Here is a 1,153,433-nt window from a genome sequence, read left to right on the forward strand (position 1 = left end):
GAAAGCAATCTCCACGAACAAACTATTTTATTGATGCCAAAGAAAGTTATCTCAACTAACAAACTATCTGCACAAAGAAGTTATCCACAAGAAGAGATACCCTAGAAAGTGTATACAACATATAACAGGTACAAAATAGTGACCAACATTATTCAATTATGTGAAGTAAATCCTCAATTAGATTTATAATTCAACTACCCTATCTTTATCTTTATATCTATTCACAGCGTTCCATCTGAATATTCACTTTCGGGATGGCTAGTTTCCCACAATCTGACAGATCCGTGACACCATAGGTAGATACTTTATGGCCGACGGCCTATCTCCTCTGAAACTGACTTCGCTCAACACCCAGCCTCTATATGACAAATCTTTTATTCTTCCATCTGATAGGTATACAATCTAAGACAGAAAACCTAGAAAACGCAACTATTAGTAAAGTGTGGCTATTTGAAGACCCCTAAAATAGCCTCCAAGTAAGTGATTCCTGTATATACCTACAATCAATCAGAATGTAAATACCTAGACCTGGATATTCCTGGTCGAGTAATCAACCACACCATTACTATGACCATCGACTGTACCTGTCCCACTATAAAGCGTGAAAGAGTGGTAATGAGAATACCCATGTCAAATTAACAAATCTCGATATAAAGGATAATGTGGTGACACATAGTACTGTTGTGCCAAAATGAAGTTATATATAAAATATTCTGCAAAACGTTATCTGGGATGCTACTGTCGAATATATGCCCCTGAACATGAATACAATAACCTGTACATACGACGCTATGATGTAATAATGAAATGCACCTATTGTGGATAATACATAACTGTATATTTGTATCTCTGGTTTTAAAAAAATGTACATAAATTATGTGGTACTAGTGATATAATGTAAATATTTGTATGTATTATATTGTCCAGTGTATTATAGTGTCTGAGTCTTACGTGTAATATTTTTCTAAAATTTCAGAGCAATACACGGCCACCTGAGGAAGGCTATTGGCCGAAACGCGCGTCGTGATCCATCTTGCCGTATTGCTAACCTCTTTTGTCTCATGATTCACCTTGTCGTATTGCTAACACCTTTGTTTCTCTTCATTCACTGTTTGTTTATAACTTTTTAAAAAAATGAGTGTACATGATCTATCAATGATATAATTAATTGTTATACAAAAACAAGAATAAATAAGTATTTTTATCAATAACAAAAACACTACCAAAAAAAGATATATATATATATATATTTCTGAAACTAATTTCAATAATAAATAAATGAAATAATCTGTTTCTAAAGTGGTTTTGTTGGGTGACTTTTTCACTTAAACACTGGAAATTTACCATAAGAAATATCATACTGAATTTATGAAATTTGAATACTTGGCTATAGACCTTTTTCAACCTGCTCAATGACACAACAGACATCAGACAAAAGGTAGCGGCGCAAGCAACATGCTGGAGGTGTTGGGGAGGATGGAGGAAGCAGCAGCACAATGGGTGGCAGGGGGCAAGCAACACAAGTGAGGTAGGGAGAGGAGATAGAATGCAGAAACACAACGGATGGCAGGGGCAAGCAACACAAGTGAGGTAGGGAGAGGAGATAGAATGCAGAAACACAACGGATGGCAGGGGCAAGCAACACAGTGAGGTAGGGAGAGGAGATAGAATGCAGAAACACAACGGATGGCAGGGGCAAGCAACACAGTGAGGTAGGGAGTGGAGATAGAATGCAGAAACACAACGGATGGCAGGGGCAAGCAACACAGTGAGGTAGGGAGTGGAGATAGAATGCAGAAACACAACGGATGGCAGGGGCAAGCAACACAAGTGAGGTAGGGAGAGGAGATAGAATGCAGAAACACAACGGATGGCAGGGGCAAGCAACACAGTGAGGTAGGGAGAGGAGATAGAATGCAGAAACACAACGGATGGCAGGGGCAAGCAACACAAGTGAGGTAGGGAGAGGAGATAGAATGCAGAAACACAACGGATGGCAGGGGCAAGCAACACAGTGAGGTAGGGAGAGGAGATAGAATGCAGAAACACAACGGATGGCAGGGGCAAGCAACACAGTGAGGTAGGGAGTGGACATAGAATGCAGAAATACAACGGATGGCAGGGGCAAGCAACACAGTGAGGTAGGGAGTGGAGATAGAATGCAGAAACACAACGGATGGCAGGGAGAAAGCAACACAAGTGAGGTAGGGAGAGGAGATAGAATGCAGAAACACAATGGATGGCAGGGGCAAGCAACACATGGGAGGTAGGGAGAGGAGATAGAATGCAGAAACACAACGGATGGCAGGGGCAAGCAACACAAGTGAGGTAGGGAGAGGAGATAGAATGCAGAAACACAACGGATGGCAGGGGCAAGCAACACATGGGAGGTAGGGAGTGGAGATAGAATGCAGAAACACAACGGATGGCAGGGAGAAAGCAACACAAGTGAGGTAGGGAGAGGAGATAGAATGCAGAAACACAACGGATGGCAGGGGCAAGCAACACAGTGAGGTAGGGAGTGGAGATAGAATGCAGAAACACAACGGATGGCAGGGAGAAAGCAACACAAGTGAGGTAGGGAGAGGATATAGAATGCAGAAACACAATGGATGGCAGGGGCAAGCAACACATGGGAGGTAGGGAGAGGAGGTAGAATGCAGAAACACAACGGATGGCAGGGAGAAAGCAACACAAGTGAGGTAGGGAGAGGAGATAGAATGCAGAAACACAACGGATGGCAGGGGCAAGCAACACATGGGAGGTAGGGAGTGGAGATAGAATGCAGAAACAAAACGGATGGCAGGGAGAAAGCAACACAAGTGAGGTAGGGAGAGGAGATAGAATGCAGAAACACAACGGATGGCAGGAGCAAGCAACACATGGGAGGTAGGGAGTGGAGATAGAATGCAGAAACACAACGGATGGCAGGGAGAAAGCAACACAAGTGAGGTAGGGAGAGGAGATAGAATGCAGAAACACAACGGATGGCAGGGGCAAGCAACACATGGGAGGTAGGGAGAGGAGATAGAATGCAGAAACACAACGGATGGCAGGGAGAAAGCAACACAAGTGAGGTAGGGAGAGGAGATAGAATGCAGAAACACAACGGATGGCAGGGGCAAGCAACACATGGGAGGTAGGGAGAGGAGATAGAATGCAGAAACACAACGGATGGCAGGGGCAAGCAACACATGGGAGGTAGAAGGAGGAGGTAGGCAACAGAAACATAATAGATGGCAGGGGGCAAGTAACACAAGGGAGGTGTGGAGGAGGTAGGAAGCAGAAACACAACGGATGGTAGGGTGCAAGCAACACAAGTGAGGTGTGGATGTGGAGGTAGGAAGCAGTAACTCAACAGAATGCAGGCGGCAAGCAACGCAAGGGAGGTGGGGGAGGTTGTAGACAGCAGAAACACAACGGATGTCCGGGAGCAAGCAACACAAGTGAGGTGCAGGGGAAGGGGTAGGAAGCAGAAACACAACGGATGGCAGAGGCAAGCAACACAAGGGAGGTGGGGGAGGAGGTAGGAAGCAGAAACACAACGGATGGCAAGGAGCAAGTAACACAAGTGAGGTGTGGGGGAGGTGGTAGGAAGCAGAAACTACCGATGGCATGGGGCAAGTAACACAAGGGAGGTGGGGGAGGAGAGAGGGAGCTGCAACACCACATTTGGCATGGGGCCATCAACACAAGGAGGTCTGGAGGAGTGGGGGGAAGGTGCTGCAACACAACTGACGACGGGAGGAAGGGGGGTCGGGGAGGAGGGAGGTCCCTGAAACACATGCACTCTTCTAGAATGCATGTAAAAGAGTTTTTAAAAAATGTAGTACAGGATTATACATGCTTATGTATGCATCATCCCGGTTATTTGTTTTTGTCTGTTAGCTAATGAAGCACAGCATCTGAAAAATATATTTTTTCTTTTTGCTAATGCGACGCAGCATCAGGAAAACATAATGGTTCAGCCAATTTGTCGATTTGTTAGTCCACTATTGCAGCAATGCTTGTATATTCTAAGCCATTGCCCATGCTTCATAAGAGGCAACGCGTTGTCTTGTTTGCTTTTTTTGCACACTGAACAGGCCTGAAATATTTATGTGAGAAGATTTCATGCATTTTATCATTTCTCGATTAGAATTAGAATTTGGAGCAGGGTGTAAGAACAACTTGAATAGCCACGAGTTACAAAACAGGAAGTCCCACCCAGCTATACCACTGGAATAAGACTCAACAGTTCCGGAAATGTGCAGAGAGTTCTGAGCTTTACTTCAGTGTCAAAGACCCTCGCTAACCTTGAAAAGTGCTGCACCAGCCCTACTGCTAACAGAGGCGCAACTTTCCAGTAGTGACCTTCAGACCGTGCCATACAGGGCCCGGAGCCATTTGCCTAACACAACCCCTTCCAACCCACCCTCCCTCGTGCATTTTGGCCATTCTTCTGTTCCAGTGGGAAGATTGCGCACCACCTATGTATCAGCTAAGTTTTCACTTCTGCCCGGTTTGTACCTGTTCTGTGAGAGAAAGAAGCTTGCACAGTGTGGGTGAAGCTCGTCCTGCTGCTGCCGCTACCTTATCTTCCCCATGTATTTAGGGGAGCTTTGCTTGCTGCTGCTCCTGCCATGCATGTTCAGCGTGTGTCAACATGTGCAGTGCCAACTCATGGCTTTTGTGAAAGGGAAGTGTGCACAGCTATTGCCAATGCTGTACCTGTTCTGTTGTGGGAGAGAAGCTTTTACTGCTACTTTTGCTTCTGTTGGATGAACCTGGAGGGTCGGGGTGTAGGTGGCGTGGTGTATGTGTGTTTGCTCAGATATGTTCTTGAAGCATGAGAAAAGTTTTCACTATAGAAAAGCTAGAACTATTGGCTTTTCGACCTGCTAACCTACAAAAAAAACTCAGTGTGAGGATGGAGCAGGCTTTGAGGGATTGGGACTTCCTGCATAGGACTACGTGAGAAGTGGTGTGCCTGCCACAAATCCCACCATGCCCCCCCCCACCCAAACACAAAGGGTCGCTAAGGCTGTCCGATGTCATGCAATGTTTTCACAACCCTTAATGGGCATAGCCTGCTTACAGCCTCCAAAAAAGAGCTGGAAAGCAGATCTGTGCACTGCTTTCGAGCTCTCTTTCCTGTCACTGTGTGATTTCAGCTCTACACTGGGTGACCGTGTATAAGGAGTAACCCTGGGCAAAGCACTAGGCTACGCTCGCGTAGTTTGCGAAGTGTGCACTATTTCGCACTACGCAAATTGCACATAGCACAGTGTAAACACGCATAGCATAGCGTAGCGTAGTGCAGCGGTCATTTATTGCTAGCTTGCTGTCCTCAACATCAAGTTGGCTACCTCGAGCAAGCAAAATGACGTCCTGGCGAGACTTTGTCCTCGTTCACGATCATCAACATCAAGTTTCTGATTTCGAGCATGGAAAGTAGACCTCCCAGATGAGATTCTAAACGCAGGGAGATCAGATTTCTCATTGCGAGTGGTCACATATTCCTGGGAACGCTTGTGATGAGAAACTACCAGTCCGCAATGAATTAAAGCTGCCGCTCGAGTAAAAATCTCCTCGAACAGCAGTAAAAGACAGCTCGCACTGTGCAAGATGCCGATTTCAATGATTGCACAGTGCGGACAAGCATCCAGCACTGTACAATCATCGCGAACAGTGCACTACGCAGTTCACGTAGTGCTACGCTTAGCTCGCGTAGTGCACTTCGCGTAGCTATGCGTAGCGCTACTTCGCAAACTACGCCCAGGCTTAGTAGGGAGCCGTAATCTTGTGACACACAGCGGCACAGTGTGAGTTGGCAGGTATGGGCTATATCAATTGTTCTATAGTTGCACATCTCCAGAAGGTCGGCTCTGTTAATTTCATAATGCTTGTGGATTCCGAGCAGTTGTGGCCTTTAGGGGCAGCACCTGCAGCACACGCTGCACCTATTAAAGGGAAGGTGTCATTAGGGTGTTGTTACAACCCCTCCCTACAAGCCACATCAACCTCAATGCCAAGAATAGACCTAGGAAGAGGAGTTTCAGCACAGTGTTTTACATTTCTATCCGTTTTTTTATAACTTGAGCTGCTGTTGCTCTTGGTGCTCTGGTAAATCTTGCCGGTAGGTTTTTCCAAGGGTGTTACTGTTAGCCAATAGCATTGCTGAGCTCCAGCTGGATTTCTGCCCTCTCACCCATGGGGCTCTTTAACCATTTCTTGTCTAGAAGACAAAAAGGCAAAAAGCAGTATTACATTTTATTTTGCATTTAACCGCATTGTTGCGGCGGCTTTCCCGCTGTGTGTGGCGTTTTTTAAAATACCGCGTAACATGACGAGCTCAGCTCGTCATCAGCATACGAGCGCCGTAGCTGATGACGAGCTGAGCTCGTCATCGGTATCGAAGGGGTTAACAAGTCTGCCAAATCGTACTGTGACTTATGCTACCAACACCTAATCCTGGCTTTTCAGCCAACAGCATGTTGCAATGTGGGGCTTGAAGTTTTGCTTCCTAATGCTGACATCAAAGGCTAAAACCCCAAAAAGGTAGAGTGCTGTTGATCAAAAATGCCAGAACTGTCTGAAGGTGTTAAACATTACATGAAGCCATTTATCATATATGTTTTGTGAGACTTCACTGTTTCATTCACATCATCCATCAATAGAAGCACTGGCAACGCTAATCGTTTTATGAATTAATTCAATACATTTAAACATATAGAGCCCACACTTTCACCAAATAACATCATCTTGGAGCTAAGAAGCCAACAGCCATATGATAGGTCGCAAACAAGCACTGACAGATTGGTAAATGAAGTGAGTCTAGAGCATTGCTGTAGTAAGTAGGACTCTTAGAGGATTTTATCTCAATCGGAAGTTTGCTCCACAACCTACGTCAAAGACATGAGAAAGACATGCCTCCCTTTCTAGATTATCATACTATTGGGATGCTCAGACACAGCAGAGCAGTTGAGCAAAATAATTGGTTTATAATGAGTAAAGTGTAGGTCCAAGGGTGAATTCCATCTTGTATTACACTTCGGGCATGAGGCCTAGGGTTTATGGGTCACCCTTTAAAGAGATGACACTGCAGTGCTCTCCAGGCCTTTGTGATATGGTTGTTTTTCTACAGTCCACAGGTAATCCAAACAATTTACAATCTGGCAAACCCAGGTAGGAGATATTTTAATAACCTACTACTACTACCTGCGTGTGATGTTGAGTGGGAAGGAATAACAATAAAATAGGCTTCAGAGACTGCTTTCAGATGTGACCCCAAGGTTAATTGATTATCCAACCAGATGCCCAATGAGATTCCCTATATTAAACTGTCGGATCTAAATTAACTTTGTGAGTGAGTGAACTAAAGTATTTTTTTACTGGTGTGTCCCTACCACTTGAGTCATTCTCTTTCCAATCGACATGTTTCAGCCCTTGACGCTCTGGCGTCAGGCAGCATCAGGATGTAGGTCCTAGTATTTCATATCAAATACTGTGAATCAGTCCCTGGTGTATATGGCATATTATGCAAGTGTATTCTATATATCCTGCGTTTTTTAGTAGAATGGGGCTGTAGCAGTGGAAGCACACCTCATGCATACATAGTGCAAGCTTCCACCGGTCAGAGGACAGGTACAGCTATGGCATCAGTAGCACAAGCTCTCCCCATCATAGGACACGTACAGACCGGGTAGCAGCGGCAGAAGCTTTACTACCCCAGAGGTCAGGAGCAGCGTGGCAGTAGTGAAGCACATGAAGCATCAAGTGGGATCTTCCACTCCCTGCAGAACAGATTCGGAAGGGCACACAAGTACTTTCATCGCTCACAGAAAATGCACAGTTAAGGCAAGCGTGACATGTAGGACACAGACAGATCTCTAGAGTGAGTGCTTTACTGAGAGGAAAACACTAGTGGGAGACTGAGTGAATATGTTAGGTTTGACATCATTATAATTTAAGTGATATTCCACAAGAGAACTCTATAAATCATGTTGCTGTCACTCGTTGACTTGGTGTGTCAGCTGTAATCCCTTTTGTCAGATCCTGCAGCCCTGCTGCTGTCAGCTCCTGTAAAGCCAGCTGCTGCCTTTCATATACACATCTGTCAATGAATCGTAGACCTCAAGGATGGGCCCTTGCTGGACCAATACTGTGACCTCCCCTACTCATGATGTGAAAGGGACTGGAGGAAAAGCATTCACCTGTATGGGTAATTAATGGCAAAATGGTGAATACAAAAATAATAACTGTATACAACTCCTTTATTCTCCCCCACCATCCATTCTCCCCCTGCTCTGCTTTCCCTCTCTCCCCTCTCTTTCTTACTTATTTGCAATTTTATCTCGTGTGAATCCGGACCACCAGACAACATAGGGGCATATTATCAAGGGGGTTTATCTCCGATTTTTTGGCTTTAAAAGCCAAGAAAGCGGAAATAAAGTTATCTCCCTATTACCTAGCTGTCGCTAACACCAGTTAGCGACAGCTAGTAGGAGATAGCGACCATCATGGGCCCCGCTCTGCATGTCAGTGATATTTATCACTAATGACATGCAAAGTGGGCGTGCCAAGATGTTAGCGACTGGAAACAGTCGCTAACATCGCTATCTCCTATTACCAACTTTTGGAGATATTCGCGCTAAGCGCGAATATCTCCAAAAGCTAACACCTGCCCTGAGCAGTTCTTAGCCGTGTTATCCAATGGGAGGTGGATAACATGGCTAAGAACATTAGCTCGGTAATGCATAAATATCGCTGACTTTTCAGTGATATTCATGCATTGCGGCCGATTTTTAATACCAAGTTTTATCTGCGATAAAAATCGCCGCAGCTCAGCGGTAAATTTTTGTCTCTAACCAAGCAATAGCGATAATTATCGCTATGGCTTGGTAAAATGCCCCCTAGTGTGTTAAATAGAAGAGGTTGATATAACATAGGGGGTGAGAGCGAAACAGCCTACAAAACGCATCTAGAAGGCATGGGATTTAAGATGCACAGTTCTTGGAGAAAGGGATAGGTGTCAGGAAGAGAAGTCTACTTAATGTATTAGGAAGTTCAGGGTGGAGGGGAAAAAATATGTACAAGAAATAAGAGCCCCACGCTATTTGTGCATGTCTGGATGCATGATGTAAGGCCACGAGGGAGGTAACGTTGGTTGCTTTCTTGGTCTCCGTGATACTTCCCGCAGGAGGTAGTAAAGTTATATCTTGACGTATCTTTGGAAGAGAACCACTCTGAGTTCTTTTTGCATGAGGGATTAGTTCTTCAGAAAGGACAATGGAATTCCAAACTTTGAGGGCACTGCCAGAGATGGATTGAGTCTGGATGTTTGATTTCTTTGAGTGAGGGAGTTGTGGTAAATAAAATTACTGGACTATTTTTCTATACATTAAATGACAATAAGGATAGCTCAATCAAATGAGAGGCAGAGTCCGTGGAATCTGAGTCATACGGGCTTTAATGAAATGCCTCGAGGCATGGGACATCGGGTTCCATCACCACTAAGGTTCAGGAAGGGACATTCAACATTTTATTAACATCACACAATATATATAGTAAAAGCACTTAATCGAAGTGAATACAGTAGGCGTAACAGGTGAAAAGAGAGAGATAAGAACACATGTGCGTAACAGGAGGCGTGTAAGAAGGCGTACACGTGGGCGTGCACTGGGCATGTCAGAGAAAACGTCACAAAAAACGTCACAAGTGAGTGGATGCTTTTAGAGAAAGTTGCAGAATCAGCAGAAACCTTTGGCATTACATACGCGCGCAACTGAGCATGACGTGTAACTGGGGAGAACTGGGGGCTTTGACTTCAGCACTAGTAGAGGAGACTAATGTCTGGGATGTCAGAACGACCTGTACCTATAGCATATCTGGTATCTCATGTTTCGAGGATGTAGTATCTGAAGTAAAAGGTCTCTCGGGCAGAGGCCGTTCAATACTGGATGCTAGTACGTGCATATGGATCTTCATGTAAGGTGCGGGGGCCATGGGTCTACCATGGTAACGGGTGCAGTAAATTACTTGCGTTGAGACAGGAAGGGAGGACCCTTTGCTCTGCAGCCGGGAATATGTTTACCTATATCACTAGACTGGAATGTGTTTTCACGGAGGCTGAACAGATAACTGTAGGCAAAATAACGTTTTGGCAGGCAGGCCAGGCCGAGCCGGGCACCGCTCGCTGGGCAGGATGTAAGGTAGAGGTCAGGGATGCATACCTAAACTGCAGCTTTCAGACAGAAATGAACTTGGAGTCTCGTTAAGGGTCTGGCTCGTCTGGGCCAGAAAACATGGAGAAAACGTGTGCTTTATTCAAAAGTGTACCATGTAAAGACGTTGGCACCATAGGCCTAGAAGCCTAATTAACGTGGTTTTCTTGGAGAACTATATAACTGACATGTTAACGTTGGACGCAAATGCATATGCGTCTTTCTAGCAGGCACGGAAAAGGAATTACAGGACATACATGGGGCACGTGTGCATGAATGGGGTGCGAGTGGGGGACACATTAGCTACCTGAAAATTTCTATTACCTCATTCCCTCCTTGGCCCCTACTTCACCCTTTAGGAGATATCTATTTTCATGAGACCATCTATCTGTTCATATAACATCATTTGCTCATCTTTTATCATTCAAGAACGGGAATATGAACTTGGATGGGGAATACAAGCTGTGGCGCACAAGCCGCAAATCGCTGGCCCACATTGCAGACAGAGACAACAACTGAATAGAATAAGCAGTATTGTTCCTAGGAATGACAGTACTTTCCATCCCCAGGCGGATATCACACTCCAGAGCCAACCGGACCACGTCCTGGTGCCTGGATTCTGGTGTATCAGGTGAGCAATTTCGTGGAGCCTTGTTATGGCCTTATATACGGAGGGCGCGTTATTAGGAATAAACACGCAACAACTGGATCCGATCACTCTACAAGCCCCGCCCCTATCGGCCAGGATGACGTCAAGGACAAGGCGATTTTGAAGAACAACAATTCTCATAGCAGATTGCTCTTCCGTCAGGTTACCTAAAGCAAAAGTAGTCTCATTCACTACTGCTTCAAGGGTTCTTGTTAACCTGCGTATTATTTTACTGTTCTGGACAGGACCTAAGAACCAGAAGTATCCTTTAACATAATCCTTATACTGATCCCATGCTGATTCGGAATAATCAATAACAGGAGGAAGGTCTCTTCTGTGTCTGACATGCATAAGTCGTGAATTTCGATGATAATCAGGCGGGGCTAGAAAGACAGGGGGTAATAGGAATGCAATATAACACGTCCCATCCCAATCAGGGGGCAGATGTACATAAGCTGTCTCACCACAAATAAAATATGAATGGCAAGAGGCTTTGAAAGTAGACTTTCCTTTATCGCTGAATTCGACCACAGTATTACAATCACTGTGTCCTAGATGTACTGAACCATTCTTTCTAACGCATAATTCACCTTTCACTGGTAAAACTGTTATAAACGGCAAGTTCGAATTAGTCTCGGACTGGACGTTCAGGATCATGAGATTGAGGGAAAAGTTACCTAATTCATACACTTCATTTTCTAGATAGGTCACTATCCTTTGGGGAAGACCGTCTGCGTCTGGGAAACATGCTTTATTCATGACTGTATTCAGGTTCCCCCATATCCAATTGCCTTGGGAAACTGTGGACTTACTGTCTAAGGAAGACAATAAAGCAAACCATGCTCCACATGAACCATTATGTGTGAACGGGTAGGGAAATAGGGGCAGAGCTCCCTTGTATTTCTGATAAGGTGGGAGTCGGCCACATACCCAGCAATTGGTGGCATTGCTGGTCTGGTGAGTATGGTGTAACATACGAATGAATGTATTGTTGCGCATTGCTAATCGATAGGACAGCTCATGAGGGGGCAGGTCGCTGAAAGTGTGCTCTACAGAATCATTAGAGAAAGTATGTACATGTGAACCAAGAGGAGGAAAGAAATCATGTAACATCAAGCTTACACATATTATCGAAATGCTCAGGATAAACATGAAAATTAACGTTATGATGCATCGGCTATGCAAGTTCTTGCAATATTTTTCTCTCTTTTCGATTCGCCTATCTCTCTGACTACTTGGTTCTATCTTATTCATGTCAGAAACCTGTCTAACCGCTTCACCCGAGGGGGACTTAAACAATCAAACGCTGTCTGACTTACTAGACCTCAACTTTGCTCGGTATTCCTGTTGTGGAGTTTTTTCTAGCAGGGGGAGTTTAGAGTCAGTGTCTGAAAGGGGGCAGTCCTTAATTGCAGTCTCTGGACACAATCCGTGAACTCTTTTTATGTGGCTGGAGTGGAGCCATCCCTTGCGACCTTCTAGCTTTACTGCGGTCCCCGTGGTCATCAACACCAACTTCGGCTGCTTCCATCTGGGTTCCAGAGGGCTTGATCTGTCGAAATTTCGAACGTAGACATATTCTCCTGGAACGATTTCTTGCGGTTTTACTTGGGTGTTGTCCGGGAAGGCAGCCGCAACCTGTGAACGACAAGATTGTAGTGCAGACATCAAGGAAGCTAGGTAATCTGTCAGCATATTACTATCAATATCCGTGATCTTACGAGGCATAGGTGTACCCCACATATTGGGAGGTCTGCCGAAGACTACCTCATAGGGAGATAGTCCGGTTCTGGAATGAGCTACCATGCGCATATAAAAGAGGGCAACTGGCAGGGCTATTATCCAATCTACACCTTTTTCTGCACAGACCTTAGCTAATCGTGTTTTCAGAGTCTGGTTGTGTCGTTCGACCAAACCCGCTGCTTCGGGGTTTCGTACACAGTGAAATTTCCACTGGTAACCTAACAGGAGTGATACCTGTTTCATAAGTTCGGACGAGAATGGCTGTCCATTATCTGAATACACGACACGGGGCAAGCCGTATCGCGGGAAGAATTCACGAACCAACTGCTTAGCAGTGGTCGCGGCAGTGTAATCTGGGACTGGATACGCTTCTGTCCATCTGGAAAGGGCACATACAACTACGAGGACATATTTGAATCCTCTACATCTGTCCATCTGGATATAATCCATCTGGAGGACTTCAAAAGGATGGTCAGGAGGATGAAATCCACTTTGTTCCACGGGAATGCCTTTGCCTAGATTGAACTGACAACAGATCATGCAGGTACGCACTTTCTGTTTTGCTGCTGCACGTAAATGCTTGTTGAACCATAGATTCTGAATGCTGTCTAACATGGCTTTTTCTCCTAGGTGTGCTGGACTATGTGCTGTATTGATGATAACTGGAACCATAGAGTCGGGGAGGAACCATGTGGCTCTTCCCTTCGTCATCCATCCCTGATCTGTCTGGATACCTCCTTGTTCAGTCCATTTCTTGATTTCGTCTGGAGTAGCATGTGTCTGTATGTCGAGTACGTCTAGAGTGGGATCCTTCACTGTCATACAATGTGTCTGTGTTGGTACTTCAGTCTTTGTCGGATCTGTCGGTATGTTTGTTTGAGTCTGAGCTGTGAGTTTAGCTGTTCGGTCTGCCAGGTCGTTACCCTGGGAAATGGTATCAGTAACTTTCGTATGTGCTTTGCACTTCATGATAGCAATGGATGTAGGTAAGTGTATTGCTTCTAGCAGAGCTTGAATGAGGGGACCATGCTGTATCTTAGCGCCATGAGAAGTTAAAAAACCTCTTTCTTGCCAGAGGATACCGAAGTCATGAACAACTCCGAATGCGTACTGTGAATCTGTATATATGTTTACTTTCAGGTTCTTGGCTCGAATATAGGCTTGGGTCAGAGCGATGAGCTCTGCTGCTTGAGCGGACAACGTGTCAATACGATGTGTTTCTATGACTTCAGTTTCAGTGGTCACTGCATATGCGGCCACTAACTCTCCTGTGCTTGTTCTCATACATGAACCATCCACGTAAAGTGTCAGGTCTGGGTCGGGTAATGCAATGTCAGTCAAGTCTTGTCTGGGCTTTGTTACAGTATTAATGACTTCCACACAATCATGTGGTGTCGGGTCAATGGTGCTCGAGGGTAACAATGTGGCAGGGTTTAATGTATTGCAACGTCTGATCTCTATGTGTGGCTGAAACAATGTCAGTTCATATCCTGTCAGTCTTGCTATAGTCAAGTGTTGAGTCTGGGTTCGGTACAAAAGAACTTCCACGGAGTGTGGAACCTGTACTGTCAGGGGGTGTCCTAACACTATGGAATCGCTTTGTCTGATTGCTAGAGCTGTTGCTGCAACTGATTTGAGGCACGCAGGCAGAGCCTGGGCCACTGGATCTAATGTACTAGAAAAATAAGCGCAAGGCTTGTGTTATCCTGCTTGATCTTGTGTGAGCACAGATAATGCTGTGCCATCGCGTTCAGTAACAAAAAGTGTAAAAGGTTTGCTGTAACATGGTGTCGCTAAAACAGGTGCTTGACATAGAGCTTTCTTTAATTCGTCAAAAGCTTGTGTGTGTTCCTGAGTCCAAGGGAGGACAGTCGAAGTCGCTGCCTCCTGTGTTGTCAACTGTATGAGTGGTTTGGCTAGATATGCATACTGAGGGATCCATTGTCTGCAGTACGAAGTGAGGCCAATGAAGGCCCGTACCTCCTTCTGTGTCTTGGGTTGTAGCAGATGTGCAATCAACTGGATGCGGTCTGGTGTCAACTGTCTCCCCCACTTGGACAGCAAGTGCCCAAGGTATACCACTTGCTGGGCACAGAATTGTAGCTTTGAAGGGGACACTTTATGCCCCTTTTCGGCCAGGAAATACAAGACAGTCAGTGACGCGTGCTCGCAGTCACGTTCGGTCCGTGCTGTTATTAACAGGTCGTCAACATATTGAAGCAGAGCAGTGTCAGTAGGCATGTGTATACTGTCTAGTTGTCTCTTCAGGGCTTGACTGTAAATACTAGGACTTTCCGTGAACCCTTGAGGTGCACGTGCAAATTTGAAGCTTCGGCCATCTAAAGAGAATCTGAAGAGATACTGGCTGTCCGGATGAATGGGGACGCTAAAGAAAGCGTTCTTGAGATCGATTACAGTAAAGAACGCTGCTTCGGAATCAATAGCAGTCAATAAGGAAGATATGTCTGGCACTACTGGGTACTGAGAAATGATGCATTTATTTAATTCTCGAAGGTCGATCAACAATCTGTAGACTGGTGGTGCATTAGGGTCAGTTTGTTTAAGAATCGGAATGACTGGAGAATTACATACATTGGAGTCAGTTTCTACAACTACTCCTTGGGCAATCAGTTCGTCAATAATTTTCAGTAAGGCGGCTACAGCCTCAGGTGGCAATTTGTATTGTCGAATTCGGGGCAGTACAACTCCTTGCTTGAGAGTGACACGATAAGGTGTAATGTGCATACAACCTACATCAGTTGGACCTTGTGCCCATAAATGTGCCGGTACATTTTGCAATCTTGGATCAAAATCTCTCAACACATAATGACCTTTAAAATCACGTAAAAATAATCTCACTACTTCCGGAGAACAACATATTACTGCTCCTAGTGCTTTCAATGTTTTAATACCCAGCAGATTTTCAGGACATGCTTTCGTAAGTAACAAGTCTGTAGTACGGGACAATGGACCAACTTCTAGGGAAACTGGCTTTGACACTTCGTTAACAATAGGCTTTCCTGAAAAACCCAGGGAAACATTCTGTGAGCCTGAGAGGGATGCCCCTGGAACCTCGTCATGACTGATGGTAGTTCTGCTCGCCCCTGTGTCAGTCAAAAACTTTCTGTCTTTCCCTAATACCTGACTATGTACATAGGGACCCTCTTGATCTACAGGAACCTCAATAAGAGGCAACCTCACTCTCTAGGCTGTTTCATGAGTACTGCTGATAATCGGGGTAATCTGACTGTGCATACTGGTACATTTGTTGCGTAACATGTTGCGTGGCAGCAATAGGTTGGGGTTGGGGCACAGCTACTGTCTGTTGTGCTTGCTGTGGAGGTTGCGTATTCTGTGGATTATGTTGTGGGATATGTTCCTGTCTAGGAGGACGCGGTCTTTCTTTCGTCCTGCCTGTTGCAATATTGTATTTCAGAACAGCACATTCGTTTATATAGTGACCTGGCTGTTTACAATAGTTGCAATTCCCTTTAACGGGAGCTGCAGAATGACCTGGCGGTACTGAACCCTTTTTCTGACCGTCTGCTGGAACAGACTGTGCTACTAGTACTTTCATTTTCGTATCCTTCATACGCCTCTGTTCATGATCGTGTTCTTCTCTAATTCGGTTCTGGTGGTACTGTAACATTTGTAACATTTGAGAAGGGGTATTTGCTTGCCATGTACTCCCGACTTTCATTACTCTATTTTTGACTTGGGGTAAGGAATTCTCGACTAGTTTGGTCACAAAAAGATGTGAATATGATTCACTACTTGTTTTCAGGCCACTATTAATAATAAAACATTTCTCGAATCTGGAATAAAAATCACTAGTGTCTTCGTCTTGTTTCTGTATGCAGGCTGAGATTGCATCCCAGTCTTCCTTTTTAATTGCCAATAACCTCGGCAAGACCTGTACTAATAATCCTGGTAATGCTTTAGCTTTGTCCCCAAGACCAGTACCTGGAATTCGTGTATTTTCTTCGTTTTCTAATTCAGTCCAGATAATTTTTTTATCTCCCACCTCCCATTCTTTTTCTTTAAGTTTTTCATAAATGCCAGCTGGCAACAATACTTTTAACATTTTAAGAATATCGATTAGGTATAATCCCCCATGAGTAACATGTCTTTTAATTCACGGTGGAACCCTGCTGGATCTTTATCATGACAGGGCACTAACTTTTTCATTTCCAATAGTTCCATTTTAGTCAAGGGTGTGTATACGAATACGCGTTGAAGCTCACCCCCTGTGGTCTGGACGGGATGAACTTCTTGTAAGGGATTCTGTCTGTCAATGTAAAATGTTTTCCTTGCTGGGGGTGGGACAGGAACGAAATGTGGAGTCAGAAAAGTTCTGTATTTGTGTCTTTGTTCTAGAATGACATTAATTAAATTGGTACCTAGGCCTCTCCACCTACCTAGGAGTAACTCGTCCAATATATTATATAGGGGACCTGGATCAGAATGCTGACTCTCATATAGTGTAATGAGATGCTGAATCATGTACATACCAGCTAGGCGTTGTTCAGCTGGGGAAAGATTCAAAAATGTTTGTGCTACTGAATCATCTTTATATACGCTGGTATTACCAGCCCACTGTACTGCTGACCGTGCTAGTTCTTGTTCACGCATGGTACTAAGTTCACTGTAACCTATTCGTTGTTTCAGTACTTTATCAGTGGCTTGAAATAAATGCTCAAGAGAACATTGTTCTGGTATGGGAGAAAGAAAACGTTTCTTGTTTTCTAGGCGAATGGGTCTGTCAAAAGGTCTTGCTCTACCTACGTACGCTATTCTATCTCGGTTTTCCCCTGTATCATCTAACTCGTCATCTTCTGTGGTTTCATTCTCCTCTATCTCGGCTTCCCTAGCTGCGTTTTCCCTTTCGTGTATTAGTACAATTTCTTTACGGATCTTTCTGTACATGGATTCTATACAACCTTGTGTATTATGTTTACCATCAGCTATGTTATTACTCCACTTCCTCAGGGTATCCATTTCTTCTCTGGTTGTACCTGGCTGATCTCGTTCCCTTATCAAACAATTTATCAAAAACTGTAAGATCATTTTCTGTGTCTCAACCTTATTATGTGCCATGGCTTCGTGAATGCATTCTGGTCTCTCCCCTGTTCTAATGAAATAGTATATGTTATCTAGATGTTCTTCCATATGTGGTAGAATAGTCAGATAGTTTGTGACTCGTCGTAAACGTAGTGAGAATAGCATCATCTCGTCTTCGCCTGGTACTGGATCATATCTGCAATCTGTAATGTACTGTTTAAGGGATGCGAACGTCGCTGCTCTGGGTGTACGTTGCAATGCTAACTCTCTAAGCGTCAGTCGTTTTACTTGAGGCGGGGTGAGAGGGAGACCTCCTGTTGCGCCTCCTGAAGCGGGAGCGAAAACATGAACTGGCTGTGTTGTAACTACTGGTGTCATAGCGGGTAGAGCAGGTATATGTAATGGAGGCGGACTCTGGGTTGCATCTGTCGAAAAAGGATTGCCAGGACCAGTGGCAGGAGGGACAGTAGCAGAAACAGTAGGGGAAGTGACAATGGGTGCGGGAAGCGAGTCTTGAGGAGGTGGAGGGGTCCTGACTTGAACAGACTGAACAGGCTGCTGTACATTATTAGCAGGTGGTACACGTATATTGGTATATGCTGGAGCTACATCATCTAAATAGGAAGAAAGGAAAATGTCCGCTGCGGTCTGTTTGTGACGGAGTTTAGTCGGGACCAATGGTGGTGGCAAGTTACGGGGTACTTCCGGGGTCGCTTTGGGCAGGCCCTCGGCGAGAACAGGATACAGACCTGTAATAAGGGCATTTCTTTGTCTGTCTTGTTGTTCTATTCTGACTCGTTCTCCTTCTTCTAGTAACTCTTTTTCTCTAACTTTTTCGGATTCTTCTCTACTTCTCTCTGCTTTCCTGATTTCTTTTTCTGTTCTTCTATGCGCTTCTTTACGCCATAATTCTATGGCATCTTTCTGGAATTGTCTGGCTTTCTTTTTCCATAATGCTTCTTCTACTCTCATGATGCATTCAGCATCCCATGTTCCTGAGACAGGCGATCTAAACTTTTCTTCCAGATCCTTGGTGTAATCCACCCACAAATCTAGGCACAGTATGGCATCTAAGCCATGCTTATGGTACATAAAATGTCCGGGAGTGTCCCTAGGCGGGACAGGAACTGCTTCTTCGAGTATCCCTTTCCTAGTTCCTATCTGACGTAATTTCGAGAACAGTGGCATATTTGGACTGATTTGAACGTGAGCACAATAAACACAGTAATGAATTGCAAACAATCACTCATACCACGACATGAAAACACATTAAAACATTTTCAAACAGATATTGCCTAGTACATGAAAACACAATTCTGGAAAATTCTCGAGATCTAGAATACTGAATTACTTGATGCACTGCTAGAACAGTACAGACATACCGGTCCCATAAAGAGACACGTCATGCCGTATTCACCTAAGTGAACACGTCTGGACCAAGTCTGTGTACCCAGACCTGTCTTGACCGGGCACAAATTAATGAACCCGTCTAGATGCGTTCCCAATAACGGTACTCACCGGGAAGCAGAAACTGAAGTCCTCGGAAACTGGACTGGACTGGACTGTGTCGGGCTACGATTTCTCCTACGCATGCGCTTCGGAACAGGTGGGCCTCCGGATACCTCGGACCTTGCTCTCTCGACTTGGGGCTCTGGTCGGGATCCTCCGCATTCCTCACCGCCTCGTCTGGATGCCGGGTCGCAGTCTCCATCTCCTCCGTGGGCCGGAGGGAGATAGCAGGAAAACCCGCAGGTGTGCACTGGTTCCGTCACGGCTGTAGAAGGGGTCAAGGCCTGCGGTACATCGCCGGCGAGTGGGGAAGGGGGGGCCCTGTTCGGGCGCCAGATTATGTGGTAAATAAAATTACCGGACTATTTTTCTATACATTAAATGACAATAAGGATAGCTCAATCAAATGAGAGGCAGAGTCCGTGGAATCTGAGTCATACGGGCTTTAATGAAATGCCTCGAGGCATGGGACATCGGGTTCCATCACCACTAAGGTTCAGGAAGGGACATTCAACATTTTATTAACATCACATAATATATATAGTAAAAGCACTTAATCGAAGTGAATACAGTAGGCGTAACAGGTGAAAAGAGAGAGATAAGAACACATGTGCGTAACAGGAGGTGTGTAAGAAGGCGTACACGTGGGCGTGCACTGGGCATGTCAGAGAAAACGTCACAAAAAACGTCACAAGTGGGTGGATGCTTTTAGAGAAAGTTGCAGAATCAGCAGAAACCTTTGGCATTACATGCGCGCGCAACTGAGCATGACGTGTAACTGGGGAGAACTGGGGGCTTTGACTTCAGCACTAGTAGAGGAGACTAATGTCTGGGATGTCAGAACGACCTGTACCTATAGCATATCTGGTATCTCATGTTTCGAGGATGTAGTGTCTGAAGTAAAAGGTCTCTCGGGCAGAGGCCGTTCAATACTGGATGCTAGTACGTGCATATGGATCTTCATGTAAGGTGCGGGGGCCATGGGTCTACCATGGTAACGGGTGCAGTAAATTACTTGCGTGCAGACAGGAAGGCAGGGCCCTTTGCTCTGCAGCCGGGAATATGTTTACCTATATCACTAGACTGGAATGTGTTTTCACGGAGGCTGAACAGATAACTGTAGGCAAAATAACGTTTTGGCAGGCAGGCCAGGCCGAGCCGGGCACCGCTCGCTGGGCAGGATGTTAGGTAGAGGTCAGGGATGCATACCTAAACTAATCTATACTTACATATGATGACTAGCTGAACATCTGCCGTCCCGGGACTTTGTCCCTGAGCTGTACTATAGAATCATGCGTGTACAAAAGAGAGGAGTGCTGAGAGAGACTATGAACTGTCTTAATATGTATGATAAAAAGCAGTTTATAGACCTGTATGTAAGTGAAGATTTTCTGTTGTGTTAAATGTGCTCTACGGTCCATACAGTTAAGGCTATCATTATGCCTCCTAGATTCCACTCACCAGGGAATCTATCTTAGGGAGTGTCTCTAGAGGGTTTGACACTGCATGGCGATCAACGGTCAAGTGTAGGAGCATTGCTCCAATGTTTATCAGATGGACAAAATAGTAGGCTGAAATATTGGAAGTTTCTCTAAATGTTTGAAATATGTAGTGGCCCATTAATGATGATGAATATTTGTTGCTAGCACAGAACTGTAATTTGAACAGTACATGTATATACATAAAAGTAAAATGAATTTTGTCTTGCTCTCTATCTTGCAGAATTTTATCCTTGTGCCCGTCCCAGTATACTGCCCCCTGCCCTGACGAAGGTGCGGCCTAACTGGCCTGTCACCGAAACGCGCGTCGGCGTATGTTTCCAGGAATACGGTTATTGTCCTTACTACATCAGGACCCGTAGCTAAAACCATCTACCTGGATTAACACCCCGATATATACAACACATGAACCACCTCTGTGCTGTACTTGCAAGGAGTAGAAGAATGAATGGTAGAATGAATGGTGTATGATATTAGATGAGAAAGAGTGAGTAGGGATTGAAGTGAATGATACTGTGTGTGTAAAGATTGGCCGTTACTGGGTAGGACAAACTTCCTTGATGTTATTGTCTTTATATTTATGTTTGTTTTATTTATGACTTATATGTACTAATGATATACCAAAAAAATATATTTCTATATATAAAAAAAATCTTTTAATATCTTTGCTATCAAAAAACAATAAAAAATATATATTTTCTAACATGAACTGTATAGTCTACTTGATTTGACCATGTGATTGTGATGTCTAGTGTCAATCCCTAGGTTAATCACCCCTTTATTATATCTATTGGACCCCTTAGCTAGGGCCTGTATATCCTGAGGCAGGGTACTCTCCTTTTCTATTTAAATAGGCAGGCCAGGCCGAGCCGGGCACCGCTCGCTGGGCAGGATGTAAGGTAGAGGTCAGGGATGCATACCTAAACTGCAGCTTTCAGAGACAGAAATGAACTTGGAGTCTCGTTAAGGGTCTGGCTCGACTGGGTCAGAAAACATGGAGAAAACGTGTGCTTTATTCAAAAGTGTACCATGTAAAGACGTTGGCACCATAGGCCTAGAAGCCTAATTAACGTGGTTTTCTTGGAGAACTATATAACTGACATGTTAACGTTGGACGCAAATGCATATGCGTCTTTCTAGCAGGCACGGAAAAGGAATTACAGGACATACATGGGGCACGTGTGCATGAATGGGGTGCGAGTGGGGGACACATTAGCTACCTGAAAATTTCTATTACCTCAGAGGCAAAGAGTCAGCACTTCAGAGTAACCTGGCTCCAAGTAGATGTTTCTGGGACAGACGGTTTGGTGAACTTCCATGTAATGCTTTTTGAACAATAGAGACCAGCTTGAAAACAGAGTTGTCCTCAATGTGTTGTTACATTGTGGTGATCAGCTAGGGAGTGATGTGATTCGATGGTCTTGCCATATGTACCAGCCTCCCTTTAGAACTAAAGACTGACTATAGAGGAGCCTATATATCCTAGGAATGACTCTCATTGTGGGGTTTCCATGGTCCAGTTTTGAGAGAATCATTCTTTGTTCTGTAGGTTTGAATTTAGGGAAAATGGGCTTTATGTTTTGGAGAATGCTGATTCAATGAAGAGCACTCTTTGCTAAAGGATGGTTGTGTTCATTCAGTTTATTATCCAGGTTGAAGTCTTGTGTTGTAAAATTGTAATGGACATTGGTTCGCAGTCAAGTAAGCTTACTGCGCCCAGCCAGGTTTTTGCATATGAACTGCATTGGTGCCAGGATACTAGTAGGAAATCAGTTTTATGGGATTTAATTTGAGATGGTGAAGAGACAGCCACGACAAAAGCTTTCTTAGAATAAGGTCTAGAACTTCCAGGGATGATACTCTCACAAATAGCTGTGTGTCATCAGCATAAAGGCAGAAATTAGATATTGGTTTCATTCAGGAGAGCAGTAAAGCTTTCCAAGTAAAGGTTAAAAAGCATAGGAGAAAGGATAGAGCTAATAGGGGCTTCTAGTTGCGTTGAGCGTGTGTTCGACCGTTATATTTGCCATACGCAGTTTCCTAGACGTAGTACAAACCATTTTGTGGTCTCTTTCCATCCTTCCTTCCAAAATATGAAGTAGGGCTGGAGTGTTGAATGCTGCAAACAGATCATGACCTCCAAGAAGACACCGATATATTTAAATATATAGAGTAGTATCCAGTTTTTAAAGCTTGCCCGATTATAAAAACCTGAATGACAGTCGTCTAGTACTATTGTTTTTCTATGATCTAGTCTTTCAGCTGTATTGCAACGTAACTTTCCAGAACTTTCTCATGAGAAGAAGGGAGGATAGATATGGAGCGGTAGTTCTGAAGGTCTTTTTACTCTCTTCTGTTACCCTTTAACTCCCTCGCAATCTTCATTCACACCTGCCTCTCTCTCTCGCCCTCTTTCAATCCAAATGAATCTATTAAGCCAACCTTCTCTCACACTCTTCTCAATTTTCCAGCTCACTCCACCTCTGTCTCTCACTAACTGCTCTCTCAATTCCACTTTACTATTTCTACCTCTCTCTGCACCATGAGGGGCCAACGCAAGGATCTGTTCCATCCTAGCTAAGGGTACCACCCACTCTAGCAATGTTGCCACATTTACTGTTAGCTCTGGTGATATGACACCCCCCTACTGGTGGTAGCCTAGGCAGCGCTCTAGTATTCTCTTCCCCAAAATTGCCCCCACTCTCTCACACTTCTTACTTTTCATTTGCACAACAAATTTCTGTACATCCTTTGACACCCTTCTTTCATACTACTCTTTTTATAACTCCATTTTATTGTTTTAGTTAATCAGCCAAATACACAGTGCAGTCATGCTATTATGAATTCCCCCAAAAGCACAGTACTATACTTCACATTTTATAGTCCAGCAATCAAATTATGATAGTTTCACCATTTTCTCCAAATCGCACTATCCTCGTGCAGGCTTTTAATGGTGCTCCCCCAGTTTTACGCACCAGACCACTTCTGCCATTCAGCAACGAGAAAGGCTGATGGGGCGGGGGGACTTCCAATATTGAGCATTGTTCCGTTTGGCTGACATTGTCCTGGTCCCAACATGGGCACGTTCGCATCCACCTACATCGTCAAATATACTTAGGAGGAGTGAAATGTGAGGAGAACCAACAATCGGCCGTCCTCTTATTCTAGAAAGGATGGGGGGGGTCCTGTACCTGTACTTTACCGAGATGGGACTAGACCACACCATGTGGAAAACAAATCTGATTCTCTAGTATTGCATCAGAGCATGGGGGAGCGAATTGTGCCCACTCCCCATACCCTTTTAGGAATAAAGTTTACGTGTATGAGGCGTAACCACGAGGGGCCATCCTCACATCCATCTAATCAATTTCATCCAGAGGATTGGCTTCTATTGAGCTATAGTCCAGAAGTTCATGCAAGTTGTACTGGTGAATAGCTAATGCATGTCTCACCTGCAAGTATTTATATAATTGGGGTTTATAAATATCAAACTCTGCTTGTAGAGTCTGGAACAATTTAATTTGCACCGGGGCCAGAATAATTCCCGGATTGGAAATCCCAATTAGATATTTCTGCTCAAACCCCTTTAAATGTGTGCTATGGAGAAAACACCTACACTACCAGAGGCGCATCTTTTGTGTAGGTCTCAGGTTCTAGTTGATCCAGCGAAAGGCTACCTTGGTAACCTCTGGCAGTGTATCTGGGTTGGGATTCCCATACAGTAAACCTAATATGTTGCTTTGGCTAGGGAGATGTCAACACGGAATGCTGGGTCCTCATTAAATCCATATAGCCAGTCATTCGCACTAGATTCTGTGACGCCTGATAGTATAGGTGTAGGTCGGCCACACCCATACCGCCATCGTAGGTGCATTTGTAAATGTGATACAGGGAGTTGATCACATGTAGAGCATGTATATCCGGGCTAGCCAGTCCACAACCAAGTCTCTGGTATCTCTAAGGGGACCTTTGTAGGCCAAATAGATGTCTCAGTAGCATTGTCAATACGAAGAATGCCACTCTGCCATCAATATATCCAGGGGCAGATGGGACCACTTGCTCAGCTCCTTCTACAGTAATGGGGTAAGAGTAAGACTTAATGTGAGCCGGGGCTCCAGTGCAATGTGCATACCCAGGAACTGAGAGCTGCACCTGCCAACAGGAAAGCGGAATTGCTAGCCAATTGTCCCTTTGTGTTCCTTAAGCTGGATTAACAGAGACTTTGATCAATTTACTTTTTGACCAGAAGCCTCTCCATAGATTCCTAACATTTGGATCAGGCGCGGTCCTGTAACATGCGATTGACACATAAAAAGAAGTATTTCTTCATCAAAGAGAGCAATCCAGTCTTTAGTCTAACTGCATCCCTATACCTGCGTGTTGCATCGCACCCATGCCACTAAAAGTTCTACGACCAGGGTGTAGAGGAGGAGGAAAACAGAGCGGAGTTGCCTGCTTCCTCTGAATATTCGGAACAGGGTTGCAAGATGCTGATCACTTTCACTTGTGCCTGGGTTGACTGTATAATACTTTCAGAAAAGAGATAAAACAGGATCCAAATCCTATGCAGAGGACCACTCCCAACAGGAAGGACCAGTCCAAGGAGTCGTCTTGGTTTTCAAGGTCTATAAGCATGAGGGCGGCCGGGTCTCTAAGCCTATTCTGCTGCTCTAGCTCACTGTGCACCCTATGGATGCAGTGGTGGGTGCTGCTGTGAGGAATAAAATCTCATTGGTTCAGGCCAGTTCGCAAAGTGAACAATTGGAGGAGCTTGTTAGCCAGGAGCTTGGCACAGATCTCGATTTCTGCTTTTATGAGGGAAATAGGACAGTATGAAGGTCACTATTGCGTAGGACGACCCGGCTTTGATAGATGACTATGGTTGCCAAATCAAGCTCGAGTGGAAACCAGCTCGTCTCTATGACTTCCCGATACAAATTCAGTAGATGGGAATAGAGAATCAATTTGAATTTGTTTTGATATTCAAGTAGGTACCCATCCTCACCTGGTGTCTTCCATGGTTTCAAATCATCTACAGCTGCCTCAATCTCTTCTTGTGTGATCGGTTAAAGTTGATATAGACTCTCTCCGACTAATGTGCTGAAGGTCTCAGTGGGAGATCATCAGGTAGCTGCTGCTCGATTTATAGATCCCTATAGGAGGTAGCAAAGGCAGAGACAATCTCTGCTGTTCTCTTCATGTGTTTCTTTGCTCGGCTCTCTATTTCATGAATCATTTTGGAGGCGACCCATCACTACCGAGCCTCCTCTGGTCATAGCCGGTACAGGGAGGTCCTGTCAGTCGCTAGTTGAAGCTGAATTCTTTCATTCCGCTTAGCCAGGTTATCGTGTGTGAGTGCGATAATCCTCACCACTAGACCAGAAAGTTGCTGGTTTCTCTCTTAATCTCTCTTTCACATGAAGGCTTTAGCCTAACTGCATTTGGTGGCCTTTCCCATAGTCCACAACTACCCCATGGTTTCCATTGACTCACACTACTCATTCTAAAAATATCCCTCTATCGTATCTCATACATTTTGCCATTATCTCTTCCTTCTTCATATTTTCTTGCCTGACCTTCTCACATTCTCTTCTCAAAGATCTTTTCTTCTGTCTCGCACACTCCTCCTATAATTCCATTTTTCTTCACATGCACCAATACTCTCATCTCTCATTGACATGCTCCTCTTACAATCACACATGCACACATTACCTTCCCTCTTTCAAATCCTCCTTTCCCTCATAACCCAGAGACTTTCCCTTCTTTCACAGTTTATCTCCTTTAACCTGTGCCATCTCTTGCTCATATCCCTCACTTTCTCAACTCCTGTTTCTCACAATCACCTTCCCCTTCCTTGCTTTCTTCCTCATACACAGTCAAGGATGGTTGTGTGTTTAATGCATGATATCACCAATGTAAACATTGAATCATTTTTTTATTTTTTATTTACGGAGTTGAAAACAACACTATGTTCCACAATTAGGTAATATTGATATAGAGGCCCTGCTGATGAGATCTGAAGAGAAAACATATGCAGGATTGTGCACTAAAATCAATGAATTAAGACAAAACATGTCTATTTAGTTGCAAAATGGAGCACAATGCAGGTTTGGGGACATTTACACATTTCTTAAGTTTGTGTTGATTCTTTGGTTTTCTGCCTATTGAGGAAGCAGCGATAACACACCTGAATTACCTCACCGGTGACAAGTAGCCCTCTCCAAATCTATTAACATAACAAAGCAACACCTATTAGAACTTTTTAATGTTGAGCACTCCAGTGCAGTTAATCAAGTACTCTGGGCTTCTACGAGCCAGTTGACGCACACAGAAGACACCTGCTGCTGTAAACAAAGGCCTCTGGGCCCAACGGAATTTAAATTCCCTCGGGCTCTGAGAGGTCTTTTGTTTTTGATAGCTTGAACATTCTGCCCTCTGGGGCTGAATGTTTTAATAGAATGAGAGCCCTCCTAGTGGTCTCTACCCGATATTAAAGTCTGCTCCCTTTGTTAAAGGACCTCGCCCTCGGCTCGGGCCTTTAACATCGGAGCGGGCCTTTATTGGCCAGTAGAGCCCAATAGGTGGGGCTCTAAGGCTGCATACGAATATTTGAATGTTGAGCGTTCTATTGAAGACAATGGAGTGCTCTGGGCTTCTAATGGCTGGTACAAGCCCAGAGCATTTACATTCCAATGTTTGTTCACAGCTCTTGCTGTGAAAGAAGGCCACACGGAGACTGAGGGGGGTTCAACCTCCTCCGTTTCCGTGATGCCTCTGTTTTACAAATTAGAACATTCAGCCCTCTAAGGACAGAATTTTCTAATAGCCTTAGAGGCCCCCATAGCAGGCTCTACCGGCCATTAAAGGCCTGCTCCCTTTTTAAAGGCCCAATACAAAGGCTCGGGCCGTTAACGCTGGAGTGGGCCTTTAATGTGCGGTAGAGATCTCAATAGAGGGCTCTAAGGCTGAAGTACATTATTGTAACTTGGATTGATTTTCAGACGGTTCCAAAGCAGATACTACTGTCAGACAGCTGTGATTGGCCATTCAGGTGTGACTGGGACAGATGTGGGCGTCTGGGGTGGGTGGACAAATTGTTACACACGAGGGAATGTTCTGGCGTGGTGACAGCAGCGTCTTCGATTTTCCTTATAAGACATTTTGAAGGTTATTAACTAATCTCATCGCAGTGTGGGTCCTGCGATGCACAGCTCCACTCTCTGGCTGATTTGCATAAACTGAAGAGGGTCGAAGGTAAGTTTTTCTTATTATCAATCAAAGTCAAACCCTGCTTCTGTTTTATGGCGGTGAATTGATTTCCTGTGACCTCTGAGATGAATGCGATAGGCACTGGGAGATGAGATTGTCTCCTGCGTCCTTCTGTAGTCCTACCTTTTTAGGTCTAGCTTGATAGAGTAGCTATCTGCGACCTATTGTTATTAATTGTTTACGATATTCACAGAGTGGCTTGACTCTGGCCAGTGGAGTATTTCTCTCTCACTACATGCAATTGGCGGCTTGGTGTATTATTTCCACCTCCGTCTCAAATGTACACTGAATCATAACACGGCATTTTATTCATCTCATTGCTGCATTGCATACGTAAATCTAGCTTTTTTTGTTGTATTTTTGCACTGCAGAAGGCTTCTGTTTTTTTTAAAGAAAAAAGTATATTTTAGAGAGGACTTAAGCCAAAGCTGTTGGCTTATTCGTCAGCACAGCGGTTATTTCTTAAAAGAGTGTTAGAGGCTCTTTTGTTGTGATGTGATGCTTTAAGAGCTGTAAAGACCATATGACTGCCACGCACAGCAAAGTGACTTGCGTCTTGGTAGAATCCTTCCTGTCGGGAGCTGGATCCTACCTTGGTCAATTCCCAAACACGTCTGCAGCAGGCATTCATTGATCCCTCTGAGCTGCATGGGTGCTGTGGGGGGGGGGGGGAGGGGTGTCTCCTGTAGTTCTGTCTTGGGTTGGACATTGGTTTGTGTGTCCCACAGTGAGTTATACATGGTTGATGGCTTGTTGTTAAAGGGTTGAAGGAATGGCAGGAACTAGCATTTTCCCAATCCAGGGAACAGTTACACGGCAGGACTGGGGGCTTGGATTCTTTGGGCAGTTCTACAAATATTTATTCAAAAAAGACTCTTATTTACAGTTTCAAGCATCTAGTGGCTCTCTGTATAAAAAGTCTGAAGGATGAATCATTGTATAAACAAGTGTCAGTTTTAGATAGTGGCACACCAACAGCATACATGTGTTGAGAACACATTTGCACTGTAGATGCTGCCGTTCAGTCTGTGATAGTTTATTACCGAACAGGAATTCCCCTTCAGAGGGCCCGATTCACAGAATGAATTTAAGACTCAATCCTAAACTTACTACTGTTTTGGTATTCACAGATTGCACTTACTACTTTCAGAATTCACAGAATTAATTTACTACTTTTGGCATTCACAGAATGCACTTACTACTTTTGGTATTCACAGAATGAACTTACTCATTTCAGTATTCACAGAAGTTAGGACTCCTAACTTTAGGACTCCTAAATGCCTTCTATGAATACCGAAAGTCTTAAAATTAGGATTTTTCTCAATTTAGTAGTAAAGTTAGGACTCCTAACTTTAGGACTCCTAAACTGAGAAAAATCCTATTGTTAAGGCTTTCGGTATTCACAGAAGGCATTTAGGAGTCCTAAAGTTAGAAGTACTAACGTTACTACTACTAAATTGAGAAAAATCCCAATTTTAGGACTTTCGGTATTCACAGAAGGCATTTAGGAATCCTAAAGTTAGGAGTCCTAACTTTACTACTACTAAATTGATAAAAATCCTAATTTTAAGACTTTCGGTATTCACAGAAGGCATTTAGGAGTCCTAAAGTTAGGAGTCCTAACTTTACTACTACTAAATTATGAAAAATCCCAATTTTAGGCCTTTCGGTATTCACAGAAGGCATTTAGGAGTCCTAAAGTTAGGAGTCCTAAGTTCTGTGAATACCTAAATGATTAAGTTCATTCTGTGAATGCCAAAAGTAGTAAGTGCAATCTGTGAATACCAAAACAGTAGTAAGTTTAGGATTGAGTCTTAAATTCATTCTGTGAATCGGGCCCAGACTGTGGACGTGGGGGTAGGGTAGACCGGAATAACAGGCGTGGAGGCCGGATATAGTTGACAATAACTTTGCTTGGTTTATTGATTTACACAGTACTTTGAGGGTTAACGTGGAAGCACAAGTGTGATGCAGGAATGGAAGGGTCCGTGGGGCTTGGCTTGGCTGGATATCGGGATGATGGCTCCTCGCTGTGGGCTTTGCTTGGTTGTGCGTTGCGATAAGGGCTCCTCGCTCGGGGTCAATCCTGGCGACGTCCTCTGAGGTATAGAAAAATGAGAGACAAGAGGGCTGTTAGTCCACTTGACCTGGACTGACCAATGCCTTCTACCAACACCAGGCGAGCGTGAGGGAGGAAGGGGAGGGGATAGGAGCTGGGAGACGAAGAGCAGGAAGGCAGAGGGGTGAAGGGTAGGTGCGGGGTTGTATATCTAATAGTGATCAGGTGATAACAATCTTAGCTATACAAGGGCTATATAGAGTGCAAGGGGCGGTGTCTAGGTGGGAGGCTTCCTATATACAGCTATGCACACATCTTGCAATAGACAAGGAGATACCTATCTCACATGCCCCGCCGCAACTCTTCCGAGAGTTGCGGCCGCTGTCCAGCCACCTCCTGCGGACTCCACCAGTCCTCGGTCCAGAGGTCCTCCTCCTCCCGTCTGATCGTCTTCTCTGGATCTCCTTCGTTCTCCTCTTCTCCGGTCACCTTCTCGGGTTCTCTGCATGCTGTCTCCTGCCACGAGTCCGCCGCATTGAACACTCTTCTGTCCCAACTTCCGGCTTTTCCACGTTCTGGTACCTGGTCGAGGGAGGGACTTCCGGGGTCAATGGAGCGTGCTTCCGGTTTCTCTTTCGTCCCCATTGGATCCTGTGGTTCCTGCAATGCCGAAGGATAGAGGGGTGGTGCCCTGGTTGCTAGAGACGCTGCAGGGCCGGGTTCTGCGACCGGTGATCTTGAGGGCAGGCGCCGCCGCATCAAGGAGGTATGGGACATCGCGTTTCACACAGACACACTAAGGACGCATAAGTCTGACCTTAGTTGCTAGGTAGGCCTTTTCTATTTAAGTATTATCTCAGACTATGAATTACTAGAGGTAGTAGATGTAGGGATATTCACAACGAAGTGGCATAGCGAAACACAGGGCTACACCATGTTTACAACAATATGGTGCAGCCCTGCGTTTCCCCCTGTGTTGGCGCTAAATTTAGCAGCTTGGCGCCAACCCAGGCACCCATGCACAATAGTGCAAGGGTGCCTGCATTGAGGGGATAATAGTTTATGTGCACATAAACAAACTTTAAATGCCGTTTTGTCACTGTTGTGTGCTGCTCAATGCAACACACATAGAAGTTGCAAAACTGCATATTTTTTTGATTGTTTATGTGCAGAAAGGGACACCTTTCTGCACATAAACATTCAATGGTGTTTTGCTGTTCCATGTGTCCTGCACAACGCAGCACGCATAGAAACAGCAACAACGAGGAGAAATAAAGCATTTCTCCCCATTTCACCAGGTGAAGACTAGGATTTCCCAGGTCTTAATTTTGTGCTGCTTCCTCTTTATGCCTCCCTTGTAAATAGGGGGCAGTGTCAAAATCAATGGGTGTTACGGTGGAACGCCCACTGCAACATCCGTTGCCCACCCCCTCAGCGCTAAGTATATTATGAAAGAGGGCCTTATTTACAAGGCAGTATTCAGCCATATTAAGTGGCTTAACACTGGCTTGTAAATAAGGTGAAGCCTCTATCGCCATTACAACATTCTGAAAAGTGACGTTGCGGTGGTGACAGGCACTTGTAAATATGCCCTGTAGTTTAGTGGCAAAGCCTTGACCTTAAAACATGGATATCTGGGATTCTAAACCTGGCTTTCGATTTGCCCAGGTTCTGCCCAAGTCACACTTATCACCCGTGAATCGAATCGTAAATATGTGAAATGTGGACATGTTCGTAGCAACTCAACAGTGTAATGTCTACTTATGTGACAGCACCAACAAGGAAACAGAAGGTCTTGACATGCACATCACAACGACTTACACGGACAAAACACGCCTTTCTCCTCCCTATACGCGGTGATGGTAAGTCAGAAGGACAGAAGCTTATAGAGATATCCATGTTTTTTCCCACAACCAGATGTCAGCAGACAGGGAAACAGGTGAGAGTGAGAAAACACAGTCACACATAAACATTAACAATAGGTCAAATAAAGATACATTAAACCAAGAACTATAAAACATTTTACAATCAAACAGCACAATTTATCTAGGGGGTACCACACCCACAAAACATGAGATGAGGGCGTGGGCGTACAACCTGAGCTCCTACGACATCACCCTCTGCACGGGCATACCCATCACTTAACTACTAACAGCGGACAATGCCACACAATGCCACCCAACACTTAACTACAAACAGCAAGTAATGCCACACTCTGTGCTGCTCTTCTGTGGTAAGTGAGCATAAGATCAAATAAGTGTCAAAATGTCGAATTCTCGGGGAGGGAGCTTTAACATGTTGAGTGGAGTGTGGTCCTTCTAGAATAAATATAAATTGTCCCATTGTTCTAGCATGCCCCATCCTTTATGCAGTTTGGATTTTCCCACTGGGAATGAACCACTTGGCGGGGGTGGATCTTGATCGTAATCCTCATTAATGTCAATCACGAGTGCTGTACGCGTCCCCTGTGGGCTGTATCAGCGCACGAACAGATGACAGCGCGTCATGTGTGACACACACACCAAATTCTGATTTGTTTGAGTGATGGGTAATTATTGAAGTGAAGGTCTGTGCTATCAGGGGGCTCGGGTAACTGCCCGCAGCCCCTCCACCCCTTGCAATTGCTTGTTTTAACACAAAATGTATTGGCAGTACGCCAAATCTGCACTCAAGCGGACTTTGAGCCGCAATTAGTGCTTAAGAAATGAGCACATTGTAAATAAAATCTAATATTTCACTGTATTTACCCTTGGGCCACATCTTGATGGCCGTCATGCAAGCAGAAGGTGTTCAAGTCACCCGATGCACCTTTGCAGTTATGGATAACTTGACTTGTGTTTTGCTTGTATTTAATTCATTAATGTCGACTGATAGTGTGACAACTTGCGCGGCTCTGCAAGGCGCACAGCTACACAAGCCCGACGCCTTGAAATATTAACCCGAGCTGATTATTATAGGCGCAGAATCGTCCAAGGACCGACCTTGAATATAAATTGAACACGAAGGTTAATTTGATTTTGCATTAAATCATTCCTCTTCAACTTGAGTTTTAGAAGGATGTAATTGCTGGGCCATCTGTTCCCCTGTTTCTTCTCCCTCCCCCATCCCTGGCACAGATGGCAAACGTCATCAGCTTCTCATCTCCCCATGCCAAGCAGCAGCATCAGGACCGTTTGCGCTACAGAATCTTACTTCATCCCACTCCAACTGGCTTCCACAGCCTCTTCCAGCAATGCCTCCCTGCCTTCTCGGTATGTAGATCAAGCGCCCGCATTCGCGTTTAATCTTAATTCAGTGTATGTATTTATTTATTTATTAGCGGTTGTACGTAGCAAGTGCCATGCCATTATGGACGTTAGAATACTTTACCTAGTCATAGAGCATAATTAAAACACGAACAAAGGAAAATTGACATATTGGAGGATTGAAAAAAAAAAGAATTAAGCATTCATTTCGCATGTTCTAGGAAAGTGGCGTGTCACACATCTGCACAACATTGTAACAACAACTGTTTTACATGAATATTGCTTGTAAAAAAAATCGATTTGGCCCTTTAATGTACTTGTTAAGGATGCTTTCCAAGATCAACTCCTAGATCAGCTACACTCCTTCCAAACTTCACAAGATGTCACTACTCCACCTACAAACACTATGCTAATCTTGAAAGGGTAGGGTATCAGACTCCACTGGAGGCACCGGATTTCAACCAAGAACTCACCAAGACCAAGTACACCAGAAGCAGAAAAGAAAAGAAATGGAGATGGAACAATGTCCTTTGCTACCGTGCCCAACTCCAAGCTGTGCACTTTGTCTGCAGTTCCATCACTGCCACAACGAAAGCCAACTTCTATAGAAATACTTTCAAAAAAGTGTTTAAGAGGAGCAAAACACTCTTCAAATCTTGTAAGCATTGCAAAAAGCAACATTTGTACCTACAAATCCCATCTTCAGTTCACAAACCGTATCCTACAATAATATATAATAATATCCTACATTGACAGTACAATATAGTCTTCCATGCCAATAGGTGGCTATTTCCCACTGTTCCACCCACCTCGTCTTGCAGCTGAAATTCATTGACATCTTGCACTAGCGAAGGCCACTGCCAATGTACACACACATTCTAGCAGCATAGAGATACCCTCACACCCTTCCTTTATGTCACCAATCCTACTCTCAGCCAAATAAACATTCCAGACGCCCACAAGGTGGTACAAATCCAGATATTCTCGCTTATTAACACCCATTCACCCACCAATCTTTCATAGGATAAATCATTGAAAAAGCCTTTGCACTAAGCTAAAGGAACACAGCCTTAGGAACAGCCGACTCCAGGATCCGCAGTCCTGCTTCAGACCTCACTATGGTTTGGTAGCAACCCCTACTTAAGTAGTCAACAATGCCCTCTTCATCACTGAAAAGAGGAACCACTCCTGCCGGATTCTTGCTTCATCTTTCTGCGACCCTCAGGTCCAAGGACCAACAAGCATTGATCCACACTCTGGAAACAGGCTACTCACAAATGGTCCTGCAATAGTAGACCTTCTATAGTCCACTTTCTAATTCTCTTACCACCACTAACCAAGCACAAAGACTCCCCCTCAGCTCTGTAGCACCACAGGGTTGCCCCCTCTCCATCATCATGCTTTTCCTCCATCTGAATCCTTTTGGTACCCTACTCTGTGACTTCAAGATCTCCGAACTCCCAATAATACCTCAGCATCCCCTTACCAACTACATTCAGCGACTCAAGTCCTGCTTTGCACCAACCTTGAGCACAGCCTAGGTGCATATTAACAAGGGATTTATCTCCACTTTTTTGGCTTTAAAAGCCAAAAAAAGCAGAGATAAAAATATCGCCCTATCATTAACAGGGTGTTAACATGCAAAATCGCATGTTAGAACCCTTTTTCACTGCACTTCCCTGTGCATCTCTAATGAGATGCAAAGTGGGCGTTCCAGAAAAAAATAATAGGAGAAATGTCGCTAAGCAACATTTTTCCTATTCTCAAGCTTCACGCTAACCGTGTTAGAGACAAAACAAAGCAGTGCTAACCACGGCTAACGCTGCTTTTTTACGTCTGCTAATTATCAGACTTACCCTTGTAATTCAATTGGACGTGGATTACATGGCTAAGTCCACCATGGGCTATCAACAAGGATATCCCTATCCTTGTGTTTTATTGCTGCATTACCAGCGATAACCTACCAAAATACCGCTATCGCTGGATTTTTTTATCACCTAGGCGGTTAGTGTTGTTAATAACGCGATAACCAGGCGATATTATCCAGCGATAGCGAGCGTGAAAAAAATTAACGCTAAGCGCCCTTAGCGTTAATTTTCCCTGTACCTTGTTAATATGCCCCAATATTTGATTCAAAAAGAAGATTCAGTCCAGGCATGATTTAAATTTACCAGTTTTTCTGAGCAACCCAGATGCTATAAAACATATTTCCCATTTTTAGCCAAGTTACTAGATACAGCCTACAAGCGAGTTTATGGAAATAACAAAAACCATAAAAGCAAACATAATTTGTTATGACCTGTGATCGTATACACATGATATATCCAGACAGAAGTACTTACCTTTAGGTAGAACAGTTCTGTATGGCGGCCAGCAGAACTTGTAGCAACACCCACACTCACAGGCCACGCACACAACCTGGACATCATCCTCGACAGCGTACGGACCATGAAATGACAACTAGGTGCAGTCGTCTCCTTCTGCTTCTACACCCTTCTCACAATCCACAGAATCCTTGGATGGATCTCAGTCAATGCAAGAAAGACCGTCACCCTAGCCCTTGCTACAAGCCACCTTGACTATGGCAACGCTCTCTTCACTGGCATCTTCATACAACTCCTCAGAAGACTCAGACCAGTCAGAATTCTGCTATTTTCTCAAAAAAAAGGTCGAAAACGTCTCACAGTTCTCAGATGAAGTGTCTATGATCATGGTAATAGTACTAGGACCGGCTTGATGTTTGACGATATAGGCCGAGAGTGCATTAGCTGCCTTATTTTCAACCTTTTATGAATAATGCTGACAATCATTTATTTCTTCTACAGATTGTTGTGAGAATTGAAGAAGACAAAATTGTTAATACTTTAGCAGTGTGCAGTGTTTCAAAACGTGGTGTCCAGAGCCATTCTGACAAGATAATGGAAACCATAGTTCCTGTAAGCTGCAGTGTAGAGCGTAGAACTCTCCAGCTAATTTCAGGGATGGGACACACAACTTCAGGCTTATCAGGGCCTCTTTCTCCCTCTTCTGCTTTCCTTCCCATGGTACTGTATCGACTGATTGCTGGACTGCGGGCTACTCCTATATAGATTGACATTCCCCTCTCTCCATTGCAGCTTACCGGAACTACGGTTTACATACCCTATTCAGGAAGGCTCTGGACACTGAGTTTCAACGAGCATATTTACCCACCATTCGTAGTAACTGTCCACCTCAAGACGTGCCTGTCTCTCCAGCCAATTTACTGTTCCTTCTCCCCTTGTGTCGGACTGGGCTCCTAAGATTGCCCTCCACAACCGCTGATGAGTATCTAGCCTTGAAATGTCCCATGGACGAAACACGTGTTGACTGCCTTTTATGCTTTTTACTGTTCCAGACACTGAATATGCAAAAGAACAAAATTATCCTTGTGGAAAGAACAATGATGTGGACTAAAAAGTTCCTTTCACTGAATTGTACTTGTTCTGATCTTGTTGAACTCTACGGCGTTCTTGTGTGTGCTTTGGTACTATTTTGCTGTTCAAATTCTGCCAAGGGCAGTGCCCAAGCCTAGCATAAATCCTGGGTGGCTGGGTGGTAGTACCATGATAGCACCTCTCGATTGGTAACTACTTCCTATCTACTTACCCCTAACTTTAGTTATACACATGTGCAATTGTCTTGGCATAGCCACCAACTGCTATGCTGTTACAGCAATCTGAGAGTTGTCTGCCACATTACAGGTCTCATTCGGAGGTCATACTGAAATTATCATTTGACATTATTGCCTATAGTTCCGCTCTAATGTTTGCAGTTTCTGGGCGGAAGAAGCATAGACCATTTGTTAATTGAACTACTCGAACAATATCTTTGTCATCACAGCTTTATCACCGCCACTGCTATGCAGGTATAGGTTATTGGTCACCAAGGGAAACAGTCGCTCTGGTACTGACTTGTTCTGTCTAAAGTTCATGTAGTTGGAGAAATTCCAAGTTTATATGTATGGCCTTTACATACCACGGACACAAAAAGGAGGTGGTCGGCACTGCACTGAGACAGTGCACCTCATCTACATGCGGGGCAGTTCCTCCATGTGGGCGGAGGAACGTCGCCCAAGTGTTTTCTCACAGTGCGAGAAGCAGAAAAATAAAATGGTATTATAAACACTATTTTGTGTTTCTTCTTCTAACACTGCGAGAAAGCAGAAGGGTTTGTTTTGGGGGTGCGGGCAGGTGGGTGGTCCTGCTCCAGGGCAGGGGAGGAGTGGCTTGCCCATTATTGTGGACGCTGACTGTTTGGTCGGTCCCAGGGCCGACCAAACCAGTCATACGCACTCTGCCCTTTTCTCCATGTAGGCAGCCTACAGGGAGAATTTGGGCTCCCCATAGATGCCTGTGCGGTCGGTGTCCCAGCCAATCTTGGCTTAAGGTAGGGGAGGGGAGGGAGGCTGCCTGCTTCCTGTGTGGAGGAGAAGACGCAGCATGACGCAGGGGCAGGCTGCGAAGTAAGTTACATTTTTTTAAATGTATTTATAATTAACTCCCACATACTCTCACCCCCTCCACCCGCGAGTCATGCTGGCCGCGACTGCCCTGGAAAATATTAGAGGGGTTCTGCCCACATTACCCTCCCATACCAGAGCAGAGGTCATCAAAAAGATGAGGAAAGTAGAAAAAATAGTATTAAGGGATACATTTCACATTTAATGCTTGGAACCAAGAAAAAATAAAATTATCTTTTTCTTTACAACTTAATGTAAACACATATAATTGTACATAATTTGATATGGACATACAAGCGTATCACAGGAAAAAGCGGCACAAGAAATAAATCTAAAGGAAACACATCACAAATATACATATATACAACATCTATGTACAACATATACAATATACGAAGAACAGCGTACCCTAAGAAAGGTAAAGGAAACCTTTCTCAAAAATATATACACTCCCACTTATGAGTGATATAAATCAACAAGGAAATCCTATTAGCGCCTGAGAAGAAAATTCTCTCACAAAACTGGCTTAATGTAAAGCGCACGAGGATAAAACAACATCAAAATAAGGGGATTCCTTCAACACAGAAATGTCGACGCAGTCGCGGTCGCATTTCCGCCAGTGGTCTCTTTATGGCTTCATCAGGACATGGGTACTAGTGGGCAACCATTCGAAGGATACGCCACTCCCACACGGGGAGGGCAAAGAGGTAGAAATCCTCTCAAGCTAATGCCCAAGATACTACAGGGCAATCACAGGTATGTGGTGTCCAAAGGTCCAACACGGATGAGGTAATAGTTATATCCAAAACGTGGCGCGGGAAAATATGGCAGGGCGAAGAAATTACCTTCCTCCAGCTCCTTCTAATGGAGTCACATTTGCATAAACAACCGGAATCCTAAGTCCACCGGCACCGACTCAACAAGTCCATCATGATATGGCTACAGGCTTGGCAGCCATCAGACCACGAAGATAAATGAAGGACCAGCACCCAACATAGATATGATGTATTTTTGGCCTACTTCTTCCTGCCCTATCATGCACCTATCCTCTGTCATAGAAACTAACAGGCTATTAAACCCTAATATATTTTGATTTCTACACGTCTGGCCTACCCTCATTTTCTAAGTCTGTTGATTTGATAAGTCAATTAGTCTCTCACTCAGCATTTATAAAGTGAAATACTGTCACCCCCAGGCGTGTCTGTGCGCTGTGTCTCTTGTGAATAGCCGTTTCTCACAGATTTGATCACTGAATCGAAACCTTGTGCTCTGCCCCCCTACCAGAATGATATGTAGGTTGGTAACAATCAAAGTTTACTGTTAAAAGTCAAAGGTGGGTTTTGAACCAAGATCCCGCCATTGGCATAGGAAGTGTGCCATGGGATCTAGAACAAACAAGGAAAATTCTCCCCTTTTCTACTGTTTGGGTAGGAAAATTCTGTAATAATATCGGGTCAGGAGCAGGGCCGGACTGGCCATAGTGGGCACTGGGCATTTCCCCAGTAGGCGGCTAGGGTGGGGGGCGTTTTTGTTACGGGGTCGGCAATATCGGCCCCCTGTAACAAAATCGGCTAAAACTGGCCCTTGCAAACTGCTCGGCTGCACTCCCTCCCACCCCAGGGGAGCAGCTGAGCAGTTTGCCAGGGCTGGTTTCTGTTCTCAGTCCGGCACAGGTCAGGAGGCCTCTCTGAGCCCCGGTGCCACCGCACCAGTTGCACCATTGCTAGCTATGCCTCTTATCCTGGTAGCCCGAAGTAGAAGACCCATTTGACAGCATCACAGTGTGTAGTCCCCGTCTCCAAGGTAGGTTTTACACACGGGAATTGTCTGGAAGAGGCAGCGTGCGCCATCACCGCCTCGTCGTGGGATGCAGGAACGCTCTTCGAGACAGCTACCTCCCTGGAGGCTCTCATGAACATTTTCTGTAGCCTGCCAAAAAGTGGCCCAATTAAATGCTGTGTCCCTCAGAGGTTTACTTCTGAGTTGCTTGCTATTTCTGGCCTGTTTTCACTTTGCATAGTAAATACATTGGTTTCCAGACATCATGATTAAGCCGACAAGCTGCATACATTTGTGTGATCTGTTGGGCTCAAGGGCACATTTATAAAATTCTACTTGTTTTAATGCGGACATTTTTAGAACCCTATTACAATCTTCCTGGCCCCTGGAGGATAGAAGCTCGCATGCTCTCATTTAATAATTCTCACTATGTAGTTCTGTCGTGTTCACCAGACCCATCTTTGTGCAGTTCTCTGGCCCTATACATTTTCCATAAATTAAGGACATTGCCTTCAGGTTTTACCTGCAAATCATAAATATTGCCTGGTACATAGAACCCTCTTTCATGCTATGGTTAGCATGAAAGGGATGGGAAATAGGTGTCGCAGTGGGCGTTCCACCAGGGAGAGGAGTTGGCCTAACAGCGAGGGTGGTCGTCCTCGAATCTGGGGAACTGGCTTCGAGTCTCGGCAATGAAACTGAACATCCTGTGATTCTGGGGAAAAAAATCACTTAATCTCCCTGTGCCTAACAAAAATTGATTGTGTCTTCATGTAACACTTCTGGAGCTATGTAAAGCACTCTCATACTGATACCTTCGGGTCTAGTTCACACTATATAAAACTCCGTAAAATAAAAATAAATAAATAATACCCAATAATTCATTTTACACTGCCCCATATGTACAAGGGTGGCATACATAGGAGGCAGCGCAAGAAGAAGACCAGTTAATTCCTGGTCTTAAGTTGGCAAAACGAGGAGAAAAGCATTATTTCTCCTCGTTTTTAGGTCTCGCCTGTCGATGCGCATGCGCATCGAGCTTGCGAGACTATGGGGGCTTATCCACTCTTGAACCAACTTGCAAGGAATCGTGGCGATTCCTTGCAGTGCACGAGAAATTTAAGCTTAATGCGCATGCGCATTGAGCTTAAAAGCGCGTGCACATGCCCCCAGCCGCCTGCCTTGCCTACTCTCTCTCTCTCACTGCCTCCCCCAGCTCCGCCCCCTCACTTCTTGATTGCACGGCCGCTAGGCCGTGCCTCCCCTACTCTCCTCCCCCCTCCTCCTCCTACTCTCCTCCCCTGCCTGCCGTGTCGCACCTCTCCCCTCTCCCCGCTCCGCCCCCTCCCCTGCCCGCTGTGTTACGGTCTTTGCAACTCCCCAGCCATATGTTCAAACCCCTCGCACTCCAGGCCCCCGCTCCGCCCCCTCCCCTGCCCGCTGTGTCGCATTTCTCCTCCCCCCTCCCCTTATCTGCCTTCCCTCCGTCTGTTCCCTCTCCCCGCTCCGCCCCCTCCCCTGCCCTGCCGTGTCGCATTTCTCCTCCCCCCTCCCCACCGTCCTTCGTCCCTCTGCTGCTTGGGTCCCATGATCTCAGGTCGCCAATTGTTCCTATGCTGCTTTGTAGCGCCTACTCTCTATGCTCCATGCTCCATGACCGCCATTCTCTGTCCCCCTCTGCTATGCTCCCAGACTCATGGTTTTTTCCCTGCAGTTTTTGATGTGCCTCACGCGGTGATTTAAAACAGATTTCCGCACACACTTTAAATCCACCTCCGTTCATGCCTTTCCCCCACCCACTCCTTCATCCATCCATTCTGTGCCTGTGTTTGTTACATTTGCTTGTGTCCATTAACACTATGCTTCCGGAAGCATCTGCCTATTTGTAATTGTGCCCTACACCTTAAAGCGGTCGCCGTCCTTCGTCCCTCTGCTGCTTGGGTCCCATAATCCCAAGTCGCCTTTCCTCTTTGTCTTTTTGTTTCCTTTTGCCTATCCGGACTGGCTCCCCTGCCCCACCCTCTGCTCCGATTGTTCCTATGCTGCTTTGCACCTGTGGACCCCACTTTACTACCTGGTCTTTATAGCGTCTACTCTCCATGCTCCATGACCGCCATTCTCTGTCCCCCTCTGCTATGCTCCCCGACTCATGTTTTTTCCAGCAGTTTTTGATGTGCCTCACGCGGTGATTTAAAACAGCTTTCCGCACACACTTTAAATCCACTTCCGTTCATGCCTTTCCCCCACCGACTCCTTCATCCGTCCATTCTGTGCCTGTGCTTGTTACATTTTAATGTAACTATTAGCAATTAGCAAACAGTGAAAGGGTCTCAAGCCGCTGCGCATTTAATTAAACCATCAGGAATACATTTTGCCCTTTATACTTTCCATGGCCCACACATATGCACTAAAGAAGTTTTCACTGTCTCGCAGGACAATTTGTAGCGCTTACACACATTACACACACATAACCGTTTGCCACTTGCTTTTTACCTTCTCCTGTCGGACCCCTCCTCCCTCAATTACAGGTTGCTTCTGGTCACTACACAAGCAGCCCTCTGCAGTTTTTGATGTGCCTCACGAGGGGATTTAAAACAGCTTTCCGCACACACTTTAAGTCCACCTCCGTTCATGCCTTTCCCCCCACCCACTCCTTCATCCGTCCATTCTGTGCCTGTGTTTGTTACATTTTTATGTAACTATTAGCAAACAGTGAAAAGGTCTCAAGCCGCTCCCCAAAAACAACTGCCTGTAGAGTTGAACAATGTTCGTAACTTACTTTGGGACTTGTATCAGCTTCAAATGAGGGAAAGCTTTCAAAAAAAATTTTATAGGGGCATTCTGCAACGATGCGCATTGTGCACCAGACACTTCGTGCGCGCGTCCCGACTCTACTAACACAAGCATTCAGCTCACCAGTCTGCACACTCCCAGTCCCTGACCCCCCATATGCTTGATCACCAGTGTCTCGCCCACCCTTCCTTTGATCTCTGCAGCGAGTTCTCACAGCCTCCTCTCCGCCCCCTTCCTTTAATGGCCCTCCCCCTTCCCAGCACAGAGTACGAAAACCAGTTCTCATCCGCCTTTTGAGGGGTCCAAACTTGAAGAACAGGGCTCGTCCTGCAGCAGAGGTACATAATTGAACGTATTTGGTGCCTGCATTTTATGCGCGAATGCACGCAATAACACAGACCGCTGTACTTGGTTGTCAAGCTTCATAATGTAAATGCAGGCAAAGCTTTAACCGATCGGCCTACAGGATATTTTTTCTCGAAACGCCTCGGTAGCTTTTTGTCAGATTTTGAGCAGCAAATTCCGGTGATGGAAGTGTATAGCACTTTCTGGCGTATACAAATATTTCCAGATGCCCGTAAGAGCAAAACTGACGCAATAGATTTATACAAAGCTGTGCATGAGATTCGTGCCTCTTCCTTTTATCATTCTACTTTGGTTTTGGTGGAAAATTGCATAGTACATTTTAATATATAACCACTTAGAATCCGTAATGATATCGGAATGGAGACTAATTTTGACTGTTTTAGTCTCCCGCATGTCTTGAACTCTTGAGATCACAGTTTTTTTTAAGTCTCACTGAGCCACACACACCACCCCACACACAACCCCACACACAGACACACATACACCCCACACACACCCCTAAACACCCACCCACACCCCCACAACCCCCCCCACAACCCCCCCCACAACTCCACACACACCCACAGCGCCCCACACACAACCCACACCCCCATCCCCCCACACACACACAACCCCCCACACACAACCCCCCACACACACCCACCCCCCCACACACACAACCCCCCCACACACAACCCCACACACACAACCCCTCACACACACACAATCCCCCACACACACAACTCCACACGCACACAACTCCACACAAACAACCCCCAACACACACAATCCCACACACACAACCCCACACCCCCCCCACACACAACCCCTCACCCCCCAACCCTCACCCCCCACACACACCCCACACACACCCCACACACACCCCACACACCCACAAACACCCACAAACAACATCACTATGCGCTACCACAGCATCACTAAATGCCACAGCATCACTCACCACCACAACAACTGGCACTTCTTGGGTTGCCTTGTCCTACAGCTAAATTCGAACTGTTCTGAACTAGAGTCTCATAATTTTCACAATTTTGCAGTAAAACGATCAAAAAGGTACTAACTTAATTTCGACATCATTATTGAAGTGCAGTTTATCTTGTCTTCCTCAGTACTTCGTACATCTCTCTAGAGATGTGGCCTAACTACCAGAGCTGCCATCTAAGTCACGTAAATACAAAACATGTTGCATTACAAATGCTATAGGTGTCACATTTGCCAAAATTATAACTATTGGCATTGTAAATGACAAAGCTATCAATTTAGCTATTTTAAAAACCAACACATAAATAAAATATTTGTCATTTACAAGACTAATAGCTCCAACTTTTCTAATGCGAGACCTATTGCATTTCCAATGCTTGTTGCATTTTTCCATGTGTGCTGTCTTGTGCAGCACACATGGTAAAAGCAACTGCCACGGTTTGTTTATGTACAGGACGGTGTCCCTTCCTGTACATAAACAATCTTTTAAAAAAAAGGCAAATTTGTCACTTTCAAGTGTGTTGCAAGCATAAAAGTGACTGACTGGCATTTTAGGACTGTTTTATATGCAGGAAGGGGCACACTCCTACACCTAAACAACCCTCCCCTACACGCAAACACCCTTGCACTATGGTGCAAGGGTGCCTGCGTTGGCGCTAAGTTGCTATACTTAGCACCATTGGAGGGGGAAACGCATGGCAGCATAACATTCTTGTAAATATGGTGCAGCATTGCGTTTTAGAAGTTGCGGAGAGAGGCATTAAGCCAGGAAAGCTAACTTCTCTCTCCGACACTTCATAGGCCCATTGTGATTTAAGAGAATTTACATTTATAATGACATTTGCTAAGGCTTGTAAAGTCGACATGTATAGGAAGTGTCTCAGCGTCCGGATACCCCTAGGGGTGACTGACAGTGGTGCTGATCGACTGATACATCAGCTCGAGATACCAAGTAGAAAGTCTCTCATTTACCACCCCTCTTTTTTCAATCCCCTTATTCTTCCTACCTACTTTATTCCCAATCCCTCCCCTACATGTTATAGGAGGCCCTACCATTCTGGGTGGAGGCAGGAACAGTCTTGAGGGGCAGTGTCACTCACCCATCCCAGATCCCGCCATTATCTGGGGGGGGTACTGAAAGAGGTCTCTGTACCAGGATCAGTGTGCACTGAGGACGCATTACTTGGAGACATCTTGACAGGAGGAGCCTTCAAGCACAGCAGAGCTGATGCTATTCAGCCTCCTAAACCCTGAGCAGACATCACTGTAAATGGGTCGCAGTCATGGGATCCTGTTGCACTAAGAGGGTATAGCTGGAATATTTTCACGCTCCTGTAGTCAATAGGCTTAGGGGAAATGCAATGATCCTGAAGCCCTGAGAGGGTACTACTGGAGGATGATCACACTAGAATACAGAGGCGGCATAGTGGGGTGTGACACCCTCCTGCTAGAGGCTTCTGTGGGCCTTTAGCACTTATAAAGACCTGTTGGAGTCCTCCAGCAAGGAGACAACACTGCTGTGGAACAGACAGCACACTAGTGGCATCCTCTAACGCTGAGAAAACACTTCTATGGAACAGCAAGCACACTGGTGGAGTCGTCTACCACGGAGACGACACTTCTGTGAAACAGGAAGCCCACTGGTGGCATCCTCTAGCACTGAGACGACACTGCAAGGGAACAGGAAGCCCACTGGTGGCGTCATATAGCACCAAGAAGACACTGCTATGGAACAGGACACTGCTATGGAACAGGAAGCACATTGGTGGAGTCCTCTAGCACCTAGAAGACACTGCTATGGAACAGAAATCACACTGGTGGAGTCCTCTAGCACCAAGAAGACACTGCTGTGGAACAGGACACTGCTATGGAACAGGAAGCACACTGGTGGAGTCCTCTAGCACCGAGAAGACACTGCTGTGGAACAGGACACTTCTATGGAACAGCAAGCACACTGGTGGAGTCGTCTACCACGGAGACGACACTTCTGTGAAACAGGAAGCCCACTGGTGGCATCCTCTAGCACTGAGACGACACTGCAAGGGAACAGGAAGCCCACTGGTGGCGTCATATAGCACCGAGAAGACACTGCTATGGAACAGGACACTGCTATGGAACAGGAAGCACATTGGTGGAGTCCTCTAGCACCTAGAAGACACTGCTATGGAACAGAAATCACACTGGTGGAGTCCTCTAGCACCGAGAAGACACTGCTGTGGAACAGGACACTGCTATGGAACAGGAAGCACACTGGTGGAGTCCTCTAGCACCGAGAAGACACTGCTATGGAACAATCAAGTAGAGATTATCATTTGTGGCAACACAGTTGCTCAATCATCTTCAAAAAATACAAATATTTACAATAGTCTGTGCTCATGGTTGGGAAACGGGGAATGAGAAGTGATTGTGATTAAAGTGGAAACGTGAGGGTAGTGGACAAGGACAGGGTAGTATGACATATATCCATCAAATGAACATGGTGACACTGATTCCGCCTTAATGAAGGACAGTTATTCCAAAAATGTCACATAGCAGTATATGTACACTGTCAAATGAATTACAGTTGTCCTGGCTTGTGATCCGGTTGTAGTCAAGGTTTCGACCCCTATATAGTTAGCTAGGTGAGTCCGGCCTTAGGGTGGGGTCTTCATCAGGAGTAAAGAGGTAGGTAGCACCATGGCTGGGACATCTTTAGCCCATAAGAGTGTCAGTCAGGCTAACCTTGGCTCAGCCTAATAGACACTCTTCATGTGGGCCATGAGGAGGAGGGGTGTTCCCCTGCCCCTGCTACTCTTAAGATTGGGCCACTGCTGCCACAGCGCTTGTCTGAAAACAACAACATTAATACATTGTTGCTCCACTATTTTTCCAATGCCCATACAGGGCAACCGTGAAAACCCTTGGCAACTGGGTAAATTCATGCCTGTGGCAGATTTTATATGCTTCTACCTTCTTTTGCTTGCAAGCACTTTCACCCACCGTTGTGACAACGGGCAGGTTGGCATCACTGTGTATACCATGATGCCATGACGTTAAGTGACTGCCCGTTGCGTGTCTCAGGCTCACAGACCTCAGTGAAACCCAGAAAGGAGTAGTAGGTGCAATTAAATGTCAGAAGTCCTAAGTGCTAGCCTCTCCGATTCTGAAGCCCCTGAATTGAAGGGTCCAAGACACATTTAGTAAAGGCCATTGGTATGACTGGTCTGCTGAGCCCACTCCAGAGAAGAACCTTCTTTTACTGGTATAGGGTTAACCGCATGCCCTCTTCAATGTAAGTGGGTTTCAGAGAAGTTGAAGAGCACAGTCAGTAGAGATTTTCATGTCAGGCACAAAGTGAATTTGAGTGACTTACAAGTTTGTGGTCTGCTCGTTTCATAAGCTGGCCCTGATTATTATTTTTTCATGCAACGCAGAAAGATATATGTTGTTATCAAGGGTCCTTCAGACTCTTTGGGCCTCATTTATGAAAAGTGACGCATCGCTGCGTGAAAACAGCGATGTGTCACTTTTCACTGCGCCCTCCTTGCGACACCAATGATGTGTCATACTTACAGTATGACTCATCATGGCGCAAGAAGTTACAAATACGTCAGTATTTCTGACGTATCTGTATGGCGCAAAAGTGACGCATTGCTGGAGTGTGTCGCATAAGTGACGCAATACCAGCAATGTGTCATTTAACATGGAGCAAGCCCCGTGTGTAAGGACCTGCGTCAGTCTTACGCCTGCTGTGAGGCAGGCGTAAGAAATTGACGCATTTGTGTCCTAGAAGTGGCGCAGTGATATCTTATAGATTTCACTGCCTCACTTCCATGACCCTTTCCTACGTGAAAACGCCCCCTCTTGCATACATTATACCGGGCACAGGTATAATGTGGCGCAGGGGTTTACAAAGTGAGGCATCTACCTAGGCGTCACTTTGTAAATATGGCGCAACAAGGCACATTTTTTACGCCACTGCTGCGCCACAAAAAGTGACGCACCGGGGGTGTAAAAGTGCTGCACAGCCTCATAAATGAGGCCCTTTGTGTTTTTAATAAAGGTTTATTAGGTTCACAGCTCTTCATGTGATGGCACTCCTCTTTCCAGCGAGTTGTACCTGCCACTATCACTGCTCTCACAGAATTGCACCATGACAACTGATGCATCTGAAGCAAACATGCCACACCACATGCAGTTCGAATAATATGAAGCAAGTGAGATCACAACATAAAACCCTTTCTTCGCACCACAATGCAAATAGAAGATAATGTATATACAAACAAGAAACCATAATTATGAAACTGAAATGCATATGATTACAGCAATTTACCAGCATAAAATCATAGGATAACAAAACTAGTTAAACTTGAAAGCAAAGACATCTTTGCATCTAATAAACAACAGAGCACAGAATCATGAGTGACGCAAATTCTTGCACCACCTGAAAGGATACAACTTTTGCACCTAATGTGAAATAGAAGTTATTTAGGGGCCTTCGGACACTGGGGTCACTGTGTTCTGGGTGTTCCTATGAACTCTCCCGAATTAACATAAACTCCCCAAATTGTCTCCTCCTTGCCCTGGGGCTCGCAGATTGTCATTCAGACATCCTGTATCCCCCACTAGCTGATGACCTTGCACCACCATGTATTCACTCCACGCATCCTCGCCATCACTACCTTCTTTCTTCCTTCGTTTCACTTCGTCACTTTCAGAAGAACACTACTTGACCACTTTGCAGAGATTCCATATTTCTTCATCAACCAACACCACATTCCACTGACACACTTCCTTTACTAGTAAGAGCCCTGGGAACTTCTTCAAACCCCTCTTGATGCGTCCTTACCTCACATTGACCCAATCACCTTCCCTTACTTTTAACAGCCCCAGCATCCTCACAATTTACTGTCACACTCTCCCCTTCAATCAATGCTCTTAATCAAGAAGTAAACAGTTTAGTTGTGGGTCTCCTCTATCCCATAGCACAAAATAGAATCAACTTGGTGGAAACATTTTCTGTGGTGCAGTATGCCCACATAAAGTCTGAAACGACTTTCTCAACATCCAACTTATTTACTAATATTAATGTGCATTTTACCCTGTGGCTCTCACACCACCATTGGTCTGGGAATTGTATAGTGCAGTGCCCGAGTGTCTAATACCACAGACACTCAAAAGTTGTTTTATCTTCTGAGAGGTCGATTGAATCCCGTTATCAGTTATGAGTACCACCCTGAAAATATGCAAGACACTAATCATGATTTTCACAGAAATTTTACCAATAAATTGCACAATGGACCACCTTGAATGAACACAATGGCAAACATTTTGCTACGATCAACTCCTGCCATGGGACCAGTAAAATCAAGACACACAGGGGCAGATTTACGATAACTGGCGCATCCCTGCATATCAGCAGGGATGCGCCAGTTATCGTGCGCCGCAGCTCCGCCACCCTGGATGCGCCGCGTTTACAATGCGGCGCACCATGGGGCAAAAACGGCACAGATCCGTGACGCATCTGTGCCGTAAAAGCAGCACATTACTGGAGTTGAGTCGCAAGCGCGACACAGCTCCAGCAATGCTCTGGGGAGCCCTATCTCCATAATGCTGCGTCAATCCTTACGCCTGCTTCAAGCAGGCACAGGGTTTTGACAAAGCATGGGCCCAAAAGCGACTGAGTGAAATCTTGTAGATGTCACTGAGCGACTTTTGGGAGACGTTTCTGCGCCTGAACGCCCCTCCTGCGATGGAACGGCTCCTTCTGGTGCAGGGCTTTACAACGTGATGAATACGCCACAGCATGGCGCATCTTTTGCGCCGCCGCTGCGTCACAAAAGTGACGCAACAGCGGCGTAAAAGAGGCGCAGGGGGCTTGTAAATCTGCCCGACAATATGCAATACTTGCCCTGGATCACGAATGCAGCTCAGTGCAGATTGGGCACCCACTTTCAACCTCTTCTCCCCTTCCTTGTAGTAAATGCACCACTCTACACACAAGTCTACATCATTGTCCATCCCCGTCCACCAAAATTCTATCCTCAATCGTTTCTTTGTAACTGTCTGACTTAGCTGCCCCTCATGCGCTATCTTGTACAGTCTTTTTGGAGCAACATTGGGCGGTCCGATCTTATCACCTCACATAATCAACTGATCTGCAACAACTGACAATTCACCCACCTCGTCATTCTCCATGGCACGAGAACACTCCAACTTACCAGCACTAGGGCTCCACTGGACAACATCTTTCGTACTGGTCACTGCCCCTTCCTTGTACACCTGCCTACGCATTCCTCATCCACACTCTTCCAATTAAATGACAACCACGACATACAATCGGGTTGAACAATCCCCCACCCTGTATATATTCTAAATATAAATTGTACTCTTGCAACCGTGAAGCCAGTCCCTCAAGCCTTGCTGAACATTTCCCTGCATTTCTCGTGGATAATATCTTCAAAAGAGGCTTATGGACGGACAGTCCGGATGGTAATTTGAGGCCCCCATACATCTGTCCCAAATATTTTACTCCCCATGTTGCTGCTAAGATTTCCTTCTCAATTACGGAATAGCGATGCTCAACAGCAGTCACGGAGCGTGAGGCAAATTCTGCCTCTTATTTCCTCTGCCATTGTTCCATATTTGCACTTGACTGTAAGTTCTCGTAACGTTGTTACAACATTATCTTTGGATTCACCGACTCTTTGTTGCTGTGTGTAGAACTTATATCTTCTCATCACTACAGTGCTTTCCATGCAGATCACGATTCTAATTTTTCCTGGCTTCACTGTACACATTCTTTATAGGTTGGCCATCATTATTCGCAGCTGCAGGTAAGTATTTGTAAACATGTTGCCCTTCCTTTCCTAAGGTACTAAATACAATTGACCTCTACCTGCTAAGTGTAAATCCTTGACCATCTAGTGCCTTTAAATAATTGTCAAACATACCCACTCATTCTCCCCACTCAACAGGTGGAAGTCAAGGTTGTGCCAAAAAGTATGGTGGCGGCGTAATAGTAGTAACATCTATTCTGCTCCTTTGTGGCTTTAACCATTCCTAAGGTCTACATGAATGTTTTCTTTTTTTTAAGTATTTGCCACAATTTCAAATTTTCCTTTAATTAAAAAAACTCCAAAGTCTTTGCCACAATATCAAACTTTTATTTTAATAGGTGTGGCTAATATTCTTTCCTACTAATGTACAGTGGGCGTGTATTCTTGTATTCCTCAAGATTCTCCCGGTGAGCTGAGTGCCAGTGGTGGCTGGTGAAATTTCAAAGTGGTGAGGCGTAAAAACCTTGGAGTGGAATTTTACTTAGCGAGCAAGTCCACCCAACATAATGGCGTTCAGCCCATGCATCATTAACCCAATCATCCCCCATGAATTCATCTATGTTTCCATAAGTGGTGGGACTGGCAGTCTCACTGGAAGCCCGATGGCACTTACTGTGTGTTACGGGAGAAATACACTGATCAAAATATGCAAAGGTATGGCTAGTGCGGTGAAACAAATGCCTGTGTGAACAGTGCTTGTTGTTCAAGACTTGCACTCACCGCTTGTCAGTTATGCAATTCATACAGCTAATGACCAACCATAGATTCTTTGTTTGCCCTTGCGTCCCAGTGCATGCAGCTCTTCACGACTGTGACAGCCATTCGGGGGCTCGCACGTGGGCAGCACGTGGAGAATAATTCTTAGGCTCACGCTCTAATTAATATTTGATACACTACTTGTTTTTTGCTAAGTCTATTTCAAGTGCCTCATTTTTCGTAAAACGCTGTCCTTATCTTCTGTCACTGGCATACCCTGAACCTGGTCTCGCCTGATCTGTACAGCGCTCTTGACTCATACAGCACTATTGATCCACATATGTGTATGTCATTTACGTGTTGGTCCACCTCAACGCATGAAGAAGTATGTGTCCACTTAGCTGGCTCCTCGTCGCCAATTTATGCTGAAATCAAGGCACCTTCAGACTCTTTGTACTTGAACAAAGGTTATTAGGTTCACAGCTCTTCATTATGTGGTGCTCATCCTTTGAGCCAGCTGCAACTTACACCTTCACTGTTCTAAAGGAATCACAAAACATTCTATAACCACATGCTATTACAATAATATGAAGTAAGTGAGATCACAACACCGTCCTGCACGAGTGGAAGAGGGGAGGGAGGAATGCACCATATCTATTAAGATATGGCACATTCCTGTTCTCTACCTGTGCTGGTGCACTCAGCGAAGCCTAGCACTAATACAGGCACCCTTGCGTCCATTGGGGCTTGGGCCGTAGCCCCCCGGCCCGCAGCTCCCTCGGCGTCTTTGAACTTAAGTAAACTGCATCAGTTTACTAAAGTTCAAAGACGCCTAGGGAGAACTCACAATCATGTCAGTCAGCATGACGTCAGACCGCCCACCCCCTTCAGAGACTGAAGGGGGTGGGGGGTCTGGCGTCATGTTGACTGTCATGATTGTCACCAGGGCCAGCAGGCAGCAACACAAGTGCGCATGAGTGGGGACGGAGGGTGAATTTACAGACCGTGCCCACTCATGCGCACTTGTGTTTTCCCTTGTTTGCGCACGCACATTAGGAGCCCCTCAGCCTCCTAATGGTTGGGCTGCGGGCGTAGATTAGCCGTGCCCCTCAGCCACGCCTGGCGCTGCTGGCAGCGCCAGGATTGGCTGAGAGGGGCTGCCAGTCCACTCCAGAGCCGTTCGTGAACAAGGCACCAAGGAGAGCAGCAGAGGTGGCGCGGACCGGCTGAGGTAAGTTTTCCTTTTATATTTATATTATATTTAATTCCCTGCCAGGCTGCCACCCACACCCTGCGCAAAACTCCCTCACCCCTCACCTCATCACCAATCCCCCCCCCCCCGCGAGCCGCCACTGCTGAGGCGTCAACATTAAACCTACGTGCGGGCCTCGGCGGGAGGGGGGTAATGCTCTCCGGCATTTAAAACGGTCCCCGCTGTGCAGAGTGAGGGACATATTTTGACTGCAGTGGGATAGGCTGTGTTTGACATGGCAGGGGATCCGGTCACTCTCCGCGCCGGCCTCGTCCTCGGACTCCGGAGGTCACTGGGAGTCCGTGGCCTGTGCACGGAAACGGTACATCCATCACTGGCACTGAGAGCTGTCTCTGCCGTACGTTAGGAGTACTAATTCTACAGGCTCCTGGGGACCTTGTGAAATGGCTGCCATTGAGAGAAGGCCTGGGACTTGCCCTCATAGCTGGGGCCTCAGCAGAGGCCCACAGAGGTCTGATGCCCAATGTTCACACTGAGGGGGGCTCGAAGTATAGCATCCTCACTCTCCCCAGCAGTGGTTTTTGGGGAGATCAGCACGCAGGCTGAGAGTGTTCACCTGTGGCATGCTTTGTACAGGGAGTAGGATCGCATCTATGGCAGATTGTCAGGATAACCACTGGCTATGTGAATACATTTCATTTCAGTTCATCAAATGGAAATGCATTTTCTGTTGATACCCTGAAACTCTGCATGGTCTCGGCCCCCTGGAAATGCCCTCGGCACCTCTGTTGTGCAGTCAGAGGAAAAGGTAGCTGCAAGGTTTCAGGGTATGTAAGGACCTTACCAGCAAGAGGACGGACACTGTTACTATTGAGCCCTCCTTGGCACATTGCGAGGATCTAGCCTCGTTTTTTGTTGAAAAGGTGGAGGCCATCTATAGGTCATTTTCTCAGCTTCCCATCAGGGAGGAAATGCCCACTTCTACGGCCCCTAAATCATTGCTAACCATCCCTAGTCCGACCAGGGAAGAGTTTTTAGCTCTGACAACAAAAGTTAAAACCGGCTCTCCGGATGATCCTTTGCGACCCGCTCAATTTCGGGAACTTGCTGAATGTTGCTATCCTGCTCTTCATGATCTTATCAACATATCTTTCAGCTCCGGCAGTGTTCCCAGGGCCTGGAAACAGGCCATGGTCATTCCGATCCTTAAGAAACCTACCCTCGATCCGACCAAATCAGAACACTACCGGCCCATTTCCCTTCTTCCTTGGCCAGCCAAGTTAGCGGAAGCTCATGCTAACCGCATTTTATCTGCTCACCTGCATGAAACGAATCTACTGGATAATTCCCAGAATGGATTCCGTGCAGGTCATAGCACTGAAACAGCTCTCTTGGCTGTGGTGGAACACATAAGGAAGATGCTGGATCAGGGTCAGACGGCGGCGCTGATTCTTTTAGACCTCAGTGCCGCTTTCGACACGGTGTCCCATCAGATTCTATTACATCGTCTGATGGAGGCTGGAGTCGGAGAGACGGCACTTGAGTGGTTTCGCTCTTTTCTTAAGGATCGAGGTTTTAAAGTGTCCACCCCCCCTTTTGTTTCTGCGTCACGTTCTATTCTTCAGGGTGTTCCCCAAGGTTCGGCTCTTAGTCCCACTTTATTTAATTTGTATGTTCAGCCTTTGGCGGAGGTTGCCCATAGTTTTGGTCTTTCCTTAGTGTCATACGCCGATGACACGCAGCTGGCGGTGGCACTGAATGGAGACTCCAGCATGGACGCCCCCACCTTCCAGTCAGCGTTAAAAGCGGTTGCTGGCTGGATGGCGGACAACCGATTACAACTAAATGCCTCTAAGACCGAGGTCATTATTTTCGGTAAGGAAAGTGGTCTATGGGGAGATCAATGGTGGCCTACTGATCTTGGCCCTGTGCCTAACCCTGTGAGGGAAGTCAGAAACCTTGGGGTGTGGTTTGACGACAAGCTTTCGTTTATTTCCCATACCAAACGCGTGGCTGGCGTATGTTTTGGTACTTTGCATGGTCTGAGACCCATTTTTAAATTTTTCGATGCTGAGACAAGACAGATTATGGTCCAGGCTCTGGTTCTTACCAGACTGGACTATGCCAACTCTCTGTTTTTGGGCTTAAACCAGGCCGAACTGTCCCGTCTCCAGAGGGTTCAGAACGCGGCGGCCAGGATGCTTGTCGGCCTCCCGAAATTTGTCTCAGCTCGCCAAACCATCCACAATCTTCATTGGCTCCCGATTGAGCAAAGAGTTAAGTTTAAAGCCCTCTGCTTAACTTTTAAAATCCTTAACCTAGCCTCTCCCCCGATCCTTGCACAGACTATTCTGCACTATGCTCCTACCAGAGCTCTTCGCTCTGCTAGTCTCAACCTTGCCATAGTGCCTCGTTTTAAAAGGGCTAGAGTGGGTGGTCGCTCGTTTTCAGTGCTGGCGGCTGCTCTTTGGAATTCTCTTCCAGCTCCTCTCCGCTCAATTTCAGATCTGCTTCTTTTTAGGAAGACCTTGAAGACTTTCCTTTTCTCCACAGTTTAGTCTGCTTCTTGTCCAGTTATTTTTATCGTGTTGTGTTTTTCAGATCTCCAAAGCGCCGGGACGCCTCTTGGCTGCGGCATCCGTGCGCTATATAAAAAATAGTTAACATAACATAACATTAACATAACAAGGTGTTGATAAGTCCCAGCTACAGACGATCAAGACAAAGGGAGGTTCTCTGCCAGCCACAAGTGGTGGGCGCTGTGTCGGGTGTGGGTGTTTTATTCTGTAGGGAAGGGATGGTGATTGAAGAGAACTCTCCCCCACTTCCTTCTCCATGCACAGTGCCACACCTCAAGGCTTTTGAGTAGGACAGGGTGAGGCAAGAAGACCCACCTGTGTCATTTATTTTTTTTTAACTCTTTTTATTTTATTAAGAACATTGATGCATAGTACAGTAACACAAACACAGGTCAATTTATTCTTCCATATGGTCCTCTCCATGGAGACGGTCTCTGCTACCCCTCTAGGCTTGCATATCCCTACTCTAGTTCTGCTGATAGTCCATCTTTTATGGCGCTCACCCAGGCGGTATCGACCCCCGTTTACCTGCAGCCTGCCATAGTCCCCGAGGTTACAGTCCTCTTTATTTTAGCCATGTTCCTGACACTTTGTCTTATTTTCCGGGACATACTCAGGTAGTTTACCTTCTCTGCTTCACAGCACCAGTCAAGGTTTTGTTCTCATTCCCTCGCTGTCGTTGGCTGTGCCTTCCCCCATGTTCTGGCAATGTTTCTTTTGGCAACTGCATTTGCTAGTATTAGCCATACCTTTGCATATTTTTATCAGTTTATTTCTCCCGTAACACACAGTAAGTGCCATCGGGCTTCTAGTGAGACTGCCAGTCCCACCACTTATGGAAACATGGATGAATTCATGGGGGATGATTGAGTTAATGATGTATGGGCTGAACGCCATTATGCCGGGTGGACTTACTCGCAACGTAAAATACATCCCCAGGTTTTACGCCTAACCACTTTGAAATTTCACCAGCCACCACTGAACCTGGTGCAAAAGAGCCTGCGTTACAGTCAGGATAGTTTTTAAAGTAGTCCTCTGAGGAATTTTCCTCTGTCGTAGCGTGTCTCAGAGTATTTGTTGCGCCTCACCTGGGAAGGCATAGCATTCCGACTCATTTCTAGGTCTACTAGTACTTGTAAATCTGGGGCTGCTTCAGAATCCATGGTCGAATATAAAAAAAATAAGTAAATCCAGTACTTGTATAGCGCACAAATTACCCCCGAAAAGGTATCTCGGCGCTGGGAGTTGTTGGGAAGATTAAGCGAGCTATTGCCAAGAGTTGCATGGTGCTGGGCAGACCCCTGCTGCTGGAGCCCGGGATCGAACCGTGATCCCCAGTGTCCAGCATCAGTCGCCCTGGCCGCGGCACCACACCTCTCCCCTGCATGGGCACACACACTCCACCCATTGTATGCCATTTATGAGTACAGTAACGCAAGGCAGCAACTTGCGCTGCTCTGCGTCACTCCAGATCTACAGAGCCACGCAAGGTGGCCTTGCGTGGTCTGGTGAATCTGACTTATGGATTGTGTTGCCGTTGCGTCACCCGACGTGACGCAAAGGCAACGCAATCCAAGAATAAATCTGGCCGCAGGTGTCAGCAGCTGAGCCACAAGTCCAAATCTGCCCAAGTATTGGTTGGAGATATTTTAGATATTGGGTCGCAAAGATTCAGTGGTTCTCGGGTTCATATCATTATTTAGCAGAGGCTTTGCCACTTCTAGATGGGACAGCATATGTCATCCTTTCACCAAAATGTTTGCCTTCTTGATACCAGTATAAAGAGAGAAATAGGCATTGTACCTACATTTCACACCTGACAGCTCTATAAAGCATGGCAAGTTTTTCATGAAAAGTTAGTGATGAAACAGCCTAACATGTACAAGGATATGTAAAGAGCATAAGAAAAAGGAGCTCAGTAGTAGTTTAATGCAAAATTATGGCTATCACTGCAGAATGTGATGAGGGACTCCTGAGTCTCCCTTATTTCACTGGCATTCATTGGCCATTGCCAGAATGGGCCTCCCTTGAAAGGTTGTAGGGCCCCTAACTGTGTGGGCCCCACCCGCAGTGCGTGTGTTACGCCCCTGGAGTTGAGCAGTTTGTGGCAAACAAATAATTTCTGGACTTTGCCACTGCACATCCCAAAAGCATGCTAGTGACTGTTTGTAGAATTTAGGACTGCTCCTCATCCCCTTGTTGCATTGAGTGTCTTGGGCACATGTAAGAACTTTCTAATGTTGCTTAGTGTGGAACAGGATCAGAGGTGGTGTGATGGGACGTTCTGTGATGTTACTGGAGCATATGATATTATTCCTAAAATGATGAGGCAGTTTACAGGCCCACCTCTCACCTTCCAAGCTGCTCTGAAAGCTTAAGAGGTTGGGTGAAATATTTGTGTTTCTTCGAACATCTTTTAAAACCATTGAAAGCTATAGTTCAATGAAAATATTATAAGTTTTCCTTACATACTAACATCCAAAGAAATGTACACTCCATAACGAACCAGATTTATTTACATTTTGTGTCGTAGTTGCGCCACTGTTTGGCGCAGCCACCACGCAAAATTTTATTTGTGATTTACGAAGCCACGCAAATCAGATTTGCGTAGCTGTATGGGATTTTTCACAAAAAGTAACACAAAACTGCTCTACTTGTATTACTTTGCATCAGGTAGTGGACATGGGTGGACCATGCATCCACCCATGGAATTTGATGCAATCCCAGATTTAATAAGGTGAGTAAACATGGGATTGGACCAAAATGCTATGCCTCTCTGAAACAGGCAGAAGAAATATCCTTATTCCACCTTGTTACTTCCTATTTGCATTAGGGCTACATTTTACAGCACACGTAGAAAGAGGAATATGCCTCTGAGGATTGTTTTTGTGCCGTAAGGTGTCTCTTTCTGCACAAAAACAACCCTGCCCATAAAGCAGACACTCTTGCACTATGGTGCCAGGGTGACTGAATTTGTGCTAGCCAGCGCACAGTGCACAAGCGGAAAGAAGAGAGCAGAAATGCTGCATATCTATGTAACTATGGAGCATTTCTGCGCTCTCCCTTTCACACAACACAGCACAGAAACTTACCCAGCGTTGCGTAAAATATTAGCACTTTTGCCCCAATACTATCTCTTCATAAGGGTTTGTAGCCCTAGACATTCCTCCAGTTTATTATCCAACAGACTCTATTTTGTCAAAGCCTGGTCTTTTACATTGCTTCCATTGATTGGCCGATACCCCTAGACTCCATTCTAGCCCAGCATTCTTCAGCATCTATGAGGAGAACCTAGACATCCAACTTTCCAATCAATAACTATTGAACTATCAGTACCATAACAAAGCACCTCAAAGAGGTGAGTCGAATACAATAGCTACCTCTCTCTAAAGAGACCTGGATGTCTTCCTGAAACTGAACCCCATCAAGACCACATCATCCTCTTCTCAAATGGCAAAATAAAGTCTTTCATTCAGCACTGCGGACATATGGACTGTCTACTTCTCATCTACCATCGCTTACAGCACGGAGTGCTGAAAAAACCTGACTGCCTGACAGTAACTCAGCCTACTCTGCAAAATCACAGTCCACCTACTCACAGGCATAGTGATTGTGCACGCCCAACTCCTGCAGGTGTAAACGAGTCCATTCTCCCTCAGCAAGCATGACACATCTTACAAACTGCAACAGGAAAGATGGTCACATCACCCCAACCTCCTCTCCGTCGCTGACTAGCACCTCCAGCCACATCACCTTTGCATCTTGCTTCATATTTTGCAAGCCCCTTGCCATCTCTGCCAAAAGCAGTTGACCACAACTGCACAACCTCGCCAATGAGCAACAATATTTTTTCCCCAGTGCCCATAAAATATTATCACCAGGAGTAAAGTCACTAAAGGAGCAGAATACTATTCAGGACAATCAAGCACGGCAGCAACTCCCCCAAGATCCAACCATTCCTAACTCCATAGTAAAATTCAATACCATCTACCTCCTCTTCAGTGCAAAAATACAGAAAATCTGACAGCACTTCACCAACACCAAGCCTGCTACATCTCTTACACCAACCACTACCCATAGAATGCTGCAATGGTCAGCCTGCAAAGCCCTATTTCTTACAGATCTGACCAACAGATTCAACTTCCTTCATGTCACCTCTAATGAAGATGATCGAACCGTAATCCTTCATCAATGCTCTCTCTGGGGATGGTCTCTCACCCCTACGCACCATTGTCAATGCCGCCCTCACGGAAATCATCTTCCTAGAAGCTCTTAAAACAGGTCAGACTGTCCAATTCGCCAAGAAACCTACACGTGACCCTGATGACTTCACCAACTACCGGTAATGGGCATGATCATTGAAGACAAAGTCTATGTTCAACTGCAAGAGCACATTAATGAGGACCATCTCCTGGACAACTACCAGTCTGGATCAGGACATGCTGCAGCATGAAAACAGTTACCTTACAAACATTGTAGGCAATACCTCTCAGATGACGATGACCCATGCCTGCTTATACTAATAAGACTCTCACCTACCTATCTCCTCAGAGGGTCGCCACCTTGAAGTGGTCAATGGGTTTGCGTGTCTCAGTGACCTGGAGAGCTATGTTGGCTGTAGATTGGCTACTGGCAGCGTCACCCAAGCCGGACAGGTCAGAGCGTGAGACCAGATGAAGAGAGATCAGAAGAAGGCTGACAAACGTGTCCCATAAAAAAATTATTGTTATAGAAACAGCAGCAAGAACAACTAATTCCTCAGGGTACAAGGGACTCCCAGAGTCTCTGCATGAGACATGCAAGATTGACAGCAGTCAAAGCCGCAAGGAAACTATTGACAAGATAACAGACGTTCTGAGTGCCAAGTGCAAGACCAGAATCAGCTTATGGAATGTACAGACTATGTATGACACAGGAAAGCTGGCTCAAGTAACATCTGTTTATTTTTGCCTGCAGTACATGTGCAGTCAAGGACAGCTATCTCCATATGGTTAAAACTAATTTTAAGATGGATGCCGGCCAAAAGCCTAGCAGGCAAAACCATTTTAAAGAAATTTAAAATAAAGGTATAGAGGAGTGGGGGAGGAAAGTGGATATAAGTGGAAGGGGGAACAATAAAGGAAGTAGGGGGTTAGGTGGTGGAAATATTTACCAAAAATGAGAGTGATGGGTAAGGGGAAGCAACAGTCAAGCTGGGGGAGAATGCAACATGAAGAAGGAGAATGAGCTGGGGAGTGCGTTGAGGAAACAATACAGAGAGTTATGGGTGGAGTCGAAGTGAAGGAGCACTAGGTCGTGCTCTACCTGAGCATTACCTAAGCTCTACGATCAGACATGAAGGAGGGGCAGGCAGCTGAGCAAAGGCTAGGAATACCTTTAGGATGCTGAACAATGTGTGAATGTCATCTCATAACAGCACCAACACCAATCTGAGGCTTTCACAGACCTGCATTTTATCCAAACTCTTGTTTGAATAGGAATACAGATGGATGTCAAAGTGCCACAGGGCTCAGCTCTCACCCTCATTCACCCTCATACACCCTTAACCTGAACAGAATCTTGCACATTTTCTGCCTGCAAACCATCTCCACCCGGGGGCTGCTCACGAGACGCAAGCAACAAAGCACGGATACCATCATTATGAGAAAAAGATGGCAATGGATAGGACACACCAGGGGGGGCGTGGCTTGGGCGCCGATGGCGATGGTCACCTGAGAGCTCGGCTCCGGGACTGAGCCCGTGATTATCCTGTAAATCGGAGGCTGCGGGGCACCCCAGACCCCGCATTCTGCTGAACGGACCGACGAAGACCTGCCAGGGCCCTTGACGTGGCTCGGACGAGTGGTGATCCGGCGTAAAACCGAAGTTTGCGGAGTTGCGGAGTGCGACCCAACATGGCGCCCGGACTTCATTGTCCCCCTAGCCGGATCCATTGAACTGGAGGAGCGTTGCCAGCAGCGTCTCGCCCCCGACTTTGCCATCCCCTGCTGATTTGTGCACTAGATATCGGTCAGATCGGACTTTCTACAACGAGAATGCACTCGGTTGGGTGACTGGGCGGATGCCCACGTTATAGTGGATCCCGTGAGCGGACGTCTGGTGAACCAGGCGGTGGCCCCACTCACGACACCGCACCTAGCTACATTTTCCTGGCCAGTCCACTTCCATGGGAGGCGCGACACTCTGGTGCCACAAATCGTCCGGTGGAGTTGGTGACCCTCACCCCGGGACTTTAGCGGCTGTGCGGGCCTGCCCGACCTGGCGGCGGTTGTCTCCGCCCCCTTATCGGTGCCCTCGGACGCCGTGGTGGTGGTGCGAGCCGAAGCGGAGAAGTTCCCACAGGCCCTGGAGAAGGAGGTCTCCGATACTCGATTTGAGGTCCAGTAACCGGGAGGGTCGTGGTCGGCATCTGCACCCGGAGACGCCTGCTCCTGGACCATCACGGAGTGCCCCCGGCGACATGGGGAAACCTAGAGGAGCCAAGGGGACTACCCCAACCGCCTCAGACTCGGAGACCCAGGACAAAGAGGAACACGGGGACCCAAAGAGTTCTGGTGGTGCATCGATGCAACAGCAGTTCGACCGCGTCCTGGAGGCGATAGCGACCACGCGATCGGCCCTCCAACAGGACATTGCCCAGGTGGCGACGAGCCTTGGTCTCCTTAGAGCGGACCACGGCAAACTTTCGGACCGGGTCAAGGAAGTGGAGAGCTCGGTGAAAACCTTGGAGCCGGCGCAGCGAACCTTGGCTGCGACTATGAAGGATGCCTTATCCCGGATTGCGACCCTAGAGCAGAGAGCGGAAGATGCGGAAGGCCGCAACAGGAGGAACAACATCCGTGTGGTGGGCCTTCCGGAAAAGATCGAGGATGGCGACATGGTGGCATACTTGGAGGCCTGGCTCCGTGACACGGTGGCCCCGGAGGGGCTATCCTCCTTCTACACCTTGGAGCGTGCCCACAGAGTCCCGGCGCGGCCACCGCAGCAGGGACGTGCCCCGAGACCAGTGGTGGCGCGGTTATTGCACTTTCGGGACAGAGACTTAATCCTCAATGCCGCCAGACATAATGGTCCATTCAAAGTGGCGAACAGTCAGGTGAACATCTTCCCGGATTACACCTACGAAACTCAACGCAGGCGGTTCTCCTTCCTGGCGGTCAAGCGCGAGCTCAGGAGCGAGGGCATCCAGTACTCGCTACTCTATCCTGCTAGACTCCGCATCATTGTCGATGACAAGACTCAATTCTTCGACACCCCGGAGGATGTCTGTGCCTGGCTCGAGCTTTACAGAGCAGGGAAAGATGGCTTCGGCTCCTCATCCCAACAGGCGGAGGAGCCGGAACAGAGACGGCGATCCAGGAGGATTAGGAATTGCCGCGGCCGCTCAGGGGGGCCCTCAACTGCAGAGACGTCGACGGAGCGGAGGGGAGTGCTGGAGGTGTTATCTGAGTTGTCTGGCGCACGAGATGATGCCATTGAAGAGGAAGCGGCCCCGGGTGACGAGGGGGCACCATCGGACTCCGAGGACTCAGTGACTGATAGCGCCCATACACCGGTGATCACACCGAAGTCGGTGGAAGACCTTCTGGATGGACAGGGGTAACGGGGTGAGCCACCTCATTTTGGGAGGGGGCCCGGCAGGGGGGAGGCGGTTGCCGTCAATTGATGCTGACAACGAGGGCGGGGAGGGTGGGGTGCCCCTGTTTTTGCCCCGAGGGTCTTCGGCACTGTTTTGGGCTTGTTTTAGTCCTGGTAGCCTGAGCGTCGAGGGCCCACTGCCTCCGCCCGGCCCGCACCTGGCCCTTAAGGCCTTCCTACGGTGGCAACCGCAGGATTAGTAGGGGTTATTGGGTTGTTGGAGGGCAAGGTTTGGATGGGATCTGGATGGTGCTGTTTGGGTCCTGTTCTGGGGAGGGTGGGTGGGGGTTTGGTTCGTTCTTGGGTTGTTTGGTTTTGGTTGGGGAAAATGGCCGCCATCAGTGCTGGGATGAATGATGTCCTTTTTTTGTGGGGACCCGGATGGGGAGACTGTGCGAGAACAATATGGGACAATGGCTGATGTTGCTAACTTGAAATGTGTTACTTGGAACGTGAGGGGGCTTCATACTATGTCCAGGTGCCACAAAGTCCACGCTTATTTAGTGCGTAGGGGAGTGCAAATGGCGCTGCTGCAGGAAACTCATCTGAACAAGGCGGAAGGGGCGGCGCTACAGCGTAGATGGAAGGGGCAGGTCTTCTACACATCGTACTCCGCGTATGCCAGGGGGGCGCTAATATGGGTTAGAGCTGGGGTCCCCTTCCAGGTCACGAAAACAGTGATAGATCCAGAGGGGCGTTACGTGGCCATTTCGGGCACTTTAGGAGGGAGGGACTTGAACGTTTGCTGTGTGTACGCTCCTAATATAGACCAGACTGCCTTCCTTTCCAGGTTATCGGGCTCGTTGGCCCACTTCTTCTCCGGGCCCCTTTTGCTCGGGGGAGATTTCAACTCAGTAGTGGACGTGGACACTGACCGCTCACATCCACCCCTTCCCGATTGTGAGAAGTTGGCCTGATATGTAGTGTTTCCAATTCTAGAACCACTGGGTATCAGTCCAAACAAACCCCAAAGATGTCAGGTTGTAAGTCAACCTTGTTAGACAAGCTATCCTAGTGGTAGCATGGACTAAGCAGCCTTAAAGGCTTAACTTAAGAGGTCGTGTTAAGCGAGCTGTTTTACCACATACAATCCTGTAATCAAATGAAAGGACACCACACAAGTATATACTGTAAAAATATATGTATTTATTTCTAAATTACTCCCCAGTACTCTTTATGAGGAAAGGGGCACAAGCGTTAAATCAAAAGCACTGTTAAACATATAAAGTTGCACAATTATGGATGAGGGCGGGTGGCCACTCAGACCATATACTAAAAAAGTGGTATAAGTAACACTTATCGAACAATGGTTAGGCCTAGGGCCTAGAGATTCGCTGGGAGCAGTCAGGACTAGCAATGATGAAGTCGGGAGTAGCCCACAGGAGACGGGTGCAGCACGGAAAGTGCGGCGCGCACCAATACACTGTCAATGGTGCGTAAAAGTCAGTTAAAGTGAATTAAAAGATACTTCCGCTGAACCTAGGAACACAAAACTTTAGACACAGACCCTAGAGGTGTGTACCAGTGTATAGACACCGGCGTTGCAATGTTACCTCACCCACAGGCCGTGGGTGCACAGGGTCGAAGTGGCGTCGGGTTCTGACACGCAGGTTCTTGGTGCTTGAAGCTGTTGCAGCTGCAGGCGATGTGAAGCAGAAGTGTCCGGTGCGATCCAAGGGTGGATCGAAGTAGAAAAGTACCTGAAAGCAGAGGGGACAGAGTCTGGGTCACTCAGCAGTGACCAGGGTGGAACCAGGACGGAACCAGGCAATGTCGGGCGCAATCAGGCGGTTGTTGATAGGCTTCTCTCCGCTGTCACGTGGGCTCTGGGGCATCTGCGACGTCCAGGAGCAGGTCACGATCTGTCCCACGTAGGCTCTCGCCGTCAGCACCGTCGGCTTCAAGATTGCAGCAAACAGCACTTGGCAAAAGCAATCCACGCGGAACCGGGAGATTGCTTATCACTCAAACCAGGAGGGTCAGAGTCGGGGCTCCTTTTCACAGGAGCTGGTGCAGATCTGGAGCAACCAGAAAAGCGAGTCGTATTTCAAGTTTCGTCGGCACAGGGGCCACAAGCCAGCTGGCAAGTGACCAGGCCAACGCATCGAGCGCACACAAGCAGAAGGGCCCCACGCAGCACTCGTCGAGTGTGGAGGGGTGAGCTTTGGTGCAAGTGGAGCTCGGGGCTGGGGCTTCTCAAACCTCGGTGCACAGCTTCGAGGATCAATCGTGGGCTGCACGGTCAGCGTCTCGTGGCCTTTTCAAGATGGCGTGCCCCACGCTTCCGGTCGCCTCCACGGGTCTCAGCTCTGCAGGGACTGTGGATCGGGCAGGTAGAAGGCAGGCAAGCTTGATCTCGTCGATCTCTGTCGCTCGAGTTCCGGCGGGAACTGCAACAAAGCAAGGGTCGAGGGCTGGATGGTGCCTGTTTGCACAGGGTGGTCACTCCTTGACCACAAGGGAGATTCTTCAGTCTTCTCACGTCGTGTAGAAAGTCGAAGGGTCCAGAATTCGTTTCTTATGTTTCTTCAGGATGATCTGAGTTGCATTGGGACTGCTCCCCCTCTTATTCGAATCTGGGGGGTTGGACATCCTGCTAGGTCCCCTCCTATGGGTGGGACCCAGGAAGGGGGTGGTTACACCCCTCTCCTTTGATCCTGGCCGCGCTGGGACAGGGGCTGGGAGGCCCCAGAACCGGTTTGGCCGGATTATGCAAGGGGCAGCCTTGTGCTCCCCAGGCAGTGTCTGGTTTCATTGAAACCTCCCTACTCCAATCCACTATCTCCTGTCTGGGGTGGTTTGACACCGCCCTGTGACAGGAAACTCTTTGTCCAGGCCTCCTCTGCCGGGTTTCGGTCAGCAGCAGGAGGCCAGACCCGTGTCTGTGGCAGGGGCATCCATTTTGTGGATCTGAGGCTCATTTTAAATCAACCGCGTTTCAGTAAAGTAACATGTCTTCTCCCTCTAGAAGGGTGGAATGCTACCCCCGTCGCCAGAACTGGCGAGGGGGTAGTATTACAATTCGTATGACACCTTACACGACATGTTTTGATAAAGCCAAACCAAAGTTGCTATATAACCGCGAGGATTATAAGGCGCTTAAGAGTATATGGTATGGCATTATCCCGGATCAGCTTAGGGAGTTGTTCCCGACAGCTGCAGACAGGCTCAGCTCATGCCAGAGCACCATCTCACATAAAACCACGCACTCTGCCTCCAGGATTGATGAGGCCTTCCATAGGAGTGGCTTACAGGCTATATATGTGTCCAGATATAGGTTTAGATATAGGTATACTATATCTAAGCAAGGGGTGATTACACCCACTTGCCCCAGCTGAGTAATCAGCCAGTTGTGTCAATTTAAGAACCAGCCAGGGGTGGCAAAAGCTATGCTTCAGCCCCTGGTAGGCCTTGGTGGCACCTATGCCCTGAGCACCTAAAGTGCATGGTACAGGGTCTGACAAGGAGTCCATTTCCAATTGTGGTATGTACCTATAGCACATGTATTATAAATTTAGAGAGAGAACAGCAGGCTGGGGGTCTGATTAGCAGGCCCACAGCCTCAGTAAGTCGAAAACCAGTGAAGCAAAAAGCAAAAATTGGGGTGACCATAGGATAGCAGACCCTACTCTCCTACATAACCCCCCCCCCCAAACGCAGGGACATTAAACTTAACCTTGACCAGATAAGTCTTCATGTTCTAAGTGGAAGTACCTGGAGAGACCATCTGCATTACCATGGTCAGTCCCTGGGCGGTGCTCCACTGTAAAGTCCATCCCCTGTAGGGAAATGGACCACCTGAGCAGTTTGGGATTTTCACCCTTCATCTGATTGAGCCACAAGAGGGGCTTATGGTCTGTCTGAATTAGGAAGTGAGTACCAAACAAGTATGGCCTCAACTTCTTCAGGGCCCAAACCACAGCAAAGGCCTCCCTCTCAATAGCTGACCAACGTTTCTCCCTGGGGGTCAGCCTTCTGCTAATAAAAGCAATGGGCTGGTCTTGACCATCTTGATTAAGTTGTGAAAGCACAGCTCCCACCCCCAACTCAGAAGCATCTGTCTGTACAATGAACTGTTTTGAGTAGTCAGGACTCTTCAGGATAGGTGCAGAGCACATGGCCTTCTTCAGGTCATCAAATGCCTTTTGACAGCTAACTGTCCACTGAACCTTTTTGGGCATCTTCTTGGATGTCAAGTCATTCAATGGTGTCACAATGGACCCATAGTTCTTTACAAATTTTCTGTAATACCCAGTCAGGCCCAAGAAGGCTCTGACTTGTGTCTGGGTAGTTGGAGGAGCCCAGTCCTGTATGGTCTGGATCTTGCTCTCCAGTGGTTGAACTTGACCCCCACCTACTAGGTGGCCCAAGTACACAACCTTGCTCTGCCCTATCTGGCACTTAGTAGCCTTGATAGTCAGGCCTGCCTTTTGCAGGGCCTCCAGAACCTTCTTCAGGTGGATCAGGTGATCCTCCCAGGTGGAGCTAAAGACAGCAATATCATCTAGATATGCTCCACAAAAGTCATCCAACCCAGCAAGGACTTGATTCACCAACCTTTGGAAGGTGGCAGGTGCATTCTTCAAACCAAAGGGCATCACCACAAACTGATAATGTCCACTAGGGGTAGAGAATGCTGTTTTGGCTTTTGACTCTTCAGCTAGTCTGATTTGCCAGTAGCCAGCTGTCAAATCAAATGTGCTCAGAAACTTGGCAGAAGCCAATTTATCAATGAGCTCATCTGCTCTTGGAATGGGATGAGCATCTGTCCTAGTGACAGCATTGAGACCTCTGTAGTCCACACAAAACCTCATTTCTCTCTTCCCATCTTTGGTATGAGGTTTTGGCACAAGGACCACTGGGCTAGCCCATGGGCTCTCTGATGGCTCAATCACTCCAAGCTCCAACATCTTTTGCACCTCAGCCTTTATACAATCTCTGACATGGTCAGGTTGCCTGTAGATCTTATTCTTCACAGGCAGGTTGTCACCAGTGTCCACCTCATGGGTGCACCAGTTAGTCTGACTGGGTGTGAGTGAAAACAAATGTCTGTGGGCCTGCAACACCTGTCTGCAGTCCACCTGTTGCTGCTCAGTGAGGCTGCCTGCCAAGGCTACTCCATCAACTGAACCATCATCAGGGTTCTGGGAAAGCAGGTCTGGGAGAGGGTCACTCTCTTCCTCCTGTTCCCCATCTGTGGCCATGAGGAGACTCATGTCCTCCCTGTCAACAAATGCTTTCAAACGATTTACATGGAGCACCCTGTGGGGGCTCCTAGGGGTACCAAAGTCAACCAAGTAGGTGACTTCTCCCTTCTTTTCAATGATAGGGTAGGGTCCAGTCCATTGGTCCTGGAGAGCTGCTGGCCCCACTGGGTCCAACACCCACACCTTCTGCCCTGGCTGGTACTCAACCAGAACAGCCTTTTGGTCATGCCAAGCTTTCTGTAATTCTTGACTTGCCTCAAGGTTTTTGGATGCTCTCTCCATGTATTCAGCCATCCTGGAGCGGAGACCAAGTACATAGTCCACAACGTCTAGTTTAGGCTTTTTGAGAGGTAACTCCCATCCTTCCTTCACCAAACTCAATGGACCTCTTACAGGGTGGCCAAACAAAAGTTCAAAAGGGCTGTAGCCAACCCCCTTCTGTGGGACCTCTCTGTAAGCAAAGAGCAAGCAGGGTAAAAGGATGTCCCATTTCCGCCTAAGCTTCTCTGGTAAACCTTTTATCATTCCCTTTAGGGTCTTGTTGAATCTTTCCACAAGCCCATTGCACTGTGGATGGTAGGGTGTGGTAAACTTATAGTTTACTCCACACTCTTTCCACATTGCTTTTAAGTATCCAGACATAAAGTTAGTACCTCTGTCTGAAAGAACCTCCTTTGGAAAGCCCACTCTTGAGAAAACTGCAATGAGGGCTTTTGCCACCACAGGAGCTGTGGTGGTCCTCAGGGGAATTGCCTCTGGATACCTGGTGGCATGATCCACTACCACCAGTATAAATCTGTGCCCAGATGCTGTTGGAGGATCCATGGAACCCACAATGTCTATTCCAACTCTTTCAAAGGGTACCCCCACCACAGGTAGTGGTATCAGGGGGGCCTTTGTTGTGCCACCTGACTTACCACTGGCTTGGCAAGTGACACAGGAGCGACAAAACTCCTTGACATTTTCTGACATGTGAGGCCAGTGAAAGTGTGGAACAAGCCTGTCCCAAGTCTTATTCTGGCCTAAGTGTCCTGCAAGGGGAATATCATGGGCCAAGGTAAGAAGGAAGCCCCTAAACTTCAAAGGTATAACCAACCTCCTGGTTGTGCCAGGCTTGGGGTCTCTAGCCTCTGAATAGAGGAGTCCTTCATCCCAATACACTTTATGGGTACCTTGAGCATTCCCTGCAGCCTCAGCAGCAGCTTGCTGTCTGAGGGGTTCAAGTGAAGGGCAATCTAATTGGGCCTGCCCCAGGTCTGCCCTTGAGGGTCCCCCTGTCCCCAGAAACTCAACCTGATCAGGTTCAAGCTCCTCTGAGACAGTCTCCTCTTGGACTGCAGAATCAGTTTCCTGTGAAACTTGATCCTCAACCTGGGGCAAGTGGGAAGGCACAGCCTTAACCCTCTTGCTCCTTCTTTTGGGTTGTGGTTGGTCTATTGTTTCAAGATCCACCACTGGTTCAGGAAGGCACTTCTTAGCCTGAGACCTTGTCACTGCAAGGACATGAGCTGAAATCCCGAGCATTTCTGCATGAGTCCTGTACTCCACTTCTGACCAAACTGAGCTTTCACGATCATTGCCTAACAGACAGTCTACTGGGAGGTCTGCACTCACAACAACTTTCTTTAGGCCATCTACCCCTCCCCAGGAGAAGTTCACAACAGCCACACTATGGGAAGTAGTGGAGTTGCTTGCATTGGTCACTAGGTAACTTTCACCTAGCACAATCTGTCCAGGGTCCACAAAGTCAGGTGTCACCATTGTGACACTGGCACAAGTGTCCCTGTAGGCCTGAGCCAGTTTCTCATTGATTAAGGGAGTCTGCCTATATTTGCCCAGGTTACTGGGGCTTACTGCAGTGGGCAAAGATAAGTCCACATCATATAGGAGAACTGCCTGTGTGGGGATTCTGACTAGGCCAGATTCCACCTCAGTACCCAGGGTCAACCCTACTAAACCCTTTGGCTGTGTACCACCACTGTTAACTGTACTAGGGGGTGCAGGTGCTTTAGGAGCTGCAGTGGTGGGGACTGGATTTTTCTTAGTGCATTCACTGCCCCAGTGTGAAACTGATTTGCAGGTATTACACCAAGGTTTCTTTGGGCCATCATTCTTCTTTTTCTTGTTTCCATTTTGGGAACCCCCCTCCTTATTGCTAGTTTGGGGGCCTGAAGACTTCTGGTCCTTTTCTTTATCTTTCTGATTCCCACCCTTCTGGTCTGTTTTCTTCTGGTCACCTTGGTTCTGGTTTTTCTGCTTAATCCTTGTTCTGACCCATTTGTCTGCCTTCTTTCCCAATTCTTGGGGAGAGGTCAAATCAGAGTCAACAAGGTATTGATGCAACAGCTGGTTCTGACAGTTATTAAGGATCTGCTCTCTCATCATAAGATTGTACAATCCTGTATAGTCTGAAACTTTACTTCCCTGCAGCCAACCCTCCAGAGCCTTAGTGGCACAATCTACAAAATCAGTCCAGTCCTGAGTCTATGCTTTTTGGGTGTCTCTGAACAACAACCTGTATTGCTCAGTGGTTAGGCCAAACCCTTCAATAAGAGCACTCTTCAGAACAGAGTAGTTTTTGGCATCCTCAGGTCTAACAGTGAGGAGCCTGTCCCTCCCTTTCTCAGAAAAGAAGTACCATAAAATTGCTGCCCACTGATCCTCAGGGACCTGCTGTACCATGCAGGCCCTCTCAAGAGCAGTCATCCATTTGTGGATATCATCCCCTTCCTTGTAGGGGGGCACAATTTTTGTCAGGTTTCTATTGTCATAGGCCCTGTCTTTTTCTTTAGGAACTTTGCTGCCACCAGTGGCATCTAAGCCACACAATTTTCTTTCTCTTGCTAAAGCAAGTTTAGCTTGAGCCAAGGCTACCTCTTCCCTTTCTATTTGGAGTTGGACAGCCCTCATCCTGGCCCTATGCTCTTTTCTCTGGGAGGAAGTCATTCCTCTTTGAGATTCTCTTGAGGCACTAGAAAGATGAGAGTCCCCTGATAGAGACCTCACCCTCCTGTTGCCTGGGAGAATTTGGTTATGAGATCTGGAGTGGTGCTGGCCCTCTCCATTCTCATGTAGGTCCAAGTTGGCCTGGTTAAGCCTGGCAACCTGTACCTGGTTTCCCCCCTGATCCTGATCTTCAGGCTCTTCTAAATCAGAGTCTTCCTCTTCCTCCTCCTCCACTACTTCATCTGGAAGATTCTCATTCTCAGGGGAGTTTATCCCTTCACCTGATTCTAAGGGAGCCTGGCTCACCTTATCTAGGTCATCCTTTTCTAGGAGAGCTACTAGGGAAGGAATGGTAGGGCCTCTGCCCTTTTTTTAGCCCCCTGGCTGTGCACAAGGCACTCAGGTCTTTGTGGCTAAGGTTGTCATATCTGGATGTTGTCCCTATAGGATCAACTATTACAGGAGCAGAGCCTGAGGCTCTACCTGTATCAGACATGACTGCTAGTGAGGTGTAAGTGATGCACTTACCTACACTAAGTGGTTTCCTACTGTACCTTGCTAGTGAGTTGTAGTCAGGGTGTGCTAATCCCTTTAATCTACAACTACTAAGTTCAGTAGAACTTAATATGCTAAGCTTTTGATTTATATGTACCTAGAGGTACTTGATGTGATCTTTCAATTTGATAAAGATTGCAATGGTAAAACAAACAGCAAGCTCAAATCCGCACCGCTGCACACCAATGTGAGAAGTTGGCCTGATATGTAGTGTTTCCAATTCTGGAACCACTGGGTATCAGTCCAAACAAACCCCAAAGATGTCAGGTTGTAAGTCAACCTTGTTAGACAAGCTATCCTAGTGGTAGCATGGACTAAGCAGCCTTAAAGGCTTAACTTAAGAGGTCGTGTTAAGCGAGCTGTTTTACCACATACAATCCTGTAATCAAATGAAAGGACACCACACAAGTATATATTGTAAAAATATATGTATTTATTTCTAAATTACTCCCCAGTACTCTTTATGAGGAAAGGGGCACAAGCGTTAAATCAAAAGCACTGTTAAACATATAAAGTTGCACAATTATGGATGAGGGCGGGTGGCCACTCAGACCATATACTAAAAAAGTGGTATAAGTAACACTTATCGAACAATGGTTAGGCCTAGGGCCTAGAGATTCGCTGGGAGCAGTCAGGACTAGCAATGATGAAGTCGGGAGTAGCCCACAGGAGACGGGTGCAGCACGGAAAGTGCGGCGCGCACCAATACACTGTCAATGGTGCGTAAAAGTCAGTTAAAGTGAATTAAAAGATACTTCCGCTGAACCTAGGAACACAAAACTTTAGACACAGACCCTAGAGGTGTGTACCAGTGTATAGACACCGGCGTTGCAATGTTACCTCACCCACAGGCCGTGGGTGCACAGGGTCGAAGTGGCGTCGGGTTCTGACACGCAGGTTCTTGGTGCTTGAAGCTGTTGCAGCTGCAGGCGATGTGAAGCAGAAGTGTCCGGTGCGATCCAAGGGTGGATCGAAGTAGAAAAGTACCTGAAAGCTGAGGGGACAGAGTCTGGGTCACTCAGCAGTGACCAGGGTGGAACCAGGACGGAACCAGGCAATGTCGGGCGCAATCAGGCGGTTGTCGATAGGCTTCTCTCCGCTGTCACGTGGGCTCTGGGGCATCTGCGACGTCCAGGAGCAGGTCACGATCTGTCCCACGTAGGCTCTCGCCGTCAGCACCGTCGGCTTCAAGATTGCAGCAAACAGCACTTGGCAAAAGCAATCCACGCGGAACCGGGAGATTGCTTATCACTCGAACCAGGAGGGTCAGAGTGGGGGCTCCTTTTCACAGGAGCTGGTGCAGATCTGGAGCAATCAGAAAAGCGAGTCGTATTTCAAGTTTCGTCGGCACAGGGGCCACAAGCCAGCTGGCAAGTGACCGGGCCAACGCGTCGAGCGCACACAAGCAGAAGGGCCCCACGCAGCACTCGTCCAGTGTGGAGGGGTGAGCTTTGGTGCAAGTGGAGCTCGGGGCTGGGGCTTCTCAAACCCCGGTGCACAGCTTCGAGGATCACTCGTGGGCTGCACGGTCAGCGTCTCGTGGCCTTTTCAAGATGGCGTGCCCCACGCTTCCGGTCGCCTTCACGGGTCTCAGCTCTGCAGGGACTGTGGATCGGGCAGGTAGAAGGCAGGCAAGCTTGATCTCGTCGATCTCTGTCGCTCGAGTTCCGGCGGGAACTGCAACAAAGCAAGGGTCGAGGGCTGGATGGTGCCTGTTTGCACAGGGTGGTCACTCCTTGACCACAAGGGAGATTCTTCAGTCTTCTCACGTCGTGTAGAAAGTCGAAGGGTCCAGAATTCGTTTCTTATGTTTCTTCAGGATGATCTGAGTTGCATTGGGACTGCTCCCCCTCTTATTCGAATCTGGGGGGTTGGACATCCTGCTAGGTCCCCTCCTATGGGTGGGACCCAGGAAGGGGGTGGTTACACCCCTCTCCTTTGATCCTGGCCGCGCTGGGACAGGGGCTGGGAGGCCCCAGAACCGGTTTGGCCGGATTATGCAAGGGGCAGCCTTGTGCTCCCCAGGCAGTGTCTGGTTTCATTGAAACCTCCCTACTCCAATCCACTATCTCCTGTCTGGGGTGGTTTGACACCGCCCTGTGACAGGAAACTCTTTGTCCAGGCCTCCTCTGCCGGGTTTCGGTCAGCAGCAGGAGGCCAGACCCGTGTCTGTGGCAGGGGCATCCATTTTGTGGATCTGAGGCTCATTTTAAATCAACCGCGTTTCAGTAAAGTAACATGTCTTCTCCCTCTAGAAGGGTGGAATGCTACCCCCGTCGCCAGAACTGGCGAGGGGGTAGTATTCCAATTCGTATGACACCTTACACGACATGTTTTGATAAAGCCAAACCAAAGTTGCTATATAACCGCGAGGATTATAAGGCGCTTAAGAGTATATGGTATGGCATTATCCCGGATCAGCTTAGGGAGTTGTTCCCGACAGCTGCAGACAGGCTCAGCTCATGCCAGAGCACCATCTCACATAAAACCACGCACTCTGCCTCCATGATTGATGAGGCCTTCCATAGGAGTGGCTTACAGGCTATATATGTGTCCAGATATAGGTTTAGATATAGGTATACTATATCTAAGCAAGGGGTGATTACACCCACTTGCCCCAGCTGAGTGATCAGCCAGTTGTGTCAATTTAAGAACCAGCCAGGGGTGGCAAAAGCTATGCTTCAGCCCCTGGTAGGCCTTGGTGGCACCTATGCCCTGAGCACCTATAGTGCATGGTACAGGGGCTGACAAGGAGTCCATTTCCAATTGTGGTATGTACCTATAGCACATGTATTATAAATTTAGAGAGAGAACAGCAGGCTGGGGGTCTGATTAGCAGGCCCACAGCCTCAGTAAGTCGAAAACCAGTGAAGCAAAAAGCAAAAATTGGGGTGACCATAGGATAGCAGACCCTACTCTCCTACACCGATTCTCCGGTTCGTAGCACGGCTAAGGGTCGTAAGGATTGGCAGACCCACTGGGGTCTGACGGATATCTGGAGGGCGCACCACCCCACATCTAGGGACTATTCATACTTCTCGAGCCTCCACGAGTTGCATGTCAGACTGGATGGATTTCTTGGCTTGCCCGAACTGGTTTCGGCAGCGGTCCGATCTGAGTACTTGTCCAGAACCATTTCAGACCATAACCCCCTCCTGCTGGACCTTCGCTGGCTCCCCGGGGCGCCGGCGGTGCCCACCTGGAAGTTACGACCCGAGATTCTTGAGGACAGTGTTTTCAGGGCGGACCTGGGGGATAAGGTATCGGAATATTTTGCGTCCAACAGCGGCACCGCGAGTACAAGAGCGTTAGAGTGGGACGCTTTTAAGGTAGTGGTGAGGGGTTACTGCATCTCTAAAAAGGTGGGCATGAGGCGAGTTATCCTAGCTGACCTCGATGCAGCGGACCGGAAACTCCGCGAGCTGGAAATTCGCTGCCCCGGGCGCCCGGAATTACAGGTACACACGGCGGAGGCGAGGGAGAAGGTGGCGGCGGAGGTCGAACGGCTTCGCTGTTTTGACTACAAGGCCTATACGGTCCGGTCCATCGCGGAGGGGGACAGATCGAGCGCGTTGCTGGCATGGCTGGCCAACCCTACGCGTCAGCCCTCATTGACGACAAGTATGCGTAAGGCAGACGGAACCGAGGTATACACTCAACCGGAGATTCTCAGCTGCTTCCGGCATTATTACGAACGTTTGTACCGCAGTCGCTCCGCCCGAGACCCTGACCGGCTCGATAATTATCTACGCCCACTGGAGCTCCAAACAGTGGAGCAAGAAGTGGCGAAAGCCCTGGGGTCCGACATAGAATTGGGGGAGATCCGCGGTGCCATTAAACGGATGGCGAGAAATAAGACCCCGGGCCTGGACGGCCTGCCCGTGGAGTTTTATGCAGCTTATGCTGACCTCCTAGCCCCTAGGTTATTGGTGGTCTACAGAGAGGCGAAGAGGCTGGGGCGGCTCCCGAGCTCGATATGTGAGGCGTTGGTGGTTCCTCTCCTCAAACCAGGAAGGGACTCGTCCGACCCGGGGTCTTACCGTCCCTTATCGATGCTGACGGTGGACTATAAAATACTGAGCAGTATCTTGGCCTCGAGGCTGCTGGGACACATGAGTTCCCTGGTGCATGAGGACCAAGCAGGTTTTATCCCAAGGCGTAACACGACTATGAACATTCGCAGGTTGTTCCGTTTGCTAGGGGAACCGTTTGTGGATGCCCCGTCCCCGGTTGTCTTATCGGTGGACCTAGAGAAGGCTTTTGATAGCCTGGAGTGGGACTACCTTTGCACGGTGCTGCGGAGATTCGGCCTCGGTGAGGGCTTCATCAGATGGACCGCGGTTCTCTATGCCTCTGCATCGGCCAGGGTCCGGGCGGGACCACTGATTTCCTCGCAATATCCGGTAGAACGAGGCACGAGGCAGGGGTGTTCGTTGTCCCCACTTCTCTTTGCGCTGGCGGTGGAACCACTCGCGCTGCATCTTCGATCGGGAGCCCACTATATGGGCCTGTGGACGCCTTCGGGCCCGCACTACGTTTCGCTGTATGCAGACGATCTGTTGCTCTTCCTAGAGGACCCGCTCGACGCTTTACATGGAGCGGCGACGGCGCTCACGGAGTTTGGGGAGGTTTCCGGCCGCCGGGTGAATTGGTCCAAGACCTGTCTTTTCCCGGTTCGTCAGGGTGCCCCCGCCCCTACTTTAAGTAGGGAGATTAGATGGGAACCCGACTGCTTTAAGTACCTGGGGGTATTTGTCTATCACGACCCATCTGACCTCCTGGATGGGAACATTGCCCGCAGCACTCGAGCACTTCGAGGCTGCATGGACTTCTAGGCCACGCTGCCGCTCTCGGTGGCGGGACGGATCGCTCTGCTTAAAATGGTGGCGCTTCCCAGGCTCTTATATTATTTCCGGACACTACCGATCTGGGTCCCACCGGCCACGTTTCGACTATTACGATCTATGATGGTCGGATTCCTCTGGGGCTCGGGCCGCCGTCGGGTGGCCCTCAAGACCCTGATGAGGCCGAAAGATGAGGGGGGGCTTGCGGTGCCGGACTTTGAAAAGTATTATCTGGCGGCGCAGCTCCAGACCTTCACCCAGGAGATCGCCCGGGAATTCCGGGGCCCAGAAGACAGAAGGGGGACGGGCATGGCCAGGCATGTTCTCTCCTTCATAGCGTTGCGACAACGTTTGGCCCTGCGGGATTTGTCGCTGGAGGAGCGGACCGTCCGCCTGTGTTGGAATCGGGCTCACGCCCGAGGCCATCTGAGAACACCGTATGCGCCCGAAATACCTTTGGGGATGCTGACGGCCCTCCCCCATGGAGGCGATTAGTCACGATTGGCGGCCTGGGAGGACGCCGGCTTACAGCTAGTTGGGGATCTGTATGAGGACGGGGCGCTCTTGCCCTTCCAGGATCTTATCGACCGCTTCGAGATCCCCCGTGGTGACTTTCTGTTGCACTCGGCCATTGTTCGAGCGATCCAGGCACACTGGAAGAGCGGGCAGGAGGAACCCGCCTTATCTCCGGTGTGCCAATACGTGATGATGTCTGCGGGCACGGTGAAGGCGGTCACTTGCCTTTACGGTAGATTGATCAACGAAGGGTTGGCTCCTCTCACTACTTTGAGAAACCGCTGGGAGGAGGACATTGGCAGGGAGATCCCGGAGACGACCTGGTCCCAGTTGGTGCGGCGAGCCTGGAAGGGCACACGCCACGCCCGTTTTCAGCTGGTCCACTATTACGTTCTCCATAGAGCATATCTGACCCCAGTGAAAATTAAGCGATATTTTGCCACGAATTCGGCGGATTGCCCTAGGTGCCCAGCTCAGGAGGCGGACCTCCTCCACATGTTATGGGCCTGCCCAGGATAATCATCCTACTGGGTGGAAGTGGGGAAGACCCTGGAGGAGGTGACGGGGAGATCCTTATCATTTGATGCGGCGGTGGGACTCCTACACTGGTTCCCTCATACCCCCAAGAATAAAATTTCCAGCAAATTTATCGACCTAGGGCTCCTTCTTGCTAAGCGAGAGGTGACCAGGAACTGGAAGGCACGAGTTGGTCCGACAGGAAGCCGATGGCACAGCGAGCTCTTGAAGTGGGCGGCGGGGGAGAGCACACTGAGATACCAACTGGCTTGGAGGCAGCGTAATGAGAAGGCGCAGGAGGCAGCGTTGGAGTGGGAAATGTTAGTGCAGGCCCTCAGGGATTATTGCGCCCCCAGCGACTCTGAAGGTGAAGAAGCGACTCGCCCCGAGTCCCATTAAACATTTGCACTATTAGTCCTGTTGCTTTCCCCGTGGGTCCCATAGCAGATCCTGTTGCGGTTGTTCCCAGGCGCTGATGGCGGGGTTGGGTGGGGTTTACTTTGGTTAGTAGTATTTTGAGGGTGGGGGGTTTTCTTTTGGGTTTATAGGCTTGTTTAGAAAAGCAGATGACGGACAGTGGATCATCCGGACCAGCTCTGACGTCCTTCTGAGCCCCCATTGAATTTCGCCGCCCGACCCCAGGGTTGTGGGCCGGATGGCTGTGTACGGAACTTACGGTGCGGGGACAGAGGGTTGTATTTCGTTGATATTGCTTGTGTTATAATGCTGGTCGATTTTGTAACGATTTACTAATTCCTGCAATAAAAATATATTTAAAAAAAAAAAAAAAAATGGATAGGACACACCATTAGAAGAGAACAAGACTCCATCACAAATACAGCTCTCCAACGTGATAGAATTCAATTTTCGATGCCCCACCCATCTCTATTTTCACATGTGAGTTAGCATCATGTGACTAACTGATGAAGTACGTATATAAACATGTTTTTGCACTACTCCTGCTTGTTACATGATTATTCAAATATATGTGTGATGATATTAGTTTTCTTAGCTTAGCTCGTGTGCCTCCATTTTGTGTATCACCCCGAGCCTGCGAGTCGCACTCGCTCATCTACCCCTCCCGTAGGAATAGAGAATTTCACTAATACAGCAGTTTTCGTTTCTCAGCTAACTGTGGCCGAAACTAACAAGTCTCTTATCAGTAATGTTCTCATGCACCAGAGACGCTGAGGCTTAGCTCCACGGCCTTGAGCAAAGATAGCGATGTATCCCTTGCAGGTGCAGATGCCTTCTGTATGAGGACATTGTTCCTCTGTCTGGGTTTCAGTAATTTTCCAGAAGGGGCGTACCCCAATGTACTGTATTACATTATAATGTATTGCTGTGATGATGTGAGTCAGTCCTCTTGACGCACTCTTAGGGGTGAGGTCGGACAGGGCCCTCTCATATGGGAGTTTGTGGCCTAATAAATGTATTTTGTTTATTCTTCTCCACTGTCCGGCTGACTTTTTACAGAGTTACTATAGGTGAGTGCGGTAAGTCACTCGGGTGGATTTGAGCCACGCTTATCAGATGACGCCCGAACAGGGACCCCGCGATAAAGATCTTTCTCACCCGTAAGGGGGTAGCAGAAGACCGGGGACCCGCTGGTCGGCACGGTGGGTCCGGGTACCCATCTGATGCCGAGCTTGGTTCTCGCAGCGCTGCCCCACCCTGCTGATCGGGAGAGGTCCCGGTCCGGATCTTATGCCGGGGTCCAGAAGGCGGAACTTGGAGCTGACCGTGTTGGTCCTGGCAGCCGGAGGTGGAGAACGGTAGAGGTCGGTACCGCATACGGAAGGTGAGTGGTCCACCTGTGATTGTTTGAGGAGCTGGAGTGCTCCGGGAGACTAGGGTGTCTCCAATGGTTTGAGGAGCCAGTGTGCTCCTGGGGCTAGTGTGCTCAGAGTGCACACTAGCCCCAGGAGCGCACTGGCTCCTCAGAACTCAGAGTGCGAGCAGGCGCTCTGACAGACTTAACGAGGTTGGGAGAATATTTGAGTATATTGTTTGTAGTAATCCGACCGGGTGGTACTGTGGTGAAGGCGTGGCTAATTACGGGTAGACTCCGGAACTTACCCTGAACTCCTAGAGTGGTGGTTCAGTGGAGGTGAGTCCTGGGTCTCCTGTGGTAAAGTGCGCAGCGACCCGTAGTGCCGCCCGGGGAGCGGATGCGTTCTCCATCCTCAGAACAGTTAGTGTACTGTTCGGTCTGCGGTAGGGTCCAGGTTCCCCAGGACTTGGTCGACGGGCCTTGTCCCATTTGGTAACACGTGTTTGGAAGGATTTATATGTGTAGGATGTGTATGTGTGTGTATGGTTCCTTAATGTATATTATATGTGTGTGAACGAGCTCGAGCTAGTGATTTAAGGTAACGAATTTTGTGAGGGAGTGTTTTATTTTACACCAAAGTAGAGATGCCGTGTTTCAGTAAGTTACGATGTTTTGGGTGTTGTTGTCGTGTATCAGACTCCAGGCTGGCTGAGAGCCAACCTGCACCCCTAGAGGGCACTCCAAACTTTGACATGTACGTCAAACATGGATTGCCCCCGATCCTGTTTGGCACTTTATGGCACCGATATACCGCTGATAATGTGGATTTGCAATGGCCCTTGACCGGTTCATTCGAGGCAGCTAAATTGGATTATTTGCAAGATAAATTATTTGCTAAGCGTAGCCGTCAAAGCATGTTCGATTCTTTAAGAGTGTGGCAGAAGGAAGTTATGGAACGTAAGTTGAGGGAAGAGAAGGCGGCTCTTAAAAGGTCAGCACAGACAATGGCGCAAAAGGCGAGAGAACACACAAAGAATGAGAATGAGCAACGTTTGGAGCGCGCAGATAGGCTTTGCAGGTTGAAAGAAAATAAAAGTTACGTGGTACGAGAGGATGAACAGGATGAGATGGAAGACATTTTGAATACTCGACCCCCTCCTCCCTATGCTCCGCAGTCATTGTATCCCACCCTACCAGCTCCCGCCTCTACTGGTGGGGTTTCGGGTTCACAAGCAAGTGCCCCGCACCAGCCTGGCGCAGCGATTTCTGCCTCCCCCTCCTCCTTGACACCTCTCGTTTCTTTACTCCCGGCCAGTTCGCCCTCTCCCTCCCAATTTTCTCTAGCACTCCCTACTGTTTCCGCTAGCACCACCCCTAGTCAGGAGATGGCAACGCCGAGTAGAGGCGCAGGTAGCGGACTGTTCTCACAGGTACGGAAGTTGCTTACACGTTCCACGGTTGGTTTGGCCGAGAAGAGTGTAGTGGCCAACCAGGCCTGTCAGTGGGTTAGAAATAACATTTATTCATTTGAGGACATTTGGTCCACAATGAAAGATCTTGAGCCTTTGATGCAGCAGCACGCTTTGTGGCACATGTCAAATGTACTAATATCGCTATGGGAGCAGGGGTACGGAGGTCTGGCTCCGGCGACTTTGCGAGATATACAAAGTGGAGCCTACAGAACGAATACTGGGGTGAAGGAGGTGATGCGCAGTTTGCGTGCCATATTACAGTACAGAAATGAATTGCCCTCGGCAGGTGTGCCTCATTTTCCAGGTATACATCCAATGCGTGAAGTGCACCCCATCTACCATCCCGAGATACCCGAGATGGTAGATCCGGTCACGAATGCTGTCACTAGGAACAGGGTAAACGCACATTTTCAGGAGCAATGGGTATATACGCCATGGAAGAGAAGTGAGGTACTGGCCTTAAAGGCCCAGTTGCCAGATTCTAGAAAGAACCCAACTGCATATTATAAAGAGCTGACGGAAGCCGCGTCTTCCACAGTAATGACTTTAGCTGATATTGAACTGTTTTTTGGGCTTTTGGTCCCAGTCGATGTGTGGCGGCAGGTGAAGGGTACAGATCATTCAGAGGAATTGGGTGGTACGTGGCAAGAGTTGCAGGATTGGGACAAAGAACGTAAGCCAGGGGAGAAGCCAAAAGATGAGATTCTGGCGTTACCGGGGCGGATAATTAAGTACATGCACACCCTCATTCCCCCGCAAAAGGTGGACTGGGACAAGTTGACTGCTTGTAAGCAGAAAAAGGATGAGGCAGTTTCAGATTTCTTTACGAGGTTTGAAGAGACGTTTATGGATTTCAGTGGACAGGATGTGTCACAAGACGGAGGGTTGCGACTCTTTGTTAATAGGTTTGTAATGAACTTATTGCCAGAGATCTCAGCAAGGTTGCAAGCGTCGGAGAGTACGTGGACGACGTCCTCTCCCTCCGGTATTCTCAGTATGGCTCAGTATTACGAACACAGAGAAAATGAAAGTAAGGACAAGCAGGAAAAGAAGGCTAAGGGTTTGAAGACGAGGGTTTTGTTACAGCAAGTGTCTAGGGGTCGAGGGAGAGGTGCTGCTTCGGGACGAGGGGGTGGCGGCTATGGAAGAGGCGACAATAGAGAGAGACTGGGACCGAATCAGTGCGCGAAATGTAAGAAAGAGGGGCATTGGTGGAGGGATTGTCCTCTGTTTCAGTCGAATGCCGGTCCTGGCCGAGGACGAGCAAGAGGGGGAGGTGATCCCGGGAGGCAGACTGTACAGTCAGATGGAGGAGGGAGGCCAGGAGGAAATTATTTTGACAATGGTGCAGACAGGCAACACCTACAAAGGGGTGGTGGTCAGTATTACAATGACGATTATTCTATTGACGATTTGACAGGATTCTCCCATAACTAGGACAGCGTAGGACAGAGCGAGGGACCAGTGTCTTTGGAAGTTGATCAGAGGGGACCCTATGTCGAGGCGGACTTATTGGGGTCTAAGCAGAAATTTCTAGTGGATACGGGTGCAATGAAAAGTTCAGTGGCTCATAGTCGGGTCCCCGGGGCGGCTCTGTCTGGCAAGAACAATATCTCTGTGGGTTTTTCAGGTACCCCGGTGATTAGCCCCATTTCCAAACCTCTTACCCTTACGATTGGCCCTTTCACTGTTGATTCACCATTTTTATTGACTTCAAATTGTGGAGAAAATTTACTGGGTTTAGATTTGTTGAAGAGGTTGCATGCTACCATTTATTGTTCTCCGGACGGCGTATACCTCACGCTGGGCCCAACTGTCGCTCGCCCACTGCAATGTTTCTCTAAAGATGACCCCCTACCACCCGAATTCAAAGGAATACCCGACAGTTTGTGGGCTACCAATGATACAGATGTAGGTAAGATGGATATTGCCCCAGTAACAATAAAGGTTAAGGTGGGAGCAAAATTACCCAGGGTACCACAGTATAGAATACCTAGGGAGGGAGAGAAAGACCTGTTACAAATAATACAAGATTTGATTCAGTCAGGAGTAGTGGAGGAAACAGACTCGAACATATGTAACAGCCCTATACTGCCGATCCTTAAAAGACGGTCGCCTGATGCTGCAGATAGTACTCCTGATGTCTATAGGTTTGTGATTGATTTGCGCCATGTGAATAAAGTAGTGGAGCCTCAATATCCGGTGGTGTCGGACATCACTACGATATTGACAATGATTCCCCCTTCTGCCAAATATTTTTCTGTTCTGGACTTGAAGAATGCTTTCTTCAGTATTCCAGTACATGAGGAAAGCTGTTATCTCTTCGGATTCTCATTGGCTGGCCGAAGCTTTAGGTTTAAGAGAATTCCCCACGGTTACACGGAGAGTCCGAGTATATATAGTCAAGCACTGAAGGCACAATTGGACGAATTGGAACTTCCACCTGGCAACGTAATGTTGCAGTATGTGGATGATATTCTGATAGCATCGGACGATCAGGAAGGTTGTCGGGATGCTACGATAAAATTTCTGCATCATTTGGCCAAAAGGGGGCACAAGGTGTCCCTTCCAAAATTTCAATATTGTCGAACGGAGGTTACCTACCTAGGTCACCTCCTTTCGAAAGAGGGGAGGAGATTGACGCCAGAGCGCATAAAAGCGATAACTAATATGAAGGTACCTAACACGCAGCGAGAGGTGCGCGCATTCTTGGGCATAACATCGTATTGTCGCCAGTGGATACCTAACTATGCATTACTAACAAAACCCCTACTGTAGCTGACTACTAAAGAAGTGCGCGAACCCCTACCCTGGACCCTTGCATGCCAAGAAGCGTTTGAGTCACTAAAAACTGCTTTATGTTCTGCACCCGTTCTGGGAACACCTGATTACCAGAAGCCTTTTGTGCTTTATGTACACGAGGCGGAAGGTTGCGCGTTGTCTGTCCTAACACAGTGTTTCGGAGAGAAGCAGAGACCCTGTGCTTACTTCTCTGCGATGCTTGACAACGTGGCAAGAGCGCTGCCGAGCTGTTTGAGGGCCACGGCGGCTGCTGCGGTCTCCATAAGACAATCGGCGGGGCTTGTATTGGGTTCAGACCTCACAGTAATGGTACCGCATGCTGTGGACATTTTGCTAAACAGAACACAGACGCAGCATTTAACTAGTGCTCGTCTTACCTGCTACGAGATGACCCTCTTTGCGCCTCATGTTACGATAAAAAGGTGGGCCACTCTGAACCCTGCCACGTTGTTACCTATCCCAACAGATACAAAGGATGATGACATACATGACTGTTTGTTTCGGACAGAGGAGGAGACGAAAGGGAGAGTGGATTTGACGGACAAGCCCTTAGATGATCCGGATGGGGAATTGTATGTAGACGGGTCTTGTTTCAAGCTTGCAGATGGTACATCGACGGCAGCATACGCAATTACGACATTACAGACAGTAGTGGAGACCTCTAGAATACCTTATAATTCGGCCCAGGCTGCAGAAATTATAGCTTTACTGAGAGCATGTGAACTGAGCGAGGGACTGGACGTGAACATTTATACTGACAGCCAATACGCCTTTGGCGTGGCTCATAATTTTGGGCGACTGTGGGCAGAACGGGGATTTTTGACTTCACATGGACAACGTATACAGCATGGTCCGTTGATATTACGACTGTTAACAGCATTGACGTTACCCAGGCGACTGGCTGTGATAAAGTGCAGTGCACATAGGACAATAGTGGACGATGTGGGACGAGGCAATGCCTTTGCAGATCAAACAGCAAAAGAGACTGCTCGGACAAAACTACCACGGATATTTGTGGCAGGACCAGCTAGATGGGTACCAGACGTTAATATGTTTGCAGACACGGTACAGAGTGTAAAAAATATACAGGAAAAGGCAACTGAGCAAGAGTTGAGGGCTTGGAAAGATGGTGAGGGAAGGCTAGACTCTGATGGGTGTTGGACAGATGTGACTGACAAAAGACGATGGTTACTCCCGAACGCATACGTTCCCCCGGTAGTAACAATGGCACATGGTCCGGCACATATCAGTGCCAAGGGTATATGCAAATTGCTGGACCCGGTCTGGAGTAATAAAAATATTTCTAAGATGGCGACACATCTGGTCCAGCAGTGCATGGTCTGTTTAAGACACAATCCAGGGAAGGGAACACCAGTACCGGAAGGGAACTTTGCACCTCCTTCTTTCCCTTTTGAGGTGATACAGATGGATTACATAGAAATGGAACGTGCGAATAACCTAAAGTATGTTCTTGTAGTTGTATGCTCTTTTAGTAGGTGGGTGGAAGCATATGCCACTAAGGACTGCACGGCCATTTCCACAGCTAAAATGTTGATAAAGGAGTACTTCTCGCGCTTTGGATTGCCTAGGGTGATCTGGAGTGATAACGGTACATCCTTTAATGCTGAACTTATCAAAAACATATGTAAGGGGTTGAACATCTCACAGAAGTTTCACGCGGCTTTACATCCCCAAGCTGCGGGCTCAGTGGAGCGATTTAATGGTACTCTCAAGTTAAAAATGGCAAAAATACAGGAGAGTACAGGACTCCGCTGGCCAGATGCCCTTCCTTTAGCTCTGCTTTCTACCAGAGTTACTGTTAATTCTAGAACGGGGATTTCTCCCCACGAAGTGGTTTTTGGCCGTCCAGCCAATGTGTGGGGGGTACCGCGTCCGAAGTGTTTTTCACACATCGAGCATCCACTGTTGATAGACTACTTGTATGCCTTGACTAAAGATCTTCGTTCTATTCATCAATAGGTAGCAGACACCCTGAAGCCGTTGCCGGAGGGGCCGGGCCATAGGATCCAGCCAGGAGATTACGTCGTGGTCAAGAAATTTGAGCGGAAAAATTGCCTGGAGCCCCGTTGGTCGGAGCCGCGCCTTGTTTTATTAACGACACACACCGCACTTCGAGTGGAGGGCAGGAAGGAGTGGACCCATGCATCGCATGTCAAGAAGGTCCCCCTGCTGTTACCCTACGACAAATGGGTAAGGGAAGGCGTTGCTGATGAGGAACATGAGCAATTACCCAGCTACATCCCCTTCTCGGATGCCTCACTGAGGGGAGAGGAGCAAGGTGAAACGACCAATGAAAAGTCACATGCAGAACAAAGTGCACCAAGACAAAGAAGAGAAAAAATAACAAGCTCCGATACTCCCGTTGATACTAGTGACAAGGCATTAACGGGTCCAGCTCTTGCTACAGATACACCCGTTTTGTTCACTGACCCTGAAGTGCGAGGGAGCACTCGCTATAATCTGCGGCCCCGAAAAAGGTGAAGGTGTACTGGACTGAACACTGGAAGAAGGGCTTAGTGGAGATTCTGTTGCAAAAGAAGATTTAGTGATAGGGATGGACTTGTAAGAGCCCTGGTGTTTAGCCGAAGATTCTGTTCTATGAGACTATAGAGTGGTGTGGGGCCCAGATTAAGTGCTCCTCTGTTACAATTGCTGTGTGTCAAGCGACGTGGGATTAAGGTATGGACGGTACAAGCCTGCCTGTGAGGCTTTGACGGACACAGGGAGAAGATCCCTCTTTAGGGTTGAAGAACCCCTCTGGCCGGTTTTAGGACTGTCTGGGACTATTTTTTTTTTAGTGTATCTTTCCATTTTTTTTATATATATATACTTTTGCAATTATTATTATTTTTTTAAATGCACCCTTTTGGTCGTCCCATCCCCGACGAGGAGCAGCCCTTTGCGGCTCCTCGGAGACCTGTGCCTGCTTCCCCCTGGTTGGCCCTTTCCCGGAAAGGAAAATTGGTACTTCTCATAATAGTGCTTATTGCCTTCCTAGTGACTCTTGGTATATTGTTTTTCTTGGATAAGGCTTATCCTGTACATGTGTTTGCACCCACACCTACTGCTGTTCCTGAACATAACATAATAACGGTAGACTATGGTGAACAAATTCTTAGACGAGGTTACAAAGAAAATGTTTTTATAAAGACTTTGCACCATGCTCATGCCACCACAAACATGACTGACTGTTGGGTTTGTGGGCTTCTGCCTTCTGCTGCTTACAAGAAGGATAGATTTTTAGCGCTTCCATTGACACCTGTGAATAGTTGCGTGGGATGGTATACTCTAATAGGTCTTGTTAAATATTTTCAACAGCCAGACTTTCTGACTCCTCGACTGCAAGACAGAGGATCGACCATGACCATGCGAGTTCGCCCTATGCCCCCCTCTTCCCTTGGACGGCTATATACTGACGGACGTTTTGATCAGACATTTATAGAGACGTGTTAGAAAAAGGTGGGACGCTTCTTGACTCCAAATGATACCGACAAGGTTAGAGAAAGTTTTTTACGGTTGAATTCCTCCCTGTCCTACAGATATCCACCAAAAGGAAACGGCACTGTCAAGTCCTTAATACCTTTGGCCGTGGTGGGTCCGTCCCCATTTTTTTGTATAGAAGGAAGGGGCCCCATTAAGGTTGGCAACAGTTCTTGTAACGTAACTGCCTCGAAACATTTACCCCTTAGTCCATCTTTGGTTACTCCCCCCAGCATTTACTTTGTGTGTGGAGATAATGGGTACTTATGGTTGCCCGAGGGTTGGGGGGGGGGTATGTTACCTAGCTTATATGATTCCGCCCGTATATGTGGCACCTTCCGACTATCACAAGACTCATCGTAGGTTTCCCAGTCCGCCAGAACAGCGCAAAAGGAGGGAACTTCAGGTAGATGACGTTGACCAGACAGACACTTCTCTACAACAATGGACTGATTTTTCTAAGGGTCTCTTGCCCTTTTGGGGTCCGATATTTAATAGTAGGGCCATTCGACGATTGTCCAGGGTGAGGGAAAAGGTAGTACTTACTGAAGCAGACATTGCGACTAATATGTCTGTTGAGATTCAGGCTATGAGATTATTTACGATTCAGAATAGGATGGTGCTTGACGTCATCCTGGCAGATAGGGGTGGGGCCTGTCGCGTCATTGGGACGTCTTGTTGCGTATATATTCCTGACTCAGCTCCGACAGTTAACTCTGCTCAATGTGTGCTACGAATTTGCGACCACAAAAGAAAGTGTCTGGTCAATATACTGCCTCCACTGTTATTGAACTTCCTGATGTTCATTGGATGATGCTCATTGAAGATGATATTTTTGAATAAGTATGATGCCCTGCCCCTAGAATGGTTGTACAAGGCGCTACCTTTTGGCAAATAAATGCTCCGCTGCAGTTAGCCAATGATGCTAAAAGGAGGGTCTGATAGAATTCAATTTTCGATGCCCCACCCATCTCTATTTTCACATGTGAACTGATGAAGTACGTATATATACATGTTTTTGCATTACTCCTGCTTGTTACATGATTATTCAAATATATGTGTGATGATATTAGTTTTCTTAGCTTAGCTCGTGTGCCTCCATTTTGTGTATCACCCCGAGCCTGAGAGTCGCACTCGCTCATCTACCCCTCCCGTAGGAATAGAGAATTTCACTAATACAGCAGTTTTTGTTTCTCAGCTAACTGTGGCCGAAACTAACAAGTCTCTTATCAGTAATGTTCTCATGCACCAGAGACGCTGAGGCTTAGCTCCACGGCCTTGAGCAAAGATAGCGATGTATCCCTTGCAAGTGCAGATGCCTTCTGTATGAGGACATTGTTCCTCTGTCTGGGTTTCAGTAATTTTCCAGAAGGGGCGTACCCCAATGTACTGTATTACATTATAATGTATTGCTGTGATGATGTGAGTCAGTCCTCTCGACGCACTCTTAGGGGTGAGGTCGGACAGGGCCCTCTCATATGGGAGTTTGTGGCCTAATAAATGTATTTTGTTTATTCTTCTCCACTGTCCGGCTGACTTTTTACAGAGTTACTATAGGTGAGTGCGGTAAGTCACTCGGGTGGATTTGAGCCACGCTTATCAAACGGACTCAGAAGCAAACAGAAGAGAATCAGGCCAAAGAACACCTGCAGCAAACAGAGATAAAGAAATGAAAACCGCGAACCATAGCACCGTACAGAGAATCCCCAAGACAGACAAAAATAGAGGTCCTTTGTTGCTGCCCTGCATGACGATTAGCATAACAGGCAGTAGTAGTAAAGTAAGTCAGCTGCCTATGATAGCTAGTGTAGACTAGCTCTTGAACGAAATTCACCAGAAAGGTGCTTTACTTGTCCCACTATCTTTCAAACCGACACCAGTATGGGTACATGGACACCCCAGTCCCAAAAGTTCCTATCACCTGAGGAGTCTCCCAGGGTTTCATACTTTCACCTATCATCTTCAACCTCTACATGGAGCCACTTGGTACTCTACTGACAGATAACAGAGTCGAGATGTACATACATGCTTATGATATAAAAAACTGCCTGGACATTATACAGTACCGGATGGCCGGCACCTACCTGAAGCTCAATGCAACCAGGAAAAACATATTAGAAAAAGCACAAACCAGGCTCAATTACAAAAGTCTCGACGGCTACAGATCCCAACTTTTAACGAATTCAAAGTCACTTGGATTCACCAGGCACCAACCTTACTATCAAGGAACACATTGCCAAATACACAAAGAGGCCTTGGTATCGTCTCTCTCTTCTAAAGAGAGGAAAAACCCTTACTTTCAGAAAGTGACTTTAGTGCTGCTGTAAAAGTCCTCATACTTTCGTATCTAGATGGTGATAACGCCCTAGTTCATGCGCTTACAGTCGAGTCCACAGTGCATCCTACGTGCTGCAGCACGCCTCTTCCAGGGCCTGACGAATTATGGTCACACCACCCTAATCCTCATTGAACTCGATTTGGCTCCCCTTGTAGGCCCACACAATCTTCAAAATTACCTGCATCATTCACAAAGGCATCAGGACCAGCACCTGCACTTATCTTGCAGACATTCCTGTCCCTCCCTGTCTAGGCCGCACAGATGCTCTCACGACTTTTCATGTGGCCTTTGAGTCACAGCCTGACGCACCACCCACGCATCACGCGCACACCCTTCATATGGTTTTAGTACAGACAGGAATTGACAGCTCTTTACCCATGATCCTTTACGCAAAAGATTTGTACACGTGTACTATTTCCTACTTAATATTACTATGTTCCAACTTAGGGTGACCAACTGGCATTGGTGCAAATTCAGGACGGTGAGTGTAAGAATTCAGGACAAAGGGCCAAAATTCAGGACATAAATTTAGGACAGGAGGTCAAAATTCAGGACTAAACTTCAGGACAATTGGATAAGTTTTACAGACACATCAGAGGTCGCGCAATAGTATATAAGTAAGCCCAGCCATATCCAAACATATTCAACCATTTGAAAACCTATCCATCATGTATCCTACCATCTATCATTTCACTCATCCATCCCTCATCCATCCTTTCACTCATCCATTCATTATCTATCCATCCACCCTTTCACCCTATCCATCTGTACATTCATCCATCCACTCTCCTACCTATCCATCCATTCACTCATCCATCCAGCTGAAGAACCGGTTAAACCCACTTACTGGGTCTCGGCATCGGGGGACCCGCCCAAGTCTTCCCTACTCTCCTTATTTAGTAAAAGGAGACACAGGAGCCTTCGCCTGCAGGAGGTACCAATATTTATTCGAATAGCCCAGGCTATGGAACAGCGTCCCAAGCTCATTAGAAACAAGACAGAGGAGGCTGCTGCTTTACTACGCAGTTTACAAGACTTTTATACATTTTTACTCCACTCTTTTGGCATTCAGTCCAATGTTCAATCAGGGTGGTGTTTGCAGTTGATAACCTGATCAAGGCGATGTTTGTAGTAGGTAACCTGGTCAAGGCTCGGCACTCAGGTCATTGGGTAATCAGCTTGATCAAAGCTCGGTCATTCAGGTCATTGTTCAATCAGCTTAATCAAAGCTTCGGTGTTCAAACCATTGTCCAATCACCCTGATCAATTCCCAGTAGTCAGACCATTGTCCAGATAACTTGATCACGGTGTTAAGGATGTTTACCAGGCAGGGAGCAGGAGATGGAAAACAAGCTTGCTTGCACAGGGCGTGGGTGTCTCATGGCTTTCTGTTGAACTGCAAAGAACAGGGGGTTGGGTGTGCGACAGTTTTTGGGCAGAAATGTAAGCTGCAGGCAGGGTTTTGTCAGGACAGATAGAATTTTCTCAGGCATCAGCAGAAACGACCAGGGGGTCATGGCACAAAATGGACATCGACAAAAAGAACATTTTTCCTCAGACCCTCCTTTTGCCATTGAGTGGCAAATACTCTAGGAAATGTCAATATTGATGAGATTATCTGTTTCTTGTTGGAGCATCATCTTCATATTTGTGTCGTGAATGTTAGCAGGTGGAGGCTTGAGGGTCTGGACACACATTGTACAGAGCATTGGCAGACACTGAAAGCACAAACAGCAGGAGATTAGGACAGCTACTCCCAAGGCAAGGAAGATTAGTTCCCTGTACCCCACTGGGAAAGGAGGCCCCAGATCCAGCCTGTGAGGGACCAGTTGCCTTCATCCAGATGAATTTCAGAAAAAAGGCGATGCAGACGTTGGATGATATCGTAAGCTATAGCTGCGTTGTCTGGAATGTACACAGAGCAGCTGGAGCCGATCAATTTACACACACCACCACGATAAGCAAGGATGACGTCGAGGACCATGGGGTTTTGGAGCGTTATAAGGCCTGTAGCTCTGCAGTGATGTTGGGGAGGGCACCAGCTGTTACTGTGATGGTGGCCTCAAGGACCCTGGTCAGTCCTTGTTCAGCCTGACTGTTGGCCATGGGGCCCCAGAATGGAAGGAAACCTTTAAAGAAGTACCCGGCTTCCTGGGCGCTGATATGACGCCCCTATGTGAGTGGCGCAGAGCGACCTACATCAACAGGTAGTAACCTCCATGGGTAGAATATGTTGGTGGAAGGAGGAAGGCCACATAGCAGATACAAGACCAGTTACGGGGGAGCCAAGTGTAGGCATCTGTGCCACAAATGAAATAGGTGTTGGGGGATGCCATCAGCTTCGGAGGAGATGTAGAGTTTAACGTCTTAGTGATATCGCAAGTACTAGTACCAACTTTCTCAGTTCCTAGGCCATGGATATAGACACGGCCCTGCACATTTATGACATTCAGAATGTTTCGTTCATTAGCCAGTATCCTTCTGGTGCGGAATCAAGAAAATGTTCATCGAGTGGTTGAGTTGAATGCTACCATCTCACCGTGTTCATCTGGTGATAGTAGCAATGTGGATGAGCTGGTCGGGCAAAAAGAGCATTGGTATTGCCAGATCTGTTCCGCCAGAAGTCATCCCGAAATGTCCTCAGGACAGAAATGGCAGTACCATTGACAGTGTAGGCCTCCTGCATCAACATCCACCATGCAAGACAAGACCCAGTGGTGGAAAAGGGGTAAGGAAAGAATGGGACAGGGTGTATCATGGAATGCGGCATCAGTCCACAAACCCAGCAGTTGGAAGTATTCATGATCAGCTGATGGTGATACAACATTTGGATGAAGGTGTTAAATAAAAAAATCTGCACGGCGGGGTAATTCGTAGGCTGGTAGCGTGAAATACTGGTGCTCTGCAGGAGTAGGGGTAGGAGTTGGTGGGGCAACAGGATGGCAGATCAGTAACAGCCCACCGATGATAGACAGGATGAGGGAGACAAACAGGGTCACCACGGTGGCCATGAAGCATTTACTATGTAGGAGACTGACATATTGTTTCTGGACTCAGGTGTATTGGACGGCTGCCATTGTGCTAAGTCAGGGACCTCTAGTGGCTGTCTGTGATTGGTGGTTGCTTCACTGGGCGCAGGTGCCAAGAGCCCTATGGCGTACCTTAGTTTGACACAACAGCACTATTCTCAGCCGGGGAAGATCAAAGCCATACAGCCTATCGGCACTTGGCGAAGTCAAGGGCAAGCCTTCCCTCGGGGGCGCAAGTTATATCAGTTGGAAATAGGGACAGTATGGTCGGGAAACAATTGTTCTTGGTGTTGTGCAGAGTTAAGGGAGGGTTCCACCCTTCCTTTCAGTATGCTGTCACTCTCTGCTTCCGCAGATGTAGAATGCAGTCTGGGATCGCTGATTGGGACTAAAGTCGGGACTGTTTCTGTTTCTGAGTCTCCTTGTCCTACCCTCACCCACTGATCATAGGGGAGGGGCAGAGGCACACGCCTGCAGTGAGACGAATGCATCCAATTCTTCTGACCTTCTACTTTCAAGGCGGTGCGGGTGGCCAGCAACACCTGACAGGGCTGTGTCCAGGGGGGCTCGAGGCTCTTATGCTGTTGAAAATTTCTAAGACCTAATCACCAGGTTGGATGACGTGTCCTGGGCCCTCGCTTTTGTCAGGTATGGCCTCATGCACCTGGTGATAAAGAGTACGAAAGGTATTAGTTAGACTGTACAGATAAACAGTTAATACAGGGTATTCCACAACAGGCAGTTTCTTAGGCCGTGGGACACCCCATACATTGTCAGGCCTCCCACACACAATCTCATGGGGGGACAGCCCTATTCTGGTGTGGGCTGTTGTTCTTGTAGACAATAGGGCCAAGGGCAGAGCAACAACCCAAGTGACACCCGTCTCAACTACTATTTTGGCCATTTTAGTTTTTAGGATGCCATTGTATACCTCCACTAGACCTGATGACTGGGGGTGGTTAGCTGCATGAAACTTTTGTTTTATACCCAATGCTGTACAGACATATTCCATTATTTGAGCCGTAAAGTGTGTCCCGTTGTCACTCCAGACCAAACGGGGCAAACCGAATCGTGGGAGGTACTCCTATAATAGCATTTTGGCGGTAGTGATAGCAGTGCAGTCTTTGACAGGGTAGGCCACCACCCATCGGCTGAAGGTACGGACCACCAGCAGGACATATTTCAAATTGTTACATCTGTCCATTTGGATGTCATCCATTTGGAGGACTTCAAAAGGGAAGGTAGGAGGAGAGATTCCTCCCTTAGGAGTAACTGTGCCTTTTCCCAGGTTATACAATCATTATATAAGCAATAATCATGCATGTTTTGACCACCCTCTCTGCATATGCTGGTATCTTTGGGTTATGCCAGGTAGGTTCCAACAGCTTACATATCCCTTTCGCACTAATGTGAGCAGGGCATGGGCCATCGTAACTACTGGTAGCACATGACTGCCAGGTAACATCCATTGTCTTTCCATAGTCGTGCGGACCCAGCAACCATCAATTCCCTCCTTTGCTAATTGCTCCTTCCACACCCTTAGTTCCTCAGGAGTAGCATGGGACTGAATATCAATCACACTTTGTACTGTGTTTTCAACCATGCCCTCGTCTGCCACCCACCTAGCGGGACCTCCTACATACATTCCTTCCTTTTTTCTAAGAGCTGTTTGTCTGGCTGTCTGGTCAGCCAGAGCATTGCCTTTCCCAACATCATCTGTCACTTTCTTATGGGCTCTACATTTTATAATGGCCACCTTTTTGAAGGGTATCAGGGCGTCTAACAATCGGTGAATTAGGGGGCCATGTTGAATCTTGGTAAAGTTCTGAGCCTCCCCGAAGGCATACTGATTGTCAGTATAGATATTAACTATTATTCCTTCACTTAACTCACAGGCTCTAGTGAGGGCCACTAATTCTGCTGCCTGAGCAGAGCACTGCAGATACTGAGCTGTTTCTACTACTTGCCCCAATGTCGTGAGGGCGTAGGCGGCTGATGTGTTACCATCTGGCCCTCTGAGACATGATCCGTCCAAATACAATGTACCTTCTGGCTCTGCTATCGGGGTATCCTGTAAGTCAACCTGTCCCTTCGTCTCCTCCTCGGTCCTCAATATACAGTCTAAGCGGGCATCCTGAGTATCCAGTGGGAGTAATGTGGCGGGATTTAGTACAGTGCATCTCTTGATGTTAATGTGGCTGGCAAAGAGAGTCAATTCATAACCTGTGAGTCGTGCGTTAGTGAGGTCTTGGTGCTATTGAGGAGGGTATCCACAGAATGGGGGACCATCAGAGTCAGGGGGGAGTTCATGACGATTCCCGCACTCTGACGGACCATGAGGGTAGACGCAGCTGTCGCCCGTAGGCATCCTGGGAGAGCCCTTTCTACAGGATTTAAGTAGCTGAAAAATAGGCACATGGCCGATGATGATCTCCAAACATTTGGGTCAAGACAGCGCATGTACAGCCATCTGTCTCAAGTACAAAAAGAAAAAAATGGTTTGCTATAATCAGGAGTACCGTGGACTGGAGCAGTATACAGAGCCCTCTTCAAATCTTGGAAGGCCTGCGCATGCTCTCTAGTCTATAGAAAGGTACTGTCTGATATGTCTTTAGTGGTGAGGGCAAGAAGAGGTTTGACCATGGCCGAAAATTTGGAAATCCACTGTCTACAGTATGAGGTGAGGCCTATGAAGGCTCGCACCTGCTTTTGTGTTCGTGGGGCCGTCATAGCATTGATAATGGCTACACGATAAGCGGTGAGCTGCCTTCCCTCCTTCGAGAGGAGATGACCTAAATAGGTCACCTTCTCTTGACAAAACTGAAGCTTTTTCAAAGAGACTTTGGGGTTATGGAGGGCTAGGTGGCCTAAGAAACAGAGAGTACCTTCTTTACATGTTGGGGCAGAATTTGCAGCAATGAGGAGGTCATCAACATATTGTAATAGTGTGGAATTATCAGGGACTTCCAAGGAATCTAGTTGACTTTTTAGGGCTTGACTATAGATACTGGGGCTCTCAGTGAAAGCTTGAGGGGCGCGGCAAAATCTAAAGCTCCGCCCACCAAGGGAAAAACCAAAAAAATGTCTGCTGTCATGATGTATAGGAATACTGAAAAAGGCTTTCTTCAGGTCAATGACAGAGAAATGCGTGGCGTCAGAAGGGACCATCGTTAAGAGGCTGTAATGTCGGGGACAACAGGGTGTTGGGAGATTGTTATTTTGTTAAGGGCTCTCAGATCAATCACAAAGCTATATATTTTAGGGGAGAGAGCATCTCCATTGGTCTTTTTAAGAAACGGAATAATGGGACTGTTACAGATATTACCACGTGTCTACTCCACTACGCCCTTGTCCATCAATTCAGATATTATTGTCAAAAGGGCTACTTCTCCTTCCGCGGGCAGTCGATACTGCTGGAGGCAGGTGAGTAGTGCAGCTGGCTGGATGCGTTCCACATTAGGGGGTATGTTGAGACACCCCACATCAGTGTCTGATGATGCCCAGATGGAGGAAGTAAAGACGGCAACTCTAGTGGGAGGGGACCAGAAAGATACATGTAGGAAATTGTTTGGGATACACCTTGGGGACCACATGATATGGTCGCATACAGAGCTTTCAGTAAATCCATGCCTAATAAGTTTTCACTGCAACCTGTATTAAGGACCAAGGTAGCGTCAACATGTGCAGGGCCAATATCGAGAGGAAGGGGATCAGAGATAGGGCTTATCACGGGTGTCCCTGCAAAACCCACAGAGACATTCATATTACCAGAAAGGGGTGCCTCCGGGACTGACAGACGTGCAATAGAAGACCTGGTGGCCCCAGTATCCAAAAGAAAATTCTGATCATTCCCCACAACTGACACTTTAACATATGGGCCCCTTTGATCCACTGGAATTTGCACTCTGGTAATACCCCTTTCATGGCTGTCCTATGCTTGATAGAACCCTGTCTCATCAACTTCTTCACAATCATCATTGTAATAAGTGCATGTTGCTTCGTACCCCTCAAACCTATTGGCTGGGCGTTGCCAGACGGGAGCGTCATCCCTGGGCCTACGTTCTTTATCCTGCAGATGAGGCAGGCATGGTCCCTAGTCAGCCTCCCCTCCCTGGTAGCGCGAGGCCGAGTCTTCCCTGTTCGGATGTCTTCAGCTAACACAGGACACTCATCTATCCAATGGCCGTACCCCTTACAATAAGCGCACTGATCTGTTTTGAGGGCTCCCGCACATTGAGGGCCTGAGGGGTAGACTGGCAAGCCTTTGGAGGGGGTTGGGTTTGTGGTCTGAAATTTTCACGGGCGTCGGGACCTCGGGGAGGGTAAACCTTTTACAGAAGTGCCTTAGTCTTAAGATCCTTAACCTTCTTACTTTCCTTGTCTCTATCTTCATTCTCCCTATTCTCGTGATACTGTGCCATAGCCAAGATACCAGTCACAGACCACGTACTTTCAACTTTCTTGAGCCTGGCGGAGATCTCAGGAAGCAAGTTGCTGACAAATTTGTCGACAAATATCGTGGGATCCAAGCCACTATTTCCCTTGTATTCTGTCTCAAAACAGGTAAAGAAGTCAGCCACACTCTCATCTTTTCACTGCCTACAGGCATTTATCTTATCCCAGTTAATGACAGTGTCTGGCAAAAGTGTTTTCATGAGCGTTATTATTTTACCGGGCAAAGTCAGGATGGAAGTTTCTGGTTTAGTCCCTTCTACCCTTGCTTCTTCCATAGCCTCTAGGTCAGCCCATTTAACTCCCAACGCCACTTCATGGTCAGTATGTTGAATCTTGTCCCAAATTTCAGTGGGGACAACCGTACCAAAAAGTACATCTATATCCTCAAGAACGAGAGTACCTGCAAATATTGTCTGACCTAATTCTTTGTAAAAGGCAGCTGGATTCTTCCGGGGGTCTGATAATTGTCCCTTTAACTGCATTACTTCTGACCTTTTCAAAGGAACATGAACCTGAGAGCCTACGCCAGTGTGCCTCAACAGCCCTCCGGCCATTAATTTGGGCATTGGTAAGTGCATTAACAAAGACAGGGGCCGCCTCACTCATTGGCATAGCTGTCTCTAGAGGGGTGTTTGGAAAAGCGATCATATCACGGTAAGCAATTAGAGCAGACATAGCGCCAAACATACCCTTTCCCTGAACATCGCCTCTGTTTATTTGTAACCTGAGGTCCACTAATCTGGCGGGCATCTGCTTAAGCGCACTGTCAAATCTTTGCATTACCAAGGTACACATGTATGCAGCCCAGGTGGTCTCTTCCATAATCGTCCACTGGTAAAAGGTGGACCATATTTCTTTAAATGTATAAATATTCCAGTTATTTATCCAACATTCACAATGTTGCTTCTGCAGGTCATTTTCTCGAAGGAACGAAAAGCTGACTGCAGAGCGCAAGGAAGCCAGTCGGGGGGAAATCAACAATCTATATAAATCCTGCTTAACGGTAGACCACGGGGAAGTAGGGAAAGGGCGGGTAGGGGTAATGCCGCAGTGATTGGGCGGATGGGGACTTGTTGCCATTCCTGCAGCGAGGACAGGGTTAGCGTGCGTGGTCGGTGTCATAGGAAAGATGGTGAGGGTCGGCGTGACAAGGAGTACAGTAGGAGGGGCAGTAGGGGGCAGGAGTAGGCTGTGGCGGGTAGACAGGCGGGGTGTGAGGCATCAGGGCAGGGTACATTGGGGCACATGCAGGAGGGTTTTCTAGCATGGTATCAAGTAAGGAATCACCTTCCTCTCCCTCTTCCATATGGGCCTTTCCTTTCTCCTCACGAGCTGGAAAACACTTTTGTACTCGAGCCCCACGCTCCCTATCAGCTATTTCTATAGATTTTTTCCATTCGATTTTGTAAATGTTCTCTAGCGTGGTCGGCCATTAACATACGCACCTGTTTTCTCTCCTGAGCCTTCTGCTTTCTAGCTCTCTGCTCTACCTCTTTCCTCCAAAATCGGACAGATTCAAACATAGAAGGGCGCGTATTCCTTTTTAGTAATTGTTCCTTTAAGTTGGCGAGAACTTGGGAATCAAAAGAGCCATAAAGTGGCCACTGTAATTCCGTGTTACTTTGCTTTGTATATTTTACCCAGAATGAGGAAAACATAATGGCAGAAGGACGATATTTAACATACATTGTATGGCCAGGGGTCACTTCAGGAGGAAGCGGACAAGCCGCCTCCAGCTGGGAGTCCTGTGCACACATACAACAACATAATTTCTTGAACTAACTACTGATTGACATACTGATAACAGACAACAGCGGGTTTAAAAAATCCCCTCACTGGCTTGGCTTTTGCAAAAGCCAAGCAGAATCATACAGACTTGGTGGATGATCAGTCCACCCTTGCCTTAAACAGATAACAGACAACAATGGGTTTCAAAACTCACCTAGCTGGCTTGGCTTTTGCAAATGTCAATAACAGCAAAATCATACAGACTTGGTGGATGATCAGCCCACCCTTATCTTACAGGGGTAGTACTCTTTTGCAGACGTAGGGCAGTGTCCGGTTCCAGAAATCACTTGTTAGGGGACTCCGGTGAGTACACGGTCATGTGGCCCAGACCGTGTGGGGAGGAACAGTGGGCGAGTCGTTCGGCTAGCGAACTGCAAGAATCCCTTGGGTAGGGCGCCTCCGTCAGAGTCTCTCCGTGCACCTCCTCACATCCACCGGGCCTGACCTTCCTGCTCGTGGAGTCCTTATTCAGGCGCCATTTGAAGAACCGGTGACACCTACTTACTGGTCTCGGGGGAACCGCCCAAGTCATCCATACCCTCCTTACTTAGTAAAAGGAGACACAGGAGCCTGCGTCTGCAGGAGGAACCAAGATTTATTCGAATAGCCCGGGCTTTGGAACAGAGTCCCAAGCTCGTTAGAAACAAGACAGATGAGGCTGCTGCTTTACTACACAGCTTACAAGCCTTTTATACATTTTACTCCACTCTTTTGGCATTCAGTCCATTGTTCAATCAGGGTGGTGTTTGCAGTTGATAACCTGTTCAAGGCGATATTTGTAGTAGGTGACCTGGTCAAGGCTCGGCACTCAGGGCACTCAGGTCATTGGGTATTCAGCTTGATCAAAGCTCGGTCATTCAGGTCATTGTTCAATCAGCTTACTCAAACCTTCGGTGTTCAAGCCATTGTCCAATCACCCTGATCAAGGCCCAGCAGTCAGTCCATTGTCCAGATAACTTGATCACGGTGTCAAGGATGTTTACCAGGCAGGGAGCAGGAGATGGAAAACAAGCTTGTTTACACAGGGCGTGGGTGTCTCATGGCTTTCTGTTGAACTGCAAAGAACAGGGGGGTTGGGTGTGCGACAGTTTTTGGGCAGAAATGTAGGCTGCAGGCAGGGTTTTGAATGACAGATAGAATTTTCTCAGGCATCAGCAGAAACGACCAGGGGGTCGTGCGGAAGTGTTTGACACGAAATGACAATGCAAAAATAATGGAGTACTTGCACAAAATGGACGCCGACAAGAAGAACACTTTTCCTCACAGCCATTTACCCTTTCACCCATCCAGCCACCATTTCACTTAATCATCCATCCACCCAATCACTCATCCTTCCACCCATCCACCCTTTCAGTCATCCTTTAATCTTCCTTTCTCTCTCCAGCGATACTTCCTTGCATCCATCTACCCACACATCTATCTACTCATCCACTCATGAATCCTTCTATTGACCCTATCACTCATCCATCCTTTCATCCATTTATCCTTTCACTCCTTCACTCATCTATTCATCCTTTTGTCCATCTACCCTCCCTTTCACTCACTCATCCATCCTTGTATCCACCCTTTCACTCATCCGTCCATCCATTCACCCTTGCACTTATCAATTCACCAATCCATTCATCATTTTACTCATCCACCCACCCACTCATCATCCACCTTTTCACTCATAAATCCTTTCACTCATCCATCCACCCTTTTACTCATCCAGCTTCCCTTCCACCCATACAACCAGCAATTTACCTTTTCTCTCTTCCATCCTTCCACTCACTCACTATCCTTTCATCCTCTCTCATTATCCATCTACTCAATCTTTTATTCATCCATTCACCATTTCACTAATTCATCCAGCCATCCACCCATCCCTTCACTTACTCACTCACCTACCTTTTCATATTAATTTTGAGCAGAGCCTTTTTGAGAAGAGGCCCATCAAGAACTTCAGCCTCGCTGCAGGATCCATTCCAGGACTGGGACAGAAGCCACCCAGGGCAGAGACAGGATCCACCACAGGAGGGAAATGAGCCATCACAGGTGGGGGGGCAGGAGCCACCACATGGGGGGACAGGAGCCATCACTTGGGGGGGGGGAGGCTGCAGGAACCACCACATGGGGGGGACAGGAGCCATCACAGGCGGGGGCAGGAGCCACTACATGGGGGACAGGAGCTATCACTGGGGGGAAGGCAGGAGCAATCACAAGAGGGGGGAACAATATCCACCAGGATGGGCACAGGGGTGAACCTGCAGTATTCTAGTATCATCTTGGTTTCTTCCAGGGTGGGGTAGGGCTCCTCACCCCCTCCTGGACAAGACAACGAGAAGACAGGCTCTCTTTCCAAAATGTTGGTTTTGCCATCCGCCACTGTGATGTACAGTACTTAAAGGAGATACTCCAGGAGAACTGATTTAACTGATTGTCCTCCATACTTTGTTAATCAGTGTGGGTGCGATTGTGCCTTTTCTTTATTGTATTACATTATAGACTGCATGTTTGAAGAACTGAGGTTCGTTTACAATTTAGTAACAGTAATTAAGCTCTGTGAAGAGAACCACATGCTGCATTAGTGTAATCATGGCCGGTTCTAGGATGTTTGGGGCCCTGGGCAGAAATGGAATGTGTGAGGCCCCTCTAAATTGCAGAGCCATGATGCATTCAGGACTGAATAGATGCCCCTGCTCCTGAAGCTGCAGCCCCTCCCTCTCATTCACCTTCAAGCACCTCTTAACAGCTCATCGAGGGCTGAAGGTGTGATGGTTGCAATCCCGCTGTGCCTCTACAATGCTGCTGGGTATCTGAGCTTTGGTACTGCATCGGAGTCTGTTTCACCCGACCTCAACAGCATCGGAGTCAAGAAGGGAGGTGGGTGGAAGCTGTGCCGGCTTTAGGGTGGTGCGACCGGTGCACGGTTACAATTACGGACAAATGGCGTCCGTTAAAGAATCCTTCACGGTCAACGGACAGACGTCCGAAATTACGGACTGTCTGTGAAATTTACGGACGGTTGGTCACCCTATGTTCCGTCTCCTTTTTTACCTACCCTAATATTAAACTGTTTCAACGTTGACTTTAATGAGTTATTGGTGATATTTATTTGATATGTAATTAATCTCCAAGGGTAATTTTTGCCCAGGCTCTTGAGGCATGTGCTAAGACAGATGACTAGACGCCAGAAGCACGGATGGAAGTTTGCTACAGTATGGGGCACTCATCAATTGGATACCGGGGAATAACAACCGGAGAAGGAGAAGCTGGGCTTTAAAGGGACTACTTACACATAGGCTATAAATTAATAATGATGTTTGGTTAGAAGCAGACCTGCCGACTCGCATGATGCACTAGGTGCACAGCTCGACCCCAACTTCGGAGGGGATGGCTAATACTTTAAACACTTTGTGGGAGGGCAAGGGTGGATGCGGCTCCGATTTCACAGTCAAACTTACATGTACTGGCTAACATTACATTTTCTGATATTCTAATATCATGAGTAATATGGGGTGTCCTTTTTCTGGACAGCCCAGGGGCCATAGAGCATAGAGCATTTAATAGTAACGCTGGTCTCTGCACAACAAGACTTAACAAACCATGCCACCTTCCACACCCAACTCAACTCCTCAACACGTAATGATCCAGAGATATCAGTAGAACAAGTCTATCTCTGGCTGAGTTCAGTCCTCAATAGCATCACCCGAACAGCGCTGTCACTCTCTCGTACAGACTTGAAAATTCACGCTGGGTTAGGAGGCCAGAGTGAAAACCCTCCAAATCCAACAGCGGTTTATGGAAGGAACTCTTGGATGCAAACAGCTCCGACTGCAATACTACTCAAGAGTTCCCAGAGCTTCAGACACAAAAGCAATAAGAACCCGCAAAAGCCGAAGGATCCTTGAAGCTACGCGCTCTATCGAAGAACTCCATAAAACAAGCAATGACTTCACGAATCCTCAAATTACAAAACCAACCATCTTGACAAAAGATTGTGGCACCTCGAGCTGTCCAGCAGATGCCTGTCCAGAGTGTACTTTAAGGGCATCTTTTTCAATAACTGTTGCACCCAGAGTATTTATCAGCCACTCCCTGGAGTCCAGCATGTCCCCATTACACTCAAAGCTGCATATCTCAAGCCCACCTATTTGACGTTACCGGCTAGCTAGTATGCAATCTGCGATGCACATATCCTTGACAATCTAATTGAAAGGACTGCCTACCAACAGCAATGGTCCTATACCGGCCACAATGATGTAGTTCTTGATATGCAAACAGGATTCTGAGCAGGCAGAAGCAGAAAATGTGCTGTAAGCGCATCATGAGATGGCCTCAAAATTACAATCAACTAGAAGGGGATAGCAGCACTCCCATACTCAGACCTTTCAACCAACCTCCATATGGCACACGACTTAAATCTACCATGGACGCTAGGTCAGCTGGTATAACTACACACATGCCACACCGATCATCCTAAACCTATAAAGCTATCTGAGCTACAGTTGTGTGCCAAGGGTCAGTGTTTCCAGGCCATGGATCCATGAATGTGAACAAATTACCTGACATTTTACATGTCAAAATCCGAGACACTAGCATTTGGGCAATGGACAGCCCTCTGCCAATTCTATCACTCCAAGGCAGGAATCTAGGTGCGACCACCGACTCATACTTCTCCCTGAAGCCGCAAGTGAACCAAATTAAAAAGGATGTATTTAAATGATGAGATGCCCACATTGTGACCATGGACTCATGCCTCTCTCTGAAGCCTCAAATGAAGCAAGTTACAGCCAGAAGGATGCTTTCACATGTAGAGATGGCTACATTGTGACTATGGACACAGACATCCACCTCAGGAAGACTGTTCCTAGTAAACTACAATCCTATATAGAAGATAGTAGGACCCTCATTGAAAACTACTTGCTAAATCTTGATCCTTGTGCAAACAAGTGTTTATGAGATGTGTGATAATTATCACATGCTATCAGTTGTCCTGTGATAGAAACCAGTAGGTCAAATTTCCAGAACTACAATGGTACCCTCATTGCAATTCTGGAAACTTCACCTGCTAGAATCTATCAGTGGACAACTCCAAGCATGTGATAAAAGGCTAGACATGTACTGCTTAGTGTTTTAAAAATATATGTTGAAAATCCAGAATAGATATAGGAAGGATAATTGTATTTATCGCTCAACTTTTAATAGGGCCTTAGTTTCTCTCCCTTGTACAATCTGGGTGTGGGCCTTTACATGGCACTGAGAGGCGTGATTGGCTTCTGGGACAACGCCCTCAGATTGCAGGCCAAGGAGCATGATGTACGGTCCATGCCTGACCTGTCTGCAGCTTTTGTACCTTGGACATCCTATCCTTTTGAATAGCCTCCCCTCAGGAGACAGTGTTGATGACTATTCCTCCAAATGGTTCAAATCTTCTCTTTGTGACCATTCTCTAAATCTTACCCTCTCAAGTAGTGACTCCAATGCATGAAGTTCCTTTCAAGTTCGCTTCATACGAGATCCTATCTGAAATAAGCAAAGTAAAGAGTAGTTGCGATCATCGACTTTGCAAACTGTCTGTGCACTCTCCACCCTCACACAATCTTGCATGTGAGTGTATCAACCAACACAAGACTTGTTACTGAAAGTGGTCGTCTGAGCAATGTAGGTCGTGTTATACACACACATAGATATAGTATTATAGCTTTTTGTAAAATAAATAATACTTTATTTTCATTAAATATAAAAACAAGATAACACCAAATTATAGCACAAATACTCTATGTGGGTTCCATGAAGCACTTAACAGCCCTTCTACCACTTAATTATCCCTGTGAGCAACCTCTGGGCTCAGCTGTACAGGCCACAAAGAAGCAAGAGCAACCATACAAAGTATCTGGGGCCTCATTTATGGAAAGTGACGCATCGCTACGTGAAAACAGCGATGCGTCACTTTTCACTGCGCCCTCCTTGCCAGACCAATGATGCATCATATTTACAGTATGACGCATCATGGTGCAAAGAGTTACAGATATGTCAGTATTTCTGACGTATCTGTATGGCGCAAAGGTGACACATTGCTGGAGTGTGTCACAAAAGTGATGCAACTCCAGCAATGTGTCCTTTTACATAGGGCGAGCCCCATGTGAGAGGGCCTGCGGCAGTCTTACGCCTGCTGGGAGGTAGGCGTAAGAAATTGACGCATTTGTGTTCTAGAAGTGGCGCAGTGAAATCTTATAGATTTCATTGCGTCACTTCTATGACCCTTTCTTGCGTCAATACGCCCCCCTTGCATACATTATACCTGGCATAGGTGTAATGTAGCGCAGGGGTTTACAAAGTAACGCATCTACCTAGATGCCTCACTTTGTAAATATGGTGCAACAAGGCACATTTTTTACGCTGCTGGTGCGTTACAAAAAGTGATGCACCGCCGGCGTAAAAGTGACGCACAGCCTCATAAATGAGGCCGCTGATCTCTATGAAGGAGAGTAAATTGTTCACAGTATCTGTCATACGTAGTTCGTGGCTGCAAGCGGGGATGCCGCATGCTTCGAGCAGCCGTTGCAGTGGAGCGCTGTCAGGAGAACCCACAGCTTCCTGCAGTATCCGTGCCTAGAGTCATGGTACAACATGACAGCAGAGGCGCTACAGACTCGTGGTTGTACTGAAGTGCCAGGAGAAGAAGCAAGCTTTGGCCATCTGGGCACTTGGGACTGCTGTCACTGTCGGTCTATTGCAGCTGGCACACCAGTCATGGACCTCAAGGTGTCACTGCTGCCTGTGGGTTGTGGTGCCATTGAATAGTCAAGACTCCTATAGACACTACAACAAAAGGGGAACAACTCCACTGCCCTTGAATGTATAGCATCCTTTCTTGAATCCAGAATCTTCCAGTTGATAATCAATAAATCTCTGAAACTGAAATCACAGCAGTGCTTATCCTGTGTGCTGCTCCATGTGTGTGGGCTCTGGTTGGTGTCAGGATGGATGTCTTCCAGGTCTCTGACGCTCCATTCAGAGAAACAGAAGTGCTCATCCTTGTGGACTAAGGTTGGTTGCCTGAATGGATGTCTTGTAACACTGTTAAGCTCAAACAAGAGGACACATCCTTTGTGTGTCAGAGTGGGTGACTGCTGAGGCTCTGAAGATCAACTCGCAGTAGTTCTTATCCTGCGTGTTGCAACGTGTATGTGGGCTATGGGGTGATGGTTTCTGAATTAGACACTTAACCACGCAGGCTGCTTCAGTCCACAGCTTTGTCATGGCTTTTAAAAGAACCTGGGGGCATATTATTAAGGACCGGTGTTAAAATTATCGCAGTTTTCTAGGCAGGAAACTGCCGATAAAACTGCGATAATGGGTTTGATAATACGCCCTTGTTAATTCCCATAGAGCCCATGTTAACACAAGAACATGGGCTTCTATAGAAATTAACAAGGGCGTATTATCAAGCCCATTATCGCCGTTTTATCAGCAGTTTCCTGCCGGTAAAACGGCGATAATTTTAACACCGGTCCTTGATAATATACCCCCTACTGCTTTATAGGACATATTGAGAGTGCTGTATTTTGGTTTAAATAATACGTGCATTGCAACATGAACACTTTACAATTAAGGCGACAATGCTGTGATTTGTGGAACTGTGGGGCATATTACCAAGGGCCATTATCGCCGCTTTAGCGGGACTTTTTCCCGCTAATGCGGCGATAATTTTATCGCCCTATTACCAAGCTGTCGCTAACACCAGTTAGCGACAGCTTGTAGGCGATAGCGGGCATTTAGGGGCCCACTTTGCATGTCAGCAATAATTATCGCTAATGACATGCAAAGTGGGCGTGCCAAAATGTCAGCGACTGAAAACAGTTGCTGCAATCGCTATCGCCTATGATCAACACAGGCGTGGTTTTGGAAATATTCGCGCTAAGCGCGAATATCTCCAAAAGCTAACGCCTGCCCTGACCAGTTCTTAGCCATGTTATCCAATGAGAGATGGATTACATGGCTAAGAGCATTGTCACGGTAATGCCTGAATATCGCTGTATTGAGAGCGATATTCACGCATTTCGCCTGTTTTTTATCGCTCCTGAGATAAACCTTGATAATAGCAAGGTATCTCAGCGATAAAAACAGGTGAAGGGTGGCGATATAAATATTTGCTCTAAGCCAACACAGCGATAATTATCGCTAGTTGTTGGTAATATGCCCATGTGTTTTCCTGGTATAGGCGACCTAGGCCTTAATTAGGCCTCGACTCCATGTTGGATGTAGATATAATCCCTTGTGTTTTCAATACCCATTCACACTGCACGCAGTATGATGAGCACTGATGCTTTGCGTTGACACGTTGTTCATGTGGAGTCCTGGAGAAAGTGCTGTAGATGTAGTGTTGCGTCCCTACATACTGTAGGCGTATTCACTCATAAGGCTGCTAGTGATAAGGTAACTAGATTTGTTCTACGCCTCCGATGAAATTAGAACAGAAGGGAACTCATTATTTTTCATTTGAGGTGGTTGTGCTAGTAGTAGTAGTGGTAAATGGAGTCTTTATAATTCTGTGTAATGGTTTGATATGATCTTGCTACATTTACGTGCCCTATACTGGACGCGGAATTGTTATCGCTGTCAATGGTGAATTTTCCTAGAAAAAAACATGATTTTGAGACTCCCCTTTCCATTTCCAGTTTTCTACTGACTTGCTACAGATTCTGTATATGTCCTAAATGTTGCTCATTCTCTATCTAATTTGATTATTTTTTTAACTTAAGGCTTATGACTGCAATATTTTACATCTTGATTAACTTTGATATGTTTCCCTTCTGTATTGCACTTTAATATTATAATAAACCTTCATGGTTTCTAAATTACTTATCTTGAATTATTACTTATCTGACTATGAGTCATAGCTAATTCCTGTTGATTGCCACTTGAGAGGCTGTTTTGATACTTATCTATAGAGACGCAGTTCCTCTTCTGTTCTTGAGGACGACACTGTCTACGACCCTGTATTAGGCGCTTTAAGTCTAACATGTCAAATTACCACAAGCAGCGCCAACAATATTAAGATAATAATTTACACATGTTTTTTCCTCCTTAACATTATGCAGTAAGTGTTCCTATGGGCCATAACATTATGCAGTAAGTCTTCCTATGGTCCATCAAGATGCAAAGCGTCTAGTCACCTAAGCAGTCGTTCTGTCACGTCTCGACTAGGCGGATGCCTTGTCCCGAGATCTTGAAAGTTTCTGATTAATTGACATGAGATTGTTCACCACGCAGGGGCCAGTTTTGTTCTAGGTTTGAGATATTATTACTATATTTACTCTAATCTTTTCAAACTACAATGGCTTCCAGTGGATAAATATATCAGGCCCGATTCACAAACATAAAATAAGACAAGTTAACTTTACGACTTTCGATATTCACAAAGAGCATTTACTAATCATAAACGTCCTACGTGAATACCGAAAGTTTTTCAGTTCCACTTTTGGTATTCCCAAAGGGCATTCCTTGTGCGGTATTGTAAATACGGCGCATCCATGGTGGCTGTTGGGCCTGGCCTAGTGGCGTGGTACCCCCCGCTAATCAGCCCCCCGTTAGCCCAGCTCTGTACTTAGAAACCCCTAGCTACCCTGCCCATGTCCGACCAACCGCCCACGGCCCGCATCGGCCTGTCCCCGACCACCTTCCCAGCGCGCGCGCCCCAAACCCACCAGGCCCCATAGGCCCACCGGCAGCCATTTTCCCTACCCGAGATCCCTGACTCCGTGGGCCTAGCATGACCCCAGCCCCAGTGCAGCTTAGGCTCCAGACGCGCCAGCCCCTGTTGGGAGGGTGAGGGCTACCCTAGTGAGAAGAGACAAGGAGTTTCGATGACACCTCCGGCCTCCTCTGAGAGACTGGTTTCTGTCACACCTCTGGTCTTCCCCTGGGGGCCAGTTTCGATTGCACCTCTGGCCTCCCCGAGTGCTAGCTCCAGACCTGCTGGGCGTCTGGGAATTCCCGGACGCATCCTCAAAGGGATCAAAGGACCAACCGCCGGACCTCACCCACGGCCCCCCCAAAACCTCGGACCTCCGCCTGCGAGGGTTCGGACATCAAAGGGCCACTGGACTATATCAAGGCCGGCCCCTGAACTAGCGGGCAGTTGTATCTTGGACAAGAAAGCCCTGATGATCTGATCGTGGCTGAACTGAACTTGATAAACTCTTCGAGCCCTGCTGACGCTGTCGCAGCTCATCCCTGGAACCGGAACATCGGAGCCCTGCTGACCTCGTAGTGGCTCAAGCTTGAAACCCTGAAGATCTGCATCGAACATTCTGAGCCCTGCTGACGTGGTCGCGGCTCCTCATGAACTAAACCTCCGGATCGAGCCCTGCTGACTTCGTCGCGGCTTGAGGAGTACTCTAGTCTGGCTGGACTATCGACGCTACCAATACGAATTGAGTCATCCTCAAGTGAGTAAGACCTCCAGTGCGACTACCATCTTCCGTAACCCCCGGCTCGAGGATTGAGAGCTGTGCGCATGGTACGCTACGTACTGGCCAAAGAGACTAAGACTGTCCCGCTACCCCTTCCCTGAAACCTTGAGACTTTGGCGATCCCTTGATCGTGTGTACATAAGAGTGCTAATTCTTTTATCTGATTATAAAGAAGTTGATATCGAAAACCCACGTGTGGTGTCTGTTCATAAGTGTGGTGTGGTTCTCGTGTGTACGATTCAATACTTGAGGTCTCCCCCGGCCGGGATCTCTCGTTAAGGCTCGGCATTATTGGCGGGAGAGGCGGGTCACGGAGGAGCCGGGTAGACATAACCTGGCCTCTGGGATCGCCCTTCCAACAGTGGCGCAAGGGTTTTGCAATGAGGCGCAGGGAAACTGACACATCCCTACAGATGTGTCAGTTTCTTGTAAATCTGGCCCTAGGTATTTTAGAGGCACCTCTCAGTTTGTCTTTGTGTTCTTCAGAAAAGATGCACTCATTTAGGGTAGATGGTTGGGTATTTTCCATTGGTGTAGCCACCCTCTGGAACCAGCTTCTGGCTTCAGTTCATTCATTCATGGACCAGTTTGGTTTTCACATACTCTTGAAAGCGCACCCATGTACACTATACATTGCTATTGTCTTTATGCAATTCAGTGACAGGATACCTTAATGTAATCATATTCAGGATGATCAAGGCGAGTTCTCAACATACCGGGCAGAATACCTTTTCTTTCATGCTGCACCAATATCAAGCTGGTCAGACCTGGAGAATACTCCTTCTTTTGGGAGAGACAGTAAGGACACTTGCTTTTGGTGCAGCCGTCTGTTTTGCACAGTTGTGCAGAGATTCTTCAAGGCAAAAGGTGTACTCTGAACTTATCCACAGGGCCAACTTATATCCGTGTGCCAAATGGCCACGGGATTTAAGGTTGTCCCCAAACCTCAAGCTGTCATCGAGCTTGGGGTACCTGGGGAGATCACGTGACAGGGTGTGGGTGATGGACATTCAACCACTCTCATTCGTACAGATGTGGGACTGTTTCAACTGCGAGCCCTGAACCAGGGATGGAGGACACAAAGGTCCAGAGTTACTAAAAGCCAGGCAGTGCAGCACTGCCTGAAAACCTGCCGAGCTGCATTGAACAGACAGATAAAAAACCTATGCAGTGCCTTACTCCGGAAGTAGTTGCCTGTCGATTACGTCATTGGCAACGCCCACACCAGCATACATTCTTGCCATAATGCTAAACGTGGCCCCACAGCCAGTCTTCCAGCTCTTGCATTATATTTCTGTACAAGATAAAGCTTCCAGTACAATTTCTAAGCCACACCATCTTTTTATTCCACAGAAATGATGTTATCAGTGGGAATATTCCACTATATTCCACGTATCCATTGTTTGCCCCTGGTTTTATTTGGCTTTGGGATTTCGTGCAGAGCCAGGCTATGGTTCTTCACTAAATGCTAGCGGTTGTTTTCCATGTTCCCATCCCTTGGGGGACCTGAGCAGTCACCTTCAGGGGGTTGGTGCTGTGCAACAGAAAACCATTTGGCGCTGAATGTGTTGCAGTTTATTAGGCGCAGACTGTATGTTGCTATGGTAAGTTGATTGACGTGGTCATTTACATTAGGGCTCATACAACTAAACAGTGAATTTGGGCCACAGTGCTGTTGCTGCACTATTGAAGGTCACGTGAATGAAAATCAAACATAGACAGCAGACTTCCACCACTCATCTCAAGAACGACCTACAAACTTTGGGATACAAACAGACTGGCCCCCCACAACTTGCATACACTCCTGGGAATGCAACCCTTACACCTAAGGGGCATTGGAAACAGGTCAACTCCTTTTACACAGATTTACAGAGATGTTAAGAACATCAGGAAATATGATTCAATTACCAAGGCCCTGGAGGAGCTGCACTGGCTAAAAGAAAATAAGAGAGTTGTCTTTGAGGTCCTCTGCCTAAGCCCTCCATAATACACGTCCAGTCTCCTTAGAGAGTACATTTATCAAGTACTTCTAAATTGGTTAGAGTTCTTAGAGTGTATATTGTCTCATGGCAGAAGCATGATACACTCCTCTTGCAAACTTTGGAAGCAGTTACATGTGTACCACAGAGCCCAGCAGGAGTTAATGACCTTTAGGAAAAATTGGGAGACATGGCTATTTTCATCTTTCTAGGAAGAAGTGGGTTTCCACATGGTATGGTATATCTCTGTTTTGCAGAAGCTAGTGCCAAGACACCCTTGGGCAAACATTACGCTCCATAAAAATTAAATATTATATAAAAATATAAGGGTGCCAGATAGAAGTTTCCCTACTTGAATGCAGATAAAAAGGTCTGTACAGTACGACTATATGGTAGATGCCACCAACCTTTGGTCATCTCATGGTCTGGTCATGTGTCGCCTATGAAAAATGAGGTACCACTTTATGTGTACCCCATCAACCAAGAGAGTCTAGTGGACAGTTTTTGAGCAACATCCATAATCATGACGAACATCTGTCAGGGCACTCGTGACACGAAGCTCCAGCACAGGAAAATGTGCAATGGCCAATAAGAATGATAAAATCAGGAGCTTGATGGCAGTGGGGACCTTTTACCCAAAACTGGGGGCCAGATGTAGGTCGCCCAATACAGGTTGGTAAAAGCCGAAATTACCGAATTCTGGCCGTTACCGACCCGTATTGGGCTTTCCAGATGTAGGTGGCATTTTTTAAGGATTCGGTATTTTACCGAATCGGTAATCTAAGGATTCAGTAAAATACCAAATTCTTAACATACCGATTCGGTAAAATACTGAATCCAGGATGTAGGAAGCACTCAAGTTAGTGCATTCCTCAGTTAAGGATTCGTTATTTACCACCAACTAGAAGTTGGTGGTAAATAATGAAAACCCTTGAAAAAACGTTTTTTTTGCTTTTCCAACAGTGCCATGTATCACAATTCCTTTCTAATATGCCCCAAAGAGTGTCCCTCCCCATTTATCCAGAAGCCTTTCATGCTCGTATTATATCACAGTTCTGAAATACCCCCAGCTCTGTGCCAAGGCAGCCAACACAATAATGGGGTGTAGGAAGGAGGGAGGGGACTCCCCTGCCATTTCACTCTTCATTTCCATTTCAGAAACCCAAGCTTTAGGTGATAATTACACACATAATGGAAAAGCAGCAGCAGCAGCTGGAAGGGAAGACGAGGAGCCCTCACTGTGACACGTGTGGCGCCCGGGAATCCTCAGCATGCTTTAAACGTCCTGTCTGCCTAATACACAGTTTACTCCATGGCATTCTTTTCATTTCTCTCGTTCTTCTTTATTGCAGCTGCTTGTATCATTGTCCCTGCTGGCACTTTAGATTAGTGTCTGTACGAAATTGATTTTTTTCCTCGCTCTAGAACATGTTATGTTATTTGAAAGGATGAAAATGAGAGAGTCCTGGTACAAGGGTGCCTGTGTTGGCGCTAGGCAGCACATTCTGTGCCAGTGCTAGGAAAAGACAGGAATGGGCCATATAATGTTAAATACACCTCATTCCTGCCTTTTCTGTACTCCGCAGCACAACAAGGAGGCCTGCAGCACAGCCCTGCACGGTTTCTTGATAATTGTGCCATGTAGTTCACATTTGTATTGCACAATGGAACAATGGGTAACTGCGTAAAACATTGGTGCTCAATTGCGGTTGACTCAACAGTACGCCAGTTATCAGTATCCCTATGTTTTACTGTTTAGTTTCCCAATCAGAGCTGAGGAAAAAAAAGTAGCCAGTAGCTCTATATGGTTGCAGGAACTTTTTTTTGTTTTAAAAAACTCCCTTTAAACTGGACTCCGCCAGTTGAATGTGCACTGCTCTCAAGCACCATCTCATGCTCCTTTACTTATGACTATTTCAGCGGGCTGTCGGCATCCTTAGCTGGTTAGACTCTGCTCAAAGCCAGATTTATACAGAAAGTATTCAGTGTTGTTACAGTATTGGAATGCCACCTTCCCCTTGGTACATCATGTCACCAATTACATCAGTTGATTTAATTGAAAAAGATGCCCTCGTTTTTCCCAGCTCCTCATATTCTTATTGTTTAAATAACTAAGGTCAGAGCATTTGTATCTTAAGGACTGATATATATCATTGCGGAAGGGTTACTCCGTCACAACGGTTATGATTGGATACACCATCGGCCGAAATATAAATCCTATTAGTCTTATGAGATTTATATTTCAGCAGAAGGGGAAATCGTCCCCGTTGTGATGGAGTAACCCGTCAGCCAAGATCTAAATCAGTCTTTTAGATACAAATGTTGGTGGGCCACCTTGTCCTCAAACAACCCCATGAGTGCCTCAATATTGGATGCGATAATTATCACACTCAATAAAATCCAATGCAAAGGGTTTCTGAATGTTTTGATTGTTTATAATAATCACATATTCTGTGTTTAGCCTGAACAAATTAAGCATAAAGTAAATATTGGTGGTAAGCACACCAACATTACTATGTCCATATATTTAGTAGCCATTCGCATCTATTAAATGTTATGTTATGTCATTTCATGTCTTGTTAGTTTGCAAAATGCAGGACTCACTTTCCTGACACTGAAAGCAGGCAGTAATCTGGACCAGGCTAGGACCTAGACAAGGAGAAGAGCCATGTCTTCAGTTTGTTGTGGAAGTCGAACTGAGGAGGCTGCCCTGATGTGTAGGGGCAGGTAATTCCAGGCTTTTATTTTTAGGTCAAGCGTAACGGCAGCAAGCATGCGCTGCTCTCTCTGTGAGACTGCTGTAGTAGAGTATAGGCTAGAAGCTACGCCCACTCTCCTCCCTTATTTTGAATTGGCTTGTGTCATTGTCTTCATAAATACTGCCTTCATATTCATTAATAGGATTGTTAGTTCACTCCTTAGTGCAGCCTTGTCTTTATTTGCACCCTCCCATGGCAACTGGCCCTTTTACTATGGTAGTTACACAGGACCTGTTATTTAGGTTGTAAGGACTGTTTATTTCATTGCGTTTCTCTTACTGCAGGCAGGACATGCATGGCTTCAGCTGAAACCGCTTGTGTTTTTTTAAGAAGCACAGCCACCCTAATAATGGAAGCGCCTGCTTTCAATCAATTTAACCCAGACTTGTCTCGTGTCTGTTTCAACACCACCACCACCACCAATACCACCACCAACAATACCACCACCAGCAATTCCACCATCACAAATACCAACGACCACCAACACCACCACCAATACCACCACCACCAATACCAATACCAATACCATTACCAATGCCATCACCACCACCGCCAGTACTACCACCAATACCACCATCAACACTGCAAATACCAATACCAATACCACCACCACTGCCAATACCCCCACCACCAATACCACCACCACCAATGCAACATCACCAAACCACCAACTCTAATACCACCACTACCACCACCATCAACATCACCCATACCACTACCACCACCAATACCACCACCAACAATACCACCACCAATACCACCACCACCAATATCACCACCAATACTACCAATACCACCACAAATACCACCACCACCAATACCACCACTACCACCACCACCAATACCACCACCACCACCAATACCACCAATACCACCACCACTGATACCACCACTACTACCACCACCAATACCACCACCACCACCACCACCAATACCAATACCACCACCTCAGCGTCTCTCGCTCACTAGTACTGTACGAGGCCGGAGCACCAGCCAAGACCATCCCACCTCCATGCCTGCCATATAGCACAGCCCGGCCTGCACCAGGAGGTGAAGCAAGGGCCCTACTCCAGCTGGAGTGTTTTTTATTAGGCCAAAGATAGCAATGACATTACGCAATGCCATACTGCACACTGTAAATCACAAAGAGGGCAGGAACTAGGCCCCCCTCCCGCTTTTCCTCCTGAGCCGCGACAGTGTAATCATAGCAAAAGGTGTTGGAGGGCTTTGTTATTGTTTATAGCTCGGAACATATGTAACTCTCAGTACACACTTTTTGTCTGTATAATTTACAACACTTACACATCTTTACTGAACTATTTATCACTACTTTGAAGATGTGGCAGGCCAATCTCTTCCTCTGATATTTACAATCTAACAAACAGTCAAGAAGGCCCTTTATTGCAATGCTGTAGGTCTCGCATTTGCGAGAGTTTGAGCTATTAGTATTGTGAATGACAGCGGCTTCTTTTATGTTTTAAAACTCAAAACATAAATATAAGGCATTGTCATTTTCAATGCAATAGCTCAAACTCATGTGAATGTGAGACCTATTGCATTGCAAAAGCGTGTTTACTTAGTGCCCTCAAGTACTGACATCTGAGTCCTGCGACTGTGAGTCCATCGGTTCTACCCGTGTGCCTGCCCCCTCAAATGCTCTCAGTATGTCCGGACAACAGATTAATCCTCAGTTACCTTGCAGTCTCTATGGGATATACTAATGTGTGGCTCTTGTGCCAGCGCCCATCAGTGGGTTCTCTGACCTAGAGAGACACCGCTGGTCCTTCAGGCCCCAACCAGCCTAATACCAATGCCAGGTGCAGAAATGTATTTTGCACTTTCCTGTTTTGGCTCCACTTTATTGCCCAACAGGCTCTGCAGAGGGGAGAGATCCAACACAATCCCCATTGTTCCTCATATTCGAGTTACCACCACCTGCCAATAGGATAAACTCTTTTCACAAACCCCATGCAAGGTGCATAAAAGAGGCTCCCTCAGTCCAGATAGCGAGCATGTAGCTGACTGACCCGGACAAATTCTACTTAGCTCAAGCAGAGAAATGTAGGTATGATGCAGATATTTAAAATGAATTAGCTTGTATCTTGCATTACTGGATACCCCCTATAGCGGGGCACAGGTCTTCTTCCTATCGCCATTCATAAGATGTTCGCCTAAATCATTGCCCCACCAAGGCCTAGCCTTAGCTCCTTCTTACATCTATCGACCTTGAGGAGCTTATGCAACTAAAACAATAAGGGGCATATTTACAAACAGAGTGGTGGACAGTATGGTTAAGCCTAGAAGGCTAGCGGCACGCTTCGTCACTGCGGAAACGTAGTGCTCCACCATATTCACAAGAATATGGTGCAGCCCTGCGTTTTCCCCTGTTCTGGTTCGAAATTTAGCTGCCTAGCGTCAACACAGGCACTCTTGAAGTTTGATGCAAGGGTGCCTGCTCTGAGGGGAGTGATTGTTTATGTTCCGTAATAAGACCTCCTTTCCTGCACATAAACAATCTATAAATGGCACTCTGTAACTACTATGTGTTCTGCTTAATGCAGCACACATAGAAGTTGCAAAACTAACATTTAAAAAAAAATATTGTTTATTTGGAGGAAGGGACACCTTCCTGCACATAGGCAAAACTTGGCATTTTGCTCTTTTCATGTGTGCTGCACAACTCAGCACACATGAACACAGCAAAAACCAGGACATAGTAGATATTCTGCCTTCTTCATATCACGCTATTAGTTGCTGCACTGCGCTGCGTGACTATTTGTTCAATCTGCCCCCCTGTACTAAGAAGGTCCCACCCATCTCATGTGTCTGTTTCAAGTGTGGCAGTGCTTCGCAGCTAGACTTCTCCTCGGCCTCTCTTGTGCTTCAGACAATCTCCCTCTTCTTCATTGGCTGTTTGAATAGAAAACTATTTTTCAGGTGTTGAACAAATCTGCTTCTACTGCCCCAGGAGACTAATATATTTTCCCTCAGCGTGGTGGACCAATTTTCAAAGTATCTGAACCCAGCTTGGTTGGCACATGCATCTCGTTTCTTAGCTGGCCTTTGTGCCCATGGTATGTACATTTATATGCATGTGGCTTTGCTATTCAGAAGCGCAGATGGAGAGATTATGGGCCATATCTATGAACACATTTCCCCATAGACACAGAATGGGTAAAACCCTTTGATACATCTGGCCCTATGAGACCAGACCTCAAATATATCTTTATTGGTAACAAAAAACAAGTGTGACACAGACGTCTCTGGAGTATCTGTATGTCTAATATGAGGGAGTGGAACTCTACGCAAGCCCTCCTCCTTTATAAATAAGGCTCCCTGTTTTCCGTTTTTACAGATAAATACAGACAGAAAACAATGTGTTTTCTGTCTGCATTTATTTTTAAAGGCGGATAAATATAGAAAATTGTACTTCTTTAAGTGAACCTCCCTGCTGTCTTTCATAAATTGTAGCCCAACAGCTGAGCAGATGGACAGCATGGAAAATGAGAAAATAGGCTAACATTTCTTTAACTGATGGCATATGTCAACATGCATTTGTAGTATAATCCAAATATTTACTAGTGGATGTATTGGTATGTAATATTTGGTATCTTAAATAGTGATTACATGACAGACATCAAAATATAAGCGTTCGTGGAAAATGTTAAGTAAATATGGAAATATACAATTTTACAACTTAATTTTTACACAAACCAAAAAATAAATATGGATAAATACAGATAAAATGGCCCAAAAATAAATATGGATAAATACAGACGGAAATGATAAAAAAATAAATACCATAAAATTGGGAGCCCTATTTATAAAGATTGGGTCTTGGTGTTTCACAAAGTCTTAGATGGCTTAAGTGGCAATTCGCAAAAAGATTTCCAAGCTCGACACAATACAGACATAGACACAACTTTCAGCAAAACTCTTCCTAGGGTTCAGGCACAAGACCTCAATCTGCACCAATTTGCTTTGGCTCCTCTTGGGACAAAGGCCTTGAAGAGGATTCTGTTGAAATATTTATGGGTCTTTTATCTCAGAAGTAATTTCCTGATCTGAACTGTCTCTACCTCCATGGTTGACCCTTCTTTCTTTAAGACAATTTTCAATAATCATACAAAGATTGAGGTTGTGAAGACTTTAGTAACTCATCCTTAATGTTCTCCTTCAAACCTCCATGAAAACAAGGTCATTTACGTTTGCTGCTCACACTGTCTCAGCAACCGACTGTTGGAATTGATTGACTTAAGGTAGTACATCGGCTGATCCTTGTTCGATTACACTACAGGTCTCGTTATCTAAAAATTCACGATCAGGAAATTCAAACATCTTGTAAAAATGATTTAGAAAGGTTGCATAAATATTTAGACTTTGATCTTCAGAAGCAGCCACTGGAATTGCAGAGGTTAAGGCCGCAGCCGTCAATAATCCAATCGCTCTGAATCAAATTGACCGGACGCGAATGAAAATGTATGCTCAAGGAATCCAGGAACTCTTTTAGGGGCATATCAGCAAGGACTGGCGATATAATTATCACTGCTTTAGCGTCTGTTTTCGGGCAATAAGCGGTGTTAATTATATTGCAATATCATCAAGGACACAGTAGCGCTTGTTTCTATGATTTAGAGCCCGTTTTCTCACAGCTTCGACTCGCATGCAAAGTTGGCGTGGCTTTGAAAACAACACATGAAAATATCGTGAAAGCAGCTTCGTGATATTAACAAGGAGGTGCAACGATAAAAAAAATCACGCTACCTCAGCCTTAACGCTGGAATTTAACGTCTGTTAAATTACAGACTAAGGCTGTCTAATAATGGTAGGTAGATTATGCTGATACAACCACAGGGTCGTATCAGCAATTGTATCGCTGTTTTCCATGGAACATCGCGGGAAAACCAGCAATGTTCCATGGTAAACACAGCTATCGCTGAAATATTATCGCCATAACCCTATGTATTGTTAAGATAGCGTTATCATGGCGATACTTTTCAGCGATAGCCAGCAATAATATTTCATTCGCTATTTGGGGCCAGCGATAATTATCACTGGCCCTTGTTAATATGCCCCTTAGTTTTTAATGGGTCCCAGCACAACATAGAGTTCCTTAAAAAAATCATCAGCATATCTTCATTTCTATTAATCAAGAAAAGGCGAAGCGCTATATTCACGTCATGTAGCTGCTCTAACTACTGATTTTGTTTTTTCATGATTGTTCTTCTTTTTAATCTGGTGGTTGTAAAGTGCCTACCACATCCATTACTGAATCCATTGGAGTTTTAGTGATTGCAGTTGCTGGCTTTGCAACCTGTCAAGGACTGGACGCTGGTTCTTGTTAAAAATTCTGGGGCTTATTTATCAGCCCCTGCGTCACTTTTACACCACTGGTGCATCACGTTTTGTGACGCACCAGTGGCGTAAAAAAAATACGCCATGTTGCGCTATATTTACGAAGTGACGCATCTAGGTAGATTCGTCACTTCGTAAACCCCTGCGCTACATTATACCTGCGCCAGGTACCCCCGCAAGAAAGGGTCGTAGGAGTGGCGCAGCAAAATCAGTTAGATTTCGCTGTGCCACTTCTAAGATGCCAATGCGTTGAATCCTTACGCCTGCCTCACAGCAGGCGTAAGACTGACGCAGGCTCTTTCACATGGGGCTTGCCCCATGTGAAAGGACGCATTGCTGGAGTTGTGTCAGGCTTCCGATAAAACTCCAGCAATGCGCCACTTTTTGACCTGACAGATACGTCAGTTATACTGACGTATCTGTCCTTCCTTTCAACATGATGCGTCATATTATAAATATGAAGCATCATTGGTGTCTGCTGAGTCTAGTGAGGGCCACAATCTTGGCTGACTTATATACCTAAAAAAATTGAAATGACATCCATGAAACGGGAAATTAATTCCTCCATGATAGAATGGGGAGACTCATATCAAAATACCCTAGCCTCCATCCTGGATTGGTTAAGCCAGGATTATTAGTAAATTCTGAAATGGAATGGCACATTTCTAGAATCTCTAGACAGATCAGAAAGGCTTCCAGGGCTCCCAATTTGTGGCTGTCTTTGCAGTTCATGAGTCCACCCTTTCATGGATCTTCTTTCTGAGCTCTCTGAGCCAAAACACAAGCTCCAGAACCCCAGGGTGTAGCCAGAGGCTAGTCAATGGCTACACCCGGGGTATCCCAGTCTCCTAAGACTGCAGCACACCAGAGCTAGGAAGGTTCACCAAGAGCATTGTGCTGGTGCCCAATGCGCAGATGAGTGTGTTAACAACAAGGACCCCCTGATATGGATCAATATCCTGGGACAGGGTAAACGATATATGCAAAGTAACACTCCCAGGCATACACCTAAAGTAATGGCACAATAGACTAAGCAAAGAAACTAGTTCAGTTTAGAAAATATACATTTTTAATTTGATTAAAAAGAAATGATAAAAATCAATACATTGATCAGAATGGATAAAATGACATTATATTGATACATGTGTATTCACAAAAAAGGTTAAAAAGAGATTAGATGGTATCCTGTCGACGCGTTTCGACATAAAGACTATGCCTTCATCAGGACTTTTACCATCGAGTTTCTGTAAAAAAGATTTGTAAAATATTTTACTTATTCAGTTTCCTCATCGTGAAAACAATTTCACAGAACTAGTTTTGTGTTTGCCACAACATTCTATTGCCAATTAATTATCAGAAACATGATATACCGCTTTATATTTAGAAAACTTATATTTATGTCAGACACCTATGTATATTATAGTCCAAGAAACACTGATACAGATAAGAACATACAGATCTATGTTTCACATTTACAGGTAATAATAAACGATGCAATAAACTTCTTTATATTGCCAAATGAACAACAAGGATTTCCTTCATCTTCCTTTTGTCAGTTCCATATGATACCTTTTTTATATATATATTGCCATAGACAGAGATTATTTTCATGGTCATATTACCAGTTGTATTATTCGGTACTAAAGTTATTTCGTATTTTTATTACATACATTCCTCATTAACCATTGATCATCACGACTTAAATTGTAACATTAGCTTTATAAGTTTAGAATATTTCATCATGTTCTTAACGTAAAACCTACAAGAATTTAATTAAGATAAGAAAAGTGGAAAAATAGAAATGTGGAAAAATAGGAAAGGAAATAGTGTTGAGATTACCCTTCTGATATTTTATAGATTTCTTCGCTAATGACTGTGTTTTAGAAATATTATTATAGTACCTCTATAATCCACTTGAAAACGCGTTTTTAATTTTCAATTTCCCTGTTGTTTATGTACTTATTCCAAAGTACATCGTGTGAACTCCTAAAACATCCGGTAGTACATTTGCGAAAAACCATATCTTATTTTTAACCATTTCACGCTCTTACCTTGCTGTACTCATATACAACGGCAGTACGGTTCTCATGCGGCACGGCTGTACCACCTGGTATCTAGCTGGTTACTCTGATTTAAATTTTCTAAAAAATGAGATATATATTCTATAAGGGTTCAGGTCAAAAGAACTATACTCTGTTTAGTTCCAACATTTGCGTTTATGGTACCACTAAATCATTGACGTATTGGTTCTCACCTTACGTAGATAGTTCTATATCCGTTTTAACTTTCAATTTTTATTCAAATCATGGAGTTGTTAAGGTCCATTAGACGACAAATACCTATAGGCAAGAGAACATCCTTTTATTATTGACTCTTTTACTGTTAACTGTTTTAAAAAAAGGTTTTCACAATGGATAGAATCCGTCTTACCCCAAAGATTTGGGACACTGTCTTTCTCTGGGTTCCTGCTCCGTGAAAAACGTCACAGCGGTATCCTGATTTTTAAAAGACCCTAGCATATGACAATAGAACAAGCGGGTATTATAAACTAAACTCTGTGTAGGATATTAGTCAAGTGCGGTTATTCTATAGTTTGCGCTTACCTAAAACAACAGGGCGTTGTGTAATAATAGTCCAAATGTTTCCTCGTGGCTTGACTTAAACGTATGCGGCGGCGGCGTGTCGTTTTTTTGATATCTTATATTCTCTTTTGAAGCCGTGCGCACGCTACATCTAAAAAAGTACAAACCCTTTATATTAGTACTAAGTTACCCTTGGCTAACTTTATTTAGATGGGTAAAACAAAAACGGTCTCTTACCGACAAAAGTACACGAGGGTTTGACGATTCAGGATACACTGCTGGCGGGTCGGTTTTCAAATCAAGCAACCTCGCGCTGCAGTTACATGATCCATATATAAGGGCGATTCCTATTGGTTTAGTGGACAACCTATTTTCTTAAAGAAAAATACCCTATTTTTAGGTAACACGCTTTTAAGGGAAGGACAACCCTTTACTTCTTTCCGTGTTAAACCTAATTTCTTAAAGAGAAATACCCTATTTTTAAGTAAAACGCCCTTAAGGGTGGGACAACCATTTGCTTATTTCCGTGTTACGGATCTATCGATGTTTTGTTGTTTATGTTCAGGAAATGAATCAAAGATTCATATTTTTCATGTTAATCCTATTTTATATTTTATTTCTAAATAAAACGAGCTTATTATTTATAAGTGGCATCTTATTACATTTTGATTCAGATATCCTAGGTTATCTCATAGAATCGCATTCTCCCATGGCAATTCATTGTTCAAGCCATGGCTGAAGGTCTTTAAAGAAAAAATCCAAAAAACTTCTAGTTTTTTTCTTATTTTCTCACCTCCCTTCACTATCTGTCTAATTGTTGCATTCAGTGTCGAATGTCTTGTGACACAGACTAGTTTTGGTTCCTGAGCTTCTTTTTTTGATCTTAAAAGTGCATCCCGATCATAATATCGAGCCCTTTTATATGCCTCACGAACAAGACGGTGAGGGTATCCTCTATCGACCGATAGTGAATGCCAATTGGCATTTACTAAACATAGAATCATCTAAACCTAAGCTTAAGAAACCTATGTATGCACATCGGAGAAATAAAAACCTAAAAGACTTAGTGGTGAGATCAAGATACACTGGCACCTCTACAAAACCTCCCTTTATACAAAAATCTATACAAGGAGTGAACCCTGTAAAAGGTACCTCAAAATGTGGTTCTTGTCACTCTTGTGATGGCATTATATCAGGACAAACTTTCAAATTCAATGGATATAATATTGAAGCAAATGACCTTTGGACATGCAATACTTGTAATGTAATCTATTTGCTCGTATGCCCATGTAATATGGGATATGTGGGTGAAACTTCTAAAGCATTTAAAGTTCGTTTGACCGAACATAGATCAGCCATTAAAACAAAGAAATTGGCAGCTCCACTGGTCACACATTTCCTAGATTTCCAACATGCTCCATCAGACATCAGATGGCGCATACTGGAAAAGATCCATATACCCAGTACCAAGGGAGGTGAGAAAATAAGAAAAAAACGAGAAGTTTTTTGGATTTTTTCTTTAAAGACCTTCAGCCATGGCTTGAACAATGAATTGCCATGGGAGAATGCGATTCTATGAGATAACCTAGGATATCTGAATCAAAATGTAATAAGATGCCACTTATAAATAATAAGCTCGTTTTATTTAGAAATAAAATATAAAATAGGATTAACATGAAAAATATGAATCTTTGATTCATTTCCTGAACATAAACAACAAAACATCGATAGATCCGTAACACGGAAATAAGCAAATGGTTGTCCCACCCTTAAGGGCGTTTTACTTAAAAATAGGGTATTTCTCTTTAAGAAATTAGGTTGTAACACGGAAAGAAGTAAAGGGTTGTCCTTCCCTTAAAAGCGTGTTACCTAAAAATAGGGTATTTTTCTTTAAGAAAATAGGTTGTCCACTAAACCAATAGGAATCGCCCTTATATATGGATCATGTAACTGCAGCGCAAGGTTGCTTGATTTGAAAACCGACCCGCCAGCAGTGTATCCTGAATCGTCAAACCCTCGTGTACTTTTGTCGGTAAGAGACCGTTTTTGTTTTACCCATCTAAATAAAGTTAGCCACGGGTAACTTAGTACTAATATAAAGGGTTTGTACTTTTTTAGATGTAGCGTGCGCACGGCTTCAAAAGAGAATATAAGATATCAAAAAAACGACACGCCGCCGCCGCATACGTTTAAGTCAAGCCACGAGGAAACATTTGGACTATTATTACACAACGCCCTGTTGTTTTAGGTAAGCGCAAACTATAGAATAACCGCACTTGACTAATATCCTACACAGAGTTTAGTTTATAATACCCGCTTGTTCTATTGTCATATGCTAGGGTCTTTTAAAAATCAGGATACCGCTGTGACGTTTTTCACGGAGCAGGAACCCAGAGAAAGACAGTGTCCCAAATCTTTGGGGTAAGACGGGTTCTATCCATTGTGAAAACCTTTTTTTAAAACAGTTAACAGTAAAAGAGTCAATAATAAAAGGATGTTCTCTTGCCTATAGGTATTTGTCGTCTAATGGACCTTAACAACTCCATGATTTGAATAAAAATTGAAAGTTAAAACGGATATAGAACTATCTACGTAAGGTGAGAACCAATACGTCAATGATTTAGTGGTACCATAAACGCAAATGTTGGAACTAAACAGAGTATAGTTCTTTTGACCTGAACCCTTATAGAATATATATCTCGTTTTTTAGAAAATTTAAATCAGAGTAACCAGCTAGATACCAGGTGGTACAGCCGTGCCGCATGAGAACCGTACTGCCGTTGTATATGAGTACAGCAAGGTAAGAGCGTGAAATGGTTAAAAATAAGATATGGTTTTTTGCAAATGAACTACCGGATGTTTTAGGAGTTCACACGATGTACTTTGGAATAAGTACATAAACAACAGGGAAATTGAAAATTAAAAACGCGTTTTCAAGTGGATTATAGAGGTACTATAATAATATTTCTAAAACACAGTCATTAGCGAAGAAATCTATAAAATATCAGAAGGGTAATCTCAACACTATTTCCTTTCCTATTTTTCCACATTTCGATTTTTCCACTTTTCTTATCTTAATTAAATTCTTGTAGGTTTTACGTTAAGAACATGATGAAATATTCTAAACTTATAAAGCTAATGTTGCAATTTAAGTCGTGATGATCAATGGTTAATGAGGAATGTATGTAATAAAAATACGAAATAACTTTAGTACCGAATAATACAACTGGTAATATGACCATCAAAATAATCTCTGTCTATGGCAATCTATACTACTATTATAAAGAGAGAACAGAAACCTTTTGGCAAGGTAAACTCTGGAACCACAGTGCCAATCCACACACCCAATACATTGTTGTAATCCTCAGGGTGTGTAGATGGACATAGGCTGCATAAAATTAAAAAAAACGTAAATTAAAAAATGAAACTTTAAAAACAAAGTAGTCCCCTAAAAGTTGCGCCGGCCGCGACGTAGCGCTGGCCGCAACCTAGCGATGTCCGCAACGTGCGTCATGACGACAGGCGGGGAGCAGCGGTGACGAGCAGCGAGGAGTGGCGGTGAAGTCCGGAGCAAGGGGAAGAGCGGCGGCTCAGGTAAGGCAAAGGCAAGGCGAGGCGAGAGGCGGGAGGCGGCCGGGAGGCGGGAGGCGGTCTGGGCAATGATGTGGCGGGCGTGTTAGGCAAAGGCAAAGACGAGGCGGGAGGCGGGAGGCAGGTGGGAGGCGGTCTAGGCAGGGTTACATAAAGAAACGGAAACGTTGGGTATTTTGAATTACCACAGCAAAATTTCACTAAATATATTGCCTTCTCATGTGTAAGCCTACGGTCTCATGTGCAAGCCTACGTATAGACATAAACAGTATGTAAATACCCTAGCCAGTTTCCGTGACATAAGGTTACAAAAAGCAGCCCGGCCCAGCGTTGCCTGGGGCAGAAGGGTGCTGGGGGCAGCATTTCCGGATTGCGGCAGCGTTGCCCGGGGCAGAAGGGGGCTGGGGGCAACATTTCAGGCTTCGGTGCACTCCTGCCCCGAAATGCTGCCCCCAGCCCCCTTCTGCCCCAGACAACGCTGGGGCGGGCTGCTAGTATATATATAAAAAAGGTATCATACGGAACTGACAAAAGGAAGATGAAGGAAATCCTTGTTGTTCATTTGGCAATATAAAGAAGTTTATTGCATCGTTTATTATTACCTGTAAATGTGAAACATAGATCTGTATGTTCTTATCTGTATCAGTGTTTCTTGGACTATAATATACATAGGTGTCTGACATAAATATAAGTTTTCTAAATATAAAGCGGTATATCATGTTTCTGATAATTAATTGGCAATAGAATGTTGTGGCAAACACAAAACTAGTTCTGTTAAATTGTTTTCACGATGAGGAAACTGAATAAGTAAAATATTTTACAAATCTTTTTTACAGAAACTCGATGGTAAAAGTCCTGATGAAGGCATAGTCTTTATGTCGAAACGCGTCGACAGGATACCATCTAATCTCTTTTTAACCTTTTTTGTGAATACACATGTATCAATATAATGTCATTTTATCCATTCTGATCAATGTATTGATTTTTATCATTTCTTTTTAATCAAATTAAAAATGTATATTTTCTAAACTGAACTAGTTTGTTTGCTTAGTCTATTGTGCCATTACTTTAGGTGTATGCCTGGGAGTGTTACTTTGCATATACAATGCGCAGATGAGTCCAGAAAGATGTAAACGCGTGCCACACCGGCAGTTCCAGACCAGCTGCTGGCACATTCATAATATATCTCCACCATTGTGAGTTCCATTGCATAGTATTTCTTGGTAGCTTTTCCATAGGCTTTTCTGGTGTTAACTTACTCTGAGACCACACTCTTATGCTGATTTAATTTCTTGAAGAAAGTAGGTATTTGGAATTCCAGAAGAGTATAAATTGCAGGTCTAATGAACTTTTCAGTCATTCTAGTAGTAGGATGAACATCTATGTTATGAGAATTCAAGTTGATATTTGGCCTGCACTTTATGAAAGGTTTTGAGGTAACTGTTTAGAAATATGACCCAGAAAAGTGCATTCATCGCAACAGGTAGGGTTCTTAAGCTGGCTATGGGCAGCACTCCGTCCATAGTACATCAAATGCAAAATCGAATTTACGGTGAAACCATTCAGTTTGTAAAGCATATCTATTCCCTTGCAGTCACTCAGCAGTTTCTCTTGTATGGTGAGTCAAACTAGTTGAACCTTCGTCTTCGGAGAGCGGAGGGCCAGTTGTAAAATTAGGTGAGCCTTTTTATCTATATGTTTATGCTTTAATGATGCAGCCCCTGGTAAACCCTGGATGCCTGAAGTTTAAAGTCTTCAATCTCAGCCTTGGGCCCACCTAGATGAATGATTTGAAACACTCATCAGTGTACTGAAGCTCAGGCCTCTAGACGAAGCATCACAAAGATGGATTTCACCTGAGGTGCCTCTACTCTTCTTCTCCCAGAGGTGTATCTGTGCCCACCTCATGAGCTTCGCATCTGGTCAGGCAGGGATTTCAAGGTGCTCATCACCATATCGATTTGGCCTCGTACACTTTTGATTCAGTTAACTTTGTAACTCAAGAAGGCAGAGAAGTCAGATACCATTGACATCATTTTGGATATGGAGACATCCAGGCAGGCTATCTGAATATTGACTTTTAAATGTTTTGCTAAAACAATATCTTAACCAGAATATAGACTACAGCAGCACTGTCACTGTAAATATATAGAGCGTGTAACAGTTCTACTATTCTTAATGCCACACCTATGTACTTGATGATATATGTATATCATCAAGGTCCATAGATGCGGAATTTGGAATGGCAAATCTATATTTTACTATATGTCTTTACCTTCACAATATTCTACAATATTCTGTTAGCTGTTTTCCTGGCTAGAAATGGAAATAGCAGAGACTATAATGCCTAACCATGCCTCCTGTCCTCTTCTCGACCTAAAATTGGGTAAATAGGGATCCCCCACAGGTACTCTGGATGACTGGGTCTGAATATCACCATCTACCTTGGTGATACAGTCAGGGTCCATCCTCACTTGACATGGGTTAGGGCATTCTCTTCGTTCAGATAAAGCACCAGCTTTTCATCAGGATCGGCTTTCAACTGGTGTTGAAGGTGTATATGAGAGTGGGGGGGATTCCTGGAAGAATGGCCAGATAGAGATCTGACCTGGGACCTCTTGGAAAAGGCTCGGATTCACTGTGTTGCGTCTCTCAGCCAGTACCTTGGCATTATCTTTAAATCACTGTTACTAAGAGAGATCGCAAAAAGAACAGAAGAGGGAAGGAATGCTGAACCATGCAAACATTCACCCCCAGTCAACAGATCTAGGCTTACTCCATAGATTATTTTTTGGGCCACCACTCCACCCTAGTTTGGATCTAGCCATATGCAAATCAGCCTTGACCATGCTCCAGAAGCCAACTGCAGCATAGCTAAGAGATGGAAATGTATACCTGTCTTTATGGCTGGGTTGTCTGATTTAAACTAACAAAAGGGAGAGCAAGGGATCGTGTTCACCTTAAGTGAACGGAGAGTACTCCTGTTCCCCTGATTAAGGACTAAGTAAACAAAGAGAGGAGTACCACCATAGAGAATCAAGAGAATTACTAATGGGGTGTGTGACTGACAACAGGAAAGAATGTATCCTTTTATAAAAAAAACCTCACTCACCAGCATAGTGGTGACATGCTTCATCATTGGGGTCCACCCTGGCGGCCTAACGTCACCAGGGTCTGCTACAACACCTGAAATACAGTGGAGCAGGTTTTGAGTGTAAGTGCAGAAAAAGTGTGTTAAAAATTGTCCTGGTTTAACTTAGTAGGGAGATAAATTTTATTTACAAGCAACTGGAAAATATTTTAAAAAGTGGCGAGATACTATGAGGGTAGTTACGGCCAGAGTTCTCTCTGTATGTGTGCTGGTCTACATGTTTCAACCTTAGATGGAATATACCAGGTTTTTGTCAGGACCTAAAACAAGGAAATGGACGGTATGTGCCCCCTAAAAGGCGCACCCAATCCTAATTCCTCGTGACCAAGTAAGCAAAACTCGCTAATGGTGAAAAGATCTGTCTGATTGCCACGGAGGTATGGCAAATGAGAGAGGGATGTTGTTTCTTATGAGACCATCACTTACACCTCCCCATGACCTCCAAACAGCACCAATAACTTCCCAAATCACTATAAAAAGAGTAGGGGATGCATATAATTGACAACTATTTGAATTACGTTTATATTCCTCAGCATTTCATCAATAATGGTCAATAGGGAGCAGCTTTCCTTGTAGCTCTGTTGTGGGAAAATCTGATAAAGAAATATTACAAGACAAGAAATACCTAGGAAACATTTTTATGACCAGACGGTGCGATTGCAATTGGCCAACATCCTTGAAGGCAAGACGGTATTGCTGCCATCATCCCAGTTTTCCTATTAGTGAAGTCAAAGGTCTGCTGGCTTTTTTCCTTTGTCATAATGCCTCCCATTGAGGTATGACGGCGCATATTCTACCCATGCCGTCCACATATTCAGTCTAAATTTCACCACTATTACACTTCGCACACTGCCTTGGAGATCCTTCTATCATATTGTCTGGTTAGGTCTAATATGTTCTTCTCTAGAGTTGATTGTTCTCCCCTGGTCTCCTCAGCAGATTCTTTCTTCACTAGGCCCCTTGAGTAGACTGTCCCGGCCACGCATGGTATCGGATTAGACCATACTGACCCTTGGTTGACATTGCAGCACAATTCTATGGTCAGGCACCTCCTTTAGACAGGTGGGAAGACATAGCCAAGTTCTGCACAGTCTAAAATAGGGGCATGATCAGTATACTTAAACACCCAGCCGCTAACGTAATTATGATACACTCACACTAACGTAATTATGATACACTCAGCAGCGTTAGGTAGTGGCGACATGGACGTTAATAAAAAGTCTGTCCTCTTACACGTGCCATGAACACATAAAATAAATATGCATGTATATTCTAGTAGATACACGTCACCACTGATATTCCATCAACAGGGCAAGACAGGCCTTCTATTGCATCAGGAATATCCACAGTGGACCAGAGCCATCACTGATCGCTGTCACTTTCATCAGCTTCCCGGTGTTAATTGCAGAAGGCAATCAAGGGAAAGAGAGGGAGGGAGGAGGAAGGTAGAGAGAAAGCAATCAAAGAGGAAGAAGAAAAAGAGGAGAAAACGATGGAGAGTGGATGGCTCTGTGGCTCTGTGGATGGTCATGGTATTAGTAAGGGCTGGTGTTCCATAGTGATCAATGAACAACATGCGGTGAGATTCCAGTCACCACCAACAAACGTGCATGCACTGGCCAACCTTGAGTGCCTCAAGTTTCGACTCGTCTGCGGGTGATGCAGGTATGGAGGTGGAACCAGTGGATTCATCGTTGGGGTGATGGTGATGAATTCCTTCAGGACTGCGATGAGAATCTTCTGTTTGCAGGGAAGCTACCATGAAAGTCTCCTTCTTTGATCTGACAGTAGGAATTTCAAAGAGTATGTCTACACTGTGTATTAGTTCCTTAGCAAATGTAGCTGGAAAGTCACAGAGCACTATTACCTATATATCCACCCATATATGATTACACTATATTCATAAATAAAATCGTGTATTTTAAAGTTGCCTGTAGTCTAGATCCCAAGTTGCAAAGTGTTTATAGTTCACTTCTTCTGCTACTGAAGAATTAATTGAATGTATCTTTGTTTGTGCCGGAACAATGTGCATTCCTCCCATTGCAGGTATAAAGAATTCAACATCGTTATTTTGGTTAGGGAGATACCTAGAATGTCTTTGAACAGCTTGTGAAGCGAGAGGGGAGGATATCTTCGGTGCCTGTTCGATCTACACTCCAAGGTCACCAGACGCAAGGCAGATTTAATTAAAGAAATTATGGAAAAACACTGAACCTTTGGAAACTTTGGAGAAATGAAACAAAATGTCACGTGATACCTTTGGGAGGGGGCTGAAAGTATTTGTATTATGCGCAGGGACAGAAACAGCAGACTTCTAGATTTTCTGAGGAGAAGGAGCATCTTAAAGCGTGCACCGTAGCCTTAAGCTATTTGACCTATATGATGTGAGTACTTCTAAGGAAGTCTGCAAGTGCTGACACCTTTGAGATATAAGATAGGGGAACCCTCCTGAACCATCATGCATGAGAATAGTGTAGGAAAAGATATTTTATGCTTTTTTTCCTAATGAAAAAGGATTTGGACTCCGCATCCATCTTGGGTTGTGTATTAATTTTGGAGTTTATAGTTTTGTGTCTCTTTTGCCAAATCAATTATATGCGCAGATTTGGCTCTATATTAATTTTCCTGTACCTATATTCATTGATTTTGCGGTGTGTTTATATACAATTATTTTTGGCATTATAATAAAAATCCATAACTGGAATTTGGAGTCTGAGGTACTCACAGCATGACTACTTTGTAAGTATAAATTTTAATGTGCTGTTCTTTCATGCAACAACTTTTAGCAGGCAAATAAAAGACCATCCTAGCTGTCCTTGGATAGTAAGGCAAGGTCCAAGTTTGGCTCTATCACCAGTGACTGGACCAGCGTACGGGTCCATTATGTGGTTGGATGAGCTGCTCCTTAGATAGGTGCCTCTCCAGCTTTTTACTGATTTGGAGGACTAAGGGTGTACCCCTGATATGTAGAAGGATATTATTCCAGCTCTTAGATCCACAGCAGAAGAAGGTTTGACTCACGCTGTTTCTCTCCTTTGTTTCACTCCTCAGGGTTTGAGCCTGGCGTTACTACGGCTTCTTGTATTACTTTGTTGCCTGCTTGTGTTTTTCAGTCCAGTGCCCTTCCTTTGTTCCTGCTTCTTATTGTAGCACAGTTGGTCCTGAAGAGCCTGCAGCCCCGGAAGCGCAGGCTCTGCAGGTCCTTCTAAGTGGGTGTTATGAATTTGTATTCTTTCAGTCCTTTGATCACCGGTTGGTGGTGTGGAGCACGCAGAGTATCGATGTAAGCTTGCAGCTTTCAACCGACAGATCTAACAGAGAATAGCCCCCTGCCCTGACGCACTCTGGAGGTTCACACTCAGAAGTAGCCTGCCTTTGATGCAAGTAGACAAAAAACCAAGAGCAGCAACAACAAGGCAGTGCTCTTTCAAAGAGACTAGGAAAGTAGCTCTCAGCGTCTCCGCTCCGTATCCATCGTGGCATAGGGGCTCGCATGAGAAGCCTGCAGAGGAGTTCTCGTGCAGCCCCACATTATTATTGCTGTTGCTGCCTGCACATGCCTGTTTGTAGCCAGCTGTCCCATGAAGAGACCTGCTGCAGTTAGAGTTTTTTGGTGCAGTTTGTTATCAATGTTGAGTTATCAGTGGCAGCTCCCTTGCTGCATGCAAAGCGCTTAGAGACCCCGGGGTGATAAGGCGCTCTACAAGTCGAAAATACAAATACAAATACAAAGCCCATCAGCCAGGCCCCTTTTCTGCTTCCATTACCCAGAGTAAGACTGCATCCTAGGTGGAAATTGCTGGGGACACTCCATGGTGGAAAAACATCCCTTTTCCTGAGATCCCCTACACAAATCCCACAGTCTATCAGATTTTCTCATCATTCATACTTGACTAGAGCTCATGTGCTTCTGCCATGCGGTCCTGTGGTCTGAAGAGCGGCTGTGCATGCCACAGCTACATTTGTAGGTTTTTACTACTATGCCTTAATAACGGTATTAGTAGCTCTACTTCCCTCTACAGAGAGGTATAATTTATGGTTAATAATTGAAAAGTGTACACCTAGCCTGGATATAAGAAGCTACATGAACCGTTTACTGTCATCCTTCCTGATGATCCGAGACAGCAGCGTGTCCTAAATCTGAGGGCCTTATTTATGAGGCCCTTACGCCGCAATTGCGCCACTTATTGTGACGCTGCAGCACAGTGCAAAATGTACCACTCTGTGCCATATTTACAAAGTGCCGCATCTAAACAGTTGTGTTACTTTGTAAACCCCTGGGCTACATTATACCTGCGACAGGTATAATGTATAAAGTGTGGGCATTTCGGCGCAGATAAGGCTCATAGAAGTAACACTACTAGGGCATCAGTACGTCAAATCCTTAAGCCTGCTACAAGCAGCCGAAAGGAGTGACGCAGGTCCTTTCACATGGAGCTTGCCTCATGTGAGAAGACACATTGCTGAAGTTGCGTCTGTTTTCAAACACACTCCAACAAAGCACTAATTTTGCAGCAACAGATTTGTCACCAACACTGACGTATTTGTAAATCCTTGCGACATGGACATACTGTGCAACCATGGTGTCGCAAAGAGGGCACACTGAAAAGTGTTGCATTGCTGTTTTAGCGCAGTAATGCAATACTTTTCATAAATGAGGCCCTTAGGGTATGTGTTTTTGAAGTGGGTCACGGCGTTCGCAGGCGCAAAATGCCACACAATGCAACAACCTTGTACCTCTTTGCTAGCAACCATATTTAACAATACTACATCGTATATGACTGGTATTGATTAGTGGTCAATATCTTAAATGTTGCACACCCCAGATCTTATAACACCTATTGTGGATGAATCCCCCGCACCCCGTAGTGGTCTAAAAGTGCCACAATTGTTCCAACCTATTGGGCAGCTTGGACAGCATCTCCTGCGCAGGTGATAATCCATTAATTTTGGTAAAAACAAACCAACGCTGCTCTTCTTAACATGTGGGAACTCTCGTGAAAATCCACCCCTCCCCATCTCTGTTGCAAATCACTTTGTCCATTATCTACCAGTCTTCAAAGCACCCTGAAATAGTAAAAACAAAACATACAATTTACAACGACATGTGATCCAAACAAATTTTCCAAAAGGAAGAAAGTGGGCAGTAAATGCATTGACCTTGACTTGCTCTTGGCAAAGGAAGAGTTGCAATAAAGTGGCAGTCTGATGGTGAACAATGGTGAAACAAATCAAAAGATGGGCAGGATAAGAGGCAGGGGGGCTACACGTGGAAAAGAGATGAGAGTCACAGGACCAGCGACAGAATAAGTTTGGGACACAGACCTACTGAGGTGACAGAATGTGGCTGACAAGGTGCTGTGAAGAGCACAAATGTGAGATGACCCCCTTAGTCTATCAGTACTCTTAACCCTAAAGCAGATATATCAGTCAAGGGAAGAACCATAAGACCTTTGACCCACAAATGTATTAATATGTTTTTGTTTCCTGTCGGATTTCTTTATTAGTTTTTATCTGGATATATTTTTAGTTTTAACTATATCCACTCACTCTGTGAAAACGAAGGTCCATGATATTAAGGGGCAGATTTACAACGTGACGCATCTGGGAGATACGTCACATTGTAAACTCTGTGCCAGAAGGAGGCTTTCCTGCGCAGGGGAGGGGGGTGCATTTTGGCGCAGGAACGCCTCCTAAAAGTGGCTGAGTGAAATCTACAAGATTTCACTCAGTCACTTTTAGGCCCATGCTGCGTCAAAACCCTGCGCCTGCCTGAAGCAGGCGCAAGGATTGACGCAGCATTGTAAGAATAGGCCCCCCAGTGCATTGCTGGAGCTGTGTCGTGCTTGCGATGCAACTACAGCAATACGCCGCCTTTACGGTACAGATGAGTCACGCATCTGTGCCGTTTTTGCCCCATTGTGCGCCGCATTGTAAAAGCGGTGCATCCATGGTGACAGAGGCATGGAGCCTGCTGATATGCAGGGATGCGCCAGTTTTTGTAAATCTGCCCCAAAGGTTATTTACAAGCCCCTTGAGCCGCCAGTACGTCACTTTTTCCCATATTAAAAATTATGCAACAGCAGCACGAGGGACTTGTAAATAAGCCCCTAAGTGAGACCTGCATTGAAGATGTGGGGGCTTATTTATGAGGCCTTGCGCCACTTTTGCGCTGCCGTTGGGTCACTTTTTGTAAAGCAGCAGCAGCGTAACAAAATGCACCATGTTGCGCCCTATTTATAAAGTGACACATCTAAACAGATGCGTCACTTTGTAAAGACCTGCGCTACTTTATACCAGCGTCAGGTATAATGTATGCAGGGTGGGCATTCCCCCACAAAAAGCCTCGTAAAAGTGGTGCAGTGAGATCTATAAGATTTTCACTGTCCCATTCTAGGACGCTACTGTATCAATATTTTACACCTGCCTTACGCAGATGCAAGACTGACGCAGGCCCTTTCACATGTGACAAGACATATTGCTGGAGTTGCGTTTGTTTTCAGACACACCCCAGCTATGCATCACTTTTGCGCAGACAGATACGTCAGTAATACTGACGAATCTGTCATTCCTTGTAACATAATGCATCATACAGTAAATATGACACATCCATATTATCGCAAGGAGGAGAGCTGTTTTCACTCAGAGATGCAACAGTTTTCATAAATGAGGCCAGTGGTGTGTACCAGAGCTTGTGTTAAATAAAGCGCAACTCAGATTAGACTGAGGCGAGGATCTATGGCCCGGAAAGACATTTGGTCAGACACATGTTCGTCCTAAGATCTTTACTTTATTCTGACCACTAAAACAGTAGTCAAGAAACTGGAGGTTTACCTGGATGATAGACTTTCCTACCATAAACAAATAAACCATGTAATATTGAAATGTGTGTTTAATCTCAGACTGTTAAAGAAATTCCTTCCTTTTTCACCCTTGGATGGTCGAAAGTCAGAAGCCCAAGCACTGATACTACTAAACTGGACTATTGCAATAGCCTCTACCATTGTATCAATCACTCTGAGGTCAGGACGCTTCACATTTTCCAGAATAGGCTGTGCAAGTGATTTTCCAGCTAACTAAAGCGGTCCATGATTCTTTACACAGGAGGGTGCTTCACTGACTTCCAATAGACCAAGTAATTTGATTTAAAGGGATATGAGTGGTACACCGAGCAACGCAGAAGACAGATCAGTGTTATCTCCAGGACAGAGTTCTGGAACATTGTCCCACTCGTTGTCCCTGGTCTGCTGTCGAGAATAATTAGAGAACTCCTGGTTTCAGATAGGCTCGTGATAGAGGAAGGCCTTTTGGCTAGTGGGAGTGCCCTGCCTCGTGTGCTGAAAGGGATTGTCATGTTTTCCCTTTGGTTATGTCCCAAAACAGTCTTTTTTGACTGATGTGCTGGGGGTGAGGGAGGCCAGTTATCAAAGGGTGTCTAGCCCCAGGATTTGCGATCTGGCCAACAGCTGTGCCCCACAGACACAGAGATTTACTAGACCCTGGATTAGAGCTTCAAGAAAACCTAAAAAGTGTTCTTAAACAAATGTTCTCCAAACAAATTGTACTGTTTAGTCCAACCATGACAACAAAGTGTTGTTGGTGTTCCAGCAGCGATGTAATGGACATGTTTGTAGGCCACATGTGGGTTAAATGAGGTGAAGGATAAAAGGCTAGGGTGGAGGTAAACCCAGCAGAGGTTGGTCCGGTCAAGCCTCGTGCGGTATTTGCGCGGCATTGGGTCGGATGCCTCTAGACAGTCATAGATTGTGATGAGTTTAAAACTGGATCTATCCGTCCAGTGTAGCAGCTGGAGTGTGAGTTTTGCATTAATATACCATTAGACCTGGGAGGTCAATGGTGGTCACACTTGTGGTCGCAGCCAGTTGTGGGCAGTAGAGGTGCAGCTTTGTGCTAACTTTACAGCGATTACTTGGGGGACGCGTGCTTGCCTGACAAGTGATGCTGGTACAATTCTAAAAGTGAAGATGCTGCCATCAATGTTATATCACTGAAGTAATCAGGATTATGAAAAATCCAAGCATCACATAACGCACAAGTACACATTCACTTGAACTACCGATGTCTAGAGTTTTTGATTGTTTGTTCTGAGGGCAAATGGCACAAGACCCACAAGGATAATGGCCTTTTTATTCTCTCTAAAAAGGAGTACCAACTTGAGAGATAAACTGGTACACACTCGACCAAAAAGTCCCAAACAACAATCAGATGCGACATTATGGGATTTACCAAGGGTCCAAGGCCCTTATCCTTGTGGGTCTTGTGCCATTTGCCCTCGACCAAACAATCAAAAACTCAAGACATCGGAAGTTCAAGACCATGGATCCAACGCAGTTTTACTAACTGTAACAGTGAGAACCTTATATACTTGATCACATGTCCATGCGATTATAAATTCGTAGGCATGGTGACCAGAAAGGTCAAACTTCGGATGCAGGAACATCAAAGCACTTTTAATGCAAAAAAAAATGAAATTAACTAGACATTTTTTGGAAAGAGGTCATAAAGCAGAAGAATTTACATGGACAGTACTGGAGAAACCTTACATCCCTCCACACATTAGTGATGTTTCAAAAATCAGTATATGTCGGCATCACGCCAATCAAACAACACGGGCAATCATTTTGCATTTTCCAAAATAAAAAGACGGTCTGTGTCCACGTCTCGTTACCTCCATCCCAGCCATGTCGAAGCTGGAGGCAATGACGGACAGGTAAGGGGCATGAGACCTTTAAAGGGTACACCCTGTAAAGCTTTGTTTCTAGCTTTGTTTCTAAATATGTTGAGACTTTACCATTTCGCTACCGCGTACTCTGCCTTAGGTCACACACTACTTTGTAAACCGCCTAAAAAAGTCCAGTAGGTAGATAGTGGGTTATGCTGTGGGGAAAGTGCATTTTTTTTAACTCACTCTACCCATGCGTCTTTCAACACACTCAGTAAATGTCTGCCAATACGTAAATGACCGTTGGTGTCGAAGAGCATGGTCTAATAACGCTAGGGGATATGCAGAAAAGGTGACAGTTGCCTATAGAAACAGCTCTGCTGTACGAATGCACCGGCTGTCTGTTTTTAAGCATACTTAAACTACTTGACTGGCATTTTTTTCTGGTTATTTTGCCATTAATGTATAAACTATCACATGAAAGTTCAAGTACCAGAAAACTATAAATACAATAAAAGTTATATGCTCAGCCCTAAATGCGTCAAGATATGGGTGTTTTGAAAAAAGCACATAGTATACAAGAATGCTCTGTAGAGTAAACTATGTAAAATAAATGCACATAGGTTTAAAAGAATTATAAACAGTAAAGATATTGGTTTGTAATCCGATCTTCATTATCGGATTATGATTTTTCCATAGAGCGGGCCTCTTTGAACAGAGCTGGTAGCCAGGTGAGGCCTAGTCCTCGTGTTACATTGGTAAGCAATCCTTTTTCTACCATTGTATTGTTCTTGAGTAAATGAAGATTGAAAACAGATTGTACACTAAGATGTATGTTCATTAGTGGTATCGTCACTTTTTTCCAGATGTCGTATACATGAAGTATACAAAGAGGATTAGAATATGGATCACACATGGTAAAACAGTGTCCAACTAATATGTATAAAACTTTATAAATAATGCAGTGACTGAGTCTTTGTACATTACGGTCCTGAAGAAAGCTAGGGAGAGTTATCCCGGAAAGCTGAAACATGTCGACCAGATAAGCAGTGAATAATTATAACTGCTTCTTTGTCTTCCTTTCGCTATTTTTAAGTAGGAATCCAACTTGGAGATGAGAATTAAGAGGAATACTACCACTCCATGACTCCGTTGTATATCCTATTTTAATACACTCACTTTTTTTGCACTGCACTGATTAGAAAAGAAATCCTTTCATCTACACTCTTCTCTCTCTTATAAGTAATCCAATAAGAGGATACAACTCATTCCTAACAGTTTATCTCTTGGATGGAGAAAAAATGAGGAAGAGTTGTTTGGAACCCCACACTGGGCACTTTATGTATAATGATGGGACACCATTTATCCTAAGTGGATTTCTTTTCCTTTTTTTTTAAAGTCACTCTTAAAAATGACTTTACACTACATCTTGATCTAGTCTTTCTCTATACACTCAAGAATTTATAAAACCACAGATTATTTATTTTTTGATTAATAAAACTGTACATCACACAAATAGTGTGTGAAACTAAGGTTGCAAGAAAATATTTATTTATTTGCGTATCACCAAGAAAATATTGATTTGATTTGAGCTTATCTTTGTTTCCATCACATTTCAGAATTACAAAATATGTCCTTCATTTGTGCCTTCCTAATTGTTGATATATTTTGAAATATTTTTACAAATAATTTGCAGGTATTTAAATATTGTGGACCAAATAAAAGCGGGCATCCTGCAGTCTTTCCTTTCACATTAACTGTACTCCAGCAAGAATGTAAGACATTTCACTTTACAAAAACATCTAACTGTGCAACCTTAGAAAGAAAAGTAAACACCAATGTCCATGTAAAAAGAATAATCAGCAATTTTTCGACCTCTGTCTTTGAACGCACAGCAAAATGACATTTAAAAACAACGGTATTGTTTATTCATCTTTTCTACTCAAGCGCGGTTATTTTGGAAGTACCGTAACACCCACCCCTACGTCCAGCTTGCTTGTGACTCACCACAGAGCAGTCTGTAAAAAATTGATACATGTATAGCGCACTACTCACCCGCAAGGGTTTCAAGGCGCTTGTACGAATACCGCTGTGGAACCCATACTGGCTTTCCCTGTGAGGCGTCCACTCCTGGGCATCCCCAAGGTGGAGGCCAGGCATCCTTAGCGTTGTGGGGGCTGTTGTGGAGAATAAGCAAGCTATTGCCCAGAGTTGCAGAGTGGGACTCCATGATTGGAATAGGCACCGAGGCGAGAATGATCAGATCTGTGGAATTTTGAGCCCAAGACCCGCCGAGGCGGGGAATTGAACCCTGGTCCCGGGCTAGACCTCTGCATCAGGGTCTGCTGCTCTAACCATTGAGCCACACTTCTCCACTTTTGGAGTGTGGCGTTATCGAGAAAAGAGAATCATGCACTGTAGTGCTGACCCACAATAGTGCAGGACATTGCCATTCGACATTTTGTTTCAGTATCTAGCCCAGAGCACTTACGTCGTACATGCAGGCACCTGAACCCTGAAAATACAATCAAAATGTACTCAACTACTGTAGTCCAGGCATCCATCTCACTCAAAAATCAGAAACTCGTAAGAAAATGTTAAATGAAACCACATAAACATTCTCTACGAAAAATGGACATCAGTAACCCTAATAATGACGAAATTATTGGCCGAATGTTCACATTCATTATGCAACTAGAAAATCACCAGATTTGCTCCCACAAAATTAAGTTTTTTGTCTGTGTTAAAATCATTTTGTGTTTTGGAAAAGTATTTCTGGCTCTCAAAATAAGTTTTCCAACCCATACTGATTGCCAATCGAGAAGGGGCATAAAATGGACGTAGTTCCCTAATTGCGATACGCTGTGGTATGTATTACTGATCTGCGAATGTAATTGGGGTTGCCAACCATTGCTCAGTTACTAACTTCACAAACAAGTCAACTGATTCTCTAATGGTGTGGGCATCATCAGGGAGAGCAGGGAGTGGTCCAGGGGAAACCACCATCCTTGTGTTTGCATGCCCAGATAGGAAACATGTTTTTTAAAGTGACACTGATTCCTTTAAGAAACCAGTGGCAGCTCCTCCGCTAAGTCAAACTGCGTTGAAGCAGCAAAAGAAAGGAAAAAAATAAAAGGATAAAAACGAATGTTATTATCAATTTATTTTGTCCTCCTGCTGCAGCAGCTTGCATGAGTGGGTGGAGTAGGGCTGCAGAGCAGGGTAGGAGGATACAACCCTCCAAATTATGCAATAACGGTTTGATCAAACCTCTCGGGCAAGCCAAAACAGTCATGCGCACTTTCCCTGTTCTCCATGCAGGCTGAATTACAGCCTAAATGGAAAACATGCCCAACCCTCCAGCCCCTGGCTCAGTGTTGTGTCACAATGTTTAGACCAATCACAACGCTGTATTACAGCATTGTGTTTGGCTGTGGGGAGCGTAGGAACCCTGGTGCTTTCTGCTTCCTGTTTCTCCCAAGAATCCAGGAAGAAGACGCAGGCGAGGCAGCGGCAGCCGTCCACCTGGCCAGCCGGAGAGGTAAGTGATTTTTTTAACTGACCCTCCCACCCCCTCCCCCCACACACACTACTGTTGCTTTCATGTAGCAGCTGCGGATCAAGTTTGCGCTATATAAAACTTTACAAATAAATAAACTGTACAAAACAGAGGGATTGTAGTCTGCTGTTTTATGCAGCCCACCATCCCTGTGTGCGTAGTCAATCACAGGAAGTAGCTAATAGTAGCCTTCTTAATTGATATCCATCAGGCAGTATATTGGTAAGTCCATGCAACTGTAGATTTTGCAATGCAAAATAGGTTGCACCACAAAAATAAAGTCTGATTGCAAATGTGATTTGTAGCCACTTTTTGTCATCACTTTTTTTGTTCTTCTGCCTCTTTTTTATGAACCTATGAAAGCTCGCTACTCCATCTCCTTCCTGCTACCTAAATCCTTCAAGAGTAGTCCCACTCCAGTAGCTGTGAGCACATACTGTCCTTAATAATTTTATGCATATCATCAGTGTGCTCCTAAAGGTACCTAGAGGTCACCTCATACCCCAAGGCCTTCCTTCCCCGAGATGGTACCACTGGCTAATGTGGGAAACCAAGAGTTAGCCTCAAGCCGAACACATCGACACCAGACCCAACAGCAGCATAGAAATCTTCATCATTGTCCAGAAATAAATCACACCCACAGCAACCGCGAGCAATATCAGCCCAACTCTAGTACTGTGCGATGACCACTTGGATATTTTCTGCAGCAAGACCACATCCATCAAATTACAAACATAGTGGTGCACCCAAGAGAAAAAAAATACAATGAAATCAATTGAAAAATTCAAATCTTTAATTCCATATAAAACAGTAAATTACAGTCTCACCCAACGCATTTCATTGGTAAACAACAAACTTCATGTCAAAAAGAGATTCCCTTTGGGCACCTTAATGTGAGCACCAACTCATACAGACCAAATAGACATCAATTATTCATACATAAAGACCTATCACTCGGAGCAATGCAGTAAGTAACACAAATTCTGCAAAAACAAATACATTCAGTATGTACAGTTTATTCATATATATAAAAGCACTTAAAAAACACATTAAAAAAGTATATAAAACATTGAAGAAGACGACCGGAACTGCACGCGGGACGTTCATTATACTTTCAATTAAGAGGCTGGACATATAAAGAGACTGAAAATACTGGCCCTTAGTGCGCTATATAAACAAGGGAACTTGCGCTACAAGTATTGAAAGGTGTACGGAGTCCTTACATGCGCCTACGACCTTGGGTTGTTTACCGCGTGCCACTTGAACCTAAGAATAATGGATTTTAAAGGACCGTTTTTAAACTGCTCATTAAGAACTATTTGACTTGTGTGAATGATACAGAGAAACAAAAACAGGGATTGTTCAAGCTGTGGTCCATGTAGACATCGTCAGCTCTAGAATATACGAAGTTGTTCAGGAGGAAGGAGGTGTTACTCCCCCACCTAGAAGGCAGGTTTCCTTTTAAGAAATTTTGGGAATACAGCTAATAATATTTTACTGATGAAGGCGGCTATATGTTAACTGTCCGTCGAAATGTGTTGAGAAACTAAGGGAGAAGTACAATACTCATTGATCGAGGAGTATTCTGATTGTTGCTGAATATACCTTATTTGTACCTCCCTAGCTTTAGGAAAAGGATTGCATGAATTAATGTATATGATTTGTTCCTTTGTATATTGTCTGTGTTCCCTATGTTTTATATACTTTTTTAATATGTTTTTTAATTGCTTTTATATATATGAATAAACTGTACATACTGAATGTATTTTTTTTTGCAGAATTTGTGTTACTTACTGCATTGCTCCGAGTGATAGGTCTTTATGTATGAATAATTGATGTCTATTTGCTCTGTATGAATTGGTGCTCACATTAAGGTGCCCAAAGGGAATCTCTTTTTGACATAAAGTCAGTAGTTGGTACCCCATCCCTTTGGTATTGGGTCCCTCTCTCTTTTATTAGAAAACAACAAACTTCTACAGGGCATTTTATCTTGATGCAGTGTATTGTCTCCACACATTCAAAAAGCGATAGATATACGTCTAGTATGGTCACACTAGATAGTCACTTTCCATTCAATTCATTCTTCTAGTCATAAACCAGTCCCAATTCATTTTGTTAATTCGCCATTCGTAGCCACATGTACCAGATTGGCAGAATGCCGTAATGACACCAGGATCAGTGTCACAATTAAAGTCCCACTGCCTCAGTCTGCCCATCCACAAGACAGAAGTGGTGATTTTAGGGAAGGACGTCTCTCCGTGGGACACCACCTTGTGGCCAACAGATGTCAGGCCCGCTACCTCGCCCAAAGCACGAGCAAAAAAACTCTGAATCTCTATAGAGAGCAGACAGGACAGGTCCACTCCTGTCAACACTGTTGTATCATCCTGTTTTCACACCCTAATGATGCTGAAGATCTGCAAGTGGCTTCCAGACAGCACCAGGATAAAGGTCAACCAAACTCGTATCACCAGCAGACTGTACTGCGGCAACACACTATGAGCAATAATAACCGACCAACTCACAAAAAGACTACAGACCAACCAGAAATGGAGCAGCCAGAATAGTCCTCAATCGCCCACTAGCTCCTAAAACACAAGTGCGCACACTTCAAGCTCCTCACCAACACATACAAAGCATCTAACAACACAGGCACTGTCTACTGGAACAGCCATATACAATTCCACCGTTCCACCAGGCACGTCTGCTCTCACTGGCACGCACCCCACACACATTCAAAAGCGACCTCCCAAACACATGTTGAAGTCTCCAAGAAGCTGATGACCTGGCTCTTTAGGCAAACTCACGCGAGGCTAGCCTCACACCCCTGCTACTATATTTGAAGTGTGTCACCTGGACTACCTCCCAGTGGTCTGTCCAGGATTGTATAGAAGACACCAGTAAAGAATTATTTGTAGGGTTAGTTTGTTATATTTGCATGTAGTTCTGGTTCAGGTACAGAATGGTGTGATATATGTCATTTTCTGTGTTCATTTAATTGATTAGGTGCTATTGCCCATGTAGAACATAATTTTGTCTTCATTGTGAATAATATGTGCGGTGAGGGTAAATTAAATGTACTCTACCCAGTAACTGTTTTGTATTTATTCCTTGATACCATCTGTCTTGCTTATAATTACGTTCTATGCCCAGGTATATAAGGGTCATTTAGGTATAGCCCTGTTGATTTTGACCTCACACCCCTGCTACAGCGCCAGGAAACACTCACGGGTGACAGAGCGCTATAAAAACACAGGTAACATGGCATAACAAGGTCTACGTGTCCTCAATTCTGGATTGGCTGCATATCTCTCTCCAATCTTGAGCAAGTATCACAATTTCAGGAATAATAACAAAACCCTACTACGGTAAGCCCCCACTGCTGAGCCTGGGTTATAGGATCATCAATCCGAGAGCAGCCAGAGTCGCTTATTGTGTATCATTTGGCTGACGCCCGCATGGCCCAGAAATAGCACCAAGAGGTGATATAATTTACAATGTGCGCTATAAAAACAACAATAAGAATGGAAATGTTCAGAAATAAGTGCATCCACATCCCGCAGAAACAAGGAGCGCATATCCCCTAATTCCACGATGATTCTACACACGATTAGATTTAATTAGAGCAGAAACAGTAGGACCACGGAGAAGGGTCGTGGGGAAGCCTAGGAAGAAAAGATAAAACAAGAGCCAGTGTTTACAAGAGACCTACAGGATGAATCACCCTCATAAAAGCAACAAAGATAATCTCCATGCAGTGGTCCATGCAGCATCTCCATCACTGTGTGGCGTCTGGTACCCGCAGGGATGTCTGATACTCATGCACACGAACAGACTGTAAAAAGCCAATTGTATCCCCGTGGCGCTCCAGGGAGGCGAGGAGGCGTGATTACGTCTTAATTACAAAATAAGGCTCTACACGGAACATGGTTTCACCGCAGACATTACTTTTTCATTTGTTTTCCAGAGCATTCATTTCTCTTTTCCGCTTGAGTGAAAAAGTAAATTGACTTATAAAGGGCTGGAACAGACTCAATAGTAGGAATAATAATAAAAAAGGGAAGCAGGGTTTAGAATCACTCCCCGGGTGCTTTATGCAGGTTACATGTACAACCGGCTGCCCACTGTCTGCTCCAGGGCGGTGATTAGATAAGGGGTGCCAGTAGTTCACAAAGGTACCCCCATCAAACTGACAGATGGGAATAGTTTGGATTATATGACAGGTGTTCATCCCTATCAAGCCCTCTACTCTCCACAAGACCCATCCCCGAGGTGACGTCACCCATAACCCCGACGTAGAAGTCCCATCCCCGAAAGTGACTTCGAACACAGACTCTGACCCGGAAGAGAAGGTACCCACACGTATACCATGATATAGGAGTGACGTCACCCACTGAATGTGACCCAGAAATGATATCCAATTGGTTCCTGACCCATAAGGAGGTGGCGTCCGCACATGAGCAGGAAGTGAATAGGCAGAAGTGATCTTAATATCTTTGTTCACACAGGGATCAGGCATCGGCCTTAGACTGTCGCACTATGCAGAACGCATGACATAACTTCATAGATGACCCCCAGATACTGGACAAATGGCACACACCCTACAACCTATGCTACCACAACCTCACTTTCCCTGTGTTTAGGTCAGTGATCCTTTAAATAAATGGACTACGGTTGAGGTTCATAGGATACCTCTCAGGACCATGTGGGAGAATGTAGGGCCATATTATCAAGAAAGGGCGACACATTATCGCCGCTTTTATCGGCAGAAATCTGCCGCTAAAGCGGCGATAATGGGTTTGATAATATGCCTTGTGAATTCCCATAGAAGGCCAGGTTAACACCAGAACCTGGGCTTCTGTGGGAATTCACAGGGGCATTTTATCAAGCCCATTATCACCGCTTTAGCGGCAGATTCCAGCCGATAAAAGCAGCGATAATGTATCGCCCTTTCTTGATAATATGGCCCGTAGTGTTTGTACAGCCTGAAGTTGTAAGCCGAGGAAAACGTGAATACTGCGGCCTTTGAAGAGGTCCCTAGATTTACAGTCAAGGTGCATCTTTTCATGTCATATAATGCTTATGGCGCTGTATATAGTACAGAAAATCACGTGTACACTTCATGGGTATCAGAAGGACTAGATGGGGATGGCTGGTGGATAGCGCTCACGGTTGTAATGTTATGCTTTGGCTTTAAGTTGTGTTTTGTTCAATGTGTTGTGTGCTTTTTTTTACTATGCAAGCCCTCCTATGGAGACAAAATGGCTCCACAATGATATCATATCCACAAACAAATACTAAACAATTTTGGAGGCACAGATGGAGAGCTATTATCCACCCACATTACCTACTAGTCCTGCCATATTTGCAGACAATGTTGTTGACACACAATATGGTCTACACTCATGGCATACATTGTATTGTCTTCGGTCCACACCTAGCCTTCCAACTGCATCATTAGATTAGACAAGATCCTTTCAGAATATCTTGACTGTTTCTAAGAGATAGACACTCCTAGCTCCCAGTCAATACTATATACAATAGGAGTTTTTGTAAAAACGTATGCACCCTGGCTTTAGAGGTGGCATGTACCAGACAGATTAATCTGGCCAATTCATATAAATTACACTTAACCCCATTATTAATGGGGTTAAATGTAATTCACTGTATACATTACATAATACATGATAATATCCAGGGCCGGCGCTACGCATGGGCAAAGTGGGCAGCTGCACAGGGCCTCGCGCTCAGGTGAAAGGCAGGGGGCCCCCCTTTCTTCACTGTGAAATGAAACACTTTCACAGATTGCCCACCTGCTCCAACAGGGCTCCCTTCCCACACAGTTACAATACACATGGGAGGTGTCTGGAGTCGACCGTGGTGGCATTCCTGGGGGTGCAGGGGTGGTGGGAGGGACAAACAGAGTGGGGAAGGCATAGCAGCCAGGCCAGCAATTATGGCTCAATGTATCATGGGCGGGCAGCACCTCTGTTAAGTACCAGCCATTCCCGCATTTTGTTGCTAGGTGACAGAAGGCCCCTTTGTTCACAGGACCAGCCAGACAGAGGTAAGGAGAGGTGGGTGAGGGGAGGAGGGAGCGGCCAGATCAACTGGTGCTAGGGTGTGTTAAGAAATGCCTTGGTACTGTTTCGAAGGCCCAGGGGAGGGGGTCCCCTAGCCCTGGGCCTCGAAGCACTAGAGCAAGCTGCAAGGTCAGGGTGGGGGGCCCCTTCCCTGGGCCTTGTAGCCATTACTCCCTCTTTTTTTCCTTTTCTTTATTTGTTCCCCTGTGAAATGAATTCAAATAAGAAAAACTTTTTTGCTGGAAAGGTCTTCTTTTTTGTGACATTTTTGACTTCCAAAGTGCAGCCTTGGGATGGAGAGAAATAAAAGGTTCAAAATGTAAAAAAATAACTAAAGCAAGACAGAGTGGGTCAAAAAGGGGCCAGATTGATTTTATTCACACCCAAAACACATTAGAGCCACTCCACAGAGTTTGCCAGTGTAGCACTACTATTGCTTTCTTGTCTTTTTCTGAACACCATTGTTTTCCCCGGGTGGGGAAGTGCACCATTTCTGGATGTACTGCAATACTTGTTTGATGGGTGGGCTGGAAAATAAAATACATACCGCTGCTCTGTATTCACGAATGTGGTCTTTTTAAACCATATTGCTTTCGTTTTGTAAGGTTATAAGCAATGGGCATTAAAGCAGGTCCGTTCAGTCTCTGTAGTCATGGCCTTAACTTTTCATGCAAAAGCACATTTCTGAACAATAAGTGCAAAGTGTTAAGGTACCCATGTTGTTCCTGCATACATTTCACATGCTTTAATTAATCTTACATTCCATATGAGTGTTTGCTTTTTCCAGAATGTTGTCACTTTTTTTTAGGCAGCATATTGCTCTTGTCTAGTGAGTAATTTGGATTAAGTTGCCTCCAAGTGTTTGTAGTGGGGCACAATTGGGTTGTAGTTGAAGGCAGTGCGAGTTTCTCTCAGTGGGGTAGGATGGTGTTCAGTGGGGGAGAAGATGTGGCAATATGGTCAGAGCTGCCGACTTTGGAACTGGGGAACCAGGTTCAGCTTTCATGACCAGTCCACCAGCCCACTCTACTGAGAGAGAGCACATTTCCATGCTAGACCTTAGAAGGACCCGCAAGACCTTAGTAGGCCTGATGTCTTAGCACCAGCAGGTGAACCCTAACAGTGCGAGTGTGGGTTAACCTTGAAGGCTTGTCTACCACAACCCCTATTGAAATTCACCACAAGTCTTTTGGGCAGGCCTACGTAGCAGCACACCCTAGAGCAACAGTGACTCTGTCATTGAGGTCACAGGACCCTTGAGCAGGAAGGCTCTGGGACGGTGCAAACGGTGAGCACACACTGAGCGCTTACTTTGGGTCATGTTTGCGAGTATATTATGTTTCTAAAAGTACTTGCTGCCTCCTACCTGGCCTCCAGCAAATTTCGGCAACAATAAAAATGTCATGAAACTCCGGTGATTAATGTTCTTCCTAGAGGGAGATGGAGGTTTGTCAAGTGGAAGTTTTGACTTGTGGAAAGGTAGCACAGAGGAGTAATGTGCTTGCTGCAAAGAACATGTACCATGCAGATCACTAAGTCCACATAATGTAAATAGGCCAGTGGGTTACTGCTTTTGCCAGAGAGATCCTATTGTTACTTGCAGTTTATAAGTCAAAATCCTAACATAGAACAATGAGCTATTAACTGTCAACTAAGAACTGCAAGGTATAAATTACATTGTTATGTTTTTTTTTCCCAGTCTTTGATTAACTCTTTCCGTGCTGATGACGGAACCGCTCCGTCATCAGCCGCGGTAGGGCTGTGCTGATGACGGAGCGGTTCCGTCATGGCCCGCCCGACGCGCCTGCGCGGCGCGTTCTATTGAGCGGGCCATGACGGAACCACTCCGTCATCAGCACAGCTCAACCGAGGCTGGTGACGGAGCGGTTCCGTCACCAGCATGGGCATGCCGCACGGCCCCCCGTCCCCTTAGCGCTGCGGCAGAATAGCCGCCGCAGCGAAGAGGTTAACAAAATGTTGCAAAAAGAGTTCATTTGAACATAAATCATTTCTGGTTATTAAAGAGAACCCCCAATCATGGTGTTATGTTCTAAATTCAGAGTTTGTGTTTCTCCAGATCAATCACTATTAAACTATGCGGCCTACTAGTGTGATTGTCATGTGACTCCTAGTCCTTTGTCTTATGTAACATTACCTATTGTGATTTACACAGGTGTGATTGATTGTCTCTGTGTAATGTGTGATATAAAGTGCTCTGACACTCTAAACTGGTATCAGTGGTGCTGTTAATTAAATTAAATGCATCTGAGAGAGAGTGTAGCTATGGAGACTTGAGGGGCACTATTATTGGGTGGTAGTGAGGGAATCCGTGGTAAAGTAAGTCAATGGGGGCACCAACATTGTCGCATAGGGCTCCACCAGCGCTACAGCTAACCACTTCTACTTCCCACAGTTCTAACACCAAATCAAACACGTTGATTGGACAACCCCTTGAATCTGTAGCATACCTTCTAGTCAATGTATGATTTAGCAGTGGTCTTGGTTGTTCTAAGTCTTTTTTCGTTTATGTACAATCTTTATTTGTTTGCAATGGTGTCTTGTAATTTTGTACTATATGTGTTGTGTTTTTGCACTTAACATAATTCTGGCGAGTAAAGAGCACACACAGAAAAGATAGTCCTACGTCTCTTCGGTTCATTCCTGTGGGCCTGGAGGCCCACAGGAATGAACGGCAATTACCGAATCGGTAAATACCAACTCTGCAAAATGGGGGACACATTCAAGGGTGCCAGGGTGTCACCTTGACACCCTGTTGCACCCCTGAATCGTGCTTGTGTGCAGATGTGGCACACATACATGCCCTAAGGGCATGTATGTCTGCTACATGGCACAGTTGAAAATGCACAGATTTGCATTTTCAAAGGTATTCGTTATTTACCACCAACTTAAAGTTGGTGGTAAATAACGAATCCTAAAAAAGGAAAAGCACTCGTTTGAGTGCTCCCTACATTACAAATTTGGTAATTTACCGATTCCTTAAAATACCGAATCAGTAAATGACCGAATATGCAATTTAGGCCACCTACATCTCAGTAGTCTAATACCAGTCGGTAACGGCCGAAATTCGGTAATTTCGGCCGTTACCGACCGGTATTGGGCCACCTACATCTGGCCCTAAGTGTTGCCCAGGGCCCTGATCTAGCCGTACAAAATAGATTATATCATTTTGATTGGGCCAGAGGTAAATTAAAGGTCTTGCTCTGCCTTGCCCCCTTTCAGTCTCCTAGTCCTGGCTCAGGGAAGGGGGAGGGGCTAATGAAGCCTGCGCGCCACCTGAGCATTTTGATTAAATAGGCGGTCCTGTGGACTCTTCGTGCCACTGCCTGTCTTGAGTGACTCTAAGGAAATACTTGGGGCCTCATTTTGGAGGCTGTGCGTCACTTATACGCCGCTGGTGCGTCACTTTTTGTGACGTACCAGTGTAAATTGGGCCATATTTACAAAGTGACGCATCTAGGTAGATGCGTCACTTTGTAAACCCCTGCGCCACATTATACCTGCGCCAGTGACTTCGACATGGTCAATGCATCATGGCCAATGCAGTCCCACCCGGTTATCAAATATGCTCTTTGAATAGACCAGTCGGCAGAGGCGGCGGGCTAGTAATACTTCACAAAGATTACTTCACTTGCAGAATCGACAGTGGTACTGTCAAAGACTGTGAAAACTACAATTTCACCTTCCAGATCTCGCCAACAGTCTCACTGTCGGGACTACTAGTGTACCGACCGCCAGGCTCACTAGGGGAATTCCCCGGTACCTTGATGGACCACATCACACTAAAAACTATTACTGCCTCCAACTTTCTCCTCCTAGGAGATCTGAATCTGCATTTCCTGGACCCCGCGGATAACACCGCAGCTAACCTACTAGCAGATCTTGCATCAGTAGACCTACACCTCCTGAACTCAAAAGCTACCCATGAGAAAGGCCAGCTTTTGGACCCGATCTTTACAAATATTAGGAACCTCAAAACCCAAGATCCCACCCCCCTCCCATGGACAGACCACTTACTGGTCCCCATGTATTGGCACCGCCAAACCACCCCGGCTCTAACACAGAAAACCAGGACACTCGGGAGACGGTGGCACAAGCTGATACCAGAGGAATGGGAAGCCAAGTTAAGAGAATCCACTCTCCTCTCCTCGGATCCCAACACGGCGGACAGAGAATTCAACGGCTGGCTCACCCACTCCCTAGACAGCCTTGTTCCACTAACCAGCACCCTTAAACACATCAAAAGGATCAACCCAGCTCCATGGTACACACCTTCCCTGAACGCATTAAGGAAGGAGGGCAAAAGGACAGAACGCATTTGGAGGAAAGATAGGTCTATGAAGGAAAAAGACGCTTTTCAGTCATCCATGAAAGCGTACAAACTAGCACTTCAGAATGCTAAAAGTGCCTTTTACGAGGAAAAAATAAAGAATTCCTCCTGCTCAGCCAAGGAGACCTTCCTCATCCTTAAAGAGCTCCTCCATGTCCCTGACCCCCCACAAAAACCTATGGACCCCAAAGCAGCGGAAGAAAAGTGTGTCAATCTAGCCAACTTTTTTGACGAAAAAATTAAAAAAATCCTGGCCTCCCTTCCAACTGCTAAACCAGACACCACTGGAAAAACTAAGGACCTACCTACCCTTCAAAGGAACTCCTCCGTAAAACCCGACACACCCCAGCTGGCGTTATTCGGCCCGGTCACCATGGAGGAAGTTGCAGCAACATTTGCTTCAATCAAGAGTGGCGCCCCCAGTGACCCAGTACCAATAAGATTTCTCAAAGACATAACCCATACCATAGTTCCCCCGCTGACCGCCCTAATCAACACCTCTTTAGCCCAAGGTGAAGTCCCTTCGAGTTGGAAGGAGGCGGTCGTGAAAGGGCTCCTTAAGAAACCATCACTAGACCCTGAGGATCTATCAAATTACAGACCAATCTCCCTCCTCCCCTGGATTGGTAAGGTCACAGAGAAACTGGTAAACAAAAAACTGTCGCAATTCCTGGAAACCAACCACCTCCTCAAGAACTCTCAGACGGGTTTTCGACCAGGTCAGGGCACTGACACCGCTCTCCTCGCAGCAGTGGAGAAGACCAGAGAAATTCTCGATACAGGAGGATCAGTGGCAGTGGTCCTCCTGGATCACTGCATTCGACACTGTCAGCCACCAGGTCCTTACCAAACGCCTAGAAAACATCGGAGTGAGAGACACAGCGCTGAAATGGCTCTCGTCCTTTCTTTACCAACGCTCTTTCCAAGTCTGGGAATGTGAAGGCCGCTCCCCCGCCATCCCCCTCCGGTGTGGTGTGCCACAGGGCTCATCACTAAGCCCCACGTTATTCAACATGTACATGGCCCCACTGGAGGAGTTGGTTTCCCCATTTGGAGTCTCCATCGTCAGTTATGCTGACGACACTCAGTTGGTGGTAACTCTCTCTCACCCCAAGCTAGAGCCTTCCAATCTCCATGACTGCCTCTCCAATATACATCAATGGATGAGCGACTCAGCACTGAAATTAAATGGGTCAAAAACAGAGATCCTTCTCCTAAGCCAAAAATCACTGACTCTACCCCCAAACATCTGGCCCGTCTGTATGGGTGAACCCCCCACCCCTAAGACGGAAGTTAAAAGTCTAGGAGTATGGTTAGAGAAAGATCTCACCTTCAGAACGCAGGCAAGGAAAACGGCCGGCATCTGTTAAGGCCTACTAAGATCATGTAGAAAGGTGCTCCCCCTACTCCCTTTTCAGTCCCGACTACTGCAGATCCAAGGCCTAATTGTGTCCAGGCTGGACTACAGCAACGCCATTTATTTAGGAGCCCCGGAAACCACTCTCCAAATACTACAAAAAACCCAGAATGCCGCTGCCCGGATGCTCACGAATACCCCAGCCAGAACGTCAGCTAAACCCGCACTGAAAGAACTACACTGGCTTCCGATCAGGGAAAGAGTGAGATACAAGGCCCTATGCTTGGCTCACAAAGTACTTCACAACGCAGGCCCACCAATTCTCAACAACTGGATCATACCCTACAGACCGACAAGAGCGCTTCGATCGGACCATGAAAATCTTATTGTGGTTCCCAGGGTGAAAAAGGCCCACGCAGGAGGCCGCCGCTTCTCAGTCCACACAGCGAAACAATGGAATGTGCTCCCCCTGAAACTTAGATCAGAACCCAACCTCCTCCGCTTCAGGAAATCCCTTAAAACCTTTCTGTTCCCATAAACTACTTTCACCCCTGTACCTTTATCCATCAGGACCACGAGGTTTAGCGCTGGGATACTCTTGGGTGACTACGCACTCTATAAAAACTTAAAATAAAATAAATAAATAAAATAAAATAATGTATGCAAGTGGGGCGTTTTGACGCAAGAAAGTCGTAGAAGTGACGCAGTGAAATCTATAAGATTTCACTGCGCCATTACTTGGCCGCTAATACGCCAAAATCTTACGCCTGTCTCATGGCAGGCGTAAGACTGACACAGGCACTAACAACATGGGACTTGCCCATAAGAAAGTACATTTTGCTGGAGTTGCGTCACTATTGTGACACACTCCAGCAATGCGTCACTTTTGCGCCTACAGTTACGTGAGAAATACTGACGTATCTGTAACTCCTTGTGACATGTTGCGTCATACTGTAAATATGACGCATTGTTAGTGTCGCAGGGAGAGCGTAGTGGAAAGTGATGCATCGCTGTTTTCACGTAACGATGCGTCACTTTTCATAAATGAGGCCCTTTGGGCTTAATGGAGTTTGGCAAACGTTTTGGAAAACCGGCCAAGTTCACAAGCTTACTGTAGGCTCGACCGTACTCTCCTTTCTGTTAAATACACTTTTATTCACCGCAAGAGCCCCCTTAGAGTTTCTCCCCCCTTTTCAAGCCGCTAACAACCTGAATCTGACACACATCCCTCTTGTGGCCTTCAGAAGTTAAAAATAGCCTCTTAAATGGAGTCAAATAATGCTTCATTGCATGTAAGTCCGGCAGTAAAGAGAAGTTTTTAAAGTTTCATTCAAACATTTGCGGATTGGTACAAACAGGGAGACCTCCGCTTCCACCAGAGCCCACGGATGGAGGGTAGGTCCAGGCCCCGGGGGATAATGAGGAACGAGCTGATAGGCATAGACAACAATGGGTTAGGACTGGGACTCGAGCAACAACGTCCAGTGCCACCGACACTGCCTCCTTTTCCTTATCTAGGTACACGCGCCTATTTTCGCTTCCTCTTCTTCAAATTTAACTTTGGCTGTGAAAACACAAGGAAGAAATCGTGTGACAGTAACAGAGCTAGGGGATGGGGGATACCTACAAAGTGTGGTTGGTACAACTTTCTAGTTCACTGAAGAAACATACAGTGCTAGAGTTTCCACCCTTTTCAGAGAAAAATACTTTACTGGTAAAAGTCTGGCTATGAGAAACTCTGGACACATGTCAACTGCTAGACGTCTGAATTAGTCTGTGCAATGCTTATTTTGGAATAGGGGGCAACGGCCACTTGTACATTCACAAAAGTGTTCTTTGAAAGAGCTATGTTCATGAAACATGGTTTTGGGCAGTGGTGGGAAAGCGGGCAGGGGGACAGGTGGTCACACTCACTGCCCTCACTGGAAACAACTGGTTCCCTGGATATTGGACAACTACTGCCAGGGAATCGGTTGTGTTGTTTCTTGCCCTTTAAGTGTGATGCATCTGTAGGAATGTTAGGTGCAACAAGGAGAATTGCCATTAAACAAATAAAGCCATATCCTCGCGAGACATAGGCATAGATTCACCAAGCGAAATTGCGATCGCAATAGCTACGAAACAGCGATTGCGATTGCAATTTCCGCTCCCGCAATTCATCAAATACAAAAGCATCAAATAGCGAATTCGCAAAACTAAGAATCACAAAATCATTTGGCAACCCACATTGCGATTCCTTAACAGCGATTCTCCCCATTTTCTGCGAAATAAAATGTGAATTCGCAAATATATTGCGAATTCGCGAATAATTCGCTATTCCAATTCATCATAAATCGCAAATTGCGATAATACCCTAATTCGCTAAAAACTAGTCGCAATTTAAGGAGAAGCCAAACCAGGTGGTAACCATGAAGTCAAATTTGAAAAAAAAAATGCAGACAAGAAACAGGTGTAGGGTAAAACAAACACACTTAAGGAGACTCAGTAAGAGCATGTGGAAAGTCACAATGCCAGGTCTCTACATCGTGGCAAGGTGGCTGAGGCTCCAGGCTGCACTCCAGAACCGACGCAAGATCCAGGAGCGCAACTTCGGGCTGCGGATTACACTCCTGGGCCAGACTGAAGAGGAGATCTACTCCAAATACAGGCTCAATGGGGAAATGATAAATAAGCTGATCAGAGACCTTGACCCCCTGATGCAGCACCCAACACAGAGGACCAATGCCGTGCCCACCCATGTCCAGGTCCTGTGCTGCCTGCACCTCCTGGCCTCCGCTAGCTTCCAGGGGATAGTCGCATATGCAGGTGGTATATCACAGAGTACACTGTCACGCTGCCTACAGAGTTTCCTGGACGCCATTCTGAGCCGGATACACCACTACATCACCTTCCCAACAACCCAACAGGATTAACGCAAACAAAACTGGACTTCTATCACACCACCCATTTCCCCCATGTAATTGACTGCATTGACTGCACCCACATTCACATCTGTCCACCTGCAGAGACCGAATACATGTACCGGAACCGCAAATCATACCACTTACTCAACATCCAGATGGTCTGAAATGCAAAGACCATCATCACAGACATTGTGGCCCAATATCCGGGGAGCTCAAATCAAATCAGAACATTTATATAGCGCGCTACTCACCCGGAGGGTCTCAAGGCGCTTGGGGAGGGGGGGTCCGCTACTGCTCGAACAGCCAGGTCTTGAGCTGCTTCCTGAAGGCAAGGTGGTCTTGGGTCAGGCGGAGGTGGATCAGGAGGGAGTTCCAAGTCTTGGCGGCCAGGTAGGAGAAGGACCTTCTTCCTGCTGTGGCTCTTCGGATGCGGGGGACGGCGGCGAGGGCGTGGCTGGTCGTTCTAAGCTGGCGGGTAGGAGTGTAGAAGTTGACACGGCTGTTGAGGTATCTTGGGCCTTGGTTGTGTAGGGCTTTGTGTGCGTGGGTGAGGAGATGGAAGGTGATTCTCTTGTTGACCGGGAGCCAGTGCAGGTCTCTCAGGCGTCCGGAGATACGGCTGTGTCGGGGGATGTCGAGGATGAGTCTTGCTGAGGCGTTCTGGATCCGCTGAAGTCTCTTTTTGAGCTTGGCGGTGGTTCCGGCGTAGAGGGCGTTGCCGTAGTCCAGTCGGCTGGTGACGAGGGCCTGGGTGACCGTCTTCCTGGTCTCGGTGGGGATCCACCGGAAGATCTTACGTAGCATGCGCAGGATATTGTAGCAGGACGAGGAGACGGCGTTGACTTGTCTGGTCATGGAGAGGGAGGAGTCCAGGATGAAGCCCAGGTTGTGTGCGTGGTCTGTCGGTTTAGGTGCGCTGCCCAGGGCGGGGGGCCACTAGGAGTAGTCCCAGGTGGAGGGCGAGGAGCTCAGGATGAGAACTACCGTCTTGTCTGAGTTCAGTTTCAGGCGGCTGGTCATCATCCACTCGGCTACGTCTGTCATCCCTTCGTGTAGGTTGGCTCTGGCGGTGGCTGGGTCATTGGTGAGGGAGAGGATCAGCTGAGTGTCGTCGGCGTAGGAAATGATGTTGAGGTTGTGTTGGCGTGCGATGGCTGCGAGGGAGCTCATGTAGACGTTGAAGAGGGTGGGGCTGAGCGATGAAACCTGTGGTACGCCGCAGATGACTTCGGTGGCTTCTGATCTGAATGGTGGAAGGCGGACTCTCGCATGATTCGTTCATATTCCGGCACAGCGGCATACACACCAGCTTGGCCAGGGGTGAATTCGGCGAAGGACATCTCCTAGGTAAGTACGCATGCCCACATACAGAATGTCAAGCTAATGTATCTGCACATAACAGGCACTGACCCTCTGCTCCTACCTTCAGGTGTAGGCGCCTACGGCCTCTGTGAATACCTCCTTTCCCCATACCTCAACCCTGCGACACCACAGGAACGGCGTTACAATGCTGCGCACATACACACCAGAAATGTTATTGAGCAGACATTTGGCATGTTTAAGAGTCGATTCCGCATCCTCCACCAGACTGGCGGAGCCCTTAAATACCGGCCTGGGGTCTGCTCTCGCATCATGGCCATGTGCGCCATACTCCACAATATTGCCACCAAGCAGAGGATACCTGTGGAGGTGTCTGGTACTGAGTCGGAGGGGGACAACCTGCCACCTGCACATGTGCATCATGCACGCAGGGAGAATCCTGCTGAAGGACACAAGCGCCGCAACAACATCACACAGAACTATTTCTAGCACACCCATACCCCTCACACAACACTGCACTCATGCATGCCGCATGAATTAATGACATAAGGAAGATTTGTGTTCAAAATAGATTCTTATTTTTTTGATCAACAAGCTATAGATGAGTTTTAAACCAGCAATCATTTTTGCAACTGTATTTATTCACACAGGCTCTTGTATCCAGAGCAGGCGTGCATGGCTATGTCACCATGGCACTGCCGGTAATGTATAGTCATTCAGAAAAGGGGGTGGTGATAGACTGAGTATCTGAATTAAGCAGAACACTCCTACCCAGTCCAAAGATCAGGGCTTGATCCATCACCGTTTTTTAGCTCACTGCACCATCCCAGCTCAGAACCTGGCTATATGCAAATTAGTTTGTCCCTGGCCCAGTGCATCATGGGAACAGGGCAAACCAAACTACCAAGCCAATTCTTATACTGGGAAGGAAACAAGCTTCCGGGGACCGGTTTCTGGCATTTCAGCCGTCTTCGGCCCGGCTTGCTTGAATCCTGATGGTGCAGTGAGCAAGGGACTCACATCTGAGTATACCCTTCCATGCTTATAGTGGACAAAATGATTCAGAAAAGGGGGTGGTGATGGACAGAGTATCTGAATTAAGCAGAACACTCCTACCCAGTCCAAAGATCAGGGCTTGATCCATCACCGTTTTTTAGCTCACTGCACCATCCCAGCTCAGAACCTGGCTATATGCAAATTAGTCTGTCCCTGGCCCAGTGCATCATGGGAACAGGGCATACCAAACTACCAAGCCAATTCTTATACTAGGAAGGAAACAAGCTTCCGGGGACCGGTTTCTGGCATTTCAGCCGTCTTCTGCCCAGCTTGCTTGAATCCTGATGGTGCAGTGAGCAAGGGACTCACATCTGAGTATACCATTCCACGCTTATGGTGGACAAAATGATTCAGAAAAGGGGGTGGTGATGGACAGAGTATCTGAATTAAGCAGAACACTCCTACCCAGTCCAAAGATCAGGGCTGATCCATCACCGTTTTTTAGCTCACTGCACATCCCAGCTCAGAACCTGGCTATATGCAAATTAGTCTGTCCCTGGCCCAGTGCATCATGGGAACAGGGCAAACCAAACTACCAAGCCAATTCTTATACTGGGAAGGAAACAAGCTTCCGGGGACCGGTTTCTGGCATTTCAGCCGTCTTCGGCCCGGCTTGCTTGAATCCTGATGGTGCAGTGAGCAAGGGACTCACATCTGAGTATACCCTTCCATGCTTATGGTGGACAAAATGATTCAGAAAAGGGGGTGGTGATGGACAGAGTATCTGAATTAAGCAGAACACTCCTACCCAGTCCAAAGATCAGGGCTTGATCCATCAGCGTTTTTTAGCTCACTGCACCATCCCAGCTCAGAACCTGGCTATATGCAAATGAGTCTGTCCCTGGCCCAGTGCATCATGGGAACAGGGCAAACCAAACTACCAAGCCAATTCTTATACTGGGAAGAAGACAAGCTTCCGGGGACCGGTTTCTGGCATTTCAGCCGTCTTCGGCCCGGTTTGCTTGAATCCTGATGGTGCAGTGAGCAAGGGACTCACATCTGAGTAAACCCTTCCACGCTTATGGTGGACAAAATGATTCAGAAAAGGGGATGGTGATGGACAGAGTATCTGAATTAAGCAGAACACTCCTACCCAGTCCAAAGATCAGGGCTTGATCCATCACCGTTTTTTAGCTCACTCCACCATCCCAGCTCAGAACCTGGCTATATGCAAATTAGTCTGTCCCTGGCCCAGTGCATCATGGGAACAGGGCAAACCAAACTACCAAGCCAATTCTTATACTGGGAAGGAAATAAGCTTCCGGGGACCGGTTTCTGGCATTTCAGACGTCTTCGGCCCAGCTTGCTTGAATCCTGATGGTGCAGTGAGCAAGGGACTCACATCTGAGTATACCCTTCCACGCTTATGGTGGACAAAATGATTCAGAAAAGGGGGTGGTGATGGACAGAGTATCTGAATTAACCAGAACACCCCTACCCAGTCCAAAGATCAGGGCTTGATCCATCACCGCTTTTAAGGTCACTGCACCATCCCAGCTCAGAACCTGGCTATATGCAAATTAGTCTGTCCCTGGCCCAGTGCATCATGGGAACAGGGCAAACCAAACTACCAAGCCAATTCTTATACTGGAAGGAAACAAGCTTCCAGGGACCGGTTTCTGGCATTTCAGCCGTCTTCGGCTCGGCTTGCTTGAATCCTGATGGTGCAGTGAGCAAGGGACTCACATCTGAGTATACCCTTCCACGCTTATGGTGGACAAAATGATTCAGAAAAGGGGATGGTGATGGACAGAGTATCTGAATTAAGCAGAACACTCCTACCCAGTCCAAAGATCAGGGCTTGATCCATCACCGTTTTTTAGCTCACTGCACCATCCCAGCTCAGAACCTGGCTATATGCAAATGAGTCTGTCCCTGGCCCAGTGCATCATGGGAACAGGGCAAACCAAACTACCAAGCCAATTCTTATACTGGGAAGAAGACAAGCTTCCGGGGACTGGTTTCTGGCATTTCAGCCGTCTTCGGCCCGGTTTGCTTGAATCCTGATGGTGCAGTGAGCAAGGGACTCACATCTGAGTATACCCTTCCACGCTTATGGTGGACAAAATGATTCAGAAAAGGGGATGGTGATGGACAGAGTATCTGAATTAAGCAGAACACTCCTACCCAGTCCAAAGATCAGGGCTTGATCCATCACCGTTTTTTAGCTCACTGCACCATCCCAGCTCAGAACCTGGCTATATGCAAATTAGTCTGTCCCTGGCCCAGTGCATCATGGGAACAGGGCAAACCAAACTACCAAGCCAATTCTTATACTGGGAAGGAAATAAGCTTCCGGGGACCGGTTTCTGGCATTTCAGCCGTCTTCGGCCCAGCTTGCTTGAATCCTGATGGTGCAGTGAGCAAGGGACTCACATCTGAGTATACCCTTCCACGCTTATGGTGGACAAAATGATTCTGAAAAGGGGGTGGTGATGGACAGAGTATCTGAATTAACCAGAACACTCCTACCCAGTCCAAAGATCAGGGCTTGATCCATCACCGCTTTTAAGGTCACTGCACCATCCCAGCTCAGAACCTGGCTATATGCAAATTAGTCTGTCCCTGGCCCAGTGCATCATGGGAACAGGGCAAACCAAACTACCAAGCCAATTCTTATACTGGAAGGAAACAAGCTTCCAGGGACCAGTTTCTGGCATTTCAGCCGTCTTCGGCTCGGCTTGCTTGAATCCTGATGGTGCAGTGAGCAAGGGACTCATGTCTGAGAATACCCTTCCACGCTTATGGTGGACAAAATGATTCAGAAAAGGGGGTGGTGATGGACAGAGTATCTGAATTAAGCAGACCACTCTTACCCAGTCCATAGATCAGGGCTTGATCCATCATGTATAGTCAGTCACTGGCGCCTCCTGCTGGACGCACCCTGTCGCCTCTCCAACTCCACGTTGGGAGTGGCCGGCCGTGATGCAGCATTGGGCCTGGCGCCTTTCAGGTAGCACTGGCACAGACAGGATGCTCAGGCTCGATGTACCCTCACTGGCATCATCACCCCCCTCCCTTGCATGGCCATGGCCGCACACCAGTTGGTTCTCCACAGTGGTGGTTACCTGCTCCAGGGCCCTTGTTACATCTTGGCATCATTGCACTATTTGTAGCTAAATGGCCAGTGACTGACGCGACAACTGTGAAGTGGCGTTCCCAATGAGGTGGTTTGACCGGGTGCAGGCAGATAGCCGTGTCAGCAGCTGGGGGTGGCGTCGGCGGGTGATGTCTTGCTGCACCACCATCAGTTGGTTGCTCTGTTTCACAGCTGCGGTTAGCTCCTACTCACTTTCATTTAGATGGTTAATGTTGCGTGCAGTATTGTACAGCTGCAGCTGCATGGCTGCCATGTGCTGTGCCTGCTTGAGGTGCACAGCAAGCATCCGAGCTTCAATTCCTAGACCTAGGTGTAGTGCCTGTTGCTCCATGTCTGGTGGTGTGGCCACGGAGCACTGCTGCCTCATCCTGCCGCTTGCCTGGGACCGCACAGAGGCTGTGTGGCGTGTCTGCCTCCTGGGTGGTGGTGGGGTCTGCTCCACTGCCATGCGTGACACCTGGGGTGGTTGAGCTCCTCCTATGGCTACAGAGGTGGCCCTCTGCATTTGGGGAGGTGCTTGTACAGGTGCTGGCGCAGGTGCAGGTGCATGTGATGCGCCAGGTGCTGGCGCAGGTGCAGCTGCATGTGATGCTCAATGTTCTGGCGCAGGTGCAGCTGCATGTGTTGCTCCAGGTGCTGGCGCAGGTGCAGCTGCATGTGATGCTCCAGGTGCTGGTGCTGTTTGGCCCGCTCCCTCTGTCTCATCTGGAGTCTCCACGTTGTGGAGTGTATCGCTGTCAGAGGTCTCAGCATCTGCAGCACCTGTGATGTGAATGAGTGCATGATTAATGATATGATTCTGTCACCTGGGATGTAGCAACTTGTATGCAGGCTTGCATTCCCTGACTGGCTTTAGGGGTATGTTTCACTTGACTATTCTGGTTGTGTGTGGCTATCAGGGCACATTGTCACACTGCAGGTCCCACAGTGCAATTGGGCATTTGGGATGGGCAGGGACTGCATTACTGGGGTTCCTAATATGGCTTGATCTGGGGGCATGGGCATTGTTAGGGGAGGGGGTCGCAGTTGCATGGCTTTTACCTTGTGATTGGTGTGTGGCACCGGAGCTGTCCAGCTGAGTGATCCCCACGCAGGCTGCAAGCCAAGGTTGATGTTGTCCTCCACCAAGTCCTCCAGTGGTGTGTTGGCAAGAACTGTGGAGTCTCCTCCTCCCGTGGCCAGTCTCTCCCTCAGTCTCTCTGCAATGCGCTCCTTGGCACGGCCTCTGAGGTCGTACCATCTCTTCTTGAGGTCATCGATTGACCGCTGTGTCACTCCTACGGCGTTGACCTGTGACCTGATGCGCAGCCAGATGCGCCTTTTGATAGCCTCGGGCACAGCTTACCAAACAGCTGCTCATGGTCCCTGCTGACTCCCTCTATCAAGTACTCCAGCTCTTGTACAGAGAACTTGATTTTTCGCTTCCTGCCTGTGTCACTGGATCCTGCTGCATCCTGGGACATTGTGGTATCAATGTGTGTCCTGTCTTGGGACTGCAGGGTGTGTCTCCTGCAGCTCAGTGCTGTGCCTCCTCCTCTATCTAGCTCTGTGTTCAAAATGAGGCATGGAGCTGCCTACTTCTTGGTTGTGATGTCATCATTGGTCTCAAAATGCGAATTCCTGTTTTTGCGATCTCGCAATCTGCGAGATCGCTATTTGCCATTTCGGTATTTGTAAAATCGCAATTTGGGGTTGGGAAACAGCCGATTCTGCGATTTATTACCGATTTGGGTAATTCGCATACGGCGATTGCGGCTGATTGCGACTCACAGTTGATTAGCGACTTTTATGATGCATCCCATTCTGCGAATTCTAGATAGCGATTCGGTATTTTTCGCTATTTAGAATTCGCAGAATGGGTGCTTGATGCATCTGGGGGTTAGGGTCCAGTTCTGGGCTTTCATTTAACAATACAGTGCATTATAAGAGTTATACTGTTGGTTCAGTACAACCGAACCAATTGGACTAACACACATGAAGGAAATAAGTGGGAAACAAAAAAATAGAACTTGAAAATTGTGTCCAGCCCTGCACGTAGAAATTACCTGGTAACCCTAGACGAGGGATGGTACAGGCAAAGAGAATAGGGAAGAAGACTGTCAATATTTATTTCTTTTGGAGCTCGACCAAAGGTATCAGAGCGCTTTACATCACACTACACTACACAGGACACACTCACTTTGTTAGGCATGGGTACAAGAAGTGATTTGCCTAGAATCCCAGGATGTTGAGCATCCCAGTGCCCCAGTCTCGAGGTCGCCTGGGTGTAGACACCCAGCGGAATTTAGGCAGATCCACTGCTCTACACACGGAGAAAAGGGTCAAAGCCATAAGCACAGTTGCTTTGAGAAATAGCAATGCGAGTTGCTGGGGAATGAATGTATTTAACTTGGTGCTGACTGCATCAAGGTGGATGCACTGACTGGAGCTCGGCAAGGATCTTTATGTGCCACACGTACCTGAAGGTTTCTCCGGGCATTCTAGCTGGCAATCCGGTGCCACATAGGTGCAGGCAGGTGCCACACAGGAGCTCACCTGAAGAAAATGTTACTTTGAGAAGCAGAGTCATAAGCTGGTTAGTGCAATTAACGTAATGTAATTACCATTAAGGTAATGCCATTTCCCGCCCCCTGGCAGTGCCGCATCTCACGAGACTTCATTGTCCTGTGCTTGAAAAGAGAAAGCTGCAACTGGGGTTCTGGTAGCAACCGGAATCTAGGACAGCCAGTGCAATAGTCAACAGCACTCACTAACAGTGCTTTGAGTGAAAACAACAGTGCGGCAACGTTGGTGGTATGGTTCTCCCTTCAAGGCCAGCCTGCCTATCCTCTGGTAAGTCAAATCACAGGTAGAAAGAAGTGGGGGAGCTCTTTATGTGGGATTATCTGCACTGGATAATAATAATAATCCACATTTGTAAAGCGCAAACAATCACCCGTAAGGGTCTCTAGGCGCTGGGGGCCGTCGGGAAGATTAAGCAAGATATTGCCCAGAGTCACATGGTTCTGGGCTAACCTGCCTCCCAGAGCCGGGGATCGACCCGTGATCCCCAGATTCCAGCGTCAGTCACCCTGGTCGCGGCGCCACACCTTTCCCTCGGATAACAGCCGACCCTACAGGACAGCCCACACAAAGGTATGTGTTAACGAAGGGGAAACTGGCGGCATCTCAGCTGGGAACAGTGCAGGGGCATCCACTCAGTGAAGTCCCAGGGAAGCACAGTGCTACTCAGCATCCTCATCAGTTACTGGTCTGCAGCAGAGACGGAGGCCCTATAGGGAAGAAGTGCATCACCACTTTGTTTGGAATGCACAGGACGGAGAAAACTCATGACTCCAAGACTCCAAAGACCTTTCTGTCTCCAGGTTAACTGACAGCAGTTAGACTTGGACTGGCCTATCTGGCAATCGGATGGCTCAGAGGGTGGTACAGAGGCCAATCTGCCTGTTTTTCGTGCCTCTAAGTGCTGGGTTTGTTTCTCAAAGGTTAGTGCATTAATGGTGTAAGAGCTGAATCAGATGACGAGCAGAGCCATTGCTGTGACTGCAGTTCTAGGGAGTTGGTTGGGGAGAAGCCACTCATGAAATACCCTGTGCCCTATTATTACCTTAGAGCAGTCATCTTCAAATGTCCAAATGCTGCGCCCCCATGTAAAAAAATAAAATCCTCGGGCCCTGTACCCCAGTATTGTCTTTTTCCCCAAATTAGCACATAGAGCAGTGGAATATTTCAAGTGTCCATTTTCAATGCATTAGCCATTATAGCTCATTTATTCCAAAATTGTGCCTAAATGCATTTTGATTTTATCTTTTTTTTAAATTTCACATGGCAGGGGTAACTCCTATCAAAACCTTATTATGAGGAAGGCTCCCTTGCTGAAATTCAGATTGGGTATTACATCTGACTTTTAGCAGTGCCAGTTGAGGATGTGGGTGGACCCAATAGAGTCAGTGGGTGGGCCAGTGTAGGATGTAGGTGGAGCCAGGGTAATGAGGTGTGGTCTCCGATAAACATTTGAGCACCTGGACTTCATATTTTACAAATTAAGCACTGCTGTCTACATGATACCTTCAACAGGTATAATATATACAGGGTGGGCGTTCCCACATAAAAAAGCCTGGTAGAACTGGTGCAGTGAAATCTATGACATTTCACTGTGCCACTTCTACGAATTCACTGCGTCAAATCCTTACGCCTGCTTCAAGCAGGGGGTTTGCGTGGATTCGCATTGGGCAGGGGGGTAATTAAAATAATAAAAAACTTACATTATTAAGTCTGGAAACCGCTTCACCTCCTGGCATGTGCCACATTTTCCCAACAGGAAGCAGGCACAGGCAGCCTCCCTCCCCTCCCCTAAGACAATCACAATGCTGCAATGGCAGCGTTGTGATTGTTGAGTACGGCACCCAGCCGGACACCTCTGGGGGGGAGGCCACCCCCAGAGGTTGCGTAGGCTGCATGCAACCTACATAGAGCAAAGGCAGACCAAACAATCAGGGCCCATAACATTGGGCAAGCCACTCCTCCCCAACCAGGCAACCTACCCAACGGCCCCCAACCAGGGGGCAGTTGGGTAGGTTGCCGGGTTGGGGAGGAGGTTGCAAGAAGCAGAAACTTAAAATAGTATTTAAAATACCATTTCATGTTTCAGCTTATCGAGAAACCTGTGGGGTGAGGCTCCCCTGCCCTAATGGAGGAGCCGCCCCTGCAGCAATGCGTCATAACTGCACAACCAGATGCGTCTTCAAGCCCACTAACAGTAAACAACATGTCTCGAAGAGACAGCGCATGCGTTGCCTAGCCAAGACCAAAATATGATACCCAGCTTTCCCATATAGACAGCGCATCTGCTTTAGTAGATAAGAGCACGGTGCACAATGCTAGCCAATCGGACACGGAGAATGTTTAACTTGGGGTATCAGAGGGATTAAAATGTCACATCTGTGCGAGGCAATGTGTCTGTAAACAATAATCAGCACTGCAGCAAGCTGGCTGGCTGCATCACGCTCACCATGCTTGCAGTCAGCAAATTCTCTGGAAAATGGGCGCATGTTCCAAAGATCCATCTAAATTATACAGAGCTGCAGATGTCGCAGAATGGAAAAGGACAAGCTGTGCGCTTCAAAGCCAGACAACCCACGTTTAAAGCTGCCAGCGTGGTTAAGCATTTATAGCGCGGAGACTTGAATCCCTGCCCCAATTCACACCAGCATACATAGTTCCCTCTTGTTCAGAGTGCGAATACATGGGGTGAAAAGTGTGAAATACCTCATACGTCTGTGTTTGTAGGACTACCAAGGAAGGCAGGACACTCTCGTAATCAGCCTTACAATGTGACACGGGAAGGCTATTGTTTCAGCAAAACACGTCAATGGATAACTAGCAAATTTTTTACCATGTTGGACTAAATATATTCTCGTGTCTTCCTATTTCTCATCTTAGCATTCTATCTTGTAAAGCACTCTGCCGCCCGGGGTCTTCTCAAACCACACAATAATAGCATTTATACTAAAGGACCAAGGGCCATATGTAGGTAGCTTAATACCGGTCAGTAACGGCCAAAAATCTGTAAATTTCCCGTTTCCGACCGGTATTTAGCTTTTTCTAAGGTAGGTGGATGGATTTAAGGATTCAGTGATTTAAGGATTCGGTAATTTACCGATTCGGTAATTTAAGGAATCGGTAAATTACCGAATCCTTAAAATACAGAATCGGTAATTTACCGAATTCTTAAATCCTATGTAGGGAGCACTCAAGTGAGTGCATTTTTGATTGAAGCATTCGTTATTTACCACCAACTACAAGTTTGTGGTAAATATCGAATACCCGCAAAAAAAGCAAGTTTGTGCTTTTTTAAAAGTGCCATGTGGCAGACATACATGCCCTTAGGGCATTTATGTGCGCCACATGTGCACACATGCACGATTCAGGGGTGCCACAGGGTGTCAATGTGACACCCTGCCACCCTTTAATATGCTCCCCCTATTATCGAATCGGTATTTACCGAATCAGTAATAGTGAATGGCTTCCAATTCAATCCTATGGGCATCCAGGCCCACAGGAACGAATGGTAAGGTATTCCTTATTACCGATTCAGTATTTTAAGGATAACGAATATTACTGAATCGGTAAACATTACAGATTGTTTTACCTACATACTATTTACCGATTCTTAAATACCTAATCAGTAAAATTCGGTATGTATGAATCGGTAAATAGAAATTAACTACATCTGGCCCCAAATTTCTGTTGTGAATTGCGCAGGATAGATGGCTTTTCTAATTTAATCAGCAGCCTTGTGTAAAGCGCTCCAACACCATTGGGTCAATCAATCAGGGTTCTAATAGAGTGCACCTAATCACCTGTCAGGGTCTCAAGACGCTGGGGGGGCTGTTCTGCAGATCAGTCGACGCAACGGTGGGACCTTGAATCTCTGGATTCGACTGCTGAGGAAGGAGTAGATTCCACACAAAGGCTCTGCCACGGATGAGGCGGCGTGGAGTCTAGCGCAGAGGGAGTGATGGGAGACAGTATCAAAGGCGGAAGAGAGATCCAGGAGGATGATGGCTGTGGCTTCACCTAAGTTGAGGAGAGTGCGGATGCCATCTGTTGCGGCGAGGTGTGCAGTTTCGGTGCTGTGATTGCTTCTGAAGCCAGATTGGGAAGGGTGTGCTCTTTTAGGGTGAATTCAGTAAGTTGGGCGTTGATGGCCTTCTCAGTGACTTTGGCAGGGAAGGGTAGCAGATAGATGGGTCTGTATTTCTAGAGGTCCGCTGGGTCGAGTACGTGCTATATAAAAGCTACAACAAAAGCAAAAGTCAGCATACTGGACAAAGGCATCTGTCCTCCTGGCTCATTTATGAAGGAGCGGCAACAAGCAAACACAAACAACAGGAGGTAGCAGAAGGCAGAGCCAGCTACAAAGGATGCACTCTGCAGACCGCCTGAACAAAAAGAAATAACATTTCTCCCAAAACCGCAAACTGCGTGAGAACACATACGTGGGTCATGCTCTAGGAGAGGGTCGCATGGAAAAATAAGGTAGTGACCACCGCAGATCCTACCAGCAGGAAGCAAGCAAATAAGAGTGGGTATCCACCAATAGTAAGTAATAGGCAGCCTCCAAGCCCACTAACAGTAAACAACATGTCTTGAAGAAACAGCACATGAGATGTCTAGCTGAGACCTAAGAACCAGTTCAGCAGACCATAAACCTGACCCACAAATAGGTAAATTAAAGCCCATACACTGATCTGTACGACCAGCCCTGCGGGCACTGCCTGACTGCCCTATGGGCCAGTTGACCCTCGTTCCCACTGAATTGGTTGGTACCCTAGGAAGAAGGAGAATGGGTTTAGCATCAACACTGACTAAAAGCTAGAAACTTCAACAGAGGAGGCGCGTGGAACCTTTGTTTCTTAGACTTAACATTTTATACATTTAGAACTCACACTTTCAAAATACGCAATGAATTTTTTAAGACTCACCTTTTCAGAGGTTTTTTCCCTGGAGTTGACACCTTTACAACCATAGGATGGCACTTTTCTGTACTAACTTTTGAAGCAGCTCTTTCCAAAACTCACACTTTTAAAATACTAAATTAGCATTTTCTGGGCTACATTTTGAAACAACATTTTCTCGTTTCGATACTATTATTTGCATAACATTTTTTGTGGATATTTGAATTTTTTTTAATTTAAGGCCTCTGTCTCTTTCCTTGGAGTTGTGGCCTCCAGAAGCCGTTGCCATGGATTTCCTGTGATTATTAGTGAAAGAAGTCATTGTTGGGAGCTGCAGTTTTCCTGTCGAGATGCAAATAGAGGATGTATTATAGAAAAGAAGCAAGGAGGGATCAATCAACTATTTTATTTCTGCACAAGGCACAATCAATTACATTGCAGGAGTACTGACAATGCACAGGTATTCCTCAATTCAGTACATTCTCAAAATAGGAATACTTTATTGTATTGAGAGCACTTGCATTTTGATATTTTCATACACAGGTGTTCTGGGTTTTGAGTTGTTTCGGATATTCGATTATCTGGGTGCTCTGCCAAATCAACATTGTACATTTTAAAATATATTTTGCTTTTTGTTTAAAAGTTGTGGGCCTTGCTTCATTGACAACCAAGCTGTTCGCCAGATTGCTTCATCCTGGGGTGTACTACTCGGACAGACAGGGTGGGTCCACCAACAATCCTCCAAACCCACCAGGAATAACCCTCTCTATGAACACATGGTCAAAACCTTGAGTGTCAACGTATCGCGGTCTCAACACTCCAGCAAAACACTAGTGCTCCTTTCTATGCTTAGAGATTTCAATTGTGACATTTGCCTTCTTCAGGAGCCTCAATGTGGTAACTGTGTTTCTTTTATTTTCATTGTAGTTCATTGTGGTTCTTTCTCATTTTAGGATTAATATGTACAATATATTGGGAATAGCATCGTTTTACATCATACAGAATGTTATTTATATAATATGGAACGTTTTTGTGGGGAGCTCAGGTATGATTGTCAGAAAAGCTGTTGTAGCTGTTCTGACAAAACGCCTGAGCTTGTACACCTGTGGGTCCTTTTATATTTACCCAATAAATAACATTTTAAATTAATCAGCCTCCTCCGCTCTTTACAATGGCGACGAGGATTTAAGTTGGTTTAGATGGGGTTCTAAATCACATTTGGCAAATTCTTTTGATTGCCCTGCTCTTAAAAAAAGATGTACCAAATGTGGAAAAATTGGTAATTTTTCTTCTGCCTGCAGAAATCCAAAGAAAGGTTTTAACAGTCATCCTACTGTTAGTAGTGTGTCAAATGTTGAAGATGATATGTAAAAATGAATTATCACTATGTATGATGATGCATTTAATGATCATATTAGCAGTGTCACTCTTCCTTTTAAAGCTCCTTTAGGGACTGTCCATGTTGGGAATGTTGCCTTTGAGGCTATGGCTGATTGTGGATCGCCTGTGACTATCTTATTGCATGTCTTCTTTTATAAAAATTGGGAGGGTGTCAAACTTGCGGTTTCTGATATTAATCCTAAAGCTTTTGGCAACTTTGACATCAAAATTTTGGCTTTTTTAAAGATTATTTGAAGTTTGAAACTCGCAAGATATTTACTAAAATGTATGTAGCTATTGATTGGAAGAATATTGTGGGATGGTTAAATTTAGGTAAATTAGGAGTGAATTTGTGTCCAGGTTCTGACCATCCAATTAGGTTGAGAGATATTTCCACTAATAATGTTTCTTTACAGAATCCTTTGTCTACCATTCCTCACAAGTATAAGAAAGTTTTTTGAAGATGTAGTGGGAGAAGTCAAAGGATTTTCACATAGAATAACACTCAAAAAGGGAGCTTTACCTGTACAGCATAAGGTTCGGATGGTACCTTTGGGAGCGAGAGATAAACTTAAATTACATCTGGATGATCTGTGCTCCCAAGGTATCATAGAGCCTACTGACAGCTCTGAGTGGGTTTCGGCGATTGTTATCGTTCTTAAATAGAACTAAGATATCAGATTTTGTGTGGATCTTCGATCACTTAACAAAAATATTGTAGTTGAAACTTATCCCTTGCATAGGATCCAAGAAATGCTGGCGGCTGTCAATGGTGCAATTTTCTTTTAAAAAGATCGATCTAAAATCTGCCTATCATCAGGTAATTCTTGAGGAAAATTCAAAAGATCTTACGGCGTTTATTATTCTGTTTGGTTTGTATAGATTTTTGAGGATGCCTTTCGGCCTGGCATCAGCTCCCAGCATTTTTCAGAAGTTGATTGAGAGTTTATTTTATGGTTTGAAAGGTGTTCAGTCTTTTCAAGACGATATTTTGATCTTTGCTAAAACCATTGATGAGCATAATTCCATTTTGGAAAGAGTTTTGAACACTTTAAACAACAAAGGCATGACTGTTAGCAAAGACAAGTGTAAATTCTTGGTCAATGAAATTAACTATTTAGGTCATAAAATCACCCCTAACGGTATTTTTCCTAAAGAGGATATCAGTAGCAACCTGTAAAATGCTAGTAAGCCACAAGATAAGAATGCATTATGCTAATTTCTGGGTTTAAGTGAATATTATGCCAAGTTTGTCAAGGGCTATGCTTTTGTTGTTGAGCCATTCAGACAACTACCCAAGAAAGGATCAAGGTTTGTGTGGAAGGATGTTCATGATGAAGCTTTTGGAAATGTGATTAAACTCATTGCTAAGGCACCTGGTCTTAATACTTTTGATCCTGAGGGGAAATCATTTGTTACTGTAGATGCAAGTACTATTGGATTGGGTGCAGTTTTCACGCAAATAGTTGATGGAAAAAAAAGGTAATTTCATTTATCTCCAGAGGTATTAGAGGGGCTGAAATTCACTATAGCACAATTTAGAATGAGGTTCTGGCTTGTGTGTGGGCTGTAGAAAAGTTGAATAATTTTTTGTGGGGAAGCATAAACCTCTTGTTTATATGATGGATGGTGTGAGAAGTGTTAAGGCCTCATCTAGATTGGTTAGGCTAATTGCTAGACTGCAGGAGTTTAATTTTGAAATCCAGCATATACCTGGGGGATTTTTTTTTTACTGCAGACTGTTTGTCTAGATTACCTCCAGTCAATCATTCTTATGATGAAATTGTGGATCAACATGAATGTGTGGTAGCTTCGATTGATGCTGTGGAGTCTTGCAATTTTGGTATTGATGAGAAAGAATGGAATAATCATGCCACCAAAGACAGTGTGTTGGCCAAAGTTAAATATTATGTTATCAATGGATGGCCTACAGTAAAAAAAAAAATAGAATTACCTCTGAGAAGTTTTGCACAGGTTGCTGTGGAACTTTCTAATGAAAATGAAATGTTATTAAGACAAGACTTGTTTGTTCCACCAGCTAGTCTTAGAGATAGGATTATTCGCTTGGCACATTCAGTACATCCAGCTGGAACAAAGAAATTACTCCAGTGTCATTATTGGTGGCCCGGTTTGGACGCATCTGTTGAAACGTTTATTGTTTATTGGTGTGTTAATTCAGATAAACACTGGAAAATGTTTACTGAACTGTTGTCTATTGGAGATGGCCCTGCAGGTCCTTGGGAAAAGCTGTCTATTGATTTTTTATGACCTTATGAGAGTCTTGGCAGAAAATAAAGAATAGTAATTGTTCTTATTGATGATTTTTCTAAGTGGTTATACTATTCTTTTGTTGAGCATCCTACTACTGATGAGGTCATATGTTTTCTGGATAAAATTTTCAGGATCGAAGGGGCACCTGTCTCTATTATGTCTGAGAACTGCGTTCAGTTCATTTCCAGTAAGATGCAAATGTTTTTGAAACAATTTGGTGTGTCTGCAAAAAGGGCTCCTCTTTATAGTCCTCGCTCTAATGGTCAAATTGAGAGAGCAAACAGGTTTTTCAAAGAAGGTATTCAAGCTGCTTTGGAAAGCAAACTTGATGTGTTTGAATTTCTTAAGGAAAAAATATGGAGTTATCATTTAACTCCTAACTCCTGTACAGGAGTTTCTCCTTATTTTTTAATGAGAGGCAAACAAGCTAGATCTTAGTTTATGCCTCCATTGAGTAAAGAAAAGAGTTTTAGAGATAATTTTGAAACTTTTGTTATCAAAGCCAGAAACAACATAGCTACTGCTCGCATGTCTGAAAGACTTACCATGATGATTCTCACCATTGTAAAAACAAAAGTATAAAAGTTGGTGATTGGGTGAGAATTATTAAACCTTCCTTTACACCCAAAGGTAGGTCAACATTTACTGTACCTTTTCAAGTTGAGGATGTCACTGAGTCCACTGTTCTGCTTAAGGGCAAAGGGTGGTGGAGCAAAAGTTCAGTGGTTGTCTTCAAACCAGGTCAAGAATGTTTTTTTGGAAAAAGGGAAGATGGTAATGATATTTGGTTTGATGATGTATTCTGTTGTCCATTAAAGACTGGGCAGTTTTCTCATTCAAGTAATGATCTGGCAAATACTTTTCATTCAAATATTGATCCTGATCTGGATTCTTCTGTTTCTGATTGTAATGTTGGTGCAAGTTCATCTGTACATGATTCACATGATTCGCATAAAAGAAGTGTAAAGTTGCCCAAGAAGTAGGATGATTATATTGTAGGCTAATTTTGGTTTGTTGTGAAAAGATACATGTGGTAATGTGTTTCTTTTATTTTCATTGTAGTTCATTGTGGTTCTTTCTCATTTTGGGATTAATATGTAAAGCATATTGGGAAAAGCATTGTTTTACATCACACAGAATGTTATGCATGTAATATGGAACCTGTTTGTGGGGAGCTCAGGTTTGATTGTCAGAAAAGCGGTTGTAGCTGTTCTGACAAGATGCCTGAGCTTGTACACCTGTGGGGCCTTTTATACTTACCTAATAATAAGATTTTAACTTAATCAGCCTCTTCCTCTCTTTACACTCACTTACTTAAAGGAGACTGGAAGCATATGAAGTCTCGCTGGTGCAACCAGCAATACTTTTCACCAGGAAAGAGAAAAAAGCTGAGAGTCTGCGATACTACTTGCTGCACATTTCCAGTGCTAAAGTCTTCCTGGCAGACTTGTTCCCTGAGACACATACACCTTTACTGTAGCCACCATCTATGCCCCCAATGATCACCAAGAGGAATTCACCCTCAAAGCACTAGGGCATACGCTGACCACCCGGCGCTGACATATTAATAGCAGGCGACTTCAATCTTGTCCCTGAAACACTACTAGACCGATCAGTACAGACACCGGAATAAACAGGCACCTACATAGTTGCATTTTGAGGCTTCGATGGATGCAAGAATTGGGTTTGGCGAATGTGTGGCAAACTCAAAATGCCACTACGAAGGATTATACTTTTTCTCAGCATCCCATCAAACCTATTCCAGGATAAATTATTTTTGATGGCTTCCAGCTTGGTGCTTGCCATTACTCAGGTAGAAACAGGGGTTGCAGCACTGTCTGACCTTATTTCGATCACTACACGCATCCCTAGCCTACTCACGCCTCATCAGACTTGGCTACTTAACCACAAACGAATGCCATACGACTCTACTGTAAAAGAAGTCAAATAGGTACTCCACACTTTCCTTTTTACTAATGACACACTAGCCTCTAAAGGCCGTCCTGCGAGGTACCTTCAGAGTAATTTCCGCAAGACTCAAGGGTCCATGCATACAGTTTCTCGCGGAAGACTCACAGTAGTGGTCCTGCTTGGCATATCTACTAGTTTTTCAGCTCACACAAACTAGCCTCAGGAACATAATATGCTCTCTGTAGCAGGAAAATGCTGAGGATTATCTCCCTCCAGTTAGCTCTGCCATCCTTCCCCCCTCTCATCCCACCCTAGGATCGTTCACCCTTCCTGTATGGAGGTACTTTGTTCACAGTGTGCACATTATTTGTTTTTATCATATTTTCACTAAATTGCAGTAGCTACAATTATGAGAAGGTCCTGAAGAAAGCCAGGCTATGTTTTTGCCTTTTGTTGTCTGAAACTAGTTGACCATAAATCAGCTGCATATTTATTGACAGTCGCTCCTGCATTACTGTTTAGTAGGTATGGAGGAAGAATGTAATAAAGGTATGCCTTCGTATCCTTTTTAAACTTTTCATTAGCTTTTGCACTGCACTGTATAAGGCTGTGTATTTATGAATATAGGTTTGCTGTCACATGATTGTGACTTTTTGGTCTTTTGGCTCTCTGTTTTTTACGCTTAGATCACAGAGTCACCTCCTCATTTAATGGGGCTCTTCGACAGGGGAGTTGGAATTCCAAATGATGACACTGGCCACGAAGGGCAGTTGATGGAAATCCAATAGTCACCTTTCGGCTTTAGAAATTGTTTATTTCTTTGGATATACCATATCAGACAGTAGGATACATGATCAGTGCCTTTTCGCTCTCTTTTAATTCTGTTATTCACTTTTGACCATCAGATTCCTTTTTGTGATTAAAGGGGTGGGTGGGCTCCCCCGGGTGGAGGGCTACCAGGTGTTGTCCCACGCGGAGGTGCAGGGTCCGAGGATAAGGACCTCGGTCTTCTCGGGGTTCAGCTTTAGGCAGCTGTCCTTCATCCAGGTGGCCATGATTCTCATTCCTATAACCATAAAAGCTAATCATTGTGGTATATATTCACTGTGGTAAACATGAGTAAATCTACATGCGTGAGCTTGCTCTTTAAATTTGGAGTAACTTTGCTACTTTAAGTTAATCACCATTTAAACGTGTGCAGTTACACAGAAGTATAGACCTACTAGTCCTCACCTCCAGAATCCATGTGGTGTAGACAAATTTATGAGTGTAAAGATACTACTTGTTACTTACTTTTAATGCATTGGTGGAGATCTCTGCCACTTGGGTGGATAGCTCCCTATGGTATAGTATAGTATCAGGAACAGTTTAAAAGTACATCAAAGTTATAAAAAATGAGATGGATGGAAATATGTCTCAAAATCCATGGGTGGCTTTATGGGAATGTCTATGTGCTACTACCCATGGAATGCCCCTTTGATGCAAAGTACTACAAAGTACTACATATTGCTACTTTGGGTTTCTTTAGGACTACTTTTCAGTGCAAATAGATGTTGCTCTGGAAAGTAAATCCAAATACATTTTGCACTAATTTGCACCACTTTTGTTACACACACTGGTGCAACGTCTTAATAAATCAGGGCCCTTTAGTATCTTGTCTCTACAGAGCAGGCACACTTTGTTTTCAGGTAATTGTTGTGCAGCAGGTAGTGACGAGGGTTGTCTCAACCTGGAACACCCAAAACTAGAGCACAAACATGCATGCAGTCTTTACACCTGGCAGCCTACAGCCTCCAGGCGTATCAGGGAGAGACAAAGGACAGGCGCTGCTTGGACGATTATCTCTGCACAACAAAGGAGTCCACATCCCCCCAACCTTCATCAAGTCAGACGGTGGTGCTGAGGAATTAGTGGTCAGTAGGTGGCAGCCTAAAAGATCAAATGCAAAATTCAAAGCTTTGACATACCAGCAGTGCACTTTGCCGGTCTAGGAAAAGCAGTATGTAATCCTCTGCCTAGTGTGATCCTTTACCATTTATTTATTTATTTATAATCTTATGACGCCCCTGAATCAGCCCCGAAGGGGTATCTCCGCGCGTAGCTTCTGTAAGGGTTGAAAGACATATTAGGGGATGACAGTGTGGGAAGCAAAAGTAAATTAATCTAGGGTAAATAGGTATGTTTTTAATTTTTTCCTAAAAGAAAAGAGATTAGAAATTTGTCTCAGCTGTGAGGGGAGGGAGTTCCATAGCAAGGGGCCTTTGAGTGAGGGTGCCCGGCCTCCCTGTCTTGCTCTGGTAACTCTGGGTACCTGCATCAACATGGTGTTACTGGAGCGCAAGGCATGTCCAGGAGAGTAGGGGACAAAAATGTCTTTTAAGTATTTGGGACCGGACCCGTAAATGCACTTATGCATTATGCAACAAAGTTTGAAGTTGACGCGTTGTCGCACTGGGAGCCAGTGAAGGTGAGAAAGGAGAGGGCGTGACGGGGTTCGGGGGGGGGGGGCATTCAAGATGAGTCTTGCTGCAGTGTTCTGCACCACCTGCAGTCTGCACAATTGTTCTTGATTGGCAGAGATGAGTAGACCATTGCAATAGTCTACCCGTCCGAGAACTAGTGCTTGTACTTGTGCTTTCCTGTGGATGTCTGGCAGGAAGGGGAAGATGCGCCGTAGGAGTCCAATTACTCGGAAACACGTTCCCGTGACTTGACTGACATGATCTTTTAAAATCAGTGTTTGGTCTAGGCGCACTCCCAAATTTTTGATGGTCTGTTTGGGCGCAGGGACAGGTCCTAGCTCAAGTGGCCACCAGTCCGGGGACCAGAGCAGGGTGGCCCCTCCAAACAACATGACTTCAGTTTTAGTCACATTGCATTGGAGGAAGTTCTGGGCCATCCAACCTGCCACAGCTCTCATACCATTTTGAAAGGATTGCATGACTGCAGGTGTGATAGTTTGGAAGGGAAACAGCAGCTGGGTGTCATCAGCGTAGGAGATTGGGGAGAACCCGTAAGATCTAATAATGTCCGCCAAGGGGGCCACATATACGTTAAATAACGTGGGGCTCAGGCATGAGCCCTGTGGCACACCCTTGGTGAGCTTCCTACAGATAGATTTATGGGAGCCTAATTTGACACCTTGTTGACGGTCCGCAAGAAAGCTTTCAAGCCACGCAAGGGCGGTCCCTTTTACTCCCACTCCCCTCAAGCAGCCGAGAAGAATTTTGTGCGACACCGTGTCGAAGGCAGCGGACAAATCCAATAGCACCAGAATCACTGAGCTCCCCCTGTCAAGTGACATTCTGATGTTATCTGTTACTGACAGGAGGGCTGATTCGGTGCTATGGTTGGGCCTAAAACCAGATTGAGAGTGGTCTAGGCCGCCCGCTGCCTCGATGTAATTAGACAGGTGCGCGTTGACATGTTTCTCGGCCAGCTTGCTGAAATATGGTAGGAGGGAGATGGGCCGGAGGTTGGAAAGCTCCGTCCAGGGGAGAGCCGCATTCTTACGGATGGGGTTCACCACCGCTCTTTTCCATTCAGTTGGTACATATCCCTTCTTTATTGGTATTTCCAGTGGCGGCTGCTAATGAACAGAGTGGTGAGGTAGGGTGTGGGGAGATGAAAAAAAGAAACAACCACGTACCTGCCAGCTACCACCTCTCATTCATCCTCTTCTATTCCTCTCAACTCCCCGCAGCTCACAAGCTCGATGACTCCCCTTAACCAAACATGATAGTATTACCAGCATGACAGCAGCATTGTGATTAGGCTGAGTGGCCCGGCTTTCACCTCTGACAGTGCCTGGGAGCCTAGCACTGTTCTCCACCCTGCTGAGCAACACAGCTGGGTGGAGAAATGCTAAGTTCGCATGTAAATGTAAATGTCCAGTATTTGTAAAGCGCACAGCTACCTCCGGAGAGGTGTCCCGGCGCTGGGGGCCCACCAGGAAGATTAAGTGAGCTATTGCCCCAGAGTCACATGATGCTGGCATGATCTGCCGTGGGCACTGGGGATCAAACCTTGAGCCCCAGTATACGAAAGCAGTCGCCTTGGCCGCTGCGCAACACCTCTTCCACAAGACGGCCGGCCAAAACGTCATGTGCACTTATGGTGCCTACCACTCCTCCTCCCTGCTCCGTGACGACAGTCCATCCCTGCCCCACCTTAAACTGGCTCAGTACTGAAAAATAAAATGATAACATCATTGTGCTATTATCATTTTATTTTTCCTTTTTGCACTGCTCAGAGAGCAGTGGGGCGACGCTCCTCTGCCTTAAAGGAGGAGCAAGATTTGATACGTCTGAGGATTTTGTACCCCATAAGCAATTTATGTATGCCACAGCTGATTTGTTGTCCATTTTTCGAATAACCAATCTGCCTTGTAGGGATTGTTTGCAGCTCATCAGAGCGTAAATTCCAGTGGTTAACTCTAGGTAGTTTATGTGGTGTGAGCTCTCTGTATAAGACCATAGACCTCCCATGTTCTGGTTCTGTAAGCACGCTCCCCAGCCTTGAAAGCTTGAATCTAGAATGAATTCTGAGGAGTTTCCAAAAACTGCTTTGCCGTTCCAGGCATCTAGATTCTCTAACCACCAGTTCTGTTCTGATTTGGCTTCGTGGTCTAGGGTTACTTTGTCTCCGTACCATAGTCCAGCACGGAGGGCTTTTGCCTTCTCTCTATGTAGGGCTAGATAATGTAAAGGTCCTGGAAAGCTAGCTTGGATAGAGGAAGACAGGAGATCCAGGAGTATGGCTATTACTCTCAGGGACAAGAGGTCTCGTTTTAATGCAAGTCATAGTTCTTTGCGTATTTTCATGATTTTCTTCTTGGGCATCGTTCCTCGCCGGACGAACCCAGAGAGTCCACCTTCCCCCTTTCAGATCAGAGGCCACCGAAGTAATCTGAGGCGTTCCCCAAGGATCCTCGCTCAGGCCCACTTTCTTCAACGTCTACATGAGCCCCCTTGCATCCATCGCACGCCAACACAACCTCAACATCATCTCCTACGCTGACGACACACAGTTGATCCTCTCCCTCACCAAAGACCCAAACACCGCCAAAACCAACCTACACAAAGGGATGAAAGACGTAGCCGAATGGATGAAGAACAGCCGCTGAAAACTAAATTCAGACAAGACGGAAGTCCTCATCCTAGGATCTTCACCCTCCGCTTGGGACGACTCATGGTGGCCACCAGCCCTAGGCAGCGCGCCCAAACCAACGGACCATGCTCGCAACCTGGGATTCATTCTAGACACCTCCCTCTCGATGACCAGACAAGTCAACGCCATCTCATCATCATGCTTTAACATCCTACGCATGCTCAAAAAGATTTTCCGATGAATCCCCACCGAAACAATAAAGACGGTCACTCAAGCACTTGTCACAAGCCGACTGGACTACGGAAACACCCTATACGCTGGAACCACAGCCAAAGTACAGAAAAAACTCCAACGCATTCAGAACGCCTCCGCCAGACTCATCCTAGACATACCTCGCCACGACCATATTTCCGGTCACCTGAGAGACCTTCATTGGCTCCCCGTCAACAAGAGAATAACGTTCGGTCTTCTCACCCACGCATACAAAGCCCTCTACGACCTAGGACCCAAATACCTCAACACGCGCCTGACCTTTTACACCCCCACCGCCAACTACGATCGTCCAATCAAGCCCTCGCGACGATTCCACGTATCCGTAAAACCACCATGGGGGGAAGATCTTTCTCCTACCTGGCGGCCAAAACCTGGAACTCTCTCCCCACCCACCTTCGCCTTACACAGAACCACCTCTCCTTCAGAAAACAATCAAAACTTGGCTATTTGATATGTAACAACCCCCCACCCCCTCAAGCGCCTTGAGACCCTCCGGGTGAGTAGTGCGCTATACAAATTTTGACTTGACTTGACTTGCTGGAACATAATGAGAATGTCGTTGAGCTAGACTATCAGTCGTATCCCTCTTTCTCTCAAGAAGGATGCTATAGCTCTCATTACCTAGGTGAACCACCAGGTAGCAGAATACAGCCCAAAGGGGAGTGTTTGGAATAGGAATAGACAACAGTTCCATGTGATTTGGAGGTATGGTTAGAACTCCGAGGCCATTGTGATAGTGACCTGGATATTTCAAAATGTATCCCACTGGCTTCAGAGTAAAGTACTTGCATTCAATACAATCGCAGACTGTTTATCACCATATATACTCCCTGTGCACCCATCACTCTGGGCACATAATGATTGTTGAAGATTACCCAAGTGACGCTTGTAGACATTTCTCTCTGTCCTGTTCAGAAGAACTGTCTGCAGTTTCCACCACACCATGATTATATCCAGGGACATGGACAGTAGTCCTAAGCCCTCGGAAGGCATGGCTGATAAAACACCTCCAGATCATAGTTACCCTATGAGCCTCAAACTCTTTCACAGTCTAGGTCTCCGCATGCACATGGTTTCCATGAGTGCTGGGCACAGACATCAAGATACCAGTGAAACCTGCAGTTGACTTTCTCAGGACAGTGATAAAACCATGCAGTGGACACCAGGTACTATCCATCACAGGCTTCAGTTCTGATTGTGGCAGTCAGACTGCACTTAAGGTGAAGGTTGTTAGGACAAAAGTCACATTGGCCTTATTCTCAGTGTGTTACGATCTGAGGGATTGTGTTCTCCGTCTCCTTAGCATTTTAATTATGATAAACGTCTTTAGACCAACAGCCAGATGCTCTTCACACAAAGTATTTGAAATTTGGAAACAAGATCTGAAGAACTACATACAAACAATAAGAAAAACTATACTAAGAACTTAGCACTATTCGTACAACCTGTCAGATTAAGGGCAAGATGTACATATATTGATGGTTTTGAAAGTATGCCTATACTGGACTACACAGTAAAGGACACCCCACTCCCTGTAGCTTTACTTACTCTCACTGTCCACACCCAAATACTTCCCATTTACACTGCTCCTAACTATGTACTGGATTAAGGCCTTACCCAAAACAGGGCTGGTGATCACATGCATATCTAGGAAACTAGGTTAGAAATTAAGAACATTTAGGGCAAGACCAGCAATAAAAGGTTGTTTCTTGTTGACATCACCCTCAGTGAAAGTAACTGGAAATGCCAAAAAAACTGCTGTCATCTGTAGTACCACAAGGTCTGCTGTACATGTAGACATTATTTAACAAGCATTTACAATGCAACGGTCTCGCCTTTGCAAAAGTTAGAGCTATTGGCATTGTAAATGACAATTTTTTTATGTATACTTACTCGTGCCAGCCTGGCAGACTGAAGGCTCTGAAGCAGGGAAGGGGCAGGGATCCTCCAGGGGCTAGGACTCTCGCAGATCACCCCGACCGTGCCACGTGCAGAGTCTGGACACCTAACTCCCCGGTTAAGTTGGTCCGTGTAAGCAACCGAGAGGAGGGGAGTGGAGTGCAGTGTGGAGAGAGTGGAGTGCAGTGTGGAGAGAGAGGAGTGCAGTGTGGAGAGTGTGGAGTGTCGTGTGGGGGAGAGCGGAGTGCAGTGTGGGGGAGAGTAGAGTGCAGTATGGGATAGTGGAGTGCAGTGTGGGGGAGAGTGGAGTGCAGTGTGGGGGAGAGTGGAGTGCAGTGTGGAGAGAGTGCAGTGTGGGGGAGAGTGGAGTAGTGTGGGGGAGAGTGGAGTGCAGTGGGGGAGATTGGAGTGCAGTGTGGAGAGAGTGCAGTGCGGGGTAGAGTGGAGTGCAGTGTGGAGAGAGTGGAGTGCAGTGTGGAGAGAGTGGAGTGCAGTGTGGAGAGAGTGGAGTGCAGTGTGGAGAGAGTGGAGTGCAGTGTGGAGAGAGTGGAGTACAGTGTGGAGAGAGTGGAGTGCAGTGTGGGAGAGAGTGCAGTGTGGTTTGGGAAAAATTGGGTTGCAGTCTTGGAAAAAAGGTAACCTGAGCGCAGGCGGGATATATTGGGAGTCATGGTCTGCGTATTATTTACTGATTGTGGGCAAGCGCAGGTGTGTGAGGCGCACCTTCGCACACGTGTATTTGAGGGATGCGACCCACTTTAAAATACAAATTATGTATATGCTTCAGTCACTCGTAAGCACTCCGAATTCCCCAGGGTTGCGTTCCATCACACAAGGGGGAACAACCGTTTTCAAATCCTTTTTTCTCTACTCGAGAAGGAGTGCAGACCGAACTGCTGAGATCACACGTTGCGTGTTCTGCAGATACCTCACTCTGGTATTTTCTCTGAAGTGCAGGGGTTGCAAATGCCTGGCAATATCTCATGCCCAGGCTTGGTAACGTTCAGTGCTTGCACTGCACTTAACCCATGCCAACGCTGCCAGGGGCGACTCCCTCCCTGAACACCCCCGCAGGTCTGCAGATGGCGCTGCAGCTCCGTTCCAAGTGCGCAGCAGCTCTTTGCTAATAATGACCGTTTGCATAACCCCTACCGGAGAGAAGCATTATCTTGACTGGTCTTTACCGAATACTTAACGGTTTCGATATTAATATAAAATAAACACATATCTTTGAGTGGGTTAACCATTTGCTGCAGAAGTCTATGCTTAATCTGCATTTTACAGTTTAGAAATCCAGGCGTGCGGCCATTCCTGCGAGCACGATGGACAGATCGCTATTAGTTCAGTAATAGTTATTTCTATTATGAAAAACAAAAATATTGTGGGCAACAGTGGTAGTGTGTTTGCGTCGGCTGAGCCTACAGCAGTCTCTGAACTGAGATGTATTTGACTTGAAGCACAGCGTAGCTTTAGAAACAGCACAGACGATGCCTTATTTTCAGGATCGTTTGCGTGCAGTACACCTCGAAAGCGTTTTACTAATACTGCTAAAGGAGGACGCGATCTCTGTTTGAAGGTCATTTCCAGTCGGTATATGTACAAATCTCGCGATGGACGACAGAGGCAACGCGCAGAGATTACGTCACTAGTGCACAAACTGGATAATCCAGGGAGTGTCCCGGCCTTCAGGTATGCGAGTCCATCCGCCCGGCAAATCATGACTGGCTGGCGCTATTTCGTTAGCGCACGTAAAGCACCTGGCAGCCTGACCCCAACATGATGTGCCTCCATTGCTCAGCCTGACAGACACTCATGGTGCCTTAGAAAGGCAGTTGCGGGGCACTGACGCCCTCACTGACCGAGTGCCCCTGGAAAGAGTAGAACTTTTTTTTCATGAGTTATGTTTAAAAGATGTTCTTGATGTCCATTCATTGCAGCAGATTTAAAATTTATTTGTAGCACTTCTGCCATTTCGAAGTGCTGGAAATAACAGAAATTGTTGTTACCCAATTTAATGGTACTCAGTTTAACCACCTTTAGCAGCTGTCTGCAGTGTTTCCATGCGTGTGCTGAACACATTGTTGGCAGGGTAAACCTTCGAACAAGGCACCCTCAACATCTAATTTTACCTAGTCTGGTAGTTATTTACAAACTGGGACTATCTGTTCTTTTGATCGTGAATCAGTAGTTACCATTTCTGCTATTGTAATAGATCTTCCATCTCAGAAGGATGAAGGGCTGAGTTGGCCTTGCCTGGATTCAAACTCTCGCCCTGCAGATCACTGCATGTTTCAGCTCTCCATGTTCATCTCACTGAGCCATTCTGTAAGCTATATGTATCTATTAATGTATCTTGTAGAATAGATCAAATGGTAGCAGAACTCCCCTCCATCCTCTGCTAGTTCCACTACAAACAAGCCTACCTAAGAGGGTGTGTAACGCTCTTCTACGTAAACTCCCAAAGCCCGAGCTCTGCAGAGCGGATTACTTCATTTTCTTTCTTGGTATATTGGGTCATTTTAAAAAAAGTTAATTGACTGACTAGCATCAAGGGGTAATAACATCTCACTTGTGCCCCTCGCCGTGCTTGCTAAAGTCATGCGCAAAAATGTTTTTGTTGGTGGTCAAAACACCAAAGAAAAGAACCACAAATTATAAGTGCCTATTGGTTACGAAAAAAACAATTCCATTAGAGCGATGGGCGGGTCAGCTGCATCAGGATCATTTTAGGATTTCGCCGGAGGTTGAGCAATAAGGATATGATTAGGGCCGAACTATAAGCTCGATAAAGTTACATACGCTTAAAGAACTGTTTTCAAAGAAATGCGCCCTATTTCTCTTACTTAATCGATTGATTAGTAAATATCGTGCCATTGGGGGCTAGATGTTAATTGTGGTATCGTGTTATGTGTTGTGCGCGTGTGTGTCTCGTGTGGATGGCGCGTGTATGTGTATGCAGGCGCGTGTGTGTATGTTCTCGTGTGGAATGCGTGGAATGTATGTCGGGGAGAATGCTGTGGGAAGGTGTCGGTTACTGGAAGGGAAGGCGGAGGATGTGCTTTCATGTCGCTGTATTGCCTTCTACATTTATGTCATTAAAGAAGTCTTGAAGAACCCTATCCGCCTACGAGATTGCTTCCTTACAATACATGGCGACGAGCGGGATACGGCAGTAGCGACATTGATTTTCTTAAACTTTTTTTTTTTTTCTTCTTCGTTTCCGTTGGAGTATTCAACGCTTACTTGCAACCAATTTCAACTTCAATAGAAGAAATGTCCATTAACTGTGAGTAACAATCTATATAACTGTGCAGGAAACTGGTATACTGAGGAAAGGTTACCTTATTGCAACGAGCTTCGGCAACGCATGGTGCATCTTTTGAATTAGTAAACAAAGTGGAATCCACTCAAGGTGGTGATCCCTAAAGTGATGGGGAGACACACAGTGTTATTTAAATGCCCCTCACACACCAACAGGCCCCTTGGTGTCATGATTCATCATCGGGGCCTTCGCACCCCTCTACGGGATGCGGCGTGCTACGACTCGCGGGTACGCAGGAGCACTTTGAAGTGAACTATGTGTGGGGGTGTGTGTGTATATAACCAAGGTGTGAGTGAGGTGAGGTGAAAAAAAGTGAAAAAGTTAAAAAATACCTGGCACGTGGGAGAAAAACAGAATTTTATTAATCCCCGGCTGGTATTATTAAAAGAAGTGCAGAGCGTGGTTAAGTAGATACGAGTTAAGGTATCAAAAACCACTGTGAAAGTGTCAACATGTTTCGGAGGGCACAGCCTCCTTCTTCAGGACAAGGGTTATGCACTTACCCTCACCTTACTCACATGTAGAATGTAAAAGTGTTTCATTAAAAATTACCACAATGTGTAATATTCCTAACAATGTTATTTAGTGTTAGTGAATGTCGTTGCGCCCAGTTGGCGAGAGAACTCCGAGAGAACTCCGGAGCCGCGTTGAGGGAAGGCAGGCGAATGGCGTGTGCAGTAACCGTCTTTCTGAGCAGGAAGGAGGGATCCCCAATATACGCTTAGGCTCATGAGGTTTTACATATTAGAACTCTAAGTTCTCTCGCCAACTGGGCGCAACGACATTCACTAACACTAAATAACATTGTTAGGAATATTACACATTGTGGTAATTTTTAATGAAACACTTTTACATTCTACATGTGAGTAAGGTGAGGGTAAGTGCATAACCCTTGTCCTGAAGAAGGAGGCTGTGCCCTCCGAAACATGTTGACACTTTCACAGTGGTTTTTGATACCTTAACTCGTATCTACTTAACCACGCTCTGCACTTCTTTTAATAATACCAGCCGGGGATTAATAAAATTCTGTTTTTCTCCCACGTGCCAGGTATTTTTTAACTTTTTCACTTTTTTTCACCTCACCTCACTCACACCTTGGTTATATACACACACACCCCCACACATAGTTCACTTCAAAGTGCTCCTGCGTACCCGCGAGTCGTAGCACGCCGCATCCCGTAGAGGGGTGCGAAGGCCCCGATGATGAAGCATGACACCAAGGGGCCTGTTGGTGTGTGAGGGGCATTTAAACAACACTGTGTGTCTCCCCATCACTTTAGGGATCACCACCTTGAGTGGATTCCACTTTGTTTACTTATACGCATAGGGAGACTGAATCCACTGACTCTCTCTCTCCCCCCCTCTGTTATATTTTGCATCTTTTGAATTGCCTCGTCAATCAGTCTGCGCGTGCGGATCATCACTGTGAACCTCCTGACTTCCCGTAGCTGATGCCATCGCGTAGCCAATCGTCATCACCACGTGATATTGTCATCACGTATACGTGTAACCATTTTGGATGTATCGTAGCAACGCGGCAAATTTACACAACAACAGAGGAGCACTTCACCGCGTACGCGTCCAGATTAACGCGTTCAATTCCTGATTAATATTTCAAATGGACACAAATTACTACGTTATCAGCAAATTCAACGTTAACCATACCAGTTGACCTACGTTGTTGGTAACACTCATATGACTCATTTTAACAATGTTTTTTCAATTTTTAAATTACTAGTACTATCTTATGTACAATTTTAACACTACAAATTCAACATTATATTAACTTTGGTGAACTTTTTGTACAAGAAAAAGTCATATTAGCTTGGTCTTTGGTGATCTTTTTGCACAAGTATTTACAGAGGAATTTTTTTTATTATTATTTATTTTCATTTTTTTTCTCTCAAGTGTTAAATTAGTAATTGTAATGTCTTCAATTCATCCACCTCCATTTTTTTTGGCGGAGTCTGGTGAACCTCCTATTGCATGGGATTTATGGATTGATATGTTTGAGGCTTATGTTGAAGTGTTAGCTGAAGAAGAATCTTCTCAAGATAGGAAGGTATCATTACTTAAACATAGGTTAGGTGCTGTAGGTTTAAGGGAGTTCAAAAATTTACCGAAAATTGAAAATGCTGGTGATATGGGTGCTTATCAATGTGCTGTCAAACAAATGCAGGAAAGGTTTGGAAGGAAAATTAATGTAGTGATGGAAAGGTTTAAGTTTTATTCAAGAGCTCAAAAAAGTGATGAGTCAATTGATCAGTTTGTTTCAGCTTTAAGAGGTTTAGCAGTCACCTGTGAATTTGAAACTATCACGTACGATCAAGTTTTGCGAGACCAGATCCTTATGAAGACCAAATCTAAAAAAATTCAGGAGAAATTATGGTCATCTGGGAGTACTTTATTGAAAAATGCTATTGAAGTTGCCAGAGGTGTAGAAATTTCTGACCAATGCATTCGTGAGGTTAGAAATGAAAAAAATGATATTGATTCTACATCAATCAATGCAGTGAATAAGGTTGATAATTATAAACTCAAGACTGATAGTAAGATGACTAGTTATTCATCTTATTCTAATAAAAAGGGAAATGAAAAAACTTATGAGAAAACTAATGAACTAAAAAAGTTTGCGTGTTTTAGATGTGGGTCTTCGACTCATCTAGCAAACTATAAATGGTGTCCGGCTCTCGACAAAATATGCACTAATTGTAAAAAAAAAGGGACATTTTACTAGAGTTTGTCGGAATTTTAAAGCTAAAGTTAATTATTTACAAAATGATGAGCAAGATGACATTAATTGTGTCCATGCTAATAATCAAGATGATGCTTTCCACGTTGTAGGCGATGTATGTAGTATACAGGACGAATCTGTTAAAGGGACAAATAAGGTAAAAAAACTACCATCATGCCTTGTCAATATTGATGGTTTGGAAGTAAAGGTCATGGTAGATTCTTGTGCATGGTACACCATTATGGGCATGGATTTGTTTAAATTCCTTTGGCCTACCAGACCATTATTAGGTCCTGATGTACGTCCTGGTAGTTACACTGGGCATAAAATACCTTTAGAAGGGTTCATAATTGCTAAAATAACCTTTGGCTGTAATTCGTGCCAAGGTAAAATTTATGTGGCCGACAAAGGTGCGACTATTTTGGGATGGCCACACATTTTTGATTTGGGCATGAAAATCGACCCCAGACGGGAATGTCCTGTGTACTCTATTCAAGATGAATGCGTTGAGAATAATGCTTACTCAAACCTACAAGAAAAATTTCCTGATGTATTTTCGAATGGGATCGGCAAAATGGTTGGGTTCAAGCACAAAATAATATTAAGAGAAGGTGCATGTCCTATTCGACAAAAACTTAGGAATGTTCCCATCAGCTATAGAGAGAAATTAGGTGAGATACTTAAGAAACTGTGTAGTGATGGTATTGTCGAACCTGTTGAAAGCTCAGATTGGGTTTCGCCAGTCGTGATTTCGCTTAAATCTAATGGCGATTTACGACTGTGTGTGGACCTAAGGTGTTTAAATGAAGCTATCTGGGTGGACACATTTCCTCTTCCTAATCTGCAGGAACTTACATCTTCTGTTGGTGGCTCATCTTGGTTTTCCAAGATAGACTTAACCAGTGCATACCATCAAATTGTGTTAGAGGATGATTCCAAACATTGCACTGCCTTCATCACTACAGAAGGAATGTTTAGGTATAAACGGATGCCATTTGGTCTCGCCAGTGCATCTGCCGTGTTTCAAAGGGAAATGTGCAGAGTTTTACAAGGTATTGAAAATGCTAAGGTGTTTCAAGACGACATTTTGATATATGGGAAAGACAAAGAATGTCACGATAAGAGTTTATTCGAGGTTTTAGATGCATTGAGAAGAAGTGGGCTAACTATTAAAAATGAGAAATGTGTATTTGGGAAATCTGAAGTTGAATACTTAGGACATGTAATATCTAAGGATGGCATTCGACCTAAAATCAGTCATGTAGACGCTATTTTAGCTGTTCCGGAGCCTACTAGCAGAGAACAATTGATGTCATTCCTTGGACTCACAGAGTTTTATTCACGTTTTATTGAGAACTATGCTTCAAAGGTTGAACCTTTGAGATCATTATTAAAAAGAGGCGTAGTATTTACATGGGGTGAGCAACAAAAGACATGTTTTGAGAAAGTGAAGAAGGAGATAGTTACTACTCCTTGTCTGAAACCTTTTTTACCAACGGCTGAATGTGTGTTATCTGTGGATGCGTCTGGTTATGGAATTGGTGCTGTGTTTTCCCAACGAGTCAAGTCTGAAAAATGGGTGGTAGCATATGCTTCACGCACTTTGACCCAGGCGGAGCGGAATTATTCCGTAATAGAGAAAGAATTGTTGGCTGCTTCATGGGCAGCTGAAAGATTTCGAATGTATGTGTGGGGGAGGAAGTTTAAAATTTGCACTGATCACAAACCATTGGTGAACATTTTAAGACCTGAGGGAGGAAAAAATGTAACTCCAAGGTTAGCTCGTTTAGCTTCAAAGCTGCAGATGTTTAGTTTCGACATAGAATACATTCCAGGTAAAGATAATGTAGTAGCGGATGGTTTATCCAGGTTACCCAATGTGGATTCTGAGGAGGTCAAAACCAATACTGATTGTGAAATAGCATTTACTGCTAAGGATGTATTTCTTGTAAGTACTCAGGATGCCATTAGTGGTATTTCTGAAGCATCCTGGATGAATGAGATGGAGAAGGATGTAGTTTTGAAGGAGGTCAAACGTTTTATAGTCGAGGGTTGGCCAAGAGAATCCAATTTACGTGGTGAATGTGTTGCATTTTCTAAAATTAGAGATGAATTGTGCATTGTCAATGATATTATTCTAAGAGGCGACAGGATTGTTCCTCCCATTGGTTTAAGGAAAGATATTGCTGAGAAAAGCCACTTAGGGCATGGTGGTATGTCCAGTTCTAAAAGGAGGGTCAAAGAGTGGTTTTGGTGGCCAGGTGTAGATTCCATGGTGGACCGATTGGTAAGGGATTGCAAGATTTGTAGTACTAGTGATAAGGTGGCTAAACCATTAAACGTACCATTAACTATGGTGGAGTTACCCGAATACCCGTGGCAAAAGGTTGCTATCGACTTTATGGGGCCCTTTTCTGCTGTGGCGTCTATGGACTGTTATGCCATTGTACTAGTTGATTATTATTCAAAATGGCCCAAGGTAAGAATGGTAAGTGGGATGTCAACAGATGTGGTTATTGAATTTTTAGAGGACGTATTCTCGAGAGAGGGTGTTCCTGAAATATTAGTTTCAGACAATGGTCCCCAATTTGTATCACAGAAGATGGAAGAATTTTTACTGGTGATGGGTATCAAACACATTAAATCATCATTATATCACCCAGAAGGAAACGGCCAAGTTGAACGCTTCAACAGAGTGGTTAAGGAAGCGATTGAATTGGCACTGAGTGCAGGTTTGCCTTGGAGGAAAGCTTTGCAAGAGAGGCTGACTGCTTATCGCGTCACTCCCCATTCAGCTACAGGGAAAACACCCTTTGAGATCTTGAGAGGTAGGAAACCATTCTCTGGGTTGGTACCCTGGTGGTTGAGGAAAAGAAATGATAAGATGCAATGCAACACTAAGGATATTGATAAAGAAGTCAGATCTGAGGTTAAGAAGTACCAAGATCGTAACCAGCAGTATCATGGTAATAGACGTGCTTGGCCTTTAGTTAGAATTGGTCAGATGGTTAGGGTGAAGAACCCTAGGAAAGTATTGAAAGGTGAAAGTGTGTGGTCTAAACCCCTGAGGGTAATAAAGGTTTTTGGTAGTGCTGTTGAATTAGAAGATGGTAAAAGATGGATTTTTCGCCAATTGAGTTTTTGTAATGAGAGGAGTGGTGTGGTAGGTGCACATTATGATGGCGGGTCTTGTAGCGGTTATTTGTTAGGTGATGATTTTGGTCTTGTAAAAGGGTTAGCGTCATCTAGCAATGCAGGTAGCTGTAGCACCGATTGTGAGTCTAGTAATGGTGTTGGGGATGTTGGCGATGCTGGTCCTTCTTCTTCTAATTTGGGCGTTGATGATGAATGTCTTCGCCGTAGTGAAAGAGTAAGGAAGTTGCCTGTCCGGTTTTCTGATTTCAGTTTGGGATGATTCTGTTTGTGGGTACTTAAGCTTTTTGAGGAGGAGGGTGTGTGGTATCGTGTTATGTGTTGTGCGCGTGTGTGTCTCGTGTGGATGGCGCGTGTATGTGTATGCAGGCGCGTGTGTGTATGTTCTCGTGTGGAATGCGTGGAATGTATGTCGGGGAGAATGCTGTGGGAAGGTGTCGGTTACTGGAAGGGAAGGCGGAGGATGTGCTTTCATGTCGCTGTATTGCCTTCTACATTTATGTCATTAAAGAAGTCTTGAAGAACCCTATCCGCCTTCGAGATTGCTTCCTTACAATATTAATCTTCATTGAATGTTGGTTTTATACCTCCCAAGGCGCGTGCTCTAGAACTTGCCCTGTTCCTTTTATTGCTCAGTTGTTTTCGAGCCTGGGAAACATGTCCGGGGAAGTCTCGAGGGAGCGAGCCCCGCTCCATTTCTTGCTGGTTTGACTTCTCGTTTTGGTCGCAGCCGCTGCCATGTCCGTACGGAGAGTTCCCAGCTGATGTGTTGCCAGTTTTTAAAGTCCCCACCTCAACACAGCTTCTATTGCGTATTTATAGGACTACGGATGAATTGCAGAGTTTTGGGTCACCCATCGAGCTCTGAAAATCGCCTTGCTTCCTTTCTGTTCTTTTGTGCAGTGTTTAGAATTCCATGCATGGAGGTATTTAAAACAAGCAGGCGAGGCAGGAGATCCCGAACTCAGTGAGCGCAGGTAGGACGGGAAGTCAGGCAAAGTCGCCTGTGACGGGGGCGGGGCTGCGTACGTAACCGGAAGAGAAGGCGGAGTGAAAGCGTCTCGCGAGTCGCGACGCCAGAAGGAGAGCGGAGTCCCTCAGAATTGATCTGGTAAGTTACAAAGGGCTGGGGGGGGGGCTCGGTTCCCTCGTTGTGTGTGTATGCATGTGTGCGACGGCGGGGGAGAGGGGGGGGTGCACTCGTGTGTGTGTGTGTGTGCGCGCGCGCGTGTGTGTATGTCTGCGGAGGGGGGGTGGGTGTCTCTGTATGTATGTGCGTGGGCGCTTGTGTGTGTGTGTATGCGCATGCGTGTGTGGTGCTTGCGCTTCCCAGGAGACAGCGCCTGGCCACAGCGCGCGTTCCAGTTACAAATCGCCTGGAAGGATGCGCGCGGCCGGGACAGTCTCCTGGGAAGCATAGTCGCTGACAAAAGATCTCCGGCGGAGACGCGCTTCCACGCGTTGACGCCGAGACCTAAAAATGGGGCTGTTCCTTCTGAATCTCTCTAGTCTGTAGTAAGCATTAATAGTGTAATTGGTTATAAGGAGTCCACATACAAATTACCCTGTGTGGTAATCAATTCTGCATTTTTCGTCAGACATATTAGTTCAAAGAGAATCAAGTATTCACTGCAAATTAACACAAAGGCCATAGAAAGGAAATTCAGATTTATTGAAATCTATTTGCAAAATGATTGTAATGCACTACTAACATCAGCGTAAAGAGTGCAAAAAACAAAACGGTAGTGACAGCATAGGTATTAAGTGTGTGAAACGTGCTGTGGTTTATGAGCACAGGTATCAAGTGAGTGAGACGTGTTGTGGTTTGTGAAAACTTTTGTGAGCTCACACCACAATGATATTGTTTCTGCTGAAAGCAGCCTTATATTAGCTATCATAATTTTTACTTAAGTCAGTGTACTACTGGTAAATAATGTGTTAATTGTGAACCACCAATCATTGATGTTTTGATACCACCAAACTCACTTTAGGAGGTCTTCATCAGGTCAAGGGGTCTTCACACTTAAAATACACCCCTTGATGTATTCAAGGGGAAGTAAAACCTTTAGAGAATCTGCTACAATGTTGTAGCTTAAAAGGTCAGTATTGGCAACTCACAAGGCAGACACTGCAACACAAAGTGCTGTCCCTTTACAGGGTAGATTTGTTAGTTTTCAAGCAACACAGTGCTTAAAAGTCAGAGTACCGGGGGCGTGGCCAAGATGGCGACGGAGTGAGACGTGCTTTCGAGTCCCTACGGCGCCGAACCCACCTTAGCCTTGTACAGCATACTTAGCGGCGTGCTGTTCGACTCCCAGAGACCGGCGGTGGACCCCGGAACGGAGGGGTAGGGTCCGGTGCTACGGGCGAGAGCAGAGGTTGCCTGGAGGCGGTCCTGGGTGTAGCGGCGGACTGCGGCCCTGCGAGCCTCGACCAGTCGTAGGAGTGAGGCCGGACATCCTGCTCCGCGGAGGACCGGAAACGATACCAGCGGAGGGCCGCGACGAGCTCGGAACTCTCGGCTCCCGTCCCGCCAACTACCGGACACTGCACACGCCCGTGGGAAGAAGCAGCTGCCCCGGGAGCCCCACAGCGGTCGGCGGACGAGTGCCGGTGAGTTAGGCCGGCTGGGACCAACGAACTCGGCGGCCGCGGAGCTGCCCCCCCGCCGTCTCTAATTTGAACTCTTGAGCGGGGCCGCCCAGCCAAGCAAGCGCACTCAACAAGGTCCTATCATGGGCCCCTGAGCAGCGTGGTTGGGTTGGCGATATCGTCGGCCGGCTCTGGAGGTTGCAGCGGTGATTTGGCGGTCCGCGGCCTAGAGATCCACGGCCTGTGGTACATGAAGGGCCCGGGCTCCCTGCTCCGGAGAAGCGGTGAGGACCCATTGGAGAGGAGCCGCGGCGGACTGTTTTATCGGGCTCCCACCTGCCGGGGAAGCTGAGCGGGGAGACGGGAGATCGCCCTCCTTGTCGAGGGGCCGCGACTGGAGGCTTGGTGGCTACGTCAGCGAACGGCGGGAGTCGGCGAGCCCAGCACATGCTCGCTTTGTCCCCTCCGGTCCCTGGCTTGACCGGGCGGTTTGGGCGGCCGGGGGGTATTCCCAGACCTCCCTGCTGGAACTGAACCTGGCTGTCCACAACAATCGACCCCCTTTTGGGAGCGGCAGGCGGCGGGGCAGAGGCGTGACACAGGTGCCTACTGGAGTGAAGGTCCTAGCGGTGATCCCTGGAGGAGAGGTCGGTGACTTGACCCCTGGCTGTGCTGGCTGGTGGAGGTGCTGTGTGGGCTGCTCCATCAATGGCGACAGCGGGGTGCGGGCGGCCGCAGTGACGGCCCTTTGGCCACTGGCACGTGCACGGTCGCCCTGCCTTCCCGCCGATGCGGGGACCCCACGATGTCCAACACGCTGCGCAAGGGGCGACCTGGGAAAGATGGCGCATCAAAGTCCTCTCAGCAGCCGGCTTACCCCGGAACCAGTGCGTCGCCCAAGCAATCGGACGATGAGGCCCCTGCTACCAAGGCCTTCATGACGGAACTCTTCGCATCCATCAAGGGGGACATCTCTGAGCTTCGCGCTCAATTGGCGTCGGACCTCCGGGAAGTGCGGAGAGATGTGGATGGCATTGGAGAATGGGTGGCGACGCTGGAGGATCATGACTTGAGCATGGCGAACGATGTCCACCAGTTACAGCAAGATTTCATCCGGCTCACGGAACAAATTTGGACCTCCAAGCTCACTAGGAAGACCTGGAGAATCGTTCCCGGCGGAACAACATCCGCATTCGTGCGGTGCCATGGGACGGAGAGGCGGGGTACCTGCGCGGATATGTCCAGGCACTTTTCCTGCAGATTCTGGATGAGGAGGATATTCAGGATATCAGAATGGATAGAGTCCATAGAGTCGGTCTGCCTAGGCGAGGAGGAGGGCCCCCTCCGGACATTCTCGTCTGTGTGCACGACTTCCAGTTAAAGGAACGCATTTTGCGGAAAGCTAGGGCCATCCCGTCTTTGCAGTTCAGGGAGCACCGTCCGCAGCTTTACCAGGATCTGGCGGCATCGACACTCAAGAAGAGGCGGAAATATCCGTCCGGTGACCTCCTTCCTGCGGGAACGCAACATCTCCTACTCGTGGGGTCATCCTTTCCGCATCATCTTCCGATGGCAAAAGAGACTGGCGCAAATTCGCTCTCTTCAGGTGGCAAAGGATCTTTTGGGCCTGGACGACGTCGCTCCGTCACAGGAGTCAAGCACTTCACCATCACGGAGGCGTCGACGTTCCTCCTCCTGGCACAGAGTGGGTCAACCCCGGACCAGGGAAGGCCAGACCGTACTGCTAGCCTGCAGGAGAGGGGCGCTGCGGTGGCATCGGTGGCCTCAGCCACATTGGCAAGCTCCCAGCAAAGCTCTGGGGCGGCATGATCCTTGAGCCGCTGGTGATTTGGTGCCGGAGGGGCACAAGTTCTCAGGTCCCGTGGGTTTGGTTGTACTTTTGGAGAAGACACCCCGGACCGTGGCCCTGGAGGACACTATGATGGTGCCCCGACCCCAGTCCAGGGGGGCCCTTGCGGACTACGACCTACTGGAACTGCTAAGTACAATGTTCAGGTTCAGTGCATTGTGTTACTTTCTCTTGTTCTATTGTTTGAAGGGGGACTGGGGGGTGGAGTGACTTGGGGGTGGACTGAGAGGGGGGGAAGTTGGGGCTCGGGTGGGGGCAGGTAGGGGGGTGGTGGCGACCAATGGATGCTTGTGGTGAGTGTTGTTCCCTCTGGAGGACTGCTGAATGGACCTCTGGTGACGGTGCTTCTGTACAGGTGTTATCGCTGACCCTTGCTCTGATAGGGATCCTATGCTTCTGGTTGCGTGACTGGTCTTTAGGGACTCCTGGTGTTTGGGACGTGTCGTTAGGAGAGAGGGGGCGGGAGTCGAGTGGGGGTGCTCGAGAGTGGGACTGGACCCAGGGAGGTGGTCCGAGCATTGGGGGAGACAGGGGACCGGACCGGGTCGCCATGTCGAGTGCACAGCGGTGGGGCTTCATGAATCATCATGCCTGTTAGTATAGGCACTTGGAATGTGAAAGGTCTCAACTCCCCGCAGAAACGCCAGAAGCTCTGGAAGTACCTGTTGGACCATCATCTTGATGTGGTGGGCCTCCAGGAGACACATCTGGCTAGGAAAGATGAACTTAGGCTCTGGCACAGACACTTCCCTCTCATCTATAGGGCCTCTGCATCCACCAAGCACAGGAGGGTGGCTCTCCTTTTCCGGGCGTCCCTTCATTTTCAGCCTGTGGGGGTGAGCAGTGATAAGGAGGGCCGTTGGTTACTGGTGAAGGGGTCGTTGTATGGTCGTTTGTGTACGTTTGTGGTGGTGTATGCTCCCAATGCTAGACAGAATAGCTTTCTACAGGACCTATTGGGCAAGGTGGGGGACTTTGTGGAAGGGCACTTGCTCCTCTTGGGGGATTTTAATATGGTGTGGGACAAAGATTTGGATAGCTCGTGTGCACAGAGGGCAGAGACTGGGGTTTTCTCCAATGCAACGCAACGACAGGTGGGTGACTTGGGGTTAATTGATAGCTGGCGCTTCCTGCACCCCCAGACCAGGGACTATACCTTCTTCTCCCACGTCCATCGTTCCTACTCTCGCTTAGACCATATCTTCGTGAGCCAGGCCCTTAGAGGGGATGTCCGTGTCTCCAGCGTCTTTCCGCTCTCCGTGTCTGATTTATTATTTATTTATTTATTTGTTTGTTTTATTTTTGACATTTCTAAAGCGCGACAAACACCCTCAGGCGTCTCAGCGCTAAAAATACATTTACTTGTAAAGAGGAGAGCTAGAGAGAGTGATGGGGAATCATTGATCAAACAACCATGGTTTTAAAAGTTTACGGAAGTGAAGGAGGGAAGGACTCAACCTAATATTTTGGGGAAGAGTATTCCACAGTTTCGGGGCTGCTACTAAAAAGCGGCGATCGCCCCAGGACACTGTTTTGGAGCGTGGAGTAACTAATTGGTTGAGGGTAGCTGATCGTAGCAGTCTGCTTGGTTTGTATAGTTGAAGTTGCTCTTTCAGAAAGTGTGGTCCTTGATTTTTGAGTGTCTTGTAAACTATACATAAGGACTTAAAATGTATTCTGTTACTGATTGTGAGCCAGTGGTATTCCTTTATGATTTTTGATATGGGCTCGTGTTTTGTTTTTCCAGAGAGCAGGCGTGCTGCCGCATTCTGAATGGATTGTAGTTTGCTTATGACTCTGGATTGTGCATTAAGGAAAAGGGCATTGCAGTAATCCAGAGTTGACAGAACTAAGGAGCTGACCAAAGTTTTGATGGCTGACTCCGGGAGAAAGGGGCGAATCTTCCTAATCATCTTCAGTTTATGATGGGCAGTGGATACTGTTTTATTAGCATGGTCCATGAAGTTTAGTCCTTCGTCGAAGATGATTCCCAGATACCTGACTTTAGCTGTCGGGCTTGGAGGGGTGCCAAAAGCTTCTGGCCACCAGCATGATGGCCAGGCTGGGAGAAGAGGTCCAAAGATGACTACCTCAGTTTTTTCTGAGTTCAATTTCAGACAATTGGTGGCCATCCATTCTCCTATATCTAGCAATCCCTTTTTGAATTTCTCTGCCACTTGATCTCCATCGCCTTTAATGGCTAATACCAACTGGGTATCGTCGGCATAGGAGGTTAGGCTCATCCCGTGTGCTTTGATGACATTAGCAAGGTCCGACACATAGATGTTAAATAGTGTCGGACTGAGGGATGAGCCTTGGGGAACTCCACATGGTGATGAAAGTGGTGCCGATTGAAAAGATCCTAAGGTGACCGCCTGCATTCTTCTGGCCAGAAAAGAGGCAAGTAGGTCTCTAGCTGAGTGACAGATGCCGAGCCCTTCGACACGGTCGACCAGGATAGTGTGGTCGACCGTGTCGAAAGCCGCGGATAGATCCAGCATTACCAGGATCGCTGTCCCCCCCTGATCCCTGATTGCCCTGATATCGTCAGCAGCCTTAATCAAGGCTGTTTCGGTCCCGTGGTACTTCCGAAAACCGAATTGCGTGTCATCCAAGAGGTGATGCTTTTCAATGTATTCGGATAACTGAGTATTCATGGCTTTTTCAATTACGTTAGCTACGAATGGGAGACTCGCAATGGGCCTGTAGTTTTTCAGTTCGTTTTTGTCGAGGGAAGGTTTTTTTAACAGGGGTTTTAATAGAGTTTTTTTTAGCGGGTCTGGATATGTGCCTGAGAGCAGAATGGAATTACAGACTTGTGTAATTACTGGGATAATGGACTCCATTACAGGCGGGAGGACTGAAAAAGGACAAGGGTCCAGGACCGATCCTGTTTTGATTGTTGACACGATTGTTCTTCTTGTTCTGATCATAGCCTGGTGGTTCTCGGGCTGCAGTGGTCAATGGGGGGGACGGGTGGCGGAAGTGGTACTTTCCGGCAGCACTGTTACGGGATGATGTCTCCTGCAGGGAGCTGCGGAAGGCCGTTAGGGAGTTCCTGGCTCTTAACCCACCGTCGGACACCTCGGTGTACAACACTTGGGACGCCTGTAAGGCCTCGCTGAGGGGCACTTGCATAGGCCTCAATGCGAACCTTAACAAACCAAAGAGGAAGGAGCGTGAGGACCTGGAGGCGAAACTCTTTGTGTTGGAACGGGCGCATAAATCGAATCCATCTAGGGTAACGCTCCGACCTCTGACTGCGGTTCGGGGGAAGCTGAAGGCCCACTACAATAACCGGGCTGAATTTACTCTCTTGCGCTTGCGGCGTGTTTCCTACTCACAAGGGAACAAGGTGGTGCGGCACTTAGCCCGGCAACCCCGGGATAAGAGGGAGAGGGACTACATAGGAGGGATTCAGGATCCAACGGGGGCCGTACAGCATCGAGATGCGGACAAGACGAATATCTTTGGCCGCTTTTATGCTGATCTTTATAGGGGCGACGCCCTGGACCGGGATGCCCAATCTGAGTTTTTGGACAGCCTCCCTATACCACAGGTTTCCAAGGAATGGAATGAGTTGTTGTCCGCCCCTATCTCCAGGGAGGAGGTGCTGGACGCTATCAAGGCTCTGAAGCTCCACAAAGCTCCGGGGCCGGATGGCTACACCGCCCTGATTTATCAAACGTTTGCGACGGAGCTGTGCGACTGTCTGGTCTCCCTCTTTAATGAGATGGCAGCCTCCGGGCTGACCTCTGGGACCATGGCTGAGGCCATGATTACCGTTCTCCCCAAACCGGGGAAAGATCTCACCAAGTGCTCGTCGTATCGGCCGATAGCTCTTCTCAATTTAGATGCTAAATTGTATTCTTCTATCATCGCGAGTAGGCTCCAGGACTTGATGCCGGCCCTCATACATCCGAACCGGTCTGGATTCATAAAGGGGCGACAAACTCACGACAATCTGAGGCGGATGATCCATCTGATAGAAAAGGCCAACAGGTTTCGTCTTCCGGCGGTGCTGGTGGGGCTCGATGCCGAAAAAGCCTTTGACCGCGTCGACTGGGGATTCTTGTATTGTACATTGGAAGCATTCGGCTTCTCTCCCCACTTCATAAAAATGATCAGTGCTAATTACAGCAGCCCCACATCTAGGGTGATGGTCAATGGGCATAGATCCGCCTGCTTTCCTCACTCGCGGGGGACGAGACAGGGGTGTCCTCTCTCCCCTCTCCTCTTTGCTTTAAGTATCGAGCCTTTGTCCCTCGCCTTCCGGGAGAAGGAGCAAATCAAGGGTCTTCCTTTTACGGGTGAGCAGCACAAAATCTCCCTATTCGCGGACGATGTGTTGCTCTCGGTGGGGGATCCGGCCCAATCGCTACCTCACATTCAAACGGTGCTCTCTGACTTTGAAGCGGTGGCAGGGTTCAAGGTCAACTTTGACTTATCGTACATACTGAACCTGACTCTTCCCCCCGCGGAGGTAGACCGGGTGCGCACGCTTACGCCCCTATCATGGTTGTCTGCCTCTCTGTTGTATTTGGGCATCCGACTAACGTCTAACCTAGGCTCTTTATTTTCAGCTAACTTTCCCCCAATGCTGACGGCAGTGCGCGCTGAGCTGGAGCGATGGAAGCCGAAGTACATCTCTTGGCTAGGGAGGATCCACGCCATCAAGATGGTCCTCCTTCCTAAGTTCCTGTATCTTTTCCAGGCTCTGCCTATACCGGTGGATCTGGTCTTTTTTCGCCGCCTCAAAACTTTAATGCTGAAGTTTGTGTGGCAGGGGGGCCGGGCGAGACTCTCGTTTGCGACGCTGAGATGACCACGGAGGGAGGGAGGTGTGGGGTACCCGGACATGCACCTGTACTATAGAGCCGCGCAGTTGCGGGTCCTGGTGGAATGGTCCCAGCAACTCTCGGAGAAACACTGGCTACATATGGATAGGAGTGTGGCCGGGAGATCCATCTGGGATTTGGCCTGGAAGCCTAAGGTTGACCGATCCAGGAATGCGTATGTCAGCACTCCCACCAGCACGGTTCTAAAAGTCTGGGACACGGTCAGCGGTGATGACCGCTGGACCACGTTTCCGTCCCCGTTTACGCCCATTCACTTTAACCCGGCTTTTCCTCCGGCTCTGAGAGAGGAACCCTTTGGGCTGTGGAGAGAGGGAGGCTGTAGAGCCCTTACCCATTTGTTCCACGGTACGACGCCTCTCACCTTTCATAATTGTATGCGAGATTATGGCGTCCCACCCACTGAACGCTTCCGCCACGTCCAGCTCCTGCATTGGGCGACATCGGCGGGCGTGGTGGACGCTGCCACAAGACCATTGACAACCTTTGAGGCCTTTATCCTTCGCACGTCCACTATGAAAGGGACCATCTCCTTCCTCTATGGGTTGCTGCTAGACACCGTGATATCTCCTCGTCCCCGCTATATGGAACACTGAGGGGCCCTCATAGGTAGAGACATTTCTGATTGCGAATGGAAGAGCCTCTGGCGGGACGTGGCGCGCATAATCACTCGTTGGACCTTAGAGAGCCCCACTTGAAGCTCATGTACGATTGGTACCTCTACCCGTCCAAGCTGCATCGGATATTCCCAGCCACCTCGGACAGGTGCTGGAGGGGTTGCGGTCTATTGGGAGACTTCCGCCATATCTGGTGGGATTGTCCCACCATCCGCCCGTTCTGGTCTGAGATTTTATCCCACATCAAGGATGTCATGGGTTATCCGATCTCGGAGTCGATGGATTTTGTCCTGTTGGGGCTTCGTGATCCGATGTTGGAACACCAAACTAAGGCCGACAAACGTATCATATGGCTGTGTCTGGGAGCAGCCAAGTTAACACTAGCGGCTGCCTGGAAGAAACCGACTGCTCCGGCTATCTCACTATGGCATGCGAGGTTATGGCGACTGCTGAGCATGGAGAGAATGTCAGATATATTTTTGGGCAATTTTAAGAACTTCTTGTTCCGTTGGGGTCCTCTGGTCCGCTTTTTGTCTCGAGGTCTCCCATCTGCACTCTGTCCCTCCGCACTTCGTGCTCTTCACCTCTTCCAGATTTAACCAGCTGGTCTGTATGAGAACTGATTTGAATGAGTGAATGGTCGCCACCACCGGGGAGGGGGTTGGGGGGGGTGGGAAGGGGGTAATGGGGGGGGTTATTGTTGGGGTTGTTAGTTCTTCTATGTTGCGACACTACTTCATTTATGGAGACGGACTATGTGGACATCTTATGCAGCTTTGTCCCCAAACTGGGGTCGTCACCTCTCGCAGCAAATCTACAAACGGTTGACCACTTGAGAAGGGGTCTGGGCCTCATTCCCCTCCTGCATCTGGCGAACATTGAATCTTGTACCTGCCTTTCCCATTCAGATATGCTGCCTCCCCTTGCTTCTTTTGTGAAAACGATCTCCAGCTCCCCCTGTGTGGGGTTATTTGTGGCTTGTCGCCTGTACTTTTCCCTTTTCTTTCTTCTCTTCCTTCTCTCTTTTCCTCTCTCTTTCATTCATGCTCATGATAAAAAAAAAAAAATTATAAAACAGCGCCATAGATATGACACAGTTTTCTGTTATTTCCGTGCCTACACACTTTAGGCTACCATAGTGCAAGGTTGTATATGTTCTATCAAGTATACATTATGTATTGCAAGGGGTCCCTTTTCAGTAAAAAAAAGATGCTTTAATACTTTCCCGCTTTGTATGTGTGCTGTATAGTGCAGCGCACAGATACGCAACTAGAGCCAAATTTTGGAGGAGGGGGGGGGTGGCTAAGAAAAAATGTCAGGGGGGGCTGAATAGCAATAGGCAGAGTGGAGCTGCTGGGGCTCTTAGAAGGGGTGAAACTTCTACGAAGCCTCTTTAACATGCAAATGGTCTTTTACAGACCTGTGAAGTGCTCGGGTGCGGCTGTGTGTGTGCCCGAGAAGCTGTCTCATTCCAGGCTGCCACACACGAGGGAGGGGGGTGGGGGGGGGGCTGAAGCCCTTTGAGTCCACTGGGTGTTGTGCGCCTGGCAGCACACATGCAAAGTTGAAAAAATTGGGAGACTTTTTAACCTTGCCTCGAGAAGGCGTATTTGTTTGACATAAATCCCTGTATCAGAATGTAGTAGATAGGAATTTGCACCAAATCTAATGAGTGACGACATGGAAACATTTGTATACCACCCATGGTACGCCTAGTTGGCGAAAAGTAGTGCATAGCGCCACTTTTGGATAACTTTAGGCAACTTTTCAAAGCATGATTTGTATTGGAAAGTAAATCCCACCAGACCCCACCATCAAATTTTGTGATGCTAACTCAGCGCAAAGTGTAAGTAAGCCTGTGCCTAGGTTTCTAGGAATTTTGGCAAGTCTCTTATTGTTCATGTTGACAGCGCAAATAGTGAAATGATGTATCGTTAAGTACAATTTACTGTTTCTGAGCTGCACTGTGAGCCACTGTTTTTTTTACTGTTAAGGTGCTGGCATCTTTGTTGAAAGTGTAAACAAGAGTGATGGAATCATATGCGTTTTTTACGTTATTTTTATTTTTTATTTTATATAGCACGAACTTGACCCGAAGGTATCATAGCGCTTTACATGAGCACCAGTAGCATTACAGACGAGCACTTTTATTTTGTTAGACACAGTTACATGTTACACTTGTTGAATTTTGCCTGTACAAAGTGCCACTCGGGTAGTACCGAAATGTAGGCTAAAACATTCAATCCAGTATTTACCATATATTTTCCTGCATTTTTAGAAATTCTTTGGCAGCAATATGTTAATGCAGACATTTTACTATATAGTGTTTTGTTGTGGGCCCTGGGCCCGTACAATGCAGGAAGGACGACATGGACAGCTGGGTACTAGAAACTGGCCAAGAGCACGTGCACTCGTGCTCTTTGATTAGCAGGGTCACCTGACTGGTGACATGTGTGTCGGGTACCTGTGGGTGTATGGGCTAGCCCCCGTGGGCGAGGCTAGTAAAAGACTAGACTGTGTCCAGCAGGACACAACACATAGCAGAAATGCACAGTATCAATCAATTAATCAATCAGAGTACTTGTAAAGCGCGCTACTTACCCGTGAGGGTCTCAAGGCGCTATGGGGATGGGGGGGGGTGCTGCTACTTCTCGAAGAGCCAGGTCTTGAGGAGTCTTCTGAAGGCGAGTAGGTCTTGGGTCTGCCGTATGTGGGTAGGGATCACTGCATAAGGCTATTGGTTGGAAATCAGCAACTGATTTTAAATGATGGACAGGTAGATAAAGAATTCTTGCATATATTTAATGTGTTTGTAAGAATATAATCACTCAATTAAAAGAATAATTTAGGATCTGCCAGTCATGCGGCAGAGCTTCATACATTCCTGGAAACTCTTTTTCATATATTTTGTATGCTCCATGGCACTGACCCATTTCTAATGATTACTGAGAGGCGTGATGTTAATACCGCATCCCTCGCAGTTATTACCATAAATGACTCCGGCAGGTATTCACTGCTGTAGTGATGGCACCGAAATAAATAGCTTTATTCCCATTCTTTAAAAGTATCCTCTGACGCGGCTGTAATGGCTGCCAGTGCTGCCGGTACTGCTGCAGCCATTACCGGCACATTTACCGGCAGTCTCTCAATCAGTGCTTTCATCTGTAGTTCAAACTAATAAGGAACCAGATATCATTCACTGCTAGATGGCTTTGTGACGTTTTTAGATGTACATTAAAGCTTTGCGTTTTCCTGCTTTTTATGAATTGTTGATATATTTTTGAATTATTTATAACCACTTTTTGAAGTTACAGAGCGTGTGCTACTCTTACCAGGAAGTGAGTCACATCTGGGCTGTTGTCATAGAGGGGCCAGCCTACCAAGACAGTGATGATTGACATGTACCCGAGGGAGCATGCTTCCGAGACACTCCCGGCAATTTGTATTTTGCTCAGGACCCTAGAGGTTGGGGGGTCTAGAGCAGAATTTAGGGTGTGGAAGGAGGGGGTAGTCTTTCTCGAGCCCCGGGTGGGCCTTTTTTATTGAGATATTTATTTTTAGTTGCTAAAAAAAATGCGAAGGAGGTCAGAATACTTTTCTATTTACAAATGCAATTGTTTACATAGTGTAATTTGGGGACATGACATTACAAATGATTCTATAATATATAGAGAATGACATCTAAAACATCTCTACAAGGTTATAGCTCATATTTAAATACTATGAGGACAAATAATCAATTGTTCTATTGAACTGTGTTGCAAAATATGGGCAAAAATACATTAAACATCCAAAGCAGCCACTAATGTATAATAGTTTATTAATTAATATTTAATGTTGTGGTTTATGCCTATCTTGACATAAAACTGGACACTTGGGGCCAGATGTACGAACAATTCAGTTTGCGAGTCTCTAATTGCGAATTTTTGAGACTCACAATTTGGGTCTGATGGAGCGAGCTTTAGAAATAATTTTATTCTGGTTCGTGATGTCATACTCTCATAACTTGAAATAATATATTAATGAGTGTTTGCATGATTTGTTATAATTAAACCAATTTAGAGTAAAATTCCACATCATTATACAGAACTAATGTGCTATATGTTGCATTTGCAAGTCTGTTTTGTAACACATAACTAATATTGTTTTACTTGTCATGCTCGTCCTATTGTCTTTGTCACTATTAATATGCGGCTGATCAATCATGGCATGTGCTTTATTATATGTGCTTATATGTTTGTCTTATGTTGTGATTGTCTGTCTGTGTATTATTTAATCATCTTTTTACTCTTTCAGATTTATGAAGAAACCTGCTGGATATTGTGAACAATGGTAGATTTTAAATGTGCTGCTTTTCTGTGTGCTTCTGCTAGGTGACTTATACTAATGGGTTAACATTAGCTATGTAGGTTGGAAACAGAATGACTTTCATTACCTGAATTAATTATTGTTTTGTGTTTGTTTAAATAATAGTTTTCTGGAAAGTGACGTGAGCTAAAAGTGGCGCAGTGACGCAAGCAAAAGTGGCGCAGAAAATTGATGCTTTCTGAAAAGAGGCCTGCTGTTGAAAAGCCACATGAGAAAAACTTATTTTGAAAAAGGATGAGAAGCCTATGAACTTTTATTGTGAAAAGGTTTGAAAAGAACTGCAAAAGGTTCCCTGTGGAAAGGTTTGCTAATGTGCCACGAGAAGCTCAGAACGGACAGGCTCAAGGCCAGGATGTGAGTCGCAACTTTTTTGTGCACTACACGAACGATCTTTTGCTACAAAATGTAGCATCCTAAGGAAGTGTTGCCAGGACTCTGTGCATGAACAATGGCTTTGTGTAAAAGCCTGGACTTGAGGTGGAAGATGTCACAGTTTACTGTGGCGTGAGGTGGGTCAGGCAATGGGGAGCCAGAATTCAGCTGATGGAATGTGAAAATAGTTAGTTTAACCTTAGTTTTAGCGTATAAGAATAGGCTCTAGGAGCAGATTTTTGGCTTACGCTTCTTGATTCCAGAGGGACGTGTTCTGCTGTCCGATGAATACACGTAAGGAAAGCTGACTTTAAAAGACTTTGTTTTCAGGCGATGAGTGTAGAGACAGAGAGTTAGTTAGGGTTTGGAAATGCTCTTTTTCACTTATTTTTGCTAATTAATAATATTTTCTTGAATTAAACTCTCTTTATAAATGCTGAATAAAACTTTCTTATGACTTTTTCCAATGCTTGCTTAATAAAGTTCCAAACCTAAGTTTTCCTGAATATGTTTGAATAAACTTTTAAAATGACAAGCTGGTCTTGTTTATTGTAGTTAGTTTAAAAATAACATATCAGATCCATTCGCCTCATGATTCAGCTGGTCCGTTATTTCTATGGGCCTGGTATTGATTGGGTGGTAGACAGTGACATCATTTATGCAGAATTTTAGTAGGAGCGCTGGATCAAGTCTCGCAAAATGAAATGTATTAACGTGTCTCGGACACATTAGCGATTCCCAATGGGGTCGCAGTTCAACTGTATCATTAATATTCATTAGGCAGGTTGCAATTTGCAGTCCAATGGGCAATAACACAGGGATGGTGGCCTGTTGTGGACAGCAGACTACCATTTCTGTTTTTGCTTTTTAAAAAGCAACTCTTTTTTAGGAAATGCAGCCCGTTATAAAAATGAAACGATTCTGTTTCAGTTTTTAAGGGTAGGCAGTACTGCGATGGACTACTGCATGCTGCTAAAAAACGTTTTTGCATTCATTCACAAAGTGGAAGGGTACCCCTGGGGACGCCTTGCTGTTTGTGACTGGCTTACCACCTACTTGAAGTAGGTAGTAAACTATGATTGTTTTGCGACTGAATTCTGGACGCAAAACAATTGTACATACCCCTACGACTCGCTATTAGGAAGGGACACCCTTGGCACGCCACTACCTAATAGCATCTCACAAACCATATTTTGCAAGTCAGTAATTGGTTACCGACTCGAAAAATAGGGTTGATATATAGAAAAAAACATTTTACCGGTCGCAAATGGCCCAGTTCGCCATTTGCAACCGGTAAAATGTGAAGTACATTTGGCACTTAGTACATTTGCTATTCTTTTGTAAGAAGGTGTTTGAATTTTATCCTGAAACTGTCTGCAACTCTTAATTTTCCTTGTATATTCTGAGTTCACTTGCTAGTTTGGGCACAGTCAGACATAAAAAACAATAAGATATTTAACGTTTTTATAGCTTCTACACAGGTCAGCCTACTGACCCTTAGAGTTCACTTTTTGTCCTGGGTATAAGAAGTAGTAGATCCAGTCCTTATGTGCTCCTCTCTGGTCACAGACAGAGGGTCCAGTCTCTTCTGATCTACGCAGTTTAAAAAAGTGTTCTAGTGGGTGCCCAGAGGTGGAATATTTATGCCTGCCACTTCCTAGTGGATGGGAATGACTTATAGGTTCCCCTTCACCAATGGTGGAAACGTATCCAGGCCCAACCCTACCCACTTTGGTCATTTTCAAGATGCCAAAAGTCTTTGGCCACAGCAAGTTTGGGCTCTGAGATTTAGGTGTGTGCACATGTGCAGTGGTAATCCTAGTGGCCTCTCACATCTAAAAGTGAAATACAGTTTAAAGCAGACACTGTATCAAAAATTAACCCCAGGACAGAAGTCTGGTAAGACCAAAGCAGAGTTCTTCAGCCACAAGCCAACAGATCCACAAGAATTGTTGTGTCATCCTCTTCTCTTCCCCTTTAAAATGCACCTGAGTGTTATATGTGACCTCAGCAAACCTGTCAGGAATTGACACTCAAGCAGGATTTGACACTATAGTGTCAAGAAGAATTCTAACAGCCCCTACCATCCATTTTCTGTGTAGTTCAGAAGAGTTATCTCTGCTCATTCAGGTCAGTCTATTGATTGCTCCTGGGAGGCATTTCACATCTATTCACACCTATGCAGAGCTAATTACTGTCTGAGAGAAGCTAAAAAGACAATCTAAATTAGCCTCCAGTAAAATCAGTCAGGGAACAGGTGCCTTTTTAAATGTTACACATCCTTAAATTTATTTAAAAATTAGACTTCCGCATTGAATTGTATTTTAATAATCATTAAAATATCAATACAATTTTGTTCTACCTTGTCCCTTTCCCGAGATACAGTAGTAGTATTTTATACTGCTTGTCACTGTTTCTCTATGGGCCAATCAGCTTTTCTTGTGTGAAATTAGCATTTTGGTGCAGGTCACTATAAGGACAAGTAACATTTCATTACTACATGTTCTACTTTTGAATAACATGCTCTCTGCTTTGGGGGCTACAAGGGCTACATAGTTATGACATGTTCATTTTTAAAAAGAAGGCTTTTACGTTTAAAAAAGGGTTTATTTTCAGAGGTTGTACTGTTTGTTCTGCACTGTTATTGTGAGGCAGCAGTGGTAGACCTGAAGCCATGTTGGCACTGGCATTGTAGTGGATGGCAAAATTGGTACTGCGGTCCACAATTGTCATTTAACTTCCAGGCCCTGGGTGCACCTTGTACCATATATAGTTGAACTTATAGGTAAGTTAAAAATATCTGTTAGATATATACCAATTTGACCCTTTCGCAGCCAAGATCTCCCCCCCATGCCACACCCTTTTTTTACTATTTGGGACAGTACGACGATAGGCTCCCATAACGTTTTTGGCCACATAAGGTATCATGCAAAATTTGGAAATGGCCCAATACACAACGTGGACTTTACAGGTTTTACCACAGAAAACGAACCTTTTTTTTGCAAAGTGCCTAGCTATGGATTTTGGGCCCTAGCTCAGCCGGCACCTAGGAAAACCTAGCATACCTGTACATCTTTGAAAACAAGACACCCAGGGGAATCCAGGGTGCGGTAAATTGCGTGGCTCCGATCGGGTTTGGTTCCCAGAATCCCTTGCATACCTAAAACTTTATAAAAAATAACACATTTTCCTCACATTTCTGTGATAGAAAGTTCTGGAATCGGCAGAGACTACAAACTTCAACCCACCCAGCATTCCCCCAAGTCTGCCAATAGAAATGGTACCTCACTTGTTTGGATAGGCGTAGTGCCTTCAACAGGAAAAGGCCCAACCCTTATTGTGGAGACATCACAATTATTTTTCACAAAATAACCTAGTTTTGCAAGGGAGTCCGCTGCGCTTTTGGTCCTGGGCTTGACGGCGATCTAGAGAACATACCAAATCCAGCCATTTCTGAAAACTAGACATCTGGAGAGTCCGTGGAGGGTGTGGATTGCATGGATCGTCCAGTGTATTCTTACCCAGAATTCCCAGGTTAGGTAAGCTTTTCCCCATTCCAGAGGAAAAAAAAAGAAATCCTTCTGCTGTTTACAGCAGAGGGATTAGGCAGTGGTGTGCCGAGGACGTTACTGTTACGTCCTTGTCACACCTGCGCCACAGCCAAAGCCGAGGACGTAACCGTTATGTCCTTTGCACTCAAGAGGTTAACGGCTAAACACAAGCATCTTACTGCTGGTTAACAGGGGTAAAGTGCACAGATTTCTAAAGCCACCAAAAATGTATGGTCAAGAAAAAGGCGAAAAATCCGGGGTGACCATGCAGAAAAGGTGGATTTCCTACACTAACTGCATTGTGTTCTCTCTCGCTTTGAAAATATGCCCCATACACCCATATTTTCTAATATTTTGCATTTGGTTGTGGGCACAGCCGAATGTTGCTAGTCAACATTTTGAAAGTCACACAAGGGCCAATTTGGTTGTCTTGTATGGTTTTGGAAAACAAAAAGTACAGCAATGCAGCACCATGCAGTGGATTGCATTACACTGCATTGGGCAGAAGTGACATTGATGGAGCATGGCCGTTCACATGAATCCACCAAAGTATTTTGACACAATGATAGACAAATCTGTCATTATGTCAAAATACTTGGGTATTTGTCAATATGGTGAACCTGACCAAGAGAGGCGTAAGGAGAAGAAATATTTTAAGTTCTCCTTGTAACTTCATCTTTCTATGTGTGCTGCACTCTGAAGACGCACAGAAAGAGGTATATGACTTTGAGGTATATGCCTTGGAGTATTATTTTTGTGTATTTTTGTGAAGAAAGGTATTCCTTCCGGCACAAAAATAATCCTACCGGTGCACCATCGCGCAAAGTTGACTATACTGGCACTAGGCAGTCACAAGTGGGCCAGAATAGAGAGAGAGAGAGCTTACCAGTCTTCCGGGCTCGAGCCAAGGGGAGACGTGAGTAGACACTGTTTACCCACTATTTTCAGAGGGTAGACACCGTCTCCCCTACTGCAAAGCTGGCAACTTTCAGTGTTCCTTTCCTACTTTTCCCAGAATTCACAGAAATATGCTGAACTCATAGTGTTCTGACACCGGGAGACTTTCCACAGCACCTGCATGGCTTTTGATTTTGTTCCAAGCACCAACGTGCAGGCGGCGAAAGGGCCTATCAGATTCCAGCTTGGCCCATAATTAAAATCAGAGCTAAGGGGGCCGTTAGGCCTCTTTTTGTTGGAGCATACTGGCTGGGAGTTATTGGAAGACTGGAGGAAACAAGAGGTAACAAAGTCTCACATCTGACCACTTCACAGGTACTTAAGAGACAAAAGCTTTTGACTTTTTTTATGCACTGTAAGAACGTAACATTTGGTGGTTGCCCCACAATTTACACAAATAACAATTTAAATACCACAATATTGTATTAAGTCATTTATAGTGCGTTGGCACTACTCACCCTAATGCAGGGGGTCAGAGTGCTTTACATCACACCTTCAGATTATGCATTGACAATAAATCATATGTGTGTACAACAATGTAAAGGGTTTGTTATGTTTACTACAGTGAGGATTACAAGGTGTAGGAGCCACATGTCCTCCATATCTCGCTGTTAGATATTGGAAGGATTACAATTTATGAACCACAGGTAACAATAGGATCTCTGACTTAAAAGTAGTATCAAGCTTACCCAGTTACATAAAATAAAAATCTGCAATGAAAGGGTTACATAATGTGCTATGCAGGAGACATATAAACACTTTATGCTACTTTGATTTAAAACTAGAACTAGGCAAAACACAAATCTCTCTAGCCAATACATTTGCTCCAAAGGGATCTTAAATTATTATCATTCCCTGAGATTTCGCTGGCACACAAAGATCTATTCAGCCGGTGCCTAACACCATAAGATTTTTTAAATACAGACATTGCAACCAATAAAGCAGAACAGATTTACTGCCACTTTTCTCCTTTTGCCAATTTCTTTGTGGCAGGGTTTTAAAAAAATGTATAAATGGAGGTACAGATTTTGTTTGGGGGTTGCTTCAATATTTTGGCACAACCCCAATGCAAAATTAAATTTGTTAAATATTGTAATGCTCTTAAATGTACGCATGATAAACCTGCTAAACATATGTGAAGTCTTAGGATCTGTTGTCACTTCTGGTGAGGTAGTGATGTCACTTCCTGTTATGCCACAAGCGATGTCACACACCTGAATGACAGAAACTGTGATGGCACATACCATGATGTCACTTGCATGCTGCCTAACCTGATTAGTCGTCCCACTTCCTTTTCTTTTAGGACTTGTGCCCGGCGAAGAAACTTTGATTTGTGTGGCTTGCCAAATACTGGAAAAATTTCAAAATTACTTTATGCTATTATCAGGGTATTGAGCTGGAAATGTCTGTTGATAACTGTTGCAAAGTTATCCTTGTGCCCTGGGCATTCCCCATTTTTTTAGGACTAGTACTGATGGTAGCTCACTATCCCAGGGCTTTGCCTAACCATGCCCAGGGCCTGGGCTATGTTGAAAAACGTTTATAATTTAGTGAAAACACTTATGTACACTAGGGTACCCTATGGGTTAGGGAACCCTATGGTAGGGTTGACTATCCCTATAAAACCCTAGTATATAATATAGTAGGGGGGTTAAAACAACCTTTAAGACCCGAGCATATGATAGGGCATGACAGTTTAGAGGCCAGCAGCCCTTTCTGCACTTGAATGTGTGCACTGCTGTAGACTGACAACAGTTTAAAAGTCGGTCTGTGTTGCGGAACTGCTTTTAAAATGCAAATTGAGAACAAACTCGACTTTGGCGTTAGGGAACTTCCAAATACATAAACTACAATGTTTGGGCATATTAGGTACCCCAGAGTCTCCCTTAGGTGTCTCAGGGGTATAGGCTCAGGAATTTATAAGGAGGACCCTTATAAAATGAGTTTTGTATGCCCTGGGTTTAGTGAAAATGCACATTTCACTCCCCACATTGAGAAAAAGTGTTTCATAAAATCGACTTTTGTGCTCGGACCACTGTGAAGTGAGTATGTGCAGTATTTTTACATAATCAGAACCACCAAAGTCTCCCCTTGGTATCTTGTTCATTTAATGCCTGCACTATCAGGCTGCTATTGGTTTGCTTTGGGTTAGAGAGTGTTTGTAAACGTCTGGCAACACTGGAAGGTAGTTTCTTCTGTTTTGTATGAGTTTTTAAAGTACCTAGGGCAAGGCCAAGATGGGGGCGTTGCGGCTGTGACTCTCAAGAGTTACGCTTGCCGAGGCCGACTAAAGCTATAACTAAGGTGCCCCAGGAACCCCGAGCAGGCACACAAGGTGCTTGTACCTCAATTGGTGAGCGGTGGAGGCAAATGAGAGCCAAGCAGACGCTGCCTTTGCGGAGAACTAGTGGGAAAAGGCAGGTTGCCGGCCTGCAGCCGTTCTCGATCCCCATCGGCCGGCGTGAGGAGGCTGGAAAATTGAGGAGCTAGTCAGTGACTCCCGTTGCGTCAGAAGTTTGCCCGCATAGGAAGCGGTCGAGCGGCGGAGAGAATATTGACAGCTGAATAAGTGGTGGATGTACGACCCATCGTGCAGCTGCACCCGTGACCCAGACCTGTGAATGAATCACCGGAACCGCTACCAGAGAGTCAACATCGGACGCTGCGCGTTGCACAGGTGTGGTGGCTGCGGTAGCCCGACTATCGAGCAGGAGAAAGGAGGAACGGGCCCAGTAATACAGAGGGGGCCGGGCAACTTGAACACTGCACACCAAAAGCGGGCAGCTTCATACATTGCGGAGGTGAGCGGTTGTGATTGGGCGGGGCACTAGAAGCGCCTGCCTGCATCGGGACCCGTAAAGCCATGGATATTGATCTGTGGGCTGCCTCGCGATCTGGCTGCAACGATCGCTGGTGAGGCGAAAGGAGGGGATCCTTCCAGGGCAAGCTGGGACAGCTGGTCTGTAATAGTGAGGAAGGCAACTGGGACCCCGATTGCAGCCCTATTGGGTGAAACAACCCAGACTGGTGGAGAGGAGCCTAGAGCTGAATGTGAGCCTACACGAAGAGCCCGCCACCCCCCAGAGACTTGAGATCATTTTAGGTGGGATTGAGGATCTGCAGTGGTGCAGCTGGGCAAGTTGGGCCTAGGAGGGCCCCAGAAGTTAGAAAGATTTTAGAGAGAGCAATAGACTGGTGACGGGTGGCCACAGGCGCATGGCGAGATAACTGACCTCATTGGCAAATACCCAGATCCGGTGCATAGAGACGGACTAGGCAATGCTCAGGTGTGCCTGACAGAGAGCGGCGAGGCCCAAGCCCTAGACCAAGGAGAGACGCTGGGGGTCCCAGCTGTTGGAGGGCAGTAAAGGAGAAGGTGCACACGTACACTAACTCCCTAAGGAGGGCCCATAGCCGGGCTGGTTGTCGCACCCAGCCCCTCTGGCCCTAGGGAAGGTGGCCCACCAGTATGTCCACCCATAGGATGAAAAAAGACCCTACGATCCAAGATCCACTCCAGAAACCAAATTCCAAAAAAACATAGGCTCAGGGATCCGAACAGCTAATGGTGCAGCCCTCGGAGATGGACGTGAAGGTGGTGAGTGACCAAACACTGGAGCCGATCACGCGGGCCTCCTGGAACAGCTCTTCAGTACACTCAGAGAAGACTCTGCGGCCCTCAGGCAGAATGTCGCATCGGATATTTAGCAACTCAAGAACGATGTCCAAGAAATTGACAGCAAGTAGGTGACCATAGGGATGAAGAATTCGCGGAACTGGTCCGAGAGCTACTAGAACTCAGGGAACGTAATGAGGACCCACATATGCACCTGGAATACCTGGAAAATCCCTCAAGGAGGTCCAACATCCAACATCCATCTTAAAGGTGTGCCACTCCAAGCGGACTGGGGGAAATTGGAGGACTGGGAAGTCCGCTGCTTCAGAAATGCTGCTCCATAGCTCGAAGATAGCGAGATTATACTTGACCGTACACACCGGCCTGGGAGGCTAGCGTCGTACCCAGTACAACTAGATATCCTCACCTGCCTCCACTTGTACAGACAGCATTAGGTCATAATGAAGGCTACTAGAGATAAGGCAACCATCGCTTTTGAGGGCCTCCAGGTCGGAATATACCAGGACCTTTCGCCTCTCACTCTCCAGCAGCGCAGGACCCTGAGGCCGGCCACCAATTTTTTAAGGGAATAAGGAATTCACTGCAAGTGGGGGTACCCCTTCAGACTGTCCTTTGTCTGAAATAATGAGCTGCGATCGGTGAGCTTCCTGTAGGAGGACCAGGAGGTGCCACCAAATGAGCTGCCTCTAGGTGCTAAAATAATGGGTCATCATCCCACTCAATGATACTATTTTAATCAACATGGCAAAGTTGAACGGCTGAGTGGTACACGCTGAGGTTTAAATTAATGACGTCCATATTTCAAAGCATGAGCTCAGCCAACTAATTATTCCTATCATTTGATTGCCTTTCCTTTATTGTGTGACCTTCCTTGGAACAATATGACCTCCCTGAAGTCACTATAATATGCTTCAACTCTGTTAATGCATGTTTAATGGTTGTGTAACACAATAGGGATAGGAGAGAAAAGCGGGAACACTTGGAGTCACAGATCAGGGAGTTGGAGGGGGCGCATTGCCGCACCACAAGCAGCATTGCGTTGTCACCTAATCTGGACAGTTCCAGATTAGGTGACAACGCAACGCTGCTTGACAGCAGCTAAGAGCATTGGACTATGACCAGGTGGAGTACTCTCTCCTGTGCACTAAGCAGTGCTACTACAAAAGAGGAAACAAAACCGGGAAGCTTCTGGCAAATCTGGTACAAGCCCAAACCAATGTACATCGTATCGTGGGGATCAGGAACCCACTGGGCGAAACGCTCAGCACGGACTATGATATAGCCATGGCCTTTAAGACTTTTAACACTGACCAATACTTGTCAGACAGTCTAGATCCGTAGGCTGCAGTGACCTATATGCGGGATGCGCTGGTGTCTCCCCTTCACTCCGCTGACGCAACGTCATTAGTCAGGTATTAACACTTGGACGAGATTCTACGAGCCATCCGAGAGCTCACCTCTGGGAAGGCTCCTTGGTAAGACGGATTCTCCACTGATTTCTATAAGACCTACAACCATGATCTAGGCCCGCTGTTGGTCCGCCTTTTTAATTCCTTTAGCGACACCAGAACCCTGACTCCAACCATGACCATTGCAGAGGTTGTCGTGATACCAAATCCAGGTAAAGACGTGCTGGATAGTGCATCATACCGCCCCATATCCCTACTTAATGTCGATTTGAAAATCTTCACAAGTATTTTAGCCTCTAGACTGGCACCTCATATGCAGGGACTCGTGGACCTGGACCAATCCGGGTACAACCCGGAGCGTGGCTGTAGCGATGGGACACAGCGGTTGTGTCATCTCCCGGATGCACCTAACGACCTGGGGTACTCCTCTCGGTGGATGCTGAGTAGGTGTTCGATCGAGTCCACTGGCCTTACCTGCAGCAGGTCCTCAGCAGGTACGGAGTCGGGAACCAATTTATGGGTTGGGTGGATTGTAGCTATAACAACCCTCGGGCATGAATCAGAGTGAACAGGGTAGTCTCCTGACCCTTTCAGATACAGAGAGGGAGAAGACAGGGATGTCTTCTATCGTCCCTGCTCTTCACTCTCTATAATGAGCCGTTCGTGGAGAGAGTACGCCACCGCCCGGACATTGCAGGGATCAAATGGGAGACCGGGAACATAAAATATCACTATACGCGGATGGCGTTGTTCTCTTCCTTATGGAATCGTTGACCTCGCTGCCACCTCTTTTAGACAAGATCTAAATCTTTAGCCAGGCTTCGGGCTTTAAGGTTAACATCCAAAAAACACAGGGGCAGATTTACAAGCCCCTTGCGATACTTTTGCGCTGCCGGTGCATCACTTTTGTGACGCAACGGCAGTGTAAAAAATGTGGCAAATATACAACGTGACGCATCTAGGGAGATGCGTCATGTTGTTAAGCCCTGCGTGACAATATTACTGCATCAGGTACGTATCCAGGGTAGGCATTCCCATGCAGGACAGCCTCGTAAAAGTGATGCAGTGAAATCTACAAGAATTTACTGTGTGACTTTTAGGACCCCACTGTGTAAAAAACCTCACGCCTGCTAGAAGCAGGCGTTAGGAGTGATGCAGTGTGTTGGGAATAGGCTGCTACACGAATTGCTGGAGTTGCATCGTGTTTGCGACACGACTCCAGCAATGCGTGGCTTTTCGGCAAACAGATGCGTCAGAATTTCTGACGCATCTGTTAATCCTTGCACCATAGTGCGCCTTATTGTAAATACGGTGCATCTATGGTGGCACAACGGATTTTCACGCAGGCGCAGGGAAACTGTTGCACCTATACAGCTGCGTCAGTTCCCTGTAAATCTGCTCCACAGGCCCTTCGTTTAACACTCCCTAGGGATGTACAACAGCAGCTGGTGACATAGTTCCCATTTTAGTGGGCTGCCGGCGGCATCCTGAACCTGGGGCTACAGATATTTCTCACACTCGACAAGATAGCGCAGGTGTACTACTCAACGCTCCTGGCCGAGATCAGGGAGGAACTCTTAAACTGGAAACGGCACACTCTGTCGGGGCTGGGTAGGCTAGCAGCCATCAAAATGACCATCTTGTGCGTATTTTATACATAATGCTAACACTCCCGCTGTGGCCCTCACCCAGGCTGGTTGCACAGTTGCAGCATCTCATATGGAGCTATATATAGGGAGGGAAGAGTGCCCGAATGGCTATACACCTGACATACCTGCAGCAGGAGGAGGGGAAGCTTGGCGTCCTGCACCTGGAGCGTCCCTTCAAGGCCGCACAATTACGATATATGATTGAGTGGTATAAGCTGGAGTCAGAGAAGCATTGATGCTTTATCGACGCTCAATAGTGGGTATAAACATTTGGAAAGTTTCATGGTTCCCAAAGAGACACCATCGTATACGTGTCACTGGTCTTGAGGACTACCCTCGGAGTGTGGGATAGAGTGCAGGAACTGGGTGGCCTTTCAACCTTAATGTATCCGTTGACCCCTTTTATATGCAACCCGGATTTCCCACTAGCAAGAACAGGGAACGGCTATATCCGTTGGCAAGAGGCCAACTGCAAAAGAATTGGGGATCTATTTGACGAAAGGGGAGTGATGGATTTGAACAGCCTGGTCTCAGGTTTCGGATCCCCCAAAATGTGTATTGGTAATATCCCGCCCTGTGCCACTGGGTGATCCAGCCTCAGGTGTACCCACATGTTAGTCTCCATCTTACCAAGTTTGAGCTGTGGTTTATTACCCGAACCTCGGACAGGCACCTGCTGTCAGATATATATGCCTTACTGAATACTCCCAGACAGAGCAGTAAGTCTTCTGATCAGCGCAGGCGGGAGTCAGAACCGGAAAGAGAATTATATCCTAAGTAGTGGCATAATATCATACACAGAGCTAGAGCCTGCTCTTACAGTACTGTAGGTGAGTAAATGTTTTTAAAAATATCACACTACTGGCACTACACCCCCGCCAGAGTTGCGCAAGGGTAGCCGGGAGGGACCGACCAATGCTGGCGCAAATGCTGGTTGCAGGGCACCAACTCAATCCTTCTGTGTCACTGCCCGAAGATAACAACATTCTGGGACTCAATCCTTCACGACATAGATAACATATACCAAACAGACATTCCCTGATCCCCCAGCTGTATACTGTTAGGGCTCCCTAATGCCATCACGTATACTCTTAAGTCCTGCCGAGGGGGAGCAATCACCTTAGCGCTAGGTGCGGCTAAACAGGTGTTGCAATCAATCATCAATCAATCAATCAATCAATCAAAAACACTTGTATAGCGCGCTACTCACCCGGAAGGGTCTCAAGGCGCTTGGGGGATGGGGGCCGCTACTGCTCGAACAGCCAGGTCTTGAGATGTAGATGGGGTACGAATAGGTACCGACCCAACATTGGCTGCATAGATTATGGGAGACGGTGCGCATTGAAAAGATCACAGCAGGCCTCACACACTCACTCCCCTAGTTTGATAAAACCTGGGCCACCACTATAGAATTTTTATCCACAGAATTCCTGGAGCTCACATGCCCAAGATATCTCCGGGTGCTAAGACTTACCAATGTGCCTCCACCTGTAGACAATTAGGGGGCTTATTTATGAGCCCTTGCGTCACTTTTGCTCTGCCGGTGCGTCACTTTTTAAGACGCATTCGCGGCATTAAAAGTGCACCTAGTGGCACCATATTTACAAAGTGACGCACCTAGGCAGATGCGTCATTTAGTAAACCCCTGCCCCACTTTATACCTGCGACAGGTAGAATATTGATGTATGTCAACACATCGCATACTAATACCATGTGTGCCATTACAACGCAGGTATTACTACACAATGTCAATGACATCGCAAACCATTACATCGCATACTTTTACAACGAGTATGCCTCTACCATGCATGTCATTACAACGCAAAGGCATGCATGGTAAAGCCATACTCGCAGTAAAAGTTTGCAAGGTAAGTAAAATCCCTACACCTATACAACACACTACTCCGACCCCTATACTACCCCTAACCCAAAAACACTACCACACTACAAGATTACCCTACTCATATACCTACACAGCACACTATTCCCACCCCTACACTACCCCTAACCCAAAAACAGTACGTCACTACAACACTACCCCTACCCCTATACCTACACAACACACTACTCCCACCCCTACACTACCCCTAACCCAAAACATTACCACACTACCCCTACTCCTATATCTACCCTAAACCTAAATCACTAATCAAACACTACCACACTACCCTAAAACCTAAATCACTACACTACATAAACACTACTGCACTACACTACACTACCCTAAACCCTAAAAGACAACATTACCCTAAACCTTAAAAACACTACACTACCCTAAACCCTAAAACACTACACTACACAAACACTGCTACACTACCCTAAAACCTAAATCACTACACAAACACTAGTACACTACCCTAAAACCAAAATCACTACACTACATAAACACTACTACACTACCTAAAACCCTAATACACTACACTAAACAAACACTACAACACTACACTACCCTAAAACCTAAATCACTACACTACATAAACACTACTACACTACCCTAAAGCCTACTACCCTACACTAAACAAACACTACAACACTACACTACCCTAAAACCTAAATTACTACACTTCATAAACACTAGGACACTACCCTCCCTAATACACTACACTAAATAAACACAACACTACAACACTTGCTAAAACATTTTTTTGAAAAATACACACAACACAAACATTACTACATTACTTTTACACTACCCTGAACACTACAAAAGTAACCTTCAACCCAATGCGCAAACCCTCTTACCTCTCTCCTCTCCAGCGTCGCCGTCGGATCCTGCTTCCTCCTTCCTGCTTGGTTCACGTCGTTGTGAGGAAACAGCCTAAGTTTCCTCACAGCGACTTGGATAGCCGCCCCCACCACTGCCATTACATTGCATGCGCTGTAATAACGCATGCGATGTAATGGTATGCACGGTTTTACCACACGTTGTAACATCGCATGCGTTGTTACGCATGCGATGTAAAAGCAACGCGTGGTAAAACCTGCGGTGTAATGGCTGTTCCCTGTATAATGTATGCAGTGGGGGGACGATACGATGCAAGAAAAGGTCGTAGAAGTGACGTGATGAAATCTATCAGATTTTACTACGCCATTTCTAGGACGCAAATGCGTCCATATCTTACGCCTGCCTCATGACAGGCATAAGTCTGACGCAGGCACATTGAACATGTGCCTTGCCCAACAGTAATGACCCATTGCTGGAGGTGTGCCACTTTTGCAACACACTCCACCACTGCATCATTTTTGCGCCTACAAATACGTCAGAAATACTGACGTATGTAACTCCTTGCGACATGGTGCGTCATATTGTAAATATGACGCATCATTGGTGTCGCAAGGAGGGTGCAATGAAAAGTGACGCATTGCTGTTTTCTCGCAGCTATGGTGACTATTGTCGTTCTCAGTATTTCATAATATTAAATAGATTGTATTCATAGAGGAGTGCCCTAGGCTGCACTGTTGACATAGATCTTGTCGAAGTCCCATCTCATCCACCTTCTCTGCCCACAGCCATGCTCAGAATATTAAATACAGTGTGCAACATACATTTTTGTCTAATAACGATGAGTTTTTAATTGTATACAATAGAGCTATCTTGGATAGATTAATATATTTTCCAGTTCACAATTGCATTTTCTAGCATCTTTATTGCAATGTATTAACGGTTTTGTTCTTGGTGGCAAGTTTAGTTTGCCACTCGCTTCAGTACTGATCAGCATATTCTTTGGTAAATCTCTTAATATATTCAAGTGTACTGATAATAGACTAATTGAACATGCATGTCACTTCTTGTGATGTCATGTGCGGTGATGTCATACCAATTCTGCTTAACTTAGTGAGTCCCCCCACTTCTTTATTTAGGACTTGTGCTCTGACAGTATTATACCTTTATAAATATGGCCCTATTCAGATCTCTCCCATCCAGGTAGCGCAGCTCAGTTACTTGTCCTGTTGCGTTGTGTTTCACAATCTTTTAGTAAATCTGCCCCTCAGAATTTAGTGGGACAGTCTGCATGGATGCTCTATCCCCGTATCACTACACCAGTGAGTCTGTCTACTTCCCTGGCAGTACACCTCTCATCCTGGTCTTTAGCATGACTACAAGTTTTCATATGGTTCAATTTAATCAGGATAAAACTGTCCAATGCTGTGCCTTGCATTCAGAAATAAATTTTATGCAGATATCTTAGCCCATGTTGGTACAGCTGACTGATTTTAGAATACATCTCTCTATTAAACTAAATTATATCTGCGTATTGGAGTTGCTCCGATATGAATTTACTGTGAAAAAAAAATGAAAAGACAAGAGGCGTTTGGCAAAACAGGAACAAGTTGGTTCTCCACCTCGTGGACAGTTAGTGTGGGTCAGAGTGTATGCGTCGAGTTGTCCAGCATGTGGAATGCATTATCACTTCATAGGTTGTCCATGCTTTGTCCTGATTGACTGAGTGTTCCTGACTACATGTGGCTTCTGAATTTGTGGTATTTAGTGAATGAGTGCCTTTGGCCAAGCGTGGTTTATTGGTACCAATAGCCTCATACCTGTTTGTGGAGCAGGGTTTTCCCTGGTTGTGTGTTTGTCTAAGGGCTGAGTGTAACTATCAATCGGTCAGTCTGGTTCTGGGTCACAGTGCCTGTATGACCACGTATCTCAGGCTATGGGTTGATGGGAAGGTTAAATTGGATGATTTCAACAGCCATGATACGAGTTCATTATTGCGTGTACATAGAACATGCCGGTGATTGATTCCATATTTACTGACATTCTCATTATTATGCGTACAGTTGTCATAGCGTATATTGACATTGCTTTTACTGTTATTGACATTGTCATGCATGCATATTTTATGGCGTACATCGACGTAGCATTTATTGGTAGTTCCGCTGTTGTGCATGCATATATCATGGTGTACAATGACAATGCATTCACCGATACTAATATTGGACATACGTGTGAGGGCATCACTGCTTGGTACACCTCACCCATCTTACTCCCTAAAGTGAATACTGACATCTAGAGAGAGTGTCTGCACACAATGAAAATTTTTGTCACAACTGTTATTACAATTTGTACTATAATAGGAAAGTTGTTATTGTGTGACACCCAAATTCGCATGAATTAGATTTTTACTGTGAATTCTCTATGAATCTGGTACACTTTCACATTGCAATGATTTTGTTCAGATGAATGCCCCCCAGTGCTCTTTTTAAAACTTAATTGAGAAAATTATTATCTGCCTGGAAACATTTTTAGCTTCTCCTACACTGTGTTACATATTTCCTCAATCCTAATGGTGTCATCTGTTTATAACCTTGAACAGTAGGCTTTCTACTATGTTCATTGCACAGAGTAAATAAACAAACAACTCCTCATACACTGAATCATAAAATAAAAGCACGCATTTACAAAGCAACGGTCTCACCTTTGCAAAAGATAGAGCTATTGGCAATGTAAATGACAAAATTTTTATTTATGTGTTGGTTTTGAAAACAGATAAAATAAATAGCATTGTCATTTACAATGCCAATAGATTAATCTCTCGCAAATGCCACACACAGACACACAGACCCCCCCCACACACACACAGAGCCCCCCACACACACACATAGAGCCCCACACACACACACAGAGCCACACACACATAGAGCCACACACACAGAGCCACACACACAAACACACACACACACAGAGCAACACAGCCACACACACAGAGAGCCACACACACACACAGAGCCACACACACACACACACAGAGCCACACACACACACAGAGCCACACACACAGAGAGCCAAACACACAGAGAGCACACACACAGAGAGCCACACACACTGCGAGCCACACACACTGCGTGCAGCACCTACACCGCAGCTGAAGCCCCTTGCACCCGCGACCTCCAGACTGCGCCTGGTATTGTAGCGCCAGACAGATTAATCGCGCTTTGAAGATCTTGCTCGTGCAGCGCTTTGGGTACTTTTGTATCACTCATTTGCATCGCGCTTTGTGCTTGTAGCTCTGTGAAAACAACAGCGGGTATCGTAGCTTGTTTTCAATAATTGTGCTTATTAGCTGATCATCGTGTAGCGCTTTGGAAACCTAGGGGTGCTTCGTAGCTTGTTTTCAATAATTGTGCTTATTAGCTGATCATCGTGTAGCGCTTTGGAAACCTAGGGGTGCTCATTTGCTTAGCGCTCTGTTTTGACCGCTCTAACATCATTTCTGTGTTACGCTTTTAAGGCTGACTGTTTGGTGAATAGCGCTTTAAGTGGAGAATTAGTTTGCTGTACCTAGGAGCCTTAGACTGCTTGCTGGCGTGCATTGTGCTGTGCCCTCGCTGTTTTCACTTTCATTTCTGCCCTCCATTTTGTTGTTGTGATATCCCCTGGCCCGCCTCCACGATCCCGCCTCCCAGCTGACCCTCCCACACACGAAGAGTAGACCGTCCTCAGCCCGAACCTAGCTGTGACCGCCTGGATTCCATCCTAAACGGTCGCTCCCCCACGCTCCCTTGCTCAATTGATTTGCAGCACCTACACCGCAGCTGAAGCCCCTTGCACCCGCGACCTCCAGACTGCGCCTGGTATTGTAGCGCCAGACAGATTAATCGCGCTTTGAAGATCTTGCTCGTGCAGCGCTTTGGATACTTTTGTATCACTCATTTGCATCGCGCTTTGTGCTTGTAGCTCTGTGAAAACAACAGCGGGTATCGTAGCTTGTTTTCAATAATTGTGTTTATTAGCTGATCATCGTGTAGCGCTTTGGAAACTTAGGGGTGCTTCGTAGCTTGTTTTCAATAATTGTGTTTATTAGCTGATCATCGTGTAGCGCTTTGGAAACCTAGGGGTGCTCATTTGCTTAGCGCTCTGTTTTGACCACTCTAACATCATTTCTGTGTTACGCTTTTAAGGCTGACTGTTTGGTGAATAGCGCTTTAAGTGGAGAATTAGTTTGCTGTACCTAGCAGCCTTAGACTGCTTGCTGGCGTGCATTGTGCTGTGCCCTCGCTGTTTTCACTTTCATTTCTGCCCTCCATTTTGTTGTTGTGATATCCCCTGGCCCGCCTCTACGATCCCGCCTCCCAGCTGACCCTCCCACGCTCCGCACCCCTCCTCCATCCATTTAAGTCAGATGGTCCCACGTGCAGCGTCCACGCGCTACGGCCGCCCCGAAGGTGCGCCAAAGGTAAGCCCGTCTACGCCCGTCCGCGCCGAGACCGCGCCCAGCGCCAGACCCCCTGGTCCACACAATGCCCAGCCCTCCCGCATTACTTACGATGCCTCCACCCTCCTAGCCCTCAACCCCGGCCGACTCTCCAACTGCGCCCAAGCCGCTCCTGGACACACCCATGGACCCTTCACTTGCTACTCCTGCAAGTTCGACGGCACCAAGAAAAAGCCCTCATCCACGATCACACAACCGAGATCTGACTCCAACCACCTAAAATGCATCCTGCTCAACACCCGATCAGTCCACAGACACGCCATCGACCTCTGGAACCTACTAGACACCATTTCTCCCGACGTCGCCTTCCTAACAGAAACATGGATGAACGCCTCATCAGCTCCAGACATCACCATAGCCATCCCGGACGGATACAAGATCATCCGTAAGGACCGCACCGACCAAACAGGAGGAGGCATCGCTATCGTCCATAAGAAACCCATCCGCATCTCAACCAGCTCAGACGTCAACCTTACCAGCGCCGAACACCTTCACTTCCAGATCCACACCGACCCCAAGACCACACTTAGAGGCACACTCCTCTACCGACCTCCAGGACCCCGTGCACAATTCAGCGACGTTATCACTGACTTTATCACCCCACACGCCCTCCCTTCCGAGGAATACATTCTGCTGGGAGACCTCAACTTTCACCTAGAAAAGAGAAATGACAGCAACGCCACCTCCCTTCTGGACAATCTCGCCAACCTCGGACTCAAACAACTTGTCACTATGCCCACCCACATCGCTGGGCACACACTCGACCCCATGTTCACCTCCAGCAAACATGTCTCCTTCAGTCACACCACTACTCTCCATTGGACGGACCACAGCTGCGTTCACTTTACCTACAAAAAGGCCACAACTCACAACCATCCTCAACCTACTATGCGAAGAAACTGGAACAAAATCACCACCGACCAGATCTCCTCATCGCTTCTCCAAAACCCCCCTGCCCACTCCTCAAACCCCGACCAAGCAGCCATTAACCTCACCCAATGGCTATCCAACAGCGCCGACATTCTAGCACCGATGAAAAAACGCCAAATCAAACTAGGCAGCAAAAACGCATCCTGGTTCAACGATGATCTTAAGAAATCCAAGAAACTCTGTCGCTCCCTCGAGAAGGCCTGGAAAAAAGACCCAAACACCAGCACCAGGGACGCCTTCAAGAACGCTACCCGCATACACGACCGTGGACCGTGGACCGTGGACCAGGGTTCGATTCCCCGCCTCAGCGGGTCTCGGGCTCAAAAATTCCACGGCCTCGACAATTCTCGCTCCGGTGCCTACTCGACTCACGGGGTCTCACTCTGCAACTCTGGGCAATAGCTTGCCTAATCTCCACGACAGCCCCTCGCGGCGGGATGCCTGGCTTTCACCCTGTGGACACCCTGCCGGGGCCTCTCACAGGGGAATACCAGGACGGGTTCCCTAAGCAAGCGCCAGGATGCCCTTTGGGTGACAGGTTGCGCTATATAAATACACGTACATTTACATTTACATTTACATACACCACCAACTAATCCGATCTGCCAAGAAAGCCGCATTCAAAGACCGACTAGACAACAACACCCACAACAGCAAGGAATTATTCAACATCGTCAAAGAATTTACCAACCCCGCAGCCAACTCCAACGACATCTCCCCCTCTCAAGCTCTCTGCGACTCCCTAGCTTCGTTCTTTCACAACAAAATCGCAGACATCCACAACAGCTTTGACAACCGTCCCGGAGACCAACCCACCCAACCTTCTGCAGGACCTTCACCCCCCTTGAATATCCTTAATGACTGGAACCCAATCTCCACTGAGGACACCATCCGCCTGATGAACTGCATCCACTCAGGATCCCCCACAGACCCCTGCCCTCACCACATCTTCAACAAAGCAGACTCCATCATAGCACCACACCTTCGAGACGTCATCAACTGCTCCCTCAACTCCGCCACCTTCCCGGATAGCTGGAAACACGCAGAACTTAGCGCCCTTCTGAAAAAACCCACAGTGGACCCCACCGAACTCAAAAACTACCGCCCCATCTCGCTCCTTCCATTCCCAGCCAAAGTCATCGAGAAAGCTGTCAACAACCAGCTCGCCGCCTTCCTCGAAACAAACAAATCCCTCGACTCCTCACAGTCCGGCTTCCGAGCCAAACACAGCACGGAGACCGCCCTCATCGCAGCAACAGACGACATTCGAACTCTCCTGGACAATGGAGACACAGTCGCCCTCATCCTCCTCGACCTCTCCGCAGCCTTCGACACAGTCTGCCATAGCACTATTCTACAGCGCCTCAGAAACATCGGAATACAAGGAAAAGCACTGGATTGGATCACCTCGTTCCTCACCGGAAGAACGCAGAGAGTCCGCCTCCCACCATTCAACTCAGAAGCCACTGAAGTCATCTGCGGCGTACCCCAAGGATCCTCACTCAGTCCCACCCTCTTCAACGTATACATGAGCCCCCTCGCGGCCATCGCACGCCAACACAACCTCAACATCATCATCTACGCGGATGACACTCAACTGATCCTATCACTCACCAAAGACCCTAACACCACCAAAACTAACCTACATGAAGGAATGAAAGAAGTAGCCGAGTGGATGAAGCACAGCCGTCTGAAACTGAACTCAGACAAAACAGAAGTCCTTATCTTAGGTACTTCCCCCTCCGCCTGGGACGACTCTTGGTGGCCAGAGGCCTTTGGAAAAGCACCCATCCCGACGGACCACGTCCGGAACCTGGGCGTCATCCTGGACTCCTCACTCTCTATAAACAGACAAGTCAACGCCTTTTCATCATCTTGCTTCAACATTCTTCACATGCTCAAAAAAACATTTCGCTGGATCCCCACCGAAACCAGAAAAACGGTCACCCATGCACTGGTTACAAGCCGCCTGGACTACGGAAACACCTTATACGCCGGTATCACCGCAAAACTCCAGAATAAACTCCAACGCATCCAGAACGCATCAGCCAGACTCATACTAGACATCCCGCGTAAAGACCACATCTCTAGTCACCTGAAAAACCTCCACTGGCTCCCCGTCAATAAGAGGATTACTTTCCGACTCCTAACCCACGCACACAAAGCACTTTATGAAATTGGACCCGAATGCCTCAACACACGTCTTTCCTTCTACACCCCCTCCCGTCAGCTACGATCCTCCAACCAAGCCCTTGCTACCATACCTCGCATCAATAAAACCACCATGGGAGGTAGATCCTTTTCCTACCTCACAGCTAAAACCTGGAACTCACTCCCCACTCACCTTCGTCTCACTCAGAACCATCTAGCATTCAGAAAGCAACTTAAAACTTGGATATTCGACAAATAACTCCCCACCCTTCTTCAAGCGCCTTGAGACCCTCCGGGTATGTAGCGCGCTATATACATTTTTTGACTTGACCTGACTTGACAGAACCACACACACAGAGAGCCACACACACAGAGAGCCACACACTGCGAGCCACACACACAGAGCCACATACACACACACACAAAGCCACACACAGAGAGAGCCACACACATAGAGAGCCACACACACAGAGAGCCACACACACAAAGAGTCACACACATAGAGAGGCACACACATAAAATACTACACACCCAGAGGATCCACACACACTGCGAGCCACACACACTGCGAGCCACACACACACAGAGCCACACACACAGAGAGCCACACACACACACAGAGCCACACACACACATAGAGCCATACACACAGAGCCCCCCCCACACACTCACAGCCACACACACATACACAGAGCCACAGAGCATAATACCAAGAGCCAAAGTAGTTAACAAGCATTGTGAGCTCACACAATTAAACCTTTTAAGTGAACAGTGAAGCCAAAGAAGCCCCCATTCCGTCATGAAGTCACACATTCAAAAATTCTGACTGGAAAAGAGAAATCAAACGTGTCCCTTCTCTGTCACCTGCATTATGGTGTCACACGCTCAAGATGTCTTGAGGAGACGTCACCTCATTGTGACCTCACATAAACACTGCCAAGATCACGAAGACACAGGAGTGTTTCATATAAGCAATCAGATAGCATAGTGAAGAAGTAGGAGGATCCTATTGTGACGTCACATACTCAAATATTCTGATAGGCCGTGAAGGCTTGGTCTCTAATGTATTATAACATCGCACAATTAAGCACTCAGTCAGGATAGGGAAGACGGGGAGAGGGGGAGGATTGGTGTTCAGTGTGACGTCACGTGAACACAGTCAGGATAGTGAAAGCAGAGGAACGTTTCAACTTGACGTTACAAACAATCAGACAGTATACTTAAGACGCAGGAGATCAAGTTGTGACGTCACATAGTTCAACACTATAATAGGACAGAAAGGCTTTTAGATTTTCTTGGCTAGTATGACATCGCACAATCAAACATTCTTACTTGAGCGTTTCACTGCGACGTCAAATGCACCCAGACAGGATAGTGTAGATGCAGGAGAATCCCATTGTGATGTCACGTACTCAGATGCTTCTATTCTATTCTGACATCGCACAAACATTCTTGCTGGGGTAGGACGGGGGGGGGAGAGCTGTCCACCCATTACTCTTACACGCTTCACATCACTAACCTATCAAATCCTGAAATAAATAGTGGTGGCACTGGTGCCCCCCATTTATGGTGACATTACACAATCGAACAATGAAGGCTGATGTTACACAAGGAGAGTGACTTGGCTGTCAGCATTCACAAGAGAGACGATCTGACTTGAAAAAATGGAAGAATATTTGTTTGTTTAGACAAGTTTCTCTCTTACTTGGCAACTGAGGTCAGAGGGTGGTCTCCCACAGAGAGCCACACACATAGAGCGCCACACACACAGAGAGCCACACACATATAGAGGCACACACATAAAAGACTACACACCTTCTGTGTGCCCCCTCGGACCTGTCGGTGTCCGAGGGGGCTCTCCCGGCCCAGATGGCATCTCCACGGCAGGGGATGGGGCGGCTCCTAAAACCAAGGGCTCTGGGGTAATCTTTTCAGTCGCCTCTTCCGTAGTTCTCCTCACCAATTGATACAAGAGAAGCAAGAAACCGCAGCCCAGTAGCATGGCTTTAAAATTATGGTCGCCCTAGATGTATATATAGCACATAATATTCTCTCTGCATCGTCGATCAGCATAAGGTCTGCGTAATATCACTAGCTCGCTGTCAGGGGTTCAAATTTGGTAAATTGCACTAAATACGATTTAATCTTATTTTTTCACCCTGCCTATGAATAAAACATTAGTTCTTTGAATTGATCAAGTTAACTGATTATCATTTACTTTTCATTGCACTTCACAAACTCATGCATAATCCCTGCAGAACGGGTTGAAGCAGCATAAAGACGATGTGACCCGAATTTCTACCAAGAGTGGCCCCCTCAGTGGGTTGAGCGCATACTACGGAGGTCAGTGTGCAATCCTCAGCACAGAATCGTGGTCCAGCAGGGCTGACCCCGCATTTTTAACGTTCTAAGGATTGAAGAAAGGAGTACCACAGCCGATAGAAAACAGCTATAACATAGTGTCATACTGGCATTTCTGCTAAAAGCAAAAACTTCAGATTAGGAGGAAGTTGGGTTTTTGAAAAAGAAAAAACCTTTCCACTGAGCACTCATTCGAGCCAGTTCAGAGCATTAATATTGCGATATCTGAAGAAAAAGAAACGGAAAGACAATGTGCATATTAAAAATATCAGTCGATTTAAAGGATAGAGTGTTTGCAGAACCCCCCTCTCAAAAATAAATAAACAAATTTAAAAATGTACCCGCAAATTCTGCATTTTATGAGCAGTGGCATTTCCAAGCCCAGAAAGGACGCTCACATCATTTACAATCAGGAATTTTTTGCTACTTAAAAGGGAATATTTTGGGTGGACAGCTGAAAGGAGAGGGTGTGGCGCTTCCGGGGCGACAAAAAAGAATGCGGGGTCTGCAATTTACAGAAGGGACATTTCACGCCTCAGTTAACATAACTGAACATGCCACCTGGTATTTATTGACATTCCGCAAAAAAACAAATCGCATATTCGCAAGAATTTGCGGCTTCCGAATTCGATCTTGCGGAAGTTCGCGCCCGCGAATCCCGCGAAATTGCAGAAAAACGAGTTTTTCAAAACTGAAAGCACTCAGCAGGTGCAAAAGTAAAAACTCATCATTAGCAACCATTCCCTGTAGTGCTTCCTGACTGGGGCCCCTCCAGAGTTCAGTTGCTAGTTGCAACAATTGTATGACCCTGCTCTGACCCTCACAGCAGGCTCATAGAATAGCTACAAGTAGGCCACAAAGGTCCTGGAAAATAAAATTGCACTGCAACAGAAAGCAAATTACAGACAAGGAAGCAGGTGCCAGACTGGAATTTTAAAACAGTGACGCATTAATAAATCAACCCCAAATTAATTCATGTCAGTTGAAGCAGGGCAGTTGTGCTTGCTTTTCCCCCCCATAATCTACAGTGATGAACTAGAGGGTGGCATTGATGTACCAGAGGGTGGCATGGGTGAAACAGAGGGTGGCAGTGTTGAAACAGAGGGTGCTGTGAACCTGTGATGATGAACCAGACGTAGAAACAACATAGTCGCGACTGTTGCGAGCCGACAAGTAAGTTCGCAATTGCGAACTCGTACAAAACCCTTGCGAACTGGCAGAAACCCTTGCGAACACAAAAAAAATCCGCAAATTTGCGAGAATTCGCGGCTTTTGGGGATTGCGAGTTCGCAAATACGCAAATTCGCGAACGCCAGATTCACAAAATTCGCCCATGCTTAGCCTCCTGTACCTCTTCTACTTTCCAGCCCTTCTTCCCACGTCTCCTCTGCCCTATGTGCCTCACCTACTCTCCACGCCTCTTTTGCCCTCCGATTCTCTCTAGCTGTATGCTACTCTTCTGGCCCTTTGAGCGTCTCCGGAATAAAGCACCCTTTCTTTGGTCCGACCATTTCCGCCATGTGATCTTCTTGTGCCTCTTTTATACTCTGTGCCTCCTCTACCTTACGCGCCTCTTCTGCTTGCCCTCCTCTGTCCTACATACCTCCTCTGCCGTATTACCTCTCTTGCTTTATGCTCTTCTTCTGCAATCTGAGCATCTCCAGAATAATGCACCCCTTCTATGGTCTGCCCCCTTTCTGCCATGTTATATTATTCTGCCCTCTTCACCTATTTCCCACCCTTCTCTAGCTACATCTCCTCAATGCCTCCTTCTCCTCCTCATTTTCACGAACCCCCGAGGCCAGAATGACGATGACGTCAGCACAGTCAACTAGAAGGCCCGCTGAAAGTATTAACATCTTTCTATTGTGACAAGCATAAATAATACATACACCTGGAAATGTTACATATCTAGGGGCAGATTTACAAGTCCCTTGTGCCACTTTTGCATCACTTTTAACATGGGAAAAGTGACTCAAAAGTGGTACTAGGGGCTTGAAAATCTGCCCCATAGTTTGTTCGGCAAATATTTTTAGCGTGGGCTATGCCTGGTTTGCACACTAGTTATGTTAGCATGGCTTATTAGAAGTTTAAACGCCATTTTTCCTTTTGCTGTTTTTGCACACGACACTACATATAGCTGTTTTTGTAAGTTAGGCTGCGCGAATGTCTTCACATGAGAAAGGCTGGTTTTCGACATCTCTAGACTTACATCGTGACCGTAGTCTGCACAGTGAGTGCTGAGACCGTCAAGGTTATCATGAGATAGTAGCTGGTTTTTGAACTGATCGGCTAACGCTTTTTAGACTCAACAAATGACAGCTGCGAGCCAACTGAGATTCTGGTGCCTTTATTATTACACAGTTGCCATGATTTCACACACTTGGAAGATTTTCCATTTCCAGGGATGCAGAGAGCTTTTGCTGATCCTGATGTGATACACTCTTGCTGAGCTGAGAGGTAATCGGGTCCCCCGTACAAGACTAAGAGCCCTTCTGTAGTTTATAAACAAAAGTTCCTAGATAGGGAGGTGTTATAACTAGGCACTATAAGACCTGTTTTCACCATCATTGTAATATGATTTCTACCTTTGTTTTTCATGGAATTGTAATAATGCTTACCATATTATTTTTAATCATATGTGTGCTTTTGTTGGAAGAAATACGGCACCTGAGAGCGCATTGTTAAAATAAATATTTTAGCTTTACCCGTATCTCTTATTTACTCCTGTTGTGGACTGGTATTAGAGTATAACGAAAGAGTGTTCTCCCATTCCCACCATTCCTGAGTTTGTCCTAAGTCGAGTGTTCTAGGCTGTCTAATCATTGGTCACTTTGCTATAGGACGGAGAGCTAATGTGACACTGATGCTAGCTGGTTGGGGTTTTCTAGGTACTGAGGTGAGTTTCTGGTACACCACAATTCACTGATATCCTGGGTCTCTGTGCACAGTTCTGTGTAGGAGCAGCAGGATCCTTGCAACAATTTTGAGTGTAACATCAGCTGTGCATAAGTGAAGCGCTTACAGGAAATGAAGCAAGAACACGTGTCTTTATTTATACAGATTGATCCCTATTTTGCACTCCTATTTATGGGCACTTCCCTCAGTGAATAGCCTATACGTGGTAGGGCGGAGATGACAGCACAATAAATTCAGTTTGATGTTACTATTTGTTCTCCAAGTGTGCAGGTGTTGGTGCGCTGCACCCTTCCCTGCATGCATGCTGTTGTTTCTGTTAAGCCAACTCCAGCCAGATCCATTTAGAGGTATAGTACTGTGTTTCTGGATTTGTGACTAGCACGTACAATGTCAATGTGCCTGTAAATTACCACTTTTCCAGGAAATTTCTCGACGGCATGACTCAGCACAGAATGTTGTCAGGCGCCCGCTGAGTCTATGTTCATGCAGCTCACACCGTCCACTGGGTACAATCCTACATAGACATTATCACTGCTAGCACAGCTAAAAATAAAGTTACAGTTCGTCACGCTGACCACTTTACAGATTTAGCTTCAAGTCGTAATGAAATAGTTCCTTTTAAATTATATGTTCCCAGGTTCTGAATGTTCCTTTCGCAAAATTCATCTTAATTTGTTCAGAATAATAAAATAATAAATAAATCCAGGATTAGTAAAGCGTGGCAAATCACCCATGATGATCTCAAGGCTGCTAAATTGTAGGCACAGGGAAATTTGCCTAGAATCGCAGGATTTTGAGCTAAGGCCGGTGCCGATACTCGTACCTGGTTCCCCCCTGTCCGAAGTTGAAAGTTCAGTCCCTTACTCCACAAGAATGGAAACTAGTGGTGAACTTTTCCTATACAAATTCCTATAAGCTTTCATTCATTCATTTACAACTCATGGTCCTGAGCAGGCATGCTTTGTGAGAGTAGTAGTCAGGTAGATCTGCTTGGATAGACTTTGTTACTAGCATCTCATATCTGAGTGCCATTGTGAGTTGTTAAGCCTCACGCATAGGTGAACTAAAGGGAGGAGTACTGTGATGAACCCACTGTAGGGAACGCATTATGGGTGTTTCAGCAAGTGGAACTTAAAATATAGAATCTGACTTTGTATATGGGGCTTTGCAGAAAGTTGCACTGGCTGACGGAAGTCACAAAGGTGCTTTTCCCAGCAGCTTTCTTAAAGAAGGCACTGTCGATACACTATTACATAGTTCATTTTTTATGCCTTGCCTATTGCTGCAAACACAATATACATGTCAAGCATAGCTCAGGACACTATGAGGCTCTCCCTAAAACCTAACACTCAAAACAAAACATGTACACATTTACAATTACTAGTGTAACATTCAAGTAGAAGTTTGGTGTCACTCAAAATGTCATATGCATGATGTATGGATCCCACACATAAGCACACAGCAAATACAGAATAGTAATACATAGGCAAGGGAGTAGCCTGAAAATGTAAATACCTGCTACTTTGAGCTGAAGCTCTTATGGCACCAAAAAAGCACAGTAAGTCATCACAGCCCTCCCAGAAGAGCTTTCTTGTCCAAGGATCTAGTGTAGGGAAGTGGGTTTCTGTTCCAGTAACCCCCCCCACTTTTTGCCTGATACCTGATGCACTTTTCCTTGGTGTGCCCTGGGTCCCTGCCACAAGGTCTGTGTTCCTTCCCTAAAAACTACACAAAGCCTAAACCCAATTAGCATCTCTGGCCACAGGTCAGCCCCTGGTAAATGGTACCCTAGGTACCCAGGGCACTGTGATCAGAGAAGACCCATAAGGGCTGCAGCACTTATGCAGCCCTTAGGGGTCTAACCTGGGCCATGCTGAGGTTATACAAAGGTGTTAAATTCTGTCCAACCGTGAGCCTTTTAACATATTGCCAGTGTTAGTAGTCAGATAACAGGGACAGGGTGTGCAGCTGGAAAAAATAAAATGTGTTTTTACATTTGAATTCAGTGGTTGAAGTGCACTTCACATCTTAGCTGGTAGTTCTCTCACAATTCCTCTCCGAATAATAAACGTGTGTCGCCAGGAAGCTTCAAGTATTTTCGTTAATTAAAGCCAATATTGGCTTCCACACACCCTTTACATTTGAAGATTGAACTGCTGCTCACATATACATTTCTTTCAGGTGAGCAGACAACCTGGCAAGAGGGCCTATTTATCTGTGTGCACATCCCTGAGTTTCACATCACAAGAGACTCTCACATCAGCCGAAGCGTTTTAGCTATTGGAAATAACCATCCTGTGACGGTTGTCTTGTGACAAAGTAGGAGAAATGTTTTTCTAAAATTTCAAAAGTATGGGTACGTCGTGCCCCTCATGTCCCCACCCCCTATTCGACCACTGTTTGAATTCATTGGCTCAGACGTGCAAGCAGAGCTTTTTGATGGATACTTCTAACCACAGATTCCTCACATTGTGAATATTCCCCATGCATCCCTCTGGCTCTGAAAGACTAAAGCTATACTCCCGCATGCTGATGGGTGGCACAGTGCAGCCACGCATTGACATCGTTCTGTTCCCGAAATGACGATTGGTGCCACATCGCAGGGCCTCACATGGCACTGATGTCACTCCCATTTTTTCCTCTCCTTCAGACGCAGAACCAGAGCTCTGCCCTTTTCGCATGTTGCAGTATTTTTCTCTAATTGTTTTCTCAAAAATGTTACCATTGAGTAAGGGATAGACTTCTTCTCCGAAAGAAGTTTAAACCTTGTAGGGACTGTCACAAACCAATGTTTGTGACAAATCGCCACCAGGTCTACCTCTGGTGCTTGGGGACAAAACACTATTCCAGAACCTGAGATAACTACACCCTGATGTACACAGAGGTTGTTCAGGGTCGTAAAGCTCAATGCCGTAATACACCTCATGACTTCATGGCATGACTTGTCAAAGTAGAGAGCACAGTTTCATTCCCACTCCTGTAGTTTTACCCGCTTCAGAGCTTCTTCATGATCAAAATCTTTGGGTAAGTCAAAGAAGAAGCACAGGAAGTCTAAGTGGGAATAGGCCTATTTCCAGCATTTTCAACCACTAGAGAAGACACAGGTGTCAACGTGAACCTGGGTGGCTATAAGATCAACCACAGCAAAACAAAGATATTTAGCAACATGATGAGATCTCCCAGTTTTCCTTGGTTAGTCATATTCATTATTTAGGTATGATATTACTTGTTGTAATTATTCAAGCTAAATTATGGGCCCACTATAAACAGGGCACGTCAGGTTTTGGACGGTTGCAGTGATTACCCTGGTCAATTACAGGCAGAGTCGCCTTAATCAGTTGTTTAGTTTTTTTCCAAATCAGTATATTTGTTAAGCACTATTCTCCATCTGTTGGTGTTGCTTTACTGTTAAAATTACTTTTATGAACTAAATTAACAGGAGTTCTACACTGGTGTAAAGTTGTGCATCAAAATATACAAACTTTAATTACTCCCAGCTAATTCGAAAAACTAAAGTTGCCAACTATGATATCTCCCCTATGTAATGGTTTGAGATATTTGCTTGGACCTAAACTGGTTATGGCTGCTAATTTTAAAAGAGTAGAATCCTTTTTGATATAGATGCTCTTTTACATTCAACATTTCTACACAATATTCCCAACTGTGTCGGAGCAATATTTTAGATGTCATTTTGATTCAGTGGGTGATTGGTAGGGTCTGCTCCCTCTTCCCAGTCAACAGACAGTTAGCAAGAGATCATCGACCTACCCCGGGCAACCCTGCAGTTCCCCCTCAGTACCCTCCCCCCTACTGTTTAGTGGTTTAGGGGTCCATGAGCAGCCCTAACCCCAACACCTTTCTGGGAACTCCTCCGATATGGAGTCCAAACGGGTCATTTGGGAAGCCTAACTCTCCATTCAGAATTTGCCAGCTGCCTCCTGGGTTACTATTCCAAAGCCCTTTTGGACTTGGTAGCTCAGGTCCACCTTGGTGTACCTAAAGCTCTCCAACCTGTCCTTGCCCAGGCCATTTCAGACCGTTGCAATGCTGCTTATTTTGTATATTTTGTATAATACCACCAATTCCATTGAGCGAGCTATTGGTACCAGTTTTGCCACAAAAAGCAACACAGCACTCCAACTCACTCTCAAACACCATCTCCAACTCATACACACGCAGACCCATCAAAATGCCTTCTTAGCATGCTGGATGAGGAACAGGATACAGAACAGCTACACGATTGCTATCCTAATACAGCTAATACCAGCACTAAAAACACACCAGCTACAAATCCACACAATACTGATCACTCTTCTACAAAATAAAGTCCCACTATCACCAAAGCCCCTCACTAAACAGTCTACTAATAAAAGCTCGATCCCTCTCTAAAAACAAGCATCACATCTACGACTTTCTCACTGATGCAAAACCCAACATACTATTCATAACCGAATCATGGTTGGGGGAGGATATGGCTCCAGCCCTGCATAAAGTCATTCCTCTAGGCTATCAAATAATCACCCAAAATCGTATAACCAAAAAAGGAGGTGTTCTAGCTATTGTATTCAGGCAAACAATGCATATCACTCAAATTGACAACATCTCCATAAAGAATTGTGAGGCTCTTCTAACAAGATGGAATCCTACACCGTCTTCCTCCTGTAACTTCCTACTCCTTTACAGAACTCCACCTAGCAAGGCAACATTCCCAGAAGCACTTCTAGACACAGTCTCAAACCTGATAACAATGCACTCCAACCTATGCGTTCTGGGTGACCTTAACATTTGGTTTGATAAACCCAATATGACCCATCCAAAAACAATAATCACCGGCCTAGACGCATTGAACCTGCAACAGATTGTCCACAATCCAACACACACCACTGGACATATCCTAGATGTAATTTTTGCTAATACTGAACTAGTTACCTTTCAAACTATAACTCCAGTCACATGGTCAGACCACCACTTGCTTGTTTTCCAACATAAAACAACGCTAAGCGACTCACCTAAAACTACCTTACATCAATCCGACTATCGGTCGTGGAACAAACACAATTTGCAACACTTGGAAACACAACTGACATCCAGTACAAATCTGGAAACCATAAATTCTGTGCAAAATGTATATGAGTGGCTACAGGAAGCTTTTGACATCCTGATACCACTCAAAACCACACAACAGAACAAAAGTAAAAAAGCGCCTTGGAGAAACAAAGAAATAAAAGACATAAAACATCAAATTAGAAAGCTGCAGCGTACCTGGCTCAAAAGAAACGCCAAACAAGACAAACTTCACCTACAGAAAATTACCAGATTATACAAGTCAGCTATCAACAAGCATTTACAATGCAATGGTTTCGCCTTTGGAAAAGTTAGAGCTATTGGCATTGTAAATGACACATTTTGTATTTATGTGTTGGTTTTGAAAACAGATAAATAAATGGCATTGTCATTTACATTGCCATTCTCTCGCAAATGTGACACCTATTGTACCCTACGGACGAGCTCAGCAGACAGCAATTACTACCACACACACACACCCAGAGCCACACACACACACACACACCCCCAGGGCCAGCCACACACACCCAGAGCCACATACACACACACACCCAGAGCCACACACACACCCCCCCAGTAGTTTCTGATACACTGGTTGTTCTGTTAAACATCTTAAGCCATCCTTTTTAGCCATTTACTACACATTTTATAGTTTGTCTTCTTTTAAATGCCATACTAGTAGACTACCAGCTCCCTAATGACATACTGACAACTGTGTCACAATGAATCTGACTTCTTCACACAGACAGACAGTAAAGATACAAGTAAGTACTGAGTCACAAAGATTTTGCTGCGACTAGCTATTGTGGTACATATAGCTTACTACTGAATCTCAGGAGTACGTCCTGAGTATACCAGGGTTGCTCTTGGCATTCAAAGGTCAGCAAGCAGTACTACAAGAGTAAATCATATATACTCGTAGCCTTCATATGGACTTGGCGGGTGGAGTTGGGACTGCCCCTATCACACTACATACGCACCTCTAATACCAGAACATGTTATTTCACTGTACTAAGAGTTGTGCTGCTTCTGTGACTCCCCTTCGTCTCATCACCTTCCAAATAACCCACTGAGGAACTGTCCTTAGGGGCCCCATCAGATGCACAAGTTCGGGATATGGATGCCTATTATATCAAAGTATAACTATATATGGGCATTTGCTGTTCAATTACTTTCTGGGCCCAAGTCATAAAGCTTATACTCATTTTATTAGTGTGTTTTTTTTTGTACTCCCAGAGGTTTTGTGTTACAAGAGGCCCAAATTGAGAGTCACATTTAGAGTAAAAAATTAAAACTGTATGCAATTTTTAGAATGAAAACAAAAATGACAAGGTGCCGATGGCGAGGAGTTAACAAAGAAGAAAAATTAACAGGGAGTTTTCAAGATATGTAAAAGGTTAACAGACTCGTAAACTCCCATTTTATAATTCAAGGCATATAAAAACAAGACACACCAGCCTAGCACACACACTCACTTGTGCTTAGTTGTAGAGTCCGATCTGATTCCATCCTAGGAACACACAACATGTTACATAAATATCACATTAAATGAACATTTCAATACTGATATGCATGTAAACACACGGAGACATATAAAAACCCTTGCAGGTATGCAGGCACTGACACACAGACAGTACACCACAAACACACAGGCACTGACCACTTTTTCACAAGCAGAGCTAAGCATGTATACAACACAGAGGCACACATATTCAAACATATACATACTCACACAACAACAGGCACAGTACTGAATGTACAGTCAGCAGCACCCTCTGAATAGAGCTGAGAAAAACTGCTGAGAGAAACCCAGTGTGCCGGAGCAGAGCGTGTTGCATGCGCCGCGTGCTGTCCCATACCTAGGTCGAAGGACTAGTGGTAATGTGCAGTGTATGCAATGGATAACTAAGGTGGTAGTGCCCTGTGTGAAGACGGAGCAGCCCCATGCCTAGTTTGCACGATTTGTGGTAGGGGTGTAGTGTGTGCAGGGGCGGCTGGAGTGGTGCACGCCGCTGGTGTTTGTACCCAGTGTGCAGGCGGCGCAGCACCTTACCGAGCTCGCAGGACTTGTGGCAATTTGCAGGGGGGCGGTGTATGCCGCTAAGGTAAGTGCCCAGTATGCAAGAGGAGAGTGTGATGTACCCGCCGCGCGCAGCCCCTCGCCTAGCTCGCAGGATTAGTGGCATGGTGCAGAGCGTACAGGGGGCGGCATAGGTGGTGCACGCCGCTGGTGTTAGTGTGCAGGAGGAGAGTGGTGCACACGCCACGCGCAGGACTTGTGGCAATGTGCAGGGGCGGCTGAGGTGTGCAGTGTGCAGGAGGCGAGTGTGCAGGCGGTGCAGGCGGCGCAGCCCCTTCCTTACCTAGCTCGCAGAGCCGGCTGAGGTGGTGCGAGTTGCAGCACACCAGCTCGGGCTCAGCCTTGCCGGGCTCTCGCAGCCGCTGAGCCGCTTCAGCTCGCAGGAATGCCTGAGAGCTGGGCCATCGGAAGAGGCGGCAGAGCAGGAGCGGCAGGGGGGCCTGCGGACGGGCCTCGGCAGGCAGCAGGAGGCAGACAGTCCTGGCGCCCCCGCGGCTGGGAGACCAGAAGGGTGTAGGGTTCAACATGGGGCCAGAGGGGGGCACCCAGGGGAAGAAGCAATGTTGCAAAGAAAATAAAAGTGGCTGCACGGCAATCCGGGGCGTCACATGCCCCCCGCGGTCGGGCTCCATGTGCACATGATCCTGGCGTGGACGTGGGGTGCGAGAGGGCCTTCCAGGCGCTGTGTTGGTGCTGGTGCCCCCTGTGAGATTCAGCATCCCTCCTTTCACGGGGGGGGGCAGGAACAAAGCACGAGGGGGGGTGCGGACTCACCGCGTTCCCTGGGGAGAACGGAACATCTCGAGCATCCGCTCAGCCACAGCTCCACGAAAAAATGGCGGCTGCATTGCCGAGAAAAAAAAAATTACCAACCGCCCACCACCGCATGACGTTTTCAAAGGGGCGGAAAGGGAAAAAATCGGCGGAACGCCCACCAATCACCTCGGGAAATGATGGACAGTTCTCTGTTCCAATGGCTAGCCTCCATTTATGGAGCTAGCCAATGGAACAGAAAGGCGGAACTAAGGCCACATATTGTAAACAAAAGTTTTCGCCTGCGCGAACGCTGCTGCGCAGCGAACGCCAGGCGAAACCTAAAAAGGCTAAGAAAAGGTACTATTCAGACAGAATCCAAAAAACGCTAAATGTGCAAATAAAGAATTCTATAAAATACTCAATGAATTTAGCAAACCAAATTGCCTAGAAGGAACTCATCCTGTTACTCAAGATTTCACAGACAAACTGGCAAATCATTACACAGATTAAGCAGACACTTTGGACTCATACTTAAAACAGAAACAAAGCACCAGCACTAACATTTGTACAAAACAACAATCCAAGAATGTTGTAATCAAGCCTCTCCGTTCCTTCCAACACATCTCACACAATAAATTTATGGACCTGGTCAAAGCAAGCAGGCCTGCCGGCAGCCCTTTTGACCCTGTCCGCCACAAACTTTCAAGGCAATTCTTTTAACAATCAGACTTCCAAACAGGATTTCGTCCGGGAAGAGGCACTGAATCTTCCCTCTTTGCCATCTGGGATGACCTAAAGAATACAGTTGACCGCAACGGGGTTGCTGCGCTACTTCTCTTGGACCTCTCAGCTGCCTTTGACACGGTTGACCATGACACTCTGAAACAAAGACTTTATGAAGCCGGAATAGAGGGAACTGCTCTAGACTGGATCGCGTCCTACCTTCGAAACAGAACTAATGACATCCATACCCCACCTTTCTCGCCAAAACCGTACTCCACAAAAGCAGGGGTCCTCAAGGTTCTATCATCTCGCCCATGCTTTTTAACATCTACATGAAGTTATTACCAGTACTGATCAATAAACTTCACCTCATGTGCTATAACTATGCAGATGAGACGCAAATACTCCTTCAACTGGAATGCCCCAAAGACATTAGAAAATCCCCAATTTTCAGCTGTCTCAGAGACGTGGATCAGTGGATGACTTGGAGCCATCTCAAATTGAATACTTCAAATACAGAAATACTCACGTGTGGTAATTGGAAACATTACAACCCGCATGCCACATGGCCTGATGAACTGAGATCACTGCCTAAAGTATCAAAGGAGGTAAGAAACCTCGGAATGACCATGGACTCCTAGTTGTCGATGAATGCCCAAATGGAAAAACTAGCAAGATCAAGCTTTGCTACTATAAAAACGCTGTGACGAATTTTCCCTCATTTGGGATTTCCACATGAGGTCCAAGCTACCATCACCCTTGTTCTGTCCAAACTCGATTACGCCAATAGCCTCTACCGCGGATCACCTTTAACGACCATGAAAAGACTACAACAGATTCAGAACTCGGCTGCCAGACTACTCTTGCATATCAAACCGCAAGACCATATCTCCCCTGCCTTGAAAGCCATACATTAGTTACTGGTTGCCAGAATAACCACGTTCAAGCTGCTTTGTATCACCCATAAAGCAATACATGGTATAGTACCACTCTTCATTAGGAATAAAATCAACAAACACATTCAACAAAGGAACCACCGCTCTAAAGGTGCATCTCTCCTCAAAATCCCACCATACAAGAAAAAAACCATGGGTGGCACATCTTTCTCTGTTCAAGCAGAAACTATGGAACTCTTTACCCCCCAACATAAGGTCCACCGACAACCACTTTATCTACAGAAAACTACTCAAGATTTGGCTCATCCCCACATTAGCACCATACGCAAACAGAAATTCACAGCATATCCATCTGTATACAAGCATTTGGTTTCACTATAGATATGTACCTATCGTTGTGTATTGCTTTGTATAAACAAGTAAAATAATATTATGTGAAGAGAAAAAATAATAATAAATAAGTAAAAAGCATCTTTGGTCTGCATGTACAAACTACCATTGTGCATCTTTGTACCTTCCATGTACTTGGATCTGTGTGTCTGTTACTTTTCTCCTGAAAAAGCATATCCAATGCACTACCCTACTTCTCATCATGTGCCTCTATCAATATCTTTAATCTACATATACTTACCTCCTTTATGTATCTATATACTCTCAATGTACTTATGGCTCTATATATTTATCACTTTCTTCTATTTCTCAGCCTATACTTCGCTCAATATATCTTCTAGCCCAACCTTCTGACTCATCTCAAACTTCTTTCTACTACTCCTTCCCATGCACTACCCTATCTCTCATCCTATACATCTATCAATATATCCTCTACATATACTCTCTCATTTATCCCAAACCCCATACCACTAAAATGATCGCCAAAATAACCCTTCTAGACTCTCTCCTACTTTAACCCTCCTTGCATCATCTAACACCTCTTTTTACTATACCGATCCCCCAAAACAAACCTTTCTAAACTCTTCCCTCTGAGTCCTCCCTTCCAAAACCTTTTTTTACTCATCCAAAAGCCTCCTCCTACTGCTAAGACCTAAAATACAAAAATCCCTCACTCGTTTTTCCCTCCACTATCTTTGTCAATCAAAAATTAACAGACTAACATGTTCACTTCTCAAATTCCAGATACAACTATACTAATATTCTACCCAAATAACTGAATAACATATCCACTACTCAACTTACTTCATATTTATACTATACTCATTTTCCACACTAATCCTTTATGGGTTCCGGAGTGGCGTGTTACTCGCCAGAAAAGTGCTTCAGCACCCATCAGGGGTAACAAGTGCCATATGAATGCATATCTTTCTTCCCCTTTTATCCCTCTGATATTCTTCTCACTCCAAGTAACTCACCAATATCCACTACTGAAATTACTTCATATTTCACCATATTAATTCACCACTAATCCTTTATAGGCTTCCTGAATATCGTGCGTCAACAAGCGCTATATAAATACAAACCTTTGCCCTCCTCTATCCTTCTGCTATTATTCCAAATCCAAATAACTAACTAACCTATCCACCACTTAAAAAGTACTTGCATGTTTCACTATACTAATTCAACACTAATCCTCTATGGGTCCCGGAGTAGCGTACTACTCGCAGATAAAATGCTTTGATGCCTTGTCAGGGCTAGTAAGGGCTATATAAATGAAATTACAATACAATACAATAATGGCTACACTGAAGACTGAGAAGTTTGGTATCAAACTTCTCAGCACATTAAACCCACACTGATGCCAGTGTAGGATTTAATGTAAAAAGCACTACAGAGGGCATCGTAGAGATGCCCCCTGAAACCTAACCAACTACCAGTGTACTGACTGAGAGGCTGCCTAGGCTGCCCCACAGCAGACATGTTGCTAGACTCCTGGGTAGAGAGCCATCCGCTCTCCTGGGCCTGCAACAATGGACATCCTGGAACAAGGTGCTAGCTCTCCTCCCCCAGGATGGACAGGGGGAGCTTCAAAGGCATGCCGCCTTTGTGAGCTTCTATAGACCTCTTGCTGTACTCAGCAACTGGCCCCCACCAGTTCTGACCCTCCACTCTGGTGGTAAAACAGGCGGGAAAAACAAAAGAAGGGAAGGGGGTCTGCAAGCCTTTGCCAACCCCACCCCTCAGGTGGGGGATGCGAGGTAAAGCACAAATCCGGGCTCCGAGGACAGAATGACAATGGGCGTAGTGGGGCTTCTCTTGTGCTCCGTGGATGGGTAAAAAGCGGCCCCATAAGGGAGCGGAGGCCTCTTGCAGGGAACAGCTCTGTTCCCCGCAAGGCCCAAAATTATAGACAATAGGCGTTTGTAAAAGGGTTCCTCACATACAACGGACGTAAGTTTCAAATTCCGGACGATCCGTGAAATTTACGGACGGTTGGTCACCCTACAGCCCACTCTGTGCTGTCAGTGTCCAGTTGCGTCCTCTGCTGGTATCCACATCGCATCAGTTGATGTTAGAAATGAAATACTCGCTGTCACTCCTTGGAGTGGACCATGCCGGGCAGCTGACCAGCCTTACTACCTATACATTTCAACTCACCCTGTTGTCCTTCAAAACCCTACATGTTTGTTCACCTAGCAGCCAGCACAATTTATTGCTTGCTGCTTTGTGTTCCTTCTCACATTTTGTTACTCACCAAAGCTGGCAGGGTGACGCCCATCTTGCCCCTTAACACCAGTCATCCCTGAGAAATTTGCTTCTGCTGATAAAAAAAAAAATAATGAGGCAGCAAGAGGTCCTTTTCACAGGTTAGTACCTGCCTTGCTAGATCATTCAGTTTCCTATGAACACAGACATCTCCTCCCTCCTCCACCTTACCTCAATCACCCCCAGCTTAGCTCCTACAGGCTGATACCAAGCTGTTTGTTATGGTGGGGAGGTGGTGTTGGTATGTGGTGGCAGGGGGTCAGAAGTTGCTGGGACGGCAAGTAAAGGGGCTGATAGGCACTGGCGTAGCTAGGGAGGTGCGGGGGGGCGGACCGCCCCAGGCACCACTATTTAGTGGGCGGCGGCCGCGCGGCACAAACGGCCCACTGCTGCGGTGGCCTTTATACTTTATTTCGGGGCACTCACTGACACTACGGCAGAGGCGTAGCTAGAGCTTGTGGCACCCGGGGCTATCCCTCAGATTGCCGCCCCTGAGGAGGGGGGGAGAGGGGGTGGTTGAGGAAAAGGACGTCAAGCACTTTAACCCCTTCAGTGCTGATGACGAGCCCAGGCTCGTCATGCAGCACGGTGCTCGTGTGCTCATGACGAGCCTGGGCTCGTCATGAGCCGTGGAATGCTCACACGCGGGGCTAATTCCCCCGCTGTGCTGAGCATTCCATTGCGCGGGCAGGTTCATGACGAGCCCAGGCTCGTCATGAGCACACGAGCACCGTGCTGCATGACGAGCCTGGGCTCGTCATCAGCACCGCGGCGCTGTGCGCGGCCCCCTCCCCCCCCCCGCACCGCGGGGGAATTAGCCCCGCAGCGAAGGGGTTAAAGAAGTCCGAGAGACACGTAATATCGCCGCTAATAGCTACCTCGATCTTGCAAGTCACCTGCACATACATGGCACGGTCCAAGGCTACACCGTTGAATACACTGGTGACCGGCAGTACAAAGGAGAAAACACAGACTGCATGATCTATCTCAGAAAAACCACATGTGACATCCATCAGAGAGCTGCGTGAACAAATACCTGGTAATCTCCTCAGCACAATGCAAAATGCACATACATGACACTGTTCAGGGATCCATCATCTACAGCTGACATTAAATGACCAAATATCATGGTCCCCCCAATTAACTGGCTTCATTTTTGGATGTTCAAACCTTGCCTCATGCTCAACCCCACCTAGACTGAATTCATTATATTTGCCAAAAACAGCAAGAAACAAGCAGTGAAAATCTTGCTCAGTGATATGAACCTTGATGGCTTCACATTCCAAATTCTACCCATCTCCAAGCCACTTGGATTCAACCAGGAACTGCTGTGCGAGCTCTCACATTCTTGCACCAGGATGGCACAGGTTCCCTGCTCCATAGCCTCCCAGACTGCCGACTGCACCCCTTGAAGGGCATCCTACATGCAGCATAATGCCTTATCCAGGGCCTGAGGTATTCTGTTCACATCACTTCCCCATCCTGACGGAACTCCTTTATCAGCGTGCACCATCTTCAGAACCATCTGCATCATTTACAAAGCTGTCGTAGCCAGCACCCTTGCATAGTTCACCATCTCTTCTGGCTTTATGCACATACTCAGTCAGACACCATCGAAATAGATGCAAAGGAGTATGAAAAACAAGAATACAAGGCAACAAGCCTTCATCTTTGTAGCCAGGATTTAGAACAACATCGCATTTCCATCAGGAATGACTCACTCATGCTCTAGTTTAGGAAATCGTCTAACACACTCCTCTTTAAAGAACATTACATCACATTAGAGTAACAGTGCACTTCTGCTCCCAGAACCCCGCTACCCCTCTAATCACTTGCCAACTATAAACGTCTCTGTAACCCGTGATGAAGGAGTGACTACAACTCCGAAACGCTTTGGACATCGTGCCTGAATAAACTTTGCACTGCGATATCTGTGGCCACGGCTCCTTTGTTGGTAACTCTTCAGGAACAAGGCGAGTTCTCACATTGGTAACAGTGTGTGAGATATAGAGGGGGTGGCTACTCCAGCCATGTGCCCGCCGGACTTGAGGCTTGGGTCAGATAAACTTTTGTGACAAAATATATATATATATATATATATATATATATATATATATATATCGAACAACCTCCGTCTCCTCCCGCAATCGCTCTCACTACGATCAAGCTGTGGACACAGACACGGACCAGAATTTCAGATGCTGGTTAGATTTTATTTAGCTGTCGCCATAACGTTTCGGCACAAAGCCTTGATCACATGACAGCGTAACCATATTTTACGTGAGTTTTTAAAGTGCACAGTGCTGTTTCGTGATTGGTCTAATCTTAAACATGAATATAAAGGAAAGACTCTTTGTCACAGGCACATCGTACCTATACATACAGGTTCGAAATAACTAGTACATAAGAACTTTGCCAGTACGTAGTTCCGCCTTTAAAATAAAAATACGCACATTTGTGATAAACAATCTTGGGTTCAATCCCTGATCATATTTACAACTCATTTACACATTTTCAAAATTGTGGGATAAATCCCTTAGTTGTAAGTATTTCACAAATGTTAAATTAATCGTCTTCCCCTGTGAATAAACCCCATTCCCCAATACGTGTAAAGTGATTTTGTGTGCTAATAAATATTAAATAAATTTATAGTTTGTCAGAGTAGGACTGAGCTTCTTATTTTCAAATCCTTTCTTTTCTTCAGTTCTATATATATATTATGCTCACTGTGCACAAACGCACTTGTGCACTCCACTCAGTAAATAACGCCAAAGTCCATAAATCTTTTGCAAAGACGATGCTTTATTGCATTATTGCCAAAAGAAAGAGCACCCTACTCGTTTCGGCGTGTTATATATATATATATATATATTACGTCCACCAAAGTCCGGTTGCTCCTGGCGCTCAATCGGTTGCGATCCTGCGCGGGTGCCGGTCACCCTAAATGAAATTCACTCGCAATTTCCCCTCTCCAGAAGAAAATAACGCAGGATACTTCTGGATGCTTTAAACAAGATGTTTTATTCAGGCAAAAGTGGCAACTGCCCACCGACGCGTTTCGCCAGTTACGGCTTGTTCACGGTGAACAAGCCGTAACTGGCGAAACGTGTCGGTGGGCAGTTGCCACTTTTGCCTGAATAAAACATCTTGTTTAAAGCATCCAGAAGTATCCTGCGTTATTTTCTTCTGGAGAGGGGAAATTGCGAGTGAATATATATATATATATATATATATATATATATATATATATATATATATATATATATATATATATATATATATATATATCAACACACACACATATAATTAATTTTTTTCCTCACCAATTGCCACTACAACTGCTAAACAACTTCATGGGCGGGTACATCCTTCATGACTGTGGCCGTCCCGTAAACATTTTCCCAACACCTTCCCCACCAGGGAGATAATGGCGCCCTCACAGTTCATGTTCTGCGATTAATATTAATGGCTAATGCGTTTTGGTGATTCCGCCTTTTTCAATGCGAACGTAGCTAATGTTCTATTTTCCTCCACATTTAAAAACATTCCTGTCCTTTTCCCATTGAATAGTCAACATGTCGTGACAGAAAGTGGACTACAAGCAAATTACTCCACTGTTCGTTTCCGTGTCCACCATCATGACCGTTCCTTGATTTGGTAATCTCACAGTAAGTGTTCCTGCCTAATTGTGCTTTCCAGTTTAGTAATAATTGTGTCTAGGTAGCAACATTTCATGCAGGTAAAAGAAACTTGTTAACAGGTCAGTTCCATCACAAAATGTGGGCTCAACCCTCGCCCTGCCATTCTCTCACCTGCAGAGGAACCAAGTTCATTGGAGTAGGTTAGGTAACCAAATTTCCATACACTTTGTGTAGTGATGACCTTGTGTCGATGAGCGCTGTAATCTTGAGGTCAGCGGCTGTTCTGGCAGTTATATATTAATCTTCCACCAATCGCCACTACAACTGCCGTACAACTACATGAGCAGGTGCATCCTTCATGACTGTGGCCGTCACGTAAACATTTTCACAACAGCCCCACCAGGGTGATAATGCAACACTCACAGTTCATATACTGCAATGAATTTTAATGGCAAAGACATTTCGGTTGTTCGCCTTTTTCAATGCTTCACATTTAAAAACATTCCTGTCCTTTTCCTATTGGACAGTCTAAATGTGACAGAAAGCGGACAACGAGCTGATTACTTCACTGTTCCCGAAATTCAGAGTGCCTCTGACGTCGGTCGCGGCGCGCGCGTAACCACACGCTCGTTGGTGGTGGGTGCATGTGCTGCAGCCAGCAGTTGCGTCGTGCACTTAAAAAAATGGAGCGGCGGCGCGCGGCACTGGCGGCCCGTTGCTGCGGCGGCCTTTATACTTATTTGGGGACACTGACACTACTGTACTGACTGACCGTAGTGTCAGTAAGTGCCCCGAAATAAAGTATAAAGGCCACCGCAGCAATGGGCCGCCTGTGCCGTGTGGCCGCCGCCCACTGAATAGTGGCGTCTGGGGCGGTCCGCCCCCCCCGGCACCACCCTAGCTATGCCGGTGCACTACGGTCAGTCAGTACAGTAGTGTCAGTGTCCCCAAATATGTATAAAGGCCGCCGAAGCTACGGGCCGCCAGTGCCGCGCGCCCGCCGCTCCATTTTTTTTAAGTGCACGGCGCAACTGCTGTCTGCAGCAAATGCATGAATGTGTCTACTAGCAATGGTCAAATAAATAAAATAAGAAATATATATATGTATAATAAATAATAGTGCTACCGGTGAGATAACAGAAAAAGTGATATATAATATTAATAGTGCTCTAAGATTGGCTATGGAAGGCATACATTTCATTATTCCATGACATGTACCAATAAATTACAATGATTAAATACAAGATTTTTTGATATGTTTCCAATTTCATAAGTAAGTGTAACAGTCTTCTCTGGCATTGAGACCATTAGGTATTTTAGTATCAAGCAGGATAATGTGTCTTGTCTCAAGTTTACGCAACTGAGCTTCACGGTCCCCACCCCTTCTCTGAGGTGGTACTGTGTCAATTACAAAGTATTTGAGCCCACTTGCATTCTTAGCATGACACTCCTCAAAATGTCGTGCCACAGGGTACGCTGTGTCGGCATTAGTTATGGCCCTGAGGTGTTGCAGAATCCGTTTGTACACCTGTGGCCTGGTACTCCCCACATACCTTAGGCCACAGGGACATTCCAGAATATATACGGCATATTCGGTTCTGCAATTCAATTTGTGTCGAATTTTAACGGGGTTCGTACTGAAAGGGGTCATATATTCTTTCCTGCTTACACCATTTTTGCAGGCTTTGCAAGCAAAGCATTTCAGAAAGCCCCTACTGCCATCTAGCCAAGATGTATTAGTTCTAATTTCCGGGCTACACAAGGTCGTCACTACACAATGTGTATGGAAATTTGGTTACCTAACCTACTCCAATGAACTTGGTTCCTCTGCAGGTGAGAGAATGGCAGGGCGAGGGTTGAGCCCACATTTTGTGATGGAACTGACCTGTTAACAAGTTTCTTTTGCCTGCATGAAATGTTGCTACCTAGACACAATTATTACTAAACTGGAAAGCACAATTAGGCAGGAACACTTACTGTGAGATTACCAAATCAAGGAACGGTCATGATGATGGACACGGAAACGAACAGTGGAGTAATTAGCTTGTAGTCCACTTTCTGTCACGACATGTTGACTATTCAATGGGAAAAGGACAGGAATGTTTTTAAATGTGGAGGAAAATAGAACATTAGCTAAGTTCGCATTGAAAAAGGCGGAATCACCAAAACGCGTTAGCCATTAATATTAATCGCAGAACATGAACTGTGAGTGCGCCATTATCTCCCTGGTGGGGAAGGTGTTGTGAAAATGTTTACGGGACGGCCACAGTCATGAAGGATGTACCCGCCCATAAAGTTGTTTAGCAGTTGTAGAGGCAATTGGTGTGGAAAAAAATTAATTATATGTGTGTGTGTTGAGAGATATATATATATATATTCACTGAAAAAACCATAGGTTATAGACCATATATAGTTAGGAATTAGCATTTACAAAACCTTATTTAACTCACACGAAACCATTGAAATTCGCATATATAGTTAGTTGCACTAACTATATATCGAGCACCCGCAATCCACTGCTGATCATGTCACATATTACATCATTCATGACATGGTCAGTGACATCACTGATGACATAATGACATCTCAAATGACATCACTGATGACATCACTCATCTCAAATGACATCACTGATGACATCACTGATGACATCTCAACTGACATAACTGATGACATCATTGATGACATCTCATTTGACATTACTGATCACATCACTGATGACATCATTCATGTGATAATACGATGAACCTCTTCAGACTCTAATATAACCTTAGATACACTCAGTGTAAACAGACATTCACAGACTGTCACTCATCCATGGAGTTACTCACACACCTAGTCAGTCATGCATAGAATCAATCACACCTCCATTTCCTCAACTATACAGTTATACACACCTTACTTATTCAAACATATACTAACACATATTTACTCTCTTACACAATCCCTGATACAAGTTCACAATGATCCATACAGCCACTCACACATTTTTCTGGCTCTTATGCACAGTTATTTATATATGTCAACTCTCACATGTACTGTGTTTTACATATGTACTTACTTTGACATGTAGCACTGAGATATCCATTCACTCACCAGTACACTCATGCACACAGTCAACCGCCCATACAGCTGTTTCCACATGCACTTTTGAACCCATACATCTAGTGAATCAACTGCTTACACATCTATGCACAGAGTCATACACCTCCCAGCCACCCACACACACACTCAGTCTCCCATACAAATACTTGGGCAACCAATCAATAACCCATATAGTTACTCATATAGCTACTGATCAACACATGCAGCAGTTTACAGAGCAACAGACATAATGATGCACACATTAAGACAGTTTAGTCACTAACCCATGCACTCAGTGAGACACATTTAATCACTCACTCATACAGTCAGTCATGCACCCACTAAATCCTTCATCCAGACACTTATACATCCACTCATTCTTCAATATGTAAGACATATTTTAACTTTACAGAAACATACAGTCACTGGATGTTGTCATCAGTGATGTCATCAGTGATGTCATTTGAGATGTCATCAGTGATGTCATCAGTGATGTCACTGACCATGTCATGAATGATGTAATATGTGACATGATCAGCAGTGGATTGCGGGTGCGCGATATATAGTTAGTGCACCTAACTATATATGCGAATTTCAATGGTTTTGTGTGAGTAAAATAACGTTTTGTAAATGCTAATTCCTAACTATATATGGTCTATAACCTATGGTTTTTTCAGTGGATTTTCAAGGTTTTGTAAATGCTAATTCCTAATATATGGTCTATAACCTATGGTTTTTTCAGTGAATTTCAATGGTTTTTTAATAGCAAATATCAAAAGCTGTAAAATGTATTCTTCTTTTAAAGGAAAAATATATTTTATATGTATTTAATATAATTTTTTTATGTATATACATTTTTTGAAGGAACAAATTTATCAACTATCATGCTGAAGAAGAGTGTGGGGAAAAAAAACCAAAGAGGAGGACTAAGAGGAAAGAACAATCAGTTCAAAAATACAATTGCTTTAAAGCATGAAGTGCTTTTCCAGACATTTACATTTAAATAACCCATATTAGAACATACAAAATATCTACAGAGGAGACGGTGTACATTAAATTTTAGACTCTTCATTGGTACCTACATGTTGGTACTTACATCACCCACACAACACAACAGCTCTATTCAGAGCTACCCTCCCTCAAAGCACTCTAAAATATTATTTTACTATTTCCCTTGGTTTTCCCCTTGTTACGCTTTCCGGAACGCTACCCAGTGCGCGGACCGGGCGCTAACCGTGCAAAAATTTGAAAAAAAAAGGTTTTTTTTTTACATATATGGGCCTCCTCAGCCACCCTCAGAAAACCTAGGGGGTCAGGATATGTCTCCCGTGCCCCCTTATACCCATTCCCAACATTGTTTATCCTCTATCTTGTGACTAAATTCGTTCGAAACACAAGATGGCGGACTCCCGTTACGCTACCGGTGAGCTACCCGGTTCGCGTACCGGGTAGCGCTTCCACCGCGAAAAATCGAAAAAAAATTATTTTATTTTTTTGCCCCGCGTGGCCCTTTAATAGCCCCCACATCAATCCTAGGGGGTCAGGAGGGGTCTACCTTGCCCCTTTCATTCATTTCCCCCTTCGTTTATTTCCACCTCTTGTCTCTCGATCCTACCGAGAGACAAGATGGCGGCCGCTCCGGACTGTTTAGAAGGTTGAGAGTACCGGAGAGCCAATCCGCTTCTCCTCGCGAAGTTCCGTTACGCGTCTGGTACGCAACCGGGGCGCTAACCGGGACGCTGTCACAGATACATATATTTTTTTGAACGTTAATTTCTCAAAATCCACTGGCGCACATATCTTGAGACCTAGCAAAGGCACATCGGGCAAACAGTCTCTACAATTTTGCCAAGTTTCATAGAAATCATACCGCTGGGTAAAGACCTATCTTTCTGCTCGAAAGAATGGTGGCCCATAGGATCAGAGGCCCCACCCAGTGCAGTGTCTTCCGCGCGGAACCTAGGCGTGCAATTTGATTCATCCCTCTCTTTTGATGACCACGTCAGGATCACTGCTGGGCGCTGCTTCGGACTTATCAAATCCTTAAAGAAATTCTTCGACTTCCTCCCCATTACAGCTAGAAAATCGGTCGCGGTAGCTCTAATACTCTCCCGACTCGACTACTGCAATGGTTTAATGGCTGGAGTAAAGAAGTCCACTCTTAGGAAGTTACAAAATATACAACACGCGGCTGCCAGATTGGTACTGAAACTCCCTAGAAGGTCATCAGCCTCAGCAGCACTAAACTTCCTCCACTGCCTGCCACTTCATAAAAGAATCCTTTTCAAAACTTCTACTCACTGTGTTCAAATCTACGAAAAATACAGGGCCTTATTACCTTGCTAATCGTTTCACGCATTACAACCCCACACGATGTCTGAGATCCTCAGGGACCAATCTCATCACGATCCCGAGGTTCAAGTACAAAACTAGGGGTGGGAAAACTTTCACCGTCCTGGCAGCAAGGGCGTGGAACAACTTGCCCGTTAACCTCAGACTAATCGAAAAGGAGAGTCTCTTCAGGAAACTCCTGAAGACATGGGTGTATCAACAATCAGACACCTCTGTACTGGCAGCTATCTAGATTCTCACGACGTATCACTTACACGCATGCTCAGCGCCAAGATGCTCCTTCCGGAGCGAAAGTTCGCGCTTTACAAATACCCATAAATATCAAATATCAAATAGAAAACCATTCAGCCGTTCGAGCTAAAAGTGAGTCCAACCGCCCTATGGAAAACTCAATATTAAAAACACGTTTTGGGACCCCCCTTTTTTCTCGGCCCCCGCTTGACGAACCCCCCCCCCAAACTTTCAGGGGACGCTCAGAAACAAAATGTGCCCTTTTCCTGAAAATTTCAGCCAATTCCGTCCATCAACGGCAAAGTTATTCAACATAGAATTTTCAGAAATCCCTATTCAAAAAAATCCTAACTATATATACACCTACTGGCGACCGCCAGTAGGTAATATATATATATATATATATATATATATATATATATATATATATATATATATATATATATATATATATATATATATATATATATATATATATAACATTTCTATGGCAAAATGAAACCCCTCATTTTGTTCCTTTACAAATTAAATGTTTTAAGTGTTAACACTTTATTCCAATCAAGATGACTTCTGGTGTGCTATACTTTTGTCATAAGTAAGACTGTTAGCGCTCTAGTTGTTCTTTAGAACACTCTGGGACATTCTGTCACTGGGCTATAGTTGGGCTACATCTGGCTGATATTTGGGCTACATTTGGTTTTTTTTGTCTCTGGAGGCAATCTTTGGGCTACATTGGGCTACATTGGGCTACATTTGGGCTCTAACATATATATAGCCCAATGTAGCGCAATATACATTTTTGAAAGTTAATTTTCGTAAAAACCACTGGAGCATATATCTTGAGACATAGCAAAGGCACATCGGGCTACCAGTCCCTACAATTTTGCCAAGTTTTGTGGAAATCCATTCAGCCGTTCGAGCTAAAAGTGATTCCAACCGCCCTATGGAAAACTCAATGTTAAAAACACGTTTTAGACCCCCCTTTTTTCTCGGCCCCTGCTTGACGAAACCCCCTCCAAACTTTCAGGGGACGTTCAGAAACAAATTGTGCCATTTTCCTGAAAATTTCAGCCAATTCCGTCCATCAACGCCAAAGTTATTCAACATAGAATTTTCAGAAATCCCTATTTAAAAAAATCCTAACTATATATACCTACTGGCGACCGCCAGTAGGTAATATATATATATTCACTCGCAATTTCCCCTCTCCAGAAGAAAATAACGCAGGATACTTCGGGATGCTTTAAACAAGATGTTTTATTCAGGCAAAAGTGGCAACTGCCCACCGACGCGTTTTGCCAGTTACGGCTTGTTCACGGTGAACAAGCCGTAACTGGCGAAACGCGTCGGTGGGCAGTTGCCACTTTTGCCTGAATAAAACATCTTGTTTAAAGCATCCAGAAGTATCCTGCGTTATTTTCTTCTGGAGAGGGGAAATTGCGAGTCAATTTCATTTAGAGTTACCGGCACCTGCGCAGGATCGCAACCGATTGAGCGCCAGGAGCAACCGGACTTTGGTGGACGTAATATATATATATATATATATATATATATAACACGCCGAAACGCGTAGGGTGCTCTTTCTTTTGGCAATAATGCAATAAAGGATCGTCTTTGCAGCAGATTTATGGACTTTGGCGTTATTTACTGAGTGGAGTGCACGAGTGCGTTTGTGCACAGTGAGCATAATATATATATAGAACTGAAGAAAAGAAAGGATTTGAAAATAAGAAGCTCAGTCCTACTCTGACAAACTATACATTTATTTAATATTTATTAGCACACAAAAGCACTTTACACGTATTGGGGAATGGGGTTAATTCACAGGGGAAGACGATTAATTTAACATTTGTGCAATACTTACAACTAAGGGATTTATACCACAATTTTGAAAATGTGTAAATGAGTTGTAAATATGATCAGGGATTAAACCCAAGATTGTTTATCACAAATGTGCATATTTTTATTTTAAAGGCGGAACTAAGTACTGGCAAAGTTCTTATGTACTAGTTATTTCGAACCTGTATGTATAGGTACGATGTGCCTGTGACAAAGAGTCTTTCCTTTATATTCATGTTTAAGATTAGACCAATCACGAAACAGCACTGTGCACTTTAAATACTCACGTAAAATGTGGTTACGCTGTCATGTGATCAAGGCTTTGTGCCGAAACGTTATGACGACAGCTGAATAAAATCTAACCAGCATCTGAAATTCTGGTCCGTGTCTGTGCCCACAGCGTGATCGTAGTGAGAGCGATTGCGGGAGGAGACGGAGGTTGTTCGATATATATAGATATATATATATATATTTTGCCACAAAAGTTTATCTGACCCAAGCCTCAAGTCCGGCGGGCACACGGCTGGGGTAGCCACCCCCTCTATATCTCACACACTGTTACCAATGTGAGAACTCGCCTTGTTCCTGAATAGTTACCAACAAAGGAGCCGTGGCCACAGATATCGCAGTGCAAAGTTTATTCAGGCACGATATCCAACGCGTTTCGGAGTTGTAGTCACTCCTTCATCACGGGTTACAGTGACGTTCATAGTTGGCAAGTGATTTGAGGGGTAGCGGGGTTCTGGGAGCAGAAGTGCACTGTTACTCTAGTGTGATGTAATGTTCTTTAAAGAGGAGTGTGTTAGACGATTTCCTAAACTAGAGCATGAGTGGGTCATTCCTGATGGAAATGCGATGTTGTTCTAAATCCTGGCTACAAAGATGAAGGCTTGTTGCCTTGTTTTCTTGTTTTTCATACTCCTTTGCATCCATTTCGATGGTGTCTGACTGAGTATGTGCATAAAGCCAGAAGACATGGTGAACTATGCAAGGGTGCTGGCTACGACAGCTTTGTAAATGATGCAGCTGGTACTGAAGATGGTGCACGCTGACAATGGAGTGCCGTCAGGATGGGGAAGTGATGTGAACAGAATTCTTCAGGCCCTGGATAAGGCATTATGCTGCATGTAGGATGCCCTTCAAGGGGTGCAGTCGGCAGTCTGGGAGGCTATGGAGCAGGGAACCTGTGCCATCCTGGTGCAAGAATGTGAGAGCTCGCACAGCAGTTCCTGGTTGAATCCAAGTGGCTTGGAGATGGGTAGAATTTGGAATGTGAAGCCATCAAGGTTCATATCACTGAGCAAGATTTTCACTGCTTGTTTCTTGCTGTTTTTGGCAAATATAATGAATTCAGTCTAGGTGGGGTTGAGCATGAGGCAAGGTTTGAACATCCAAAAATGAAGCCAGTTAATTGGGGGGACCATGATATTTGGTCATTTAATGTCAGCTGTAGATGATGGATCCCCGAACAGTGTCATGTATGTGCATTTTGCATTGTGCTGAGGAGATTACCAGGTATTTGTTCTCTCTGATGGATGTCACATGTGGTTTTTCTGAGATAGATCATGCAGTCTGTGTTTTCTCCTTTGTACTGCCGGTCACCAGTGTATTCAACGGTGTAGCCTTGGTCCGTGTCATGTATGTCCAGGTAACTTGCAAGATTGAGGTAGCTATTAGCGGCGATATTACGTGTCTCTCGGACTTCTTTAAAGTGCTTGCCGTCCTTTTTCTCAACCACCCCCTCTCCCCCCCTTAGGGGTGGCAATCTGAGGGATAGCCCCGGGTGCCACAAGCTCTAGCTACGCCTCTGCTGATAGGGTGTTATCTGTGGCACATTAAACATGATTAGAGGCGCTTTAAATAGAATCACTGGAGGCAAGATAGAGGGATTGCTGTCTGCAAGACTTTCATTGAGAGAGCTCCGTGTCCCCCTTTAAAGACGGGCGCCCTGTGCCTGGGCCCGGCTCTCCCATGCCAGGAGCCAGCCCTGGATCTTACAATGACCCAACTCAATGGGACGTCCAATGTCCACCAGAAGAATATAAGACTGAGGGTGCACCCCCCCCCCCCCCCCCCCGAGCTCAAGCGATACTAGTACACAAATGTATCTGCAGAGGGTGCATTGGCACAATAAACCATCTTACCCTGCAAAGCATGCTGCATTTCAAGCATTCGATTTTGTTCACTAGTACGTTCAGATGTCAGTTTGCAGTTGCTTAGGAATTGCCCCCTCCCATTCTTCAGAACGAGACGCTGTTCAGTGGGTCTCTTGGCATGTGGCCTTGGTGGGGGGGAAGGGGAGGGGCGGGGGGGCAGGGGGGGTTGAGTCAATTGTAACAGATCAGAATGTAATGCAGCTTTGTGCTTTAATGAGATTCACCATTTTCCAGATGTTTGATTTGAAATACATATTTGACGTGTTCATGAGTAATTCGAGTGGCAAATTGGTTGGCATCTATCAACTGCATTCAGGGTCGGCTTTAGGGCGGTGCAGCTGGTGCAGCTGCACCTGGCAGTGACCTTGAAGGGCGCTGTGTTTAGAAGTAACTTATGGGGCTACTTTCCCCGTGCTGCAGAGTTTCCTGTGGGTCCAATGGATTTCAGGCAACAATCAAAATGTCAAGATAACGCTGATCATGAATGTTCCTGCTGGAAAGAGATGGGAGTTTTGTCTGGGGGCAGTCTGATTCCTCCTACTGAAGCAAAGGAAGAACATGTACTAATACAGATCACAGACCCTTGTGTACGTAGTCAGCTCATTACCTACGGTCCTAATATAGCACAGTGAGCTGCATGCAAACTAAATAATATAGATAAAGACGTAATATTTTTTCACAATCTTTCATTATCGATTTCTGATGTTATTGAAAAAGGTTTTGTTTGCGTAGGGATACATTCTTATTAATAAAGCCAACGCCAACCAGCAGAGTAGAAATGAAATGTAGGAGAGAGAGGGGCTATAACGAGGTGAAGGGCACTAGTGGAGGGTGATGGTGAGGGCATTCGTGCAGAAGGAAGTCACTGGAGGGGCGCCCAAAAAATGGTCACACCGGGCACCATCAGCACTAAAGCCGTTCCTGCCTGCGTAGAGCACGAGGTAAATGTCGGCCGGACAGACAGACAAATAGATAGATAGATAGATAGATAGATAGATAGATAGATAGATAGATAGATAGATAGATAGATAGATAGATAGATAGATAGATAGATAGATAGATAGATAGATAGATAGATAGATAGATAGACAGACAGACAGACAGACAGACAGACAGACAGACAGACAGACAGACAGACAGACAGACAGACAGATAGACAGATAGATAGATATATAGATAGATAGATAGATAGATAGATAGATAGATAGATAGATAGATAGATAGATAGATAGACAGACAGACAGACAGATCAATAAATAGACAGACAGATAGATAGATAGATAGATAGATAGATAGATAGATAGATAGATAGATAGATAGATAGATAGATAGATAGATAGATAGATAGATAGATAGATAGATAGATAGATAAATAGATAGATAGATAGATAGACAGACAGACAGACAGACAGACAGACACAGACAGACAGATAGACAGATAAATAGATAGATAGATCAATAGATAGATAGATAGATAGATAGATAGATAGATAGATATATAGATAGATAGACAGACAGACAGACAGACAGACAGACAGACAGACAGACAGATATTTAGATAGATAGATAGATAGATAGATAGATAGATAGATAGATAGATAGATAGATAGATAGATAGATAGATAGACAGACAGACAGACAGACAGACAGACAGACAGACAGATAGATAGATAGATAGATAGATAGATAGATAGATAGATAGATAGATAGATAGATAGATAGATAGATAGATAGATAGATAGATAGATAGATAGATAGATAGATAGATAGATGTTGACAGGATAGACTTGTACTTAGATATAAATAGAGACCTAGCTAATCATATCTACAGCAGCCTTTATTAGTTAATGTCCATCATAGTAATTCTCCACTTCATTAAGCTAATAAAACGTGCCATTCGCCAAGTGCAGAGGCTGCTGGGGATTATGAAGAGGGATCAGCGCTAATCAGGATTAATGATCTCCGAGGGGTGAGCTCAGGTGCTTCCATAGCCCAAGTTGTCAGTGGAGATTACGCACAGGCTCGTCACACCTCCAGAATTGAGAGCCTGCGCTTCAGTCGCTTGCAGCGCGAAGCTCTACCAGACCTGGCGGAAATAATTGGGCTCGTTAATTTGTGGCGCTTCTAAGAGCCTCAGCTTTTTCCTCCCCTCGCGCCCTCATCATTGCAGAAGATGAGGAGTTCTTCCAATCTATCCCTCTCACCGCGCGCTAACCGCTGCTTATATTAGATCTGAGCGGATCCGCCTGCCCGCTACCACGGCGGGTCCTATGAACCAACCAAGGGCCATCAAGCCCAAGCGAGATGGAGATAGAATCCATTCCAGTGATAGAGGTGGGTGAGAGCGCTACAGAATATAGAGATATAAAGAGGCGGCAAGGATCATAGGCCAACCGCAATCCAGAGGGATCACTCGCGTCTACCTTTCAAAGGAGATATTGAAATCAGGAAATAATAGGCATCAGCCTTTCACTCCGAACCATTATATTTCAGGTGTGCTGCCGGCAGGTGAGCCGCTTGGGAGAGATTTCGAAGCGCTGCCCAAACTAATTGTTATGCAGTGGCGGCTGGCTCTTCATACCTGCAATAGGGTATGACTTTGTTCTTTGTGCAATGGACTAAGAAAAGGCGGGAGTCATCGTTGGAACAGAATTTGTATGAGACGAATGCAATGATGATAAACCATCATGCTAAATGGTCTTAAATAAGACTCTGTTAACTCAGGATAATTTCTGCCCAATTTGAAATATTGTTGTCCTCTACCTCTGCTCTTGCCAGTGTCTACCTGCATTCCTAAAATGATAGGGTAAACCCTGTATCCTCCTGTGAATCTGGGTACACTTGATCATATATAAAACAACGGGGATTGAATAGTATCATTCACAGCAACAGCATATTTAACTCCTAACACTGCCATCAATAGTTTTCATTTCAGAAGCAATGGAAGAGAAAGTGCCTTTCTAAGTACAATTACTCCCATAATAGTTGGTTATAGAGGATTACATAGCAAGTGCAATATAAACAAACACAATGCCACAAATGATGTGTTGTATTATTTGAGTCAGACAGATAAAAATGCAATACTTTTCAGAATCAGGATTTACAGTTGTAGTTTACTTTAGACAGATCATAAATGTGAAATGCCAAATGTGATAAACAACGTTTCGGTGCAAGACTATAAATGCTAAAGTACCTCTCCAGGATAAAAAATATTTTTGGTAAAGAACCTTTAGAGTGGTACAGGAAGACCTCAGGAATGCCAAACAAGCTTGGAAGACATTCACAGAGTGAGGGCAATCGGGATTAATGGTATTACTAAAAGCACTAATGCCACAGTAACTGGAAAGCTCTAAAGCTAGTTAAAGGCCACTGAAGTCTAAAAGAGGAGCACTTCTGATTCAAAAGTAAGTTCACATTAGTGGCGAGTAACCCACATAGCAAGAAATGTGATTAGGCACACCTCTAGAGAGAAACTAAAGCAAATTTACCTCCTAACCTGAAGACAAAAGTGGAGAAGTGTGGCTCACTGGTTAGAGGAGGCAGACCCTGAAGCAGAGGTCAGACCGGGACCAGGGTTCAATTCCCGACGCGGCAGGGTCTTGAGGTCAAAATGTCCACGGACTCGATAATTCTCGCTTAGGTGCCTATTAAAATCAGGGGCTCACACTCTGCAACTCTGGGCAATAGCTTGCTCAATCTCCACTACGGCCCCCGCAGCAGGATGCCTGGCTTTCACCTTGGGGGTGCCCAGTAGGGGCTATCTCACAGGGAAAAACCAGGACGGGTTCCCAAAGCAAGCGCCTTGAGACCCTTTGGGGTGATTAGTGCGCTATATAAGAAGCCAACATACATAACATTTATTCATTTGATATTCTTCAGAATCTTGGCATCCGTTGAGAAGATGGGTTTTGTTTTTTACCTTCTATTGATAAACCCATTTTTGTTGCCAATTTGACTCTGTGTACAATTGAGATCCACTTAGTTTTACTTGTAAGTCCCTAGTAAGTGGTACAACATGCACCCAGGGTCTGTAAATAAAATAATACTAGTGGGACTGCAGCACTCATTGTGCCACCCAATAAAGTAGCCATTGATACTTGTCTGCATCCTGTAGTACAGTTATAAACTGCCAATTCGACCTGGCAAAGTAAACTTTTTGCCAGGCCCAAACTTTCAATTTAATACATAGTATTCACCACTAAGGTAGGCCCTAAAGCTCACAGGGCAGGGGGCAGTAATTGAAAAGTAGAACACTTGGGTTTAACTTTTACATTTCGTGGTAATGAAAAACTCCTTAAGTAATTTTTCACAACTGCAAGCCCTATTTCTCCAATTGACTAACATCGGGTTACCTTACTACATAATAAGTGACAACATTTGATTGGGAGCAGGAAGAACTATGCTGTTTAGACTCAAATCAATTGTAATTTAAAGTTCTTTTTCATGGTGGAGTCCGTTCTTAAGTAACAATTCTGAAAATACCTAATTTACAAAGTTGCCATTTTTTTGTCCTAACCATTTGTGCAGCACACATAGAAAGAGGTAAATGCCTCAGAGTATTGTTTTTGTGCAGGAAGGTTTTCCTTCCTGCACAGAAACAATCGTGCCTAGACCAGAGGCATACTTCCACCATGGCACAAGGCTGCCTGCATTGGCACTAGGCAGCACATTGTGCGCCAGTGCTGGGAAAAGACAGGAATGCACAGTATTATGGTAAATATGGCACATTCCTTCCCTTTCCCTGTCACACTGTACAGCGCAGCAAGGTAGCTGGCTGCACTGCGTCACTTAATGATAAATGTACCCCTAAGCTAGTTGACTTTCAAGCACCAGTCTAGTACAACCGTGGAATATGGACTGAGAATAAATACATCAAATTACAATGCTTTACAGGCTAATGAATTGAACTCCTAAAAAACCTCACTTTTTAACCTGATAGGTTGCACGAAGTTAAACAATAAAAGTGACAGTAACGTGCATACCTATGCATTTTAATTACACATTTTGACAATTTTTTGTTTTTCACTTTTTCACTGCACTTATTACGTTTTGTTGGACACATTTAATTTGGGCTTGATGACCGCCAGTGATAAGAACAGGGCTTATCTGGTGAGTACCTATCAGGTATCCCGATGGTGTTTCGCCCGTGAGGGGTCATCTCGGCTTTACACATTTTTTCACAGTAGTAACACACTATTGTTTTGTACATTCACTCAGACTGTCTTATGTGGGATGGAGGCTTTTTAAGTTGGCAAATAAACGTAGTACTCTCTACCCCAACTGCATATAAGAAACGGGAGATAATTGTAAAATTGCAAAACGATGTACTCCTTTGAACATATATAAAATTGCCTATTAGGACCCGGTCATTGTTGTGTTGATGATATATAAACGTAACCAAAGCTTTGGAATCTTGCACATTAATCAATTAATTGCAAAATACATATAAAAATAATATTTACATTACTTTCATTTTTCTCTTACATATTGTAATTTGAGGATACATACTGTAAATTTTAAAAAAGCAACATTTGAAAAGTTAGAAAAAGTTACATACCCATCATAGACAGCTTCATAAAGGTTTAAGGAGGCAAGATGTTATTGCACAAATTACAAGCATATACACAATTCCTCACTGGTGTTTAGACTATTTAGTTCCTTCCTATTTAGACAGGGCCAGACTGGGAATGCAAACCAGCCCTGGCAATTAAGTTGACTGTTCTCTTCTCCCTGTTGAATTGTGAGATTTGCAGTCCAAAATCAGTTGTCTTTTCACATTGCCTGTAACTACCTGTTTTCCCTCATAATTTCTCTATTACTCTATGCTCAGACCTGTGTGTTAAGCAATCCATCCCCAGATCCCATGTTGTGTAAGAAAAGTGAGTGAAACCATATTATCCCCCTTCCCTGTTAGCAATAAAGATATTATACACAGAAAGAGCTCTGAAGAGCAGCAATCATCTATTGTTAGATGTTTACACTGTGTTGTTTTGGGATTGTACACTCATTTTTTGGCTAGGAGAGTGAGTATAGTTTGGTACAAACAGTATTGTTAGAGGCCTTACCTGCAGAACCCCAAAGTGTAGATTTAGTCTGTCTGTTTCCAAGGAGATTCTGACTTGAAGCGCATCTTCCAACTCCCGAACAAGCAAACCTTGCCTGTGATCACACGGCTCTTATCAAGGCTGTTATTGGATACTGCATACTGATTGGTGGTTGCAACTGGTGTTTCTGTTGGATTAGGTTAGTGTTCTCATTGGTTGGGGATTCCAGGGTACTCATTGGTTCCAGTCAGTGATTCCACTACTAATATATGCTCGATCACTCTCTAAAAACAAGCATCACATCTACAACGTTCTCATTGACACAAAACCAGACATACTATTCATAACTGAAACATGGTTGGGAGATGATATGGCTCCAGTCCTGGTTGAAGCCGTTCCTCTAGGCTATCAAACAATCAACCAAAATCGTATAGGCAAAAAAGGAGGTGGCTATGCACACATTACATATAACTAAGGTTGACGTTGTCTCCATAAAAGATTGTGAGGCAGTTTTCACCAGATGCAATCCTAAACAGTCTTCTTTGTGTAACTTCCTGCTCCTTTACAGACCTTCACCTAGCAAGGAAACATTCCCAGACACACTTCTAGACACAGTTTCAAACTTGAGAACACTACACTCTAACCTATGCGTTCTGGGTGACCTCAACAATTGGTTTGACAAACCCAATATGCCCCTTTTGAAAACAATCATCACTGGCCTATACGCACTGTACCTGCATCAGATCATCCACAAACCCACATACATTGCTGGATATATTCTAGATGTCATTTTTGCTAATGCAGCTCTAGTTAGCTAGATGCTCCTTGGAGCGATTGTTGCGCGATACAAATTGGCAATCACTTACTTACTTACTTACTTACCTTTCAAACAATAACTCCAGTCGCATGGTCAGACCACTATTTGCTTGTTTTCCAACATACACCAACATCCAAACCGTACTACACAAAAGAAGGGGACACTCAAGGCTCTATCATCTTGCCCAGATTTTCAATATCTACATGAAGTAATTACCAGCACTGATCAATCTATATCCCCTCACGTGCTATAACTATGCAGATAACACGTAAATACTCCTCTTACTAGAATAACCCCCAAAGACATTGGAATCTCTCCAATAGTCAGTTGTCTCAGGGCTGTGGATCAGTGGTTGACATGGAGCCACCTCAAATGAAATACCTACAAAATAGAAATACTCACGTGTGGCGATTGGAAACATTATGACCATCTCGCCTCTTAGATTGATGATCTGGGAACACCACCTAAAGTACCAAAGGAACTATGATACCTTGGAATGACCAGGTACTCCAAGCTATCAATGAATGCACACGTGGACAAACTAGTAAGATCAAGCTTTGTCACTATATAAACTCTGCAACCAATGTTCCTCCATTTGGGATTTGCACACAAGGTCCAGGCTAACATTTCCCTTGTTCTGTCCAAACTTGATTATGCCAATAGCCTCTACTACGGATAACCTTTAACAACCATAAAAAGACTACAACGGATTCAGCACTTGGCTGCCAGACTCCTCTTACATATAAAACCGGAAGACTACATCTCTTCTGCCTTGAAAGTCATGCATTGGTTACCGGTTGGCAGAAGATCCACAATCAAGCTGCTTTATATCACCCGCAAAGCGATACATGGAACGAGATCGCTCTTCATCAGGAATACATTCACTAAACACATTCAACATAGAAACCTCCACTCTAGAGTAGCACTGCACCTCAAAATCCAATGATACAAGACAAAAAGGCATGGGTAGCTCATCCTTCTCTGTACAAGCAGCTAGACTATGGAACTCTTTACCGGCCAGCATAGGATCCAAAGATCACCACCTTAACAGAAAACTACTTAAGAATGGGCTTTTCCCCACATAACGTTCATACACAAACAGAAATATACAGAATATCCCTCTGTATATCAGCATTTTATTAGTGCTATAGATATGTACCTATATATGTGTATCGCTCTGTATAAACATGTAGAATAGTCATGTTAAAAAAGATAGCTATTATTATTGACGTATTTAATATGTATGAAATGTAATTAAATTTTATTGTTATATTTTAATACGTATGAATTGTTCCTAAAAATTCCCTGTATGAAATGTTTTTAAATCTCTTTGTATGACTTTTAATTAAGTCGAATAAAGATAAATTGACTTGATAGCTATTCATTAATCCAGCTTAACTAATGTACATATAACTGATAGTTACATTATTCTATGTTTTAACATGTATATAAGTGACTACATAAATAAGTAAATCTTTTATCATAACTATACATCTATAATTGCTTAACTATTGAATTACAAAATATATATCTACAAATAACATAAATTTTAAGTACTACACTTGATAGCCAGAGGTTATTTAATGCACCTTTAATCTACATTACTAGCTTCCTTTAAGCATCTAAATACCTTCCATGTGCTTATGGAGCTAAATATTGTACAAAGGTGTGTGTGGTGCTAGGTGCCTGTTTGAGCGCCAACACAGGGTATGTCAACAGCAACACTAATCTTTGTAAATATGGCTCCATGCCTGTTCCTTGCGCAACACAGTACAGCAACGTTTTATCACTGCACTGCACTGTGCAACTTTTAAATAAATCTGCTGCCAGTGGTTTAATGCCCAGTACCCACCTGGCATGGGTTATGGCCTGTCCTCAATTTAATGGAGGAAAGAAGAGGAACAGACCAAAGTTTGCTCCATAGCATCCAGTATGGCCCTCCCCAGAAGGCTAACATTAGGGGTGCTACAAAGCTGTTGTATATGTGCTAAAAAGAGGCAGGATTTTTCCAGGTAATTGGCATTCTGTTAACATCAGTGAATATTACAAAACCTGGCCGTTGACCCTAAGAAAATACAGAAATTCACATAGGAAATTGGGTCCTGATCAGAGAAAATGGCTGCGTAGTTTCTGATCCAGCTGACGTAATGAAATATAAATGACCTCGCTTTGATTAGTCACCAGTCTCGACCTCTCTGCCTAAATCCAGCTGCAGCTGCAAGGCGGGCATTTCAAAACACTGTGCAGCCTTCAGATACTTGTTGGTAATCCTTATCCTCGGCAGCTAACTGGACTTTAACGGGTAAAATTCAGGGGCATATTTACAAGGGCATTGCACCACTGGAGCGCCACTTTTTCTGGCTTTCAGGTAGCGCTGTCCCCTGTTCCATATTTACAAGGCAGTGCTAAGCCACTTTGCGTGGCTTAATGCCTCATTGTAAATATGGGTGTAAGGGAAAACACAGGAGAGCGCCGTATTGTTTCCAATACTGTGCATCCATGCATTTTATAAACTACTTAGTACGCCCTGCAAAATTGCTTGCAGCAACGCGCTGCACTATTTAGTTGTAAATATGCTCCTCAGTGGCTTCAACAGCAGTAGGATGAGTAGCATAAATCATCATCTAAATCAGAGTTGTTGGCAATTATTAAGTCGTTAATAGTGGATGAGAAGAGGGCATTATTATGTGGGTCCTATATGGAATAGCCACTATTGTAAACATTAAAAGGTGTGTAAACCTTGTGAATTTCACATTTGTCGCTGCCAAGTTTCCTAGGTTCATGCATGATGTGCTGTTCCAGGCCTGTGTGCTTTTCTTTGAATTCTGAGACTTCTCGTTCTGTTTTCTATTGGAATAAACAAGACTAGAAGTACCCAACTTCAAAGAAAAAAAATCTGTACTGAAGCACCACACCATGCTTGGAACTGGGAAACGTTGCAGGGCTGCATCAAAAGATGGAAGCATTGGCAATGCCAATAGATACGGCTTTGAATGAATAGTATAGGGTAATGGAAAGCATTAGTAATAGATAGCATGGTAATAGATATGTAGTACAGAATTAAAGAACTGTAGAATGATATAAGTGTAGGTAAAATAGTCATATGACAAATGTACTGTCAAGCCAGACCTAAAAACCAAATGACTGCCCTCTTACCATCTGTGCTGCTGCCAAGTAAAATACTCTCAATTATATAGTTATCCAAGACACTTTAATAGCATTACAATGTCATGTGTGTTTCCCTGAAAGTTCAACAAAATGATCCCAGCTGTGCGAAGGGCATATCCTTTTTTGTAGATGCACATAACTTCTGCCCAATCAAAACATGTACTCCTGGTTCCTGACATGTGGGCGGGGCCAACTCCATCTTGGGTGAGGCTCAAATAATTGTCTGGCAACAGTTGAGCAGTCACGACCGGCAATAAAGAGCCTTGATGTTGGCTCTTGGGTGTGACTCAATTTTTGTCTAGCGAGGTATTCACAACTTCCATGTCCTCTTACCCTGGAGGGTGATTTTGTGCCTGGACCGAGGTCTGGTAGGAGTAGGGTAGGAAGAGTGGTCATGTCTTTCGTATACACAGGGATGTATTGAGGGCAGTTGGGGACCGCAGTGTTGATTTGCATGGTGAGGGGGTGCACTAAGTTGGGGGTACTTATAGAGAGAAAGGACTTGCGATCTTTCTCTACCCGCTTGTCTGTTTGAGTAAGATTAGGGTGTGAGAGCAGATTACAAGTAGGGGGAAATACCACAAAGATAAAGGGTGGTATTACCATGCCTTTACCCGTTGAAATAAAGACAACACTGGAGAAAGTGATGCTGCAGCACTGTTTATAGCCTGCTACTCTTGAATTCTGCCTGGTTCCAGGGATGTTTTCATCTGTTTGTTGCAGATAGAAAAGTGCTTGGGAATACTGGCCCATTGTAATACCAGTTTTGTCAGAAAACTTGAGTTTTCATCTGAGTGATGTTACTGACCATGTCATGAGTGATGTAATATGTGACGTCATCAGCAGTGCATTACACGTGCAAGTTATAGTGAGTCCAACTAACTATAACGTGGAATTTCAATGGTTTTATGTCAGTAAAATTTCCAGCTAACTATAACTGGTGTGAATATATATGACACTTAAGAGAAAAGTTCTTACAGAAAACTCTACAAAAGTAAGCTAGAGATAGAGAGAGATCATACTACCAGGGGGCGCCCCTCAGAAGGTGGGATCCCTGGGCAATTGCCCTCTTTGCCCATGCCTTAAAACTTCTCTGCCTAATTGAAACCCTTGAAAATGTCCTGCCTGCTTCAGGTTCCCTAGGACCGGATTTCAGGTCTTCCTATCTGAATGTTTGCTCACAAGGTCTGCTTCCGATCGTGTGCTTTAGTATGTGCATTGAAACGGTATCTTGTGGCACATGTTTAACTTCATGTTAGCGGTAGCGACACATCCATCAGCCCAGCTCTGAGTGGGTTGATGTTATACAGCATATATGCTTAATGGACTCTTCCTTCCTCGCAGCATTGTGTGCCGAGTATACTGGCCGTGGTTCAGGGACATTCATGCTTCAGCAGTAGCACACAGCGAATCAAGACGCAAGGTGCCCTCACTGATGAGGAACAAATAGGCAGAAACCCACCTGGGGTGGCTTGTGGTCCTGTCTGGAAGGGATCTAGAGTGACTGGATTGGAGCAGGACTAGGGCTGATTTGCATATGGCTTGTCTCGGTCTAGAGTAGAAAACTGATCAAAAGAATGATGGATGGAATGCGACCTGAGTAATTACCAGAAGTTTCTATTAGAGAAGGACTAGGACTGATGTTCATGTGGCTGGTCTCTGCCTAGAGTAGCACAGTAGACTAAAAATGATGGAAGGGAATGTGGCCCCTAACAACTACCAGCTGGTGAGATTAATTCTAGCATTTCACCTATGTTTTGTTTTAAACATCACTAAGACATTTCGAGATGGAGTCACCTCTTGAAATGTTAATTAATGGAGAGGATGCTGGGATTTCCTTATTTATCATCAGACTTTGACACAGAGCAACAGAGAGACTCAGAAAAGGGAACAAGATGATGGGCAAGGATAGAAACTAGTGACAGAGGTAGACAGCTGGAATGAAGAAGAACGTGTACCTGTGATAAATAGGACAGTAATTGCAGGTGATGGAGTACAGAGGCATGAGGTGGGACTCTCTAGGTCCCTCTGCTGAATTTCCCTTTTTTTAAATAAATGGAGCACTGTGTGCTCTGTCTTGACTGCAATGGTAGAGTGGCTCAAACCGTACACTTTGTTGCAATAACTCACTGACCCAAGCTAAAGGCTAGGAGCAGCGGATTGTACATGAAATGCTATGTACACTTTGACTTGCTGACTCGCCTTTACCATTGTGAGGATACTACATCCTTTGCCAGGCTTGCCCTATTGACTCCAACCAAGGTAGCGGATGGAGGCACGCTGACATTAATTTACAGCGAAAGCAATAGGAGTGAGCAGGCGACAGCACATGGATACAAGTTATCTGAACCCTAATGATGGAGGTCTTTAAGTGGGGTCCTTTACAGGGCACCTAACAATGAGGACCCAAAATGCCCTCACTAATGTGGGTCTGTCCCAGAAATGAGGACACCCCTTGGTAATGAGGAGATGGCAAATGGATGACTCCGTACCACTGGAAACTGCCTGCTTCCTGTACTTTTTTGTACAGTGCATTGTCGGAGTTGATCGGGTACACTCAGACTAACGCACCTAAAAACTAAGATTTGTTAAAAAAATCTCAGGACTTGAAAAAAAGTTGTATACCAGTAACACGGAATGACATGGATATCCTAGGATGGCATGATGCAGAGGACAAGAAAGGCACCTCTAGTGATGCCCCACAAGTGTGCAGCCACAACTGTTACGCGGATACTGCATATTATGATCAGGTGGCTAGATTGTCTCATGAATGAGGTAAGATTTTATTTTACTTCAAGACATTGGTGTCCAACATAGTTCCAGGAGGGTGGATCCGTGACCAATTTTGAAGATACAACTCAACTGCCAACATCACTTCCAGTCTGGGATCTGGCGTGCACTCTCAGTGGAAAAAGTCTGTGCAATGTCTTACGTTTTTTATCAGTGGTATCACTAAATTTGTAGGGGGAATCATATAATCTTACACGCGTTAGATTATATGATTCCCCCTACAAATGTAGTTTGTTTTAAATACATAGAGATTTTACTTTAATAAAGTACACTCCTGAAGAAGAGCAGTGAATGCATGAAACGTGCGGACTAGCTTGACGCCATTCTCATTAGCTGCAGTCTACAGAATTGACCAATTTATCTGTGGAGAAAACACCACTGTTGTAGTTTGCATAAATGCATAAGGATTAGCAATTGTTTGTGATTGAACAGTTAGGAACCTTTGCAGGACTTTCTACTGTCAGCCTGGATCAAATACTAGAAAGTCATTGACAACGGAGTCCTCGAGTGTCGCCAGGCCGGGGCAATGACGATGTGGAACTGAAAAAACGCTGGCAAAAAAAAGCAAAGTATATTCACTATTGAATGTACTAGTCAGTGCAATTTGAGGGTTGAATAATAGAGCAGATTGTGAAACAATCTATGCAAGATATATATACCTTTATGAATATTTCACGAACTTTTTTACATAGTCTATGGGTATCTTTAACATGTGTTACAGATCAGGCCCTCCCGGTCCTAAGTTGGTTGCCCCTGCTTTAAGAGTACAATTGACCCGCAAGCTGTGCTTTCTTCATGGGTGAGGCAGGTACCTTAATCCACGCCATCAAGGGCACCATTCCTTGTCTTAGACTTTTAATCTAGAATTCATTACAATCAGATGTGCCAGTCTCATTAGATTCATAGAAGTAATCCAAAACTACAACACCCAGAATGCATTTACTTGTCATATGAGAGCACTGGACTGGGGGAAGAGTGTATGATGTGAGGGAAACAGTGGAGAGGGCTCGGTCCTTGCTTCATACTGAAGGCAACCGGTTGTGCTCTAAGGTAGCAGAAAATAAAGGGCAGATTTACAATAAGTGGCTCATCCCTGCATATCAGCAGGGATGAGCCACTTATTGTGCGCCACGCCTCCGCCACCATGGAAGCGCCTCATTTACAATGCGGCGCACCATGGGGCAAAAACGGCACAGATGCGTCACGCATCTGTGCCATAAAGGTGGCGCACTGCTGAAGTTGCGTCGCAAGCGCGACGCAGCTCCAGCAAGGCTCTGGGGGACCCTATTCTTACAATGCGGCTCAATCCTTACGCCTGCTTCAAGCAGGCGTAGGGTTTTGACGCAGCATGGGCCCCAAAGTGACTGAGTGTAATCTTGTAGAATTCACTCTGCCCCCCCCCCCCCCTCCGTTGAAATGCCTCCTTCTGGCGCAGAGCTTTACAACATGACGCATCTCCCAGATGTGTCACGTTATAAATACCCTGCACCATGGTGCATCTTTTGCGCAGCCACTGCGTCACAAAAGTGACGCAACGGCGGCGTAAAAGAGGCACAAGGGGCTTGTACATCTGCCCGTAAGTATTTTCATGGATACATTGAGGGGACGTGGTGACAACCGTGGGTAAAATATAAAATGACAATGCTGGCTGTGCGTGGGGGGGAATGACTCTACAAACACGAAAAAAGCCTGAAAAAGCAAGTGATCGTAATAAAAATGGACGTGGCTTAATAAAATGTTTTATTAGCATGGATTTGGCATTCAAGGGATATGTCACAGCTCACCGCCCCCAGCCATCCAATCATGGCTTTCATTAGATCTGCCGCCAACCCCTTGGACGCCAATTAAAATGAAAGGCCATCAGCGCTGTTTTACCGCTCGAGCTCCTTTCCGTTTTAATACGCTCTCTCTTGTTCGGGGGCACTTTTCACCCCAATATCATGTTTGTCTCCGCTGTCAAGGACGTTTCCTATTCCAATACATGTGCGAGAGGGCAGGCCGGGCTGGGAGACATGACAGAACGCTAATTAACAGCAAGGCCGCTAATTAAAAAGCAGGACTTATTACGGACGTCCTTCTGCCGCAATACATTTCTGTTAACATCGGCACGTGATAAGGGCATGATTTACTGACATCACCCCATCTTCTGTCCGCCCCCACCGCTGCGGGCGGCCATGCGTGACCCCTTCTGCCAGGACAGGCTTTTCAAGCAGCACCACCATGCAGTGGGCCGCAGCTCCCTGAAGACAATAATTGTAACATTATGCTGCCAGAACTTTCCTGTTATGAGCACTTAAAAGGAGAGCCACTGGAAGTATGCGGCAGGGAAGGTCAAATTATGCGGCAGGGTTGCATAAATTTAGTGGCATGAAAAGGCAAATTATGCGGCATTATCAAGCAATGAAAACCATTTCGTGATAGTGGGACAGATGTAGGTAAATGAGAAATACCGATTTCTTAATAGCGTATTTTACCGATTCACTATTAAGAAATCGGTATTTCCTACGTAGGTAAAGATTCGGTAAAAAATTCAGAATCCTTAATATTCCTTATTACCGAATCAGTAATTGAGATTCGGTAATAAGGAATACCTACCCATTCATTCCTATGGGCTTGGAGGCCCATAGGAATGAATGTGAAGACATTCAGTATTAGCGATTCGGTATTACTGAATCGGTAATACTGGGAGGTATTTCAAGGGTGCCAGGGTGTCCGAAGGACACCCTGTTGCACCCCTGAAATGTGCCTGTGTGCACATGTGGCGCACATACATGCCCTAAGGGCATGGATGTGTGCCACATGGCACATTTTTAAAAAGCAAAAAGTGCTTTATGAAAGGAAATCGCTACTTACCACCAACTTGAAGTTGGTGGTAATTAGCGATTTCTTAAGGCTCAAAAGCACTCTTTAATGTGCTTCCTACATTGGATTTAAGGAATCGGTATTACTGATTCCTTAAATGCAAGAGCAATAAGGAATCGGTATTAAGGAATCGGTATTTACCGATTCCTTATTTACTGATTCCTTACCTACATTAGGAATGGCTAAATACCGGTCGGTAATGATGCATTTTAACGAATTTCGGCGTTACCGACCGGTATGTAGCCACCTATATCTGGCCCAGTATTACTACCATATTCAGACATTTTAAAACTTGTTAACACTGTCTGTGCATTAGGTGTACCTCATTAGTACCAGTTGAGCACAGAAATCAGGCCTCGAAAAATCTACTGGTCCACTCACTATAGTCACATTTTTTGCTATTTATAGGAAATCTTGACACATTTGCAGTCTGTTCAAGGACAAAGGTCAACTGTCAGTCTGTCTTTTTTTTGCTACTTGCAGCTTATCTTATCCTGGAAAATAGTGTTTACTTTTCCTTCTCTTATTACCATTGGTGGTTTTTGTCAAGTGATCTATCTAACAATCATTGTGAAACAAAAGGCTGTAAAATGTTAGTTTTTTTTCCCGAACACACAACATTTAAACAGCTTGTAAAGTAATAGTATCAATATTTCAAAATACATCAGGAACTATGATAGCACCTTTTTCGGGAATTCAGAAGTGTAATGCAAACAAAGATTTAAATAGGAGCAAAACAAATCAGAACGCTTTACTTGGTGAAGTGCAATGAAAATAATTTGCAGAAATTCGATTTCTTAACATTGTACACAATATAGTTTTACCAGTAGGCAGCATATTTGTGGGAAATGTTGTGGCCAGTTCAATGGAAAATATACTGATTGCAAATTGGTGTGCCAACACTTCATGCCTTAGGAATGCATTTATTAAAAGTGATAGTTTCTATACATTATTTGAGAAATAATCCTGACCCACCCTGATGACAATGCTGTTAATACACTAAGAGACAAGTCAGCAATCATGTGTATCCTATATGCGGCTATATTTTTATTATATGGAGCACAAGTTTAACGAATTAAATAAAACAAAAGTGTTTTTATACAGTAGACATGCTGAACTCGCGGTTTGAAGGTGCCCTCATTTGAGATAAAGAAGAAAATGGCAGCTCAGTGGATTCAAATATTTGCTCAAGATCACGTGATTTGAAACCAGTTATGGGTCAAGAGCATTATAATTAGGCAAAGTAGGTTATTTAAGTCTCTAGACCTGCAGGTGAAATAATTTTTTTATGATTTTTCGAGTCCAGAAAATATAGCAATAGGCTACAGAAAGGTGACCAGTGTAGCTTTGCAAAGGTCCTTTCCTCTGCGCAGCTAAAAGTATGAGTACTTTATTTCTAACTTATGAACTGTTTAAGCTATAAAGAAATGTAATGGCAAACAATATTGAATTATATTTCATACTTAGACATAGGGGAGTGTGTGAAAACAGTCGTCAGCTCAAGCACCCAGTACTCACCACCCAAACAGTATAATTCAAATGCTTGCACTAGTTATGAGAAAGACACTTTTCGCAGTGCTTGCTTTCAGGTTTTTTTTAGTATTACAATTTACGCTGAATTAATTTAGCCAGCCCGTCCCTCCATTGTGGGAAAGGCAGGGAAAACCGGACTTGGGGGAAGGTTACTGGATAAGTGCATAATAACAAAATATGACACAGTGCCTGAAACTGTAGTATTTATTGCCTGATATTTATAATCCCAAATAAATTCCCCTTCACAGTTAGCATTCACGCTTCCCATAGTAGAGGTGAAAACACTGCTAAAAAGGAATTTGAACATTCCAACTGGTGAGATCGCATTTGTAAGTCTCTTCCTCTACCTTGACCCCCCCTTTCTCCTCTTCCCATGCTTCCAGTTCTGAAACTAGACAGAGACCACCGGTTCTGCTGAGTAAGAGAAGCGAGAGGGGAAAGGAGACGATAGAAGGACAACATGGAAAAAATAGAACTAAACAGTGAGAGAGGTGAAGTAGAGGGAGAAAGGAGGGAGAGTAGAAATGAGGCTGCGAGATAGTGAGATAGGGGGAGATACAAAATAAAGAGAGAGGTGAGGTAGCCTTAAAGAAAGATTCGGAATGGCAGAAATAGGAAGAGGTGTACGAAGACAGGTGGAGAAAGAGGTAAGTTGTTAAAGTTTGGCTGCATCTAAACTGGAATGGTGTGGCGGACAAAAAAAACATGGCTGTAACCCAGATCTGTGTCTGGAGGTGAATGTTTGATTGATTCAGCATCAGTGGCGGCCGGTTAGTATTGGAGGGAAGGGGCAGACGGGACACACTCATGCACACTCACACATACAAATAACACTTATAGCAATGTATTCACACACAACCACGCACACAAACACATTCATTCAAAACACTCTTCACCAAACATTCATACGTACACTCACGCACACACCAAACAGTGTAAAACAAAAACGAACACTTACCTGCAGCTAGCTCTGCCATGGAGGTTCCAGAATACTTGGGACTGCTGCCTTCCCTCATTGGCTGATCTAAGGTCAGCCAATGAGAGAGAGCAGCAGTCCCAACATCATCACAGAGCGGGATGGAGTCATTGAGACTACTGACCCCACCCCACTCTGTTATGAAGTGTCAGTGATTGACACTCGACGCTGGGCGCTGTAGGGCGTAAACCTGAAGCGCCTAGGTGCGAGGCAATCAGTGACGCTACCCCTCCTCACTGAGGGGAGGACCTCAGGTACCTTTGCTTAGCTGAGGACGTCACGCCCACAGGAGCTGAGACTTCCTCAGCCCAGCATAGTTCAGCTCAGGCAGCGAAGAACCTGCGCTAAATGCGCATGTATGGCTCCTGGCTGCTTGAACCGAAAGTGAACAGTGTCTGTCAGGCTGACCTATGTGCAGACTGACAGACACTGTTTATGAGGGGTGAAAGATGGAGGGCATGTCCCCTTAGCCCCAATCGACCAGCCGCTCCTGTTCAGCGGTTCCGTCCATCATCTGTTCTTTTTAGGTCGAGGTAATATCCGGTCTGCCGAAGGCAGACCGGAAGTCCGAGAATTATTGTTAGTAAGAGGGCTGCTTTATCCCTCCCTCTTTTTGGCTCTCCCTCCATTGGCTGGCTTCCTAAATGGAGGCCAGCCATTGGAGGAGAGAGCCGTCCCTCTGAATAGGCTCCGTCTTTTTCGGATTTGGGGGCGTCATTTTTGCTGTTCTTTAGCTCGTGACGTAGTCCGTCACTCAGGACAGCAAAACCACGCCCCCGAATCTGAAAAATAGGGAAGCTATCGGGCGCCATTTTTTCTAGTCTCTGGTGAGGTGAGGATTGATCGTCTTCAGCAGGAGTGCTCCTGGGCGCACTGGGTTGATACCTTATATAACGTATTCGGTGGTGGGGGCATTATTAGTCATGTGAGAACTCAGTGGAACACAAATCTGATAGGAAGGGAAAGAGATTAAATGAGTCAACATCTAGCTCAAACAGTAGGGATTGTAGCCTTAAAACCGGAAACTATTGTGACCCCGAGGGACGCCTGTAGAACGCCTTGTGTTCTGTTCCTTGTACATCGAATTGAAATGAGTGTTGAGTGTTGCGTGTTTCAGAGCCAGCTTGGTGCCGTGGTAGATTATGTTGACGCTGGGTGAGGAGCCGCCGTCAGTTCTCCAAGGGGAAGCGGTCTCGTGATAGCGAGCTGCGGTAGCAGGCGTTCCCGCAGAGACTGTGAAAGGGTTACGGAGTCAGGCGGAAGTGGGAGGTGCCTGCTGTGCTTCAGCTGCAAGCATAGGAAGTTTAGAAATGGGGTCGTGTTGCTGCCGGACTGGTGTGCTGTTGTCATTGCAGCCAGATCTAGGGGTGCTCTGGTAATGAGAGTGCACCTCGCCCAGTATTTCTCCCCCAGCTATCCTCCGCTGTCTCCTCTTCTTTCCTCACAGCGGTCAGTGCTTGTGTACTGGCCCTGTGTAGAGATAGCCCCCACATCATGCATCGCCGCCCCCGGGCAACGAGCTGCTCATACCTGGCTCTAAGACTCGAGCTGCTTCTGCTGCATTTTCCGCACGCCGCAATCTCGCAGCGACGGACGTCACTCCAGGTGAGAGAGCATTATGTGCGGGAAGATGCTAGGGTAGGCGCTGTCCTGACAACAAACGCCAAGCTGGAGCTCTCTAGTTCCTGGGTAACCTATATTTCTTCTCTAAGCACTAAGGGCTTTGTGTCAGAAAACGAAAAAAATGTTTCTCTGTTTTAATCTTTTGTGCAGAATTCACTTTTATGGAATTTAAACCAGTTGTTTATGGAGTCTGCACAGCTTTCACGCCCAATTCATAAAAAGGTGTGAATCGAGATTTCTTACCCAGAATTGTATAATTGGTTGCTTCATTTTAAATATTTTTTAGGGAACTCCGGCCTGTCAAATTGATGTATATTAGTAGCTGCAGAGCGTGTACCTCATGAAGGTATGAGATGTATTCTGTCGTTCCTTTGTAAAATGCGATGGTCGGTAGTGTTGAGAGGCAGCACAGAGACCTGTGGTTGAAAGGGGCCACGGTGGTTCGAGCTGTAGCTTTCTGCGTGTCCATGCTTCACTCGAACACCGCTTCAATTTGAAACCGTTAATATTCACAGCTGTAATTGTTTTTACAAGTGACGGTGCCATTTTCTCCTCAACTGTTGGATCTTGACCAGGTCCATGAATTTATGTAGTTGTTGTGCTCTGTTCCACAAGTGGGTTAAAAACATGGACTTCCAGGGTAGTCCTATGCATTTGTAAAGGCCCTGTAAAGGCAATAGAACAAATCTGTTAATTAGGAGTGGACACATCTTAAACCACAAGACCCTGCTCAGATTTTTCTTAGCCCAGTGATTTGAGTCATGGTTGTGCATAATTTCATGCAGTGACTTGGGGGAACCTCTTCATTTTATATAAAATATATCATTGGTCGCTCTAATGACTTATGTGGCACGTGTGTGTAAGTATGTATATGTATATATGTGTGTGTGTGTATATGGTATATATGTATGTGTGTGTATATATATATATATATATATATATATATATATATACATATATATATATATATATATATATATATATATATAATATTTTACGGAAACTGATGCAATTTTGTGAGCAGGATCCCATAAACATTTTCACTTTTAACCTATCATTTTGCTAAACGGACATCAATGTTACAAAACCGCTTTTGTTGAGCTACAGCCTAGGTAGTCACACATTGTTGCCAGTACATGCTTGTTTGCAAAATGCATTGTTTTTTTAAATATTTTAAATTGTGACACATTTTTTTCCCGCTGTCCATCTGCTTGCCCCCAGTACCTCCCTTGCATCCTCTGGTGTTTGTATACTTCCCACCAGTACCTCCCTCTCACTGGCCATGCTCTGGGTGCTTGAAGCTGCTCCCTACAACCCTATGTTGTCAGTATTGTCCCCCTCGCCGGCCTCCCTCAGTTGTCCATGTTGCCCCTGTTGCCTGTGTTACCCCCTCTGTTGTCTGTGTTGCCCCAGACATAACAAAAATGCGATATGAGGTAAAAACTGCAGTCTGAATCATAGTGCTTTTTTCACCACGCTCTTGGTTGTCCATATTGATCCTCCACCCAACCTCTGTTGCCTCCCACCCGCAAAAAAAAAGTGCTGTGACTCAGTTGCTGCATCATAGCGCTTCGCCCCTACAATCTGTGTTGTCTGTATTGCCCCCACACACCCATCCTTCCTCTGCTGGCTAACACACCCACCCTCTCTGCTGGCTAACACACCCATCCTCCCTCTGCGTTGCCTCCAGCCAGCAACAGAGAAAAAATAAAACCAACTCAGCAAGTGCTGGCTGGCCCGTCATATCGCTTTATTTATTTTTCAGCCATGCTGTACAACATGCTGACATACCTAAAAACATTGATAAAGTCTCTTAAAAGGGAGAACTATTGGCTTTGCCAATGCTTGTCTGTATATGGTGTTGCACTGAATCATTCTCACTGTTTATAGCACTTTGCACCCTCCCTGGTTTACTGCAGTATGGGAGGTAGGCCGAGACTAGCACCTCATTCATGTGTCTAGATCATCTCGCCTTTTTAGGTCGAGGTAATATCCGGTCTGCCTTCGGCAGAATGGAAGTCCGAGAATTATTGTCAGTAAGAGGGCAGCTTTATCCCTCCCTCTTTTTGGCTAAACACAAAAAATGAACGAATGTAGTTATGACCAACCGATTTAGTTCTTATTACGGTCATGCGAGGCGCCGATCCGTTAGTCTCTTTTTTGTTTCAATGTCACTCGATGCCTGTCATCCGTAAACTGAAGCCAATGTGGGTTCCATGGCGGCTGCTGATGACGTGAAAGGACCCAGGCAAAATGGTGGCAGCAACTGCAGCTATACGTGTAGTGCGATGCGGTGGCAGTAGACTCAGCTTCAGAAGATCCTTGTTTACCGCTGATTCGAGGTGAGCAAATTAAAGAATCGCTCTGCTAACCAGAGCTAAAGATTTGCGCTTTTGGTAGGGCACAATTTGTGATGTGTACATAGTGGAAGTTATAGATTTCTTGGTAGTTTTTATTCAGTTATAAAGCTGGATTGAGTACAATTATTTCTGTTAATTTAAACGGTGTTCTGTTACTTTGTTCAGTACAGTGAGATGTTCATCTTTTTGTTTTCCTCCGACTGCGTATCGTCCATTTCTCTGAATGAATTCGTTTTCCGTTCCGAGGCGAAAGCAGAGGTAAACTACGTGGTTTACTGGTCGGAGATCGCGGACACCCGAATTATTATCTCAGTTCGTTAAATGTGGATGTTCATGTGAATATTACTTTATTGCCATGCGCCATACATAGTTCTAAAATCTGTCAACATTTTTTTAACAGATTCCATTTTACCATCGGCAACACATATATTTTTAGGTCGAGGTAATGTAACTCTGTGTAAATCTGTGTAAGTGGCACTCTGTATGTGTGTAGCTCTTTATGTGTGTGTGGCTCAGTATGTGTGGGTCTGTGTATGTCTATGTGGTTCTACGTGTGTAGCTGTGCGTGTGTCAAGCTCAGTGTATGTGTAGCTGTGGCTGGATCGTTATGTGTGTTAAGTGACTCTGTCTGTGGCTAGCTCTATGTGTAAGTCAGTGGCTATGTCTGTGGATGTCTATAGCTCTGTATATTTGTGTGCATAGCTCTCTATGTATGTCTCTGTGTGCATGTCTGGGTGATACACTTTGTATGTATGAGGCTCTGGGGGACTTCACAACATCAATCTCTCACTACCACACAACTTCACTCTCTCCCTAACTCACTACTTCGCTGTCTCTGTATCTCACTACCAAACTCTCTCTATCACTACCTCACTCTATCTATTTCTATCTCAGTATCTCTCTCTAACTACTTCACTATATCACAACACACTCTCAATAATTCACTACATCACTCTCTCACTACCTCACAACTACACTCTCTCCCTAAATCACTACTTCACTGTCTCTGTATCTCACTACCTCACTCTCTCTATCACTACCTCACTCTATCTATTTCTATCTCAGTATCTCTCTCTCACTACCTCACTATATCACAACACACATCACTCTCTCACTACCTCACAACTTCACTCTCTCTAACTCACTAGTTCACTCTCTCTATACTTTCACTGTCTCTTTCACTACCTCTCTCTATCTCACTACATCACATCACTCTCTACTTACAACTGACTATCGCACAACATCCCTCCCCTACACTACATCAGTTTCACTCTCACTACCTCACTCTCTCACACTACCTCACTCTATAGCTCACTACCTTACTCTCAGCTAATGCTATAGGTATCACATGTGCAAAATATTAGGCTAATGACAACAGAAATAACAATGCCATTTATTTAAAAATAAAAAACATTACCAATAGCTCTACCTATACCATTGCCGAGACCATTGCATTGTAAATGCTTGTTTGCATCTGTCACCCTTAGTGGGAAAGGTATGCTCAGAAGTGGGTGTCATGCTTGTAACGTCACTAGATTAGAGCTATCCTGGCTGATGGGGGTGAAATCTGAAACCGGTCCTAGGATGCTTGTTTCTGGTCCAGAGAGGACCTGGCCTGGCAGTTCGGGCTGAACTATTCCCATAGGGAACAGGGTCAAGACTGATTTACATATGACTGCGTCCAAACTGGAATGGCATGGGGAGCAAAAAAACGATGGATATAACCCACATATGTGACTGATGGGGAGTAAAAAAACGATGGATATAACCCACATATGTGACTGGCGGTAAATGTTCGATTGATTCAGCATTTCGTCCATCATCTGTTCTTTTTAGGGCTCGCTGGTACTGCATCCGAAGGATGCGTCTAGCTGGAGCCTTTTAGTTGCCTGACTCGGGGGAATGAGGGACAAAAGGGTGTTACGAGCGTTTCTACCAGATTTGGGTGCAGGAACGCGCATGTTCCGTCCCACGCCGTGCACATGCGCGCGCATATACACAGACAGACAGACACTTGCTCACACACACCCCCTTCCCCCCCACAGTCACACACACACGCATACACACAGACTCCAAGACACATACACGCACGCACGCTCACACACACACACAGCCCCCCGCCGGCGCACGCGCGCGCGCACACACACACATGCCCCCCGCCCTCACAGTTCAGCAACAAGGCGAAGCCCCACTCACCGGCTTCCTTGGTGCGGCGGCTCTCCTCTCATCGGCAGCTGCAGGACCCGGCAGCAGGACTCTTCCTCCCTCCTTCGGCACCGGGGCGCAGGGTAGGCTCCTGCCTGCTCCGGTGCTCAAAACCGCCGCGGCTCTTCCGTGGGAGGCGGGGTAGGCTCCCGCCCTCCTACTTTGTTTCCGGTTGTCCCGCCCGGCCTGCCTGACTTCCTGGTTGCAGGCCGGCGGCGCGAGCTCTGGACGGACTGCAGCACGCGCTCTCGCCAAGATTTCCCTGCCCTTGCAGTTGTTGTAAGGTAAGAGAAAACTGCAATCCGAGTGCTCGGCCTTTCTCTTTAAGGCCTGCTAAACAAAGTGTCTTGCCTTTGCCGGTTGAGCTGTGAGTTCCCCGGGAGGCAGGACACCGGATCCAGCCTTCGTCGAATTTGGATGATGCAAGTGGAGCTTTGCTGTGTGCGGTTCAAGTAGAATCCAGTCCGTGTTTTGTAGCTCACTTTCATTCATCCAGGACAGCAGAAGTTGGTTAAACAGTTCTTCGATCTAGCTATGGGGGCGGGTGCGAGAATACTATTTATTTTTTAAATGAAGCCTGAGGGAGTATACTCTTATAAAAAACATCAGGGACACCTATTTTAATATAGAAAACTGTAAATATCTATTTTATTTGTGTCTCCATAAGACATTATCCAACAGTCGTCGAGACGTTCCACAGCCAAACCGTTGTTTGCAAGTTGTCGCTTCCTCAGGCTTAAGTAGGAAAGTTGGCGTATGAAAATTTCCAGCTAAGTTCACAATAAAAAAATTGAAATATGAAAATGTGTAGGCAAACAAACACCACTGGTAGCAAAAAAACAATCGTGAACTATTTTAGTAAACCTACAACACCTAAAGATCGTTATTTTAATTCCTCCACACGTTTGTGATTTTTAAATCTCTTTGCTAAAATATTTATTTCTCATCACGGACATCTGCTTTCGTGTGGAAAGAATTCTGAGTGTTGTAGTCTTGTTGAGCTCCCGTTAAATGAATGAGATAGCAATGATATGTAGGTAAAAGTTCTAGACTGAGTGAGGCAAACACCTACGGAATTTTGGTGGTGTGGTGGTGGGTGGAGGAAGGGAGCGTGGGGGAGCTCAGGCATGCGATTTGAATTACCAGAAAGTTGCAGGTTTTCATGCAGGTGCAAATAACTTCACTGTGACAAGTTGGTATAAAACTCCATGGCGATAAAACTAAATAACATCAGGATTTCAAAATGGGATAACTTCATGGTTGCGGTCTGATTAACCCGAAGGTTGCTTACTTGGTTTATCCTGTGCTCAAAGGTTCATATGGTGGCAGGATGGAATAATCTCTTTCTTGCAGTTGTAAAGAGTATTACAGTCACAGATGTAGATAACCGAAGGCCGACAGGTTCAACTAGCCCAGAGCTCTGTCTGCGAAAATCCTCAGTGTCAATATTACCTCAGAGCCACAGGAGTGCTTAAGGTCAAGGAATGTAAATTACCTCTTCTTTGTGTTGTGCTTAAAGTACTTGCACATCCCGGTTTTGTCAGTGTTGCAAGTAGCACTCATTAGAATTAAATTGGACTGGTGGTGTTGTCTGAAGGTTGTACGGCTCAGCTTACTGATTACAGACACCTGCAGAAGGTACATCATTCAGAGGGCTATCTCATTAACTGCCCCTTGGCTATCATGTCGAATAGAAGACCATTCGTTCATATCGTAATATATATTATCATTTTTTACATATTTAGTGAGTTTCAATTTTTGCTTCTAATTTTAATTATATCAAAATGTGGTCAGTTCAAGCACACATCGGATTAAAAACGAGGAAATGCTGTGTCACTGAAGATCACAAAAGCCGAATGCTTCACTTGGCTCCCTAATGCTTCTAAGCACTGTTCTGTTTTTGTGAAATGCATTGTCTGGAAGGACGTTGTCTTTCTTTGAGGCACATCTTAAAACGGGGAGATAAAAGGACCAGAGTTAAAAAGGTTATCTAAGGTCTCTTCGCCACACTGCAGTGGCAAACCCCTGGCAGAAAGAGCACTGAGACACGCAGGATCTTAGAGATAACATGGTTTTTCAGAACTGGGGCAGAGAGGCCCCAGGCATTGCTAACCCCACAGTGTTCATGTCCCTGGCCTGTCCACGCCTTATAAGCTGTGAGGGTTTTCATTGTGACCTATGGAGCCACATTGTCCCTATACTTCGACTGATGTGTATCTAGAGCATTCATCCCTCATGAAGGTGTAAAAACTCAAAAATGGCCAACATGCCTTAGTCGTCCAAGTCGTGTTTTTGTGCAGCTTACATTAGAAAGTGCTATTGTACTGTAACATTTGTGTAGCACTTACTAGCCTTCCGTGGAGTGCTGAAGCCCTTACTGGCACGGATGGTAAGCTACACCATGTGGGAATGTGGCTGGGAGGTTGCGTTCCTTGTTTTGAGCCTTTGTGGGAAGTAGTTGTAGGTTGTGCAGGATGAGTACCAAAGTGCAGTTATCGAGTTATTAAGGATCGTGTGCTTAACATTGTGATGGAATGGAATGTGAGAGTTAAAAGCACACCTGTAGATGTGTGGAATGTACGCCGGCAGTTCTGGTTAGCTCTGCATATCCCCATATGATATATATGTTAGGCAGAGGTCTAAAGAAGGGAAACCAGTTGCATTTCATGATAAATAAGATAATAGATTTACAGAGGAGTACATATTGCATTACAAATGCTGTAGGTATCACATTTGCGAAAGCTATAACTATTGGCATTGTAAATGACAAAGCTATTAATTTCGCTATTTTCAAAAACAACACATAAATAAAAACTTTGCCATTTACAATACCAATAGCTCAAACTTTCCTAATGCGAGACCTATTGCATTGAAAATGCTTGTTTATAGAAAGAACCTGAGTCAGGGAGATGGAAATGTACAGAGATGGACAGTGGTACAGAACACGCTAGTACAATGAGGTATAGACATAGGTAAAGTAGAGCGGTGAGTTATAAGTAAAGAGAGGTAGGCAGGTAAAAAATCGTGGTAGAAAAAAGATAACGTGATGCAAGGGAGAAAGAGAAGTATAGTCAAGAGAGGAGAAACATGTAAAATGAGCTATAGAAAGACAAGTGAAGGAAAGAAAGTAGCGAGGCAGAGAGAAATGTGGAGTGAGTGGCATGAGGCTAGAGAATGAGATGAGGTGTTGAGAGAAAAGAGCTGAAGTTGGGAGGAATAGATGAGGTACAGAAAGAGAGGTGAGGCTGGGTAAAGGCAGAGAGAGGATGAGATATAGAGGCAGTGGTGAAGTAGGGACAGAATAACTAACGTTTGGTAATCCTCTTTCTTGTGGATCTAATCCTAACCAGAAATTTCTAACCTTGTGATTCCTTCCAGGTGCGAGATTGGCTCTGGAAAATGCAAAATACAGTTCTCCTGTGTGCAGGCAGATTGTGCTGCGCAACTACGGAAGAGACGAGCAGAGCCGTATAAAAGCACCATGCATGCACGCTAATGTCAGTTTGTTTCGTAAGTTTGTCTGTACTCTCAGGTGCAGAGCTCATTAGGTAATTGGAAGAGCTAATGTGCCTATTTTTCAACTGGGACCTTTTTAGATAGAAAACAAACACTATGCAAAATAGAGAGGTGGGAGGGCAGTGAGGAATCTGCTTTTAGAGTACCCACCAGTAAGAGCATTACCGAAGATAAGTAACTTGTTCCTCTGATCGGTACTTCTACCCACGCTTTCCTCCCCTTGTGAATAGACACTAAAAGAGTACCTCCCAGTGTGGTCGGTGTGTCGAATGGCTCAAATCAAAATATTCTGTAGCAAAATGCCTATCCCGTCTGACTTGACTGTCAAGACAATATTGCTTCATGAATGTGTGCACTGAGGACCATGTACCAGCCAGACAGATATCCTGGACTCCAAGTGCCAACACAGTCGCAGCACCCATAACTCTGGTAGAATGAGCCCTCAAACCTTCTGAAGCAAGCTTCTTCACCCATGCGTAACTGATCTTAACACAGAAACATATCCCTTGAGAGGTATTCATATATGCCCTGCCATGCCCTTCTTTGCTCCAGAGAACCCCTCATAGATCTTATCCCCCCATTGTTCCTTGGTGCAATCAAAAAAACGGAGCATCCTGTAGGGGTATAGAAGATGTTGTCTCTCTACCTATACCTCTGGTGTGAGGCGGTGCAGAGAAGGTTGGTAGAGTGATAGCTTGTCTGACGTATAAAGGCAGGATTGCAGCTAGTATGGAGAAAAGGTGGTATAAGGAGGCAGGCAGTAGAGGGCCTAAAGCTTACATGGCATGATGATGTTTTCACAAAGAAAAAAATTGCTTTTGAGGTGAAGAGACACAATGGACAACTGTACATTGGTTCAAAAGCAGTACCTATGAAGAAAGTAAGGATCACATTTAAGTCCTACTGTGGCATCACAAGATGTTCTGTAGGAAAGCTATGTTGCAAACTTTTAAGGAAAAGTATCACAACAGGTGATTTGAACAGTGACGACTGGTCCAGCAAACATAAAAAGGTAGAGTGGGCAATCAAGTAGCATTTCGCAGTGCCCACTGTGCCAAAGACAAAACAAACACATATCTGAAAGTTTGGCCTACAACACGCCATTCTGGTGGGTGCCGCACCAATGTTCCACACAAACAGTAGGAAGTACAACCTCAAGTATATCCCGCAACCAAACTTTCAACACACAATACTACTGGAGGTTATCACTGCTATCCAATTTGCAGTTCAGATTTCTTTTGGAGACAATTATCAAAATATTTTTGAGAGGTTGTCTCACCCTTAATTTATCAAGGCATGCTGCATCATTTGTCGACCTCTCACACTGGAGTAGGAACAGTGCCACCCCAGCACACTCAACCAAGGGAAGCTACTCTACACCCTGGGAGTGCACAGAAATCTGTTGCCAGGAAAATGTCTTGGGTCCTGTTGATTTGGCATTAACATGAACTGTTAAAAATACTTAGGAGTAAATTTGAATCTTACTTTATTATTGGGTAACTTTAGTGTGGTTAAAAACAAGGAAATAGGGTTAAAGCGTGTGTAGGAGAGTAGGGTCTGCTATCCTATGGTCACCCCAATTTTTGCTTTTTGCTTCACTGGTTTTCGACTTACTGAGGCTGTGGGCCTGCTAATCAGACCCCCAGCCTGCTGTTCTCTCTCTAAATTTATAATACATGTGCTATAGGTACATACCACAATTGGAAATGGACTCCTTGTCAGCCCCTGTACCATGCACTATAGGTGCTCAGGGCATAGGTGCCACCAAGGCCTACCAGGGGCTGAAGCATAGCTTTTGCCACCCCTGGCTGGTTCTTAAATTGACACAACTGGCTGATCACTCAGCTGGGGCAAGTGGGTGTAATCACCCCTTGCTTAGATATAGTATACCTATATCTAAACCTATATCTGGACACATATATAGCCTGTAAGCCACTCCTATGGAAGGCCTCATCAATCCTGGAGGCAGAGTGCGTGGTTTTATGTGAGATGGTGCTCTGGCGTGAGCTGAGCCTGTCTGCAGCTGTCGGGAACAACTCCCTAAGCTGATCCGGGATAATGCCATACCATATACTCTTAAGCGCATTATAATCCTCGCGGTTATATAGCAACTTTGGTTTGGCTTTATCAAAACATGTCGTGTAAGGTGTCATACGAATTGGAATACTATCCCCTCGCCAGTTCTGGCGACGGGGATAGCATTCCACCCTTCTAGAGGGAGAAGACATGTTACTTTACTGAAACGCGGTTGATTTAAAATGAGCCTCAGATCCACAAAATGGATGCCCCTGCCACAGACACGGGTCTGACCTCCTGCTGCTGACCGAAACCCGACAGAGGAGGCCTGGACAAAGAGTTTCCTGTCACAGGGCGGTGTCAAACCACCCCAGACAGGAGATAGTGGATTGGAGTAGGGAGGTTTCAATGAAACCAGACACTGCCTGGGGAGCACAAGGCTGCCCCTTGCAGGATCCGGCCAAACCGGTTCTGGGGCCTCCCAGCCCCTGTCCCAGCGCGGCCAGGATCAAAGGAGAGGGGTGTAACCACCCCCTTCCTGGGTCCCACCCATAGGAGGGGACCTAGCAGGATGTCCAACCCCCTAGATTCGAATAAGAGGGGGAGCAGTCCCAACGGACCTCAGATCATCCTGAAGAAACATAAGAAACGAAATCTGGACCCTTCGACTTTCTACACGACGTGAGAAGACTGAAGAATCTCCCTTGTGGTCAAGGAGTGACCACCCTGTGCAAACAGGCACCATCCAGCCCTCGACCCTTGCTTTGTTGCAGTTCCCGCCGGAACTCGAGCGACAGAGATCGACGAGATCAAGCTTGCCTGCCTTCTACCTGCCCGATCCACAGTCCCTGCAGAGCTGAGACCCGTGGAGGCGACCGGAAGCGTGGGGCACGCCATCTTGAAAAGGCCATGAGACGCTGACCGTGCGGCCCACGAGTGACCCTCGAAGCTGTACACCGGGGTTTGAGAAGCCCCAGCCCCGAGCTCCACTTGCACCAAAGCTCACCCCTCCACACTCGCTGAGTGCTGCGTGGGGCCCTTCTGCTTGTGTGCGCTCGACGCGTTGGCCCGGTCACTTGCCAGCTGGCTTGTGGCCCCTGTGCCGACGAACTTTGAAATCCGACTTGCTTTTCTGGTTGCTCCAGATCTGCACCAGCTCCTGTGAAAAGGAGCACCCACTCTGACCCTCCTGGTTCGAGTGATAAGCAATCTCCCGGTTCCGCGTGGATTGCTTTTGCCAAGTGCTGTTTGCTACAATCTTCAAGCCGACGGTGCTGACGGCGAGAGCCTATGTGGGACAGATCGTGACCTGCTCCTGGACGTCGCAGATGCCCCAGAGCCCACGTGACAGCGGAGAGAAGCCTATCGACAACCGCCTGATTGCGCCCGACATTGCCTGGTTCCGTCCTGGTTCCACCCTGGTCACTGCTGAGTGACCCAGACTCTGTCCCCTCTGCTTTCAGGTACTTTTCTACATCGATCCACCCTTGGATCGCACCGGACACTTCTGCTTCACAGCGCCTGCAGCTGCAACAGCTCCAAGCACCCAGAACCTGCGTGACAGAACCCGACGCCACTTCGACCCTGTGCACCCACGGCCTGTGGGTGAGGTAACTTTGCAACGCCGGTGTCTTTACACTGGTACACACCTCTAGGGTCTGTGTCTAAAGTTTTGTGTTCCTAGGTTCAGCGGAAGTATCTTTTTATTCACTTTAATTGACTTTTACGCACCATTGACAGTGCATTGGTGCGCGCTGCACTTTCCGTGCTGCACCCGTCTCCTGTGGGCTACTCCCGACTTCTTCATTGCTTGTCCTGACTGCTCCCAGCGAATCTCTAGGCCCTAGGCCTAACCATTGTTCGTAAAGTGTTACTTATACCACTTTTTTGATATATGGTCTGAGTGGCCACCCGCCCTCATCCATAAACGTGCAACTTTCTATGTGTAACAGTGCTTTTGATTTAACGCTTGTGCCCCTTTCCTCATAAAGAGTACTGGGGAGTAATTTAGAAATAAATACATATATTTTTATAATATATACTTGTGTGGTGTCCTTTCATTTGATTACAGGATTGTATGTGGTAAAACAAGCTCGCTTAACACGACCTCTTAAGTTAAGCCTTTAAGGCTGCTTAGTCCATGCTACCACTAGGATAGCTTGTCTACAAGGTTGACTTACAACCTGACATCTTTGGGGTTTGTTTGGACTGATAACCAGTGGTTCCAGAATTGGAAACACTACCTATCAGGCCAACTTCTCACATTGGTGTGCAGCGGTGCGGATTTGAGCTTGCTGTTTGTTTTACCATTGCAATCTTTATCAAATTGAAAGATCACATCAAGTACCTCTAGGTACATATAAATCAAAAGCTTAGCATATTAAGTTCTACTGAACTTAGTAGCAGTGGCGGTTCTTACATGGGGGCGTTTGGGCGCCGCCCCCCCTGCTTTCTCGCCCTGCGAGAAGGCAGAACAAATGCTAGTTATCATATTATATAAGTTATATAATATGATAACTAGCATTTGTTTGTGCCTTCTCGCACGGCGAGAAAGCAGAACAGTTTCCGTGTTTACAGTGGGAGTGTTACTCGAGGGCAGGGGGAGTGGCTTGGGGGAGTGGCTTGCCCACTATTGTTAATACTGACTGTTTGGACAGCCTGAGGCCGGTGCCCAAACAGACAGTATTAACTACAGTGGGAAAGCCACTCCCCCAAGCCACCCCCCCCTGGCCTCAACTCTCCCTGTTCTCTGTATGCTGCAGCAGCAGCATACGACAGAAAACTACGTCACCTGGGGCAGCCGGCCGCACCAATCAATCTGCGGCAGTGGAGAGGGAGGCTGCCTGTCGCGCCGCCTTCCTGATGACGTGCTGCAGCAGGACAGGACTTCAAAACGAGGACGGCGGGAATCGGGACGGAGTCTCTGGTAAGTTTATTATACGATTTTATTTAAAATATATTGGTTGTCCCTCATTTCCAATCCCCCCAACCCCCACCCCGTAATGCCGGCGAATTAGAGCCCGCCATTAAAGGCTGTTCACCCAGGTTAAGACTAGAAACGGAGTTTTGAGTGATTCGGGAATCGGCCGCATTTTCTTTTCAATCCTGCATGCTCGCAGCAGTATATTTATAGATAGATTTCTGGCACGGAACCGCTTTTCTCCCTCATCTGATGGCAATATCCGAGGCCCTGGTGCCTCGGGCTCTGTAGTGTGGCCGGCAGGTTGGAGCAGCCAAGTGGAAGCATCGTCTGCAGAGTTGCAGATGGTAAAAGATTTTATGACAGGCCCAAGCATGAGGTCAAGCCAGCTTCCTTTCCAGCTAGAGAAATTCTTCATAAAACAGAATGTTGCCAGGGTGACGGAGCGACGTGCCATGCTGGGACATGAACATAAAGGACTGCAGGTGTTGGTAGTTCAGCGGGATAACACACCCGCTGCAGAGAGATCTGCGTGTTACTAAAAATCACTAGTAGGAAAGAGGTTCACTCGGATTGTCATCGTCTGAGGTTAGTTAAACGTTTATAGCTGCAATCGGCACGTTATTTATATTAAGCTACAGGTCCGAGTAACACATACATCCTGTGCTTGAAATGGAAAAATAGAAGTGCAGGTACTCTGTACCAGAGTACCTGCTAGTTTTTGAATAGTGCCAGCACTCTTCAATTAAAAGCATTACGTGTCTCTGGGGATTGCCTGTACTCTCCCATTGAAAGTATTACATCTGCCTTGATACACACGTATTAACCTCTTTCTACACATCTGCAAAGGGCTTCTAGTAACACAGCACACCCAGAGAGGAGAGAGAAAGTTGGAGGGGGGAGAGGGCGAGTCAGGGGAACAGGTTCTTCTTTGATGGAATACCAGATGAAAATAAAGCGCATTTAGATTTTAGCCCATTACTACCTTTTGGAGACAAGTTCATGGGGAGCCAGGAAACTTATTTGTCGATGTTTGTTTTGGTTTACCTGGCTCTAACAGATCGTGGTTGAATGATGTCAGTCTTCGGGGCGCAAACACGGCTGGGGGCAATTGCTGAACGTCTTCGCATGCAGTGACTAACAGCCTACAACTACAATAACGCCAGTGTCTGTGGGGAGGTTGCTTGCATTCTCGGGTCTGTGCTAAGCACCCCCACCTGCTCAGAGGCCCCAGCAGACGTGGTATTATCTACTGTAGTCTGTCACCAGGCAATGCCAGGCCTAGACAGGCTGTAATAAAGGAAACCTATTGAGTGCAGTGCAGTGAAGGGTGAGTGATGTCTGTGTGAGTGCAGGGTGAGTGATGTGTGTGTGAGTGCTGGGTGAGCAGTGTGCCTGTGTGAGTCCAGGGTGAGTGATGCCTGTGTGAGTGCAGGGTGAGTGATGTCTGTGTGAGTGCAGGGTGAGCAGTGTGCCTGTGTGAGTCCAGGGTGAGTGATGCCTGTGTGAGTCCAGGGTGAGTGATGCCTGTGTGAGTCCAGGGTGAGTGATGTCTTTGTGAGTGCAGGGTGAGTGATGTCTGTGTGAGTGCAGGGTGAGCAGTGTGCCTGTGTGAGTGCAAGGTGAGTGATGTCTGTGTGAGTGCAGGGTGAGCAGTGTGCCTGTGTGAATCCAGGGTGAGTGATGTCTGTGTGAGTGCAGGGTGAGCAGTGTACCTGTGTGAGCCCAGAGTGAGTGATGTGGATGGGTGATTGCTGGCTTAGTAATGTGTCAGGGAAGGGTGAGTAATGGGTCTATGAGTGCAGGGTGACTGTGCCTATGTGAATGCAGGGAGAGAGATGTATCTGTGCAAAGAGACTTGTCTGGCTACTCCCAGAGATGTATTCGCCAAGCCACCTCTTTCTCAAATGTGCTTGAGAATACACCATTTGCCCACCCTTTTTTCAAAATGTTCTCGTGGGAGAACCCCCGAACCCCCCATAGGTGGTTCGGCCTTGCTTGCTGCACTCGCTCGCCACAGTGCAGTATTTACGCCCCACCACTTTCAAATGTCACCAGCCGCCACTGCTTAGTAGTTGTAGATTAAAGGGATTAGCACACCCTGACTACAACTCACTAGCAAGGTACAGTAGGAAACCACTTAGTGTAGGTAAGTGCACCACTTACACCTCACTAGCAGTCATGTCTGATACAGGTAGAGCCTCAGGCTCTGCTCCTGTAGAAGTTGATCCTATAGGGACAACATCCAGATATGACAACCTTAGCCACAAAGACCTGAGTGCCTTGTGCACAGCCAGGGGGCTAAAAAAGGGCAGAGGCCCTACTATTCCTTCCCTAATAGCTCTCCTAGAAAAGGATGATCTAGATAAGGTGAGTCAGGCTCCCTTAGATTCAGGTGAAGGGATAAACTCCCCTGAGAATGAGAATCTTCCAGAAGAAGAGGAGGAGGAAGAGGAAGAGGAAGGCTCTGATGTAGACGAGCCTGAAGATCAGGATCAGCAGGGAAACCAGGTACAGGTTGCCAGGCTTAACCAGGCCAACTTGGACCTACATGGGAATGGAGAGGGCCAGCACCACTCCAGATCTCATAACCAAATTCTCCCAGGTAATAGAAGGGAGAGATCTCTGTCAAGGGACTCTCACCTTTCTAGTGCCTCAAGAGAATCTCAAAGAGGAATGACTTCCTCCCAGAGAAAAGAGCATAGGGCCAGGATGAGGGCTGTCCAACTCCAGATAGAGAGGGAGGAGGTAGCTCTGGCTCAAGCTAAACTGACCTTAGCTCAAGCAAAACTTACCTTGGCTAGGGAACAGAAAATAAGTGGCTTAGATGCCACTGGTGGCAGCAAAGTTCCTAAAGAAAAAGACAGGGCCTATGACAATAGAAACCTGACAAAAATTGTGCCCCCCTACAAGGAAGGGGATGATATCCACAAATGGATGACTGCTCTTGAGAGGGCCTGCATGGTACAGCAGGTCCCTGAGGATCAGTGGGCAGCAATTTTATGGTACTCCTTTTCTGAGAAAGGGAGGGACAGGCTCCTCACTGTTAGACCTGAGGATGCCAAAAACTACTCTGTTCTGAAGAGTGCTCTTATTGAAGGGTTTGGCCTAACCACTGAGCAATACAGGTTGTTGTTCAGAGACACCCAAAAAGCACAGACTCAGGACTGGACTGATTTTGTAGATTGTGCCACTAAGGCTCTGGAGGGTTGGCTGCAGGGAAGTAAAGTTTCAGACTATACAGGATTGTACAATCTTATGATGAGAGAACAGATCCTTAATAACTGTCAGAACCAGCTGTTGCATCAATACCTTGTTGACTCTGATTTGACCTCTCCCCAAGAATTGGGAAAGAAGGCAGACAAATGGGTCAGAACAAGGATTAAGCAGAAAAACCAGAACCAAGGTGACCAGAAGAAAACAGACCAGAAGGGTGAGAATCAGAAAGATAAAGAAAAGGACCAGAAGTCTTCAGGCCCCCAAACTAGCAATAAGGAGGGGGGTTCCCAAAATGGAAACAAGAAAAAGAAGAATGATGGCCCAAAGAAACCTTGGTGTAATACCTGCAAATCAGTTTCACACTGGGGCAGTGAATGCACTAAGAAAAATCCAGTCCCCACCACTGCAGCTCCTAAAGCAACTGCACCCCCTAGTACAGTCAGCAGTGGTGGTACACAGCCAAAGGGTTTAGTAGGGTTGACCCTGGGTACTGAGGTGGAATCTGGCCTAGTCAGAATCCCCACACAGGCAGTTCTCCTATATGATGTGGACATATCTTTGCCCACTGCAGTAAGCCCCAGTAACCTGGGCAAATATAGGCAGACTCCCTTAATTAATGAGAAACTGGCTCAGGCCTACAGGGACACTTGTGCCAGTGTCACAATGGTGGCACCTGGCTTTGTGGACCCTGGACAAATTGTACTAGGTGAAAGTTACCTAGTGACCAATGCAAGCAACTCCACTACTTCCCATAGTGTGGCTGTTGTGAACTTCTCCTGGGGAGGGGTAGATGGCCTAAAGAAAGTTGTTGTGAGTGCAGACCTCCCAGTAGACTGTCTGTTAGGCAATGATCTTGAAAGCTCAGTTTGGTCAGAAGTGGAGTACAGGACTCATGCAGAAATGCTAGGGATTTCAGCTCATGTCCTTGCAGTGACAAGGTCTCAGGCTAAGAAGTGCCTTCCTGAACCAGTGGTGGATCTTGAAACAATAGACCAACCACAACCCAAGAGAAGGAGCAAGAGGGTTAAGGCTGTGCCTTCCCACTTGCCCCAGGTTGAGGATCAGGTTTCACAGGAAACTGATTCTGCAGTCCAAGAGGAGACTGTCTCTGAGGAGCTTGAACCTGATCAGGTTGAGTTTCTGGGGACAGGGGGACCCTCAAGGGCAGACCTGGGGCAGGCCCAATTAGATTGCCCTTCACTTGAACCCCTCAGACAGCAAGCTGCTGCTGAGGCTGCAGGGAATGCTCAAGGTACCCATAAAGTGTATTGGGATGAAGGACTCCTTTATTCAGAGGCTAGAGACCCCAAGCCTGGCACAACCAGGAGGTTGGTTATACCTTTGAAGTTTAGGGGCTTCCTTCTTACCTTGGCCCATGATATTCCCCTTGCAGGACACCTAGGCCAGAATAAGACTTGGGACAGGCTTGTTCCACACTTTCACTGGCCTCACATGTCAGAAAATGTCAAGGAGTTTTGTCGCTCCTGTGTCACTTGCCAAGCCAGTGGTAAGTCAGGTGGCACAACAAAGGCCCCCCTGATACCACTACCTGTGGTGGGGGTACCCTTTGAAAGAGTTGGAATAGACATTGTGGGTCCCATGGATCCTCAAACAGCATCTGGGCACAGATTTATACTGGTGGTAGTGGATCATGCCACCAGGTACCCAGAAGCAATTCCCCTGAGGACAACCACAGCTCCTGTGGTGGCAAAAGCCCTCATTGCAGTTTTCTCAAGAGTGGGCTTTCCAAAGGAGGTTCTTTCAGACAGAGGTACTAACTTCATGTCTGGATACTTAAAAGCAATGTGGAAAGAGTGTGGATTAAACTATAAGTTTACCACACCCTACCATCCACAGTGCAATGGGCTTGTGGAAAGGTTCAACAAGACCCTAAAGGGAATGATAAAAGGGTTACCAGAGAAGCTTAGGCGGAAATGGGACATCCTTTTACCCTGCTTGCTCTTTGCTTACAGAGAGGTCCCACAGAAGGGGGTTGGCTACAGCCCTTTTGAACTTTTGTTTGGCCACCCTGTAAGAGGTCCATTGAGTTTGGTGAAGGAAGGATGGGAGTTACCTCTCAAAAAGCCTAAACTAGACATTGTGGATTATGTACTTGGTCTCCGCTCCAGGATGGCTGAATACATGGAGAGAGCATCCAAAAACCTTGAGGCCAGTCAGGAATTACAGAAAGCCTGGCATGACCAAAAGGCTGTTCTGGTTGAGTACCAGCCAGGGCAGAAGGTGTGGGTGTTGGACCCAGTGGGGCCAGCAGCTCTCCAGGACCAATGGACTGGACCCTACCCTATCATTGAAAAGAAGGGAGAAGTCACCTACTTGGTTGACTTTGGCACCCCTAGGAGCCCCCACAGGGTGCTCCATGTCAATCGTTTGAAAGCATTTGTTGACAGGGAGGACATGAGTCTCCTCATGGCCACAGATGGGGAACAGGAGGAAGAGAGTGACCCTCTCCCAGACCTGCTTTCCCAGAACCCTGATGATGGTTCAGTTGATGGAGTAGCCTTGGCAGGCAGCCTCACTGAGCAGCAACAGGTGGACTGCAGACAGGTGTTGCAGGCCCACAGACACTTGTTTTCACTCACACCCAGTCAGACTAACTGGTGCACCCATGAGGTGGATACTGGTGACAATCTGCCTGTGAAGAATAAGATCTACAGGCAACCTGACCATGTCAGGGATTGTATAAAGGCTGAGGTGCAAAAGATGTTGGAGCTTGGAGTGATTGAGCCATCAGAGAGCCCATGGGCTAGCCCAGTGGTCCTTGTGCCAAAACCTCATACCAAAGATGGGAAGAGAGAAATGAGGTTTTGTGTGGACTACAGAGGTCTCAATGCTGTCACTAGGACAGATGCTCATCCCATTCCAAGAGCAGATGAGCTCATTGATAAATTGGCTTCTGCCAAGTTTCTGAGCACATTTGATTTGACAGCTGGCTACTGGCAAATCAGACTAGCTGAAGAGTCAAAAGCCAAAACAGCATTCTCTACCCCTAGTGGACATTATCAGTTTGTGGTAATGCCCTTTGGTTTGAAGAATGCACCTGCCACTTTCCAAAGGTTGGTGAACCAAGTCCTTGCTGGGTTGGATGACTTTTGCGCAGCATATATAGATGATATTGCTGTCTTTAGCTCCACCTGGGAGGATCACCTGATCCACCTGAAGAAGGTTCTGGAGGCCCTGCAAAAGGCAGGCCTGACTATCAAGGCTACTAAGTGCCAGATAGGGCAGAGCAAGGTTGTGTACTTGGGCCACCTAGTAGGTGGGGGTCAAGTTCAACCACTGGAGAGCAAGATCCAGACCATACAGGACTGGACTCCTCCAACTACCCAGACACAAGTCAGAGCCTTCTTGGGCCTGACTGGGTATTACAGAAAATTTGTAAAGAACTATGGGTCCATTGTGACACCATTGAATGACTTGACATCCAAGAAGATGCCCAAAAAGGTTCAGTGGACAGTTAGCTGTCAAAAGGCATTTGATGACCTGAAGAAGGCCATGTGCTCTGCACCTATCCTGAAGAGTCCTGACTACTCCAAACAGTTCATTGTACAGACAGATGCTTCTGAGTTGGGGGTGGGAGCTGTGCTTTCACAACTTAATCAAGATGGTCAAGACCAGCCCATTGCTTTTATTAGCAGAAGGCTGACCCCCAGGGAGAAACGTTGGTCAGCTATTGAGAGGGAGGCCTTTGCTGTGGTTTGGGCCCTGAAGAAGTTGAGGCCATACTTGTTTGGTACTCACTTCCTAATTCAGACAGACCATAAGCCCCTCTTGTGGCTAAATCAGATGAAGGGTGAAAATCCCAAACTGCTCAGGTGGTCCATTTCCCTACAGGGGATGGACTTTACAGTGGAGCACCGCCCAGGGACTGACCATGGTAATGCAGATGGTCTCTCCCGGTACTTCCACTTAGAACATGAAGACTTATCTGGTCAAGGTTAAGTTTAATGTCCCTGCGTTTGGGGGGGGGGGTTATGTAGGAGAGTAGGGTCTGCTATCCTATGGTCACCCCAATTTTTGCTTTTTGCTTCACTGGTTTTCGACTTACTGAGGCTGTGGGCCTGCTAATCAGACCCCCAGCCTGCTGTTCTCTCTCTAAATTTATAATACATGTGCTATAGGTACATACCACAATTGGAAATGGACTCCTTGTCAGCCCCTGTACCATGCACTATAGGTGCTCAGGGCATAGGTGCCACCAAGGCCTACCAGGGGCTGAAGCATAGCTTTTGCCACCCCTGGCTGGTTCTTAAATTGACACAACTGGCTGATCACTCAGCTGGGGCAAGTGGGTGTAATCACCCCTTGCTTAGATATAGTATACCTATATCTAAACCTATATCTGGACACATATATAGCCTGTAAGCCACTCCTATGGAAGGCCTCATCAATCCTGGAGGCAGAGTGCGTGGTTTTATGTGAGATGGTGCTCTGGCGTGAGCTGAGCCTGTCTGCAGCTGTCGGGAACAACTCCCTAAGCTGATCCGGGATAATGCCATACCATATACTCTTAAGCGCATTATAATCCTCGCGGTTATATAGCAACTTTGGTTTGGCTTTATCAAAACATGTCGTGTAAGGTGTCATACGAATTGGAATACTATCCCCTCGCCAGTTCTGGCGACGGGAATAGCATTCCACCCTTCTAGAGGGAGAAGACATGTTACTTTACTGAAACGCGGTTGATTTAAAATGAGCCTCAGATCCACAAAATGGATGCCCCTGCCACAGACACGGGTCTGACCTCCTGCTGCTGACCGAAACCCGACAGAGGAGGCCTGGACAAAGAGTTTCCTGTCACAGGGCGGTGTCAAACCACCCCAGACAGGAGATAGTGGATTGGAGTAGGGAGGTTTCAATGAAACCAGACACTGCCTGGGGAGCACAAGGCTGCCCCTTGCAGGATCCGGCCAAACCGGTTCTGAGGCCTCCCAGCCCCTGTCCCAGCGCGGCCAGGATCAAAGGAGAGGGGTGTAACCACCCCCTTCCTGGGTCCCACCCATAGGAGGGGACCTAGCAGGATGTCCAACCCCCTAGATTCGAATAAGAGGGGGAGCAGTCCCAACGGACCTCAGATCATCCTGAAGAAACATAAGAAACGAAATCTGGACCCTTCGACTTTCTACACGACGTGAGAAGACTGAAGAATCTCCCTTGTGGTCAAGGAGTGACCACCCTGTGCAAACAGGCACCATCCAGCCCTCGACCCTTGCTTTGTTGCAGTTCCCGCCGGAACTCGAGCGACAGAGATCGACGAGATCAAGCTTGCCTGCCTTCTACCTGCCCGATCCACAGTCCCTGCAGAGCTGAGACCCGTGGAGGCGACCGGAAGCGTGGGGCACGCCATCTTGAAAAGGCCACGAGACGCTGACCGTGCGGCCCACGAGTGACCCTCGAAGCTGTACACCGGGGTTTGAGAAGCCCCAGCCCCGAGCTCCACTTGCACCAAAGCTCACCCCTCCACACTCGCTGAGTGCTGCGTGGGGCCCTTCTGCTTGTGTGCGCTCGACGCGTTGGCCCGGTCACTTGCCAGCTGGCTTGTGGCCCCTGTGCCGACGAACTTTGAAATCCGACTTGCTTTTCTGGTTGCTCCAGATCTGCACCAGCTCCTGTGAAAAGGAGCACCCACTCTGACCCTCCTGGTTCGAGTGATAAGCAATCTCCCGGTTCCGCGTGGATTGCTTTTGCCAAGTGCTGTTTGCTACAATCTTCAAGCCGACGGTGCTGACGGCGAGAGCCTACGTGGGACAGATCGTGACCTGCTCCTGGACGTCGCAGATGCCCCAGAGCCCACGTGACAGCGGAGAGAAGCCTATCGACAACCGCCTGATTGCGCCCGACATTGCCTGGTTCCGTCCTGGTTCCACCCTGGTCACTGCTGAGTGACCCAGACTCTGTCCCCTCTGCTTTCAGGTACTTTTCTACATCGATCCACCCTTGGATCGCACCGGACACTTCTGCTTCACAGCGCCTGCAGCTGCAACAGCTCCAAGCACCCAGAACCTGCGTGACAGAACCCGACGCCACTTCGACCCTGTGCACCCACGGCCTGTGGGTGAGGTAACTTTGCAACGCCGGTGTCTTTACACTGGTACACACCTCTAGGGTCTGTGTCTAAAGTTTTGTGTTCCTAGGTTCAGCGGAAGTATCTTTTTATTCACTTTAATTGACTTTTACGCACCATTGACAGTGCATTGGTGCGCGCTGCACTTTCCGTGCTGCACCCGTCTCCTGTGGGCTACTCCCGACTTCTTCATTGCTTGTCCTGACTGCTCCCAGCGAATCTCTAGGCCCTAGGCCTAACCATTGTTCGTAAAGTGTTACTTATACCACTTTTTTGATATATGGTCTGAGTGGCCACCCGCCCTCATCCATAAACGTGCAACTTTCTATGTGTAACAGTGCTTTTGATTTAACGCTTGTGCCCCTTTCCTCATAAAGAGTACTGGGGAGTAATTTAGAAATAAATACATATATTTTTATAATATATACTTGTGTGGTGTCCTTTCATTTGATTACAGGATTGTATGTGGTAAAACAAGCTCGCTTAACACGACCTCTTAAGTTAAGCCTTTAAGGCTGCTTAGTCCATGCTACCACTAGGATAGCTTGTCTACAAGGTTGACTTACAACCTGACATCTTTGGGGTTTGTTTGGACTGATAACCAGTGGTTCCAGAATTGGAAACACTACATATCAGGCCAACTTCTCACAGCGTGAAAAACAATGATTCACTTGACCTCAAACCAATGCTACTGTTACCAACATGTTTAGACCCCCTATGCTAGCCTATTCAGGTCTTGGGTCTTCTTCAGGGTGAAGGAAAACGAAAAAGTGGTATATGAGCACACCATGCATGCAGGGTTAATACTAACACCCTACCAGTCCCCTAGTGCTATGAGCACCACCTGAAAAACACAACAGATAGAAGAAAAATAGGCGATAATATTAAAGCACGATGGTCCACTCCTCCTGTTATGTAACAAAAACCATAGGAAAAACTTGATTTGATCTCAGGAAATTATACAACAGTTCATTAAAATCTACATGAAATATAAGGATGTTACCCCAACGCAACACCCTCACTCGTGATACCACCCCATTCTGATATATTACCATCACAAGTAGTAGCATTTTTTTACAAGCATCTGTTCACACCAAAATCTCCATTTATTGTTATCTTATTCTAAGCCAGAAATGCCAGTTTCAATCGAGGGCTGATGAATATTGTCCACCTTCCTCCATTGGGAATCCAATTAAAGTTTTTTCGATTCATACAAGCATTGCCCAGGCAGAAGGATGTCGTTTTTCACTAACTCGACATAAAGTATACTATGGTGCTGCAGCAAGTCCCAAACTTGACTCAGCACCCGGCTGAGTTTGTGAAAGGATGCTAGGCAACCATGATGACATCCAAGACTTCAGGAGAGAGGTCGTAAGACAGTCATTGTTGTTGCTCAATCTCCACGCATGGAGTAGCAGTTGTGCAGGTCCAGGTGAAAGACCCAACATGCTGCTGCAAAAGGAGAACCTCCCAAGTTAGCAGCCTGATTGGGGGAACAGATGCAGGCCCAGACATGCCAGTACCACACTCCTCTGTCCCAAACCTTAGCCACTAGGATGACTTGGGCTCTTGTATTCTTCAGAACAGAGGGAGCAGCGGGAAGAGGTTCAGGAGTCCTGGGCTTTATTCTTAGTGGAATGTGTCTCTCAACGAGAGCCTTCTTGGGTGCTCCAGCACACAAAAGAGTTGACATTATGCGTTCTCGACGGCAGTGAAAAGATGGAGCCGGGGTACTCCCCATTGCTGGACAACCTGCGCCACCTCCAGGTGTAACTGTCATTGGTGATCAGCTAGTGTTTGCTGGCTGAGTACATACATCCCCACATCAAAAGATCCAGCTACTCGGTGGACAGAGTGAGCACCTTGAATTTGTTATTGCGCAGAAAGACGTTGAGAGGGCACGGAACTAATATTGTCCGAAGGGCTCAGTAAGTAGCAGGAATACATTCAGTTCCCACTTCTGAGTCAGGTACCCTCTCAATGCCCATTTGGACAAAGGAGCCTCTAGCTCCTAGAACAAAACAGACAGAAGGTCCACCCAAAGTTGTTTTGATGTAGGTGATAGGTGTGGGGGGGGAGGAATGGCAGGGCAAAACTCAATCGGACAATTTGAAGAACCTACTTGCTGGTTTTAATGTTCTCTCACACCTGATTGAAGTGGAAGACTCTGCTTCCTACCGGATGGCTGTGTGCCACTAAGGGTGCACTGCACAGGTTTCCAGGTTGCTGCCGGAGGGGCGGGGGATTGGGATGTATGGTGTCCCTGAAAACCTGATCATTCTCTGTTGGGTCATTCGCATGACCTGAATAGGGCTCAGAGACCTATTGTGCAGACGGCGGAGCCTGACTCTATCAGTATGATAATCCTCTAGCATATCCCCGAAAAGGACTGGAGCCAATAGGCGTGCCACGGCTCGGTTCTCTTCAAAACAAGTGGGAACCATCAGAGGGCACGTCCATTAGGGATGACTGGTTGTCCCCAGTCTAGCCTATTGATCTCGTCCAGTCATGGGGCCAAAGCAATACACTTGTCCTAAGAGCCTCTCCTAGAGAACTAGTGGTATCAAGGTCAGAGTGGATGTTGAACTTGGCCACATACTACCCAGTCTGAATGGGTTGGGCCATGGCAGCCCATAAGTATTCTGTTGGTAAGATATCACCAACCATGTCCTGGAGTGCGTGGGTGTAATGTCGAAAGAGGGCACTAGCATTGACCAACCCCAAGGCAAGGCTTGCTAAGGAGATCGATCTTTTGCCTAACATTTCCTAACTTTGTCAGAAGGAGCTGTCAGAAAAGCATTAGAGTTGACTCTGCTGCTCTCAGGAGTCAGATACTGGGTAAAGAGATTACAGTCATGTGGAGCTGGTCTCTGGCGATGGGACTGCTGATTGATCTGAGGGCCAGTACATGGCTTTGTCCACATGCCAATGAGAGTATCTCTGAGGGCCTCATTATAATTGTTGGTTGGTGCCTGGCCAGGCTGAGGCACTTCAGGAGGTCTTTGCCTCCACTGTGGGAAAGTTGAGGTCAAGGATTTCAGAAGCTGTCCAAATGACTGTTCCAAAGCATGTACTTTCCTTCGTTGCTGATATAGGAGGTGGTACTATCACAGTATAACGCGAGATATCCAACCCCCCTGGCAACCTGTAGATCCACATGCCAATTATCTTCATCATAAGGTGGGGAAACCCATTCCAAATCCCCTCCACTGTCATCCTCACATGGCTGGTTCAAGACGGAGTGTGAGCCAAAGTTGGTGTTGTGTTTGTGCATGGTTTCACAACAGGATCTGAAGCTCACTACAGATCAACAGTGGAAACCCCCTCCTAGTTTGAATGGTATCTGTTAGAAATGGGGATTTCTGGTTGGCTGAGGCTTGCGCCAAAGCTAGGCAGAAACCACCACTCTAGTCAGGGCAAGGAAGTCACCCGCCAAAGATAACCCCTGCTCACCCCCTTGGCAGCTTGGCACAAGCAGTCAAGCTTATCCCGGAGGCAATGTGTAAAGCATTTGCGCACGCACCCACCAGCAACAACATCCAAGGCCCCCCTCAAAAGGAACTCCACATAAGATTATATATGAAAATAGCCTTAGTATTATACCAAACACATTAGAATAGTAATCACATTATGTAGACTGTGCCAACTAGCACTGGGCAATATTTACAATGGATTATGTACACCTAACAGGGCCACATGGACCGCTGTCAGGATCATCACAAAGTGAACTTGGTAAAGGTGAACTAAAATACACAAGTAACATTAGGTCATAGAATGTACAGTCAGTAAACACTGATAATCACTGCACTTGCAACAGTCTGTGCCATGAAATCCATCAGACACAGTACCACACCAGTCTAACTACAGTAGACCCTCACCACCTAAGTAAAACCTTACAATAGGGGTGTAAATCACACAGGGAAGTACAATCTCCCTAACATACCCAAACAGGTAAAACAACCTCCTATGCATAAGCCATGTCTAGAGGTATCAGAACACAGGGTGCGCAAAACATACTACACACAGTACATTTCCTAACACCCAGAGCAATAGCACATAAATCACATTTAGCACATAACTCACATCAAGGTCCAGGTTGCGCCATTGCGCCAAAACCTAAACGTAGCAGCTTCCCACTACTTGCTGGGCAGCTGAGGACAAGTACAGGGCCTAAACGCTGCAGCTGGCACTAAGTGCTGCACAGCTGGGGAAAGCCAAAGTAGGGGCGAAGGATTGCGACTCACTCCTGAGTCCAAAGACATGTCCCTAGGAAGGAAAACCGAAACAGTGCAACTGCCCACTACTTGCCGGCCAGCTGCGAAGCAAATTGCGACAGGGACCCTCACTGGCCCTTAGGGGCAAACTGCGCAAAGAGTTGGGTCCCTCTGGCTCTAGAAATAACTGTGCGCAATGGAGCACTCTGGCTCTAGAAATAAACACTCGCCAATCGTTGGAGCCCCCTGGGCTCTAAAAACAAATGTGCCCCTGGTCGGAGCCATCTAGGCTCAAGGGATACTAGGGACTCGTGGGAGCCTGCAGGCTATAAAGATAATCATGGGCCCTGTAGCCCTAGGGCACCTAAAATAACCATGCCCGCTGGTGGGCCCGTTCAGGGCTCTAGGACAGAAGGTACCCCCTGTTGGAGCCACGCAGGCTCAGGAACAAAGATGCAGAACGTCAGAGCGGCCCTCTGCCATCTGGGGCCGCTCGGGAAGACAGGCACCCCTCTGATGCCTGGATGTGTCGCAGGGAGCAGGCCCCCATATAGAACAAGCTCCTGACGTGGGGGCAACCCTCTGTCAAGCAGGGCTGCCTGGACGGAAGTACCGGTCATGGGTCCCGCCCTGCCCTCACTCACTGGCTCAGAAGGGGGGCAGAGGCGGACGTCCTTCACCAGCGGCGGTATGCGGGGCTCTCCCGGCTCATGGGAGCCCCGCCCAACAGTGCCCTGGTTCACCCGGTGCCCCATCTCGGGACGGGGACTTAGAGGCGAGCCCTCGGCTTCTCCTTCTCTCTTCTCAGCGGCGGCAGGCGGGACTTTCTGGAAGCAAGCGGAAGTCCCGCCCGCTCCAGGCGCCCGGCCGACTGACTTCCGGTTTTGCCGCGGCGGTGGTGCCATCACTGTTTCGGGGGCAATAACGAGGGGTAGGCACCCTCGAAATACAAAATAAAGTTGGCGTGCGGTGTGGCACCTGCTAGGAGGTGCAAAATAAATGGGGTGGGCACCCGCATTATTTTGAACACACAATCCACTGGCAAAATGCAGGGTAGGCTCCTGCCTTTAGAACATCGAAATAAGCGGGGTGGGCACCCGCGCTAGGCGAATTCGGGGGAATCCCTACACCAGGGATTCCCTCCGGACAGAGAGCAGCTCAGCGCTGCAAAGCTAAAATAAAGCACTCCCAGAGTGGGACAAAGAGCAGGGAGAGCTAGGGGTATGAAAAAAGGAAGCCAGCACACCCGAGGTGCTGGGGCAGCCCCCAGAGTCTCTACAAGGTCCTTGCAATACTCCAGCAAGGCAAAAGGGTCCAAAAGGAGTCCATCAGCAATCCAGGGGCAGGGCAGGGCCCAGGGAGGCAAGCCTCCATGAAGGAATGAGAGCCGTCGCCGAATGGATGAAGAACAGCTGTCTGAAGCTGAACTCAGACAAGACAGAGGTCCTCATCCTTGGCTCCATCCCCTCACACTGGGACGACTACTTGTGGCCGACTGCCCTGGGAACCGCGCCAACACCCACCAACCACGCACGCAATTTGGGATTCATCCTCGTCTCAACATTATCCATGACCAAGCAAGTCAATGCCATCTCGTCCTCTAATTTCAACACCCTCGTCATGCTCTGAAAGACCAACAGGTGGATCCCCACAGACACAAGAAAAGCGGGCACCCAGGCCCTCGTCAGCAGCAGGATGGACTACAGCCCGGCCAAACTGCCTAACAACTGCAACGCATACAGTACGCCTCTACATGCCTGATCCTCGACATCCCTCGCCACAGCCACATCACACCCCACCTAAGAGACCTGCACTGGCTCCCCCATCAACAAGAGGATCAACTACAAGCTCCTCACCCACGCTCACAAGGAACTCCACGACACCAGAACAGCATACCTGAACAGATGACTCACCTTCCACACCCCGAACCGCCAGCTCCTCACCGCCGACCGCGCCCTGGCTACCGTCCCCCGCATCCGAAGAGCGACCACTAGCGGCATATCTTTCTCCTATCTCGCCGCTAAAACCTGGAACACCCTCCCCATCCTCCTGCGGCAGACGGTAGACCTACTAACCTTCAGGAGGTTACTACGAGCAGTAGCAGCACCCCCCCTCAGCGCCTTGAGGCCCTCACGGGTGAGTAGTGCGCTCTACAAATATATTGATTGATTAATTATTCTCTATTTCCAGGTTTTGCGATTGATACACAGCAGCCCTTGTTAGGGCAAAGCTACAAAAGTTGCAAAAGTTTATTCTCAGAGTCTTTCCTTTGTAGGTCGAGCCTAGTGCAGCGCACATGCGCTACTCTAGGAAAATGACCTCTTGGAATCACTCAGTACTTTTTATACGCTTGTGCGTGTGTTTTTTTCCTTAGCTTTTTTCCTATTGGTCTTAGCGTGCAAGGACAGCACGCATTTTGGCCACCTTTCCCAGGAAATGTACACCCGCGGTGTACGGCTTGCGGTTACGAGCAGTCGCGCACAGGGGCCATCTGTTTCTAATTAGCGTTCTTTCACTTTCGCGGCCAGGTGACCGCGCTTGTTTTTGTTTCGCTATCGGGATGCGCATGGTGCCATTTGTTTTTTATCACGCTTGCAGTTTGCGGCCGCGTGGCAGAGCTTGTTGTTATAGTAATCCCGACATGTTCCTTCACTATCCGAGAGTTCAGAGGACATTTGATGTTCTGTAAGTGTGTCTGTCCTCTGTCTTGGCGCACTGCTTGTGTTCTTTGTGGTATTGTGCAGCTATTGTCTCACAGATGGCATTGCAGAGCCACTCCCTCACCATAATAGGGCGGAACACATAACCCTACAGCCTGGGTATAAAGGCGAAGGCCACTGCATCATAATAGGGCAGGACACAAAACCTTAGAGCCTGGGTTTAGAAGTAAAGGCCATCGCAGCATAATAGGGCAGAACACATAACCCTAGAGCCTGGGTTTAGAGGTGAACATCACTGCATCATAATAGGGCGGAACACATAACCCTCGAGCCTGGAGTTAGAGGCGAATGCCAACACATCATAATAGGGCGGAACACATAACCCTAGAGCCTGGCTTTAGAGGCGATCGCCACCCACATCATAATAGGGAGGAGAACATAACCCTAGAGTCTGGCTTTAGAGGTGATCACCATCTGCATCATAATAGGGCTGAGCACATAACCCTGGTACCTGGGTTTCAAGGCGAACGCCGGCGCATCATAATAGGGCGGAGTACATAACCCTGGAGCCTGGGTTTAAAGGCGAATGCCGCCGCAACATAACAGAGTGGAACACATAACCCTGGAGCCTGGTTTAAAGTCGAACACCACCGCATCATAATAGAGTGGAACACATAACACTAGAGCCTGGGTTTATAGGCGAACACCACTGCATCATAATAGGGTGGTGCACATAACCCTAGAGAGCCTGTGTTTGAAGGCGATGGCCACCGCATCATAATAGGGTGGTGCACATAACCCTGGAGCCTGGGTTTAAAGGCGATGGACACTTCTTCATAATAGGGCAGAACACAAACCAGTAGAGCCTGGTTTTCAAGGCGTACGCCACCGCATCATAATAGTGCGGAACACATAACCCTAGAGCCTGGCTTTCGAGGTGAACGCCAGCGCAACATAATAGAGCGGAACACATAACCCTACACCCTGGGTCTAAAGGCAAAGGCCACCGCATCATAATAGGGCGGAACACATAGCCCTGCAGCCTGGGTCTAATGACGAACACCACCGCATCATAATAGGGCAGGACACATACCCTGGAGCCTGGGTCTAAAGGCGTACGCCACCACATCATAATAGGGTGGAACACATAACCCTGGCGGCTGGGTCTAAAGGCGAATGGGCGGAACATATAACCCTGGAGCCTGGGCCTAGAGGTGAATACCACCGCATCATATTAGGGCAGAACACATAACTATGGAGCCTGGGTCTAAAGGAAAACACTACTGCATCATAATAGGACAGAACATATAACCCTAGTGCCTTGTTTTAAAGGCGAAGGCTACTGCATCATAATACGGTGGTACACTTAACTCTAGTGCCTGGATTTCAAGGCGATCACCGCCGCATCATAATAGGGAGGAACACATAACCCTAGACCCTGGGTCTAAAGGTGAAGGCCACCGCATCATAATAGGGCAGAACACATAGCCCTGCAGCCTGGGTCTGAAGGCGAATGCCACCGCATCATAATAGGGCGGAACACCTACCCTGGAGCCTGGGTCAAAAGGCGTACGCCACTGCATCATAATAGGGCGGAACACATAACCCTGGAGGCCGGGTCTAAAGGTGAATGGCACAGCATCATAATAGGGCAGAACACATAACTATGGAGCTTGGGTCTAAAGGAAAACGCAACCGCATCAGAATAGGGCGGAACACATAACCCTAGAGACTGGGTGTAAAGGCGTTGGCCACTGCAACATAATAGGATGGAACACAAAACTCTAGTGCCTTGGTTTACAGGCGAAGGCTACTGCACCATATTAGGGCGGAACACTTAGCCCTAGAGCCTGGGTTTCAAGGCGAACGCCACGGCATCATAATAGGGCGGAACACATAACCCTAGTGCCTGGGTTTAAAGGCATAGGTCATTGCATCATAATAACCCTAGACGCAGATTACATATCACCTAGGGTTTCACGGCGATTGTCGCCGCCACATGGCAGGGTTTGCTCAGAGGTGAGTCCCTTGCTCACTTTGCCACTGGATTCAAGCAAGCCAGGCTGAAGACGGCTGGAATGCCAGAAACTGTTCCCCGGAAGCTTGTTTCCGGTCCAGGGAAGACATGGTGTAGTAAATGTCTTCTCCACTGTTCTCCTCTAGATAGACTGTACTATGTTATCTGTGACATCATAGAATGCCTGGGTGTCCCTCTGGCTCACAGTGCCTCTCTCTAACTTACTGTGGTAGTTGGTCATCTCAGGCTGAGCTGTTAACAGCTGGCTCCTGGTGGGGTCTTACTTCTGTACTTAATATCTTGGAAGGAACTTACAATAAAGAATCTTACATACACAGTGGACTGTACATCTTTTATTTACCACAACTTGGCGACGTTTTGAAGAGGATGAACCTACGTGTGAACTAAGGAAGCTTCTACATGAAAAGGAACTAAAGACATTTTTGGAATTATATATAACCAGTAAGGTTACGCTCAGCTGACCCCACCAGTGTCCTGTTTCATCTTGGACAGCCTGCACCTGGGCGTTTGTTTGTGAAAGAGTCAACTGATTTGATGGGACTTATTGTCATCTTGCTGTCATCTGGATTGTCTCCAGCAACAAAAGCGTCTGAAACTCATCCGACCTGATCACCCTTTTGTTTTTCTACGACCTTTTAGCCTTGACAGTTCGTAGTTTGGTCATGGTTGGGTATCCCAAGAGCATGTGATGTGTCTACTTTCACGGATTTGCCCAACGCTAGCAGTTCCCTTCACAACAGCTACCTTCGTGTCAAGGACCACCTTTGAGTGTTTCATCTGTAATTCAAGTTTCTCTGCCCTGTGTGTGGAAAAGAGTCTTCACTTTAGAGGCATCCTGTGTGGACTCATGACACGTGCTTGAGTTTTTGTGAGCTGCAAAACAAAATATTTAGCTATCTACAACAATATTCCAGTGGTGAGTTCTTCCTCTTTTTATCGATTTACAATGCCAGAACTCGCTACTATCTGCGCTTAAGTCTTGTACTTCACTGGCTGAGTGTTCGGTTGCATGACAACTCCAGTGTGTAAGCTCTTTGAAGAATCGGAAGAATTTAGCAGCACGTTAACACAGGACTGCTGCAGCAAAAGTCTACTGTTGTTTACTCACCGTACTGTACATTGATGACGGTTGAACGATGGTTGGCCGGCAGCGATCTCCTCTGTTTCCCTGCTACCATTCATTTGATGACGTTTTTGGAATGCATCTGGGAGTTAGCGAAGCTCTCTGACGTCCGATTTCTCATACTTCTCCGCGAATTCTTTGCTGCAGTGGACGTTTTTGTGCACGCTTCAGCCGTGAGCCACCCTGGACAGCGTCAAGTATACGTGCCGCCATTTTGTTTTGGTTCACGCTATTTCCTGTGCAATGCTTCAGTTTATCGGACATCTGACGCGGCAAAACATTTATTGGACAGTATGGTCGCAAACTTAAACGTAACATGTTCTGCATGGAGAGAGGGCAGAACAATGCGACTCTCGACTCCCACATTTCAGAGTGAGATTCGGTGCCGTCCGCGAGGAGCTGTGCAACATGATCCCGGGCGAGAGTTCACTCACCAGAGCTGATGTTATCCGTTATTTACACTTGTATTTCTTACCTCGCTGCATGTTTTTGTCAACATCTTGCTGTATGTTTGCAGTGTGCCGATGTTTTGATTTGTGTTGGACCACGGCGTGAAATCTTGTGTGGACTTGGGGGGGAAGGTTGAGACGAGTCTTAAAGTTTATTTTTGTCTGCAATGCCTACTTTCATTTTGTTTTGTGTGTAAAGGGTGTGTGCACCCATTGAGAGAAAGTTTGAGAGGAGCTTTATTTTCACTGTTTTCATAATGCTTGCTTTCATTTCGTTTGTGTGTAAGGCGTGTGGGCACTCAGTGTTTGTTGCTGACACTTGTGAGGGCGGTTAGTGTAATAGTACTCTGTATTTGTCTTTAGAAGTGGTGTTGTTTTAACGGTCAGTTCTCTTAAGTCTTTGTTGTCCTTTTCTACCCTATTTAGGGTAGGTTGTCTGCTTGTGGGTAGTCAAAGCCCATGTTGGTGTCCTAGGGTCATGTAGAACCTTATGGTGTACCCTTTCCAGGGGTAGTTGTTGTTTTGAGTTTCAAGGGTGAGTATTCTAATTTGTACTCTTTTTGGGTGAGGTGGTGTATTTGTGGGTAGTCAATGCCCATTTCAATTCCGACGTTGTCTAGCCTGCGGTGTACTCTACTCAGGGGACGTGGTGTATTTGTGTGTAGTCAGTTCCCAGTTTTACTATCCTGTGGTGTACCCTACTTAGGGGAGGTGGTGTATTTGTGGGTAGTCAGTGCCCCGTTTCTGTTCCCAGGTTTACTTTCCTGCGGTGTACCCTCCTTGGGGGTGGTGGTGTATTTGTGGGTAATCAATGCCCCATTCCAGTTCCCAGGTTTACTATCCTGCGGTGTACCCTCCTTAGGGGAGGTGGTGTATTTGTGGGTAGTCAATGCCCCATTCCTGTTCCCAGGTTTACTATCCTGTGGTGTACCCTACTTAGAGGTAGTTGTTTTTTTTGTGGGTAGTCAATGCCCCGTTTCTGTTCCCAGGTTGACTATCCTGTGGTGTACTCTACTTAGGGGAGGTTGTGATTTTAAAGGGTGTAGTAGCCTGTGTTGTTCCCTATTTTTGGTGGAGATTGTTAAACTTCGTTCCTTTTTGACATTCTGCTTCTGCCAAAGTCTACCTGCCTGAGATTCGTGGCCAAGGGTTTCATGTCGGTGGGACTTTGTGAGGAGTTTTTTCATATTTTCCTCTGTCAGCATGTTTTTGTCAGGAGAGCTTGTTTAGGGTCTGTGTCTACGCTTGCCTTTGTTTATCAGGGTGTTTACTCTCTTGTGTACCTTTTTGTGAGCATAACCACCTTTCTTTGCTACTTTGGTTCTCTCATCTAAACCATGCTTTACCCTAAGGGAAGGGGATGTGGCATATAGTAGCATTTTTTTTGTTCTTTTAAAATTTAGCATGTTTATGTATTTCTGCTCATGCTAATGATATCTCTTGCAATACTTGTTGCTTTTATGGTTATTTTGCCAATTGTTTCTTTATTCTGTTCTTACCCCATAAGGGAAGAGGGTGTGTAGTAAATGTCTTCTCCACTGTTCTCCTCTGGATAGACTGTACTATGTTATCTGTGACATCATAGAATGGCTGGGTGTCCCTCTGGCTCACAGTGCCTCTCTCTAACTTACTGTGGCAGTTGGTCATCTCAGGCTGAGCTGCTAACAGCTGGCTCCTGGTGGGGTCTTACTTCTGTACTTAATATCTTAGAAGGTACTAACAATAAAGAATCTAACCTACACAGTGGACTGTACATCTTTCATTTACCACACATGGCTTGGCAGCTCGGGCTGGACTGTTCCCATGAGGCACAGGGTCAGACTGATTTGCATATAGCCATGTCTGAACTGGGGTGGCAGAGTGGGCTAAAGAATGGTGATGGATTAAACCCAGATCTTTTGACTGGGTGTGAGTGTTTGATTAATTCAGATGCTCCGTCCATCACCACCCCCTTTTGTACCGCTTTTGGCCGCCATAAGTGTGGCAGGGTATGCCCTGACGTGAGTCCCTTGCTCACTTTGCCACTGGATTCAAGCAAGCCGGGCTGAAGACGGCTGGAATGCCAGAAACCGGTCCTCGGAAGCTTGTTTCCGGTCCAGGGAAGACATGGCTTGTCAGTTCGGGCTGGACTGTTCCCATGAGGCACAGGGTCAGACTGATTTGCATATAGCCATGTCTGAACTGGGGTGGCAGAGTGGGCTAAAGAACGGTGATGGATTAAACCCAGATCTTTTGACTGGGTGTGAGTGTTTGATTGATTCAGATGCTTCGTCCATCACCACCCCCTTTTGTCCCGTTTTTGGCCGCCATAAGTGTGGCAGGGTATGCTCAGACGTGAGTCCCTTGCTCACTTTGCCACTAGATTCAAACAAGCCGGGCTGAAGACGGGTGTAATTCCAGAAACCGGTCCTCGGAAGCTTGTTTCCGTTCCAGGGAAGACATGGCTTGGCAGTTCGGGCTGGACTGTTCTCATGAGGCACAGGGTCAGACTGATTTGCATATAGCCATGTCTGAACTGGGGTGGCAGAGTGGGCTAAAGAACGGTGATGGATTAAACCCAGAACTTTTGACTGGGTGTGAGTTTTTGATTGATTCAGATGCTCCGTCCATCACCACCCCCTTTTGTACCGCTTTTGGCCGCCATAAGTGTGGCAGGGTATGCTCAGACGTTAGTCTCTTGCTCACTTTGTCACTGGATTCAAGCAAGCCGGGCTGAAGACGGCTGGAATGCTGAAAACCGATCCTCAGAAGCTTGTTTCCGGTCCAGGGAAGACATGGCTTGGCAGTTCGGGCTGGACTGTTCCCATGAGGCACAGGGTCCGACTGATTTGCATATAGCCATGTCTGAACTGGGGTGGCAGAGTGGGCTAAAGAACGGTGATGGATTAAACCCAGATCTTTTGACTGCGTGTGAGTGCTTGATTGATTCAGATGCTCCGTCCATCACCATCCCCTTTTATACCGCTTTTGGCCGCCATAAGTGTGGCAGAGTTTGCTCAGACGTGAGTCCCTAGCTAACTTTGCCACTGGATTCAAGCAAGCCGGGCTGAAGACGGCTGGAATGCCAGAAACCGGTCTACGGAAGCTTGTTTTCGGTCCAGGGAAGACGGCTTGGCAGTTCGGGCTGGACTGTTCCCATGAGGCACAGGGTCAGACTGATTTGCATATAGCCATTTCTGAACTGGGGTGGCAGAGTGGGCTAAAGAACGGTGATGGATTAAACACAGATCTTTTGACTGGGTGTGAGTGTTTGATTGATTCAGATGCTCCGTCCATCACCACCACCTTTTGTACCGCATCATAATAATAGGGCGGAACATATATCCCTGAACCCAGGGTTTCAAGGCGATCATCGCCGCATCATAATGGGGCGGAACACATAACTCTAGACTCTGGTTTTCAAGGCGTTCGCCACTGCATCATAATAGGGCGGACGACAAAAACCTTGTGCCTGGGTGTAAAGGCGATCGTCGTCGCATCATAATAGGGCAGAACACATATCACCTATGGTTTCACGGCGATTGTTGCCATGTCATAATAGGGCGGGAAACAAATCCCTAGACCCAGGGATTCACAGCGTTCGCCGCTGCATCATAATACAACGGAACAAGTAACACTAGACCCAGGGTTTCAAGGCAATCGCCGCCGCATCATAATAGGGCGGTACATATATCCCTAAACCCAGAGTTTCAAGGCGATCGACGTCGCATCATAATAGGGCGGAACACATAACTCTAGACTCTCGGTTTCAAGGAGATCACCACTGCATCATAATAGGGCGGACAACATAACCCTAGTGCCTGGGTTTAAAGGCGAAGGCCACCGCATCATAATAGGGCGGAACACATAAACATAGAGTCTTGGTTTAAAGGCAAAGGCCACAGCATCATAATATGGCGGAACACATAACCCTAAAGCCTGGGTTTAATGGTGAACACCTCTTGTCTGTGTTCAATCTGCAAGATAACACAACGTTTGAGGCCCGTCTAGACAAATGTGCCTACCGCTTCTCTCTTAAAAGGCCTACCGCTGTATTACCAGATGGAGGCTCGCTATCATTTCAGCAAAGCCTATCCTTTTCAGAGACCACGGGGCTCGCGACCAATTTTAGGAAGCGCGGTCTCTTACGCTGTATGTCTCTAAGGAGTTATAGCATATTATAAAGGTACCTCCTTTGCTGGCAATGATCTAAAAGTGCACACAGAACTTACATATCCCACGGACGCTTTTCACCGCCGTCAAAGTGCAACCTGGCTAAAAACTAATAAGGTCCCAAAAGCGAGCCCTATTGGCTATGCCAATGCTAGTTTTGCTCTTATAGTGTCCCAGACATGTTGGTGGTTGCAAGGATTATTTGCTTCAGCTGACTCTGTTATTGTAAGATTTATGGGCCCAGGTTGAGAAAGGGGAGTGTATTTGCAAGCCAAGCTGACTGGGTTTTGACCTGGTACAGCTGACATTTGACCTGGTGCCTTTTGTCATATCCAAGGAAACCAAGAATACATTTTGTTGAGCTAGCCTGGGCAGAGGTACACTGTCTGATTTTGCTGTCATAGCAGTTGACATTCAGAATAGACATATAAACTACACACACATGCTGGGGTCTTTATTCTCCTTCCAGCCACACATGAGAGCAAGATCTTGAGTTATGGGAACTCCCCCTGGAGTTCAAGAGTGGCAGGAAAAGGCAGAGTGCCCCTTGGGCTGCTTCTGTTTCTCCCTGGACTTACCCAAAGGCTGAAACGATGAAGATCTACAGCAGGAACGACTTTGACAGCGGGTCCACTTCAACCTGAGTGTCGCTTGCGAGGAGTCATGTGGTGTTCTGCCATGTGGATTTTTGCTTTGTATTCTTGGATGGCTGAAATAGTTGCATCCATTGTTCTTTTGCCCACTACGCCACCCCAGTTTGGGCCCAGCCATATGCAAATCAATCTTGACCCTGTGCCCCATGTTTACATTGTCAGTATTCCGTCTATCATTTGTTTGCTTTAACCCTTTTCACCCTAATTGGGATGCGTATGCCCAGAGGTGGATCCCTTGCTCACTTTGCCACTGTATTCAAGCTAGCCTAGCTGAAGAAGGGTGACATACCCTGAAATCGGTCCCAGGATGCTTGTTCCGTTCCAAGGAGGGCCTGGCCTGGCAGTACCGTCTGTACTGTTCCCATGGGGCACAGGGTCAAGACTGATTTGCATATGGCTGGGTCCAATCTGGGGTGGCGTAGTGGGCAAAAGAACGTTGGATTTAACTGTATCTTTTGACTGGGGGAGAATGTTTGTATTGTTAGATTGAAGTCCATCATTTGTTTGCTGTAACATTTTTCGCTTTAAGTGGGATGGGTATGGCTCAGACCTGGGTCCCTTGCTCACTGTGCCACTGGATTCAAGCTAGCCTGGCTGAAGAAGGGTGACATACCCTGAAATCGGTCCCAGGATGCTTGTTTCCGGTCCAGGGACGAACTGGCCTGGCAGTTCGGTCTTTAGTGTTAAACACACAATAAGGGGTGGAGAGCACAAAACAACACATATAACGAAAACAGAAAAATTAATCTGTTCGAAAAAACTGCCCTCACTCACATACCGAAATATGTGACATACTTCATCATTGGGCCTGCTTACAAAATGCCCTGGTGTAGCCACACTCAGGGCGGAGCATGAGGGAGGGGGTAAAATAATAAATCAAACGCAACAAAACGTAAGACCACAAGACTCAACACTTTATACACGTAACATACAAAGTGATAGAACAGTGCATATCACCAAGTGACTAGAACTAGTGATGCAACAAAAAAGTGAAGTTGATTAGGATGTGATTTAAAACTGGTTTGAGGATCCCAACCAAAACTTTATTCCAAGGTTCCCCCACCAGGATTAAAAAGGAAAGAAAGGATGGGTAGTGTCTAGAAGAGAAGATGAGGCCTCTCAAGACTCCCCTCCTGGTACTGCTAGTGTCTGGAGTGTTCCCATGGGGCACAGGGTGAAGACTGATTTGCTATGGCTGGGTCCATATAGGGGTGGCATAGTGGGCCATAGATCGATGGATTTAACCCAGATCTTTTGATTGGGGGAGAATGTTTACATTGTCAGAATTCCGTCCGCTATTTGTATGCTGTAAAACCTAAGCACCTAAAGCACACCTCGTGGGGATTTGGCACAATCATCAGTTCTTCAAAGGTTTAAGTTTTTGGGTAATATGTTCCCTTACATAGTAGAAGAATTTTGCAAAAATCAAAAGAAAACATCTCTACAAGTAGTGAATAAAAAGAGGCGATCCAGCTCCACATCTGGAAGTGCAGAAAGAAAGAAACTGACATCATTGCGTGTGGGTGACACTTCTATGTGGCTCTGCTTGTCACTTCCGGTGCAGAAGAGAGTGAATGAAAAGTCGCATGGCGCCACCTACCGATGTGCAGAAACACTGCGCAGGAGTACTGCTCTTTGTGTTTTCTAGATTCATCCTGACACTTGGAAATATCACATGAGGAATCTGCAGTTACAAGTATTCATCACAGGAGTGAGATAGAGGTGGAAGGAGGGTTGTGGTAGAGAGGGTGGAGTAAAATAGAGAAGGAGGTACAGAGAGGGATGCGAGAGGAGGAATTGAGAAAAAACTGGTAGATGTAGAGAAAGAGAGGTAGGGAGAAGAAAGTAATTGAGTGAAAAGGGGGATGGAGAGGTTGTGGAGCTAGAAAGACAGGTGAAGTGGAGACATGCAGTACAAACAATTACTGAGAATAGTGAGAGTTTAGATAGTAGAACATGGGTGTATTGAGAGAAATGTGAGTTAGAGAGAGGTGAGGAGGAGAGTGATGAGGCAGAGAGAGCAATGAGAAAGGGAAGTCTAAAGGAGAGAGAGGTGAGATAAAGAGGGATGTGGTTGAGAGTTGAACTAGATGGAAGGTAGATACAGGGAGGCGAGATTGAAACAGAGCTGCGAGGCACAGAGAGAGGGTGTGCTACAGAGAGAGGAGGTAGAGATATAAAGGAAGGCAGAGAGAGAGATAGTAAGAAGTGAGTTTGTAAGTGAAATCTGGAGTGAGGTGTATTTGACAGATGGGTCAGATAGAGACAGGTGGGGCGAGTTAGAGTGATGGCCACATACAAAGATGTAGAAACAGAGAGGAAGTGGCAGTGATGGGTGAGATAAAATAGATGAGGTGAAGGAAGGTGTGAGACAAAGAAAAGGAGAGCAGAGAATGAGGCGGTAGAGAAAAGTGATACAGAGGTTGTCTGACACAGAAAAGTGAGGTAAAGAGAAGGGCAGGGTTCAGGGATTAGGGAGTTAGGGAGTTAGAGAGAAGAGAGCAGAGGTAGAGAGAAGGTGATGTAAAGGGTAACTTATAATGAGGCAGGGAGGGATGTAAAGAGGGGTGAGGTCGTTTTGGGATAAAAGTAAGGTAGAGCAAGAGAGGTGTACAGAAAGAGAGGTAGAATGGTAAAGATCTGTCTGGTAGGGACCGCTGTAGGTAGAGTGGGAAAGAAACTGAGGCAGATTTATGATTAAGGGAGAGTACAGGTCTGTGGATCCGTGGTTACAAGAGGACACATCGCTAGGGGGACAAGGTAGTTAGGGGTAGCGGTGGGAAAAACACGTAATGCAAAATCTGCACATAGAAGAAATTTTGAGGGTAGAGCGAATTTAACATATTTTTATTATTTTGTTCTGCCAAGATGATCTCACAGAATTTCACAGTTTGTGGGTTTATGGTGCAGTGCAGCAAGACATCTTGCCTTGCTACGTCTTAGGGAAAGGGCTGGAAGACACTGTATTTAAGGGAATATGGCCCATTCCTGCTTTTTTACATGTGCAGAAGCACTGTAGGCAGCCTTCCTGTGTTAATCCTGGGCGGTATATTCCTCTATGTGTGTTTTAAAATGCAGCACACATAGAAAGAGGTAGTAATGAGGAGAAATAAAGGAATGTCTCCTCATTACGCCTCCTCTGAGAAGGCGTAACATTTTGATGCTTTCCCAGATTTACAAGTTCTTGCTCTACCAGTGGCAGCTCCACCTCTGATCTGAAGATGTCCTTTTTCTGATTTATTTGGCACTGTGGGCCGAAACCTCGACAAAGTTTTTACCTTGATTGTGGATCACGACATTTGTAGCATGAGTGCTATTAATAACATCATACTATCCCTTTCAGTCAAAAGTATGTAGTAGTGTATATAGCAATAGCGCATGTTTTTTACTGCATCACTTTTCACTACGCGGTTTCCCAATAGGAGCTATTTAATTGAAATTGTAATTTGATATAGCTTGATCCTTGAAACAGTGATTTGGTCTAAAGACGCATGGAAAGGTAAATCATTGTCCTACCCAGGTGTGTGGGCTACTGGGATGCACCTTTTTTCCGAATCTCCTCTGTAGCTCACATCACATCATGAGGTGTAACAGAGGTATTCTGATGAGCAAATGAAGTCATGTTGTGAGGGAGTAAAGTGGGGCTCCTAGGGTTACCCTCAAGCAGTAAGAGGCAAAACCTTTGGGGATCTCAGGTAGAAAAGCATAGGTTGGATAGGATTGGCCATATTTGGATAGATGGTGCTCTCCCTACATGGAGCAGGTAGGCAAAATCGCTGGGTATCGGGGTATGTACCTGTCTTGGGTTAAGATTTCTCATGCTTTCTGTTAGTGCACTGATACCAGTTTTCGGGGGCTGCTGTGCCCTTCTAGTAGGCCTTGCTCGGTGCACAATTACACTGCACTCTGTCTTCAGTAGTGCCTTGACACTGCTTGCCGTAGATGTGTGCTAAATACATATTAACTCCGCAAAGAAATAACTTACCCTTTTAACTAGAGCATTCTGAAACTTTGTTCCAAATCTTGTCAGTCAGTGGCACATGCGGAGTATGAAGTACATCGAGAACTCCTCCCCCTCTGAACAGTACACCTTGCTCTGAATGGGCCATGGGAGATGAAGATAAGAGTGTCATCTACTTCTGAATCAGGTCAATTTCGAAGCAATAAAAGTTCCTGAATCCAGCTGCGAGTTCACTAAGTAAAAGTGACTTCTTTCCAGTTTAGTACTTGTGGTGGTGTCTATCCTAAAATTAGTACTGGAATAAATGGAGTGAAAGAGTTACTCAAACACGGTGTGCAGTGAACCCCTTTTTCGGACAGATGAGTCAGGTGGTCTATGTGTACTGAACAACCACTCCAGATGTATCTTTGGCCCTGATTTCAATATCGGGCGGTCGGACTGCCGACCGCTATTGCGGTGGTCAGGAGACCGCCCGACAAGCAGTCGGTGGTCCGACCACACAATTAAGATAAGACCGCTGTGCTAGCGGATGCAAAGTGCTCTTTATCACTTTGGCTTGTGCTGTGTCCCAGGAAAAGGGGCCGCAGCACAAGCCACAGGGTTAAAAAGCACTTTGTGCACAAACATGCATAATGTGCCTTGCACCATGTGTTGCTAGGCACACAGTGCATGGATGTACGTGAGGGCACTACATGTGCCACCAGGTCCACTTTGCAGTGGCCCACGGAGAACAAAGCCCGTTTGGGGCTCCGAAAGTCCCTTAAGACAGCCTTTTGATGGCAGTGGGATCACCATGTAAAGGCTGTTGGAAAGGGACATCGTAGTCCAGATGGTAGTACTTGTCTCAGTACCAAAGTCATTAGGGATTGAGATTCCGACCACCGCCTCGTCGGTATTAGTGAGCCTGTCTGAGGCAGCTGTCTGTCCCCTGCCCGACAAGTGTCTGACCGTCTGCATCCTAATGCGGAGGTCGGAACGAAGGGCTAAAGGTCAGGTGGACCACTACTGATGGCTTGTCGGTGGTGGTCCACCCAACATCGCAATTAGGCCAATAGTCTTTAGGGGTGAACTCATGATGGAGAATTGACTTTAAGAACTACTGTGTTGAATCGTAGATACAGTGATAGTAGGGCTTAGGCTTGGTCACCAATCATAGCTTTCAGATCTGCCCAATCAAGAGTCCTTTGTAGCACAGCAACACTGAGAGCACACCTCCGCTTTGGGTCACCTAACTATCTTTCCCATCTGCCAATCACTGCCCATCAGAATAAGAGGAACTAGAAGAATTACTCATAAGAAAACAGCGGCTAGGAGTCATTTGACCCAACGCACACCTACCAATTCCCAAAAACCTCCAGAATTTCACACCACTGAAAACGAACTGGTGACTTACCGTAGGAATAGTTTTGCAGGTTGAAGAATTTTCTGGTTGCACGTGTTGAACATTATTCCACCATCTAGTGGGTAGTTCTGGAACCTTTTTCTTTCTTGTGCTCCGTTTTAGGTCTCGCCTAGCGTTGCAGCGCATGCGCTGCTCGCTCGGCGAGACCTATAGTAAGAGAGTGGATTTGAGAAGGGGACTTGAAGCCCCGCCCCTCATTTTTATTGGCTGGCGTCACCGTTTATGCTGAACAGTGGCCTGCCATTGGAAATTAGGCTTTTTTGTTGACGCCCTTTCGCCTTTTCGTACGGCCGATCCGGACACAGTCGTCTACTTTGCTGCTGTCACAAAGTAATTTTTCATCTTTATGGGGGCCATCTGTTTTCACTCAGCCCTTTGTTTATTTTTGCATGGCGCTTTCACTTAAAGTGCAAGTGAAAGCGCGATGCAAATATAAACACGCAGCTGTGTGAAAACAGATGGCCCCCTGCCTTCCCGATATGGCAAGCGCAAGTTCCCACTGCAGGCATGCATGGAAAATACTGGTGACCCCGTCCCAAGCGCCTAGGTAGGAGGCCTTGCATTACCCATTACCCTTTCTAAGGTCTAGTGCTGCATGTAGCGCTATACAAAAATATAAATATGACAGACGGGGGCTCCTAGCACGGCGCTTTACGGTGCACTGCGCAGTTTAAGACACTATACAAAAGTATAGCTAAGAGTGGCCCCTTGCCTAGTCCCTTACTCTGCTAATAGTGCTATATAGAAATATATATCTGGAGGTGTCCTTGCCGTGCGGCTCTTCAACAAAGCCTAGTACTGCATGAGGCGCAATACAAGGCCCAGCATATGTGCTCTGTTCCTCAGAGGATGAGGATGCAAATAGTAATATACAAACCAAGAGCACCAGAGCCCAAATACCAATGTAAAATGTATCTGATTTTATTTCTAAATCAGCATTTTCAAGTGCCTTACTTTGAACGCTCGAAGCTGACCCCACCCCCTCTCTTCCTCGTGGTCGCTGGTCAAGCCGCTCTTGTATATAATGCTTAAATTCTCCGATTTCAACCGGATATGAGCCCATTTCTGCTTTTGAATCCCACGCTCTTCCACAGTCCGTCCATTAATTTTTTTTAATTGCTTTTAAAAAGTGCGCTCTTGCCGTCCGTCCGTGTTTACAACTATCCGCTTCCTTTCTTATCCTTTAACCACCTCCATTTTATTCTATATCAGTAGGAGCTTTGAAGCCGGAGACGCCAGGGGCCTCTCACAATGTGTTGCTTTTGATTTAGTATTTCTCTCCTCATATTTCAGTCCTGTCTGCTTGAAACAGGAGCGTTTGTTTCACAAATGCGGTGTTTTCTTTCGACGTCCGATTTCGTTTTCGGCATGGAGGACTTTTGAAAATGGTGACATTGCAGCGACAAATCTGAATTAAATGGAAACGAAAACCTACAAAATCCACTAAATTGGGCCTTTATTCCCATAAAAGATATTCCGAAAACGTGTCTGTGAGTGAAATGTTATCCATACTAATTTTGTTAACTTCTTTTTTTTAATTTATTTTTTATTGTTTCCTATTTATTTATGCCCGTCTTTCGAGGGGACTAACTTTATACCCTGACAGGGGATTCGCAATAGTTTAGTGCTTGCAGGTTTGCAGCGTTGAGAAAAGTATTTGAAAAACACGATGTTTCTATAACAAAGTGTGTGGGGGTACAACATACAGATGCACCGTGGTGGGTTGAAGGCGCGAGCCCAGTGTCACCAGACACCCCGTGTGTCTGCAGACCATGGTACACTTCATAATAATAATATTTAATATTACCTACTAGGGGGGTCATGTGATGTAGTCTGGTCTATATTGTATGACAAATCCGTCTTTTTTTCAAGTAAAGAGATGTTAATGGGTTAGGACGGGAAGTTGAACACTGAAGTATGAAAGAAAACATATATCCCCTGCATTGGTGATCCTTTTGGTCTTATTTCTAACTCCCACCTCGCTCTGCCCTATTTACATAACATCTTGTTTACTCTGACCCTACGTCCTTTTGTTCCACCCCCTGTTCTCCTACCATTACCCCCTATCTCTACCTTTATTCTTTCTCCGCTGATACTCTCTTTTATGCCCTAAATTGTGTCACCTATTTATATTATTTAGTTGTTCATATTCCGCTAATCCGCCCAGAATTTTGCCCCCCTTTAACTTAACTCTTGAGTTCCACCTGCGTGTTTTTTGTAACCTTGTAAAATTGCTCTTGGTTGCTCTTCTCATGTAAATTGCTTGTTGACCCTTTTTTGCAACTCAATGCTGTATTGTACTTGCTTGTTTGTGTTTTTCCCAGAACAACTGTTTTCTACTTGGACTTCTTCTACTCATGCGAAGCGCTCTGATACTCATGGGTCTAGCCAGCTCTATTTAAAACCTTTCAAATAAAATAAATACAGTAACAGCGTAACTGAGCTGGGGTTGTGTAATCCTTCCTCCTATCGACCTTCAGAATAATGGTCGGACGGGGAGGGAATCAGTCAGGCTTCAGCCAGGTATGAACGGGGCCATTCAGACCCAAAGCTTCTGTGTGCCTGTGACTCAGTGTGCCTGCATGTGTGATCATGTGCTTTGGTGCACCGTGTGTCTCTATGTATTAATGTGTCTCTCTCACGGGGTGCTATGTTTCTCATCGTGTGCATGCATGTGTGCGCGTTTGTAGTGCGGTTTCTATGTATTTCTGTATGCGGGGGTCAACAGCAGAGGGTAAAAGACATTGACATTTACAATGCCATTACTTGATTAATGCTTCACGAAGGGAAAAAAAATAGATTTGTATGCGCTGCATTGATTTTGTAGCTGTACCTTTTTTTATTTTCGGAGGTTCGGTTGAAATGAGGTGTGCTAAGCAACAGGTGCGTTAACATTTTTTGTACAGCTAGTGCTTCTCTGTCGACTTGAATGCCCACACACTAGTGTTTATAAAGTTGTGTATGAAAGACTGTGAGGCTGCCATGGATATGTCCTTACCTGAAACATCCACTAAGAACACAAGAGTCGCATCCTCTTCAGGTCTGGCGTTAGCCACGTTATTTTGATTTTACTAAAATTATCTGTATCAGTGGTTCTTAAACTATGATCTAGTGACCCCGAGGTCCATGATGCCTACACAGGGGTCTGCGACAGCTAAGAAAATTAAATATAATGAAAGATGAATAAAGTGTATATAAATAACGGAAAAACTTTGAAAATTTTAAATGTTCTGTATATGTTAAAGGGTTTTAAATTAGAGAATAAAAATGATGTTAGTATCCTCTGATTGATTTGTGGGAGCAGAGCTAGTTCATCTAACAGAAAGTAGTATGGACAAGAAGTGGTCTAAATTGAATTCAGAAAAGCTCCAAACTTCCCATTAGAAATACAATTTTGTTTTTTTGTATAATTGTTTGTGAATGAAATAAAATATTAGATCAATCAGCGAAGAAACCTTCAAGCTGGGGTTCCGGACTTTCAGTAATTACTCAGTTGGGGTCCCCAAATTCCAACAATGATTCAGTGGGGATTCCACAGAAGTTAAAAGGTTAAGAATCACTGATCAATATATATATAGATACTTATTGGGTTTTAGCCAGCCTTCTTAATCTATTCATCTGTCATTGTGCTATTCACAACTTTCTTCCACCCACTACAGAACACAGCAAGGAGCAATGGGTTAGCCAACTTCGGCTACTGGCTATCTTCACTGTGAGCGACACATTTTGCCTTGTCACAATAAATAAATAACAATAATAAATAAGCTCCTTGACACCCAAAGTAGCTCTTAAGTGCTAGGGACTACAATAGCAATGTTTGCTTTTTGAAACCAAAAATATTTGTGCTTTTAACAAATGTATGCTGTGGGACCAGCATCTTCCTCGGCAATAACTTTTTGCTACACCCATGACACAATAAGCATTGGCAAAGCCAAAAGTCAAAGGCCAACCCCAAGCCTAATGGCTTTGCCAAAGCTTGTTTTGTGTGTAGTGGGCACTAGGTTTCTCTTTGTGCGGTATTCTTGCTCTCATCTAACACATCTAAACTGTTTGGACTGTATCATGCAATGGCTCCTTTAGTCACTGGTGAGGGCGTGGTTGATGGTTCAAATGGAAGCATAGAATTGGTTTCCTTTCCTGATTTGTTTAGTATTGTCCAGAAAGTACATGACTGCCCTATGTAGTTCTAACATGTGGAGGAATCTTTCTGCTTGTGTCTTTGGCTTCTGAAAACCCCCCGCAGCTGGATGGTTTGGTTCACATAGGAGTGCAATAGGACCCTGGGCAGGAACTCTGGGATGGGTCACATGATCACTCTACTCTGTCTTTGTGGATTTGCAAGTAGAGTTCCTGTATTGTGAGCGCTCGTAGTACACTTACCCTGCGTAGCAACGTTATTGCTATTAGGAACACGGCTTTAGTATTAAAATGCTTGTCTTGCTTCATACAGCAGTTTGAAGTGGTGTGAGCACATGGGAGTGGGTGCTGATCTGGATGGTTCTATCCATTTTGCTCCTTCCAGGAATCTTTTGATGATAGTAGAACTGAAGAAACGTCTATCTACCTTTAGTAGCTCTACTATGGCTGGTAGCTGTAACTTATGAGAAATGCAGGTGAGGTGTTGAATAGTAGTTGTAGTAGGATTCTACTGATTGCAGTGTCCAGTATTATAATGCCCATGAGAGTTCCTTTAATGCACCAGCGGACATATCTCCTCCACCTTGAGGCACAGCAGTTCCTTGTGCTTCTTCTTCGGGGTTCCCTCAGATTGTCCATGATTTTTTTTGGGAGTCGCAGATGGTCACATTTTGAGTATTCATGAGCCCGGCTGCTAGAATGAGGCTGGTTGGTTTTGGGTTATGACTTGTCCCCTTGTGTCTAGTGGTACGAGGTAGTTAGTGGGAGCGGTAGACAAATAGTTCAAATCAAAATTAAAGATTTACTTTGAGCCGGTGGTTTCTAGTGCTCGACACTGGCACTTAAATCTCAATACTGGTACTAATGATAGTGCCCCGCATAGTGGTGCTAGTTAATTTTGAGAGAAGCACAACGTGTAATATTACATAATACATTTATAATATCAACTGCCCAAGCCATTCTTCTAGCTTTGGATGGCCTGGTATAGTCTAAACTTGCACTTTTAGGTTTACAAAGGTTAATAGTAATCACTGGAAGGAGCAGTAGGTGGTGGAGGCTTCAGTGGCCTCTCAAGAAGAGCCTTGGCACCTCTGCTTGTCCCCTTTGCATTGATAGCTGGTCCCAAGGTGCTGACAGTTTTATCATTTATTACTGCGAAATCTTCCTCGGGTCCAAGAATCATATTTATTTTGCTCACTGAGGTGCTATGAGGATTAGTTTAATGGGTTTCTGCTTGCACTTGTTCAATATCAGTAGTATGCACATTTCCCTGGCCAGGCATTTCCTTGGGAAAGACGGTGGGTATGCCTGGAGGCAATTGTTTTGCATTTTACGTTTTCGAGGATGTACCCATTATTGTGAAACCCTTTTTAATACTTGTTGTCCTCTTTTCTTCTTATGCAGGATGTTTCTCTGTCTGCTTGGTCTGCCTGCCACTACATGTTGTATACCCGGTAGTTGTATTGCGGTCAGGGTTATGGGCGCCTGAATGGCCTATTTTCAAATCTCTTGGACTACTATTGACAGTGCATAGAACCTTGTCTCCCCTTGCTTGTTGAGGTGACACATTGCAGTTGTGTGTGTTGCCCATCTGGATTTGTACTGACTTCCCTTTTACTTGTGTCTCAAGACCCCTTACGGCCACACAAACTTTTTTCAGTTGCAACATATTTACCATTTTTACTGCTTCCCTTGTATTCCATGGGTCCCTAAAGCCAAGAATTCCCATGTGTGCTCCCCATCCTGTCCTGTGTGGGATAGAACTGTTATGATGACCACTGAGGGTGTTGGCCTGCTTACATTTACATTTTTTGCCAATTTTTATTGTTGTCCCTTTTGAGTAACTATCGGCTGAGACCATTGGTTTTGCATCCATTCTTAAAATAGTCTCACATGTAGCCTGGCAAGTGGAATTAAAGAGATGAATGAAGCCATAATGCCAATTAGTTTCCCAACTGTCCGCCCTGTCAGGGACTGCCCCTCAGGTAAAGTCAGGTCTGCTCTGACAATGACAGCATCCTTTTGGATGTGGGAAATGAGTCATGATCCTAGAAAGAACTTTCCCATCTTCAGTATTGGGACAGATTTTTTAACATTTATTGAGGACTCTGTGCAGTGCATGCATGACTTATTATAATCCTTTAGAATTGTATTAACGAGTTAGCCTTTACTAGCCAGGTCTCTAGACAGGGGTAAACACGCATTTCTTGTCTTCTCTTAGTATGTCGCTATTGCAGCCAAACATCTTGTAGAAAGACAGGGTGTTGACTTTATACTAAAAGGAAGTAGTTCCAATTGATAGTGAGCCTGGTTCACAAAAAGAAAATGATTTATTTTCTGCTTCTTGTGCTTCTGCCCCTGCAGACGGGCATCCTTGGGGTCTATCGTCTCCATTTTGTCCTCTTTCTACAACCACAGAATGACCGCACGGAAAGTGTAGCCGTCTCAAACGTCTGGATCTTTATGAATTTGTTTAAGAACTGGAGATCCAGAATTGGTCTTAGTGTTTTTCCGGTTTTGATTGATACCAGTAAATATACTGAGTAGATTCCCTGGTTGTTCTCTTCCCTTGGCACCATTTCTATTGCTTGTTTTTGAAATCCTTCCTCCACGTCCTGGTGAAGGTGTTTGCTCTCTCTTGGTATGAGTTCTTTTAATTTACCTCAAATTAATTGTTTTGTTTTATACAGTTGCCGTGCTGAATAATGCTTAGTATCCATTTGTCAGAAGTGACCGGTTCCTGGGGGAAACCGCCTATTCTGCCTCCCAGTGGTGTTATATGGCAAGCATGTCTCTCTTTAAAGTCATCTGCTCGATGCGCCCGCCCCTTTTGGGAGAAGGTTCTTTTCTATGGACCGGTCTTAAAAGGGCTGTGTAGTTGTTGAGGGAAATTGCCCGTGCCGGGAGGCTGATTGAGGTGTACCTGCATGCTGGAACCATGTCTTGGGTGTAAATTTAACAATCTCCTCTTCTTGATAGCCTTCTTATTGGAACATGGCCCTTTCTCATGCGCCTACAGAACTGCAGGGCTCCCATATTGCCTGTCATTATACATTTTGTATCTGTTGCAGGGTGTCTTCACTGCTGCGCGAAATAGTTGTTCGCACATGAGTGTTTATAATGGTTAACTGCACCTCGTGCAGAGGTGCAGTTGAGTTGTGCTGAGACTTGTTACCAGGCGTGTCTCTTAAGGGTAGCGCAGGTACACAGTGGTCTGTGGAATCCAAAGCAGACTTTAGACAGGTATTGGAAGCAGCCTTCCCTCTTCTATTATGGTATTTGCCCTTTTTCTGTTCAGTTCACGGCGGAGCTACATCTACTCCCCAGTTTGCTTCCACTGTTGATGTTCATATGGAATGAAGAGCCCACTGGAGTTGGCTTTTCTCCACTGTGTTGAAGTTGCTCTCTCTACCTTGCGTCCCAACATCCCCACTCTTCTTTCTTCTTTTTCTAGTGGAAAGCCCGCTGATGTCATGACATTGCCTCTTTTGAGGGCCATGGAGACAATTATTGAGTCCACAGCTGCACTTCCCTTTTTGTATTAGGGGTCTTTAGAGGAGTTTTCTACACCCTAGGGTCCGGTGCTGGTTCTTTAAAAGCTTTCCTACCTTGATCTAGGAAGCTCAGGATCATAGGGTGGTGCAGACGCTTTGTTTGCAATGGCAAGGCAGTTTCGGGTATGAAAACAAGCAGGTTGCTATTCTTCCTCTAGCTGTACCACATACTTGCCTTCAGCGCTTCGGACTAGAGCATTGTACACTGCAATGTCATCTGGGGTGAAGGCATCGTAGGGTAGGATTCAACACCTTCCTCTTGCAAATTGTTGTAGCGGTCTAGCTATTCTCCCTCAGTGCTATCCTATCAAAGTCCTGAAATAATGCCTCCCCATACATCTCCTCCTTGAAACTTACTTCCCGTTTTTCCTCCTGGGGTTTTGGTGCTGTCAATGGCTGTAGTTAGAAGTGCTTCTCTTTGGGCCTCTTGCCTTTGACTGATCTCAAAGGGATTCAGAACATTACAGGGATTTATTGAAATCCCACTTCTTGTGGAGGATAGTTGGCCTTGAGAAGTTGTTCTTTTCTTTTGAGATTGAGCGCTCCTGGTTTGGCTTCAAGGGTGGAGACGTCGCGGAATGAATGAAGCTCAGCCGTCTGAAGCGCAACTCTGACAAGACGGAGGTCCTCATCTTTGAACAATCCCCATCCACCTGGGACGACTCCTGGTGGCCGACAGCGCTGGGCACTGCACCGACACCCACGAACCACGCACGCAACCTGAGATTCATCCTGGACTCCTCCCTCACGATGACCAAACAAGTCAACACCATCTCATCTTCATGTTTCAACACCCTACGAATACTCAGAAAGATCTTCCGGTGGATCCCCACCGAAACCATAAAGACGGTCACCCAGGCCCTCGTCACCAGCCGACTGGACTACGGGAACTCCCTATACGCAGGAACCACAGCCAAACTTCAGAAACGACTTCAGCGCATACAGAACGCCTCCGCACGACTCATCTCCGACATCCCTTGCCACAGCCACATGACTCCCCACCTGAGAAACCTGCACTGGCTCCCCGTCAGCAAGAGGATCACGTTCAGGGCTCCTCACCCACGCACACAAAGCGCTCCACGACACGGGCCACGAATACCTCAACAACCGCCTGTCGTTCTAAACTCCCACCCGCCAGCTCCACTCCGCCAACCTCGCCCTCGCCATCGTCCCACGGATTCGCAGAACCACAAGTGGAGGTAGATCGTTCTCCTACCTGGCCGCCAAGACATGGAACTCCCTCCCCACACATCTTTGACTGACCCAGGACCATCTCACCTTCAGGAAGCAACTCAAGACCTGGCTTTTCGAGCAGTAACAGCACCCCCCCCCCCCTCCCTTCAGCGCCTTGAGACCCTCACGGGTGAGTAGCGCGCTCTACAAATGGATTGATTTTTTGATTGATTGATTGATAGGATGCCATCATTTTTTTGGGGGGTTAGCGTGTCATGCTTTGACTCCTCTCTCTTGCAGTCTCTATCACCTCCTGGCGTTGAGTTTGTATCTACTGAACGTCTTCCTATGGTGTCTTCATGTTGACATCTGCAGCTTTTCTTTTGTTTCGACTACCCTGCGCTTCATGAGGGATTTAGCAATGAAGGTTTCTATGGGGTCCTTTAGTCTGAATGCTTCAACTTCGACCCAATATGCTTTTACAATGTTACCTGAATATGTCTTTTGTGGTTTCCCTCTCTACGTCTTCTACAGCAACTATTAAATTTCAGTTCATTGACACATTCCTTGTTGTTGGACCCTCTCCTTATAAAATCTAAATTTTTCTTTTTTGCTGGACCGGCCGAGGTCCTGAGTGAAACCTTTTCTTTTTTCTGTCTGCATCGTGACATTATGAGTCTAATTTTTCTTTTTTCTAGTCCTGAGGGCCTTTGGCTTGATGCCCGCCTCTCAGCTTTTGGTGCTGTGATGTCTCATCAGATAGTGTCCAAACCTTGTGATGTCTTTTTTTGAAGACTTATGGTGGCATTTGGGGCAAGCACCTCCCACATGGGCTTTGCCAAATAATCCATTGTGCTTCATCCAATCACGTTACTCATTTTCCCTTTGTTGTAATGATCATGCTGCATTTCTTATGTTTGTGGAGTCCCTCAAATCTCATGAGATTGTGGTTTACGTGGTTTCCCTAAATATACGCTCCGCCAACTGTTTTGTTAAACATGGCCGCCAGACTCGTCCTAGGCCCCTTACGTAGGTAAGCCATTTTTCCTGTTTACTCAGGCTGCCTGTTTCAAAAAGAATAGTAATCAAATATTTTTAGTTGCAGAGCCGTCAAAAACACAGGCCACCTCTTTCTTCACACGTAGACTCACCAATTTGTGTCTCCAAGAAATTTAAGCTTAGCAACATCTCGTTTGCTGATCCTTTATAATCATTCCTAGTCATATTCACACTGTTACATCACGGTCACACACTGGAGCACGCTCCTCTCCTCATTTCATTTACTGCTAACCATCTTGCCTTTTGTATGCCTCTAAAAGCTTTAGACAGCAAAAACCCAAACTTTTTAGTCGCGTTTCTCTATCACTCTATTCTCTCTGCTGTTACTGTTCTTTGTCAGAATATCATAGTCAAAAATATCGTCTGACATAAATCTTATGTCCTTAACATATTTTACAAAAATGTTATCCTCCTGAGTGTTAATCTTCTATGATTACCTTCAATGATCCGCGTCCACGCGGCGGCCTCTCTTATGAAGGTTCTTGAAACTCAGCCACATAGGATCCACCTTGAAAGATGCCCACTGACTGCCACCACAGGCTGCATCATCCTCAAGAACTGTTACACTAACCATAAATATGCAGGAAAAAAGAGCCCCATTCCCTTTCTGAGGTGGTCAATGTATTAAGAAAATTCAAGATAAAGAGTGGAAATTGAAGATAGCAAAAACTGGAACAATTCTCCAGTAAAATGCAAGAAAAATGAAGGATTTCTGAACACTCTTCTCTGGAAGAAGCCCCAAGGCTTTCCATCAGCATCATTTACACCGTCTTGTGTCAATACGGTCCAGCCCTATAGTTCCCTTGGCCCTATTATTTATCTTCAATCTGCGGTCCCTGTAGCAAACCAGAAACCCCAACCAAAATCTAGTTTACAGTCAGAGCTAGCCTCTGAGGAAGCCTGCATTTCAGAGAGACGAAAATAAAGCACTTCCTGATTGGCCAGACAAAACATGAAGGGACAGTGCAGCTTCAGGATATTAGACGAACAGTGTCACTGTCAAGCTGTTTAAACACGTGGAGGATTTCCATGTAATTTACTTTAAACAATGTCTATACAGTGTTGTATTCAGGTCTGTTTTATGGCTGATGTGAAGCATTCACTGCACTGAAAGCCAAACTGTATTGAAAATATTACTGTTGCAGGCACATTTGAATGATTGTCAAATACATTTTTAAAACTGGAACATCTGTTATAAACAAACATTCTGGCGGTCCCCCAAGGGTGCCGCGATACTCGATTGTTTACTAGCACCAGAGAGCACCCCTTAATGAAGGACAACCTTTGAGTGGTCACTCAGCTCCTGGGTGTCTTCCAACATCCTTTGCTTGTGTGGTGGTGGAACTTTTATGACTGAGTCTAAATGGAGCCCTCCCTGCCCCCCCCCCCATCTTCAGCCTCCTTCCTCTCAATACTTCTTCTCATGCCCCTCCTTACCCTCACCGCCCTCATAACTTCACTAAATGACCCACACAGACTTCATAAAGTAGATCTTAGCTGCTCAGCCAGGAGGCACAGGCCTTAGTTCCCCTTCCGATGGCCAAATAGGGCAAGTGTTCCAGTCCACAGTGAGGTCTCAGACTTCAAAGCCGCTCCATAGGCAGCAAATCGGGAGGATGACCAAGGCAGACGCTAACCTGTGACGAGGCCTATCCAGAGCGCTGCGCAAGAGGAGGCACCATTGTGCCTGCCTACCGCTGGCCACTGCCTTTAGCAGCAGCACCTATGTGTGTGCACCTTTCACAGCACCTGGGTGCTCCATTCCTCCCCGCTGCACCCAACGTGCACGCAGTTCTCTACTCCACTTATCAGGACACTTTGTTATCGTTGTGTTATTTATCGCATTCAACTAATAAACATACCCAGTGGATAAGTAAGTATGTAAAGGATGGGATCAAAAACAGCAAATACAAGTTTCTCCCTGAAAATTAGGTAAAACATGCTGAATTTCGCACTTATCACCCCAAAAGGTGCAAGTATTTGTATTTGCCTACATGGTTCTCCCAGTAAATTTCAGCATGTTTGACTTGCAGGAATTTATCCAAATGCCAAAGGAATCAGATAAACATCGAATTCTGACATCTTTGCAAACAATTTTACGAATTGAGACCCTAGTATATGTACACTAGGCAATGCATTATTAGATTAGATATTCTCATAAATTAAAAATGGACAGTTGGATGCTCTACCAACACTCCAAATCCTAATTAAATTTCAATATAAAAAGTAAATAAAACAATGAAATAAAAAATATTAAATAATGAAGACCTATTGAAGGAAGCTTGGCCACTCTTAATTTAAGACAAATCAAAACTCCCCCGATTATTCTCTATTTAAACTGAAGTTATGTCTTAAATTTGCCTGCTGAGCCAACAATACAAGATTAGCCTTCAAGTTGAACTGTATCTGAACCTTGCCACACAGGCCAATAGGTGCTCACAATTCTTACTGATCAGCCAAACACCTGGGTTTAAAACTTTAGATATTTCATTAGTCAATTTTGGGCCCCACAGATTTCTCCGAAACACCCCTAAGATCACATATTTGATTGACACATTTTCTCAATAAACCACAAAACGAGATCAGAAAAAAAGATATTTAATTCACGCCAAAAAAATCTAAAAAAATATACCTCTTGAATATGCAGACATAGATATATAACATTATGTACAATATAACAAGCTACTGCGTAGTGAACCATACTCTTGCTCAGAGCAGCCACAGTTCAATTTTCGCCTTCCATGATTACGTTGATCAGGGGGTCGCTTTGCCCGGGGGTCCTCTCCGGAGTAGTTCTGTCACTGTCTGTTACCCTGCTGCTCTCACAGCTTCCCATTCTGGAGACCTCCAGGCTTGTCGAGCTACCAGTCCGCGAGCGGTATGGTGGCAGTCCTGCCTGTCGTGAGGATTCTGTGTCGGAGGAGTAGGGTGGTGGGGGAAGATCATACCATGGTGGTCTGCTGTGGGCAAAAGAGAAGAGTTTATCGCAATCCCTTCTGAATATTACAATATGAATGCTTTTGATGATGCTTTTGATGATGTCTTTTAACTAAACAGTAGTCAACACCTCCTAAAACATATTTGAAATACACATTCTCACTAACATATTTTACCTATTTTGCAGGTGTGACAGTTCTGATTATTCTAGGTTCCCAAGGCTAAAGGAGTGTCTGGGAAGGCACGTAATAGTAATTTTTAATGTACATTGTATTCGTAAAGAACCTTTTTTCTGCTCATTTCTAAATTAGATTAGCAGCGTCCCCATGTGGCAGACAGTCTTTAGTGCAGTGTTGACAATTAAGTGCTGGTGTTGAGCACCGGAAACCACCCTCGCAAATTAAACACTGGATGGTTTGAACAATGCACAGGCTTCGCCATACCTACGGTCCCCTGTAGTGGCTGAAAGGTGACATGAAGCACTCTGTAAAGCTACTTAAAAAATAATAAATAAACAATGGTCTTGAACCACTGTAAGCAATAACTGTATTAGTTTCTCACAACGTAAATGTGGTCATACCAAACTCAGGTATGAGGCCGGCTAGCCCAGGACGGATTTGTATACAAGGATATGGAATTCAGAATTCACAAACATACTTTTCAGTAGGAGATGCTCTGCCCAGTTGATGTCACCTAACTATAGATTGATTTTACTTAGCTTTTATAAAATTGACTTCTTTATTTGGTGTCTGCATCTCAGGCTTTTCACGCTTTCATGTTTACATACACTATACGACGTAGTCAATGCTACAAAACGGATCCTACAGAGGTCAGTGTGTAATCTGCTCTCCAGTTCAAATTCTGGTAGGGCCAATTCAGTTTATTATCCCAACCCTCAGATCAACAAGGAAAACAATACCTACCTGTAAAAATAGAGCTGTGTCTTATGTGTACTATAGATTCACAGGCGATGCGTTATTGTGCCACCTAGAGGTTGCGCTTGGGATGGCATCCTGTTTTCATCAATAATCAACGAGATGGATATTGAAGGAACCGATTATCATGGTGACTCGAAACCTACAATACCACATATAGCAGATGCTGGTCTCAGACTGTCCATTGCCCTTACACCAATACTGGGAGGGGATCGGTAGGAACACTGAACTCCGCATGGATCTTGTTTGCAGCCAGCTGACCGCTAAAGGTGGTAGGGAAGACCAGATGTGACTCTATAATATAAAGAAGATATAAAACTAACCTGTCGGTAACATTTATTTTCCTTTTGGTGCATGAACAATTATAATATTTCATGTTGTGTAGTTTCAAAGCTGTACTAAACACCACATGTGCAAGGTAGTTTATTGTTATTTGTGTAGCTTGTTGCAACCATTAGTGTGATCTTCTCAGGCCACGTTTAACTAGTTGTAGGATGACCTTGCATGCATGACTGGAAGCGCGAGTGGTGCAGAGTGACTACATTTGGATACAAAGCGTAGGCACCCACCTTGTATCAGCTGATGACTGCCTTGCCTCTTTATGGGCTCCTTGGAATTTAAATTTACCACTTCTGTTAAACATTTTTATCAGTGATGCCTTTATCTGGAATGTATAACCTCCTGCTATTTGTTGCTTCCTTACTGTGAATCACAACAAACACCAACAAGCATTGGAAATGCAATAGGTCTCGCACCATTAGAGTTAGTGCTTTTAGAATTGTTTATGGTTTTTTTTTGTAAATGTTTAGCATTTTTGTTTCCTGTAGCCAATGCTAAAGAATTACAAATAAAAAAAGCCATAAACATTTCTTAAAGCTCTAACTGAAATGGTCTGAGACCTATTGCACTGTGTGAGGGTGAGGGGTAGAGGTTGAGGGTGAGGTGTTGAGGGTGAGTGAGGGTGAGGGGTTGAGGTTGAGGGTGAGGTGTTGAGGGTGAGTGAGGGTGAGGTGTTGAGGGTGAGGGGTTGAGGGTGAGGGTGAGTGAGGGTGAGTGAGGGTGAGGGAGGGTGAGGGAGGGTGAGGGTGAGTGAGGGTGAGTGAGGGTGAGTGAGGGTGAGTGAGGGTGAGTGAGGGTGAGGGTGAGTGAGGGTGAGGGTGAGTGAGGGTGAGGGGTTGAGGTTGAGGGTGAGTGAGGGTGAGGGTGAGTGAGGGTGGGTGAGGTGTTGAGGGTGAGTGAGGGTGAGGGTGAGTGAGGGTGAGTGAGGGTGAGGGGTTGAGGTTGAGGGTGAGGTGTTGAGGGTGAGTGAGGGTGAGTGAGGGTGAGTGAGGGTGAGTGAGGGTGAGTGAGGGTGAGTGAGGGTGGGTGAGGGTGAGTGAGGGTGAGTGAGGGTGAGTGAGGGTGAGGGTGAGTGAGGTGTTGAGGGTGAGTGAGGGTGAGTGAGGTGTTGAGGGTGAGTGAGGGTGAGGGTGAGTGAGGGTGAGTGAGGGTGAGTGAGGGTGAGTGAGGGTGAGTGCTTTTAGAATTGTTTACGGGTTTTTTTGGTAAATGTTTAGCATTTTTGTTTCCTGTAGCCAATGCCAAAGAATTACAAATAAAAAAAGCCATAAACATTTCTAAAAGCTCTAACTGAAATGGTCTGAGACCTATTGCACTGTGTGAGGGTGAGGTGTTGAGGGTGAGTGAGGGTGAGCGTGAGGGTGAGTGAGGGTGAGGTGTTGAGGGTGAGTGAGGGTGAGTGAGGGTGAGTGAGAGTGAGGGTGAGTGAGAGTGAGGGTGAGTGAGAGTGAGGGTGAGTGAGAGTGAGGGTGAGTGAGAGTGAGGGTGAGTGAGGGTGAGGGTGAGTGAGGGTGAGGGTGAGTGAGAGGAGGGTGAGTGAGGGTGAGGGTGAGGCGTTGAGGGTGAGGTGTTGAGGGTGAGTGAGGGCGAGTGAGGTGTTGAGGGTGAGTGAGGGTGAGGGTGAGTTAGGGTGAGGTGTTGAGGGTGAGTGAGGGTGAGGGGGAGTAGTTGAGGCTGAGTGAGGATGAGTGAGAGTGAGGGTGAGTGAGGGTGAGTTGCGACTCTGGAATCTTTAGTCGTTATAAAAGGCCCTGCATTATCATGCACGCATATAAAACACTTCTCGTCTCAACAACGGTGCCTACAGAAACAGCATCGAAAGCAGAGCACAGCTACACCTCCCCTACAGATGAAAAACATATGCATATTAAGCCAATTGTTATTACCTTCTTGAAATGGTCTCACTCGTAATGAAGGGAGAAGCGCAAAGCACATTTTGGACACAAGGAATGTAGCTTTAGTTTTCTGTAAGTGACTGCAAACAGAGGGTGAAAAAAAAGCAGGCGTTGTTTGCTCTGACCTCATGGGTAATGTGTACAGTGTGCGTGTCATGTTTCCCGAGCTGGGAATGTTACAACATTTCACGAGTACAGCAAGTCTCAGGATGTCTGCCGCTTGTGCAAGAAGTGGCTGAATTTAAGGATACCTTAGCTTAATACACCGGCTCACTTGACCCGAATGATGGTTTATCCCAGATTTCCACCTCAGCTTCACTGCTGTTGCTAAACTTTCCCGACATAAACACGAAGTAGATTACAATTGAGAGAATTACCATTTGGTGACATGGGAGTGAACTTTTCATTTGAGACTTCTGATGAGACTTCGTTTTTAAAATAATAATACTTTACAGTACTATATACGCTGTGCCCAACAAATGGTGCAAGAGTTTTTTGATGACTTAAAAAGAAGGCGTATCAGCGTTCTGAAACAAAGCATGCATAGTCTCGGAACTTGCCAATATTAAGGCACATGAGGTCTGCACTCACGACTCTCTAAGAATTCGATGAAAAGTCCATTGGCAGAGTAACCTTTATGAACATGCGAGAATGGAGTGAGAGGAAAAATACATTGAGTGGAAAAGACGACAGAAAGCAAGGACTGGGCGAGAAGGGAGGGGGGAATGCCAGTAGGAAGGGAGGGGGTGACAAATGGTCAGCATTTGGAGGCTGCTTTGATGTTCTCAGAGGCCATGCGGCTCACGGAGAAGATCAAAGCGGCAGAGAGGAGGGGCTGGGGAGAGAACGGGCACAGTGAGGTGAGAGGACAGAGGGAGCCAGAGATTGGGAGGAAGGATGCCGAGGGAGGCGGGGCTGGCAGAGTGAAGCCAGAGTGGGTGCACACGCATCTATGCATCTTCCAGGGGTGTGCCTGGAAGTATGTATTCATGCGTCCACCTTGTATGAATGGATGGATAAGGGCGAAGGTTGAATATGTGCTGAGGGGTGAGCATGCAGCTGGTGAACGTGTGCAGCTGTGTGCAGTTTGTGGGCGAGTGTGCGCCTTTGTACGCGTGTGTGCTGAGATTCTGATGGTGTTGGGTACTGCTTGCAATTTCCGCATTTCTTACGCCGTCATCCAACAGTATATATATATTCGTAATGTTGTGTTTAAAGGATTTAGAAACGGGAATTAAAAGAGTCAAAAAGCATACAAAATGCTAAAGATAAGAACGATAATGCTCGACAAGTAACTAATCTCGGAGATCTGCTGCTTCTAGCTGGTCAGGCGAGGGAGGAGTTTATTTTTCGAAGACGACCGAAGATCAGGGGTCGCGTATTCCGGAGATTACTGCCAATTATACACCTGCCTATTTCCCGAAGATTACGAAGAGCAGAGGGTTGCACATATTATATGTAATACCAAATATTACTTAAAACCCACTGACTTTCTCTTCTATGCGGTGGCTCGTGCCACTCTCTATAACAGAGGGATGCCGATTGTTTTAGGAGAAGCACACGGAGCGGTGTGGGTGGGCTGTGGGCATGAAGCTGTCCCCTGTAGCATTATAGGATACAGTGGCTACAAAGATGCAGGACAGTCACATTTCCAGGAGTGGCTGAGTCCAGTGCTAACCCATAGAGAACAGCACAGAGGCAAGCCTAGACCTGCGGCAAGGGTGTGCAGCCCAGCCCGGAAAGATTGCCAGTAAATGGCGCTCAGCCTGGTGTAGACACGCAATGAGATACAAGCACACAGTGCTACCAGCTCCTTTTGCAAAACCTACAACTCAAAGCAAAAGCTGCGCGGGCATGCCAAGTACTCACTGAACGGCGCAGGGGCTTCCGGAAGAACCTAGGCACATGCAAAAGGTGGACGCTCCATTAAGCAATAACACTGCAAAGCAGAAAAATGCGTCTCGGCCGGAGCAGGGGGCGGAGCAGGGAGAGCGGGCTTTGAAATGTAATTGACACGGCCGGCCGGTCGTGAAACTGAAAGCATGGCCGGCCGGCCGTGAAAGCCTTTGATGCGGCAGGGGGAAATGCGAGACGGCGGGAAGGGGGCGGAGCGGGTAAACAAAGACGGACGTGCACGCGCTTTTAAGCTCAATGCGCATGCGCATTGAGCTTAAAAGTCACGGGCACTGCAAGGAATCTCCACGATTCCTTGCAAGTTGGATAAAGAGTCGATGAGCCCCCATAGTCTCGCTTGCTCGATGCGCATGCGCATCGACAGGCGAGACCTAAAAATGAGAGTACCAGACTAGACAGGATTAGATAGACGGTTCTTTGTCTTAATGAAGTGGCAGGCTGGATGTGGCATAATTGCTTGAAATTAAGTGGAAGCAAACAGGCGTGCTACTACGCGGTAATCAACCCAGTTGGGGGGTCCCCGCTGCTGGCCGGAGCAGTACAGTACTTGGCTGGCCAGAGGGGCTTGGTGCCCCTTGGCAGGCGATCAAGGATTTGGGTTTTTGCTTGGATGGTAGGTTGACTATGACTCAGCAAATCACTAAAAGCTGCAAGCTGTTTTGGCTTATTCAGATGTTTATAAAAGATAATATGGCTCCTCCCAAACCTATTGTGCAGTCTCTAATTATATCCAGACTGTATTATGTAAATATTTTATATTAGGGTGCAACTAACTCACAAATAAGGTGGCTGCAGACTGTTTGGAATGTGGCGGCCCGTCTACTGTGCCATATTCCTCTCAGTGCTTCAGTTCCTTTTAAAAAAATGTTTTTATTAACAACACAAGAAAAATAAAACAATATATTTAACACGGAGGGGTAGAAAAACAATTAAGCAAAATAGAGGTAACTTCTTAACATATCAGTCCTATATAATAATATAATATAACATGACATAAAGCGTTGCAGGAAAAGACAGAGCAATCAATTATAAATCAAATGAAAATTCAATGAAAATTAGTCGGAGGAGAAAAGAAGAGTATTTACCCAATTAATTTGTGATATTACTAAAAGATTATATAAAAGTACCCCAGATTTGATCGAGTTTCATTAGTGATCGGACACCTCTTATTTTGGCAAGGGCAGACTCCATAGTATAGATTTCATTAACCAAGGACCACCATTCCATAATATGGGGTGGGTTCGTGGATATCCAGACTTGGGCGACGGTCAATTTGGGACATGACAATAGAATAGTCACTAGATCTTTCTGCTGAATAATAACGGTGTATATGTCTAATAGTACTGAAAATACTGCAAGAGAGGGTGATCTGCCAAGTATTTGTTTCAGGATCTTGTCCAGGTCTGACCAAAACTCAGTCAGAGCTGGGCAAGAAAATAACATGTGCCCTAGATCTGCCGCCACGAGGTCACATTTAAGACACTAAAACCTATTGCTAAAAAGATTATTCGAGGACCATTTAGAAATCCTTTCTGGTGTGTGGTATAAAAAAACATGTGGTCTTAAATTGCTGTAATCTTAAACTCGAAGATTGTACTAAATTATTGATATTACATAGAGAAGCAGAGATCTTATTAGCGGTTATATTAGAGCCCAACTTTAAACTCCATTTCTCAGCAAGTGTCACACAGTCACTAATTTTATAGGAATTAAGACATTTATAACCTTCACTAATAAAAGATTTATTCTTAGGTGTATAGAAACAGTTCCAAATATCTGAATCCGCGACTTCCCGAACCTTCAGCTTTCGTATGAGATAATCATGAATTTGCATTTATTTAAATCTCATAGCTTCCGTCAACTTATATAAAATTTTAAGTGTCTCAAACTCCAAAAAAACGTGAATACCATATAGATGCCCTAGGGTTTTAATACCATAAGCAGACTACATATTTGCCATACCATCATTGAAGATTCCGGGAAGTCCTACCCTATAAGGAAAGTTTAGGGTGAAAAAAAGAGGTTTTGCACATTGCCAAAATCGTGAACCTGATCTTAACTGTATTTCTGGCGGTCTTGAATTTCACCCTTTTAAAGTAATTGGGATCGTTTAGTCTTAATAAGAACATATTAGAGTCAAAATTTAACATAAATATGTGAAAATAGAAGTGGTTATCCACATTAAGTAAGCTACGGAGACAACCAAAAAAGTTGCCATAAAATATAATTTAAATCGGGGAAGCTAAGCCCACCTTTATCTAGAGAGCGCTTAAGTAGCGCCATCGACCTACGCGCTTTATGATACCCCCAAATAAAACTACTAAGCATCCCATCGAGTTTTTAAAAAAAAGAATTAAGACAAAGAGGAATGGACCGAAACAGATAAAGAAATTTAGGAAGTACCTTCATTTTGATTAAATTAATCCAGACGATAATATTCAGGGGGAGCTTATGCCATTTTTTTTTAATAAGAAGGCAATTTCTTTTAGTAGAGCATCGTAGTTAGATGTAATTACCTCACTTATTTTAGATGAGATTTTGGCACCCAAATAAGTGGCTGCCCTACAGATCTCTTGTGTGGGTACCACAGGTTATAGTTATTGATTTATATAGCGCTGAATCACCCATGAGGGTATCTCGGCGCTTAGGCAGTGGAACCCTTCCTGGCTCTCCCTGTGAGGGGCGGAGCCAGGCATCCCAGCGCTGGTGGGGCCGTTGTGGAGATTTAGCAAGCTATTGCCCAGAGTTGCAGCGTGGGGCTCATGATTAGAGAAGGCGCCGAAGCGAGAATTATAGAGTCCGCGGACATTGATCCTAGACCCTGCCGAGTCGGAAATTGAACCCTGGTCCCGGGCCTGATCTCTGCTTCAGGGTCTGCCGCCTCTAACCAGTGAGCCACACTTCTCCATGTTTATAGTTTACTACTATTTGTGTTTTATTTACATTTAGTTTGTATCCAGACACCGCCCCAAATTTATTAGCTTCAGCAAATATCCCCTGTAATGCCTCTGCACATGTCATCGGCATACGCTGTAATTTTTAAAGAGTAAAGACCAAATTTAAAAGGAATTATTCAAGACTGTGTCTTTAGGGCATAGAGAAATTGTTCCATTGAGAGCGCAAACAGCGAGGGTGACAAAGAGCACCCTTGCCGAGTGCCCCGGGATAGTGCTTCAGTTCCAAACATATCCAACTACTGCATTGGCTTCTGATAGCAAAACGTATACAGTCTTAGACGTTGTGCTATGTGTATAAAGCCATGCACCAGACTGGTCCATTATGCATATGATCTCTGATCCATCTCTTCATCCCCAGGGAGAGCCCTGGTTGGGTAACTGCAATCTTCCCACTATTACAAAGGAAAGATTTGCAAGACAGGGAGGGAGGTCCATTGCCTTTCTGGAGCCAAAATGATGGAATTTCTTGCCACTTGTAATTCTTATATGATGCTCAGGAATAAGCTTAAGACCTGGCTCTTCCAATTCTTGTTTTTTTTTATCTGCTCTTTTTCGGCTGTTTATTTATTTATAAACCTTTTAGCACGTCCTATCCCCATACATGTATCCTGGTGCTGGAACCACTATTTAGACAAAGAACAGACTACTATCGAGGACAGCCAAATCAGTAAATTACAAAGGAAAGTGCCAGGTTTTTTGTCTTGCCTGAAATACAGTAGGTCAACTGCAGACCTAAAAGGGACTGGTAATTTATACCAGAGCTTGTTTTATTTTCCAATTTTTGGAACACAGATAAGATTTGCAATTGCTGATCAGAAGCTCCGCCTAGGAACACATCTTTTTCATCTTTGCAGGGACAAAGAGCCCTTGCTCTGAAGCGCTCTAAGTATTACAATTTAAAGGCTGTTTAATGCCAATTTTGTAGCTTCTGCTTGAACTCTGTATAGTCTGTTTACCAGATAATCTGATATTCCTAACAACAGAGCGATGCAGTAGTCAAGCCTGCTTAATATAATACTTTGCAGAATCAAAGTTTTAGCTTGGGAAGGCAGCATCTGTTATGTTATGTTATGTTAAATTAATTTGTAGAGCGCACTAACACCATTAGGTTCCTTGGCGCTGTTTGGAGAGAGCAGAGAGAGACAGGGCTAACATAACAATAAATAAGAATTTAATTGTAGGCTTCAGTGAAGAGGTGAGTTTTGAGGGAGGATCTGAAACTGGAATAGGGGGAGGATAGCCTGAGCGGAAGAGGTAAAGAATTCCAAAAGGACGGGGCTAGGAAGGAAAACCTAAGGCCACCGTGTTTCTTCCGCTTGAATCTGGGAACAGATAAAAGGGCCATATGGGAGGACCGGAGGGTGCGGGAGGGGACATAGGGATGAAGCAGAGAAGAAAGGAAAACGGGGCCCTGACCAGAGAGGGATTTGAAGATGATACAACCCAGCTTGAATTTGCAACGAGCAGAGACCGGGAGCCAGTGGAGATCCTTTAAAAGCGGTTGGACATGTTGATCTCTCGGCTGATGATAAATCAGACGGGCGGCCTGGTTTTGAATCAGCTGGAGTCTCCTAAGTTGGTAAACAGGGATGCCTACATATAATACGTTCGCGTAGTCAAGCCTAGACATGACTAACGCAAGTAAGGCCAAAGTGAGGGCATCGGTGGTAAGTAGGCGAGAGATCTTGCGTATCTTCCTGAGCTGAAAATGACTAGAGGAGACTACGGCACTAATCTGGGGTGTCATCGATAGATCGTTGCTGATGACAACACCCAGACTTTTTGCTGAATTGACAGGACAAGGCGGGGTACCCAAGCTGGTCGGCCAGAAAGAGGGATGCCAGGGATTGGAGGGTCCCCCGACAAGCACCAGCTCGGTCTTGTCGGGGTTAAGTTTCAGGTGGTTTGTGCCCATCCAATCACTGATGAAACAAAGGGTATTTTGAAAGGTAGAGATGGATTCGGACCCGGAGTCAATGGTGAAGACCAATTGAATGTCATCCGCATAGTTAAATGCGGAGACATTGAAACGGTGAAGGGAACGGATTAACGGGGCCAAATATAAATTAAAAAGAAGAGGGGAAAGGGAAGAGCCCTGAGGGACACCACAGGTCAGCTCGACTTGAGAGGCGGAGAACTGAGACAGCCTGACGGCCTGGTGGCGGTGGGTCAGGAAAGAGCGCACCCAGTCCAGGGCAGTGCCCTGGATGCCAGCCTCTCTGACACGGTCGACCAGGATGTCATGGTCGACCGTGTCAAAGGCGGCTGACAGATCCAAAAGGACCAGGGCCTGACAGATGTTAGTGTCGGCGCCCCTGCGAAGTTCGTCCATCACAGAGAGGATGACTGCTTCTGTGGAATGTGCTGGTCTAAATCCAGCCTGCTGGGGGTCCAAAACACAGGAGTCTTCCACAAAAGAGGTAAGGGTTTGGGTAACGTGAGACTCCAAAACCTTACTAAGGAAGGGGAGGAGAGAAATTGGGCGATAGTTGCTCATGTTGGACTGGTCAGCCGTGGGTTTTTTCAAGATAGCGACCACTTCTGCCCGTTTAAAGGATCCTGGGACCACCCCCGTAGTCAAGGAGTTATTTAGAAGAGCTAAAGGGGGGTCCGCGTCTGCATCTGCACTCCAGAGAAGTGCAGAGGAGGTAGCAGCAGCGTTATTAACACAGCTCTCCATGGACAGCTTATTGTCAAAGATGACCGTGGTCGGTCTCTGAGTCCATCATCATTTGTCAGTGGCTAGAAATTCATAGAACGTTTCATGAGGACTCTAATTAGCTAAACAGCACAAAGACTCAGTTTTGTCCCATTTAAACATTTTTTTTTATAAATCTTTTTATTTTAACGAAAACAAATTAACACAAAAAAGAACTCTCAGGTGAATGCATTTGATTACTACGCAGAGGTCAATACAGCACATTACAGAATAAAATACACAATAGTAGATACTAGGGTCCAGTGGATTCTTGCGCTCCTAAGTCGAGGCCTGATGTGGGCCTTTCACAGATTTCACAACGGTGACTATTCCACGCCCCCCAAATCTTACCCCACTTCTGCGGGCGACCCCGGGCCACATACACCAACCTTTCTCTGAACATACACCAATCAAGGTCTTCTGCCCATTTGTTGGTTCGGGGCGGCTGGCTGGCACCCCAAAGTTGAGCGATATTGCGTTTGGCCACCATATACGTTAACGTAACCCACTGCTTCTGGTACACACTTAGATCGGATGGCCCCCAAACATTCAACAAGCATCTCCGGGCTTCCGGCCGCAGTCCCACCCCCAGCACTTCCCCCAACACATCGTGGATCTTTGCCCAATATGCTTGTATTACATCACAATGCCAAAGGATATGCATCAGGGTGCCAACCGCTGCACACTCTCTCCTACAAACTCCAATGTCAGCACGGCCCATTCGTACCAGGCGAGGCCCCGTTATGTAGATCTATGCAGGATCTTTAGCTGCACCAATCGGAGCCGCATCTGGATAGCGAATACCTTGGGGGAGGACACTGCCTCCACCCAATCCTCGTGATCAAGTTCCAGCCCATCCGCGCTCCACTGAGCTCTTATCTTCAACAACGGGTTCTCAGAGTTATTGACTAATTTCCGATATATATCAATGAGATGGTTTTCGCCGAAATATGCCCATCCAGTACGCGGTCCTCAAGAGGGGACGCCTCCGGGAGATCCGTGCCCCTGGGGACTTGAGTGGTGAGAGTATGCTCACCTGCAGGTACCGGAAGTATACTTCTGGTGCAGACTATACTGCTCAGCAGGGACTCAAACGTATGCACCGAGCCTTTCCCCCATACATCCTTTATCCGGGTAATTCCAATAGGACCCCATCTATGAAATCCTTTGGTCTTCCACATACTGCCCAATTTCTCAGAACTAAATAAAGGGGTGGCTAGTGTCAGCTTACCCTCCCACCCGAGACTTTTTTTGGCCGCGTGCCATATCTGTGTCACATGAGCAGTAGGTCCAGTCAGTGGAAATCTCCCAGGTCTAGAGTACAGAGCTCTATCAATCATCCCACCGGGGGCTTGACCCCGGTCCATGGCATAGCCTGGGTCTCCTGGGATTCCGTAAACTATGCGGTTTACTGCGGCCAACTGCGAGGCCCAGTAGTACTTACACAAATCTGGAAGTCCGATCCCTCCATGGTACCACGGGAGAGTCACTTTATTGAAGGCAATACGGGAGCCGCCATTCCAGAGGAGCTGCCTCTGGAGGGCCTCTATTTCTTTGAAGTACGCTGCTGGCACCGGGTCCATCGAATTTTGTAGAGCATACAGAAACCGGGGTAGCGCCATCATCTTGAAGAGAGCAGCTCTTCCAAGCACAGAGAGAGGTAAGGATTTCCAGCGCTCCACGTCTTTCCTACATCTGCTCAACGGAGCAGCTAGGTTACTGTCATACCGCAGCTTTGAGTCAAGTGTAATATATATGCCCAAGTACCGAAATCCCGTAGTCTCAACATGCACAAGGCATGCCTGCGGGATCGCCGGTGGATCGCCCACAACCACAAATAGCACCGACTTCGCCCAGTTAATGGCCAATCCAGAATATCTGCTAAAGATGTCCAGCACATCCAAGAAGTTCCGAAAGGACTCCTCGAGGCTAGTGAGATAGAGCAGGACGTCGTTGGCATAAAGCGAAATCTTATCCTCCCAGTCGGGAGTCCACCGCAGACCCCGGATCGACCTATCCCATCTAATCCATGCAGCCAATGGCTCCATCGCAAGTGCAAAGAGCAGTGGAGACAGCGGGCACCCCTGTCTGGTGCCCCACCCCAGCGGGAAGTCACCGGACTTGCAGTTGTTAACAAGCACTCTAGCCAGGGGTTTTGTATACAATAGGCGCACCCAGCTAACAAATTCACTTCCAAAGCCCAGCTTCGCCAGCACAGCAAACAGGTACTGCCACTCTACTCTGTCAAAGTACATTGTGGCATCTAGGGAGACTAAAACTCCCTAGATGAATTTTCGAGGCCCCCCCGAGGACGCCGTGTAGCCGGCGCAAGTTCAGCGCTGTGTTGCGGCGTGGCATGAACCTGGATTGGTATGGGTGAATCAAAGACGTGATCATCTTGACTAGCCTGGTGGCTAGGAGTTTCACCATTTTAATTTTAAGGAGGTCTTGTCTAGCCAAATGACAATGTTGTTCAAACAGTTGTGGAAGGGGTCTTAAACATCAAGCTTATTGCTTTCTGTAGACAGTATCAATTCTGTGTCATTGGTATAGTTGACATGCCTGATGTTATAGGATTTAATAAGAGGCCACATATAAATGTGAAAAATATTGGGCTCAATGCAGACCCTTGTGTGACTTTAAAATCAGAGCAGTGGGACTCAAAATCAGAGCAGTATGGGGGTGAAGAAACGCCTTGTCAATAATCTGACAGGTATGAACACATTCAATTCAATAGTGGATCACTATCTCCACCCATAGCTAGTCTTGCCAGTAGTGTTTTGTGATTGGTTGTGTCAAAAGTGGCTTATAGGTCGGGTAGTATCAGTCCCGCTGACTGACCGCTACCCACTCTCATCCGTAGTTCCTCCAATGACAATAGTTGTGCTGATTCAGTTCCATGCCCTGGTCTAAATCCAAACTTCTCTTCTTCTAGAAGTTTGTTTTTCAGATGCATGGACAATTTCTTGCTCACATATAGTTTTAGGATTTTTTCAGCGAAAAGTAGTAACGATTTTTGTCTGTAATTTCTAAGAATCAGAGGGTCTGTAGAGAGCTTTTTCAATAGGGGGATGACTATAGCCTTATCCAGGCCCATGGAACAGAGAGAGCCTCATTCCAGTGATTGATTAGGTATCTGTAGTATCGTGAATAGTAACTCATCAGCCATATCTTTCCAGACTCTGCTGTAGAGTATCTAGACATTGCGTTTGCTCAAAACTGGGAAACTCTATTGCGGTATCCATGCGATTTATACATCTGAACAGAATATAACAGAGTAGAATCAACAGGCCACCAGACGGAAGGAAAATTGGCAGAATACGTATTTAGCCACTAGTTTTGCATCGCACCCATATGTTAATTTAAGGTGTGTGTGTAAAAATTAAAAATAAACAATATTTTTGTAGTTTGTCGGTGTTTAGACTAACATAACATTTCGAGTTTACAGGTTTGTGTAAAGAAGGATTTGTAGAGTTCCATTTTGGTACTCCCTCAATGGTCTAACAGGGAGAGAACTCTCTAAATGAAAGAGCGGCTGGCTACTAATTGGTGCCAAATGTTTTGTAAACAAACGTAAGAGGAAGACAGCCAGGACTGCCCAATCTGCCCACAAGCATCACTAAAGCAAGGTGCTGGAGCCTGGAGGAGACCGGGTCAAAGAAATATCCCTAGTCGAAACGAATGGAACTAAACACTCAAATCAATGGGATACCTGGCATGGGCTGCTGGGGGAGGGGCTTAGAGAAGGATTCAAAGTAAACACCACTGGGAGACTACAAGGACAGATGCACTAGGTGGGTGATGCTCCCCTGCCTGCTCCCCCAGACCTCTAAGGTATAGATGCATCAAGCTAAAAAACGCTTGCAAAGGGGCAAATTCTCAGAATCTGCCCCTTTGCGATCAGTATTTTTGCATTTGGGATGCATCATCCCAAATGCAAAAATCGCAGAATTGTGATTACTTAAATTGCTATTGCATTTAAGGAATCTCAAATTGAGATCCTTAAATGCAATGCATTAAAGTAAAAAAATTAGCAATTTAGCTAATAGGGGGAGCAAATTACCATGAAGTTGAACTTCATGGTAATTTGTAAAAAATTTGAAAAATGCACTAAAGTGCATTTTTCATAGTTCCATTTTACACACAAACATGCCCTTAGGGCATGTGTGTGTGCAAGATCTACACATCTGCAGATTTCAGGGGTGCAACAGGGAGTCCTTTTGACACCCTTGAAATTACAATCTCAATTTGCGATTCTCTAATTGAGAATCGCAAATTGAGATAGTCTTCCCATTTATTCCTATGGGCCTCTAGGCCCCTAGGAATTAATGGGGAGGTCTTCCTTAATTGCGACTCGCAATTTACGACTCGCAATTAAGCAATTTTAAGAAATCGCTATTTTTTTAGTAAGTTCTTCATGCATAGCCTTTTGCTATTCCTTATTAGAGAATCCTTATTTTTCGCTAATAAGGAATCGCAAAATGGATGCTTGATGAATCTATAAGTCTGTCCCCTCAGGAAGAACACCAGATGCACGTACAATGGCAGGACGGGATGCAGTCCTTTTTCCGGGGAAACTTAATTTTGGTTGTATGTTTCCATCCTGAGATACTGACTCGTGTAACAGGTGTTGCTTGAGTGGGGGTGAGGTGGGCTGTACTGCTCTAATATAAGTGTTTTCTTCAAGACTTCAAAATCCTCCTCTGTATGTTTTTACATCATACAATTTCAGATTGGATTGACAGTTTTTTAAGCTATTTCATATTTTTACTTTAGGCTAGATGTGTATTTTCACTTATTGTGTGTAACCAGAAGTGGAAATTTTGTAAGAACAATAAAAGTCAAATCAAGCAAAGAAAGGTCCAGCTTTGTTTCACCTTTTCCATTTTTTCAGAAAACCATTTTCGCCCACAGAAAGTATGTGTTACTCCTAGAAATGTATGAGTAAGCCATTCACAACCCCGGTGTAAGTAACAAACACTTTGTGAATCAGGACTTGATATTCAGGTGAAATTCGTAGCACCTCTGGTGAGTCTGGGCTGCTCTTTGGTATCAACAGAGAACGAAGGATAGGTTAAAACCATTGTTAACGTGAGGTGGGTCTGAAAGGAAGAGTCCTCTACTACTTTTTTAACTATCATAGATATCCAAGAACCTACCTCTGGTCCAGCACAGCCTCAGAGTAGGATGGTGGGGATTCTGGCCCTGAAGGCCTCTGATAGCCCTGCCCAGACATGTATTGGACACCATTATTCACGTTGTAGGTGACGCTGCAGTGGTGCGGGTGGTCGAGCACCACCAGCCGTGACAGGAGCACAGGGTGCTGAAGCCGGTGCACAGGTAGCGTCATGAGGCTGTTGCGTTTACGTTGATGGTGCAGCACCAAGGCCAAGAGGGCCACCACTAGCACAAAGATGACCGAGCTGCCAATGATGGCGTAGGTGATGCTGGGGTAGTACAGTAACTGATTCTCTGATGTTACGTAATCCTGGCCGCTGCCAACCTCTGTGGAAGAGAGATGAGGGGAAGAGTTTAGCTAAGTGTTAAAATCATGGCTTCATCTATAAATAATACAGAATTATACTATAATATAGATATAAACATAGATAACAAAGATATAAAAATAATGATATATCATTATAGTAATATTACGCATGAATACTCAGTTATTAATAAACAGAAATATTACAATTTTGCTCATACATAACAACAGTGATAATGTTCAGTTGTAATGATTTTATCTTCTGAAAACACAAATATAAAGAACAAATAAAAGCAGGTCAAAATATATTCAGCAAAGATGAAGAATTATTAATATGATGTGGTTGTGTAACAAACTATATTATTAGTAAAATGATATTATTAAAAAAATAAGTAGGTTTAATATCATGTCCCTTTTTGATGATGCTTGGCTGGACATTAGATTTTTGAGTAGAGATATGTACGATGACGTCTAATTGTGCTTTAGATTGTGGGACAGGAACTGATTTGGTGATATCTAGTTGTGCTTTAGATTGTGGAATAGCCCTTGGTTTGTTAATTTCTAGTTGTGTTTTAGATTGTGGAACAGTCCTCGGTTTGTTGATTTCTAGTTGTGCTTTAGATTGTGGGTTAGGCTGTGGTTTGGTGATGCCTAGTTATTCTATAGATTGTGGAACAGGCCTTGGTTTGTTGATGTCTACTTGTGCTTTAGATTGTGGAACAGGTCTTGGTTTGGTGATGTCTACTTGTGCTTTAGATTGTGGAACAGGTCTTGGTTTGGTGATGTCTACTTGTGCTTTAGATTGTGGAACAGGTCTTGGTTTGGTGATGTCTACTTGTGCTTTAGATTGTGGAACAGGTCTTGGTTTGGTGATGTCTACTTGTGCTTTAGATTGTGGAACAGGTCTTGGTTTGGTGATGTCTACTTGTGCGTTAGATTGTGGAACAGGTCTTGGTTTGGTGATGTCTACTTTTGCTTTAGATTGTGGAACAGTCCTTGGTTTGTTGATTTCTAGTTGTGCTTTAGATTGTGGGTTAGGCTGTGGTATGGTGATGTCTAGTTTTTCTATAGATTGTGGAACCGGCCTTGGTTTGGTGATGTCTACTTGTGATTTAGATTGTGGAACAGGCCTTGGTTTGTTGATGTCTACTTGTGCTTTAGATTGTGGAACAGGTCTTGGTTTGGTGATGTCTACTTGTGCGTTAGATTGTGGAACAGACCTTGGTTTGTTGATGTCAACTTTTCTTTTTTTTGTAATTTAAAAAAATAAAACAAAATTGTCCTCATATATGCCACCAGATGGAATGACTCTAGATGGAAACTCTCAAATCTGCCAACCCAATACCTAACTGTGCGCCCTGGAGTATTTTATGTTTAGCTTTCGAGAGGTCTCCCAGAGGTAGGCTTTCTACTAGTCCAACTCCCCTGTTCGATGTCAATGTACCTTGTCCCGGGGAGGACCAGACCACAAACCCCTGGAATAATCATTGGACTTTTGTTGTCTAACTATCCGACCATTTTATCAACGGAGCCCATATCTTTTCCGCATCCTCTCCCCCACACAGCAGATCGGTTTTACTTATAGCCATGATATTTTTAAGGCAGTCTGCAAACCTAGGGGGGGTTGGAGATTTCCATTCTCTGCATATCTCCTTCCTGGCGATGACAATCACATAGAATATAAACTGAGTGATACTGTCTCTAATATCGTATTCCTCTGACAAACCCATAAGAATCAGTCTAGGGCTACAAGTGACTGATCTAGACAGTGCCTCCTCTAAAAAAGTGCAGACCAATAACCAGTAGTTTTTAATTTCTGTACAATCTGAAAAAATGTGTAGGTCATCTGCCGCTAAATATTTATATCTAGGACAAAAGTGTAGTACTCCCGATATTTTTGACAGTTTTGATGGAGTCCAATAGACCCTGTATGCCGTGTAAAGATGATTTCTTCTGAGGCTAGCAGGTTTTATTGTTTTTTGAGATATTATGAATGAGTCTATCCAAACCTCCAATTGTTTTTCCGTACCATCTCCGATTATATTCCTCCCAAAGTTTCAAGATTTCTTCCTCCTGTCTGTCATTTGCCCCTATTAGTGTATTATACCATGCAGAAACCTCACCCTTCCTTCCTTCTGCTCTATTGGCTAATTCTAGGAATTCACAACCCGCTGTTTCTGACGCCCAATTTTGACTTCCCCACCAAGATGATAATTGATAATATTTGAACCTTGTGAGGGATCTTCCTGTCATGTTAGATATGGATGCCCAGTCTAGGAGTTCTAGATTAACCTGCAGATCTCCCCATCGTATAAAGCCTGCCTCTCTCAAGGGGAAAGAGAGACGATCTAATAGACATTCCGGTGTTCCGGGGGAGTCCCAGATTGGTGCCAGGGAGTTATAGTAAGGAATTTTCCAGATTTTACAAACTGCTTGCCACAGTTTAAGGGCTGTTAGTAGGATTTTTAGGCGGACTTTTTTGTAAAATTTTTGGGCGCCAAATTTAGACAAAAAAAATTCAAGACCCTTAGGGAGGTCGGATAGCAATGCTTGAAACAAACGACCATGTGACGATTAATATAGCTTGTTAGCCAGGAGTCTAAGGTTTTTTTTTTTTTTTTTTGAAAACCTTTATTGTGCATCAAATCAGAACAAATACGGGCCTACAACCTACCGGCCGGCCACGAAAACATTTAAGCATCTATGCAACTTTACGGCGGCACAGTAATATCTCTCATTGCAAGCAAGCATTAATAAGGTTACACTGTAGTTACCATATTACCGTGTCCCAGAATCAGTGAAGGTTAGTTTTAAAAGTTTTCAGCGCAACAATTAAGGTCAGGTCTACTGTTCCGTACTTATACAAATAAGAAATAGAAATTAGGTCCATGTAGGTGGGACTCGCCAATAGATATCTTCACCAGTCAGTGCAGTTCGCAACATGCAAGTTCCAGCCAGAGGATGGTCACAAATTATACTCATGCCTAAAGAAGACGCAACATCACAGTGAACACCATGCTACCACCCATCCCCCAGTGCGCCTAACACAGGCCTAGAAAGAAGAAGTTAAGTAATAACAAGAAGGCACCATAGAAAAAAAAAACATGAACTAAAACATACCCCCCCACCCTACACACATGCAGAGGCTACGGCCTACCCCCCCCCCCCCCCCTAGCAGAGTGCTTGTCACCCCAGAACCCGAAATATAGTATGAGAAGAGAAAGTTGAAGAGAAAAAGAAAAGAGGAAAAAGAAAAAAGAAGAAAGAGTGCAAATCACATAAGACCGGAGGAGGGCCAATGAAATGTATCCAACGCAAGTAAAACAGTTCCCTGGCCGCCCTTACCCCGACCCCAAGACCAGTACAATACCAATACTCAATACCCCCGGCAGTCCGTCAGCAACCCAGCAGTCCAAAAACGGGAAACAGTCCTGATACAGGAGGGGGCTGCCTCAACCCTGTCCCCTGCGAGGCGGTGGTACTGTACAATCCAGCTGCACGGTAGTCCTCTTGGAAGATGGGAACAGAGAAAGGGACCACGGCTGAATAAGGGGACGATCACCAAAGTCCATCCAAGACGCAGTCATGTGGTCCGCAATCTTAGCAGAGGATCCATAGTCCCACGATGGTTCACAGAGGGCAGCTGGTCCGCCCGGTAGTGGCCGTTCCAGGATAGAAAACGGAGGTCCGCCATGAGTCCTCAAGAAAGCCCCCAAGCGTGGTGTCTCGCGGCGTCTCTCAGGCCAGTTCGCCACCCCAGAGAGTTTGCGTTCCTTAGGGGGTGCTGCCGCCAGCACCCCAGCAATGACCGGGTCTCGTGACCGCAGTGAGTCAGTGGCGACGTTGGCGAGGGGGCCATGAATTGCAGCTGTAGGATGTGGCGCAGTGTCCCGCATGTGGACAGACTGGGGGGCAGCAAGCAGGGTGGCATCAATCTGGGCCCCCAATTCCCAGGTAACAGTACGCATGGCGGACCTGAGGTCGGCCAGGGCGCTCAGAACATCTCCAAATGACAAAGGCGCCTCAAAGGGCAGGGACGCAACCCCCTCCCGAACTCGAGTATGGCAGACGAGAGGCAGTCCCACTGGTCGTACATCCTCACCCTCAGCGAGCCTACGAGTCCCCCGCCGGGTCGAGTTGCGGTGGAAACAGACTGGGGGTGCTGGGGCTGCCTCCTCCATTCCGGCACAGTCGTGAAGTGGTGCTGGCCGATGCACTCGTCGCACCGGCAGCCTGGGCTCACTGCTGTAAATCCAAGGCAGAAAGATGGCGCTGACTACGGCGCCAAGAGAAACAATGTAGCGGAGGAGCCCAGGATCAAAGGCAGCGGGGTCGTGGAGAAGCAAGCGCCACCGACGAGAGATGGGAACCAGCACCGTCCGTCCCACAATGGCCGCCGTCTTCACCACCAGGGCCGGCCGCCTCCGCAAACAAAGACCCAGGCTGCTCTATTCGGCGTCCGGAGGGGAAAGGCGCCCCAGAGCTTCTGCTGCCGGGATCGAAGAAAAAAACACACCGGCATGATCAGGCTCGCCTCCCGGTTCCGCTGCTGTAACGCAGTTCGCTGGTTGGAGGCAGGATAGTGCGGAAACCGGGAGGACCGCTACAGGGTCAGCGGAGCCGAGGAATCAGGCGGCCATCGCGGTCGCGAGCTAGGCTCCTTGAGTCTAAGGTTTTTTAACTGAAATGCGTAACAGTAGAAAAGCAAATCTGGGAGGGCTAGTCCACCTATTTTTAACCCCCCTGCTCAACTTTCTCCAAGCAATTCTTGGTGACTTGGTGGCCCAAATATGTGAGCCAATCTTTCCCTGAAGGCTTGAAATGTCTTTATTTTGAAATGTCAGTGGGATACTATTGAATAGGAAAGTCACTTTGGGCAATACTACCATTTTAATTAAATTGACTCTACCATATATACTGAGAGGTAGACCGGTCCATCTTTGAAGGAGTTTGGTTATCTCTTTAACCACTATCTGCCAACTTATTTTGGGTATGTCTAGCAGTTTTTGAGTAATATAGATACCTAGGTACCTGATCTTTGTTTTTATATCTGGTATGGGGACAGGATTATTCCAACTCATTATGTCTGTTTTGTTCTTATTTATGCTATATCCTGAGCCTGCTCCATATTCCTCTGCTAATTCAAATAGCTTCGGAATAGCCTCTAATGGATTGATGGTGTATAGCAACAAATCATCAGCATACAATGCGGTCTTTAACTCCAGCCCACCCATTTTAAAGGGGGTAATTGTTGGATCTGATCGTAGCACTGCCACAAAAGGCTCGATATATAAATCGAAAAGGAGAGGAGACAGGGGACAACCCTGCCTCGTCCCTCTTGATATCTCAAACCAGTCCGTTAGGCACCCATTAATTAAAACTTTTGCTCGTGGGTTCCCATATAGGTTTTTAACAGCCTGAATAAAGGGTGATGGAAAGCCATACCTTGTTAGGGTGTCCCAAAGAAACACCCAATTAACTTGATCAAAAGCCTTTGCGGCATCTATTGCCACGATGGTAAGTATAAGTCCCTTTTCTTCCGCAAATTCGATTGCTCCAATGACCTGAAAGGTCACCTCATTTAATTATCGCCCTGGGGTAAAACCCTTTTGGTCAGGATGGATGATAGTTTTAATGACTTTGGATAGTCTCTCAGCCAGAATCCCCGAAATTATTTTAAGGTGAGAATTTAGAAGAGAGATAGTTCTATATGACTCTATTTTCATTGGGTCTTTGTTAGGTTTAGCTATTAGAGTGATGATGGCCTCAAACCAAGAGGGTGGAAAACCCCCTCTTTGCTGGTAGATATTGTAGAAGAGGGACAACAAGTATGGAAGAATCTCTTCCTCATTATCTTTGTATATCTCCGTTGGTAGGGCACCTGGGCCTGGGGCTTTATTCCTGCTCATCTTTTTTAACTGTTCTCTAATTTCCCCCTCAGTGATGTCCCCCGACAGGGTCTTTTTATCTTCCTCATTCAATTGGGGTAATGCCCTTTGGTTCCACCACTTCTCCAAATCTTCTGTTCCAACCTTAATGTTTTCCCAGTATAACTCTTCCATGAAACCCCTGGCTTCATCCCCGATCTCTTCATCTTTAGTCAACTGATCTCCCTAGGTTCTTTGGGACAGGGTGTCAATATTATTTCTGGTCCTGTCAGATCTGGCCTTCCACGCTAAAAGTGCCCCACACTTCTCTCCATATTCGAAGTTTTCCATCTGTCATGGATCAGTTTCTCAGCTTTAGCTTAGAGACTCAGCTGCAGCTCTAGAAGCTCCTTTTCTAATTCTGGAATCTTCTCTCTTTCCTCCAAAGCTGCACACTCCTGCTCTTTCTTCTTAATAGAGTCCAAATCTTTAATTTCTCTATCTTTTATCTCTTTTCTTTTTTGTCTCATATGGTATCCCAATAAACCTCTAAGAAAGGCCTTGAATGACTCCCAAACAGTTTGTTCTGAAGCTGAACCCACGTTGAATGTGGATCAGCCCTTGGTTTGTTAATTTCTAGTTGTGCTTTAGATTGTGGAACAGTCCTTGGTTTGTTAATTTCTAGTTGTGCTTTAGATTGTGGAACAGTCCTTGGTTTGTTAATTTCTAGTTGTGCTTTAGATTGTGGAACAGTCCTTGGTTTGTTGATTTCTAGTTGTGCTTTAGATTGTGGGTTAGGCTGTGGTTTGGTGATGTCTAGTTATTCTATAGATTGTGGAACAGGCCTTGGTTTGGTGATGTCTACTTGTGCTTTAGATTGTGGCACTAGCCTTGGTTTGGTTATGCCTACTTGTGCTTTAGATTGTGGAACAGGTCTCGGTCTGGTGATGTCTACTTGTGCTTTAGATTGTGGCACTAGCCTTGGTTTGTTAATTTCTAGTTGTGCTTTAGATTGTGGAACAGGTCTCGGTCTGGTGATGTCTACTTGTGCTTTAGATTGTGGAACAGTCCTTGGTTTGTTAATTTCTAGTTGTGCTTTAGATTGTGGAACAGTCCTTGGTTTGTTAATTTCTAGTTGTGCTTTAGATTGTGGAACAGTCCTTGGTTTGTTAATTTCTAGTTGTGCTTTAGATTGTGGAACAGTCCTTGGTTTGTTAATTTCTAGTTGTGCTTTAGATTGTGGAACAGTCCTTGGTTTGTTAATTTCTAGTTGTGCTTTAGATTGTGGAACAGTCCTTGGTTTGTTGATTTCTAGTTGTGCTTTAGATTGTGGGTTAGGCTGTGGTTTGGTGATGTCTAGTTATTCTATAGATTGTGGAACAGGTCTCGGTCTGGTGATGTCTACTTGTGCTTTAGATTGTGCAACATGCCTTGGTTTGGTGATGTCTACTTGTGCTTTAGATTGTGGAACAGGTCTTGGTTTGGTGATGTCTACTTGTGCTTTAGATTGTGGAACAGGTCTTGGTTTGGTGATGTCTACTTGTGCTTTAGATTGTGGAACAGGTCTTGGTTTGGTGATGTCTACTTGTGCTTTAGATTGTGGAACAGGTCTTGGTTTGGTGATGTCTACTTGTGCTTTAGATTGTGGAACATGCCTTGGTTTGGTGATGTCTACTTGTGCTTTAGATTGTGGAACAGGTCTTGGTTTGGTGATGTCTACTTGTGCTTTAGATTGTGGAACATGCCTTGGTTTGGTGATGTCTACTTGTGCTTTAGATTGTGGAACAGGTCTTGGTTTGGTGATGTCTACTTGTGCTTTAGATTGTGGAACAGGTCTTGGTTTGGTGATGTCTACTTGTGCTTTAGATTGTGGAACAGGTCTTGGTTTGGTGATGTCTACTTGTGCTTTAGATTGTGGAACAGGTCTTGGTTTGGTGATGTCTACTTGTGCTTTAGATTGTGGAACAGGTCTTGGTTTGGTGATGTCTACTTGTGCTTTAGATTGTGGAACAGGTCTTGGTTTGGTGATGTCTACTTGTGCTTTAGATTGTGGAACAGGTCTTGGTTTGGTGATGTCTACTTGTGCTTTAGATTGTGGAACATGCCTTGGTTTGGTGATGTCTACTTGTGCTTTAGATTGTGGAACAGGTCTTGGTTTGGTGATGTCTACTTGTGCTTTAGATTGTGGAACAGGTCTTGGTTTGGTGATGTCTACTTGTGCTTTAGATTGTGGAACAGGTCTTGGTTTGGTGATGTCTACTTGTGCTTTAGATTGTGGAACAGGTCTTGGTTTGGTGATGTCTACTTGTGCTTTAGATTGTGGAACATGCCTTGGTTTGGTGATGTCTACTTGTGCTTTAGATTGTGGAACAGGTCTTGGTGTGGTGATGTCTACTTGTGCTTTAGATTGTGGAACAAGTCTTGGTGTGGTGATGTCTACTTGTGCTCTAGATTGTGGAACTGGCTTTAGTTTGGTGATGTCTACTTGTGCTTTAGATTGTGAAACAGGCTTTTGTCTGATGATGTTTAGCTGTGCTATAGATTGTGAAACATGCCTTGGTTTGTTGATGACTAGTTGTGCTCTAGATTGTGGAATAGGCCCTGGTTTGGTGATTATCTTGTCGAGCTTTAGACTGTGGTACAGGCCTATGTTTGATGGTGCCTGATTTGGCTGTGAGACCTGTAGTCACTACATTACATCTTTACCTAATAAGCATGTGTAAAACTCTACAATGACATGCTTCACTAACAGGGGATGAGGGTGCAAGTGTCTCTAGGCCGGTAATTATCAAATCTGCAACAACAGACCCAATCACTTCTGGCCCTGAGACACTGGATAGTCTAGACAGGGGCTGTGGGCAGGGGAACAGTCAATCCCTTCCCCGAGCCCTTCAGCCATATGTGGGAGTGGACAATGCAGACGTGGCTGTGACATCGCACTCCTGCCATTTACCACCCGCTACCGCTGATCCATCTGCTGACACTTTCCACCTGTATTGAACAGGTAGCACATATCTGCAGGCTTCTCCCTGAATTAGGAAAAACTGCACGCAAATGCACCCAGTATTATCGGGTTCCTGCAGTTATTACCCATTTTGGGAAGAGAAGTTGCAATTGGTGGAATTGAGTCCTGGGCTGGTGGCCAGAAATTGAAATTTTGATCCCCAAAATTCTCTGCAACACTTAACATTAGAGCTAAGATAGAATCCTTATCTTCAGTTTTGCATCTAATTCTGGAAGATGCTTCTCCAGAAGGATGAGGACAGGCGACAACAGTCCAGGATTAGGATGCGGACATGGTAGGAGGTTTAAGTTCTGCAATCTGTGCAGTCTCAAAATAAAAACGCAGTGAAATAAAGTGACGTTCTGGAATCACAAGGCTAGCTAGACATGGTCATGGACATTTTGGATTCTTGAACCTAACAGATGTTCTGATGAGCAAATTTAAGCAAACACAACATTCGGGTACTATCTAGGTTCAAATTCAGAACAAAGCGCAATCAAACAAAAAATATGAAAAATTTATTTCGTCCTTTTCAGCGAGTGAACATTTTAAATGTAAACAAGAGTTGGATCTACGTCAGCATCCATGAAGTGCAGTCAGGAATATAGAACCGCCACCATGACTCGGGCAGTGGTTCTTAAACTTTTGACTTCTGTGGACCCTAACTTAATCCTTACTGAAACCCGGGGACACCCACTTAATCAATATTGGAATCCAAGGACCGCACTCAATCATCACTGGAAGCCAGGGCCTGCGGCCTAAGGATTTTCAATGTTTTGCACTACAAAACAATACACACAAATATACAGATATGAGCTCTCATCCAACAAATACATACATTATTAAATATTTTATTGAAATCGCTAACAAATATTTAAAAAACTCAAAATTCTACTCTTAATGGGAAGACTGGAGATGTTCTAAATTCAATTGAGGCCAATCATCGTTCATACTATATTCTGTTTGTTGCACCGGGTCTGCTCCCACAATCAATCTGAGGATACAAAAAAAATATTTGCCTACAATTTCAAATTCCTTTACAGAACGTTTGAATACGCTTAGTTTTATGTATTTTTTCTATTTCTATACACTTTAATAATATGGTAATATTAATTTTCTCAGTAGTAGTGGACCCCCTTGAGTAGGCTTCACAGACCACAAGCGCCCCCCGGACCACAGGGTAAGAATGCTGAGCGTCTAATTTGAAAATCCAGCCATGCCGACTCCTGAATACAGATTCACAGCGATGTCTCCGTTTAGTGGTAGGACAGCTAGTTCTAGACTACACAAGGACTGCTTGCTACAGACATTTCCAGAAGACATTGTTATGTAGACAGCGCTCTTCACTAATGCTGTACAGGAGGTGTTCCAAAAAAAGCAAACCGGTCACCAACAGTACAGAACAATCCTTAAAGATCACACCCCAACCTGCCAGATAGAATCCATGGACAACAAAGGCATACACCCAGCATCCTTGCCTAACCGCCCATTTATTGGCAAAATCATCCCTGGCGCGACATTTGGAGGACACCAGTTTTGTTATGTTAATACATTTTGTAAAGCGCATTTATAATACAAAGAAGCGTCTTGGCGCTGTGTCTAGAAACAGTATCATAGCAACGAAGGAGAAAGGACCAGTGAGATTACTGGATAACCCCACTCCATCTGCCGGGGACTTCGGTATCTCGCGCAGTACTCTGCGGAGCGCGGTGTCTCCACAGCCGTCCCAGATGGAGGATGCAAGCAGGCCATACATCTGAGAGGCTCTGATGCGGAACCCGTCACATTTACTAAGCGCGGATCCATTCTGCACGCAAGTAGCCATCTCGCTGTATTGATGAGGCGTTAGGGCTGTCAGCGCTCTTATTAAGGCGCATTAGATGCCATTTTGTCATGATTACAGCCACGGGATGCGCAGCGCGGGAAGGCTGTGGCGCCATCCGTCACACACAGAGCAGCTGGGTAATGAGACCACATAATGTCCCACGGTGACGCGTGTGAAGGGCGGACACCAGCATATTCTGTTCAGAGTGCTGGTGCATGCGGCATTGTGGGCCAGCAAAGCAGAAATGGGGCTACCAAGAGATGACACGATCACTCAGCGTGTACACAGGGGAAGCCTGGTGAGAAACGCTCCACATTTCTTTCTTCCAAGGGATATACAATAAGTATCACCCAGTGAGGCTAGATTAGGGCACAGGGGACGTAGGAGGCTTCCCAGAAAGTTGCTAAAAGGTGCCCAGTTTTAATGCTGCTGATGAATACTGCTCCTGAGTGCGGTGGCACATGACGGGTAGCTGCTGTGACAACTGCCAATGGTTTGCTAAAGGCAAAACCCAACTCTGCACCTCTTCGACCAAAGACTCCTCTGCAGGCTTTGCATGTGATGGCCACGTTTGCTTCTTTGCCTCTCTGAAGTTCAGTTCAATGTCTAGTAAGCAAGCTCCACAAGACAGTTCAGATTCTGATGTGGTTACAGCATGTGGCACCTTTCAGAAGGGACACATGAGGAAGGGGCCTCAGGGGTGCTCGTGGCCCCATTTTGGTGGCCTTGAATCATAGTTTGGACACCGGTGACCCTACCGTTGTTAGTCAAGGTCAGCCACGGCTGCCCTACTACCACCAACTCTATAGTAGTATCAGCGGGCAGCAGTCAAGGACTAACTCCTGGGGGAGGTGGCAGATACAAAGTGACATACTATTGCCATTACTTGGTTAGCATCAGAAACAATGTCCCATTAACACCATCACCCTTCCTAGAAATGTAGGGTAGCACCAGGCATAATGTAACGCTAAACAGTGCTTAATTTGAGCCCGTCATTTCCAGAGTGCCCCACCGGCACTTAATTATCAGCACTTTTGACAGTCTGCCACATGGTGGTGCTGTCCATCTAATTTAGAGATGAGCACAAAAACAGTCATTTATTAATTTAATATGCAACCAAAATGACTAATACCTGAAACCTAGGCAAGTCTTTTATGATGTGCGGTACCCGCCTTGAAACCCTGGGTCTAGAGATATGTATTCCGCCCTATTATAATGCGCGGTACCTGCCTGAAATCCTGGGTCTTGGGATATGTGTTTCGATATGTGTGGCGGCGATCACTTTGAAATCCTGGGTCTAGGGCTTTGTGTTTCGCCATATTATGATGCGGCGGTGATTGCCTTCGAACCCTGGATCTAGGATTATTTCCTTCAAACCTTGGGTCTAGGGTTATGTTTTCCGCCCTATTATGATGCGGCGGCGATCGTCTTTAAACCCATGGTTTAGGGTTATGTGTTCCGTCCCATTATGATGCGGCGGCCTGCGCCTTTAAACCCAGGATCTAGGGTTTTGTGTTCTGCCCTATTACGAAGTGGCGGCCTTCGCCCGTAAAGTCCATGGGGCATGGGATAGAACGAATTATCCCACTTGTAGGAGTGCAATGGTTAGTAGTTATGTTGGTACTGTGATTGGCAGCGCTGGCAGGAGCAACAGGTAGTGCAAACTGCAGTGGCCTTTTGACGAGTACTATGTCACATATGGGGTGAAATTAAGCACTGCGCTTACACTATCACCCTTACTAAACGAGAAGGTTAGCACCAGGTACGATTGACCACTCACACCATCAGCCTTACTAAAGGTGAAGGTAAGCACCAGGTGCAATGTTACCCTTACACTATCGCCCTTAGTACTAGTGTACGCTAGCACCAGATACAATCCGTTACTAACACCATCGCTCTTCGTAAAAGTGAACGTTAGCACCAATTATAATTAAGGCTCCCTGTTTTCCGTTTTTACTGATTTTTACAGATAAATACAGACCGAAAACATACATTTTCTTGTCTGTATTTATTTTTAAATGTGGATAAAAATGGAAATTACCGTAGGTTGCGTTTTGAGTAATTCTAAGTACTGTCTGCTATGGCTGCCAGACCAATAGATGTGTGGATTAATAGATAAGGGGGTTAAAAAGAAAGGACTTTTAGTAGAGGCTTTAACAGCAGTAGATATGCACAAGGTTGATACTGAAACTTGTATATTTTCATATATAAGTGCACTGATTTGTCTTCTGTGGGTGTTCACAGCACTGAAACCTGGCAGACATTCAAGCAAAAGTGCATACTTATCAGTTAAATAAATGTGGAAATATACTAATTTCAGCTTAATGTTTCCACAAATTCCCAAATAAATATGGATAAATACAGATAAAATTAGCAAAAAATAAATATGGATAAATACAGACAGAAATGGCAAAAAAAAAATACCATAAAACCGGGAACTCCAATTATAATGTGACAATTACACCATCACACTTACTAAAATGGAAGACCAGCACCCGATAAAATGTTACACTGAGAGAAACCAATATAGCCAGGGCCGGTGGCGTCATGCAATTCTTTGGACGCGCTTTTCCCCATAATTAAGGATGAGCCACGTAATCCCTCATCTGCTGCATAATCTGCAGATTTTAATAAAAAAAATATTTTCTCAAACGGATGCTGCTTTGGAAGACCCTTTGCAGAGGTTAACTGGTCATCTTTCAATTTCTCTCAATGTATTTCGTTGTTAAAGTTGTACTAATGCGGTGACATCTTTGCCCTGACAGTATTACCATGCTTAACAATTACAAAATAACTTAGTAATATTATTTTTAAAAAATGGTCGCATTTTGCCACGATTTGCCTTTTCTTGCTGCATAATTTAGTAAACTTTGCCACATAATTTGGTGCCCTCCCACCTCCGTATAATTCCAGTGGCTCTGTCTATGGCATGGGGCCAACTGAAGAAAGCACCTGAAGATCTCCAGAGTTGGGCACCACGATTTCAGTGATACCCTCATTCACGCAGAATCACTCGATTGGTATTCAAGCAGCAGACTGCAGTGAAACATTCTAACCCAGAGGAAGCAATAAAAAAGTTTTATTCCATTTCTAGCATCACCATTTGGCACACATCTTAAAAGGAGAATCGGTTTAATGGACTCAAATTGACCCTAAAAGTATATTTATGAATTGTGACCGACCCTATATCGCAGATCCTTTCTGAAGGGAATATATTGAAAAGCAAATTCTTGGGCTGGGAATGGAGGATTAAATTCCTAGCAGGTACCCTAACTGGCAACCACAGGTGACTGAGGTGGGGTCAAGAATCAACAATGCCCCACTCAGCTGGCAATGCAGCCCTCCTATCACCAGCTCTGTGTATGCCAATGTCTTCAGGCTGCCTCCACTGCAGGGCTCTAGACCTACCCCTCTGTGCTCTGGACACCTGTTATGCCGGCTTTTATGGTCTACACAGCCTTGGTCCTCCATCTTACACTGCCCACATCTCCTGGTACCCTCCTCCTGTCCACTGTATTCATGCTTTATTCAAGTCACTTTTTCATCCGAGCATCATCCGAATATACAGTGCAGCCCCATTTTAACCCCCTTTTTCGGTGTTTACTTCAGCCTACACAGGAGGACAGCATGCAAAGAGCAGCTTAGCAAGGATGAAGGGGCCATCCATCCCCACTGATGGCTTGAAAGGAAATATCCTTCCTCAGTATGTGTTCTAAAGGAAACCATCCAGACACTGAAAGAGAACAATACTCAAGAACACGAAAAGTTAGCTGCGTCTTTATGAGGAGCTCTGGCATTAGAGTTCAGAAGATGGGTGCGAACATCTGCCTTGTGAGGCTGCCAATGGGCCCCTGTCTGTCTCCAGACTGAGCCCTGGCGCGCGGCCACAGGGAGGCAATCACAGGCGGGAGGGCAGCTTCAACAGAAAGGCATCTCAGGCCCTGGGCCATGCTGGAAGGCCACACTGACTTCACAGCTTCAACAGAAAGGCATCTCGGTCCCATGCTGGAAGGCCACACTGCCATCACAGCTTCAAGTTCTACTGACATCTGGAACTTGTTTTATTGTTTTTTTTATAAGTTTAGTATTTTTATTGCAGGAAAATTACAGATTCCGACATGACATACCAGTGTGTGTGTGTGTGTGTGTGTATATATATATATATATATATATATATATATATATATATATATATATATATATATATATATATATAACTCTGATACATTTTAAAAGAGCAGTAATGAACGCTACATCACCATCAGAAAAATCAACAACTCCGTTATATCGACTTATTTTATCGTTTACCATCAAAAAACTATTCACTCTAATCCCCCACGTGTGAGATGAGTCGTTCACCCAACAGAGAGGTTCTCACCCTCTCAAAATTCTTATCTTGAGCTACATCTGACTTTGTTTCAAAATTAATAAAATGTATTTTCTTTAAATAACATCTTGTTTTGATGAGTTTGCTTATTCCTTTATTCCACATATTTATTTACTCAAGCAGGTATCTCTCAACGTGCTGGACACCAAACTACACAGCACGGACCACAGGGCAGCCCCTTACAGAGAAACCATCAAAGAACCACACCAAGCAATGAACATAAAACACAATCAGCGAGACAACAGTCCCTGCAGAGAGCGCTTATGGGCAGCTTTTAGAATCCAATAAGAAGAGAGGAGACCTAGAGCCTTGTGGACGGGTAGAAAACACAGAGGAAAAGAGGCAATAAGTGGGGGAGGATGGTAGAACACAGTTTTAAGGTTCAAGGACAGAGGGGTGGGAGGCAGGACATGGGTGATATAAAGGGAGAAACAGTGGTTTCTCTACAGCTGTGGTTCTTAACATTTTGACTTCTGTGGACCCCCACTTAATCATTATTGGAATCTGGGAACTGCCAATGAGTCCTCAATAAGAAATTTAGGGATCCCACTCTAAGCAATTATGATCATTTGGAACCCTAATCAATACACACAAATACGTACACAAGCATGTATCGAACAAACATATAAATTATGAAAATATTTTATTTAATTTACAAAGAAAAATAAAACAGCACAACATTTTAATTTTAATGGGAAGGTTAATGCTTTTCTAAATTCAATTGAGGCCCCTCATCGTCCATGCTACTGTCTGTTTCATGTAGTTGCGCTGCTTCCATGAATCAATCTGAGATTCTTCCTTATTTATATAGACTCTATTAAGCTTCTAATATTATTTAATTTTCTAAGCAGCCGTGGACCACCTGAGTAGGGGTCGTCGACTCCCAGGAGTCCACGAACCATAGGTTAAGAAACGTTAGTCTATGTATGGGATGGAGGGAGGAAGAGCCAAAAGTGGCGGTATGGGAGGCGATCCAGAGAGATAACCAAGGGCTGGAGAGGAAATCTCTCTGGACTGGTCTCCACAGCTAACCCAGTCCAGAGAGATTTTTAAAAACTACGTTTTAGTCCTTGTCTCCCCAAATTGGGTGAGGTCTGAGCATCTCAGATCAACGGGCAGTTATTTCCAACTAGAAGGGGCAGCTCACAAAAAGGTTGTTTAGCGGCTTTAAAGGATTTGAATCTGTTGGGTACTAGTTTTAGCTTGATGATGCGTTCCAGTTGAGACTTAGTGGAAAATTCCGAGTTCTGCGGTTTTTCAGATGTTGCTTTCGAATGGACAGAGAAGTGATGCACACCAACCTGACCTGCATTCTGTCTTCTTCTGGAAGCCAGTGCAGCCCAGTAAGCAGAGCCAACTGGAAAACAGTGAATTTGTTGGGGTGTGATTCACTCTCAAGAGCGGCAGTCTGTGAGCTATCACACAGATAGTTGAGTCTGAGCCGAATAATAGGTGCTGGAAAGTGGGGATGTTCTACAAAATTCATTTGACAAGTTTTCCAGTTTGCAACACTGTTTTACAAGTAAATTGGTAAGAAGCATTTGCTATGAAGACACTAACAAGGGTGAACACTTATGCTGATGTGCTTCATCTACTCACTGACACCCCTAAGAACTTGGAAAAAGGAAATAAAACAAGGCAACTATTATATAATTTCTACAGAAGAACAGCTATAAAGCCATTGGTTGAATAGGCAGGTTAAAAATCTGTGTGTACAGCTTCACATGTCCGTTTCTATCGGCGGCCATATTGTCTGCTGTGTTATTTTGCAAAGCTACAAACAAGATGGCAGCTGGTAGAAAGCTGTGATTGAAGTCGCAGCTGCCAGGCCAGTAACTGGGTGAATATAGGCTGGTTTGTCTAATGAAGAAATTACCCGTGCACACCATAACTAATAGAATGCAAATGACATTGCTAATGGGCTACGAGGACTGGTTTACCAATAATCCTTGGGTGCAGAATTAGGAAGCGCTCTGATGGGGTGTGAAGGCAACACCTGCAAATGAGATGAGGGAGTGGACGAACACGAAGAACTCAATCCCACTAGTGTAATAGGGCGAACAAGAAAGGGAGGGCTTTACTCAATAAAGATCAGAATCACGTGCAATAAATAACGCACAAATGAACTAGACAAGGCCTTAACAGACTTCTGCCAAGGAAACTGGATGCTCAAGCATCACAAGGGAGCGTTCAAAGAAGAGACTGGGAGGAGCCACAAGCTATCTTAACGCGTTGAGTGGTATAAAGTTAGAAAGGCAGCTAGTGGACGAATCAGGCATAACAAGCCATTGGGAGCCCTTTGGACACCAGTTAGTAGTTGGTCTGAGAAGATGGGAAATGCAATAACTGGAAGTTTTGCTTGAATTTCACGGTTACCAAAAAGGCAGAAACGGTGGGAAATGGGCAGAATTTTACACCATGCATGACAAAAAAAAATAATAGTAACCATGTCAGCAAATACGCTCAGGCTTTAATGAAAGAAGACTTGGAGCTATGTTTGGTTGAACTGAAACAGGACTTGGAGAATAGGTAAATTGATCATATCTGAATATACTCCGAGGTGACCTCAGCAAAGACGTTTTGGTACTGAAATCCAACATGCAGTTCATAAATCTACGTCTTGTGGTTATGGTAGGTCAACTGAGAAGAAAGTAGGACATGGACTAATGTCTGCATACAACAACATTGCTCTTGGAAATGTGGACAAAAACATTCCTGGACAAATGTGAAGAGCTAGAAATGAATCAAAAAAGACAAAGTCTGAGTAAAGGGTCTCAATGAGGAAACTGAGGGTAATTTCATCTACACTCTTCCAGAGTGTTTTAGAAAGAGGAACAAGGATTGCGTATTGACATAATTAAAGCTCACTAAGTTTGCAAAAGCCGACAATAATGAACCATTGGCTCAGCTAAAGTGACCCTTCGGGAGACCCGTAGGGAACTACAGTTCCGGCTTGACGAGGAGCATCCACCCTATGATGAAGCAAGACATCCTTCGGGATGTGTGAGGGCAACAAAAAATAGTCTTGTTGACTGTCCCTTATAACTTATCCAGCGCCTAGAATCTTTACTCTTAATTTCATCAGGAACAGTTACCATCCCTTATTTGTGAAATACAAACTGTATTGGATCACGGGCACTGGACCTTTATCAGCTCCTAGCCCCCCTCTTCTTTTTCCGCGATACCAAAACATGGGGCAACTATTAGGGCACCTCTAGCAGAGGTGGAATTGGGAGGTAGGCAGTGAAGGCAAGGTTACATCATGGGGGGAACGGGGGCGGTGGGGGAAGAGGGCAGGGAAAGTTCTGGTATGAGGAGTAGAGAAATGTTCATTCTCACTGAAGTGATAAAAGATTAGGGTTTCTTTCAATTCCAAAAAAGATGGAGACAGGAAGTCATCTTGTCTCCCAGGGACACTAATTGAGTAACATTTGTGTAACATGTTAAGAATTCATTTGTCAAGTTGAAGTAATGCGGTAGGTGGGTGGATTGAAGGCGGAGAGGGGTGATGGACAGTGCATAACTAAAATACGAGGAGAACAAAGCCTAAGTTTTTCATTCAAACTACTTTCATTTAATCAACAGCTCTGAATTCTTCCAATATGAAGCAATACTTTCGGAGGACATCAAACCTCAATTCCCAGATATACTCTTTCTGCATGAAACGCATCTGTGACAAAGTCACTATTTTTGCAGGAGGCTCAAAGCATACCCTATTGCAATTTTGGGTTTCTGCCTCGATGGAACCATCAGGTAAGAGTGTCCTCTGCAAACACCATCCATGGGTAGGTAGCTCTAAAATAAAAAGAAATCGAGAGTGCAGAAGTACAACTACAAGTACATGGGCAAAGTATAAGCCGGGTCAACCTATATGCCCCTAATCGGACAGGTGCAATTTGTGAGAAGGGCCCTAGAAGCACCCGCAATTTCAAGCGAAGGGGGCGTAATAATGGAAGGTGACTTAAATGTGATCTGGGATGCCAAGTTGGACTTGAGAAGCTAAGGGCAGTTGGTTACAGGGGCAATGACCAAAAGCAAACTGAAAAGGCTTTAAGAACAGGGTCTGGAAGTTACTTGGAATATACTCCATCCTGATGAAAAGGATCACACCTATGCATCATATTCAGGCATACATTACCCCTTCATGATACAGGGCCTGATTTGTTCCTAAGCCAAGGCTCACACAGCAGCGCATGCGCATACAGAGACAGACTGTCCAGGAAAAGCTGAGTCCCATGGAAGAGTGTAGGCTGAAAATAGACCTCCGTAGAGACACAGAGAACATGGCGGACTCACCAAAAGGAATAAAAAGTGATTTCAATTAAACACAGTGGGAGACATACACTGGAGTTACGGTTGGCTGTACCTAAAGTTTTAAAAAATAAGGGGGCTGATAATGTGCATCTCCGTCTGGTCCAAAAGAGACAAAAAATTCAGTGGCTGTTGCTTCTTTTTTTTTTTTTAAGTGGCGGGCTATCAGGCAAATATATCGACCCACTTTCAGGCACTCTAAGAACGCCATTAGGCGCACAAATCCATAGCTCTCAATCCTGGTTCATTATAAACAGTCTTTATACGATGAAGAGCTCTGGAGTTTAGGCCGATGGCAGGGGGTGGTTTTGTGTGTAAAAAAAACAAAAAAAACCTTTATATTTAAAAAAATGTACTTACCTACTCTTCGACCACTCTGGTCCCACAGTCCTTGGCAAAAAATGCTCAGGGCCAGATCCCCTCACCAATCGAGTTTCTGCTCTCATGCTTTCAACCAGAGTGAGCGAAGCACCAGGATTGGTTGGTTGGAGTGGGCTGGCTCAGCGCTCCTACGGGCCTGCTCTCCACCCAGCTGTCTAAGAAAGTCCGGTTTGGAGAGGTATAAAGTGCACATGTCAGACTTGTCATCACGACACAGTCAGCCAAAGTGACAGGCACACTTTAAAATGGAGTGTACAACACTCCTCCACCCCTGCTGGCAGTCAGCAGTAACGTCCCTGCGTCAGCACTTGGCTGGGGCGAGCCAGCTGCACTGAAAAATAAAACGGTAATAAAATCATTTTATTACCATTTTATTTTTCATGATTGCTGTGCTGGCAGCAGGATGGGCGACACTACTGCCTCTTAATGGAGGCACCGCTGCTGACAAAATAGATACAAAAGCTGAGAGCAGAATTTCATGCCATGTTTGATGGATTAGAACACGTTAAAATGGTTTATGGGGTTAAAATAAATTAATCAGAGTTCCTGAAAATATCTATTCATCAAATAAATGGAATCACTTAAGAGAGCATAGCAACTTGGCTGGGAAGGCTTCAATAATACTTTATTTAGGGCAGGAGTAAATAAATGAACTGAAAGTATAACTTGCAGCTCACTGGCCAACACTACAACACCCACTAATGGAAGAGGTGAGTGGGTGGGGACCTCTCTTTATATCACTACAAGGATACATCCAAGTCCTACAAGTGAATGTCCTTCCTGGGTGACTGCATCTCTTCTGACAACTATTTCAAAATTATACCTGATGGATATGTAGAGAGAACTAGAGAACTGTGTTCTGGGGATAAAGAGAGAATTAATAAGAGACTCTTAAGAGAGAGTGGAGGGCTCGGCTGCCCGGATATCCTGAAATGGATCAAGCAGTAGCTTTCCAGGTAATATCAGAATGGGTTGTCAGAGAAACTGAAAAGAGACAGATGATGATATAGCAGATGTGGGACATAGGTAGCCTGAAGGAAGAAAGGTATACAAAAAAAGTGATGGATCGACTGAGGAAGCAGCACAACCTTGAAATACTCACTTAACCAGATCTGAGAGAATGGTCATGGAAATATGGGACAGTGTGGCCAGCAGGGGTCAGTTGACTTCCTTTCTAACATTACACTTCTTTGCAACCTGTACTTATGTGTAAAATGGAAAAGGGTGGTATAGACTGCGGTGCGAGCTCTTGATACAAGATACCTTTACGTCTTTTAGAGAACGCAAGGAAGGCAACAGCATTATATAAAGATTACAACACCTAACAACTACAAAGCCAACTTCAGTCTAATGGGGAGGCCTCTGGTGAAGTCTGAGGCTTACATTAGATGTTATGTCGAATCCTCAAGTGTGATTCTAAGGCATTCCGTAGATCCTTCAGAGCAACACAAGTGTGGGCCATCAAGATAGCTGGATATCTTTGTGGGGGAGGTCCTTCTGGAAAACGGTTGGGGTGACCCATGGGGTGATACCCATTGCATTTTTAGAAGCTTCGCATATTGGAAAATAGCTGATAAGAAAACAGTTGTAATCCAATAAATAAGAGATTCTTCCAAAATATAACAAGTTGTATTTATTAAGAGCACAGAGATAAGACAGCTCATATGCTGCAGGCGGTTCAGAACTGTTTCCTTCACTATCCATCAATGGAATCTATAGATGTTATAGAATGCAACAACAGAGACTTTAAATAATGCATTAAACTTAAAGACACAGACTGTAAAATGTAAGACCTATTTACAACAATATATTCGTAAAGTTATTTAAGAATATAACACATCTATTGAGAAGTGGCTTATGATCCGTTTGTAAAGTAAAATTGAAACCCCATAAATATGTTCTAAAATACTCAACTCCCCACGCCGCTGCCAACGCCTCCCTCTCTATCACTGAATAATTCCTCCCGGAAATTGTCAAAGATCTTGAAGCGAAGGCCACCGTCTTCACTATCCCATCCTCGTCGCCAATGCTGTAATCCAATAAATAAGAGATTCTTCCAAAATATAACAAGTTGTTTTATTAAGAGCACAGAGATAAGACAGCTCATATGCTGCAGGCGGTGCACAACTGTTTCCTTCACTATCCATCAATGGAATCTATAGATGTCATAGAATGCAGTAACATAGACTTTAAAGAATACAATAAACTTAAAGACACAGACTGTAAAATGTAAGACCTATTTACAACAATATATTATTATAGTTATTTAAGAATATAACAAAAACATTCACATGACTGCATATCTTTTTTGCCACAACCTTTGACTGGTGTTGGAGAAGCACTATTAGAGTACTGGAGAGGGCTCCTTGACAGATATCTAGTGGGGATATCCAGGAAACAAAATGTTCTGGGAAGAGGTCAAGAGATGGATCAAAGAGATTATGGGCTATTTGGTCCCCGCTGACCTGAGTTAAACCCTCCTGGGTGCGAGGCACCTGCAGTTAGAGGGTCTGAGCAGCACATAGAAGTCACAGCTACTGAAAAACTAATCAGCAGCCAAAAATGATCACGGATCTCAAATACAAATTGTACAAAACTGCAGGAATAGTATGGTGGTTCCACTAAATCTTCTAGCTGATGCTAATGAAGAAGCTACCTCATGATCTACTGGACACAGAGAGAAAATATCAGAAGACCTGGTGCCATCTGGTGCCATCTGTAGCTATTGCATGCACGTGTACTACTACAGTGATGTTGAAGAGACAATTGATTACCTGGCATGGCATCTACATGCCTTTCTATTACTTGGGATTAAAAAGAACCTTAGGAAGAAATCCTGGAACTCTTGTAGGAGCGAGTGGACATAATGTGACCAATGCTTAAATCGAGCTGGCGCTTTATGGCACTCGCTACTGGCACTAAATTGTCCACACCAGTGCTTGTGAGAGTCTGTCACAAGGTGGCGCTGTCGGGCTAATTGAGAGATGACCACAACTACAGTTATTATTAATTCAATATACATTAAAATTTACAATTACCTGCCGGAGTGTGATGGTTAGCAGTTGTTTTGTGACTATTATTGGCAGCATGGTAGTGCCAATGTGTGTGCCAGCTGCATTGGCCTCCTGACAAGAGCCCTGGCACTTATTTACATGTTTTCCCTTCAAATTAAGCACTGCATGTGACACCATCTGAGAAGAATCCTGCCCTGGTGAGGTGATGGAGAGGCAGAGTATCAGAAATAACCGTCTCAAAATCAGCTTTACTAGCTATTTAAATGTCGGCTTGAAATACTTTTTAAATGCACTCCTTTTGCCTACATTTTCAACTGTATATTTTTAGAAAGCAGTGGTGTGGTCTTTCCTCCAAGCAAAGAAGAGGTGGAGCAATATTGCAGCCAAATGCTTCACCACAAAGAAAGCTCGAAATGCAAGCTTCACTCACTGTCAGCATGCAATTGCAATTGCTGTTCAAGCTTCCTTGAACAAAGCTCAGATTAGAAGTGTATAATTGTCACACACAAAAGGTTCAGCAGGGGTATCGCTCATCTCACATAGAAACCCACCGAGCAGGCAGCCCCATTGCAAGCTTCATTCCGACGTAACAGCCGGGACGCAGGTGCCAACAGTGCATCCTTCCTCAAATACACCTACAACAGGTTTGACACGAGTAGCAGTAGTAGAAGTTCCCATCCTGCACAAAGAAGAGGTACAGAGAGGTGTAGAACACACAGCACCGTAGCAAGCGTCTCTGACACACATTGAACATGAATGTGTGAACTTGTGCAAGCTCGATCAGAAGAGGACCACTGCTGGAAGTGGGTGCTTGAGTTACCACAGTGCAGTGTGATACGCCTTAAATTATCCATTAGACCCTACAGTGCGATTGTTTCTATGCGAGCTGAGGGATTGCGTTTACACAGCAGCCAAGCTTCAATACCATGGCAATTTGTTCTGGCATCAAGGTGGTTGGTCTCTGCAAAAATTCATTAATAAAAAAGGAGCAGGGTGATGAGACTTTTGACGTCTGCTTGTTTGACTTTTCCGATAAGTTGTCGAGGTCTACGGTTTTGGTTCCTCATTTTGGACATTGAGTTTAGGTTGCAATGCCTAGAGTATTGATCTCGCCTATGGAATAACTATTGGCGATGCCCACATCTGCAGCGCCCAGAGCAGTGAGATTGTAAGTGCCGGAAACGTAGCATTGGAGCTAAGGTATAGTACACATCTGAAAGAATTACCCTTCGAGCACCTGCATGGTGAATCCTGCCTGCAGCTTCATACCAATTGTGGCCCACGGTTGAAGGCAGGTTGCTGCGGGGAGGAGAGAAGGCAGGTTGCTGCGGGGAGGAGAGAAAACTGCTTTCAGCAGAACGGCCAGTTGAAAGATGTCGGCCGCAGTTAACGAGGCTGCTCCCTGCCTTGAATGCATACCTTTAAAGGGTGCTGCTGCCTGCAATCAGTGGTGGCTTCAGCACCACCTTGTGGTAGAATGAGACACCGCGATCTGTAAAGTGACACAACTATGAATTGGCCCTGGTAGGGCTATTAAGTGGTGCAAGCGATATGCCTCCTATCGGAGGTAGACTCCACAAAGCCCCTCTCACCTTGTTCTTGTTTCCCGGAATACAAAGGGTTAGGGTAGTCTACCCACTCAGTAAGTGAGAGTTGCACGGTACGAAACCTGCTAAAGCCTGAAGATAGAGGAGGCTGCAGCACCACCTAGAGGACATTTGCTGCCAACACAGAGAAGATAATTTACTCAGGTCTCCGCCAAACACTGCGAGGGTCCCTTGCCACAGCGAGTGGAGAGGAGAAGCCACTGTGACACATGCCCATGCCAAATGAGAGACCACTGACAGCCCCAACCACAGGGAGGGAAAAGAGCAAAAGAGACTGAACACTGCTCCTAGACATCCCAGTAAGAGACCGGCTACGAGAGTGCCACATGCCCCCTGTGGAGTGCTTATCATTCAAGAGTAAGACTGTTACCCCCCAAGGACCACTGTAAAGCCTAAAGCTGCCCAGCCAAGACAGCTCAGTAGAGACAAGGAAAGCCACGGTAATGGTCCCGAAGGCAGCCAAGCATCATGCAAGCTCCACAAAAGGCGCCAGGAGAAGGTAAGCTGCATGCGCACCCCCCAGTGGCTGTCTGACGGCACCCCACGTGAAGAGATAGCGCCACACACCCCCACGTGGTGAAAGGCCACAACCGCTAGTGGAAAGGAGCAGTCATTCCAAGTAGCCAGCAAATGGCACAATCTCGAGGGGCGCAGAGAGAACGCAAGACTACACCAGAGGTCCTCTGGGAGAGCAGAGGCTTCACCAAACGGCCACCCTCCAGCACGGAATGGCCACCATTAGCCCCATTGAGAGTGACACATGGAGTGACCAACCCTGCCAGCATGCTCGTAACCAGGCAGGAGTAAGTGCCGCAAGGGCGCAGGCTCGAAGCAAAGTACTACACCCTCGAGCGAGGTAGAAGAGCATAAAGTAGGTGACGCTCCATTAAAGGGGTGAAGCCCAAGGAAGATCCCAAAGAAATAGCCAAGACCTGCTAGAGGTCCGCAAAAAGAGGAGAATCAGTCCTACTGACAGGACAGACCTGCGACAGGTGCACAACAAAGAAGATCGACAGTTCTAAGAATCGGATGCGACCAGCGAGATGTCCATGTGGAGTCAACATGCGACACTTGGCACGACACCATATCACTATGAGGGACCTGGTCGGAAGTATAGAAGAGTGTGACATGGGACGCATAGCAAAGGAGTTGAAGAGGAGAAGAGAGTGGCACAATGTCACAACGTGAACAACAACCAACACAGGTATGCAAGAGAAAAGGGGGAAAAGCAATAAGACTGAGGACTCATGCCAGTACTGGAGAGGGCATCCATCAACACAAGCCAGCCACCGGGGTGCAGGGACTTCACCGGCGACAACTCAGCAGAGGACTAACTGTGACCCACCAGCAAGCGCAGACTGTGTCCAGGCCCCCCGCTACACAGTGTGATCACCCAGCCACCTGTCACCCGCTGCTTGACAAAGATGGCATTCCTGCTATCAACTGCACATGTCGTAGAAGAACTGCAATGTGGGCACGCAGTCCTTCCAGTCATCCATACTCCAAGTAAGATATATACCCTTTGCCTAAGTTGTTAGATCGTCATCATTAACAGGTGCACCACCAGAACCACCTAAGGACCATCGCACCACCACAGAGGAGATGTATGCCTGCAAAACAACCAGAGGTTAACAACCCTGATGAAATCTTCTGTGAGGCCCCGGAAACTGAGACATGTCGAGGAGAGCATACTCGACCCTTGGACCATCCACCCATGGGGTTGCACTAGGCTTGACCATGGCCCTGTTGGGAGTTCCGCAGCGACCCTTTTAAGCGGCCTAAGTGAGGCCCTGCGAAGCCCACCCAGTCCTGTGGCTATCTAGAGGCAAGAATCTTGAGGGTAGTCTGGTGTGAGATAAAATTCTAGCAAGAGAGATGCGTCAGCAGCAGCTCCACAACAGGCACCGCGACGAACTGCGGTCACATACGGGGACTGATCACCCAAAGACTATCTGATGAAGGGCCCGTGCACTTAGGTCCTGACGGCGGGAGCACACAGACCTTTAGACAACCACCCTTTGAGGCTGCAAGAGCGACTTGGATGTGGTCCTGTAGGCAGTTCCTCAGCGATGCCTTCCCATGGCCTACGAGAGTCCCTGGACAGTAGACACAATCTCGTGCCAGTTCGGCAGAAAGGGCGTCACGGAAATTCCTGGCACGGAAGGGAAGTCTGAAGCTGCTCCACCAGCGGGCACTGGAAAGCACTTAGGCCTTCAAGGAAGACTACCATTTCATCAAAGTCGTCTTCGGTCTTTGCGGGTTTGCTGTCCATGGAACCTGAGCGCCTACAAAGAGATCTCCGCAGCGTTCTCCACCACCGCTCAGGATGCACCTACATTCAACTTTGTATAGAGTCTCCAACACCCTGAGACCAGGCCAGTCACAACGCATCGTAGGGGTGGACTCAAACCCAATGGTCATACAGTCGAGAGATCCAGTACTGCCCAGTGGACGTCCTGAAGAGCCGCAGTGGTGCTGTCTTTGGTTTGTTAGTTCTTTCGCGCAGGTACGACTTAGTCATCTCTTTTTCACTTAAGTGTGGGCGGGATGTGGTGTCCTGATGGACACTTTCTAGTGTTCCAGGAATTTGCTTTACCTACGCTCTACACCCACCCATCACAGGCGTCACCGGTCAGGTGAACGTGCTATTAAAAGGGGCGGGACCCACGTGCCCTGGGCCAGTTGTGACTTTACCACTGTGTCTATTACTTCTTAGCATGTGGGCCCAGCACCCACTACTCCACACTGCCCAGTCTGCGCTTGCAACAGACCAACAGAACATACTCGTTGAAAAGAATGAGTTTATAAAGCCAGCATCTTGTAGCAGCCATAAAATAACTGTGTTCATAATCCGGAAAATTAACTGCTTCTTAAAGGCGAACCTTTCTGTCTCCATTTCAAATAAAATCAATTAAGTGAAAGATAATTAAAGCATTGCAGTTCGTAGAAAGGCTTAGTATGCAGAGCGCCTAGGAATTAAATGGCGTTTTGTTCAGCTGCCGCCGCAGCTTCCCCGGCTCTACTCAAACAATTTAAAATTCAAAACCCAAAACTAAACATGCAAAGCAGAAACCTTGACACGGTAGCTGGCATTCGAGAATGAACTCGTCCTCTGTGCCAAGTACTAGAGATGCGCTCTTGTGGAAATAACACTATAAACTGACCCTCCCCTTGACCTCTTAAAATGTATTGAAATAATCTGTAGACCGTTGTGCACTTGTAATTGCCCCCATAACACACAGATAGCGCCTTGAAGCTGGAAGCGCCACAGTGACAAACATACACGTAATTCAAGGATTCATCTAAATCATATGATGGAGCCCACGTTCAAATAAACCCGAGGCAGCATAATGAGCTGCGCTTTTCTGAAGTGCTACAATTAGAATTATGAATATGCATGAGGCTGGCAAACGACAGCATTTAATTAAACTTGTAGCAGGCTCAGGCTCCACGCACGTTTTTTGTTTTATTTTTACCAAATTTGCAGAAAACATGACGCATGCCCTGATTAAAAGATTGCAATTTAAATTACATTTTTGCCCATTATTTATATTTTTGGGTGGAGAAGGGAAGCGCAGATTGAGAACCTTAGGAACTGAATATATTTATAAAACAAACAAAAAAAACAGGCACAGCTCAGAGAATGATGGGAGATTGGTTGCCTAGTTGCATGTTTAGATTCTAAACATGCAACTAAGCAACTGATCTACCATCTTAGTATTTAATATTGGGTTGAGTTAATTTGTTAATTTGTACTCAGGAATGGTGGCCGCCTTGCCTTGGCTCTCTGCCCATCCCGTGCAGTGAGGCCAAGAACTTGGGGGTCTGGGTTGATCCTAAACTCTCTTTTGAGAGTCATGTTGACAAATTGGTGGGGAAATGCTATGGGGTTATGAAGACCCTAAACCGCACTCTGGACCTACTGCCACTTGAGGCCAGACGCATTATGATCCAAGCTCTGGTCACTTCTCGTATTGACTACGCGAATGTGCTGTTATTAGGAACTACGGAGAAGAACCTGAGAAGACTGCAAGTGCTGCAAAATACGGCGGCCCGTTTAGTCCTCAGACTCCCCAAAAGAACAGCATCCAAGCCTACTTTGGCTGCCCTTCACTGGCTTCCTATAAAGAAAAGAATCCTCTATAAAGCCCTCCTCTTTTGTTATAGGATAACTTCTGCAAAAGCGCCAGGGTATTTGAAGGACTTGGCTATCCCCTATCTACCCCAAAGAGCACTTCGCTCTGTGGGTATGGGTCTCCTTACAGTTCCTCGTGTAAAAAAGGCCAGGATGGGAGGCCGCTCCTTTCGGGTGCTGGCAGCCACCCAGTGGAACAGCCTTCCAGCTGTGATCAGACTAGCCAAAACTGAAACTATGTTCCGGAAACTTTTAAAAACACATCTGTTTGCCCTTTAGGGATGGATGCTTCTGCCCTCTTGACTCTCGCTCCACAGCGCGGGGATACGCCGTGATGGCGTCACCAGGCGCTTTAGAAACCCCTTTATTATTATTATTATTATTATTATTATTATGTGCGCACAGCTTTGACTGAGTACAGGGGTACATGTTGATTTTCCCAGGGTAAGACAATTTGGTGAAGTGGGGAAGCCACGATTAAAAGACAGATGTTTAGGTTTCACAGACCACATCCCAATCTAATCTTTGGCTTCTATTATTGACATGACAGTGCACGGCGTGACGTCATAAGATATATAAGATGGGACAAAGTTTGAGGTAAGGATGGCATTTGGTAAACCTGAATTGATATAAATGTATGATGTATTGTAATTCTACTTTGATTGTTGCTATATGGTTGTATTTATACATACCGAATAAAGCATTTTTTAAATGAAATGAGGTAACAGATCTATGTAAGAGAGGTGGTGTTTTATGTCGGCGTCAGCGCTTAGGTGATGTTAGTGTGACTGCGAGTGATGAAGAAGTGTTATGCGGATCAAGTTAGCGGTACACCTGCGCCACCTATAAAGCTGTTAGGTCTACATATAGTTACAAGTCGTTGTAAACTCTGAAACCCTGCTCGGAGTTATAGAAAGTTATCCGTTAGGTGTAAAGTCTGGAGGAGGATGGTGGGACAATGCATAGATATAGAAAAGTATAAGCTGGTTGAACGCGCTGTAGTAGTGTGGCGGAAAGTTATTAGTTAACTGTGAACTCCCGTGCAGTATAGTGGGAGTTATACAAAGTTATACATGTACACCCATATGCAAATACGGTGGGACCGGTCGAAGTTATTGAACATTATAAAGCGTTCTTTCTGGCCTTGTCAGTAAATTGCTCCGCCTGGTAGCTGTTGCCCCCTGACCCTTCCAGGTCTAAAGTTCGAAGCCCTTATCCCTGGTGGTCCAGGAGGAGCTTCTCTGCTGCTTCACTCTACCTACTGTCTTTCTGCGTTCAGCCTATTGCTCCTCTGCTCTTTTTTTCACCTTCCTTTTTAGGTCGAGCCTACAGCCAGGGCGCAGCGCTGCTCTGCAAGACTTATTGTGGAGGAGTAGGGAATAGAACCACTATCACTCTTCGCCCATATTTGCCATTGGCTCCTGTCATTGTCCTTCTTAAATGCTGGCTTCTGATTCATCAATAGGCTTATTAGTCCCTCCTTAGTACCGCCTTCTCTACATTTGTCACCTGCCATGGTAACTGGTCCCTTTACTTTGGTTGTTACATGGTACGTTTATTTAGACTGTGAGCACTATTTTCTTTAAGGAGCTTCTCCTACTGCAGGCACAACATGCTTTGGTGGCTTCTTTGCCCCCCTCCCCCTCTCATTGTCATGCCTACTTCCCTTTCTCCCCTTCCCTCCTGTTGTACGTGCTATCTACCCCCACCCGCCCTCCCGTTGTCTGTGCCTTCTCTTCTTCTGCCCGCCCACCCGCCCTCCCACTGTCCATGCCTTCTCGGCCCCCCACCTGCTCATTGTCCGTGTCTTCTCCCCCCCGCCTGCCCTCCCTACCATTGTCAGAGCCTTCTTCCCAACCCCCCCGCCCGCCCTACCTCCCTCCCGTTGTCTGAAATGCCTACCATTTGCAATGCGATAGGTCTTGTGTAAATGCGAGACCTATTGCATTGCAAAAGCTTATTTCTTTTACTATTCTCTTTGCTTTTTTTACTTTCTCTTAGGTCTTCTCTTTTTGTTCCTTTTTTATTTCCATGCCCTTGCTTGTCCCCCTCGGCCTTCACCCCCTCCAGCCTTGGTTTCCTGCTTCCCGCTATTGCTACTCTGCTCTTTTACTGTTCCTATTTATCTATCTATTGCTTTTGTGTCTATTATTCTTAATCACATTTCTAATATCACCTCTTTTTTGTGCTTTTCTACCCCTCCCATGGCCTTGGTGCTGCTCTTCCTCTGCAGCCCGCCCTCCTCTAGCTCAGTTTTGACTCTTCCCGCCTCCCAGCTGTTCAGCCCTTCCCAACACTACTTAATGGTGGCTGCTGCATGGCCACGCACAACGTGTGAACTAGTGATGCGCCGGAGGAACTTTAAAGGAGAGCCCAGCTGTGCTCGTCCACCATTGGACTCAAACTACGGGTCACAATGCCAACCCACTCAGCAGGACACTCGCTCGACCTTGTGTTTGCCACAAGCAACCACTTCTCTGTTAGCCACACCTCCAAGCCACACGGGACTGATTAACACTGCATCCACTTCTCCTACACCACGCCCACCATGAACCTTGCAGAAGCTGGAACAAGGTCACTGTACACCAGCTCGGCACCTCCCTCGGAAAAACCCTTCAATGACAACCACAGATGCCAACACCTAAGCATGCAACCTCCACCTCGCCTCTGGATCTTCAACTGCGCAAGCACACTGGCTACCCACAGAAAACCTTCAGGCCAGCAGACCAACGAAAAAGCTGGCTTGTTCTCTCCCACCCTCCAAGAGTCCAGGCACACCTATAGATAGCTCAAGAAAAGATGATGGAGCAGGAAGATCGTGGCAGACCACGCAGTCTTCAAAACCGCCAACATTGCACATGAAAAGAACTGTTCGTCAATGGTCACAATATTTGCCAAACCCAGCACTGAGACAGCAGCCATTCCTCCCTCTGAAGAACTCTACAACACCCTTGCCACCTTCTAACCCCTCAAGAATAAGGAGATTTATGACAGCTACACTACCGAAAACCCACCCACCCAACTGCAACTACTGCACCCAATGACTCCAGACCCCAGAAGACCGTATCCAACTGGACCACCCTCACCCCTGACAACGCCTACAGGATCACAAAAAAGCAACCACTCCGCAGCCTCCTAGGATCCCTGCCCTACCACATCTTTAATAGAGCCAGCACTGTCATTGCACACGAACTCTGCTGCACAATCAACTGCTCCTTCGAGTCCGCCACCTTCCCAGAAGACTGGTAGTACGCAGAGATAAACACCCTGCTGAGGAAAACTCCCACAACACCCTCTGCTCAAGACTCCATGACACTGGCATCTGCGAGAAAGCCGTAGAATGAATCCCCACCTTCCTCACCTGCCGAACACAGAGTCAGATTACCACCATTCAACTCAGAACCCACAGAGATCAGCTGTGGAGTGCCTCAGGAATCCTCCCTGAGCCCTACCCACTTCAACACCTACATGGCCTGCTTACAGCCCTCATGAGAAGCCATGGACTCAACAACGTCTCCTACGCCGATGACACCCAGCTGATTCTATCCTTACAGATTAATCTACAGCCGCCAAGCGCAACTGCCACAATAGGACGGAGGCAGTGGCCATCGGGATATAGGATAGCTGCCTCAAGCTTGACCTCAGACCAGAATGAAGTTCTCATCCTGGGCTCCAACTCACTTGCCTGGGATGACTCCTGATGGCCCGAAGCGCTCTGTACCCCCCTCCCTCACATCCACAGGCCACGCATGAAACCAAAGCATCATCCTAGAATCTTCACTCTCAATGAACTGCAAAATCAACACCATGTCGTCCTCCTACCACACGCTAAGCAAGTGGATCGCCACTTAGTCCAACAGTTACCCATACATTCTTCAGCAGCAGACTCGACTACGGCAACACACTCTGCTCGGGCACTACCCACAAACTTCAAAATAAGTTGCCGAACATCCAGAACGCCTCCACCAGACTCATCCTAAAAATCCAACGCTGCAGCCGCTTCACCGATCACCTGAGAGACCTTCACTGGCTACCTATCAACAATAGAATTACCTTTAAGCTCCTCACGCACTCCTACAGAGCTCTCAACATGCCGGACCTGCATACCTCAATCACTGGCTCTCCTTCTAAACTAAACACACCAGACATCTAAACTCATCCCAACTGCCTTTGCCACCATCCCACAGTTCCTCAAGACCTGCGGCTAGAGGAAGATCCTTCTACTACCTCACTGCAAAGAACTGAAAAGAACTGTAATTCCCTACCTCCACGCCTTAGGCAAACACCATCACTGCCGCAATGCTAGAAATACCTTAAGAACCGCAGATCCTACCCTCCCCCCTCTCAACGCCTTTAGACAACGGGTCAGTAGTCGCACTATACAAGGAACCTGATAGATTGATTAAAAGTTGGCAGTACACTCTGGAGCAGTATGGTAAGGACTAGTCAGAGTTATAGAAAGTTTTAAGTCGATTGTACACTCTTATGTAGTATGGTGTGATTGGTTGGGGTTTTGTATAGTTATAAGTGGGTTGTGCACTCTTGTGTAGTATGGTGACACTGATCAGTTAGAGAAAATTATAACACAGATGTACACTCTTGTGCAGTATAGTGTGAATGGTCAGAGTTATATAAAGTGATAAGACAGTTGTACACTCTAGAGCAATATGACAAAAACTGGTCGGAGTTACAGAAAGTTATAAGCTGGTTCTCCACTCTGGAGCAGTTTGGTGTGTATAGTCGAAGTTATAGATAGTTATAAATCAGTTGTAGATTCTGGAGAAGTATGGTAAGGACTTGTCGGAGTTATAAAACGTTATAAGTCAGTTGTACACTCTGGAGCAGTGTGGTGTGATAGGTCGAGGCTATAGAAAGTAATATGTCGGAAGTACCCTTTGGAGGAGTATGGTGGGTTACAGAAAGTAATAAGTCAGATGTACGCTATCGTACAGTGTGGTAGGACTGGCTGAAGTTATAGAAATGTATAAGTCAATTATAAACTCTATAGCAGTGTGATGGGTACTGGTCAGGTACTGAAAGTTATTAGTAGATGGCACGCTCTGTAGGAGTACGGTAAAACCGGCTGGAGTTATGGTAAGTTATGCCAGTTGTACACTATGGAGAAATATGGCAACGACTTGTCAGAGTTATAGAAAGTTATACATTGGTTGTATGCACTAGTGCAGCATGGTGAGACTTGTGTGAGTTAAAGAAAGATGTAAGTAGGCTGTACACTCTGGTGCAGTGCGGTAGGATTGGAGAGAGTTAAGGAAAGTTTGAAGTCTACTGTACTCTCTAGAGCAGTATGGTGGTAATTGTGACTGTAATTGTGTGGTGCGACTGGTTGGTTGGTCGTTCAATGGGAGTGGAACCAGTTTGATGTGGTACGGCTTATTTCTAGTAAACAGAAGCTAGCCACTAGCTAAGAACAGCCATGGTCTAAACAGATCTTCTATTGTGCGACTTAACCCAGATGTACCATGTGTATGAGGCGGCATGAGCGAGCTAATAATAGACATTCAAAATATGTCTAATGTGAGGGACCACAGAGCCCAGCGGTGACGAGCTAGAGTGTCTGACCTCTTCCAGATGGAGCATCAGGCTTGCAGCTGGATCGAAGCCTGTCCTGTGTCTAGCCGACTCCACCGCCATGAACACCCTCCAAGAAGCCCTCTCTCGGCACAGCTGTAAGGGGACACTTTGAGATCCGTAGGCGTGTTCACCACAGCCCTGCTTCTAATGTGCCAGATAGGCATACTGGTTGATCCATTGCCACTCGTGGGGGTTCCCTGCTTGTTGCAAAGCACAGGTTCCAACCTGGCCCTTTTTAAAGGGCTGCGGGCGTGGCTTGCACTGCACTACCTATTAGCCATTGTTTAGCACCAAGAAGCGCATATTGGTAGAATGATGTAATGTCATTTACTGTAATTTTTACAGCAGTAGAACAGATGAAGACAAGCGTCTCTCGAATTGATAGGAGTACACGTTTTAGGATCATAATAGGACAGGCACTTCAAAAAAAAAAAAATCAAAATGACTTTATTTCGGATATATTGCAATCCATAAAAGTACGATACATTATACATTACATTTAAAAACATCACAAAATTACAGAGTCAGTATAAAATAAGTACATAAGACATATGAATTTCTTGACAGAGTGAGTAGACAAGATCGGTACAGAAAAAGTGCAAGTGCAAGTCGAGCCCATATGCAATAGTGCAAAAAAGTACTTCAGGCAGAAAATCACAGTTATTCATCTAAGCATTTTCTTATTCTCACAGATAATTTTAAATATTCTAACACCTGGAGAACACAATCAGAATGTAGTAGCTGTAAATATACAAGAGCGGGTCCGATTTGTTTAAAATTTAATTTTCTTAAAAGAGTAACAAGATACCGCCTACGGGGGTATTCATAAAATGTGCATAAAAATATAAAATGCAGCATGTCCTGTGGAGACTTCCCGTCGCAGCCACAGGGTGCTGCAGATTTTTTAAAAATGTCCAACTTTGGTCTGATTAAAATGTGGTGGAAGATGTTGAATCTAAATCGAGTCAGCAAAAACTTGTCATGGGAGGACAGGCACTTATTTACGGTGTATGTTAGGCCTGCATCGTGGTTTGACACTTAGGCCACGCCCACCGACGAGCAATATACAAGGGAAAGCGGCAGAAGGTCCCCATTTTGAGGAAGCACCAGAAATGAGAGCGTACAACAGTGCAAATGATAACAAATATAGTAGACTTTCCCACGAAAATGTCAGTCATTCAATAGCTTCTAAAGTTACTTTAACCCTAAAATGAACCTCATCACTAAACACTGCTTCTCCTCTAACCTTAGCCCTTATTTTATCGCTGATTCTTTCCCTAAATTGCAATCCTAAGCAAACGCCTCACGCCACTCTTACCAGACGCCTTCTCGTGCTTATAGTCCCTGTCTTTTGTTGATCTGAAAATATAAATTTTTTACTGTTTGTTTCATTTAACGAAATCTAAACAAAAATCTGTTGAAAAGACTATTCTCGAGGAAAGGGTCTCCATAAAGGCATTTCTTTGTGTTGGTTTCTTGTGTAGTGAGATCATCCTAACCAGCTTATCTTATGCGATCAGGGTAGCACTCGACAGTCAGGAAAGCTTACTAGCTTAGCACGTGATGTCATGCACCGACTATGGGGATGAGCACAGCTACCACTACCAAGGTGTCCTGCAATCATGAAACCAGTGTCCAGTAACGAGAGCAGCATCCAATGCACGTGTGGCTCGCACTGGCGAGTATAGTTTCAATGACAAACAGAGCGCGCAATGACAAGGATGACTTGATTTCAAAAACCGGCTTGCAATGCCAGCCTGGAATGACAAGCATAGTTTGCAGTGACAAGGAACGCTTGCAGGGACAAGGACCTCTTGCAATGACAAGCATAGTTTGCAGTGACAAGGAACGCTTGCAGGGACAAGGACCTCTTGCAATGACAAGCATAGTTTGCAGTGACAAGGAACGCTTGCAGGGACAAGGACCTCTTGCAATGACAAGCATAGTTTGCAGTGACAAGGAACGCTTGCAGGGACAAGGACCTCTTGCAATGACAAGCATAGTTTGCAGTGACAAGGAACGCTTGCAGGGACAAGGACCTCTTGCAATGACAAGCATAGTTTGCAGTGACAAGGAACGCTTGCAGTGACCAGGACCTCTTGCAATGCCAGCCTGGAATGACAAGCATAGTTTGCAGTGACAAGGAACGCTTGCAGGGACAAGGACCTCTTGCAATGACAAGCATAGTTTGCAGTGACAAGGAACGCTTGCAGGGACAAGGACCTCTTGCAATGACAAGCATAGTTTGCAGTGACAAGGAACGCTTGCAGGGACAAGGACCTCTTGCAATGACAAGCATAGTTTGCAGTGACAAGGAACGCTTGCAGTGACCAGGACCTCTTGCAATGACAGCCTGGAATGACAAGCATAGTTTGCAGTGACAAGGAACGCTTGCAGGGACAAGGACCTCTTGCAATGACAAGCATAGTTTGCAGTGACAAGGAACGCTTGCAGGGACAAGGACCTCTTGCAATGACAAGCATAGTTTGCAGTTGTAGGAGAGTAGGGTCTGCACTCCTATGATCACCCAGATTTTTTGCTTTTGTTTCACTGGTTTACGACTTTCTCTGGCTGCGGGCCTGCCAATCAGACCCACAGCCTGGCTGTTCTCTTTCTAAATTACGAGATGTACCCTAGGTGCATTTACCAATTGGTACTGGGCCACCTTATCAGACCCTGTAACTCAGGGCATAGGTGTACCCAGGGCCGCCAGGGGCTGCAGCATGTATTATGCCACCCCTGGCTGGCCTCCTAAATTTGACACAACTGGCTGCATGACAGCTGGGGCGAAGTCGTGTAATCACCCTTTGCTATAGATATAGTAGCCCTATATCTAACCCTCCAATGGACACCCGAGTTCCTATCAGTCACTCCTATGGCAGGCCTTGACAATCCTGAAGGCAGAGTGCATGGGCTCGTGTGAACTAAGCTCTGGCCCGAGCCGAGCCCGGTTGCAGCTTGCGGAATCAAGACCCAATAGCTGTTCCATGATAACGCGTACCATATCGGTAACTTCGGTGTCGCGTTATCAAGACATGTCGAGTAAGGTGTCATACGAATCGGGATGCTGCCCTCTCACCAACTCTGGCGACGAGGTTAGCATTCCGCCCTTCTAGAGGGACACGACATGTACGTAACTGTGAACCCCGGTTAAAGTTAACGAAAGCCTCAGCTCCACAAAATGGATGCTGCCACCACAGACACGAGTCTGACCTCCTGCTGCTGGGAGTCCTTCCAGCGAGGAGCACTTGGACAAAGGGTTTCCTGTCGAGGGCGGTGTTCGCACCGTCCCAGACAGGGTTTGTGTATTCTGGGTAGGTAGGGCTTTTGTGAGAAGGTGACTGCGGAGTGGCACCCCGGTGCTCACTACGCATCTGCCGGTTAGAACCAGTTCCAGGGGCGACAGCCCTGGCCTGGGGAAAGTCCGGCAGGGGAGAGGGGTGTAACTACCCCCCTTCCTGGTCCCACCCTTAGGGCAGGACCTAGTCATGTACCCACCCCTTTCTTTAGGATAAAGGCCGGAGCGGGGACCCTTCCAAATTAGATCATCTTTGAATCAAGAATACTTTCTACGAAAGGACTTCAAGACTCTTCTCAAGATTTCTCCCTTGTGGCTAAGGAGTAGTCACCCTGCATCAGCGGGCACCACCTAAGAACTCTGCGGTTTGCTGTAAGTCCTTCCTCAAGGAATCCGACGGCCCAGCTCGACGAGAACCGGCTTCCCTGGCACCTCTGACCTCTACCCACGTCATCAGCTCAGCTGTGATCTGTGGGTGCGACGAGACCTCGAGGGACCGGCCATCATCAGAACCTGCACGCTCTTAAAAACCAGCACGACCATCGAGGTAACTCTCTGGTGAGTGCTCTGGGGTCCGAGAAGCCCCGACCCTGAGCCGCTCCAGCACCGAAGTGCAGTCTCCCAGCATCTCCACGATCTGCGTGGGGACCTTCTGCTCGCTGCTCAGCACGTTGTCTGGTCACTAGCCGCTGGCTTGTGTCCTTCTGTGACGACATCCGAAAATCAACACTGCCGGTCTGGTTGCTCCAGACTGGCCCTTGCTTCCATCTTTTCGAGAAGCACCCCGGACCCTCCTGGTCCACTCAAGACGCCGACAGCGACATCCGTCGTGGGACAGCTCGCACCTCCACCGTGGTCGCCGACAACGCCTCCTGGTCCGTGAGACTGCAGAGCCTAGCGTCGCCCACTCACCTGGTCGAGGTGACGGCCAACCGGTGCCTTCCTGGTACCCACTGACTACTGGCTAGTAGTACGAACTTGGTCCCCTCTGCTTTCAGGTTTCATCAATCTCCGATCCAGGCTTGGATCTCTACGAACTATTCATCACTGGTCGCCGGCCAGCAACTCCTTTTCTTCCGGCTCCTGGCTCGTCAGCGAAGACCCCGACGCCTGTAAGACTTGCAGCCGCAGCCCTCGTGGCTAGGTAACTCGGCATTTCGGTGCCTGCATAGCCTCCTTACTCTAGGGTCCCGAGTCCCTCGCTTCCGACTTGCCTTAACCTTTCCGTGTCCCCGGACACTTGTTTTAAACTGTGCACTTGAAGTATTTGCTAAAGAGATTTGGTTTGTGCTTAGTACCCTGTCCTCATAAAGAGTACAGGGCTGTTGTGATTCTTAATAAATATACTGTTTATTTTCATAACACTTGTGTGGTGTCCTTTCACTGGGTGTTCAAGGGGTACATGTGTGGTAAACAGCTGGCTTAACGCGCCCTCTCGAGTCTTTAGCCTTAGACTGCTCGTATCCACGCTACTAGGATAGCTGGTCTATAGGTTGACTTACAACCAAACACCATAAGGGTCGTTGGAACGATACATAGCGGTCGCTAGAATAGCGAACGTTGCATATCGGGCCAACTTCTCACAGCAGTGACAAGGAACGCTTGCAGGGACAAGGACCTCTTGCAATGACAAGCATAGTTTGCAGTGACAAGGAACGCTTGCAGTGACAAGGACCTCTTGCAATGACAAGCATAGTTTGCAGTGACAAGGAACGCTTGCAGGGACAAGGACCTCTTGCAATGACAAGCATAGTTTGCAGTGACAAGGAACGCTTGCAGGGACAAGGACCTCTTGCAATGACAAGCATAGTTTGCAGTGACAAGGAACGCTTGCAGGGACAAGGACCTCTTGCAATGACAAGCACAGTTTGCAGTGACAAGGAACGCTTGCAGGGACAAGGACCTCTTGCAATGACAAGCATAGTTTGCAGTGACAAGGAACGCTTGCAGTGACAAGGACCTCTTGCAATGACAAGCATAGTTTGCAGTGACAAGGAACGCTTGCAGGGACAAGGACCTCTTGCAATGACAAGCATAGTTTGCAGTGACAAGGAACGCTTGCAGGGACAAGGACCTCTTGCAATGACAAGCATAGTTTGCAGTGACAAGGAACGCTTGCAGTGACAAGGACCTCTTGCAATGACAAGCATAGTTTGCAGTGACAAGGAACGCTTGCAGGGACAAGGACCTCTTGCAATGCCAAGTATAGCTGGCGGTCACAAGATAGCTTGAAATGACAAGGACCTCTTTCAATGACAAGCATAGCTTGTAGTGACAAGGAACGCTTGCAGGGACAAGGACCTCTTGCAATGATAAGCATAGTTTGCAGTGACAAGGAACACTTGCAGGGACAAGGACCTCTTGCAATGCCAAGTATAGCTGGCGGTCACAAGATAGCTTGAAATGACAAGGACCTCTTTCAATGACAAGCATAGCTTGTAGTGACAAGGCAGCTTGCAATGACAGTCTGGAATGACAAGCATAGCTTACTATGTCGAGGACAGCTTTCAATGACGAGCATAGCTAGTAGTGACAAGGACAGATTATTATGACAAGCATAGGTTGCAGTGACAAGGACAGCTTATAGAGACAAGTCCTTTTGCAATGACATGCATAGATCGCATTGAGAAAGAGAGTTTGCAAGGGCAAGCACAGCTCACAACGAGAAGTCTCTCTTGAAATGACAAAGATAGCTTGCAATAAAGCGAAGCTCGCAATTTTAAACACAGCTTGCAATGACGATGATAGCTAGCAATGACGAGCATAATTGGCAATAACAAGTAAGGCTTGCTACGGCAGTAATAGCCAACATGAAGAGGGCAGTTTGCAATGACCAGGAACGTTTGCAAATAGGATGATAGCTAGTAGTGCTAAGCGTAGCTAGCAATGTTATTGTTAACGTTCGCTGACAAAGTGAGCTTGGAATGATGAGGCTAGATTGCAAATATGAGGATAGCTTGCAATGACAAGCGCGGCTAGCAATTATAGGGATTGGGTGCAATAACGAGACTGGCTTGAAATAAAGAGGGCAGTTTGCAATGACCAGGATTTCTTGCAAAGAGGATGATAACTTGTAGAGCTAAGCATTGCTAGCAATGTCAATGATAACGCCAGAGGACAAGTTAAGCTTGAGATGATGACAGCGAGCAATGAGGACAGCTTGCTATGATGAGGACAGCTGACAATGAGCATAGCTTGCAACTATGAGGACAGCTTGCAATGATGAGGAGAGCTTGCAATGAGGAACGCTTGCAACTACGAGGATAGCGTACAATGATGAGGGGAGCTTGCAATGAGGAACGCTTGCAACTACGAGGATAGCGTACAATGATGAGGGGAGCTTGCAATGAGGAACGCTTGCAACTACGAGGATAGCGTACAATGATGAGGAGAGCTTGCTATGAGGAACGCTTGCAACAATGAGGACAGCTTGCAGTGAGGATAGCTTGTATCTATGAAGACAGCTTGCAATGATGAGGATAGCTTGCAATCTTGAGGATATGATGCTACTATGAGGATAGCTTGCAACAATGAGGACAGCTTGCAGTGAGGAAAGCTTGTATCTATGAAGACAGCTTGCAATGATGAGGATAGCTTGCAACAATGAGGACAGCTTGCAGTGAGGAAAGCTTGTATCTATGAAGACAGCTTGCAATGATGAGGATAGCTTGCAACAATGAGGACAGCTTGCAACAATGAGGACAGCTTGCAACAAAGAGGACAGCTTGCAACAAAGAGGACAGCTTGCAACAAAGAGGACAGCTTGCAATAAAGAGGACAGCTTGCAACAAGGAGGACAGCTGACAATGTCCATAGCTTGCAACAATGAGGACAGCTTGCAACAATGAGGACAGCTTGCAACAAAGAGGACAGCTGACAATGTCCATAGCTTGCAACAATGAGGACAGCTTGCAATCTTGAGGATATCTTGCAACTATGAGGATATCTTGAAACTATGAGCACAGCTTGCAACAATGACGATAGTAATGATGATGATAGTATGGAATGCTGAGGACAGCTTGCAACAATGAGGACAGCTGACAATGAGCATAGCTTGAATCTATGCAGACAGCTTGCAACAATGAGGACAGCTTGCAACAATGAGGACAGCTTGCAATCTTTAGGATATATTGCAACTATGAGGATAGCTTGAAACTATGAGCATCGCTTGCAACAATGACAATAGTAATGATGATAGTCTGGAATGCTGAGGATAGCTTGCAACGATGAGTATTACTTGCAACGAAGAGTACAGCCTGCAATGATAAGCGCAGGTAGCAAGTACAAGGATTGTGCGCAGGAACAAGAATGGCTTGAAATGTAGAGGGCAGCTTGAAATGAGAAGGATGGGTTGAAAGGACGAGGATAGTTTGAAAGGCGTAGCTTGCAGGGGCAATGATAGGTTGGGTTTGCAATGATGACCGTAGGATGCAACGATGAGGCTAGTTTGCAATGACAAGCGCAGCTAGCAATTATAAGAATTGCGTGCAATGACGAGAAGGGTTTGAAATGTAGTGGACAGCTTGAAGTCGCGAGGGCGTCGTCAATGAAAAGCAGGGTCTGGAATGACAAGAATAGCTTCCAATGATGAAGGCAGCCTTCAATGCGAAGCACAGCACTGGATTTCAAGGACAGCTTGCAGCGATAAAGATAGCTTGTGATGACGTACCTCACTTGCACAGATGGGCACAGGCAGCGATGACAGGCGTAGCTTACAATCAGCCAGATGACTTTCAATGACAAGAACTGCATCCAGAGAGCACAGCGTAAAGGGGTGCGCAGAGTGACAAGAGCGCGGCTTACAATGACACGCGTAGTATGCACTGGCGATCACAGCTTACACTGATGAACATGGCTCAGGATCTTCTGACCAGCCTGGAATACAAGCATAGTTTGCCGCAACAGCACAATTAGCGTCTCTGAGTATCTATTTAGTAGATTTGCATCTCACCAGTAGGTGTGGATCTGTAGCCTCAGGGATCGAATGATCTGGTGTCTTCAGTGTCGTCTTTGGGGTCCAGTCGCTGCAATCTTGTAGGGAGTAGCTCCTCACTTTAAACTGCGTTGGACGAGAGGTTGAGATGCTTCTGTGAATAGATGCATATTCGATGCTATCTTCAAAGAAGGTGGGCTGGGCACTGGCCTCAGGTCTGAGTTGGGGGGCTCCCGGAGTCATGGCGGCTCCAGTCTTATGATCGTTTGCCCCCGAATTTTGAGTGAATAACACCAGTATGGCTCCTCTTTTCCGGGGAGTGTTACGAAACTCGACTCCCCATGCGTCGTCCATTCGGAGTCAAAGTGAAAATGCAAATAATTGGTTGTTTGCTCCACTGAGAGACAGCGCAGCTGCTCTTCAAGTGGGAGGAAGTAGTTACAGCGAGCCGGAGAAGCCATTCAAGGCTGATGTGATTGGGTCACTCAGAGCTAGGGAAACTCATTCAAGGCTGAAGTGATTGGGTCACTGGGAGCTAGGGAAGCTCATTCAAGGCTGAAGTGATTGGGTCACTGGGAGCTAGGGAAGCACATTAAAGGCTGAAGTGATTGGGTCACTCAGAGCTAGGGAAGCTCATTCAAGGATGAAGTGATTGGGCCACTGGGAGCTAGGGAAGCACATTCAAGGCTGAAGTGATTGGGTCACTGGGAGCTAGGGAAGCACATTCAAGGCTGAAGTGATTGGGTCACTCAGAGCTAGGGAAGCTCATTCAAGGATGAAGTGATTGGGTCACTGGGAGCTAGGGAAGCACATTCAAGGCTGAAGTGATTGGGTCACTGGGAGCTAGGGAAGCACATTCAAGGCTGAAGTGATTGGGTCACTGGGAGCTAGGGAAGCTCATTCAAGGCTGAAGTGATTGGGTCACTGGGAGCTAGGGAAGCTCATTAGAGGCTGAAGTGATTGGGTCACTGGGAGCTAGAGAAGCTCATTCAAGGCTGAAGTGATTGGGTCACTGGGAGCTAGGGAAGCTCATTCAAGGCTGAAGTGATTGGGTCACTCGGAGCTAGGGAAGCTCATTCAAGGCTGAAGTGATTGGTCACTGGGAGCTAGGGAAGCACATTCAAGGCTGAAGTGATTGGGTCACTGGGAGCTAGGGAAGCTCATTCAAGGCTGAAGTGATTGGGTCACTGGGAGCTAGGGAAGCTCATTCAAGGCTGAAGTGATTGGGTCACTGGGAGCTAGGGAAGCTCAATCAAGGCTGAAGTTATTGGGTCACTCGGAGCTAGGGAAGCTCATTGAAGGCTGAAGTGATTGGGTCACTGGGAGCTAGGGAAACTCCTTCAAGGCTGAAGTGATTGGGTCACTCGGAGCTAGGGAAGCTCATTCAAGGCTGAAGTGATTGGGTCACTGGGAGCTAGGGAAGCTTATTCAAGGCTGCAGTGATTGGGTCACTGGGAGCTAGGGAAGCACATTCAAGGCTGAAGTGATTGGGTCACTGGGAGCTAGGGAAGCTCATTCAAGGCTGAAGTGATTGGGTCACTGGGAGCTAGGGAAGCACATTCAAGGATGAAGTGATTGGGTCACTGGGAGCTAGGGAAGCTCATTAGAGGCTGAAGTGATTGGGTCACTCGGAGCTAGGGAAGCTCATTCAAGGCTGAAGTGATTGGGTCACTGGGAGCTAGGGAAGCTCATTCAAGGCTGAAGTGATTGGGTCACTGGGAGCTAGGGAAGCACATTCAAGGCTGAAGTGATTGGGTCACTGGGAGCTAGGGAGGCACATTCAAGGCTGAAGTGATTGGGTCACTGGGAGCTAGGGAAGCTCATTCAAGGCTGAAGTGATTGGGTCACTGGGAGCTAGGGAAGCACATTCAAGGATGAAGTGATTGGGTCACTGGGAGCTAGGGAAGCTCATTAGAGGCTGAAGTGATTGGGTCACTCGGAGCTAGGGAAGCTCATTCAAGGCTGAAGTGATTGGGTCACTGGGAGCTAGGGAAGCTCATTCAAGGCTGAAGTGATTGGGTCACTGGGAGCTAGGGAAGCTCATTAGAGGCTGAAGTGATTGGGTCACTCGGAGCTAGGGAAGCTCATTCAAGGCTGAAGTGATTGGGTCACTGGGAGCTAGGGAAGCTCATTCAAGGATGAAGTGATTGGGTCACTGGGAGCTAGGGAAGCTCATTCAAGGATGAAGTGATTGGGTCACTGGGAGCTAGGGATGCTCATTCAAGGCTGATGTGATTGGGTCACTCGGAGCTAGGGAAGCTCATTCAAGGCTGAAGTGATTGGGTCACTGGGAGCTAGGGAAGCACATTAAAGGCTGAAGTGATTGGGTCACTGGGAGCTAGGGAAGCTCATTAGAGGCTGAAGTGATTGGGTCACTCGGAGCTAGGGAAGCTCATTCAAAGCTGAAGTGATTGGGTCACTGGGAGCTAGGGAAGCTCATTCAAGGCTGAAGTGATTGGGTCACTGGGAGCTAGGGAAGCTCATTAGAGGCTGAAGTGATTGGGTCACTCGGAGCTAGGGAAGCTCATTCAAGGCTGAAGTGATTGGGTCACTGGGAGCTAGGGAAGCACATTCAAGGCTGAAGTGATTGGGTCACTGGGAGATAGGGAAGCTCATTCAAGGATGAAGTGATTGGGTCACTGGGAGCTAGGGAAGCTCATTCAAGGATGAAGTGATTGGGTCACTGGGAGCTAGGGAAGCTCATTCAAGGATGAAGTGATTGGGTCACTGGGAGCTAGGGAAGCTCATTCAAGGCTGATGTGATTGGGTTACTGGGAGCTAGTGAATCGCATTCAAGCCTGAAGTGATTGGGTCACTGGGAGCTAGGGAAGCTCATTCAAGGCTGAAGTGATTGGTTCACTGGGAGCTAGGGAAGCTCATTCAAGGCTGAAGTGATTGGGTCACTCGGAGCTAGGGAAGCTCATTCAAGGCTGAAGTGATTGGGTCACTGGGAGCTAGGGAAGCTCATCTAATCCTGATGTGATTGGTTCACTGGGAGCTAGGGAAGCTCATTCAAGGCTGAAGTGATTGGTTCACTGGGAGCTAGGGACGCTCATTCAAGGCTGAAGTGATTGGGTCACTCGGAGCTAGGGAAGCTCATTCAAGGCTGAAGTGATTGGGTCACTGGGAGCTAGGGAAGCTCATCTAATCCTGATGTGCTTGGGTCACTCAGAGCTAGGGAAGCTCATTCAAGGATGAAGTGATTGGGTCACTGGGCGCTAGGGATGCTCATTCAAGGCTGATGTGATTGGGTCACTCGGAGCTAGGGAAGCTCATTCAAGGCTGAAGTGATTGGTTCACTGGGAGCTAGGGAAGCTCATTCAAGGATGAAGTGATTGGGTCACTGGGAGCTAGGGAAGCTCATTAGAGGCTGAAGTGATTGGGTCACTGGGAGCTAGGGAAGCACATTCAAGGCTGAAGTGATTGGGTTACTGGGAGCTAGTGAATCGCATTCAAGGCTGAAGTGATTGGGTCACTGGGAGCTAGGGAAGCTCATTCAAGGCTGAAGTGATTGGTTCACTGGGAGCTAGGGAAGCTCATTCAAGGCTGAAGTGATTGGTTCACTGGGAGCTAGGGAAGCTCATCTAATCCTGATGTGATTGGTTCACTGGGAGCTAGGGAAGCTCATTCAAGGCTGATGTGATTGGGTCACCGGGAGCTAGGGAAGCTCATTCAAGGCTGATGTGATTGGGTCACTGGGAGCTAGGGAAGCTCATTCAAGGCTGATGTGATTGGGTCACTGGGAGCTAGGGAAGCTCATTCGGGGCTGATGTGATTGGGTCACTGGGAGCTAGTGTATCTAATTAGAGGCTGATGTGATTAGTTCACTGGGAGCTAGGGAAGCTCATCTAATCCTGATGTGATTGGGTCACTGGGAGCTAGGGATTCTCATTCAAGGCTGATGTGATTGGGTCACTGGGAGCTAGGGAAGCTCATTTGGGGCTGATGTGATTGGGTCACTGGGAGCTAGGGAAGCTCATCTAATCCTGATGTGATTGGGTCACTGGGAGCTAGGGAAGCTCATTTGGGGCTGATGTGATTGGGTCACTGGGAGCTAGGGAAGCTCATTCGGGGCTGATGTGATTGGGTCACTGGGAGCTAGTGTATCTAATTAGAGGCTGATGTGATTAGTTCACTGGGAGCTAGGGAAGCTCATCTAATCCTGATGTGATTGGGTCACTGGGAGCTAGGGATTCTCATTCAAGGCTGATGTGATTGGGTCACTGGGAGCTAGGGAAGCTCATTTGGGGCTGAAGTGATTGGTTCACTGGGAGCTAGGGAAGCTCATCTAATCCTGGTGTGATTGGTTCACTGGGAGCTAGGGAAGCTCATTAAAGGAGCCACAGCAGCGGCTTTGAGGATTGATTGATGTGATCAAAGGGAGCCAGATGAGCTCTCTAAATGATGGCTGATGTGTGTACAGGAATCCAGTGGAGCTCTTTCTCAGGTGGTGTGTTTTAGTCACTGAGTGGAGCCTATTTAATGCTGTAGTTCAAGAATCACTTTATTCATTTTGATCAATGCAAATCATAAAAGTACAAAGATACATACGAATCATTAAAATGTATAGAAAAGAATAGTAAAAAAATTGCCCTCCAAATTCAACACAACTCAAGAACATGAATTTAGGACTCCTGCTTAAAATAATGATAAGTAAAAACATACGTTTGGGGTGGATAAGTATTGCAGGTACGATAAAGCTGGCCTCGCATTTCTAAAATTCATGGACATTAAAAGTTGACAAATAAAACTGTAATGTCACCTGCTATATTTTGGCCTGATTAAAATAATGTAAAAGTTTCCAAAATAGCAGAAAGATTACATGTGAATAGAGGGAGCTCGTAGGGCTTCTGCCATCTTAACATAAGCCGGGGAAACAAATTCAGTCGAAATTAAGTTAGAAGTCTTCTGTGGTAAGGGCCATGTCTAGAGTCAAATACAGATTAGAGATATTCACTGATATAACCATAGATGAGTGGGTTACTGAATATATGGGCAACGCAAGTTCTTCTCTTTTTTTGCGCGCCTAATCAAAAAATGCTTTTTTAAATCTAAAAGATACCTGCTGTAGGAATACAATGTGAATCAGAGAAAAGATCAGGACGGCCCAGTTCACTCCAGGTGCACCTGATGTCATGCAGCCAAAGTATACAGTGCCACCGTATTCCAGACCCATACAGTCCCTCACAATACTACTGAGAAAAATAAGTTTGTCCTTCAACCATACTGAGTGCCACAGTAACAGCGGGAAGATTTGAATTAAGTTTGTGATGTATCCCACACCCAAATACTCGAGGGCAATCTCCGAGGGAATACTTTTGAGGATTCCTTAAAACTCTTCTCAGAAACGTATTTTCTGCTCTCTGAATAGAGTTGCATGACTAGCGTCTCAGATCACAACATTGATCGTCTTGATGTGGGTTTGTCCCAGAGGTCTGGAGAAGTCACCTAAACTGTGAGCAACTCTGTTAAACGACTGTACATTATAGCTAACCGACGGGTGCTACTACAGCTGAGGATCTGGTAAAATACTCAAGTATCAAAATGTATTAACACTGCTAAAATATTGATTGTTGATCATGTCTTTCAGTTTTAACCTTATTAAGAAGCAAAAATCATAATATGTGATATAGAAAAGTCAGTTTTTGGGGCTCATACTGTTCAAAAAATAGATAAAACGATGTAATAAGTGCTGTAGAGCATTGGTGGAACGCGCAATCAGTACTGTGTCGTCCTCATATAGCAGAGCTGGCACTAATCTTCCTCCAATCTTTGGGACATCCTGGGCATAAAAGGCACTAGCCGATTAATATACAAAATAATAAGCACAGGCGCTAGGGTGCAGCCCTGTCGGACTCCCCTCCTCAGCTTGAAGCTCGATATTCACTCTCCATTGGGGCCGTATCTCACCGAAGCCACAAGCCCCTCGTGCAGGTGACCTGTAAAAGTGGCTAGTGCATTCTCTACTCCCATGGACTCTGGCACGGCCCAGAGCTAGGCTCTGTTATCAGTATCAAAGGCCGTGCTGAGGTCCATGAAGGCCAAGTGGATAGCTCCATTTTTATCTTTCGTGTATTTTTTAATCAATAAGTATAGGTTCAAATTCTGCTCTATCGTTCCACACCCAGTCCTCAACCCATACTGTAGACCCGACAGGTTGTTATGCGTATCTGCCCAGGCTGTCAGCCGATTCAGCAGGACTCGGGCAATACGTTTTACATCTGAGTGCACTAAGGATATCGGCCTATAACAGGCCAGGTGGGCTCTATTCCCTTTTTTTAACCGGGTCGATGATTGTGTAATGAGTGCAGGTTTGGGTCATGAGCATAGATTAAAGTGAAGAGAGATGGAGGGGTTTGGTTGAGGAGCATAGCTTAAGGTTACAAGAGCTACTTGGGATCACTAGGACTGCCTACAGGTTTGGGTGACAAGGATAGTTAAAGGTTGAGAGATGGTTGGGATCACTACGACTGGTATAGCTGGTATAGCTTACGGTTATGAGAGCTGCTTGGCATCACTACGAATGCTTACGGTGATGAGTACAGGTTTGGGTGATGAGTATTGCTTAAGGTAATGAGAGCTGCTCGTATCACTAGCACTGCTTGCGGTAATGAGTACAGGTTTGGGTGACGAGCACACCATAAAGTTACGAGAGCTGCTTGGGATCACTACAGTTGCTTGCGGTAATGAGTACAGGTTTGGGTGACGAGCACACCATAAAGTTACGAGAGCTGCTTGGGATCACTACAGTTGCTTGCGGTAATGAGTACAGGTTTGGGTGACGAGTATAGCTAAGGGTTACTAGTGCTTCTAGGATCACTACAGTTGCTTGGTGGTAATGAGTACCGGTTTGGTTGACAGGCATAGCACAAGGTGATGAGCATTGCTTGGGATCACTACCGCTGCTTGCGTTAATGAGTACATGTTTGGTTGACAAGTATAGCCTACGGTTATGAGAGCTGCTTGGATCACTACGAATACTTACGGTAATGAGTACAGGTTTGGGTGACGAGTATAGCTTAGGCTGCTTGGATTACTAAAGTTGCTTGCGGTAATGAGTACAGGTTTAGTTGACTAGCATAGCACAAGGTTATGAGCACTGCTTGGGATCATTACCACTGCTATTAGAAATTAATACAGGTTTGAGCGATGAGAACAGCTTTAGATAACCAGAGCTGCTTGGGAGCACTACAACTGCTTACGGTAATGAGTGCAGGTGTGGGTGACTAGTATAACTTAGGGTTACAAGAGCTACTTGCATCACTACTACCACTTGCGGTGATGAGTACAGGTATGGTTGACGAGCATAGCTTAAGGTAACAAGAGCGGCTGGGGATCACTATCACTGCATAGGTAATGAGTACAGGTTTGGATGATGAGTATAGCTTAAGGTTACTAGAGCTGCTTGGAACACAACCACTGCTTGTGGTAATGAGTACAGGTTTGGGTGACTAGTATAGCTTACGGTTACGAGAGCTGCTTGGATCATAACCACTGCTTGTGGTGATGAGTACAGGTTTGGGTGACTAGTATAGCTTACGGTTACGAGAGCTGCTTGGATCATAACCACTGCTTGTGGTGATGAGTACAGGTTTTGATGACTAGTATAGCTCCAGGTTACGAGAGCTGCTAGGATCACTACCACTGTTAGCTGTAATGAGAAGTCTGGTTGTCGAGCATAGCTAAAGGCTAGAATAACTGCTTGGGGTCACTATGACTGCCTGCGCTCATAAGTACAGGTTTGGGTGACGAGTATTACTTACGTTTACGGAGCTGCTTGGGATCACTACCACTGCTTGTGGTAATGAGTACAGGTTTGGGTGACTAGTATAGCTTACGGTTACGAGAGCTGCTTGGATCATAACCACTGCTTGTGGTGATGAGTACAGGTTTTGATGACTAGTATAGCTCCAGGTTACGAGAGCTGCTAGGATCACTACCACTGTTAGCTGTAATGAGAAGAAGTCTGGTTGTCGAGCATAGCTAAAGGCTAGAAGAACTGCTTGGGGTCACTATGACTGCCTGCGCTAATAAGTACAGGTTTGGGTGACCAGTATTACTTACGTTTACGGAGCTGCTTGGGATCGCTACCACTGCTTGCGGTAATGTGAAGAAGTTTGGGTGACGAGCATAGCTAAAGGTTACTTGGCGGCTAAGGATTACTACAACTGCTTATGGTAATAAGTTCAGGTTTTGGTGACGAGTATAGCTTAAGGTTCCAAGAGCTGTCTTGATCACAACCACTGCTTGCAGTAATGAATACACGTTTGGTTGACGAGCATAGCTTAGCGTTACAACTGCTGCTGCAATCAATAATCACAGCTTATTACTGATGGGTATAGCACTGGATGACGACCATAGCTCAAGGTAATGAGCGCTCCTTGGTTTGACTCCCACTGCTTACTCATCATACGCATAGCTCTGGGTGACGAGCATAGGTTAAGGTGATGAGCACTGCTTGAGATCATTACTACTAGGTGCGGTAATGAGTACAGGTCTGGTTGACCAGTATAGCATAACTAGATGAGTGCTGATTAGATTGACTGCCACTGCTTACTCCTGTTAAGTATAGCTTTGGATGATGAGCATAGCTTACGGTTAACAGTACTACTTATATTGACAACCACTACTTACTATTGAGCAGTATAGCTTGTGAGCACAGTATTGGATTACAACTACTGCTTAAGGTGATAAGCGCTGCTTGGCATCACTACTACTGCTTTAGGTGATGAGTGTAGGTTGGAGTATAGTTCTGGATGACAAGCACTGCTTGCACTGACTACCACTGCTTACGGAGAATGTAGGTTCGGAGATGACCACTGATGAGTGCTGCTTGGGTTGACTACCACTACTTACTTATAATGAGTATAGACTGTGAGTACCGCTTTGGGTGACAAACACAGCTCTAGATGTTGAGCGTGTTTGGATTGACTATTACAGCGTTAGGTTATGAGTACAGGTTGTGACTATAGCTTGGGAGTCCCGCATTGCTTTATGGGATGAACGCTGCTTGAATTGACGACCACTGCTTACGGTGGTGAGTATAGCTTGTGAGTCTTCTTTCGATAATGAGGCTCTGGAGAAAAGCATGGCTCAAAGGAATGAGCGCTGCTTGGACTGACTACCACTGCGGAAGGTGATGAGTGTCGGTTGGGAGCATAGCTGTGGATGACAAGCACCTTTTAAGAGAATGAGTGCAGCTTGGATTGACTAACACTGCTAATGGCGATGAGTACAGATTCGGATGGCGAGCACAGGTTAAGGTGATGAGCGCTGGTTAGACTGACTCCCACTGTTTACTTTGATGAGCTGAGCATCCTGAGTACAGCTTCAGATGACGAGCAATGTCTAAGAGGGCGAATGATGCATGGAGTAAGTACCACTGCTTACGGAGATGAGCAGAGATTTGAGAGTATAGCTGCGTATGACTAGCATCGGTTAAGGTCAAAAGTGCTTTTTGGATTGAATACCACTGCTTACAGTGGTAAGAATAGCTTCTAACCACGGCTTCAGGTGACGAGAATTGTACAAGAGGATGAGTGCTGTTTGGATTGACTACCATTGCTTATGGCGGTAAGTATAACTTCTGACTACAGCTTCATGTGACGAGCCTTGCCTAAGGGAACGAGTGCTGTGTAGATTTGGTACCACTGCTTACGGTGATAAGTAGAGCTTTGTAAGTGCAGCTTAGGTTGACTAGCATTGTTTAAGGTCAAAAGTGCTAACTGGATTGACTACCACTCTTACGGGAGGAATATAGCTTCCGACTACAGCTTCGGATGACCAGTATTGTCTCAGGGGATGAGTGCTGCGTGGATTAACTACCACTGCTTACAGTGGCAAGTGTAGCTTGCGAGTACAGCTACAGATGACAAGCAATGCATAAGGGAATGAGTGTTGTTTGGATGGACTAGCACTCTTACGCGGGAGTGTAGCTTCCAAGTACAGTTTCATGTGACGAGCATTGCCTAAGGGGATGACTGCTGTGTGGATTTGGTACCACTGCTTACGGTGCGAGTATAGCTTTCGAGTACAGCTTCAGGTGACGATCATTGCCTGACGGGATGAGTGCTGCCTGGTTTACCGCCACTGCTTACGTTGAGGAGTATTGCTTGCGAATACCGCTTCAGATGACAAGCAATGCCTAGGGGATGAGTGCTGTTTGGATTGACTACCACTGCTCCCTGTTGATGAGTGTAGCTTGAGAAGACCGCTTTTAAGGACAAGCATATTAGGTGATGAGTACTGCTTCTGATGACGATGACTGCGCACAGCAATGATTACAGCCTGGGAGTACAGCCACGCATGACAAGCATATTTTATAGGGATTGGCATTAGTTTGGATGAGGAGCACAGTGTATGATAACAGACATTGCATAAGAAGTTATTAATGACCATCTACACAATATCTCTGCAATCGCCCTAACAGAAATTGAGCGGTCACTGTGGTAAGGTGGCCTGATATGCAGTGGTCACTATTCTAGTGCCCACTATGTATCAGTCCAGCAACCCTTATTGATGATTGGTTGTAAGTCAACCTTATAGACCAGCTATCCTAGTAGCATGGATACGAGCAGTCTAAGGCTAAAGACTCGAGAGGGCGTGTTAAGCCAGCTGTTTACCACACATATACTCCTTGAATACCCAGTGAAAGGACACCACACCAGTGTTATGAAAATAAACAGTTATTTATTAAAGATCACAACAGCCCTGTACTCTTTATGAGGACAGGGTACTAAGCACAAACCAAAACTCTTACAAAAATACTTAAGTTAGCACAGTATATACGAATGCCCGAGGGGCACGGAAAACCATATACTCTGAAAGTGGAATGCGAAATTCCTAGCAGGTAAGTACAGTACTAATAGCTTTTGGAATCGCTAGGACTTGACTAGGGAATCGTTAGATTATGTCTAGGAGGCCTAGGGGACTCGGGTGCAGTGTGTGCACTCTCACGCGAGATGCGGGACAAAAGTCTATGGTAGCTAGGAATTAGAAAGTTAGTGTTCTCGGGCGAACCCGACCTGGTAGGGAGAAAACGAAAGTAGATTCTGACCCTTGGATAGTGAGGCTATGCTGGGGCACCGAAATGCCGAAGTTACCTAGCCCAGGGGCTGCAGCTGCATAGGTCTGAAAAGACGTCGGGAATCCTCGTAGACGGACCAGGAGCCGGAAGAAAAGATGCTGGCCGGTGACCAGTGAAGAAAGTTCAGTCGGATCCAAGCCTGGATCTTGAAGATAGATGACACCTGAAAGCAGAGGGGACCAAGTTCGAGACTACTAGCCAGTAGTCAGTGGGCACCAGGAGGGCACCGGATGGTGGCCACCTCGACTAGGTGAGTGGGTGACGCTTGACTCGAAGATCTCACGGACCAGGAGGCGTTGTCGGCGACCAGGATGGAGGATCGAGCTGTCCCACGAAGATGGAAGCTGTCGGCGTCGCTGGACCCAAGATTGGGCAACAAAGCCTTGGCAAATTCAAGCCCACGCGGTGGACCTAAAATGGCGTCTGGAGTGGACCAGGAGGGTCCGGGGTGCCTCTCTTGAAGAAGGAAGCAAAGGCCAGCCTGGAGCAACCAGACCAGCAGTCGTGAAGTCGTTGGGCGTCGTTCAGAGGGCCACAAGCCAGCCGGCTAGTAGCCAAACAACGCGGTGCACAGCAAACAGCAGAAGGGCCCCACGCAGATCGTGGAGATGCAGGGGGGCTGATCTTGGGTGCTGGAGCTGCGCAGGGTCGGGGCTTCTCGGACCCCAAAGCACTCACCAGTGGAGGACACGGTGGGCTTGCAGTAAAGATGTCGTGCAGTCTTGGCGATCGTCGGTCCCTTGAGGTCTCGTCGCACTCACGGTTCTCAGCTGGGCTGTAGAGGTGAGTAGAGGTCAGAGGGGCCAGGGAAGCCGGGTCTCGTCGAGCTGGGTCGTCGGATTCGTGATGAAGGACTTGCAGCAGACCGCAGTGTTCTTTAGGATGGTGCCTGCGGATGCAGGGTGACTACTCCTTAGCCACAAGGGAGAATCTTGAAGAAGAAATCGTGAAGTCCTTTCGAAGAAAGTGGTATCTTGATTCCAAAGATGATCTAAATTTAACAGGGGGCCCGCTCCCATCTTTATACTAAAAAAGGGGGCTGACCCGGTGACTAGGTCCTGCCTATGGGTGGGACTAGGTGGGGGGTGGTTACACCCCTCAGCCATGCCGGACTTCCCCAGGCCAGGGGCTGGTGTGCCCCTGGAACTGGTTCAGACCGGCCTATGCGTAGTGAGCACCGGGGTGCCACTCAGCAGTCACCTTCCTGTAAAGCCCTGCCTACCCAGGATACACAAAACCATGTCTGGGACGGTGCTAGCACCGCCCCTGACAGGAAACCCTTTGTCCAGGCTCCCCTCGCTGGAAGGACTCCCAGCTGCAGGGGGTCAGACTCGTGTCTGTGGTGGCAGCATCCATTTTGTGGAGCTGAGGCTTCAGTTAACTTTAACCGGGGTTCACAGTTACATACATGTCGTGTCCCTCTAGAAGGGTGGAATGCTAACCCCGTCGCCAGAATTGGCGAGGGGTTAGTATTCCAATTCGTATGACACCTTACTCGACATGTTTTGATAAAGCAATACCAAAGATAGCATTTAACCGCGAGGATTATAATGCACTTAAGAGTATATGGTATGCGATATCATGGAACAGCTATTAGGACTTGATTCTGCAAGCTGCAGACAGGCTCAGCTCATGCCAGAGCACCATCTCACACGATTCCAAGCACTCTGCCTTCAGGATTGTCAAGGCCTGCCATAGGAGTGACTGATAGGAATCTGTGTGTCCATTGTAAGGTTAGGTATAGGTATACTACACCTACAGCAAAGGGTGATTACACGACTTTGCCCCAGCTGTCATGCAGCCAGTTGTGTCAAATTTAGGAGGCCAGCCAGGGGTGGCATAATACATGCTGCAGCCCCTGGCAGCCCTGGGTACACCTATGCCCTGAGTTACAGGGTCTGATAAGGTGGCCCAGTACCAATTGGAAATGTACCTACGGTACATGGAATCCATTTTAAAGAGAGAGCAGTAGGCCTGGGGTCCTGATTGGCAGGGTCCCAGGTCGACTATGTCCAAAACCAGCTAAAACACAGGGCAAAAAGTTGGGGGCAACCATAGTCAGGATGTACCTTCCTACACAACCCCCCCCCCAAACGAAAGGAGATAAGGCTATCCTTGTCCAGGTAAGCCTCTATTACCTAAGTGGCCATATAAGGAAGTACCAGCTCTGGCTTGGTTTCCCCCTGTGTCATGGTCCACTAGGCAACCCCTCACCCTAAGGGTATCTGAGGGTCTCCACCATAGGGAATCTCTGTCTCTGGTGTGTCTTGGGAAAGAAGAAGGCTGATGCTGGGATGGAGTGCTGAAGTGAGGCTCCTCTACCTTTGGGCTCAACTTCCTCCAAGCACCATCCATCATGTGTGCCTTTCTTTCTTTAGCTGAGATGCACTGAGCTCTCAGGGTCAGCCTCTGGCTACCTAAAGCTGGAGGCTGAGTCCCTCTGTTTGGCTTACTGGAGGGACAGGTCAGGTCTGGGGTTTTTAGGCCCCATGTTTGGCTGTGCCCAACAGTGTCCAGCTGTGGGAGTTCCCTAACTACTTTTAAGGGGGATCCCTCAGGAGTCTGTTCTATTTTCACTTGGCTAGGTTTACCAGCTTCAGCGATCCTAATCTGCTGATTAGGGGGTTCTTTTGGACAGGGGGCCCTTTGGGGTCCACCACTGGCCTCCCTGGTCTCTTCAGCCCTGGGCTGACTGAGGCAGGGTAGAGAGGTGCAGGTTACCTGCTCCAGACTGGGTCCCACCTGGGAAGGGTCCGCTGCCATCAGGGGCTCTGCCAGGCTAGGCCTGACTACCTCTGGGGCAGTTCCTTCAACAGGGGTAGAGTCAGTTCCCTGAGGAGGCTGGCTCTCACCTAGTGTCTGGGAGGGGGAAGACTCTTCTTCCTCCTCAATGCTCTCTGTTTGAGTGGAGTGATCCATTGTTTCAGGCTTCACAACCTCACTATCTGTCTGAGTAGAGGCTGAGACCATTTCAACCTTGCCAACCTTTTCAGGAGGGCACTCAGTTTGTGTTTGGGCTGTGACTGTCACAGCCCTCCTATCCTGTTCTGGGAAGTCTGTCTGAGCCTGGGCAGTGGCTACCACTGCCCTTCCAACCTTTTCAGGGAGGACTGGTGCTTGGACTGGGGCTGTAGCTATTACTGCCCCACTAACCGGTCTGGATAGGCCTATCATTCTGGAATGAGTTTCTTGTTCCACCTCAGCCCATGCTGAGAGTTCTAGGTCATTCCCCAGTAAGCAATCTACAGGTAGGTTATCTGTCACTGCCACTCTCATGGGTCCTGTGACATTACCCCAGCTGAGCTTGACTACTGCCATGGGATGCCTTCTCTTCATTCCATGAATGTCTGTCACCTGATAAGTAAAACCAGGGGTCAGTTGAGCAGAGGGGACCAGATGGTCACTCACCATGGTGAGGCTGGCCCCTGTGTCTCTGAATGCCTCAACTTTCTGACCATTCACTAAAACTTCTTGTCTATACTTGCCCAAAATGTGGGGTCCAGTAGTGAAGTTGGCAAACCCCATGCCAGTCTCACAGACAAGAGTGTGGTCAGGGAACCTGGCTAAGCCATAGTCCTCCTGATTGCCCAAAGTAATGCCCACCACATTCTTGGGGGCACTCCCACCACCTGGGGGATTACCACTAGTGGTAACAGGAGGTTTAGGAGTATTACCTGGGGGCATATTTCCCTTATTACCATTTTTAGGGCAACTGGCATCACTTTTGTAATGGCCCACCTGTTTACAGGTATGGCAATAAGGTTTCTTTTGTTCAGAAGGAGTGTTCTGGGACCCACCACCCTTGTTGGAGTTTTGGGGCCCTTGGGAAGTCTTCTCTGTGGATTTATCCCCACCCTTCTCTTGAGGCTTGGTTGATTCCTTTTTCTGGTCACCACCCTGATTTTTAGGCCTAACCCTGGTTCTGACCCATTTGTCTGCCCTCTTACCCAATTCCTGTGGAGAGGTCAACTCAGAGTCTACCAGGTGCTGATGTAATAGCTGGTTCTGACAATTACTTAAGATTTGCTCCCTCATAATTAGATTATACAATCCTTTAAAATCAGTAACCTTACTACCCAGTAGCCAGCCTTCAAAAGCCTTAGTGGCACAATCAACAAAGTCAGTCCAATCTTGAGACTGAGTTTTCTGGGTGTCTCTGAACAGCATCCTGTATTGTTCAGTGGTTAAACCAAACCCATCAACCAGTACATTCTTCAAGACTTGGTAATTGTTAGCATCCTCCACCCTTGTGGTGAGGAGCTTATCTCTACCTTTACCATCAAAGGAGAGCCACAAGATAGCTGCCCACTGACTTTGGGGAACACCCTGCACAGTGCAGGCTCTCTCCAAAGCAGTAATCCATTTGTGGATGTCATCCCCTTCTTTAAAGGGGGGCACTATCTTATTCAGGTGCTTTGTATCAAAACTCCTTTCCCTATTGCTAGGTTTATTGCTGCCACCAGTGGGAACTGTCCCACTCAATTGTTGCTCTCTAGCAAAGGCAAGTCTCTCTTTGGCCAGGGCAAGTTCTTCCCTTTCAATCCTTAGTTTGACTGCCCTTTCTTCAGCTTCATACACTCTCCTCTTAGGGGAAGACATTCCTCTGTGAGAAGAGTTGAGAGAGCCATTGGTTCGAAAGGATCTGCTAGAGCCTCTTGATAGAGACCTAACTCGTCCATTCCCAATGTTAAGCTGACCTGAGAGTGGGCCCAGGAGTTCCCCAGTACCAAGCTCATGTCTGCTTAAGTTGGACCTGCTTAGTCTGCTGACTTCTACCTGTCCCTTATCTGCCTCATCCCCTGTCAACTCATCCTCCTCCTCAGCATCATCTGCCTCATGGAGGGGATGGATATCAAAGGGACCCTGTAAGGAGGGCAAACTTCCTTCTGGATTAGAAGGGTCTGGGTTACCAGCCCTACTGGCATCATAAGCCTCTAAGAGACCAATCAGAAAGGAAGTGGTGGGGTTAGACCCCTGTTTTAGTTTCCTGAGAGTACACACTTGTCTCATCTCATGGAAGCTAAGAGCAGCATATTTAGAAGTGACCTGTGGAAGGTCCACTGACACAAGGGGATACTCAGAGTTTCCTCCTTTGTCTGACATGCTGATTCTAGTGTGGTGTAAGTGATGCACCTACCTACACTATGTGTTTCCCTACTGATCCCTTGCTAAGAGTTGCAGCCAAGGTGTGCTAGGCCTTGAGGAGCTGCAACAGCTGGTTCAGTAGAACTCAGAGTATTCTAAGCTTTAGTTATATGTACCTAACAGTACTTATGTGATCTTTCAACAAGATATTCTTAGGATACGTGTGGTAAAACAACAGCAAGCTCAAATCCCACCGCTGCCACCAATGTGGTAAGGTGGCCTGATATGCAGTGGTCACTATTCTAGTGCCCACTATGTATCAGTCCAGCAACCCTTATTGATGATTGGTTGTAAGTCAACCTTATAGACCAGCTATCCTAGTAGCATGGATACGAGCAGTCTAAGGCTAAAGACTCGAGAGGGCGTGTTAAGCCAGCTGTTTACCACACATATACCCCTTGAATACCCAGTGAAAGGACACCACACCAGTGTTATGAAAATAAACAGTTATTTATTAAAGATCACAACAGCCCTGTACTCTTTATGAGGACAGGGTACTAAGCACAAACCAAAACTCTTACAAAAATACTTAAGTTAGCACAGTATATACGAATGCCCGAGGGGCACGGAAAACCATATACTCTGAAAGTGGAATGCGAAATTCCTAGCAGGTAAGTACAGTACTAATAGCTTTTGGAATCGCTAGGACTTGACTAGGGAATCGTTAGATTATGTCTAGGAGGCCTAGGGGACTCGGGTGCAGTGTGTGCACTCTCACGCGAGATGCGGGACAAAAGTCTATGGTAGCTAGGAATTAGAAAGTTAGTGTTCTCGGGCGAACCCGACCTGGTAGGGAGAAAACGAAAGTAGATTCTGACCCTTGGATAGTGAGGCTATGCTGGGGCACCGAAATGCCGAAGTTACCTAGCCCAGGGGCTGCAGCTGCATAGGTCTGAAAAGACGTCGGGAATCCTCGTAGACGGACCAGGAGCCGGAAGAAAAGATGCTGGCCGGTGACCAGTGAAGAAAGTTCAGTCGGATCCAAGCCTGGATCTTGAAGATAGATGACACCTGAAAGCAGAGGGGACCAAGTTCGAGACTACTAGCCAGTAGTCAGTGGGCACCAGGAGGGCACCGGATGGTGGCCACCTCGACTAGGTGAGTGGGTGACGCTTGACTCGAAGATCTCACGGACCAGGAGGCGTTGTCGGCGACCAGGATGGAGGATCGAGCTGTCCCACGAAGATGGAAGCTGTCGGCGTCGCTGGACCCAAGATTGGGCAACAAAGCCTTGGCAAATTCAAGCCCACGCGGTGGACCTAAAATGGCGTCTGGAGTGGACCAGGAGGGTCCGGGGTGCCTCTCTTGAAGAAGGAAGCAAAGGCCAGCCTGGAGCAACCAGACCAGCAGTCGTGAAGTCGTTGGGCGTCGTTCAGAGGGCCACAAGCCAGCCGGCTAGTAGCCAAACAACGCGGTGCACAGCAAACAGCAGAAGGGCCCCACGCAGATCGTGGAGATGCAGGGGGGCTGATCTTGGGTGCTGGAGCTGCGCAGGGTCGGGGCTTCTCGGACCCCAAAGCACTCACCAGTGGAGGACACGGTGGGCTTGCAGTAAAGATGTCGTGCAGTCTTGGCGATCGTCGGTCCCTTGAGGTCTCGTCGCACTCACGGTTCTCAGCTGGGCTGTAGAGGTGAGTAGAGGTCAGAGGGGCCAGGGAAGCCGGGTCTCGTCGAGCTGGGTCGTCGGATTCGTGATGAAGGACTTGCAGCAGACCGCAGTGTTCTTTAGGATGGTGCCTGCGGATGCAGGGTGACTACTCCTTAGCCACAAGGGAGAATCTTGAAGAAGAAATCGTGAAGTCCTTTCGAAGAAAGTGGTATCTTGATTCCAAAGATGATCTAAATTTAACAGGGGGCCCGCTCCCATCTTTATACTAAAAAAGGGGGCTGACCCGGTGACTAGGTCCTGCCTATGGGTGGGACTAGGTGGGGGGTGGTTACACCCCTCAGCCATGCCGGACTTCCCCAGGCCAGGGGCTGGTGTGCCCCTGGAACTGGTTCAGACCGGCCTATGCGTAGTGAGCACCGGGGTGCCACTCAGCAGTCACCTTCCTGTAAAGCCCTGCCTACCCAGGATACACAAAACCATGTCTGGGACGGTGCTAGCACCGCCCCTGACAGGAAACCCTTTGTCCAGGCTCCCCTCGCTGGAAGGACTCCCAGCTGCAGGGGGTCAGACTCGTGTCTGTGGTGGCAGCATCCATTTTGTGGAGCTGAGGCTTCAGTTAACTTTAACCGGGGTTCACAGTTACATACATGTCGTGTCCCTCTAGAAGGGTGGAATGCTAACCCCGTCGCCAGAATTGGCGAGGGGTTAGTATTCCAATTCGTATGACACCTTACTCGACATGTTTTGATAAAGCAATACCAAAGATAGCATTTAACCGCGAGGATTATAATGCACTTAAGAGTATATGGTATGCGATATCATGGAACAGCTATTAGGACTTGATTCCGCAAGCTGCAGACAGGCTCAGCTCATGCCAGAGCACCATCTCACACGATTCCAAGCACTCTGCCTTCAGGATTGTCAAGGCCTGCCATAGGAGTGACTGATAGGAATCTGTGTGTCCATTGTAAGGTTAGGTATAGGTATACTACACCTACAGCAAAGGGTGATTACACGACTTTGCCCCAGCTGTCATGCAGCCAGTTGTGTCAAATTTAGGAGGCCAGCCAGGGGTGGCATAATACATGCTGCAGCCCCTGGCAGCCCTGGGTACACCTATGCCCTGAGTTACAGGGTCTGATAAGGTGGCCCAGTACCAATTGGAAATGTACCTACGGTACATGGAATCCATTTTAAAGAGAGAGCAGTAGGCCTGGGGTCCTGATTGGCAGGGTCCCAGGTCGACTATGTCCAAAACCAGCTAAAACACAGGGCAAAAAGTTGGGGGCAACCATAGTCAGGATGTACCTTCCTACAGTCACTTGGAAATGAGGCGAGCTGAGTGATATTTTGTTTATAAGAAGAAGTAACTAGGATAAGGAAGGAAAGACCAGCAGTTCAAAGGAAGGGATTTTATTTGCTTTTACACACACCTACAGATGCACAGAACAAGAAAAGCGCTGATCTCAGCCAAAAGACGCAAATACTCGATAAACAGCGGAAGAATTAGACACCTGTCGAGTTAGAGACCTGCAAAGCGAAGAATTCAGCAGCCGCACACAATTACTGCAGGCTTTTGTGCTTTGCTGTTTTTAAGTGAGCAGCGGGGTATCCGTCAATAAATGGGCGTTCCATTGAGCGCCCCTCAGGAGCACATGCTCAACCAGCCAAATTAAACATGGCTGCCGCAAAGGCAGCGTGTGGGGAATGGAACCCTACCAAGATGGAACAAGCGGACGAACAGCAAGGTACCAGTCAAGAAAGTACATTGGAATTCAAGCTGCAGGCCAAGCATTTTTCACAGCGACGACCACTTAACGTGAATCCCTTGCCAAAGTGCTACAGACTGTGAGTGTGCACTAAAATGCTGCTATTTATGGAAAACTAAAGTGATTTCAAGGTATACCCCACACAGGCATACAAATCAAACTGCTGGAGTATATTTATTGTTTAAGGAATTGGGTGCAAAAAACCAACCTCAACTTGGGCCCCAAAATAAACAATTATTGCCTTGATGAAAATGAAAGCCAGATATTAACACTAAATATTATTGTGTAATTAAAATACAAAATATGAATATAAAAAATGTAATAGGCCTTTGTTCTACGAGTACATCAGCATGCACTCTGCAAAATTGCTGTAGCGTGTATGTTAGTCAAGGTGATAAACAGATATCGAATGTTGCCAGCAAAGAAGAATAAGAATAAACAAACATTTGCAGAATCAATCACTCTATAGTTGGCTTCCTGCCTTTTATTCGTGTGAATGCTTGTTTTTACATTTTTTTTAAACCTTATTGTTTGTGAAATTATCAAACCCTCGTCAATATAACAAATATTGGCTAAAAGTACAAAAAAAGTTAGGTCTCAATATTCACAATTTGCCATATAATTCCTTTTACGAAGGAGAACTGCCTTGGGGGTAGATGTGTTCCTTGTAATTGAGCAGAATACTACCCTCACAGTGAAGTTACCTATGGCTGAAGTGGGCTGACGTATTTCCCCATGATTTATGTTTTAGTGGGTGGAAGAAAAATGTGAGTAACGCAATAACACACCAACAGTAACTAAAATTACCTACAGCAAGCACATTATAATCAATCTTAGTAAAATCTAAAGGACTTGTCGAATGCCACACCTAAAAACACATATGACTCAAAAGCTGGGGTAATGGCAGTGAGAGGTAAGTGATGAGCAGGGTCAAGTTGGTGGAGGGAGGGGGGTAAGAAAACCCACTACCATAGGTGTGAAAATTGATTTAAAATGCTGGTGGTCTTACTCTGCTGCTGGGCACCAGGGGACAGAATAATAAACATTTGCAGAGCGCTACAGAGCTGCTGTTTAGAACCCTAATGCATCCTGCAAAGGCTAGTTATTTGCACCATTTTTTTTTGCTTGGGTCAGCGGTGTCACCACAAATATTGCCTGCAACAAGCACAAATGTATGTATGTATTGCGACTTATATAGCGCACGTATCACCCGAATGCATCAAGGCGCTTGCCTTGGGAACCCGTCCTGGCTTTGTCCCTGTGAGATAACCCCTACTGGGCATCCCCAAGGTGAAAGCCAGGCATCCTGCAGCGGGTGGGGTGCCGTAGTGGAGATTAAGCAAGCTATTGCCCAGAGTTGCAGCGTGGGACCCCATGATTAGAGTAGGCACCGAGGCGAGAATTATTGAGTCCGTGGACATTATTGGGCTCAGGACCCTGCCGCGTCAGGAATTGAACCCTGGTCCCAGGCAAGACCTCTGCATCAGGGTCTGCCGCTCTAATCAGTGAGCCACACTCCTCCGATACCAAACAAAACAGTTATACAGTGTGTCTGTATAAGTGCAAAACTACCACGATTTGCAAATGTGGGACATTTTAGCTATTTGATTTGCTAATTGGTCCATTTTTAATTTGGTGCCAGGGACTATATGCTCTGTCAGTTGGATTTTGAATAGAGAGGTTTACCACCTACTCTGAGCAGGTAGTAAATATATTCCTGCTCATGTGCAGGGTGGGGGAGGGAAGCAAAGATATTGCCTGGCAGGGAGAGCACTAAATGCCCTCTTTTGCTTTGACAGGCGATCATTGTGAAACTGGAAAAAGTGTCTGGGATGCAATGCAGCCTTTTCCCAGAGTGAATTTACCGCCTGGAATTTCTGAGTCTGTGTTACACATACAGCACATTTTCCTTGAATGGTAAGGAAAATGCGGCATACTAAAGTGTGTGTTCCGCCCCCAGGCAACCCGTGAACCAGTGCCGCCCCCAGGGTAGCGCATTCCTGTAAAAAAAAGAGTGGCTGCTACGTAGACACTCTGTGTCTTCACAGTGCAGGCAGCAACCTGTTTGTACTTTGAAGGGGATGTCTGGGGGTCTATCGGACCCCCTTTACGCCCTCCAGAGGGCTGCAATAAGGGGACGCGCTGATGTCAGTGCTCCTCTTGAGAGCTTCTTTGCCTCTGGGCCCGCAACTGCAATACGGCGTGGGTGCAGAGGCAAAGGGATTTCATAATTTGCATGTTGGACGCCCCATGCAAATGACTATAGTGCTGGTGCTTTATGTGCACCAGTGCTATCAGTGTTAAAGAATAGGCTGCACGAGCATCTGCAGCCCTTTCTGTAATACCAAAGAGCCTGGGGCACGCAAAGAGGGCAGGGCCCCCGGGGAACTTACATAATACATCCTCTGTGCAATAAACTTGAGTTATGAGGTATTCTAACACCCAGTAAACACAGGCGGGTGCATAAGACCACTTACAAGTATGCAGGGTGGAATTTCATGCTAGAATTTAAATATGCACCACTTGTAACTGAGGCCTTCGCATAGAAAATGGTATCTCTATGTTTGCAAAAGGCAGAAGGGTATTTCCTAACCTAGAGTGGGAGTTTGTAGCTAAAACCATTGATTCTCATTACGAGCTGAGCTCGTCATGAGACATGGCGCTCCGGTGCTCATGACGAGCTCAGCTCGTCATGAGCCGTGGAACACTCACACGCGGGGATAATTCCCCTGCTGTGCTGAGCGCTCCACAGGAACGGGTGCACCTGTGACGAGCTCAGCTCGTCATGAGCACCGGAGCGCCGTGCCCTCAGCTCGTCATTTATTTATTTATTTATTTGTGGTATTTGTAGAGCGCAGCATTCATCCCAGGGGATATCAAGGCGCTGAATAAGAAAGGGCTGCTGAGGTTGAGCAGGGGGGGTTATTATTTGGGGAAGAGATGTGTTTTGAGTTTTTGCCGGAATGAAAGAAGGTTCACAGTGTGTCTCAGATCCATCGGTAGTTCATTCCATCGTGTGGCCGCCAAATGCGAGAAAGCTCGTCCTCCTGTTCTTGTTTTGTAGATACGCTTGGGTTTTGCTAGGGCTGAGTTAATGGATCTTAAGTTCCTGTTTGGAATGTAAAATTCGATTTTCCCTTGCAGGATTGTAGGGCCTGTTTTATGGAGGGCTTTGTGCGCATGACAAAGTAGTTTGAATGTGGCGCGCTGGCGCATCGGCAGCCAGTGGAGTTGTTTTAGACATGCCGATGCAGAGTCTCGTTTGCCTTTGTTGCATACCAGCTTGGCAGCCTGGTTTTGCAGGACCTGAAGGCGGGAGAACAACTGCTCGTTCATTCCTTCGAATAGAGCATTGCCATAATCCAGGCGGCTGACTAGGAGGGCCTGGGTGATCGTACGACGACAGTCAAGTGGGATCCATGTGAAGATCTTAGCGAGGAGTTTCAGGATTGCAAATCCCTTACCCCAAAGTGTGCGCACGTGGTCCTTCATGGATAGTGCGTCATCCATCATGATGCCCAGATTCCTGGCATATTGTTTCGGGGCGGGGGCTGTTCCCAGAGCCGGTGGCCGCCAAGAATCATTCCACGATAGTTTAGCTCCTCCGAACAATAAAATTTCGGATTTTCCGGCATTGAGCTTGAGGCAGTGGTTACGCATCCAGTCCGCCATTTCGGAGAGGCAGCTGTGGAGTTTATTTTTAGTTGTTTCTAATTTTTCCGATCTTTCATCCAAGGTCACCATCAGCTGCGTGTCGTCGGCGTATGAGCAAATGCCGATGCCCCACTTTCTTCCGATGTCGGCCAGAGATGATACGTAGGCATTAAAGAGAGTGGGGCTTAGGGAAGCCCCTTGTGGGACTCCACAGCCGATGGGGCGGGGTTCTGAATGGAATTGGCCCATATGCACTGCTTGGGTGCGGTTGCACAGGAAGGATTCAATCCATTGCAACGCTGTGTCTTGTATACCTTTGCTCCGGAGAATGTTCAGTAGGCATTTGTGCGACACTGTGTCGAACGCTGCCGACAGGTCCAACAGTATCAGAGCCACCGAACCCCCTTGGTCAGTGATGCATCTGACACTGTCCGACACTGCCAGCAGCGTAGCCTCGGTGCTATTGTTGGATCTGAATCCAGTTTGGGTGGGGTCCAGAAGCGAGTTGTCCTCAAGATATTTGGATAACTGTGAGTTAACCATTTTCTCCAATGCTTTGGAGAGGTAAGGGAGTTGTGAAATTGGCCGATAGTTCTCTGGGTTGAGAATATCGGCCCCAGCTTTCTTCAGGAGGGGGGTTACAGATGCGTGTTTCCAGCAATCTGGAAAGGACGCGGAGGTGAGAGATTGATTAAAAAGTTTGGTGATGATTGGGCATAGAGTCGGTGCATGAACATGCGGGAGCTGTGCGCGCCCCCCAGCACACCGGGGGAATTACCTCCGCAGTGTAGGGGTTAATGCTATTTTGCCCTCTTTTGTTCTACTTTCATCCTTCTGACACACCCAAGAACTACTTTTTTCATTCATTTGCCATCGGAAGATAGTCACATATATTTGGATACAGTAGTGTGATGCCACCAATTCTTTGCCGAAACTCATTGGCAAGAGCTCGGGCTTCCAGGCGATGAGGTGGCTCTTTCTGTGACATCATACTTGGTCACATAGAGCTAATATTCTGTACAACATGCATGTTGGATGCATTAAAACATGAGAAGACAATGCGTGATGAGGATGTACTACCCATGAGAACTGGTACTTCCTGTGATGAAGTAGTGCTTACTGCAATGTTACATAGGGGAAAGGTGTAGCGCAGCGGCCAGAGCGGCACGCGGCTCACGGTTCAATCACCGGTGGTAGATCAGCACAGCATCATGTGACTCTGGGCAATAGCTCACTTAATCTCCCTGACGGCCCCCCAGCGCCAGGATACCCTTAGGGATGATAAACTTGTGCTTTACAAATGTGTAATTTAATTTAATAGTCCTCTTACCGCGCACACATGTCCCACAGGCTGCATAAGGCCCCAGCTCACAGTCATGGGAAGTCCACTTTTGTTCATTCTTGCAATGAAGTCATATTTTGTGCTGATGAAGGACTTCCTATAATGGAAAGAGTCGCTCCAGCTCTACTTCAGATTGCCTCCTCGCACGGTTATGTCAAGGTGAAGCGAATCGTGGCATCAGCGACCTGAAAACTCAGCGACACCCAAGACGCACATACAACACTGAACAGCCTGGCGGACAAGCTCTTCTCGTGAAACTACAGTTCTCCCCAAGGAAAAATTGTGTTTTAAAACTGGAATCATAGACACACAAAATAGTAAATTCTGTTGATGTTTTCTAGGTATTCAACATGATTTAGTTTGATACTTGTGATGAGACTTGGCGAAAGCCCATGGGCAGAGACAATTAACCAGATCTTTTTTAAGATCATACAGAGAGTCAGCACAGAATACTGTCTTTTAAAATTTGATAGCTTACCTAAGATCAGACAGTGAGTCTGCACAGAATACTGTCTTTTAAAGTATGACAGCTTACCTAAGATCAGACAGTGAGTCAGCACAGAATACTGTCTTTTAAAGTATAATAGCTTACCTCAGATCACACAGAGAGTCGGCACAGAATACTGTCTTTTAAAGTATGACAGCTTACCTAAGATCAGACAGTGAGTCAGCACAGAATACTGTCTTTTAAAGTATGATAGCTTACTTCAGATCACACAGAGTCGGCACAGAATACTGTATTTTAAAGTATGACAGCTTACCTAAGATCAGACAGTGAGTCTGCACAGAATACTGTCTTCTAAAGTATAATAGCTTACCTCAGATCACACAGAGAGTCGGCACAGAATACTGTCTTTTAAAGTATGACAGCTTACCTAAGATCAGTCAGTGAGTCAGCACAGAATACTGTCTTTTAAAGTATGACAGCTTACCTAAAATCAGACAGTGAGTCTGCACAGAATACTGTCTTTTAAAGTATGATAGCTTATGTCAATCTCTCAGCGGTAACCTTGCATCGCACTCCTGCACTATTCCTGTGGAGAAGGATTATGGAATCAAAAATTCATCGGGTGGAAAGTAAGCCTACACTGGGGTGTCCCTGCCTAAGAAACATACGTTTTCGACATAGGCCTCTACTCTTCCTCGAATGCTCTCACGCGCCTCAAATGTCTTCAATATTTTAAAGCTCTCTGGTGAACTGTGAAACACACGCAAAGCCCAGAATAAAAGATAAATGAAGATGAGGCGGTGACCTTCTCTCCAAGGGCGTGTCCCTGAAACCAATTTCCGGTTCCTCCTCCGCGGCTCTGGACTCGCTCAGCTCGGGACGCGGAGGGTCTGATGCAGCCAGGCCCCCCTGAGCTCGGGATCTGCCGGATGCGGCATCTCGGAGGGAGCGGCCTCTCCAGGCAGCTTACAAGCCCCCGGGGGCCGCGGCCGCGCAGTGGCGACGGACGCTCCGCGGCTCAACCGCTGTTTCCCATTAAGGATGAATTTGATTAAACGATGAATTATCTCGGAGCTGCCTGCGCTTGAAAGGGCAGGTCCCGCGGCGGCGCATGCAATGGCGGCCCGCCTGGGATCCATTATGGCTCAGTCTATCCCGGGCCATCCGTCATCGGTCCGGGCCCTCTGGGGGGTCCGAGGGTGGGAACGGGCCTCGTGCTGCTACTCGTGACCTCGTGGCAATCAATCTCCGCCGATGCAGGGGTCTGGAGAAGACACACCACTGACGTCATCACGGTCACACCTGAAGGATATTAACTACAGTGTGAACGGTGCTCCTGTAAAGCGCTCTAATACCTTCGGTTGGAGCTGGCGCTACATACAACTACAAAGAAAACGATCACATTGTTTCTGCTGTTCAAATGTAAGCTTGGATTTCAGGGCCTGTAGATTGTTGACCATGTGTCTCATCTGGGGGCAATCTTCCTGTGAACATGGGATGGATTATGACAAATAGGCAGGGGGTTGTGCTTAATTTGAGCTGGTGGCTGCTTTTGAGGGTTCCTAGCTCTCATTTTTTTGGGTGCCGGTACTTACTTTTTCTGCATCAGATATTTAAGATAGCAAGAGTGGGAAAGACACACAAAGTGGGAAAAGAGGAAGAGAAAGACGAAAGCTAGTCAGTAATAGTGAGAAAGCAGGAACCTGTGAGATAAAGGGGAAGTACAGGGCTTTAAGTGGGCCGAGTCCCTCAGAGTCTCAGACCTGAAATAGGAGATTGGTACGGGTCTTAAAAAATCAGAAAGCTCTTATGGTTTCTGATGTTCTGACGAGAGTCAAGGCCCTGTTTAGAGCACAGAATGCACAATTACAAATCCTGGATGAGGGATCTCACAGTCTACAGGCTTCACGGCTGGAGGGTTCCATTGCCAGTGATTCCACCAGTGCCCCTCTGCTCCTGGTGCATTCAATCATGGTGCCCGTGACCCTGTGCCAGGCCTACACTGGAAGCCAATGGTGACCACCCATCTGTAATTTTCACGGACTGTCCGTAAATTAGACCTTAAGTTCGTTGTCCGTGATGAATTGCTTCACAGACAGCATTTGTCTGTAATTTCAGCCTCTCAGCTAAAGTACACAAGTTGATTTACACAATTTTTATTTTCCCCAGCTACAGTGCAAGGGAGTCTCCTGTGCTGCATTACGGAGGGAGGGGCAGACAGCTGAAAAGAAATAAACTCAGAGTGTCTGTTTCCCCAAAGAAAAGCAAATGTGTGCAAGGCTACTTGGGAGGCGTTTATTGCTGTAATCCTTGGAGTTTCCTGATGACACAATATTTTGTTTTTGCGAGGTACAGAAAGTAGACAGAGGTCTATTGAAAGACCAAGAGACTAGGACAGAGCAGGCTGTGAAAGAGGAGCTCAAGCGACAGGGAGAGGCTTAAAGCAAACTAGAGAAATAAAAAGGTACAGAGATCGAACTGCTAATACCAGTTGATGTGCAATTTATTTCCAACTGCTTCATTACAAGCCGTTGATAGACACCTAGAAGTTTGGCAAAGAGAATATGGTCCTCTTCGTATACATTTTCTACTTCATGAAATAGTATACAAAAGTGTGCAATAGCACCGTAAACTGTAAAATGGCTGTGTGAGTCAAACTACCGTTGCGGCCTTCCATATATCCTGTGTGCTACAGGTCTGAATCTGGCCAGGGCTTGCTCTGCTATTCATCCTTCCAAGTCTAATTAACTATTTACAACTCAGTGGGCAAAAAAGAAATCCTGTAAATAGGAAGTTATACTTGTTCTCTGTTCCTCTGAGACTTAAACATTTTTTGTTGTTGTCTATTTACTTACTTATACACTATTGCACGACCTCCTCTGATGTGAGCGTACAACGTACCTTTTACCCTAAAATTTTTACCTGAATTTTAACCGACTAACCTGAATATTGTGCTGAATTTTGACCCTTTGTCCTGGATTTTTACACTCACTGTCCTGAATTTGCACCGATGCCAGTTGGTCTCCCTATGGGACCTACCTTAGAGGGTCAATGTGTCCTCTCTTCTGTGGTTGGCAACAAACCACAAATGAAAGATATTCTGTCTTCGGGACTGTACAGCCATGCCCAAGCGCACAGTGAAGATTTAATAGGAGTAAAGGCTCCTGTCTGTACGGCCATGCCCAAGCTCACAGTGAAGATTTAATAGGAGTAAAGGCTCCTGTCTGTACGGCCATGCCCAAGCTCACAGTGAAGATTTAATAGGAGTAAAGGCTCCTGTCTGTACGGCCATGCCCAAGCTCACAGTGAAGATTTAATAGGAGTAAAGGCTCCTGTCTGTACGGCCATGCCCAAGCTCACAGTGAAGATTTAATAGGAGTAAAGGCTCCTGTCTGTACGGCCATGCCCAAGCTCACAGTGAAGATTTAATAGGAGTAAAGGCTCCTGTCTGTACAGCCATGCCCAAGCGCACCGTGAAGATTTAATAGGAGTAAAGGCTCCTGTCTGTACGGCCATGCCCAAGCTCACAGTGAAGATTTAATAGGAGTAAAGGCTCCTGTCTGTACGGCCATGCCCAAGCGCACAGTGAAGATTTAATAGGAGTAAAGGCTCCTGTCTGTACGGCCATGCCCAAGCTCACAGTGAAGATTTAATAGGAGTAAAGGCTCCTGTCTGTACGGCCATGCCCAAGCTCACAGTGAAGATTTAATAGGAGTAAAGGCTCCTGTCTGTACAGCCATGCCCAAGCGCACAGTGAAGATTTAATAGGAGTAAAGGCTCCTGTCTGTACGGCCATGCCCAAGCTCACAGTGAAGATTTAATAGGAGTAAAGGCTCCTGTCTGTACGGCCATGCCCAAGCTGACAGGTGTATTTCTAGTAGGAATAAAGGCCCAAGACCTTCTGAACTACCAAGGTGATGGGTGAGCTCTCCGAGTGACAGCTGAGAAGAGGGTGGGGAAGGGGGGCGGTGGCAGTCCACTTGTGAATCAAGGAAGCTGCTGCATAGATACTGGCAGACAGAGGTGGTGATGGGGAGGGGTGAGGGTGCCCACTCAAACAACTCACGTGGCGGTGCCAACTCAGAATGGATAATACAAATGTTCTGACACTAAATCATGATCACTGGAAGGATGCAAGTTTAGCAATGATGTTTGCTCGTGTCCTTAGAAATATGTATGTTTGCCACATAATACACCTCCTGCTGCACAATTAGCTGATTTGCCACATGATCCACCCCGCCACATAATCTTTCTTCTGCTGCACACTCGGCTGATTTCAACACAAAAACAGATCGAAAGTTGCTAAGCATGCTGTAAATGGATCTAAATCCGGCACTCAATATTTCCACAGACTACGTGGTCAGCTTTCAGATATGTAAAATTGTGCGGAGCTGGCGTTAGCAGCCGGTACAAAGCGGACTTTTGGTTTCAACTGGAACAAACTCTGCACATTTAAACATATTTTAGAGAAGGTGTGAAGCAACTTTTGTTTCTTTTCATGATTTTTCTATCTACAAGTGTTGCTGATGTATGCTTACATCACAGTTTTCATAGCCATCATTATTTTAAGACGACAAGATTATGAGCTAAACCCAAATATTTTGCATCTTTCGGTTTGTTGCCTTGGTGTACCTTTCAATGAGATGCCAACACAGATCTGCATGTGTGCTGTTTGATGAAAAGCGGAACTTTCCAAAGCGCCACTGGGTGAAGAGAAGGCGCTTGAAACTGAGCCCCGAGAGGCAGGTTTGAAACCCTCCTCGCTCCAGCAAGTCAAGAGGGACGCTATTTAGGACAGACAGCACGAACACACAAGTTTGAGTTTCGCCAAGTAAAACTTTGTGTATGTTTATGCGTATGTCTTTCTCTTGAGGATAGAGAGGACATACTAGACATAACCATTACCTGCCAGTGACCATCCTTCTGTAGGGTATCTATTGAAAATGGTTGCTGTTCTGTCTTTTAAAGCCACACTTTTTATAAAACCACTGACATCCACTATGTATCTATACCTATTCCATAAGCGCCACAAAATACTGCAGAGTGTGCTGCGCAATTTGTCTTGAATGGACGGATGAAATGTATATCCCACAGCAAATACCCAAGGGTGTCCAGGCGCTAAAGAATCAAACTTTTCAGAGACACCTCAGTTTTTGGAAAATCTGTTCTCTAAAAAGAGAGATTTGTTTGATGAAGAATGGGACTGCCTTTGGTTGCTTTATATAGCGCATACATTCCTTTGCTTGCAGCACAATTCAGCCATCGTAACCGCTTTGTCTGGTCATGTCTAGCACATAATTCCGGTATGTGGGCACTTAATAAAGGTTACCATCCAGTAAGAACTTTTTCTTTACAAATGAATACCGCTTTAATATGTGGATGTGGCTTAACGGCTAGAGCGGTAAACCTCAAAGCTGGAGAACCGGGATCAAGTTTCCGCAGGGACACTCTACATCCTGTGATTCTGGGCAAATCACTTAATCTCCTCGTGCCTAACAAAATGAATGTGTCTGTAATGTAACTGGTGCTGATGTAAAGCACTGTGATACCTTCGCTTTGAGTTTGTGCTGTATAAAACTCCCCCCAAAAAATATTCAGGACTTATAAGGATTGGAAAGGCCACTAGATCTCTCGCATTTTGAATAATAAGGTTACCGAAGCCTTTGGCGATGCTGTACATCATCAACAAGATGCTGAGCAGCACGGTCATAAGGGAAAAAAAGGCGCAAAGGCCGTTTGTTAGCAGGTACATGTGTGATGATGTCATAGAGTATGTACGCCTTTAATGTAAAACAGTTGCATTTTTTTATTTACCAATTAGAGAAGGTTCGCTAAATAAAAAATATTACATAGTAGTGAAAAAGCGCTTTTTATGTCTCGCCTAGCAGCGCACATTCGCTGCATAGGAGACCTTTTGCCGTCGTATAGCTCTTTTTCAAAGCATATACTTGTGGCCGCATACAGCTTGCGGGAGTGCATAATGGTGCGCCACAAGCACGAGTGTGTGCTTTGAAAAAGAACACACAGCTGGTGCTTAGCGCGTGCGTGCACTCCCCCCACCCTACCCACTTGTTGTAATATGTGTCTCTTGCTTGTTTATGAAATCATACCTTTTCATGCACACAATTATTTTGCACTTTTTAAACTGCGCGCAGTTTCATCAGGTACATTACTAGGTTGGGAATTGGAAGTTCAATTCAAACATCACTAAATATACATTTGGAAATTAGCACTTCCTGTTGAAACAAAATATCCTGTAAGCGCTTTAAACCGAAAAAATGTCATACAAAGCATGCAAGATTCACAACAATCTGAAATAAAATCATTAACTCAAACAATGTATCAATGCCTGCTGTAAAGAACCCATGTACACCTTTAGAAGACGTTAGCATCGGCCTTGATTGAATTGTACGGGAAATGCATACATCAGCTGGCCAGGCGCCTCCAATCTGGCATTTTAATTGAACGATCGCTACAAGGTTGCATTTGGAGAAAACTGAATTAATTACTAAAGCTCAATTCACTGTTGCAATCGTGTCAGAGACCTAAAACTATTAACTACCCAAACTATTCAGCAAATTACAGAATGCTGCTGAAAGCGGAGGGAGGTAACAGCTCTGCAAATTAGACCAGAATCAGATGACAAAATACAGAATGCAGAGGTGCTCATGGTACCAAAATGGTATCACCTTCACACCTGTCACCATACAGAGGAGGCAGGAAGCTTGGCGGGAGAAGCCCACAGCAGTTTGCAACATGAAGGAGACAGCAACATGAAGCATGGGAGAGAATTTAGGGGTAAAAGAAAATAAGTGAGAGAGTTGGAAAACACATGCACTATTGTGGAGTGATAAAGCAAACATGGAAAACATAGTTCTCTAAAATATAGCAGTGGAAAGATAGAAACCAGTCAATCAAAGAGATGGTAAACAGGCTATGCTGCAGAGGAGGGACAGACACAAAATGGACAAGCTGAGACGTGGAAAGCTAACCAATGGTATGCAATGGGAGGACTGTGTAAACCCATGTAAGTTCCTGGTAAGCACACAATCAGTCTTTTGCAGACTGATTGTGCTGACCAAATAAAGAGGCTGCTCGAATGACATCAATGAGATAAGACTACAAATCTGTTGTAAGCAGTATGGTGTTACATAAAACAAAATGGGAGCTACTGTGTATACTGTAAAATACCTCTTGTCACTCTGAGAGTACACCTGGTGATTACTTCGAGGCACTATGGCCAAAGAGTTCCTATAAAGCCCTGTATCCACAGGTCATTCAGAATTAGCATAAGTTGTTTACAAGCAACCAGAGCAGATGAAAATAGGACAAAATGCATCTAGTAGTGACAGCCAAGTCTTGGACACCCAAACCCCTGTTATCTGCTGCCAGGAGTTCTCAAGGAGGATGAGTGGACTGTGAGGCTGTTGTATGATAATATTCTAAAGCAGTCAATGGCTAAACCAAAGACTCTTTTAGTATGTACAGAAAACAATATGTTTTCCCTGAATGGCGCTAGCATTTCCTCATCAAACCTAGCTAGAAAAACAACAGTTTGATAAATGATTTGCGACTGCTGGACCTAGCTTGCGGAGTGATTTATGGCCAGTGGTGCCAGAGTCTCCCATGGCTCATGCTGTTGAGCTAACAAATGACCAGAAAAGGCCTGTTCCTCGCACCAGGAGCTTGCAGTCAGGACCTTAGGTGGTATGCCGACAAGACCATCCCATATATCAGAAATGTGCAGTGCTCCAGGGAAGAATGAGATTCTAGATCCCTTGCAGACAAGGTCAAAAGACGACCTTGAAATATTTATATATCTAGATCTTCAGGTTACAGTTAGAAAAATATTTTGCCTGTGATTCCCTACAACTTGTGGCACGTTTTGGGCATAGAATAGATGGGGATAAAGGTGCAATATATTTTCTCTAAGAGGGACAACGAAATGCACAATATAAACTGATGCACAGGCTAGAGGGTGCAGGGACTGATGCAATTATAGCTGTATATGAATGAATGAATAAATGACAGTATGTGTATAGCACGAACAGCTACTCAAAATTGACTGTCCTGGCGCTGCCACAAGAAATAACAGGGAAGAGGGAAAAAATAAAGAGAGAAGCAATTATTGCCTGAACAAATAGGTTTTTAGGGATTTGCGGAAGGCGAATTCAGTTTCTATGATGCTGAGCTGAAGAGTGAGACGGTTCCAGATTTTGACGGTACATACTAGGAAGGAGGTCTCACCACGTCTAGTTTTGTAATTAGGCAGAGGATTGCTGTAGATTTCTTCTGACCTGGTACTCAATGATTCTTTGTTTAGGTAGCTGAGGCTGGCGTTGTGCAGGCCCTGGTGAGCTAAAGTTATTGTTTTAAAGGTGATTCTTTTGCTGACTGGCAGCCAATGCAGTTTGACGAAAAAGGGGGAAGTGGGGGTGCCTTTTCTCAAACTGAATAGAAGGTGCACTGCCATGCTTTGGACCACTTGCAGCTGCCACATTAGGTATGCGGGTAGACCCAGGTACAAGGCGTTTGCGTAGTCCAGCATGGAGAGAATCGTGGCTCGTACTACAGCTCTATCAGTCTCCCATAGGAGAAGGGGAAGGTATTTTCTGAGAGCCTTGAGTATCCATATACAGTTTCTTGTGATTGAGTGGATTTGGGTCTTAAAAGATAGGTCATTCTGAAAGTCGACTCCCAGGCCCCAGCTTACTTTGAGCCAAGTTAAGGTTGCTCCCATGCACTTTGAGAAGGGCGCCTTGCAGGAGTCTGAGTTGTCTTCAAAGGAGAAGAACAGCTATGTGTCGTCGGCATAAGAGACTACCGTGATGCTGGACGACTCTACCAGGGTGGCCAGTGGGGACTTGTAAACATTAAATAAGGTTAGGTGGAGTGAGGTGCCCTCAGGGAACCCCACATTTCAAAGGTTTGGCCTTGGAGGATGTTACGCCCAGACCGATTGGTCTCGCTCAGAGAGGAATGAGGCCAGCCAATCGAACGCCACTCCCCGGACATCACAGTTTGATAGGCGCTGTAGAAGAATGTCAAGGGGACAGAGTCGAAATCCATACAGAGATCTAACAAGATGAACACGCCATTGTGTCCGAATTCCAGGGTATTTTTTAGCGACTCAGAAACTTTCAGAAAACACTGTTTCAGTGCAATGTCAGGATCAAAAACCTGATTGGGAGGGGTGCAGTAGGTGGCTGGATTCCAGGAACTCTGAGGTTTGTTTACTGTGAATGCCAACATTTTTGTGGCTGCTGAGAGAAAGGATATGGGTCCGAAGATAGATAAAGTCTTACTGTCTGCAGTGGGTTTCTTCAGTACCAGATTGACACTGGCTTGTTTCCATATCAGCGGGACCAAGCCTGTTTGAAAGGAGGCATTACACACCTTACCATACACCAGGCCGGTGATCTCTGTTATGTGTCTCAGTATATGAGAGTGACATGGGTCTAATGGTTAGCCGATTTGCACGACAGAAGGAGACTTTTTAGTTCTTCATTGGGAGGAGGGAACGATATCAGTAAGTAGGAAGGGGTAAGTTCAGGCATGGGAACACAGGTAAAGGTGAGCGATATTGAAGGGTCTCCAAGGTTAGTTTGTGTTTTGATCATTTTCATTTGGAAAAAGTCACAACTCCTGGTCTATCTTTGGGGTAAGTGTAACCGGGGGAGGGAGGGAGTGCATGCTTTGGCGTCAATGAAGCACAAGACAGTATTAAAGATTTCTTTTGGCTTGCTTTCAGCCTTGGCTATTTTCACTGTGTTAAAAATGATGGCAGGCTTTTTTTTATCTTGTCGTAATAGTTTTTAAGGGCCATTTTGTGCATTGATTTATCTGTATACTGGTAGTCTCTTCTTCAGGATCTTACAATTATTCTTTTTTCTACTTTCTTACCCTAATTCCGATGAGAAACAGTGTGCTAAGGGGGAAGATTGCAGCTTATTGGGAGGGGAGATTTGTATTGGGGCAATACAGCCTGTGGCATCCGAGAGTGTCCCAGGTGTATGCAGACACATTCACAGCAAACCAGAGAGCCCAGTATCCAGTACCTCATAATCTAGACTGATGGCACAGGCTTTGATACAAAGATCCAGGTGAATACACACCACAAAGATTACTATTCTAAGCTGCTCACCTCAAATTCATTGTTGCTTGTGTTAGATGGCTGTGCTCATCCACAGCTACTTCTACTACTCACAGTCTGCCAGCTGGAGAAGGAGACTGGTCCTGATGCTGATCACCTTGCGCCGTAGACTGCTTACGGCCTGTGGACAAGCTCTTAAGAAGCAGGCTGACAAGTCAGGTCAGGAACATGGCAGTATGTTTGCAGCTTGAGGTATCTCTCCTCGTGATGTAGCTAGTGTAGTTACTGGTACATGACATGTAGCACCATTGGCAGCCAGACGACCAAAACAAAGAGAGTCTTTGGAGTCTGCTTGATCTTGTACACTGATAGAAGTTGTCTTTGACTGGCAAACATGCCGAAGCTGTACACAGTGTAAACAAAAGTGTAGCATTTAACTGTAGAAAACATCATCTGCCAAAGCATCCATCTTTCTTTTAGGACAAAAAGGAAGAGTTCTGTAATTTGGAATACAAAGATTTTAATGGAGGAGGTGGTAACACATTAAAAAGCAATGAAAACGTCAATTGGTATTGTCTTTATAACATGAGCATGTTAGACCTGGCATCCTTGCCATGGTATTCCTCCTAACCTTTCGCCTACAATCTTTGTATCGCTGACTTTGTTTTTGCTGGCTTTAGGAATTAGTGCACTTTATCACTGTTAACCAGTGCTAAAGTGCTTGTACCCTCTATTGAAAACATGATATAGTTGGCTTCTACAAAATTGGCATATTTAATTGACTTGTATGTCTCCAGCAAAGAGGCACTACCATTGCCAAGGGCCTGTATATAAAATGTTACTAGTGGGCATGCAGCACCTATTGTGCCACCTACTTAAATAGCACTTAAACTTATCCCAGTACTTCCACTGCGGCCTGTGTGAGCAGTTTTAAACTGCAATTTAGACCTGGCAAAAGAAACCTTTTGCCAGGCCAAAACCTTTCTTTTTAATGCATATAAGTCACACCAAGGTCAGGCCCTGGACAACCCAGAGGGCAGGATACAGTGTATCTAAAAGGTGGGACAAGTGCTCTTTAGCCTTACATGTCCTGGTAGTGAAAAACTCTTACGTTTGTTTTTTCACCACTGCAAGGCCTACCTCTCCCATAGGCTAACATTAGAGTTACTCTATTAAATCGAATAAGTGGTTATTTCCAAATGAGAGCAGGTAACAAGTTCATGTTTGGTATCTGTGGACAAAACTCCAACTCACTAACCTCACCTTGGATTGCTGGTGGGTTCTGCTCCCTGCTGCTCCTGTTTGCCACTGTTTGCCGCTGCGCGGCTGACAGCCTTGCTACCGTCACCCTTCAGTGGGGATCTGGGCGTTCCTGTAGACCGGCAGGGCTGCGAGCTTCTAGCGGGGGACTCCGAGGACCAGGAGTCCCCGCGCGCCCGTCACCACCTGGGCTGCTCTCCCTGCCGGCTCCACCCCCATTCTTCCGTTAAAATCGGCGGCTAAACCCTGGTGAAGCGGATTCCTGTGGACAAAACTCCAACTCACTAACCTCACCTTGGATTGCTGGTGGGTTCTGCTCCCTGCTGCTCCTGTTTGCCGCTGTTTGCCGCTGCGCGGCTGACAGCCTTGCTACCGTCACCCTTCAGTGGGGATCTGGGCGTTCCTGTAGACCGGCAGGGCTGCGAGCTTCTAGCGGGGGACTCCGAGGACCAGGAGTCCCAGCGCGCCCGTCACCACCTGGGCTGCTCTCCCTGCCGGCTCCACCCCCTTATCCAGCAGCCTCATAGACATAAAAGCACAGTAACACCCCCGCGGCGCGGGAGCGCGCGGGAGGGCGCCGGGAGAAGCCCGGGACAAGGGCGGGACCGTTTGAGGCCGTTCGAGGTCAGAGAGGACTGGCCTGGCCCACCCCCCTTGGCTCTTTGCAAGGTGATCGTCCCTGGGCATTGACTCTAGTGAGTACCATATAGAAAACTGCCACTATCATGTGTACCCGGGGGAGTCGCAGCAAGACCGCGCTGGGTCTAACCAAGCCAAAAGGCACCTTGGACACTTTCCTCGTAAAAACAAACTTGGCAATAGATGCCGAAATCTTAAAAATGCAGAAGAGGGTCTCCATTGAGTTAGATGCTGCACGCAGACTTTCCCAAACATTTGCTAACTCTAAAAAATCCTCCCTGGGAAATATCGCGTCTGCTGCATCTCCCCAACAGATGGAACGTCCGCCTCTTTTATTGATCCCTGCCGATGTCCATCATTCCCCCTTTCCTTCCTCTCCTCCAGCATTAGATTCTTCATTTATCTTCTCCCCCATGACTGTCCAACCTAGAGAAAGTGACCCATCTACTGATCAGGGAAATCCCTCCACCCTCCCGGTTATAACTGCTCCCTCTTTTTCTGTACCAAAAAGTACAAACCCAGGTCGCCAAGCACCGAGAAAGAAAAACAATGTAAAATCTGCCTATGCTCGCAAAAAAGCTAAAGTTGCAAGGCAGCAGTTTTTCAACCATAGAAGACCATTACCCAATGTAGGGGATCATAAACCAACATTACCCCCAGCTATCCACCAAATAGGGGGGAATAGTAACCTCACTATGGCTCCTGTGGTAGAAAATCCCATTACCCCAGCAGAAAATCCAACACTGGGAGGGTTAAACGAGGCAGCTAGGAACGAGGACAAAGCGGGTGATGATGAAGATTTTCTTCAGACAGTCTGGGTCACCTTAAAACAACTACTGACACCGTTTGAACTCAGACTGTCACGCATTGAGAGTCACTTACTCGAGATGGATAAAACGTTAGTATCCCTGGCTACGCTCAGCTTAAAGCAGCTGGAAGCCGCACATCCCCATATTAACGATAGCCAATCTCTGGTTAGAAAGTCCGGCATCCAACCGGTTCCAGCCTCTAACACTGGCACTAAAACAGCTACAGTGCCTAAGGAGGTTTCTTCAGCCCCCTTGACTCTTCCTGCACCCGTACTACCCCCGTCATCCAAACCGACCCCGATCCCCAAACCGAGGACGCTGGGAAATGTTGCGGCCAACCCCCCAAAAACAGAGGAAAAACCCCCTAAAAAACTTCTTCAGCCCAAACCCCCTCCCAGAGCCGAGCAGAAGGCGAACAATCCCATCACTCCCCTCCTAGAGTGCACACCAAACTTATACCCAAATTACCAGAACTTCCGCGGAGGCTACATTGATCTTCCCCCTGAGGCTGGGCCCTACGTGGTTATCCTGGCAGGGGTACCACCACTTGCCCCGGATATTGTTGAAACCCAGTGGTCCTTAAAAAATAAAGTGATCCACTGGTTAAATACTAATAGGCAGATTCCTTACCCTAATAGGAGCAGGGTACTAATGGTCAGGAGAGTCCCTTGGGTGGGCCGTACCCACAAATCGATATCAGGAGACTGTATCGTGGTGTCTTTTGCAGACCCTCATACAGCCCACCTCATTTCCACATGGGACCAATACGTGACCGAACAGATCATTGTCACCAAACCCCTAACCTTTTTCTACCCTCCAAAACAGCTAGTAGAGCATCCCGGGACTTGGACCACTATCCACAATCACAGACGGAAGGGCCAGATGCAGGGATGGCAAAACGCCAATGATGGGTAGGAAGGTATACACACCATGAATAGGTTTGGATGCTTAGATCAGGTGGACTGACTGGGAACAGTAGATCAAACACCCCGATCAAGCGATCAGAACCACGTAATGATTACCACTAACAGCCACTCATCGCCACCCATAGCCAAGCACCGGACCCATTCGATGGTGGTTCCACCCACCCCTGTCCAGTACCCACCCCCTGTGCAAGCTATACAACACCTAGACAGGGCACATTTCCAAGATCAGGTAGAGTTAATAGAGAGTGAGGGCCACATACATCAGGTAGATAGTGAACCGAAACACTCACTTTTGTCCTGGAATGTAGCAGGACTAGGCAATAAGATCAAGCATCCGCTCTGGTTGGAGACGGTTCACAAGCATGGCATACTTTGCCTGCAAGAAACCTGGCTGGTGGAACAAAGGCATATTCTGGGGTACCGTACGTTCCATACACCTGCTGTTCCTGCCACTCAGGGCCGCAATAAAGGGGGTCTGTGTATATACGTTTCGAATGTGGGGGACATAAAAGTGTATAACTTCCACTCAAACCAATACTTTCAAATTCTTTCTTTTAAATGGGGCACTACACAAAAGGTTTTACTGGTGAATTTCTATAACAATATGCCACTTAACGAGATGGAATTCATCTTAAATAAAATGCTTAGTTGCATCCATAAAGCGAGAGATCAAAATGCGGGAGACCATACAATTGTCTGGGTGGGAGATTTTAATTGTGCAGTCTGCCCACTTTCTGAGTTAGGTTTGTGCGGCCTTGCAGATCGTGAGGAGGACGGTCCTTTTCACTTCTCACACACCAAATTGGGGTGTCTCCTTAACAGTATTATGTTTGCTTTTGACCTCACTTTCGTTAATCAGGCATGCTCTCCCCCAGTTCCCTTTGCCCCAACACATAATGGAAGAGGTTGTGAATCCACAATCGACTTTGCACTGATATCCCCCACCGCGCCCAACTTTATAACCTCTTGGGAGATAGGGGAAGATCCAATGAGTGATCATTACCCTATTACCTTTGGGGTTAGGCTCCCAGTAGAGAAACTAAAGGAACCTAGTGGCCCACAATATCCATTCGAGGTTTCCTTAGCAAAGATAAATGGATATGTGGTAAAGTGGGAGAATTTAAACCCCAGCATTTTCTTCCACAAATTAATTTCATCCTGCCTTGAAGACATATTTGTATGCTTAGAAGTAGATGCGGAACCTAAGGCGATTATGGCAGCTTTCGCCAATATACAGGAGTACATAAAAGGGGTTTTAACCAAGAGCCATAATAAGAAGGGGAGACGTGCATCCAGGTGGTTTGATTCTAGGTGCACAGCCGCCCTAAAGAACTTGAAGAAAGCTTTAAACACCGTCCCGAAAAATAGGGCCCAAATCTCTGAGGCTAGACGAGAATACAAGAGAGAAATTAACCTCCGGAAAGCAACCATAAAAAAGGAGGCCTGGGAAGCACTGGGAGAAGCTGCCAGGAATAAAGACACCAACCTTTTCTGGAAAGTGATTAGATCAGTATACAACCCAAAACATACTGATAACTGCTTAGATGTAGCAATTACAGCAGAGCTTTGGGTTGAACATTACGGGAAACTCTACACTGATAGACAGGGGAACAGCACGAACCAAGAAAAGGCACTTTTATCACCGAAGAAACCCATGCGGGACCTCCAGCAAAGTGATCCCCTAGCTTCGCCATACCCAATTGACTTGGTCTTCACCATCCTAGAGGTTGATAATGCAATCAGGGAATGTCCTTCAGGGAAAGCTCCTGGTCCGGATCACACACCAGTGGATGCCTACAAAACAAACTTGGAATTTTGGGCTCCGCTTTTAACGAACGTTTTGAACATGGGAAATAAATGCGGCTTAATTAAGACCTGGTCAGATGCCATTGTAGTTCCCATTTTCAAAAAGGGAAACAGGGACGATCCGGCTTGCTACCGTCCCATATCCTTACTAGACGGCCTCATGAAAATTGCAGGAAGGATCGTTCTAAAGAGGATCCAGCACTGGGAGGTAGAACATAAGGTTATTTCGGAACTCCAATATGGATTCCGAAAGGGACTGGGAACCCAAGAGCAATGCCTAAACCTGTCCTTACTAATGTCCAAATACACTGAGGCTAAAAAAGGGGATCTATTTGTTACATTTGTTGACCTTAGCTCAGCCTTTGATTGTGTGGATCATCTGCAGCTTTGGTCAACTTTGGAGAACATTGGGGTGGATCCCACAATAGTAGTTTTTATCAAAGAACTTTACAGAGAGGCTGGTGCAAGGGTTAGGTTTGGGACCCAGGGGCAGTGCACACAGAAATTCCCTATAAATAGAGGGGTTAGGCAAGGGTGCATACTCGCGCCCCTCCTATTTAGTTTTTATATTAATTCAGTTGTAGAAGACCTAACAAATCTCCAGAATGACTACCCAGCTATCAATGGTAGGCCTGTTCCCATCCTATTATATGCCGATGACGCGGCTATTATGTCTAGGACTAGGGTAGGGTTGCAGAGAGCGGTAAGAGAATTTTCGTCCTACATGGGGAAAAGAAATTTGAAAGTTAACATCTCAAAAACTTTCTCCATGCCGTGCACCCTAAAGAGTATAAGGCCACAATGCTCGATATACCTTGACGAGCAAAAAATCGAGACCACAGACACTTTTTGCTATCTGGGTGTCGTTTTTGAGAGAAAAGGAGCCTGGAAACATGCAGTAACGGCTAGGAGGCTTGCCTTTACCCGTGCTATTGGTGCCCTGAGAACTTTTGCAGCGAAAATTGGGGGCAAACCGACTGCCGAGATGATACAGATTTACCAAGCAAAGTGTATAGCGACAGTCACCTATGGAGCAGGCTTATGGGGCTTTGAAGATGTGTCCTCCCTCCAAATTTGCGAAAATCATTTTATCCGCTACTTATTGGGGGTGAGCAAATCCTCTTCAACCTTCATTACTCACATTGAGACTGGCCTCAAATACCTTAGCGACCTCATAAAGCTGTCACCATGCTTGCTCTGGCACAAAATTTGGTCTACTAGGGAATGCCAACTTAATAGAGAACTAATCAGGGATTGCATGAGCTTGGATGCCGCAGCCAAAATTAAATGGTTGCGACACGTCAGGTTGATGTTTGCCCAGGCTGGCTGCCCGGAATACTATGATGACCCAGAGTCCCTTGAAAATCTGTCCAGGTCGTCTCTTAAAAAACTTTTACTTGCCCACTTGGAGGGACTTAGATGGGATGCAGTGCGACTCAAAAATACTATCCTGAGTTACCAAAGAATTACTCCCACCGAAGGTTTGCAATTGTACCTCAGGACGGAAACGGCACCCTACCCTCGTATGCTTCTCACCAGGCTGCGCCTAGGTACCTTCTTTCGTATGGTCACCCTCCCTAAACAAAACGATTGGACTGCCCCAAACCTCATTTGCCCATGCGACGATCACTCGTCACAAAGTAATATTCATATTATGTTCTTTTGCAACCTGTATTCTGCCCCAAGGAAATTGTATTTATTACCTCTTTTAAAACAATGGGGCCTAAGAACATGCAAAGACGCTTACCTTAAATTACTTTTGTTAGATGAGGTGTATGTCATCTTTGTTGTTTCACGTTTTTTAATCTCAGTAATGAAATATAGAAATTCCATGATGTAACTTGTACATGTTTTAACCTTTTTCTTATGTTTTTTCATGAGGTTAATTGCTGCAATTTCATTATTGAATCTTTTTGATCTGGAAAACTGTTTCATAGAATCTCACAAAAACTTCGTTGAGGTAATCTTTTTAAACTTGTTGTATGAAATGTACCTGTATGCTTTTATGATTTTATCAAACAAATCGAATAAAGCTAAAATTTGAACATTTTGATACTGTAATGAAAAGTCCTCTCTCGTTGTGAAGTTGGATTTTAAATTACAATTTTGAAAATACCTCTTTTAGAAGGTTGCCATTTTGCTGCATTGGCCATTTAGTCCCTGCAGATTGTCTTTGGGTCAAATGACTGAGTGTAGCTAACAACTGAGATTTGTGTACTGCTCCTAAGCATCCACATACAATAGAGAGGGTTGGCCATCACTGGCAATATAGGAAGGCAGAGCTGGGCACATTTCTTTTGCCACTTGAATAGGCTGTGACCTGCCTCCACACAAAGGGCTGCATCCCCCGGGGGTTAGTCTGGAGCTAGGACATGGGAGGCAGAATGCCTGTGGACTTTCAATGAAAACCTCCAAAAGCTTCTCCCACTCCAAAGGATGGCCTATGTATAATTATTGGACCCTAGACACCAACTTTTCGGTACACTGCTGCTACTCTGCTGCCGGCTGTTGCCCTCTTGCCTGGATGAGAAGGACTGGGCCTCCATCTGTTGAACCCAGGACCCCAGAATGACTCAAGGACTAGTTGGCTGGTCTTCTGACCGGCATTTCAGGGAGAGGAGGCTCCAGCAACCATTAACCCAGCACCTGAACTCTGACATATGTGAGTCCTACCCTGCCAAAAGCTGCCCTCCTAGTCCTGGACCCATGGAAGGGGGCTTGTCGTTGCTCTGAAAGCCTCTGTGGACACAGCAGAAACAACACATCTCCTCTGCTGCGCGGTGCAAACCTAGAGCAGTACCGACGTATCGCTGTGAATGCATGGGTCTCCTCGTGGGTCTCCACCGTAAAGACCTGCATCGCAGTCCGTTGCCTCATTGGAACCACCACTGCTTGATGCATCTCCAACACTTTGTAAACCAATAGTTCTGGAAAGTAGGAACAATGTTAGTACTCATCACCCAGATAGTCTACAGCTGGCTACATATACCTTTTGAGCGGGCACCATGGAGGTTGCTGGAATCAGAGACCATCGAGGGAAAACAAAGAGTAGGGGGAGTAGGGGAAAAATATAGAACAGGTCAAAACGTTGGTTTTAACATGTGTCACAGTGGTTGCAGAAAATAGGAAAATCCCTAAGAATGAATTGACAAGGGAGTGTAGAGGTCTGTGTAATGGGGTGATGAGAAGAACAGGGGCTGTGGAGATGATGGTACTGTCTGATCGGGGGGGGGGGGGCCTTCCGTGCAGATATTTCTGAATGAGTAGATTATTACGTTTGCCATGAAAGGCTGGCTTTAAATATCCCACGTAAGAATCCTTTGCAGCTGTTTGACTTCATGTGTGCTATGTACTCCTGGTGGTTACTGTCTGTGGGAGTAACTGTACAACCTTACATATGTACCTTTTAAATACATCTGACACTGGTGTATCCACCTGCCTGGGAAAATGACAGGGAAGTTCACACCATTAAAAGGCACAGTTCCTGTTCCAGCCTTGTGTTTGCCTTCTTTACAACATCAAATGTGCTTGGAAGGCAGCACCTCTGGGCGTTTTACCGCATTCTATGCTCCCATACTGGCTCGTCTCCATCTCTCTTCTACCCTACCAATTCTTTTCACTATGATATACCTCTAACAACAACCTTTCTTCCCTCGCTCTCACCCGGTTTCTCTCCTTCCTTCCCACACTCTCACCCTGTTTCTCTATCTCTCTTCGTGTATTTCAGTCCCTGTGTGCATCTCTTTCACTCAGCGCTTTAAATGGGAAGATACCTGCACTACCTTAATAGCGTCTGGTCTTCTCTGCACTACTTTAGTACATTTAATGGGAGAGTGTTAGCCTTTCTCAGAAGCAAGCAGGAACTCTAAATAGTGAGTACCTGCACTTCTATATTTCCATATTCACCCATGTACTTCTCTCTGCTTCACCAACACACTTACGCCGCTCTTTTGCCCCTATCTATCGTTTGCTCTCTGGGACTGAAATACATATTTGTTCCCCTCATATTGTTTTGTCTCCTACAGCCTTTATCTGTCTGCTACATTAGGACTTGTCCACATGGACGAAGAAAGTGGGGGCTTTCTAAAAGAGGAGAGGCCTAAGAAGTCTAACTTGTAATCCTTTCCAAGGGGAGTGGCCCAAAACGTGTAAATAAAAACACTAAATTTGCATACCACCCAATAGTATTTTGGTGCCCATATGCACTTTCTGTATTTCATCCAAACCTATTGCACAGTAATGTACATGCTACAGAGCTTTATCAGTGCTTTTAAGCACTATATAAAATACATTTACACTTAAAACAAGTCAAATTTATTGACTTTGCCATTGCTTGTTACCAGTATCAGACAAATAAAAACAAAAGTTTTGTGGTATATAATTCGAATTTAAAATGATTTAGCTCTGAAAATATGAGACTGTGAATTAAACATTACAACTGTCTGTGGAAGGTGTAGTTGTCTTTGGGGTGTCAATCACTCGTATCCTTCCTTTCGCTCTGTTTTAGACACTTGCGTTCTTTTCCTCCCTATCTTCCTGAAATCCTCCATTTGCATATGCACATCTCATATCTCTTTCCTTCAGCACCCTCTTCCACTCTCTCCAGAATGAACTACTTTGCATCTCCGTTACTTCACCACCCTCCCCCAACGCACACACGGCGCCCACTCACACCTGTCAGCACTGCATTTCCTTTTACTTAAAACATGCAAAGCGTAAACAGAATCTACATTGCTGACACGGATCGAGTTAATGGTTTTTACAGTTATTGCTCAGAAATGAAGCAGTGTTTTTGTCTGTAAAGTTAAGGACAGGAATACAGGGTCAGGATAGGAAAGCCGTTCAATTTTGTTTTTTATTTATTGCCGGGTCTGGGACCCGGAGTGACCTGCCCCTCTTTAAGCTCTGCTCGTCTGCCTAGTTATTATCTCTATGCTTCTCAGTCTCTCTAAATCTTAATCCTAACTTAGCCTCACTACCTCTGCCCCTTTCTCTTACCCCTCTTCTATCACTTCCTCCCCCGCCCCCACTCTCATTATTTACTTCTCTGCCCCCCACTCCTCTCTCCTGCTCGCGGCCTCTCTTTCCTCTCCCTCCTATGCTTTCCGTCTCCTCCTTCCTACCCTGTCCTCTCCTCTCTCCCTCGCCTCTATTTCATGGTGTCAACCTTCTTCCCCTTTGATTTCACCTTTCCTGGCCCCTACTCTCTCGTCTTCCCACTATCCTTCCCTCAATAAAATACTCTATCTTTCTCCTTCATACCCCCTACCTATCTGTCCTAAAAAAAAGAAGTGGGGGGACGCTGACGTCATGACAGGAAGTGACGTCACGAAAGGTGGCTTGCACTCAGTTGCAGTCTATAGTTATCAAGCTCCTGGTAAAATAAGTGGTGGGATGCTGTCCACCCGTGTGGTACCCTGACTCGAGCCCTGTGTAGTATATATGAACCTGTTTTTAGGTCTCGTGACATATCAATGCGCATGCGCATTGAGGTCACGAGACTATAGGGCTTTAAACAGACTTTAACTGACTGGCGATTTGGTGCTGTGCCCGTGGCTTTTAGGTCAATGAGCAAGCGCATTGACCTAAAATGCGCGTGCACATCACCAAATCGCCGTCTGTTCCCTCAGCCGCACTCCAGGCCCCTGCTGCTTTCACACCCTCTCCCCGCTCCGCCCCCTCCCCTGTCCACCGTGTCGCATTTCTCCACACCCCTCCTTCTCTGCCTTCAATCCGTCTTTTCACTTACTAAAATTCCAGTTCTCTTGACTTTGTAAATGCTTGTTATGTGAGCATTGAAGGCAACTACTTCTGCTCCTCCCCTTCTTACTTTTTAACATTCACGACAATGAGCCGTGTTTTTTTCCAACTCAGGCCAGTTGTGTATTGCACCCTATCTCACTGCTGTGGCACTTTACTGATAATGGATCTGGGATATGTTTACTTGACATTTGCTGTGTTTTGTCTCTTGGTCGAGATGCAGTCTTTTCCATATACTAGCTTTTAAGATGGTCGAAATCCGTATATAAGGGGTATGTAAATTTGTCACGTTTGTTTCAAATAACATCTTTTTAAAAAACGATGTACTTGTAATATGTTATACAAAAAAAGAAATGCATACACGAGCAGTGTAGGCAGGCCCCCGCGTTGCCCGTGCATTCTCTGACCCCTGCAGATGCTGTAGACACGTACCAGTCTGATAAGACTACATGAAAGGTTAGCTCTCGCAGGCTTTTAAAGTGTCTTATTAACATACTCGAAAACGAATGAAGGCTCTTTCAGGTGGGCTTGGCATTTTCTCCTAGGTAGCCTAGCGGTGCGAGGCTATTATTTTGGAATTCAACGTTGCCAGATGTTGTTGCATTTCAGCATGCATTGCACAGTCTTTACACAAACACCAAATACAATGTCTGTGAAGAGGTTTCAGGTTTCACTACTTTTATAGCACATGCCACATTGCAAAACACAATGCATAGAAACCGTCTTAAATTCGCCAGCCAGGAATGTAGACAATTATCCAATATACCTTTAGGGCGCTCCATGACAATGGCCCTAGATTTATTAGGCAATCTATCACTACCTATACACCTTCGCGCAACCTATGATCTAAACACCTAATTCTTGCAAATGTCTCCTCATTCAAGAAAAAACGCCAGGGTGACACCCACCACCACTACATCCACCACCACATCCACTACAACCACCACCACCACCGCATCCACCACCGCATCCACCACCACCACCACATCCACCGCATCCACCACCACATCCACCACCACTTCCACCGCATCCACCACCACCACATCCACCACCACATCCACCACCACTTCCACCACCACCGCATCCACCATCACCATCACATCCACTTCCACCACCACTTCCACCACCACTTCCACCGCATCCACCACCACCACGTCCACCACCGCATCCACCACCATCGCATCCACCACCACCACATCCACCACCACATCCACCACCACCACATCCACCACCACCACATCCACCACCACCACATCCACCACCACCTCATCCACCACCACCTCATCCACCACCTCATCCACCACCTCATCCACCACCACCGCATCCACCACCACCGCATCCACCATCACCACCACATCCACCATCACATCCACATCCACCACCACATCCACCACCACATCCACCACCACATCCACCACCACCACCACATCCACCACCACTTCCACCACCACTTCCACCGCATCCACCACCACCACGTCCACCACCACATCCACCACCAAGACCACATCCACCACCACCACATCCACCACCACCACCACCACCACATCCACCGCATCCACCACCACCACCGCATCCACCACCACCGCATCCACCACCACCGCATCCACCACCTCATCCACTACCGCATCCACCACCGCATCCACCACCGCATCCACCACCACATCCACTACAACCACCACCCCATCCACCACCACCGCATCCACCACATCCACCGCATCCACCACCACATCCACCATCACCACCACATCCACCACCACATCCACCACCACTTCACCACCGCATCCACCACCACCACATCCATCACATCCACATCCACCGCCACATCCACCACCGTATTCACCACCACCACATCCACCACTGCCACATCCACCACCGCCACATCCACCACCGCATCCACCACCACATCCACCACTATATCCACCACATCCACCATGGCATCCACCACCACCACATCCACCACCGCATCCACCACCAGCACATCCACCACCACCACATCCACCACACCCACCACCATCACTTCCACTTTCACCACATCCACAACCACCACATCCACCACCACCACATCCACCACATCACCACCACATCCACCATCACCACCACATCCACCATCACATCCACCACCCCCACCACCACCACCACATCCACCTCCACATCCACCATCACCTCCACATCCACCATGACATCCACCGCCACATCCACCACGACATCCACCACCACCGCATCCACCACCACCACCGCATGCACCACCACCACACCCACCACCACTACATCCACCACCACATCCACTACAACCACCACCACCACATCCACTACAACCACCACCACCGCATCCAGCACCGCATCCAGCACCGCATCCACCACCGCATCCACCACCACATCCACCACCACATCCACCACCACATCCACCACCACATCCACCACCACATCCACCACCACATCCACCATCACATCCACCATCACATCCACCATCACCACCACATCCACCACCACATCCACCATCACCACCACTTCCACCACCACTACATCCACCACACCCACCACCATCACTTCCACCACCACCGCATCCACCATCACCACCAAATCCACCATCACATCCACCATCACCACCACATCCACACCACATCCACCACCACATCCACATCCACCATCACCTCCACATCCACCATGAAATCCACTACCACATCCACCACCACATCCACCACCACCACATCCACCACCATCACTTCCACCACCACCACATCCACCATCACATCCACCATCACCACCACATCCAACACCACATCCACCACCACATCCACATCCACCATCACCTCCACATCCACCATGAAATCCACCACCACATCCACCACCACATCCACCACCACCACTTCCACCGCATCCACCACCAGCACATCCACCACCGCATCCACCACCACCACATACACCAGCACATCCGCCACCTCATCCGCCACCTCATCAACCACCACATCCACCACACCCACCACATCCACCACCACTTTCACCACATCCACAACCACCACATCCACCACCACCACATCACCACCCCATCCACCACCTCCACCCCATCCACCACCACCACCACATCCACCACCACATCCACCCCACATCCACCACCACATCCACCATTACCACCACCACCCCATCCACCACCACCATATCCCCCAGATCCACCACCACCACATCTATATGTGTGTGGCTCTGTGTGTGTGTAGGTGCAAATGCAATGTTCTTGGATTTTCGTCACAATAAAATACACTGAACATAATCTTCACAAAAGTTATTTACAAACGTTTAAGCTATTGCCATTATAAATTACAATAACTTTGATTTAAGTATTAATTATTTACAAAATTAAAAGCCATTGTTATTTGTAATATCAAGACATCTAAGTCACGTAAATACAACACACATTGCATTACAAATGCAATAGGTGTCACATTTGCAAAAGTTAAAACTATTGACATTGTAACTGACAAAGCTATTAATTTTGCTACTTTCAAAACCAACACATAAATACAAAAAGTGTCATTTACAATACCAATAGCCAAAACTTTCCTAATGCAAGACCTATTGCATTTCCAATGCTGGTTTACTCTTTCTCTCGATCTTTGACAGTCTATTCTCTCTATTAACCTGTTCGACGCTGCTGACGGAACCGTTCCATCATGCCCCTCGGGTGGGCTGTGCTGGTGACGGAACGGTTCATTCACGTCCCGGCCGCCGCACCTGCGCGGCGCTGATTTCGCGCCTGCACGGCGGGTTTAATTAAGCCGTGGGGCCGTGACAGAACCGTTCCGTCACAAGCACAGCTCACCCGCGAGCCGTGACGGAACGGTTCTGTCACCAGTGCGGGTGAGCCGCGCGCCCGCGACCGTTAGCGCTGCGGCGGAATAGCCGCCGCAGCAAAGGAGTTCAACAGGCTGTAGCGGGCATTGGGTGTTCGCAAAGAGGCTGAAAGGGTGGTGCCTCGTTTTGGAACAGTGGGGGCCGGTTTTGCAGCAATGCTGAAATGTCAGCCCCAATGACAAAAGCAGCAGTGCTGGGGGGCAGGTTTGTTAAGCAGCAGAGCTACAAGCTTGCCTCCCGACTCCTGGGCCGGACTGAGAACCAAAACCGGCCCTGGCAAAGTGCTCGGCCGGCCCCCTGGGGGTGCGACCGAGCTCTTTGTCGTTGTCGGTTTTCGGCCGATTTTGTTACAGGGCCGATTTTGCAGCTATGCTGCTAAAACGGCCCTGTAACAAAACCGGCCCCCATGGCCCAAACCCGACCCTCACCCTTGCGGCGCACAGGGGGATTGCCCGGTGCCCGCAATGGCCAGTACGTGCCTGCCCTACGCCCTTGACCCCTTCCCCCAGGGTAGGGCCGGTCCGAAAAAATTGCCAGGGCTGTTTTGGGTTTTCAGTCTGGCCCTGCTGTGATATCATCCACTCTCTCTTCAAGCATGACACAAATAGCTTCTTTTGAGACGCCCTCTCAATTGAATTGCTAAATTAAGTGCCTTTGTAGACGTCCATCCTGCACGCTCCACGACGCATTCCCATTGGCTGCTACTGTTAGCCAAGCAGCTTCTCACTTGAGATTGCCGCTGTCTGACCAATCACATGGCCCAATTTACAAAAACACACAGAAATCAATATGCACAGTTCCTGAGTAGGGGTTTTTTGCCTCTGAAATCCTCCCTGCGGAGATCAGGGCATCACGTGGGCACCATCTGTCAAGAGCTCCCTGGGGCTCGCGCTTAGCAGCAGTAACAGCTTTGAGACGAGGAGGCCTAAGTGACTTCTGGAAACATATGTTTATGGGGTGGCTTGTATTCTCACAAATAGCCCTCTTCCACCCCTGCATCGTTTTTTGTTTGTTTGTTGCTGTTTATATAGTGTGAACTCAGCCCAGGGGAGTTGTGGGCTTTATATAACCATCAGATCAAACTTTTCTGGGGGTGGAAAGTTTTATACAGAGCAAACTTTACCGAAGCTATCAGAGCACTTTATAGGAGCACCTGTTTTGTTACAGATGGGCACATTCATTTTGTTAAAAACTATGTAATCAGGTAACGGCTGTATCTGCTACATTGTAACTGTTGCTTGTATTTATTACATTGTTTCTGCGCCTAGAAGCTCGAGGGGTTGAGGCAGGTACTTATGTTTAGTAATTTAAAGAGCGACAAAACCCCCTATGTGACAAGAGGTTCTGCAGGAAACCCAAGGAAGGAAGGAAAGAAATAAAGCAAGCCGAGCACAGAGGGTTTGACAGTCCTGACTGCACCAGTAGCAGCTCCACAAACAGAGAGAACTGGAGAGTAGAGGTCTCTAGACCCCTCTGGCGAGGTTAAGGCGACCCCAACACGAGTGATACATCTACCGTGGCACCAGACCAGGATACAGCACGAGACATGGCGCCAGGGCCGGACTGGGAGCCAAAAGCAGCTCTGGCAAATTATATGAGACCAGTGCTCGTACGGCACATGGTGCGCGAGCGCAGCCACCGAGCCTGATCAAAATAGGGGCACTAGACATTTTTTTTTATTAATTGCAAATATGGTGTGTTTTGCATCAACGTTGTTGTTATAATACATTTTCAAATCATGGAATGGATGTATTTAGACAGGAGACATGGCTGCCTGCTACCATGAATGAATAGTTGGATGGGTGAGGACTGGGTGGGAAAATACATTTAAGGACGGATGGTAATTAAAACTAAGACTTTTAGGGTAGTGGAGCAAATGGTCTCAAGGCGGTGAGCAATGGAGGTTGCTCTGGCTTTCATTTTAGCTTCAGCATTAAACCATCACACTCTTGTAACACTCCCACCACCAATCCCAGTGAATCACGCATAGCCTGTATGTATGTGACACAGCGCACTGATTTAGTGCCTCAAAGGGTTGAACATAAAGCATTATGCCTTAATCTAAAACAGGAGAGAGAATGTTATAACTATGCAGTGGCTGCATTGCAAACGTTAAACCAGGAACCGTGCATCAATCCCAGCTTCCACTTGACAACATGGTGTTATCCTGCGCATTGATCTTTTTTTCATATTGCTGCCTTTCCCGCCATCATACCAAGAACGCACTATTAAATACATCAATCCAGGGCAAAAATACTTTAATGTTACTCCATCTATAATACCACCCTAGGCCATACAGGTGTAAAGACCACTGACTTCCCTCTGTTCATAGTCATCAGGCGAGTGTTGTACGTGCTTAAATGCTTCCAAGTCTACGATTACATTCACTTCGAACAACTGTCACTTAATGTAATGGTATAATTTAGTATACTAAACTAAGATGTGCCTGCAATGGCTACATTATAAAGGAAAACATTGTATTGAATTTTAAAGGGTCTTCATCATATATACACTGGACACTCTGTGCCGAGCAACGGCACGCCCTCGCCCCCCTTCCATCTGAACCCCTGAGCATGGTCTGACCGGTCGTTTACAAAACAAATGGTTTTAAAGTGCCGAAGCGCTGCTGGCAGGAAACAAGGCCACATGCCACCTCCTGCAGGAACATTTGATTTCGGTCCCTATTCCCGTGGCAATTGGTTCTCACCGGCACTACAGCAGTAGGCGTAGTCTCCGGTGTAGGACCAGATCCGTGGACTTACCGCAGACCCTGTCATTCTGAGCTAGCCGGTAAGTCTGGTCAGCGGCGGAATTGTGATTAAGGTTTACCCTCTTGGCCAGGCTTCATAGAGTGAATACGCGTTGTCTGTCGCTCTGTGTGCATGTCTCCTGTCTCTTTAAGAGATATCCCTAATACCCTTGGCTCAGGGATTGAACTTTACTGAGGGCTCCTGGGAGTCGCTTAGGCCTTTATTTGCTCATGACTTCAGCAGTCTCTGCTCTGATAGGTAAGCTCCTTAATCTGCTGCACAAAGTCTTGCTCCGAAGAAAGCATTTTAGAGGAAAATCCCCTGTTTAGTTTTATTTGCTTTGCAGATCCCTCTGCTAAGCGGTGTGTTGGTATTCTCAGCCTTTCGAAGTCTTATTTAACTTTTAATGAACAAACACGGCACAGAGAGAGAGGATTTGTCTCCCAAAACCCAGACAAAACCTACAGTCCTCTGCACAGTCGCACAAGAGGTTACATATACACAGGGCTCCTCCCCCTTCCATAGGCGAGCACTGTGTCAACTCTTTTAACCCACATCAACATAAACATTCCTTTTTCAAGCGGTGAGTCTTGTGGACTTGCCGATTGGTCGTTGGGGCGTGAGACAAACTTGAAAACAGCCACTCACACAAAGAAGCGAGTATCCGGGGACCAGCTGATCAGTCACAGGAGCCTTCTTCAGGCTTCAGCACTAGTGTCACACGTGGAAAGATGTGTCCTCAAGGTCCTGCTAATCGGTCATTGGTGCCTCCAGCAAGTATCAGAACCTGTGGCACACACGGAGAGAGAAGCTGCTCTTTTGAAGCATGCAAATTTAGGTCCGGCTAATCGTATGCTTTTGGCTCTGCCAAGCTTAGGAACTCATCACACGCATGGACAGAGGTTCTCCTCTTTTGATGCAGTGTGTCTTCAGGTCTTGATGATTGGTCAGAGGTCCCTCCACCACTGTTCAGAACCTGTGTCACGCGTGGACAGAGCTACTCCTTTTGCAGGGGTCCTGCTGATCTCCTGCTGATGGCGTCTCCATGTTTTTGGACGAACACATCACACGCAAGGACACAGATGCTCCTCTTTTGAAGGAGTGTCTTTAGGTTCTGCTGATCTGCTGATGATGGCGTCTCCATGTTTTTGGACGGACACATCACACGCAAGGACACAGATGCTCCTCTTTTGAAGGAGTGTCTTTAGGTTCTGCTGATCTGCTGCTGATGGCGTTTCCATGTTTTTGGACGGACACATCACACGCAAAGACACAGATGCTCCTCTTTTGAAGGAGTGTCTTTAGGTTCTGCTGATCTGCTGATGATGGCGTCTCCATGTTTTTGGACGGACACACCACACGCATGGAAAAGTAGCTCCTCTCTTGAAGCAGTGTGTCTTTAGGTCCAGCTGATCGCCCCATGGCCTCAGCCTGGTTTTAGAACTCATTACTTTGGGAGCGGTGTGTGCTGGTATGAAGCCGATCAGCTAGTACAACCTACGCCAAGTAATGGAACCCACAGCTCGACACAGGGCAGTTGTTGCTCTGGGTTCTGCATAATTAATACATATATTCTTAGTGAATGGTCCTCAAGTCCCAGAACTTCTGTTCTTGCTTTACAGAGACACTGATGCTGCACTTTCTCCTGAGTGGTGTACTCTGTCGACCTGAAAATTAGGGTGAAAATCTGTAGTCCACCTTCAATTGGTCTGTCAAAATTTCGGCTAAAAAAAACGCCGTATTCAATTATCTATACTAATATAATAAAGAGAGTGCCCAAACCTTTGAGGCGGTAATCTCAGGACCCACAGCACCAATCACAACACCCAATACAGCGTTGGAAAGGGCAGTTGCAGCAGAAGGACATAGGCTATGCAGACACCCACCATATCCATTTAAAAGGTAAAAGAACCGCGCCAGCAAAGTATTACCTTGTGGGCGTGTCTGCGTTGTGCTGTGGGCTTGTGCTGGGGGCGTGACAAATGCTGGGGGCGTGTGGTACGTTCCGCCCTTCATGCCTGGGGGCGTGGGCGTGTGCGGGGCGCGGGATTACAGAAAAAAAAGCGAGCGTTGTGCCCAATATTTCATTGTTTTTTCTTCCCTGGTTCTGTACATTCCAGCTCCGGGTGTCCACCCTGCTCCCTTAAAATACCCCTGCACCCCATAATCATATCCCACCCTTACTCCTTAAAATACCCCAACACCCTTAAACACTAACCCATCTTAACCCTATAAATATACCCTGTACCCCAAAACCCAAACCTATCCCTAAAAAGGTCCCTGCATCCCAAAACCCAAACTAGCCCTGAACCCTCTAAATACCCCTGTACCTTAAAACCCAAACCTACCCTTGAACCCTAAAAATACCCCTGTACCCCAAAACCCAAACCTAGCCATGAACCCTAAAAATACCCCTGTACCCCAAAACCCAAACCTAACCCTAAAATACCCCTGTACCCCAAAACCCAAACCTAGCCCTGAACCCTTAAAATACCCCTCTACCCCAAAACCCAAACCTACCCCTGTACCCTAAAAATACCCCTGTACCCCAAAACCATAAAAATAACCCTGTACCCCCAAGCCTACCCCTGAACCCTAAAATAATCCCTGTACCTCAAAACCCAAACCTAGCCCTGAACCCTAAAAATACCCCTGTACCCCCAAACCTAGCCCTGAACCCTTAAAATACCTCTGTACCCTAAAACTACCCCTGAACCCTAATACCCCAAAACCCAACCATAGCCTTGTACACTAAAAATGCCCGTGTATCCCAAAACCCATACCTATCCCTAAAACTACCCCTGTACCCCATAACCCATATCTATATCTGAACCCTTAAAATACACAAACACCCCAAAACATACGTCAGTACCCCAAAACATATACCCCTATACCCATACTTACCTTATCGAAACATTTTAAAAAACCCATGCTTTTACCATTCATGCATTTACAATGAATTTTGTTGTAAATGTATGCGTGGTAAAAGCATATAAAATGTAATGCCATGTGTTATAATGGCATTGCGGAGTCATGGTACTTTTGTAATGAAAGTATGCGGAGTGATGGTATGCGGAAAGAAAGTTGCAGAATAATGGGTGTTTACCCTCCCCCGGTAAGTACATTGGTAGCACGGCGGCCCACATCTCCAGCAACATACTCATATTTTTTCACCACCGATTTTAAAAATGCACAGGTCTCTCTCATTGATGGCCAGCACCGACATACACTTTTAGACACACCTCCCACCACAAGTTCTAGAATTGCAAACTTTAGAGCTGGGGAGCTACGTTCGAATCTCGGCATCAGCTCAACATCCTGTGATTCCAGGCAAATCGCTTTGTCTCCTTGTGCCTACCACAAATGAATGTGTTCTTCTGTAATGTAAATTGTGCTCATGCCATGTTGTCGAGTTCGTGCTATATAATATTGCAAGGAAAAATAAATTAGGGAAACTCGAGTTCACACACTACTGAACGCGCACTCTTAACTGTATCGGCAGTGCACTCCGAATCAGAGAGTTTCACAGGCCAGTCACAGATAAGAAATGCTATCAAAACGAAATCCTACAAAACAATATACTACTGGCCGGCAGCAATTCATACCCGGACAACGTCGGGACGGGCTGCTAGTTACTCTATATAGTGTGAGAAGGGCTTTCAATGAAAAGGTGGGAAACCACATAAAGACCCTGTCGCCAGCTCTAGCTGGAAAAACTCAACATCCCTACTATGGCTGGGCGACAACTGCAATAACCACCATGTTTATTTGTTCAGAAATGAAATCAGAACAGATCCCTGCTGGTTCCTCATTGGCAGCCAGTCCTCTGCAGCAGTTTGCAGGCCATAAACCATTATGGTCCACAATGAAGCACTCAACACAAATACACGCGGCCAAGTCCCCACTGTTGTGAGGAAACACAAAACGGGGAGAGCATGCATCAGCCACTGCATTGCACCCCAAAACAGCAACCCAGCATGTTATGGAGCTGCCATCTCTTCTTGGCAGTTGAGACTGTTATACCTCCCAAATCACTGTTTGCCTCCCCATCACCTCTGTAATATGGCTCATAATAGCGCCTTAATGGCATCGCGCACTCACTCACCCCGGGTTTATGGGACTGTCGGTGCTGCCACGAGGCACAATTTAGAGAGCATTACTAGGCCTGAAGCAATCTTCGCTTTATGAGCTGGCTGCCTTCAGCAGCAAATGCAAATGAAATATGTGTACTTACAGCGGGCCGCGGAGGCTGGCGGGGAATAAATAACATTTTGCCAAATAAATATATTTAAATGGGAGGAATAAAATTAGAGTCGTTATTCCCCTCATCGGTCACCAGTGTGAGCGCAATCTGGCCCTGCTACCGGAAAACCTGTACAGTCTATGAACTGGCCAAAAGGTGCATGCACAGACTGTATTTATTTCACTAGTCCATCCCAGTGAGCTCTGCAGCTCAGGTCTTTTGGGTGTACTAGCTAGGAGACACTGCATCTGGCTAATAGTAAGTGAAAGAGAGAGCAGTAGAGAGAAAGACAGGGGGAATGAGGGGGGGGAAGAGAGAGTATTGAGATATATATATATATATATAAACAAGGAATATTCATATTAATGTATTTATTCCTGGTGTTTTCTTGAAACAGCAAGCGTAGTTCGCCATGAATAGTATATATTAGAACAGTGGAATGTTGGGAGCTCCATTGAAAACAATGGAGTGTTCCGAGCCTATAGTGGCTGGTATAAGGCTGGAACTCCAACATTTCTATGCTTGTTTGTGTCTGTGTACAAAGGCTTCAGGGAGCTTGAGGGGATTTCAATCGCCTCGCGCTCCCTGAAGCCTTTATTTAATTTGTCAGAACATCCTGCCCTCTAGAGGCAGAATGTTCTAATAGCCCTATAGCCCTTTGTAGCAGGGCTATACAGCTATTAAAGTTCAGCTGCCTTGTTAAAGTACCTCGCCTACGGCTTGGGCCTTTAACGCTGCAGCGGGCCTTCAATAGTTGTATATAGCCCGCTGCGGCGGGCTACAAGGCTATAGTACACTTCACTCTGTTTTACTGTCTGTACCAGAACAGCTTATAGCAGTTTCCAAAAAATACCAGTCAAGGGCCAATCAATTATTTTATTGACTTCCCGATCAGAAGTTGCAGTTTTTGGCTCTCAATACAGCTCCTGCAAATCATACAATTTCCTTTTATTGAGTACTATAACACTATGGTGTCTTTCAAAGTTGCTACAACTACTCCCTTCTTGCACCACGACTTTATCAAGCAGACTCCATTGTATACAGCTGAGCACAATTGAACAACGCCTTCTGCCACAATGTGAGGATACCTGAGCGAGGGCCACTACCCCACCCCCCTTTCAACTCTCTCGCTTTCACAGGTGGAAGGGCATCTTCTGTGGACCTGTAGCTTGGACATGATCGGTCCTGAAGCACCTGGTGCCTTATTACGGAGTTGAGTCTGTCTACTCACACGTGGATGGCTCCAGCACCTTGAAGTGCGTGTACTGGAGAGTCCAGAAGCAAGGTTCCTTCCCTGCATTCAGGGCCAGGTCTTTCTGAATCACCCTGACAACTCCAACCCTCTCTTAGAAGGCAGACTGTGTAGAGGATACTCAATGAAGGAAGCCTATCCCTAAGGTCGACACCCCTCCTCAACCAGTTTCCTATGTTAAATGATTTGGCTTCATGTAATTGCGAAGATTGAAAAAGCAGATTGCAAAATATAAATTGCCAAAGCAGTATTGAATTTCTAAATCCAACCAAGCTCGCTTCGCATATTTTAGGACTTTGTTCATTTGTTCTACTTCTGGTATACTTGAGGGCAGGTCAATGAAGTGGGATGAAGTAAAGGCTGGAATTTCTGTAGGGACATATTTATGTATGGTGGAGATCTAGGCAGTAGACGTTACTGCGGCCCAGTTTTAATGGCCGAAGTTTCAAACATTGCAACTGGCCGGTTTCTAGCCGCAACATACTGTGATGGCGGAGCCCATGAACCCAGATGAAGAGTTTCCAGGACTGAACTCTTGTCTGGGATTGTTACCTGCCACACTTCTTAGCACTAGTCCCCGGTAGCTTGTTTCCTTCCCAGTGTAAGAATTGGCTTTTGTAGTTTGGTTTGCCCTGTTCCCATCATGCACTGGGACAGGAACAGACTAATTTTCATACAGTCAGGTTCTGAAACTGGGATGGTGCAGTGAGCTAAAAAACGGTGTTGGATCTAGCCCTGATCTCTTGACTGGGTGAGAGTATTCTGTTTAATTCAGAGACTCTGTCCCTCACCACCCCTTGTTGTAAATATTTTTGTCCACCCTAAGCGTGGAAGGGTATACTCAGATGTGAGTCCCTTGCTCATTGCACCATCAGGATTCAAGCAAGCCGGGCCGAAGAGGCTGAAATGCCAGAAACCGGTCCCCGGTAGCTTGTTTCCTTCCCAGTGTAAGAAATGGCTTTTGTAGTTTGGTTTGCCCTGTTCCCATCATGCACTGGGACAGGAACAGACTAATTTGCATACAGTCAGGTTCTGAAACTGGGATGGTGCAGTGAGCTAAAAAACGGTGTTGGATCTAGCCCTGATCTCTTGACTGGGTGAGAGTATTCTGTTTAATTCAGAGACTCTGTCCCTCACCACCCCTTGTTGTAAATATTTTTGTCCACCCTAAGCGTGGAAGGGTATACTCAGATGTGAGTCCCTTGCTCATTGCACCATCAGGATTCAAGCAAGCCGGGCCGAAGAGGCTGAAATGCCAGAAACCGGTCCCCGGTAGCATTGTTTCCTTCCCAGTGTAAGAATTGGCTTTTGTAGTTTGGTTTGCCCTGTTCCCATCATGCACTGGGACAGGAACAGACTAATTTGCATACAGTCAGGTTCTGAAACTGGGATGGTGCAGTGAGCTAAAAAACGGTGTTGGATCTAGCCCTGATCTCTTGACTGGGTGAGAGTATTCTGTTTAATTCAGAGACTCTGTCCCTCACCACCCCTTGTTGTAAATATTTTTGTCCACCCTAAGCGTGGAAGGGTATACTCAGATGTGAGTCCCTTGCTCATTGCACCATCAGGATTCAAGCAAGCCGGGCCGAAGAGGCTGAAATGCCAGAAACCGGTCCCCGGTAGCTTGTTTCCTTCCCAGTGTAAGAATTGGCTTTTGTAGTTTGGTTTGCCCTGTTCCCATCATGCACTGGGACAGGAACAGACTAATTTGCATACAGTCAGGTTCTGAAACTGGGATGGTGCAGTGAGCTAAAAAACGGTGTTGGATCTAGCCCTGATCTCTTGACTGGGTGAGAGTATTCTGTTTAATTCAGAGACTCTGTCCCTCACCACCCCTTGTTGTAAATATTTTTGTCCACCCTAAGCGTGGAAGGGTATACTCAGATGTGAGTCCCTTGCTCATTGCACCATCAGGATTCAAGCAAGCCGGGCCGAAGAGGCTGAAATGCCAGAAACCGGTCCCCGGTAGCTTGTTTCCTTCCCAGTGTAAGAATTGGCTTTTGTAGTTTGGTTTGCCCTGTTCCCATCATGCACTGGGACAGGAACAGACTAATTTGCATACAGTCAGGTTCTGAAACTGGGATGGTGCAGTGAGCTAAAAAACGGTGTTGGATCTAGCCCTGATCTCTTGACTGGGTGAGAGTATTCTGTTTAATTCAGAGACTCTGTCCCTCACCACCCCTTGTTGTAAATACACTTCTTAGCACTGGCTTCACCCATAACATCAAGAATACTGAGGAAATGTACCAGGTTGGGCCTACACCAACCACAAGCCTGCGTGCTACTACTACCTGCTGCTAAAAGCATCAGGCGAGTGTCAGTGACAAAGGTTGCTCATAACAGTGGTGTGGCTCCCTACTCCAAGATGGCGGCACGTTATTTAACGCTGCACATGAAAAACTGTGCATGAGGCCGCTTTACAGGCTGCTGCGTGTGACTCCTGCTTTGACCTGATGATACGCTGCCTAACCTGCGCGTAGCCGCTTACTTTCCTTGAAAGCCTGATGTAGCGCTACGCTGGCAGCAGGGCCGTCAACACCCCCAGTGGCTCCAAAGTCAAGCTCCCATTACCTTCACCAATCGGCAAATTTGCACTCATCATCAAACTGCAATATCAGCAACCACATCGAAATGTGTTCCTCATCGCCAAATATATGTTGTGGGTCGCTTCGATGATCGAATACGGATACAGACAAAAACATCAGGGACATATAGGTATTTGTTTAGTTCAAGTTGCGGGTATGGGAGCTCAACAGATGCCTCACAATCCTTCCATCGCCAATCCTAAACTAACAAGCAGGCTACTAAACTGTGTTGCAGTGAGGGAGTCAAAAATACACATAAAACACCTTCACGAGATGCAGCTCGAGAAACAAATGGAAAAGATTGATGTATGTGTTACAACTGAACTTTAGTGTGACATAGAGCCTACAAACAGGAAGCTACCTCTCTGGAAAACATGACGTTGACTTGAAGTTACATGTAAAGAATTTCTTGGCACATCAAAGAGACATCAGAAATGCATTGGGTTTCTCTTAGTACAGGAATGTTTGAGGATGTAGGATTCCCAGACATCCACAACACAATATTTCCAAATGCCACCATTTTGTAAACCCTGCAAACCCACAATAAGCTCAGGGGTCTTCTGTCACTTTCTTAGGCATATGTCCATCACCATAGGGAGCAGGCTTCCTGTGTTGGCTCCCTGCATGCTTTTTTGTAATTACTGCTTATTCGATGCCTGTTACAAAAACCAATTTCCATCTACAGTAAAAAGTCCTACAGAATCGCGGCCGTCTGCCATTCCCCTCCCCTACTTTGAAATTTACACACAGGTTGGAAATGGATCACTTTAGATGAAAGACTAAATTGCTCATTAGTTGTAGTAGAAAAAAAGTTGACTATGGCCAAACACTCTTGACCCCAAAACTGTGTTTTCAGATCGACAGGTATCTCAAAACTCTACAATATGGGTTATTTTTCAAATACTTTCCATCATCATAAAAATTGTATTTCGGCCTATGTGGCTATAAAAGCACAAATAAAAATATAATAAATGACATTCAATTCATAAAAAGTAACCAATAATCTGCGTGAGGCACCAAATATCACATTGTTTATATGTAATTGCAAACAGATTATGTAGCTTGGTCGTCTCACCCATTCGCCGGCCTCAGCATGCCAAATATTAACCCATAGGTATGTGAGCAATAAGATACCTGTGCAATCTACGGGCAGCAAAAGACCTTTACATCAGTCAGACAGTGGGGTTCATTAAAGTGCGTGTGCATGGCCAATAAGATGGCATAACAGAGCACCAACAACACTCAACTCGAAATAAAGTTCAATAAAGTGCTTATACAAAAACTTGGGCAACGTAGTGGCATTTGCATTAATTAAAAAAACAGAATCATTTCAATTTAAATGCACAAGCCTTACTTAGACATGTTAGAAACAATTGCAATAATCTTAGGTTGTTCTACTATTCCACGTGCCTGGCTTAAAAATGCCCAAAAGTAGCCAATGGATATTTGTATCAATAAAGTGCATGTGCATACTTCAGCAGCATCTTAGTTTTTGCTTTGTTCCTAAACCGCACTCTTTAAAGTGTGTGTGCAACACATAAACGGCACGAAGGCCATTTCAATTACCCAAGACCAACATTTTTAATGATGTCATGGCGGCCCTCACCTAGCAACATTCAAAAGTAACTAAAATGGATACGTATAAAAGCAACAATTGATATAACACATAATGGTTAAAAGAAGATCATTAAAAAGTAATCGAGAGATTTCATTCGGGGCCCTATTTACATGATATATGATTTATAATAATGGACCTGCCCAGCCGATCTCTCTCAGCTCTTCCCTATATGCAGCCAAATCAGGAGTGCTACACAGACGTCGCCAAAATAAAAGGGGTCTAAGAGCGGCTTCGTCTGCAATAGGTCTATTCCCAAGATCCATAAGGAGGGGTATTAATGGGGCGCTAGAGAGAAGACCCCCTAATTGCCTCGCATAGGAATTCTCAGTGCTCATTAAGTTAACAGGTGGACAATGACCCCAAATTTCGGCACCATACAGCAGGGAAGCACCAGCAACCCTGGCTCGTACTTTATAGTTTTCCACTGCCAATAAATTTGTGGGTACAACTCCTATATACCTTTATCAGGCCCCCTTTTGTCTGAGCCAACTTTATACTTGTTTTCTTGATTTGCACACCCCAGTCCATCTTCGCCGCGAGTGTAATCTCAAGGTACTCAAGGATGAGCACCCTCTCTAATGGACTTCCATCTAGCCAGGGGTTTGGCTGGGTACTATTGCTCGCTTAAATACCATATACTTTGTTTTCTGGAGATTAATCTCCAGACCTCGGTTTCTACAGAAAACACTAAAAATTTCGTAAGCAGGAGGCTGTCGTCAGCGAACATCATAGCTGGGATTTTTTGATTCGCTAGCCTTTGAACATCGATGTCCTGCACTGCAATCAACGACTCAATTAAGCCGTTGATAAAAAGGCAAAAGAGGGTCGGGACAGGACACAGCCTTGGCGAACACCTCTTTCTACCAGTAGGGGGGCTGTGAGATAAACGTTACTGCCATACCTAATTTGGGCAAAATTGCACACATGTAAGCATTTCAACTGATGGCAAAGGCGCGCAGGGATCCCATAGCAAAAAAAAATTGCCCAAAGTTTATCCCACAGTACCAGGTCGAATGCAGATTTTAGGCCCACAAATTTTCAGCAGAGGCTGGCACCTACTATGCGCAACGATTAGTTGTAACCTTAAAATGTGGTCAGTTATGGAGATCTTGACTCCAAACCCGGCTTGAAGGGGTTGAGAACATTATGCTCATCCGTCCAACTCTGGAGTGGCCCCAAAAGTACAAGGGTAAATCTTTTCTGGCTTACATCAATAAGACTAATGGGGCAATAGTTAACAAGAAGAAGCGGTGAGCCCTTTTAAAAGTTTGGTATAATTTCAGCCCAGCACCGGTAGTGGGGATTGCCATGCCCTGCAAGATGGCATTAAACAAAGACCAGAAATAGGGGGCCCAGATGGTTGGTTAAGAACTAAAGAGGTCTCCGGGGATCTTGTCTAGCCCTCGACCCTTAGATGGTGTTATCCTACCTAGTGCCTCAATTTATTTTAATTGAAGATTTTAATTATCTCCTTAATCCCTTCCGAGCTCCCATCGGCCGTTGGCCGTCGTGAGCACTACCTGGCTGGTGCTACGAACGGCCAACAGCCGACGGGGACTCACCCACTCCTTAGAACGCCCGCACTGCGCCGAAATAACAGCCGCAATAAATGGGTTAAGGGAAATTGGAGGGGTATCCAAAGGGTTTGACTCAGGGGGGCCAAAGTGTGTTTACCGCTAGCCTAAACTCGTCATCCACCCTTAAGTATAAGGCTTCAACATGTGCTTTTCATGCATCCTCCCCAATATTAGGTTTTATAGCCAGTTTGCCCTCTTGGGATCCCGAACACTCAGAACAGAAGTTAAAAACAATAATGACGTGTCAAAGTTCCTTAGCAGCAGCCAAGGGCGCATATTTATGGGGTTTAGGAGAACAGGTGTATCATGTTTAGTCATGCTGCCGGTCAGGAGGCGGTAGCAGGTCCCAGGCAACATCAATGCTGCTGTCCTGTACTTAGGCCTGCGCATTCATGCAATATATAGCATGCAGGAGATAAAAAAAAAAAGATAAGTGAGCCCTGGAAAAATTCATACCTGTTGTATTGCTTTTAAAGAGAAACAGGGGGTAAAGGGGTGGGGAGCAATGTAGAAAGCATGGGGCGGGATAGTGAGAGGGAACCAGCACATAGGAGAGCGCACAATAAAACATGTGCACTTCCACCGAATGCTAAAAGTAAAAGTAGTTCTATGATGTGACCCATGGTAGCTATGATCTAGGAAATGGACAAACACATGAAGAGGAAGGAGTACCATCAAACTATGCAGGTCTGCACACCATGGCAGAGAACTAAATCTGCAGAGGCGGGAAACATTGTGTAGCATACATCATTTTGATAAATACAGACTCAGCCTATGACCGACACCCAAAATACTATTTCAAGTTGCTCTTCCAAACCCAGCAACTACATGGCAGAATAATGCACACCAGTTGAATCTAGAATAGGTTGCAGCGGATAAAACTGCAATTCTCCCACTCCTAAATCCATTTTTTTCACCAAGTTTAAACAGGGTACTCATCGCTCAGCAGCTCATGGGACTGTGGGAGGCATGTTAGAAACACATATGTAACAGGGAAAGAACTACGAAGGGACACATATGCCATTTTGGTCTGTGTGTATGGCACATGTACTGAAACAGACAACAAAAAGGTCTTGTCCCCATACACTGTATACAGAGAAGGGGGGAGATTAGGGATTAAGAGTTACCCCACCATATGAGTGAATCAAATTTCCAAAGAAATAATATTCCAGCCACCACTCCGCCCATAAACCTACGTCGTCATAACTTCAAACATTTTCCGTACCCTAATAATTTAACTAAAGCTCCTGCTCAGCACAAGCACTGTAATACACCTCTGGGTTTTATGTATTATTGTCTGAATCAAACTACTGCGCCCTGTAGCAGTGACAAAGGGGTGCTGGGACACCTACAAATCACAAAAAATAAAGATAAAGGTAAAATAAGCAATTTACCCTAGATGGAGGGGGTGTTCTTTCTGCCGGCTTCCTCTTTCTGCTATAAAAATCAATGGCGCCCAGCGGAGGCACTCCTCTACCATTGCACCGCTCCCGCCAGTCCTAGGCCCTGTCCGTCACTCACGCTCAACAAGAAAATTGGAAGTTATAAATATGACAGGAGCGCTGGGAGAGCTGCCTCCGCGTACTTTGTTGCAAATTAATGGAATAAATTGCCTGAATATTTGTGAGACGTCGCCCAAGGTTACCGCCGTTAGGATCAAAGTGGGTCGGGATAGTTTTTTTGCGCGTGTGCGTGCACGAAAACGCTCTGTCAATCTTTCCGGAGTGAATTAATGACCTTCATTTGCATATAATGTATATATTCATGTAATATTTAGATGTTGGCGAGGCTCATTTTCTGATGATGGTGCATTGTGATGCCTGACAGGAGTGTAATGTAGCCGCGTGCGATGGATGAGCAGCTAAGGTGAGACTTGAGGCTCTCGCTTGCTCTGCCAGGAGACCCATCAGCACCCCAGGCTAGTGGTTGCCCTCAGCAGAACTCAGATTGAGTTCAAATTGGTAAAGCAGAAATAGAACAACAAGGTTCAGGGGGAAAAAAACTCTACCAAGAAAAAAAATAGTGACTTAAAACAGGTTAAGATAAATAAATGCAGTCTGCAAAAATAAAGACCACACACAAATATCTACCAGATAATGATTAGTTAGGGGCTTTGTTTTACTTCACAAAAAGATTTTTTGAAAAGGAGCACAAACCCACTGGGGGACCGTAAAGAACGACTCTCACCATATCATCACAAATTGTCTCCCTTTAGAAGCATATTTTGTGGCTCCTGTAGCTGTCCACAGGTTTCCAGCAATAACCCCCCCCCCCCCCGAGCCCTGATTGGCAACAATATCCTAGAGAGCTTGTATTAAAGCAAAAAAAATGGGTAAGGCCAATACCAGAATCGGGAACTAACCCTCTCACTGGTCAGTTGACCTTTTCTACCATGGTTAGGGCTGGAGGCTTCCAATCGTCACAGGTCTTCATTTAAACTCTTTTCTTATTCCAAGGTGCTCTTACTTGATTCAATTCTTGTGATATGAAATCTTTATATATTATGTGCGACATTCTACTGCCCTTCACGGTTTCCGTTCTCAACATTAACACCACCTACAAGACCCTGGCCTTAGCTGCTGCACCAGAGCCATTGTGGTCAATCAAGGAGCCCCTTGACGATAAACGAATGTAATAAATAAATAAATGAAGGTATTTCGCATTAGTTTAGGACACTGTCTTTTGCACGAACCCGTCTGTGGCACGCATCGTTCAGCACGCAAGTCCTTTTAACGATTTGCCTTAGGGGGGTGCTGGATGTTGGAGAAGTTTAATTTACTACTCCAAATCCAGTCTGCAAAACAGTAGGGAATGTGTTGGACTTTAAATCCAGCACCATTCCACCAATGCGCCCCCTAAAAGTAAGTTGTTGTTATGTCTTGCGTGCTGAACAAATGTGTGCTGATGCTGTGTTCGTTCTATTGCCGGACCTGTGTTGGCACAGTGTGGTTCCGGCTTTGTCCGAAAGGATATTTCTTGATAAACATCTGGCTCAGACCAAGTGTCCACGCTACCATGAGACACTACTAGACGGTACCTACAGCCTTTAAAATATGGCACACAGGTGTCTTCTGAAGAGGAGTGGGTCAATAGAGACCGCCCCTTCCCTCAATACACCAGCGAGGCGTGACTGAAGTAAGAAGTAGAGCCTGGCCATCCTTCACCCAGCGCACCGCAATAGAGTCTGATAGACCGGCAGTGGTGACACTGCCACCCATCAATGTGCCCAGATAACGAAGTAGTCGCGACCACTTCTGTATTGCCAGTTACCAGCATAAAGAGTCTTAGTCTCCTTCAAAAGGGTTATCAATAACTGGATCATAAACATGGCATGGAGAAGAACACAGACTTTAGGAACGAGCAGATTTATCATAGTGGGATTTGAGACAAAAAGCAGAAGGCATTCAAGTTTTTCAAGTGTTATATAAGGGATAAAATATCCCTTGTGATACATTATAAGGATACTGCAAGTCACTGAGGAGTTGCTTTATAAGGTTATGGAACTCTGAGGTGTCTTGCAATATCCTTATTATGTATGCCTGTGGGTACTTTAGCCCATATAATACATGATCACATCATCTACATTCCCTCAACCAACTTAAAACGTTGGTGGGGACAGAACGAGCATGTTTGCAGGCATGGAGATTAAATTAAAACCTCTAGTACAAAATTAAACACACCAAAAACATGCCAGTTATTTGTTCAGGCAGACATTAGAAACAGTTCAATGCAAGTCATTTTTTTGTTTAAGCCGCACTAGCTCGGAACATGTAGAAACATGAAGAAGGTTTCTAGCTAATCTCTATCTAATGAGTGTAAAAAATAAACATGTTCTCTCTGCTTGTAATTGTAAGCTCCAAAATAGAGGAGAAGAATGAGAAGCAATATTCTGTTTTAGTTGCTTTAAACAGCTGCTTCAGTTATACTCCATTGCTTGAACTGACTTTCACCTTGGCTGTAGTATGCATGTGACGTCAGAACTCGACTGTAATAACTTATAACAGTCAAATTATGATGCCTATTCTTTACAATTGGCCACTGGGTGTGTCACAAGTCGCCGATTATAAACAAATTAGAGACTGGCATTTATACAGGGATTACAGAGTACCATGTATTATATACATATAATCATAAGGCAGTACAACTGGTAAAACGGGTACATACCAGCCAAACATAATACCAATTGTTATTCATGTTTTGAAAAGAAAATAAGAGCACAAGGGATTATAAGGGAAGGTATCTTTTCAAACGTTCACTTTCTGCGGTAATGATACTGGAAGCTTTCAGTCTCTGTTTCATGGTCTGTGCTAGTAGGGTTAGCCAGCAGGTTAAGCTATAGATCCTTACAATGTAATAAGCGTCTTTATTTTAGTTATTCAGTTACAGTGGCCACTTCAACAGACCTGGAGAAAAGACCTGGAGAAACACCAAATCCACAGAAGCCCACAACAACTTCAGAGCCGCCACCAACGCCCACCATCAACTCATCAGAGAAACGAGGAAAAAAGCGATTGAAGACAGAATCTCCACCCACGCACACAACAGCAAAAACTCTTCAGCATCATCAAGGAGTTCGCCCAACCCACCAGCGAGTCTACCAACATCCCTCCCTCTCAAGACCTCTGCGACAAACTCAGCATCTTTTTCCACCACAAAATCAAGAGCATCTACGACAACTTCGACGAAGACAACCAACACACTGAACCCTCACCAACCACCCCGACACCCGGAAACCAGCGATTGATGACTGGACAGCCCTCACCACTGAAGACACACTGAAGACAATGAAGTCAATCCACTCAGGGGCCCCCACGGACCCCTGCCCCCACCACATCTTCAAAAGAGCCGCCAACACCATCGCACCCATGCTCTGCCACACCATCAACCGCTCCCTGGCGACCGCCTCGTTCCCCGACGACTGGAAACACGCCGAGGTCAACCCCCTCCTGAAGAAACTCTCAGCAAACCCCAGCGACCTCAAAAACTACAGACCCATCTCCCTGCTCCCGTTCCCAGCGAAAGTCATCGAGAAAGCCATCAACAGCCAACTCGCCACATTCATTGAAGAACACAACATCCTCGACTCCTCCCAGTCTGGCTTCAGAAAAAAACACAGTACGGAAACCGCCCTCCTCACCGCAACAGACGACATCCGCACCTAACTGGACAAAGGAGAAACGGTAGCCCTCATCCTCCTCGACCTATCAGCGGCGTTCGATACAGTCTCCCACCGCACCCTAATATGCAGACTCTACGATGCAGGAATCCAGGACAAGGCCCTCGACTGGATCTGCTCCTTCCTCTCTGGCAGGACGCAGCGGGTCAGACTCCCCCCTTTCCTCTTGGACCCCACACCTACCATCTGTAGGGTCCCACAGGGCTCGACCCTCAGCCCGACGCTCTTAAACGTCTACATGGCTCCACTTGCCCCTATCGTCAGAACCTACGGACTCAACATCGTGTCATACGCAGACGATACCCAGCTCATCCACTCCCTATCCAACGAGCCCAACACCGCCAGACACAACTTTCGAAAAGGCATGGAAGCCGTCGCCAAATGGATGAAAAACAGCTGCCTACAACTAAACACCAACAAAACAGAAGTACTCATCATAGGCCCAAACCCCGACGCCTGGAGCGACACCTGGTGGCCTACCGCCTCGGAAACCCGCCAACCCCCACAGACCACGCACCCAATCTGGGAATCATCCTGGACTCCGAGCTCAAAATGGACCGCCAGATCAACTCTGTCTCATCTTCCTGCTTCCACACCCTCCGCCTCCTTCGTAAGACCTAAAAATGGATCCCCCTCGAACACCGAAAGACAGTCACTCACGCCCTGGTCACCAGCAGACTCGACTACGGCAACGGACTCTACACCGGAATAAACAAAAACTTCATCCGCAAGCTACAGAACATACAGAACGCCGCCGCAAGACTGGTCCTCAACCTGCCAAAACACTGCCACATCTCCCAGCACCTGCGCACACTCCACTGGCTCCCCGTCGAGGCGGGAATCACCTTTAAGATGAGCACCCACGCACATAAGTTCCTCCACGGCACCGGACCAGCATACCTGAACAGCCGACTCAAATTCCACGCACCCCAAAGGACCCTACGATCAGCCCAGCTTTCCTATGCCGTGTTCCCTCGCACCAGAAAGACCAGATCGGGAGGCCGATCCTTCTCCTTCCTCGCGGCCCAAGCATGGAACGCCCTTCCGCTCCACCTCAGACAGACAACATCGCTCCCCATCTTCGCAAGAAACCTCAAAACCTGGCTCTTCGACAGACCCCCTCCTTGATAGAATGGAACCTGCACCCCCTCTCCCCCCCACCCCTAGCGCCTTGAGACCCTCACGGGTGAGTAGTCGCGCTTAAACAAACCCCTGATTGATTGATTGAGAGAATGATTCAGAAGAGAAGAACTGAAAAACCAAAAGAAAGTAGCTTTTACGCTATTACATTTCAGAAACACATCACGAAGACGAGAGCTTGAGAGTTAAACTAACTAAAGCTGGTTAAAAGTCCTCTGCAAGCTAATGTAGCACGAAGATTTCACCAGTTTAAATAACACAGCTCATTAAGAAAGTCTCCGTGAGCTGCAAACAAGAAAGTTTTACTGTATTAAGCAAAAACCACAGCTTTCAGAGCCGGCTTATGAAATAATATAAAGGCAGAGAAGTCCTTAGTTAAGCATTCCCGGCTGAAATAAAAAGAGAAAGAAGATTTTTAAAACATATAAATAAATGGCATTGTCATTTACAATGCCAATAGCTTAATCTCTCGCAAATGTGAGACCTATTGCATTTGCACCCACACACAGAGCCACACACACAAAGCTACCCACACACACATACAGAGCCACCCACACAGAGCCACCCACATTCATTCACATAGAGCCACCCACACACACAGAGCCACCGACACAGAGCCACCTATACACACACACAGTCACCCTCACACAGACAGAGCCACCCACACATAGAGCCACCTACAAAAAAAGCTACCCACACAGAGCCACACACGCACAGAGCCCTCCCCCACACACACACACACACAGAGCCCCCCACAGACACACAGAGCCACACACACAGAGCCACACACACACACAGCCCCACACACACAGAGCCCCCCCACACACACACAGAGCTCCCCCCCCACACACACACAGAGCCACACACACACACACAGAGCCCAACACACAAAGCCCCCCACACACACAGAGCCCCACACAGGGATCCCCACACACAGAGAGCCCCACACACACACAGAGCCCCCCCACACACAGAGCCCCCCACACACAGAGCCCTCACACACATACACAGAGCCCCCACCACACACACACAGAGCCCCCCCACCACACACACACAGAGACCCCCACACACACAGAGAGCCACACACACACACACACACACAGCCCCACACACAGAGAGCCACACACAGGGAACAAGGTCCAGAAAAAAACGTTCACAACGAGGGAAGAGGCCAGAAAAACAGATCAGAACGAGGGAATAGAGGCCACAAAAACAGATCACAACGAGGGAACAGACGCCAGAAAAACGAGGGAACAAAGGGCAAAAAAACAAGGGAACAGAGGGCAGAAAAACGAGGGAACAGAGGGCAGAAAAACAATCACAACGAGGGAACAGAGGGCAGAAAAACAACCACAACAAGGGAACAGAGGGCAGAACAACAATCACAATGAAGGAACAGAGGCAATTAAGCACAAGCAGGGAACAGAGGGCAGAAAAACGAGGGAACATAGGGCAGAAAAACGAGAGGGAACAGATGGCAGAAAAACGAGAGGGAACAGAGGGCAGAGAAACGAGGGAACAGGGGGCAGAAAAATGAGGGAACAGGGGGCAGAAAAACGAGGGAACAGAGGGCAGAAAAAACGAGGGAACAGAGGGCAGAAAAACAAGGGAACAGAGGGCAGAAAAACAATCACAACAAGGGAACAGAGGGCAGAAAAACAATCACAACGAGGGAACAGGGGCAATCGAGCACAAGCAGGGAACGGAGGCACGAAAAACAGGAGCACAAGCAGGGAAGAGAGGCAAGAAAAACACGAGCACAAGCAGGAAAGAGAGGCAAGAAAAACACGAGCACAAGTAGTCCCTACTACACACACACACGTGCACCGAGGACCCACCTTGGAGATCTGCTCCAGGGCGAACGCCGCGTCGCAGTAGCTTGGCCGCTGCAGGTACTCCAGGGGTGGCTGGATGGCGGCGGCGGCTCCTCTCCGGTGGCCGCCCCGGTTCCTCCGGCGGCTGCTCAGCCCCAGAGGCGGCCCGCTGCTCACCTGCTCGAGAAGCACCACCATAGTGGGAGCGCGGGACTGCTCTTCAGAGCCTGGGCGGCGTGCAGGCGGCTCGCGCTGGTGCTGCTGGGCCGGGGAAGGGGGGAGGAGGAGCCGGCAGAAGGCGGGCGCATGCAGCGGGGAAAGCCTTCTCTGTCTCACAACGAGGAAACAGAGGGCAGAAAAACAAGGGAACAGAGGGCAGAAAAACGAGGGAACAGGGCAGAAAAACGAGGGAAAAGAGGGCAAAAAAACGAAGGAACAGAAGGCAGAAAAGCATCACAACGAGGGAACAGAGGGCAGAAAAAAAATCACAACGGAGCACAAACAGGGGGCAGAAGCAAGAAAAGCGAGCACTCACCAGCTGGGGCGGAGGACTCGGACGTTCTCCCTTGCTTCTACGGCGGCGGTCAAGATGAATTGACTCTCCGAAAAGCCCCGTCATTTTCGGATTCGGGGGTGTGTTTATCTTTCTCTCCTCTTCCCATTGCCTGGAATGTAAAATTCCAGCCAATTGGAAAAGGAGAGAAAGAAACTAAAAAACACACCCCAGAATCCCAAAAAGACTGGTCTTAAACAGACAGACGCCCCTCTTCTCCAATGGCTGGCCTCCGTTTAGGAAGCCAGCCAATGGAGAAGAGGGGCGGGTTTAAACACACGTGTGCCCAGAAACCTACATTGCTGTCAAAAATCAAGAGCCCTAATGAGAGTACGCATATTTAATATCAGAGACTTGAAACGCATTGGCTTTATTATGATTTGTGATACAAACATGGAGGAATTATAAATGTAATTTTTGACAGGATATAGAGGGAAAATCCCATGTGTAGGAGAGTAGGGTCTGCAATCCTATGATCACCCAGATTTTTTGCTTTTGTTTCACTGGTTTACGACTTTCTCTGGCTGTGGGCCTGCTAATCAGACCCACAGCCTGGCTGTTCTCTTTCTAAATTACGATATGTACCCTAGGTGCATTTACCAATTGGTACTGGGCCACCTTATCAGACCCCGTAACGCAGGGCATAGGTGTACCCAGGGCCGCCAGGGGCTGAAGCATGTATTATGCCACCCCTGGCTGGCCTCCTAAATTTGACACAACTGGCTGCACGACAGCTGGGGCGAAGCCGTGTAACCACCCTTCGCTTTAGGTATAGTAGCTCTATATCTAACCATACCATGGACACCCGAGTCCCTATCAGTCACTCCTATGGCAGGCCTTAACAATCCTGAAGGCAGAGTGCGTGGGCTCGTGTGAGCTAGGTTCAGGCCCGAGCCGAGCCCGGTTGCAGCTTGCGGAATCAAGACCCAATAGCTGTTCCATGATAACGCGTACCATAACGGTAACTCCGGTGTCGCGTTATCAAGGCATGTCGAGTAAGGTGTCATACGAATCGGGGTGCTGCCCTCTCACCAATTCTGATTGAAAAAGCTTTATTCGAGTTATACACTCATAAAAGCACTGGCATATAAATTCATACATTTTAAAACATCAAGCATTCTATAACAACAATTTATAATTAAAAATACATAATACCAAAGCATTAAAATTTTTACCAATTGGAATAAAATAAGCTTTTTCATACTATGCGAATACTAAATGCATGCTGAGGTATGGGACCTCCGCGTTACAGACCATTCCCAAAGTTTGGACAAATTAAAACTCATACCATACATATTGCCCGCATTTTTTGAAGTTAAAATTCATATACAACACCCAGTAGATATTTGCAAGGTTTAGTCAAACAAATATAAAAATGTGGAATTCAAAACACATTGGGGAGTAGAGCCCGCCTCCTTATGGACCATGCCCACCCCAGGTATTTAGCTGTTCCAACTACGATGGGCATTTCAGTGGAGGAACAGATAATTCTCAACCCCTCCACACCGCAATTCTGGCGATGAGGTTAGCATCCCACCCTTCTAGAGGGACACGACATGTACGTAACCGTGAACCCCGGTTAAAGTTAACAGAAGCCTCAGCTCCACAAAATGGATGCTGCCACCACAGACACGAGTCTGACCTCCTGCTGCTGGGAGTCCTTCCAGCGAGGAGCGCTTGGACAAAGGGTTTCCCGTCGAGGGCGGTGTTCGCACCGTCCCAGACAGGGTTTGTGTATTCTGGGTAGGTAGGGCTTTTGCGTGAAGGTGACTGCGGAGTGGCACCCCGGTGCTCACTACGCATCTGCCGGTTAGAACCAGTTCCAGGGGCGACAGCCCTGGCCTGGGGAAAGTCCGGCAGGGGAGAGGGGTGTAACTGCCCCCTTCCTGGTCCCACCCTTAGGGCAGGACCTAGTCATGTACCCACCCCTTTCTTTAGAATAAAGACCGGAGCGGGGACCCTTCCAAATTAGATCATCTTTGATTCAAGAACTACTTTCTACGAAAGGACATTCAAGACTCTTCTCAAGATTTCTCCCTTGTGACTAAGGAGTAGTCACCCCGCATCAGCGGGCACCAACTAAGAACTCTGCGGTTTGCTGTAAGTCCTTCCTCAAGGAATCCGACGGCCCAGCTCGACGAGAACCGGCTTCCCTGGCACCTCTGACCTCTACCCACATCATCAGCTCAGCTGTGACCCGTGGGTGCGACAAGACCTCGAGGGACCGGCCATCATCAGAACCTGCACGCTCTTAAAACCAGCACGACCATCGAGGTAACTCTCTGGTGAGTGCTCTGGGGTCCGAGAAGCCCCGACCCTGAGCCGCTCCAGCACCGAAGTGCAGTCTCCCAGCATCTCCACGATCTGCGTGGGGCCCTTCTGCTCGCTGCTCAGCACGTTTTCTGGTCACTAGCCGCTGGCTTGTGTCCTTCTGTGACGACATCCGAGAATCAGTACTGCTGGTCTGGTTGCTCCAGACTGGCCCTTGCTTCCATCTTTGCGAGAAGCACCCCGGACCCTCCTGGTCCACTCAAGACGCCCTCTTAGGCCCACCACGTGGCCCTGAGAACTGCCAAGGCTTGTTGCCCCATCCTGGGCCCAGCGACGCCGACAGCATCATCCTTCGTGGGACAGCTCGCACCTCCGCCGTGGTCGCCGATAACGCCTCCTGGTCCGTGAGACTGCAGAGCCTAGCGTCGCCCACTCACCTGGTCGAGGTGACGGCCAACCGGTGCCTTCCTGGTACCCTCTGACTACTGGCTAGTAGTACGAACTTGGTCCCCTCTGCTTTCAGGTTTCTTCAATCTCCGATCCAGGCTTGGATCTCTACGAACTATTCAGCACTGGTCGCCGGCCAGCAACTCCTTTTCTTCCGGCTCCTGGCTCGTCAGCGAAGACCCCGACGCCTGTAAGACTTGTGCAGCCGCAGCCCTCGTGGCTAGGTAACTCGGCACTTCGGTGCCTGCATAGCCTCCTTACTCTAGGGTCCCGAGTCCCTCGCTTCCGACTTGCCTTATCGGGTCCGCCCGAGACCTTAATCTTTCCGTGTCCTCGGACACTTGTTTTAATTGTGCACTTGAAGTATTTGCTAAAGAGATTTGGTTTGTGCTTAGTACCCTGTCCTCATAAAGAGTACAGGGCTGTTGTGATTCTTAATAAATATACTGTTTATTTTCATAACACTTGTGTGGTGTCCTTTCACTGGGTGTTCAAGGGGTACATGTGTGGTAAACAGCTGGCTTAACACGCCCTCTCGAGTCTTTAGCCTTAGACTGCTCGTATCCACGCTACTAGGATAGCTGGTCTATAGGTTGACTTACAACCAGACACCATAAGGGTCGTTGGAACGATACATAGCGGTCGCTAGAATAGCGAACGTTGCATATCGGGCCAACTTCGCACATTGGTGAGCAGCGGTTGGGATTTGAGCTTGCTGTTGTTTTACCACACGTATCCTAAGAATATCTTGTTGAAAGATCGCACAAAGTACTGTTAGTACATATAACTAAAAGCTTAGAATACTCTGAGTTCTACTGAACCAGCTGTTGTAGCTCCTCAAGGCTTAGCACACCTTGGCTACAACTCTTAGCAAGGGTACAGTAGGTAAACACGTAGTGTAGGTAGGTGCATCACTTACACCACACTAGAACCAGTATGTCGGACAAAGGAGGAAACTCTGGGTCTCCCCTTGTGTCAGTTGACCCTCCACAGGTCATCCCTTCAGGATATACTGTGCTGAGCTTCAAGGAGTTAAGACGACTGTGTCACTCCAGGAAGATTCAGCAGGGGTCTAACCCCACAACGTCCTTTCTGATTGGTCTCTTGGAGACTTATGATGCCAGGAGAGCTGAGAAACTTCGTAGCTCTTCTAATCCAGAAGGAGACATGCCTCCCCTCGAGGGAACCCGAGACGATCCTGACCTCATTCACCTCGCAACTGAGAACGAGGATGTGGAGGAGGATGAGGATGAGGATCTCTCTGGGGATGAGGCAGATAAGGGACAGGTAGAAGTCGTCAGACTAAGCAGGTCCAACTTAAGCAAACATGATAGCGGTACTGGGGGACCCCTGGGGCCACTATCAGGTCAGCTTAACATTGGGAATGGACGAGCCCGATCTCTGTCAAGAGACTCTGGCGGATCCCTTCGAACCAATGGCTCTCACAACTCTTCTCAGAGAGGGATGACGTCCCCTCAGAGGAGAGTGTACGAAGCTAAGGAAAGGGCAGCTAATCTGAGGATCGAAAGGGAAGAACTTGCCCTGGCCAAAGAAAGGCTTGCCTTTGCTAGAGAGCAACAGTTAAGTGGGGTAGTCCCCACTGGTGGCAGCAATGTACCTAGTAATAGGGAAAAGAGTTTCGATACGAAACACCTTGGTAAGATAGTGCCCCCCTTTAAACAAGGGGACGACATCCACAAATGGATTACTGCTTTGGAGAGGGCCTGCACTGTGCAGGGTGTTCCCCAGAGTCAGTGGGCAGCTATCTTGTGGCTCTCCTTTGAAGGAAAAGGAAGAGACAAGCTCCTCACCACAAGGGTGGAGGATGCTAACAATTACCAAATCTTGAAAAATACACTCGTTGAAGGGTTCGGCCTAACCACTGAGCAGTACAGGGTGCTGTTCAGGGATACCCAGAAAACGCAGTCTCAAGATTGGTCTGATTTCGTCGATTGTGCCACTAAGGCTTTTGAGGGCTGGTTGCTGGGCAGTAAGGTTACTGATTATCAAGGATTGTATAATTTGATGATGAGAGAACACATTTTAAACAATTGTCAGAACCAGTTGTTGCATCAGCATCTTGTCGACTCGGATCTGAACTCTCCCCAAGAATTGGGAAAGAAGGCAGACAGATGGGTTCGTACAAGAGTTAAGCAGAACCAGGGCCAGAATCAAGGTGGTCAGAAGAAAGCAGACCAGAAGGGTAAAGATTCTAAAGGGGAACAAAATGACCAGAAGTCTTCGACAGGTCCCCAACAACCCAAAGAGGGTGGGGGTCAGGCTCCCCAAAAGAAGAAAGAAGGCCAATCCAAAAGATGGTGCCAGTACTGTAAAAGTAAGTCTCACTGGTTTAGTGAGTGCACCAAGAAAGGAGGAGGGCAGACTCCTGCCACTGCAGCCCCTAAGGCACCTGTGCCCCCTAGTACAGTCAGCAGTGGTAGTGCGCCTCCCAAGGGTTTAGTAGGGTTAACCCTGGGTTCTGAGGGGCGTGACAACTTAGTTGGCACACTCACTCAGGCTGTCCTTGTCAGTACAGGGGACGCAGACGTATCCCCTGACGTAAGCCCCAACACTTTGGGCAAATACCGACAGACGCCTTTCATAAATGGAAAGATGGCTCAGGCCTATAGGGACACTTGTGCCAGCGTCACCATGGTGACGCCTAACTTTGTGGACCCTGGACAGATCATGCCAGGTACAGAATTCCTGGTGACCAATGCAAGCAATGTCACTACCAATCACAGTATGGCAATTGTAGCTTTCTCCTGGGGAGGGGTAACTGGCCACAAGAAGGTTGTAGTTAGTCCAGACCTCCCAGTGGATTGTTTGTTGGGCAATGATTTGGAGTCGTCACAATGGTCAGAAGTGGAGCACCGGACTCACATGGAAATGTTAGGTTTGCCAGCACATGTGTTCGCTGTGACTAGGTCACAGGTCAGGAAATGCCCCACTGAACAGGTGCTGGATCCTGGAACAACGGACCAGACACCTCCCAAGAAAAAGAGCAGTAGGGTTAAGGCTGCGCCTTCCCCCTTGCCCCAGGTCGAGGATCAAGTCTCAGAGGAGGCTGACCTACAGGAATTGAGGGAAACTGAGCCAAGGGAATTCGAACTTGATCAAGTTGAATTCTTGGGTTCAGGGGGACCCTCAAGGGAAGACCTGGGGAAGGACCAGTTAGACTGCCCTTCTCTTGAACCCCTCAGACAGCAGGCTGCTGCTGAGGCTGCTGGGAACGCCACAGGTACCCACAAGGTATGCTGGGAAGATGGACTCCTGTACACTGAGTCAAGAGACCCCAAGCCTGGCATGACCAGGAGGCTGGTTGTACCCTTGTCTCAGCGTGGTTTCCTACTTACCTTGGCCCACGAGATTCCCTTAGCAGGTCACTTAGGCCAGACGAAAACGTGGGACAGGCTTGTCTCACACTTTCACTGGCCTCACATGAACGAGGATACCAAGGAGTTTTGCCGCTCCTGTGTCACTTGCCAAGCCAGTGGTAAGTCAGGTGGCACGACAAAGGCCCCCCTTATACCAATGCCTGTGGTGGGGGTGCCCTTTGAACGGGTGGGGATCGACATCGTCGGTCCCATGGAACCACCTACAGCCTCAGGGCACAAGTTTATACTGGTGGTAGTGGATCATGCCACCAGGTATCCTGAAGCTATTCCCCTTAGGACCACTACAGCACCTGTTGTGGCAAGAGCCCTAGTTGGAGTGTTCTCCAGAGTGGGCTTCCCTAAGGAGGTCGTCTCCGACAGAGGTGCAAACTTCATGTCGAGCTACTTAACTGCTATGTGGAAGGAATGTGGTGTTAACTACAAGTTCACTACACCCTATCATCCACAATGCAATGGGCTTGTTGAGAGATTCAACAGGACCCTAAAAGGGATGATTCATGGACTACCGGAAAAGCTTCGGCGTAGATGGGACGTCCTGATCCCCTGCCTCTTGTTCGCCTACAGAGAAGTCCCACAGAAGGGGGTTGGCTACAGCCCTTTTGAACTTCTGTACGGGCATCCTGTAAGGGGACCCCTGTGTTTGGTGAAGGAAGGATGGGAGAGACCTCTCAAAAAGCCTGCAGCCAACATAGTGGACTATGTGCTTGGCCTCCGCTCGCGGATGGCTGAGTACATGGAAAAGGCATCTGAAAACCTTAAGGCCAGCCAAGAACTCCAAAAAGCTTGGCATGACCAAAAGGCTGTCTTGACTGTTTACCAGCCCGGACAGAAGGTGTGGGTGTTGGAGCCAGTGGCCCCAGCAGCACTCAAGGACAAATGGTCCGGGCCCTACACCATCCTGGAGAAAAAGGGAGAGGTCACCTACCTGGTCGACCTGGGAACTCCCCGGAGCCCCCACAGGGTGCTTCATGTCAGCAGGCTAAAAGCATATGTCGACAGGAAGGACATGAGTTTGCTCATGGCCCTAGATGAGGGACAGGAAGAGGAGAGTGACCCTCTCCCCGACCTGCTCACTCAGAATCCTGACGATGGCTCGGTAGATGGTGTTGTCTTTTGTGGCAGCCTCTCCGAACATCAACAGAGCGACTGTAAACAGGTTCTTCAGTCGTTCAGACATATGTTTTCTCTAACACCCAGTCAGACCGATTGGTGCACCCATGAGGTTGACACTGGCGACAGCTTGCCCGTCAAGAGTAAAATCTACCGGCAGCCTGATCACGTTAGAGACTGCATCAAGAGTGAAGTGCAGAAAATGTTGGAGTTGGGAGTCATTGAACCCTCGGACAGCCCTTGGGCTAGTCCCGTAGTTCTAGTGCCGAAACCTCACACCCAGGGTGGTAAGAGAGAGATGAGGTTTTGCGTAGACTACAGGGGTCTCAATGCAGTCACTAAGACTGACGCCCACCCAATACCAAGGGCAGACGAGCTTATCGATAGATTGGCTTCGGCCAACTACCTAAGTACGTTTGACCTGACAGCTGGGTATTGGCAAATCAGGTTAGCTGAGGACGCCAAGCCTAAAACCGCATTTTCAACCCCTGGTGGGCATTACCAGTTCGTGGTGATGCCCTTTGGTCTGAAAAATGCACCTGCCACCTTCCAACGGTTGGTGAATCAAGTCCTTACTGGGCTGGATGACTTCTGTGCGGCGTATCTTGACGATATTGCTGTCTTTAGCTCCACCTGGGAGGATCACCTGGTCCACCTGCGGAAGACGTTAGAGGCACTGCAAGCAGCAGGTCTCACTATCAAGGCCACCAAGTGCCAGATAGGGCAGACACAGGTTGTATACCTGGGCCACCTTGTAGGTGGAGGTCAGGTTCAGCCACTGGAGAGCAAGATACAGTCAATCAGGGACTGGGCTCCTCCAACCACCCAGACTCAGGTTCGAGCTTTCTTGGGCCTGACTGGTTACTATAGGAAGTTTGTCAGGAACTATGGTTCAATTGTGACACCATTAAACGAACTGACAAGTAAGAAAATGCCAAAAAAGGTTCAGTGGACAGCGAGCTGTCAAAAAGCATTCGATGACCTAAAGCAGGCCATGTGCACGGCGCCTATCCTCAAGAGTCCGGACTACTCCAAACCATTCATTGTCCAAACAGATGCTTCTGAGTTGGGTGTGGGAGCTGTTCTTTCTCAACTGAATTTTGATGGTCAAGACCAGCCCATTGCTTTCATAAGCAGAAGGCTGACCCCTAGAGAGAAGAATTGGTCAGCTATTGAGAGGGAGGCCTTTGCTGTGGTTTGGGCCCTGAAGAAGCTGAGGCCATACTTGTTTGGTACTCACTTCAAGATTCAGACCGACCATAAGCCCCTCTTGTGGCTAAATCAGATGAAGGGTGAAAACCCCAAACTGCTTAGGTGGTCCATTTCCCTACAGGGGATGGACTTTACAGTGGAACATAGACCTGGTACTGATCATGGCAATGCCGATGGGCTCTCCAGATATTTCCACTTAGAACAAGAAGACTCACCTGGTCAAGGTTAGCTTATTGTTCCGACGTTTGGGGGGGGGGGGGTCATGTAGGAGAGTAGGGTCTGCAATCCTATGATCACCCAGATTTTTTGCTTTTGTTTCACTGGTTTACGACTTTCTCTGGCTGTGGGCCTGCTAATCAGACCCACAGCCTGGCTGTTCTCTTTCTAAATTACGATATGTACCCTAGGTGCATTTACCAATTGGTACTGGGCCACCTTATCAGACCCCGTAACGCAGGGCATAGGTGTACCCAGGGCCGCCAGGGGCTGAAGCATGTATTATGCCACCCCTGGCTGGCCTCCTAAATTTGACACAACTGGCTGCACGACAGCTGGGGCGAAGCCGTGTAACCACCCTTCGCTTTAGGTATAGTAGCTCTATATCTAACCATACCATGGACACCCGAGTCCCTATCAGTCACTCCTATGGCAGGCCTTAACAATCCTGAAGGCAGAGTGCGTGGGCTCGTGTGAGCTAGGTTCAGGTCCGAGCCGAGCCCGGTTGCAGCTTGCGGAATCAAGACCCAATAGCTGTTCCATGATAACGCGTACCATAACGGTAACTCCGGTGTCGCGTTATCAAGGCATGTCGAGTAAGGTGTCATACGAATCGGGGTGCTGCCCTCTCACCAATTCTGGCGATGAGGTTAGCATCCCACCCTTCTAGAGGGACACGACATGTACGTAACCGTGAACCCCGGTTAAAGTTAACAGAAGCCTCAGCTCCAAAAAATGGATGCTGCCACCACAGACACGAGTCTGACCTCCTGCTGCTGGGAGTCCTTCCAGCGAGGAGCGCTTGGACAAAGGGTTTCCCGTCGAGGGCGGTGTTCGCACCGTCCCAGACAGGGTTTGTGTATTCTGGGTAGGTAGGGCTTTTGCGTGAAGGTGACTGCGGAGTGGCACCCCGGTGCTCACTACGCATCTGCCGGTTAGAACCAGTTCCAGGGGCGACAGCCCTGGCCTGGGGAAAGTCCGGCAGGGGAGAGGGGTGTAACTGCCCCCTTCCTGGTCCCACCCTTAGGGCAGGACCTAGTCATGTACCCACCCCTTTCTTTAGAATAAAGACCGGAGCGGGGACCCTTCCAAATTAGATCATCTTTGATTCAAGAACTACTTTCTACGAAAGGACATTCAAGACTCTTCTCAAGATTTCTCCCTTGTGACTAAGGAGTAGTCACCCCGCATCAGCGGGCACCAACTAAGAACTCTGCGGTTTGCTGTAAGTCCTTCCTCAAGGAATCCGACTGCCCAGCTCGACGAGAACCGGCTTCCCTGGCACCTCTGACCTCTACCCACATCATCAGCTCAGCTGTGACCCGTGGGTGCGACGAGACCTCGAGGGACCGGCCATCATCAGAACCTGCACGCTCTTAAAACCAGCACGACCATCGAGGTAACTCTCTGGTGAGTGCTCTGGGGTCCGAGAAGCCCCGACCCTGAGCCGCTCCAGCACCGAAGTGCAGTCTCCCAGCATCTCCACGATCTGCGTGGGGCCCTTCTGCTCGCTGCTCAGCACGTTGTCTGGTCACTAGCCGCTGGCTTGTGTCCTTCTGTGACGACATCCGAGAATCAGTACTGCTGGTCTGGTTGCTCCAGACTGGCCCTTGCTTCCATCTTTGCGAGAAGCACCCCGGACCCTCCTGGTCCACTCAAGACGCCCTCTTAGGCCCACCACGTGGCCCTGAGAACTGCCAAGGCTTGTTGCCCCATCCTGGGCCCAGCGACGCCGACAGCATCATCCTTCGTGGGACAGCTCGCACCTCCGCCGTGGTCGCCGATAACGCCTCCTGGTCCGTGAGACTGCAGAGCCTAGCGTCGCCCACTCACCTGGTCGAGGTGACGGCCAACCGGTGCCTTCCTGGTACCCTCTGACTACTGGCTAGTAGTACGAACTTGGTCCCCTCTGCTTTCAGGTTTCTTCAATCTCCGATCCAGGCTTGGATCTCTACGAACTATTCAGCACTGGTCGCCGGCCAGCAACTCCTTTTCTTCCGGCTCCTGGCTCGTCAGCGAAGACCCCGACGCCTGTAAGACTTGTGCAGCCGCAGCCCTCGTGGCTAGGTAACTCGGCACTTCGGTGCCTGCATAGCCTCCTTACTCTAGGGTCCCGAGTCCCTCGCTTCCGACTTGCCTTATCGGGTCCGCCCGAGACCTTAATCTTTCCGTGTCCTCGGACACTTGTTTTAATTGTGCACTTGAAGTATTTGCTAAAGAGATTTGGTTTGTGCTTAGTACCCTGTCCTCATAAAGAGTACAGGGCTGTTGTGATTCTTAATAAATATACTGTTTATTTTCATAACACTTGTGTGGTGTCCTTTCACTGGGTGTTCAAGGGGTACATGTGTGGTAAACAGCTGGCTTAACACGCCCTCTCGAGTCTTTAGCCTTAGACTGCTCGTATCCACGCTACTAGGATAGCTGGTCTATAGGTTGACTTACAACCAAACACCATAAGGGTCGTTGGAACGATACATAGCGGTCGCTAGAATAGCGAACGTTGCATATCGGGCCAACTTCTCACACCATGTATTTGACATTAACATTTTTCCTCGTGTTTGCTCATTTTTTCATGTGTTCTTAACTGAAATGCTGATACATACAACATTTGTTGAATGAAATAATATCTATATATGTAATAAGATTTTGAAATAAGACTACTAAGACATTAGGATGTTTGGTTTATGATATTTGCACATGAATGTTCATTTAGATTGTGTATCTAAAACACAATGTTATTGTTTAATGTTTTGTTAATTATGTGTACGCAAGTTTTTCTGTATATAGACATCACTGTCTTTTTCTGTTCCAAAAATGCAACAAAGAATTTAAAAAGTTGTAGAAAAGGGTATAAATAAAGTACCAGATCAAATAAAATAAATAGTTTGGTCTAGCGCTAATTTAGGACGCAAAAACAACACAGGTCCTGGCCCACTTCTTTGCTATATTTGTTTCATGTACAACATGGGCATTGCCAAATTTGGCAATGATGTGTAGCCATGTTGTATTACAGTGTGGCTCCTGTGCAGAATAGATAAAAATAAGATAAAATGATTATGATGCTTCCAGAGCTAAGCACTTTAAAAAAGAAAAAAAACATGCATTAGCCATGGCTGCGTCATTTTACTTAGTGTTGGCCACATTGCATAGGGTCCATGCTGCTGTACAGGCATGGCTATAAAACACTGTCAACCCCTACAACACTCACAGGCGAGCTCTATTGGTTTTGCCAATGCTTATTATTTTGGGTTGAGCACTCCATGAGAATGCATGTGTTTTCCAGCTCTCTCCCTTGTGTACTTCTATTTCCCCCTCTCTTATGGTCTGTGTTGCTATCTCTCGGCTGGGTGCTTTTCATCTTTTTTCCTTTGCTTGCCATCATGTGCTTCACCAATGTGTGTATTGCTCTCTCACTCGTGTGCTTCCCCCTCGATTACTGCTATCCACTCCCATCGTCCTGCTCCCTGTTGCTGCACCCTTCCCCTGGCCCACTCCCGGTCTTTTTATAAATACATTTATTTTTTTCTTGGAGTAGCAGGCAGGACATTCTTGCCAGCTTGCCTGCGTTTAACCCCTTGACCACGGCGCAAATTCCACCGCGATGCTGGGGAATTAATGAGTGGGCGTGTTTCGGACGGCCCCCAGCCGTCCTCCGCACACGCCCATTGTGATGTCGGGCGTCTGGGGGCCGTCAGACGCACTCCAACGGGTAAAAAGAGCATTTTTCACCACTCCATTTGGATAGGTTAATTAAAAACAGATGGTTCCGGTGTCATATTGTAAGCACATAGGTGTAATAGAGCATGCATACCTACAAAATGGCAATCAGAATGTTTTTTTTATTATTTTTATAGCTTGTTGTGATGCTGCACAGCTTCTTGCCATTGTGGTACGTCAAGGCGGAAGGCGGAGGAAAAGCCAATAGAGCCACAAAAAATGATATACTGGTTTTATCTACACTTGTTTTAAAACACCTCTTTTAGTTTAAAGTGTACAATATCTTAATCTGCCTTCCCCTTCATAAATATTTAATGGCATGCTTTAATATTGAATTTTTTATCTGTTTGAGCCACAAGTGGACATTTAATAAGGAATAGTTTTAGACTTGCCCTTTAAATGAGAAAGTAGGGCCAGATTTACTAATATTTCACGCAGAGCACTGCAGCAAGGCAACCTGCTCTAGTGTGTTGCTTGAAAGGGGAAGAGCAGAAATGCACCATATTTACAGAGATGCGGCACATTTCTGCTGCCTTCTTGTGCAGGAGCACTGTGTGCTGCCTAGCGCCAACACAGGCAACGTTGCACCCGCTGCAAGCGTGTCTGCGCTACGAGCAGGATTGCTTTTGTCCAGGAAGAGACGCTTTATGCACAAAAGCAATCCTTAGGCATCACAGATATAAAAAAAAAGTAAAGAGCTGAAATAGAAATATTATTGCTGTTACTCCTGGGTCTGGGAGGTGTACCACTTTGATGTATTCCGAGGGTTACAACTGTTTGAAAATCTGGGAATATGCCAAAATCCATGGGTGGATGAGTGGAAAACACCCGAGCACCACCCACGGAACGCCTCCCTGCCGCAATGTAACGCAAGGCAGCGAAATGCGCAGCCGTCTTGAACTGACTAAACCACGCAGAGCCACGCACGGTGGCTTTATGCCACTTTATAAATTTCAGGTAAGGGCTTGCATTGCCTTGGGTCACCTGGCAACGCAAGACCGTAGTAAATCTGGTCCCAGCATGTTTATTTTAATTTCAGTAATGGCTGAGCACACTTGTGTTGGAGATAGGAGGGGAATAGAGTAAATACGTGACCAATACGTAGTCCACTCCTCGTGCTGTGACTTCTATTTCTGGTTCATCGCCAGGGCTCGAGTCGAGGTACCACGCGGGTGGACGGCGTCCCCCCACTTATTTTACCGGGTGGACGCCGTCCCCCCTGCCAAACAGCTGGACTTCACTCTTTGGCCTCTCTGGGACGAGCTCGGAGCGCACCTTTCGCGACGTCACTTCCTGTTGTGACGTCACTTCCAGTGACAGCGTCCCCCCACTTCTCTTTTTAGGACTCGTGCCCTGTTCATAGCACAGGCTTTGAAATGGAAAGGGTCCTGCAGGAGTACAGAACGAACATGGTATTTCGACGAGAGACAGTTTTCTGCAGGAGCTTCAGAGTGTACAAGCTCCTTCTACGGGACAGTTTCCTGCAGATGTTTGCGAGTGAACATGCTCCTTCTACGGGACAGTTTCCTGCAGATGTTTGCGAGTGAACATGCTCCTTTAGACCAGTTTCCTATAGATGTTTGCGAGTGAACATGCTCCTTTAGACCAGTTTCCTGCAGATGTTTGCGAGTGAACATGCTCCTTTAGACCAGTTTCCTGCAGATGTGTGCGAGTGAACATGCTCCTTTAGACCAGTTTCCTGCAGATGTTTGCGAGTGAACATGCTCCTTTAGACCAGTTTCCTGCAGATGTTTGCGAGGGAACATGCTCCTTTAGACCAGTTTCCTGCAGATGTTTGCGAGTGAACATGCTCCTTTAGACCAGTTTCCTGCAGATGTTTGCGAGTGAACATGCTCCTTCTACAGGGACAGTTTCCTGCAGATGTTTGCGAGTGAACATGCTCCTTTAGACCAGTTTCCTATAAATGTTTGCGAGTGAACATGCTCCTTTAGACCAGTTTCCTGCAGATGTTTGCGAGTGAACATGCTCCTTTAGACCAGTTTCCTGCAGATGTTTGCGAGTGAACATGCTCCTTTAGACCAGTTTCCTGCAGATGTTTGCGAGTGAACATGCTCCTTTAGACCAGTTTCCTGCAGATGTTTGCGAGGAACATGCTCCTTTAGACCAGTTTCCTGCAGATGTTTGCGAGTGAACATGCTCCTTTAGACCAGTTTCATGCAGGAGTTTGAGAGGGATCTTGCCCCTTTTCCAAGGGAGTTTTTTGCAGGAGTCTCAGAGTGAACAGGCGCCTTCTCTAGGGACAGTTTCCTGCAAAAAGCTTTGAAAATAAGAGGAAAAGAGACTAAACCTAAGAACTGTGCTAGAAAATATTGGCAGAAAAGTAAAATGGCACAGAGCATTCAAAGACTGGACGGCGCAAGGAGATAAAGAAAGGATAACAGAGGCGACAGATCGAGATAAGTGGAACAGAAAATAATACAGAAGTTGAAGGAAAATAATATCAACAGAAAAATCAGCAATAAATAAAACCGGCATTGGCAAGATTAATAGAACAGAGTGCCATTGTGACTCCTGACTACAACTTTAAAGAAAAGCATGATACAGTAACGACAAAAAAGACACAAAACAAACAAGATTGGATTGCTTTTTTCATACAATAGATCCCTTAAAGAATTGAATGCGAGACGAGTCAGTGTACTTTTGAGTTATAAATAGTCCCTACACATTGTAATGTAAGTAGACCTTAGAAGTGGAATGATACACCAAAGAGCCAATAGCATGAGGTGAGAAAATGTTACTTCTCGTAGACATAAACAGAGGTATGTTTATATATATATGTAAGTGCTACGGTTTCAAGGGCAGAGAAGGTGAGAGATGGGAAAGGAACCATCGTAAAAGAAAGAAAATAGCTTAAAAATAGCAAAAGGTCTCTATGCCAGATAATATGGCAGAGTTGTGTGCGCATTCTATAGGATACAAGCATTAATCCTTGTGACGTAGATTAGTGGGTTCTTGTGCTTACAACATATATTTCTATTTGATCTTCCGTTTACAGGTGCTACTCCGATTCAGGGGTCTCAGAGGATTAACACAGATATCTCAAGGTGTTATGTTTAACATCCTGGTCCCACATTAGAATCAGCCAGACGGGTGTATTAATGCACCTGCTGCAGAGATCTGTGTGTGCCACAGGTTCCAAACCCAGTGAGAACGCTGCCTGCCACTGATGCACGGACTGAGTGAGCCCCCTGGTCGCCTCTGTCAATCCAGCCGACAGGGGCTGCGCCGTGAAGTCTCCGCTGCCTGTACAAAGCGCTCAGAGAAGTGAACAATAAACCTCTTTTCACGACTCTCGTGAAAACTGCAGGACTGCAAACTTCATAAACTACTGAACTTGAAAATAATCTCTTCGGCAAGATGGGGGGTCACAGGTAGAACAGGGATTCTGCGTGTCTGGGACATAAGAAACAGAGTGAGGTGAAGCCTAGTGCAGACAGATTCCTCAACAGACACCTGGTGCAGTCACAAGAACCTCAGATGACTTCAGAGTCCTAATAAAAGAATAATGGAAAATGACCTCCGAGACCGACAGACCCCTGCACATCTGCGAATCTTTTCTGAAATTGCTCCTGTGGGAATACAAGTACAGAGAGAAAAATGTCCTCATAATGGAGGGTGGTGGGGTTGGGGGGAGGGGTGGGGGCACCCTGTGTAAGAGTACCAATGTGTGTCTGTGGCTACCCCCAACTAGCGCTCGCCGTTCTCTCGCTGCCTCCCATATAGAAATACATAGGATGTACCGGAATATTCTGTGAGCAGAACCAAACCATACACAAGAAGTTTTGTGGGAGAAAAGCTCTACACAAACGCTAAGGTGATGAGTAACAAAAGCATTTATGCACAGGGGAAAGAGTACTACAGGAGTACACAAGGGAGAGAGTATTACAGGAAAACACACAGGAAAGAGTTATCCAGGAGTGCCCACGGGAAAGAGTACTACAGAATACACAAGGGAGAGAGTATTACAGAAGTACCCACAGGAAAGAGTCCTACAGAAGTGACCACGGGAAAGAGTACTACAGGAGTACATACGATACGTCCCACAGGAGTTCAGACGGAAAAGAGCACTACAGGAGTATGCACAGGAAAGAGTACTACAGGAGAGCTCAGTGCAAAGAGTACTACAGTAATACACACGCCCCACAGGAGTACACAGAGGAAAAAGTATTACAGGAGTACAGACGGAAAAGAGTACTACAGGAATACACACAGGAAAGAGTACTACAGGAGTACACACTACCCACAGGAGTACAGACGGAAAAGAGTACTACAGGAGTACACGCGGGAAAGAGTACTACAGGAGTGCATACGTCCCACAGAAATATACACAGGAAAGGGTACTACAGGAGTACAGACGGAAAAGAGTACTACAGGAGTATGCACAGGAAGGAGTACTACAGGAGAGCTCATGGCTAAGACTACTATAGGAATGCACACGTCCCACAGAAGTACACATGGGTTAGAGTACTACAGGAATACACACCTCCCACAGGAGTACACACAGGGAAGAGCACTACATTCGTACAAACCGAAAAGAGTACTACAGGAGTACACACTTGAAAGAGTACTACAGGAGTGCATACGTCCCACAGGAGTACACGAGTTTAAGAGTAATACAAGAGTACACACGTTCCACAGGAGTACACACAGGAAAGAATAATACAAGAGTAGTTATGGAAAAGAGTACTACAGGAGTACACACCGAAGGAGTACTACAGGAGTGCATATATTCCACACGAGTACACATGGGGAAGAGTACTACAGGAGTGATCACGGGAAAGCGTACTACAGGAGTACATACATCCCACAGGAGTACACACAGGAACGAGTACTACAGGAGTACATACAGGAGCCTTACAAAATTTCACCAGGTCAGACAGAGCGATTGTCTGCTACACTGATAGCGCTTTTAACCTGTTTTAATTGTGTTTTAACAATTGTACTTTGCACCGCCTACCTGTCTTCTCCGTGTTCCCCCTGGTCCGGTTTGAGCGGAGGGGACAGACACAGCCATTTCTTCGCTCCCTCACTTCCCCGGACGCTAAGTCAGCGGTCCATGCGCTGGTGTAGTCCCGCCCACTTCCTGTAGTTCAAAAGGAGGTACGCCGAGCCAACGCGCGCAGCGGCGCGCCAAAGGCAAGCCCGTCTGCGCCAGACCACGCCAAACGCCAGACACCCTGCCCGATCTGCTGCAACCCCCCTCATAACCCTCTCCAACCACTAATGATACTCCTTATCAATATACGCGCCAGGAGTTTCTCTCACTTAACAAAAGCCTACCCGTTAGAATAGGCGCTATTCCTTCTCATATCACCAGGATGCCTTCACTTCAAAAACTTCTTCCTATCAAAAGACAAACCAAACCAACAAAGAACAAAGTTAAACGTCCACAACTCAGTCCAAACCAATCTCAACTTAAGCAATTAACAGGCCTATATTGTAATGTACGTTTGCTCCCTAAACACGCACTTGAGATCTGGTCTCTCCTAGACACCGAAACACCTGACCTCTTCTTTATGACTGAGACATGGCTACATGAACTATCACAACCGGACCTCTCAGTTGCCCTCCCACCTGACTACCAAATAATCAGACTGGATAGGAAAAATAAGAAAGGTGGCGGCATAGCAATTGCATTCAAAACAAATATCAAAATCCATATGGTAGAGGCCATTCAGACCACCTGGGGTGAACTCTGCATTTTCACTATTGAGAACCCAAAAAGGGGAACCTGGAAAGGCGCCCTTCTTTACAGACCACTCGGAAATCAAACCCACTTTCCCAGTAGCCTCATTGAGACAATTAGACCATATGCACTAGCTGCAGACCACTTTCTGCTGCTAGGCGATTTCAATATTCACGCCGAGCTTAACACAGCTCCCCACACTTGTGACCTCATCAACATCCTAGAAACTCTTGGCCTAAAGCAGCTGGTCACCGACCTTACTCATGTTGCAGGCTACACTTTAGACTTATTATTCACTAATTCCCAGAATGTAACAATAGGTCAACCTATCCACATTCTCTGGTTCAATCATCATGTTATAAAATTCCATCTGAGCAGGTTAGAATCACAACCTCAACCCACAAAAAAATGCAAGCTAAGTAGATCATGGAACGAAATAAATCCAGATTCCTCCGCCGCCCATCTTTCTCCTCTCCCTCTCTCTGCAGAAATGGATATTAACCAGGTAGCAAAAAAAATTGACTTCGCAATCAATACTACCTTGGACATTATTGCTCCGAAGAAAATCACCAAATGTCCAAAGAAACTATCCCCATGATTTACCCCTGATTAAAAAAGTGAAAAACTAATAGTAAGAAAGGCAGAACGCAAATGAAGAATCACGAAAGATCCTGTGGATAAACAACACTATTAAACTTTGCACCACCATTACATGGACAGCATAGCGACAACCAAAAAAACGTATCTAGGCAACAGGATTAACCAAGCAGCTAACCCTCATAAAGAACTTTATAAGATTGAGAAAGAATTCACCAACCCACCTCTTAACTCACCATCTCTAACCGCCTCCCAGGAATGGGTAGACTCACTCTCGATTTCATTACCAAAATAAATGACATCCACAAAGCATTCCCCCAATCAAACAGTTCTCTGCTGCAGCAAAATTCTGCTGTATCTCTTCCCAGCACGATCAAATATCTGGAAAATTTCAAAACAATAACAGAGGAAGATATCTCTACAACACTTGGGAAAATGAAATCCGGTTCGCCAGATGATCCAGCATCTCCACAAATTTTATCCAAGATTGAACAAACTCTCATTCCCAATCTAACCAAAATTCTGAACTTATCACTAGCACAGTCAATAGTTCCTTCTCACTGGAAAGAAGCTGTAGTTAGACCAATTATAAAAAAAAACATCTGCTGACCCTAAACAACTATCAAACTACAGGCCTATCTCACGGATAGTAATGGAATCAATGATCAATAATCAATTATCCAAACACTTAGAAAACAATAAAATCCTTGATCCATCTCAATCGGGCTTCCATGTGTACTCTGCAGTACTGTTTCCCCTGTATACTCTATTAGTACTCTTTACCGTGGGCACTCCTATAGGACTCTTTCCTATATGCATTCCTGTAGCACTCTTTCCCCTGTATACTCCTGTAGTACTTTTCTTATGGGCTCTATTGTATGACTCCTTCCCTTATGTACTCCTGTAGTACTCATTTCTATGTGTACTCTGAAATACTCTTTCTCCTGTGCACTTCTGTAGTGCTCTTTCCCATGTGTACTCCTGTGGGACGTATGCACTCCTGTAGTACTCTTTCCTGTGCATCCACCTGTAGTGCTCTTTCCTGTGTGTACTCCTGTCCTCTTTGCTGTGTGTACTCCTGTTCGGCCCCGTCACAGCAAGGAAACTGCCCTGGTTGAGATTGCCGATAACATCAGGCTCTCTCTGGATGCCAGGCAGTCCGCCATCCTAATCCGGCTTGATTTGTCGGCGGCCTTCTACACCATATCTCATAGCATCCTGCTGGAGCACCTGAGGGAATGTGGTGTCGAAGGTCCCGCTCTACAGTGTATTAAAAGCTACCTCTCGGACCAGTCCTTTAAGGTTAAAATAGAAGGATTCTCATCCAAAAGTCAGTTTATCGATAAAGGCGTTCCTGAAGGATCAATTTTAAGCCCGACCCTTTTCAAACGTATACATGTCACCCTTGGCTAAAATAATTAGAGCGCATGGTTTCGATACTGTGTCTTACGCCGATGACACACAGTTACTGATCACTCTTGGTCCCGACCGCATCAACACGCAGCACTGATTCATACAGTGCATGTTAAGCATCAGTGACTGGATGTCCAACAACCATCTCCTGCTCAATGCGAGTAAGACTGAGATTCTGCTCTTCGGTGACGCCCAAAACCTTTGGTCTACATGCTGGTGGCCACCCTCATTAGGGCCGTGCACCCCACCCAAGCTTGCGGTCCGCAACTTAGGAGTAATAATGGACAATAAGCTTTCTATGGCTGATCATGTGAACACCGTGGCACGTACATGCTATGGCATAATGCGATCCCTCAAGAAAAAATTAAAATAGATCCCACTTCAGTCTCGCCCAAATTATCAATCGCCCCTAGACTATGGGAATGCGCTGTTCGCATCCATAAACAATAAACTCCTATCTAAGCTCCAGGTGCTGCCGAACACCGCAGCACGACTGGTTTTAAATCTCCCTCCACGATCTCCATCGGCTCCCAACCTAAGGACTCTTCACTGGCTCCCCATCAGAAAGAGGATTAATTTCAAGATATGTTGTCTAGTACACAAGACAATCAACAACAAGGATACAACCTATCTGGAAAAGAAATTGACCAAAGATCAGCCAATAAGAACTCTCCGTTCAAACAGCAAGCACCTTCTGACCGTCCCCAAGGTCCGCACCGCGAAGAACGGTTGTAGGTCCTTCTCCAGAACTGCGCCAGAGCTTGGAATGTACTTCCCCTACAGCGCCGCCTAGAAACCAACCATAAGTCGTTTCGTAAAGCCCTTAAAACGTGGCTCTTCTAAGCGCTCTGCCCCGACCCGGCCGCCAGCTAGCGCTATGAGACCTACGGGTGAAATATGCGCGTAATAAATACCAATACATACATACATACGGAAAAGAGTACTGCAGGAGTACACACGGGAAGGAGTATTACAAGAGTGTATACGTCCCATAGGATTACACACGGGAAACAGCACTACAGGAGTGCATACGTCCCATAGGATTACACACGGGAAATAGTACTTAAGGAGTACAGACGGAAAAGAATGCTACAAGAGGACACAGGGGAAGAGTGCTACAAGAGTGCATACGTCCCACAGGAGTACACAAGGGAAAGAGTACTACAGGAGTACACACGTCCAACAGGAGTACACACAGGAAAGAGCACTACAGGAGAGAGCACTACAGGTGGATGCACAGGAAAGAGTACTACAGGAGTGCATACGTCCCACAGGAGTACACAAGGGAAAGAGTACTACAGGAGTACACACGTCCAACAGGAGTACACACAGGAAAGAGCACTACAGGAGAGAGCACTACAGGTGGATGCACAGGAAAGAGTACTACATGAGTGCATACGTCCCACAGGAGTACACAAGGGAAAGAGTACTACAGGAGTACACACGGGAAGGAGTATTACAAGAGTGTATACGTCCCATAGGATTACACACGGGAAACAGCACTACAGGAGTGCATACGTCCCATAGGATTACACACGGGAAATAGTACTTAAGGAGTACAGACGGAAAAGAATGCTACAAGAGGACACAGGGGAAGAGTGCTACAAGAGTGCATACGTCCCACAGGAGTACACAAGGGAAAGAGTACTACAGGAGTACACACGTTCAACAGGAGTACACACAGGAAAGAGCACTACAGGAGAGAGCACTACAGGTGGATGCACAGGAAAGAGTACTACAGGAGTGCATACGTCCTACAGGAGTGCATACGTCCCACAGGAGTACACAAGGGAAAGAGTACTACAGGAGTACACACGTCCAACAGGAGTACACACAGGAAAGAGCACTACAGGAGAGAGCACTACAGGTGGATGCACAGGAAAGAGTACTACATGAGTGCATACGTCCCACAGGAGTACACAAGGGAAAGAGTACTACAGGAGTACACACGTCCAACAGGAGTACACACAGGAAAGAGCACTACAGGAGAGAGCACTACAGGTGGATGCACAGGAAAGAGTACTACATGAGTGCATACGTCCCACAGGAGTACACATGGGAAAGAGCACTACAGAAGTGCACAGGAGAAAGAGTATTTCGGAGTACACATAGGAATGAGTACTACAGGAGTACATAAGGGAAGGAGTCATAGAAGAATACACATGGGAAAGAGTCATACAATAGAGCCCATAAGAAGAGTACTACAGGAGTATACAGGGGAAAGAGTGCTACAGGAATACATATAGGAAATAGTCCTATAGGAGTGCCCACGGTAAAGAGTACTAAAAGAGTATACAGGGGAAACAGTACTGCAGAGTACATATGGGAAAGAGTCCTACAGGAGTGCCCACTGGAAAGAGTAGTACAGGAGTACACAGTGGAAAGAATGCTGCAGAAGTACACAGGGGAAAGAGTGCTACAGGAGTGCCTATGGGAAAGAGTATCACAGAAGGTCATACATCCCACAGGAGTACACATGGGATAGAGTACTACCGGAGTACACATGGGATAGAGTATTACAGGAGTACACAAGGGAAAGAGTCCTACCGGATGACACACGGGAAAGAGTACTACCGGAATACTCCTGTGTGTGTACCTGTGCATTCCTCTGTAAAGTGATACCTAAACGTCAATCACCCTATCTGTATAAGTGCATAAAGTACCCCGTTTTATTTGTAGTGAGTATATTTGCATACTTTCTGAATATTTCTATTTTAGATGTTTTGGGGCAATTAACAAAGGCACGTCAGAGTACCAGACGAGTCATAGTTTACGTACTAAAAATTTCTTTTTGACTCGGCCCCACTGACTCTCTGTAAGGGAACAGGCACAATAGGTGGGTTTTGTGATCGTCCAAGTCGGGTGTACTTGTGCTGAGACCCACAATGTTTCCCCCCACAAAATTCGCAAAGAATTTGAAAGGATAGTACTTTGGAGTGAGGGAAAGCACACGGTTGTAGCTGGAATAAACACAGTTCCCACACATGGTCGTACATTTCGAACTCTACAATTCAGATGTGTGAACGTAAAACTATTCGGGAAAATAGCTGTTACAGTATGGTCGTTTTAAAGTGGATTGGGATTCCCTAAACATATGATGTGAATTTTAGTGTTTCATGAATATATGTATAGTTTACAATTATTTTTATGTGTATCTCTGCGGAGTTCCTTAACAAAAAATTTTTTAAACTTGAAACTTATAGCGGAATCTTGGTCTTTCGAGGATACAGTAGACGCTGTATCTAATTTTATAGTGTACACCACAAGACAAAATGTCTCTGCACGGCTTATATTTTATTACTACTCGTGTCCGACACTCATTTCATTGACCTGGGAAGGATGAGTCAGTCATTCGAGGAATCATACTCCCTACATACGGGTAACAAGCAGGCTACCCGCGTGAGGCGATTACTACCCTATAAAACGCGCATGTGAGGTGAGCTAAGCAGACCCTAGTTGAAGGTGCCCTCGGAAAACCTGCCCCACGCGCCCCACAGCCTCACTCGACGCTGCTAGCAATGTCTTTATTACATTTATTTTAATTAATAACTTGTAATTAGAAGCAGCACAGAGAGTCCACTGGGCTGTGAGAGCGGTATAAAAGTAAAGTTGAACCACTCCAGAGCACACTCAGCAACAGGATATTAAATGTACAGGCAACACATGATTAATTAAAACAGAGAAGGAAAATGCAATACAGCAAAGGAATATGAACGTGGAAAATGGGGACTAACTAGCAAATCGGAGCGATGAACAGTGGACGAGAGAGACACTGGTATGACAAAACTCTAACTCCCTCCCCCACTCTCTCTTCTCAACTTATGTCTCTCTCCCGTCCACTCCTCTCCTGTCTATCTCTCTTCCTCCCACTCCTCTCCTGTCTATGTCTCTTCCTCCCACTCCTCTCCTGTCTATGTCTCTTCCTTCCACTCCTCTGCTGGCTATCTCTCTCTCCCGTCTCTCTCTATCACCCACCCACTCGCTCATTCTCTCGCTCTTTCTCTCCATTCCATCTCACTCTCCCACTCACTGCCTCTCATTGTCCCGTTACAAACACATACTCTCTCTCCCCCCCCTCTCACTCCCCCTCTCTCTCGCTCCCTCCACTCTCCCTCCCAAACGGGAGGGAGAGTGGAGGGAGCTCTCTCTCAACCCCTCTCTCTCATCCTCCCTCTCTCTCCAGTTCATGTCATTCTCTCTCACACTCTCTCTCACTCATTATCCCCTCACAAACACACACTCCCGCTCCCCTCGCTCTCCCGTCTATCTCACTCTCTCCCAACAATCTCCCTCTGCCTCTCTCTCCCCCGTCTATCCCACTCTTTCATGTACTCTCTTCCTGTCCATCTCACTCTCCCTCTCTCTCACACTCACTGCCTCTCACTGTCCCGTCACAAACACACACTCTCTCTCTCCCTCCCCTCTCTCTCCCGTCTATCACAAACTCTCTCTCCCTCCCCTCTCTCTCCCGTCTATCACACACTCTCTCTCTCTCGCCCTCTCTCGCTCATGCCCCATCTCTCTCTCGTCCACTCTCTCTCTCCACGTCCCACTCCCTCTCTCTCACACACTCTTTGCCTCTCACTGTCCCATCACATACCCTCTCTCTGTGGGTATAATGGTGAAACTAAGAAAAAGACATTGTGTACAACACAGTGAATCAAATAGGGAGACCCACAAGATAGAACAAATACACGTCACTAATTAGGCCATGTTATGTTAAAGGCTCTTATATAGCGCCACGACTCCCTCCCGAAGGAGTTTTCCGCCACTTGCTACTGGACAGTGACGCAGAAAGAATTAACAGGTAATAATTGTCAGCTCTAATCCCCAGTGACTTTTGCACTGCTCTGGTACCTGCTGTTTCGGAGGGCTCCCCCTCGCCCGGACCCTAGCTCACAACCCGCATAGTGAAGGGGGAATCACACTCACCCCTGGCATGTGACCGATTTTTGGGCATTTCTATTATTCCACACGAAGAGGAGTGGAGTTGGTACCCGCCTGCCCCCAGGGCTGTGAGAAGGTTTCCCTAGCCCCCCCCCCCCCCCCACCCCCCCCCTGATAGAGGAACAGACCAGTACAGCGCTAGGGACGAGAAAGATACACTGCTTTGGGTACCACTGGGCCTCCAAGGAGAGCAAGGACAAGACAGACATCCTCCAGCCCCCCTGCACTCCTGACAGAACTTGGGGAGATGCCAGTTCTTTAACAAGGCTGAAAGCTAGTCTCTGTTTTGTTTTACTCCTGAGACACTGATTACACTTTCTCCAATTTGAACACTTCGTGCCTCACTCAGCCGGTGACATCCGCCCCCTGATTTTTCCTCCAACATGTAGAGCGTGGCAGTCGTGGTTGGAGAGGACACTCCTTGGTTCTCCGGTCTCGGCCGCCATCTTGGGGTTGGCGCCACATCCAGGGTTTTGGGAGAGCTACTCTGCTCCAGATGTCCATTGTGGAGATGTGTCAGGCTCACGACACATCTGCCTTGTCACTGCCCACAGTCCAAGCTGGGTTCAGAACAGTACCTTCTGTGTATACTCTCCCCAACAACCCCATTTGTATCCGCAATCTTGTATCAACAGCTAACAACAAAGACGAGGGCACTCCTATATTTGACACCAGAAAACCATGGCATTTACAGGCGCATATGACACACTTACAAGCACCTTAAGCACTTTAACTCGTTACAATTTCAAAGCTACATACTTTGGAAACATAATTTTTATCACTATGCCTACATGCCCAATGCCTCTCACGCATCAGCAAGGGCACCCCCTCTCTATACTTATTTTATTTTTAAAGTTTTATATAGCGCCAACATAACCCTTGCGGGTATCAGAGCACTTTACAGGTAAGGTAGTTGTCCAATAGAAAACATTGTATTCCACAGTAATGTCTTATGTTACAGCTGGTTGTTCTACTAGTCCGATACAATGGTCAGGTGAATTTTGTTATGAGAAGAGATTTAACTTCTATTTTGAAAGAAGCAGTTGAGGGTTTAAGTCTGGCTGCTCGGGGCAATGCATTCAAAATCCTTGGAGCAATAACAGAGAAGGTGCGGTTGTATGTTTTCTTTTTGTCAAATTTTTGAGGCTGCAGAGAAGGTTGCTGGTGCTCCTGGCGGATCTGTTTCCACATGAGAGCTCCAGTTTCTGGACCAGATACCACGGGGTGTTGTGATGTAGGGCTTTGTGCATCATGCAGGCAACTTTAATTGAATTCTACAAAAGGTAGCCAGTTGAGAGCTCTGGAGTCGGGGGAAATGTGGCAATTTCTTTTGGAACCAGTGATGAGCCTTCCCGCTAAGTTAAGTGATGCTCTTAGAGTGGCATTTGTAGATCTGGGAAATCCAGAGAGAGCTACACTACCGTATTCTAGCCTAGGGATTACTACTGCTTGTACTGCCAATTTGAAGTAATTTACATTAATTTCCTCGGGTGTTCATTTGAACGTTTGCTCCTTTTGCTGCTGCACTGATATGTTTTTGCATTTTTAGGTTACTGTCCTGAGTTACTTTCAACATTTTTTTTAATCAATTATAAGAGGTTGGCAGTTGAGCGCTTTAAGTTGTTTAAACCTTTATTGTATTATGGCTGATTAGTTAGGTGGAGCGATTAATAGGAACTCAGGTGTGAGGGCTTTAACTTTGAGGTGGTTTTCAGTCACTCAAGACTGAGTTTTTTGTAGCGTTAGATTGAGAGATTTGATATCATCCTGGGAGTTTATCTTTAAATATAGTTATGTGTCATCTGCCTACATATTCAAATTGATATTTGATGAGCTGACGATGTCAGTGAGCGTCTCTATGTATAAGTTGAACAATGTAGATGAGAGGGAGGAGCCTGGCGGTACTACTAATGTGACTGGGACGGCCCTGTACAGGGATTGATTGACCTTAAAACTTTGGGATCTATTTAGAAGGAAAGAGGTAAACCAATTTAGTACTGACCCTGATAAACTCATTCTGAATTTCAAGAGGTCTAGTAGATTATCATGTTTGACAGTGTCATTGGCCGAAGAAAAATCAAGCAGGATAAGAAGGCAGGTGTTGTAGTAAACTAGGATTATTAGTGCGTCATCTACTATGTGAGTCATAGACGATTCAGTAATATGCCCTGCACGGAAACCAGATTGGAATTTCTTGAGTAGGTGGAAATTGGGGATGAAGTTGTTTAACTGGGTGAGTACACATTTTCTAGAAGTTTAGCCAGCGTTGGGATGTTAGAAATTGGTTGGTAGTTATTTAAGTCGGTGGGGTCCATCGTCATTTTTTTTAAGATATGGGAATGTGTCCAGGTTTGAGAATTTCAGGAATAATTCTTTGGAGTAGGAAAGCATTGACAATCTTTGCCCAAGGTGGCAGGAGCACAGGTTTGAAGTCTATTAGGTAGTTTGCTTGCAGCCACAGAGGGCCTCCAAGACAACCCAAATCAGAGCCATCCTTGCTGCTCCGCTTCCTGCTCAAACACCTACTCCTTTACCCCACCACCCTCACACCACCACTGTCTCGCACTCCCTCCCACTCCCACCTATGGAACTCTACACCTTTCTGAAGTCTGTGAACCCTTCTTGTGCAACATCTGTGCCTTTTAGGCCTCAAACTTCAGTTCTCCTACAAAGTACTTCTCTGCCTAAAGCCACTTCTCAGCCACTCTATCTAAAGGGACCACTCCCTCCAAAAGGGACCACTACCTATGCAGGGGATCACTCCCTCCTAATGGGGCCACTCCTTCCTATAGCGGCTACTGCCCACTATAGGGGCTACTCCCCCTTATAGGGGCTACTCCCTCCTACAGGGGACACTCCCTGCTAAAGGGGCCATTCCCTCCTAAAGGGACCACTCCCTATGCAAGGGATCACTCCCTCCTAATGGGGCCACTCCTTCCTATAGGGGCCACTCCCTCCTAAAGGGACCACTCCCTCCTAACAGGACCACTCGCTATGCAAGGGATCACTCCCTCCTAATGGGGCCACTCCTTCCTAAAGGGGCCACTCCCTCCTAAAGGGACCACTCCCTATGCAAGGGATCACTCCCTCCTAATGGGGCCACTCCTTCCTAAAGGGGCCACTCCCTCCTAAAGGGACAACTCCCTATGCAAGGGATCACTCCCGCCTAATGGGGCCACTCCTTCCAATAGGGGCCACTCCCTCCTATAGGAGCTACTCCCCACTATAGGGGCTACTCCCTCTTATAGGGGCCACTCCCTCCTAACGGGACCACTCGCTATGCAAGAGATCACTCTCTCCTAAAGGGACCACTACCTATGCAAGGGATCACTCCCTCCTAATGGGGCCACTCCTTCCTATAGAGGCTACTGCCCACTATAGGGGCTACTCCCCTTTATAGGGGCTACTCCCTCCTACAGGGGCCACTCCCTCCTAAAGGGACCATTCCCTCCTAAAAGGACCACTCCCTATGCAAGGGATCACTCCATAATAATGGGGCCACTCCCTCCTATAGGGGATCCCCCCTATAGGGGCTACTCCTCCCTATAGGGGCTACTCCCTCCTATAGGGGCCTATCCTTCCTATAGGGGCCACTACCTCCTAAAGGGACCACTCCCTATGCAAGGGAACACTCCCTCCTAATGGGGCCACTCCTTCCTATAGGGGCCACTCCCTCCTATAGGGGCTACTCCCACCTATAGGGACTACTCCCTCTTATAGGGGCCACTCCCTTCTAACGGGACCACTCGCTATGCAAGGGACCCCTCCCTCCTAAAGGGACCACTACCTATGCAAGGGATCACTCCCTCCTAATGGGGCCACTCCTTTCTATAGAGGCTACTGCCCACTATAGGGGCTACTCCCCCTTATAGGGGCTACTCCCTCCTACAGGGGCCACTCCCTCCTAAAGGGACCATTCCCTCCTAAAGGGACCACTCCCTATGCAAGGGATCACTCCATAATAATGGGGCCACTCCCTCCTATAGGGGATCTCCTCCTATAGGGGCTACTCCTCCCTATAGGGGCTACTCCTCCCTATAGGGGCTACTCCCTCCTATAGGGGCCTATCCTGCCTATAGGTGCCACTACCTCCTAAAGGGACCATTCCCTATGTAAGGGAACACTCCCTCCTAATGGGGCCACTCCTTCCTATTGGGGCCACTCACTCCTATAGGGGCTACTCACTCCTATAGGGGCTACTCCCACCTATAGGGGCTACTCCCACCTATAGGGGCCACTCCCTCCTAAAGGGACCACTTCTCCTAAAGGGACCACTCCCTATTCAAGGGAACACTCCCTCCTAATGGGGCCACTCCTTCCTATAGGGGCCACTCCCTCCTATAGGGGCTAATCCCACCTATAGGTGCTACTCCCACCTATAGGGGCTTCTCCCTCCTATAGGGGCCACTCCCTCTTAAATGGGCCACTCCCTCCTAAAAGGGCCACTTCCTCCTAAAAGGGCCACTTCCTCCTATTGGGGCCCCTCCTCCTAAAGGGATGTACCCTCAGTGTTCTAATCAGCTGTGGGTTACTCCTACTAAACTTGTCTTCCACCCACTCGACACATCCCTCGTCCACTATCCCTCACTTCCAATCTGATATCTGTCCCTACATGCAACAGAAACACTGCCCTCCGACAGCAGCAACGTCAGCCCCTCCTCTCACCACAATCACCAGCCTACAGCTTACTGGCAAACACTTTATTAGGGTTTTGTTATCGAAATACATCAAATAAATACTATAAGCATTCAATAGTCTTTCCGGCATATTAAGGCATTTACCAATAGTATTACAGGCCAGCTTCGACCCTGTGAAAGCCGACTGCGCCCAGTTTATGCTGTGCACCACTACTGCCTTGCTGTACATCATTTCGCTGCGACATGTCGACGTCAACAACCAGTGACCTCCACGCCCTCCCGTGGTACCGGCAGGTGTCAATCTGACTGAGAGCCACCCTCAATGCTGTGCCGTCTGTCGAGTCTGATGCCCATTTTAATCCAGGTGCGGCAGCTGCAGCTGTCCCGTGTGCTCTTCTGCAACCTGTGGTACCCTGGTCTGAAACGAACATAGCTCTCTTTCACAGCACACTGGTGTTGAGACACACTCATCCTCCCCGAGAGAAAAGGTATAGAGGGGTAGGAAGGATGGAGAAGAGGCAGAAATTTAAGTGTGTCCAAAACTTTAGAGGAAGGAACCAGGCCACCGGTACACACAACCCAACTCCGGATTATAGCGAGTGGAAATGACTAATAGTTAAAAAAATAATTTACCAGAGGGCGCAGACATATGTTGTAGTGACTTATAATAATCAGTAGGTTTCGGAGACATTCTAGAAGGCGTTCATAATAGGACCAACAAGGGCCAAGTTAATGGTTTTGCAAACATAGCACAAATCCGAAAAGATGAAAGGCGAAGTGAAGCCGTCGGTACTGGGATCTAAGACCTACTGTTACTACACTGGAAATAAAACAACACTCAGATCCTGTAGGTGGACAGATGTCAGGATGACACAAGTCTGAGGATGTTCTATCCACTCATTGGATGGTGAACAGGTGAGTACCTCCCAATAGAAGAGGTTTTAGGTATGTTATGGCTTGGTAGCTTGAGGGAAAAGCCACGTGCTACTGCTTTTTCCATAATGTGAACGACGTGCCTGGGGTTAGGGTTGGTCTTATATATATGTATGTGAATGTGTGTGTGTGTGTGTGTGTGTGTGTATATATATATATATATATATATATATGGATTGATTTATAAAGCGCGAACTTTAGCAACTAGGGTATCAAAGAGCTTTCCCTTCTAGAACGGTATGAAAACTGTCGACATCTGTAGAGGTACAGTGAACAAAAAAACGACAGAATGTAATGGTATGCAGAGAAGTAGCCGGCGGCTACGATTTATTCCAGCATCTGTCATTATGGGTTTTTCTCGGTAGTCGGGTGCAGCCATGCTTAGCTGGGGCGCACAATGACATATGGACACGTGCACAGTCCCCGCGTGTCTGCGCGAGGCGGCTTTCTTCCTCCGCGGATAGAGCTTCGGCGGTGGCACATTTATTTCTGGGGAGTCCCTGCCGAGCAGGCCGCGCTCGCCTGCCCTCCGTGACGGCGCGCGCCTAGGAGAGCGTCTGTAGCAGGGGCGCGTGACGCGCGCGCGCCGCCCTCGTCGGGCGGGCCGCAGGCGGCTCCCCGCTGAGCCCAGCATCACATCTCGGGATGACTGCGGCGGGCCACCGTACCTTTCATGGGACAACAAAAGAGCGTGAAAATGCGCAATTTAAAGGATGTTGAAGCAGAAAAGGATGGTGCAGAACAGCAGAACCCTGGGGCACTCGGGGTTTGGGTCAAGAACAGAAAAGAGCTGCCACACGCGGGCAGCGGGATGCTCAGAATATCCGCCATATTATATAAATGTATTTAAAATTAAAACAAATGGAACGAATTCAGCGGTTACCCACATGGCACGACCCAGCCTTTCTGCGCCAACGTTGGACGCCCTGTCGTAGAACATGGGGGTTTAATACCAGGGGTTCCAGCGGTCTTCACATCTTCAAAACTCGGAATATAATTTCCATCCCACACATTGGGATGTTTGAGTGACAATATTTTACTACCCTACACCTATCAGTAGAGTTACACGGCCCTACACCAGTCATGAGGGATCCACGGCCCTACACCAGTCACCAGGGCCCCACGGTCACACACCTCTACTCTGCCATCACCTGGCACCTATGTTCTGCCAGTTCTGTTTCTCTACACAGCTAACCTGCCAGCTGTCCCCTGCCACCACCTACATGCAACTGCTCTGAGATCACTGCCCTAGGTAGAGATGACACCACTGGCCTGCACCCCTACAGGGCCCACCACCGTACACCTCGGACGCCAGTCCGAATAATAGCCTACTGATCCCAAAACCATGAGAACCACCCCGGTAGGCGCGGGAGCGGAGATAATGAAATGCAAGAAACGAAAAAACAACCCGCTGGGCGCGGGAGTGGAGATAATAGAAAACAAGACACGAGGGGTAGGCTCGGGAGTGGAGATAATGGAACAAGAGAAATGTGAGAAACAGACCACGCGAAAAACAAACTGGTAGGCGCGGGGGTGGAGATAATAGAAAACAAGAAACGAGAGAAACAGACCGGTAGAAAGGGGTACTGGAGACAATGAAAAAAGGTTGTGGGGCCCAGAGCAGACGCTACAGCAAGACACTTCCACACACCCAGCAGGAGTGAGGCTCTGTTTCCAATCTTTCCCAGGAACGTCATATTTGCCAATATTCCCAATCAGTGTGGTTATGAACGCCCCTTTCTCCCGCTTATTAGGTGCGCAGCACCCGTTTGTTAATGTTAATGTTAATGTTAGCTGGTGGTGACTATGGATGAAGGCCCTGAGGTCATCAAATCCAAACTACACAACTGTCTAGGAGAAATGGCCCACTGGATGCACAAGCATTCCCTGAAGCTGAATGCCGGGAAATCAGAGATCCTACTATTTGGGGGAGCAAAACATGTATGGGATGCCACATGGTGGCCCCCTTCACTGGGAACGGCCCCCTCTCCCAGTCAACAGGCCAGAAACCTGGGAATCATTATGGACGATACTCTTTCCATGAAAGATCATGTCAGATCACTCTGCGGGAAAAGTTTTGCCATACTCAAACTCCTTGCTAAAATATTCCCTTGGCTACCCTTGGACTGCAGACGGTCCGTTACGCAGGCACTACTGGTCAGTCGCCTGGATTATGGTAATGCACTTTTCAATGGGATGAACGACCATCTATTCTCACGTCTGCAGATTGTGCAAAACCAGGCGGCTAAACTTAAACTTATTCTTAACAAAAGTAAGCGCGACTCAGCATCAGAGTGCCTAAATAAACTCCACTGGCTCCCAATGCGTCAGAGGGCTGCCTTCAAGCTACTCAGTCATGCTCACAAGACCCTACATGGAACTGGCCCTTCGATACTGCAAGGAAGGATCGAATTTTACAAACCTAACAGAAATCTGCGATCTTGCCAATCTGCATTGGCAAAGCCTAAACGCATCCATAAGGTCAGAACAGGTGGACGTTCCTTTTCCCACCTAGCAGCCAAGAGATGGAACGAGCTCCCCCCCAAGCTAAGACACACCTCCAACTATCTTCAGTTCAGAAGGAATCTCAAAACGTATCTCTATACTAAACCATAAATCCCAGCTGTCACCCTAGCAGCTTCTCTGGCTCTTAGCGCCGTGATATCCTTCGGGATGATTGATGCGCTCTATAAAAACCACAAAATAAAAAATAAAAATAAATAATGGGTGTCTTATACAGCGCACGGCTACTCCAAGGAGTGTCCCGGCGCTTTCGGACCCGTAGCTGAAAAGAGAAATAAGGAAACAGGGGACATACCAGTTATTGATTGTAAAGCCACGTTTTCAAGGCCTTTCTGAAGGCCAGCAGATTGGGAATGCGGCGCAGATCGACGTGAAGGGAGTTCCACAGTGTAGGGGCGAGATGTTTAAACGAGCGTCCACCTATCCTGACTCTCCTAATGGGTGGAACAGTTGCCAGGCCAAGAAATTCAGATCTAAGAGATCGAGTGGGCTTATAGAGAGAAAGCAGTTTCTGAATGTAAAGGCACCTACCGAATGGAGTGCCTTATGGGCCAATGTAAGAGCCTTAAATGTAATCCGCTTCCTGACAGGAAGCCAGTGAAGGGAAAGAAGCAACTCCGATGCCCTAGCATGGCGGGGTAAGCCAAAAATGGCCCTTGCTGCGGATTCTGGACTACCTGAAGTTTGTGCAGGAGGTAGTCTGGCAAACCAAGGTAGAGGACATTGGAGTAGTCAAGCCTGGAACAAATTAAAGCCTGTACCGTCAGCTTCCTGTGGACCAGAGGGAGCAGAGGAAGGAATTTGCGCAGCATTTTTAACAGACCAAAACAAGTACTGGTGAGACCTGTAATTTGGGATTTCAGTGATAGGGTGTTGTCAATTTTAATCCCAAGGTTTCTAGCAACCGTGGAGGAAGAAGAAGGGGGTGACATACTCACTGGCCACCATTCCTGCCAAGGCGGGTCTACCTGACAACCAAAGAAGAGCACCTCCGATTTGTCGGCGTTGCACTTGAGGCTGCTTCGCTGAAACCAGTTGAAGACAGCCCCAAGGCAACCGCGGATGCTCTCCCCGTCGAACTCCGTGTCTTTTTTACAGGTGAAGAGAAGCTGGGTGTCGTCAGCGTATGATATGATCTGGGCACCCAGAGACTCCGCCAGTACCGCCAATGGAGTCATAAAGATGTTAAAGAGGGTCGGGCTAAGCACCGACCCTTGTGGGACTCCGACATCCATCAGCGGCACCTCGGCAGAGTACGGGGGGGCCAGACCACTTGTCGACGACCCGCTAGGTAAGATCTCAGCCAGCTCAACACCGTCCCTCTAAGACCGATCTTCCCATCAGATTTCATGCAGTTTCACCGTCGCATGGGGTCCCCTGGCAGCCGGAAGCTGCTGGTAAAGCCACGCTCTGCTTTAGCGCTTCAGGCCACTCTGCCCCCAGTTGCCCCTTCTCGCACGGCCAGTCGGAATGTTGGGAAAAGTTTCAGAAGTAAAATGTGTACTCTAAATCTAATAAGAATCAATTGTGTATTGACTATGCCCAAAAAATCGACACTGCACCCCTGTGCACAAATATGAATTCAAGAAAAATGCACTATACCACGTCTGTACAGGCGCTCAATGCCCATAGGGCTCAAAGGGCTCCAGCCCCCTTTGTCGTGTGTGTCAGCTTGGGCTGCGACAGCTTTCCATGCACACACACACACAGTTTTTGAGCTACTGTGGGCGGGCTGGTCTGGCGTCCGTCTAACGTTATGCTGACGTAGATGACATTTTATACACGACAAGGTATACTAGCACATTACTATAAAATGTATGAACCATAATATAAGGTAGTATGTATGTATATGGTATTTCTACAGCAAGATCCTCATGAAAAGGCAGCAGAATGCTGTACATGCTCATGCACAAGCATACAGTTAACGAGTAATAGGAGCCGATGCCTAGCTGCGCACGACTGATGCATTGTTGTGGAGTGTACTTTAAAGAGACGAGTCTTCAACTCTTTCCTAAATTAGAGCAGCTTTGGGGAAGTCATGTTGGATACAGGGATATTGCTCCAGATCCTGGGTGCGTAGATGGAAAAGGCATGTTGTCTTGTTTTTTCTCTTTTTTCACTTCTTGGTCTACGGTCTGATGGTGACCTGTCTGCTGGTGTGCTGAGAAACACCAGAAATTGTTCGCTTGTCTGCAACAAAAACTAGCTGAAAGCAGCTCCCTCCGTGCAGAAGCAATCCTTTCATCTGTTTCCCTGTCTGCTTGACAGTGGGCAGGCAAACAGACGAAACCTCTGCTTCCAGCAAGTGGGAGAATTTTTTCAGCTCTCGCTTGCTGGAATTGGAGTGTTTGTTCTGTCTTGGCCGGAGATGTCAAACCCCTGCCAAGTGACAACAGACAGCAATGTCAGGGGGATGGGCACCCTGGGACATAGCAGTAGCTGGCACTGGGGATTCGCAATCTCCAGGGCCATTACTGGCTATAGGAGGGGAGGCACGCGGCCACCTACCTTCTGTGAGCAAGGGCCGGTACCTGGAGGTGGTGTTCCCTGGGGAAGTATGGCCTGGGAGGAGGGCCGTGCACCCCCCCTTAGTTTTAAACACATTGTAGGCACCAGGTAGGTAGTAGTCACCCCCTGTGGGGGGGGGCGGGGGGGGCGGTGGGGGCAGCGCACCCCCATTGCTTTACCTTTAGGGAGATAGTAGTCCCCGGAGCGTGAACCCAACCCAGGAGAGGAGGCTACACGCCCCGTCCAAATTGAAAACAAAGTCCCGAAGAGGTGGTGCTCCCCGGGACTAAAAAGAGGCCAGGAGTGAGTCCGTGCAGCCCCCCTCCATTATATTAAAAAAGCCCCAAGGAGGTCCCTGGTGGTTAAAATCATCCTGCATGCCCCTGAGACCTGGCCCACCCGGGAGGCAAAATAGTAGAGAAGCACTGGAGCCTGTAAGACAGAGTGCGACTCCTGCCGTAAAATAGTTTTTTGGGATCCCCCCCAAGAGGCCTAGGGGGTCAGGGTATGGGGGCAGGCCCCCTTCTCTTTTTTACTGTTTTGTTTGTGGAAATCGACTGAAGCAGAGTCCTAAGATAGCTGCCAACACTTCCAGGTTGAAGTTTTGGTAGCCAATCACATTTCAGCACAGGGACTATTGAATCCGCAGAGGCTCCGCGTTCCTATATATACAAATTAGATTTTTTTAAACTGTTCTCGACAACTACAGAACAGAATTACGGTACACAAATTAACAAAACAAGTTCTTTCTGGACCAAGAGATACCTTTCTGCCAAATTTGGTATAATTCTGTTTGTGTAGTCGCAACTAAAATCTGGGAATTTACATGGGTAATACACTTCTTTTTACCCTCCTCCCCTTTTTCTCTGCCTCTGCTTGATGGATCACCACAAAACTTTCCATACACAAAAAGAATCACCAGGAATCACCATATTTCGGGAAGATTCATCAGCTGGTGCCAAAGATATAGGCAAGTCAAAAAAACACTCTTCCTATGAAAAAATGGTCTTAACTATAACTAACTGTAGGTAATATATATATATTTATATACACACACACACATACACGCAAATAAAAAGAAAAAATATTGAAAATACAATTACATAAAAAATATTAAAAATACTTCAAATTCGAAATACTAAAAAACACACAATAGCAAAAAATCACACTCTGGCGATAATTTGGAGGCATGCAGAGAATGGCAACACACAATGTGATGCAGTTTGAGTATAACTGCCTGTAAGATTCCAGTACCAAAACATAGCTACAAAGGCTCTGTCTTTCCCAAGGGGGTGCAATGTGTCAGAAGCGTGCAACATTAAAAGCTGTCCCTTTTTTCACACAGTACTTCTGTCAATGATGTGCCAGACCACTTGAGGTATTCTTGCTTAATGGAGTCATTAACAATTAATTACAGCTTCCCACGTGTACACTTCTGAAAATACACCACCCCAGTAAATAATTTTTCCATTTATTCCATAAAATTAATATTGCTTCTCCTGCCTAGAAATTGCTGGGGAAAGGACTGCTGTGCTGAGAATGACCATTATGCTTAGCTCCTCTGGTCAGCCAGTAAACGAGACAGGCAGCTCATGCGCCTCTGGTCTGTGTAAAAAGAAATGATGTATGGACTGTAGGTCCTCAGACGTACCTTCTGATAGCAAATGTAGCGCCTCGATTGCGTTTCGGTATAATAGGTGGAATACATAACTGGGAGCAAAATAATACAAACAACTGTAACATAAATCAATTACACTCTTTATCAAAATGTGGAAAATATTGTGCATATGGTGTTCTGCCCTCAACACCTTATGCAAAGGCCACATAATAATTAGTACAGTAACCCACCAAAACTTATTACGTCAGCCATTGTTTGACTTGTTCTTATAACATTTAATGCTCCCTTTTGACATTTCCATTTTTATAGAGTTTTTAATGGCCCTTTTGACATTACCCACAGTAAAAAAAAACATTTATTTATTTATTTATTTATTTAATGCCATTTATAGAGCGCGTACAATTACCCTTAGGCGTCTCGGCGCTGGAATTGCATTAAAGTCTCACCCTAGACAGGAGATATGGAAATAAGAATTACTGGTTGAAGAGCCATGTCTTCAGTTTTTTTCTGAACTGAAGAAGAGTGGAACTGGTTCTTATATGAATAGGTAGGGTGTTCCAGAGTCTAGGGGTCGCAATTAAAAAGCGGTGATCGCCCCAGGAGGCTGTTCGACTGCGTTGAACCACTAGTTGGTTGAGAGAGGTGGATCTGAGCATTCTCGGGGGGATGTAAGGAATCAGTTGCTTTCTGAGGAAATGGGGTCCTAGGTCCTGAAGTGATTTAAAGACAGTACACAGAGATTTGAATTTGACCCTGTTGTGAATGGACAGCCAGTGATATTGTTTAAGCGTGTCCGAAATGGGTGCAAATCTCGTTTTTTTTTAAAGTACTCGGGCGGCGGCATTCTGCACGGTCTGTAATTTTTTAATGACTCTGTTCTGGGCATTGAGCAACAGACCGTTGCAGTAGTCTAATGAAGACAACACTAGTGAGGAAACTAATGTTTTTGCTGCTGATTCTGGTAAGTAAGGAGTGATTTTCCTTACCATTCGCAGCTTAAAGTGAGCATTGGCAGCCACCTTATTCGCATGGGCCATGAAGTTGAGCTGGTTATCAAAGGTGACACCTAAGTTTCTAACTTTGGCCATGGGGCAGGGAGGAGTGCCCATGGCCACTGGCCACCAAGTTGCCGACCAGGCTGGGGAGAGATTGCCGAAGATAACCACCTCCGTTTTATCGGAGTTAAGTTTCAGGCAATTTCTTGCCATCCACTCACTAATAGCGGTCATCCCATCTTGGAATCTCTCCGCCATCTTCTGTCCATCGCCCTTTATGGCCAGAACCAACTGGGTGTCGTCGGCGTATGAGGTCAGGCCCATCCCGTAGGCCTTGATGACACTGGCGAGGTCCGACACATATATATTAAATAGTGTCGGACTCAGGGATGAGCCTTGTGGGACCCCACACGGTAACGACAGGTCGGCCGAGTGGAAGGGGCCCAGTGTAACCGCCTGGGTTCTATTGGTCAGGAAGGAGGCCAGAAGATCTCTAGCAGTGAGCTGAATGCCCATCCTCTCGACACGGTCGACCAAAATCTTGTGGTCGACCGTGTCGAAAGCAGCCGACAAGTCAAGGAGGACTAATACAGCAGTTCCTCCTTGGTCACGAATGACTCTTATATCGTCGGCTGCTTTAATGAGAGCGGTTTCCGTGCCATGGTATTTGCAGAAGCCGAACTGGGTATCATCCAGCAAATGATTGTTCTCTATATAGGCTGATAACTGCTGGTTCATAGCCTTTTCTATGACCTTCGCTAGAAAAGGGAGACTTGCAGTGGGACGGTAGTTCTTCAGTTCGCTTTTATCTAGCCCAGGTTTTTTTAGCAGAGGTTTAATCAGTGTATTTTTCAGAGAGTCAGGGTAGGATCCGGATGCCAGGATAATGTTACAGAGGGTAGTTATGATGGGGATGACTGTGTCTGGTACTGTGGCTAGTACAGAGGTGGGGCAGGGATCCAAAGCTGATCCAGCTTTAATCGTATTGAAAATGCTCTTAACTTGATCAGTGGTGAGGGCATTGAAGGAGGTCATAGTAGTACTAGTTGGATTAGTCAAAGAAGTGATCAGAGGAGTGGAAGCACTACTGTGGACCTGGTCGAGATTGAATGCTTGATAAATATCGTTGACTTTAGTAAAGAAAAAGTCTGACAAGGCATCACATAATGATTGTGATGGGGGTGGGTTGAGATCTGGGGCATTTCCCGCAAGGGTTTTTGCAACGTCATAAAGCTTTTTGCTAGAGTTTTTAGCAGCTTCTATTTGGCGGGTGTAATAATCCTTTTTTGCTTTTATTATCATTGATTTATAAGTAGCCAGGGCTTTCTTATAATTATCCTTGTTTTCAGTGTCATAGGTTCTTCGCCACTGTCGTTCCTTATTCCTAGTGAGTTGTTTTTGGTCTTTTAGTTCTTTCGTGTACCACTGGGCTTTGGGCATATTTCTGTTTTTAGAAATTGATTTGGTGGGTGCCAACTGAGTTGAAGCTTCACCCAACTATTTTTGGAATTGATTAGTGGCAGTCGTTGGGTCAGTGGATAGTTCCGGGGTTGAGGTATTGAGAAGCAGCATTAAATCGTCGGGGTTAATGTCCTTCCAAACTCTGAAAGTGCCCTTTGTTGCAGGGTTCACTTTTTTTCTCTGCGGACCTTTGATAGTCAGTTTGCTAAAGATGACTGAATGGTCTGTCCAGGTCATAGGGAGTACAGAAGTGATGGACAGTCCTTCCACGTTTGTGAAGATTCCATCCAGCGTGTGGCCTGCCTGGTGGGTAGGGGTAGTGACTAACTGTTTGAGGCCCATCAAGTCAAGATCTGATATGAGGGTTGTGGTGTCCCTATCACTGTGAAGCTCTAAGTGAAAATTAAAATCACCCAATATCGTGGTAGATTCTTCTGTTGCTATGGATTCGGTGATATTGGTAAGATTTGCAAGGAACGCAGATCTGGTGCCAGGGGGTCTATATATCAGTGATCCCTTGAAATTGTACGTGGGGGCCATATTGATGTCAAAGTGCATGGCTTCGCATGCTTTGATGGGGATAGGCGAGCAACGGGTTTTGTATTGGTCTCTTGCTATGATGGCTATTCCACCTCCTTTCTTATGGGCCTGTCCTGCCGATAGGCACTGTAGCCTGGGGGAACTGCCGTAACATAGTCAGGGGCAGATGCTTCGTCGGACCAAGTCTCTGTAATGTAAAGGATACCTAAGTTAAAATCACTAATCAAGTCGGCTATATCCTGGCAGTGCTTACTCAGGGACCGCGCATTAACAAGTGCCATGGAGATATGCATGTCAGCCTCAGTAGCTCGGGTTTTGATAGCCAACGTGGGGTTAACAAGCATGGACGGGGAGTTACAGTGTAGACACCGTGTATGTGATGCCGATAGTGTAAGCGATACATCAAGTTTGGTACACAGCGGAGCGTAGGAAGGGCGCAGCTCCATGAGCTCGTTGCGGGAATAAGAGATGCGAGAGGCAGGGGTTGTGGCCCTGGGCCCGGTCCCGGCGCGGACGGGCGCAGACAGGCCCGCCTTTGGCGCGCCCGCCCGCTGCGCGGACGGGCGATGGTGTTGTTTTTATACATATTTTGGGCGGGGCGTGAGGAGGGTGGGAGGGTCGCAGAGCTCTCGGCCAGCCTTCCCAAAGCAAGATGGCGGCCAAGTTCGGTTCCAAGCTTCCCTGCGCCTGACTACAGCGGCGCTACGGGAGGGCAGTTCGAGACTAGGCGAGATTATCTGGTCTCAGAGAGACAATGTGGTAAAAACGAAGCAATTTAAAATATTCACAATGCTTAAAAACAAATAGTTGTCTCAGTCGTTTTTGCCTATCTTATATTAATGAAAGGTGCAAGGGAGCACAATGAGACCTCCGGCTTCCGCCTCAGAGGGAAACAAGTAGCAATTACCAGCGTTTGCTGAAGGACAAGATTTAAATACCCTGGGAGGGCGGGAGGGTCGCAGAGCTCTCGGCCAGCCTTCCCAAAGCAAGATGGCGGCCAAGTTCGGTTCCAAGCTTCCCTGCGCCTGACTACAGCGGCGCTACGGGAGGGCAGTTTGAGACTAGGCGAGATTATCTGGTCTCAGAGAGACAATGTGGTAAAAACGAAGCAATTTAAAATATTCACAATGCTTAAAAACAAATAGTTGTCTCAGTCGTTTTTGCCTATCTTATATTAATGAAAGGTGCAAGGGAGCACAATGAGACCTCCGGCTTCCGCCTCAGAGGGAAACAAGTAGCAATTACCAGCGTTTGCTAAAGGACAAGATTTAAATACCCTGGGAGGGCGGGAGGGTCGCAGAGCTCTCGGCCAGCCTTCCCAAAGCAAGATGGCGGCCAAGTTCGGTTCCAAGCTTCCCTGCGCCTGACTACAGCAGCGCTACGGGAGGGCAGTTCGAGACTAGGCGAGATTATCTGGTCTCAGAGAGACAATGTGGTAAAAACGAAGCAATTTAAAATATTCACAATGCTTAAAAACAAATAGTTGTCTCAGTCGTTTTTGCCTATCTTATATTAATGAAAGGTGCAAGGGAGCACAATGAGACCTCCGGCTTCCGCCTCAGAGGGAAACAAGTAGCAATTACCAGCGTTTGCTGAAGGACAAGATTTAAATACCCTGGGAGGGCGGGAGGGTCGCAGAGCTCTCGGCCAGCCTTCCCAAAGCAAGATGGCGGCCAAGTTCGGTTCCAAGCTTCCCTGCGCCTGACTACAGCGGCGCTACGGGAGGGCAGGTCGAGACTAGGCGAGATTATCTGGTCTCAGAGAGACAATGTGGTAAAAACGAAGCAATTTAAAATATTCACAATGCTTAAAAACAAATAGTTGTCTCAGTCGTTTTTGCCTATCTTATATTAATGAAAGGTGCAAGGGAGCACAATGAGACCTCCGGCTTCCGCCTCAGAGGGAAACAAGTAGCAATTAACAGCGTTTGCTGAAGGACAAGATTTAAATATCCTGGGAGGGCGGGAGGGTCGCAGAGCTCTCGGCCAGCCTTCCCAAAGCAAGATGGCGGCCAAGTTCGGTTCCAAGCTTCCCTGCGCCTGACTACAGCGGCGCTACGAGAGGGCAGTTCGAGACTAGGCGAGATTATCTGGTCTCAGAGAGACAATGTGGTAAAAACGAAGCAATTTAAAATATTCACAATGCTTAAAAACAAATAGTTGTCTCAGTCGTTTTTGCCTATCTTATATTAATGAAAGGTGCAAGGGAGCACAATGAGACCTCCGGCTTCCGCCTCAGAGGGAAACAAGTAGCAATTACCAGCGTTTGCTGAAGGACAAGATTTAAATACCCTGGGAGGGCGGGAGGGTCGCAGAGCTCTCGGCCAGCCTTCCCAAAGCAAGATGGCGGCCAAGTTCGGTTCCAAGCTTCCCTGCGCCTGACTACAGCGGCGCTACGGGAGGGCAGGTCGAGACTAGGCGAGATTATCTGGTCTCAGAGAGACAATGTGGTAAAAACGAAGCAATTTAAAATATTCACAATGCTTAAAAACAAATAGTTGTCTCAGTCGTTTTTGCCTATCTTATATTAATGAAAGGTGCAAGGGAGCACAATGAGACCTCCGGCTTCCGCCTCAGAGGGAAACAAGTAGCAATTAACAGCGTTTGCTGAAGGACAAGATTTAAATACCCTGGGAGGGCGGGAGGGTCGCAGAGCTCTCGGCCAGCCTTCCCAAAGCAAGATGGCGGCCAAGTTCGGTTCCAAGCTTCCCTGCGCCTGACTACAGCGGCGCTACGAGAGGGCAGTTCGAGACTAGGCGAGATTATCTGGTCTCAGAGAGACAATGTGGTAAAAACGAAGCAATTTAAAATATTCACAATGCTTAAAAACAAATAGTTGTCTCAGTCGTTTTTGCCTATCTTATATTAATGAAAGGTGCAAGGGAGCACAATGAGACCTCCGGCTTCCGCCTCAGAGGGAAACAAGTAGCAATTACCAGCGTTTGCTGAAGGACAAGATTTAAATACCCTGGGAGGGCGGGAGGGTCGCAGAGCTCTCGGCCAGCCTTCCCAAAGCAAGATGGCGGCCAAGTTCGGTTCCAAGCTTCCCTGCGCCTGACTACAGCGGCGCTACGGGAGGGCAGTTCGAGACTAGGCGAGATTATCTGGTCTCAGAGAGACAATGTGGTAAAAACGAAGCAATTTAAAATATTCACAATGCTTAAAAACAAATAGTTGTCTCAGTCGTTTTTGCCTATCTTATATTAATGAAAGGTGCAAGGGAGCACAATGAGACCTCCGGCTTCCGCCTCAGAGGGAAACAAGTAGCAATTACCAGCGTTTGCTGAAGGACAAGATTTAAATACCCTGGGAGGGCGGGAGGGTCGCAGAGCTCTCGGCCAGCCTTCCCAAAGCAAGATGGCGGCCAAGTTCGGTTCCAAGCTTCCCTGCGCCTGACTACAGCGGCGCTACGGGAGGGCAGTTCGAGACTAGGCGAGATTATCTGGTCTCAGAGAGACAATGTGGTAAAAACGAAGCAATTTAAAATATTCACAATGCTTAAAAACAAATAGTTGTCTCAGTCGTTTTTGCCTATCTTATATTAATGAAAGGTGCAAGGGAGCACAATGAGACCTCCCGCTTCCACCTCAGAGGGAAACAAGTAGCAATTACCAGCGTTTGCTGAAGGACAAGATTTAAATACCCTGGGAGGGCGGGAGGGTCGCAGAGCTCTCGGCCAGCCTTCCCAAAGCAAGATGGCGGCCAAGTTCGGTTCCAAGCATCCCTGTGCCTGACTACAGCGGCGCTACGGGAGGGCAACATGTGTTGCTTTTGGGCAATTTTATATTACTCAAATAGTGGCCCTCAGAAGGATGTAATGAACAGTTGGAATGGCTGCGATTCAAACTCCTCGCTGTGTAATCTAACTCAGATGTCAGTTAGATACAATTCACCAGAAGCAAATGTAATACCGTGCATGACTCCAGGGGGGGCGCTCGTTCACAACAGCCAACGATGTGGAAGCTCCTCCCCTAACGCCTAAGACAGCGCTCCGCCTTCCTAGGCTACATGTAGAGATCTCAATCGTAGTCGCTGAATAGCAACACTTTCTGCTGCTGACATATAATTTAATGAGATGTTTTAAATTATTAATTCAATTTTACTTTCCCTCCCATTGTAAGAGCACCAGGAAAAACCCTTATACATCTCAGATGTTCATCTATAGATTGGCAATGATGGGGTTTTATTATATTTTTAATATGGTCTTGGGTGAGATTTGCTACTGCCACATGCTTCTATCTGCTAATTTTTTTTAAATAATTAAAAGATTTTACCATCTTATATGTTCATTGTATTTTATTGTCTTAAGTTACTCTTACCATAGAAATACGGACTACACACTAGGTCCTAAATTGTGGATTTCCAGGCTAAGTACCCATGTTCTTCGCCTTGACTGGAGTCAAGTGCAGGCAACTAAAACACACCGGCCCATTTTACAACACTACAGGTACAGTCGCGTTAAATCATTACTACAATCTCCACCCATTGGACTCCCATTTTTTCAAAATCTAGAATTAACTGAGAGGTAATTGTCAACTGCTTATTTTCATTATAGGAAGCCTTGTAGGAAACCCCACTCGACTCTAAAACGGCCTTTCAGAATGCTCAGGTTGGATCTGGGTGGACGACATGTTGAAAAAGAGAGGAGATCCTACTAACTGCTGTTGCAGCCCCACAACTGAGGATCTACCTCCGCCCTAAAGTCCAACACAGAGCAACACGGATGCCACACAGCCTGTACTGCCTCCCATCAGGGCAGCGCTTGGCCGCCCTTCATCTCCCATATCGCACAGATATTCAATGGTCTTGAGCTGAAGGGCTGGAGGCCTCCTGCCATGCAAGAGCTGTATGGGCCCGTGTTACACCCCTGAGGAAGGTGGGGGCTTCACTGTGAATACTGAAAAATGCACTAGGACTAGGTATGAGATTGTAAACTCTCAGGCAATTGCAATTGGAAGGTAGTGTGCATTAAAACGCTGACACAATAAATCGGAATGGGTTTTATATTGTGAATTCTGTGTCAAATATAATAGGAAATGGTTTTACACTGCTCACTCAAGTTACGACATGAAGAGGTATTCAATTGTTTACTGAGTAACAAAAGCCACAGGAAGCAGTTCTTCATCGTTTAACACAGAGAGACCCTCTTACACAACCCTCTTGTTCAAAAGGGCCATGAGAGAGTCCAGTTATCCTTCAGTACATTTATATTATCTAGTACATAGCTTTTGAATTGAAGTATTATTTATTTTAAAAAGTACAAGCACTGTTTGGACATTTGCTCATTCAGTGTAATTGTGTGCTTTACAGAGCTCTGATGTTCTAACACACACCACCTCCTGAAGGGAGCCGAGGACTGCTACGCTCGCTGTCCCAAGTACCAAATCCTAATAGGTGCACCTGCAGCTCTGTTTGGATCTAATAGTAAATATTTAGTTATATATGGACTCAATATAGTGGCTGATTCAGGCTCTGCTAGTAACTATTCAAAGTCAGACATGAAACAAATTTTCATGATGCATAGAGCCCAAAAACGTGTAGCATCCAGTGGACACCTCACTTCCGTTATTTTGTACAATAAATATATGAAAAGTGAGGGCCCCCAATTGTACTTGAGCCAGGTAACCAGACCAGCTCATAGGTTTGTTCTGACTAGACTTAGACTTGGGTTGGCCCATGGATTGGTGGCTTTCCAACAATTAAAAAAGCATCCAGTTGGACCATGCCCATGCGATGGTCACTCGAAACAGAGAACCCTGCACTTTATGCTAATTTGTACTCTCTATATGAACTTGAGGATTGTTTATCTAAAACCAATTTTTAAAAAATATGCTATTTTTAATGTTGATGATGCTATGAAATTGATTTATGAATTGAATTCTCCGGACAAATGTTTTTATATTGTCATGTTTTTATGTAAGTCAATGCAGCTTAGGAAAAGCATGATTTTTTAATCCTGTTTTATCTGTATAATTATGTATCATTTTGCTTGTGTGCTTTTATGGTCATTGTTCTTTTAATGCACCGAATAAAGCTTCATGAAATGAAATGGGTCTAATAGTAAGATAATATTTTACAGACACACCAGAGGGAAATGACTCCTATTGTCACAACTTATGCTCAGTAACTCCCAACAGCCCTGAGAATCCTCCCCTCACCCGACAAAACCAGTCCATACTTTCCCACCAGAACTACAAAGGAGGTGTCATGTTCTTGCCACTGCCCCAGACAAGACCAGTCATCGTACAGCCCTTCTTGCCTAGTGCCCTAGCTAGGGTAGCACAAAATAACAGCTGCATTTCAGCCCGAAACCGGTCCTAGGATGCTTGTTTCCAGTCCAGGGAGGGCCTGGCATGGCAGTTCAGGCTGGACTGTTCCCATTGGGCACAGGTTCAAGACGGATTTGCATATGGCTGGGTCCAAACTGGAATGGCATGGTGAGCAAAAAAACTATGGATTTAGACCCAGATCTCTGTACTGGGGTGAATGTATGACATTGTTCTGTATTCTGTCCATCAATTGTTCTTTTTTGAATTTTTCACCCCGAGTGGGACGGGTATGCTCAGACGTGTGTCCCGTGCTCTCCATGCCACTGGAGTCATGCTATCCTGACTGAAGAGAGCTGAAAGCTCGAAACCGGTCCTAGGTTGCTTGTTTCCAGTCCAGGTAGGACCTGACCTGGCAGTTCGGGCTGGACTGTTCCCATTGGGCACAGGGTCAAGACTGATTTGCACATAGCTGGGTCCAAACTGGAATGGCATGGTAAGCAAAAAAAACGATGGATTTAGGACCAGATCTCTGTACTGGGGTGAATGTATGACATTGTTCTGCATTCTGTCCATCAATTGTTCTTTTTGCATTTCTGGTCATGGCTGTAAGATGTACTGGCAAAGCTAACAGCTTTCTCCTTTATAAGGCGTGTGCTAACCTACTGGCTTTGCCAACACTTGTTTACAGATCATTATTAAAGAAAAGTGAAATGAGAAAAAACATTTCAAAACACTAGAGGAACAGCAAATACATATAAATTATATTGCAAGTGAAAATTGAATTCAACATTTACAGTCTTTATAAAAGCATTTCTTTTTAACATTTCACACAGGAAACTGAACTGAATTTAAAAAATCTATGATCCAGCGTCAAAAATAACACAGAGGCAGACCAGTCAACTAAAAAAAAATAATAATAATAATTTAATAAAAAAAACTTTGTGGGAGTGGGGTGGTTGAAGGGGAGTGTTGCAGGGCTTTGTGCCGAACAGTACCTAAGAGGCACCCTCTGTTGGGGGAAAATATATATCCATATGTATGTATTTTATACATATCTGACCTTGTCTGGACAAGCTATAGTAGCGGTTCAGAACCAACTTAAAGGTCACTTTATTTTTTTCACTAACATGCTAGCTTGCTCTTCAGGTTGTTCAGTTCTGCGATCACTGTATGTCTTTATTATAATGGGCATAGAGTCTAATTGGCACAGTGTTGATCTTGCATCACTCTGTTTACTATATTGGCACCCTTTTAGCTCTGCTAGGGTGGCATTACTATGTGTATATATGACCCAGTAACCAGTCACTCAGGGAAGTGGCAGGCTGAGAGCACCAGTGTGTGCACGGACCTCTTCCTTGCTGGCCAGCAAGCATCAACGAATACAGAGGAATATACATTTCATTTATTCCTGCTCAACCTGTAGTATTATGTGTTTCTTTCCATGCTCCTGGGATGTTGCAATATGGTCTATTTTCCTAACACCCTCCTCAAACAAAACATATTGCACAAAAAAAGCTTGCTCAGGATGGTGTCAACGTCCTTGAATGTAATTTCAAGACTTCTTTGTCAATAAAATCTCCAACCTAGTAGCTGAAATTGGCATAACCCCCGAGTTTGACTGTCCCTTGTTGGATACACCCGACAGAACATCGGTGACTAGTCTGTTAACGGCCTTTTCCTTGATTACGAAGGAAAGGCTGCCAGCTCTGTTGAGCCGGGTTAAATCGGGTTCCTCGGCAGACCCGTGCCCACCAGAGGTGTTTAAACTAGCACTGCCAGGTATAGAGGACGAAATGTTGAACTTACTAAATACTTCTTTACTAACAGGCCAAGTCCCGTCCTTCTTTAAGGAAGCCCGGCTGATTCCTCTGCTGAAAAAAGCAGGGGCGGATGTGAAATGCCTAAAAAATTTCAGCCCCATATCTCAGCTGCCGTTTCTGACGAAGGTGGTTGAGCAACACGTACTCACTATCCTATCGGAACATCTGGAAAATAACAATCTATTTGAGCCAAACCAAGCTGGGTTCCGTGCGAATCACAGCACGGAACTCGTTATGCTGTCTATTCTGGATGATTTGAGGAACAGGGCAGATAAGAAAACTCCAAGTGCCCTGGTGCTGTTAGACCTCTCCGCGGCATTTGATACTGTCTGTCATAAACAACTATTGTCGCGGATGATGGATTTCGGCATCGTGGGTACAGCACACGCCTGGCTCTCCTCCTTTCTTGAAGGGAGGTCTCAGAGAGTACAGCTTGGTGACCTTCTTTCCACCACTACACCGATCACCTGCGGAGTGCCACAAGGGTCTGCCTTGTCGCCCCTATTTTTTAACATCTATTTACAACCCCTGATCAGATTGCTCAACCAGATGGACTGCCATGTATATAACTATGCGGATGACACCCAAATAGTGATCCAGCTTGACCAGGGTCCGGGTGGTCTCGTAAGACTACAGAACATCTTGAAGTACACAGCCAACTGGATGTCCAGAAATTCATTAAAAATCAATCCGGATAAGACCGAGGTACTGCCAATCACCATCGCAGGGAACCCATGGATTGAGGATTTCTGGCCAAGAGAATTAGGGCCACCTCCGGAACCAGCTGCTGTGGTCAAGAGTTTAGGCATCCAGGTGGACAGCAGGCTGTCTATGCAAAAGCAAGTGAGGACGGTGGTAGGGACCTGCACTGGCCTCCTTCGACAACTTAGGAAAGTTGCACCTTTGTTGTCCTTTTCCACCATGAGGCGGGCAGTCTCTGCCACGATCCTGGCTAGGCTAGATTATGGCAATTCGCTATATATAGGACTGCCACAGAAACTCTTGTATAAGCTGCAGGTTGTCATGAACGACGCTGCCAGGCTTATTTTTAAAAAACCAAGGAATACCCATGCATCTCCCCTTATGCAAGAACTGCACTGGCTGCCGGTTAAGCAGAGGGTGATGTTCAAAGGCACTTTGATCTCCACTATGGCACATCCTTATAAGCCCACACGTCCTCTGCGGTCGGATCAAGGACATCGTCTGCAGTCAACCAGAGTAAGGAAGGCTCGCTCTGGGGGCAGGCGTTTCTCAGTGCAAGTGGCGACTTTATGGAATTCCTTGCCCCTTAAGATCCGCTCAGAGCCCAGGATCTTACTCTTTAGGAAACTTCTGAAGACTCACTTGTTTCCAGTGTAGCGTGTGAACTCAGCTTTCCTCCTTGGTCTGTCTCGCGCCGGGATGCTCATGGGTAACTGAGCGCGTTATAAGTTTTGTATAATAATAATAATAATAATAATAAAGGACTGTGTATTGATCACAAAGCCCTGTACGGTAAGGCTCCAATGTACATAAAATCTCGGCTTGTTCCCTACAGCCCAGCACGGACACTTCGATCCGCTGACGCCTCTCTACTCATTCAACCACGTTGTAGATTGGCCACAGTAGGTGGTCGTGCCTTTTCATTTTTGCTACCAACAGCCTGGAATAAGCTGCCAATTGAACTACGGAAGGAGACTAATTTGTTGGCCTTCCGAAAGAAACTAAAAACAGTGCTTTTCCAGCAAGCATGGGGTGTTCTGTAACTTTTTATTAACAGTTGTCATTCACAGTACCTGATGTTTGGACCCTGACCCTGATAAAGCGCTTAAAGACCCCTGGGTTATAACGCGCTATATAAGTCGAATAAATAAATAAAATAAATGTTTTCACGACACCCCTTAGTGGGCATCGGCCGACCAAAGCCTTGAAAGATGAGTGGGATACACATACCTTGCATCCTCCTTTCCCCTGTGTGATAACGGCTACGCACCAAGAAGTACACAGTGGCACTTTGTGAGTTGGCAGGTCTGCAGCGGACTAGTTGAAGTGTCAGAATTGAACAGAAACAGCTCCTTCTCCACTTTCCCACAGCTTGAAAATGGAACAAATGCTCTTGCCCCTTGGTGCGCTGCAGCAGCCTAGGGAGTCGATTCAGGAGTATCCGGGTGAAAGGACATCTTTCCTGCTACCCAAGTACACGTGACCTTCTGCCTCAAAGAAAGGCTGAGTGCAGAGACCTACCCTCCCAGAGGGCCACAAATGCCTTTGTGAGCCAAGGCCTGGGCTTTCATGTCACGTGTTTGATAGGAAACCAACCTGATATCTACTATTTAGTCAAACTTGGCAAAAGCATAGTTGTTGCTCTGTTTTTATGGACAAGCTGCAAGGCATGAGGAGCAACATGAGAACGTGTGGGAAGAGACTGGGAAGTAGCACCTGGTGGAGAGAGAAAGGCAAAACAGGCACCCTCATGCAGTGCTCAAACAAAAAGAAATAAGTTGTTCCCTGGTGTAAGCCATTGAAGACTATAAGTCATCCTATCAATAGGATGACCAAGGAGCACTCACACCATGAAGAGACAAAACAAGAAGAGGAAGGAAAGCCATAAAGAAGAATTAAGCAAATGGGATTGATAAAAATAGCTTGCGGCGGGGCTTTAAGTGGGCCGGGTCTCAAGGGGTCTGAGCACCGGCAGTTTTTTAAACAGGGCCTCCAAACGGGTCTCTATCGGGCTCTGTTTTGAGCCCTGGCTTAGGCGGTCCGTCTTTTTTTGGGACGGCAGTGACAGCAAAAAATGTGCCAGGGTGCAAAACAGCCCGATAGAGACCCATATTTATACAGCAAGCACATGGATGTGCGCTGTCCACACTGCTCAATACTGACTAGTGGAGAAGTTACTGCATGACGTTATGCCAGGTGAGCGTTGTGGGGGAAGGGAAATCCTTTAAAGAGTCATTTTCTTTATGGTTTTCCCTTCTCTTTCTGAAACGCAAGAGCAGCAACATTGTGGTAGGGTCACCAGGGCTTTAATTGGAAGCTTTTTCAATATTATATGTAACCAGCCATAGTTGCAGCTTATTTATCTCAGGCAACTAATAACCATTGACAAAGCCAATAGTGCTTACTTGTTGTAGGTATGATGTTACTTGTTGTCTCACATATCTGGATGCAATGACAGAAACAACAAAATACAAGTCAGGTGGCACACTATACTAAACACAGACTTTTAGCGCAAGTTTGTTAAAGCCACGCCCCAGTTACACTGGCCACGCCCCTTTGAGAGACCCCCCAGTTTTTTCATCCCACTTAAAGCCCTGGCTTGCGGGAAGATGGCCTCCCATCTACTTCTACAGAGACATTTTCTGCACATGTGCATGCATGCAAGGAGGCACGAGTGGTTTCAAAGTTGGGGCCCTGGGACTGGCATGAGAGACAGCAGCTGCTTTACACTGCTTTCGAGCTGATACTGTGAGATTTAAGCAGAATTTTGGAGCAGAGAGTGAGCTTCTGCAAGCCTTAAAATTTTCGGGTGGAGAGGTCTGAGCCTTTGTTAAATGGTATAACCGGGGCCTAGTGATGTCAGTAACCAAAAGTGGTTGAGCACCTGACCAAGGGGGCAGAGGGGTTGTTATCTCTGTAGGGGTTGGTGAGAAGATTCCTTTAATGCCCCAACCATCCACGATCAAAAGTGGAGCATGCGGTCTGCACTTAGAAATAATTGCTGCAGTGTTACTACTACAGCAAGGCCCATGAACATTAAATAAGTACAGTCATGCCTTTGATTAGCACAGAGAATATCTTTAACAAATAGAGGGCATGGCCTCCACAAAATGGTGAGGGGGACTGTTAAATGGAAAACATTCTTAACCCCTTACCCATAACATTTTACAAGTATGCCCTTACAAATACCCTATACCCTCTTACCATTAGCTTCTTACTATTATCCCATACAATTAACACCTTATAATTTCTGCTTTAAGACAGACAGACCCACGTGCCTCATCAGTGCGCCTCATCAGTGCTTGTTTATTTGGTTTCCTGCTAGTGACGTGGGTCTGCGGTCTCAATAAAACTGAATCCGTGGCAGTAGTAATAAAAAGAGTTGTATGCGAATTCTTACTGTGACTTCTGAAAAGATTTGAAATAGGGCAGTGTTTTATGCATGAGTGAGTTCCATGTTGCCTAAATAGAGCCCTTCAGATATTAAGAACGTAGAAGTCGTGAAAGCCTCTTAGAGTGAGTTTTAAAGGGAGACCAAGGGGCTCCAGGCTTTTGTTTGTGAACAGTGTGAGCTACCGGCACATCTTTGCTGCAGTGACTCTGGAGGAGGACAAGGGGTATGACGTCAGTTTGAGATCCCTTGGCACTGTCACAGATTCATTTGGCAACTCGACAGCATCTCCTCGCTGGGGAACCAAGGCATCCTTTGTGGTACCCAGTTACCATGCCCAACTGGCCCCTTCTTCTGACAAAGATTGGGATCACTGGATAAAAGGGCTGGCTCACTTGGGTGGCGGGCCTGCTCTCTGGGTCTTGCACATGGCTGCCCTCCAGGAAGGGCTGCCAGATGGACTCTCAGCCATCTTGGAACGAAGCCATGGCCACGGGCCAGGTCTCGTTTCCCACCAAAGCAGCACCTGCTCCTCGAATCCCCTCAGAACCACTCCACGCAGCTCAGATCATAGACCCCAGTAAGACACACAGCATGCATGGAGCCAAAATACACAAACAAGAATACTTAAGTTATTAAGATATGCTATGCGTCATCTGTTAATTAACCACTCTGGCTAGACCAAAATGACCATGTTCTTCACAACAAACAAGTAGTATTAAACATTGCTTTATTTGTTCATATTAAATAAATTGATATGTCATAAAGAAATATCATGTCCTAAAGATTTATAGTAAAAACATGCATGGGACATGTTAAGCGACACTATCTCCCATCTCAGCCTTGCTCCCCCGGTGCCAGTCAATAGAGAAATGTGACGTTTAGCGCCAGCCAGGGACGTGTTGTTGTTTCGCACACAGCAGGTGGGTTCAGTAAAATGGGAGCACAGGTGAGATGCTTACCCAATATGCTTTTGTTTTTGTCAGAAAGCTACTTCGTATCTGCATTGCATTTTATATTTAGAAAAAAACACCCACTGTTATTTGTTCTGAAAATGGGCTGGGCCCTCAGCAGGGCCTAGCGCTATGCAAATGGGTTCACATTTGATTTGTGCACTGGTAGAGTGCAACTAGGTCCTCGAGGGACAGGCCTGCAATCGGCACACGGCCCTGGTCAGACTGTGCTGAGTCAGAGTGTGCTTGGTACAAACCGTGCCTCTGTGCCTGGGGTTATTACTGGGGTCGTGTCTCCACTGTTGACGTTAAGGTCATGCAACCTCTTTTGTGATATACCTCAGTACATCACAAAAGAGGCTGCTCCAGGCATTTCACTGTGGCAGTAAAGAAAGTGCATAGCTGTGTTTCTGCATCCTACAGAGTGAATAGTTGTCTGTCATCCACGCGTGGGCCTCTCACATCCTGTTTGGTACAGCCGGGCCCCACAGTGCCCTTCGAAACTGGTGCTTTGCAACAGTTTAAATATCTTCTTATACTTTCTCAATACCCAAATGGGTGTAACTTCTGAGACATTATATGTTCCCCCATCTTCTTTGCTCAATTTTACTCGCGAGAAAGTGCCACTCATAGTGGATGAATATCACTCATAAATACACTGAAATTATGAAAGTGTCACACATTAGAATCTGAAACCATGGCGGCTCTGAGGTGGGGTGTAGAGCAGAGAATAGTCAGTGGGCGCAGGCACCACTGGGGTGGGTTTCAGGCTGCTGACTGGGCTACAGAAAATGCTGCATGGGTGGGTCACAGGCCACACTGAGCCAGCCTTGGAGAAGAATATTCACCAGCACAAAACATTTCCATGCGAGTCTGCCTGCTGGCGCACTTAGCCCTGGAAAATGGAATCTCTTGCTCACAACCGGAGCCTTTTGTCTCATTGCATATACGTATCCCATCACATGTGCACATCCGCCAAAAAGAAGTACCTTACAGTGACAAGGCTAATTGGCCAAGACTTTACTTTGACAGCTCTTTGTCCACCAAGCTTTATCCTTTTTATTATTTTGGTCTTCTTTGTTTGAATGTAAGCTGTAACGGTGTTATTATCACTCAAAGAAATCAAGTAAAACATTGAGTGTTTGAGAGGCATTTACATAATGTGTTGTTTTGTGACACTCCAGCGGTATGGCTCAGGTTGTTACTGGGATGTACTGGGACTGTTGCCCAGTTCCCAGCAGAGCTTCTGCAGCACTGACAAGAGGCGCGTGCGGATCTTACATCCACCCTCGCGCGTCCTTTTCTGGATTGCGTCATCGCCACCGACCCAAAACGTAAACAGAGAAGTTAATCTGCGGCTTTGTAGATATGCAGAGGCGCATTGGCACGGAACTGACCCGCGTTCAAGCGACCTGGGACAGGTGTCTCTGCAGCAAGCATGAGCTCCCCTGGCGTGGGCATGCTGCTGGCTCGAGCAGGATGTCATTAGAACATGTTGTATGTAGTCGGAGCACATGCATTTCTTGAGAGTACCAGATTCAGGTCGCCTGCACCGGATGTACCCTGGGGTAGGACCACTGTATAAAATGTAAATGTAAATGTAGTAGTATTTGCATAGCGCACCGAATCGACCTCCGAAGGGGTATCTCAGGCGCTTGTACGCATACCGCTGTGGAACCCTTCCTGGCTTTTCCCTGTGAAGTGCCCACTCCTGGGCACCCCCAAGGTTGAGCCCGGCATCCTAGCGTTGTTGGGGCCGGTGTGGAGATTAAGCAAGCTATTGCCCAAAGTTGCAGAGTGGGACCCATGATTAGACTAGGCACCGAGGCGAGAATTATCAGGTCCGGGGAAATTGAGCCCAAGACCCGCCGAGGCGGGAATTGAACCCTGGTCCCGGGCTAGACCTCTGCCCGGGACCAGATGGTTAGAGCGGCAGACCCTGATCTGCCGCTCTAACCATTGAGCCACACTTCTCCACTGTATCCTCTTACCCCTCATACATTTGGCCATCAGTTGTACATGATATTTGCTGCAGCGGCTCATCTGCGTCGCCCTACTGCTCTCAGAGCAGTGCAACAAGAAAACATACAATGTTATTGTTATTTAACTTTTCTGCAGAGAGACAGGTTGGGGCGGGGTGGGGCTGTGCTGGTTCGCAGGAGGGGTATGGGCACTACTAAGTACACATGACGGGCTGGCTGGCTGGCTGTCTTGGGCTGGCCAAATGTTTGTGCGCACTTAGGCCAGGGCCGGACTGGCAAGCAAAACCAGCCATGGCAAACTGCTCGGCCAGCCCCCCTGTGGGGGAGGAGGGGTGGGGCCGAGCTGTTTGCAATGGCTAGTTTTGGCCGATTTTGAACAAGGGGCGGATATTGTCGGCCCCCGGTAACAAAACCAGCACTCACCCTAGCGTCCCACTGGGGAAATGCCCGGTGCCTGCTACGGCCAGTACGGCCCGGCCCAAGGCTCCCAGGCACTGCCTGAGCGGCCAAATAGGAAGCTCAGAACAATCACAACGCTGATGTCATGCTTGTGACAGCAGGGTTGTGACCGGCTTAGGGGAGCCTTAGCTTTCCTGTTTCCAGGAGTCAGGAGGAAGAGAAGAGGCAGAGGGAGAGGTGGTGGCCCGTAACTAGGCAAGTGATTTTTCTTCCCCAAGATCTCCCCCCACCTGGCCCACCACCCTCATTACTTAGCAGCCACCACTGGATATTTGGTACCTGTTTAACAGCACTGGAGACTGTGGTGTTGCACACAGAGCACCTGCACAAGTCAAGTTAGTGACCACTGCCCGCAGGCTCCTCAACATAAGAGGGTCATAAGAGGTCAGTGTCAGAGCATGAAAACCTTTTCAAAAGCAGAACCACTGTTTCTATCTTGTGTGCCTCTGTGGGCTGTCACCACAGTGTCTTGAATACATGTAAATCACCATGGGGCTCATTCAAAGGGTACCGAACCGTGCTGCCCGGATCTTTTGGGAACACCAAACCTCCCATCCACAGATCCCTCACTCTTGCTCAGTAATTTCAGCTAACCCTAGCATTTTGTTTCTCTCATCACTAGTGTGCGCGGTCATCAGTCCGGACGGTGTGCAATTGTTTCTATTAAATGGTAGCCCATAATTGCGAGACACGCGACCTGGCCTATATAGCATGTGAAGTCTGTGTGTATTCTCTCAGAAAAGGGTGAGTAGCCAACTCAAGAGCCTGTTTGCTGGCGTCTGCTAACAGGAGCACCTTTGACATTGGTAGGATTAACATATCAGCCTCACCATTGGCTTAGGACCAACAGCGTGTTGGTTGCCGTTGCTTTACGCACAGCAGCGTGAAATAGCTGCTATTTCACGAGGTACACAGACAAAATATCGAGTTTTAAATATCGATATACAATAATATCGAAGTTTAAATATCGATGGGACAAAATATCGAAGGTAAGTAATATCGACAGTCTTAATATCGATATTAGTATGATATCAGTAATATCGAAGTTTTAAATATCGATGTCAATAATATCGAAATAAATAACTTCAATGTTACTAATATCAATTTTAAAATAAATTTAGTGTATATTATATTGTATTTATTATGTTTTATTATTTATTTTTAATGTAATTTAATTAAATATTGTCTTTTAGTACTGTAGCGGGTTGTGGGTTTATAGGGGAATAGGGTGGGAAGTAATTTAATTATGTTAAATGAATTATTAATTAGTAGGAATTATTAATTAATTAATTGAGAAATAATTTTTAATTAATTTTAATTAATTGATTAATTGATAAATATGTTCTGTAGCGGGTTATGGGTTTATAGGGGAATAGGGTGGGAAGTAATTTAATAATAATGAATTAATTAATATATGTTTGTACATATTTTAATTAATAATTAATTGGTAATTAATTTATATTAATCAGTTAATTAATTAATATAATTTTGTACATATTTTTAATTATTAATTAGTTGGTAATTAAGTAATATTAATTAGTTAATTACATTAATTATAGTAATTTTTTTATATATAATTTTTTGTTATTGTTAATTAATTGGGAAAAATAATATTAATTATTAAATTAAATTAATTACAGCTAATGTGCTAATATATTTACTTTATTGTTATTGTTAATTAATAATTAATTGGTAATTAAATAATATTAATTACTTTTGGGTAAAGGAGTATTTTTAGGGTTCAGGGTCAGTTTTCAGTTTTTGGGTAAAGGGGTATTTTTAGGGTTCAGGGTCAGTTTTCAGTTTTTGGGTAAAGGGGTATTTTTAGGGTTCAGGGTCAGTTTTCAGTTTTTGGGTAAAGGGGTATTTTTAGGGTTCAAGTTTTTGGGTAAAGGGGTATTTTTAGGGTTCAGGGTCAGTTTTCAGTTCTTGGGTAAAGGGGTATTTTTAGGGTTCAGGGTCAGTTTTCAGTTCTTGGGTAAAGGGGTATTTTTAGGGTTCTGGGTCAGTTTTCTGTTTTTGGGTAAAGGGGTATTTTTAGGGTTCAGGGTCAGTTTTCAGTTTTTGGGTAAAGGGGTATTTTTAGGGTTCAGGGTCAGTTTTCAGTTCATGGGTAAAGGGCTATTTTTAGGGTTCAGGGTCAGTTTTCAGTTTTTGGGTAAAGGAGTATTTTTAGGGTTCAGGGTCAGTTTTCAGTTTTTGGGTAAAGGGGTATTTTTAGGGTTCAGGGTCAGTTTTGGGTTTTTGGGGTACAGGGATATTTTTAGGGTTCAGGGTCAGTTTTGGGTTTTTTGGGTACAGGCGTACAGGGTAAAAACAAAAAAATATTACATTAAATCAATTAAATAACATTAAAATAAATAAAATTACATTAAATTATTAAGTGTTTTATTTATTTTAAATGTATATGTATTAGTTTTAATTTTGTTTTAATATTTTTATTTAATATTTGTAAAATTATATGTATTTTAAAATTATTTTTACATTATTATTAATACATTTAAAAAAACGATATTTTTAATTCCGATATTTTTGTACTACGATATTATTTTTTCGATATTTTTGTACTTACCTTTATGAAGATAGGATTCCGATATTTTTGATGTCGATATTTTTGTTCCGATATTTTTGTATTTCGATATTCTGTCTGTCGATATTATGTCAGACATTCATTTCACGAACCTAGAACAGGGGACCACTGTCTGTCCTGATCTCATGGATTATTCCATGGTGTGCCATGATCTTCTTAAACTTCTGGATGGCTTAACTAGCAGAAGAGGTGGGCCCAATTTCTACTTCTGGAAATTTGTCGTGGTTAACGATCACCATAAGCATGTAGCGACCATCGGGCATACTCTCAAAGTTGGTTAAACCCCTGATCCAGGGTGACTGTGGGATCTATACAGTGATAATGGGCACCAAAGGATCCTGGTTCCTCGTGGCTCAACACATCATAACGGCTCAAACAGTCTGCTCCACCATCTGATCCAGCTTTTGAAACTAATCCTTACTTCTACACTGGCTCATATTTTTAACCTTCCCTTAGTAGGCTTTATCCGCAAGATGAACCACTCTCATGGCCAGGTAACAGTAGTACCATCAAGGAGGTCTTGATCCTCCTCTAGAGAATCCAATGCTTCAGGACAGTCTATAGGGACCTCTATATCTAGTAAGAGGGACGGCTCTTTAGACAGGGAGTACAAGCTGCTTGTACCTGAGAAAGCTAGGCTGTGGCTCAGGCAAGAGCAATAGGCCCTTGACAAAGAGTTCCAAAACAATCAGGGAAGTGCAGAGGAGTTGATAGAATCACCCTCCAAAGCAATATATCTAAACAAAGAGATTCTATCAATGTGTGGACATGTATTTTATTTGTTAGTTTTTCAGTGATGAAAAGATAGTGAAAGTACTCTCTCTTAGGGTGATAAAGATGAGAGCACAATGTGCTTTTTAAAATACCCCTCACACACTAAAAAAATCCAGTAGTGTCATGCTTCATCATTGGGGTCTTCCCGTCCCTCTACGGGGCGGGGCGTGCTACGACCTGACCGACTACGCGGGAGCACTAAAGTGGTGACAGGACTATGTGATGGTGCAAGGTGTCAGTGAAAGTGTAGGGACCTAACAAAGTGTGTGAGTACAAAAATTAAAAATCCTCTGGCTAGTAGAAAAAAACAATTTATTAGCTTCTCTAGCTGGGGACTACAGCTAGAGAAGCTAATAAATTGTTTTTTTCTACTAGCCAGAGGATTTTTAATTTTTGTACTCACACACTTTGTTAGGTCCCTACACTTTCACTGACACCTTGCACCATCACATAGTCCTGTCACCACTTTAGTGCTCCCGCGTAGTCGGTCAGGTCGTAGCACGCCCCGCCCCGTAGAGGGACGGGAAGACCCCAATGATGAAGCATGACACTACTGGATTTTTTTAGTGTGTGAGGGGTATTTTAAAAAGCACATTGTGCTCTCATCTTTATCACCCTAAGAGAGAGTACTTTCACTATCTTTTCATCACTGAAAAACTAACAAATAAAATACATGTCCACACATTGATAGAATCCCTTGACAAAGAGTACCTAGAAATCCAGAGAGCAAGAAAGAAACTGGTACTAGAGCCCCATGGTGGCAGCAACAGTGTCCCTAGGGTTAGCGATGCCTCTTTTGACCATACGAACCTGAGCAAGACAGTCCCTCCTTACCAGGAGGGGGATGATATCCATAAATGGATCATTGCTTTGGAGAGGGCCTGTAAAGTACAGAGGGTCCCTCAAGAGCAGTGGACAGCTATCTTGTGGCTCTCCTTTACTAACAAAGGTAGATAAAAGCTCCTCACTGTTATAGAAGGGGATTCCGAAGAGTGCTCTCATAGATGTGTTGGACTTGGCCTATTTTCCCAAATTTCTTCGCTTTTCACCCCCCTATTTGAGGATGTCTCCCCATGGTAGAGAAGTGTATAGGCCATGTGTGGTGTGAGATGCCCTACCAAATGTAATGCAATGGTGTACACACTTGTTATCCCCACATTGTAAGAATGCACCCTGGTGAGATGTCGCTATTAAAATGGATGCCATGGCTGTGTATTGTGCTCGACTCCTCCCCCTGAGCCAGTTCCCCAGACGCTTCTAGAAGCTTATGGCACTGTCTGGGAGGTAGGGTGAGGGGCGTATAAGTAGGGGAGCTGTGCCACCATGTCCCCAGTCAGAGCATGGACTTGTGAGAGAGGGGACCGCCACAGGGGACCATGTGCTGGCACCTGAGCCTATCTGCACCCCTCCCCTGTCCACAGGGCCAGTGAGAGCCCGCTGCTAGAGTACAGACTGCCGTACCAGGAGGAGTGCAACGCTACAGGGGATGATGGTTCCGAGGAGATGCTGTCCTATACTGACTGATAACCTGGCCTAGCATTGCCTGCTGCTCTCTTGCCTAGCACCTCATGAGCACTACAACTGTGCCTGCTGCTCTGCTACCTGGCCCCTGAAGAAGAAGAGCGCTATATTGGGCTGGACTGATCCCCCCATGAGGTGAGGAGCGCTACCCTGGGTCCCCTGAGGCTGCTGGTGGGACCTGGCGCCTCGTGGGCGCTGCATCAGAAGTGCCCGGGAAGAAGAGTGTCTGTCCTCCGCAGCGCTGGGCTCTGAAAGTGCTGTAGTTCTGTGGACTGTGCCCTAAATAATAACGGCGGGCCACACCAAGCACTATACGGAAGGAACCTGCCACTAGCGCTGTCACACAAGAATCCCCTGCTGTAGGCGGGGTGCTGCTGGGTGCCCAGGTCCTGGTGGAGTCCTAAGATACGGTGTTAAAAAGGGTTCCAAAGACAACCGGTAACCAAAGACCCTTTTATGTTGCCCGGCGGTATCGCCTCTATGACCCACCAATATTAATCAATGAAGAAGCAGGCGCTGGAGACTGGAAGGCAGGAAACGAGGATTTTATTCTCTCCGGAGGAGAACACATCAATTCAGACAGCAAGTATCGTCACGAGGTGCTCTAACCACATCTCTGAGGCCTGGCCTCTTATACTAGGGTTTACGACCTTTATTGCACATAACACATTCTTGCAACATTTTAGTATTAGAAAGAACATCCTCGGAATCTCCCCTGCAGGCCCGTTCCCACACACATTTACAGTTGGATTCCCCACCCCGGTCACAACAGGTGATGGTTGTCGCACAGCAGGGCATTCCGCCGATTCACGGAATGCATGGGGTTTGATCGGATCTCATGGGGTGGGGGCTTTGATCGGTTCGGGGATCTTTTGATGGGGAGGGGAAGCTTCCTACTGTACGGGTAATAAACAGTATCCGCAGGGCCAGGTGGCAGCTTGGGAATAAGGAAGACAAACGGGGACACAGGAAAAGGGGGTTTGCATCAAAAGGGTTTGAGGCCATGAAAGGAATGAGGGGAGGTGTCGCGCTGGGAACAGGATAGGATTCCGTGGTGAAGCTGCGCTGGAGAGGGGTTTATGACCCAAGGCATGAGAGAGCGGGGGTTGTCAGCGTGCGGGGGAATGCTTGCGAGGTTAAGAGAGAGAGAGACGCGCTGGCTATCAGCGAGGGGCAGAGAGGCCATGGTGCTCAAAATGGCTGCCGCTTACGCGCACGAATGGGCTTGGGAAAGGGGCAAGATGGCGCCGATAATGTTCACCAAGTTTGTATTTATTTTTCACAGTCCTCCCTTTAACATTTCCAAGACATCTTGCTGGTCTATTTCCTATCTACACCTATATGCAGCGATCATAAGTAAGGGAGAGGGGACTTAGGCGAAAGAATTGTACATAAACATCACATTATAAACATCATCTTGAAAAATCTCATCATTTAGTAGGCGGGTTCATCGTTAATTTGGTTGCAGAAAAAGTCATCGTTATGCAATATCAGACTAGAATTATGTAGCGAGGGCGTTGGGTACAGATCATAGAATAAGAACTGGTAAGTTATCATATAAGTAAGTCCTTTTTGTATACGGCGGGTGCATAGTCAGTCCAATGGTGGTTGGGAGAGAAAGGAGAGATAGTAAAAAAAATATCAGTGTTCTCGTTGTCTTTTGTCGTCTTCTGTTGGCACTGTTAAGCGCCTGGATTACAATTCGGTCTGTCAACAGGAATGTTCATGTGGATTGAGTCGTTGGAGATCTGCGAGCAGGGGTACATTTTGTCTTGTTTCGCCAGGCCTCATAGGAGCAATGCGTTACTGTTTTGGAGCAGGTGCACTTTCTTTTGTAATGCAGAGCATAGATTTGCAATAAAGAATGCGATTGTTCCTGATTTGTGAGATCTGTTTGTTTCTTGAGTCTCTGTGGTGGGCATTTCCTGTTGCTTCCATCATCTTCAGGGTGCTTGGTAGCGGGCAGAACCACAGACTTTGTTTATCTTTTCTTCGGGGGCGACCCTTGGTGGAGTTCTAGGTCACCGTTCTGGGATTTAACATAGTTCGTGGTCTATTTAGTCGGAGCTCCCTCCCTTCTGACGCAGGGAGTACTCTTCTCTGGGTAGCTCAGTAGGATTTGGAGGAACTTGGGAGTTCGGGTGGAAAGGTGCGGGTGTGAACAGTCCTTATGGTAGGTCGGAGGAGGAGGGGATGGAGCAAGGCCAAGTCGGGAACAGATCAGGGGGATGGAGGGTTTGCGGCAGGCGGGTCCGTAACCATGTTCAGAGAGCGGGGACTTTCTGGCACACGTTGATCATAGAGCAGGGGCTTCAGGTCAGCCCTTTCCTTAGCTTTGTTTGAAACAGTGCCCCGTCCTGCGACTCCTTACTGCTGTGGTCTCGCCTTGGCCTCCGTCGCTGATGTTCCACAATCCGCAGTCAGGCCGCGTGCTCCCACATCCGGTCTCTTTCTCCTCCGACAGTGATACCCTTAAATGAGTTTGAAAAGACAGTCTTTAGAGATTTTGCAGAAGAAGGTAATTACATAAATCTATTTCTCTCCCAACACCAAGCAACTGGGGTAAGCACTCGCTACATTTGAGATTTTTGCGGCTAACGTATAAACAATTGATGATGGGTTTGCTGGATTCCTTACAACTTCCTTTTGTTGGCTAATTCTTTGGCGCTTTGATGATTATTACGTTCATTTGTAATAGGTACGAGGTCTGGTACTCATCCATTGCATACGTCTATTATAGTAGATGTCAGTTCCTCTGGTAGAGACCCATTTCCCTAGTACGAGTCTTGCAAGGCTAGGCTGGTCTTCAGGGCCTTGTATTTTACAAAAAGTGCAACGTGCTATTCACCATAGTCTGATAGGCATCCTTCTGAGGGATGAACATAGGCTAAACAAGTCTTCATTACATCAAAACATCTTATTTTCAGCAAGGCTTACGGCAACAAGGTCTTTCGACTTTCGATCTAATTTTTGACTTTGCATACATCTTTCTAACTTTCTATATAAATCCTCGCAACCTGGTTACTACAAAAACTCGGGGGATGGTTTGCGATAATCATTAAACTTATCCTCGGGGAAGGTGGGATTTTGTGAAAAACGATTAGAAACGCAGCGGATCGGAGCAAGGGGCGTTTTTCAAGTTCTCGTTCAGGGCAGCTGATACCAAACTGGGGGCATTTTGGGTAGATGGGGGTGTCTCGATCATTTCTTACAGCTTGGGGTACGGAGACAATTTTCAATGGGGATGGTCGCATTACCACAGACATATTTTATCATAGAAGCCACTGACAAATAGTTCCCTGCGAGTGGGTCAAATTTAGGGAACCTTAGTCGTCTTCCCTGTCCCTTTCCTATTGGCCAATTTAAATTTCATCCATATTTTAGTAGAAAAGGAGAGGTAGTAACGTGGTATCGATACAATTTTATTTAGGGCAAATTTGTGCAAATACTTGTGGTATTTGGGGCCAATCAGGAGGTGCACCAGGTTCGCCAATTAGGTGCCAGTTGCTAGGAAGAGGGAAAGTGAGGAGGGGTGGAAGAGTGAGTGAGAGAGAGAGAGAGAGAGAGGGAGAGAGTGAGAGAGAGAGTAAGAGAGAGAGAGAGAGAGAGACAGACAATAGGCCAAACAGTACACGTGTGACATGGGGAATGACCGTGTATTGTTTGGGCTATTCAGTGCGTTACCTAACGTTTAGACGTTTCGGGTTTGTGTTAGGATGTAGAAAGCATGCAGTTTTGGGACAGAAGAACATTAGATCAGGAAAAAGGTCGTGCATTGGGTAGAGCGTCCTTGTTGTGCCGTTTTGCAGCGCTAGTCCGTCTTCATGCATCGGGCGTGACGCGGTTCCAGATCCTTTATGATACTCTAATCGGGATTCTAATGTAACCTGCAGAGGGAAAAGGGGGAAAAAGGGGAGGTAGGGGGACAACATTCGAACACATCAAATGTATGAGCACGAAAGTCCTTTACTTACCACATACTCGTACTTATCTCTTCGGGATATAATCCCTTAGGGTTTTGGTTTCCTAAAGTCATGGGGGCAGGCAATGTGATAGGTGGTTCATGGGGAGGTTCGAGGATGGCATTAAGGATCGTGTGTAGTGAAAACGCTAAAAAGAGGATCCGGCCATCGGGATCCCTAAACCATTCCCAAGCTGTGATGTTCTAAGGCATATCAGTTCTTCGTTCAACCCTGTACCTTAGTACCTTTGACCACCATATCTTTATAACATTTTATCAATCACATCGTTTTATTTTTACCCATCCTCAGAAGTCGAGGTCCTTCTTCATACGTCAGTTCCTGAGCTTAGTCGCATATCTTGGAGGCAGCGTATCATACCTTTGATTCGACCATCAACCCAGGGCCGAACAACCATTTCTCGGATAACCTTAAAAAAAAAGCAGAACAGTTGCGCACAGAAAAACCCTCCCACCGATACCCGCATTTACAAAAGTACGCGATGCCTATCCATAGCTTTTTAAGACCTTTTATTTGTAGAATTATTCAGTACGTAAAATGTGAGAGCGCAATTCATATTTTGGCCTGACACGTCGTCGATGGAAGCACATACAGTAGGGGGTTATTTTGTAGCACAAGAACATGTAAAAATGGTCTAATTAATTATTTGCAAGTAACCAAAAACATTTCATTGCGTGACGAAGGAATCAGGGGCATTTCAGTTCATAAATGGAAACACAGTCAAGTTCATCGCAATCACATTTCCTAGATGTAAACCGCGGGTGTGCATCATGAGCGATGTTATGTATCAGTTACAACAAATATCAAAAATAATTTGTTCATTGAAATCAACATTTTACGGAACCCTTCTTAAATGTTTGCCAAGTGAACCCTCCTCCCTTTAACATCGAGTGCGCAATGGTTCGTATATATATATATATCCTAGTACATCAAGTTTCATTAGCTAAGGAACACCACGAGGCATCCGTTAGTCTCCATTGATACCAGCGCCATTTTGGGCGGGGCCGGTTTAGTCCGGAAGTAGCATCAGGGGCAAAATATCCCCGACAATTGGCGGTTGGACCAGAGTCCCTTTCGGCAGTTCAAAAGAAGACTGTGCTAACAGAGGGGCTGGTGGTGTGGACCGTCAATCAAGAGAGGGAGGGGGTAGAGTCTCTCTTACCGGGTCATGTTGATGTTCAGCCGGAACTTGCTCAAGTTCGTTAGCCCATAATGTTCCTGGGTGGTTCAGACGGAAGTCGATGCAGACACGAGAGCACCGCCATCTTGTTGCTGTGCCGTGGTTATTTCATTTGAGATCAATGCAACTGTTCCTCACCGGAAGCCTGAAGGGGCCGAGGGCTCTTGGGACTTTGGTAGAATCTTCAAAGTCGAGGGGATGTTTGTCGATGGTGGGGGCTTGCGCCCAGGTGGGCAAGCGCCCGAGTTGCAATTTCGGACAAAGTTACTCCAGCGGCCTAGACCCGCCTTTCGAGGGCCCAGACGCCATTTTGAGACCCTGTGGCAGTCACCTTTGCCGTATCCATCAGGAGTGGATGAAACTTCTTGTGATGGCGAAAGACAGAGCATCATGCTGCTGGAGCAGGACATTCTGGTTCGGGGCGCCATGGTGCAGCAGTGGAGCCTTCATCTGGGGAGGTGAGGGAGGCTCACCCGTGCCGTCTCCCTCTCCCGGCGCATCCTACACCGTCCCTTGGAATCAGGGGCGCACATGATGACCACCCTACACCCCTGATTCCGACTCTTGGGGGGACCATTGTACGTCCGGTGCTCCGTAAATATGCCCGTCGGACATTGTGTGTCCTGTACTACGCAAGTATACCAGCCGGGTCTTGTATGTCCTGTACTGAGAAAATATACGAGTCGGGCATTGTGTGTCCTGTGTTGCGGAAATATGGCCGTCGCCCGGCTGGAGGACATCGGCGTCGGGCCAGGGCAGGGAAGCCTCCTACCTGTGGAGGTGGAAGAGGCTCGTCCGCGTCGCCTCTTCCTCCCTGCCCACCCTGCATCCGTTCGATGGAGGAATTCGTGATGGCCGGACCAGGAGATACGAGGGAGGGGGTCATTTGCAGCCGCCCCCTCCCTACTCGCGGCCCGGGGGACGCCATCCCTGGAAGGGTAGTATGGAAAGACCATTTCATTGCCTGCTTGGTGGAGCCTCCAGGACCTTCTCGCCAGCGTTCTCTTTTTGGCCCATGGTTGCTGGCAGGCCCCGCCCCACACGTGCTGTGTGTTTCGGATGGGCGGGACCATCGAACTGTTACATTGGAGGACTTCCGGAGTGAGCATAATATGTTTTGTATTTTTCCTATTAGTCAAGTTTGCTTTTTAGAGAGTTCTACTAGTTATTCTGTTTACTGTTGGTTGTGTGTTTTACCGTAATTAAATCCTAAGTTATATAATAGACGCTTGGCTTTCTTGAGTCCTTTCTCTAACGGGGATTGTTTACACTGACCTGCAGTTGTGTTTGTTTTTCAGAGTGGGGGAGCAACAGAGAGCAATCAGTCCCAGAACTCTAACATGTCGTTAAAATTGGTCTGACGAAATCTGTGCCACCGAGCATAATCAAACGGGGTGGTCCTGTCTGTTCTGTCTGCACTAGTCTGATTGGTTTTTATCTCACGTCTTTTTCCTTTCTGTCGGTCCGTCCTTTCTGTCAACCCTCCATTCTTACCTATGCTTTGCAGAGTCGGGCATTGGGCTTTCCAGTGTCCAAGACATTTACAGAAAGCACATTGGTTTGGTTTTAAATCTGTCCGTCCTGTGCGTAATGTCGGGGGATTACCTTCGGGTCGTTGTGTTCCGGGGTTGGCTTGTCGGCACATCCCTTTACACCGTTCGCTTTTCATGTCTACTCCTCGGGGCTGTGCCATCGCCGGCCCTTCCCTTTGCCTACTAAACGTTTGGAGGGTTGTCCGTCGTGTCCCTTCACCTTCTCCGAATTCGTCGCCTTCCCTTCGTCGTGCGGCTTCTTTGCGCCACATGCCGAGACTATCGAGCATAATAGGTGTTGTTTCATTCCTTCGAAGGGCTATTTCTACTGTTTCTATTTTGTCGAGATCAAAGGATCCTCTCAGTGGCCACTGTCTTTCTCGATCCCTTTTCGTATATTTATGCCACAGCTCACTATAGGCTATAGCAATTAATCCATGCTTCATGAACATGTCCTTATTAGGGGTGCCTTCCAGCGGAGCCGGATGGTTCATCTCTAATAAGCGGTCCGGGTTAAACAGGCTACTGACCAGTGGGGAGAAGACAGGCATGACGGATCACAATGGGATAATAGTCAGCACTACCTATCTTATCACTGCGCGCAAAGACTAGACAGAATATTTCTATTCTACGTTGTTTGCACGTAGTGAATACCTCATGAACCAATTCTGAGCAATCAATCAATGTTAGGTCAAAAATAAAAAATCAATATGGTCAATGGGGAGGATAAGTAGGCTCGCAAAGGTTCGCGTCACCTACCCTTTCACTATCTGTAAAGAGGGGACCTATTTTTCCCTGTTTGCAGACAGAGAATCTCCAGAAAACAATCTATAACAGTTAATCAATGGGGGGAAGGGGCAATTGTTCAGTGGGGGAGAAAGATAGGTCCGACGGGTGCGTACCTATCCTTCGCTGTTTATAAAGGGAGAGCCTGTTGTTTCTCCGTTTGTAGACAGTGAATCTCCAATAAATTAACAAAAAGTAATACTAGTATTTTCTCAACAATTATCAATTACTTTCAATTATCTATCACTTTCGCAATTCGTCGTGTTTACACGACCTTACCCGGACCGCATGGACAGTTTCTCGTCTTCCGAATCCAGCGCCCGATCGTCCTCTTCTCTTCGTACTTCTCGTGGCACTCCTGATGGTTCCCAGTCAGGACCGCAGATCACTCGAGAGAGGTCTGTTCGGAACCAGTGAAGTTCGGATGATCGGCTGTCAGACGAGGGTCTATCGGACAGGGTACCTTCCGATCGTTGCAGTCGTTCACTCTGTCGTCGGGACCTCTCCCACTGGATCCACGAGTCGCTGATGGGCCCCACGTTTGGGACGCCAATTGTTAAAAAGGGTTCCAAAGACAACCGGTAACCAAAGACCCTTTTATGTTGCCCGGCGGTATCGCCTCTATGACCCACCAATATTAATCAATGAAGAAGCAGGCGCTGGAGACTGGAAGGCAGGAAACGAGGATTTTATTCTCTCCGGAGGAGAACACATCAATTCAGACAGCAAGTATCGTCACGAGGTGCTCTAACCACATCTCTGAGGCCTGGCCTCTTATACTAGGGTTTACGACCTTTATTGCACATAACACATTCTTGCAACATTTTAGTATTAGAAAGAACATCCTCGGAATCTCCCCTGCAGGCCCGTTCGCACACACATTTACAGTTGGATTCCCCACCCCGGTCACAACAGGTGATGGTTGTCGCACAGCAGGGCATTCCGCCGATTCACGGAATGCATGGGGTTTGATCGGATCTCATGGGGTGGGGGCTTTGATCGGTTCGGGGATCTTTTGATGGGGAGGGGAAGCTTCCTACTGTACGGGTAATAAACAGTATCCGCAGGGCCAGGTGGCAGCTTGGGAATAAGGAAGACAAACGGGGACACAGGAAAAGGGGGTTTGCATCAAAAGGGTTTGAGGCCATGAAAGGAATGAGGGGAGGTGTCGCGCTGGGAACAGGATAGGATTCCGTGGTGAAGCTGCGCTGGAGAGGGGTTTATGACCCAAGGCATGAGAGAGCGGGGGTTGTCAGCGTGCGGGGGAATGCTTGCGAGGTTAAGAGAGAGAGAGACGCGCTGGCTATCAGCGAGGGGCAGAGAGGCCATGGTGCTCAAAATGGCTGCCGCTTACGCGCACGAATGGGCTTGGGAAAGGGGCAAGATGGCGCCGATAATGTTCACCAAGTTTGTATTTATTTTTCACAACGGAGCGATGTGCCAGCGAAGTCCCTCCTACCTAGACGGTGCCCTTGATCTCGAGCGCTGTGGCCATGTAGCGCTACCATGGCCAGAACCAGAGCGGGCCACCTGGCACCGTAATAGAACGCACCCGGTGCCCAAGATCACCAATTTTCCGCCCCGCGCTGTGATAAGAAGAAGCGCTGGCGTGGGGGACTTACCGCCGCTGGCCGGGTCTCTGCGTGCAAACGCCTTGAATCTGAGGAGCTCTGTAGCCGGAAATCACTGCAGCAGCCCGGGCGCTGATGAGGAGGAAGACCACGTGATTCCGCAATTTACTGAAGAAGCGGGTGCCCACCCCTCGTGATGGCCGCATCCTACCAATTGTAAACTGCAGTAGGTGCCTACCCCGCATCGGCCGCCAAGAGAAGAATCACCGACGCGGCCCCCGAAGCCAAGGGAGGGCCATCGCGGTAGCTTAGGATCTGGAGCGGGAGCCTACTCCACCGTCTCGTGCCCCCGCTGTCAGGAAAAGCCGCAAGAGAGGCGCTGCTGCTGGCAGGGCTCCCCCTTGGAAGAGGAGAGCCCCGCATGCACAGAGTAGACCGGCAAGGAGAGCGGAAGAGCCTGGAATTGGGACGAATCCCAGACGTCTTCTGGTGAGTGGGGCTCTGTCTGTGGTTGGGGGGGCGCTTCGGGTATATGGTCGGTGCCCGCCCCTGGTGACCGGACTGACTTTACAGGTGCCGTGTCTGTCAGCGGGCACCTTCGACGTTGGACATATATCTAGTACTAGAGTCCTCGAAGAGGGGCTCCAGTGTCCCTTTAATTTTTGCCACAAGAAGGGCACCTTTGACCTTAGAGTCCCGCAAGCGGGGCGCCATTTGTCCCAGGCGCAGTGGCGCCAGAGGTTACTCTGCAAGTTTGGGGCAATACTTCAGGTGGGACCACATGTGCACCCCTGGTTATGTTTTACGCCGCAGGCCCACAGGATCAAACCTAGTGCACTAGGAGACCTGCGTTCATGTGAATGCCTCATGCCCGGTTATGATGTTCTAGGTGCCCCAGGTTTGCCCTACTTATCTTGTGGTTATGCTCAATGAGCCTTCTGCTCATGTAATGGCTAATGCACCTATACTGAAAAGGTTGCAGGCCAATGTTACACAGGCAGTGTTGTCCCTGCCCCATGCTAAACGCGATCCTATGCCCTATGAATGTGATTTAGGCTGATGTAGTATACCCCTGTGATGAATGTGTTCGGCCAAGTGATTTCAGAGTGTTGATCTGCAAGATAGAGGTGCACCACTGGTTATGTGCTTATGCCTGATGTTTACATGTCTCCTGCCTATTCTGATTCCACGTGCGTATGTGGGAGCCTAATGTGAGCACCGTGAATGGTTATGGCAATGTGGCTATTGCTAATGCGAAGCCTCATTACCCGTCCGGTACCCTACATTGGTGCCTATGTGTTTATGACCATGGGAGAGATGCCTATGTTCCCAGGTGGGCAGTGCTGAAGTTTCCATACCCAGTTTTACGCATACTGTGTTCCTGCCTCATGATTTCTGCCTACTGCTATTCTATGCCGGATCAAATGTTTTCCCTTTACAGCTTTCCTGCCTCAGGGGTTGTTCACGTCGCTCATGCATATTGTTAGGCCTGCTCTGATGTCTCATGATAATGTCTCATGCTGAGGTATGTTTTAGATTTATGCCTATCGACTGACTACACGCCCTTCTTTTCCCTGCGTCCTGTCACAATGGTTCTGGCAGCGGCCCGATTGGCCTTGCCCTGTAAAAAATCCCCCCTTGTAAATACTGCCTTGGGGCCAGTTGGCGCAGTGTAAAGTACTGTGATTATTATTCTGTGTTGACACAATACAAAAGTTATTCTTTTCACCTAATCTGGTGTGGTCTCTCTTTTTGTGGTGTGCCTTGTGTGTAGCCTGTGTGTACTGCGTGGATGCTTCACACATGTCCTCTGGAGTTTGGCCCGCCCGCTCTGCATCACGCTACCGGATTTCTAACAATATGGCTTTCGCGTAAGCACTGAACAGAATTTGATTAAGTTCAGAGACACCTAGAAGGCCCACACCCAGTACTGGGTAGATTTTGTAGACAGCGCCATTAAGGCTCTAGATGGTACACTTCAAGGAAGCAAGGTGGAGGACTGCCAAGGATGGTACAGTTTGATTATGAGGGAGCAGATCCTTAATAATTGTCAGAACCAGCTTTTGCATTAGTACCTGGTGGAGTCTGATCTGACCTCTCCCCAAGAATTGGGAAAGAAATCAAACAAATGGATTCCCACAAGGGTCAAGCAGCTGTTGCTAAGGTAGCAGGGAGTATCAGTAGTGACCATAGGATTTATTGGGGAGATTTGCTCTTATATTCTGATGGTAGAGACCCCAAGCCTGGTGTCATAAGGAGGATGATAATACCCCAGAAGTTCAGAGGTGTTCTACTCTCCCTAGCACATTACATTCCTCCTGCAGGACACTTAGGGCAAAGCAAGACTTGAGACAGGCTTGTCCCTCACTTTTACTGGCCCTATATGTCTGTAGACACCAAGGTGTTTTGTCGCTCCTTTGCCACTTGCAAAGCCAGCGGTAAGTCAGTTGGCACCACAAAGGACCCCCTACTTCCACTTTCAGTAGTTGGTGTTCCCTTTGAGAGGGTAGGGATTTATATTTTTGGTCTCTTGAACCCTGCAACTGCATCTGGGCATAGTTACATACTAGTGGTGGTAGACCATGCCGCTAGATATCCAGTGGCACATTCCCCTTAGGATGCCTGCAGCTCCAGTAGTGGCCAGGGTCCTCCTGGGAATCTTTTCCAGAGTAGGGTTCCCTAAGGAAGTCTTAACTGACAGAGGTACCAACTTGATGTCAAGTAACATCACTGCACTGTGGAAAGAGTGTGGAGTAAATTATACGTTTTCTACACCCTACCATCGACAATGCAATGGGCTTGAGGAAAGGTATAATAATACCCTCAAGGTTATGATCTTGGGACTCTCAGAAAAGCTTAGGCAAAAATGAGTTGTCCTACTACCCCACCTTCTTCTTCTTGCCCACAGAGAGGTTCCACAGAGGTGTGCTGGTTTCAGAACAGAGGTCCAAAAGTTGCTAGAGTTGGGGGACATTGAGCCTTCATATAGCCCCTGGGCTAGTGCAGTAGTCCTTGTCCCAAAACCTCACACCAAGGGTGGAAAAAGAGAAATGAGGTTTTGTGTAGACTACAGAGGCCTCAATGCAATTACTGTGACTGATGCTCATACAATTCCCAGGGCAGATATACTCATAGATACTTTGATCTCAGCCAAGTTTCTGAGTACATTTGACCTGCCAGCTGGCTACTGGTAAATCAGAGAAGCTGAGAATGCCGAGCCAAAAACAGCATTCTCAACCCCTAGTTGGAACTATCAATTTATTGTGATGCCCTTTGGTCTGAATAATACACCTACCACATTTCAGAGGCTGGTGAATAAAGTCTTAACAGGTCTGGAAGTCTATAGTGAGGCATAACTAGATGATATCTGTTGAACTGCTGGGAGGGTTTCAGGTATTCCAGATTAGGACGGGCGCACAACCGTGTGATCGCAGGGTTTTAAGGTGGGCTCAAAGTAACAGTTTCCAGGCAAAGGGGCGGGCGGTAATCCCTCGTAACCGCTCAAGGTGGATAAATCCACACAGGTAGGCACAAAAGCAACAAATACCCCTGCTCTAGGAAAAATGCAGTAAAGTTACAGTAGTTTCTGGTTGTGGAAACAGTAGTAAAATAAGCACATCAACATATATCAAAGTCAGTAGATGGCGGTATGCCAGGAAAAAGTTCGATAATGAGTAGAATTCTTGTTGTGGAAAGCAGTTTATTGTTTCTCTTGTTATGGCCAACACGTGTTTCATCGCAGGGAAACCAGACTGCGAATCTTCAGGGCTGGGTATAGATACAAAAAATGCATTTGTATGGTTGTCCTATGTGAGCTAAGCAATTGAAAAAAGGTGGTTGGTGGACCCTTCGTGATACATCGTGGGCATGCCATGGAGTGACTAGGTGAAAAAACGTATGACTTGAATTCTGGAGCTTAAGTGCCTTTGGTGTATGTGACTGGTGAAGTTTTTATACCGTGGTTAAGCAGATTGTGTGGAAATGACTGCAGACAATCTATGGTTGGGAAGTTCTAAAAAAGGGAAACACATTGACCAGTATGCATAGATACATTTTGAAGACGGAAATACATCGAGGCGAAAAAACTGAAGTGCAAGTGCTCAGATGTACAACCCATTGTGACCTGTAGTGACCGCTAAGTGAGTTCTTAAATGATCAAAACATATATCAAAACATTTTGTAGATAACATCGACCAATTAGTGAAATACGACCGGTAACCGTTTTATAACATGTTGTATGATCAAAACCTATATCAAAATATTTTGAAGTACGACCGGTACATATAGTAGGGGGTGTTTGAGGACATTGTCGATTAGTGCTAGGGAGGATGCAGAAGGGTAGAGAGTTAGTGCTATATTTTTGAACACTCATGAGGTGCTCAATCTGTCGATTTAGTTGTACAGCCCTGTAGTGGTGTCAACCTTGTATAGAAACAAACGGACATTCCGTGCGCTACTGGTCAATGTAAGCGTTATAACACGGAAAAGGAGGATAGCTATTCTATGGGTGTGTTTTTTGAAAAAGCACACTAATAAATTTGTTTTCAGAACACCAGACGCAAGGAATTACAAAAACACGAGGAACATATGATTGTATTGCAGAGGTTTTACGCAACTTTCCTTATATTGGTGGGTGGTTGGGTTATGTAATATAGGAAACGATCTAGTCATATTCTAGGGTAGAAATGGTAAATCAACACTTATAAAACTCACCCTTTTAAATAACAAAAGCCGGGATTGGTAATGAGACCAACACCCAGAAAGGCGAGTGTATGAAGGACGCGCTGTACACGCGTGGTTGGTTAGCTCCTATAACCAAAGACACGGGGTTTAAAACAAAAACACATGAAGAACCCTTAAAGGAATTTAAGTACACAGGGGCGACGAAAATTAAGAAATTTCTTCATACCTTATCGGGCTCATCTGGGTGACTGAAACCGGGAGGAGAATAGGTCAGAGCTGTAACGCTCGAAAAAGGAGGCAATCAGGCGGGTGCACCTGTAGAGATAGTAAATAGAGAAAAAAGCGATGTGGTATGGTTCGCTTCTATACTATTCAATAGCGTTTCGAAAGTGCGTAAAGGCCGGTGTACAAAGCTGGATGCTTTACCTGTTGCCATTCGTTCCCCCTCCTGTAGTTCCCGGCGCCGTTTATCGAAGACGGTCACCCGACCGGAAGTGGGGACGTCTATTTAAGCATCATTTCCGCCTCTCAGTAAAAGAAAGACTAGAGCGGTGTTATGTCATTTTTTACATTATATTATTGGCAAAGTTTAGAAGAAATACTAAATACGATAGAGTGTACTGGAATGGCAACACGGAGAGGGTAAACCACTGGTGTTGAGGTTGCTCGGAAAAACACCAGAGTGCATTAGAACTATCAATTGCTGTGTCGGTGTTCTGGTGAACAGAATTGATTTGCGTAAAGGTTGGTGTTCCGATAGGCATTGTAAATTTTACCGGAAAAAAAGAATCAGTGCTTACCTATTAAGTGAGACATTCGTATACGTGTGAGATTCGTGGTTACTAGGGCAAGAGGTGCTTGTCAGGTTTCGAGTGAAGCACTCAGCCGACGATTTTAACAAAAAATACATGAAAGTATAATACAGTATATTACTGATTGGAAGTAGTTAACTAAGTATAAATCAGGCAAACAACAATATAAAAAGGCGTTATATGTCCACAGACTCTACAGACATGTTGTAGTATGTCGGTAGGGTTAAAGCATATTAGAACATTTTTTGAACATTTCAGTAATTGTTAAATCGTGAAAAGCAGGTACATTGGTTAGTGTTATCATCCATATAGATCTTGCATTTACTCCCCTAGGAAATATTGCATCTCAGAGATGATATCTGTATTTAGCTCCACTAGGAGAGATCACATGGTCCACCTCAGAAATGTTCTTGAGGCCCTGCAAAAGGCAGGCCTCACTATCAAGGCCACTACGTGCCAGATAGGGCAGAGGAAGTTTGTGTACTTGGGTCACCTGGTAGGTGTAGGTCGGGTTCCACCACTAGAGAGCAAAATCCAGACCATTGTGAGCTGGGTTGCTCCTACTACCCAAACTCAGGTCAGAGCTTTCTTGGGCCTGACTGGGTACAACAGAAGATTTATGACTCATTTGAATGATCTGACATCAAAAAGAATGCCCAAGAAAGTTCAGTGGAAGGTAAGCTGTCACAAGGTATTTAATGGCCTAAAGCAGGCCATGTGCACTGCTCCCATCCTGCAAGTCCTGACTACTCCAAAACGTTCATTGTCCAGATAGATGCATCTGAGATAGGGGTAGGGGCTGTGTTATCACAACTTAATGGAGAGGGCCGAGATCAACCAGTAGCTTTTATCAACAGAAGGTTGACCCCCAGGGAGCCATTGAGAGGGAAGTCTTTGCTGTAGTCTGAGCCCTGAAAAAATTGAGGCCATACCTGTTTGGCACTTACTTCATTGTTCAGACAGACCACAAACAAATGAAGGGTGAAAATCCCAAACTTTTGAGGTCGTTCATTTCCCTACAAGGGATGGACTATGCAGTAGAACATAAACCTGGTAGTAACCATTCCAATGCAGATGGTCTCTCTAGATATTTCCACTAGAAAATGAAGCAAGGGCAAGGTTAGTCTCATCGCCTTACGTTTGGGAGAGGGTGTAGAAAAGTAGGATCTGCTACTATGGTTACCCCCACTTTTTGCTTGACCCCAGTCTTTCGGCTTTCTCCCTAACGTGTTATGGTAAGTACTTACGTACATCCCAGATTGGATACTGGTGTACCCTTATCAGTCTCTAGTATATGGTACTAAGGTACCCAGGGCGTAGGTACCTCAAAGGTACCCCATAGGCTGAGGCATGCCTTATGTCACCCATGAGAGACCATTCGAAATGTAAACTACAGGCCTGCGATTGCAATCTGTGTAAGCTGGTGTTAGCACCACTTATGAAAGATATAGGTCACTGCACTTAACATCTATAAGTCACCCCTACAGCAGCTCTTTTCATTCTTGAAGGCAGGGTGCTTGGTTTTAAGTGCGAGGGTGCCCCCGCATGAGCAGGACACCCCTGCAGCCTTCGGAGTCCATTCTCCTGGGTTGTAAGTGAGACAGCCATATAACATATAGAGGGGCACCGCATCATTACGCGATGACCATATCGAAACAGGCTGCAACGAACCCCCAAACTGTAAATGGTGTGGATGTATGTTTCCAATCACTATAACGGGCCTCCATTAGGTCATTAGTGCTCCCAGTATCAGCACAACATTTCTTCAGCATATGCTGGGAAATTGATGCAAGTAAATGAACAGACCTCAGAGAAGTTTGAAGGACTTTATGAACACATAGCACCACCGAGAGTAGAAATCACCACTGCTGCACAGCTCCTGAAGGTTAGCCCGGCTGGGCTTACTAGGGGGCTGCCTCCCGCCCCCACCCAACTCCAAACAGTCCTGAAGAAGACCCGCTTAGATGCCCCAAGTGCGCTACCCAAGGGTTGAAACATCGACCAAAATCCCAGTGGACCATTCTATCTTAGGATTCTGTACCATATACTGACGTCTGAAGTGTACAGCCCATATTTATTATTTTTACATTGGTCACATCCCTCCCGTCCCCTCCTGTTTTTCACAATTGTTGTAATATCAATGTATATATTGTAGATTGTATTGGCATCAATTACACCGAGCACCAATTGTCACCCATGTCACTACCTGCTCAATATTGTACAGCACTTTCAGCCTTAGTACTTCCCGTACGTTTATATATGAATGGATTTATAGATGATCATAACTTATAAAATATCATTATAACTCGCAAATTGCTTGGATTCTCATTCTCATTTTCTCTTAAATGATCCTGTTCTGGATTTTCCAGTTGATAATGAATGAATAATAGTGTGTGCCAACATGAGATGAGTAAATAAATATATTTTACCCGAATTAACCAATTGTTGATAATAATCATATGACTGCCCAGGTTCTTAAGGATACTGGGTTACCCCATTTGTGACTTAGCTTACTAGACCCAGACAGCACAATATGGCTTCTGCCCTCCTGCTGCTATGCCGGGCTGGAGCAGGGAAAGGCATAACAATAGGCATCCTGTCACGGGGAGGTGTGACCAGCTCCCAGACAGGGTTTAGTGTATTGGGGCAGGGTGTGAGTGCTTTCCAGCACCACACAGTCTGCTTGCAGGGCATGTTTGGTGCCCACCAAGCATAGTCCAGCTCAAACCAGTGCAGGGAGCAGTTGGCTCCCGCTCTGGTGCGAAACTGGACAAAGGACAGGGGAGTATCATCCCCCTTGTCCAACCCCTCCTTAGTGAGGGACACCTTTATCGTCCCATCTCTTTCCTTAGGGTACTTAAGGCCTTACCTGTGGGTGGGTCCCTAGATTCATCGTGGGAGACAATACAATTCAGACACCACTTCAAATTCAATCGTCTTGTCACTCTGGGCTTCTCTCTGGGCATCAAGACTGCAACCGGGAAGACTCCTGCTGCTCCTGATCTCTTCACCTTGCTTGTCTGCTGCAATGTCTGTGCCTGTGCTCCATACAGGAACCCGTCCAGGGCCTGTAGCAGGCACCGAAATTAAGCTGACCGATCTACGGTACCTGGGCTCCTACGAACTCTGGAAGGCTCAGCAACACAGGTGGTGATTCTTCACATCCCATGAGGCCTGCCCTGACCCCTCACCAAGGTTGAGGCCAGTATCCCTCGTCGGAGCTGCAGGAACCGAACCCCTGTGCACTACGTCGATTTTCAGTTGCAAAGGCTTGTTGGCTTCCTTCAACAAAGATCTTCGGTCTTCAAGTAGCCTCAGCCTCAACCTCACGCATCTCCAGTGACCAAGATCTGCGTCCTCCCCACATCACTTGCACCGTGGGCCTGCATTTTTAGTGAGCTACTCTAGGTCGTCTGCGACTCCAGTACCTCTGACCTGTGGGTCCTCTTGAGGGTCACTTTTGAATTCTTTTGGGCTCCCCTGATTGCTAGGGTCCTGCCCTGACTCCCCTACTTTTGGTGAGTCTCCTGGATGTTGCTGGTCCCTTCTTCTACTTCCAGGTTGGTTGCAGTTGCCAATGCTTATTGGTGCTCCCGACAGACACCGACCCCCTCAATCCGATGTGGGAAAGCTTGTGAACGGCTGCTAATCTTCCACAGCGTGACCTGGTCCTCACAGTTGCAGCTCCAAGGGTACCGTTAATACTTTTACAACACCTGACACTGGTGGGTATTTATTTGTCTTCCGTGCCTCCTGTTCACTTCCAAATGGCTTAGACACTATCACCTCTGCTTTCAGATACTTCTTGACTTGACTTGAATCACCTCTGGGTTCCACCGGATACTTTCACCTTCTCCAGCAGCGGCATCTTTCTGAAGTCTCCCATTGAGTTCAACAACAGTTTCCGAGGCCACTTCACACCTATGCACCCGGGTCCCCTGGGGCAGGTATCTTGGTTTCTAAGGTATCCACGGGTGGGGTGGCTCTCCAACCTTCTGACCTCTACAGGGTTTCATCAGGGCCCACTGGGAAGGGTCCTTCTACCTTAAATTTGCAACCACAACTTACAAGTTGATTTGTACGTAGAACACTGTTGTGTTCTTACACTGCACACGACCACCATGGGGCTTCTAGATACTCACCTTGGGTGGGTCCTCGGGTCCCCAGCACTTCTATGTCCTCTGACTATTGTCTTGACTCGCGTTGTGGTTCGCATACCACTATTTTAGTATATGGTTTGGTCCCCCGGTGACCACTGTGTGTTCTGTGCTACCTACTTGTTTCTATTGTAAAGTATTGTGTGTATTGTGTATATCTCCGGCTAGGAGATATCGGTATGTGTTAGTGAGTGTCTAATAATAATTACATCTTTTTATAAATACCTTGTGTGGTACTTTTTCACTTAATGTATACTATAAGATTGCATTCTGGCAAAACAAGCTGCTTTACACTTCTTCTTGACTAAGCCTGAAGACTGCTCTCCACAGCTACCACTTGGAGAGTTTGACCTCTTAAATCACTATAAGGGTTGGCTGGACTGGTGACAGGTGTCCACTTAAATAAGTGTACATCATATACTGAGCTAGCCTCTCCCAATGCTTTTGAGTAAGTTTAGTATTTCTAGGCTATTCACAAAATCCGAGTGTAAGTTTACTGCAGACGAGTAAAACTTATACTTGGATTTTGTGATAGGTCAACACGAAGCAAACTAAAGTTACCTTTATAAATTAGACTCTAAGTGCAAAAAGGACGTTAGAAAGAGTGCGACTGTATTTGATTAAAGTACATATGGTGCTGCTTTGTGACAGCCCAGCGGTACGGCTCAGGCTCTTACTGGCATGTATTAGTATTGTTGCTCAGGTCCAAGCAAGTGCTTAAATTGGCTGGGTAGTTTAGTCTGCCCTGTTCTCATGATGCACTGGGCCAGGGACAGACTGATTTGCATATAGCCAGGTTCTGAGCTGGGATGGGGCAGTGAGATAAATAACGGTGATGGATCAAGCCCGGATCTTTGGACTGGGTAAGAGTGGTCTGTTTAACTCAGACACTCTGTTCATCACCACCCCCCTTTTTGTAAATCATTTTTGGCCACTATAGGTGTGGCAGGGTATACTCAGACATGAGTCCCTTTCTCACTGCTCCATCAGGATTCAAGCAAGCCGGGCCGAAGAAGGCTGAAATGCCAGAAACTGGTCCCCGGTAGCTTGTCTCCTTTCTGGTGAAGAATTGGCTTGGTAGTTTAGTCTGCCCTGTTCCCATGATGCACTGGGCCAGGGACAGACTGATTTGCATATAGCCAGGTTCTGAGCTGGGATGGGGCAGTGAGATAAATAACGGTGATGGATCAGGCCCGGATCTTTGGACTGGGTAAGAGTGGTCTGTTTAACTCAGGCACTCTGTTCATCACCACCCCCTTTTTGTAAATCGTTTTTTGGCCACTATAGGTGTGGCAGGGTATACTCAGACATGAGTCCCTTTCTCACTGCTCCATCAGGATTCAAGCAAGCCGGGCCGAAGAAGGCTGAAATGCCAGAAACCGGTCCCCGGTAGCTTGTCTCCTTTCTGGTGAAGAATTGGCTTGGTAGTTTAGTCTGCCCTGTTCCCATGATGCACTGGGCCAGGGACAGACTGATTTGCATATAGCCAGGTTCTGAGCTGGGATGGGGCAGTGAGATAAATAACGGTGATGGATCAAGCCCGGATCTTTGGACTGGGTAAGAGTGGTCTGTTTAACTCAGACACTCTGTTCATCACCACCCCCTTTTTGTAAATCGTTTTTGGCCACTATAGGTGTGGCAGGGTATACTCAGACATGAGTCCCTTTCTCACTGCTCCATCAGGATTCAAGCAAGCCGGGCCGAAGAAGGCTGAAATGCCAGAAACCGGTCCCCGGTAGCTTGTCTCCTTTCTGGTGAAGAATTGGCTTGGTAGTTTAGTCTGCCCTGTTCCCATGATGCACTGGGCCAGGGACAGCCTGATTTGCATATAGCCAGGTTCTGAGCTGGGATGGGGCAGTGAGATAAATAACGGTGATGGATCAAGCCCGGATCTTTGGACTGGGTAAGAGTGGTCTGTTTAACTCAGACACTCTGTTCATCACCACCCCCTTTTTGTAAATCGTTTTTGGCCACTATAGGTGTGACAGGGTATACTCAGACATGAGTCCCTTTCTCACTGCTCCATCAGGATTCAAGCAAGCCGGGCCGAAGAAGGCTGAAATGCCAGAAACCGGTCCCCGGTAGCTTGTCTCCTTTCTGGTGAAGAATTGGCTTGGTAGTTTAGTCTGCCCTGTTCCCATGATGCACTGGGCCAGGGACAGACTGATTTGCATATAGCCAGGTTCGTCGCTGGGATGGGGCAGTGAGATAAATAACGGTGATGGATCAAGCCCGGATCTTTGGACTGGGTAAGAGTGGTCTGTTTAACTCAGACACTCTGTTCATCACCACCCCCTTTTTGTAAATCGTAAATTGAGACAGTGGTTTCTGATGCTGGGTACCGGCACTTTTTTTGTCAGCACCAGCACTTACGACAGTCTGACACATGGTGGTGCTTTTTGTGTAATTTAGAGATGAGCAGACCAACAGTTTATTCGTTCAATATGCATTAAAAACAGTTCATGCCTGTTTCTCAAGCCATTCGTATAGCTTTGGGGCCTCAAATAGTCTGTATTGTCACACTTGTAGCAGTGTGAGGGTTAGTAGTTGTATAGGTACTGTCACTAGCAGCATTGGTAGAGGCAATGGGTGGTGCAAGTTACTGTGACCTCCTGACGGGGGCCTTGGCACTTATTTTTTTTTATTTTTTATTTTTTTACAAATTAAACACTGGCCCCAGCGTAGGTTTTGTTCCACTGGCAAGTGCGGCGTACTCCACAACTCTCATCGGGAGTCCTTTCGTGGTCTGCGCCATCACCACTGCGGCAAATATGTGAACATGGAAGCTAATCTGTGTCTTTGTCAATATGCAGAGGTGCAATGGCACGGAACTGAACTGCGCTCTGCGCCGCGCCTGAAGCATTTCCCACTATTTACTCAACGCTTCAGTTCGGATTTAAAATTAAATTTTTTCCACCTTGCTGGTCCCGTTTCCATAATCCTTTCTTTTTTTCCGGTTTGAAGCCCATCTGTCTTACTGCTTCCGCTCCCAGAACTTTTTTAAAGAAGTGAACAGATGTGTGGCTGCAGCGAGCATTTGCCCCTCTGCTCTGGTCATGCTGAAGACTCGAGGGAGATTTCAGTAGAGCATGTCCCACCGGAAACACATGTGTTCCTTGAAAGCCTCAGACGCAAGTCACTGGCATCGGATTTACCCTGGGGGAGGACTGTCATGGCCGGCTCTAGGCAGTGTGAGCAGCTGCCCAGGGCCTCGCACTCAGATCACAAGTTAGGGCCGCAGACCAGTGCAACACACCACCAGTACTCATACAACCCTGCCGATCCAACTGAAAGAAAGTGGTCTCCTTGTTACTGGGCCCATGGAAGGGGCCCCCAACCCAGGGCCTCTCAGGGATGATGTGGGGAGGCCTAGGGGTGGGTGACACTAACTCTTGTCCTAGTTGCAAGGAGGCACATTTTGCAGGTTTGTCCTGCAATTAGGCTTCCTGCCCGACTGCCCATCCAGAGACACTGCGGGACTCCCATTGTCCAGCAGTTTAGCGCCCCCACAGTTTTATCTTTCAGTCCACAAACAATACTCATACTGAAGCCCGATAGGAGCAGTAAAAGAGGTGCTGGTAGGAGACTGAAAGAAGGAGTTGTGGCCCAGGAGGAGTCTGCACAAAGCAGCTTCTGAGGCCCTGAATGTGTCACTTATGTAAATTAGAGGGGCCTCACACATTCCCTTTATGCCCGGGGCCCCGAAAATCCAAGAACTGGTCATGATGCCCGCTGTATTCTTGTACCCCCATGATAACAGGCATCAGCCTGACAAAGCTGGCGAGCCCAGTTACAATGAAACATCAATTCACTGGAGAATGTGGTGTTGGATGCAGTGCAGAACACCTGGACACGGATAGTCGGGTCAGTCGCCACTGCCCACATGTGCCATGGATGAGACTTTTTATTTATTTCTATGACGTCACCAGGTCTAAACCATTGTAAATAGTAAACAAGGCTCAATACTATGTTCCTGCTAAAAATGAGGCAACTTTTACAACTCTATATGTTCAACAAACTTCACAACTCCATATGTCATTGTCTATAGCACAAAATCACGGTATCCCTGAGAAGGGGAGGCATATACTCATAGGTTGATTCGTAGGTGATGGATTATCCGACTATGGAATAAAAAGGCACAGTTGGGGAATCCTTCACAGGCCCGTAGGTCGGGACTGGGGACAACCAGCTGTGTCTTCATAGCTGCAGAGGACTGATTTAGATCTCGGTATACAGGTAACTCCGCCTCAAATGTGACGGATATACCATCCACCCTAATAGAAATCCCATTATAGCCTATGGGACTTATATTTCCGCAGACGGGATATCCGTTACTGTTGTGATTGATTAACACATCCGCCAAGATCTAAATCAGGCCCTAAAAGTATTGCGACTTGGAACAACGGGTGATCTCTAATGGAATTGCCATTGCCGGGAAGTTCATCAGTTACTGATGGCCTATGAGGCTCCTCAGCATGGGGAGAATTAATGTCTGAGTCCTAAAACATAAAAAAAACAAGATATTTGAGTGCTATCTTCTGTCCCTCTCAGGCAGTCACCATAGTGCCTCGTATAGAGGTGACTCGTTAGGGGGCTTATTTAAAAAGGAGCCAGAATGGCTTATTTAAAAAGGAGCCGGAATGTGCTGCCCGGATATCTGACGGCTGCCAACACCAAATATCCTACCCACAGATCCCTCACTCTTGCTTATCGGCTAGACGTAGCATTTTGTTTCTTGAGCCGTTAGAGTGCTCAGCCACCGCTCTGTAGCAGCCGACGAATACTAGACTTGAGGCCTGGTCAGTGGTCACGTGAAGTGTACGTTACATTCTCTTATAAAAGAATAAATAGCTCACTCAAGATTCTGTTTTCTGGCCTCTGTTTCCAGAGCACCTTTGACAGTGTTCACATAAACCTTTCGACCTCGCCATTGGCTTGAGGCCATCAATGCGTTATTTTGTGATGCTCTGTATAAAGTAGATTGAAATAGCTGCTGTTTCCTGCCCCTGGAATGAGGGACAGTGGTCTATCCTACTCTCAAGGATTATTCCTCATTTCGCTATGATCTTTTCAAACTTCTGGATTACTTAGCTAGCAGAAGTGATGGGCACAACTTCAACTTCAGGAAAGTTGTAGTGGTTGTCGGTCATCACTAGCATGTAGCAACCAACCAGCACACTCATAGAGTTTGCATTAACCCTGATTCAGGGTGACCGTGGGATCTGTTCAGTGATAATGGGCCATATGGGTTGACACATCACACAAATTTCACCATCGCATGCAGCTGCTGAAGCCAAATCTTAGCTTCTAAGACAGTCCTCTGCTTCAGTGGATTTGACGTTCTCGTCCAGAGACATCCCCAGTGGTCGGCACTGCTTTACTAGAAGTTGAATATATCGTTCAGTCCCACTTTCCTTCCCTTGTTCTCCCCTTGTAACTGGCCAGAGGTATTAAGATGGGTAATTTGTCGAGTTCTGAGCTCTAGGTATGGACTCAACCAAAAATGAGTATTCCTGTAGCAGTAGAATCAACTTTTCTATTCTAGGCAGAAGTTTGGACACTCATTCCTGGAATAAAGGTAGCAGTGGTTTCTAGTTAGTGTGGGAAACGAATGAAAGGGTGCCCATAGAGATAAAAATGAAAGTGCTGGCAACGTCAGTTTATAGGAATTGCAGACTTTCTGAATTTAAGAGTGATATTCAAGGCAAGTCAAGTCAAAAAGACTTTATTCGGTTTTGATTAAAACCATAAAAGTGCATTAACATTATAGACAATTTAAAACATTGAAACACACAATAATTATAAAACCTGAGCAGAAAGTGCAAGGTGCAGGGTACAGCAAATTTTCATACATAACAAATTCATTAGTAGGTATAATCAAATTAACAAAGATTCCATCATTGGTCCAAACAGTTTCTCATCCTGATAGACAGTTTTAAAAATTCAGTTACTTGAAGGATACTGTCACTGTGCAAAAGTTGCAGATACAATAAAGCTGGTTTGATCCGATTAAAATTAAGTTTCTTTAAAAGGTCTACCAAATAGCGTTTGCGGGGTATTCATAAAATGTACATAAAAATATAAAATGTAGCATATCCTGTGGAGACACACCGTCGCAGCCACAGGGAGCTGCAGGTTTAAAAAAAGCAGCATTTTTAGGTCTAAACAGCAAGTGATGGAAAATATTAAATCTAAACCTCGTTAGCAAGAACTTCTCATGAGAAGACAGCGATCCCATCAGATAGGGCACCATCATATCACCTGTTTTTAACATAGCAATTCTTCTTACACTTGGTTTCAGGAGCTCCTCACCTACCCTTTTAAGCTTCCTGTCCAAATAGAAGGCTCGCTTAACTGCATCCACATCACCCTTCACAATCCCACTAGGGTGCTCAAACAAATCCAGGCGGCCAAGCCTAGAAAAGTTCGATTTCAAGTATTTTAACCAGGGTGTACCCATTGCCTTATCCTGTGACAAATAATCTATCATAATCAGGTGGGTCAATGGAATATCTTGATTCAGCCACAATGTTAGCCAGCAAGTCAACAGTCATAGTGAAAAAAATATCACAAAGATATTGCGCCCCTAGCTCTTTGTGCACTACAAAATTGGATGTGCCTACTGGGACACACAAGAGGCGTTTCATAAAAGAATTTTCTGCAATCTGTAGTTGCTCACATAACAAATCAACAAAAAGAGAGTGTGACGGAGTCCCGGCGTCTTCCCCCCCCCCAGGATTCTTTCCCCCTGTGTCTTTACCTCATCCCGGGGACGTCCACACGAACTCTGGCCAGCCGATCCCTCGGGTCCGCCCCCGAGACGGAAAAATAACATTGACCCACAGTTCCCCGCCTCTCTCTTCAATACAGGAGCCAATCACGGGCCTGCAAATACCGGAAGCACTACGCTGTGAACCCGGAAGTCCCGCCACGGAAGGAGCGTCAGGACAGGTGAAAAGCATCCCGGATAATGGAAGCAGGGTCGGAGAATCGTGGCAGGATACTCAGGCTGGAGACAGCGGAGAGGAGCCAACCGAAGCAGACGAGTGGTCGGAGGAGTGGTGGAACCCTTAAGGAGGAAGCTGAAGAGCGGCCGTAGCTCACCTGGAGAGCTACGGCAGACCGCGTGAGTACCTGTAAACCGCCTCTGGAGCGCGTTAGGTGCTCTCTGTATATATTGTATATAATCTCTATCTTTGTAGGCACGAATCACTTAGAGTTAACACTGTAACATATTGTATAGCATTTATCACCGAGCACGGCCCGATTTCCCCAACATGCCCCGTACACCCTTGCGGTCTCGCTATCTTGGTCCTGGTCTATCGTCCCTCTTTTCCCTTCCCTCACGAACTTCCGCTCCGCCCTTTCACCTCCCGGTGTTGGTAGTGGCACATTTGCCGAATCGCGGTTCGGACTAACGGTCCTTTTCTCTCTTCTTGCCCTCCGAGGTATCTCCACGTCCCACGACGACCTACTACCCGGCAAGAACCCTCCGGAGAGAGCTACACATCAGAGACGCCAGATCCGAACATCAGGAGCCCTTGTCGTGACATCTTGTATGACTGTTGTACTGCGAATAAACTACCTTAAATATAGCACACTATCTCCGGCCTCCTCGCCTGATTTACCGGCCCGCGGGCACCCCACGACCACAGAGAGGTAGGGAAAAAGTAACACTCTTAGTCCCCACTATGACTGGAAAAATAACAACAAAAGAGTGTTACCTGGTTGGAAACACAAAAGTAAATGAGCACAAGGAGTCAACAACACCAATTAGGTTTGTTTAGAAACCCCGCACTCACCGACCTGGTCGGTGACATGCTTCATCATCGGGCCCCTCTGGGTGTGACCGAATGTCACCCCAGTGTGCTCCAACGCCAGATTTACTGCGGAGCGGGTAATGTGAAGGTGTGAAGGCTAGGTGATGAGTTACGTGAACAGAGTGATGTGGTGAATTAAAAATGCCTTGTATGTATCAAAAATTGATTTAATGGCTGATCACCAAGGACATATTAAAAAATGTGTTGGTAAACAAGGCCAACTAAATTGGATGGCCTGTTTCCAATAACATTACGTGATAGTGAATGGCCAACATATTTCTGCCAATGTTGGTGTAGTTAACCTGGCATTCGTCAGGACCTAGAGTGATGAAACCCCGGCGGTATGGGCACGCTAAGGCCCACCCTACCAAGGGACGTGAAAGTAAAAATATCTGTCGAAGTGCAATGTAAAGTGGGCTTCACCGAAAAAAACGGGAGGCACACACCCTTCTAGTCTCAGGATCAGAGACTATAAAAATTAGTTGCACCTGTGAACGCAAAGGGTACAGACAAACACAGAAAGACAGACAAACAATTAGTTCTTTGTCTGCAAACCAACAGATATAAAAACGGTGACTTGTGCTCATGTGAACTGGCAAGTGAACAACACACGGCTAGTTTGCAGAGGTGTGTGGCTCTGCCTGTGGCTGTATATTATTGTAATACATGATAGCATTATCAGTGTCATGCCGTTCTCACGTAGTGTCCGTGTCGCTGAGCACACAAAATAGATGCCCACCGGTGCGCGTGTATAATTCCATGTGCCGCGAAGGAAATACGTGGTATGGGGAAAGGGCGCTACAATGGTAATCCTGATTTATAACGCGTTCATTGTTAAGAACTAAGCAATCAATGGGACAAGGGCCAGTGACCAATATCCCCAAAAAAACGGAGTACTGATGCAGTGGTTCTCACTTTAAAGGAGAAAAAGTTTCACCCCATAGACTGCGGGAGGGGGGTGATGGCGTATTTGCCACATCCTGCAAGGAAAGAGGAAGAGACAAACAAAGGGACAAACTTATTAGAGAAGCCTCTAAAGTACTTAGCTCGTGATGGAGAAAGGAGCCGAGAAAACACTCACGCCCACGACGCCAGGCACCCGTTTGTAAACCTGACCAGCCCTCAAAACCGAGACTCGACGATCGGGACCTGGTTTGGCAGGGCGGTATATGTAGCCGGAGCTGTGTCAGCAGTGCGCGCTCTTCCGGTTCTGGACGTGGCCACAGAAGCGCATGCGTGAGATTAGCCAATGAGGGTAGTCGGCTGAAGTAAACAAACCGGCATTATCATTGGGAAACTCGAACGTCTGGGCGTATTTCGCTTTGTCTAAATATCAGACGAGAAAAGTTGATAAACCTTTGGCAGAAGGTATGGCATTAGATGGTAATGCTTATATCAATAGTTGCATAGTTGCAGGGACCACACGCAGAGGTTATGGTATTGTAAAAGGATGTATTCCCGTGTTGACTGTGATGTCAGGGGATGCCCAATATTAAAGCAAGGTCTAGTTAATGGTTAAGTTCAAGTTCAAGTTCGTGAATTTGTATGGCGCACTACTCACCCAGAGGGTCTCAAAGCGCTTGAGGGAGGATGGGTGCATTACTTATAGAAAAGCCAGGTTTTTAGCTGCTTTCTGAAGGAGAGGTGGTTCTGTGTAAGACGGAGGTGAGTGGGGAGAGAGTTCCAAGTCTTGGCCGCTAAGTAGGAGTAGGATCTTCCTCCCATGGTGGATCTGTGGATGCGCGGAATTGCAGTGAGAGCTTGATTGGATGATCGTAGTTGGCGGGTGGGTGTGTAGAAGGATAGTCGTGTGTTGAGGCATCTGGTCCTAGGTCGTAGAGGGCTTTGTGTGCGTGGGTGAGGAGACGAAATGTGATTCTCTTGTTTACGGGAAGCCAGTGGAGGTCTTTCAGGTGACCGGAAATGTGTTACATTGTTGCTGAGACCCCACGTAGATATTATAGGGGAATAAAGGGATTGGAGGCACGATACCAACACCTCGGCTACCCCTCTTTTTGAGAGAGTGAATACAGAGAGGCAGTGTGTGGAACGTGCTGCACAACCAAGAAAAAGTATGTGAACAAATCACCAACAAATAAGCAGATCAATAGTCAGGTGTTCACAAGGGACATTTCATTTTCGAATAGAACCCCATGGAATGTCGTCATTCAGACCATTTAGGTGGGTGCCAAGTCGGTACACCCATCACTGCTCCTTCTCAAAGAGCCTTTCAGCAATGTTCAGGCCTTCGGTGAGCTGCTCGATGACAGTCCATCTTAGGTCGTTGGTGGTATGGCTGGCTTGTAAGAAATGATCGCTCATCTTGGTGGTGGTCTTCTTGCACCTCATATTGCTCCTATGTTCACATACCCTCTGTTTGACCTTTCTAGTAGTCATGCCCACGTATCGGAGTAAACAGGGGCATGTGATTAGGTAGACAACATTGGTTGAATTACAGTTGGTGTGCGATCTTTGCCACCAAGTTTTGTCTGGTTCCAAAGACAGCGATTTAGTAGCCGTTGTCAGATGGCACACGGAGCAGTTGGAACATGGATAGTGTCCAGGGACCCTGGGTAAGTTCCATGCATCAGTAATGCTCCGTGTTGGCGTGGCAACTGGTTCTTTTGGTCTGGTGTGTAGCATAGAGTCTTTCAAACTCCGACCTTTCCTAAATGAAAAAAGAGGTTTCTGCCAGTCCTTCTTGGTACTGGAGATGATTTTCCAGTTTTTATTAATACATTTTTTCATTAGGTTAGACAAGGTACTGTAGGTAGTAACACATGTAAGGGGAGGTTCCTCCACGGTTCTACTAGATGGTTCCAAAAGAACTTCACGGGGCTGATTGCGTGCCCGTTTAAATCCTTTATTTACGATGTGGTTAGGGTACCCTCTTTGTTGAAGTTTCTCAGTTAGATCGGTTTATTGTTGTTTGAAGTCATCTGTGCTGCTACAATTGCGCCGAATCCGTAAGGCAGATTTTCCCTCAGTGGGCGCGGATGAAAGCTGGAAAATTGCAGCAAGTTATTTTTTGCAGTGGCTTTATAATGGGTTTTGGTGGTTAAAGTCGTCCCACTGATAGTTATCACTATATCAAGAAATACCACCTCCGTGGTACTCACAGTATGGGTAAATCTCAGATATCTATTGATGGTGTTGACCCATCCGAGAAATTCCATCAGACGTTCCATACTCCCTTTCCAAATGAGCAGCACATCATCGATGTAGCGCTTCCAAAAGAATATATTCCTAGCAAAGGTGTTGGTGATGGATTGAATATTCTTTGCTTCAAAATCAGACACATATAGCCCCGCCACACTCGGGGCAAAAGTACTGCCCATCGAAGTACCAGAGCATTGAAGGAACAGTTGTCCCTTCTATGCAAAAAAGTTTTCTTTAAGTGCAATGGTGGTCCAGTCTATTATAAATTCTCTAGGAGTGTTGTAATCCTAGGAAACTGAATTGAGAGCTGAACTTAGAACCTTGATTGTCTCATCTTGCTCACATAACCCCATATTTCACTGCCATAAACGGCAGATGCCACTGATTTTGCGTTATAAAGTTTCAGCATGGCATTGTTAGGTTTTTTCCCTAATTTGGATGCAAAGTTAAAAATAGTAACGTTCACCCTTACCAATTCCTTTTTCTTTTTGTCAAGGTGTGGGCCCAAGCTAAGTTTGGAGTCAAAAGAGACATATAAGTGAATGTCTTCGAGATGGGAACTGCTACATTATCTATTTTAAATAAGAAGTTCCTACTTGGTTGTTGGCTAACTTGCATAATAAAGGATTTAGACTTGTTGACCAGGAGGTCCCTATCCATCATACAATTATTAAAAGCATTTAATAAAGCTTGGTGACCTCTCTCTGTTCTAGAGATTAAAACTGCATCGTCAGCATATAAAAGAACAGGAATACCACACCTGCCGACTCTCGGACAGTCAGCCTTTACATCCTGCAATACGCTGTCTAGTTCATTGATATAAAAATTCAAAAGAAAAGGGGCAAGGATGCAACCTTGACGCACACCCTTCCCGATGTTAAAATTATCAGTTAGACATAGCTCTTGAGAGTACCTAACATTAGCACTGGTATTATTGTGTAAATCAACAAGGAAATTGACAATCCCACTGTCAACACCCTTATCCCTCATGGACTGCCACAGCTTTCCCCTGTTAACACAGTTGAAAGCTGAGGACAGATCCATGAAGGCAAAGTGGACAGTACCCTTTTGGGCAAAAGTGTACTTACTTAAAATTAGAAAGAGGTTAAGGCACTGTGTAATGGTAGAACGTCCACTGCAGAAGCCGTACTGGGAGATGGACATAATGCTGTTTTACTGCGCCCAGTCAGAGAGCCTCTTCAGTAGAATTCGTCCCACTATTTTGACCATAGAATCAATTAATGAGATGGGTCTTTAACAAAGAGGGCTACCCTTGTCCCCCTTCTTAAAGACTGGGACAATCGTTGACACCCCCATCACTTTGGGCAGCCCATTTTGGCCGCGGCGTTAAAGACCGATTCTAATATTAGTGCCCAAAAGCTGGGGTCAGACCTATATAAGTCTGGCGGGATCCCATCAGGACCTGGAGCTTTCCCGGCTGTGAGTCCCATTATTCCCTCAATAACCTCACCTCTGTCAAACCTAATAAGATCACTGCTAGTAGGGGAAGAAGGATTGGAATTAACACTCAGCGTGCCACCATACGGTTGGGTAAAATATTTGACCCATTCCTCCTTTGTTATACAACATTCTAGTCCATCCCCTGGATCCTGGGTCAAAAAAGGTCTTTTTACTAACGCCCAGAATCTAGAACTACACTTCAGAGCAGAGGGTTCAAGGATCTCATTCCATGCCTCTTCTCTTAAAGACTCCTTACGTCTATTAATGACGGACTTATATTCTTTTCTGCACTGTTGGATATTGTCTTTTATTCTGGGTTTTGTTGTCAGTGCTGCCCTTAAGTTACGTGAGGCCCTAGAACAATCCTGATTAAACCGTCTTGGTCCCCTGGTCTCTGAGGGCTTTACTGGAGCTGACATCAACTGAGACACCTTATCAGAAATACTTTGGAAAGCACATAGGACCTGACAAGGTTCCGGCCCATCTTGAGTACATTTTATAATTTCCTCAGTACAATGTTCCTTATTGTCTTTATACAAGCGGTCTGGTGAGATCATAGACCACTTCAGGCGCCTTCTCCCATCAGTAGTGCTCAGCCTACCAGTGGTGAGGTTCCGTACCTCCTTGGCCACCCAGGGGCTCCTCAAAAGTACAGTCAATGGGTTGTGATCACTGAAGTCACTGTGTTCGATGATGAAAGAGTCCACAAAGGTCTGCATTGATACTGAAAGCAGAACATAGTCAATGAAGGTACCCTTTCCATGGCCCATTTTGGCCGCGGCGTTAAAGACCGATTCTAATATTAGTGCCCAAAAGCTGGGGTCAGACCTATATAAGTCTGGCGGGATCCCATCAGGACCTGGAGCTTTCCCGGCTGTGAGTCCCATTATTCCCTCAATAACCTCACCTCTGTCAAACCTAATAAGATCACTGCTAGTAGGGGAAGAAGGATTGGAATTAACACTCAGCGTGCCACCATACGGTTGGGTAAAATATTTGACCCATTCCTCCTTTGTTATACAACATTCTAGTCCATCCCCTGGATCCTGGGTCAAAAAAGGTCTTTTTACTAACGCCCAGAATCTAGAACTACACTTCAGAGCAGAGGGTTCAAGGATCTCATTCCATGCCTCTTCTCTTAAAGACTCCTTACGTCTATTAATGACGGACTTATATTCTTTTCTGCACTGTTGGATATTGTCTTTTATTCTGGGTTTTGTTGTCAGTGCTGCCCTTAAGTTACGTGAGGCCCTAGAACAATCCTGATTAAACCGTCTTGGTCCCCTGGTCTCTGAGGGCTTTACTGGAGCTGACATCAACTGAGACACCTTATCAGAAATACTTTGGAAAGCACATAGGACCTGACAAGGTTCCGGCCCATCTTGAGTACATTTTATAATTTCCTCAGTACAATGTTCCTTATTGTCTTTATACAAGCGGTCTGGTGAGATCATAGACCACTTCAGGCGCCTTCTCCCATCAGTAGTGCTCAGCCTACCAGTGGTGAGGTTCCGTACCTCCTTGGCCACCCAGGGGCTCCTCAAAAGTACAGTCAATGGGTTGTGATCACTGAAGTCACTGTGTTCGATGATGAAAGAGTCCACAAAGGTCTGCATTGATACTGAAAGCAGAACATAGTCAATGAAGGTACCCTTTCCATGGCCCTTAAAAGTGGGAATCTCAAAGCGCTTCGAAGGATCCCTCAGAGCCATTGTCGGTAATAAATCCAGATTGGTCAACAGGTCATTGAAGGCTTCCCCCTCCGATGTATGTTCCAGATGCAATCCCTCTGTACGTTCACAATACAAATCTGAGAGATTTTTAAACAGGGGATCCCCACATGGGTGAACATTGAAATCACCCATTATCATAAGGTTATGGAGACATTCCTTTAACGAAGTACTAATAAATACATTGAGTGCCAATATAGAACTAGGAGCTAGACAAGAATTAACTGCATTATAAAAATTCACTAGACCAACCTGACAGTTATCTCTACTTAGTACTAAACCAATGATACCAGAGTTATCTGTAAAAACTCTACGTATTTTACAAGAGAGTGCCACCAAAATTAACGTTACCATGCCCCCCTTAGGTCTACCTCTGCTAGATGCTACCGCAGGGACATAAAAAGCTTTATACCCCTCAAGAAAACAGTCACAGTTCACTAGCCAGGTCTCCTGGAGATAGATGATCTGAAACTGCTTGATGTAGCTGACCCAATTACAATCTGACATCTTAGTGCCCAGTCGGCAATATTCCAGGAGATTAAATTATTTCAATGTGGTTTCATTTGCGAGATCTCCATGTGAACCGCTACCCCAGAGTTTACATTTCCTTGGCCCATAGACGCCTCCCGTCAATCACATGCCTCAAGGCTTGAGAGCAAATCAAATCTATTATGTGTTTCCACCATAAACCCATTCATTCCTATTTTGATTAACAACATTATACAGGTATGGTGGTGCAGGGGCCATGGGCTGAGAATGAAACAGAGGCCTGAAGTTCCTACGTCTATACGGGGCTTTAAGAAGGTGAGAATAAAAGTATCCCAGTGGTCGGACACATATGCTATTTGCATCAGCCAATAATGATGTTGCTCTTAGTAAAACTGTTGCCACATGTTGGGGGTGTCTAAAGTTGACAATAATACAATCCCCACTATTTGACTTTCTAGATGGGCCAATCCAGTTTACCCTTTTCACCGTTAGTATCTCATTGGAATATGCAGTTGGAAATCCACAATTGGAGTTCAGCCAGGCTACTGCTTTATTTTTTAGTGAATCATGAGATTCCCCTTGTGACCGGGCAAGATGATCTTCTATACTTGGAACGTTAGTCAAGACAGCCACATAAGGTGCGCAGTCAGGTGGTAGATTAATGTAGTGGCTTCTTCTTTCTGGTCTAAACTCAGGCCTGCCATCCTGATCTGCTGATGTCGGTGCAGTCAGGACAGTATTTGGTGGGGGCTTAGGTAAGGCGTTATCTGCTACAGTGACTTGCCGGCAGATCTCCTGAGCCTGCTCCCTCAAGGGACCCTGCCCTATTTCCACAGCCTTAGGTCTAACAGTAGGGGCCGATGACTGGTGTATTGACAATAGACCCCCCTAGTCGGTCTACCTCTAATGCTAAGTTATCTAGCTTGATAGACAGGGGACTGAGCAACTCTTCCATTTTTGCCACCAATTTTCCTTCAAGAGTGCTTATCAGGAAGGTGAGTTGTTCAAAATATGTTTTAATACAATCCTCCTTATTTCCCTCCGGAGGACAAGGCCTAAAAGTGGGCCATTACTGACCGATACAGCTGTTTCAGCTCGTTTTTTATTATGCTTACCCCCCGTTTAGGCTGAGATTTTCTGCAGTTTCTCACCGGTCTAGACACTGACTTTACCGGTTTTATTTCTTCAATGGAGATATCAGGGGGGTCTTCCTGCGTCTCTACATGTACCTGCGCTACAGTTATTATGGAATCCCCGTTACTAATAGCAAGGGTATTAGGATTATCAGGCGTGGGTGTATCAATTACCACAAGAGGCACCTCATCCTGTAATAATGGAGCACTTCCCAATCCTAAAGAAGCCCTTCTCTCGTTGTTGATCTGATTGACCTTTTTAACTAGGAAATTATCCATAGTACCCAACCCAGAGGTGGGTTTGTCTACTTTGCCTCTAGACATCACGTCTGCTTAAAAAAATCTGTGAAGGAAATTATTGAACTAAAACAGTCACCAAAATGACTACTACAGAGCACTTTGACAAAACACAAATAGGGACACTCCTTTTCTAGTCAGGGCAAGGGGATCACACCCTTCGATAACCCCTGCTCACCCCCTTGGTAGCTTGGCAGAGCAGAACAGGCTTATCTCAGAGGCTGTGCGTTAAGCAATTATGACCACATACAGTAATACAGTGAATACACTACAAATGGACACGACACCGTAGTATTATAAAAATAAGTATTTTTATATAAGGCTTAGCACAAGACCAAAATAACGGCAAAACTGTACACAATCGGAATAAATACGTTCGGGAAGGAAAAAGGATAGTTCAAAGGTAGTTTCTTCTTTAGCACAAAAGTCTTTTAGTATCAAGCAAATCTTCTTGGAAACAAAGTTCTTAGCAACAGGGTAACTCACACGGGATCTACACAACGCTGGGCAAAGATAATCCACAGGTTTGGCGTCGACCGCGAGGAGCGCTGCGTCGGGCCTGGAGCCACACGGACCCCCAACAACACAGTACCTTAGGAAAATGAAGCACACGATGATCAGCGGCGTCGAGCAATCCGGCGTCGCGTCTTCGGTGTCGATCAGGCCACAGCAGGCGTTGTCGATGATGCAGTTGCACAGAGTGAGCAGCGCTCACGGCGTCGAAGGGCACACGGTTGATGCGATCAGCAGCGGGGCAGACACGAGGTCCTCTGGAGTTAGAGCCGTACTCCTACTCACTGGCGTTGCTGCTGGCGTCGGTTGGGCCCAGCGTCCGGTCGTCGTGATTGCTGTTCCTTTCAGAGGTGCTGGACTCAAGCTTCCAGCGGTTAGCACTTTTCAGCAGGTGAAGTCTTTTGGCCCTGAGACTTCGGCAGGAGACTGGCACTCTTCCAGTCCTTGGAGATTTTCTTAGCAAGCGTGAGAGTACACACACAGTTCCTCTCTCCTGGTTCCTTGGCAAAAATAAAGAAGCACCGCAGGATTCCCCCAACAACAGCACACCGGCAGAAGGGGTAGGCAGTCCTTTAGATCAGTGGGCTTCTTGTCCTTGGTTACAGGGTTCCTTGTCAGAAGTGATCTGATTTCCTAGTTCAGGGGTCCTCCTCTTATACCCCTTTTCGTCTTTGATCCCTTTGTCTATGCCGGGGATTTCCCAACATCCTGGGTCTGTGGTGGGTGGAGCTAGGCAGTAGCACCTGGCCTATTCATTGAGCCGGGCCGGGTCCTCAGACGCCCCGCAGGAGGTGGAGCCAGCATTGACACTGGCAGGAGCAGAGCTATCGCCCTCCTGGCAGGAGGTGGGGCCAGGATCGTCCATGGCAGGTACAGAGCCATCAGTCGCTCGGCAGGAGGTGGAGCCAGCATTGTATCAGGCAAGGCAGGCTATCAACAACTACTCTCCCCCTACTCTCAACGTAATGTCCCACTCATCCCACACTGACTCATCCAGACCTCTTGGAGCCACCCAGCTCCTGTCACACACACGCAAGACCAGCAGAGACCAGATATGGTTAGACAAGAAAATAGACACTTTCTAAAAGTGCTATTTTCGAACCCAGAGTCCAAAAACCATCCACACCAACGGATGCGTAATTAAACCCCGAGTTCAGGGATACCAAACTCGACATTGCACCTTGCTCCCCGAGCCAGCTAGGATTATAGCGTTAATAATCCCGGCGGCCCATTCTAACCAACGGAGAGCAGGCTACCTCGCAATAGTGAAGCCCTAAGATGGCGGCACTTCACTATCAGGACATGCCAACTTGGTCAGGCTTGTCCTACCTTACACTTACAATGCACCCTGCCCACGGGCCTACCATAGGGGTGACTAACATGAAGCTAAGGGAAGGTTGGAGGGGCTGGCAGGTAGGTAAACCTGCGCAGCCGACGTGACAGTGCAGGACTGCACGTGGGTCTCGCAATGACCGACCCGTAGACATTCTTTTACCAGGCCGCTCCTGTGGGTGGCACAACTCGTGCTGCAAGCCCACGAGCGGCATTTGTATTTACAAGCCCTGGCACCCCTGGTGCACTAGACTAGGGACTGACAGTAAACCAAATAAGCCAAACATGGATACAATAGATACATCATTTTAACATAGGGAGCACTTGCGCTATGGCACTGATCAGCAGTGACACGGCGCCCAAAGCATATACCAGCAAAACATCGTAACACAGTAGAGGCAAACAGAAAAAATGGAGGAGAGACTCAAGCCAATGATGTCAGGTCTAACACGTGTCCCCTCCAGCTGAAATGTGGGGAGAACTACCCTTACCCTAGGGAGTCCTCATCACTAAGGCGGAAAAATCTGGACAGACCATCAGCATTGGCGTGATCTGTACCAGGGCGGTGTTCCACCGTAAAGTCCATCCCCTGTAGAGCAATGGACCACCTCAACAGTTTTGGATTCTCACCCCTCATTTGCATTAACCATCTGAGGGGCCTGTGGTCTGTCTGAACCCGGAAGTGAGTCCCAAACAGGTAGGGTCTTAACTTCTTCAGCGCCCAGACCACAGCAAATGCTTCTCTTTCTATCGCACTCCACCTCGTTTCCCTGGGAAGTAACCTCCTACTGATGAAGGCTACAGGCAAGTCTCGGCCCTCTTCATTCACCTGAGCTAGAACAGCTCCGACGCCATGCTCTGAAGCGTCCGTCTGAACAATGAACTCTTTCGAAAAGTCGGGTGCTTGGAGTATAGGTGCTGTGCACATTGCAGTTTTCAGGGTGTCAAAGGCCGTTTGACAGGCATCAGTCCAGATCACGTTTCGTGGCTGCTTCCTGGAAGTCAGCGAAGTCAAGGGGTGCACAATGTTACCGTAATCCTTGACAAACCTCCTGTAGTAACCCGTGAGTCCTAAGAAGGCTCTCACCTGTGTTTGGGTTTTGGGAGGGGCCCAAGCCAGGATGGTATCAATCTTGGGTTGCAGGGGGGCAACCTTGCCGCTCCCTACTTGGTGCCCCAAGTACACCACAGAACCCTGCCCAATCTGGCACTTACTGGCCTTGATTGTGAGGCCTGCTCCGCGCAAGGCCAACAACACTTCCTGGAGGTGACGCACGTGTTCCTCCCAGCTGGCGCTGAACACTGCGATGTCGTCCAGGTAGGCGGCGCTGAATTCCTCCAGTCCAGCCAAGACCTGGTTGACCAACCTCTGGAAGGTGGCGGGGGAATTCTTCATCCCAAAGGGCATCACCCGGAACTGGTATAGCCCATCTGGTGTGGCGAATGCTGACCTCTCTTTTGCCCCATCAGTCAAGGCGATCTGCCAGTACCCAGACGTTAAGTCAAACGTACTAAGGTACCGGGCAGCCCCCAACCGATCGATGAGCTCATCAGCTCTGGGGATGGGGTGCGCGTCAGTCTTCGTGACCGAATTGAGTCCTCGGTAATCCACGCAGAACCGGAGTTCTGGTGAAGCACCAGGCGCTGCAGCCTTCGGGACCAAGACCACTGGGCTGGCCCAAGGACTGCTAGAGGACTCAATCACCCCTAACGCGAACATTTTGGAGACCTCCTCCTTAATGTACGCTCTGACCTTGTCAGTCACCCTGTAAGCCTTGTGCTTCACAGGAGGGCTGTCTCCGGTGTCAACGTCATGGACACACCAATGCGTGACACCCGGAACCAAGGAAAACAGATCCGGGAATTGTCCCAACAGGTGGCGACAATCCTGTTTCTGCTCAAGGGTCAGTGTGTCAGAGAGGACCACACCATCCACTGACCCGTCCTGCTCCTTAGCATACAGGAGGTCAGGAAGAGGCTCACTCTCCTCCTCCGTTCCATCATCTGTCGCTAAGAGCATGCCCACTTCGGACCTTTCTAAGTGGGGCTTCAAACGGTTGACATGCAGGACCCGCAAGGGGTTCCTGGGAGATTTCAAGTCCACCAGGTAGGTGACATCGCTCTTCTTCTCCACAACCTTGAACGGTCCAGTCCACCTGTCCTTGAGCGCACAAGGTTCCACAGGGGACATGACCCATACTTCCTGACCAGGCTGAAGCTCTACCAGAGTGGCATTCCGGTCGTACCATCGCTTCATCTCCTCCTGGCTGGCCTCCAGATTTGCCTGAGCAAGTTCTCTGAAGCGCCGAGTCTGGTTCCGAAAGGCCAGCATGTAGCTGTATACATCCTGGGGAGGTTTCCTGGGAGATTGCTCCCAGCCTTCCTTGACCAGACTCAAAGGTCCTCTTACCGGGTGACCGTATAAGAGCTCAAAGGGGCTGAACCCTAGAGCCTTCTGCGGCACCTCACGGTAAGCAAACAACAGGCATGGCAAGAGGACGTCCCATTTCCGCCTCATTGGTTCTTCAAGACCCATAACCATGCCGTTCAGGGTCCGGTTGAACCTCTCAACCAGCCCGTTTCCTTGAGGGTGGTAAGGAGTGGTGAACTTGTAGGTTACCCCACACTCCTTCCACAGAGACTTCATATAGTTCGAAATGAAGTTGGTGCCTCGGTCGGACACCACCTCTCTGGGGAACCCCATCCGGGAGAAAACACCCATCAGTGCCCGTCCCACCACGGGGGCCGTCACTGTCCTGAGAGGGATGGCTTCCGGGTACGTTGTGGCATGGCCCACCAAGACCAGGATGAACCTGTTGCCCAGGGCTGTCTTGGGGTCCAGGGGCCCAACAATGTCAATACCCACCCGGTCAAAGGGGGTGCTGACCACTGGAAAAGGTTGGAGGGGAGCCTTCTGCTTCCTTCCGCTTTTCCCACTTGCCTGGCAAGTGCGACAAGTCTTGCAATGGATGTCTACATCCCTACGCATCTGAGGCAAATAAAAATGGGTGACAAGCCTGTCATAGGTCTTGTCCTGCCCCAGATGTCCAGCTAACGGTACGTCATGAGCCAACCCCAGTAGGAAGGCTCTGAAGCGCTGGGGTACCACCAGCACACGGGCTGACCCAGGCTCAGCAGCCTTAGGCTCGCTATACAGGAGGTCGTTCTCCCAGTACACAAAATGTGACCCTGACTGATCACCTGAGGATTGGGCTGAGGCCTGCTGCCTCATGCCCACAAAAGAAGGGCACTCTTTCTGTTCCGCACAGAATTCCTCCCTGGAGGGACCACCATCCTGCTGCCAGTGGGTCAGCTCGGGCAGATCTCCCAGTTCGGCAATTTGTTCCCCGGTGGGCTCCAGGGCATCCCCCTCAGGGTCTACCTCCTTCTGGACCACGGGAACAACGGGGGCCGGTTTCCCGCGCCTCCTGCCTCTTCTCTTTACAGCTGGGTCCTGGGCCGTACTTTCAGGCTCCGGGACCCCATCAACACCCTTACTCGCTGTCATGGATCGAGTGGTTGCACACACCCACTCCGGTACACCCAACATTTTCAAGTGCGCCGCTCTCTCCACCTTAGCCCAAGGGGAGTCTTCCAAATCATTGCCCAGGAGACAGTCGACAGGCATGGCGGGCCTCACAGCAACCTGAAGAGTACCTGAAACTCCCCCCCATTCAAAGGAAACCTGAGCCACCTCACACTCTTTCTGGGAGTTATCGGCAGCTATCACGGGGTAGAATGCGTGGGGAACCACCTGCTCTCTGGACACCAAGTGACACTTGACAGCTGTCACACTCGCTCCGGTGTCTCTGAGGGCTTCCACTCTATGGCCATTAATGGTCACCCACTGCCTATATTTACTAGTGTTACTAGGCAGAGGGGGTGGAGGGACCATTTGCATGTCTCCTAGCGAGACCAGGGACATTTCTGCGGGACCCCTCCCACCATGGACAACCATCTCCTCCCCTCCCAAGGCTACACTGGCCAACTGACGAGGGGGTGCACGCGGCGGTGCATTCGAATCCTTCCTGGGACACTGGGGGTCATAAAACCGGTGTCCCACCTGCCCACAACCGTAGCAGGTTTACCCGTCGGGGCCCCTGACTTCTTCTCAGGGGGAGGCTGGGAACCCTTCCCTTGGTTCCCTTGGGGATTACTTTGGGGCCCTTTCTGAGACTCCTTCTGTTTACCCTTGTCCCCCCCACTCTTCTGCCGGGGACCCTGCCCACCTTTGGCTGAGTCTCCCACGGGACCCTTGTGGACCCTGGTACTGACCCAGCGGTCCGCCTCCTCAGCAAGTTTTCTAGGGCTAGATATCTTGCTATCAATCAGGTGCTGGCGCAGCTCTGGAAAACAGTTATTAGACAAGTGCTCCCACGCAAACAAATCATAAAGAGCTTCATAACTTTCCACTTTGCTGCCCTTTACCCAACCATCCATGGCTCTGCAAAAATAAGACACATATTCAACCCACGTCGTACCAGGCAACTTCTTACATTCTCTAAAAGCTTGTCTGTACCGCTCGGGGGTTAAACCATATCGCAACATTAAAGCCTCTTTCATATGAGCATACGACATCCTATCTGCAACAGGCATGTCTAACAGGGTATCTCTTCCCTCACTCACAAAGCGACCCCACAACCCTGCTCCCCAATTCTTCTCAGGGACCTGGTGGGCCAACAATGCTAACTCATATGCTTTAAACCATTGACCAATATCTTCATTCTTATCGTAATCTTTGATCACATCTTTCGGGAAGTAAAACTTACTTTCTGCAGGCTCGGATGGAATGCTGCCACCAGAGGGATTCAACTCTAACTTTTTAGCTTGGATATCCAGTTCCCTCAACCTGGCTTCACGCTCCAAAGCTAACTTCTCTCGTTCAAACTCCAACTTTTTGATCTCTAAATCAGCTTCCCTTCTACCTCTTGCATTTTCTAACTCCAACTGCCCATTTATCTTTAGCCTTGCCATCTCCATGTTGTAAGCTCGCTCTTTCGCCCTTTCTTCTCTTTCTTCAGGGGAAAGACCTTTGGAGGAAACACTGCTTCCGGGAGAGGGCACAGGGCCATTCACTGGCACCTCCTCATCCCCTTCCTCTGTGGGTACCACCACCACATCAGAGGGATTTCTGGACTCCCACCAGGCCTGTAATGCTTTATAAAAATCATCTTTTCTCGAGAGGCCGGTGGTAGGAACTCCAAACTGGTCGCAAAAGTGTTTCAGCTCATCTTTCTTGTATTTCTCCAGCTTACTCCTCTCGAACTCCTCCACAACAACGATAGCAGGGGCAGTGACTCCGTTGTCACTCATGGTTAAACTGGCAGTGTTCAGAAAATCACGTTTCAGGAAAGCGGAGAACCAAAATAGGATCCTTCCGAATTAGATTGTGACTGCGTTATGGTCTGCTTTCACTACGTAGCGCACACTAATCACTGTACATGGGTCATAAATGCAAAGTCCAAATCCTCACCGCTGACCCACCAATGTTAGAACCGGCTGTCTCTAGTTGGCAGAGGTATACACTTCTGACAAATAGGGACACTCCTTTTCTAGTCAGGGCAAGGGGATCACACCCTTCGATAACCCCTGCTCACCCCCTTGGTAGCTTGGCAGAGCAGAACAGGCTTATCTCAGAGGCTGTGCGTTAAGCAATTATGACCACATACAGTAATACAGTGAATACACTACAAATGGACACGACACCGTAGTATTATAAAAATAAGTATTTTTATATAAGGCTTAGCACAAGACCAAAATAACGGCAAAACTGTACACAATCGGAATAAATACGTTCGGGAAGGAAAAAGGATAGTTCAAAGGTAGTTTCTTCTTTAGCACAAAAGTCTTTTAGTATCAAGCAAATCTTCTTCTTGGAAACAAAGTTCTTAGCAACAGGATAACTCACACGGGAGCTACACAACGCTGGGCAAAGATAATCCACAGGTTCGGCGTCGACCGCGAGGAGCGCTGCGTCGGGCCTGGAGCCACACGGACCCCCAACAACACAGTACCTTAGGAAAATGAAGCACACGATGATCAGCGGCGTCGAGCAATCCGGCGTCGCGTCTTCGGTGTCGATCAGGCCACAGCAGGCGTTGTCGATGATGCAGTTGCACAGAGTGAGCAGCGCTCACAGCGTCGAAGGGCACACGGTTGATGCGATCAGCAGCGGGGCAGACACGAGGTCCTCTGGAGTTAGAGCCGTACTCCTACTCACTGGCGTTGCTGCTGGCGTCGGTTGGGCCCATCGTCCGGTCGTCGTGATTGCTGTTCCTTTCAGAGGTGCTGGACTCAAGCTTCCAGCGGTTAGCACTTTTCAGCAGGTGAAGTCTTTTGGCCCTGAGACTTCGGCAGGAGACTGGCACTCTTCCAGTCCTTGGAGATTTTCTTAGCAAGCGTGAGAGTACACACACAGTTCCTCTCTCCTGGTTCCTTGGCAAAAATAAAGAAGCACCGCAGGATTCCCCCAACAACAGCACACCGGCAGAAGGGGTAGGCAGTCCTTTAGATCAGTGGGCTTCTTGTCCTTGGTTACAGGGTTCCTTGTCAGAAGTGATCTGATTTCCTAGTTCAGGGGTCCTCCTCTTATACCCCTTTTCGTCTTTGATCCCTTTGTCTATGCCGGGGATTTCCCAACATCCTGGGTCTGTGGTGGGTGGAGCTAGGCAGTAGCACCTGGCCTATTCATTGAGCCGGGCCGGGTCCTCAGACGCCCCGCAGGAGGTGGAGCCAGCATTGACACTGGCAGGAGCAGAGCTATCGCCCTCCTGGCAGGAGGTGGGGCCAGGATCGTCCATGGCAGGTACATAGCCATCAGTCGCTCGGCAGGAGGTGGAGCCAGCATTGTATCAGGCAAGGCAGGCTATCAACAACTACTCTCCCCCTACTCTCAACGTAATGTCCCACTCATCCCACACTGACTCATCCAGACCTCTTGGAGCCACCCAGCTCCTGTCACACACACGCAAGACCAGCAGAGACCAGATATGGTTAGACAAGAAAATAGACACTTTCTAAAAGTGCTATTTTCGAACCCAGAGTCCAAAAACCATCCACACCAACGGATGCGTAATTAAACCCCGAGTTCAGGGATACCAAACTCGACATTGCACCATGCTCCCCGAGCCAGCTAGGATTATAGCGTTAATAATCCCGGCGGCCCATTCTAACCAACGGAGAGCAGGCTACCTCGCAATAGTGAAGCCCTAAGATGGCGGCACTTCACTATCAGGACATGCCAACTTGGTCAGGCTTGTCCTACCTTACACTTACAATGCACCCTGCCCACGGGCCTACCATAGGGGTGACTAACATGAAGCTAAGGGAAGGTTGGAGGGGCTGGCAGGTAGGTAAACCTGCGCAGCCGACGTGACAGTGCAGGACTGCACGTGGGTCTCGCAATGACCGACCCGTAGACATTCTTTTACCAGGCCGCTCCTGTGGGTGGCACAACTCGTGCTGCAAGCCCACGAGCGGCATTTGTATTTACAAGCCCTGGCACCCCTGGTGCACTAGACTAGGGACTGACAGTAAACCAAATAAGCCAAACATGGATACAATAGATACATCATTTTAACATAGGGAGCACTTGCGCTATGGCACTGATCAGCAGTGACACGGCGCCCAAAGCATATACCAGCAAAACATCGTAACACAGTAGAGGCAAACAGAAAAAATGGAGGAGAGACTCAAGCCAATGATGTCAGGTCTAACAATGACTAACAGTAAAGCCAAAATCTGTGGCCCAGCCCTGTCTCCTATGGCCTCTGAGGGCCGCAGAGAGCCCGCTCTTTGCCCGGGCTTAGCCTGGCGCCGCCCGCCCGCGTCCCGCGGGGAGTTCTGCGCAGTTATAGCGCCTACGGGCTCAGCAGGAGTGTCACGGGAGCGCCGGTGCTGCTGGGAGATGTAGTGCGGTCTGGTCGCTTAAGCCGTTCCCCTTATGGCGATATGGCGTGGTCGCTGGCCGTGCCCCTCACGGCAGGTAAGGCTGCTGGCAAGTGCCCCCACTCCCCGCTCGATGCAGTTATAGCGCCTACGGGTGCAGCAGGAGCATCACGGGAGCGCCCGTGTGCCGGGGCTGCTGGGGGATGTAGTGCGGTCTGGTCGCTGAAGCCGTTCCCATCACGGCGATATGGCGTGGTCGATGGCCGTTCCCCTCATGGCAGGTAAGGCTGCTGGCAAGTGCCCCAACTCCCCGCTCTGCGCAGTTATAGCGCTTACGGGCGCAGCAGGAGCGTCATGGGAGCGCCGGTGTGCCGGGGCTGCTGGGTGATGTATTTTGGTTTGGTCGCTGAAGTCATTCCCCTCAAGGTGATATAGCGTGGTCGCTGGCCGTTCCCCTCACGGCAGGTAAGGCTGCTGGCAAGTTGCTGTTCAGTAGGGGTGGGGGCTGGCATAGGATATCTGGTCACCCCCCCACATGTTTGCTTTTGGATAGACCCAACCCTAGCCCAGTGGGACTGCATCAACAGCCAGCTGAGAGTCTCCTTCAGGGTTAAAGTTTACCAAACTGTTTTCTACTGACAAGCTTCTTGGTGTTTTAGAAGAGCATTGAGGACCAGATGTAGGTAATCTCAATCTACCTATTCTTAAATACCGAATCATACCGATTCGGTATTTAAGAATAGGTAAATGGGATGTAGGTAATTTTTCGTTAAAAATTACCAATTCCGTAAGTTTCAGTAATTACTGAATCAGTATTTACAAATTCGGTAATTGCCTGGAGGCCGATAGGAATGAATGTCAATTACGGAATAGGTAAATACCGATTCGGTAAAAGCGGAAAAGATTGGAGGGTGGCAGGGTGTCACTTTGACACCCTGTTGCACCCCTCAATTGTGTATGGGTGCACATGTGGCACACATACATGCCTAAGGGCATACATGTCTGCCACATCGCACTGTTGGAAAAGCAAAAAAAATGCTTTTTCAAAGGTTTCATTATTTACCACCAACTTGTAGTTGGTGGTAAATAACGAATTTTTAACTGAGGAATGCACTGACTTGAGTGCTCTCTACATCCTGGATTCGGTACCGAATCGGTATGTTAAGAATTCGGTATTTTACCAAATCCTTAAATTAGTGATTCAGTAAAATACCGAATCCTAAAAAAATGCCACCTACATCTAAAAAGCTCAATACGGGTCGGTAACGGCCGAAATTAGGTAATTTTCTGCCGTTACCGACCGGTATTGGGCGACCTACATCTGGGCCTTAGTGTTCACCTTCCTATGCTCAACTAGCCCAAGCGTTTGTCAGCTCATGAAGAAGTGTCATAAAGGGAATTAGATTCTTGATGAAACTGTCACAAAGTTGACCATGCCTAGAAATCTTCTCCCGCTTGTCACCAAAGATGGTGCTGGTGCGGAGAGGGTATGTCTCACCATGGCAGTATTCCATGACACTCGTTCCTTGAAGAAATGGAGCCCAAAAAGTATTAATGGGGAGTTTTCAAAAACTCACATTTTCCCCTATGGAAAGTAAGGTCACAGTCTTTAAGAATTTAAGACGCAGGGACCCTTCCTGAAGCGATCAAGGTATGCTACGAGGGTTAGGACATAGACCAAAAGGTCATTGTTCCCACCAAGAATCCCAGATAGTCCAGTCAATACTTCCCTCAGAGGGTCTTGAGAAACCACCATTAAACTGGAAATCCAGTGATGTATCAGAACTCTGGGTCCTGCAAGAACTGGTCCTACTCACTGGAGGTTCATCTTTGAAAACCAACACAACTTGGAAATCTCGCTCACCAAGTCATCTACTGTTGGGTATATGTGCCTCTCCTGTTTAATCGCCATATTTGGGAGACGCGTGTCAGTGCATAGTCTTACTTGTCAAGGTTGCTTGAGTTTTTGGGTCAGCAGAATGGATGATAACCAGTGGGTATGCTCCTACACCTGCTCGATGAGAGCTACTTCTTTTAGTTTGTGCACTTCTACTCTCTTGAGCCTTTGGTGGAGTGTAATGCTACTGTTGCACGGATTGGTCTACATGGAGTTTTGCAATCTTTCCTTTCAGACAGAAAGAATAGAAGTTGCTACCAGTGCTAGGGATAGCGGGCCGATACTTAACTTGCCAGTGCTTTGTTCTACCATGCGTTATTCTTATTTTATTATATTGGTCATTCAGTCCACCATGATATATATCAGAAAATCTCAAGATGTCAGGGGGCAGCTGCTCCCTTAGGTTTGTGAACTCCCTCCAGCTAATTTAGAAAACAGAAGACCTCAGATCTGCACCGAGGATATGGACTCCCTCCTGCTTGAAATTCTGTTAAACCTATTGTCTAGCAATTTCTTGAAAGAGATTAAACAGATTCTAATAAGCATACTTTTACCATAAGAGGAATCAGAGTTGACCCTGGTCAGATTGATTTTTGGGGCCACCCTCTCACCTAAACACAGACTTAGGGAGTGGTGCATGGGCACCTGCCCTCCCTGTATAAGGACGATCGATCATTTTGAATGCCTTAGCACTAGACTGACAACAACCATAGAGGAACCAGTCCATGTTTGTGATTGAGATACTGTTGTTTTCGAGAATATATATATATATATATATATATATATAATGTAACAGGTTATGCATTTGATCATTTACAGAGCTCTGGTCCCTTGAGGTTAGGTAAGCGCTTTATAAAACTCTGTAAACAGATATAAAAACTCATGTCATATATTTATTAATCGCTGATATAAACACAAATATAGAACGTACTTATAGGACTTAGAACACACACAAGATTTTATAGCATTGCAAAAAATGGCAAGGGGAGTAAGGGGCCTGGAATATATAAAATTATTGAATATGTTAAAATAAAAAACAATGTATCCCATTTATATCTCACATTTGTACACTTGGTGCTTCAGAGCCGGCATCACGGCCCATAAAGTTATTCATCTGATACAGATGAAAGACTGAGTCAGCCATGTTTGGGTGCAAAGCTTTTACCTGCTATCGACATCTGTGGCTGGAACAAAAAAAAAAACTCTACTAGCCACTCAGTTACTTCAGCTATTTTCTGGATATACATCCTAATTTTTTGCAACAAAATGTTTACAGACACATTACATTTAGGAAACAATAGTGTTGAACATCCAAAGAAAAGAAGTAGAAAATGAAGGTCCTGATTCACAAAGGAATCTTACAGTTTTGGATAAGATTACTACTTTGTGGCTGTTCACAAAATCTTAAGTGTAAAATTAATCCAAAAGTGTAACTTACACTCCTATTTTGTGAATGGACAACAAAGTAGTAGATTTACTCAAAAGTGTAATTTTTTTTAAAGTGCATATCCCGCAGGAGCTTCAGTTTAGTTGAGACATGCAAGTTACATTTTTTAATTAAATGTACTCTTGGATTTTATGTATAGCCAAAAAGTAGTAGACTTACTATAATACAAATGATGGTCTGGAAGCTGAGGTGTAGGTTCAGTAAGATGGTTTATTGTCTTGGTTGCAGGTAAGTAATGAGTCCCAATAGTAAGCTTCAATAATAAGCTATAGTAATGGGCCCCACCAGCAGCAGCCTTCCTGCTGCTCAGCTCATCCTCCAACTGACACTCACAGGTACATATCATTTCAGTGCAACACCATGCACCAACATTCCACACAGCTGCTCTTACTGGCACAGCAGCAGGTATAATACTTACCCAACAGTGTAATTCACTCAAAAGTATAAGTTACCTTAGTAATCATGCCCTAAATGAGGGAGAAGCTCTTCTTTTCATTTTCAAGACCAACATCAGAAAGTGTGACTGTATTTGAATGAAACAAAAATTATGTATTGTTTTGTGACAGTCATACACAAAAGGAGCGAGAGAGATAGAGAACATAAGGCCCTGGTGGTATCCTCCATATATTAAACTATAAACGTAAAAGCACAATCAGGTTAGGGATAGTAGTTCAAATGAAAGTTCCCTTAGAGAAAATCACTAAAGATTTTGCTGTAGATGCCTCAACCACAACTTTTCATGGTATTCTTCATCATAGGCACATTTCCATCCACTCCCTGGTAGGTACATACAACTGTGGCGGACTCAACCAATCATGGAAGTACTTATATAAATAAAAACTGGATATCAGCAGCGATCCAGGTAAGTAAGAAATATCTTAGGGCATTGCCAAGGGATTTCCTTTTAATTATTGAGTAACCTAAAATCAGAACATGACAGGTGTCTGATGTGTAATCATGACTCATCTACCCTTACACTAATGCCAACACGTTTCGGCCTATATCAAAAGCCCATATGGGTCTAAGGCCTAAGACTCAATTGTGCCGTGCAGAAACAATGAGGCTAAATACTTTCACCTACTACTAGACTCTTCTTGAAGAGGAAAGCCTAACTTTAGGGTGTTTTTTTAGGTCTCGCCCTGGAATTCGCATCCGAAGGATGCGTCCAGGTTGGAGACTTATAGTTATCTGACTTGGGGGAATGAGGACAAGAACGTTTTACGAGCTTTTGAAGGCAGATTTGGGTGCGCGAACGCGCACGTTCCGTCCCGCGCCGTGCACATGCGCGCGCATATACACAAACAGCAGACAGACACTCGCTCACACACACCCCCTCTTTCCCCCACAGTCACACACACAGACTCCAAGACACATACACACGCACGCACGCTCACACACATACACAGCCCCCCACCGCCGCAGGCGCACACACACATGCCCCCCCCGCCCTCGCAGCTCAGGCGCGCATATACACAAACAGACAGACACTCGCTCACACACACCTCCTCTCCCCCCACAGTCACACACACAGACTCCAAGACACATACACACACGCACGCACGCACGCTCCCACACATACACAGCCCCCCACCGCCGCACGCGCACACACACATGCCCCCCCCCCCCCGCCCTCGCAGATCATCAACAAGGCGAAGCCACACTCACCGGCTTCCTTGGTGCAGAGGCGGCGGCTCCTCTCATCGGCAGCTGCAGGGCCCGGCAGCAGGACTCTTCCTTCCTCCTTCGGCACCGGGGCGCAGGGTAGGCTCCTGCCTGCTCCGGTGCTCCAAACAGCCGCGGCTCTCCCGCCCTCCTACTTCCTGTTTCCGGTTGTCCCGCCCGGCCTGCCTGACTTCCTGGTCGCAGGCCGGCGGCGCGAGCTCTGGACGGACTGCAGCACGCGCTCTCGCGTAGATTTCCCTGCCCTCGCAGTTGTTGTAAGGTAAGAGAAAACTGCAATCCGAGTGCTTGGCCTTTCTTTTTAAGGCCTGCTAAACGAAGTGTCACGCCTTATAAGCTGTGAGGGTTTTCATTGTGACCTATGGAGCCACATTGTCCCTATACTTCGACTGATGTGTATCTAGAGCATTCATCCCTCATGAAGGTGTAAAAACTCAAAAAATGGCCAACATGCCTTAGTCGTCCAAGTCGTGTTTTTGTGCAGCTTACATTAGAAAGTGCTATTGTACTGTAACATTTGTTTAGCACTTACTAGCCTTCCGTGGAGTGCTAAAGCCCTTACTGGCACAGATGGAATCCATCATGAATCAACAGCTGTCTGAATATATCCATAACAACGAACTTTTAGATGACACCCAGTTCGGCTTCAGACAGGGACACGGTACAGAAACCGTCCTGATAAAGGCTGCAGATGAAATAAGGATGACTATGGACAACGGTGGAGAGGCTGTACTCATCCTACTGGACTTATCGGCGGCCTTCGACACGGTCGATCACTCCACCTTGATCGACCGTGTCGAAGCCATCGGTATTACACACAAAGCCAAGGACCTCATTGCATCCTTTCTGGCAGACCGTAAACAGGCAGTTAAACTGGGCTCATATACGTCCCCCACTTTCACCCTCCCTTGTGGGGTCCCACAAGGCTCCTCGCTAAGTCCGACTCTTTTCAACATATTTCAACATATATGTTTCAGACTTAGCGAGGGTAATAAAAGCCTATAACATCAACTTAACGACATATGCCGACGACACTCAGTTGGTAGTATCCATACACAGGGATGGCTCCAAAAAAGCAGCAAATTTTAAAGAAGGCATGAGGGCCATAAGTAGTTGGATGTCTTCCAACTGCTTAAAACTCAATTCCACAAAGACCGAAGTTATGTTGTTCGGCAAGATCCAGCCAACATGGTCCCCCCTTTGGTGGCCGGAGGAAATGGGCACTCCACCTGAGCCAGTTAGTAAAGTCAGAAATTTGGGAGTCATTTTTGATGACAAACTCCATTTTCACCATCATGTCAACTGAGTAGTTTCTTCATCATTTAACACACTAAGAAAAATCAAGAAAATACTCCCATATCTCCCCAAAGCGGCAGGAAAAACACTCATTTCAACACTTGTGTTCTCACGCACTGACTATTGTGACGCCCTCCTTCTGAACGCACAAGAAAAGGTCATCGCCAAACTCCAGATGATACAAAATGCCTCAGCTAGAGTTTTACTGGGCATTTCAAAATTCAGTCCCATCTGTAAACACATCAAACATCTGCATTGGCTTCCCATCAGAAGCCGCACAAAATTCAAATCCCTCTGTATTGTCTACAAGGCAATTAACAACCTTGGACCTAAATTCCTCAAGAAATCATTTAAACCTCATATTGCCTTCAGAACGCTCCGCTCTAATACTGCCCATTTGCTCAACATATCCAGAACAAGAAGTGTTAACTGGGGAGACAGATGCTTCACGAACGCCGCTGCAAGACTGTGGAACTCCCTCCCCCTAAAAATAAAGACCAGTCCCACCCTCATCATTTTCAGGAAGCAATTAAAAACATGGTTATTTTCTCAGTAATCTTATCATCCTCAGTAACCCCTTCACTTTCAGGAAGCAACTAAAGAAAGGGTTGCCGTGTCAGTATTCTCATACCAGTAGTCTTAATCATAGCATCAGCGCCGAGACACCCATGGGTAATTGCAGCGCTTTAAAAATCGCGTAAATAAATAAATAAATAAATACACCATGTGGGAATGTGGCTGGGAGGGTGCGTTCCTTGTTTTGAGCGTTTGTGGGAAGTAGTTGTAGGTTGTGCAGGATGAGTACCAAAGTGCAGTTATCGAGTTATTAAGGATCGTGTGCTTAACATTGTGATGGAATGGAATGTGAGAGTTAAAAGCACACCTGTAGATGTGTGGTATGTACGCCGGCAGTTCTGGTTAGCTCTGCATTTCCCCATATGATATATATGTTAGGCAGAGGTCTAAAGAAGGGAAACCAGTTGCATTTCATGATAAATAAGATAATAGATTTACAGAGGAGTACATATTGCATTACAAATGCTGTAGGTGTCACATTTGCGAAAGCTATAACTATTGGCATTGTAAATGACAAAGCTATTAATTTCGCTATTTTCAAAAACAAAACATAAATAAAAACTTTGCCATTTACAATACCAATAGCTCAAACTTTCCTAATGCGAGACCTATTGCATTGCAAATGCTTGTCTAATGTACAGGCAGATCAGGGTGACACTCTATGATAGTCACATATTTGTCACGGTGAATGTGTCTGTGTACACTTAGACACTAACCGGTCTGCTGGCCAGGAATCAACCTACCAAGTGTGGAAAGGCACCTATGATGAATCATACCATGACAATTTGTGGGTGAGGTGTCTACTCCAAAATCTTTTGTGATTATCGTGACAAGAACTACGATTGGAAAAACAATCCTTCACCTGTTCGCCTTTTTGTGTTTATAGTTTTGTGACTGTCCAGCGGTGCGGTTGACGCTCTTACTGGGATGAACTGGGATTTCTTCCCAGTTCCCAGGGAGGTTTTGCTCCACTGGACAGTGCCAATGCTCCTAAGATTTCCCTTGTGTGTTCTTTTTTGGACTGAGTCGCAATCATTGAGGCACAAACGCTAACAGGAAAGTTAATCTGCGGCTTGGTTAATATGCAGAAGCGCAATGGCACGGAAATGAACTGCACTCAACACCGGGGCCAGAGCACATTTCAGATTTTACTTGATGCTACAGTTCTTATTTAAAATCCAGTCCTTTCAGCCTAGGTGGCCCTGTTTCAGCAATCCCTTCTTTTTTCCAGAGAGAGGCTCGCCAGGTTCCCGGTTTCCGCTCTCTGAATTTTTTAATCAAGTGAATTGGGATATGTGTCGCCGCAGCGGGTATTGGCCCACCTGCCGTGTACACTATGATGACTCGAAGAGGGCGTCAGTAGAACATGTCGTACCAGAGGCGCATCCGTTCCCAGAAAGCACCAGAAGCCATGCCAACCAACACCACCTGGATGAGATGCTCTGCGGGGGACTCCGCTCTGCTTTTGGTTCTCCAGTAGCGCCCTAGGGTACAGAGCCCTCGCTAGATGCCAATGGCCAACAATGTAATTGTGTCAGAGGCCAGTCTTCAGAAGCCAGCCACCTTGTCACCTGCATGAACTGAAAATAAGCTCGTTTTACAAAGTTTGCAATGCGTCTGTTGTTGGAGTGAGTCATGCATTGCTCTCCAAATAACAGAAATGCTTTAGCTACTTGGTGTATTTTAAAATACTTGCATTTATCAAGTTCATATCCCTTCTATAAATGCTGGTTGTTCAGCAGAGCGCTTGGCAACACAGGTCACAGCGGATGTCAGGAGCACCCCATGCTGAACTCTGCAGAGAGCCACCCTGGTGCGATGGAACGCTCTAAAAGCCGAACATTGTCTACAAATCATTACTTGCACTCAGGATCTGGGAGAGACAGCACGACCGCCTACACATGTTGGTTAAACTGCTGATGTGCCAGCCCCTGCTAAGGCGCAGGCAGTATTGTGGAAAAGAAAGACAGCCTGGCGCCAGATTCATCAAACGCCGGATTTCACATTTTTATTTCGCGTCTCTTAAGACAAAATTATGCTTTAGAAAAGTATAGCATTCAGTTTTTCTATTTGCCGCATCACATGAGCCTTTTCATTTTAATATACATGTCAATCCGAACTATTCTACTGTGTTAAATAAAGAGTACATTTGCGACATCATTAAATGTGATAGAAACCAGGATCTTATTTAACTAATAGTTAATGCAAAGCAAAGGTTATTTACCTTTGGTAACACTGTTTCTGGTGAATGCAAAATTTCCCTGCAGATTCCTCACCTTATTAATATCCCTACAAAGACACCTGAGCGGGTCAACCAACAAAAAAGTTGCCCGGTCTATACAGTGGAGAAAATTAGGGTGTACTGACAGGACGGTCTGCACCCCGGCCGAGAGGACTCCTTGATATAGCAGACCCTGCTTTCTGAGGCACCACCGAATGCCCGCTTCCTACATCTGGTGTGTGCAGGGCTGGAGTCGGGTTACCACGCGGGTGGACGGCGTCCCCCCACTTATTTTACCGGGTGGTCGCCGTCCACCCTGACAAACAGCTGGACTTCACTCTTTGTCCTCTCGGTCATTAACTGCGAGGGGCGAATGCTAATTTGCGTGCCGTCTCCCGCGGATCTCGGCGCCGGTGCGCCACTGGGTTTGTTGATTTCGGGAGGTCACCATTATCTTTACGGAGGGGAGGCAATGAGTACGATGGTGCAAGCCACCTTTCGTGACGTCACTTCCTGTCGTGACGTCACTTCTGGTGACAGCATCCCCCAACTTCTTTTTTTAGTACTTGTGCCCTGGGTGTGTGGCACCAACAGGGTGCACGAGGCCCTGCGACCGAGCAGATGTAGCTCACGCGGACCCGGGAACTATGTCTGAGTCAGAAACCTCCGACCCATCTTCTGAGTATCTGCAATCCCCTGAGAAGGAGGCTACACATGGGTCATGTCCAAGGAAGGCCAGTCTCTGCTTGGCAGAGAGGTCAGGTTGATGGGTCTTGACAGAAAAGGCCAAGTTGTGGTGGAGTGTCATTATACGCTGAAGGTGTTCCCTGACCTGAGCCGGGGAGTCTGCTTTCACTAGCCAGACATCAAGGTACAGAAATCCATGCTCTCCTGACCATCGCAATGAAGAGGGTAAATACACCAGCACTATCGTAAATAAATGCAAAGCGGTCAATAGTCCGAATGGTAGGACCAAGATCTGTTAACCCCAGATACTCTCTGTGGACAGGAAAGCTAAAAGATGAAAATAGATGCTCTGAAAACCCATGTACACCAAACGGTCTTCCTTATTCAGTTCCTGAAGGAATTGTCTGACGAACAGCAACCTGTAGATGTCATGGCCAATAGACAAGCTCTGAGGCCAGGTTTAAGGTGGGCTCCAGACCCCCATCTATCTTGGAGTAAGGTGGGCCTCTTCTTTTTCCAGAGGCACCTTTTATTGAACTAGGAAGGGAATCTAATTTGAGAGTAGAGTTGGCCCTTGTGAAGATGAAGGTCTGGAGTGGATGACACAAACAGTAGGCATTACCCATTGCGGAAGAGCTGAATGTCCCCCTGATCGGTCACCATTGCCGCCCTCTTGAGGAAAATAGCAGACCCTACCAGATGCTGCTGAGTGTGTCGCATAGAACCAGCCCTGCTGCAGAAGCAGATGCTGTTGCAGTGCCTGGACATCCTTAGAAGGGTGCCTCTGCCAGGACTGCAGTGACCTGCAGTGCCCCAGGATTGACACCAAAATTCCACTATTATCAATGGAACTGATGTGCTGAGAAGGTTCTACACATGCTCCATGGCAATGTATGATGGTATTCCACAAGCCGGAATCACAATGTGCCTTCAAAGCGTCGTCATTAGACCAAATGCGTCTCCAGTACGCATTCGTTCAACACACAAGTCATTATTACGACTTACCTTAGGGGGGCACTGGATTTGGAAAAAGTTAATTTACTATTCCAACTCCGTTCTGCGCAACAGTAGGGGAGGTGTTGGACTTTAAATCCAACAGCATTCCACCAATGCGCATCCCATATGGCAAGTCGTTATTACGACTTGTGTGCTGAACGAATGACCACTAAAGACACGTATATTCTTTTCCCAGCGCTGTGAAGACACATCGGTATTTCGGCTTAGTTCTAAAGGACGTTTCCCGCTACATGGAGGAGTCGGAGAAACCTGTGGAATTCGTACAAGCATGTCGTCACAACGTGGCAACTGTGCCCATAGATTGACCAATGATGTACCCAGCATTTCAGGACCTGTTTGGACAATTCCAACCAATCAGTAGCCAAGCTCGGAAACACTTTTTATGTGGCATGACAAACTGAATACAGTAAACTTCACTGATTCCAACCCAGGAAGCGGGTAGAATAAGCACGGAAGAGAGCCAGGCATGCAGAAGCAGTGACCTTTCTGCCATCGCGTCAAGAATGTGCCTTAGGTAAGATATTTGAGTTTTGTTTCTATGAGGCTACAACGTCAACCAGACTTTTTGATAATGGGTGACGGGTGTGAGGACTAGAAACGCGTTACATGGAGCAACACTATGTCATGCAATTTCACTGCCACCTACTGGGTCCTAAAGGGTGTCTCCCATGCAGCCATGACAATATCCAAATGGACTTCATTGATTGGAGGCATTATCTCAGCCAATGAGAAAGAGTGTTGAAATATCAAAGTCAAAATGTTAGCTTTGCCTACGTAGAAGGCATAGTCGATTCCAAGGTTTCAGCAGCTTTACGAATGTGGCTGGGTCGCGGAGCAGAGTAAATGGCTGCTTAATGTATGTGGATGGGTTCCTTTGTTTCAATGGCACTGGGTCCTGCGCAACTAACAGTGCTGGTGCCTTGCTGAGATGAACGTCAGGTCCTGCCCTACTACCAGCGGACAGGCTCTCTCGATTATTACGCTGAGTCCTGCCCTTGTGTTTCAATGGCATTGAGGTTCTGCCCCGCTGCTGGTGTCTGGTGGGCTCTTTGTTTCAATGGCAGCGGGCTCTGCCCCACTGCTGGTGTCTGGCACCTTTGTTTCAATGGCAGTGAAACAAAGGTGCCAGTGTCCTGCCCTTGAGTTTCAATGTATGCAGGATTCTGCTCTGTGGGCAGAGTCTAAGCCTTATATTTCAATGAAATTGGGGTTCTGACCTGCTGGTGTGTCCTGTCTCTTTGTTTCAATGACAGTAGGGTTCTGACCTGCTGGTGTGTCCAGGCTCTTTGTTTTAATACACGTGGGGTTATGCAAATCTGGTGTGTCCTGGACCCATATCTCAATGGCACAAGAGCTCTGCCCTCCTCCCACTGTTCTGAACTTGGGTTTAATGACAGTGGTGTTCTACCCTGCTGCTGGTGTCTTCACCGGTAGGTGGGTTCTCACCTGCTGGCAGTACCTGGGCCTTGTTTACCAATTACAGTGAGCTTGTGTGTTTGTTGTAATGCCCTCAGTGGCAAGGGTCTGCCCAGATGTCCTATGGTAACTGCGTCTCTAACCAAGATACTACTACCTGGGCCAAAACTGTCTAATTTGCTAGTATTACGGTTCAAGCAGACCTGGCCTGGCCGTTCAGGCTGGACTGTTCCTATTGAAGGAGGGTCCACACTGATTTGCATATGGCTTGGTCCAAGCTGAATGTTGGGTAAAAGAACTTTGGGTCAGAATGCTACCCCAAGCAATTGTGAGAGGATGGACAAATTGCAAGCGTTCCTCCCATCACCTTTTGTGTGTTTTATATATCACCCTAAGTGGGACGGGCATGCCCTAATAGGATCCTGTGCTCACTGTGCCACTGGAATCAAGCTATACCCAATGGAAGGGCCCCAATCAGGGGGAACATAACTCGATTGTACTTCGGATCAGAGAGAGCCTGGCAGTACATTCTGGCTTCTTCCTACTGGAGCAGGGTCAAGACTGGTTTGCATATGACAGGGTCCATAGTAAGGTGGCAAGAGAATGATGGGTTGGAATAGTGCCCGAGCGATTGCCAGTGGTTAGACAGATTGTACTCATTCCTTCCATTGCTTTGTGTTTCAGTGCCCGAAGGCGACTGCCCTACTGCCAAGGACTGGAGCTGTAAGGACGGAGTACCACCCCAGGGTACCCTGAGGAGGCACCGCCCTCTGTGGAGGCAGAGAATACACACGCCGGAACCAGGATAATTAGAGAAAAAATGGAAGCTGTAAGCGTATATTGGATGAATCTTATATCACATTTATTATGCTCACACCCCAAAATGCATTGACTCTTGGTGAATTTAAAAATATACATCTTAAAAAGTACCAGTTTACTAGAGAGCTCGCGCCTCTCCTTCTGGGGAACACACCTGTAACCTGCAGTTTACATACAGAGCTCAAACGCTCCGTCCATCATCCCCTTTTGTATCGCTTTGTTCGTCCTAAATTGGCAGGGTATGCTCAGACGTGAGTCCCTTGCTCACTCTACCACTGGATTCAAGATAGCCTGGCTGATGAGGATTATGAATCCGAAACCGGTCCCAGAATGCTTGTTTCCGGTCCAGGGAAGACATGGCTTGGCAGTTCGGGCTGGACTGTTCCCATGAGGCACAGGGTCAGACTGATTTGCATATGGCCATGTCTGAACTGGGGTGGCTGAGTGAGCTAAAGAACGGTGATGGATTAAACCCAGATCAGTTGACTGGGGGTGAGTGTTTGATTTGCTCAAACGCTCCGTCCATCATCCCCTTTTGTATCGCTACATAGAGATCTCAGCAGCATGCACTCAACCCATTGAGCTACCTTTAATGTGTGCACAGAAAAATACATCTCAAGATGGGTAGGGACAAAAAACGCACAATAAATCGAATATTTTCAACAGGCTCCTCTGTTTGGAGGTAAAATCCATTCTTTTTATTAGCAGGGCTAAAGGTTAGACATTTATTCAAATGCCCCAGGGAAAACCAGTTCCACACATTTAAAACATTATAGAGCGGTAATTATAAAAGGCATATAAACGCTCAGCCATCCTAAACAGCCCAGTGAACTGAGAGTAGCGGTGAATTATGTGGAATTAAAATTAAAATGACCCCATGAAAGGGAGGGCAGTGCGGCGGAAGGCAGGAAGATGAAAGGCGCTTTCATCCTTCCACGAGCAGCCGGAGAGAGGCGGGTGCAGCCGGAGTCTCAGGGCGATGACTTTCATACAGGAATGCATACCAGGAGAGATGTATGCGGCGAAGGGGGAGACGGCTTCGTTTTTAGATAACTCTGTAGAAGTGATCACTGCTCTCCGTGTGGGCGCGGATAACAAAGCACTAGGAAGTGGTACAATATTGTCCAATGAGAATCGCTTCTAACTGCACAGCACTCGGGTTTTATGCTGCTAAAGTAAGTGTGCCATTTCCATGTGTTGCGTGTGTTTTTGTGTGACACTGACTGACATGCCTCGCGTGCGGGTCTTTGAAAGAGACTTCTGTACAAGAAGAGGAAAGCAATTCTGCCAAAGTGGTGAGATACATTAAAAAGGAGAAAAAAACGAGCCCCTATTATGTTCTGTAAACGTATAAAGAAGCTGCAATTCTCCTGAACTGCTTCAGTTGGGTCCTACACTTCCGTTTCCGAACAGGATGGGCCTGGGGGCATTCAATCCCCGCACATTAGTAAACAACCTAAGTACACAAGACTTTAAGGACATTACTATAGGTTGTTGTTACACTTGTATGTTAAGCCCGAGTCTGAAAAGCCACTAATAAGCCAGAGCGCGAGCATCACTGCATCAATTAGAAGGAAAGAAGGTACAACATAAAATTCCCAGGTAATGGCTCAACGCTCTCAGTTTCTCCACCGCCAGCTACTACAGAGACAATAGCATACAATTTGATTTAAGTATTTTATCTCATTTTTTGGTCCTTGTTTCTACTACTTGCTCAACATCATTTGTAATCGTATTTGCCAAATACATATAGATTTCTTAATAGTAGAGCTTTCTAAATATTTTCCAGAGTTACATATATACAAAACCAAAACACATATCATATATTAATATACAAACTTTTTACATTGTTTATCGCACTTTGATCTACATTAGACTTTTCTACAGTACCCCATATCTCAATTTACTCACTCCTTCAATCCCCAAACAAGCACATTCTCACTTCAACCACTCATTCATCCCCCTCAGCCTTATTGAGGACCCCTGTTGATTTGGAGTCTTTTCACCCCAACCCCCTCCCCCTGCCCCCACCCCCTTGGACCTTCGTTCGGCCCCTACGCCAAAGGTCGACACTAAAACAGTTTATTCAACACGCTTTTCTGAGCCCAACCACTAGACGGCGGTATAACACACAGAATAGGTTTAACATGCAATCTCCCACAGAAACGTTCTAAGTAATCCCCAGCCCGCCAACCTGCTGCATCTAAAGGGCATGTGTCAGAAAAGTCACCACCCAGTGGGAAAAATGCAGATCCAAACTACACGATCCGAGGCGCTTTTGTGTAACTGCAAGGGACATGGTTTAGAAAATTGCTAAATAAATGAATGCATAAATAACATAAAACAAACATTGAGAGAATGTGGCCTAACGGCTAGAGCGGTGGACCTCTAAGCTGGGGAGACACAACTAGATTGCCTTGGTAACTTGGCCTAAATAACTGCACATCTATTACAAATTATGGGTAACCAATATGAAGTGAACACGATATGAATAGACAACAAATGGAAGGTGGGGCTATCATGCTATGCACCCAGTCACCAGTTCCTGATTCACACGAAGTTAGAGCGCTGCTGGTGATAAAGGTACGAGCGGACTTATCAAGGTTTAGGTTTCCTGACAATAAGAGAAACAGACAGGAGTAGAGGATTGCCGTCTGCACAGTCTTCGACTGGGACATTCTTGGAAAGGTGTTTATTTACACTTTTAAACTGTTACGGAGTCTGTTGGACGAATCCATTTTCATAGGAATTGTTTCACTGTCCACGAGCCTTGAAATTGTCCGGGGGGACGAAAAACATGTCGGCTACAGTGTTGGATGTTTATACCCGTCACTCTTATTGTGAAGTAACAGAAGAATACAATAACAACAGCGGATTGGATAGATTTTTTTTACAAAACAACTGATTGCCTCGAGAAGAGTTGGAATATAAATGACACAGACCAGTGGGTGCGTGTTTGCTTGCTTCTTTGTACGACAGATGGTAAACAGACCTCAAAACTGGGGTACTAGGTACGATCCTCAGCAGGGTCACTCATCACTCTGTGATTCTGGGCAAATCACTTAATCTCCCAGTGCCTAATAAAACATTTTTGTGTCCCTCTGTAAAGCGCTCTCATACCCTGGGGTCGAGTTCGCGCAATTTAATAGATACAAAAGATAAACTGCGTGGATCGAAGTGATAGGTAACTGGCAATGCCAAGTGCTACTTTCAGGGACAAGGACACGCTTCAATACTCAAACAACTAAGTTGCAAAGCACAGTTGTATTTTAACACTTTTTTTGTTTTTCTCGTGTCCGCAGCTGGTCAAGTTATTATGACTTGAAAGATATTTTTATTTCAAATACTATGCCCCACTGCATGTTAGCAGTTCTGGTTTCAATATGTTCTGGTTTCAATATGTGTGCAGTCCTATATTTGAAGAGCACATCTTGACTATCACTCTGAGGTATGACCTATTGCTTGATGTGAAAACATCCTCCCAGCTGTGTATGCCTTGAGTAAACACAGCCCTGTGTGGAGGGGAAGGTCTGACATTGACTGAAAATGTGATTCTTGTTTGTTCTTTCTACAGACCCATTCTCCACGTGCATTCTGCAGCGCCCTCCTAAGGCAGGACTTCCAGTATGATGCGCTGCAGGGCTGAATATTTCACATGGACAGTAGGCCTCAAAGGACGACAACGCATCATACAGAATTCCAGCCCCTCCCCACCCCCCCTCCCCCAAGAAGGTGACCCTGACATGGACAAACAGAACAATGTGCACAATGCATTGCCCATGTGGTTCATCGTTCTGCAACAAGAAAGTCAATGAGCAGGTGGGCGAGTGACAGATTCAAGGTTTGGTTTTTGAGTGAAGCTTCCATCGAATCATATGTGACTGGTCTAAGAAACTTTAAGTGTGTCTATTAGATTTTTTTTAAAAGAAGCATTAGCAAAGCCAACCAGTCTAGTATAACGTGTTAACACATGTATATGTTTTGTTTTATAAGGCGCAAAAGTACACGTCACTGGGGGATCTAGGCACTAAAACGAGCTGTATCCAAACTCACAATCCATTAACCTCAAATGCCCCTGTTTAAATACAAGGGAATAGCCAATACTTAAGTTGTTTCCTGAATCAAAGAAGATCTGGTTCATCTGTGAGTCTGTAAGCGACTACCAACTGTGGATGGCCGTGGCAGAAAAGCCACACTCGCCCACTGTCTTGCAGCAGTCCTTCGGGATTACCAGATTACTGGAAATGACGGATCTCAGAGTGGGGGAAGGGAGATACTGCATTAAGCAAGGGAGATAATGCATAAAGTGGGACCAAAGGGTTAAGCTACTAGGTAAGAAGAGTGCCTGGTGAAACAAGCAAATGGATTTTAACAGAATTTTTTCCTTCGCCGGCAGCTAGTGGTCAATATCGACGAGATAGGAGAACAGCGATGACTACCTCTGGATAACTTGGCTGCAACATTTTGTATCAGTTGCAGAGTTTTCAGAGAAGCTGCACAGGTGAACCCAGTTAGATGTCGCTACAGTAATCTAAATGTAATCAATTGAATGCGTTTAGGATTGTGACCTTTCGGACTGAAGTGAACAGACAGAGCACAAGTTTTACGCAGTGAAGCAGAAACAGCGATTTTTGACCTCTGATGCTACCTGATCAGCTAGAGATAGCAAGATATCAATTCTTGCTCCACGTTTCTTGACCACTGGATCCAGCGTAGGAGTAGGGTCTAAGGAGGGCAGAAGTTAGCTGGTAAGGGCGCGCCAGGTTTGGTGGGACCAGTGATCCCTGTTTCAGAGCGGTTCAGCTTTCGATCGTTTGAATTCATCCAATGGTGGACACTGGCTGAACAGGCATGGAAATTAGAGCAAGCCGTGAAGATACAATCTTTAAACCGGGCAAAATTTGAGTAGCATCGTACTAGTAGAAAAAGAAACTCACGCCTCATGATTCAATCAAACCAAAGAAATCAGATAAAGTTAAAAAGAAGTGGTGAGAGAACAGAACCCTGGGGGAAGCTGCAGGAACACAGCTTTTGGGGGATTCAAAGTCGGACTTGAAAAGATGGATTTGCTAAGAAGTCCCTGAGCCAGCATAGGGCATGTCAACAAAGGCGGTCACAAGTGCTGTTTACCATTAAAACCTGTCCTATAGGTTTTTCCATTCCTCGGAAAAGTAACAAAAAAAATAATAGCTTTTTTTAAATAGAATTTAAAGGGGAAATCAAGAATTGCATGTGACAAACAGTCTGATGATGGATTGTGCTCTTATGATGTAGTCCCTCATGCATCCCAGCTGAAGCACATACGCAAAGGCAGAATGATACACCATACAACCAACAGCTGTGTGGTGTCAATGTACCGCTGTGCTCTAAAGAGATGGGTTTAAATGCATATTGCAGATTACTGTGTGTGTGGTTATTGATGCTCTCATTCTGAGCCTTCCTGTTCCTAGCACGAGGTCGCCATTTTGAGCAGATATGGTATTCCACCTCACTAGACGTCGACAAGAGAGCGAGCACCCACAAAGCGCCTTGGAGTCCGCTAAGACATCTCTGATCAGGCTACGAGGTAAGTGCCAGAGACAACAACAGCGAAGCGGTCAACAAAGCCCAACGGCCACAGGAAGTACGGAGAGAGATATCGCGAGAGATGGGTGGAACGGATACAGCAACATCTGCACAGCAGCCGCGAAATCTGACATTAATCAACCCGCGGCCATCGGAAGGAAGGAAACATCTGGTTTGTTACTGGATCAAAAGGCTTGGGAAAACACTTGCTGGAGCAGAGCCTCCTAGGCGCTTCATTTGTGGGTTTTCCGAATATACTGAACTTCACAGCAGGCACAAACCGTTCTCTGTCTGTACTGTTGGCTCAACAGCCGGGGCTTCCTACTTCCTGCCTTTAACTAAATAATCACAATGTTATGTCAATGTTATTGCAAATAAGAATGAGCACTGGCAAAGTCAACAGGTCTTGGCTCTAAATGGCCGAGCGAGTGGCTTTGACAATTAATATTTGGCTTATGTTCATATACAAAAGCATGTTATGTCATGGGGATTTGTAAAGCGCACTATCTCCCGCGAAGGTATCCTGGTACTAGACAGGTGTTTGTGCCGCCTAGCGCTGCCTATGGTTGGTTGGTTAATTGAAAAGCCAGGGCGACAGCTTCTTGTGGAATTAAAAATAGGAGGCGGCTCTGATTTGGAGAGGGAGGCCGTTCCACGCTGCGGGAGCGATGTCAGCAAACGCCCGCCCTCCTGTTCTTGTTCTGTGTATGTATGCGAGTAGGAGTCCTGTCGAGCAGAGGCATCAGGGTGGTTGGTGGAAGGAGTTACGACTCTTCAGGTAGATGGGACCTGAGTTGTGTAGTGCCTTGAATGTCTGAATGAGGAGTACGAAGAGGGAGTGTTTGTGTATCAGGAGGCAGTGTAGTTTCATGAGGGGTGGTCTGATGAGAGTTCTTCGTGGGAGACTGAGGATGAGCCAGGCTGCCGAGTTTTGGATGGTTTTGAGTCTTCCAGTGAGTTGCTTGGTGATCCCGGTGTGTAAGTTATGTTATGTTATCGCTATTTATAAAGTGGAGCAATTACTCGAAGGTGTCCTGGCGCTGACCACTAACTCTGAGAAATTAAGATAGAACAGGATTAAAGCGTAAGACCTAGGTTTTCAATCCTCTCCAAAAAGTGAGGAGGTCCGGGGCCTTTCTCAGATTCAAGGGAAGATCATTCCAGGCCCTAGCTGCGCACACTGTAAAGTTTCTGCCTCCCCAAGAGGATTTTTTAATGGGTGGCACTATCACCAACTTGCCTCCTCCAGAGCGCAGGGTTCTTCTGGGTATATACCACTGCATTTTCTATTTTGAGAAGTCTGGGCCTATACCATGAAGTGCCTTGTACACGGTGTGCAATGCCTTAAAGAGCACCCGTTTCCTGACCGGCAACCAGTGACGTTTTTTCATTTCCTTAGAAATGGAGGCATATTCGGGAGTACCAGTAATCAGCCTGGCTGCCGCATTTTGCAGCAGTTGCAATTTATTCCCAAAAAGTTCCTGTATATTTAAATACAGTCTGTTGCAGTAATCAAGTCTGGACATGATAAGTGCAGTGACTAGAGTTCGCTTGCTATTAGTTGGCAGAAAAGGAAGAACTTTTTAATCATTCTGATTAAAAAGTAGACTCCAGATGCCACTTCACTGATTTGGTCCCCAAAGTTGAGTTTTTCGCCAATGAAGACTCCTAGGTTTTTTATCTTCCTGACGGGAATTGGAAGAATCCCCATATCTTCTGGCCACCACCTTCGGGTCCAGAAATTAGGATCATTGCCAAACAGGATGGACTCGGTCTTTCCTAAATTCAGATTCAGGCAATTTTTCCCTTGTACAACTTGCTGGTGCCTAGGGCGGGAGCGAAAGCTTTTCGAGCGCTGCTTGGGATTCATTTGCAGATCTTCCTCCGTATCTTCAAGGTGAATAAGTCACAACACTTGTGCCAGCATTGCCGGGAATATAGCAATGGGCTTTCTGTTACAGAAAAGGTGTTGCCACGCCTATGGGGAGTGACTTTGTATCATGCATTAGGGTGTGACATTAGAGCCTCCACATATCATATAAAACTGTATCACTTCTTGCTGCGGTACAAGATTTTTCGGAGCCAAGATAAATGATATTTTGACCACTGTGTGCTCCCTTCACAATAGCAATAAGCCTTTTTTTGAGACCATTTTCCTGTAAACTGAGGGAAATTTGTGATGATTTGTAGTGGCGAAGGGAGGCCGCTGACTGCAGTAGCCATGAAGCATCGGCAGCTCTGGCAACAGCATAGATTTGGGACCCCCTCTATAGTTAATTTTATGACCAGGGAACAGAGAGGAAAATATCTACCAGAACATGATAAAGTTCCCCTGTGGCCTATTCACACTTACTCATATGGCATAGCTCATATAATTAATCATAGAGCCTTCAGATTAACACAGGTACACAATATCTAATTTTTAGTATTTTATTCATTTTTTTGTAGTGTATCAAAAAATAATCTTTTTCTTCTATTTTACTATTTTTCCATGTATATTTGCAAATTCATCTATAACACATGTAAGTTTCGCCATTAAAATTCAATAAACAATTAATTTGTCATTATAATTCAATATAGAAGTGAGAGAAAAGAATTTATACAATAAAGAATAAAAGACCCTGTCAAACACAAATTTATCAACATTCACACTTACTAATTCATACATATAAACACACTTCAATTTATACCACAAAACAATTTCTAAGGTTGAGGTAACACAGATGTTAATCGTTAAAGTAACATGTTAGATTAATTCAACTGCTCTTCAGTCATAACTTTGAAACAGGTACATTATATTATATTTATAATTTCAGGTACCCTGTACACACACGTTGAGGAGAGAACTGTTTCTTTGTTGGTCCTGAGGAAGGTGGTACAAGCCCACCGAAACGCGTAGACCTCGTGTGGAAATTCACGATTAACATCTGTGTTACCTCAACCTTAGAAATTGTTTTGTGATATAAAATGAAGTGTGTATAAATGTATGAATGAGTAAGTGTGAATGTTGATAAATGTGTGTTTGACAGGGTCTTTTGTTCTTTATTGTATAGATTCTTTTCTCTCACTTATATAGTGAATTGTTCACTGAAAAGAAGGTAGCTTCGATTGACTTTGAGCTGACGGGGTTGTTTTTAACAAAGATCCTTTGTGGGTGCGTCATCACTTCAGATCTGTCTCTAATAACGGGTTGAGGGGCAGAGCCGCCTCTTCTTAATGTCGGCTTTGCTAAAAATGTCCCTTTGTTCTATAGTATGTAAAACAAAGCATGTTATTAATTAGACACGTTTTACTCTCACGAGCTCCGGGGGGCGCCCCAGTGATGCCCCCTGAGCTGGAGCTCTCAGAACAGCCGCCACATGTGGCTAGCAGACGCCACATGAAGGGAGAGGGGCTTTAAGGGGTCACCGGGAACACTCTCTGGCAGCCGAAGAAAGCCCTCCCGGGGAAGGGATATTGTGTTAGTCCTGGCACGGGGCCACCCCTGGGAGGAAAGCACTACACGATGCGGAATCTGATTTTTTATAAATATCTCCTGGCTCAAAATATATCCTGCAGAACTTTTCCGTTGCCCCCCGCTACTCCCTTCAGGTGTGAATTAATCGGAACCTCGTGATGGGGATCGAGCTGGGTGCTGGGGCATTTATGATGATACAGTTCTTTTAACATGAGGTAATGCTGGATCCAGGGCTGCACAGATTTTTAGCACGCCATGTAAAATAAAAATTGCCAGCTACTATAAAAAAAAGTCCCTTTTGTTTGCATTTTGCACCAATTTGGCACTGCCAGGAGGCTGCGCGCTAAGAATGGCCCCTCATCAAACCTTCCACTTTGGTTGGGTTTGAGTCTCCGCTCAGCCCCGGAAGTGTGCAACTGACTCACAAGGATTCTGGTTACCAGGAAATGTGTGTGCACCTACATATTACGGCATATACGGGTCACTGCATCTACAGGTTACTCCATCAACAGATTACTGCATCTACAGGTTACTGCATCTATGTGTTACTGCATCTAATAGTTACTAGATTTACAGATTACTGCATCTACAGGTTACTGTATCTACAGTTTATTGCATCTTCTGTTTATTGCATCTCCTGGTTATTGCATCTTCGGGTTACTGAATCTAATAGTTACTAGATCTATAGATTCCTGCATCTACAGATTCTTCATCAACAGGTAACTTCATCTACGGGTTACAGCTTCTAATAGTAACTAGTTCTACAGATTTCTGCATCTACAGATACATGCATCTACAGATTCCTGAATCTACGAATTCCTACATCTACAGGTTACTGCATCTATTAGTAACTACTTCTACAGATTCCTGCATCTACAGGTTACTGCTACTAATAGTTACTAGTTCTACAGATTCCTCCATCTACAGATACCTGCATCTACAGATTACGGCATCTACAGGTTAATGCATCTAATAGTAACTAGTACTACAGATTCCTGCACCTAGAGATTCCTGCAACTACAGGTTACTACATCTACAGATTCTTACATCTATAGGTTACTAATCTACAGATGTCTGGATCTACAGGTTACTGCATCTACAGATGTCTGCATCTACAGGTCACTGCATCTACATATGTCTGCATCCATAGGTCACTGCATCTACAATATCTATAGATGTCTGCATCTATAGGTCACTGTATCTACAGGTTACCGCATCTACATATGTCTGTATCTACAGGTCACTGTATCTACAGGTTACTGCATCTACATATGTCTGCATCTACAGGTTACCGCATCTACTGGTAACCGCATGTACAATCACTGCAACTACAGATTACTGCATCAATTGATTCCTGCATCTACGGTCACTGGATCTCTAGATTACTGTATCTACAGATGTCTGCATCTATGGGTTACTGCATCTACAGGTTACTGCATCTACCGATGTCTGCATCTATGGGTTACTGCATCTACAGGTTACTGTATCTACAGATGTCTGCATCTATGAGTTACTGTATCTACAGGTTACTGCATCTACAGGTCACTGCATCTACAATTTACTATATCTATAGATGTCTGCATCTATAGGTCATTGTATCTACAGGTTACAGCATCTACATATGTCTGTATCTACAGGTCACTGTATCTACAGGTTACTGCATATACATATGTCTGCATCTACAGGTCACTGTGTCTACAGGTTACTGCATCAACATATGTCTGCATCTACAGGTTACTGCATCTACAGGATAACTGCATCTACAGATTTCTGCAGCTATGGGTCACTTCATCTGCGGGTCACTTCATCTGCAGGTTACTGCATCTACAGGTCACTGCATCAACAGATGTCTGCAGCTCGTGTTGCTACGCCTACAGGTTGCTGTATCTACAGGCTGCTGTATCTACAGGTTACTGCATCTACAGGTAACGTCAATGGCCATGGTTTGGATTCTGCTCTTCAGTAAGCAGGGCCTCGTGTATGGACAGGCAGGTCACAAATAGAGGGTGCTTTATGTGAATCGAATTTTTGCAATCTGCCTGGCATTTTGCAGTGCGACCCTTCTATATACTAATAGTTTGCACCATAAACAGCCCATTCGCTAACCTGTGTTACAAAAATACTACCTAATGAATATTAGTTAGGCAGAGCGCTATTTACAAAGGTGTAAGAATGGCCGTGAATGCCTGGATGGCTAGCAGACCCCGATTCCTGTGTCTGCTTCACTTATCATTTTTTTTTAATGAGCCATATCCATTAAGAAAACAGGTTCTACTTTTAGAAAAGTTTCTCATTGGGAAGACATAAAGGTGGGGCAGAGACAGGTCCCCAGGGCGACGGCCTGACCTCCCGAGGCAACACTACATGATTTCCTATGGACAGCATCCTCGCGGTACAGCGTCCTCTGTGAATACCTGTTCCCACTCCTGCCTGGAATTACGTAACTGTCAATAGTTTGCGACCGCAGTAAAAAATCACGGATGCAGTTCATTACGATTCGCTTTTTGGAAGAAGCCCCCCCCCCCCTTCCAACCGCCACTCCTAATTACAATTTAGAAGGGGTCGCAACATTCCTTTTCTGATTTGGAAAGGCTTTCCCAACTCGTAACCGGGCTTTGCGCATTGTAAAATACTCTTTTGCGGTAACAAACTCTGAGGCTTTCTGTGCCTCAGTGGTTACGACCACAAAAGTGACTGTGGATCAAGCCCAAAGTTCCTTATGTTCACACCTATGAATTATGCATAGTTTAAACTGTGACTGAAAAATAAGAGCTTTTTGGCACAAGTCCTCGCCACAGACCTCCAGATGTGAACATGTACAGGTCAGGACCAAAGTGAAGAAGTCCCATCTCGCCCTCCACTTATATTACAAAATGGGTTCCATATGGCATGCTTTCTTGTGCTAGGGAGATATCACACCCACAGTGATTTACACACATTTGTACAGGAAAAAACAAACGAATGTTTGCCAAGTTAAGCACCGCAGACACCTCTGCCAGTGCTTCTGTTTTGAAAACCATTACACCTGGTGTGGGTGTGCAATGATTGTTCCCTGCACTGCAAGGCTTTCAGTACCATGATATCAGAATAGGATGAACCCCGCCCGAGACAGTGACCATGGGGTTTCCAAAACTAACAAGCAAACAAAACACCTTTGCAAGTACCTCTTTCTCTCTTTGCTAGACTAGGCCAGGGTTTTCCAAAGTCGCTCCTGGAGAGCCAGATCCATGCCAGATTTTTAGCATATCCCCATTTAGATACATGTGGCTCTCTTAAAAACCTGGCATGGATCCGGCCCTCCAGGACCGACTTTGAAGAACCGTTTTCTAGGCCCAGAGGCCTCTCCAGCTTGTCTCACTAACCTGCTTACATTATCATACCCCAGTCCTTTTCACCGTTCTTGCCTTCACACCTTTCTCCAGGATACTCGATTCTACTATGCACTCGCTGGTGTCGGGATCACACAGTGCAACAGAGTCACCAGACAACGCATTGAGTATCGCAGGGTGGGACAAGCTAATGCAATGGCAATTTACTATAATCATATTAAAATAGAACATTTTTAGGAGAAGCCCACATGTTGAGCAGAAAGTCCACTGGAGGCTGGGAAGCGGGAAACATGGTAAATATGAAAGTTTTCCTGAGCCCAAGGTAGGGCATCAGGTACACATTAATCATACAAAAGAATTTTTGAGAGGCAACACAGATATCTCATATACAACACATTCAGTACTATATATTTTGCAATTCTCGTAGGCATTCATTAGCCGAAATCGGTCTTGTGCTTTATTTTGTATTTTTCAAAGGTGCACAGCGTTTCCCAAATAATTATGGATTTGCAGCATTTCACACATAATCTGCAGATGTTAACAAAAAAAAGGTTTCTAGCTTAAACGGATCACAAGTTGCTAAAAATGTAGGAACACATGTTGCAGTGCAAGTCCTTTCGCAAGACTGAATGGTCACCTTTCTGTTGCATAGCAATGTGTTTACGTTTCTACTGGTACTAATGAGCCACTAATGAGGTGAAACCTTTGGCTATACAATATTACCATGAGGTAAAAACAAAAAATAACAATGGAGTAACAGTGTTGCGTTATGCAGCATATTTCGTCTTTTTTTGCCGGTCATATAGTCAACCCGGCTTCACAACCTGGTCCTCTGCTGCTGAATAATTCCAGTGGCTCTACTTTTAGGACTAGCAGCAGTGCTCTAGAGGCATGAAGACTTACCGTGCACAGGATAGTGGCAGGCACCGGTACTCACCTTGAGGGTTGTCGCAGTGCTCCTCATCGCTGTTGTCATGGCAGTTGTTCTGCCCATCGCACACAAAGCTCTTGTCCACGCACAGGCCGTTCTTGCAGTGGAAGCGGGACGTGGAGCACAGCAGGGGGTTTGCAGCTGTGAGAAGGGAGAGAAGAAGGGACCATCGTCAGAGGGGTCTATGGACATTTTGAAATAATTGTCAGAACAACCCATTGGTATCCCCCAATACCCTTTCAAACCTGCATGGACATCCTGGAATTAAACCCACGAAAAACCCAACATCTTTGGGGAACTTCAGAAATAATCATTATATGAACCCAACGATATCCAGAAAATACATTTCACAATGATCCAAGGGTATCTATGGAATACTCTTCATAAGAAGAAAAGGAGTACCGATGAATAACCTGCAGATGAAAGCAAATCTATTCATCCAAGAATCCTCACTGGGCCTCAACCTGATCCATGCATGGTTCTAAAGGAAGCACCGTCATATCCACGCGGCAATCAACACAGCACTGCAAATGCAACAACCATCACAACAATCCATCTATACCAACACAACAATCTTTACAATACTTTACGAGTAGTCATACAACAATCAACGAACGGGCCCAATCAAATCCATGCAACAATCATCACCTGATTGCAGAAACATAGATAAACTACAGTACAATAATCAAGGGAGCACTACGAACCAACCATCCCAATATGTCAATGGTCGCCATAAAACAAATGTATAACTGTCATCTCAAGTATAGAACAAGCATTTGCAATGCAATAGGTCTCGCATTTATGAGAGTTTGAGCTATTGGCATTGTAACTGTCAATGTGTGTTGTGTTAAAAACAGATAAATAACAAGCATTAGAAATGCAATAGGTCTCGCAGCATTAGAGTTAGTGCTTTTAGAATTGTTTATGGGTTTTTTTGTAAATCTTTAGCATGAGGTTGAGGGTGAGTGAGGGTGAGTGAGGGTGAGGGGTTGAGGGTGAGTGAGGGTGAGGCTGAGGGGTTGAGGGTGAGGGTGAGTGAGGGTGAGGCTGAGGGGTTGAGGGTGAGGGTGAGTGAGGGTGAGTGAGGGGTTGAGGGTGAGGGGTTGAGGGTGAGTGAGGGTGAGGGGTTGAGGGTGGGTGAGGGGTTGAGGGTGAGTGAGGGTGAGGGGTTGAGGGTGAGTGAGGGTGAGGGTGAGTGAGGGTGAGTGAGGGGTTGAGGGTGAGGGGTTGAGGGTGAGGGGTTGAGGGTGAGGGGTTGAGGGTGAGGGGTTGAGGGTGAGTGAGGTTGAGTGAGGGTGAGGGGTTGAGAGTGAGGGGTTGAGGGTGAGTGAGGGTGAGGGTGAGTGAGGGTGAGGGGTTGAGGTTGAGTGAGGGTGAGGGGTTGAGGGTGAGTGAGGGTGAGGGTGAGTGAGGGTGAGGGGTTGAGGGTGAGTGAGGGTGAGTGAGGGGTTGAGGGTGAGGGGTTGAGGGTGAGGGGTTGAGGGTGAGGGGTTGAGGGTGAGTGAGGGTGAGGGGTTGAGGGTGAGTGAGGTTGAGGGTGAGTGAGGGTGAGGGGTTGAGGGTGAGTGAGGGTGAGTGAGGGTGAGGGTTGAGGGTGAGTGAGTGAGGGTGAGGGGTTGAGGGTGAGGGTGAGTGAGGGTGAGTGAGGGTGAGGGGTTGAGGGTGAGTGAGGGTGAGGGGTTGAGGGTGAGTGAGGGTGAGTGAGGGTGAGGGGTTGAGAGTGAGGGGTTGAGGGTGAGTGAGGGTGAGGGTGAGTGAGGGTGAGGGGTTGAGGTTGGGTGAGGGGTTGAGGGTGAGTGAGGGTGAGTGAGGGTGAGGGTGAGTGAGGGTGAGGGGTTGAGGGTGAGTGAGGCTGAGGGGTTGAGGGTGAGTGAGGGTGAGGGTGAGCGAGGGTGAGGGGTTGAGGGTGAGTGAGGGTGAGAGAGTGAGGGTGAGTGAGGGTGAGGCTGAGGGGTTGAGGGTGAGTGAGGGTGAGTGAGGGGTTGAGGGTGAGGGGTTGAGGGTGAGGGGTTGAGGGTGAGTGAGGGTGAGGGGTTGAGGGTGAGTGAGGGTGAGGGGTTGAGGGTGAGTGAGGGTGAGGGGTTGAGGGTGAGTGACGGTGAGTGAGGGTGGGTGAGGGGGTGAGGGGTTGAGGGTGAGGGGGTGAGGGATTGAGGGTGAGTGAGGGTGAGGGGTTGAGGGTGAGTGAGGGTTAGTGAGGGTGAGGGTGAGGTGTTGAGGGTGAGGCGTTGAGGGTGAGTGAGGGTGAGAGAGTGAGTGAGAGTGAGGGTGAGTGAGGGTGAGGGGTTGAGGGTGAGTGAGGGTGAGGGGTTGAGGGTGAGTGAGGGTGAGGGGTTGAGGGTGAGTGAGGGTGAGGGTGGGTGAGGGTGAGGTGAGTCGAGAGGGTTGAGGGTGAGGGGTTGAGGGCTGGGTGAGCTGTTGAGGCTGTTGAGGGCTGGTGATGCTTATGTATCGTGTAGCTGAGCGTTATCTTTTAAAGCGTGTATTTATCTGCTGAGCTGAGGGCTCGAGGCTTGATCTGAGGTGAGGCGTGAGCTGAGCGTGAGGGGCTTGAGGTCTGAGTGGTTGGAGCTTGTGAGTGAGGCGTGAGAGCGTGAGGTGAGGGCTTGGTGAGGTTGAGGGTTGAGGGTGAGGGGTTATCTTTTAAGTCTGTTAGCTATCAGTGAGTGACGAGCGTGAGCTGAGGCGTGAGCGTTGAGCTAGCGGGTGAGGCTGCAGCGGGTGAGGGCTTTCCACACCAACCATCGTATAGGGCGTGATTACAGCGCCTGATTTAATCACGTTCACTTACTCACTCCGAGGCACAAAAATAATGCAGATCGGCAGAAACAAAGCTGCGTTTGTGAAAAGTCGCGACTGTTGCTCCCAGGAAGAGATTTGCTCTCTCCGGCTCTGATGAGGAATGTTCTCACGACTGGTGCCGAGCTTGCAGCCCTGGGTATTAGTTCCTGAATGGACGCAAATGTGGTGGAAGGAAACCGATGTACTCGCGGCTTTATATCCGCTCTGCAGGCCCGCCCCATTGGCTGTTCCACAGAAGAGGTGGTGATGCAGGCAGAGCTAAAGGTTACAGAATTCCCATATTGAGGGTTCCCGGGTGTGGCATTCGTGAATGTCCAACCCCTGGCAGCTTCAGGAAATTAGCACATTCTATGGACAGGTAGGTGCCGATTGGCTGGCGTTGTTTAGTGCGAGCCGGTCTGGGCGCTGGCTTTAGAACGCACAGCAGTCGTCAGTGAGGGAAGAAGTAGGCGATCATTTTTTGGTGAAAGGGAAATTTATTGCACTTATAGATGTTAATTGCGTCATTTGCAGCACAATGGCAGAAGCGACAGCTGCTGTGAGGGAAGCCTTGCGTACTATTTGCAAGGATGGGAGGGAAGATATATTATCACCAGGGGTTCTGTCCCAGGTGTGGATCGGACTTGAAAGGAAAAAGAGGACAGCAGCAAGTGGTGTGTCACCCGCAGTTGCTGCCGGTGTCCAAGTGAAGGCTCTTTGGCTGGAAGCCACAGAGCCTCGAGCAAATTAGGACGTCATAAACTTAATTTGAGCCAGCAGGCTTTACTCACCTCTGCCTTCAAGTTCTCTTCAGTACAACGGGGAGGGTGAGGGGCAGAGCTGGCACACATGCTTTGCAGAGCTCTGCTGCTTCAATGAAAAAGTTTCTTTAAGGAGCCAAGCAAATTAAAGGGAACGTTTTCAGAGCTGAAAATAGCTCAGTTTCTCCCGCCAGTGGCAAAGTTTTGCATAACCAGTATTTCATGGTAGCACAGGTTAAGAGTGGAATTCGTCATAATAAGGATATACATATTTTTGGGAAAAGACTGTGTCTGTAGGTTTTGGCGACTCTCAGACCAACGTGTTAGGAATGCTGCCAAACAAAACAAGCCTTTCACCGTAACTCGGCGGGCAGGGGAGGGGGCGGAGAGGGGAGAGGTGCGACACGGCAGGCAGGCAGGGGAGGAGAGTAGGAGGAGGAGGGGGGAGGAGAGTAGGGGAGGCACGGCCTAGCGGCAGGCAGGCAGGGGAGGAGAGGAGGAGGGGGGAGGAGAGTAGGGGAGGCACGGCCTAGCGGCCGTGCAATCAAGTAGAGCGGCAGGCAGGCAGGGGAGGAGAGGAGGAGGGGGGAGGAGAGTAGGGGAGGCACGGCCTAGCGGCCGTGCAATCAAGTAGTGAGGGGGCGGAGCTGGGGGAGGCTGTGAGAGAGAGTAGGCAAGGCAGGCGGCTGGGGGCATGTGGCACGCGCATTTAAGCTCAATGCGCATGCGCATTGAGCTTAAATTTCTCGTGCACTGCAAGGAATCGCCACGATTCCTTGCAGTGTGGATAAAGAGCGGATAAGTGCCAATACTCTCGCCTTGCTCGATGCGCATGCGCATCGACAGGCGAGACCTAAAAAGCAATGCCATTTACAGTGCTAATAGCTCTTGCAATTGCAAGACCTATTGCATTGCAAATGTGTGCTATAAAAATAAAAACACAGCGTAAAGAGAGAGCGTGTCCTGCCTGCAAGAGCAGGTAGGACAATGCTATTTGAGAAACTACTACTCGGAGGCTATATTTAAAGTCTACTGAGCAACAACCCACTAAACACGGCGGTCCGCATGGGAGGTTACAAAATGAGACAAGGTGGCACTAAGGAGGGACTACTAAGCTTTTTGACCAATGAACAGCCACAGTAAACAGTACACAATGACACAAGCCAATGAAAAATATGGGTGGAGCTACAAGGACCTACCTCAATACCGTTTGCCATGCAAAGCAGCCCATGCACAAATAAAAAACGGCCCTTTAACAATCATCAAAACATCCAAAGGATAATTATGAAACAATTTCACAAACAAAGATACAGCCAGGAAACGTCTGCCCAAAACTCTACTCAAGATGGACACAGCATTCGTAAAAGTATATCATTAAAACAATCACCACAACATCCACGAATATCTACGAAGTAGTGGAATAAGAACCCAAGGATAGCCTGAAATGAATTATCATGTACCAGCTGTCCAGAAAACAAACTCTGCAAGAACCCAATAATATCCATTAAAGAACTGTCAGTGACATATAGCTTCTCCCTAAACAATATTCACTGGTAATCAAGAACATCCATGCGCCAACCACAGCAAGCACCACAACATATCTATGCAGCAATTGTTGAGACTACAACCACACTTCAATCATCAAAATACACCATGGATATCCAAGAAATAACTTTCATCAACTTTCCAACAAGATCAATGAAGAAACATCATATGAATCCAATAACAGTCATGATTGCATTGTCCTGACCCAAATATATCTTAAAGCAACTGTTAAAAACCCTGTGGATATCCAGAAAAATCATAAGCACACAGACAGAACCCCTAGACAATCTTCATTTACAACTAATGAAAACAGTCAAACCATTAATACTAAACAAGTGTCTCAAAACCCCAAACAAAATCATGTGACAATCATCAAAACACCCACAACCATACCCATGTATGACAACATTGTCAGGGTTTCCAAAATATACATGCAACACTCGTAAGAAGATACCCAGCATATCTACTGAACAAAATCACCACGGAGACCACAAAAATATCCACAAACCATCACAAGACCCAACGCAAATCTAATAAAAGAAATATAGACCATCTGGAGCATTAAAAAAAACAAAAACTCATAATTCCAAGCAAATCAGTACAACAAAACAACACCTCATGTACCTGATCCACACAACAATCGCTTCAAGCATCCAAGTACACCCGCACATCAAAAGCATCCTCGCTATTCAACGCACCATTGTTTATGTTTATTTTACTTGTACTTCTCTCACAACTCAGAATAAATTGCGAGAACACGTAATGCATGTCCCCGACCAGTCGTTCTTAACGTGTGGTCCGAGGACCATTCTGGGAGTCCGCAACTGTTTTACAAAAGTAAATACTATTAAAATAAAAAATATTAAATGAATAAATTATATCAAACTAAAGAATCAAAAATGTAACGTGAAAACTTTTCCAAATCTGATTGTGAGTTAAACAAAATATTTCATTATTTGAGCATTTGTTTGGTGTATACTTGTTTTGTGTATTGTTTTGAGGTTCAAATGATAGAAAATGCTTAGCCCAGGGGTCCAAGATTTCCAATAATGACTCCGTAGGTGTCCCCGAATTCAGGTAATGATTCAGTGGAAGTCCACAGAAGTCAAAAGGTTAGGAACCGCTGTCCTAGACCATGTCAATCTAGTCCCTTCCCCTATTGGGACACCTCCCTACCCAAATTCATGTGTAATAAAGCACACAATTTGGGTGTACTCTCTGATTTCAATCCATCATTCATTCACCCCCAAAGACAAATGCAGCTGCCAAAACAGCTTTCCATCATCTCAGTCTGCTTACACGTGTCTGTCATTGTGCCTGCTCTCAGAACAAGCATTTGCAAAGCCAATAGGCATTTTTTAATGAATCCAGTGTGAAGGCTTTGATAATGCTTTTTTTCAGATGCTGTTAAGGAGTGATAAAACATAGAAAAGATTGCCTTCCAATACTGATCGGCAAACAAGCATTTGTTGGTGGAACAATGGCAGCCAGGGATTAAAAACAAAACAACAAAAACAAGGGATTAAAAACAAACTAACAAAAAAACTGGAAAGTAATAGACTGGCTGCCTGGGTGGGGGTGGCAACACAGCAAGTGGGAGAGTTTGAGGAGAGTAGCAGCACAAAACGGAGACAGCAAGAAAACACATGCACTCCTTAGGAGTGCTCGAAGAAAAGGGAATAACAGTACCCCTCGGGATGCAAGCACTGGAATACACAAGGCAACCAATTAAATTACAGCAAAGAAGTAATGATCCGGCGGGGAAGCCGACAAAAATAGGGGAGGGTGGGTCTGGGGAGAGGGAGGGATGTTATCGAATAGAAAACAAGGCAATGAGATAGGCCAGACAGTCGTCCAATCAAGGATACTGGGCTAACCCAAAGTAAGTGCATATTTTACTGCATAAGAGACAATAAATCTTAACTCTGTCTATGGCAAGGCCTAAAAACATCCTACTCCTAGCCATGATCATCCAATGCCTGGATTATTGCAACAGTATTTATATTGTTCTCCTAAGTATATCTCTCCAAAAAACTACAGCGGTCAAAACTATGCGGCTCAAGTCTTTTTTCTGAAACGACACTACCAAATCAGGCCGTCTGTAAAATCCCTCCTCTGGTTCCACTAAAAGAAAGAGTAACCTTTGAGACTCCCCGTCTTGTGCACAATGGATGCGCACTGAACTACCTTTGCCTCCTAGCCGGGTTCCCCGGTCTCTTGGTCTTTCAAGGTGTGTCATTTTATTCGGGCGTATTCGGCATCTCCAAGTACTGGTCACCACTGCTGGACCATCCGCTGGCTTTCCACCGCTGGATTTTGCAAACTTACTTTGATGCAACCTGTCACTCCTTATTTGTACCTGCACTCCAAACGGCTGTGAGGCCTGGTGTTAGCAGCAGTTTGCAAACCTTCTGAGGGAAAGTGATTGCGGCAAGCATTGATTATTCAAGATCAGGCGGTTGTGGCACCCTTTATTAATACAAGATAGAGTGGTGGTGGCGGGAAACGGCCTGCATAATGCGGGCAGAGTTACGAGTGCCGCTCCAACGCAAGCACGACCAAACTTTTTAGGGCTCAGAGTGGGGTTGAGATACTTTTTAGGGCTCAGGGTACTTGTTAGGACTAAGGGCTGGAGGCAGAGGGTGGGATCTTTACCACACTGTCCCTTTTAATTCCGGTACCACGAAATTGCGTGGTGAAGGAATGCGTGGCAAAGACAGCATATTAAAGGCATGAGTGGTAAAGGAATGTGTTGTTCAGATGCATTCGTGGTGTAGGCAGCGTAGCAGTAGCGCGCATGGTTTAGCCATGCATGCCACTGCCACACAACTGGTTGAGGCAGGCTTTATTGATACAAGGAAGGAAGGCCAGAGCACACCTGGAAGTGTTAGATAGGGTTTCTGTATCCCACCCTATAAATATAAGATAAGTGTATGTGGCACACTCTGTGGATTGGAGATAGAATGTTTAGAGCGCACCCTATAGGCGAGAAAAGGCAGCTGTGCAACACCCGACAGATCCACAATATGGTGGTTGGGGCAAACCTTACATGTGGGTGTCAAACGCCCATAGATACAAGGCAGGCAGTCATGGCATGCCCAGTGGATAGGAGTTAGGCACTGTGGCAAACCCTACAGACATGAGAGGTCTGCCATGCTCTGTCAATGTGAGCTAACAGGTCATAGAATGCACTATGGGTTCAAGACAGAACACATGTGGCATACAAAATGTGTGCAAGATCAGATGGCTGAGGACTAGAAGGGATAACTTCTCTCCATCAGAGCTACTCTACCTGCCTTTCCTACAGGGCTCGTTTGGTTGCCTCCCTAGTTCAATTTACTGATTTACCACTGGCCCCACCACCAATTTGTAGCCAGCATTTAATGCTTCTTCTGGCATTCTGGCACTGCCATTCTCCACTACTCCTGGCTACCTAGCGATATGCCTAATATGAACTTGGTTAGGAAAGGTCCAGGACTCTGCTCACCTGGGCACTTTTAGGGTACAGCAGTACACCCCATTTCTCATGCATATCAACACCCAGAAACAGCGAGCTGATGACTGAAATCCAGCCTTCCGAGGAGATAGCTCAGTCTTGTTGGCTCCATTGTGAGTGCCCACACATAGGACATCCAGAGGCCACCCACAGGTGGCCCAGTCCTTGACATTCTTTTTCTGTTTCTGGCTTCTCATTTGCACGAGTTGTCTTTTGCTAACTTAGTGCAGAGATCAGCAAACTGCCACAGCAATGTGATCACCTGAAGAGACCAGGCAGTCTCAGCACAGAGGCCAGGGCGTGTATGAGCAAGGAGTCTCATCTCCCCCCGTAGATCGATGGACACCTGTGGGCACTGAGATCAGATCACATTGTTCTGAAAGTCTGTAGGCTCAGATGCTCCCTTTCTAGCACCTTCCATTAGCACACAATTCATTCTTTTACGTTTTCTAAGGTCCTGGAGACCACTGTGGTGATGGCGCTCGGTGTAAATACTATATAGGGGTAATAGCAATCATTTATTTATAGCACAATTAAAGTTTTACCAAGAGGGGAGATAATGCTTCATATTTCTTGTCTGCCTGCTTTTATTGCACAAAAATAGAGATGTCAAAGTCATATTTCACATAGATGAAGTAATATCTGTGAATTATATTCCACGCTTTACGGATATGACATCATTTTCAAGAGGAGCCCTAATCGCAGGATAATATCCTTCCCTCCATCTAGTCTCCCAGCACGGCTATGGATTGCACAGTGACAGTCCAAACCCACTACTCGGAGCTTCAACCTTTCCATTTGTTCCTGTTTAATCATCATCATGCTCAAGAAGCCAACTAAACATGGCATTCTGACTGCAAACAGGGCTCATTGTTTTTTGTTGTTTTTTTAAACCTTTATTTTTCAGTTTTATAAAACATAACGCAGCTACAGTGTATACAACAAGACTGGTCGTCCTGCAGAAGGCCTTCTGTCGACCAGCAAACACTCAGGCGACTTGTCAACTGGATCTATTGGTACAGCCATCACTCCAAGCTCGCACACAAAGCACCTTACTGCTGAGAAGACTAGATCCCATCCCTCCCTGGAATCGAGCCATCACCCGCAATCCCACCCGCCGTGCAGCTATCGGCGAATCGTGGCTCATTGTTAGCTAAACTTTGCAGACAGCGGTTTCAAAAATCTGGACTTTGCTTCCTACATCCTGCTCCCAAGGGTCTCCCAGGGCTTGTGTTGAGCTTGTCTCTTGTCCAGACGTCTCAGCGCCATCAAAGACTTCACCTGCAACCCCTGGGTCCCTCTGCTGAGGAGTTCTACTCTGCCAAGTGGTACCAGTTCCAGGTCCCAGACTCTTGGGAGTGAGTTGGGGTACTGCTGAGCAGAAACCAAGAGATCAATGCCGATCTACTTCGGAACCGGCCCAAGGTCACAACTCTGAGTACATGCGAGTACCTGCACTGGAGCCGTAGTCCTGCTCAGCAGCACCAACTGCGACTTGAACCGCGGCTCCATCAATGCAGTAGCGCCTACAAAGTTCTGCCACTGCACGAGTACCACACCACCCAAGGCCGTGGCTAACCACTCAGACGCCTGTGGCTGGGTACTACACAACGATGCTGCATAACCAAAGCCAAGCGGCTTCACCTTCAACACCTCATTGATGCCTCTCCACAGATCGTCTCTTATGCCGACGATACCCAGCTCCTCTTTACGTATAGGAAAGGTGAGGATTTCGACGGAGAGAGTATTCAGGAGTGTCTTGGGGCTGTTTTTAATTGGTTCCAGCAGAACAGCCTCAAATGTAACTCTGACAAGTCGGAGGTGCGGTTTTTTGGTTGCACCTCAGACCCTGACTGGCAGACATGGCGGCCGATGGATATTTTCCCCCAGCACAGGCGTCCCAGCTGCCAAAAAACCTGGGAATTAAGATCGATAATGGTCTGACGCTGAGATCTCAGATCCTCGGTCTTACGAGCACATGTTTCGGCATTCTCAAGATGCTCCGGAAGTTCCTTTCTCTGCTCACAGAAGAGCACAGGAAGGTTACGGTGCAAGCCTTAATTGGCTCCAGATTGGACTATTCCAACGTCCTCTATCTGGGTCTTCCGGAATATCTTGTACAGCGGCTGCAGGTGGTGCAGAATTCTGCTGCACGTGCCATTTTTGGCCTTCACAGGCGAGCCAGAGTGTTCAGCCTTTTGCAGTCGCTTCATTGGCTGCCTATACGGAAGCGGATAGTTTTTAAGGCTTTGACCCTGGCTCATAAGGCGCTCTTTGGTTTGGGGGCAAAATATCTTCAGTGTAGGCTTGTCTTTTACCGCCCGGCCCGATCTATGCGATCTGAATCTTTGTTTCTTGCGGCGGTTCCCCGAGTAAAGAGGGCCTGTATTGAGGGGCGCTCCTTTTGACTGAGGGCACCACAGCTCTGGAACACTCTGCCATTGGCCTTACGCTGTACCTCTAATCTGCTGTCTTTCAGGAAGGGCCTCAAAACCTGGCTTTTTACCCTGTAGTATGTCTCCTTCACTGTTAATGAATGTTTTATGTTTTTCTTCTAATGAGCTGCCAATAAAAAGCGCTGGGACACTCCAATGGAGTAGCCGTGCGCTATAGAAATTAAAATTAACATAACATAACAGTAAGGAACCTAGGTACCGCACCTACAACCCGGAATCAACTCCTCTGCAGAAATAAGGAACCAACATATCACCTCTCCTGCCTGCCAGAAAGGAACTGTTGCATCATCTGCCCTGCATGAGTAAGGTACCAATGCCACATCAGCCTCCGCAACGCCTCACCTCCCCTGCGTTTTGCTTCGTCTTTGTTTTTTACAACACCTACATGGTGCTGTACAGGGGTTTGCCCGCCTTCGTAACCGCCCCTCGCTCCATCAAGGTCGACTAAGTTTGTGGAGTTGGCGACCGCGACCAAATAGCCCCGGTTGCAGATATTTTTTATTTCTAAGAGCTTTATTGGATTTAAGTGATATATTGATTTGTGTATGTTGGATTTCTGTCATTCTGGCCTTGCTTGATTAAGATAAACATTAGCTAGTTCCCTAAACTGGTGTGGAGTCCTTTTATAATGTTGTTTTCACTGTGTTAGTGTAATGTGTGTGTGTATATATAGACGTTACACATTGCCTCTGGGATAAACCCCACTGCTCTGGTAAAGCTAACAAGGGGGTGAGCACAGATTATCAATGTTGTATAACTACCTTGCCCTGACTAGAGTGGGGGTTCTGTCTGTCTTAGGTTCATTCCCCGGTAGGGTGACCAAATTGTGCGACCCAAAAACCGGGACATTTCACAGAAATAGAGAAAAGACTACAAATGTACATCAATAAAGTGTTAAAGAATGGTAGCCCTCATCCTCATAGAAACACAGAAGCAGCACTACGAAAATAGAATGTAATTTGTGAAACCAGCATAATACCTGTTAATTACATTGCTTACTCATAACAGCTGCTAACTGGTCCTGCTATGGACCACCTAAAAAGTGCCTCTCACTGTTTTCAGTTTACCCTCTCAAAAAAGGTCCGGGCAAATCCAGGTCCCCTGATCATCCCATTCCCTGGCAACTAGAAACCTGACCTTTACAACACACATGGCCCTCAGCCTCGTGGTTTAGTACGTCAGCAGAAAACCTCGATTGCATTGTGAGGCCGCAATACACCGTTGCAAGATATATAGTACCCATTGCTACTTTTTATTTTCATGATTAGGGCTCCATCAGCCCTACGAGGTTTGTCTCACTTTCCTGCCCTTCTCTGTCCCTCCCTTGGTGATGTGACTTTAAAACCAGTCTTATCCCCTCCCTATGTATATAGAGATAACTCTAATCACTAGTATATACAGTAGATGTGACTTTTAGAGTATATCCATGTGTATCCCCTCCCTATGTATATAGAGATAACTCTAATCACTAGTATATGCAGTAGATGTGACTTTTAGAGTATATCCATGTGTATCCCCTCCCTATGTATATAGAGATAACTCTAATCACTAGTATATGCAGTAGACCGTTGTGCTCTCTTCCATTCCTATGTGACTCTTAGAGTATATCCAGTCTTACCCCTTCCCTATGTATATAGAGATAACTCTAATCACTGGTTTATGCAGGAGTCCGCTCTGCTCTCTACCATTCCTACGTGACTCTTAGAGTATATCCATGTGAATCCCCTCCCTAAGTAGATAGAGATTTCACTAGTATATGCCTAGAATATATCCATTTGTATCTCCTCCTTGTGTGACTTTATCTCTTGTACATTTGCAATTTTTTTCTGTTTGTACCTTTTTATAACGCATGTAATCCTAAGTCCGTATGTTTTCAACTGGTTCTTATGTAAGTCAAAAATTTGCAAATTCGTTATGTACCGTCAGTCCTTATGTTTGAAACTGGGTCCTATGTAAAGCGCTCTGACACCTTCGGGTAAAGTTCGCGCTATATAAAATTGCATAAATAAATAAAATAAACCTCGCCCTCGCCCCCCGCCCCCACAGCCCGCTCCTTCGGTCTGTCCCATCCGTCAGAGCCGGGACAAATCCTCACAACGCAGACCCGACAGATGGTCTGTGAAAAGGTGGCAGACGGGGTGACCCCGAGGCGTCAGCCCGCCGCCCTCCACGTGGGAACCCACCCAAAGGCAACAAGCCGGAGGAGGGGCAGAAGTGAATGTGGAGAAAGCGCGCCCGTGGAGGCGGGCGACCTCCAGGGTGACCCCGAGGTGTTATTGCAGCATCACTGCCCGTGTCCCGGGTCACTGATGGGCTGTCTGCGGGCACCAGGGACATGTTGATCGCGGAGCCGACACGGCGCACCCCCTGGAGAGCGCAGGACACATTTTACAGCACAATTAGACCCAAAATAACTTCCTGGGCAGCTCAGTCAACAAACACGGGCCAGTGCCGGCGCCCTGCCGTGCCCCCACCTGCGTCCCATACTTTCAGGGACCCACCGAGCGGAGAGAAGCCCCATGTGTGCAACACTCGCCCTACTGCACGCAGAGGAATTCTGAAGCACTTTCCCTTTCTGCACTCAGACCCTGGCGCGGCTTCCTTTCACTGCCCACTTTGTACATCAACCGCACTTCCTTTCACCGGCCGCTCTGTACGTCAACTTCCTTTCACCAGCACACTGTGTACAAACTTGCTTTCACCAGCACACTGTGTGCAAACTTGCTTTCACCCGCACACTGTTTACCCACACTTCCTCTCACCAGCAGCACACACTGTATAAACTAACTCACCAGCACACTGTGTACCAACACTTTCTTTCACCATCACACTACACTCTGTATGTAAACTGACTCTCACCAGCACACTTTGTATACAAAAATCTTTCACTGACACATTCTGTGCATAAAGTTTATTTCACCAGCACACTCTGCACATAAACTTCTTCCAGCGGCACAGTCTGTACATAATCTTTCTTTCTCCAGCACACTCTGTGCACTGCACCGCACAGAGATCCCGTGTGGGGTATTTCCACCTTACTTGCCGCTGGTGCACGGTTTGGTAACACGGACTAGCGCACTACAGAGCTATGGCACGCAGTCCTTTCACTTTCAGAACAATAACATCAGAACTGCTGTGCTGTTCTATATAATTATATATATATATATATATATAGGACTACTTCGTGGTTATAGATCAGCAATGGCGCTGCTGTCCTGTGTCTTCGACAGGGGCGCTGTGCTGTTTTTTGTTTTCCGCTGTCACCGTCGTAGGTGGTTTGTTGTCCACGTGCATTGAGACACGGGCGCTGCTGTACTGTTCCCCCTCGCATGTCACGTGCGGCGCTGCTGTACTGTTCCCCCTCGCATGTCACGCGCGGTGCTGCAGTACTGTTCCCCTCGCGGTGCTGCTGTGCTGTTTAAAGATGCGCGGCTGTACTGGTCTCTGGTCTGCAGACTAGATGTAGGTAGACTATTGTACTCCCATACTCACTTCTCCTCCTCAGAATGGCTGTTGCTGTCGAGTGGGGCTGTCTTTGCAGCTCATCCTCAGATCCTGAGACGGCATGCACGCCTCTCCTTGGAACGCCGGAGGCCAGTGCAGCCTCTGAGGTGTAATTGATGAGGTTGTAATTAAATTATAGCCTAAGAGAGCACGCGTGAGGGGTTCACAAGTCCCTGAGCGCCAGGGCACCTGCGGGAGTAATCCGAAACAGCTGCCGAAGAAGGTGGGCCCAGGAGGCTGATGGTTCATTGAATCAGAGCTCCCGATGCACTCAGGGCCATGCGTGAGCAGCTCGTGCAGTAACGGGTCCATGCGTGTAAGCTCTTGCTGTAGCGGGTCCATGCGTGAGCAGCTCGTGCAGTACTGGGACCATGCGTGAGCAACTCGTTCAGTACCCGGCCCATGCGAGAGCGGCTCGTGCAATACCGGGTCCAAGCGTGAGCAGCTCGTGTAGTACCGGGTCCAAGCGTGAGCAGCTCGTGCTGTACCGGGTCCATGCGTGAGCCGGCTGTGCAGTATTGTGCCCATGCGTGAGCAGCTCGTGTCGTGCATAGTGGTTGTAGTTATCTCATGCAGTGCCGGGTCCATGCGTAAGCATCTCATGTACTACCAGGTCCCTGCTTGAGCATGTAATGCTGTACAGGGTCCATGCATGAGCATCTCATGCAGTACCGGGTCCATGCATGAGCATTTATTGCGGTACTGGGTCTATGCATGAGCATCTCATGAAGTAGCAGGACAACGCATGAGCATGTCATGCAGTACAGGGTCCATGCATGAGCATCTCATGCAGACCCACGTAGATGTGTGAGAATCTCATGCAGTACCGAGTCCATGCGTGAGCATCTCATGTAGTACCGAGTCTATGTGTGAGCATCTCATGAGGTACCGAGTCTATGGGTGAGCATCTCATGAGGTACCGAGTCTATGGGTGAGTCTCTCATGCAGTACCGAGTCCATGCGTGAGCATCTCATGTAGTACCGAGTCTATGTGTGAGCATCTCATGAGGTACCGAGTCTATGGGTGAGCATCTCATGCAGTAGCGAGTCTATGGGTGCGCATCTCATGAGGTACCGAGTCTATGGGTGAGCATCTCATGCAGTACCGAGTCTATGGGTGAGTCTCTCATGCAGTAGCGAGTCTATGGATGAGCATCTCATGCAGTAGCGAGTCTATGGGTAAGCATCTCATGCAGTAGCGAGTCTATGGGTGAGCATCTCATGAGGTACCGAGTCTATGGGTGAGCATCTCATGCAGTAGCGAGTCTATGGATGAGCATCTCATGCAGTAGCGAGTCTATGGGTAAGCATCTCATGCAGTAGCGAGTCTATGGGTGAGCATCTCATGAGGTACCGAGTCTATGGGTGAGCATCTCATGCAGTAGCGCGTCTATGGGTGAGCATCTCATGCAGTAGCGAGTCTATGGGTCAGCATCTCATGCAGTAGCGAGTCTACTAGTGAGCATCTCATGAGGTACCGAGTCCATGCGTGAGCATCTCATGCAGTACCGAGTATAGGTTGAGTCTCTCCTGCAGTACCGAGTCTATGGGTGAGCATCTCATGCAGTACCGAGTCTATGGGTGAGCATCTCATGCAGTACCGAGTCTATGGGTGAGCATCTCATGAGGTACCGAGTCTATGGGTGAGCATCTCATGAGGTACCGAGTCTATGGGTGAGCATCTCATGAGGTACAGAGTGTATGGGTGAGCATCTCATGAGGTACAGAGTGTATGGGTGAGCATCTCATGAGGTACAGAGTCTATGGGTGAGCATCTCATGCAGGACTGAGTCTATGGGTGAGCATCTCATGCAGTACCGAGTCTATGGGCGAGCATCTCATGCAGTACCAAGTCTATGGGTGAGCATCTCATGAGGTACAGAGTGTATGGGTGAGCATCTCATGAGGTACAGAGTGTATGGGTGAGCATCTCATGAGGTACAGAGTCTATGGGTGAGCATCTCATGCAGGACTGAGTCTATGGGTGAGCATCTCATGCAGTACCGAGTCTATGGTGAGTCTCTCCTGCAGTACCGAGTCTATGGGTGAGCATCTCATGCAGTACCGAGTCTATTGGTGAGCATCTCATGAGGCACCGAGTCTATGGGTGAGCATCTCATGCAGTACCAGTTCCATGCGTGAGCATGTCATGTAGTAGCAGGTCGATGATGAGCATCTCATGCAGTACCGAGTCTATGGGTGAGCATCTCATGCAGTACCCTGTCTATGGGTGAGCATCTCATGCAGTACCGAGTCTATGGGTGAGCATCTCATGCAGTACCGAGTCTATGGGTGAGTCTCTCATGCAGTACCGAGTCCATGCGTGAGCATCTCATGCAGTACCGAGTCCATGCGTGAGCATCTCATGCAGTACCGAGTCTATGGGTGAGCATCTCATGCAGTACCCCGTCTATGGGTGAGCATCTCATGCAGTACTGAGTCTATGGGTGAGCATCTCATGAGGTACCGAGTGTATGGGTGAGCATCTCATGCAGGACTGAGTCTATGGGTGAGCATCTCATGCAGTAGCGAGTCTATGGGTGAGCATCTCATGAGGTACCGAGTCTATGGGTGAGCATCTCATGCAGTAGCGAGTCTATGGGTGAGCATCTCATGAGGTACCGAGTCTATGGGTGAGCATCTCATGCAGTAGCGCGTCTATGGGTGAGCATCTCATGCAGTAGCGAGTCTATGGGTCAGCATCTCATGCAGTAGCGAGTCTACTAGTGAGCATCTCATGAGGTACCGAGTCCATGCGTGAGCATCTCATGCAGTACCGAGTATAGGTTGAGTCTCTCCTGCAGTACCGAGTCTATGGGTGAGCATCTCATGCAGTACCGAGTCTATGGGTGAGCATCTCATGCAGTACCGAGTCTATGGGTGAGCATCTCATGAGGTACCGAGTCTATGGGTGAGCATCTCATGAGGTACCGAGTCTATGGGTGAGCATCTCATGAGGTACAGAGTGTATGGGTGAGCATCTCATGAGGTACAGAGTGTATGGGTGAGCATCTCATGAGGTACAGAGTCTATGGGTGAGCATCTCATGCAGGACTGAGTCTATGGGTGAGCATCTCATGCAGTACCGAGTCTATGGGCGAGCATCTCATGCAGTACCAAGTCTATGGGTGAGCATCTCATGAGGTACAGAGTGTATGGGTGAGCATCTCATGAGGTACAGAGTGTATGGGTGAGCATCTCATGAGGTACAGAGTCTATGGGTGAGCATCTCATGCAGGACTGAGTCTATGGGTGAGCATCTCATGCAGTACCGAGTCTATGGTGAGTCTCTCCTGCAGTACCGAGTCTATGGGTGAGCATCTCATGCAGTACCGAGTCTATTGGTGAGCATCTCATGAGGCACCGAGTCTATGGGTGAGCATCTCATGCAGTACCAGTTCCATGCGTGAGCATGTCATGTAGTAGCAGGTCGATGATGAGCATCTCATGCAGTACCGAGTCTATGGGTGAGCATCTCATGCAGTACCCTGTCTATGGGTGAGCATCTCATGCAGTACGGAGTCTATGGGTGAGCATCTCATGCAGTACCGAGTCTATGGGTGAGTCTCTCATGCAGTACCGAGTCCATGCGTGAGCATCTCATGCAGTACCGAGTCCATGCGTGAGCATCTCATGCAGTACCGAGTCTATGGGTGAGCATCTCATGCAGTACCCCGTCTATGGGTGAGCATCTCATGCAGTACTGAGTCTATGGGTGAGCATCTCATGAGGTACCGAGTGTATGGGTGAGCATCTCATGCAGGACTGAGTCTATGGGTGAGCATCTCATGCAGTACCGAGTCTATGGGCGAGTATCTCATGCAGTACCAAGTCTATGGGTGAGCATCTCATGAGGTACAGAGTGTATGGGTGAGCATCTCATGAGGTACAGAGTCTATGGGTGAGCATCTCATGCAGGACTGAGTCTATGGGTGAGCATCTCATGCAGTACCGAGTCTATGGTGAGTCTCTCCTGCAGTACCGAGTCTATGGGTGAGCATCTCATGCAGTACCGAGTCTATTGGTGAGCATCTCATGAGGCACCGAGTCTATGGGTGAGCATCTCATGAGGCACCGAGTCTATGGGTGAGCATCTCATGCAGTACCAGTTCCATGCGTGAGCATGTCATGTAGTAGCAGGTTGGTGATGAGCATCTCATGCAGTACCGAGTCTATGGGTGAGCATCTCATGAGGTACAGAGTGTATGGGTGAGCATCTCATGAGGTACAGAGTCTATGGGTGAGCATCTCATGCAGGACTGAGTCTATGGGTGAGCATCTCATGCAGTACCGAGTCTATGGGCGAGCATCTCATGCAGTACCAAGTCTATGGGTGAGCATCTCATGAGGTACAGAGTGTATGGGTGAGCATCTCATGAGGTACAGAGTGTATGGGTGAGCATCTCATGAGGTACAGAGTCTATGGGTGAGCATCTCATGCAGGACTGAGTCTATGGGTGAGCATCTCATGCAGTACCGAGTCTATGGTGAGTCTCTCCTGCAGTACCGAGTCTATGGGTGAGCATCTCATGCAGTACCGAGTCTATTGGTGAGCATCTCATGAGGCACCGAGTCTATGGGTGAGCATCTCATGCAGTACCAGTTCCATGCGTGAGCATGTCATGTAGTAGCAGGTCGATGATGAGCATCTCATGCAGTACCGAGTCTATGGGTGAGCATCTCATGCAGTACCCTGTCTATGGGTGAGCATCTCATGCAGTACCGAGTCTATGGGTGAGCATCTCATGCAGTACCGAGTCTATGGGTGAGTCTCTCATGCAGTACCGAGTCCATGGGTGAGCATCTCATGCAGTACCGAGTCCATGCGTGAGCATCTCATGCAGTACCCCGTCTATGGGTGAGCATCTCATGCAGTACTGAGTCTATGGGTGAGCATCTCATGCAGTACCCTGTCTATGGGTGAGCATCTCATGCAGTACCGAGTCTATGGGTGAGCATCTCATGCAGTACCGAGTCTATGGGTGAGTCTCTCATGCAGTACCGAGTCCATGCGTGAGCATCTCATGCAGTACCGAGTCCATGCGTGAGCATCTCATGCAGTACCGAGTCTATGGGTGAGCATCTCATGCAGTACTGAGTCTATGGGTGAGCATCTCATGAGGTACCGAGTGTATGGGTGAGCATCTCATGCAGTACTGAGTCTATGGGTGAGCATCTCATGCAGTACCGAGTCTATGGGTGAGTCTCTCATGCAGTACCGAGTCCATGCGTGAGCATCTCATGCAGTACCGAGTCCATGCGTGAGTATCTCATGCAGTACCCCGTCTATGGGTGAGCATCTCATGCAGTACTGAGTCTATGGGTGAGCATCTCATGAGGTACCGAGTGTATGGGTGAGCATCTCATGCAGTACTGAGTCTATGGGTGAGCATCTCATGCAGTACCGAGTCTATGGGTGAGTCTCTCATGCAGTACCGAGTCCATGCGTGAGCATCTCATGCAGTACCGAGTCTATGGGTGAGCATCTCATTCAGTACCGAGTCTATAGGTGAGCATCTCATGAGGTACCGAGTGTATGGGTGAGCATCTCATGAGGTACCGAGTGTATGGGTGAGTCTCATGCAGTACCCACTCTATGGGTGAGCAGCTCATGCAGTACCGAGTCTATGGGTGAGCATCTCATGCAGTACCCTGTCTATGGGTGAGCATCTCATGCAGTACCGAGTCTATGGGTGAGCATCTCATGCAGTACCGAGTCTATGGGTGAGTCTCTCATGCAGTACCGAGTCTATGGGTGAGCATCTCATGCAGTTCCGAGTCCATGCGTGAGCATCTCATGCAGTACCGAGTCTATGGGTGAGTCTCTCATGCAGTACAGAGTCTATGGGTGAGCATCTCATGCAGTACCGAGTCCATGCGTGAGCATCTCATGCAGTACCGAGTCTATGGGTGAGCATCTCATGCAGTACCGAGTCTATGGGTGAGTCTCTCATGCAGTACCGAGTCTATGGGTGAGCATCTCATGCAGTACCCCGTCTATGGGTGAGCATCTCATGCAGTACCGAGTCTATGGGTGAGCATCTCATGCAGTACCGAGTCTATGGGTGAGTCTCTCATGCAGTACCGAGTCCATGCGTGAGCATCTCATGCAGTACCGAGTCCATGCGTGAGCATCTCATGCAGTACCGAGTCTATGGGTGAGCATCTCATGCAGTACCCCGTCTATGGGTGAGCATCTCATGCAGTACCGAGTCTATGGGTGAGCATCTCATGCAGTACCCCGTCTATGGGTGAGCATCTCATGCAGTAGCGAGTCTATGGGTGAGCATCTCATGCAGTACCGAGTCTATGGGTGAGCATCTCATGCAGTACTGAGTCTATGGGTGAGCATCTCATGAGGTACCGAGTGTATGGGTGAGCATCTCATGAGGTACCGAGTCTATGGGTGAGCATCTCATGAGGTACCGAGTCTATGGGTGAGCATCTCATGAGGTACCGAGTGTATGGGTGAGCTTCTCATGCAGTACCGAGTCTATGGGTGAGCTTCTCATGCAGTACCGAGTCTACGGGTGAGCATCTCATGCAGTACCGAGTCTACGGGTGAGCATCTCATGCAGTACCGAGTGTATGGGTGAGCATCTCATGCAGTACCGAGTGTATGGGTGAGTCTCTCATGCAGCACCGAGTTCATGCGTGAGCATCTCATGCAGCACCGAGTTCATGCGTGAGCATCTCATGCAGCACCTGATCTAGGGCTCCGATAGTCTACCAGGTAAAGTTGCATAGAATCTGCACATTTTAGAAGCCAACCTATCCAGACAATCATTCTCCCTTCCCATACGCACCGCACAAGCTCAGATCCCTTTAGAAGTTGGAGAGGTGAAAGAGTAATTCTCCAGCAAGCAGCCCCCCTTCAACGTTGTAGAAATTCAGGAATCTCAAAAGGATTCCTTGAATAACCTCACCTGGGCAGAAATTATTAGACGAAGTTCTAACTACCCATGCCACGTTTTTTTACAATATGCATTGGACTCTTTGAAGTTGACTGAAGTTTGGGAAATGTCAAAACCTCTGACGGCATACCAAAAAATAAGTAAATAAAACAGTAAAAGCAACCTACGCTATCAGGGCAAGGATGCAATGTTAAAAAAAACATGTGTGGTTTGTAAATAAATCTAGCAGCCACAACCGATCTAAATCAGATTAACAGGACCACAGGGCTTACTTTCTAAAAAAAAAAATATTATAATAATTGGGGGGACTAACCAAGATAGGCAGTATACAAGTGACTAAAACAAAAAAGTGTAAGGGAGGGTCTAGGGGACAGTATTTGTAGACCGGATTGACTCCACACCCCTAATCACAAACACATCTAACTAAGGGGAGAAAATCAGTCTATTGGTCTGACAGTTAACCTCTAATGCTCATGAGTGCCCAGTCCACCGGTCTTACATAGCTTTCGCAATACCCGGCTTGAGAAAAGTCTCCATCAGCCCACCCATTTGGCGGAACTTCGTCATCTGGAGAACTAAGAGAAGAGAGTCAAATGTAGCCAGTGTTGCTCCAAGGCTAACATATATGGATACTAGACCTCATATTCTCAAAAGATCTCTGTGATTGTTCAAGGTATGAAGGAAATGATGGAGTGCAGTGCAAGTGGTAAACGTGTGTGAAGATAAAAATGACTAGAAGGACAAAAAATATGTTTATTAGGGATGGTCCTAATGCCATAAATCCCTAATAAACATATTTTTTGTCCTTCTAGTCATTTTTATCTTCACACACGTTGTCGGCATTTTGTTTTGTGCCTAGCTGAAATTTAAACTATCAAAGATCTCTCACTACCTGCATGTTGCTACTTGTAACAAAAGCAGACAAAGTGCAGGCACTGGATTCAAGCAAGCCGGGCTGAAGACGGCTGGAATGCCAGAAACCAGTCCTCGGAAGCTTGTTTCCGGTCCAGGGAAGGCATGGCTTGGCAGTTTGGCTGGACTGTTCCCATGAGGCACAGGGTCAGACTGATTTGCATATGGCCATATCTGAACTGGGGTGTTGTGGAGTGCAAAAAAACGATGGATTTAGGCCCAGATCTCTGTACTGGGGTGAATGTATGACATTGTTCTGCATTCTGTCGATCAACTGTGGTTTTTGCATTTGTCACCCCGAGTGGGTTGGGTATGTTCAGACGTGAGTCTCATGATCTCCACACCACTGGATTCAAGCAAGTCGGGCTGAAGACGTCTGGAATGCCAGAAACCGGTCCTCGGAAGCTTGTTTCCGGTCCAGGGAAGGCATGACTTAGCAGTTCGGGCTGGACTGATTTGCATATGGCCATGTCTGAACTGGGGTGGTGTGGAGTGCTAAAAAACGATGGATTTAGGCCTAGATCTCTGTACTGGGGTGAATGTATGACATTGTTCTGCATTCTGTCCATCAACTGTGGTTTTTGTAACACTTAATAGTACATCTCGCTGAGAGAACTGTAAAGGTTGAAAAAGGACGGCCTATGTAGCTTCAGTCTTGCGTGTTAAAAATAAAAGAAAACTGTGTATGCTTGGAAAACATAGATATCTCAGTAAAACCTCCGAAAACAGGCTATGATAATAGTGAGAGGGGAGCCAGCCATGAACACATGCTCCTTAAACCCAAAGTCAAACACTAACACAGCTTCTTTTCACAGAGGCAGTGTTTATGACAAGTATAAAAAAAACACAGCACCATCTTAATCTGACTCAACAATTGTGACTGTAACATTGAGTACTTTGATGGAAGAAATGACTGATTAAATCCTCCAACAGTGATGTAAAGGATAGTTCAATAGCAATGGCCGCAGACGGTGAGACCATTCATTCAGTACTTATCCAGTATCAAACATTGCCTGGACATAACAGACAATGTCGTACAGAAGTGGAGAAGCAACTGGACTACATCAACAACAGTCATGATTGAGAGGCAAGAAATATGGCATCTTTTCAAAAAAGTTAAGGACCTGGATGACAGAAGCAGGCACAATAATGTCCATATTTTGGGAGTCTCTGATGGTGTAGAAAAATGTGAACAATTTTTAATGCTTTCTCCACGAAACCTTGCGATGTGAGCTCCCCCCGATAGAATTCCGGGGCACAGAGAAGGGACTCCAGAGGGCACAGAAAGTAGTACACACCTAGATCCATACTGAACTGTTTTGTAAGGCAACAGCAAGTCCAAAAAGTAATTTCACTGGGTCACGACTAATCACCACTAATCTGTGAAGTAAAACTTTCACGGAGTATGACCGTGCGGTTCTGACTCTCTCGCTGACAATGCGATAAATACGGTAAAAATAACCTGGCATAAAAGAGGTCCATATATAAAAAGTAAAATAGAAGGAAGATAAAAATCCCTGACACACGAGCGGCTGATCACCCAGAAATTGTCTTTCAGATTGACTGATTACAAAAACGGTTCAAATATGGGTATGTGAAAACGCGCAATAAAAACTTTTTGTGAGCCCTGAAGAAGTCTGTGTGATTACGAAACGAATTGGCGGTTGCAAAGCTTTTTTTTAAAAAAGAAACGAAATAAAGGATGAAGTTTAATAAGATATAGACAACATCGATTTGTTTTTGCACAACAACTGTATTACAATTCTATTAATTGTTTGACTTACTAAATAAGTGTGCTCGGATATTTGTGTCTATGAAGTAAAACATACCAACATTGATGGGAGAATGCTTGCAATTTGTCTAAGCACTGGCAATCGCTCGGATAGCATCCCAACCCTCCCATTGTTCTTTTGCTCTTCATCACACCTCTAGCTGTGTAGTTGCCCATAAAAATGTAAAGAATAGAACATTGTTGTTGGCATAGATATTTTCTTAGGACATTTCTACATAGTATAGGAAATGCCTTCCAATGCAAGCACAACTGTCAAAAGAAAGAAAAAAGGCACAGTCTATTGGTACCTACTGTCATATTGGGAACAAACTGTGGGAAGAGCAAACAATATAAGAACTCAGAAGACCTTGAAATAAATGGACAATTTCCAACCTGGTTATGACCACAGGTGGACTGTGGACTGATAAGGTTTAGAGACTGCATTGAGATGACTGACTGATGGAGACTGGGATCTAGTAATCCGAAAAGGACAGACATGATACTGCAATGAGAAGAAGGTCGGAGATGAACGCCCTAGGCACATAAGTAAGGGCAGAGGCAGGAATAAATCATGGCCCCTCTTTACGTCATGATATTAAATAGGCAAGGGAGAAGACTGTAAAACTGTGCATTTCTCTGACTGGACTCTGATTTGGATTCCCCTCTCCCAAATCTTCTTTCAACCCTTTACCATCCTACTCTGCCCTCATTTTTTCTTCTTGCTCTGTCCACTATGTAATGTTATGGCATATTTATAGATTAATACTACTCTTCCTACATGGTCCTGAATGGAAAGCGTATCTGCAGATGGGAAGGGTGTGGTGAGATTAGCACACAAGTTTATAGTTGGCCTTAAGTATGATGGTTATAGCCACATCTGCTCATAAAGGGAAGATTCCACAGCACTTCTTACCTTAGGAAAATTCAATTGACTGTTGATAGGTTGTAGATCCCGCTACATAGGTATTCTGCATATTCTTAGTTCATAAGTGTATATTCTAAACACCACGCTTATTGTCCAGTCGAACAAGTTACTTACCTTCGGTAACGATATATCTGTAAGAAACATTAGTTAGTATTAGATTCCTTACCTTAGAATATCCCCAGGCGTTAGTCTGGATCCGGAAACTTTTGCGTAGCAGTACCCCTGCGCGTCGGTAGGCGTCGTCTGCAGGCGTCCCCTGCGGCTCCGCGTCCGTCGTAGGCGTCGTGCGCCGTGATGACGTCGCTGGAGTATATAGACGCCGCCTCCGCGCGCTGACGTCAGTTCTTTGTACACAGCTTTTCCGCGCCAGAACACGCAGAGCCGTGTGAGAACCAACACTGGTGCCATTTGAAACTAGGGCCCTGAAAGGGATGTCCTTAACCCTATGTATCAGTTCGCAGAACGGGAAGGATGGGTGGGTTCGGTAAGGAATCTAATACTAACTAATGTTTCTTACATATATATCGTTACCGAAGGTAAGTAACTTGTTCATCTGAAAGAAACACGTTAGTATTAGATTCCTTACCTTAGAATAGATACCCCAGCAATACCAACCCCGGTGGTGGGTCTGCGAACCAATACATTCCTACGCCAGAAAGTCCTGGAGGACAGAACGGCCAAAGAAGCCATCCCTCCGGACTTGACTGTCCAGGCAGTAGTGCCTCGCAAACGTGTGCAGCGAGGCCCAAGTAGCCGCCTGGCAAATGTCCTGCAAGGGGACTCCCCGGCCCAGGGCAGTAGTAGCCGCCGTGGCCCGAGTGGAATGGGCCCTCAGCCCAACAGGAGGCTCCTTCCGAGCCAAAGAGTAGCACGCTTTGATGCACAGAACGACCCACCGAGAGATGGTCCGTTTATGTACCGCCCGTCCCTTCTTCGCACCCAAGTAGCCAACAAACAGTTGGTCATCCACCCGGAACTGGCGTGTGCGATCCATATAAAATGAAAGCGCACGTTTTGGGTCCAGACGATGAAGCCGCTTTTCATCCTTTGAAGGATGCGGAGGCGGGAAGAAGGAGGGGAGGGTGATGGACTGCCCGATGTGAAAAGCAGAAACTACTTTGGGCAGGAAAGAAGGTCTAGTCCTTAGAACCACCTTGTCAGGATGAATGGACAGGAAAGGAGGTTAGACAGAAAGAGCCTGGAGCTCACTCACTCTCCTGGCAGAGGTGATGGCAACCAGGAAAGCCGTCTTTAAAGTCAGGAGACGGAGAGGACAAGAATGAAGGGGCTCAAAGGGAGCACACATCAAAAAGGTTAGAACCAGGTTCAAGTCCCACTGAGGCATCACAAACGGAACAGGTGGATACATGTGTGTGATGCCCTTCAAGAATCTCGTTACAATTGGGGACTTGAGCAAAGAAGGCTGATCAGGAAGCCTTAGAAAGGCTGAAAGGGCCGAAAGGTAGCTCTTGATAGTGCCCAGAGCAGAGCCCTGCTGGGCAAGAGAAAGAAGAATCAGAAGAACCTCGGAAAGAGGGGCAGAAAGAGGATCCACAGCCTTTGCTGTGCACCATGCCACAAATCTGTTCCACCGACAGGCGTATACCGACTTTGTGGAGGGACGCCTGGCTGCCAGAATTACATCACAGACTTCAGGAGGCAAGTCAAATGGCCTCAACTGCCGCCGCTCAATCTCCAAGCATGGAGGTGGAGACTGGACAGGTTCGGGTGGAGGACCCTCCCCTGCTGCTGCGACAGAAGGTCCTCCTGAAGGGGCAGGCGGATCGGGGGACCAACTGACATGCTGAGTAGCTCGGGATACCAGTACCTTCGAGCCCAGTCCGGAGCCACAAGGATAACTTGGGCCCGGTCGCGCCTGATCTTCTTCAGCACTCTGGGCAGAAGTGGTATAGGCAGAAAGGCGTATAACAGACCGCAACTCCACTCGCGCCGAAAGGCGTCGCCGTGCGAGTGCTGTCTTGGAAACTCCAACGCGCAGAACTGATGACATTGCGCGTTCTCTTTTGTGGCGAATAGATCTAACTAAGGCTCTCCCCATTGCAGAAAGAGGCCTTGCGCCACGTTCGAGTTCAGACGCCATTCGTGATCCATCGAGCGCCGACGGCTGAGTTCGTCCGCCCTGGCGTTCAGAGAACCTGTCAGGTGTTGAACCGTCAAAGTCACGCCCTGACGTTCCAGCCACTGCCAGAGGCGCAGAGCCTCCTGGCAAAGGGTCCACGACCCCACCCCGCCCTGTTTGTTGCAGTACCACATGGCGCTGGTGTTGTCTGTGAACACCTGCACTACACTCCCGTTGACAAAGGGGAGGAATGCCTTCAGTGCTAGACGAATCGCCCGTAGCTCCAACAGGTTGATATGGAGCCAGGACTCCGCCGGAGACCAGATGCCTCTGATCTCCGCCTCTCCCAAGTGGCCTCCCCAGCCCTGGAGGGACGCGTCCGTCACGACAACGTGCTCCGGTTGCGGAAGGGAGAGGGGTCTGCCTCTGACACAATCGCGATCCGTAAGCCACCACTGCAGTTGTCTCGCAGTGCCCTCCGAGATCAAAACGTGGTCGGACAAGTTGCCCTGATGCTGGGCCCACTGAAACTTCAGGTCCCACTGCAGAGCCCGCATCCGCAACCGGGCGTGATGCACCAGAAGGATGCAGGAAGCCATCAGCCCCAGCAGCCGCAGCGTCAACCTGACCGAAACCCGGGATAGCGGCTGAAAGATGGGAATCAAAGCCTGTATATCCCGGACCCGCCGTTCCGGAGGATAAACACGAAACTGCGCCGAGTCCAGAAACGCTCCGATGAAAAGGAGCTTTTGAGAGGGACACAGGTGTGATTTCGGCACATTGATGGAGAACCCCAGGTCGTGCAAGAGGTCTGCCGTCATCTGAAGGTGGTGGACGACTGTCTGGGGCGAGCCCGCCTTCAACAACCAGTCGTCTAGATAGGGGAAGACTGAAACCCCCAACCTGCGCAGATGGGCTGCGACCACCGCCAACACCTTTGTGAACACCCGTGGGGCGCTGGTAGCGGGGAGCACGATAAACTGAAAGTGCTCCTGGCCTACCGTGAACCGCAGGTAACGCCGGTGGGCCGGCAGGACGGGGATGTGAAAATACGCATTCTGCAAGTCCAACGCTACCATCCAGTCTTGCGGGTCTAGAGCAGCCAAGACCTGAGCTAATGTCAAAATCTTGAACTTCTCCTTCCGGAGGAAGCCGTTGACGTTCCGTAGATCCAAGATAGGACGTAGGCCACCTTTATCCTTCTTGGGCACCAGAAAGTAGTGGGAATAGCAACCATGCCCTACTTCTGGCCCAGGAACGCGCTCGATGGCCCCCTTCTGCAGAAGTGTCAAGTGGTCCCCCGACACACGGTGGTTCTGCGGTGGCATGGCTGGAGGAGTGGTCTCGAAGGGGAGGGAGTAGCCCCTTCGGACGAGTTGCAGCACCCACCTGTCTGATGTGATTGTGCGCCAGCGGGCGTGGTGATGGCGAACCCTGCCACCCACTGGCATCACATGGGCCTGAAAGCACGGACTAGGAGGATTTGGAGGCAGATGCTGCGGGGGGAGGTGTGGCCTGACCCCGCCGTTGACCCCGACCGCCTCCACGGCGGTTTCCACGGCCGCCACCGCGTTGAAAAGATTGTTGTGGCGTGTGGCTGGCAGCACGTGTGGGGACGCCCCTTCCTTGGCCACGAAAGGAGCGAAACGAACCCGTTTGCTGGTGCTGGGTCGAGAGACCCAAGGACTTGGCCGTGACCCTGGAGTCCTTGAAGCGTTCCAGCGCGTGGTCCGCCTTGTCACCAAACAGGCGACAGCCATCAAACGGCATGTCCATCAAGGCATTCTGGACATCTGCCGAAAAGTTGGCGGATCTCAGCCAGGCATGGCGACGAATCGCCACCGTCGTGGACATAGCTCTGCCCAGCGAGTCGGTCGTATCAAGACCACACCGTATGGAATACTTTGCTGCATCTCGGCCCTCAGCCACAGCCTTGCCGAGCTTCGCCCGCACCTCCATGGGGCATTCTGGCAGCAGTTCCGCGACCGTATCCCACACAGAGTGGGTGTAGCGGCCCAAGAGGCAAGCGGTGTTGCAAGACCGCAGTCCCAAACTCAGGGACGAGAAGACCTTCTTGCCATACTGGTCATACCTCTTAGATTCCCGGTCGGGCGGGGCCGACGGGAAAGCGGTCTGGGAAGTCGATGCCTGGATCACCAGACTCTCAGGGGTGGGATGGGTGGACAGGAACACCGGACACGGACGGTGGCTTCTGGCCACGTTCCGAACAACAGGCGAACCTGAAGAGGGCCTGGTGCACGTGCCCAACAGAACATCTGACAAGGCTTTGTTAAACGGCAGCAGTGGCTCCTGTGGGCATGACTGCGGTTTGAAGACCTCAGTGAGGATGTTAGGCCTCACAGCCGCGACGGGGAGCTCAAGGTGTAAGGCCTTGGCAGCCCTCATCAATACCACTGAATAAGCAGCTCCCTCCTCCGATGCCACGGAAGGAGGAGAGACAAAGCCAGGGTTAGGAGAGTCGTCCAGACCACTGGCATCCCCCAAATCACCTGTCCAGTCCACGTCATACTGACACTCACGTGACAGAGGGTCCTCAGACCCCTCCCAACCTTCCCCGTACTCTTCATCATCTCCATATTCGGAGTCAACGATGTAGACCGGCTCCTCCGGGTTCACAGGCCCCATCGGCGTCGAGCCCGGCGTCGAGCGACGTCGGTCCGACTCCGCGTCCGGATTCGGGGAGGGAATGGGGACGACGCCGCCCAGAGCCGGCACAGGAGAACCGGCGCCGCGCGGGGACGGCGTCGGGGGCAACCCCGATGGAATCGGCGCCGGAGCGGCCGGCAGACCACCCGGCGTCGACACCGAAGGCCCTTGCGGCGCCGGGGTCGGAGCCATCGGCGGCACCGGGGCCGGAGCACCCGATGGCGTCGAGTCAGGGACACCCGAACCGCCAGGGCCCCCAGACGGTAGCACTGGGCCCGAAGGCGCCGTAGGCCCCGTCGGAGAAGTGAGCGCCCTCATGGCCATGAGGAACGCCTCAATCTCCTCAGGCGTCGCACCTTGCCCAGGGACCGGAGGGTATGGAGCAGGCCGCGCCGGCGACTCTCGCGGAGCCGCGGGGTTGGGGTCACCCGAACCCACGGCCGCGTCGCGCGAGCGTCGGGGGGAGTCGGGGGTACGATGACGACGCCCCGACTTCTTGTGTTTCTTACCTGAAGAGCCCGACGAATGGTGACGACTTCCGAAAAGCCCGACGAATGGTGACGACTTCCGGAGCGCACGGCGCGGCTCCGCCACCGCTCCTTCGAACGCTCCCTGGACCTCCGGCCGGACCGGGACCGCTCCCGACGCGGGGCCGACACCCGGAGCTCGAGTAGCTTGCGGGACCACTCCCGTCTAGCCTTATTAGTCAGAGCCCGGCAATCGACGCAGGCGTCCACGTCGTGGTCGGGGCCCAGGCACCGGAGGCAGAGTCGGTGATGGTCCGTGACCGACATCGTGCGGTCACAACCGTCACAATTCTTGAAACCGGGCATCCTACCAGGCACAAAAAAGATATAGAAAGTTGACAAAACTTGGTCAAAAGACCGGAGTACTGCTCTTCGGATCTGCGCTTACTGGCGCAGAAAAAGAAGAACAAAGAACTGACGTCAGCGCACGGAGGCGGCGTCTATATACTCCAGCGACGTCACCACGGCGCACGGCGCCTACGACGGACGCGGCGCCGCAGGGGACGCCTGCAGACGACGCCTACCGACGCGCAGGGGTACTGCTACACAAAAGTTTCCGGATCCAGACTGACGCCTGGGGATATTCTAAGGTAAGGAATCTAATACTAACGTGTTTCTTTCAGATAATATTCTCTACGAAGATTACTATCTTGCAGGCATTTAACACGTGGATGACTTGCCGCATAACATTATATGACTAGCTTACCATGCCCGTACTATGAACAAAAAAGACCTACTCATTATTTCATTGAATGACAAACGTTTAATGCATTATATAAAGAAAGGAAAAAACATTGACTTACTAAGCTGCCAAACACACAGATGTGGCCCTTGTGCAAGAAGCTCAACTATCACTGTTGGAAGCAGATAACCTGGGAGGGATTAGGTTCGAAAGGGCATATATGCCTGCAACGCTGAACATACCTAGTGCCCATATCACAATGGATCTTCTTTTAGGGAATCCTCATTCTCATAGCTATACAGATGCACAAAACTTTACTGTACCACCTATTGAAAACCTAATCAGACCCAGGAGTGAGGTATGTGTTCACAAAGCTCAAACTGCAACAAAAGACTGATTGTAGGGTACCTCTTTGCTCCAAATGATGACAGATCTACATGCTTCAATAAACGTTTGAGGACGCTAGTAGAATTTGGTCAGACCAAAGTAGTCACAGAGGATGACTTGCACCTCACTTTAGACCCAGTCATCGTCAGATCAGGTAGAGTACACTTTGGAAATGAAAGCAGCAGAAATATCGGCCTAGATGTTATATCAATCAATTTCTGGTGGATGTAGGACTTTTACACCCTTGTTGCTACAAGGGTTTAAACGTCTTCATATTGTCTACACTTTGTGTGCATGCAACCAGACCCTGCATACACTTTTTTTTTGCTGCAGAACTTATTTTCATGGTGCTCTACCTCTCGGAGCCTACGCTCTTCCTCTGCATATCTGGTGACGGTTCCCAGAGTCCAGAGGGTAAGGATGGGAGGTCGGTCGTTTAGTTTTGCGGCTGCTAGACTTTGGAATTCTCTCCCGATATTGCTGAGGAGTCAGGGTAAATTCCTAACCTTTAAGAGAGGTTTGAAGACCCACCTGTTTCCAAGAGCAGAGTGATTTCTGCATCTGTGGTTTCGGCTATGCTGAGTCAAAGCGCCAGGATACCCTCTGGGTGACAGTGTAGCGCTATTTAAGTATGCAAATACATACATACATAAATACATACACTATTTTTTTGCTACCCTACAGTATTCTACCAAAGATAAGCTCCAGTGGAATTTTAGAGATTTAATCACAGATCATGCCCTCGTACGCCCACCGTTAGGTTGGCAGCAGCCCAAACCAAAACATGGACAATGGTCAGAGGCAGGTGTAAATCACCTGCTGAAAAACACTTTTCAAAGTAGCTCCTACCCAACTACATTACTATAAAAGAGTAATCAGGGACATCAATATAAAGGTGCTATGTGCGACAGGCTATGCCTCCATGACGTTGATTCTAATACATGGAGATACAGTTAGAATAAAACAGAGGTTAAAGACACAAGCAAGTAGGAGATAAGAGCACAACACTTGCAAGTAGATAGTACAGTTCTCCAACCTTGTGACAACTAAAAACGACTTAACTCCTCATCACTTCCTGGGCTGAACATGCACTATCATGTGTCAAATGGAAACAGTATTAACACAGGGAGAAGAAGGATGGTGGTCTACTAACACTACAGTTATGACAATTACTAGCATCCTCTATTATTCCGGCAATAAGTAAATAAGACGGTACACTACTCACACATCCGACATTTCATATGTATTTGTCCATAAATACACCTTTCTGTATCACTTACTATTTAGGGCACAAACGAAATGGAAGAAAAAATGATCACTACTGTTACTCTATCTCTTCGGCACAACAATTTACAAGTTGAGCTAGAAGGGGAGTTGACTTTAAAACAAATTTATGGGCCACTGAAGAAACTGCAGCTGGGAAATGACTATGGGAAGACTAATTCCCAATGGAATTTAAATAAATCTTTAAAACGCAACAAAACATTTTTAATATGCGTTAATATGCAGGACTACTCAGGCATAATTTATGGAGAGACTATAGATCTACAAAAGTTAAATAATCTGAGTTGCACTCTGGCAGTGCATAGACTGCTTAAAAGTCACCCTTAATTCTGTACGGTAGCCCCACTCTGTACAAGTACTAAAAACGAGATAGCTTGATAGCTTGGACTACAGTTCACCGGGCTAGTAGGTTGGGAGGAGGAGGGAGACATATGGCTAATCATAGGTGAAATACCTCCAACCTACCACATTTTTAGAAGCGACTCTGGTCCTCCACTGTAAGACTGTACAACCCACCCGAGAGACGTCCACTGGCTCCCTGCGAACAAGAGTCACCTACAAGCTCATCACACACACCTACAAAGACCTAGACGACGCGGGACCTGCATACCTTAACTACCGCCTCGCATTCTACGCACCAACCAGTGACTTCTGCTTCTCCCAACTGGACCTGGCCACCGTCCCACATATCCGCAAGGCCATGCCGGAGGAAGACCCTTATCCTACCTCGCAGCAAAGATATGGAACACCCTGCCTCTACACCTCAAGTAATCAACCTCACTGCCTCAATTCAGCAAGGACCACAAGACCTAGCTGTACCGATGACCCACAGCGCCTTCGACGTAACAGAAGCCCCCCAGCGTCTTGAGACCCATACAGGAGAGTAGTCGCGCTTTACAACACACATGATTGATTGAACCGTCAGACATTTGTAATTGATGATTAGTTTAGTAAATGAGGAAATAGACGGGGTTATTTATGCGCTACACAGAACATTTATTTATTATGAGTATTATATAGCGCTAACTAGACCCGAAGGTATCGGAGTGCTTTACAACAAGAATCACTCATAGGATACATTAAGCAATTTAGTATATAAAAAAAATGACATGTCACTCATAAGTAAGATATCGTAGTAGACTGTACAGGAAACATATGACAGTTATTGCGGTAGAATGTAAAGGGAGCATATGACGCCCCGCTGAGGTAATCATAGGGAACCCCATGACTCACGGATGGTTCGACCGTTGAGTGGGGGGCGGGAGGTAGTCAATGCGGAGAGTGATGTAGAGATCATTGAAGCCAAAGTGTCCGTGTGCAACTATGGTTTGTCTTTGGCGACTGGCTTGTAGCTATCCCTTTGGGGAGATCGGTTGAGGAGGTAGTCCTGGAGTTCACTTTTGAATTTTATGCAGGAGGCGTTAGACTGATTTGGACTGGTAGGGAATTCCATATTTTCGACACATTTCCTGCAAAAGATCGAGATGCGTTTTTTTGTCTACGAGATTTCGGGTGTTAAGGAGTAGAGTATTTGTACTACTCAGGGTTCTTGACTGCCCTGGCTTCTGAAGTTTAGCAGTCAGGTAGGCGGGTTTCCCTGTGTGCAACACTTTGTGCGTGAGGCAAGCGGTTCTGAAGCTGGCTTACAATTTGACAGGGAGCCATTTCAGCTCTTTGAGTGCAGGCGAGATGTGATCATATTTCTTTACTCCGGTGACCATTCTGGCTGCTGCATTCAGAGTTGATCTGAGTGGAGCTAGATGGGATTTTGCTGTTCCTGGAAGGTGTGCAATTCCGTAGTCCAGTGTGGACAGTACCAGGGATTGTGTGGCTAGTTTGAGGTCACTAAGAGGGATGAAGGGTCTTATTTTTTTGAGTAGTTTATGGTTGAGGAATGCGCTCTTTGCAGTGTTTTTGATGTGTTTGTTCATGTCTAGTTTCGGGTCCAGAGTGATTCCCAACGATTTTGTGGAATCAGCTAGGGTGAGATTCTGATTGAGAGCCTCAATGGTTTTTATCCATTCTGTGATTTGGGTGTACTCCTCTTTGTTAGAGATGAGGCGGATTTCCATCTTGTCCTGATTTAGTTTTAAGTGGTTGTGTGAGAGCCAGTGCTGGACTTCTCGTAGAGTGACGTTCAGTCTCTGGATGTCTTCGATGGAGGAGGTTTCCAGGTAAATTTGGGTATCGTCTGCATAGAGATGGAAGGGAATGTTTGTTTTTTTGGTAAGGGGCTCCATATATATGTTGTAAAGGTGTGGGGCGAATACTGATCCTTGTGGGACACCCCTACATACAGGGAATGGGTCAGACGAGAAGTTCTTGATTTTTATATTTTGAGTGCGGAGGTGAACCACTGTTGGACCACCTCCTCTGCTCTCGCTTTTCTGAACCTGATTAACGAGGCTCAAGAAGGTTTGTGCTGTCTATATGAGAATACATTTTTCCATAATTTTCGCTAGAAGAGGGAGGTAAGAGACAGGTCTGTAGTTGTTCAGATCGTTTGTGTCCGTGCCATTTTTTTTCTGTAGAGTAGTGACTTGGCCGATTTTGAGACAGTCTGGCATGACTCCAGTGCTCAAGGAGCTGTTTATAATCTTAGTCCAGTGAGGGGCTAGGGATAGTTTGTGCTTTTTGGCCAGTTGGGCCGGTAAGGGATCCATGGTGTGTGCTGAGGGTTTGGTGTTAGAGATCATTTTGATGACCTCTGCTTCGGAGATGGGGTTGAAGGATTTTGATAAGTTGGGTGGATGCCGACCTACAGTTAACGAGCATGCAGTTGGTGTTGGCACTCTCGTTATTGGGGTTCTTCGTTAAGGGAGCCCTGGGGATATTAGTGAGGAGGGCTGGCGGTCTCAAGGGTCAAGGGTCTGGTGGGGGGCAATCTCTTCCCATACCAGTGAACATAACTGAATCCCTATTCTGCAAGAGGTATGGATGGAAAGGTTAGGGAATACCTACTAGGAAAAAGAATAGGGAACCCTACTGGGACTTCATGGGATGGGTTGCGGGAGGAGAGGCTAAAACTCAGCACCTTCAAGATACTGCTCAGATGGCACTGGACAATGCAGATGTTACAGTGGTTGAATCTGTGTCCTGCCAAAAGCTGTTGGCGCCATGAGAGGAAGGTAGGGATAACAAGCGGATTCAATGGCATGCCCCTCACTCACAAGTCCTACAAGCATTAACAGAGAGTGCATGTGGGCATGTGGGCATACGATATCTACTGATGCCACTGTAGTGTTATTGCTAGATTTTTCTAAAATTCGAGGCATCACGTATCACAGATGCAGGTGCAACTGTGTGTCTCTCAAGGAACTGATGATCTACTACCACCTCTGGGGGAAGATTTATGGTTTAGGGAACTGGCAACTATGACAAAATATGAAGGGTCAATCTATATTGGGAAGTATACACTCTCGGTTGAAATCAAAACATTTGATTGCAGCAACGATCCATTCAAAATACAACAATATATTAGCTCAATGTTAAGACGTCTACATTTAAGAAATCTGGGGACACTTCCTCCCAGAAAGGCAGGACTAAGTATGAATATTGGCCATTGTCAAGAGTCATAAAAATCAAAAAAGACTCATAGGACCAATTTATATCTAGGCAGGCAGACTGTTTCTCCATTAGGGAGTAGGAGTAAATTACTCTGTCGTACTCACAGAGTTACAGCCCTACAAATTTAGAAAGGACTGCCGCGCTGGTGGTCTTTTCTAAAGCATTGGCTGGAACCACAGTCATGGCGCTAGCTGCCAATGCTGTTTATAGTTTAGTGGAGAGCTCTGTCAACATGACCGAGCCCTGCAACAAACAGTTTCACTATTTATTTGCATCCCTAAACTGAGTATCTTTATAAAAATTAAAAAGAAAGTGCTCCCCTCTCCCATGGAGAGGGGAATATTTTGCAGTTTTCACAGCCCCTTACAGCCAAGGTATTCCTGGTGGCAACAGGCAGTAAAAAGTGATATATAATTCTGCCCATGTAATTTTGGTGGGAGGAATTAGAGGCCTACCTTCAAGTAGTTTCTGCCAGGATTAAACGTAAGGTCCGTACATATCTACATTTGGCGCGAGGAGCATTTTCTTGGTGGCTTGGATGCTCCGTAGCGACGCAGTATATACACCACCAAGATATAAACTGAGTCTATAGTAACGAAGACCTATATTCCAATAAGTGGACTTAAAATACAGGACACAGATGTGTAATACCACTAGGTCCTAGATGGCTATAATCTGTATAGTAAGGAGTATTCATTACAATGTACTGTACGTATAGTACGAGGGGTCTCTTTTTTATAATGTTACATGTGACCAGACAGTTATTCAGGCATATATTTATTTGGATGTTTTTTCAGAATCTTTAATTTTAAATTGAACATGCTGAAATTACATTATGTTTTTTACCACAGCAGTCAATGGAAAAAAAGATTTTGTGGAAAACCTTGATGTACAGTGGGACTTGTGAGGCCGTTTTTGGTTTTCATCTTGTGGAATGTACAAAAGTCAAGCTGTGATACTTATGCTGTACCACTGAATAACAAGCATTAGTAAATGCATTAGATTTTGCCTAACCTGTTTGTGCAGGCAAAACCTAAAGACAGAGATATCCGACTTTATATTGAGTTGATTACTAGTACTTAGTTCATTACCCAGTAGCTTCACCTACAGAATAAATATTTGCAAGAGAAATTTTCATATTCAGTTAAAAAGTAACCAGTAAAGGGCAGTGTTGTCGAGTTCTACCGACATGGGAAGAGCGTGAAGTGAGAACTTCACACGGCTCATGCAGGGACACAAATATAACTGCACAAAACAAAGTCATAATATCGAGTTCAAGAACTAAAGGCCACATACAATTTAGAGTGAGATTAAAGGAATACCTCTGTGGTATCACGATGGAGAGAATAGGAATGTTACACAGCTGTTTCAATGCGTACAGCCAGGAAAGGTAAAAAAAAAAGTACCACACAACAGCGGATAGACACAGTAATTCAGCTAAGGGAACTTATAAGAGCCGCTTTTAATCTATATTAAATACAAGATATTGCAGAAGTACAACGCAAACGCTGTGCAGGCAATACCTAAAAGGGAATACCAATATTAAACAAAAACCACAAAGATTACTATTGCCATAATGCACTCATTTGCGAAATAAATCCTGTGATTGAACATATGTAGAACTGTTTAAAACAGTGATGTATAGAGCGATATTAAAATAAGAATAATGCTGATGAATCTAAAATTGCAAAACATCACCCAAAAATACGTAAAATGGTGTAATATAAAATTTCGAGAACCGTAGTAAATTTAATGTAACCCAAAATTCTGGAATTTCGCTGGCATAGTGTTAATTTTGCCCAGGCCTGCCTTGACCCTCCCTGCATGCCATACTGCTGAATTAAACAAACTGGCACTTACTGCAGTTGTTCTCGTCGCTGCCATCGGGACAGTCCTCGAAGCCATTGCACTGGAACCGGCCGATGATGCAGTGGATGCCGCTGGCGCAAGGGAACGCTTCTGCTTGCTGTAGCGCTGTTCCTGGCGCTGCTGTTGGATTTCCTGTATCCTGTTGTTCCTGTGGCCACTGTCTGCCGCACCCGCTTCGCGGGTGCAGCTTCGCCCCATTTGGCTGGGGGCTGCTTCGTGACTTTGGTGAGGAGCCTTGAGTTGGGTGTGGGAGCGAGGCGCAGCGGGGCTGCGAGCGTGTGCAGGGACTCCATTGTCCAGGAGTCCCTGCGTGACCTGTAAGACCTTCCGGTCCGCTCTCCCCGTGGCCCGCCCAACGCCCACAGCAGGGTACTTTACCTCCTCCCGCCGCATAGCTCCTTGGGACGCTTCTGCTTGCTGTAGCGCTGTTCCTGGCGCTGCTGTTGGATTTCCTGTAGCCTGTTGTTCCTGTGGCCACTGCTTGCCGCACCCGCTTCGCGGGTGCCGCTTCGCGGGTGCCGCTTCGCCCCATTTGGCTGGGGGCTGCTTCGTGACTTTGGTGAGGAGCCTGGAGTTGGGTGTGGGAGCGAGGCGCAGCGGGGCTGCGAGCGTGTGCAGGGACTACATTGTCCAGGAGTCCCTGCGTGACCTGTAAGACCTTCCGGTCCGCTCTCCCCGTGGCCCGCCCACCGCCCACAGCAGGGTACTTTACCTCCTCCCGCCGCATAGCTCCTTGGGAGGCTTCTGCTTGCTGTAGCGCTGTTCCTGGCGCTGCTGTTGGATTTCCTGTAGCCTGTTGTTCCTGTGGCCACTGCTTGCCGCACCCGCTTCGCGGGTGCCGCTTCGCGGGTGCCGCTTCGCCCCATTTGGCTGGGGGCTGCTTCGTGACTTTGGTGAGGAGCCTGGAGTTGGGTGTGGGAGCGAGGCGCAGCGGGGCTGCGAGCGTGTGCAGGGACTCCATTGTCCAGGAGTCCCTGCGTGACCTGTAAGACCTTCCGGTCCGCTCTCCCCGTGGCCCGCCCACCGCCCACAGCAGGGTACTTTACCTCCTCCCGCCGCATAGCTCCTTGGGACGCTTCTGCTTGCTGTAGCGCTGTTCCTGGCGCTGCTGTTGGATTTCCTGTAGCCTGTTGTTCCTGTGGCCACTGCTTGCCGCACCCGCTTCGCGGGTGCCGCTTCGCCCCATTTGGCTGGGGGCTGCTTCGTGACTTTGGTGAGGAGCCTGGAGTTGGGTGTGGGAGCGAGGCGCAGCGGGGCTGCGAGCGTGTGCAGGGACTCCATTGTCCAGGAGTCCCTGCGTGACCTGTAAGACCTTCCGGTCCGCTCTCCCCGTGGCCCGCCCACTGCCCACAAACGGTCCCTATATCCAGGTCCGGGTCTTCCGCGACGCGGGACGCGCGCGGGACTAAGCCCGGGGCGAAGACCGGGCAAAGAGCGGGCCGTTCTAGGCCGTTAGAGGCCGGCAGAGACCGGACCGGGCCACCCCTCTGACGCTCCCGGCCCCGTAGCGCCTCCCAACACACTCCATAATGGCGACCAGAACTTCACGAAGTAAGTCCGCCCAACCAGGTCTAAGTACCCTGGAAAAATTCTTCCCAAAGGCGAGTAATCAAGCTAGCAAATGCTCGTCAATCACAGAGGCGCACCTCGAGATGGGTCCGGAAAGTGTGTTCCTGGAACAGGGGGATACTGTTTCTACAGATGCTAGCACACCGATCCCACTGGATGCCACCCATTTGTCATTAATGGATAGTATTGATCACACGATTGAGTCGGTCCTTCAGCAGTTAAGAACTCCCTTGACGCAGAGGGATAGGAACTCCTCCCGGCTATCTGGGATCTCTGACCATCCTACCATTCCGGAAATTAGGGGAATAGACTTGCAAGATGCAGGCCAGGCTGACCTGCTTCCAGACCCGGCAGGCAGTGGCGTGGAACAGCCCCCAAAAAGGAAAAGGTCCAGGAAAGCAAAGAAGGCAAAGAGGGCTAAAATTGATATAACTGAGCTAAATCAGGTTGACAGCACAGACATTTCCGCCTCCCCTGATCTTAATTTGTCTGGGTCCAGGTTGAATCACATGGGTTCTCCAACTACTGCTGCCCCACTTTTGCACTCGGGCCCTTTTATTTTTGGTGGGGCAACTTCTAATAGCACTGACACATTGATTAATTCACTCACAGATATCATGAGGAATTTGCTAAACCCCATCTCAGCTAAATTGGACGCCATAGAGACTAGACTGAAGGCCATGGAAAACAGTCACTTAAGGAAAAGTCCTGGCTCAGCCATAAATGCGATAAATGACCCTCCAGCCCACCGGGCACCATCAGGGAATAGACCGTTGCTCCCTGCACCGTCTCAGGGCGCCAACACGATACTGCTGAGTACGGACGGTGCGCCTGTTCCCCAGACGCACCCTCTGCTACCTTCAGCACCTAGGCCCCCTGTCCCGGCCCCAAGGAGATCCAAGCAACTTCCTGCACCACAAATAGGGGGAGTGGTGAACTCTACCAATGGTCCTACTGATGGTACCACGCCCCCTTTTGACAGGCGCAGGGTGGTTAACCTGCCCCCAGAAGCAGTCCCATACACGGCAATCATGGTGGGAGTACCTGAGTTAACTGGTGATATGAGGGAGCCTCAAGACTCCTTACGCAACAAGGTGATAAGCTGGCTTAGTATTAATAGGCCGCTGCCTCCTAACCTGAAAGGCGAGGTCCTGATGGTCAGGAGGATCCCTTGGATTGGTCTTACCCCAAAGAATAGGGTAGGGGATTGTATTATTATAAGTTTTAAAAGCCCCCACGTTGCTAACTACATCTGCAACTGGCTTGTAAGGCCTGACAAATCCAAGATCGAACTAGTCCCCCTCTCATACTTCTACCCAAATGTTAGCAATATAGAGGCAGGGGGGGAGAAGGGGTGGACTAGAGTAGGCTTCGCGGTAGACGGCTCATGTTACAGACCAAGGCATTACTTACCACCGGCCCAGGTAAATTTCATACATCATAATAGATTTTCCTGCCTAGACCAGGTCGACTGACCACAAACCAAGGTGACATCCTTCAGCCCTGGGAAGATGGCGGATGAGGTGCAAAGTCGGGCGGGAGAGAGTACAGCCCCTGTAACTGAGCATGGTCCGCAGGATAATGCTATAGATGAGGTGCAAAGTCGGGTGGGAGTGAGTGTAGCCCCTGTATTTGAACATGGCCCGCAGGATAATGTTAAAGATCGATCACTTAGTATGGGTGACAGTCTGGGTCAACAGGGGCCTCCACCCAACATCGGGACTGACCATATTCTGCAACCGGGGGTGGCGGAGTTGGCTGGTCCATCCGCCATCGCGGAGTGCATTACTGTTTTGCCAGGAATCCATCCACCCACAGGCTGTGCGGCACCTCCCATTGTAGGCCAAGGCCCTCCACCAACAGATCAGGGCCTGAGAATTGTCTCATGGAATGTGGCAGGGATTGCAAATAAGGAAGGCACACCGGAGTGGGACCATCTGGTGGGTAGTAGCGACATTCTCCTTCTCCAAGAAACATGGGCGAGGGACACCCAAGCTAGGAGAGGGTTTGAAGTATTTGAAATCCCTGCCAAATGGGGTGGGAGGGGGAGGCCGTCAGGTGGCTTGGCAATCTGGATCGCGAGTCACACTGGGTGCCAGGCGGAACAGGTGCACACGTTCTCGCAGGACATCCAGTGCGTTCGGCTCACATGGCCTGGTAAACCATCATGGGCTATTGTGAATGTCTACTCGCGACCTGTTGCCGCGCCAAATGAGTCACAAACCCTAAACGACTTGTCCTCCTTCCTGGGGCAACTCCCGGGAGATCTCAAGGTGGTGCTTGGAGGAGACTTCAACTGCCACTTTGAACCTCTCGAGGGCTTATTGGAGGGTGCCCTCACGGCCGAGGATGACTACTGGGGGGTTCCACCCTCGTCTTCCCCTCATCCCAAAGTCTGGTCCCCCCTTGCAATACAACTTATGTCCCTTACCCTGAACTACGCACTGAGGGCTTGTAATGGGCGTACCCCGTCCGATACCCCCTCAGTGTGTACTTTCAATAGGAGGGGCCATGAGTCGAGGATAGATTATATCATGTTAGACATTACACTCTGGCCCAAAGTCCTCGACTTTAGGGTAATAAGCAGGTCAGATAGTGACCACAATGCCCTTTGTTTAAACATCCAGTGGCCCCTGCACTTAGCGGGTACATTGGTAGAAAGTCCGGGGGGAGACACAGGGGAACTGGTCCTTACAACTAACAGGCGCCGGGTTAAGTGGGGTAAGCTTGTGAGCTCAGAAGAGGCAATCAGTAAGCTATACGAGTTGGCACTCCCAAGGCTTATGGAGGTGGACGCACTTCTAAATGCACCAAGAACCCCAGAATACAATGTGAAACTGGGTGGCATCCACCAGGATCTTGTCAGCGATTTGGCTGAGGTATTTTACCCGGTGGTGCCAAATCGAAAGAAAAAGACCCATGTTCCCACCTGGTATACCTCCTCCTGCAGGGCAGCAAAGTCTGAACTTATTGCTGCAATAAAAGAGGGGTCTAATAAGGCCAAGGTATGTGACCTTAGGAAACACTACAAAGCAGTGATGGCGACTGCTAGGACCGAGTGGGACTGGAATCACTGGCAAGATCTTCATGATGCCCTAAAAGTCAGGGACTCCCGTAAATTTTGGGCCCTTGTCAATAATGGGACAGGGGAACTTAAAAAAGCAGTGGAACCCAACATTGCCCCCGAGGTTTGGGAGGCCCATTTTGGGGCGCTTTACCAAGACACTAACTCCTGCCCTGATATAGCCCTCTTAGTGCCCTGCGGCGCACAGGACCATGACTTGGAACTATCCCTGGGGGAAGTGGAGGCAGCCCTGAAGCATTTATCATTGGGGAAGGCGCCAGGTCTGGATAGGCTACCTGGGGATCTGTTTAGGCATCACTTGGACATCTGGGGCCCATACCTTCTCATTCTTTTTAATGCCATTCTAGGAGGTATGTCAATCCCCGGGTCGTGGCTGGGGGCAGAGATTGTTCCGATCCATAAGAAGGGGTCTACTCTGCTCCCCGCGAACTACAGGCCCATTAGCCTAATAGATGTATCCCAAAAGCTTTTTGCACGCCTTATCCTTAATCACCTCCTGGACTGGGTGGAGGACAATGACATCATGAGCCCCCTTCAGGCTGGCTTCAGAAAGAACACTTCGACCATGGACCAGATCTTCCGCCTCCTTCTCCTTTATTGGAAGACGGTCACGTTAGAGGGAGGAAGGCTGTACATGGTCTTCGTGGATCTGAGGTCAGCCTTTGACCTAGTCCCTAGAGGGAAACTATGGGAGGTTCTGCAGAAGCTAGGAGTACCCCCCCACCTCCTTAGTATTATCATCAGGTTGCATGAGAACAACTATGCACAAGTGAGGTGTGGGAGGGATGGTAAGCTTTCGGGCAAATTTCCGGTCCGCCGAGGAGTCAGAGAGGGCTGTGTCTTGGCGCCGACCCTGTTCTGCCTTTTCATTAACAGCGTCATCCAACACCTTGACACTGTTAAGGACAATGATGCTCCGTTTTTGGCAGGCAGGAGGGTTCCGGCAATAATGTTTGCTGATGATACCCTCCTGCTTTCCAAATCCCCCATGGGGATTCAGAGGATTGTGAATGGTTTTGGCCTTTTCTGTCGCCAACATGGGCTGGAGGTGAACACTGAAAAAACTAAGTTCATGATCTTCAATCCTCCTACCAAAACCAGACCCAATCCAAAACTCGGGGAAGTTAGTCTTGAGAGGGTCTCGACCTTTATATATCTGGGGGTAACATTACAAGAAAACTTAGCTTGGGACTGTCAGATAGCGAGGTCAAGGCTGAAACTATCCCAGCTATCGGGCGCACTCTTGAAGGTAGCAAACAATTCCACCTTTAAACCTGTAAGCCCGGCCCTGGAAACATATAGATCCCAAGCGAAGGCAGCATCCATGTATGGCAGCGAGTTGTGGGGTCACAAAGCAGGGAAGGCACTGGCAGCGGTGGAAAATAATTTTTTGAGACGCTTACTCGCTCTCCCGCAAGGTACGCCACTCCTCCCCCTACGACTAGACTTGGGTTTACACTCCATTGCCGAAGACCTCCTGTCGAAACCCGTGAAGTTTTGGCACCGGATATGGACTACCGAGGAACTGTACCATTACAGACAGGACCTTGTTCATGTATTGAGGCTGAATGGTAGCAACAAAATTCCCTGGCTGGCTTTTATCAAGACGGAGTTGCACAGTTTGAACTTGCCAGACCTATGGGATGATCCAGCTCAGGGCTGTCAAAGGATTACGCGCAAAACTCTCACCCAGCTCTATAAAATCAAAAATCTGGCTGACATGGATAATGCTCACAACAGCGGCACCTTGACGGGACGTTTTATGGAATCCAAAAATTCTTATCTTTTCGAACCTTTTATGGATTTTATCTTTCCTCTTTTGGCGAGGAAATTGTTCCTGCAATGGAGGTTTGGTACACTTCCCACCAAAGTATTCACCCATAAATGGTCCACAGGGGGTGACAAACTTTGCCCTTGTTGCAAAACCCAAGACGAAGATGATTTACACATAATGTTTGTTTGCCAATTCCTACCAGAGTCCCAGGAAGCGCTGGATAGCACCCCTGTGCCGAAACCTGGGTTTTAGGGAGTACTTACAGGCATACAGGGTTATGAAAACTAACACCCTGGGCCATATTGTCTTTGCTGTCTCAAAATTCTTAATGGCAGTATGGATAATAAGGAAGAAAATGTCCCCCTGAACTGGTACCACGTATTCCTTACCCCATGCAGATCTAGTAGATCTTTTTATATGTAAATACTGTGTTATATATGTACTGTATTTTATTGTATCTTTTATGGCCCATGTGGCCGAAATAAAGAATTTTTGGAATTGGAATTGGAATACCAATATTAAACAAAAACCACAAAGATTACTATTGCCATAATGCACTCATTTGCGAAATAAATCCTGTGATTGAACATATGTAGAACTGTTTAAAACAGTGATGTATAGAGCGATATTAAAATAAGAATAATGCTGATGAATCTAAAATTGCAAAACATCACCCAAAAATACGTAAAATGGTGTAATATAAAATTTCGAGAACCGTAGTAAATTTAATGTAACCCAAAATTCTGGAATTTCGCTGGCATAGTGTTAATTTTGCCCAGGCCTGCCTTGACCCTCTCTGCATGCCATACTGCTGAATTAAACAAACTGGCACTTACTGCAGTTGTTCTCGTCGCTGCCATCGGGACAGTCCTCGAAGCCATTGCACTGGAACCGGCCGATGATGCAGTGGATGCCGCTGGCGCAAGGGAAGAAGGTCGGGCCGCACTTCGACTTCACTTTTGCTGCAAAAGGGTAAGAAGAAACGAATAGAGATGAGCGTCATCCAGCGCGAGGGAGTGACATAGAAAAAACACTGCTGAAGGGGTAGTCTTTCTTCCATACAGGTATAAGTGAGCAAGCGCGCATGACACTTTGTGGGTGCAGCAGGCACACAGTCAGCTGAGCACATGGCAAGGTAGGTGCTTGGAGGCCTCAGGAGGTGCTGACTTCCTATTTACAATATGCACAATACAAGTGGTGCTGATGTAACAGTATTTAGAATGAGTGACAAGTGATATTGTTAGTGTGTGTGATTGGCCAGAACTTTCTAGTATTAAGGGATGCTGAGAGCTGGTCTCCAGGGAGAGACGAGAGGCGCCGGCAGTGCTTGGCACATAGTAGTTCTGTTGTGCCACCACTCTGCCAAGACTGGCATGGATGGTAAGGACTGACATAATTAAGAGTGTCCATCCTACAGGAAAGACCAGAACCAAGGGCAGCAAGATGCCCCGAAGGCCTCCATGTCAGGCCCTACGCTGTTGACTCTTGCCAGGTGCAAAGTGGCACAAGAACTGAGATGAGCTACCAGAGCCAGCTCACTAACTGTAGTGTACTGCAGCATTTATATAGCGGTTGCTACTTTACTAGGGTGCTGAAGCGTTTGCCCCATGAGCAGCATTCTACACCAAGTAGGGTGTGTGGTTGGAAGAATGTTGTTTTTGTTTTGCTCCTATGTGAGAAATGTTTCCTTGTTGTGTGTGCTTACCACCGAGGTGCAGTCTTCGTGTTGTGGGACGCCGCGTGCAGCAGTATGTTGGATGATGAAGTTTTAGAGACAGAAGGCTGGCGGGAGCTCTACCTACCTGGTGCTACGAACGACCGTTGGCCGTCGCGGCCCACCCGTTTATTCGAACATTCCGCACTGACGCAGAAGGTTCTAAGCAATTAACGTGTAAAGTACGCTGAAAGCTTTGAACAGCTATACAGGTCCCTTTTTGGAATTTCATATGATTTTGCTGACTTAACTGGTTACTGTACAGGGTTGAAAAGGTGAAGGGAGGCTGAGTGCAATAAGTCTAACTATGGTAATCACTCAGAGAAGCATTCCAATCCATCATGTTTTTGCCACCAAACCACCTCATTTCGGACCCAGCCATATGCAAATCAGTCTTGACCCTGCTCCTCATGGGAACAGTCCAGCTTGAACTGCCAAGTCAGGTCATCCCTGAACCGGAATACAAGCATCCTGGGACCGATCTTGCCCTTGTTGTGGGATCATCAGCTGGGCAAAGCTTGGTGCCAGTAACGCAGTGTGCAGAGGACCCACATCTGGGCTTACCCATGACCACCCTAATCCTTTATGCTTTTGAATAAAAAAAATGTTTATTCAGCCTCACAGAGCAGGTGCCACAGTGACAGCTAAAGAGCACACTTCCGCAGCACACAGAAAAAGTACAGCTCAGACAATGGCTGTCCAAGCATCTCACATAAAATACAGGCAGAGCAGTTATAATCAAGGCTTCTCTTTCACACAGAGCAGGTACAGCATGTTGGAATCAATGCAAGCTGTAATGGAATGTAATATAATGTAAACAAACGCATTTAGGGCGCAATTACCCAGTGATGTCTTGGCGCTAGCGTTTCAGAAAGAAAAACCACCAGAGCCTGAATCAGAGCTGATGTATTATTTATCTATTTGTGAGAAAAGCCAGGTTTTCAGAATTTTCCTGAACTGCAGCAGATTTGGTTGAGATCCTAAGTTTAACGGCAGAGTATTCCAAATTCACTAGCACAACAAAACTCCTGACGCCACTTCTTGCTCTGTTTATTCTGGAGACAGCCACCAGTCTAGCAGTACTTCTTCTGAGCAAATGACCAGTTGAGTGCCAGAAAAATAATATTTTAAAGTATTCTGGTCCTGTCAGGTGAAGAGCTTTGTGCACTAGACATAGTACTGTGAAACTGATCCTTTCCCTAACTGGTAGCCAATGGAGGCTCTGCACGGGCTTAGAAATGGAGGCAAAATCTGACATTTTCAAAAGCAGCCCAGGCAGCTGCATTTTGAAGAGATTGTAGTTTTTATCAACAAACGCTTTTGAGAGCCCACATACAAGGCATGGTAATAATCGATCCTTCTAATGACAAGTGCCACAATTACTGTTTTTTTGTAATTCTAAAGTTATAAAAGGAAATATCTTCTTTAGAGACCTGAGCAGGAAGAAATAAGAGGACTTGGTTTGATTAATTTGGCCAAAAAAACATAGTTTGGTGTCAAATATGACCCCCATATTTTACGCATTTTGGACTGGGGAGAAAGAGGAACCTAGTCTGGCTGGCCACCACGAAGAGTTCCAGAAAGTAGAGTCTTTCCCAAAGAGTAGTACCTCAGTATTTTCTGAGTTTAATTTCTGACAGTTTGGTTGCATCCAGGTCATAATGCAGTTGCAAAATCTTTTGCCTCCCCTTCAGCTTCAGAAAATATTGACACCACAATTTGTTTGTCACCTGCATAGGACATTACCACAAAACCGTAGCTATGGAGCATGTGGTTGACCCCGTCGAATGCAGCAGATCGATCTAATAAATACATAGCAACCTTCTCACCCTTCTCAACCACCATTCTTACTCCTTCAGTGGCTGCCAATAGTGCTGACTCCATACAATGATTCGTTCTACAACCATACTGCAAGGAAACAAGAAGATTATTTGAATACCGAAAAGATAGAATTTCTTCATTCATAGCCCTTTTCAGCACTTTTACTGGCAAGGGGGGGGGGGGGGAGGTGAGATATAGGCTATAGCTTTTCTAATGAGTGCCTTTTTTACCAAAGGGCGCACAGACACTTTTTTCCTGAGGACTGGAAACTGTCCTGCAGTCAACATTTTATTTAGAAGTTCCGTAAGATAGAGAGACACTGTGCTGGAAAACTCATGTAAAACATGAGGAGGGCATGGGTCGGTAGAACCCATAAGTTAATAAAATAGGTTACTTTCTCCACAGAGAGACGGGTAAATGTATCAAACCTATTTTGATCAGTACCTGGACTGGTTTCCTGAAAATCTACCACTGTGAAGGTGGAGCTAAGTCCATCACCACAAGAGGTATTATGATAGGAGGAAAAAATCCAGAAAAATAAGATTCACCTTGGCTTGAAAATACTCTGCCAATTTGTTGCAAAAGGACTGATCAGGATTAGAGGTGCTGCCATAACTCCAGAGATTTGACTTTTTTAAATAGCGTTCTAGTAGAAACTTAGTAAAGTATTTCGATATCGCTGCAATGATTAGCGCTTTATACTCATTACGAATCGATTTAAACTCTATCTTTTCTTCAGAATGTGACTAGTTATTATTTTTTCAGGGACTGGCAACAACACTGCAGTCTCACCAATTAGCAAATCTTGCTGCTGCAGTTTCATATTAGAACTAGAGTTTGAAAGAAAGTCATTTAGTTCCCCAGAATTAAGGTTTCTCCATGGGTGGATTTTAAATGTACTGGAAAAGTAGGAACTAGAACCATTAGTCGAGGGAGCTTTAAGTGTAATAAAAATGGCCGTATGATCTGTCCATACTAGAGGCCGGACCATTTCCAGACTTAGGTCTGGATTGGTAGTAAATACTCCACCTAGGGTATGTGTGGCCTGAAGGGTGGGTACATTTATGGTCTGAATAAGGTCAAACCATCAAGATTGTCTACAAATGTTCAGTATCTGATTTGGCAAGAAGCTCTAAATGTAAATTAAAATCACCCAATAATGGTGATATTAGGGGAATCAATGCAGAATTCCATGAAGTTCTGCAAAGTTTGAATAAATTTACCTCTAGGGCCAGGAGTGCGATATATAAGAAGGCCCCTAAAAAGAGTTCCTAGTATTAAATATCCAATAAACCATGAGGGCCTTACAACCGAGCTGGGTGACAGGCTGAAATGCTGCCTTTATGAAGTTGCGACTATCGCAATGCCACCACTCTCTTTCCCTGTTGGTCAACACTTTCCACATTAAAACCGTCCGGAATGGCAGTTTTAATGTCAGAGCCTTAAGCGGTGTCGGCAATAGTCTCCGACACAAATAGAACGTCTAGTGCATGCTGTTCTACAAAATCAGGAAAATCATCCTTGTTCTTGATTAGGGACGGGATAATTAATAGTTCACATGAAATCACCTGCAGAGAATCTTTCCGCCCTGCTTTCACCACAAGGGATAGCTGCGGTGTTTCATCAAACACAGGCACCACCAGTCCAAACTCCCCTCACAAGTGGGTCAGGTCCAGCACAGGCAACAGCAAGGCACATACAAACATGACAGGTACAGCACAGGAAGTGGTAAGATAGAATCCCTCACAGGTGGAACAGGCATACCACATGTGGTGGCAGCCCAAGCACCTATCTGGTGGGCCTTTGTGGCCTGTTCTTCTAGCGCCTTCATGCTGTTCATTTACCTCCTCCAGCTGCAGTAGCACACTGCACGGGCTTATGGCAGAGGAAGCTGTCCTTAAGGATGCATCCGACCAGTGTTTGTGGTACTTGAAAGATGTTGAACAGTGATACGGGGACTCATCTGGACCTGCAGAGGTGCAAGTGCCTGGTGCTTTCACATGGTATTGGCAGAGCGTGGAGGTAGTTGGATCTACGGACCCTTCTGAGATGGCAATACCAGGGGCGAGGAAGAAGGTGGTGAGTGCGACCAAGGCAGGGCACCAGCAGATGGAAACAATATCAGGGGTATATCAGTGGAAGCTCTCAGGAGCCTGTGCCAATCCCAGCTGACTAAGAATGATAAGCCTGAGCTTTTTTTGAAAAATAATGATTCCCCTCACCAGCTGAGCATCACCTCTGCAACAACAAGAGTCCCAATCAGTCTGTGACTTCAGCTTCTATTCTGGTTAATCAATGTTTCTAAGACAGTTCAAGCACTGATCTGCCTACAGAAAGCTTTGCTTACATCACGCAGAGGATGACCAGGAGAACCTACCCATTTGTGAGCAATTTCTACTTGCCCCCACGCTGCACCTCCTATTTAATTCTCGATTTATGGTCACCATAGAGAAGGGTTGCCGTTGCTTAAAAAGGTTGCACTGAACATGTGGGAGGTGAGAAAAGGGAAGAAGAGAGTGCCATAGAGGAGGGGACACTTGAACTTAGGTAAGTGGAGTGGATGAAGGGCAATGAGGGGTGAACTGGTAGCACAGCAGACAGAGCTAAAAGCAGTGTATTCCATGCAGAATGGCAGTGTACATTTTCATTAAACAAATCGGGCTGCAGCACGCTGCTTTGCAATGGCGACGACGGCAGGACTCATCTCTATGTACGCCAGAAGTGACGGGGAAGGATAAAGTAATTTGTTTTGTCACTGCCTTGCTCTTGTGTGCTATTGTCATCAAAGACCAATGCATCATGTCTCCAGAGTCTATCAGCTGCACGCCTAAATGCCAAAATCCTATTTAGATAGGATATTTTTCAGACAAGATTCTTTGTGCTCTTGGGATAAAACGGGGGGAGGGGGGGAAGATGTCATGTCTCCCTATTTCAGAGAGAAGCTATTACAAGACCACGCATTTGCTTCTTAAAGACTGGTGAAGCAAACTTTTAAACCAGACTTCTCTAACAAGTAGCTTGCGCGCTACCAGTAGCTCCAGTTACCCACAAGTAGCACTCCAGTTTGCAGCCTGGCCTACTAATTTAGAAGTGTTTGCTTAGTTAAATTAATATATGTAAGAGAGAAAATATTGCACTAATCTGTTGTGGTCAGTATAAAAACTCTAATTAAATGATAAGCTCGGGATGATTTTCATTGAACATAAGTAGCTCTTACAACAGAAAAGGTTGGAGACCCCTGTTTAAATACATTCCTCTTCGTTGTCTCCCAGCGAATCTCTGACCAACAGACCGCAAAACGCAGCCGATCCAGGGACTATTATTTAATGGTGCCACATTGAAAGCATCATCGCTATAATTCCAAGACTCCGTTGACCAGGGCTGCTATACTCCATTGACTAAGGATACTACTCACTGTATATGAATGCCCTTCCGAGGAAATTTTTTCACCTAGGATTGCTCCAGGTTAGCCTGTGTTGACGAGCAGATTCCTGGGCCGGTCTACAACTTACCAATGGACCACGTGCAGAGTTACAACCATCCCCCAGGTCTATTCTTCAGTCCTCATGAGACACTATTACCCCACCAATTTGGAGGAAATGCCGTCAACAAATACAAAGAGACAGACCATAGTCTTGTGCATGCAGTACGTTGTGTATTTTTCCTTTGTGGCTGATTATGTGTAAAAAGACTGTCTCCCCAGAGAAACCATTTTTCTGTTTATGCCACTCGGTTAGTCACTCAGATCCTTTTCGGTTTCTGTTTTTTCACTTGGGGTGCTACTTAATATGTTCTTATTACTCACCCTATTAGTAATTGTATAAGAATTCTTTACAATGTGTGACTTAAAATGAATTTTGGTAGCGCTGAATCGAATATGATATCTAGATAATGATGTACTGGTTGTTTGTTCAGCACTTCAAATTGAAAAAAAAGATTACATCTATAAGATACATTTGTCTATCTTATTATACATTTCTTCTGCAGGTTAAGTCTACCCAGAAGTCTGTGACATCAGACTGTGTTACAAATGAGTTCCAAGTAAACACTTGTTTTCAGTTGCTACAATTATGGCCGAGTAAACCAGGACATACTGGGTCGCTCTTGTTCCTTTTGACTTAAAAACTATCCTGGTCATATGTACTTTTTACAATTCTTTTGGATTTCCATTGTGCCACGCCATGCGCTCCTTGTCCTGTATGTGCCGCTAGATACGATGAGTGTAGGAACCAAGTAGTCGAGTTTCCCATCTTAACCATTGGAGAGCACCCTCAGCAGACTCTGACCAAGAGAGGAAGCCAATGGTGATACTTCAAGGCAGGTGAAATCTACTCACACTCCCTTTGGCTGGTGGGTCATTGAGCTTCTGTGTGTTCAATGGTCTCAGTGAGGACTCGGGGAGACCAGCTAGCAAAGCCTGGACTAACTAGACTGATGTGTGATAAGATAGGATCTTGGACTGCAGGTCAGAGGTCAAAGATGGAGTGAAGGGCGTAGTACTGAAAAGTGATTTGAACATAATCAATAGCTTGGAATTCCTGTGCGCGATTTGAAAATATTGATGAGGGAGACTATCAAAATTATCAGAAAAGTTGTGTGAGACCTTGTTGTGCTTGTTGGTCGAATGGGGGAGATCTGTTGGGCCCCTAAATGTCTGTGTGGTCCCGGAGGGAGACTAGAAGTCACAAGGGCCTGCTCCGTATCTCCTCCTCAAGCGCCTCGGTCTTGCCCTCGCGCTCCTTTTGATGCTAGCACTTCACCTGTCCTTTCTTTGGCTTTCTAATTCTCCCGCATACATTCAGAAGTTGTCCCAGAGCTAGCTGTGTCCCAGATTCTAGCTGCACCTCTCCGGTGTAGTCAACAAGGACAGCTGGATTTGGTTTTAGTGTCATTCACAGGGGCCACAGACTCTTTAGCAGAAAGTGCAACACTGATTCTCTGTCGAAACTACAGGGCCCAGTACCTGGTACAGAAACAAAACTGATTGTGAACAATTATCTAAAGTACCATGACAAATTTAAAAGTAATCCTCAGGGAGAGAGGGGATGGTGAGAAGATGGGGCAGAGAGACACCTCTCTTCCTGCTTCCACACACCCATATTGCTCAAATAGATTGTCAGGTGCCTTCTCTTCAACACCTGCAGAACCATCCCCCGGCCTCATCACCAGCAAGTCTGACTGCTTTTCAGCGCAGGGTACCCTCCTCTGTGAATAGTGGGCTCTGTTAATTCCCATAATATCAGTATGGAAGCAGTGCACAGCATTCTGTTGTTTTGTAGCTAGGTCTGTGCTGTTTAAATACCCTTACATCAATATTACAAGCCTTTGTATAGTGCGTAGCTCCTGTGTGTATGGTATACAAGCACTTTCCAGATATGGGCTGCCTTTATGGTTCTAGGTATCTCTTTGATCACAGCCCACGTGGCCTGTTAGTGCTGTACATGGTTTTGTTGTGTCGTTGGCCTACTGACACTGTATATTGTATTGCTGTGTTCTTGGCCTTTTGACACTGTTGATGGTTGTGTGTAATCCTTGGCCTGTCGGCACTGTATTTGGTTGTGTTGTGTCCTTAGCCTGCTGGCATTGTATTTGGTTGCGTTGTGTCCTTGGCCTGCTGGCATTGTATTTGGTTGAGTTGTGTCCTTGGCCTGCTGGCATTGTATTTGGTTGTGTTGTGTCCTTGGCCTGCTGGCATTGTATTTGGTTGTGTTGTGTCCTTGGCCTGCTGGCATTGTATTTGGTTGTGTTGTGTCCTTGGCCTGCTGGCATTGTATTTGGTTGTGTTGTGTCCTTGGCCTGCTGGCATTGTATTTGGTTGTGTTGTGTCCTTGGCCTGCTGGCATTGTATATGGTTGTGTTGTGTCCTTGGCCTGAGGGCATTGTATTTGGTTGTGTTGTGTCCTTGGCCTGCTGGCATTGTATTTGGTTGTGTTGTGTCCTTGGCCTGCTGGCATTGTATTTGGTTGTGTTGTGTCCTTGGCCTGCTGGCATTGTATTTGGTTGTGTTGTGTCCTTGGCCTGCTGGCATTGTATTTGGTTGTGTTGTGTCCTTGGCCTGCTGGCATTGTATTTGGTTGTGTTGTGTCCTTGGCCTGAGGGCATTGTATTTGGTTGTGTTGTGTCCTTGGCCTGCTGGCATTGTATTTGGTTGTGTTGTGTCCTTGGCCTGCTGGCATTGTATTTGGTTGTGTTGTGTCCTTGGCCTGCTGGCATTGTATTTGGTTGTGTTGTGTCCTTGGCCTGAGGGCATTGTATTTGGTTGTGTTGTGTCCTTGGCCTGAGGGCATTGTATTTGGTTGTGTTGTGTCCTTGGCCTGCTGGCATTGTATTTGGTTGTGTTGTGTCCTTGGCCTGCTGGCATTGTATTTGGTTGTGTTGTGTCCTTGGCCTGCTGGCATTGTATTTGGTTGTGTTGTGTCCTTGGCCTGCTGGCATTGTATTTGGTTGTGTTGTGTCCTTGGCCTGGTGGCATTGTATTTGGTTGTGTTGTGTCCTTGGCCTGCTGGCATTGTATTTGGTTGTGTTGTGTCCTTGGCCTGCTGGCATTGTATTTGGTAATGTTGTGTCCTTGGCCTGCTGGCAATGTATTTGGTAATGTTGTGTCCTTGGCCTGCTGGCATTGTATTTGGTTGTGTTGTGTCCTTGGCCTGAGGGCATTGTATTTGGTTGTGTTGTGTCCTTGGCCTGCTGGCATTGTATTTGGTTGTGTTGTGTCCTTGGCCTGCTGGCATTGTATTTGGTTGTGTTGTGTCCTTGGCCTGAGGGCATTGTTTTTGGTTGTGTTGTGTCCTTGGCCTGCTGGCATTGTATTTGGTTGTGTTGTGTCCTTGGCCTGCTGGCATTGTATTTGGTAATGTTGTGTCCTTGGCCTGCTGGCAATGTATTTGGTTGTGTTGTGTCCTTGGCCTGCTGGCATTGTATTTGGTTGTGTTGTGTCCTTGGCCTGAGGGCATTGTATTTGGTTGTGTTGTGTCCTTGGCCTGCTGGCATTGTATTTGGTTGTGTTGTGTCCTTGGCCTGAGGGCATTGTATTTGGTTGTGTTGTGTCCTTGGCCTGAGGGCATTGTATTTGGTTGTGTTGTGTCCTTGGCCTGCTGGCATTGTATTTGGTAATGTTGTGTCCTTGGCCTGCTGGCAATGTATTTGGTAATGTTGTGTCCTTGGCCTGCTGGCATTGTATTTGGTTGTGTTGTGTCCTTGGCCTGAGGGCATTGTATTTGGTTGTGTTGTGTCCTTGGCCTACTGGCATTGTATTTGGTTGTGTTGTGTCCTTGGCCTGCTGGCATTGTATTTGGTTGTGTTGTGTCCTTGGCCTGAGGGCATTGTATTTGGTTGTGTTGTGTCCTTGGCCTGCTGGCATTGTATTTGGTTGTGTTGTGTCCTTGGCCTGCTGGCATTGTATTTGGTAATGTTGTGTCCTTGGCCTGCTGGCAATGTATTTGGTTGTGTTGTGTCCTTGGCCTGCTGGCATTGTATTTGGTTGTGTTGTGTCCTTGGCCTGAGGGCATTGTATTTGGTTGTGTTGTGTCCTTGGCCTGCTGGCATTGTATTTGGTTGTGTTGTGTCCTTGGCCTGAGGGCATTGTATTTGGTTGTGTTGTGTCCTTGGCCTGCTGGCATTGTATTTGGTAATGTTGTGGCCTTGGCCTGCTGGCATTGTATTTGGTTGTGTTGTGTCCTTGGCCTGCTGGCAATGTATTTGGTAATGTTGTGTCCTTGGCCTGCTGGCAATGTATTTGGTTGTGTTGTGTCCTTGGCCTGCTGGCATTGTATTTGGTTGTGTTGTGTCCTTGGCCTGCTGGCAATGTATTTGGTTGTGTTGTGTCCTTGGCCTGCTGGCATTGTATTTGGTAATGTTGTGTCCTTGGCCTGCTGGCAATGTATTTGGTTGTGTTGTGTCCTTGGCCTGCTGGCAATGTATTTGGTAATGTTGTGTCCTTGGCCTGCTGCAATGTATTTGGTAATGTTGTGTCCTTGGCCTGCTGGCAATGTATATGGTTGTGTTTTGTCCTCGGGATGTTGACACTATATTTGGTTGTGTTATATCATCTGTAGAGGTGAGTGTTATAGGACAGGTTTGAATAGACCCAGGCCTTGTTCGGAGATGGACGGCATTGGCTGGAGATCAGCTGACTCTAGGTATAGACCTATGTGTGAAGGGCATGGAAGTCTGCACACACTGTACCTATTGAGCCCTGTATATACCCAGTGGAAGGACACTCGCAGTGCACTATGTTACCTTAAAAATGATGGGCACGGCCCCATCCCAGAAAACAAGCAAAGCCACCAGTGAACTAGTTGAGTAGTAAATATTCACTTCTTAAGCACTGCTGCACCCCACAAGGTACCCAAGAATGATAAAATGTTAGGGTGGCCCTGCTCGGAGTCAAACCAGCGGTTCGCGCGTGTCACATTTCTGCAACAGGCGCATGAACCCGCTAAGCCGCCACGTCTCTTGGTAATGGAGCACATTAGAACCACGGAAGGCCCGGCCTAGCTGCTGAGAACTGCTGGGCCGTGCGGATGCGTGCTTCGGAGGGCGGTCTGTTCATTAGTGTCCCTGCCCAGGGTTGCCCTTTCCCTGAGCCGAATCTGACAGGCCTCGGTGACAGCACATAACTCACAGAGGCCCGGTGCTGAGCGCCAGGCGCTTCTCTGCTCCCCCAGGAGGTGGCACCCTGGCCTGGCAGCCGCCCCCGAGCAGCCCATACATCAGGCCTGCTGAAAGAGCATTAATATCCCGGCTGGCAGGTCCCACGGGGGGCTGGGGATCCCTTTCAAAGGCGGGGGGTTGTAGTTCGGGGCACCGCGGAGGAATGTGCGCTCACCCCCACCCCAGACTCGGCCATGAAAGGATGAGAGCGGCTGAGCTGAAAGGTGGAGTCCGCGGGGTCATTCTGGCAAGCAGAGGACCCCTGGCAGACGCACGCCTCGCGGTGCGGTGGGGTGGGAGAAAACGTGGGGAAGACGAGGTGGGCGTAACGGAAGGGGTAGTAGAGAGAGGGAAAGAGGAAAGACAACGGATAGGAGTGAAGTAATGGTGGACGAAAGAAATAGTGAAGAGGGTTCAGGGTGAAGGTGGCGAAAGGGAACAGGCACGCTGTGGAGGAGAAGAAAAGGGGGGACGAGGATGGAGAGAAAGGAACTGATGTATGCGATAGAAAGAGGGGCGGGGGCTATAATAGGAAACAAAGAGATGAAAAAGTGGGAAGATTCATCTAAAGAAAATGGGGAATGGGAGGGTAAGAAGGGAAGAGGAGACAAACCGGAAAACAGAGAGGAAACTTGAGCTGAGGAGCTGAGAGGACGGGAGAAAGAAGAGACGCTGCTTGTTGAAAAGAGAGTAAACCGATTGTGGTGGCGAAGAGGATGAAAAAGTGAGGGATGGGAAAAGGCGAGCAAAGGAAGGCGGGGTGAAAATGTGAGGCAGAGGAGAGGGAACACAACATGGGGTAACAAGCGCTATATAAATGCAAACCTTGTTCCCCTCTTCTATCCCTCCGCTATCCTTCTGAATCCAAATAGCTGACTAACCTATCTACCACTAAAATTACGTTCATATTTCATTATACTAATTCAACTCTAATCCTTCTCGGGTTCCAGGGTAGCTTGCTACTCGCCGAAAAAGCACTTCAACGCCTAATCAGGTGCAGTAAGCGCAAAATAAATACAATTACAATACAATACAATACATGAAGAGTGTGAGGAGTAGAGATTTCAGCCGGATTGTAAGGACAGAGAAGGAAACGCCGGGCTGGAAGAGTGGATGGATGAGTGGAGAGAAGAAACAATAAAGAGAAGTGATAAAGGAAATGACAAAGTAGAGCGGAGTAAGGGACGGCAGAGCGAGAAAAGAACGGAAGAAGAGCTTTAAGTGTGGTGAGTCGGAGGAAGGGAAGACTGGTGCTGAGGAGAGGGCGGGTAGGCGCAAGTGTAAGAGGTGCGGGTGGAGGTGTGCACCGCCCATGTGCAAGAGTAAAAGGGGTGCGTGGAGGTGTGCACCCGCCCACATGCAAGCTTTAGAGGGGTGCGTGGAGATGTGCACCCGCCCACAAGCAAACGTAGGAGGGGTGCGTGGAGGGGTGCACCTGCCCACATGCAAGAGTAAGAGGGATGCGTGGATGTGGGCACCCGCCCACGTGCCATCGTTAGAGGGGTGCGTGGAGGTGTGCACCCGCCCACAAGCAAACGTAAGAGGGGTGTGACGCAGCTCCAGCAATGCTCTGTGGGCCCTATCTAGTTAATGCTGCGTCAATCCTTACGCCTGCTTCAGGCAGGCGCAGGGTTTTACCGCAGCATAGGCCTAAAAGTGACTGAGTGAAATCTTGTAAATTTCACTCAGCCACTTTTAGGAGGCGTTCCTGCGCCGGAACGCCACCCCTGCACAGGAACACCTACATGTGGAGCAGGGCATTACAACGTGACGCATCTCCCAGATGCGTCACGTTGTAAGTACCCCCGCACCATAGAGCAGGATTTGCGCCGCCGTTGTGTCACAAAAGTGGCAAAACGGCGGCGTAAATGAGGCGCAAGGGGCTCGTAAATCTTCCCCAGTGTATATAAAGAAGCCTGTAAAAATAAGTTAAAAAGAACGGGTTATCGTTCTTTCACTGTCTCATCATTTTTTAACTGAAGTATTTTTAATATTATATCCAACAAAGTTTTTGGTTTTTGTTGGTGTAATGATACTTACTGTATTATATATATATATGGATTCAAAAACATAAACAACATAATACCAGTCGGGAGGTACACTACGCTAGCGCTGATTTTTAGCCTAGGTCTTTTAAACTACGCCTTTAATTGCATCGAACACCCCCTTTGAAGAGACACCCCAGTTTTTTTACACCACTTAAAGCCCTGGAAACAACACCATGTCACAGTCACCTCACATCCTGGCACTGTGCATCATGCATGACTCATGACTTCTATGTTTTCAGACTGCCTATGTGCAGGGGCATAGTGAACTGTCCCCCACCCCTTGCTTTAGGAACTACAGCAAGGTGATGTTCTTGATGGGCCTCTTCTGTCTGCAACTCTGTAGACAAAGGCTCAGCTCATAATGTGAAAAGGTGGGTGAGTAAATAAGCGAAGGAATGTGTGAATGGCTGGATGGATGACTGAAAGGATGAATGAAAGGGTGATTGGATAGATAAAAGAAAGGATGGATGGATGAGTGGAGGTATGGATGAGGGAAAAGGTAAATAGAATGTATGGGTGGAAGGGTAGATGGATGGGTAAAGGGTGGATGGGTGTATGAAAGGATGGATGGATGAGTGAAAGCTTAGATGATGGGCGAGTGAATAGGAGGATAGATGAGTGAAAGGATGGATGGATTGAATTGATAAGTGAAAGGGTGAATGTATGGATGGATGAGTGAAAGGGGTAGATGGACAAAAGGATGAATAGATGAGTGAAGAAGTGAAAGGGTGGATGGATGAGAGAACTGCGTCCCTCTCACTGGCTACGTTACCGGCAGTGAGGCGTGCTCGCATCGGGGGTCGCTCCTTTGGCTATCTTGCACCCCGAGCCTGGAATGCACTGCCACTGTCATTAAGAAAATGTGTGACCTTACTGTCTTTCAGGAAGGAGCTTAAGACGTGGTTGTTCTGTAACTGATTCCCCTCTGTCATGTTGGTAGTGTGGTACGGGGTCTGATCGCGCCGGGACACTCGGTTCGAGTAGCTGAGCGCTTAATAAAACCCTATTTAACATAACATAACATAACATAACGGATGGATGAGTGAAAGGATGGATGAGTAATATGATCAATGGATGAAATAAATGAATGGATGAGTAGATGGATGGGTGGATGATGGATGGATGGGTGAAAGGGGGATGGAGAGAGAGAAAGGGAGGATGAATGACTGAAAGGGTGAATGGGTGGAAGTATAAGTGACTGGGTGGATGGATGAGTAAGTGAATGAATGAATGAATGGCTGGATGGGTGAAAGGGTAAATGGCTGGATGGATGAGGGAATAGATGGATGGGTGAAAGAGTGGATGGATGACGGTATGGATGGATGGGGTGAAAGGGTGGGTAGATGAATAATGGATGGATGACTGAAAGGGTGGATGAAGGGATGGATGAGTGTAATGATGGATGGAAGGATACATGGTGGATATGTTTGCAAATGGTTGAGTATGTTTGGATATAAATGGGCACATAGATGAAAGGACAGAATGAATGGTGAAAGACTGAATAATAGATAAAAGAATGATTACATCTTGGAGCACCCATTATCTCAAATAATATTTCCTATACATTGACTTTCACGTTAATATGAGTCATTGTCTCTATATAATGTGTGTGATGTAACGCACTCAGACACCCTGCCCGACATAATTGGGATGAGTAACACTATAAGAGAAATTAAATACACATGAGAGACGGTCTAAGTGAAGATGAGGGGCACCATTGAAGAGTGATAGCAAGGCAGGACTTGCCGGACTGAGCATTGAGTGTTTCCCTGGGAGGCTGGAAAGGGGGGGCGGGGGAGTTTTGATACAGGGGGCTGGCACTCAAAAGTTCCTTATTTATCCAGTAGTTTTCAATCAACAATAAAAGAGGCTTCACTTATATTCAGGTGTGGTTCACCATTGTCTGGTGATTAATGTACCTGCTGGAGTGAGATGCAAATTATGAATTGTCTAAGGCAGCAAGCTGCAGCCATACTGAAAAACCGTGAAGTGCACGATTGTCTGAACCTAATATAAACCTATTTTGACTTATACTTAGATGGTTGTCTATTTACTTACATATATATACTATTGCGCAACCACCTCTGACGTATCTGTAAAACTTTCCTTTTGTCCCGAAGTTTTGTCCTGAATTTTGACCTTTTGTCCTGAATTTTTGTCCTGAACTTTGACCCTTTGTCCTGAATTTTTAATCTCACCCTCCTGAATTTGCACCTATGCCAGTTGGTCACCCTATGTCCAACTCTGTCAAATCTCTTGGCATTACTATCAACATCACCCTCACCCTTAACATTCACGTCAAAAACTCTGCCAAAGGAGCCCTCTTCACTCTCCGTCACCTCAAGAAAATCAAACCATTCTTACCCATCGATGATTTTAAACTGGTTCTTTCACGTATTGACTATGGCAACGCCATCCTCAACGGAATCCCCAAGGTACACCTTGCTCCTATTAAAGCTGTGCTCAACCTTGCAGCCAGGCTCATCACAGACTGCAAACGCTTCGATCATATCTCCCCAGCTCTCAAATCGCTTAAATGGCTCCATATCGAAGGGAGATCGACTTATAAAACTGCATGCATCACTCAAAAAGCACTCCACCAAAACACTCCACAGTACCTATCCAAGAAACTCCTTATCGCTGGTACCACTCGTCCTCTGAGAAGCACAAATGCCCTCCTCCTAATCCCTCCTCTGCATAAAAAGAAAACCACTCAATCTTGCTCCTTCATTGGAAATGCCCCTACAATCTAGAATACCCTCCTGAAAAACCTGCGCTGTTACCCCTCGTACACCAGCTTCAAAAAAGACCTCAAAACCCACCTCCTTAATACTACTTGGGATCCTAATCCTGTGCCGGACTCCTGATCTCTTTTCACTATACCATATTTGTCTCTGTAGTATATGGCCCTCTTCCTGTAATCCACTCTACCTATATTACCTGTATTATATTGCTACAACTCCCGTTTCATCCCTCCTTGATTTTGTAATTATGTTTTTTTTTAACTTTGTTATATGCTTTTCATACCATGTTTTCCTTATTCTATCCTGCTCATGTAGAGCGCTCTGATATCTCTGGGTCTAACCAGTGCTATATAAAACTTTTAAAATAAATAAATAAATAAATAAATAAATAGTCTTTTCAAGGGGGCTGAGGAGGAGGTAGCTGGGAGGGAGAGGCCAGGGAAAGAGAGAGGGAGGGTGATTTCTGGGTAAGAAACAATTGAGACAGGGAGAATGACTGGATACTCACCGACCGCCATGTTTCTGGGCTGGAGGGTGGGGGTTGAGATAGTTTAAAGGGCTGGGAGTAGGGTACAGGGCTGGGGGTAGTCTATAGGGCTGGGGAGGGTCGGAGGAGTATGTTTTAAAATAGGGGTTTGGGTTTTAGGGCAGAGGAAGGCTTAGGGCTAGTTTTTGGGGCATCGCAAGGGGGTGGGAGGGGGTCGGGGTACGAAGTGTTTGTTAAGGGTTAGGGATAGCATGGGGGTCTGGCATTAGGACCTCAAGTAGGGAGTTTGTGGCTTAGGGCGGGAGGAGGGGGTCGCTACCCTAGCCACGCATGTGGTTTAACTATGTGTGCCTCTATCATACAAACTATAGATGGTCGGAGAGGGATGTAGGAGAAGGAAACACAAGATGGTCCACGAGACAGACAAAAAATGTGAGGTTATGGAGAGGGCTGAAAAAGATGGTCGAAGAGGAAGTGCAGTGAGTGACAGGAGCATGAGTTGGCCTAGGAGAGGGAAACATATGGGAGGGCGTAGGAAAGGGATGCAAGAGATGGGAAGAAAGGGAATAAGTTGAGAGGGAAACATAGGATGGCCTAGGAGAAAGTGAGAGAGGAAAGGGATGAAAGAGATGGGAGGAGAGGAAAGTGGAAAAGGGATACTTGAATAGGTCTAAATAGAGAAAAGGTACGAAGTTCATTTGGTATAAAACAGATGAAAGGAGGGAGAGCGATACAAGATATGAAGATAGACTGGCAGGAGAGGAGGATTTGGAGAGATGTGTAAAAGAGGCAGGTGGGAGGGGTAGGAGAGATGTGTAAGAGAGGCAGGCGGGAGGGTTAGGAGAGATGTGTAAGAGAGGCAGACGGGAGGGTTAGGAGAGATGTGTAATAGAGGTAAGCAGGGGAGGGTTAGGAGAGATGTGTAAGAGAGGCAGACGGGAGGGTTAGGAGAGATGTGTAATAGAGGTAAGCAGGGGAGGGTTAGGAGAGATGTGTAAGAGAGGCAGACGGGAGGGTTAGGAGAGATGTGTAATAGAGGTAAGCAGGGGAGGGTTAGGAGAGATGTGTAAGAGAGGCAGACGGGAGGGTTAGGAGAGATGTGTAATAGAGGTAAGCAGGGGAGGGTTAGGACAGATGTGTAAGAGAGGCAGACGGGAGGGTTAGGAGAGATGTGTAAGAGAGGTAAGCAGGGGAGGGTTAGAAGAGATGTGTAAGAGAGGCAGACAGGGAGGCTTAGGAGAGATGTGTAAGAGAGGCAGGCGGGAGGGTAAGGGGAGGCAGAAGGGGAGGGTTAGGAGAGATGTGTAAGAGAGGCAGATGGGGAGGGTTAGGAGAGATGTGTAAGAGAGGCAGATGGGGAGGGTTAGGAGAGATGTGTAAGAGAGGCAGATGTGGAGGGTTAGGAGAGATGTGTAAGAGAGGCAGCCCGGAAGGGTTAGGAGAGATGTGTAAGAGAGGCAGACAGGGAGGCTTAGGAGAGATGTGTAAGAGAGGCAGGCGGGGAGGGTAAGGGGAGGCAGAAGGGGAGGGTTAGGAAAGATGTGTAAGAGAGGCAGATGGGGAGGGTTAGGAGAGATGTGTAAGAGAGGCAGATGGGGAGGGTTAGGAGAGATGTGTAAGAGAGGCAGGCGGGGGAGGGTAGGAGAGGTGGCTTAAGAGAGGCAGGCGGGGGAGGGTAGGAGAGGTGGCTTAAGAGAGGCAGGTGGGATAGGCCACATGAGAAGATCTAATAGAGAATATAAAAAAATGGGAGGCATAAAAGGGATGGTCTGGGGAGGCAGGTGTGCAAGAGAGATTGGGTTGAAATAAGGATACACGGTGCTGGGAGGGAATACATTGCCTCGGAGAGTAAGGAGGAGACGAAGAGAGAAAGAGGCATTGAGTAACTAAAAGGTTAAGGGCAGGGCTCGAGTTGGGGGTACACGGCGCTACACGGCGTCCCCCCCACTCTTTTCACAGGGTAGCCGCTGTCCCCCCTGCCAAGAAACTGGGCCCTGTAGAAAGTCATAGCCGAGAGACCTTTTCTGCTCGTCCTAGTTTCCTGTCAGGATCTAGTGAGACTTCTTTAAGGGAGCTGCAGTCGCTTAAAACAAGTCATACGAGATATCAGCAAACCACATATTCTTCCGAAAGAATAGTTTTGCAAAACAGTCATAGAATTGTGCAAACAAATTGGGCTTGATTTCTTATCTCTGCCTCGCCTCCCAATTCGACCACGTTGTGTGTTGATCCTAGGCAAATCCCTTCGTTTCTGTGTACCGCAGGTAACTTAAACAGTGAAACAGCTCGAGGCTCGTAATTTCTCATTTTCATTTTTTTTAAAAACACTTTCCGAATGGGCTGTATACCTCCTCTGGCAGTCCCGTAAGAAGAAAAAAAAACTTTGACCTTTGTTCCCTAGCCATCCAAAGTACCACCCAGCACAGCGTGGAATTGACACTAAGCAGTTTCAGCACGCTGCCTGATGGGGGCAGCAGAGATCTAGCAAGCAGCGCTCGTAAAGCCCCTTAAAAGATGTGCAGAGTTAAAGGCGGTCCCACGCAAGGCCTTTAACGGCCAAGAAGGGAGAGGGGGGGGGGGGTGGTCTGTGCAAGCCTAATATTATTAAATAAAAAGCATCTCAAGTATTTTAAAGATCATTCAGTCAGAAGAGGAATGCAGAATGAAAGACGAGGCTCCGCGGTAGACATTAATACGAGCAGACTGTGAGGACACAATCCGCATGCATTAAAAGTTATTTTCAAAAAAAAAAAATGAAGTCAGGGAGGGGAAGGTACTTGTGTTATAAGGGTCATCCCCTTACATAGCTAGGCGACTAGGATCTCCTGTCACCGAGCCTGGGACCCCACTCTGCCCTGCTTGTTGTAGTACCACATGACAAGGAATGTATTCTCTATTCCTTGCTTTAGGGAATATTACCTTCAGAACTACTTACGCCACAGAATACACCCATCCAAATTACAGAATTACAAGGGATGTTCCCTCCTCTATTCCTTGTTTCAGAGACTATATCCTGCAGGCTGACTTATGCCACAGAATATGTCCATCTAAATTACAGAATTACAAGGACTGTTCCCTCCTCTATTCCTTGTTTCAGGGACTATATCCTGCAGGCTGATTTATGCCACAGAATATGTCCATCTGAATTACAGAATTACAAGGACTGTTTCCTAATCTATTCCTTGTTTCAGAGACAATATCCTGCAGGCTGACTTATGCCACAGAATATGTCCATCTGAATGACAGAATTACAAGGACTGTTTCCTAATCTATTCCCTTTTCAAGGCGCACACCCTGCAAGATTACTAATGTAACAGAATGCGATTACAGAATTACAATGATTATTCCCATTTTAATTACTTGCCCCATAGAATATCTCATTTTGAATTACTTGTTCCAAAGTATTCCCTCTTAAATTACTTGTTCCACAGAATATTCCCTGTTATATTACATGCTCCATAGAACATCCTCTCCTGAATTGCTACTTCCAGGGTATTCCTTCTTAAATTACTTGTACCACAGACTGTTCCCTTCTGAATTCCTGTGACACAGGATACGCCTGTTTCAATTACCAGGGATCTCTCCGGGATTTGAGGGGGGTCAGGGCTAATAGCCCAATCGAATTTATATTTGGGAAGTAATATGCTACAAAGCAGATGACATGACTGCGCCCCGGGCCCCAGGTAATGAAGGCGGGGGACCTTTGGCCCCGTCTTTCAGCGCCTGGGAAGTGCGGCGAAGCTTTCACCGCACGCCTGTCATGTACCATTACCAGGGCCGCGAGTGGGGGACATCAAAGGGCTGGGGCTTCCGGGGGCAGCTCGGGGCCACGGAGGCTGTTATTCTAGGAAACTCTACAAAGGCGCGGGGCCTTTACCAGCTGCAGGCTGCGAACCAAAGCAAACAGAAAGGAGGCGGCCATGCTGGCTCCAGGGAGGCGGAGGGGACATCAAAGGCGCCCCTGGAGGGCGGGCTGGGGACAAATGGGGAGAAACTCAAGCCAAACGGAGGTTTATTAAACTTTATGAAAGTTTCTATACAGGCCTCTGTCCTGCCAGGAAACAGATGAGACGGCGAAACTTAAACATTTGTTCCTGATAACGCGCGCATCTACACTGACTTATTTCCAGTAGTACCTATTAATCGCCCCCGACTCAATTTTACTCATTCAATCGACACTGGAAGGCCAAAATGGCCGAATCAGCCCTTTAAACGTGCGTACTGCCATTTGCACACGCACCACAGCAGGAAGCGCCCGACCCACTGAGCTGTTACCAGCTCCGTTGATCGTCAGCCACGTGCAAACATTAATTTCAGTCACAAGGGGAAAAAAACATGGTTTTTGCACTATTTGTTTTCGTTTCTGTTGGGAATAACTACAACAAACATTGGGATCTCGATCATTCTTCCAAAGAATGCTTGTTTTGTCAGTACTTGTTTTGTCATGGATTTTGTAAAACATACAAACAGATTCATCAAGCTGAGATCGGCTCGCAAAGGGCCAGATTCTGAGAATCCGGCCCGTTGCGAGCGCTATTTTTGCATTTGGGATTCATCATCCCAAATGCAAAAATCGCAATTATAGAAATCGCTAAATTGCGAAAAATCGCTTTTAAGGAATCTCAATTAGAGATTCCTTAAATGCTATTCATAAACCTTTTTAAAATTGCGAATTCGCAATATGGGGCCGCTATTTACCGCGAAGTGTAACTTCCTGGTAAATAGCGAAAACTTAGAAAAATGCACTAAAGTGCATTTTTCTAAGTTATATGTTACACATGTGTGTGCGCAACACCAGTGTACATTTGCATTTCAGGGGTGCTACAGGGTGTCCTTTGGACACCCTGGCACCCTTGAAATCGCTTCCTTATTTGCGATTCGCTAGCTAATCGCAAATAAGGAATGACTCCCCATTCATTTCTATGGGCCTTTGGGCCCATAGGAATGAATGGGAAAGCCACTCCTTATTTGCGGTTAGCAATAACCGAATCGTAAAAAAGGAAGCAGTAGAAATCGCAAAAAAGATTGCGATTTCTACATGCATCCCGTTTTGCGAGTCTTTAATAGCGATTCCTTAATAATCGCTTTTAAGGACTCGCAAAACGTCACTTTGATGAATCTGGGGGTTAGTCTTTGAGGAGCTGCCGAGCCCGCGCCACTATAAAAATAGTGCCGAAAAGTGAAACAATTTTTTTCGGCCTCACAAGGCACACTTCGCCACCAGCCCCTGGAACTGAAAGAAACTACTTCTATAGACGCGCTCTTTATGAAAGAATAAAATACATCATCCATTAGGAAGTTATTGTTAACAAATGACTGAATTTGGCTGTATTCTGCCCACTACACCATGGGGGCTGAGCCATTGCCCCATGTGTAGCGGGCAGAAAAAAAATGTGAATGCCACATAAACGGACCAATCGATGCACAGGGCTAGCCGAAAGCCCCTACAAATACATAATATATACTATATATTTTCGCATAATCATGAAGTCATAGCTAATGCCAGACCTACAAACAGCAATAGATCAATATTTAATATATCCTTTTTACAGACTATTTAAAAACATACAAGCAAATAAACAAATCCTTTTCTGAGACAGTTTTCTGAACAAACAAACATTTGCACACAAAAAAATACAATGCATAAGACAGGAAAACGTACTGAAATAATGTAAATTTCCTAGATAAGAACATTTTACGTTTGGTTTGCTACTTCGCAGTTGGAAGGGAGCTCAGTTACCCAACCATAAGAGAAATTGGCAGTTGGAATTAACAAAAGGCTTGTTTGAGTGATGCTGTACCACGTGACCACTACGCGCCCCACGTGGCCAATCAGGAACAGGCCCCTTTAAACTGTGGCAGATCAATTCGAGACAGCCGCAGCAAAGGTCGACGTACTAGTTCCTCAAGCGCCTTGATGTCTAGGCGATCCAGACCGGAATTATTATTGATGTGCTAGGAGTTCCTTTTTACCTGGTGTATTGTAATTTGAACTTATTTTTTTGTGTTTAACATCAATTGCCCAACGTGAAGGGCTGTCCAACCCCTGCTCTCGCCCGTCCTTTCTATTTTTCTAACTTTGATTATACCTGTGTTTTGTGTGAACATTTTCCCCTCTGTAAAGCGCTCTGATACCCTCTGGTCCTGGCAGCGCTATATAAAAACAAATAATAAATAAATGTATGTAATGTCTGCCTGCTGCCAAGCCCAGTTGTCCTGTCTAATCATTTTAGTAGCTCCCAATGGGAAATGCAATGTTCTTGTGGGTCGACATTGCTACAAACTACACCAGGCGACTCCCACTATCGTGCTGCGATACTCCACATAGAGTCAGGGGTGTGGAATTCCTATAGCCCGGTGCCCAGGACATATTGTTTGGGGTCAAGGGCAACAAGTTTTCATCTGTATTTTGTCCTTGGGACAAGTAGGACACACCCCCTGCATTACAAACCTTTGGCTGCCAGTTTACAGTACCACATTATGGATCAGGGAAGGGCACTGTCAGCAGTTAAGGTAGTATTTTTGTCCATATGCTAATGCTGTTCAAACTTATATTTATGGGTCATTAATTGAAAGCCTTTATTATTAGGATGAGCACTCTAATTAATGTTGTAAGCTCTGACTGTATAACTGACAGTGGTTCCAGTATTAAAATGTGTACACACGTTATTAAGGTTTAGCAATGTGAGGCTATTATACTGCTCTCAGAATGCTCTCTGATTTGATGCAAACATTTGCAGAAGCTTGATAGCAAGATTGATGATTCTTTGCTTTCAAAATAAAATGTTAAAAAAAAATGAAAGCAGAAAAAAAACATTTCTGTAAACCACTGTAAAATTTTAGGTACAATTTCTTTGCAGCATAATTTAGTACCGTGTTGATGCATGCTAGTATTTCCCAAGAATATTCACAATGGAAAATCAGTGTAACCAGATTCAATCATGGAAAACAAAAATAAACAAGCATTGGCAAAGCCATTAGATCTGAAATTAGTGGTCAGCTTTTTAGTTTTGTGTCAATGTGTGACTTGTTTTGGCATGGTTTTTGTAAAACCTTATTGGTGTGGGAGCTGCCGGGCCCTCACCATTCTAACAAACATTGGAAAAACGCAAAAGTTGTTTTTGGTCGCAAACAGCACACAGCAACAGTAGTTACTGGCACTGAACAAAACTACTTTGTGTGCCGATATGATCCTTGTGAAAGAGCAGAATGCTGTCACTCACAGTGAAGCCAGACGATACAGTGAGAGAGAGAGTATTTAAAAAAACTCAAAAAGTCACGGTCCCCGCCAGACCCAATTAGGGGCCCAATTATTGAAGAAAGTCTCAAAAGTGCACGCCTGGGATCAGTCCTTGATTAAGTGTAGCTATACAGCTTTAGAGAATTCCTAAGAATTTACAGAGTAGGAAAAGAAATAGTACTCCTAGAAAATATTTGTGAACTGCATTTTAGAATGAGCAAAAGTTGCATATGTAGATTTGCTCATTCGAAAATCTGAGTGTTTGCATGTTCACTTTCCCTCCAACCACTTTTTTCCCCAACTCTGGAAGGAGTAAATTGCCAACATTTCTCAATATGGGAACAGGTTAGAGAGAGTTGCTGAAAACCCATAAAACATGCAAGTTAGTAGGTTTGGACAGACTCAAAAGGGCATTCTAACCCTGGAACTATTGCTTACCACTTCATTTCAGCCCTATTATGTAGATCCGCAGAAAGGTGGCAACATAAGGGGATTGCAAGTATTCAAACACTACTATGGTATGAGCCCTGACATAATCAGAGAGGCTATATCAGAGTTCTTATATCATGAGACTACTGCCATAATTTATCGCCGAGGTACATGGTACCAAAAGGACAAGTGGATTTTGTTACAGGACAAGTAGATTTATGAAGTAACCTGCCCCATGGACAAGTAGATGTTTTATTAAATATCACAGCCCTGGCATAGACCCCTGTTTCTGGAGGACAGAGGTGCTGGGAGTAGGGGCAAAAAGCTTTAGAAATGGACAGACCACTGAGAGATCGTGTCTCATCTTGAGAGGAACCCTTGCAACTTTCAATAGAAAGCCATTTTTATTTGACCGTGTCGAATTGACTCGATGAAGAAAAATTGAAGGCACACATTTTGTACCCATTATACATTTCTATTACTGACCGAAAATGTTTTGACACATGGTTCAGACCAAAAAAGTAAAAGAAAAGATTCCTAATTGATGACCAAGCCCTGATCTATATGAAAACTCTTACCACTTTCTTATACCACAAGTAAAGGACCACGGAGTGAATGTTGTCAGAATGTGTCTCGTAACCCCAGAACACGTCATCAACCAAACCAACATTCTAGAATGCTTATTGTCGGTGTTCGTTAGTGATCAGTAAAAAGAACATTTGTTTCTCTTTACTGGATGGATCCATTAAGGCATCTCAGAGTGAGGCACCTGCCCTAACGAAATACAATCTCGATACTTGATCCCCAACCTTCTAGCTGTGGTGGTCCTCGGTCCTGTTCACATTAAAGGTGGTAGATATTCTTGGCTGTACTGAGTATTTTTAGGTTTGGCCTTGGCTCCTATTTGGCAAAAAGTCATGATGAGAACGAACAAACAATCTGTTTTTTCGCTCTAAGTCCTCTTCATCCATTGGTCTGTTCAAGATTCATTCACATTTTGCTTTCACCTACGACAGCTTAACACATGGTGTAATGGGTTGGGATACTACAACAATTAGCTTTCAACTGGATCTTTCTCGTGCTCAGCCTAGAACAAAGTTTGCTTCCATGCCAAGGATAGCCAGCCAATGTCTATTTTTGTTTATTTTTTGTTTTTAATTCAACCATTTTACCATAGGCCTTCTTTGATCAGCCTAGTCTAACCATTGACTGGAGACTTAACTAATTAGGTCCTGTCTCATCCCAGTGGAGCATCTATCTCTCGGCTAATGCTATTGGCTGTTTGGGTGTATTCGTTTGCCTCCTCTGCAGTGCTTGCAGTAGGCTATATGAGGGATTACTTTACAACTACAGCCCTCTGTGCCCACTCCTCCTGGCTTCCTCTTGAGGGTCTTGCTCTAATGTGATAAATCTGCATGTGTTAGTACATTAAACCCAGTCCTAAACCTAAGCACCCAATGGTTAGGCAGAATTTCACACCAACCAGAAAATAGCATGAAGACAGAAAGGCAGAGTCGTAGTTCTGTCTATGTACATTTTAAAGAACTGGTAGCAACACACATACAGACAGCTGAGCTGCCAAGCTAGACTTAAAAAGAATACCTGAGCTTGGTGACACCCTGGTAAAAGGCTCTTTATACCAGCATGCTTAGTAATATACCATACACTGCGCATGCCCCGACCTTTGCCTACGGTGGGACTCTATTGTTTATAGCCAATTTCTATAGTTGTTTCAAAATTAATTTACCAGAACTATTGTCTTCTGAATTAAGATCTAAAAGTCTGAAGTTCTTTTGGGTACTTTGCAGTAACTTCTTGAGCATTGTACAGGCATGCCTGCTCCCCGTACAAGCAGATGAAACAGAGATCGGCCTAACTTCTGGGTAGTGAGGCGCCAATGTTTCCGACCAGGAGCAGAACTATGCATTGTGATTGTTTGCAGGGCACAAGTCCTAAAAAACATAAGTGGAGGGACTAACCTAGTTAATCAGTCTGGAAGTAACATCACGGCGCGTGATATCATAACACGTGACATTACAGGAAGCGGCATCATAAGAAGTGATACCAGATCTTAAGCCGTCACATATATGTTTAACATGTCTATCATGAGTACGTTGGAGCACGTTTCGAGTATACAGGGAAACCCTCCTGATTTAGGCAGAAGATTCACACTTTTTTAAGCATCACTACCCATAGTACTTTACAATAGTTACATTTAAAATATTACCACGCCTCCTCAGGGGTAGTAAGCACTATATAAATGCTATTTATTTCATGTAACTACTGGGACAGACCAACACATCTGACATTCTTACTGGGATGGCATATCTCCTAAGCAAAGTGAAAAGCTGCCTTTCTCAAATATGTGTGAAGTGCTAACAAGGTGAGAGCCTTTGTCTCCCCTCTGCTGCATTTGCTTCTAGGTGTGAGGCTCCTGACTGCTCCTAGCCAGGAGACTCGAACAAAAGGAGGCCTGACGACCTCTCTGATTCGGCCTCTGTAATGGGCCCAGCAGGAGTCTGAACTAAGAAAGCCCCATGCCCGCCTGCACGTTGTTGCGGATCAAAATCAGACAACGTGCAGGCTCTGCTGAAAGTGTCCCGGTGTTTGGAAATTACACCGGGACGAATTCAGCATATTTTTCAGTGGGGACCAACTTCTTGGCAGCGGGGATCACGCCGACCCTGTGAAAATAGTGGGTGGACGCCGTTCACCCACATGTACACCCAACTTGTTTGCTGATTATTAAACTCCAGGTGCATCTTTTAAAAGGTACACCGGGCACAAACAATCACAATGCGCCCTATAATGTTGTATGCGCTGCCCCTTGGGCAGCCGCGGGCTCGCGCTGGCCCCAGGTCAGCGCATACATATGAAAACTTGTTTTCACTGTGCAGGCGGCAACCGCCTTCACTTTCAAAGGAGTTTGAAGATCCTCTTGCAGGCGAGTGTGGTCAGTAACTGCACCTGCCTGCAAGGGGCTATCTGGTGGGTCCTTGGGCCCCCCGTTATCCCCTGCAGAGGGCTAGTGTTAGAAGACGCACTGACAGTGCGCCACCTTTTAAATGGCACACGCCAGCGCATGCACCCACAGTTAGGCACGGGACTGACGCCAGTGCACGCACCCACGGTAAGGCACAGGACTGACGCCAGTGCACGCACTCACAGTCAGGCACAGGACTGAGGCCAGCGTACACACCCACAGTTAGGCACAGGACAGACGCCAGCGCACGCACCCACAGTCTCTACCAAATGGCTGTAACAACATCGCCTAACAGAAACTACTCTGTGCAAGGTCGGTGGTTTTTCTGCTCCTGGTTTACTCTTTGTGGTAAGGAATACCTCCTAATGACCCCATTGTCTGGTTGCCACCTTTCACAGAGAAAAATACTATAAAGGCTCTGACTTTAGATAAAATCGTGTATATGAATTTTCTTAACGTGTTTGCTGTCATTGTTTTACATTTTAACCCGTTTAGCGCGTCGAACATTCCGCCCCAGTGCGGACGTTCGATTGCGCTAACGGGATTCGGACGTCCAACGGTGGTGCGCAGCATTAGCGCGGTAGTGTATGCGACGACTGTTGGACGTTCGCAGCACTAAAGGGGTTAAAGTAATTTCTTTTTATGTTTACAAATATTGTACTGATAAGGGGGAAAACGGTTTTAGCAATTTTACAAACTTTGGACAGTGATGTCAACCTTAGGGATGTATGACACAATCCAGCCGGTGCTGGTGTTTTTCAAATGAATAGCACTTAGGTTGCTGCATTTTGGGAGGCTTTACTTTCAAAGATAAAATACAACCTATAAATCCCGGAATGCACCTTGCTCTAGGTTAAAAATGAGGGCCTACCGGAAGGGATAACACACAAGAAAGTGTGGCTTTGTCGCCTATGTGAACTCATTCTCTGTATATAAGGGAAGCTTGTGCTGTTGCACTACATGCTGTATCAATGGCCTCTGGACTTATGTGAATCTGCAGGCGCTACTTTTGTCGCATTGTTATGGATTTGCTGCATTTGCCACATAATCCACATCTGCTATACAATCTGTAACTCTCCCCCCCAAAAACATTTGCCTCTAGCTCAAACAGATCAAAAGTTACATGATGACGTGTTTGACGAAGTGGAAGGCCCTCTGCAAACATGAACTGGCTATCTCTCAGAGGTTTGTATATTTTGTTGGCAGCCTGGTACTAATGAGATAAAACATTTGCCCAGACAGTATTGCTGTTTGTAAAGGTAAAATGAAAAATAATGAACCCTACATTAAAAGTGGCACATTTTGCTTCATAATTTGTGTTTTCCCCATAATGTAGGCAGCTCCGCCACGTAATTTGCTGCTCCTGTGCCGCTTGATTCCAGTGGCCATGGCTTTATCTCTCTCTTAATGAAGATCCGTACAACATTCTGCCCCTCTCCTGGCTTTACTAGTCTTCTCTCATTCTCTCAATCTTGTGCTTAGTTTTATTTCACAGTTGTATCATTATTTTGTATTCGCAAGTCTCGCGCCTCACTGCATTTATTCCAAGAGACTTCATCAAGGCAAAGATATATGTATTTTTTTAAAAGTATCAGAGCAATACAAAGGTCAGTCCAAGGGCCAGAAGCCCAGACTAGTTCAAGTTCCTCAAATTTAAGGGCTTTACTTCACATTATACTGAAGACCAAGTAGGCATGTCCAAAGTCCCGGTAAGTAAACCGAGTTCGGACCGGAGTATCGTCAAAGCCGCAATACACAGCGCGTGTCTTGAAACGGCGTCTAGCTAGACGCTGATGAATTCTTTTGGCATAAAAGCCTGACGAAACACGTGCTATCCATTGGCTGAGGAATTTCCAAATTAAGAACTGTGGCAAGAATTTTCCTTTGGTTATCCTGTGGTTTGAAAGAACTGAGAACTGTTTTACTATGAAGAAACCATGAAAATGAAACAAAGATAAGAAAGGAAACTTAATATTACTGAAGAGTGTTTTGGCGAGTGAAATCGTGTCACAGAACTCACATAGACCATCGTCCATTTCGGCATTTCCAGTTCCCGCACTGCCACCCCCAAGATGACCAGCCCCCCCCCCCCCCCCCCCTCCCCCACCGGAGGTGGAACAAAATTCCAGAGACCAGCTAGTCAGATGCCCTGAACACCTCCAACCCTGCTACCGCCACCAACCTTGAACAATGAGTTAAGAACGTCATTGTCTGGATTACGAACTGCGCTGACAGCATCGTATCCATCGAGAGCAGCATCTAGAAATACTCCAAAAAGGCCCGCTAGTACAAACGTGAATTCAGAACAGTAAATCAAGACATCAACTGCTGGAGAGGAGAAAGCACACTAGCAATGACAATTCTGACCGGGCAGCCTTCCAAGACCTCTCCCAACCTCTACCACCGCCTGCTGAGGGCAACAAAGACGACAACTAAAGCAGCACACGTCGAAACCAGCGGCAACAACATTAAGGAACTTTTCAACATCAATTATTCAACCCGGCTGCCAGTGAAAACAACATCACATCCTCACAGGAGCCATGCTACTACCTCGATGACTATTTCCATGACAGGATTGCAACCATATACAAGAACTTTGTACCCCAACCCAGATACGCCACCACCGCAACCAACATGAACCACAGTCTGACTACCTACAGCTCCTTTCCACCCAGGACACCACCTCCACCATGAAGTCCATTTACTCTGTATCCCCCACAGACCCATGTCCGTACCACATCTTCAATCTCTGAAACCAAAGAATCATCTAGGAACTTACCACTCTGATCAACACCTCCATTACCATCGAAACATTTCCTGATGCCAGGAAGCACACCAGACTCAGACCACTATTCTGAAAACCCTCTGCCAACCTCAGCGAATTCAAAATCTACAAGCTAATCTCCCTACTCCCATTCACAGGGAAAGTACTGGAAAAGATCACCAGCAATCAACTCACGACACATCTGGAGGGGAACCAGCTACTCAACGCCTCCCAATCCAGCTTCCTCTAACAATCAAAGTACCTGGATTGCCCTGATGGCAGCTCCAGATGACATAAGTGATGTCATAAGCCAAAGTGGATTTAAGAGGCTAGACATTCCGGCTACGGTGTCTGACTGTAGATACTTAAACCTGCGATTTTATCTGTGACGCCTTTAGGGGCTGAAGTTGCAATGCATTCTAATATCCAAATGTGCTGAGTACCGTCATTCTAAAGTGTGCGTAAACATGTATTCTTGCTGCTGCGCTTAGGTGAAGACAACCCGACTGTTAGCTCTTAAGGTGAAGAGGTGCATACTGTATGGTCAGTAGGGGATGCTCAGTCAGGGTCATGTGTCACCAAGGCAGATGCAGCCTGTTTAATGCTTGTTGAGGTTATGAGGGGGGGTCGCCGCTGGGGTGGTGCCAGTGCGCAGGGCCCTCACTCCAGGTTAAGACCAATTCACTGCATTCGGGGCAAGATGCTGTGCATACGTGGGAGTGGTGGTACTAGACCCCACCCCCCCTGCGGGAGGGGTGGAGATGTTATGCAATGTCACAAAGTAATTGCATCAGCTTATGTATATTTGTAAATTGGTGCATAGTATTGAGTGGTGTGTGTGTTTAATAAATGTACTCTTACTTTTATAAAGAAAAGTACAGACTGGACAATCAATTATTGAGTGTTATTCTTGCACACCTGCAAATGGCGATTACTAGCCCACACCACCTCCCATTGAGTAAGCCTCAGACTGCTCTGCAACGCTACCCTCTGAGAGTCAGGCGCTGCCCTAGGGTGTTTGGTTCCAAGTGAAGGACAAATGTGTCATGTTATTTGTGCAGGCCTCACAGATGCTGCCTCGTTTTCCAACAAGAAAACAATCCAAGGAACAACCCCAACCACTCAGCACTGTACGCGAAGCACCCTCCTGTGAAGACTTCTCCGCTTTTCTTCCAAAAAACTGACAACATAAAGAGCGATCTCCTCATTGACACAAGCCTCTACTCCAAACCCCAATGCATAGCACCCACTCAACCAAAAAACAATGCTACATGGTCAACCTTTGGCACCTACTCTGAAGAAGAAATTGGCAAACTGCTCAGCACCTTGAAACCATCCAATCACCTCACGGACCCCCTTCCTGCTAACGCTGTAAAAGACTTTACCCCTTTGCTTCTCCCACTCTGGACTAAAATTATCAACAGCTCCCTTCAACAAGGAACCATCCCTGACTCCCTCAAAGTTGGACAAGTCACACCCTTACTAAAGAAACCTACAGCCGACCCCTCTGATCTGAACAACTACCGTCCCAACCTGGCAGCAAGAAGGCCTCATGGTTCAACGATGATCTCAAGAAGTCCAAGAAACTCTGCCGCTCCCTTGAAAAGGCCTGGAAAAAAGACCCAACCACCAGCACCAAGGACGCCTTCAAAAACGCCACCCGCACTCACCACCAACTAATCCGAAAAGCCAAGAAAACAGCATTCAAGGATCGACTTGACAACAAAGCCCACAACAGCAAGGAACTTTTCAACATCGTCAAGGAATTTTCCAATCCCTCGGCCAACTCCAACGACATCACCCCCTCTCAAACCCTCTGCGACTCCCTAGCCTCATTTTTCCACAACAAGATTGCAGACATCCACAACAGCTTTGACAACCAACCCGGAAACCAACCCACCCTACCACTTGCTGATCATCTTCCCCCCGTGAACACCCTTAACGACTGGAACCCAATCTCCACTGAGGACACCATCCGCCTGATGAATTCCATCCACTCAGGATCCCCCACAGACCCATGTCCTCACCACATCTTCAACAAAGCTGACTCCGTCATAGCACCACACCTCCGAGACGTCATCAACTGCTCCTTCAACTCCGCCACCTTCCCGGAAGACTGGAAACACGCTGAACTCACCGCCCTTCTGAAAAAACCCACAGCGGACCCCACCGAACTCAAAAATTACCGCCCCATCTCGCTTCTCCCATTCCCGGCCAAAGTCATAGAGAAAGCTGTCAACAACCAGCTCGCCGCCTTCCTCGAAACCAACAAATCCCTCGACCCCTCACAATCTGGCTTCCGAGCAAAACACAGCACTGAGACCGCCCTCATCGCAGCAACAGACGACATTCGAACTCTACTGGACAATGGAGACACAGTCGCCCTCATCCTCCTCGACCTCTCCGCAGCCTTCGACACAGTCTGCCACAGCACCCTTCTACAGCGCCTCAGAAACATCGGAATCCAAGGAAAAGCACTTGAATGGATCACCTCGTTCCTCACCGGAAGAACCCAGAGAGTCCGCCTTCCACTATTCAAATCCAAGGCCTCTGAAGTCATCTGCGGCGTACCACAAGGATCCTCACTCAGTCCCACCCTCTTCAACGTATACATGAGCCCCCTCGCGGCCATCGCACGCCATCACAACCTCAACATCATCTCGTACGCGGATGACACTCAACTGATCCTTTCCCTCACCAATGACCCCAGCACCGCCAAAACCAACCTACACGAAGGAATGAAAGAAGTTGCCGAATGGATGAAACAAAGCCGTCTGAAACTGAACTCAGACAAAACAGAAGTCCTCATCTTAGGTACATCCCCCTTTGCATGGGACGACTCCTGGTGGCCGGAAGCCCTCGGAAAAGCACCCATCCCGACAGACCACGCACGGAACCTAGGCGTCATCCTGGATTGTTCACTCTCAATGAACAGACAAGTCAGCGCCGTATCCTCTTCCTGCTTCAACATTCTTCGCATGCTCAGAAAAACATTTCGCTGGATCCCCTCCGAAACAAGGAAAATAGTCACCCACGCTCTGGTCACGAGCCGACTGGACTACGGAAACACCCTCTACGCAGGTACTACCGCAAAACTCCAGAAGAAACTCCAACGAATCCAAAACGCCTCAGCCAGACTCATATTAGACATCCCACGCAACGATCACATCTCTGGTCACCTTGAAGACCTCCACTGGCTACCCGTCAATAAGAGGATCACTTTCCGACTGCTTACCCACGCACACAAATCACTCTACGACATCGGCCCAGAATGCCTCAACTCACGACTGTCCTTCTACACCCCCTCCCGCCAACTACGTTCCTCCAGCCAAGCCCTCGCCACTGTACCTCGCATCAACAAGACCACCATGGGAGGCAGATCCTTTTCATACCTGGCTGCTAAAACTTGGAACTCTCTTCCCCGCTTACCTTCGCCTTACCCAGAACCACCTAGCATTCAGAAAGCAACTTAAAACGTGGATTTTTGACAAGTAATTCTCTTCCCCCTCCTAAGCGCCTTGAAACCCTACGGGTATGTAGTGCGCTATATAAATCCTTTGACTTTACTTGACTGACTTACCAATATTCCCACGTTCGCCAAACTGCTGGAAAAATGCGCACAACTACAATTGGCTAAATACATTGAACAGTTCGATCTCCTCAACCCTCATCAATCAGGCTTACGAGCAGGACACAGTACAGAAACTGCTATGACTCACATAATTGACGATGCACTTCAAATGCTAGACCAAAACGACACCTGCCTCCTCATCCTTCTTGATCTCTCTTCAGCATTCGACACCGTTAAACATGAGAATCTACTCGAACTACTAAACGCAAGAATGGGTTTATCTGGAACTGTTCTCAAGTGGTTCACTTCCTTTCTACACAACAGGTCGCAGAAATTCAAGAGCAACAACCTGATGTCCTCGCTAATACCTGTAACGCTAGGCGTCCCCCAAGGATCCTACCTATCCCCGACTCTGTTCAACCGAGTTATGGAACCTCTCACCACCTTGCTACAAGCATCCAATGTACACTTTCACATGTACGCCGATGACACCCAACTTTATCTCAAATTACAATCCCGCAAAGACATTCTGCTCCTGAACTCAACGATCAGAACCACCCAATCCTGGCTTGTCGATAATCATCTCAAACTCAATGCCCTGAAAACAGAGTTCCTTCTAATCTCACCTCCAGCGAAGATCTCCACCACTCAAAGTTGGCTTAAGCACCTAACCGCACTCAATGTCCAACCCACCATCGTGGACTCAGCAAAATCTTTAGGCATAACACTCGACAGCAATCTCAACATGCAGCAACATATCAGCAAGGCAACTAAGGGAGCGAACTTCCAAATCAATACCCTGAGGAAACTTAAACCCTTCCTCCCAGCCAAAGACTTCCAAACCGCAGTACAAGCACTAGTCATCCCTCGAATAGAATATGGCAGCATCGCCCTCTGAGGACTCTCCCTAACTACAACCGCACCCCTAAGATCTTCTCTAAACGCTGCAGCGAGACTCATCACTGGGTCAAAAAAGCACTCCCATATTACCCCTGACTTGAAATCCCTGAACTGGCTGCCTTTTGAAGCCAGAATACATCTGAAAATCGCCTGCATGACACACAAGGCGGTTCACCTAAACTCACCCGGCTACCTCGCTCAGAAGCTGACAATCTCTGGCGGCGCCAGAAACACTAGAGGCACAAACAATCTTCTGCTGAAACCTCGAAGATTCCGGAAGGAAAAAACCTATAAACGCTCCTTCTCAGGAATGGCGCCCAGGATCTGGAACTCACTCCCCCCCCCCGAAACCAGGCTCATCTCTTCCACAACACTCTTTATCCACATCGCTGCTGTGGTTATTTTTCCCCTGTGCTGGAAATTGCTGTTTGGCTTTATTCATGACGAGCTCAGCTCATCATCAGCACAGCTCAACTGTGCCTCATGACGAGCTAAGCTCGTCATGAGCATGGAAGGGGTTAAGAAAGAAGTAAAAGCTATCCTCATGGCTAAATACACCTGAACTATTATTTCGGACTCTTTAAAGACTCTACACCGATCTGTACTACTTGTTTGACCCCATTGCTTATTTGTATTACTTGTATTATTGATTTACATGATTGGCTTTGCCCCCACCTAATTGTACTGTTAGCTTCATTGACTTACCTGTTTGACTATGCTCTCTCATGTACCCCTACTTTGTAAAGCTCTCTGATATCTTGTCCGCGCTATACAAAACTTTCAAAATAAATAAAAGAAATAAATCCAAATCCTCCTTGACTGAGGAGAAACAGCAGCTCTATCCTCCTCAACCTATCACCAGCATTCGACAACATATTGCACCACTTGCTGATCGAAGGGCTCCACCACATCAGCAACCAAGGGGATGCACTCAAATGGATCACCTCCCAGCTTTTACCTCTGAACCGAGGAGATCGACTGCTGTGTCCACCTGGCTCATCCCTCAGCCCCATGATCTTTAACGCATTTATGAACCCGATGGCCAACATCGTCAGAGTCAACGGTGTCAACAATTCTTACACATACGACACCCAACTCATCCTCTCTCTCACCGACGACCCCACCACCACCAGTACCAACTTTCATAGATGCACGACAAGCATCACTGACTGGATGAAGAACAACTGCCCGCCGCTGAACACTAAACAAGATGGAAGTACTGCTCTTTGACAACAGCAGCAACACATGGAAAATCTCCTGGTGGCCATCAGACCTAAGACCCACGTCCACGCCCTCTGACCATGCCAGAAACCTCAGAATTATCACTGACTGCAAGCTCATCATGAAATCACAATTAAACACAGTCTACTCCACCTACTGCCTCACTCTATGCATGCTACGTAAGTTCTTCAAGTGGGTACCCCAGCACATGAGTAGCACTGTGACACTGGCCCTCATCCTCGGCTAACTGGACTAGGGCAACGCTCTCTACGCAGAAATCACCGCACACCTCCTACAGAGACTTCAGACAATACAGTATGCCATAGCCAGACTCATACTTGACCTTCCCCGGTTAACCCACATCACACCCCACCTCAGGCAGCTGCACTGGCTCCCCGTACAGAAGAGATGATCATTCAAGCTGCTGACCCACGCACAAAACGTTCTACACAACCAAGGACCTGCCTATGTTAACCACAGCCTGAAGCAACCACCAAAAAGACTACACTCCTACTACCCTTTTTTTTTAACGTGTTTTATATAGCGCGTGCTAGACCCGAGACATCGGGTATCATAGTGCTTTATATGAGGACCAGTTACGTTACAGACGGACACATGAATTTCACTGGCCCATACTCCCCACATTACAAAAGTAAAAGCGGAGGATGCCACATCACAGCAAAGACCTAGATAGGCTCCCCACGCACCTTCGGACCATCCCCTCTCTTACGGAAATCCAGTGAGCCTCAAGACCTACCTTGCTGTTCAAATAAGCCTTTGGGGCTTTAAAGCAACTGGATACCCTTCTGGGTGAACAGCCGCGCTTTAAAAATCCGGATTGCCTGATTGAGCCTTCCATCACTTTGAGGTCAGAAAATGTAGTAGTATTAGACAGGGTGGTAATAAACAAGTAGATGGGGTGTATGAAGCGCTATATAAAAAGCTATCATCATGATCATCATCAAATGTCCCCATATTTTCTGGGTTGTATGGGAAGGGATTTCTCCACATGAAAACATGTTTGCAAGATAGATAAAACAAAACAAAAAATGAAAGTTGTCTATGAGCAAGATTTACTCCTGCAGACTGGCTATCCTCATAGAAGCTTAGTCTAGAACAGTGTAAGAATGCTGGGAAACACTCTCAGGGATAAAATTGTGAAATGTATGAACATTGTAGAAGGAGGAAGTATAGAATACGTAGGCATTTGTGCTTTTCTGGAAAATGTATAGATCTCTCCCTTTGTAGTGTCAGGGTAGAGAGAGCTGGGGACCTGCCGCTTTTCACAAGTGCCTCGTTGACGAGAGTTACCAACAAATCCTAGAGGGGAGTTCTGGGAATTTTAACAACCGCTCGTAATATAGTCCCGTTCTGCAACATGCATGGAAAAGGTTTGCATTGAGGTAAGTTGGCTCAGCAATTTATCCTTGCAATGATGATAAAACACGTGTCAGTGAGCTAGCTGACCCCCACCTCTCAGTCCGAGCTGATTCCTGACAGCCACGAGCATCCATTGGCAGACTGTCCTGGGAAAGCCCAGAACTGACCCCAAACGGGAAGAAACAACAACAGACGCACCAACTGTGGACAGTGAGAGCTGCCGGACTGTCTGCGGGCAGCATGGGGTTAATTTACTGCCCTCCCCACCAACGCGGGTACCCATTCACTGGCAGCTGGAGAGTTAGGGGTGTCGTGGCCTGGTCCCGTCTGAGCTGTTTTTAAGACCCGGAGGGAGGCGACCTCTGACCCCTAATGACATGTATGCACATATTCCTCTCACCTGATAGTGTTACCGCACAAACAGGCTCTCTCCCACGATGCGCAGACTCACTGGTTCTGATCTAGAGAAAAGTGCCCCGTGTGTGCGCCGACAGGGGGTAAAACACGGCCTGGTCGCCCAGGGCAGGCTTACAGCGCCCCCTGCGGCCTCCTGAAGGAACGCGGTGGGCGGTTTTACAATCTCCGATACTCTAAAAGCCCAAAACTCCATCGCGATTATTCACGGTTTCCAGTCGTACTCCTGGAAAATACGCGAATACCAGTGCGTCTGCATGCAAAAGGCATCCGGTATGAGCAACTGAGCTTGCAAACATGCCTTGCTATAGTGCAGTTGCCTTTTGTATTTAAATTCTACAGGAAATTACTTTTCTACTAGTTCTGAGGATAATCATTGCTTAGTCCTACCTTGGAATTGTCCAGTCTTGCCCTGAACCCTCAACTACTTGTTTTTGACCGCAGAGGTACTCACGCAAAACTATCTGTGAATAAACACTTGTGCCAATGTCAGAGCACCTTTTATAAACCCGAGTTTTACACTTGTAAAAAGTCTACTTGTCTGTCCGCTAAGCATGCAGATACTGCTGTGGGAAGAGTGCCCTCAATATACGGTGAGGTCACTCTGACCTCACTCCTAGGATTCAATCAGGATTTATAAAGCTCGGCTAAAAACCTGATAGGGTGTCCAGCACTTGCCGGTCCCAGGGGCCCCCTCGAACCGCCAGGTCTTGAGGGCCCTTTGGAATTCCTGAAGTGAGGGGATGGTGCAGAGGTGCGTGGGGAGGCTGATCCAGGTCTTTGCTGCGATGTGGGAGAAGGACGTCCTCCACTTCTGCTTCAGTAGATGCGGGGAGTATGGGCAAGAGAGAGGGAGGCAGAGGTAAGTCTCCTCAACGGTTGGTGGTAGTTCATGCAGTGGTTAATCTGTCGTAATTGGCCCGTCCGTGTTAGCGATTAGCTGAACCTACACGTTGTCCTCCTTAACTTGGCTGTATACGATAAAACGCCATTTTGAATACTGTGGCGGCCATCTTAGATCATGAGCGGCCTCGTGGCCGACGTGCCCTTTAGTCCTTTGTCCGTTCCACTGACCACTCACATCTGCCCAGCAACAGGCTATTTTTAGTACTGGTCAAACCACACATGCGCAGTTCTCACTGACCCGTGTACCTTCAGGAATGTGCCGCTAACTGACCAGCGGGTTTGAAACCCTCCAATGAGCTGGCAGTATTCCAAAACATGACCATGTATGTCTCTAAAACTGTGTCTTAACTTGTGCCGCCTATCTTTTATTGCCCCAAAATTGTATATAAACGGGGTCACACCGGTGTTCGGTGTGATACCTCTTGCAATACCGAAGGGTGCTGTTTGAGTGTACCACCACCCCATGGGGTTTTAATAAACTTGTTCTTTGCCTTTTACAGCTTCCGTGCCAACAGTTCTTTTGTGTATGTGGGTAATCTCTGGAGCGTGTAGGCCTTGGGAACCCTGAAATACTTCAATTGGCGACCACGAAGGGACTCATCGGCGACTCGGATGCCCGAAGGAGAGGTCGTGACGAAGGCTTGGAAACTCGCCATGGACGCGCACTGCCACGAGTGACCCGAGTCTTGGCTGCCAAGGTGTTTTTTCCTTTCCTTCCGATCTGACCTTCCAGGTGGCGCCGGTCTCCGACTGAGTTTTCGAGTGTCCGCTTCACTGAGAAAGTGCCGTTTGGCTGATTTGGCTTACAAGACCTTGGCAGTTGGAATCTGGACTTTTGAGAATTGGTAAGCTTTGTGTTCGGTAAGGTAGTCTTCGGACGCTTACTGAAGTCTTGAGATTTGTGATCGGTGAGGTAGTCTTCGGACGCTCGCCGAATTTTGTGAACTTTGATTTGAGTTAGCTAACATTTTGAATTTGTGATCTTTGAACTTATATGTGTAGTGCACTTCACATAGACAGGCATGTAGAGATGTTTCTCTAACTTTGGTTTTTCCTTTGAGCGGCACAATCGTGTGAAGAACTGTAAGTGCCATTTGGTTTGGTGTCACGCTTTTGTGATACTTTTTGAACATGCCTGTTTTCAGCAAGCTCCGGGGAATGTGTTGCTTAGGAGATGATGCATCAATTAGGTTAGCGGAATCACAGCCAGCTCCCCCAGAGGGAACACCAAATAGGGACATGTATATCAAGCACGGCCTTCCACCTATTATGTACAGTAAATTATGGCATAAGTACACTAAGGCCGATTCCGAATTGCAATGGCCCCTACACGGGTCATACGATTTGAGTAAAATCCAATTTGTCGAGCAATGTATGTTTCAACGTAGGTCTAGACAAAATATGTTTGATTGTGTACGAATGTGGGAGAAAGCGGCGCGTGAACGAATGAAGCGTGAGGTTGCCTTGGCGGACAAAGAGCAGCGTAAGGCTGCTCGGGATAAGGCTTTACAGCTTGAGGAGAAGGAGGCTCAGGAGAAGAAAGAGAGGGAGGAACGGGAACGTAAATTGCAAACGACTGGTCAGTTTCCTATTCGCCGACCGCTTTATCCTGTCCTTAATAATGAAATTGATGATTTTTCTTTGTTAGATCGGTCACCGCCTCCGTACGTTTCACCGACGGCCCCGGCTGCGGATTCCGAGGATGATGGGCAGATTCCAGTGAGCCAGAAAGGGGTATCGGCTCTCAGGTTTACTGCGGAGAGGTCCGCTCATTTACGCAGTTGGGCTCGTAAAGTGAATAAGCATTGTGTTACTCAGGAACAGTTGGTAGCGGAGAAACAGGGGTGGTCGGATCTTGAATTAATGTATTTCTTGTCCACTTTAGCGGATGAAGTTGTAAATGCATATCGTGAAGTTTCTGAAACGTTAGAACCTAAAGCTTTGTCGGTATACCGTGAGAATTTAGCTAAAGGTGATTTTGATCTTACAGATGTGGATGACCTGTTCAAACATTTGATCGCGCTGCGGGATGAGACGACGTATTTGCGACAGGAACTGAAACGGAGGAAAAAGGAGTCCGAGCCGGGAAACGACGGGGCGGTTAAGGAGTGTTCTCTTCGTGGTTCAGATAAGAGCTCTGCGTTGCATGTTATGCCTATGCGTGAAGCCGCGCCTTTGTATGTTCCACCAAAAGGGGAAGGTACGGATGATGATAAATTGTCAAAGGATGCGAAGGGATATTTTGTGTATAATTGGGTGTATACACCATGGAATAGAGCAGATGTCATGGCACTTAAAAATTCTTTACCTGATCTTCGAAAGAATCCAGCGGCATTCTATGAGGGGGTGGAGGGGGCTATATCGTCTTGTGTGATGACTCTTGTAGATATAGATTTGTTTTTTGGGTTGATATTACCACCTGACATGTGGCGGCAGATTCGTAAAAATAATGATGAGACAATATTGGGAGGGACATGGAAAGAAATAAATGCTGCAGATTTAGACAGGGCACCAGCATGCAAGCCTTGTCAGCTAATCCTAGAACTTCCGGCAGCTATTTTGCGTAAATTGAAAACGCTTGTTCCCGCCAAAAAGATTGATTGGACCATGTTAACGTCGTGCAAGCAGAAACATGATGAAACGGTTTCAGATTTCTTTACGCGTTTCGAGGAGGCCTTTCATGATTACAGTGGTCAATCTTTAACAGACGATACGGGTCGGCATCTGTTTGTAGATAAGTACGTAGCTAATCTCCTACCGGAGATTGCTAAGCGATTGAAATCGAGCGAAAGTTCCTGGGCCACGGCGACCCCTGCGTCTTTGTTAACTATGGCTCAGTACTATGAGCGGCAGGAGGTGGAGGCTAAAGAAAATGTAGAGAAAAAGACGAAGGAATTGAAAACGAAGGTGATGTTGGCACAGGTTCGGGGAACACAGAGTAGAGGGAATGATAGAGGTAGACGAGGTGGAGGAAATGCGTCGTATGGTCGTACGGACATTGCGGAGGATCAGTGTGCTTATTGTAAGGAGTTTGGGCATTGGGCCGATGATTGTCCGGTACTTCGTGAACAGCGTAGTCAGCGTGGTCGAGGCAGTGGAAGGTCAAGAGGAGGTTATACTGGAGTGAGAGGTGGCGGAGGTGATCGTAGACAGGTTGAGGAGAGGGGCCGTGGCCAGGACGAACGAAATACGTTTGATAGACGGAATCAATATCAGATTTTGGAAGGAGAGAATGTGGAACATCAGGATTATGTGCATGCATAGGATTGCGTAGGATGGGGTAAGGAATCAGTCGAAGTGCCAGTAGATCAGCAAGGTCCATATGTAACAGCGGGTATTTTGGGTTCTACTGATCAGTTTCTAGTCGACACAGGAGCTACTCGTAGCGCTCTGTCGAAAAACTTGGTTCCGAGGGCTCCCCTGTCTGGCGAAATGATTACGTGTGTAGGGTTTGATGGCACACCCTCCCCCAGCCCATTGTCCAAGCCCCTTGCACTATGCATTGACAAGTACTTTAGTTTTGGCCAATTTTTGTTATCGCCCCATACCCCAGACAATATCTTGGGCATTGATTTGCTTAAATATTTTCGAGCGACAATCCGCTGCGCTCCAGAAGGAGTGCGGGTTATTCTGAATGACAACTACCCTGATCCTGATGATTGCCCTGAACATGACAGATTTTGTGTCATTTTAGATATTCCCGCTTTGGCCTCTCTGCCGCACACGTTGTGGGCGACATCAGATACGGATGTGGGAGAGATGCGTATTCCACCAATACATATCACTGTTAAGGAGGGGGCCCTTCTACCACGAGTGCCACAGTATAAGATCTCGAAGGAAGGCGAAATTGCACTAACACATATTGTTCAGGATTTGATTTCTGCAGGGGTAGTGGAGGAGGTCCCTTATAATGTCTGTAACAGCCCTATTCTACCAATTCTTAAGAGAGACTCAGATGGCAAGATCTATCGATTTATTATTGATTTGCGTGAAATAAATAAAATTGTCATTCCCCAATACCCAGTGGTGTCTGATATCACGACTTTGCTTACTTTGGTTCCACCGACAGCCACCACTTTTAGCGTTATCGATCTAAAGAATGCGTTCTTTTCTATTCCTGTTCACCCAGATAGCAGATATCTGTTTGGTTTTACGCTCAATAATAAATCGTATAGATTTTGTCGTGTTCCCCAAGGCTATACTGAGAGCCCTAGCATCTACAGCCAGGCTTTGAAACGACAACTAGATTCCTTCGAATTGCAGTCTGGTGTTGCGCTAATCCAGTACGTGGATGACCTTTTGCTTGCTGCTGACTCCTATACACAATGTGAACAAAGCACGCTTGCGTTGCTGTCCTTTTTGGCACAAAACAATCACAAGGTCTCCAAGAAAAAGCTTCAATACTGTAGACCCCAGGTGACCTACCTCGGTCATCTGTTGTCTAAGGAGGGGAGGGCATTGACATCTGATCGAATTCAGGCGATTTTAGATACACCAGTCCCCCGCACGCAGAGAGATGTGCGTGCCTTTATAGGGTTGACATCTTTTTGTAGACAATGGATCATGGGTTTCTCACATATCATAAAACCTCTGCTAGCATTATTGTCCAAAACTACACCGATGCCTCTTGAGTGGACAGATGAATGTCAGAAAGCCTTTGAACAGTTGAGACAGGCCCTTTGTTCTGCACCCGTGTTAGGAACACCAGACTACACGAAACTTTTCACATTGTACGTGCACGAGAATGATGGGTGCGCGTTGTCAGTGTTAGTGCAGTTACACGGGGATAAGCAGAGACCATGTGCATACTTCTCTGCCATTTTGGATCCTGTAGCACGAGGGCTGCCTGGGTGTTTTCGAGCAGTAGCGGCAACAGCAGTAGCCATACGACAGAGTGAGGGCATAGTGTTATCACACAAATTGTTGGTGTTGGTTCCTCACGCAGTAGACGCCTTGTTAAACCAAACAAAGACCCAATACCTCACGAGTGCACGACTTACAGGATATGAGCTGACACTTTTAGCGCCACATATAACATTGAAGAGATGCGCTACTTTGAACCCCGCGACTTTATTGCCCTATCCGGCCGAGGAGGGTCAGGAAGAAAAACATCATGATTGTGTTTTCCTGACTGAGGAACAGACAAAGGGTCGTGTTGACTTACAGGATGTGCCACTTCCCGATGTGGATGGGGAACTGTGGGTTGATGGATCGTGTTTGAGGCTGCCAGATGGCACGACTTCCGCAGCATATGCGATCACGACTCTTAAGACGGTGGTAGAAACAGCTAGAATACCACAAAAATCGGCTCAGGCAGCAGAGCTGATAGCTTTAACAAGAGCCTGCGAATTGAGTGCTGGCCTATGTGTGAACATATACACAGACAGCCGGTACGCCTTTGGAGTGGCCCATGACTTCGGGCTTCTTTGGAGGGAACGCGGGTTTCTGACGTCACATGGGGAGCACATTATGCACGGAGAGTTAGTGCGTGATCTCCTAAATGCGCTGCTTGGCCCTAAAAAAGTAGCGATAGTGAAGTGCAGTGCCCATAAGAAAATTACGGATAAGGTGGGCCAAGGAAATGCCTTTGCAGACAGCATAGCAAGGCAAACGGCTATGTCCCGAACTAGCTCCCCCATGTACGTGGTACAATCGCAGGCTGAACGATGGAGTGATGCTAGAGTAGAGATACGGGATATACAAAATTCAGCTACAGAATCTGAGCTTGCGGCTTGGGCAGTAGATGGGGTACTAGATGACGAGGGGTGTTGGAGAAGCAAAGACATGGAGAAGTGGAAATTGCCTGCGGCTTACTTACAAGCGATGGTCCAGATGACACATGGACTGGCTCATGTCGGAGCTCTTGCAATCACTCAGCTTTTAACACGAGTTTGGGAACATCCCGAGATTGCGAACACTGCAAAGAGAGTAGTGCAGACCTGCCTGGTATGTTTGCAACACAATCCTGGAAAGGGGGCCTATACTCCGAAAGGAGGGTTCGTTCCACCTTCTGCACCGTTTGAAGTCCTTCAAATGGATTACATCCAACTCGAGCGCTGCAATAACCTGAAGTACGTCTTAGTGGTGGTGTGTGCCTTTAGCAAATGGGTTGAGGCCTACCCCACGAAAGACAATACGGCTTTGACAACAGCTAAGGTGTTGCTTAAGGAATTCTTTCCTCGCTTTGGAGTTTGCAAATTTTTGTGGAGCGATAATGGGCCCCATTTTGTCGGAAAGATTGTGGAGTATGTACTGAAGGGGTTGGGGATTCAGCAAAAGTTCCACGCTGTATTCCACCCTCAGTCAGCAGGTTTGGTCGAGCGGTACAATGCAACGTTGAAGCTTAAGCTGGCCAAAATTGTAGCGTCTACATCATTGAAGTGGCCAGATGCGTTGCCGCTAGCACTACTGTCTCTTAGATCAGTGCCCCATTCACGAACCGGCCTTACACCTTATGAGGTGGTGTTTGGCCGCCCCATGAATATCTGGGGAGTGCCCAAGCCGCGATTAATACATGATGTGCCTTGTGTTATGATGAATGATTATTTGGCACGATTAACAAATGATTTGCTCTCCATTCATCAACAGGTTCGAGAAGCGCTCCCTGATAACTCTACTGGAGAGGGCCACGATCTTCGTCCTGGGGATCATGTGATGATCCGTTCGTTTGAAAGAGCAAGCAGTCTGGAGCCCAGGTGGAAGGGCCCCGAGCAGGTCCTTCTGGCGACCCGCACCGCCGTACGAGTGACCAACAGGAAGCGGTGGGTGCATTCGACTCACTGTCGCCGAGTCTCTCCGGATCTGGTGACTCCTGCTGTGCTTACTGATTATAAAGAGATCTTGGAGAAAGAAAAGAGCCCAGCTGTGACGTCGGCCGAAGTAGAGGGAGCCTTCCCGGACCAATCTGCTGCTGGAAGAGAGCGCTACAATCTACGACCGCGATAAAGAAGATTTTTGTTCCTTTTTTAGACTGGTTGGTAACCGCTCCAGGTTTGTGAAACGGAAACCGGGAATTCCAAGGGGGGGGGATCAGTTCTGCCAGAGTAGCGACACCCGTCTTGGCCCGGAGAAGAAAACAACGGCTACCTCGGAGTTCAGCACCGCATTTTTCTTTTTTTTTAGGTATACACGTACGTGTATCAGAGACCACTTGTGAGAAACTGTGAACAATTTGTGTTATTTGAGACTTTGCACAGAACTTTCTTGAACTATGGCATCAATGGCATCGCGTGATAAGAAAATACTGGGTGCCTTTCTTTTTGTTTTCACGATTGTGGTGATAGCTGTTATTGCCTGGGTAGTCGAACTTGTGGTGCCTGTACGTGAACATTTGCTGCCGACTACCCCGGCACCGTCTGAACATTTTCACTTTACCTTGCCTTTTCATGAAGAGCGCCACCGTCAAACGTACTTAAATAACAGCTTCATTCAGATTCTTCACCACACACATAATATGACCAATACCTCTAATTGCTGGGTGTGTGGAATGTTGCCTGGGCACCAGAAGAGAGGGGGCACCCCACTTATTCCACTCCCGTTTTCGCATAATGGGTCTTGCAACGCCTGGTACACCCTCCTCTTTACCTTGAGATGGCCAACCAAAGGGGGGGTGCTTTTCCGCCTAAATAAAGAATGTCCCCATGACAAGGATGGGTTTCCACGGGCTGAGGGTACACGTTTTGAATGGGAAGAGTATAAGCCCGACAATGTGTCTGCTCCACGAATATACAGCAATCAGAGAAATGTGAATGTATCAAGTGTTCATGTTATAAATGTCATTGCTACAAAAGCTGATTTATGTATACGGAATAAGGGCACGATTGCTGTGGGGAAAAGTGAATGTAACATTACTCTCACGTTTGATAGCCCGAATGGCATTTCATTTGTTGCATCTCGAAACACCTACTTCATCTGTGGAACAAAGGGGTATCATCAGCTTCCAGTGGGGTGGTTGGGCACATGTTATGTATCGTTTGTGCTCCCTCCGGTATTCATTGCCCCTCCGATGTATCACAACGACTATACTCTGTACCATGATTTTGTTTTGAACAGAGTTAAGCGAACTGTTGCACTAGAGGACATTGATCAAACGGACACTGCGTTGCAACAATATGTGGATTTCAATCTGGGACTATTCTCCTTTGTGGGGGCCGCACTGAACAGTCGGAAGATCAGACGCCTGACACGTGTTGTCGAGGCTGTTGCGAATGACACTGCTATTGCCCTGGGGAATATTACCGAAGAACTGCAGATTTCCAGAATGGTCACCCTCCAAAACCGGATGGTGCTGGATGTTGTTTTGGCTGATCGTGGGGGGGCATGTAGGATCATCGGAAGCAGCTGTTGTGTCTACGTGCCTGATAATTCTCCATCTGTGTATGATGCGATTTCAAAGCTGCATAAAATAGCTGCCGAAATACACCCGGACAATGGAACTTGGACACTTTCTGGATGGTTCTGGTCCATGATTGCAACTTGGGGCTGGAAACTGTTGACGATTCTCTGTATACTTGTGGGAGCAATGTTTTTTATCTGCTTGTGTATCCAATGTAGTCCTGCATTATGTTCAATGTGCCTATCGGCCTGTTTGCCATCGAGACGAGCTCTTGCCCACGATAAAATGATGCTACATAAGGAGGTGACACAAATTATGCTAATTGACATCGAGGACGAACATCCAGACTATGTTCATTATGAGGTAGATTCAGCTAAACGCTAAAAGGGTCGTCTGTCGTAATTGGCCCGTCCGTGTTAGCGATTAGCTGAACCTACACGTTGTCCTCCTTAACTTGGCTGTATACGATAAAACGCCATTTTGAATACTGTGGCGGCCATCTTAGATCATGAGCGGCCTCGTGGCCGACGTGCCCTTTAGTCCTTTGTCCGTTCCACTGACCACTCACATCTGCCCAGCAACAGGCTATTTTTAGTACTGGTCAAACCACACATGCGCAGTTCTCACTGACCCGTGTACCTTCAGGAATGTGCCGCTAACTGACCAGCGGGTTTGAAACCCTCCAATGAGCTGGCAGTATTCCAAAACATGACCATGTATGTCTCTAAAACTGTGTCTTAACTTGTGCCGCCTATCTTTTATTGCCCCAAAATTGTATATAAACGGGGTCACACTGGTGTTCGGTGTGATACCTCTTGCAATACCGAAGGGTGCTGTTTGAGTGTACCACCACCCCATGGGGTTTTAATAAACTTGTTCTTTGCCTTTTACAGCTTCCGTGCCAACAGTTCTTTTGTGTATGTGGGTAATCTCTGGAGCGTGTAGGCCTTGGGAACCCTGAAATACTTCAAATCCAGGCAGATTCTTGGTTGTGCGGAGCCTTCTGTTCGTGAGTCAGCAGCTTAACTTAGCATCTCTTCTGTACGGGGAGCCAGTGGAGCTGCCTGAGGTGGGGTGTGACGTGGGTTCGTCGGGTTCTGTATGGTCTAAAGTCTCTGTAAGAGGAGTGCAGATTCCTACATAGATGGCGCTGTCGTAGTACATTCGACTGGTGATGAGGGCCTGTGTCACGGCGCGATTCGTATGTAGGGATAGCCTATTTCTGCTGATACACGTGAGAAAGTGATGTAGGCATTGACTTCTCCAACACAGCCCACACGGACCAGCACATCCTCTAGGTAGCAAAGTCACTCCTCCAGCATCAACCAAACCACAGTCCCTGGTCCCTGACAGCCACACACAAATGGTAGTAGTCTGCACTGTATTGGAATGTATCTAAGCGACATACACGTTACAAGTAGGCTGCAACAGGCTCAGGACACCTTAAAACCTCCACCCAGAGGCCACAACATGAACTTACCCCAAGTTTACCAACCAAGTGTCACAGCTGTCAATGTCCAGCGTGCCTGGGCCACTCTGTGTCACCCATACTGCCTCGTGCACCACACACACCCCTTCCAGCATGCCTGGACAGAAAATTGTTCACAACTAAATACGACACATGAATACACAAACAACATTGTTTAGTACTCAAAAGGAAAAATGTACCATGGGAACCCAAAGCCATGAGTCAGCCAACTGCCTGCTAGTATCTATGTATTACTTTCATACAACTTCATCCTCACAGTAACAGACAGGAGAAGTGATATAGTAATGCTGATCCGGGTCACTTTACTAGCCACAAACAGGCCACATTTTATAAACTGCCGCACTGTACCATTTCACAGAAGATGAATGTCCACATCCAATGAAAACAAACTCAAGTTATGTTTGTGAAACAACAACTTGGTCCAGCACTCCTTATTGTAAAATCTCAAATAACATCACAGGATTAAGAACAACATTAATTCAGCAGGTGTGTTTTCACTTTTCTTTATTCGTGATCTCTTCTTCACAACAAGTAAAACCATAGCCAACGCGTATCGTCCTCTCGTACTTCTTCAGGACAAAAAGTGTGTTGGCCTTCTATTCTGTGTACTATCACAGATGTTCAATCTGCTTTCGTTAAATGGTATTGGTTGAAACCTGATCAATGTAAAAACTCATCCTAAGTCAAGGTATTAATGGCAATTTCTGGTAAGCAATCTTCTAGTGTGATTCTACCACTAGTCTAGAAATGGCATGACAATGGGTGTTATCCCATTCCGCAACTACCAAAGTGGGAGTGTGTGGCTCGCGTAGTGTCCCTGGTTAATCTAACAAGAAGATTGTTTCACTAACAGATTTCCAAAGCTCGCCTGAAGCAAATGCTGCAGTGCTTAATGTGTAAAATACTAGTGCCACAGCTTTCATCAGGAGGCCACTGTAGTTTGTACCACACATTGCCTCTGCTATCCTGTCAACGATAGTAACAACACAACTACTAACCATCAAACTTCTACAAGTGCCCCTGAAGCTACAAGAATAAGTTGGGCGACAGGCAATTGTAATTTTAATGCACATTGAATTAATAATTAACTGTTGTTGTGGTAATCTCTAAATTAGCCAGACAGTGCCACCTTGTGGCCGACTGTCACAGGTGCCGATATTGACAATTAAGTGCGGATTCCGAGCACCGGCTCAAATTAACCCCTGAACCTGCGGTAGCCTCCTCTGCTCTCATCTGCCTTGTTACTGCATGTTCTCAGGAGTAGGCTTGCATAGATGTAAAAACATCCAGCGGAGACTTGAGGCCTACATTCTGGATTTATTTGTTCACTTCTCCTCGTGCTATGTATTGTTATCTCCCCATGAGAAGAGCTACCATCAACTTCCTGTTTTGGTCTCTAGTTTTTCTTTCCCCTCCTTCTATTATAGTAAGACTTTTACTGGCTGCTGCCAAGGTGATGTTAATGGTGGGTGTGCTCAACAAATGTCAACTACACACCTGTCTTATGCTTGCTTGTTATGTTATTGTCTTTGCTCCATCAGACATGATGCGGTGTCGATCCCTCCATAATCTGGGGATGTGCTATATCCCATAATACTTTCAATTATATTTTTGGTTGTATTTGATTCTGCCCTCTGAACAGCTATGAAGTGCTCTGATACCCACAAGGATCATGTTCGCACTATAGAAAAACTATCAAAATAAATAAACATTAGTAACAATAAAAAGTGACAGATTTATCTGCTTCAGCCACTGTTTGATGGATGTTGACTACTCCCTTGATGTCCCTCTACCTAAAGTGTGAGGGAGGAGCTGAAGGGGTGGGATAAAATTAATACTTCAAATGTTCAAGGGGATCGATCCTCTTGGGCCTTGGGGGCTTGTGGATCACGGGCACAGTGACTCCCAAGGCCAAAGCGCTGTGTCCCAGGTGCTGGTGTAGATTATTATTATTATTATTATTATTATTATTATTATTATTATTATTATTATTGCTGGTTAGCATCTCATTACTTCACAATAGACCAGGGTAAAACATTTCATTAGGCATTAAATACCAAGGCACCCCACGAAGGTGAGCCTCTCATTAGGCGTGGACAACCAGCTCATCAGGCAAGGATGAGCTTGTCATGTAGGCAGGGTCCACATCTCATCAGGTAGGAAACCTGTTCAGTAGGCAAATCAATTAACTTCTCACCGAGCAAGGGTGAGCATTTGATTAGTAAGTAATGACAACTTTTCATCTGGTAAGGATATACCTTTCATCAGGTGAGAATAAAAACATGTCCTTAAACTCATTAGGTAGAGATAACCCATTCAACAGTTAGGAAGAACCACCTCCTAGGCATAGGTCCTACTAACTGACAAGACTCGCTACATCATAGGCAACCTCACCCACACCGCACTGGCACAATGTCAGGTCCTCGGCCCAGAAAAGGATTCCGGAGCAAGAACCATTGATGGGAATTAGATTCTCCAGGCATGAGTCTGGTGCGGCTTTGACTGATCCCTGTGCTGAGGATTCAGGAGGGATACCCTGAAGACAAGAACCCACCGAGCTATCTTACCTGAGGCAGATGTTTACCTCCAGCAGAATAAGTCTGTGATTCGAGCCCCGCCCCCTTGCATCCTCCACACCTGGACAATACCCCCTAGAACTTCCCCTACTCCAGGACTACTCCACTATGTAGGCGTAAAAACCAGGAACTCTTTATGGAAATGACGAAAAATCTACACGGATAAGGTGGGGGTGGGCGAACTGCACACAGAAGAGCTAGCAATAAAGTGTACTTTGAGACATCCCCTGACAGTCTGAGGATTGCATACCTTAGTTGCACACAGCTCAAAGGTAGACATGTTAAAAGCACACACATTTTATATAACACTTGCTATTAAGGGTTACCGTTACTAAGTGCCCCACATTTTGGCTCATAAAGGAGCTGGGGCACAACAAAATAATCTGATGTTCCCAAGATCACAGAATATTTTGTGTACTAAAGCCGAGATCAATAAGAGTTCAGACATTTTCGTTCTAACGTAAACAACTTGGCCACAAGGCCACATCTCCTCAGAGAAAAGAAGTTTTGGTGAAAGGAGCGAGAAGATGTGAAAACAGATGCCAAGTCAGAGTAGTGTAGCCGGAAGCTGAAAGTGCATGGGACACAACTTGGAATAATATTTAAACAAGCACTGTCAATGTTGATAGCTCTAGTTAATAACTGGAGGTATGCTACTTTTCACTCATCGGTGAGTTTAGGTACTCAAACTACACCATTTATGCTCTCTGTCACCTCTTCTTACAGTAATGAAGGCATTCCTACAATCACAGTCTCGTACTTGCATTCACCCCTTATCTATCCACAAGGAAACACACCCACAGCCTCAACAAGCACATGCAGGTTACATTAATTGAATAAAAGCAGAAAAATAAAAAATGCTTGTAATAATATACAAGTAACCATTTAGACAAAGAAGTGTACACAAATTGGAATGGTACTGTACACAGTAAATCATTTATTTCAAACTATTTCACTGCCTCAGTATTTGCACACTCGAGAATCAAAGAATTTTATGTAAAACAATTAAAAAAACATTCGCTTGTTCAACCACATGTACTATTTTAGTTTCTTTCTGTACCATACAAACTGTATGATTTGCAGTATATTCGGGGATTTGAATTGGATCAAACCCTCCACATCAATATATTTCTACAGTCTGAGGTTATAATGAAAAAATGGACTACATTTACACTTTCTAAAAAACTGTTGAAACCTCAGAAAATCAAAAAGAAGAGAACCTGTAACTCCTCCTTCCCCAGTCTTGCCCCTAAAATATGGAACACACTCCCGCCTGAAACTACATCTACCTCTACGACCACCTCATTCAAACAAGCATTACAAATGCAATAGGTCTCGCCTTTCATTAAGTTATAGACACTTGCTTTGCTATACAATACCTTTAACAAAGCAAATATCTTTAACTTAATGAAAGGCTAGACCTATTTCATGTTCAATGCTTGTTCTTTTTGCATTTGTCACCCCGAGTGGGACGTGGGTCCCGTGCTCTCCATGCTACTGGATTAAAGAAATTCACTCTGAAACCGGGCACAGGATGCTTGTTACAGGACCAGGGACCTGGCAGTTCGAGCATGACTATTCCAAAAGAATAGTGGATTTAACCCCATCGCTGAGGCGGCTTTACCCTCTGTGTGCAGCTTTTTTGAAAATACCGCTTTACATGACGAGCTCAGCTCGTCATCAGCATACGAGCGCCGTAGCTGATGACGAGCTGAGCTCGTCATCAGCATCGAAGGGGTTCACCCATATCTCTGACTGGAGGTGAAGGTTTGATTTGTTCAGAATTCCTGCATCAATTGTTCTTTTTGCTCCAGGTACCACAGCTCCGATCTCCAAGTACCACAGCTCTCTTTTAAGACTCACACCTTTGGCTTCCTGCCGTTAAATCTACGCAGGCCTCTTTAGTGACAGGTCTGAGAAGTATTCATTGACTAAACTATACCTTTTAAGTGAAAAGTGAAGCCTCTCATTCTGTCATGAAGTCACACATTCAAAAATTCTGACTGAAAAAGAGAAATCAAACGAGTCCCTACTCTGTCACCTGCATTATGGCGTCACATGCTCAAGCTGTCGTGAGAAGAAGTCACCTCATTGTGATGTCACATAAACACAGCCAAGATAGCGAAGGCACATGTGCGTATCACATAAGCAATCAGATTGCATAGTTAAGAAGCAGGAGGATCCCATTGTGATGTCACACCCTCAAACATTCTGATAGGTCGTGAAAGCTTGGTCTCTAGTCTATTATGACATCACACAATCAAGCACTGAGTACGGATAGGGAAGGGAAGACGGGGGAGGGGAAGGATTGGCGTTCATTGTGACATCACGTGAACACAGTCAGGATAGTGCAGGCAAAGGAGCGTTTCACTATGACGTCACACACACTCAGACAGTATACTTAAGACGCAGGAGATCAAGTTGTGACGTCACATAGTCATTTTATTTCTTTCTTTCTTTTATTTTTATTTATTTAAAGGGTTTTATATAGCGCTGCTGGACCCAGGAGTATCAGAGCGCTTTGCAAGGTAGGTAGATATATTAAGATATACTATACAATAGACAATGTGCAGAAAAATTCACAAAACATAAAACATTGCATTAAATGAGTGAAGGGGGCAAAGAAACAAAGGGATAAAGGGAGTTGAAATTCGGGAGAGAGAAGGGGGTGTAGAGACAGAGTGAGAATATGGAAAGAGGGAGAGGGGTTGGGTAAAAGTATGAATCATAGCAGAGCGGTAATGAGCAGGGTCAGAGTCAGTAACATTAGGAACATGAGGAGAAGTACTTAGAGTCTTTTTTTGAAGAGAGGGTAAGCGGAGTTGCAGCGAAGGTTTTTGGAGAGAGAATTCCAAATCGTAGGAGCAGTACCAGAGAATGCAGGTGATTGGGTATTTTTACATTTTAGTCTAGGAGGGATCAGGACAAGGGAATTAGTGCTCCTCAGGGACCTGGAGCACCCTGCTTTTTATAGTTTGCTTGAAAGGTAAGAGGGGGTGTTTTGGTGAAGAGCTTTGTGCGTGATATAAGCATTCTTGTAGGTGGATCGTCCATCAACTGGAAGCCAGTTTAGGTTTTTGAGGACAGGAGAGATATGGTCAAATCTTTTACAGTCTGAAATAAGTCTGGCGGCTAGGTTAAGAACAGATTTAATTGGTGCAAGATGGACTTTAGGGGTGCCAGCAAGAGTGGCTTTGCCATAGTCGATCCTGGAAAGGACAAGAGATTGGACAACGATTTTGAAATCGCCAGCTGGAATAAAAGGTTTAATTTTTTTGAGGTGGTGAAGGAAAAAGAGCACTTTTGGCTGCATTTTTAATGTGGGGGGCGAGATTAAGATTCTGATTGATGCTGTTGCCTAGGGATTGACAGAATTAGAAGTGGAAAGGGAGCAATTAAGTGCTTTGATATCATTGATCCAGAGTTGAATGGGAAGGGGATTATTTTTGGGAGTGAAAAGGATGATTTTGGTTTTTTAGGATTAAGTTTGAGATGATTAAGATGGAACCTTGTTTGGACTTTCATCGGAGTATCATTGAGGTGAAGGATGTCATTGTGGGATTTGATCTTGTAGTATAGTTGAGTATCATGGGCATAGATGTGGTCACTGATTTTGGCTTGTTTGAGAATAAGTGTGAGTGGTTCCATGAAAAGATTGAAAAGGGTTGGGTAGAGGATAGACCCTTGGGGGATACCAAGTGAGACAGGTTGGGGTTTGGAGAGGCAATGACTAAGCTTAATTTGTTGAGATCTATTTTGGAGGAACGAGGAGAACCATTTAAGTACAGTGTAGGAAGGTACATCCTGACTATGGTTGCCCCCAACTTTTTGCCCTGTGTTTTAGCTGGTTTTGGACATAGTCGACCTGGGACCCTGCCAATCAGGACCCCAGGCCTACTGCTCTCTCTTTAAAATGGATTCCATGTACCCTAGGTACATTTCCAATTGGTACTGGGCCACCCTATCAGACCCTGTAACTCAGGGCATGGGTGTACCCAGGGCTGCCAGGGGCTGCAGCATGTATTATGCCACCCCTGGCTGGCCTCCTAAATTTGACACAACTGGCTGCATGACAGCTGGGGCAAAGTCGTGTAATCACCCTTTGCTGTAGGTGTAGTATACCTATACCTAACCCTAAAATGGACACACAGATTCCTATCAGTCACTCCTATGGCAGGCCTTGACAATCCTGAAGGCAGAGTGCTTGGAATCATGTGAGATGGTGCTCTGGCATGAGCTGAGCCTGTCTGCAGCTTGCGGAACCAAGTCCTAATAGCTGTTCCATGATATCGCATACCATATACTCTTAAGTGCATTATAATCCTTGCGGTTAAATGCTAACTTTGGTATTGCTTTATCAAAACATGTCGAGTAAGGTGTCATACGAATTGGAATACTAACCCCTCGCCAATTCTGGCGACGGGGTTAGCATTCCACCCTTCTAGAGGGACACGACATGTATGTAACTGTGAACCCCGGTTAAAGTTAACTGAAGCCTCAGCTCCACAAAATGGATGCTGCCACCACAGACACGAGTCTGACCTCCTGCTGCTGGGAGTCCTTCCAGCGAGGGAGGCCTGGACAAAGGGTTTCCTGTCCGGGGCGGTGCTAGCACCGTCCCAGACATGGTTTTGTGTATCCTGGGTAGGCAGGGCTTTTCAGGAAGGTGACTGCTGAGTGGCACCCCGGTGCTCACTACGCATAGGCCAGTCAGAACCAGTTCCAGGGGCACACCAGCCCCTGGCCTGGGGAAGTCCGGCAGGGGAGAGGGGTGTAACCACCCCCCTCCTGGTCCCACCCATAGGCAGGACCTAGTCACCGGGTCAGCCCCTTTTTTTAGTATAAAGATAGGAGCGGGCCCCCTGTTCAAATTAGATCATCTTTGGAATCAAGATACCACTTTCTTCGAAAGGACTTCACGATTTCTTCTTCAAGATTCTCCCTTGTGGCTAAGGAGTAGTCACCCTGCATCAAGCGGGCACCATCCTAAAGAACACTGCGGTCTGCTGTAAGTCCTTCATCACGAATCCGACGACCCAGCTCGACGAGACCCGGCTTCCCTGGCACCTCTGACCTCTACTCACCTCTACAGCAAAGCTGAGAACCGTGAGTGCGACGAGACCTCGAGGGACCGACGATCGCCAAGACTGCACAACATCTTTACTGCAAGCCCACCGTGTCCTCCACTGGTGAGTGCTTTGGGGTCCGAGAAGCCCCGACCCTGCGCAGCTCCAGCACCCAAGGTCAGCCTCCCTGCATCTCCACGATCGGCGTGGGGCCCTTCTGCTGTTTGCTGTGCACCGCGTTGTTTGGCTACTAGCCGGCTGGCTTGTGGCCTTCCGAACGACGCCCGACGACAACTCTTCTGCTGGTCTGGTTGCTCCAGGCTGGCCCTTGCTTCCTTTTTCAAGAGAGGCACCCCGGACCCTCCTGGTCCACTCCAGACGCCATTTTAGGTCCACCGCGTGGGCTTGAATTTGCCAAGGCTTTGTTGCCCAATCCTGGGTCCAGCGACGCCGACAGCTTCTATCTTCGTGGGACAGCTCGATCCTCCATCCTGGTCGCCGACAACGCCTCCTGGTCCGTGAGATCTTCGAGCTCCAGCGTCACCCACTCACCTTGTCGAGGTGGCTACCATCCGGTGCCCTCCTGGTGCCCACTGACTACTGGCTAGTAGTCTCGAACTTGGTCCCCTCTGCTTTCAGGTGTCATCTATCTTCAAGATCCAGGCTTGGATCCGACTGAACTTTCTTCACTGGTCACCGGCCAGCATCTTTTCTTCCGGCTCCTGGTCCGTCTACGAGGATTCCCGACGTCTTTTCAGACCTATGCAGCTGCAGCCCCTGGGCTAGGTAACTTCGGCATTTCGGTGCCCCAGCATAGCCTCACTATCCAAGGGTCAGAATCTACTTTCGTTTTCTCCCTACCAGGTCGGGTTCGCCCGAGAACACTAACTTTCTAATTCCTAGCTACCATAGACTTTTGTCCCGCATCTCGCGTGAGAGTGCACACACTGCACCCGAGTCCCCTAGGCCTCCTAGACATAATCTAACGATTCCCTAGTCAAGTCCTAGCGATTCCAAAAGCTATTAGTACTGTACTTACCTGCTAGGAATTTCGCATTCCACTTTCAGAGTATATGGTTTTCCGTGCCCCTCGGACATTTGTATATACTGTGCTAACTTAAGTATTTTTGTAAGAGTTTTGGTTTGTGCTTAGTACCCTGTCCTCATAAAGAGTACAGGGCTGTTGTGATCTTTAATAAATAACGGTTTATTTTCATAACACTTGTGTGGTGTCCTTTCACTGGGTATTCAAGGGGTATATGTGTGGTAAACAGCTGGCTTAACACGCCCTCTCGAGTCTTTAGCCTTAGACTGCTCGTATCCATGCTACTAGGATAGCTGGTCTATAAGGTTGACTTACAACCAATCATCAATAAGGGTTGCTGGACTGATACATAGTGGGCACTAGAATAGTGACCACTGCATATCAGGCCACCTTCTCACATTGGTGAGCAGCGGTTGGGATTTGAGCTTGCTGTTGTTTTACCACACGTATCCTAAGAATATCTTGTTGAAAGATCACATAAAGTACTGTTAGGTACATATAACTAAAGCTTAGAATACTCTGAGTTCTACTGAACCAGCTGTTGTAGCTCCTCAAGGCTTAGCACACCTTGGCTGCAACTCTAGCAAGGGATCAGTAGGTAACACATAGTGTAGGTAGGTGCATCACTTACACCACACTAGAATCAGCATGTCAGACAAAGGAGGAAACTCTGAGTATCCCCTTGTGTCAGTGGACCCTCCACAGGTCCTTACTTCAAAATATGCTGCTCTTAGCTTCCATGAGATGAGACAAGTGTGTACTCTCAGGAAACTAAAACAGGGGTCTAACCCCACCACTTCCTTTCTGATTGGTCTCTTAGAGGCTTATGATGCCAGTAGGGCTGGTAACCCAGACCCTTCTAATCCAGATGGAAGTTTGCCCTCCTTACAGGGTCCCTTTGATATCCATCCCCTCCATGAGGCAGATGATGCTGAGGAGGAGGATGAGTTGTCAGGGGATGAGGCAGATAAGGGACAGCTAGAAGTCAGAAGACTAAGCAGGTCCAACTTAAGCAGACATGAGCTTGGTACTGGGGGACCCCTGGGCCCACTCTCAGGTCAGCTTAACATTGGGAATGGACGAGTTAGGTCTCTATCAAGAGGCTCTAACAGATCCTTTCGAACCAATGGCTCTCTCAACTCTTCTCACAGAGGGATGTCTTCCCCTAAGAGGAGAGTGTATGAAGCTGAAGAAAGGGCAGTCAAACTGAGGATTGAAAGGGAAGAACTTGCCCTGGCCAAAGAGAGACTTGCCCTTGCTAGAGAGCAAGAATTATGTGGGCTACAGCCCACTGGTGGCAGCAATAATCCTAGCAATAGGGAAAGGAGTTTTGATAAAAAGCACCTGAATAAGATAGTGCCCCCCTTTAAAGAAGGGGATGACATCCACAAATGGATTACTGCTTTGGAGAGAGCCTGCACTGTGCAGGGTGTTCCCCAAAGTCAGTGGGCAGCTATCTTGTGGCTCTCCTTTGATGGTAAAGGTAGAGATAAGCTCCTCACCACAAGGGTGGAGGATGCTTTCAATTACCAAATCTTGAAGAATGTACTGGTTGATGGGTTTGGTTTAACCACTGAACAATACAGGATGCTGTTCAGAGACACCCAGAAAACTCAGTCTCAAGATTGGACTGACTTTGTTGATTGTGCCACTAAGGCTTTTGAAGGCTGGCTACTGGGTAGTAAGGTTACTGATTTTAAAGGATTGTATAATCTAATTATGAGGGAGCAAATCTTAAATAATTGTCAGAACCAGTTATTACATCAGCACCTGGTAGACTCTGATCTGACCTCTCCACAGGAATTGGGTAAGAGGGCAGACAAATGGGTCAGAACCAGGGTTAGGCCTAAAAACCAGGGTGGTGACCAGAAAAAGGAATCAACCAAGCCTCAAGAGAAGGGTGGGGATAAATCCACAGAGAAGACTTCCCAAGGGCCCCAAAACTCCAACAAGGGTGGTGGGTCCCAGAACACTCCTTCAGAACAGAAGAAACCTTATTGCCATACCTGTAAACAGGTGGGCCATTACAAAAGTGATGCCAAGTGCCCTAAAAATAGCAATAAGGAAAATATACCCCCAAGTAACACTCCCAGACCTCCTGTTGCCACTAGTGGTAATCCCCCAGGTGGTGGGAGTGCCCCCAAGAATGTGGTGGGCATTACTTTGGGTCATCAGGAGGACTATGGCCTAGCCAGGTTCCCTGACCACACTCTTGTCTGTGAGACTGGCATGGGGTTTGCCAACTTCACTACTGGACCCCACATCTTGGGAAAGTATAGACAAGAAGTTTTAGTGAATGGTCAGAAAGTTGAGGCATTCAGAGACACAGGGGCCAGCCTCACCATGGTGAGTGACCATCTGGTCCCCTCTGCTCAACTGACCCCTGGTTTTACTTATCAGGTGACAGACATTCATGGAGTGAAGAGAAGGCATCCCATGGCAGTAGTCAAGCTCAGCTGGGGTAATGTCACAGGGCCCATGAGAGTGGCAGTGACAGATAACCTACCTGTAGATTGCTTACTGGGGAATGACCTGGAACTCTCAGCATGGGCTGAGGTGGAGCAAGAAACTCACTCCAGAATGATAGGCCTATCCAGACAGGTTAGTGGGGCAGTAATAGCTACAGCCCCAGTCCAAGCACCATTCCTCCCTGAACAGGTTGGAAGGGCAGTGGTAGCCACTGCCCAGGCTCAGACAGACTTTCCAGAACAGGATAGGAGGGCTGCGACAGTCACAGCCCAAACACAGACTGAGTGCCCTCCTGAAAAGGTTGGCAAGGTTGAAATGGTCTCAGCCTCTACTCAAACAGATAGTGAGGTTGTGAAGCCTGAAACAATGGATCACTCCACTCAAACAGAGAGCATTGAGGAGGAAGAAGAGTCTTCCCCCTCCCAGACACTAGGTGAGAGCCAGCCTCCTCAGGGAACTGACTCTACCCCTGTTGAAGGAACTGCCCCAGAGGTAGTCAGGCCTAGCCTGCCAGAGCCCCTGATGGCAGTGGACCCTTCCCAGGTGGGACCCAGTCTGGAGCAGGTAACCTGCACCTCTCTACCCTGCCTCAGTCAGCCCAGGGCTGTGGAGGTCAGGGAGGCCAGTGGTGGACCCAAAAGGCCCCCCTGTCCAAAAGAACCCCTTAATCAACAGATTAGGATCACTGAAGCTGGTAAACCTAGCCAAGTGAAAATAGAACAGACCCCTGAGGGATCCCCCTTAAAAGTAGTTAGGGAACTCCCACAGCTGGACACTGTTGGGCACAGCCAAACATGGGGCCTAAAAACCCCAGACCTGACCTGTACCTCCAGTAAGCCAAACAGAGGGACTCAGCCTCCAGCTTTAGGTAGCCAGAGGCTGACCCTGAGAGCTCAGTGCATCTCAGCTAAAGAAAGAAAGGCACACATGATGGATGGTGATTGGAGGAAGTTGAGCCCAAAGGTAGAGGAGCCTCACTTCAGTACTCCATCCCAGCATCAGCCTTCTTCTTTCCCAAGACACACCAGAGACAGAGATTCCCTATGGTGGAGACCCTCAGATACCCTTAGGGTGAGGGGTTGCCTAGTGGACCATGACACAGGGGGAAACCAAGCCAGGGCTGGTCCTTCCTTATATGGCCACTTAGGTAATAGAGGCTTACCTGGACAAGGATAGCCTTATCTCCTTTCGTTTGGGGGGGGGTTGTGTAGGAAGGTACATCCTGACTATGGTTGCCCCCAACTTTTTGCCCTGTGTTTTAGCTGGTTTTGGACATAGTCGACCTGGGACCCTGCCAATCAGGACCCCAGGCCTACTGCTCTCTCTTTAAAATGGATTCCATGTACCCTAGGTACATTTCCAATTGGTACTGGGCCACCCTATCAGACCCTGTAACTCAGGGCATGGGTGTACCCAGGGCTGCCAGGGGCTGCAGCATGTATTATGCCACCCCTGGCTGGCCTCCTAAATTTGACACAACTGGCTGCATGACAGCTGGGGCAAAGTCGTGTAATCACCCTTTGCTGTAGGTGTAGTATACCTATACCTAACCCTAAAATGGACACACAGATTCCTATCAGTCACTCCTATGGCAGGCCTTGACAATCCTGAAGGCAGAGTGCTTGGAATCATGTGAGATGGTGCTCTGGCATGAGCTGAGCCTGTCTGCAGCTTGCGGAACCAAGTCCTAATAGCTGTTCCATGATATCGCATACCATATACTCTTAAGTGCATTATAATCCTTGCGGTTAAATGCTAACTTTGGTATTGCTTTATCAAAACATGTCGAGTAAGGTGTCATACGAATTGGAATACTAACCCCTCGCCAATTCTGGCGACGGGGTTAGCATTCCACCCTTCTAGAGGGACACGACATGTATGTAACTGTGAACCCCGGTTAAAGTTAACTGAAGCCTCAGCTCCACAAAATGGATGCTGCCACCACAGACACGAGTCTGACCTCCTGCTGCTGGGAGTCCTTCCAGCGAGGGAGGCCTGGACAAAGGGTTTCCTGTCCGGGGCGGTGCTAGCACCGTCCCAGACATGGTTTTGTGTATCCTGGGTAGGCAGGGCTTTTCAGGAAGGTGACTGCTGAGTGGCACCCCGGTGCTCACTACGCATAGGCCAGTCAGAACCAGTTCCAGGGGCACACCAGCCCCTGGCCTGGGGAAGTCCGGCAGGGGAGAGGGGTGTAACCACCCCCCTCCTGGTCCCACCCATAGGCAGGACCTAGTCACCGGGTCAGCCCCTTTTTTTAGTATAAAGATAGGAGCGGGCCCCCTGTTCAAATTAGATCATCTTTGGAATCAAGATACCACTTTCTTCGAAAGGACTTCACGATTTCTTCTTCAAGATTCTCCCTTGTGGCTAAGGAGTAGTCACCCTGCATCAAGCGGGCACCATCCTAAAGAACACTGCGGTCTGCTGTAAGTCCTTCATCACGAATCCGACGACCCAGCTCGACGAGACCCGGCTTCCCTGGCACCTCTGACCTCTACTCACCTCTACAGCAAAGCTGAGAACCGTGAGTGCGACGAGACCTCGAGGGACCGACGATCGCCAAGACTGCACAACATCTTTACTGCAAGCCCACCGTGTCCTCCACTGGTGAGTGCTTTGGGGTCCGAGAAGCCCCGACCCTGCGCAGCTCCAGCACCCAAGGTCAGCCTCCCTGCATCTCCACGATCGGCGTGGGGCCCTTCTGCTGTTTGCTGTGCACCGCGTTGTTTGGCTACTAGCCGGCTGGCTTGTGGCCTTCCGAACGACGCCCGACGACAACTCTTCTGCTGGTCTGGTTGCTCCAGGCTGGCCCTTGCTTCCTTTTTCAAGAGAGGCACCCCGGACCCTCCTGGTCCACTCCAGACGCCATTTTAGGTCCACCGCGTGGGCTTGAATTTGCCAAGGCTTTGTTGCCCAATCCTGGGTCCAGCGACGCCGACAGCTTCTATCTTCGTGGGACAGCTCGATCCTCCATCCTGGTCGCCGACAACGCCTCCTGGTCCGTGAGATCTTCGAGCTCCAGCGTCACCCACTCACCTTGTCGAGGTGGCTACCATCCGGTGCCCTCCTGGTGCCCACTGACTACTGGCTAGTAGTCTCGAACTTGGTCCCCTCTGCTTTCAGGTGTCATCTATCTTCAAGATCCAGGCTTGGATCCGACTGAACTTTCTTCACTGGTCACCGGCCAGCATCTTTTCTTCCGGCTCCTGGTCCGTCTACGAGGATTCCCGACGTCTTTTCAGACCTATGCAGCTGCAGCCCCTGGGCTAGGTAACTTCGGCATTTCGGTGCCCCAGCATAGCCTCACTATCCAAGGGTCAGAATCTACTTTCGTTTTCTCCCTACCAGGTCGGGTTCGCCCGAGAACACTAACTTTCTAATTCCTAGCTACCATAGACTTTTGTCCCGCATCTCGCGTGAGAGTGCACACACTGCACCCGAGTCCCCTAGGCCTCCTAGACATAATCTAACGATTCCCTAGTCAAGTCCTAGCGATTCCAAAAGCTATTAGTACTGTACTTACCTGCTAGGAATTTCGCATTCCACTTTCAGAGTATATGGTTTTCCGTGCCCCTCGGACATTTGTATATACTGTGCTAACTTAAGTATTTTTGTAAGAGTTTTGGTTTGTGCTTAGTACCCTGTCCTCATAAAGAGTACAGGGCTGTTGTGATCTTTAATAAATAACGGTTTATTTTCATAACACTTGTGTGGTGTCCTTTCACTGGGTATTCAAGGGGTATATGTGTGGTAAACAGCTGGCTTAACACGCCCTCTCGAGTCTTTAGCCTTAGACTGCTCGTATCCATGCTACTAGGATAGCTGGTCTATAAGGTTGACTTACAACCAATCATCAATAAGGGTTGCTGGACTGATACATAGTGGGCACTAGAATAGTGACCACTGCATATCAGGCCACCTTCTCACATACAGTGCCTTCGAAACCAAAGCGATCTTTGAGGGTATTAAGAAGGGTGGGATGGTGGACAGTATAGAATGCAGACGAGAGATCAAGGAGGATTAGTAGTGAGGATTCACCTTTGTCTAGAGAGCGATGAATGTCATCTGTAATATTGAGCATAGCAGTTTCGGTACTGAATCCCTTTCTAAAGCGAGATTGGAAAATGTCGTGGAGATTGTGGGAGATGATATGGTTATCTAATTGGGATAGGATACATTTTTCAAGGGCATTAGAGAGGAAGGGAAGGTTAGAGATAGGGGGTAGATTGTTAAGGTCATTAGGGTCAGCAGAGGGGTTTTTAAGAATGGGGGAGATTTGCCCTAGCTGAAGGGAGGCAGGAACACAGCCAGTGGAAAGTGAGGAGTTGATGATATCAGTCCAAATTGGGGCTATGATATATTTGAGTTCTTGAACTAAATGGGCGGGAAGAGGGTCTTTAGAGTGTGAGGATGGTTTGAGTTTAGAAATAATGTTGATGACAGTGGTTTCTGATACTGGACTAAATTCGCTCCATGAAGCCTTGTTTTTAGAAAGGTGACCCGTCCGGGATGAATCGAGATGGGGGAGATCAGGGAGGGGTTGAGAGGGGACGAGTTGTGGGGGAGAAGAGGACGAAAATGAATTAGGAATGTAAGGGATGGTGCATTGGTTAAGGGGAGGTTGGAGAGAGAGAGGGGAAAGAGAAGGATAGTTCGATGTCGTTGACTTTATTCGTAAAGAAGCTGGAAATTTCGTTGCATCTATCCACAGAAATGCTAATTTAGGAGGGCCAGAGGAAGTTTGTTTTTTAATGATGTTAAAGAGTTCTCTGGGTCGGTTTCTAGCCTGGTCTAGTTGTGACCGGAGAAAGGTGGCCCTTTCGTTGAAGATGGCTCTAGTAGGTCTCAGGAGCGCCACGTTATCAGAGGTGGGATGATTTCTCCAGGCACGTTCTGATTGTCTAAGGGCCCGCCTTTTATTATTGAGATCGGCATTAAACCAGGACTTGGGAGGGATGTTTTTTTGTTTTTTGAGTTTGATTGGGGCAATCAGGTTATAATATAATATACATTATAATAGTACAGAAAGGCTTTTAGATCTTCTTGGCTATTATGACATCACACAATCAAACATACTTACTGGAGCGTTTCACTGTGATCTCAAATGCACCCAGATAGGATAGTGAAGACGCAGGAGAATTCCATTGTGATGTTACGTACTCAAACGCTTCTATTCTAATCTGACAACGCACAAACATTCTTCCTGGGGTAGGACGGGCGCGGGTAAGAGCTCTCAACCTATTACTCTTACACGCTACACGTCACTAACCCTGAAATAAATAGTGGTGGCACTGGTACCCCCCAATTATGGTGACATCACACAGTCAAACAATGACGACTGGTGTTACACAAGGAGAGTACCTGTGACTTGGAAAAATGGAAGAACATTTGTTTGTTTAAACAAGTTTCTCACTAACTTTTGCAACTGAGGTCAGAGTGTGCTCTACCCCGCCAACTGTCAGTGTCCGAGGGGGCTCTCCCGGCCCAGATGGCGGCTCCTTGGCAGGGGAGGGGGCAACTCCTAAAACCAGGCTCCGGGCAGTCTTTTCAGCCGCCTCTTCCGAAGTTCTACTCACCAAGTGGTACAAGAAAAGCAAGAAACTGCAGCCCAGCAGCATGGCTACAAGCTAACACACTCAGTTACCCAAACAGACACACAAAGTCTTTTGTTGATGAATGTTCTTTTTACGAGTCTGAAATGTGCTCTCCTGTGTAAAGACTGGATCAATAACACTCCCCCCTGCACGAGTGACTGACTCCCACCTATCGGAAAACACGGCATGCAGCTCGGCGCAACTTCCGCTAACTCAGCGTGGGTCTGGTGACCTAGCGCTGAGAAGGGACTGGAAGGTGACACAGCACGCAACAACAAGCAAAGCCAAAGACTACGGCGCTGACAATGTAAAGACAAGTGGCGACTAGGGGCACTGCATTTTTAGAAATCTAAAAAGCAAAACTAAATTGTAAATTGATACTTGTATAGCGCACTATTCACCCGCAAGGGTCTCAAGGCGCTTGTACGAATACCGCTGTGGAACCCATCCTGGCTTTCCCTGTGAGGCGTCCACTCCTGGGCACCCCCAAGGTGGAGGCCAGGCATCCTTAGCGTTGTGGGGACCGTTGTGAAGATTAAGCAAGCTATTGCCCAGAGTTGCAGAGTGGAACTCCATGATTGGAATTAGCACAGAGGAGAGAATTATCAGGTCCGTGGAATTTTGAGCCCAAGACCCGCCAAGGCGGGGAATTGAACCCTGGTCCCGGGCTAGACCTCTGCATCAGGGTCTGCCGCTCTAATCATTGAGCCACAAACTACAAAGAAAATGCTTGTTTAGACTACCTATTGTTGTTGCAGCTAGCACCACCGCTCAGCTGTGTAGAAACATACCACAACTAAGTATTTTTACATCTACTCATCCTAATGTTTCTATTGGGGGGTGTTCATACTCTATCACCCTGATTGGCTGTATGGGAGATAAGGCTGCAATGACTGTTGTCCGATTTGTAACACCTGTTTTTCACAATCTGTAATTCCCTTTTTTCACCGTATCTGCTGAGCGGTGCGATAAATGCATGAATGCATAGTTGTGCATAGGGGTTGTGTCTCCACTGTACCAGCCAGGTCTTACATTTTTATATTGGATGCACAAATGCAAAATAGGATTTGTGAATCTGACCAGCTTCACAGCTCATGGATTTCCTCGGAATTGTAAGTCTGATTTCTGACTCACAAATTCTCTGACACCTAAAATGATGACCAGGAAAAGCAGCGCAAAGATAACTGTGCTATTATTTTTTTAATTCAAACTATAGAGTAGAGGTTTCCCCAACGTGGCCAAGCGAGTGCTAAAACTGGTGCAGATCCATTTATGTGGTCAAAAGTTACAGGCGGATCAAAAGGTGTTTTCACTGGAAAGTGCGACTGTACCATGGTGATGGTCACTGTAAAATGATCCATCAAGTATCCCCCACCCTCTCGTAACAAGATGGCCGGCTAGATGTGCCACGCAGAGCTCCCGACTCAGCGGAAATATCCTTTTGAATATCCGGAGTTCAACCCCATGGTTGGCCATATGGAGCTCGGAGGGTGTCCTAACTTTTATCCTAACCCGTCAGGCACGAAAGTATGACGAGAACCCTAGATTAGACCCCTTAGATTAGACTGGCTAAAATCCTTGCAGACTGACATCTACACTGAGGCCTGGACGTAAAAAAAAGCCCGGGTGCTCGAGTCAGGTACTGGCCGCTGAGAGAGTCTCCCAATCGGCGATATAGAGGTGGCCAAGCGAAGGGGGTGTAATATGTGATGGACAGGCTGCATCCGATGCCCCCGTCCTGTGAAGCGGAGTACCGCGGTCGACAAGTGACAAGACCCTTGGCCCAACGAGGACGCCATGCGGAGTGCTGGGCTAGTTGGGAAGGCCTGCGCAGAGGACTGTCTCCCCCACAACTGAACTCAGAGGCGCAACTAGAGCCTCATTTCGGGGAGGCTAAGAAAAAATTTCAGGGGGGGGGCTGAATCTCCAAGCAATAGGCAGAGTGGAGCTGCAGGGGCTCTTAGAAGGGGTGAACCAACAACAATGCCTCATTAACAAGCAAAAGGTATTTATAAGATCTGTAAAGTACTCAGGTGCGGCTGTGTGTGTGTCCGGGAAGCAATCTCATCCCGGGCTGCCACACACGACGGAAGCCGTTTGAGTCCAATGGGTGTTGCGGGCCTGACTGAATTAGAGCTGTGCCGTCTGTTTGTGCACGCCTGGGCCCACAGCGAGTAGTGCAGTGCCCTTGGAGGATCCCGAGGTCGAGGACCTGCCCCAGGACAGAAGGTACGCGATGCAGAGACCGGCAAAGGAGCGGGCCCCAACCACGATACCAATCGACACCAATATCGGCCCAGGGATCCTGCATGCTGCTTCCACCTACCACCACCCGGCCTTCTACCCCTACGGCCATCTCCACCTCCACCTTGGGGATCCCTACGGACCCAAGACCACCGCCCCTAAGTGTAACACCACCTGAACGCCTGGCTGAACGACGGCAAGAATGTCATACTCTGTAAATATATAATTGGCCAACCCTAATCGCTTTGTAAAATGTAATCATGAGTGATTTGCAAATTGTATATATGTAACTCTAACCACTAGTATCTGTAGTAGACGTATGTACTTACTACCATTCTTTTGTGAATTTAGAGTTTTTCGGTTTGTATATTTTCCTTGAGTGAATTTGAAACTTGTAATATGCAACCCTAACCACTAGTATCTGTAGTAGACGTATGTACATATGCACTAACTATCATTCTTTTGTGAATTTAGAGTTTTTCGGCTGATATCTTTTATGTAACTCATGTACTCCGTAGCCCTTATGTAATGTAACTGGTACTTTTGTAAAGCGCTCTGACACCTTTGGGTAAAGTTTGCGCTACATAAAATCGCTTTAAAAAAATATAGATATATATATATGCACAAGAATCCTTCCCAAAGAAAAGGCAGAGGCCGCATCGGGGACAAACGGAGATTCTTTAATCACCAACAAACACAGAGAGCGAATGCCTTTCGGCGTCTTGCCTTCGTCAGCGCAATGTGAATAAGAAGGAAAGGGAAATGTCCACACCTTTGAATCTCCTGCTTTTGGATAGGCTGCGGCTGTTCCTCCCTCGTTGGGCAACGCCTCATGTAGATCTCACAGTCGGTGCCAAAACTACGGGACCCAGTATACACCAATTCGAGTCGGGATCCCCAGGCGATGATAGCAAAAGGGATATGCCAGAATACAAGACGGCATGTGACCTTGACCCTAATACCCCCCTGAGTTGTAGATCCAGCAATCTCCTTATGTCCCCTATCGTATATATATATAGTAGTGTGGCTCACTGGTTAGAGGCGGCAGACCCGAGAGCAGAGGACGGCCCGGGACCAGGGTTCGAATCCCGGCGCGGCAGGTTTCTGAACCAGGGTCAGCGGACTCGATAATTCTCTCGCCTCGGTGCCCACTCTGATCAGCGATCACACTCGGCACCTCTGGGCATTAGCTTGCCTCATCTTCACTAACGGCCCCACAAGACCGCCGGGGATGCCTGGTCTCACCCTGGAGATACCCATTAAGGGACCATCTCTCAGGGAAGCCAGGAAGGGTTTTGCAGCGGTCGAAGCGCCTTGGGACCCTTTGGGTAAGTAGTGCGCTATACCAAGCAAAAAAGACAAAGCCTCTGTAAGGACCTATATTTCTTTTAACATTGAGTATATCCAAAAAATTAGTGAAAGAGATGCCAAAGAGAGAGACTTTACAGTATTATTCAAACATGAAAAGTTTATTTAACTATTTTTTCATTTTTTAAATTTTTTAAGAGACATTTGTGCAAAGATACATTTCATTGTCACTGTGAAAGTCAACATTTTTACATACATATTTTAGTGGTAATCCTATCATTCAAAGTGCCCTCTAATAACAGTTAATCCTAATGGTCAAGAACACAGACTCATACATCAGCCATACATTTTCGTAAGAGAAAAAGAAACAAACCTAACAACATGAACACATAGGCAAAATTATACAAAACATTAGACTAACACAGATGGTAGCTCTAAGGTGTACTTATTGAGATACGTATAGGAACCTAGATGGTGTGGTTCTACTAGTTGTGATGTAGTTAACCAGTTCGTATCCAGGACAGTAGATGTTGGGCCGACGTACGTTTCGGTGAATGTCACCTTCCTCAGGGCCAAGGACAACGAATATACAAATATGTAATAAATAGTCTTAAAAATATGAGGGCATAATACAAAGTTCTGAAAGACAGAGAGTACAAAAGATTTTTAAGTATCAGAATTTCTTTTGCTTTTTTACAATATCACAGTCTTAATCAATGGCATCATTTATATACATATCTTCTTTACAAGTTTTAAAATGTAATAAGTGCTCTTAGCTAACTATACATCCTTCTGAATAGAGGTTGGATAGACCATAGGAGTTGTGAGTCCACATGGTGAAGAGATGAAAGGAAAAGTCAAAGAATATACCCATTAGATCTGGTTCACCCAAAGTGCTAACAGTCAAAGTACCGGGTGCATGCAGTGCTTATAAGATGTTTTGGAGTGCTGTTATCTTGAGTTAACATAAAGGAAGAGAGCTTTACCTATGATATGGTGAATCTAGGCGTATTATAGGTAAGATTCTGGCCGGTCTCTTTGAGGCATGTGCTAGAAAATACAAAAGGATTTCTGTAGTTTTTTGATTATTTAGAGGCTGTATTGCTGGTAACAGAAGGGTTGGTATTAAATTACCTCAGTATCCGAGGCGCGTTCCCTTAAGTTTTCTTAGTTTTGGAGCCACCTGGGAGACTTCTGTATATCGGGGTGTAGTGGCTGTGCAGATACAAATATGAAAAATAGTCGATAAATTGGCTGCTTAAGAGGCAGGGCTCAAGGTGATTTCGCACCAGGTAGTAGGTTAATTACCTGATCCAGATTCACCATATCATAGGTAAAGCTCTCTTCCTTTATGTTAACTCAAGATAACAGCACTCCAAAACATCTTACAAGCACTGCATGCACCCGGTACTTTGACTGTTAGCACTTTGGGTGAACCAGATCTAATGGGTATATTCTTTGACTTTTCCTTTCATCTCTTCACCATGTGGACTCACAACTCCTATGGTCTATCCAACCTCTATTCAGAAGGATGTATAGTTAGCTAAGAGCACTTATTAAATTTTAAAACTTGTAAAGAAGATATGTATATAAATTATGCCATTGATTAAGATTGTGATATAGTAAAAAAGCAAAAGAAATTCTGATACTTAAAAATCTTTTGTACTCTCTGTCTTTCAGAACTTTGTATTATGCCCTCATATTTTTAAGACTATTTAATACATATTTGTATATTCGTTGTCCTTGGCCCTGAGGAAGGTGACATTCACCGAAACGTACGTCGGCCCAACATCTACTGTCCTGGATACGAACTGGTTAACTAAATCACAACTAGTAGAACCACACCATCTAGGTTCCTATACGTATCTCAATAAGTACACCTTAGAGCTACCATCTGTGTTAGTCTAATGTTTTGTATAATTTTGCCTATGTGTTCATGTTGTTAGGTTTGTTTCTTTTTCTCTTACAAAAATGTATGACTGATGTATGAGTCTGTGTTCTTGACCATTAGGATTAACTGTTATTAGAGGGCACTTTGAATGATAGGATTACCACTAAAATATGTATGTAAAAATGTTGATTTTCACAGTGACAATGAAATGTACCTTTGCACAAATGTCTCTTAAAAAAATTTAAAAATGAAAAAATAGTTAAATAAACTTTTCATGTTTGAATAATACTGTAAAGTCTCTCTCTTTGGCATCTCTTTCACTAATTTTTTGGATATACTCAATGTTAAAAGAAATATAGGTCCTTACAGAGGCTTTGTCTTTTTTGCTTGGTTTGTCTCCCCCCTCTGGGCCTTAAAGTATCTGGGAGAACTCTCTCTTCTCATAAGTAGTGCGCTATATAAATGCCTATACATTTACATTTACATATACATATACATATAAATATATATATATATATAAATATATATATATATATACATATAAATAAATAAATATATATATATATATATATATATATATATATATATATATATATATATATATATATATATATATACACATCCATCAAGCTAGAAGACAAATAAAAATTGGGAGGGGGTTAAAAAAGTGAATTTTTGTATTTTCATTTGTTGAGTGCTTTGAAACGGGCTTCACAAACTCAACAACTTTTTAAAAACAATACTGAAATCTGATTAATCAAGGGAGTTTACTCAGATACTCACTATCCTAGAGTACCTGTATGCTACCGAGATGTGCAGGGTTCTCTCCCATTAAAAAGAATACCCTCTGAAAAGTGTCAGCATCCGCCCACCGAATATATGATTTTACCTCGAATACAAGTTCCACGCATGGCAATACCACGCGAATTTTAGTTCGCAAGTGGCTTTACCACGCTGGAATTTGCAACGAAGGATCATACCACGCATTTTTACGTCCTAAACACAAACACAAATGCTAAAGATTATTTTCTTACCTGACACCTTCCTGTCTTTCACCAGCAGCCCGTACCTTCCATCCACCTTCGAAACAAGCGTGAAAACACGTCTGCCAAAATTAAAAAAGGACTGCCGTAACGGCACGTCTTTGGGGGAGGCACTTTCCTTTTACCTCAGTGCTACTGAAGAGCGTTTTTTTTTAAATGTTATTAACCCGCTCCTTTGTTTATTTTTGGGGGGGAGACCCCCCCAGGCCCCCCCATCCCCTTCCCAGCCAACCCGAACCCGCTCCTTTGTTTATTTTTGGGGGGGAGACCCCCCCAGGCCCCCCCATCCCCTTCCCAGCCAACCCCCGCCACGACTGGAAAGAATTCCACGCCTCCCCCCTAGCCAGAACGTATATTCGTGTTAAAGACTGTCGTTATAGGCATACGCGTGGAAAAGACGTTTGCGAGGTAAGTGCCTCGTAGTAAACGTCACGCGTGGAAAAGCCTTCGTTGAAAATGATGTTTCCCCCGCCCACCGAGCAGAGGCGTCCTTTAAAACACTGTTTCTTTAACACGAAAAAGCCTACAGAGAATATTTGCCATCCTCCTGGGTGGGGAGAGACGGCAGACCTCCTCCTGATAGCAGCCGGAAAGAGGGATTTCTTTAATGCCTCTGTAATCTTATCAAGTTGCAGAAGGAAGCTGCTCCCACCCTCTCTCAGCCCGCGTGGGAGTGGAGCTGGAGTCACCGTGGGGGCCCCTCTGAAGATAGAGCAGGAGCAGCAGGGGGGGTGACAGCCTGCACCCCGCTCCCAGAGGGAGGCAGGCCTGGGGGACACTGGAAGAGACTGTGCCTGCCAAAAGAATGCCTTGGGGGTTTATAAATGCAGTCAAAAAGACAGAAAACGTATAACGAATTCCTCTCAGGGAGGAAATGCAGCGGAGGAGGGAACTGAAATATCAAGTCATTCGACTGACTCTACCCCAGCCCCTCCCACCTCGCAGGGTATCTCGGGCTCCTAATATGAAATGCAGCCCCGGCCACGCCCTCACCCACACACCAATACAAATGCTAAGAAAATAATAAGCTCTATTTAAGCAAAGGCAGGCCGGTGTGTTTTATTAACGATTTGCTCAATAGTCTGCCTAAATGATAGAATTAAAAAAATGAAATTCCACCTATTCCCCAAATTAAATTCGTGCATGAAGTTTTCAAATGCTTCTCGCTATCCAGGGGACTCCTGTGACCGTATTTTTCAGAGCCCTGGCAAAATGATGCCAGATGTTTCACCTCTGAATTTCTCCATCAAGTAGGACATTTTTTAGGCTATTTGTTGCAAACTGATGCCCCTTGGTGGCTATTTCTGGTGGCGCACAAAGGCGGCTGCCCGCATTCACTTTAAAGTAACAAAACTCCCCCTCCCCCCCCCCCAATTCATCTATTGATAATTCCATGTGCAATTAGTGGAGGGCAGAGCCGACCTGTAGCGATTTGCTCCCAGTTGTAGTTTATCCTACCGATACAGACATTCTTTACATCTACCTATCTCCATCATTGTAAAGAAGGTGCAAATATGTCCACCATCTGAGTAATACTGAGGGTGTTGTAATGTGTTCACTCCAAAGGCTTTCACTGATGAATTCACACTTTTCATTCTGCCTTGACATCCAGTATGTCACTTTGCATAATCTTGCTGCCTCATTCATTGTATTTTAGTACTGATGTCATAGCCATGTCTGATAATCCATAAAGACTAGATATCACCAGCCATAATGTAGGGTACTTGTCAGTTGCATAAAGCAAGTAGGCCCCAGGTACACAGAGGGGCCCCCGCTCCGGATTTAATCTGAAGCTATCAAGCCTGAGTATTGTGCTGAGGGGTGGGGGGGGGGGGCTGTGTTACGCCCCTGGTACTCCTGCTTAATTTCTACCAGTGGTATTAGGTGCTTGGTACCAATACCTAATTGCCAGCACCAGCTCTAGTGACAGCCCACCACATGGCGGCGCTGTATTTGTAATATTCAGATGAGCACAATAACTGCGTTCATAAAGTCAATATACAAAATAATACCAGCCTCGCATGCCCACTATTATAGCTTTGTGTGTCCTAAGATCGCTGGGATTGTCAGACATGTAGGAATGAGACGGTTAGGTATTATGTTCGTAGTGTCAATGGCAACACTGGAAGGGGGCGGGTGGTGCCCATATAGATACACAACCTCTCGCCTACTCATACAGAAACTAAGACAACTAAACAGTCACTGAGACTAGCACATACTCACCCATACAGCCTCTCACACTCACTAACTGCCAATCACCCTTACCGGACTCCTATGTTACAGGCCTCCGGGGGCTCTACAGACTATCATAACCTTTTTGATGTTACTACCAACTTTACGTTGGCCCACTCCAGAATGATTATTTTGGAAGATTTTAATCTCTGGGAGGATGGGAAGGCTAATAACCATCTGCGGGACTTAAGACATACTTGTACCAATCTGGACCTCATCCAGATGGTGGAAAGCCCGACACATGAAGGGGGGCACGTCCTTGATTTTTCTATTCTCTAATCAAGTTAAAACAAGGATACTAAATGTAATGCCTCAGAGCTGGTCAGACCATTATCTAGTCCTGTTCAGCATTAGGACGATGAACACTAGGGACAGTGAAGATCAGCACAGGTCCTATAGAATAGGGAGGGAATGGGCGCAACTGAGTCATTGCGGATCCCCAGTATTTACCCGGAGGTCACGCACTTCGAACCCACGCTATCAGTAGAAGAGAACTATTCACTCTATACAAACCATATATCTGCCATCTTAGATCAGGTAATCCCCATGAAGAGGATGAAAAATAAGAGGAAGGCTACGGCGCCCTGGTTCAACGAGGAGCTGAAACAGCTCCGCCTGCTTCGTAAGAAGGCGGAAAGGAAATGAAATGAAGGAATGGGTATTGGGAGGAATATAAAACTGAACTAAGACGGAGACAGCTGCATTATAAGGAAAGCATCCTTAAGGCCAAGGCCGACTTCTATGCCAGCTCAATTGCCCACGCATCTAATGGGACAAAAGCCCTCTTCGAAACCACTAAAGCGCTGTCCGCCCCTAAATGTATGGACAATAAAGTGGCAGCATCACAAGAACTCTGCGATGCAATTGCCTCACATTTCCAAGACAAAATTACTAAGATTGTGGACAGTCTTACTGCTAACAACACAGCGGACCAACCTAATCCTGTACAGACGAGAGCGGAAGATCAATTACAACCGGTTTCTCTGAATAATTTCCAAACCCTCTCAAAAGCTGCTTTTGATAGTCTGGTAGAGAGTGTATCCTCAAGCTCCCCGAATGATCCTTTCCCCTCCAGAATATGGAAGTCATCTGGCCGGGACACTCTTCCATGGCTGAGGCAGATCTGTAACCAGTCCCTGGAGAAAGGAATGGTCCCAGAGGAATGGAAACTGGCTACAGTGACTCCTTTGATTAAAAAGCCTTCCCTGGATCCTTCGGTACCGGCCAATTTCAGGCCTATCTCTCTTCTACCCTACCCAGTGAAGGTCCTAGAGAAAACAGTTAGTAGGGAACGGTCGGGCTTTTTGGAGGAAAACTCCTTGCTTGATAAAGATCAGTTCGGCTTCCGCCCTGGTCACGGGACGGAGATGACCTTGGTCACAATGCTGGACAACCTGCGGATGCGTGCCGACAACAGAAATGCGACTGTGTTAGTGCTTCTCGATATGTCAGCCACATTCGACACAGTGAACCATCTAATCCTACTGGAAAGACTACCGAATCTGGGAGTGAGGGGGTGGGCACTGCAATGGTTACAATCTTACCTGGCAGCACTTCACCAGGTGGTAACACTAGCACCTTTCACTGCCAGTAAAACATCAGTCATCCATGGGGTGCCGCAGGGTTCTGCAATTAGTCCCTATGTAGGAGAGTAGGGTCTGCTATCCTATGGTCACCCCAATTTTTGCTTTTTGCTTCACTGGTTTTCGACTTACTGAGGCTGTGGGCCTGCTAATCAGACCCCCAGCCTGCTGTTCTCTCTCTAAATTTATAATACATGTGCTATAGGTACATACCACAATTGGAAATGGACTCCTTGTCAGCCCCTGTACCATGCACTATAGGTGCCCAGGGCATAGGTGCCACCAAGGCCTACCAGGGGCTGAAGCATAGCTTTTGCCACCCCTGGCTGGTTCTTAAATTGACACAACTGGCTGATCACTCAGCTGGGGCAAGTGGGTGTAATCACCCCTTGCTTAGATATAGTATACCTATATCTAAACCTATATCTGGACACATATATAGCCTGTAAGCCACTCCTATGGAAGGCCTCATCAATCCTGGAGGCAGAGTGCGTGGTTTTATGTGAGATGGTGCTCTGGCATGAGCTGAGCCTGTCTGCAGCTGTCGGGAACAACTCCCTAAGCTGATCCGGGATAATGCCATACCATATACTCTTAAGCGCATTATAATCCTCGCGGTTATATAGCAACTTTGGTTTGGCTTTATCAAAACATGTCGTGTAAGGTGTCATACGAATTGGAATACTACCCCCTCGCCAGTTCTGGCGACGGGGGTAGCATTCCACCCTTCTAGAGGGAGAAGACATGTTACTTTACTGAAACGCGGTTGATTTAAAATGAGACTCAGATCCACAAAATGGATGCCCCTGCCACAGACACGGGTCTGACCTCCTGCTGCTGACCGAAACCCGGCAGAGGAGGCCTGGACAAAGAGTTTCTTGTCACAGGGCGGTGTCAAACCACCCCAGACAGGAGATAGTGGATTGGAGTAGGGAGGTTTCAATGAAACCAGACACTGCCTGGGGAGCACAAGGCTGCCCCTTGCAGGATCCGGCCAAACCGGTTCTGGGGCCTCCCAGCCCCTGTCCCAGCGCGGCCAGGATCAAAGGAGAGGGGTGTAACCACCCCCTTCCTGGGTCCCACCCATAGGAGGGGACCTAGCAGGATGTCCAACCCCCGAGATTCGAATAAGAGGGGGAGCAGTCCCAACGGACCTCAGATCATCCTGAAGAAACATAAGAAACAAAATCTGGACCCTTCGACTTTCTACACGACGTGAGAAGACTGAAGAATCTCCCTTGTGGTCAAGGAGTGACCACCCTGTGCAAACAGGCACCATCCAGCCCTCGACCCTTGCTTTGTTGCAGTTCCCGCCGGAACTCGAGCGACAGAGATCGACGAGATCAAGCTTGCCTGCCTTCTACCTGCCCGATCCACAGTCCCTGCAGAGCTGAGACCCGTGGAGGCGACCGGAAGCGTGGGGCACGCCATCTTGAAAAGGCCACGAGACGCTGACCGTGCGGCCCACGAGTGACCCTCGAAGCTGTACACCGGGGTTTGAGAAGCCCCAGCCCCGAGCTCCACTTGCACCAAAGCTCACCCCTCCACACTCGCTGAGTGCTGCGTGGGGCCCTTCTGCTTGTGTGCGCTCGACGCGTTGGCCCGGTCACTTGCCAGCTGGCTTGTGGCCCCTGTGCCGACGAACTTTGAAATCCGACTTGCTTTTCTGGTTGCTCCAGATCTGCACCAGCTCCTGTGAAAAGGAGCACCCACTCTGACCCTCCTGGTTCGAGTGATAAGCAATCTCCCGGTTCCGCGTGGATTGCTTTTGCCAAGTGCTGTTTGCTACAATCTTCAAGCCGACGGTGCTGACGGCGAGAGCCTACGTGGGACAGATCGTGACCTGCTCCTGGACGTCGCAGATGCCCCAGAGCCCACGTGACAGCGGAGAGAAGCCTATCGACAACCGCCTGATTGCGCCCGACATTGCCTGGTTCCGTCCTGGTTCCACCCTGGTCACTGCTGAGTGACCCAGACTCTGTCCCCTCTGCTTTCAGGTACTTTTCTACATCGATCCACCCTTGGATCGCACCGGACACTTCTGCTTCACAGCGCCTGCAGCTGCAACAGCTCCAAGCACCAAGAACCTGCGTGACAGAACCCGACGCCACTTCGACCCTGTGCACCCACGGCCTGTGGGTGAGGTAACTTTGCAACGCCGGTGTCTTTACACTGGTACACACCTCTAGGGTCTGTGTCTAAAGTTTTGTGTTCCTAGGTTCAGCGGAAGTATCTTTTTATTCCCTTTAATTGACTTTTACGCACCATTGACAGTGCATTGGTGCGCGCCGCACTTTCCGTGCTGCACCCGTCTCCTGTGGGCTACTCCCGACTGCTTCATTGCTTGTCCTGACTGCTCCCAGCGAATCTCTAGGCCCTAGGCCTAACCATTGTTCGATAAGTGTTACTTATACCACTTTTTTAATATATGGTCTGAGTGGCCACCCGCCCTCATCCATAAACGTGCAACTTTATATGTGTAACAGTGCTTTTGATTTAACGCTTGTGCCCCTTTCCTCATAAAGAGTACTGGGGAGTAATTTAGAAATAAATACATATATTTTTATAATATATACTTGTGTGGTGTCCTTTCATTTGATTACAGGATTGTATGTGGTAAAACAAGCTCGCTTAACACGACCTCTTAAGTTAAGCCTTTAAGGCTGCTTAGTCCATGCTACCACTAGGATAGCTTGTCTACAAGGTTGACTTACAACCTGACATCTTTGGGGTTTGTTTGGACTGATAACCAGTGGTTCCAGAATTGGAAACACTACCTATCAGGCCAACTTCTCACATTGGTGTGCAGCGGTGCGGATTTGAGCTTGCTGTTTGTTTTACCATTGCAATCTTTATCAAATTGAAAGATCACATCAAGTACCTCTAGGTACATATAAATCAAAAGCTTAGCATATTAAGTTCTACTGAACTTAGTAGTTGTAGATTAAAGGGATTAGCACACCCTGACTACAACTCACTAGCAAGGTACAGTAGGAAACCACTTAGTGTAGGTAAGTGCACCACTTACACCTCACTAGCAGTCATGTCTGATACAGGTAGAGCCTCAGGCTCTGCTCCTTTAGAAGTTGATCCTATAGGGACAACATCCAGATATGACAACCTTAGCCACAAAGACCTGAGTGCCTTGTGCACAGCCAGGGGGCTAAAAAAGGGCAGAGGCCCTACCATTCCTTCCCTAGTAGCTCTCCTAGAAAAGGATGACCTAGATAAGGTGAGTCAGACTCCCTTAGAAACAGAGGAAGGGATAAACTCCCCTGAGAATGAGGATCTTCAAGATGATGTAGTGGAGGAGGAAGAAGAAGAGGAAGGCTCTGATGTAGAAGAGCCTGAAGATCAGGATCAGGTGGGAAACCAGGTACAGGTTGCCAGGCTTAACCAGGCCAACTTGGACCTACATGGGAATGGAGAGGGCCAGCACCACTCCAGATCTCATAACCAAATTCTCCCAGGTAATAGAAGGGAGAGATCTCTGTCAAGGGACTCTCACCTTTCTAGTGCCTCAAGAGAATCTCAAAGAGGAATGACTTCCTCCCAGAGAAAAGAGCATAGGGCCAGAATGAGGGCTATCCAACTCCAGATAGAGAGGGAGGAGGTAGCTCTGGCTCAAGCTAAACTTACCTTAGCTCAAGCTAAACTTACCTTGGCTAGGGAACAGAAATTAAGTGGCTTAGATGCCACTGGTGGCAGCAAAGTTCCTAAAGAAAAAGACAGGGCCTATGATAATAGAAACCTGACAAAAATTGTGCCCCCCTACAAGGAAGGGGATGATATCCACAAATGGATGACTGCTCTTGAGAGGGCCTGCATGGTACAGCAGGTCCCTGAGGATCAGTGGGTAGCAATTTTATGGTACTCCTTTTCTGAGAAAGGGAGGGACAGGCTCCTCACTGTTAGACCTGAGGATGCCAAAAACTACTCTGTTCTGAAGAGTGCTCTTATTGAAGGGTTTGGCCTAACCACTGAGCAATACAGGTTGTTGTTCAGAGACACCCAAAAAGCACAGACTCAGGACTGGACTGATTTTGTAGATTGTGCCACTAAGGCTCTGGAGGGTTGGCTGCAGGGAAGTAAAGTTTCAGACTATACAGGATTGTACAATCTTATGATGAGAGAACAGATCCTTAATAACTGTCAGAACCAGCTGTTGCATCAATACCTTGTTGACTCTGATTTGACCTCTCCCCAAGAATTGGGAAAGAAGGCAGACAAATGGGTCAGAACAAGGATTAAGCAGAAAAACCAGAACCAAGGTGACCAGAAGAAAACAGACCAGAAGGGTGGGAATCAGAAAGATAAAGAAAAGGACCAGAAGTCTTCAGGCCCCCAAACTAGCAATAAGGAGGGGGGTTCCCAAAATGGAAACAAGAAAAAGAAGAACGATGGCCCAAAGAAACCTTGGTGTAATACCTGCAAATCAGTTTCACACTGGGGCAGTGAATGCACTAAGAAAAATCCAGTCCCCACCACTGCAGCTCCTAAAGCAACTGCACCCCCTAGTACAGTCAGCAGTGGTGGTACACAGCCAAAGGGTTTAGTAGGGTTGACCCTGGGTACTGAGGTGGAATCTGGCCTAGTCAGAATCCCCACACAGGCAGTTCTCCTATATGATGTGGACATATCTTTGCCCACTGCAGTAAGCCCCAGTAACCTGGGCAAATATAGGCAGACTCCCTTAATTAATGAGAAACTGGCTCAGGCCTACAGGGACACTTGTGCCAGTGTCACAATGGTGGCACCTGGCTTTGTGGACCCTGGACAAATTGTACTAGGTGAAAGTTACCTAGTGACCAATGCAAGCAACTCCACTACTTCCCATAGTGTGGCTGTTGTGAACTTCTCCTGGGGAGGGGTAGATGGCCTAAAGAAAGTTGTTGTGAGTGCAGACCTCCCAGTAGACTGTCTGTTAGGCAATGATCTTGAAAGCTCAGTTTGGTCAGAAGTGGAGTACAGGACTCATGCAGAAATGCTGGGGATTTCAGCTCATGTCCTTGCAGTGACAAGGTCTCAGGCTAAGAAGTGCCTTCCTGAACCAGTGGTGGATCTTGAAACAATAGACCAACCACAACCCAAGAGAAGGAGCAAGAGGGTTAAGGCTGTGCCTTCCCACTTGCCCCAGGTTGAGGATCAGGTTTCACAGGAAACTGATTCTGCAGTCCAAGAGGAGACTGTCTCAGAGGAGCTTGAACCTGATCAGGTTGAGTTTCTGGGGACAGGGGGACCCTCAAGGGCAGACCTGGGGCAGGCCCAATTAGATTGCCCTTCACTTGAACCCCTCAGACAGCAAGCTGCTGCTGAGGCTGCAGGGAATGCTCAAGGTACCCATAAAGTGTATTGGGATGAAGGACTCCTTTATTCAGAGGCTAGAGACCCCAAGCCTGGCACAACCAGGAGGTTGGTTATACCTTTGAAGTTTAGGGGCTTTCTTCTTACCTTGGCCCATGATATTCCCCTTGCAGGACACTTAGGCCAGAATAAGACTTGGGACAGGCTTGTTCCACGCTTTCACTGGCCTCACATGTCAGAAAATGTCAAGGAGTTTTGTCGCTCCTGTGTCACTTGCCAAGCCAGTGGTAAGTCAGGTGGCACAACAAAGGCCCCCCTGATACCACTACCTGTGGTGGGGGTACCCTTTGAACGAGTTGGAATAGACATTGTGGGTCCCATGGATCCTCAAACAGCATCTGGGCACAGATTTATACTGGTGGTAGTGGATCATGCCACCAGGTACCCAGAAGCAATTCCCCTGAGGACCACCACAGCTCCTGTGGTGGCAAAAGCCCTCATTGCAGTTTTCTCAAGAGTGGGCTTTCCAAAGGAGGTTCTTTCAGACAGAGGTACTAACTTCATGTCTGGATACTTAAAAGCAATGTGGAAAGAGTGTGGAGTAAACTATAAGTTTACCACACCCTACCATCCACAGTGCAATGGGCTTGTGGAAAGGTTCAACAAGACCCTAAAGGGAATGATAAAAGGTTTACCAGAGAAGCTTAGGCGGAAATGGGACATCCTTTTACCCTGCTTGCTCTTTGCTTACAGAGAGGTCCCACAGAAGGGGGTTGGCTACAGCCCTTTTGAACTTTTGTTTGGCCACCCTGTAAGAGGTCCATTGAGTTTGGTGAAGGAAGGATGGGAGTTACCTCTCAAAAAGCCTAAACTAGACATTGTGGACTATGTACTTGGTCTCCGCTCCAGGATGGCTGAATACATGGAGAGAGCATCCAAAAACCTTGAGGCAAGTCAGGAATTACAGAAAGCCTGGCATGACCAAAAGGCTGTTCTGGTTGAGTACCAGCCAGGGCAGAAGGTGTGGGTGTTGGACCCAGTGGGGCCAGCAGCTCTCCAGGACAAATGGACTGGACCCTACCCTATCATTGAGAAAAAGGGAGAAGTCACCTATGTGGTTGACTTTGGCACCCCTAGGAGCCCCCACAGGGTGCTCCATGTCAATCGTTTGAAAGCATTTGTTGACAGGGAGGACATGAGTCTCCTCATGGCCACAGATGGGGAACAGGAGGAAGAGAGTGACCCTCTCCCAGACCTGCTTTCCCAGAACCCTGATGATGGTTCAGTTGATGGAGTAGCCTTGGCAGGCAGCCTCACTGAGCAGCAACAGGTGGACTGCAGACAGGTGTTGCAGGCCCACAGACAATTGTTTTCACTCACACCCAGTCAGACTAACTGGTGCACCCATGAGGTGGATACTGGTGACAATCTGCCTGTGAAGAATAAGATCTACAGGCAACCTGACCATGTCAGGGATTGTATAAAGGCTGAGGTGCAAAAGATGTTGGAGCTTGGAGTGATTGAGCCATCAGAGAGCCCATGGGCTAGCCCAGTGGTCCTTGTGCCAAAACCTCATACCAAAGATGGGAAGAGAGAAATGAGGTTTTGTGTGGACTACAGAGGTCTCAATGCTGTCACTAGGACAGATGCTCATCCCATTCCAAGAGCAGATGAGCTCATTGATAAATTGGCTTCTGCCAAGTTTCTGAGCACATTTGATTTGACAGCTGGCTACTGGCAAATCAGACTAGCTGAAGAGTCAAAAGCCAAAACAGCATTCTCTACCCCTAGTGGACATTATCAGTTTGTGGTAATGCCCTTTGGTTTGAAGAATGCACCTGCCACTTTCCAAAGGTTGGTGAACCAAGTCCTTGCTGGGTTGGATGACTTTTGCGCAGCATATCTAGATGATATTGCTGTCTTTAGCTCCACCTGGGAGGATCACCTGATCCACCTGAAGAAGGTTCTGGAGGCCCTGCAAAAGGCAGGCCTGACTATCAAGGCTACTAAGTGCCAGATAGGGCAGAGCAAGGTTGTGTACTTGGGCCACCTAGTAGGTGGGGGTCAAGTTCAACCACTGGAGAGCAAGATCCAGACCATACAGGACTGGACTCCTCCAACTACCCAGACACAAGTCAGAGCCTTCTTGGGCCTGACTGGGTATTACAGAAAATTTGTAAAGAACTATGGGTCCATTGTGACACCATTGAATGACTTGACATCCAAGAAGATGCCCAAAAAGGTTCAGTGGACAGTTAGCTGTCAAAAGGCATTTGATGACCTGAAGAAGGCCATGTGCTCTGCACCTATCCTGAAGAGTCCTGACTACTCCAAACAGTTCATTGTACAGACAGATGCTTCTGAGTTGGGGGTGGGAGCTGTGCTTTCACAACTTAATCAAGATGGTCAAGACCAGCCCATTGCTTTTATTAGCAGAAGGCTGACCCCCAGGGAGAAACGTTGGTCAGCTATTGAGAGGGAGGCCTTTGCTGTGGTTTGGGCCCTGAAGAAGTTGAGGCCATACTTGTTTGGTACTCACTTCCTAATTCAGACAGACCATAAGCCCCTCTTGTGGCTAAATCAGATGAAGGGTGAAAATCCCAAACTGCTCAGGTGGTCCATTTCCCTACAGGGGATGGACTTTACAGTGGAGCACCGCCCAGGGACTGACCATGGTAATGCAGATGGTCTCTCCAGGTACTTCCACTTAGAACATGAAGACTTATCTGGTCAAGGTTAAGTTTAATGCCCCTGCGTTTGGGGGGGGGGTTATGTAGGAGAGTAGGGTCTGCTATCCTATGGTCACCCCAATTTTTGCTTTTTGCTTCACTGGTTTTCGACTTACTGAGGCTGTGGGCCTGCTAATCAGACCCCCAGCCTGCTGTTCTCTCTCTAAATTTATAATACATGTGCTATAGGTACATACCACAATTGGAAATGGACTCCTTGTCAGCCCCTGTACCATGCACTATAGGTGCCCAGGGCATAGGTGCCACCAAGGCCTACCAGGGGCTGAAGCATAGCTTTTGCCACCCCTGGCTGGTTCTTAAATTGACACAACTGGCTGATCACTCAGCTGGGGCAAGTGGGTGTAATCACCCCTTGCTTAGATATAGTATACCTATATCTAAACCTATATCTGGACACATATATAGCCTGTAAGCCACTCCTATGGAAGGCCTCATCAATCCTGGAGGCAGAGTGCGTGGTTTTATGTGAGATGGTGCTCTGGCATGAGCTGAGCCTGTCTGCAGCTGTCGGGAACAACTCCCTAAGCTGATCCGGGATAATGCCATACCATATACTCTTAAGCGCATTATAATCCTCGCGGTTATATAGCAACTTTGGTTTGGCTTTATCAAAACATGTCGTGTAAGGTGTCATACGAATTGGAATACTACCCCCTCGCCAGTTCTGGTGACGGGGGTAGCATTCCACCCTTCTAGAGGGAGAAGACATGTTACTTTACTGAAACGCGGTTGATTTAAAATGAGCCTCAGATCCACAAAATGGATGCCCCTGCCACAGACACGGGTCTGACCTCCTGCTGCTGACCGAAACCCGGCAGAGGAGGCCTGGACAAAGAGTTTCCTGTCACAGGGCGGTGTCAAACCACCCCAGACAGGAGATAGTGGATTGGAGTAGGGAGGTTTCAATGAAACCAGACACTGCCTGGGGAGCACAAGGCTGCCCCTTGCAGGATCCGGCCAAACCGGTTCTGGGGCCTCCCAGCCCCTGTCCCAGCGCGGCCAGGATCAAAGGAGAGGGGTGTAACCACCCCCTTCCTGGGTCCCACCCATAGGAGGGGACCTAGCAGGATGTCCAACCCCCGAGATTCGAATAAGAGGGGGAGCAGTCCCAACGGACCTCAGATCATCCTGAAGAAACATAAGAAACGAAATCTGGACCCTTCGACTTTCTACACGACGTGAGAAGACTGAAGAATCTCCCTTGTGGTCAAGGAGTGACCACCCTGTGCAAACAGGCACCATCCAGCCCTCGACCCTTGCTTTGTTGCAGTTCCCGCCGGAACTCGAGCGACAGAGATCGACGAGATCAAGCTTGCCTGCCTTCTACCTGCCCGATCCACAGTCCCTGCAGAGCTGAGACCCGTGGAGGCGACCGGAAGCGTGGGGCACGCCATCTTGAAAAGGCCACGAGACGCTGACCGTGCGGCCCACGAGTGACCCTCGAAGCTGTACACCGGGGTTTGAGAAGCCCCAGCCCCGAGCTCCACTTGCACCAAAGCTCACCCCTCCACACTCGCTGAGTGCTGCGTGGGGCCCTTCTGCTTGTGTGCGCTCGACGCGTTGGCCCGGTCACTTGCCAGCTGGCTTGTGGCCCCTGTGCCGACGAACTTTGAAATCCGACTTGCTTTTCTGGTTGCTCCAGATCTGCACCAGCTCCTGTGAAAAGGAGCACCCACTCTGACCCTCCTGGTTCGAGTGATAAGCAATCTCCCGGTTCCGCGTGGATTGCTTTTGCCAAGTGCTGTTTGCTACAATCTTCAAGCCGACGGTGCTGACGGCGAGAGCCTACGTGGGACAGATCGTGACCTGCTCCTGGACGTCGCAGATGCCCCAGAGCCCACGTGACAGCGGAGAGAAGCCTATCGACAACCGCCTGATTGCGCCCGACATTGCCTGGTTCCGTCCTGGTTCCACCCTGGTCACTGCTGAGTGACCCAGACTCTGTCCCCTCTGCTTTCAGGTACTTTTCTACATCGATCCACCCTTGGATCGCACCGGACACTTCTGCTTCACAGCGCCTGCAGCTGCAACAGCTCCAAGCACCAAGAACCTGCGTGACAGAACCCGACGCCACTTCGACCCTGTGCACCCACGGCCTGTGGGTGAGGTAACTTTGCAACGCCGGTGTCTTTACACTGGTACACACCTCTAGGGTCTGTGTCTAAAGTTTTGTGTTCCTAGGTTCAGCGGAAGTATCTTTTTATTCCCTTTAATTGACTTTTACGCACCATTGACAGTGCATTGGTGCGCGCCGCACTTTCCGTGCTGCACCCGTCTCCTGTGGGCTACTCCCGACTGCTTCATTGCTTGTCCTGACTGCTCCCAGCGAATCTCTAGGCCCTAGGCCTAACCATTGTTCGATAAGTGTTACTTATACCACTTTTTTAATATATGGTCTGAGTGGCCACCCGCCCTCATCCATAAACGTGCAACTTTATATGTGTAACAGTGCTTTTGATTTAACGCTTGTGCCCCTTTCCTCATAAAGAGTACTGGGGAGTAATTTAGAAATAAATACATATATTTTTATAATATATACTTGTGTGGTGTCCTTTCATTTGATTACAGGATTGTATGTGGTAAAACAAGCTCGCTTAACACGACCTCTTAAGTTAAGCCTTTAAGGCTGCTTAGTCCATGCTACCACTAGGATAGCTTGTCTACAAGGTTGACTTACAACCTGACATCTTTGGGGTTTGTTTGGACTGATAACCAGTGGTTCCAGAATTGGAAACACTACCTATCAGGCCAACTTCTCACACCCATCCTATTTAATATTTATTTGCAGCCCTTACTCCCTATTATAAAGTCTGCCGGAGTCTGCACAGTCAACTACGCAGACGATACACAACTGGCTTTCTCTCTGGAGGGTGCCAATGCTGTATCCCTTGACATGTTCCAGGAATGCATGCGGAAGACAGCCAATTGGCTTAGTAGGAATTCCCTACAGTTTAAAGCAGGAAAGACCGAGGTGGTTTATTGTTCCTCGGGTAGGCCACCTAGACAATTCCCCTCCGAATTTAGGTTGACCCCAGAAGAGGAACCACTGATTCCATCGAGCAAAGTACGTAACCTGGGGGTGCTGATTGACAAGAATCTCCAGATGGAATCACAGGCTAATAAGACTGCCAACATTTGCTTTGCTCTAATACGTATGCTGCATAAAATACTTCCTTTGCTACCTAAAGAGGTGCGTACACTGGTAGTAATTAGAATAGTGGTAGCAGGCTGGATTATTGCAACTCGTTGTATCTGGGGGCCCCTTTATATATTCTGCAGGGGCTCCAAAGAATCCAGTCTGCAGCAGCTAAACTTGCCCTTGGCTGGCAACGCTGCTCCTCGACAACACTGGCCTTGAGAGAGCTGCACTGGCTACCAGTGATGGAACGTATTCGCTTCAAGTCTTTGTGCTTGGTTTTCAAAGCGGTACATGAGTTAGGGCCAGTCCCTATGCAGGAAAGGTTCTCTAGGTATCAACCCTCCAGGCAGCTTCGATCATCCAATGCCTCACTACTTACGGTGCCTAGGTTTAAACGGGCCAGGCTAAAAGGTAGAGCATTTAGTGTCGCCGGCGGTATACACCTGTTACAACGCAATTTTTACTCCGCACTACCACTACAACGCAGGCATTACAACGCATACCGTTACAACGCATTGCGCTGGGGGGCGCTCTAGGATAAGAGGTAAGTTTAATTTACTATCCAACACCTTCCCTAGGGTCCACGGGGACTGGAGTTAGAATAGTAAATTATACTTACCACTATCCAGCACCCCAAAGTGCTATGCGTTGTAACGGTATGCGTTGTAAATACCGCGTTGTAATGGTATGCGGAGTAAAAGTATGCGTTGTAACGTCATACATCCATCGCCGGCGTTCGGCTCTGGAATGGACTTCCCCAGAGCCTTAGACAGATCAGCACCCTGCTAGAATTTCGCAGGAACCTGAAAACCTGGCACTTTCCCAAAGCCTAGCTTGAGTCCTCTATTTAGGCTCGAGCAGGTGTGACCTATGTAATCATGGTTCAGTTTTTAGTCGGAAGCGCCAGGATACCCGTGGGGTGACAGTAAGCGCTATATAAGTTCTAAATCAATCAAAACAATCACAACATAGGCACTCACTCACACGTACAGCCACTCACACCCCACTCACTTACTTATACAGTCTCTCTCACGGGGTCTGCAAAGTTGTAATTTCTCAGCGGTGAGTGTTCTAAAGAGAGGGAGCAGTTGGTATGAACTTCGAATACGCTATGTCTTCAGGAATGATGATGGTTGAATTGAAAAGCAGATATTGGGGGAAATGGTTTTTGAGGAGATGTGGAAATAGGGAATGATAAAGAGAATGGAAAAGGGCAGGTAAAATAGCAGCAGGTGTCCACCCTAAGGCAGATGTTAGAACCTTCAGTGCAAGGTTTTGCAAGTCGCTTTCTGCATCACTTTCACGCAGAAAGAGTATACTGGTACTATTGCTGAAATCTATTTTAATATATAATTTAAATTTTTTCTATCTGGGCGCACAGGAAAGTCTTATACCTTTCAGCTCCTTCTATGACCAAAACAACTCAGACTTCTTCTGTGCTCTTATTGTACGTGATGTGTAATAAGGTTTGTAAGTAAATCTACCAGTGATATGTCTTAAGTCCAGCCTTTGCTTATCACCTCCATAAAACATGCAAGGAGCCTGCCTAATATTCCTAGGAATCCGGGCTGTGCATCAGTGAAAACTCCTACAGTGATTTACATATGTTTAAAGATGTGAATTCAACAGATAAGAAGTCTTTGAACGATCACCTCTAGTTCATGGAAAAAAATGCCAGCAAGCAGTCCTGACGGCCACTAAATGCTGGACTCAGGAGAGTCTTTGGTACCGAAGAAAAGAAGCGGGATGATTTGAGGTAATCTTTAAGCAGCTAACATTCATTTAATCAACTACTGCCTTTAGGCAAAGCTTAAATGTAAATCAATAAACGTACAAGGAAAATTAGATCCAATTTCCAACTCCAAAAATGTTATTGTACCAAATTCTCAGCCACAAAGTTAAAAAAGATAGTCCAATATAGTCGAAACATCAAACGTCGACGTTTCGTCGTTGCCAAATATGTTTTAAGTGGGTTTTCAGCAGGACATGGAATCTTGGACATTTAGTATTGCACCCTTAAATTAATGGATTCAAAGGACAAAAATATATTTGCTGGTTGTAGAATGTCTGAATGGGCTTACTATAAAGATATACAAGGGAAAACTTACAATATGTTGTCAAAAAAGAACAATATTGTGAATGACCAATGTAAATTAGCTCCCAGCCTCAAAAACAAATATGTTAAGAAACCTAGCAGAGTCACTGAGTTAAAAACAAGTCTAAACTTACCAAATGTTCAGATCTTTACACGTACAATTGGGTAACCTTAAATTTGTTTCGGACTAGCTGCCTTGAGTAGGCTTAAACTAGTCTCTGACTGACAACCTGTTTACAGATAGCAAAACAGAAATTAAAATTGAGACCACTTGGTTCAAAATGCTTTCCTGCAACCTCAACTACTGTCAGCTAAGCACTACATGACCCCCCCAACCCTACACTGTGAAGTAGAGCTCATGAAGCTTCGTGGGGTCGGATACGCCAGTAAGACTGGTAGAGAAAGACCAACCACAGAAATCTTCGCCTCTCTCTGTGCCTTTTCTATTCCCAGTCACTATTGGTCAGTCGAGAGCAGTGGGAGGGACGAAGACAGGGGCAAGCAAGGAGAAAGTCTTGTAAAAGATGCTGTGAATTGTGCACCTGCTTCTTTCCGAATAATCTCTCTCAGGGGGAGTAAAGTACTGCAGTAATATGCAGGGCGAGCAAAGTAAGTAGACCTCATCACCGTACACCTTTTTCATGCTGGTTACAGTACAGCACTCATGTTTTTTTTAGGGACGGCCCATGCAAGTAAGAGCGGTGAGGCTGGGTGGAGTGGTGGGCGCGGGTCGGGACGGGTGAGGCCGCATAGGAAGGGGGGTGGGGGGGATTCCAACAGATGACGACGAGGGAGGATCAATTATTTATTTAATTTCCCCTCGTGGTCTTCTGTCAGATCCCCAGGTTGTTTAAAGGATAGCTGGAAAACACATTCACTCAAGTGGCCTGCTTAACCCACAAGAATAAAGCAGGTCCTTGAAAGTAAACAGTGGTAGGACACAAGCAAATGCAGCATAAACTAGGGATGGAGCTGAGACAAGACGGAGAAGGCAAGCCATGGAATGAGAAGCAAGCAAATAAGAGTGACAGGAAAGCCAACGAATAGTAGGCAATGGGCGGGCTTTAAACCCCTGCAAGTACTTGGTAAGCCCATAAACTTACTTTTTAAGAGTACCTTGCAGGCTAGACCAACTAGTGAATTCTGCATGTATAGTCAGACCTGGGGTTGGCTACACACCACAAGTAAGAGTCCGTGTGCCCTGTACTTGGTGATGTGCAGATGCATGTACAGGTGGTGGGAACGTATCTGCGGTGTGTAGTGGACGTCCACAATTGGGTTCAGCTGAGGTGGAATCTAGCATGCAGAATGCCAGGCTCCAGCAATATAGATACATATTGTTGGTGCATTGGTGAAGAGAGATTCTTTGGTTGCAGTACCTACTACTACTCTTTTTTTCCCAGCCTCACAAGGATGAAAAGCAGAGGCAGCATACATTCATACCATGCACCTACAAGCTGCATAGGAGACACTATTCCCGCTTAGCTATGTCCTCGCTCACTCAGGAACTTGTGCATCTAGTTAATGGGTCTAAAGGGTTTAAACTGTGTTTTCAAGCAGAAGATGAGGAAGACAGAAATACATAAGGAAAAACAAAGAACTAGAGACAGAGGATAGGAGTGATATATTAGGATATAGGGAGCAAGAGCATAAGAAATCAAGAGGGAAAATGAGAACAAGAGACATGACGCTACTTTGAGGGTTCAGCTCATGCGTAAGCTCTTAGACCAAAGCCGGACCACTGACTCAGCTCTGGCTCTGCTCTTCCCATGAACGGCTTGCTTACCTGTACCAGACCTGGGACAGATGGAAGAGTGGCCTTTCCTGACTGAAGGCAACTTCACGCCCCAGGGCAGGTGGGTCCTTCCAGTAGAGAGACTACGCCAGTGTGTCCTGCAGTCTTTCCAACCACCCATGGCAACCCCTGATGTCCAAAGCAGCTCGAACTGGAGAGCTGTGTTAGATAGGGTTCCATGATGCATGCCGCCTCCAGCTGCAAGCTCAGCGTGGCACAAACACCCTGTCTTAATGCAGAACAGAACCCTAGTGGGCTTTGTTAAGTCAAAGAATCTGATGGAGATGTTAGCTGCCCTGCAAACTGAACAAGATAAAACCATTTGTTCTAAAAGCTCCAATGAGGTCAAAATAAACATTTTTGTAAATGTTGCTGGTTGATTAAACTTGATTCTCTCAATAGAATTCCCAGCCCTCAATTCTGAAGCACAGACGGGGGGGGGGGGGCACATTATCCAGCTGTCACACTCTCTTTCTTGCTGTCATTTTTCACAGTGATAGTAAAGTAACATGTCAGAAAGAGAATAAAAAGCCATCCACCGCTTTATAACAAATGTTATTTTTTTTCTGGCTAATTGTTCGATTTTTGCCCAGAGAGCGGTCTTCTTCGGCCTCCTTTTCATAAACTACAGATCAATCCAACCTTTATTTCTACTACCCTTCTTTCAACTTTGTACTTGAACACTACCACATTCACTCTTACTCACCCTGGCTAACTTACTATTCTAACTGCGGTCGCTGCCAATATGGCCGCCAGTGTAGCTCGCGCAAGAGCGCTTCTATGAAATTGGAGAATGACTGCAACTAAAATGGAGAGGAACCAATACGGAAGCTCTGGAGAAGCGGACGAACCTACCACCTACCAGAAACCAGAATGATAAGATGAACACAACCACTGCTATGCATCTAGGGAAAGTAAACCATACGAAGTTTGCCCTGTTTAAGGAGACTTTACAAAAAGATACTTAAAATACTTTATTCTATGGACATCAAATCACCTATTAGTATAAATCCCAAAAAGCCTAGCACAGTCTAAGGCCACACCCCACAATCACCTGCTTTGATGAAGAATGGGCTCTACAGAAGTCACAACTGAGAAGGAAGCTGACAGAAGTCAAGTCAAGGGATAAAAATGTAAGCGTACAATATATGACCTTTATAGAAAAAAAGAAAAATGAATTCTACCTTAAGAAATGGAAAGAACTCCAGCACGCAGTAGCAGCTAAGGACACACAACACTTCTTGAAATGGTGCACTGTGCATTTTCATAGAGAATGTCGATCTTGTATCAAATATATTTCCAAAACCTTATGGTTCTACCACTTTCAATATATCTTACAAAACAATCCTGCGCCACAATCCTTGAGTGACACAAACACAGGCCAGGCAACTAACCCATCAGATCGCCCAAAACTCACTTTCAAAAACATTCTTGAGTCAGGATTCCTGGGTAAAAAAAAATGCAGACCTGTCGGGTGAATACTTGCCCCACTTGGAACCCTCCACCAGGAAGGACCACAAAATGGTCATTAAAAACTGATGGTCTCTCAGCCTGATCGAGGAGATAATCTCGAGCCTGGAAAATGAGAAATCCACGGGAACAAATCTCCTTCCAAATCGGGTGCTCATCGGATTCCCAAACTGGTGGACATAAAACTTGTTGACACTCTCATCACTGCATTGATACCTTCTGTTTCATGGTATAATGGCTCAACAGCATCACAGTTGCGTTTATTAGAAAGGCCAGATGGCAGATCCAAAATTATGCAGGTCCTGAAGATTTTCACCAACAAAGAATTTCTCCAGCATAAACTTGAAAAACAATTAATAAGGAGTAGAAGATGCAAGCATCGGCACTATATCAAGGCGGATCTAGAGTTGGCCCACCCATCAGCGAACAGGCCTTCAACCCAGAACACCTGGTGTAGAAATATTAACATCAGAAGAAATATGCCTATATGCTGCTTTCCTAGAATTTTCATCTGTGTTTGTGTTCATTGACTGGGATAAACTATGTTCGAAGCTGGGGGAAAATCCCTGACCCTATCAAACAGGAGTACAGACACAGAAACGTATCCACAGGCAGGTATTGTTCAAAAGGAGAGGTCAATTTTCCATAAAAACAAGGCGAGCTGCTGGCACTATTTCAGCTTAAGGCACCTTTCCTATGTGAGCACTCCGGATTTTTTGCTTCTTGCTGGACCCCATATTTTTGCTAGCTTTAGAACTGTGCACTTTACCCTGCTAACCAGTAGTAAAGTGCCTGGTCTCCCCCTTTAAACACTGCCGTATTGGCATACTTCTAATTGGCATGTTTAATTTGTCTATCAGTCCCTAGTATACGGCCCATAAAGTACCCAGGGCCTGCAAGTGTAATGCTACCAGAGGACCACATCACCTATTGTGGCATCCACTACAGTGGCAGTGCAAACATGGTCTCAGGCCTTCCACTGTAGCCTGACTGTAACAGAGCCAAACATCTACTGCGATCTGTCAAAAGAAACCTTTTTTGCCTGATAAAAACACCATTATTAATTAGTCACCCTGTTGGGATGAATAGTCCCCTGCATGGGTATGGACATGCATCCCTGCTCTAAGTGCCCAACAGTTCAGGTGTCTTGATCCCTAATGCTGATTTTTGTTGGCACAGGCAAATACAGATCATGTGTGTGCGACATGACTTTAGCCTTTCTCACGGACTGCAGCTACTGCCTTCACCAAGAAAAAAGCAGTACAAGTGCGGTGGTGGCAGCATACTGTGCAGTAATCAGTAGATTGTAACAAAAATAGAGGGGAGGTAGAGGCTGCGTTTATCCTCCATGCAGATAAGTTTATCACAAATTCGCAAGATTCAAAGAAAACCTTTCCGGGGAATGGGGTGTGGGATACAGCGCAAATCTACTGTGATCGTTCAGTAGGAAAAAAACATTTTTCCTAGAGTCCCCTCACCCACCAGGGTTTCCCCTTGGTGACATGCTTCATCATTAGGGTACTTCCCAATCCTCTACGGATTGAGGCGTGCTACGACTTAACGGTTACGCAGGAGCTCTTATTGATGTATTAAATGATAAAGATGGTGAGGTGATGGCTGCTAAAAGAATCGGGTTGTTGCCTGTGCTCCGATTTGGAAATTGAATGTTAAAGTGACTTGCACCCAAAATATATTTTTACCGTAGAATGGCTGACTGACTCATAGAGAAGCACTGGGAAACGCTTCACATACTAATACTGAATTTTAGGAATAGCATTAGCTATGAAAAATATTTAAACGACCATTTTGAATAGTTAATTACAATCTGTATCTACTTTTAATTTGTGAAATAATTTAGTTGGTGACACAATACATGGTTTCTCAGTATTGTAAGAGTGTATTCATGTTACTTTCTCAATGCTTCTCTATGGGACACGGTTGCTTTATCCAAAGCCTCCCCCAGCCTCTACTGGGTGTACAGGTTACTCCTCTGGTATCCACTACAGACGACAAACTTACGGCATTTGTGCTCGTCGCTCTCGTCGAAGCAGTCAGGCAGCCCATCACACTGCCAGGCACCGGGGATGCAACGGCCATTGCCGCACATGAAGATTCCGGGAATGTTGCATTCGGTGGTAAAGTTGTTCCCGGGCAGCAGCTGAGTCTCTGCAGACAGAGGAGAAAAAATTAGTAATTTTTCTTCCCAACAGGTGCACATGACTTGATAGAGTCCTTTTAAACTGCACTAATGCTGTTTGCAGTCATACAGTACTAAAGACAAAAAGCATCCAAGCATTTCAACACCTAGGGTCCCATTACAAGCAGTGCTATAGTACAATTATCATACCGACCTACAAAAATCAAGACAACATATATCAGGAGAGTGGGCTGCAATTTGAAGGAAACTTTCACAAATCCATGCAGCAACAAGTAGCTCAGCATATCAGTGGTCTGGAATTTCTGTAGCCTGACTCCAAGGAGATATTGTTTGGGTTTGAGGACAACACGTTTTCATGTTTATTTTGTCCTTGGGACAAGTAGGCCCAACTCCCTGCAACACAAACCCTTTCCATTGGCTTCCAGTTTACAGTACCCCATCATGGGTCAGGGGAGGGCCTTGTCTGCAATTAGAACTTGTTTTTATGGTTCATCAATACAAAGCCTTTCTCATTAGGGTGAGCGCTCTAAGGAAGTGTTGCAAACTCGGATTGTACTACAGTGGTTCCAGTGCAAAAATGTGTACATGCGTTTGCAAAGTTTAACAATATGTTGCTACATACAATGCAATGCTCCTAGAATGCTCTCTAATTAGATGCAAATATTTGCAGATGCTTGAAAGCAAGATTGTTCATTTGCTTTCAAAATGAAATGTTTAAAAAAAATGCACATTGGAAAAACATTTTTTTGCTAAACTACTGTGAAATTGAAGGTAACGTTTCTTTGAAGCATCATTTAGTAAGATGTGTTGATGCAGGTTAGTATTTCCAACAAATATTTGTAATGGGAAATCAAGGCAACCAGTTCCAGAAGTTAATGAAAAACATGAAAATACACAAACATTGACAAATCCATCAGCGGTCAGCTTTTGGCTTTTGTCAATGCATGTCTGGTGTTGATTTGGTTTTTAAAACTTTGTGGGTGCTGCCAGGCCCTCACCATTATAAAAAACATTGGAAAAAAGGAATTATATTTTTAAGCCAAAAAAACACACATTGCCACAGTAGTCCCTGGCACTGAACAAAACTACTTTATGTGTGCTGATATGCTCCTTGTGAAAGCAGAAGCCAGTCAATGGATTGTTAATAAAAACAGAGTGTCTTGGTTAACTCCAGACCTAATTTGGGATGGCCCAAGTCTTAAAGAAAGTCACAAAATTGCACCCATGCATCTGCACCCATGCATTGACCTATCGGTCAATGCATTAGTGCAGATTTAGGACTTTTTGAATTTACAAGAATTTACAGCAGTAGGCCAGGAAATCATACAACTAGAAAATATTAGTGAACAGCTTTTTAGCACAAGCAAATATGCAGGAGTAGATTTGCTCATATGAAAATCTGTTGAGCTTTTACAAGTTCACTTTCCCTCCAACCACATTTTTCCCCAACCCTGGAAAAAGGTTACTACTGCCATTGTCAGTAGTACATTTCCAACCTTTCTCAGTATCGGAAAAAATTAGAGAACAGCTGGCAAAACCCTCAGAGACTTGCAATTTAGTCAGTTTGCCCAGACCAAAAGGGCATTCCACCCTGGAACTATTGCTTGATACTACCCACAGTCCCAGTGTGTAGATCTGCAGAAAGGTGGTAAAATAAATAAACTGCTAGAATGAAAAGCCTAGTATAGTATGAGCCATAGCATAATCAGAAAGGCTAGTATCCGAGCTCACATATAATGAGTTGCACCATCATTTGTTGCATCAATGCGTAGGCACCAAAGGGACAAGTGGATTTTTTAAAGGCCAACAGATTTATGAAGTAACCTATCCCAAGGACAAGCAGATATTTAATTAAATTCCACACCCCTAATATGGTCTTCTTATTGCCCATTACAGGTGTCAAAACTCGTAACTACCTGTACTACTGGGCTACCTGTATTGGGGCCCCAGAAGCCACCAGAAGAGTCCGAGGAGGTGTGTAACTTGTTTTCTTCAACATACTTACAGATCTCTCAAATTTTGGAATTTCTTATGAGGAATAATTAGCCTAATCAATGATATCACAGGAAAAAACTGGAAAATTATGGGTTCAACTTTCACCTCTTTTTGGACTCATTACAGATTCCCTTCTCAAATGTCTGTCGGAGCTAATTACTGCTGAGGCCGTCAAGGGAAGTAAAGTGATCTGCGCAGGATCACGCAAATTGTTTGAGTGGTCCAGGTGCAGCCGGGATGTAAGTGTGGACTACATTCTTTCTCGTTTGCAACCCTACCAACAATATGTTAACATCTCTGGTACAAATACTGAATTTTCAAGAGCATGGCATGTGCTGAGGATGAAAACATGCCTGATTTAGGGACACCTGGCACCGTGGCTACATGCTTTTGTGTACATTATTCCGGCAGCTATTGAAGAAAACACAACTACACATATCATGTCCATGTTAAAGCATGTATGTCCTCCTGAACAAATATCCTCCCTTCTAGTCAACAGCAAGCTGCATGCTGAGGTTTGTGGCCACAGAGTTACATGCAAAATAACAAGTCCCAGGAAGACATCGAACTGTAGTCTAAATACCATGACCGGCTGTAGTGCCACAAAGTGACCACCTAGCAGGTATGCACCGAGCACCAGCCAGGACTCGCGATGGTCAACCAGTGGCACACCAATACGCGCTATCTTTTCTCAGTCCCTAGCTGTGGGTAACCATCTCTGTATCACACATTATGGGAAAATAGGTGTTTACCCAATGGTACTCGGCTCTTAGCGGTCCAGTAGGTGAAGGTCTATTGTGGACAAAACCAAATTCTTACAGTGGGCTATAGCCCAATCCAAGGCTAACGATTGGCTACATTTATTGCCATTATTGTTTACTTCCATTTTATTCAATTTTTTTCCTTGTTGATCATGTTTGTTTCCCCCATCTCTTTTCGTCTGCTTGTGTCTCCCCGGGTACATACCCTCTTTGCTATATTTTTTAATGGATGACTTGTATCTTTCCACGACTCACGTTCAGGTCTCATCTAATACAACGCATGCGCTTTTGTGAGACATATTATTATCTTACAGTAGGCCTAGCGCCCGCCCGCTTTTTCACCCATTTGCTTTTCTCCAGCCCCACAAAGTTACTGCCAACCACCTGCGCTCTCTGTGTTTCTTTCGCCACCTGTAACACTGTACTACTTCTGCCTCCTGGCCCTGTGTTGCTTCTGCCACCACTGTTGATTACGCCCCCTATTGCATCCCTCCACAAACTTTAAAAAAAATGCTGATGCATGTTTAATAATGAAAAGCTCATGCGTCATTTTGCAGGCGCAGGCGCATGCATGGCATGCGTGCTAGCTGCGGTGCGTCAAATTAGTTTTTCCATCCATCTTCAGACAAGCTACACATCATTGGGGATGCTGTGCACAGAATCACTAAAAGCCATTGGGAAATCCAATAGATCTCAAAGGCAACATTTATCAGCTTTATTGATGCAGGTTTTTAGGTCTCGGACTAGCGTCGCACTGCTTAAGCAGTGTGCGGAGTCCGAAATTTTGTGTTTTGGCAGTATGGGGGCTTGAACCCGCCCCTCTTCTCCATTGGCTGGCTTCCTAACCGGAGGCCAGCCATGGAGGAGAGGGGCGTCACTCATTTCAAGCCCCGTCTTTTTGTGATTCGGGGAGTGTTTTTTGCAGTTTTTAAGCCATGACGTCATCCGTCACTCAACTGCTAAATACACGCCCCTGAATCGCAAAAATGGCGGCGCTTTTGTGCTGCCATTTCCGCCCAACCACTGCAGGAAGAAGTCGCTGAGTCCTCCGCACCAGCTGAGTGATTGTTTCAAATATTTTTTCGTTTTCTAAATTATTAAAGGACGTAATTATTTTTACAGTATATTAAGGCCACAGCAAGGATCGAACCAGTCTCTCGTGCGCTAAAGTACGCAGCTCTGGCCCTCACGCCACTCTCTCTCTAGTGGTCCGAGGGTTATTGTCAGCGCTTACACAGCAAAGCCTGGAGTCGTTACTCATTTCTTATGCAACGAACAACTATTGACACAGTCAACAGCCCAGGCTTTGCTGTAGGTATAATTTTACTTGTTGCATGATATATCTGTGCGCAGTGACAGAAGCAGCAAAAACCCACCCGGCGGCTCACGGGCAGATGTTTAACTTGTGTTTTTAAGTCACACCCTTGTTTCCATAGACCCCGTCCCTTTGAGAGCCTCCAGTTTTTCCATCCCACTGGGGTAGAGGGCGGCAAACCTTGAGTTCACAGGATAAAAGGCGGAGCGCTGCAAGGTGCCGGGGCTTTGAACCGGGGGAGCAGACACTGCCCGAGCTTCCTCTGTGTTTGGGGCTCAGAGGCGAAGGGGGCCTGCAGCTGGTGCGGGGTGTCACCCCCAAACACAGAACCTATGGGCGCCCTCCACTAGGACCCTCGGAGGCCTGCGGCCTGGACACTCTGAGCATCCCCTGAAAGAGGTATTTGATTAGAATTGAGGAGAGCCTCCCCATTAACCCACTCACTCCTGCCTTTACTTAGTACTTCGGTAACACTAGCCAGAGGTTGCAGAGCTATACATAAAATGCACAGAGAGGTGCGAGCATTAGGGGAGCAGGGATGTCTGCCCAGGGGTCCAGAGAATAAGCAAGGAAAATGCTCCCTTTGACTGCAGTTGGGGCAGTAACTAAAGCATTGCCCAGGTTCACTGGGTGCCGGTGCCACTGCACCCGGTGCACCAAATTCTAGCCACGCTCCTGGAGCCGAGGGATATTCAATTCTTTCTTTGGGGATGTCGAGTGCAGCAGGGACGTTAAAGGAGACGTCTCTGTAATAACACCAGAGGATATACGTTAAGTAACATAATCTGCCCATACATTTTTAGAGCACAGCATCATCAAATAAAGTAAGACGCCGCGGCAGCGCCAGGAGCTCTTTAATGTCACTGAGTGTGCCCCCGTGAAGGTGCCAACTGTAAAGGGCTCGGGGTGAGCCAGACTGGCGCCCATTGTGGGGGTCGCACCGCGGTCCCCGCACCCCCTGCTAGGACTGTCAGCGGCCAGAAGCCGTCACTCAGCCTCGAGGCACCGGGCGCACCTGGGCGGGCACTTCTCAGGTGCTGAAGAGGTGTGAAGGGGCCATCAAAGCGCCTTCTCAGCCAACGGGCGGCAGGGGATAATCGGGCGACCCCAGGCCAGCTACACCGGGTACAGGTCGGATTAACCCTTGCCCCCCTTCCCCCCTTGAGGCGAGAGATAGGGGTGGGCGGGAAACAGACAAACACCCCCTTTATCGACTCTTAGAAGAGGTCCCTGTCATTCATCCTCGTGTCTGCTTAACTGTCATTGCCCAAGTGCCCCTCAAACTCTACGAATATAAACCTAGTTTAAGGAAAATGTGTGCTATGAACCATTCATCCTACGTGCTGTGATGTCAGGGCTGTAGAGGGGCGAAGAGATCCGTGGATCCAGGAGAGCTGATGTGCTGCAAAGAGAAGGGGGCGGGGGAAGTGGGGGGTGGGGTCAGAAAGAAACGCTGGGGATGTGGAGTGACGCTGGAATGTGAAGAAAATGTAGGGCTAAGAATAAGTGCTAGGGATGTGGGGTGACGATGGGTCTGTGGAAAAATACTGGGCTGTGGAGAGATGCTGGGGGCTGTGAAGAGATGTTGGGGCTGTGGAGGGATGCTGGGGCTGTGGAGGGATGCTGGGGCTGTGGAGGGATGCTGGGACTGTTCGGAACCGCTCCTTCGCCCATTTTATAACATTTTAAGACGGTGGGCGAACCACCGACAGAACCTTTCTAAAATAAGCTTGACGCACTCAAATATGTCTTGTCAAAAACACTTGGCGGTTGTCTGATGAGATTATAAGAAGGAATGATTGAAGAAACGCAATGAACAGTAGACCGATGCACAGTGAAAGGGCTTTGTCGCAAGGATATACCGGTCTTTGTTGTGCTTATTGCTCTTGCTCTGATTAAATGAGACGGGCCTCAACATCAAGGCTGACGGGCGACGAGCCGCTTTGTGTGCAATTTATTTTTTTACTGTCACAAGTGCTACGTGCAGAAAAGTGGATCAATTGCTAATACAAAAACAAGATTACAATAGTTTCTCGTAAAACAAATAATAGTTTAATGACGCACATTAACAGACCTAACGCTTCCAGCCTGTTCAGTATAACCGTTCATGTCCAATACATTATTGGAATACATAACTTTACTTTGCAATTGCTGCCAGGCTTTTCTAAAAAGCTCAATAAATTGCGTCACGCAGTTCTGTTGGCTTTTACGTGGTCACAGAATTTGACATCGGGTGACCTAAGAATCCCATTTTCTGAAAAGTTATTTTCTGGAAACGACTTATAAACTCATCTAAACTAGAATATAAATAGGTGAGACAAGGTTTAACAGTCATATTTGTGTACTTTATATCATTTCCTCCTTTATGTAACTTACAAATGGCTCTGTGTGTGTGCTGTGTGTGTGTGGGGGGGTTGTGTGTGTGTGTGGTGGGCTCTGTGTGTGTGTGGTGGGCTCGGTGTGTATGTGTGGTGGGCTCTGTGTGTGTATGTGTATGGTGGGCTCTGTGTGTGTGGTGGGCTCTGTGTGTGTGTGGTGTGGGCTCTGTGTGTGTGTGGTGTGCTCTGTGTGTGTGGCTCAGTGTGTGTGTGTGAATCTGTGTGTGTGTCTGTGTGTGTGTGTGCGGCTCTGTGTGTGTGGCTCGGTGTGTGTGTGTGGCTTTGTGTGTGTGTGTGTTGCTCTGTGTGTGTGTGTGGCTCTGTGTGTGTGTGGCTCTGTGTATGTGTGGCTCTGTCTGTGGCTCTGTGTGTGGGGGTGCTTATGGCTCTGTGTGTGGGTGCGTGTGGCTCTCTGTGTGGGTGTGTGTGGCTCTGTGTGTGTGGGTGCGTGTGGCTCTGTGTGTGGCTCTGTGTGGGTGCAAATGAAATAGGTCTCGCATTTGCGAGAGATTAAGCTATTGGCATTGTAAATGACAATGCCATTTATTTATATGTTTAAAAACAAAAATAATGTCATGAGCAATGCCAATAGCTCTAACTTTAACAAGGACGAGATCATTGCATTGTAAATGCTTGGTAACCTTGTGGTAGAGAGGCATCAGCAAACGAATTGCGCAAGACATACCCTCACTCAAACCCAGAGACCCACAATCAGGAAGTATGTAAACATTTGTACTCCTAGACTGAGCTGAGTGCGAGAGGGGGGAACCCAATAATGAAGCAAAGCAAACTAGTGTGGTGAGCGAACGCCACCCGATGTGAGCTCCTAGACACAGATAAATATATTTTGGAATAGGCTTGGCTGCCCTGGAAAGTTATGCTTTTGGTATCTTCAGGTTTAATAAGGGAGGGCGTACAACAATCCTTGAACGCCTTCAATTTCTATTATTACCTCTCAGTTTTGATAGGTGTTTTAGGAGTGTCTCTCTGGAGGTGGGTAGTATTCTACAAAGAAAACAAGATTCTTGCAGCCAGTCATGTCTGTTCAAGCAGGGAGCTCTCTGTGTGTCGATCTAAAAACACAGAGAAACCCTGTCAAATAGACTGAATCCATGTAGGACCTAGGCTTAAGTCCAAAAAGAGAGACTGGGAGGATCCTAATTTGTGCATCACAAGCAGTCTAGCCAGCAGATTCCAATACCAGTGGGGTCAATGCACCTGCTGTACAAGTGCGTTTATGGGGTGTGAAGAATTTATGTCATCTAGTCCAACTGCTTAACCTCTACGGTGCTCATAACGGCTCCTGGCCGTCATGAGTCACGGTAGGTTTGTGCTCATGACGGCCGGGAGCAGTCCGTACGTTACTGCTCCTCCCACGCAGTGTTAATTCTCCGCCTGTGCGGGAAAATTAATCAGTGGGTGGAGTTTGGACGGCTTCCGGCCGTCATGAGCAGACGCCCACTGTGATTTATGATGGCCGGGAGCCGTTATGAGCAGAGCAGCGACACGCCCACCCCCAGCCCCCCGCACTGCACGGAATTCACGCCGCGGCGCTGTGGTTAAATCCTACAAACACTGCTACACAAGACTGGGAGTCCCTGGCTCTCTCGACCAACCTGAGAGCAAATTTATCAATGAAGTGGAACTACCCACAAATACTGTCTGATGATGTGGTATGCAACGTAACCTGCCCCAGCCCTGTCGGCCTGTAAGAAGCACCAGCTTCTCAGAACCATTTTTCTGGGCACACTCGCCTCTGTCGCTACCATACATTGTCGCACTCCACAGAACTACAGCCATTTCTATGGCCCTCGGTGTCCTACTCAGTGCTTTTCTCGCCTAATGAGGAAAGACGAATGATGGTTATTTAATAGGACATCAGTCTATCATATTAAGTTGACTTGAGGCAATGAGATGCGTTCTGCCGGGAATTAGCGTTATTCATGAATTCACGCTGTTTGTCTTGCCATGTATATATTGGATTTAATTAGCACTCGAGGGCAGGGCCTGGCCGCTGTTTTCATTAAATACATATGCTACTCATACGTTCTACGATATTACTACGATTTTACCACTGCGGCTCCGTTAAGGCATTTGTTGGGCTAAGGGCCTTACGTATCAACATATATCCCCATAGACACAGAATGGGTACAACCCTTTGATACATTAGGCCGTAAGATCCTTAACATAGCACAGTAGGTTGAGCACGTTCGCTGAGACCTTTGTATGATAGGCAGATCTTCAGTCTGAATCCTGATAGAATCAAGTCAGCCCTTCAACCTAGGTGTGAGGTCTCAGTGAGAGATGCAATATTCACAGATGGTCTGATCAGTGGTACAACTGGGACCAGTGAGTGTAGCAAGGACCACAACGTCATGATCGGCACAGAAATGGAGCGGCTGGCCTCAGAGGAAGGTTAGATGAGCTCTGGGCAGGTTCAAGGGTACCACCACTTCTTTCCCAGCTCCAGCACAGAACCATAACAGAGAGGTACCCTGGGAGCTTGTTCTGGTGTCTAGCCAGAAATAACATATGCTCTGTGGCTCCAGGTAACTCCTCTCTCAGTAGCACATGAGGAACTGCGCCTCATTAGCATCAGCCTATTTGCATTCACAAATGGCCTGATTTGCAGAATCGGGCCATTTACGAATGCAGCAAGGAATTTTGGTACTCATTAATCGCAAACTGCAATTCGGTAACATGTTATCTAATCGCTAATTGACACTCAGAATAATAATAATAATAATAATAATAAAACACTTATAAAGCGCCTGGCTGCACAAACTGTGTGTCCCCGCGCTAACTGCTTATAAATCATCCAAAAGGTGGACCCAGAGATACTAGAGAAAGAGAGACATATCAGCTAGCTATTTAGGGAAGAGGAACGTTTTGAGTTTTGCTCTGAAAATTCTTTCGGACGGTTCCATCCGCAATTGAAGGGGGAGATCGTTCCAGTGCTTAGCAGCTAAAAATCGGAAGGATTTACCACCCATTTTAGCTTTTTTAATGCGGGGGATTTTAAATTGCATTGCACCAGATGACCTTAGAGCTCTCATCGGTCGGTGTATAGTCAGAAGACTACCTAGGTACAGGGGGCCTTTGTTATGGGCTATCCTGTGGGCATAGCAGAGATTTTTAAAAATAATTCTTTCCTTGATAGGAAGCCAGTGCAGTTTGATTAGGGCAGATTTAATAGAAGCTTTTCTCGGGAGACCTAACACCAGACGAGCCGCCGTATTTTGAATGCATTGGAGCTGGTGAAGGCCTTTGAGATTGAGACCTATTAAAAGGGCATTACCATAGTCCAAATGTGGCGTTATTAAGGCGTGAACTATGGTTTTTCTTGCTCCTATAGGAATCAAGTCAATGATTTTTCGGAGGATTTTAAGTATGCCAGTGCACTTTCCTATGGTTTTATTCACATGGGTTTTGCCCGACAGGTCAGAGTCTATCATGACCCCCAAATTCTTTACCACTTTGGCAGGGGTGGGGAGATTTCCCAGTTCACAGGGCCACCACGCATCAGACCACAACGATGTTTCCTTCCCCACCACCAATACCTCTGTCTTCTCTCCATTAAGGCGCAGACAGTTATCGTCCATCCACGTGGCTACTGCCGACATGCAATTTGAAAAATTTGCGGCATTTTCCTTACAGTCCGGTGTAATTTTAAACATGAGTTGAGTATCATCAGCATAACTAACAATGCCCACCCCAAAATTCCTTACTATGTCAGCCAGGGGTTCCATATAGATGTTAAACAAAGTAGGGCTCAAACTAGAGCCCTGTGGAACCCCATGGCTGACACTGCGGGAAGATGACCTGAAGGGTGGGCAGTGTAGTTGGAATGATCTCATTTTTTTTATTTTTATTAATGAGATGGGTTAGAATACAAAAGGAAAAAACAGAAAACATACATACACAGGTATAGATTATCAACTGGGTAAAAACATAGAAATATGCATAGAAGTTTAAAAAAGTCGATATGCATGGAGGGTTAAAAATGGTCAATATCTAGCTGCAAACTAACTTCTTGTTATTAAACTTACAAATACTCCATATCATCCTCTTGATTCCCTCCATTTACTAAGGGGTGCCCAAATTTTTTCCCCAAGATTTTTCTTCTTTGGTCCCTTAAAGTTATATAAACAATCCTCAATATTGTGAATCCCTAGCAATCTAGTTAACCATATCTGGAATGAGGGTGCAATTGGATCTTTCCAGGCTGCCGCTATTAAAATTCTTAATACTGCAACACACAAGAATACAAAGGCTTCCGCATCCTGAGTAATATTACAGTTTTCATCCCTGCCAATTAAAACAGTCGTTGGGGATAGAAGAATTTGGCCCTCTAGCAGCCCCGATAAAAACTTCTCCATTTCGGTTAAAATCGGTTTTAAATTTGGACAGGAATAAAACATATGGATTAAATCTGCTGGGCCTTGATCACATCTTGGACATCTGTCCGTATCCCTTTTTCCCCATTGATACAATTTCGCAGGTGTGTAATATAAATTAAAAATCATCTTATAATGTTGAGCTTTTAGGTTAGTTGCTCTTAAAATTTTCTTATTCAATGCCAATGCATAATCCACATCCACATTTGGATCCCCGATTTTAGTAGCCCAAGCATTTTCCACATGTACAACATCATCTTCCATGGCCTGTAACAGGAAGCCATAACCTATTTTAATCTTCCTACCCCCATTCCTTACATATTGAACAATCGGATTCACCTCCTGAATAGAGATCTTGGGTCTAATCGATTTCATCGATTGTTCTACTTGGTTGTACAACATCCAGTGATTCGCTGAGATACCATACCTTTGTTGTAGGGTCTCAAATCCCAACATCTCTTCCTTATTCATAACATCCCCCAAATACTGAATGCCCAACCTTTTCCAGAGAGCACTATTTCTATTCTGTCCCAGATGTATGAATGGGGTTGACTCCCACAGGTCTATAATTCCATTGATTTTAGGGATTTTAAGAAATTTCAACATTAAATTCCAAACCCCCCATACACCTAGCATCACCTTACTTTTACTCCTCTTAAAGAATTGAGCGCTCACTTCCCGGGTTAAAATTCCATTGGCTTTTTCACCAACTACCAATTCGTATATTGTAGGGACCCTAAGAGGATCATCAGTTAAATTAAAACATAGTAGGTGTTTCATATGTAACAATAAGCATACCCAATGATATAACCTTAGATTAGGAGCTGCTAGCCCTCCTCTCTCTATTGGTAATGACAATTTAGCCAATGATCTTCTCACTTTCCCATATTGCCACAAAAATCTTGAAAAGACTGAGTCCATTTTTTTCATCAGGGATTCATCAATTAGCAGCGGGATAGCCCGGAATAAGTACAACAATTTTGGAAACATTGTCATCTTGAGCACATTAACTCGTCCAATCAGGGAGAGATGTAAAATATCAATCCTCTTTAGTTCTTTCTCAATCTCCGCTAATACTGGCAGATAATTTTCCTGAGTTATTTTACCCACATCAGCATTGATTTTAATTCCTAGATAAATCGCCGCATCAACATATCTTTGATCTTTTTTCGGGATGTTCTTCGTACAGATTATTATTGTTTTATCAGTATTAAGTTTATATCCTGAATATATACCAAACTGCTGAGCCAAGTTGTTTAATTCTTGTATTGTAGTATCCGGTTTGTTTGTAACTATTGCTAGGTCATCTGCATATGCTAAAATCTTGGTAGTATGACCGTGAGATCACAGGGGAAATCCTCTCTGTCGCCACAATTTTCCTGATCAGAGGGTCTATGTATAGCGCGAACAAAATAGGTGAACACGGGCAACCCTGACGTGTGCCCCTTTTAATCGATATCTCCTCTGATTGGAGCCCCATGGTGGTAATTCTAGCCACCGGATTCACATACATAGCCCTAATACCCTTCCTACAGTTTTCTCCAAAACCCCTTTTCTCCAACACCTCCCACATAAAATTCCATACAACCCGATCGAACGCCTTCTCGGCATCCAATAAAATCATGGCCATGTCACTCCCAGCAGCAGTAACCGCATCGAATAATGCAATAGCCCTGGCTGTATGTTCGGTGGTACCTCGCCCTGGGACAAAACCATGCTGCCAGGGTGACACCAGATGACCTATAATTCCTCCTAGTCTCTTAGCCCAAACCTTTGAATATAGTTTCGCGTCTGTATTTATCAATGAAATTGGCCTATATGACCCAGGGTTATCCTCTGGCTTCCCCTTTTTGTGAAATACCACAATGTTAGTCTGCTTCCAAGTATCTGGGATAACACCTGAACATATAACTCCGTTAAAAAGATCCACAAGGACTGGGAGAATTTCTTCACTCAGAGCCCTGTAAACCTCAATCGGAATTCCATCTGGGCCAGCTGCTTTGCCCAATGCCAGTTCACTTAAAGCATTCATTATCTCCTCGCTTGTTATGCTTGCTTCCAACCGATCCCTATCATCCACCCCAACCCTAGGTGTTATAGGAAATTGATCTTGTCTATGGGATACCCTCCCTGGCTCATGATCGTAAAGCTTTTGATAAAACTCTTGAAACACCTGTACTATGGATTTTGGGTCATTGTACTCACTCCCATTAAATTTCATTTTACTAATTTTATTTCTGTTCTGATCTTGTCTTATGCGCAATGCTAATGCTCTCCCAGCTTGCTCCCCTGTCTCATAACGCCTCGCTCTTTGTGTCTGATATTCACAAATCTCCTTTTGGGTAATTAATTTTAAAAGATCCCCCTTAATCCTGGCCATATTTCTTATGGTCTCACTACTATCCTTACCAGTTATTATTTCATCAATATGGTATCTCTCTTTCTCTGCCAGATCTGCTGTCAATTTATCTATCTTAATTTTGTCCTCTTTCCTGATTCTCGATGAACAGTTAATCGTCTCCCCCCTTAATGCAGCTTTGAACGACTCCCAAACCCCATTCCTGGAGGCACTATATCTGTTACAATCAAAGAATTCTTTTGTCCATCTTTTCATATGTTTTAGGAATCTTTCATCATTTAATAACTTTCTCTCAAAAGTCCATCTGGATATTTTCCTACCTACACTGGGAACTTTATATTCAAGTATCAACGGGTTGTGATCAGAGATTACCCTCGGTAATTTCTGAATATTTACCTTGCCTATCTCCTCTTGTGAAATGAAAAAATAATCCAGCTTAGAGTACTTTTGTGCTGGATGAGAGAAGTACGTGTAACCACGATCACCTGGCATCTTTTCTCCCCATACATCAAGCAAGCCATGGGATTGTAACATAGAGCTGATCGCTGTATTAACTTTACGTTTGCGCCCTGTAAAAATAGTCCCCAGTTGCCAATCCATAGAAATATTCATGTCCCCACATACTATCATTGGGGCTGTCCAGTTAGCCAATTCCTCCTCTAACTTGTCGAATATCATAGGATCATCCTCATTTGGACCATATATTACACATAATGTAAACCCCATACTCATCTCCGCTAAAATCCATCTACCCGAACCATCCGTTTTTATACGTTTAGCACCGCCCAGATAATTCTTAGCTAATATAGCCACTCCTCTTGTCATTGTTGTCTGGGTGGAACATCCGATCAATGTAAACCCATACAGTTCTAAGACCTTCCTATTATTCCAAGGGATATGGGTTTCCTGGACACAAACTATGTCCATATTATTCGATCTCACCAGATGACTCATTCTCTGCCGTTTCTTCCAGTCATTTAACCCCCCAGCATTTATACTACATATTCTAATGTCTGGCATATTTTACAATTTTACCTTTCCCACAAAAATTCATATCCAGATACCTGATATCAGCTTGAAAACTATTCCTTTCCATCTCAAATTTTTTTTTCATTATTTTCACCCCCCTTCCCTCCCCACCCCCACCCACTCCTCCCTCTGCACTCTCACCCTCCCCCTCCGAGGCTCCAATTTAGGGCCTCCCCTCACCCCCCCTGCTGGACTAGAGGCGCTCAGACCTTAGGTCTGTGCATGTGATGGTTGCAGCTTAGTGTGAGGAGAAGATCACGCTTCAACCTTTTATACTTTAACTAGACCCCTTCCCCCCTTTTTTATTTTTTTTTATTTTACCATTTTCTTTTTTCCCCCTTTCACCCCTCAATGAAAACATCTCACCCAAAAGTTGAACACTCCCCCTACGAATATTTCAGTAGTTCATTAAGCAAATTTCCTAGTAGAATTTGGCATTCCTTGTACTCCATCTATAACTCCATCTATGACTGCAAGAACTCTTTGGCTTTAATCTCTGAGGAGAAATAAAATGTTTTCCCACCCTGGATTACTTTCAGCTGGGCAGGATTAATCAGATAAGCCTGCATACCCTTGTCCTGAAAAGGTTTTATCATTTGTCGCAACCTCCACCGCCTCTCAACTGTAATGTGACAAAAGTCCGGACGGACAAAAAAGGTATACTCATCTACTGATCTTTTCTTGTCAGGCCTTGCCCTCTCAGAGATTGCTTGTCTTAGGTTGAAATTACCCAGAAAAATTAATATCGCTCTAGGTTTATCCCCCTCTTTAGCCTTTTTGTAGATATTAGATGGGGTGCGATGCGCTCTCTGGATTTCCCTATCGAAATCCCAATCTTTCAGTTCTATGAAGGCGGATGAAAACAATTTAACAATGAAACCTCTCATGTCTGTCCCCTCAGCCCCTTCCGGAATTCCCAGGACACACAAGTTATTTTGCCTCGATCTATTCTCTAACGACTCCAATTTCCATTGGATGTCCGTAAGATTTTTTGCTTGAGTGTCAACTTTATCAACTGCTGCTGCAGCATCCGCTTCTGTGGACACCACTCTCTCTTCCAAATAGGTCACTCGTTCACCCAGGTTCACACAGGCCTTGGTAAGTTTTCTCACCACCCCTTGCATTTTTCTAACCGCCGCCTGTGATCTCCGACTTTCTTGCCGTGATTCTTCTCTGTGAGCCAGTATCTCCTGGTGGATGACCTCCAAGAGTGACATTTGTGCTGAGTCTCCTTCTGAGCTATCTGCTGAGGCATTCGGTTGTAATACATCTTTGCTTTGATTAGAGACTTTCGCTCTCCCCACCAATTTTACTGCTGTATTAGGGGGACTACTTTCCTCAAGTTCTAAATCGCTACCAGTCTCTATGTCACTGGTTTCCTGTCCCGAACTGTCTTCTCCATCCTCCGACCATTCACCGCCTTCAGATACTGAGAAAAATGCCTCACTCAGTGCCTCTTTTTTACTGCAACTACTTCCCCCAGTATTGTCTTCAAGAATTTTTTCTACGCCAGGGAGAAGTGTATTACTATCCCCCAACTGAGCTCCTACTGTCATCTCCACTTGATGTTCACCTTCACCTTCACCCATTATTACTGTATTTGGTTGATCGGCAGGTTCTTCCACTGTAATACCCGGTGATGCTTCCTCATTACCAACAACAACAAGGGAAGCAGGGGGAGCAGGGGTAGCAGGGGCAGCAGGGACAGCCTGTATGTTATCTTCCTTTTGTTCTTTTATGTCCTTGGTCTTGTTCAACTTTTGAAAAATATCCGAAATTGGGATAGTACCCGCGTTATCCGGGTTTCCTTTACCGGCGCCCTGCTGTACTGATTTCTTAACTTGAGGGGACCCTTGCTTTTTTTTCCCCTTACAACCATCCATGTCTGATGCCTCCGCTAACTCCGCTGCTGCCTTCCTCCTAGCAGCCGCTTTTGCACTGGCACTCTGCTTAGGGGCCATTATTTCCCTCCGCCTCTCCTCTGGCCCAAATGTCTCCTTACCGGTTGGGAGATCTCCGTTTTCGACCGTCTCCGTCTCCGCCTCAATCTGCAGAGCTCCGATGCCCTCCAGAGTGCTCTTTGTCTGCCCCCTTTCGCCACACGGTAGATTCGAAACCGCCTTCCCTTGTTTCTCGCAGAGCTTCTTTCTCTGCCGGGTTCGCCGCCTCCAAACCAAACTCCGCGAGGCTTCCAGGCTGAATACAAACTCCGTAAGCTCCGCCGCCTCCGCTTGCGGTCCGATGACAGCTCCGCCTCCGTGTCAGCTGCGCGATCTCCAGGAGCAGCCGCTTCAGCGGCAAGCTGCAGGTCAGTTTCATCCAGCCGCGCCTCCTCTAAAAACTCTTCTTTTTCACCTGATCTCCTCTATCAAAACGTTTTCAGAGACTCGAACTTCAACTATCCATCCAATTCCGATTTAGTGGGGAAATACGGGGCCTTAATCCTCCATAGCGCTCCACCTCACACGAGCTGCTTCCCGACCGTCTCACACGGTCGCCATCTTGCCCCCGGACCCGCTTGGGGCCAATGTTCCATTCGTAGTTGGAATGATCTCATGGTAAGGAAAGATCTAAGCCAATCGAGTGCTGGACCATTCACTCCTAATTTTGATAGGCGAGATAGCAGCTTAGAGTGCAGCACAGTATCGAATGCTGCACTGAGGTCCAGCATGACCAATGCTGCAGTCTCGCCCTCATCCACCATCATTCGGATACATTCCGTGGAATACAGAACTGCCGATTCAGTGGAATATCCTGGCCTGAATCCTGATTGAGAGGGATGGAGTAAGTTCTCCTTTTCTACAAAATCCATGAGTTGTTTATTAACAACTTTTTCTATAATTTTGGCGCAGTATGGAAGAAGTGATATGGGTCTTAGGTTGTTAAACTGTGTAATGGGAATGTTTGGTTTTTTTTTTAACGGTATCACTTGCGCTAATTTCCAGGCTTCCGGGACAAAACATTCCTGGAAGGATAGAGAGATCATATGGCTGATGTGGTCAATCAGAGTGTTTTCCATGATGTCCTTACATTTATCGTATGGACATACATCCCTGGGGGATCCAGAATGTATACTTTTAATAATATTAAGTAGATCCTTTTTATCTGGAATGGTAAACATAGACAATGTCGGATTTTGAGTGGCGGGAGTTATTATGTCTACGTTATCCCTTACATCAGGGGTTTTGGGGAAGGTAGCATGGATCTTCTCCACCTTTTCCACAAAAAAATCAGCGATTTGTTCGCATATTTCCGTGGAATAGGTATCCAGAGTCTCTAGACGGGACAAGCAGGTCAGTTCTTTATAAATACGGAATAATTCCTTTGTAGGGTGGGCAGCTTCCTCAATTCTATTGTTAAAAAAAATACTTTTTTCTTCTCTAACCATTTTTTGGTATATTTTTAGTTCGGTTCTATACTTCACTTTGAGGTCTGGTGCATAGCTCTTTCTCCAACTGCGCTCAATTGATTTACAGTGGGCTTTTGCAAGTCGGAGTTTTTCCGAAAACCAGGGTTCAGATTTAGCACGCCTAGTAGGGGGTTTAGTAGTCCAGGGGGCTATTTTATCTAGAGCATTCTCTAACCATTGCTCGTAGTTGTTCCATACCTCTTGAAGTGAGGTCCCTCTGGTAAGGGGATGCTCATCTAGGAAGCTTTTAAACTGAGCCGGAGTGAACTTTTTCCAGTTGCGGCGCTTCAGCGAGTGGACTCTGATAGGCGGGCTTTTATTTTGACTGTTTAAAATCTCACAAGTTACCAGGAAGTGGTCAGACCACAATAACGGGGTCGGGGGAAAAGGGGCAGCAATTCCCTCCCAATTTACAAAAATCGGGTCAAGTAGGTGCCCATGTAGGTGGGTAGGGTAAGGTGCCATGAGTCTTAAGCCTAATGAGCTAAGTGCAGTTTTTAATGAGCACGCTTCTTTAGCGTTGTGGTCTTCAAAATGAAGATTTAAATCTCCCAAAATCATGAGATTTTTGTGTCTTATTGCAAGCTGGGTGGCAACTTCTATGAGATGATTACAGAAAAGTCCTGTGGGGCCAGGTGGTCGGTAAATAAGTAAGCCAGTGATAGTGGTGGTGGAATCCAATTTAATAGAAAAGAATCCACATTCACTATTGGGGATGGCCAGATTAGTAAGCGTACATTCCAAATTTTTTTGAAAAATGAGTGCCAGTCCCCCCCCACGTTGGAGTTTCTGCCTATCTAGTCTGAGGAGAGTATAGTTATTGGGTATGGCTTCTAAGATGTCTGGGAGCGAGGCTTCTTCCAACCATGTTTCTGTGAGAAACATAGTGTCAAAAGCGTTGTTTTCCAACAAATCATGGATTTCCATTTTATGCTTTACCATAGACCTGCAGTTCAGCAATGACATCTTACGTGTAACTGTTGGTTCTGAGGTACCATTAGGGGAAGGGAGTGTAGTATTACATATCATGCAGGACCTGGGCACTTCCTCAGGTTCTATGGTATGAAGGCAGGCCTGTTTAGGCTTCTTACCAAGATTAAGTAGGGCCGCTTTGGAGTAGTGGATCTTGTGGTTGTCCATTGGCCGTGCTGTGCCTGATAGCGAGTTTATAGAGTCCTGGAATCCTGCCCCGCGTCCCAGTCGTTCGCGGACGGGCGCAGACGGGCAGGACTCTGGTTTGACTCCGGCGCGCGATCGGCGTGCCCGCAATGCGCGTCCGCTGCGCGGAGCCATGGCCGTATGAATTTATGTTGTCTGCCGAGCGCCGAGCGCCGTACAGAGCGAGCCCTCACTAAGATGGCCGCTATCCTTACTTCGATGGCTCTAATAATACCCGCAGATGCCGGCCCGTGATTCGGCCACACCTATAGGGCGAGACAAGTAATCTGTCTTTTGAGAAGGTAGTAATTTCTAACATCAATTACCTTTAGTCAGCTCTGGCGCTCTAGTGCTCAGCGCGCTATCAATTTAATTGTCAAGGGGGAGGGAAAGGACACAAGGGAAACAGCAGCACGAGTTAAAAAGTAAATACACGGAGCAATATTAAAAAACACCTCCCGGCTCATGCCTCAGGAGTAAAATACAAGCAGAGCTGGGCACCCGTGGATTCTCTGAATTTATGCTGTCTGCCGAGCACCGAGCGCCGTGCAGAGCGAGCCCTCACTAAGATGGCCGCTATCCTTACTTCGATGGCTCTAATAATACCCGCAGATGCCGGCCCGTGATTCGGCCACACCTATAGGGCGAGACAAGTAATCTGTCTTTTGAGAAGGTAGTAATTTCTAACATCAATTACCTTTAGTCAGCTCTGGCGCTCTAGTGCTCAGCGCGCTATCAATTTAATTGTCAAGGGGGAGGGAAAGGACACAAGGGAAACAGCAGCACGAGTTAAAAACCGTTTCGGTATTTGGAGGGGCGCATGCTTAGGGCATCCCTTCCAAATACCAGATTAGAATGGTATGTATTATTGTTCTTCGGACCACTTCGGTGTCTAAACAGTAACCCTTTACTACCAATTCCAAATTGGAGGTCACCCATTTGCAAGTGGGATGGAGTCCCATTTCTCAAGAGCAGGTATGGTTACTGCCTGCTTTTAAAAAATAAAAGCGAAATGTTTCATTTTTGTGTATTTTTTTAACACATCACGTTTTACTATAAGGAAAATGGGCTGCACTTCAAAAGAAAAACACACTGCTTTATTCGAAAGTAATCACAGACATGGTGGTCTGCTGAACCTAGCAGGCCACCATCCCTGTGAAGGCTGCAATTCCTAATGGGTCGCAAAGTGCAATCTAGCTCATGAATATTCATGGGGTAGGCCGATTTGAGACCTACAAGGTACCACTAGCTGGAAATAAAATGGTTCATATATTAGGACAAAAGATTTTCTAATTGCGATTTGGTGCTTATCGTAATTAGGACTTCGATATTCGAAATATTGGTACATCTAGCCTTTGGTTCCTAACTTGGAACTGCAGCCGATCATCCTGCCCCTGGTTCAAAGGTCTGTCTGCTGGCACACAGAACCTCCAATTGAAATCATAGGAATACCCGACTCACAGGGTCATCTTATATTAAGATTCACAGGTAACTGGGGGTATGGCCAACCAGCCACTCAGAACTGGTGCAGCACCTGAAACTTTGGAGACATCCAATCAACGCAGAGTGCACCTTTCTCCAGGTACAGTGCGGTCTCTAGGTACCAAAGATGTCTCTGATTACTATGGTGATGAGAGACCAACCCTACTGACCACTGCCAGACATGTGTTTCACTCAGAGCATCCTTCAACCAATCAGGGGCTGCTGCTTCTGGACTTGAGCTCTCATTTGTCAGTGCTGATCATCAGGTGTGGAGAGAGGCAGCCTGCGTCTTTGTAGAGGTAAAGCAATGCATCTCTGCAGGCGCGGGGCGACCCTCGAAACTGGTCTGGTCCAGTGGGATGAAACAGGGTCCTTCCCTACTTGAGACAGTCTTTGTCGCTGTACATCACAGGCCCACAGTAATCAGGGTACAATGGCTCGTGCACTGACGTGGGAGGGAGAGCACAAGAACATGCAAGAGGGTATGTGGGACTTAGGCGTGACAGGCTACGAAGAGTTAGCTACGAAGGGAGTAGTCAGAAGTCTCAACTTGGGCAGCCAGTAAAAATACATGGGCCGCTGAAGAATTAATCGAATAATAGTAAACAGTGATTGTGTCGTGGCCTAAACAAGGGTTAATCACTGCCGAGAATAAAAGAAGGTTCACTTGTGCGAACCCCACTCTCGCCTCGGCTTCTACCAGAGACTAGTCTTCTGCTAGACTAGAGAGTTGCTAGTGTCACAACAGGTACAACACCTACCAGGGGACACAGTAGGAAAACATACCAGGTTAGTCAGGAATCTATGGATGTGAATAAAGAAGCCACTGCCCCAGGTGTTTCAATTCTACACGTGGTGATAAGTTGTAATAAAGGAACATCCTTACCTTCCCTCTTTCGAGTTACTTTCTAGCTTAGTGGGTTAATGCATTTGCTAGCCTGGCTTTTCATTCTTCACAATTCAAAACAAAAAAAACTACACTGAATCCAGTGACAACAACATGTGCCTATTTGCTGTGCTACAAAAGATTACCCTCAAGGTCTTTATAGAAATCAATTTACTGTTCCTGATATTGGAGGCCTGCAGCCACGGGGCCTGCTGGTTTTATTGCACATTCCCTTCGACTTATAAAAGGCTCAGGTACTTGGAAAGAAATATCGGAGCTGACAAAATCCACAAATCTCATGACCTACAAGTTATGGACAATAAGCTCCAGGATCAGGACACATTTTCTAGGCTTAGAAGAAATATATGAAAGGCCTCGCCGAATCTAGGCTAAGACCTCGAAGAGAAACACCGATCTGCTATGGATTTTCATTATTAATTTCATACTCGAAAGAAAAGCCGCCCTCTGGCCTGAACACACTACTCTCTGTCTATCGGCTGCCAGCAGGCTGCCCAGGGCAGCCCAGGGATACCTCATGGTGGACAGGGCCGTCACTCACTCCAGCAAAAGCACGTGCATCAGCACTCACGACCATTCTCTCCTCCACACACCTTGAGCTTTGTGAAAGAGATAATCAGAGAGGTGCAGGCGCAGTGCAAAGAGAGGCGCAGCGCAGACTTGTCACAGGCGCAAAAGCTCATTGTCAACAAACTGCTGCGTAAACTTGACCGCAACTTTGGTTCACAAAAAAAAAGAAATTTGTGTTTAGACTAGACTAAACTACAGCTACAAACCGATACTGGATTGACTCCAGATGTACTCACCGAGTGACCCATAGCCGCACGTAATCTGAGAGTGTGCATGACAGCGACACTTTCCATCACTTTCCATCAACCGTTTTTACAATGACTGAACCACAGAGCATTTTTTTCCGCGAATATACTAATACTTTCAAAAAGAATCCACCCGAGCGAAACACATGTCGGCTGATACTCTGTACAATTTGCTTTACTAAATTATCCCCAGATCTATCACTTGTATAGTCAAGAACTGACGATCAATCTCACATCCCTTCACATAGAAGAAGAGACCGATTGTCATTGCTAGTGTTTGCTCATAGTAGCCTTCAGTGCCTGTCAAGATCAATGTTGTATCTTCCACATTACTCTGTTGCAGTTTTTCTAGTGGCCAGTAAGTTACACTGAAATGCAGTAAACAGGTGTCCAGGAATGGCTTTCTACGTTATAATGCTACATTCAGAATAGATATTAACATGAAAGCCATCCAAACTTGAGCAATGATTGGTTCTGTGGAGTATGGTAGCCAATGCTGTCTCCGAACAAACAGGTGGAGCTGCAGTGTAGCAAGTTTTCAAGAAGTAGGCTTAAACCTCATTTTATCACTTTCTAGATGACGAATAAAGTTGATGAAACTACTGTACAAATACTTTACTCTAAGTCAGTATGAACTCCTACACTCCAAAATGTATGTCGTTTAATTTCCTTCATGCATAATTATTATTCTCTATGCTATCCTCACTACTTTCGGGGGTTCATCACCAGCTGCAGAATACCATCATAGGGAAAGGCACTTTTCTATAAAGGTTACTGCGGAATATATGAACTACTTTCTGACCTCCGAGTGGTCCATACAGTAATAACTATAACCGAGTAGAACTGTCCAATATAAAAACACAAATTGTACTAAACAACCTCACAGTCCAGAATGAAAAACAGAAAATGGACGATGGTGCACTGATAAAAAGAAATAGTGGCAAATATGATAAAAAGTATATGTGACAAAGGCCTGCAGAAATAGTTACTGGTAAGGGGCTGTGACACATGGAAGGAAGAGCATCAGAACATAACCAGATAACGCAGCAGGACATGACCAGGTTCCAGGCCGTACACTAGGCGCCAGTATTTTGGAATGGTGGCACATGCAGAACAGAAGAACTATAGTATAGGAATGTGAGCAGCAAGTCCTGTTTCTAATTCTTGTAGTGAATAAGGAATGGTGAATGTAGAGCACAGACCTGCTTTAGAAATTGTAAACTCTGAATTGCACCGTAACCATTTTAGGACACCCTTAATTCATCATTCCTTACTTCTCATTTTTTATTTCATATCTCTCATTTTATATCCCTCATTCCTCACTCCCAATCTACTGTTCCTGGTCGCTCTCTTCTTCTCTCATTAATCATCTTTCATGACCCGTCTTTCCCTCTTCATCCATCATTCAGCATCCTTCTAATCACAATCCTCATCCTCATTCCTCTCTCTTCACCTCGACTTTCCAACCGTAAATCCTCATCTACAGCAACTTCCTCAGGACCGCAATCTTCATTTCATACTCGTCACCCTCATTCCTCGCCTTTGACCCCTCAGTCCTTCCCCCTCACCCCCAATATCTTCAGTTCTCATCCGTCATTTATGTTTAATACTTCACTCCTCAGTCCTCAACCTTCACTCCTCATTCAACACTCATCAATGCCCCCTCCTCACTTTAAGAGTGAGGAGTAAAATCGATTGATGCTGCTGTCCTCACACCTCCTCTAGTGCTAAGTGATGCTGTTGTCATTGTGCCCAGAGCAGACAAGGATGAGGTATGAGGCGCGATAAGCAAGGAGTGAGTGCCAAGGAGTGAGGAATGATGGATCATGGATGACTATGAAAGTATGACGGGTGAGGGAAGCGGAGGTTTGAAACAGGATACAAACAGGATAGCTGGGAAAAATTGCCAGGTGAGGAAGACAGGGACGAAGAGGCAAAAAGTGGATCCTTTCCGTTTTGGATAAGTGCAATGTAAGTTAGATCAGAATGTATGATGTTACAACGCAAACATTTACAACGCACGCCTTTACAACACAGTTTTTACATCACTACATTCTTTACAACGCATGACTTTTCATCGCATGGCATCACAACGCATTTTTTGCAACTACATTTACAATGCATTCCATTACGGCGCATACCATTAAAATGCGTATTACTTTTAGGGTTACAGTAGGGTAAGTGTTGGATAGTTTAGGGGTAAAAAGTACTATTCCCACTCCAGTGAGTGCAACAGTAGGGTAAGTGTTGGAAAGTGTAGGGGTAAAAATTACTATTCCTCATTACTTACTTTATATTGTAATGGCATGCAATGTAATGGCTGCGTTGTAATAGCCTGTGATGTAAAGGATATTGCGTTGTAATGACTGCTTTGTTAAGGTAAAGCGATGTAATGACTGCGTTGTAAAGGTTGTTTCCTGTTAGATCATAGCCTTCAGCAGTGGATGTCGATGAGGCAGTTAGAAATGTACGTTGGGTGGGTAGTAATCGTGGGAAATAAAAAGATTTGGGATTTTGTCTGACTAGAGAAGGTAAGAAAGCCCAACGTCATCTAGACAAAAAACAGAATGGGCTAGAAGTGATGGGTAAGAACACAAAGAGCAAAAGGATATGGTGGAAGAACAACCAATGAGGCAGGATAACTGCAGAAAGGTACCAGGTCCACCATGATGCAAGACTGAATAGCGTGGACAGCAGTGTGGGATGGTCAACAGTAGCAAAGGCGTGAGGGAGATCGCGATGAGTGAGACCAGAGAAGAGGCGGCTGTGGTGGGCAGAGGTCATGTAGTTGTACGTATGAAGGTAGGGCAGATTCCATTGAGATCAGACTCGCTCGTAGGGGATCGAAGAGGCTGAGCTGCGAGGAACCTCAACTCTTCAGAAAGAGTAAGAAGACGATCCATAAGCTACCAGGATTAGAAGTGCGAGATATCTGGTTTTAGTAGAGAAAAAGCTAGTGAATATTTAATAGCATGGTTGAGCTGTGATTGTCCTAGTATTAAATAGGGAACTCAGGGGTTTAATGATCTGAGGACTGAGGATTCTGATGGTGAACATGATGAATTAGCAGATTTGGGAAACGTTGTAAGCTCAGAAAAATGGAGAAGGGAGTCAGCTTGGTGGGCATACTGAGAAGGCAAGGAGAGATGTAGGAGATTTTTTCTATAGGGAGATGTCGTCATGTTGGTGCTGATGCCCGAGGCCTTTGTAGGATCAAGTTTGAACGCCCAAGTGGAATATCACTTTAGATTATCATTATTTCACTGAGTGTGCTTGCTTCAATGCTGCAGTATGTCCACAGTGTTTATAATACATACACCTTCGGAAATCAATCTGTGTGTATTAAATAAAAAAAGAAAGAACTCGCGACAGCTAAAATAAAAATTAAGGTTGTTCACATCACTGTGAGGAAATATCTTCAATGAAGTATGGAATAAATGACAGCTCAAAGCAGAACTGATGAAAATGAATTTGCTGAATGGGTGTCATTCATAGCTCAGTAGTTGTATTTTGATGAAAAATTACCCACTGCTGAACACTAGTTAAATTATTTCAATGCTGCAAGTGACAACTGTTTTCTCCAAACTCGATTTGAAGAAGGTTTAATATCAAGTTGAATTGACAAAATGGCCCAGACTTTTTATTCTTTACTACATCATTTAGGGGCGCATGCATCATTGCTTTTTGCAGTCGCAAAAGGATTTTTGCGTTTGGGATGCATGATCCCAAATGCAATTAAGTAATCAAAAAATTTGCGATTACTTAAATTGCGATTTTATTTAGAGAACCGCAAGTTGCGATTTCCTAAATGCAATCCAACAAACAAAAATTACGTTTTCGCTTTTAAGAAACGCAAATTACCATCAACTTAAAGACGAGTTTACAGTTGCTGAAAGTAATGTTGAGTTCAAGGAATTAGTCAAGGAAATGCTGGTATTAAGACCGATCCAGTAAAGATGCAGAAGGGATAATCACGTACTTACTGTCAATGTGTGCCATGAACTTACTCTGCAGACAATTCATGTGATGAGAGACAAGTGTGTACAGCCTGAAGAATGAACAAACATTTTTAAAAGTGGTCACCAGGGACACAGGGGCACGTAGGCTCATGTCAGCTGGCAAGAAAAAGATATGCATCTAGAGTGACAAGAATTCCAGTACCACACATTTGCATCTGTTGAAAATGTAACTGTAGGTTTTTTACTTAGAGTATTTAGCAAGGAAGGTTTTCTTAAGACTTCAGACACAGACAATTGTGTACAACTTGTTTCACCAGACATGAAAGAGTACCTTAACCCCTCCCATGCTCATGACAAGCTCAGCTCGTCATGAGCCACAGTTCCCGTGTGCTCATGACGAGCTCGTCATGACCGTTAGAACGCTCACACGCGGGGCTAATTCCCTAGAACGCTCACACGCGGGGCTAATTCCCCTGCTGTGCTTGGCATTCTAAGGAACGGGCGTGGTGTTGACGAGCTTGTTATGATCACTCGCGAACTGTGGCTCATAACGAGCTGAGCGCGTCATGAGTACCGGGGCGCTGCGCCCCCCCCACTCTCCCCCAGCACAGCAGGGGAATCTGCCCCGCAGTGAAGTGGTTGATAAATATAAATTTAGACATATTACGTCAAATTTGTATTATCCATAGTGCAATGCCCAAGATGTACAATTCATTCAGTACCAAGAAGACACGCAAACCAATGCTCATGAAAAACTGCAAGAGACCGGCTTTAAGCAAACAGGTTTCAGCCCATTCCTCTTGCTCAGGGGAAGGAATCCTGTGCCTCAAGTCTTTCCATGGTGGATCAAAAAACATTTAAAGTAACTGGAAGAAAATCATAGCAACCCAATCAGAAATGAGTTCTTTAAAATCACATTCCTAAAAAGTGTACCATGCCACACATAAGGTTGGCGCTGCAGAAGTAAAAACTAGGAGATTATGTCAAAAATCGAACTTCAATGGCACAAAGGAAGCGTGGTGCTTCAAGAGGGCTGGTGTTGGAACATGAGAACAGTATCATTTTTCCAAGAACACGACCAGTTCTTCATGTAAAAAGTGGGTGAACAGTATGTATCGACAGACGATGAAGATACTAATATGTTGAAACTTCACAGCAAAACTCAGAAAAATGCATTTGCACCATATATTGAATTTGTACATTCTTGGGGTTTTTTTCAACTTGTTTTTTTATTAAGTAATAAATATAATCAAATAACATTTGACAGCAAGCGGGCACAGTGTAAGTGTACATCTGCAGTTATAAACTTATAATAGACCAACAGCTTAATATCATTCATTATTTTTTCAATCATATTGTGAACGTCGAGCGATTGATTCTTCTCCATCCTGTGGGGAAAAGTAGTTAAAGGGTGTACATATCATTCCACTGCTTTTATTCCATGCCCCCCAAATTTTAGTCCATTTTTGTGGGCATCCTCTCCCTTCATATGCTACCCTCCTCTTGCATGCACCAGGCCATGCCTGCCTCACACTCTCGAAACCTAAGCCCAGTGTCACCCTTCCCAGGTTCTGTCACTGGCCGTCAGATCGGTTGCAACCCATACATTGAGGAGACATCATCGGGGTGAGATCTCCATTGTCTTCCCACAGATCTCCTACAATTTCTTTGTTATTTTTTCCCAGTATGTCGGAAGGATAGGGCAGTCCCACCACTGATGTTTGTATGTCCCCACCTGGCTGCACCCCCTAGGGCATAACGAAGTACCTAGGGCACCCATCTTTGCCAACACTACACTGGTGTAATACGCTCAGTGTATAACCTTGAGTTGGATTAATTTAAATCTGGACCGGATCACTACCTCTCAGTGGAAGCTAGTAGTGGGGTGGCCTGTGTGATCTTGTCTTTCCATCCCAGAGCCGTTGTTACTGTGAGTAATAGAGCTTCGGTGGTCGCGGTTAGCATATGTTTCGGCCTATTTTTCCTCCAAATATAGATTGCTCATTAGTACTTCCCTGGGGTCATATTATATCTGTCCATCCTGTAAGCCGGCTCCATACCTGGCCAGTGTGTCCAGTGATTGGTGACGACTAATTGAGAGGCCCAATAATAACTATTGATTGCTGAAATGGTAATCCCTCCATCAGATCAGCTTTTCATAAGTTTGGTCAATGCTATGCGTGGAAGGCCATTATCCAGAGAAGTGTCCGGACTTCTGACACTTACCCCCAGATGCATCAACAAACCAATTTGCGATTCCTTAATAGCGAAAAATACTGATTGGCTATTAAGAAATTGCAAAATAGAATGCATCAAGAAATCACTTAAAAAATAGCGATTTCTTAGAATTCCTTAATTGCAACTCGCAAATTGCGAGTCGCAATTAAGGAATACCTCCCCATTCATTCCTACGGGCCTAGTTGCCCATAGGAATGAATGGGAAGACAATCTCAATTTGCGAATCGCAATTAGCGATTCGCAAATTGAGATTGTGATTTCAAGGGTGCAGAGGTGTCCAAAGGACACCCTGTTGCACCCCTGAAATTGATATGTGCACATATGTTGCGCACACACATGCCCTTAGGGCATGTGTGTGCGCAACATGGAACTTTGAAAAATGCACTTTAGTGCATCTTTCAAAGTTTTTGCAAATTACCACGAAGTTGTACTTCATGGTAATATACGTGCCCTATTAGCGAATTCGTTATTTTAAACACTTTTATGCATTGCATCTAAGGAATCTCAAATTGAGATTCCTTAAATGCAAATAATCACAATTTAGCGTTTTCTAAAATTGCGATTTTTGCATTTGGGATGATGCATCCCAAATGCAAAAATACCGCTCGCAAAGGGCCAGATTCTCAGAATCTGGCCCTTTGCGAGCGGATTTTTGTTTGATGAATCTGGCCCCTAATCTTTAAAATACCTGTCTGGAAACCGGTACTGTGTATTTGGTAGGGCATAAACGAAACGAGGTAGTGCCATTATTTTGTATAAAGAGGCTCTTCCTAGCAACGTGAGGGGCAGGGTCTTCCGATGCGGCTCGTCGTATTGTAGATGGTGAAGTGGGGCGGGGGGCAGATTATTATCATAAAATACTGTAGGGTTTGTCGTGACGTAGATCCCTAACCACCTGAAGCCTTCGGTTACGATCTTGGCTCCACAGTTGACTGTCAGTTTGGGACTCCCCCGTGTAAAATATAGATAAGCGACTTATCCCAGATGATAGTGTATCCGGAGTATTTTTGGAAAAGAGTTAATATCTGTAAAATTCTATGTATTGAGGAATATAGTTTAGCCAAATAAAGCAGAATGTCATCAGCATAGAGGGAGATTCTATCTTCCCAATCCGCCGTCCAGTTTAATCCCCTTATCAGAGGGTTTCCTCTAATCCAGATTGCCAGAGGTTCGATTACCAGTGCAAATATCAGCGGAGATAGTGGACACTCTGTCTCGTCCCTTTTTTTTTTGTAGTTTAAATACCGCAGACCTGCCTCTTTTCACTGTCACACGCGCCAGGGGCTCGGTATAGAGTAGTCGTATCCATGACAGAATTTTTTTTCTAAATCTGTATCGTTCGAGCGCCGTTAATACGAAAGACAATCCAATCAAATCAAATGCCATTTTGGCAACAAGGGACATTATCACCGCCTCCTCTTTTATAGTCCCTGCTGTGCCCAGAACGCCATTAAGACGCCTTAAGTTTACTGCGGTATTCCTGCCTGGCATAACGCAGGATTGATCTGGGTTAATCAGTTCGTGCAGCAGTGGTGTTAAACGCGTGCTAGGATTTTGGCTAGTATTTTCATCTCTCGATTTACGAGGGAAATAGGTCGGTATGAGCCACAGTGTTCAGGGGTTTTAACCTTTTTGTGGATCACTACAATATTAGCCAATCTCTGTGTTTCGGGTTATTTCCCGTGTATCACGCTATCGTCATACATTTCTGTCGGGTATGAAGCAATTGTGGTTGCGTTTGATTTGTATCATTCAATTGGCATACCATTTGGGCCCATCGCTTTTCCGGATTGTAGTACCGCAATTGCCTTGACCACTTCTACTTTTGTAAGGGCTGAGTCTAATGCCTCGATATCTGTACTTTCAAGGGTAAAAAGTTTAAGAGTGGCCAGTAACTCCTGCGCTTCATTGTAGGTGGAGACCCCTGTAGATGTGTAAACCTGTTTAAAGTGTTCTGCAAATGCATCCGCAATGCTGTGCCTATTTTTACGTCGAGTACCACCTTCCGCCTAAATCTCGAATTCTCACCTAGAGGCTTTTTTCCACTTATCTAACCACACCAGCAGTTTACCTGTCTTGTCACCAATCTCATATATGCGATGCTGAATAGCACAGTATTGAGCTTTAGCCGCATCCTCAGCCATATCCCTATACTATTTTTGGGGGCTGTAAAATGTATTAAATCGTGTTCTAGTCGACTGATTTCGCTTTCTACTACTTTTATTTGTTTTCTCTTTTCCTTATTATGTCCTGCTATTGCTGAAACTCCCTGCCCTCTGACCACCTTTTTGTATGCTTCCTATAGCGTAATGGCCGAGTCCGAATTTGTAATTCTTGATCCGATTGACACAAACGACTGGAGTAGTGTGTTTGATGGCGAACAAAATCAGTCTGAAATGAGTGACACGATTAGGTCTCACACTTTCCCAGATGTAGGAAATCTTCTTGGAGGGTTGTACAGTTGGTTGTCTCAGTGCACTAGACTCAAACAAGTTACATGTTAAGTTTCTATATTACACACTTCTTGACGGAAAGGGGTGTGTTATAACCTTCACCTTGGTAGAGATTTACATTCTTGGCATGCCTTATTCGCAGAGTATATTCTCCTTAACTATAATGCACTTGTAATACAGCAGAAGGGACAGCCACCACATTTTTAAATGAGTACCCAAACTCTAAGTAGTAAGACCAAAGTCTTTTTGCATTCTCAAGATCACAAGGTGGGTGGAGAGGGGTGGTTGTTGGACTTCTGTGTCAAACTGAAAGGGGAAAATATAATTGGAAGGCTTGCAAGGTGAACGTTCTTCTGTACTTGGTTCACTTCAGCAGCGAGCAATAGGTTAAAGTCTATATTTACTCCTGAGTTTTTTCTTCAAATATCTTGCAGCTGGACCAAATTCCTGGATTCGGGTGGCCATCAAGTAATAATTGTGACTTTTTTTTGCCTGTGAGGAACTCAGCTTTGGATGATTTGAGTTACAGGTGTTCCGTTAACATAAGATGATCCATTGCTTAAAGACAGTAGGCTATACCAAAGCAACCTAGGTTCCCCCAATCTCAATGGTTCGAGCGGCAGACCCTGATGCAGAGGTCTGGCCCGGACCAGGGTTCAATTCCCGCCTCGGAGGGGTCTTGGGCTCAATTTCCCCGGAACTGATCATTTGTGCGCTATACAAGCACTACATTTTTTTTTTTAGAAAGAGGAGAGGAAAGATGATAGGGCCTAGGCCCTAGTGGCACCCCTGAGATAGTGCGGGATGGTTTGTATAAGACTGATGGAAGTGAGATAATATTTTATCTGCCACGGTGGTACTGAAAGATCCTGTCTATTCCTGTCAGCAGAGCTCCTCGGGTAAAGATTAGATGTATTATATCAGGACAGAAGTCAAAGTGGCTCTTCCAATCAATCGCCATAAGATCACCTAATTGGAGGGTTATCAACACTGGCTGAATCAACTGTATTAATGTTGTGATGCGGAAGAAGTGCCTAGTGCTTCAAGACAACGTGATATTTGGAGCCGATTCACTGCCTATATGTTAACTAAATTAACTGACTAATGACATTTGATGCGATGCTAATGTGTTTATTGTATATATTTGCTATGAACACTGTTTTAATATCATTCCTGAACTAAATGAGGCAGTATCAACTTGCTATGTATTCTGTAACACAGTGAAAATAATAATGCTGTTATATTGATGTTATAATTTGAAAATCTATAAATAAACAACAACAAAAATATGTTGTTCTGCGATATGACTGTTTCAGTGTAAGAGACCTCAATGTGTCTGGAAGACTTGAGTTCAGAGAGTTGGTAATGATTGTTCTGGCGTGGATGTCCTCTGAAGCTTGAGTTGGAAAGGTGACCAGAAGAGATCCATCTGGGACTTTAGGTTTGATCATTGCAATTACATCAACTTGTTAGGGAAGAGTTGGTTGACGGTATCCACAATCAATCTTATGTGTTTCAGCTGACACTGTTTTGTGCTTTCTGGTTTTAGCACTGAGGTAGCTCAATGACTAGGTTGATGTAGTGTCCCTAGTTATAGATTTTCATGACAGGACGGTCTGCAAAGTCATCACATAGATAATACAATGTGGGATCTTAGCAGCGATGTACAGCAGGTTGACAGGATCTTGCAAAGTTCCTTCTAATAAGCACTACATTTCAAAGACCCTATCAAAGTAGCATTTTTTTCTTTATTTATTGCCATTTTGTATATCCTTGTGAGACTACTTAGCCCTGCACAATCAAGGACCAGCATACATCAACCACCGCCTGCGCTACCACCAACGCACAAGACACCTGTGCTCCACCTCCCACTCCGTCACTTTCACCCCCAGCATCTGCTGCAGTAACAGTGGTGGACAATCCCTCGCATACCTCACCGAAATGTCCTGGAACTGTCTATCCCCCCCCCCCCCCACACACACCCTCCCCACCCACCGACCCTCCACTTCCAAACCTCACCTTTTTTTCAGTAATTCAGAGGAAAACTCAAAACCTGGTTGTCTAATTGATTCCTCGGAGCAGCCGGTCTCACAGTGCCTGGACACGATCATGGGTGATTAACGGCGCTTTATAAATCCTGTTTGATTGATTGATTAGGACTTCAGATAGCCTAATCTGTAAATATTCACCTTGGATATCATGACTCTCTACACCTTGGATATGATGACTCTCTACTGAGCTTTTTAAATAAAAATATACAAGAAAAAAAAAGACGTCAGATAGCCTCCACTTCTGTGATTGGGGTGGAAACGATCCAGCCAGGTGAGAGCTCAGTAAAATGAAGCTAAGATTGTTCAAATGTCTGTTGAAGATCCTGTGGCTTTTTGATATGTTAAAAGTGGTACGATATCCACTGGTAAAATTACTTTCATATTTCTCTATACTAATTCAGTACTAATCGTTTATGGGTACCGGAGGAGCGTGCTACTCGCCGAAGAAGCACTTTGATGCCTCATCAGGTGTAGTAAGTGCTATATAAATGCAATTATAATACAATAGTGTAGGCAGGGAAATGCTGAAAGGCAAAAGGTGGTGTCCCTGCAGAGTACCACCTCAAGTCAGAAGTGTCCCAGCCACTGTGAAGAGACCTACTGTTGTGCGGGAGTAAAACTGGAAGAGGTTGACAGTCTCTAGGTTTGACGGGAGGGATCATGATTGACTGCGTCACGTTTGCCAGGATGAAGAGGTATCATGGGAAATGTCTGCAAATGCTCATTTGCTTGGTATAGGCCGGTATATTAGGAAGAATGAGCAGGTGTAGGTGGACACAGGTGCAGGAGACGGGAAGTTGCTTGGATTTGGCAGGACTACCTCTATGGAAATTGTCAAAAATGGCACCCATTATAAAGATGAACTTTTGTGGTATACTAGTGGTACAAGGTGCTATGCAAATGTTGATAACATAACATCTCATTAGTATAATGACCTCACTCAAAGGACCAACGAAGGGGACATGGAAAAAAAGGACAACGAGAGACATAGGAGTGACAACATAAGACTGTCTTAGCAAAATACCTTGTTGATAAAGTGAGTCTTCCATAATATATTGGTTTTTAACTGGCCATAGCTGCAGTGCTTTAGTCAGCATAGCATCCTGCCAAAAAGTAGGGAAAGTAGGTAAATACACAAATTATAAGAGCAGGAGGGTTCACTGAGGGACATGGGTACATTTCGTAATTAGGGTAGATATTGAGAGAAATAGTGATGGATGAGTTAGAAATGAGTGAGCACTATTCAAGAGCAACCAGGGCAGGACACAGAGAGCCAATTGGACTTCAGACAAAAAGAACAATTGGGTGTTTCTGCTCACCATGCCGTAATAGTATGAACCCAGTCATATGCAAATAAGCCTTGAACCTGGTCCCCTTGGGAACAATCCAGCCCATACTGCCAGGCCTGGTCCTCCATGGACCAGAAACCAGTATCCTGGAACTCGTTTGGGTGTAACACCCCTTATCAGCCAGGCTTGCTTGACTACAGTGGACATGCATAAGGCTTGGTCCAAACTGGGGTGGCATGGTGAGCAAAAGAACGATGGATTTAACACAGATCTCTTGATTGAGGGGAGTGTCCGAAAAGTTCCGTTATCTCGTAGTGTTGCACCCCAAGTTCATAGCACTAATAGGCGTTACGTGACTGGCGTACTCTGGTACATTCAAGATTCAGGAAGTATACAGATTCATCACTGAGAACTCAGTAACACAAAACTATTGGATTTTTTTTTAGAAAATATTGCACTTGTAATGTCTAAGAGGTATGGAATATTCAGATAAAATTTTCAAGGTCTTAAGTCAGCTTTTGATTTTGGCGAATAGTTGTTTTGTGGCTAAAAAACAACTAATTTAAAACTTTACTTTTTAAACCCAGATACGTTTCCTTCGTGTAAAAAAGATTATGTTTTTAAATATAAAAAAATAATTCATATACTGAAAGGCAGTCACAGACATGGTGATCTGCTGACCCCAGCAGGCCACCATGCATATGAAGGCCTCTAATTGACTGCAGAGAGTTGTAATGTGTGTTCTACCTCATGAATAATAAAGAAATAGGCCACTTTACGACCCACATCAAAATAAAAATTTCCAAGCACTAAATAGTACATTTGGCCTTAGTGGTTTTCCTATGTAAGGATTTTTGGCCAATGTAGACTAATGGGGAGAAATGTATGGGTGATCAGGTGTGGGCGAATGTGGTCCAGTCTTCTGATTCCAATGATTAGTCTAGCTACAGCACTGCGGCCTGGTATTAATGTTCAGTCTCTTCCACGCAGTACCGCACTATTCGATCTAGCGTGTGTTTTTAATATAAAAGTTTGTGTTTAAGGATATTATAAAATTAGTGTAACTAATAATGGGTACACTCTGAAGACTTGGGAATTATCTTGGACGAAACATGTGTTGGCATAGTCACAGTCTTACATCCTCAGTCTTAGATAGAAAACTGGCAAGAAGACGGAAGATATTTGCTCAGGAGAACTTACCTACTTTATTCTATGGGGAATCCCAGCGATTATATATTAAATCAAGAAGGATTGTTTTCTGATATGATTCAACTGCATCTATTGATTAATACAGAATCACTCCACTCTTGGAAATTCTTATCTCAACCGAAGTACAGAGGCTTTAATTTGGGCGATTGATAGCACTCTACGGGGGATTAATAACACAAAATATAACTATTCTCCATCAGAAGGCCTGCTCCATTGGTACTGATACCACGTCATATTTTAACCCTGATAAACTCCTTTGACGGTCGAAACGCATTGACTGGGCTGATGCATGTATTCATTCTTCTAATTGTGAAAAGAAAGAAACAGCATCATCAAGATTCTAGTCTACATATGTTTCATTAATGCCATGATTTAAAAGATTATATCGTACTTGACATTTGAATTGCTTTAGATATTAGTATGCTCCTTGATAGTATCTTTACTATACCACGCTAGCCCTGATGAATTTCCATGGGTGACTGCTATAAGAACGAAACGTGTTGGCAAAGGAGTTCTGTTGGCAAAAAAAGCTTATTAAACCTGGAATTAATAAAAAAAATGAAATTCATTTTATACTTTATTGGAGGATGCTCAAAGATCTGGTAAAACTTGCCTTGTTAAAGTCCTATTAGGTTTATGCAACTGGCCTAAAGGGTTCAGAATGTGTAACTTTCCCCAGACTGTAAGTGATATTAAATCCTGTTATGCTGAGAACGTTACGAACCCAGTGCTTTAACATGCACGTTGTCAAGTACAATACATTCCACGTGTTATGCAGTGCACTAGTATAGGGAAGGCAGTCCCCCAAAAGTGAGCGCACCCCTTCTCTCCTGCACTTTACGTCTAGTCGTCCCCTGCCACGGCCTCCCTCCTGCATTTTATAGACTCCACTCAAGTTTTGCGCGCTCTTTTGAAGAGTAAGGCACACTCGCAATAAACTGGCTTTACGAGCTCTCTCTCGGGCCGTCTCCGGCGGCCTTGACTGCGCACGCCTAGGGGTGGCTGGCGAGCAGCTGTGTGTAGGAGCCGCCGGTGCCCTGGAGGAGCCGCACTTCCTCGGAAAGGGAACACGACTCTGAAAACACGGCCTCGGACAATATTTGTGCAGGCCTCGCAGCGTTTGCCAAGTTCATCACGTCAGGCCCGGAGACGCACGTTCTTAGGAAAGCGAGGAATAATGCCACTTTTTATTTTATACTCGTTTCGTGAAAATAAAGTTTTACAACATATACAGAATTCCAAGTTTATTAGAAACCCTTTTACAAGTACAAACAGTTTTTAATGCTCCCTTGCGAAGTTACCTACAGCTGTGTACTCAGTCATAGTGTGGTGTGTTTTTTATCCTTGCTGGGTGCAATTCTGAGCAGTGTTTGACAGTTTAGAGCAGAATCTAATAGGTAACACTGGGTTGCGGCCTTTCTGCACAGATCTATGTGTAACATACTGATGACAACAGGCTCGAATACCTCACAGAGATAATTCGGTTTTTCAACATACTTAGGTAAATAAATTGAGAGCCATCCACATGGGTATAACAATGCCTAGTATTGAGATGGTCAATATTCTAACAAATTTCTTGTCTCAGCACGTGTAGTGGCTGGGTCTAGGAACAACTTAAAGCCACTAAAAACTGCTCAACGGTGTACCTACCATGGACATAAACCACCTCTGCGCTACGAAATCAGATCACCAGAAACGCACTTCTACAGCACCACGGCGCACACACGGACAGACAGAGCTTCAGGGCTGGCAGAGGGAGCTGTATTTATTAAATGACAAAAAGGTACCTGACTGCACATTATACACTACCTTCAGAAGCGTGCTCGGCGAGTCCGGGGAGAGATTCACACAAAATAAACACACTTCCGTGGCTTTTGTATACATTTGGAGCGAATTACATGCTTTTTCTCGCAGACTTCCGGGCCTTCTTGGGATGCTATAGACACCACAGCTTTCCAGGAGTAATCACCTGCGTACCCCGTTAGACACGTGTGAATATGTATGCGCTATACGTGTAGACATGCATAAGCTTGGTACAAACAGTAATTTTCAGACTAGAATATGTTGTTTCCTCAGACAAAATAATATTTCGTCGTGCAGTAGCATTCCCCCTACAATCATGGTGGTCTAACACCCTGGATTTTTCGGGAGGGTCCCGGATTTATGCTGCCAGTCCGGCATTACATTTTGATTAAAACACACGTGCGTTTTCGAAAGGGGAGTGGGTGCACGTACCATTAAAATACGAAAATGTAGCGCCGGCAGGATCTCATTTCCACTGCCCAGCGCTACAGTGCAGCAGGGCAGAGCGGTAAATGATTCACGACACCTGGTTGCGTTGTAAAAATCATTCCTGTCCCAGCAGGAGGCAAAGAGGGGCGACTCGGCATCTGAAGAGACCGACGCCTCAACTGACCCCCCCAGGCTCCTGGAATTTACAGGTAGATTCATCAAACTAAAATCGACTCGCAAAGGGCCAAATTCTGAGAAACTGGCCCTTTGCGAGCGCTATTTTTGCATTTGGGATTCATCATCCCAAATGCAAAGAAAGCAATTCTAGAAATCGCTAAATTGCGATTAATTGCAATTAAGGAATCTCAATTTGAGATTCCTTAAATGCAATTCTGGAACCATTTTAAAATTGCGAATTCGCAATCTGGGGGCCGCTATTTATCGTGAAGTCTAACTACGTGGTAAATAGAAAAACTTTGAAAAATGCACTAAAGTGCATTTTTCAAAGTTTCATGTTGCGCACACACATGCCCTTAGAGCATGTGTGTGCGTTAGGGCATGTGTGTGCGCAATATATGTGCACACATCAATTTCAGGGGTGCAACAGGGTGTCCTTTGGACACCCCTGCACCCCTTGAAATTGCAATCTCAATTTGCGAATCGGTAATAGCGATTAGCAAATTGAGATGGTCTTCCCATTCATTCCTATGGGCCTCTAGGCCCATAGGAATGAATGGGGAGATATTCCTTAATTGCGACTCGCAATTTGCGAGTCGCAATTAAGGAATTATTAGAAATCACTAGTTTTTAAGTGATTTCTTGATAAATAGCATTTTGCTATTCCTTAATAGCGATTCTGTATTTTTCGCTATTAAGGAATCGCAAAATGTGTTCTTGATGAATCTGGGGGTTAGTCTCAGCTTCACTGCTGTGTGTGTGAGAGAGGGAGAGGTCCGTTAATGAAGAGGATTTTGCTCTATTTTTGTGTGACGTTAGCACAGAGTGGCAGACTCCCGTTGTTACAAGGAAGTTTGAGAATGCGACCCTGCACCTTATGTTTCATAATCATAAAGGTAAAATAATGGTATGGGCTTGTGGGCAGCCGTCTACCCCTCCCTTCCTTTCTCCTCCCCTACTGGCAGACGCATACTGATACCTACCAGGCCTGAATGCAAACTTTGCTCTCTGGTACTTTTAGTCCTGTTTTCATCTTTGCAAATGCATAGCTACTAGGCATCAAATAACATTAACCACCGGGCTCTAAGTGGGCCGGCTCCCACCGGGTCTCAGATCCAGTAGCACTTTAGTGCGGACATTGAAACGGGTCCGATATTCATGCCTCTAACCTTACAGGGAAAACACTGCTGATTTCTGAACAATTAACATGTTCAGGTAATTCATATCAGTGATAAAGTCCAGTTTATGTTCACGTTTTACTGAATCTTGCCTCCAGTTCTCCACAGGTAGTGATTTTGTATTGTTTTTTTTCGTTCGGCACATTACTCTTGTATAGTGCTTACTATCCAGCTGAGTCGCTTCTAGGTTCTATAACAGCCACGTCACAGAGCGCTGGTGTTCGAGCTCAAGCAAGGGCAAGTTTCTTGCTGTGCTTGTCTGTGGGCCAAAAAGGCGTTCACAATACGTGGCCATCCAGTCTTTGGCCTCTCCACAGTGCACACTAACAACAGCCCAGGCATGTTTTCGGTGTATGTCAGTGGTGTTATTATATCTGGATGCAATAACAGAAACTCAGAGGAATCATAATACCACCTGGAAGCCACACTATAGGAATCCCAGAAATTAAGCCACGCCTATAAGTACTTAAGCCCCTTTTAGAGACACTTCCGTGTAATGTTTTCACCCAAACTAAAGCCCTGATTAGTCACCGTGTGCTACTTGAGGCGACTTCAGGTAAGCACAGCTTAGTCCTGGCTGCCTTTCACAGCTACAGGGTTTGCTTCTTCGGATACCCCGATTGCTAACGATTCCCAATGTTCACAGCCAATGCAAAGACAGGGGTGGGCTGGGGTGGGTGTTTCCAAGACTGGAAGGTAGCCGGTCCATGCCAGAGGATCTCGTGTATCCACATCGATGCGACTCTCAAGTCTAATGACTGGTACTGTTGCCCAGGGTCGGATTGGGATCACAATTCGGCCCGGGCACTGACGAAAAAAGTGGCCCACATTCAAGGGGCGTGGCCCATATTTAAGGGGCGTGGCCCATATTTAAGGGGCGTGGCCCACATTCAAGGGGCGTGCCCTTTCATGAAACACCATTTGCACAGACAAGGAATGAAAGTGGGAGGATACTGTTCTTGCACACGACACAGGGCCAAGGTGACAATGGCCTACATGCTGAGCAAGTAAAAAAAATAGCAAGGCCACTTTTTGTCACAAAATTATTCCAGCCCTCCAGCACAGGAGCACCTGAAAAGCAGCAAAGCCCCTGCTATTACTAACCTACTCAGCCCTCCCCAGACCTTCAGCTCAGGAGCACATGAACAGAGGTAAGGCCCCTGCAATCAGTAAATTAATCAACCCTCCAGGCCTTGAGAAAATGTCCTGGCAGGGGAGCACAAAACACAGCTTTCTGGGTCATCCAAGGTAGCCAGGTAGCCAGGGGGGAGGCTGAGGTGAAGCTGGTGCATGGGAAGTGCCTTCCCAGTGTGTTCTGGCAGTTTGAGTGTTTACCATTTACTGTAGTATTACCCTTGTACCTGTGTATGGTACCCTTTTGTAACTTGCACAAGTCACTTTTCTCTTGTAACACACTGTTTGCTACCTCTCGCTTTTGTTTGCTTTAGATACTTGCACAAGTGCCACCATTGCCTACGTAACGTTTGTTCTTGTGCTGTAGTGTCTGCCATTAATTGCAGTATTATACCTCTACTTGTATTTTGTACGCTTTTGTAACCTGCACACATATCTCTTTTTCCTCCCGTAATGTATCGTTTGCTCCTCTTGTATTTTGGTTGCTCACTATTGTCACTTTTGATTCATGTAACTTAACGTTTGCTTTTGTAATTTGTCCACTTATAATTTTCTCCTCATGTATTATTGCTGTTCCTAGTGTGAAGCGCTCTGACACCTTCGGGTAAAGTCCGCGCTATATAAAATCGCATAAATAAAACAAAAAAACTCCAAACATCACCAGGCCCCCACAGCAAGACCCATTCTTCCTCGCCCACTATGCCCTGAATGTGAAGGGCTGTGGGCGAGGTGTTAAGACTAACACCGTTTCTGGGCTGCATGGGCGCCAGGGGGCCGAGGTGCAAATGGCTCAAAGGCCTGAGAAACACCTGGCCCCCAGGGAGGCCGATTATTGCAAACAATCACCCCTGCCCAGCCTCAGCTTGATTGCTTGGCAGGGTAGGGGTGAAGGAGAGCCCACAGCTGACAATCGCTGTCTGGCCGCACAGCGAGGCTGCTTTCATTTTCTCAGTCTCTGTCTCCGTGCACTCTGTGGGCCGTTTCCCCCCCCCCCCTTTCCTAGTACACTCTCTGTGGACTGCGACAGGGGAGAAAAAAACGGCCCACAGAGGGCACTGAGGCACCGGCCCTTCGGCCCATTCCCGAATGCCCGCCTTGCCAATCCGCCCCTGCTGTTGCCTTGTAGGGCACGGTCACACCCCTCAGCCTGTGCTCCCATCCCTGGAGGACCACAGTGACGTCACAACGGCGTACGGCACCCGCCTGGGCCCAAACAGCAGCAGTTCGAAATAGTAAACGTAAAAATAGATACAGGACTGCGTGAAAAGTAGCATGCCCTTGCCATGGCAACGACGCTTCGCTTGGATCCCCTGGCAGGGGTCGTCGCTGTGTGTCTGATGCCCTGGCCCCCAACCATAGACAGCAGGAACAGGTAGAGCCTTCATTAGGGCAGCTCCAATTGGGCGTTCAGGGTTCTGCTGGCGGGAGGCAACAGCCGAGGGGCGCTCCGAAATGTGTGCATTGTTTACTGATAATGCTCGTTGAACATTAAAGTCATGCCTGCTCACTGTAGCAGAATGAAACACACAGCTTCGGTGAGGTCAGGGTTGCAAACACTAACTTCGTTGGATGTTGCCCTAAAAAGTAGGCTGCCGGCACAGTCAACTGTTAGCCTCCATTCAAAAGCCATAAGAAGGAAAGGGACATTGACCTGTTTACACAGTGATCAGAGACGTAGCATCGGAATAGAAAGAGGACAGGAGTATAAATTGTCATACACAATGTTCTTGCACCATCGTCCAGCAATGTGTCACTTACGAATAATACTATCGTTTCCAGTGTTATAAAGACACAGGCAGACCCCACAAGGCGTCCTCTACGAGTTACCGTAAAGCAGTGATTACACGGGCATGCACCAGTCGGGGTGTACACAGCCCCATCTATTACCGGGTGAGAGGCAGGCCTGTAGATGCAGGCGGGGAGTGCATTTTAGGGCTGACAGCACACCATGGAGGGAGTGCTGTGTGCATTATGCACAGAGGCCAGGAGTACATAGCGGGGGCTTGATTTCATACCTGTGCCCCCTAGCATTCATTTCCAAGCCAAATCTGTCACATTTTACACGTGTACATGGCAATTAAAAAGGCATTCAGTATCCGATGCGGCGGGTACCAAGGCCCACATGTATTAACACGTTTTCCGATAGTCGCAGAATGGTTTAAACCATTTGATACATCAGTCACCAAATTCCACATCACATGCACCATTTGCAGTTTAAACTCAGAATAGTAGTGGCAAACACCTCACCCCCCACCTCCGTCAGGACTCCGGCAATCAGACCTCTAGACATTCAAATACTGCGGTCACATGGGTGGTAATACCAGAAAACGGTAATTGCATTACCGCACCAGATATTTGCGTTTTTAAGAAGATTTCCAGATTTAAATATGGAGTAGCTTGTTAAATTGTTGGCCACTTCCTTTTAAACAGTGGACTTAGCAACAGTGCTTGTTCCTACTCACACCCCTTTCCCAAGCCAGAGGTCTTTATGCTCAACCCCCCCCTAAGCAAAATGTTTTGCTGTTGGGAGGACCCCTCCCTTCAAAACTATATGGCAAAGGATTTAACAGCAGTGATCATGAGATCATTTCAGGGACGGGACTTATTAAAAAAAAAAAAGAAAAAAAAGAACTGACCAACATTCCTGCCCATAACTGGGGTGCTGTGGGCCCCAATCCACTCCACCTGCTGCACTAATGATGGCTTAAGCCCTGAGAAGCAGGCTATCTCCTCTTCATTCACCCCTTCCCCGCCATGTCTGACCAGCACTTCCATCTGGTATCAAGTCCGGTCTCTTTCTGAGAGAAATGAGCTACTGCAGACGGCCCCCTTTCTTGCACCGAGGGCACCATCTACCCCAAGGCTGGCAAGGAAAATGAGCCCCCATGCCCACTTTTTATTGTAAAACATTCAGAATTGTGAAGGAGTGGGCCGCTGGACAAAAGTGTCCGGCACCTCTTTAACTAATAAGAACTGCACAGCTGCTGCCTCCGACATTTCTTAACAACGTGGGCTCTCATCTCACACCATCTCTCTCCCTCCCAACTCTCAAAACCCCTCAAATCGCTCTCTGATGTCAAAATCAAGGCGTCTCTCCTGCTTCATTATTTCCCCTCCCTTGGTCCATTGCTCTAAGGTTCAAAGAAGCACTGGCACAACAAGCCTTTCCAGGGCCTCTAATGCTACTGCGGCACCATTGACACCTACAGCGCTGTGAAGCAAGCTGTCCACTGCACAGGGCCATAACTTCTAGGCCGTGTGCCCAGAGCAGGCTTTCTGCTGCTTTGCGTAAAAAACAACAACAAAAAGCACATTTAGCTCCTCTCCTTCCCAGTTGCTTAGCTCCTCTACCAAGCACTACAATTATGACCTAGGGATAGTGCTAGCAAGGAAAACAAACCTTCTTTTTCATTGTAAGACTGTGATAACTAGGGTCCAGTGCCCACTAGGCGTGGGCGGAAAATCCGTTCCGCTCGCGGATTTTGCGGATTTTCGGGAAATCCGCAATCCGCGAGATTTGCGAATTTCCCGCAAAATCCGCAAATCCGCGAGCAGCGGATTTTGCTCGCACTGCTCGCACTGTTCGCGTGAGTCCGCGCCCCGCGAATAAGTGCAAAATTGCAGAAATACGATCTTAGCAAAACTGAAAGTAACTACTTACCAGGTTCAAAAGTTCAGGCTCATCATTAGTAGCCATTTCCTGGAGTGCTTCCTGAGGGGCCCCTCCAGAGTTCAGTTGCCAGTTGAAACTAGTATGTGACCCTGCTCTGAACCTCAGAATAGTTACACATATGCCACAAAGGTCCTGAATTACAGCTAAGGGAGACAAGCAGGAGCCAGGCTGGAAATTAAAATCCATTAATCAGCCCCTAATTCATTATTGTCAGTTGGGGCAGGGCAGGTGTTGTAACTAATTTTGCAACAATGAAAGCATAGCAAGTGCAAAAGATCACTAATCAGGGCGCACTAAGGAAGCAGGTGCCAGCTAAAAAAATATTCTGTGACACATGAATCAGCCCCAAATTAATTCAGGTCACTTGAGGCAGGGAAGGTGTGCTTTGCTTTGCCGAAAATAATGTACACTGGACAACCAGAGGGTGTGGTGATGAAACAGAGGGTGGCATGGGTGGGCCAGAAGGTGGCATGAGTAGTCAGAGAGTGGCAGTGGTGACAGAGAGTGGCAGTGATGAAGAAGAGTGTCCCAAACAGGCTGGACACGTAGAAACAACAAGTTCGCGAAACTTGCGACCCGACAGGTAAGTTCGCAATTTGCGAAAGTGTACAAAACCCTCGCGAACTGGCAGAAACACGGGCGAACACAAAAAAAAAAAAAAAATCCGCAAATTCGCGGGAATTCGCGGATTTTGCGGATTGCGAATCCGCAAATCCGCAAAATTCGCGAACGCGAGATCCGCAAAATTCGCTCATGCTTAGTGCCCACTCGCAGAGGGTGGGGGGAGCTCCTGTTCTGTGAAAGAGATCAGAGAAATTAAGAATAAACATGTCTTATTTTATTTATTTATTTTTAGAGTTTTCTATAGCGCGAACTTGAACCGATAAGGTTATCAGAGCGCTTTACATAGCACCAGTTCCGTTACATGTTGTCACAACAGTTTACATAGAATCAGTTACGTTGCACATTTCAGGATCTTGAACCGTTTAGGTTATCAGAGCGCTTTACATAAGACAGCATTCGATGTCCAGTGCCCTCCTCCGCCGTGTAACGGGGGACCTCATCCAGCCCTCCGAAAGTCGTCGAGCTGTCGGGACTAGGCTCCTGGAATTTCAGCTGATTTAGGATTACACGCGTTACAAAAGGTGCAAATAGAAAAGAAAAAAAATTGCAAATGTACAAGAGATAGAATCACGAGAGGAGGAGATACAAATGGATATACTCTAGGCCTATACTGGTCAGAGGCAATAAGATAGACAGTAGGAAAGTCAAAGGACAGTGAGAGTTCACTAAAATGGTGGAAGAAAAACGTTAGCAGAAGAGGCACGTCATATAGAGATAATGGCGGGGAGCGCGAAGGTCCGAGTCCCAAGGTTCAGAAAGAGGGCTGGCAGGTCCAGGGGGGACAGGCAGTCCGCAGCAAAGTCACAGCCTCATAGTTCAAGAGGAGCTGGGCAGGGGAGTTCAATCCGGAGACCAGAGGAGGGTCAGGGGAGAAAGACCCCCGGCGCCCTGGCAGAGATGGAAGGCAACAAAGTTAGAAGCAAAGGTTTCCCCTGGCGTGCGTTCGTGCCCCTGGAGCCTGTGTTCGCCGGTCATCGGAAGAGTGTCCCCATGGGCGCCATCTTGGAGTCAGGCACGGTTTGCGCGAAGCAGCATGGTCAGTGAGGGGGGGTGGGGAGGGCACATTTCTGGCCTCGAGCCCAGGCCCGTCTGTTGCGGGCGGAAACAGCGAACAGCCAGCGATCCTACCTCCCGGGATGTTGTCGTCGGGTGGCAGATCGCAGAGGCAGATGTAGGCGAGGGTCACCGCCAAGGGATCCATGAAGAGGGCTCACCCCCGCAGGCAAGAGCCACAGAGAGAGCCTGCGGGGTCGCCCCAGGGAGAGGCAGCAAGCGCTGGGGCCAGATAGTCCAGCAAAGCAAGCAAAGGCGCCGAACGTTAGCTGGGAGTCACATCGGGCCGCCATTTTAGGGTCAGGCGGGCCGGGGAAGGCAGATTCTAGCCGTGGCCACCCCCGGTGTTTTGCCGCTACAAAGGCCCCCGGTGACTATCTTCAGATGGTGGCAGCCCCTGCGTTCCTCAGATTGCGCCCGTCAGCCCGTCAGCGTACCTCTCATAGATAGTTGTGGTCCTCGGCGCTCCGGCCGCCATTTTGCCCGCGGCCGTCCTCTACTCGCGTCTCCTCCAGATCTAGCTACCGCGGCGCCAGGGGCGATCGGAGCAGCCCCGCAGGTGTCCTGCACCTTCCGATTCCTGTGGGTGCCGACAACAGCCCCCGGGCCACTGGGGAACCGCCAATCCAGGCTCCCGAGCAACGCCGGAGCCGGGAGCCGAGATGGAACACGACCGCCCGGCTCGGCTCCGCCTCATTTAGTTATGCTTAATTTACACATTGACAAATCCTCTTTCCTGCACCAACGTAGGGATTTGTTCATAACAGTAATCGGCTGATTACTGTATTTTGTATATATTTGGGCTTTACACGTACATGAAAAAAATTATTTTTGCACAGCACTGCACATTATTTTGGTTGTTTTATAGGGTTGCGCCAGAAAGGGTAACATAGCAGACGGTTAGTATAATAACTTGGTTTTAGTCATCCAATCATACATTGGTACATGGGAGGGCATGTATTTTTCTGCATACCAGAAATCATTTTCCCAAGTCTATTTATGAATTTGTATAGAATTTTTTTTTAGATTTGGGTTGTGCTTAACCAATGCTATTACACTTATTCAGTGTCGAGCTGACAGTCTGACAGGTTATGAAAGCATGAACACATAAAAATGCTAACTCTTCAGGTCCACAAGCGTATTTGCACACTCTATTTTGCAGCAGTAGGTCTGTTGAACATAGCGGATTTTGCACCACTTTGCACTGCATTTTGCATTTTTGTACATTTTGTAATATCTTTTATCGATTTTTGCCCATATTGTGTAAACATTCGTGTATTATATATGAGATTGTATATAGATTTGTACATATATGAATTTCTGCACATTGCACTTCAACAGCATTTTTGGTCTTTATAAATGACCTATAACAATCATGTAATGTATTTAATATTATTGTATTTATTTAAATGGATTGTTTTTATCAAGGGCACTCGATATCATAATTCCCTGTTACATAGGTGAATTATTTAAATATGTACTTTTTATGCAGGCGATGAATTAGCTGATATAGCTATGGGCAGACACTATAAGATGGCCGCGCCAGAACATGCTCATTATGTATTGGTTCCTGTCCGCTTTCTATGACCATACCACTGTGTTTGGCGCCAATGGGTTTTTTAAATTTCACTGTTCAGCCTCCTCGTTTGTTAGGTGAGCAAGGACACATCCTCGTGTCCGAAACGCGTCTGAGGCAGTCACCGTTCCATGTATTTAAAACCAAAATAAAGAATTCCGATTTCGGCTTATAATTGAGTTTGTGTTCCTGTTTGAGTGCACCAAGGCACTAGGGAAGTATTGAGAATGTGAATGTACATGTGTGTATATATTATATTATATATATATATTTTATAAGGAGAGCCTGGTATACAGCTACAGCGGTTAGGCCTGACCTATCAAATACAGATTATGGCGAGGTCAACAACTCTTCACAGATCTGCGATTATAAATCTAAACAAAGCGTGTGGTATGGGACAATTTGACCCCTCTGCCCAGGTAAACAAAGTACAAAAAGAAATGTGTTACAAGATAACATACTCTTTTTATATAATGAAAACAGTTCTAGCCTTCCAATGTTTTTTTGTCACTTATTGGGAGTTAATCGATTATAAACAAAGCCAATACACGTTTTTGCTTGGACCATTAGGTTGCTCTCAAGCTTTTTCGTATTATTGGTTAGCAGTTGGTGAGCCATAACAAAGACATTAAAGACAGGAGGACAGATGGCACTCAGATAATAAAAATAAAAAGACACCTATGGTTAAAAAACTCAAAGGCACAATAAAGTCGCCACTGCCACAAGAATTCCATGATATTGGAGGAGGACGAGTACAATCAACAAACAAGGCTGGAGGTCAGAGAGAAAACTACAGACCAAAGGAGACTAGAACAACTAAGTAAAAATACAGTAACAGAGGGCCTTGCAGATCAGAGAGGCAATTACAATCAAAAATCATTTACAGACAAAGGCGCCTCCAGACCAGAGATAAAACTATAGTCACAAAAAATTGTGGAGGATAAAGATAACTATAGTCACAAAACAGCCTTGGGTAGAGACAATAGACTAAATAAAAAAGAGGGCAGAAATAATAGGTACAGCTCCAAAATATACCTCAAACAGATGACTTCTACCGTCACAGATGCCCTGTGAAAAGAGAGTAGATAGTCACTAAGAAGACTTGAAGATATAAAGGACAACCTAAAAGATGAGGACATGCAAGATTCAGCGGTTAGTTTTTTTGTAAAACATAATGAATCAAGGCTACAAGGGTAGCTGATTCCAGGGCAGAAATGTGTCACAGGTACGCCAGGGCCATTGTATTGTGCTTTTTTGACAGTTTGACCCAAGTGTATTGTATGCACAATGGGGGATGCAGAAGCCCACACACTTAGCTATCTCATTCGCCTTGCTCTGGCCCTCATTTTCCCTCCAGCCTTCTTCACTGAAGTACTTTACTTTTTTGTTGTCCAAGATTTCTTAGGTTTTGGCTCCGGATTCTGAAAACCTGCAATTCTATTTGGCAGATTTCGGGATTTCTGAGACAACAATTTGGCCTCTGTTGAAGAAGCATTTACTCCCTTGCTCCACTCAGGACTTACAGACTAAGCCAATACAGTAGTCTACCCTCCTCACAAGGGAGTTAAACACCTGGATGATCAGTTTTGTGGAACCATTAAAATATTCAGAGTAAAAAAAAAAAAAAGTTTCTGTCCTCCACACAAGTAGTTTTGAATTAAAACACTGAGTGATCAGAGCGGGAGTCTTGATAAATGCTAGAGGGATACAGATATGCATGCTACCAACATGTGTCTACAGGGAAACAGACAGGCAGGGTACCAATAGGACTCCAGAGTCTACATAGATTCAGACATCCGGCAGATCAGTCAGGGACCAAAGTGGTCTACAGAGAGAGAAAGATATGCAGGACATCTGCAGGAAGCATAAAAAGAATCAACTATGACAGACACCGCGGTTACCAACATACAGCGCAACAATTCTATGGAGACAGATATGCAGGTCACAAGTAGGAAGTTCAAAGACTACAACAGAAACAGGGTAGTGAATCAACACTAGTCTTCAGGTAGACCACTCAAGGAGTATGTAACATAACACACAGGAAAGGAGAATGGTCATTATAAGCCCCTTCACCCCTTGGCTCATCTACTTTATTTTGGTTGTGGTACCACTCTGCTAGGTTTAAGGATTCACAGAAAATGTACTCCTTTTAACATGCGCAACTTGCGTCCTCATGACCAGACCATGACTTGACTAACAGTTGGTGGCAGCTGATTAAAAAGTCATGCCATACACATGCTGTTTTATTTTCACAACAGTGTGGTGATTGCCTTCCTTGCGCGTCCTTAGCAAGTCCCTGCAGTGTGATAGGTCTGTGCCTCCTGCCTGTATATAGACTGCATGACAGTGCCTGGGTACGCAAAAGGTGGCATACCGATTCTGTGGTCCCTGTGTTATTAATGTACCAGTTTAGGTTTGTAGAATGCTCCTTGGGGGTTGCTGGTTGCAGAGCTGCAGTTGTCTTTTCCGGACAGTCCCACACCACTTTAAAGTCAAGTGCAGGATTCTGATTTTGAATTCACATCCATTTAGATTACTCGCCCTGTTGAAAGCAGATTACAGAAAGTCAGCTGAGAGGCGAAACTTCAAATTGGGACTAGTGGAAGAGCTGGTCAGCAGCTGCAGCGGCTGCTCTCCACCTGACCTCCTGTTAGTCGTTTTGGTCTATCACTACTTTACCCATCCTGAGGAGAAATATACTGAAACTTTCGAGGAATCAGAGGAGAGAATTCTGTTCCATCTAGTGCCTACGTAGGATGATTTCAATTCCCCGTAGATCCATTTTGGACCTCCACCCATTAGGGCCATCAAAAGGGAGCACATGGTGGCAGCTTTATGCAGATCATCTTTTTTGGGGACCACCCAAAGTGTACAGACTGTGGTGAACCAAACAAGATTAAATAGGTGGACTTTTAAGGTCTGTTGTGAACTGGCGGCATCAGAGAGTGCTTTTCCTTGTAAGACTTAAAACTTTGCAGAAGAGGAGCCAGGAGGGCTAGATGGTTCACTCCTCTCCAATCACTCATCTGTGCTGGAAGTCGTAAGAGCATTTTTAGGCAGATGCCCAAAAATGATGAAGCAGGAACAACTCAAACATCCCTTTACATGATTGCCTGCATGGATCAGACATTTTGTGCAATGTGCTCCTTGTTTGGATCTTTTCATATTTACATTTAAAACCCATAGTTTTTGAAAGAGGGGGAGATGTCGATCTTGTGATGGAGGATCTACATTAACCATGGCCAGGAGGAAGATCGATAACAAATAACTATTTTAAATCCAGGTTTTTTCTTCCCGTGAGAGTCCGAGGGATCCTGCTCAGGGTTTCAGACTGGAGAAGAGGTGGTATTTTCATCTGGAGAGAATGCCATTCTTGCTTTTATGTAGGTCTTGCACAGACTGGAACTCCTAAACTGGGAACATTTCTACATTACTCAGACTATGGAGAAAAATAAGCAGAGGGGCGTACAGGGAGAATGTCGGGTATTGAGCAGGTTTTCATGAAGGCGGACAAGCACCTTGAACCTACTCTGTAGGAGGCTGGTTTAGTATGTGGTGCAGTCTCAGGAGTGATCCACCTTGCACTAATCCAGGCAACCCTTATTGTGGTTTTAGTGGTCTTTGATAACCATAGAAAGCTCTCAGTGGTAACTGTGGACAACTGTGGACAAAAGCCTTTAGGCTTTTCTTGACGGAATGTAAAGCAGCTTGTTTTACCACATTTCATAGACAGTGTAGATTAGATGAAAAAGAACCACAGTGTTTTATAAAAATAAGTCTGTTTATTCCTCAACACATTGGTAAATTTCCTACCCAGAGACCTCAACAATACACACAAGAATCCTTCAAAAATAATCAGGGTAAGTAACACAAATATACACTGGTCTCCAGGGGGAATCAAACCATATACTAAGAAAGTAAAAGGAGAACAGGACTTGGACCAGAAGACTTATAGCTGGGGACACCAGAAACTGGTCCCAAGATGCTTGTTTCCGGTTCAGGAAACACTTGGCTTGGCAATTCGGGTTGGACTGTTCCCACGAGGCACAGGGTCAAGATTGATTTGCATATAGCTGGGTCTGAACTGAGGTGGCGAAGTGAGCTAAAGAACGATGATGATGATGATTTAACCCAGATCTGTGACTGGGGGTGAGTGTCTGAAAAGTTTCAGAGCTCCGGCCATCATCTCCTTGTGTTTGCTGACACCAGAAAACACCCAAGGTAAGTACCCAGGAACCCCCCAGTAGCTGTGTGCAGAGTGGAAACACAGCCGCGTGACCAATGGAATTCAATGGAGAAGTTGCAGTTTTGAAGAAAAAGGACCCTTCCCAAAGGACCCCAAAGAAACCCTTTGAAAGACAGAAGGTTGGAGAGACACCCCATGCGTGGATGCCCAAGGACCCAGATTACCTGCACCAGGGAAGCCGGGTGCATAGAGGAGAAGTGATGCCGGAAACCTGCTGTAGACTATTTAAGACTTTGAAAAAGATGCCTCTGGAGAAGCCTGTGAAAGAGGCCAGTAAAATCAAAGGGTTAATTTGTGAAGAGGAGGCCCTACATGCAGAGAGGACAGAGTCTATGCCACTTGGAGGTGACCAGGAGGCACTGAAGCACAATGCCCACCGATGTCAAGAGTTTCAGGAGTGAAGGCAGTGACCTTGGCACTGGAGCTGTGCGGACAAGGTGATGCAGAGGAAGATCATGAGCTGTCCCATGTTTGGGTCTAAGTGGTAGGTGTCCGCAGTGAGCACCAACAAGCCTTGGTAGCCGAAACTGGCGTGGAGAGTGAAAGGATGCAAACATTGGGACCAATGGTTAATCACCAAATAGAACGGCTGCATTGGAGCCCTTGCAGCCTTTAGTTAATGGTGTCACTCAGGTCTATGGTGACAGACTTATTCTTTGAGAGAGTTAATATATGTGTCCGTTAAATGGAGTACACCTTTTTAATGTGCCGCCATAACATATTTACACTAGATGTAGTCTGAATGTTTATCACTAAAATGTGTATTTTTAGACACTTGTTTTTTCTTAACCAGTTTTTTTAAGTAGCCTGTTTGATACAGTGAAATACAATTTTAAAATGACATTCATAGTGCTTTTTCAGTATTCAATTCTGTGACTCTCTGGTCAAACATGAAGACATCTGCAGCGATCGCATTAGCCAACTGAGGTTTCATAAGGTATAATAACACATTTCCCTATTAAACCGTTTAGCTTGCATTTATTTTTCATTTGAGGTGTGTGCATGTTTTTAAATGTAGTTATACAAAGGTGAAGAAAAAAATAATAAAATGCGGATTCGTTTTTTCTATTCAGCCATTTCTTAGACTCCTATTTCACACTCACTGACCCTCTGCCCAATGTCACTCAGTACTATCATCCTATGGGCTTCAACTGCTACACGCAAATGAAGACAGCTTAGAAATAAGACTTTTACGCTTCCAGGCTATTATTTACATGTAACTGCAGAACCATTTGCACCCACCTGGAAACACATGCCCCCCCCCCCCCCCCCCCCGCCCGCCCCCAGGTGGGAGAGTGGGTGGGGGAAGCCCCCCCACAAAGTTTGAAGACCTCTGCCCTAGACTGAATTCATCTATTACAAATGCAGTATCACCACGCGATTGACGGAGTAAGTCACAGTACCTTAAATGGTAACCTGCTACTTGCAGTCAGTGCCCTAAGCCACAGCTCTAGCAGTCGTTTTACACTTCAACCATGCTCCAACTTAGAGAAGCAGTGGGGTCCTCACGACCTTGGGTATTCTCAACACACGTCTGTTCCTTTCGGCTTCCTCCTCTCTTCAGTGGATTCATCCTCCGACTGGTCCGCTTTGGATTCAGGAGGGCTATTTCCAGTTGTAAATTCACCTGCAGTTTCAATTGCAGTTTTAATTGCTCTGGCTAGTGCTTTACGTGCATTGCAGCAATACACGACTGCACACGCTTTGCACTACTTGATTTTATATGTGCATCTGTAGCTGCTCCCTATACGAGTATGGATCGGATGTATGACGTTACAACGCATACTTTAACAACGCATACCATTACAACGCAATTTTTACAACGAATGCCTTTACAATGCATGACATTACATCGCAGATGCTATTACAACGCATGCCATTACAACGTAAGTATAGGTAAGTATATAATTTTAAATAAAAATGTAATTAATAAATATTTAATTAATTTTATTTATTAAATTAAATGTTTTATTAAATGTATTTGTAAATATATATATATATATATATATTTTTTTTTTTAAATAGTGTAGGTGTTTAAAAATAATATTCTAACTCCAGGGGGGTGTAATAGTAGGGTAAGTGCTGGATAGTGTAAGGGTTAAAATTACTATTCTAACTCCAGGGGGGTGTAATAGTAGGGTAAGTGCTGGATAGTGTAGGGGTAAAAATTACTATTCTAACTCTAGGGGGGTGTAATAGTAGGGTAAGTGCTGGATAGTGTAGGGGTAAAAATTACTATTCTAACTCCAGGGGGGTGTAATAGCAGGGTAAGTGTTGGATAGTGTAGGGGTAAAAATTACTATTCTAACTGCAGGGGGGTGTAAAAGTAGGGTAAGTGTTGGATAGTGTAGGGGTAAAATGTACTTATATATTTTATTTTTAGAACTTTTTTTAATAAATATTAAAATTACTTAAATTAATTTATTTAAAGTACTTTTTTTATTAATAATAATTTTTATTTTTAATAAATTAATAATATTTAATTAATTAAATGATTTATTTAAATTAAATAAATGTTTTAATAAAATGACATACTTACCTATACTTACGTTGTAATGGCATGCGTTATAATAGCATCTGCGATGTAATGTCATGCGTTGTAAAGGCATTCGTTGTAAAGGATCCTGCGTTGTAGTAGTTGCGTTGTAAAAGTAGTCCGCTGTAATAGTTGCGTTGTAACGGTAGTTTCCCGTATGGATCATATTTAGCGCCAGAGGATGCACAGTGGACCTGGTGTGAAGGAGTAAGTATTAATGTATGTATCAGCTACCAGGCCCTCTAGGAAAATTGGTGGGGGGATGGGTGGCCAAAAAGGGGACAACACAAAAGAACACGTTCTCTTTAGGCAACAATCTTTTCAAATGGAGTCAGATAGTCGCTTTGGTTATATACTCTGGGAAACGTACATATTACGTTACTATCGAGTCGCAAAAACCTAACTTCTGTTTTTGTGGTTTATTTGCAACGTTCTCTTGCCTATTGCTAAAAACAATTACCCTTGGTCTACTGACAGCCCAACAAAGGGAACGGCAATACCTGGATTACAATATTTCCAGTGCATCAAAAAACTTCTTAGTAAGAAAAAATCCCACCTATTTGTGAAAAAAGTGTGGAGAGACAAAGTAACTCCTGATAGGCGAACAACCCAGGGGGTAATTGGCAGGTACTCACTCACCAGATAAGCCCACTTTTCGCATCATTTTTCAGTAGAGATGCTGGCTATTTGTGTTATTCTCCAGGCAGGTAGATCTACAAAGTTAATATTACTTGAAATGAAAATTGGGACGCCCTGCCGTAAGTATCTGGTTTAACATGGACACTATTACACAATAACCTTGAAAACTGTTGCAAAGGCGACCTTTCTCAATGCTACGTAAGCACTCACTTTACACAGGTGCATACAGGTTACTGTAGAGCTAAACACTGAAAACTGAGATTGAAGATCCAGAAATCAGGATAAAAACTGACTGCATAAAAACACCAAATCTATAACCCTGCACCTTAGTTGTCACGAAGTAGTTACACGGGCTCACATTCCACCTCAGCTGATTTTCATACATGCCCTGCAGCTTGCAGTCTTTCGGATATCTTTCATTGGACGTCAACCATCCGCAGAAACCATTCACACTGTCCTCAACACACCCGCTACCCTGCCTGGCAATCAGAGGTACCAAGAGCTGATTGGAGCTGCCCACAGCCACTTACCTAAACATTAGAAGCCTCACGACCAGACTGCACAGAATCGGAGGTGACCCTTACACTCCCCTCTGCAAGCCACCAGATCGAAGGCCTGCGCTACTGGCTCCAAGAGCCATCATATAGTCCTACAGATCCCCTCAGACAGCCATCATGCGACCTCTTCCCCCCTCAGATAGTCTCCATCAGCTTTGCAAGCCTACAGAAGCACATGATGACCCCTGAGTTGTCAGCCATAGGTGAGGCTGTGCTGCCTTGCTGCCCCCCGAGTTGTCAGCCAGATTGAGGCTGTGCTGCATTGCTGCCCCCTGAATTGTCAGCCATAGGTGAGGCTGTGCTGCCTTGCTGCCCCCTGAGTTGTCAGCCAGATTGAGGCTGTGCTGCCTTGCTGCCCCCTGAGTTGTCAGCCAGATTGAGGCTGTGCTGCCTTGCTGCCCCCTGAGTTGTCAGCCAGATTGAGGCTGTGCTGCCTTGATGCCCTCTGAGTTGTCAGCCAGAGGCGAGGCTGTGCTGCCTTGCTGCCCCCTGAGTTGTCAGCCAGCGGTGAGGCTGTGCTGCATTGCTGCCCCGAGTTGTCAGCCAGATTGAGGCTGTGCTGCATTGCTGCCCCCTGAATTGTCAGCCAGAGTGGAGGCTGTGCTGCATTGCTGCCCCGAGTTGTCAACCAGATTGAGGCTGTGCTGCTTTGCTGCCCCCTGAGTTTCCAGCCAGCGGTGAGGCTGTGCTGCCTTGCTGCCCCAAGTTGTCAGCCAGATTGAGGCTGTGCTGCCTTGCTGCCCCCTGAGTTGTCAGCCAGCGGTGAGGCTGTGCTGCATTGCGCCCCCTGAGTTGTCAGCCAGAGGCAAAGCTGTGCTGCATTGCGCCCCCTGAGTTGTCAGCCAGAGGCGAGTGAGGCTGTGCTGCATTGCTGCCCAGAGTTGTCAGGCAGATGTGAGGCTGTGCTGCCCTGGCGTCCAACACTTTCTCCGAGCTACAGTTCTGTAATATGCACGGACTGGCTGCAGTCTACGTCTAAGAGCTGGATGTGGTCTCTCTTGGTTCCCTAATCCCTTGTCAACTACTTCGGTCCCACGGATCTTTATCCGATCCGTGTCCTCAGCCGAGTTGTCTGAATTCTATAGACCTCGTTGAAACAAAGCTTTGGCAAAGGCAGGCTACGTGTTAGCTGCCAGCCTTCTGGCTATGGTAATGTTCGTTTTGCTTGGCCATGTTTTGTGTAACACTTTACTGGTGGGTCCTCGTCAACATGGTGTGAACAAGCATTTGCAATGCAATAGGTCTCGCATTAGGAAAGTTTGAGCTATTGGTCTTGTAAATGACAAATTTTTTATTTATTTATGTTTTGTTTTTGAAAATAGCTAAATTAATAGCTTTGCCATTTACAATGCCAATAGTTATAACTTTCGCAAATGTGACACCTATAGCATTTGTAATGCAATATGTATTGTATTTACATGACTTACATCAAAAGCCATGGGAGTTACGTTGGAACCCCCTCGCAACACCCATGTAACGCCTTCCCAGGGCAGAGTAAGGCAATGCAGTTATTTATACTGTGTTACCTTACTCCAGATTTATGGAGCCTCTCAAGGCCACGCAAAGTGGCCTTGCGTGGCTTCATAACTCACATGTAAGGTTTGTGTCCCTCTTGCTCCGTGCTGTATGGAGCAAGAGCAACGCAAAATGGTTCATAAATGGATACCAAGGCATCCATTAGAGAGCAGGAACTGCTATGCCATTCTTTCACCAAGATGTGCTTTTGTGAGATGGAATGAGATTCAGAGGTAGGGGCACTATTTTCTTCCAAGCATAGACAGAAGGTAGAACTTTAAACAGCATTTCCTCCTTGCTCCCACATCGACTTTTTCCCTGCATTTAACTTTAAAATGCAAATTTCTGAAAAATTGTTTATGAACAATCATTCTAATAATATTTCGTTAGAAATTACAAGTGGTCTTTTAGTGAGTAGTGAGTGGGTGTGTGTCTACGTGTGCGGGTATGCTTGGGCGCGCCTGTGTGCATGTGCAGGTGCATTTAATGAGTCTTCTTTGGTGTGCCTACTGAATGGTATGTGTATTTTTGTCTTTGTTAGTTTGGTATAGTTGTTTTTTGTCTGTGCATCTGTATTTTTGTGTGTCTATTTCAGCATGCGTTTCTGTTTGTGAGTGTTCGTCTATATGCATGTTTCTGCATTGCTGCAAGTGTACGTGTCCGCATGCCTGGGGTGTGTACCTGTGTTGGTGTCTACATCAGTGTGTGTGTGTAAACGTGTGCACATGTGCATGTGTGCAAGTGTGTGTGGGTGTGCAAGTGTCCGTGTCTTTCTATAAATCACAGGTATCTGTGCTAGTACGAGTGTGTATACTTCTGAACCTGTGTTTTAAAGGGCAGGGGCACGGAATGCCCTTGAGAAACTGAAACTTAATATTCCCTCCAGTCCCATCAGGTTGTTATTAGAACCAATGTCATCCACTAAAAAAAACCACAGATAGCAATTAGTCTGTTTTTCCAAAATAAGCCTGAATGAACATTGCCAGCAGGTGCAGGTAGTTCAAACAATAAGGTACCTGGCAAGAGCCAGCTCTTTCAGTCGGCTTTCACGGAGGCTGTGTGTAAACAGAGGTCTGTTAATCCCGGTGTTTGGGGTCTGATCCTACCATCCACTGGCAACTAGTTCGCGTTTGTCTGTAGGGCGAGGTCAAGGCTTGCTTGTGCAAGGTCAAGCTGCATGGGAGACAGCACATCCTTCGGGATCACAAAGTTGTGAAGCCTGGCTTATAATGATTTGTTTATGAAAGTTTCAGTGCTTCCGGGTTAGAAAACACTGATGTGCAATGTCCTACTAAGGTTCAACTTTGTCCTTTCATATCTTCATCGGGGCATTAGTTGGTTCGGTGCCCTAAGTACGCTGCCATCTGCATGTGCTCCTTGCCGGGACCCAGGCCAGGCAGGCAAGGCTTCCCAGGGAGAGGCTACTGGGATATACGAGTGGGAGTTTCAGGAGCGAGTCCCACGGCAGGGGCTGCTGGTTGGGTGCGGAGCAGGCGAGACGGGGACGCCGGAGGCAGCAGACTAGCATCGGTCGCGGTGAAGGGGGGCTCTCAGCGCCTGCGGGCTGTCACAGCTACGATTAGTGCCTCTGGGCTGTCAAAGTGGCAATCAGAGAACTGACTGCCCGAGCCGCCCACGCACCGGTCAGCAGCAGATGAGAGGAACAATCCTGAATCGACTCTCCCACAACTTGAAGTATTTCCTTCCACAGCTCGCTACTCAGAACGGCCAACGTAAAGCGAACCATCCTCCCAATTCGGACCTGCGCCAGCGGATCCCGTTACTATCGGACAGACCTGCTCTCAATGATGAAGCGTAAGATGCATACCGGCGACCTGTCAAGGGCGGACGGGGAGACTTAGAGTCAAGCACGATATCGGTACCGCTCTCCAGTGACAGCGCCCCCGTAGACCTGTGCCTCCCTTATCGCCGTCTCAGTCTCGCTCTCAATGCTAATGACAGTCCAACTCAAGTGTCCCGCCCTCCCCAGCATTCATCTCTAGGTAACCCCCCTCCCTCTTCTATCGATTGTCCCTCTGCGCTCGAGAGAGTAACTCTCATATAGGTGGTGTACGTGGCTCTACGTGGGTATTTTGAGGTTAAAGGGTATGTAGAATGTATTTCAAATTCAACTGATCAGTATGGACATGGACTTCCGAATATCATTTACAATAAAATAAAAAAACAAGTCGGAAGAGACGCGAGACGCCAGCGGCCACTCGCGTGCACATCTCCTGTCCTAGTAGTGATCGGGAGGGTGCCGCCGCGCTGCCCGCGGCGACCCGGAAGCTCTTGGCCGACCGGCCAATCCGCTCGCAGCCGACCGGAAGTCCCGCCTATTGAGGTCCGTGAGAAGAAGGCCTGCCGGCGCATGGAGCGCCCTGCCGGTCCTGGGTAGCCCAGGTCCCCAGGAGGGGGCCGGGGAGAAGGTGGAGTGTGGCTCCTCTTGCGGGGCTCCTCTGACCTGAGGGAGCCCCGATCCAGAAGAGGAGACGCGCCGGGAGGAGTGGAGCGCGAGAGGAGCCCCGCCGGAAGAGCACAGCCGGTGAGTGGGGCCCAGGGCAGATGTGAAGTCCGTGCCTGCCTGTGTGTATGCCTGTGGGGGAGAGGGGGCGTGTGTGCGCGAGGGAATGTGTGTGCGCATGCGTGACTGTGTGTGATTAAGAGAGAATGCGAGGCAGGGGATAGTGTGCCGTGTGCCGGGATAGTGTGCCGTGTGCCTGCGTGTGCATACGCGCGCCTGTTTGTGTGTGTGTGTGCGTGCGTGTATGCAGAGGGGTGGGGGCTGCCTGTGTCTGTGTGTGAGCAAGGGCTGTGTGTTACTCCGCGCAAGCGCAGCTCAGACGCGCGCTCCCGAGGTGAAATTTGACAATGTCAAAGCGCGCGTCTGATTGCTGTCCACATTCCTAAATACGGATAACATTAGGTCTGAAGCAGACACCATCAATGCTCACGCATTGAGGGTTAGGTCTGCTCGACCTAAAAAATAGGCCATACACACTTTTAGCAACACTTTTGGCGAGAGGTGTCACGCTGTGTGCTGGTACTCACTTACCAGCATGTCAACAGGGCCGCGCAGGAAGTGCTGACTGCTTTGACCCGGAAGGGGATGTATACTAACCCCCTACCCCCCACCCCACCCCTAAACCTCCCCCCCCTCCCCTCCGGTCTTCCCCCGCTACCCGCGCGTCTGCTGGAGGGGGCGCTATAACTCATAGGAGGGACCAACATTTCCAAAGGAAGGAAGGCAGTGTGCCATGCACTCCACACGCTGAGCACCCCTTGCCAGGGCAATCCACGGAATGATTAGCAATCCAGGTCGGGGAAAGATGTCACAGGACTTCACAAAACCCTCTCAAGAAAGGGTTGTTCACTTGAGCCCACTGTTGGCGGTGTAAGGCTGGGCAAAGATTTGTTGTGTCCTCTTCCCTAGATAGCCCCTCTAATGATGGGGCACTGGCAGGCAGACATCGTAATGTAGGAATCGCCAAAACGCACGCGCAGAGGACAACATTTTATTCCCGAGGGAGGCATCCCTGGTCAGTGGCTGGCACCCTGGAGCGCTCCCGTGAAAAAACAACATTTTCTGGCTCAAGTGATGGAATTTATTCGATTGGAAGAAGGCACAAGGAAATCTAGTCGTGTTCACCTTGGAATAAAAATCTGCATTTGCTCAGAATAAGTGCCAGAGATCCGAGAGCAGCACACCTGCAGGGGAGACCTGGGAGGCGACGGCCAAGCGCCTCTGAGCCTCTCCGCTCCGGTGAACACAACAGGTCGCCTTGTTCCCACAGCGTCAAGCGGAGACCTGTGGGTGTAATTGTAGGGCAGGAAGCGGATGGCTGCGGATTTAAATTACAGGATTCGGGACATGCAGGGTGTGGCGGGCCATCAAACACACGTCCGCAAATTACAGGTTCCCATTCTGAAGGAAGCCGTCCTTGGCAGAGAGCTCTGAAGAGACACAGGTGACTTGGGTAATTTACTAAACTTGGCCTATTTACTTATGCACTTGAGATGTATGCAAATTAGAATAAAGTGTTTTGCACGAAAAACGGGGGTGTTCGGTAACAAGGTGAGGTTTCCACTACAAGATTAAAAAAGATCAGGAGCTCTCACGCCCCACTAGAAATACATTTTATCACTGTATGGTATTAACATCTAGTAGGTGTCTCCTAACCAGTCCTATGGTATTAATATGTAGAAGTAGGTGTCTAAATCTAGTTGATCGCGAGCTACTTGTAGCTTCCAGACACCTTCAGAATAGCTTGCAGCCTTGAGTTCACAGGGCGTGCTGTCCCTTTAAAGTTAAGTGGAGGCTGTGGTTATTTTACATTATCATCAAGCTGCAGATAGCAGGGCATGATACTGCAGTGCTCTGTCAGATTTTGGACCCAGAATTGGTCTGGGGCACAGAGGGGAAGAAATGAAGCAGCAAGGTATTCAACTCTTAAATACATTTCTTATGAATGTAATCTTAGAGCATGAGTACTATATGTTGTTTCTGTATGCTTTTACATGGGGGGGGGGGGGGAATGAAAAGTTACCTTAATGATCAAGTTAACTTTTAATTTTCTCCCAATTCAAAGTGTCGTATTTGCAAACAGCAGGCCTCTTGCTACCGGTGGCCAATAGACACCCTGTCCTATGTATATCTAGAAAATAGTCATTTTTTTAAAACGGGAGAAATTTAAGATGCAGAAAAATGTTCCATATTATAAAACTTTTGCAGAACATTTTTCTGCTCTTTAAATTTCTACAATTTAAAAAAAATGTCCGTGTTATACATGTAAAAACAGTGGCACAACTACATACAACACACTCTCAGGCCCAAACACAAATCTACCATTCATACACATGCATTTTCACACATCCCCAAAGACCACATTCTCAAGAACACACATGGCAGCCCTGTCATAGTGTCATAAGTCAAATGCTTTTTTATAGCACACAAATCACCGCAAGGTCTCAGGGCGCTTTGCAGTAAGAACAACTATGACATAAGCTAGAGCTGCAGGCAGCAATTATTTCGGAAAAAGCCAGGATTTTAGGTTTTTTCGAAACAGCTGGTGGTTGGTGATTGACAGAAGATGGGGAGAAGTTTATTCCAGAGAAATGGAGCCAAATAGGAAAAAGACCAGCATCCATTTCGCGCCATCCTTGCCCGGGGTTGTACTATGAGACTTGTAACTTGATCTTAATGATCTGGTGGGACAATACCAGACAAGTTTTTTTGCAAGATAAGCTGCCCCTGTGCTGTACAGAAGTTTGTGAGTTAGACTAAGAACTTTAAAAATGGCTTCTTTGGCGAATTGGCAGCCAGTGTAACTGATTGAGGCTAGGCAGAGGGGCCAATCTAAGGAGGAAGGCCCAGCACTAGTCTCACTGCAACATTCTGCGGTGTTTGTAATTTAGAGAGAAAACACTCATTGATTGATAAGGCATTACCGTAATCCAGACGGTTTATGATTAGACCTTGCCTAGTGGTTTTCTGGTTTCCAGGGGTAGCCATTTGAAGATTTTGCGCAGCTTATGCATGATCCCATAGCAAATGCCAGATACTTGGTTGATGTGGGTTTTCATGGAGAGATAGCAATCCATCATGATTACGAACCACCTCCTTCGGTGCGGGGCAGGGTCCTAGTTCTTGAGGGCACCAGTCCTGAGACCATACTTTGAGAGCCTGACCAAACAAGATGATATCTGTGTTGCTGTAATTTAGCTGAAGTTTGTAGTAACACATCCATTTGCTGATATCAAGCATATATTTTTTGAATCTAAAACAAGTTTCATGGAAATCATCCTTACAGGTGATAAGCACCTGTGTGTCGTCAGCGTACAATACTGTTGTGAAGCCATGTGTTTTTATTATATTTGCTAACGGAGTGAGGTAAATATTAAATAATATAGGACTTAGAATTGACCCCTGAGGGACTCCTACAGTAAAGGGCAGACTACTGGATGTGATGGTATCAACCTTTATGGAGGTAAAGCGGTCTGCCAAATAGTTTCCAAACCAAGATAAGGCCTTACCTCTGACACCTATCTCCCACAGCTGATGTTTCAAAATGCTGTGTGAGATGGTGTCAAAGGCAGCCGATAAATCCAATAGGACCAAAAAAGTCAAAGTATTTTGTTGAAATCATGGTGTCTGGCTCTCTTGACATTAGGTTTAGAGTCAATGGAGCTTGGCATTGGAGTGGCATGAGTCGTTTAACCTTCAGTTGGCTTTCGATGTTTTTACTGATAAGAAGTAGCGCTCACTACAGAACAAGTAAGAGAACCCTGCAAGGTTGCGTCCAGCAAACCACACAGCAGAGAACAGACCACTGCCTTGAAGGTTCTCCCCCCCCCCCGCCTCCCCCCTCCTCAGAATGAGACCACGCTGATGGGAAGAATTTAGCAGTATTAACCGCATCGTTGCGGCCGTTATTTTTTCCCCTACGCGGCTTTTTTCTAAAAGCCACGTAAGATGACGAGCTCAGCTCGTCATCCGCATACGCCCCCGTGGCTGATGACGAGCTGAGCTCATCATCAGCATCGAAGGGGTTAAGAGACAACCGTAAGAATGCTCTCTTATATGCGATTGAACAGTAGTTCTTAACCTGCAGTCCTCAACTACTCAAGAGGGTTCAGCACGGTTCAGAAAATTACATATTACCACATTGATAAATATACACATACAATAAAGCAACATTTATAATAAAAAAAAATGCTCTGTAAATGTGAAGAAGGAGCTGGGATGTGGAAGCTAGAAATTAAGTTGGTTTCCTTATCGGGATTTAATAGTGAGAGCAGCACAAGAACAGCAAACAGAACCTAGTATGGATAACTGGTCACCTCCAATAAGGCACTGGTATGCACCGACAAAAAAAAGAACGCAGTGAATTAGGAGTAAAATAGACATAGCGCATCACTTCACCTTTTAGAAAACAAATACCATTTGAAAAGATTCACCCTTTCCGTCAAGTTTCCATTTTGCACATTGTGTTTGTGAAATAATGATGTACTAATTAGTGTATCGCTCTTGGTGCATACCTATTTCGGAGTATTGTTTTGAGGTGCAAATCATTAAAATTTCATAACCAGGGTTCTTGGATACCAGAAGTGAGTCAAAGGTGGTCCACAAAAGTTAAGCACTGCTGGCATAGAGCAAAAAAAAAAAACCTTGACCATAAGGCATTTAAAAGAGTACATAACACCTGCAATAAAAAAACATCCAAATCTCCTAAGCTACCTAAAAATCAAACCATACTCAGCATCAACAAACTTACACCTAAGATATGACATTCCCAAATTCGTAACTAGCAGTGGCAGAGCCCTTGGAAGCTCAAAAGATAGTTTTTTCTTATTTCATACAAAATGTACAGCTTCCTAAATGTACAGCCATATACTTGTTACTAAAAGTTTGCATTAAAAAAAAACAGCAGAAATATTGTAAATAGAACAGTACAGAAGCTTTGTAACACACAGGTGTACTTAAAACAAACAAGGAAACAATATTAGTTTTAATACACATCACAGTGAAATAGTAGCGAGACAACTAAAGCGGTCTCTATGCCAGAACTAAAAAGCTATACCATTAATTATTGCCTCTGGCAGTAGTCCTAGGATCTGGGACATCCTCCCAACCAAGATCCACATGGCCTCTTACTACACGATTCATATTTGAGCAACCACTGATCCTATGCACCCTGCTTTTTGTACTATATGACATGTTTACTTCCACTTGTAATAATAGCTGGTTTGTTTCTAGAATATGTAAAGACCTCTGCCACCTTTAATTGGTTTTATTATGAACAGGAGGGCCATCGAATATTTCCCGAGACACCTCGGTATACACATGAAGCCAGGCACAAAACGACTCCTGAAGGAGTAATTTACAAACAAGTTTTTGCTAGTATGGTGGCTGGTATAAACAAAAACAATTACCTAAAGAACGAATATACTAAAAATATATATCATAAGGATGCATTTTTTTAATACTGTGTACAAAACATGTTTCCATTGCGAATTTTTTGATCCTTTATCATTAGCCTACTGACCCAATAGTCATAAAAACTAATTTAAAATTCGTGGTGGCTATAGTCAGCAAGGAAATCCATCAACAGTTTCAAGGAATCCATGTAATAATCCTTATACTCTGTTTAAGCAATTAGTGCAGTCTGCTATAAAGTGTAGTGGACGTAACGTCGTCGTTTTGGCATCTGTGTCAAACAAGTGTGTGGTACCACTTCAGGACAAGGTGTTTTAGAAAACAAAGCTTGCCACTTTAACAAAACCTAGTATAGAAACATATATACATGATATGGTTAACGGATAAGAACAAAGAAAAAAAAATCATCCCAGAATTGTGCCTACAGTGTACATGTGATATGATTCAATCACATGCAGAACTGTAAATAAAAAAAAGTCATGCTACTCTAAGGTAAACTGAGAATGAGACATTAATCAGTGCAAGATCCACCCCAAAAAAAAGTTAGTGTAGGAAAATTCCAGAGTGTGATAGGCTTACTGTAAAACAAATAAACCGAAAGCCCAAAGTTGGTTTCCCTGTACATGTATTTAGGGGTTGTATGACAGAAGCATGTACAGCTAAACCACACGTGTCTCAACAACACAGTGCCAACAACGTATGAGTCTTAAACACACATTCCGTTACCAAGCATAATTTCATTGTAAAAGGTATGATTGATAAAGGAGTATGCACTATAAACTACCACTACCCCACCCGGAGTCCTATAATCCTGCCCCTTATCTCAGCCCTCCTGCACAGAGCCCTAAAATTGGCCCTTCCAGCCCTTAAAACTACATCTACCCCCATCTGAATACCAAGATGCCCTGAGCCCTAAAACCCTGCCCCCTCCCCAAAAAAACTTTGACCACCCCCACCCTGAGCCCTAAAAACAAACCGCACCACCAAAAAACTACCCCCTCACAACCCAGCCTCAGCCACACTTAGCTGTCCGTGTCCTGAGCTTACTGTCTTGACGGGCTTCCTGTTCCTCTTCCCTCCCACTCGGACAACTAGACCTCTTTCTGCCTGAACACTCATATACGTGGTTAAGGCAGATGCGTGGTGCTGGCTAACATTGTTTCGCTTGCTGGGAAACTCGTACACATGGCTCAGCCCGCATTGTATATTCTGTATGAAGAATACATGCCAATGTACCAATGGATAGCCCTGTACTACAAAAAATTGCGTAAGCATGCAAAGCCCAAGTTACTACTTGTGTAACGATAGCTCTGTAAGAGACATTAGTTAGTGATAGATTCCTTACCTTAGAATATCCCCAGGTGTCAGACTGGATCCGGAAAGTTTTGCTTAGCAGTATCCCAGTGTGTAAGTAGGTGGCTCCTATAGCTCTGCGTCATTCGCTGGCGTCGTACGTGCCAAGATGACGTCACAAAGACTACTAAGGCACCACCCATTCGAGCTGACATCAGTTCTGTACACGACTTTCCGTGCCAAAACGCAGAGCCATGCAAGAAACGGACCATTGGTGCATAAAACTAGGGCTCTAAAAGGGGATGATCTTTACCCTACTAATTAATTCGCAGAATGGGAAGGATGGGCGGGACGGTAAGGTATCTATCACTAGCTAATGTCTCTTACAGATATATCGTTACACCAGTAGTAACTTGTGCATCTAAAAAGAGAAGTTAGTGATAGATTCCTTACCTTAGAATACATATCCCAACAATACCAACCCCGGTGGTGGGGATGCGAACGAGATTACACCTGAAAGTCACGGAGCACAGAACGGCCAAAGAAGCCATCTCTCCGGACCGTGAAGGCAGTAGTGCTTGGTAAACGTGTGCAGCAAGGCCCACGTAGCTGCCTGACAAATGTCCTGCAAGAGAACACCGCGTCCCAAGGCGGTAGTGGCTTTAGTTGCCCTGGTCGAATGGGCACACAGCTCGACCTTTTTTAGCACCCACGTAGCCAACAAAAAGCTGATCATCCACCCGGAACTGCTGTGTACGCTACAGATAGAATGCGAGCGCCCGTTTTGGGTCCAGACGGTAGAGCCTCTCCTCTTCCCTTGAAGGATACGGAGGCAGAAAGGTGGAGAAAGTGATGGTCTACCCAATATGGAAGGGCGTGACAACCTTTGGACGGAAAGAAGGACGGGTCCTTAAAACCACCTTGTCCGGATGAACAGAAAGGAAAGGAGGTTTGGAAGAAAGTGCCTGGAGCTCACTCACTCTTCTGGCAGAGGTGATAGCAACCAGGAAAGCCGTCTTTAGAGTGAGAAGATGTAAGGGACAGTTATGAAGGGGCTCAAAGGGAGCGCACATCAGAAAAGTCAAGACAAAATCAAAGTCCCACGTAGGCATTATGAACGGCACGGATGGAAACGTATGCATAATGCCTTTGAGAAAACAGTTAACAACCGGAGACTTAAAAAGAGAAGGCTGGTCAGGAAGCCGTAGAACGGCAGAGATGGCAGAAAGATCGCCGCTCAATCTTCACGCATGGGAGGTGGAGACTGGACAGGTTCGGTTGGAGCATCGATCCCCCAATCATTCTGCATCTTCGGGATGATCTTCTGCTGCAACAGAAGATCTTCCCGAAGAGGCAGACAGATCAGGAGATCGATGCTCATATTGGAGTAGCTCGGGATTCCATACTCTTCAAGCCCAGTCCAAAGCCACAAGAATGACTTGGGCCCGGTCACGGCTGATCTTCAGCACTCTGGGCAGAAGTGGTACAGGTGGAAAGGCATAGAACAGACCGCAGCCCCACTCGCGACGAAAAGCGTCTCAGAGCAAGTGCTGCCTTGGAAATTCCAACGTGCAGAACTGATGACATTGCACTTTCTCTTACGTGGCGAACAGATCTAACCAAGGTTCTCCGCACAGTGGAAACAGACCTTGCGCCACGTCCAAGTTCAGACGTCATTCGTGATCCATCATGCACTGGCGACTCAGTTCGTCTGCTCTGGGGTTCAGAGAACCTGCCAGGTGTTGAACCACCAAGGTAATGCCTTGATGTTCTAGCCATGTCCAAAGGTGCAGAGCCTCTTGACATAGGATTCAGGATCCCACCTGGCCCTGTTTGTTGCAATACCACATGGCGGTGGTGTGGTCTGTGAACACCTACACTACACTCCCCCGGACAGAGGGAAGGAATGCCTTCAGTGCAAGACGGATCACCCGCAGCTCCAGAAGGTGGATATGGAGCCGGGACTCCGCTTGAGACCAGAGGCCTCTGATCTCAGACTTTCCCAAGTGGCCTCCCCATCCCAGGAGGGATGCATCAGTCACCACTGTGTGCTCCGGTTGGGGTAGGGAGAGGGATCTGCCACTGACCCAATCCCGATTCGTGAGCCACCACTGCAACTGTTGGGGCAGCACCCTCCGAGATCTGGACGTGATCGGACAGGTTGCACTGATGCTGCACCCACTGGAACTTCATAGCCCGCGTACACCATCTGGCGTTTGTCACCAGCAAGATGCAGGAGGCCATCAGTCTCAGAAGCCGGAGGGTCGTCCTGACTGAAACCTGGGATATAGGCTGAAAGAGTGGAATCATAGCCTGAATATCCCAGACTCGCTGTTCGGGAGGATAAACGTCAAACAGCGTCGAGTCCAGAACCGCTCCGATGAAGAGGAGCTTCTGTGAAAGACTGAGGTGCGACTTCAGCACGTTAATAGAAAACCCCAGCAAATGCAGGTGGGCAGCCGTAGTCTGGAAGTGGATGACCACTGCTGGGGCAAGCCCGCCTTCAACAACCAGTCGTCAAGGTAGGGGAAGACAGATACCCCTGGCCTGCACAGATGAGTTGTAACCACCGCCAGTTGAGTGAACACCCCAGGGGCGCTGGTAAGTCCGCAGGAGAGCTCGGAAAATTGAAAATGGCCCTGGCATACCATGACCCGCCAGGGGGCCGGCAATGTGAAAATAAGCGTCCTGCAAGTCCAACGCTACCATCCAGTCTCCAGGGTACAGGGCAGTCAGTACCTGAGCCAGAGCCAGCATCTTGAACTTCTCCTTCCGGAGGAAGCGATTGACGTCCCGGAGGTCCAAGATGGGGCGCAAGCCCTCCCTTGTTCTTCTTGGGGACCAGAAAGTAGTGGAAATAACAACCAATCCCTACTTCCTGACCGAAACGCACCCAGCCATTGCCACCTTGGCCAGGAGGGCCATGACTTTCTGAAGGAGAGCCAAATGATCCCCCGATATGAGGTGGTACCAAGGTGGCATGGCTGGAGGGAAGGACAGAAAGGGGAGCAAGTAACCGTGGCAGATTTTCTGCAGCACCCACTTGTCCGATGTAATTTCGCGCCAGTGGTGGTGGTAGTGGTGGGCCCTGCCACCCACCGGCGTGGGGTGCTCCCTGAAGCGCGGATTAGAAAGGCTTAGAGGCGGCAACAGCGAGGGTGGAGGTGGACTGACCCGCGCGCTGGTTGCCAGACCCGCCCCTGCGTAATCCACGCCCGCACTGAGGCTGGTTCTGCACAGGCTTTGTCGGAGAGGTGTGACTGAGTGCCCCTGCCCTGGCCACGAAAGGAACGAAACCCAGGCATGGCAGGGTTCTTTGTAGAAAGACCCAACGACTTGGCTGTAGCCCGAGAGTCTTTAAAGTGCTTCAGGGCATTATCGGCCTTATCACCAAAGTAGCAGGAGCCATCAAAGGGCATGTCCATGAGCCTGCTCTGGACATCGGGCGAGAAACCAGTGGAACGCAACCAGACGTGGCACCACAACGCCACCGTCGTGGATATTGCCCTGTCTAACGAATCAGCAGTATCCAAGCCGCACCGGATGGCAAATTTTGCTGCATCTTTAGGGGGGCGGTCACGGCGGCAGGGCTAGAGCCGGAGAAGGGATAAACTGCGTCTGGAACGGCACCAGCCGGGCCGGAGCCGTAACCTAATTCGGATCGCAGGCCAGAACAAATTAGGCCGGGAACCGGGGTAGGGGTAGGATGAACTGCACCTAGTGCGGCGCTTGGGACGGAGTCGAGGGTGGCACCGGGGCCAGCAGGATCTGGACACAGGACCACGGGACCCGAAGGCACGCCGGGGGGGAGTCCGGGGCCTGTAAAGGCAGTCCAAGGCAGAAAGAACCTCTTGCATCTGTTCGGGAGTCAGCGACGGACCTGGGTAGGCCGCTGGATTCCCCGGCTCCAGAGGAGCTGCAGGGGCGGAGCCCCTTTCCCCCTCGTCCGCCTCCAGGGAGCGACGGGGGGGGACGTCTGAGAGCGAACACACTTCTTCGACTTCTTTTTATGGCATCGCTTACTGGAATCTGAAGGTGGAGACTTAGAGCCCGAGGAGCGACGGCGCCGGTCCCGCGTCCGGTCTAGTGAACGGCTCCAGACTCCGAGCGGCAGTGAGAGGAACGCCGGACCTCCAGCAATTTCTGGCAACGCTCCTGCAGGGCCTTCGGGGCCATGGCTCGACAGTCCCAGGAGTCTTGGTCAGTCTCTAGGCAGTAGAGGCACAGATCGTGGAGGTCCGCCACCGCCATGTTACGGTGACGCGACTCACAAGTCTTACAGCCGGCCATCCCTGCGTGCACCAGGAGACAGAAGGGTAGACAAAAGTCTCAAAAGAGTAGTCAAAAAATTACTGAGGTACGTGCTCAATCCGAATCTGCGTTTTCGGCGCGGAAAAGAAAGAACTGATATCAGCGCGCATGGGTGGCAGTCAAGTAGTCTCTGTGACGCCATCTCGGTGCATACGATACCAGTGACGGATGCGGAGCCGCACAAAGCCACCTACTGATGTGCAGGGGTACTTCTGAGCAAAACTTTCCGGATCTAGTCTGACACCTAAGGATATTTTAAGGTAAGGAATCTATCACTAACGTGTCTCTTTCAGATACCTAAACCAGAAGTGTTTGAGTAGAAGAGATCAAATGTATACTCGCAAAAAAAAAGAGATCAATTTCGATTCTGAATACAGAAACTGATAAATAGTTAATGAAAAGCAATGAAAATACATATAAAGCCACTACTAAGTGTATAACAGCAGTCAAGCTTATGCTTAGTAGTTGCTGCCCAAAGCAGTACAAGAAGTGGAAGTCAAGTCACTGAATAGGTAGCAATCTGATGAGAGAGACAAAGTCAACTAATGGTTAGCAGTAGTAGGGCTCCAAGTACACTCTACATTTTTGGTATGCTGCACAAGAGCTACAAGCTGTCTGTAGGTGAGGCCTGGAAATGGATAAAGTAGTGTGGCTTGATTGTAATTCACTCTAATGCCCCTAGGCCAGGTTTGTGCCATGAAAAAAAAATTGCCAAAAAAAGCAAGAAAAACTGAAAACACAATTCACGAAAAGCTGCCCAAATATTCTGAAACTAGGGCATTTTGCTTCTATCAGAAGCAATACATCTGACATGCAGTAAGGAATAAGTCTGATGAATGGAATTTTAAGTGCAAGTTTATTACAATCGGACCATCCTATACAGCATTAATAGCCTCAAAGAACTTTATATAAGTACTTTATAAAAAAGTATACAAAGTACTTTAGATTAAAAAAAACACACAAGTGAACTAGAACGGCAAATAATTTGTTTGAATGTTTTCATGATAGTCCAGAGTCGTATTAATTCATATATTTTTGGGCAGCGCAATGATGTGAATCTTTTAGTAAAGCACGTTCCCTGGTGCATTTCAACATGTGCTATGACACCTTCGATAGTGAAGTATAGTTTAAGGAGAAAATTATGTTTGCCTAAAACGAACATAGCTTTTGTTTTTTTTTTTTAATAGTCCGTTCGTCTCGTACAGGGTTTGAACATAAAGTAGAACATTTAATAGTCTATGCAAAACAAAAATAATTTAGGGTTGGGTTGTTAATGGGAGTGTATTCTGTACAGCCCACGTCAAACCGAGTGCTTTAAATTATGGCCAGTTAGTAGTCAAACCTCGCTTCACAGTGGGTTCTTGGCATACGGAGAAGCCTGCGTTACCTGGCTGTCACGCCTTCCCCGTTCAGAGGTAAATCGGGGCAGGGATTAAAACTTCCCTTCACTTAAACTACCGAGCTACTCCTAATCATTTTAGCTATATATAGCTGAGCTGGTGAGCTCACTAGCCTCATCCGATATTAAAAAAAATAAGCAAGCACTTGCAAAGTTAATAGGTGTGGCTGCCATTTTTTACTGCTTTATCAATGCTTGTTCTGTTTACTTCATGCTTTTTGTAAAATATTATTGTAAAGGGTGCTGCCAGGCCCCTGGCAATACAAAGAAGCGCCCATGAAAGACATCGCCTGACATTTGACCTCGGTCTTTGAATGCCCAGCAAAAGTGACCAGATAAGAACAAGATTTACAAGCCGGTTTATTAAAGAAAACAAGTTTGTGTAAGAATACTGTAGACATAGCTTTCACAGGGGGAGGTACGAACTCAAGCTGGACAGCGAATGGGAAGTAAGAAAACATGAGTAACAAACCATAAAGCCAATTGCAAGCGACAGGCAGAATGGTCAACTTTCTGAAACGCCACAAGATGTCTTTTACATACCACACAGCAGTGCCGTCTGGTAGGCTGAGACCTAAAAGGTCTAAATACAAACATAGGATTTCTGTTTCAAATAGAGGATTGCAACAATAGTCCCTGGCACTGAAGGGTACTACTTTGACACTGAACTGGCTTCAAGTTTAACTGTGGACTGCCTTTAGAGCACTTCGCTTCATGCACCAAGCAGTTAAAGTAATCTGTCAAAGACTTAGCGTTCAAAAACTACAGAGGCCGAGACCTGGATGCAGCCTCGACTTCAGACTTCTACAAGTAAATTCCATGCCTCACAAAATTATGAAAGTGATGCCCCTCCTAAGCCTGCATTTGGAACTCTCTCATGGAAAGAACAGTAAGGACAATATAATAGACCTTGCTGTTTGGCCGTTTCTAAAACATGGTTTTTCAAGCCTCAGTGCCTTGCTTGATCCTCTGCTCTCTTCAAAACACCAAATATGCCCTCTAAATCAGCAATCATAGTGCACAATAAGCCACTACAACAAACAACCCCAAACTGAAACAAGCAAACTCTTCCAGTGAAGGCCTAACAAAATCGTACAAACGTTACTACACATTCAGGTTTAGTGACTTAAATAATCTACGCGGCCTATTAATAATGCTCTTGACCCATAAACTGGATTCAAATGTTGAGATTCTGGGCAAATATTTTAATTCACTGATTTTCTTCTTTATCACATGGAAGAGCACTTTAAAATAAGCAGGTTTAGCATATCTGCAAAACAAAAAACACTAATGTGATTTAATAGACTAAGCCTTTGCTCCATAAATAATACAAATCTAGTCACATGTAGGATACACATGACCACTGCTTTGCCTCTAAGTTCATTTACTGCATTCTCATCAGGGCAGAAATGTTTTTCAAATCATGTTTAAAAACTATCTTTTTTAAATAAATCGAGATACCTGAAGCATGAAGTGGTAGCACACTCATTTGCAGTCAGCAGATTTGCCATTGAAATGGCTATAATTCCCACTGACACGGTTTTACTGATAAAAATGTATAGTGCACCATGTTTGGAAATTGAGTTTCTGCAAATATTTGTCATTTGCACATCAGCGCGTAAAGGGGGTCAATTTGTTATGCTTTTACTAAAATCTTAGTTTGCATCACACTACCGAATTACAAAAATAAATTTCTTCTGTAATTAGCGATCTATTTTGAAATACTTATATTATTTATTTACAAGTTATTTAAATGCTCTAAGTTAAAAATAAAAACGGACATCTTGCAGCCTTTAGTTTAACGATGATTGTCAGCTAACTCAGTTGACAAAAACCTCCAGGATAAGATCAGTTAAGCAAATGTGTCAAGATTTAAAGGCATCTTTATTACTCATTCACATTTTGAATGTTCAGGCTTAAATTTACTAGTTCGACCCGAGTAAATCTTACTCACCACAGCGAGACCTGCAGTGTATTTTCCAAAGACTGTAGAAACAAGCATTGGCATAGCCAATAGGTCTCGCCTTGGGGACCTTATAAGTGTTTAGCCATGCAAGAGTTGATGTTGTTGCACAAAGGATATTGTGCTACTTAACGAAATACTTATAAGGTCCCAAAAGCGAGACCTATTGGCTATGCCAATGCTTGTTCTCCTTTTTTGGCTGTCTGCGGACATGCTGTGAAATTACTGTAACAACGCTGCATCCTCATTGAAGCCCCATCTTGATGTTGAAGTGACCATGCAGCCTCTTGTTCACCAGGGAGTACGAAAAGCAGCACCTGGGCCTCCACAGCAGAGCTAGCACATAGGCCTGACATTGCCTATCCACCAGCTCACAGTGGAAAGAAACTCAGGCCTCCAACTTCACTCCAGGGTTATGGAGCACATGAAAAAAAAAACACAACTGGAGAGCCTGCAGTTTATGGGAGCCACGCAAGACCACTATAACGGGCAGTGAGCAGGAGCACTTATTTGATTGGGTGCCATCTTTGGTGTAGGAAAGGCCTGCTCGCTTCTCTTTGCTAGAACAGATAAAGGGTGATAGAAAGTATTTTCTCGTTTGTTTTGTTGACTAAATATAGCATTGATGATATTTATTTTGCACAAGTATGGTTAAAACAAATGCAGTGGAGATGCTTGCCATATAAGACCATGCCCAAAGATACATGTGTTTTTTTATTAACTGTACTTACTCTGTGTAACCTGCTTAAAAGAAAGGGTTCTCGTGATGTAATCAAACAGCCCCACCTCCCCCTTTCGTCTCAACTACCTTCTGCAATTTTATTTTGCTAGGCTTTTCAGAAAAAAAGATGCAAGTTTTTAAACCTACAAGATAGCACAAGGGTAACAGAGGGCTATGGGTTACTAGAAAGGGTGCTACGTGCACATTACTCCACATAAAGGCTGCATTGTGGGACAAAGTTTCAGTTGAAATCTCAAAGCACATACCTGAAAGTAGTGTGGATGATCACTGCATTACAAAGCAGAAGTGAAATAAGTACAAAGATTGATTTTGTCCGGGGCAAAATAACACCAGACAAAATGCCATTTTCCGGGTACAGTTCTCGCACATGCACAAATCTATGTAATCAATGAAGATTGTAAAGTGGTTATTTTGGCCTCATCGAACATGGACAATCTATGCGTTTACAAAGTATATTAGTGTATAGCTTCTCACTTAAATACAAAAAGAACCAACTGTTAGCATGCAACATGCTGTAATTGTTGTCTGTGCATGACAAGGCAAACAAGGCCAATTGGGGTGGGGGCTCTCTGAAATGGGGTATAGGGAGACAGCCGAAATGACTCAGTCCTTCCAGTCAGCAGTTCTTCCGCTTGACACTGGAACATACCAGCAAGAACTTTCTTTCTTCTGAACTGTAAAGTTTCAACTGGTAGCTGGCCTACTTGCAGGATGAGTAAAAACATAACGTGGCTAATGAGGATTTTCTGTATAACCGCAGAGGCTTATCCAGGGCATTAGCGCCAGCTTAGGTCTCCGTGCAGCAGTTCGGATAAAATTAGCACCTTTTCAGCTGTTAATTGTTTCTGCTGTTCTAAATATACACTATCGACCTTGGGTAAATATTGCACTTTCTGTGTGTATTAATGATGAAGAGCCTGCCAAGTGCCAACCTGTTCCAATCAATGCGAACAAGGCTCCAATTTCAGATTCTAGACGTGCAGCCGGGAGTTGTGTGCGCGTGTGCAAAAAATAATAAAAAAAAAAAAATAGGCTGGCGAGTGGTGTGCGCGCACCATGACGAGAAGAAAGCCATATGGCGCCTCTGCTAGTCATTGTGCGCGTTACCGCACGATTTATGCCAGCCAAAAGCGTGTAGTAGGACTTTTAAAAGCCCACACACTAAATGTCTTGCAGAGCGGCACATGCGTTGACTCAGCGAGACCTAAAAAGGACAGCACAAAGCATACCTAATCTCTTCTCATCTCTAACACTGACAAACACACCAGCAGCTACAAGTTCGCAGCAAAACAACCATATCTCCTGTAAGGCCCTCTAATAAATCACCCAACCACACCAGACACTACAGCCACACACTCTCCAAATAAACATACAAGTCTGCCAGGAACCGCTCCGGACAGTTCGACTGCTGTGATGCCATACTACGGCAGTCAAGCACTATATAAACGCTACATGACATTTTAGTATGTTTCAGTTTAATACATTTTTACAGTACATATTACAGTAAAGAGATTTACAAATTAAGGCACAGGGAGACTTGCTAAAATTATACATTTTTTTTAACCCTTTCCCCTCCCCCAATTTAAATTCCTAAGCGGGGATCATTTGGGGTTTCTATACACAAGTGCCAATACTGGGCTTAGCGAACAATACAATTCAAGTCTATAGATTTCCTAAATGATATGGCTCCGGGTCTTCGACTGTATCCAGAACCCACTAAGAGTTGGGCTACGGTCATGGGACAAACTTTCCACTGACAAATTTAGAAACCATACTCTGCTGAAATGTAAAACCATTGTAAACGAGTCGTTTCCCTCTCCACTTCACTATACCTCAGGAAAACAGTATTTTAGCTCGCAGTTGAAAATGCACTGTTCAGAGCAATATTTTTGGCGAACCAGCACTCTAAAATCATGGTTTGGATATCTGGATTCAGGTGCATTAAGAGTGGGGGGGAGTCTGTCATAGTGCGACGAAAGTACAACAACTCAGTTCTGGACACAAAGCATTGTGATCCCACCTCTACTTCTACTATTGGTAGGGCCCTGGGTGTGTCAAGCATGAGAAGAGAGCATCAAAGACAGGCATACGAGGCAGTACAGACATAACGCATGAGTGCTAGAGATAGATTTTACCAGACTCATAAAAAAATATATAACAAATTTGCTTATTTGCTACTAACAATACACTAATGAGTACTTCTGAGTTGGGTAACAACAAACGTGTTATTCAGGATCAAAATACCCTTGGGTGTACATGTACCTTCCAAATACACATCTTATGCTAGGTTACCAATGCCACAATTGTTACTGGCCTTTCCCACTGTCCACTTCAGCTTCTTTAAATGAACCCCACTGGTGTAACATGTAGAGATTGCAAGCACAAACCAGTTATTAAATGCTATTTTTCCAGTTATACATTAATATCAGCTAACAATTTTAAAAGATTACTTTAATGGAGGGTAAGCAAGGTCCTTAGTATCAGAGATAAAATATATTGCTAGCTCAAATACTGTCTGTCCACTAATCACTCAGCATCCCATTCAACAAGACGGGTAGTATAACATAATGAGCCTCTGCTGAACTGGTGTGGGGACAATCATGTACTTTATTTCTCCGTTTCTTTGACAAATCTACTCATTGCTGCAATTCCTCACTGACACTCTAAAGGACCACCATCCTTCCAAGACACATGAGTTATGTGGAAAGCTGAGCACCAACCTCGCACCTATCAAGAGGGAGTAGGGATGATGCAAGGTGTGAGATTGCTTAAATATGTAAAGACTTTCCTCTTTATAAGTGTCTAGGATTCCCATGATCTATTATTATCTTATTGAAGTAAGTTTGTCGTCGAAATAGTTTGCCCTGGGTCGAAATGTGGGCCACAGCACACACAAAAGCATCACTGATTCTTTTATCACTTTCAAGCACTTGACCAATGAGGTTGCCCATATGTGCAGGCATCACAGAGACACAGATGGTCACTTTAAATAAACTGAATTTGTAGTCCCCAGTAAAAATAAGAGGTTTGCACCTTAATACTTTACCTGGCAGAGTAAAGACAGGTTACCGACATTAGTTAAATAGCAGTGACTGATCAGCAGATAACACTGTACGCTGCAGACACTACTGAAGGAGCAGCAGAATTCATGAGTTCAATTTCTAGTCAATAACCTTATCTACGGCCACATGTTCATAAATGTCAACTTATAATCATAATGTGGTATGAAGGACTGAGAAAACATCAGTATTTTTTTTTCAAGGTCCTAAGGGTGTAAATGCATTAGACAAACAAGGCTCTTAGTTTAGTACAAACATGGGTCTACTTCGTCAGTTGTTTAAGAACATTGAGAAGGAAGCCACTGACTAGCATAGCAATTAACAAAATTGTAGTGAATCCACAAATGGTTGATGACTGTCGCCGACCTACCAGCTTGGATAGTGGGTTACAAGGAGAAAAGCACCCTCAGCTTTGTCATTGTACTATAGTTCATTGTGCAGGACCAAAGAGTATCAAGCAGACAAAAGTTCCGAATATGAACAGAGCAAAGATCCTGGTGAAACTAAAAATGAACGGACCAGGAAACCACCATACTGAAACAAACATTGAGATATAGTAAAGGTGGTGTCTGAAGTCACACACATATCCGTTAAAGTAACACAGATGGGCCAGACATAGATAGCAGGAGCTCTCTACAGTCGATAGATAGTTGCAACAAGTCACAGTAATGCATCCATTTATTGCAGGTAGGCATCAATCTTCCAATTGGCACATCGCTGACGAGTGTAGAATAGGTTCATTTCCAAAGTTGCTACAGGGATTCCAACCCCACCAGCCAGAAGCCACTGTAATTGAAGATTGGGGAAAAAACTTAAATCAAGTACAATCAGAAATCAAATACATCACTTGAGATGGAAAAATCTTACTCTAGACAAAGGACACTCCGGGAAATGCGAGGCATTCTGTCAACAAGCAGCCATCTTGTAACTTAACACCTTTACTATTCAATGCTCTGGTTGCTGATGAAATACATTAAAAAAATTGTGCCCCTTGCAACACTTCAGGTCGGCATTATTCCTCAAAACAATTAAATCCTGAACAGACCAATGCTATAAGGAGGTCAAGAATTGTTTACCAAATTTAGGTTGAAATGAAAGGAAAAAAAATGATCCAACATAAAACAAATATATGGTTTATAGTTTTAGTGTAGACTGATTAAAAATGCAGAGCCAATGAGGTGGGGCACAAGTTACTAGTCAAAAATCCAAGTTAAAAAAAAGACCTAAATAACAGAGTGGCTCAGATTCGTTTATAAAAGGAAGTTTCTTCTATGGGATACAAAGGGTAGTACATTTGTTTTTTGCAAAAAGAAGTAGCAATTAGCGTTTACCAACCCAGTTTAATAGCCAAATCTGTTAGGTTTTTGTACACTTACTATGGGGAACAAGGTACTCTCCTCACACTGAAATGTATACAAATAATTGTATATTGTCCTTGCTCACTTGTGCAACCAATTTATGAATTGATGCACAGCACTGTGTAGGGAGAGTTTAACTTGACTGAACAGTACTCTGTATCCAGGTTCTTACCTATTTCTTCTGGTCAAATAACATTTTAATAAAAAGGATCTAAGCTGTTCACACTACGACTAACTAAACAAGGTCCTAGTCTTAATTAGGCTCCATACAAAGTTACTTTAGCGGCTGCTGTCACAAAGTACAGTTGACACTGCTACACAATATAGAAGAAAAAAAAACACGTTTAGCAGTCTCAGTAGATGGCCCACAAAACAAGAGCAATACTTACCAAAATATTTGGGTCAGAACTTGTAGGGCTGTCTGCAACGTGGAGTGATGCCGGTCTTCAGCTAAGACTTTCGGGACGCTGGTAACCTTATGTCCGACAAGCAGTTAGGTAATTCAGGAAGCCACTTTGAGAGGTTTCAGCACATGGGCTTCCAGCAGGAGATAGAGAGAAGATAACCAAATTGCACCAGAGTAGAGAAGTCTTTAGAAGTCTTACATATTCTAGAAATTTGGGTACATAGCCCTCTCCAGAGAAGGAAAATAAGTTTTTTGTGCATATGCCCTAGTATACCAGGCCACATTAAAAATATGATGAGACTGGGCATGGAGGTAGCCAAAGATATCCAGGCGATTGTGCCCCCTCATCCAACCAGATGTGGGCGACCAAGGAGGGATCTAGAAGATCAGCCTCCCGCAAACTCCTCCCATGACCAGTCAGCTCCATGAGTTGCCAGGTAATCGTACAGTTCATTATACAGTTTGAAATGTTTTTCTGGTCTACAGCGTGAAACCTTAGAACATAGGTACCACATAGAATAGTTCCTATACTCTCACTAGACAACAAGGCTGGTCTCCTAAAGTCTGTACGGAAAGCTGGGGGAACAAGACCTCAAGCTTACACAGTGCAACTGTACATAAAAACTGCATCTGTAATTATTGTACAGAAGAACCGGCAACATCCAAACAGTGTAGAACGATTCTTGCCGTCACCCTGACAGTTGTCACAGGATCAAAGCCACACCATGCAAAAGGACCTACGCCAAAATACTGCAATGTCGATGTTCATTTAAATTCACTGTATATATACACTGTACATTGGGTGGAAATCTTTGTTAAAACATGTAAACATAAAAACATAGTATCTGTGCGCAGAGGACAGCATCTAGAATATGGCACTTTCAGAAAAGGCTCCACAGGTATTTTTTGTCATCAGTCACTTCTTCTTTTGGCTCCTTGACAGCCAGCTGATAGGCACTGTGTCGTCCCTGAGCAAGCCATGCCGCTACGTAACTTTCAGGGTGAAATTCGGCCAAGGGTGGTCCATTGCGCTGAAGGAACAGCAGATTGCTCACTCTGCTGATCTGGAGTGAGCTTCTCACCGATGTGACTGTATTGTTCATATCAGTGAACACCCGCTCACACTCTGAAGAGGAGATGGCAATAGTTTTCAAAGTCGTAAGTAGCGGACGCAGCTGTTCTGGTATTTGCCTACCACCACTAGCCTTATACTCACGAAACCCTTGAACAATTTTTTGCGCAGGGAGCTGAAACCTTTGGCAAAGTGAGAGCACTTCATTCTCCCCATACTGAAAATCTGCATCTTCGGGCCAGTACTGCGGATAGAGTACCTTACACGCAGGAAACAGATCATCAAACTCAGAAAAAGAGACTTCTTCAGAAGAGCTAGCAGCACGAGCTGAGCAAGTCATGAGCCGGCTCTGGAGGCAATTTGATAGACTTTGGAAAAAACTTTCCTTGTTGATTGCCACTTCTACTTTTTGTTCCGAGTTTAAGAGGACACCCTGAAATTTTAAATTTATTGCTGATTGAAATGCAATTTTTGTAAATTCCGCCTCTTTACCCCCAGCCAGTTCCATGAATACTTGAATCTGTTGACAAATTAGTGTATGAGCCTCAGGAAGAGTGATAGAGGTCACCTGCAGTCTCAAAGAGAGTTCAGACAACATCTTCAGCGCATCTCTCATTACACCCAAATTTCTCACAAATTCAATACTTGTCAGCCTTTCTACTAAGGATCTGTATTTGGCTTTTTCTGTATTTGAACGTTTTAGGTCTGCGACTGCGGCTTTGAAATGAGCACATAAGGCTGGATACTTTTTCCAAACTGCATTAACAGTCCGACAGCTTGATGCTACCACCCTTGTATCAAGCACTTTGTTTGTGGCTTTAAGAAGGATCGCAAATTCTTCGGCGCAGGTGTGCAACTCTCGTTGGTTTTTTGGCGAGATCTGGTAAAGACAGTAGACTGTGTCAATAAACACCTTAAAGCTGTGAGCTCCAGTCACCTCTTCCAATGCCTCGGCAACAGTCAGCTCGAGTCTGTGGTTGCAGCAGTGCCATATTACAAGAGTTGGATAACAATCGCTCATGTTTAGAAGGGAAGCGACGCCAGATGCCCAGTTCATGGTTGCAGAACCACCATCGGCAGTGAATGAAATCCAGCTTCTAGCAATGAAATCCATTGGAAAGTGTTCATGGAGGCAGCATTGCAACTCTGTTGTAATCGATTCATCTGTCATTTCCTGCAATTCAAGCAACTGGAAGAAAATAGTCAAAGGCTCGGATTCCTGCCCAAACGCGGCCCGGATGCTCACAGCCATAGCAGACTTATTATTTACAGTGGTACACTCCTCTACAAGAACACTGAACTTAACATCTTTTTCAATCATGTATCCAATAATCTTCTTCTTCATTTCTTCACCAATAAAGTCACAAATTTCAGCACAGCTTTTGCGAGAGTGAAGAACTTTGCCCATGTCTGCACCATTTGCCACTTGTAAGTCTACCAGATCCGGCATATCTGAGAAGGGGCGGTTTAGTTTGCTGATCATATATGCTGTGCGAAAAATTCGACATGTTGTTTCGTGCTCCTCATTGGGAGTCTGTGTAGCTGGAGTATCAAAGAGGCCTGCCTGTGCTTGGAGTAGAACCTTTTCTGCCTGCTGGTGGGCTTGGCTTTCTCGGTGCTCCCAGATTTTCTTCCGAAGTGCAGATTGTTGGCCTTTTTTAGTTAAGGAGGTACTACCAATCAAGAACTGTAGCCACTCTCTAGCCAATCTCGAACCACGGACATGCTGTTGTAAACTCAAGGCTCCAACTTCAATACACACAGCACAGCCCAGTCGCCCGTTTCGGATTTGTAGCCAGGGGTTTTGATTACGGAAATAGTTGGCTTGCTCTTCTGTCCAGCACATAGGTAGGTCGCTTTGGGTCTCAAAGATCTGTTCAAATGTGACAGTCTCACTGCCTTGGAGGTTATTGTCGCCAGCTGGTACATTTCCATTTACCAGGAGATCTTCTGAGTCGGACAACGTGACTGTTATCTCAGTGATATCGTCCATGTTTACTTCTTCGTTAACTTCATCGGTAGAAGATTCCTCAAGGCAAAGCCTCTTGCAGGAGTCCATTTCGGCAGTGGTATCCTCATCTTCAGACCAGGGGTCTTCATCTTCTGTTTTAATGAGAAAACTTAGCAAATTCGATGTCTTATTCATTGTCCACTTTAATGGTAGGTTACTCGCCAGCGTGTATTTCACTCCTCTACGTTCTGGCCCAGATCAGGTCTTTATTTTTTCCGGCACAGACAAAGGAAGGTAGGCTGCGTGCACTGTGGTCCTGATTGATCTAGTCTATGTAAGAAAGTACAAAATTGGCGTTAACAAGAAGAAAGACACTGGTTAACTAATCAAATACAGTTTACTAGACTTTACTCTTCAGACACTCTCTATCCCGAGTGTACTCTGGGTCATCGCCGGGATTTGGCCAAATCTTAACATCTCATGGTTAGAGGAAGCTTCTTAGGATCACCCAACTCTTCTAGAAATGCATCTGAATAGGCTTGCATTTTTGCACACGGTTCAGATTCCCAGCTATGCAGACCACTAAGAGGACATTTTGGAATTAACTACCAATGTATCTCACATGAAACAATGCACATTCTAATTTCTGGCTAAGGGGAATATGTGAGTTCAGTAACGCTAAAGGACCTTTCGCTCTCCTTCATGCAACTTGATCACAATCATACTTCAAAACAAGACTCCTCACAACACTCCCAAGTAATGCAGCCCATTGATGACTCCAGTAACACATTACACTCAGCGTCTTTTAGCACAACCAGATTCCAACCACGGTGTTTCAGAGAAAGTGTGTTCATAGATTAACTAGTACCATACATGGAAGGGTAGGGTACATATGCTTTAACCATGGCTGGGGTAGTATACCTGCATGGCCATGTGAGGAAGGCAGAGCCATATCTGAAAGGATGGTCTGATCCCTGCTACAATCTCTACACTTGCACAAATTCAGACAAATGGTAGTGGGGGAAGGGGATAATAGGTTTTACAATGGCTAAATACATTAATTGGTAAACAGAGGCCCAAAGTGTAACTGAGACCCCCTTTTTTCTGCTACAGAAGCTTTCCTTTAGCCCAACCAAATGTCCTTTTTCAAAGCCACAAGAGGAGATCAAACATCTTTGTATACGTTCATTGTCACTGAGCATTCACTATTCAGCCAGCAAGTCCAGGTTGCATGCGTGACTCAGTCGGATGAGCAGACATTGCTGATTTGCACTCCGTAATTCTGCCATTGACACTACATGCAATTAATGTGGGCCGCTGATCATGTACAATGTCTTCCTGGCACCTCCTTGGCCATCCCTGCATTCACTCCTGACTATTGGAATCACTTGTGAGCCAGCCGGGAGCAGTTTCAATTAGGACAAGCACTGGCGTTGCCAATAGGTCTCGCATTAGGAAAGTGTGAGCTATTGGTATTGTAAATGACAATTATTTTTTTAATGTGTTGGCATTGAAAATATATAAATTAATAGCATTGTTATTTACAAAGCCAATAGCTTACACTTTCCTAATACGAGTCCTATTGGCTATGGGAATGCTTGTTGTTAGCCAGCTTTGGGATCAGAGCTGAGATGTGAAGGGCAGCCAGGCATGAGAGTTGTGAAAAAAAACTAGTAATAGCTTGTGGCACTGCACCCTTTACTAGCTTAGTGCATTTGCGCCCGCCATTAATGTTACTAAAAGCGCAAAATGTAACTTTTACAAAATGTCCCTGTTCGAGCCATGCAAAATAAGAGAAAGGGAAAAACATTTTCTAAATAAAGCACAGTGATACAGAAGAGCACAGTGATGTAGAAGACCGCAGTACGAGGGGGAAAGAAAGGAAGTTATGTAGGATAGAGGTTGCCTGTTTTGGCTCCAAATGCTTGGAGTTTGTGGCAATAAGCTTGAGTTACAATGTTAGCAAGAGGAGAGTGATGATGCTAGTGCATGAGGCTATTGGGACTTAACAGCTAGCTCCAGTATGCAATTGGGCCACAGTACTCACAGCATGACCTGTGACACGTGGATGGCAACAGGCACGAACCTCTCAGCAATGGCGCTTATGGAGAAAGTGAAGAGAGAGTTGGCTCGGCATAGGGTAGTATTCATGATGTCAGTAGGAAGAGAGGCTCAATTCGCGATCCAGAAGCTTAAAACACGATGCAAGCCCTCAGCGCCTCTGATCCACCACGCGCATGTGCAACAGAAACAGCAACTAGTCACTCTAACAAGCACTAGACCATGCAAGTCGTGTGATTAATGAATCTGATTTGATTCACTACCGGGGCAAGGAGTTACATGATACCTTTCAAACGCCTATTGTCTGCCTTGCTTTTCCAAGTAGAACTAAATGTGCACATGCGCGAAGCCACCATGACAATTCTATTCCAGTTCCACTATGTCGAAAGTATTGTCACTGTACGCTGAATGAGGGGATGCAATGAAGGAAAGAACAAACATTCAGTGCACAGAAGACACGCGGCCGTCATTGTGTAGTATTATTTGCGGCGTGCCACGATGGGAAATATAATTTAGAATGTTGCCGTACAAGGACTGATTGTATTTTGACAGCCACACTCAACAAAATAAAGGATGCGGCCGCCATTGTTAAAGTTCTAGCGCGATGTGTCTTTGTAAACAAAATAATTTTGCCTTTCATGTTGTTCATGTCCTTGTCTTCTGGGCGAGCCAAGCATAGGAAAAGAAAGCCGCGGTCTCCATTGTTATACCCAAAGCATGCCACACTGGTAAAAAACAAATTCAGGACAGAAAACTATATAATACACCCGGAGTAGCGGAAGCATACATACAGAGCTAGCTCTTCTGCTGCGCCTTGCTTTTATTGACTCTGTGTTCGTGTTGCTCCACGATTAAGGCGCTTTACAGCTAACTAACTAATTTGAGTTACAATGCAATACCAAGTTACTAATTGGGGCAAGCATTGGCTATTAACAGAAGAAATAGTTACAGTTACCGAACTCATGTATAACAAGCGCTGCAAAATATGAAACTGTTTGAATGGACGAAAATGTAAGAATGTAGGTCAATAAAAGGGGAAGATGTCGGTTTACTAGGAGCTAAAAAACAAGATGGAGGGAAGGCAGAGAAGGGGAGGGGGAGGAGAAATGCGACACGGCGGCCAGGGGAGGGGGCCGAGCGGGGAGAGCTGACGATGAGGGTGTGAAGCAGCAGGGGCCTTTGAAGTGAAGCTAAGCTTCACCTCAAAGGTGTGGGAGGAGTGCTGCTACGGCCTGGGGGAAGCTGGCTGGGGAGGGGGAGGAGAAATCCAAGGAAGGCTGTGCGCGGGGAGAGAGAGGGGAGGTGCTGGAGCTGGGGAACAGATGGCCGTGAGAGTATTTGGCCCAAAAGCGCATGCTTGTGGCCACGTGAACTCGAAGAAAACCGCACGAAAAAACCCGTGGTTTAACAAGTATTTTGAGCACTTGAATTCTCGCTGCGCTCAATGCGCATGCGCATTGATAGGTCGAGAGACCTAAAAAACCACCTCAGGTTGCAGAGGATCAGAGCAAGCAACTGACAATCTGGGCACACAGCTAATGGAAAGGAGGCTTGACCCAGCAGATGCTTTTCAATACTTGACAGGGCTGTATTTTCCTGTATTACGATAGTGTATTTTCCTTATGCGACCTAGAATGCATCGACATTAAAGTCATATAGTTTTTCCCCCACATACCAACTATGCAGATACACCTGTGTAAACTGTAAACTGCTTCAGGCACGAATTAAACACACACTTCAAAAGAGCCTAAAACGGAGAACACTAAAGGTAGTGGGACAGTTGGTTCTGGTCTAGGTTCATAGGTAAGAAAGATGGCTCAAATAGGACTGGTTACCTGTCAGGTAAACGTTTGAAGTCTTTTCTGGAAAATGCATGGACTGTTGGGAAACAGTCATCAAATTAATTTCCGTCAGTCTTTTCTTCATCTTTACCCCAAACAAGAATCCTTAGTTTAGTTCTTAGTTGCCTCGAGCCCAATATTGCCCTCCACTAATTTATTTCTCATTCAACAATCTTAATCTCGCTCTTCCTGGAACACCCATGGCCTCTATCCCTCTGTTTCACCGAGACTAGGTTCAGCAAACCTTAACAGTACAGTGAGGCAATATATTCTGCTCTTTCCTCTTCACCAATTTTAACCACAGCTTTGATCACTTTTCTTTCACGGTCATGTGCAGTCTCGATGACTGTCATCATCTGCAACAATTCGCATCTTGTAATACTCCCCAGAACCATGATTTAGCCCCCATTCTGGGTACGTCGTATTCCATTTGGCAAAACGAATTCACCACTAGATTGTAATAACTTTGGGGGTACCCTGAGCACAGGACTCTTATAAAAAGTTATCCCTCTTCTCCACAGAAAAAATCCCACAGTCCTATTTTAGCAAACCTCTAACAAAATGCACTCCTTATTCATCCGCCCAATGGTTAGCCAGCACCAAAAGTTGAAGAATTAACTGTTCTTTCCAGGTCTGTAATGAGCCTTTCACCAGGTAGTGTCGCTCAGACGTCCGCTCTACCTTCACTCTTTCTGCTTGGTTGCTGAATTGTTTACTTCAGTCTTCAACTGGTCTCTTTTGCTCACAATATTGTAGTATGTTTACCAATAATTCTTCTACCCGAGTCCTTTCTTCTATATACAAATATAATTCAATTATTCAGTCTTTTTGGCAGCTGCATTCTAGCTCACCTGAAACCAAATAAATAATCTACCTTTATCAACTCCACAAACAAGCTTTGTGCAATTGTTTACATCAAAAAAGAAATATGAATTGCATGCGTTTGAAATATTAAGTCACTTCTTGTGCGAAGCTAAAGCTAGCAATAAACGGATTTTGAGATAAACATATGAATTATCTATTTATATTGACTTTACGGGCATTTTAGAACACAGATACAGCTAACTTCTTTAACTGGAGTTTTCTTGCCCTCGCAGTGGTTAATAGCAGAAAGGCCCACTATAAATTTGGTCTTGTTCTTCTGATCTCTCATTGAATGGACGGTAGCATGGTAACCTGTCTAGGTGTCTCTCAAACACACTGACCCTCTCTAAACTCTCCTTTTTTTAACCTAAAAAAATGACTAATCTGGACTTGGGTGGGCATGTGGTCTAATATTGTACTATTTTTCATGTACCTCTGCCTTTATTCCATATTCATGGCTTTATACTTTCTGGTGGTTTCAAGCAATTGAGCTGGCAATTACACATGTGTGAGTTGCAAGTTTCACAAAGGAACAATAGTATTAGGATGGTATAGAAATAGATTTTTTTAACTCTCTAACTCGCCCAATGTTATGAATTAGGTAATTACTGTCTAATAGTTGTGTCTATTTGGCCTGTGGAAAAAGGACTTGCCATTTTTGAATGATGGTCTGCTATGTAAATATAGAGTTCTGTGCAGTTTACATGTCTTTTTTACAACATATCAGTATGATTAGTCTGAACATATTTCAAATGTATGACCCACAAGTATTCTTCGTATTTGCAGCCCCGATGAAGCCCTTGTAAGGTGAAACGTGTAGGCTACGCTGAATTGAAATATATATTAAAGAAAAATTCTGCCTCAACACTCAAGACTTACGAACAGCTGTTTATTTTAAACTAGCAGCCCGCACTAGCGTTGCCTGGGGCAGAAAGGGGCTGGGGGCAGCATTTGAGGTTTGCGTGCACTTCTGCCCCCCGCCCACTCCCGCCCCCTCACGCCCCGGCCCAGCCCCCTCCCGTCCCGGACCCCTCCCGCCCGTGTCCTGGAGAGCCTGATCCTTATCTCAGCCGCCGGTCCCGCTCCAGGTGCCCCGCCCGCCCACTCTCCAGGCGTCCCGCCCGCACAGGCCACTACTCTCCAGGCGTCCCGCCCGCACCGGCCACCACTCTCCAGGCACCCGCCCGCACAGGCCGCCACTTCGCCCAGCAGCAAGCAGGGCCACAGCAGTCCTCCCAGCAGGTCGCGATCTTCGGCGCCATTTCCGGAAGTGTTGCCAGGGAGCGCAAACGCAAATGATGTCATCACGCAGACGTCGCGGCTGGCGCTACTTGCAAGGGACTACTTTATTTTTATTTCGAAATTTTTTAAACAAAGTATATTTTTTTATTTTTAATAGCCTATGTCCTTCTGCTTGCCCTGAGGTTTTCAAAGATGTCTTGGGTGTTTTGATTGGTGGTGTACTTTTCGAGTTTACCTGGCTCAAAGGTTTGTGTTCTCTCTTTATAATAGTAGTATAGATATGTTCTTCTATAATTATTCCTGTTGCCTCTCGTTTTTTGTATATACATGTGTGCAATGTATGGTCAATGTGCAGCTGGCCATTGAGGGGTGCAACAGTCTTCTATGCTTGCTATTTTGTGTACCGTAGTGACTGTTTATGGCGTTGCAACTTTGAATCACCTGGCTGCATCCCATAGTTTTGCTTAGCTTCTTATTCCAATTTGGGTAATCTCCCCATTGAACAATTTACTCAACAGCTCAAATGGGTCTTAAGGCATACTTGCTTGTTATAACCTGTTATACCTAGAGTTTAAACTTCGATCTCATCTCTACTCTTTTGCCCTTTTGGTTTCCTATTTTAGTTCCTTTGTCTTAACCACTCGGGAACGCATCCCAAATCATACTGGCTTCCAAAGCTCCCATAGCTTGACTATACTGAGTGCTTGTTTCACATACTGCACTGATGCGCCACAACTCTGGAAAATAGTGTCTCCTTAGAGAATTCTTTGCAAAAATCAACAGCTGTTTCCTTTCAAAGCAATCCTTCAGTGCTTTTAAGTATACACATTTGAGATCTATACTTACGAAATAGCTCTTTGTTGCCAACGCTTGGATGATAATCTACATCTACAGCAGAACGTGAGAGCCATAATAATTAAGCAGGAGCGATTTAAAAGGATTTCAAACAACAATAGGAAATACAAGTTGGGCCTTATTTCAGTACACTGAAAGACTAGGGCTAACCAGCTGCTGAGATCTTTACTAGGACACAGAGATAAGCTACTTTAGACCCGAATGTATTACAGGTGACAAACAGTAGGCCAGCACCACTACAAAACACTGAAACACTAACCTGTCCAGCTTTTAGTACCCTCCACCCCCGATTCTATCCCACTACTCAACACCTACGCCTGTCACAGAGGTACTGAGTCCCAACCTTCGACCACTGATCCACTTGACTCTCACAACTCTCACACCTTTTCAAAACTTACCCCACTACCCAATGCCTGTCACAGTGGAACGGAGTCCCACCTTTCGACCACTGATCCACATGACTCTCCACTTTAGCACAACCATGCCAGAACCTTACCTCGACCCTCCGAGACAAATTCCTTCCATCCTTTCTAACCCATACAGATAACCCTGTCGCAAACTTAGTTGCAGCAATACTAACAAACTCACCTGTGTGAACGTCACCAGATTGTCTCCCACCCCCCAAATCCACCCCGTCTTAAATGTGTACTACTTCACTACAGGTCAGCCAGTAAACATGCCACTGATATCTGCGATCTCATCCAACACAATGATTTAGACATTATCATCCCCACTGAAACTTGGCTAAATCCAGCTTCAATCAATCAAAGCATTTATATAGCGCACTACTCACCCGGAGGGTCTCAAGGCGCTAGAGGCGGGGGGTCCGCTATTGCTCGAACAGCCAGGTCTTGAGCTGCTTCCTGAAGGCAAGGTGGTCCTGGGTCAGGCGGAGGTGGGTCGGGAGGGAGTTCCAAGTCTTGGCGGCCAGGTAGGATAAGGACCTTCCTCCTGTGGTGGCTCTTCGGATGCGGGGGACGGCGGCGAGGGCGTGGCCGGTCGATCTAAGCTGGCGTGTGGGAGCGTAGAAGTTGAGGCGGCTGTTGAGGTATCCTGGGCCTTGGTTGTGTAGGGCTTTGTGCGCGTGGGTGAGGAGACGGAAGGTGATTCTCTTGTTGACCGGGAGCCAGTGCAGATCTCGCAGGTGTCCGGAGTTGTGGCTGCGACGGGGGATGTCCAGGATGAGTCGTGCTGAGGCGTTCTGGATCCGCTGCAGTCTCTTCTGGAGTTTGGCGGTGGTTCCGGCATAGAGGGAGTTGCCGTAGTCCAGACGGCTGGTGACGAGGGCCTGGGTGACCGTCTTCCTGGTCTCGGTGGGGATCCACCGGAAGATCTTACGTAGCATGCGCAGGATGTTTAGGCACGACGAGGAGACGGCGTTGACTTGTCTGGTCATGGAGAGGGAGGAGTCCAGGATGAAGCCCAGGTTGCGTGCGTGGTCTGTTGGTTTGGGTGCGCTGCCCAGGGCGGGGGGCCACCAGGAGTCGTCCCAGGCGGAGGGTGAAAATCCCAGGATGAGGACTTCCGTCTTGTCCGAGTTCAGTTTCAGACGGCTGTTCATCATCTACTTGGCTACGTCTGTCATCCCTTCGTGTAGGTTGGCTCTGGCGGTGGCGGGGTCGTTGGTGAGGGAGAGGATCAGCTGGGTTTCGTCGGCGTAGGAGATGATGTTGAGGTTGTGTTGGCGTGCGATGGCTGCGAGGGGGCTCATGTAGACCACTTCCACTCCTATCTTATACCTCCCAGTATCCCCCACTCACGACATCTTTAAGGTTGACGGAGCTCTGAGACTGGCTGGGGGACTAGCATGTATTCACAGAAATACACTTTCGGTTTCTCAGACTCTTCGTAGCCTGCCTCCTGTGAATACCTCTCTCTCACTAGATCAAGTACAAACCTACCAGTTTGCAAACTTAACACCTTCTACAATCCTCTGGGTGACAATCTACCTTTCACTGAGCAGCGAATGGAAATCATCTCTAGTAATGTCGACTCAGCGCTGTCCCAAATCTTCCTTGGTGATTTCAACCTACATTGGTCTAAGCCCAAACCCCCTGCTGTATCTTGCATTAAATCGTTCTTAATTGATTAAGATCTGACTCATCACTGTGTCCAAGCAACTCATAACAAAGGTGAAACGTTAGACCTCTTTATTTCTAAATAGCAGTCTATCTCCATAGATTCCATTATCCCATGTGACTGGTCCGACCACCACTGCATCCTGTTTTATAGCAAAAGGGAGGTATTGATGAAGAAGGCTCAACCACTAAAATCTAAGATTTGGAAAAGGGACAAAAGAGCCATAAACCCTGACGAACTAGCTGCCCATTGTAAATCTGCCCTCTCCTTCAAAGCTGACATAGTTGAGGTACAATCACTCACCAACGCCTATAATTCAATCATCTCCAACATCATGGAGAATATTGCTCCATTACAACTATAAAATGCTTCAACAAAAATATCCAAACCTTGGTATGATGAAAACTTAAACTCTGAACGCCGCAACCGTAGGGCACTGAACGGTCATCACGAATCAATCCCTCCTCGGACCATCTAAACCTCCTTAGAGACGCCAGAAGCCGATACAACAAACAAATCAAGAGTGCTAAGGTGACTCACTACAGGCACCAACTGGATTAAGCGGCAAATTGCCCCAAGAAACTCTTTAAATTGGTCAAACAACAATCATTAGTTCGGCCTAACCAATCTAATCCTGGTAGCAACCCACCCACTTACGATGATCTTGCCGCCTTCTTCACTGAGAAATCAAGAATCATCTCCATTGACCTGGTCTCTAAGAAGGCTCTACCACCTTTTTCCATTGCTGCCTCACCAATTGCCTCCTGTTAGGCGTTAATCAAAATCCACGAATTCCAGGAACAATGCATCATGGGGCACTTTTACCACTTTTAGTGAATAGGATATCTTCCAGATTCTTCAGAATATCAACCCTTTCAACCACTTCAGCGACCAGTTGCCCCCTTCTATCTTCAAAGAAATAAAAAAATTCACTGATCCCCACATTGACTAGGATTGTTAATGCTTCACTAGCACAACGTATGATCCCAGAATGCCTTAAAGTAGCTCTGTTAACACATAAACTAAACAAGCATTAGAAATGCAATAGGTCTCGCAGCATTAGAGTTAGTGCTTTTAGAATTGTTTATGGGTTTTTTTGTAAATCTTTAGCATGAGGTTGAGGGTGAGTGAGGGTGAGGGGTTGAGGGTGGGTGAGGGGTTGAGGGTGAGTGAGGTGAGGGGTTGAGGGTGAGTGAGGGTGAGGGTGAGTGAGGGTGAGTGAGGGGTTGAGGGTGAGGGTGAGTGAGGGTGAGTGAGGGGTTGAGGGTGAGTGAGGGGTTGAGGGTGAGTGAGGGTGAGTGAGGGGTTGAGGGTGAGTGAGGGTGAGGGGTTGAGGGTGGGTGAGGAGTTGAGGGTGAGTGAGGGTGAGTGAGGGGTTGAGGGTGAGTGAGGGTGAGTGAGGGTGAGTGAGGGGTTGAGGGTGAGTGAGGGGTTGAGGGTGAGTGAGGGTGAGGGGTTGAGGGTGGGTGAGGGGTTGAGGGTGGGTGAGGGTGAGGGGTTGAGGGTGAGTGAGGGTGAGGGTGAGTGAGGGGTTGAGGGTGAGGGTGAGTGAGGGTGAGGGTGAGTGAGGGTGAGTGAGGGTGAGTGAGGGGTTGAGGGTGAGTGAGGGTGAGTGAGGGGTTGAGGGTGAGTGAGGGTGAGTGAGGGGTTGAGGGTGAGTGAGGGTGAGTGAGGGGTTGAGGGTGAGTGAGGGTGAGGGGTTGAGGGTGGGTGAGGGGTTGAGGGTGGGTGAGGGTGAGGGGTTGAGGGTGAGTGAGTGTGAGTGAGGGTGAGTGAGGGGTTGAGGGTGAGGGTGAGTGAGGGGTTGAGGGTGAGTGAGGGGTTGAGGGTGAGTGAGGGTGAGTGAGGGGTTGAGGGTGAGTGAGGTTGAGGGTGGGTGAGGGGTTGAGGGTGGGTGAGGGTGAGGGGTTGAGGGTGAGTGAGGGTGAGGGTGAGTGAGGGTGAGTGAGGGGTTGAGGGTGAGGGTGAGTGAGGGTGAGTGAGTGAGGGTGAGTGAGGGTGAGTGAGGGTGAGTGAGGGTGAGTGAGGGTGAGTGAGGGTGAGTGAGGGTGAGTGAGGGTGAGTGAGGGGTTGAGGGTGAGTGAGGGTGAGTGAGGGGTTGAGGGTGAGTGAGGGTGAGGGGTTGAGGGTGGGTGAGGGGTTGAGGGTGGGTGAGGGGTTGAGGGTAAAATTACGTTTCATTGGTCACTGATTCTTATAATTCTTATGTGGCAACTCCTGGAGAACATCAGCCAATGGTGCATTTGAATATAAGCGTTAGTAGAAAAAAAATGGTGGAAATGGTTCTACAGTCTATCTTACATCAGCGTGCATTTGGGACTGGAAGCACATTAAGCTGACCTGTGTTTGGCACTCCTGTTACCACGGTTACTCTCTGGTGAGAACAGTGACCCAAACCTTGTAATGAGGGAATAAAAGGTGTAAAAACATTGCTTTTTCCTCGATTGGTAAATTTAGGTGAAATAACACTTTGAGCACACAGCGCAAATATAATGCGCATCTGTATAATTTGTCACCCACTTGAGCGCTAAATGATCCAGCAAATTTATGGGTTTTGGCACCGTACAGGAAACGGAGTTCATTTGTATTGCAAAAGCAGTTCCAACACAGATGATTTGAATGGAAACAAAAAAGCCACACACACCTTTTTCTCTCAGCAGTGTACTAAGGCACCTCTGTGTTATTCTTGTGTGTTGCACAAGTTACTTCTTACATCCTCGTTGTTAAGGGCATTAACAGGCAAAATGCGGTAACTGTGGTAGCGTAAATAGGAATAAAATGGGAAAAAATATTCTGGTGTGTTTACGGAGCGGCTCCAAATGCTTAAACTGAAAAGGAAATTCAAGCACACCGTGTTAATTATCTCAATAAGGGCGTTGATTTAGTTATGAGACAATTCCTGGCACAGTGGGTTTAAATTCACCCAAGGGCGGGATTCGGTACAATGCTCGCCATGCCTTCTTGTGAAAGAGGAAAAAGTCAGCAGTTATAAGTAAGAACATTAACTAATTGCACGGAGAAACAAGCGCTGGCAAAGTTCCTTGCCGAAAACGTGCAGGAGCAGTGTACTAAGGCACCTCTGTGTTATTCTTGTGTGTTGCACAAGTTACTTCTTACATCCTCGTTGTTAAGGGCATTAACAGGCAAAATGCGGTAACTGTGGTAGCGTAAATAGGAATAAAATGGGAAAAAATATTCTGGTGTGTTTACGGAGCGGCTCCAAATGCTTAAACTGAAAAGGAAATTCAAGCACACCGTGTTAATTATCTCAATAAGGGCGTTGATTTAGTTATGAGACAATTCCTGGCACAGTGGGTTTAAATTCACCCAAGGGCGGGATTCGGTACAATGCTCACCATGCCTTCTTGTGAAAGAGGAAAAACTCAGCAGTTATAAGTAAGAACATTAATTAATTGCACGGAGAAACAAGCGCTGGCAAAGTTCCTTGCCGAAAACGTGCAGGCGAGGTGCGACACGGCAGGACGGAAGGAAGAGAGGGGAGGGGGAGGAGAAATGCGACACGGCGGGAGGGGGCGGGCAGGGGAGGGGGCGGAGAGGGGAGAGGTGCGACACGACGGAAGGAAGAGAGGGGAGGGGGAGGAGAAATGCGACACGGCGGGAGGGGGCGGAGGGGTAAACAAAGACTGACGTGCACGCGCCCGTGACTTTTAAGGTCAATGCGCATGCGCATAAGCTTAATGCGCATGCGCATTGACCTTAAAACTCACGGGCACTGCAAGGAATCGCCACGATTCCTTGCAGTGCAGATAAAGTGTGGATAACTCGCAATAGTCTCGCTTTGCTCGATGCGCATGCGCATCGACAACAGGCGAGACCTAAAAAAAGTAACGCTGACAAATCTGATCTCAATAACTTCCGCCCTATTTTTAACATCCCCACTTTAGCGAAACTACTAGAAAAATGTGTGCAATTCCAACTCTGTACCCACATAGAGCACTACCAACTCCTAGACCAGCATCAATCGGGCTTTCGAAGTGGCACAGCACCGAATCATCAGCTCTCACTCACGTTTTTGATGACATTTTACTAATGCTCAACCAAAGTGAATCCTGCCTCCTGATCCTCCACGACCTTTCCTCCGTATTTGATACGGCTAATCATAACCTCCTATCCATCCTGCAAAATAGAATGGGTTTTTCTGATCTGGTGTTACAATGGTACTCATCCTTCCTTCATCACAGTACTCAAAGAGTCAAGGCAAACAACTCTCTCTCCCAGCCCTCTCCCGTACTCATGGGTGACCCCCAAGGAACAGCTGTATGTCCTATCCTCTTCAATCTTTTCTTGGAACCTCTTTCACATTCTCTGAATTTCATGGACATTCTCTTCCACATGTACTGCTCAACACCTCTAAAACGGAATTCCTGCTCATCTCCCCTCCGAATCTCATCCCAAACCTAGACCTCTGGCTGAGTCACCTTACTGCTGTCAACTGTACGCCTCTCATCGTAGATGCAGCCAAGTCTCTCGGTATCCCCTTGGACAAGCACTGAACATGAAAGGTCATATCAGCAATGTCAGCAAAGGAGCTAACCACTTGATAAGATCCCTCAGAAATATCAAACTTTTCCTTCCTCTAAATGATTTCAAGCAAGTGGTCCAAGAGCTTGTCTTGCCGAGGTTAGAATACGGTAGTGCTACCCTCTGTGGCCGTCCCAAATATGCTCTGGCTCCTCTAAGGATTGACTGGTTACAGATACCAAGCGAAAAGATCATATATCCCCAGTTCTAAAATCCCTCAATTGGTTTCACTTCGAAGCACAAATTCAATTAAAGATTGCTGTTCTTACACACAAAGCCCTTCACCTTAATACTCCTACGTACCTTGCGCAAAAACTTAAACTATCCTGTGGCGTAAGAGCTTCAAGTAGCACCTCTACCCTCCTCCTGAAACCACTCATCCTTAAGAAAAAGAAGTTCTCTGGCGCTGCCCCTAAGATTTAGAACTCTCTCCTACTGGAAGTTTGTAGAATCTCCTCATTGGCGGTGTTCAAAGTGGAAGCCAAAAGATTCTAATGAACAAATTCATACCCTAATAGGGTTAGACTCACGGGCCCGTTGACATTGCACCTTCTGACTATGTTCCTGCTTTTGTTCTTACTTTTGATACAGCTCCCCCTTATTGTACACTGTGTTTCACCCTTGCTGTCCGCCTACACCAGTTTTTATTACCCTCCTAGTTGTATTTTGCACTGTATTTTCTTTCTCTCCCTTCCTCTTATGGATATTGTTATAGATATTGCTTTTGTCCTTCCTCCCATCATATTGTAAAGCGCTGTCTTATCCCTCGGGATCTTGCTTGCACTATATAAAACTTTATAAATAAATAAAATCTTTGCACAGCTAGTGGACTGCCATAACACTCATGCCAACCAAGTAACTTTAAAGAACCAAACTTAGGTAAGTCACCCATGATAGTACATGCTTTGTTTTTATCCCTATTAGCAGTGTTTTGAAAGGTTTATAATTTCACTACATTAGATCTCAGCATTCGGACGTAACTGTGTGAAAGTATCTTAACAGGATCCCATAAAATAACTGCATCACAATCAGTCTAGATTTTGGAATCGGACACGTTCCAATGCTTGACTCTCATAGTTCAAGCCAATTTGCAGCAGTCTATCAATACCATTACTGTTGGCAGGAATCCCTACTACTATCCATCAATAGCAGGTTGTGTCCACATATCTGCCAACCGAAGCCGCTCAAACTGTACTAACTGAACTAATTACTGCCTCATACCACATGTTGGATCTAGACAATTAAATCGTTTTTATTCAGGTGCCTCATCGCTACAGCAGTATTATTTCGGCAAATGAGCCAAGATCTGCCGTTAATGCCACAGCATATGGCGGTCTTTAAGAAACAGCAGTCCATATATTGACTGCAATAATTTATGTGTCACCGGGTAAGCAAACTTTCTACTGGGATGTCACAAGCTTAGAGGATGATAAATTAAAGAGTTCCAACATGTTTTTTTAAAATTACGTTTTCACTGTTCACTATATAACCATATCTCTGCAGTATGCCCACAATACTGGTATAGTTATCCTGGAGTATAAGTGCCTGGGTAAAGGACGATGAGCACCTACCTCTTTGCCTTGGTGTGCGAGAGAGTACACAAGCCTCCAGCTCATTCATTCTTTGGCATTGGAATCCTACCTGCTGCAGATACCACAGTCTTGAAACGAATATTGGCGGGGCAGCAGGTCTCCCCTCTAAGTCATATTAGCTTTGCTAATGTTTTCCGGGAATGGATGGACTCGCGTGGCAGAAGCACACCAACTAAATGATGTGCATGCCTTTTTTTTTTTTTCCAAACCGAGGTGGCTCGCCAAATTACAATAAATGTAACAGAAATAGAACAAACGTTATTTTTTTTAAAGATAGAAAGGCCATAGCAATTGGCTGCCTGTCCCTCCTACGAAAATACAATGACATTCTAAAAAGTAAATGCTGGGTGGGTCCAACAACAATTGAGGGAGTGCAGAAAAAAATAAAAATTACATTAGGGGAGAAAAGTATCACATGAGCGAGAGAGCAACAAGCAGGAAGGGGGAACACATGAGAGAGAGAGAGCAATGTCTGGAAGAAAAAAGTGAGAGCAGCACAGAGTGAGGGGAGCAGCACATGAGAGAGAGAGCAAAATGAAGCCTGGGGTGAAGCAAACCAAAGAGCAATAACGCGGCAAGGAAGACACTCATGGGGGTGAGGGCTGGAAAACACCAACAACAGAAAGGAAATTGTTACTTACCCAGTAAGCATTCTGTTTGTGACATGTAGTGCTGTAGATTTACTTGCTTAGCATTATTCTGCCGTCTAGTATTCGGCTCGGATGTGTGCAAGTTGTATTTCACAAGGTCATGCGACTACTTCTCTTGCTGGTAATGCGCATGGTCATCGGCTACATTGTTAGGTTGTTTTCCTACATGGTGGGTGAAGATGAAACGTGGAGCAAAGAGTAGTATGTAAAGATGTCCAAGCAAAAGGGGTATTTTGTGAGAAATAGTGAAAGCAACTGTAACAAGCACAGGAGTCCGGAGAGGAGGGTAGGCACATGTCAATCTACAGCAGTACATGCCATGAACAGAAGGGTACTCGGTAAGTAACATTTTCCGTTCGAGGCATGTGGAGGTATAGATAAACAAATTTAGTAATGACTGTGGAGCAGTCCTCCTCCATAAGTGGTGGCTAGCCGGTCGGAATTACAGCTGTTTGATACAGTGTACAAAGAACTGCTTAGCCCACGTTTGCTTGTTGACGGGCTAGCACATTGACACAGTAACGTTTTTTAAATGTATGTGCTGTAGACTATGTAGCTGCTTCACATATGTCGGCTATAGGTATATTTCCTAGGAAGGCCATTGAATCTTTTTTTTTACAAGAGGGGTAAGCTCTAGGAGGAATAGATCAAGTTATTTTAGCGTTGGAATAGGATGCCTAGAGGCATTTAACAATCCATTGTGCAGTGCCTGCTGTAGAAATGGCTTTTCCTTTGTAAGATTTTTATAAAGCAACAAATAATTGTTGTGTCTTCCTAATTGAGTTAGTCCGGTCATTGCTATACATGAGAGCATGTGTTAAGTCTAATGTGTGTAAAGCACTTTCTGCACCTTAGTCAGGTTTAGGGAAAAAGATAGCAAGTTCAATAGTTTGATTAAGGTGGAATTATAGGACATCCTTTTGAAGAAATTTAGAGTCGGTGAGAAGTAGAACCCTGTCCCTATGTATTGGGAAGAAAGGTTCTTCTAAAGTTAGTGCCTGTAGCTCACAGACAGGCCTAAGTGTAGTGATAATGACCAAGAATATTACTTTTCAGGACGAAAACTAGTAGGGGCAGGAGTGAAGGGGCCTGAAATGGAGGGCCCATTAACCTTGTTAATACAATGTTGAGATTCCATGTGGGAGCCAGTGGCATCCTAGGATTAAAAAATGTCAAAGATTTTACAGGAAGGCTTTGTTAACAAATGCTGGATAAAGAAGTGCATTGCCTCTTTTGTAGGTACGCGGCTACTGCTGCTAGGCGTAGCCTCATTGATGTATAGGCAAAACCGGAGGTGTGCAAATAAAATAAGAGCAGAAAATGCCTTCTAAAGTAGTTGCTAAGGGATCAATGTTTTGGAGTGACCATACTTAACAAATCTCTACGATTTAGCAGTGTAATAGTCCAGAGTGGTACATTTTTGTTGAGATTGAGGTAATCAACTTCTAGGACTTCAGGAGCCAGATTGCAAGACGGAGGGATCTGGGTCCAGGTGCTGGACTTCTTCATGGTTCTGCGCGAGGACACCCAGCCTGTTCGGCAGTATATCATAGGAACCTGCTTACAAATCGAGGAGTGTGGTAAACCATGGTTGTCCTGTGTTCATGTGGGAACCACCAGGATGATGGCGAGTGATGTCTGCCATAGTTTGTGAGCCACAAACATAAGGAGGGTGAGATGTAAAAAAGGGTAAGCCAACATCCCTGACCAACTCATCTATAGTGTGTTGCTCTTGGAGAGTGGGTGTGGAAACCTGGAGGCAAAGTTTGGGCATTTCGCATTTTCTGCTGTGGAGGTCTATTTGTGGTTGTTCCAGCCCTGGAAGTATCGGAGGACTTGTGCCAGGAGTTCCCACTTGTAGACTTGTCGTTGCCTGCTGAGAAAATCTGCAAAGTCGTTGTCCATCCGCTAGCAAGTGAATATTATATCCGAGTGACCACCTCCAAATGGTTTGGGTTAATTGAAAAGCTGAGGGGTCTTGGTGCCCCCTTGCATTTGGAAAGAATACATTGGTGTTTTGTTGTCAGTCTTGATGAGGACTAGTTTGACAATTAGCTGAGGAAGGAAGGCTTTCAATAGGTGAACAGCTAGATGATCTCTATAGTGACGATGCTGATTGGGTGTCCAGCGGTCCTGGACAGTGTTGTCTTGGGAATGAGCTTCCTATACCGCCCGTAAGGGAGGCGTCCGTTGTAGTGGTTCTCTGCGGAGCTAGATCAAGGAAAGGCTGTTCTTTTAAGAGGTTGTTGGTGTTACACCATTGCAGAGAGTGGCATGCTTGACAGCTGACCAACACTAGATCTTCCTAATGAACCCCTTCCCCCCGCTTGAGTATATTGGTGCGCAAAGCATTGCTGCAACAGACATGTTTAGTTTGGCATGAGTTACTATGGCTATACATAAAGCATCATACCGAGGAGACGCAGGACAATCCTCACTGTTACCTGTTGACCTCGGTGAAATTGGGGAATGAGTGCCTGGAATTATTGTCTCCTGTTAGTATTTGGGTGAGCTATTCCTAGTTCTGAGTTGAGAACTGCTCCTAGGTAAGGTTGGATTTGAAGGGGTTGGAGATGGGATTTTAAGGCACTGATTTCCAGTTCAAAGTGATCCCCTTCGAGGTCCCAACCGTGCTGAGTCTTTGCCACATGTCTTTCCATATCTGGATGATTGCTTATCAAAAGCACAACCCAGCAAAAGTATTACCTACACACTCTGGTCCCATTATAACTACTGCAAGAACTCAGCAAAAGTATTACCTACACACTCTGGTCCCATTATAACTACTGCAAGAACTAGTTCTTGCAGTAGTTATAATGGGACCAGAGTGTGTAGGTAATACTTTTGCTGAGTTGTGCTTTTGATAAGCAATCATCCAGATATGGAAAGACATGTGGCAAAGACTCAGCACGGTTGGGACCTCGAAGGGGAGCACTTTGAACTGGAAATGTTGACCATTTATTAAAAACCTTTAATACTGGTGATGTGCTGTGTGCATAGGATTATGAAAGTAGGGATCCTTGAGGTCAAAAGCGGCCATAACGTCACCTTGTTATAACAACGGAATGGTATCTTAAACGGTGACCATTAGAGAATGTATTGGTATAGCGGTCTGAGATCCAAGAATGCTCGAAGGGAACTGTCCTTTTTGGGAATTAGGAAGTATAGTGCATATTTCCTTGTGCCCTGTTGGAGGAGTGATTCAGAAAAGGAGGAGGTGATGAACAGAGTGTCTGAATTAAGCAGACCACTCTTACCCAGTCCAAAGATCAGGGCTTGATCCATCACCGTTTTTTAGCTCACTGCACCATCCCAGCTCAGAACTTGGCTATATGCAAATTAGTCGGACCCTGGCCCAGTGCATCATGGGAACAGGGCAGACCAAACTACCAAGCCAATTCTTATACTGGGAAGGAAACAAGCTACCGGGGACCGGTTTCTGGCATTTCAGCCGTCTTCGGCCCGGCTTGCTTGAATCCTGATGGTTCACCGAGCTAGGGACTCACATCTGATTATACCCTTCCACGCTTATGGTGGACAAAAATGATTCAGAAAAGGGGGTGGTGATGAACAGAGTGTCTGAATTAAGCAGACCACTCTTACCCAGTCCAAAGATCAGGGTTCATCACCACCCCCTTTTCTGTTGGAGGAGTGGCACAGGTTCTATAGCTCCTTTTTTGAGGAGTTCTGATACTTCTTCCCTCAGCAACTGCTGATGTTGTGGGAAAAGTCTGCGTTTGCGATGTGGAATGTTGTGAGATGTGGAAGTGAGCTCCACAATAACCATATTGGATAATAACCAACACCCACTGGTCAAGAGGGTGATGCTCCACCAGGCAGGAAAGAACTTTTGTAGCGCTAAGAAGTTCCCTAAAAGTGGGCAGTGACGGGACACTAGTTTGCCAATCAAAATAATAGTAAAGAGGCTATTCTTCAGTGGAGGAACAAACAGAAGAAGAGAAAGGAAAGCGTTTGAATACGAAACAAGCAAATGAACGGAAATTAAGTCACCCAATGCTAACTAATAGGCTATCTGTAAGGCTACCAAGTTCCCAATAGGCCTTTTGCAACTAGACAGCTTGCACAGTCTGGGAACCGAAACATAAAGAAGTAGCACGTACAAGCCTGCAACCAGACAGCACCACTCAAGTTATCAACCTCTCATAACTAGTCAACCAGCTCCAACTGGACTGTTAAGTGCATTACAACACAAGCACATTAACTAAGTGATACCTTTTGCAATCATTTTCCAAAGAGTAGCCACCACAACCACAAATAGGATTATACTCTCTACTAACTGGGATCAGAATTGAAAATTAACAAAGAGGCAAATTGTTATAAAGCCAGAGTCAAACTGCAGATAAACTTAGTGGTCTGACACCACTACAAATGATCCACACCCCATTATCAATCCCCAAAAACAAGCTGCATGGTCTGCATTATGAGGTGCAATAGGTAAATGAAAAATCCAGCTCCAAAAGGACTACAGAAGAAACCACCAGTCACAACTAGTACAGGGCTAGTGTCTCAGAAACACTGCTTAAAGATGGCAACATTGTGCTTGTGTGAAACAACGAACTATGCAATAGAAAAAAAAGCTCTAGTATGGCTGCTACAAGCTCCAGACTATTACTAATAGTCTGCCAGCAAATACACAACTCACGGAATGGTACTAGTTTGGCAGGAGCCACATCCTAGGGCGTAACATTAGGATTTGCATGGCAGCATACAAAAACCTGGAGTCCTAGGACTAGTGTTTTAGTAGTGTGTAACACAAATAGGACTAGGTAAACCAACGACCAGAAGCTGGACATTTACGACTTATCTGGCAACTTCGCCATCCTTGAAACAGAACTACCACAACTCCTGCAGCAACTGCAAGCCACCAAGACAGAATTAGGCCTTGCCTAGGAGCCACCACAATACCCAAGCTATAGAAACAAACAAAAAAAACTAGTAAGACCACCAACACAAGCAAAGAACCACAGTACCGCTGCTACTAGGGCAGCAACCACTAAACTAAATGAGCTGCAGAAACAAGCCTGGTGTGTCTGCCAACACAACCTATGAACACAGTTGTAGTCGAGAAGCTACCACTGGCTTTGTGCTATAAAAGAACACGTTTTCAAGTAACACTTCACAGAACAATGCACAACAAAAGAGATGAATGGAGAGTACTGAATCTTACTTAGCACCATATAGGAGAATGTTAAACGCCTCAAGTAACACGTTGTTACTTGCAGCCAATAAATAGCATTCATCTGTGCAACCCGAGGACACATTATTAGAAAGGGGAGGATTGATGAGAATGAATTAAACAAATACAAACTAAAGCACACAAAGACTATTCATCCGAGAGAAACAGATATCATATGAACTGCAAATAACATACCAGGAATAGGATATAATAGCAGGTTATATTTACAATGAAAGACATCAAGAGTGACCCTGAAGTCTCGATGCGGAAAAACCCAACTTTATGAGAAGATTTTCAACAAATTCCATTATTTATTTACCGCGCCGTGTTTTCATTATACAAACGTAATCAGTTTTTGTGGCACCAGTGCTTTTATCAGAGGAAAGTGTCGCTTTAAAGAGACTTCTATTCCAGCACCGCCTGCATCTGGAGGCGAGGCAGATGAAACAAACCTGCATCAAAGGCGCGGCTGTTAACTTGCTTTTTGTTTTAACAAAATCCTTTTCAACCAACAACCCTCTGAACGGGTTTGTCTGCATCGGGAAGCGGGGAAAAAACGCGACAGGAGACAGGCACGCTCAGATCAGAGCTTAAAGACACCTTCATAATCCAGTCAGGCAATTAGAAAGTTCACCCATTATTCGTGCACTTAAATGTGAATGTTACAAGGTACTTGGTAGGGTGAAGGTTTCTGCTCTAAGACAGGAGCTATGTTAACTTAATTATAACATTTCCAAGTCCAAGAAGCAGTTCCTAAGTTGCGATGGTGTTATATTGAGAAATAAACATTCAAGCATAAGAACTAACTTCTAAAAAAAATGTTTTTATCAGATCTGAGCAGAGATCAGGCACCCGTCATTCGCCACTAGAACTGTCCCGAGGTGGGTCTATGGGGTTTCCTTCTTTGCCACCACTTGTGCAGTATTTATAACAGGTGTTTGAACTCGTTAAACTGCGGAGGTACCCTGCTTAGCCACATTAACAACTACTCTTCCCCTCCCCAATAACGGACGCAAGCAACACTTCCGTTCTCTATTGTATAGTCCAGGAGTCTCTGAAATACACAATAGTTACCACACCCCATACAAAGAGCTGCCGGTCCAAAAAGTGGCACCAAATACCGACCTATCTCCAATATCCCTACTCTGAGCAAAATCATGCAATGGCCAGAAGTACATGGTACTAAGCAATCCTCCTAGCCAGTGACCTGGATTCCACTAGGAGATAGAATAACAAAGCTACCATCGTCCCCATGAGAACATAGCACTTTCTCACAGTAGACTAAGACACCAAAACCACTCTTATTAACTAGGATTTCTATGCAACAACAATAACTGCAAAATTCTACTAGGAATGATCCAACATTGGGTAAGCATACACAGATCTGTGCTGCACTGGGTGTAATAATTCTTCATTCACCACAGCTAAACGGTCAAGATTAACTCAGTCGATTCCGTCACATGACCTGGGTTCAAGTTTTGTCTCAGTCACTACCCTGGAGTACCACAGGGCTGGGCGATTAGTGGCACCCATTATCAGTGTTTCGAGACCAGATAAAGTGTTGAATTAGCTGCACAAAGCGTAACAATTATAATGGTGTCTTGAACATCTGCATATACCCTCTCACAAAGTTATCAGTAGCAAATGTATGATTACGACACAAACCAATTTACGTCCAATAGGAAATCAACTTGGAGACTGCTTCAACCAGTATTACTGTATACTTGGACCACACGTTCCACTGGAGAGCTTTGTACAGATTAGAGAAAAATATTCTAACAATCAAACTCTTAATTTTAAAAAAGTGTATCCTAATGTAATAGAGAAGAGCTGTAGACCACCTCATCAAGACTAAAATAAGGGAGTGTGCAACATTTTGTGAAAAGCAGGAAGGCAACTTTTTAGCGTTAGTGGGTGGGGTGAAGTAACAGACAGCCCAGTGTCCCGTGCATGCTAGTGAGGACATAGGATAGGCTGAGCGAAATCTTACAGCCCTGACAGGAAGATAGAGCATGAAGTGAGAGGTCGTGTAGCTGGTAGGAGAGCAGAAAAAGCCCTATGACAAACACGGCAATGTACCATACGTGCTAGCCTAAGACTGGCTTACAGTCATTGCACTTTGGTAGTATTCTTTATGTCTGTGAATAGCACTGGGTAAACACCTAACCAATAACCCCCCATGCGAGTGCCGCCTGAATGTACAGCAGCTACATTCTGTGACTGAAGCAGAAATACCAATCGCTAGTGAGTGGGTCTGCCTGGAAGGGGACACCAATAGTTCAGCCATTAAAATGCAGATGTAAGTAGATGCCCATTGTATTAATAATGCATCTATTAATGGGACTGTAACTGGAGCACAAAGACCGGCTCAGCAACTTATACTCCATGGAGGTTCTTTCTCAGGTCTCAGCTATTCAACCTCATCTGGCCACAATAACCCTGCATTCCTCGCCAGCTTCAACAAACTCACCTTTGTGCCTACAGTATCAGTGACACTGTGGGCACGGCCATGTGCATGTATGATAGACAGCTGGGCCTTGGACACTCCCCTCCCAGCACAGGCAACTGATCCGGCCACGGTAAGTTATCTGCACTGTCACTACTATGGGGTTACATATAGCAGATTTAAAAGAAATTAAACAGACGCTACCTTTCACAGGAGCTAATCCTATCATTCCTCCAATACAAAGCATAGTACAAGAGGTAAAACGTCATCTGATAAGCTTATTTATATTTTTTCACTTTAATAGAACTATCCCAAGTAAAAAAGTATAGGAGAGCTCTGTCAATTTTAAGTGAAAAGTAAATATTATAAAATTGATAAAATTAGCTCAATGCAAAAACAAAAACCTAATGCAGGCTTCTACACTCGCACACCACAGGGTTAAAAATGACATTCTGTGACGTGGGGGTATTGGGGAGGTTAGTCTGACATTTATTTGAGGTTTTCTAGAGCGCTAGCTAGACCCTGGGGTATCAGAGCGCTTTACAGAGTCAAGAACAAGGCAATAATCAGTCACTGAGCATATCGCCAGCAATAATCATAGGTTCAAGTAAACATAACAGAGAGACCGGGAAGTTGAGTTAGGCAGGGTGAAAGGAGCACATCAAGAGTGGAATTGCTGAATTGAGGTCCATTGGAACATTTAGAGATCATGAAGAGAAGGACATCAAGAAAAATAGAGGGAAACACAAAGAAAGAAAAACAGGCACTTGATCAACGGAGTGTGAACTGAACAAGAGAGCCTATATGAAAAGAGTTCAGTTTATTCATGAGTTCCAGTATTTATCGAGGAGATTGCGTTTCATGTCTCTTTGAAGCCCGGGAAGGAGGGGCTGCATCATAGGTCCCTCAGGAGGGAGTACTAAATACTGGGAGCATTACCTAACAAAGAGCGATCCTGGGTAGTTTTCCTTTTTAGGTCGAAGCCTGTGTTGCATGCGCTGCTGCAGGCGAGAGATCTTGTAAACAAGAAGGGGCTTGAAACACGCCCCTTCTGCCATTGGCTGACCTCACGAAACGGAGGCCTGCCATTGGACAATGCCCCTGTTTGAATGATTTGTCCGGCTGTGATCCTTCCTTTTCAGCACTCCGTGACCTGACTTCTGGTATCGCAAACCGATTTCCAGAAACATTGCTATGGCAACCACGAGGCCGGTCACGGAGTCCTGGCGGGGAGGGATTCAGTAGCTGTTCCCGCCCCTTTTTAGGTCTCGCCTGTCGATGCGCATGCGCATCGAGCAAGCGAGACTATTGCGAGTTATCCACTCTTTATCCACACTGCAAGGAATCGTGGCGATTCCTTGCAGTGCACGATAAATTTAAGCTCAATGCGCATGCGCATTGAGCTTAAATGCGCGTGCACATGCCCCCAGCCGCCTACTCTCTCTCTCAGCCTTCCCACAACTCCGCCCCCTCACTACTTGATTGCACGGCCGCTAGGCCGTGCCTCCCCTACTCTCCTCCCCCTCCTCCTCTCCTCCCATGCCTGCCTACCTGCCTCAACTCTCCGCCTCCCGATCTTTTCCTAGCTCCTGATCTTCTCCTGCCGGGGTTCCGATTTCCCTTGTTTAACAATGAGAGTAACACGCTTCGATTTGCCAATCGTTATAATCCTATGATTTATAAATAACTAACATTTTTTTTTTGTTTGCAAAAGCGCCATTTAAATTAAAAATAACCTTTCGCATCTCTATTACTCTACATCTACTAGCTATTAAATCAGTATCACGGAAAGGTTGCATAGTCTGGCTTCTGTTTCTATTACCATTGAAGATCACCTCGTTTGTGTCGATGATCCTCGACTACGGATTATACGCAAAGCTCTCTTCTGACCAACTGATGTGAAAACCGTGATCGCATGATCCGAAAGTTGTTATATTTCGGGAAGCAGAACTCAACGTGCTACAAAATCATGTTAAAGAGCAACTACTAAGGTCCATAAAGCCTGGCAACAACAGGACTTGTGACATGTTAGGCTGTAGCATTTTGCATTTATTTATGATATAGCGCGAACTTTACTCTGTGTCAGAGCGCTTCACAATAGGACCCGTTACATTACAAAAGGACGTGCTTAGTTCCAAACGAAAAATTAAATAGGCTGGTAGAAGGCTGTGTTATAACGTAAAGCGCATCATCTTCGGGAGTCTTGGTGTTAAATTGAAAAACAGACGTTACCCAACTCAATGCACTATTGTTTGTCCGACCTCTGAAGGATAAGTGGACCCACTAGGATTCAAGCCTGTCCCCATGAAGCCAAACACATGGCTCTTTGCAAATTTAGAACACATTAGGTCTCTAAAGTATCGTGTGTTTTAGTGTTTAGACGCACTGAAAGGTCTAACTTGCCCTCACTTACATGTGCCTTCGCAACAACAACAGCCACACTCATGCTTATGCGCAGCAGCTCCAGAGAATCCTTTGTTAAAACACTGGTCTCAAAGGCACATGTCTAATGAAGACCTGGAGAGATAAATGGACTCTGCGAGTGGACAGTTTCCGGCCTCACCGTAATGTCTTTACTGTGTCAGTCTCATCGCGCCAGCCATCTGTTCCCCAGCTTGGATCTCCTGGCTACTCCTCCCCTAATTATCCGCACATCAAAGGCTGCTCCCGCCCCCTGCTTCACACAAATGCTACCGAGAACAATTCCCGCCCGGCCGCTTTTAATTTCATTTCGCAAGCAGTTCCCCCTCCTCCCTCTCCTGACTTTCTCCTGCCTGCCACACCAATCCAAACTGAGGCGCTGCTGCTCCAGTCCCTGTATTACTCCCACTCATCTATGATTAGGAATAAAAGTCTGTCGGTTAAAAACAGTTTCAAGATAAAAATGGTTTCCCATTACTTTTGATGAATGTTCTGCATTTCCTTAACCGCCTCCAACTCTCCGACTTTCACATGCACATACCACTGCTTTATAAGCAGGAAATAGAATTCTACAGGAAACAATACTACCGAAGACCATTCGAGGGTGTGAGCTCAATGCCACCGAAGAGTACGTACAATTATTATACTTAAAGTTCAGTCAACTACCCTTGATGCACGGACAACCTTTGAAGAAAGTGAAAAGCATGTACCCTCACCCTCACCCTCAACCCCTCACCCTCACTCACCCTCAACCCCTCACCCTCACTCACCCTCACTCACCCTCACTCACCCTCAACCCCTCACTCACCCTCAACCCCTCACCCTCACTCACCCTCAACCCCTCACCCTCACTCACCCTCAACCCCTCACCCTCACTCACCCTCAACCCCTCACCCTCACTCACCCTCACTCACCCTCACTCACCCTCAACCCCTCACCCTCACTCACCCTCACCCACCCTCACCCTCAACCCCTCACCCTCACTCACCCTCAACCCCTAACCCTCAACCCCTCACTCACCCTCACTCTCACTCACCCTCACCCTCACTCACCCTCAACCCCTCACTCACCCTCAACCCCTCACTCACCCTCAACCCCTCACCCCCTCACCCTCACTCACCCTCAACCCCTCACTCACCCTCACCCACCCTCACCCTCAACCCCTCACCCCCTCACCCTCAACCCCTCACCCTCAACCCCTCACCCTCACTCACCCTCAACCCCTCACTCACCCTCAACGCCTCACCCTCAATCACCCTCAACCCCTCACCCTCACCCACCTTCACTCACCCTCACTCACCCTCACCCCCACCCTCAACCCCTCATCCTCACTCACCCTCAACCCCTCACCCTCACTCACCCTCAACCCCTCACTCACCCCCACTCACCCTCAACCCCTCACCCTCACTCACCCTCAACCCCTCACCCTCACTCACCCCCACTCACCCTCAACCCCTCACCCTCACTCACCCTCACCCTCACTCACTCTCAACCCCTCACCCACACTCACCCACACTCACCCTCACTCACCCTCACTCACACTCACCCACCCTCACTCACACTCACCCACCCTCACTCACACTCACCCACCCTCACTCACCCTCACTCACCTTCACCCTCACTCACCCTCAACCCCTCACCCTCACTCACCCCCACTCACCCTCAACCCCTCAACCTCAACCCCTCACCCTCCCTCACCCTCAACCCCTCACCCTCCCTCACCCTCAACCCCTCACCCTCACTCACCCTCAACCCCTCACCCTCACTCACCCTCAACCCCTCACCCTCAATCCCTCACCCTCACCCACACTCACCCCCACTCACCCTCACTCACCCTCACTCACCCTCACTCACACTCACCCACCCTCTCACCCACCCTCACTCTCACCCACCCTCACTCTCACCCACCCTCAACCCCTCACCCACCCTCAACCCCTCACCCACCCTCAACCCCTCACCCTCACTCCCCCTCAACCCCTCACTCACCCTCAACCCCTCAGCCTCACCCTCACTCACCCTCAACCCCTCACCCTCACTCACCCTCAACCTCATGCTAAAGATTTACAAAAAAACCCATAAACAATTCTAAAAGCACTAACTCTAATGCTGCGAGACCTATTGCATTTCTAATGCTTGTTTTGTGTGCATGCGTTTTTTGTCATTGTTGCCTCGTTCTCCTTGCTGGAAGGTGGCCTTGCAGTGGGGAGTTAGAGGATGGACCCTCCTTGTTTTGATGTGTAGAATGAGCGCATTTAAGTGTTAGTAGATTTGTCCGTTATTGGTGCTTCAAGAGTTTATCGAATAGTTTCTGATTTTGAACTGCTACAAGTTAGTATTTAATGCTTTAACAGTCTATGGTTCTCCAGCATTTGTCACAGGTCTGTCCATAACAGATGGCGTGTTTTGGTGCATTAGCTATGGCTTTTTGCGTGCGTTAACATAGCCTGGTACTCGCTTCAAAGTCCATCTCTGAGAAGTAGATGCCCCTCTGAAGCCCGCTTTGCTTTGACCGACTCTTTCAGTGGCTCCTGCTCCTCCCAAACCCGTCTTTGGGGTGCCCATGCTTTGGCACTTTTTGGACGTGCAGGTTGATGACGTAGTCGGAGTTGCGCCGAGGAGTCGCCCGTAGTGGAAGGCTTTGCGGGGAGCACTCAAGGGGCGATTCGAGATGGGCAGAGCGAGTCTGTGGTCCGTGGCCGAGGGCCCGCGAACGCTCGAAGAGGGAGCCCCGGAGAGGGAGTACAGAGAGGGGAATCCGGGCCATGCAGCGTCCCTGCCTGAATAGGAGCAGCGCGGGGCCCTTGTGAGTACGGGTCGGGGGTGGCGGGCAATCCCCGGGGATTTCCCTAGAGCGGAGCAGGGACATTGGGCGATGCGTCCCACACCCATAACTACAGTTAGACATCGGATGCGCACACCATGGTAGCCACCAGACTTCGCGCCCCGGCGCCTTTCCCATCAGCGCTGTCCCGTTTCTTGTGGGACTAAACTCCCCAGACAGGGTTCAGATACACCCGTGGACACCCCAGTTCTGCACCCGCACCCCATTCCCTACACTCAGCCCGCCCGGGACAGCGGCGGGGATTGCCACAAACAACGGCCGCCATGTTGGGAAGAGGCCTCGTCAGAACTTGTCTGGGTTAGATTCTGAGGGAATCTCCACTCCTAACCCTTGTTTTAAGAAGGCACAGAGCGCAGACACCGAGACTCGAACCATGGTCCGCCAGTTCGAAAGTCCATAGCTCTGCATGTTATCCAACATCATCTCTCCATAACAATCCGCTTTTTTATTTAGGGGGATTTGTCTTTGTTTCCGTTAGTCAGTTACCTTCACACCATGCACCCACCAATAACCCCTTCCTCTATTTTACTTCCCTGGGCGCCCCCGTGAGCACATGGGAACGGCGTTTCCTTGATTACATTAAAGTGTGCTGTTTGGAGGTGGACGCGCTTCATTCCACTTCAAGGCCCCAAATTGAGCAGAGCTGTGCTCTAAATACAGAGTGTTTCATTAAGGTAAGAACATCATAAATACAGCTTTGTGTACAATGATTCCAAAGACTATAGCACATCTAATAACGTTGCAAAGGCATCGCCACAGTAGCAGGACAAGCGCATACACTTAAAACTCTTTTCCGGGACCCATATATGCCAGCTCTCACAACATCCACACAACGCATATAGCTTATCTCCCTCATAGGTCCATCGTACCAGCTGAAGAGGAAAAAGTGTAGGCTCCTCATGTGAGCCTATACTTAAACTGAGTGGCCCCTACAATTGTCTCATCAATCATACGGGGCTTCACGGAGCTCTGGCTCTCGTCCAAGTCACAGAGACAGAGCTCCGTGAAGCTCCGTATGATTGATGAGACAATCGTAGGGGCCACACTTTTTCCTCTTCAGCTGGAACGAGAAAAGCGGGCGGAAAGATGTCCCAGAGTACATGGTGTTCAACATTGGTGCTGTGACTAAGTGTCGAGCCCTGACAAACCTGCCAGAAGTTTCAGAGGCAGAGGGCTTTAGGGAATGGTATGCACAGCTAGCTACCAGCCTTTTTAGTTCAACAGAACACACCTAATTTCAGAATAAAAGTGTGCAAAAGGTGTGCCTTTTGATTTTTACCCCTTTCGTCACAAGAAGGAGTGAATGCTCATTGCTACTTGGTACTTTACACACCTTTTTTGTTTGGTTTTGGGCACTTTTCTTTCTTCTTTTCTGAATAGAATGACCACCTGTGATGAGAAAAGGGGCTCAATCTGCTGAACACCTGCCAGTTGCCCCGAGGGTGGTGCGCCCATGAGGGGTCATTCTTTTCTTCACACTTTTTTTCACATGTATTAAGTGTGGTCGGATGCACTGTGTACAGGATTGATTCAGACATCGTTCAGTGCTCGGAGTGACTGTCATTTTGAAGTTCACTAGGATTTTCCCTTATTTTTATGTTAAGAGCTTTGGACGAAGTATACTAAATACACCCAAAAGAAAAAAAAATTCAAATACAGGTGGTGTAGCATTGGACTTTGATCGCTTGTCTCTCCATTGCATGAATACGAGTATCAATATTAAATTTCCTGGGAACAGGATTTTTGTGATATTGTCAGTTTATGAGTGGGGGGCAACCCTGGTTCCCTTTTTCCCTCTTGGCTCCTTTTTGGAATAGATACTTTTGGGGGAGAACAGAATTACTCCAGTTTTGATGTGGTTTAAAGTAAGATAGTTGGAGTCAAACCAAGACTGAATCTTACTGCGTGTGCCGTTAATATGTAGGATGTCACTATGATATTTGACTTTGTACTAGTGTCATCTGCATAGAGGTGTTATTTGATCACTGCTAGATTCAGGATGATAGTAAGGGGGTTCCATGAAGAGATTGAAAAATGAGGGGGAGAGGATTGAGCCCTGGGGGACACAAGGCAAGACTTTATTTTGATTTGTTGCGATTGGTGTTGTAGGTAATATGTGTACTATTTTAAAGCTGCGCCATTAAAAACGGTGCAGGAATGCAGTAAGGATGGGTGATTGACTGTATTAGAAGCCACCGAGACGTCAAGTAGGATAAGTAGGTAAGCATCCCCCTTCTCTAAAGATCGATGGATGTCATCTCCAATATTTAGTATGGAGGTTTCTGTGCTGCAGCCTTTCCTGAAACCAAACTGGAAGGAGTACAGTAGGAAGGAGTACAGTAGGTTGTATTCACCTATGTGCCTGTTGAGTTGTTGTAAGATGCCTTTTTTCCATGGTTTTAGCAAGTAACAGGAGGTTGGAGATAGGTCTCGGGTTGGTGAAATCATTTCGGTCTGCCCTAGGGTTTTTGAGAATAGGTGAAATTTGACCTAGTTGGAGGTAGGCAGGGGAAGTATTGATGATTTTTGTCCAGCATGGGGAGATGAAATGGTTTAGGTTAAGTACTATTTTTGAAGGGAGTGGATCTTTAGGGTGCGAAGCATGCTTTCATTTTGCAATAGTATTAAAACCTTCTAGTTCAGTGATGCGACTGAAATTAGACCAATTGCCGTTGTTTTTTAATTGGATGTTCAAAAGGTTGTTGTATGTTCCATTTGGGGTTGATTGATTACTGACAAGTACAGGTGGTTGGACAGCCGTTGGGGAGGATGGAGGGATTTCTCAATTTTAGCAATGTTGTCCGTGAAGAAGCTGATAATTTCTTCACATCGTTCTTTAGAGGCTATTATTTCGAGTGGGGAGACAGACGTGGTTTGTCGTTTGACAATGTTAAAGAGCACCCTGAGCCTATTCTTTGCACCGTCAAGTTGTATGCGGAAGAAAGAGGCATTTTTCTTGATATTGTGCTTCTTGTATGCTAACCTAGCAGTTCTGAGGAGAGTTAGATGAAATGACAGGGGGTTTTGTCTCAATGTCCTTTCTGCTTATCTGGGTTGTCTTCTTTTGTTGTTGAGAACAGAGTTATACGATGATTAAGATTGGACTAATCTTGGTTGTTTTAATTTGAACAGTGCAATTTGGTTGAGAACTTCCGTTATCGTCATGTCGTAGTGGGCCGTGAGCCCATTTACGTTTTGAGTGTGGGGGAGACGGAGTTCACAAATCTTAACTTCCAGATCCGTAGAGAGGACTTTTTTGAGGTTACTGGTCCACTGCTTGGGTTTGTTAATTAAGACGAAGTGAGGTTTGGCAATGGTCTCTATGTTAAACAGTATGAGATTTTAGTCAGACCATTCAATTGGTACGATGACACTAAGAGAGAACAGCTCTTTACTAGTGATAATAGCATCTAGAGTAGCGTCCTTTATGTCGGTTCGACCATTGCAGAGTTGTTTTTCGTCATTCATCTCTAGAATAACAGAAGGCGCCTGACTGTGGGGTCGTCTGTTTCCAGTGAATGTTAAAATCTCTCAAAAACATGCCCTTCCTTTCGGTATGGGAGAACAGAGTAAGTAGGTCAGATACCCCATCAGCAAAGACGGGGCGGTCACCACGCGGATGGTAGATGGTGTGAAGTTTGTGAGGCAGGGAGCTTTTATCTTTCAGTTCAACAACAAGATATTCAAAAGTAGAGTATTGAGCATTTTTAAGGATGGAAAGTTGGACTTCAGCTTTGTAGATGACTAGATCACCACCTGTTCTTTCAGTCCGGTCATGTCTAATGATGGAGTACCCAGGAGGAGTAAGTAGGTCAAGTATGGCAGTAGAGTGTTCATTGTGCCACGTTTCAGTAAGAAAAGCCAAATCAATTCCCTCACTAAGAATGGTTGCAACGATATCTGTAGTGTGCTGTTCTGCCGATCTACAGTAGATGAGCAAGCAAGATAGAGGGCAGGGATTATGCATATCAAACTTTGTGGTATGGATGGTGGTGTACTGAGCAGGAGGTCTGGGCGATTTAGAATTTGCAGGGGTTTTATTTATGCCCACTATTACTGGGATTGTAAAGGAAGGCTATTGGACCAAATCCTGGGTCTTAGAGAGATAGGATGCACCAAGAGCATCTACTTCTAGAAATCTGCCTCGCTCAAAGCGGAGGCAGATTTCAATTGAGAGGAAAGGAATATGGCAGCCAGATTAGAGACACAGGCAGATGTCAGGAAGAAAACAGCGACTACGCCCCAGGGCCACAGCAATCCCTCAACTGGCAAGAGAGGGGCCAAGACTCAGGACCTCAGCAGACGACAGGTAGTTACGTTGTCGTTTGGTTGTCCTGTACTGTGGGACAGAAAACTCTCCCAGCAGAAGAAAAGATGGCGTCTAAATATTATTCTCGGCCATCGTCGGCAGCCACAGCATTGAATACGTGCTATCGCCTAATAGACCTCAGCTTAGAAGCATCCAGGAACTACACTCATGCATCCAGGCCTCTCGAGCAGGTGAGGAAGACCAAAACCGTCAAGGTCGGCTAACGCCTGCCCAAATGCCACAAAGAAGCCCAACACTTCAAAAGGTGCCAGAGAGCTCAGGGCGCATGCAGGGAAATATCGCCAGCAAAGGCAGCAGGGAAAAAACCAAGAGCTAGAGAAGGGCTGCAGAGACTCACAAAGCCCCAGGGGTCGGCTTGGCTTTTGGAGTAAATAAGTCTGAACCTCCGACATTGTTATGCAGACCTGCGGCAGGGGTAAAGGCAGTCCCTGATCAGAAAGAACAACAGCCAGAGAAGGACCGCTGAGACTCACATAGCCAAGTCGGGACCTCAGTTGTCATTTGCAGACCCTCGACCAGGGCAAAGGCAGTCCACAGTCGGAAAGGCAGGAGGCTGAGCACCAAAAAAACCTCCACGAGCACCCATAGGCATGGCAGACATGAGGGCTCGAAAAATAAAAAATAAAAAAATGGTACTAGTCCTGTAGAACTAGTACCTTAAAAAATGTCCTCGACCTAAGTGCAACCTACTTGACCTCCGTCTCTGAAAGTGGAGCATATGTGACAAGATTACAAGATTTAAAGGCATTCTTATTGCTTACTAACTTTGTGAGCAATAAAAAGGCCTTTAAATCTTGTTATCTTGTCCAATTTGTTCAGTTTTCACAGACAGAGAACAAAAGTTGGTTTGTTTTCCTACTCGCCAGAAAGGGTGAGTAGGACCTAAAAACAGCTCGACCTTGTTAAATTTAGCTCAACTATGCGAGCGGCCGAGTGGAATTTGAGCCCTGACATGGCATGGCTGACACCAGGGTATGGCATGGCTGACACCAGGGCATGGCATGGCTGACATGGGGATATGGCCCACACGAGAAAATGGCAGACACGGGCACATGGCCGACGCGAGGGACATGAATGACACGAGGGGCATGGCTCACATGAGGGCATGGCCGACACAGGGCATGGCCGATCACAAACGGGGTGATGAAGGGGCAGTCAATATTTCTTTCTTGTTTGGACACGCTTCTAGAGTCATCTTATCATATAGCTCACTAGACAGACTCTTATCAATGGTAATTAAATCCCAAGTCTGCATCCCAAAAACCGTTCTGAATAAAATGTTGTCAATATCGGGCGTCTCAGTAAATATCTGTTGAATGCTATTTCAGGTCATATAACATATTGGTTAAGACGTATTTACATGTAATCTGTCTAAATAATTTTTCTCTGTTTGATGAACTGCGGTTGGAACGCTGCACGAAGCAAGCCACACAAACGTAAGCTTGAAAATGTAACTCAAAAAGGAAAAAAAAAGCATACATTCACCCCCATCCCCCGGATATGTCATACTATTTTATGGTGTAAACCTGTATCTCAAAATCATATACTTTGGACATATATATCAGACTTTTATTTCCCATGGAGGTTAAAAAAATGTGTTAAAACTAAAAATGCATTTTTATTCAAACTCCGCTCTCTTAAAGTGCACAAGGATTCCCATGCCCAAGCTTTAAAGTTTAGATGTACACAGGCAGGCGTGAAACGTACGTTCCTATTTAGAATCAGGGCTTTAAGTACTGGTAGTTCTAACAAGCAGGTTCTCAGACGGGTCCCTATCGGGCTCCCCATGTTTGTCCTAGGCCTCAAGGTGAGAAAAAACACAAATCTTCACTCTGCAGCAGTACCACACTTCACTACCTACGATGGTACTTCCAAAATAGAATTGTGAAAGTTCTTACAGTCCGATTTTTTTCGGAACTGAATTATTTTTGATATTATATGCAACAAAGACGTTCCTACACACCTGGACAAAATGCTGGAAGCAATCGGAGCTTCTCCGTTGTAACTCATTTCTATGTGGCGTGCCTGTCCCGGATGAGGATGCGCCGAATGTGATAAGACACTTAAAGTTCGCCAGGCAGCCGCTGTTCATTTTCCATCACGCTTTCACATTAAGTGTAAGTGCGCTTGAAAATAAACACACGGCTGCCTTTGCAAAAGCCGAATGTGGGGATACCGCAAAGGCAGCCTCCTGTTTATTTTCCCATTGCGCTTTCACTTTAAGTGAAAGCGCGATGGGAAAATAAACACGCAGCCGATTACCTCTTTACTCAAGACCAGAATGTATCTCTTTTCTTGGGAGCAGTATGGATGGTCAGCAAACAAGCGTGATGCCAAAAAGGCAGCCGCATGTTAATTTTCCCATCGTCCTTTTACTTTAAGTGAAAGCAGGATGGGAAAATAAATATGCGGCTGCCTTTGCCAAAGCTGAATGTGGGGAAAAAAGTACGTCCCACCTAATGAGGGAGAGTGTCACGCCTCCGGTAAAAGGTCAAATCCCAGTGGGCGTGGCCAAAAGGAGACAAGGCGGCAACAAAGAAGCCTCCTTTACAATCAGAAGCCAGCATTTTGTATTTAGGATGACGCTGGCCAATTAAAAAGATGGGCTGAGCTTCAACTCCGCCTACGAAATCTTCGAAATCTGTATTGATTCCAAGAAGCCCTCAAATGTCAAGAGCAGCGCATGAACTGCTGGCGACAGCCGAGACCTAAAAACAAGAGGATAATATTATTTTGTTTATATCTTTACAAACATAAAACGCTATAGCTATAATAAAACAGAACTGTATGTGTCCACTCTTTTAGACACACAAGATAAGAAATCCAGGCACAACAGGTGGGAGTAATAATGCTGCGTAGGACTTTTGTAAGCTAAGGAGGGTTTTCATAGAGGCTATTCTATTCTTAAACAGAGATTTACTCAGCAGCAGAATCGTTTTTTTTAAGAATAAGCAGAGTTAGGAAACGCTAAGCCAGCGCAATGATCTTGGTCTAGGCTAAACGTAGCAAACTACAGACTTTCAATATATACAACCTTAGCAACCTACAGATGTGCAATATATACAACCTGAGTGACCTAGTAGTAGAACAAGCATTTTACAATGCAAACGGTCCAGTCTTTGAGACCGTATATGTATTTGGCTATACAGCACATTACCCTGGATGCTGAAACATCTACTGTTCTTTAACATGGAGGGAAAGTAAATGCCAAACTACGTGACACGCCAGGTGTTCATGGAGAGAAATATTGCCTTTCAGAGGGAAATGGTGTAGTCCAAAGCTCTGTTTCAGGGCCTTCAGTGGTCATAGCACTGAAAATACAAGATTTAAAAATAACATTGTCTACAATTTCTATTGACTGGAATCTAGAGAATGCTAAAGTGATTCTGGTATTTTACTGACCACTGCTGGTCAGTTTCTATCAAGAAAGTTAAATAGAGTCAGTTGTCGGAAAAAATGTAAAAAGAAAGTCCCTCAGCAGAAAGCAATTCTGATATTTTACAGACCACTACTGGTCGTTTTCTATCAAGACAGTTAAACAAGCAGAAAGCAAATCTGGTATTTTCTCCTTGAAGAATACTACCAAATTTTCGCAAAGATCCTGAGATGCAGGAACGGAAAGATTTAGACATTCCGGATTTGACAGTTTACGCATTACTGTGAAGTCTTTTACCGCACTGATGGGTGCAGCCAAGATAGCGCTAGATCCAGTCCTAGGGCTGACCTCTAGAGCCCACTAAGTACATACACTTATAAGTATATACTTAAGTATATCTAAGAGGTCTCGAATGCTCGACCTAAAAAGGCATGTCAAGATACAGGCTGATCAGCCGAAAAGGAAATGCGTACCTACCGCAGAGGCTACAACTTGAGAGAACAGTAAATTGTCAACAGGACAAAAGTGTCTAAACTAAGCCCTAAAGTACCCCTTGGTATTTCAGCCCTACTCAGTTGTAGTGATGGCCATTTTGTCTTGAGTTATCCTGCTACCAGCATTACTGCGGGTGGGGTTACATGCCAATCAGCATCAGCCAACTGTACAAATGCCCTATGTCCTACTTTAAAACCCCTTACAACTATAATTAGTAAATACGTCCCTGCATGGTAAAACTGAATCAAAACATTTGTGACGTATTGTAGATGAAAATGTTTTAGCAGAAAAGTATCTGCTAAGAGCCAACATGCATAACAAATAAGCCCTTTGATTCAGTAAGCAATGTACCGCAACACCCACAAGGGTCATGTTCGCGCTATACTGCACTTTATCTATACTACTAGTATAAAGAGAGAACAGAAACCTTTTGGCAAGGTAAACTCGGGAACCACAGCACCAATCCACACACCCAAAACATTGGTGGAATCCTCAGGGTGTGTAGATGGACATAGGTGACATAAAATAAAAATAAAAATGTACAAACAAAGTAGTCCCCTAAAACTAGCACCGGTCGCGACGTAGCGCTGACCGCGACCTAGACGTGCGTGATGACGACAGGCAGGGAGGAGCAGTGACGAGCGGCGAGGAGTGGCGGTAAAGTCCGGAGCTTGGAGAGGAGCAGCGGCTCAGGTAAGGCGAGGCGGGAGGCGGTCTGGGCAATGTCGGGGCGGGCGGGGGCCCGGGAGTGGCGGTGAAGTCCAGAGCGCGGCTCAGGTATGGCAAAGGCGGGGGGTAGGCGGCAGGAGGCAGGCGGGCGGGAGGCGGTCTAAGCAATGTCGGGGCGGGCGGGGGCCCGGCCGGGACTGCACAAAAGCCGAAAATGCTGCCCCCAGCCCCCTTCTGCTCCGGGCAACGCCGGGTCGGGCTGCTAGTACTAATATAATAAAGAGAGAACCCAAACCTTTGAGGCGGGAAATCTCAGGAACCACAGCACCAATCACAACACCCAATACAGCGTTGGAAAGGGCAGTGGCAGCAGAAGGACATAGGCTATGCAGACGCCCACATATACATTTAAAAGGTAAAAGAACCGTGCCAGCAAAGTAGTCCCTTGTGGGCGTGTCTGCGTTGTGCTGTGGGCGTGTGCTGGGGGCGTGACAAACTCTGGGGGCGTGTGGTACGTTCCGCCCTTCATGCCATGTCTCATATCGTGTGCTGTGGGCGTGTGCTGGGGGAGTGTGCGGGGCGCGGGATTACAGAAAAAAAAGCAAGCGTTGTGCCCAATATTTCATTGTTTCTTCTTCCCATGTTCTGTACATTCCAGCTCCGGGTGTCCACGCTTCTCCCTTGAAATACCCCTACACCCCATAATCATAACCCACACTTACTCAAAATACCCCAACACCCTTAAACACTAACCCATCTTAACCCTATAAATATACCCAGTACCCCAAAACCCAAACCTATCCCTAAACCCTTAAAATACCCAGTACCCCAAAACCCAAACCTAGCCCTGAACCCTATAATTACCTCTGTACCTCAAAACCCATATCTACCCCTGAACCCTAAAAATACCCCGTACCCCAAAACCCAAACCTACCCCGAATCCAAAAATACCCCTGTACCCCAAAACCTAGCCCTGAACCATAAAAATAAGCCTGTACCCCAAAACCCAAACCTACCCCTGAACCCTAAAATACCCCTGTACCCCAAAACCTAACCTAGCCCTGAACCCTAAAAATACCCCTGTACCCCCAAACCTAGCCCTGAACCCTTAAAATACCCCTGTACCCCAAAACCCACACCTACTCCTGAACCCTAAAAATACCCCTATACCCCAAACCCAGCCCTGAACCCTAAAAATACCCTTGTACCCCAAAACCCATACCTATCCCAAAACCCTAAAATTACCCCTGTACCCCATGACCCAAAACTATATCTTAAAATACCCAAACACCCTAAAACATATACCTCAGTACCTTAAAACCTATACGAAAACCACAGGTGATGGACAGAAGACAGAACAATGTCAGAAACCGGTCCTCTGAAGCTTGTTTCCGGTCCAGGGAAGGCATGGCTTGCCAGTTTGGGCTGGAATGCTCCCATGAGGCACAGGGTCAGACTGATTTGCATGTGGCCATGTCTGAACTGGGGTGGTGTGGAATGCAAAAAACTATGGATTTAGGCCCAGATCTCTGTACTGGGGTGAATGTATGACCTTGCTCTGCATTCTGTCTATCACCTGTGGTTTTTGCATTTATCCCCTAAACATATACCCCTATACCCATACTTACCTTATCCAAACATTTTTTTAAAAAACATGTTTTTACCATTCATGCATTTACAACAAATTTCGTTGTAAATGTAGCATATAAAATGTAATGCCATGCGTTATAATGGCATTGTGGAGTCATGGTACTTTCGTAATGAAAGTATGCGGAGTGATGGTATGCGGAAATAAAGTTGCGGAATAATGGGTGTTTACCCTTCCCCGGTAAGTACATTAGTGGCACGGCGGCCCATACTCATATTTTTTCACCACCGATTTGAAAAATGCACATGTCTCTCTAATTGATGGCCAGCACCGACATACACTTTTAGACATACCTCCCGCCACAAGTTCTAGAATTGCGAACTTTAGAGCTGGGGAGCTACGTTCAAATCTCGGCATCAGCTCAACATCCTGTGATTCCAGGAAAATCGCGTTGTCTCCCCGTGCCTACCACAAATGAATGTGTTTTTCTTTAATGTAAATTGTGCTCATGCCATGTTGTCGAGTTCGCGCTATACAATATTGCAAGGAAAAATAAAGTAGGGAAACTCGAGTTCACACACTACTGAACGCGCACTCAAGTACATCAGCAGTGCACTGTTAATTGGAGCGTTTCACAGGCCTGTCACAGATAAGAAATGCTATCAAAGCGCAATCCTACAAAACAATATACTACTGGCCGGCAGCAATTCATACCCGGACAACGTCGGGACAGGCTGCTAGTAAATAAAATAAAGCTAGATCACCCGTCAAACATAGGGCACTTCCCAGACACTCACTGCGAGGACAATCTTTCTTTGGGGTCAGCTTTAAAGGAGCCGAAAGCTGCATTACAGCATACAATGTAAGTTATACCTGGGCACGTCTGATCTACCTCTCTCACAATGACCTCGCACTCTCTTGCCCTTTAATAACCAAGCATCTAGAGCTATACAAATGCATCAAAGACCCTATCTGCCATTTCAGAATCTATAAACATTCGTCACTGACAAGCTTGCCATTAATGAACGCTGAAAGCACATTTTATTTCCAATTTAAGAGCATGGAGTAGAAATTAGTGAAGTTAATGGGCAATGCTCGATTTCAGCAGCATATGGCGGTACGAGCCAGGAGTACCGTTTAACTTTTCACACACACTGATCTTTGAAGGGCAATTACAAATCTTTTGCAACAAAGTTTGTCAAAAGTTATTTTCTGTTCTTAGCTAACTGTAGTTCCAGAGCTAATATTAACAATCTGATCATCTTAAAAATGGAACAACTTACGCTGTGGAACAAAGGAAGCAAGAGAATTATTTTTAACTATACCACGCAAAAAAGGAAATACTTAGCTGATTATCACAGCAAATACTACCCCTGGATCTATTTAAGTGGAAACAGGTCAACCGACTGCTAGGTTAATTGAAGGGAAAAAACTTTGCATGGTCATGGTGTCCAATCTCTTACTACAATCACAAATAAACAACTCTGTAAAAGACTCGATCCATAGAATTATATTCCTTCAGCACTGCCCTTTGTGATAACCAATCTGGATTATACAAGTAAACTTTATTTATCTCTACATTGGAGTCCAATAAACTAATCTGTAAGCAACAAAGAACCCAGCAGACAGACAAGTACTCATACTAAACAGATGGGATCGCATTGTCCCACTCTCAAATACACTTGCCTATTTTATAGCTCTCTCTCAGTAGACAGGCAAGCTCTGGAATAAACTTGTAAACACATGAAGAACCATCAATAACTACTGGCGATTCAGAAGAGAAAAAACCACTAGGTTCTTACCTAAATCAGTCCCAACTAACTCACATGTACAACTATGACTGGTTTGCACCGGCTGCTTCCGATATCATCCTCCTACATCTCTTTTGTTATGTTCTAAATTCTTATAGAGCGCACGTTCACCGATTGGTTTCTCGGAGCTATTCTAGTAGGTGCTGTACCCTGTAGGATTATTAGGATGCTGAAAAAAATAAGTCTAGCCGCTTGGTGCCATTTTTTCACTTGACTGTTTTCTGCATTCTTTTTCTTGTCATTAACTTACTTTGCATTATAAAGCAACATGTGCTGTCATGTAAAGGAATGTTCAACATAATCTCACTCGTGGATATTTCCATTAAATGTCATCATCCACGTGGAGATTTGAAGCAACCTAGTTATACTATGTCTAAGTGGCAACTGTAGTGTGGAAAAATTCTTTTTTGTGTTGTGCTTAATGTAAGTTTATCACTTTACTAACTTCAGACCGTTCAGTGTTGAAGAAATGGGTATTCATCCCCTTAGTTTTTAAGTGTGTTAATTAAATCAAGTTGAGGAATTCTCAAACTTCATGGTTATGACAATGCTACCACAAAATCCGGATTTCTAAGATTTAGCGTAAGCATGGTTTATTTTGTTGCCGATATGGTTACAATTCTCTTCTTGGTTTGTATATGTGCCCTGTATGCTTCTGATTTAAAATTCCATCCCATCTACTAACATACCATATAATACTACACGGTTTATAGCTACATTGTTTTGGACTTTGCACTGTAGGTTAGCCAATGCTTGAAATAACTTCAATCTCAGCATAACCTCCTGCTTAAAATCAGCACCACTTTCTTCTGCATCATGTTTAATGTAGATTTAAAACCCTCACACACCTCGCTCAACAGCTAGGTCAAACAATTTCTAATACTTTATTCAACTACGCACTTCAAAAAGGGATTCCATTGAAACGGAGTCCTGTGTGGATTTTTCAAGGGTATGAAGCAGTGTATGAATTCTACATTACAGAGCAAAACAGCTAGGAAGACATCAGTTTCCCCTCTTCCATGGACCTGTTTAGCTGGGGCCCTGGCTTCATATGGATCTTGATGCGATGGACGTTTAGGTTCTACAAAGTACCAGTTGGGGTGGACATACAAGTGTGGACTCCGCAACAGAAATGTGGAGCAAGCAGTTATGGCCTACACCACCCGTCTCATTACCCAAGGTGCATCATGTATTTTTGGGGGAGACGACAACCAAACCTCAGCAGCTGTGCTAATTGTGGTAAACAGCCCTGGCACATGCTGCCTTTCCCAATCACAACTTCCAATACTCACTGTTTTCTTGAGCCAGAATTACAAATGTTTGGCATTTCGGACTTTTTTTGCCTACTTCTGAAGCCTTGTATTGTATTGTATTGTATTGTATTGATTATTTGTAACGCGCAACTGTCACCCTACGGGTATCCTGGAGCCCAAACAGGAAGTAGTCAGATGGTACTACAATACACTAGCTGTCAAGACATGTAGAACAGCCACCGGATCTATTAAATAAAGTCACGGGGATTAGACTTTGGCGAATAGCCATGTTTTCAGGCTTTTTCTGAAACCCAGTAGGGTGCCAATTTGTCTGATGTTCTGGGGAAGCTCGTTCCACAGCCTAGAGGCAGAGATGCAAAAGGCTCTGCCTCCCATCCTCGACCTCCTGATCCTGGTAGTAGCTGCCAGACTCTGGCTAGAGGAGCGCAGGGATTTGGAGGGGCTATCCTTTCCTGTAGAGGGATAGGTCCCGTGTTGTGCAGGGCTCTGTACACAATACATAAGGATTTAAAAACAACTCTACCCCCGATTGGCAGCCAATGTAGATCTCTTAGCGCCAACGTAGTGGAGGAGCTGAGAGGTCTTTGAAGTGCCAGCTTGGCCGCTATAGACTGGACCCTCTGGAGCCCCTGTAGGATGTATAGGGGGGCCCCTAGATATAGAGAGTTACAGTAGTCCAGTCTGGCCAGGATCACACTCCTAACTACTAATGGCCTGGACTCATCAGGCAGAAGGGGCAAAATCTGTCTGAGTGCTTGGGTAGAATAGTACAGTTGCCCTCTCACATTTAAGAAGCCAGGCTCCGAATGAGGATGGAGTTTGAAAAGTCCCTTTTTTGCGTGGTTTTGAGCACCATGGCATTCATGCCCTAAATTTTAGAGAATTGTCTAGAGGTGATGGAATTTTTGGGGATGGGAGGGGGGCAGTGTGTAAGACAGAGGAGCATGCTAGTGGGAGGCATTTAAAGCAGACAGTAAAGGATAGCAGAGAGAACATAAGAGGATACAGCATTTAAGACAAGAGCATTTTTACCCTAAGTGGGACGGGTATGCCCAGATGTGGGTCCCGTGCTCGCTATGCTACTGGTTTCAAGCTAGCCAGGCTGATGAAGGGTGATGCCCCGAAACGGGTCCAAGGAAGCTTGTTTTTTGATCCAAGGATGACCTGACCAGGCAGTTCGGGATGGACTGTTCCCATGGGCAACAGGGTCATGGCTGGTTTGCATATGGCTGGGTACTAACTGGAATGGTGTGGGAAGCAAAATAATGATCGATTTAACCCAAATGTGTGACTGGGGGTGAATGTTTGACAATGTTCAACATTCTGTCTTTTTGTGTCATCTATTTATGTTGCATTTGGCTAAGTAAAACAAGCATCATCTTAAAGACAAAATATGTTTAATGTAAAAGAGGCAGTGCACAAGTAGTCCATGACACTGAAGGATGTTACTTATTGTGCGGATAAGTACATTGGGTAAAAGCAGAGTGTAGTAACTCCGTCAGGTAAGCAAATGGCTGAAGTGAGCTGATCCTGTGTCCCATGTATGTAGGCAATGGTGGGCAGAACAAAAAATGTGAATGAAAGTATAGCAGACCTATGTATGAAGAGAGCCAACTGAAACCCCTTTATCAATCAATCAAGGAACTTGTAAAGCGCACTACTTACCTGGGAGGGTCGCAAGGCGATGAAAGGGGGGGGGGGGGGGGGGTTGAGTGCCGCTACTGCTTGAAGAGCCAGGTCTTGAGGAGTCTTCTGATGGTGAGCTGGTCCTGGCTCTGCCGTAAGTGGGTAGGGAGGGTGTTCCAGGTCTTGGCGGTGTAGTAGAAGGTTCTGCCGCCGGTGGTCTCTCGTTGGATACGGGGGACAGCGGCGAGAGCGAGGCTTGCGACGCGGAGCTGGCGGGTGGGGGTGTAGAAGCTGAGTCTGTAGTTCAGGTAGGCTGGTCCAGCGTTGTGTAGCGCTTTGTGTGCGTGGGTGAGGAGCTTGAAGGTGACCCTTTTGTCAATGAGGAGCCAGTGCGGGTCTTTCAGGTGGGGGGTGATGTGCCTGCAGTGTGATACGTCATGGATCAGTCGTGCGGAGGCGTTTTGGATGCGTTGTATTAGACGTAGGTGCTTGGCTGGGATTCCTGCGTAGAGTGCGTTGCCGTAGTCGAGCCTGCTGCTGACGAGGGCCTGGGTAACAGTTTTCCTTGTTTCGGGCGGGATGCACTTGTAGATCCTGCGGAGCATGCAAAGGTGTTGTAGCAGGAGGAGGAGGAGACGACGTTGATCTGCTTTGACATGGGGAGGGAGGAGTCGAGGATGAATCCTAGGTTGCGTGCGTGGTCGTCGGTGTAGTATATACAGGGTCACTGGGATTGTGGTCAGTCGGTATAGTATATACAGGGTCACTGGGATTGTGAGACCACAGGAGGTTTTCTGCATGATTGCAGATGAGCAGCACAGTCCACCTGCAATTTTACCCCAAAAAATGATTCCATCTCAAACGATTAGAAAGTTACTAACTATGCAACAAGTGTTGCTGCACAGTGGACAGATGTTTACAAAGCTTGACTGGTTACCTTGCTGTTGGTTATTGATATATTTAGATGTTAAACTGGTGCTAATGAGGTGAAACTTGTGCCCAGGCATTGTTAAAATATGTAACAAATGGAAAAATAATGAAGTAATAGTACTACAAAATGTGCTGCATTACGCTGCATTATTTGTCTTACTTGCTGCATAATTTAATCAAACCTGCCGGATAATTTGGCCCTCCCCTGCTGCATTATTTCAGAGGCTCTGGTATAAATATTGTTTTATTAAAAGCTAAATCATTTTGGTCAAAGCTAGACCTAAAAACACAGGTTGCAGTTTCCTGACTGAATCCTTCACACAAAAAAACCTTTAATATTCCCCATAGGAGTAAAACTGCTGTGAGAATTAAACAAGCTTTCAGTCCCTTCCCTCACCCAATAAGCATCGGATCTTGCATCCTGATCAACATAAGATCCTACAGGCAGAATTGATTCCACATCAACTACTTGTTACTGGATACCAGCCTGGACCTACTCTTTGAAGAAACTTGTATAAAAGCGCCTCAAGCAATGCATTATTTAGGCTCTGTACACCACTTGACTGTCCCTGCATTCTTTCTTGTAGGTGAAAAGGAAGAATGCCGAAGAATTCACGACTGCCGCAAAAAGCAGTTTTCCATAATCACCTTTCTGGACCGGAGATGGAATAGCACAATTTGCCACCAAACCCTATGAATCCCAGTTCATTTGCATCTTAGTACATTTGAAAAAACTGATCTTCACCAGACTCCATAGAACCTTTGAAGCCATAAATTACCATCAACTTGTTACTGGAGAGAAATGATGCAAGCCATATATCCCTGATGAAAACTTGGCCCCAAAAATATCTGATCTCTGTTAAAGAAACCAACTCAATCACCTGGAGTGAGCACCACATCATCATCAACTTGAACCTCCCAACTGCGACACAATCACCAGAAGCACCAAACTCATTAGCATTTAACCCGAAAAGGCTTGGACATCGCCTCCTTCCAGTCAGAACTCCTGGCAACATAGCGACTGAACCAATTTCCGCCAATTACCTACCTAATTGCACAACAAAGCAGCTCCACAAGAGTTTTGATACACCGGATGTCATGTAGGCATGGGCGGAAAATCCGTTCCGCTCACGGATTTTGCGGATTTTCGGGAAATCCGCAATCCGCGAGATTTGCGATTCTCCCGCAAAATCCGCAAATCCGCGAGCAGCGGATTTTGCTCGCACTGTTCGCGTGAGTTCGCGCCCCGCGAATAAGTGCAAAATTGCAGAAATACGATTTTAGCAAAACTGAAAGTAACTACTTACCAGGTTCAAAAGTTCAGGCTCATCATTAGTAGCCATTTCCTGTAGTGCTTCCTGAGGGGCCCCTCCAGAGTTCAGTTGCCAGTTGAAACTATTATGTGACCCTGCTCTGAACCTCAGAATAGTTACACATATGCCACAAAGGTCCTGAATTACAGCTAATGGAGACAAGCAGGAGCCAGGCTGGAAGTTAAAATCCATTAATCAGCCCCTAATTCATTATTGTCAGTTGGGGCAGGGCAGGTGTTGTAACTAATTTTGCAACAATGAAAGCACTTAGCAAGTGCAAAAGATCACTAATCAGGGCGCACTAAGGAAGCAGGTGCCAGCTAAAAAAATATTCTGTGACACATTAATCAGCCCCAAATTAATTCAGGTCACTTGAGGCAGGGAAGGTGTGCTTTGCTTTGCCGAAAATAATGTACACTGGACAACCAGAGGGTGTGGTGATGAAACAGAGGGTGGCATGGGTGGGCCAGAGGGTGGCATGAGTAGTCAGAGAGTGGCAGTGGTGACAGAGAGTGGCAGTGATGAAGAAGAGTGTCCCAAACAGGCTGGACACGTAGAAACAACAAGTTCGCGAAACTTGCGACCCGACAGGTAAGTTCGCAATTTGCGAAAGTGTACAAAACCCTCGCGAACTGGCAGAAACACGGGCGAACACAAAAAAAAAACCCGCAAATTCGCGGGAATTCGCGGATTTTGCGGATTGCGAATCCGCAAATCCGCAAAATTCGCGAACGCGAGATCCGCAAAATTCGCTCATGCTTAATGTCATGTCAGAAGACTGGTTCACTAAACTCAGACAAACTACAAAACCAGTAAACTAAATTTTAAGGCAGAAAAACGCATGAACAGAAAAAGACTAGATATGGTGAGAATATCGAACCAACAAAAAAAAGCACATTATATTTCTGATGCCATTTCATGTCAAGGCAAAGAAATCCAAAAACAGGACCTTTTGGACTTGGCCTTTTTTCACTGACATTTTTCGCTTTTTGCTTCACCTAATTCTAGATGTCCCCCCTTGTACTGTAATTGTATAGGCCCTGTGAGGTTAAAATGCCCTGGGTTATATTAAAACCCATGCTAGGTGTTTGTGCCCTCTTCCCCCAACATGGCTGCCACTGACCCCTGCTACTTCAGCGTGGTCTGATTAGGCGCACTCTAGTAGCCAGGAGCAGGCTGGAACCCTTAAACTATGTTGCCATACCAGCCTGCCCATAGCTAAAATGAGGGAAGCTCCTGGAACCTTCCATAATAGGGGAGGCACCAACTGCCACTGCCAACTGACACTATATAAGGAAAAGGAGGGAAACTTTCTAGTCAGTTGGGGCATCACTGACCGGGGAACCCACGCAGGAGTTTTAGGCGGGAGGGCCTAGTGAGGAACCTATGCTACTGGGAGTGACAGGATTTAGGTGCTGCCTCTTAAGCTGGGTGAGGTGTCCTAAGCTAGCCCCCGGATCTGGCCCAGTGGTAGGGAACCCCAGGGTCCAACTGCAGTGACTGAGGAAAATTCCTCAGGCGTTCAACTCATCCTCCCCCCCCCCCCCCCGTAACTTGAAGAAACAAGCAACCAAGGGCGCAGAGCCATCCAAGCGCCAAGAAGACTGCTTTCTGGGATCAGGTACTGGACTGTGCTGCCCTGCGCATCCCCTGCCTACAATTGGGCTGACCTGTATGCCCCTTGTTGAGCGCTGTGAAGTAATTGACTCTGCCAAGCGCTGTGAAGTAACTGGCTCTGTGAAGCGCTGTGAAGTAATTGCCCTTGTCGAGCGCTTTGAAGTAATTGACTCTGCCAAGCGCTGTGAAGTAAATGGCTCTGTGAAGTAATTGCCCTTGTCGAGCGCTGTGAAGTAATTGACTCTGCCAAGCGCTGTGAAGTAACTGGCTCTGTGATGCGCTGTGAAGTAACTGGCTCTGTGAAGCGCTGTGAAGTAATTGCCCTTGTCGAGCGCTGTAAAGTAATTTACTCTGCCAAGCGCTGTAAAGTAACTGGCTCTGTGAAGCGCTGTGAAGTAATTGCCCTTGTCGAGCGCTGTGAAGTAATTGACTCTGCCAAGCGCTGTGAAGTAACTGGCTCTGTGAAGCGCTGTGAAGTAATTGCCCTTGTCAAGCGCTGTGAAGTAATTGACTCTGCCAAGCGCTGTGAAGTAACTGGCTCTGTAAAGCGCTGTGAAGTAATTACCCCTGTGAAGCGCAGTGAAGTAATTGACTCTGTGAATTGCTGCGAAGTAACTGACCCTGTGAAGCGCTGCCCGCCGTCATCGTGCTGTGGCCGGAAGCGCTAGGCCCGAAGCCAGCCTCCACTCATCACGTGACGGGGGACGCGAGCTGCGTCATCGGCCGCACAGCAATTGGCTGCCGTCCCCGTGCCTCTGTTTCAATCGGGGAAGCCCGGGATCGTCGCAGAGGGGGGGGGGGGGGCGTGGAGCCTGAGAGCCCCCCTCCCGTTTGCCCCGCATCACAGATCCGCCTTACCCCAGCGCTGGTGCCTGAATCCCCTGAGCACCACCGATCTATCCCAGACGTCATCCGTCACGGCTGAACACCCAGGAATCCCGCCGCCAGATTCACTGCTGCCCTGCTGCTAATCAAAGAAAGGGCGTTCCCCCCATTTTTTCTACCTTCAAAGAGCCTTGCCGATCTATTCGGGCAGGGAGATCTTTGTTCCAAAAAACCACTTGAGACCTTAGATGTCTTTATAAATCCATGCAAGCGAGAATACTACCTGTTATACTGCAAAGAGCCTTGCCGTATTATTCGGGCAGGGAGATCTTTTAACCAAAAAAACAACCATTATCCAAGGTGTTTATCAAAATCCAGAATATACAGGAAGAATTCTCTTTATAAGGAAGAATTTCATCTCAAACACAAATATATCCACAATTTTAAGGAGCTCTGCCGTATTACCTCGGGCAGGGAGATCTTTTAACTAACTTGATATTTGAAACAAACCAGATTCTAGAAATACATCTTTAACACCTATCTGGCAGGCGGGACTTAATTTTTGATATCCGAAATAAGCATCAAGAAAAGACCTATTGGTTGGAAAATATCCAAAAAAACATCGGCTATACGTCTCAATAATCATTGATGTAAAACTTGAAAATTACTTAGCTTTGTGTGGCTACTCCAGAAGAAGGCGCTGGTTCGCCGAAACGCGCGTAGAGATCCTATCGGCCACTTTTCTATGTTTTCCCTTTTAATCCAAGAATTCGTGTATATATTTTTTTGCCACTAATGTATAAATTTGTTCAACCTTTACTTATGTGAGAGTAAATTTTAATTCATGTCCATTGTCGATTGTACTATATGTTATGCATTTTTTTTAATATATAATCTGAGAATAAAGCAATATACAATTTCTTAACCTCTTGTAGCCATTTGTCTGTGATTATATTCTATAGGTTGCCTAGGTTGTTTTTTGTCAATTGGTTCTTTTTCCCTGGCCTAGGAACTTTGCTGTATCCGAATCCTCAGGGGGTCCTTGTTAAATATTCAAGATTCCCCTGAGCACCACGCCAGGCCGCAAGAGGTCCCCTCACCTGGCGGAAGCTTCTCCCGCCGACTTCAGCCGACGCGAGGGCCCCGGAGGGCTGAAGGTACCAGGTAAACCCGGGGAGGAGGGCGGTAGGCCGAGTGTGGACCGAGGTCGCCCCTCCCCCGGGTGTGGATGGAGACTGGGCCCCGTTGGCCCATTTCTGAATGTGCCTCCCGAGGTTGGAGGATGGAGGGTTAAACACGTACTCCTCTACCCTATTTACAAGCCTGAAATGTTCCTAGTGCACCATATTTACAAGCCGGAAATGTTCTTAGTGTACCGTATTTACAAGCCTGAATTGTTATAGTGCACCTTATTTACAAGCCTGAAATGTTATAGTGCACCGTGTCTACAAGCCTGAATTGAGAGGGAAATTCACTTCAGTGTACTGAATTTTCTTGCAGAGGTGGGCTTCCATAGTATTCTGATGATCTGTTCTAGGTCGCAAGCAGACCGGAATTCACAAGAAGAACGGCTTGTCACAAATAAGTAAAGGTTGTGTTCTTTGGAGTTCCTTGTTGGACTGATAAGTACTTGCCGATATGTTGTATTACTTGTAAGGAAAAGCGTCTATGAGAGGTTTTGATGTGCTATTTAAACGCATTACTATAGTCGCTTCTTGTAGGATCCTCCAGGTTAATACAGTTACACCGTTGCCTGTCAGAGAGTTTGATACGACAGGCGGGGTTAGCTAGGGTTTCACTGCTAGATGAGCTGGTTAATATTCTAATGAAACGTTCATCCATTTATAGGAAATGTAACCTGGACGTGATTCATGAAATGTCTCAATGAAATGCTGATAAAGTAATAATGCAACGCTCTATTTGAAAGCCTATATAAAAGATCTTGATTCTTTCAAATACAACTACTGGTGTGGTCTCCATTATTGCGCCACTGTGTGTTTCATTGGATGTGTGTGTCAAGTAGCTGCTTTACACGCAACCCCCTGGCTGCCTTCCTGCTCGAGCCATGCTACCCCCTTAAGAGCTGGTGACCCCAGGTCTTACAAGAACTAAATATAAAACTGCACACCCCATACATAAGATATTTTAGCAAAACCTCGAACTAAAAAGCCAATGGTCTTAAAACCCACCATTTTTCTAACAAAGGCACTTTCGCAATCGTATCACACAGCCAATACGATGGTCATAAATAACCAAATTTTCGCTCCATCAAGTTGTTTCAGTGAAAAACTTAAACACAACAATCAAATCAAAACTTTCAGCATTGCTTGGTTATCCGCTGACGCATAACTACCACGTATAGTCAAGTCACAGATATCGTTAATGAATCCTTGTAAACCATATAATTTAGGCATGGGTGAAATTTAAAATTACATTGCCTAATGCTTAGAATTTAGAGTTTTACTTGTAATACTCAATTCAGAAATGTTTGCAATTACACCGCTTCGCATAATTATGCACAAAATGTCTTTAAATAAATTACTGCAAACATACAGGGCCAACAGAACACAAACAGCTGTCAGCAGCTGTGTCTTCCGTGCCTCCTGGTCATTCCTGAGTGGTACCTCTCATCTGGAATGCACCTTTGGGTCCCACCGGACACTTTGACCTTCTTTGCCAGCGACATCTTCCTGAAGTTCCCCATTACGTTTGACGGCTGTTTCCGACTCCACTTCGCATCCAGCTTCCCTTGTGTAGGTATCCTGGTACCTAGGGTATCCACTGGTGGGGTGGCTCCCCATCCCCAAAGCGCGAACAATCACATATAAGGGTCTCCAGGCGCTGGGGGACGTCTGGAATATTAAGCAAGCTATTGCCCAGAGTCACAGGTATTGGGCTAATCTGCCGCCGGCGCCGAGGATAGAACCGTGATTCCCAGATTCTAGCGTCAGTCGCCCAGGCCGAGGCACCTCACCTTTTCCCTTTCAGCAGTATTAGAACACTGAAGCCGATTCATCGATACCGGGGCTTAACCTACAGGGATGAAGCAGTGACATACTAATCAATCAATCAATCAGTGACACTTATAAAGCGCGCTACATACCCGTAGGGTCTCAAGGCGCTGGGGGGGGGGGGGGGGGGGGGGGAGCCGCTACTGCTCGAACAGCCAGGTCTTCAGCTTCTTCCTGAAGGAGAGGTGGTCTTGGGTCAGGCGCAGGTCGGGAGGGAGGGAGTTCCAGGTCTTGGCGGCCAGGTAGGAGAAGGACCTTCCTCCTGTAGTCGCTCTTCGGATGCGGGGGACGGCGGCGAGGGCGTGGTTGGCTGATCGGAGGTGGCGTTTGGGAGCGTAGAAGTTGACTCAGCTGTTGAGGTAGCTCGGGCCTTGGTCGTGTAGGGCTTTGTGTGCGTGGGTGAGGAGGCGGAAGGTGATTCTTTTGTTGACGGGAGCCAGTGAAGGTCTCTCAGATGTCCGGAGATGTGGCTGGTTCGTGGGATGTCGAGGATGAGTCTGGCTGAGGCGTTCTGGATCCGCTGGAGTCTCTTCTGGAGCTTGGCGGTGGTACCGGCGTAGAGGGCGTTGCCGTAGTCCAGTCGGCTGGTGACGAGGGCCTGGGTGACGGTCTTCCTGGTCTCGGTGGGGATCCACCAGAAGATCTTCCGTAGCATGCGTAGGATGTTGAAGCATGCCGAGGAGACTTTGTTGACTTGCCTGGTCATGGAGAGGGAGGAGTCCAGGATGAAGCCCAGGTTGCGTGCATGGTCTGTCGGTTTGGGTGCGGTGCCCAGGGCGGGAGGCCACCAGGAGTCGTCCCAGGCGGAGGGAGAGGAGCCCAGGATGAGGACCTCCGTCTTGTCCGAGTTCAGTTTCAGGCGGCTGGTCGTCATCCACTCGGCTACCTCTTTCATCCCTTCGTGCAGGTTGGCTCTGGCGGCGGCGGGGTCGTTGGTCAGGGAGAGGATCAGCTGGGTGTCGTCGGCGTAGGAGATTATGCTGAGGTTGTGTTTGCGTACGATGGCCGCGAGGGGGCTCATGTAGACGTTGAAGAGGGTGGGGCTCAGAGATGATCCTTGGGGGACGCCGCAGATGACTTCGGTGGCCTCTGACTTGTACGGTGGTAGGCGGACTCTCTGTGTTCTTCCGTCGAAGTGCAGTCATGCATGTTCGATTTTTCTCGAACGGACTACCAATGTAATAGTAATGTCCTCCTTGGTCCTGGCTTTTTAAAGAATCACAGGATATTAGCTTTGATCTGGTGTACTTATTATTTTAACCCCTTCCATGCTGATGACGGCCCCCATCCGTCATGCATTACAGTGCTCGTGTGCTCATGACGGCTGGGGGCCGTCATAAAGCCATTGATTCTTCAATAAGCCTAGCACACGAGAAAAATCGGCCCAGCATGGAAGGGGTTAAGTGGGTGTTCTCTCTGTGTCTCTACCATTTATAATATTGGTGTCCAGGTGGGCCTGTGTATTGTATATTTTGTGTTGCCCGCCTTTGATTTATTTGAAAAATTGTATATATGGGTGTATACATGTTGTATATATTTTATATCCGTAGACACTTGGTCTTTCTTTTGTCCAGAAGAAGCCGCAACTTTAAGGTCGAAACGCGTCGATAGTTATATCGGAGGAGTCTGCTTTAACCCAATATGTAAACTAAGGACTTTTGGTGCACTTACTTCAGAACAAAGGAGGAGAATATTTTTTTCTCTTAGTAGCGCCAGTTATAGACTATCTCCATTGGTTGACTGAGGGAACTACACAAAACAGCCACCTTCTATTAATTGGTAGAAAATAGTGAAACAATTATTCTGTGTGATATATGATTCATGTAGGTTTAAAGTTTATTGTATGTATATGTGAATTAGGTGTTTTTTTATGTGTAAATAAAATGTTTTATTTGTATAATCGTTGTGTTGAACACCAAGCCGTATTTATACATTATATTAGGGGGAAGGAGTTAAATGTAAACCTGATTGTTATATTCTAAATTACTATGCTGTAATTATATTAAAACCCCAATGATTAATTAGGGTAATATTTGTGGAAATGTAATCATATGAATTTGTTCCTGCACAACTAACTGACTGTTTAAGCTGTATGTAGCCACATCACAGTATGTACCCTAAAGTATGATTGCGAGCATTCTAAACTCTCTGCAACACAGCATGTTTATTTAAAGAACAATTTAAACGTACTAGACCTGTATCATGTTTTCAAAATGCAAAGTGCTTCGGCAAACAGTCCACATACGCGTTAAACTACAACCAACACCAATTTCGACCACACACTCAAAGGAAACCCAGGAACCAGGTGAGTACCAGATCCCCTCGGGACCTTGCCCTGCCTATAAAACGTTCAATATTCGAAACAAGTGAAGTAGAAACTCACATGACAATCCAATAAGCCAATACAACGCAATATACCCCCACTCTCAAACAGTCAGTATTATGCTCACGCGTTCTGGTGTTTCAACACAATACACGCAGGATCAAACAGCATGCAGACTTCTTTGTCATCCAGGATCATACAGCCTGCAGACTTCTTTAGCATCCACAAAACAAACAAGCTGGTCCAATCCGAGCACACCACTTCCTGTCACGAGATGGACCTCCCTACAGCCCGACCAGAGGCAAACATCATCGCACTTTCTGCAGAGTCACTAATAAGCCGGGAGGCCTTCCCTACTGCCCACTCTCCACTACCCGAAGTAGCTATCTGCCAGCATCTGCGATGGCCGCCTCTCCTTGAACGAAAGCGTAATGACCATCCTGAGTATACCATGCAGCCCCTGAATGGAGGGCCCTCGGTCCCTGCAGAGGACTAACAAAAGCATCCCGGCCCTGTCGGTAGACCCTGAGAGCTCTGGACGCTGGCCTCGTATGCTCATCCCGCAGCCCCGCGCCCCACTGACGCATGCAAGCCCTCACACCCCGCCTACTATCCTCACCGCCAGATCTAATACTCACCTACTACACCCAGTTGCCCATAGAACCCTCCGACATGGCACAACCGGAATACACTGTAAGTGCCTGAGCTGCCTGGGACGCTACATGTAAGGAGGGTGCGGATTTGCCGACAGGAGGAGTTCACGCAACAACGAGGGACCAACCAGACACACTCGTGCAAAACATGTTCCGTTGCCTCCCTTGAAGGACAAAACAGAAACGCTGACACAAACATCCTCCACAGCTACACCCTGCTGCCCAATCAGCGGCGCTCGCGCAAAGCTCTGCCTGTCTGTACTTGATGAACCAATCGGCGCGGTGAGCCTTGCCGCTGAGTCGGAGGTTAGTCACGTGACGCGCATACCGGAAGTGCATCCTGGTGCTAGTTTGTTTCTGTGCCCCCCGTACCGTGCAGGGTATCTAGTCAGGCAGGCGCCGCTATCTTGTATGTCTTCGGTAGAGCTGGGACGGTACCTGGCACTGCACTGCAGCCAATAAGCACAAGCCAGCTCCATCGTGGATTTATTTATTTATACGTTTACATATAGAGCGTACTTTACACAAAGGTGTGAGAGCGCTTTACAAAAGATTTTTGTTGGTGCATTAGTATGTACCTGGAATTAGGTTTTTTCCTACCTGAATGGAAAATTCCTACGTTAGAATGCACCCAACCCCGCAAATTACCAAGCCATGATGTACCTCATCGGGCGAGGGCATGATAAACCTCACTACTCCCTCCCGCTTTTTTGGTTTAAATTTAGTTTCCTTCATGGCACGAGGCATTTACCATTATAATGCTGAAACTTTGAGATTTTAATGATCAAAATACAATAGAATGTACGAAAAAAGCTGCCACAGTCATTTCCTCTGCTCCAAATTACCACTGCGCCCTCTCTCCCAGCCACTGCTCATACACTTACCGAAGCAACAGTGCACAAACTATGCAGACAAATGAGACGAAACGTGCATAGTTGACAGCTTTATTTTAATGATTAAAATTTCACTACATTACATTTCCAACATGTAAAACTCTTTTCATGTGTCTGTACATACGTTAGATGGAAACAACAAGTGCATGATATTCTCTGCAAATAGAACATACTAAATAATATAGACCACATGAATCACAGCAGCCATCCAATGCCCATATGTTGAAATTACAGCTCCCAGATTGTAACCAACCCTAGACGGAGAGGAAGAGGAGATGGTGGGTAACAGTAGCCAAGCTAATTGGACCCACTACTTGAGATAGTTGGCCAGCAACCAGTAGATGGCTACCAGATATGACCCAATGTGGACAGAGACCTTCTCCCATGGTCACCCTCAATCAGATCAAAGAAGACATACACACCATCAAAGAACTACTCTCCACACACACCATACACCCCGCACCCACCTCCACCTCCCCTCCCAACTTGTCCCCTACCCCTCCTGCATACTCCCTCACTCAACAGGCCCCACACCGGGGGTCAATCCCTGTTCATATTTGCAGAACCGCCCTCGTCCCCCTTGCAACCCCTCTCACAACTACACCCCCCCGCCCAACTTGTCCCCCACCCTTCCGATCAACTCTCTCACTCAACTCTCACCACACCGGACCTCAATCCCAGCTTGCAATCGCAACAACCGCCCTCGTCGCACCCACAGCCCCACTTCTGACCTCGACACACTCACCCTTCTCCGCTCCTATGACCCAGCCCCCCAAAACCATACAACCACCGCACACCTCACCATTCCCACGATACACTCAAATCCCCTTAGACCCCCCACACTAAACAGCAGATTCTCCATCCCCAACAACCTTAGAAAAGTCCCTCTCTCTCTAGAACCCTCTACCACCCTCAACACACCCCGTCTCAAATGCACGCTCCTCAACTGCAGATCGGCCTCGAAACATTCCGCCGCCATTGCTGATCTCCTCTTATCGCTAGACCTTGACCTAATCATCCTGACCGAAACCTGGCTATCTGAATCTTCATCACCTATAATGGATATTCTGGTTCCTCCCAACTACCACATCAGATCAGGCAAAATAGGTGGTGGAATCGCATGCATCTACAGGAACAACCTCTCCGTTCTGAAAGTCAATACTACCTCACTCCCATCCCCAACATCCTGGGAATACATCTGTCTCGACAATATTAGTGAGGGCAAACCGATATGCTCTCTACACAGCATTTACCACCCACCCAGGGACAACCACACCTTTTCCCAACAAATCATGGATATGATCTCAACCAATTCCGGACGGCAGCTCACCCAAATATACCTTGGTGACTTCAACCTCCACTGGAACGATCACAATGACGCCGTGGTAAATAGTCTTAAAAATTTCCTCGATGCCCTTAACCTCACCCAAATATGCAATAGCCCGACCCACAAGAAAGGCTCTATCCTCGACCTGATCATCTCCAAAGAGGACGCTATCCAACTTGAGTCCATCCAACCCTGTGACTGGTCAGATCATCATATCGTCACATTCTTCATCAATGAAAAAGTCAAAGTTAACCCGGCTCAATTCCTCAAGCCCAAAGTCTGGAAAAGAGACATGAAAAAAACTCAACCCAGGCTCTTTGCCCCATAACAGTCGCAATCTCCTGCTCCCACCGACAGGAGCTACGGACGTTCAAACCCTGACTGACCACTATCTCAACGCTATGACTTCAATAATTAACTAGGCTGCACCTTTGCAGCTAAAAAGAGTCTCTACTAAAATCTCCAATTCATGGTACGACGGGAGTCTCAATGAAGATAGACGAGACATGCGAATGGCAGAGCGCACATGGAGATCAGCTCCCTCTGAATTGCACCTAAAAGCTCTGAAGGAAAAGAGAAACGCCTACTTCAGGAAAATAAAACGCTCCAAATCAGATTTCTTCAGCCTCCAGCTCGACCAAGCAAAAAACCGCCCGAGAAAACTGTTTGAGCTAATCAGATCACAATCCAAGGACCAACCCCAACCACTCAACACTATTCGTGAAGCACCCGCCTGTGAAGACTTCGCTGCTTTCTTTATCCAAAAAACTGACAATATAAAGAGCGATCTCCTCATTGACGCGAGCCTCTACTCCAAACCCCAGTGCTTAGCACCCATTGAACCAAAAAACAATGCTACATGGTCAACCTTTGGCACATACTCGGAAGAAGAAATTGGCAAACGGCTCAGCACCCTGAAACCATCCAATCACCTCACGGACTCCCTTCCTGCTACCGCAGTAAAAGACTTTACCCCTTTGATTCTCCCTCTCTGGACAAAAATTATCAACAGCTCTCTCCAACAAGGAATCATACCTGACTCCCTCAAAGTTGGACAAGTCACACCTCTGCTAAAGAAACCCACAGCTGACCCCTCTGATCTCAACAATTACCGTCCCATTACCAATATTCCCACTCTCGCCAAACTGTTGGAAAAATGCGCACAACTACAATTGACTAAACATATTGAACATTTTGATCTCCTCAACCCTCACCAGTCAGGCTTCCGAGCAGGACACAGTACAGAAACTGCTATGACTCACATAATTGACGACGCACTTTAAATGCTAGACCAAAACGACACATGCCTCCTCATCCTTCTTGATCTCTCTTCAGCATTCGACACCGTTAAACATGAGAATTTACTAGAACTACTAAACACAAGAATGGGTTTATCTGGAACTGTTCTCAAGTGGTTTACTTCCTTTCTTCACAACAGGTCGCAGAAATTCAAGAGCAACAACCTGATGTCCTCGCCAATACCTGTAACGCTAGGAGTCCCCCAAGGATCCTCTCTATCCCCAACACTGTTCAACCTAGTTATGGAACCTCTGACCACCTTACTACAAGCATCCAATATACACTTTCACGTGTACGCCGGTGACACCCAACTTTATCTCAAATTACAATCCCCCAAAGACATCCTGCTCCTGAACTCAACGATCAGAGGCACCCAATCCTGGCTCGCCGATAATCATCTCAAACTCAATGCCCTGAAAACAGAGTTCCTTCTGATTTCACCTCCAGCGAAGATCTCCACCACTCAAATTTGGCTTAAACACCTAACTGCACTCAATGTCCAACCCACCATCGTGGAATCAGCAAAATCTTTAGGCATAACACTCGACACCAATCTCAACATGCAGCAACATATCAGCAAGGCAACAAAGGGAGCGAACTTCCAAATCAATACTCTGAGGAAACTTAAACCCTTCCTCCCAGCCAAAGACTTCCAAACCGCAGTACAAGCACTAGTCATCCCTCGAATAGAATACGGCAGCATTGCCCTCTGCGGACTCCCCCTAACTACAACCGCACCCCTAAGATCTTCTCTAAACGCTGCAGCGAGACTCATCACTGGGTCAAAAAAGCACTCCCATATTACCCCTGACTTGAAATCCCTGAACTGGCTGCCCTTTGAAGCCAGAATACATCTGAAAATCGCCTGCATGACACACAAGGCGGTTCACCTAAACTCACCCGGCTACCTCGCTCAGAAGCTAACAATCTCTGGCGGAGCTAGAAACACCGGAGGCACAAACAATCTTCTGCTGAAACCTCGAAGATTCAGGAAGGAAAAAACATATAAACGCTCCTTCTCAGGAATGGCGCCTAGGATCTGGAATTCACTCCCTCCCGAAACCAGGCTTATCTCTTCCACTACTCTCTTTAAAAATGTAGTAAAAGCTATCCTCATGGCTAAATACACTTGAACTATTATCTCGAACTCTGTTAATACTCTGCATCGACCTATACTACATGTTTGACCCCTCTGATTATTTGTATTATTGTTTTTATTACTCACATGACTGGCTTTGCAGCCACTTATTTGTACTGTTTGATCTATTGATTTATCTGTCTGACTATGCTACCTCATGTACCCATTCTATGTAAAGCGCTCTGATATCTGCAAAGATCTTGTTCGCGCTATATAAAACTTTCAAAATAAATAAATAAATGTGTACCGTTATCTGAGTGTTATCACTGTAAGTGCCATAGTCAAGTCCAAATTTCATGGCCTAAGTGAAAGAACTAATGTACCACAAAAAGAGAAGTATAGGGCCCACAGGAACAGTACTAGCATATCAGGAAATGTCCATTAATTGCTAATCTGAAGTACCTTTGCTCTCCCTGAGTGTTGCATATGTAACTGGTGTTGCCAAGCTACAATCTATTCTTAATCTCCTCAAGAACTGGATAGTCTGACTCTTTCTAAAATCAAACGAACAAAAATGAATTCTACATTTATACAGGTGAATGTTCCTCACGGCGGCAATCCTGGCTGACATCTACTTTCTTGTTATTTTTCTCAAGTCAGTCAATTCAGCCATGCCCTTTGACCTTAGACTTGCATCTCACTCACTAATCCCACCCTGCCAGCCTAGCAAGAGAAGACCACAACCAACTCAATCTTCCTCGAAAAAAATATGACCTCTAATTCAACGGAAAGACTTTAAGACAATGATGAAAGCTTCCACTGACGAAATTATCATCCTCAATGTGATAGTGCTTAAATGTATTCCAGACTTACTACTAGCCATCCTGCAGTCACAACAAGATATGTCCTCCCAGCTACATTTTTCAACACACCATACCTCATCTCAGTCCATTCACTCCCATTGGAAGGTACATCATTTTATAAATTTCAGGCATAAACCTAAAAGGTCCTCACTTTGCCTCAGCCTAGGATCCGCAACATGTTCCATAAAATCCAGATTGCAAATGCAGAAACACTACAATCACACTTCTTAACTGACAATGTCCATGGATCTAAAAAATTGCAAAGATCGAAAATGTACTTAAAGAGAACAAAGACAACTCCCCACTCAGCCACTACAAAGAGGGACAACATCAAAACGTCATCACTTGATACTTTCAATACCCTCTCAGAAAAAAAAACCATTACACTATCATTACAAGCAGATCATCAGGATGCTCTGCAGACTAGGCCTGGGTAAAGTTAAATTTTGCTGGCTTGTTATACATAATTTCTGAAATTGTGCTGCATCACATAATTACATGCTATTCATAGTACACATTTCCAGTAATAACGAAAGTAGCTGTTGTTCGTGGTGATTTTTTTGCATTGTTTTTAGCATGCTGTATCCTTCTATCAGAATACGATACAAGGGTGCATTTAACACTAAAATATAGCCCTAAATGACAAATTTGCATTTCACATAAGAATGCAATAATGTGTAATTATTATAAAAGCAAATTATGTGTATTTCACACACCCCTACTACAGACCCAGCACCTCCAGAATGGTTTCTACGATATCATTTGCACAGTGACAGTAGCTAGTAGCTTACTTATTAAGTACCTGGAATTAGGTTATTTCCCACTTGAATGGATTATTCCTACATGAGAATGCTCAAGAAGACCCTCCTACACGGATCCAACCCGGCAAATTACAGACCAATATGGATTGGCACATCTCTAGGTAAAATATTTGAAGTAGCAGGTTTTACTCAACCTTCCAAGTTTACAGGGGAAAATCACTTGATGTCAGGCCAATATTCTGCCACTCGTATCTATACATGATGACCCAAACTCATAGTGGACAAGGACGCAGTGGCAGCTCCATTGCTTTTGGACCTGTTGTTGACATCTGACACGGTCTACCACCACATTCCACTACACAGACTCGATCATATTGAAATATATAAAAATGCTATGAAATGAATTACCTCATCTCAAATATAAAGTTTGGTATACCTGCCCTTCTTTCATATCAGCCCCTCACACACACAAACTGTTGCAACCCCGCTAAGTCTACATCTGCCCAATCCCTTTACAATACTTGATTAGATAGTACAGCCTCTCCTGTAACAACTAAGCAGGAGATAAATTATTCTAAACATGTAAAGCCTAGAAGACCTCTACAAGTCCAGACTTGGCACCTGCCTACTGGCCTAAATACAAACTCAATACCACAAAGACTGAGATCATAACCTGTGAACAATGGCTCCTGCCTTCTTCCATATGCCCCAAGGAAAACAAGGCTCTACCAACTACATCCAGAGGTCAGAAACCTAGATTCAGATCTATACTTTATACCACAAGTCAACAGGGTCACATAGAGCACCTTCTAGACAATGAAAATACCACATAGCATCTTCTCATATGCCGGACACCAACAGATGTTACAATCCAACCTCACACTCATCTTCTCTTACCTTGACTATGCCAATAGTCTACACCTCGGTGGCCCCAGTTTCCTCATATGCGGTTGTAATGTATGTCAGGGCCCTCTCTGAGTCACCACTTTAGCTACACGTTTTTGATTGACTTTTTTTTCTAGTGGCGACTTTTTGAATGTTCTACAATTCACACGATAATGTACTGAGACGTTATTATACATGCTGTGCATTTAATAGTACAATATCAAGTGTTAAAAGCAAAACGACAATCATGAACATTACCTGCTCCATCTTGTCTGGTGGAAGTCCCTATGTGCACATAAGCTGCAGTCATTCTGACCGACCACAGCGATTTTCTATTCTGTTGGTCACCTTTGTTTTACCCTGCTCTTACTAGCATCTTCTGACCCACTGACTGACTTTGTAAGTGTGCTGGGGGCTATGAACTCTTTTGCCACTACAAACCTCAGCACCACTTGCTGCCATAAAACTTGTTCTTCCTCTCATCTCGGTTTACAGGCAAGCCCTTGGCCATTCTATCCCTCCCTGCACCTGGTCACACAAACATGGTTTATTGCACTGCCAACAGCAAGACTTCTTTTCACCAACAATGGGACCTGTTTTAATCAACAGAACGGACTCTTAGATCTGGCCGGTCTCACATGTTTTAGACCCTGAAGCAAGGTCCAGCTGCAAGATAAGATTGTCTGTTTGACCTGGGTGGGAGGTGAATTACTGTTGGGCTTGTGTGACAATCTGCCCGGGGCGGGGACTCCAAGCTATGTAACCATGCTGATGAAACAAATGCATTGTATAAAACCTGTGTAAAAGGAAGTGCCAAAAGAGATGCCAGCAGGACAAATCCCAGTGTCTGCAGTTGATGTGGTCTCCTCATGAGAAATAAACCATTTTCTTGTCTTCCAGTATCCAGCACTTGCCTCATTATTTTGATAGCGAACCAAAGGTGAAGTAAAAGGGGGTCTTAGAAGATTCGCTGATTTTCATAAATTGGAGCTCAAACGTTGGGACCCATCAGCGACACGTGGGTCCGGTAGAGAGGTCCTAACGACGGAGTGAATGACTAAACAATTGGAGTGCACCTGCCTGAAAAAGACCCTTGTCTGGATGCCGATCAACTGAACTTCACCGGTTCCAAAAGGACCTCTCTCGAGTGACCTGCGGTCCTGACTGGGACCTTACAGGATTGCTGCATTGATCGTTGGAGTAAGAGGACAAGCACGCACTAGAAGGGGAAGATGGTCCATGTAAGGTCGTGAAAAAACGACTTATATTGATTGATTGATTGATTGAAATACTAATATTGCTTTTTGAGTTATTTGAGACATTCCCTGCTTGCAAACAACGTAGAATCGGAATATTCTCTCTTTGCAGACAGCGAAGGACACGACTTTTTGTCTAAAATTGATTGATTAAGATATTCATTTTGACCTCTAAATACGTCATGCCTGTTTTCTCTAGATCGTTTGATTGTACTTACTACACTCTGTCCGAGGCTAGGCACATAGAACACAATGCACTTGAATATGGTTGTCTGATTGGAGAGAACTCTAAAGATCTACACAAACCATTGCATCAGTTCTGTACCTTTGACACAGTTCGATTGGAATAGTGCTTTTATTATATAAACAACCTCTGTGCTCCATTCGGGATAGAAGCAGTTCTAATGGGATTATCCTGTAACACGGTACACTGTGACTGAGATGTAGACCGGATGATTCTAATCTTTATACTGCGATGGACAATGGCATGTTCCATTCAGACAAGCTTCCTGCTTCATCATACTTGGGTATTGGGTGTGCGGGGGGGGGGGGGGGGGGGTAGGCTGTCACAACGGATCTGGTCGAGGGCAGTCTCATTATGCTCTCGATAGCATAGGTATTAGATCCGAGTATAATCACATACTAATGTTATCATGGTTACACTGTTTATCTTTTTAACCATTCTTGTAATGCTGGTTTCACAGCTTTTATTCATCTACCTAATAATTGCAGCTCATGCTTTCTATACAAGAATGGAACTGTTTCAATCATTTTTGAATAGCCAGATTTGCATTTTTCTTGTGTTTGCCTTGGGCATGCAAAAGTAACAACACAAGGGTAGATATGTTTTCACTATTTTATTGGGGAATTAGAGTGGTCATGTTCAAGGTTGCAGATTCCATCTGGTGCACTGGTTAGGTTAGGTGTTCAGATGTGGTACTGTGAACTAGCTAGGATTGGGCCAACATTTTCTGATGAAGCGTGAACTGAGTCCTCAATTCTGAAGTTCATGTTGTCCAGATTCTCAGGCCTATTTAATTAGTAGGAACCGTATAACAATACCAGAGACAACAAATCGAAAAACCTAAAAAAAAAACTCTGCCTTTATCCCAGAGAACGTTTGACATCAGTCCTGCAACCATAACCACTAACTGCAGCTAGATCAACAATGTTTAAGGCACTTTGAATCTTCCAAAGTGCCTCTCCAGGACGAGCAAAATCGGACACAGCGCTCTAAGCCCGCTCCTCGGATTATCATACCGACTTATTATAAGAAATCCATAGGAGTTACCACTTTATCAATATAATCCACCAAGCTCTAGAATTACTAGGCAAGATTGTAATATCCAGGAGTGTTGGACTTGGCCCTTTCTGCAGGGTCACCGCCACATTTTTTGCCTGAAGTGTGGCTCAATGATTAGAGCGGCAGACCCTGATGCAGAGGTCTAGCCCGGGACCAAGGTTCAATTCCCCGCCTCGGCGGGTCTTGGGCATAAAATTCCACGGGCCTGATAATTCTCGCCTCGGTGTCTTTTCCAATCATGGAGTCCCACTCTGCAACTCTGGGCAATAGCTTGCTTAATCTCCACAACGGCCCCCACTACGCTAAGGATGCCTAGTCTCCACCTTGGGGGTGCCCAGGAGTGGAAGCCTCACAGGGAAAGCCAGTATGGGTTCCACAGCGGTATTCGTACAAGCGCCTTCAGACCCTTGCGGGTGTGTAGTGCGCTATACAAGTATCCATTTTCAAATTTTCCCTGCTGTACCCACTTTGGTTGGCTATAAGGACTCTGAGTACTTTACTGTTCCTAACCAGTGCTAAAATGCTTGTGCTATCTCCCTTAAACATGGTAGAATTTGCTTCCACCCAATTGGCACATTTACTTTACTAGTAATTGCCCAGTAAAGTGATACTACATGTACCCAGGCATATAAATTAATTGATTCTAGTGGGCCTGTAGCACGCTTTGTGCCAGCCATTGAAGTATCCCTTTAAAACAGGTTTCAGGTGTGCCATTGCAGCTAGGATGTGCAGTTTTAAACTGCCAATTCGATCTGGAAAAATAAACCTTCTTTTTTATTACATATGCCACCCCTATGGTAGACCCTAAACAGTCCATATAGCAGAGTGCAGTGTAATTGAAAGATTGGACATGTACATTTAAGTTTTACTTGTCTTAGTAATTAAAAACTCTTTTACTACTAGAATGATACAAGCACTGGTCACAAGTCGTCTGGACTACTATAATGCTCAGTTGATTTCCACTTAGGAATCTTCCTTTAGTCCAGAACACAGCAGATCAATTGGTCACCAATGCCCCTCCTAGGACAGCTTCTCTACCCCTACTCCGTAAATTGCACTGGATCCCCATTCGGAAGTGGATTAAATTCAAGATCTGCTGCATGGTCTACAAAGCCCTTAACAACTTGGTACCTAATTACATCTCAGATAAACTGATCCGATACAACCGCTCCAGGACACTCCGCTCTGGGTTCAAAGAGCTTCTTCTTATACCTTGCATAAAACATACTCGGTTGGGGAGAGGGGGGGGGGACTTCCTTCTCTTACGTAGCCCCATCTCTCTGGAACCAGCTCCCCATCCACATTTGTATCTCCACTAACTATATATCCTTCAGAAAGCAGTTAAAAACCATACTGTTCTAATCACTGAGTATTGTTGTCAGGGCAGTCATAGCGCAGAGATACCCCGGTTGGGGTGATTCATGCGCTCTATATTTGACATAAATAAATAAATAAAGGCCTACATCTCCCATAGGATATCATCTGGGAACCTAACTACATTTAATAAGTGATGACTTTCAATAGGGGGCAGGTAAGAATTGGTATCTAAAGAACTGTAATTTAAAATCCCCTGTGTTGGTAAAGTTGGATTTTAAGTCACAATTCTGAAAATGCCACTTTTAGAAAGTTGACATTTTCATGTCGCAACCATTTTGTGCCTTTCCACATTTATTCCAGGTCACAAACTAGGTGCATCTGGAAGTTGGTCTTTGTGTATGGCTCCCAGACAGTGAGACAAAGGGGCCATCTCTGACCTGATCAGTGGTGGAGCGGTCACCCACAACACTTACACATAAATATTGGACCCTCAGACCCAACTCTTCAGTACACCTCTGAATCTATGGATGATACAGACGGACTGCTATGCTGCCCTACTACCAGAAGGGTAGCTACTCTGCTGCGCTGCTACTCTGCTTTGCCTCTAAGTCCGGCTGCCTGCTGGCCTGCTTGCTGAGAAGGAAGACTACATTTGTACCATTAATCCAAGGCTGAAGTGACTGCAACAGTCAGCTGACTGACATCCTGTTCTGTGCTACAGGAACATCACAAGCTCCAGAGGCCACTCAGCCCAGCTGTACTGCTGCCTTTACTTGCAACTAAACGTACGAACCCCTACTGGCTTCTCCTGAAGTGAGTTACTGATCTCTATAAAGTGCCCCTCAGTCAGGTCCTGAACTTTCGGTGTCACATCACTGAGTTTCCTCTCATAGAAAAGGAGAAATCCCAATGTTCAAGAGCTTTTCGCCTAGCAACGGTAGCTCCGGTTAGCCAGACTATTTGCTTCACATCGATGTACACAGTGTTTTAAATGGAACATTAAAAGTGCCGGTACTCACTAATTTAGGGTGATCAGGCGTCCCGGATATGCCGGGACAATCCCGGGTGTTCGGGAAATGTGTGTGCCGACACTTATTGCAAATATGAACAAATGTCCCGGTTTTGAGAGAGGGTCGGGTGAGCACGAACGTTTACACTTTTCTGTGAAGGCTCACCTTCACACCGGCCCTCTCAAGACACCAGGGACAGAGAACAGTCTCTTACTGTGCCGCCTGACTTAATTCAGGCAACACAGCAGGGTTTCATCAAGGGTGAATCAACCCCTGCAAAGCACATCACCGGAGGGGCTCTAAGCATGGGTGAAAAACACAACAAAACCTCATTAATAAGCAAATGGTCTTTTAAAGACCTGTGAAGTACTCGGGTGCGGTGCGGCTGTTAGTGTGCCTGGGAATCTGTCTCAGACCGGGCTGGAACACCCGAGGAGAGGGAGGGAGGGGGGTGGGGGTGCGCTGAAGCCCTTTGAACCCAGCACAGGAACACACAAATACACAGGCTGTTGCCAGCCAGAGCGGCACATAAACACGATCCATTTTACCCGTACTTCAGGGCCTGAGCCCTGCTGCTTCTGAGAGTACTGGTACTCTACTTGCCCGAAAAATAAGTTCTGGTACTCAGGGGCATAAAACAAAGAAGTGCCGGTACTCAGTACCGGCCCATTTAAAGCACTGGATGTACAGCAATGCAAGATCTGCATCGACAGCCTGTGGTGAATGCCAATGCGAGCCTCCAGCAACGAATATCTGTGACACCTGTCAAGAGATTTGTGCTAGAGTGCCGACCGGTCTGCTCTTCGTACTAAAGCAATGACCAACATTGCCGCTCTCCCTGCTCCCCGAGACCTCCTTCACCGCAAACCAAACTCTTTGCGTTGGACTATTGAAAGTAACTCTTTCAAAGACCAAACCTAGTCCCTGTATCTGGCCCATGCTCTATCGCGGTCAGCCTGAACAGCCGATCTCGCATGATCAGTCACCCAGTCTGCCTTAATCAAGGTTACTTTTGCCTTGGTCATGTCCCGCATGGACTATTCCAACAGCGTCTACTTGGGACTTCCAGTGGGCCTGTCGAAGAGACTTCAACTAGTCCAGAATCAGGCGGCTAGACTCATCTTACAACAGCCAAAATGGTCTTCTATTAAACCAGGACTAGAAAAGCTACACTGGCTTCCGATTTCCCAGCGCATAGCCTTTAAAGCAGGCTGTATCACCTTCAAGGCCACACAAGATAAAGGCCCTGCCTTTATTCGCAGTCTGGTTTCTAAATATACTCCCACCAGAAGCCTGCGCTCTGCTCAAAAATCCCTATTGGAGGTGCCTCGCTTTAAAAGGAAGCGACAGGGAGGCTGCTGCTTTCGCCATCTAGCAGCCTCACTTTGGAACTCCATCCCCTTACCGATTAGGCAGAGTAAGGATTTACTCACCTTTCGTAAGGGACTAAAAACCTGGCTGTTCTCTCAAGCCTACCATTAGCCATTGTTAGCTTAGTGTTATGTTGTACGGATTCTTCACTCTCCCTATAGCGCCATGAAGCCCACGGGCGTACGAGCGCTTTATAAATTGATTTTAACATAACATAGCATAACATAACATAACATCAGATAACCACGACTGGCGCTTTGTCTTTTTAGTTGCCTTACTCGCATGTACTATTCAAAATTGCATATCTCCTGTTTTACTAATTGGATGTTTATCATCTTGGTCTCAAATGAGTTATTACATGTTACTCTATTTTTACACAGAATTTGGAACGGTATCTTTGTATCCATCAGGACGCCCCCCCCCCCCCCCCCCCCGCCCCCCTCTTTAATGTACACTACATCGTTACACAGAAAGTTTGGTTTGGTCTATAAAATCAGCTACTCTTTACTGTGTCTGTGTCTCAGACCCTGTGCAGCTCTCCACGACTTTAGGCTGGGTTTGTGCTTTATAAATACCACATACATGCACTTGACTTCAAGACACACCCAATGCAGAGGTGCAAACACGAGAAACAGCCCTCTTAGTTCAGAAGCCTTTCTTACGCCCTATTCTATTTTTGAAAAGAGCCTGAACAGCAGATAAGAACACTCCACGCCCGTTACTACTACTGCCCAGATACCTAAAAATACAAATAGCACATGGCAGGGCAGAATGAGTCAGACGTTCGCATGATTCATAACGCAATTTAATATGGCAGGAGGAGGGCGGGGCCGGGGCGGAAATAATGCTAATATGTATTACTGACTGGTTGCAGCAAATCACATTACTTTCAGTAATGGGGTATATTATTACCCAGTTCAATGGCATCAGCGGGGGAGGGGACAGGGGTATATGGCGTGACTGCTGCTCCATGTACCCAGGAGGGGTGTAATCTGCGCCAGGCTCGCGACCATAAAGCGCTAAATAATAGATGCTATGCTGTTGGCCTTCCCTGCAAGGCCCCCCCTCCACCCCCGGGGAGCAGTGAGACAGGAAGTGCCCACCGCCAGTGCACACAAGCGGTAATGGCCGATTGCCTCATCTGGGGTGGTGGGAGGGCTGAGATCTGTAACCTGGGATGACACTATGGTGGGTACCGCATCCCCACCCACCCCTGGAAACTCGCGCGCGCCCTGAATAATGGATGAAGACGGGCCATCCTGAGCCATCTCAACCTTCAGAGACGATCAATACGGATGCCGGCACCGAGGCAGCAGACCCCCTCCCTCCCCGCGCAGGAAATACGAATATGCGTCCAATAAATACAACACGACCCTTCCCCACACCCGTCCCACTGGTAAAGTCATCACAATTAGGATTAAGGCTCCATCTTCAGCCACAGGAAGCATGCATCTGATGGGCAGCGCCCGCCACCTTGACTTCACAGGCATGGCTGTTAATGTCCGTGTTACTATTTGTTAAATGTTTGTATTGCACAAAATGCAGTGGTTTCCAGTCTTATTTCAGATGCTGGCGCTCTACTCGCACATCACGGAAGGGATCCGGCCCCATGAATGTTGCATCTCACCCAGAGATGAACCAGTTTCCTTCTCAACAAGTCCGTATCCAAACCACGACAGGGTATCCATGGAATAAAAGCAAGAAACAAGCGGCTCAGCCTCACTACTGCCCTTTGTTTCATTAGCGTTAATGATAAAGCCTGTATATTCTAATTGCTACTGAGACCCAGCGTCAGGCGAGGGATGCCGCGAGCAGCTTTAACCCCTTCCGGGTCTTCAATAGATGTATTTGTTAATTCTGCAAAAACATAAACTCTCAGTTGAAGATGTGTTCTAGTCTTTTTCCTACAGACACTCAAACAGTAAAGCTCTGCTACCTTTTGGCTGTAAAAACCTCATATACATACACACGTACTTAATATTCTGTGTGTGGAAAAAAGTTAATACTAATGGCACACAGTTAAAAAAATGAGATGTAAAAAATGTGTTAATGAGCTACATGTGGATTGTGGCCCCCCCACAACAAAAACATTTGAAGGTTCTCATACGTTTATAAACGTCTCGGCCTTCGACTAGGGTGACCAACTGGCATTGGTGCAAATTCAGGACGGTGAGTGTAAAAATTCAGGACAAAGGGTCAAAATTCAGGACACAAATTCAGGACAGGAGTTCAAAATTCAGGACAAAACTTCAGGACAATTGGATACGTTTTACAGACACATCAGAGGTCGCGCAATAGTATATAAGCAAGCCCAGCCATATCCAAACATATTCAACCATTTGCAGACCTATCCATCATGTATCCTTCCATCTATAATTTCACTCATTCATCCACCCTGTCACCCTATCCATCTGTACACTCATCCATCCACTCTTCTACCCATCCATCCATTCATTCACTCATCCATCCAGCCATTTACCCTTTCACCCATCCAGGCATCCTTTCACTTACTATCCATCCACTCAGTCACTCATCCTTCCACCCTTTCAGTCATCCATCCTCCCTTTCTCTCTCCATCGACCCTTTCACTTAGCAATCCTTCCTTCCACCCACCCATCCATCCACCCTCCCACCCATCTACTCATCCACTCATGAATCCATTCATTGACCCTATCACTCATCCAGTCTTTCTCTCATCCATTTATCCTTTCACTCCTTCACTCATCTATTCATCCTTTTGGCCATCTACCTTCCTTTTCACTCACTCACTCATCCATCCTTACATCCACCCTTTTGCTCATCTGTCCATCCATTCACCCTACACTTATCAGTTCATCAATCCATCCATCATTTCACTCATGCATCCACCCACTCACTCACTCATCATGCACCTTTTCACTCATCCATCCACGATTTTACCCATCCAGCTACCCTTCCACCCATACATCCAGCTATTTACCTTTTCTCTCTTCCATCCTTCCACTCACTCATCTATCATCCATCCTCTCATTATCCATGTATTCAATCTTTCATTCATCCATTCACCCTTTAACTAATTCATCCAGCCAACCAGCCATCCCTTCACTTGCTCACTCACCCACCTTTTTCATATTAATTTTGAGCTGAGCTTTTTTGAGAAGAGGCCCATCAAGAACTTCACCCTCGCTGCAGGAGCCATTCCAGGACTGGGACAAAAGCCACCCAGGGCAGAGACAGGATCCACCACAGGGGGGGACAGGAGCCATCACAGGTCGGGGGCGGGGGGGGACAGGAGCCATCACTGGGGGTGGGGGGCAGAAGCCATCACAGGAGGGGGAACAGGATCCACCAGGGTGGGCACAGGGGTGGGCATGCAGTATTCTAGTATCATCTTGGTCTCTTTCCAGGGTGGGGTAGGGCTCCTCACCCCCTCCTGGACAAGACAACGAGAAGACATACTCTCTTTCCAAAATGTTAGTTTTGCCCCCCCACACACTGATGTACAGTACTTAAAGGAGTTACTTCAAGAGAACTGATTTAACTGATTGTCCTCCATACTTTGTTAATCAGTGTGGGTGCGATTGTGCCATTTATTTATTTTCTTACATTATAGACTGCATGTTTGAAGAACTGAGGTTTGCTTACAATCTAGTGACAGTAATTACAATCTGTGAAGAGAACCACGCGCTGCCTCGGTGTAATCAGGGCCAGTTCTATGGATGTTTGGGGCCAGTGGCGGCGGGTGACATTTGAAAGTGGTGTGGCATAACTATATTGTCCTAATGCACCGCAGTGAGCGAGCGTAGCGAGCAAGCCGGAACAACGTACGGAGGGTTCGGGGGAGAACATTTTGAAGAAAGAGTGGACAAATGGTGCATTTTCAAGCACATTTGAGAAAGCAGGAAGGTTAATAAAGCAATTGTGAAAGTGCAGTTATTACATTAATAAAGAGATGTCATATAACATAGGTAGCTGCTTATTCAGTATGTGTGCCTTTGCTCTCCCTGTGTCCTTACATATCACTCATCTGTATCTTTGCTCCCCCTGTGCCCTTACATATCACTCCTGTGTGTCTTTCCTTTGTCCGTGTCCTTACATATCTCTCATCTGTGCCTTTGCCTCTCCATGTGCCCTTGCATATCACTCCTGTTTGTTTTCCTCTTCTTGTGCCCTTGCATATCACTCCTGTCTGTCTCTGCTCTCACAGACCCCACTAGCTGGACACAGCAAGAACAATTGTCACAGTTAAAATACAATTTACACCAGAGAGTCTAAAATCGGAGCAGTACATTTCATACATAAATGGTATTATTGCTGGTGTTAATCTTTTACATCACACATAACAACAAATAGCATTGTATCTCGGTGCTTCATCGTCATACCTGATATACACAATGGTCTAAAACGATGACGGCAGAGCCGGGGAACCAACGTTCAGCCTTCGCCTCCCTGGGTGACAAGAACTGTGTGATCTTGGACATGCCACTTCGTTTTGCGCCCTTTCTTTAAATTTCCTTCTCACCAGAAAAACTCGACCCTTTAATTAGTAATAGCTTCGCCACTGCTTTAATAACTTTATTAAAAGCACGGGTTGTGACTGGAATTTTAAATGAGCAACAGTTGAAAGATCAGGCACTGGAGGGAAAGGCCTGGGACCTGGGATCCCCTTTTCCCTAGGATTGGCATCTCCGACTGTAAACAAGACAGCGCTTGGAGGACTATGTGGCCACACTCTAGGCGCTCTAAATATGGCATGAACATACAGAGCGTTCAAAACATCATCTATAGCAACTCAGCCAATTGTCAACTGAAGTGTGTGGAAGTTTGAAGGCTCCGATTTGCACTCCTGAGCTATAAGGTACGGAAGGTTCAATCGGCAAGTGTTCAACTCACTGAGTCATTCATTGTACCACTGCACACTGAATTGGTTTTTGGCACTTTATAATAAGGATTGATACTTGTCAAAAATAACCACTTTAACCAACATTAAAACAATAAAAGTTTCAGTTGCCTTACAGGTTTTGCAGTGGGTGCATACCTCATACAGCTACTTTAACACTTTTGTAACGCGTGATCTGCCGGTTATACATGCATCTCTGAACACATGCAACAACTCACTGAGCAATGTTACCGATAATTCAAATAAGTGACCTACAACTTACATGCAACATTCTGCAGTAGGTTCTTTTGACCCTCTAAGTTATTTTATAATTCAAACCTATGATCAGAGTGAACACAGACCTCTCCAGTAAGTGCATTAACCACCTGAGCTGTATTAACCACCTAAGCTGTATTACTGGCATATCATGTGACTTGCCTGATGCCGAGAGATGCCTGCAGCAGGTGCCTTAAACCCTCTAAGGAATCTTAAATTGTGGTTTTGGAAAATTAAGGCAGGCCAGGGAGAACAGTTTTACTATCACATTTTTCTCAATGTCAAATTATTTTGTGGACAGTGTTTGTAAAATGAATCTATACGTACTGCCAGACCAAAGGCGGACTAACACTGTGTCACCTGCTCTTTTCCTCCTTGCAGTGCTCTCTATGGTGACTCACTCGCCCGATTTCTGCCGCCATCCCCTCCCTTGCCTCAGTTCCAGCCCTGATGGCAATTGACTGACTCCGCCCCAGCCCGACTACAGCAAAAAGGGATTGCCTGAGATGTGATCGGACCAATTTGCACGCTGCTACTTTATTTTACCGCTGCTCACTGATTAGTGGAAATCTTAGAAGTAATGACGCGTATGGCTTAATATTATCACCTCAGAGAAATTTTCTTTGCCACGTTATTACTTGGGGCCCTGGGCAGAAATGGAATGTGTGAAGCCCCTCTAAATCGCGGAGACATGGCGCATTCAGAGCTGTTTGCATCTGAATAGATGCCCCTGCTCCTGAAGCTGCCGACGCCCCCCCTCTCTGTCACCTTCAAGCACCTCTCAACAGCTCATCAAGGGCTGGAGGTGTGAGGGTTGCCACCCCGCTGTGCCTCTCCAATGCTGCTGGGAATGTGAGCTTTTGTCCTGCCTTGGAGTCTGTTACACTGGCCTCAGCATCGGAGTCAATAAGAGAGGTGGGTGGAAGATGCGCCGGCTTCAGGGAGTTGCGACCGGTGCCGGTTAAAATTACGGACAAATGGCGTCCGTTAAAAGATCCTTCACGGACAACGGACAGACGGCCGAAATTACGGACTGTCCGTGAAATTTACGGACGGTTGGTCACCCTACCTTCGACCTAGCGGTTCCATAGCCTGCACTCCTTATTTGTATTATTGGCCCAGAACACGCACTTTACCCGTCTTGTCTGCTCTATTCACTCATGCGGAGCGTGGCACCGGAAGTGAACTGCGTGCCCTGAAGCCAGGTCACTAGATGTATGCGATAATGAGTCTCTGGCTTGTTCGGCATCATTTTACATTTGCTGCTCTTGCTATGTAAGCCTCCTACTGCATAAGTTGTTGATATGTACAACATTACAAAAAACGCTTCCACACATGTTGACACATGTCAACATGGCCCTTTGCAAAGCTTGTCTGCCCAATTGGTAACTACTTTTCAGTAGCTGACTGCTGTATTTAGGGGTTAGACTTCTACTAGGGGTTAGACTTCTACTTACTCCATCCTCTGGATCTAGGGGTCCCCCAGGGCTCCTCGCTGAGTCCCACGCTTTTCAATCTGTATGTGAGACCGCTAGCTGAGGTGGTCAGGCATTGGGGTATGACCATGGTGTCATATGCCGATGACACCCAGCTAGCGGTCACGATCAGCGGGGATGCGGATGTGGATGCCCCCAGATTCCAGAAAGGACTTCGGGCGGTTGCCAGCTGGATGACTTCCAACTGTCTCCAGCTAAACGCCAGCAAGACAGAGGTTATGATCTTTGGCAAACAAACGGAACTCTGGGGAGACAGGTGGTGGCCGTCGGATCTGGGTCCTACGCCAACCCCGGTCGCTGAGTTAAAAAAAACCTTGGGGTTTGGCTCGATCCAACTCTCTCTTTTGTCTGCCACACCAAACGCACGGCGGCCTGCTGTTTTGGCATTTTACACGGACTACGGCCTGTACTCAAATTTTTCGACGCCACCACCAGGCAACTTGTGTTTCAAGCTACCGTGATCTCTCGGCTTGATTACGCCAGCTCCCTACTAGCGGGATTAAATCAATCTGAAATCACCCGCCTGCAGCGTGTCCAGAATGCCGCAACGAGAGCTGTTGTGGGACTTCTTAGATTCTGTCCAACTGCTAACACCTTGCGTACGCTGCACTGGCTACCGATTGCGCAAAGGATCCAGTTCAAGGTCCTTTGTGTAGCTTATAAAATTCTCAAGGGATCCCCTGCTATGATTCTCTCCAATCTTCTGTCCCGCTATGTTCCGACCCGGGCTTTAAGATCTTCAGACTTAGAACTTGCGGTTGTCCCCCACTTTCAGCGTTGCAGAGCAGGCGGCCGTTCTTTTCAAGTTCGTGCCGCAATGTTGTGGAACTCTCTTCCCCCTGCGATTCGCGCCCTTAGGGATCTGCTTTCTTTCCGTCAAGCCTTAAAAACCTTCTTGTTTCCTTAAATTTTCCCTGCTCTGTTCTGTCCAGTTGTGTTGTGTTGCTACCTTGTCGGGCGCCAGGACGCTCCTTCGCTGGAGCATCTGTGCGCCTAATAAATGAGCCTAACATAACATAACATAACTAACATACAGAAAAATGAAAGAGAATAAAATAATGCTGCCACAAAATGTGCACAACTACACCGTACAATTTGCCTCTTCTTGTCGCATAATTTAAACAATAATGCTGGTCCTAGTTACATTCATGATTCGTTAAATTCTCTAGCCTTCGCTAACCTGCACTGCCTGGAGTTGTTTTATGGGCCAAGGCAGTGTCTCGTTTGCACCAGTGCACGCGCTGGTGATGCCTGGTCGTTCACTGCAGTTTGGAAGGTTTCCTTGTAGAAGTTGGTGAGGTCTCTCTTGCTGGTGGAACGGATATGTGGGTAGACGTAGTTACTTAATCAACTGTATTTCTTTGTGCAAAGCTTCTCTTCTGAAGGTTATTGGTCAGAGATGATCTTGGCCATTGCTTAGTGTTTCCATTAGGATCCCTAGGTAATCCGTGCTCCAGGTTCTAGAGAGTGTCGCTGCTTGAAAGTTAATCTTGGTGCAGTACTTGGAGTGGTGACATCCCACGCTGCTGGAGCGGTGACATCCCACGGTGCTGGAGCAGCTCCATCATCTCTGTGGCACGATAAACGTTAGAAGCATCCCACTGAGCACCTCCTGCTTTATTGAAACAGTAGAATGATAGGGCAGAGTCAACAGCCACCCCCAGGTCAAGCACTTGTGTTGCTGGGTTAATGGACTGAACAAGGGACAGTGGCCATATAAAGCAGGTCGATCTAGTCTGGTGTGCTCTTCCCACATAAGATAATCTCCATCTTTGTCTTTGCCCATCCGGTGCAGCAGATAAGATACAGCCGAAATGTGAGTTTGCTTGAGGTAGGAACCTTCGGTTTTCCCTACTGAGGAGCTGAAATATAATGTTAGGTGTTTGTTTAGTTAATGCATGCCTACAGGTTTCTCCAACCATGTAGATTGACTCAAGTATTGTCTGTTTACATTGAGTGCAGGTAGATTTGAAGGTTTCAGACTGGAGCGCGTAAGCGATGGTCTTGAACTTGCAGGACCACACCAGTGATTTGCACGTTCTCTGGTCCATGTTTTACAAATTGGATTTATTTGGTTCTGTTAGTAACCAGAACCAGTGCTTTCATAATACAGGAAAAGGCAGCATACTTAAAGTACCACCATTAGCTAGCACCAAATACCATGGCAGGAATTTTTTTTTTTTTTTTTTAGGCGGATGGGGAGCCCAACAGAGCCAAAATGCACATTTGTCTGTGCCGTTGAATATTCTTGTACTATTCCTGGACTTGGCCCGTGTTAATGCTGTTACTAAAATTTCCATGAATGTTTCTGTGTAGCAAAATGGTGTAGCCTAGAATACCGTCTGCTATGCACAGGGCCAGAACCTCCTCCTTGTCTTTTTCTAAAGCGATATGAGGTTTCTCCTAATGGCCATCGAGGTGGTGATGGTTTCCTCCATGAACTGACACTCTACTGTGAGGCCTCAATATGATGTGGACTAAGAGGTAGTGGTGAAGTAATCCAGTGACCTCTGACAGTATTGTGATTACGAAGAATGTACATATTGATCTATGGTCGACAAGGACTTCGGGTTTCTGTATTTCTAGTAGTGAGGAGAATGTGCATTTTTTGGCCCCAGCGGAGTCCTTCTCCATCATTTGGGAGGTATTTAGAACTGGTTTCATATTATTTATTTTATTACAAACCGTAAGCTTGAATGAATGAATTAATTGGGAATTTATATGGCACAACTTAACCCGAAGGCATCAAGGCGCATCTGATGGAAAAACAGCCGAGTGGTCGGAGGCATCTGGGGGAAGCAGATGTTACAGGTAGGATTCTGCGAATAGCCAGGTTTTTAGATTTTCCACTGAAAGGAGCTAATGTGAGGTTCTGTGACGCAAGCAGTTTTGATCAACTCTTTCACAGCCATCAGGGAATTATGCTACATTAGAGAGTGGATAGTAGGTTGGGTTTTAGCGAAAAAGGACAGTGGAGAACAGTATAGTGCAATGAGCGTTGTACGCTAGCTTAGGCTCAACAGTCCAGCTAAGCATTAGACAGCTCTTGGTATTTGAGATTTTAGAGCATACTAGCTCTTTCTTGTGAAATCAGATGATTTTGCTTTTTAGCTATAGAGATTCTGCTTCTCTAATGCCGTGCAGTATATTATGCTCTTCCTTCTGCCTTCGTAAGGATTTGAAGCGCAATGGTAAATAAGAGGGCAATTAGGTCCTCAGGTAGCCTGGGCTACTATTATTCTAGTGGACATTTAGTCAGTGAAAGCAAGGAGGAGTCCACGGAGGTCTGGTTACGGAATATATGCAGGGACACAGGGTTGAGATGGCATCACATTTATTAACAGCTTAAATGGAGTGTCACAATTCTACTATTTAAGTGATAGTTCTGGTGCTCACATAGGAATATAGTGAAAGTACGTGAAGTGAGGGGTGATAGTGACATTTAAAATTACATCGAATTGACAACATCGAAAACTCCAAATTAAATGAATATACAGCAAGAGTTTTTGCTTATAAAATGTCAACAGCATTTTGATCTCATAAATGGGAGAACATCATCAGGACGAAAACAAGTGTGAGCATGTGGAATTTATAAAGCCGCAGGGAACTCGCGTTCAAGGCTGCCCAGAAGGGGAGATCAGCGTGCGGATGAAGCTGATAAGCTGCCAGGAGATTGATTGCGTCGGCAGTTCCCCTTCCATACCTCTCCACACTCTAGTCCAGTGCCCTGGGACAGAGAATTGCCACAATCTACTGGCCAGCAGTTGTACTGTACCAACTGGACGATCAATCAATCGATAGTACCACTGGATTTAATTCTTAATTAAAACAAATGTGCTTAACATTTTGTTCTTTTTCCACGTAAAACCGTCTTCAAGGCGGTGACAATATCGAAGTAAGAGGTTGGTTTGATTGAGCTGTCACCATGGCTATTTCCTTAATGCTACTACATGGAAACGTAGAAATAGTACCTTAGCAGAAGCAGTGTGTGGCACCCACACACAATGCACCTATTTTGCAAACACTGCCTTGAAATTCACAAGATCGAAAAATTGGCCAGCAGATCCCAAGTAATTTACAGGCATCTAGCTGACGTGCAATTATATACTACTCCTAATCCCTCCAGTACTTAAAGACAAAGTCCCCCTCTCTTTCCTCTGCCTTAAACTGATCTCCAGTAGGGAAGAGGGGGAATGTATAGAAGAGGAATGTTCAATGTTAATATAACAGAAAATCGGAAAATTGTACTATTGGAGATATGACATATGCACTGCAGTTGAGATGTAAATGACGTATTATTGAATGATATCTGTAACTGAGTGCTATTGATTTCATGCGCTAATAAAAATATTTTCAAAAAAAAAAACTGATCTCCAGTACTCCGCTCCAAAACGCTCCGCTATCCCTTAAAAAGAATTGCCTGATCAAAATCGCTTTTAACCCATTCTGCATCCCTTTCTTTGGTTATCCCATCATAGAGACAACTGTATAACTTTCATATTTACAAAGCTGATGGAGTTGTAGAGATTCTGGGCGAGATTTAGATCTTGGCGGACGGGTTACTCCACCACAACAGTGTTGGACATCCAGTCCACCTAAATATGAATCCCATTGTATCCTATGGGATTTATATTTCGGCGGACGGGATATTCTGCACAATTGTGATGGAGTAACACGACCGCCAAGATCTAAATCAGCCCCTATGTAAAGCTCAGCAGAGATGCAGCTCCAGGCTCGGGCTATCCCACATAGGTTCAGAAGCAACGGATCAACTTTCAGGATACCCACCCAAGACAAGCTTACTGTTGAAGAATCAGAACAGAACTCGCATCATCAGTGGATTTCCTGAAAATATGTCATGGCTCTAGTTCTTTCGGCTTAAGTTGTACACCGCTGGTTATGTATGTACATGCCAGTGTAGTAAATTGTAAAACCCACCTGAGCAGTGACAGCATCACATAACTGACCACAATGTGCACCAGTCTGTCTGGATTCCTCAGCGAAGTATCTCCAAGCATCCGGTCTTTGGGCTAGCTGGTAACTAGTTTGAAACATGTGCACTACAGTGGCACGTGGACCAGTAAGATTCAGGAGCCACGAGTCCTACCACACAGAACTGGGCAGAGATCACCGACTCATTCATTACACATGGGCAACCTGGGAAGGCCTTCAACTAGTAGCGAATAATAGTACTTGCAGTATTCAATCCGCATTAATATATCACATAAAGAACTGTATTTTAAACTTAGTATAGAATCTCATTTACTTCTGCTGAAACCTGTACTAATCCCCAGGAAGCTGAAATATTTTTCAGTTTATTTCACAATTACACAAAAATGATTCCAAAAACGCAACACAGTGAAGGAAGAAAGTAAATGAAAGTGAATTGTTACTATAAACACACCACAGTTACGAAATTAGAAACACAGGGAATTAATTTAGAATCTGGATTTTGAATAGGAAATCTAAAGAATTGGGGAAAAATGCACTTTTCACAAAATTCGTGTTTATCAACACTTTACTTTCACCTAACTTTTTTCATTCAACATGTTTCCACCGAGTTGTTTATTAAACTTCTAGAGCACAACATACTTTTATTTTTACTAATTGGTTTAGAAAGCTATGCTTTTGAATGTCAGTTCGAGTCTGAATGTAGCCAGGACCCCGAAACTAAAAACGAATTAACCATACATGAAGAAGAACGGTACAAATAATATTTATATTCCTGGCAACACTCACGGGGCATCTGGAACGTAGGAACTTGTTCCGATTGATTATAGTTTGATGGGAAAATATTTTATTTTCATTTGAACGACCCGACACTTTTATAACTCTTGTGAAGTTGGATACCAGACGAAATTCAAGAAGTCGGCAAGTTTAGCATCCAGGCCTGTCTGCCCTGACTTTTCTGTCCTTGTTTGGTCGGCGGGTAGTCTGAGGCATACTGAAGTAGACATTCATTCACAAATAAACACGACTTCACGGCACTACGAACTTGCAGACTTCTTTTGTTTGTTGAAACATTTGCTAAATAGAGCGTAACAAGTAAAATAAATGCACTTTAGAGAACACCTTGGTTTAGAAATACGAGCACATAATAGAAACATGTCAGAGAATTGATCTGGCGAGTATAAAGTACACCGATCACTGTTGTGGCATGAGACTATAAATATAGTATGCACTACATGACTTCGTTTCTATTATTATCATTATCTGTAATAAAAAGTTAATCTTTTTTGTTTCATTGGCTTGCAATAATCCAAGTACTGGTACTTGACCAGCTACAAATGGCTCTGGCTGGCCTTACAAATTGATCTGCCTGGACCTTCTACTGGATCTACCCGAGCCCTGCTGGCCTCTGCTGGAGGCAGTCCCTCATCCCCAAGAGGTGACTTCCCAGATCCTGTTCCTATGGCTGGTATTAGTGAAGCTTCTTCTGTGAAATCCTGAAGTTCTGAGAAGGTAACTTTTTAACTGGAATAACCTGGTCCCTGTATCCGGCCCACAATCCACAGATGTCGGCCGCAACTTGTGACTTTGTCCTGGTCCAAAGCAAGCAGATGCCCAGCATTAGTGCTTTCTGATTCTAGGCTCTGTTTTTACTTAAAGATTTAAAATGTCATATCTCCAGCTGTACTTATTGGATTTTTGTCGTTTCGGTTTCATTTTAATTATTATGCTATACTCTAGTTTTCTAAATTGGTGTGGGATTATTCCTGTGTTGTGTTTTCACTTTATTGCTGTTTGTATGCTGCATAAATACTTAACACAGTGCCTTTAAGTTAAGTCTGGCTGTTTGTATGGCAAGCTATCAGAGGGTTAAGCACAGGTTAATATAGTGACATTTGTGGTTCACCCTGACAAGAATTGTGGTTGTTGCCCAGATGGAGTGTGCACCCCTACTCAACCTATAACCCAATTTTTGATATTGATGTTTAGCGGTGGGATATAGTACATGTATTGTGCAGTACCACTCAGTGTTTCTGTGCTACACTAACAACCCACATGAATTACTTGCTACCATTCTCAACCTCTTTTCAAATTCTCCCTTTTCTATCAATTGCTCATTTGCCCTAAACTTAATTGCCTGCCTCTCCTCTTTGCACTCGCCAGAATGATAATAGATCCCAACTGACTATCATCCTACACTATGAGGGAGCTAAAAGAGTTCTGCAAGGAGAAATGGCTGCCTGTGAAGAAGGAGTCCACTAAACAAGACCTTTGGACAGCCCTGTATGCTTTTTAGTGAGCACACTGGTGGAAGGCTATAACAGAGGACCAAGAGGGTGATGACAATGATGATGGGAAGGAGGTGGGGGATGTCTTGGCAATGGCTCCATAGGAGAGAGGAGGGCCCACAAAGATGGGGTACCCTGCTGAATTCATTGCATTACTTCAACTCATCTCATAACCGGTCTCCTGAAGAGCAGAAGGGAGACAAGCTGAGAAGGACCTGAAACAGCAGCTAGCCAGACTGGCTGCCGAAGAGAAAAAAAGTTGACAGAAAGAGCCTAATCGAAGGAGCTTGCTGAGGCAAAATGTCCCTGGCCAAGGAGAGGTCAAAGGTCGAAAAGGCCTTGGCAGAAAAAAAAAGATTGGTTCTGGCTCATGTACGGAGCCTGGAGCAGCTGAACATAAAGCTCAAACAAGTCTCAACGTCCAGCAGAAATGGTGGCGGTGATACCACAGAGCTAAGTGGGTAGAGGAGGGTCCACATTCCCCATGTCCTTGTTCCTAACATTATTGTGAGGGGCGAAATTGAGAAGTGATTTGAGGCCTATGAGGTTGCCCTAGAGATGCAGAGTCCCTTAGGAGGAGTGGGAGAGCTAGACTCTGAAGGTACATTCTCAGTGCAGTGAGTGCTACACTGTTAGCCCTAGAGAAAAGGGGCAGGATGAGGTATTAACTTATGATGGACACGCTTATCAAGAAATATGGTCTTAGACCTGAAAAGTAAAGGCCAAAGTTTAGGGGCAGCCAAGGGTTGCCCCAACAGACCTAGATGCATTTCGTGGACTACTTTTGTAAGGCACTGGATGGTTGGTTGAAGGGTGGTGAGGTGAACACTTATGACAGGCAGTACATTTTAGTTGCAAGAGAGCACATGTTTAGCCATTGTTTTTCAGAGCTATGCGAAAACCTGATTGACCTCAAGCTCACTGCCCCCTAGACGGTTTGCACTGGAGGCAGACTTCTGGATTAGTAACAGAGTGTCCGGGAAGGTAACTTGGAGTGACCATGAGGAGGGTGAGGTCCAATTTGCCCCTGAGAGGTCCCAAATAGTGTGGGAGAAAAGTGTCCCCATGCACCACCTAGGAATAGGAGGGGGGGTTCTTGTGGACAGTGGCCCAGGGCAGTCCATTTCCAACCTGGGTGGTCTGATTGCTCCCAGTTAGGCCACACACACTGGGACCTGGTCTGTAACAAGAGACCATCCACTGGTGGGAGTTCCAAAAGGGCATGTAGTCCTCTAATTCCCATTGATGGAATTCTGGTAATGAGCTACCAACGGTGTTAGCTGAGCTGAGAGGGGTGACCGCACACAGTTTCCTGGAAGCACAGGGGTTTGGGTGCAGTGTTCCCACAAGGAGGGGCTGAAGCACAGGGAGGTGGAAACAGTCCACAGTGGGACTACCAGTGGGTCAGGGGTGCCAGTTCAGAGAACAAAGAACCCTAGACTGAATATTTCTGTCCTGGCGGTGCTCCCTGCACTGTCATAGAGACAGAGGAGGGAGACCTGCACCAGGCAGACATCCTGAACAACACAGACAGATTGTGTCCCCCTCGAGGTGGGTGGTGGTTCCACCCAGTCCTGGTGTGCCAGGCACTTGTTGACTTTAGATTACTATTTTGAAAATTCCACTACTTTAATGAGGTCTTCTATGAATTTCCAGCTTTCTAGGCCTGTGAATTGCTTCTTCATCATGAATGCGTATTGGGCTCAGATAGGGCACAATAGGACCTAGGTGTAGCTGTGAGACACCATCCTCCAAGAATGGGAGGATGGCGCTGTTCCCTGTCCCACTTACATTTCAAAGGTGCTGCCTCAGCACACTCACAAAAGAACTGGCCACCAGGCTTTTGTCACCCCACGCATCTTGGAAGAAAGGAAATTCCAGTACCATTTTTGTGTGGGATGGGAGTCTAGCGTAGACTCTCAAACCAACTTTTGTGCACTCCTAGTCCTGCACCAGAAGACTACTGAAGGACTGCCTTCTATTCCAGAGGACAGTCCTTCAGCTTGACACCTGCCTAGTTTATCAGAATCTAATGGTCAGCTGGCTGACCGGCTATTTTGATGTACGGGGACACAACAAGCTACAGAGGCGTCTCTGGATCTGCCCAGCTGACCTATTGCAACTGTCCCTGCCACTGGATGCACTCAAGCCCTGCTGGCCTCTGCTGAAGTGAGTACTTTATCTCCATGAGGTGCCTCCCCAGGTACTGGCCCTAGACTGCCTTTTGTGAAATACTGAAGTTTCGAACTCTGCGCTCTGGACCCTGCGAAGGTAACTTTTTCAACTGGACTAACCTGGCCCCTGTATCTGGCCTGAACTGTCCACCACAGTTGGTCTCAACTTGTGACTTTGTCCCGGTCTAGCATTACTAGATACCCACAGTTAGAAATTTCAGCTTTAAGGCTTCATATTTACTTAAACCATATGAAACTTGATTATCTTTGGTACTACTAATTGGATTTTGATGGTGCGTGTTGTAACCTAGTTCTGGTTCCCCCCGGAACCCTAGGCAAGTGGTGCCTACCAGCTCTCCTGCGCGAGAGCATCCATCGTCCCCTACCCTCCTCATTGGTTCCCCAACATTCCACACTGTCCTGGTTCCGTTCCCTTGCCCCCAACTGCCATTATGATTCTGACTAACTGACCTACGCACCGCCTTAAGATGTGGGGCTGATTGAATAAAACTTCAACTTCTTTACTTTACCTTGACTCTGACTTTAATTGCAACAGTGCGGCTCTCAATTTAATTATTGAAATTTACTCTTTTTATTGTAATGGGTTTTTCTTGTATTGCATTTTCACTTTATTACTGCTTGTGTGTTGCAGAAATTTTTAACACAGTTCCTGTTAGTTAAGCGTGACTGATTTTGTGCCAATACTACAGGGTTAAGCACAGGTATATGTAATGACTTTTGTGGTTCACCCTGACGAGGATTATGGTTGTTGCTTGAGAAGGTATTTTCACCACCCTCAATCAGAAAACCCAATTTCTTACTTCAATTTAGTGAACTTGGAAGGATGAAAAACAGAGTCTGTCTTGCCAGATCTAAAGTCCTTTAATGCAGATCACAGCAGCTGACAGCAGGAATCCCATTTGCAGATTCAGCTTCTTTCTGCTTCTACATGTACCCCAGTGCACTATCACCACCTTTGTTTAGTTTCTTTGTGCTGCAGGTCAGGCACCTACTCTCCCTCTGTCCCACGGTTAACTGACCACTTATACCTCTAGTCCCTGCACTACATGATTCTGTTGACTTTTTGTTTCTCTTACCAGCCACATTTTACCCATCTCATCTTATATTTCTGTCCTATATACTAAGCTACTCTATCACACAGGCTTAAATTTTATTTTCAGCTCAATACCTTTATCTTATACCAAATCGGCTTTCCTTAATCCATGGTTCTCCCAATGAGGTCCTTGAGGTCCGGATACAGACAGATTTGAAAGATAACAACATTTTTCTAAATGGGAATATGCTAAAAATCTGGCTTGCGTCTAGCCTTCCAGGACCGACTTTGGAAAACCTGGTCTTAAACCATGGATGGATGAACCGGAGGGACAGACGTTGCTGCGAATTTCTCTAACTATCCTACTAGCCATGACCAGCCAGCCATTCAACTCTCTTGTGTCTTACGTATTGGACTTTTCACTTGTACAAAGCAGAAGCGTCCATTCCCCCTCTCTCGCTCTCTGTACCTTGCTTTACCCTGTCAGGTCTTCCATCTATGTGTCCCATGGTTGTGCCCTTGCGCTCCTTGCACCCAACACACCATCATTCCTAGCGTGCTAGTGATGCCGCCGTCTTACCTGGTGTTTTCCATTACCAATTTATGTCTCTAGTGGTGCTATGCTGATCACTGGCCTTCTGCCCTGGATTTACTCTATTTGCACTCAGTTAATGCATTGACCCTGTGGCATCCTAAAGACCCTACATGCAAGAGTGTGTTCTTCATTAGACGTTTGAAATGGGTAATTTTGCTTATCATGTCACCAGTTAGGGATATTACCCATTTGCCTGCCTGGGCTAGCGCAGTCACGACTGGGCTCACAACATACCAACACAATAGAGATTTTGAACATGCCTTCACCAGTGGGGCTTGCAACATGCCTTCACCAGTGGGGCTTGCAACATGCCTTCACCAGTGGGGCTTGCAACATGCCTGCACCAGTGGGGCTTACAACATGCCTTCACCAGTGGGGCTTACAACATGCCTACACCAGTGGGGCTTACAACATGCATTCACCAGTGGGGCTTGCAACATGCATTCACCAGTGGGGCTTACAACTTGCCTTCACCAGTGGGGCTTACAACATGTCTTCAGCACTGGGGCTTACAACATGCCTACACCAGTGGGGCTTACAACATGCATTCACCAGTGGGGCTTGCAACATGCATTCACCAGTGGGGCTTACAACTTGCCTTCACCAGTGGGGCTTACAACATGTCTTCAGCACTGGGGCTTACAACATGCCTTCACCAGTGGGGCTTACTACATGATTCACTACTGGGGCTTACAAAACGCCTTCACGACTGGGGCTTACAACATGCCTACACCGCTGGGCCTTACAACATGCCTACACCGCTCGGCCTTACAACATGCCTTCACCGGTGGGGCTAACAACATGCTTTCACGACTTTGCCTTACAACATGCCTTCACCAGTGGGGCTCTCATGCCTTCACCACTGTTCCTTACAACACACCTTCACCACTGAGGCTTACAATACGCCTTCACCACTGAGGCTTACAACATGCCTTAAAGAGTGGGGCTTACAAAGTGTCTTCACAACTGAGCGGAGGCTAAGAACATGCCTTCAGGACTGTGGCTAAGAACATGCCTTCAGGGCTGGGGCTTAGAACACACCTTCATGACTGGGGGCTTACAACACGCCTTCAGGGCTGGAGCTTACAACACGCCTTTAGGGCTGGGGCTTACAACACGCCTTTAGGGCTGGGGCTTACAACACGCCTTCAGGGCTGGGGCTTACAACACGCCTTCAGGGCTGGGGCTTACAACACGCCTTCAGGGCTGGGGCTTACAACACGCCTTCAGGGCTGGGGCTTACAACACGCCTTCAGGGCTGGGGCTTACAACACGCCTTCAGGGCTGGGGCTTACAACACGCCTTCAGGGCAGGGGCTGACAACACGCCTTCAGGGCTGGGGCTGAGAACACGCCATCAGGGCTCAGGCTTACAACACGCCTTCAGGACTGGGGCTTACAACACACCTTCAGAACTGGGGCATACAACACGCCTTCAGGACTGCGGCTAAGAACATGCCTTCAGGCTGCTGCTTAGAACACGCCGTCAGGACTGGGGCTTACAACACGCCTTCAGGAATGGGGCTAACAACACGCCTTCAGGACTGGGGCTAACAACACGCCTTCAGGACTGGGGCTTACAACACCCCTTCAGGACTGGGGCTTACAACACGCCTTCAGGACTGGGGCATACAACACGCCTTCAGGACTGTGGCTAAGAACATGCCTTCAGAGCTGGTGCTTAGAACACGCCGTCAGGACTGTGGCTTACAACACGCCTTCAGGAGTGGGGCTTACAACACGCCTTCAGGACTGGGGCTTACAACACGCCTTCAGGACTGGGGCTTACAACACGCCTTCAGGACTGGGGCTTACAACACGCCTTCAGGGCTGGGGCTTACAACACGCCTTCAGGGCTGGGGCTTACAACACGCCTTCAGGGCTGGGGCTTACAACACGACTTCAGGGCTGGGGCTTACAACACGCCTTCAGGGCTGGGGCTTACAACACGCCGTCAGGGCTAGGGCTGAGAACACGCCATCAGGGCTGAGGCTTACAACACGCCTTTAGGACTGGGGCTTACAACACACCTTTAGGACTGGGGCATACAACACGCCTTCAGGACTGTGGCTAAGAACATGCCTTCAGGGCTGGTGATAAGAACACGCCGTCAGGACTGGGGCTTACAACACGCCGTCAGGACTGGGGCTTACAACACGCCGTCAGGACTGGGGAATACAACACGCCTTCAGGACTGTGGCTAAGAACATGCCTTCAGGGCTGGTGCTTAGAACACGCCGTCAGGACTGGGGCTTACAACACGCCTTCAGGACTGGGGCATAGAACACGCCTTCAGGACTGTGACTAAGAACATGCCTTCAGGGCTGGTGCTTAGAACACGCCGTCAGGGCTGGGGCTGACAACACGCCGTCAGGGCTGGGGCTGACAACACGCCTTCAGGACTGGGGCTTACAACACACCTTCAGGACTGGGGCTTACAACACGCCTTCAGGACTGGGGCTTACAACACGCCTTCAGGACTGGGGCTTACAACACGCCTTCAGGACTGGGGCTTACAACACGCCTTCAGGGCTGGGGCTTACAACACACCTTCAGGGCTGGGGCTTACAACACACCTTCAGGGCTGGGGCTTACAACATGCCTTCAGGGCTGGGGCTTACAACATGCCTTCAGGGCTGGGGCTTACAACACGCCTTCAGGGCTGGGGCTAACAACACGCCTTCAGGACTGGGGCTTACAACACGCCTTCAGGAATGGGGCTTACAACACACCTTCAGGGCTGGGGCTTACAACACACCTTCAGGGCTGGGGCTTACAACACACCTTCAGGGCTGGGGCTTACAACACACCTTCAGGGCTGGGGCTTACAACATGCCGTCAGGGCTGAGGCTTACAACACGCATTCAGGGCTGGGGCTAACAACACGCCTTCAGGGCTGGGGCTTACAACATGCCGTCAGGGCTGGGGCTTACAACACGCCTTCAGAGCTGGGGCTTACAACACGCCTTCAGGGCTGGGGCTAACAATACGCCTTCAGGACTGGGGCTTACAACACACCTTCAGGGCTGGGGCTTACAACATGCCGTCAGGGCTGAGGCTTACAACATGCCGTCAGGGCTGAGGCTTACAACACGCCGTCAGGGCTGAGGCTTACAACACGCCTTCAGGACTGGGGCATACAACACGCCTTCACGACTGTGGCTTACAACAAGCCTTCAGGGCTGGGGCTTACAACACGCCTTCAGGACTGGGGCTAACAACACGCCTTCAGGACTGGGGCTTAAAACACGCCTTCAGGAATGGGGCTTACAACACGCCTTCAGGGCTGGGGCTTACAACACACCTTCAGGGCTGGGGCTTACAACACACCTTCAGGGCTGGGGCTTACAACATGCTGTCAGGGCTGAGGCTTACAACACACCTTCAGGACTGGGGCTTACAACACGCCTTCAGGGCTGGGGCTAACAACACGCCTTCAGGGCTGGGGCTTACAACACGCCTTCAGGGCTGGGGCTAACAATACGCCTTAAGGACTGGGGCTTACAACACACCTTCAGGGCTGGGGCTTACAACACACCTTCAGGGCTGGGGCTCACTCCAGCAATAAGAAAATCTTTTGCGGATGGTATGAGGGCGGTTTCAAACTGGATGGCTACAAATTGCCTTCAATGCAATGTAGGCAAAACAGAGGTGATGTAATTCGGAGAGGCCCCGCTTCTTTGGTCCCCAGAATGGTGGCCTCCAGATCTTGGGCCAGTGCCAAGTCCAAAACAGACCATTAAAATCTTGGTGTACGTCTGGATCAGGCACTGGTGTTTAAAGAACATGCCAATCAAGTTGCTGGTCTATGCTTCCACACCATCGGACTCCTGCGACGTATTTTGCCATTTCTGCTTGACTATCATCATAAGACTCTGGTCTAGACGTTGGTGGTCAGTAGATTGGACTACTGCAATGGCCTGTTCATCTTGGCCAATGAGGAACAACTTAATCGTCTGCAAGTGGTCCAGAACACCGCGGCAAGACTGGTGCTCAATGTGTTGCCCAGGACCCCCTCCCGCCTGCTTTTGGACAGCCTTCATTGGCTGCCTGTTCGGCAGCGGGTTAAATACAAAATTTGCTGTACCATACACAAATGTCTCTTTGATACAGGCCCTAAATACTTAACGGACAAGTTCATCCCCTATAGTCCTGTACGTTCTTTGCGTTCAAGTAACCAGCAACTGCTTCAGGTCCCTAAGATTAAGAGGGCAAGACAGGGAGGGCATGCCCTCTCCTATAAAGGTCCCATTCTCTGGAACTAACTTCCACTTGCCCTAAAGACTAATTCAAATTTTCAATCCTTTAGGAAGGTCCTCAAAACTCATCTATACTCGACCTTATAATCTGCTGGTAGTTCAACTATTCAGTTATCAGTCTAACATCTGTACCAATGCGCAAGCATGGAGATACCCCTTTGGGGGTCGAATCCTGCGCTATATAAGAAAGTAAATAAATAAAATAAATAGGGATATATCAAATAGGAGGGTTAACTGAGTTAGGTCTGGATTTATTGCACCAATGTATGAATCTGATTGGCAGATACAAATTATTTGAATAAAAAATATAGCCTGAAATAGTAGGACTATGCTGCCTGACCAATCACAGGACTTCATTGTTCCATCTATAAAGGTAAGACGGATACACGTTGCTATCACACATTGTTTAGAATAAGAACAGATCACGTCTCACCTGGTTAGCAACCCTCTTAAATTAAATGCTGAACAAGGGCTAAAACAGTAGTTTAAGGCACATAAAGCGCCTCTGCCCCAGGCATGGCGCTTTTAAAGACACATAGTATCAGATTGTGACTGTAATACAGGCCATGTCAGTTGTTCTCGTTGTACCCACCATGGAATGATAAAAGGCTGAGCTAAGATTAGAAACTGCGACCAGTGTGCTGGACACTGACTGATCCTGCAGTAGGTGCATGAACTCGACGACCTACAATCTCACCACCTGATGAAAGCGTTTTATTTGTCATTGTAAACGGGTCACAGTCTTAAAGTTGAGCCCTTTGAGAAAACATAAGCAGAGCCCTAGAGAGAGAGAGTAGCAGTGTCTGATTTCAGGTTACAACAAACACTCGAATAACACCCCTAGCCTTCCAAGAAGGAAAACCGATCTAGGACGGAGAGTGCCGTGTCACCTCGCCAGTCTGCAAATACGAATCTGTGCTGAGGGCCACTTGGAAAGAACTATTTTGGGACACATTTCTGGGAAGGTGTGGGAAAGGGCTAGTGGAAGCAGGAAACCGCAGCAAAATAATTGCCACTGAGCGTAAAAAATAAGGGAAAACACGTATAAACCAATCATCCATTAAAAAATAAATGTGTGTCCTAATGTCACCACAGAACATCAGCCTTCTTGATTAGATAGTTTCCTTCTTCTGAGCTTTTGCCATCTACTCTAAAGAAATAGTCATTAATACAGCGTTTTGAACTTTCAGAGAGTACAACAGGCACTGTATAATCAACACACCATCAATGGGGCATATGTATAAAAAAAAAAGTTTTGCGATTATCAAATTTATTTTTAGCGAATCGCAATTAGAGAATCGAAAAATGCAAAGCATGTAGGATTTGCAAAAATTTTTTGTGAATCCTACATATTCCTTGTTTGTGAATCACTAATTGAGATTCTTCTATTCATTCCTATGGGATAGGAGACCCATAGAAATGAATGGGAAGACAGTCGCAATTTACGATTACCAATTAGAGAATCGCAAATTGAGAATGCAATTGCTATGTTGCAAGGGTGCTAAAAGGACATCCTGTTGCACCCCTGAAATATGCATGGGTGCACATTTTGCACACATACGGGCATGTTTGTGCGCCAAATGGCACTTTGAAACAAGCAAACAAGTATTTTTTTCTAGAAAATCTCATATTACCACTAACTTGAAGTTGATAGTAATTGGCGATTCCTTACGACCAAATAGCAAATTTCCGGTGCTTCCAGATCTGCATTTAAAGAATCTTAATTTGCAATTCCTTAATTGCATTCGCAAAATAGAGAATCGCAAATTTTGCGATTCTCTATTTTGCAATGACCTTTTGGGACGATACATCCCAAAAGGCATTTTCCCATTCGCAAACAGGCAGATTCTGAGAATCGGAACATAACGTAGAGTACCTAGGGTGTCAACAACAGATGAACAGAGACAGTATGCAGTACATGGGTTGTCATCAGCGCTTTCGGTACTGGAGCAATAACTGATATACAAAAACTGTAAGTACTACATAGGATGTCAGTACTGCACATGTGCACACAATATAAGATGTAAACAGATAGTGGAGTAAACTGGATGTCAACAATGCAGAGGTATTGGATGAACAGAGAAATAGACTATACAGTGCACAACAAATCAGCACCACTATGCTACTGGACCAGCAATAACTGTACAAACATAGTATACAGTTTCTTAGATGTCAACACCGCTAAGGTACTGGACTCACTATAGGAGTATGAAGACAGTATAGAGTACTTTGGATGCCAACACCCTTAAGGTACTGGACTCACAATAGGTGTACAAATATGGTAGACAGTAAAATAGGATGTCAACACCACTAAAGTACTGGACTCACTAGAGGTGTACAAAGATAGTATACAGCATATAGGATGTTAATACCGCTAGGATACTGGACTCACAATAGGTGAACAAAGATAGTATGGAGCATACAGCAAGTCAAAACTACACCAGTACTGTACCAACAATAGATATACAAAGATGGTATATAAGACATGGGTAGTCATCACCAATTAAGGTACTGGACCAATAATAGCTGTACAACCATAATATGCATTACATAGGACGTCAACACCACACAGTTACTCAGTCAACAACAGATGCACAAACACAGTATGCATTGCATGGGTTGTCATCGCCGCAAAGATGTTAGTTGTACAAAATTAGTATGCATTACAAGAGATGTCCCCAAAGCTAGAAGGGTGTTCCTACAGTGGCCGTATCATTCAGTAATGTGTGTACATCTCTAATTAATCAACAAAAATAGTGACAGAAGGAGATAAAGTGCAAACGACGTTCATTCAAAAAATATATATTTTTATTTACTTATTCTATTTTATTTTTATATGAAGTATAAATACATATGAATTTAATTCTTGATCAGCGAATCTTCTTTTTTTAAAGTTCATAGGTAATACATGAATTGTTTGAGAAAATTCATAAAGGACACAAAAACAGTTCTAAAATCCATAACAAATTAGTAGAAGTTCCCCTGAAAAACAATCATACACAGCAACTCACTCACGTGCTGACAGTCATTCTGCATTCATACCACATACAAAGATGAAAAAAGGAACTGGATTCCAATTAGCAAGATGACTACGCTAATGTGGTTCAAGGGCACCGAGGTGTAGTTGTTGGCCCTTGTGGCGGGTCTACGCGCGTATCGGTGGGCAAGCCACCTTCATCAGGACCTTGTACATCGAATTGTGCAGATAGCAGGGGATCAGACAAAAGAGAAATTGGCCTAAAAAGAAAAGACAAATCTGTCACTGTCACATACACAAAAAATCTATAAACAAGTGAGCATTAATACATTCACTGTTGGGCAAAACCCATGGTTCATTACTCTAGTAAGATAGAAAGTCTACCTCTTAGAGAAGAGAGCAGAAGAATCTAATAGTACGAAAGCAAAATATTGACACAAAGTGACGGGTCACACTATCATTTAATGAGGGACCAATTGTGCAATAAGATATCTATTCTGCACAAGCCGATTGAAGGGGTACTCCATACAAAGACATGTACAATCATTTAGTAATACTTACAAGGTGATAGATCAGCTATCATTAAAACGAGGTCTCTATAAGAGTAGAAGGGTAGGGTCACTCAAGTTGTACCGCATCTATAAAGGGGCCAGGGGAGACTGTTAGAGTAGGTTCTGGTATAAAAAATTCCATGGTATACATACATGGTCCCTAATAATTAGGCTTACCCATAATGCCAAGTCAGATGTGCTAGGTGACCCTCAAAGCTTCATCTTGGTGTCTTAGATATCAGATTCTGTGTAGGAAGCTAAAAGAGAAATGTGTGAAACCCCATGTCAAGGTTATTTCTGGGGGGACCTTAATCCTCTGAATTAACTGGGCTGCCTGTAGATAGCGCTATAAAAAAGACGTACCGAAATGAACAAGTTGTTTCCGTTACAGTGTGGATTCTGAAGAAATACTCCTATTATATAGAGGGTCTCAGGATACTGTAGTCCGCGTAGAGAATTAACTCCTATGTTATTTCGATCTCTAATGTAATAAAAAGAGATACCAACACGTCTGTCAGGGACAACATGGATGTCATTGAATTGTTATACACATGAGAGGCTAGAGATACTATATGAAAAACTTACAATTATTAATGGTGATCATTTGTCATAAGGAAAAGGCATTCTGCGAGGTAATTTAGTACTGTAAAGCCACCGCGACCCTGCAAGACAAAAGTAGTATGTATATATTCCGATTCTAAGATAAGATAGTGGTACAGAATGATGTGCGCTGATTCAGTCATATCACAAAAAAAGTTAAATGGAGGACGCATATACCAGAAAGTCTAGAATTTGTTGCTCGGAATCGGTGATATTTATAGTAAGTTCCCTAGTATACGGGCAAACGCATGGGAATGCAGCAAAGAAGTCCATAGGTCTAAGCTCGCTGCGTGAATAGTCGGCGCCACCACGTCAAAGCGAGTTACGTCTTTAAGTCCGCCCGTACTTATACTATGATGTCAAGATTGAAATTTAAAATACAACCCTCAACACACAACACAACTATTGCAGTTACGACCTCTAAGACGTAGCCTCTCTTTTATTACACCAGAATATACCATTTTCTGTTTTAAAGATCGCAAATATACGAGTTCGGCTGGCTGGGTACACTTAATATGGCCGCCATGATGCAGTCCCTTGTTTATTACTACGCTACAATACTCTCGCGGTCTTTCCCTCTCTTCCGCGATACTTCAATCTTGACATCATAGTATAAGTACGGGCGGACACAAACAATGTCCGACGGAGGGCCTCGGGGACGCGTAGATGCCTGAACGCTGCACGCCGGACTTACAGGTAAACGGAACAGGAATCGAACGTAGTCAGAGGGGTGTAGAGTAGTTTCCTGCTTAGACTTAAAGACGTAACTCGCTTTGACGTGGTGGCGCCGACTATTCACGCAGCGAGCTTAGACCTATGGACTTCTTTGCTGCATTCCCATGCGTTTGCCCGTATACTAGGGAACTTACTATAAATATCACCGATTCTGAGCAACAAATTCTAGACTTTCTGGTATATGCGTCCTCCATTTAACTTTTTTTGTGATATGACTGAATCAGCGCACATCATTCTGTACCACTATCTTACCTTAGAATCGGAATATATACATACTACTTTTGTCTTGCAGGGTCGCGGTGGCTTTACAGTACTAAATTACCTCGCAGAATGCCTTTTCCTTATGACAAATGATCACCATTAATAATTGTAAGTTTTTCATATAGTATCTCTAGCCTCTCATGTGTATAACAATTCAATGACATCCATGTTGTCCCTGACAGACGTGTTGGTATCTCTTTTTATTACATTAGAGATCGAAATAACATAGGAGTTAATTCTCTACGCGGACTACAGTATCCTGAGACCCTCTATATAATAGGAGTATTTCTTCAGAATCCACACTGTAACGGAAACAACTTGTTCATTTCGGTATGTCTTTTTTATAGCGCTATCTACAGGCAGCCCAGTTAATTCAGAGGATTAAGGTCCCCCCAGAAATAACCTTGGCATGGGGTTTCACACATTTCTCTTTTAGCTTCCTACACAGAATCTGATATCTAAGACACCAAGATGAAGCTTTGAGGGTCACCTAGCACATCTGACTAGGCATTATGGGTAAGCCTAATTATTAGGGACCATGTATGTATACCATGGAATTTTTTATACCAGAACCTACTCTAACAGTCTCCCCTGGCCCCTTTATAGATGCGGTACAACTTGAGTGACCCTACCCTTCTACTCTTATAGAGACCTCGTTTTAATGATAGCTGATCTATCACCTTGTAAGTATTACTAAATGATTGTACATGTCTTTGTATGGAGTACCCCTTCAATCGGCTTGTGCAGAATAGATATCTTATTGCACAATTGGTCCCTCATTAAATGATAGTGTGACCCGTCACTTTGTGTCAATATTTTGCTTTCGTACTATTAGATTCTTCTGCTCTCTTCTCTAAGAGGTAGACTTTCTCTCTTACTAGAGTAATGAACCATGGGTTTTGCCCAACAGTGAATGTATTAATGCTCACTTGTTTATAGATTTTTTGTGTATGTGACAGTGACAGATTTGTCTTTTCTTTTTAGGCCAATTTCTCTTTTGTCTGATCCCCTGCTATCTGCACAATTCGATGTACAAGGTCCTGATGAAGGTGGCTTGCCCACCGAAACGCGCGTAGACCCGCCACAAGGGCCAACAACTACACCTCGGTGCCCTTGAACCACATTAGCGTAGTCATCTTGCTAATTGGAATCCAGTTCCTTTTTTCATCTTTGTATGTGGTATGAATGCAGAATGACTGTCAGCACGTGAGTGAGTTGCTGTGTATGATTGTTTTTCAGGGGAACTTCTACTAATTTGTTATGGATTTTAGAACTGTTTTTGTGTCCTTTATGAATTTTCTCAAACAATTCATGTATTACCTATGAACTTTAAAAAAAGAAGATTCGCTGATCAAGAATTAAATTCATATGTATTTATACTTCATATAAAAATAAAATAGAATAAGTAAATAAAAATATATATTTTTTGAATGAACGTCGTTTGCACTTTATCTTCTTCTGTCACTATTTTTGTTGATTAATTAGAGATGTACACACATTACTGAATGATACGGCCACTGTAGGAACACCCTTCTAGCTTTGTGTATTCTTTTTCCCCTCGGTTCCTGGGCCATAATTTACATGTTTGAGGGGGTCCCATTGCTCATGTTTTACAAGGGATGTCAACACTGCACGTGTTGGATCAACAAAGGATATAAACAGGTAGCGGAGTGCACTGAATGTCATCAACACACAGGGAGTGAGTGGACGACATGTGCACATAGCAGTATGGAGTACACAGCATCTCAGCACCACTCTGGAACTGGAACAACAATAGCTGTACAAACACAGCATGCAGTATGCGAACTGTCAACACCACAAAGGTACTAGACTCCCAATAGGTGTACAAAGATAGTACACAGCATGTAGGATATTAATACAGCTAAGGTACTGAACTCACAATAGGTGTACAAAGATGGTAGACAGTATGTAGGATAGTAACACAGCTAGAGTACTGAACTCACAATAGGTGTACAAAGATGGTAGACAGTATGTAGGATAGTAACACAGCTAGAGTACTGGACTCACAATAGGTGTACAAAGATGGTAGACAGTATGTAGGTTGTTAACACCCTAAGGTACTGGACTCACAATAGGTGTATAATGTTGGTAGACAGTTTGTAGGAAGTCAACACCGCTAAGGTACTGAACTCACAATAGATGAACAAAGATAGTAGTCAAAACTACACCAGTACTGTACCAACAATAGATATACAAAGATGGTATATAAGACATGGGTAGTCATCACCAATGAAGGTACTGGACCAATAATAGCTGTACAACCATAATATGCATTACATAGGACATCAACACCACACAGTTACTTGGTCAACAACAGATGCACAAACACATTATGCATTACAAGGGATGTCAACACTGCACGTGTTGGATCAACAAAGGATATAAACAGGTAGCGGAGTGCACTGAATGTCATCAACACACAGGGAGTGAGTGGGTGGACGACATAAGCACATAGCAGTATGGAGTACACAGCATTGTCAGCACCAATCTGGAACTGGAACAACAATAGCTGTACAAACAGCATACATTATGCGGACTGTCAACACCACAAAGGTACTGGACCAGCAATAAGTGTACAATAATAGTATGGAGTGCCCAGGATGCTCACACCACGCCGGTACTGGACCAATAAACAATTTGCAAATATAGCATGTAGTACATAAGATATTGTCACTGCTAAGGTAATGCATCAACAATGGAGGTACACATAGAATATTGAGCACACACCAAGTGCACACCGCATCGGTACTGTACCAATGAAAGATGTACAAAGATAATATGCATCGCTAAGGTACTGAACCAACAACTGATGTGCATAGACTGTATGCAGCACATAGGATGTTGACACTGCTTGGGACAGATGTATAAAGATGATATGGCGCACACAGCAAGTCAGCACCACACCAGTACTGGATCAGCAATAATGTACTAAGATAGTCGGTGGTATACAGGATGTAGACAACACACAGGTGTCCAAGGGTAGCAAATATCCTGTTGACACCTCTCAGATACTAACTCGACTAAAGATTTATAAAGATAGTACTCAGCACATAGACTGCCATAAACCACACGTGATGGACCAAAAATAGATGTACGATCATGGCATATATTATATCTAAAGACTTGTGTAGCACATAGGTCAAAAGTTACATAGGTGATGTACCAACAATAGATGTACAAATATGGCACACAGCAGATCAAAATCACACTGGTATGAAACTCAACAGAAAGCGTTTAAAAGACAGTTTGTACCACAGAGGTAGTAAACCAACAAAAGATGTGCAAAACATTTTCATAGACACAGGCATTTAAGGACGAATAGGTGCCAAAAAAGATATGTGCTGTTTATCATTTATGTGAACTACACCACCTGAGTGCTTATATTGTTGGTCGTGTGATGTATGGCAAGCTACGTACACACATTTGTGTGTGACATATACCCTGTTGACTGCTGTCACTTGGCTCATTGTAGAACATGTATTTTGCAGTAAGGGGCGTGTCGTTGCAGGGCTAGAAAGAGGCGTGCTGGATGGACAGCCGGAAGTCCTGAATTCTAGGATTGTGGAGTAGAGGACAGAATCCCCACTAACTAAGGGATGGGTGAATGGGGCTTGAGTAGGAGGGTCGAGTCACCCTGCATACTCACACAGAAGTGGAATGAGGTATGACCCAGCATTAACCACAAGTGCTGTGTCACTGGATACAGGGGGAGTGTGTGTCACAGAATACAGTGAGAGCCCTCTGGGTATAGTACTTGAGAGTCTGTTGCCCCAGTTTGCCTTAGGATACAGGAGTCTTTGTCTCATAATACATGGGTACACATGGTGGCTTCACATACAGGTACACATTGGTTCACCAGGTATTTGCCATCACTTTCTTCCTACATGTAAATGAGAGACGTGTATACAAATGAGACACGTGCACCCGGCTACAGTGAAGCCTGGTGTCCCAAGGCACAGAAGATACACAGGATGCACCTGCAGCATATACACTCCCCAGAGTGTAACATTTACAGGTAATCATGTGTTCCAAGGGATAACGAGGGTGCAGCTGTACCCCACAATATATATATAAGTGTAGGCTCCGCACGTGACAAGGTATAACAGAGTCACACTGTGGCACAGAAGGTAGAGGGTGCATGAAACATCAGCAGACATAGCTATGCAGCCCGTGCATGAAGAAATGTGAGACAAGCTTGCTCCAACCCAGGATATATTGGACAATATTCATCACAGGACATTCTGAATGCATCCTGAGCACACGCAGGAGCTGTCAGTCACCCAGTTCCCACGGTCGGGGAGCTGGGTGTGCCGAAGCCCCAGAGTGCCCATGTGCCTGGGTGGAGGTTGTGTGCCAGGATTCCAAGTGTCTGTGTCTTTGGATGTACAGGGCAATGGAGGAAGCACTTGCCACAGGATAAGGAAGTCCTGTGTCCGGGTAAAGGGCAGTGCATGGGCACAGACGGGAGTCAGGGGAAGCGCCATGTGTCACAATGACATGGAGGGGCTCCTCTGTGCCACAATCTCGGGAGAAGCTTCCAGGTGTCAATCACCGGCGCCCCAGGGGGGTGCAGAGAGCAGTGTGTCCTCGGAAGTACCCGGAGCCCACTTCAAGTCTTGGGGAGCCCGGGTGGCAGGACGGAGGCTGCGTCTAAACTCTGTAAACAGTGTGCCCGGCGCCCCCTCCCCCGCGTGTGCCAGTGCCCTCCTTCCCCCATGCCACCTCTCCCCAGAAAGAGCCCGCTAGACTCACCCGCGAGGCCGAGCAGCAGGCAGAGCAGCCACATGTCCCCACCCGGGGAGGGCCCCAGTCCCGAGGGCCACACAAAGTTTCCCGGAGTTGTGGAGCAGCAACGTCGGTCCCAGAGCCCGGGCCTCCTCCTGTTTTTTGTCCCCGGGCTGAGCGAGTCCTGCCCCGGATCCCAGGCTCGGGCGAGGGTGGGAGGAGGGATGGAGGCGGGCTCGGGATGCAGGCCGCGCCCCGCAGCGCAGGTCCAGCCCCGGATCCCCGGGCTCAGGCCGGGGAGGAGGTCCAGACGCCGCTCAGGCCGCGCCCCCGGTGAATGTCCTGCCCTGGATACGGGGCTCAGACCCGGGGAGAGCCGCTGCAGGCTGCGTCACGGTGTGTGTGTGTCCCTTGCACCCCTTGTTGACACTGCCTGGAGGCCGGAGGGATGGAGAGGCCCGGGGCACCAGGCCGCGCCTCTTTCTTTTCTTCTGCAGATCCCAGGATGATTACACGGATGAGGATGGAGCAGAGAACCTGATGTCCAGTCTGCCCCTCCATCCCCCGTGACTCTGGGCCTACCTACCTGGCAACCTTGTGGCTGCAACTCAGGCGTTTAATTTGGTGATCCCTTAAGGCCAAGTGGAAAAGAACACTCTTTTAGAGGGTGATTTGGGTTTGAAAAGTGGATAATTCCATTAAAGTGCATGGGGGAATTTTGTCAGGTGGGTGAGTCCAAGTGAAACAGTGTAAAGTGCATTGGACGAGCCTTAACTTACACAAGAAGGTCCCACAAGGCTCCGAAGAGCAGCCTTCAGGGCGACGTGTGAGCGCCCTTCCACCAAGGAGCGTAAGAGCACATGCTATTTATTGGCTTGTGAGTCTTTTGAAGTCAACTGAGATGAAAAACTAGGAGGGGAGGAAGTTTTTCTCAGTTTTGAAATCTGTTGAAATCGTCTTGCTTGTTGGTCTGATAAAAAGTCCAAGAAAGGTGTTAACCATTATTATGTATTTGCATTTAGACAGCGATTACTACCCCGAAGAAGCGTCAAATCGCTTTTTCAGTGAGTAGCACTCTACTCCGGAAACCAAACAGGATTAGTGGTGAATTAGTATATGGCATGGGTACTCACTAACATTCACCGAGGGGCCACAAAGTACCGTTTGTGGTGTGCCCAAGTGCCGCACTGATGCCAGCTGGGTAGCTGGAGGGGGTCTGGGTGGGTCATGGATTGTGTCAGGAGGTACAAAAACATGTTAAGTACACGGGCAAGCATTTATTTGCAGGTTTATAAATGCTTGTCTATTTATTTAATATATTTTTTCTAAATATTACTGATAGCAAATAAACAGCAGCTCGTGTTGCTGTTCACCAAGGGGGCCGCATTTATAAGTCAAGAGTGCCGCAAGTGGCCCCCGGGCCGTACTTTGAGTATCACTGGTATAGGGAAATATGAAATAAACTTGAGCTGTGTACATCTTAGTCTGTTATTTGGATTGGGGTTTTAAGGGCCATGGCAAACGGACTTTTATTGATTTTGTGTTGATTTCATCCCTCATGCAAACTTTTATAAACTCATTTCTAACTGTTGAGAGGAAATTCAGTGATCATAACTCACTATCATTATATTTAACTGGCCCCTGGGTATCAAAATTAGGATTAAACCCTTAACGAGGAGCACTGAGCACGACTGATGGGAAGCGTAGACTAAGATGGCCTCTAGTAACCCCGGAGTTGTTTTATAACGACATAAAAACTGCATGTGCAGATGAAATAGTCATCTGCACACAGGGGGGACATCAACATACGAAGGTGTTAGTGGCTTTCCAGACTGTCACAGATAGGGTTACTTGCAGAGCTGTTGTCAGCACCAGCTAAGAAACAGATAAATGTGGGCCCGAAATGGTTTGATCAGCAGTGTTCGAAAACAGCAAGGAGTTTGAGGGCTGCCCTAGCCTCTAGCCCCAGAGTGCAAGCTGACGTAATAGTATGTCGCAGGGATTATAAAATAGCGTTAGCCAAACGTAAGGAGGCCTTAAAAGATGAGGCATGGAATGAGTTCTTGGATCCTAAAACTCTTAAGGTTAGCTCAAAGTTTTGGGGTATACTAAAAAAACATTTCTTGTACAAGAGACAGAAGGTGGCCTTGAATGCTACATATCAAAGGAGGAATGGGAGGTCCATTTTGAGCAGATGTATGCTTGTCCCTATGAGAGAATGAAAGACGGGTATCTGATCTCCACATTAACAAAATCAGGTTTGGGAGGGGCGAAATATTGGAAGGAATTGTAGGCTTAACAGCCGGTAAAGCTCCTGGTCCCGATGGGATTCCTCCTGACTTATTTAAATCTGACCCTCCTGTTTGGGCACCAATCTTGGAATCGGTCTTTAATGCCGCGGTTCAACTTGGCTGCCCACAGTCTTGGGGGATTTCTACTATAGTACCTGTTTTTAAAAAAGGGGATAAAAGCAGCCCACACTGCTACAGACCCATTTCTCTCATAGACTCTATGGTGAAAGTAATGGGAAGGGTCCTCCTGCAAAGGCTCACCTTATGGGTAGAGGACAATAACATCATGTCTGACTCCCAGTAAGGGAACCACGACCACTCAATGTCTTAACGTCTACTTGATTGTAAGTAAGTACACTGTGGCACACAAGGGGACCATCCACCTTGGCTTCATGGACTTGTCCTCAGCTGTTGACTGTGTGAACAGGAAGAAGCTTTGGCAGTCCATGAGGGCAAAGGGGATTGATGGAGGCATTGTAGATTTTTTAGAAGATCTACATAGATCCACCAGAGCAGATGTTAGATTTACTTAGGATCTGAGTTTGACGAAGGATTTTAATATTAATAGGTGAGTCCGACAAGGATGTATTTTGGCTCCCTTTTTTAAAATTTTGGTATTAATGATTTAGATAGCGTTTTACAGAGTGAGGCGCCGGGGTATCCTGGTCCTACTATATGCGGACGATGCGGTCCTCATATCTAGGACTGAAAGAGGTCTTCAAGCTCTTTTAACTGCTTTCAAGACCTTCATGACAGACAGGGATTTGACAATAAATTATTCTAAATCATTCATTATGCAGGTAGGCCAGTCACCAAAAAAGAACTTCCAATTTAAAGTGGGAAATGAAAAAATTCCCATTACCAGCAAATTCTCATATCTTGGAGTCCTTTTTGATAATAAATTGAATTGGGGCACTCATGTTTTGAAAAAGAAAGGGGACACTGCTAGGTTGAATGCAGCTATATTTAATTTTGCATCCAAACTGGGAAAAAAGCCTACTGGCGCAATGTAGCAACTGTATAATGCCAAATCAGTGGCTACTGCAACATTTGGAAGTGAAATTTGGGGATATATCTCGGGAGAGCGTTTACAGATTGTGGAGAATATCTTCCTGAAACGTTTATTGTGTCTCCCTCAAGTCATATCTAATCTAGCTGTCCATGAGGAGTTGGGGGTTCAGTATGTCAGTGATATTTTCTCCCTGCGCCCACTGACCTGCTGGTTAAAATTGTGGTTAAACCCTGATATCCCTCTTACGCATATGATTTTAAAAGACTGTCTGTCCATGGACAGCTCATCTGCTGTGTCCTGGCTGAAATATATTAGGAAAGGCTTCTTAAGCTTAGAGCTGGGTGAGTTATTTGAAACCCCTGAATGTATCACCAAGGGGGAAGTGGAGGCAATACAAATGGCTTTCCTCATGGTAAGGAAACTGATGAGGGAAGCTAAAGAGGTACATAAACCGAACGTCAGGACATACGTTATGTTAAAAACAACTCCACATACTGAGCCTTATTTACTGGGTTCCTTGTCCTCATACGAGAAATTTTTATTAACTAGATTTCGGTTGAATCGATTTCATCACCTGCTAGTTAGGCCACATAATTCTGTTTTTAGTAAAGAAGCAGCTTCCTGCGGCTGCGACGGAGAGTCTCCGCAGACATGCTGCATTTTATGTTTTTATGTAAATTCTATGAAATTCCTGCAAACGCTATCCGGTGCCCCTTTTAAAGAAACTTGATTTTTAACAGATCAGACCAGCCATGATGTATTTACAACTATTATATAGTGACAGTATTCTTTTTGTACTAGAGTTCTTAAAATCAGTTATAAAATATAGAAAATGTTTGGATTTATAATGATTTCTTCAACCTTTTTTTTTCTTCTTCAAATAATGCACTGTTACAAATTGCTGCGAACCCAGTACTGACGTATCTTAATGATGGTTCTTTTTAATAATGAATTTTATCCCGTTGTATTTGTGTGTACTTTTATGGTTTGTAAAAACAAAACCGAAATAAAGTTTTATTTGATTTGATTTGATTGGGTTAGTAGAGGGAATGGATTGTATTTATGTAGCTCTTGCTACCCCTGATGGGGTGTTGAAGCGCTTTTCAACGGGTAGCACGCTACTCTGGAACCCAAACTGGATTAGTGTGGAAATAATATAGGAAAATATTAAATTATTTTGAGTGGTGGATATGTTAGTATGGTATTTAGATTGAAAACAATAGTAGAGACATAGAAGAGGGTAGGATTTAGAATTTTGTTTTTTGTTTGAGCAAATAGAGCTAGCGCCGGGACACCTCACCTGAGGTAGCTGTTCTCGCTTTATAAGCATCTGTATCATTAATATTATTATTATTAAATAGCAGTAGACGGAGGTTTGGGATGAGCGTAGGGTAGGTGTAGGAGAGAACAGTCAGAGGGAAGGGTTGAAAAAGGACTATTTTGGGAGATCTGAATACTAAAAGAGGTATGAGATGATGTAAGGAGGGGTAGAAGAGTCTAGAAAGTGTTATTTTGGGGATTACAGCAGTAGAATGGGGTGTGGGTTGAGTGAGAGAGTGATGGTAGAGGATATATTCAGAGAAGTATAGGGTTAGAAATAGGTGAGAGTCTAGAAACGGTTATTTTGGTAGTCATAGCAGTAGAATGGGGATTGGAGTGAGTGCCAGATTAGACAAAGAGAATATATTGATTTTGGTATAGGGTGAGATATAGGGTAGTGCATTGGAAAGAGTGGTAGAATGAGGTTTGAGATGAGTCAGAGAATGGAGGACACTCTTGAGAGTTACCTAGTTGGAAACCACAGATTGCTTAGAATCTATTGGTGGAAGATTGTAATGTTGTGTCCTGCTGGATACCAGGCCTAGCGTCCAAGATGAATTAAAGGGCGTTTTCTATGCACAGATAGGAAAGGAGCAGAAAACTTGCACGGGCGGTATGGAGTCGGAGGGGTCGCTTTGGACTGGGGGCGGTGCTACCGGGACTCTGCTTTGCCCTGCTGCAACCGGGTTGAGCCTGCCTCGGAGCAGTGCAACAACGGAGACGTTCACTAGGGGGCCCCCCGCTGCTTTGGCTCCTTGCACCAGGAACGCAGCGGCTTTCCCCTGCTTTCCCCCCCCTGCATCTGGACCCCCCGCTGCTGGTCAGCCTACGCCAGGGAGGGCCCCGAAGCTCTGTAGTGGGTCCTGAGAGACTGGGCGGCGCCACCCGTTGATCCGCATACTTGGAGCGGGGCCACCCACTCTGGCCCAAGTCTGCCTGGAGAAGCCATGGTCAGGGGGAAAAACACGCAGACCCCGGTCCCCTCCTCCCAGCTACGTATGGACCATTTCGCCAAGATGGACCATGCCATCGGCGCCGGACCCCCGCCTTCCTCGGGGACGACGCCACCCAAGCATCAGTCGAGGCCTGAATCGGGGAGGTGCGTGTGGATGTGGCCCTCATCCGTAAAAGACCTCAGAAATGCCACGGCGCGAATCACCGAAGAGGAATCCCGGATATCTACGGCCGAGGACGACATAGCCGCGCTCAAGACCCAAGTGGCCTGTCTTCAGATACTGACTTCAGATCTCACCATTGGGCGGAGGATGCCAAAAACCGGGCCCGGAGGAACAACCTACGCCTTCTGAGGTTTCCGGAGGGGGTGGAGAAGGGCCCGGTGGTCGAATTCCTCGAAACCTGGTTCCGCTCCTAGATGCCGGCAGGGAAGCTTTCCCCCTGGTTCGCCATAGAGCGGGCCCATCGCTCCTTGGCGCCCCGGCCTCCCCCCGGGAGTCCCGCTAGGCCCTTCATCCTCCGCATCTTCAACTTCAGAGATCGGGACGCCATCCTGGGTGCGGCCAGGGACCTGGGCCCCCTGCTATTTGAGAACTCCAAAATCATGGTCTTCCAGGACTATTCGAGGGAGGTCCAGTCCCAAAGGCGATCCTATGACGAAGTTAAGCAAAAGCTCAGGGCGCTGGGTCTGATACATGGCCTTCTCTTCCCCGCCAGGCTCAAGGTCCTCTTCCAGGGCAAGTTCTTCTTCCCCGCAGGCAGCCTGCACCTGGCTCATGGAGGAGCGTCCCCTTCTTCCTGGGCGGGGGCTCTCCCCTACCCGAGGTCCTGCTTCCCGCCCTGCCCACGAAGGACCCAAGCCAAAGCGACGTCGGACTGGCTCCCGCAGGCGAGGCCGTCTGCGTAGAGACACCTCGCACTCACCAAGGGGTAATGCACGGCGGTAACCTCCCCCTCCTGACCAGGGAGCACCTTCGGCGAGGGAGCCCCCACCGGGGATCGCCATTGACGTGCCCCCTACTTCGGGCACGAACCTGCGCAAATCCAGATCGGACTCGGATCTGTCTGGCAGCCCTATAATCCGGGACTCACTTCAGGATACGGAAGACTGAGCTGGGGCTCCTTGAGGTTTGTCTACTCAAAGCCGCCCTGACCGTTCGTATCGCCCTGTGATGTTCATCTGGGCTCTGTCTGACGCCCGAAGGGCGACTCGCCTGGAGAGGATCCCTTCCAGGAGCTGTAACTCAATCAATGCATACCTTCGTCTTCCCCTCTCCGTTTCCAACCCCCCCTTTTTTTTTTTTTCTTTTTTTTCTTCTCCATCTATTTCTTCTGATCCTAACCTCTTATTTCCCCTGTGCCTCCGTGGACACTTATTTCTGTACGCCATGTCTTCAATAAACCGTGCCTGTTTCCTTGCTGTTGCCTTTCATCCGGCTCCAAGGAGGGTGGGGTCCTCCTTTGTTCGCTCTAAATTAGTGCTACTGCTCCCAACTACTCGTTTTAGCTTAGTACCAGTCCCCTTGTGAGGAGTTGGTTCTCTGGGTTTTTTAGTTTAGGGCGACAGATACTTCCCGCTCCAGAGTGTGGGGAGGGGGGAGTACGGGGGTTCTGGGGGGAGGGGTGGGGGAGGCCGTTGTCTCTCGAAGGTTTTTTGTTTTCAGCCGCCTACGAGCCGCTTTCAGGTTTACTGTGGTTCGGCCGCCCCTCGGCAACTGTTGGTGCTGCTTGTGGGTAGCTGGTTGCAGCTCCCTACCTTGTTACCTTACTGTGGGTCCACCCTTGTCCGACACATGTTTTCAGCTCCCTGATCTCCTGGCTATTCTGGGTCCCCGCAGGCAGCTGCCCCCCTCCCCCTGCCCCGCGCCGGCGTTTTGCTGGCCTACTGCGACTGCCCTGTTATGTTATGTTATGTTATTTTATGTCTTTTATAACGCTCGGCTACTCAAAAGAGTGTCCCGGCGCTTTATTGACAACTTAGGAAGACAAACACAACACAACAGATTAAATGAAAGCAGGGTCAACAGAACACGGAAATCTAGGAGGCAAAAAGCCAGGTTTTCAGGCCCTTCCTAAAAGCCAACAGATTTGAGGTGCTACGTAACGTCAGGGGCAGAGAGTTCCAAAGCTGAGGGGCTCAGAGCATAAAGGAACAACCTCCCATCCGAGCCCTCCTCACACGAGGGACAATGGCCAAGAACTTCCACTCTGACCTCAAGGATCGGGCAGGACGATAGGAAACGAACCTATTCTGAAGGTATTTAGCCCCTGTGGCGTAGAAGGCTTTGTGCGCAAGGGTTAAAGCTTTAAAAACTATCTGCTGTCGGATCGGCAGCCAATGAAGCGACTGCAACAGGCCAGAGACTTTGACTTGTCTATGCAGGCCAAAAATGGCACGCGCTGCCGTATTCTGGACCACCTGCAGCCGTTGCAGGAGATATTCGGGCAGGCCAAGATACAGGACGTTGGAGTAGTCCAATCTTGAACCGATCAAGGCCTGCACCGTAATTCTCCTGTGGTCCTCCGAGAGCAAAGGAAAAAACTTCCGAAGCATGCGGAGAAGTCCAAAGCAGGTACCAGTGAGGGCGAGGATCTGAGATCTTAAAGTTAGACCGTTGTCAACTTTAACCCCCAGATTCTTGACTGACTGGGACGACCGCCCTGGAGAAGACATGTCAGCAGGTCACCATACCTGCCAGTCCGGATCGGATTGACAACCGAAGAAGAGCACCACCGATTTATCTGAGTTGCACTTGAGGCTGTTCAGTTGGAGCTATTTAAAAACAGCCCCAAGGCACTCACGGATATTCTCTCCATTGAAATCCTCTCCTTTCCGGCAGGTAAAGAGTAGCTGGGTGTCATCTGCGTAGGATACGATCTGGGCCCCGAAGGACTCGGCCAAAGCCGCCAGAGGGGTCATAAAGATATTAAAAAGAATTGGGCCCAATACCGAGCCCTGCGGGACTCCAACTCCCAGTGGCGGTATCTCGGCAGAGCAAGAGGAGTCCCAGACCGTCTGACAGCGGCCGGCCAGAAAAGATGTAAACCTGCTGAACACCGTCCCCCTCAGACCGATCTCATGAAGTCTGACGAGCAGATCCTCATGGGGGACGGTGTTGAAGGCCGCTGACAAATCGAGCATGATCAACATAGCTCTACCACCCAAATCTAGCATCTCCTTGATGACCTCAAGGCCCTGCTCCCTTGATCCGATGTGGTGCTGTGGGCCCTTCCCCTCGAGGCGAGTCCCCAGCTGATCCCGCGCTCCCCCATGTCCTCCTCCCTCCGAATGGCTTCCACTCTTACTAGGTCCTTTCACGTTCTCTCCTGGAACGTCAATGGTCTCCTCGACCGTATAAAGCGCGCAGCAGTCCTTCGAGCGGCGCAACGCCACTCGGCGGATGTGCTCCTTCTCCAGGAGACACACCTTCTAGGGACTCAATGTACTTTCTTGGCCCGCTACGGATACGCAATGGTTTGGCACTCTGGGTTCCAACGATGGTCCCGAGGGGTGGCGGTCTTGATACGGAGAGGTCTCCCCATCACCCTGCTCAAGGCCCTCAATGACCCACTAGGGCGCTACCTTGCTGTTTCGGGCGTGCTGGAGGGATGTCCCCTGAATATCCAGAATGTCTATGCCCCACCGTCCCTCCTGTCCCCGACGCTTCGGTGTCTCACCCAGCTCATTCCCACTTTCCCGCTCGGCCTCACAATTGTAGGGGGTGATTTCAACGCCGTATTGCAACCAGGGCGAGACTCCTCTGGTCCCCCCTCGGCGACCGGTACCTCCTCTGCGGCGGCCCTATCGGGCTGGGCCTCGGCCTTGGGACTGTGCGACGCCTGGCGGGTCTGGAACCCGCGCACAACGCAGTACACTTATACTTCGACCTCTCACCACAGTCACTCTCGTATTGACCTCCTCCTGCTCCCGGCCACGGACTGCCATCTGGTCTCCGGAGTCGCCATCTTACCGAGGGGATTGTCGGACCACTCCACCGTCTCCCTTCGCATGGACTCTGCTCCCGGGGGCCCGCGTTCAGTATGGCGCCTTAATGCCTGGTTCCTACAGGACCAGGCGATGGTGGACGATTTGCAGCAAGAACTTACCCTCTACTTCACCGCCAACAAGGGCTCGGTTCCGTCGCCTGGGACCCTGTGGGAGGCCGGGAAGGCTGTGATTTGTGGGGTGGCGAGAGGGCTCGTACATGCCAAATGAGCGTACCGGCTGGCCCGGCTTGAGGAGCTGGAGTCCCAGGCCACCCAGCTTGAACTCGAGCAAGCCGCGCGGGACCTGGGTGACCCGTCCTGGCAATTGGCGCTGATCCGGGAGGAGCTCCGTCAAGTTTCGCTTGACTCGGCCCAACAGCTGTGGCGATCATCTGTGGCGCGGATCTATGGTTGGGGGGACAAAAACAGTAAGCTGCTCCACAACTTGGTCTCATACCCCCAGATCCACTGCGTTATCCCGGAGATCCGCATGCCCGACGGTGCCCTTCTGACGTCCCCCGGGGATATAGCGGGAGCCTTTGCCGACTTCTACACCCGCCTCTACACGGCCCGCCGACCCAACGCACGTCTGCACACCTTCCTGGGCAGGGCCGGCGCCCGGTTGCCCTCTCTTGCTCCAGAGGATTCGGAGGCCCTGGAGAAGCCCTTTACTCAGGATGAAGTCCTAGAGGCTATCCCTCTGCTGCACAGCGGCTAGACACCCGGTCCAGACGGATTCCCTCAGGAATTCTACACGACCTTCCGAGACACTCTGTCCCCCCACCTGTTGACACTCTTTCTCCACGTGATAGAGCGGGGTTCCTTTCCCCCCGAATCGGACCTGGCCACGATTGTAGTCATTCCCAAGACCCATCCGCCCTCCGTGTACTGCGCAGATTTCCGCCCGATCTCCCTTATAAACACCCATATTAAGCTTTTTGCCACCATATTGGTCCAACGGCTCAAGCCCCTCCTGAGAGACCTAGTCCCTCCTGACCAGTGCGGTTTCATGCCAGCCAGAGGTACCCGCCACTGTATCCGCCGCCTCCATTCGGCCCTTGTCCATCGAGCCCGTCTAACGCCCTATCTGGCCCTCCTCTTTCTCGACTTTGAGAAAGCATTTGATACGGTGGGCTCGGATTACCTGCATGCCGTGCTGGAGGAGATGGGCTTCGGCCTGCGGTTCCGCAGCTATGTGGGGGTCCTTTATGCGAGCCCTAAGGCCCGAGTCTGGATCAACGGGACGCTCTCGGAGGCATTCCCGATACGCAGAGGTACGTGCCAGAGGTGTCCCCTTTCTCCACTCCTATTCGCGCTAACGATGGAGCCCCTGGCGACGCTCATCCGGCACGACCACCTTGTCCAAGGGTGGATCTGGAATGAGAGTCCCGTTGATAAAATAGCCCTCTACGCCGATGACGTGCTCCTATATTTGTCGGACCCGGCGATCTCAGGACCCAGGTGTCTGCAGATCCTCCAGGACTTCGAACATGTCTCCGGCCACCGGCTCAACGCAGCAAAGGCTACCCTGGTCCCGCTGCACCCTTCCCGGGAATGTTTCAACTGGCAGTCATCCATCCCTCTTAGACGTCACTCGGTGAAATATTTGGGGATATGGGTGACTCTATTGCCGGAGCTGGAATGGACCTTGAATGTTACGTCCCTAATGAATCGGATGCGATCTGACCTGAAGAAGTAGCAACCCCTCCCCCTTAATCCCTTGAGATGGAGTGCCCTCTTCAAAATGATGATCCTCCCCCGTTTCTTATACATTCTACAGAATACCTCCATCCCCTTTCCCTGGTCCTGGTTCCGGTAGCTGGACGGAGCCCTCACCAGGTTCCTTTGGAATGGTGGGCGGTCACGTATCTCCCTCACACACAGCCGCATCCCCCCCCCTTCGATGGGGGCCTAGGGGTGACTCATCTTTATCTCTACTACCTCACCACCAAGCTGATCGTCATCCACGACTGATACGCGGGCAGCTGGTCCGACCCGGCGTACCGAGTGGAGCTGGAGGAGACGGACTTCTCTCAGCTACAAGCGTTCCTCTATGGCTGCCCTGTTCCGCAACAAATGGCCCCGATTGTGAGAAGGTGGCCTGATATGCAGTGCTCACTATTCTAGTGAACACTATGTATCAGTCCAGCAACCCTTATTGATGATTGGTTGTAAGTCAACCTTATAGACCAGCTATCCTAGTAGCGTGGATACGAGCAGTCTAAGGCTAAAGACTCGAGAGGGCGCGTTAAGCCAGCTGTTTACCACACATATACCCCTTGAATACCAAGTGAAAGGACACCACACAAGTGTTATGAAAATAAACAGTTATTTATTTAAAGATCACAACAGCCCTGTACTCTTTATGAGGACAGGGTACTAAGCACAAACCAAAACTCTTACAAAAATACTTAAGTTCGCACAGTATATACAAATGCCCGAGGGGCACGGAAAACCATATACTCTGAAAGTGGAATGCGAAATTCCTAGCAGGTAAGTACAGTACTAATAGCTTTTGGAATCGCTAGGACTTGACTAGGGAATCGTTAGATTACTTCTAGGAGGCCTAGGGGACCCGGGTGCAGTGTGTGCACTCTCACGCGAGATGCGGGACAAAAGTCTATGGTAGCTAGGAATTAGAAAGTTAGTGTTCTCGGGCGAACCCGACCTGGTAGGGAGAAAACGAAAGTAGATTCTGACCCTTGGATAGTGAGGCTATGCTGGGGCACCGAAATGCCGAAGTTACCTAGCCCAGGGGCTGCAGCTGCATAGGTCTGAAAAGACGTCGGGAATCCTCGTAGACGGACCAGGAGCCGGAAGAAAAGATGCTGGCCGGTGACCAGTGAAGAAAGTTCAGTTGGATCCAAGCCTGGATCTCGAAGATAGATGACACCTGAAAGCAGAGGGGACCAAGTTCGAGACTACTAGCCAGTAGTCAGTGGGCACCAGGAGGGCACCGGATGGTAGCCACCTCGACAAGGTGAGTGGGTGACGCTTGACTCGAAGATCTCACGGACCAGGAGGCGTTGTCGGCGACCAGGATGGAGGATCGAGCTGTCCCACGAAGATAGAAGCTGTCGGCGTCGCTGGACCCAGGATTGGGCAACAAAGCCTTGGCAAATTCAAGCCCACGCGGTGGACCTAAAATGGCGTCTGGAGTGGACCAGGAGGGTCCGGGGTGCCTCTCTTGAACAAGGAAGCAAGGGCCAGCCTGGAGCAACCAGACCAGCAGAAGAGTTGTCGTCGGGCGTCGTTCAGAAGGCCACAAGCCAGCCGGCTAGTAGCCAAACAACGCGGTGCACAGCAAACAGCAGAAGGGCCCCACGCCGATCGTGGAGATGCAGGGAGGCTGATCTTGGGTGCTGGAGCTGCGCAGGGTTGGGGCTTCTCGGACCCCAAAGCACTCACCAGTGGAAGACTCGGTGGGCTTGCAATAAAGATGTCGTGCAGTCTTGGCGATCGTCGGTCCCTTGAGGTCTCGTCGCACTCACGGTTCTCAGCTGGGCTGTAGAGGTGAGTAGAGGTCAGAGGTGCCAGGGAAGCCGGGTCTCGTCGAGCTGGGTCGTCGGATTCGTGATGAAGGACTTGCAGCAGACCGCAGTGTTCTTTAGGATGGTGCCTGCGGATGCAGGGTGACTACTCCTTAGCCACAAGGGAGAATCTTGAAGAAGAAATCGTGAAGTCCTTTCGAAGAAAGTGGTATCTTGATTCCAAAGATGATCTAATTTTAACAGGGGGCCCGCTCCCATCTTTATACTAAAAAAGGGGGCTGACCCGGTGACTAGGTCCTGCCTATGGGTGGGACTAGGTGGGGGGTGGTTACACCCCTCAACCATGCCGGACTTCCCCAGGCCAGGGGCTGGTGTGCCCCTGGAACTGGTTCAGACCGGCCTATGCGTAGTGAGCACCGGGGTGCCACTCAGCAGTCACCTTCCTGTAAAGCCCTGCCTACCCAGGATACACAAAACCATGTCTGGGACGGTGCTAGCACCGCCCCTGACAGGAAACCCTTTGTCCAGGCTCCCCTCGCTGGAAGGACTCCCAGCTGCAGGGGGTCAGACTCGTGTCTGTGGTGGCAGCATCCATTTTGTGGAGCTGAGGCTTCAGTTAACTTTAACCGGGGTTCACAGTTACATACATGTCGTGTCCCTCTAGAAGGGTGGAATGCTAACCCCGTCGCCAGAATTGGCGAGGGGTTAGTATTCCAATTCGTATGACACCTTACTCGACATGTTTTGATAAAGCAATACCAAAGATAGCATTTAACCGCGAGGATTATAATGCACTTAAGAGTATATGGTATGCGATATCATGGAACAGCTATTAGGACTTGACTCCGCAAGCTGTAGACAGGCTCAGCTCATGCCAGAGCACCATCTCACACGATTCCAAGCACTCTGCCTTCAGGATTGTCAAGGCCTGCCATAGGAGTGACTGATAGGAATCTGTGTGTCCATTTTAGGGTTAGGTATAGGTATACTACACCTACAGCAAAGGGTGATTACACGACTTTGCCCCAGCTGTCATGCAGCCAGTTGTGTCAAATTTAGGAGGCCAGCCAGGGGTGGCATAATACATGCTGCAGCCCCTGGTAGCCCTGGGTACACCTATGCCCTGAGTTACAGGGTCTGATAAGGTGGCCCAGTACCAATTGGTAGATGCACCTAGGGTACATGAAGTAATTTAGAAAGAGAACAGCCAGGCTGTGGGTCTGATTGGCAGGCCCACAGCCAGAGAAAGTCGTAAACCAGTGAAACAAAAGCAAAAAATCTGGGTGATCATAGGATTGCAGACCCTACTCTCCTACATGACCCCCCCCCAAACTTTGGGACAATAAGCTAACCTTGACCAGGTGAGTCTTCTTGTTCTAAGTGGAAATATCTGGAGAGCCCATCGGCATTGCCATGATCAGTACCAGGCCTATGTTCCACTGTAAAGTCCATCCCCTGTAGGGAAATGGACCACCTAAGCAGTTTGGGGTTTTCACCCTTCATCTGATTTAGCCACAAGAGGGGCTTATGGTCGGTCTGAATCTTGAAGTGAGTGCCAAACAAGTATGGCCTCAGCTTCTTCAGGGCCCAAACCACAGCAAAGGCCTCCCTCTCAATAGCTGACCAATTCTTCTCTCTGGGGGTCAGCCTTCTGCTTATAAAAGCAATGGGCTGATCCTGACCATCAAAATTCAGTTGAGAAAGAACAGCTCCCACACCCAACTCAGAAGCATCTGTTTGGACAATGAATGGTTTGGAGTAGTCTGGACTCTTAAGGATAGGTGCTGTGCACATGGCCTGCTTTAGGTCATCGAATGCTTTTTGACAGCCTGCTGTCCACTGAACCTTTTTTGGCATTTTCTTACTTGTCAGTTCATTTAATGGTGTCACAATGGAACCATAGTTCCTGACAAATTTTCTGTAGTATCCAGTCAGGCCCAAGAAAGCTCGAACCTGAGTCTGGGTGGTTGGAGGAGCCCAGTCCCTGATTGACTGTATTTTGCTCTCCAGTGGCTGAACCTGGCCTCCACCTACAAGGTGGCCCAGGTATACAACCTGTGTCTGCCCTATCTGGCACTTGGTGGCCTTGATAGTGAGGCCTGCTGCTTGCAGAGCCTCTAACACTTTCCTCAGGTGGACCAGGTGATCCTCCCAGGTGGAGCTAAAGACAGCAATATCATCTAGATATGCTGCACAGAAGTCATCCAGCCCAGTAAGGACTTGATTCACCAACCTTTGGAAGGTGGCAGGTGCATTTTTCAGACCAAAGGGCATTACCACAAATTGATAATGCCCACCAGGGGTTGAAAATGCTGTTTTGGGCTTGGCATCCTCAGCTAACCTGATTTGCCAATACCCAGCTGTTAAGTCAAATGTACTTAAGTAGTTGGCAGAAGCCAATCTATCTATAAGTTCATCTGCCCTTGGTATTGGATGGGCATCAGTCTTAGTGACTGCATTGAGACCCCTGTAGTCTACGCAAAACCTCATCTCTCTCTTACCATCTTGGGTGTGAGGCTTTGGCACTAGAACTACTGGACTAGCCCAAGGGCTATCTGAGGGTTCAATGACTCCCAATTCCAACATTTTCTGCACTTCAGTTTTTATGCAGTCTCTAACATGATCAGGCTGCCTGTAGATTTTACTCTTGACTGGCAGGCTGTCACCAGTGTCAACCTCATGGGTGCACCAATTGGTCTGACTGGGTGTCAGAGAGAACATATGTCTGAAAGACTGAAGAACCTGTTTACAGTCTTTCTGCTGATGTTCAGAGAGGCTGCCACAAAAGACAACACCATCTACTGACCCATCATCAGGATTTTGAGTGAGCAGGTCTGGGAGAGGGTCACTCTCTTCCTCCTGTCCCTCATCTATGGCCATGAGCAAGCTCATGTCCTTCCTGTCGACATATGCTTTGAGCCTGTTGACATGGAGTACCCTGTGGGGACTCCTGGGAGTTCCAAGGTCCACCAGGTAGGTGACCTCTCCCTTTTGCTCAAGAATTGTGTGGGGCCCAGACCATTTGTCTTTGAGTGCTGCTGGGGCCACTGGCTCCAACACCCACACTTTCTGTCCAGGCTGATAAACAGTCAGGACAGCCTTTTGGTCATGCCAAGCTTTTTGAAGTTCTTGACTGGCCTTAAGGTTTTCTGATGCCTTCTCCATATACTCAGCCATCCTGGAGCGGAGACCAAGTACATAGTCCATTATGTTGGTTGCAGGCTTTTTGAGAGGTCTCTCCCATCCTTCCTTCACCAAACACAAGGGGCCTCTCACAGGATGCCCATACAAAAGTTCAAAAGGGCTGTAGCCAACCCCCTTTTGTGGGACCTCTCTGTAAGCAAACAGAAGGCAGGGCATCAGGACATCCCATCTACGCCTGAGTGTTTCAGGTAGTCCATGAATCATCCCTTTTAGGGTCCTGTTGAACCTTTCAACAAGCCCATTGCATTGTGGGTGATAGGGTGTAGTGAATTTGTAATTGACACCACACTCCTTCCACATAGCAGTTAAATAGCTTGACATGAAGTTTGCACCTCTGTCAGAGACAACCTCCTTAGGGAAGCCCACTCTGGAGAACACTCCAACTAGGGCCCTTGCCACCACAGGGGCTGTGGTGGTCCTAAGTGGAATAGCTTCAGGATACCTGGTGGCATGATCCACTACCACCAGTATAAACTTGTGCCCTGATGCTGTCTGGGGTTCCATTGGACCAACAATGTCAATCCCCACTCTTTCAAAGGGCACCCCCACCACAGGCATTGGTATAAGGGGGGCCTTTGTTGTGCCACCTGACTTACCACTGGCTTGGCAAGTGACACAGGAGCGACAAAACTCCTTGGTATCCTCATTCATGTGAGGCCAGTGAAAGTGTGAGACAAGCCTGTCCCAAGTCTTTGTCTGGCCTAAGTGTCCTGCTAAGGGAATCTCATGGGCCAAGGTAAGTAGGAAACCTCTCTGAGACAAGGGTACAACCAGCCTCCTGGTCATGCCAGGCTTGGGGTCTCTTGACTCAGTGTACAGGAGTCCATCTTCCCAGTATACCTTGTGGGTACCTGTGGCGTTCCCAGCAGCCTCAGCAGCAGCCTGCTGTCTGAGGGGTTCAAGAGAAGGGCAGCCTAACTGGTCCTTCCCCAGGTCTTCCCTTGAGGGTCCCCCTGAACCCAAGAATTCAACTTGATCAAGTTCAAACTCTCTAGGCTCAGTTTCCCTCAATTCCTGCAGGTCAGCCTCCTCTGAGACTTGATCCACAACCTGGGGCAAGGGGGAAGGCACAGCCTTAACCCTACTGCTCTTTTTCTTGGAAGGTGTCTGGTCCATTGTTCCAGGATCCAGCACCTGTTCAGTGGGGCATCTTCTGGCCTGTGACCTAGTCACAGCAAACACATGTGCTGGCAAACCTAACATTTCCAGATGAGTCCTCTGCTCCACTTCTGACCATTGTGATGACTCCAAATCATTGCCCAACAAACAATCCACTGGGAGGTCTGAACTAACTACAACCTTCTTGTGGCCAGTTACCCCTCCCCAGGAGAAAGCTACAATTGCCATACTATGATTGGTAGTGACATTGCTTGCATTGGTCACCAGGAATTCTGTACCTGGCATGATCTGTCCAGGGTCCACAAAGCTAGGTGTCACCATTGTGACACTGGCACAAGTGTCCCTATAGGCCTGAGCCATTTTTCCATTAATAAAAGGTGTCTGTCTGTATTTGCCCAAAGTATTGGGACTTATGTCAGGGGACATATCCATATCCCCTGTACTGACAAGGACAGCCTGAGTGAGGGTGCCAACTAAGTTGTCACTCCCCTCAGAACCCAGGGTTAACCCTACTAAACCCTTGGGAGGTGCACTACCACTGCTGGCTGTACTAGGGGGCACAGGTGCCTTAGGGGCTGCAGTGGCAGGAGTCTGCCCTCCTCCTTTCTTGGTGCACTCACTAAACCAGTGAGTTTTACTTTTGCAGTATTGGCACTACCTTTTAGATTGGCCTTCTTTCTTCTTTTGGGGAGCCTGACCCCCACCCTCTTTGGGTTGTTGGGGACCTGTCGAAGACTTCTGGTCATTTTGTTCCCCTTTCGAATCCTTACCCTTCTGGTCTGCTTTCTTCTGACCACCTTGATTCTGGCCCTGGTTCTGTTTAACTCTTGTTCTAACCCATCTGTCTGCCTTCTTTCCCAATTCTTGGGGAGAGGTCAGATCTGAGTCAACAAGATGCTGATGCAACAACTGGTTCTGACAATTGTTTAAAATTTGCTCTCTCATCATCAAATTGTACAATCCTTTATAATCAGTAACCTTACTGCCCAGCAACCAGCCCTCAAAAGCCTTAGTGGCACAATCTACAAAGTCAGCCCAATCTTGAGACTGAGTTTTCTGGGTATCCCTGAACAGCACCCTGTACTGCTCAGTGGTTAGGCCAAACCCATCAACCAGTGCATTTTTCAAGACTTGGTAATCATTAGCATCCTCCACCCTTGTGGTGAGGAGCTTGTCTCTTCCTTTACCCTCAAAGGAGAGCCACAAGATAGCTGCCCACTGACTTGGGGGAACACCTTGCACAGTGCAGGCCCTCTCCAAAGCAGTAATCCATTTGTGGATGTCATCCCCTTGTTTAAAGGGGGGCACTATCTTACCAAGGTGTTTTGTATCAAAACTCCTTTCCCTATTGCTAGGTACAATGCTGCCACCAGTGGGGACTGTCCCACTCAATTGTTGCTCTCTAGCAAAGGCAAGCCTCTCTTTGGCCAGGGCAAGTTCTTCCCTTTCAATCCTCAGATTGGCTGCCTTTTCCTTAGCTTCATACATTCTCCTCTGGGGAGATGTCATTCCCCTTTGAGAGGAACGTTGAGAGCCATTGGTATGAAGGGATCTGATAGAGCCTCTTGATAGAGATCTATCTCGTCCATTCCCAATGTTAAGCTGACCTGAGAGTGGCCCCAAGGGTCCCCTAGTGCCCATCTCATGTCTGCTTAAGTTGGACCTGGTTAGTCTGCTGACTTCTACCTGTTCCTTTTCTGCCTCATCCCCTGATACCAAATCATCATCCTCATCATCAGCATCATCTGCTTCCTGAAGAGGATGGTCCTGGGCATCAAAGGGACCCTGTAAGGAGGGCATGTTGCCATCTGAATTAGAAGGGTCTGGGTTACCAGCCCTCCTTGCATCATGAGTCTCTAAGAGACCAATCAGAAAGGCAGTTGTGGGGTTAGACCCCTGCTTAATCTTCCTAGAGGTACACACTTGTCGTAACTCATGGAAGCTAAGCGCAGTATATCTTGAAGGGATGACCTGTGGAGGGTCAACTGACACAAGGGGAACCTCAGTGTTTCCTCCTTTGTCCGACATACTGTTTCTAGTGTGGTGTAAGTGATGCACCTACCTACACTATGTGTTTACCTACTGATCCCTTGCTAAGAGTTGCAGCCAAGGTGTGCTAAGCCTTGAGGAGCTACAACAGCTGGTTCAGTAGAACTCAGAGTATTCTAAGCTTTAGTTATGTGTACCTAACAGTACTTATGTGATCTTTCAACAAGATATTCTTAGGATACGTGTGGTAAAACAACAGCAAGCTCAAATCCCAACCGCTGCTCACCAATGTGAGAAGGTGGCCTGATATGCAGTGCTCACTATTCTAGTGAACACTATGTATCAGTCCAGCAACCCTTATTGATGATTGGTTGTAAGTCAACCTTATAGACCAGCTATCCTAGTAGCGTGGATACGAGCAGTCTAAGGCTAAAGACTCGAGAGGGCGCGTTAAGCCAGCTGTTTACCACACATATACCCCTTGAATACCAAGTGAAAGGACACCACACAAGTGTTATGAAAATAAACAGTTATTTATTTAAAGATCACAACAGCCCTGTACTCTTTATGAGGACAGGGTACTAAGCACAAACCAAAACTCTTACAAAAATACTTAAGTTCGCACAGTATATACAAATGCCCGAGGGGCACGGAAAACCATATACTCTGAAAGTGGAATGCGAAATTCCTAGCAGGTAAGTACAGTACTAATAGCTTTTGGAATCGCTAGGACTTGACTAGGGAATCGTTAGATTACTTCTAGGAGGCCTAGGGGACCCGGGTGCAGTGTGTGCACTCTCACGCGAGATGCGGGACAAAAGTCTATGGTAGCTAGGAATTAGAAAGTTAGTGTTCTCGGGCGAACCCGACCTGGTAGGGAGAAAACGAAAGTAGATTCTGACCCTTGGATAGTGAGGCTATGCTGGGGCACCGAAATGCCGAAGTTACCTAGCCCAGGGGCTGCAGCTGCATAGGTCTGAAAAGACGTCGGGAATCCTCGTAGACGGACCAGGAGCCGGAAGAAAAGATGCTGGCCGGTGACCAGTGAAGAAAGTTCAGTTGGATCCAAGCCTGGATCTCGAAGATAGATGACACCTGAAAGCAGAGGGGACCAAGTTCGAGACTACTAGCCAGTAGTCAGTGGGCACCAGGAGGGCACCGGATGGTAGCCACCTCGACAAGGTGAGTGGGTGACGCTTGACTCGAAGATCTCACGGACCAGGAGGCGTTGTCGGCGACCAGGATGGAGGATCGAGCTGTCCCACGAAGATAGAAGCTGTCGGCGTCGCTGGACCCAGGATTGGGCAACAAAGCCTTGGCAAATTCAAGCCCACGCGGTGGACCTAAAATGGCGTCTGGAGTGGACCAGGAGGGTCCGGGGTGCCTCTCTTGAACAAGGAAGCAAGGGCCAGCCTGGAGCAACCAGACCAGCAGAAGAGTTGTCGTCGGGCGTCGTTCAGAAGGCCACAAGCCAGCCGGCTAGTAGCCAAACAACGCGGTGCACAGCAAACAGCAGAAGGGCCCCACGCCGATCGTGGAGATGCAGGGAGGCTGATCTTGGGTGCTGGAGCTGCGCAGGGTTGGGGCTTCTCGGACCCCAAAGCACTCACCAGTGGAAGACTCGGTGGGCTTGCAATAAAGATGTCGTGCAGTCTTGGCGATCGTCGGTCCCTTGAGGTCTCGTCGCACTCACGGTTCTCAGCTGGGCTGTAGAGGTGAGTAGAGGTCAGAGGTGCCAGGGAAGCCGGGTCTCGTCGAGCTGGGTCGTCGGATTCGTGATGAAGGACTTGCAGCAGACCGCAGTGTTCTTTAGGATGGTGCCTGCGGATGCAGGGTGACTACTCCTTAGCCACAAGGGAGAATCTTGAAGAAGAAATCGTGAAGTCCTTTCGAAGAAAGTGGTATCTTGATTCCAAAGATGATCTAATTTTAACAGGGGGCCCGCTCCCATCTTTATACTAAAAAAGGGGGCTGACCCGGTGACTAGGTCCTGCCTATGGGTGGGACTAGGTGGGGGGTGGTTACACCCCTCAACCATGCCGGACTTCCCCAGGCCAGGGGCTGGTGTGCCCCTGGAACTGGTTCAGACCGGCCTATGCGTAGTGAGCACCGGGGTGCCACTCAGCAGTCACCTTCCTGTAAAGCCCTGCCTACCCAGGATACACAAAACCATGTCTGGGACGGTGCTAGCACCGCCCCTGACAGGAAACCCTTTGTCCAGGCTCCCCTCGCTGGAAGGACTCCCAGCTGCAGGGGGTCAGACTCGTGTCTGTGGTGGCAGCATCCATTTTGTGGAGCTGAGGCTTCAGTTAACTTTAACCGGGGTTCACAGTTACATACATGTCGTGTCCCTCTAGAAGGGTGGAATGCTAACCCCGTCGCCAGAATTGGCGAGGGGTTAGTATTCCAATTCGTATGACACCTTACTCGACATGTTTTGATAAAGCAATACCAAAGATAGCATTTAACCGCGAGGATTATAATGCACTTAAGAGTATATGGTATGCGATATCATGGAACAGCTATTAGGACTTGACTCCGCAAGCTGTAGACAGGCTCAGCTCATGCCAGAGCACCATCTCACACGATTCCAAGCACTCTGCCTTCAGGATTGTCAAGGCCTGCCATAGGAGTGACTGATAGGAATCTGTGTGTCCATTTTAGGGTTAGGTATAGGTATACTACACCTACAGCAAAGGGTGATTACACGACTTTGCCCCAGCTGTCATGCAGCCAGTTGTGTCAAATTTAGGAGGCCAGCCAGGGGTGGCATAATACATGCTGCAGCCCCTGGTAGCCCTGGGTACACCTATGCCCTGAGTTACAGGGTCTGATAAGGTGGCCCAGTACCAATTGGTAGATGCACCTAGGGTACATGAAGTAATTTAGAAAGAGAACAGCCAGGCTGTGGGTCTGATTGGCAGGCCCACAGCCAGAGAAAGTCGTAAACCAGTGAAACAAAAGCAAAAAATCTGGGTGATCATAGGATTGCAGACCCTACTCTCCTACACCGATTACCAGAGGGGTTTATAGGGCTTGGCGCGCCGCCCAACGCCACACAGGATGGTACCGCAGGCTTACCCGTCAGACGCCACTCTGGCATGGGAAATGGCTCCGGGAGGTCTCGTCCCTTAAAGGGTTCCGGTGCTGGGACCTAATTGGGATGTCGGTCCTAGGGGAGGTTTGGGTGGGAGATCACATGCGAGCTTTCGCCGATCTACAGCAGCGGCACGCCCTTCCCCACGCCCAACACTTCCGGTATTTGCAGCTGCACCACGCCTGGTATTTACACCTCCCCACGCCAACCACCCTTCCAGATTTTAGCTCGCTGGAAGCCCAGGTGATGATGGGGGACATGGGTAGGGGAGGGGACTCCCGAATTTACCGGGCCTGGTCAACAATAGCCCTTCGTCCCTTGACCAGCTGCGCACCCGTTGGGAGGGCTGGGTGGGACCCTTGGAGGAGGCTGACTGGAGGGACGCCCTGATGGCCCCACGAACCCTTACCACATCCGCCAAGCTGCAGCTGGTGCAAACATACTATCTACACGCGTCCTACCTCACTCCAGAGAGGCTCTTCCGAGCCCGCCTGCACCCCTCCCTGGACTGCCCGAGGAGTGGACACTCTCCAGCAGACTTCTACCATATGGTGTGGATGTGCCCGGGACTTGCCAGATTTTGGAGGCGGGTGGAGAGGGAACTTTTACAGGCCATGGGCTGGGAGGTCCCTCACGACCCACTGCGGCTTTTGTTGGGTGTCTTCAATGGCCTAGATCGTACCTGGCTACGAGAATTCGCCCCTACGGTGAGGGGATGGAGGAGGGGGGGTGGACTGGTGTGGGGCCCAAGAGGAGGCCCTCTTTGAATCTCGGGGTGCCCCAGAAATGTTCTCTAAAATATGGGGGAAATGGTTTAATTTGCTTCCATCGTGAATCCAGATATGCACATTGTCTTTGTTGTTACTATGCTGAATATGATGTCGGACTGGACTGATATACTGTCACCCATGTGTCTTGATGTTATTATCTCACTATACCTGCTATTGATTGAGCTGCGACCAATTAATTTTTCCCTTTCTGTCCCTGTTTTACAAATGCCAATAAAGTTGATTATCAAAAAAAAATAAAAAAATACATACGATCATATCCGAGACCCATGCAGTGTGTTGAAAAGTGGGGGGGTGGGATAAAAGATGTACCAGTAACAAAGCTTTTATTGCTGCTGACATGGTCGGCGTCTAGCCGTGTCGAGTTTTGCGCCCTCACTAGGGGTTTCCTGTTAACGTACGCTTTCTAAGTGTTCAGAGGTTACGCAACGGCCCTTAAAGGCACATCACAAAATAAAAATTTGAAAAAATATATACAAATGGCTTATGTGTAAACCCTAGTATGTGGCACTACAAAGTCAAGAGAATTTGTAGAAGGCAGATATTAATTTAAGATTCAGACATTTTTACTGATGGAATAAACAACTTGATGTTGAAAGTGTTTTGTCATCCAATGAGTAAATGCCCCTATAGAAAATAATGGAGCTCATCATCCTTGTTGTGCTCCATAGCGACATAACGTCAGCGGCAAATCCAATGCCAACACTCTTTCTCCATCCCTCATCCTTGGTTGTATATGGTCTATCCCGTGGAACCAGATCTCAGGTTTCCCTGCGTGTTGTCCCTACATGTGTGTGGTCATATGTAAAAAAACTATATGAGTGAATTTTGAATTTGAATTTGAATGGGGATTTATAAAACGCGTAGCTACCCAGCGCTGTCAATCGACCTATAGTTCCGGAGGGGGGTAGAGGAGGTGAGGTATTATGGGAAGAGCCATGTTTTTAGTTGCCTACGAAAGGCCAGAAGGTTGTGTTCTCTCCGGATGGAAAGCGGAAGGGAGTTCCACAATTTTGGAGCGTTGTAGGAGAACAATCGACCCCCGGAACGGGCCTTTTTTATTCTGGGGACGCTGGCCAGGGAGAGGGAGTCTGATCTGAGTTGTCTGTTAGAGTGATGGGGTTGGACGAGGGATCTCAGGATCGGCGGGCCTCTGCCATGCATTATTTGTGTGAAATGCAGAGGGTCTTAAAGGTGATCCTTTCCTTAATCGGGAGCCAGTGTAGGCTTTTGAGGGCTGGTTTAGCAGAGCCTCTCGAGTTGGTCCCGGTTAAGAGTCTGGCGGCAGCGTTCTGGGCGCATTGCAGTTTGTTAATGACCGATTCGGGGGCCCCAAGGTAAAGGGTGTTTCCGTAGTCCAATCTGGAGTTCACCAACCCCTGCATCAGCAGTTTCCTGGATTGGAAGGGGATCAAGTGGAGGATTTTCCACGCTGTTCGAATGAGGCCGAAGCAGATGCCTGCGGTTTTTCTGGCCTGGGCTTTGAAATTGAGGTCTTGGTCCAGCCAGATGCCAAGGCTTTTGACTTCGGGTTTGGGGGTGGGAGGTGATCCCATGCAGAGTGGCCATGAGAGGGAGGGAGGGAGTTTACGTGGGTTTCCCAAGAGGAGGATCTCGGATTTTTCTCCGTTTAATTTCAGGCGTGATTCGCACATCCAGTGGAAGATGTTCTCGAGACACACTGCCAGGTTGTCCAGGCTTTTGCTCGACTGGTTTATGGAGACCACCAGTTGGGTGTCATCGGCATACATGACTGTTTTTATGCCGAATGGGGTTATGATGTCCTCTAGAGGGGACATGTAGACGTTAAAAAGTGTGGGGCTCAGGGAGGAGCCCTGGGGGACCCCACACTGTAAAGGCAGAGCTTTGGACATGACTGTGCCATCGGACACCTGGAAGGTTCTTCCTTCAAGGAAGGATTTGATCCAGGACAGGGCGGTGCCGGAGACTCCTACCAGGCTGAGCCGGTGGATGAGGATGGCATGGTCCACCGTGTCGAAGGCGGCACTCAGGTCGAGGAGGATCACTGCCACTGATCCTCCTGCGTCTATGATGGTTCTTGCCTCCTCGACCACGGCTAGTAATGCAGTGTCTGTTCCCTGTCCAGGTCTAAACCCTGTCTGGATGGGAGAGTTGGTGATTGACAATTCGCTCGGCCACTTTGCTGATGGCCGGGAGGAGAGAAATGGGTATGAAATTGGATAGGTCCATTGGATCGAGGTGGGGTTTTTTGAGAAGTGCCCTGACTGTAGCTTTTTTCCAGTTGGCTGGAACAGAGTCTAATGCGAGAGAAGCATTAATGAGGTGGCTGGAGGGAGGGGCGACAGTGGAGGCAACCAGTTTTAGTTTGCTCATAGGAGCTGGGTCTGATGGAGCACCGCTCTTTACGGATTGTAAAGTGGTCAGGAATAGTTCTGTGGTGATCTGGGAGAATGTTTGGAGGCGTGGAGCCTCTGAACAGAGGGGGGAGGTAGCGAGGAGTTGAGAGGAATTGGGAGATGGGAGGGATTTGAGGATGTTATTAATTTTTGTTGCAAAGAACTCAGCTGGCTGGTTGCATCTAGTGCCCGAAGGGTCTGATGTGGGCAAAGGGTCTGGGGTTTTAGTGAGAAGACGTACGATGTGATAGGTTTCTTTGGCAGAGTTTGCTGCCGCTAGTATTTTTTCCTCGAAGAAGGTTGCCTGGGTGTTTTTTATACAGGTTTTGTAGTGCTTGATGGCAGACCCATACTCGTTTTTGCTTTCCGTCGCCCAGTCCTTTCTCCAGCGCTTGAGCTTTTTGCACTTTTTCCTAAGATTACGTAGTTCTTGGGTGAACCAAGGAGATTTAATGGTTCTCTTTTTGCTGGGGAGGGATTTGACAGGAAGGGTAGCGTCAAGGGATTGATCGATCCAGCCGTGTAGTTGGATCTGGGTCCAGCACTGGTGAGGTGGAGGCAAGTGCTTGGGCCCATGAGACCGTATCCAGGTTTTTGCCACGGGCGGGAAGGTGCTTCAGCCGAGAATTGCAGCTTAAAGGGGATTAAGAAATGGTCTGACCAGGGGACGGGGAGGGGAGTATTCACGACTAGTCTCGTGAGGTTAGTGAATATGGGGTCCAACAGGTAGCCCTTGGCGTGGGTGGGCTGGTTACTTTGCAAGTGGAGGTTCAGGGAGGCTAGGTCTTCTTTGAGGTCAACGGCTGTTTTATTTGTTAGGTCGTCGAAATGGAGATTTAGGTCTCCTAAAACCATAAAATTAGGAGACAAACAAGCGAGGGAGGAAATGGTTTCCATAAGGGAGTTGCAGAAAAGTCGTTGCTGTCCTGGGGGATGATAAACTAATATCCCTGAGAGGGTTGTGGATGGGGGGAGGTGGATAGAGAACTGGACATTTTCACAGTCCTGAATTGGGCTGTCCTTAAACTGGAAAGACAGGTAGTTTCGGTAGATGATTGCTATCCCACCACCAGTCTGTCCTGGTGCTTGATAAGGTAGCCCGAGGGGAGTGTTTGAATGATGTCTGGGTCTGAGTTGGAATTGATCCAAGTTTTGGTGAGAAAGAGGATCTCGATCTCAGAGTCTTGCAGAAGCATCTTGATTTCTGCTTGATGTATCGGGAGGGATCTTCAATTAAGTAGAGCCATCCTGAGCCAGCGTGGTTTCGGAGGGAGTCGTGGAGTAAGCCTGTATGGACAGTTTGTGTATAAAAAAGAAAGAACCCACACTTCAGTAATTTCACACCATTCAACTTAAGGTGAAAAAAGAGAGATAAACAAAGTTTAATATGTTTATCCGGGCGATTAGTTGCGCCGTTTTATTTTTTCATTTTTATCAAAAAGTGCTTTGGTCTAAAGAAATCACAGTGTCTTGAACGTACTAGCCACCGGCGTACAACAAGAAACTTAAATCAAACAGTGCATCAAAACACAATAATTTAGCACAACATACAACGTGAAATCTGAAAGCATACTATGAGTGAAACTTACAATGTGTAAAAAACACACAACAAAACACAAAAAATGTGGCAAATTATTACAGCAAAAAGGGGGAAAAAAAGATCTATATAATCATATATTTTAAACATGACATGATCAGAAAATTGTTAATTGTTAAATGTAACCAATAGGGAGTCTATTGATAAATCTCAAGAAGGAACAAGACCACCTCTCGGTGGCCTTATTAGCAGGCTTGTAGTTCCTAACAATTTAGTCTGTTTGTCAGAACTGAGGACTTAATCCTGTCCGCCTACGCGTTTCGAGTTTGTGATGTGTCTTCTCAAACTCTCTTCAGGGCAAATTGAATTCTTTTCCCCGTGTGTTAAACCTATTCATAAAAACATAAAGGTATGGGGGACACTTGTTACTATTAGCTCCCATCAACCTAATCTCGCTTCCTCATGTATACTACTATAAAAATGACACGTACCTCCGGGGAATAGAGGTGGTACAATTCATCCAACCCACATATGTCGGTTTCAAAGTGGTTGGTGGGTTCTGTGCGTGCAGGGAAAATAAATGGTTTTGCTCCGATTTTCAAATCGCTTTCCACATAGTTAACTGCAGGTAAAATGGGCGTATTACTCGCTGTTCTCAATGCGGGAAATATAACACTTTCAGGAGTATTGGAAACCAATGGTCACTTACTTTGTTTACTTTTCTTGTCGAAAATTATGAATGCCTTAGTTCAAAGGGTTGTACCGGTTGTCTTTCAACAGCGACTGGTGCCGTGATTCTGTTGAAAAAGCACGGGCGACAATTAATAATCTCTCGGGAGCCTCGAGCTCCTTTGTAAGTGCACAAAGCGCGCGTTGGGGTTTACCAAAGGCTGCGCTGGAACGGGTCGACTTTTTAATGTTAAACGCTCGTTCCACGATGGAAAGGCGTGTGCGTCTTGTTTGGGCTTCGCTTCGTAACGCGCTGTCAGTTAGCAGAGCGCTTGTCCTACCTGGCCGCTTGGCAGCGTGCTCCACTTCCTCATTCCTTCACTGCGAGTGAATGTGAAGTCGATTACCTCAGTGATTCAAAGGAGTGAGCTCATCATGGCTAAGCCAATCAGAAGAGGATTCTTTTGCGTTCTCGTCTGATGCATTATGGGGCATGAAGTCCCTTTGATGGTGAAGACGGGATTATAATCTAGAGACTTCACTCATTGAGTTCAACCCGGTATTTATGGTATTGAACCGGAGTATCAAGTATGCTTCTTTTCGTAGAAGCGCTTTCTCTACATCTGGTGACCGGTGCTGTGGGTCAATGCCAGATAGGACTGTCCATGTGAAATCAGTTTCCTTGTGATTTGCTAACGTGAAGTGTTCAACCATTGGAGCATTCTGTACTTTTCTCTTGAGCCTAGAGCGATGTTGTGTTATTCTAGCGTTAACCTGCTGGCATGTTTTGCCTATGTATAATTTGTCACAGGCGCACAGGATCCCATAAATTACGTTCCTACTTTTACAGTTGGTTTGCAAACTGTGTCTCCATTTGATGCCATTATGACAAAATTCATCTCCCTCCACTGCACTTGCACAAGCCACACACGTGCCGCATTTATGGTGGCCTGTGATGGGTTTGAGGTTCCATTTCGCAATCAAATCACTTTTGGGTTTTGGTAAAGAGCTGTCAGCTCTAATGATTTGTTGGCCTATACTGGGGTTTTTTTTCAGCGCAAAAATTGGCTTTTGAAGGGGGAAATCTAATCCCTCCAACAAGTGCCAGTTCCGTAGAATAATCTGTCTGAATTTATTCGTGTGAGATCCATAGGTCGTGACACACACGAGTTTGTCCAACTCTTTTTTGGTTTTTATTTGGAGTAACTCTTCTCGGGGAGTGTAGCGTGCTCTTTTTTTCGAGTGTTTGAGGAGTTTGATCGGATATCCTCTTTTGGTCAGTTCATCACAAAAGGTATCAGCATGCACATTAAACTCCTCGAGATCCGAGCAGTTACGCCGAATTCTAAGTAGTTGGCCGTAGGGTAGATTCTGTTTGAGCCCTTGTGGGTGAAAGCTTTTGTAATGTAAGATCGTGTTTTTGTCTGTGGCCTTTTTAAACAAAGTGGTGGTAAACTTGCCACCTTCGGTGCCCACGGCTACATCAAGAAATGTCATTCGCTGATTACTGCAATCAATCGAGAATTTTATGTCAGGATGTCTCTGATTTAACCATTCATGGAATGCCATGAGGTCAGTCTGGCTCCCCTGCCACAGGAGCCAGACGTCGTCAATGTATCTAAGCCATTGTATGATGTTGGCATCATATGGGTTGTCTTTATAAATGAATTTCTCTTCGTACTGTGACATGTACAGTACCGCCATTTCTGGGGCGTAAGGACAACCCATGGCTGTGCCCTTGGTTTGTACAAAGAACTCATTTTCAAATTTGAAATAATTGCTTTTCAGTGTAACCTGGGCCAAAGCTAGAATAAAAGAGGTTGGAACTCTATGTGGTCTCTCACGTTGGTCAAGATAAATTTCCATCACCTCAAGAGCCTCATCTTGAGGAATTTGTGTATACAACGAGGTCACGTCGAGTGTTGCCATCAGCTGTGTGTCAGGGTTGAAAGTCATTTCCTGGAGTTTATTGAGAAAATCAATAGTGTCTCTCAGGTACGATCTAACCCCAGTCAAAAAAGGTTTCAAGAAGAAATCTATATATTTCGAAGCTGGTTCAAGGGCCGAATCACAACCTGAGACAATTGGTCTCCCTGGTGGTTTTGAGCTGTTTTTATGGATCTTGGGAAGGAAGTAGAGAACAGGTGTTCTCGGTGACTTCTTGTTTAGAAATTCATATTCTTTAGAGCCAAGGAAGCCATTCTCTAAGGCCTCTTTAGTGATGGTAAGGATTTTGTTCTGAATTTCGACGACCGGGTCATTTTTGACCACTCGGTACCATTCTAAGTTGTCAACGTGTGTCCTTCCTTCCGACAGATACATAGGGCGCGGCCACACAACCACCGCACCACCCTTATCAGCCTGTTTGATTATAATGGAAGGGTCTGTTTTTAACTCCTTTATGGCTGCGAGTTGTCCCTTGCTTATGTTGTAGTTGACAAATGATTTGCTTTTCTCCAGTTTAGTGAGTGCAGACAACACTGCTTGCTCGAAAGCGTATACCTGTTTCGGGATATTCGTGGTAGGTAAAAAATTAGATTTTACTCGAAGGCCTGTAGTCTCACCTCTTATTGGAGTATCCACGCCGGCAAAGTATGTTTTGAGTCTGATTTTCCTACAAAAATCTAAAGCCTCCAGCTTAAGTTTTGTGAAATCAGTTCGTCGATTTGGGACAAATTTGAGGCCCAAATTGAGGATCATGCTTTCGTCTTTAGTGAGTGGTCTATCGGAAAGATTCACTATTGTTGAGGAATCTAGTTGTTGTAGTACCTGTTCCTCGTCCGCATTTCCCAGCGGGGTTTGAATCGGGCGTTTTGTTGTCCGCCCCTTCCTAAAAAAGGTTGGTTAGAGCCCTTTTTACTTTGCTGACCTTGGTTGGAGTCAGGGGACGATCCTGACGAGGCAGACGAGAAGGTGGTAAATCTCGTCCTTGATCTGCCTTGGTAATTGTTTAAAGCTCTTTTAGACTCTACCGTAGTGTAGTAGTCTTCCTTTAAAAAGGGGTACACTTGTTCTATTTTAAACGCTTTAGAGTCTTTCTCAAATTGAGCGGTTTTGGTGTTGATGGTGATGTCTTTAAATGTTTGAATTTCTTTTTCAATTTTCTCAAGCAGATTTTTAGCTTCTACCTCAGTTTTATTATCAGCAATGGCTTTCAAAAGTTCAGCAATTTCTTTTTCTTCCTCACTACATAAACGTTGTGCCGTCTCAATCGTGTGGACCATGAGGTCTCTACTGCATTTAGTATTTATAAAACTAAAGCCTTTCTTATATTCTGAATCTTCCACAAATATCACTGGTGTGTTTTTGACTTGTAGGCCCCAAGGTATTGTGCCGGCCCGCAAGTGCTGTAAAAGAAAATAACCATGCAATTCTGTCCTAATATGTTTCTTTTGGAGACGAGTTAATTTATCAGCCTCATTTTGATGTTTAGCAGTAGTACTTAGAGAAAGACCCGAGAAGGGATTAGAAGCTATCAAATTCTTTATGTGGCTTTCTGTAAAAGACAGTGTTTCATTCTCTGACATGCTTTAACATTTAAAGACATCACCATCAACACCAAAACCGCTCAATTTGAGAAATTCCTCAACAATAGTGAATCTTTCCGATAGACCACTCACTAAAGACGAAAGCATGATCCTCAATTTGGGCCTCAAATTTGTCCCAAATCGACGAACTGATTTCACAAAACTTAAGCTGGAGGCTTTAGATTTTTGTAGGAAAATCAGACTCAAAACATACTTTGCCGGCGTGGATACTCCAATAAGAGGTGAGACTACAGGCCTTCGAGTAAAATCTAATTTTTTACCTACCACGAATATCCCGAAACAGGTATACGCTTTCGAGCAAGCAGTGTTGTCTGCACTCACTAAACTGGAGAAAAGCAAATCATTTGTCAACTACAACATAAGCAAGGGACAACTCGCAGCCATAAAGGAGTTAAAAACAGACCCTTCCATTATAATCAAACAGGCTGATAAGGGTGGTGCGGTGGTTGTGTGGCCGCGCCCTATGTATCTGTCGGAAGGAAGGACACACGTTGACAACTTAGAATGGTACCGAGTGGTCAAAAATGACCCGGTCGTCGAAATTCAGAACAAAATCCTTACCATCACTAAAGAGGCCTTAGAGAATGGCTTCCTTGGCTCTAAAGAATATGAATTTCTAAACAAGAAGTCACCGAGAACACCTGTTCTCTACTTCCTTCCCAAGATCCATAAAAACAGCTCAAAACCACCAGGGAGACCAATTGTCTCAGGTTGTGATTCGGCCCTTGAACCAGCTTCGAAATATATAGATTTCTTCTTGAAACCTTTTTTGACTGGGGTTAGATCGTACCTGAGAGACACTATTGATTTTCTCAATAAACTCCAGGAAATGACTTTCAACCCTGACACACAGCTGATGGCAACACTCGACGTGACCTCGTTGTATACACAAATTCCTCAAGATGAGGCTCTTGAGGTGATGGAAATTTATCTTGACCAACGTGAGAGACCACATAGAGTTCCAACCTCTTTTATTCTAGCTTTGGCCCAGGTTACACTGAAAAGCAATTATTTCAAATTTGAAAATGAGTTCTTTGTACAAACCAAGGGCACAGCCATGGGTTGTCCTTACGCCCCAGAAATGGCGGTACTGTACATGTCACAGTACGAAGAGAAATTCATTTATAAAGACAACCCATATGATGCCAACATCATACAATGGCTTAGATACATTGACGACGTCTGGCTCCTGTGGCAGGGGAGCCAGACTGACCTCATGGCATTCCATGAATGGTTAAATCAGAGACATCCTGACATAAAATTCTCGATTGATTGCAGTAATCAGCGAATGACATTTCTTGATGTAGCCGTGGGCACCGAAGGTGGCAAGTTTACCACCACTTTGTTTAAAAAGGCCACAGACAAAAACACGATCTTACATTACAAAAGCTTTCACCCACAAGGGCTCAAACAGAATCTACCCTACGGCCAACTACTTAGAATTCGGCGTAACTGCTCGGATCTCGAGGAGTTTAATGTGCATGCTGATACCTTTTGTGATGAACTGACCAAAAGAGGATATCCGATCAAACTCCTCAAACACTCGAAAAAAAGAGCACGCTACACTCCCCGAGAAGAGTTACTCCAAATAAAAACCAAAAAAGAGTTGGACAAACTCGTGTGTGTCACGACCTATGGATCTCACACGAATAAATTCAGACAGATTATTCTACGGAACTGGCACTTGTTGGAGGGATTAGATTTCCCCCTTCAAAAGCCAATTTTTGCGCTGAAAAAAAACCCCAGTATAGGCCAACAAATCATTAGAGCTGACAGCTCTTTACCAAAACCCAAAAGTGATTTGATTGCGAAATGGAACCTCAAACCCATCACAGGCCACCATAAATGCGGCACGTGTGTGGCTTGTGCAAGTGCAGTGGAGGGAGATGAATTTTGTCATAATGGCATCAAATGGAGACACAGTTTGCAAACCAACTGTAAAAGTAGGAACGTAATTTATGGGATCCTGTGCGCCTGTGACAAATTATACATAGGCAAAACATGCCAGCAGGTTAACGCTAGAATAACACAACATCGCTCTAGGCTCAAGAGAAAAGTACAGAATGCTCCAATGGTTGAACACTTCACGTTAGCAAATCACAAGGAAACTGATTTCACATGGACAGTCCTATCTGGCATTGACCCACAGCACCGGTCACCAGATGTAGAGAAAGCGCTTCTACGAAAAGAAGCATACTTGATACTCCGGTTCAATACCATAAATACCGGGTTGAACTCAATGAGTGAAGTCTCTAGATTATAATCCCGTCTTCACCATCAAAGGGACTTCATGCCCCATAATGCATCAGACGAGAACGCAAAAGAATCCTCTTCTGATTGGCTTAGCCATGATGAGCTCACTCCTTTGAATCACTGAGGTAATCGACTTCACATTCACTCGCAGTGAAGGAATGAGGAAGTGGAGCACGCTGCCAAGCGGCCAGGTAGGACAAGCGCTCTGCTAACTGACAGCGCGTTACGAAGCGAAGCCCAAACAAGACGCACACGCCTTTCCATCGTGGAACGAGCGTTTAACATTAAAAAGTCGACCCGTTCCAGCGCAGCCTTTGGTAAACCCCAACGCGCGCTTTGTGCACTTACAAAGGAGCTCGAGGCTCCCGAGAGATTATTAATTGTCGCCCGTGCTTTTTCAACAGAATCACGGCACCAGTCGCTGTTGAAAGACAACCGGTACAACCCTTTGAACTAAGGCATTCATAATTTTCGACAAGAAAAGTAAACAAAGTAAGTGACCATTGGTTTCCAATACTCCTGAAAGTGTTATATTTCCCGCATTGAGAACAGCGAGTAATACGCCCATTTTACCTGCAGTTAACTATGTGGAAAGCGATTTGAAAATCGGAGCAAAACCATTTATTTTCCCTGCACGCACAGAACCCACCAACCACTTTGAAACCGACATATGTGGGTTGGATGAATTGTACCACCTCTATTCCCCGGAGGTACGTGTCATTTTTATAGTAGTATACATGAGGAAGCGAGATTAGGTTGATGGGAGCTAATAGTAACAAGTGTCCCCCATACCTTTATGTTTTTATGAATAGGTTTAACACACGGGGAAAAGAATTCAATTTGCCCTGAAGAGAGTTTGAGAAGACACATCACAAACTCGAAACGCGTAGGCGGACAGGATTAAGTCCTCAGTTCTGACAAACAGACTAAATTGTTAGGAACTACAAGCCTGCTAATAAGGCCACCGAGAGGTGGTCTTGTTCCTTCTTGAGATTTATCAATAGACTCCCTATTGGTTACATTTAACAATTAACAATTTTCTGATCATGTCATGTTTAAAATATATGATTATATAGATCTTTTTTTCCCCCTTTTTGCTGTAATAATTTGCCACATTTTTTGTGTTTTGTTGTGTGTTTTTTACACATTGTAAGTTTCACTCATAGTATGCTTTCAGATTTCACGTTGTATGTTGTGCTAAATTATTGTGTTTTGATGCACTGTTTGATTTAAGTTTCTTGTTGTACGCCGGTGGCTAGTACGTTCAAGACACTGTGATTTCTTTAGACCAAAGCACTTTTTGATAAAAATGAAAAAATAAAACGGCGCAACTAATCGCCCGGATAAACATATTAAACTTTGTTTATCTCTCTTTTTTCACCTTAAGTTGAATGGTGTGAAATTACTGAAGTGTGGGTTCTTTCTTTTTTATACAGTATTTGGGCCCTTACCCCACTTCCGTCCGCATGGGCCAAACTCCCTTTGTTGTTACAAGTGTATGGACAGTTTGAGCAGCAGGAATGTCTCTCCTCTAAGGAGATGACGCTGCGACAAGGCGCGGAGGAGGGGTCCCTTAGATTGTGGAGGGTTTCCTGGGTGTACCTCAATGGTAACGGTGTGAATGAGGCAGGGGTCCTGGGCTCCGGGCTCGGTCTGGCGCGGACGGGGCAGACGGGCTTGCCTTAGGAGCGCCTTCGGCGCGCAGACGGCGCACCCGCGGCGCTCGTCCGCTGCGCTTCCGGCAGATGCACATAATTTATGCAATGGAGGGGGATGAAATGGGATGGGCGTGGCCTAAAAAAGGGGCGTGGCCTCTGTCCTCGCCGGTAAAGGCGTCAGAAGGAGTGTTAAGGGCAGTCTTCGCGGCAGCGCTACCATCCGCTGCGCGAGCCGATCAGTGGCGAGCAAGTGCCCTGAACTGCTTTCACAAGCGTGGTGAGTTTTAAAAATACAAGTAAATGGTGACAGTAGATTTTTAAAAATAACACAAGTCGCGCACCCGGCTTCCGCCTCAGGAGATAGGTTGATCTGGTTCTGGTGCTTGTAGTCAGCGTCTTTTGTACCAGCGGCGGTGGGCGTGGCCTAAAAAAGGGGCGTGGCCTCTGTCCTCGCCGGTAATAGCGTCAGGAGGAGTGTTAAGGTCAGGCTTCGCGGCAGCGCTACGATCCGCTGCGCGGGCCGATCAGTGGCGAGCAAGTGCCCTGAACTGCTTTCACAAGCGTGGTGAGTTTTAAAAATACAAGTAAATGGTGACAGTAGATTTTTTAAAATAACACAAGTCGGGCTCCCGGCTTCCGCCTCAGGAGATAGGTTGATCTGGTGCTGGCGCTTGTAGTCAGCATCTTTTGTACCAGCGGCGGTGGGCGTGGCCTAAAAAGGGGCGTGGCCTCTGTCCTCGCCGGTAATGGCGTCAGGAGCAGTGTTAAGGTCAGGCTTCGCGGCAGCGCTACGATCCGCTGCGCGGACCGATCAGTGGCGAGCAAGTGCCCTGAACTGCTTTCACAAGCGTGGTGAGTTTTAAAAATACAAGTAAATGGTGACAGTAGATTTTTTAAAATAACACAAGTCGCGCTCCCGGCTTCCGCCTCAGGAGATAGTTGATCTGGTTCTGGCGCTTGTAGTCAGCGTCTTTTGTAACAGCGGCGGTGGGCGTTTCCTAAAAAAGGGGCGTGGCCTCTGTCCTCGCCAGTAATGGCGTCAGGAGGAGTGTTAAGGTCAGGCTTCGGGGCAGCGCTACATTCCGCTGCGCGGGCCGATCAGTGGCAAGCAAGTGCCCTGAACTGCTTTCACAAGCGTGGTGAGTTTTAAAAATACAAGTAAATGGTGACAGTAGACTTTTTTAAAATAACACAAGTCGCGCTCCCGGCTTCTGCCTCAGGAGATAGGTTGATCTGGTTCTGGCGCTTGTAGTCAGCGTCTTTTGTACCAGCGGTGGTGGGCGTGGCCTAAAAAAGGGGCGTGGCCTCTGTCCTCGCCGGTAATGGTGTCAGGAGGAGTGTTAAGGTCAGGCTTCGCGGCAGCGCTACGATCCGCTGCGCGGGCCGATCAGTGGCGAGCAAGTGCCCTGAACTGGTTTCACAAGCGTGGTGAGTTTTAAAAATACAAGTAAATGGTTACAGTAGATTTTTTAAAATAACACAAGTCGCGCTCCCGGCTTCTGCTTCAGGAGATAGGTTGATCTGGTTCTGGCGTTTGTAGTCAGCGTCTTTTGTACCAGCGGCGGTGGTTGTGACCTAAAAAAGGGGCGTGGCCTCTGTCCTCGCCGGTAATGGCGTCAGGAGGAGTGTGAACGTCAGGCTTCGCGACAGCGCTACGATCCGCTGCGCGGGCCGATCAATGGCGAGCAAGTGCCCTGAACTGCTTTCACAAGCGTGGTGAGTTTTAAAAATACAAGTAAATGGTGACAGTAGATTTTTTTAAATAACACAAGTCGCACTCCCGGCTTCCGCCTCAGGAGATAGGTTGATCTGGTTCTGGCGCTTGTAGTCAGCGTCTTTTATACCAGCGGCGGTGGGCGTGGCCTAAAAAGGGGGCGTGGCCTCAGTCCTCGCCGGTAATGGCATCAGGAGGAGTGTTAAGGTCAGGCTTCGCGGCAGTGCTACGATCCGCTGCGCGGGCCGATCAGTGGCGAGCAAGTGCCCTGAACTGCTTTCACAAGCGTGGTGAGTTTTAAAAATATAAGTAAATGGTGACAGTAGATTTTTTAAAATAACACAAGTCGTGCTCCCGGCTTCCGCCTCTGGAGATAGTTTGATCTGGTTCTGACGCTTGTAGTCAGCGTCTTTTGTACCAGCGGCGGTGGGCGTGGCCTAAAAAAGGGGCCTTGCCTCTGTCCTCGCCGGTAATGGCGTCAGGAGGAGTGTTAAGGTCAGGCTTCGCGGCAGCGCTACGATCCGCTGCGCGGGCCGTTCAGTGGCGAGCAAGTGCCCTGAACTGCTTTCACAAGCGTGGTGAGTTTTAAAAATACAAGTAAATGGTGACAGTAGATTTTTTAAAATAACACAAGTTGTGCTCCCGGCTTCCGCCTCTGGAGATAGTTTGATCTGGTTCTGGCGCTTGTAGTCAGCGTCTTTTGTACCAGCGGCGGTGGGTGTGGCCTAAAAAAGGGGCATTGCCACTGTCCTCGCCGGTAATGGCGTCAGGAGCAGTGTTAAGGTCAGGCTTCGCGGCAGCGCTACGATCCGCTGCGCGGGCCGATCAGTGGCGAGCAAGTGCCCTGAACTGCTTTCACAAGCGTGGTGAGTTTTAAAAATACAAGTAAATGGTGACTGTAGAGTTTTTTTAAATAACACAAGTCGCGCTCCTGGCTTCCGCCTCAGGAGATAGGTTGATCTGGTGCTGGCGCTTGCAGTCAGTGTCTTTTGTACCAGCGGCGGTGGGGGTGGCCTAAAAAGGGGCGTGGTCTCTGTCATCGCCGGTAATGGCATCAGGAGGAGAGTTGAGGTCAGGCTTCGCGGCAGCGCTACGATCCGCTGCGCGGGCCGATCAGTGGCGAGCAAGTGCCCTGAACTGCTTTCACAAGCGTGGTGAGTTTTAAAAATAAAAGTAAATGGTGACAGTAGATTTTTTAAAATAACACAAGTCACGCTCCCAGCTTCCGCCTCAGGAGATAGGTTGATCTGGTTCTGGCGCTTGTAGTCAGCGTCTTTTGTACCAGCGGCGGTGGGCGTGGCCTAAAAAGGGGCGTGGCCTCTGTCCTTGCCGGTAATGGCGTCAGGAGGAGTGTGAAAGTCAGGCTTCGCAGCAGCGCTACAATTCGCTGCGCGGGCCGATCAGTGGCGAGCAAGTGCCCTGAACTGCTTTCACAAGCGTGGTGAGTTTTAAAAATACAAGTAAATGGTGACAGTACATTTTTTAAAATAACACAAGTCGCGCTCCCGGCTTCCGCCTCAGGAGATAGGTTGATCTGGTTCTGGCGCTTGTAGTCAGCGTCTTTTGTACCAGCGGCGGTGGGCGTGGCCTAAAAAAGGGGCGTGGCCTCTGTCCTCGCCCGTAATGGCGTCAGGAGGAGTGTAAAGGTCAGGCTTCGCGGCAGCGCTACGATCCGCTGCGGGGGCCGATCAGTGGCGAGCAAGTGCCCTGAACTGCTTTCACAAGCGTGGTGAGTTTTAAAAATACAAGTAAATGGTGACAGTAGATTTTTTAAAATAACACAAGTCGCCCTCCCGGCTTCCGCCTCAGGAGATAGGTTGATCTGGTGCTGGCGCTTGTAGTCAGCGTCTTTTGTACCAGCGGCGGTGGGCGTGGCCTAAAAAAGGGGCATTGCCTCTGTCCTCGCCGGTAATGGCGTCAGGAGGAGTGTTAAGGTCAGGCTTCGTGGCAGCGCTACCATCCGCTGCGCGGGCCGATCAGTGGCGAGCAAGTGCCCTGAACTGCTTTCACAAGCGTGGTGAGTTTTATAAATACAAGTAAATGGTGACAGTAGAATTTTTAAAATAACACAAGTCGCGCTCCAGGCTTCCGCCTCAGGAGATAGGTTGATCTGGTTCTGGCGCTTGTAGTCAGCGTCTTTTGTACCAGCGGCGGTGGGTGTGGCCTAAAAAAGGGGCGTGGCCTCAGTCCTCGCCAGTAATGGCGTCAGGAGGAGTGTTAAGGTCAGGCTTCGCGGCAGCGCTACGATCGCTGCGTGGGCCGATCAGTGGCGAGCATGTGCCCTGAACTGCTTTCACAAGCGTGGTGAGTTTTAAAAATACAAGTAAATGGTGACAGTAGATTTTTTTAAATAACACAAGTCGTGCTTCCGGCTTTTGCCTCTGGAGATAGTTTGATCTGGTTCTGGCGCTTGTAGTCAGCGTCTTTTGTACCAGCGGCGGTGGGCGTGGCCTAAAAAGGGGCGTGGCCTCTGTCCTCGCCGGTAATGGCGTCAGGAGGAGTGTTAAGGTCAGGCTTCGCGGCAACGCTACGATCCGCTGCGCGGGCCGATCAGTGGCGAGCAGGTGCCCTGAACTGCTTTCACAAGCGTGGTGAGTTTTAAAAATACAAGTAAATGGTGACAGCAGATTTTTTTAAATAACACAAGTCGCACTCCCGGCTTCCGCCTCAGGAGATAGGTTGATCTGGTTCGGGCGCTTGTAGTCAGCGTCTTTTGTACCAGTGGCGGTGGGCGTGGCCTAAAAAAGGGGCGTGGCCTCTGTCCTCGCAGGTAATGGCGTCAGGAGGAGAGTTAAGATCAGGCTTCGCGGCAGCGCTACGATCCGCTGCGCGGGCCGATCAGTGGCGAGCAAGTGCCCTGAACTGCTTTCACAAGTGTGGTGAGTTTTAAAAATACAAGTAAATGGTGGCAGTAGATTTTTTAAAATAACACAAGTCGCGCTCCCGGCTTCTGCTTCAGGAGATAGGTTGATCTGGTTCTGGCGTTTGTAGTCAGTGTCTTTTGTACCAGCAGCGGTGGTTGTGACCTAAAAAAGGGGCGTGGCCTCTGTCCTCGCCGGTAATGGCGTCAGGAGGAGTGTGAAGGTCAGGCTTCGCGACAGCGCTACGATCCGCTGCGCGGGCCGATCAATGGCGAGCAAGTGCCCTGAACTGCTTTCACAAGCGTGGTGAGTTTTAAAAATACAAGTAAATGGTGACAGTAGATTTTTTAAAATAACACAAGTCGCACTCCCGGCTTCCGCCTCAGGAGATAGGTTGATCTGGTTCTGGCGCTTGTAGTCAGCGTCTTTTATACCAGCGGCGGTGGGCGTGGCCTAAAAAGGGGGCGTGGCCTCAGTCCTCGCCGGTAATGGCATCAGGAGGAGTGTTAAGGTCAGGCTTCGCGGCAGTGCTACGATCCGCTGCGCGGGCCGATCAGTGGCGAGCAAGTGCCCTGAACTGCTTTCACAAGCGTGGTGAGTTTTAAAAATATAAGTAAATGGTGACAGTAGATTTTTTAAAATAACACAAGTCGTGCTCCCGGCTTCCGCCTCTGGAGATAGTTTGATCTGGTTCTGACGCTTGTAGTCAGCGTCTTTTGTACCAGCGGCGGTGGGCGTGGCCTAAAAAAAGGGCCTTGCCTCTGTCCTCGCCGGTAATGGCGTCAGGAGGAGTGTTAAGGTCAGGCTTCGCGGCAGCGCTACGATCCGCTGCGCGGGCCGTTCAGTGGCGAGCAAGTGCCCTGAACTGCTTTCACAAGCGTGGTGAGTTTTAAAAATACAAGTAAATGGTGACAGTAGATTTTTTAAAATAACACAAGTTGTGCTCCCGGCTTCCGCCTCTGGAGATAGTTTGATCTGGTTCTGGCGCTTGTAGTCAGCGTCTTTTGTACCAGCGGCGGTGGGTGTGGCCTAAAAAAGGGGCATTGCCACTGTCCTCGCCGGTAATGGCGTCAGGAGCAGTGTTAAGGTCAGGCTTCGCGGCAGCGCTACGATCCGCTGCGCGGGCCGATCAGTGGCGAGCAAGTGCCCTGAACTGCTTTCACAAGCGTGGTGAGTTTTAAAAATACAAGTAAATGGTGACTGTAGAGTTTTTTAAAATAACACAAGTCGCGCTCCTGGCTTCCGCCTCAGGAGATAGGTTGATCTGGTGCTGGCGCTTGTAGTCAGTGTCTTTTGTACCAGCGGCGGTGGGGGTGGCCTAAAAAGGGGCGTGGTCTCTGTCATCGCCGGTAATGGCATCAGGAGGAGAGTTGAGGTCAGGCTTCGCGGCAGCGCTACGATCCGCTGCGCGGGCCGATCAGTGGCGAGCAAGTGCCCTGAACTGCTTTCACAAGCGTGGTGAGTTTTAAAAATAAAAGTAAATGGTGACAGTAGATTTTTTAAAATAACACAAGTCACGCTCCCGGCTTCCGCCTCAGGAGATAGGTTGATCTGGTTCTGGCGCTTGTAGTCAGCGTCTTTTGTACCAGCGGCGGTGGGCGTGGCCTAAAAAAGGGGCGTGGCCTCTGTCCTTGCCGGTAATGGCGTCAGGAGGAGTGTGAAAGTCAGGCTTCGCAGCAGCGCTACAATTCGCTGCGCGGGCCGATCAGTGGCGAGCAAGTGCCCTGAACTGCTTTCACAAGCGTGGTGAGTTTTAAAAATACAAGTAAATGGTGACAGTACATTTTTTAAAATAACACAAGTCGCGCTCCCGGCTTCCGCCTCAGGAGATAGGTTGATCTGGTTCTGGCGCTTGTAGTCAGCGTCTTTTGTACCAGCGGCGGTGGGCGTGGCCTAAAAAAGGGGCGTGGCCTCTGTCCTCGCCCGTAATGGCGTCAGGAGGAGTGTAAAGGTCAGGCTTCGCGGCAGCGCTACGATCCGCTGCGGGGGCCGATCAGTGGCGAGCAAGTGCCCTGAACTGCTTTCACAAGCGTGGTGAGTTTTAAAAATACAAGTAAATGGTGACAGTAGATTTTTTAAAATAACACAAGTCGCCCTCCCGGCTTCCGCCTCAGGAGATAGGTTGATCTGGTGCTGGCGCTTGTAGTCAGCGTCTTTTGTACCAGCGGCGGTGGGCGTGGCCTAAAAAAGGGGCATTGCCTCTGTCCTCGCCGGTAATGGCGTCAGGAGGAGTGTTAAGGTCAGGCTTCGTGGCAGCGCTACCATCCGCTGCGCGGGCCGATCAGTGGCGAGCAGGTGCCCTGAACTGCTTTCACAAGCGTGGTGAGTTTTAAAAATACAAGTAAATGGTGACAGTAGAATTTTTAAAATAACACAAGTCGCGCTCCAGGCTTCCGCCTCAGGAGATAGGTTGATCTGGTTCTGGCGCTTGTAGTCAGCGTCTTTTGTACCAGCGGCGGTGGGCGTGGCCTAAAAAAAGGGCGTGGCCTCAGTCCTCGCCAGTAATGGCGTCAGGAGGAGTGTTAAGGTCAGGCTTCGCGGCAGCGCTACGATCCGCTGCGTGGGCCGATCAGTGGCGAGCATGTGCCCTGAACTGCTTTCACAAGCGTGGTGAGTTTTAAAAATACAAGTAAATGGTGACAGTAGATTTTTTTAAATAACACAAGTCGTGCTTCCGGCTTTTGCCTCTGGAGATAGTTTGATCTGGTTCTGGCGCTTGTAGTCAGCGTCTTTTGTACCAGCGGCGGTGGGCGTGGCCTAAAAAGGGGCGTGGCCTCTGTCCTCGCCGGTAATGGCGTCAGGAGGAGAGTTAAGGTCAGGCTTCGCGGCAGCGCTACGATCCGCTGCCCGGGCCGATCAGTGGCGAGCAAGGGCCCTGAACTGCTTTCACAAGCGTGGTGAGTTTTAAAAATACAAGTAAATGGTGACAGTAGAGTTTTTTAAAATAACACAAGTCGCGCTCCCGGCTTCCGCCTCAGGAGATAGGTTGATCTGGTTCTGGCACTTGTAGTCAGCGTCTTTTGTACCAGTGGTGGTGGGCGTGGCCTAAAAAAGGGACGTGGCCTCTGTCCTCGCCGGTAATGGCGTCAGGAGGAGTGTTACGGTTAGGCTTCGCTGCAGCGCTACGATCCGCTGCGCGGGCCGATCAGTGGCGAGCAAGTGCCCTGAACTGCTTTCACAAGCGTGGTGACTTTTAAAAATACAAGTAAATGGTGACAGTAGATTTTTTAAAATAACACAAGTCTCGCTCCCGGCTTCCGCCTCAGGAGATAGGTTGATCTGGTGCTGGCGCTTGTAGTCAGCGTCTTTTGTATCAGCGGCGGTGGGCGTGGCCTAAAAAAGGGGCGAGGCCTCTGTCCTCGCCGGTAATGGCGTCAGGAGCAGTGTTAAGTTCAGGCTTCGCGGCAGCGCTACGATCCGCTGCGCGGACCGATCAGTGGCGAGCAAGTGCCCTGAACTGCTTTCACAAGCGTGGTGAGTTTTAAAAATACAAGTAAATGGTGACAGTAGATTTTTTAAAATAACACAAGTCGCGCTCCCGGCTTCCCCCTCAGGAGATAGGTTGATCTGGTTCTGGCGCTTGTAGTCAGCGTCTTTTGTACCAGCGGCGGTGGGCGTTTCCTAAAAAAGGGGCGTGGCCTCTGTCCTCGCCGGTAATGGCGTCAGGAGGAGTGTTAAGGTCAGGCTTCGGGGCAGCGCTACGATCCGCTGCGCGGGCCGATCAGTGGCGAGCAAGTGCCCTGAACTGCTTTCACAAGCGTGGTGAGTTTTGAAAATACAAGTAAATGGTGACAGTAGACTTTTTAAAATAACACAAGTCGCGCTCCCGGCTTCCGCCTCAGGAGATAGGTTGATCTGGTTCTGGCGCTTGTAGTCAGCGTCTTTTGTACCAGCGGTGGTGGGCGTGGCCTAAAAAAGGGGCGTGGCCTCTGTCCTCGCCGGTAATGATGTCAGGAGGAGTGTTAAGGTCAGGCTTCGCGGCAGCGCTACGATCCGGTGCGCGGGCTGATCAGTGGCGAGCAAGTGCCCTGAACTGCTTTCACTAGCGTGGTGAGTTTTAAAAATACAAGTAAATGGTTACAGTAGATTTTTTAAAATAACACAAGTCGCTCTCCCGGCTTCTGCCTCAGGAGATAGGTTGATCTGGTTCTGGCGTTTGTAGTCAGCGTCTTTTGTACCAGCGGCGGTGGGTGTGACCTAAAATTGGGGCGTGGCCTCTGTCCTCGCCGGTAATGGCGTCAGGAGGAGTGTGAAGGTCAGGCTTCGCGGCAGCGCTACGATCCGCTGCGCAGGCCGATCAATGGCGAGCAAGTGCCCTGAACTGCTTTCACAAGCGTGGTGAGTTTTAAAAATACAAGTAAATGGTGACAGTAGATTTTTTTAATTAACACAAGTCGCGCTCCCGGCTTCCGCCTCAGGAGATAGGTTGATCTGGTTCTGGCGCTTGTAGTCAGCGTCTTTTATACCAGCGACGGTGGGCGTGGCCTAAAAAGGGGGCGTGGCCTCAGTCCTCGCCGGTAATGGCATCAGGAGGAGTGTTAAGGTCAGGCTTCGCGGCAGTGCTACGATCCGCTGCGCGGGCCGATCAGTGGCGAGCAAGTGCCCTGAACTGCTTTCACAAGCGTGGTGAGTTTTAAAAATACAAGTAAATGGTGACAGTAGATTTTTTAAAATAACACAAGTCGTGCTCCCGGCTTCCGCCTCTTGAGATAGTTTGATCTGGTTCTGACGCTTGTAGTCAGCGTCTTTTGTACCAGCGGCGGTGGGCGTGGCCTAAAAAAGGGGCCTTGCCTCGGTCCTCGCCGGTAATGGCGTCAGTAGGAGTGTTAAGGTCAGGCTTCGCGGCAGCGCTACGATCCACTGCGCGGGCCGTTCAGTGGCGAGCAAGTGCCCTGAACTGCTTTCACAAGCGTGGTGAGTTTTAAAAATACAAGTAAATGGTGACAGTAGATTTTTTAAAATAACACAAGTCGTGCTCCCGGCTTCCGCCTCTGGAGATAGTTTGATCTGGTTCTGGCGCTTGTAGTCAGCGTCTTTTGTACCAGCGGCGGTGGGTGTGGCCTAAAAAAGGGGCATTGCCACTGTCCTCGCCGGTAATGGCGTCAGGAGCAGTGTTAAGGTCAGGCTTCGCGGCAGCGCTACGATCCGCTGCGCGGGCCGATCAGTGGCGAGCAAGTGCCCTGAACTGCTTTCACAAGCGTGGTGAGTTTTAAAAACACAAGTAAATGGTGACAGTAGATTTTTTAAAATAACACAAGTCGCGCTCCCGGCTTCCGCCTCAGGAGATACGTTGATCTGGTTCTGGCGCTTGTAGTCAGCGTCTTTTGTACCAGCGGCGGTGGGCGTGGCCTAAAAAAGGGGCGTGGCCTCTGTCCTCGCCGGTAATGGCGTCAGGAGGAGTGTGAAAGTCAGGATTCGCAGCAGCGCTACAATTCGCTGCGCGGGCCGATCAGTGGCGAGCAAGTGCCCTGAACTGCTTTCACAAGCGTGGTGAGTTTTAAAAATACAAGTAAATGGTGACAGTACATTTTTTAAAATAACAGAAGTCGCCCTCCCGGCTTCCGCCTCAGGAGATAGGTTGATCTGGTTCCGGCGCTTGTAGTCAGCGTCTTTTGTACCAGCGGCGGTGGGCGTGGCCTAAAAAAGGGGCGTGGCCTCTGTCCTCGCCCGTAATGGCGTCAGGAGGAGTGTTAAGGTCAGGCTTCGCGGCAGCGCTATGATCCGCTGCGCGGGCCGATCAGTGGCGAGCAAGTGCCCTGAACTGCTTTCACAAGCGTGGTGAGTTTTAAAAATACAAGTAAATGGTGACAGTAGATTTTTTAAAATAACACAAGTCGCGCTCCCGGCTTCCGCCTCAGGAGATAGGTTGATCTGGTGCTGGCGCTTGTAGTCAGCGTCTTTTGTACCAGCGGCGGTGGGCGTGGCCTAAAAAAGGGGCGTGGCCTCTGTCCTCGCCGGTAATGGCGTCAGGAGCAGTGTTAAGGTCAGGCTTCGTGGCAGCTCTACGATCCGCTGCGCGGGCCGATCAGTGGCGAGCAAGTGCCCTGAACTGCTTTCACAAGCGTGGTGAGTTTTAAAAATACAAGTAAATGGTGACAGACAGTAGATTTTTTAAAATAACACAAGTCGCGCTCCCGGCTTCCGCCTCAGTAGATAGGTTGATCTGGTGCTGGCGCTTGTAGTCAGTGTCTTTTGTACCAGCGGCGGTGGGCGTGGCCTAAAAAGGGGCGTGGCCTCTGTCATCGCCGGTAATGGTATCAGGAGGAGAGTTGAGGTCAGGCTTCGCGGCAGCGCTACGATCCACTGCGCGGGTCGATCAGTGGCGAGCAAGTGCCCTGAACTGCTTTCACAAGCGTGGTGAGTTTTAAAAATACAAGTAAATGGTGACAGTACATTTTTTAAAATAACACAAGTCGCGATCCCGGCTTCCGCCTCAGGAGATAGGTTGATCTGGTTCCGGCGCTTGTAGTCAGCGTCTTTTGCACCAGCGGCGGTGGGCGTGGCCTAAAAAAGGGGCGTGGCCTCTGTCCTCGCCCGTAATGGCGTCAGGAGGAGTGTAAAGGTCAGGCTTCGTGGCAGCGCTACGATCCGCTGCGCGGGCCGATCAGTGGCGAGCAAGTGCCCTGAACTGCTTTCACAAGCGTGGTGAGTTTTAAAAATACAAGTAAATGGTGACAGTACATTTTTTAAAATAACACAAGTCGCGCTCCCGGCTTCCACCTCAGGAGATAGGTTGATATGGTTCCGGCGCTTGTAGTCAGCGTCTTTTGTACCAGCGGCGGTGGGCGTGGCCTAAAAAAGGGGCGTGGCCTCTGTCCTCGCCCGTAATGGCGTCAGGAGGAGTGTAAAGGTCAGGCTTTGCGGCAGCGCTACGATCCGCTGCGCGGGCCGATCAGTGGCGAGCAAGTGCCCTGAACTGGTTTCACAAGCGTGGTGAGTTTTAAAAATACAAGTAAATGGTTACAGTAGATTTTTTAAAATAACACAAGTCGCGCTCCCGGCTTCTGCTTCAGGAGATAGTTTGATCTGGTTCTGACGCTTGTAGTCAGCGTCTTTTGTACCAGCGGCGGTGGGCGTGGCCTAAAAAAGGGGCCTTGCCTCTGTCCTCGCCGGTAATGGCGTCAGGAGGAGTGTTAAGGTCAGGCTTCGCGGCAGCGCTACGATCCGCTGCGCGGGCCGTTCAGTGGCGAGCAAGTACCCTGAACTGCTTTCACAAGCGTGGTGAGTTTTAAAAATACAAGTAAATGGTGACAGTAGATTTTTTAAATTAACACAAGTTGTGCTCCCGGCTTCTGCCTCTGGAGATAGTTTGATCTGGTTCTGGCGCTTGTAGTCAGCGTCTTTTGTACCAGCGGCGGTGGGTGTGGCCTAAAAAAGGGGCATTGCCACTGTCCTCGCCGGTAATGGCGTCAGGAGCAGTGTTAAGGTCAGGCTTCGCGGCAGCGCTACGATCCGCTGCGCGGGCCGATCAGTGGCGAGCAAGTGCCCTGAACTGCTTTCACAAGCGTGGTGAGTTTTAAAAATACAAGTAAATGGTGACTGTAGAGTTTTTTAAAATAACACAAGTCGCGCTCCTGGCTTCCGCCTCAGGAGATAGGTTGATCTGGTGCTGGCGCTTGTAGTCAGTGTCTTTTGTACCAGCGGCGGTGGGGGTGGCCTAAAAAGGGTCGTGGTCTCTGTCATCGCCGGTAATGGCATCAGGAGGAGAGTTGAGGTCAGGCTTCGCGGCAGCGCTACGATCCGCTGCGCGGGCCGATCAGTGGCGAGCAAGTGCCCTGAACTGCTTTCACAAGCGTGGTGAGTTTTAAAAATTAAAAGTAAATGGTGACAGTAGATTTTTTAAAATAACACAAGTCACGCTCCCGGCTTCCGCCTCAGGAGATAGGTTGATCTGGTTCTGGCGCTTGTAGTCAGCGTCTTTTGTACCAGCGGCGGTGGGCGTGGCCTAAAAAAGGGGCGTGGCCTCTGTCCTTGCCGGTAATGGCGTCAGGAGGAGTGTGAAAGTCAGGCTTCGCAGCAGCGCTACAATTCGCTGCGCGGGCCGATCAGTGGCGAGCAAGTGCCCTGAACTGCTTTCACAAGCGTGGTGAGTTTTAAAAATACAAGTAAATGGTGACAGTACATTTTTTAAAATAACACAAGTCGCGCTCCCGGCTTCCGCCTCAGGAGATAGGTTGATCTGGTTCTGGCGCTTGTAGTCAGCGTCGTTTGTACCAGCGGCGGTGGGCGTGGCCTAAAAAAGGGGCGTGGCCTCTGTCCTCGCCCGTAATGGCGTCAGGAGGAGTGTAAAGGTCAGGCTTCGCGGCAGCGCTACGATCCGCTGCGGGGGCCGATCAGTGGCGAGCAAGTGCCCTGAACTGCTTTCACAAGCGTGGTGAGTTTTAAAAATACAAGTAAATGGTGACAGTAGATTTTTTAAAATAACACAAGTCGCCCTCCCGGCTTCGGCCTCAGGAGATAGGTTGATCTGGTGCTGGCGCTTGTAGTCAGCGTCTTTTGTACCAGCGGCGGTGGGCGTGGCCTAAAAAAGGGGCATTGCCTCTGTCCTCGCCGGTAATGGCGTCAGGAGGAGTGTTAAGGTCAGGCTTCGTGGCAGCGCTACCATCCGCTGCGCGGGCCGATCAGTGGCGAGCAAGTGCCCTGAACTGCTTTCACAAGCGTGGTGAGTTTTAAAAATACAAGTAAATGGTGACAGTAGAATTTTTAAAATAACACAAGTCGCGCTCCAGGCTTCCGCCTCAGGAGATAGGTTGATCTGGTTCTGGCGCTTGTAGTCAGCGTCTTTTGTACCAGCGGCGGTGGGCGTGGCCTAAAAAAGGGGCGTGGCCTCAGTCCTCGCCAGTAATGGCGTCAGGAGGAGTGTTAAGGTCAGGCTTCGCGGCAGCGCTACGATCCGCTGCGTGGGCCGATCAGTGGCGAGCATGTGCCCTGAACTGCTTTCACAAGCGTGGTGAGTTTTAAAAATACAAGTAAATGGTGACAGTAGATTTTTTTAAATAACACAAGTCGTGCTTCCGGCTTTTGCCTCTGGAGATAGTTTGATCTGGTTCTGGCGCTTGTAGTCAGCGTATTTTGTACCAGCGGCGGTGGGCGTGGCCTAAAAAGGGGCGTGGCCTCTGTCCTCGCCGGTAATGGCGTCAGGAGGAGAGTTAAGGTCAGGCTTCGCGGCAGCGCTACGATCCGCTGCCCGGGCCGATCAGTGGCGAGCAAGGGCCCTGAACTGCTTTCACAAGCGTGGTGAGTTTTAAAAATACAAGTAAATGGTGACAGTAGAGTTTTTTAAAATAACACAAGTCGCGCTCCCGGCTTCCACCTTAGGAGATAGGTTGATCTGGTTCTGGCGCTTGTAGTCAGTGTCTTTTGTACCAGCGGCGGTGGGCGTGGCCTAAAAAAGGGGCGTGGCCTCTGTCCTCGCCGGTAATGGCGTCAGGAGGAGTGTTAAGGTCAGGCTTCGCGGCAACGCTACGATCCGCTGCGCGGGCCGATCAGTGGCGAGCAGGTGCCCTGAACTGCTTTCACAAGCGTGGTGAGTTTTAAAAATACAAGTAAATGGTGACAGTAGATTTTTTTAAATAACACAAGTCGCACTCCCGGCTTCCGCCTCAGGAGATAGGTTGATCTGGTTCGGGCGCTTGTAGTCAGCGTCTTTTGGACCAGTGGCGGTGGGCGTGGCCTAAAAAAGGGGCGTGGCCTCTGTCCTCGCAGGTAATGGCGTCAGGAGGAGAGTTAAGATCAGGCTTCGCGGCAGCGCTACGATCTGCTGCGCGGGCCGATCAGTGGGGAGCAAGTGCCCTGAACTGCTTTCACAAGTGTGGTGAGTATTAAAAATACAAGTAAATGGTGGCAGTAGATTTTTTAAAATAACACAAGTCGCGCTCCCGGCTTCCGCCTCAGGAGATAGGTTGATCTGGTTCTGGCACTTGTAGTCAGCGTCTTTTGTACCAGTGGTGGTGGGCGTGGCCTAAAAAAGGGACGTGGCCTCTGTCCTCGCCGGTAATGGCGTCAGGAGGAGTGTTACGGTTAGGCTTCGCTGCAGCGCTACGATCCGCTGCGCGGGCCGATCAGTGGCGAGCAAGTGCCCTGAACTGCTTTCACAAGCGTGGTGACTTTTAAAAATACAAGTAAATGGTGACAGTAGATTTTTTAAAATAACACAAGTCGCGCTCCCGGCTTCCCCCTCAGGAGATAGGTTGATCTGGTTCTGGCGCTTGTAGTCAGCGTCTTTTGTACCAGCGGCGGTGGGCGTTTCCTAAAAAAGGGGCGTGGCCTCTGTCCTCGCCGGTAATGGCGTCAGGAGGAGTGTTAAGGTCAGGCTTCGGGGCAGCGCTACGATCCGCTGCGCGGGCCGATCAGTGGCGAGCAAGTGCCCTGAACTGCTTTCACAAGCGTGGTGAGTTTTAAAAATACAAGTAAATGGTGACAGTAGACTTTTTAAAATAACACAAGTCGCGCTCCCGGCTTCCGCCTCAGGAGATAGGTTGATCTGGTTCTGGCGCTTGTAGTCAGCGTCTTTTGTACCAGCGGTGGTAGGCGTGGCCTAAAAAAGGGGCGTGGCCTCTGTCCTCGCCGGTAATGATGTCAGGAGGAGTGTTAAGGTCAGGCTTCGCGGCAGCGCTACGATCCGGTGCGCGGGCTGATCAGTGGCGAGCAAGTGCCCTGAACTGCTTTCACTAGCGTGGTGAGTTTTAAAAATACAAGTAAATGGTTACAGTAGATTTTTTAAAATAACACAAGTCGCTCTCCCGGCTTCTGCCTCAGGAGATAGGTTGATCTGGTTCTGGCGTTTGTAGTCAGCGTCTTTTGTACCAGCGGCGGTGGGTGTGACCTAAAATTGGGGCGTGGCCTCTGTCCTCGCCGGTAATGGCGTCAGGAGGAGTGTGAAGGTCAGGCTTCGCGGCAGCGCTACAATCCGCTGCGCAGGCCGATCAATGGCGAGCAAGTGCCCTGAACTGCTTTCACAAGCGTGGTGAGTTTTAAAAATACAAGTAAATGGTGACAGTAGATTTTTTTAATTAACACAAGTCGCGCTCCCGGCTTCCGCCTCAGGAGATAGGTTGATCTGGTTCTGGCGCTTGTAGTCAGCGTCTTTTATACCAGCGACGGTGGGCATGGCCTAAAAAGGGGGCGTGGCCTCAGTCCTCGCCGGTAATGGCATCAGGAGGAGTGTTAAGGTCAGGCTTCGCGGCAGTGCTACGATCCGCTGCGCGGGCCGATCAGTGGCGAGCAAGTGCCCTGAACTGCTTTCACAAGCGTGGTGAGTTTTAAAAATACAAGTAAATGGTGACAGTAGATTTTTTAAAATAACACAAGTCGCGCTCCCGGCTTCCGCCTCAGGAGATACGTTGATCTGGTTCTGGCGCTTGTAGTCAGCGTCTTTTGTATCAGCGGCGGTGGGCGTGGCCTAAAAAAGGGGCGTGGCCTCTGTCCTCGCCGGTAATGGCGTCAGGAGGAGTGTGAAAGTCAGGATTCGCAGCAGCGCTACAATTCGCTGCGCGGGCCGATCAGTGGCGAGCAAGTGCCCTGAACTGCTTTCACAAGCGTGGTGAGTTTTAAAAATACAAGTAAATGGTGACAGTACATTTTTTAAAATAACAGAAGTCGCCCTCCCGGCTTCCGCCTCAGGAGATAGGTTGATCTGGTTCCGGCGCTTGTAGTCAGCGTCTTTTGTACCAGCGGCGGTGGGCGTGGCCTAAAAAAGGGGCGTGGCCTCTGTCCTCGCCCGTAATGGCGTCAGGAGGAGTGTTAAGGTCAGGCTTCGCGGCAGCGCTATGATCCGCTGCGCGGGCCGATCAGTGGCGAGCAAGTGCCCTGAACTGCTTTCACAAGCGTGGTGAGTTTTAAAAATACAAGTAAATGGTGACAGTAGATTTTTTAAAATAACACAAGTCGCGCTCCCGGCTTTCGCCTCAGGAGATAGGTTGATCTGGTGCTGGCGCTTGTAGTCAGCGTCTTTTGTACCAGCGGCGATGGGCGTGGCCTAAAAAAGGGGCGTGGCCTCTGTCCTCGCCGGTAATGGCGTCAGGAGCAGTGTTAAGGTCAGGCTTCGTGGCAGCTCTACGATCCGCTGCGCGGGCCGATCAGTGGCGAGCAAGTGCCCTGAACTGCTTTCACAAGCGTGGTGAGTTTTAAAAATACAAGTAAATGGTGACAGACAGTAGATTTTTTAAAATAACACAAGTCGCGCTCCCGGCTTCCGCCTCAGGAGATAGGTTGATCTGGTGCTGGCGCTTGTAGTCAGTGTCTTTTGTACCAGCGGCGGTGGGCGTGGCCTAAAAAGGGGCGTTGCCTCTGTCATCGCCGGTAATGGCATCAGGAGGAGAGTTGAGGTCAGGCTTCGCGGCAGCGCTACGATCCACTGCGCGGGCCGATCAGTGGCGAGCAAGTGCCCTGAACTGCTTTCACAAGCGTGGTGAGTTTTAAAAATACAAGTAAATGGTGACAGTACATTTTTTAAAATAACACAAGTCGCGATCCCGGCTTCCGCCTCAGGAGATAGGTTGATCTGGTGCCGGCGCTTGTAGTCAGCGTCTTTTGTACCAGCGGCGGTGGGCGTGGCCTAAAAAAGGGGCGTGGCCTCTGTCCTCGCCCGTAATGGCGTCAGGAGGAGTGTAAAGGTCAGGCTTCGCGGCAGCGCTACGATCCGCTGCGCGGGCCGATCAGTGGCGAGCAAGTGCCCTGAACTGCTTTCACAAGCGTGGTGAGTTTTAAAAATACAAGTAAATGGTGACAGTACATTTTTTAAAATAACACAAGTCGCGCTCCCGGCTTCCACCTTAGGAGATAGGTTGATATGGTTCCGGCGCTTGTAGTCAGCGTCTTTTGTACCAGCGGCGGTGGGCGTGGCCTAAAAAAGGGGCGTGGCCTCTGTCCTCGCCCGTAATGGCGTCAGGAGGAGTGTAAAGGTCAGGCTTCGCGGCAGCGCTACGATCCGCTGCGCGGGCCGATCAGTGGCGAGCAAGTGCCCTGAACTGCTTTCACAAGCGTGGTGAGTTTTAAAAATACAAGTAAATGGTGACAGTAGATTTTTTAAAATAACACAAGTCGCGCTCCCGGCTTCCGCCTCAGGAGATAGGTTGATCTGGTGCTGGCGCTTGTAGTCAGCGTCTTTTGTACCAGCGGCGGTGGGCGTGGCCTAAAAAAGGGGCATTGCCTCTGTCCTCGCCGGTAATGGCGTCAGGAGGAGTGTTAAGGTCAGGCTTCTTGGCAGCGCTACCATCCGCTGCGCGGGCCGATCAGTGGCGAGCAAGTGCCCTGACCTGCTTTCACAAGCGTGGTGAGTTTTAAAAATACAAGTAAATGGTGACAGTAGAATTTTTAAAATAACACAAGTCGCGCTCCAGGCTTCCGCCTCAGGAGATAGGTTGATCTGGTTCTGTCGCTTGTAGTCAGCGTCTTTTGTACCAGCGGCGGTGGGCGTGGGCTAAAAAAGGGGCGTGGCCTCAGTCCTCGCCAGTAATGGCGTCAGGAGGAGTGTTAAGGTCAGGCTTCGCGGCAGCGCTACGATCCGCTGCGTGGGCCGATCAGTGGCGAGCATGTGCCCTGAACTGCTTTCACAAGCGTGGTGAGTTTTAAAAATACAAGTAAATGGTGACAGTAGATTTTTTTAAATAACACAAGCCGTGCTCCCGGCTTTCGCCTCTGGAGATAGTTTGATCTGGTTCTGGCGCTTGTAGTCAGCGTCTTTTGTACCAGCGGTGGTGGGCGTGGCCTAAAAAGGGGCGTGGCCTCTGTCCTCGCCGGTAATGGCGTCAGGAGGAGAGTTAAGGTCAGGCTTCGCGGCAGCGCTACAATCCGCTGCCCGGGCCGATCAGTGGCGAGCAAGTGCCCTGAACTGCTTTCACAAGCGTGGTGAGTTTTAAAAATACAAGTAAATGGTGACAGTAGATTTTTTAAAATAACACAAGTCGCGCTCCCGGCTTCCGCCTCAGGAGATAGGTTGATCTGGTTCTGGCGCTTGTAGTCAGCGTCTTTTGTACCAGCGGCGGTGGGCGTGGCCTAAAAAAGGGCCGTGGCCTCTGTCCTCGCCGGTACGCTACGATCCGCTGCGCGGGCCGATCAGTGGCGAGCAGGTGCCCTGAACTGCTTTCACAAGCGTGGTGAGTTTTAAAAATACAAGTAAATGGTGATAGTAGATTTTTTTAAATAACACAAGTCGCGCTCCCGGCTTCCGCCTCAGGAGATAGGTTGATCTGGTTGTGGCACTTGTAGTCAGCGTCTTTTGTACCAGTGGCGGTGGGCGTGGCCTAAAAAAGGGGCGTGGCCTCTGTCCTCGCCGGTAATGGCGTCAGGAGGAGAGTTAAGATCAGGCTTCGCGGCAGCGCTACGATCCGCTGCGCGGGCCGATCAGTGGCGAGCAAGTGCCCTGAACTGCTTTCACAAGTGTGGTGAGTTTTAAAAATACAAGTAAATGGTGACAGTAGATTTTTTAAAATAACACAAGTCGCGCTCCCGGCTTCCGCCTCAGGAGATAGGTTGATCTGGTTCTGGCGCTTGTAGTCAGCGTCTTTTGTACCAGCGGCGGTGGGCGTGGCCTAAAAAAGGGGCGTGGCCTCTGTCCTCGCCGGTACGCTACGATCCGCTGCGCGGGCCGATCAGTGGCGAGCAGGTGCCCTGAACTGCTTTCACAAGCGTGGTGAGTTTTAAAAATACAAGTAAATGGTGATAGTAGATTTTTTTAAATAACACAAGTCGCGCTCCCGGCTTCCGCCTCAGGAGATAGGTTGATCTGGTTCTGGCACTTGTAGTCAGCGTCTTTTGTACCAGTGGCGGTGGGCGTGGCCTAAAAAAGGGGCGTGGCCTCTGTCCTCGCCGGTAATGGCGTCAGGAGGAGAGTTAAGATCAGGCTTCGCGGCAGCGCTACGATCCGCTGCGCGGGCCGATCAGTGGCGAGCAAGTGCCCTGAACTGCTTTCACAAGTGTGGTGAGTTTTAAAAATACAAGTAAATGGTGACAGTAGATTTTTTAAAATAACACAAGTCGCGCTCCTGGCTTCCGCCTCAGGAGATAGGTTGATCTGGTTCTGGCGCTTGTAGTCAGCGTCTTTTGTACCAGCGGCGGTGGGCGTGGCCTAAAAAAGGGACGTGGCCTCTGTCCTCGCCGGTAATGGCGTCAGGAGGAGTGTTACGGTTAGGCTTCGCTGCAGCGCTACGATCCGCTGCGCGGGCCGATCAGTGGCGAGCAAGTGCCCTGAACTGCTTTCACAAGCGTGGTGACTTTTAAAAATACAAGTAAATGGTGACAGTAGATTTTTTAAAATAACACAAGTCGCGCTCCCGGCTTCCGCCTCAGGAGATAGGTTGATCTGGTGCTGGTGCTTGTAGTCAGCGTCTTTTGTATCAGCGGCGGTGGGCGTGGCCTAAAAAAGGGGCGAGGCCTCTGTCCTCGCCGGTAATGGCGTCAGGAGCAGTGTTAAGTTCAGGCTTCGCGGCAGCGCTACGATCCGCTGCACGGACCGATCAGTGGCGAGCAAGTGCCCTGAACTGCTTTCACAAGCGTGGTGAGTTTTAAAAATACAAGTAAATGGTGACAGTAGATTTTTTAAAATAACACAAGTCGCGCTCCCGGCTTCCCCCTCAGGAGATAGGTTGATCTGGTTCTGGCGCTTGTAGTCAGCGTCTTTTGTACCAGCGGCGGTGGGCGTTTCCTAAAAAAGGGGCGTGGCCTCTGTCCTCGCCGGTAATGGCGTCAGGAGGAGTGTTAAGGTCAGGCTTCGGGGCAGCGCTAGGATCCGCTGCGCGGGCCGATCAGTGGCGAGCAAGTGCCCTGAACTGCTTTCACAAGCGTGGTGAGTTTTAAAAATACAAGTAAATGGTGACAGTAGACTTTTTTAAAATAACACAAGTCGCGCTCCCGGCTTCCGCCTCAGGAGATAGGTTGATCTGGTTCTGGTGCTTGTAGTCAGCGTCTTTTGTACCAGCGGTGGTGGGCGTGGCCTAAAAAAGGGGCGTGGCCTCTGTCCTCGCCGGTAATGATGTCAGGAGGAGTGTTAAGGTCAGGCTTCGCGGCAGCGCTACGATCCGCTGCGCGGGCTGATCAGTGGCGAGCAAGTGCCCTGAACTGCTTTCACATGCGTGGTGAGTTTTAAAAATACAAGTAAATGGTTACAGTAGATTTTTTAAAATAACACAAGTCGCTCTCCCGGCTTCTGCCTCAGGAGATAGGTTGATCTGGTTCTGGCGTTTGTAGTCAGCGTCTTTTGTACCAGCGGCGGTGGGTGTGACCTAAAATTGGGGCGTGGCCTCTGTCCTCGCCGGTAATGGCGTCAGGAGGAGTGTGAAGGTCAGGCTTCGCGGCAGCGCTACGATCCGCTGCGCGGGCCGATCAATGGCGAGCAAGTGCCCTGAACTGCTTTCACAAGCGTGGTGAGTTTAAAAAATACAAGTAAATGGTGACAGTAGATTTTTTAAAATCACACAAGTCGCGCTCCCGGCTTCCGCCTCAGGAGATAGGTTGGTCTGGTTCTGGCGCTTGTAGTCAGCGTCTTTTATACCAGCGGCGGTGGGCGTTGTAGGAGAGTAGGGTCTGCAATCCTATGATCACCCAGATTTTTTGCTTTTGTTTCACTGGTTTACGACTTTCTCTGGCTGTGGGCCTGCCAATCAGACCCACAGCCTGGCTGTTCTCTTTCTAAATTACGATATGTACCCTAGGTGCATGTACCAATTGGTACTGGGCCACCTTATCAGACCCTGTAACTCAGGGCATAGGTGTACCCAGGGCCGCCAGGGGCTGCAGCATGTATTATGCCACCCCTGGCTGGCCTCCTAAATTTGACACAACTGGCTGCATGACAGCTGGGGCAAAGTCGTGTAATCACCCTTTGCTTTAGGTATAGTAGCCCTATATCTAACCATACAATGGACACCCGAGTTCCTATCAGTCACTCCTATGGCAGGCCTTGACAATCCTGAAGGCAGAGTGCGTGGGCTCGTGTGAACTAGGTTTTGGCCCGAGCCGAGCCCGGTTGCAGCTTGCGGAATCAAGACCCAATGGCTGTTCCATGATAACGCGTACCACATCGGTAACTTCGGTGTCGCGTTATCAAGGCATGTCGAGTAAGGTGTCATACGAATCGGGATGCTGCCCTCTCACCAATTCTGGCGACGAGGTTAGCATTCCGCCCTTCTAGAGGGACACGACATGTACGTAACTGTGAACCCCGGTTAAAGTTAACTAAAGCCTCAGCTCCACAAAATGGATGCTGCCACCACAGACACGAGTCTGACCTCCTGCTGCTGGGAGTCCTTCCAGCGAGGAGCGCTTGGACAAAGGGTTTCCTGTCAAGGGCGGTGTTCGCACCGTCCCAGACAGGGTTTGTGTATTCTGGGTAGGTAGGGCTTTCCAAGAAGGTGACTGCGGAGTGGCACCCCGGTGCTCACTACGCATCGGCCGGCTAGAACCAGTTCCAGGGGCGCGCAGCCCCTGACCTGGGGAAAGTCCAGCAGGGGGGAGAAGGGTGTAACTACCCCCCTTCCTGGTCCCACCCTTAGGGCAGGACCTAGTCATGTACCCACCCCTTTCTTTAGGATAAAGGCCGGAGCGGGGACCCTTCCAAATTAGATCATCTTTGAATCAAGAACTACTTTCTACGAAAGGACATTCGAGACTCTTCTCAAGATTTCTCCCTTGTGACTAAGGAGTAGTCACCCTGCATCAGCGGGCACCATCTAAGAACTATGCGGTTTGCTGCAAGTCCTTCCTCAAGGATCCGACGGCCCAGCTCGACGAGAACCGGCTTCCCTGGCACCTCTGACCTCTACCAACGTCATCAGCTCAGCTGTGATCTGTGGGTGCGACGAGACCTCGAGGGACCGGCCACCATCAAAACCTGCACGCTTTCTTAACCAGCACGACCATCGAAGCAATTCTCTGGTGAGTGATCTGGGGTCCGAGAAGCCCCGACCCTGAGCCGCTCCAGCACCGAAGTGCAGTCTCCCAGCATCTCCACGATCTGCGTGGGGCCCTTCTGCTCGCTGCTCAAGCACGTTGTCTGGTCACTAGCCGCTGGCTTGTGCCCTTCCTTGACGACATCCGACAAACAACACTGCTGGTCTGGTTGCTCCAGATCGGCCCTTGCTCCCTTTTCCGAGAGGAGTACCCCGGACCCTCCTGGTCCATTCAAGACGCCATCTTAGGCCTACCACGTGGCCCTGAGATCTACCAAGGCGTGTTGCCCCAATCCTGGGCCCAGCGACGCCGACAGCATCATCCTTCGTGGGACAGCTCGCACCTCCCTCCTGGTCGCCGACAACGCCTCCGGGTCCGTGAGACTGCAGAGCCTAGCGTCGCCCACTCACCTGGTCGAGGTGACGGCCAACCGGTGCCCTCCTGGTACCCTCTGACTACTGGCTAGTAGTACGAACTTGGTCCCCTCTGCTTTCAGGTGTCATCGATCTCTGATCCAGGCTTGGATCTCTACGAACTATTCATCACTGGTCGCCGGCCAGCAACTCCTTTTCTTCCGGCTCCTGGCTCGTCAGCGAAGACCCCCGACGCCTGTAAGACTTGTGCAGCCGCAGCCCTCGTGGCTAGGTAACTTCGGCATTTCGGTGCCTGCATAGCCTCCTTACTCTAGGGTCCCGAGTCCCTCGCTTCCGACTTGCCTTATCGGGTCCGCCCGAGACCACTAAACCTTCCGTGTCTTCGGACACTTGTTTTAATTGTGCACTTGAAGTATTTTCCTAAGAGATTTGGTTTGTGCTTAGTACCCTGTCCTCATAATGAGTACAGGGCTGTTGTGATTCTTAATAAATATACTGTTTATTTTCATAACACTTGTGTGGTGTCCTTTCACTTGGTGTTCAAGGGGTATGTGATGGTATAACAGCTGGCTTAACACGCCCTCTCGAGTCTTTAGCCTTAGACTGCTCGTATCCACGCTACTAGGATAGCTGGTCTATAGGTTGACTTACAACCAATCATCATAAGGGTCGTTTGGAACGATGCATAGCGGTCGCTGGAATAGCGAACGCTACATATCGGGCCAACTTCTCACAGGCGTGGCCTAAAAAGGGGGCGTGGCCTCAGTCCTCGCCGGTAATGGCATCAGGAGGAGTGTTAAGGTCAGGCTTCGCGGCAGTGCTACGATCCGCTGCGCGGGCCGATCAGTGGCGAGCAAGTGCCCTGAACTGCTTTCACAAGCGTGGTGAGTTTTAAAAATACAAGTAAATGGTGACAGTAGATTTTTTAAAATAACACAAGTCGTGCTCCCGGCTTCCGCCTCTGGAGATAGTTTGATCTGGTTCTGACGCTTGTAGTCAGCGTCTTTTGTACCAGCGGCGGTGGGCGTGGCCTCAAAAAGGGGCCTTGCCTCTGTCCTCGCCGGTAATGGCGTCAGTAGGAGTGTTAAGGTCAGGCTTCGCGGCAGCGCTACGATCCGCTGCGCGCCCCGTTCAGTGGCGAGCAAGTGCCCTGAACTGCTTTCACAAGCGTGGTGAGTTTTAAAAATACAAGTAAATGGTGACAGTAGATTTTTTAAAATAACACAAGTCGTGCTCCCGGCTTCCGCCTCTGGAGATAGTTTGATCTGGTTCTGGCGCTTGTAGTCAGCGTCTTTTGTACCAGCGGCGGTGGGTGTGGCCTAAAAAAGGGGCATTGCCACTGTCCTCGCCGGTAATGGCGTCAGGAGCAGTGTTAAGGTCAGGCTTCGCGGCAGCGCTACGATCCGCTGCGCGGGCCGATCAGTGGCGAGCAAGTGCCCTGAACTGCTTTCACAAGCGTGGTGAGTTTTAAAAATACAAGTAAATGGTGACAGTAGATTTTTTAAAATAACACAAGTCGTGCTCCCGGCTTCCGCCTCTGGAGATAGTTTGATCTGGTTCTGGCGCTTGTAGTCAGCGTCTTTTGTACCAGCGTCGGTGGGTGTGGCCTAAAAAAGGGGCATTGCCACTGTCCTCGCCGGTAATGGCGTCAGGAGCAGTGTTAAGGTCAGGCTTCGCGGCAGCGCTACGATCCGCTGCGCGGGCCGATCAGTGGCGAGCAAGTGCCCTGAACTGCTTTCACAAGCGTGGTGAGTTTTAAAAATACAAGTAAATGGTGACAGTAGATTTTTTAAAATAACACAAGTCGCGCTCCCGGCTTCCGTCTCAGGAGATACGTTGATCTGGTTCTGGCGCTTGTAGTCAGCGTCTTTTGTACCAGCGGCGGTGGGCGTGGCCTAAAAAAGGGGCGTGGCCTCTGTCCTCGCCGGTAATGGCGTCAGGAGGAGTGTGAAAGTCAGGCTTCGCAGCAGCGCTACAATTCGCTGCGCGGGCCGATCAGTGGCGAGCAAGTGCCCTGAACTGCTTTCACAAGCGTGGTGAGTTTTAAAAATACAAGTAAATGGTGACAGTACATTTTTTAAAATAACAGAAGTCGCCCTCCCGGCTTCCGCCTCAGGAGATAGGTTGATCTGGTTCCGGCGCTTGTAGTCAGCGTCTTTTGTACCAGCGGCGGTGGGCGTGGCCTAAAAAGGGGCGTGGCCTCTGTCCTCGCCCGTAATGGCGTCAGGAGGAGTGTTAAGGTCAGGCTTCGCGGCAGCGCTATGATCCGCTGCGCGGGCCGATCAGTGGCGAGCAAGTGCCCTGAACTGCTTTCACAAGCGTGGTGAGTTTTAAAAATACAAGTAAATGGTGACAGTAGATTTTTTAAAATAACACAAGTCGCGCTCCCGGCTTCCGCCTCAGGAGATAGGTTGATCTGGTGCTGGCGCTTGTAGCCAGCGTCTTTTGTACCAGCGGCGGTGGGCGTGGCCTAAAAAAGGGGCGTGGCCTCTGTCCTCGCCGGTAATGGCGTCAGTAGGAGTGTTACGGTCAGGCTTCGCAGCAGCGCTACGATCCGCTGCGCGGGCCGTTCAGTCGCGAGCAAGTGCCCTGAACTGCTTTCACAAGCGTGGTGAGTTTTAAAAATAGAAGTAAATGGTGACAGTAGATTTTTTAAAATAACACAAGTCGTGCTCCCGGCTTCCGCCTCTGGAGATAGTTTGATCTGGTTCTGGCGCTTGTAGTCAGCGTCTTTTGTACCAGCGGCGGTGGGTGTGGCCTAAAAAAGGGGCATTGCCACTGTCCTCGGCGGTAATGGCGTCAGGAGCAGTGTTAAGGTCAGGCTTCGCGGCAGCGCTACGATCCGCTGCGCGGGCCGATCAGTGGCGAGCAAGTGCCCTGAACTGCTTTCACAAGCGTGGTGAGTTTTAAAAATACAAGTAAATGGTGACAGTAGATTTTTTAAAATAACACAAGTCGCGCTCCCGGCTTCCGCCTCAGGAGATACGTTGATCTGGTTCTGGCGCTTGTAGTCAGCGTCTTTTGTACCAGCGGCGGTGGGCGTGGCCTAAAAAGGGGCGTGGCCTCTGTCCTCGCCGGTAATGGCGTCAGGAGGAGTGTGAAAGTCAGGCTTCGCAGCAGCGCTACAATTCAATGCGCGGGCCGATCAGTGGCGAGCAAGTGCCCTGAACTGCTTTCACAAGCGTGGTGAGTTTTAAAAATACAAGTAAATGGTGACAGTACATTTTTTAAAATAACAGAAGTCGCCCTCCCGGCTTCCGCCTCAGGAGATAAGTTGATCTGGTTCCGGCGCTTGTAGTCAGCGTCTTTTGTACCAGCGGCGGTGGGCGTGGCCTAAAAAAGGGGCGTGGCCTCTGTCCTCGCCCGTAATGGCGTCAGGAGGAGTGTTAAGGTCAGGCTTCGCGGCAGCGCTATGATCCGCTGCGCGGGCCGATCAGTGGCGAGCAAGTGCCCTGAACTGCTTTCACAAGCGTGGTGAGTTTTAAAAATACAAGTAAATGGTGACAGTAGATTTTTTAAAATAACACAAGTCGCGCTCCCGGCTTCCGCCTCAGGAGATAGGTTGATCTGGTGCTGGCGCTTGTAGTCAGCGTCTTTTGTACCAGCGGCGGTGGGCGTGGCCTAAAAAAGGGGCGTGGCCTCTGTCCTCGCCGGTAATGGCGTCAGGAGCAGTGTTAAGGTCAGGCTTCGTGGCAGCGCTACGATCCGCTGCGCGGACCGATCAGTGGCGAGCAAGTGCCCTGAACTGCTTTCACAAGCGTGGTGAGTTTTAAAAATACAAGTAAATGGTGACAGACAGTAGATTTTTTAAAATAACACAAGTCGCGCTCCCGGCTTCCGCCTCAGGAGATAGGTTGATCGGGTTCTGGCGCTTGTAGTCAGCGTCTTTTGTACCAGCGGCGGTGGGCGTTTCCTAAAAAAGGGGCGTGGCCTCTGTCCTCGCCGGTAATGGCGTCAGGAGGAGAGTTAAGGTCAGGCTTCGGGGCAGCGCTACGATCCGCTGCGCGGGCCGATCAGTGGCGAGCAAGTGCCCTGAACTGCTTTCACAAGCGTGGTGAGTTTTAAAAATACAAGTAAATGGTGACAGTAGACTTTTTTAAAATAACACAAGTCGCGCTCCCGGCTTCTGCCTCAGGAGATAGGTTGATCTGGTTCTGGCGCTTGTAGTCAGCCTCTTTTGTACCAGCGGGGGTGGGCGTGGCCTAAAAAAGGGGCGTGGCCTCTGTCCTCGCCGGTAATGGTGTCAGGAGGGGTGTTAAGGTCAGGCTTCGCGGCAGTGCTACGATCCGCTGCGCGGGCCGATCAGTGGCGAGCAAGTGCCCTGAACTGCTTTCACAAGCGTGGTGAGTTTTAAAAATATAAGTAAATGGTGACAGTAGATTTTTTAAAATAACACAAGTCGTGCTCCCGGCTTCCGCCTCTGGAGATAGTTTGATCTGGTTCTGACGCTTGTAGTCAGCGTCTTTTGTACCAGCGGCGGTGGGCGTGGCCTAAAAAAGGGGCCTTGCCTCTGTCCTCGCCGGTAATGGCGTCAGGAGGAGTGTTAAGGTCAGGCTTCGCGGCAGCGCTACGATCCGCTGCGCGGGCCGTTCAGTGGCGAGCAAGTGCCCTGAACTGCTTTCACAAGCGTGGTGAGTTTTAAAAATACAAGTAAATGGTGACAGTAGATTTTTAAAAATAACACAAGTCGTGCTCCCGGCTTCCGCCTCTGGAGATAGTTTGATCTGGTTCTGGCGCTTGTAGTCAGCGTCTTTTGTACCAGCGGCGGTGGGCGTGGCCTAAAAAAGGGGCCTTGCCTCTGTCCTCGCCGGTAATGGTGTCAGGAGGAGTGTTAAGGTCAGGCTTTGCGGCAGCGCTACGATCCGCTGCGCGGGCCGTTCAGTGATGAGCAAGTGCCCTGAACTGCTTTCACAAGTGTGGTGAGTTTTAAAAATACAAGTAAATGGTGACAGTAGATTTTTTTAAATAACACAAGTCGTGCTCCCGGCTTCCGCCTCTGGAGATAGTTTGATCTGGTTCTGGCGCTTGTAGTCAGCGTCTTTTGTACCAGCGGCGGTGGGTGTGGCCTAAAAAAGGGGCATTGCCACTGTCCTCGCCGGTAATGGCGTCAGGAGCAGTGTTAAGGTCAGGCTTCGCGGCAGCGCTACGATCCGCTGCGCGGGCCGATCAGTGGCGAGCAAGTGCCCTGAACTGCTTTCACAAGCGTGGTGAGTTTTAAAAATACAAGTAAATGGTGACAGTAGATTTTTTAAAATAACACAAGTCGCGCTCCCGGCTTCCGCCTCAGGAGATAGGTTGATCTGGTTCTGGCGCTTGTAGTCAGCGTCTTTTGTACCAGCGGCGGTGGGTGTGGCCTAAAAAAGGGGCGTGGCCTCAGTCCTCGCCGGTAATGGCGTCAGGAGGAGTGTTAAGGTAATGCTTCGCGGCAGCGCTACGATCCGCTGCGCGGGCCGATCAGTGGCGAGCAACTGCCCTGAACTGCTTTCACACGCGTGGTGAGTTTTAAAAATACAAATAAATGGTGACAGTAGAGTTTTTTAAAATAACACAAGTCACGCTCCTGGCTTCCGCCTCAGGAGATAGGTTGATCTGGTGCTGGCGCTTGTAGTCAGTGTCTTTTGTACCAGCGGCGGTGGGCGTGGCCTAAAAAGGGGCGTGGCCTCTGTCATCGCCGGTAATGGCATCAGGAGGAGAGTTGAGGTCAGGCTTCGCGGCAGCGCTACGATCCGCTGCGCGGGCCGATCAGTGGCGAGCAAGTGCCCTGAACTGCTTTCACAAGCGTGGTAAATTTTAAAAATACAAGTAAATGGTGACAGTAGATTTTTTAAAATAACAGTAGTCGCGCTCCCGGCTTCCGCCTCAGGAGATAGGTTGATCTGGTTCTGGCGCTTGTAGTCAGCGTCTTTTGTACCAGCGGCGGTGGGCGTGGCCTAAAAAGGGGCGTGGCCTCTGTCCTCGCCGGTAATGGCGTCAGGAGGAGTGTGAAAGTCAGGCTTCGCAGCAGCGCTACAATTCGCTACGCGGGCCGATCAGTGGCGAGCAAGTGCCCTGAACTGCTTTCACAAGCGTGGTGAGTTTTAAAAATACAAGTAAATGGTGACAGTACATTTTTTAAAATAACACAAGTCGCGCTCCCGGCTTCCGCCTCAGGAGATAGGTTGATCTGGTTCCGGCGCTTGTAGTCAGCGTCTTTTGTACCAGCGGCGGTGGGCGTGGCCTAAAAAAGGGGCGTGGCCTCTGTCCTCGCCCGTAATGGCTTCAGGAGGAGTGTAAAGGTCAGGCTTCGCGGCAGCGCTACGATCCGCTGCGCGGGCCGATCAGTGGCGAGCAAGTGCCCTGAACTGCTTTCACAAGCGTGGTGAGTTTTAAAAATACAAGTAAATGGTGACAGTAGATTTTTTAAAATAACACAAGTCGCGCTCCCGGCTTCCGCCTCAGGAGATAGGTTGATCTGGTGCTGGCGCTTGTAGTCAGCGTCTTTTGTACCAGCGGCGGTGGGCGTGGCCTAAAAAAGGGGCATTGCCTCTGTCCTCGCAGGTAATGGCGTCAGGAGGAGTGTTAAGGTCAGGCTTCGTGGCAGCGCTACCATCCGCTGCGCGGGCCGATCAGTGGCGAGCAAGTGCCCTGAACTGCTTTCACAAGCGTGGTGAGTTTTAAAAATACAAGTAAATGGTGACAGTAGAATTTTTAAAATAACACAAGTCGCGCTCCAGGCTTCCGCCTCAGGAGATAGGTTGATCTGGTTCTGGCGCTTGTAGTCAGCGTCTTTTGTACCAGCGGCGGTGGGCGTGGCCTAAAAAAGGGGCGTGGCCTCAGTCCTCGCCAGTAATGGCGTCAGGAGGAGTGTTAAGGTCAGGCTTCGCGGCAGCGCTACGATCCGCTGCGCGGGCCGATCAGTGGCGAGCATGTGCCCTGAACTGCTTTCACAAGCGTGGTGAGTTTTAAAAATACAAGTAAATGGTGACAGTAGATTTTTTTAAATAACACAAGTCGTGCTCCCGGCTTTCGCCTCTGGAGATAGTTTGATCTGGTTCTGGCGCTTGTAGTCAGCGTCTTTTGTACCAGCGGTGGTGGGCGTGGCCTAAAAAGGGGCGTGGCCCAGTCCTCGCCGGTAATGGCGTCAGGAGGAGAGTTAAGGTCAGGCTTCGCGGCAGCGCTACGATCCGCTGCCCGGGCCGATCAGTGGCGAACAAGTGCCCTGAACTGCTTTCACAAGCGTGGTGAGTTTTAAAAATACAAGTAAATGGTGACAGTAGATTTTTTAAAATAACACAAGTCGCGCTCCCGGCTTCCGCCTCAGGAGATAGGTTGATCTGGTTCTGGCGCTTGTAGTCAGCGTCTTTTGTACCAGCGGCGGTGGGCGTGGGCTAAAAAAGGGGCATGGCCTCTGTCCTCGCCGGTAATGGCGTCAGGAGGAGTGTTAAGGTCAGGCTTCGCGGCAACGCTACGATCCGCTGCGCGGGCCGATCAGTGGCGAGCAGGTGCCCTGAACTGCTTTCACAAGCGTGGTGAGTTTTAAAAATACAAGTAAATGGTGACAGTAGATTTTTTTAAATAACACAAGTCGCGCTCCCGGCTTCCGCCTCAGGAGATAGGTTGATCTGGTTCTGGCGCTTGTAGTCAGCGTCTTTTGTACCAGCGGCGGTGGGCGTGGCCTCAAAAAGGGGCCTTGCCTCTGTCCTCGCCGGTAATGGCGTCAGTAGGAGTGTTAAGGTCAGGCTTCGCGGCAGCGCTACGAACCGCTGCGCGCCCCGTTTAGTGGCGAGCAAGTGCCCTGAACTGCTTTCACAAGCGTGGTGAGTTTTAAAAATACAAGTAAATGGTGACAGTAGATTTTTTAAAATAACACAAGTCGTGCTCCCGGCTTCCGCCTCTGGAGATAGTTTGATCTGGTTCTGGCGCTTGTAGTCAGCGTCTTTTGTACCAGCGGCGGTGGGTGTGGCCTAAAAAAGGGGCATTGCCACTGTCCTCGCCGGTAATGGCGTCAGGAGCAGTGTTAAGGTCAGGCTTCGCGGCAGCGCTACGATCCGCTGCGCGGGCCGATCAGTGGCGAGCAAGTGCCCTGAACTGCTTTCACAAGCGTGGTGAGTTTTAAAAATACAAGTAAATGGTGACAGTAGATTTTTTAAAATAACACAAGTCGTGCTCCCGGCTTCCGCCTCTGGAGATAGTTTGATCTGGTTCCGGCGCTTGTAGTCAGCGTCTTTTGTACCAGCTGCGGTGGGCGTGGCCTAAAAAGGGGCGTGGCCTCTGTCCTCGCCCGTAATGGCGTCAGGAGGAGTGTTAAGGTCAGGCTTCGCGGCAGCGCTATGATCCGCTGCGCGGGCCGATCAGTGGCGAGCAAGTGCCCTGAACTGCTTTCACAAGCGTGGTGAGTTTTAAAAATACAAGTAAATGGTGACAGTAGATTTTTTAAAATAACACAAGTCGCGCTCCCGGCTTCCGCCTCAGGAGATAGGTTGATCTGGTGCTGGCGCTTGTAGTCAGCGTCTTTTGTACCAGCGGCGGTGGGCGTGGCCTAAAAAAGGGGCGTGGCCTCTGTCCTCGCCGGTAATGGCGTCAGTAGGAGTGTTAAGGTCAGGCTTCGCAGCAGCGCTACGATCCGCTGCGCGGGCCGTTCAGTCGCGAGCAAGTGCCCTGAACTGCTTTCACAAGCATGGTGAGTTTTAAAAATACAAGTAAATGGTGACAGTAGATTTTTTAAAATAACACAAGTCGCGCTCCCGGCTTCCGCCTCAGGAGATAGGTTGATCTGGTTCTGGCGCTTGTAGTCAGCGTCTTTTGTACCAGCGGCGGTGGGTGTGGCCTAAAAAAGGGGCGTGGCCTCAGTCCTCGCCGGTAATGGCGTCAGGAGGAGTGTTAAGGTAATGCTTCGCGGCAGCGCTACGATCCGCTGCGCGGGCCGATCAGTGGCGAGCAAGTGCCCTGAACTGCTTTCACACGGGTGGTGAGTTTTAAAAATACAAATAAATGGTGACAGTAGAGTTTTTTAAAATAACACAAGTCACGCTCCTGGCTTCCACCTCAGGAGATAGGTTGATCTGGTGCTGGCGCTTGTAGTCAGTGTCTTTTGTACCAGCGGCGGTGGGCGTGGCCTAAAAAGGGGCGTGGCCTCTGTCATCGCCGGTAATGGCATCAGGAGGAGAGTTGAGGTCAGGCTTCGCGGCAGCGCTACGATCCGCTGCGCGGGCCGATCAGTGGCGAGCAAGTGCCCTGAACTGCTTTCACAAGCGTGGTAAATTTTAAAAATACAAGTAAATGGTGACAGTAGATTTTTTAAAATAACACAAGTCGCGCTCCCGGCTTCCGCCTCAGGAGATAGGTTGATCTGGTTCTGGCGCTTGTAGTCAGCGTCTTTTGTACCAGCGGCGGTGGGCGTGGCCTAAAAAAGGGGCATTGCCTCTGTCCTCGCAGGTAATGGCGTCAGGAGGAGTGTTAAGGTCAGGCTTCGTGGCAGCGCTACCATCCGCTGCGCGGGCCGATCAGTGGCGAGCAAGTGCCCTGAACTGCTTTCACAAGCGTGGTGAGTTTTAAAAATACAAGTAAATGGTGACAGTAGAATTTTTAAAATAACACAAGTCGCGCTCCAGGCTTCCGCCATAGGAGATAGGTTGATCTGGTTCTGGCGCTTGTAGTCAGCGTCTTTTGTACCAGCGGCGGTGGGCGTGGCCTAAAAAAGGGGAGTGGCCTCAGTCCTCGCCAGTAATGGCGTCAGGAGGAGTGTTAAGGTCAGGCTTCGCGGCAGCGCTACGATCCGCTGCGCGGGCCGATCAGTGGCGAGCATGTGCCCTGAACTGCTTTCACAAGCGTGGTGAGTTTTAAAAATACAAGTAAATGGTGACAGTAGATTTTTTTAAATAACACAAGTCGTGCTCCCGGCTTTCGCCTCTGGAGATAGTTTGATCTGGTTCTGGCGCTTGTAGTCAGCGTCTTTTGTACCAGCGGCGGTGGGCGTGGCCTAAAAAGGGGCGTGGCCCAGTCCTCGCCGGTAATGGCGTCAGGAGGAGAGTTAAGGTCAGGCTTCGCGGCAGCGCTACGATCCGCTGCCCGGGCCGATCAGTGGCGAACAAGTGCCCTGAACTGCTTTCACAAGCGTGGTGAGTTTTAAAAATACAAGTAAATGGTGACAGTAGATTTTTTAAAATAACACAAGTCGCGCTCCCGGCTTCCGCCTCAGGAGATAGGTTGATCTGGTTCTAGCGCTTGTAGTCAGCGTCTTTTGTACCAGCGGCGGTGGGCGTGGGCTAAAAAAGGGGCGTGGCCTCTGTCCTCGCCGGTAATGGCGTCAGGAGGAGTGTTAAGGTCAGGCTTCGCGGCAACGCTACGATCCACTGCGCGGGCCGATCAGTGGCGAGCAGGTGCCCTGAACTGCTTTCACAAGCGTGGTGAGTTTTAAAAATACAAGTAAATGGTGACAGTAGATTTTTTTAAATAACACAAGTCGCGCTCCCGGCTTCCGCCTCAGGAGATAGGTTGATCTGGTTCTGGCGCTTGTAGTCAGCGTCTTTTGTACCAGTGGCGGTGGGCGTGGCCTAAAAAAGGGGCGTGGCCTCTGTCCTCGCCGGTAATGGCGTCAGGAGGAGAGTTAAGATCAGGCTTCGCGGCAGCGCTACGATCCGCTGCGCGGGCCGATCAGTGGCGAGCAAGTGCCCTGAACTGCTTTCACAAGCGTGGTGAGTTTTAAAAATACAAGTAAATGGTGACAGTAGATTTTTTAAAATAACACAAGTCGCGCTCCCGGCTTCCGCCTCAGGAGATAGGTTGATCTGGTGCTGGCGCTTGTAGTCAGCGTCTTTTGTACCAGCGGCGGTGGGCGTGGCCTAAAAAAGGGGCATTGCCTCTGTCCTCGCAGGTAATGGCGTCAGGAGGAGTGTTAAGGTCAGGCTTCGTGGCAGCGCTACCATCCGCTGCGCGGGCCGATCAGTGGCGAGCAAGTGCCCTGAACTGCTTTCACAAGCGTGGTGAGTTTTAAAAATACAAGTAAATGGTGACAGTAGAATTTTTAAAATAACACAAGTCGCGCTCCAGGCTTCCGCCTCAGGAGATAGGTTGATCTGGTTCTGGCGCTTGTAGTCAGCGTCTTTTGTACCAGCGGCGGTGGGCGTGGCCTAAAAAAGGGGCGTGGCCTCAGTCCTCGCCAGTAATGGCGTCAGGAGGAGTGTTAAGGTCAGGCTTCGCGGCAGCGCTACGATCCGCTGCGCGGGCCGATCAGTGGCGAGCATGTGCCCTGAACTGCTTTCACAAGCGTGGTGAGTTTTAAAAATACAAGTAAATGGTGACAGTAGATTTTTTTAAATAACACAAGTCGTGCTCCCGGCTTTCGCCTCTGGAGATAGTTTGATCTGGTTCTGGCGCTTGTAGTCAGCGTCTTTTGTACCAGCGGTGGTGGGCGTGGCCTAAAAAGGGGCGTGGCCCAGTCCTCGCCGGTAATGGCGTCAGGAGGAGAGTTAAGGTCAGGCTTCGCGGCAGCGCTACGATCCGCTGCCCGGGCCGATCAGTGGCGAACAAGTGCCCTGAACTGCTTTCACAAGCGTGGTGAGTTTTAAAAATACAAGTAAATGGTGACAGTAGATTTTTTAAAATAACACAAGTCGCGCTCCCGGCTTCCGCCTCAGGAGATAGGTTGATCTGGTTCTGGCGCTTGTAGTCAGCGTCTTTTGTACCAGCGGCGGTGGGCGTGGGCTAAAAAAGGGGCATGGCCTCTGTCCTCGCCGGTAATGGCGTCAGGAGGAGTGTTAAGGTCAGGCTTCGCGGCAACGCTACGATCCGCTGCGCGGGCCGATCAGTGGCGAGCAGGTGCCCTGAACTGCTTTCACAAGCGTGGTGAGTTTTAAAAATACAAGTAAATGGTGACAGTAGATTTTTTTAAATAACACAAGTCGCGCTCCCGGCTTCCGCCTCAGGAGATAGGTTGATCTGGTTCTGGCGCTTGTAGTCAGCGTCTTTTGTACCAGCGGCGGTGGGCGTGGCCTCAAAAAGGGGCCTTGCCTCTGTCCTCGCCGGTAATGGCGTCAGTAGGAGTGTTAAGGTCAGGCTTCGCGGCAGCGCTACGAACCGCTGCGCGCCCCGTTTAGTGGCGAGCAAGTGCCCTGAACTGCTTTCACAAGCGTGGTGAGTTTTAAAAATACAAGTAAATGGTGACAGTAGATTTTTTAAAATAACACAAGTCGTGCTCCCGGCTTCCGCCTCTGGAGATAGTTTGATCTGGTTCTGGCGCTTGTAGTCAGCGTCTTTTGTACCAGCGGCGGTGGGTGTGGCCTAAAAAAGGGGCATTGCCACTGTCCTCGCCGGTAATGGCGTCAGGAGCAGTGTTAAGGTCAGGCTTCGCGGCAGCGCTACGATCCGCTGCGCGGGCCGATCAGTGGCGAGCAAGTGCCCTGAACTGCTTTCACAAGCGTGGTGAGTTTTAAAAATACAAGTAAATGGTGACAGTAGATTTTTTAAAATAACACAAGTCGTGCTCCCGGCTTCCGCCTCTGGAGATAGTTTGATCTGGTTCCGGCGCTTGTAGTCAGCGTCTTTTGTACCAGCTGCGGTGGGCGTGGCCTAAAAAGGGGCGTGGCCTCTGTCCTCGCCCGTAATGGCGTCAGGAGGAGTGTTAAGGTCAGGCTTCGCGGCAGCGCTATGATCCGCTGCGCGGGCCGATCAGTGGCGAGCAAGTGCCCTGAACTGCTTTCACAAGCGTGGTGAGTTTTAAAAATACAAGTAAATGGTGACAGTAGATTTTTTAAAATAACACAAGTCGCGCTCCCGGCTTCCGCCTCAGGAGATAGGTTGATCTGGTGCTGGCGCTTGTAGTCAGCGTCTTTTGTACCAGCGGCGGTGGGCGTGGCCTAAAAAAGGGGCGTGGCCTCTGTCCTCGCCGGTAATGGCGTCAGTAGGAGTGTTAAGGTCAGGCTTCGCAGCAGCGCTACGATCCGCTGCGCGGGCCGTTCAGTCGCGAGCAAGTGCCCTGAACTGCTTTCACAAGCATGGTGAGTTTTAAAAATACAAGTAAATGGTGACAGTAGATTTTTTAAAATAACACAAGTCGCGCTCCCGGCTTCCGCCTCAGGAGATAGGTTGATCTGGTTCTGGCGCTTGTAGTCAGCGTCTTTTGTACCAGCGGCGGTGGGTGTGGCCTAAAAAAGGGGCGTGGCCTCAGTCCTCGCCGGTAATGGCGTCAGGAGGAGTGTTAAGGTAATGCTTCGCGGCAGCGCTACGATCCGCTGCGCGGGCCGATCAGTGGCGAGCAAGTGCCCTGAACTGCTTTCACACGGGTGGTGAGTTTTAAAAATACAAATAAATGGTGACAGTAGAGTTTTTTAAAATAACACAAGTCACGCTCCTGGCTTCCACCTCAGGAGATAGGTTGATCTGGTGCTGGCGCTTGTAGTCAGTGTCTTTTGTACCAGCGGCGGTGGGCGTGGCCTAAAAAGGGGCGTGGCCTCTGTCATCGCCGGTAATGGCATCAGGAGGAGAGTTGAGGTCAGGCTTCGCGGCAGCGCTACGATCCGCTGCGCGGGCCGATCAGTGGCGAGCAAGTGCCCTGAACTGCTTTCACAAGCGTGGTAAATTTTAAAAATACAAGTAAATGGTGACAGTAGATTTTTTAAAATAACACAAGTCGCGCTCCCGGCTTCCGCCTCAGGAGATAGGTTGATCTGGTTCTGGCGCTTGTAGTCAGCGTCTTTTGTACCAGCGGCGGTGGGCGTGGCCTAAAAAAGGGGCATTGCCTCTGTCCTCGCAGGTAATGGCGTCAGGAGGAGTGTTAAGGTCAGGCTTCGTGGCAGCGCTACCATCCGCTGCGCGGGCCGATCAGTGGCGAGCAAGTGCCCTGAACTGCTTTCACAAGCGTGGTGAGTTTTAAAAATACAAGTAAATGGTGACAGTAGAATTTTTAAAATAACACAAGTCGCGCTCCAGGCTTCCGCCATAGGAGATAGGTTGATCTGGTTCTGGCGCTTGTAGTCAGCGTCTTTTGTACCAGCGGCGGTGGGCGTGGCCTAAAAAAGGGGAGTGGCCTCAGTCCTCGCCAGTAATGGCGTCAGGAGGAGTGTTAAGGTCAGGCTTCGCGGCAGCGCTACGATCCGCTGCGCGGGCCGATCAGTGGCGAGCATGTGCCCTGAACTGCTTTCACAAGCGTGGTGAGTTTTAAAAATACAAGTAAATGGTGACAGTAGATTTTTTTAAATAACACAAGTCGTGCTCCCGGCTTTCGCCTCTGGAGATAGTTTGATCTGGTTCTGGCGCTTGTAGTCAGCGTCTTTTGTACCAGCGGCGGTGGGCGTGGCCTAAAAAGGGGCGTGGCCCAGTCCTCGCCGGTAATGGCGTCAGGAGGAGAGTTAAGGTCAGGCTTCGCGGCAGCGCTACGATCCGCTGCCCGGGCCGATCAGTGGCGAACAAGTGCCCTGAACTGCTTTCACAAGCGTGGTGAGTTTTAAAAATACAAGTAAATGGTGACAGTAGATTTTTTAAAATAACACAAGTCGCGCTCCCGGCTTCCGCCTCAGGAGATAGGTTGATCTGGTTCTAGCGCTTGTAGTCAGCGTCTTTTGTACCAGCGGCGGTGGGCGTGGGCTAAAAAAGGGGCGTGGCCTCTGTCCTCGCCGGTAATGGCGTCAGGAGGAGTGTTAAGGTCAGGCTTCGCGGCAACGCTACGATCCACTGCGCGGGCCGATCAGTGGCGAGCAGGTGCCCTGAACTGCTTTCACAAGCGTGGTGAGTTTTAAAAATACAAGTAAATGGTGACAGTAGATTTTTTTAAATAACACAAGTCGCGCTCCCGGCTTCCGCCTCAGGAGATAGGTTGATCTGGTTCTGGCGCTTGTAGTCAGCGTCTTTTGTACCAGTGGCGGTGGGCGTGGCCTAAAAAAGGGGCGTGGCCTCTGTCCTCGCCGGTAATGGCGTCAGGAGGAGAGTTAAGATCAGGCTTCGCGGCAGCGCTACGATCCGCTGCGCGGGCCGATCAGTGGCGAGCAAGTGCCCTGAACTGCTTTCACAAGCGTGGTGAGTTTTAAAAATACAAGTAAATGGTGACAGTAGATTTTTTAAAATAACACAAGTCGCGCTCCCGGCTTCCGCCTCAGGAGATAGGTTGATCTGGTGCTGGCGCTTGTAGTCAGCGTCTTTTGTACCAGCGGCGGTGGGCGTGGCCTAAAAAAGGGGCATTGCCTCTGTCCTCGCAGGTAATGGCGTCAGGAGGAGTGTTAAGGTCAGGCTTCGTGGCAGCGCTACCATCCGCTGCGCGGGCCGATCAGTGGCGAGCAAGTGCCCTGAACTGCTTTCACAAGCGTGGTGAGTTTTAAAAATACAAGTAAATGGTGACAGTAGAATTTTTAAAATAACACAAGTCGCGCTCCAGGCTTCCGCCTCAGGAGATAGGTTGATCTGGTTCTGGCGCTTGTAGTCAGCGTCTTTTGTACCAGCGGCGGTGGGCGTGGCCTAAAAAAGGGGCGTGGCCTCAGTCCTCGCCAGTAATGGCGTCAGGAGGAGTGTTAAGGTCAGGCTTCGCGGCAGCGCTACGATCCGCTGCGCGGGCCGATCAGTGGCGAGCATGTGCCCTGAACTGCTTTCACAAGCGTGGTGAGTTTTAAAAATACAAGTAAATGGTGACAGTAGATTTTTTTAAATAACACAAGTCGTGCTCCCGGCTTTCGCCTCTGGAGATAGTTTGATCTGGTTCTGGCGCTTGTAGTCAGCGTCTTTTGTACCAGCGGTGGTGGGCGTGGCCTAAAAAGGGGCGTGGCCCAGTCCTCGCCGGTAATGGCGTCAGGAGGAGAGTTAAGGTCAGGCTTCGCGGCAGCGCTACGATCCGCTGCCCGGGCCGATCAGTGGCGAACAAGTGCCCTGAACTGCTTTCACAAGCGTGGTGAGTTTTAAAAATACAAGTAAATGGTGACAGTAGATTTTTTAAAATAACACAAGTCGCGCTCCCGGCTTCCGCCTCAGGAGATAGGTTGATCTGGTTCTGGCGCTTGTAGTCAGCGTCTTTTGTACCAGCGGCGGTGGGCGTGGGCTAAAAAAGGGGCATGGCCTCTGTCCTCGCCGGTAATGGCGTCAGGAGGAGTGTTAAGGTCAGGCTTCGCGGCAACGCTACGATCCGCTGCGCGGGCCGATCAGTGGCGAGCAGGTGCCCTGAACTGCTTTCACAAGCGTGGTGAGTTTTAAAAATACAAGTAAATGGTGACAGTAGATTTTTTTAAATAACACAAGTCGCGCTCCCGGCTTCCGCCTCAGGAGATAGGTTGATCTGGTTCTGGCGCTTGTAGTCAGCGTCTTTTGTACCAGCGGCGGTGGGCGTGGCCTCAAAAAGGGGCCTTGCCTCTGTCCTCGCCGGTAATGGCGTCAGTAGGAGTGTTAAGGTCAGGCTTCGCGGCAGCGCTACGAACCGCTGCGCGCCCCGTTTAGTGGCGAGCAAGTGCCCTGAACTGCTTTCACAAGCGTGGTGAGTTTTAAAAATACAAGTAAATGGTGACAGTAGATTTTTTAAAATAACACAAGTCGTGCTCCCGGCTTCCGCCTCTGGAGATAGTTTGATCTGGTTCTGGCGCTTGTAGTCAGCGTCTTTTGTACCAGCGGCGGTGGGTGTGGCCTAAAAAAGGGGCATTGCCACTGTCCTCGCCGGTAATGGCGTCAGGAGCAGTGTTAAGGTCAGGCTTCGCGGCAGCGCTACGATCCGCTGCGCGGGCCGATCAGTGGCGAGCAAGTGCCCTGAACTGCTTTCACAAGCGTGGTGAGTTTTAAAAATACAAGTAAATGGTGACAGTAGATTTTTTAAAATAACACAAGTCGTGCTCCCGGCTTCCGCCTCTGGAGATAGTTTGATCTGGTTCCGGCGCTTGTAGTCAGCGTCTTTTGTACCAGCTGCGGTGGGCGTGGCCTAAAAAGGGGCGTGGCCTCTGTCCTCGCCCGTAATGGCGTCAGGAGGAGTGTTAAGGTCAGGCTTCGCGGCAGCGCTATGATCCGCTGCGCGGGCCGATCAGTGGCGAGCAAGTGCCCTGAACTGCTTTCACAAGCGTGGTGAGTTTTAAAAATACAAGTAAATGGTGACAGTAGATTTTTTAAAATAACACAAGTCGCGCTCCCGGCTTCCGCCTCAGGAGATAGGTTGATCTGGTGCTGGCGCTTGTAGTCAGCGTCTTTTGTACCAGCGGCGGTGGGCGTGGCCTAAAAAAGGGGCGTGGCCTCTGTCCTCGCCGGTAATGGCGTCAGTAGGAGTGTTAAGGTCAGGCTTCGCAGCAGCGCTACGATCCGCTGCGCGGGCCGTTCAGTCGCGAGCAAGTGCCCTGAACTGCTTTCACAAGCATGGTGAGTTTTAAAAATACAAGTAAATGGTGACAGTAGATTTTTTAAAATAACACAAGTCGCGCTCCCGGCTTCCGCCTCAGGAGATAGGTTGATCTGGTTCTGGCGCTTGTAGTCAGCGTCTTTTGTACCAGCGGCGGTGGGTGTGGCCTAAAAAAGGGGCGTGGCCTCAGTCCTCGCCGGTAATGGCGTCAGGAGGAGTGTTAAGGTCAGGCTTCGCGGCAGCGCTACGATCCGCTGCGCGGGCCGATCAGTGGCGAGCAAGTGCCCTGAACTGCTTTCACACGGGTGGTGAGTTTTAAAAATACAAATAAATGGTGACAGTAGAGTTTTTTAAAATAACACAAGTCACGCTCCTGGCTTCCACCTCAGGAGATAGGTTGATCTGGTGCTGGCGCTTGTAGTCAGTGTCTTTTGTACCAGCGGCGGTGGGCGTGGCCTAAAAAGGGGCGTGGCCTCTGTCATCGCCGGTAATGGCATCAGGAGGAGAGTTGAGGTCAGGCTTCGCGGCAGCGCTACGATCCGCTGCGCGGGCCGATCAGTGGCGAGCAAGTGCCCTGAACTGCTTTCACAAGCGTGGTAAATTTTAAAAATACAAGTAAATGGTGACAGTAGATTTTTTAAAATAACACAAGTCGCGCTCCCGGCTTCCGCCTCAGGAGATAGGTTGATCTGGTTCTGGCGCTTGTAGTCAGCGTCTTTTGTACCAGCGGCGGTGGGCGTGGCCTAAAAAAGGGGCATTGCCTCTGTCCTCGCAGGTAATGGCGTCAGGAGGAGTGTTAAGGTCAGGCTTCGTGGCAGCGCTACCATCCGCTGCGCGGGCCGATCAGTGGCGAGCAAGTGCCCTGAACTGCTTTCACAAGCGTGGTGAGTTTTAAAAATACAAGTAAATGGTGACAGTAGAATTTTTAAAATAACACAAGTCGCGCTCCAGGCTTCCGCCATAGGAGATAGGTTGATCTGGTTCTGGCGCTTGTAGTCAGCGTCTTTTGTACCAGCGGCGGTGGGCGTGGCCTAAAAAAGGGGAGTGGCCTCAGTCCTCGCCAGTAATGGCGTCAGGAGGAGTGTTAAGGTCAGGCTTCGCGGCAGCGCTACGATCCGCTGCGCGGGCCGATCAGTGGCGAGCATGTGCCCTGAACTGCTTTCACAAGCGTGGTGAGTTTTAAAAATACAAGTAAATGGTGACAGTAGATTTTTTTAAATAACACAAGTCGTGCTCCCGGCTTTCGCCTCTGGAGATAGTTTGATCTGGTTCTGGCGCTTGTAGTCAGCGTCTTTTGTACCAGCGGCGGTGGGCGTGGCCTAAAAAGGGGCGTGGCCCAGTCCTCGCCGGTAATGGCGTCAGGAGGAGAGTTAAGGTCAGGCTTCGCGGCAGCGCTACGATCCGCTGCCCGGGCCGATCAGTGGCGAACAAGTGCCCTGAACTGCTTTCACAAGCGTGGTGAGTTTTAAAAATACAAGTAAATGGTGACAGTAGATTTTTTAAAATAACACAAGTCGCGCTCCCGGCTTCCGCCTCAGGAGATAGGTTGATCTGGTTCTAGCGCTTGTAGTCAGCGTCTTTTGTACCAGCGGCGGTGGGCGTGGGCTAAAAAAGGGGCGTGGCCTCTGTCCTCGCCGGTAATGGCGTCAGGAGGAGTGTTAAGGTCAGGCTTCGCGGCAACGCTACGATCCACTGCGCGGGCCGATCAGTGGCGAGCAGGTGCCCTGAACTGCTTTCACAAGCGTGGTGAGTTTTAAAAATACAAGTAAATGGTGACAGTAGATTTTTTTAAATAACACAAGTCGCGCTCCCGGCTTCCGCCTCAGGAGATAGGTTGATCTGGTTCTGGCGCTTGTAGTCAGCGTCTTTTGTACCAGTGGCGGTGGGCGTGGCCTAAAAAAGGGGCGTGGCCTCTGTCCTCGCCGGTAATGGCGTCAGGAGGAGAGTTAAGATCAGGCTTCGCGGCAGCGCTACGATCCGCTGCGCGGGCCGATCAGTGGCGAGCAAGTGCCCTGAACTGCTTTCACAAGCGTGGTGAGTTTTAAAAATACAAGTAAATGGTGACAGTAGATTTTTTAAAATAACACAAGTCGCGCTCCCGGCTTCCGCCTCAGGAGATAGGTTGATCTGGTTCTGGCGCTTGTAGTCAGCGTCTTTTGTACCAGCGGCGGTGGGCGTGGCCTAAAAAAGGGACGTGGCCTCTGTCCTCGCCGGTAATGGCGTCAGGAGGAGTGTTACGGTTAGGCTTCGCTGCAGCGCTACGATCCGCTGCGCGGGCCGATCAGTGGCGAGCAAGTGCCCTGAACTGCTTTCACAAGCGTGGTGAGTTTTAAAAATACAAGTAAATGGTGACAGTAGATTTTTTAAAATAACACAAGTCGCGCTCCCGGCTTCCGCCTCAGGAGATAGGTTGATCTGGTGCTGGCGCTTGTAGTCAGCGTCTTTTGTACCAGCGGCGGTGGGCGTGGCCTAAAAAAGGGGCATTGCCTCTGTCCTCGCAGGTAATGGCGTCAGGAGGAGTGTTAAGGTCAGGCTTCGTGGCAGCGCTACCATCCGCTGCGCGGGCCGATCAGTGGCGAGCAAGTGCCCTGAACTGCTTTCACAAGCGTGGTGAGTTTTAAAAATACAAGTAAATGGTGACAGTAGATTTTTTAAAATAACACAAGTCGCGCTCCCGGCTTCTGCCTCAGGAGATAGGTTGATCTGGTTCTGGCGCTTGTAGTCAGCGTCTTTTGTACCAGCGGCGGTGGGCGTGGCCTAAAAAAGGGGAGTGGCCTCAGTCCTCGCCAGTAATGGCGTCAGGAGGAGTGTTAAGGTCAGGCTTCGCGGCAGCGCTACGATCCGCTGCGCGGGCCGATCAGTGGCGAGCATGTGCCCTGAACTGCTTTCACAAGCGTGGTGAGTTTTAAAAATACAAGTAAATGGTGACAGTAGATTTTTTTAAATAACACAAGTCGTGCTCCCGGCTTTCGCCTCTGGAGATAGTTTGATCTGGTTCTGGCGCTTGTAGTCAGCGTCTTTTGTACCAGCGGCGGTGGGCGTGGCCTAAAAAGGGGCGTGGCCCAGTCCTCGCCGGTAATGGCGTCAGGAGGAGAGTTAAGGTCAGGCTTCGCGGCAGCGCTACGATCCGCTGCCCGGGCCGATCAGTGGCGAACAAGTGCCCTGAACTGCTTTCACAAGCGTGGTGAGTTTTAAAAATACAAGTAAATGGTGACAGTAGATTTTTTAAAATAACACAAGTCGCGCTCCCGGCTTCCGCCTCAGGAGATAGGTTGATCTGGTTCTAGCGCTTGTAGTCAGCGTCTTTTGTACCAGCGGCGGTGGGCGTGGGCTAAAAAAGGGGCGTGGCCTCTGTCCTCGCCGGTAATGGCGTCAGGAGGAGTGTTAAGGTCAGGCTTCGCGGCAACGCTACGATCCACTGCGCGGGCCGATCAGTGGCGAGCAGGTGCCCTGAACTGCTTTCACAAGCGTGGTGAGTTTTAAAAATACAAGTAAATGGTGACAGTAGATTTTTTTAAATAACACAAGTCGCGCTCCCGGCTTCCGCCTCAGGAGATAGGTTGATCTGGTTCTGGCGCTTGTAGTCAGCGTCTTTTGTACCAGTGGCGGTGGGCGTGGCCTAAAAAAGGGGCGTGGCCTCTGTCCTCGCCGGTAATGGCGTCAGGAGGAGAGTTAAGATCAGGCTTCGCGGCAGCGCTACGATCCGCTGCGCGGGCCGATCAGTGGCGAGCAAGTGCCCTGAACTGCTTTCACAAGCGTGGTGAGTTTTAAAAATACAAGTAAATGGTGACAGTAGATTTTTTAAAATAACACAAGTCGCGCTCCCGGCTTCCGCCTCAGGAGATAGGTTGATCTGGTTCTGGCGCTTGTAGTCAGCGTCTTTTGTACCAGCGGCGGTGGGCGTGGCCTAAAAAAGGGACGTGGCCTCTGTCCTCGCCGGTAATGGCGTCAGGAGGAGTGTTACGGTTAGGCTTCGCTGCAGCGCTACGATCCGCTGCGCGGGCCGATCAGTGGCGAGCAAGTGCCCTGAACTGCTTTCACAAGCGTGGTGAGTTTTAAAAATACAAGTAAATGGTGACAGTAGATTTTTTAAAATAACACAAGTCGCGCTCCCGGCTTCCGCCTCAGGAGATAGGTTGATCTGGTGCTGGCGCTTGTAGTCAGCGTCTTTTGTACCAGCGGCGGTGGGCGTGGCCTAAAAAAGGGGCATTGCCTCTGTCCTCGCAGGTAATGGCGTCAGGAGGAGTGTTAAGGTCAGGCTTCGTGGCAGCGCTACCATCCGCTGCGCGGGCCGATCAGTGGCGAGCAAGTGCCCTGAACTGCTTTCACAAGCGTGGTGAGTTTTAAAAATACAAGTAAATGGTGACAGTAGATTTTTTAAAATAACACAAGTCGCGCTCCCGGCTTCTGCCTCAGGAGATAGGTTGATCTGGTTCTGGCGCTTGTAGTCAGCGTCTTTTGTACCAGCGGCGGTGGGCGTGGCCTAAAAAAGGGACGTGGCCTCTGTCCTCGCCGGTAATGGCGTCAGGAGGAGTGTTACGGTTAGGCTTCGCTGCAGCGCTACGATCCGCTGCGCGGGCCGATCAGTGGCGAGCAAGTGCCCTGAACTGCTTTCACAAGCGTGGTGAGTTTTAAAAATACAAGTAAATGGTGACAGTAGATTTTTTAAAATAACACAAGTCGCGCTCCCGGCTTCCGCCTCAGGAGATAGGTTGATCTGGTGCTGGCGCTTGTAGTCAGCGTCTTTTGTACCAGCGGTGGTGGGCGTGGCCTAAAAAAGGGGCGTGGCCTCTGTCCTCGCCGGTAATGGTGTCAGGAGGAGTGTTAAGGTCAGGCTTCGCGGCAGCGCTACGATCCGCTGCGCGGGCTGATCAGTGGCGAGCAAGTGCCCTGAACTGCTTTCACAAGCGTGGAAAGTTTTAAAAATACAAGTAAATGGTTACAGTAGATTTTTTAAAATAACACAAGTCGCTCTCCCGGCTTCTGCCTCAGGAGATAGGTTGATCTGGTTCTGGCGTTTGTAGTCAGCGTCTTTTGTACCAGCGGCGGTGGGTGTGACCTAAAAAAGGGGCGTGGCCTCTGTCCTCGCCGGTAATGGCGTCAGGAGGAGTGTTAAGGTCAGGCTTCGTGGCAGCGCTACGATCCGCTGCGCGGGCCGATCAATGGCGAGCAAGTGCCCTGAACTGCTTTCACAAGCGTGGTGAGTTTTAAAAATACAAGTAAATGGTGACAGTAGATTTTTTAAAATAACACAAGTCGCGCTCCCGGCTTCCGCCTCAGGAGATAGGTTGATCTGGTTCTGGCGCTGGTAGTCAGCGTCTTTTGTACCAGCGGCGGTGGGCGTAGCCTAAAAAAGGGGTCTTGCCTCTGTCCTCACCGGTAATGGCGTCAGGAGGAGTGTTAAGGTCAGGCTTCGCGGCAGCGCTACGATCTGCTGCGCGGGCCGTTCAGTGACGAGCAAGTGCCCTGAACTGCTTTCACAAGCGTGGTGAGTTTTAAAAATACAAGTAAATGGTGACAGTAGATTTTTTAAAATAACACAAGTCGTGCTCCCGGCTTCCGCCTCTGGAGATAGTTTGATCTGGTTCTGGCGCTTGTAGTCAGCGTCTTTTGTACCAGCGGCGGTGGGTGTGGCCTAAAAAAGGGGCATTGCCACTGTCCTCGCCGGTAATGGCGTCAGGAGCAGTGTTAAGGTCAGGCTTCGCGGCAGCGCTACGATCCGCTGCGCGGGCCGATCAGTGGCGAGCAAGTGCCCTGAACTGCTTTCACAAGCGTGGTGAGTTTTAAAAATACAAGTAAATGGTGACAGTAGATTTTTTAAAATAACACAAGTCGCGCTCCCGGCTTCCGCCTCAGGAGATAGGTTGATCTGGTTCTGGCGCTTGTAGTCAGCGTCTTTTGTACCAGCGGCGGTGGGTGTGGCCTAAAAAAGGGGCGTGGCCTCAGTCCTCGCCGGTAATGGCGTCAGGAGGAGTGTTAAGGTAATGCTTCGCGGCAGCGCTACGATCCGCTGCGCGGGCCGATCAGTGGCGAGCAAGTGCCCTGAACTGCTTTCACAAGCGTGGTGAGTTTTAAAAATACAAATAAATGGTGACAGTAGAGTTTTTTAAAATAACACAAGTCGCGCTCCTGGCTTCCGCCTCAGGAGATAGGTTGATCTGGTGCTGGCGCTTGTAGTCAGTGTCTTTTGTACCAGCGGCGGTGGGCGTGGCCTAAAAAGGGGCGTGGCCTCTGTCATCGCCGGTAATGGCATCAGGAGGAGAGTTGAGGTCAGGCTTCGCGGCAGCGCTACGATCCGCTGCGCGGGCCGATCAGTGGCGAGCAAGTGCCCTGAACTGCTTTCACAAGCGTGGTGAGTTTTAAAATTACAAGTAAATGGTGACAGTAGATTTTTTAAAATAACACAAGTCGCGCTCCCGGCTTCCGCCTCAGGAGATAGGTTGATCTGGTTCTGGCGCTTGTAGTCAGCGTCTTTTGTACCAGCGGCGGTGGGCGTGGCCTAAAAAAGGGGCGTGGCCTCTGTCCTCGCCGGTAATGGCATCAGGAGGAGTGTGAAAGTCAGGCTTCGCAGCAGCGCTACAATTCGCTGCGCGGGCCGATCAGTGGCGAGCAAGTGCCCTGAACTGCTTTCACAAGCGTGGTGAGTTTTAAAAATACAAGTAAATGGTGACAGTAGATTTTTTAAAATAACACAAGTCGCGCTCCCGGCTTCCGCCTCAGGAGATAGGTTGATCTGGTTCTGGCGCTTGTAGTCAGCGTCTTTTGTACCAGCGGCGGTGGGCGTGGCCTAAAAAAGGGGCGTGGCCTCTGTCCTCGCCCGTAATGGCGTCAGGAGGAGTGTAAAGGTCAGGCTTCGCGGCAGCGCTACGATCCGCTGCGCGGGCCGATCAGTGGCGAGCAAGTGCCCTGAACTGCTTTCACAAGCGTGGTGAGTTTTAAAAATACAAGTAAATGGTGACAGTAGATTTTTTAAAATAACACAAGTCGCGCTCCCGGCTTCCGCCTCAGGAGATAGGTTGATCTGGTGCTGGCGCTTGTAGTCAGCGTCTTTTGTACCAGCGGCGGTGGGCGTGGCCTAAAAAAGGGGCATTGCCTCTGTCCTCGCAGGTAATGGCGTCAGGAGGAGTGTTAAGGTCAGGCTTCGTGGCAGCGCTACCATCCGCTGCGCGGGCCGATCAGTGGCGAGCAAGTGCCCTGAACTGCTTTCACAAGCGTGGTGAGTTTTAAAAATACAAGTAAATGGTGACAGTAGATTTTTTAAAATAACACAAGTCGTGCTCCCGGCTTCCGCCTCTGGAGATAGTTTGATCTGGTTCTGGCGCTTGTAGTCAGCGTCTTTTGTACCAGCGGCGGTGGGCGTGACCTAAAAAAGGGGCGTGGCCTCAGTCCTCGCCAGTAATGGCGTCAGGAGGAGTGTTAAGGTCAGGCTTCGCGGCAGCGCTACGATCCGCTGCGCGGGCCGATCAGTGGCGAGCAAGTGCCCTGAACTGCTTTCACAAGCGTGGTGAGTTTTAAAAATACAAGTAAATGGTGACAGTAGATTTTTTAAAATAACACAAGTCGCGCTCCCGGCTTCCGCCTCAGGAGATAGGTTGATCTGGTTCTGGCGCTTGTAGTCAGCGTCTTTTGTACCAGCGGCGGTGGGTGTGGCCTAAAAAAGGGGCGTGGCCTCAGTCCTCGCCGGTAATGGCGTCAGGAGGAGTGTTAAGGTAATGCTTCGCGGCAGCGCTACGATCCGCTGCGCGGGCCGATCAGTGGCGAGCAAGTGCCCTGAACTGCTTTCACAAGCGTGGTGAGTTTTAAAAATACAAATAAATGGTGACAGTAGAGTTTTTTAAAATAACACAAGTCGCGCTCCTGGCTTCCGCCTCAGGAGATAGGTTGATCTGGTGCTGGCGCTTGTAGTCAGTGTCTTTTGTACCAGCGGCGGTGGGCGTGGCCTAAAAAGGGGCATGGCCTCTGTCATCGCCGGTAATGGCATCAGGAGGAGAGTTGAGGTCAGGCTTCGCGGCAGCGCTACGATCCGCTGCGCGGGCCGATCAGTGGCGAGCAAGTGCCCTGAACTGCTTTCACAAGCGTGGTGAGTTTTAAAATTACAAGTAAATGGTGACAGTAGATTTTTTAAAATAACACAAGTCGCGCTCCCGGCTTCCGCCTCAGGAGATAGGTTGATCTGGTTCTGGCGCTTGTAGTCAGCGTCTTTTGTACCAGCGGCGGTGGGCGTGGCCTAAAAAAGGGGCGTGGCCTCTGTCCTCGCCGGTAATGGCATCAGGAGGAGTGTGAAAGTCAGGCTTCGCAGCAGCGCTACAATTCGCTGCGCGGGCCGATCAGTGGCGAGCAAGTGCCCTGAACTGCTTTCACAAGCGTGGTGAGTTTTAAAAATACAAGTAAATGGTGACAGTACATTTTTTAAAATAACACAAGTCGCGCTCCCGGCTTCCGCCTCAGGAGATAGGTTGATCTGGTTCCGGCGCTTGTAGTCAGCGTCTTTTGTACCAGCGACGGTGGGCGTGGCCTAAAAAAGGGGCGTGGCCTCTGTCCTCGCCCGTAATGGCGTCAGGAGGAGTGTAAAGGTCAGGCTTCGCGGCAGCGCTACGATCCGCTGCGCGGGCCGATCAGTGGCGAGCAAGTGCCCTGAACTGCTTTCACAAGCGTGGTGAGTTTTAAAAATACAAGTAAATGGTGACAGTAGATTTTTTAAAATAACACAAGTCGCGCTCCCGGCTTCCGCCTCAGGAGATAGGTTGATCTGGTGCTGGCGCTTGTAGTCAGCGTCTTTTGTACCAGCGGCGGTGGGCGTGGCCTAAAAAAGGGGCATTGCCTCTGTCCTCGCAGGTAATGGCGTCAGGAGGAGTGTTAAGGTCAGGCTTCGTGGCAGCGCTACCATCCGCTGCGCGGGCCGATCAGTGGCGAGCAAGTGCCCTGAACTGCTTTCACAAGCGTGGTGAGTTTTAAAAATACAAGTAAATGGTGACAGTAGAATTTTTAAAATAACACAAGTCGCGCTCCAGGCTTCCGCCTCAGGAGATAGGTTGATCTGGTTCTGGCGCTTGTAGTCAGCGTCTTTTGTACCAGCGGCGGTGGGCGTGACCTAAAAAAGGGGCGTGGCCTCAGTCCTCGCCAGTAATGGCGTCAGGAGGAGTGTTAAGGTCAGGCTTCGCGGCAGCACTACTATCCGCTGCGCGGGCCGATCAGTGGCGAGCATGTGCCCTGAACTGCTTTCACAAGCGTGGTGAGTTTTAAAAATACAAGTAAATGGTGACAGTAGATTTTTTTAAATAACACAAGTCGTGCTCCCGGCTTTCGCCTCTGGAGATAGTTTGATCTGGTTTTGGCGCTTGTAGTCAGCGTCTTTTGTACCAGCGGCGGTGGGCGTGGCCTAAAAAGGGGCGTGGCCAGTCCTCGCCGGTAATGGCGTCAGGAGGAGAGTTAAGGTCAGGCTTCGCGGCAGCGCTACGATCCGCTGCCCGGGCCGATCAGTGGCGAGCAAGTGCCCTGAACTGCTTTCACAAGCGTGGTGAGTTTTAAAAATACAAGTAAATGGTGACAGTAGATTTTTTAAAATAACACAAGTCGCGCTCCCGGCTTCCGCCTCAGGAGATAGGTTGATCTGGTTCTGGCGCTTGTAGTCAGCGTCTTTTGTACCAGCGGCGGTGGGCGTGGGCTAAAAAAGGGGCGTGGCCTCTGTCCTCGCCGGTAATGGCGTCAGTAGGAGTGTTAAGGTCAGGCTTCGCGGCAACGCTACGATCCGCTGCGCGGGCCGATCAGTGGCGAGCAGGTGCCCTGAACTGCTTTCACAAGCGTGGTGAGTTTTAAAAATACAAGTAAATGGTGACAGTAGATTTTTTTAAATAACACAAGTCGCGCTCCCGGCTTCCGCCTCAGGAGATAGGTTGATCTGGTTCTGGCGCTTGTAGTCAGCGTCTTTTGTACCAGCGGTGGTGGGCGTGGCCTAAAAAAGGGACGTGGCCTCTGTCTTCGCCGGTAATGGCGTCAGGAGGAGTGTTACGGTTAGGCTTCGCTGCAGCGCTACGATCCGCTGCGCGGGCCGATCAGTGGCGAGCAAGTGCCCTGAACTGCTTTCACAAGCGTGGTGACATTTAAAAATACAAGTAAATGGTGACAGTAGATTTTTTAAAATACCACAAGTCGCGCTCCCGGCTTCCGCCTCAGGAGATAGGTTGATCTGGTGCTGGCGCATGTAGTCAGCGTCTTTTGTATCAGCGGCGGTGGGCGTGGCCTAAAAAAGGGGCGAGGCCTCTGTCCTCGCCGGTAATGGCGTCAGGAGCAGTGTTAAGTTCAGGCTTCGCGGCAGCGCTACGATCCGCTGCGCGGACCGATCAGTGGCGAGCAAGTGCCCTGAACTGCTTTCACAAGCGTGGTGAGTTTTAAAAATACAAGTAAATGGTGACAGTAGATTTTTTAAAATAACACAAGTCGCGCTCCCGGCTTCCCCCTCAGGAGATAGGTTGATCCGGTTCTGGCGCTTGTAGTCAGCGTCTTTTGTACCAGCGGCGGTGGGCGTTTCCTAAAAAAGGGGCCTGGCCTCTGTCCTCGCGGTAATGGCGTCAGGAGGAGTGTTAAGGTCAGGCTTGGGGGCAGCGCTACAATCCGCTGCGCGGGCCGATCAGTGTCGAGCAAGTGCCCTGAACTGCTTTCACAAGCGTGGTGAGTTTTAAAAATACAAGTAAATGGTGACAGTAGACTTTTTCAAAATAACACAAGTCGCGCTCCCGGCTTCCGCCTCAGGAGATAGGTTGATCTGGTTCTGGCGCTTGTAGTCAGCGTCTTTTGTACCAGCGGTGGTGGGCGTGGCCTAAAAAAGGGGCGTGGCCTCTGTCCTCGCCGGTAATGGTGTCAGGAGGAGTGTTAAGGTCAGGCTTCGCAGCAGCGCTACGATCCGCTGCGCGGGCTGATCAGTGGCGAGCAAGTGCCCTGAACTGCTTTCACAAGCGTGGTGAGTTTTAAAAATACAAGTAAATAGTTACAGTAGATTTTTTAAAATAACACAAGTCGCTCTCCCGGCTTCTGCCTCAGGAGATAGGTTGATCTGGTTCTGGCGTTTGTCGTCAGCGTCTTTTGTACCAGCGGCGGTGGGTGTGACCTAAAAAAGGGGCGTGGACTCTGTCCTCGCCGGTAATGGCGTCAGGAGGAGTGTTAAGGTCAGGCTTCGCGGCAGCGCTACGATCCGCTGCGCGGGCCGATCAATGGCGAGCAAGTGCCCTGAACTGCTTTCACAAGCGTGGTGAGTTTTAAAAATACAAGTAAATGGTGACAGTAAATTTTTTAAAATAACACAAGTCGCGCTCCCGGCTTCCGCCTCAGGAGATAGGTTGATCTGGTTCTGGCGCTTGTAGTCAGCGTCTTTTATACCAGCGGTGGTGGGCGTGGCCTAAAAAGGGGGCGTGGCCTCAGTCCTCGCCGGTAATGGCATCAGGAGGAGTGTTAAGGTCAGGCTTCGCGGCAGTGCTACGATCCGCTGCGCGGGCCGATCAGTGGCGAGCAAGTGCCCTGAACTGCTTTCACAAGCGTGGTGAGTTTTAAAAATACAAGTAAATGGTGACAGTAGATTTTTTAAAATAACACAAGTCGCGCTCCCGGCTTCCGCCTCAGGAGATAGGTTGATCTGGTTCCGGCGCTTGTAGTCAGCGTCTTTTGTACCAGCGGCGGTGGGCGTGGCCTAAAAAAGGGGCGTGGCCTCTGTCCTCGCCCGTAATGGCGTCAGGAGGAGTGTAAAGGTCAGGCTTCGCGGCAGCGCTACGATCCGCTGCGCGGGCCGATCAGTGCGAGCAAGTGCCCTGAACTGCTTTCACAAGCGTGGTGAGTTTTAAAAATACAAGTAAATGGTGACAGTAGATTTTTTAAAATAACACAAGTCGCGCTCCCGGCTTCCGCCTCAGGAGATAGGTTGATCTGGTGCTGGCGCATGTAGTCAGCGTCTTTTGTACCAGCGGCGGTGGGCGTGGCCTAAAAAAGGGGCATTGCCTCTGTCCTCGCAGGTAATGGCGTCAGGAGGAGTGTTAAGGTCAGGCTTCGTGGCAGCGCTACCATCCGCTGCGCGGGCCGATCAGTGGCGAGCAAGTGCCCTGAACTGCTTTCACAAGCGTGGTGAGTTTTAAAAATACAAGTAAATGGTGACAGTAGAATTTTTAAAATAACACAAGTCGCGCTCCAGGCTTCCGCCATAGGAGATAGGTTGATCTGGTTCTGGCGCTTGTAGTCAGCGTCTTTTGTACCAGCGGCGGTGGGCGTGGCCTAAAAAAGGGGAGTGGCCTCAGTCCTCGCCAGTAATGGCGTCAGGAGGAGTGTTAAGGTCAGGCTTCGCGGCAGCGCTACGATCCGCTGCGCGGGCCGATCAGTGGCGAGCATGTGCCCTGAACTGCTTTCACAAGCGTGGTGAGTTTTAAAAATACAAGTAAATGGTGACAGTAGATTTTTTTAAATAACACAAGTCGTGCTCCCGGCTTTCGCCTCTGGAGATAGTTTGATCTGGTTCTGGCGCTTGTAGTCAGCGTCTTTTGTACCAGCGGCGGTGGGCGTGGCCTAAAAAGGGGCGTGGCCCAGTCCTCGCCGGTAATGGCGTCAGGAGGAGAGTTAAGGTCAGGCTTCGCGGCAGCGCTACGATCCGCTGCCCGGGCCGATCAGTGGCGAACAAGTGCCCTGAACTGCTTTCACAAGCGTGGTGAGTTTTAAAAATACAAGTAAATGGTGACAGTAGATTTTTTAAAATAACACAAGTCGCGCTCCCGGCTTCCGCCTCAGGAGATAGGTTGATCTGGTTCTGGCGCTTGTAGTCAGCGTCTTTTGTACCAGCGGCGGTGGGCGTGGGCTAAAAAAGGGGCGTGGCCTCTGTCCTCGCCGGTAATGGCGTCAGGAGGAGTGTTAAGGTCAGGCTTCGCGGCAACGCTACGATCCACTGCGCGGGCCGATCAGTGGCGAGCAGGTGCCCTGAACTGCTTTCACAAGCGTGGTGAGTTTTAAAAATACAAGTAAATGGTGACAGTAGATTTTTTTAAATAACACAAGTCGCGCTCCCGGCTTCCGCCTCAGGAGATAGGTTGATCTGGTTCTGGCGCTTGTAGTCAGCGTCTTTTGTACCAGTGGCGGTGGGCGTGGCCTAAAAAAGGGGCGTGGCCTCTGTCCTCGCCGGTAATGGCGTCAGGAGGAGAGTTAAGATCAGGCTTCGCGGCAGCGCTACGATCCGCTGCGCGGGCCGATCAGTGGCGAGCAAGTGCCCTGAACTGCTTTCACAAGCGTGGTGAGTTTTAAAAATACAAGTAAATGGTGACAGTAGATTTTTTAAAATAACACAAGTCGCGCTCCCGGCTTCCGCCTCAGGAGATAGGTTGATCTGGTTCTGGCGCTTGTAGTCAGCGTCTTTTGTACCAGCGGCGGTGGGCGTGGCCTAAAAAAGGGACGTGGCCTCTGTCCTCGCCGGTAATGGCGTCAGGAGGAGTGTTACGGTTAGGCTTCGCTGCAGCGCTACGATCCGCTGCGCGGGCCGATCAGTGGCGAGCAAGTGTCCTGAACTGCTTTCACAAGCGTGGTGAGTTTTAAAAATACAAGTAAATGGTGACAGTAGATTTTTTAAAATAACACAAGTCGCGCTCCCGGCTTCCGCCTCAGGAGATAGGTTGATCTGGTGCTGGCGCTTGTAGTCAGCGTCTTTTGTACCAGCGGCGGTGGGCGTGGCCTAAAAAAGGGGCATTGCCTCTGTCCTCGCAGGTAATGGCGTCAGGAGAAGTGTTAAGGTCAGGCTTCGTGGCAGCGCTACCATCCGCTGCGCGGGCCGATCAGTGGCGAGCAAGTGCCCTGAACTGCTTTCACAAGCGTGGTGAGTTTTAAAAATACAAGTAAATGGTGACAGTAGATTTTTTAAAATAACACAAGTCGCGCTCCCGGCTTCTGCCTCAGGAGATAGGTTGATCTGGTTCTGGCGCTTGTAGTCAGCGTCTTTTGTACCAGCGGCGGTGGGCGTGGCCTAAAAAAGGGACGTGGCCTCTGTCCTCGCCGGTAATGGCGTCAGGAGGAGTGTTACGGTTAGGCTTCGCTGCAGCGCTACGATCCGCTGCGCGGGCCGATCAGTGGCGAGCAAGTGCCCTGAACTGCTTTCACAAGCGTGGTGAGTTTTAAAAATACAAGTAAATGGTGACAGTAAATTTTTTAAAATAACACAAGTCGCGCTCCCGGCTTCCGCCTCAGGAGATAGGTTGATCTGGTGCTGGCGCTTGTAGTCAGCGTCTTTTGTACCAGCGGTGGTGGGCGTGGCCTAAAAAAGGGGCGTGGCCTCTGTCCTCGCCGGTAATGGTGTCAGGAGGAGTGTTAAGGTCAGGCTTCGCGGCAGCGCTACGATCCGCTGCGCGGGCTGATCAGTGGCGAGCAAGTGCCCTGAACTGCTTTCACAAGCGTGGAAAGTTTTAAAAATACAAGTAAATGGTTACAGTAGATTTTTTAAAATAACACAAGTCGCTCTCCCGGCTTCTGCCTCAGGAGATAGGTTGATCTGGTTCTGGCGTTTGTAGTCAGCGTCTTTTGTACCAGCGGCGGTGGGTGTGACCTAAAAAAGGGGCGTGGCCTCTGTCCTCGCCGGTAATGGCGTCAGGAGGAGTGTTAAGGTCAGGCTTCGTGGCAGCGCTACGATCCGCTGCGCGGGCCGATCAATGGCGAGCAAGTGCCCTGAACTGCTTTCACAAGCGTGGTGAGTTTTAAAAATACAAGTAAATGGTGACAGTAGATTTTTTAAAATAACACAAGTCGCGCTCCCGGCTTCCGCCTCAGGAGATAGGTTGATCTGGTTCTGGCGCTGGTAGTCAGCGTCTTTTGTACCAGCGGCGGTGGGCGTAGCCTAAAAAAGGGGTCTTGCCTCTGTCCTCACCGGTAATGGCGTCAGGAGGAGTGTTAAGGTCAGGCTTCGCGGCAGCGCTACGATCTGCTGCGCGGGCCGTTCAGTGACGAGCAAGTGCCCTGAACTGCTTTCACAAGCGTGGTGAGTTTTAAAAATACAAGTAAATGGTGACAGTAGATTTTTTAAAATAACACAAGTCGTGCTCCCGGCTTCCGCCTCTGGAGATAGTTTGATCTGGTTCTGGCGCTTGTAGTCAGCGTCTTTTGTACCAGCGGCGGTGGGTGTGGCCTAAAAAAGGGGCATTGCCACTGTCCTCGCCGGTAATGGCGTCAGGAGCAGTGTTAAGGTCAGGCTTCGCGGCAGCGCTACGATCCGCTGCGCGGGCCGATCAGTGGCGAGCAAGTGCCCTGAACTGCTTTCACAAGCGTGGTGAGTTTTAAAAATACAAGTAAATGGTGACAGTAGATTTTTTAAAATAACACAAGTCGCGCTCCCGGCTTCCGCCTCAGGAGATAGGTTGATCTGGTTCTGGCGCTTGTAGTCAGCGTCTTTTGTACCAGCGGCGGTGGGTGTGGCCTAAAAAAGGGGCGTGGCCTCAGTCCTCGCCGGTAATGGCGTCAGGAGGAGTGTTAAGGTAATGCTTCGCGGCAGCGCTACGATCCGCTGCGCGGGCCGATCAGTGGCGAGCAAGTGCCCTGAACTGCTTTCACAAGCGGGGTGAGTTTTAAAAATACAAATAAATGGTGACAGTAGAGTTTTTTAAAATAACACAAGTCGCGCTCCTGGCTTCCGCCTCAGGAGATAGGTTGATCTGGTGCTGGCGCTTGTAGTCAGTGTCTTTTGTACCAGCGGCGGTGGGCGTGGCCTAAAAAGGGGCGTGGCCTCTGTCATCGCCGGTAATGGCATCAGGAGGAGAGTTGAGGTCAGGCTTCGCGGCAGCGCTACGATCCGCTGCGCGGGCCGATCAGTGGCGAGCAAGTGCCCTGAACTGCTTTCACAAGCGTGGTGAGTTTTAAAATTACAAGTAAATGGTGACAGTAGATTTTTTAAAATAACACAAGTCGCGCTCCCGGCTTCCGCCTCAGGAGATAGGTTGATCTGGTTCTGGCGCTTGTAGTCAGCGTCTTTTGTACCAGCGGCGGTGGGCGTGGCCTAAAAAAGGGGCGTGGCCTCTGTCTTTGCCGGTAATGGCATCAGGAGGAGTGTGAAAGTCAGGCTTCGCAGCAGCGCTACAATTCGCTGCGCGGGCCGATCAGTGGCGAGCAAGTGCCCTGAACTGCTTTCACAAGCGTGGTGAGTTTTAAAAATACAAGTAAATGGTGACAGTACATTTTTTAAAATAACACAAGTCGCGCTCCCGGCTTCCGCCTCAGGAGATAGGTTGATCTGGTTCCGGCGCTTGTAGTCAGCGTCTTTTGTACCAGCGACGGTGGGCGTGGCCTAAAAAAGGGGCGTGGCCTCTGTCCTCGCCCGTAATGGCGTCAGGAGGAGTGTAAAGGTCAGGCTTCGCGGCAGCGCTACGATCCGCTGCGCGGGCCGATCAGTGGCGAGCAAGTGCCCTGAACTGCTTTCACAAGCGTGGTGAGTTTTAAAAATACAAGTAAATGGTGACAGTAGATTTTTTAAAATAACACAAGTCGCGCTCCCGGCTTCCGCCTCAGGAGATAGGTTGATCTGGTGCTGGCGCTTGTAGTCAGCGTCTTTTGTACCAGCGGCGGTGGGCGTGGCCTAAAAAAGGGGCATTGCCTCTGTCCTCGCAGGTAATGGCGTCAGGAGGAGTGTTAAGGTCAGGCTTCGTGGCAGCGCTACCATCCGCTGCGCGGGCCGATCAGTGGCGAGCAAGTGCCCTGAACTGCTTTCACAAGCGTGGTGAGTTTTAAAAATACAAGTAAATGGTGACAGTAGAATTTTTAAAATAACACAAGTCGCGCTCCAGGCTTCCGCCTCAGGAGATAGGTTGATCTGGTTCTGGCGCTTGTAGTCAGCGTCTTTTGTACCAGCGGCGGTGGGCGTGACCTAAAAAAGGGGCGTGGCCTCAGTCCTCGCCAGTAATGGCGTCAGGAGGAGTGTTAAGGTCAGGCTTCGCGGCAGCGCTACGATCCGCTGCGCGGGCCGATCAGTGGCGAGCATGTGCCCTGAACTGCTTTCACAAGCGTGGTGAGTTTTAAAAATACAAGTAAATGGTGACAGTAGATTTTTTTAAATAACACAAGTTGTGCTCCCGGCTTTCGCCTCTGGAGATAGTTTGATCTGGTTTTGGCGCTTGTAGTCAGCGTCTTTTGTACCAGCGGCGGTGGGCGTGGCCTAAAAAGGGGCGTGGCCAGTCCTCGCCGGTAATGGCGTCAGGAGGAGAGTTAAGGTCAGGCTTCGCGGCAGCGCTACGATCCGCTGCCCGGGCCGATCAGTGGCGAGCAAGTGCCCTGAACTGCTTTCACAAGCGTGGTGAGTTTTAAAAATACAAGTAAATGGTGACAGTAGATTTTTTAAAATAACACAAGTCGCGCTCCCGGCTTCCGCCTCAGGAGATAGGTTGATCTGGTTCTGGCGCTTGTAGTCAGCGTCTTGTGTACCAGCGGCGGTGGGCGTGGGCTAAAAAAGGGGCGTGGCCTCTGTCCTCGCCGGTAATGGCGTCAGTAGGAGTGTTAAGGTCAGGCTTCGCGGCAACGCTACGATCCGCTGCGCGGGCCGATCAGTGGCGAGCAGGTGCCCTGAACTGCTTTCACAAGCGTGGTGAGTTTTAAAAATACAAGTAAATGGTGACAGTAGATTTTTTTAAATAACACAAGTCGCGCTCCCGGCTTCCGCCTCAGGAGATAGGTTGATCTGGTTCTGGCGCTTGTAGTCAGCGTCTTTTGTACCAGCGGTGGTGGGCGTGGCCTAAAAAAGGGACGTGGCCTCTGTCTTCGCCGGTAATGGCGTCAGGAGGAGTGTTACGGTTAGGCTTCGCTGCAGCGCTACGATCCGCTGCGCGGGCCGATCAGTGGCGAGCAAGTGCCCTGAACTGCTTTCACAAGCGTGGTGACATTTAAAAATACAAGTAAATGGTGACAGTAGATTTTTTAAAATACCACAAGTCGCGCTCCCGGCTTCCGCCTCAGGAGATAGGTTGATCTGGTGCTGGCGCATGTAGTCAGCGTCTTTTGTATCAGCGGCGGTGGGCGTGGCCTAAAAAAGGGGCGAGGCCTCTGTCCTCGCCGGTAATGGCGTCAGGAGCAGTGTTAAGTTCAGGCTTCGCGGCAGCGCTACGATCCGCTGCGCGGACCGATCAGTGGCGAGCAAGTGCCCTGAACTGCTTTCACAAGCGTGGTGAGTTTTAAAAATACAAGTAAATGGTGACAGTAGATTTTTTAAAATAACACAAGTCGCGCTCCGGGCTTCCCCCTCAGGAGATAGGTTGATCCGGTTCTGGCGCTTGTAGTCAGCGTCTTTTGTACCAGCGGCGGTGGGCGTTTCCTAAAAAAGGGGCGTGGCCTCTGTCCTCGCGGTAATGGCGTCAGGAGGAGTGTTAAGGTCAGGCTTGGGGGCAGCGCTACAATCCGCTGCGCGGGCCGATCAGTGTCGAGCAAGTGCCCTGAACTGCTTTCACAAGCGTGGTGAGTTTTAAAAATACAAGTAAATGGTGACAGTAGACTTTTTCAAAATAACACAAGTCGCGCTCCCGGCTTCCGCCTCAGGAGATAGGTTGATCTGGTTCTGGCGCTTGTAGTCAGCGTCTTTTGTACCAGCGGTGGTGGGCGTGGCCTAAAAAAGGGGCGTGGCCTCTGTCCTCGCCGGTAATGGTGTCAGGAGGAGTGTTAAGGTCAGGCTTCGCGGCAGCGCTACGATCCGCTGCGCGGGCTGATCAGTGGCGAGCAAGTGCCCTGAACTGCTTTCACAAGCGTGGTGAGTTTTAAAAATACAAGTAAATAGTTACAGTAGATTTTTTAAAATAACACAAGTCGCTCTCCCGGCTTCTGCCTCAGGAGATAGGTTGATCTGGTTCTGGCGTTTGTCGTCAGCGTCTTTTGTATCAGCGGCGGTGGGTGTGACCTAAAAAAGGGGCGTGGCCTCTGTCCTCGCCGGTAATGGCGTCAGGAGGAGTGTTAAGGTCAGGCTTCGCGGCAGCGCTACGATCCGCTGCGCGGGCCGATCAATGGCGAGCAAGTGCCCTGAACTGCTTTCACAAGCGTGGTGAGTTTTAAAAATACAAGTAAATGGTGACAGTAAATTTTTTAAAATAACACAAGTCGCGCTCCCGGCTTCCGCCTCAGGAGATAGGTTGATCTGGTTCTGGCGCTTGTAGTCAGCGTCTTTTATACCAGCGGTGGTGGGCGTGGCCTAAAAAGGGGGCGTGGCCTCAGTCCTCGCCGGTAATGGCATCAGGAGGAGTGTTAAGGTCAGGCTTCGCGGCAGCGCTACCATCCGCTGCGCGGGCCGATCAGTGGCGAGCAAGTGCCCTGAACTGCTTTCACAAGCGTGGTGAGTTTTAAAAATACAAGTAAATGGTGACAGTAGAATTTTTAAAATAACACAAGTCGCGCTCCAGGCTTCCGCCTCAGGAGATAGGTTGATCTGGTTCTGGCGCTTGTAGTCAGCGTCTTTTGTACCAGCGGCGGTGGGCGTGACCTAAAAAAGGGGCGTGGCCTCAGTCCTCGCCAGTAATGGCGTCAGGAGGAGTGTTAAGGTCAGGCTTCGCGGCAGCGCTACGATCCGCTGCGCGGGCCGATCAGTGGCGAGCATGTGCCCTGAACTGCTTTCACAAGCGTGGTGAGTTTTAAAAATACAAGTAAATGGTGACAGTAGATTTTTTTAAATAACACAAGTCGTGCTCCCGGCTTTCGCCTCTGGAGATAGTTTGATCTGGTTTTGGCGCTTGTAGTCAGCGTCTTTTGTACCAGCGGCGGTGGGCGTGGCCTAAAAAGGGGCGTGGCCAGTCCTCGCCGGTAATGGCGTCAGGAGGAGAGTTAAGGTCAGGCTTCGCGGCAGCGCTACGATCCGCTGCCCGGGCCGATCAGTGGCGAGCAAGTGCCCTGAACTGCTTTCTTAAGCGTGGTGAGTTTTAAAAATACAAGTAAATGGTGACAGTAGATTTTTTAAAATAACACAAGTCGCGCTCCCGGCTTCCGCCTCAGGAGATAGGTTGATCTGGTTCTGGCGCTTGTAGTCAGCGTCTTTTGTACCAGCGGCGGTGGGCGTGGGCTAAAAAAGGGGCGTGGCCTCTGTCCTCGCCGGTAATGGCGTCAGTAGGAGTGTTAAGGTCAGGCTTCGCGGCAACGCTACGATCCGCTGCGCGGGCCGATCAGTGGCGAGCAGGTGCCCTGAACTGCTTTCACAAGCGTGGTGAGTTTTAAAAATACAAGTAAATGGTGACAGTAGATTTTTTTAAATAACACAAGTCGCGCTCCCGGCTTCCGCCTCAGGAGATAGGTTGATCTGGTTCTGGCGCTTGTAGTCAGCGTCTTTTGTACCAGCGGTGGTGGGCGTGGCCTAAAAAAGGGACGTGGCCTCTGTCTTCGCCGGTAATGGCGTCAGGAGGAGTGTTACGGTTAGGCTTCGCTGCAGCACTACGATCCCCTGCGCGGGCCGATCAGTGGCGAGCAAGTGCCCTGAACTGCTTTCACAAGCGTGGTGACATTTAAAAATACAAGTAAATGGTGACAGTAGATTTTTTAAAATACCACAAGTCGCGCTCCCGGCTTCCGCCTCAGGAGATAGGTTGATCTGGTGCTGGCGCATGTAGTCAGCGTCTTTTGTATCAGCGGCGGTGGGCGTGGCCTAAAAAAGGGGCGAGGCCTCTGTCCTCGCCGGTAATGGCGTCAGGAGCAGTGTTAAGTTCAGGCTTCGCGGCAGCGCTACGATCCGCTGCGCGGACCGATCAGTGGCGAGCAAGTGCCCTGAACTGCTTTCACAAGCGTGGTGAGTTTTAAAAATACAAGTAAATGGTGACAGTAGATTTTTTAAAATAACACAAGTCGCGCTCCGGGCTTCCCCCTCAGGAGATAGGTTGATCCGGTTCTGGCGCTTGTAGTCAGCGTCTTTTGTACCAGCGGCGGTGGGCGTTTCCTAAAAAAGGGGCGTGGCCTCTGTCCTCGCGGTAATGGCGTCAGGAGGAGTGTTAAGGTCAGGCTTGGGGGCAGCGCTACAATCCGCTGCGCGGGCCGATCAGTGTCGAGCAAGTGCCCTGAACTGCTTTCACAAGCGTGGTGAGTTTTAAAAATACAAGTAAATGGTGACAGTAGACTTTTTCAAAATAACACAAGTCGCGCTCCCGGCTTCCGCCTCAGGAGATAGGTTGATCTGGTTCTGGCGCTTGTAGTCAGCGTCTTTTGTACCAGCGGTGGTGGGCGTGGCCTAAAAAAGGGGCGTGGCCTCTGTCCTCGCCGGTAATGGTGTCAGGAGGAGTGTTAAGGTCAGGCTTCGCGGCAGCGCTACGATCCGCTGCGCGGGCTGATCAGTGGCGAGCAAGTGCCCTGAACTGCTTTCACAAGCGTGGTGAGTTTTAAAAATACAAGTAAATAGTTACAGTAGATTTTTTAAAATAACACAAGTCGCTCTCCCGGCTTCTGCCTCAGGAGATAGGTTGATCTGGTTCTGGCGTTTGTCGTCAGCGTCTTTTGTACCAGCGGCGGTGGGTGTGACCTAAAAAAGGGGCGTGGCCTCTGTCCTCGCCGGTAATGGCGTCAGGAGGAGTGTTAAGGTCAGGCTTCGCGGCAGCGCTACGATCCGCTGCGCGGGCCGATCAATGGCGAGCAAGTGCCCTGAACTGCTTTCACAAGCGTGGTGAGTTTTAAAAATACAAGTAAATGGTGACAGTAAATTTTTTAAAATAACACAAGTCGCGCTCCCGGCTTCCGCCTCAGGAGATAGGTTGATCTGGTTCTGGCGCTTGTAGTCAGCGTCTTTTATACCAGCGGTGGTGGGCGTGGCCTAAAAAGGGGGCGTGGCCTCAGTCCTCGCCGGTAATGGCATCAGGAGGAGTGTTAAGGTCAGGCTTCGCGGCAGCGCTACCATCCGCTGCGCGGGCCGATCAGTGGCGAGCAAGTGCCCTGAACTGCTTTCACAAGCGTGGTGAGTTTTAAAAATACAAGTAAATGGTGACAGTAGAATTTTTAAAATAACACAAGTCGCGCTCCAGGCTTCCGCCTCAGGAGATAGGTTGATCTGGTTCTGGCGCTTGTAGTCAGCGTCTTTTGTACCAGCGGCGGTGGGCGTGACCTAAAAAAGGGGCGTGGCCTCAGTCCTCGCCAGTAATGGCGTCAGGAGGAGTGTTAAGGTCAGGCTTCGCGGCAGCGCTACGATCCGCTGCGCGGGCCGATCAGTGGCGAGCATGTGCCCTGAACTGCTTTCACAAGCGTGGTGAGTTTTAAAAATACAAGTAAATGGTGACAGTAGATTTTTTTAAATAACACAAGTCGTGCTCCCGGCTTTCGCCTCTGGAGATAGTTTGATCTGGTTTTGGCGCTTGTAGTCAGCGTCTTTTGTACCAGCGGCGGTGGGCGTGGCCTAAAAAGGGGCGTGGCCAGTCCTCGCCGGTAATGGCGTCAGGAGGAGAGTTAAGGTCAGGCTTCGCGGCAGCGCTACGATCCGCTGCCCGGGCCGATCAGTGGCGAGCAAGTGCCCTGAACTGCTTTCTTAAGCGTGGTGAGTTTTAAAAATACAAGTAAATGGTGACAGTAGATTTTTTAAAATAACACAAGTCGCGCTCCCGGCTTCCGCCTCAGGAGATAGGTTGATCTGGTTCTGGCGCTTGTAGTCAGCGTCTTTTGTACCAGCGGCGGTGGGCGTGGGCTAAAAAAGGGGCGTGGCCTCTGTCCTCGCCGGTAATGGCGTCAGTAGGAGTGTTAAGGTCAGGCTTCGCGGCAACGCTACGATCCGCTGCGCGGGCCGATCAGTGGCGAGCAGGTGCCCTGAACTGCTTTCACAAGCGTGGTGAGTTTTAAAAATACAAGTAAATGGTGACAGTAGATTTTTTTAAATAACACAAGTCGCGCTCCCGGCTTCCGCCTCAGGAGATAGGTTGATCTGGTTCTGGCGCTTGTAGTCAGCGTCTTTTGTACCAGCGGTGGTGGGCGTGGCCTAAAAAAGGGACGTGGCCTCTGTCTTCGCCGGTAATGGCGTCAGGAGGAGTGTTACGGTTAGGCTTCGCTGCAGCACTACGATCCCCTGCGCGGGCCGATCAGTGGCGAGCAAGTGCCCTGAACTGCTTTCACAAGCGTGGTGACATTTAAAAATACAAGTAAATGGTGACAGTAGATTTTTTAAAATACCACAAGTCGCGCTCCCGGCTTCCGCCTCAGGAGATAGGTTGATCTGGTGCTGGCGCATGTAGTCAGCGTCTTTTGTATCAGCGGCGGTGGGCGTGGCCTAAAAAAGGGGCGAGGCCTCTGTCCTCGCCGGTAATGGCGTCAGGAGCAGTGTTAAGTTCAGGCTTCGCGGCAGCGCTACGATCCGCTGCGCGGACCGATCAGTGGCGAGCAAGTGCCCTGAACTGCTTTCACAAGCGTGGTGAGTTTTAAAAATACAAGTAAATGGTGACAGTAGATTTTTTAAAATAACACAAGTCGCGCTCCCGGCTTCCCCCTCAGGAGATAGGTTGATCCGGTTCTGGCGCTTGTAGTCAGCGTCTTTTGTACCAGCGGCGGTGGGCGTTTCCTAAAAAAGGGGCGTGGCCTCTGTCCTCGCGGTAATGGCGTCAGGAGGAGTGTTAAGGTCAGGCTTGGGGGCAGCGCTACAATCCGCTGCGCGGGCCGATCAGTGTCGAGCAAGTGCCCTGAACTGCTTTCACAAGCGTGGTGAGTTTTAAAAATACAAGTAAATGGTGACAGTAGACTTTTTCAAAATAACACAAGTCGCGCTCCCGGCTTCCGCCTCAGGAGATAGGTTGATCTGGTTCTGGCGCTTGTAGTCAGCGTCTTTTGTACCAGCGGTGGTGGGCGTGGCCTAAAAAAGGGGCGTGGCCTCTGTCCTCGCCGGTAATGGTGTCAGGAGGAGTGTTAAGGTCAGGCTTCGCGGCAGCGCTACGATCCGCTGCGCGGGCTGATCAGTGGCGAGCAAGTGCCCTGAACTGCTTTCACAAGCGTGGTGAGTTTTAAAAATACAAGTAAATAGTTACAGTAGATTTTTTAAAATAACACAAGTCGCTCTCCCGGCTTCTGCCTCAGGAGATAGGTTGATCTGGTTCTGGCGTTTGTCGTCAGCGTCTTTTGTACCAGCGGCGGTGGGTGTGACCTAAAAAAGGGGCGTGGCCTCTGTCCTCGCCGGTAATGGCGTCAGGAGGAGTGTTAAGGTCAGGCTTCGCGGCAGCGCTACGATACGCTGCGCGGGCCGATCAATGGCGAGCAAGTGCCCTGAACTGCTTTCACAAGCGTGGTGAGTTTTAAAAATACAAGTAAATGGTGACAGTAAATTTTTTAAAATAACACAAGTCGCGCTCCCGGCTTCCGCCTCAGGAGATAGGTTGATCTGGTTCTGGCGCTTGTAGTCAGCGTCTTTTATACCAGCGGTGGTGGGCGTGGCCTAAAAAGGGGGCGTGGCCTCAGTCCTCGCCGGTAATGGCATCAGGAGGAGTGTTAAGGTCAGGCTTCGCGGCAGTGCTACGATCCGCTGCGCGGGCCGATCAGTGGCGAGCAAGTGCCCTGAACTGCTTTCACAAGCGTGGTGAGTTTTAAAAATACAAGTAAATTGTGACAGTAGATTTTTTAAAATAACACAAGTCGTGCTCCCGGCTTCCGCCTCTGGAGATAGTTTGATCTGGTTCTGACGCTTGTAGTCAGCGTCTTTTGTACCAGCGGCGGTGGGCGTGGCCTAAAAAAGGGGCCTTGCCTCTGTCCTCGCCGGTAATGGAGTCAGTAGGAGTGTTAAGGTCAGGCTTCACGGCAGCGCTACGATCCGCTGCGCGGGCCGTTCTGTGGCGAGCAACTGCCCTGAACTGCTTTCACAAGCGTGGTGAGTTTTAAAAATACAAGTAAATGGTGACAGTAGAGTTTTTTTAAATAACACAAGTCGTGCTCCCGGCTTCCGCCTCTGGAGATAGTTTGATCTGGTTCTGGCGCTTGTAGTCAGCGTCTTTTGTACCAGCGGCGGTGGGCGTGGCCTAAAAAAGGGGCATTGCCACTATCCTCGCCGGTAATGGCGTCAGGAGCAGTGTTAAGGTCAGGCTTCGCGGCAGCGCTACGATCCGCTGCGCGGGCCGATCAGTGGCGAGCAAGTGCCCTGAACTGCTTTCACAAGCGTGGTGAGTTTTAAAAATACAAGTAAATGGTGACAGTAGATTTTTTAAAATAACACAAGTCGCGCTCCCGGCTTCCGCCTCAGGAGATACGTTGATCTGGTTCTGGCGCTTGTAGTCAGCGTCTTTTGTACCAGCGGCGGTGGGCGTGGCCTAAAAAAGGGGCGTGGCCTCTGTCCTCACCGGTAATGGCGTCAGGAGGAGTGTGAAAGTCAGGCTTCGCAGCAGCGCTACAATTCGCTGCGTGGGCCGATCAGTGGCGAGCAAGTGCCCTGAACTGCTTTCACAAGCGTGGTGAGTTTTAAAAATACAAGTAAATGGTGACAGTAGATTTTTTAAAATAACACAAGTCGCGCTCCCGGCTTCCGCCTCAGGAGATAGGTTGATCTGGTTCCGGCGCTTGTAGTCAGCGTCTTTTGTACCAGCGGCGGTGGGCGTGGCCTAAAAAAGGGGCCTGGCCTCAGTCCTCGCCCGTAATGGCGTCAGGAGGAGTGTAAAGGTCAGGCTTCGCGGCAGCGCTACGATCCGCTGCGCGGGCCGATCAGTGCGAGCAAGTGCCCTGAACTGCTTTCACAAGCGTGGTGAGTTTTAAAAATACAAGTAAATGGTGACAGTAGATTTTTTAAAATAACACAAGTCGCGCTCCCGGCTTCCGCCTCAGGAGATAGGTTGATCTGGTGCTGGCGCATGTAGTCAGCGTCTTTTGTACCAGCGGCGGTGGGCGTGGCCTAAAAAAGGGGCATTGCCTCTGTCCTCGCAGGTAATGGCGTCAGGAGGAGTGTTAAGGTCAGGCTTCGTGGCAGCGCTACCATCCGCTGCGCGGGCCGATCAGTGGCGAGCAAGTGCCCTGAACTGCTTTCACAAGCGTGGTGAGTTTTAAAACGTATAAACGTATAAAGATGCTCTGGCGATCTATAAGAAAGCTATCATTACTCAAAAGAATACTTTCTTTACTGGTCAAATTGAACAGGCTCAGAACTCAGCAAGGATGTTATTCCAGGTGGTGAACTCTCTCTCTACTCCTCCTACTGGCTCTGCAACTGAGCATTCTCAGGAATTCTGTAACTCGTTGGCCAACTTCTTCACCACCAAGGTTATGGACATCTATTCCATTTTCCCACAGCCACCGGCGGAAGTTAGGACTGACCCATCCTCCCATTTGGCTGTGATCCATCCTTCTTTTTCTGGGTTCAAGCCAGTGACAGAAGATCAGGTCAGTAGACTAGCTGTCAAGGTCAAATCAGGCTCTCCGCTTGATCCATGCCCTCCTGATATAATGAATCAACTCCACAATACCATCTCTCAGCTGCTCACCACCACTTGTAATGCCATCTTTAAAACAGGCGTCTACCCGGAGATCTGGAAGAAGGCCATCGTTAAACCTTTGCTTAAAAAGCCTTCCTTAGACCCCACTGTCACAGCCAACTACAGACCCATTGCTTGCCTTCCCTTTCCCGCTAAAATCGTAGAGGCCATCATGACCCAGCAGCTCTCAGAGTTCATTGAACAACACGAACTCCTGGATGAGACGCAGTTCGGCTTCCGGAAGGGACACGGAACCGAAACAGCGCTGATAAAGGCCTCCGATGAAATTAGAAACATCTTGGATTCGGGAGGAGCAGCAGTGCTCATTCTGTTGGATCTATCGGCGGCCTTTGACACGGTCGACCATGCCATCTTGGTCGACCGTGTCATAGCTCTGGGGATTAACAATCTGGCCAAAGATCTTATAGCTTCTTTTTTAGCTAACCGCAAACAGGCAGTTAAACTGGGCAAATATTATTCACCGACTTCTAAACTGCCATGCGGGGTCCCCCAAGGATCGTCGTTAAGCCCTGCGCTTTTTAACATTTATGTTGCAGACCTGGCAAGGGTCATAAAATCTCATGGGATGCGCCTAACTACCTACGCTGATGACACCCAACTTGTGCTGGCGGTGCATAAGAACGGTCCAGTGGTGGCAGCTAATTTTCAGGAGGGGATACTGGAGGTACAAGCTTGGATGCACAGTAATTGCCTAAAACTTAATGCGGATAAAACGGAGGTCATGACCTTCGGTAACATCTCTCCAGAATGGTCCCCGATTTGGTGGCCTACTCAGATGGGTCCTCCTCCGGTCCCAGTGGCAAAGGTCAGGAATCTTGGAGTGATCTTTGACAAACATCTGTCCTTTAAACATCATGTAAATAAGGTTGTTTCAGTTGCCTTTTTTACGTTGAAAAAGATAAAAAAGCTGTTACCGTACTTACCAACATCAGCCGGAAAAACACTAATTACCACCTTGGTGTTTTCCAAGCTTGATTACGGAAATGCCCTCTTTCTCAACACTCATAAAAATATTCTGAACAAGCTCCAATCTGTTCAAAATATGGCAGCCAGAATCCTTCTCAACATTCCAAGGCGCCAGCCCATCTCGGCAGCTATACGCCATCTTCATTGGCTAAGAGTGGAGAGCAGGATCAAGTTTAAGGCCTTATGTATTGCCTATAAGGCCATTCATCATACTGGCCCGAAGTTTTTAAGAGAGGCATTTCAGCTATACACCCCTACAAGAAACCTAAGATCAGCAGCTAGTTGCCTACTATCTGTTCCCCGAACAAGAACCGCCACCTGGGGAGACAGACGATTCTTGGTAGCAACCCCTAGACTGTGGAACTCTCTCCCCTCACATATCAAAACTGCTCCTACTCTCATTTGTTTTCGTAAGGCATTGAAGACTTGGCTCTTCAACCAATAAGTTCATGCGCTGACCACTGTATCCTAAAGTATCATACTGCGCCAAGACACCCTTGGGTAGTAGCTGCGCATTAAAAATTCCATAAAATAAATAAAATAAAAAAAATAAAAATACAAGTAAATGGTGACAGTAGAATTTTTAAAATAACACAAGTCGCGCTCCAGGCTTCCGCCATAGGAGATAGGTTGATCTGGTTCTGGCGCTTGTAGTCAGCGTCTTTTGTACCAGCGGCGGTGGGCGTGGCCTAAAAAAGGGGAGTGGCCTCAGTCCTCGCCAGTAATGGCGTCAGGAGGAGTGTTAAGGTCAGGCTTCGCGGCAGCGCTACGATCCACTGCGCGGGCCGATCAGTGGCGAGCATGTGCCCTGAACTGCTTTCACAAGCGTGGTGAGTTTTAAAAATACAAGTAAATGGTGACAGTAGATTTTTTTAAATAACACAAGTCGTGCTCCCGGCTTTCGCCTCTGGAGATAGTTTGATCTGGTTCTGGCGCTTGTAGTCAGCGTCTTTTGTACCAGCGGCGGTGGGCGTGGCCTAAAAAGGGGCGTGGCCCAGTCCTCGCCGGTAATGGCGTCAGGAGGAGAGTTAAGGTCAGGCTTCGCGGCAGCGCTACGATCCGCTGCCCGGGCCGATCAGTGGCGAACAAGTGCCCTGAACTGCTTTCACAAGCGTGGTGAGTTTTAAAAATACAAGTAAATGGTGACAGTAGATTTTTTTAAATAACACAAGTCGCGCTCCCGGCTTCCGCCTCAGGAGATAGGTTGATCTGGTTCTGGCGCTTGTAGTCAGCGTCTTTTGTACCAGCGGCGGTGGGCGTGGGCTAAAAAAGGGGCGTGGCCTCTGTCCTCGCCGGTAATGGCGTCAGGAGGAGTGTTAAGGTCAGGCTTCGCGGCAACGCTACGATCCACTGCGCGGGCCGATCAGTGGCGAGCAGGTGCCCTGAACTGCTTTCACAAGCGTGGTGAGTTTTAAAAATACAAGTAAATCGTGACAGTAGATTTTTTTAAATAACACAAGTCGCGCTCCCGGCTTCCGCCTCAGGAGATAGGTTGATCTGGTTCTGGCGCTTGTAGTCAGCGTCTTTTGTACCAGTGGCGGTGGGCGTGGCCTAAAAAAGGGGCGTGGCCTCTGTCCTCGCCGGTAATGGCGTCAAGAGGAGAGTTAAGATCAGGCTTCGCGGCAGCGCTACGATCCGCTGCGCGGGCCGATCAGTGGCGAGCAAGTGCCCTGAACTGCTTTCACAAGCGTGGTGAGTTTTAAAAATACAAGTAAATGGTGACAGTAGATTTTTTAAAATAACACAAGTCGCGCTCCCGGCTTCCGCCTCAGGAGATAGGTTGATCTGGTGCTGGCGCTTGTAGTCAGCGTCTTTTGTACCAGCGGCGGTGGGCGTGGCCTAAAAAAGGGGAGTGGCCTCAGTCCTCGCCAGTAATGGCGTCAGGAGGAGTGTTAAGGTCAGGCTTCGCGGCAGCGCGACGATCCGCTGCGCGGGCCGATCAGTGGCGAGCATGTGCCCTGAACTGCTTTCACAAGCGTGGTGAGTTTTAAAAATACAAGTAAATGGTGACAGTAGATTTTTTTAAATAACACAAGTCGTGCTCCCGGCTTTCGCCTCTGGAGATAGTTTGATCTGGTTCTGGCGCTTGTAGTCAGCGTCTTTTGTACCAGCGGCGGTGGGTTTGGCCTAAAAAGGGGCGTGGCCCAGTCCTCGCCGGTAATGGCGTCAGGAGGAGAGTTAAGGTCAGGCTTCGCGGCAGCGCTACGATCCGCTGCCCGGGCCGATCAGTGGCGAACAAGTGCCCTGAACTGCTTTCACAAGCGTGGTGAGTTTTAAAAATACAAGTAAATGGTGACAGTAGATTTTTTTAAATAACACAAGTCGCGCTCCCGGCTTCCGCCTCAGGAGATAGGTTGATCTGGTTCTGGCGCTTGTAGTCAGCGTCTTTTGTACCAGCGGCGGTGGGCGTGGGCTAAAAAAGGGGCGTGGCCTCTGTCCTCGCCGGTAATGGCGTCAGGAGGAGTGTTAAGGTCAGGCTTCGCGGCAACGCTACGATCCACTGCGCGGGCCGATCAGTGGCGAGCAGGTGCCCTGAACTGCTTTCACAAGCGTGGTGAGTTTTAAAAATACAAGTAAATGGTGACAGTAGATTTTTTTAAATAACACAAGTCGCGCTCCCGGCTTCCGCCTCAGGAGATAGGTTGATCTGGTTCTGGCGCTTGTAGTCAGCGTCTTTTGTACCAGTGGCGGTGGGCGTGGCCTAAAAAAGGGGCGTGGCCTCTGTCCTCGCCGGTAATGGCGTCAGGAGGAGAGTTAAGATCAGGCTTCGCGGCAGCGCTACGATCCGCTGCGCGGGCCGATCAGTGGCGAGCAAGTGCCCTGAACTGCTTTCACAAGCGTGGTGAGTTTTAAAAATACAAGTAAATGGTGACAGTAGATTTTTTAAAATAACACAAGTCGCGCTCCCGGCTTCCGCCTCAGGAGATAGGTTGATCTGGTTCTGGCGCTTGTAGTCAGCGTCTTTTGTACCAGCGGCGGTGGGCGTGGCCTAAAAAAGGGACGTGGCCTCTGTCCTCGCCGGTAATGGCGTCAGGAGGAGTGTTAAGGTCAGGCTTCGCGGCAGCGCTACGATCCGCTGCGCGGGCCGATCAGTGGCGAGCATGTGCCCTGAACTGCTTTCACAAGCGTGGTGAGTTTTAAAAATACAAGTAAATGGTGACAGTAGATTTTTTTAAATAACACAAGTCGTGCTCCCGGCTTTCGCCTCTGGAGATAGTTTGATCTGGTTCTGGCGCTTGTAGTCAGCGTCTTTTGTACCAGCGGCGGTGGGCGTGGCCTAAAAAGGGGCGTGGCCCAGTCCTCGCCGGTAATGGCGTCAGGAGGAGAGTTAAGGTCAGGCTTCGCGGCAGCGCTACGATCCGCTGCCCGGGCCGATCAGTGGCGAACAAGTGCCCTGAACTGCTTTCACAAGCGTGGTGAGTTTTAAAAATACAAGTAAATGGTGACAGTAGATTTTTTTAAATAACACAAGTCGCGCTCCCGGCTTCCGCCTCAGGAGATAGGTTGATCTGGTTCTGGCGCTTGTAGTCAGCGTCTTTTGTACCAGCGGCGGTGGGCGTGGGCTAAAAAAGGGGCGTGGCCTCTGTCCTCGCCGGTAATGGCGTCAGGAGGAGTGTTAAGGTCAGGCTTCGCGGCAACGCTACGATCCACTGCGCGGGCCGATCAGTGGCGAGCAGGTGCCCTGAACTGCTTTCACAAGCGTGGTGAGTTTTAAAAATACAAGTAAATGGTGACAGTAGATTTTTTTAAATAACACAAGTCGCGCTCCCGGCTTCCGCCTCAGGAGATAGGTTGATCTGGTTCTGGCGCTTGTAGTCAGCGTCTTTTGTACCAGTGGCGGTGGGCGTGGCCTAAAAAAGGGGCGTGGCCTCTGTCCTCGCCGGTAATGGCGTCAGGAGGAGAGTTAAGATCAGGCTTCGCGGCAGCGCTACGATCCGCTGCGCGGGCCGATCAGTGGCGAGCAAGTGCCCTGAACTGCTTTCACAAGCGTGGTGAGTTTTAAAAATACAAGTAAATGGTGACAGTAGATTTTTTAAAATAACACAAGTCGCGCTCCCGGCTTCCGCCTCAGGAGATAGGTTGATCTGGTGCTGGCGCTTGTAGTCAGCGTCTTTTGTACCAGCGGCGGTGGGCGTGGCCTAAAAAAGGGGAGTGGCCTCAGTCCTCGCCAGTAATGGCGTCAGGAGGAGTGTTAAGGTCAGGCTTCGCGGCAGCGCTACGATCCGCTGCGCGGGCCGATCAGTGGCGAGCATGTGCCCTGAACTGCTTTCACAAGCGTGGTGAGTTTTAAAAATACAAGTAAATGGTGACAGTAGATTTTTTTAAATAATACAAGTCGTGCTCCCGGCTTTCGCATCTGGAGATAGTTTGATCTGCTTCTGGCGCTTGTAGTCAGCGTCTTTTGTACCAGCGGCGGTGGGCGTGGCCTAAAAAGGGGCGTGGCCCAGTCCTCGCCGGTAATGGCGTCAGGAGGAGAGTTAAGGTCAGGCTTCGCGGCAGCGCTACGATCCGCTGCCCGGGCCGATCAGTGGCGAACAAGTGCCCTGAACTGCTTTCACAAGCGTGGTGAGTTTTAAAAATACAAGTAAATGGTGACAGTAGATTTTTTTAAATAACACAAGTCGCGCTCCCGGCTTCCGCCTCAGGAGATAGGTTGATCTGGTTCTGGCGCTTGTAGTCAGCGTCTTTTGTACCAGCGGCGGTGGGCGTGGGCTAAAAAAGGGGCGTGGCCTCTGTCCTCGCCGGTAATGGCGTCAGGAGGAGTGTTAAGGTCAGGCTTCGCGGCAACGCTACGATCCACTGCGCGGGCCGATCAGTGGCGAGCAGGTGCCCTGAACTGCTTTCACAAGCGTGGTGAGTTTTAAAAATACAAGTAAATGGTGACAGTAGATTTTTTTAAATAACACAAGTCGCGCTCCCGGCTTCCGCCTCAGGAGATAGGTTGATCTGGTTCTGGCGCTTGTAGTCAGCGTCTTTTGTACCAGTGGCGGTGGGCGTGGCCTAAAAAAGGGGCGTGGCCTCTGTCCTCGCCGGTAATGGCGTCAGGAGGAGAGTTAAGATCAGGCTTCGCGGCAGCGCTACGATCCGCTGCGCGGGCCGATCAGTGGCGAGCAAGTGCCCTGAACTGCTTTCACAAGCGTGGTGAGTTTTAAAAATACAAGTAAATGGTGACAGTAGATTTTTTAAAATAACACAAGTCGCGCTCCCGGCTTCCGCCTCAGGAGATAGGTTGATCTGGTTCTGGCGCTTGTAGTCAGCGTCTTTTGTACCAGCGGCGGTGGGCGTGGCCTAAAAAAGGGACGTGGCCTCTGTCCTCGCCGGTAATGGCGTCAGGAGGAGTGTTACGGTTAGGCTTCGCTGCAGCGCTACGATCCGCTGCGCGGGCCGATCAGTGGCGAGCAAGTGCCCTGAACTGCTTTCACAAGCGTGGTGAGTTTTAAAAATACAAGTAAATGGTGACAGTAGATTTTTTAAAATAACACAAGTCGCGCTCCCGGCTTCCGCCTCAGGAGATAGGTTGATCTGGTGCTGGCGCTTGTAGTCAGCGTCTTTTGTACCAGCGGCGGTGGGCGTGGCCTAAAAAAGGGGCATTGCCTCTGTCCTCGCAGGTAATGGCGTCAGGAGGAGTGTTAAGGTCAGGCTTCGTGGCAGCGCTACCATCCGCTGCGCGGGCCGATCAGTGGCGAGCAAGTGCCCTGAACTGCTTTCACAAGCGTGGTGAGTTTTAAAAATACAAGTAAATGGTGACAGTAGATTTTTTAAAATAACACAAGTCGCGCTCCCGGCTTCTGCCTCAGGAGATAGGTTGATCTGGTTCTGGCGCTTGTAGTCAGCGTCTTTTGTACCAGCGGCAGTGGGCGTGGCCTAAAAAAGGGACGTGGCCTCTGTCCTCGCCGGTAATGGCGTCAGGAGGAGTGTTACGGTTAGGCTTCGCTGCAGCGCTACGATCCGCTGCGCGGGCCGATCAGTGGCGAGCAAGTGCCCTGAACTGCTTTCACAAGCGTGGTGAGTTTTAAAAATACAAGTAAATGGTGACAGTAGATTTTTTAAAATAACACAAGTCGCGCTCCCGGCTTCCGCCTCAGGAGATAGGTTGATCTGGTGCTGGCGCTTGTAGTCAGCGTCTTTTGTACCAGCGGTGGTGGGCGTGGCCTAAAAAAGGGGCGTGGCCTCTGTCCTCGCCGGTAATGGTGTCAGGAGGAGTGTTAAGGTCAGGCTTCGCGGCAGCGCTACGATCCGCTGCGCGGGCTGATCAGTGGCGAGCAAGTGCCCTGAACTGCTTTCACAAGCGTGGAAAGTTTTAAAAATACAAGTAAATGGTTACAGTAGATTTTTTAAAATAACACAAGTCGCTCTCCCGGCTTCTGCCTCAGGAGATAGGTTGATCTGGTTCTGGCGTTTGTAGTCAGCGTCTTTTGTACCAGCGGCGGTGGGTGTGACCTAAAAAAGGGGCGTGGCCTCTGTCCTCGCCGGTAATGGCGTCAGGAGGAGTGTTAAGGTCAGGCTTCGTGGCAGCGCTACGATCCGCTGCGCGGGCCGATCAATGGCGAGCAAGTGCCCTGAACTGCTTTCACAAGCGTGGTGAGTTTTAAAAATACAAGTAAATGGTGACAGTAGATTTTTTAAAATAACACAAGTCGCGCTCCCGGCTTCCGCCTCAGGAGATAGGTTGATCTGGTTCTGGCGCTGGTAGTCAGCGTCTTTTGTACCAGCGGCGGTGGGCGTAGCCTAAAAAAGGGGTCTTGCCTCTGTCCTCACCGGTAATGGCGTCAGGAGGAGTGTTAAGGTCAGGCTTCGCGGCAGCGCTACGATCTGCTGCGCGGGCCGTTCAGTGACGAGCAAGTGCCCTGAACTGCTTTCACAAGCGTGGTGAGTTTTAAAAATACAAGTAAATGGTGACAGTAGATTTTTTAAAATAACACAAGTCGTGCTCCCGGCTTCCGCCTCTGGAGATAGTTTGATCTGGTTCTGGCGCTTGTAGTCAGCGTCTTTTGTACCAGCGGCGGTGGGTGTGGCCTAAAAAAGGGGCATTGCCACTGTCCTCGCCGGTAATGGCGTCAGGAGCAGTGTTAAGGTCAGGCTTCGCGGCAGCGCTACGATCCGCTGCGCGGGCCGATCAGTGGCGAGCAAGTGCCCTGAACTGCTTTAACAAGCGTGGTGAGTTTTAAAAATACAAGTAAATGGTGACAGTAGATTTTTTAAAATAACACAAGTCGCGCTCCCGGCTTCCGCCTCAGGAGATAGGTTGATCTGGTTCTGGCGCTTGTAGTCAGCGTCTTTTGTACCAGCGGCGGTGGGTGTGGCCTAAAAAAGGGGCGTGGCCTCAGTCCTCGCCGGTAATGGCGTCAGGAGGAGTGTTAAGGTAATGCTTCGCGGCAGCGCTACGATCCGCTGCGCGGGCCGATCAGTGGCGAGCAAGTGCCCTGAACTGCTTTCACAAGCGTGGTGAGTTTTAAAAATACAAATAAATGGTGACAGTAGAGTTTTTTAAAATAACACAAGTCGCGCTCCTGGCTTCCGCCTCAGGAGATAGGTTGATCTGGTGCTGGCGCTTGTAGTCAGTGTCTTTTGTACCAGCGGCGGTGGGCGTGGCCTAAAAAGGGGCGTGGCCTCTGTCATCGCCGGTAATGGCATCAGGAGGAGAGTTGAGGTCAGGCTTCGCGGCAGCGCTACGATCCGCTGCGCGGGCCGATCAGTGGCGAGCAAGTGCCCTGAACTGCTTTCACAAGCGTGGTGAGTTTTAAAATTACAAGTAAATGGTGACAGTAGATTTTTTAAAATAACACAAGTCGCGCTCCCGGCTTCCGCCTCAGGAGATAGGTTGATCTGGTTCTGGCGCTTGTAGTCAGCGTCTTTTGTACCAGCGGCGGTGGGCGTGGCCTAAAAAAGGGGCGTGGCCTCTGTCCTCGCCGGTAATGGCATCAGGAGGAGTGTGAAAGTCAGGCTTCGCAGCAGCGCTACAATTCGCTGCGCGGGCCGATCAGTGGCGAGCAAGTGCCCTGAACTGCTTTCACAAGCGTGGTGAGTTTTAAAAATACAAGTAAATGGTGACAGTACATTTTTTAAAATAACACAAGTCGCGCTCCCGGCTTCCGCCTCAGGAGATAGGTTGATCTGGTTCCGGCGCTTGTAGTCAGCGTCTTTTGTACCAGCGACGGTGGGCGTGGCCTAAAAAAGGGGCGTGGCCTCTGTCCTCGCCCGTAATGGCGTCAGGAGGAGTGTAAAGGTCAGGCTTCGCGGCAGCGCTACGATCCGCTGCGCGGGCCGATCAGTGGCGAGCAAGTGCCCTGAACTGCTTTCACAAGCGTGGTGAGTTTTAAAAATACAAGTAAATGGTGACAGTAGATTTTTTAAAATTACACAAGTCGCGCTCCCGGCTTCCGCCTCAGGAGATAGGTTGATCTGGTGCTGGCGCTTGTAGTCAGCGTCTTTTGTACCAGCGGCGGTGGGCGTGGCCTAAAAAAGGGGCATTGCCTCTGTCCTCGCAGGTAATGGCGTCAGGAGGAGTGTTAAGGTCAGGCTTCGTGGCAGCGCTACCATCCGCTGCGCGGGCCGATCAGTGGCGAGCAAGTGCCCTGAACTGCTTTCACAAGCGTGGTGAGTTTTAAAAATACAAGTAAATGGTGACAGTAGAATTTTTAAAATAACACAAGTCGCGCTCCAGGCTTCCGCCTCAGGAGATAGGTTGATCTGGTTCTGGCGCTTGTAGTCAGCGTCTTTTGTACCAGCGGCGGTGGGCGTGACCTAAAAAAGGGGCGTGGCCTCAGTCCTCGCCAGTAATGGCGTCAGGAGGAGTGTTAAGGTCAGGCTTCGCGGCAGCGCTACGATCCGCTGCGCGGGCCGATCAGTGGCGAGCATGTGCCCTGAACTGCTTTCACAAGCGTGGTGAGTTTTAAAAATACAAGTAAATGGTGACAGTAGATTTTTTTAAATAACACAAGTCGTGCTCCCGGCTTTCGCCTCTGGAGATAGTTTGATCTGGTTTTGGCGCTTGTAGTCAGCGTCTTTTGTACCAGCGGCGGTGGGCGTGGCCTAAAAAGGGGCGTGGCCAGTCCTCGCCGGTAATGGCGTCAGGAGGAGAGTTAAGGTCAGGCTTCGCGGCAGCGCTACGATCCGCTGCCCGGGCCGATCAGTGGCGAGCAAGTGCCCTGAACTGCTTTCACAAGCGTGGTGAGTTTTAAAAATACAAGTAAATGGTGACAGTAGATTTTTTAAAATAACACAAGTCGCGCTCCCGGCTTCCGCCTCAGGAGATAGGTTGATCTGGTTCTGGCGCTTGTAGTCAGCGTCTTTTGTACCAGCGGCGGTGGGCGTGGGCTAAAAAAGGGGCGTGGCCTCTGTCCTCGCCGGTAATGGCGTCAGTAGGAGTGTTAAGGTCAGGCTTCGCGGCAACGCTACGATCCGCTGCGCGGGCCGATCAGTGGCGAGCAGGTGCCCTGAACTGCTTTCACAAGCGTGGTGAGTTTTAAAAATACAAGTAAATGGTGACAGTAGATTTTTTCAAATAACACAAGTCGCGCTCCCGGCTTCCGCCTCAGGAGATAGGTTGATCTGGTTCTGGCGCTTGTAGTCAGCGTCTTTTGTACCAGCGGTGGTGGGCGTGGCCTAAAAAAGGGACGTGGCCTCTGTCTTCGCCGGTAATGGCGTCAGGAGGAGTGTTACGGTTAGGCTTCGCTGCAGCGCTACGATCCGCTGCGCGGGCCGATCAGTGGCGAGCAAGTGCCCTGAACTGCTTTCACAAGCGTGGTGACATTTAAAAATACAAGTAAATGGTGACAGTAGATTTTTTAAAATACCACAAGTCGCGCTCCCGGCTTCCGCCTCAGGAGATAGGTTGATCTGGTGCTGGCGCATGTAGTCAGCGTCTTTTGTATCAGCGGCGGTGGGCGTGGCCTAAAAAAGGGGCGAGGCCTCTGTCCTCGCCGGTAATGGCGTCAGGAGCAGTGTTAAGTTCAGGCTTCGCGGCAGCGCTACGATCCGCTGCGCGGACCGATCAGTGGCGAGCAAGTGCCCTGAACTGCTTTCACAAGCGTGGTGAGTTTTAAAAATACAAGTAAATGGTGACAGTAGATTTTTTAAAATAACACAAGTCGCGCTCCCGGCTTCCCCCTCAGGAGATAGGTTGATCCGGTTCTGGCGCTTGTAGTCAGCGTCTTTTGTACCAGCGGCGGTGGGCGTTTCCTAAAAAAGGGGCGTGGCCTCTGTCCTCGCGGTAATGGCGTCAGGAGGAGTGTTAAGGTCAGGCTTGGGGGCAGCGCTACAATCCGCTGCGCGGGCCGATCAGTGTCGAGCAAGTGCCCTGAACTGCTTTCACAAGCGTGGTGAGTTTTAAAAATACAAGTAAATGGTGACAGTAGACTTTTTCAAAATAACACAAGTCGCGCTCCCGGCTTCCGCCTCAGGAGATAGGTTGATCTGGTTCTGGCGCTTGTAGTCAGCGTCTTTTGTACCAGCGGTGGTGGGCGTGGCCTAAAAAAGGGGCGTGGCCTCTGTCCTCGCCGGTAATGGTGTCAGGAGGAGTGTTAAGGTCAGGCTTCGCGGCAGCGCTACGATCCGCTGCGCGGGCTGATCAGTGGCGAGCAAGTGCCCTGAACTGCTTTCACAAGCGTGGTGAGTTTTAAAAATACAAGTAAATAGTTACAGTAGATTTTTTAAAATAACACAAGTCGCTCTCCCGGCTTCTGCCTCAGGAGATAGGTTGATCTGGTTCTGGCGTTTGTCGTCAGCGTCTTTTGTACCAGCGGCGGTGGGTGTGACCTAAAAAAGGGGCGTGGCCTCTGTCCTCGCCGGTAATGGCGTCAGGAGGAGTGTTAAGGTCAGGCTTCGCGGCAGCGCTACGATCCGCTGCGCGGGCCGATCAATGGCGAGCAAGTGCCCTGAACTGCTTTCACAAGCGTGGTGAGTTTTAAAAATACAAGTAAATGGTGACAGTAAATTTTTTAAAATAACACAAGTCGCGCTCCCGGCTTCCGCCTCAGGAGATAGGTTGATCTGGTTCTGGCGCTTGTAGTCAGCGTCTTTTATACCAGCGGTGGTGGGCGTGGCCTAAAAAGGGGGCGTGGCCTCAGTCCTCGCCGGTAATGGCATCAGGAGGAGTGTTAAGGTCAGGCTTCGCGGCAGTGCTACGATCCGCTGCGCGGGCCGATCAGTGGCGAGCAAGTGCCCTGAACTGCTTTCACAAGCGTGGTGAGTTTTAAAAATACAAGTAAATTGTGACAGTAGATTTTTTAAAATAACACAAGTCGTGCTCCCGGCTTCCGCCTCTGGAGATAGTTTGATCTGGTTCTGACGCTTGTAGTCAGCGTCTTTTGTACCAGCGGCGGTGGGCGTGGCCTAAAAAAGGGGCCTTGCCTCTGTCCTCGCCGGTAATGGAGTCAGTAGGAGTGTTAAGGTCAGGCTTCACGGCAGCGCTACGATCCGCTGCGCGGGCCGTTCTGTGGCGAGCAACTGCCCTGAACTGCTTTCACAAGCGTGGTGAGTTTTAAAAATACAAGTAAATGGTGACAGTAGAGTTTTTTTAAATAACACAAGTCGTGCTCCCGGCTTCCGCCTCTGGAGATAGTTTGATCTGGTTCTGGCGCTTGTAGTCAGCGTCTTTTGTACCAGCGGCGGTGGGCGTGGCCTAAAAAAGGGGCATTGCCACTATCCTCGCCGGTAATGGCGTCAGGAGCAGTGTTAAGGTCAGGCTTCGCGGCAGCGCTACGATCCGCTGCGCGGGCCGATCAGTGGCGAGCAAGTGCCCTGAACTGCTTTCACAAGCGTGGTGAGTTTTAAAAATACAAGTAAATGGTGACAGTAGATTTTTTAAAATAACACAAGTCGCGCTCCCGGCTTCCGCCTCAGGAGATACGTTGATCTGGTTCTGGCGCTTGTAGTCAGCGTCTTTTGTACCAGCGGCGGTGGGCGTGGCCTAAAAAAGGGGCGTGGCCTCTGTCCTCACCGGTAATGGCGTCAGGAGGAGTGTGAAAGTCAGGCTTCGCAGCAGCGCTACAATTCGCTGCGTGGGCCGATCAGTGGCGAGCAAGTGCCCTGAACTGCTTTCACAAGCGGGGTGAGTTTTAAAAATACAAGTAAATGGTGACAGTACATTTTTTAAAATAACAGAAGTCGCCCTCCCGGATTCCGCCTCAGGAGATAGGTTGATCTGGTTCCGGCGCTTGTAGTCAGCGTCTTTTGTACCAGCGGCGGTGGGCGTGGCCAAAAAAGGGGCGTGGCCTCTGTCCTCGCCCGTAATGGCGTCAGGAGGAGTGTTAAGGTCAGGCTTCGCGGCAGCGCTATGATCCGCTGTCCGGGCCGATCAGTGGCGAGCAAGTGCCCTGAACTGCTTTCACAAGCGTGGTGAGTTTTAAAAATACAAGTAAATGGTGACAGTAGATTTTTTAAAATAGCACAAGTCGCGCTCTCGGCTTCCGCCTCAGGAGATAGGTTGATCTGGTGCTGGTGCTTGTAGTCAGCGTCTTTTGTACCAGCGGCGGTGGGCGTGGCCTAAAAAAGGGGCGTGGCCTCTGTCCTCGCCGGTAATGGCTTCAGGAGCAGTGTTAAGGTCAGGCTTCGTGGCAGCGCTACGATCCGCTGCGCGGGCCGATCAATGGCGAGCAAGTGCCTGTAGGAAGGTACATCCTGACTATGGTTGCCCCCAACTTTTTGCCCTGTGTTTTAGCTGGTTTTGGACATAGTCGACCTGGGACCCTGCCAATCAGGACCCCAGGCCTACTGCTCCCTCTTTAAAATGAATTACGAGATGTACCCTAGGTGCATTTACCAATTGGTACTGGGCCACCTTATCAGACCCTGTAACTCAGGGCGTAGGTGTACCCAGGGCCGCCAGGGGCTGCAGCATGTATTATGCCACCCCTGGCTGGCCTCCTAAATTTGACACAACTGGCTGCATGACAGCTGGGGCGAAGTCGTGTAATCACCCTTTGCTGTAGATATAGTAGCTCTATATCTAACCCTCCAATGGACACCCGAGTCCCTATCAGTCACTCCTATGGCAGGCCTTGACAATCCTGAAGGCAGAGTGCATGGGCTCGCGTGAACTGTGTTCTGGCCCGAGCCGAGCCGGTTGCAGCTTGCGGGGAAAAGACCCAATGGCTGTTCCATGATAACGCGTACCACATCGGTAACTTCGGTGTCGCGTTATCAAGACATGTCGAGTAAGGTGTCATACGAATCGGGATGCTGCCCTTTCACCAACTCTGGCGATGAGGTTAGCATTCCGCCCTTCTAGAGGGACACGACATGTACGTAACTGTGAACCCCGGTTAAAGTCAACGAAAGCCTCAGCTCCACAAAATGGATGCTGCCCCCACAGACACAAGTCTGACCTCCTGCTGCTGGGAGTCCTTCCAGCGAGGAGCACTTGGACAAAGGGTTTCCTGTCGAGGGCGGTGTTCGCACCGTCCCAGACAGGGTTTGTGTATTCTGGGTAGGTAGGGCTTTTGCGAGAAGGTGACTGCGGAGTGGCACCCCGGTGCTCACTACGCATCTGCCGGTTAGAACCAGTTCCAGGGGCGACAGCCCTGGCCTGGGGAAAGTCCGGCAGGGGAGAGGGGTGTAACTACCCCCCTTCCTGGTCCCACCCTTAGGGCAGGACCTAGTCATGTACCCACCCCTTTCTTTAGGATAAAGGCCGGAGCGGGGACCCTTCAAAAATTAGATCATCTTTGAATCAAGAATACTTTCTACGAAAGGACTTCAAGACTCTTCTTAAGATTTCTCCCTTGTGACTAAGGAGTAGTCACCCTGCATCAGCGGGCACCATCTAAGAACTCTGCGGTTTGCTGCAAGTCCTTCCTCAAGGAATCCGACGGCCCAGCTCGACGAGAAACCGGCTTCCCTGGCACCTCTGACCTCTACCCACGTCATCAGCTCAGCTGTGATCTGTGGGTGCGACGAGACCTCGAGGGACCGGCCATCATCAGAACCTGCACGCTCTTAAAAACCAGCACGACCATCGAGGTAACTCTCTGGTGAGTGCTCTGGGGTCCGAGAAGCCCCGACCCTGAGCCGCTCCAGCACCGAAGTGCAGTCTCCCAGCATCTCCACGATCTGCGTGGGGCCCTTCTGCTCGCTGCTCAGCACGTTGTCTGGTCACTTGCCGCTGGCTTGTGCCCTTCTGTGACGACGACCAAGAATCAACACTGCCGGTCTGGTTGCTCCAGACTGGCCCCTGCTTCCATCTTTTGAGAAGCACCCCGGACCCTCCTGGTCCACCAAAGACGCCGACAGCGACATCCGTCGTGGGACAGCTCGCACCTCCACCGTGGTCGCCGACAACGCCTCCTGGTCCGTGAGACTGCAGAGCCTAGCGTCGCCCACTCACCTGGTCGAGGTGACGGCCAACTGGTGCCTTCCTGGTACCCTCTGACTACTGGCTAGTAGTACGAACTTGGTCCCCTCTGCTTTCAGGTTTTCATCAATCTCTACGAACTATACACCACTGGTCGCCGGCCAGCAACTCCTTTTCTTCCGGCTCCTGGCTCGTCAGCGAAGACCCCGACGCCTGTAAGACTTGTGCAGCCGCAGCCCTCGTGGCTAGGTAACTCGGCATTTCGGTGCCTGCATAGCCTCCTTACTCTAGGGTCCCGAGTCCCTCGCTTCCGACTTGCCTTAACCTTTCCGTGTCCTCGGACACTTGTCTTTAAACTGTGCACTTGAAGTATTTGCTAAAGAGATTTGGTTTGTGCTTAGTACCCTGTCCTCATAAAGAGTACAGGGCTGTTGTGATTCTTAATAAATATACTGTTTATTTTCATAACACTTGTGTGGTGTCCTTTCACTGGGTGTTCAAGGGGTACATGTGTGGTAAACAGCTGGCTTAACGCGCCCTCTCGAGTCTTTAGCCTTAGACTGCTCGTATCCACGCTACTAGGATAGCTGGTCTATAGGTTGACTTACAACCAAACACCATAAGGGTCGTTGGAACGATACATAGCGGTCGCTAGAATAGCGAACGTTGCATATCGGGCCAACTTCTCACATTGGTGAGCAGCGGTTGGGATTTGAGCTTGCTGTTGTTTTACCACACGTATCCTAAGAATATCTTGTTGAAAGATCGCACAAGTACTGTTAGTACATATAACTAAAGCTTAGAATACTCTGAGTTCTACTGAACCAGCTGTTGTAGCTCCTCAAGGCTTAGCACACCTTGGCTACAACTCTTAGCAAGGGAAAAGTAGGTAAACACATAGTGTAGGTAGGTGCATCACTTACACCACACTAGAAGCAGTATGTCGGTCACAGGAGGAAACATCGAGTCTCCCCTGGTGTCAGTTGACCCTCCACAGGTCATCCCGTCAAGATATACTGCGCTTAACTTCCATGAGTTACGACAAGTATGTACCTCTAGGAAAATTAAGCAAGGGGCTAACCCCACCACCTCCTTTCTGATTGGTCTCCTAGAGACTTATGATGCCAGAAAGGCTGAGAAGCTTCTTAGCCCTTCTAATCCAGAAGGAGACATGCCTCCCCTCGAGGGAACCCGGGACGATCCTGACCTCATTCACCTCGCAACCGAGAACGGGGATGTGGAGGAGGATGAGGATGAGGATCTCTCTGGGGACGAGGCAGATAAGGGACAGGTAGAAGTCGTCAGACTAAGCAGGTCCAACTTAAGCAAACATGATAGCGGTACTGGGGGACCCCTGGGGCCACTATCAGGTCAGCTTAACATTGGGAATGGACGAGTTAGGTCTCTATCAAGAGGTTCTAACAGATCCCTTCGAACCAATGGCTCTCACAACTCTTCTCAAAGAGGGATGACGTCCCCTCAGAGGAGAGTATACGAAGCGAAAGAAAGGGCAGCTAATCTGAGGATCGAAAGGGAAGAACTTGCCCTGGCCAAGGAAAAGCTTGCTTTTGCGAGAGAGCAACAGTTAAGTGGGGCAGTCCCCACTGGTGGCAGCAATGTACCTAGTAATAGGGAAAAGAGTTTCGATACGAAACACCTTGGGAAGATAGTGCCCCCCTTTAAACAAGGGGACGACATCCACAAATGGATTACTGCTTTGGAGAGGGCCTGCGCTGTGCAAGGTGTTCCCCAGAGTCAGTGGGCAGCTATCTTGTGGCTCTCCTTTGAAGGTAAAGGAAGAGACAAGCTCCTCACCACAAGGGTAGAGGACGCTAACAATTACCAAGTCTTGAAGAATACACTCGTTGAAGGGTTCGGCCTAACCACTGAACAGTACAGGGTGCTGTTCAGGGATACCCAGAAAACGCAGTCTCAAGATTGGTCTGATTTTGTCGATTGTGCCACTAAGGCTTTTGAGGGCTGGTTACTGGGTAGTAAGGTTACTGATTTTAAAGGATTGTATAATCTAATTATAAGGGAGCAAATCTTAAATAATTGTCAGAACCAGTTATTACACCAGCACCTGGTAGACTCTGATCTGACCTCTCCACAGGAATTGGGTAAGAGGGCAGACAAATGGGTCAGAACCAGGGTTAGGCCTAAAAACCAGGGTGGTGACCAGAAAAAGGAATCGACCAAGCCTCAAGAGAAGGGTGGGGATAAATCCACAGAGAAGACTTCCCAAGGGCCCCAAGACTCCAACAAGGGTGGTGGGTCCCAGAACACTCCTTCAGAACAGAAGAAACCTTATTGCCATACCTGTAAACAGGTGAGCCATTACAAAAGTGATGCCAAGTGCCCTAAAAATAGCAATAAGGAAAACATACCCCCAAGTAATACTCCTAAACCTCCTGTTACCACTAGTGGTAATCCCCCAGGTGGTGGGAGTGCCCCCAAGAATGTGGTGGGCATTACTTTGGGCAATCAGGAGGACTATGGCTTAGACAGGTTCCCTGACCACACTCTTGTCTGTGAGACTGGCATGGGGTTTGCCAACTTCACTACTGGACCCCACATTTTGGGCAAGTATAGACAAGAAGTTTTAGTGAATGGTCAGAAGGTTGAGGCATTCAGAGACACAGGGGCCAGCCTCACCATGGTGAGTGACCATCTGGTCCCCTCTGCTCAACTGACCCCTGGTTTTACTTATCAGGTGACAGACATTCATGGAGTGAAGAGAAGGCATCCCATGGCAGTAGTCAAGCTCAGTTGGGGTAATGTCACAGGGCCCATGAGAGTGGCAGTGACAGATAACCTACCTGTAGATTGCTTACTGGGGAACGACCTGGAACTCTCAGCATGGGCTGAGGTGGAGCAAGAAACTCACTCCAGAATGATAGGCCTATCCAGACAGGTTAGTGGGGCAGTAATAGCTACAGCCCCAGTCCAAGCACCATTCCTCCCTGAAAAGGTTGGAAGGGCAGTGGTAGCCACTGCCCAGGCTCAGACAGACTTTCCAGAGCAGGATAGGAGGGCTGTGACAGTCACAGCCCAAGCACAGACTGAGTGCCCTCCTGAAAAGGGTGGCAAGGTTGAAATGGTCTCAGCCTCTACTCAGACCGATAGTGAGGTTGTGAAGCCTGAAACAATGGATCACTCCACTCAAACAGAGAGCACCGAGGAGGAAGAAGAGTCTTCCCCCTCCCAGACACTAGGTGAGAGCCAGCCTCCTCAGGGAACTGACTCTACCCCTGTTGAAGGAACTGCCCCAGAGGTAGTCAGGCCTAGCCTGGCAGAGCCCCTGATGGCAGTGGACCCTTCCCAGGTGGGACCCAGTCTGGAGCAGGTAACCTGCACCTCTCTACCCTGTCTCAGTCAGCCCAGGGCTGAAGAGATTAGGGAGGCCAGTGGTGGACCCCAAAGGGCCCCCTGTCCAAAAGAACCCCTTAATCAGAAGATTAGGATCACTGAAGCTGGTAAACCTAGCCAAGTGAGAATAGAACAGACTCCTGAGGGATCCCCCTTAAAAGTAGTTAGGGAACTCCCACAGCTGGACACTGTTGGGCACAGCCAAACATGGGGCCTAAAAACCCCAGACCTGGCCTGTCCCTCCAGTAAGCCAAACAGAGGGACTCAGCCTCCAGCTTTAGGTAGCCCGAGGCTGACCCTGAGAGCTCAGTGCATCTCAGCTAAAGAGAGAAAGGCACGCATGATGAATGGTGATTGGAGGAAGATGAGCCCAAAGGTAGAGGAGCCTTACTTCAGTACTCCATCCCAGCATCAGCCTTCTTCTTTCCCAAGACACACCAGAGACAGAGATTCCCTATGGTGGAGACCCTCAGATACCCTTAGGGTGAGGGGTTGCCTAGTGGACCATGACACAGGGGGAAACCAAGCCAGAACTGGTCCTTCCTTATATGGCCACTTAGGTAATAGAGGCTTACCTGGACAAGGATAGCCTTATCTCCTTTCGTTTGGGGGGGGGTTGTGTAGGAAGGTACATCCTGACTATGGTTGCCCCCAACTTTTTGCCCTGTGTTTTAGCTGGTTTTGGACATAGTCGACCTGGGACCCTGCCAATCAGGACCCCAGGCCTACTGCTCCCTCTTTAAAATGAATTACGAGATGTACCCTAGGTGCATTTACCAATTGGTACTGGGCCACCTTATCAGACCCTGTAACTCAGGGCGTAGGTGTACCCAGGGCCGCCAGGGGCTGCAGCATGTATTATGCCACCCCTGGCTGGCCTCCTAAATTTGACACAACTGGCTGCATGACAGCTGGGGCGAAGTCGTGTAATCACCCTTTGCTGTAGATATAGTAGCTCTATATCTAACCCTCCAATGGACACCCGAGTCCCTATCAGTCACTCCTATGGCAGGCCTTGACAATCCTGAAGGCAGAGTGCATGGGCTCGTGTGAACTGTGTTCTGGCCCGAGCCGAGCCGGTTGCAGCTTGCGGGGAAAAGACCCAATGGCTGTTCCATGATAAAGCGTACCACATCGGTAACTTCGGTGTCGCGTTATCAAGACATGTCGAGTAAGGTGTCATACGAATCGGGATGCTGCCCTCTCACCAACTCTGGCGATGAGGTTAGCATTCCGCCCTTCTAGAGGGACACGACATGTACGTAACTGTGAACCCCGGTTAAAGTCAACGAAAGCCTCAGCTCCACAAAATGGATGCTGCCACCACAGACACAAGTCTGACCTCCTGCTGCTGGGAGTCCTTCCAGCGAGGAGCACTTGGACAAAGGGTTTCCTGTCGAGGGCGGTGTTCGCACCGTCCCAGACAGGGTTTGTGTATTCTGGGTAGGTAGGGCTTTTGCGAGAAGGTGACTGCGGAGTGGCACCCCGGTGCTCACTACGCATCTGCCGGTTAGAACCAGTTCCAGGGGCGACAGCCCTGGCCTGGGGAAAGTCCGGCAGGGGAGAGGGGTGTAACTACCCCCCTTCCTGGTCCCACCCTTAGGGCAGGACCTAGTCATGTACCCACCCCTTTCTTTAGGATAAAGGCCGGAGCGGGGACCCTTCAAAAATTAGATCATCTTTGAATCAAGAATACTTTCTACGAAAGGACTTCAAGACTCTTCTTAAGATTTCTCCCTTGTGACTAAGGAGTAGTCACCCTGCATCAGCGGGCACCATCTAAGAACTCTGCGGTTTGCTGCAAGTCCTTCCTCAAGGAATCCGACGGCCCAGCTCGACGAGAAACCGGCTTCCCTGGCACCTCTGACCTCTACCCACGTCATCAGCTCAGCTGTGATCTGTGGGTGCGACGAGACCTCGAGGGACCGGCCATCATCAGAACCTGCACGCTCTTAAAAACCAGCACGACCATCGAGGTAACTCTCTGGTGAGTGCTCTGGGGTCCGAGAAGCCCCGACCCTGAGCCGCTCCAGCACCGAAGTGCAGTCTCCCAGCATCTCCACGATCTGCGTGGGGCTCTTCTGCTCGCTGCTCAGCACGTTGTCTGGTCACTTGCCGCTGGCTTGTGCCCTTCTGTGACGACGACCAAGAATCAACACTGCCGGTCTGGTTGCTCCAGACTGGCCCCTGCTTCCATCTTTTGAGAAGCACCCCGGACCCTCCTGGTCCACCCAAGACGCCGACAGCGACATCCGTCGTGGGACAGCTCGCACCTCCACCGTGGTCGCCGACAACGCCTCCTGGTCCGTGAGACTGCAGAGCCTAGCGTCGCCCACTCACCTGGTCGAGGTGACGGCCAACTGGTGCCTTCCTGGTACCCTCTGACTACTGGCTAGTAGTACGAACTTGGTCCCCTCTGCTTTCAGGTTTTCATCAATCTCTACGAACTATACACCACTGGTCGCCGGCCAGCAACTCCTTTTCTTCCGGCTCCTGGCTCGTCAGCGAAGACCCCGACGCCTGTAAGACTTGTGCAGCCGCAGCCCTCGTGGCTAGGTAACTCGGCATTTCGGTGCCTGCATAGCCTCCTTACTCTAGGGTCCCGAGTCCCTCGCTTCCGACTTGCCTTAACCTTTCCGTGTCCTCGGACACTTGTCTTTAAACTGTGCACTTGAAGTATTTGCTAAAGAGATTTGGTTTGTGCTTAGTACCCTGTCCTCATAAAGAGTACAGGGCTGTTGTGATTCTTAATAAATATACTGTTTATTTTCATAACACTTGTGTGGTGTCCTTTCACTGGGTGTTCAAGGGGTACATGTGTGGTAAACAGCTGGCTTAACGCGCCCTCTCGAGTCTTTAGCCTTAGACTGCTCGTATCCACGCTACTAGGATAGCTGGTCTATAGGTTGACTTACAACCAAACACCATAAGGGTCGTTGGAACGATACATAGCGGTCGCTAGAATAGCGAACGTTGCATATCGGGCCAACTTCTCACAGTGCCCTGAACTGCTTTCACAAGCGTGGTGAGTTTTAAAAATACAAGTAAATGGTGACAGTAGATTTTTTAAAATAACACAAGTCGCGCTCCCGGCTTCCGCCTCAGGAGATAGGTTGATCTGGTTCTGGCGCTTGTAGTCAGCGTCTTTTGTACCAGCGGTGGTGGGCGTGGCCTAAAAAGGGGGCGTGGCCTCTGTCCTCGCCGGTAATGGTGTCAGGAGGAGTGTTGAGGTCAGGCTTCGCGGCAGTGCTACGATCTGCTGCGCGGGCCGATCAGTGGCGAGCAAGTGCCCTGAACTGCTTTCACAAGCGTGGTGAGTTTTAAAAATACAAGTAAATGGTGACAGTAGATTTTTTAAAATAACACAAGTCGTGCTCCCGGCTTCCGCCTCTGGAGATAGTTTGATCTGGTTCTGACGCTTGTAGTCAGCGTCTTTTGTACCAGCGGCGGTGGGCGTGGCCTAAAAAAGGGGCCTTGCCTCTGTCCTCGCCGGTAATGGCGTCAGTAGGAGTGTTAAGGTCAGGCTTCGCGGCAGCGCTACGATCCGCTGCGCGGGCCGTTCAGTGGCGAGCAAGTGCCCTGAACTGCTTTCACAAGCGTGGTGAGTTTTAAAAATACAAGTAAATGGTGACAGTAGATTTTTTAAAATAACACAAGTCGTGCTCCCGGCTTCCGCCTCTGGAGATAGTTTGATCTGGTTCTGGCGCTTGTAGTCACCGTCTTTTTTACCAGCGGCGGTGGGTGTGGCCTAAAAAAGGGGTATTTCCACTGTCCTCGCCGGTAATGGCGTCAGGAGCAGTGTTAAGGTCAGGCTTCACGGCAGCGCTACGATCCGCTGCGCGGGCCGATCAGTGGCGAGCAAGTGCCCTGAACTGCTTTCACAAGCGTGGTGAGTTTTAAAAATACAAGTAAATGGTGACAGTAGATTTTTTAAAATAACACAAGTCGCGCTCCCGGCTTCCGCCTCAGGAGATAGGTTGATCTGGTTCTGGCGCTTGTAGTCAGCGTCTTTTGTACCAGCGGTGGTGGGCGTGGCCTAAAAAAGGGGCGTGGCCTCTGTACTCGCCGGTAATGGCGTCAGGAGGAGTGTGAAGGTCAGGCTTCGCAGCAGCGCTACAATTCGCTGCGCGGGCCGATCAGTGGCGAGCAAGTGCCCTGAACTGCTTTCACAAGCGTGGTGAGTTTTAAAAATACAAGTAAATGGTGACAGTACATTTTTTAAAATAACAGAAGTCGCCCTCCCGGCTTCCGCCTCAGGAGATAGGTTGATCTGGTTCCGGCGCTTGTAGTCAGCGTCTTTTGTACCAGCGGCGGTGGTCGTTTCCTAAAAAAGGGGCGTGGCCTCTCTCCTCGCCGGTAATGGCATCAGGAGGAGTGTTAAGGTCAGACTTCGCGGCAGCGCTACGATCTGCTGCGCGGGCCGATCAGTGGCGAGCAAGTGCCCTGAACTGCTTTCACAAGCGTGGTGAGTTTTAAAAATACAAGTAAATGGTGACAGTAGATTTTTTAAATTAACACAAGTCGCGCTCCCGGCTTCCGTCTTAGGAGATAGGTTGATCTGGTTCTGGCGCTTGTAGTCAGCGTCTTTTGTACCAGCGGTGGTGGGCGTGGCCTAAAAAAGGGGCATGGCCTCTGTCCTCGCCGGTAATGGTGTCAGGAGGAGTGTTAAGGTCAGGCTTCGCGGCAGTGCTACGATCTGCTGCGCGGGCCGATCAGTGGCGAGCAAGTGCCCTGAACTGCTTTCACAAGCGTGGTGAGTTTTAAAAATACAAGTAAATGGTGACAGTAGATTTTTTAAAATAACACAAGTCGTGCTCCCGGCTTCCGCCTCTGGAGATAGTTTGATCTGGTTCTGACGCTTGTAGTCAGCGTCTTTTGTACCAGCGGCGGTGGGCGTGGCCTAAAAAAGGGGCCTTGCCTCTGTCCTCGCCGGTAATTTCGTCAGTAGGAGTGTTAAGGTCAGGCTTCGCGGCAGCGCTACGATCCGCTGCGCGGGCCGTTCAGTGGCGAGCAAGTGCCCTGAACTGCTTTCACAAGCGTGGTGAGTTTTAAAAATACAAGTAAATGGTGACAGTAGATTTTTTAAAATAACACAAGTCGCGCTCCCGGCTTCCGCCTCAGGAGATAGGTTGATCTGGTGCTGGTGCTTGTAGTCAGCGTCTTTTGTACCAGCGGCGGTGGTCGTTTCCTAAAAAAGGGGCGTGGCCTCTCTCCTCGCCGGTAATGGCATCAGGAGGAGTGTTAAGGTCAGACTTCGCGGCAGCGCTACGATCTGCTGCGCGGGCCGATCAGTGGCGAGCAAGTGCCCTGAACTGCTTTCACAAGCGTGGTGAGTTTTAAAAATACAAGTAAATGGTGACAGTAGATTTTTTAAATTAACACAAGTCGCGCTCCCGGCTTCCGTCTTAGGAGATAGGTTGATCTGGTTCTGGCGCTTGTAGTCAGCGTCTTTTGTACCAGCGGTGGTGGGCGTGGCCTAAAAAAGGGGCATGGCCTCTGTCCTCGCCGGTAATGGTGTCAGGAGGAGTGTTAAGGTCAGGCTTCGCGGCAGTGCTACGATCTGCTGCGCGGGCCGATCAGTGGCGAGCAAGTGCCCTGAACTGCTTTCACAAGCGTGGTGAGTTTTAAAAATACAAGTAAATGGTGACAGTAGATTTTTTAAAATAACACAAGTCGTGCTCCCGGCTTCCGCCTCTGGAGATAGTTTGATCTGGTTCTGACGCTTGTAGTCAGCGTCTTTTGTACCAGCGGCGGTGGGCGTGGCCTAAAAAAGGGGCCTTGCCTCTGTCCTCGCCGGTAATTTCGTTCGTAGGAGTGTTAAGGTCAGGCTTCGCGGCAGCGCTACGATCCGCTGCGCGGGCCGTTCAGTGGCGAGCAAGTGCCCTGAACTGCTTTCACAAGCGTGGTGAGTTTTAAAAATACAAGTAAATGGTGACAGTAGATTTTTTAAAATAACACAAGTCGTGCTCCCGGCTTCCGCCTCTGGAGATAGTTTGATCTGGTTCTGGCGCTTGTAGTCACCGTCCTTTGTACCAGCGGCGGTGGGTGTGGCCTAAAAAAGGGGCATTGCCACTGTCCTCGCCGGTAATGGCGTCAGGAGCAGTGTTAAGGTCAGGCTTCGCGGCAGTGCTACGATCCGCTGCGCGGGCCGATCAGTAGCGAGCAAGTGCCCTGAACTGCTTTCACAAGCGTGGTGAGTTTTAAAAATACAAGTAAATGGTGACAGTAGATTTTTTAAAATAACACAAGTCGCGCTCCCGGCTTCCGCCTCCGGAGATAGGTTGATCTGGTTCTGGCGCTTGTAGTCAGCGTCTTGTGTACCAGTGGCGGTGGGCGTGGCCTAAAAAGGGGCGTGGCCTCTGTCCTCGCCGGTAATGGCATCAGGAGGAGAGTTGGTCAGGCTTCGCGGCAGCGCTACGATCCGCTGCGCGGGCCGATCAGTGGCGAGCAAGTGCCCTGAACTGCTTTCACAAGCGTGGTGAGTTTTAAAAATACAAGTAAATGGTGACAGTAGATTTTTTAAAATAACACAAGTCGCGCTCCCGGCTTCCGCCTCAGGAGATAGGTTGATCTGGTTCTGGCGCTTGTAGTCAGCGTCTTTTGTACCAGCGGCGGTGGGCGTGACCTAAAAAAGGGGCGTGGCCTCTGTCCTCGCCGGTAATGGCGTCAGGAGGAGTGTTAAGGTCAGGCTTCGCGGCAGCGCTACGATCCGCTGCGCGGGCCGATCAATGGCGAGCAAGTGCCCTGAACTGCTTTCACAAGCTAGGTGAGTTTTAAAAATACAAATAAATGGTGACAGTAGATTTTTTAAAATAACACAAGTTGCGCTCCCGGCTTCCGCCTCAGGAGATAGGTTGATCTGGTGCTGGTGCTTGTAGTCAGCGTCTTTTGTACCAGCGGCGGTGGGCGTTTCCTAAAAAAGGGGCCTTGCCTCTGTCCTCGCCGGTAATGGCGTCAGTAGGAGTGTTAAGGTCAGGCTTCGCGGCAGCGCTACGATCCGCTGCGCGGGCCGATCAGTGGCGAGCAAGTGCCCTGAACTGCTTTCACAAGCGTGGTGAGTTTTAAAAATACAAGTAAATGGTGACAGTAGAATTTTTAAAATAACACAAGTCGCGCTCCAGGCTTCCGCCTCAGGAGATAGGTTGATCTGGTTCTGGTGCTTGTAGTCAGTGTCTTTTGTACCAGCGGCGGTGGGCGTGGCCTAAAAAAGGGGCGTGGCCTCAGTCCTCGCCAGCAATGGCGTCAGGAGGAGTGTTAAGGTCAGGCTTCGCGGCAGCGCTACGATCCGCTGCGCGGGCCGATCAGTGGCGAGCATGTGCCCTGAACTGCTTTCGCAAGCGTGGTGAGTTTTAAAAATACAAGTAAATGGTGACAGTAGATTTTTTTTAAATAACACAAGTCGTGCTCCCGGCTTTCGCCTCTAGATATAGTTTGATCTAGTTCTGGCGCTTGTAGTCAGCGTCTTTTGTACCAGCGGCGGTGGGCGTGGCCTAAAAAGGGGCGTGGCCCAGTCCTCGCCGGTAATGGCGTCAGGAGGAGAGTTAAGGTCAGGCTTCGCGGCAGCGCTACGATCCGCTGCCCGGGCCGATCAGTGGCGAGCAAGTGCCCTGAACTGCTTTCACAAGCGTGGTGAGTTTTAAAAATACAAGTAAATGGTGACAGTAGATTTTTTAAAATAACACAAGTCGCGCTCCCGGCTTCCGCCTCAGGAGATAGGTTGATCTGGTTCTGGCGCTTGTAGTCAGCGTCTTTTGTACCAGCGGCGGTGGGCGTGGGCTAAAAAAGGGGCGTGGCCTCTGTCCTCGCCGGTAATGGCGTCAGGAGGAGTGTTAAGGTCAGGCTTCGCGGCAACGCTACGATCCGCTGCGCGGGCCGATCAGTGGCGAGCAGGTGCCCTGAACTGCTTTCACAAGCGTGGTGAGTTTTAAAAATACAAGTAAATGGTGACAGTAGATTTTTTTAAATAACACAAGTCGCGCTCCCGGCTTCCGCCTCAGGAGATAGGTTGATCTGGTTCTGGCGCTTGTAGTCAGCGTCTTTTGTACCAGTGGCGGTGGGCGTGGCCTAAAAAAGGGCGTGGCCTCTGTTTTCGCCGGTAATGGCGTCAGGAGGAGAGTTAAGATCAGGCTTCGCGGCAGCGCTATGATCCGCTGCGCGGGCCGATCAGTGGCGAGCAAGTGCCCTGAACTGCTTTCACAAGCGTGGTGAGTTTTAAAAATACAAGTAAATGGTGACAGTAGATTTTTTAAAATAACACAAGTCGCGCTCCCGGCTTCCGCCTCAGGAGATAGGTTGATCTGGTTCTGGCGCTTGTAGTCAGCGTCTTTTGTACCAGCGGCGGTGGGCGTGGCCTAAAAAAGGGACGTGGCCTCTGTCCTCGCCGGTAATGGCGTCAGGAGGAGTGTTACGGTTAGGCTTCGCTGCAGCGCTACGATCCGCTGCGCGGGCCGATCAGTGGCGAGCAAGTGCCCTGAACTGCTTTCACAAGCGTGGTGACTTTTAAAAATACAAGTAAATGGTGACAGTAGATTTTTTAAAATAACACAAGTCGCGCTCCCGGCTTCCGCCTCAGGAGATAGGTTGATCTGGTGCTGGCGCATGTAGTCAGCGTCTTTTGTATCAGCGGCGGTGGGCGTGGCCTAAAAAAGGGGCGAGGCCTCTGTCCTCGCCGGTAATGGCGTCAGGAGCAGTGTTAAGTTCAGGCTTCGCGGCAGCGCTACGATCCGCTGCGCGGACCGATCAGTGGCGAGCAAGTGCCCTGAACTGCTTTCACAAGCGTGGTGAGTTTTAAAAATACAAGTAAATGGTGACAGTAGATTTTTTAAAATAACACAAGTCGCGCTCCCGGCTTCCCCCTCAGGAGATAGGTTGATCTGGTTCTGGCGCTTGTAGTCAGCGTCTTTTGTACCAGCGGCGGTGGGCGTTTCCTAAAAAAGGGGCGTGGCCTCTGTCCTCGCTGTAGGAAGGTACATCCTGACTATGGTTGCCCCCAACTTTTTGCCCTGTGTTTTAGCTGGTTTTGGACATAGTCGACCTGGGACCCTGCCAATCAGGACCCCAGGCCTACTGCTCTCTCTTCAAAATGGATTCCATGTACCCTAGGTGCATTTCCAATTGGTACTGGGCCACCCTATCAGACCCTGTAACCCAGGGCAAGGGTGTACCCAGGGCCGCCAGGGGCTGCAGCATGTATTATGCCACCCCTGGCTGGCCTCCTAAATTTGACACAACTGGCTGCATGACAGCTGGGGCAAAGTCGTGTAATCACCCTTTGCTTTAGGTATAGTAGCTCTATATCTAACCATACAATGGACACCCGAGTTCCTATCAGTCACTCCTATGGCAGGCCTTGACAATCCTGAAGGCAGAGTGCGTGGGCTCGTGTGAACTAGGTTCTGGCCCGAGCCGAGCCCGGTTGCAGCTTGCGGAATCAAGACCCAATGGCTGTTCCATGATAACGCGTACCACATCGGTAACTTCGGTGTCGCGTTATCAAGGCATGTCGAGTAAGGTGTCATACGAATCGGGATGCTGCCCCCTCACCAATTCTGGCGACGAGGTTAGCATTCCGCCCTTCTAGAGGGACACGACATGTACGTAACTGTGAACCCCGGTTAAAGTTAACTAAAGCCTCAGCTCCACAAAATGGATGCTGCCACCACAGACACGAGTCTGACCTCCTGCTGCTGGGAGTCCTTCCAGCGAGGAGAGCTTGGACAAAGGGTTTCCTGTCGAGGGCGGTGTTCGCACCGTCCCAGACAGGGTTTGTGTATTCTGGGTAGGTAGGGCTTTTGCGAGAAGGTGACTGCGGAGTGGCACCCCGGTGCTCACTACGCATCTGCCGGTCAGAACCAGTTCCAGGGGCACCAGCCCTGGCCTGGGGAAAGTCCGGCAGAGGAGAGGGGTGTAACTACCCCCCTTCCTGGTCCCACCCTTAGGGCAGGACCTAGTCATGTACCCACCCCTTTCTTTAGGATAAAGACCGGAGCGGGGACCCTTCCAAATTAGATCATCTTTGAATCAAGAACTACTTTCTACGAAAGGACATTCGAGACTCTTCTCAAGATTTCTCCCTTGTGACTAAGGAGTAGTCACCCTGCATCAGCGGGCACCATCTAAGAACTCTGCGGTTTGCTGTAAGTCCTTCCTCAAGGAATACGACGGCCCAGCTCGACGAGAACCGGCTTCCCTGGCACCTCTGACCTCTACCCACGTCATCAGCTCAGCTGTGATCTGTGGGTGCGACGAGACCTCGAGGGACCGGCCATCATCAAAACCTGCACGCTTTCTTAACCAGCACGACCATCAAAGTAATTCTCTGGTGAGTGCTCTGGGGTCCGAGAAGCCCCGACCCTGAGCCGCTCCAGCACCGAAGTGCAGTCTCCCAGCATCTCCACGATCTGCGTGGGGCCCTTCTGCTCGCTGCTCAGCACGTTGTCTGGTCACTAGCCGCTGGCTTGTGCCCTTCTGTGACAACATCCGACAATCAACACTGCTGGTCTGGTTGCTCCAGACTGGCCCTTGCTTCCATCTTTGCGAGAAGCACCCCCGGCCCTCCTGGTCCACTCAAGACGCCATCTTAGGCCCACCACGTGGCCCTGAGATCTGCCAAGGCTTGTTGCCCCATCCTGGGCCCAGCGACGCCGACAGCATCATCCTTCGTGGGACAGCTCGCACCTCCACCATGGTCGCCGACAACGCCTCCTGGTCCGTGAGACTGCAGAGCCTAGCGTCGCCCACTCACCTGGTCGAGGTGACGGCCAACCGGTGCCTTCCTGGTACCCTCTGACTACTGGCTAGTAGTACGAACTTGGTCCCCTCTGCTTTCAGGTATCATCAATCTCTGATCCAGGCTTGGATCTCTACGAACTATTCATCACTGGTCGCCGGCCAGCAACTCCTTTTCTTCCGGCTCCTGGCTCGTCAGCGAAGACCCCGACGCCTGTAAGACTTGTGCAGCCGCAGCCCTCGTGGCTAGGTAACTCGGCATTTCGGTGCCTGCATAGCCTCTTTACTCTAGGGTCCCGAGTCCCTCGCTTCCGACTTGCCTTATCGGGTCCGCCCGAGACCTTAAACTTTCCGTGTCCTCGGACACTTGTTTTAATTGTGCACTTGAAGTATTTTCCTAAGAGATTTGGTTTGTGCTTAGTACCCTGTCCTCATAAAGAGTACAGGGCTGTTGTGAATCTTAATAAATATCCTGTTTATTTTCATAACACTTGTGTGGTGTCCTTTCACTTGGTGTTCATGGGGTACATGTGTGGTAAACAGCTGGCTTAACACGCCCTCTCAAGTCTTTAGCCTTAGACTGCTCGTATCCACGCTACTAGGATAGCTGGTCTATAGGTTGACTTACAACCAATCATCATAAGGGTCGTTTGGAACGATACATAGCGGTCGCTAGAATAGCGAACGCTGCATATCGGGCCAACTTCTCACATTGGTGAGCAGCGGTTGGGATTTGAGCTTGCTGTTGTTTTACCACACGTATCCTAAGAATATCTGGTTGAAAGATCACATAAGTACTGTTAGTACATATAACTAAAGCTTAGAATACTCTGAGTTCTACTGAACCAGCTGTTGCAGCTCCTCAAGGCTTAGCACACCTTGGCTGCAACTCTTAGCAAGGGAATAGTAGGTAAACACATAGTGTAGGTAGGTGCATCACTTACACCACACTAGAAACAGTATGTCGGACAAAGGAGGAAACTCTGAGTCTCCCCTTGTGTCAGTTGACCCTCCACAGGTCATCCCTTCGAGATATACTGTGCTGAGCTTCAAGGAGTTAAGACAAGTGTGTCACTCCAGGTAGATCAAGCAGGGGTCTAACCCCACCACGTCCTTTCTGATTGGTCTCTTGGAGACTTATGATGCCAGAAAAGCTGAGACCCTTCCCAGCTCTTCTAATCCAGAAAGAAACATGCCTCCCCTCGAGGGAACCAGAGACGATCCTACCTCATCCACCTCGCAACTGAGAACGAAGATGTGGAGGATGATGAGGATGAGGATCCCTCTGGGGATGAGGCAGATAAGGGACAGGTAGAAGTCGTTAGACTAAGCAGGTCCAACTTAAGCAAACATGATAGTGGTACTGGGGGACCCCCAGCGCTACTGTCAGGTCCGCTTAACCTTGGGAATGGACGAGCCCGATCTCTGTCGAGAGACTCTGGCAGATCCCTTCAAACCAATGGCTCTCACAACTCTTCTCAAAGAGGGATGACGTCCCCTCAGAGGAGAGTGTACGAAGCTAAGGAAGGGCAGCTAATCTGAGGATTGAAAGGGAAGAACTTGCCCTGGCCAAAGAGAGGCTTGCCTTTGCTAGAGAGCAACAGTTAAGTGGGGCAGTCCCCACTGGTGGCAGCATTGTACCTAGTAATAGGGAAAGGAGTTTTGATACAAAACACCTTGGTAAGATAGTGCCCCCCTTTAAACAAGGGGACGACATCCACAAATGGATTACTGCTTTGGAGAGGGCCTGCACTGTGCAAGGTGTTCCCCAGAGTCAGTGAGCAGCTATCTTGTGGCTCTCCTTTGAAGGTAAAGGTAGAGACAAGCTCCTCACCACAAGGGTAGAGGAGGCTAACAATTACCAAGTCTTGAAGAATACACTGGTTGAAGGGTTTGGCCTAACCACTGAGCAGTACAGGGTGCTGTTCAGGGATACCCAGAAAACGCAGTCTCAAGATTGGTCTGACTTTGTTGATTGTGCCACTAAGGCTTTTGAAGGCTGGCTACTGGGTAGTAAGGTTACTGATTTTAAAGGATTGTATAATCTAATTATAAGGGAGCAAATCTTAAATAATTGTCAGAACCAGTTATTACACCAGCACCTGGTAGACTCTGATCTGACCTCTCCACAGGAATTGGGTAAGAGGGCAGACAAATGGGTCAGAACCAGGGTTAGGCCTAAAAACCAGGGTGGTGACCAGAAAAAGGAATCAACCAAGCCTCAAGAGAAGGGTGGGGATAAATCCACAGAGAAGACTTCCCAAGGGCCCCAAAACTCCAACAAGGGTGGTGGGTCCCAGAACACTCCTTCAGAGCAGAAGAAACCTTATTGCCATACCTGTAAACAGGTGGGCCATTACAAAAGTGATGCCAAGTGCCCTAAAAATAGCAATAAGGAAAACATACCCCCAAGTAACACTCCCAGACCTCCTGTTACCACTAGTGGTAATCCCCCAGGTGGTGGGAGTGCCCCCAAGAATGTGGTGGGCATTACTTTGGGCAATCAGGAGGACTATGGCCTAGCCAGGTTCCCTGACCACACTCTTGTCTGTGAGACTGGCATGGGGTTTGCCAACTTCACTACTGGACCCCACATTTTGGGAAAGTATAGACAAGAAGTTTTAGTGAATGGTCAGAAAGTTGAGGCATTCAGAGACACAGGGGCCAGCCTCACCATGGTGAGTGACCATCTGGTCCCCTCTGCTCAACTGACCCCTGGTTTTACTTATCAGGTGACAGACATTCATGGAGTGAAGAGAAGGCATCCCGTGGCAGTAGTCAAGCTCAGTTGGGGTAATGTCACAGGGCCCATGAGAGTGGCAGTGACAGATAACCTACCTGTAGATTGCTTACTGGGGAATGACCTGGAACTCTCAGCATGGGCTGAGGTGGAGCAAGAAACTCACTCCAGAATGATAGGCCTATCCAGACAGGTTAGTGGGGCAGTAATAGCTACCGCCCCAGTCCAAGCACCATTCCTCCCTGAAAAGGTTGGAAGGGCAGTGGTAGCCACTGCCCAGGCTCAGACAGACTTTCCAGAGCAGGATAGGAGGGCTGTGACAGTCACAGCCCAGACACAAACTGAGTGCCCTCCTGAAAAGGTGGGCAAGGTTGAAATGGTCTCAGCCTCTACTCAAACAGATAGTGAGGTTGTGAAGCCTGAAACAATGGATCACTCCACTCAAACAGAGAGCATTGAGGAGGAAGAAGAGTCTTCCCCCTCCCAGACACTAGGTGAGAGCCAGCCTCCTCAGGGAACTGACTCTACCCCTGTTGAAGGAACTGCCCCAGAGGTAGTCAGGCCTAGCCTGACCGAGCCCCTGATGGCAGTGGACCCTCCCCAGGTGGGACCCCGTCTGGAGCAGGTAACCTGCACCTCTCTACCCTGCCTCAGTCAGCCCAGGGCTGAAGAGATCAGGGAGGCCAGTGGTGGACCCAAAAGGGCCCCCTGTCCAAAAAGAACCCCTTAATCAGCAGATTAGGATCACTGAAGCTGGTAAACCTAGCCAAGTGAAAATAGAACAGACTCCTGAGGGATCCCCCTTAAAAATAGTTAGGGAACTCCCACAGCTGGACACTGTTGGGCACAGCCAAACATGGGGCCTAAAAACCCCAGACCTGACCTGTCCCTCCAGTAAGCCAAACAGAGGGACTCAGCCTCCAGCTTTAGGTAGCCAGAGGCTGACCCTGAGAGCTCAGTGCATCTCAGCTAAAGAAAGGAAGGCACACATGATGAATGGTGATTGGAGGAAGTTGAGCCCAAAGGTAGAGGAGCCTCACTTCAGTACTCCATCCCCGCATCAGCCTTCTTCTTTCCCAAGACACACCAGAGACAGAGATTCCCTATGGTGGAGACCCTCAGATGCCCTTAGGGTGAGGGGTTGCCTAGTGGACCATGACACAGGGGGAAACCAAGCCAGAGCTGGTCCTTCCTTATATGGCCACTTAGGTAATAGAGGCTTACCTGGACAAGGATAGCCTTATCTCCTTTCGTTTGGGGGGGGGGGGGGTTGTGTAGGAAGGTACATCCTGACTATGGTTGCCCCCAACTTTTTGCCCTGTGTTTTAGCTGGTTTTTGACATAGTCGACCTGGGATCCTGCCAATCAGGACCCCAGGCCTACTGCTCTCTCTTTAAAATGGATTCCATGTTCCTTAGGTGCATTTCCAATTGGTACTGGGCCACCTTATCAGACCCCGTAACGCAGGGCATAGGTGTACCCAGGGCCGCCAGGGGCTGCAGCATGTATTATGCCACCCCTGTCTGGCCTCCTAAAATTTGACACAACTGGCTGCATGACAGCTGGGGCAAAGTCGTGTAATCACCCTTTGCTTTAGGTATAGTAGCTCTATATCTAACCATACAATGGACACCCGAGTTCCTATCAGTCACTCCTATGGCAGGCCTTGACAATCCTGAAGGCAGAGTGCGTGGGCTCGTGTGAACTAGGTTCTGGCCCGAGCCGAGCCCGGTTGCAGCTTGCGGAATCAAGACCCAATGGCTGTTCCATGATAACGCGTACCACATCGGTAACTTCGGTGTCGCGTTATCAAGGCATGTCGAGTAAGGTGTCATACCAATCGGGATGCTGCCCCCTCACCAATTCTGGCGACGAGGTTAGCATTCCGCCCTTCTAGAGGGACACGACATGTACGTAACTGTGAACCCCGGTTAAAGTTAACTAAAGCCTCAGCTCCACAAAATGGATGCTGCCACCACAGACACGAGTCTGACCTCCTGCTGCTGGGAGTCCTTCCAGCGAGGAGAGCTTGGACAAAGGGTTTCCTGTCGAGGGCGGTGTTCGCACCGTCCCAGACAGGGTTTGCGTATTCTGGGTAGGTAGGGCTTTTGCGAGAAGGTGACTGCGGAGTGGCACCCCGGTGCTCACTACGCATCTGCCAGTCAGAACCAGTTCCAGGGGCGCCAGCCCTGGCCTGGGGAAAGTCCGGCAGGGGAGAGGGGTGTAACTACCCCCCTTCCTGGTCCCACGCTTAGGGCAGGACCTAGTCATGTACCCACCCCTTTCTTTAGGATAAAGACCGGAGCGGGGACCCTTCCAAATTAGATCATCTTTGAATCAAGAACTACTTTCTACGAAAGGACATTCAAGACTCTTCTCAAGATTTCTCCCTTGTGACTAAGGAGTAGTCACCCTGCATCAGCGGGCACCATCTAAGAACTCTGCGGTTTGCTGCAAGTCCTTCCTCAAGGATCTGACGGACCAGCTCGACGTGAACCGGCTTCCCTGGCCCCTCTGACCTCTACCCACGTCATCAGCTCAGCTGTGATCTGTGGGTGCGACGAGACCTCGAGGGACCGGCCATCATCAAAACCTGCACGCTTTCTTAACCAGCACGACCACCGAAGTCATTCTCTGGTGAGTGCTCTGGGGTCCGAGAAGCCCCGACCCTGAGCCGCTCCAGCACCGAAGTGCAGTCTCCCAGCATCTCCGCGAGCTGCGTGGGGCCCTTCTGCTCGCTGCTCAGCACGTTGTCTGGTCACTAGCCGCTGGCTTGTGCCCTTCTTTTGACGACAACCGACAAACAACGCTGCTGGTCTGGTTGCTCCAGACCGGCCCTTGCTCCCTTTTCCGAGAGGAGCACCCCGGACCCTCCTGGTCCACTCAAGACGCCATCTTAGGTCTACAACGTGGCCCTGAGATCTGCCAAGGCTTGTTGCCCCAATCCTGGGCCCAGCGACGCCGACAGCATCATCCTTCGTGGGACAGCTCGCACCTCCATCCTGGTCGCTGACAACGCCTCCGGGTCCGTGAGACTGCAGAGCCTAGCGTCGCCCACTCACCCGGTCGAGGTGACGGCCAACCGGTGCCCTCCTGGTACCCTCTGACTACTGGCTAGTAGTACGAACTTGGTCCCCTCTGCTTCCAGGTGTCATCGATCTCTGATCCAGGCTTGGATCTCTACGAACTATCCATCACTGGTCGCCGGCCAGCAACTCCTTTCTTCCGGCTCCTGGCTCGTCAGCGAAGACCCCGACGCCTGTAAGACTTGTGCAGCCGCAGCCCTCGTGGCTAGGTAACTCGGCATTTCGGTGCCTGCATAGCCTCTTTACTCTAGGGTCCCGAGTCCCTCGCTTCCGACTTGCCTTATCAGGTCCGCCCGAGACCTCTAAACTTTCCGTGTCCTCGGACACTTGTTTTAATTGTGCACTTGAAGTATTTTCCTAAGAGATTTGGTTTGTGCTTAGTACCCTGCCCTCATAAAGAGTACAGGGCTGTTGTGAATCTTAATAAATATCCTGTTTATTTTCATAACACTTGTGTGGTGTCCTTTCACTGGGTGTTCAAGGGGTACATGTGTGGTAAACAGCTGGCTTAACACGCCCTCTCGAGTCTTTAGCCTTAGACTGCTCGTATCCACGCTACTAGGATAGCTGGTCTTTAGGTTGACTTACAACCAATCATCATAAGGGACGTTTGGAACGATACATAGCGGTCGCTAGAATAGCGAACGCTGCATATCGGGCCAACTTCCCACACCTATCCAGACAGGTTAGTGGGGCAGTAATAGCTACAGCCCCAGTCCAAGCACCATTCCTCCCTGAAAAGGTTGGAAGGGCAGTGGTAGCCACTGCCCAGGCTCAGACAGACTTTCCAGAACAGGATAGGAGGGCTGTGACAGTCACAGCCCAAACACAGACTGAGTGCCCTCCTGAAAAGGTTGGCAAGGAGAAATGGTCTCAGCCTCTACTCAAACAGATAGTGAGGTTGTGAAGCCTGAAACAATGGATCACTCCACTCAAACAGAGAGCATTGAGGAGGAAGAAGAGTCTTCCCCCTCCCAGACACTAGGTGAGAGCCAGCCTCCTCAGGGAACTGACTCTACCCCTGTTGAAGGAACTGCCCCAGAGGTAGTCAGGCCTAGCCTGGCAGAGCCCCTGATGACAGTGGACCCTTCCCAGGTGGGACCCAGTCTGGAGCAGGTAACCTGCACCTCTCTACCCTGTCTCAGTCAGCCCAGGGCTGAAGATATTAGGGAGGCCAGTGGTGGATCCAAAAGGGCCCCCTGTCCAAAAGAACCCCTTAATCAGCAGATTAGGATCACTGAAGCTGGTAAACCTAGCCAAGTGAAAATAGAACAGACTCCTGAGGGATCCCCCTTAAAAGTAGTTAGGGAACTCCCACAGCTGGACACTGTTGGGCACAGCCAAACATGGGGCCTAAAAACCCCAGACCTGACCTGTCCCTCCAGTAAGCCAAACAGAGGGACTCAGCCTCCAGCTTTAGGTAGCCAGAGGCTGACCCTGAGAGCTCAGTGCATCTCAGCTAAAGAAAGGAAGGCACACATGATAAATGGTGATTGGAGGAAGTTGAGCCCAAAGGTAGAGGAGCCTCACTTCAGTACTCCATCCCAGCATCAGCCTTCTTCTTTCCCAAGACACACCAGAGACAGAGATTCCCTATGGTGGAGACCCTCAGATACCCTTAGGGTGAGGGGTTGCCTAGTGGACCATGACACAGGGGGAAACCAAGCCAGAGCTGGTCCTTCCTTATATGGCCACTTAGGTAATAGAGGCTTACCTGGACAAGGATAGCCTTATCTCCTTTCGTTTGGGGGGGGGGGGGTTGTGTAGGAAGGTACATCCTGACTATGGTTGCCCCCAACTTTTTGCCCTGTGTTTTAGCTGGTTTTGGACATAGTCGACCTGGGACCCTGCCAATCAGGACCCCAGGCCTACTGCTCTCTCTTTAAAATGGATTCCATGTACCCTAGGTGCATTTCCAATTGGTACTGGGCCACCCTATCAGACCCTGTAACCCCGGGCAAGGGTGTACCCAGGGCCGCCAGGGGCTGCAGCATGTATTATGCCACCCCTGGCTGGCCTCCTAAATTTGACACAACTGGCTGCATGACAGCTGGGGCAAAGTCGTGTAATCACCCTTTGCTTTAGGTATAGTAGCTCTATATCTAACCATACAATGGACACCCGAGTTCCTATCAGTCACTCCTATGGCAGGCCTTGACAATCCTGAAGGCAGAGTGCGTGGGCTCGTGTGAACTAGGTTCTGGCCCGAGCCGAGCCCGGTTGCAGCTTGCGGAATCAAGACCCAATGGCTGTTCCATGATAACGCGTACCACATCGGTAACTTCGGTGTCGCGTTATCAAGGCATGTCGAGTAAGGTGTCATACGAATCGGGATGCTGCCCCCTCACCAATTCTGGCGACGAGGTTAGCATTCCGCCCTTCTAGAGGGACACGACATGTACGTAACTGTGAACCCCGGTTAAAGTTAACTAAAGCCTCAGCTCCACAAAATGGATGCTGCCACCACAGACACGAGTCTGACCTCCTGCTGCTGGGAGTCCTTCCAGCGAGGAGAGCTTGGACAAAGGGTTTCCTGTCTAGGGCGGTGTTCGCACCGTCCCAGACAGAGTTTGTGTATTCTGGGTAGGTAGGGCTTTTGCGAGAAGGTGACTGCGGAGTGGCACCCCGGTGCTCACTACGCATCTGCCGGTCAGAACCAGTTCCAGGGGCGCCACCCCTGGCCTGGGGAAAGTCCGGCAGAGGAGAGGGGTGTAACTACCCCCCTTCCTGGTCCCACCCTTAGGGCAGGACCTAGTCATTTACCCACCCCTTTCTTTAGGATAAAGACCGGAGCGGGGACCCTTCCAAATTAGATCATCTTTGAATCAAGAACTACTTTCTACGAAAGGACATTCGAGACTCTTCTCAAGATTTCTCCCTTGTGACTAAGGAGTAGTCACCCTGCATCAGCGGGCACCATCTAAGAACTCTGCGGTTTGCTGTAAGTCCTTCCTCAAGGAATCCGACGGCCCAGCTCGACGAGAACCGGCTTCCCTGGCACCTCTGACCTCTACCCACGTCATCAGCTCAGCTGTGATCTGTGGGTGCGACGAGACCTCGAGGGACCGGCCGTCATCAAAACCTGCACGCTTTCTTAACCAGCACGACCATCGAAGTAATTCTCTGGTGAGTGCTCTGGGGTCCGAGAAGCCCCGACCCTGAGCCGCTCCAGCACCGAAGTGCAGTCTCCCAGCATCTCCACGATCTGCGTGGGGCCCTTCTGCTCGCTGCTCAGCACGTTGTCTGGTCACTAGCCGCTGGCTTGTGCCCTTCTGTGACGACATCCGACAATCAACACTGCTGGTCTGGTTGCTCCAGACTGGCCCTTGCTTCCATCTTTGCGAGAAGCACCCCGGGCCCTCCTGGTCCACTCAAGACGCCATCTTAGGCCCACCACGTGGCCCTGAGATCTGCCAAGGCTTGTTGCCCCATCCTGGGCCCAGTGACGCCGACAGCATCATCCTTCGTGGGACAGCTCGCACCTCCACCGTGGTCGCCGACAACGCCTCCTGGTCCGTGAGACTGCAGAGCCTAGCGTCGCCCACTCACCTGGTCGAGGTGACGGCCAACCGGTGCCTTCCTGGTACCCTCTGACTACTGGCTAGTAGTACGAACTTGGTCCCCTCTGCTTTCAGGTATCATCAATCTCTGATCCAGGCTTGGATCTCTACGAACTATTCATCACTGGTCGCCGGCCAGCAACTCCTTTTCTTCCGGCTCCTGGCTCGTCAGCGAAGACCCCGACGCCTGTTAGACTTGTGCAGCCGCAGCCCTCGTGGCTAGGTAACTCGGCATTTCGGTGCCTGCATAGCCTCTTTACTCTAGGGTCCCGAGTCCCTCGCTTCCGACTTGCCTTATCGGGTCCGCCCGAGACCTTAAACTTTCCGTGTCCTCGGACACTTGTTTTAATTGTGCACTTGAAGTATTTTCCTAAGAGATTTGGTTTGTGCTTAGTACCCTGTCCTCATAAAGAGTACAGGGCTGTTGTGAATCTTAATAAATATCCTGTTTATTTTCATAACACTTGTGTGGTGTCCTTTCACTTGGTGTTCAAGGGGTACATGTGTGGTAAACAGCTGGCTTAACACGCCCTCTCAAGTCTTTAGCCTTAGACTGCTCGTATCCACGCTACTAGGATAGCTGGTCTATAGGTTGACTTACAACCAATCATCATAAGGGTCGTTTGGAACGATACATAGCGGTCGCTAGAATAGCGAACGCTGCATATCGGGCCAACTTCTCACACTCGCGGTAATGGCGTCAGGAGGAGTGTTAAGGTCAGGCTTCGGGGCAGCGCTACAATCCGCTGCGCGGGCCGATCAGTGGCAAGCAAGTGCCCTGAACTGCTTTCACAAGCGTGGTGAGTTTTAAAAATACAAGTAAATGGTGACAGTAGACTTTTTCAAAATAACACAAGTCGCGCTCCCGGCTTCCGCCTCAGGAGATAGGTTGATCTGGTTCTGGCGCTTGTAGTCAGCGTCTTTTGTACCAGCGGTGGTGGGCGTGGCCTAAAAAAGGGGCGTGGCCTCTGTCCTCGCCGGTAATGGTGTCAGGAGGAGTGTTAAGGTCAGGCTTCGCGGCAGCGCTACGATCCGCTGCGCGGGCTGATCAGTGGCGAGCAAGTGCCCTGAACTGCTTTCACAAGCGTGGTGAGTTTTAAAAATACAAGTAAATGGTTACAGTAGATTTTTTAAAATAACACAAGTCGCTCTCCCGGCTTCTGCCTCAGGAGATAGGTTGATCTGGTTCTGGCGTTTGTAGTCAGCGTCTTTTGTACCAGCGGCGGTGGGTGTAACCTAAAAAAGGGGCGTGGCCTCTGTCCTCGCCGGTAATGGCGTCAGGAGGAGTGTTAAGGTCAGGCTTCGCGGCAGCGCTACGATCCGCTGCGCGGGCCGATCAATGGCGAGCAAGTGCCCTGAACTGCTTTCACAAGCGTGGTGAGTTTTAAAAATACAAGTAAATGGTGACAGTAGATTTTTTAAAATAACACAAGTCGCGCTCCCGGCTTCCGCCTCAGGAGATAGGTTGATCTGGTTCTGGCGCTGGTAGTCAGCGTCTTTTGTACCAGCGGCGGTGGGCGTGGCCTAAAAAAGGGGTCTTGCCTCTGTCCTCACCGGTAATGGCGTCAGGAGGAGTGTTAAGGTCAGGCTTCGCGGCAGCGCTACGATCCGCTGCGCGGGCCGTTCAGTGACGAGCAAGTGCACTGAACTGCTTTCATAAGCGTGGTGAGTTTTAAAAATACAAGTAAATGGTGACAGTAGATTTTTTAAAATAACACAAGTCGTGCTCCCGGCTTCCGCCTCTGGAGATAGTTTGATCTGGTTCTGGCGCTTGTAGTCAGCGTCTTTTGTACCAGCGGCGGTGGGTGTGGCCTAAAAAAGGGGCATTGCCACTGTCCTCGCCGGTAATGGCGTCAGGAGCAGTGTTAAGGTCAGGCTTCGCGGCAGCGCTACGATCCGCTGCGCGGGCCGATCAGTGGCGAGCAAGTGCCCTGAACTGCTTTCACAAGCGTGGTGAGTTTTAAAAATACAAGTAAATGGTGACAGTAGATTTTTTAAAATAACACAAGTCGCGCTCCCGGCTTCCGCCTCAGGAGATAGGTTGATCTGGTTCTGGCGCTTGTAGTCAGCGTCTTTTGTACCAGCAGCGGTGGGTGTGGCCTAAAAAAGGGGCGTGGCCTCAGTCCTCGCCGGTAATGGCGTCAGGAGGAGTGTTAAGGTAATGCTTCGCGGCAGCGCTACGATCCGCTGCGCGGGCCGATCAGTGGCGAGCAAGTGCCCTGAGCTGCTTTCACAAGCGTGGTGAGTTTTAAAACTACAAATAAATGGTGACAGTAGAGTTTTTTAAAATAACATAAGTCGCGCTCCTGGCTTCCGCCTCAGGAGATAGGTTGATCTGGTGCTGGCGCTTGTAGTCAGTGTCTTTTGTACCAGCGGCGGTGGGCGTGGCCTAAAAAGGGGCGTGGCCTCTGTCATCGCCGGTAATGGCATCAGGAGGAGAGTTGAGGTCAGGCTTCGCGGCAGCGCTACGATCCGCTGCGCGGGCCGATCAGTGGCGAGCAAGTGCCCTGAACTGCTTTCACAAGCGTGGTGAGTTTTAAAAATACAAGTAAATGGTGACAGTAGATTTTTTAAAATAACACAAGTCGTGCTCCCGGCTTCCGCCTCTGGAGATAGTTTGATCTGGTTCTGGCGCTTGTAGTCAGCGTCTTTTGTACCAGCGGCGGTGGGTGTGGCCTAAAAAAGGGGCATTGCCACTGTCCTCGCCGGTAATGGCGTCAGGAGCAGTGTTAAGGTCAGGCTTCGCGGCAGCGCTACGATCCGCTGCGCGGGCCGATCAGTGGCGAGCAAGTGCCCTGAACTGCTTTCACAAGCGTGGTGAGTTTTAAAAATACAAGTAAATGGTGACAGTAGATTTTTTAAAATAACACAAGTCGCGCTCCCGGCTTCCGCCTCAGGAGATAGGTTGATCTGGTTCTGGCGCTTGTAGTCAGCGTCTTTTGTACCAGCAGCGGTGGGTGTGGCCTAAAAAAGGGGCGTGGCCTCAGTCCTCGCCGGTAATGGCGTCAGGAGGAGTGTTAAGGTAATGCTTCGCGGCAGCGCTACGATCCGCTGCGCGGGCCGATCAGTGGCGAGCAAGTGCCCTGAGCTGCTTTCACAAGCGTGGTGAGTTTTAAAACTACAAATAAATGGTGACAGTAGAGTTTTTTAAAATAACATAAGTCGCGCTCCTGGCTTCCGCCTCAGGAGATAGGTTGATCTGGTGCTGGCGCTTGTAGTCAGTGTCTTTTGTACCAGCGGCGGTGGGCGTGGCCTAAAAAGGGGCGTGGCCTCTGTCATCGCCGGTAATGGCATCAGGAGGAGAGTTGAGGTCAGGCTTCGCGGCAGCGCTACGATCCGCTGCGCGGGCCGATCAGTGGCGAGCAAGTGCCCTGAACTGCTTTCACAAGCGTGGTGAGTTTTAAAATTACAAGTAAATGGTGACAGTAGATTTTTTAAAATAACACAAGTCGCGCTCCCGGCTTCCGCCTCAGGAGATAGGTTGATCTGGTTCTGGCGCTTGTAGTCAGCGTCTTTTATACCAGCGGTGGTGGGCGTGGCCTAAAAAGGGGGCGTGGCCTCAGTCCTCGCCGGTAATGGCATCAGGAGGAGTGTTAAGGTCAGGCTTCGCGGCAGCGCTACGATCCGCTGCGCGGGCCGATCAGTGGCGAGCAAGTGCCCTGAACTGCTTTCACAAGCGTGGTGAGTTTTAAAAATACAAGTAAATGGTGACAGTAGATTTTTTAAAATAACACAAGTCGCGCTCCCGGCTTCCGCCTCAGGAGATAGGTTGATCTGGTGCTGGCGCTTGTAGTCAGCGTCTTTTGTACCAGCGGCGGTGGGCGTGGCCTAAAAAAGGGGCATTGCCTCTGTCCTCGCAGGTAATGGCGTCAGGAGGAGTGTTAAGGTCAGGCTTCGTGGCAGCGCTACCATCCGCTGCGCGGGCCGATCAGTGGCGAGCAAGTGCCCTGAACTGCTTTCACAAGCGTGGTGAGTTTTAAAAATACAAGTAAATGGTGACAGTAGAATTTTTAAAATAACACAAGTCGCGCTCCAGGCTTCCGCCTCAGGAGATAGGTTGATCTGGTTCTGGCGCTTGTAGTCAGCGTCTTTTGTACCAGCGGCGGTGGGCGTGGCCTAAAAAAGGGGCGTGGCCTCAGTCCTCGCCAGTAATGGCGTCAGGAGGAGTGTTAAGGGCAGGCTTCGCGGCAGCGCTACGATCCGCTGCGCGGGCCGATCAGTGGCGAGCATGTGCCCTGAACTGCTTTCACAAGCGTGCTGAGTTTTAAAAATACAAGTAAATGGTGACAGTAGATTTTTTAAAATAACACAAGTCGCGCTCCCGGCTTCCGCCTCAGGAGATAGGTTGATCTGGTTCTGGCGCTTGTAGTTAGCGTCTTTTGTACCAGCGGCGGTGGGCGTGGCCTAAAAAAGGGGCGTGGCCTCTGTCCTCGCCGGTAATGGCGTCAGGAGGAGTGTGAAAGTCAGGCTTCGCAGCAGCGCTACAATTCGCTGCGCGGGCCGATCAGTGGCGAGCAAGTGCCCTGAACTGCTTTCACAAGCGTGGTGAGTTTTAAAAAAAAAAGTAAATGGTGACAGTACATTTTTTAAAATAACACAAGTCGCGCTCCCGGCTTCCGCCTCAGGAGATAGGTTGATCTGGTTCCGGCGCTTGTAGTCAGCGTCTTTTGTACCAGCGGCGGTGGGCGTGGCCCAAAAAAGGGGCGTGGCCTCTGTCCTCGCCCGTAATGGCGTCAGGAGGAGTGTAAAGGTCAGGCTTCGCGGCAGCGCTACGATCCGCTGCGCGGGCCGATCAGTGGCGAGCAAGTGCCCTGAACTGCTTTCACAAGCGTGGTGAGTTTTAAAAATACAAGTAAATGGTGACAGTGGATTTTTTAAAATAACACAAGTCGCGCTCCCGGCTTCCGCCTCAGGAGATAGGTTGATCTGGTTCTGGTGCTGGCGCTTGTAGTCAGCGTCTTTTGTACCAGCGGCGGTGGGCGTGGCCTAAAAAAGGGGCATTGCCTCTGTCCTCGCAGGTAATGGTGTCAGGAGGAGTGTTAAGGTCAGGCTTCGTGGCAGCGCTACCATCCGCTGCGCGGGCCGATCAGTGGCGAGCAAGTGCCCTGAACTGCTTTCACAAGCGTGGTGAGTTTTAAAAATACAAGTAAATGGTGACAGTAGAATTTTTAAAATAACACAAGTCGCGCTCCAGGCTTCCGCCTCAGGAGATAGGTTGATCTGGTTCTGGCGCTTGTAGTCAGCGTCTTTTGTACCAGCGGCGGTGGGCGTGGCCTAAAAAAGGGGCGTGGCCTCAGTCCTCGCCAGTAATGGCGTCAGGAGGAGTGTTAAGGTCAGGCTTCGCGGCAGCGCTATGATCCGCTGCGCGGGCCGATCAGTGGCGAGCATGTGCCCTGAACTGCTTTCACAAGCGTGGTGAGTTTTAAAAATACAAGTAAATGGTGACAGTAGATTTTTTAAAATAACACAAGTCGCGCTCCCGGCTTCCGCCTCAGGAGATAGGTTGATCTGGTTCTGGCGCTTGTAGTCAGCGTCTTTTGTACCAGCGGCGGTGGGCGTGGGCTAAAAAAGGGGCGTGGCCTCTGTCCTCGCCAGTAATGGCGTCAGTAGGAGTGTTAAGGTCAGGCTTCGCGGCAACGCTACGATCCGCTGCGCGGGCCGATCAGTGGCGAGCAGGTGCCCTGAACTGCTTTCACAAGCGTGGTGAGTTTTAAAAATACAAGTAAATGGTGACAGTAGATTTTTTTAAATAACACAAGTCGCGCTCCCGGCTTCCGCCTCAGGAGATAGGTTGATCTGGTTCTGGCGCTTGTAGTCAGCGTCTTTTGTACCAGCGGCGGTGGGCGTGGCCTAAAAAAGGGACGTGGCCTCTGTCCTCGCCGGTAATGGCGTCAGGAGGAGTGTTATGGTTAGGCTTCGCTGCAGCGCTACGATCCGCTGCGCGGGCCGATCAGTGGCGAGCAAGTGCCCTGAACTGCTTTCACAAGCGTGGTGACTTTTAAAAATACAAGTAAATGGTGACAGTAGATTTTTTAAAATAACACAAGTCGCGCTCCCGGCTTCCGCCTCAGGAGATAGGTTGATCTGGTTCTGGCGCTTGTAGTCAGCGTCTTTTGTACCAGCGGTGGTGGGCGTGGCCTAAACAGGGGGCGTGGCCTCAGTCCTCGCCGGTAATGGCATCAGGAGGAGTGTTAAGGTCAGGCTTCGCGGCAGCGCTACGATCCGCTGCGCGGGCCGATCAGTGGCGAGCAAGTGCCCTGAACTGCTTTCACAAGCGTGGTGAGTTTTAAAAATACAAGTAAATGGTGACAGTAGATTTTTTAAAATAACACAAGTCGCGCTCCCGGCTTCCGCCTCAGGAGATAGGTTGATCTGGTGCTGGCGCTTGTAGTCAGCGTCTTTTGTACCAGCGGCGGTGGGCGTGGCCTAAAAAAGGGGCATTGCCTCTGTCCTCGCAGGTAATGGCGTCAGGAGGAGTGTTAAGGTCAGGCTTCGTGGCAGCGCTACCATCCGCTGCGCGGGCCGATCAGTGGCGAGCAAGTGCCCTGAACTGCTTTCACAAGCGTGGTGAGTTTTAAAAATACAAGTAAATGGTGACAGTAGAATTTTTAAAATAACACAAGTCGCGCTCCAGGCTTCCGCCTCAGGAGATAGGTTGATCTGGTTCTGGCGCTTGTAGTCAGCGTCTTTTGTACCAGCGGCGGTGGGCGTGGCCTAAAAAAGGGGCGTGGCCTCAGTCCTCGCCAGTAATGGCGTCAGGAGGAGTGTTAAGGGCAGGCTTCGCGGCAGCGCTACGATCCGCTGCGCGGGCCGATCAGTGGCGAGCATGTGCCCTGAACTGCTTTCACAAGCGTGCTGAGTTTTAAAAATACAAGTAAATGGTGACAGTAGATTTTTTAAAATAACACAAGTCGCGCTCCCGGCTTCCGCCTCAGGAGATAGGTTGATCTGGTTCTGGCGCTTGTAGTTAGCGTCTTTTGTACCAGCGGCGGTGGGCGTGGCCTAAAAAAGGGGCGTGGCCTCTGTCCTCGCCGGTAATGGCGTCAGGAGGAGTGTGAAAGTCAGGCTTCGCAGCAGCGCTACAATTCGCTGCGCGGGCCGATCAGTGGCGAGCAAGTGCCCTGAACTGCTTTCACAAGCGTGGTGAGTTTTAAAAAAAAAAGTAAATGGTGACAGTACATTTTATAAAATAACACAAGTCGCGCTCCCGGCTTCCGCCTCAGGAGATAGGTTGATCTGGTTCCGGCGCTTGTAGTCAGCGTCTTTTGTACCAGCGGCGGTGGGCGTGGCCCAAAAAAGGGGCGTGGCCTCTGTCCTCGCCCGTAATGGCGTCAGGAGGAGTGTAAAGGTCAGGCTTCGCGGCAGCGCTACGATCCGCTGCGCGGGCCGATCAGTGGCGAGCAAGTGCCCTGAACTGCTTTCACAAGCGTGGTGAGTTTTAAAAATACAAGTAAATGGTGACAGTAGATTTTTTAAAATAACACAAGTCGCGCTCCCGGCTTCCGCCTCAGGAGATAGGTTGATCTGGTTCTGGCGCTTGTAGTCAGCGTCTTTTGTACCAGCAGCGGTGGGTGTGGCCTAAAAAAGGGGCGTGGCCTCAGTCCTCGCCGGTAATGGCGTCAGGAGGAGTGTTAAGGTAATGCTTCGCGGCAGCGCTACGATCCGCTGCGCGGGCCGATCAGTGGCGAGCAAGTGCCCTGAGCTGCTTTCACAAGCGTGGTGAGTTTTAAAAATACAAATAAATGGTGACAGTAGAGTTTTTTAAAATAACATAAGTCGCGCTCCTGGCTTCCGCCTCAGGAGATAGGTTGATCTGGTGCTGGCGCTTGTAGTCAGTGTCTTTTGTACCAGCGGCGGTGGGCGTGGCCTAAAAAGGGGCGTGGCCTCTGTCATCGCCGGTAATGGCATCAGGAGGAGAGTTGAGGTCAGGCTTCGCGGCAGCGCTACGATCCGCTGCGCGGGACGATCAGTGGCGAGCAAGTGCCCTGAACTGCTTTCACAAGCGTGGTGAGTTTTAAAATTACAAGTAAATGGTGACAGTAGATTTTTTAAAATAACACAAGTCGCGCTCCCGGCTTCCGCCTCAGGAGATAGGTTGATCTGGTTCTGGCGCTTGTAGTCAGCGTCTTTTATACCAGCGGTGGTGGGCGTGGCCTAAAAAGGGGGCGTGGCCTCAGTCCTCGCCGGTAATGGCATCAGGAGGAGTGTTAAGGTCAGGCTTCGCGGCAGCGCTACGATCCGCTGCGCGGGCCGATCAGTGGCGAGCAAGTGCCCTGAACTGCTTTCACAAGCGTGGTGAGTTTTAAAAATACAAGTAAATGGTGACAGTAGATTTTTTAAAATAACACAAGTCGCGCTCCCGGCTTCCGCCTCAGGAGATAGGTTGATCTGGTGCTGGCGCTTGTAGTCAGCGTCTTTTGTACCAGCGGCGGTGGGCGTGGCCTAAAAAAGGGGCATTGCCTCTGTCCTCGCAGGTAATGGCGTCAGGAGGAGTGTTAAGGTCAGGCTTCGTGGCAGCGCTACCATCCGCTGCGCGGGCCGATCAGTGGCGAGCAAGTGCCCTGAACTGCTTTCACAAGCGTGGTGAGTTTTAAAAATACAAGTAAATGGTGACAGTAGAATTTTTAAAATAACACAAGTCGCGCTCCAGGCTTCCGCCTCAGGAGATAGGTTGATCTGGTTCTGGCGCTTGTAGTCAGCGTCTTTTGTACCAGCGGCGGTGGGCGTGGCCTAAAAAAGGGGCGTGGCCTCAGTCCTCGCCAGTAATGGCGTCAGGAGGAGTGTTAAGGGCAGGCTTCGCGGCAGCGCTACGATCCGCTGCGCGGGCCGATCAGTGGCGAGCATGTGCCCTGAACTGCTTTCACAAGCGTGCTGAGTTTTAAAAATACAAGTAAATGGTGACAGTAGATTTTTTAAAATAACACAAGTCGCGCTCCCGGCTTCCGCCTCAGGAGATAGGTTGATCTGGTTCTGGCGCTTGTAGTTAGCGTCTTTTGTACCAGCGGCGGTGGGCGTGGCCTAAAAAAGGGGCGTGGCCTCTGTCCTCGCCGGTAATGGCGTCAGGAGGAGTGTGAAAGTCAGGCTTCGCAGCAGCGCTACAATTCGCTGCGCGGGCCGATCAGTGGCGAGCAAGTGCCCTGAACTGCTTTCACAAGCGTGGTGAGTTTTAAAAAAAAAAGTAAATGGTGACAGTACATTTTTTAAAATAACACAAGTCGCGCTCCCGGCTTCCGCCTCAGGAGATAGGTTGATCTGGTTCCGGCGCTTGTAGTCAGCGTCTTTTGTACCAGCGGCGGTGGGCGTGGCCCAAAAAAGGGGCGTGGCCTCTGTCCTCGCCCGTAATGGCGTCAGGAGGAGTGTAAAGGTCAGGCTTCGCGGCAGCGCTACGATCCGCTGCGCGGGCCGATCAGTGGCGAGCAAGTGCCCTGAACTGCTTTCACAAGCGTGGTGAGTTTTAAAAATACAAGTAAATGGTGACAGTGGATTTTTTAAAATAACACAAGTCGCGCTCCCGGCTTCCGCCTCAGGAGATAGGTTGATCTGGTGCTGGCGCTTGTAGTCAGCGTCTTTTGTACCAGCGGCGGTGGGCGTGGCCTAAAAAAGGGGCATTGCCTCTGTCCTCGCAGGTAATGGTGTCAGGAGGAGTGTTAAGGTCAGGCTTCGTGGCAGCGCTACCATCCGCTGCGCGGGCCGATCAGTGGCGAGCAAGTGCCCTGAACTGCTTTCACAAGCGTGGTGAGTTTTAAAAATACAAGTAAATGGTGACAGTAGAATTTTTAAAATAACACAAGTCGCGCTCCAGGCTTCCGCCTCAGGAGATAGGTTGATCTGGTTCTGGCGCTTGTAGTCAGCGTCTTTTGTACCAGCGGCGGTGGGCGTGGCCTAAAAAAGGGGCGTGGCCTCAGTCCTCGCCAGTAATGGCGTCAGGAGGAGTGTTAAGGTCAGGCTTCGCGGCAGCGCTACGATCCGCTGCGCGGGCCGATCAGTGGCGAGCATGTGCCCTGAACTGCTTTCACAAGCGTGGTGAGTTTTAAAAATACAAGTAAATGGTGACAGTAGATTTTTTAAAATAACACAAGTCGCGCTCCCGGCTTCCGCCTCAGGAGATAGGTTGATCTGGTTCTGGCGCTTGTAGTCAGCGTCTTTTGTACCAGCGGCGGTGGGCGTGGGCTAAAAAAGGGGCGTGGCCTCTGTCCTCGCCAGTAATGGCGTCAGTAGGAGTGTTAAGGTCAGGCTTCGCGGCAACGCTACGATCCGCTGCGCGGGCCGATCAGTGGCGAGCAGGTGCCCTGAACTGCTTTCACAAGCGTGGTGAGTTTTAAAAATACAAGTAAATGGTGACAGTAGATTTTTTTAAATAACACAAGTCGCGCTCCCGGCTTCCGCCTCAGGAGATAGGTTGATCTGGTTCTGGCGCTTGTAGTCAGCGTCTTTTGTACCAGCGGCGGTGGGCGTGGCCTAAAAAAGGGACGTGGCCTCTGTCCTCGCCGGTAATGGCGTCAGGAGGAGTGTTATGGTTAGGCTTCGCTGCAGCGCTACGATCCGCTGCGCGGGCCGATCAGTGGCGAGCAAGTGCCCTGAACTGCTTTCACAAGCGTGGTGACTTTTAAAAATACAAGTAAATGGTGACAGTAGATTTTTTAAAATAACACAAGTCGCGCTCCCGGCTTCCGCCTCAGGAGATAGGTTGATCTGGTTCTGGCGCTTGTAGTCAGGGTCTTTTGTACCAGCGGTGGTGGGCGTGGCCTAAACAGGGGGCGTGGCCTCAGTCCTCGCCGGTAATGGCATCAGGAGGAGTGTTAAGGTCAGGCTTCGCGGCAGCGCTACGATCCGCTGCGCGGGCCGATCAGTGGCGAGCAAGTGCCCTGAACTGCTTTCACAAGCGTGGTGAGTTTTAAAAATACAAGTAAATGGTGACAGTAGATTTTTTAAAATAACACAAGTCGCGCTCCCGGCTTCCGCCTCAGGAGATAGGTTGATCTGGTGCTGGCGCTTGTAGTCAGCGTCTTTTGTACCAGCGGCGGTGGGCGTGGCCTAAAAAAGGGGCATTGCCTCTGTCCTCGCAGGTAATGGCGTCAGGAGGAGTGTTAAGGTCAGGCTTCGTGGCAGCGCTACCATCCGCTGCGCGGGCCGATCAGTGGCGAGCAAGTGCCCTGAACTGCTTTCACAAGCGTGGTGAGTTTTAAAAATACAAGTAAATGGTGACAGTAGAATTTTTAAAATAACACAAGTCGCGCTCCAGGCTTCCGCCTCAGGAGATAGGTTGATCTAGTTCTGGCGCTTGTAGTCAGCGTCTTTTGTACCAGCGGCGGTGGGCGTGGCCTAAAAAAGGGGCGTGGCCTCAGTCCTCGCCAGTAATGGCGTCAGGAGGAGTGTTAAGGGCAGGCTTCGCGGCAGCGCTACGATCCGCTGCGCGGGCCGATCAGTGGCGAGCATGTGCCCTGAACTGCTTTCACAAGCGTGCTGAGTTTTAAAAATACAAGTAAATGGTGACAGTAGATTTTTTAAAATAACACAAGTCGCGCTCCCGGCTTCCGCCTCAGGAGATAGGTTGATCTGGTTCTGGCGCTTGTAGTTAGCGTCTTTTGTACCAGCGGCGGTGGGCGTGGCCTAAAAAAGGGGCGTGGCCTCTGTCCTCGCCGGTAATGGCGTCAGGAGGAGTGTGAAAGTCAGGCTTCGCAGCAGCGCTACAATTCGCTGCGCGGGCCGATCAGTGGCGAGCAAGTGCCCTGAACTGCTTTCACAAGCGTGGTGAGTTTTAAAAAAAAAAGTAAATGGTGACAGTACATTTTATAAAATAACACAAGTCGCGCTCCCGGCTTCCGCCTCAGGAGATAGGTTGATCTGGTTCCGGCGCTTGTAGTCAGCGTCTTTTGTACCAGCGGCGGTGGGCGTGGCCCAAAAAAGGGGCGTGGCCTCTGTCCTCGCCCGTAATGGCGTCAGGAGGAGTGTAAAGGTCAGGCTTCGCGGCAGCGCTACGATCCGCTGCGCGGGCCGATCAGTGGCGAGCAAGTGCCCTGAACTGCTTTCACAAGCGTGGTGAGTTTTAAAAATACAAGTAAATGGTGACAGTAGATTTTTTAAAATAACACAAGTCGCGCTCCCGGCTTCCGCCTCAGGAGATAGGTTGATCTGGTTCTGGCGCTTGTAGTCAGCGTCTTTTGTACCAGCGGCGGTGGGCGTGGCCTAAAAAAGGGACGTGGCCTCTGTCCTCGCCGGTAATGGCGTCAGGAGGAGTGTTACGGTTAGGCTTCGCTGCAGCGCTACGATCCGCTGCGCGGGCCGATCAGTGGCGAGCAAGTGCCCTGAACTGCTTTCACAAGCGTGGTGACTTTTAAAAATACAAGTAAATGGTGACAGTAGATTTTTTAAAATAACACAAGTCGCGCTCCCGGCTTCCGCCTCAGGAGATAGGTTGATCTGGTGCTGGCGCATGTAGTCAGCGTCTTTTGTATCAGCGGCGGTGGGCGTGGCCTAAAAAAGGGGCGAGGCCTCTGTCCTCGCCGGTAATGGCGTCAGGAGCAGTGTTAAGTTCAGGCTTCGCGGCAGCGCTACGATCCGCTGCCCGGACCGATCAGTGGCGAGCCAGTACCCTGAACTGCTTTCACAAGCGTGGTGAGTTTTAAAAATACAAGTAAATGGTGACAGTAGATTTTTTAAAATAACACAAGTCGCGCTCCCGGCTTCCGCCTCAGGAGATAGGTTGATCTGGTTCTGGCGCTTGTAGTCAGCGTCTTTTGTACCAGCGGTGGTGGGCGTGGCCTAAAAAGGGGCGTGGCCTCTGTCCTTGCCGGTAATGGTGTCAGGAGGAGTGTTAAGGTCAGGCTTCGCGGCAGCGCTACGATGCGCTGCGCGGGCTGATCAGTGGCGAGCAAGTGCCCTGAACTGCTTTCACAAGCGTGGTGAGTTTTAAAAATGCAAGTAAATGGTTACAGTAGATTTTTTAAAACTAACACAAGTCACTCTCCCGGCTTCTGCCTCAGGAGATAGGTTGATCTGGTTCTGGCGTTTGTAGTCAGCGTCTTTTGTACCAGCGGCGGTGGGCGTGGCCTAAAAAAGGGGCGTGGCCTCTGTCCTCGCCCGTAATGGCGTCAGGAGGAGTGTAAAGGTCAGGCTTCGCTGCGGCGCTACGATCCGCTGCGCGGGCCGATCAGTGGCGAGCAAGTGCCCTGAACTGCTTTCACAAGCGTGGTGAGTTTTAAAAATACAAGTAAATGGTGACAGTAGATTTTTTAAAATAACACAAGTCGCGCTCCCGGCTTCCGCCTCAGGAGATAGGTTGATCTGGTGCTGGCGCTTGTAGTCAGCGTCTTTTGTACTAGCGGCGGTGGGCGTGGCCTAAAAAAGGGGCATTGCCTCTGTCCTCGCAGGTAATGGCGTCAGGAGGAGTGTTAAGGTCAGGCTTCGTGGCAGCGCTACCATCCGCTGCGCGGGCCGATCAGTGGCGAGCAAGTGCCCTGAACTGCTTTCACAAGCGTGGTGAGTTTTAAAAATACAAGTAAATGGTGACAGTAGAATTTTTAAAATAACACAAGTCGCGCTCCAGGCTTCCGCCTCAGGAGATAGGTTGATCTGGTTCTGACGCTTGTAGTCAGCGTCTTTTGTACCAGCGGCGGTGGGCGTGGCCTAAAAAAGGGGCGTGGCCTCAGTCCTCGCCAGTAATGGCGTCAGGAGGAGTGTTAAGGTCAGGCTTCGCGGCAGCGCTACGATCCGCTGCGCGGGCCGATCAGTGGCGAGCATGTGCCCTGAACTGCTTTCACAAGCGTGGTGAGTTTTAAAAATACAAGTAAATGGTGACAGTAGAATTTTTTTAAATAACACAAGTCGTGCTCCCGGCTTTCGCCTCTGGAGATAGTTTGATCTGGTTCTGGCGCTTGTAGTCAGCGTCTTTTGTACCAGCGGCGGTGGGCGTGGCCTAAAAAGGGGCGTGGCCCAGTCCTCGCCGGTAATGGCGTCAGGAGGAGAGTTAAGGTCAGGCTTCGCGGCAGCGCTACGATCCGCTGCCCGGGCCGATCAGTGGCGAGCAAGTGCCCTGAACTGCTTTCACAAGTGTGGTGAGTTTTAAAAATACAAGTAAATGGTGACAGTAGATTTTTTAAAATAACACAAGTCGCGCTCCCGTCTTCCGCCTCAGGAGATAGGTTGATCTGGTTCTGGCGCTTGTAGTCAGCGTCTTTTGTACCAGCGGCGGTGGGCGTGGGCTAAAAAAGGGGCGTGGCCTCTTTCCTCGCCGATAATGGCGTCAGTAGGAGTGTTAAGGTCAGGCTTCGCGGCAACGCTACGATCCGCTGCGCGGGCCGATCAGTGGCGAGCAGGTGCCCTGAACTGCTTTCACAAGCGTGGTGAGTTTTAAAAATACAAGTAAATGGTGACAGTAGATTTTTTTAAATAACACAAGTCGCGCTCCCGGCTTCCGCCTCAGGAGATAGGTTGATCTGGTTCTGGCGCTTGTAGTCAGCGTCTTTTGTACCAGCGGCGGTGGGCGTGGCCTAAAAAAGGGACGTGGCCTCTGTCTTCGCCGGTAATGGCGTCAGGAGGAGTGTTACGGTTAGGCTTCGCTGCAGCGCTACGATCCGCTGCGCGGGCCGATCAGTGGCGAGCAAGTGCCCTGAACTGCTTTCACAAGCGTGGTGACTTTTAAAAATACAAGTAAATGGTGACAGTAGATTTTTTAAAATACCACAAGTCGCGCTCCCGGCTTCCGCCTCAGGAGATAGGTTGATCTGGTGCTGGCGCATGTAGTCAGCGTCTTTTGTATCACCGGCGGTGGGCGTGGCCTAAAAAAGGGGCGAGGCCTCTGTCATCGCCGGTAATGGCGTCAGGAGCAGTGTTAAGTTCAGGCTTCGCGGCAGCGCTACGATCCGCTGCGCGGACCGATCAGTGGCGAGCAAGTGCCCTGAACTGCTTTCACAAGCGTGGTGAGTTTTAAAAATACAAGTAAATGGTGACAGTAGATTTTTTAAAATAACACAAGTCGCGCTCCCGGCTTCCCCCTCAGGAGATAGGTTGATCCGGTTCTGGCGCTTGTAGTCAGCGTCTTTTGTACCAGCGGCGGTGGGCGTGGCCTTAAAAAGGGGCCTTGCCTCTGTCCTCGCCGGTAATGGCGTCAGTAGGAGTGTTAAGGTCAGGCTTCGCGGCAACGCTACGATCCGCTGCGCGGGCCGATCAGTGGCGAGCAGGTGCCCTGAACTGCTTTCACAAGCGTGGTGAGTTTTAAAAATACAAGTAAATGGTGACAGTAGATTTTTTTAAATAACACAAGTCGCGCTCCCGGCTTCCGCCTCAGGAGATAGGTTGATCTGGTTCTGGCGCTTGTAGTCAGCGTCTTTTGTACCAGCGGCGGTGGGCGTGGGCTAAAAAAGGGGCGTGGCCTCTGTCCTCGCCAGTAATGGCGTCAGTAGGAGTGTTAAGGTCAGGCTTCGCGGCAACGCTACGATCCGCTGCGCGGGCCGATCAGTGGCGAGCAGGTGCCCTGAACTGCTTTCACAAGCGTGGTGAGTTTTAAAAATACAAGTAAATGGTGACAGTAGATTTTTTTAAATAACACAAGTCGCGCTCCCGGCTTCCGCCTCAGGAGATAGGTTGATCTGGTTCTGGCGCTTGTAGTCAGCGTCTTTTGTACCAGCGGCGGTGGGCGTGGCCTAAAAAAGGGACGTGGCCTCTGTCCTCGCCGGTAATGGCGTCAGGAGGAGTGTTATGGTTAGGCTTCGCTGCAGCGCTACGATCCGCTGCGCGGGCCGATCAGTGGCGAGCAAGTGCCCTGAACTGCTTTCACAAGCGTGGTGACTTTTAAAAATACAAGTAAATGGTGACAGTAGATTTTTTAAAATAACACAAGTCGCGCTCCCGGCTTCCGCCTCAGGAGATAGGTTGATCTGGTTCTGGCGCTTGTAGTCAGCGTCTTTTGTACCAGCGGTGGTGGGCGTGGCCTAAACAGGGGGCGTGGCCTCAGTCCTCGCCGGTAATGGCATCAGGAGGAGTGTTAAGGTCAGGCTTCGCGGCAGCGCTACGATCCGCTGCGCGGGCCGATCAGTGGCGAGCAAGTGCCCTGAACTGCTTTCACAAGCGTGGTGAGTTTTAAAAATACAAGTAAATGGTGACAGTAGATTTTTTAAAATAACACAAGTCGCGCTCCCGGCTTCCGCCTCAGGAGATAGGTTGATCTGGTGCTGGCGCTTGTAGTCAGCGTCTTTTGTACCAGCGGCGGTGGGCGTGGCCTAAAAAAGGGGCATTGCCTCTGTCCTCGCAGGTAATGGCGTCAGGAGGAGTGTTAAGGTCAGGCTTCGTGGCAGCGCTACCATCCGCTGCGCGGGCCGATCAGTGGCGAGCAAGTGCCCTGAACTGCTTTCACAAGCGTGGTGAGTTTTAAAAATACAAGTAAATGGTGACAGTAGAATTTTTAAAATAACACAAGTCGCGCTCCAGGCTTCCGCCTCAGGAGATAGGTTGATCTGGTTCTGGCGCTTGTAGTCAGCGTCTTTTGTACCAGCGGCGGTGGGCGTGGCCTAAAAAAGGGGCGTGGCCTCAGTCCTCGCCAGTAATGGCGTCAGGAGGAGTGTTAAGGGCAGGCTTCGCGGCAGCGCTACGATCCGCTGCGCGGGCCGATCAGTGGCGAGCATGTGCCCTGAACTGCTTTCACAAGCGTGCTGAGTTTTAAAAATACAAGTAAATGGTGACAGTAGATTTTTTAAAATAACACAAGTCGCGCTCCCGGCTTCCGCCTCAGGAGATAGGTTGATCTGGTTCTGGCGCTTGTAGTTAGCGTCTTTTGTACCAGCGGCGGTGGGCGTGGCCTAAAAAAGGGGCGTGGCCTCTGTCCTCGCCGGTAATGGCGTCAGGAGGAGTGTGAAAGTCAGGCTTCGCAGCAGCGCTACAATTCGCTGCGCGGGCCGATCAGTGGCGAGCAAGTGCCCTGAACTGCTTTCACAAGCGTGGTGAGTTTTAAAAAAAAAAGTAAATGGTGACAGTACATTTTATAAAATAACACAAGTCGCGCTCCCGGCTTCCGCCTCAGGAGATAGGTTGATCTGGTTCCGGCGCTTGTAGTCAGCGTCTTTTGTACCAGCGGCGGTGGGCGTGGCCCAAAAAAGGGGCGTGGCCTCTGTCCTCGCCCGTAATGGCGTCAGGAGGAGTGTAAAGGTCAGGCTTCGCGGCAGCGCTACGATCCGCTGCGCGGGCCGATCAGTGGCGAGCAAGTGCCCTGAACTGCTTTCACAAGCGTGGTGAGTTTTAAAAATACAAGTAAATGGTGACAGTAGATTTTTTAAAATAACACAAGTCGCGCTCCCGGCTTCCGCCTCAGGAGATAGGTTGATCTGGTTCTGGCGCTTGTAGTCAGCGTCTTTTGTACCAGCGGCGGTGGGCGTGGGCTAAAAAAGGGGCGTGGCCTCTGTCCTCGCCGGTAATGGCGTCAGTAGGAGTGTTAAGGTCAGGCTTCGCGGCAACGCTACGATCCGCTGCGCGGGCCGATCAGTGGCGAGCAGGTGCCCTGAACTGCTTTCACAAGCGTGGTGAGTTTTAAAAATACAAGTAAATGGTGACAGTAGATTTTTTTAAATAACACAAGTCGCGCTCCCGGCTTCCGCCTCAGGAGATAGGTTGATCTGGTTCTGGCGCTTGTAGTCAGCGTCTTTTGTACCAGCGGCGGTGGGCGTGGCCTAAAAAAGGGACGTGGCCTCTGTCCTCGCCGGTAATGGCGTCAGGAGGAGTGTTACGGTTAGGCTTCGCTGCAGCGCTACGATCCGCTGCGCGGGCCGATCAGTGGCGAGCAAGTGCCCTGAACTGCTTTCACAAGCGTGGTGACTTTTAAAAATACAAGTAAATGGTGACAGTAGATTTTTTAAAATAACACAAGTCGCGCTCCCGGCTTCCGCCTCAGGAGATAGGTTGATCTGGTGCTGGCGCATGTAGTCAGCGTCTTTTGTATCAGCGGCGGTGGGCGTGGCCTAAAAAAGGGGCGAGGCCTCTGTCCTCGCCGGTAATGGCGTCAGGAGCAGTGTTAAGTTCAGGCTTCGCGGCAGCGCTACGATCCGCTGCCCGGACCGATCAGTGGCGAGCCAGTACCCTGAACTGCTTTCACAAGCGTGGTGAGTTTTAAAAATACAAGTAAATGGTGACAGTAGATTTTTTAAAATAACACAAGTCGCGCTCCCGGCTTCCGCCTCAGGAGATAGGTTGATCTGGTTCTGGCGCTTGTAGTCAGCGTCTTTTGTACCAGCGGTGGTGGGCGTGGCCTAAAAAGGGGCGTGGCCTCTGTCCTTGCCGGTAATGGTGTCAGGAGGAGTGTTAAGGTCAGGCTTCGCGGCAGCGCTACGATGCGCTGCGCGGGCTGATCAGTGGCGAGCAAGTGCCCTGAACTGCTTTCACAAGCGTGGTGAGTTTTAAAAATGCAAGTAAATGGTTACAGTAGATTTTTTAAAACTAACACAAGTCGCTCTCCCGGCTTCTGCCTCAGGAGATAGGTTGATCTGGTTCTGGCGTTTGTAGTCAGCGTCTTTTGTACCAGCGGCGGTGGGCGTGGCCTAAAAAAGGGGCGTGGCCTCTGTCCTCGCCCGTAATGGCGTCAGGAGGAGTGTAAAGGTCAGGCTTCGCTGCGGCGCTACGATCCGCTGCGCGGGCCGATCAGTGGCGAGCAAGTGCCCTGAACTGCTTTCACAAGCGTGGTGAGTTTTAAAAATACAAGTAAATGGTGACAGTAGATTTTTTAAAATAACACAAGTCGCGCTCCCGGCTTCCGCCTCAGGAGATAGGTTGATCTGGTGCTGGCGCTTGTAGTCAGCGTCTTTTGTACTAGCGGCGGTGGGCGTGGCCTAAAAAAGGGGCATTGCCTCTGTCCTCGCAGGTAATGGCGTCAGGAGGAGTGTTAAGGTCAGGCTTCGTGGCAGCGCTACCATCCGCTGCGCGGGCCGATCAGTGGCGAGCAAGTGCCCTGAACTGCTTTCACAAGCGTGGTGAGTTTTAAAAATACAAGTAAATGGTGACAGTAGAATTTTTAAAATAACACAAGTCGCGCTCCAGGCTTCCGCCTCAGGAGATAGGTTGATCTGGTTCTGACGCTTGTAGTCAGCGTCTTTTGTACCAGCGGCGGTGGGCGTGGCCTAAAAAAGGGGCGTGGCCTCAGTCCTCGCCAGTAATGGCGTCAGGAGGAGTGTTAAGGTCAGGCTTCGCGGCAGCGCTACGATCCGCTGCGCGGGCCGATCAGTGGCGAGCATGTGCCCTGAACTGCTTTCACAAGCGTGGTGAGTTTTAAAAATACAAGTAAATGGTGACAGTAGAATTTTTTTAAATAACACAAGTCGTGCTCCCGGCTTTCGCCTCTGGAGATAGTTTGATCTGGTTCTGGCGCTTGTAGTCAGCGTCTTTTGTACCAGCGGCGGTGGGCGTGGCCTAAAAAGGGGCGTGGCCCAGTCCTCGCCGGTAATGGCGTCAGGAGGAGAGTTAAGGTCAGGCTTCGCGGCAGCGCTACGATCCGCTGCCCGGGCCGATCAGTGGCGAGCAAGTGCCCTGAACTGCTTTCACAAGTGTGGTGAGTTTTAAAAATACAAGTAAATGGTGACAGTAGATTTTTTAAAATAACACAAGTCGCGCTCCCGTCTTCCGCCTCAGGAGATAGGTTGATCTGGTTCTGGCGCTTGTAGTCAGCGTCTTTTGTACCAGCGGCGGTGGGCGTGGGCTAAAAAAGGGGCGTGGCCTCTTTCCTCGCCGATAATGGCGTCAGTAGGAGTGTTAAGGTCAGGCTTCGCGGCAACGCTACGATCCGCTGCGCGGGCCGATCAGTGGCGAGCAGGTGCCCTGAACTGCTTTCACAAGCGTGGTGAGTTTTAAAAATACAAGTAAATGGTGACAGTAGATTTTTTTAAATAACACAAGTCGCGCTCCCGGCTTCCGCCTCAGGAGATAGGTTGATCTGGTTCTGGCGCTTGTAGTCAGCGTCTTTTGTACCAGCGGCGGTGGGCGTGGCCTAAAAAAGGGACGTGGCCTCTGTCTTCGCCGGTAATGGCGTCAGGAGGAGTGTTACGGTTAGGCTTCGCTGCAGCGCTACGATCCGCTGCGCGGGCCGATCAGTGGCGAGCAAGTGCCCTGAACTGCTTTCACAAGCGTGGTGACTTTTAAAAATACAAGTAAATGGTGACAGTAGATTTTTTAAAATACCACAAGTCGCGCTCCCGGCTTCCGCCTCAGGAGATAGGTTGATCTGGTGCTGGCGCATGTAGTCAGCGTCTTTTGTATCAGCGGCGGTGGGCGTGGCCTAAAAAAGGGGCGAGGCCTCTGTCATCGCCGGTAATGGCGTCAGGAGCAGTGTTAAGTTCAGGCTTCGCGGCAGCGCTACGATCCGCTGCGCGGACCGATCAGTGGCGAGCAAGTGCCCTGAACTGCTTTCACAAGCGTGGTGAGTTTTAAAAATACAAGTAAATGGTGACAGTAGATTTTTTAAAATAACACAAGTCGCGCTCCCGGCTTCCCCCTCAGGAGATAGGTTGATCCGGTTCTGGCGCTTGTAGTCAGCGTCTTTTGTACCAGCGGCGGTGGGCGTTTCCTAAAAAAGGGGCGTGGCCTCTGTCCTCGCGGTAATGGCGTCAGGAGGAGTGTTAAGGTCAGGCTTGGGGGCAGCGCTACAATCCGCTGCGCGGGCCGATCAGTGGCGAGCAAGTGCCCTGAACTGCTTTCACAAGCGTGGTGAGTTTTAAAAATACAAGTAAATTGTGACAGTAGACTTTTTCAAAATAACACAAGTCGCGCTCCCGGCTTCCGCCTCAGGAGATAGGTTGATCTGGTTCTGGCGCTTGTAGTCAGCGTCTTTTGTACCAGCGGTGGTGGGCGTGGCCTAAAAAAGGGGCGTGGCCTCTGTCCTCGCCGGTAATGGTGTCAGGAGGAGTGTTAAGGTCAGGCTTCGCGGCAGCGCTACGATCCGCTGCGCGGGCTGATCAGTGGCGAGCAAGTGCCCTGAACTGCTTTCACAAGCGTGGTGAGTTTTAAAAATACAAGTAAATGGTTACAGTAGATTTTTTTAAATAACACAAGTCGCTCTCCCGGCTTCTGCCTCAGGAGATAGGTTGATCTGGTTCTGGCGTTTGTAGTCAGCGTCTTTTGTACCAGCGGCGGTGGGTGTGACCTAAAAAAGGGGCGTGGCCTCTGTCCTCGCCGGTAATGGCGTCAGGAGGAGTGTTAAGGTCAGGCTTCGCGGCAGCGCTACGATCCGCTGCGCGGGCCGATCAATGGCGAGCAAGTGCCCTGAACTGCTTTCACAAGCGTGGTGAGTTTTAAAAATACAAGTAAATGGTGACAGTAGATTTTTTAAAATAACACAAGTCGCGCTCCCGGCTTCCGCCTCAGGAGATAGGTTGATCTGGTTCTGGCGCTTGTAGTCAGCGTCTTTTATACCAGCGGCGGTGGGCGTGGCCTAAAAAGGGGGCGTGGCCTCAGTCCTCGCCGGTAATGGCGTCAGTAGGAGTGTTAAGGTCAGGCTTCGCGGCAGCGCTACGATCCGCTGCGCGGGCCGTTTAGTGGCGAGCAACTGCCCTGAACTGCTTTCACAAGCGTGGTGAGTTTTAAAAATACAAGTAAATGGTGACAGTAGAGTTTTTTTAAATAACACAAGTCGTGCTCCCGGCTTCCGCCTCTGGAGATAGTTTGATCTGTTTCTGGCGCTTGTAGTCAGCGTCTTTTGTACCAGCGGCGGTGGGTGTGGCCTAAAAAAGGGGCATTGCCAATATCCTCGCCGGTAATGGCGTCAGGAGCAGTGTTAAGGTCAGGCTTCGCGGCAGCGCTACGATGCGCGGGCCGATCAGTGGCGAGCAAGTGCCCTGAACTGCTTTCACAAGCGTGGTGAGTTTTAAAAATACAAGTAAATGGTGGCAGTAGATTTTTTAAGATAACACAAGTCGCGCTCCCGGCTTCCGCCTCAGGAGATACGTTGATCTGGTTCTGGCGCTTGTAGTCAGCGTCTTTTGTACCAGCGGCGGTGGGCGTTTCCTAAAAAAGGGGCGTGGCCTCTATCCTCGCCGGTAATGGCGTCAGGAGGAGTGTTAAGGTCAGGCTTCGCGGCATCGCTACGATCCGCTGCGCGGGCCGATCAGTGGCGAGCAAGTGCCCTGAACTGCTTTCACAAGCGTGGTGAGTTTTAAAAATACAAGTAAATGGTGACAGTAGATTTTTTAAAATAACACAAGTCGCGCTCCCGGCTTCCGCCTCAGGAGATAGGTTGATCTGGTTCTGGCGCTTGTAGGCAGCGTCTTTTGTACCAGCGGTGGTGGGCGTGGCCTAAAAAAGGGGCGTGGCCTCTGTCTTAGCCGGTAATGGTGTCAGGAGGAGTGTTAAGGTCAGGCTTCGCGGCAGCGCTACGATCCGCTGCGCGGGCCGATCAGTGGCGAGCAAGTGCCCTGAACTGCTTTCACAAGCGTGGTGAGTTTTAAAAATACAAGTAAATGGTTACAGTAGATTTTTTAAAATAACACAGGTCGCGCTCCCGGCTTCTGCCTCAGAAGATAGGTTGATCTGGTTCTGGCGCTTGTAGTCAGCGTCTTTTGTACCAGCGGCGGTGGGCGTGACCTAAAAAGGGGCGTGGCCTCTGTCCTCGCCGGTAATGGCGTCAGGAGGAGTGTTAAGGTCAGGCTTCGCGGCAGCGCTACGATCCGCTGCGCGGGCCGATCAATGGCGAGCAAGTGCCCTGAACTGCTTTCACAAGCGTGGTGAGTTTTAAAAATACAAGTAAATGGCGACAGTAGATTTTTTAAAATAACACAAGTCGCGCTCCCGGCTTCCGCCTCAGGAGATAGGTTGATCTGGTGCTGGTGCTTGTAGTCAGCGTCTTTTGTACCAGCGGCGGTGGTCGTTTCCTAAAAAAGGGGCGTGGCCTCTCTCCTCGCCGGTAATGACATCAGGAGGAGTGTTAAGGTCAGACTTCGCGGCAGCGCTACGATCCGCTGCGCGGGCCGATCAGTGGCGAGCAAGTGCCCTGAACTGCTTTCACAAGCGTGGTGAGTTTTAAAAATACAAGTAAATGGTGACAGTAGATTTTTTAAATTAACACAAGTCGCGCTCCCGGCTTCCGTCTTAGGAGATAGGTTGATCTGGTTCTGGCGCTTGTAGTCAGCGTCTTTTGTACCAGCGGTGGTGGGCGTGGCCTAAAAAAGGGGCGTGGCCTCTGTCCTCGCCGGTAATGGTGTCAGGAGGAGTGTTAAGGTCAGGCTTCGCGGCAGTGCTACGATCTGCTGCGCGGGCCGATCAGTGGCGAGCAAGTGCCCTGAACTGTTTTCACAAGCGTGGTGAGTTTTAAAAATACAAGTAAATGGTGACAGTAGATTTTTTAAAATAACACAACTCGTGCTCCCGGCTTCCGCCTCTGGAGATAGTTTGATCTGGTTCTGATGCTTGTATTCAGCGTCTTTTGTACCAGCGGCGGTGGGCGTGGCCTAAAAAAGGGGCCTTGCCTCTGTCCTCGCCGGTAATGGCGTCAGTAGGAGTGTTAAGGTCAGGCTTCGCGGCAGCGCTACGATCCGCTCCGCGGGCCGTTCAGTGGCGAGCAAGTGCCCTGAACTGCTTTCACAAGCGTGGTGAGTTTTAAAAATACAAGTAAATGGTGACAGTAGATTTTTTAAAATAACACAAGTCGTGCTCCCGGCTTCCGCCTCTGGAGATAGTTTTATCTGGTTCTGGCGCTTGTAGTCACCGTCTTTTGTACCAGCGGCGGTGGGTGTGGCCTAAAAAAGGGGCATTTCCACTATCCTCGCCGGTAATGGCGTCAGGAGCAGTGTTAAGGTCAGGCTTCGCGGCAGCGCTACGATCCGCTGCGCGGGCCGATCAGTGGCGAGCAAGTGCCCTGAACTGCTTTCACAAGCGTGGTGAGTTTTAAAAATACAAGTAAATGGTGACAGTAGATTTTTTAAAATAACACAAGTCGCGCTCCCGGCTTCCGCCTCAGGAGATAGGTTGATCTGGTTCTGGCGCTTGTAGTCAGCGTCTTTTGTACCAGCGGCGGTGGGCGTGGCCTAAAAAAGGGGCGTGGCCTCTGTACTCGCCGGTAATGGCGTCAGGAGGAGTGTGAAGGTCAGGCTTCGCAGCAGCGCTACAATTCGCTGCGCGGGCCGATCAGTGGCGAGCAAGTGCCCTGAACAGCTTTCACAAGCGTGGTGAGTTTTAAAAATACAAGTAAATGGTGACAGTACATTTTTTAAAATAACAGAAGTCGCCCTCCCGGCTTCCGCCTCAGGAGATAGGTTGATCTGGTTCCGGCGCTTGTAGTCAGCGTCTTTTGTACCAGCGGCGGTGGGCGTGGCCTAAAAAAGGGGCGTGGCCTCTGTCCTCGCCCGTAATGGCGTCAGGAGGAGTGTTAAGGTCAGGCTTCGCGGCAGCGCTACGATCCGCTGCGCGGGCCGATCAGTGGCGAGCAAGTGCCCTGAACTGCTTTCACAAGCGTGGTGAGTTTTAAAAATACAAGTAAATGGTGACAGTAGATTTTTTAAAATAACACAAGTCGCGCTCCCGGCTTCCGCCTCAGGAGATAGGTTGATCTGGTGCTGGTGCTTGTAGTCAGCGTCTTTTGTACCAGCGGCGGTGGTCGTTTCCTAAAAAAGGGGCGTGGCCTCTCTCCTCGCCGGTAATGGCATCAGGAGGAGTGTTAAGGTCAGACTTCGCGGCAGCGCTACGATCCGCTGCGCGGGCCGATCAGTGGCGAGCAAGTGCCCTGAACTGCTTTCACAAGCGTGGTGAGTTTTAAAAATACAAGTAAATGGTGACAGTAGATTTTTTAAATTAACACAAGTCGCGCTCCCGGCTTCCGTCTTAGGAGATAGGTTGATCTGGTTCTGGCGCTTGTAGTCAGCGTCTTTTGTACCAGCGGTGGTGGGCGTGGCCTAAAAAAGGGGCATGGCCTCTGTCCTCGCCGGTAATGGTGTCAGGAGGAGTGTTAAGGTCAGGCTTCGCGGCAGCGCTACGATCCGCTCCGCGGGCCGTTCAGTGGCGAGCAAGTGCCCTGAACTGCTTTCACAAGCGTGGTGAGTTTTAAAAATACAAGTAAATGGTGACAGTAGATTTTTTAAAATAACACAAGTCGTGCTCCCGGCTTCCGCCTCTGGAGATAGTTTTATCTGGTTCTGGCGCTTGTAGTCACCGTCTTTTGTACCAGCGGCGGTGGGTGTGGCCTAAAAAAGGGGCATTTCCACTATCCTCGCCGGTAATGGCGTCAGGAGCAGTGTTAAGCTCAGGCTTCGCGGCAGCGCTACGATCCGCTGCGCGGGCCGATCAGTGGCGAGCAAGTGCCCTGAACTGCTTTCACAAGCGTGGTGAGTTTTAAAAATACAAGTAAATGGTGACAGTAGATTTTTTAAAATAACACAAGTCGCGCTCCCGGCTTCCGCCTCAGGAGATAGGTTGATCTGGTTCTGGCGCTTGTAGTCAGCGTCTTTTGTACCAGCGGCGGTGGGCGTGGCCTAAAAAAGGGGCGTGGCCTCTGTACTCGCCGGTAATGGCGTCAGGAGGAGTGTGAAGGTCAGGCTTCGCAGCAGCGCTACAATTCGCTGCGCGGGCCGATCAGTGGCGAGCAAGTGCCCTGAACAGCTTTCACAAGCGTGGTGAGTTTTAAAAATACAAGTAAATGGTGACAGTACATTTTTTAAAATAACAGAAGTCGCCCTCCCGGCTTCCGCCTCAGGAGATAGGTTGATCTGGTTCCGGCGCTTGTAGTCAGCGTCTTTTGTACCAGCGGCGGTGGGCGTGGCCTAAAAAAGGGGCGTGGCCTCTGTCCTCGCCCGTAATGGCGTCAGGAGGAGTGTTAAGGTCAGGCTTCGCGGCAGCGCTACGATCCGCTGCGCGGGCCGATCAGTGGCGAGCAAGTGCCCTGAACTGCTTTCACAAGCGTGGTGAGTTTTAAAAATACAAGTAAATGGTGACAGTAGATTTTTTAAAATAACACAAGTCGCGCTCCCGGCTTCCGCCTCAGGAGATAGGTTGATCTGGTGCTGGTGCTTGTAGTCAGCGTCTTTTGTACCAGCGGCGGTGGTCGTTTCCTAAAAAAGGGGCGTGGCCTCTCTCCTCGCCGGTAATGGCATCAGGAGGAGTGTTAAGGTCAGACTTCGCGGCAGCGCTACGATCCGCTGCGCGGGCCGATCAGTGGCGAGCAAGTGCCCTGAACTGCTTTCACAAGCGTGGTGAGTTTTAAAAATACAAGTAAATGGTGACAGTAGATTTTTTAAATTAACACAAGTCGCGCTCCCGGCTTCCGTCTTAGGAGATAGGTTGATCTGGTTCTGGCGCTTGTAGTCAGCGTCTTTTGTACCAGCGGTGGTGGGCGTGGCCTAAAAAAGGGGCATGGCCTCTGTCCTCGCCGGTAATGGTGTCAGGAGGAGTGTTAAGGTCAGGCTTCGGGGCAGTGCTACGATCTGCTGCGCGGGCCGATCAGTGGCGAGCAAGTGCCCTGAACTGCTTTCACAAGCGTGGTGAGTTTTAAAAATACAAGTAAATGGTGACAGTAGATTTTTTAAAATAACACAAGTCGTGCTCCCGGCTTCCGCCTCTGGAGATAGTTTGATCTGGTTCTGACGCTTGTAGTCAGCGTCTTTTGTACCAGCGGCGGTGGACGTGGCCTAAAAAAGGGGCCTTGCCTCTGTCCTCGCCGGTAATGGCGTCAGTAGGAGTGTTAAGGTCAGGATTCGCGGCAGCTCTACGATCCGCTGCGCGGGCCGTTCAGTGGCGAGCAAGTGCCCTGAACTGCTTTCACAAGCGTGGTGAGTTTTAAAAATACAAGTAAATGGTGACAGTAGATTTTTTAAAATAACACAAGTCGTGCTCCCGGCTTCCGCCTCTGTAGATAGTTTGATCTGGTTCTGGCGCTTGTAGTCACCGTCTTTTGTACCAGCGGCGGTGAGTGTGGCCTAAAAAAGGGGCATTGCCACTGTCCTCGCCGCTAATGGCGTCAGGAGCAGTGTTAAGGTCAGGCTTCGCGGCAGCGCTACGATCCGCTGCGCGGGCCGATCAGTAGCGAGCAAGTGCCCTGAACTGCTTTCACAAGCGTGGTGAGTTTTAAAAATACAAGTAAATGGTGACAGTAGATTTTTTAAAATAACACAAGTCGCGCTCCCGGCTTCCGCCTCCGGAGATAGGTTGATCTGGTTCTGGCGCTTGTAGTCAGCGTCTTTTGTACCAGCGGCGGTGGGCGTGACCTAAAAAAGGGGCGGCGTGGCCTCTGTCCTCGCCGGTAATGGCGTCAGGAGGAGTGTTAAGGTCAGGCTTCGCGGCAGCGCTACGATCCGCTGCGCGGGCCGATCAATGGCGAGCAAGTGCCCTGAACTGCTTTCACAAGCTAGGTGAGTTTTAAAAATACAAATAAATGGTGACAGTATATTTTTCAAAATAACACAAGTTGCGCTCCCGGCTTCCGCCTCAGGAGATAAGTTGATCTGGTGCTGGTGCTTGTAGTCAGCGACTTTTGTACCAGCGGCGGTGGGCGTTTCCTAAAAAAGGGGCGTGGCCTCTGTCCTCGCCGGTAATGGCATCAGGAAGAGAGTTAAGATCAGGCTTCGCGGCAGCGCTACGATCCGCTGCGCGGGCCGATCAGTGGCGAGCAAGTGCCCTGAACTGCTTTCACAAGCGTGGTGAGTTTTAAAAATACAAGTAAATAGTGACAGTAGATTTTTTAAATTAACACAAGTCGCGCTCTCGGCTTCCGTCTTAGGAGATAGGTTGATCTGGTTCTGGCGCTTGTAGTCAGCGTCTTTTGTACCAGCGGTGGTGGGCGTGGCCTAAAAAGGGGCGTGGCCTCTGTCCTCGCCGGTAATGGTGTCAGGAGGAGTGTTAAGGTCAGACTTCGAGGCAGTGCTACGATCTGCTGCGCGGGCCGATCAGTGACGAGCAAGTGCCCTGAACTGCTTTCACAAGCGTGGTGAGTTTTAAAAATACAAGTAAATGGTGACAGTAGATTTTTTAAAATAACACAAGTCGTGCTCCCGGCTTCCGCCTCTGGAGATAGTTTGATCTGGTTCTGACGCTTGTAGTCAGCGTCTTTTGTACCAGCGGCGGTGGGCGTGGCCTAAAAAAGGGGCCTTGCCTCTGTCCTCGCCGGTAATGGTGTCAGTAGGAGTGTTAAGGTCAGGCTTCGCGGCAGCGCTACGATCCGCTGCGCGGGCCGTTCAGTGGCGAGCAAGTGCCCTGAACTGCTTTCACAAGCGTGGTTAGTTTTAAAAATACAAGTAAATGGTGACAGTAGATTTTTTTAAATAACACAAGTTGTGCTCCCGGCTTCCGCCTCTGGAGATAGTTTGATCTGGTTCTGGCGCTTGTAGTCACCGTCTTTTGTACCAGCGGCGGTGGGTGTGGCCTAAAAAAGGGGCATTGCCACTGTCCTCGCCGGTAATGGCGTCAGGAGCAGTGTTAAGGTCAGGCTTCGCGGCAGCGCTACGATCCGCTGCGCGGGCCGATCAGTGGCGAGCAAGTGCCCTGAACTGCTTTCACAAGCGTGGTGAGTTTTAAAAATACAAGTAAATGGTGACAGTAGATTTTTTAAAATAACACAAGTCGCGCTCCCGGCTTCCGCCTCAGGAGATAGGTTGATCTGGTTCTGGCGCTTGTAGTCAGCGTCTTTTGTACCAGCGGCGGTGGGCGTGGCCTAAAAAAGGGGCGTGGCCTCTGTACTCGCCGGTAATGGCGTCAGGAGGAGTGTGAAGGTCAGGCTTCGCAGCAGCGCTACAATTCGCTGCACGGGCCGATCAGTGGCGAGCAAGTGCCCTGAACTGCTTTCACAAGCGTGGTGAGTTTTAAAAATACAAGTAAATGGTAACAGTACAGTTTTTTAAAATAACAGAAGTCACCCTCCCGGCTTCCGCCTCAGGAGATAGGTTGATCTGGTTCCGGCGCTTGTAGTCAGCGTCTTTTGTACCAGCGGCGGTGGGCGTGGCCTAAAAAAGGGGCGTGGCCTCTCTCCTCGCCCGTAATGGCGTCAGGAGGAGTGTTAAGGTCAGGCTTCGCGGCAGCGCTACGATCCGCTGCGCGGGCCGATCAGTGGCGAGCAAGTGCCCTGAACTGCTTTCACAAGCGTGGTGAGTTTTAAAAATACAAGTAAATGGTGACAGTAGATTTTTTAAAATAACACAAGTCGCGCTCCCGGCTTCCGCCTCAGGAGATAGGTTGATCTGGTTCTGGCGCTTGTAGTCAGCGTCTTTTGTACCAGCGGCGGTGGGCGTGACCTAAAAAAGGGGCGTGGCCTCTGTCCTCGCCGGTAATGGCGTCAGGAGGAGTGTTAAGGTCAGGCTTCGCGGCAGCGCTACGATCCGCTGCGCGGGCCGATCAATGGCGAGCAAGTGCCCTGAACTGCTTTCACAAGCTAGGTGAGTTTTAAAATACAAATAAATGGTGACAGTAGATTTTTTAAAATAACACAAGTTGCGCTCCCGGCTTCCGCCTCAGGAGATAAGTTGATCTGGTGCTGGTGCTTGTAGTCAGCGACTTTTGTACCAGCGGCGGTGGGCGTTTCCTAAAAAAGGGGCGTGGCCTCTGTCCTTGCCGGTAATGGCATCAGGAAGAGAGTTAAGATCAGGCTTCGCGGCAGCGCTACGATCCGCTGCGCGGGCCGATCAGTGGCGAGCAAGTGCCCTGAACTGCTTTCACAAGCGTGGTGAGTTTTAAAAATACAAGTAAATAGTGACAGTAGATTTTTTAAATTAACACAAGTCGCGCTCTCGGCTTCCGTCTTAGGAGATAGGTTGATCTGGTTCTGGCGCTTGTAGTCAGCGTCTTTTGTACCAGCGGTGGTGGGCGTGGCCTAAAAAGGGGCGTGGCCTCTGTCCTCGCCGGTAATGGTGTCAGGAGGAGTGTTAAGGTCAGACTTCGAGGCAGTGCTACGATCTGCTGCGCGGGCCGATCAGTGACGAGCAAGTGCCCTGAACTGCTTTCACAAGCGTGGTGAGTTTTAAAAATACAAGTAAATGGTGACAGTAGATTTTTTAAAATAACACAAGTCGTGCTCCCGGCTTCCGCCTCTGGAGATAGTTTGATCTGGTTCTGACGCTTGTAGTCAGCGTCTTTTGTACCAGCGGCGGTGGGCGTGGCCTAAAAAAGGGGCCTTGCCTCTGTCCTCGCCGGTAATGGTGTCAGTAGGAGTGTTAAGGTCAGGCTTCGCGGCAGCGCTACGATCCGCTGCGCGGGCCGTTCAGTGGCGAGCAAGTGCCCTGAACTGCTTTCACAAGCGTGGTGAGTTTTAAAAATACAAGTAAATGGTGACAGTAGATTTTTTTAAATAACAGAAGTCGTGCTCCCGGCTTCCGCCTCTGGAGATAGTTTGATCTGGTTCTGGCGCTTGTAGTCACCGTCTTTTGTACCAGCGGCGGTGGGTGTGGCCTAAAAAAGGGGCATTGCCACTGTCCTCGCCGGTAATGGCGTCAGGAGCAGTGTTAAGGTCAGGCTTCGCGGCAGCGCTACGATCCGCTGCGCGGGCCGATCAGTGGCGAGCAAGTGCCCTGAACTGCTTTCACAAGCGTGGTGAGTTTTAAAAATACAAGTAAATGGTGACAGTAGATTTTTTAAAATAACACAAGTCGCGCTCCCGGCTTCCGCCTCAGGAGATAGGTTGATCTGGTTCTGGCGCTTGTAGTCAGCGTCTTTTGTACCAGCGGCGGTGGGCGTTGCCTAAAAAAGGGGCGTGGCCTCTGTACTCGCCGGTAATGGCGTCAGGAGGAGTGTGAAGGTCAGGCTTCGCGGCAGCGCTACGATCCGCTGCGCGGGCCGATCAGTGGCGAGCAAGTGCCCTGAACTGCTTTCACAAGCGTGGTGAGTTTTAAAAATACAAGTAAATGGTGACAGTAGATTTTTTAAAATAACACAAGTCGTGCTCCCGGCTTCCGCCTCTGGAGATAGTTTGATCTGGTTCTGGCGCTTGTAGTCACCGTCTTTTGTACCAGCGGCAGTGGGTGTGGCCTAAAAAAGGGGCATTGCCACTGTCCTCGCCGGTAATGGCGTCAGGAGCAGTGTTAAGGTCAGGCTTCGCGGCAGCGCTACAATTCGCTGCGCGGGCCGATCAGTGGCGAGCAAGTGCCCTGAACTGCTTTCACAAGCGTGGTGAGTTTTAAAAATACAAGTAAATGGTGACAGTACATTTTTTAAAATAACAGAAGTCGCCCTCCCGGCTTCCGCCTCAGGAGATAGGTTGATCTGGTTCCGGCGCTTGTAGTCAGCGTCTTTTGTACCAGCGGCGGTGGGCGTGGCCTAAAAAAAGGGGCGTGGCCTCTGTCCTCACCCGTAATGGCGTCAGGAGGAGTGTTAAGGTCAGGCTTCGCGGCAGCGCTACGATCCGCTGCGCGGGCCGATCAGTGGCGAGCAAGTGCCCTGAACTGCTTTCACAAGCGTGGTGAGTTTTAAAAATACAAGTAAATGGTGACAGTAGATTTTTTAAAATAACACAAGTCGTGCTCCCGGCTTCCGCCTCTGGAGATAGTTTGATCTGGTTCTGACGCTTGTAGTCAGCGTCTTTTGTACCAGCGGCGGTGGGCGTGGCCTTAAAAAGGGGCCTTGCCTCTGTCCTCGCCGGTAATGGCGTCAGTAGGAGTGTTAAGGTCAGGCTTCGCGGCAGCGCTACGATCCGCTGCGCGGGCCGTTCAGTGGCGAGCAAGTGCCCTGAACTGCTTTCACAAGCTAGGTGAGTTTTAAAAATACAAATAAATGGTGACAGTAGATTTTTTAAAATAACACAAGTTGCGCTCCCGGCTTCCGCCTCAGGAGATAAGTTGATCTGGTGCTGGTGCTTGTAGTCAGCGACTTTTGTACCAGCGGCGGTGGGCGTTTCCTAGAAAAAAGGGGCGTGGCCTCTGTCCTCGCCGGTAATGGCATCAGGAAGAGAGTTAAGATCAGGCTTCGCGGCAGCGCTACGATCCGCTGCGCGGGCCGATCAGTGGCGAGCAAGTGCCCTGAACTGCTTTCACAAGCGTGGTGAGTTTTAAAAATACAAGTAAATAGTGACAGTAGATTTTTTAAATTAACACAAGTCGCGCTCCCGGCTTCCGTCTTAGGAGATAGGTTGATCTGGTTCTGGCGCTTGTAGTCAGCGTCTTTTGTACCAGCGGTGGTGGGCGTGGCCTAAAAAGGGGCGTGGCCTCTGTCCTCGCCGGTAATGGTGTCAGGAGGAGTGTTAAGGTCAGACTTCGAGGCAGTGCTACGATCTGCTGCGCGGGCCGATCAGTGACGAGCAAGTGCCCTGAACTGCTTTCACAAGCGTGGTGAGTTTTAAAAATACAAGTAAATGGTGACAGTAGATTTTTTAAAATAACACAAGTCGTGCTCCCGGCTTCCGCCTCTGGAGATAGTTTGATCTGGTTCTGACGCTTGTAGTCAGCGTCTTTTGTACCAGCGGCGGTGGGCGTGGCCTAAAAAAGGGGCCTTGCCTCTGTCCTCGCCGGTAATGGTGTCAGTAGGAGTGTTAAGGTCAGGCTTCGCGGCAGCGCTACGATCCGCTGCGCGGGCCGTTCAGTGGCGAGCAAGTGCCCTGAACTGCTTTCACAAGCGTGGTGAGTTTTAAAAATACAAGTAAATGGTGACAGTAGATTTTTTTAAATAACACAAGTCGTGCTCCCGGCTTCCGCCTCTGGAGATAGTTTGATCTGGTTCTGGCGCTTGTAGTCACCGTCTTTTGTACCAGCGGCGGTGGGTGTGGCCTAAAAAAGGGGCATTGCCACTGTCCTCGCCGGTAATGGCGTCAGGAGCAGTGTTAAGGTCAGGCTTCGCGGCAGCGCTACGATCCGCTGCGCGGGCCGATCAGTGGCGAGCAAGTGCCCTGAACTGCTTTCACAAGCGTGGTGAGTTTTAAAAATACAAGTAAATGGTGACAGTAGATTTTTTAAAATAACACAAGTCGCGCTCCCGGCTTCCGCCTCAGGAGATAGGTTGATCTGGTTCTGGCGCTTGTAGTCAGCGTCTTTTGTACCAGCGGCGGTGGGCGTGGCCTAAAAAAGGGGCGTGGCCTCTGTACTCGCCGGTAATGGCGTCAGGAGGAGTGTGAAGGTCAGGCTTCGCAGCAGCGCTACAATTCGCTGCACGGGCCGATCAGTGGCGAGCAAGTGCCCTGAACTGCTTTCACAAGCGTGGTGAGTTTTAAAAATACAAGTAAATGGTAACAGTACAGTTTTTTAAAATAACAGAAGTCGCCCTCCCGGCTTCCGCCTCAGGAGATAGGTTGATCGGGTTCCGGCGCTTGTAGTCAGCGTCTTTTGTACCAGCGGCGGTGGGCGTGGCCTAAAAAAGGGGCGTGGCCTCTGTCCTCGCCCGTAATGGCGTCAGGAGGAGTGTTAAGGTCAGGCTTCGCGGCAGCGCTACGATCCGCTGCGCGGGCCGATCAGTGGAGAGCAAGTGCCCTGAACTGCTTTCACAAGCGTGGTGAGTTTTAAAAATACAAGTAAATGGTGACAGTAGATTTTTTAAAATAACACAAGTCGCGCTCCCGGCTTCCGCCTCAGGAGATAGGTTGATCTGGTTCTGGCGCTTGTAGTCAGCGTCTTTTGTACCAGCGGCGGTGGGCGTGACCTAAAAAAGGGGCGTGGCCTCTGTCCTCGCCGGTAATGGCGTCAGGAGGAGTGTTAAGGTCAGGCTTCGCGGCAGCGCTACGATCCGCTGCGCGGGCCGATCAATGGCGAGCAAGTGCCCTGAACTGCTTTCACAAGCTAGGTGAGTTTTAAAATACAAATAAATGGTGACAGTAGATTTTTTAAAATAACACAAGTTGCGCTCCCGGCTTCCGCCTCAGGAGATAAGTTGATCTGGTGCTGGTGCTTGTAGTCAGCGACTTTTGTACCAGCGGCGGTGGGCGTTTCCTAAAAAAGGGGCGTGGCCTCTGTCCTCGCCGGTAATGGCATCAGGAAGAGAGTTAAGATCAGGCTTCGCGGCAGCGCTACGATCCGCTGCGCGGGCCGATCAGTGGCGAGCAAGTGCCCTGAACTGCTTTCACAAGCGTGGTGAGTTTTAAAAATACAAGTAAATAGTGACAGTAGATTTTTTAAATTAACACAAGTCGCGCTCTCGGCTTCCGTCTTAGGAGATAGGTTGATCTGGTTCTGGCGCTTGTAGTCAGCGTCTTTTGTACCAGCGGTGGTGGGCGTGGCCTAAAAAGGGGCGTGGCCTCTGTCCTCGCCGGTAATGGTGTCAGGAGGAGTGTTAAGGTCAGACTTCGAGGCAGTGCTACGATCTGCTGCGCGGGCCGATCAGTGACGAGCAAGTGCCCTGAACTGCTTTCACAAGCGTGGTGAGTTTTAAAAATACAAGTAAATGGTGACAGTAGATTTTTTAAAATAACACAAGTCGTGCTCCCGGCTTCCGCCTCTGGAGATAGTTTGATCTGGTTCTGACGCTTGTAGTCAGCGTCTTTTGTACCAGCGGCGGTGGGCGTGGCCTAAAAAAGGGGCCTTGCCTCTGTCCTCGCCGGTAATGGTGTTAGTAGGAGTGTTAAGGTCAGGCTTCGCGGCAGCGCTACGATCCGCTGCGCGGGCCGTTCAGTGGCGAGCAAGTGCCCTGAACTGCTTTCACAAGCGTGGTGAGTTTTAAAAATACAAGTAAATGGTGACAGTAGATTTTTTAAAATAACACAAGTCGCGCTCCCGGCTTCCGCCTCAGGAGATAGGTTGATCTGGTTCTGGCGCTTGTAGTCAGCGTCTTTTGTACCAGCGGCGGTGGGCGTGGCCTAAAAAAGGGGCGTGGCCTCTGTCCTCGCCGGTAATGGTGTCAGGAGGAGTGTTAAGGTCAGACTTCGAGGCAGTGCTACGATCTGCTGCGCGGGCCGATCAGTGACGAGCAAGTGCCCTGAACTGCTTTCACAAGCGTGGTGAGTTTTAAAAATACAAGTAAATGGTGACAGTAGATTTTTTAAAATAACACAAGTCGTGCTCCCGGCTTCCGCCTCTGGAGATAGTTTGATCTGGTTCTGACGCTTGTAGTCAGCGTCTTTTGTACCAGCGGCGGTGGGCGTGGCCTAAAAAAGGGGCCTTGCCTCTGTCCTCGCCGGTAATGGTGTCAGTAGGAGTGTTAAGGTCAGGCTTCGCGGCAGCGCTACGATCCGCTGCGCGGGCCGTTCAGTGGCGAGCAAGTGCCCTGAACTGCTTTCACAAGCGTGGTTAGTTTTAAAAATACAAGTAAATGGTGACAGTAGATTTTTTTAAATAACACAAGTCGTGCTCCCGGCTTCCGCCTCTGGAGATAGTTTGATCTGGTTCTGGCGCTTGTAGTCACCGTCTTTTGTACCAGCGGCGGTGGGTGTGGCCTAAAAAAGGGGCATTGCCACTGTCCTCGCCGGTAATGGCGTCAGGAGCAGTGTTAAGGTCAGGCTTCGCGGCAGCGCTACGATCCGCTGCGCGGGCCGATCAGTGGCGAGCAAGTGCCCTGAACTGCTTTCACAAGCGTGGTGAGTTTTAAAAATACAAGTAAATGGTGACAGTAGATTTTTTAAAATAACACAAGTCGCGCTCCCGGCTTCCGCCTCAGGAGATAGGTTGATCTGGTTCTGGCGCTTGTAGTCAGCGTCTTTTGTACCAGCGGCGGTGGGCGTGGCCTAAAAAAGGGGCGTGGCCTCTGTACTCGCCGGTAATGGCGTCAGGAGGAGTGTGAAGGTCAGGCTTCGCAGCAGCGCTACAATTCGCTGCACGGGCCGATCAGTGGCGAGCAAGTGCCCTGAACTGCTTTCACAAGCGTGGTGAGTTTTAAAAATACAAGTAAATGGTAACAGTACAGTTTTTTAAAATAACAGAAGTCGCCCTCCCGGCTTCCGCCTCAGGAGATAGGTTGATCTGGTTCCGGCGCTTGTAGTCAGCGTCTTTTGTACCAGCGGCGGTGGGCGTGGCCTAAAAAAGGGGCGTGGCCTCTGTCCTCGCCCGTAATGGCGTCAGGAGGAGTGTTAAGGTCAGGCTTCGCGGCAGCGCTACGATCCGCTGCGCGGGCCGATCAGTGGCGAGCAAGTGCCCTGAACTGCTTTCACAAGCGTGGTGAGTTTTAAAAATACAAGTAAATGGTGACAGTAGATTTTTTAAAATAACACAAGTCGCGCTCCCGGCTTCCGCCTCAGGAGATAGGTTGATCTGGTTCTGGCGCTTGTAGTCAGCGTCTTTTGTACCAGCGGCGGTGGGCGTGACCTAAAAAAGGGGCGTGGCCTCTGTCCTCGCCGGTAATGGCGTCAGGAGGAGTGTTAAGGTCAGGCTTCGCGGCAGCGCTACGATCCGCTGCGCGGGCCGATCAATGGCGAGCAAGTGCCCTGAACTGCTTTCACAAGCTAGGTGAGTTTTAAAATACAAATAAATGGTGACAGTAGATTTTTTAAAATAACACAAGTTGCGCTCCCGGCTTCCGCCTCAGGAGATAAGTTGATCTGGTGCTGGTGCTTGTAGTCAGCGACTTTTGTACCAGCGGCGGTGGGCGTTTCCTAAAAAAGGGGCGTGGCCTCTGTCCTCGCCGGTAATGGCATCAGGAAGAGAGTGAAGATCAGGCTTCGCGGCAGCGCTACGATCCGCTGCGCGGGCCGATCAGTGGCGAGCAAGTGCCCTGAACTGCTTTCACAAGCGTGGTGAGTTTTAAAAATACAAGTAAATAGTGACAGTAGATTTTTTAAATTAACACAAGTCGCGCTCTCGGCTTCCGTCTTAGGAGATAGGTTGATCTGGTTCTGGCGCTTGTAGTCAGCGTCTTTTGTACCAGCGGTGGTGGGCGTGGCCTAAAAAGGGGCGTGGCCTCTGTCCTCGCCGGTAATGGTGTCAGGAGGAGTGTTAAGGTCAGACTTCGAGGCAGTGCTACGATCTGCTGCGCGGGCCGATCAGTGACGAGCAAGTGCCCTGAACTGCTTTCACAAGCGTGGTGAGTTTTAAAAATACAAGTAAATGGTGACAGTAGATTTTTTAAAATAACACAAGTCGTGCTCCCGGCTTCCGCCTCTGGAGATAGTTTGATCTGGTTCTGACGTTTGTAGTCAGCGTCTTTTGTACCAGCGGCGGTGGGCGTGGCCTAAAAAAGGGGCCTTGCCTCTGTCCTCGCCGGTAATGGTGTCAGTAGGAGTGTTAAGGTCAGGCTTCGCGGCAGCGCTACGATCCGCTGCGCGGGCCGTTCAGTGGCGAGCAAGTGCCCTGAACTGCTTTCACAAGCGTGGTGAGTTTTAAAAATACAAGTAAATGGTGACAGTAGATTTTTTTAAATAACACAAGTCGTGCTCCCGTCTTCCGCCTCTGGAGATAGTTTGATCTGGTTCTGGCGCTTGTAGTCACCGTCTTTTGTACCAGCGGCGGTGGGTGTGGCCTAAAAAAGGGGCATTGCCACTGTCCTCGCCGGTAATGGCGTCAGGAGCAGTGTTAAGGTCAGGCTTCGCGGCAGCGCTACGATCCGCTGCGCGGGCCGATCAGTGGCGAGCAAGTGCCCTGAACTGCTTTCACAAGCGTGGTGAGTTTTAAAAATACAAGTAAATGGTGACAGTAGATTTTTTAAAATAACACAAGTCGCGCTCCCGGCTTCCGCCTCAGGAGATAGGTTGATCTGGTTCTGGCGCTTGTAGTCAGCGTCTTTTGTACCAGCGGCGGTGGGCGTGGCCTAAAAAAGGGGCGTGGCCTCTGTACTCGCCGGTAATGGCGTCAGGAGGAGTGTGAAGGTCAGGCTTCGCGGCAGCGCTACGATCCGCTGCGCGGGCCGATCAGTGGCGAGCAAGTGCCCTGAACTGCTTTCACAAGCGTGGTGAGTTTTAAAAATACAAGTAAATGGTGACAGTAGATTTTTTAAAATAACACAAGTCGTGCTCCCGGCTTCCGCCTCTGGAGATAGTTTGATCTGGTTCTGGCGCTTGTAGTCACCGTCTTTTGTACCAGCGGCGGTGGGTGTGGCCTAAAAAAGGGGCATTGCCACTGTCCTCGCCGGTAATGGCGTCAGGAGCAGTGTTAAGGTCAGGCTTCGCGGCAGCGCTACAATTCGCTGCGCGGGCCGATCAGTGGCGAGCAAGTGCCCTGAACTGCTTTCACAAGCGTGGTGAGTTTTAAAAATACAAGTAAATGGTGACAGTACATTTTTTAAAATAACAGAAGTCGCCCTCCCGGCTTCCGCCTCAGGAGATAGGTTGATCTGGTTCCGGCGCTTGTAGTCAGCGTCTTTTGTACCAGCGGCGGTGGGCGTGGCCTAAAAAAAGGGGCGTGGCCTCTGTCCTCGCCCGTAATGGCGTCAGGAGGAGTGTTAAGGTCAGGCTTCGGGGCAGTGCTACGATCTGCTGCGCGGGCCGATCAGTGGCGAGCAAGTGCCCTGAACTGCTTTCACAAGCGTGGTGAGTTTTAAAAATACAAGTAAATGGTGACAGTAGATTTTTTAAAATAACACAAGTCGTGCTCCCGGCTTCCGCCTCTGGAGATAGTTTGATCTGGTTCTGACGCTTGTAGTCAGCGTCTTTTGTACCAGCGGCGGTGGGCGTGGCCTTAAAAAGGGGCCTTGCCTCTGTCCTCGCCGGTAATGGCGTCAGTAGGAGTGTTAAGGTCAGGATTCGCGGCAGCGCTACGATCCGCTGCGCGGGCCGTTCAGTGGCGAGCAAGTGCCCTGAACTGCTTTCACAAGCTAGGTGAGTTTTAAAAATACAAATAAATGGTGACAGTAGATTTTTTAAAATAACACAAGTTGCGCTCCCGGCTTCCGCCTCAGGAGATAAGTTGATCTGGTGCTGGTGCTTGTAGTCAGCGACTTTTGTACCAGCGGCGGTGGGCGTTTCCTAAAAAAGGGGCGTGGCCTCTGTCCTCGCCGGTAATGGCATCAGGAAGAGAGTTAAGATCAGGCTTCGCGGCAGCGCTACGATCCGCTGCGCGGGCCGATCAGTGGCGAGCAAGTGCCCTGAACTGCTTTCACAAGCGTGGTGAGTTTTAAAAATACAAGTAAATAGTGACAGTAGATTTTTTAAATTAACACAAGTCGCGCTCCCGGCTTCCGTCTTAGGAGATAGGTTGATCTGGTTCTGGCGCTTGTAGTCAGCGTCTTTTGTACCAGCGGTGGTGGGCGTGGCCTAAAAAGGGGCGTGGCCTCTGTCCTCGCCGGTAATGGCATCAGGAGGAGTGTTAAGGTCAGACTTCGAGGCAGTGCTACGATCTGCTGCGCGGGCCGATCAGTGACGAGCAAGTGCCCTGAACTGCTTTCACAAGCGTGGTGAGTTTTAAAAATACAAGTAAATGGTGACAGTAGATTTTTTAAAATAACACAAGTCGTGCTCCCGGCTTCCGCCTCTGGAGATAGTTTGATCTGGTTCTGACGCTTGTAGTCAGCGTCTTTTGTACCAGCGGCGGTGGGCGTGGCCTAAAAAAGGGGCCTTGCCTCTGTCCTCGCCGGTAATGGTGTCAGTAGGAGTGTTAAGGTCAGGCTTCGCGGCAGCGCTACGATCCGCTGCGCGGGCCGTTCAGTGGCGAGCAAGTGCCCTGAACTGCTTTCACAAGCGTGGTGAGTTTTAAAAATACAAGTAAATGGTGACAGTAGATTTTTTTAAATAACACAAGTCGTGCTCCCGGCTTCCGCCTCTGGAGATAGTTTGATCTGGTTCTGGCGCTTGTAGTCACCGTCTTTTGTACCAGCGGCGGTGGGTGTGGCCTAAAAAAGGGGCATTGCCACTGTCCTCGCCGGTAATGGCGTCAGGAGCAGTGTTAAGGTCAGGCTTCGCGGCAGCGCTACGATCCGCTGCGCGGGCCGATCAGTGGCGAGCAAGTGCCCTGAACTGCTTTCACAAGCGTGGTGAGTTTTAAAAATACAAGTAAATGGTGACAGTAGATTTTTTAAAATAACACAAGTCGCGCTCCCGGCTTCCGCCTCAGGAGATAGGTTGATCTGGTTCTGGCGCTTGTAGTCAGCGTCTTTTGTACCAGCGGCGGTGGGCGTGGCCTAAAAAAGGGGCGTGGCCTCTGTACTCGCCGGTAATGGCGTCAGGAGGAGTGTGAAGGTCAGGCTTCGCAGCAGCGCTACAATTCGCTGCACGGGCCGATCAGTGGCGAGCAAGTGCCCTGAACTGCTTTCACAAGCGTGGTGAGTTTTAAAAATACAAGTAAATGGTAACAGTACAGTTTTTTAAAATAACAGAAGTCGCCCTCCCGGCTTCCGCCTCAGGAGATAGGTTGATCGGGTTCCGGCGCTTGTAGTCAGCGTCTTTTGTACCAGCGGCGGTGGGCGTGGCCTAAAAAAGGGGCGTGGCCTCTGTCCTCGCCCGTAATGGCGTCAGGAGGAGTGTTAAGGTCAGGCTTCGCCGGCAGCGCTACGATCCGCTGCGCGGGCCGATCAGTGGAGAGCAAGTGCCCTGAACTGCTTTCACAAGCGTGGTGAGTTTTAAAAATACAAGTAAATGGTGACAGTAGATTTTTTAAAATAACACAAGTCGCGCTCCCGGCTTCCGCCTCAGGAGATAGGTTGATCTGGTTCTGGCGCTTGTAGTCAGCGTCTTTTGTACCAGCGGCGGTGGGCGTGACCTAAAAAAGGGGCGTGGCCTCTGTCCTCGCCGGTAATGGCGTCAGGAGGAGTGTTAAGGTCAGGCTTCGCGGCAGCGCTACGATCCGCTGCGCGGGCCGATCAATGGCGAGCAAGTGCCCTGAACTGCTTTCACAAGCTAGGTGAGTTTTAAAATACAAATAAATGGTGACAGTAGATTTTTTAAAATAACACAAGTTGCGCTCCCGGCTTCCGCCTCAGGAGATAAGTTGATCTGGTGCTGGTGCTTGTAGTCAGCGACTTTTGTACCAGCGGCGGTGGGCGTTTCCTAAAAAAGGGGCGTGGCCTCTGTCCTCGCCGGTAATGGCATCAGGAAGAGAGTTAAGATCAGGCTTCGCGGCAGCGCTACGATCCGCTGCGCGGGCCGATCAGTGGCGAGCAAGTGCCCTGAACTGCTTTCACAAGCGTGGTGAGTTTTAAAAATACAAGTAAATAGTGACAGTAGATTTTTTAAATTAACACAAGTCGCGCTCTCGGCTTCCGTCTTAGGAGATAGGTTGATCTGGTTCTGGCGCTTGTAGTCAGCGTCTTTTGTACCAGCGGTGGTGGGCGTGGCCTAAAAAGGGGCGTGGCCTCTGTCCTCGCCGGTAATGGTGTCAGGAGGAGTGTTAAGGTCAGACTTCGAGGCAGTGCTACGATCTGCTGCGCGGGCTGATCAGTGACGAGCAAGTGCCCTGAACTGCTTTCACAAGCGTGGTGAGTTTTAAAAATACAAGTAAATGGTGACAGTAGATTTTTTAAAATAACACAAGTCGTGCTCCCGGCTTCCGCCTCTGGAGATAGTTTGATCTGGTTCTGACGCTTGTAGTCAGCGTCTTTTGTACCAGCGGCGGTGGGCGTGGCCTAAAAAAGGGGCCTTGCCTCTGTCCTCGCCGGTAATGGTGTCAGTAGGAGTGTTAAGGTCAGGCTTCGCGGCAGCGCTACGATCCGCTGCGCGGGCCGTTCAGTGGCGAGCAAGTGCCCTGAACTGCTTTCACAAGCGTGGTGAGTTTTAAAAATACAAGTAAATGGTGACAGTAGATTTTTTAAAATAACACAAGTCGCGCTCCCGGCTTCCGCCTCAGGAGATAGGTTGATCTGGTTCTGGCGCTTGTAGTCAGCGTCTTTTGTACCAGCGGCGGTGGGCGTGGCCTAAAAAAGGGGCGTGGCCTCTGTACTCGCCGGTAATGGCGTCAGGAGGAGTGTGAAGGTCAGGCTTCGCAGCAGCGCTACAATTCGCTGCGCGGGCCGATCAGTGGCGAGCAAGTGCCCTGAACTGCTTTCACAAGCGTGGTGAGTTTTAAAAATACAAGTAAATGGTAACAGTACAGTTTTTTAAAATAACAGAAGTCGCCCTCCCGGCTTCCGCCTCAGGAGATAGGTTGATCTGGTTCCGGCGCTTGTAGTCAGCGTCTTTTGTACCAGCGGCGGTGGGCGTGGCCTAAAAAAGGGGCGTGGCCTCTGTCCTCGCCCGTAATGGCGTCAGGAGGAGTGTTAAGGTCAGGCTTCGCGGCAGCGCTACGATCCGCTGCGCGGGCCGATCAGTGGCGAGCAAGTGCCCTGAACTGCTTTCACAAGCGTGGTGAGTTTTAAAAATACAAGTAAATGGTGACAGTAGATTTTTTAAAATAACACAAGTCGTGCTCCCGGCTTCCGCCTCTGGAGATAGTTTGATCTGGTTCTGGCGCTTGTAGTCACCGTCTTTTGTACCAGCGGCGGTGGGTGTGGCCTAAAAAAGGGGCATTGCCACTGTCCTCGCCGGTAATGGCGTCAGGAGCAGTGTTAAGGTCAGGCTTCGCGGCAGCGCTACAATTCGCTGCGCGGGCCGATCAGTGGCGAGCAAGTGCCCTGAACTGCTTTCACAAGCGTGGTGAGTTTTAAAAATACAAGTAAATGGTGACAGTACATTTTTTAAAATAACAGAAGTCGCCCTCCCGGCTTCCGCCTCAGGAGATAGGTTGATCTGGTTCCGGCGCTTGTAGTCAGCGTCTTTTGTACCAGCGGCGGTGGGCGTGGCCTAAAAAAAGGGGCGTGGCCTCTGTCCTCGCCCGTAATGGCGTCAGGAGGAGTGTTAAGGTCAGGCTTCGCGGCAGCGCTACGATCCGCTGCGCGGGCCGATCAGTGGCGAGCAAGTGCCCTGAACTGCTTTCACAAGCGTGGTGAGTTTTAAAAATACAAGTAAATGGTGACAGTAGATTTTTTAAAATAACACAAGTCGCGCTCCCGGCTTCCGCCTCAGGAGATAGGTTGATCTGGTGCTGGTGCTTGTAGTCAGCGTCTTTTGTACCAGCGGCGGTGGTCGTTTCCTAAAAAAGGGGCGTGGCCTCTCTCCTCGCCGGTAATGGCATCAGGAGGAGTGTTAAGGTCAGACTTCGCGGCAGCGCTACGATCCGCTGCGGGGGCCGATCAGTGGCGAGCAAGTGCCCTGAACTGCTTTCACAAGCGTGGTGAGTTTTAAAAATACAAGTAAATGGTGACAGTAGATTTTTTAAATTAACACAAGTCGCGCTCCCGGCTTCCGTCTTAGGAGATAGGTTGATCTGGTTCTGGCGCTTGTAGTCAGCGTCTTTTGTACCAGCGGTGGTGGGCGTGGCCTAAAAAAGGGGCATGACCTCTGTCCTCGCCGGTAATGGTGTCAGGAGGAGTGTTAAGGTCAGGCTTCGGGGCAGTGCTACGATCTGCTGCGCGGGCCGATCAGTGGCGAGCAAGTGCCCTGAACTGCTTTCACAAGCGTGGTGAGTTTTAAAAATACAAGTAAATGGTGACAGTAGATTTTTTAAAATAACACAAGTCGTGCTCCCGGCTTCCGCCTCTGGAGATAGTTTGATCTGGTTCTGACGCTTGTAGTCAGCGTCTTTTGTACCAGCGGTGGTGAGTGTGGCCTAAAAAAGGGGCATTGCCACTGTCCTCGCCGCTAATGGCGTCAGGAGCAGTGTTAAGGTCAGGCTTCGCGGCAGCGCTACGATCCGCTGCGCGGGCCGATCAGTAGGGAGCAAGTGCCCTGAACTGCTTTCACAAGCGTGGTGAGTTTTAAAAATACAAGTAAATGGTGACAGTAGATTTTTTAAAATAACACAAGTCGCGCTCCCGGCTTCCGCCTCCGGAGATAGGTTGATCTGGTTCTGGCGCTTATAGTCAGCGTCTTTTGTACCAGTGGCAGTGGGCATGGCCTAAAAAGGGGCGTGGCCTCTGTCCTCGCCGGTAATGGCATCAGGAGGAGAGTTGGTCAGGCTTCGCGGCAGCGCTACGATCCGCTGCGCGGGCCGATCAGTGGCGAGCAAGTGCCCTGAACTGCTTTCACAAGCGTGGTGAGTTTTAAAAATACAAGTAAATGGTGACAGTAGATTTTTTAAAATAACACAAGTCGCGCTCCCGGCTTCCGCCTCAGGAGATAGGTTGATCTGGTTCTGGCGCTTGTAGTCAGCGTCTTTTGTACCAGCGGCGGTGGGCGTGACCTAAAAAAGGGGCGTGGCCTCTGTCCTCGCCGGTAATGGCGTCAGGAGGAGTGTTAAGGTCAGGCTTCGCGGCAGCGCTACGATCCGCTGCGCGGGCCGATCAATGGCGAGCAAGTGCCCTGAACTGCTTTCACAAGCTAGGTGAGTTTTAAAAATACAAATAAATGGTGACAGTAGATTTTTTAAAATAACACAAGTTGCGCTCCCGGCTTCCGCCTCAGGAGATAAGTTGATCTGGTGCTGGTGCTTGTAGTCAGCGACTTTTGTACCAGCGGCGGTGGGCGTTTCCTCAAAAAGGGGCGTGGCCTCTGTCCTCGCCGGTAATGGCATCAGGAAGAGAGTTAAGATCAGGCTTCGCGGCAGCGCTACGATCCGCTGCGCGGGCCGATCAGTGGCGAGCAAGTGCCCTGAACTGCTTTCACAAGCGTGGTGAGTTTTAAAAATACAAGTAAATAGTGACAGTAGATTTTTTAAATTAACGCAAGTCGCGCTCTCGGCTTCCGTCTTAGGAGATAGGTTGATCTGGTTCTGGCGCTTGTAGTCAGCGTCTTTTGTACCAGCGGTGGTGGCCGTGGCCTAAAAAGGGGCGTGGCCTCTGTCCTCGCCGGTAATGGTGTCAGGAGGAGTGTTAAGGTCAGACTTCGAGGCAGTGCTACGATCTGCTGCGCGGGCCGATCAGTGACGAGCAAGTGCCCTGAACTGCTTTCACAAGCGTGGTGAGTTTTAAAAATACAAGTAAATGGTGACAGTAGATTTTTTAAAATAACACAAGTCGTGCTCCCGGCTTCCGCCTCTGGAGATAGTTTGATCTGGTTCTGACGCTTGTAGTCAGCGTCTTTTGTACCAGCGGCGGTGGGCGTGGCCTAAAAAAGGGGCCTTGCCTCTGTCCTCGCCGGTAATGGTGTCAGTAGGAGTGTTAAGGTCAGGCTTCGCGGCAACGCTACGATCCGCTGCGCGGGCCGTTCAGTGGCGAGCAAGTGCCCTGAACTGCTTTCACAAGCGTGGTGAGTTTTAAAAATACAAGTAAATGGTGACAGTAGATTTTTTTAAATAACACAAGTCGTGCTCCCGGCTTCCGCCTCTGGAGATAGTTTGATCTGGTTCTGGCGCTTGTAGTCACCGTCTTTTGTACCAGCGGCGGTGGGTGTGGCCTAAAAAAGGGGCATTGCCACTGTCCTCGCCGGTAATGGCGTCAGGAGCAGTGTTAAGGTCAGGCTTCGCGGCAGCGCTACGATCCGCTGCGCGGGCCGATCAGTGGCGAGCAAGTGCCCTGAACTGCTTTCACAAGCGTGGTGAGTTTTAAAAATACAAGTAAATGGTGACAGTAGATTTTTTAAAATAACACAAGTCGCGCTCCCGGCTTCCGCCTCAGGAGATAGGTTGATCTGGTTCTGGCGCTTGTAGTCAGCGTCTTTTGTACCAGCGGCGGTGGGCGTGGCCTAAAAAAGGGGCGTGGCCTCTGTACTCGCCGGTAATGGCGTCAGGAGGAGTGTGAAGGTCAGGCTTCGCAGCAGCGCTACAATTCGCTGCGCGGGCCGATCAGTGGCGATCAAGTGCCCTGAACTGCTTTCACAAGCGTGGTGAGTTTTAAAAATACAAGTAAATGGTAACAGTACAGTTTTTTAAAATAACAGAAGTCGCCCTCCCGGCTTCCGCCTCAGGAGATAGGTTGATCTGGTTCCGGCGCTTGTAGTCAGCGTCTTTTGTACCAGCGGCGGTGGGCGTGGCCTAAAAAAGGGGCGTGGCCTCTGTCCTCGCCCGTAATGGCGTCAGGAGGAGTGTTAAGGTCAGGCCTCGCAGCAGCGCTACGATCCGCTGCGCGGGCCGATCAGTGGCGAGCAAGTGCCCTGAACTGCTTTCACAAGCGTGGTGAGTTTTAAAAATACAAGTAAATGGTGACAGTAGATTTTTTAAAATAACACAAGTCGCGCTCCCGGCTTCCGCCTCAGGAGATAGGTTGATCTGGTTCTGGCGCTTGTAGTCAGCGTCTTTTGTACCAGCGGCGGTGGGCGTGACCTAAAAAAGGGGCGTGGCCTCTGTCCTCGCCGGTAATGGCGTCAGGAGGAGTGTTAAGGTCAGGCTTCGCGGCAGCGCTACGATCCGCTGCGCGGGCCGATCAATGGCGAGCAAGTGCCCTGAACTGCTTTCACAAGCTAGGTGAGTTTTAAAAATACAAATAAATGGTGACAGTAGATTTTTTAAAATAACACAAGTTGCGCTCCCGGCTTCCGCCTCAGGAGATAAGTTGATCTGGTGCTGGTGCTTGTAGTCAGCGACTTTTGTACCAGCGGCGGTGGGCGTTTCCTAAAAAAGGGGCGTGGCCTCTGTCCTCGCCGGTAATGGCATCAGGAAGAGAGTTAAGATCAGGCTTCGCGGCAGCGCTACGATCCGCTGCGCGGGCCGATCAGTGGCGAGCAAGTGCCCTGAACTGCTTTCACAAGCGTGGTGAGTTTTAAAAATACAAGTAAATAGTGACAGTAGATTTTTTAAATTAACACAAGTCGCGCTCTCGGCTTCCGTCTTAGGAGATAGGTTGATCTGGTTCTGGCGCTTGTAGTCAGCGTCTTTTGTACCAGCGGTGGTGGGCGTGGCCTAAAAAGGGGCGTGGCCTCTGTCCTCGCCGGTAATGGTGTCAGGAGGAGTGTTAAGGTCAGACTTCGAGGCAGTGCTACGATCTGCTGCGCGGGCCGATCAGTGACGAGCAAGTGCCCTGAACTGCTTTCACAAGCGTGGTGAGTTTTAAAAATACAAGGAAATGGTGACAGTAGATTTTTTTAAATAACACAAGTCGTGCTCCCGGCTTCCGCCTCTGGAGATAGTTTGATCTGGTTCTGGCGCTTGTAGTCACCGTCTTTTGTACCAGCGGCGGTGGGTGTGGCCTAAAAAAGGGGCATTGCCACTGTCCTCGCCGGTAATGGCGTCAGGAGCAGTGTTAAGGTCAGGCTTCGCGGCAGCGCTACGATCCGCTGCGCGGGCCGATCAGTGGCGAGCAAGTGCCCTGAACTGCTTTCACAAGCGTGGTGAGTTTTAAAAATACAAGTAAATGGTGACAGTAGATTTTTTAAAATAACACAAGTCGCGCTCCCGGCTTCCGCCTCAGGAGATAGGTTGATCTGGTTCTGGCGCTTGTAGTCAGCGTCTTTTGAACCAGCGGCGGTGGGCGTGGCCTAAAAAAGGGGCGTGGCCTCTGTACTCGCCGGTAATGGCGTCAGGAGGAGTGTGAAGGTCAGGCTTCGCAGCAGCGCTACAATTCGCTGCGCGGGCCGATCAGTGGCGAGCAAGTGCCCTGAACTGCTTTCACAAGCGTGGTGAGTTTTAAAAATACAAGTAAATGGTAACAGTACAGTTTTTTAAAATAACAGAAGTCGCCCTCCCGGCTTCCGCCTCAGGAGATAGGTTGATCTGGTTCCGGCGCTTGTAGTCAGCGTCTTTTGTACCAGCGGCGGTGGGCGTGGCCTAAAAAAGGGGCGTGGCCTCTGTCCTCGCCCGTAATGGCGTCAGGAGGAGTGTTAAGGTCAGGCTTCGCGGCAGCGCTACGATCCGCTGCGCGGGCCGATCAGTGGCGAGCAAGTGCCCTGAACTGCTTTCACAAGCGTGGTGAGTTTTAAAAATACAAGTAAATGGTGACAGTAGATTTTTTAAAATAACACAAGTCGTGCTCCCGGCTTCCGCCTCTGGAGATAGTTTGATCTGGTTCTGGCGCTAGTAGTCACCGTCTTTTGTACCAGCGGCGGTGGGTGTGGCCTAAAAAAGGGGCATTGCCACTGTCCTCGCCGGTAATGGCGTCAGGAGCAGTGTTAAGGTCAGGCTTCGCGGCAGCGCTACGATCCGCTGCGCGGGCCGATCAGTAGCGAGCAAGTGCCCTGAACTGCTTTCACAAGCGTGGTGAGTTTTAAAAATACAAGTAAATGGTGACAGTAGATTTTTTAAAATAACACAAGTCGCGCTCCCGGCTTCCGCCTCAGGAGATAGGTTGATCTGGTTCTGGCGCTTGTAGTCAGCGTCTTTTGTACCAGCGGCGGTGGGCGTGGCCTAAAAAGGGGCCTGGCCTCTGTCCTCGCCCGTAATGGCGTCAGGAGGAGTGTTAAGGTCAGGCTTCCCGGCAGCGCTACGATCCGCTGCGCGGGCCGATCAGTGGCGAGCAAGTGCCCTGAACTGCTTTCACAAGCGTGGTGAGTTTTAAAAATACAAGTAAATGGTGACAGTAGAATTTTTAAAATAACACAAGTCGCGCTCCCGGCTTCCGCCTCAGGAGATAGGTTGATCTGGTGCTGGCGCTTGTAGTCAGCGTCTTTTGTACCAGCGGCAGTGGGCGTGGCCTAAAAAAGGGGCGTGGCCTCTGTCCTCGCCGGTAATGGCGTCAGGAGCAGTGTTAAGGTCAGGCTTCGTGGCAGCGCTACGATCCGCTGCGCGGGCGGATCAGTGGCGAGCAAGTGCCCTGAACTGCTTTCACAAGCGTGGTGAGTTTTAAAAATACAAGTAAATGGTGACAGACAGTAGATTTTTTAAAAAATAACACAAGTCGCGCTCCCGGCTTCCGCCTCAGCAGATAGGTTGATCTGGTTCTGGCGCTTGTAGTCAGCGTCTTTTGTACCAGCGGCGGTGGGCGTTTCCTAAAAAAGGGGCGTGGCCTCTGTCCTCGCCGGTAATGGCGTCAGGAGGAGTGTTAAGGTCAGGCTTCGCGGCAGCGCTACGATCCGCTGCGCGGGCCGATCAGTGGCGAGCAAGTGCCCTGAACTGCTTTCACAAGCGTGGTGAGTTTTAAAAATACAAGTAAATGGTGACAGTAGATTTTTTAAAATAACACAAGTCGCGCTCCCGGCTTCCGCCTCAGGAGATAGGTTGATCTGGTTCTGCCGCTTGTAGGCAACGTCTTTTGTACCAGCGGTGGTGGGGGTGGCCTAAAAAAGGGGCGTGGCCTCTGTCCTCGCCGGTAATGGTGTCAGGAGGAGTGTGAAGGTCAGGCTTCGCGGCAGCGCTACGATCCGCTGCGCGGGCCGATCAGTGGCGAGCAAGTGCCCTGAACTGCTTTCACAAGCGTGGTGAGTTTTAAAAATACAAGTAAATGGTGACAGTAGATTTTTTAAAATAACACAAGTCGTGCTCCCGGCTTCCGCCTCTGGAGATAGTTTGATCTGGTTCTGGCGCTTGTAGTCACCGTCTTTTGTACCAGCGGCGGTGGGTGTGGCCTAAAAAAGGGGCATTGCCACTGTCCTCGCCGGTAATGGCGTCAGGAGCAGTGTTAAGGTCAGGCTTCGCGGCAGCGCTACGATCCGCTGCGCGGGCCGATCAGTAGCGAGCAAGTGCCCTGAACTGCTTTCACAAGCGTGGTGAGTTTTAAAAATACAAGTAAATGGTGACAGTAGATTTTTTAAAATAACACAAGTCGCGCTCCCGGCTTCCGCCTCCGGAGATAGGTTGATCTGGTTCTGGCGCTTGTAGTCCGCGTCTTCTGTACCAGTGGCGGTGGGCGTGGCCTAAAAAGGGGCGTGGCCTCTGTCCTCGCCGGTAATGGCATCAGGAGGAGAGTTGGTCAGGCTTCGCGGCAGCGCTACGATCCGCTGCGCGGGCCGATCAGTAGCGAGCAAGTGCCCTGAACTGCTTTCACAAGCGTGGTGAGTTTTAAAAATACAAGTAAATGGTAACAGTACAGTTTTTTAAAATAACAGAAGTCGCCCTCCCGGCTTCCGCCTCAGGAGATAGGTTGATCTGGTTCCGGCGCTTGTAGTCAGCGTCTTTTGTACCAGCGGTGGTGGGCGTGGCCTAAAAAAGGGGCGTGGCCTCTGTCCTCGCCCGTAATGGCATCAGGAGGAGTGTTAAGGTCAGGCTTCGCGGCAGCGCTACGATCCGCTGCGCGGGCCGATCAGTGGCGAGCAAGTGCCCTGAACTGCTTTCACAAGCGTGGTGAGTTTTAAAAATACAAGTAAATGGTGACAGTAGATTTTTTAAAATAACACAAGTCGTGCTCCCGGCTTCCGCCTCTGGAGATAGTTTGATCTGGTTCTGGCGCTTGTAGTCACCGTCTTTTGTACCAGCGGCGGTGGGTGTGGCCTAAAAAAGGGGCATTGCCACTGTCCTCGCCGGTAATGGCGTCAGGAGCAGTGTTAAGGTCAGGCTTCCCGGCAGCGCTACGATCCGCTGCGCGGGCCGATCAGTAGCGAGCAAGTGCCCTGAACTGCTTTCACAAGCGTGGTGAGTTTTAAAAATACAAGTAAATGGTGACAGTAGATTTTTTAAAATAACACAAGTCGCGCTCCCAGGTTCCGCCTCAGGAGATAGGTTGATCTGGTTCTGGCGCTTGTAGTCAGCGTCTTTTGTACCAGCGGCGGTGGGTGTGGCCTAAAAAAGGGGCCTGGCCTCTGTCCTCGCCCGTAATGGCGTCAGGAGGAGTGTTAAGGTCAGGCTTCCCGGCAGCGCTACGATCCGCTGCGCGGGCCGATCAGTGGCGAGCAAGTGCCCTGAACTGCTTTCACAAGCGTGGTGAGTTTTAAAAATACAAGTAAATGGTGACAGTAGATTTTTTAAAATAACACAAGTCGCGCTCCCGGCTTCCGCCTCAGGAGATAGGTTGATCTGGTGCTGGCGCTTGTAGTCAGCGTCTTTTGTACCAGCGGCGGTGGGCGTGGCCTAAAAAAGGGGCGTGGCCTCTGTCCTCGCCGGTAATGGCGTCAGGAGCAGTGTTAAGGTCAGGCTTCGTGGCAGCGCTACGATCCGCTGCGCGGGCGGATCAGTGGCGAGCAAGTGCCCTGAACTGCTTTCACAAGCGTGGTGAGTTTTAAAAATACAAGTAAATGGTGACAGACAGTAGATTTTTTAAAAAATAACACAAGTCGCGCTCCCGGCTTCCGCCTCAGCAGATAGGTTGATCTGGTTCTGGCGCTTGTAGTCAGCGTATTTTGTACCAGCGGCGGTGGGCGTTTCCTAAAAAAGGGGCTTGGCCTCTGTCCTCGCCGGTAATGGCGTCAGGAGGAGTGTTAAGGTCAGGCTTCGCGGCAGCGCTACGATCCGCTGCGCGGGCCGATCGGTGGCGAGCAAGTGCCCTGAACTGCTTTCACAAGCGTGGTGAGTTTTAAAAATACAAGTAAATGGTGACAGTAGATTTTTTAAAATAACACAAGTCGCGCTCCCGGCTTCCGCCTCAGGAGATAGGTTGATCTGGTACTGCCGCTTGTAGGCAACGTCTTTTGTACCAGCGGTGGTGGGGGTGGCCTAAAAAAGGGGCGTGGCCTCTGTCCTCGCCGGTAATGGTGTCAGGAGGAGTGTGAAGGTCAGGCTTCGCGGCAGCGCTACGATCCTCAGCGCGGGCCGATCAGTGGCGAGCAAGTGCCCTGAACTGCTTTCACAAGCGTGGTGAGTTTTAAAAATACAAGTAAATGGTGACAGTAGATTTTTTAAAATAACACAAGTCGTGCTCCCGGCTTCCGCCTCTGGAGATAGTTTGATCTGGTTCTGACGCTTGTAGTCAGCGTCTTTTGTACCAACGGCGGTGGGCGTGGCCTAAAAAAGGGGCCTTGCCTCTGTCCTCGCCGGTAATGGCGTCAGTAGGAGTGTTAAGGTCAGGCTTCGTGGCAGCGCTACGATCCGCTGCGCGGGCCGTTCAGTGGCGAGCAAGTGCCCTGAACTGCTTTCACAAGCGTGGTGAGTTTTAAAAATACAAGTAAATGGTGACAGTAGATTTTTTTAAATAACACAAGTCGTGCTCCCGGCTTCCGCCTCTGGAGATAGTTTGATCTGGTTCTGGCGCTTGTAGTCACCGTCTTTTGTACCAGCGGCGGTGGGTGTGGCCTAAAAAAGGGGCATTGCCACTGTCCTCGCCGGTAATGGCGTCAGGAGCAGTGTTAAGGTCAGGCTTCGCGGCAGCGCTACGATCCGCTGCGCGGGCCGATCAGTGGCGAGCAAGTGCCCTGAACTGCTTTCACAAGCGTGGTGAGTTTTAAAAATACAAGTAAATGGTGACAGTAGATTTTTTAAAATAACACAAGTCGCGCTCCCGGCTTCCGCCTCAGGAGATAGGTTGATCTGGTTCTGGCGCTTGTAGTCAGCGTCTTTTGTACCAGCGGCGGTGGGCGTGGCCTAAAAAAGGGGCGTGGCCTCTGTACTCGCCGGTAATGGCGTCAGGAGGAGTGTGAAGGTCAGGCTTCGCAGCAGCGCTACAATTCGCTGCGCGGGCCGATCAGTGGCGAGCAAGTGCCCTGAACTGCTTTCACAAGCGTGGTGAGTTTTGAAAATACAAGTAAATGGTGACAGTACATTTTTTAAAATAACAGAAGTCGCCCTCCCGGCTTCCGCCTCAGGAGATAGGTTGATCTGGTTCCGGCGCTTGTAGTCAGCGTCTTTTGTACCAGCGGCGGTGGGCGTGGCCTAAAAAAGGGGCATGGCCTCTGTCCTCGCCGGTAATGGCGTCAGAAGGAGTGTTAAGGTCAGGCTTCGCGGCAGCGCTACGATCCGCTGCGCGGGCCGATCAGTGGCGAGCAAGTGCCCTGAACTGCTTTCACAAGCGTGGTGAGTTTTAAAAATACAAGTAAATGGTGACAGTAGATTTTTTAAAATAACACAAGTCGCGCTCCCGGCTTCCGCCTCAGGAGATAGGTTGATCTGGTGCTGGTGCTTGTAGTCAGCGTCTTTTGTACCAGCGGCGGTGGTCGTTTCCTAAAAAAGGGGCGTGGCCTCTCTCCTCGCCGGTAATGGCATCAGGAGGAGTGTTAAGGTCAGACTTCGCGGCAGCGCTACGATCCGCTGCGCTGACGGATCAGTGGCGAGCAAGTGCCCTGAACTGCTTTCACAAGCGTGGTGAGTTTTAAAAATACAAGTAAATGGTGACAGTAGCTTTTTTAAATTAACACAAGTCGCGCTCCCGGCTTCCGTCTTAGGAGATAGGTTGATCTGGTTCTGGCGCTTGTAGTCAGCGTCTTTTGTACCAGCGGTGGTGGGCGTGGCCTAAAAAGGGGCGTGGCCTCTGTCCTCGCCGGTAATGGTGTCAGGAGGAGTGTTAAGGTCAGGCTTCGCGGCAGTGCTACGATCTGCTGCGCGGGCCGATCAGTGGCGAGCAAGTGCCCTGAACTGCTTTCACAAGCGTGGTGAGTTTTAAAAATACAAGTAAATGGTGACAGTAGATTTTTTAAAATAACACACGTCGTGCTCCCGGCTTCCGCCTCTGGAGATAGTTTGATCTGGTTGTGACGCTTGTAGTCAGCGTCTTTTGTACCAGCGGCGGTGGGCGTGGCCTAAAAAAGGGGCCTTGCCTCTGTCCTCGCCGGTAATGGCGTCAGTAGGAGTGTTAAGGTCAGGCTTCGCGGCAGCGCTACGATCTGCTGCGCGGGCCACTCAGTGGCGAGCAAGTGCCCTGAACTGCTTTCACAAGCGTGGTGAGTTTTAAAAATACAAGTAAATGGTGACAGTAGATTTTTTAAAATAACACAAGTCGTGCTCCCGGCTTCCGCCTCTGGAGATAGTTTGATCTGGTTCTGGCGCTTGTAGTCACCGTCTTTTGTACCAGCGGCGGTGGGTGTGGCCTAAAAAAGGGGCATTGCCACTGTCCTCGCCGGTAATGGCGTCAGGAGCAGTGTTAAGGTCAGGCTTCGCGGCAGCGCTACGATCCGCTGCGCGGGCCGATCAGTAGCGAGCAAGTGCCCTGAACTGCTTTCACAAGCGTGGTGAGTTTTAAAAATACAAGTAAATGGTGACAGTAGATTTTTTAAAATAACACAAGTCGCGCTCCCGGCTTCCGCCTCCGGAGATAGGTTGATCTGGTTCTGGCGCTTGTAGTCAGCGTCTTTTGTACCAGCGGCGGTGGGCGTGGCCTAAAAAGGGGCGTGGCCTCTGTCATCGCCGGTAATGGCATCAGGAGGAGAGTTGGTCAGGCTTCGCGGCAGCGCTACGATCCGCTGCGCGGGCCGATCAGTGGCGAGCAAGTGCCCTGAACTGCTTACACAAGCGTGGTGAGTTTTAAAAATACAAGTAAATGGTGACAGTAGATTTTTTAAAATAACACAAGTCGCGCTCGCGGCTTCCGCCTCAGGAGATAGGTTGATCTGGTTCTGGCACTTGTAGTCAGCGTCTTTTGTACCAGCGGCGGTGGGCGTGGCCTAAAAAAGGGGCGTGGCCTCTGTCCTCGCCCGTAATGGCGTCAGGAGGAGTGTTAAGGTCAGGCTTCACGGCAGCGCTACGATCCGCTGCGCGGGCCGATCAGTGGCGAGCAAGTGCCCTGAACTGCTTTCACAAGCGTGGTGAGTTTTAAAAATACAAGTAAATGGTGACAGTAGATTTTTTAAAATAACACAAGTCGCGCTCCCGGCTTCCGCCTCAGGAGATAGGTTGATCTGGTGCTGGCGCTTGTAGTCAGCGTCTTTTGTACCAGCGGCGGTGGGCGTTTCCTAAAAAAGGGGCGTGGCCTCTGTCCTCGCCGGTAATGGCGTCAGGAGGAGTGTTAAGGTCAGGCTTCGCGGCAGCGCTACGATCCGCTGCGCGGGCCGATCAGTGGCGAGCAAGTGCCCTGAACTACTTTCACAAGCGTGGTGAGTTTTAAAAATACAAGTAAATGGTGACAGTAGATTTTTTAAAATAACACAAGTCGCGCTCCCGGCTTCCGCCTCAGGAGATAGGTTGATCTGGTTCTGGCGCTTGTAGGCAGCGTCTTTTGTACCAGCGGTGGTGGGGGTGGCCTAAAAAAGGGGCGTGGCCTCTGTCCTCGCCGGTAATGGTGTCAGGAGGAGTGTTAAGGTCAAGCTTCGCGGCAGCGCTACGATCCGCTGCGCGGGCCGATCAGTGGCGAGCAAGTGCCCTGAACTGCTTTCACAAGAGTGGTGAGTTTTAAAAATACAAGTAAATGGTTACAGTAGATTTTTTAAAATAACACAAGTCGCGCTCCCGGCTTCCGCCTCAGGAGATAGGTTGATCTGGTTCTGGCGCTTGTAGTCAGCGTCTTTTGTACCAGCGGCGGTGGGCGTGACCTAAAAAAGGGGCGTGGCCTCTGTCCTCGCCGGTAATGGCGTCAGGAGGAGTGTTAAGGTCAGGCTTCGCGGCAGCGCTACGATCCGCTGCGCGGGCCGATCAATGGCGAGCAAGTGCCCTGAACTGCTTTCACAAGCTAGGTGAGTTTTAAAAATACAAATAAATGGTGACAGTAGATTTTTTAAAATAACACAAGTTGCGCTCCCGGCTTCCGCCTCAGGAGATAGGTTGATCTGGTGCTGGTGCTTGTAGTCAGCGTCTTTTGTACCATCGGCGGTGGGCGTTTCCTAAAAAAGGGGCGTGGCCTCTGTCCTCGCCGGTAATGGCATCAGGAGGAGTGTTAAGGTCAGACTTCGCTGCAGCGCTACGATCCGCTGCGCGGGCCGATCAGTGGCGAGCAAGTGCCCTGAACTGCTTTCACAAGCGTGGTGAGTTTTAAAAATACAAGTAAATGGTGACAGTAGAGTTTTTTAAATTAACACAAGTCGCGCTCCCGGCTTCCGTCTTAGGAGATAGGTTGATCTGGTTCTGGCGCTTGTAGTCAGCGTCTTTTGTACCAGCGGTGGTGGGCGTGGCCTAAAAAGGGGCGTGGCCTCTGTCCTCGCCGGTAATGGTGTCAGGAGGAGTGTTAAGGTCAGGCTTCGCGGCAGCGCTACGATCTGCTGTGCGGGCTGATCAGTGGCGAGCAAGTGCCCTGAACTGCTTTCACAAGCGTGGTGAGTTTTAAAAATACAAGTAAATGGTTACAGTAGAATTTTTAAAATAACACAAGTCGCGCTCCCGGCTTCTGCCACAGGAGATAGGTTGATCTGGTTCTGGCGCTTGTAGTCAGCGTCTTTTGTACCAGCGGCGGTGGGCGTGACCTAAAAAAGGGGCGTGGCCTCTGTCCTCGCCGGTAATGGCGTCAGGAGGAGTGTTAAGGTCAGGCTTCGCGGCAGCGCTACGATCCGCTGCGCGGGCCGATCAATGGCGAGCAAGTGCACTGAACTGCTTTCACAAGCGTGGTGAGTTTTAAAAATACAAGTAAATGGTGACAGTAGATTTTTTAAAATAACACAAGTCGCGCTCCCGGCTTCCGCCTCAGGAGATAGGTTGATCTGGTTCTGGCGCTTGTAGTCAGCGTCTTTTGTACCAGCGGCGGTGGGCGTGGCCTAAAAAAGGGGCCTTGCCTCTGTCCTCGCCGGTAATGGCGTCAGTAGGAGTGTTAAGGTCAGGCTTCGTGGCAGCGCTACGATCCGCTGCGCGGGCCGTTCAGTGGCGAGCAAGTGCCCTGAACTGCTTTCACAAGCGTGGTGAGTTTTAAAAATACAAGTAAATGGTGACAGTAGATTTTTTTAAATAACACAAGTCGTGCTCCCGGCTTCCGCCTCTGGAGATAGTTTGATCTGGTTCTGGCGCTTGTAGTCACCGTCTTTTGTACCAGCGGCGGTGGGTGTGGCCTAAAAAAGGGGCATTGCCACTGTCCTCGCCGGTAATGGCGTCAAGAGCAGTGTTAAGGTCAGGCTTCGCGGCAGCGCTACGATCCGCTGCGCGGGCCGATCAGTGGCGAGCAAGTGCCCTGAACTGCTTTCACAAGCGTGGTGAGTTTTAAAAATACAAGTAAATGGTGACAGTAGATTTTTTAAAATAACACAAGTCGCGCTCCCGGCTTCCGCCTCAGGAGATAGGTTGATCTGGTTCTGGCGCTTGTAGTCAGCGTCTTTTGTACCAGCGGCGGTGGGCGTGGCCTAAAAAAGGGGCGTGGCCTCTGTACTCGCCGGTAATGGCGTCAGGAGGAGTGTGAAGGTCAGGCTTCGCAGCAGCGCTACAATTCGCTGCGCGGGCCGATCAGTGGCGAGCAAGTGCCCTGAACTGCTTTCACAAGCGTGGTGAGTTTTGAAAATACAAGTAAATGGTGACAGTACATTTTTTAAAATAACAGAAGTCGCCCTCCCGGCTTCCGCCTCAGGAGATAGGTTGATCTGGTTCCGGCGCTTGTAGTCAGCGTCTTTTGTACCAGCGGCGGTGGGCGTGGCCTAAAAAAGGGGCATGGCCTCTGTCCTCGCCGGTAATGGCGTCAGAAGGAGTGTTAAGGTCAGGCTTCGCGGCAGCGCTACGATCCGCTGCGCGGGCCGATCAGTGGCGAGCAAGTGCCCTGAACTGCTTTCAAAAGCGTGGTGAGTTTTAAAAATACAAGTAAATGGTGACAGTAGATTTTTTAAAATAACACAAGTCGCGCTCCCGGCTTCCGCCTCAGGAGATAGGTTGATCTGGTGCTGGTGCTTGTAGTCAGCGTCTTTTGTACCAGCGGCGGTGGTCGTTTCCTAAAAAAGGGGCGTGGCCTCTCTCCTCGCCGGTAATGGCATCAGGAGGAGTGTTAAGGTCAGACTTCGCGGCAGCGCTACGATCCGCTGCGCTGACGGATCAGTGGCGAGCAAGTGACCTTAACTGCTTTCACAAGCGTGGTAAGTTTTAAAAATACAAGTAAATGGTGACAGTAGCTTTTTTAAATTAACACAAGTCGCGCTCCCGGCTTCCGTCTTAGGAGATAGGTTGATCTGGTTCTGGCGCTTGTAGTCAGCGTCTTTTGTACCAGCGGTGGTGGGCGTGGCCTAAAAAGGGGCGTGGCCTCTGTCCTCGCCGGTAATGGTGTCAGGAGGAGTGTTAAGGTCAGGCTTCGCGGCAGTGCTACGATCTGCTGCGCGGGCCGATCAGTGGCGAGCAAGTGCCCTGAACTGCTTTCACAAGCGTGGTGAGTTTTAAAAATACAAGTAAATGGTGACAGTAGATTTTTTAAAATAACACACGTCGTGCTCCCGGCTTCCGCCTCTGGAGATAGTTTGATCTGGTTGTGACGCTTGTAGTCAGCGTCTTTTGTACCAGCGGCGGTGGGCGTGGCCTAAAAAAGGGGCCTTGCCTCTGTCCTCGCCGGTAATGGCGTCAGTAGGAGTGTTAAGGTCAGGCTTCGCGGCAGCGCTACGATCTGCTGCGCGGGCCACTCAGTGGCGAGCAAGTGCCCTGAACTGCTTTCACAAGCGTGGTGAGTTTTAAAAATACAAGTAAATGGTGACAGTAGATTTTTTAAAATAACACAAGTCGTGCTCCCGGCTTCCGCCTCTGGAGATAGTTTGATCTGGTTCTGGCGCTTGTAGTCACCGTCTTTTGTACCAGCGGCGGTGGGTGTGGCCTAAAAAAGGGGCATTGCCACTGTCCTCGCCGGTAATGGCGTCAGGAGCAGTGTTAAGGTCAGGCTTCGCGGCAGCGCTACGATCCGCTGCGCGGGCCGATCAGTAGCGAGCAAGTGCCCTGAACTGCTTTCACAAGCGTGGTGAGTTTTAAAAATACAAGTAAATGGTGACAGTAGATTTTTTAAAATAACACAAGTCGCGCTCCCGGCTTCCGCCTCCGGAGATAGGTTGATCTGGTTCTGGCGCTTGTAGTCAGCGTCTTTTGTACCAGCGGCGGTGGGCGTGGCCTAAAAAGGGGCGTGGCCTCTGTCATCGCCGGTAATGGCATCAGGAGGAGAGTTGGTCAGGCTTCGCGGCAGCGCTACGATCCGCTGCGCGGGCCGATCAGTGGCGAGCAAGTGCCCTGAACTGCTTACACAAGCGTGGTGAGTTTTAAAAATACAAGTAAATGGTGACAGTAGATTTTTTAAAATAACACAAGTCGCGCTCGCGGCTTCCGCCTCAGGAGATAGGTTGATCTGGTTCTGGCACTTGTAGTCAGCGTCTTTTGTACCAGCGGCGGTGGGCGTGGCCTAAAAAAGGGGCGTGGCCTCTGTCCTCGCCCGTAATGGCGTCAGGAGGAGTGTTAAGGTCAGGCTTCACGGCAGCGCTACGATCCGCTGCGCGGGCCGATCAGTGGCGAGCAAGTGCCCTGAACTGCTTTCACAAGCGTGGTGAGTTTTAAAAATACAAGTAAATGGTGACAGTAGATTTTTTAAAATAACACAAGTCGCGCTCCCGGCTTCCGCCTCAGGAGATAGGTTGATCTGGTGCTGGCGCTTGTAGTCAGCGTCTTTTGTACCAGCGGCGGTGGGCGTTTCCTAAAAAAGGGGCGTGGCCTCTGTCCTCGCCGGTAATGGCGTCAGGAGGAGTGTTAAGGTCAGGCTTCGCGGCAGCGCTACGATCCGCTGCGCGGGCCGATCAGTGGCGAGCAAGTGCCCTGAACTACTTTCACAAGCGTGGTGAGTTTTAAAAATACAAGTAAATGGTGACAGTAGATTTTTTAAAATAACACAAGTCGCGCTCCCGGCTTCCGCCTCAGGAGATAGGTTGATCTGGTTCTGGCGCTTGTAGGCAGCGTCTTTTGTACCAGCGGTGGTGGGGGTGGCCTAAAAAAGGGGCGTGGCCTCTGTCCTCGCCGGTAATGGTGTCAGGAGGAGTGTTAAGGTCAAGCTTCGCGGCAGCGCTACGATCCGCTGCGCGGGCCGATCAGTGGCGAGCAAGTGCCCTGAACTGCTTTCACAAGAGTGGTGAGTTTTAAAAATACAAGTAAATGGTTACAGTAGATTTTTTAAAATAACACAAGTCGCGCTCCCGGCTTCCGCCTCAGGAGATAGGTTGATCTGGTTCTGGCGCTTGTAGTCAGCGTCTTTTGTACCAGCGGCGGTGGGCGTGACCTAAAAAAGGGGCGTGGCCTCTGTCCTCGCCGGTAATGGCGTCAGGAGGAGTGTTAAGGTCAGGCTTCGCGGCAGCGCTACGATCCGCTGCGCGGGCCGATCAATGGCGAGCAAGTGCCCTGAACTGCTTTCACAAGCTAGGTGAGTTTTAAAAATACAAATAAATGGTGACAGTAGATTTTTTAAAATAACACAAGTTGCGCTCCCGGCTTCCGCCTCAGGAGATAGGTTGATCTGGTGCTGGTGCTTGTAGTCAGCGTCTTTTGTACCATCGGCGGTGGGCGTTTCCTAAAAAAGGGGCGTGGCCTCTGTCCTCGCTGGTAATGGCATCAGGAGGAGTGTTAAGGTCAGACTTCGCTGCAGCGCTACGATCCGCTGCGCGGGCCGATCAGTGGCGAGCAAGTGCCCTGAACTGCTTTCACAAGCGTGGTGAGTTTTAAAAATACAAGTAAATGGTGACAGTAGAGTTTTTTAAATTAACACAAGTCGCGCTCCCGGCTTCCGTCTTAGGAGATAGGTTGATCTGGTTCTGGCGCTTGTAGTCAGCGTCTTTTGTACCAGCGGTGGTGGGCGTGGCCTAAAAAGGGGCGTGGCCTCTGTCCTCGCCGGTAATGGTGTCAGGAGGAGTGTTAAGGTCAGGCTTCGCGGCAGCGCTACGATCTGCTGTGCGGGCTGATCAGTGGCGAGCAAGTGCCCTGAACTGCTTTCACAAGCGTGGTGAGTTTTAAAAATACAAGTAAATGGTTACAGTAGAATTTTTAAAATAACACAAGTCGCGCTCCCGGCTTCTGCCACAGGAGATAGGTTGATCTGGTTCTGGCGCTTGTAGTCAGCGTCTTTTGTACCAGCGGCGGTGGGCGTGACCTAAAAAAGGGGCGTGGCCTCTGTCCTCGCCGGTAATGGCGTCAGGAGGAGTGTTAAGGTCAGGCTTCGCGGCAGAGCTACGATCCGCTGCGCGGGCCGATCAATGGCGAGCAAGTGCACTGAACTGCTTTCACAAGCGTGGTGAGTTTTAAAAATACAAGTAAATGGTGACAGTAGATTTTTTAAAATAACACAAGTCGCGCTCCCGGCTTCCGCCTCAGGAGATAGGTTGATCTGGTTCTGGCGCTTGTAGTCAGCGTCTTTTGTACCAGCGGCGGTGGGCGTGGCCTAAAAAAGGGCGTGGCCTCTGTCCTCGCCGGTAATGGCGTCAGGAGGAGTGTGAAGGTCAGGCTTCGCAGCAGCGCTACAATTCGCTGCGCGGGCCGATCAGTGGCGAGCAAGTGCCCTGAACTGCTTTCACAAGCGTGGTGAGTTTTAAAAATACAAGTAAATGGTGACAGTACATTTTTTAAAATAACAGAAGTCGCCCTCCCGGCTTCCGCCTCAGGAGATAGGTTGATCTGGTTCCGGCGCTTGTAGTCAGCGTCTTTTGTACCAGCGGCGGTGGGCGTGGCCTAAAAAAGGGGCGTGGCCTCTGTCCTCGCCCGTAATGGCGTCAGGAGGAGTGTTAAGGTCAGGCTTCGCGGCAGCGCTACGATCTGCTGCGCGGGCCGATCAGTGGCGAGTAAGTGCCCTGAACTGCTTTCCCAAGCGTGGTGAGTTTTAAAAATACAAGTAAATGGTGACAGTAGATTTTTTAAAATAACACAAGTCGCGCTCCCGGCTTCCGCCTCAGGAGATAGGTTGATCTGGTGCTGGCGCTTGTAGTCAGCGTCTTTTGTACCAGCGGCGGTGGGCGTGACCTAAAAAAGGGGCGTGGCCTCTGTCCTCGCCGGTAATGGCGTCAGGAGGAGTGTTAAGGTCAGGCTTCGCGGCAGCGCTACGATCCGCTGCGCGGGCCGATCAATGGCGAGCAAGTGCCCTGAACTGCTTTCACAAGCTAGGTGAGTTTTAAAAATACAAATAAATGGTGACAGTAGATTTTCTAAAATAACACAAGTTGCGCTCCCGGCTTCCGCCTCAGGAGATAGGTTGATCTGGTGCTGGTGCTTGTAGTCAGCGTCTTTTGTACCAGCAGCGGTGGGCGTTTCCTAAAAAAGGGGCGTGGCCTCTGTCCTCGCCGGTAATGGCATCAGGAGGAGTGTTAAGGTCAGACTTCGCGGCAGCGCTACGATCCGCTGCGCGGGCCGATCAGTGGCAAGCAAGTGCCCTGAACTGCTTTCACAAGCGTGGTGAGTTTTAAAAATACAAGTAAATGGTGACAGTAGATTTTTTAAATTAACACAAGTCGCGCTCCCGGCTTCCGTCTTAGGAGATAGGTTGATCTGGTTCTGGCGCTTGTAGTCAGCGTCTTTTGTACCAGCGGTGGTGGACGTGGCCTAAAAAGGGGCGTGGCCTCTGTTCTCGCCGGTAATGGTGTCAGGAGGAGTGTTAAGGTCAGGCTTCGCGGCAGCGCTACGATCTGCTGTGCGGGCCGATCATTGGCGAGCAAGTGCCCTGAACTGCTTTCACAAGCGTGGTGAGTTTTAAAAATACAAGTAAATGGTTACAGTAGAATTTTTAAAATAACACAAGTCGCGCTCCCGGCTTCTGCCACAGGAGATAGGTTGATCTGGTTCTGGCGCTTGTAGTCAGCGTCTTTTGTACCAGCGGTAGTGGGCGTGGCCTAAAAAGGGGCGTGGCCTCTGTTCTCGCCGGTAATGGCGTCAGGAGGAGTGTTAAGGTCAGGCTTCGCGGCAGCGCTACGATCCGCTGCGCGGGCCGATCAGTGGCGAGCAAGTGCCCTGAACTGCTTTCACAAGCGTGGTGAGTTTTAAAAATACAAGTGAATGGTTACAGTAGAATTTTTAAAATAACACAAGTCGCGCTCCCGGCTTCCACCTCAGGAGATAGGTTGATGAGTGGCTACAGGAAGTTTTGGTATCCTAATACCACTAAGAATGATACAACAGCACAAAAGAAAACAGGCTCCTTGGAGATAGGCAGAGATAAAAGAGATAAGCCAGCACATTAGAAACCTAAAACATATCTAGTTCAAAACAAATGCAAATGTTGACAAACTTTAGCTACAGAAACTAAAAAGATTATGCAAGCCAACGAACAAAAAAGTAAAAAATGATTCTATTCAGACAGAATTCAAAATGCTAAATGTGCAAATAAAGAATTCTATAAAATTCTCACAGAATGTCATGAACCAAATTGCATAGAAGGGGCTCATCCCAGTACTAAGGCATTTACAGACAAACTGGAAAATCAACATACAGCCAAAGCAGACACATTGTACTACTATTTAAAAGAAAGAAATACCACCAACACCGAGACTTTTCCCACACAACAATCCAAGTGAAAGCTAACCCAGCCTCTCCATTCCTTCCAACAAATCTCACATGATAAATTTATAGACCTGGTCAAAGCAATCAGGCCTGCTGGCAGACCTTCTGACCCATGTTCACCCCAACTCTTCAAGACAATTCTTCTAACTACCTGGGCTGCCACACCAGTAAGAAAAATCAGCAATAATTCTATAACTACCGGACTATTTCCAGAAGAACTAAAAAAGTCATAAATACGCCCATTACTAAAGAAAACAAACCTGGATCCGCTTAACCCAGACAGTAACAGACCGATTTGAAATGGACCTTTCCTGGATAAAATGAAAGAAAGAGCGTTCACCCAGATGTCACAATTAATTTAGGAAAATTCCATACTTTCAGACTTCCAAACAGGATTCTGTCAAAGGAAGAGTCACAGAATCGGCCCTCATTGGGATGACCTTAAGAACACAGTTGACCAGAACAGGGTTGCTGCGCTACTTTTCTTGGACCTCCCGGCTGCCTTTGACACGGTTTATCATTACACTCTAATACAAAGACTCAATGAAGCTGGCCTAGAGGGGTCTGTTCTCGACTGGATCATATCCGACCTTCAAAACTGAACTAATGTCATCCATAGCTCCCTTTCTCATTCAAACCAATAGCAGTGGTCTCTCAAGGCTCTAACATCTCACCCAAGCGTTTCATCATCTACATGAAGTCATTACCGGCACTGATCAACTAATTTAACCTCAAATGCAAGAACTATGTAGAAGACACACACATACTCCTTAAACTGGAAAGCCCCAAAGACATCGGAGACTCACAAATATTTTGTTGTCTCAGAGCCGTGGATCAGTGGACGACATGGAGCCATCTCAAACTGAATGCTTCCATAACAGAAATACTCACATGTGGAAAAATTATGCCCACTCGCCGCCTGGCCAGATGGCCTGGGAACACCGCCTAAAGTATCAAAGAAAATAAGAAACCTCAGAATTACCATGAACTCCAAGCTAACAATGAATGCGCAAGGGGAAAAACTAGAAAGATCACATTCCTTTACTATGAAAACTCTGCAAAGCATCTACCCCCACCTGGGGTTTCCACACAAACTCCAGGCTACTATCTCTCATTTTCTATCTAAACAAGACTAAGCCAATAGCCTCTACCCTCTATCAGGAAGAACTATGAAAGGACTACAAAGGATTCAGAACTCTACTCCCAGAATACTCTTGCATATAAAGTAAAAGCCCGCATCTCCTATGCTGTGAAGGCACCACAGTGGTCACTGGTTGTCAGAAGATTCACATTCAAGCAGCTTTGTATCACCCACAAAGCGATACATGGAACAGGATCGCTTATCATCACAAATAAAATCCCTCGATACAAGAAAAGACCCATAGGTGGCACATCTTTGTCTGTTCAAGCAGCAAAAATATGGAACTATTTACCCTCAAACATAAGATCCACGGATAACTACCTTATCTGCAGAAAACTACTCAAGAGTTAGGTCTTCCCCACATAACCGGCAAACTCTCAAACATAAATATACAGCAAATCCCACTGTATATAAACATTTATATGAACTATAGATGAGTTCCTACATATGTGTATTGCTTTGTATAAACATGTACAACAAATAATGTTTGTAAATATATAGATGTTCGTTAGTATAGTGAATACATTTACATATTACTTATCGTTATATTATTCTATGTTTAACATGTCTTTAGGTAACTGCATAAATAAATACATCTTTTATCATATCATAGCAATTTGTCTACAATTGTTTCACTATTGAATTACAAAATAAAATGAAAAAATAAAAAAATACTTTAAATACAGCAAAACTTGAAAGTCTGAGTTTATTAAATACAACTTAAATAAACACATATTACCTTCTCTATACATATATACCTGCCATGAACTTATGTAGCTTTATATTTATTACTTTGCTTCTAAGTCAGCATCTCCAGTGCACTATCCTATATCTCCCCCTATAACCCTCACAATATATCTACTACTTCCACTCTTACTCACCTCTAACCTCATTCTACTACTCTCTCCAATGCACTACCATATTATTCACACTATACCTTTCTCAATATATCCACAATTGTGAATGAATCTTTCTTTCCTCCTAAGAATAAAAAAATGAGTGCCAATCAGTTGGCAGTATTACAGCCTCTTAATTGCTCTGGTAGGAATCTGTACTACCAAAAGCCAAATAAAATATTTGTAGTTAGCAAATCACATTTAGCGGTTCTCATGTGAGATAAATGGCCTATATCTATGTGGGAAACCACTAGGCATAAATAGTTGTCAAACAATATAGGTAGCTTGAAATAATTTAGCAACAAATTGTGTTCAAGCATACTATGGGAACAAGTATTGCTACAAGCTCTGGAACTTCTTCATTGTGTGGCTTCTGTGAAAAATCATACAAAGAGGTAATTCCCACAGAAATAGAAACAGTGCCACTTAATAGCGCATGTTAGAAAGACTACAACCATGCTTTCAATTCTGTTCTAAAGCCGCAAGCACATAATGTGTCAAACCCACTAAAATATAAATGTGTTTTTTAAATCCAGCAGGGGCACATTATAAAATGCAATATTTATTACAAATTCCTCTTACATTCCTTTCAGAAGAATGAACAATTCTCTATATTGGTTGTACCGCTTTGTGTAAACTAACTATAGCAATTAGCCTCGCCTAGATAGAGAAAAAGATAACCTTGAATGGGGCTCAAGAGAAGCATTAGGAAGACTGCATGATTTCTAAATTGTCATTGTAACACTGGAACAAGTGGTAAGCATAGTAATGTTTTCATCATGCTTTTTTTTCGGCATCAGTATCCTATTATACACAATATCAGAGTTATACTGCTGTTGACAGAGCCAGGCTTAGTTTGACATCAGAAGACGTTTTATAAGAATTTTGTTTCCAAGTAAATTTTACATCTGTCTCACAACGCTCTCTGAGGAACTGATAGTAGAGGTTGTTGTGTAGTTCCTACCAATTTTTGTAGGACCTGTGCATTGTTCAGAACTAAGGGCTAGGTGTCAAGACTGCTTCCAGACACGCCCACAGAATATGTTGGTCTATAGACCAGCTCGCTCACAGTGCCACTGTAAGCCTTCCTAACCTACCAGAGATCGTACAGTTTCTGGCAATCACTGAACACGACAATCCTGATTCCTCAGGAATCGTGGATACAGATCTTTTCGCTCAGTCACTCGTGGTCACTTATTCTCAGAGAAATATATAGAGGATACAGAGTGGGATGTTTTCAGTAATATTTATTGAACCAATGTTGGTCTTGCATAAAATATGTGTGCTGCAATAGTGGACAGAAGCAGATAAACATAATTACAAGCACCAACTATGTAAATAGTAGATATAGTTCCACCATGGGGCTAAACAGTTATACATATATGCAGCCAACCCCATTACCCATTACCTGATAGGATAGAGTGGAGGACCTGTTTTGGTCTTGAGTTGGACACCCCTCACGGAATGTCATACCAGTGCGTGGTGGATTCTCAACATTCATGGACCCTCAGTGTCAGCAGAAGTACCTCCTCTGCTAATCTATCAGGATGTCTATTATTCATAATAAAAGTCGGGCTCACAATGTGCGTACTCAGTGCATAGAGAGGCCTAGTACATGATTTTCAAGGTGTTGTGATAATATTGTGCAAAGCTGTATGTGTAAACAAAGTAGTTTCAGAGAAACAAATCCAACATTATCGTTCAGGCAAATGTGTGCAAAAGGTCACAGCAGAAATGTTATTTTCTAGGGCAATGTAAGAAATAAGCTGCTACACAACATGGGCCTAACTCAGGAATATAACAAGTTGTTTGCTTTCAGCCGCAGAGGTATGTCACTCGGTAGATATAACTTATAAGCTCAGGCTTCACGTAGCTGTACTATTTGTCAGTCTACTCAAAGGTCTGGCACCAGACACCTGAACAATCCCTCATACGACAACGATCCATCCCCAAAGAGCAAGGGCCATAACCGCCATCATTCTCCTAGATTTCTACTAAAATAGCTACCAGCTCTGACTTAAGTGTCTGAAGGCACCCACTTAATATTTTGAAAACGAACATATGAAAGATATGTTTGAGTTGTTACTTATAACGTGCTACAGATCCCTGAGGCATCTTGGTGCTGAACTAACAAAAATTGATGTTTACCACATCTTTAATATGCATTTATTGATTTGCATTTATGTCTTAGAATTTTCTCTGATAGTTCTTCTTTTCTGGTGAAATGTGTCTGGAGTAATTTTCGTAGTGCACAACTCAAAATTTTGATCTGTGTGAAAACATCCATTTGAGCATCGACTTGATTTAAAACACAACTTTAAGTCTGGGTCTGAGCAAAGTATGAAAGTTTACAGAAGGCAGAGATGTTATGTCAATAGATATTTGCCCAGCTCTATTTTGAGATTATTATGGCCTCACAGCGTCGTCGGGCTAGAGTATATTGATTTGTATTAGTTTGTATAGTTCTAATAAGGCACCGACGTGCATTTGCCGAGTAGTGGTACGCTACTCCATAGATGGAACATTGCTCATTGTGTCGCCTATATGGGTGGTTTTTTTGGTGTCATGCGTTAGGATCAGAGTTGTGTTTCGTGACTATGGCTCTGCATGAATGTGAAGAGAAAATGAATGAGAGATAGGTTACTTAAGCATTAGATTCTAATTGAAGTATGAGGTCCAAGAGGGCATCCAGGCACTCCAACAACAGCGTCTGTGGAAGGAAAAATCCATATGAAATTCACAGTACAGGTGGACTACAGCACCTACAATACACTTTGCTTTAGACAATGCCCGCGATCACGAAAGCAGATTGGCTTTTAAGGGATGGGGCATTTATTACAAACTGTAAGAAAACCTGATGACATAATATTTCATTTTTCTGTTTAGTTGCTGTTTGAATGTTGTCTGATTTGATGAATAGGTTAATAGCATTAAGAAAATAAAACAAAGCAACGTTTCTGCCATATCTGAGCTTTGGGCTTCTTAAGGGTTAGAAAGTGCTATACAAATGACAATACAGTACAATATCACTGCCTCTCCCGATTACATTCTGACAGGTGCTTGCCTTCTCTCTCTTTTGTTGTAGTTAAAGTATGGCGCAGTACACTTTCTGTGTATTTGTAGATGTGGTGGGATATGATGACTTGTCTTTACATCCCTGTCCCTCTATTCCCAGACTCTGTCAGTAACCCACCATAGGCTGGTTACAAGTTTAAGAGTTTTGGTAGGGTGCGAAATCCACACCAGTAATTAGAGGGTACTCTCTGGTACTACACGCTCTGGACCACAATGAAACATGCCCATTAGTTCTTCTTGACCTGTCTTCTGCATTTGACATAGTAAATCATAAAAAATTACTAGCCCGGCTTGAAGACAGGATGGGATTATCTGGAAAGGTATACTGACATGGTTTAGATCTTTTCTACAAAATAGAACAGAAAAACTCTTGGTCAACCAGGCGATATCCCCGCCACGCCCAAATACGATTGGAGTTCCACAAGGATCAACACTATCCCCATCACTATTCAACCTATATGTCGAACCCCTTACAGAAATTCTCCGGCACGCAAACATCTCCTATCACATGTACGCAGATGACACTCAGATCTACTCAGATGTCAAGATTTCGTAACTGGAGGAGAACAAGACAATAAACGAGGCCTTTAAAAAGTAATTACATTGGTAAATACTGGGGAATTACTTGCAGGCCCAGATATACCAGGAGGGATTTTGCATTGTATTCCCTTGTCTGTAGAGTTTAACACACACATTTACCTGCAACTCTGAACAGGTGGTAAAAGTGAGCAGAGTCTGCTGTTAGATGCTGGTGGAGGAAAGTGGTGAGGAGGACTGAAGGAAGGAGTGTAGAATGTTAACAGGCAGGCAGGAGCATATAATTCTACTCTATGCCTTGACCCGGCATTTTCCCACCGTACGTTTACCAGCTGAATTTTGCAGCCAGTAAAATAAGGTTAATTGTTCAAGCACCAAGTACATTTAGATGCATGAATGCCAAACCTTTCATAATTGTGTGCAGTAGAATTTCCCTCCGGATTTACTCTCTGTACTGTTTCTCTTAGGTTCCTGTGCCTTGTATAAGCTCTTTGCCAGTCAGCTGGTTAGGGAGAGAGGGTGTCGAAAAACAATAAAAACAAAACAAAGTGACAACAGCGGTTGAAGTGGGCAGGATCAGTTGGAAATAATGTTCCTAATATTTATTAAATTTCACAATAAAACTTTCTGTACTTTTTGATAGAAAAACATCAATTTTTCTATCTGACATTCAAGTGCCTCTGGCTGAAAGGGATAAAGGGAGCCTCTTGCTCTTAGAGGTAGGCGAACGACTGACAGCACAAGCCAAGCTCGAGTCAGATGTCTGGCTCTGGCTGAGTACTAGGTCCACTTGGCCACTGAAACCCATATCAAGCTGAAGCTGACCTTTCATGTGGGATCTGCCTGCTACACATCCTCTAATCTCATGCACAAAGAATTGTAATAGCAGTTGCCTAGCCAGGGCTTTATTTTAAAAAAGAAGAAAATGTTAGGGTACAACTATTTCTCAGATGACCACTGCACCTAGTTGCAACACCTATTGCCCCCTCCCAGCACTTCCAAACATGAGTGCAAAGGCTAATACCAATCATAACACTTCTAATAAGCATTTGCAATGCAATAGGTCTTGAATTAGGAAAGTGTGAGCTATTGGTATTGTACATGACAATTGTTTTTAATATGTGTTGGCTTTGAAAATATATAAATAATTAGCATTGTTATTCATAAAGCCAATAGCTTACATTTTCCTAATGCGAGTCCTATTGGCTATGGCAATGCTTGTTGGTAGCAAGCAAGGACAGTGCTGTTGGGTGCTAAGTGATGCTATTGTGGTGCTGAGTATTGATGTGGTTGGGCTGAGTGATGTGGTGGTGTATTAGAGTGATGTGGTGGTGTCCCTGAGTGATGTGGTGGCGTGCAGCAGTGTGTCGTGCAGCAGTGTGCAGCATGCAGCAGTGTGAGGTGTGCAGCAGTTTGTGGCGTGCAGCAGTGTGTGGCGTGCAACAGTGTGTGGTGTGCAGCAGTGTGCAGCATGCAGCAGTGTGAGGCGTGCGGCAGTGTGCAGCATGCAGCACTGTGAGTAATGCAGCAGTGTGCAGCAGTGTGAGGCGTGCAGCAGTGTGAGGCGTGCAGCAATGTGAGGCGTGCAGCAGTGTGGAGTGCAGCAGTGTGTGGTGTGCAGCAGTGTGAGGCATGCAGCAGTGTGAGGCGTGCAGCAGTGTGAGGTGTGCAGCAGTGTGAGGGGTGCAGCAGTGTGAGGCATGCAGCAGTATGAGGCGTGCAGCAGTGTGAGGCGTGCAGCAGTGTGAGGCGTGCGGCAGTGTGAGGCGTGTGGCAGTGTGCAGCATGCAGCAGTGTGAGTAATGCAGCAGTGTGCAGTGAGTAATGCAGCAGTGTGCAGTGTGCAGCAGTGTGAGGCGTGCAGCAGTGTGAGGCATGCAGCAGTGTGAGGCGTGCAGCAGTGTGTGGCGTGCAGTAGTGTGTGGCATGCAGCAGTGTGTCGTGCAGCATGCAACATTGTGAGGCGTGCAGCAGTGTGAGGCGTGCGGCAGTGTGCAGCATGCAGCAGTGTAAGTCAAGCAGCAGTGTAAGTGTTTTGATACTAGAGTATGCATGCTCTCGTATCATGGCGGGCACGCTCTGCTGCAACAGTGTGCATGTTCCATTCTCAGGGTGAGTGCGTTTCGGGTTCTTAGTCACAAACAGTATGAATGATTGATGAAAACAGGAAGAAGGGCAGTCATGCGGGGCGGGGCGTGCGTGTTTTCTAATCGGAAATTGTGAGCGAGTAAACCAACGCAATGGTTTGTAAACTACAAGAAAAGCGGACATCAAAGGAAGGGTGGGAGGGAACAAGCATATGGGGTGTGAGCGATAACGAAAGTTAATTGTTGTAAGAGGGGGAGCAGGAAGTGAGCCAGAGCGTGCCAAGGGCGAAAGTAGTCTGCTGCTTTCAGTCCGAAGCCAGATGACAGCTTCGAGCTTGAATGCCTCACATGCACTGGCCATAAACCACATTCCAAAGGTCTATGGGAGCATTTTCTGGTGCTCCTTATTAAATCTCTCGCATAGCGATCGCTTACACGATAGCTAGGCGAGACCTAAAAATGTGACAATTTGATGTATTCCCAGTTACCCAAAAAAGTAAAAACTGCCATGAACACGCTGATATTATTTCTTCTGTTTTTGTAAGGAATATTGAAATTTGAAAGAATCGTATGTTCTTGGCTCAAAAATAAGCAGAAAATACCACCATGTAGTGAGCCATCATAAATAAGTGTCTGTGCTAAGAATCAAGTACCAAAAGCAACATCAAAAATAAGGCCCTATACCTAGCACTTACTACCTCTGACTCAGGATTGAAGTACTTAATGCTGAGCTGCACTCCACTCCAGGACACAAGGTGAGTGGTTAGTTCAATATTATTAGTTACTGGGATTATCTTTGTGTTTAAGATCACCATTCTATGCATTCATTCCAGTTTGTTTGTGGTGGATTTAATTAATAAAATGTAGTTGTGATCATTAGTTGGGGGGGGTCTGATCTCATACAGATGGTTGGTGTGATTAACAGGTGAGCTGGATGAGATCATATATTGTTAGGTTGCAGTGGTATGAGTCTTAGAGGAGGAGAGATAGTGGTGTGAATGAGTTTTGGGCAGTTTGCAGAACTACAGCAATAGAGATTATGACAGGATATGCACAGTGAAAGGAGACATACTGGGGATGAAAGAAAAGGGAAGGAAAGTGCAGGGTATGACAGGACAGGACAGGAAAGGACAAAGGAGAGGTGAACAATGTAAGAAAAATATACGGGTACCAGATGCAAACATTGAAAATGATGGGGTGGGTTTCTCCTGTATCCCCTCCTGTTTGGTTTGCAGTAACAATTACAAAAGCTAAGAGGAATACAAATAAATGTTAACAATTTCTAAAGTATTAGGATTTGTATGCGTATTTTGTTTGAAATCTACCAACTGGAACTTGACTATTGTGTCACCGAAGCCATATCAGTTCTTTTACTTGCATTTCTTGTTGAACTGGAATAAATGTTAATGGAATCAAAGCAGTGAACTTGGATGTAGAAAAGGAGAGAGTAAGAGATCCCCATCTAAGTAAGGACTCAGTTGCACAGTAGCCTTCTTACTTGGCCGAAGTGTGTGATCCTAGGCAAATATTTTATTTCACGGAACCACCTTTTTCATCCTTATCACTTACGAAAGCACCTTCAAATACGTGAGTTCAGGGTGTGAGCTGTAAAAAAACCCCTTTTGTTTTTAGACTATTATGTTAGTCCATGCATAATAAGAATCTAGGCCACATATAGGATGCACCTGACAAATGACTTGCCTTTTACTAATGTTACTGCCGTCATTTTGGGAGTTTGGAAGATTTCCACATGCAAATTTAAAAACTATCACTTTTAATAAATGCCACTCAATGCAGTGATATAATCTGATTTACTAAGGCAAACATTTCTGCATGTTAAGGAAGTAGATGATATCCGTCACTTTATTTACATGCCAAATATTTTCAAGGCTCAGCTTTTGATAGGGCTCTTTGATCCAAACCATATCCTAGGCTAGGCTCTCCCTGTTAATTTGTTGGCTCACCCACCTCTACCTCTTCTGTGAAGCCAAGGGAGAGGTAGACATTGAAGAAGAAACACTCCTTCTCACAGGGATGCGTGCTACCTGAAAGAAATGTATGTGTGTGCTACGGGTTAATCAGTAGATCAAAAGGCTGCTGGCTGGCAGGCCGGCTTTAATTGATGCGGTCATTTGATGGTGCATGGTGACAAAGGTTCTTTGAGAGGTAATGTAAGGTGGCTCCAAAGAGTTCTGAAGTGCACCCATCCAATGGAAACATATAATAAAAAAAAGGTTTGCACTTGGTACAGTCTCAAAGCATTTTAAAATACATGTTTTTTCTTAAACACCAAGAAATTAATTCTGATTTTGTCTGAATCTTTTTTTCCACCAGATAAATAGTGATACCGTGAGGTATACCCTGAGGTATGTTAATTATTGTGTGAGATGAAAAGCACCTTGTCAAGTTTATATTAAATCACATTCAGATCTTGCTGCTTACCGCATCAAAATACGCATATCCACTGGTCGGATTGCAAAACACTTTGTAAGTGGTTGTCACTGAGGCCAAAATTTCAGTGCAGGTCAGCACACATCAGCTGAAGAATTGCACATCTGTAGTAACCAAAGGCTGGGACACGAAGATCGAATGATAACTAAAGGCTCTTTAGTACAGTGGGCTTGCACACATGGGAGCCATTATTACCCCAAAGCCCAGTATTCTGGGGTTCTCTTGCACATCTCGCTAGGGGGTGAGGTGACTCTACCGGCAGCATGAAGCGACTGGAGAGAAGGCCATCAATGCAACTTCTGAGATGGACCAGACGCAGATGGCTACTGCCAATAAACAGCCTAGATGAGAAGGGGACGTGGATGAAGACCAAGCTAATAGATGTTATCTTCTGAAGGAAATCAAACACTGACCCCTGCCTTAATGAAAGCACTGTGAATCCAGGATAGCGTTCCACCTTGACTTCCAGCAGATCCCCTACAACCTCTGAAGGAGGGGAGCGAGGGTGGAACTTGGTATGACTGTGCTGCTATCTTCAACAGAAAGCTTGAAAACTGTGTTGATTTGTCACTAAGCAAAGTGAAAGAGATGTGGACAGCAACCAGGGAAACGACGTGCACGGTGAAAAAATGGTCAACGCGCAAAGGGTGAACTTGGGATGAAAACCTGGGCGGGCCACGAAGCTTAAGGACAACCAGGCGTGTCACCAGGCCAATAATAGGGATCAGGATATCTGAGAAGGGTTTGCATGCGGCTTTAGTCACAGGTAAGATTTTTCACAAGCGATAGTGAGTTTGAAAGTGCTAGCCATAAGATGAGTAAAATGGTGTAGAGACCAAACAAAAACCAAAGACAGCTCATCTAGATGAAAACCAAGTGTACAGAAAAAAAGACGTCACCTGAGAGCCAAGTGATTAATTGGTGTATAGGAATTCTCCAATGGGACTCCATTCCTGTTAATAATGGGTCAATAAACAACACAGATTATGTTCAATTGATGTATTGATAAAGTGACCCAATTTGGTTGAGCTATCAGCTTTTAGGGTGTTGCTCTACTGGCAAGGAGGTAAATCTACTTGGAAGTCCATTGATATGTATACCTAAGGCTGAGTGGATGAAGAGTCATATAGGCATCGCTATCGTCCATCAGAAATCAATCCGCATCTCAACCAGCTCTGACACCAACCTCGCCAACTCCGAACACCTTCACTTCCAAATACACATCGACCCCAAGACCACACTCAGAGGCACCCTCCTCTACAGACCACCAGGACCCCGCGCAAAATTCAGTGAAGACATCACGGACTTCATCACTCCACACGCGCTCCCCTCCAAAGACTACATCCTTCTGGGAGACCTCAACTTTCCCCTCGAAAAGATCAACGACCGCAACACCACCACCCTCTTGGACAACCTCGCCAACCTCGGACTTAAACAACTAGTCACTTCCCCCACCCACATCGCAGGTCACACACTCGACCCCATCTTCACCTCCAGCAATCATGTCTCCTTCAGCCACACTACGGATCTCCTCTGGACTGACCACAGCTGCGTTCACTTCACCTACAACAAGCCAAAACCCACTAACCACCTCCAACCAACTCTGCAAAGAAACTGGAACAAGATCACCACCGACCAGATCTCCGCATCGCTCCTTCTAAACACCCCAGCCCACTCTTCTAACCCAGACCAAGCCGCCGCCAACTTCACCCTATGGTTATCCAACACCGCCGACACCTTAGCACCACTGAAAAAACGTCAAAGAAAACCTGGCAACAAGAAGGCCTCATGGTTCAACGATGATCTTAAGAAGTCCAAGAAACTCTGCCGCTCCCTTTAAAAGGCTTGGAAAAAAGAGCCAACCACTAGCACCAAGGACGCCTTCAAAAACGCCACCCGCACTCACCACCAACTAATCCGAAAGGCCAAGAAAACAGCATTCAAGGATCGACTTGACAACAACGCCCACAACAGCAAGGAACTCTTCAACATCGTCAAGGAATTTTCCAACCCCTCAGCCAACTCCAACGACATCACCCCCTCTCAAGCCCTCTGCGACTCCCTAGCCTCATTCTTCCACAACAAGATTGCAGACATCCACAACAGCTTCAACAACCAACCCGGAGACCAACCCACCCAACCATTTGCTGAACACTCTCCCCCCGTGAACACCCTCAACGACTGGAACCCAATCTCTACTGAGGACACAATCCGCCTGATGAATTCCATCCACTCAGGCTCCCCCACAGACCCATGTCCTCATCACATCTTCAACAAAGCAGACTCCGTCATAGCACCGCACCTCCGAGACGTCATCAACTGCTCCTTCAACTCCGCCACCTTCCCGGAAAGCTGGAAACACGCTGAACTCACCGCCCTTCTGAAAAAACCCACAGCGAACCCCACCGAACTCAAAAATTACCGCCACATTTCGCTCCTTCCATTCCCAGCCAAAGTCATCGAGAAAGCCGTCAACAACCAGCTCGCCGCTTTCCTCGAAGCCAACAAATCCCTCGACTCCTCACAATCTGGCTTCCGAGCAAATCACAGCACTGAGACCGCCCTCATCGCAGCAACAGACGACATTCGAACTCTATTGGACAATGGAGACACAGTCGCCCTCATCCTCCTCGACCTCTCGGCAGTTTTCGACACAGTTTGCCACAGCACCCTGTTACAACGCCTCAATAACATCGGAATACAAGGAAAAGCACTTGAATGGATCACCTAGTTCCTCACCGGAAGAACCCAGAGAGTCCGCCTCCCACCATTCAAGTCCGAGGCCACTGAAGTCATCTGTGGTGTACCTCAAGGATCCTCACTCAGCCCCACCCTCTTCAACGTTTACATGAGCCCCCTCGCGGCCATCGCCCGCCAACACAACCTCAACATCATCTCTTACGCGGATGACACTCAACTAATCCTTTCTCTCACCAATGACCCCAGCACCGCCAAAACTAACCTACACGAAGGAATGAAAGAAGTTGCCGAATGGATGAAACAAAGCCGTCTGAAACTGAACTCAGACAAAACAGAAGTCCTCATCTTAGGTACATCCCCCTCTGCATGGGACGACTCTTGGTGGCCGGAAGCCCTTGGAAAAGCACCCATCCCGACAGACCACGCACGGAACCTAGGCGTCATCCTGGATTCTTCACTCTCAATGAACAGACAAGTCAGCGCCGTTTCCTCATCCTGCTTCAACATTCTTCGCATGCTCAGAAAAACATTTCGCTGGATCCCCACCGAAACAAGGAAAACAGTCACCCATGCTCTAGTCACGAGCCGTCTGGACTACGGAAACACCCTCTACGCAGGTACGTCTGCTAAACTCCAGAAGAAACTCCAACGAATCCAAAACGCCTCAGCCAGGATCATATTAGACATCCCGCGCAACGAACACATCTCTGGTCACCTGAAAGACCTCCACTGGCTACCCGTCAATAAGAGAATCACCTTCCGACTGCTAACCCACGCACACAAATCACTCTACGACATCGGACCAGAATGCCTCAACTCACGACTATCCTTCTACACCCCCTCCCGCCAACTTCGCTCTTCCAGCCAAGCCCTCGCCACTGTACCTCGCATTAACAAGACCACCATGGGAGGCAGATCCTTCTCATACCTGGCTGCTAAAACATGGAACTCACTCCCCGCTTACCTTCGCCTCACCCAGAACCACCTAGCATTCAGAAAGCAACTTAAAATGTGGATATTTGACAAGTAATCCTCCTCCCATTTCTAAGCGCCTTGAGACCCTCTGGGTAGGTAGTGCGCTATATAAATTCTCTGACTTGACTTGACTTGACATGATCACTTTTCACTTCAGCACAAAGGACATATATATTGACAGAATTGAGTACTTGTTGTCAGAAATGGGATCAAGATATGAATTGGCTGATTTAGAGTTTAGCAGATGAATGCAGGCCATCAAAAAACATCTGTTTACCAGTCCGCTACCCTACCCTACCAACTACAACCACAATACTCTGTCACCATGTCCCAGCTACTCCAAGGCCCGGGGCTCGATCTGGCAATACTGACTGAACAACTGCACAATGCAAAACAAAATAGAAGCTAAGTTCAATGTGTAAACTTATTTAAATGCACTATGTTAACTATCAGTGGTGCAAAGTATTACTTTATGTACACCACACCATATCTAACAGCAGTTTACCCTGTCTCCCTGACTAACACTACATACCCATATTAAATATTCACCAAATACACTTTTACTACCACTCTCTACACCTGAAGGCAGTAGGTGAATGCACATTTTTAATACATCTACGTGGTCCCACAGTCACATAATGCTAACACTCTATAACTAAGTGATTTAAATGTTTGATAAAAATGTATAATAATATATTTCCACAGTAACGTGTTTAACATAAATGTACCTAGATGTACCTTACGTAGATAGGGAGTGTAAACCCTAGTATGTGGCACTCCAAAGTCAAGAGAATTTGTAGAAGGCAGATATTAATTTAAGATTCAGACATTTTTACTGATGGAATAAACAACTTGATGTTGAAAGTGCTATGTCATCCAATGAGTAAATGCCCCTACAGAAAGTAATGGAGCTCATCATCCGTGTTGTGTTCCATAGCGACACAACGTCAGCGGCAAATCCAGTGCCAACACTCTATTTCCATCCCTCATCCTTGGTTGTATATGGTCTATCCCATGTAACCAGATCTCAGGTTTCCCTGCGTGTTGTCCCTACATGTGTTTGGTCATATGTTAAAAAACTATATGAGTAGCTACAGGAAGCTTTGGTATCCTAATACCAATAAGAATGATACAACAGCACAAAAGAAAACAGGCTCCTTGGAGATAGGCAGAGATAAAAGAGATAAGCCAGCACATTCGAAACCTACATCATATCTGGTTCAAAACAAACACAAATGTTGATAAACTTTACCTACAGAAACTTAAAAGATTATGCAAGCCAACGAACAAAAAAGTTAAAAAAATGATACTATGCAGACAGAATTCAAAATGCTAAATGTGCAAATAAAGAATTGTATAAAATTGTCACAGACTTTCATAAACCAAATTGCCTAGAAGGGGCTCATCCCAGTAATAAGGAATTTACAGACAAACTGGAAAATCAACACACAACCAAAACAGACACATTGGACTACTATTTAAAAGAAAGAAACACCACCAGCACCGAGCCTTTTCCAAAACTACAATCCAAGCGAACGCTAACCCAGCCTCTCCATTCCTTCCGACAAATTTCACACGATAAATTTATGGACCTTGTCAAAGCAATCAGGCCTGCTGGCAGCCCTACTGACCCATGTTCACCCCAACTCTTCAAGACTATTCTTCTAACTACCGCAGCTGCCACACCAGTAAGAAAAATCAGCAATAATTCTTTAACTACCGCACTATTTCCAGAAGAACTAAAAAAGTCGGAAATACGCCCATTACTAAAGAAAACAAACCTGGATCCGCTTAACCCAGACAGTTACAGACCGATTTGAAATGGACCTCTCCTGGATAAAATGAAAGAAAGAGCAGCATTCACCCAGATGTCACAACTAATTTAGGAAAATTCCATACTTTCAGACTTCGAAACAGGTTTCTGTCAAAGGAAGTGTCACAGAATCAGCCCTCATTGGGATGACCTTAAGAACACAGTTGACCAGTACAGGGTTGCTGCGCTACTTTTCTTGGACCTCCCGGCTGCCTTTGACATGGTTGTTCATTACACTCTAATACAAAGACTTTATGAAGCTGGCCTAGAGGGGTCTGTTCTCGACTGGATCATATCCTACCTTCAAAACTGAATGTCTGACATAATATCGACAGACAAAATATCGAAATGCAAAAATATCGGAGCAAAAATATCGACAGCAAAAATATCGGAATCCTATCTTCATTAAGGTAAGTACAAAAATATCGAAAAAATAATATCGTAGTACAAAAATATCGTAATCAAAAATATCGTTTTTTTAAATGTATTAATAATAATGTAAAAATAAATTTAAAATACATATAATTTTACAAATATTACATAAAAATATTAAAACAAAATTAAAACGAATACATATACATTTAAAATAAATAAAACAGTTAATAATTTAATGTAATTTTAATTTTTTTCATGTAATTTATTTGATTTAATGTAATATTTTTTTTGTTTTTACCCTGTACGCCTATACCCCAAAAACCCAAAACTGACCCTGAACCCTAAAAATATCCCTGTACCCCAAAAACCCAAAACTGACCCTGAAACCTAAAAATACCCCTTTACCCAAAAACTGAAAACTGACCCTTATCCCTAAAATACCCCTTTACCCAAAAACTGAAAACTGACCCTGAACCCTAAAAATACCCCTTTACCCAAAAACTGAAAACTGACCATAAACCCTAAAAATACCCATTTACCCAAAAACTGAAAACTGACCCTGAACCCTAAAAATACCCCTTTACCCATGAACTGAAAACTGACCCAGAACCCTAAAAATACCCCTTTACCCAAAAACTGAAAACTGACCCAGAACCCTAAAAATACCCCTTTACCCAAAAACTGAAAACTGACCCTGAACCCTAAAAATACCCCTTTACCCAAAAACTGAATACTGACCCTAAACCCTAAAAATACCCCTTTACCCATGAACTGAAAACTGACCCTGAACCCTAAAAATACCCCTTTACCCAAAAACTGAAAACTGACCCAGAACCCTAAAAATACCCCTTTACCCAAAAACTGAAAACTGACCCTGAACCCTAAAAATACTCCTTTACCCAAAATTAATTAATATTATTTATTTACCAATTAATTAATAATTAACAATAAAGTAAATATATTAGCGCATTTGCTGTAATTAATTTAATTTAATAATTAATATTATTTTTCCCAATTAATTAATTAAGAATAACAATAAATTATATTAAAAAAATTACTATAATTAAATAATTAATATTAATTAATTACCAACTATTTAATAATTATAAATATGTACAAAATTATATTAATTAATTAACTAATTAATAAAAATTAATTACCAATTAATTATTAATTAAAATATGTAGAAACATATATCAATTAATTAATTATTATTAAATTACTTCCCACCCTATTCCCCTACAAACCCATAACCCGCTGCAGACTATATTTATCAATTAATCAATTAATTAAAAATAATTTAAAATTATTTCTCAATTAATTAATTAATAATTCCTACTAATTAATAATTAATTTAACATAATTAAATTACTTCCCACCCTATTCCCCTATAAACCCACAACCCGCTACAGTAGTAAAAGACAATATTTAATTAAATTACATTAAAAATAAATAATAAAACATAATAAATACAATATAATATACACTAAATTTATTTAAAAATTGATATTAGTAACATCGAAGTTATTAATTTCGATATTATTGACATCGATATTTACAACTTCGATATTACTGATATCATACTAATATCGATATTAAGACTGTCGATATTACTTACCTTCAATATTTTGTCCCATCGATATTTAAACTTCGATATTTTTGTATATCGATATTTAAAAATCGATATTTTGTCTGTGTACCTTCAAAACTGAACTAATGTCATCCATGGCTCCCTTTGTCATCCAAACCATACTACACATTAGCAGCGGTCTCTCAAGGCTCTAACATCTCACCCAAGCATTTCATCATCTACATGAAGTCATTACCGGCACTGAACAACTAACTTAACTTCACATGCTATAACTATGTAGAAGACACTCACATACTCCTTAAACTGGAAAGCCCTAAAGACATTGGAGACTCACAAATATTTTGTTGTCTCAGAGCTGTGGATCAGTGGATGATATGGAGCCATCTCAAACTGAATGCTTCCATATCAGAAATACTCATGTGTGGAAAAAGTATGACCCACTCACCGCCTGACCAGATGACCTGGGAACACTGCCTAAAGTATCAAAGGAAATAAGAAACCTCAGAATTACCATGAACTCCAAGCTAACAATGAATGCGCAAGGGGAAAAAACTAGAAAGATCACGTTGATTTACTATAAAAACTCTGCAACGCATCTACCCCCACCTGGGGTTTCCACACAAAGTCAAGGGTACTATCTCTCTTTTTCTATCTAAATAAGACTAGGCCAATAGCCTCTACCATCTATCAGTAAGAACTATGAAAAGACTATAAAGGATTCAGAACTCTGCTGTCAGAATACTCTTGCATATAAATCACAAGCCCACATCTCCTATGCCGTGAAGGCACCACAGTGGTCACTGGTTGTCAGAAGATTCACATTCAAGCAGCTTTGTATCACCCACAAAGCGATACATGGAACAGGATCGCTTTTCTTCGCAAATAAAATCCCTCGAAACAAGAAAAGACCCAAGGTGGCACATCTTTGTCTGTTCAAGCAGAAAAAATATGGAATTATTTACCCTCAAACATAAAAGCCACAGATAACTACCTTATCTTCAGAAGACTACTCAAGAGTTAGGTCTTCCCCACATAACCGGCACACTCTCAAACATAAATATACAGCAAATCCCACTGTATATAAACATTTATCTGGACTATAGATGAGTGCCTACATATGTGTATTGCTTTGTAAAAACATGTACAACAAATAATGTTTGTAAATATATAGATGTTCTATAGTCCTGCTGAATACATTCACATATTACTTATGGTTATATTATTCTATGTTTAACATGTCTATAGGTAACTGCATAAATAAATACATCTTTTATCATATCATAGCAATTTGTCTACAATTGTTTCACTATTGAATTACAAAATAAAATGAAAAAATAAAAAAATACTTTAAATTCAGCAAAACTTGAAAGTCTAAGTTTATTAACTACAACTTAAATCAACATATATTACCTTCTCTATACATATATACCTGCCATGATCTTATGTAGCTTTATATTTATTACTCTGCTTCTATATCAGCATCTCCAATGCAGTACCCTTTATCTCCACCTATAACCCTCACAATATATCTACTACTTCCACTCTTAGTCATCTCAAACCTCATTCTACTATTCACTACCATATTAGTCACACTATACCTTTCTCAATATATCCACAATTGTGAATTAATTTTTCTTTCCTCCTAAGAATAAATAAATGAGTGCCAATAAGTTGTCAGTATTAAAGCCTTTTAATTGCTCTGGTAGGAATCTGTACTACCAAAAGCCAAATAAAATATTTGTAGTTAGCAAATCACATTTACAGTTTCTCATATGAGATGAATGGCCTCTATCTATGTGGGAAACCACTAGGCGTAAATAGTTGTCAAATAATATAGGTAACTTGAAATAACTTAGCAACAAATTGTGTTCAAGCATACTCTGGGAACAAGTATTGCTTCAAGCTCTGGAACTTCTACATTGTGTGGCTTCTGGGAAAAATCATACAAAGAGGTAATTCCCACAGAAATAGTAACAGTGCCACTTAATAGCGCATGTTAGAAAGACAACAACCATGCTTTCAATTCTGTTCTAAAGCCGCAAGCACATAATGTGTCAAACCCACTAAAATATAAATGTGTTTTTTAAATCCTGCAGGGGCACATTATAAAATGCAATATTTATTACAAATTCCTGTAACATTCCTTTGAGAAGAATGAACAATTCTCTATATTGGTTGTACCGCTTTGTATAAACTAACTATAGCAATTAGCCTCGCCTAGATAGAGAAAAAAATAACCTTGAATGGGGCTCAAGAGAAGCATTAGTAATACTACATGATTACTAATTTGTCATTGTAACACTGGAACAAGTGGTAAGCATAGTAATGTTTTCATCATGCTTTTTTTCAGCATCAGTATCCTATTATACACAATATCAGAGTTATACTGCTGTTGACAGAGCCAGGCTTAGTTTGACATTAGAATACGTTTTATAAGAATTTTGCTGGCAAGTAAATGTTACATCTGTCTCACTACGCTCTCTGAGGAACTGATAGTAGAGGTTGTTGTGTAGTTCCTACCAATTTTTGTAGGACCTGTGCATTGTTCAGACAACCTTAACTAAGGGCTAGGTGTCAAGACTGATTCCAGACACGCCCACAGAATATGTTGGTCTATAGACCAGCTCGCTCACAGTGCCACCGTAAGGCTCCCTAACCCACCAGAGAGCGAACAGTTTCTGGTAATCACTGAATATGACAACCCTGATTCCTCAGGAATCGTGGAACAAATACAGATCCCTTCGCTCAGTCACTCGTAGTCACTTATTCTCAGAGAAATATATAGAGGATACAGGATGGGATGTTTTCAGTAATATTTATTGAACCAATGTTGGTCTTGCATAAAATATGTGTGCTGCAATAGTAGAAGCAGATAAACGTGATTACAAGTACCAACAATGTAAATAGTATATACAGTTTCACCATGGGGGTAAACATTTATATATATATATATATATATATATATATATGCATCCAACCCCATTACCTGATAGGATAGAGTGGAGGACCCTGTCTTGGTCTTGAGTTGGACACCTCTCACGGAATGTCAGACCAGTGCGTGGTGGATTCTCAACATTCATGGACCCTCAGTGTCAGCGGAAGTACCTCCTCTGCTAATCTATCAGGATATCTATTATTCATAATAAAAGTCGGCCTCACAATGTGCGTACTCAGTGCATAGAGAGGCCTAGTAAATGATTTTCAAGGTGTTGTGATAATATTGTGCAAAGCTGTATGTGTAAACAAAGTAGTTTCAGAGAAACAAATCCAACATTATCGTTCAGGCAAATGTGTGCAAAAGTTTACAGCAGAAATTTTATTTCTAGAGCAATGTAAGAAATAAGCTGCTACACAACATGGGCCTAACTCAGGAATATAACAAGTTGTTTGCTTTCAGCGGCAGAGGTTTGTCACTCGTTAGATATAACTTATAAGCTCAGGCTTCACACAGCTGAACTATTTGTCAGTCTACTCAGAGGTCTGGCACCAGGCACCTGAACAGTCCCTCATATGACAACGATCCATCCCCAAAGAGCAAGGGCCATAACCGCCATCATTCTGCTGGATTTCTATTAAAATAGCTACCAGCCCTGACGTAAGTGTCTGAAGGCACCCACTTAATATTTTGAAAACGAACATATGAAAGATATGTTTGAGTTGTTACTTATAACATGCAACAGATCCCTGAGGCATCTTGGTGCTGCACTAACAAAAAATGGTGTTTACCACATCTTTAATATGCATTTATTGATTTGCATTAATGTCTTAGCATTTTATCTGATAAATCTTCTTTTCTGGTGAAATGTGTCTGGAGTAACTTTCATAGTGCACAACTCAAAAATTTGATCTGTGTAAAAACATCTATTTGAGCATCGACTTGATTTCAAACACAACTTTAAATCTGGGTCTGAGCAAAGTATGAAAGTTTACAGAAAGCAGAGATATGTTATGTCAATAGTTATTTGCCTAGCTCTATTTTGAGATTATTATGGCCTCACAGCGCTGTCGGGCTAGAGTATATTGATTTGTATTGTAGTTTTATTTATGCAGGGCTTCCTGGTTCTAATGAGGCACCAGCGTGCATTTGCCGAGTAGTAGTACGCTACTCCATAGATGGAATATTGATCGTTGTGTCGCCTATATCGGTAGTTTTTTTGGTGTCATGCGTTAGGATAACAGTTGTGTTTCGTTACTATGGCACTGCATGAATGTGAAGAGAAAATGAATGAGAGATAGGTTACTTTAGCATTAGATTCTAATTGAAGTATGAGGTCCAAGATGGCAACCAGGCACTCCAACAACAGCATCTATGGAAGGAAAAATCCATATGAACTTCACAGTACAGCTGGACTACAGCACCCACAATACACTTTGCTGAAGACAATGCCCGCAATCACGAAAGCAGATTGGCTTTTGAGGGATGGGGCATTTATTACAAACTGTAAGAAAACCTGATGACATAATATTTCATTTTTCTGTTCAGTTGCGTTTTCAATGTTGATAGATTTTATGAATAGGTTAATAGCATTAAGAAAATAAAACAAAGCAACGTTTCTGCTATATCTGAGCTTTGGGCTTCTTAAGGGTTAGAAAGTGCTATACAAATGACAATACAGTACAATATCACTGCCTCTCCCGATTACACTCTGACAGATGCTTGCCTTCTCTCTCTTTTGTTGTAGTTAAAGTATGGCGCAGTACACTTGCTGTGTATTTGTAGATGTGGTGGGATATGATGACTTGTCTTTACATTCCTGTCGCTCTATTCCTAGACACTGTCAGTAACCCACCATAGGCTGGTTACAAGTTTTAGAGTATTGGTAGGGTGCGAAATCCACACCAGTAATTAGATGGTACTCTCTGGTACTACACGCTCTGGACCACAATGAAACATGCCTATTAGTTCTTCTTGACCTGTCTTCTGCATTTGACATGGTAAATCATAAAAAATTACTAGCCCGGCTTGAAGACAGGATGGAATTATCTGGAAAGGTATACTGAAATGGTTTAGATCCTTTCTACAAAATAGAACAGAAAAATTCTTGGTCAACCAGGCGATATCCCCGCCACGCCCAAATACGATTGGAGTTCCACAAGGATCAACACTATCCCCATCACTTCTTTTTAACCTGTATCTTCGACCTCTTCTCTTTTCTCTGAGGCAGTGGGACGTCACCGTCTTTAACTACGCAGACGACCTGCAACTCATCTTTCCTCTCAATTCTTCTTCTGCTATCACTAATTTTCAGGCGGTCATGTCCCACATTCTTCAGTGGATGAGCCAGAATCAACTCAAACTGAATCCCGGGAAGACGGAGCTCCTTCTCCCTGGTAAGAGCTCTATCCACTGGGGATAGCACTTCTGGCCGGTAGAGCTAGGCCCTCCTCCCACCCCTGTGGCCTCGGTGAAGAGTCTCGGGGTCATTATTGACTCCGAGCTATCCCTTAAGCCCCAGATAGGGGCGGTGGTTTCCTCCTGCATGTACCAGCTGCGCAGGATCAGGAAGGTGGCCTATCTCCTGACTCCCGAAGTTCTGATTCAAGTCATCATGGCTCTTGTCCTCTCCCGCTTGGATTTCTCGAATTCCCTCTATCACGGTCTGCCCAAGGCCCTTCTTTCTAGGCTACAGATCGTCCAGAACCAAGCGGCGAGATTGGCCTTCGGGATCCTGAAATGGCAATCCGCTAAACCTCTTCTTACCAACTTGCATTGGCTTCCTGTCATTTCGAGGGTAGCCTTTAAGATCGGCTGCCTTGCCTTCAAATCTCTAACTGGTCCCTGCCCCGCATTCCTGAAATCCCTTATCAGTCCCTATTGTCCCTCACGCAACCTCAGATCCTCTCACCTCCGCCTCCTGGTTGTTCCCTCTTTCAAACTCTGCAGAATCGGAGGTCGGAGATTTGCACATTTGGCCCCTAAATTCTGGAATTCTCTCCCACCCTCACTTAAATCCTCCAATTCGCTCTTCCAATTCCGCAGATCTCTGAAAACATGGCTCTGACCACAATCTGGCTAACTCCCCCTGTCCACCCCCAGCACCAGGTCAGCGCCAGGAAACCCACGGTGACAGAGCGCTCTATACCTTAACATCACCTTAACATAACATAACTATTCTACCTATATGTTGAACCGCTTACAGACATTCTCCGGCACGCAAACATCTCCTATCACATGAACGCAAATGACACTCAGATCTACTCAGATGTCAAGATCTCGTCACTGGAGGAGAATAAGACAATAAACGAGGCCTTTAAAAAGTAATTACATTGGTTAACTAGCAATAACCTGAAACTGCGTCCATCCACCACCCCAGAGGTGGAGGGACCGTCCGCAGGGGTAGCTGCGGTCCCTCCGGGCGAATTAGGATATGACCGCCACCCTGGTGGTCACATCCTGTATTTTTAACATTGTGGCGGGTGCTACTTAAAGCAGCACCCGCCGCAATTTTAAAACTGCATGCAGTGCATTTGCATGCACAAAGCAGCAGGCACCGTGCGGTGCCTGCCGCTATGCGCAAGCATATGCAGGGGGGTACCATAGGTACCCTCCATGTGCACCCCCCCCCCTTCACCCTGGGGGCCCTCAACGGGCCCCCAAAGAAAAGACCGTATGCCTATTCGTGGCGGCATTGCCGCCGCGGAAAGGCATGTCCCAAGGCTAATCCTAATATGGCTGGCGGTGTCTGACAGACACCTCCACCATATTAGAGCTTTTCCGCTGCACGCTGCGGACGGTCTTCCCGACCCCCATGCCATCCAAATCTGGCGGGGTGGTCTTTTCTGACAACGCAGCGGTGAATCTGCATCCTCCGGGCCGGCGGTGGCTTCCGCCAGCCCGGAGAATGCGGATTCACTGCAATCCTAATCGGCCCCTAAATGTGCAAAAAACAGAATTCCTATTAATATCCCTCCAAAATGCTCCGTAAATGTGAAGTAACAGACCAAACTGATCACAGTGCTAAACTGCACTCCTACTATTGTTGACGGTACACAGACAAAATATCGAGTTTTAAATTTCGATATACAATTATATTGAAGTTTAAATATCGATGGGACAAAATATCGAAGTAAATAATATCGACAGTCTTAATATCGATGTTAGTATGATATCAGTAATATCGAAGTTTTAAATATCGATGTCAATAATATCGAAATAAATAACTTCGATGTTACTAATATCAATTTTTAAATAAATTTAGTGTATATTATATTGTATTTATTATGTTTTATTATTTATTTTTAATGTAATTTAATTAAATATTGTCTTTTACTACTGTAGCGGGTTGTGGGTTTATAGGGGAATAGGGTGGGAAGTAATTTAATTATGTTAAAATAATTATTAATTAGTAGGAATTATTAATTAATTAATTGAGAATTAATTTTTAATTAATTTTAATTAATTGATTAATTGATAAATATGTTCTGTAGAGGGTTATGGGTTTATAGGGGAATAGGGTGGGAAGTAATTTAATAATAATTAATTAATTAATATATGTTTGTACATATTTTAATTAATAATTAATTGGTAATTACTTTATATTAATTAGTTAATTAATTAATATAATTTTGTACATATTTTTAATTATTAATTAGTTGGAAATAATTAATATTAATTAGTTAATTACATTAATTAGAGTAATTTTTTTATATATAATTTTTTGTTATTCTTAATTAATTAATTGGGAAAAATAATATTAATTATTAAATTAAATTAATTACAGCTAATGTGCTAATATATTTACTTTATTGTTATTGTTAATTAATAATTAATTGGTAATTAAATAATAATATTTGATTTTGGGTAAAGGGGTATTTTTAGGGTTCAGGGTCAGTTTTCAGTTTTTGGGTAAAGGGGTATTTTTAGGGTTCAGGGTCAGTTTCCAGTTCTTGGGTAAAGGGGTATTTTTAGGGTTCAGGGTCAGTTTTCAGTTTTTGGGTAAAGGGGTATTTTTAGGGTTCAGGGTCAGTTTTCAGTTTTTGGGTAAAGGGGTATTTTTAGGGTTCAGGGTCAGTTTTCAGTTCTTGGGTAAAGGGGTATTTTTAGGGTTCAGGGTCAGTTTTCAGTTTTTGGGTAAAGGGGTATTTTTAGGGTGCAGGGTCAGTTGTCAGTTTTTGGGTAAAGGGGTATTTTTAGGGTTCAGGGTCAGTTTTCAGTTCTTGGGTAAAGGGGCATTTTTAGGGTTCAGGGTCAGTTTTCAGTTTTTGGGTAAAGGGGTATTTTTAGGGTTCAGGGTCAGTTTTGGGTTTTTGGGTAAACGGGTATTTTTAGGGTTCAGGGTCAGTTTTGGGTTTTTGGGGTACAGGGATATTTTTAGGGTTTAGGGTCAGTTTTAGGTTTTTGGGGTACAGGGATATTTTTAGGGTTCAGGGTCAGTATTGGGTTTTTGGGGTACAAGCGTACAGGGTAAAAATAAAAAAAAATTACATTAAATCAATTAAATGAAATTAAAAAAAAAATACATTAAATTATTAAGTGTTTTATTTATTTTAAATGTATATGTATTAGTTTTAATTTTGTTTTAATATTTTTATTTAATATTTGTAAAATTATATGTATTTGAAAATTATTTTTACATTATTATTAATACATTTAAAAAAACAATATTTTTAATTTCGATATTTTTGTACTACGATATTATTTTTTCGATATTTTTGTACTTACCTTTATGAAGATATGACTCTGATATTTTTGATGTCGATATTTTTGTGCCGATATTTTTGTATTTCGATATTCTGTCTGTCGATATTATGTCAGACATTCGTGCAGCAGTGTGTCGTGCAGCAGTGTGCAGCATACAGCAGTGTGAGGCGTGCAACATTGTGAGGCATGCAGCAGTGTGAGGCTTTCAGCAGTGTGTGGCATGCAGCAGTGTGCAGCATGCAGCAGTGTGAGGCGTGCAGCAGTGTGAGGCGTGCAGCAGTGTGCAGCATGCAGCCGTGTTAGTCAAGCAGCAGTGTAAGTGCTTTGATACTAGAGTATGCATGCTCTCTTATCATGGCGCGCACGCTCTGCTGCGACAGTGTGCACGTTTCATTCTCAGGGTGAGTGCGTTTCGGGTTCTTAGTAACAAACAGTATGAATGATTGATGAAAACAGGAAGAAGGGCAGTCATGTGGGGCGTGCGTGTTTTCTAATCGGAAATTGTGAGCGAGTAAACCAACGCAATGGTTTGTAAACAACAAGAAAAGCGGACACCAAAGGTAGGGTGGGGGGGACCGACGATATGGGGGTGAGCGATAACGAAAGTTAATTGTTGTCAGAGGGGGAGCAGGAAGTGAGGCCGAGCGTGCCAAGGGCGAAAGCAGTCTGCTGCTTTCAAGTCGGAAGCCGATGCCAGCTTCGCGCTTGAATGCCTCACATTCACTGGCCATAAACTGCATTCCAAAGGACTTTGGGAGCATTTTCTGGTGCCCATTACCAAATCTCTTGCATAGCGTTCGCTTACGCGATAGCTAAGCGAGACCTAAAAATGTGATAATTTGATGTATTCCCAGTCACCCAAAGAAGTAAAAACAGCCTTAAACACGCTGATATTATTTCTTCTGTTTTTGTAAGGAATATTGAAATTTGAAAGAATTGTATGTTCTTGGCTCAAAAATAAGCAGAAAATACCACCATGTAGTGAGCCATCATAAATAAGTGTCTGTGCTAAGAATCAAGTACCAAAAGCATCATCAAAAATAAGGCCCTATGCCTAGCACTTACTACCTCTGACTCAGGATTGAAGTACTTTATGCTGAGCTGCACTCCACTCCAGGACACAAGGTGAGTGGTTAGTTCAATATTATTAGTTACTGGGATTATCTTTGTGTTTAAGATCACCATTCTATGCATTCATTCCAGTTTATTTGTGGTGGATTTAATTAATAAAATGTAGTTGTGATCATTAGTTGGGGGGGGTCTGATCTCATACAGATGGTTGGTGTGATTAACAGGTGAGCTGGATGAGATCATATATTGTTAGGTTGCAGTGGTATGAGTCTTAGAGGAGGAGAGATAGTGGTGTGAATGAGTTTTGGGCAGTTTGCAGAACTACAGCAATAGAGATTATGACAGGATATGCACAGTGAAAGGAGACATACTGGGGATGAAAGAAAAGGGAAGGAAAGAGCAGGGTATGACAGGACAGGACAGGAAAGGACAAAGTAGAGGTGAACAATGTAAGAAAAATATACGGGTAACAGATGCAAACATTGAAATTATGGGGTGGGTTTCTCCTGTATCCCCTCCAGTTTGGTTTGCAGTAACAATTACAAAAGCGTAGAGGAATACAAATAAATGTAAACAATTTCTAAAGTATTAGGATTTGTATGCGTATTTTGTTTGAAATCTACCAACTGGAACTTGACTATTGTGTCACCGAAGCCATATCAGTTCTTTTACTTGCATTTCTTGTTGAACTGGAATAAATGTTAATGGAATCAAAGCAGTGAACTTGGATGTAGAAAAGGAGAGAGTAAGAGATCCCCATCTAAGTAAGGACTCAGTTGCACAGTAGCCTTCTTACTTGGCCGAAGTGTGTGATCCTAGGCAAGTATTTTATTTCAAGAAACCACCTTTTTCATTCTTATCACTTACGAAAGCACCTTCAAATACGTGAGTTCAGGGCATGAGCTGTAAAGAAACCTCTTTTGTTTTTAGACTATAATGTTAGTCCATGCATAATAAGAATCTAGGCCACATATATGATGCACCTGACAAATGACTTTGCCTTTAAGTTTACTAGTGTCACTGTCGTCATGTTGGGGGTTTGGAAGATTTCCACATGCAAATTTAAAAACTATCACTTTTAATAAATGCCACTCAATGCAGTGATATAATCTGATTTACTAAGGCGAAACATTTCTGCATGTTAAGGAAGTAGATGATATCTGTCACTTTATTTACATGCCAAATATTTTCAAGGCTCAGCTTTTGATAGGGCTCTTTGATCCAAACCAGATCCTTGGCTAGGCTCTCCCTGTTAAAATTGTTTAAAATTACCCCTGTTTTTAAATTCTGCTATTTGCAGCTAGCGCCCCGCTCCCCTTACCGCATTTAAAACGTGCACCTCTGTGCCTCAAAAGCACCACCACTTTGGTGGGTCCGGGTTCCTGGGCTCCATTTCACGCGCCATTTTGGATTGGGGATTGTTGTTTGCCGACGGCCGCCATTTTGGACTGGTCGCGCGCGCCAAGGGCTCACTGGAGAGCCTATTTAAAGTCGCTCCCCACGCGCAGCGGGACGCGCAGGTGGACGCCTTCGCTTAGCCTGAGTCGTGCCGGAGTCCTGCCCGTCTGCGCCCTTCAGCGTCCCGGAGGCGGCAGGGCGGCGTAGGACTCTGGTCTGACGAGGATGATCCTTTATTCTTCGGCGACGCTCCGCGCCTTGCGCACTTCATCTTGCCAGTGTCGCTCAGTCTTCCCTGGTCGGTACAAGGGTAAGCGACACTGTCCGTCTTGCGGTTGGTCGCCCGTGAGGACGCTGGGCACCGCCCCTTTGGGGACCGAGGTGCATGCCAAGCATCTTTGTCTGTTGCTTAATACAAGGTCGGTAGGAAGACATGCTCTGCACATCTATGATCTTCTGGTCAGGGATAATCCTCTTTGTCTACTCCTGACCGAAACTTGGCTAGGAGAGGCGTCCAACCCGGACATCTTTACTGCGATCCCTCCTACCTATACCATCTTTCGCCAAGACAGAGCTAAGGGCAGGGGGGGCGGAGTCGCGGTGGTGGTGAGGAAGAACGTTTCTTGCTCTGTTCTTCCCGTGAACTCCATTGGGGGCTCTGAATCCCTCGCTTTCATGCTTAAACTGTCCCCGGGCCAAGCGCTCAAGGGTCTGTTGGTTTATAGGCCTCCTGGCCCGGTGGGCTCCTTTTGGGAGGACCTACAGACAGCCATCTCGGAGCTGGCGCTGTCTGCACAGCACTGTTTGCTGGCAGGCGATTTCAATTTTCATCTAGATGTCGCGGACGATTCGGATGGGGCAAAATTGCTGGATATTACATCACCGCTCGGCCTGGCACCGTTTGTGTCGGGGCCTACACATGATAAAGGGCATACCCTTGATCAGGTGTTTTCCTCTGTCCCTATTGTCGACATTGAAACGTGGCCTGTGCTTTGGTCGGATCATAAGCTGATTTGGTGCTCTGTGCTAGAGAAGGGGCGGGCTGACATCTGCGCTCCCTCGGTGCCCAGATCGGCCTCGAGAGCATTACATAGAGTGACGCCAGCCATGCTAGAGCAGGCGCTCACGGAACATCCTTGCTCTCTCTCGGGAGATCCGGAAAGAGACACGGAGGCCTTGCAGCAATGGCTGACTGAGAGGTTGGATGACCTTGCTCCCAGGGTAACCCCCCAGTCCTCGGTGAAACGGCAATCTGCGCCTTGGTTCACAGAGGCGCTACGCATGGCTCGCAGCCTATGTAAGGTTGCTGAGCGGGCCTGGCGCCATCAATATGATGGAGAGGCCAAACTCGCCTATAGGTCGGCGGTGAAGGCCTATCATCGTGATATTCTTGGTGCCAAGCGGGAATACCTCGCCAGGAGGATTGAGGCATCAGCGAACTCCTGCAAGGAGATCTTCACGATTGTGAAGGAGTTCACGTCTCCCTCCTCTTATTCACCCCCGCCTGTGTCACCTGGTGCGTGGGCGCGTGATCTTGCCACCTTTTTCACCGACAAGATTAAGGCTATTCAGGCCTCCTTCTCGGAGAGCACGGCGGAGGCTTGCTGTGATCCTGGGGCAGGACTTGGAACACCGGCCATGCCTATGGCTATCCTGGAGGACTTTCCATCTGTCTCCAGTGACATGTCCCGGACTTTGCTAGCCAGTCTTAAATCTGGATCCCCACTCGACCCCTGCCCCGCCAAATTTTTGGCTGGGATGGCGGCAGTGGTGAATCCCCTGGTCAACCCGATCCTCAATGCCTCCTTGAGTGAGGGGAGTGTCCCACGCTCCTGGAAAAGGGCGATGGTGATCCCCCTCCTGAAAAAGCCTGGTCTTGATGCCGAGGTCTTGGCCAATTATAGGCCAATTTCACTTCTCCCGGCCTTGGCCAAGATTACTGAGAAACATGTTCATGGCGTCTTGTCGAACTTCTTGGAGTCTAACAATCTGCTCCATCCATCCCAATCCGGTTTCCGTCCGAATTTCAGTACGGAAACAGCGTTGGTGGAGGTCTCTGAGATCATCAGGGAGACCTTGGATGGGGGCGGCAAGGCCATGTTAGTCATGCTGGACCTGTCGGCGGCTTTCGACACCGTCCCCCATAAGGCGCTGCTCGCCAGGCTTTACGACATCGGCCTAAGGGGGACGGTGCTCAGGTGGTTTACATCTTTCCTGGAGGGCCGCCGCCAGACGGTCTGGGTATCCCAGAGCTCAGCCGAGATGCCGCCATTGGGTGTTGGGGTTCCACAGGGCTCTGTGTTGAGCCCGACATTATTTAACATCTTTATGTCCCCTCTGGCGGCTGTGGCTGAGGCTTACGGTGCCCAGATCGTGTCCTATGCCGATGACACACAACTCCTCTTCACTTGTGAAAAAGACCAGACATTTGATGGGGAGAGAATCCGGGACTGCTTGGACAGGGTCTTCAGCTGGTTCCAGCTAAATTGTCTGAAGGCCAACTCCAGCAAGTCGGAGGTTCTATTCTTTGGCTGTGCCTCCGATCCCGAGTGGCGGCAGTGGTGGCCGGCCGCCATGTGTCCTCCGGCACAATCATCCCTGGTTGCCAAGGACCTGGGTGTTAAGCTTGACAACAAACTTTCTCTGAGAGCGCACATCCTTGGCCTGTCCGGCACCTGCTTCGGCATCCTCAGAATGCTCCGCAAGTTTCTTCCCTTACTGTCTGCAGAACACAGACGGATTACGGTGCAGGCGCTCATCGGATCTAGGCTTGACTATGCCAATGCCCTTTTCTTAGGCCTTCCGGATTACTTGGTTCAGCGTCTGCAGGTGGCACAGAACTCGGCAGCCCGCGCAATCTTTGGTCTGCATAGACGAGCACGGGCTTCTGTGTTGCTGCAGACGCTCCACTGGCTTCCAATTCGGAAGCGGATTGTTTTCAAATCTATGACGCTGATGCACAAGGCCTTATTTGGCTCAGGCGCCGGATATCTGAAGAAAAGATTAGTTTTCTATCGCCCGGCTCGCTCTCTGCGTTCAGAATCCCTTTTCACTGCTGTGGTTCCACGCGTGAGGAAGGCACGCACTGGGGGGCGCTCTTTCAGCTTCAAGGCCTCCCAGTTGTGGAATTCGCTTCCATTGGCACTGCGTAGCACCCCCAACCTGCTTCAATTTAGGAAGAATTTGAAGACGTGGCTTTTTAATCACTTTGCTTAGGTGGTTTTCTTTTTCTTTCTCTTTCGGGTTCTGTTCTTACTTGTTATGTTGATTTTACACTGTAAGTTGCTTGTGGAAAGCGCCGGGACACTCTTTTAGAGTAGCCGAGCGCTATAAAAATGCACTTTAACATAACATAACATAACATAACAATTCGTTGGCTCACCCATCTCTACCTCTTCTGTGAAGCCAAGGGAGAGGTAGACATTGAAGAAGAAACACGCCTTCTCACAGGGATGCGTGCTACCTGAAAGAAATGTATATATGTGCTACGGGTTAGTCAGTAAATCAAAAGGCTGCTGGCTGGCAGGCCGGCTTTAATTGATGCGGTCATTTGATGGTGCATTGTGACGAAGGTTCTTTGAGAGGTAATGTAAGGTGGCTCTAAAGAGTTCTGAAGTGCACCCATCCAATGGAAACATATAATAAAAAAAAGGTCTGCACTTGGTACATTCTCAAAGCATTTTAAAATACTTGTTTTTTCTTAAACACCAAGAAATTAATTCTGATTTTGTCTAAATCCTTTTTTTTCCACCAGATAAATAGTGATACCGTGAGGTATACCCTGAGGTATGTTAATTATTGTGTGAGATAAAAAGCACCTTTTCAAGTTTATATTGAATAACATTCAGATCTTGCTGCTTACCGCATCAAAATACGCATAACCACTGGATGGATTGCATAACACTTTGTAAGTGGTTGTCACTGAGGACAAACTTTCAGTGCAGGTCAGCACACATCAGCTGGAGAATTGCACATCTGTAGTAACCAAAGGCTGGGACACGAAGATCGAATGATGACTAAAGGCCTTTTAGTACACATGGGCTTGCACACATGGGAGCCATTATTACCCCAAGGCCCAGTATTCTGGGGTTCTCTACAACACCCCGCTAGGGGGTGAGGTGACTCTACCGTAGTATGGCGGGACTGGAGAGAAGGCCATCAATGCAACTTCTGAGATGGACCAGACGCAGATGACTACTGCCAATGAACAGCCTAGATGAGAAGGGGACGTGGATCAAGACCAAGCTAATAGATGCTATCCTCTGAAGGAAATCAAACACTGACCCCTGCCTTAATGAAAGCACTGAGAATCCAGGATGGTCAACGCGCAAAGGGTGAACTTGGGATGAAAACCTGGGCGGGACACGAAGCTTCAGGACAACCAGGCGGTATCACCAGGCCAATAAACGGTATCAGGATATCTGTGAAGGGTTTGCATTCGGCTATAGTCACAGTTAAGATTTTTCACAAGCGATAGTGAGTTTGAAAGTGCTTGCCATAAGATGAGTAAAATGGTATAGAGACCAGCCAAAAAGCGTAGAACCAAGTGTACAGACAAATAGACGTCACCTGAGAGCCAAGTGATTAATTGTTGTATAGGAATTCTCCAATGGGACTCCATTCCTATTAATAATGGGTCAATAACCAACACAGATTATGTTCAATTGATGTATTGATAAAGTGACCCAATTTAGTTGAGCTATCAGCTTTGAGGGTGTTGCTCTCCTGGCAAGGAGGTAAATCTACTTGGAAGTCCATTGATAAGGCTGAGTGGATGAAAAGTCACATATGCTTTCCATGATCACTTTTCACTTCAGCACACAGGACATAGAAATTGACAGAA

The 1,153,433-nt window shown here is 47.2% G+C and overlaps 2 protein-coding genes across 3 annotated transcripts; both read right to left on the reverse strand.

Moving 5' to 3' along the window:
- Window positions 1–332,347: 332,347 nt before the first annotated feature.
- On the reverse strand, window positions 332,348–916,875 carry LDLRAD3 (low density lipoprotein receptor class A domain containing 3). 2 transcript variants are annotated; one of them, XM_086959537.1, is made up of 6 exons: window positions 916,679–916,875; window positions 735,027–735,173; window positions 641,142–641,267; window positions 595,756–595,890; window positions 348,600–348,945; window positions 332,348–332,725 (listed from the first exon to the last, which is right to left on the reverse strand). In XM_086959537.1, exons 1-6 carry the CDS (start codon window positions 916,710–916,712, stop codon window positions 332,491–332,493), a joined length of 1,023 nt encoding a protein of 340 aa, XP_086815663.1. In that variant the 5' UTR covers window positions 916,713–916,875; the 3' UTR covers window positions 332,348–332,490. The 2 variants fall into 2 exon arrangements, with proteins under 2 accessions (XP_086815663.1, XP_086815662.1); XM_086959536.1 differs by lacking the exon at window positions 735,027–735,173 and having other exon boundaries at window positions 916,679–916,857.
- On the reverse strand, window positions 810,609–871,589 carry LOC147729226 (E3 SUMO-protein ligase KIAA1586-like). Its single transcript, XM_086959535.1, has 3 exons — window positions 871,455–871,589; window positions 813,957–817,326; window positions 810,609–812,995 (listed from the first exon to the last, which is right to left on the reverse strand). Exon 2 carries the CDS (start codon window positions 817,189–817,191, stop codon window positions 814,855–814,857), a length of 2,337 nt encoding a protein of 778 aa, XP_086815661.1. The 5' UTR covers window positions 817,192–817,326; window positions 871,455–871,589; the 3' UTR covers window positions 810,609–812,995; window positions 813,957–814,854.
- Window positions 916,876–1,153,433: the final 236,558 nt, after the last annotated feature.

Source organism: Lissotriton vulgaris, chromosome 2_2, assembly GCF_964263255.1.
Source record: "Lissotriton vulgaris chromosome 2_2, aLisVul1.2, whole genome shotgun sequence".
Lineage (NCBI taxonomy): Eukaryota > Metazoa > Chordata > Amphibia > Caudata > Salamandridae > Lissotriton > Lissotriton vulgaris.

Bases quoted from the DNA above. Each gene is read 5' to 3' on its own strand.
- LOC147729226 (XM_086959535.1), bottom strand. From the start codon at position 817,191: ATGAATAAGACATCGAATTTGCTAAGTTTTCTCATTAAAACAGAAGAT.
- LDLRAD3 (XM_086959537.1), bottom strand. From the start codon at position 916,712: ATGTGGCTGCTCTGCCTGCTGCTCGGCCTCGCGG. The intron at 595,891-641,141 runs GTAAGTGCCAGT...CCCTTCTCACAG, and splicing joins CAGCGACGAGAACAACTGCA to CTGCAAACCCCCTGCTGTGC. The intron at 348,946-595,755 runs GTGAGTACCGGT...TCTCTTCCACAG, and splicing joins GCACTGCGACAACCCTCAAG to AGGTTGGCAGCGGCCAGGAT.